A 1114531-nucleotide genomic window follows, 5' to 3' on the forward strand; every position below is an offset into this window, starting at 1 on the left:
GATCCCAAAATTCAAAATTAATCATTTATTTGTGTCATCGGTCCCACTCTCTAGCCTGTGAGCTCCCTGGGATGATGTCTTGCCATATGCACGGCACATAGTAGTTGCTCAATAACTGTTGGGTAAATAACATCAGTTCTTAGAGGTACATTAAAAGTAAGCCACTCCCAATAGGTGTAATTTTTGATAAATCAATCAATTATATGTAAGAAAGGATTAGGTAAGTAAGGCAGTTTGAGAGTGAAAGCCCAATGAAAATCTGATGGGCTTATTTAATTTTAATTTAACTTATGCTTTTTTATTTTAGGTTTTGTAGAAGAGAAGTTTAGGAACCAATGTCCTGACCTCTCCTTTGCCTGTTAAAATATAACATCGTTTCGTCATTTTAATCTTCCAGGAACTCTTGGACAGACCTGCATATGGAAGAAGCTTACTGGGGCAGGAGCCCATTTCTGGGAAAACCCCCAAATGTGCAAGCAAAGCAAAGGGTGCAAGAGGCAGATGGCCAAAGAGCAGAGGAGAGGGAAATACTCGGCATTCATGCAGTAAAGGTAATTTTCCAAAAAAGGTGAAATCACAACTCTCATTCAGGTGTAAAGTGCACCCTAAAGATAATCAATAATCACTGAGGGAAACAAGCAGATGTTACAACAGGTCCAAAAGAGAACCTGGACAGAGCGCCTGAGAGATCAGGAATAAAGATATGGATATACAAAGGAGGCAAACTGATTTCTTCCAGAGTAGGAACGGAAAGGAAAATCAATCGAACCTCTGCCAGACAGGGTAGAATTTGCATGTCTCCAGACAATAATTTTTTTTTATTGCTATCAATTCCCACAGTTTACAGAATTGTAAAATAGCGTAGTTTTCTACTGAAGCACAAATGAAAGGTGTTACTTTTGCTTCACCTGGATAAGTGGGATGCAAAATGGTCTTCGAGATTCTGGGGTTTGGGGAAGTGTAGCCTGAGCCTAGCCCTGAGGAGAATGCTCTGCTGGTTTTGATTTGGCAGGCGTGGAATGAAGCTTGGCATCTGTATTTTTTAATAGTTTCATGTGGCACCCCATTTGAGAACCAATCTGTTGATGTAAGTTAACATTCAGTTTCCATCCTAAAGGAGAGCCTAATTTAAGAATAATCCAAACCCTTACCTAAATATTTTCTGTAAAAAAAAACCCCCACTTCTATTGGTTTGAGGTCTATTCTATAGTATTTTGGAGGCAGAAGGTTTACTTTCCCAGTTCTGTTCTAACTCCAGTTCGTTCAGCCATCCCTATCAGGGAGACAGTCCTTCAGGTATGTGGATCAAGGGGAAATCCCTACATGTTCCCGGATGACTCTGCTGCCTCGGCCTTTTAGAATATCCCCTGCTTGTCTTCAAACCCCCGACTCAAGCCAGGTGGCGGAGGGGGCTTCTACCTGGTTAAGGCTGAAGCGAGGGCACAGCTGGCCAGCAGGGGGCAGTGCAGGCTCAGGCTGGTGCCGCTCACACCTGCCTGCCTTCCTCAGCCTGAACATTTCCTTGTTCGCCTGAGCCTGGAAACTATGCTTGTCTCATCAAGGTGTGATAGAAAGCACACAGTTCAGTTCAGTGCAATATATCCTGAACTTTGCATGCTACATAAGTGACCTTGGGAAGTTACTCAACTTCTCTGTGCCCAAGTGTCCTCGTTTGCAAAATAGAAATAATTTTACCCATCTCTTAGGAATAAATAAGAGTAATACGTGCAAAAAACACTTGACGCAGCGGTTGGCATACATTAATGCTACAAAATGTTAGCTGTTATTTTTGTCATTGTTAGTGTTTACCAGGCACTGTAGGCTCCTGAACGAATGAGACAGTCCCTTAGATCTCACAGCTTAATGAGGCGGAGAGGAAAATATGTAATATTGTAAAGAAAAAGATGTGCATGGTTGTAGATGGGGTATGGAGGCAGAAGTAACCAAAACACCACTTACCAGAGGAAGAAGTGCTGGAAGATGGCTTTTAGGAATGAATAAGACAGAGGGGCTTTGGGCTTTGGGAGGCAAGGCAGGGGACAGCATTCCAAACAAAGAGGGCAGCAAATAGAAACCAGGAGGTCTGAGAGCTTGAAGGTCAAAGTCTTCCACCGGACCAGCTCTAAGAGAAAGGGAAGAAATCAAGGAAAAAGAGGAGAGCTAGCCAGGGGCCCAATCATGAGGAGCCTTGAAAGTCAGCCATATGTACTTGGACTTAACGCTGTGGGTCTCTGGTCTCCAAGCTAGTACACACAATCTCCACTGCAGTGTAAGGAAAAAAATATTAGAACTTCATTTTACTTGTAAATATCATCTTTGGGGGACTTTCTTTTTCTATATCTTATATAAGTTGTAAAGAATATATCAGTACAATAGTACCCAGATATAATTTATAAGTAAATGTTTATATATTGGCTTGCATGCAAGTTTTGTAACAGACTGTGCGGAGCCACCAAAGACGGCTTTTAATCAGGGAAGTACCTTAGTCAAATTAGCTGGCCCAAGCCAAGACCTTGGCATTGGGGATGGAGAGGAAGTGGATTTGAGTGCTATTAAGGAAGTATAATTCCATTAACAAGGAGGAGTGTATGATCAGTAAAAGTAGTGCCAAGTAGAGAGCTTGAGGAGCTCAATATTAAATGCTCAGTGCAAGACAAATACTTGGAGAATATCAAGTACCAGATACTGGTGGCTATAAGCATTTTTTATTACAGCAAAGCTAAGTAAATTTAAAAAAATAAGTTATATTGGGATGGTGAAAGTGAACTTGTATAGATCATGAGAAGGCTGCTAGGAAGGAACCAGATAGCACTCTTGGCTAAGAAGGATAGGAGACAGGGCCAATCATTGCAGAAGGAAGGGAGGCTATTTTTCTAGAAGGAAGAGACTTAAGCATATCTGTAGGCTCAAGAGAAAGGGGATCAATGAAGGGATCAAAAATAGAAACAGCTTCTCCAGTACGGATCTCAGGGCCTGCTCTTTTGGCAGTACCTGCCCACTGCGCCCCTCATCAGAGAAACCCCTCCTCTTGTCCAGTACTCATTTAGAACGTGAGTTAAAAAGCATGACTCTTATACAAATATCAAGTGAGTATATGTCAAAGATTTATTTCATTTATCAATGATAGAACAGCAGTCTGAGAAAACTGGTTCAGTTGCTATACTTCTATAAAAAAGAAAAAAACTGGTTCAGAGGTCAAAAAGACAGAAAGCTAAAATAAAGGATGGCCAAGTCAGCTCCCAAACTGGGTAATGTCTTGCAGGTGGGGTGACCAACAGCCTGTTGGCCTCAGAGCAGTCCCAGTTTAGCACATAAAAGTTCCTTATCCTGGGAAACCACTCAGGCCCCAGGCAAATGGGAGCAGTTGGTCACCCAACCTACAGGGCAATGAACTACAAACTTTGACACGATTCTTTCTACTAGACCAGAAATCATCCGCATCTTTTCTTCACAAAAAGCATTTTCAGTTGACCAATCTAAAAGACCATCTAATTTGATGGAGCCTGAGATCAAGATCAAGGAGTAAGTCAAGCAAAGACACACTGAATCAGTGACGTAGGAACAGATCTGTTCCGCAGTGCTCCATGTATCACTGAAGACAGGCAGTTATCCTTTGCCTCATTTCCAAGTGTTGAATTTCTTAGCACTCTACAAAATCATAACAGAACAGTTTCTATACCTCATCCATAGGCACCAATTTCTCCAGAGGAAAGAGAAGTTAAGAGCAGACTCTGGGGACTCCTCTTGGTGTAAGCTGTCCACTCGCATGATAATTATCCCTCCCACAGTATCCGCCATTCCCAAAGGTGGCAGAGGGTTTAGAGCCCAGGCAGGTTAGCGCTCAGGCTCAAGGGACTGGGCCCACATGGATAACCCAGGATAATTTTTCTATTTTAAGATACTTAATCACATCTCCAAAGTTGCTTTTGCATGCAAATTCACGGGTTCCACGGGGTAGGATGTGGACATCTTTGCAGGAGGTCATTGTTTGGGTCACCACACAGCGGGCCAGGTGTTCAGGAGTGGCTTGGCTGGGTGGTTCGTGGCTGTCCCACAAGATTGCAGCCAGGGTTTGGCTGGGGCTGCGGTCATCTAGGCTGTAGTGGGGAGGGAGGATCTGCTCTAGAGGTCATTCACTCGCTTTGGAGATAAAGGCTTTACAGGAGTGATCAAATTAAAATGAGGTCATTAGGATGGGCCTTAACCCAATATGACTGGTGCCATTATAAAAGGGGAAATTTGGATTTAGAAATATGGACATGCATAGAGGGAAGACCATGTGAAGAGATACAGGCAGAAGACGGACACCTACAAGCCAGCGAGAGAGGCCTGGATCACCCCTATGCTCCCAGCCCTCAGGAGGAACCGGCCCTGCTGACACCTTGACCTCAGACTTGTAGCCTCCGGAACTGTGAGACAGCACATTCCTGTTGTATAAGCCACTCAGTCTGTGCTATTTTGCTATAGCAGTGCTAACAAACTAATGCAGTTTCCTATGATGGCATATATAATTGTGATTATATTAAGTATTATAATGTGTGCTTATTATATGAATTGATGTTATCATAATTTATTTAGCTTTTTCCCAATTATAAGCATTTAAATGTTTTTAATGCTTCAACATTACAGCTAATGCAGAAATATATTACTTCTTTAGGATTAATTTTCAGGAGTAGGATTTCTACTGTCCAAGAAAATTAATCATTTTGTCTTTGGAGGCATCTTGCCACTTTGTTTTCTCAAAGGACCACTCTGGGGGCCGATGTCTGGAACATGGCCATGGCAAGTCAAAGTTCTGTGTCATTACTCATCTTGGTCCCAGGCCTCGCTGGGGCTTCGTGCACTTCCTAGTGCCCTCTGAGTATCTCTTTGGTTTCCATGATAGTGCCCAGTGAAGAAGTCGCCAGAGGCTAATGAAAACTAGCAGTTTTATAAGCCATAGGACGTCAGTAATGACACATATATGATAACCAAAAACAGGTTCCTCCAGACCCCCTTATCACCTAACGTCCGGCATGTTGCCTTGAGAGGTGACATGAAAGACACTGGCCTGCCAGGAAATGGCGTCTGCATCAGCCGATCGGTATGGGCCCCTGCGGCTTTCTGCGCACTGACGTCAGCAGTATGCCCTGTCCTGTCCTCCGCCCCACCTTGGCCAGAAGTTCTCTGGTGCAGGTGACTCCAAACTCGGGTTTCACAATGTCCCAGGGAAGGTAGTTGAGTGCAGTAGGCAGCCTTGGACCAGGGACGGTGGAGCTCTGATTCCAAGATCCAACTTCCAGTAAAATTTAAACGCAGACCAAGCGTGCTGATCACCACCTTCAAACCTCTCCATTCTGCATCTTCTTCTTTGGGGCATGTGTTACCCCCAGCAGGTTGCAATTTTCCCTCTGCATCACCCGAGAAAATCTGCTCAAAGTAAACTTTTACACAAGGGACAAATGATAACTGTCCCTCATAATGTCCCCCTGCCCCCACTGGAAGCTCCATAGGACCTGTGGTTTTTTCCCTGTCATGACAGTGCCTGGAATGTAGCAAGTGCTCAATTAACCTTTGTTGCATAGCAGAATAAACTTCTTTATTTTTTTAAAGTCAATATATTATTATTGTTTTAGATTAGTAGCAGTACTCAGAGTAGAAATATTTGAAAATAGAGAAAATTATACCGAAAAAATTAGAATTATCCATAAAAAGATCACCTATAAATCTACCACCCCTTATTTCAACCAGTGTTCATGTTTTATATGTATTTTTCCAGTAACTGCCATCCAATCCTTGGTACTTGCTATTATGAAAGTGCTTTGAAATAGTATAAGCTGCTATTACACTATTATAAATAATAATTTGATTTATAATTTCCAAAAACTATCCTTCGGGTGGTCCCAAGTATTTTCTCCACCAGCCCAGTGGCCATCTGCTTTAATTTACATCCTTGACAGAAGGAATAAGATTATTTGTAGGGTATGATGAAATTTGCAAGACCTAATTAATCTTTAAAAGTAAGTCCATGTTTGACAGATCCTCTGGGCTAGGGCTGGGGGAGAGGGAAGCAGTAGGGAGGTGGAGGGTCACGGGCAGTGTCACAAAATCAAATAAACAACTATAACATGTTGGGTGTTGCAACTGCAGAAAGGTTGGGAATGATCACAGCCCGAAGGCAATGGTCCTGTGACACTGTACGTGTGAGGGCAACCCTTTTTGCAAACTAGTCCCCAGGGACCTTGTGTGCTGGGCCTCTTCCTACTAAGGTCTTCTCAAAAGGTCTGTTTTTTGAGTTGGGAGTTCATTTAATATCCAAAATCTACTTCAAACTTTATGTTTTAAGTCTTCTCATAGCAACACTATTTTGAGAACAGAACTAGGAGAGAAACTGATATCATCTGCAGGAGCTCCTTATTTTGCATGTGAGGAAACAGGCCCTATTTGCTTAAAGACCACATCTTGTTGCTAGACTAAGATAAGAACCCAAATTCTGTGATATCTTTCCTTTTTGTCATACCAACACTCTGTTTGCTCCCTGTTATGGGTGGAATTATGTCTCCTCAATGTCCATATGTTGAAGTCCTAACCCCCAGTACCACAGAACGTGACTTTATTTGGAAATAGGGTCACTGCAGATGTAATTAGTTAAGTCACTGAAATACAGTGGGCCTCTAATCCCGTTTGACTCATGTCCTTATCGAAAGCGGAAATTTGGACACAGACATGCACACAGGGGAGTGACAATGTTAAGATGAAGGCAGAGATAAGTCAAGGAATGCCAAAGATTGCCAGCAAACCAGCAGAAGCTAGGAGAGAGGCATGGAGCACAAACTCCCTCCCAGCCCTCAGAAGGAACCAACCCCGTGGACACCTTGATCTTGGACTTCCGGCCTCCAGAACTGTGAGAAAATAAACTTCTGTTGTTTAAGCCACCCAGTTATTGGTACTTTGTACCACAGCCCCGGGAAACATTCAAGTCCACTCTCCCTTTGTGACCTTGAGAAGCTGTAGCATCTTGGAAAATCAATGATATCCTTAGGGTTTGGAGTCTTTTGGTAATTCTAGCTTCCTCTTTCCTCACTTTGGAAAGTGGCAGTACTCGGGCAGAGGTGAAGTTTCCCAAACATGTGTCAATAGTGTGAATTATTAATGTCATGAATACTCAGATTAAAATGAAATGTGAAAGCATCCCATAAAAACACTTGGTAAATAGAATATAATATCAGAATACATCTATACAAACTAGAGTCAAAAAACCTTCACAAATTATATCTATGTGTATGTGTGTATATGTGTATATATACACACAGATTATATTTATGTTTAAGTATAAAAAATTAGGAATATAATGGACATGTATAAACTACTTCATCCAACAGCAGCCGAGTACCCCTCCTCTCAGGGTCACATAGAACATTCACCAAGATAGACTGCATTTTGGGCCATAATATATACCTTAGTAAATGTAAAAGAATAAAAAATGACGCAGGGTCTGTTCTCAAACCACAGTGGAATTAAATGAGATATAAATAACCAAAAGATAGTTGGAAAGTGTGAAAATACTTGGAAATTAAAGAAAACACTTCCAAATAACACATGGGTTAGAAAACAAATCTCAAGAGAAATTTAAAAATATTTGTAAATGAAATAAATACAACTACATGAAAATAAATACAACATCAAAATTTGTGGATGCAGTGAAAGCAGTGCTTAGAGGGAAATTTATATCGGTGAATATGTGTACTAGAAAAGAAGGATCTGAAATCGATCATCTAAGCTTCCACCCTAGGAAACTAGAAAAAGAAGAGCAAATGAAATCTAAAGTGTGCAGTTTCTGATTTAAGAGACTTAACTGATTTGAAACATAATTGCATAAAACAATAATTATAAGTCTGTGCTGCTGGACTTACATGTAAAAATTGAACATATATAATGCAATAACAGCACAAAGAAATGGCAAGAAAATAGAGCTACACTGAAGAAAAATGTCTATGTATTTGACACACCATATATGGAGGAGACAGTTGTAAGTTCCGGATGCTTGGAAGAAGCTGAAGAAATAGGTTGAGTATCACCAGAGGTCCCCAAGCTTTCGGGAGCTTCCGTTCTTAGCTACTCTGTTATCAAAATGCACATGACACACACACCAACTCATCCATTAGCTTAAAGTAAGTTTTAAATACTTTGGAATTTTTATGGCTTTTTCCTTCACCAGTCTATGGTTTCACTGTGGCTTTTGAGAAGTTTGAAAGTCACTGTAGCAATCACTAAGAATCCAGGTCAAAACCACTCATGATCAAGATGATTGACAGATTCTTGCAGGGGTTCTTTCTGGTCATATATTAATGGGTTAAGATAGATCTGGGAGCTAGACTACCTGGGTTTGAATCCCAGATCCACTACCTGACAGATGTGTAAACTTGAGCAAGACATTCAATCTTTGTAAGTTTCTTTCTTTCGGTGAAGTGAAAAATTTTCCTCCACTGAAAATGAGTATAATGATGGAACTGACCCCATAGGGTGGGTATAAAAATTAAGTGAGTTAACAGGTAAGGGAAACAAAAGCAAAAATGAACAAATGGGACTACTTCAAACTAAAAAGCATCTGTACAGCAAAAGACAGCATCAGCAGAACAAAAAGGCATCCTATAGTATGGGAGAATATATTCGTGAAAATCTTATCTGATAAGGGGATAATATCCAAAATAAATAAAGAGCTCACATGCCTCAATACCCAAAAAACAAATAAACTGGTTTAAAAATGGGCAGAGGATCTGAACAGATGCTTCTCCAAAGAAGAAATTCAGATAATCAACAGGCACATGAAAAGATGCTCCACATTGTTAATCATCAGGGAAATGCAAATTAAAACCACAATGAGATATCACCTCACACCAGTAAGGATCACTACCATCCAAAAGATAGGAAACAACAAATGCTAGCGAGAATGCGGATAAAGGGGAACCCTCCTACACTGCTGGTGGGAATGTAAATTAGTTCAACCTTTGTGGAAAGCAATATGGAGGTTCTTCAAAAAATTAATAATAGAAATATCATTTGACCCAGGAATTCCACTCCTAGGAATTTGCTCAAAGAAAACAAGATCCCTGATTCAAAAAGACATATGCACCCCTATGTCTATTGCAGCACTATTTACAATAGCCAAGAAATGGAAGCAACCTTAGTGTCCATCAGTAGATGAATGGATAAAGAAGATGAGGTACATATACACAATCGCATATTATTCAGTTGTAAGAAGAAAACAAATCCTACCATTTGCAACAACATGGATGAAGCTGGAGGGTATTATGCTCAGTGAAATAAGCCAGGTGGAGAAAAACAAGTACCAAATGATTTCACTCATTTAGGGAGTATAAGAACAAAGTAAAAACTCAAGGAACAGAACAGCAGCAGAATCACAGAACCCAAGAAGGGACTAGAGGTTACCAAAGGGCAGGGGTGGGGGAGGGTGGGGAGGGAGGGAAGGAGAAGGGGATTAAGGGGCATTATAATTAGCACTCACTATATAAGTAGATCACCAGAAAGGCAGTAGAGCATATAAAAGACAAGTAGTGACTCTATAGCATCTTAATAGGCTGATGGACAGTGACTGCAATGGGGTGGAGGGGAGGGTACTTGATAATATGGGTGAATGTTGAAGCCACAGTGTTGCTCATGTGAAACCTTCATAAGATCGTATATCAACGATACCTTAATTTTAAAAAAGTTAAGTGAGTTAATACATGTGAAACACCTAGAAACAGGTCTGACATATAGTAAGTTCTATGTAAGTGTTAGCTATCATTTTTATTTTCTCTTGTATTGACTGTACACCTGAACCCACCCATATTTTACACAGGAGGGAAAGCAGAAGCATGAAAAAAATTATTATTTTTTTTAAAGAGTGGGGAAAATGATAGACATGACTCAAGAGAAACATGGAGAAGGACAGTTGGAAATCGGCTCTACTACTGTGCCGAAATTTTCTTTTACCCTGCCTACATCAGACCCAAGTTGTGGTCCCATTTAGCAATTGTCAATACTAAAAAGCCAAAATATATGGGCTTGCCTAAATTGTCATTTTTCTTAGTTAGGGTGTATATTTGGTCTGATTTATTTGATACCTGAAAATCATGTTTGTTTTATGAGTTTTAAGAAACTGAGATGTGTGTGGGTATATTGCCATTACTCTTTATCTTCTTGATAAGTAATTACAACAAGGAGATGATAAGTTTAACTGAAGATAGTACAAGTATAGAAAAAAGACCAGAGACAAAGGCATTTAGAAAGTTTACTTTCACATAGGTGTAAGGAAATAGTCAATAAACACTTCAAAATTTTCTCAGAATCTTTAGCCATTAGGAAAATGCAAATCAAAAATCACAGTGGGGTATCACTTCACACCTACTATGCTGGCTATAATAAAAAAAAGACAGTAAGTGTTGACGAGGATGTGGAGAAATTTTGGAATGCTCTTACAACACTGGAGGGAATGTAAAATGATTCAGCCACTTTGAAAAACAGTTCAGTAGTTTCTCAAAAGGTTAAACATATAGTTACATAAGACCCATTAATTCCATTCCTAAATAAATAAAAACTTGTGTCCACATAAAACTTTTACAAGCATGTGCATAGCAGCATTATTCATAACAGCACCATTCAAAAAATGGAAACAACCAGCTTTATTTATCCATAAGCTGATGAATGAATAAATAAAATGTGATATATCCATTCCATGGAATATTGTTTGGCAGTATAAAGGAATGAATTACTGGTGCATGCTGCAATATAGATGAACCTTGAAAACATTGTGCTAAGTGCAAGAAGCCAGACACAAAAGATTAGTTCCCTCTTGGAGATAAACACCCATCTCTGGATTAAATTAAGTACTCCCTTGTGCATGGAATTATCTAATAATGTATAAAATGAGTTCAACAAATACAGTCCTGTCCTAAAAATACACAAACATGAAAAGAAGCAGAGATACATATACTTTAAAGCCCAAAGTCCACACTTCGGCAAAAGCACAAGCCAGGAACACATCGATCAAATATTTACAAGATGCATAAAGATTACAGTTAATAATTTTCATGATAAGACTCACTGATATATAAGTGGGATCTATAAGTAGTTAAAGAATAAGTAGAGCAGTAAAATCAGCAAGTTTTGTAAGCAGATTCACTGGTCACCTTGATAGCTTGATTAATAAAAAAAAATCTCTTTAAGGAAACACTGGTGCATGTCCGTGTGTGTACTTTTAACTACTATTTTTTTAAATTCAGTTTTGAAAGAAAGACTGGGGTTCCTGGGAGATCCCAGAACAGCTGGCATTCCTGTGCCTTGTAGTTACTGATTATTAATCTGACGTCAGGCAACATCCATCACCATCTCTGCATGCCCCATGCCCTTCTATGCTGGAAACTTTGCAGGATTAATCCCTGGTCACTCTTCTTTGGTTCTTTCCTCACTGCCTGCATCCCTTGGCAGGCCCTAGTTATTCCCCACCCTCGTTTACCAGCATTTAGCTCTGCTTCAGCCACCTGATTCCCATTTTGGGGACTGGGGGCAGGAGAACAGATGCATGCTGTGGCACACGCAATAACGCACAACTCTGAAGTCAACGGGCCTGACATTTCTCAATATTTGCTCTGGCAGAGATAGCGAGCAAGAGCTGATCTCTTGTTCCAGGGAACCAAAAACCGTTTTGTAAAGAGAGGGGAATGAATCCACCCAGCCTCAGGTCTGGAGGGCAGGAGGTTTGCAGGGCAGTCAGTCCATCCTTCCTGAGCCACTCCACTTGGCAATTCATTTCAAATGTCAGCTCAAGGCTGAAGATGTCCTCTCTGTGCCTCTGAATCTCCTACAAACCCCCAGCCTGTCTTATCTATCCATCCTCTGGGCCCAGTGCAGTGCTGTCACATCAAGGGCACCAACAAGTGTCAGTAAAACCAAAGGCAACCAGGGTAGGCTGGCTCTGCCTTCCTTTTACCATTTGATAATCACTGGCCAGAAAACAGAATGACCTAATTAACCAGGGATCAGGGTTGTAACCTTGGTCATAAAAGTTAATGATTTTTATCACTTTATTGACTTCTTTACCCCTTAAGTACCATCAACACAGGACAGGATGTTTTAGTGGCTATGAGGCAGTGTAGCCCAGGTGGGTAAACATGTGGATACTAGAGTAGGCTACCTTGGCTTAAGTTTTGATTCTGCCATTTGGCAGCTGTGTGACCTTTGGCAAGTTCCTTAACCTTTCTGTGCCTGGGTTTCCTCATCCGTGAAACAGGGCTTACATAGTTTCTACCCTGCATTGCTGTTGTGGGAATTAAATGACTTAACATTTGTAAAGTATTTAGAACTTGCAGAAGTGCCCAGAATATGGAGGTGCTCAATCAATACTTGTTGATGAATAAAATTATTATGTTAAAATTCTTGGTTCACTTACATGCCTCAACACCCAAAAACCAAATAACCCAATTAACAAATGGGCAGAGGATACGAAGAGACGGTTCTCCAAAGAAGAAAATCAGATGGCCAACAGACACATGAAAAGATGCTCCACATCACTAATCATCAGGGAAATGCAAATCAAAACCACAATGAGATATCACCTCACACCAGTATGGATGGCCTGCATCGAAAAGACTAAGAACAACAAATGCTGGTGCGGATGTGGAGAAAGGGAAACCCTCCTACTCTGCTGGTGGGAATGTAAGCTAGTTCAACCATTGTGGAAAGCAGTAAGCAGTATGGAGGTTTCTCAAAAAACTAAAAATAGAAATACCATTTGACCTGGGAATCCCACTCCTTGGAATTTACTGAAAGAATACAACTTCTTAGATTCAAAAAGACATATGCACCCCTATGTTTATCGCAGCACTTTTTACAATAGCCAAGATATGGAAGCAACCGAAGTGTTCATCTGTAGATGAATGGATAAAGAAGATGTGGTACATAGACACAATGGAATACTATTCAGCCATAAGAAACAAACAGATCCTACCATTTGCAACAACATGGATGGAGCTGGAGGACATTATGCTCAGTGAAGTAAGCCAGGTGAAAAAAGACAAATGCCAAATGATTTCCCTCGTTTGTGGAGTATAACAATGAAGCAAAACTGAAGGAACAAAATAGCAGCAGACTCGGAGACTCCAAGAATGAACTATTGGTTACCAAAGAGGAGGGGTGTGGGAGGGCTGTGGGAGGGTGGGTGAGGAGGGAGGGAGAAGGAGATTGAGGGGTATTATGATTAGTACACATGGTGTGGGGGATCACAGGGAGAACAGTGTAGCACAGAGAAGGCACATAGTGGGTCTATGGCATCTTACGACACTGATGGACAGTGACTGCATGGGGTATGGGTGGGGACTTGATGATGTGGGTAAATGTAGTAACCACATTGTTTTTCATGTGAAACCTTCATAAGAGTGTATATCAATCATACCTTAATAAAAAAAATAAGCTTAAAAATGCAAAAAAAAATTCTTGTTCATTGTTAGAGAAAATACTTAAATATCCTTCCCCCAAACTTTTTTTTGCTTAACTTTATGTTCTGATAAGGCTAGGTATTGAAAAGTGTTACTGTCTGTGTTGTTGCTAATTTATGAAAAACCCATTCAGATAAAATAGTCAACATAATCAGAAGAGTTAATTAAGTAAAGAGCTTTGAATGGTGCCTGACACAGGTGCTCAATACATATTAGCTGTTATTATTTATTATTCATTTGCTCATTCAACAAATTTTTTAGCATCAGGTGGGGAAAAAAACAGACAAAATCCTGCCCTCATGGAATCAGCATTCTAATGAGGCAAACAGACAATAAATAGAACATGTGAAATGCATACCATGAATTTTATAAATATATTTTTTTCCATGTGTAAATATTTCAAAAATCGGGGTGCATCTTACAATGGATAGCATTTTGCAATTGTAATTGCTGGCATTTTTTTCTTTTGTACATAAAATGATGATACAGATTTCAAAACTGGCCTCAGATTTGATGTAATATGGAAGCATGTTAATCATGTGATATGGAAATCAGTAATATGGAAAAAATAAGATAGAACAGGTAGAGAGCTTGGGGAGGTTTGTAACTTAAATTTGGTATTTAAATGTGTCCTTTTACATTCACATATATTTTGGAAATCAAAGGCCACAATTTATTTAATAAAATCATAATTTAAAACACTATTAGTGCTAAATGCAATGTGGAATCCTGGATGGGATTCTGAAACAGAAATAGACATTAGTGTAAAGATTGGTGAAATCAGAATGAAATCTGTAGAACAGCTAAGTGTTAAACCAATGTTAATTTCTTCATTTTGATAATTGTTCTATGGTTATGTAAGTTATTAACATTAGCAGAAGCTGGGTGAAGGGTATATGGAAAGTCTCTGCACTATCTTTATGATTTTTTGGTACATCTAATATTATCCCCAAATAAAAAGTTTAACAAAAAATGTTATTAGTATAGCTGAGGCTACTCCAAGAAAAAATTGACTTGTTTAGGCATTGTTTCATTTTTTTTTCATTTATGATCTATTTTTATTTTTTATTATTTATTTACTTATTTTTATTAAAGTATCATTGATATACAATCTTAGGAAGGTTTCACATGAACAACATTGTGGTTTCAACATTCACACATATTATCAAGTACTCATACCCTCCACTGCGGACCCTGTCCATCAGCGCAGTAAGATGCTATAGAATCATTACTTGCCCTCTCCATGCTATACTGCCTTCCCTGTGACTACTTACATTGTGGTTGCCAATTATAGTTGGGCATAGTTTCTTTTACAGGTAAAAAGATATTTTACCCCACAAGGCATACTCATGCATGCAAACAGGTCTGGATTTCAAAACCAAAAGTGTATGAAAGAGCTTCCAGAACTAGAAATAATAAGAGCTAATGTTTATTGAACATACAATGTGCCCAGAGTCGTTTTAAGTGCTTAATGTGTGTTAATTTACCAAATCTCACCCCAACCATTGGTGTTGGTACTATTATCATTCCCATCTTTACCAATGAGGAAACTAAGACACAAGGATTAAGCAATTTGCCTGATTTACACGGTTAGGAAACGGTGGCACTGATCCAAATCTAGCTGGGGCAATGATCTTCCAGCAGGAATGAGCTGGGCTTGCCCAAGGATCCTGAAGGCCTGTATGGCCCAGTTTGGAGAGTGGGGAGTGAGGGAGGACATGATATGCAAGTAGTTGTTGGGGGCCAGGTTACGTGGGGCCTTCTGAAGTTTAGATTTTCTTCCAAGTACAATGGTAAGCCATTCAAAGGTTGGGAGGAGGAGTGTGGAGTCTGAGATCTGTCTGGCTATGGAACAAGGAAAACAGGCTTCAAGGGCAGGCAATCCTGCTGGGGTTCCCTACTTACCCTCGATAAGGATTTTGTACCCTCCAACTCAGTTCTATTCCATGCTGCTTGCAAACATACCCCAATCAGGAGACTCTTAATGGAGAAACCACCCCAAGCTGGTATCCTCCTGATATTGGGTATATTCTGTTCACAAAGGACACCTCCGCTTCCTGAGAGGAGCAGTGGACCATTCTCCAGGTGGTATCATCCCACCACTCTCTGCAAAATCACTTTGGAGGACTGGGTGTGGGCCTGAGACTTAGCACACCTTCTCAGCACAGGTGTTTTTGGTTTGGTGTTGGGTTTTTTGTGGGTGACCTGTTATTCTTCATTTTAAAAAAATTTAAGGTAAAATCACAAAGAGGCATTCAATCTTTTTGGTGTACAGTTCTGCAGTCTTTGTCAAACGCATAGTCATATAACCAGCACCAAAATGAAGATACAGAGCAATTCCTTTGTCCTCCAAAATTCCCACATGTAGCCATCCCTTCCCTCACTCCCAACCCCTAGGAAACCACTGATCTGTTTTTCTATCCCCATAATTCTGACTTTTCCAGAATATCCTATAAATAAATTCACACTGTGTGTAGCCTTTTTAATCTGGTTTCTTTCACTTGGTCTAGTGCCTTGGAGATTTATCTATGTTGATGTGTGTATTGGTAGTTCATTCCTTTTTTGTTGCTGAGTAGTATTCCATCATGTGAATGTAGCACAATTTGTTTACTCATTCACTGATTGAAGGACATCTTGGCTGTTCTCAGTTTTTGGCAATTAGAAATAAAGCTGCTATAAACATTCACATAGAGGTGTTCTTATGAACGTTTGTATGAAGTTTTTCCTTTTCCTAAGAGTAGAATATCTTTTTAGGGTTGTACGGCAAGTGTATGTGTAACTTTCAAAGAAAATTGTCTTCCAATCCACTGGACTCCCCTTAAAGGGGAACATCACAGAAAGCGGTTGTTTTTGCGGTACTCTCAGGAAGTGGCCAGTAGAATCACAATAATAAGCAAATCTTGCTTAATGGATCATCAAATATTATCTCAGAGGGGCCCTGAGGTGCTTTCTTTTTCCTTCATCTATGATTCTCCTCTGCCATTCACTCAGAGGTACTCATTTCACAGAGAAGGTTAGGACTGGGACTGCAGACGCAGAATCTGTGCTTAGCTTCCGACTTCCAAAAGGAATTCTTGGAGTCCATTTTAGAGATAATAGCTCTCTAAAGCCAGAGCTTTTGGTTCTCTTTGCTTTATGAGAGAAAGGATGAAGTCTTTTGGCAAGTCAAATAAAGGGGCGCAGTTTATGCAATTGATTGAAAAGAGAGACTAGAGGGAGAGAGCACCTCTCTGCCCTGAGGAGGTGGGTGAGGAGCCGGCGGGCCGGGGAGAGGAGCTGGGATCTCTGGCCCTCTTTGCCTTTCCCTTACCCTTCTGCAGAAGACTTCCCACCTGGAGACTGAACTTGGAGGTCCACTGAAATGTCTTGTGTGGACAACCAGCCCTTCAACAACCAGGGGCCCTCACTAAGCCCTGGATAAAAGGTGGGCCCAGGACCTGGGGCAGGGAGGGGGCAGGAAGAGAGAGAGAGAGGGTGGCTTAGCTTGGGTGGGAGAAGCCCAGCCCCAGCTCTTGGGTGGGATGTGGTCCGATTGGCAGGAGATGGTGTCCTTTCATGCAGTCTGTGACTGCCTTTAACAAGTTACACTTGCTTAAGAGAGGTCTCGTAATCCAGCTGTCAGCTGTTCTAGAAAGAACTTCTACAGCAAAAGTGAGACATGTAAAGGACAGTAAGTTAACAGCTTTCGAATTCCTCATTAGTGTCCTACAGCCTTAACTATTGAGATCACTGTTGCCACAAACCATCTCTTTCACAGGACTCGCAGATAAGGGCCAAGGGAACAGCTGGATTTGAAGGCTCTTGGGGGAGATGGAGCAGGTGTATGTAAAATCCCTGTGGGGTGGAACTGCTTGCTGGGGGCAGCTGCAGAGGCCTCCCCAGCAGAGCCCCAGTTCTGTTCAGACTCAACCCAAAGGACAGCCCCTTAATTCCCACTGGCATCTCTGTTTGTCCCTCTGGTCTGTGGCCAGCCACTGCGTACTACAGTGACCTCCCTAGGTCCACCGCTAGCAGCACATGCCTTTTCTGGGTTTATTTCAGTTTCGAGTGGGGTCAGTGATGATGCACACACGATGCCCCACCCCTTCATGTCCGAAGGCCTTCACAGATGACCAGTTGGGACTACAGACCCAGACAGGGGCGTTAAAGCAAACATTTCCCTTGTTAAACCAGTCCTACTGCGTCCTTTGGGTAGCGAGACGAAAGCACCTTCTTACTCCCGTCATCTCCTGTCCCCCGTCTGCTTTGCCCACTGCAGCCCGCCGGCCTGGCTGTGCCCTCAAGACACGGAGGGCAGTTCCCCCTCAAGGCTGTGCACTTTGCTGTCCCCTCTGTCTGGGTTGCTCGTTCTCCCAGTCACCTGCAGGACACGCCCTCCTCTCACTCTCACCGCCCATTAAATGCCACTGCCTGGCGGGTGCGGGGCGGTGGGCGGGGCAGGGAGGTGGTCCTTCTAATGAGCATGCGCCAAATAGCAGCCACGTCTAATCCCTACCCTGTTGTATATTCAATTGACGACGTTGATGCCTGCTAGTTTTTTTGTTCTTTGTCCATTGCTACTCTTCCCCCATGGAATGTCAGTTCCACGGAAGCAGGAGCTTGGTTTGTTTTCCTTCACTTCTGTATCTTCACTTCACTGCTGTATCCCCAGCACTTAGAAGAGAGCCTGGCTCATAAGTACTTGTTGAATTAGTTGTTTAATGAAACTTGATTGCAGGCCTCTTGTTATGGAAAACCTCTAAGTGACCCACAGTCACAGTGTTCCACTCTCCAGGTTCGACTTGGTTCAAAGCTGCATCCTGCTGTCTGGTCTCGTTCTCTCTTGTTGTCTCGCTCCCAGCCCTCCCACTGGGAGAGATGTGTGCCCACGGCCCTCTTCTCAGACCTCGGAGACCCCACTGCGCCTCCTCTTTGTTTTGTCCAGTGTCTTGCGGGAACGTGATGTTCCCAGACTTGGGTAATTCATTGTGGCTTGGCCCCTGCTGATGGCGTGCTCCCTTCGGTGGATCCCAGCAATGCATTGGGATAAAGTTTGCAGAGTTGCATCACCTCTGGCACTAGTTTCCAGGCAGAGTAGTGAAGGAGTGGCCTTGGGGCCTCAGTAGAGCCTGGCAGCAGCAAATCTTTAACCTTTGGAAAATTCTGTGCTTCTTGGCTGACAGAATTCTTCGGAACTGCAGGCCCATGGAGCTCTGCCCAGGACTTCCTGCAGTACAGGAGCCAGGCTCAGCACCTGCCTTGTCTGGAAGGAAGACCCTGTGTCCCCCACGATGGCACAGGGTAGGGGGTGCTTAGTTTGTGCCATGCTACCAGGAGATGCTCCTTCCTCCTGCAAAGTCCTGTCTTTGTGGCTGGAGCTCTCACTGCGAGGGGAAATGCAGGGCTGAGGAAATGCTAAGGGCTGGGTGGCTTAAGCCCTGGGGTCTCATTAAAGGTCAGCAAGAGAAAGTTTATGTAATTCATCTCATTATTTAAACTATCCCTTTAGTTGGCTGCTCAGAGATCAGACTTGGTAGGAAGAGAATCTCTGTCTCTTTGTATATGTATATATTACATGTATAGCTATATATCCTTCCCTTAATTACAGAACTAGTTAGACGTTTACAAGAGATACTGAACTCCATTTTGGCACCTTCACCTATGAAATCTTTCCAGAAAGGACAAAGAATAGAATGCAAGAGTTGGTCTTTGAGGAAACCATACAAACTCATTTTTTTTTTTTGGCCTGCAAAAGAACAAAACACTTTCATGAGAAGATGAATAATTCATTGTGCAGCAGAAAGGCCTGTTCTGCTACATTTGTTCTTTTTTTATATGAAGAACATTATGTTTACTAGGCTCTCCCCTACCCCAAGTCCCCCCCACAAACTCCATTACAGTCACTGTCCATCAGTATAGTAAGATGTTGTAGAATCACTACTTGTCTTCTCTGTGTTGCACAGCCCTCCCCTTTCCCCCACCCCCACATTATACATGCTAATTGTAATGCCCCCTTTCTTCTTCCCTGCCCTTATCCCTCCCTACCCTCCCATTCTCCCCAGTCTCTTTCCCTTTGGTAACTGTTAGTCCATTCTTGGGTTCTGTGTTTCTGCTGCTGTTTTGTTCCTTCAGTTTTTCTTTTGTTCTTATACTCCACACAGATGAGTGAAATCATTTGGTATTTGTCTTTGTCCGCTTGGCTTATTTCACTGAGCATAATAACCTCTAGCTCCATCCATGTTGCTGCAAATTTGCTACATTTGTTCTTGAAAGCTTGTGAAAAGTCCTGAAGAGGATGACTGAGGTCCTGTGTTTAAAATTGGATAGATAGAGGCTCATGTGTGCAGGATGACTTCCTGCTGATGACTCTCCCAGATCACGCCAATCCCTATTACTCATAGGATTCTGTGGTCCAGTTTAGACGTAAGAGTGGGATTTTTGTTGTCAGATGCTTTGGTGGTGGCCTATGGGATCCCAGCAGGAAACAGATAGTGCGTGCAAACTAGGATATTTGAAGAGAGTTTAATAAAAGAACCATATGCAAAGGTGTTCTGAGAGTTGACTGGGAATAATGATTTGTTTTGGATCTCTTATGGTTCTGGGAGTTGACCGGAAATAGCTGGGTGGACCTTGCTTGGGATTTCTCACATAGTCACAGTTATCTTGGTCTGGTGTAATGTGATGGCTCAGATGGACCATCCAAAATGGCTTCTTCACTTACCTGCCTGGCACCTTGGTGTTTACCTAGTTGTCCTCTCTCTTCAGCAGAGTAACTGGATTTTTACAGGGAGGCTCAGAGTCCCAAGAGCAGGAAGCAGAAGCTAGTAGATCAATTAAGGACTATATCCAGAACTAGCACAGTGCATTTCCCCATTATCCATTGGTCAAAACAGTCACAGGATATGCCCAAATTCAAGAGAGTGGAGAAATAAACTCCACCTCTCAGTGGAGAAATGGTACAGCCACATTGCCAAGCAGCGTGTGAAATGGGAGTAATGTTGCAGCCATTTGGGGGAACTAAAGTCTGCCATCAGAGGTGTGAATAGGGATCAGAGAAACCAAGGTGGGGAGCTGCCTGAAGGGGTAAAGGGAAGAAATGATGACAAGAACCCAGAGAGGGTAGCTTTGTGGAGATGGTCTCCTAGTAACAGCCATGGTCTTCAGAAGATGCAACCTAACCAAAGGGGAGCTGGAGGATTAATTACCCAGCCTTATGTATTACCTTCAAATCTCCTGCCAGTGACCTACAATGGCCAAGGGTTCCACTGACAGGATCCATGCAGGTCAGCCTCTTAGGGCACAGAGAAGGGTGGGTAAGGGCAAGGATGGATCTGAAGAGGCAAAGGGAAGATAGACTGCATACCAGTGGATTACAAAGTATCTAGAATATTTTTACCCACAGGCAGGAATTGTTCTTCAGAGGACTAGAAGAAAAATTGCCTAATTTTGAGCAGCTGGAAGGATTTCTAAATGCCCTTGTGTGTTGGAAGACAAAGCCTTTTCCTTTGGCCAGAAGATGCTGCCACGGCTATCAACACCTTACCCATGGGCATAGTGAGCCCCTCCGTGCCTCCCTCGCCTCATTGTCTGCTACTCCTTTCTTACTCAGAAGGCCTGTCCACATTCTCTCAACCCCTAGCCCTTTGAGGCTTTTCAATGCTATTTTCACAGCTTAGAATCTCTCTCCCTCCTTTCCCTAGCCAAATCCTTATCTTCTCAACTCCACTTAAATGAACTCCTTCAGGGAAAGTTCCTTCAACTTCTCTCTTCACTGAAGCTCTTCTCTCTGCATTTCTCCTCTGTGGCTCTCATCCTAGTAGCAATTTAAATAATTCTAAAAACTGCATGATTGTTTGCTTCATATTGATCTCTGTCACTAGACTCTAGTTCCTTGAGAATGGAGTCTTTATCTTCTTGAGCCCTATTCCATTAAACTTAGAACAGTACTTAACACATGGTATTTTCAGAGTAAGTATATGTGAATTAATTACTGCATGAATATGGTAGAGGTGGTCTTTTGGTGTTTTTATGTGTTTGTTTTCAGCTATAGCCACTGTTTAGCTATATTTTGCTTGGCAGCTGGAGGTAAGACTTGGGTGGGGATTAAGAAATAAGAAGATAAGGAATGACTTCAGGAGCTGAGGCAATTAGTAAATATTGAGCAGCTATCAAAACACAATCATCTAAGGAACAACCTCAGTATTGGTGCATCAGCTGAGGAGTAGATAAACAAAATGTGCTAATCCGTACAATGAAATATTATTCAGCTATACAAAGAATGAAGTGCTGATACATGCTACAATGTGGATGAAACTTGAGGATATTATGCTAAGTGAAAGCAGTCAGACACAAAAGGCCACATGTTGTACAATTCCACTTGCAGGAAATGTCCAGAATAGGCAAATCTATAGAGATAAAAAGTGGATTAGCAGTTGCAAGGGGCAAGGTGGGGTGTGTGTGTCTAGTGGGAAGTGACTGCTAATAAGTAGAGAGTTTCTTTTGGGAGTGATGACAGTGTTCTAGAATTAGATAATGGTGATGATTGCACAACCTAGTGAAATACTAAAAACCAGTCAATTGCATGCTCGCAAAGGATAAATCATATGGTATGTGAAGTATATCTCAATTACAAAAACACAACCAGCTAATGTATTATTATAAAAATAAGGAGCAATCATGGTCTAGAGATAGGCTGAGGGATTAGAACATGGTTTAGACTGTAAATTATTCTGAACAGAAGAAAGGCTAGAACACAAGTTATTTCCCAAGAATCTAGGCTTATTTGCTTGATGGCTTCTCTCTGTAAATACACATGACACTCTTTCTTCATAAATGCTAAGATTTGAAGTGGCATTAAGGTTCTAGCCATCCACAAATGCAGGGACACCAAGTTCTGACTTAAAAAAAAAATGACTGAGTTAATGGGGAATGGTTTAAATGTTATGCAAAGCACAAAACAAACAGGATGGTGTTATTTGCTATACTCCACGAAAGAAGTGGCCAGCAGACACTTCAATCAGCAAACAGATGAACATTTTATTTCCTTTTTAACCTTTAGAGCCCTGATGTGAAGGGAAGGGCTGTAACATTAAAAGCTCAACTAGTCTTCCCTTCTAACCAGGAGAAAAAACATCAACCAAACCCAAATTGAGGAATGTTCTACTCAAACCTGCCAAGGTCATGAAAAATAAGGAGAGCCTGAGAAACGGCCACAGACCAGATGACGCTCTCAGATCAGATTAGATTCAGGAGATAGGAGGTAAAATGGTATCCTGGATGGGGTCCTTGAACGGCAAAAGGTATTCACAGACAAACTAATGAAATCTAATTAAAATGTGGAGTTTAGTTAATATTAATGGACTGATGTTTCTTTCCTGGTCGTGACCACGAATGTACCATCTAGCATAAGATGTTAGAAATAGAGGGCGATGTGGTAAAGGATGTAGGGACTCTCTGTACTGTCTTTGCAACTTTTCCGTAAACCTATTCTAAACTTTCAAGTTTAAAATTTGAAAAGCTCAACCAGATTCACTTCTCTGTTCCTACAGCCTTCTCTCTGTCTAGATCACAGGTTATGGGTTTTTTGGGTTTTTATTTATGGTAAAAAAATTACATGAGCTAATGAATGTGGGAACAAACCACCAAGCTCTCCCTATAACTGTAAGCTGGAATTTTTAAATGATCGATGTCCAACCTAGCTACCAAGTCCCTCCTAAATTCCTCACTACCCCTGCTATAATTGTGAGGGTTTTCCCTCATTAACCACCCTTCTACCACTTTTTCCCCTCTGGTCTATGTACTCTTCATTGCCAATGGGCAAGCAAGTATTGGGCATGGCTTGTATCAAATGCCCTGCCAGAATTAAAGGAGGACATGGAGAAGCACAAGGAATGCTCCGCACCTCATACTACTTGGCAAGTTTACAGTCCACTAGTGTGGATAAAATGAGAGTTCCTGTGGCCAGGATTCTCACCTGGCCCTGGTTGACTAGCTCACTGCCCACCTGTGGGCAATACGTGGCTGTTGACTCTATATAAAGAGCTCCTTCCAGTGCTCTGGGTGTCACACAGTGGCATGACTGCAAGGCTGCAGGAGAGCAGAGCAGAGGCTGGAGTGGTGGCAGCGCCGAGGACAGAGGCCCAGAGGATGGCTGTGTGGGACGGCTGTGAGGACAGATGGGCTCAGAGGCAGAGACCGGCTTGCTGCCTGCAGACTCGCTCTGAGTGAATGGGATTCTAGTGACTGACCTGTCACCTGGAAATAAAGTTGGGTATAACCCTTTCACCCCAAGAACGTTTTGCTGTTGATTTCTTTGGTCACACTGAGTCCATAGCGAACTTGCCTGGGGCTGAAACCCATTGGCAAGACAACTAGGTTTATCACAATATATGCTTTCCTCTGTACCCAACAGATGAGTGATCACTGATAATGGTCCAGGTGGAAAGATACAAAGTAACTAATAAGAAAACAAGCAATAAAAGGCAGGTGACTAGTACCTACCTAGCCCACATAGTTAATTCATCGCTTTCTGAAGGTCACCTCCAGCTGGTCCCCTCTCCAGATTTTCCTTCTCCCCCCACCCCCCACTGCCCCACCTCCACTTTTATTTTTTTTCTATTTAGGGAAGAAAGGACTCTACTTCTCAACTCCCTTTGTTCTCTCAGGAGGGGCAGACTTGTGTGGTGGAACCTGGAGCCAGATAGTAAGACTGGAATGCCCACTCACCACTCACCACTCACCACTGTGTGACCTCATTTTCATCTGTCAGGTGAGAGTGAAACAGGCCCTACTCCCGGGATTCATATGAGGAGTCAGGGAGACTGTGTCCAACAAGGCTTGGTCTAGGGTAGATGCCAAGTGAGCAGGAGCTCTTATGCCGCTCTGCCTGGGTAGAGAAAGGAAAGATGTGGGAACCACGTGTATGAAAATGAAGGGTTTTAGGTGATCACCAAAAAGCAAGTTGACAAACATTTTTATACTTTTGGGAAAATGCTCAGGAAATCATGTAAAATGAGACTCAACAGAACACAAAATTCTGATATATAAAGCCTATGGATATACACCTAGAATAAAATATGTATTTCAGAATGTTAATTGTGGGCAACATGGTTGACAGCAGTTATCTCTGGGTGGTGGAACCATTTAAAAAATACTATCAGAAAGTAGAAAGGTCGGAGGTTATTTGTAGAAAGTTATTTGCCAAGGGCTGGAAAAAAGAGAGAGGGAGAGTTAGGGTTTAGTGAATACAGTGTTTCACTTTTGCAAGATGAAAAAGTTCACACAACAATGTGAATATACTTAACTCTACTGAACTGTACACTTAAAAGTGATGAAGATGGTAAATTTAATGTTCAGTGTTTTTGACCACAATTAAAAAAAATACTTTTGCTCGGGCAGACACAGTAGTTTTAGGCTTAAGAAAAAAAAATCAATGAAAGTAGTTGTTTGATTTTTCAAAGAAAGTCTTAACTATGGCTGGTTGGTGTATTTTTGTTTTATTTGGTTAGTATTTCTACAATTTATTATACCCTGACTACCCATGGAGTTTACCTGGTAGCCATAAGGCTTCCTAAGTAGAGTTGGGTCCCCTCATTTGTCCCCCTGCTTAGCTTTCTACTGAGAGAAAATATGAGTTCCAGAAGAGGGGAGGATCACCAACACTTGTTTGTTTTGTCCGTTTTCCTTCTGATCTAGATTCAATTGTCAGCTACCGAATGAGGGCATATCCAAGGGGATGACCTGATACAGAAGCCACTGTCCCCTTCACACCCCCTGGGCCCTGAAGATCCTGCGTCAGCTGCGCTATTTGCAGGACCATCCTCCCAAATCCTGTGCTGCTGGTTGGTCTTTGATCTGTAAACCTGAGTCTGAGCCAGCCAGGTTGAGACAGAGCCAGCCGGGTGGGTGATCTCAGAGCAGCTGTTTCATTGTTCTGCAGTTGCTTCCTAGGCCTGGGCCTCCCCAAAGGACAGGATGGGCCCCCTTGACAGACAGGTGAGGTGCTTAAACAGATCATTCACAAAACTCCAAGAACTAATAAGTGTGTGAAAAGGGACCATCCTCACTCAAATAATAAAAGAACAGAAATGACAGCGATACTTTAACACCATATTTTTCCCTCTGTCAATCAGTTTGGCAAAGATCGTTTTAGAAAATAATTCCCAGAGTTTGCAAACAATTACTGATAGGAAGGTAATTGGCCTTTCTGAAAGCAAGCTGGCCATGTGTATCAGAAACTGTAAAAATGTGCATTCTAGAATAGAATATTCCATAAAAGGTTCAGGACAAAATAGGAATTTAGCACAGGGTAAAGGCGACATTTCAAAATAACAAAGAGAATCTTCTATTTCTGACAATGCTGAGGTCAGGATGATCTGGAGAACATCTGGGAATGTTGGATAAAATATGACACAATGGCTGACGAAACTCCAAAGATAAAAAAGGAATGCCCCAGGAACCAAACAAGGAGAAAGAAGTGAGAACCAGAGCTAAGGGTGAGTTGACAGTGCTGCTGCCCTAGAGGGAACTTTCTGAAGAATCTAAGGTTCCTGTTTTAATGTCCAAGTGGCGACAGAACACCAAGCCTATAGGCTCCGTGGGTATGGGAAGAAAGTTGAATCTGAGTCCATGTAAAGGTGGGATCCTTGAAAGTCTACATCTTTCAAGTGGCAGAAATCAGTCACAATTACTTCTAACTTCCAGAAAACCCCATGCTTGCTCGACTTAACTCTTGCAAAGGCCAACATCAAGAAGAAGGGTCTTAACCTCTGAGATTCTGTCCACCTAGAGAACCCCTCCTATAGCATTCAGTTGATTCAAGCAGGATATGCTGTCCTGACAGTCTGAAATCCAAGAGGTTGTCAAAATAAGACATATTTGTATCATCTGTTCTTCCTATAGTCTATCACTGATCAATGTGGCACGTCTATCAGTATTTGAAATGTGATTCTACTTCTAGGAAACTATCCACAAATTGCAGGATGCTCATAAAAGTTCCCAATCACAAGTAAAAAGTGTGTTCCACGTGCTTTATAGAAAACAAAAAAGAAGCTGCCTCATGTCCAAGAGTGGAATGGTTGAACGAACACTATGTAGCCATTTAAAGGAATGAAGTGGATCTTAAAGTATAAAAATGGAAAATGTCAGGACAAGGTGTTATTAAGGTTTTTTAGAAAGCAAGCTATAGAACAGCTTGTCTGTCCCTGTTTGACCAATAGAAACAGAATGCAAACCACAAGGAAATTTTGAATTTCCTGGAAAAATATTTTTAATATTTAAAATTAAAAAGAAATAGGTGAAATTAATATGCTTTATTTCACCCAATATATCCAAAATATTATCTAAGTATGTAGTCAACATAAAATTATTGGTGAGATATTTTACAATATTTTTATGTAAGTCTTCAAAATCTGATGTGTATTTTACACTAACACATGTCAATTCAGACAAACCCCATTTCAAGCACACAGTAACCACTTATGACTAGTGGCTATGATAAGACAGCTATAGAACAAATGTGTAGTATATATATTTCTGAAGAACTCCGAAACAAATGACATAGATATTACATAGACATAGAAAACACTTGGAAAAATACACAAGAAATTATTTAAGTGATCATCTCTATGAAGTAAGATTGTGGGGAAAGAAGGTGTTCAGGGTTTAGTTTATAAACATCTATGTTAGAATTTACTATATATTTAGTAACTTAATTCCTAAAGAAGGAAATGTAAAAGAAAAGTGTTTATTATCTTCAATACAGTAAGTCAAGTATCAGAAAAATTTATCTCAAGAAAATAATGAAATATATGAACCAACATTTATGTACAAGGATGGCCTTGCCAACATCACTTACAAATGATAAAAACTAGACTCCACATCAGGTCCAACCACAGGCTAGTCAATAAATCATGATACGTCTCTATGATGGAATGTTTTCCATGGGAAAATATTCATGACGTAATTTTAAAATGCACAAGGCAAAAACTAAGAGAATTGAAAACATATGTTCACATAAAAACTTGTATACAAATGTTCATAGCAGCATTATTTGTAATAACCAAAAGGCAGAAACAGCCCAAACGTCCATCAGCTGGTGAATGGATAAACCAGTGTGGTCTATCATGCAACAGACTTTTGTTCAACCACAAAAAGGATTGAAATATGCCTCAACATGGGTGAATCTTGAAACCGTTTGCTGAGTGAAAGGTATCAGACACAAAAGGCCACCTATTGTATGATTCCATTTATATGAAATGTCCAGACTAGACAAATCCACAGAGACAAAAAGTAGATGTGTAGTTTCTGGGGCTTGGGGGAGGGAAATAGGTGGTGGCTCCTTAATGGGGATGGGGTGTCTCTCTGGAGTGATGAAAATGTGCGATTAGATGGGGGTGATGGTTAAACAACATTGTGAGTGTACTAAAAAATCCTTGAATCTTACACTTGGAGATGGTACAGATGGTGACTTTTTTATGTGAATTTTATCTCCATTTAAAAAATATGTATATAGGACAGGATCCCAATTTGGTGGGGAAAATAAGACTAATGTGTTAAGAGCAGTGGTGGGGCTGTAAATGCTTTTAATTTTTTCTGATTGTCTCCAGCACACATGAATTATATTTCAAGTGGGGTGGTGGTGGTGGAATAAAAGCATTAAGAAAAGAATGGTCTTCTCTCTTGGCAAAATCTATGTGCTTTAGGAAGAGTACCATGTTCTCACTCTGTTGGCAACTATCAGAGGGCAGCACTATTCAGCCTATGAAGTGCACTGCTATGTATGCATGTTTAATGGAATTTAATGAAACAAACAAGCCATTTGACCTTTGCCATAGGGTGCCAAATAACAGAACTGGCTCAAGCCTTTCCTTTTCTGTCTTTGGATGTTGTATGCACAGGGCTGTGCATTCGCCTTTTGAAACAGAGCAGCCCTAGCTGTCTAACTCAGGCTCAGGGCTTCTGGCCTCAGAACTGACATTCTCTTTGATCCAACTGACTTTCCGCCCTTGCCTGGTGCTTTTGCTGTTCCACAGGCAAGGGGAGCTGATGAAGCCTTGCTTTGCGAGAATGGGGAAGAGAAGGCATTAGGTAAATTCTCCAAAGCACGGAGAGATGGGAGACCCAGAAAAATCAAAAGTTATTCGACCCCACTGGAGACTTGAATCACCAAAAAGTAAATGGAGAAGAAGGAAATTATGTAACAACTCTTTGTCTCCCGATAAATAAACAGACAGGATATGAGCTATGGGGTCACCGGGGCTTCTCTTAACCCTTGAGTGGGTGGTGGTTTCCATAGGCTCACTGCCAGGCTGAGATCCCTGCTGTACTGGCTATGTGAGGTTGTTTAGATCTCTTCTGACATCCTGTTCTTCCAGTAAGTCCACAGCAGGTAAATGAAAGAGAATTCACAGTATGAGGGTAAAATTGCCCAGGTGTCGGTTGCTTTTTCTGTACTCTTCAGGTATTTGTTGAGTGGACCTTAATTTACCTCAACTGCCGGTTTCATCTGCATGCAGTAGAACTTTGTAAGAGTCCACAAAGTGTTCCCACCTTGGCATGAACATGTTGGCAAAGAAGTTGGAAGGCATAATCCCATCTGCATTTTGGAAAATCTATAAAATTATGTATCTGTGTATCATCTAGGTATCTGACATCTACTCACCTGCCTACTTACCTATCTATCATCTATCTATCTTGGTGAATGGATAGAAATGGCCAAATCATTGCCATTGCCCACCCCCAGGAGTGAGAATGGAATGTCCAGAGAGCAAGGTGCAAAAAAGGCTTCTTGCTTTTTACTTAACCCATTTCTGTACTGTTAACATTGTGATATGTTGCTCTGTAGCAAAAAAGACTGAGCAAAAATTACCAACCGTAGTCATAACTACATCTCTGACAGTCCCTCTCAGACTTCTCAGAAAATGCTCAGAAAGAGTTAACACAGAGAATCCCAGATATTTGAAGTAAGGACAAATTCCTGACTTGGGGGTGGAGGTAGAGGTGGGGTTAGAGGTGAGAAGCAGCAAAAAAGTGAGGAGGGGAGGAAAGAGGAGGGCTGGCTGTCCGGGCCTCAGGCTGGCCAATAGCACCAACGGTCCAGGCCCAACGCCCATTTGGGGAGACTATTTCAGGGGTCAGGAATTGCAGCTGAGTCCACTGGCACTGTCACCATCAAAGAACTCAGAGAGCTTCCAGGTGCAGCTACTGGAAGGCTGCTTCTCCTCTACTTGGAAGGTAAAATCTGAAGCCTCAGCTAATCTGGGGGTTAGTGATTGGGCTGTATGCTGTTTTCTTTGTTGTTCATTCACTGCTTTGTGCACAGGGCAGTAATTACAATGCTTATGGGCTAGAGCTTTATTTCTACTAATGATCATATGAATACTAAATTTCTGCCAATGTGGAATGGTTCTTCCTAGTTCTTTGCAGAGGACAAGACACAGTCTGTTGAAGTGTTAGGGATTCTCTGTCTTGAAAAGGCTGTGCATAGAAAGAAGGGTACACATGTGCTTTGATTGTGTAAAGATTTTCGTGTCATTTCCCCTCCGTTTCCCTGAGGGCACAGTTAAACTTCTACAGGGATTGTGGTTACAAATAGCAAATCTCACAGTAGGTAACTTCAACAGAACACTCTGCTAACATTGTAGAATGGGTTCTTGCTTGATTTCCCATCTCACCCAAAGGCCTAACATTCTCATTCATAACAAAGCTACCTTACATGAGAGAGCAGCAAAACAAAGGAGTTTGGAAAGAGACATCCAGGGAAATCACCCTGATATTTAGGTCCGAATATGGCCCCTGGGTTGGTGCTCTGTTCTTAGTGTCACGGGGACCTCCTTCTTTTTTCCACAGGCCTCACTAGTGATGGACCCATACGTGATTCAGATGAAAGGCAACAACCTTCCCTCAGTTCTGGATGTGCATGTGAACATCAGTGGGAGAAGCTCCGTGCCGGGAAAAATGAGGGGCAGGAAGGCCAGATGGTCCGTGAGGCCCTCGGACATGTCCAACAAAACTTTCAATCCCATCCGGGCCATCGTGGACACCATGAAGGTGAAGCCAAACCCAAACAAAACCATAATCGCTCTGTCGATTGGTGAGTTGGGGAGACTCGGTGGAGGGGCCGTCACTGTTCCCTTTAGCCCCATCCTCACGGGCTGGCTGCGGAAGATGGAAATGGAGGGTGATTCTGAGCACTAGGTGTAACCTCTTGGGGCTCTTTTTTTTCCCTCCCATAAAAAGGGGACCCTACTGTGTTTGGAAACCTGCCTACAGACCCTGAAGTTACACAAGCAGTGAAAGATGCCCTGGACTCGGGGAAGTACAATGGCTATGCCCCTTCCATTGGTAAGCTCCTCCTGAGGCTCTGTCTCGTGGCTACCAAATATTTAGTGCTCTTCTAACAGGAATGAATTTTCCAGCAGTTCTCCTTACTGTCCTGATGGAGAGCTCCTAAGGAGAGGCTAAAATAAAATGTCCGTTTGGATTTGGGGAAAGGGGTTGCAAATGCTTAAACATAAGCCATCAAGATTCAGCTTCTCCCCTGGTTTCCTTTGGCAAAATGGCCCCTCCCTCCCGGCCCCATCCCATACTCATTTCTCAAATAATGCTTCTATCCTCTCACTGCCAATTCTAATAAGAAGGCCTTGAGTGTAACTGCAGCTGCTTGTTTACTGAGCCCTCTAAATCCCAAATTACTTACATAATTTAATTTATGTAAATAGCTCCTTGGCTTTATTTCTCCTCTGCACACTGAAAGCATATTTTAATTATGGTCCTGACCACATGCAAAGGTAGTAATTGTTTCAGATTAAAGAGGTAAAAACAAGCAAACGAACAAAAAACCCAAGTACGACAAATAATGAGCTGTGCTACTGAAGCAGATTTCTGATAGAAATTATTCTTATTTAGGTTTATCTCTCTCCATCTATTAAACATTTCTACCCTAAACATTGGGGTAAAATAAGTGATTTGTTGACTTTGTTTCAGTGTTTCACATTTTTTCCCCCTGTGCATATGTGCCGTAGAAACATATTCTTAATGCAGAATAAAAATCCAGTTTCATGCTAAAAGAGAATTTTAAAAGGTATTTCAAAAAGTTCTCGGAGACATGATATTTAGGTTGATTATTCATATTTCTATGTCATAAAGTTGCATACAACAAAAATCGAAACAAAGTTAAATCAAAAGTTAGGTTCAAGTTCATAAGACGTTTATATCTGAAATATCAGGGAACTGATTCAACCTGAAAAGCTAAAGCCAAGTGTCTGACAAATAATTAAAAGGATATGAACGTTTCATGCCAAAAGAAATACAGAGAATAATGTATTTCTAGGGAAATGCTTTTCCTTTTTTAAGGAAAATTAAGGAAGTGATGATTTATATAATTTCAGGATACCCATCTCTACTATTAAGTTAAGCATTAATGAAATACTATATTTGGCCTTTCTAACTGAAGACAATCATTTTGGAAAGCAATTTTGCAAAACATGATAATTGGCATTATCTATACTTCAAGCTTGAAAGCCAACATTTGGAAAATATTGTACAAGAATATAATTTAAAAGAAAAACGACTGTACAAAAACACTTACTAGGTATATTATGTAATATAAAAAACTTAAAAGACCCAATGTATTAAATGTAATGGATTACAACATTTCAAAAAACACAGTCCCTGGAAGGGATTTACAGATTACCTAATCCTGTGGTTTATGGAGAATAAAACATAATCACAGTAGTTTAGGTGGTACAGAGTATTTTATAGTTTGGGGAGCTTTCCTTGTTATTTATACGTTTGTGCTTATTATAAAATTGTAAAATATAAAGTTAATCTCCTTTGTCAACAGTGGCTGAGCACTAAACTGAATAATGTGCCCTGAGCAGGAGCAGAAGGTAGCCCGGAGCCCTGTTGACCCAGCAGAGCTGTCAGTTGCAGGATGAAAAATCCCAGCTTCCTCCTTCCGCCCTTTCTTTCAGGCTACCTATCCAGTCGGGAGGAAGTTGCTTCTTATTATCACTGTCCTGAGGCACCCCTGGAAGCTAAGGTGAGCCTTAGACGAGGTACCAGCTCTGAAGCAATGTTGGGCAAACTAGATATACCTTTTTCCTTGCTTCTGTTTCACAAGGAATAAAGGTTTCAGGATGAACAAAAGCTGCGGATAATTTCCCTTTAACAGTCTGAGAACTTATGTAACAAGGCCACTGATCGGTGATTTTATTTAATGTCATTACGGTATGATAGCAATATTGCATACAACATAGTCGTGTCCTGTCTCAAAGAGGCACAAAGAACTCAGAGGTCGTCACCCTATATTTGGTGCTCTGTGAAAGACCATTGAAAAACAATAATTCATAAGCACTTAAATTATTAACATTTTTAATTTTACCAATAGGATCTTTTTTTCATTTGTAGCTCCCCTCATTCACCTTAAGGCCACTCTGATGCGGGTATTGAGGTCCCGTGGCACACTGAATTGAGGGCAGTGCCAAGTTTAAATGCCAGCCTCCCCTCTATTGTCATCTGTGTGGGGTCCACATGTCTTAGCATAAGAGGTGCTTTCATATTATTTCAGAGAAGAGACAGGCTTCAAATCTCAGGTCAAAAGTAAATAAATAACCAGATGAAAAAGTCCAAGGTCATGATGATCTCTCATGGGAGACTGCTGAGTCACAGCCAACTTGTCCTTTTTCAAATGATTTGCTTATTTCTTTTAAGTTGTCCACATTTTCAACAGCATTTACATGTAGACATATATAAACATGTTCACTTTAGTTTTGGCTTAGTGCAGTCCCTATTAGTTTACTTAGAACTTGCTCCCGTCTGACAATCTCTTTTCTCCTGCTGCTGTTGGAAGCCCTAACTAAATGAACTTTTTATTTTCTTCACAGGATGTCATTCTGACGAGTGGCTGCAGTCAGGCTATTGAACTTTGTTTAGCTGTATTGGCCAACCCAGGGCAAAATATCCTAGTTCCAAGACCCGGCTTCTCTCTCTACAGGACTTTGGCTGAATCTATGGGAATTGAAGTCAAACTCTACAATTTATTGGTAAATGACTTTTTAATTTTAGACTCTAGTGCTCAATTATGACTTGATAAAAATACACGGTCATTGTCTTAGGAGAGAAAGATCTGGCAGTGGGTGGTGGAGGCCACAGACACATTTTATTATTGACACTACACCATTAAGTATTACCCCTGAATTCTTCAGAATCATCTTAGTCTCACTCTGTCTTCCTCCCCAGCCAGAGAAGTCTTGGGAAGTTGACATAAAACACCTGGAATCTCTGATTGATGAAAAGACAGCTTGTCTCATTGTCAATAATCCATCAAACCCCTGTGGCGCAGTGTTCAGTAAAAGTCACCTCCAGAAAATTCTGGCTGGTAAGTCCAGCCAACTCCACTTGCCAGGGGAGAAGATGGGGACAGAATCGTTCGGCAATTTCCTGGAATAAGAGTCCTTCCCTAAGTTCCAAGCCTAGGACGGGGGTGGAGCGCTCCACTGGGCACTCTAGTGAATACTGTGCCACTGGAATGCAATGACTTCCCTAAAAAAATGGAGAAAAAGGCAACAGTTGCCTCTTCACTACTCCCATGTATGGAAGAGAGGGTTTGAGATACCCAGTTAATAAAATGGTAAATTTAGGCTCTGCAACCTGGGAGAGTATAAGAAGAATTTGGCATTTTTAAAGAGTAAAATGGACACACAAACATGAAATGTGAAGTACAAATAAGTCCAGGTAAATAGTAAGTGTAAAGGCAATTCATGTTAAAAATGATTTCCGCATTGTTTCTCTTATTTTCAGTGGCTGCGAGGCAATGTGTCCCTATCTTAGCTGATGAGATCTATGGAGACATGGTGAGTCTCGGGCAGAATATACCACTGCAATCTCAATTCCAAATAATTTCATGGGCCCTTTAGAGGTGGCATTGAGAATAATCAGAAGCAGCTCCTAATTGTTTCAGTAGAGCAAATCAGCATTATTCCTGCACTCTAGTAAACAGATAGCTCTATGACCCCTTAGCCAGTTTTCCAAAATCCAAAAATCTATGAAAATCTGAAGATTTTTGGAATTCATTTGGTGGAAAACCTGACTTGACCTGATAGAAAGATTATTTGTGGATTTAAAAAAATTATTTCACTTACAGATCTGTCAAGAACATAGGGAAAGGGGCAGAAATGTTAATATGCTTGATTAGGTGTAAGGCCCCCAACAGCTCTGGGGGTGTTGTGTAATGTTATGGTGTATATGCTAATAACATTTCTACCAAACAACCCTACATTCTGCAACGTATCTATACCCAGGAATTTCAGATAAGGGATTGTGGACACATATTTTATTTTTAAATCTCTGATTCCAGCAGGCATTCAGTTCCTAGAGCTGGCTTCAACAGCTTGCACACAGTACTGGACTGGGGTCAGTTCCCTCATGTTAGGCTTCCTTTAATCCAGACCAGACACCAGGTTAGTGGCTTTGTATTGTCCCCTCTGAAGCCTCGTGGGATCCCAGTCATGCTTCAGCTCAGGGATGAGCCTATGAACTCGAGACTCTTGTCCATAGAAAAAAGGTGGAAGGCATGGGATTTGGACAAAAGTAGGCAATAAGACAACTATAACAAGCATCTCTTTGCCTCAGGTGTTTTCAGATTCCAAATTTGAGCCTCTGGCCACCCTCAGCAACAACGTCCCTATCCTGTCCTGTGGAGGGCTGGCCAAGCGCTGGCTGGTTCCAGGCTGGAGGCTAGGCTGGATCCTCATCCATGACCGCAGAGACATTTTTGGCAATGAGGTGATGCAATGTGGTGAAATAGTATGTCTAATTGAGGGAATATATATTTACTTTGCATGCACAGTGATGAGGAGGGTCTTCTTCTTGGTTTTGTTCTTTCTTCTTGGCCCTGTAGCTCTGGGTGCAAGGAAAGATGCTGGATGAAGGTGGTACTAATTATTCCTCCCCCAAACTCAGTTTTCCTGCACCTGGCTCTGTGAAGAAATTCCATCTGCCTCCAATTTTAGGGCCCCAAAAAAGGAAACAATAGCAGTAATGACACCTAATCTTGTTTGTGGGCTTACAATGTGCCAGTGCTTTAGATGCATTATTTTGATTTAATCCTCTCTCTGAGGCTAGTGTTAGTTTTACCTCCATTTTACCATTGAGAAAAATGAGGCACAGAGAAGTTGTATAATTTTTCCAGAGTCACAGAGCAGGTACTTGGCAGAGCTGGGCTACAACCCAGGTGGTCTGACCTAAGAATGCCACTAAGCCCCATCACTTCCCCAGAGATTAAAAACCTGGTAGAAAGAATGGTCAGAACAAGAATCCTCAAAGTCAGGGTGCTTAAGAAATGCTAAATAATGTGATTGCTGGTGGGCTTTTAGATCCGAGATGGGCTGGTGAAGCTGAGTCAGCGGATCCTGGGCCCCTGCACCATTGTCCAGGGAGCTCTGAAGAGCATCCTGCGCCGCACCCCGCAAGAGTTCTACTGCAACACTCTAAGCTTCCTCAAGGTAAGGGTGCAAGGGTGTGGGGGTCAGAATGCCACCGGTGGCGTCAGGAGTAATGGGTCCTCATTTCCGGAGCCATGCTCCATCATGGGGCTCCCACATCAGGGGGCGACATCACTCTGAGTAAACACCCCTACATTTCTTTCATTCCTCGCCAAAATCTTCAAGCGAGAAGGCCTTTTGTTGTTGACCGCTTCTGCAAGCACAGCAAACTTAGGTTCCCCGCCTTAGATACGGGCTCTATTTCTAATGACTTGGTTTTTCTGTCACTTAAATTTTGATCCTTGATGTCTGTCTGCTCCTTCTTATAGTCCAATGCTGATCTCTGCTACGGGGCATTGGCTGCCATCCCTGGGCTCCGGCCAATCCGCCCTCTTGGGGCCATGTACCTCATGGTAAGTATGTGAGTGAGTGGCAGGCACTTGTAAGGCAAAGGGAGGCTGTTCTGCAGGACTGACTCACAAAGAAGCCAACCATTCTGAGCTGGTCAGGTTAGGAAGTGCCTTGTTCTGAATTATCTCACTGATGTGACTTAACCTCAGTGTTAAAAATAACTCGAAGAACTTAATTCCTCAATACAGAAAACCAGTTCATGTGTAGAGATGGAGAAGATATAAGAGACAAATAAGAGGCTCTCCACACCATTGTAGTTCCCCACTAGGAGTGATGGTGGTTCCCTAGGGGTGTTTGGGAACGTCTGGGAAAATTGTTGTTTTCAGAATGAATGGGGGTGCTATTGGCATTTTGTGGGCTAGGGATGCTAAATATCTTGCAATGGGTGGAACAGTTCCATGCAATCTAGAATTGCCTGGCTCATAATGCTAATAGTGCTCTTTTTTTTTTTTTTAAAAGAAACACTGGTATTCTATCTCTAGCTTTCATTATCAGCATCCAGGAAGGAACTCTTCAATAAACTATTACTGTAAACATATCCACTCTTCCCTATGAAAAATTCCATGAGAACCTAAGTGCTAGAGCTCTTACCAATAGTAGAGTTCCTAGACAATTTTTAGAGCAATCCTTAATTTCTGGCAGAGGGAGTTGGTCTGTTTTCCTATCTTCTGATAAATTCGCCTCTCCCTGTTATTGGTATAGGTTGGAATTGAGATGGAACATTTCCCAGAGTTTGAGAACGATGTGGAATTCACGGAGCGGTTAGTTGCTGAGCAATCTGTTTACTGCCTCCCAGCTGCGGTGAGTGCTTACGTTTCTCTCAGGACGTGCTGAGCAGCTTCTAGAGCCTAAGCAGCTCTAGAAGTCATGCATGCCCTGACTTCTTCAGCCCAACTTGCTCTCCTCTAACAAAGTGTATTCTTATCTGATAAGATTCAAACTGATATGTCTCAGGGCTTGTATTAAAATTAGTTTCTCCCCCATCATTATCCCATCCATACCAGGAAGAAATGCTGTGACCAAACCTAGGTGAAGGGAAATCAAATTTGTTCCATTAGTCCCTTTTAAGGTGAACTAATTCAGTTACTGACTTAGCACCCCAATAATGGGAACTGAGGGAATTGATGGCCCTCAGTGAATGGCACCACTGATTCTTGCTGATTAGGACCCTGGCCATCTTAGGGTGGTCCGGTACCAGATTCAATCGCTCTTGAGAGTAACAGGCTTTTTTGTTTACAGTGCTTCGAGTACCCAAATTTCTTCCGAGTGGTAATCACAGTCCCCAAAGTGATGCTGCTGGAAGCCTGCAGCCGGATCCAGGAGTTCTGTGAGCAGCACTACCACTGTGCAGAAGGGAGCCAGGAGGAGTGTGACAAATAGGCCAGAGGTCGTTCTCCTGCGCATGTGTCCTATCAGGGAGGGCTGGCCTGGTCCTGTTGCCCCTCAGGGAGTCAGGTGCTCCTACTGGGAGGGGCCTCAAAAACATGTCAAGGTTCAGAATTGCTCCTGCTTTCCCCCAGCTCTATCCACATATACACTCGGAATCCCAGATTCTCCTCTCTGCTCTGCTGGAGGGACTCACTAATTCACGAATTTGCCCCCTCTCACATGTCTCCCTCCTTTTTTCTGAGATGATCAGGGGAGAAAAGCTCATCAGAAAGCCTTAGATATACGAAAATCAAAAGCTCAGGATGAGAGAAACAAAAGATTGAGAGAACTTGTGCCTCTAACCATTTCCCCATCCTGGAAGTAAAAACACACCCTCTCCCGTTAGGTCTGAAGTCCAGCTCTGTTACTGCCTCACTTCAGGTATACCTCGCTTTATGCAATAGAGCTAAAACAAAAGAAGTATTTTGTTAATTATGTTCTAAATTTGTTAGAAAAATTAGCTAATTTGAAGGATCCCTTACAGAAATCTTTCCGCTGATTTTTTTTGTAAAGAATTATTGATCATCAAGGTAACTGATCACCTTTCTAAATTTAGATATGTGTGTATCAGGTTATTTTAAAATGAGAACAGATCTGTACTAAAAAAAGGAAGAATCAGAGGATCTTCCAAAAATACAGCCATGTAAGGACCAGAAATAGCCTCACTTGTCCTTGTTATGGAATCATATTACTTTTGCTGTAACACTGATATTGATTTATTGATATATGTATTATATCTTTTCATATGTTTTCTAAGAAACATTTATATTGACAAAATATTTTGCCAAGGGCATAAATTATTGTTTTTCTTTCTTTTTTTAAAAAAAATAAATTTTACTAAGTATGTTCTCCTGTGGCAGTTTTTCTCCTCTCTGGGGAATTTCTATCCCCAGGTACTGCTCATTGCTCAGTCTGTTTGATGCATTACCCACTAGCTTTCATTTCTTTGTAGATGTACTGACATTTAGAGTTACTTAAGAAATACTATTCATAAAATATTTTATTTGGGAGCTCAATTTCTGGCTTACTACTTACAAAAAAGGCAAATTAAGAAGCGTAATCTTCATACTTTCAACTTTGTGGATCCCCAGTGTCTGGTCCCAAATTCCCACTCTTGTCTGGATCCGCTAAGCACTCACTGGGGACTGAAGGTGAACTGGTTCAATTGACCCAGGGAATAACAAGAGTCCGGAATTTCCTCTCAGAATGAGCTTTCTGTCTGCAAATCCTCTTAGGCACAAGTGTCTAATTTTTTCCTCACAACTTCCGGTAGAGGAGGAAGCCTGAAGTTATCCTGTGAGGTTGGGAGGAGGAATATACCATAATCAGTCTAGAGATGCCGCACTAAGGGAAATTTTCCTTATCTAGAAGAGGAACTTCAGGTCTCAACCCTGCCAGTCACACCCGATTCATTTCCTTTACAAAAATAAACATCAAGTGTCCCCATGTACCGATCTCACACGCTAAAATTTACCTTTGAATTTTCTTCAGCAAATCCAAAAGGGATATACAATGATTAAGGCGATAGAGATTTGTTTCCCATATACCACCGTTGCTTATTTTCCGAAAATGACTGGCTTCTCTTTTCCCGTACCCCGCCCTGCCCCAAGCCCCAAAGATCTCTGTACAGAAAAAAAAAAAGAGGAAGTACTTGGTGGTTTACACAAGACGTTTTTCTCTTCGAGTTCATTATCATTCTATTCAGCTTTACTCAATTCGACTCAGATTTATTAAATTTCCGAATTTTCCTGGTGTCTACATTTTGATAAAGGAGTCATACATTCAGACATTTAAAAAATAATACATGCCCATGGGACAAAGTTCAAAAGATGTTTAAAAAAAAAACCCAAACACTCCTCAGGCCCGCCCTTCAGCCACCCAAGTCTCTTCTCCCCTAAACTGGTCACAGCCGTTGCCAATTCATTATTCGGGAGTATTGTGTTCATGTAAACGTGTGTGCATGAATTTTTTCCCCATTTTTCTTTCTTTTATTCAAAGTAACTGGTACCCAATTTTACAATTCAGTTTCCTATGTAAATCGAAGGAGGGGTGACATTTTTGAGGTATCATGTCCCGGGTGTTTCTTAAAAAAAAAAAAAAAAAAAAAGCCCAATTGGGGCTGCTTCAAACACGATTAAAATTCCCCGAGAGACACCTTGCAGTTGCTTCGCGGATGGCAACCGCGTAAGAGATGGTGGCATCGGGGGGTCTCCGAACAGAACAGAATACGAAAAAGGAAGGAGACACGGGCTTTCAGCTGGAATTCGCCCTCCTTCGCCCAAGCACCGCCTACGGGGCACTCGACGAGTGCCACAGGCAGGGGCCCCCAAGCGACCGGGGCGGGGCCCCCAAGCGACCGGCTCCCGCCCCGGCCGTAGGGACCCATTGCCGGGCTCGGGGGAGGAGCAACTCGAGGCTGCGAGGGCGCCGTCGCCGTCACGTGACGCGGCACGGGGCAGGGCGCAGGCGCGAAACGTGAGAGGTCCGCGCGGGTGTACTTTTTCTCAGGAGTTTGGGTTTTGTCTAATCTTCCAGCCTTACTTGGACTCGCGCCCTGTCCAGATCGAGGGATTCTCTTCCTCCTTTACCCCTTATTTGGGCCACATCTGGCGGGAGGCTTCCAGGAAGTCGGCGGATCATCCGTATAGGTATTGTAAACACCTGTTGATCTTTTCTCACCTCAGGCCCAGGCCCAGCATACTGACCCGAGTACCTGCATTACTGTGTTCGGGTCAGTACTCAGCCAGAAAAATGAATCCGCTGTTACGCTCCACATAACGCCGCACATTACTACTACACAGGAAGGGGGATTAAAAAATATATATATATATACCCTAAAGGTTGAATTATGCATCCGTTGGAGAAAAACTGAGTTCTGGATACATCTTACTCATTTAAATTTTGAACATTTTGCGTATATTCACAAAAGTTTCATATGGTGTCACAGAACCCGTACATCTGGCTCAAAGTGTTGCACAGCACTTCCCGAAGAAGCGGTCACTCTGGGTCGCTCTGACGTTCCAGGTGAGGTACGTTATGTAGGAGGTGACGCCATGTCTGCAGAAAAAACAGCAGGACTAGTACGCCTTAATTTTTGTCAGTGTTTCAAGCACAGAACATAATTCTTGCTCCTTGAGACATTTACTCATTTGATAACAAATGCAGAGTGGTACATTAGGAAGCTCAAAGTATATTACGCCCCATTAAAAAAAATAAAGCCACAGGAGTTCTTTGGCAGCCCATGTACTAAAACTGCAACAATGCACAAAACATGAGCATGGCACTAGCAATCCGAATTAAACAGCACATTAAGAGGATTATTCCCCATGGTCAAGTGGGATTTATTCCTGTAATGGGAGAATATTCAATATAAGAAAAAAATCAATGTAATACATCACAATAACAAAATGAAGGACAGAAAGAACATGATCATCTCAATTGGTACAGACAAAGCATTTGACAAGTTTCAACACCCCTTCATGATAAAAACACTCAAACTGGAAATAGAAGCTACATCACCATAAAAAAGGCCATCTATGAAAAGTCCATAGCTAACATCATACTCAAGGGTGAAAGACTGGAACCGTTCCCAAGGATACCACTCTCTCTACTTTTATTAAACATAGTTTTGGAAGTCCTAGCCAGAGCAAATAGGTAGGGAAAAAAAATGAGGAAGAATTAAAACCATCTCTATTCTTAGATGACATAATCTTATACATAGAAAACCCTAAAGATTCCATTAAAAACTACTAGAACTAATGCCCGAATTCAGCAAAGTTGCAGGATACAAAATCAACACTGAGAAATCAGTTGTGTTTCTATGCATTAACAATGAACAATCTGAAAAGAACATTAAGAAAACAATTTCATTTACAGTAGCATCAAAAAGAGTAAAATACTTGGGAGTAAACCTAGTCAAGGAGGTGAAGGGTGAAAAGATGCTGAACATTACTAAGCATCAGAGAAATGCAAATCAAAACCGTAATGAGATACCACCCCATAGCCATTAGGGTAACTGCTATATATAAAAAAAGAAAAGAACAAGTGTTGGAGAGGACGTGGAGGAACTGGAACTCTTGTGCACTGTTGGTGAGCATGTAAAATGGTTCAGTCACTATGGAAAACAGTATGACAATTCCTTAAAAAATTAAAAATTGAACTACCATATGATCCAGCAGTACTATTTCTGGGTAGATATCCAAAAGAACTAAAAGCAGGGTCTCAAAGAGATATCTGTACACCCCTGTTCATGGCAGCATTATTCACAATAGCCAAGAAGTCGAAGCAACTCTGATGTTCCATTGATGGATGAATGGATAAACAAAGTTTGGTGTGTATATACAGTGGAACACTATTAATGGAACACTTAAAAAGGAAGGAAATGCTATAAGATGGATGAACCTTGAGGATATTAAATGAAATAAGCCAGTCACCGAATGACAAATAGTGTGTGATTCCACTTATATGAGTAAGTTAAATTTATAGAAACAGAAAGCAGAATGGTGGTTCCCAGGAGCTGGGGGGAAGAGGGAAGAGGGAGCTGTTATTTAGTTGGTATAGAGATTCAGTTTTGCATGATGAAAAAGTTCTGGAGTTTAGTTTCACAACAGTTTGTGTATACTGAACTGTACACTTAAAAATGGTTAAGATGGTAAATTTTATGTTTTCCTTTTATTCAATAAAAAAGTAGATCCTAAGAGTTCTCATCACAAGGGAAAAAATTTATGGAGTCTATGTGAGGTGAGGGATACTAACTAAACTTATTATGCTAATCATTTCACAATGTAGGTAAGTCAAGGCAGTAGGCTGTACACCTTAAACTTACACAGTTCTGTATGTCCATTATGTTAACTGGGGACATAAAGTTTTGTGTCCCCACAATGAAAGCTTTATGAAAGCAAGCAATTTTTTTATGTGTGTCTGTTTTATTTTCTTCTATATGCTCAGTGCCCAGAACAGCCTGTGGCACATGATAGGCACTCAATGCATGTTGGATGAATGAATGAATGAGAAAATACTAGTGTGTTACCATTACTCTTTATCTTCTTGTTAAGTAACTAAAGGAGATTCTAAGGTTAACTGAAGATATTACAAGTATTGAAAGAAGACTCAGAGACAAAGGCATTTAGAAAGTTTACTTTCACATAGGTGTAAGGACATAGTCAATATAGTCAATAAGCACTTGAAAATTTGCTCAAAATCTTTAGCCATTAGGAAAATGCAAATCACAAATCACAATGGGATATCACTTCACACCTACTATGCTGGCTGTCATCAAAAAAACAGACAATAACAAGTGCTCACAAAGACCTGGAGAAATTGGAATGCTCTTACAGTGCTGGTAGGAATGTAAAATGATTTAGCCACTTTGGAAAACAGTTTGGTAGTTTCCCAAAAAGTTAAACATATAGTTACCGTAAGACCCATCAATTCCATTCCTAAAGAAATAAAAATTTGTGTCCACATAAAACTTCTACAAGAATGTCCATAGCAGTATTATTCCTAACAGCATCATCCAAAAAATGTAAACAACCAATGTCCATAAGCTGATGAATGGATCAATAAAATGTGATATATCCATTCCGTGGAATATTGTTTGGCAGTAAAAAGGAATGAACTACTGATGCATGCTGCAATATAGATGAACGTTGAAAACATTGTGCTAAGTGCAAGAAGCCAGACACAAAAGATGATGTTTTGTGTGATTCCATATTTATACGATTGGCAAATTCATAGAGACAGAAAACAGATTAATGGTTGCCTAGAGTTGATGGTAAGGGTGTATGTAGGTGGGGGGTGGGGTAGGATGGATAGTGACTGCTTACGGTATGGGGTTTCTTTTTGGGGTGAAGAAAATCACATAAAATTGTATCAATGGTTGCACACTGAATATACTAAAAACCATTGAATTGTACATTTAAATGGGTGAATCACATAGCATGTCAATTGTATCTCAATAATACTTTTTTTCTTTTTTTAAAGGTATGAAGGAGTCAGACCAGTTCAAGGATTTGGGCATTTAAGTGAAGCTCAAGTTTTTAAAAGAAAGGTAAGAAGCCTGTGAAATTACTAGTTTGATTTATTGGTTCATGGTGGAAAACAGGAACTTTTTCTCAGTTAACCATATCCACAAGATTGTGACATTATTTTAGATGTTAGCACTCTCAGAGTTAAGAATAACACCATTTTTTATTACAGTGTCCACATTTGTAGGAATTACTTAGTTTTTAACTTTTTATTGGGGACTGGAACTAGATGGGGTGACGTCATCATTGTTGATTCATCTCAGTGCTCAGAGTGCTTATTTTTCCTGATTCTGTTATTTTAAAATGGAAGCAGGGCAAAGCATCAGTTGGTCTCCTATGCTGGGAAGAATAAGAAATTTCTAGAAAAACATCTGGGATATTTCTGTAAATAGCATAATTAGCTTGTATGCTATACTAATGCTTTTTGAACTTTTTTGTTAACATGTTCTCTAAAATAATTTTGAATTCTGACTATGACTATTTTAAACATATATAAAATAGAAACAATGGTATAAATAACACCCATATACCCACCACCCATTATCAAGATTTTGCCATATTTCTTCTTCACCTCCTTTCTTGTTTTCTTTGTTGAAGGATTATAAGGCAAATCCTAGGCACATGTCATTTCCCATCATACACCTCAGTATGTGTCTCTAAAAACAGTTTTTCAGCACAGCGCCACATCGCATCAAACAATCAGATCTCTTCTGTCTCCAAAATGTCTTTTTATAGTTGGCTCATTTGGGTTAGGATCCAAATAAGGTTCAGATATTACTTTCAGTTTTATGTCTTTAAAGTCTACCTTAATCTTTTCATGCCACTAACTTGTTGCAGGAACAGTTGTCCTATGAAATGTCCCCCATTCTGGATGTGTTTGTTTTCTGCCATTTGGTGTCATTTAACTGGTTTTCCTAAACCCCAAACTTCCACTAAATGGAGCTTAACAGGTGATACTGGAAATGTTACATAAATCCTTTTCACTCTTGATCTTATGTTTCTATTCCATATTCCCCCCGATTTTATGTTAATGTAATCCTTTATGATCCTTGAAAGCATTTTCTTGATCATGTTTCTCTGCAACAAAAATATGGACTCATGTGCCAGACTGCTCGATAGTCCCCAGTACCCATTCTCCTCTTTCCTAGGATTAAAATTCCTGGACTAGGACCACTATTCACGTGAATTTTTCAACTTGAGGTCCCATGCTGTTCAGGCAGAATACTTTGAACACCAAACCCACCTGGAATGCCTATGGTTACAAATTCTCATGGGGGGATTTTTTTCTTTCCCAGAAGCTAGACCAAGAAAGATTTCTTTTTGATTTGTTCTTTCATTCAAGCTAAGTAAGCACTTGGAGGGTCCTGAATTCATGTAGAGTCTAAAATTCCAACTCCTTGCCTTACACAGGCTGAAGGCTTCCTCTCCTCGTGCTAATACCCAAACCCCTTGGTTATTGGAGTAGCACCAGTGTAATAAGCATGCTCTTATTGTGCTAGTTTTTAGTACTCTCTTTAGTTGTGCCCCTTGGGAGATAGCCTTACTCTCTTGCAAGTTCAGGTCTGAAACCGAAAATAAGTTTGTCAGATTTGATCCAGCCTATGTAGGTGTTTTGAAGGCCAACCTGAAGTCTACTGTCACGTTACCTAGATTATGATATTCCTGTAGAAATGCCCATATTTTCAGTTTCCTCCAAACTGATGCTTCCTCCTTCCATTCTTTCCCCCTGGAATCCTTGTTCCATGGCCAATTAAATTACCTACCATTCTCGAGGTTTCTAGAATAGTTCTTTCACCTCTTTTCCTTAACTGTAACTTGGATGTTTCCCCAAAGGCACTGCCACCCTACCCCACAGACAGTTGGAAATTGCCTTTTTTCATATAGTATAGGCTCTTAACCTGTTGTCATTTCAGATTCTGTATTCTCTCAGAGCCATGCAATACCTGTCCTCCTTTAAAATATAGGCTATATTACTTTAATACCTTTTCTGTACACTCTCCTTTGTTTACTCAAGGCCTTTACATGTGAGAAATGTCAGTATTTCTGTGGATGACCCTGACAATGCCAACTCTCAGGGCTCCCTGCCTATCTCGAACCTGAGGAGCTGTAAATCCCTTTATGGACATCTACGCCCATGGCCACACCTTTGTTACTTATCATCATCCTGAACTAGACTGTTTTCAGGGTCTGAAACCATGATGTATGATTTACTTACCACAACCTGCTGACCTTCCTACTCCTTCACAAATTTATACCTGGGTTTTATCAGCTCATACTTTTTCCCTAAAACCATTAACTCCCTTGCATTGTCACTCTTTTATACCTTTCTAATGTACATTCCGTGATGCACTATTCACCTACGTTGGCTAAAGCCAGCTACTTTTTAGCTTCCTTATCTTTCTACAGCATCTATCTTGGGAAGTCTCTATTTGCGATTAGTCTAACCCTGAACCCTCTCCATTTCTACACTTAAAAATAAGATAAATTGGTACCATTTCCTCATGGACTCCAGCCCCAGTGGCCACTGAGCACTGCTTCAACAGTCCTTTTACAAATACTGGACCGGTGCCTCCTGAGAAGCCCTCAGGTGAGGAAGGCGGAACCACATAATGGAAGGAGCCTGAGGCCTGCTTTGCTGCCTGAAGGAGAGCCGTTTACTGAACATGCTGGACTTTATTTGAGCAAGAAAGGAACTTCAGTTGTGTTTGAGCCATCAAACATTCGGGGATTTGTTTGTTATGGCAGCTACCATTACCTTAACTAATGCAATTAGAAATCATTTGAAATTTTAGTTTTCATCAGGAATAAGAGCAAATGCTATTCAGAAACAGTAATATAAAATTTAATCTCTTTGTTTTAAAATGCATTCATAGTGATACAATTAAAAAGAGCACTTGCTTGGTTAGACGTTTCTCAAAAAAAATATGCAGTGGCCAACAAGCTCATGAAAAGATGTTCAACATCACTGGTCATTAAGGAAATGCATATCAAAACCGTAATGAGATATCACTTCACAGGTACGAAGATGGTTATAGTAAAAATACAAATGACAAAATGACAAGTGTTGGCAAGGCTATCGAGATATAGGAACTTCCTCACATTGCTGATAGGAATGTGAAAATGCGTAGCCATTATGGAAAGTAGTTTGTTGATTCCTTGAAAAGATAAACGTGCAATCACTAGCGTTCCTAATTCTAGGCTTATATCCCAAGTAATTGAAAACAGCAGTCCAAATAAAAACTTGTTCATGAATATTCTTGGCAGCACTATTTGTAACAGCCAAAATGTAGAAACAACCCAAGTGTCCATGAGTGGATGAATAGAGAAACAAATTGTGGTATATACATACAATAGAATATTATTTGGCCATAGAATGGAATGAAGTACTGATACACATTACAACTTGGATGAACTTTGAAAATATTTGCTAAGTAAAAGACGCCAGACACAAAAGAAACCATAATTCCTTCTGTGTGGAATGTTTGGAATAGGCAAATCCATGGGGACAGAAAGCAGATTAGAGGTCAGGGGAGGGGAGTCTAGGGATTTGGGGAGTGATTAGTTAATGGATAGAGGGTATTCTGGGGGGATGGAAAAGTTTTGAAACTGAAGAGAGGTGGTTGCACAACATTGTAAATACACTAATTGCCGGTGAATTGTACAGGTTAAAATGGCAGTTGCGTGTTATGTGAGTTTCATCACAAAAAAGAAGAAAGAAAAGGAAAAGGAAACAATATGAAAAAATGCTAGGAAAAAAGACAAAGTCAAACCAGCTGAAATCCTCATGCCCGAGATGACTACTTTCCCGTTTTGCTGTGCTGGATTTCCTACCCAAGTTTTTAAAAATATGTGAGATCATACTACACACACCAATTTGTAAAACATGTTATTTCATTTCATAGCTCACACATCTTCAAGATTTAAAACTAGCACACAGTGGTGGAGGAAATTGTATCTTGAGGACAGGGGGAGACTGGAGGATATACTGGATCCCTCTGTATTATTTCTCACAACTGCTTATGAATATATAATTACCTAAAAAATTGTAAAAATATCACACCAGGCAAAATCAGTTTTACTAAAAAATATAAAGTATGTAACTCATGAAACTTATATTGGAAAACAACATTTTCTCCACATTTTTTAACTTAAATTTTTGAATAGGTGATAGAGTCACAAGTTTGAGAAAATTTTAAAAAGTCATATAGTAAAACTCCCTTCCGTCCTTACTCCTCGTCTCCCGTCCGTCCTGCCTTATTCCCATGGGGTCACTGTTTTTAGTGTCCCGTGTCTTTCCAGGGTCTCTCTAGGCACATACAAGCAAACCTGAATACAGATTTATATTCCCGCCTTAATACAAAAGATAGCATGAAATCAGTTTTGAACTTTGCTTTTTTTCTTTAACTGTATGTACATATAGGGACTTGGGGACCTACCCATATATGCATACAGAGGAATTTCTCTCTCTCTCTCTTTCTCCTGCTACATAGTGTTCAGTAGTATTGTACCATATTTTTGCCCAAGCAGCTTTCCCCGTGAAGCAGTGGCAGCTGACACGGAGGCTGTCAGCACAGCCTGCCTGGAGGGTGAGTGGTAGAGCCCACCAGGTAGAGAAGCACAAGAACCATCCTTCAACACTAGTGGAGATGATGCCATGGCTGGCAGAGTGCAGCGCTTCTAGAAGCAGTGAGAATGACATTAAGGCTCTCCCCTGGCCCGCACTTCGCTTTCAGGCTCCTCATTCAGTGCCCTGCCCCTACTGCTCCCTTCCCATACTTCTGCATCAACTGCTTCTTTCTCTTTAATAACCATCCAATGCCAGAGGTTCCCATTGGCTGAGCCTCCCCTTCTGAGGCCGTCTTACCCATACTTGAGTAACCATAAGTTGCCAGCTCCTAAATGTACATCTAGAAGTCTGGACTTTTCTTCTGATGTGCACATCCAGCTGCCTTCTCCCAACCTCTTGGAGGTCTCAAAAGCACCACTAATTCTTCATTTCCAAGATCTCACTCACATTCTACCTTCCCAAATTTGGTCTTTTTCCATATTCCCTTTCAGGAAATGGCATCTCCATCCAGTTGCACAATCTAGAAACCTAAGAGTCATCTTCAACCCCTCCTTCTCCTGTATTTCCCCATATCCAAAACTCCCAAGTGTTCCTTAGATATGGCCCCTTCCATCTCCACCGCTCACTCAACCCAAGTTATCCCTGGCTGTCATGATCTCTTAGCTGATGTAACAACATTTATGCTGCCTAGCCATCCTCTTGACATTGTAGTCAAAGTGTTTTTGTTTTTGTTCTGTTTTTGCTTGAAATCTGATTTTATCACCTGCTTAAATCCTTTAATAACTTTTTGTTGCTGTCAAAATTGAACAAAATTCCTAGCATGGCCTTCCAGGCCGTACATGGTCTGGCTCTGCCTCCTCCATTCTCACCTTGTACCATGCACCTGCCGGCTCTTAAGGCTTTCTGTCTGCATGGTCCTGCTCCCTCTTGCCAAAGATCTTTTGCTCACACTCTTCCCTGTCTGTATCATTAACTTCTATTCCTTCCTCAAAGCACAACTCATAGAAGTCTCCTGCTGACCCTCTGCTTTAGTCAGTTGCCTTTTCTTCTTTGCTCTTGTCTCCTTCACTAGACTGCAAGCAGCCTGAGTCCAGGGACTGCCTGTTGCTTCATCACTGTCATACAGCAATTAAGTTTTGAATAAATGAATTACTTTGGTGACATGACAATAGTGAGTGGTGCCTCTTTACTACCCTCAGCCACCGCCATGCCTTTGGAGACACTGTAGATCAGTCCTGTCACCTCCTGGGGATGCGGTGGAGGAGGAAGCATTCACCAACCACAGCCTCATGCTCTGAAGGCAGGGAGATTTGGTCCCATTTTGGTGCTGCCATTTGCCAGCTGTGGATTCTAGGGCAAGTCCTTTTCTCTCTCTGAATCCCCAGTTTCCCAGTGTCTAAAAGAGAGTTACCACCTACTTCATAAAGTTGGTTTTTCTTCAGTCACACTCAGTATATTTAATATATTTTCAAAAAATCATTTAATATAATATCCATTTTGAAAGTTCCCAATTTTCTTCACAATGGCTTTTTCAGCCTTTCTGTTTTGAATCTAAATTCCAATCAAAGTTCACCCATTGCATTTAGATGTCTTATCTCTTTAGTCTTCTTTAATTTAAAGCAGTACACTTACTTGACTTAAAAAATTTTTCTGTCTTTTCGTGATACCGACGATTTTGAAGAGTCAAAGCCCCATTGTCTGGTAGAATATCCGTGTTCAGTACTTGACTTCTGCTTCATGATTAGATTCAGGATAAATAAACATTGTGAGCAAGAGGACCCTATCAGTGACGATGTGTACTCCCCATACTCTCCACCAGGAGGCATACGATACCAGTTTGTCCCATGATTGATGATGCTAAGGGCAGTCATTTCGTTACGGTGGTGGTAACCTACCCACACCTAATGGTGTTAACCTAGTTGTAGTGGGACTAAATGAAGGAATGTACCAAGCGGTCTGGCCCATAAACCTTACTTCCAGCCCATTCCCCTTCAACCTGCACTTTGGGGCAAATACACAAAGCTCCCGACTGTACTCCCCACCGCAAGTGCTTCTTGGTGGGACTGCTGGTCACCACAGACTCAAGGCTTCTTTAAAAAAAATGTTTTTTTATTACAAAACTTTCAAACATACACAAAAGCAGAAAAAGTGGTATAATGAATCTCAGTGTTTTCATTACCCAGTCCCCAAAATTATCACCATTTTGCCAATTTGCTTCTTTTCCTTTTTTTTTTCCTGACGTGTTTTAAAGCAAATCCAATATATAAAAATTCTTCCATAAGTACTTCGGCATGGCACGTCATTGACCAACAGAGACTTAATTCATTTTTAAAGCACAGCCGTAACACCATTGTAACACCTAGCAAAATTAAAAATGGTGTCTTAATGTTGTCTAAAACCATATTTAAAGCTTTGGAATTACTTTTGAGTTTTATCCTTTGAGCCACTATTCTTTTTCCCAACACACAGATCCCTGAATTCTGCAGAGGCCATTTGGGAAAACATCTCCCCTAATGACTTCTGCTCCTTTAGTCCAGTTTGGCAGGTAAGTACTGATGGTAAATGCACCTTCTTGGAGACAGTGGACACTGGTTCAGTGTGCCCAGAAACTGCTGCAGGGCTTCTCAGACTGCACACAGTTCACCTGGGGGCCGTGGGTAATTTCAAATTCTGATTCTGTAGCTCTGAAATGAGGCCTGAAAATCCTGCATTTCCTAACTTGTAGGTAATGCCAGTAATGCTGGTCTGCAGAAAATGCTTTGAGCAGTCAGATATTCCTTGAAGGTGAAATCTTGATGTTTTGGATATAGATAATAAGAAGGAAACATCTGATAAGAAGGAAACAAGGTAAGTAATGCCTCAAGTTCCTTCCAGCACTTAAATTCTTTGAATCTTTGATTCTAACCTCTAGCTTTTACAGACATAACTAAGTACAACCACTCCACCTCCACATCTGGGTAGAAGAAACACAAGCTTGGATTAAAAACTTGACACCCCTTGAAAAGTTGCGGGAGGTTTTCCCGATTTTTCCTGTACAATCAACTACCCTAGTGACTAGTTTGTTGCAATGGAAACACTGCCCAGACTGTCACACAGACTTTGTTCCTGCTTTTTAAAATGTATTTGTTTCTCAAGAGAGGCAGATGGGTGGTTAAAGGCACAGACAAACTAGTCTGTGAAGGTGTGGCCCCAGAATTTGTAATTTTAATAAGTACCAGCCAAGGGATTATGTACATCGCTCTGCCTTAGGAGATAGCTGTACCCTTGAGAAATGGGAGGGGTGGTTAGAAAGTTGTGAACAGTTTGCTAATGCTTTCATCTAGGATTATCATGTTGATGCATAATTTGGGCAGTCAGCCACCAAACTCTTTATTGGGGATCTACTATGTGGAAAAACAGGATAGAAACAACCTAGTGGTAGGAGAGACAGAAAATAAATATAAAGAACTAAGACAATTTCAGGTACTGAGAAGTGTTATAAAGAGTTGTAAAACAATTAAAATAGACCCCAGTTTTCCTTGTTCCAATCTTTACTTCCTTTCCTTTCTTTTTTCCTCTTTCCTCTCCTTTCCTTTTTTCCCCCCTTTCTCTCTCCCCTTCCGCTGAACCTTGATTAGCATTAGATGACTGACAGGGCTTACAAGAACAGATCTTTGAAGAACTATTTCAACAGCTACTGAAACAAGGTTACACCAACAATTATGAGAAAGAGGTATGAAAACACCATATTCCGCCCATTTCAACTGCAAAGGTTTGCAGCAGTTACATATAAAGAAAATTACAACTTGGCCAGTATCATAACCATATCCCCTCTCTTCTCCTTGCCCTATAAAAACTCCAATCTTGCCTTAGGTCAGGGAGTTATCCATTTCTGAGCTGCTACCTGACACCCATCAGCTGAATATCTGAGTCACTTTAACTTCTGTGTGAAGTTAAACTTTAACTATTTTTTGTTCCTTGACAGAATATAAAAAAGACTATTTGAAGGGGGGAGAGACTGCTTTAATTGGGAAAATCAGGGAAAATGTCTCTGGGGAGGATTTATTTGAATTGAGACTAAGTAATGAAAAGGGTCAGCTTGAGATAACTTGGTAGAATGCACTATTGCTAAACTCCTTTCTTAGTTCTAATATTTTTTAGTGGATTCCTTAGGATTTTGTACATATATGATCATGTTGTCTGCAAGTAGAGATTATTTTACTTCCTTTCCAATCTGAATGTCTTCTATTTCTTGCCTGGTTGCCCTGGATAGAACCTCCAAAACATTATTGAATAACAGGATGTGAATGAACATGGTTGTCTTGTTCCTGATCTTGGGGAAGTAGGGGAGGCATTCCTTTCTTCACCAGTAAGTATGTTAGCTATGGGTTTTTCATAGATTATCTTTTCTTGGTTTGAGGAAGTTCCCTTGTATTCTTAGTTTGTTGAGTATTTTTAATCAGGAAGGGTTTTGGATTTTGTCAAGTTTTTCTTTTTCACCTATTGAGATGATTGAATGGTTTTGTCCTTTCTTGTATAAATATAATGTATCACATTAATTGGTTTTCTGTTGCAAGATCAACCTTCCATTCCCAAGACAATTCCCCACTTGGTCATAGTGTATAATCCTTACGGTGCTGGATTCAGTTGGCTAGTATTTGTTGAGGCTTTTGCATCTATGTTCATTAGATATTTAAATAAGTAGCATTTTTTTGTAACTTGGCTTTCTGCTTTTTGTTCAGAGTAATATGGGTCTCATAGAGTTGGGAAGTATTTCCTCCTCTTCTAGTTTTGGAAGTTGGAGAGGTTTCATATTAATTCTCTAAGTGTTTGGTGGAATCCACCAGTAAAGCCGTCTGGGCTTGGGACTTTCTTTGTGGGGAGTTTTAAATCACTAATTCAATATCTTTACTTAGTATACGTCTCTCCAGACTTTCTGTTTCTTCTTGAGATAGTTCTAATGGTGTGTTGTCTTTGCAGGACTTTGTCCATTTTGTCTGTTACCTAATTTGTTGGCATATGGTTGTTCATAATATTATTTTATAACCCTTTTTCTTTCTGTAAGGACAGTAGTAATTTTCCCACTTTCCTATCCCATTTTAGTGATTTTAATTTGTCACTTAAAAAATTTATTCCATCTGGCTAAAGGTTGGTCAGTTTTTCTGCTTGGAGATTTGGCTAAAAACCAATTGGAAGTCAATCATTAAGCAGCTATTTGCCAGATGCTTCCAGGTGGTGATTGATCAGTTCATAAGCCACACCCTGTGAACACATGCAGTTATTTAGAAAACCAGCATAATTGTCAGCTTCTCTCACCACAGTAATAGCGCTATTAGAAATACAAGTCACCTTAATTTTTGAATCTGTGCTTTATCTCCCCTCTCACCTACCACCCCACTTGACCCAGCACTTCTGAGCTGTTGGAAGTTAAGATTCAACTTCCCTTATTTCTCTTAAACAGGAAACTTTTAAAAGTTCGTTCTGTCTTATCTGAACCTTTAAACATGTCTTTGTGTTTCTCAGAATAGGAAGTTCTGTGGTTGGCCTTTTTTCTAAGTATTTTAAGAGCGAGCCCTTTCTATATAATGCAGATGAAATCAAAGTTTCATTCATTAGAAAATATTTATTGAGTGCCTACTATGTGCCAGCAACTGTGCTAGGTTTTGGTTATACCACAGTGAATAAGACAGTTTTTGCCTTCAAAGAGCACAAACAACACCAAAATTGGATGGTTTTATTATAGTGTGATAAAAGCTATGGTAGTAGAAAGCCTGTATAAGAGACACTCAACAGAGGCTTAGGTGTCAGGCCAGGAGAAACTCCCAGAGGAGATGTTTTCATTGAGAACTGAATAATACTTAAAAAAAAAAAAAGCCAGAGAAGTTGTGGGTGGGACAGAAAAGTGTATTCCAGGTAGGAAAAATAGCATGATCCAAGATCCAGGGGCATATGTGGTATATTGCTAAAACTGCAAATTTGAGACAGAGGAAAAGTAAAGCTTAAAAGTGGATGATAAGAGATGGATGTAAGGATCAGATCATGAATGGCTTTCTAAACTATATTTAAAATTTTGGACTTTCTGAACTTTTAATACAATGTAGCCTGGATAGAAATGGTAAGGAAGACAAGTCAGTGGTTCAGGAAAGAGATGATGGGGTATAAACAAAGCAATGGGGGGGAAGTTTGGGTGGGTAGAAGAGAAATAAATGAACTTACAAAATGTTGAAGTAAAATCCATAGCTGTTGGTGATGGACTGGTGGAAGAAGTCAGGGGCAAAGTCCAGGTTTTTGATTTGGCAGCAGGTTGAAAAGGTGGGAAAGAGACCCAGGAGGGATGACGGTGTTTGGTATGGTCTAGGGTGGAGGACAAAATCATAAATGTGGTGTTTGGACACGCTGAGTCTGAAGTGTCATGTGAGATGTGCAGAGTATATCAAATCACTGATTGGATTTACAGATCTGGAGCTCAGAGAAGATTTACATCAAAGATATACATTTGTGGATCATCTACATGTAAGTGGTTGTTAAAATCATTGGGCGTGCATGAGATAGTCAAGAGAGAAAGCAAGCAGTAGAAAAAGAAGAAGCTCTTGCTGTGCCTATGTAGCTCCAACATTTAAAAGCTAGATAGAAGAGAATAATTCCACAAAACACTGAGAAGTGGCCAGAGAAATAAGAGGACAACCAGGATGCACTGTCTTGAGAACAAGGAAATGCTCAGTAAAGTCAATAGTTGCTGAAAGTTCAGGTGAAATGAAAATTAGAATATGTCCTTTGAGTGAATGAGGGCCTGGAATTTAATTTTTGTCATTAGCTAGAGCTGTTTAGAGAAGGCGGTGAAATCCAGACTGGAGTGGGTCAAGGAGGAAGTAGAAGGTGAGAATATAAAGCCAATGAAGAGAAACAACTCTTAGAGCAGTTTGCTGTGCAGGTGAGAGGGAGGCTAGTAGTTGAAGAAGGATATGGGGTGTGGGAGAGCATTTTCAAGATGGGAGAGAACTGAGTAAATTAAAAAGCTAGAGAAGGATTCAACTGAAGAGAAGTTCAGAAGACAGGGAGTGAATTTAAAAAATGTACAGTTTTTGAAAAGGTGAGAGGGCATGGAATCCAAAGCTCTGGATGGAGGGACTGGTCTTAAACAGGAAATAGAAGAACCATCAACACAATATAAGAAGGGCCAAAGTGGTCAGGAAGACCAGTCAGTGGTTCATCAAAGAGATGATGGGGTATAAACAAAGCAATGGGGGAGAAGTTTGGGGGGATAGAAGGGAAATAAATGAACTTACAAAATGTTGATGAAGTAAAATCCATAGCTGTTGGTGATGGACTGGTGAAAGAAGTCAGAGGCAAAGTCCAGGTTTTTGATTTGGCAGCAGGTTGAAAAGTTGGGGAAGAGGTTTAGTTGTTTGCATTAAGGAGCTGAGAAGTCCATATCTGATGGCTTTCCTTTTCTTTGGGAAGGAGAGAAGGTACAACATGGTCAGAAGATGGTCGAGGAAAGTTCTTGTGAAGAGGAAAGGGTTGTAGGTGGGGGTTGAAGTGATCATAAATTGACATAGGTGATCATAAAGTCCCTGTGAACTAAGCTGCCCTTGTTTGATTTTTTTCCATCCAACATCGGCCCACCTGGGCTTGGAAGGAGAGGAGAAACCAGAGTGTCGGTGCCGTCCCGGGCATGGTTGCTGAAGACGGTTCAGCATTTCTCAAGCTGGTGTTTCTGAAACTTTCTCTGATAGATGCGAATAGGTATGTCGAGTTAAAAAAGATCTTGGTCAAAGAAGTTTGAGAGAACCACTGTACACTCTATTCCATTCTTAACATTCATATGAACATATTTGAAGTTCTGAGGGTGTTACATTTGAAAACCTGGTTGAATTTAGGATAGTTATTTTTTTTGAAGTTTATTTGCATCCAGAATGCTGTGTGCTGTGTGCTCTGTGTGTGTGTGTGTGTGTGTGTGTGTGTGTGTGTGTATGTTGCATCTATTAAGATCTCATGGTTTGGTTTATTATATATATATATATATATATATAATCGAGAGTTCCCTCCATTCATCTTACATCTATATCAAAGGACAGGAGCCTTCATTCCTATTCATTCAACATGTTTACACTACCTGTGGTTAGTCATTTAAATCCACATTGATTCTGGGTGGAGCAATAGATAACTTTTTAAACGAACTACATTCTTTATGAACAGTTGGTCTATGTACCTATTCTACTTGTTAATCAATTCTTATCATAAATTTAAAAAACAAACAATAAAACTAACTTCCTTATTCTTCCAGTACCATGGGAAGCCAGCTTGAGAGCTGGCAAGGGAAGCAGGGCCGGTGACCATCCCAACTGGCTAGGATTAGGGCTGGTGCGGAGAGTGGCAATCAGAGTCACTCATATCATTATTTTACTAGTAACCACCATTTTCACAGGTCTTCACAGTTTACAAACTTCTCTCATATGTGTAAGTTTATATAATCACATTTAATTATTGAGCAGGTACAACTCTCATGGGTGAGAGCAAGGAATATAGTTTGGGAGGATGACAAATGAGAAAGCATGTTGAGGAAAAGAGAGGAGCTGGGGAGGGGGCTAAAAAATATGTCAGGGACCGTGGCCTAGGTAATGCATTCTAAGTGGAGGTGGTTTTTCCACTAAGGAGTAAAAAATGGTTCTTAGGGGCAAATTAAGTAGATATCACAGTGGTTTGTGGCCCTCCAAAGGGCCACAGTACAAACCCAGATAGACTGTGTATTTGTGGTATTAACAACTCAAGAGGAGCGATTAGGGAAAAAAATGCTTATAAAGGCTTGTTGAGGATGAAGCATGATAATGAGAGAAAGGTTGAGGAGCCTGGTTTAAATCCTGTGGTGCCTGTGGAACTTTTTGACATTCAGAATGATCTTGATAGACAACTCATTTGTCTGGCACAGTGTCTGCTTCTGGCTTCACTTGTCCTGCCCATCTTCCCCAAGGCCCCGAGGGACCATGTTTTCCCCCTTTAACCTCTTCTCTCATGGCCACAGCTGACTGAATTAGGGTGGACATAAGCCAAGACCAGTTAAGGCACAGATTGGCCCGTGAGTGCCCGGTCCCCAGCAGCCTGGCTGCACTCACTTCCTCTCACCGGACTCCTGGGATGCTGCTCTGTATTTTCATAATGGCTGCTCCACTACCTCTGAACAAATGATGAGTGGGTACCAAAAGAGCCCTGGCTAGGACATCTGCCCAGTCAGGATGCTTGGTCTGGGGGTATACCGTTTGACTGAATGAGGATGGGAGAGAAATCTACTTGAATCATCAGCTCTTCATCCTTCATATACTAATCATCTGATTAATGTAGAGTAGGTTTCTCAACAGCTTCACTGTTGACATTTTGGACCAGAGAATTCTTTGTTGGAGGGTGGCTCTCCTGTACATTGTAAGAGGTTAAGCACCATCCCAGGCCTCTCCCCTTTAGATCCCAGGAACTCTCCACCTCCCAGTTGTGACAACCACAAATGTCTCTAGACATTGCCAAATGTCCCTTGGTGTGTGTGGGCATTCGGGTTGGGGGGGCGTGGCACAGAATTGCCTCTGGTTGAGAACTACTGATGCAGAGAAACTAAAGTATCAGAAAGTTACCAGTCTCCTAACCGTATCAGTATGGTAAAAAATGCCATTATGCACGTGCTGTTAAGCATGACTTTAATGAAGATGTTACTAGAAATGATGCAAGACAGTCCTTGAGAGCCAAGGGCAGCATGGTTACCAGGATATCCACAGCTGACATGGAGTGCTTGCTCACCAGCCAGATGCTTGCTTAGCACACTCCCTGTGTTCATTAGTCCTCTCAGCAGTTCTAGGGAGCTGGTATTGCTATTCTTCTCCCCATCCTACAGTTGAGGGAACTGAGACATGGGTATGTTAGGAGACTTGCCTGGAGTCACCCATGTGGCAGTAGTAGAGACACCCAGTCAGCTCAGCTCCAGAGCCTAGGTACTTTGAGCATATCACCTCTCTGTCACGTCCTCACTGTACGTCTGTACTTCCTTATCCTCCGCAACACTCAGCGTGGTACCAAGCACATGACAGATTCTCACTAGACCCTTATTGATTCTGTCCCTGTTGACATTGGCATTTCCTAAGGTGTTTTGCCCCAAATCCCTGCCCCACAAGGGTCTCTGCTCAAATATCACATCTCAGAAGGTGTCCCTTATCACCCTCCTTCGAACAGCACTCTTTCCTCCCAGCTCCTTACCCCACTTCCTTCTTCCTCATATGCCACTACCATCTGACATGTATTTATTGTTTGTTCCCCCACTCTCCCAACAGACTAAAATATCAGCTGCATGAAAAGAGGGGTTTTGCCTTCCTTGTCTGCCGCTGTATCAACAGGACCTAGAACATTCCTTGACTTATAGTAGATGCCCATTAAATGTATGGAATGACTGAAGAACCCCTTTAACTATCTGCTGTATTCAAATCTCACTCTGATTGTTTGTCACTACTTTACCCTTAATACTGCATTTAAAAAACAACCTTCTGCTGAATGACTAGAAACATTTATGCAGAAGAGGGGCACAGCCCTTGACAGAAATATTAGGGTATTGGGGATCCCCAACTAATGCCTATCAGAGGTTTATTGTTAACTGGCCTATGTCACTCACATATATTCATTTTTCATTTTTTCTCTGCCAGCCTGTGAAAGTAATTCAGTAGAAGTTGTGATAATATACATACCCAATCAAATTAATTTATAATTAACTTGGGTTTAAATCACATAGTAAGTTATAAACTATTTTTTGAGAAACATATTACAGACAATAACAGTGACAGATTTTTGCACAAAAATGATCATAAGTTGATTCAACCTCCCTATCTCTTTCCTTAACTACTGTTCATAAGTTGAAAGAATAGTTTGTTAAACTATTAATTAATAGTTTAAATTAATATTTTCTAAAAGCTTAGCAACTGCTCTCATTATATAGAAAAGGAAGCCACATAGTAACAGTTAAACTATAGTCTTTGTTTCAAAGCTATCTCTTTCTCACCCTCCAAAAAAATTACTTAAAATTTTTGACTCCTTTCTCTCTCCAATGAAGAGCTTAGGACAGTTGCCCAGTATGGCTCTTTATAAAAACATTGATTGCTGCCCTACAACTAGACAGTTTGGGCCATTATGTTTACTCTAGACATGAAAGAGCTTGTTCCCCAAACCTGAACACTAGCCCTGAGGAATTTCATCCCCAAATCATCCCTCATCTATATTTAAAAACAACCTTAAAGTCCATGCAGCTGTACAGGCTGAGGAGGGAAAGAGATACCTTTCCATTGCTGGGGTTTGGGAATGGAACAGATGCCTCCCTGTTAGAAATGCTGTTTGGCAGAACCCTGCCCTCCATTCTCATCGTGGGTCTCAGCTCCCCAACTGCCCATATCCTATGATTGAGCGCAGTGCAACTCATTACTGAATTCCAGTACCAGCTACCTGAGCGCGTAAATAGAAGACAGTTCCATTGCTCAGTAAGTCTTGCCGAACACTGGATCAGACTTTTAAAAAGGTTTTGCAGCATGATTTTATACTACATTGCCTTATATAAAAATGCCATTATAGTATTATTATGTATTCTCCAAACTTTCTTTGTGTGTGTGGGGGTCAGGTTAAGGATAAGATGCTATGCACAAATAAAAATTAATTTAGACCAGAGCTGTCCAGTAGAACCTTTACAAGGATGAACTCTGTGCTGTCCACTTCAGTAGTCACTAGCCACCTCTGAAACATGAGTAGTGAGTACAACTGAGGAACTGAATTTTGACTGAGTTTGATTCTAAACAACTACCAGTGGCTCCTACATAGGAAAGTTCAGATAGACTGCTTCAAGAGGATGGCTGCTAGATGTCTGGACCTCATCTGACATCTCAGATTTGGAATATAGGAAAGTAAAGCTGTTTTCAAGTCAGTCAGGAATTCAGTCAGGAATAAGATCCTGAGATCTCCATGTGGCTCGTCTCTTTCCTTACTTGGGGGGGGCAATAATTCTGGAGAGGGAAAAGCAAGCAGCTCCATACTCCAGCATCCCACGGAGGTGGGTGCTGAGGAAGTTGGCTAAGGCTAAGACATTTAGGTCGGGGCTGAAATTTCTGAGGGGAAGTCAGAGATGGTTGAGTCACTCTCTGCCCCCTCACTGGCCTTCTTCACTGTATTTGCACCATCACTTACTGCCCTGGCCTTGTTTGCACTGTTGGGGAAATGTTACTCTTTCATAGTTTCGGAAGGCTTGTGGAGGCTAGAAGCATTTGCCTGGGAGATCCTAGGCTCTTGAGGAATGTCTAGAGTGGCTTGGGTTTGGATGTTAAAATAAATTCACTCCTTTAAAGCCACATATAGATTAACTTTGCCTGAGTCAGCTGGCTAGCTGCTCAAGCATCTCTTGTGCTGGCCCAGCCCAGGAGCTCGCTGGCGGTGGAGTGGAACAATTCACCTCTGACAGTGAGGGAGATTTGAAGTGAGGATGTGAAAAGTGGGAGTGTCTCAGGTTTGGACAAAGTGAAGTATTTAAAAAGTCAGGACTCAGAGGTCCATTGAGTTCCCTAAAGAGACTTTCAACCTGTTGCCTCCAACCTGAGGGCAGCACCAGCGTCAGGAGTAAGGGGCACAGACAGTGGCATGCGCTCAAGAGTGACTTGGAGCGAGAAGTGAACAGTGCTGCTGCGCAGGGCGGCTGTACCATTTTCCAGCTGGCCGGGGTGGGGGGGGGGTCACCAGGATGGCTCGGTAAACACACAGAATCCCAGCCCCCACCCAGGGAGATTCCGGTTCCAGCAGATCTGAGGTAGGGCATAGCAAAATGAATGTTTAAGAGTCGATTCTGATGTACATCTAGATCTGGGTAATGCTGCAAAGATTGGGAGAAACCATTTTTCTTGTTGGGAAAGGACCTGGGAAGAGCTAAACAGCACCAATCATTCTAGAACTGAGGGCCTCTGGCTAAGGAGTCAGATGAAAAGAACTCTCACCCAGACCCTGGAGTGATGATGCATATGGTATTTTTACAACTTAACACCTCGCACAGGAAAGGGCTCAGTCGCTGGTTGTCTGTCCTCTACAAATTCTTACGAGGGTGCTGTATTACTCAGTATTGATCAGTTTCTCATCATCTAACACCAAACATTGTCTCACCAATTTTTCTATGTGTGGGTGACAGGTAATAGCAAAAAATACTTTAAAAATCTATAAAGCTGATTATACTTTTAGGACCCCACAAGAATGAGCATTTACTACTAAATAATTAGAAAGCATAAAAGAAGACACTCCAAACAGAATCTTATTTTGGAATTTTAGTATTAATGGATGGCTGCTTCACAGGTCAAAATCTTCTTTGTGAGAGGAAAACACTGAGAGGAAACGACACCCAAATCGGGCCCAGCCACCCCAGGAACTTAAAGAGCTTGCTCTTTGGGCAGAGATTTTGTCTCATATTTGTGTTAACTGAGAGGCCAAGCTCACAGATAAGCATCCAGCTCTGCTCCCTGTTCCCTCTATGACTCTACTGGCAGCTCCAAGGGCTCAGAACGCACATCCCTGGGGAATGTGCTGGTGGGGTCTTCAGTGGAAGACCCCTTTCCCTGCTTCTTCCCATCTCTCCCCTTTCCCACTGAACAAGATATAGACAGAGAAGTTTATGGATTTACTCCACCGACACTGCATGGTGCCAGATAGGACCCCAGGCCACAAAGTCTCCAAGGTATACACACTTAGGAAGGCCAAGACGAGAGGAAAGGCCGTGCTCCTCTTTCAGTAGCAGAATGTGTCACTCTCACAAAGTTTCTGAGTCTCTTTTCTAGACATGAGTAGAGACACAAAGATGTTTTGGCTTGAGCACGTGTGGGCACAACTTATGCTTATGTGTACGCCAACAGAGACATCATTATGACCATATGCCTTCAGTTAACTTGGCCGAGGCCGGTGCCAAGTGGGGACAAAGCCTCCTCAACTCTCAATTTGTGTGGAGGGGGTCCAGGTAGACAGGAGGTCCAGGGACAGGTTTCTCTGCTCTTGCTCAGATCTGACAAGATGGTAGCCCAGCAAAGTCATGGTATGTCTGCAGACTTTCTGAAGTCGAGAGACCTTTTCATAAGGCAAGGACCAGCGCCAGGCCTGGGAGACGTTGAGGGCATTCCTGGCATTTGTGTGGAAGGCGTGCCGACCCATGCCTTCGCCTTGAGTGATGTTGAGCACCCAGGCCTGGAGCTGGGGCAAGAATTTCAACCCTGTGTATTCATACATTTGGGCTGTCTGGGCCAGGGGGTCCCGGACGAGGTCCTCATAGCGCATGAGAAGGTAGCGCTGCTTCAGGGCTTTGGGCAAGGACTTCACAGCCTCGTAGATCTCCAGCTGGCTTTGGCAGATGACCTGCATCACATAGTAGGGTTGGTCCTCCTCTTTGAGTTTCTGCCAGCGCTGCCCCATCACAATGCGGCTATCAATCATAAGCTCCCCTGTGGTGCGCTCCCGGGAACGGAGCACAGCCCGGGGGTCCCGGACCAGGTGTATGATGTGCAGGTTGAGGGAAGGGTCTCTCAGCAGTGGGTAGAGCACCTGCAGGTTGAAGAAGCGCACTTCCTTGAGCACCACGTGACTGTAGGAGTGGCAGGCCTTCTCTATCACTTCAAAGGGCTGTTGACTGCACAGAATCTTGCAGTGAGCCTGAGGTATGATCTTATCGCGAGGGAACATGTTGCAGGCAGGTGGGGAACACAGCGCCCGGCTGCCATCCCACTGGAAGAGGCTGGACTGACGTCGGGGACCAGGATTCATATAGGCATCAAAGACACTCATGTCACAGAGAAAAACGGCACGGATCAGATCCCGCACCGCCATATGCAGCCGCCAGGGGGTGCTTCTTGTGAAGGTCATCCAGACATGCCAGGCGGGTTCCATCAGGTAGAAGACATCTGGGTGCTGCCCAAAAAGCTGGCCCACAAAAGAAGAGCCAGAGCGCCATGAAGACAGGACCAATACATGCATAGGCTTGGGCTCCTCCTTTGTAGACAGGGAGTTGAAGTTGTGGCTGTACAAATGGAGGAACAGAGCGAAGATGGCCATCTGGGAAAACAGGAGCAGCAGCGGCCTCGTTTTTTTGGGCAGCATCATTGTGCTGAAGTGGAAGACCTTTAAGGAGTAAGCAGGATGTCTGTTTTAAGCTGCTTTTTGGTGTCTGCCTTCTATCCCCTTTCTAGCCAAAGCCACCCTCTCCTTGACCCCCACCAATGACCACAAAACCGTCTCGCAACCAATTGCACAAATCCTCCAAATCAATTCCTTTCCCCTATGTTAGTGTGTCAGTAAGTTCTGTTTATTTTAGGCTCTTTACTTCCTCCCTCCTGGTCTTGTCCATTGAGCCACCGAGAATGCCTGACTTAGCCGCATTTCATCAGTATAGGGGAACAGCCCACCCCCGCACTGTGGTGACATGCTTGTCTTCACACAAGCCATCTAAGCAAAGCTTCACTTTCACTGCGGTCTGACCCAAGATTTGGTTGAATGCCCTGCGATTCCTTCTGAAACAGAGATAAACTGATTTGTGAGGAACTGCCTGAGGCCATTGTTCACCTACCCCATCTGTCTTATGGGAAATGGCCACAGGCCATATCTCATTACCCTCCTTCATTTCAATTAAGTACAGGACTTCAGTCCCCTGCAGGATAAGGCTACAGGCTATAAAACTGCTTTGCTTTAGTTTGATGTTGTCTCCCAGTGGTAGAGCCAAGTGCCTGCTGTACCTGTTGTCTGGTCCCCTGTGATTTGGTCTCCTCCTGTGGGATATGAGGAGCTGACCTATTGCTGCCCTCATGTCTGTATGGGTAACAAACTGTCTGAATCTGTTTAGGCTGAATTGTTGTCTCTTGAACAGCCAACTATGAAAGTACGGCAAGCCAATGTGAGAGCTACAGTAGTGATTATTTATTGGTTAGCCACTGTGCTGCTACTTGGGGGAATGCTTAACCACTGGGCGCAACCTGCTCAGGGCTGCTCAGTGCAGTTGGGCAGGTTGTGCAGTGCACAGCATACTGTTTCATCAAGAATTTAAAATATTTATTATAAAAAAGTGTTCTAGTAGGTGACAATAAAGTAAACTTTGTCAAACAGAATAAGTATATTTGGATGATTGTCAGTTGTTAGATGTTAAATACCTAGAGAAACTTGTAGTTCACATTAAGGCTCATACAGATTGTTTGGTGGCAGCCCTGAACTTGTTCCCTTCACAGCAAGGGTTCGCTCTGCGTGGGAAGGCCATGGTTCCCAGTGTCATGCTGGAATGTTATTCTGAGGTTATATTATTTCTTAAAGAAGGTTACTTTGGATGACTCTGGATCATTTTGGGTGATGTCCTGGCATAAATAACTATTAAGAGATATAATATCTATTTCACAGAGTATAAAATATTAATAGTATCAAGGTGGCTAATTTGTGTATCATTATATACCCAAGAAATTATTCCTTCCAGCTTTAATAAAGAAGAGAAAATATATTCCTAGATAGTAGCTAGAGCTGGACTTAGGGTTTGCAATTTTCCTGGTGACAGGTCTTATCACTAATTTTTAGTAAGTAATATTCACATGGTTCAAATTATTTTAAAAAGTATCATTATCATGGACATTAAATCTACAGACTCAGAATTTAAAAGAAGGCTTCCTCAGCACTATTTACAATAGCCAAGATACAGAAGCAACCTAAGTTGCTCAGGCAGAGAAAGACAAATACCAAATGATTTCCCTTATTTGTGGAGTATAACAACGAAGCAAAACTGAAGGAACAAAATAGCAGCAGACTCACAGACTCCAAGAAGGAACTAGCGGTTACCAAAGGAGAGGGTATGGGAGGGAGGGAGATAGGGATTGTGGGGTATCATGATTGGTGCACATGGTGTGTGTGGGGTCACGGGGAAGACAGTGTAGCTCAGAGAAGACAAATAGGGACTCTGTGGCATCTTACTACACTGATGGACAGTGTCTGCAGTGTGGTAGGGGGAGACTCGATAATAGGGTGAATATAACAACCACATTGTTTTTTTTGTGAAAACTTCATAAGAGTGTATATCAATGATACCTTAATAAAAAAATAAAAATAAAAATAAATAAATAAAAGAAGGCTTCCTAAGATTCTGCATTCAGGAAGGAAACAAGGAGAATGCCTGTCACACTCCAGGTCTTCAATGTATCAATGACAGGCAAGAGGAAGTCCTGTGACAAGCAACTGTGTCTGGAGCCTCTAGTCATAAATTAGAAAACTTCTGGAGCTATTTGTAAACAGGAATAGTGACATACTTTTTTAGGAGGGGAAAGAACACCTAAGAATTTCGCCAGCTACTGAGTCAGTAACCTCTTTTTTACTTACTAACAGCTAGCATTTATCTGTTAGCCAATGTTTTATCATCACTATACAGTAAAAAGCCTGCTTCCAGTATCTGTTCGCCATCTGCTCATTTCCCAGCCTGCCTCCAGATAGCACTGTGTCCTTGCAGTTCCTTTATGCATACACAAGAAAATTCTAATGTATATGTATTCTTAATTTTTTGTCCTTTATATTACACAAAAATAGCACGTTGTACACACTGTGCTGCGCCTTGCTGTTTTTAACTTCACAGTATGTCTTAGAGAGCTTTCCCATGCAGTACATGAAGTGGTTCCTCATTCCCTTTTACCACTACATAGAATCCTACTCTATGGATGTGCACAATTTATTTAATCAGTTTCCTCCGTGATAGGCTTTTGGGTTGTTTGCAATCTTTTGCCATTTCAAGAACTTAAATAATTAAGTTTTTTTTTAAATGTCATACATCATCACATGTTTGTAAGCTAAATCCTCTGAATAGAATTGCTGAGTCAGAGAGCATGGATGGGTATGCGTATCCTTGGTTGCCCAGCCAGCCTTCATACTGGTGGTAAACCATTCTCTATGTCTAGAGCCGCAGTGATTCTAGGGAGTAGATTTTAGGGAAGGAATTGGGCAGCCACAGATGTGACTCTTAAGAGTTTATAGCTGGCTCCCTGAAGAGGTAGAACATGCTTTGCCAGCTCCTGGGCTTCCCTTGAAAGTCCCCTGAATGTTCTGGGAAACGTGTAATAACCCAAGCCAAACCTTGTGTGGCGGTGGCATTAAAACCCTTCTCTTCCATTCATCTCAACAGTGCATTTCCTCCAAACATGCCCCCAAAAAGGAATCTGGTGGTGATCATCTCTCCTTCATCATCTCTCCTTGGTGGCCAAAACGTGCTTTGATATATGCCAGGGAAATGTCAGGAAATTCCTGTCTTGGCTCTGAAGGTTAGAACAGGACCAGCTGAAATATGCTCCTAATTCTTTTAAACTTGAACCCAAAAGGAAATGATTAGAAACTAGGCCATTATTGATAATGGCCCAAGAATGGCCCTCCACCTCCCCCACCCACCTAAAGACTGAGGAAATGACTTCAGTTAAAAGAGCTTCTCCCAAAGGCAACAGAAGTATGAGGAAAAGTTTGGAACAAAGATAGAAAACAATGGAGCAAAAGGAGGTAAAGAAGACAAGAACTTGACCTGTGCACAATTATAAGAAAGCTGTGATATAATTTTATATTCAGGGTCTATAATCAGGAAAAAGCTAACATTTCCTAGGGATTAGGAACATAGACTTTTTAAAGTCACACCCTTCCTCCCCCTCTCTCGGCTTTGGGCCAAGGCACTGTCCTTCCACAGCTCAGAGCTCTCCTTGCCTGCTGGTAGTTCCTGGCCTCATGCCCATCCTCCTGCAGGGAGCCAGGCCTCCTAACCGCGTCCCTTGCTGTCCTCAGCCTTTAGCTGTCCATGGTTCTCAGGAATTCCCATGGAAACCCTCCGACTTCTTTATCTGCTTTTTCTTTCCATGAGCACTTTCCCTGGCCAGAAAGAATGCATGCTTTTGTAAAGTGAGTCCTAGCTCTTGTCCCAGGGATCTGCATACTTCCTGGATGTAGGCAGTCTGTGGTGGGTCTGATCAGAACAGCCAGGGTGTATCTTGGGCAAAGCTTACTTCTACAGAGATTTTAGTCAGGGGTAAAGGCAGAGGCTCTTGAGACTCTGGGGAAAGCAAGGAGATGCGGCTCCGTGGAGAAGAGGGAAGCCCAGGTGGTTAATGGCAGTCTCCTGCAACCTAATCACCACCTCTCCCTGGTGACTGTACACTAACTTCCTCTGTGGTCCTTGGGGTTGGCAAGCATTTGTGATAAGTCCATCTCAGAGTTCCTAGTCTACCTTCTGATTATTTTTTTTTCTGGCTATTCAGTTGCATGTTTGAATCCTACCTTCCCTATTGCCAGAATCCCTGCCTGTTCATCTCTAACTTTAGTAAGTAGCCTCTCTGTCTCTCAGTTCTTACCACAATCCACTGCTGTCCAAAAACTATCTTTTTAGAGCACAAGTCTATCACTCCTCTCCAAGAAATCCTTCACTAACTTTCCAACATGATACAGATCAAATTGAGATACCCCAAGTCTTCATAATCTAATATTTGATCTCATTTCACTCTCCTCCTTTTTGGCACCTTAGGCTTCAGACTTTACTTTCAGTTCTTCCCAAGTTAGCCTGTATTTAGGAGTCCTGAGACCTTTTGCAAGAGGCCTCTATTTCCTTAATATTCTGCCCACATGTTAGTTTTCTCCTTGAAAGGTTATTTCCCTTCCTTCCAGGATTTAGTTTTTCCCCAAACTTTCAATTAGCACACCCATTGTTCACTCTAGGAAATAGCTGTAGATGACTGTCTCTCCCACTGGGCTGCTATAACCTAAGGGTTAAAGGTTATGTCTTACCTTACTTATAGGTGCATAAAACTTACAAGTGAATAAGGCTTTTTAAATAGTTGCATAAATAAATGAATAGTCGAATGTTGGAAGAGGCAGTCATTGCTAGAGATATTAAATGAGATCCATCAAGAAATGAACTTCATCTTGTTCTGCAATGCACATAGGTGTCTCATTATATCAGCTACTAAGTTAGGTGATGATGTTGATTATTGAGCACAGAACCAGTACTGTCTCAACTGCAGGGAGGAAGAGATTAATAAAGCCAGAGGCATAGGTTTGATGAGATATGGCACAGTTAACCTCACCCCCCTCAAAAAATTTTCTACACTGAGCATGTACTAATTTAAACTAGAAAAAAAAACATGTGAAAAAAAATTTACTAATAAGAAATAAAAGCCCCATTTCAGGGCTACAGACTACCCAGACTACCTCCCTTGTTCTAACCAGCTCAGCTAGAAAAAGAAGGAAAAAACCCTCAGCACATCCTATCTTCACCACGCAAAAAATAATTTAAAAAACATGTTGCCCAATGATGGGCACGTGTTATCCACTTAGCACACAAAGCACAGTCCATCACCGATGTCGTGAGAACTTTAGGTTCTTGAAAGGGGTGGTAGTGAGGAAGCACCTCGGTCACACCCAGGGACTGTGAGGCATGGGGATGGGCGACCTCAGCCAGCAGCCTGATTACAGGAGGATGAATTATAGACGAGCCCCAAATTGGTACCATGGAGCCTTTTAGAAACAGAATGAGGAATTCTGAGAAAAAAACAGACATCAATTTAAGAGCCCTTGATCCCAGCCACTGGCATATTCCTAACTTAGATTCCCCAGTGATAAGTCCCACAAAAATTAGAGATGGCAGAAAATATTTGCACAGAGAGAGAATGGAGCTGGGCTGGGGAAACCAGCATCCACACATACAGCCAAGGACAGGGGAATCCTGTGGAGAGAAGCAGCTGGGCAAAAGGTGTCCGTGTAATGACAAACTAACTAGACCCAAAGTGCCAGGAGGACTGGACCTGGGTCCTCACCACCGCTGTCTCTGGTGACATCAGCAGTGCCTGGCACACAGTAGGTATTCAAGAAACATCCATCAAATGAATGACCAAATGAACAAACATTTGTAGAGCAGTTTTTAGCCCGGCCATTGCCACTGCTGTCCCCAGCTTAGCCACCCGAGGTTATGTGATACGCAGCTCCATGGCCCTGGGGTGATGGCCCTCCTTTGGAGGTATATACAGAGAAACTCTCTTCTTACCTTGTTAGCGACTGAGGCTTCCTCTCTGCTTTAAAGAGGCTCTCTGCTGGCCAAGTTGTACAGCTTTTCTCCTCTGACTCACCAACTCCCCTCCTAGCTTCTTCCTCCTCCTTGCATTTTGCATAACCGCCCCTACTCAGAACAAATTCCTCTCCCTTCTGCCAGAAAAATAACCCACCTTCCAAGACGGGGTTGAGAAAGCACTCACTCCTAGGGAGCCTTGATACTATCAGCTTTTACCCTGAGAGACTCAAGGGGTGGGGAGCCTCTGCTTGAGGTCAGCGGGAGGAGCAACGCAGGAGGCATTCTCTCCCACAACTGGGAGAAGATCTTGGAATGTGGACAAAAAGGCAGCCGAGAAGGTTAACTCCCTTAGGGCCCAGTGGTACAAGAACAGAGACCCCTAGGAGACGAGGTTGATGGGGAAATCACTGACCATTACAACCAAAATGCTCCTAAGATCTGAAACCCTATTTTTGTATCTTATCTTTGATGCAAAAAACAGAAGAAAACATGAAAGCTATTTCTGGATTGCAACTGCTTGCTCACTCCACTGGATTTAGGGAGGTAACACTTCTTTTGGCCCCTGTGTCATAGTCAAAAATTTCACCTATCTTTCAGGAAATAATTACTAGATGTATGGGAGGACATAATGTTTTAGTGTTTAGTTGGAGTACAGGGAAAAAAATCACACAACTGCTTGAGCTAGTTTACATGATTGTTGTGAGTATAAAACAATAGGTGAGAAAACAGTTTACAAATGTGCACAAATAAATGTAAATTGTAGTGGAGTATAAAAGCCACTGATTTTGGAGTCAAACATCTGGGCAAATCTTTCCACCTTTCTGAGCCCTAGGATGTCAGTGTAAAATCTGTATCCACCTTATAGAATTCTTGCAAATGTTAGGATTCTATTAATGGAGATAACGCCCCTAACACAATATTATGACATAATGAGTTTAAAAGTGTAGTTATTATTGAATCATAATAATGCCTCTTTTTTCTTACTCAAGCTGCTGGCTCATTTTCCAGGCTTTTGTAAGAAAGAGTGAGCTGGCAGAGTTGTATGAGTTCTGGGATAATCTAGGAAGTATCTTTGCTGGTTCCCACCGGCTGAGCCCCCAAGGTCTTGTCATTGGCACAGATGCCCAGACCTGTGGTGGTGCCTTGTGTTGATCTCAGTGACAGGGCCCTGCCTCCCCTCCCTCCCCTCCCTGCCTATTTCTGTCTAGCAGGGGAAAGTCACTTTTCCTTGAAGTGACTCCACGCAGAGTTGTAAATTGTAGAGCCAGAAACGGGCTGGTGTGGTTCCACTTTTATTCTGATTATAAAAGTACTGCTTGTTAGTAATAAAAAATTTGAAAAATACAAAATGTATACAGAAAGGCAATATAAATCCCTGTACATTTTGCTGCTCAGAGAAAACCACTGTTGATCTTTTTTCCCTTGCATGCAGAAAGCTGTATACTTGAGATCATATTGGAAAATGCAGGGTTTCTCTTTGTCCTTATTTATTTTAAGTATTTTAAATTATGAAATTAAAATTAGGGCATCAACGTACAATTTAACAAATAATGTAAAGGAACTACCATTAAAAAAAAAACGTAGAACTTGGCCAAAGCTGCTTCAGTCCCTCCCCTCCCACAAGCTCCCCCACCCTCATTACTCAGAGTTTACACTTTTATGGGAAGCAGTTCCTTCTTTGCTTTCCCTTATCTTTTATCACCTTAAGCAATACTATTAAATTCTCCTCAAGTTGACCTTTATGTAAATAGAATCATACCACAAGTAATCTTTTGCACTTTGCTTTTTTTCATTTCATATTATCCTACAGGTTCATCACCCATATAGCTATAGGATTTTTAAAATATATAAATGTGTAATATTTCAAGTATGAATATGCCACAGTTTGTTCATGATCTTGTTAATGGACATTTGAGGTGTTTCTTGTTCGGAGTTATGACTTAACATTCTTAACATGTGTTTTGGCAGGCATTTGCACAAGTGCTTCTAGGAGATGCTGAGACAAGGGGGTGTCTGACTCAACAAGTATTTATGGGAGACGTTACTTTAAAAGGACTTACATATGCAGTATTCCAGTGCTCTACTGTCAGACATTTAGATGGTTTCCAGTTTTTCTCTCATACATATCACACTGGGCTGCACACTGACTTCAGTGATCAATGGAGCACCTTGCACAGTCCTCAGTACAAGTAGCTGCCGCACCTCCCTCCTTACATGTATTCCAATCAGGAAGGAAGGAAGGAGCTCGGCTTGGTGTTGCAGGGAAGGCAGATACAGTGAGATGTGAAACCGAAGTAAGTTTTAGTGCACTCTGTATAGAGTGACAGAGCGGGCCTGCTTAGGGTCAGACAGGCCCGGCTGCTAATTCTGAGGCTTCTTTTACGACATTTGGCAGGGCAGAGAAGCCCTTGATTGACAGCTCTTAGGCCTCTAGGCCTATTCTGATTGGTGGCATGAGGACAGGGGCTGGGCTGTGCCTTGTGCTCCTCGTGTTTCTTATCTGGGGAGACCCTGGACTTTCCCTGAGTCACTCTTGGACCCTGTGGCTTCATGTGATTAACTCTCTGAGTCATTTCTGGCTCTCTGGCTTTATCTGATTAACTCCCTGGGTCATCTTTGGTGGGCCCCCCTCTCACTTTCATCCTGTTCCTCTCTGTCTTTCTGCCTAACAATACCACAGATCGCAGCCTCTTTAGTTTGTGATTCCTAAATCAGATCAGTTAGGAAGTACTTTTGGAAAGGCTGGGCTGAAAGTAACCATTAACAAATAGGTATTCACTTATTTCATCCCCCGACCCCTCCCTCCTAGTAACCACCAGACTCTCTTCTCTGTGTCTATGAGTCTATTTCTGTTTTGTTTGTTTTGTTTTTTAGATTCCACATATAAGTAAAATCATATGGTATTTCTCTTTTGGCACAAAATCTCAATTATATAAATTAGTCATGAGGATGAAAGTTCAGCATGGAGAATATAGTCAATAATATAATATCTGTCTATGTTGACAGATAGTAACTACACTTATTGGGGTGGACACAGTGTAGATAACTGTCAAATCACTATGTTGTACACTTGAAACCAATTTAATGTCATGTATCAACTATACTTCAATAAAAAATATATTTAAAAAAAGAAATATGTATTCCTGGTAATCAAAAAATCAGGGTGTCCAAAATAGAGGGCATTTCCAGTAACTATCAAGAGTAAAGTCTATGAAAGAAGTTAAGTAGCTCCTGCTTGTTCAGAGCTTATTACAAGCCAGGTCCTGCACTTCACACTCACGTGGGTGATCATATTCAGTCTTTGCCATGGCTTTGGAAGGTAGATTCCATATTTCCCAGATAATAGAATAGAGGCTTGAGGAGCTAAATAATGTCTTCACAATTACATGGCTTATAGTGGCAAAGCCTAAACTCCACTTCAGGTCTGAGATCAAAGCCCAGGCTGAGGTGGACAGGGTGTTTTTTTAAAAAAAAAAGCCCAGCCTTACTCATCAGTCAATGCTACCTCTTTGCATTATCATGGACCAGGACTGTTGGGTCTATGCCTTTGCACTGTACTCCTGAAAACAGTCAATATTCAGGGCCGAACTCTTTCAACAGTTGTAGGAATAGATATTTAACATTCATAAAGAGCAAAGAGATTCCCTGCACTACCATGTAATCCCCAGTCTTTGCAGACCTCATAGGGGATGCTACTGACCATATAAAAAGAAAAAAAAGCGAGAAACTATATCTTTATCAATGGCTAACAAACACATATAGTTTTAATCCAGCCCTTTCTACTGTTCTCATACCTTTCTGAAACCTTCCAAAGTATAGTGAGGTCATTCAAATATACCATGTAACCCCTGAATAATTCCTATCACTTACCATCTTTTCTTCGATAGGAATTCATGCTAGTAGATGGCAATCAGTCGAAGAAAAACATCCTGCAGTTACTCATCTGGTGGTAGTCAGTGCATTCAGATGTTGAGCATCTAAGAAGAGTCCACAGTATTCCCTGGGACGAAATTTGAATGCTGGTATCTGATATACAAGTTTTCTCATGGAAATTTCACAGAGAAAACACCATTTCTCTAAGGCAGCACTGTCCATTAGAACTTTCCGTGATGAGGAGATGTTACATACCTGCACGGTCTAGTACAGTAGTTATATGTGGCTATTGAACACTTGAAATGTGGCTACTACTACTATATCGGAATGTGCAGTTAAGGTTGTACAGATACAATCTCTTTCTTTTTGAGTCTCAGAAAATCTGATGAGAGACAAAGACCTCGTGTAGTAGGATTGGAGTTTCTTGACTGCTGTACTTGGCTGCATGTCTTTCCTGTCCACTGCGACACTGAAAGAATAGTCAGGAGTTCCTTAAGCTTCTTTTCATGTGGGGGTTCCAGCATTTCTCACTTTCCTGAGTATGCATCAGTCTTCGATATGGATATCAAGGCCTGAAACACGAATGACATCACACTCCCTACACTGGTCACCAGTCCTGTGCTGCTTACCCCAAATGGGGCTGACTGGCTAAGTGGTGGGTTTCAGGAAGTGGATTCTGGAGGACTTTCTGCTTTGGCTAAGAGCCTGCGGGCAGTAGAGGTTGGACCTCAGCGTCCTCGGGAGCCAGCACCTTCTGAGGAAGTGTGTCAGGAAGGGAATCTTGGTTGCTTTAAATCCTATTATCAAATGGCAGTTGTCTTCAGTATAATCTGCATCCTTGAGCTGGGCCCTGTGGTTGAACACGTGCCTAAGGATCCCCTGGCAATAAGATGGCCCTTATCTCAGTGTTAGAAGTATTAGTTTCAACAGTGGGAGAACAAGTTGGACTAGGGTAGTCATGGTAAGGGAAAAGGTGAACACAATTTTAAGTTTCTCATTGGTTATTACTTTCTTGAAACCCCTTAGTAGGGCAGAAAGAGTGAGAAAATGGGGAATACCAGAGCCAGGAGTTCCTCATAAAAGCCCAATCTTGTATGTCTTTGGTGGTTCAGGAACATGACATTGTTGGACAATAATCTCTTATCTGGAGTCAGGCCAGGATGTGATCTGAGAATTATCTCCAGACTTTCAAAAATCTCCAGAGCCTGCTGCAGGTGATCCATGGTGGCCCAGTCCAGGAGTTTCTGGGGGTGAAATCTGGGGAGAATAAAAGGTATCTTCTGGTGGGCTGTAACCCAATATCACATTAGTCACCAAGGTCCGTCTATTGTACCCCTAAATAACTGTCAGATTTGCTCCCCTTCTCTGTATATCCACAGCCACTGTCTTTACTCAGGCTCTCAGTTTGCTTTCTTGCACTTCTGCCAACAACCCCTTAACTATTCCCTTTGCCTCCAGTCCTACCCCATCCAGTCTTTGCTTTACCCTGCAGCTAGTGTGATCTTTCATTATATGGATCTGATCCCTGTCACTTCTTTGATGAAAACACTGCCATGGAGCTCATTGCAGACAAGGTGAAGACACCTTGGCCTGTCATTAAGCACGTTTTAGAGCTGGTGTGTCTCTACTCTCCATCATAATCTCCTTCATATGATAAATCCCGAAAATATTTGTTGGGTACCTATTACATACCAGGCTCTGCTCTAGGCCCTAAAACCACAGTGTACAAAACGGACAAGATTCTCCACCTTTGTGGAGCTAGCATTTGATTGGATGGGGGACAAACATAGAAAAAAATGTGTAGGATATGAGATTTCAGCAAGTGTTGTGAAGAAAAATAAGGAAAGAAGAAGATAGAGATTGTGACTGGAGTTGGAGGGTTGTTCCAATTTTAAATAGAAAGGTCAGGGAAAGTAACATTTTTGGCAAGAACCTGAAGGAGGTGAGGGGAAAAATGAAGATATCTGAGGGAAGACTATTCCAGGCAAAGGGAAAAGGCAAGTACAGAGATGCTAAGCTAGGAATCACAGGGCAAGCAGCATGACTGGTCAAAGTAAGGAGGAGAGTAGTAAAAGAGGAAGTTAAGAGGTCACCAAGGATGAGGTTGAACAGGAATATGTTAGTGCTTATGAGACACATGTGAAGCAGAGTTGAATCATCACAGTGAGGCCATCCAGATCAGCCAACAGCAGCTAGCCCCCAGACACTTCAGAACACCCAACCAAAATCAGCAGAGTGATCTAGACAAGCACTCCAGATGCATGAGAAATGAACAGTTATTGTTGTATACCACTGTAGTTATGTGGTCAGTTCTTACTCAGCATTATTGTGGCACTGAATCATTGACACAGAGTCTTTTGGGCATAACTCTGTTACAAGTCTTAGCCCTCCTATAGGACAGGGCCATCCATATTTTATCTGTGATATCTAACACCTGGCATAGTGCTTGGCTCATAGAAGGTTTTAGGGTAAACTTGTGAAAGAAATCAATTAATGAATCTCTGTTCAACCTTTAAAAATGAACTTACTGCTTTGCACACAACAGGTGTAAAAACCCCTGTAACTAAACAATGTTATCAAATGACTCCATCCACAAAAAACCTGGTTCAACAAAATACGTGAAGCTACAATATAAAATTCAACATCCATTTACAATAAAAACTCTCAACAAAGTGGGTATAGAGGGAACATACCTCAACATAATAGAGGCCTTATATGATAGACCCACAGCTAACATCATACTCAGTGGCAAAAAACTGAAGGCTTTTCCTCTAAGATCAGGTACAAGACAAGGATGCCCACTCCTACCGCTTTTATTCAACACAGTACTGGAAGCCCTGGCCACAACAATCAGACAAGGAAAAGAGACAAAAAGCATCCAAATTGGTAAGGAAGCAGTAAAACTGTCACTATTTGCGAATGACATGATACTCATGATACTTTAGGGTATATAGAAAACCCTAAAGACTCCATCAAAAAACTATTAGAACTAATAAATAGATTCAGCAAAGTTGCAGGATACAAAATGAATATACCAAAATCTGTTGCATTCCTATATACTAACAATGAACTAGCAGAAATAAACTCTTATCACAGGTTAAAGTGTTTTTCTATCTCAAGACAATGGTCATTTCTTAAACAGTGGGCACTTGATTTTATATTTTATTGTACTGTACAGATCAGTTTAAAGATAACGTAATTCCTGTAAATGCACTTTAAAGGATAGAAAATAAATAAGTGAATATGATTCAGTCTAGATATCCTGACTGTTATTTTCAGTACACAATACCAAATCATTGTAATTACTGACATTTCCTAAATAATGTCAGGAAACTTGACTTATTTTTCATAAAATATTATTATTTGTATTAACATAAGAAAAGAGAAAAGAGAGCATTTTCACTCAGGTCTGCAGAGGAAAGTATACCTAGTAGACTGGTCAGGTATGGGTGTGAGAAGGAGATAATTTCATCCTTATGAAAGGTCAGCGATCCCATGGTATGGCATATTTTGGGGACATTGAGCAAACTAGTTTTGCAAAGAAGAGGGTTTCTGCAAAGAAAAAGTAAAAAAGACTGTGAGCAAATGATGCAATGTTATACACCAATTGTACCTTTAAGGAAAAAAAAAGATAAAGGCTGAGAGGGGCAGGGCAGGATTCCACAGGAGCCCAACTGTGGAATGTTGGTAAGACTGCTTCCTTACCAGTTTGGATGCCTTTTGTTTCTTTTTCTTGTCTGATTGCTGTGGCTAGGACATCTAGTACTGTGCTGAATAAAAGTGGTAAGACTGGGAATCCTTGTCTTGTATCTTATCTAAGAGGAAAAGCTTTCAGTAGAAATGATCATCCTCTGGGTTGTACAAACTTCTGTAACTATGCACATTCCTTTACATGCCTGTCTCCCCTACTGTACTGTAGGGCCCTTGAGGGTTTTCCCTCGTATGTCCCCAGCACCAAGGATAGTGTCCAGTTAGTGTTGTAGTATCCAAAGAGAGAAAATCTAAAGGCAAATTTTAAACTCTTCTTACAGTCTAAGCAAAAGATTAAGAGGCAACATCTAAAATTAGCCTCTCTTAAATTCATTTTTTCTCTACAGTGATTGGGAAAGGAGCTTTTGCAGTCCTCCTGTAGTCATCAAGGCTCTGTCTGTGTGGCTTCTTAAGGGTGTGGACCCTGGGGGCTCCCACATGGAGTCCCTGCAGTGCAGCTGAGCTGTCCCGTGACACCTTGACCCTCTGGGCAACCTCAGAACACGGTTGCTTTTTCCGCCTTGCTGTGTTCCCACTGTGATGCTCACTCTACTTTGTGTTTATGTTCTCACATTTCCTCCACCCAGGAACTTTGTTTCTTCATCCGAGGAGATCTGCCTTCCTTGCCACATCCTCCTCCACCCCCTCCCTGCCTCCAGCCTAGGCCTCCCAGGAGAGCAGGGCGGAGTGGCTGGACAATGGGCCAGAGGCTTCCTTCTCTGGTTCCTGGGGTGTGTTCTTTTACACCGTGAATGTTCTGTTTCAAATCTGTAATCAGACAGGTGTGAAGTGTAATCAACAGTTGGTGAGGGCTGAATGAAATGAGCAAGACTTATTTTGGGGACCAGGAGGAAGTTGCAGGCAGGTTCTTGCAGCTTCTTCTAGCTCCCTATGCACAAAGCCACTGGTCCCACTGGCTTAGGGTTGAATCCGGCAGGTGGGTCTTGGGGAAGTCCTGAAGCCTCACTCACAGCCCAGTTCTCAGGATGTCAGAAGAACTGAGAAAGGAGCAGGCATGGTTCAGGGGCTGGGTGGGTGGCCAGGTAGGGGAGGCCAAGGGTGGACCATGGGAAAAAGGTGTACTGTTGCTTCCTTTAATTCTTCAAGACTGTAACAAGCAAGACCCAGGTGGCCCCATGGCTCCAGCTGTAGGGTCTCCTTTCAAGCAGCTTCCCAAGTGACATAGGTAATTGCTCAGCCCTGCCCACCATCACTCCTGCGTGTCATTGAGGAAACAACTCAGGTTAAAGCTACCCTGGGCCTCAGGCTCCTGGCTAGAAATTGGTGGAAACAGAGATTTTGGCTTGTGAGAAGAAAGGGAAGCAGGGTTAACCAGTCCCCTGTAGCAGAGAAAGGAACAAAGATATAAAAAGAACAAGTAATTTTTGCTTGTGTTTTTCTCTAGCAAATCTACATGAGGCCATTTTAAGCTAGTATAGGGACAGTTTTCCTAAGCACATAATATAATTACATAAAATGCATAATAATATCATCTTTATGGAGCCTTGCATTTGGCAAATATTTCCTTAAAAATGCAGGTATCTTAGACCTAAAACTCTGACAGTGGTTATAACTGTCAAGATTCCTATAAGAAACAGAAGGCGCCTTAAGTTGGAATTCAGAAGGGAATTCCTTCTAGAGGGTCAGTTTACAGAAATGTGGGCAGCATTAAGGAATCAAAAAGAGAATGTGAGGTACCCAGGGTCCAGCAAAAGCTGGAAGACATTACCATTTCTTGTCCTGAAGGGGGAAAGAGAGCTCTGGAAAAGCTGAAGGTGTGGAAGAGAGGCCTCCTGACAAGAGCTGTGTTTCTGGAGGAAACAACCATTGCCAGAACTTGGGTGATGAGAAGGAAGGGAGTGAGGAAAGAAAACGCTGCCTTCTGGTTTCCTACAGGCATCTCCCATTGACTGAACGCAGCTGGAAGCCAGAGGCAAGGAAGCCCATTGATTCTGTCCTCAGGGCCCAGAGAAGGGCAGAGAAGAATGGGGGAGGTGGGGGGAGGGGAATGTACAGGTATTTTTGCAATAATTTTGATTTTTAAAAAATATTACATTATGGAACTCTATCCCATGCTCATGGATAGGAAGAATTGTCAAAATGGGCATCCTGCCCAAAGCAATTTACACATTCAGTATAAACCCTATCAAAATACTAATGGCATTTTTGAATGAACTAGAGCAAATAATCCTAAAATACATATAGAACCACAAAAGACCCCAAATAGCCAAAGTAATCCTGAGAAAGAAGAACAAAGCTGGGGGTATTAAGTTCCCTGACTTCGAGCATTACTACAAAGGTACAGTAATAAAAAGTGTAGTACTGGCACAAGAACAGATCCATAGATCAATGGAATGGAATAGAGAGCCCAGATATAAACCCATGTATATATGGTCAATTGTCAATTAATATACAATAAAGGAGCCATAGATATACAATGGGGAAATGACAGCCTCTTCAACAACTGGTGTTGGCAAAACTGGACAGCTACATGCAAGAGAATGAAACTGGATCACTGTCTAACTTCATACACAAAAGTAAACTCAAAATGGATCAAAGACCTAAATGTAAGACATGAAACCATAAAACTCTTAGAAGGAAACCTAAGCAAAAATCTCTTAAACATAAGCATGAGCAGTTTTTTCTGGACACATCTCCCAGGGCAAGGGAAACAAAATAAAAAATCAACAAGTGGGACTACATCTGATTAAAAAGCTTCTATACAGCAAAGGACAGCATCAAAACAAAAAGGCAACCTACAGAATAGAAAAATATATTCATAAATGATTTATATGATCAGGGGTTAACATCCAAAATGTATAAAGAGCCCATATGACTCAACACCAAAAAAACAAATAACCTGATTTAAAAATGGGTGGAGGACCTGGACAGACTTTTTTCCAAAGTAGAAATACAGATTGCCAACAGATTGTATATCAATTATACTTCAATTTTTAAAAATTACATTAAATATTGCTTATCTTGACTGATTGTTTTAGTGCAGCCCCTGTCACCATAAATTTGCACCTGAGGCAGATGTCTGCCTCACCTCATCCTAATCCTGGCCCTGAAGTGGTTCTCTCTGGATAGGGGGATTGTGGGTGGTTCTTACTTTTTCATTTTTGCTCACCTATGTTCTAAATTTTTAAAGTGAGCATGTGTTCCTTATGTAATAAAAAAAGTTAAATTTAAAAACATCTTCTTTGAAATCAGGGATCTTTTGTTCATATAATATCAAGCAAACAAAATCAAATGTTGGCTGAATGAGTGAATAAAAGAATGTACACATCAACTTAATCCTCAAATTCTACCTCTTCTCAAGTTCTAATTCAAATGCCACTTTCTCATGAAGCCTTTCCTTATACCCCTGATCACATTGGCCTACAAAGGCCTAACCCATGTGTGCGTGGGCCGCCACCATCTCTTGGTACCCTACTCCCCTTGCCCTTTGCTGCCCGTCCTCTTGTCACTTGGCTCCACTGCATGGGCCCCCTCCTCGCTGTTGCCTCTGGCACACAGGGGGCAATCAATATTTGTTGAATGAATGAATAAATGTGACCTCTCTTGTATCATTCTTGACATAATCTGTTTTGTTCTATAGGTATATTTATCCCCTATTCTTGAGCAACTCAGACCATCTTTCTTTGATGTGATCCTCAGTGCCTGGCACAATGCTTGGTATGTAGTTAATAACAAGTACTAACAACAATAGTAGGAAAAGCCATCATTTGAGTGATTACTATGGGCCAAGCACTGTAGTAAACATTTATAGGCATAACCACATATTTAAAAGACTGAAGATATAACATTTGCAGGAATTCTCACAGTCACCAAAGGGACTTTCTCCTGTTAGTCTACCTTGACAGCTTAAGGAAGCTGAGGCCTAGAAAGGCTAAGTAAGATGCTGAGGGTCACGCTGCTAATAAGTGGCATTACAGGAAGGTGCAATCCTTAATTACACCAGATTGGTGGTTCACAAAGTGTGGTCCAGGAACCACTGCGGTCTCTAAGACCCTATATAGTGATTTTCCAAGACTACATGCCATGTGATATCTTCTCACCTAATTTTTTTCTGTTTTGGAAAATATAGTTATTTTTCATAAAAGCATACTATTTATAGTTAATGTGTAATTTAATATCTTAAAATAAATATTTAAAAAATTTATCAGTGTTAATTTCTATGGTAAATATCAATAGATACAGCCCACATAAACAAAAACTCTGAGGTCCTCAGTATCTTTAAGAGTATTTTGGGGCCTTGGACCAAATTGCTTGAGAATAAACTCATTAGATAATATTTAAGTTTCTTCCCAGCTCTAAAATGTAAGGGCTGTCTGCTCAAGAAGCAGTCTGGATCATATACGACTTTTGGAGGGCAGGGGCAGGGGCTCAAGATCACTCATCAGTCTCTGGGTCAGCTCAGAAAAGAGGGGCAGTCTTGGAGTCTGACTCCATGCCCAGGTTCCACATTCATTGGTCTTAGTTGATGGGATTTATCCTGATATCAACTGCTCTATGGACTTCTGGAAATTCCCCTTCAGTCCTGGGCTCACACATAACTACCAGCTATGATTCAGTATTCCCAGGCTCATCATTTCATTCCTTTGTCCCTCATCCTTTTTTATGCTTCTGTGATGAGTGTCAATTTTTACCTTGACCTTTTGAGTAAGACCCTGCTTCCCACTTTCTATATTTAGTCTCTTGTAACAAAGGTATTATACAAACACTTCCTGGACTACAGATTAGCCTCAAATGGTTTCATGTTGCCCACAGCATGTACAGGATTACTACAGACTTCATGTTGTAAATTCTTTCTCATTGGTTACTTCTGGGGAAGGAATAGGTGGCAGGAGGAAAGGGGTGGAAGAGAAGCTTACTCTTCTGTAATACTGTTTGTATTGGTAGTCAAAAAAAAAACTAAAACTTTCCTTCAAATAAAGCAAAATTCTTTCCTGAAATGTAATTATGTCCAAGAACTTCCTTATTGGCTGGCGGCACTCCCTGCAGGAGGTGATCATCTTGCAGGATGGTTACAGAAGTAAGAAGACTGGACAGTGAAGAATAAAAGGTGCATTTTAGGATGGAGACTGCCTTTGGGAGCTTCAGGTTTTGGGTTTTTTTCCCTTTCAGTTAACTGAGTCATAGTTTGGTGGAATAGGCTGAGAATAAAGTCCTCTGTTACTTTATGAAAATGGTATTTTTTGTAGAATTTGGATGTACTATAAACTTAGATATACCATATGCTGTATATAGTATACATACTGGATATATTTCATACTTCCTATGTACTTGCTGGTGTTTAATTTAATTGGTGGTTTCTTTGTTCTCTGCTTTTGTTGTTTTCCCAGGCTGGTGTATTTGGAGAAAGGAGGTCAGTGTAGGTGTTGTTCCCAACCAGGTCTCTTATTTGCTGTGAGACCTTTGGCAAGTCTTGCCCTGGGTCTCCATGACTCACGCCTGTCCTATAAGGGTAAGACCTGTAGGACAACAAACTCTTTCGGAAAGTTAAAAGTACTATTCAAAATCTAGGGAGTATTATTGACTGTTACTTATGCTTAATTCTCAAAGTACCATGAAAGGAAACAGGAAACTAAGTATTGGTTCCACTTTCCAGATAAGACAAATTTTTAAGGCCAGAGGATGTTCCCTGAGTTTCAAAACAAGTCAGTAGTCACCTGCTGTATCCGCCTTTTCCCATTCCAAGAAAATACCCTCACAGCCAGAGGTCAGTGGTCAGTGGTCTTTTATGTGGGACCAGCAGCCTGGATAGTTCTAAGGGGATCCACTTCCAGATCCCTGGCTTGGCATGCTTTCTTTGAAGGCTGGCCTGCGTGCTCATGTGGGTTTGACTTTCTGAATCCCCGGTCACCTGTCCTCCTCTTGTTTTACAAAAGGAATGCACACTCTTAGCCAGTCCTGACCTGCCCCAGGAAGTCAAAATCTCTGGGGCACCAAACAAAGGGACACTTGAAATACAGATTTCTGAAAAGTCTCCTTTAACAATTCATCAAAGGGGAAAAAAAACCCCACAAAACCTGCCTACCATTCATCTTCCATTGTTGTATACATCTTATTGGGAGGAATTGGCTTCTTGGGATATTCTGAATTCAGACACATCAAGTAGGATAGTAGGGTAGAACCGACTTCACCTCTTCTGTCTCTAGTTCACTATTAAAGACAACTTTGCTGCTAGCAACGTCCCCATGAAAGCAAAGCAAATATTAAATACTCAAAATGCCTTTTTCCCTCCATATTTAAGGTTAGCCATTCCATTCAAGACTCATCCCAGGACGTGTCCTTTATGGAAAGACAACTACCTCCAAAAGGGTACCAGTTAATAATGCTGACTCTTTCAAGGGCACTTGGATGTGTTCCGGGGCTAACAAATTACTCAAAGTGTACTGTAAAAAACTGCCAACAGAAGTTTTATATGATTTCTTTCAGATTTTCTGTGCATTAATCAATATAGTAGTATTTTAATGTAATTTTATCAAAACATACCATGAAATATTTATTCCAATAGTCAGTCCTCATCTAACTTTTCTCATAAAATGTTTAATGATGCATGTGCTAGACCAATTAGCACAATATACCTTTCTTTCATAGGAGTAGTTCAGCCATGATGTCTAGCAAAATTAGTAAAGTTAATTCTAATTTTTAAACATCGTTTGATTTATTTTCAAAAGCTGAACACCTGATATTGATATATGCTCATGTGCACATCAAAGAAATATCACAACTTCCTGAATATTTCCTGCTTTGTAAATAACTTACAATGTTAGCTGCACATTGCATTGGAGCATTATAATTAAGTGATGACAAATTGCCCAATTATTTTGTTTTTATAAATTTTTCTGAATTTAAATAACTTATTTAAGAGTTGCATTACTTGAATCTTAAATGCTTTCCATAATGCATATTAAAAGATGTGTTCCATAATTTATTTCTCAGTAATTTTTATGATATGCCTCAAAAATACCTATTAATACATTTATTTGAATTTTAAAGTAAGACAGAAATTGGCTTTTATTTAGTTTATTAATCAAAGTTACAAATTAGGTTATATGGTTAGTATATTCCATAAGTGGAATGAGATAAATCTTTAAGACTTTTAATAAAAATGTATTTAAAATATGGGATGAGATAAAATTATTTTCATTGAAAAAGTATTGAATTGGCTATGGTATACTGGAATTAATATTTTGGTTTTCCCAGTATTTTCTGAGTATATCAGATCAAACAAGATGTCTCTTAAATGAAAGAGTAACAGGTATAATTCATCATAATTACACAATTCTTAACATTAATAATTATGTAATGTGATAGTAATTCTTGAAGTTTTTTGAGTATACTAGTTTTTAGAAATTAAAAAGTCATAACTAGGCAAGAAATTCTTTTGCAGGTTCCCAATGATTTGTTTTCACCAAAATGAAGGAGGAACTTGCAATGAAATGATGGGTGTAGGCAGTGATCGTTAATAGCTTCTAAAACCATTAGATAAAAAGCTGATGGGGTAATAGAATTTGTATGGTGACAGATGGTAACTATACCTGTCATGGTGAGCATTTTGTAATGCATATAATTGTCAAATCACTATGTTGTATACCTGTAACTAATATAATATTGAATGTTAACTACACCAATAAAAAATTTAAGTAAAATATCTATGGGACCTTGATAGTGAGTGGATAACTGATAACACCGATCCCACTAATTAATTCTGGCACAAAAAGAGGTATTTGGACTTTTTTGTACCTCCAATGAAATAGGAAGTACACACACACCACCTATGAAGGATTCTTGACAAAGTGTCAAATCTGAATCGACCAATCCTTGAGATCTAACTATCAATTTTCAAGAAATACAGAGACCAAGGAGACGTAATCAGGAAAATCCAGAAAGTGAGAAAGATAAATGACCCAGTTTTTCAACAAATCAATTGCAAGAGGGAAGAAAAACAAGGAGGAAGAATCTATCAGTGAAAAGGGACTTAAGAGAAATACTAGCCAGGTGCGATTTATGGGCATTGTTAGGATCTTCAGTTGAAAAACCAATGCTAATGTCCAAACCAAATCAAAAGTGTGTATAAGATGTTCAGGGGAAACTCGAACATTCACTGGCTATTGGATGACTTACATTTTTTAGGTATATTAGTCTGTTTGAAAACCATCCTTGTAGAGCTATCTAAAGAAGCATTTACAGATGAAGTGGTATGATACCTGGGATTTGCTTCAAAATAATCCAGCAGTGGTGAAGAAGGACTGGAAAGTGGAGTGCAGAGAGTAGGGAAGGATAGAGATGAAAGAAGATTGGCCATGAGTTGATAAAATTGTCTAAGCTGGATGGTGGCCACATGGGTATTCATTTTATTATTATTCATTTGTATAGACTTGAACTTTAATGTAAATTAAAATATAAATAATAAATCTAAAAAAGAAACTCGATGATATTTGTAAATGACATATCCGATAAGGGGTTAACATCCAAAATATATAGAGAACTCACACACCTCCACACAAAAAAGCAAATAACCTGATTTAAAAATGGGCAGAGGATCTGAACAGATACTTCTCCAAAGAAGAAATTCAGATGGCCAACAGGCACATGAAAAGATGCTCCACATTGCTAATTATCAGGGAAATGAAAATTAAAGCCACAATGAGATATCACCTCCCACTAGTTAGGATGGCTAACATCCAAAAGACAAGCAACAACAAATGCTGGTGAGGATGTGGAGAAAGGGGAACCCTCCTACACCGTTGGTGGGAATGTAAACTAGTTCAACCATTGTGGAAAGCAGTATGGAGGTTCCTCAAAAAGTAAAAATAGAAATACCATTTGACCCAGGAATTCCACTCCTAGGAATTTGCCCAAAGAAAACAAGATCCTTGATTCAAAAAGACATATGCACTCCTATGTTTATCACAGCACTATTTACATTAGCCAAGAAACTGAAGCAACCTAAGTGTCTTATCAGTAGATGAATGGATAAAGAAGATGTGGTACAAATACACAATGGAATATTATTCAGCCATAAGAAGAAAAAAATCCTACCATTTGCAACAACAAGGATGAAACTGGAGAGTATTATGCTCAGGGAAATAAGCCAAGTGGAGAAAGACAAGTACCAAATGATTTCACTCATCTGGATTATAACAACAAAGCAAAACTGAAGGAACAAAACAGCAGCAGACTCACAGAACCCAAGAAGGGACTAGCGGTTACCAAAGGGAAGGGGGTGGGTCAGATGGGTAGGAAAGGAGGGAGAAGGGGATTAAGGGGCATTATGATTAGCACACATAATATATGGGGGGCACGGGGAAGGCAGTATAGCACAGAGAAGACAAGTAGTGACTCTATAGCATCTTACTACACTTATAGTGGACAGTGACTACAGTGAGGTATGTGGGGGGGACTTGATAATATGAGTGAATATAATGACCACAGTGTTGCTCATGTGTAATGTTTAAAAGATTGTATATCAATGATACCTTAATAAAAAAAAAAGAAACTCAATGAAGAGTATCTAATCTAGCTGTCAGGTGATAGATTACTACAACTAATTTTTGGATGATTCATCAATGTGATTTTTGGCGTATATCTTGATAACAAGGGACTGAGTGACTAACATTGATATAACAAACTCTCCATTCCCATCTACTTATTTATTTAACAGTGCTTAAACGTATAGAAGCAAAATCAAGCAATGAGAGTTTATGCTGAACTCTTTAATTTAATATTTATCCATGAATATATGACCAAACAAGAAAAAAGCCCCACCCATTCTATTAAAAAAATCAGTATTTTCAACAATGTTTTTCTTTTTGTGTTTAATAATTATTTATATTATTTATCAAAATTTGTAATATTTATGTTGTTTTAACTAATTGTATACTAATACCAATTATAACAACCCAATCCAAAAGAAGTTCTTAGTATTTAGAGCTTTTGGAATCAGGAAACTAAAACAAAAACTTAAAAAATTACACAAGGTCTATTCAGCTCCTCTGCCCATTTTTTAATTGGATTATTTGCTTTTTGTTTATTGAGGCATGTGAGCTCTTTATATATTTTGGATGTCAATCCTTTATCGGATCTGTCATTTATGAATATGTTCTCCCATACTGTAGGATACCTTTTTGTTCTATTGATGGTGTTCTTTGCTGTACAGAAGCTTTTTAGCTTGATATAGTCCCACTTGTTCATTTTTGCCTTTGTTTCCCTTGCCCAGGGAGATATGTTCATGAAGAAGTCACTCATGTTTATGTCCATGAGATTTTTGCCTATGTTTTTTTCTAAGAGTTTTATGGTTTCATGACTTACATTCAGGTCTTTGATCCATTTGGAGTTTACTTTTGTGTATGGGGTTAGACAGTGATCCAGTTTCATTCTCTTACATGTAGCTGTCCAGTTTTGCCAGCACGATCTGTTGAAGAGACTGTCATTTCCCCATTGTATGTCCATGGCTCCTTTATCAAATATTAATTGGCCATATATGTTTGGGTTAATGTCTGGAGTCTCTATTCTGTTCCACTGGTCTATGGCTCTGTTCTTGTGCCAGTACCAAATTGTCTTGATTATTGTGGCTTTGTAGTAGAGCTTGAAGTTGGGGAGCGAGATCTCTAAAGAAGAAATCCAGATGGCCAACAGGCACATGAAAAGATGCTCCACATCGCTTGTCATCAGAGAAATGCAAATTAAAACCACAATGAGATATCATCTCACACCAGTAAGGATGGCTACCATCCAAAAGACAAACAACAACAAATGTTGGCAAGGTTGTGGAGAAAGGGGAACCCTCCTACACCGCTGGTGGGAATGTAAACTAGTTCAACCATTGTGGAAAGCAGTATGGAGGTTCCTCAGAATGCTCAAAATAGAAATACCATTTGACCCAGGAATTCCACTTCTAGGAATTTACTCTAAGAATGCAGCACTCCAGTTTGAAAAAGACAGATGCACCCCTATGTTTATTGCAGCACTATTTACAATAGCCAAGATATGGAAGCAACCTAAATGTCCATCAGTAGATGAATGGATAAAGAAGATGTGGTACATATACACAATGGAATATTACTCAGCCATAAGAAAAAAACAGATCCTACCATTCACAACAATATGAATGGAGCTAGAGGGTATTATGCTCAGTGAAATAAGCCAAGCGGAGAAGGACAAGTACCAAATGATTTCACTCATATGTGGAGTATAAGAACAAAGGAAAACTGAAGGAACAAAACAGCAGCAGAATCACAGAACCCAAGAATGGACTAATTACCAAAGGGAAAGGGACTGGGGACGATGGGTGGGAAGGGAGGGATAAGGGCGGGGAAAAAAAAAGCGGGCATTACGATTAGCATGTATAGTGCGTGGGGGGCCTGGGGAGGGCTGTGCAACACAGAGAAGACAAGTAGTGATTTTACAGCATCTTATTACACAGATAGACAGTGACTGTGAAGGGGTATGTGGGGGGGACTTGGTGAAGGGGGGAACCTAGTAAACATAATGTTCTTTCTGTAATTGTAGATTAATGATACCAAAATTTAAAAGAAATTACACAAGGATAAAAATCTGTGGGGAAATGTAATGGAAATAGAATTTCAAGGAATGATTTAAGATCCGAAAAAGAAGAGGTTGCTTATATATTTTTAAAAATAGGTGATGGGATATCAAATAGAGCATTAAGATTGTATGGATATATTTAAAAGAATGATGTAACTGTTTTAGTTTAATATGTTATTTATGATATACCAGAGAGCTGCCTGCTTGGCAAAGCTAGCAGGGCTTCAGTGTCCTATAATACACATTGCAGCTCTTTCAACTTGTGCAAAATGCTAAATATTAGCTGAAAGTGTGTAGAGGAACCATTTAGTTTTTTTCTTTTATGGATTTTTTTATTGAGAAAAAATCACGTAACAAAATTAACCATTAACCATGTTAAAGTGTACAGTCAGTGTGGCCTTTGGCACATTTACAATACTGTGCAACGATCACTTCTATTTTTAAGACATTGCTTCAAAAGGGAACTCTGTACCCATAAAGCAGTAACTCCCTTTTCTCTCCTTCCAGCCCCTGGCACTAATCTGTTTTCTGTCTTTATTCATCCAAGTTGTAGCATGTATCTGTACTTCATTCCCTTTTATGGCTGAATAATATTCCATTATATAGAGAGACTACCTTGTGCTTACTCATCAGCTGATGGACATTCGGGTTCTTTCTGCCTTTTGGCTGTTGTGAATAGTGCTGCTATGAATATGGGTGTGCAAGTATTTGTTTGAATACCTATTTTTAATTATTTTGGGTCACATATATACCTGGGATACCTGATAATTCTGTTTAACTTTCTGAGGAACTGCCAAACTTTTCCACCATCACTGCACCATTTTACATTTCCAGCAATGTACAAGGGTTCCAATCTCTTCACATTCTTGATAATTTTTATCATTGCTTTTCCAGTTTTTTAAAAATTATGGCTAGCTTAGTGAATATAAAATGATATCTCACTGTGGTTTTGATTTGTATTTCCCTAATGACTCATGATGTTGAGCATATTTTTTGTGTGCTTGTTGGCTATGACTACTCAAGTTTTTACAAAATTATTTTAGGGAGTGTGCAAGTAAAAACTTGTGATCCTTGACTGCAGGCCCCCGTGTTTTTGCAGATCCTGCTTAGACTGCCCCCCTGTTCCCCAGCAACATCATGGTTTGGCCCTAAGGCTTCAGGGGAATTTGTCTGAGGGACAGTTCTTCCTTCTCAAAGCACAGAACTAACAATAAAAAAAAAATTCTCAAGGTGACTTGAGAGTCTATGCAGATTGAAACTACTACTTATGAAACAAAGTCTTCTTTCTCTCCAATCGGCCAAATTAGCCCTCTGTGTTTTGAAGACATTGTTATAAATGCTAAACTTTCAAGTCTCTGTGATGAAATTCAAATGCCAAAGTTAGCTAGCCCCTTGAACAAAGTGAACTTTTTCCATGCCTATTTATTGGTTTGACATGACAGCCAGAAGGGCCCTTCAGCTGTGCTGACTTGTTTCTCAACAGACCAAGTGGGAGTGCTCTGGAAAAGACATTTCTGTGTTAGGCTGGAAGAAAGTGAGGAAGTGAGGGGTCATCACAGAGAGACAGGAGTTGTGACAGCATTAGGAGAGTCCCAGGACCCCTGTATCCATCCAGGGACAGGAGGGAGCTTCATGATCGGCAGTCCCCCTGGGTAATGGCTAGTTCTCTGAGGTCAAGAACAGTATCTTAGTCCTAGATCTTATATGCTCCCTAACCAAGAACTGGTGCATCTCAAGTACACACGGGACCTCTGCAGGATTGGAATGTGCACTGGTCCTGTCCCAGGATGATCGACTCCCCTTGTCTGCCTGGTGGGAATCAGGAAGTGGAGATCTTGGTTGCTGCTCCCAGTTCTTGTTCATTCCCGAGACCCTCAGTCTGACCCCCTCTGACAGCTCCCAGTACCTCCACCACTCTGTTCCTAAGATCCCCACCTTTAACCTGGAGAACGGGGCTGGGGGTGGTGGTGAGGCGTGATGTTCCTCTGTTTGGCGTGCAGACTTTCAGTCATCTCCTCGTTTTAAATCCATTACTTCAATCTGACCCTCTGCTATTATTTTTCCAGAGACTAAACCTCCTATGCTGCAGGGTTTGGGAGAAAAAGTCTGTGTACGTAGGGATAGGATATGTACATCCAAGTTCTCCTTATACATCTGTCCTGTGGCCCAGTTCCACCTTGCAAAGCATCTGATGCCTGACTCCCGAGCCTTCCTGTAGGTCAGTCCGCTTGCTTCATGGAGTTACCCTTGCGTCCTAGCCCCGCTCCTCCACAAGCCCCCTACTCCCATGCATGCCTTCCAGTGTTCCCTGGTTACCACTTCTCTATCCCTTTCCATCTTCCCAGATGTGTTGACATCTTTCATCTCTTTTCACCTCCTTTCTCATTCTCTTGCCCATGTAGATTCTCATCCTTTTTGTACTCTTAGTGTCATGTTACAGGGTTCAGGAAATGCTTATGTTCAGTCTGCCCATATTTAATAAGCAACTGTTCTTTAAGGTCATCAGTTCCACACCATGTAATACTCTGAAGTTGTTAAATGGAGTAATGTATCTAAATGTCTGGACCTGTGAAGTGGGCAATATAGAGTTAATTTATAAATTTAAATTTTAATTTTTTAATAAAGCAAGTTGCAAGTTGGTATGTGTAATATACATAAATATCAGAATAAATATTAGAGATGGTTTGATATTTTCATTTGGCAAAAATATTTAAAAGGGTCCAATGTAAGGTCCAGGCAATCTGTTGAATGCAAAGGTTTACTTTGGGGGCCACAGAGCCAGAGAGCACCATGTACATTGTGCTCTGTGTGAGCAGGGGCCCTTGAAGTGGTGCGATTGCAATGGCACTCTCTGGAGGTCCCCCCAAAGAAGAAGCTGTCACCCTCCAGAGCATCAGCAGGGGTTCGCTTGCAAAGGGATTGTTTCTCTGATATGTAAGCCCTAGTGGCCTGTTTCTGGGATATGACTGACTGTAATTAATGGTCATCCTGAACTCTGTTAGGGAGGCAACTCTTTTTTTATATATAAAAATGTTGCCATTTATTAATTGTGGTGGTGGTTTTTTTATTAAGGTATCATTGATATACAATCTTAATGAAGGTTTCACATGAGCAACATTGTGGTTATTACATTCACCCATATTATCAAGTCCCACCCCACACCCCACTGCAGTCACTCTCCATCAGTGTAGTAAGATGTTATAGAGTCATTGTCTTCTACATGCTATGCTGCCTTCTCCATGATCTACCTATATTATGTGTATGCTAATTATAATGCCCCTTAATCCCCTTCTCCCTCCCTCCCATCCCTTTCCCCTTGGTAACGCCAGTCCCTTCTTGGAGTCTGTGATTCTGCTGCTGTTTTGTTCCTTCAGTTCTCCTTTGTTATACTCCACAAGTGAGGGAAATCATTTGGTACTTGTCTTTCTCCACCTGGTTTATTTCACTGAGCACAATACCTTCCAGCTTCATCCGTGATGCAAATGGTAGGATTTGTTTTCTTCTTATGGCTGAATAATATTCCATTGTGTATATGTACCACATCTTTATCCATTCATCTACTGATGGACACTTAGGTTGCTTCCATTTCTTGGCTATTGTAAATAGTGCTGTGATAAATATAAGGGTGCATATGTCTTTTTGAATCAGGAATCTTGTTTTCTTAGGGTAAATTCCTAGAGCGGAATTCCTGGGTCGAATGGTATTTCTATTTTTAATTTTTTGAGGAACCACCATATTGCTTTCCACAAAGGTTGAACTAATTTACGTTCCCACCAATGGTATAGGAGGGATCCCCTTTCTCCACATCCTCACCGGCATTTTTTGTTCCTTGTCTTTTGGATGTTGGCCATCCTAACTGGTGTGAGGTGATATCTCACTGTGGCTTTAATTTGCTTTTCCCTGATAACCAGCAATGTGGAGCATCTTTTCATGTGCTTCTTGGTCATCTGAATTTCTTCTTTGGAGAAGTATCTGTTCAGATCCTTCACCCATTTTTAAATTGGGTTATTCACTTTTTGGGTGTTGAAGCATATGATCTCTTGATATATTTTGGTTGTTAATCTCTTGTGAGATAAGTTGTCTATGAATATATTCTCCCATACTGTAGGATGCCTTTTTTTTTGTAGATAATTATTTTTTATTGAAGGGTAGTTGACACACAGTATTACATTAGTTTCAGGTGTACAACACAGTGATTCAACATTTATATACATGAAAATTCTAGCTACCAGCTATCACCATACAAAGTTGTTACAATATTTTGACTATATTCCTTATGCTATACATTACATCCCGGTTACTTATTTATTTTACAATTGGAAGTGTGTACTTTTTTTTTTTTTTTGAGAGGGCATCTCACATATTTATTGATCAAATGGTTGGTAGCAACAATAAAATTTTGTATATGGGGGGGTCAATGCTCAATGCACAATCATTAATCCACCCCAAGCCTGATTTTTGTCAGTCTCCAATCTTCTGAAGCATAACGAACAAGTTCTTACATGGAGAACAAATTCTTACATAGTGAATAAGTTACATGGTGAACAGTACAAGGGCAGTCATCACAGAAACTTTCGGTTTTGCTCATGCATTATGAACTATAAACAATCAGTTCAAATATGAATATTCATTTGATTTTTATACTTGATTTATATGTGGATACCACATTTCTCTCTTTATTATTATTATTTTTAATAAAATGCTGAAGTGGTAGGTAGATACAAGATAAAGGTAGAAAACATAGTTTAGTGTTGTAAGAGAGCAAATGTAGATGATCAGGTGTGTGCCTGTAGACTATGTGTTAATCCAAGCTAGACAAGGGCAATAAAACATCCACGGATGCAGAAGATTTCTCTCAGAACGGGGGGGTGAGGTTCTAAGCCTCACCTCTGTTGATCCCCAATTTCTCACCTGATGACCCCCCTGCGACTGTGCCTGTCTTAGGTTGTTCCTCCCTTGAGGAATCTTACCCGTCTCTGGCTAACCAGTCATCTTCCGGGGCCATACAGGGAAATGTGAAGTTGGTAAGTGAGAGAGAAGCCTTATCGTTTGAGTAGGATGCCTTTTTGTTCTGCTGACGGTGACCTTTGCTGTACAGAAACCTTTTAGTTTGAAATAATCCCATTTGTTTATTTTTGCTTTTGTTTCCCTTGCCCGAGCAGATGTGTTTAGGAAAAAGTTGTTCATTTTATATTCAGGAGGTTTTTGCCTATGTTTTCTTCTGTGAGTTTTATGGTTTCATGACTTACATTCAGGTCTTTGATTCATTTTGAGTTTAGTTTTGAGTATGGGGTTAGATAGTAATCCAGTTTCATTCTCTTACACGTAGCTGTCTAGTTTTGCCAACATCAGTTGTTAAAGAGCCTGTCATTTCCCCATTGTATGTCCATGGCTCCTTTATCATATATTAATTGGCCGTATATGTGTGGCTTTATATCTGGGCTCTCTATTCTATTCCATTTATCTATGGGTCTTTTCTTGTGCCAGTACCAAATTGTTTTGACTACTGTGGCTTTGTAGTAGAGCTTGAGGTTGGTGATTGTAATCCCCCCCAGAGAGGCCAACTCTTTAGTAAGGTCAATAATAAGCAGTGAAGCTTATATTTGTGGAGATGTCCACTTTAGCAAGTTGTGGGAAATCCAGGTTTCCTCAGAAAAGCCACTAACTCTTCCTCCTTACAACCACCTATAACCCCTAAGCCAACTCACAATCAAGTGGAAGAAATGGAAATTTTCTAGTTTAAACTCAGTGTTTCAACTACAAGGTTGAAAGGAATTTAGCCACATATTTGAATATTCTGTAGCAACAGGTTTCTAGTGTATTTCCCTATAACTTTGCTGCATATTAGAATCACCTGGGGAGGTTTTAAAAATCCCATGTCCAGGCTGAACCCATACCTAAAGAGTCGAATCTTTTACAAGGTTTCTCAACCTTGGCCCAACCGATATTTGGGACCAGAGAATTCTTTGCTGCGGGCTTTCCTGTGCTCTGTGTGATGTTTTACACCATCCCTGGGCTCCACCACCAGAGGGCAGTTGTACTCTCCCCAGTTAGAGCAAACAGAAGACATTGCCCAGTGTTCCCTGGTCAGGGAAGCAAATCACCCAACTGAGAACCACTGTTTTAAAGGGCGGGGACCTGCATAGCATATACTTAAAAAAAATTTCCCAGGTAATTCCAGTTTTCCAGCTAAGTTTGCAAACCAGTGCTCTGATGGAGTTTACTTTGGGAAGTGTATCCTAGTGGAAAGTCCCGGGACTTTTGGAGAACGCTTTTATAAACTGTTATTTAACAATAATTCAGGAAGAATGGATATATTCCAAGCCAGACGAGCAGTTCCACTCATCCTAGCTAGTAAGCATCTGTTTCTTTTTCCTTTTTAAAAAAAATGTTATTGAAGTGTACTTTACACAATATTATATTAGTTTCAGGTGTACAATATGGTGATTTGACATTTATGTACATTATATGAAATGTTCAGCATGGTAAGTGGAGTTACCATCTGTCACCATACAAAATTACCGTATTATTGACTATATTCCCTATGCAGTACTTTTCATTCCCATGAAAGCATCTGTTTCTTTCTATCAAAGGGAATTTGGAAAATAAAGAGGCTAATGAACATCTTAAGAGGCTAGTAAATCCAGCTGAGCCTGTCACTTAGAAAGAACCTTTACAGTGAGTTAATGAAGGGTCCAAGCAACTCTTGAGGACCCATGGGGAACCTTGTTGGTGCCCAGATAGTATCTACCATTGACTGAAAGTCCCCTGTGGGCCAGGAGATTTATTTACATGTCATCAAATAAGAAAGCATCTAATTTAATAACAATAAAGTAATCATCATAATAAATAGGGCTGGCTTAAGTAGGCACATCAATATTTCCGGAACGTGTTTGGAGCCTAACTGGTGTACTTAGCATTCACACATTTTGGGTATGCTCCTCAGTCTCATTGTGGCAGGAAATGGAGGTTTGCTCATGCAACACCTTAACCATCCTCTTTCTACTATGGAAGCCAGGAAGCTAAACACTTGACTTCCAGATTCCTTCACTGTTGGGTGTAGCCATGTGACATAATTTTGGTCACTAAGAATGCAAGCTCTGTGAAGACAATTTTTATCTATTTTGTTCTCTGCTGGTTAAAACTCACCAAATGGTATACTCTAAAAATTTTCATTTTGGGTGGGGAGATGAGACAGATGTTGTTTAAGGGTACAAACTTGCAACCAATAGTACATAAGTGTAGTGAATATAGACAACAATGTTGTATTATAATCATAAAACTTGCTAAGAGACTAGAACTTAATTATTCCTACCACTAAAAAGAACTAATAATTGTGTAATGTGATACAGATGCTAATTATCACTACAATGGCAATTATATTACAATCATATAAATGTATAAAATCAACACATTATATACCTTAAATTTGCGGTTATGTCAAATATATTTCAATAAAACTGAAAACATCCAGGTTATTGTACATCAGTTGTATTTCAATAATGTGAAAAATAAAGATCAGTTGTTAAGAAAATAAAAAAGCAAGTTAAAAAGTAGAAAAACAAAAGCAGATTTCTTGCCTGTGCAGAAAGCTGAGGTGAGAAACCCGAGAAAGAAAGGCCACTAAGACAGTTTCTCTAAATTTAAGAGCTAGAAGAGATTTATCCAGCTAACACTAGATGTCACCATTGTGCTGTGCAAATGCAGCCGACGCTCCGGAGTGCTATTAAATATTCAGGACAGGGTCAGGTTCTTCCAGATGTTTGAAGATTGTTCATTTCCCCCCTCCCGCTCCTGATGCCGGAACATGACTGCTGCGGCCTTATTGGAACCCCCTGAAACTTAGGAGTCATTCTACATCCCTTGTGTCCGGTACTGCCTGGGGTCAAGCTCCAAGGAGGACAGGAAAGAGGGTGCCAGTCTCTGGGTGAAGGGTGTCCCCAAGCAGGGTCCCCGTCTACCAATCTCAGCCTGAGACTTAACGTTTACTTCTCTCCAGAGGCCTTAGAGCTGCAAGCTCCCAGCGCCAACTGGAGCTGGAAAGAGAGCGGCCCAGGAATGGAGAGCAGGAGGGAAGTGCGTGCAGATGGCTCAGCCCCAGCTCAGAGGCTGTTGAGTGGGGGAAACTTCATGCTCTGGGAAACTGTACAGCCCCCCGGGGTTCTGTTACCGAAGGCTACAGCTTTAACCGAGGCTGTTGTAGTGTCCAGCTGTTTTGGAGCATCCAAATCCACTGGTTTGATACAAGAAACCGCCTGTAACACACAGAAGTTACTGTCCCTGAAGTCTTTAATGATTCCTGGGCTTTGGCAAGAAATACCAGGAAAGCACACCATATATATGCACTATAGGGAATGATTACTGAGAAGAGAGCTCACTTATATTTAATTTGTTGCATTAGTAATTTAGGGGTTTCTGTTTAGGATCATGTACTTTTGAGTATGTGAGGTCTTGTCCTAAGGGAAAAAAAAGGGCATGGGCTCTTTAGATGCATTCAAAACAGGTCTTCCGTATTGCGAGGGCTATGTAGGGAAAAGCAGTAGCCCTATTCACAGGCTTATTTATGGACTTAGGGAGAGTAACCCACACATCTAGGCAGAGTATGTCTCCTCCATTTGCTGTATTGATGCTTTTACAAATATTTTAACCTATTTACATTTACTGTGATCAATTTTGGTCTGACATCTGTCATCTTAAATGCTTTAGTCTTTAATGGTACTTGTGTCCTATTTTGTCCCTTTTGCTGTATGGACCCAGCTTTCTTTGTCCTTTTATCATCCCTTATTCTTTCGGAAGATATCTCTCCTGTTTTTATTCAACTAGTGGTACTATTAAGATTTTAAAAAAATTCTTAGAAATATTCTAGGTATAGAAAAATATAGAGAATAATAAATCCCTATGTACCTTCTCTCACCTTTATCATATATGAACATTTTGTCATGGTGGTTTCATCTGTGTTTAAGAACTAAAGCATCAGAAATGGAATCGAATCACCTTGTATTGAATTGCATTTCCTTCTCTCTGGCTCTAGAAGTAGTAACCGTTTGAATTTGGTGTTAATCATGCCCGTAGATGCTTTTAAACTTGATATATATGGTTATTTTCATAAACATCATGTTATTTTGTGTGTCTTGAATCTGTTTATAAATGGTATCCTTGATGTATCCTTCTGAAGCTTAGTTTTTAAGTTCAACATTGTGGGACCAAGATTTAACCACACAGCTCAAGTTCAGTAGTTTTCACGGATGTTTTGGAAAAGTATTTCATTGTGTGGGATATACTTCAGTTGATTTAGCTATTGTCTTAATAATGGATATTTAGGTTTTTTGACGTTTTTCATTTTGATTTACTGATGCAGCAAACGTTGGACATGATGCTTTGTGCACATGTGAAGTCATTTTTCTGTGACATACTTAGAATTGTTGGGTCAAAATAAAGGGTAAGGGAAAGGACATTGCTGGTGATAGAAAGAACATGTAATTAGTGATAAGACCTGATTTATTATTCTACCTTGGCTATTTTCCTACTTTGAGATACTGTGCATTTCCTTTATGAATAACCTCAGCTTGTCATTGGTTAGTTGAAGTGATTGAACCAATGATATTTAATAGTCCTATGATATTATCATCCTGTTACCTTTTCAGTAGCAATGCTTAAGTGTGACTTTGTTTTCCATTTCCTAATATAGATGGTGAAACCAAGACTGCAAATGAATTCATAATAATAAACATGTCAAACGAAGAGATTATGATAGGTAGTAAACCAAGAAATTACCTTTCCAAAAGAATAGGAAGTGAAGAGACAGCAGGAAATATCCATGGTGAGGAAGTATGAGGGGAATAAAAGTTTTTTCCAGTAGGTATGGGGAGGATGAGTCTCCACTGGGGAGGTTATTTTAATCCATTTACAAACATCAGTTTCAGAGCATTTCCACTGAAGAGAGGTCTTTTTGAATGTAAGGTATGTGGGAAGGTCATCAGTTTTAACTGAAAATGGATTCAGCACTGAAAAGGGCACTGGAGTGAGACCTTCCAAGTGTATCGAGTGTGAGAGGACCTTTGGATGTAACTCCCAACTGAGCCCCGGAAAGTCCATGGGAGCGATCTGAAGCTGTATCAATGTAAGGAATGCAGGGAAGCCTTCAGTGTGACTGCAAAACGTATCTGGCATTAAAGAAGTCACACTAGGGAGAAACCCCTCAAATATATGTAGTGTGGAAAGATTTCAAGTGGAGTTCTTACTATGTTAAACATCAAAGAATCCATGCTGAAGAGAAGCCCTATGAATGTAGGAAAGCTTCAGTGTCAATGGAAATCTAGTCAGGCATCAAAGAGACCGTAATGGGGATAAGCCTCATTTGTGTAAGGAATGTGGGGATGGTTTCCACTGTAGCTCTTTCTCCAACACCAGAGAATCCACACTGGGAAGAAACTCTTAAGTGTGGGGGAGCCTTCAGGTATAGCTCCCAGTGTAGAAGGCATCAGCTCATTCACACTGGAGAGAAACCATTTCAATGTAAAAACTGTGGAAAAGCCTTTGGCATCAGTACAGGACTAATTCAGCATAAAATAATCAATGGTGGTGAGAAACCATGAATATGTTAAGTGTGAGATTTAAGAGATATAACTTCAGACTTTGTCAACATCAGAAAATCCACACTGGGGAGACCCTTATGAGTGAGGTGATTGCAGGCCAACCTTTAGGTATATCTTCCAAGTGAGTTAATATCAGATTACCTACATTAGAGAGGAGCCCTCCACATTGTTAATGCAAAATTAATGGGGCATTCAGGAATCTGCCACAGGAAAGAACTTACCAAATGCATGCAGAGGGCTTTAACTGTAGTTCTGAAAGTTACCTCCCAAGTTCATATACAGCAGGGTGTCTACACTACAGAAAAACCCTACCAGCATAAGTGCCACAGGTAAGTCTTCCATACTTGCTAATGCAAAATTAAATGGGCATCAGGACAGGGAGAAAATCTTCATATATATGAAGTGTGAGAAAAGTTTCAACTATCGATTTGATGGTGGTAGGCATTACAGAGATGAGAAATCCAGTGATTGTAAAGCGTGGGAAAATTTCAGGAGTTACTTCCGATTTAGACAGCCTAGGGTACACCCTATGGAAACCATTTCTAATAATATATCTGGAAGGCTCCAGCATTAAAGCAGAACCAGTAGGTCATCAGACAGTCCACTCCAGGGTGAAAGTCTAAGAATATAATCAATGTGATAAAGGCATTATTTCTACTTTTAAACCTTTAATTTTTAATGAGAAGTAATTTATAAATGTAGAAAAGTACTAAAAGTAATTACTTCTCATATACCTGCTGTCTCACCTGAGGGGTATTGCCCTCTGGCAAATTCACTCTGGATTCAGTGAGACCAAATAACAATAATGGAAAATTAGGGGTAAAAGCATTTATACCAAGCTTTATTTTCATGGGGGCAGGTTGAGTGGTGGAATCACATCTGCCTCCGGGGCAGACTCCCTGTCTGCATGCAGCAAGACTGTCTCCATCTCTGCCTCCAAGGAGAGCACTGGGCAGAGCTCTTTATGAGTGACAATAATGGCTCATTGCCAAGGGATGTGTATTAGCCTAGCAGTAGACCAATTATATCATCAAGTAGCTTAGGGTCAGGTGAGGATCCTGGCCATAGGAACTTTCATTTTCCCTACACTCCACTCCTCAAGGATTCTCATCTCACAACCTACACACCCTCAATCTTCTGTAATGGACCCTATGCAAGAAGTATGGAGCATTGTAACCAAATTCTATGACAGCAACAGAGGATAGCAAGAATATACAGATATCAACTTATTATGATACAGATAACAACAAAAATTTAATAATCCTGAAGCCTGAGATTGACTGCCACCAAGTGGTCATTACAGCTGTATTCAAACCAGTTCTACTCGGATGAGTTCATAACTAGCACTTCCCATGGGAGAAATCAATCTTCTGCCATGGTACCTGTGTGAGAAAGCTGGACCCTTGTAACCACAAAAATGATAATAACAACAGTCATCCTCAAGCCTGAGGATATTGATTGCCACCAAGTGGTCATTCCAGTTGTATAGAAAACCGTCCCAGTTCAGGATTCGCACTTTCCATGGGAGGCCAGTAGCGGTACTGATGGAGAGCTCCATGCACACCCAGCAAGTAACAGTTTTTGCTAGGGTGTGTGCCCAATCCTCAAAGATATTAGAGGAGATTAATCTTAAGGAAGATGAGACACATGTTTTAATACTAACATAGGCAAATCTTGTCCATCAGGTAGGATGCATGCAAGGGTGGTCCCATGATAGGACCGTGGGAGAAAGGGGGTCCTGTCTGGGTCTAGTATACCATACACTTACCCCTCTCCCTGTGGGGATTACTCAGAGGGGTGATCTATGTACAGTGCTACTGGAGGTGAATTCACTGGCCATAAAGATAAAACTTCCTGGTAAGATGCTCTTACACTCCTGCCATTTAGGGTACACTACTATGATCCATGGGGGCCACTCTGCCATTATTCCAGGAATACATAGGTGGCCAGCCTCCAGGCATTGTCTCCAAGGTGCCGGGAGGGCCAGCCATCACTGATCCATGTGTTGAAACATCCAAGGCCACATCCACTGAACAGAGTCCCCAGGGTTTATGCAGTCGGTGCTAGTAGCAAGATATTATTCTGGTGGCCAAGCCCCAGCTTCAATGATTCCTCCTTCGTTTGTACTTGCAGTTGGATAGGGGAGGCATCAATGTGTGTTAGCATGTCTATGGGGCTGAATGCCCCTTTCTGGGGCTTTTCATTCAAATGCTGTAGCACTGTCCATAAGCATACTGACCATCCCCATAGACTATTGGTACCTGACTTCAGGCCAGATTTTAACAAACCATAGTACCTCTCCATCATGCCTTCCCCAGTGGGATTATATGGTATATGAAACTTCTGCTTTATCCCTAATTATTGCACCAATTTTTTCAGGACATGTCCAGTAAAGTGGGTGCCTTCATCATTCTCAATTACTTGTGGATGGGCATAGACTGCAAAGAGATGTTCTATGCCTCTTTTGGTTATCTGCTGGCCTGGGCACACAGGAAAAGCAGACAGAAGTCCAGTAGCTGTGGACACCCTAGAGATGACATATCAATACCTATCTGACATGAGCAAAGGCCCAAAATAGTCTATCTGCCACCTGATGGAGGGGCATTGGCCCCTTGGCTATTGTCCCATGTTGCTGTCGGATTCGGTGTAAGTCACTTTTATAGCATACAATGCATTCCTGCTGGGCTCTGCTGACTTCTTCAAAGGTCAGAGGCAGGCCGCACCAGTGAGCTACAACCCACATTGTCTTCTGCCCTGAATGCAACAAATGTTGATGTAACCATTGGGCCATATCAGAGGCAGGCTTTCCTTCTGGCCAATATACCTGGGCCAGTTCATCTTCATTGTTTCCTTGGGATGCCAGCAGCAAGTGGCCTGTCACATGATATACTGTAACTGTTTTAGTCTGACCAGAGACCCATAAGTCTTGCCACAGCTCTTGCTTCCAAAGGGGTCAGTGACCAACCATCCATTTGGCATGATACCATGTTGGTAGCCACAGAGTCAAGCCTTGATAAGTGGCCCAGCTGTCAGTGCACACAATTATTGGGGAGGGCTCCTGGGTGATCACAAGCCACTGCCTGCAACTCTGCCCATTGACTGCTCTTCCTGTCACCATCTTCCATCCATATTGTCTCAGTCTTAGGATGGAAACCTACAGCCCTCCATTTGGGGGCTGCCCACAGCTGGAGCTATCTGTGTATCATGCATCTTCAGGTATAGGGCTCTTCCCTCCCAATAAGGGCTGTCTGCTACTGATGGCTCTAAAGCAAATTCTTCCTGCCTTTCACTCGTATGTGTCATTTGCCCCAATAAGTGTTCGAATTCTTCACTCAAGGGGCTAGTAGAGAGGGCACTACACTTCTGTAGGTATGCACCCCACTTGGCCAGTGTAGGTGTCCATGCCACACCACTCCACAGCTTTTGGATTGAGTCTTATACCCACCCCACAATGGGATAGGCAGTTGTAACCTCTATCAGAGCCATTCCAGTGATGGGCTCTGTAGCCAGCAAGGCGTGGTACATGGAAGCCAATTGTTTCTCTCTTAAGGTATACCTTACCTATGCTCCTTTCCAGGGATGTGACCAGAATCCAATATGTTGGCAAGTTCATTCAACTGCTGCCAGAGACTGTAGCCATGACTATCTTCAGTAACGTAGACATCCAGCTCAGGGACTTGATGGGTCTATCACACAGAAGGCCTGCATGGTCTTGACTGCCTGTTTTGCAATAGTAAGAGCAGATGTACATGTCTCATCCAAGTCTCACCTTATGCTCTTTCATACCAAATGGTATAAGGGCTTCAGAATTTGTGCCAAGTGTGGGATGAACACTCTCCAATAGCCTGAAAGACCCCAAAACTCATGTAATAATGCCACAGTTGTAGTGATAGGGAAGGCCTGTACTTTAACTATGACTGATTCTAGGATAACTTTAGTCCTACCTGACCAGACAACCCCCAAGAATTTGACTGAAAGACCAGGTCCCTGAAACTTGGTGCTGTTCATGGCCCACCCTTTCTCCTGTAGATGTTGCTGCAGTCTAGGTGCTATACCTTCTAGATCTGTAAGAGAAGCAGAAGCAAGCATGATATCATCAAAATAATCTTACTACTGCACAGTTGGTGGTCTCTCCCATGCTGCCAAGTCCTGGGCTACAAATCTGTGACACATGGTGGGACTGTGCAGGTACCCCCTGTGAATGGACAGTGAAAGTCCATTGCTGTCCTTTCCACGTGAAGGCAAACTGTTCCTGCCTTTCCTGTTCTATGTCAATGGAAAAGAAAGCATTAGCAAGATATACAACATAATGGTATGTCCCTAGTTCATGACTGAGGGTGTCCGTAAGACCTGTAATAGAGGGGACAGCATGCAGAGGAGATACGACTTTATTCAATTCTCAGTAACCTATGGTCATTCACCAGGAGTCATTCAGTTTTTTTACTGGCCACACTGGGGAATTAAAAAGACTATGGGTGGGCTTTATAATACCTACCTTCTCCAGTTCCTGGAGGGTTTCTTCAATTTCTTTATGCTCTCCAGGCAATTTGTATTGCTTATTATTAGTCACCCACCAAGGCACAGGCAAAGCTATGGGCAGGTGCTTGGCATATCCCCTCAGAACTGCCTTTACCACACGTGTTCCTCAGTCTGAAATCATCTGCAGGGCTCTGTAACCATACGCCTTGCAGGATATTTATCACCAAAAAATATTTGGGGAATGGGAGAATTATACACAGTATACTCCTTTGCGGGTAGATGCCCTATTCCCAAAGTGATTTGGACTTGTGTCACTCTGATAGCCTTACCCCTGTATTCATCTATAACAGCGGGGGTTCCAGGAAACAGCTCAGGGTTGCCATAAATCAGTGAGCATTCAGCTCCTGTGTCTACCAGAGCCAAGACACATTGTACATTCACTGGGGACCAATGAATTGATATTTTAACACATGGCCTCTGGTCCCCCAAGGCAGATGCCTTGACCCTCCCCTCAGTCAAACTGTATTGACCAATCATCTTTCTGTGTGAGTTCAGGAGAGATTGGCTCACTCTCCAGCAGAAAGTCTTGTGTACGCATTGGCTGGGCTTGTGGCTCTGTCTCCAGTCTCTGCTTCTTGGTCCTCAGTGGCTGAAACCACTGCTACGTCTTCAGTTGTTGCCACAGCTCCAGTAAGGTTCTATTTGACTTCCCATAGAATGTCTCTCTGCTCCTGTCCCTTTTAAATCAACCCACATCTGGGTCCTCGTGACCTTCATGGAGCCCTTTAGACCTTTCCTCTAGGTAGCAGATTGTACTCCCTTCCATGTTTTCATCACTTCCGCCTCCCGCAAATCTGCCACAGAATGGGTAACTACATTTATGGGCTGCCCTAAGTGAGGGGCAAGAATGTTCACTAAGGGCCCAAAGAGGGACAAGGGAGCCATTTGCAGCACCATATCCCTCATCCCTGCCATAAACAGCTCCTCATCCAGGCCATAATTTACTGGGTTATAAATGGTATTTTTCATGCCTAACTCTCATAACACCTGTTGTCTCGGTGTATATCTGCTGTCTAGCAGGGGAAGGTAGCAAGTTTCCCTGATTGGGCCATGCAGTGTGAGGTGTGGCCGTTACCCACTCAAGAAGTGAAATAATTCCCTGAAGTCTGATGTGCATTCTCCAGTAACTGCCACAAGAAAGGATGAGTTGTCAGGGAAGCCAACTTTCTCATCTCTGATCGAGACAGAATGATCCCAACCACTCCTACATCCCAGAGGCACAGGAGCCAGGCTAATATGGACTCTGAGGGTATCTGCTAAAACTGGGAGCCCAAATCCACCAGCTCTGCCTGTATGTAGAGGTCGAGCATAGAGTGCTCCATGACCTGGGGAGAAGGCTGCACCTCGCCATGAGAAAACTGCAGTTGCTGTGTCTTTATTTTATTGACTGCAGCTGGGTGGGATTTCAATAGAGGAGGGGGTGGTGCCCCCAGCACCACTTCTACCTCCTTATTCTACCCCTACTCCTCCACCATTTTGGGGGCTGATGGCAGCTCTCTTGTTCCACAGAGCACTTCATCTGACACATCCTTTACCTTTTCCACAGTTCCTTGCAGTGATGCTATCTCAGTCTTCAGCAGCTCTCTTACCTTTTCCTCAAAACCTCACAGCTAGCTTTCTCATGCTACCTGTTCTTGTGCTCCTTGCAGGAGTACATCCTTCTCCTTCATGACTTTTGTCTATTTCCACAGTGCCTTGCAGTGCCACTGGCTCATTCTACAAGGCATCTTTTTTTCTTTTATTATTAAGGTATCATTGATATACAATCTTATGCTCAGGTTTCACATGAGCAGCATTGTGATTACTACATTCCCACCTATTATCAAGTCCCCATCACATACCATTACAGGGACTATCCTTCAGCATAGTAAGATGCTATAGAGTCACTACTTGTCTTCTCTGTCCTATACGTCCTTCCCTGTGTCCCCCTTTATTATGTGTGCTAATCATAACACCCCTTAATCCCCTTCTCCCTCCCTTCTGACCCACCCTCCCCAGTCCCTTTCCCTTTGGAGACCATTAGTCCATTCTTTGGTTCTGTGAGTCTGCTGCAGTTTTGTTTCTTCAGTTTTGCTTTGTTATACTCCACAAATGAGTGAAATCATTTGGTACTTGTCTTTCTCTGCTTGGCTTATTTCACTGAGCATAATATTCTGCAGGTTCATCCATGTTGTTGCAAATGGTAGGATTTGTTTTTTTCTTATGGCTGAATAATATTCCATTGTGTATATGTACCACATCTTCTTTATCCATTCACCTACTGATAGACACTTAGGTTGCTTCTACATCTTGGCTATTTTAAATAGTGCTGCTATAAACACAGGGGTGCATATGTCTTTTTGAATCTGTGATCCTGTTTTCTTAGGCTAAATTCCTAGGAGTGGAATTCCTGGGTCAAATGGTACTTCTATTTTTAGGTTTTTGAGGCATCTCCATACTGCTTTCCACAAAGGTTGAACTAATTTACATTCCCACCAACGGTGTAGGAGGATTCCCCTTTCTCCACATCCTCACCAGCATTTGTTGCTTGTCTTGAATGTTCGCCATCCTAACTGGTATGAGGTGATATCTCATTGTGATTTTAATTTGCATTTCTCTGATGATTAGCAATGTTGAGCATCTTTTCATGAGTCTATTAGCCATCTGAATTTCTTCTTTGGAGAAGTGTCTGTTCAGATCCTCTGCCCATTTATTTAATTGGGTTATTTGCTTTTTGGGTGTTGAGGTGTGTGAGCTCTTTATATTTTGGATGTCAACCCCTTATTGGATATGTCGTTTATGAATATATTCTCTCATATTGTAGGATGATTTTTGTTCTACTGATGGTGTCTTTTGCTGTACAGAAGCTTTTTAGTTTGATATAGTCCCACTTGTTCATTTTTGCTTTTGTTTCCCTTGTCTGAGGAGTTATGTTCATGAAAAAGTTGCTCATGTTTATATTCAGGAGATTTTTGCCTATGTTTTCTGCTAAGAGTTTTGTGGTTTCATGACTTACATTCAGGTCTTTGATCCATTTTGAGTCTTCTTTTGTGTATAGAGTTACACAGTAATCCAATTTCATTCTCTTGCATGTAGCTGTCCAGTTTTGCCAACACCAGTTGTTGAAGAGCCTGTCATTTCCCCACTGTATGTCCATGTCTCCTGTATCATTTATTAATTGGCTATATATGTGTGGGTTTATATCAGGGCTCTCATTTCTATTCCATTTATCTATTGGTCTGTTCTTGCACCAGTACCAAATTGTCTTGGTTACTGTGGCTTTGTAGTAGAGGTTGAAGTTGAGGAGCATAATCCCCCCTGCTTTATTCTTCCTTCTCAGGATTGCTTTGGCTATTTGGGGTCTTCTGTGGTGCCATATGAATTTTAGAACTATTTGTTCTAGTTTGTTGAAGAATGCTGTTGATATTTTAATAGGGATTGCATTGAATCTGTAGATTGCTTTAGGCAGGACAACCATTTTGACAATACTAGTTCTTCCTGCCTAAGAACATGGGATGTATTTCCATTTATTAGTGTCCTCTTTAATTTCTCTCAGGAGTGTCTTGTAGTTTTCAGGGTATAGGTCTTTCACTTCCTGCAAAGAATCTTTTACCTCTTCCATAGCATTTTGCAGCTCGCGTTCTAGTGCTGCCTCTTCTTGTGCTTCTTGCAGGGGTATGTCCTTCTCCTTCATAGCCTTTACCTCTTCCACAGTGCCTTGCAACAATGATCTCTCATTTTTCAACAAATCTTTTACTTCCTCCACAGCACCTTTCAGCCTGCATTCTTGTGTTTCCTCTTCTTGTGTTACCATTACATTATTTACCATCTCCATTGCATCTCACAATGATGCCATCTTAATCATCAATATTTTTTTCTTCCTTCATGACCTTTACCTCTTGTGCTTCTTGCAGGAGCATGTTCCTCTCCTTTATGGCCCTTCTTAACACTGTGAAGAATAGCCAACCCGCAGTTCCCACTGCCTCGTGGGCACTGTTTCTTTAAGGAATTCCCTGTTTTGCAGAGGACCTCCTCTACTTCCCTCAGGCATCACCTCCACCTTCCCCCGGTCCTGGGGAGGGGCCCAATCCTCTAGGAGGCAAGCCACCTTGGAGCACATGCCCACTGGGGGATACCTGAGTGTCTCCCTATCCATAGGGGCAGCCTGCTGAAGTACCCCTCCCCTGAAGGCAGCTTATTCTATATCAGCATTTGAATGTTTTTGTATAAGTAATGTTAGGGTTGAGGAGAATCTTGTGCACTTTCTCCCCTGCCTACCCAAACTGTGATAGAATCTTGGCTAGAATAATTCATTAAGTTTGTGGAACCTGATTTCTCAGTTCTTATTTCCTATAGGGAATAAGCTGCAGTGCAGTATGGCTTTGATTCTTTTTCTGTTGGTATTCCTGGTTTTATTTTATCATACGGCTGATCAAGAGTTAGATTGTTCTTTCTTGCTTCACTGTCCTCAAGTTAGGGAACATAGCCATACCTGTTATCTTGAATGGAATTCACAAGAAGTAACTGTGATTTTAGTTTGTCAATAATAGTTTGTTGAAGTGACAGCTGTTCCTGTAGTTCATGTCTTCTCTCCTCATAGTTCTCAGTCTTTTGCTGTAGTTCTTTACTGCAGAATCTCTGTCATGCGTACCTGTTGAAAGGCTTCATTAGCTTTATTGAGTTGCTTGCCAATATTTTGATCCATTCCTCTCTGTCCTGTACCATCACTAAAAAAGGGTGCAATAAATGACAGGTTGTTCAGAGATTCTGCACCAGCCTCTCACATCCCAGACTGAGGGCCCAGCCAGTCCTTCCAGTTCAGAGATTTGTTCATGTTGAAGCTTGTAGCTCTAGTTCATTTTAACTGATGAACAGAATTCTCTACAGCCTACTTATCTACTCTTACCATTTAAAAAATTGCCACAGTGGATATCCTTGCATGTGTTGAAGAAACTAACTCAAGGAGGTCTAGGGAGAAAGCCAAAGCAGAGTCTTAATGCTTAGTATCAGGTAGCCTCGTGCCACTTATATAATAGGGTTGTTAGACAATGAAGGTAATGAGTCAGAGAGGGTAAGAAATCAATAGGGAGGTAGTATGCTCATTGCATATTAAAAGAATAAACTCAGTTTCCTATAACAAGCATATTCTGACAAATGGGTTTTTATAGCAAATAGAGCATACTAGAACAATTTTCCACATCAAGTATGTAAAACAAGTTTGCAGTAATCATAATCTTGCCATTTAGATAAGTTCCCTAGAAGGTGACTATAAAACCTTTATAGTCAAACGTGCTCTCTCTTTGGTAATGAATGCATTAGACAGAAAACTCAAATTTATTGTCATAAGTACCGTGTGTATTGTCTGGGTTTAGTCTAAGTAAACCAGGTGTGTTACAAAGTTTGAGAAACTGATAAAATCACTGGGAAGAAATGGATTCTGGCTGAACTCCCAGGAATTACCGCCATAGCAATATTGCTAACCTCTACCGTCAAAGGAGCTATGATCTTTGCAATAGTTGTGAAACCACCTTCCAGATTACAGCTGGGGGCTTCTGAACTATGTTGCCTCTGTGGTGAGCTGCACAACTTGAAATCATGGAAGTTAGTCTTGCATGAATACCTACAATCAGTAGAGCCTAATTCATGTCCAGAAACCTTTCCATAGGGAATAGGGGAAATCTGGTGTCCATCTTTACAGTACAGACAGGCACACAGAAGAAGGGTGGAGATGTTCAGTAAGCCTCTCCACAGTATCTACCACATGGAGTATACACTGACAGAACTCAGACTAGACTGGTGTTCCATGTGGCTAATGCTCCTCTTTTTAACGCCTTTAGATAACTGGTATGTAAATATTTTTAAATCTTTCTTTAGAGAAGCTTAGGCATTGAATTCTCAAAAGTATCTGTGTGAATATTCACCCTTTTCAAGGTTTCTCAGTAAATACCATTGTTACTTGTGACTCATGGTATTAATGAAGATTTTACCATAACTGAATCAAAGTTTGGGGGCTTATAAGTTTATTTACACAAAATGACTCCTGTGGGTATGTGCAAGAGTTTATTAGCTTACAGTGTTATCAGAGACAGGTCCTTTGCCTCGTTGTAAGAAAAATTCAAGAATGGATACAAAAAGCCATTGAGCATTAATAGTTTATTTGGAGAACAAAATTCAGAGAAAGACAAGAGTACACTTCTGAGAGCTGGGGCCCTGGTAGACCCAGAGGGAACAATAGCCCATTTTTATATGACAGGAGATGAATATTCACTAAGTGAAATTAGGTTTCAAAGGGAACAGGTGGCGTCTTCCTCAAGTTTGAACTTGCTCCACCCTCACGTCAGTGGTGGAATTTTTTTACGATATTTGGTCCCCATCCAAACCGTCATGGTGAGGGAAAACGTGATTTTTACTATGCTAATGACAGAAGGGCATGATTTTTATTGTGTTAATGAATTCTGAGGTGAGGTTTGGGTCAATTTCTCCTCCATGTTGGACCCAGCCAGTTTGGGCCAGGCTGTTGTCTATTCTCATTCTACATCCCAAGGAAACAGCTTGTATAGAATGTGTAGAATGTAAGCAAGCATCCAACTCAAGTTCCCCTGCCTCTCCCCACTCTACATACTCTAACAATAGCAATTAACTTACAGGGTCATAGAGTGTGCACATTTTCAGTTTCATGTGATATGCTCCAGATCATTTATGTATTCACGCTCTTGAGATGTTAAGGCCTTCAGTGACTGAACTGAGGTAATAAGAACAGAGATAAAAGGCAGGGTCATAGTACAAAAGTATGTGCAAGAAGTGTTCTACACTGCTGATGTCTCATCTTTCTACAATTCAATCTCCTCACTGGAAATGTTGAAAGGAGGGGGTGCGGGTGGGGGGGAGAGAGAGAGAGAGAGAGAGAGAGAGAGAGAAAAAGGAGGGGCCCAAATGGAGGTATTTGCCTCCTCCCTCCCCAACAAAGACTTACAGTTTCAACTTAGTCCAGTAATGTGACCTTTTAACTGCCAATCAGAGTTTTCGGGTAGCACCATTGAGGTAATCTGTCACATGGGTCCTCTCCACAGCCCACAAAAGATGAGGTAATCTACATGATGAGACCGTCCCCCAGCTGCTCTTCTCCCACTGGAGGGTGACCTTGCCTTAAAAAATCTTTTCTTTTGCTAATAACGGCTTACCCCACTTCCTTCCTATAAAAACCTTCCATTTTGTACACTTCCTCCCAGCATCTCTCTTGCGAGGTCACATGTTACCCTATTTATGAATTGCTTACTAATTAGATGTTCAGATTTACTCCACTGAATTTTGGGTTTTAGCAGAATGGAGTGATCCTGAAGTGAAGAATGCCTGTGTAACTCTGGGGAAAGGAAATCCCGGGGCAAAATACCTCTAAAACCAAAATCAGTCAAAGGGAAAAATAAAATTTTAAACCCATTTATTGCTTACAAACTGTGGTCCCAGGGCCACTTCTCTTTCCTGCTCCTCAGAAAAGCCCTCGGTCACCCAGGTAATTACCCACTGATACGGAGATGAACTACCTTTCCCACCCCTGAGGAACGCCTGTTGATACACAGATGCACTAAAGCCAGGCGAGATATTCTGGAAAAACTACAATTTCACCCACAACCTATCAGCCTATCTCCTAACATCTTGTTCTTTGTCAAGCCACACTCAGACAGAATTACACATTGGTTATTTTGGAGCCTTTTGGATGCAATTATGTGTAATTGGAAACTAAGAGTATCTGAAGATTAATTTCTAGCGAGGTGCCATCCAGAAGGCTAAGTGAATGTATACGTAGTACGTATGAACGTGCTTTTGGGATTCTGGTTACAGCCTGTTTCTCTTGTAGAATAGCTTGTGTGAAAGATCAATGGCAAAGACTTACCAGCCTTGAGCCAGCTCTTCATTATCGTGACTGGGCTTTTTAAATAGACTCCTAACTGCTCTCTTGTTCGACTTAAATCCACTCTTCACACTGCAGTTCTGACTGATCTGTAAGGAAATCTGATTCGATCCGAGGAGAAGAGCCAGCTCGAGTGCAGTGATAAGAAGGAATCCTCCCAAACCAGCACTCCGCCGGTCAGCCTTTGGCTTCCTCCGCACCACGCGAAGGTTGAACGGCGGCGCCACCGCAGCCCTCGGAGAGACGAAGCGTCCGCTCGCACCGCTCGGCGGAGGGGAAAGTTGGGAGAAGCCCCGGGACGCGTGCGGGCGGTGACGCACTGCCCGGGCGCCCCCGCTGGCGAGGTGAGCGCGGGGCCGAGGTCAGTGTCCCGCGTCCCGGGCCAGGGGGAGGCTGACCAAGAGGGTGCTTGGCGGCGGTGCTGGCCGGGGGAGCAGGCGGTCTGCAGACAGTGCCGCCCGAACTCGGACTCCACTCCCTCCGCCACGGCTGTTGCGGGGAACCGGGGCGGTGGAAGGTGTGGCCCAGTGACCGACGCGCGCAGTTCAGTCCGTTACCCTATCCGGCGCCTTCCCAGTACAGTGTAGTCCCGGGTATGCGATTGTGAGTGAGCCAGACGCGGGGGACTTTCAGCTTTGTGGGAAAGGCGATATTAATCAAGTCCGATTGTGACCGGACCCCAAAGACCCGGCTCTTGAGTTTAAATGTTACGGAAATGAGCACTGAACGCCCAAGAAAGAAAGCAGGGGAAGTTTATTAGAGACAATTGTACCGAGAGAGCCTAGCGAGGAACAGAGATGTTGCACTCTTCGAAAGGGCTGTGCATAGAGCCTATAAAGGCACTTTCAGAGGGTTTGGGGAGGAGTGGCTTTCAATTATTTCATGATATCTACGACATTTGCTTTCCACAGCGCCACTCCATGATCAGCACATGTTGATTCTTTAGTTTTCCCAAAATACAGTCAGGGTCTCCTTCGATGTTCCAAATAGGATAGACTAATATAAAAAGACTTTTGTAAATTTTTCTTCCTCAAAGTAATGATTGTTGCAGAAACAAGGACTGGCTTCACATATCGTCTGTTGATTGTTGGTCTTGTGGTCATTTAATGAATTAACCATAAATTCTTTTCAAAAGACATGCTGGAAATTTTACGGTTGAACCTTTAAGCCCCAAGATGAAGGTCTGACTTAAAATGGAGTCCCTCTTGCTCTTCCCTGTGCTGGCTTGCTTTCATGATCATACCTCTGCTCCTAATCACAATGACCCCATTGCTTTTGGGTAGAAGATGGATGCTCTGGAAGTTCCTGGGCCCACTTTGAAAGTTGGGACCCCTCTGGCTTCTTGCAGCTCCTTCACTCTCCATCTTATGGCACTTTATCCTTGACTCTGCTACAGGCCCCTTGTCCTTCTAGAACACGTATTTCCTTAGGTACAAATGCCCTCTGTGGCCTAGTTAATTACACTTCTCCACTCTCTCTACCAGGGCAACCGCCTTGCTTTCTGTGGCACACTTTACCATTTCACATATTTTCAGACCACCTCTTTCCCAGCTCTTGACAGAGTTGTAAGCTCACACTTATTTTAGTGCAAGTTACAAAAGAATTTTTTTTCCCTCAGTGTTTAAATCCCTAGTGCCAATCATGTTGTCCTGCACAAAGTATGCCTCAATAAATATTGACTGAAAAGGCAACTATATTTGTAATTACGGTGTGAGTTAGTTGGTGTAAGAAAAGAGGCCATTCCTGGCTGATTTGACTTAATTTGTATCTTCCTGGATATGACTTTGAAATTGAGATCTGGAGGATAAAAAGGTGGCAAGTTGGGAAAACAGGGAGACCTGCTAGGATCCTGAGTTGGGACCCTGTCAACCATTTAATACTTGTGCAATGACATTTATTTTAATTCAAAAAGTAGTCATATATTTCCAGTAAGAACTGGGGAAGAAGTAATCAAAATGATGTGAAGAAAAAATAAAAAGGCCATCACTCAGAGATAAACACTGAATTTTTAATTTATATCCATTGAGTAGGTTTATAGATATGTATAAGTACACACATATGATTATTACACAATTGAAAGTTTTATAATTATTTTTTCTTGACCTGTTTTTGAATATTTTTTCATGTGAAATGATTTCTAATGGCTGCCTTATTTTTTCTCTTGTACCAAATTTTTGGATATTTAAGTTTGAATCTTTTTCATATTAGAAACAACTGTAATGAATGCTTATGAACAGAAATCCTTGGGCACATCTCAGATAAATTCCTCAAGTTGGAATTTTTAAAACTGCTTAAACAAATTTAAACAATACTACATGTATGTGGTGAGAAAAAGAATTACCTGAGACTGTACAGTAAAAAGCAGATCTCCCTCCATTTGGACCCTCAAGACCATTCTCCAGAGGTAATTCCCACTCCTATGTAGAAAACTATTAGTAGTTTTCTACATGGGAGCAAATCATACACAACTGAACTTGGCATTTTATACATAACAGTATAGATAGAATATTCTTAAGTAGGTGTTTGTCCTGAGGAAAAGATGTAACAATTTACACTCCTGCCAACAGATATGAGGAGGGTATGGTTCTCCAAACTTCCTCCAGTATAAAGAATTATCATTTCTCTTGTTTCCAATTTGATCGAGAATTACATTTTATCATTTTCATTTGTTACCTTTATATACTAGCGAGTAAGCAGCATTTCATGTGTTTATTGGTCATTTCTAGGTGCATTGCCCATTAATGATATTTTCCCCTAGGGTGTTCAGCTTTTCCTTACTAGTTTTGTAAGGATTTCAGATATTATCTATTTTTTTGCATATATTATAGTGATGCCAGGGTTCTTGTTTGTGGAGTTGAAGAATGAACTTAGCAAACACTCAAGGTCCGAGAGCCAGAGAGAGACTTTTATTTAGAGAGTAAGTGAGAAGACAGAGCTCCTGGCTCATGCCACGAGGGGACAAGAGAGCCGGTAGTTGTGTGTTGTTTAGGGGTTTTATAGGCAGTTGAGGATTTTTGGGACGGTGATAAAAGGCTTAGGGGTGTAGACTTGAATATTTAGAATTAACTTAACACAAGGAACTTCTGCTTTTTCCCCAAGATATTGGCTTCTTGGTCTGGGAGCATATCAAACAAGACCGCCTGCCCAGCCCCCCGAGGTGGGCTGAGGTATTGTCTGTTTGCTAAAGAGTAAGTTAAGAATCTAACTTCTTAACTTCCTGGGTATTAAACTACAATCTTACCTTTAAGGTGGAATCCTTCCTGCCTTTTACTTTGTTGTTTATGGCAGGGCTTGGTTGCCATTATTAATTGCGCAGATTGCAAATCACCTCATCAGGTCTGAAGGAGGAAAGACAGCACATAGACCTGGGCTTTTTAGCATGCTAAAGTGAATCTTACACATGATTACAAAGGATTAGCATAATAAAAACATGGGCTACTTTCCTTTATCTCAGGAATAGTAACTGATCTCACTGAAGAATGAGTCAAGAGCTTAATGCTTAACACAGAGTTTGGGTAGGGGGTTTCCTTGCATGTAGTTACATTGCTCTGACTGTAAATATCCTGCCTTGCTTTTTCTGGAGGCTCTTACCCTACGCTGAGTGTACCCACGGTCCCTGTCTCAATAGGTTTGGTTTCCTAATTTGCATTTGAGTTTTCCTTAATCTTTTAAGCCAGAAGTTTAAAAGTGCTTTGTCATTCTAAGAGTTTTCTCTTTGCTTCTTTATCTTTTGGCTTGTGACCTCGCCATGAGGCTGGAACTGCTCTTAAAAGATGTCTCTGCACCCTGGGATAGAGACTTACCTTAATTTCTTTTACTTTTTGTTTGGTTTTGTTTTTCACACTGAAAATTTTAGTGCATATGTAATTTATTTCCATGCGTAATAGGAAATAAAGAATCTAATTACACATTTTCTCCTTTAAATAGTTAACTAGTTGTTCCAGTGACATTCGTCAAATAATCCATCCCTTTTCCTGACTGATTTGGAATGCCATCTTATGACATACTTGATAATATAGTCTATCCTGGGTTTTACATCCTTTTTTATTGTTCTAGTGACCTGTTCTTGTACTAGCCTGCTTTATTTGTTATATAGTTAGCATTGTTTAGTATTGCAAATTTTTCTTTCCGATTTTCCCTTTTTATTTAAATTTTCATTTTTTGCTCTTTTGACTATTTATTCTTCCATATTAACTTTGGAATCACTTTATCAGAATCCTAAATGAATTCTGTTCAGTTTGCTTGAAAGTGATATTGGTTACCTGTTAATGAGTATGGCTTTGGGAATCTGGCAGACTAGGCTGGAAATCCACATTTGACCACTGATTCTTTGTGCAAACGTAATAAAGTTTCTTAATCTCTTAGCTTCTGTATACTCATCTGTTTAGGGAGAGAGGAAAAAACTAAAAACTTGAATCTCATTTAAAGGAATGTCGTGAGCATTAAATGAGAAGGTGTGTATAAAGAATTTAGCATAGTGCTGAGAACATACAAGCTTTTAATAAAAGGAAATTATTGATTTTGTAGGTTAGTTGGGAGGCAAGTTGACACTTTCAAAAAATTTAATTTTGATTGTTTCCATCCAGAATCATGTTTTGCCTTTTCATTTATGTTCCTCAGCAATATTTTATAATTTTCTTTATATGAATTTGGGATTTATTCCTGGGTGTTTTTTGTTTATGTGTATTTTTGCCCTTCATTGTTTTACCCAAGAGAGATAGCACTACCTAGTGGTTATGAATACAGATCTTGTGGGCTAAGATAATTATTTAAAATTTGTAAGCCTCATTTCCTTGTTTTGGTATAATGAGGACAATCATATTACATGTCTCCTAGTACTACAATGACTGTAAGGTGCTGAGCTGAGCTCTGGCACATTGCAAGCCTTCAGTGAATGTCAGCTATTGTTATCAGCAGCTATAATGCGGGTTTGCAGGCTTAAGCGAAAGTTATTGACTGGGCTGGTCTCACTCTTGGTTCTCTTTGCTTCTTCCCTCAGCTCCTGCCCTTCCTGAGAGGGAGCCCAGGTGGTGGCAGCCGTGCCCGTGAAAGCCTGGCACCAGGTGAGCTGTGGGTCCCTCAGGTCAGCCCTCGAGAGATCTGATTTGAAGGAAATGGAGGTGAGAGGGACGATTCTGGCAGAAGTCTTAGAGCCGAAGCAGCAGGAAGGCCCCTGCTTATCCCCCAGTGGGACTGGACGCCGGGGGAGAGAGAGCTGGTAGTGAGGCGGTGGGCAGCCAGAAGCCTGGCGAGCGGCGGCTGGAGAGAGTGTCCTGGAAGCAGAGGCCCAGCCTCTGCTCTCTGAGGCTCTCGGCTGAGCTGGAGGGTCCCTGGGTTCAGTAGCTGCCTCCAGAGCGGGATCCATGAGAATGCAGGGCCCAGGCTGGTGGTGCAGGGATCCGGTATTCGGTGGGAGTGATGGAGATCATCAGGGTTCTTGCAGAGTGGGGACAGAGGGACTGCAGGAGGAAGATGAGAGAAAGGGGGCCTATACCACTTGTCCTCCAAAAAGAGAGTGGAAGTTGGGGGCTCAGGAGCAATGAGGGGAAGAATTGGCCCAGAAAGAGCACATAAATGTCTTTCACAGGAGTCAGTACTTCTGGCTGAGGGAAGCAGCATGCTGCAGCGTGAAACCTGGTACTAGGTGGCAGGAAATTTAATTTCAGATTAGATTTCCTGCCAGCCTCAGTGGCATTGTGGCCTTTAGCCAGTCACTTAAGCTTGTGCCTCAGCTGAATTCATCTGTCAGATGGCAGCAATACCATTCATTCCCAGGTTAGGGAGGAGGGTTTTGCCAAGTGCCTTTCAGCTCTGCAATCTGGTGGTTGTGAGTGCTGCTTGGTGGGCTATCTTCCCAGGGCTTCTCTGTCTCTCATCTCTGCCTTGGCAACCCTGTCCCAAGTACTAACCGCCATGGTCCACTGTCTGCACTCCCTTCCCTTAATGTGCCTGGAAGCCTGATCTTGACACCTCAGATACACAATTCATTGTCTTCCTTGCACCTCCCACTCCCCCCTACACTTCCTGTCAATTGCTGGTGTCCCCATGTCACCATCCTGGTCACTGTGTTTAGATTTCCAAGTCATTATTGACTCTTCACTCTCCCAAGCCATCTTGTCCATTCAGTCCAAGTCCTCTTGTTCTCGTCTCAGCACCCATTTGTCCCTTCTTTGCAAAGCTCTCCTTCTGATTTTATCATCCCTCTCCTGGAATGTTGTCGGCAGAGCCCCCCAGCTATTTCCTTTATCTCTTTCCTTTATCTTGGGCCTTCCTGTCATCTGGCATTTGTTGCCTATGAAGTTCAGGCTCAGGTTCTTGGGTTTAAGTGTGTTGTATGGTGGTCAATCCAAGTGCTTTCACTCAGAGTTGAGGTCAGGGTGGCATTTTATAAAGATCTTTCTGTGCACTGGACAGAAGGTGGACTTGGAGGATGGGCCTGGAGTTAGGACTGCTGAAGTGGTTAAAGGACCATTGCTGAGGACTTAAGTTATGTGGTGACTAATGATGGTGAGGAGGAGTCAGATCCCAAAAGTATTTCAGAGATAAAATTGGCAGGATTTGATTACTGATTGCTTGGCAGAACTAAGCAGTGACTAGGGGGATGGTGAAGAATGAGTCTTAGATTTCCAGCATAGGCTGAAAGTGGTGCTGAGACAGGGAATCAAAATCAGAACCAACATCAGGTTTATGTGCTTAACATTTGTTTCTCCTTGTACTGAGCAGTTCCTACGAAGTAGAAGAAGCCAGTCAGAGAGGGAGACAAGTTCATAATTGGACATGTCAGGAATGCAACTGGTGAGAAGATCACTAGGGCATCTGAGGCAGCCATGTGAGTGGTGCCAGCAGTGAGGAGGTGGGAGGGTCGTCACTGCACAGGGAGGGCACCAAGGAGACAAGAGGGGCATGATCATGGTGGGCTCTGGGAAGGGAGAGTTGGAGTGGCAGGAGGTTTGCCTGGCAGAGGACAGGTTGTCTAAGAGGTATAAAGGGGGACAACCGAAGAGCTGCCCACAGCAGGTAGAATCAGGAAGCACCTTCTCATAGGACGACTGAGTTGTGGAGGCTGTTCAGGAGGCTGAGTTCTCTCTGCTGGAGGGGCTGGAGCAGCGACAGCAGAGCCCCTTTTGTTTGGTGCAGGGGGTGGGGGGACTGGGTGCACAGCAGGGTCTAAGCAGCAGCAGAGGATCACGGGGGACAGAGGCCCACTTGGACAAACCATGACTGTTCTCAGCCCGTCAGTGAAGTGCAGACAGGCAGCACGTAGGTCCTGGGCTGTCGCCAGTGGAAAGGGCAGTTGGAGGCCGGTCACCTGCTCATGGAGAGTCTGAAGGTGAATGCAACTGCACATGCATTATGTGCAATAATGAAGAGAAGTTGCCACAGGAAGGCGAATTCATGAAAGACTTTCTCTGTTGTGATTTTTCTGAGGTGTGACGTTGCCTTTTGTAATAGCATCTTGCTGGAAGTAGAAGCTGCCCTGAGAGTGGCAGGGGGTTCAGATTTGGTGGTTGCAGGCGTGGTCATTCATCCTTAGCGCTGTGTCCTTTCCCACCCATCACAGGACTCTCCCTCAGACCCTCCTAGCGTCCCCCGTGTCCCACACTGTGGCCCTGAGCCAGCACGTTGGCTGTGGGACAGCAGGAACCTCTTATTTGAGGAGGCCATGACCTTCGAGGACATGGACACGGCTGGGCACTTCACCTGGACAGAGAGGGCTGGCCTTTCCCCCATACAGAGGGCCCCGTACAGGGAGGTGGTGCTGACAGATCATGGTAACTTGACTTCCCTGGGTGAGGCCACTTTGCCGATGGGACTCAGACTCACAGGACAAGGGTAGGGGTGGATGTGACATGAATCTCATAACCTTCCACATATTTAGGGGCAAAAACTTCTAACCCCCAGCTCCAGAGGTTAGCAGGCACGGAGGCAGGAGAAGCCTGAGGTCAGTCTGGGTCTCATGTGGATTCGGTTTTCTCTGGTGAGAGCACTTCCCTTGAGCTCAGTGGGAAGGAAGTGTCTCCTGCTGAAGTTCCCGCCTGCCTTCTTGCCCAGCGGTCTCGGGGAGACGTCCTTCACTCCCTCCCTGCGCTTGCGTGTGTCTCACAGGGTCTCACTAATGAGCTCTCTGAGGCACCTTCTCAGAGGTCACACACGCTCTCACCCCTTGGGCTCCCTCACCCTCCAGGGCCTTATCATGCTGGGCTGCTTTGGGGCTTCCTCCTGTGACACTGCAGACACTGGGCTAGGAAGTGCCGCAGGGACACTGGCACAAGACCCTCCATGCCATTTCCCTGCTCCTCCACAGGATGCCCAGCGTCCACACCTGCCCTGATCTCACTTCTGGAAGGGGGCGATTTGCCTTGGGGCCTGGAGGCAAAGGACTGTCCACCAGCAGAGAGGACCAAAGACATCTCTAAAGGTAAGTGAGGCACGTTTAGAAATGGCAGCCACAGTCCTTTGGTAGATCTATGGTTTGCAAGCTTTTGAGCTTTTACCAAATGCCAAAATGGCACTTTGTTGTTTAAGAAGCTCCAGAGGATACTAGCTATAGAGACAGATGTAAGGAGCTAAACTAAAAAAGAGTATGTTAAGTGCTGTTGTTGGCAAACAGGCAGTGGCTGTGGGAGCCCAGTGGAAGGAGGGGTTGGAGGAACTCCCTTTTAGAAGCACAAGTAACACTCCTTCAGTAGCAGGCCACATGTTCTGAATTCAACAGGTAAGAATGGGCTGAAGATGGGGGAAAAAAGGAAGATAGTTTGGCTGGAGGAAGGGAATAAAAGTTGCAATATAATTTCTGGCAGAACATCTGACTAAGGACTAGTGTCTGGACTATGCAAACAACTCTCAAAACTCCCCAATAAAAACAAACAAACATTCCAGTTAGAAAATGTGCCAAAGGCCCAGACACTTCACCACAGAGAAGACACAGAGGGCAACTAAACATATGAAAAGATGGTTGACATCAAATCCCATTAGGAGAATGCAATTTGAAGCCACAATGAGATAGCCGTACACACTAATCACATATATAACTATGTCATTATAAAGAGTTTCACGGTTTGATGTGCAGAAGAACCAGAAAATGAGCACATTTTAAAATGGATATTTCTGGGGCCCACCTGCAAGCATTCATCCTTCTTTTTAGTAAGCATTCAGGGACATGAAGCTTAGGACTAAAAGCCTCAACAGGGCTTTCTTTTCTCTACTTCTGTGCTGTTATCGTGGTAGTCACTAGCTACATGTGCGTATTAAACTCATAAGTACTTGAAATGGGGCTGGTTAAATTGAAATGTGCTGTAAGTATAAATACCGGATTCGGAAGACTTACTACAAAAAAAAGAAATAAATAATCTCATTAATAATGTTTACGTTGATTTCATGTTGAAATGATGTGTTGGGTTAAATAAAATATATTATTAAAATAAATTTCACCATTTTTTTTTACTTCTTAATGTAGCTACCAGGAAATTAAAATTACATATGTAGCTTGCACTTACGGCTGACATTATATTTCTTTTGAATATCCCTGCTCTTCTATAGAGCATATCCTAAGCTGTTGTACTTAACCAGCCGTGCATAAACATCACTGGTGCGTGTGGAAAGCCAACAAGAAGTTATGGCTGACCTGAAGACTTCTGTCCTGGGGAACTTACCACGTGGGAACAGGAAACGAGAGAACAGGCAAAGCAATGTGCAGCAGGAGCAGTGACCTTGCCCACTGGAGGCCCGGGTCCACAGGTGGCTATATTTGTGAAATATTAACTCCATATGCAGTTTTGTTGGGCCAGGAAGGAAACCCTGTTACATTATGTTGTTATTATGTTGGAGTTAATAACTTTGGAGGCAGACAGAAGGGTGGGGACACCATGGTGTAGGCGTGGAAAGGACTGTGAGGAGTGTCATGGCTACACTGATAAAGTGTAGCGATAAATGAGTCAGCTAACAGAGGAGTCATGACATAAAAACAGCTTTTACAGCGAAGATGACCCTGGACTTTCCCATGAAGTCTGAGTTTCTTTGGGACACACAGCTCCTGGTATAGCAGGCTGCTGAGATGCAGCTCTGTAACGATGGGGCGAGGGCAGGTCTGGAGTGAATGCAGTGGGTCAGAGTCTGGAAACATAGGCATGAGGAGGGTGTCAGGACGACTTCAGTCCATTACAAAATTATGTCTATTATCAGACTTGATGGTCACCTTGTATATGTGGGAATTCTCTACATCAGTGGTTCTCACCTGGGGTCACTTTCATCCCCCAGGGGGGGACATTTGGCAGTATCTGGGGACATTTTGTTTGTGCAGACTGGAAGTACTACTTTATCAGGGGTTGTGCTAAATATGTACACTGCATGGCAGAGCCCCCAACAAAAGGAATTAACTGGCCCCAAATTTCAGTAGTGCTGAGATTGAGAACCTTTGTTTTATATAAAGGACTCTATATATCTGAAATGTCCCCCGAATAAAGACAGAATCTTAAGAAGGACTCCTTAGGGTTAAAGGAGGAGGAGGAATTTAAAATAATTGAAACTAGGAGCATCATGGAGAGAGAAGAGTGAAATTGAAGCTGAGGGTGGGAAGGTTTTCAGGGCAGATGGTGTACAGAAGGCCTTTGAGGGGTAAATGGGGAATGAACACTGTGAGGAAACAGACCCTTGCTTTTGTGAGGTTTAGGAATGAAAGACTAAATAGTAGCTTTAAGGCAATGTTTTGCAAAACAATTTATGTCACAACCAAATATGTACGCTTCTATAAATAACTGAAACTAAACTTTCCGATTCAATGCTTATCTTTCTGATTTCCTGTGACCTCTGGTATTTGCTATTAATTCTCTATTCAGATGTGGTCTGATCAATTTAACTGTTTTCCAAGTTTCTGCACCCAGTTGACTATGTTTATTTTGTGATCTACCAGTGGTTCTCAAGCAATTTTTTAAAAACTAGTCTAGGAAGGATTCTCCTCGAGTGGACCTGCGTATCTAATGTAAGAGAAGTTCAGAGGAGAGGAAGGGAGAGTGTCAACAACAAAGTCGGCCTCCTAAAAGACGGGGTCTTTGCCTGTTCGGTATCGTGAAGCCAGTGTATGAAACCCAGTGAGTGCCAAGCGGTGCAGGTTTTATTCAGTGGCCAGAGAGTGGAGAAGCGGGAGTGGGCTCAAAAATCAACATCTGCATCGTGAGAGTTGGGAAGTTGTATATATAGGGTAAATTTAACAAAGGGATTTGGCATTAAACACAAGGGGAGGTATATTCATGTTTTTTTATGGGGATGAGCAGAGACATTCTGGAATCCAGACACTGCCTTTCTTTAGTCTTCTTACGGTTTCTTCAGGTCCTGGTTGTGGTCATTGTCAACTGTCACGGCCCCTGGTGGGAGGTCATTTAGTATGGAAAGTACATTATAATGAAGTTAGAGGTTCTTCTGAGGACAAGTGAGCTGCCATCCAGATCCCTCCAGTTTCAGCTGAGAAGTCTGGTCCAGAGAGGAGACCGACTGTTGGTATCCGTGTCTTAGTCAAAGACGGGGGAAAGTTCAGCTAGGACACATATGTATTTCACTGGGTAACAAGAGGATGTACCTGATGGAACTGCATCCTAGGGGCAGGAGAAGAGCTGGCATCGTGGTGTGAGAGGGCGAGCCCTAAAGGGAAGGTGGGCGATGGGGCGTACCTGTGTTGGGGTGTACAGCAAGGAGGTTAGGAGCCCCTTCTGGGAAGCCTTGATTTTCACAGCAAGGTTGGGGACTGACTGGGGAAGAAGCAAGGGGCAATGGGGTCTAAGGGAAGCAGCAAGTATTTGGAAGAACTGCTGGGGGGACCCTGATCAATCCAAAGGATGGGGTTGTAGGGCAAAAGGGACAGAGGGAATTTCTTTGTCACCTGTTATTGTCTTCCATACTTTGTGATATTTGCTTCTTGCCCACAGCAAGGGAAGAGGTATTTGAAAATCAATCTCCTCAATGTCTGGTCACTGTGTTTCAGATTATTTACTCTGTTTACTCAAAATTTCAGCAGTAGAGGGGAGGCAGGAAAATTTCAGCTATCTCTGCTTCTGTTTCCCAACCCTTCCCTTCTGAATAAGCCCACTCCTCTAATTCACACACGTGGAGAACTTGATAGATAACCTCCACCCCATATTAAAATAGAACTTATCAGCCATGATGTTATAACATGGATCCAGTTATTTTTGTGCCAAAATAATTTTATTATTGCAGTAGATAAGTTGTATGCCTATGTATACAGAATAACCAATATTATTCATATGTTTATCATATTTGTTTAGTGTCTGCTATGTGCCAGGAATTATTCAAGGCTCCCAGGATACAGCAGGAAAGAAAACAAGGCCCCTGCTCTCATGGAGTTTCACGTGGTTTAAGATCAAGGGCAGCTAATTTGTAAAGAAAAGGGAAAATAAACAAGCAATCAGCACATAGTTTTACTTTGCAAAAGGCATAAAGTGCTGATATATTGTTTTAGCATATAAATGTTTAACAAGACTACAAATTGATAAGGGTCAACACTTGAATATAAAATTAACTCAGTTTTAAAAAAATGATTTAAATAAACTAGTGAAATGTCATCCAATCTTTGGAAATACAAATGCCACCGAGTCTGTTTTGGTAGTCTCACCATAGGTTTTCATTGCCCTCATATGGAAAGGGGTCCCATGCAGTGTCTTGGGTCTCCAGCAAACTGTGCTGTCCCCTTTCTAAGGAGTCAAGCGGATCCTCTTGAGTCCAACTACCACACATAGACTCAACAATTTGTAGGAGTTATAGGGCATACCTTCAACCCTTGAAACCCATTAGGGGTTGCCTCTTGCTCTTAAGTCCTGTGCCGCCTCCTCCAGGAGCATTTTTAAGCATTTAAGTGCTATGAAGGCACAAGTTATTGGGGATGCATAGGTCTGGAAAAGTTTAGGAAGCAATCTTTGCGACAGAAGCTATAGAAATGAGTTCAAAATCTCATTTCCTGTCACACAGCTTCTATTTTCTGCCTCTCATATTTGGCCCTTCCAGTTCAATAGATTTGTATTTCTAGCAGGCTACATGGAGGCTGGAATAGTAATCCCTAAGTCCTACAATTTCAGTGCTCTCTTGTTTCTAGCATAATTCTCAAGTGACACGTGCCTTTTGTTTCTTATGTCAGATGCTGAGATGGACATTGCCAGAGTCCACGTCAAGACGGGGCATTTCTGAAGAAAGATGTGATGATATGTGGGCTGCCAAAGAGTGTTTCTCAGGAAACTGACTTCCTAGATAGACATGAAGTGGAGAAGCACCAGGAAATGCCACAGTGAAAAATATTAAATGAAAGGATGAGAGGATCCACTATGCAAGGAAACCCTTCAGATGTGAGGAGTGTAGGAGATGCTTCAACTTTTTTCTTGCTGTGTTAAAACACCAGAGAATCCACAACTGGGGAGAAACCCTGTCCATGTGAGGAGTGTGGGGAGCCTTTAATAATAATGCAAATTTGATCAGGCATCAGAGAATCCACAGTGGGCACAGACTCCATCTCTGCAAGGAGTGTGGGAATGGTGTCGCCCTAGTTCTGAGTGGTTAGACACCAGAGAATCCACACTGGGGAGAATCCTTATGTGTGCAGTAAGTGTGGAAAAGTTTTCACTGTTAAGTCAGCACAAAGTCAACATCAGAGAATCCACAGTGGGGAGAAATCTTGTGAGTGTATCGTGTAGGAAAACCTTTAGGACTTCCTGCCAGCTATATCATGAGTATGCCCACCCTAGAGAGAATCCTGTGCTGGTCCTTGGTTCTTTTGGCCTTGCGGCATTTTTTTACCCCCCTTTCAGGGTAATTATTGCCTTCCGCCTTTTTTTGGAATGCCACTCTGCCCCCACTCAGCAGTTCATGTGGTTTATGTGGAGCTTTATTCCTCACTGCAGGGGTGGAATTTATGACCTAGTTTGGTCTACCTATGCTGTTCGCACCACCTACCCACAATGATGGGTTCATGTGACCCAAGTTCATCCAATCAGAATGTACGCTTTCACTGTGTAAAACCTACCAGGAAGTGAGATTCTTTTCTGCTGAACTTTAATGTTAGCCTTGATGCATCATGAAGGCTCACTCAGAAGAAAGCCAACCTCGCAGATGACAGACTGAGAAATTGAGAGAAATAAATCTACCTCTGGGCTTTTCAGCGACATGATCAATAAATTCCTTTTTTTCTTTTTTTGCTTAAATAGTTTTGAGTTGGATTTTCTTTCCTTAACTGGTAGCGAGCTACGTCAATGTCTCATATGTTTCAAAGCATTCAAAGTTAACATAAACTTGATTTGGCATCATTCAGTTCATACTATGAAGAAACCTTTCACATGTGTGATGTGTTGGAAACAATATAGCTCTGATTCTGATGGTTCACAGAGGGGCAAACCCTCGAATATGGTGAACGTGAGAAATACACTAAGCTTCCGTTAAGCAGCTCAACATTCACGTATCCCAGATGGGTAGAAATTGCAGCAATTTAAGCACTTGTAATGAAAATTTCAAGTTGTTATAAAAGCAAATCTCTATCAATGAATATTCTGTGGCTAAGATGACTGTATTAAGTAGAAAGCCTTTAAAAGAGGTGTTTATTTCCTCAGTTTCTAGTAGAAATATATGCTGAATTTTATATCATATATCTTACAAGATGTTTCTTTTTAACCTATTTATATAATAAATGTTTTTCCTAATATTGAGTCATATTATGTTCTCATAATCTTAGATATGGTATCATAAATTTCTTTAAAACCTGATTGATAGTATTGTTAACATGTTTAGGATATTGTCATATATATTCATAAGTATGATTGTCCTGTAACTTTTTTCCATCTTTGTCAAGATTTGGGAATTGAGTTATACCTGACTGCTAAAAATAGATGGCTGTTTTTTCTCTGTGCTCTGGAACAGTTTCAAAAGCCTTAAAGTTATCTGTTCGTTGGAAATTTGAAGAAGGTCCAAGTGTCAAGCTGCCTGGGCCAGTTGCTTTTTGTGGGGTAGTGTAGAGGAGAGGAAAAGTTTGACTATTTTATTAATTCCTTCATGGCATTGGTCAGTTACATTTCTTCTTGAACCCATGTTAGTAATTTATAATTTCCTACCAACACTTACAAATTATTAGCCTAGCATTGTACTCAGGTCATTTTTCCTGTTAAAAAATATTTTCAATATATCCCCCTTGTTATTCCTAAACTTTGTTATTCTGCCTAACACAAGGAAAATGGGGAGTGACTGCTGATGGTTACTGGGTTTCTTTTTGAGTGGATGAAAATGTTCTAAAATTGATTTTGTGGTGGTGGTTTCATAATTCTTTGAATATTCCAAAACTGCTTAATTGTGCAGTTTAAATGGGTGAGTTGTAAGGGATATGAACTATATTTTAATAAAGCATGTGTCTGTACATTCAGTATTTCTAAAACCAAATTCTGTAATCCCCTTGCCTGAAACCAGCCTCTCTTCCTGAATTCTTCGATTAACTGAATCTCAGTTAATGACACCTTCATCTGTCAGGCCACCCAAACTTCATAGTTCTCATAGATTGCTCCCTCTCCCTCGTATCTCTATAAAATTTTTAAAAATTCACTTTTCACTTCTTAAATAGTTCTTTAATGTATCCCTTCTTAGTCCTGGTCTTTTGTAATGTGAAGGACAGCTTTTTTAAATTAACAGCCTTTTCGTCAGGGTAATGACACCTGTGGGCACTTCCGAAACCAATTACATTAAAATGCAGTTAGTTTAAAAAATAAATTTGTGATACATTAATGTATGTGCATCTTTACCAATGTGATGGAATGAAATGCAATATCTAAAGGTGAGCCTAATAACAAGGACGATAATTTTAAATTAGTAATGAGAATAGTTCGTATTTTGAGTTTTCTTCATCAATTATAGTGTGCTATGAAAATCTGTGATTTTTATTCGCCAATAAAGTCACAGGTGATACTGATACTGTGTTTCGTGGCCAACACATAATCGAAAGAAATGCCAAACTTCGGTTAAAGATGAGCTAAACCACAATACTCCTTCTCACCTGTTCAAGGTATCTGAGGACCCCAAGTTGAAAAGCCCCCACTGGGGAGTGAAGCCAGAGAACCACTGAGAGGCTCCCTCTGGCATCCTAGAGAGGAAGCTCGTGAGGTTTGGACAACGCGGCCAGCGTAGTGACGCACTTCCGGGCACGCCGCGCATCGCGCCTTTCCCGAAGTGAGTGTTGGAGCTTGGCACCCGGGAGTCTATTCTGAGAGCGCGCCATCCACCCCTAGAGAAGACTATTGCCTTCCACCCTGACGCTGCGGTGGAACGATTCGAAGGCGATCGGCGAGCCAGTCTCACCCTCCCTCACCTCGGTCCGCGGCGGCCACTTTGGGACGTGGAGGCTGTGGATGAAAAGGAGATTCCCTACGTGTCCGACACAGCCACAAGCCTCTGTTCATGGAGCCATAACCTACTTACTGAAAAGCCAAATGCCAGTTGCTGTGCTGGGTTCCCGGGATGCAGCTCGGAATGCGACGGGAGTGGGCCCCGCCCTCCGGGAGCTTCCGGTTTAATGGGAAAATCACATACTATCAAATCTGACCGTTTCAGTCTATCTGCTGATAACCAGGTAGCTGCGGCCTGTTGCTTTTAGGTCAGAGACCAAGTTCTTAAAGTGCACAAGGCCCTGCGTGGCTTGGTTTCTTGCAACAACTCCCTTTGCAGCACGCTCCTCTTGGCTCTGTCACACTAATAGAACATGCTTTTGCACTTGTTACTTTTGTAAAGATTTTCCTTTTGACCTAGTTAATTCTTACTCTTAAGTCTTTCCATCTTGTATAGATTAATGCTGGCACTAATCACAATAGTGGTCTTAAAGTTATTTACAAGACTCTTTTGATTAATGTGTGTGTTTAGACTGAGCTCCAGAATAGAAGGGGTCACACCTTTTTTTCCCCTCTCCACTGTATCTTACAGTTGACCTAACGTCAATTTAATATGCGATAAATGTTGCAGGAAGAAAGCACAAATAAGTGTATAATCGTAAATTGGGGGCGTGGCATACAGGAAAATGAATACAGTGCTCGTGGAGTATATAACATGGGGACCTGACCTCGTCTGTAGGGTATGAGAAGGATGAGCTGCCACTAGATAGGTGAAGAGGGGTCAGGCTGCTGGGGAGTATTGCAGGCAGAGAGTGTTAGTTAAAAAGGCTATAAGGTTGCAGAACAGTGGTTCATATGGAGACATGCTCGTATAGATGTTGGTGAGTGCTGAATTAGCATTGTATAGGAAACTGAATGAAGGCAGGAGTGGCTTAACTAAGAAGGGTGGCACAAGACGAGGCCAAGGGTAAATAACAGCGTGCAGTGAGTTTCTTTAGGGAGATGGTGTCTTTTTGGTGGAAGATGACTGTTCGACAAGAATACAGTGTCTGTAGGAAATGATACAATTAAAGTAATGCCCAGACATTTGGGCATGTTGAGGTAGCCTTTGAGGGTCTTTTGCTAATCAGTTTTGGTTATCAGTGGGCCATAGAGTGGGGTGTTAAACAAAAAAGATGCCTGCCCCAAGGTCCAAGAAAAGGAAGACTTACTGAAATTCTGCATTGTCTTGGTTGCTCTCATCTATTCTTCCATGTTAACCTTAGAATTACTTTATCAGGTTATAAAACAAATCCTGTTGGCATTTTGAGTGGAAGCAATTTAGTGTAGTTACTAAAAGTCTAGCTTTGGAATCTGGCGGATCTGGTTGGCATCCAAGTTCATCCATCCGTCAGTTGAGTGACTGGTAGAGAAATTGCTCTTACAGCCTTGTTTTCTCATATGGGAAAAAAAATGTTTCACAGGAAAAATGAAAAGGTTCATTGTGGGAACTAAGTGGAGAGATGTGTATTTTTCATCCAAAAGCATATTTCTTTCTATTTAACTTTTTTAAGTTTCTGAGCAAAATTTTAGTTTTAAAAATAAAAGCCTAGGTTTCCTTTTGTTATGTTTTTGCTTCAGGTTTTTTGGTGTCTTTTGCTTGTTTTGCTCTTTGTATATTCATATTCCCCTCATACTCATGTCTTACCTAGGACGGCATTGCTTGATGTTGGTGAGTACAGCCTCTGGTGCCCAAGGGCAAGTTATTTACCCTCTGAAAATCTTTTTCCTTAGGATTCAACAAAATATTTATACACAGCTTACCCAGTGGGGCGTTCAGGAAATGATTGCTCTTACTGTTGTTGGCAGGTTTGTCAGTTTAAAGGAGAGCTTTTGACTGGGCTGGTCTCACTCTTGGTTCTCTTTGCTTCTTCCCTCAGCCCCTGCCCTTCCTGAGAGGGAGCCCAGGTGATGGCAGCTGTGCCTGTGAAAGCCTGGCACCAGGTGAGCTGTGGGTCCCTCAGGTCAGCCCTCGAGAGATCTGATTTGAAGGAAATGGGGGTGAGAGGGACGATTCTGGCAGAAGTCTTAGAGCCAAAGCAGCAGGAAGGCCCCTGCTTATCCCCCAGTGGGACTGGACGCCGGGGGAGAGAGAGCTGGCAGTGAGGCAGTGGGCAGCCAGAAGCCTGGCAAGTGGCAGCTGGAGAGAGTGTCCTAGAAGCAGAGGCCCAGCCTCTGCTCTCTGAGGCTCTCGGCTGAGCTGGAGGGTCCCTGGGTTCAGTAGCTGCCTCCAGAGCAGGATCCATGAGAATGCAGGGCCCAGGCTGGTGGTGCAGGGATCCGGTATTCGGTGGGAGTGATGGAGATCATCAGGGTTCTTGCAGAGTGGGAAGAGAGGGACTGCAGGAGGAAGATGAGAGAAAGGGGACATATCATTTATCCTCCTAAAGAAAGAAGTTTGGGGTTCACAATCAGGGAAAATACATCCTTGAGGGCAGTGCTGCCGGCCAAGGTGAGGCAGCAGTTGTGATAGGAACAGTCTGCACTAGGACAGGACACTTGAAGTTAAGGATCCCATTAGGCCTCAGTGGCCTTGTGCTAGTCATTTAAGCTCTGTAGATCTTGACTGACTTCATTTGTTAAATGACATTAAGTACCTTACATTTGTGGGACAGGGAAATGGATTTCTTGAGTTGTGTTTCATTTTTTGAAACTGACGAGTTGCTGGTTGTTGCTTTACTGTTTCCTTCTTCCTGGGACTGACTTATCTGGTAACTTGCCATCCACGAACCATATCCCAAGTACCAATCCTGGATGTCTGACATCTGGCAGGTTCCTCTGCCCAACCATGTCAGCGATGCATTGTCTTCCTTGTAGCTCCCACCCTCTTCTGATCTTCTCTCAGTACTGGTGGGTCACTGTTGTCACTGTGTCACGGCCCTGACCACTCATTTCCTAGATTGCAGAGTAATTATTGACTCTGTACTCCCTTGATGCCACTTCCAGAGAGGCACCAAGTCCTACTCCTTCTGCCTGCTTTCTCTTCCATTTGTCCCATATATATATTACCCCCATTTAGGGTTTGTCATTCATTCTCTGGGATTTTGTTAACAGAGCTTCCTAGCCAGTTTCTCTGTGTATAGTCTTGTGCCTCCCCCTGTCCATCTACTTGTCACCTGATGCAAGTAGTTTCCTGAGCTCAGATTTTATCCTCTAGTCCTGGGTTCTCAGCCTTCAGAGTGCATCAGAAAAACCTGGAGGTCTCATTAATGCATAAATTGCTCTTGCGTAGGGCCTACCAGTCTGCCTTTCCAAGTGTTCTCAGGGGCACACAGCTGCTCTGGGGACCACACTCTGAGAACCACTGTTGGAGTTAGTGGTAACTCGCTAAGTTATTCAGTTGACTGGGTTGGTTGTCATTTTAAAGACACATTGTATGTGCTGGCAGAGGATAGATTCAGTGCAGGACAGCCTGGAATTGGAGCTACGTGTCCCCAGCTGTTGAACTAGCATACTGACTGGTGAGGAAGAGCCAGATTCCAGAAATATTTAGGCAGTAAAATTGGCAGGATTTGATAACCAATTGCATATGTATCAGAAATGAGCAGTACTGAGGTGAGTTAGTCTAAGATGAATCTCAAGTTTCTAATATAGATGACTAAGCTGAAACTGGTACTGTTCACTGTGATAGGGAAACAAAGTTTTCACTCACCGTGCCAATTTGTTTCCATGAATTAGAAGGGGATCATGTTGGCAAGAAGACGAGTATGGTGTTGGCTGGCGGATCAGATGGGTTGGGTTGGCAGTGCCAGGGCTTGTGGAAGGAGACTTGCAGACCCATCGAGGTGATGTGAGGTGGGAGGGTAATAGTCACTGTATGTTCAGGCAGCCAAATCTGATACCAGAGTCTGAGGAGGGAATAGAGGGCCTAACCAGAGGCTGAAGCTTTCTGGGAAAGTAATTTGGGGCCATTAGGGAGGGGAAGGGGTGGCTACTGAAAAAACATGAGGTTTGGTTGGCAGACGCTGTTACCGATTGTCTTGGAGGTATAATGGAAAGCAGCTAAAAGTGCTCCCCAGTGGCAATTTGATGGCAGAAGCAGTTCTCCCGGGAGACCCATCAGGAAGCAGGAGGTGTAGACTTCCCCGGAGGCACTGACCTCCCTCTGCGGGACATTCTGGAGCACAGGAAGCACAGCCCCTTTGGGCCCAGATGGGGCAGGACGAGTGGGCTCCTCAGGGCAAACCATGTCTGTTCAGTTATGTGGGCTTGCGGTTTGGGGCCGAGTGAGCACATGCGGGGAACAGGTGGATTAACTGGGGCAGTGAAGGACATTTCACAGGTCCTGAAATTCCACCTGAGTGGGTATCTGGACAGACTGAAGCAACTTGTCCACTTGTACGTATAACAGTAAAAGACTGAACATATTTACAGCATCAGAGATTTTGCTCTAGGGAGATTAGTGCCAGACTTTGCAGGGTTTTTGAAATGATTTTTATCATGTTTTATAACAGTAAGTTTTATGTCCTAATAGAAGCTCTTTTGGTAGTGAGAGAAGTTCCAGATTTTTGTTTGTAGGAATAGTCACTTAATGGTTTTGACATCCATCTCTGTCACCTTGTCACATTTGCCATCTGTAATAGGACCCCTTTCTCATATTGTTCCTGTGCCCCACACTGTGGCCCTGAGCCAGAAGTTTGACTCTGGGACAGTAGGAACCCTTGTTTTAGGAGGTGGTGATCTTCGAGGATGTGGCTGTGTACTTCACCCGGAGAGAATGGGCTTGCCTTTTACCTGCACAGAGGGCCCTTTACAGATGTGTGATGCTGGAGAATTATGGGAACTTGACATCCCTGGGTAAGACCACTTTCCTCCTGGGACTAAGATCTGTGCTTTCCTGTTTCCCTCTTTCCTTTTCTCTTTATGGCTGGGGATGTGGTGTCTCTGGTATCCTCCATTGCATGGCTCACTTAAGGGCCAAGTGACTTCCTGCAGAGGTTCCTGGGTAGGGAGAAGTCTTGGGTCAGTTTGGTCCCATTGTACAGAATTGCTGTCCCCTGAGAAAAGTATATCCCATCCTCCAAGGGGCTCTGTAAAGTAATGAACAAGTAGTTTCTGAAGTCAGAGCTAAATTTCAGCTTGTTACTAACCTTTCCCCTACCCCCAGATTGTCTAGGAAAGGGTGTGACCCCTTCCCTGTGATTGCACATGTCTTATAGGATTCCACTTACTTACTCTTTTAAGTAGGAAGAGGTCACAAATGTTCAGGTTCTTCTTGATCAAAATCTCCTTGGCTTTCCCCAGTCCAGAGCCCTCTTCTATAGATACAGTTCTGCTGAGGCTCATGGGACACAGAAGACACAGGCAAAGGGTCCCATTTTCTTCCCTTTTCAGGATATCAAGTTCCCAAACCCGCCCTGATCTCACATCTGGAGGGAGGGGATTTGCCTTGGGGCCTGGAGGCACAGGACTGTCCACCTGCAGAGAGAACCAAAGGTGTCTGTAAAGGTAAGTGAGGCACGTTTAGAACTGGCAACCATAGAGCTTTACAGAGCAGTGTGTTTTAAAATGAACAATTTCAATTCCAATTAAGATAACATATTTCTGTGTATCATATTTAATATATCTCATATGCAATTCTCAAATGGGTTCCAGCATTGCCTGCCTGCCTTAGACAGGTGGCCCTTCGTCCTTGGATGGGATGGATTTATTCAGGAGGAGTTTTCAGCACTTGACGTGTGCCAAGCTTTGTTTAGGAGGCTCTGGAGGATATAGGTTATGGAGCCAGATTGAAAGAGCTAAAAAGAAAAAAATACTAAGTGCTGTTGTTGGTAAATAGACGGTGGCTATGGGAGCACAGCAAAAGGAAGGGTTAGAGGAACTCCCTCCTATAAGCCCAAGTAATGCTCCTTCAGTGGCAGGCCATGTGTTCCAAATGTGACAGCTTACAATGGATTTTGTGTGGAGAAAAATGGTAGATTATCTGGCCTGAGGAAGGGAATAGAGGATCCAGTGAATCACTGTGAAGAACTTTGCAGTTAAGTATGCAGAATAATCACCTGGGGAGCTTATTTAAAAATGGATATTTCTGGAGGCCACCTGCAAGTATTCTTGAAGGCATAAAATCCTGTTAAACTGTCATGTATCAGGCCTGAGCTTTTGAGTGTGTGAATTGGGTAGGGGATAGTGGTAATGCAAAAATGAAAGAGAAATGAGTATGTAGAGCTAGAATCAAACAGATAGTACCAGAACACCATAAAAAGAGAGAATTGAGTCAGACAACAGTCCGAAGTCACAACATAGTAGGAGCTTTTTAAAGTCAAATATAATCAGATCTGAGCACTGAGTCTGAGGTTCCTGTAGAATATGTAAGTGGATGGTTAGAACAGGCCATTGAGAAGGCAGGTGTGGAGTCTGAGGTAGATGTCTGGTCTACAAGTAAAAATGAAAGTGTACCAGAGTTTTAGTTGAAATGACCCCCAGAAAGAAAAAAGGAAGGCTGAATCTTAAATATTAAGGGATATTTAATTTTAGTGAGAGAGGGAAGAGAAAGTAGACAGAGGAGGGTCACCAAAAGGGAACAATGAAATGAAGCCCAGGGTAGAAATTTCCAGGTAGATGGTTTGCTGAGAGGGAATAAATGGGGGATGAAAAAGGTGAATCAACACTTTAGCCTCTTATTTTGATAAACTTGGAAGTGGAAGAAAATACAGTAAACAGTAGCAAATGATTCTCAAACTTTTTAATTATGAGCCTGAGTAGGTATTACATTTTGCATCAAAACCCTGTATACGTGTATGTACTCTGAAACTGGAGTACCAGGAAACAAAATTTACCCTGGTTATTGCAGTGTTGTGCATCCTGTTCTCTTCCAGTAAAGACTAGTGTCATTTAAAAAATTGATAGTTATACACTATGTCAGTGTCACAGCAGTTTGAAAAACACTGCTATAAAGAAAAAGTTGGATGTGAAGTGTTGATGGTTAAGCCCAAGAGGATTTGAGGAACTCAAGAAGGAGGCTGAAGGTGTAGGGAGTCTACAGCTGATAGAGCACACTTGAAGGATGAGCTTGATTAACTGGCAGATGAGTCCCAGATAGCCCGAATTAATGCTAAAACAAATTAGTCCGACATTTTGTATAAAATAGATTGACTTAACTTAGGTAAAATGTTATCCAGTCTTTAGGAACACAATGCCATTTTACAGGTGGCTGTCTCCTTTTTGCTGTTAGGAGAAGGCATACTCTGCATTCTTGGTGTATCTGGGTCAGCTGTGTTCTTTCCTTTCCAGATAGGCAGAGAGTCTAGGACAGTAGCATCTGCATATTTGAGGTTCAGACTTTCTTGAGAGTCTGGTGATTAGACAGCAATTGCCAGCATTGTAGGAGGTTCCATCATCGTTGACCTGCAGTTAAGAACCCCTGCAGGTGATGCCTTCTAAGCACCTCTGTAGTTTTCTAGTCTCTTCATTTCTGTCTTGTCACAGTCATGTGCCCTTAATGCTTGTATCCCCCGTCTTTTGGTACATCTCAAGGATATGAAATTTTAAAGAAACAGCAATTCATTCATTTGAATTCCTTTGCATTCTTACTCAGTCTTGCCAGCCCCAATGTCACCACTAGCTCTTAGAGCCTGTGCTTTCTTTGGTATTTCATAGGCCAATAAATACCGTAAGGTCAAAGGATACTTAGAACATACCAGGGAGAAGTTATTCAAATAGAGTCTGGAAAAGCTTAGGAAGCAGTGTGATGCATGGTGTGTACACTGATACCCTGTTCCACCTCAACTGTTCTCTGCTTATGTGATATTTGGCACTTTCACTTGAATAGTCTTGTCTTGCTAGCAGGCTGACCTGGAGGTCAGAATAGTAATCTCTGAAAGCCCTATAATTTTTTACACTTTTTTGTTTCTAGTATAATTCTCAGGTGGCATTTGTGTTTTCTGTTTGCTATGTTAGATGCTGAGATCACATCAACACAGGGAATTTCTGAAGAAAGAGATGTGATGTTGTCACATGGTCTGCAGAAGCTTGTTCCTCAGAGGACCAACTTCCTGGAAACATGTAAACTGGAGAAGCGCCAGGAAATCCCCACAGTGAAAAATATTAGAGGAAAGGTCCCAAGAATCCAATATGATAGCAAACTCTTTAGGTGTGAGGAATGTGGGAAATGCTTCAGCTATTTTTCTTACTATGTTAGACACAGGAGAATCCACACTTGGGAGAAACCCTTTGAGTGTAGACAATGTGGAAAAGCCTTTAATCGCAATTCTTCATTAATTCGGCATCAGAGAATCCACACTGGAGAGAAACCCTATCAGTGTGAGGAGTGTGGGAGAGCCTTTAATGATAATGCAAATCTGATCAGGCATCAGAGAATTCACAGTGGGGATAGACCCTATCTTTGCAAGGAGTGTGGAAATAGTTTCACCAGCAGTTCTGAATTTGTTTTACATCAGAGAATCCACACTGGAGAGAAACCTTATGAGTGTAACGAGTGTGGAAAGGCTTTTGTTGGTAGTTCCCCACTACTTCGACATCAGAAAATCCACACTGGAGGGAAACCCTATGAAAGTAACGAGTGTGGCAAAAGCTTCGGAAGGATCTCCCGTCTTAGCCAACGTCAGCGTATTCATACAGGGGAAAAGCCTTATTCTTGTAACGTATGTGGACAAGCCTTCAATTTTCATACAAAACTAACTCGACACCAGAGAGTCCACAGTGAGGAGAAACCTTTTCACTGTGTAGATTGTGGGAAAGCCTTTAGTGCTCAGGAACAATTTAAAAAGGATCTAAGGACCCATATTCAGGAGACTTCCTATGTATGCGATGAATGTGGGAAAGTCTTCACCAGCAAAAGAACCCTTCTTCAGCATCAAAGACTCCATACTGGAGAGAAACCCTATGAATGTTTCAAGTGTGAAAAAACCTTTAGGATGTCTTCCCAGCTAGTTCATCATGAGCACACCCACCCCGGAGAGAAACCTGTGCTGGATATTTGTCACTTTGGCCTCCCAGAATTTTTTACCCCTTTTTACTGGTAGTACATGAAATGTCCTTTTGGATTCCATCTTCCATTCAGGAATGGAATGTGTGACACAGGCCTGGCTGAGATGCATATTCCCCCCACTAAGCCATAGTTGATGGCTCAGAGTCAGGTTACCCAGGATGATCCAGTTAGTCCCAGGACTTGGCCAGAGTTACTGGAGAAATACTCTTCCTTTTTATGTAGTCTTAAAGCTGAGAGGATTTCCTGGATTCTTAGGGAAGCTGAGGATAAAGTCAACACAGCAAAAGAGAAATCAGACTTGGAGAGCAGCCTTGAAGTCTGCAACCTTGAAGACTCTCTGAACAACTTCATGAAACCGTATGTGAAGGTAGAAATACATCTGGGTTTTTGAATTCCAGTAACGAATAAACTCCACTTTTGTTTCACTCAAGCAAGTTTGAGTCAGGTTTTTAGAACAGAGCCTTATCAGTGTAACAATTATTTTAAGTCTCCAGGGAAAACAAACGTGATGGAGGAGAAATGTTTTGTGAATATGATGTGTGGGAAAATCTTTAGCTATAGTCCTAGCAGTCCCTGTGATTGTAACAAAATTGGGGAGCCCATTGTAGATCAAGCTGCATCAGTACACCACCAATGGATGGAAGTTCTGACAACTTAAGCTCTGAGAAAAATTTCAGTGTTACTATAAAACTATGTCTGCATTGTATCCATTCTCAAGAAACAACTATAAAAACAAAAGCCAGCATTCTTAAAACTCATTTTGTTTGCTCAGGTTTTATTTGGGATGACTGCTGTTCTAGAGCATGCCCACCCTGCCCTTTGATCTGGTTAGTGGGCCAAAGAAGTGCTCCGGTTCTCCTAAGAGGTAGTGCTGAGATGTCTTGAAAAGCTGGCCCTTTTTTTTTTTTTTGGATAATGAATGCAATCTGCACCCTCTTTTCTCCCATGTGCCCTTCTGCTGCCAACCAGTGTAGCAGTCGCTACCTGACTCTGAACTTTACCTGCTCCCTGAAGTCTAGCATCTGGGTGGCTTCACCATCTCTTCCTTACTTGCCAACAGTTGGAGGAGCGGTTTTATCTAGTGCTTGGACTGACCAAAGTAAACTTAGAACTATTGAAGTATAATATACACAGAAAAAATACACATCATGGTTGTACAGCTTGAATTCTTAAAAGAAAATAGCTTTATAACCACCAAAATCAGGAAAAAGTACATCCCAGCACCCTGTGTCTCCCTGAACCCTGCTGGAGTCATAAGTTTCTCGTGGTAATTGCTATTCTGACTACCATCACCAAAAGTTTTTGTGTAAATGGGAGTCATCAGTATAGATTGACTCTCACTGCTGCATGGCTTTCCATTACATGAATATACCACATTTATTGCTTACTCTTTGTAGGCAGTGGGTTACATCTAGAGGGATCATTTTGAGTACAAAATCTATAAGTCAGTCGGGAAAAAAATGGTTAGAGCCATTTCACACGCTGCATCAGCAACAGCCTCCATTTAGTAAGTGCTCAGCAGTAATGCTGCTTTGGTACTCACTGGTACCAGGCATTTGCATAGTCACTGCACACAACACAACTTTATAAAGTATGTGCACTAATTGACTACATATTATAGTTGAGGAAACATTCATTAGGTCACCCAAAGACACAGGAAATAGAGTAGAATTCAAATGCAGGCAGGCTGGCTTCAGAGCCCATGTGCCATTACAGTGATGCCCTATAGAAGTCGGAGGCAAGGTCTGTGACAACTCATTTCAGTAATAAAAGAGGGGTTTTGCTCCTTACAGGTGGCAGGGAATATTAGGCTCAAGTCAACACAATGGGAGATGGACTGACTACAGGGAAAGGGAGGTGAATGGGGAATAGGCAATGATAATTCACCTGTAATGATACAGTGAGGGAAACAGGCTGAGATACAACCGTAAGTCGGGTCTAGTACCGACTGCCCTAATGCGGCGGCTGTGAGGGAGGGAGCCTGTCCTGGGAGGCAGAGGACCTCGCTCTTAGGTCCCCCACCCATAGTGGTGTGGCACTGGGAGTTTGTTAAACATTTGTACATATCAGTACCATTTGAAATGGCATTTTCTATCATGTACCTGAAAGAGAGAGCTGGCTTCCCTCAGGTTTTTCAGCTTTGAGATGTGGGGAGAGCTGAGTGATGTTTAATCATTTCATTTTTCTGGACTTCTTTATCCAGTAAATAGCACCCATGCTCTCTGACTCCAGTGCTGCTGTCAGGAAGCCTGCTCCAACTGAGTAACTATCCTTTAATCAGTTAAGGTTACCTATGGCTCCGTGACAAATTACCACAAATTAAGTGGCGTAAAACCACAGAAATTTATTCTCTTAGTTCTGAAGGCCAGAAGTCTGAAATAAGGGTTCCTGGGCTGAAATCAAGGGACAGCAGAACCATCCTCTCTCTGCAGGCTCCAGGGCAGAATCCATGCCAGGTTCTGATGGCTGCCAGCAGTCCATAGCTTGTAACCACATTGCTTCAGTCTGCTTTTGTCTTCACGGCACCTTCTCTCCGTCTGTAATCTCCATTTGCTTCTCTTCTAAAGACACTTGTGATACAGGAGAAAGTTTAGGACCCACCCAGATAATCCAGGATAATCTTATCTAAAGGCCCTTAACATAATCACTGACTGTGATTTGCCTTACCTTAAATTTACCAGTTAATATTCACAGGTTCCAGGTATTAGGTCCTGCTACCTTTGGTTGGCTATTCAGCCTAACAGTTAAGTAGGTTAATCTGTATATAACAGAAAACTCCAACCACAGACCCTAATACAAGGTAGAAATTTATTTCCCTCATAAAATAAGTCTGGACATAGGCAGCCCAGAGCTGGTACGGCAGTTGTACAATGTCAGTGGAGACCCAGTTCCCTTCCAAATTGCCTCTTGGCTCTTCTCAGTGGGCGTCGATATCCTCATGGTTCAAGATGGCTGCTAGGGCTCCAACATCAAGTGCTTATTTCACTCAGCAGGCTGGAAGAAGGGGAAGAAAGGCATGTCACTGTGCTTTTAAGAAAACTCTAAATCCCAAGGAATACTTCCAGTTAAATGCTTTTGTCAAGCACTTAGTCACGTGACCATACCAGGCTGCTAGAGTCATTGGAGATGTCTTAGTTGAGTTCAGTGTGCTACCTTAAGTAAACTGGAGATTTTGTTGGGAGGAGGGGGAGAATGGATGTTTGGGCAGGCAACTAGCAGCTTCTGCTACAGTCCATGTCTGCCATGTAAAAGCTTTGGAAATAGAAAAAAATGGTGGACAACTGGCTGTGTTCTATGAATTTAAATTTTCAACTCGAGAGTGATGCTATGTTTATCCTTATCTTACAGTTTGCGAACAATGAAACCCATCAGACTGATGGGAAAATATAGCAGACTTTGGGACACCCCTGTTTTCAGCTGTAGTGGACAGTTCTGTGTGAAACTTGAACTATTCAGAACACACCTTGTGCTGCTCAGGTGCTGTTTATCTCTATCACATAAATAAAAATTTATAATGATGTATTTATTCAATGAGGTATGACTAATTGAAGCTTGCTTCCCCCACTATACCCTATATTCTCCAAAGACTGTAACCTGGAAACTTTGTTTTTCCTTCACCTATAAAATGTCTATAATAATACCTTCTGTGTCTTCAAGATGATGATTAAAAAATATTCATAATACACATGAATGTGTGCACTAGCTGGTAAAGTGAAGTTCAGATGAAAAATGTTTTTGTGGCTCAGAATGCAAGATAAACTTGTTCAGGAAGAGAGGTTAAGGTAGATGAATGAAGTCATTGGAGCCTATGAAGGTTCCAATTTTATTACACTTTTACTGTGTCTAAATTGTGTTAGGGTAATTGGTGGTTACCAGCACAGCAAGAACAATACGTAGTCTCTGTCCTTTTAATATTTTAAAGCTGAATAACTTAGAATTACAGAATTCTTTAGGATCCCAGAAGACCCTCTGTTGGCTATTTGGGTCCACAATAAATTCTCATCCTTGGAATTCTCTAGATTTTGAGGCAGGGTGATAGAGACAAGCAGGATCTGGGGCACTAGATGATATGTGACAGGTTATGGCAATTGAATTCAAAGCAAGGAATAGAATGAGACTGGAATAAAATGTCTGGAGATGAAAGTTAAAATCCTGTGCAGTGTCCATCACCAGTTGGAGAACAAAGATTTTGAGTTCAGGCCCAGAACCTTGGAGAGCTCTGCAAACACTGATGAAGCAGAGCTAGCACCTTGGACAGCACCACAGTTACCCTATTTTCCGATGTAGTGGGGTCCTTTGATGATAATATAAACATGAGTTACAGTGGATTCTCCTAATTTCCTGGGACTTCTGACTCCTGTGCACCTGGCAATTGTAATATCCTAGAGGCAAGAGTCTTAGAAGGCTTTTTATGACAATATGGGTGTTGGGATTCTTTCTTTTCCTTCTAGGGACTTTAGAATCAGAACTGATCATCAGACTCCCTTGGTAGATCTGTGGGTTTGGGGCCAATATTGTTGTTATTCTGGGATCAACATCCTTCAAGTTAGGGGGAACTATCTGGTACCTGGTTTTGCTGTGTAGAGACCACTACTCAAGGCTCTTCCTAGGCACATAGAAGCAGCAAGCCATTAGTCCAAAAAAAAAAAAGAAAAAAATGATAAAGAGGGTGTGTCATATTCATCTGGAAACAGGCAACTTGATTCTCATACCTTCTCCTCATTTGCTGTTTCCCACGGTTAACTTCTTTTTAGAAATGGTGGATTTTGTTTGCTTTCACTTTGGCAAAAGTGAAGTTGGTTTTTGTTAGCAAGTTTCAGTGAAGTCAGGCAAACTGAACTCCTGAAGGAGCTTAACACTGCAACCTTTTCCTCTTAGTTACAGTGATGTCATAGTTACAAGCTCATGCATTAATTATTTGTTCCTTTATTGACAAGCAGAAGGGTGCTCAGATGCATAAGTAGGGAAGGGGAAAGAAGTTAACATCAACCAAGCAATGACTGAATCCTAGGGCCAACTGTGTGTGCTTTCAGTGAAGCAGTATATTATGGTATTTACAGCAATTGTGTACTATTACCCTATTTTTCAGATGAATGAATGGAGTTCAGAAAAGTTAAGTGATTGCCCAATGTCTCACAGCTAGTCAGTGAAGGATCCAGGACTCCTCAGTTGGATTCCTACTAAGTCTCTCTGCCTCAAAAGCTGGCTAGGAAGTGTTCTGACCTTCCCGACTAGACAGCATTATGTCAAGGCACTTGATAACGCATAACAGACTTGCCTGTTTGTTTCTTTTCCATTTTCTGCCCATCATGTATATTCCATTTTCACATAACCTGAAGATACATAGAACTTTAGGGTTTTGGCAATTTGGTGTTATCTAATGCTATCTAATGTTGTCTAATATTGGTAGTATTATGGCCAAAGTAGGAAAACTACCTTACAGAGCCAGAAAGAAGAACCTGGTTTGGCCATTGATGTAATCCCTGCTTTTCTACCATTATCATCATCAATCTTGTGATCTCTTATCTTTTAATAATTGGAATATTTAATCATTTGTGTTTGATGTACTTAGTTTAAATCTGTCATCTGACTATTTGTTTTATATTTGTCCCTTTGTTTTTTTTTCCTCTTCCCCCTACTCCTGCCTTTTTTTCAATCAGTTGAATTTTATTGATTCCATTTTATCCCATTTTCTGGCTATTTAGCCATAACCGTTTGTTATTTTAGGGTTTTCTAAGATAGCACATTTTACCTTTAAGTAATATATTACTCCATGTACAGCATAAAAACTTCATAAAAATGTACCTCCATTTCTTCTCTCCTAACCTTTTAAGGCTGCTTGAAGTTGTCTCACAGCTCACCAATCATCTGTTCATTTATATTTAGTTGAACTTTTAATTTTGAGATAATTGTAGATGTGCATGCAGTTGTAAGAAATAATACAGAGAAGTCCTGTGTATCCTTTACCCAGTTTCCTCCAAAGGTAAATCTTGCAAAACTAAAGCAACCAGGATACTGACACTGACACATGCAGAACTTACAGAACATTTCCATCACCACAAGGATTCCTCATGCTGCCCTTTTAGTGTTGCACACAACCCTCTCCTTCACTCCTGGAATCCACTAACCTATTCTTCATTCCTAGTTTGTCATTTCAAGAATTTTATATAAATGGTATCAGACAGTATATAATACTTTAGGATTGGTCTTTCTTCACTCAGCATAATTCTCTGGAGATTCATCCAGATTTTTGCTGCATGCATCAGCAGTCTGTTCCTTTCTATTGCTGAGTGCTCCATAGTATATACTATACCACAGTTTGTTTAACCACTCACCTATTTATTGAAGGACATCTGAGCCATTTCCAGATTTTGGCTACTGTGAATAGAGATGTTACAAATATTTGTGTACAGGTTTTTGTGTGAAATTAAGTTTTCATTTCTAAAAAAATAAGTTGAGCATATTTGTATCAGTCTATCTCTGGGTTGTTCATTCCGCTGCATTGATCTATGCGTATATTCCTCTGCCAATAACACAGTCATGATTGTAGCCATATAAGAGACTTGAAATTGGGTAGACCCATTCCTGCCATGTTATTCTCTTTTTTCAAAATGTTTTACTTATTTTAGTTCCCTTGCCTTTCCATATAAATTTTAGAATAATTTTGTCTATATCTTCAAAAAAAACCTTGCTGGAATTTTGATATAAGTTGCATTAAACCTGTGTATCAATTTGGGGAGAAATGACGTCTTTATTATGCTGAGTCTTCCAATCTGTGAATCTGGTATTTATCCTCATTTATTTAATCTTTGATTTCTTTCATCAGCATTTTTTAGTTTTCAACATACAAGTCCTGTACATGTTTTCTTAATGTTCGTTTAATTTTTATTTTCTCTACATGTTTCTTTTTTGGGTAGTCTTCAAGTTCATTAAGCTCTTTTCCTGCAATACCTAGTCTGCTCTTAATCCTATCCAGTGTATGTATTTCATTGCACATTACAGTTTTCATCTCTAGAAGTTTGATTTAGATCATTTCTATAAATTCCATGTCTCTACTTAACTTTGAACCTAAGGCTATAGTTTTTAAATGCCATTGTCTCCAAATTCTATAGTGACTATTTCAGAAGTTTTCTAGGATGAGTTTTCACTTAATTTCTTAGATTATAAATTACTGGTCTAACTAGGTAGTATTAATTTAAAACTACGTATAGAGTAATACAGATTATGATTATAAATTATAAGGCAAGGATCATAATCTTTATTATCTCTTTTTATAGTATGAAGACTTTTTTCTAATTTATACTTTCATGGATCCAGACATTTGGGTGGGTGTATGTGTGTGTGAAAAGTCCCCTTTCCCACCCTTTGCTTCATGAAGGCCTCTTGAATATGGTCATTCAACCTCAAATATCAAGATTTTCAAATCTCCACTATCCCCACTCATGTCGGCCAAAGCATCAACTCAGTTAATCTCTCTGGTTTCAGTTTCTGGTTCATTTTTGGTACCTGGTTCATTTTTGGTATACTTACCTATGAGCTAAGTATTTAAAATGATGTTGTAAATTAGATCTTATCCTATATTTCTAGATATAGATACTAGTGTATATCATTTACTACCTAACCTGAAATGAAACCCTACCTAAAAATATTTTTTGTTTTAAAGTCATTGCTATATTAACATAGCTATGCCATTTTTCTTTTAGCTTAATACTTTATCTTTCTTTACATTCTTTAACTTTCAATTCTTTTCATTCTTATATTTTAAAAAGTACCTTATGAATATGTAACTTTTTTTATAGATGAGCTTTAGAATCATTCTCACAAATCCTATTGGGGTTTTATTTGAGTAGACTGATTCTTCCCATTTTCTTCTTCTTTTTCAAAATGTTTGAAATTGGATTTATAAATTACATCAAGACGGATTCCCTTATATGGAAAAATTACCTGTGCCTTCCCATTTATACAAGCTTTGTTGTTGTTGGCTTAGTGAAGGCAAATTCTGGCCCACTAAGACCCCCGCCCCTTAAGATCCAATCACCACCGACCAGATGGCCGCCCACCCCGTAAGATCCAGTCATCAAGGCAGAACACACCCTACCCGACTCCTTAAAAATGCGCTTCCTCACCCACGCGCTGCTGCTCCTCTCTCTGGGAGCAGCCATTTTCTCTTTCAGATAATAAAATCTCTTCCGTGGGCCTGTCTCCTGAGTCCTTTTGGGGTAAGGAGGTTCATGGCGAGATACCCTTTCACTTAGTCTTTGATATTTAAATTTTTCTTCATCTATATCTTAAACATTTACTTTTAAGTTTGTTCCTAAATATTTTTGGTTACTTTGTCGCTTTTTTGAATAAGACCTCTCCCTACCTTAGTATATTTCTCCACATAGTAGGTTGAATGGTTTGTTCATTTAATTCACAGTAAGTAAAGGAAGATTTTATCGCATTGAAACATCCTTGAATTACTGGAATGAGCCCTAACCAGACTCTTACTGTTTTCCCACAGTTTTTAAGAAAAGAAGCAGGCAGAACAATATTTACTGTGTCATCTTAAAACTGGAAACACCAAAGAAGCTTTTAATGTGACGGTATTTGTCAGTTTCCAGTGGACAGGGAGGAAGGGTTTTGGGGAGGCTCTGGGACTGTCAGGACAGAGGGTACATGAGAAGAAGCCCTAGAGCTGAGCAGGAGGAAATGGGGCTCCAGGCCCAGCATAGAGGTAGATTTCCCAAACACTGAAATATGAGAACCAGCCTAAATTTTTGAGTATGTTGTGTGATCTTTCCATCATCCCTCACTTCAAGGGGATTTAGTTAGGATATGGTCTTGCGTACTGATTTGATGAACTCAAATCAATGTGGTTTAAACATGATGAAAGCTTATTTCTCACTCATACATCATCTGAAGGTAAGCAGGCAGGCTAGGGATGATACAGCAGTTCCACAACTACTCCTTCTAGATGCTCTGTCATTGCCAGGAGTCACATCCTCATCCACATGGTGCAAGATGTTTTCCCCCTTGTCAGCATTTCATCTAGTGGATGTGAGTACTGGGCCACGGAGGCACGTACCTTCTCTTTAAGGACATGACATTGTTTTTTCCTATAGACTATTTGCCAGAAGTTGATCACATAGCCACATTTTGCTATAGTGGACCAGGAAGGGTGTTATTTTTTCTGGAATGTCTTTGGCTTGTGAGAGATTTTGTTACCATATTAGAAGGGAAGAACAGGAATTGACAAAAAGTGGTCCCTACTGCTGCAGGCCTTCTGTAGAGCTTTTGTAACATGGCATGTACCTGTCCTAGCACTCTTAGGAGTAGGAGCTTCATGTTTACTTATTTTCTTATTTTCTAAGGAGGTCTTATTTTCTTATCTGTAAAATTTGATGACTGGTTTATGATCAAACATTTAGGGTATTTCTGTATGACACAGTTATTTCTGTATATCACAGTATGATACTGTGAGCTCCTAATTTATTCCTAATTCCTTAGACAAGCCCTCATTCTTAGCTAAAGTTCTGCTTTCTGAGCCTAGGAAGACGTGGAAATAGCACTTATTGCCAAGAGCAGTGTAATCCCCAGCTATCATTCTGTCCAGTCATGGAACCATTTTCCTATCTGGAAAAGAGAACCCATGTAAAGTGCTCATTTTGGGAAACAGGGATGATCAGGGTCAGGACAAAGCAGAGAAGGGCTCCTGGCAATGGTCAATGTCATGATCCCAGGCATAAGACATATCCTACCTTCAGCAGCACAAAAACAAAGAAGGGTTCTACCCTGGAGCTGGGGCTGGAGCCTTTGGGCCATGTCAACAACAAATGCTTATGGCATGCCTCCTTTGTGCCAGGCCTTGTGGTTTAGCTGAAGATAATGATATTGAACAAGACATAGTCCTTGCTCCCTGGAGTGGCCAGAGAAGACACATATATAAATAAGCTGTCACTATTAAATGATAACAAGCATGCCAAGTACTGAAAAGTAGAGAGTGCTGTGATGACACAAACTGGGAGGCCTGCCTTGTTCGGCGTGCCCAAGGAAGGCCTGCTTTCCGAGGGTAATGGGATTTCAGCTAGAGCTCCAAGTAAAAGTCAAGAGGGAGGGTAGGAATGGGGAGGGAAAGGAATTCTCCATTTGGAGAACAGCATGTTCAGCAAGTGGTGCTGAAGTTGAGAGAGGGAGAATGGGAGTGCTGAGAGGCCGGAGAGGCCAGTAGGGGCAGGGACCACCCTTCGGGCCACGTCACAGCAGCAGAAGGATCAGTGCTGGAAGAACAAAGGCTACATTACCAGGGTTGGAAGGGAACCTAAGGATGGTTCAGTCCAGTGATTTTTAGTGCTGTTCTCCTTCCTCCAGGGCCCATTTTGGAATTTTATGGGAGTATTTTTATTACAATGTTAGGTGATGTTGGATGGAAGCCAGGAGTGCCACAAATCTTGCAATGCATAGTGTGCATTTCACCGATTTAAAGTTTTCAGACTCATACGTCTTGCTGGACATTCATGTAGGTAAAAACTGTTTATAAGTTACCTGAATCTAGAATCTGATTTTCAGATAAACACAATGTGTTTCTGCACAGTCTTAACGTACACTGATTCTTCAGGAATATAATTACTGTATTATCAAGAGAAGATTATACTGGGTTTCATTTAAACTTTGCCCAAAAGCGTTCACCGTTTTGTATCACACCTTGTGATTTTCGAAACACCAGTAAGGCTGTGGCATTCAGGCACATTCTGTGTGAAAAGGCAAGTATCTGACCACTTCGTTAGGTTTCCAGCAGTCACCACCAAACATTTACGTATTGAAATATGTATTTATAATTGCAAATTGTCTTCTTTTTATTTTTGCTTTGTTACTGTTAATGCATAACAGTTTTTAAAATACAGGTTGCTTATATTATCTATGATCTTTTCAGTCATTATATAGGAATTTAATGGCCGAAGAATAAAGTGGTCACCAGGAAATATGTGTTATAAAAATTTGATAGCGTGCGACCCCACCGGTCCAGCCCGGAGACCAAATCTGGTTGCACCGGCAGCTTTACTACGATACCAATTCCGAAGCCATCCTGAGGTCTGAATGCTCTCCTGGAGCCCCGGGCTTCAGCCGCCGCGGGCGGGGTCGCAGCACCATCGAGCAGAAACAAAGGCGTTCCTAGAGAGGAACTCTGCCGTGACCCGGTGACGCACTTCCTGCCGCGCCGCGGAGCCGCCCGCTGCTAGGTGAGTGTGGGCTGCGGCAGCGGAGGCGGTGCCCTGGACCTGCGGTGCCGGGTGTGGTTGGGAAGCGCCTCAGCCCAGGGTGGAGATGGGCCTCCGACGCCTGCGGGAGGGAGCAGGGCGGCCGCCAGGGGTCTTTCGCTTCTCCTGGGCTCCCGCTTTGGACTTGGTGGCTGAATACGTTCCGTCCCGGGGACGGCGAAGCCTAGGTTACTTTCTCGTCCACGAAGCCGCGAGCACTCAGTTTCTTTGGGGGAAGATGCTACCGGTCTTTGGGGAAGTTATACCGGAGTAGCCAGAAAGGAATATTTGCCGGGGTGAAGTGGCTTGAGGTGATATCACCAGTCTTTAGCAATGTTGAGGTCGTGTAGTGGCCTTTACCTGTATGTGTTTCAAGTATGGATTGCATGCTCCCTGGCTCTAACGTAGCGTCGTGAATCAGGGCCCAGTGGGAGAGCAGAAAAAGCAGACCTGCTCCCAGCCAACAGAGGGAAGAAGCCCGATTTTTGGAGGGCGCTGTCTTCTGGAGCCGTGTCAGTTCCAAAGGGTAACGTGGTCCTACATTTCTCGGGCTGTGGGATGACAGTGACCTGGAGTGATTATTACAGTGTAGTTGCTGACATACTCAATCCTAAAATACACATGAAATAGTCCAGAGTTGCTTATGCATACCCTCATGAAAAGCATACTTATTAAAAATATACTATAAAAGTAGTACTGAAAACATGAAATATTAAAAAATCCTCTAGAATGTGGCTTATAGTGGTTTCAGAGGAAAATTTATGGCCTTTTTAAAATTAAGGTATCATTGATACACATGGGCAACATTGTGATTACTACATCCCCCCTGTTATCAAGTTCCCCCCACATACTCCATTGCAGTCACTGTCCATCAGCGTACTAAGATGCTACAGAGTCACTTGTCTTCTCTGTGCTATACTGCCTTCCCCGTGCCCCCCCTCCCCATATTATGTGTGCTAATCATAATGCCCCTTAATCCCCTTCTCCCTCCCTTGCCACCCGCCCTCCCCACTCCCTTTCCCTTTGGTAACTTAGTCCATTCTTGGGTTCTGTGAGTCAGCTGCTGTTTTGTTCCTTCAGTTTTTGCTATGTTGTTATACTCCACAAATGAGTGAAATCATATGGTACTTGCCTTTCTCCGCCTGTCTTATTTCACTGAGCATAATACCCTCTAGTTCCATCCATGTTGCTGCAAATGGTAGGATTTATTTTCTTCTTATGGCTGAATAATATGCCGTTGTGTATATGTACCACATCTTCTTTATCCATTCATCTACTGATGGACACTTAGGTTGCTTCCATTTCTTGGCTATTGTAAATACTGCTGCGATAAACATGGGGTGCATATGTCATTTTGAATCTGTTCCTGTTTTCTTAGGGTAAATTCCTAGGAGTGAAATTCCTGGGTCAAATGGTATTTCTGTTTTTAGTTTTTTGAGGAACCTCCATATTGCTTTCCACAATGGTTGAACTAATTTACGTTCCCACCAACAGTGTAGGAGGGTCCCCTTCTCATCCTTGTCAGCATGTGTTGTTGCTTCTTTTGAATGTTGGCCATCCTAACAGGTGTGAGGTTGGCCTTTCTGATTTAATTGCCCAGCAGGAAAGAGTGAAAATGCAGTTGACCTTTGAACAAGTGGTGTGTGTATGTGTGTGTGTGTGTGTTAAGGGTCCTGACCTCCCGCCGCACACTTCCCCAATCTGCAATGACTTTGACCCCTCCAAAAAACTTAACTACTAATAGCTTACTGTTGACCTGCAGTCAGTTAACACATATGTTGTATGTTATGGATATTAAATGCTATATCTTTATAATGAAGCAAGCTAGAAAAAAGGAAATGTTTTTCAAATTGTCACAAATCTCCAAAATTTTTTCCAATATGTTTATGGGAAAAAATCCACATGTAAGTGGACCTGAGCAGTTAAATTCCATGTTGTTCAATGGTCAACTGTAAATGAACAAATCGTGAATTTAGAAAAAAAGCCATTTGTAGTCTGGTGTCCTCCAAAAGCACAAAACATACATTTTTGAGACTGACTCTGAGAGCAGGAAAAGTCAGAAAATAACTAGTCCGTGTGTTTTGAATATAATGAACAAAAGGCACTGGGTCACGGGGTCCTAGATGCAGTAATCATACCTGCGTCTCAGTTTGCTGAGGCCTCGGCTCCTTTGCTGTCAGAGGCTGGGAAGTATGAGGAGCAGCCTGAGACTTACTCTAAGTCCAGCTTGGCTGACCTCAAGATCTCTACAGGGGCAACAGGACTCCTGAGAACACTCAGCTGTGTGGGAGCTCAGGCAGGATGCGGGGGAGCAGCTATGCCCTTTTCCAGGTGCTGCCTCCCTGGGGCCTGACTCCAAGGCCTCTGTGCTCGGGCTGGTGCCCTGCCAACGTGGCCTCTTTTGCAGTAATTGGGAATGATGCTCGTTTGGAGAAAGAGAAATAAGTCCAAGATCCTGGTAATGTTCTATTTCTTAAGCTGAATTGTTGCTACATGAGTCTTTGTTTTATTATTCTTTAGGTTTTCCATATGTTTTGTGTACACTCTTTTATGTTTATGATATGTGTCAAAATCTAGGGCTCCTGGCAGTGAGCATCAGTGTCATGGCTGGGAGGAGTCCTGGGCCTGAGCCGGTGAACAGCTCCCTCCCTTCTTCCTGGGGCCGCTGCCGCGGGCACTCCTATCTGGATTCAGGCTTGTCTGAGGAGCTGGAGTGTCCTGGTCGGGGTGGCTTGCCTCACACTTGTCTCTCTTTTTCCTCAGCTTCAGCCCTTCTCTGAGAGGGAGACCAGTTGATGGCAGCCATGCTGCTGACAGCCTGGCCCCAGGTGAGCTGCGAGTCCCTCAGCTCTTCCTCTGAGCAGTGTCAAATTGAAGAAAACTGAGGAGGGAAGCTGGTGAGCCTTGCGATGAAAACCGGAGGGGCCCTCCGTGCTTCCTCCTGCTGGCCTGAAGCGCGTGAGAAGAGTGGTGGTATGAAGGGATGGCAGCACCAGGGGAGTGTGCCCAAAGACAGGAGTGGGCTCGTTTGCACTCTGAGGTTCTTTGCTGCTTTGGTGAATGGGCGACATGGAAGCTACCCGTGTAGGATGTTCTGAACATGGAAATGAATAGAGGAGGATAGCAGAGGATTAGGACTTCCCGGGACCCGGATGTAGGTGAGGAGGAATAGCAGGACCAGATCAACATATAGGATGGCTGTTCCTTTAATTCAGGGGAAGGGAAAGAATAAAGAGTGGGGTCGAGAAGGGAAAAAGATAGGAAGTCTTTTGAAACAAGATGTCTCATTGTGGCCTGGAGAGGCTTTAGGGATTGGGGTGCAGGGGCTCAAATTTTAGGTCTCTGATAAGAGCACCGAACACTCTCCCCCAGAAAAATAAACATGCAAACCAATTTTTCCATACAATTTCCATATATTTACATGGGTCCCCTGAAGCTCATCCATGGGCCTTCATGGACTGCAGGTGGGGTGTAATTATAATCATGGTAACTCCAGTAACATAATTTGAGGCTTACTATGCTACAAGCACCACACTGAACATTTAACTGGATTGCTCAGTCCTGACAACCACCCTCTCAGATAGGTGTTGTGTTGTGCCCATTGTACCATGAAAGACATGAAGGCAAAGGAAGTAGAGTGACTTACCCAAGGTCACACAGCCATTGTTTGATTCTTAGTTGCTCAACCTTATGACATGTATGCAAACAGTGAAGTTGAGGTGGTCAGATTTGTGATGACTACGTAGGGAATAATTTTCAGGGGAGATTGAAAAGCAAGGTAACAACTTCAGAAAGAATTTCACTGGCCCAGGTGATGTGGGCTTCATCAGTGAAAGCAGATGTTAAAGAGGGGGGATCCAATTCAAGTAATGCTTCACATAAAAATCTTTAGGATGTAGAGAGTCAAAGGACTGGGGCTGAAGCAAGGGAGCGGGAAGAGTAAAAAATGATCCCCGGTATTCTAGCTGAGGTTTCTTGTGTAGATGGTGGTGGGTGACACTGACATTTGGATTCAGGAGGAGGCACAACTTGGGGTAAAGGATGGTGGCAGCAGGTAGTAAAGGCATTTAATTTTGTGCAGAGAAGTTACTTGACCTGTCCAGGGTCACCTGACAAGTGACATAGAAACACCCACAGGTTAGACTAGAAGTGTTGATGGATGGAGGTCAGTAGAATCAAGACAGATCCTGGCAGAGGAACTGAGGGTAACTCCGTTGGTGCATCCCCTGGGTTGTTACAGAAGACTGAGGTGGGCAGAGGAAAAGCAGCTAGGGGCCACAGCCGCCCAGAAGGGAGGATTTGGGCCTGCTAGAGGCATGAGGCATCAGCCCTGAGTGGCAGAGCTTGTGCTGACCACAGAGCGTAGTGGTTTGAAGAGGAGCAGCCAGAAGGGTGGCTGAGTTGCTGGCCGACATGAAGGCTGATCTTCCCTCTTTCCAGACTCTTCTTGGAGAAATAGTGAATTCTTGGGTGAAATTGGGAAGGATGAACCTTGAATGGGAGAGGGTAACAGAAAATGTTGGGTTTGCAGTGAGACCCATCTGGAAGCAGAATGGGCTGCTGCCCCCTACCCCCTGCCAATCTGGGCAGTGCTGAGCTGCTGGAGTGCTTGCCAGAGACGGCACAGCCCCTGTGGGGGTGGTCGGTGATAGGGGCCGAATGAGATGGGGGCCATGCTGTTCTTTGTGAGCGGCTTGAGGTTTGTGGGCGAGGGCAGGATGTGGGGAGAGGGATGGAAAAGCCGAGACCTGAAGGGGATGAAGTGGAATGCTGGTGGGTCGGTCCTGAGCCACGCCTCCAGTGAGGAAGTGGCTTAACTGAAAGAATGGATTTGCTTTAGGGGACTTGACTGTGGGAATTGTTTTCTTTCATTCCAACTTATGGTATCTTTTGTAACTGTAAAAAAGGGCATAGTTTCTCTGCTGTGAGAGAAGTCAGATATTCCATGGTTTACTCTCCAGGTGCTTTTCCTCAGATCTTTCCCCTTGTACTTAATTCTGTGCTTCTCACAAGCTCCCTCCCCAAGCCCTTATACTGCCCTCTGCCCCTCACTTAGGGCCTGAGCCATGGAATTGGCCCTAGGGCAGCAGGAACCTGTTGTTTCAGAAGTCGGTGACCTTCGAGGATGTGGCTGTGTACTTCACCCAGACGGAATGGGACAGCCTGTCCCCTGCACAGAGGGCCCTGTACAGGGATGTGATGCTGGAGAATTATGGGAATGTGGCCTCCTTGGGTAAGGCCTCTCTCCCCCTGGGACCCAAATTCTGCTAGTTGGGGTTTCCTGGCTTTCTGCCCCCTAACAGGTTGCAGGTGGGGTCAGTGGTAATAGCAACTCTTTACTGAGTGGGAACCCCAGAGGATGAGATTCCTAATCCCCTGCACTTGGGTTTCTGGGAAGGGTGAACCCTAAGCCCTTGTTGGACCAGTATAGGACTTTGCTGGGACTGGCATGCACTCTTGATCTACCCCTAGAAAAGCTGTATTTTGGACATAGTATAGAAAAAAGTAACTTCCTGTTCCATAGCATTATCTTCATTTCTTCCTCACCCTGCCTGCATCTCCTGAGCTCTCTTAGGCCCACAATCTAGGCCCTTTCCAACTGTTCCCACATCTTTTCAAGCGCTGACCAACATACACCTTCGAGCTCCTCCCCCTGTCCCATAGTTCTTAGGTATGAGATCCCCTGGGGCTCCTAACATCCCTCCCCATTGCGAGGTAATCTGAGAAGAGGTTTAGGAGCTCCTCTGTGGTAGATTATTCACCTGTCTGTCCTGTTTCCTTTCCCCCAAACAGGGTTTCCACTTCTTAAACCTGCTGTGATTTCACAGCTGGAGGGAGGAGGTCATCTGGGGCACCCGTCACCACTGGCTGCTGGAACAGAAAGAGGCCTCCAGGGCCACTGGACTGGTAAGGAAGGCATATGTTGCCCACTATGCTATGCTAGAAAGTTTAACTCTTTAGGAAAAAAATCAATTTTAGCAGCATACAAGATGTAACATTTATTGGCCAGCTATACAGAGTAAAATTTAAATAAGTGTTGATGATTTATCAGTTGAGACCTTTCTGTTTTTTCAGTTTGCTGATTCTAATTCCAAAACCATCTTTTTAAACTCTTCATTCCTAATTTTGGAATTCTGCCTTTCTCAGACAAAATGGATTCTGTAAATTTTTAGTTCTTGCTATTTTCTAAGCATTGTCCACTTAATGTGGAGGATGGAAAATGAACAATCTTTTTATGCAGAAAGGCAGAATAGTCTGGTGGTTAAAAGTAGTCTTTGGAGTAGACTTTCCTAAGGTCCAATCCCAACTGATACTCCTAGTTACATGACTTCCTAGTTGTATGACTTTGACTAGGTCAGTTATTTGAGTTCTCTAAGATTCAGTGTTCTTATCCCTGAAATGGAATAATAATAAAACAAAGTAACAGTGCTAGTTTTGTGTTTTGAGGATTAAATGTGATAACATATATTAAGTCCCTAGCTTATAGTGTATGCTTGATGAAATAATAGTTTGTTTTTTTTTGGAGGTGACAACTGTGTGTAGTAAGTTGTACAAAATAAGGCAGAAGAGAGGAAGTGCTGTCAATTCTGTGCTTCTCAAGTGATGTGCAAATATGTCACCTGGTTGTCTTGCAAATATGCATATTGTTATTCACTAAGCCTGGCATGGGGCCAGGATTCTGCATTGCTGTTAGTTTTCAGGTTATGCCAGTGTTTCTTGTTCCCAGAACATATTTGAGGTAGCAAACTTGTCATTGGCTCAAGCAGACTAGTGGCCAGATGATTTCCCATTTTCCGTGAGGCCCAGCTTTGCTTCCTGCATTGGGTCCTTAAGATTCTCCTGTATCCTTTCAATGAATCTTTTTTAAAGTATAGTTTTAGTCAATTTTTGTTCCTTGCGATCATTCAACCAGATGTTCCCTGATCAAGGAAGACACGTTTTAGAACTGGAGAAGTTAAAGTGCTTGGCATATAGGGGGAAAATGATATTGTGCAGCTCTTCAGTCAGAGGAGTCTGGATTTCATTCTAAAGGCAACATACGGTCCTGAGGCCTTTCAGGTTTTTGAATAGCCCAGCATAATCCTAACTGAAGACAGAAACATTAGTTGGTGTGTGTAGGTTGATTGGGGTGAGGAATCAAATGGGTTTTAGACAGGCAGAAGGGAGGACAATAGGGCACAAGGCCCATGTGAGCAGAACTGGCTTTCTTTTAAAAAACTCTCAGAAGCCTCACCCAGTGACTTCTGTTTAAATCTCACTCACTGCAACTGTGTCAAATGGCCATCCCCACCACAAGATAGGGTGGAAAATAGTTTTTAGCTGTAGTTTTTATTGCTCCCTCAAAAAAAATCGGAAGATGTGCTAGTGAGGAAAGGGAGAGTGGACAAAGGTTAAGCAACCAGTAGCATGACCATGGGATTATGGTTAATGCCATGTCATCAAGTTCTCCCTCACCCAAGGAATAGGAAGTTACTGCCATATCATAGGATTCAGTAAATGGAATGTCATTAGTGTAGAAAAATTGGCAAAGAATGTAAGTGTTTGATCTACATAAGAAGTGCAGATTTCAATCAGTGTGGAAAAGATTCAACCTCAGTGGAAACCAATAAAATGAAAATAACAACAATGATATTTCATCCATGATATTTTATTGAGAACAATAAAATTAGAGTAAGTGATGGTGAGAGTGAAGCAAAAAAGGAGTAGACTTCTGGGGATAAATGGGAATCATGTCCTTCTAGAAAGTACTTTAGTAAATATCAAGAGCCTTTTAAAAGTTTGTGCTTTATAACCTGGATATTCCCTTCTAGGGCTGTATCCGAATAGAGCAATGAGAAATACAAGGATGGGCATGCACAAAAGTTCATTTTGGAAGTAACCTGAACTTTCAGTGTAGAGAGAATGGTTAAATTAAGGTACCTCTGCAGAATAGAATACTATATAGCAACTAAATATTTTTGTAGAGTATCTAAAGATACTAGAAAATTATCATTATTAATGTTAAGGCAGAAAAAATTTCAATTTTGAAAAAATGTATGTTTTCAGAAGAATGGGGAAGGAATTACATTAGAAGGTCAGTAGTAGTTATTGTCATGTAGTTGTATTCCAGGTAATCCGAATTTTCTTGTAAGTTCCTGAAATGAGAGGTGAATATTGTTTTTATAACTGGGGAATAGTATTTGGAAAATGCTTGCTAGGGAAATCCAGGTCATTTGGGTCCATTGAGGGTGATTATAATGAAATACTGGAGCAGGAGGTATAGTACACATGGTTGAAGAGAAATGAGAGATGAAACATAAAAGCAGTATTTGGGGGCCAATTTTGAGAAACGTGATAAATACAGCGATCATTAGCTCAATTGGAACTATAGGGATTATAGGAAGAATTTCAGAGAATGACTGATTTTAGGATTGAGGGAAGAGGTAGAAGGAAAGACAAGGAGAATGCAGCAGCATTCTGGAATGGGTGGGAAGAGATGGGTCCAAAGGGATCACATGGGCCTGAACAGAGCCTTCCTGAAGTAGAGAAAAAAGGAGTTGAAGGAGGAATTATGGAAAGTCTGAAGTTTTAAGTTCCAAAGAGAGAAACAAAATTCTTTCCCTTTTGCTTCCTGGTGCTTCTTACACTTGCCATCCTCAGTGTTGGTACATGTTGTTGGATCCTATGCCTTTTCCTTCTTATGCAATTCCCTTTTTAATAAGGGGCTCAGTGACATAGCAATAACAGAAGAAACTGCAGAATGTAGTAAAGTATGATGCAATGGAAAGAACACTGGTCCGACAGATATGACCTAGAATTTTGTTTCACTGCTGTCACATTTAATCTTCATGTCATTGGTTATTGGTTTAGAGACTAGTGGTCTTATTAAATCATTACTTTAAAACTTATAATAGTGGCACATGCTTAAAACACTACAGAAAGTGCATAAAATGGGAAGAAAAGTCTGTCAAACTTCTTGTGCCAGTTTGCTCAGTTTCTGTGTATTCTTGCAGATGTTTTCTAGGCATATACATACTAATATATACATATGTTGGCCCTTATTTTTCTTTACACAAATGGAATGTACAAACCACTTCTCAACTTGTTTTTCCATTTAGCAGTGTATCTTGGACATGTTTTCATGTTAGCATACATGCATCTATTTCATTGTTTTTACCTGCTACATATTATTCCACTGTATAGATGAAGATAGATTCTTTGACCTAGCCTGGCGAATTTCAAGAGCCCCTTGACTACTATGGTCCTTTATTCTTTCTAGCACAGTTCTTTTATTTTTCCTAACATGGTTCTTACATGACGTTTATGTTTTTTCTTTTCTTTTATAGTAAATATTGATATCCAGACTGACAGTAATTTGACAAAGGAAATGTGTGAAGAAAAAGATAACACATCGTTTGAACTTCACAGGGACTTTTCCCAGGAAATAGACTTTTCAGAAGCCTGTATACTAGAGAAACAGCAGGAAGTCCACTCAGGAAATATGAATAAAGAAAACAGCAGTGTCACTGATGGAATAGTGAAAGAAGAAACAAGCCCCAATGAAGAGTGTTTCTTTAGTCAAAGTCCAGACTTGTATCAGTGTCATATCATGTCCACTGAAGATCACCCCCCTAAATGTACAGGATTGGAGAAAGCTTTCAGCTTTGACACAAAACTTATTCAGCACAAAGTAATTAATACTGGGGAAAGACCTTTCAAATGTGAAGAATTAGTGGAAACCTTTAGGTGTAACTCGCAATTTACCCAGCATCAAGGTGGCTACACTAGGGAGAAGCCCTATCAGTGTAAGGAGTGTGGCAAAGCCTTTAGTGTTAATGCAAAATTACTTTGTCATCAAAGGCTTCATAGTGGGGAGAAACCCTTCAAATGTGTGGAATGTGGGAAAAGCTTCAGTTACAGTTCCCATTATATCACACATCAGACAATCCACAGTGGGGAGAAGCCCTATCAGTGTAAGGTGTGTGGGAAAGCCTTCAGTGTTAATGGGAGTCTAAGTAGACATCAGAGAATCCATACAGGAGAGAAGCCCTATCAGTGCAAGGATTGTGGGAATGGCTTCAGTTGCAGTTCTGCATATATCACACACCAGAGAGTGCACACTGGGGAGAAACCTTATGAGTGCAATGACTGCGGGAAAGCTTTCAATGTTAATGCAAAATTAATTCAACACCAGAGAATCCACACTGGAGAGAAACCTTATGAATGTAATGAGTGTGGGAAAGGCTTCAGGTGCAGCTCCCAGCTTAGGCAGCATCAGAGCATCCACACTGGAGAGAAGCCCTATCAGTGTAAGGAGTGTGGGAAAGCCTTTAATAATAATGCAAAACTCATTCAGCACCAAAGAATCCACACTGGTGAGAAGCCCTATGAGTGTACTGAATGTGGAAAAGCCTTTAGTGTCAAAGGAAAGCTAATCCAGCACCAGAGAATCCACACTGGTGAGAAGCCCTATGAGTGTACTGAATGTGGGAAGGCCTTCAGGTGTAACTCCCAGCTTCGGCAGCATCTGAGAATCCACACTGGGGAGAAGCCCTATGAATGCAATGAGTGTGGAAAGGCCTTCAATGTTAATGCAAAACTAATGCAGCATCAGAGGATTCACACGGGGGAGAAACCCTTTGAATGTAATGAGTGTGGGAAATGCTTTACTTCTAAAAGAAACCTACTTGATCATCACCGAATCCATACTGGAGAAAAGCCTTATCAATGTAAGGAATGTGGGAAGGCCTTCAGTATCAATGCCAAACTAACTAGGCATCAGAGAATACACACTGGGGAGAAACCTTTCAAATGTATGGAGTGTGAGAAAGCGTTTAGCTGTAGTTCTGACTATATTGTACATCAAAGAATCCATACTGGAGAGAAACCCTTTCAGTGTAAGGAGTGTGGAAAAGCCTTCCATGTTAATGCCCATTTAATTCGGCATCAGAGAAGCCACACTGGGGAGAAACCTTTCAGATGTGTGGAGTGTGGCAAAGGCTTCAGCTTTAGTTCTGACTGTATTATACATCAGACTGTCCATACTTGGAAGAAACCCTATGTGTGTAATCTATGTGGGAAAACCTTCAGGTTTAGCTTCCAACTTAGTCAGCATCAAAGTGTCCATGGTGAAGGAAAATCCTGATGAGAAGGATGTAGAAAGCTCTCAAGGTTAATGCTGAAATGGGTTGAGTATCACCAGATTCACCCTGGTGGAAAATCCTGAGAGGGAAGTGAGTATGGCAGAGTCTTTGCATGGAAACAAGTCTTTTCCATTTTATTCAACTTTAATCGTGAATGGTGACCAGTCAAAAGTAATATTCAAAAATTAATGGTTTGTTTTATACCAACAGCCAGTCAGAAAATATGAGAGAAAATATCCCATTCCCAACAGCGGCAAGAAAAGTAGATTTTCTAAGAATAAATTTAATTTGCAGACTCTGTATGGAGAAATTATAAATCTCTACTGAGGACCTCCAAAGGAAACAAATAAATGGGGAGAGAGAAACCTTGTTCATGGATAGGGAAATTCATAGACTTTCACTCTACCTAAATTAATTTCCCTTTCATTGTTTATAAGCATGCATCACTTTTGTAAAGAGGAAAAACAATAAAGATTTTCTCTAAAAAAAAAAGATGAGTAGACTTTTTATTTTCATGGAATAGAGAAAAACTAAGTATCAGTTGAAAGCTAGAAACCAGCCATAAGGGAAAATATTGACAAGTTATTCAAAATTAAATGTTTTAAAATATTTTGGAATCTGAACAGAATGACCCTCCCTGGACAGTAACAAACCCTAAGGGACCTCCTGGGTGGAATGGGCCTTGAGTCCTGGAACCAGCCCCCACCTTGTGCTGACCAGGAACCCGATATCCACAGGGGCCAAGGTCATAGGACATTGGTGACAGATCCAGAACATCAGACTCTGACCTCAATGATTCTCAACCCTTCTACAGTCCCTGCCTTGGTTCTGCCACAGCAGATAAACTGCCAGACCCTGCTGGGAGGTAGAACTGCAGAATTTCCTGACACTAACCCCCATAACTGCTACAAACAGAGACCATGTAGAGCCTATTCATGAACCAGGAGGGTTTGGGTGAGCCATGGCCTTGTGACCTCCTCTTGACTATATGATCCATCCTGGACAGTAACAGTAATAATTAAATGTTTTTAATTATTTTATTTTAAATAATCCCAAATAGGATTAAAAGATAAGGCATAAAAAGAAATACTTTCGTAAAACTTGTGATATAAAACTGTACTTCCTAATATACAAAAAGGTCCTAAAATTTAGAGAAAGAGAACTAGGCTAATTAAATCCAGCAAATGACACTAGCAGGAAGTAAAAAGATACAAAAATGACATAAAAGTAAAAGATGTTCAGTCTTAGTAGTACTCTGAGGAGTGAAAATTAAAACAGACACACAGTCACACACAGGAAGCCCCCAAACCTTTTTCCCACAGGCACAGATGTACACACAGATCCTCCTACAGACGTGAACAAACATAGACATACACAGACACACATAGAGACACAGTATACTCCCAAGACCACCTCCAACCCAGACATATCTGCCCCTGTGTTCTTTGCAGTTCAACCAACCAGTGTCTGGGGGGCGTGCTTTCATAAGCATCAAAGGAATCATTCCTGTCGACTAATGGTATAGGACATAAGTAGAGTGTCCCAGGGATGCCGTTGTGTAAGTGCCCCCTCCACTGCCAGGCTCTTGGGGGCTGGGCTTGGATAGAGGCAGACTCTGGAACCCCAAGAACAGGGAGGGAGCAGGGCCCATCTTCACCTGATCATCTGGTCCTGCTCCTCTTGTTGCTGGACCCTCAAGGACCAGGTTCTTGAGTTTCAATGTTGCAGAAATGAACACTGAACTCCTAAAGCACACAGGCAGTCTGTTAGAGATAGCTTGTAGCAAGGGAGCCAACAAGAAAGGGGAATGTCCCACTCCTGGAAGGGGTTGCTCTTATAAAGGCAATTTTAGAGGGTTTAGGGGTTTTGGGTGGAATGGCATTGGTAAATTAGTTTATGGTATTACCTCCATCATTTGCTTTTTGGTGCGTTTTGGTCATTCCACAGTCAGCAGACACTAATTCACTGGCTTTTATAGTGAGGTCCTCCTTTTTGATGTTTCTATAGGATAAGCCTAACAGAAGAATTTTGTCAATTCTCTCAAGGTACTGATTTTTGTGCAATAGGGACCGGGAGTGTTTGTTCTTGCTTAAGGTATGGCTGATTGTTACTCATGTGGCCAGTTAATGGAAATTATTTGTTTTTAAAGACATTCTAGGAATTCTACCTTTTAACCTTGAACCCCCAAACTGGAGGTTCAGTGTAAAATGGAGTCCCTGTTGCTCTTCCTTACCCTGTTTCACTCTGAGCAGTTTCAGACCACACACTAAGACCCAGAAGTGCCCCCAGGTCATGGTGTCCAAGCTCTTAATTATAAAGAAGCTGAAGCACAGTGATGGATAGCGATCCCCCTGGTTACAATATATAAGCATCTTATGTCCCTTATATAGTCAAGAGGAGGTCACAAGGCCATGGCTCACCCAAACCCTCCTGGTTCATGAATAGCCTATACACGGTCTCTGTTTGTAGCAGTTATGGGGGGTAGTGTCAGGAAATTCTGCAGTTCTACCTCCCAGCAGGGTCTGGCAGTTTATCTGCTGTGGCAGAACCAAGGCAGGGACTGTAGAAGGGTTGAGAATCATTGAGGTCAGAGTCTGATGTCCTGGATCTGTCTCCAATGTCCTATGACCTTGGCCCCTGTGGATATCGGGTTCCTGGTCAGCACAAGGTGGGGGCTGGTTCCAGGACTCAAGGCCCATTCCACCCAGGAGGTCCCTTAGGGTTTGTTACTGTCCAGGGAGGGTCATTCTGTTCAGATTCCAAGGACACAAGGATGAAGACAGACCTGCAAAGCCTCATGAAGTCACATGGTCCCATGGCTCAGGAACCCTGATATACTGTAGCCTTGGTGTTCACTACTCCATCCCAGAGCTGCCTGGGCCCAGTGGAGGCCTCAAGTGGACAAAGAGGAGCCATGGCACTGGGGACACCATGCCCTCACCAAAGCGTTTCTCCTTTTCAGACCTAGACTCATGGGTCTGGAAGGGCCAAGATTAAATAGTCTTTTTCCCTCAGCCCAGGTCAGTTGTGTTCTGTCCCTGCGATGCACAGCACTTTCCCACCTAGACTGTCCCACTGGAAGGGCCCTTGGAGAACATCTGGTCCTGCCCTGCCTAGGTCAGGTGGGGAAACTGAGGCTCAGAGGAAAACATGGCCACCCAGGGCACCCAACAGGTCACGGAAGAGCCTGGGGAGAGAGGCCCAAGCAGGGAAGGGCTCCACTGTTATCTGGGTAGGGAGAGAGGCTCAGCACAGCTCCCCCTGGGCTGGCGGCCTCTCCTCCTGGCAGTTCTGAGCTTTTGGACTCTTCCATCCTTTCTGTCACTTAAGTCCCCATTCTCCCCAGACCACAGCCCCGCTCTGTCCGCTCTCCTCTCTCCTGACAAGGAACTAGGGACACCCTTACCCTTACACAGTCCATTCAATTCAACCCAGGCCAGGGTTCACCAGTGCTGGAACCCGAGATGAATGAGCTCGGCTTTCTCTTCGGGAACTCCCTGCAGACGTCTCCCAGCTTTCAGGCCTCATTTGCTCAACAGACCACGTGGTCTGCTGCAAATCCAACACTTCCCAGTACTCCGGGGTTACAGCCCTGGGTCTGGGCCCGCTCGGCCAGGCTCTGTGTGCTCCGCCTGCTCTCGCGCTACCCGTGGCCCGAGACGCCTCCTGCTCCAGCATTTCTTCCCACTGCTCACCAGCCTGTGCCTACGCAGGTTAGTTTCCCGGTGGCTCCAGTGATCCTGAAGTGTGGCTCCCACCCGCTCCTGGCCACTGAAATCCCACCCACGCTCAGCCCAAGCCCAGCCTCCAGGAAGTCCTCCCCGGGTGCACGGGCCTGCTTTCCAGGCCAATTTCCTCTAGCTCGCCACGGTAAGGGGTGGTTTCACCACTGGTCCCAATGTCTGCAGCCGGTCTTTGTCCTGGAACCCAGAGCCCACGTGCTCCTAGGGTGGGGCCCCGAGGCTCTGGATTCAACCCGCCCTAGGGTGGGGCCCCGAGGTTCTGGATTCAACCCGCCCGGGGCCGCAGGCTCGGCGTGTGGGGAGGCGGTAGGTAGCCTTAAGCGGCCGCCTCACCCCCAGCTGGCCCTGGGCGCGCGCCCTTTCGCCCTGGCACTGTTCCGGCCACGCTGTGAGAAGGGGCAGGGACGTCGGTCCCGAGCGTCCAGGGCCTTGCAACCGGCGTTACGTACAGAGTAGCCATTAAGAGTCACGGGACGCCAGCCTGGCCTCCTGCTGCCCCCTGGCGGCCAGTGCGTTCACTGCAGGGCAGAGGCGCCCCGCGCGGCTCTCTTGTAGGGGTGGGAAGAAAAGAACGGCGACTGCAAGGCAGCCCGGGCTCCTCAAGGGAGGACTAGAAGGCTCCTTCCTGCCCCGATCCTGAGGAGTATCCCCTGAGCAGCGTGCTGGGGCAGCCAGGTCTGAGCACTTGGTGGAAAACCTCCTGTGGGTCCCCCGGCGTTGGGGTTGGGGTAGAACACGAACCTACGGGGAGGGAGACCTGGCACCCTGCAGGCCACAGTCGGAAGGCCGCCCCGAACGGGTTAGCCCCGCACTTTGCAAACTTTTCTTAAAAGAAGCGTAACCTTTCCCCCACTCCTAATGAAATCCTACTCAGAGGCCCATACTATGAACTCATGTAAGGAATGCTGCTGTGGAGGGCCGTGAGGAAGGGCCAGTTGCCAGGGGTCCCTAAGCATGAAGGGCAGGGGGCTTTGCTTAAAGGCCCTTTGGGAGGTAGGAGGTGGATCCGGGACCGAAACTGGAATGCAGAATTCAGAATCCAAGCGTCACACAGCACGGCTGCGGGTGGGAAGTGGGAAGGAAGAATAATTAATGATGGTGGACCCGCCACCATGCTCCTCTGGTAAGGGCGCATGATGAGGAATGGTGAGTTGGGGGCCTGCATGACAGAGAGTGGAAGCCCAGGTGAGCGGTAAGGATGGGCCTGGCCGTGCCATGCAGTGACCCTCTACCTGGAGGGCTTCCGCACCGCCTTCACACCCATCTCAGCCACGTGCCTCCTCCCTCTTGCTGGCCTCCCTGGTCTCCATGGCCAGCACTGGGGCCCTTGCTCTGTGGCCTCCACTAGCTCTCTGCCCTCACCTCTGCCTAATCTTTAGCACTCTGCCCACTGTACTTGGAGCTACTGGTGAGGGGCAGAGCTCACTGGTCCAGGCAGGACCTTACTCGTGAATAATTTCGGTCGAATGGATGATGTAAGTGAAACAGTAAGGAAAGAAGTTGTTTTATGCCTGTGTTTATATGGTTTATACATTTTCATCAGCAGACATCCATCCAGGTGCGTTCTAGTGCGGAAAGAGAAATTCCTTCAAATGCTGGGGGGCTTTGAGCGCCGTCTCAAGTAGAGGTTGGTTGCTCTCCAACTGCCCACCAGAGGGCGCTTCAGCCCCCGCAACTATAAACCCGGGGGCTGGAGTTTGAGATCCGGCTCAGGGGATCGACCCTGGTCTCAGTATTGGTCCACCTAGTGCAGAGCTTCCTCTCCCCTCGGCGTGCCCCTCGGCCTCGGGGAAGAGCACTGTAGAATTTGATATTTGCTGGCCAGGGTCCCTGGGCTGGGGCACCTGCGGCTGTCTGGATCTTTTTGTGGAGCAAAGGTAGGAAAACCACCGGCTAAACTGCTTGGGGTTTGTGGGATGAAGAGGAAGAAGGAAATATGCCATTGGGACTTGCAGGGCCTCTGATTCATGATACAGTGTCTGATTTTGTTTATCTTTTATTTTGGTAGAATACACATAAAATTAACCCTTTCAACGAAGTACATTCACAGTGTTGTGCGCCTATCACCGCTATCTGGCATCAGGACTTTTCATCACCCCCAAAGGACCCCTACCCATAAGTGGTCACTTCCCATTGCATCCCCCACCCCCAGCCCCCGGAAGCCACTCATCTGCCTTCTGTCTCTATGCATTTGTCTCTTTGGGATATATGATGTAAACAGAATCATACAGCATGTGGCCTTTGTGTTTGGCTTCTTTCACCTAGTGTAATGTTTTCAAGGTTCATCCATGTTCTATGTATCAGTCAGCACTTCATTTCTTTTTATTGGCAACTAGTATTCCACTGTGGGTGTAGCACATTTTGTTCTCCCAGCTTCTGACGGACACTTGGGTTGTTTGCACCATTTGGCTTTTAGGACTAATGCTACTGTGAACATTAGTGTTCAAAAATATCTGTTTAAGTCTCTGTTTTCAATTTTCTCAGTTATATACCTAGGAGTGGAATTGCGGGGTCATATGGTAATGCTATATTTAACCTTTTGGCAGACTGCTGAATTGTTTTTCTACAATGGCCGGCACCATTTTCCATTGCTATCAGCAATAATTGGGGGTTCCAGTTTCTTCACACCCTCACCAACATTTATTATTTTCTGTGGTTTTGTTGTTAGATCCGTATGTATGTGTGAAGTGGCATCTTACTATGGTTTTGGTTTTTATTTCCCTAATGAGCACTGATGCTGAGCATCTTCCAGTTGGTCTCCCAGACTCCAGTCTTGCCCCCTTCCCCAATCTGTCCACTGAGCAGCAGGCGGAGTCCTTCCAAAACGCAAGTGTGATCCTGTTTCCCTCACCACTGAGAACCCTCAGAACCCCCCCCACCCACTCTGCCTGGACTAGAATTCACGTCCCTGCCCTCAGTGTCCTCACGACACACATTTAGGGGCTCCGGCCCCTAGAATATTCTCCCAATTGCTGAAATACACTTCTCCTCAAACCTTTGCAGCTGCGGTTCTGTCAGCCTAGAACGTCCTCCTACGTGCTGCTCCACCCACTTCCCTCAGCAGTGCCTTCACGTCTCAGACCTCACAGACCTCCCACTCTGTTCACACCTGGGTGGTGTGCCCCTCTTTGTGCTCCCCTGTCCCATTCCACTCTGATTTGTAGTGGCCAGTTCAACCCAAAGACCCCGAAACCCACAAGGGTCAAGGTCAGGTCTGTCGGCTCAGCCTGGTAGCCTCAGAGCCCAGCACAGCCGGGACTCGTGAGAGTTGATGGCTGGCCACTGGGAGGGAAAGGTGACGGGTGACTGGGTGGATAATGAGATACGTTTGATTTCTGGGTCCAGTTGTTTCTTCTGCCTGAAGCTCCTTCACCCTGGTTCAAGCATTTTTGCTCCCTGCAGTTGGCCACATGCACCTGAATCTCAACCGTGGTGCATGCAGCTGAGGACAGTGAGGCCAGACTGGCTTTCCCTATCTAGGCTATAAATTCCTTTCTATGTTGTGATCATTTCCTCTTCTCATCTTAAACTAAGTTCCTTCTTCTGTGTCCTTGGCCTCCACTGTTTCAAGAACCACAGGGGTCTTCCTTTGTTCCTTCGGTCCCCCCATCCCCAGCCTCTTGAGTATGTCCCGCCCGTTTCCCCTCTACCCTCTGCTAATCACGATGGCAGTTTCCCTTCTCTACAAACCTACGCCAGTGGTGTCTAACCTTAACTCCTGTTGGAATCACAGTGGGATCTCTGAAAAACCCGGATGCCCAGGCCACAATCCTACTGCTTAAACAGTAATCGGGGTGGGGGAGGGTGGGGCACAGATTCCCGAACATTGGTATTTTTTAAAGCACCCAGCTGACCTTACTCTGCCTCGGTGTTTGAGAACCACTGTTCTTTCTCCCTGGCTCTGTGCCCAGCAGGCTGCCCCCAGGCTTGCTTCTGTTCCAGGGTCTCAGTTGAGTGCTCTACACCCGCACCTCATCTTTTCAGCGCCCGACTATTCAATTCTCAGCGGTCTAGTGTCCTCTGCCTGTTTAATGAGATCTTGGGTGAGTTGCTGCAAGGTTCTGACCCCCTGAGTTAATTATCCTATTTCCAAACTGGGGATGAAATCTATGCCTATATGCTTCCCTGTTGTTCCCTGTGATGATCAAAACAGTAATTCATCAAACACAGATCGTGTGCCAGATGGGGAGTTATGTGTGTATCAGGACCACCCCTCTTTTCCCTCCTCTGAACTAGAGCTCCCCAAGGACTGGGGCCAGGTCTTAGCCTGATCTCTGGTCCCTGGCACCCTGCTGAGAGTACCTGGGAGCATATACTTGATACATAAGTGGGCAGGGAACAGCATCCTGAGAGAGGGAAGAGCATGAGTGAAGTGTGAGGGCAGAAGTACAGTCAAGTACGTTGGGGGTTGGGTTTAGGCACAATCAGAGGAAAAGTGAACACCTGCTGGGCCTGGGTAGGGGCAGTTGTTAAATACCAGGCTAATGATAATATCAGGCATTATCTGGAAGGCCACAGGCAGCCATAAAAGTTTTGGGGAAGAAGGGTATGTAAATGAGGGGGAAGACAGGAAGGGAGACAGCTTTGGAGAGTAGAAGTCAGGTGGTAAAGGATTTCTCTTAAGAGCAGCCACCTCAGGACTTCTGCTTCAGACGAAGGCGGCCAGAGAAGAGAAGGAGCGCACAGCACAGAGGGGGCGTTGCGGGGGAGGGGCGGCTAGTGGCAGGCGAGGGGGGTGAGCAGAGCAGGACAGGATCCAGCGTCGCCGCCCCTTCCCCTCCTGCCCCAGAGAGACCGCCACACAGACAGGTTAGCCAGTGCTTCCCAAATGGGGTGCAGACCGGCCGCAGCGGCCTGGCTCGCGCCTGGGACCTTGTTAGAAATACAGCATCTTGGGTCCCACCCCAGGCCTGCAGAATAGGATCTCTGGGGGTGGGCCCAGCACTGTTTTAATAAGGCCTCCAGGGGATTCTGACCAGGGCCCAAAGGGACGGCCCGCTGGGTAAGTCAGCTGCAGGTAGAAGGGCTTCCCTGGTCTTCACTCCGAGAGATGAAAAGATCACCGAGCCAGGCTTGGCTCAAGCCAGACCAGGGGCAAGAAATGGAAAAACAGCCCTTCCCCCCTCCCATAATCACCCCTACTGGCATCAGCCCAAAGCCAGCCTTCATGAGCAAAGGGGATTCACCCGGAGGTGAGAATGTGGGTACAGCTCAACCCGGCTCTTCATCTTCAAACACTGGCTCTTGAGGGGCAGCCTGAACCCCATCCCAAAACTACTCCATTTTGCCTCCTGCCATGGTTTGGCTTGGCAGATCCCTGTCTTAGCCCTCACCCAAGGTGCAAGGGGTAATGGGAAATGGCAGCCCTGCAGGCTGTGTTGTGGCCATGCCCAGAAATCAGCAGCTGTTCAGGAACAGACACCTCACCCAGCTTCTGACCCAGGACTTGATTATTCAATTAGGCTAAAGTTTAAAAATAGCAGCATTGCGGGGGTGGGGTGGGGTACAGGGCAGCGCCTGGGTCTGGAGAGAGGGTCTAGGCTTGGAGGTGGGGCTGGGTTCTTAGCGCTCGCTGGCGCTCAGCTCTGCTGACTTACATCTCCAGGGTTTGGCCTGCCTTCAGAAGTGAGTTTCATGCCATAGCGATGGGTGAGTGCTTATCTTGGTGGCATGGTGGACCCCCAACTCTGGGGGTTGAGCAGAAGGGGATCTGTGATGTTGACTCTTAATTCTAGAAAGCCTTGTCTTGTTCTTGGGGTGAGAAGCTTTCCCCAAGTCCCACGCAGGGGCCTGGGCATCTTGCCCATCCTCATCTACCCGGGCTCTTCACTTGCGCCTTCACCAGGGCCCAGCAGACCCCGTGTCCCAGTTAAAGAAGGCTGATGCAGGTCGGGGAATTTGTTAAATTACTTAAGTAACTCGGAATCATGAGGGTGCCAGATTATCATTTGGGGGAAGGTGAGAAAGAAAGGACTTGGTTGAGAAAAAGGCTCAAACTCCACTAATTTTTAATTTAGGTTTAAATAGCCACAGATGTGCAAAAAATACCCAACTTATGCAGCGACAAGTCTCCCATTCTTGCCTATTTTTTAATTTCCATTCCTAAAGGCAACTGCTCTTCCTAATTTCTTATGTGCATACAAACATATGCAAAAATAAGTTCTAATTTCCACCCTTTTACACAAAAGCGGCATGTTATGCACATTGTTCTGGACCTTGAATCCACCTCTGACCCCAGTAGCACTCCTTGGAATTTTCCATGTCTGTGCATCTTTGTTATTTTCAACAGTTGCATAGTATTCCATGGTGTGCATATACTGTAACTTACCCACCAGTCCCCTCCAGTGGTCACTGGGTGTGTCCACTCACCTGTTATCACTAATAGTGCTCTAATACTTTAGCTTATACATGTATCATTTTGTATATGTTTAAGTAGGATCAGTTCCTAAAAGGGGAAGTGCTAGGTCAGAATAACTGTGGTAGATATTGCCTTCCTTCCTCTGATGGGGAGGTGGGAAGAGACCGTTTAGAGCCAGATAGAGTGGGGTTTGAACCTAGTCTCTGTGCTTTCAAGTTATTTGCTTATCTGCTCTGACCTTCAATTTTTAAAATCTGTAAAATGTTGGCCCACACAGTTGAGAAGATGAAATGGAATCAGCTGTGTAAAGCATTCGGTTCAGGGCCAAACATAGAGCTCAGAGTGTCGGGAGTGGGGGACTCTGGCCATACTGCCCTCGCACCTTCCCAAGGACGGGCAACCTGGGTTCTCCGGGACGTCTCCGAGCCGAGGATTGAGCCTGGTCATCGAGGTACTGGTTCCAGTTGGAAGATCCCTGCCCCAGCCTGCCGCTGGTTTTGTCCCTGAGGCTCCTGGTAGGCCCCGTTCATGGGACTCGGGCCCTCCGCAGGACCTTCCGAGGGCTAGCTGTTCGGAAGCCACTTGGTCTGCCTTAGGTCCTCAAAGCTCTGGGGCCCAGCACATCCACAAATAAACACCCTCTCTGCCATTTATTGAGTGTTTGCCACCAGCCATACCTGATTCTGAGTATGTTTCCCATGTGGTTCCATTCCGTTCTCAGAACTGTCCCATAGCGTAGGAGAGATTGATTTCTCCCTGTCACCCTCTTCATCATCATGCGGTGTTGCCCCTCCCCAGGAGAACGTCCCCTTCCCTCTTCGAGTTCTTCCGCACTGTCCCCTTAAAGGGGCGAGAGACCAGCATTGTGAGTGGGGTTTCCAGTTTCTATGTTTTATTTACACTGGAGATGAGCCTTCCTTTGAGAAGTTTTTGGCTGGATTAAGGGGTGGGTGTGACTTTATAGGACTGGAAATGGAGTCTGTGTCTAGAGGGAAAAACATAACATCAGTACTAACATCTCAAAACACCTGCGTGAAATTTTCACCCTTACCACCATCTCTACCAACATTTAGTATGAGAAGTGAGTCAGTATCTGAGTTTTTGAATGTTTTCGCCAAGAGGTGGTCTCTGACCCTCCTAAATGGACCCCAAACAATGCATCTGCATATCTACCTCTGTTCTCTCTCTCTTGCTACAGGGGAGCAGGACGATTCGGGAGCCCAGGATCTGTTTGCTGGGCTCATTTCTCAAGCTGTAGACCCAGGTGGCTCAGGCCCGCAGCCCATCCGAGAGCATGAGTAGAAGGAAGGAAGGGGACTCGTTCAGCATACTCAGAATCTACGATGAGCAGGAGGAGAGGAGGAGTGTGCTGGAAAATGCTGGCATTTCCTTCCAACCTGAGCCTCAAGTGCAGCCCCAGCCAGAGGGAGCAAGCAGGGTGCACCAGCAGCCCGCGGGTTCCCCGAGGCAGCGAGGCCCGGTTTATCAGGAGATGAGCACCGTGACTCCCCAGCAGTGGGCGCTGCAGGCCTTAGACAAGTCCACGCTCCAGGCCAGTTGGCTGTCTGAGGTGGAACCGGGAGAAGAGGCTGAGTTGGGCCCCAGGTGGGTCTTGCTTGAGCAAGACTGGTGGGGGTGGTGCACAGTCCTGGGGCGAGGGCCGCACAATGAGCTCTCCATTTCATGTGCTGTCTCCTCCCTCTCCTTGCCACTCCTCTCCATGTGTCCTAGCCTCCTGCCAGGACCCAAGTTTGGTAAGTCCCAGCTGGGACAGGGTGCGTGGGGCGGGTGGTGACCCAAGCCTGGGCCTGAGATGGGGGACAAGGTAGGAGGCCTGGGGTGGGGGGAGCAGCCTGCTCCCTGCCTGCATCCTGTGACCATGTTGCTGCCGGATGCCCTGTCCGCAAGTGGGTGGGCATTATGTTTCCCTGTAGGCCAGCCTTGCCCTTCGCCTCCTCGTCATGAAGATATCTGGGCATTCCTCAGAGCAGTTGTAAGTGTCTTGTTTTTTTAACTTGAGATCTTTCCCTTCCCCACTACCCCCAAACAAGAAGCTGGTAGGAAGAACATGAGAGCGTGTGACGTGTCCACACTCTCCTTCTCTCTCCTGTGGGTGATGGGCGGCCTGCACCTCCCTGCTTCTTTGAACTAGACCGCCCTCCTTCCCCCGCCCGGTGTGTGGGGTCTTCAGCTCGGTGTCACGTCTCCTAGAACTGCATCCTGGGGGGCTCTGAGGCTGCTCTGCTCTCATTGCTAGCCCTCAGACTGTCCAGTGTGACCCTATTTATCAAGGAGGTGCCCTGGTGGGCACCATCTAGGCTGGTGCAGAAAGATGGCAGTGGTTGGGGGACCTCGCCCAAGGATGCAGTTCTGCAGGGTAGGGGTGGGAGTGGAGGGCAACTGGTGGATGAATGGTTAGTTGGTCAGAGGACAGGGGCAGGCTGTCCCAGTGGGTGGTGGTCTTTCTTGGCACCCACCTTCTCCTGTCCCCAGCCTTCTGTGCCAGGTGTGGTCAGTCAGAGTACCCCACGTGAGTCCTGGAAAGTTGGCAGCCTCCACCACGGAAAGAAAGTCTATGCTGTAGCCATCAGCAGCTCGACTCACCATGTGTACACCTGTGGCCACGGCTTTATCAAAGTGTGGGATAAGTGTGCTTGGCATGCCTGGGACAGGCCCCCTCAGGCCCAGCTGAACTTGCAGGTGAGAGCTGCTCAAGAAGGGCTTGGTGAACCCAAATGTGAGACGGAGCCTGTGCCGCGAGGAGATGACAGGGAATGTAAACTGTTCCTGCAGGATCATCAGAACTGCATCCTCACCTGCAAGCTGTTCCCGGATGAGCAGCACCTGATCACTGGGGGTCTTTCCCGGACCCTGACTCTTTGGGATCTGGCACCCACCCCCCGCATCAGGGCCCAGCTGGCCTCCACGGGCCTCATGTGCTATTCTCTGGCTATCTCCTCCAATGCCCAGATCTGTTTGGCATGTTTCAAAGGATTTGTTGAGATTTGGGATTTGCAGAACCAGATCTTGATCAGGTATGACCCCGGGGAGGGCTTGATGGTGAGGCCTTTGGGAAAGGCCATGTCCCCTTCTGGCCCTCACTTTCCCTTCTGTGCAGGAGGACTAGGTGAGTCAGCACAGAGAATATATCTGGGGTCCTCTGGGCTTCCTGGGCCTGAAACTTGTGGGGTCCAACCAATGCATGAACCTTTGAGTTGTTTTCCTATCAGGAGGCACCAAGTCCCCACATATGGGTCTCGATGTGTGGACATCGCAGGCAATAAGTTCTGGACAGGAGGTGAAGATGCCAGCTTGTATTCCTGGGACCTGAGGACCTACCAGAAGTTGCAGGAACAGTATTTACAGCATGAGGTGCCTGGCCAGCCACTGTGGGCTGAATACCATCCGCAGTCACTGGGAACGGGGGTGCCCGTGGGAGTGGGTCTGAGTTTGCAGAGGGGGCACAGGTGGGAGTGTTCGCAGCTCTGAGTGGTGCCTCCAAACCTTCTGACAGATCCTCAGCATTGCCCATGACCCCAGTGAGGAGTACCTGTTAGTGGGCTTGAGCACAAGTGACATCGTGATGCTGCACACACACCGGAGGGAGAAGTTCAAGGCTGTCGTACATAAATACATCCACCACCACAACCTCAAGTTTGCCTCCTCCGGTGAGTGAGAAGCCAGGTGTGGCTTCTGGGCATTCAGTCTGCTCACCTGTAGTCTGGGCCCAACCTGGCTTCAGGCTGATTTCCCCTCGCTACCCCATGCCGGCCAGCCATACCTACCTCCTCCTGCCCAGGGCAGAGGAGCCACCTTCCCTGCCCTTCTCCACACGCCCCTCCCCTTTCCTGCTTCTCTCTGTAATGATGGCTTCTTGCATGGCTTGTGGACAGGCGGACAGAGAGGTAGGAGGCCCCAACTGATTGTCCCTTTGTGCTGTGATACAGTGATGTGGTGTGTGGCAGGAGGGTGGGGGCAGGTGAGAGGATGGTTTGGGTCTTGTCTCTGATTGTTATGGATGGGGAAACTGAGGCAGAGAAAGAGTCGCCCTCTCCCTAGTCTAGTCAGGAACAGAGCTGGGACTAGAACACAGGCTCGGTCTCTCACCTCTCCACCTGTCTTTCCTTTGCCAGGAAGCTATTTCGTGACCACAATGGACGAGTCGATCCACTGCTTAGCAGCACCTTCTCTACAAAGATTGTTTCAGGTACCGGGAGCAGGGATGTGCCACCCAGGCACCTGGAACTTATAGCCCCAGGTCCCGGTTGGTCGGGTCCCAGAGACAGTGCTAGAAAGTATGCCTGAGAGGGCATCTGGGGCCATTTAATAGTCCAGGGGGAATGGGGACTCTAGGTCCTGGGAACTCACGGCCTCCACCTTGAACCTGAGACCTGATGCTATCACCAAACAGCCTCAGGTGTACGCTGAGCCTTGAAACTGCTCTAAGGGAAGCCTTCCTCTGCGGCCATGCCCAGCCATGCTCACAGTCTCTCTGTGGCCTCTCTCCCTTAGATAGAGGAATCTACAGAAATCCTGTGTTGTGATGTGTCTTCCAACAACCAGTATCTGGTCACGGGCTCCAAGAACAGTGCCTCAGTTTACCAGCTCTTGTACTGAGACATGTGTGCCATGGGCCTGCTGGTGAAAACCCAGAGGAGGCGAGTGTGCTGGGGAGATGACCGTGGTGCTGGACAGTGCTGACACCTCCTACACCCCTGCCTTACCCTCCGTGACTGGTTGTCTGTCCATCCTTCTCCCTGCCAACATGCACACCTAGCCTGCACTTCCCAAGTTTTTATTATATGGTTTAGGGAATTCTCCTTTGTTCTGCCAGATTTTTTTCCACCACTGATTTCTGGGTTTTGGTGGAGAAACTTGCCTTTATAATTAATAAAAGAGAAACGCAAAAACCAAAGTGACCTAGGTATGAATATGAGGTCAGTTCTTTCAAAAGACATTCATTGTGATGGATTACTTATACCATCATTCAGCCAGTTCCAGGGTAGGGAAGGAATTTTAGACCAGCTTAGTTGTTTATAACTTTTTTGGGGTCAGGGCATTCTTGGAATCTAAAGAAAGCTCAAGAAGAAATGTCTATACCTATACAAACTTTCAGGTTGTCTCAGGGAGTTAGTAAACCAACAGTGCCTAACTCCTGGCCCAGGAGCTCCAGGAACTGGTCTGACCGTATCCCGAAGGACACACCCTCCTTCCAGCTCCCACCTCACATCCTTTGCCTTATCGAGTCTTTTGAAGTCCCGATCCTAATTCTGCATTTGGTGCTAGTCAAAAGCTGCCCATCCCTGTCTCAGGGCAGCTACCCCATATTTGAGGATGTGATGATCGACTATTTTGTCTGGCTTCCAGGCTGAAAGAGCCCCAGCTCCTGAGATCAAGCCATAAGCCTGCTTTCCAGTCCTCTTCCGACCTGCCTCTTCTTTGCTTGGTGCTGGCATGGCTGGGACAGCTAGCTGCTTGCTAAAGTTTGTAGCTTAGAGTTGACACTGGGAAGAGGCTGCAAAGCCTAAGACCAAGCAAGCCATCCTTTGCATAGAGATATTGTCAGGTAGCTCGTTCTTGTCAATGGATCATGTGTGAAGAATGGGTCTTATTTCTGGGCCAAGGCTAAAGCAGTAGGGGTGTCCCCTCCAGCTTCTCTGTCCTGTCTACCAGCTCAAGGCAAATTATGTGGAGGCCCTAGGGAACTGCAGAACCAGGAGGTAGAAGCATCTTGTGTCCACAAATCAAACATGGAGAAAAGCTGCCTGCTTTGGACTATTGCGTGGAAGAGACGTAAACTTGCATTCAATAGACATTTTGGAGTCTATTTGTTACTATAGCTGTGGAAAACCAAACTTTTTATTTAAAGGGCTAGGTAGTAAATCTTTTAGGTGTTGCCATATGATTTTCGCTCCAGTTAACTGCCATTTGTAGCATGAAATCAGCCATAGGCAATACACAAATGAACAAGTGTGACTGTGTGCCAGTAAAATTTTATTTATAAAAACAGGCATTGGTATACTTGAAACCAATATAATATTGTATATCAACTATACTTCAAAAATATATATATTAAAACAAAACAAAACAGGTAGTGGGCTGAAATTTGGTCTGCTAGCTGTAGTTTGTAGACCCCTGCTGTAGCTGGTATGCCTGAAAATAGACTCCAAAATTTATAACAAGTGTCCATTGATGGATGAATGGATAAATGTGGCTTTATATAGTATATGTATATATATATTTGGAATATTATTCAGCTTTTAAAAGGAAGGAAATTCTGACACTGCTACATCATGAATGAACCTTGAAAACATTCTGCTAAGTGAAACAAGCCAGCCACAAAAGCATGAATACTGTGGTTTCATTCATGAGGTATTTAAATCATTCATAGAGACAGGACAGTAGAATCATGGTTAGGGGTTGAGGGGAGAGGGAAATGAAAGGTGGTTGTCTGATGGGTTCAGTTTCAGTTTTGCAAGATCAAAAAAGTTCTGGAGGCAGATGGTGGTGATGGTTGCACAACAATGTGGATGTACTGAATGCCACTAAGCTGTACACTTCAGAATGGTTAAGACAGTAAATTTTTTGTTTTTAATTTTTTAAATTTTGGTATCATTAATATGTAGTTACGTGAGCACGAGCAGCATTGTGGTTACTAGATTCCCCCCATTATCAAGTCCCCACCATATACCCCATTACAGTCACTGTCCATCAGTGTAGGAAGACGCTATAGAGTCACTATTTGTGTTCTCTGTGCTATACTGCCTTCCCTGTGCCCCCTCTACATTATGTGTGCTAATCGTAATGCCCCTTATTCCCCTTATCGCTCCCTTATGGATGGTAAATTTTGTAAAATGTATTTCACACAATTAGAAAAAGAGCTAGGGAATTAAAAAGACCAAATTCAAAATAGTTGTAATCTCTGAGGAGGAAGGTAGAGAAATTGGATCATAAAGGGGTAAAAAGGGAGCTTCAACTTTATCTGCAACAATTATTTCTTCAAAAATGAAGTTCATCAAAATAAAAAATGAGTGCTTTAAGGAACATTATCACAAAGGTCAACAGCTCACAGAAGGGGAGAAAACATTTGCAAGTTACATTTCTGATAAGGGGGTTATATTCAAAATGCATAAAGAATTCTGACAACTTAACAATAAAAAGAAATACTCATTTTAAAAAGGGCAAAGGATTTGAATAGCTGTTTTTCCAAAAAAGATAGACAAATGGCCAATTAGCACATGAAAGGATACTCAGCATCATCAGGGAAATACAAATCAAGATCTCAGTGAGGTATCACTTCACAGCTGCTAGGATGCCAGAATAAAAAAGACAGACAGTGACAAGTGTTGGTGAGAAGATACTGGAACCCCCATACATTGCTGGTTGGATTGTAAAATGATGCAGCCACTTTGAAAAAACTGTTTGGTAGCTCTTCAAATGTAAAGGACAGAGTTATCACATGACCCAGCAATTCTACTCCTAGGTACATGTCCAAGAGATGTGAAAACAAAGCACTTAATTTGAGAGGGTAATAATTGGGAGTGATTAAGCAGAACTGTAAAAATTTCCTTGAAGGTAAAAATCCCAGTTAATAGTCTTGATAAGTCAGGGAGTAGTGTAATTTCTAGGCTACTAAAAGAATATTAAACAAGGGTACTGCTTCCAAACTGATAGAGGGAAAATACTGGAACAACAGCATATAATAATATTAAATATTTATAATTATTATATATTTAATAACATTTAGTTATATTATTAACTACTAATATTTTTAATTGATAGTAATCAATTATTACTGTAAATACAATTATGTAAGAAGAATAATAAATCAATCCAAAAGCAAAGAAAGGAAAGAAAAGCAACAAAGAACAGGCAGAACAAAAAGGAAAACCTTATTAAAATGGTAGATTTAACTCTAAGTACATCAGTAATTACATTAAATGTAAACAGTAAATATTCCTATTAGTCTGTAGAGATTATGACTTAAGAAAATCTCAAGTGTATGTGTTTAAAAGAGACATATTAAAACATAAGGATACAGAAAGTATGAAAAAAATAGAGATACTTTATGTACACACTAAATCAACGCAAGCTGATGATATTACAATAATACTAGACCACGTGTATTCCAAAAATTAAAAGCAATATTTGTAATAAAGATGAACACAAGTGTTGAATTCAGGTTAAATTCACCGGGAAGATACAAGAATTCTGTTTTATGCATTAACATAACCTGTAAAGAAAAATTGACAAATCTATCTCAGTAACTAGTGGTTCAAACAAAAATAAGTAAGAATATGGAAGATTTTTTTTAAAAGCATAGATTTGAATAACATGATTAGAAAACTTAGTACAATGCATACAACAGCTACAGAATACATTTTTTTCCACAGAAACTTAAGAGGACTTAATTCTTGTACACTATATTCTTTGACCAGGAGGTAATTAAAATAGAAATGAATAATAAAAAGACTAGAAATTTTCCTATTTTGGAAATTAAGAAATAATATTTATAAGTAATTAATAGAGATGCAATCACAACATAATTGGAAGCTATTATAAATCAAATAACCAAAACTTGGAAGATTCAGCCAAAGCGATGGTTACATCTTGGCTGTTCCTGGGTGATATTGGAGCCTGCGATTTTCACAGATGCTAAAAAGGGGATGGAACCACTACTGTAACGCCGCGACCATTTTCCCGCAGTAGCGCCAGCACTGTGGGTTTTCTCATTCACAGGTTTTACTCATGGGAGAGGGGTCAAAGGTCTCTCCTGTAGCTCCACCGGTTGCCTTTTTGTTAGGACTGGGGTTGAAGATCCACCCATTCACTGGGGTAGTCCTCCAGCAGTGCCCGCTGGGGACATGCGTACCTGCGCCGCCATCCCTTTACCTGCTCGGCCCTGAATAGTCATTGCTCAGCAAAACAGCCGTGCCCTCTCTGAGGCTCGAACTCAGGATCTTCAGATTATGAGACTGACGCGCTGCCCACTGCGCCAAGAGGGCCCCTGGAGGACGCATTTTCCTTATCACTAAAAGGAAAGTTCCCGCAGCCCCTAGCGCCGCCGGAGCCACCACCGGAGGGGAAGTGGGGGCTATCTTGGCGGGTACTCGGCTTTCCGCGGGCCCCAGGCCACCGGCCCGTGGGGCGGCGTGGAGAAGAAGGGTCGGCCTCCGGGAGAGGCGCCTTCCCGGAGCGCACGGAGCGTAGCCGTGCAGACCCAGGCCCGGCCGCCGCGGGTTTCCGGAAAGGGGTCTCCGGGGAGGGCGCGCCGCGTGGGGCTGGGAAGGGCGAGCTGGAGCCGGCGGGCCGGAAACGCGGGGCCCGGCGGGGGCGCAGGCTCCGAGGGCGGCTCGAGGGCGGCCTCGCGGGTGCGCTCGGGAGCTCCGGGACCGCGGCGAGGCTTCGGAGGAGGGGCCGGGGCGGCGCGGAGGCGAAGCACACGGAGGAGGCGGTGCGAGGGGAGCTTGTCAGCCTGAGGGTGATCGTCGCGTGAGCGGGCTGGGGACGAGGCGGGAATCGGCGCCGCGGGGTGGACGCAGGTTGGACGGCGACACCCCGCGGGCGCCCCCGAGCAAGGGGTGGTTAGGACCCCGGGAGCGGGGGTTGGGGCAGCGGAGCGGAGCTCGGAGGGGTGAGGGACGTGGGGAAATCTCCAGGCCTGGTGGATTGCAGTGGGGGCGAGGGGGGAGACGGAAGAGAAGATTCTGGAAGACCCTTGGATGTGAATTAAGTAGGAAGATGGAGGGAGGAAACCGTGGCTACCTTGGACTTGTCAGCTTGTTTGTTTATTGAACCCCGTGTTTTAGTTTTCTCTTTCAAATAATTTTGCTTCCTTCTTATGCTTACGGGCATCTCACATTGAAAGGCAGAGAGAGGGGGAGCGCCATTCCCTCTGCGCCAGGTTTTAAATTGTGTTGTTAAAAGAATGCAGGGTGGATGGGCACACATATTGTCACTGAAAACCGGACCTTGTCGAATCACAAAACAAAATGACAAGGTTTTGAGGAAAGGAAAGGAATAGTTTATTAATTTGCCAGCAAGCGAAGGAGTGGCAGGCTCGTGCCTTAAAAAAACCACTCTCCCCACTGAAGCACAAGCAGTTAGGGCTTTTGAAGGGGAAATGGAGGGAGAGAGGCTGTGGTGTTCAAGACCACAGACCCATAAAGTGAGCAGATTGCGAGGATCCAAGCAGACATTCCTTGCGCCCATTCAATTGCTTTTTGATTTTCTTACCAGTTCCTCTGTTAGGCAGAAAAAAACATGAGTGGGCGGAGGGAGAATAAGGCTAGTAAAGCTCCCTAAATGGGACTCAAAGAATTAGCCAGATAAAACCAGAGAGCCAGAAAAGACTCCCAGAGTCAACACCCTTTGCAGTGTGAGTTGCAATCCATACGCTCTCAATTTGGGCTGATCTTGAGACTTGCCCTAGCCAGTGCACCGAGATAGGGCAGAGACATGAGACAAGCATGGCAATTAGTTTTCCTAAAAATGCTGAGATGTGAATAACAGTGGGAACAAGAGGACTTACCCTGAGGCTAAGAGCAGAGAGTTGGGGGCTTAGATTCCTAACATTCTTAGGTAATCAGCCACCGTCTTACTTTAAGGCAAGGCAGGCAGTCTTAACTGAGTGTTCCCAGTACTTGGGAATAGCCGCTATTTTAGGAAAGAACAAAAGTTTGTCCTATAGAATTACCCAGAGGACTAGCTATAGATAATGACATACTGTCTCTCACTAGAGAGAGACATCATGAGACCGCCTAAAAAGCCTCCCCCGCCAACCCTTTAACTTTGTCCCATTCTTGAAACTCCTTTAAAGATAGAATCCCAGCTTTTGGGTGCACCTCTTCTTTGAGGTGGCCCACACTCCCCCTTCTTTGAGTGTGCATCTTTTTACTTTAAATAAACCTCTCACGGCTCAATTTACTGCATTTTCTCTGTGCTCTTCCAGTGGTAAGTGTCTGTTACTTTGCTGTTTCAGTCTATTCTGTAGGCTTAAACACAAACCATCACTCTGTCTCCCACCTCAGATTAGTAGGGAGGGGCTGCTGAGAGCTCGGATTTGGGTTTGCAAATTACCGTCGCCTGGGTGACCGCCATAGAGCTGAAGCTCTCCGTGGAGCTCTTCAGTAACCCGCCTGAAAATCGCCTGCCTTTGCCTTTGGGAAGTTCCCAGAACATAATCTCACTCCATCCAGCGCTCTGAGGCTCCCCCAAATCCTGGGGTGGTAGGGGCTTAGTTCCAACGTCATGCAGATCTAAGCGGACACTGGATGCCAGGTGACGCTGGCCTTAAGAGTTGGTAGGGGAGGTGCCCTATGCCTAGAAGTTCAGTGAACTTTCCTTATCTCCCAGTTCTTCCTCACTCTCTGCTGCCTGCAAGGCAGGTGCTATTCCTTGCTGCCCTCACTTGAACGAATTCCTTCCTCACCTTGTACTCTGACTTCCCTGCCTTTCTGAACCGACTTCCTCCCCAACACCTCAGTGCCCTGGGACGGGATATTTTACGTTCTGCAAAATCAGCTTTCTGCATTCTCTCTGACCCTAAGATTCAGAAAATAGGGAGAACAAAGAGAAACTGCCACCTGTTAATGGTTACAAGGTTTTGGGGGCTACATGAGTTTATTTTTCAGTTAATGTTAGTGTTGAATTTTAAGCCCAGGGATTTAATTCAGATTTTCTGTTACAATATGAACATCTCTAAGAAGGCAATCCTTCCTTACTCCTTAGGGAAATTTCTGCTGCCAAGGCCAGAAGGAATGGCTACCGGGGATTCATTGCCCCATCCCATTTCCCCAGTGGTTACTGTGGGGCAGGATGACTACCTTAGACTTGCCACCTTATTCATTCTCTCAGTGCTCGTGTAGTTCTTGTTTTTACTATAATAACAATGTATTTCCTATCTGGTAGAATGAACCCCTTCCCCCCACCTGCCCCTTTCAGGGTTTTGGTGCTCAGTTGGAAACAGGTTTCAGGCCATCTCTTGTACACTTGTTCACATGAATTCCCTCTTTCTTCGATTCCTGGGGCCATTGGTGACTGTCGCACAGTCTGTTCTCAATTGTCCCCTGTGTGTCCGTCCTGTTTCCTTCACTGACTGGGCACTCTGTGATCCAGGGACAGGATCTGAGCCACCCCTGGGCACACCACATTCAGAAGAATGAGCTGAGAGGCTGCTGCTTCTCCTCTACCTCTTTCCCCCATTAACAAAATTAAAGTCCTGTGTGAGAGGCAGGAGTCTGGGTCCCAGCAAACTGCAAATTAGAGCTGGTGGGCACCCGTAGAGGGCATAATCCAGGGCCTCGACGTGTCTGTTTCAGTTTCTAAGGCTGTTTTCCACAAAAGCCCACAGTGTGAACCACAGGAACACAAAAGGTCTCTTACTGACTTTGACAGGCTGGGGTGGCTGTCAAAAGGCCTTGGAGGCTGAGAAGAGGTGGGTTTCCTAAAAGGTCTCTTAGTGGTTGAGTGGCAGATTCAGGGTAAAGATCCAGCTGCCTGGACCCGCCATCCTGTGCCCCATCCTGGCTCCCTTTCCTTGGAGCCCTAAACTTATCATCAGGACAGACCCCCTGGCAAGGTCCCTGGGGGCCTGGGGTCAGTCTGGCACTGCCCTCCAACCCCCCACCCCAGGAATTCTGCCCCAAGAACGGAGGCAAGCCCTGAGGGCAGAGGGGCAGTGACCCCAGCAGGGAGGGGTTCTGGGGCCAAGCCCGGAGGTTCATGAAGGAATGGTGGTACCAGGCCATCTCCACCTTCTCTGGCTGGATGGAGTGCAGGTTGATCATAGATGCTACAGAGTGACCAGGGCAACTTTGTCCTAGGAATTTTTATAAGCACTTTTTGTTATGTCCGGTCCCACTTCCAACCTTGAATGGCTCCCAGTTTTCGACGGGGGAATATTCCTCCATGCACTGTCCCACGGAATCGTCCTGAGCCTTCCTGCTACGAGCCTGTGCTCTCGACTCCTTCTCTCCATCCACACGTGCAGGTCCTGCCACCACTGCCCAGGGGGTCCACGTCCCTCCTTCCCACCTCCTCTTGCCTAACAACGCAGCATGAATGTGCTCCTTCCTCTGAACTTGCAGAGAGACTTCTCGGTATGACTCCTTGTCACCTTTTCTCCTTCCTTGGGATGATTTCTCTTTCTTAAGGACAAAGGATGGTTTAGACTTTGCTGAATCCCCTGCATAAGAAATGTTTCCTAGTTGTTGAATTCTCATGTCCAAAGAGTGGACATACTTGTGCCAGATTCAGGAAATCAAACATTTGTTGGCAGGGTCAAGGTATGAGGCTGGGAGAGTCACAGGAATCCCAGGAGACATGGACTTGGCCACAACGGGGGGCTGTGTCAGGAGAGGTGGGTAGATTCTTGAGGAGGACGGCCACTGGGACCCAAAGGACGGAGAGGGGAACAGGAGGCAGCTGGGACAAGGGACGCGTTGGGAGGGACACTGGCTGTGTCCTTTGCCTCCTCCAGAGATGCTCCTCCTGTCTCTTCACATCTGTCTACCTCTAGTTCCTCTTCAGAGCTCACCATGCTTGCCATTAAAAAGACCCCGATCCATTTTCTTCCTTGATCCTAGCTTGCTGCACTCACCTCCCTCAAATCTTTGGCTTATTGTGCTTCCTAGGTTTTCTGCCTCAGTCAAGAAACTCCACGGAGGTTGGGATTGTGTCTTGTCATTTCCACTCCCCAAAATACTGGACCCAGTGGCTGGCCCTCAGGAAGCCATCAACAGCTGCTGCTGAGCAGACATATTCAGGGAGGCAGTAAAAGAGAAATTGTGTCTTGTGCATGATGGGTATGACTTCCCCATTGACAGGGATCCTGGGGGTCACCCTAGGGGGCCTAGAGAGAAAGGGGAAACTCTCTGGGAATGGTAGGCTCTGAACCCAAACCTTAGCTTTCCTAGACAGGGGCCACAAGATATTGGAGAGGCTGACCTAAGTGTTCATTCAGCAATTAGACAGCAGGGGGCGCTGCGGCCCCACCTAGATTCCTACTTCTGGAGCCCTAGTCCTCTCCCTCCTGATAGGAATGCTGACCCCGTGGCAGGATGCCCACAAGCGGAACTGCAGCAGCTCAGTCCTAGGGCAGCCGGCTGGCTCCTCTTCAGCTGGGTGCAGGGGTGGGAAGGAGGCTCTTACCCTCACAGCCTGCTCTCTGTGGGATGAGAAGACGGCCTGATGATGCCACTGGATGTCACTGGCTCGCAAATGTCCTGTGGCTTGGGCCTAGAGCGTACCTACCTCATCACTGACTGGGTGGGCTTCCATTGCCCCCCTCTGGGCCTGTTTCTCCCCCATCAAATGGCGGGGTTCATCCCTTCCAGGCTGTTCTAGGATGCAGAGCATCCTCCAGTCATCCTGGGCTGTGGTGCTGCTTTGTGGCCTCAAATATTGTCCTTAGGAGACCAGAGTCATGGACCTCAACCTTCTTCCACTGTGGGGACTCATTAAGCTGGGTATTTCCTTCCCCAAAGCCACCCATGCGCAATTGGGGGGTGAGATATATTCAGTCAAGGAGAGAGCTGGGGCCCTTTAAGAGATGAGCCCAAACAGGCAGGGCTCAGATGTGGGCAGCCGATGCCTTCTCTGTAAGCTGTCAGAACCTGGCAGAGAGGACATGTTGAATCTGGCTACAGTGTTCCCTATCAATAAGAAATACCCAGAGAAGTGACGCCCTGATGACTCACAGCGCTTGTCCCAGAGGTGGGGTGGGGTGACAGGCACAGCACAGTGGTGGGGCAGGGAGCTTAGCTTTAAAGTTATGTTTACTCATTAAAAAAAATTGGTCTGGTTCACATAATGGCAAATGGGTAACATCTGTTAAATCTGGTTGACTTGTTTTCTGAAACCAAAACTTTACATTAGAGTGCGTGTATTTGCAAACTCAGAAAAATGTGCCTCTGGAGACAGTTTGCTTGAATGCAGTCTCTTGATTGCCTCAGGCCTCCAGGGATGTGACGGTGCAGGGCTGGGTGGCTCTCCACGGGGGACGGTGATCAGACTGAGGGGTGACCACCGGGAACTGAGGACAGAGGAGCTGCCCTGGGCGTGAATGTCAAGCCTGGGAGACAATCCCAGCCGGAGGAGGAAAGCGAGGTTGGTCCCCGCAACACCTGCTGGCCGGCCAGCCCGCCTGGCGCACAAGCAGCCTCCTTCTGTGAAACAAAGCAGAGCCAGACTGAGGGAACCGGAGAGGTTTCATGGAGGCAACGCAAGGGAACGTCAGGGGCTCACCCGTCCTCATTAGCTTGCGGGGCGCAGAGAGGCGCCGGCGGGCCCCTGCGTGGGCAGGGTTGGCGTCCGTAACTGCACAGGCGGCGAGCTGGCGTGCTCGGCCCGGGAACGGGCTGCGGGGGCCGCTGTCCGGCTGGAGACGAGGAGCTGACCCCGCTGGGAGGCTGCCGGCCCCGGCGGAGGCGTCCGAGCCGCGCCTGCGGGAGCACCTGGCGCCTGCAGGGAGTCCGGCCGCGGCCCTGGGCGCCACCGCGCCGCCGGCGGGGAGCTGCCTCCGCCCGCTGCCAGGGGCTGGGTGCGCGTGCACGCGGCGGCCGGGGAGCCGCGGTCCCCAGGAGGGCGGGGCGGGCGGCGAGGCGGAGGGTGTGAGTCCCATGGAAAGCCTACTGGAGGCGGAGCGCCCCCATCCCAGGGGTCTCCGAGCCGGGAATGCCCCCCAGGCGATGGCCGTGGCGCCGCCACTTGGGGGCTGTTCACCTTGAGAAAGTTACCTGTCCCCCAATCCCCTTCGCTGTCAGATGGCGATCATAGCAGTCCCGAGTGATCCGATGGCTGGGAGGTTTACATGAGGTAGTATGTGCCCACGTTTCTTTGAATCGCGGTTTCCTAAATTTAGAAGAAAAAATGCTGGACCACTCCCTGAAAAGCATACCTGACTTTACCATCCTTGGGTGCCTGGCGTTGGCCTGGGTATTCATTTGCAGGCACCAGGGATTGGTGAGCCACTCCTTCTGAAACTGCAAAGCCTTGTGTGTGTGGGGGGTGTGTGTGTGTATAAATTTTTCCCTAGGGTCAGTTTACAGATTGAGATGCTCAGAGGGGTCTTGACTTAAGCCTGGGTGCCTAGGGGAGTTCAAGTGCCTTTATTCCAGATGGGAGTTTCTCAGCCTAGGCACTGCTGACGTTTGGGGCCAGAGGATTCTTTGTCATGGGGGCTGTGCTGTGCACGTAGGGTAATTAACAGCACCCCTGGCTCTTCCGTGAGATGCCCATAGCATCCCCTCCAACTGGCAATCAAAGGTGTTTTCAAACATTGCCAGATGTTCCCTGCTAGGGGAGAGGGACACAAAATCTCTGGTTGAGATCCACTGCTTTGCAAAGTTCCCTGTTTGGCATGAGCCCTCGGTAAGTGGCTATTATTTGCTGTGTTGAAGTTCAGCAAGATGAGATGCTGACCGTTGGTGGTCTCTGCTGCTCTCTGTGCACTGCCTAGAGGGTCCGATGAAATCCCGGCAAAGGGTTTTTCAAAGTTGATGGGCCACAGACTTTGTAAAGCCTAGCTCCATGTGACGCAGGCTGTTCCTTCCTAACCCTGTCTGGGCAGCTGGACCAAGTGGAACTTAGTTTTCATTGTATTTCTTTTTACTCAAACCTAAAATATTTTCAGAGCATTAAATGCAGCATAAATTGCACAGTCCTTTGCTATTAATTAAAACCTAAGCTACAAATAAACAGTTAATTCTATGGGGAACAAGGTCTTGAGGTAAATTTTGTGGTGAATACATTTTTTTTTTAACCACAAACTTCAGAATTGGTAGATCCTCATTCAGGGGACAGACCACATAAGGGTTTTAGGGAAAAGACCCAGTAGGAAACAGATGTGGAAGAAGAATTGGGAGCATTTGAGGTCCCTACTATTTAGGAGGTGGTCTCAGTGTAGCCCTGCACTTGGGGCCTTCATGCTCGTGCATCTTGCATATGATGAGGGTCTTGCCCACCCCCCCACCCCTTCTTAATCCACAGATGAATCAGGTTCAGCTGCCCTCTTGCTAAACTCCTTATGTACCTGCTCTAACATCGCCCCAGGAATTCCAAATGACTCCAAGTTGTGTGGCTGTCCAGGGCGAAGAATGTTCCTCCAGACTTTGGAAGCTTTTTCCTGAATGCTGACGGAGCTTGCTTCCGGGCAGTCCTTCAGTTGTGGGTTTACCAGCACGCTAGTCCCTCATTGCTGGGCTGAGATGCCTGGCAGCAGGCAGGAGGAATGAGCTATGGAAATGCTCTGGGTGACGGGTTGTCTTAGACTAAGGGAACCAGATAGCTCTGCAGTGACCCCAGGTGTGAGAATCAGCATGGAGTTGAGCTCTTCAAGGGGCATGTCAGTAGGGTTGAGTGTGGCCATTTGAGTCCCCTTTGCAGTCATGCAGACCTGGACTGTCATCTGCACAGCTAGTCCTGTGAACTCGATAATTAGGATCCCAGTTAGCACCGTGTGACAGCACGGCTGCGCCATGACAGAGGCGGCACATGCTGAGACATCCCAAGTTGGCTAAGGTGAGTGCATCACGGCAGTGCTGCTGGCTGCCTTACAGGCCAGTGAGCTGGCTCTCTGCAGAGCGAATGTGGCTGTTGTCACGGGAGTCAGGATGCCTCATGATGTAGATCAAGTTGATGTTGGAAATTCGGTTTCCCATTTGATTGCAGTGGCCATCATGCTGAGGTATCAGGTTTGAAGTTAATTGCAAATGGCACCTTTAAGAGTCCGTCTCTTCAGTCCAATGATTGTGGTATAGATTGTCATAACAGCGTGGAGTCCTTTCATTCACTATGTAGAGAGCAGGGCCCATGGTGGAATATGTCCAGTCTCCCCAGGTGGGGCCATGTTCTCAGGATTCTCGTTTGGAAGATCCAGGGAGGATCACTGAGGAAGGTGACTGGGCTGGCCCTGGACTCGCTGCCTTTGTGGGAGCTGAATTCGGTCATCTTTGACATTATGACACAGTGGCTCTTTGGAGCCTACCTGCGAAAGTGAAGGGCTTCAGCAAAGCACAGACAGGAGGTCAGGAGAGACCCCAGTTGTGCCTTTGTCAGCAGGCACAGCCCCCAGGCTAGGCTGAGCTCCTCCAGGGATGGATGAGGAGGACCTTGCGGTTGGCTCGCTGTTAACGGTGGGAAGAAATGGTTTGGGGCATGGTCTTTATTGTGGTCAGACAGTTTTTAAAACCACAAACCTCAGATAATTTCCTGCATTTATTCTCTTGGGCAAAAGGAAGTTCTTGGGGGAAGCATGAATTGCATTTGCTCCGTAGGTCTGAGGGAAGGTGGAAGGACCGGAAGTCCTGGGTGGGGCAGTGCTGTTCGTGGTGGGCTAGGTGCCTAAGCCTTGGTGTGAGCATGGAACTCACGGCCATGACAGCTGGCCTGTGACAGCCAGCTCTTTATAAGAGAAGGGTTTCCTGCATCTATTGGAGGGACTCGAGCTGTACCAGCTGGGAGGCCTGCCAGCTGACCCCCAGGAACTGGTGTCATGGCGTCCAGACCAGTTCGGGCGCCTTTGGCAAGAAAAGGAACACCCCCACAGGTTGGCTTTTTATTGGTGCTGGAAACAAGATTTCACCTGTTTTGGATTTGGGCCGGAGGAACTCTCTAGCTGTGAGAGCGTCTTCCATGAAGTTTCTGGTGCTTGCTTCTTGGAGCTGTTTGGAGGGACCTGAGGTGTTGAAGAATCTCTCTCTTTCTTGATGCATTTATCCTAAAATATATCTCAAGTTGGCAGTTCCTACCTTCTTGATGGTAAGAGCTCTTTCAACATCCTGTGCCATAAATTCGCATTCATGGCTTTCTTGTTTAGAATGCAAATGAACATTTTATAGGACCTTTCTTGTTTTTCTAATTTTTTCTCCTGCTCTTGGGTTTTCTGCCGGTTCATTTTCACTTCCTCAAGCAGCTTCTGCTCTTTATCCTTCCTGATCGGCTGTCTGTGCACCTATGTGACTTGCTGACGACGGTGGTCATTAAGGCCTGCCCACTTTTGCCTTCATTGTCCAGGTAAGCACTGCCCTCAGGCGACCCCTCATCCTGACCTCATTGACCAAAGGCAAGGAGCACTGGCTCTTCACTGCCTTCCTTGCTTCCACCTCTTGCTCGCTGGACACACTGTCTCACACGGGACTGGAAGGCTGCATCTTTTTCAAACTACTCTTTCTTCCTGCCTAGCTTGCATCACCGAGCCGCGACTTGCTGCTGAGCGCCTTCTGATGGCTTCTGTGATGCCCTTCTGGAGCTTTCCGTAGAGCCCTTGTTTTCCCCGCCATGGCATAGTGAGGCCTCCTCTCCTTTTGGAAGGGAAGGAGGCTGTCTGTTTTTAACCACTGTGGACAGTATTTTCTCCTGATCTCTTCATGGTTTGACTGGGCAGACTGCATATTTTCTCATCCTGGGATTCACCTGCTTTCTGCCTCGTGGCACATTGGATGCTGGGGGCTGGGGTGTGAGGTGTGGCTCGTGGACCAGGAAGCTGGGGTATTTACCCATCAACTCCAGTCTCTCCCTGGTTGAGGGATGCTCTGACGGTGTTAGCTCTCCACAACTTGTGGCCCCCCCTGGCCTTTTTAGAACCATTTCTTTTCCCCTTTATACTTTTGCCCGTGGCTCTTCAACTTCCTACCAAGTAACCCAGCTGTGGTTTCAGCTGCTTAGTCTTTGATTAAATAAATGTCTGTCTTCTGAGGGGTGTCTCCTGACTTTAGGGGTTCTCGTGAAACCAGAGGCTGAGAAAAGTGACACTGGGCGGGAGTCGTCAGCAGCAGCCCCTTCCTCAGGACTCACAAAGGCCGCCTTTGGGGCAAGGCGAGGAGCGTCTCTGCTGTGTGCTGTGCCTCTGGGACAGCTGGCACCGTCAGCCTCTCCGTTCCATGCACTGGCAGCAGTCCCTGGGGGGGGCGCTGGCCTGTCCATGAAGCAGGGGCTTTTGTGATTTAGGGTGTAGTTTTGTGGCCAGGAAGTATTCTTCAGACTTTTACTTTGGTTTTTAAAGTTAACATTCAGAAACCTTGAAATCTTGCATTTCCTTAAAGTTTAAGTTCTGTTTGCAACTTCTGCTCTAACAAGTTTTAGCAATCCCTTTTAAGGGGACTTCGTGAGATTCTGGGTCCTGCTGGGAGCAGTTAGTGATGAGGGCCTGCCCCCCCACCCCCCTCAAGACAAGCTAGCACGTCACAGGCTGGGCTGGTGGTTGGCAAGCTCATCCTCTCTCCCTCCACACTGAGGGGAGGGGGGCTGGCTTCAGGGACGGGCACCTGTGCAGTCACACAGGGCCCTATGCGTGGTTTAATGCTCTGCTGTCATCGTCTTGAAATTGTAAACTGTTTGGAGGAGGCCCTGCATTCTCTTTTAGCCTGGGCCCTGCAGGTCATTTACCTGGATAGTCCTGACAAGGGGCAGTTACAGACCAGAGAGTGTCCCTGAAATGTTACTGAGGAGGAGGGGGCAGAGGGAGCAGCTCCCTGGAGGAGGAGCTGAGGAAAGAGGCGGGGGTTCAGGGGTTGTGCAGGATGGGTGCAGAGGGAAGGGAGGGGACCACCTTCAGTTCAGCGGGATGAATGGGGTCAGAGATTCAGCGTTTTGCACGGGACTCAAGAAAGCAAGAACGTTGACCTGCTTACTTGCCCTCTGGAATTTTTGCCATCTCATCAGCCTGGGAGCCTTTTGCAGAACTTTTCTCGGTTGCTGGCCCTCCGGTGTGGATTCCTCGTGTTTCTGCTGGGTTCCATCCCCCACCTGCCCCCACCCTGGTGCTCCAACTCACACACCTTACAACTGTCCCCTCAAGAGGATGACAGCCTGCTTGGCCCCACCAGCCACTTCTGCCACTTCCTCATTAGGGACGTGCTTCCCACCCGGAGCACTGCCCCCTGTATCCCTGCCGTTGAACTGGCCCTGTGGTCACGTAGGTGGTCTGTGCAAGGTCCATATGCCTGCCCGGCCTCTGCGGTATCTGCCAGCCCCGCCCCTTCCCCGTCTGGGAGCTGCCGCCTCCGACCTGCCCCTGCATAGTGTGCTGGAGATGACCCTGTGGGATGAGGCATCTCCAGGGAGACGGTGATGCCCGGAGCCCAGGGCAAGGTCTGCGTATGCTGTCAGCTTGTCCCGGGCTGCTGTAGCTGGGTGGGGAGCCCGTGGCTATTTTTCTTTGGGAGAGGGTGTGGGGGACCCTCCAGTGCAAGGGGTGAATTGAAACACACTCTTCAGTTTGGGGCAGATCATTATTAATGGTCTATGCAAGGCCCCTTTCTTGTTTCAGCCCTTTGAACAGGATTCCACCCCCCACATTTCCCTCGCCATCTTTCGGCCTTTTTACGCTCTAACAAAGCATTGCTGCTGTCTTGTGTGTGAGCACTTTTAACTCACAGAGGTGGTGTCGTTAAGCTGTTTGTTTCCTTTCTCACTCAACACTGCGGTTTTAAGATATGATCTTCCCCTTTACACTATTAAAATTTACTGAGATTACCCAGAGAGCTTTTGTTTATGCAGGTTAAAACTATCGATGTTTGCCACATGAGAAACCCACATGGGGATATTTAAAAATATTTGTTTATGGAGTCATTTGAAAGCAGCCACGATGAACACGCTGCATGTTAACATAAATGACATTTCAGCATTATTATGAAAATAGTTCTGACCCTGCAAACTCCCTGTCCTACAGTAAAGTGTCAGTTTGTTCCAGAAAGTGAAAGGGCGCTCTGAAGGGCAAAGTTTGGAAAGTGAGTTTTATTCATATTACCTTATCATTACCTGCCTCTGGAAAGAAGCAATGAAATATATGATATTTTAGCAAACTTAGCTCAGGTTTGATGAGTTTGCCTTCTTGGTTTCCTGATTAAATACCATTGCGTACAGTAGAGAAGGTTATTTTAGATGGCAGAGATTCTGTGTTTTACCATTTTTGGCACTTTATGTTGAATTTGCCGTGTCCTAGGGTAGATTATTTTAAAACACAAAGAACAAAAACACCTCATTTATGAACAAGTTCTACATATACTTGTCTGTTTATCTTATTTCACAATCCATGCCTACATAGGCTTTTTACAAGAAAATTAAGATACCACTCACCTTTCCAGAGAGTAAGGTCAATAGATTTTAGTGTATTATTAGGTTGTGCAACCATTACCACTATCGAATTCTACCTAGGCTCAGGTAGAATTAATTCCTAATTTAAAAACAAAACCCTCTACCCATCAGTAGTCATTCCTTACACCCTCCCCACACTCTCAATCCCTGTCCACCATTAATCTACTTTTGGTCTCAGTGAATTTGCCTATTCTGGACTCTTCATTGTAAATGGAATTATACAATATGTGACCTTTTTTTGTCTGGCTTCTTTTACTGAGCATAATGTTTTTGAGGTTCGTCCATGATGTATCAGTACTTTATTCCATTTTGTTTGTGGGTGATTAATATTCAATTGTATGATACACCACATTTTATTTACCAATCAGTTTATGGGCATTTGGTGTTTCCACTTTTTTGTCATGAATGCTGCTGCTGTGAACATTTGTGTGCAAGTGTTTATGTGGACATATGTCTTTGACACTCTTGGGTCTGTCTACTTTTAAATGTCACTTCATTAAATGGGCAACCAATGATCATTTCTCAGGCACCCATGATCATATTACATGTCCAAATCTCTTCTGACAACTCTAGATTTTGCCTTCCCAAGTAACTTAATACATATAGAAAAAAAAAGGAAAGGGAATGTCAGGCTATCTTTTACACCTGCATTGATCTATGAGATTTCCCAGAAGAGCTCTAGAAAATCACAAAGGTTTGTTTTTGCATCTTACTAAAAGAAAGATGCTAGAAGTAACTAAGCTTGTTTGATGCATTTTGGTATTTACTATTTGTTTGATGCAATCTGATTATCATAAGATTTGCACGAGAATAGCTGTCAGATCAGAGGACACGTCTAGCCTTCCTGAGGTTAAGCTCATATGACTGAAATGTTAATGTAAGTATTTTAGAAATTGCAGGTTTTGTGGGAAGTTCCTGGCGGGTTGTCAATGTCCTCACTGCACATATGCTTTTACCCTCAGGGGAAGTGTACATCTAGCGTCTTATGAGATAGTTCCGTACTGGACCCTGGTGGAGAAGTCTGCTCTCCTCCATTCGGATGTTATGGGTTGGAGTAATAGATTAACCCCAGCTGTGAAGTCTCTGTCATCTTGCAGATGTGTTTGCTCAGACGCTGCCTGAAGGCTCTGCTCTAAGCAGCAGCAGCTTGTGTCTTCAGTGAGCAGGGACAGTCTAGAGCCTCGTGAAAAATGGGTGTCCCAGGTACTTCAAACCGTCCATACTTGGAAGAATAGACTCCTGGGTGGGTGCAGGGCTCTGAGCTGACGTCACTTAGGCAGCTCTCAGACTATATCCATGGACCAAGTCAGGGCTCTCAGGACTCTGGTCGAGACGCGACAGTGTAATGGAAGCAGACTGCCAATCCCAGGTCCGGCAGAACAGGAGTGAATTACAGAGGACTGCAAGAGGTGGTGTGGGAACCACATCATTATTTAGACTATTGGTAATGTGGTTTTGGTGCTCCATTTTCTGGCTATGTGGAGCAGTCTTTTCTGTAACCCACAATTTAGTAGATTCTGCTTTTGCAAATGGAAACAAAACATTGAAAACTGGCACTTGGTTGTCACTGGTGTGCAGTGCTACGTCACTGTGGTCCTAATTTGAGTCTCTCTAATAGCTGATGGTGTCAGTCACCTTTTAGGGGTCTGTCTGCCACTCACATATGCTCTTCAGTGACATGTCTGGGGTATGATTTTGAAGGACAGTTGCAGCCATCCATTCCAAGCTTCCCATTCGACAGATGGGAAACTTGAGACCTAGAAAGGGGGTGTCTGGCCACGTTCTGCCAGCAGACTGTGGCCTCCGATTGGAAACAAAGGACGGGGGAAGGAGGGCTAAGTGTCCTGAGCCAGGCTTCTGGGCAGCTTCCAGGGACCTCATCTCCTCGGCATCTCCCCTGTTTCTGCCAGGATCAGTGTGTGCAGGTCAGCTCCTGAGTAAATTGTCCCCTTGGGGTGTCTGGCCAGGGTTAGAGGACTCATCTGTGCAGGAGGAGGCAGTGCACTAGCTGAGCATCTTCTCTGAAAGGCAAGTAGGACTTCCCAAATTTGGAACCCACAGCGTCCCTGTGAGTCCTGGGGCAGCCACAGAATGCCCAGCTGGAAGTAGGGGAAGCCCGTGGTATATCAACTCCAGCACCCACAGTAAATATCGTCCCCAGAGCTGCCATTTAGTGGTACTGTGTGCCAGGCGCTGTGTAAATTATGTATGCAATTGGGGTTGTCTCAGTCCTCACGGAAGTGCTCTGGGCAAGTTAGTTCTCACAGTTCATAAGGTGGCAGGAACAGATACTAAGTCAGTGGGACTAGGTTTTTGCCTGTTTATTCACTTCATGCTGTTCCTGCAACTGAGTACCACAAACTTGGTGGCTTAAAACAACACAAGTTTATTATCTTGCAGCTCTGGAGGCCAGAAGTCCAGATGGGCTGGAATGAAGGTATCAGCAGGGCTGTGGGGCTTCTGCAGGCTCTGAGGGAGACTCTATTTTCCTGCCTTTCCTGGTTTCTAGGTGTTTCCCGCTTCCATCTCAATGGCTGGCTGAGAATTTCCCACCCTGCATCGTCCTCTCACTCTTTGCCTCCCTCTTTCACATCTAAGGATCCTTGTGGTTAGTTTGACCACCCAGATAATCAGGGCTAATCTCCCTGAAGTCAGCTGATGAGCAGCCTTAATCCCCCTTTGCCACATGTGGGGATTAGGCCGCAGATGTGTTTAGGGGCTGTTATTCTGGGGAGCTGAGGGGTTAGGTTCGGGGTCTGGAAGGCATGGCCGCCCTAGCCGCGTGGGTTGGGCAGGTGTGGGCTGGAACTGCAGTGTGAGCACGCTGCCCTCAGGGACCCTCGTCCTAGATAGGGGAGCACCCTCATCAGGTCACGTGGTCACAGCGCTGTGGAGAAAAATCCTGCTGGGGACGGCTGCGGAGTGCAGCGGGTGTGGTGGGCCTTGGTCTGATCAGGGTGGGCCCCCTGAGAAGGGGACACTTGAGTCAAGACCGGAAGGAGATGGGGAAGGGAGGAGCCACACAGCAGCCTGGGAAGGAAGTGAGGCCCGAAGGCCTCCGTGGCCCCAGGGCCCTGGAAGGGTTGGTCCTGTCTGTTTCTTGAGCCTTATTTCTCCCACTCCCTCTGAGCTTCAAGCCCTCCTGAGTGACCTGCAGTTCCCCCAAATGAGCCTGGCCATGTCTGGCTTTGTTGCCACTGTTCACGCTATTTTTTTTTTCTACCAGGAATTCACACCCCAGAAATTCACTCCACCTGTGTCTAGGTCTCGGGGTCTCTTCCTATGCTTTTTTCTGACCCACCATTTCCCACATGGAGTGGACAGGAGATGCCCTTGCAGGATACCCAGGGATGGCAGGGGAATGGGCAGGAGGAAGTGCCGCAGGGCCTCACGGGAGCTCCTCGATGGCTCCCCTCTCTCTGTTTCTGTCTCCCTCCTCCCCTGAGTTTTCCTCTGCATGTTTTCTCTGGTGCTGTGACTGGCTTCCTCTCCCAGGCTCCCGGTTTCTGCATGTCCGAGCGTCAGTTTGGGCTTGGTTTTGGATTGCCGTGGCGCCACCTCCTGCCCCGAAAGCCGTCTTACCACCCAGCCTTGATGCCACACAGACTCTCACTGGCCCTGCTTGGCCAAGATGTCCACTCCTGGCCAGCCAGATGTGGGCAGATGGATGGAGACCAGGTGCTCCCTGGGCTGCACGTCTAGGGCGTAAACAGGATGGATTCTCTCAGAAAGGGGTGTGGCTTATGCCTGATCCAGGTATACCCACCCCTTGGTGGTTTTGTGCTCCAGATGGCTTCCTGCTTATCACGTAGAGGGACATTTCACTGGACCAGCTCGTATTTGAGTCCTAGCTCTGCCACTTAGAGGAGTTGTACCACCTTGAACAAGTTAATGTCTTTGAGCTTTAGTTTCATCTGAAAATAGTATCCACAACATAGGATTGTTGTGGGATTAAATGAGGTAATGTCAAAGTGTATTATGTAGACAAAATATAAAATGATAGCATAATTTTAAAAAATCAGGTATCTTTCTATTCTAGGATCTCAAAGAGCTCTGTGGACCCCAAAGGCCAAGCTGGCCCTACAACAAGGGCACCCAATGAGTTGTTGAGGGGAAAATTGAATTTTGAGGAGGAGAAGTTAAGCTTGGGGTGGTCTAGAACTCCTGGTTGGAGGCCCCCTGGCTTGCTGGAGAGCGCCCAGGCCCACTATTGCCACCCCTCATCGGTGGCAGCCCTACTGTAAAGAATGTGGACTCAGTCTGTGGGACTCATAGCCTGGCTCTGCCCCCAGCTGGCCATAAGATGTGGCACTTGTTATTTAACTCTTTAACCTTGAGTTTCCTTGTCTTTACGGTGGGGATAATCACAGCACCTCTCAAAGGAGTAAGGGCAATACCTCTGGTAAACAGTCTGGTCCAATACCTGGTGCTCAGTAAGCTTCCAATGAACCGATTAACTGCTGTTACGATCTTGGAGATGTAGAAACAAACACAGAGAAAGAACTGACATGTTGCTGAAGAGGACGGGCAGGGAATGGCGAGTGAAAGCAGAGTCCTGGGATCCTACACCCCTGCCTTTAGTGGTTGGGCCCCGGTTGGGTGGCCCGATGCCCTCCCCCAGCCCCACCCCTGTGAGAACGGGCTCTGTCCTTGTCAGGAAGACCGGCGCACTGCAGAGAAGTTGACCACCGACCAGACCCTGGGAGCTTCCACGGCAGGACGTTTCCACTTTATTGTCTGTAAACTCTTCTTTGGTAAACAAGAAGACAAGAAATAGAAAGAGAAAAGGAGCACGCTGAGTCAAGGAGATGAGAGAGGGGCCAGTGCCCCTCACAAAGAGGAACTCTGAGAAGACAGCTACACCATAGGCGAGGTGGTAGGTGGAACTTGGGAGTCTAGGGTGGGTGGGGGCATGGGGGAGAGGCGGGGGAGCGGGCGGGGAGAGGCCACTGCTGGACATAGAAGCATAAATAATACAGCAAATGAGCTCATGCATCACAGCGCAGAGAATCAAGGAACCTCCACTGGGCCCCGCCCACCTCCATGCCCAGCAGGTCAGGGTTGGGTTGGAGGGGCTCCAGGGTCAGCAACCCATCCTTCGTCTCTCCTGTCCTGCTCTGCAGGCCGGCATGTGCAGGTTGCAGGGGCCGGGGAGGAGTGCTCACGATTGGGGGTCTGGGTTGAGGGGGCAGGGTTTGGGGTAGGTGGAGAAGCAGCTCCTGTCCCCTTTACATGGGGGTCTCGCTGCAGAGGACAATCTCCAGGTCCTTGCGGTAGAGCTTCCCCGCCTCGGCCAGGGACATGACGCTCTTCCTGTAGTTGGTGAGCTGCTGGATATTCATTTCCTAGGAGACACGGGGAGGGGAAGAGCCGCTCACTGGACGGCCCCACCCAAACGGCCTACCTAGTCATTCACAGACACACCCGCGGAAACTTTCTCGTACCCCAACCCAGTGCAGGTGGCTTAGAGGGATCAACAGCATGGGCTCTGGAGCCCGAAAGCCCTGGGTTAAAACCCTCTGTCTTTCACTTACTGACTGCATTGCTCTGGGGAAAGTACTCAACCTTGCTGAGTTCTGCCTCATCTGGAAAATGGGTACACTAATAGTACCTGCCTCCCTGAGGTGTATAATGATGATCAGATGAGGGAATGAACATGAACAAACTTAGCACAGTACCTGATATACAGCACGCACTCCCGACACAGTAGCTAGCGTGATGACAGTCACTGTCTGTGCACAACTCCTACAGATCCTTCTACCTCACTGGGCCTCCATATACTCAATCTGGGTCCCTGCCACCGAGGAAGAGAATGCCAGGGAAATGCTATGCCCTCCCATTCAGATGAGGGACTCTAACTCCTGTCTCCTCCAGCAGCAAAGCTCACCAGCTTACATCTTGTTCACTGGCTTCTCGTGGCCTTCAGAGGCCACTAAGGTGACCTAGGAACACACGCCCATGGTCTCATAAAACACGGAGGCCAACATCGGACAGAATACGAACATCTGATAGGCCTTGTGTTGGATATAAGGCTTTACAATAATTGCTTTGGGTGCAAATAGTGAACAGGTCTGAAATATAGCAAAGTCATCAACATGAGAAAATCACTTGAACTATCCTTTCCTTCCTTCCTTCCTTCTTCCCTTCCTCCCTTCCTTCCATTCCCCCTTCCTTCTCCCTCATTCCCTCCCTCCTCCCTTCTTCCCTCCCTTCCTGCCTGCCTTTCTTCCATATTGAAAATCTTGACAGATCTGTTTTGTTTTTTAATGCATCCCCTTCTAGGCTGACGCATCATCATCCCCATTCAGCTAATGAGAAAACAGAGGTCTAGAGACAAAGGTATTTGCTAAAGGATCAGACCAACTCTACAGCTATAAATATTCTTGGGCCCTGAGTCTTGAGGTCTAAGTATTCACCTGGCCGGCCTGCCTTCAGTCACCTCTTCCGGCGCTCAGAGGTCAGTCTGTTACTCCATTGTTTCAGGACATGCCCTTGTTACTGATTTCAGGTTTTGTGTCACCACCCAGCCCAAACACACTTTGCAAGCATCTCTAGCTTGGGGGATGAGAGGGTTGGGGGGCATTGTCCCTAAACGTGTGAAGTCCCTGGAAACGTCAGCTAGTTTATAATACTGGGGCATGTCTGAGCACTCAATTAGGAGCCAAGGAAGGGACCCCATATATCAACCTTGAGCTTGAGAAGCCCCCTGGCTCAGTGTGGCATCAAGAGTCTGAGCAGCAGAGGGAAGGGGCTGCTTGCTTTCTGTCTGGAAGTTTTGCTGGAAGCTGGGGAAGGCACTAGTGAGTTGCAATTGCCTTAGGAGTGCTAAGAAATACTGAAGTTTGATCCCAATAGCCTGGCCCCAGGAGCCTCTAACATTCATCTGCTCAGAAACCGTATCACAGCCCATGCTGGCATCATTAAAATGGAATGTGCAACTGCCATTCACCAAAAATGGCCTTTCCCTTCCCAACTTGGGTGCTGTTATTTACAGCCACGCAGCTCTCTCTTCCTGTTGATTCATTCTGTCCATCCCCAGGTGCCAAATCTTGAGCTTAGCACAGGCGAAAAGCTCCCAGGTAAACAACTTTATTAATATCCTTGTTCCTTAACTTTCAGAGTTGCTTCCTGACTCCAACACCTGACTCTTTTTTTTGTTTCCATATCATGAGTTGATCTATGCAGCTGCCAGAGCTATTTTACATGGTAATCAAGAAAGAGCTTAATTAGGTGATGACCAAGAAATTCAGGTCACTCCCTGGACTTAATGGCTGCCTGCAGGGTGGACCAGCTTCAGGGGTAAGGCAGGGCCATATGGAGAAAAACTATGCCTCATTAACACAACTACAGTTAAAGAAAAGGCATATTCATTATGATGCCCAACACTCTTTGGATGTATAAGGGGGCATAAATAATTTTCTCCTAGAATTTGGTTCCAGGAAAAAGTTTGCCGAGTTGAAACACTTGGTGAGTCCTTCCTTCTTCCTAGGAAATCTTTGCTTGCTTCTAATTTATTTTCTGCCTCTTTCGAAACGCAATTGTAGGTAATGTAAAGAAAAAAGATAAATTTAGGATGACAGAGATAAAGGACGATATTCAGGACAAAGATAAAGAGGTCAGGAAGCGATTGGAAAGGGAGACACAGACTCAGAGGCTGAAGTGACTTTTTTTCACCGAAATTGAGCAGTAAATTTAGCTCTTGCCTGGCAGCCAAGGCAGTTAGACAACGCCAGGAATTACAGAGTGTTCACTGTCTAATTAAAGAAAGCAGTGAAACCATTTGCTTGGAGAAAGACAATTTCCAGGAGATGAAGGAAGACAGCCGCAAAGGCTGGTCTCCTGGCTCTTGTGCCCCCTGGCCCCTCCCATCCAGGCCACCGAGACGAGCCACGAGGCCTCCTTGGATCCGCCCAACAGGCAACGCGACTCGGCAGTGACGGAGGTCAGTTCTCAGATGCTCCCAGGGCTGCTTTTAGCCTCTTGCCCACTGCAGATTCTGCAGTTCGTCCATGCAGTATACCCTCCCCTCCTGCTGGACCCTGCTCTCCAAATCTCACCTTGCGTAAAAAAGACCTTTTGGCTGGCAATCTGGCTGACCCTCCCACGAGCTGGGCCAGTCAGAACTGCCGGTGCCTTATCACAGTGTCATTCACAGCAGCCAACAGGCAGAAACAACGCAAGTGTCTGTCCACAAATAAACAAAATGTACAGACACACAATGGTATGTTATTCTGCCTTGCAAAAGAAATTCTGACCCCGCTGCAACATGCATGAACTTTGAGGAAGGAATGAAATAAGCCAGACACAAAAAGACAAATACTGCCTGCTTCCCCTTAGGAAGGCCCCTAGAGCAGCCAGATTTGCAGACTCAGGAAGTGGAATGGTGGGTGCGTGGAATGGTGGGTGCGAGGGGGCTGGGAGGAAGGGGACGTGGGGAGCTGGTGTTTCATGGTGCAGAACTTCAGTTCTGCAGATGAAAACAGCTCTGGATGGGTGATGGTGATGGTTGTACGAAGTGGGTGTATTTAATACCACTGAACTCTAGCTAAAAGTTGGTTAAGAGGGTAAAGTTTGTGTTATGTGTCTTCTACTACAATTAAATAGTAAAAGAAACATAAGCCAATCAACCAGGAACAAAACAAAACAGTCACCCCACAACGGCCACTGTCTTGCTCTGGGTGATCCCAGGGCAGCGAAAGGCCCTCGCGGCAGCCCTGTTGGCCCCCCATCAGAAGCCTCTGCTCCGCCCGGGGCCGCCACCCCAGGCCTCTGGGCTCAGCTGCCTACCTTCCTGTTTTTGTCGTACAGATCCTTCAGAAGGGCGTCCAGCTCGTTCTCGTCAATGTAGCCGCTGCCGTCCTGGTCGTGGGAGCAGGGAGTCGGCACCGAGCTTAGGACTCAGGCCCCAGGGCCCTCACCTCACCCCTTGCTGCCCCCCGATCCACTCCTGGGAGGTCTCAGAGTCCAACCTTCCCTTTTCTCTGCCCAAAATGATGTGTCCAGACCATGTGGTTGCCAACTAACGCAGTCACCTCTGACTTTACCACTCAACACAGGAAAGGGACACCTTTTGGTTACGTTTCATTCTGGCGTGTTTCATTTGCATTGAAAATACAAATGAGGTTCAAGAAAAGTATTTAGCTAACTCCTTGAGTGCCAAATCCCATCAGATGTCAGGATGAACACAGGGGCTATTTAAAGTTTACCCCCAACCCTTTAGTTCATAAGAAAGACCACTGGGGTCACATGGGCAAAGGTGGCAGCTGTTAAGGAGGTCCTCTTGCGCCCAGCTTCCTAGCAAGCACCTGGCTCTGGTGCCAACTTATGGCCAGGCTCCTAGGGCACACTATGAGTACCTCCTCCCTCTGGCTCCCAACAGCCCAGTCACCCCAACTCTGAGTAAAACCCTCTCTTGTGGACTATTCTCTCCAGTGCTTTGCAGGACCCCAAACCTGGGGCTTCACAGACTATGGATTGCAAGTGCCATTTGTGTTCCCACACAGCAGAAGCTGCTGCAGGGCATCAAGAGGGACAGGAAGAAATGACATGGCCCGAGCCGCCCCGCTGGCATCCGTGGGCTCCCCTGCTGGTGCGGCATCCTGCCCGCCCAGCCAAAGCTGTGCCCCTCTCACCTTGTCGTAAAACGTGAAGATCGCATTGAACTCCTCTGCAGTCAGCTTCATGCCCTGTAAGGCCCAAAGCATTAAAGAGAGAAGCGAAAGCTGGGAGAGTGTGTGTCTGTGTACATGTGTATGGGGGTGTAGGGGCATGTATGTGTGTATATATGTATGTGTATGCATGTACATGTGTATGCGTGCAGGTGTATGTATTTGTGTATGTGTGTGTATGTGTGTGCATACACATGTAGGCGGGTGTGTGTGTGTTGGACTGCTGGGCATCGGGGTGGGAGGGTGAAGCTCAGGGGGATAAGGGGACAGGAGGAAGCTAAGAATTGCAAAGAGGCTCTTTTACCTGAAATTTAAGCAGGAAGTTTTCCTGTACAGGTAAGAGTCTGGAAAGAGAAGGTGAGAGCAGAGATTAGGAGACAGTGCAGGAGAACGTCTCGGGCCTGAGGGGGACGCGGAGGCAGGCCTGCAGGTAGGGAGGTGGTCTCGGGGTCCTCAGTACTCCGAGTTAGAGGAAAGCCCTACAAAGAGGGAGAAGACACTGAGGTGGTGATGTTTGTCTTGGCTTCTTGACACCTGACCTGTCACCCTTCCCGCTGGCTGCACTTAGGGATTGGGGGAGTAGCACAGGACTGATCTGCAGGGGCCACGTAACAAGTGACCCCAGGGGTGAAGGTGGCACTTACCGGGACATCTCGGAGAGGCCCAACTTGCCGTCCCCGTTCAAGTCAAACATCCTCAGCTGTTGGGGACAGAAAGAGGTGCCTGGGTTATTTGCTCTGACCTTCTCTGTGGGACCTCGACCTGCCCTCCTCTTCCAGCGGAGAGGAAGGCAGATGGGTGGAGGGAGCTCATGCCTCCTCTGAGGTCGTCTGGAGGCCAGAGCCAGCGTGGTCTGAATCAGTCACCGGGAAGACAGCAGGGACTCGGCCACTGCCCCTCAATCCCCTCCTCAGGGAGGGCTGCCGAGGAGCAGCAGGCCCGCCCTCCCCAGCTTATCCTCTGTGGAGGTTGTCATGGAGCAGGGCCTCTAGTCCAGGCATCAGCTCCCTACGGACCTTGGAGGGAGGGCGTGTGGGGCCACGAGCTAGCATCCCTTGTGCTGGCTGCTGTGTGGAGTCACTTCACCCAGGCCTGAAAAAGCAACCTACAAGAGACCCTGCAAACCCAGAGCCCCACCAGCAGGGGGCCCAAGCCCTGCACCCCCGGGGAGGGGCCCCTGCGGCCCACTCACTATGGTCTGGGTGTACTCCCGGAGCTTGGGCTCACCGCACGGCCGGTTCGCCTTCTTCAGCAAGTCAGACAGGAACCCCTGGAATACAAAGGGCCCCTTCAGAGCTCCCGACCCACTCGGTCAGTCCCTGTTCACTTGGGTGTTTATCCAGACAGGCAGTCGACATCCTCCCGGGGTCTGCCATGTGCACAGCTTACATCCCTCACAATTCCCTAGCTCCTTAGTGCCTGTGGAGGGACCTTGAGGGCTGGGAGGTGCTCCTGGGTGCAACCTCACCCTGCAGGATAGGTGGTAGAAACCGGCTCTGGCTCCGGCCCTGGGCTAAGCAGTGCCTGGACATCACTGCTTCAGAGGAACTCAGGGGTGGATGTATAAGCCAGAGGCCAGCCTGCCGGAACTGCCTTGAGGATGCCTGTGGTATGAAATGTGGCATGGTTGCCCTCTTTGGCCCTACAGCTCCGTGTTGCTGATCTCACATGGATGCCCTGAACATGTCCAGCAAGTCAGAGCCAGGCCTTATGTTCCCTGATATTCCTGATACTGATCTGCCAGGCCAAGCCGACCACAAGCCCGTGTTCCTCGCCCAGTGTCTCCTCTCCCCCCAGCTGCCTTCAGCCCACCACCACTCTGGCCTCAGTCTGACTCTCCATGCTCTCCCCAAGCCCATCCTACCTTGAGCTCGTTGGCTTCGATGTAGCCACTTCTGTCTGTGTCATACTTCCGCCAAGCCTGCAATGGCAATGTCAATCTGTTCATAAAAATCCATCTGCATCTATAAGCCTCCTCCATTTACCTCTAATGAATCAGGCCAGATCTTGAGATTCAAGAATATTACAGTGAGGTGGGTACATGGAGATGGTCTATCCCTCCGGGCTGCAGATGAAGAAATGAGGGAAAGTGTCTGGGCCGAGGTCACACGGAGAGGGAAAAGGCTTCTGGGCAAGGTCTCCCCATCTGGCTGGCTACAGGCCTGGGTCTCTGGATCATCTTGTAACCAGGGGTCAGGTTTTCTGAGGTGCTAACCAGGCAGCTTCTACCAGGGCTAGCACTAGGGTCTGGTGGATCTGATCTTTGCTGTGGGTATATGGGGTGTCCTTTGATTGCTCTTGAAGCTTCTCATTCCCTGATGGGGGCTGGGGCCAATGGTAAGAACCTTCTAGAAGGGGTAGAAACAGGCTTTGGTTAGTTTTCACTGTACGCCCCCCTCCATCCCTTCATCATGACACATATGATGTCTGCAGGGGAGCAGAACTGGCAGTGTAATCAGATGGTTTAGACTATCCCGAGGCCACTCCCCACCTTTCCGATAAAAAAGCATGCTTCTTCCTTTCTTTTTTTAGGAAACCACTTCTTCCCATGCTCGATTGCTCGGTCCATATCGTTCAAGAGGGGTTGACCCCATCTCCAAAGGTAGGCATGTGCCCTAGGTCAGGTCAGTCGGTCACCCCCTGATCCCATCCCACACTGGTCTGGGCTCTGATCAGAGTGCCAATTATTCGGTGCATGGTTGAGCCCCTGCGAGGAACCAGGGCATAGCCTGCTGATCACAGCATCTAGGGCATCAAAGAGAAGCAGTGTTGCAGCAGGTCATGTGGGTCTGACCACCTCCTTCCTCTCTTGTCTGGCCATCTGAGCCACAACAGACAGTACATAGGAGAGACAAGGAAAAATAGCTGTAGTGGTTTTGAAATGTCCACAAAATTTTCACCTCCCTTCCAAAGGTAGAGCCTAATTCCCCTGTCTTTGAATGTGGGCTGGACTTAGTGACTCCCTTCTAATGAGTAGAACATGACAATGTGTGACTTCTGAGACTAGGTCATAAGGGCATTGAGACTTGTTCTCTCTCTTGGATCTCACGCTCCGGAGGAAACCAACTGCCATGTTGTAAGGATGCTGAGCCAGCCCTTTGGAAAGACTCATGTGGGGAGGAACTGAGGCCTCTTGCCAACAGCCACGTGAATGCCTCCTCTTGGAAGTCTATCAAGCCTTCAGATGACTATAGCCCAACTAACATCTTGACTTTGATCTCATGAGAAACTCAGAGGCAGACCTGCCTGGCTAAGTGCTACCTTAGGCTGCAAAATTTTGGAGGTCGTTTGTTATGCAGCAGTGGTAACTGATACAGTGGTCCTGAGGAGATCTGGTCCTATATACAACTGCCCTGGAACCCCAGCCTTTCACCCAAGCCACCTGGTGGCGAGGAGGGAATACCATGGTCGTGGGGGGAGAGGGTGCTGTGTTTGGGGCAAAAAGGCCCCAAGAACCCTGTTTCCCCACCTCTTTGGTCTATTTTGCCTGATCATATTTCTTAGATTTGCTTCCAAGTTTCCTTCCCTTCTCCCTCAGCTCCAAATGCATGCCGGACCCCAGTAACACTTGATTTTCTGACAGTCAGCAGACACTAATTATTTTCATGGATTTGTATCTCTTGCCTGCCCACTTCTCCAGATCATGCCCATGTTTATTGTCAGGAATGTAAGAGCTTATAGATATTTTAGGATCTTTCTTCCATAACAGTAAACAAGGCTGCGAAATTCTCATGGTATAGTAATGGCTCAGAAAATTTGGTCTGGATTTTCTTTTGGTCCTGATTTTTTTTGAAAGGGTAGCCTTATGCTACGGACCACTTGGGTAGATAGTATTTGACTGGTGGAATGTCTTTTCTCTGGGGAAAAAATGCAAAGCACCAGCTGATTGGGAGTGGGATGCTCCCGCAGGCCTGGCTTCCCTCGCCTCTCCCTCTCCGAACCCACCTCCACTCCCACACTCTCAGCTCAACCTCTCTTTCCCTTCAGCACTTTGGGTCAGTCCCAGTAGGTCATTATTCTCTTCCCATTCAAAGAAAAGACTTCAAGAGACCTGGGCTTTGTGGAATCTCAAAGAAATCCTGAGGTGTCACTACAATTAGGCATTCAAATGTTGTGCTGAGCAGTGCGATGGGAACTGTCTCCAGCACAAGTGTGTCGGGGCTGCTGAGGGGCCGTTTGGTGTGTCCAGCTGATACAAATGGGACAGATGGACAACCCCAGGGGGGATGGCACTGTTGGATGCTGGGGTCCTGGGAAACTTGCGGATTGTTGGGTTAGCAGGTGTGCTTGGCATAAAGGATAAAGGCAGGTAAGAATGTGGAATCAAGTCAACTACACAAAGGGAAGCCACTGATTTGAGAGAGTGAAGGGGAGAGAGATTTTTTTGCTTCTCTGTAAGCATCTCTGACCCCTGCAAGCTATCATCAGCCCCGTTTGCCCAGTCAGTGGGGGAATAGAAGCCAGTCTTTGACTGCCTCCCTGTCAAGAAAGAAGCGTTAGGCATAACACTCCCTTTTCTAGACAGAACACCTGACGCTCTGACACGAAATCAGCTCTCTGACAAGTTCTAAGTATATGCAGACCCCCCCCAGCCAGGCAAGAGAAGGCTAAGAACGGAATCCAGAATGTCAGTTACCAGCTTATGGAATCTTGCCACCTTGAAAAAAACTGGAGAAAATCCTTTAAAGCACCATAAAATTAAACCCATATCTGATGCTTAGGCAGGCTGCCACTTAAAAAAAATGACTCATCTGCTGTGAGAATCGGTTATTTCGAACTGACTTTCTATCCATGGGGGAAGCCCCAGGCCGTGAGGGTTTCTGGACTCACCCGCCAGTAGCTTTAGGCAGTGAGTCACGGAGAGGAGATTACCGGTGGCTGGGAACAGGTTTAACACGATGAATGGCAGCTCAAGTGAAGCTGAAGGCCAGTCATGATTTATCACAGCAGGCAGTGTGTGTGGGGTATGGGTTGAGTTTACTCTGAGGGACACGTTGAATGGCCAGGGCACAGGGTTCCAGAAAAATAACCAGAAATAATTGGTAGTTTGCTGGGCATCAGGATTAGTGATGTATTTGGTTGAACCATATGGAACTCCCAATTTTTGTCTATCAAAAATGGCGAAATACCAGCAATTTCATGTGGTTCAATCCATTGGTTGAATATTACAAAAAGACACTTGAGTTTGGATGTCCTATTTTACTGAGGATCTCAAAGAATTTCTATGGCAAAGATAGAATACCTGTTTTAAAGGGAGACACGGAAGCCCAGACCACAGTCAAAGATCAAACCCCAAAGATACTGGAAACTGAAATTCTCCCTGGGCTTTTCCAGCCTTGGGATGGCACATAAAGCCATCCTTCCCAAACGTTCTCCTTGGAACTCTGATTTGAAGGACACTGAGGTTACTGAGTGAGAACAAAATATGGGGGATCTTGGAGCTAAATCATGTGAAACAGGTCACTTCATTGCAGGATTTCTCAGAGATCGTACTATGCAAATGTCTGTGACACGTCTCCAGAGCGTGAGATGGTGTGCTCACAGCATTTCCCACATGTCCTTGACCCATACTGACTCCTCTCCTTACTCCCCACACTTTCATGTGCACACGCATCACCCGGGGTTCTTGTTAAACTATAGATTCTGATTCAGTGGGCCAGGAACTCTGCATTTCTAACAAGCACCCGGGATGGTGATGGTGCAGGTCCGTGGACCATACCTGGAGTGGCAGAGCTCTGAGAGGTGTGGCATCTCCCAGGGACTATTCCCAGGCTTTCAGGTGGCCTGGCTCTGAACACGGGAGAAAAGCAGGCCCCTATGTGTGGAGAGAAGGCAGTGCCTCGGCCTCACCTCCATAAATTCGGTGCTGGAGCCCACGTGCTGCCGGAAGCACAGAAGGAAGTTCTCCTCGGTCGGCAGGATCTGTGCCAGCTGTGGGGATCAGAGAGCGAAGTTACATTAGGGAAGGCCCTGCAGGAGCGGAGCAGACTTCCTGTAGGAAGGACGGAAAATGGCCAGTGGCGAGGCAGCGTGGGGTCGTGTTTCACTCCATTTTGCTTCCTTCCTGAGAACAGCCCTTTGACGGGGAAGAAGGATGTTCTGAGAAGTGTATTTGGGTCACCCCAAACCTTAGGGTTTGAACAGCTGGAGGGAAAGAAAGTGGTGCCACTTTGAAATGCAAGTATCCGGACTTGAAAGAATACTTGGTAGGTTATTCCGTATATATAAAATTCTTATAAATGTACATTAATCTGAGATTGGTGGTTGCTTGGGTTGGGATGACCTGCACCAGGAAGAAGAACGTTTTGGGGGTGATAAAAATGCTGTATCTTGATTGTGGTGGTGATTTACATGGTTGTATACAACTGTCTAAACTCATGTAATTTAAAAAATCAATAGTTTATTGTATATAAATTATACCTCAACAAATTTGATATTTTAAAAATGTGAGTACTCTTGTGAAGCAAACACTGCTGGCTGCCCACCCCCTAGCCTTTCCCCACTTCTTTGTTCCCTGTATCCTTGGCACCCTGGCAAATCCTGATTAGTCCAAGTCAGCTAAATGTGTCAATCCTCTTTCCCTTGCCAGTGATTGGCTTATGGGTAGGCATGTGACCTAGTTCTGGCCAATAAAATGCAAGGGGAGGTCTGCTAGGGTACTTCTGAGAAACGTTTCCTTGTTGAATGAGGGACCAAATGAGATGGGTCCTTTCTGCATCTGGTGGTGGTTGTACGTGGATGTGATGCCTGGAACTGCTGCAGCCATACTGCTACCAGTTTAAGGATGAAGCTGCTTTGGGGGCAGACAACAGAACCAAGAGAACTACAGAAAAGCAGGGCCCTGCCTCCTTCACCTGGAGCCTCCTTACCTGTGCCTTTCTCATGAGGAGTCTCTCCTGGCTTAAGCCAGGAGTCGGTAAACTGTGGCCGATGAGCCAAATCTGGCCCAATGCCTCTTTCTGTAAAAAAACTTGTTTGGGAACATGGCCATACCCATTCGTTTACATATTATCTGCAGCTGTTTTTGTTCCACAAAGGCAGAATTGAAACTTGTGACAGAGATTGTCTGGCCTACAAACCCTAAACCATTTAGCATAATCTGGATCTTTACAGAAAACGTCTGTTGACCCCTGGTTTAAACCCACTTGCATCAGGATTTTCTGAGACTTGCAGCTTAGGCCAACTATAGTGGATGCTCTTGGTGCCTTTCCCTGACCCCCTTTCACTAGCAGGTAGACCATCCCTCAGCTGCTGTGAAAGATGACTGTTACTGGCCTGTAGACATCCCCTGCAGGAGAACTGCCCCCCACAAAACTAGGGCTGCCCCAGCCAGCCCCGCCCCCACCTGGAGGAGGCAGCTCGCATCCAACGGCTGATTGACGTGGGGGTACAAAGGACCACCTCTCACCTCAAGGTGGGCCCAACACTGGGGCACACTCCACACCCCAGAGCTCCCCAAGGGCTCAGGCCAGGACAAGGTTCCAGCTGTGACTGCAGCTACAGCCTTGCGTAGCTCCTTTCTCTGCCTTTTCTCTGTCTCAGTCTCTGCTTCCAAGGCATTGGCCTGAGGTAGCACCCCAACCAGTCCACCCCCGGAGGAGCTACACCGCTGTCATCTGCCACCATCATTATTCTTGACCCCTTGGCCACAGGTCACAAACTATCTGCCGGACGTGTCTGGTTAGGCCCGCACACACATGCATAGGTATATGTGTATGTATGAATGTATGTGCGTATATGCAGATTGTTAAGTTAATTAAACAAGGAGGCCATTAGACTGAAGGGGCCTTAGTGCCTTAGCAGCCTGTGTAAGCAAACCAAAACATATACAGTCAAAAGAGCCCAGCCAGCCTCCCCAGGTAAGGCGTCCACTTAGGCGATAGCCAGTCACCCTTGCTCGGCTCCGGCCTCTCTTTACAGAAGTCTTCCCTCCGGCTCCTGTTGATGGAGGGTTCCGACCACGTCTGGTTTGGAACTGCCCGTTTGATTTTTGCACAAATAAACTCTTTAAAGTTTTGATATGCCTCTGATATGATAACAATATGTATATTTGCATATATGAATGTATGTGGGTGTATATGCAAATATATTTAAGATCTATATGTATATGTAAATTATATTTTGTATGTATATATATTTATTTAAATATATATAAAATAACATATCTGGTGTGTATATATACATAAATATATGTATATTTATTTATTTGAAATTTTGCCTTTGGGTACCTTTGCATGAGACATGGACTCTCATGTTCCCCAGTCTTCACCTTCCCTTCTCCCTTAAACTGGGCTCATCACACATTTATGTGCCTACTGGGGGGCCCCAAGAGCACGTGAGGTCTCCATCCCTATCTGATTTGTTCCTTCCTCTTTCCTCGTGAGACACAGAAGTCCCACCTGTACTCAGTTGGTTAGCCTAAGCACCGGGGAGAGGCCCTTCCCGTGTGGCTCATAGCCAGGACGACGGGACTCACCTCTGCCATCTCGATTTTCCCATCTGCATTCTTGTCATACTTCTGCATGAACTCTTTCATCTTCTCCCCGAAGTTGTCGCTCTTTGACATCTATGGAAAGACAAAGGGGCTGGGTTTGCTGCTGGGTCCCAAGCGAACCATGGATGGACTCACGTCAGCGGTGGGAATCATTTTGCGCCCCAGAGAGCAGGCATGCAGCCAGGTTGAGCCGATGCTCGGAGGGATTTCCTTTCCAAGATCCTTCAAAATCCAAGTGGTCTCTTCTTTGAGGCTCAGTCACATAATTTTCAAAGGGGAACAGGACATGTGGACATGCTCTGTCCCATGTAATTAAACAGGCCCCTTTGCCTTTGAGAGGGATTAGACCACCATTCTATCAGAAGGGCCAGGACTTCTTCCCATCACTCAGATGTGAGAACTGAGAGCCCCACATTATGCTGAGCAGCTTATTCCAGTGGCCCCCACATGTCCTAAGTGCTCAACCAGAGCAAGGTGAAGGGCTCATTTTTCTTAAGGACTAACCAGCAATTCCACGTTATTTTTCACTCTGATTTTATGCCATGGGGAATGTAGGAAGGAAGTCTTCCTGTAGCTGAGGGGGAATTTAAGTCATCTGTGGGATTATTGTGATACCCAGCACGGCAAAGGACATCAAAAGTCCCTTTAGCCCATTGTTGTCTGTCTTAAACTCCAAAGCTCTCTTAAGTTCTTAAATCTTACCCTGGTCTGGGTGCTGCTGATTAATTGTATGCATTAATGAGCACCTCCTCACTCCCTAATCAATGATAGGCCTGCTTGGGGAGGCGGTGTCTCTGCTTTGCTTGTCTGATGACTTCCCGGTGGGCTGTGTGCTTCCTGGGATTGGGCTAAGGAGAATTCTACCAATTCATAGTCTTTTCTGAATCCCTCCTATTGTTTTTATTTTTTTTTTATGTTTTAATCAAATGTACATCACAGGGGTTCAACAGCCCCCCTCCCACCGCCCCTGTCCACTCCCCTCCCCCTTGGTAACCACTAGTCACTTCCCAGTGTCTATCAGTCTAATACTGTTTTGTTCCTTCTGTTTTGCTTTGTTTTTATATTCCACAAATAAGTGAAATCATAGGGTATCTGTCTTTCTCTGCCTGGCTTGTTTCACCGAGACTGATACCTTCTAGATTCATCCATGTTGTTGCAAATGGCAGGATTTCTTTTCTTTTTGTGGCTGACCTCCTATTGTTTTTTGCCTTTGGAACCTGTCCCAATTTGCCAATAGGTACTTATCAATGTGTATTGTTTTACACTTACAAATGTGCATGGAATGATCCTAGGCCCTATTGCAAATGTGGTCATCCTGTGGAATTTTTATAGCAGCCCCTGTGAGGTGAGCAGCCTGTCCATTTTACATGCAAATGCAGACTGAGATGAAGTGACTTCTCCCAAGGTCACTGCCTATTCAAATTTGAACTCATGGTTCTTGCTTCCAAGGCCAAAATCATTTCTACCACCTAACAGCTGCACTGAGAGCCAGACCTGGATGCTGTCAGTTGAGACTGTTGTTGACAGACTTGAAAATCACCTCTGATGCCATCTGAGGAAGGGCATGACCAAGAGAAGGATTTCAGATTCGAAGCACTTCGTAAAAACACATTCCTCTACCAATCCCATGATCCTAGAGTCAGTGTTGAAGCCTGTGTTGTCTGTGATTCAGGCTTCATTATCCCAGTGATGAGGGGTGATGGGGGAACTGTTGATAAACAAACCATGAATCATCACCATCGCTTAAGCCCATTGCTTGGACCACCTTACTGGGGCGCTCTGCCGAGCTTTGAGCCAGGAGCTCACTGGTGGATTTGTGACTCATCACCTGAACTGCTCCATGAAGATTTGCTAATAAGCGGTGGATTGGCCAAAAGACATGCAGTAGGGTGGAGTGGAGAGACCCCCCAAAGGATGCGTTGGGAGCTGGCAGTGGGGATGACTCCATATATTTGATAACTGGATATGGGAATCACAGCAGACTAGCTCCAATTGCCTTAGCTATTCAATAACTCAGACACTCCTCCAAAGGCTTTAGTGCATTCAATACTGCCAGGTAGGCACCCGGGGAAACAACGTCCCTGCTCAGGGCTGCGGCGTGATTTGGAGTCACTTCGGGCAGGCGCGGACAGACGGTCTGACATCCCCATGAAGGAGGCCAGCTGTACCACCAGGTTCAGATACTGGTTTGGACCAAACCTCAGGTTTCTCTTAGGTGCTTTCTGAGGATTCCAGCCCCTGTTGGCTTAGAACAGCGCTCCTCCAGGGAGGACCATTCTGCACCCCTAGCAGGGAACATCTGGCAATGTTTGAAGATATCTTTGATTGCCAGTTGGAGGGGATGCTGTGGGCATTTCACGGAAGAGCGAGGGGTGCTGTTTATCGCCCTACATGCACAGCACAGCCCCCATGACAAAGAATCCTCTGGCTCCAAACGTCAACAGTGCGGAGGCTGAGAAACTCCCGTCTGGAATAAAGGCCCTTGAACTCCCCTAGGCACCCAGGCTTAAGTCAAGACCCTTCTGAGCATCTTAGAAAGGATGTGGATTCTTCCCTAGGGAAAAATACTTTTATACACACATACCCAGACGCAAAGCTGTGTGCTTTCAGGGGACTTCTCAACCCCTGGGGTCCATTCATGAAACCCCTCAATCCCAGACACTCTAAGAGGTAAGGCACTCTTTTTAAGAGAGTTTTCCAAAAAACTTAAAGACCTTTATAAATAGAAACTCCAAGGGCAAGACCAGAGATGTCAGGGCCACTAATGGAAGGCAGACTTCAGGACAGTGGATGCTCAGAGCCACGCTCAGGATGACAGAGACTCCCAAGCTGCGGGAGCGGGTGCTGGGCTTACCATGCCAGAGCCTTTTCTTGCCTTCTCCAGCTCTCGGAAAAAGTTTTCTAGCTCTTTACCTTCAATATACCCATTTCCTGTGAAGACAGCAAAGAGAAAAAAAAAGGCAATTAACCTCAGGGCTAAATAGTAAGACTGATTAAGGGGTGGGGGAGGTGTTGGAAAGCCGGGGCCTTCATGGGGAACTTCTCCTCAATGGTCAACATGCAGGTGTCTGGGGCGGCCTGGGCCTGCTCTGTGTTCTGGATGTGGGACTGGCCTCAGGGCGTTTGCATCTGTAGGGATGAAAAGTTAGCAAGGTCTTCGGGATATACATTCAGTATGTGTCAGTGGGAGGGACCAGCCTCTGGGTCAGGCCAGCAGAGGTGAGCAGGAGCTGGGAGCTGGCTGGACGAGGGTAGGAGCTAGGGATCTGACAGGTCATCACCAGCCAGGTCTGTCAGCAGGTGGCAAGCCCTGGTCACCAGGTTGAATGAGGTCAGAGGCCAAACTTGGGTCTGTGGGGTCAGAGGGTGTCCTGAATTGAAGAGTGTTCCCCCAAATCCACGTCCACCTGGAATGCTTCAGCATGTGACCTTATTTGGAAATAGGGTCTTTCCAGGTGGAATTAGTAAAATGAGGTCATATTAGATCAGAGTAGGCCTTCATTCAACAACTGGTGTCCTTATAAGAAGGGCTCGTGAAGACGGAGACACGCAGGGAGGAGGGCTGTGTAGACAGAGGCGGAGGGCGTGATTCACCTCCAAGCTGAGGAGGGCCATGGGTCGCTGGCGATCACCGGAGACCCAGGGAACATGTTGTCCCTCAGCCCCCAGAGGAAGCAGCCCTACCGACAGCTTGATTTTTGATATCTAGCCTCTAGAACTGTGAGAGACTAAATTTCTGTTGTTTTCAGCCACCTGTTTGTGGTATTTTTGTGGTACCAGCTTGTGGTACATTTTTGTAGCAGCTCCAGAAAAATAATGTAAAGTGGAAAAGTGGAAAGAAAGGCAGGGCATCTGTCCTGTGGGTGGGGGCACCCAGAGCTGGTCACAGGCGTTATGCATAGGGGAGGCCCATGGTGCCGAAGAGGGGCTCCCGGGTCTGTGGGTGAGGAATCGATCCCTGGCTCTGCTGTGCTTCCCACTGTATGACTTAGGGCATGTTGTTTAACCTGCCTCATCAGCAAAATGGGTTTTATCATTAAATGGAATTTTGTATATAAACCCCAACACCCAAGCCATTATGAGTGCATCGTAAATGTTGCTATTATTTGAGTTTAATTACAGGAACCTGAGTGTAAGATGGGAATGAACCTGGGTGAAAAGTGCAATCATCAGATGAGATTTCAAGGTCAACGGCTGACTTTTAAGATTGCCTAAGTAGTGAAAGGCCCTTTAGTTTCTCAAGTTTTGAACCCAGATAGCCTAGAGACTGGGAGAACTGAGTCCACAGACAAGGTCCCCGACCTCTGCTGTGATCAGGAGGAGGATCGCAGCTGGGAAATCAGGTCTAGGGTGGTGCTCCCCAGACTCCCCCAAGCAGGAATCTCCAGGGATCTTTAAAGGACATGGATGTCTGGCTCCAACCCCCACCTCCAGGCGTTCTGATGTAATTGGTTTGGGGTGTGAACTAAGCATTGTAATGCTTTTTAAAGCTCTGCAGGTGATTTCCATGTTCAGCAAAGTTTGGAAACCACAGGCCTAAAAGTCAAGTTTCAAATCTGATCTAAAGCAGTTGAACAAGATTCCTACAGAGAATATTCAACCTGAACAGGAAAGTCGGGCGGTAACTTTCTTCAAGGACAAGTGGAATTACATACTAAACACACAAAATAAAAAAAGAGTATTACCCTGGCCTTTGGAGGGGAGGGAGAGGGGATTCTTCCCAACCTCTCCCCATAGTGTCCCCTGAAAATGTAGATTCCAAATAAATAACCTTAGAGGCTCCCTCTAGTGGACAAGATGCCACAATAGCTATTTTGGAGAAACTCAAGGGAGAGTTAAGCCCCATGTATTTTTGTCTGCGGTGAAAGGATGCGGTTGTAATTGGAGGTGGGGGAACGGGACTTGAGTTCCCTGTTTCCCCTGGGATAGGGTGGCCATCTTTCTTTAGGATGTTCTGCGGAGCTTCTTGGGGGGTTTGGAATGTCATGAGTGTGTGCCTAACGGCCTGTGGGGCCAGCTGGAGCGGGGGCGTGAGGCAGTGGAGGTGGGGGACGGGAAGGGGGGGCTTTCTAGGCAAAAAGACAGTCTGGTGGATGATGGCTCTGAGCTGGAGGAATGAGGAGTTTCTCCCTGGCCACTCCCTGCAGGGGTTCTGGCTCTTCCTGTTTCTCAGCAGAAAGCTGAGGTCAGCTGTGGGCCCAGGTGCAGCTTCCAGAAGCCGGTGGCTGGGGCTGAATGGGGGGCTCAGAGCTGGCACAGTGAGCCCAGGTTGGGTTTGGATGGAGCAGAGGCCACCCAGATGGGCCCCCAGCCAAGCCAGGGAGGGGCAGACACTGGGTGTGGGAGTCTGTTTCCTACGTGTGTCAGGAGGCGGCTGAAATGAACTCAGAGGGGCCGGCCTCTCAGTGCAGGAGCATGTGTTTCAAAGAGCATCTCCACTCAGCTCTGAACAGCCTGTCCCAGCCTTGCTGTTGGGCCTGCTTTCCCCGTGGCCCTGCTGCTGCCACCTCTCCTCTAGCCCCTCCCCTATGGCATAGGTTGGGGAGTCCCTGGTCCCTCTTGGGTAGGCACCAACCTGGTTCCTCTCCTGCCTCTCTCACACTCACTGGCACTCTGGGATGCCACCTTCCTGAACCTCAGTTTCCTCACCTGTAAAATGGGGATAATGAGAGTGCCGTGTAGCACTGAAGATCAGCTGGGATAGTAAAGTGCTGGCCCATAGTGAGCCTCAAACACGCCAGTGGTCACTAGTGCCATGGCTGGTGTTCTGCCCACTGCCTTGGCTGGGGAACATGCTGGCCTCGGGCTGCTTGAGTCAGGTTGGGAAGATGGCGGGGGTGCAGAGAGGGGCCATAGCAGGTGAGGCCAGCACCAAGCCTGCCCCCTCGAGCAGTCTGAACTGAAAGAAGAGTAGAAAAGTGCAGGCCCTTGGAACCCACCTTATCCTTGGGGTATCTCTGAAACTTACAAAGAATAAATGTATTTGTTTGTTCTCTTGTTCTAGAGAGGTTTTAAGGTGCTTTACCAACCTCATGAACCACACAGTTAGCCAGCACCTTGCCCAGAAGGAAAGAATGGGCCCTTGTGAACTTTGATAACTCCTCACAGACACACCACCCTCCATTTCTCAAGGCACACTTGCCTGTTTTCTTGGCGTCTGCAGACACTTTGAAGCCTATGTGTAAGGCCCTGTGTGGGTTGCCATTGGGGATGTGACCATAGACAAGATCTAGCTCCTGTCCCCCAAGTGGTCACAATCCTTTCAGGCACACAGGATCACAACAGGGCAGAGTGGAATCCTCTCCTTGGGAAGGAAAAAACCTGAGGCAGGGAGAAGGTAAGCAATTTGCTCAGGATCACACAGCAAGGTGGGACCCAATTCCTGATCTAGGCTTCATTTGTTCATTCAACATTTAGTGAGCATCCACTCTAGGCTCTTCTGTGTGCTAGGCACCAGGGGTGCAAAGGAGAGGTGGCCAAGGTCTGCCATGCTGGGGTAATTGGGTGGGGATGCAGTGGGGGCAGACAATCAGCAGGGAAGTGAATTCAAGCACGACACCTCCAGACACTGTCAGGTGCAGTGAAGAGAGGATGTGATCGAACGGAGGTGGACTGCCTGGACTACTTGGACAGTATGGGCTCCATGGACAGGACGCCTCTCTGAGAAGCCCCAGCTACTAGACGGAGGGAAGAAAGAGTAAGATCAGAGGCAGGGAAAGGGGCCAGGAGCTGGCACAGCACCGCCGTGGAAAGGAAGCCCTCCCTGCATCCAGCCGGAGCAGCTGGCACTGCAGGAGGTTCCTAGAGGTGGGCAAGCCCCTCTTGCCTTGCTAGAAATTCCACCCCCATTCCCTCTCTGTACCCGCAACCAAGGGACAGAAAAGCAGTTCAACTCATCAAGCCTTGATTTTTTGAAGTAAATAATAGTCCGACTTTGTGCCTGGTGCTCAGGGAGCTATGGCCACATTCCAGGTATGGGCCTGCTCGGCAAGGGCACTGATGTACGGGCCGCTGGGCTGAGGCGGCCAGATGAAGACTGGGATGGACCAGTTGAAGGCGGAGGGGAGAAGCTGAGAGCAGAGGCAGGCAGGGGCTGTGGCGCCCTGAGGGGCATCCCCATCAGCAGGGTGAACACCTTCGCTACGTGGCCTCCCTCAGAGCAGCTCCCCGCCCATCGCCCAGAAAGGACCTGTCACCCCACGCTGGGGCAGAGGACTGGTTGCCCGACACCCCTCAAGGGAGGACTTCAGCACGGGATGAGCAGCTTGCTTTTCCTCTTACAAGGTGTGGGCTGACTGGCCACTGAACCTCTCAGGGGCTGGACACCGATAGGCATGTGGTCACCATGGCAACCACCACGCCTTCCCTCGTCAGACCGCATCCTGTGAGCATCAGGGGTACGGGGCTGGGAGGAAGCCAGGGGCCCCGCATCCTGCCTTACTGTGCTCTGCTACCATTCTTCACTGCCACCATGCCCTGGGGTCCCCCAGTTTAAAGTGGGACAATACTTTTGTGCAATTAACCTGACCACAGACGCTTGGAAATCCACGAAGGATGCTCTGCTTCACCATGGAAAGTGGCCTACTTGTTTCTCACTAAGATGTGTGTATAGATTTTCCAAGCGTTGAACAGGTAAGAGCAACCTGAGTAAGAGGTATTCTGTTACAAGCTCTGTGACATCGAGCAGGTCAGTGTCTCTGAGCCTCAATTCCTTGATCTGTAAAAACAGGTATGGCTATCTGTGCTCCTAGCTATTCCTGCATTTTCAGGCTATTGTGAGAGCCACAAAAGGTAATGTGAAAGAATTCTGGAAAATGTAAACATCTCACACCAACAGAGAGCATCATTTTTATACTCTGCACCTTCCAGATCTTCTGAACCAACGTGTGGCTGTTAAGCCCTTTGGCTCAGAGTTCTGGTGCGGCTGCTGTCTTTCGAGTATTGGTTCTCAGCTCAGACTGGGTATTAGAATCACCTGGCAAGTTTTTAAACCACCATTGTCTGGGCCTGACCGCAGAGCTTCTGAGTTAACTGGTGGGGTGGGGACTTCTTTGAGGGCATGCTCGCCAATCTTGCCAGGTGATTCTGATGGGCAGTCAGGGTAAGACCTGCTTTAGAGAAGCGAGTCTCCGATTTTAAGGTGTGGGCCATTCCCTCCACCATCTATAACGAGTTTTCCACTCACCACCCCGTCTGATCTTCAAGACTGCCAGGTAAGCAGACGGGTTACCTGAGTTGGTGGGGAAAAGAGATTTAGTCACAGCTACCAGCCTGATTTCCTTCTCCTTATCCCAGGGACCTCTGTCATATCTGTTTTTGTCTTGGTTTCTCTGCCACACACACACTTCTCCCTGTGTCTCCTGGGAAGAAAACCACAGTGTAAATAGCCACTGGATGGATGTTCAGACATGATTTTTGGTTTGCATTTCTGAGCTGTGCCGCTTCTCAACAGTGGTTCTGGACCTTGGCTGGGTTCCCTGAACCTGTGGACATCTGACAGCCTAATGCTGGGCCGATTCCCAGGCGTGGGGGAGGCCAGAAGGCTGGGGCAGATTGGGCGAGAGGGGAGGGAGGCGGCAGAAGCCAAAGAGGAGGGGAGAGGGCTGAAGCCAGAGGCCCCAGATGGGACTGGCTGGGCGAAGGAGGGCAGATGATGCAATCAGCTGGGAGAGCCGCCAGGGCCAGCGCTGGAGGGCACTGTTCTTGGAGAGCCTCACGCCTGCTCTGTTAATTCTGGCTCCCTCTTATTGGAGGAGATTTCCCAGAGGGGTCTCCTTAACCCTGGAAACTCCCCCGGGGCCCGGCTAGTGCCACCACCCAGGTCTAGAGGGGAATAAACAAGGCGAGCAGGCAGGCACGGGGGATGGCTGCGCTGGTGGCTGCCCTGGCCCACCGGCCTGAAGCACCTTGTTTGTGAAAACGTGTCCCCGTGGCTGCCTCCCCAGGGAGCCTCAGCTCTTCACAGACGCGGCTGCCTCGCCGGCTGGTGCAATCACCTTTCGAGAGGCAGGCCCCTGGGGCATGAGATGGCACAGAGGGTGCCCAGCACAGGGGCACATCATGGATGCCACACCAAAGAACTATGAGTGAAGCACCTGGTGACTGGGGGGTGAAAGTGCAGGTGAGGTGGGCGGGCTCACTCCTAGGACTTCCCCTGGTGGGGCTGCAGGCTGACCCCAAAGAACCATATCCTGACGTCACACCCAGTGAGACACAGGGACCCCACAGGTACGCTGACAGGTTAGAAGAAAGCCCCCTCTGATGACTGACCTCAGCTCCCTGCATCGGACCACCTTCCCACTCCCACCCTGGCTTCAGTGTTCCGAGAAATATAATCATTTCTGTAAATCCTATAGTTACTTTAGGAATAGCACAGCTAAATTGCATCTTAAACATATTCATAACATATTCATGTAAATACTAAGTATATACCAGTTACCTTGTAACCCTCGGTTACAAGGTAACTGGTCTACCTTTCCCAGAGCCCTCCTTTAGCATCCAGTGCAAGTGCCCAGGCCTCTCCCCACCTCTGAGAGGCACTGTTGCTTAGTTTTCCTCCCCATCTCCCACCAGGGACACAAATTTAGCAGTGACCAGCGCTCTGGTCTGACCACCTGCCTGGCATGAGCCCAGGGTGTGTGGGTTTGGGGGATGCTTCTGTCATTACCATTGGGTGTGGGACAGACAAAGCAGGGTCTTCCTCAGTTCCTAGCAGTTCTTCCTGTTACTATTTCAAAGTTCCTGAGGCCCACACAGGTAAGGAACACGGCCCAATCCCTGGGAGAGGCTTTGGGGACCGCCTGTGTCACCAGGGCCATCTGGGTTCAGACGAACGCCCAGAAGAGTCTGGGCAGATTCCCACGCCTGGAGATACAGATCTTTTCACATCTTTATTGTTTTGCTGATTACACAGGAAACACAAGCTCTTGTAAAATTTTCAGACACTACAGAAATTAACTTAGTAAAAGGAAATGCCTTTTACTTTTACTTCATGTACTCTGCAGAGAGAACCACTATTGTGATTTTATATTCTTTCAAATATTTTCTAGCATTTGTGCTTCATTAATAACAAAAATGAGCTCAGACTATACTAGTGTCTTACTGCAATATTTTTCAATCTCGGTAGTACATTCTGGTCGTTTTTCCAGGTTGGTACAAAAGCCCCGCCCTACACTCAAGGTTGCATAATATTCCACCGTAAAGATCAGCATAATTCATTTTTCTGGTCCCTAATGAAGCACGTTCCCCCCCCCCCAAATATTCAGGATTCCAAAGAACTCAGTAGACTTCCTCGTTTAGATAACTTCCTTGTTAGATAACTTTATATCTACTTAGGATAGATTCTTGCAGTAAGTGGGATTCCTTACTCAGAACAGAGAATGTCTGCTCACAGCCTAATTCTAGGTCCTTGAGTAGAATTCCAGTGTGGCTATAGCCTCATTTTCCTGTTCACTTCCTCTGTACCATGTCTGGCATTTTAATCCTTTCCGCTGGGCTCTGGGAGAGCACCCCTCTTATCCCTACATTCCAGTTACTTCTAAACACTAAGGCGTTTGTCTGATGAGCCACAACTTGGCTCTCCACGGACCTCCTGCTGGTCATCAGCAGAACAGAAGCCTGGTGGCTGGTCAGGATGGCATAGAGAGGCCAGTGTGAGCTTGGAGCTGGGCACCCCTCAGCTGCCTGGATCTTGCAGACTGGGGAAGTTCCTGGCAAAGTGACCAGTCACCACCAGAACGATGGACGCAGGCATGAAGGCCCTGTAAGGGTCACTAAGAGCATGGAGGTGACATGTGAGTCATAGAGTGGGCTTGGCTGCTCTCTTCCCTACTTCTGCCTTTGAGGGATGACATCTGGACCCTCCCAAACGCAGGACCTTAGCTGACTGCTGAGGGAGAGTCCGGGGATGGTAGAGGGAACTAGGAGACAGGATTCGTGCGTCTCCCGCCCTCCCACTTTGCTGTGTGATCTTGTGAAAAGAACTTTGCCTCTGTGTGCCCCAAGCTCTGCTTCTGCAAAACCTGCTCCTTCCTTTCTGCACTGCAAGGCTGATGATAATTTAAAAAATAATCCATTGGGGCAAAGTCACCAGGATGATGATGACCTCTGGTTAGGGATGGGCTGAGTTAGGGCCAGAGCAGCTGCCCCCTCCCCACTGCCCTGGGAATCCAGCTGCTTCTGAGGTCTCCTTGTCTGTTCACTATGGGTTCCAGGGGGGGTGGGGCGGTGGCTCCTGCCCCATGGTGGCTGTGACTAATTGGGCTCCAGTGAGGTCACTCCAGGGAGCTGGTGAACTGCAAAGGAGAGTCTCCCAGGGCTCCTTCAATTTTGAGTGGCAGGAAGAAATCCCAAGATGAAAACAGAAGACAGAGTTGGTAAAAGCAGAGCCCGATAGGGCAGGGGGTGCCCTGGGGGAGAGGTGATGAGCTCCCCAGCAGCCTCTGGGTGTTTGGGAGGGGAAGGGAAGGGAAGGAAAGGGGAGAGAAGGGAAGGGAAGGGAAGGGACAAGTAAGGTGGCTCACAGCCTAATTCTGGGTCCTTGAGTAGAATTCCAGTGTGGCTATAGCCTCATTTTCCTATTCACTTCCTCTGTGCCATCTCTGGCATTTTAATCCTCTCTGCCTGCCTTCTCTGTTAGGTCCATGGCCCTCCTGGACTTCCCTGAGGCAGTGACCAGAGAGGGCACTGGGAAGTCTGGTGGACAAGGAAGCAAGTAGCAAGTATTTAGCTTCCCTTCACATCGGAGTGGGAGGGTCCCTGAGGCACAGGGCCCTTGGGGGTCTAGTTCTAGTTCAGCTAGACTCTGGCCAAGCCAAGGTCCCCTCTTGGGGTTAAAGGAACTGCTCGTCAACTCCGAGGCTGAGTTGGGGGCCTTTCTGTGGGCGAGGAGGAGGGCCACTTGTACCTCTTATCATGGAGACACCACTCTTCTACCCCAGGCAGGTGTTCAGAAATAAGTTGGGCGGTAACGAGTTGACGCCGGCACCACCACGACCTTACTACACGGCCCTGGGCAAGCCACTCCTGTGTCTGTCTCTTTCACACCAGGAAAATTGTGAGCGGCTCAGCAGCCTCACAGTGTGGGATTCAAGAAGGTGTGATTGTGTTTTGAAAAGCATGAAGTCTCAGATAAATATAAGGATTTGCATGATTATTGAGGGCACTATTGGTTGTCCCCATGAGAACGGGGACAGGAGAGCTGTGGCTGCCTCTGTTTATAGCTGACTCATCTGTCAGGAGGCCGTTGGTATAACCTTGGCCACTTGGTGACTTTCCTTGAAGCATGAAAGTCTCTGGTGCACAAATACTGGCAGAAGCATCGTCAGGGGATGTGCATGTCACCTGGAATACTAAGGGGCTGCAATCTTCTCAGAGGCCTTTCACCAGGGGAGTTTTACGTCACAAGCTGGGGACTGGAAGTACAACCCTTCCTTAGCCCCATTTCACAGATTTAACCATCTACCCACCTCCTTCAGTGATTCACGGGTGGGTCATGTTCCTAAAGCAGGTATCACATGCCCAGTCCTCTGCTGCCCCCTGGCCCCCCAGCTTTCTCAGTTGACTCCACAGGAACAAAACTTCACTCATTAGTGTCCCCAGACATTAACTCCTGCTTCTCCAAGCTCTCTGGGCAGAGCGCCTCTGTTTAGCCACCTTCCCACGCTGCTGAGGTGAGGAAAGGAGAAGGGAAGGAAGCCAGCCACCGCCTGATCCTCTCTTTGGTTCCCAACCCCCTCAATCCCAGGATAAACACCCTGAGCCACCACCCTGCCAACAGCCTGAGATGCCAGAACATTTTGGGTGCCCACCCAGCAGGACCTCAGAGAAAGAAATCAGATCACTTCGTTTTTTTTGGAGTGGTAGAGAAAAAGTCCCCAGTGATATCAGAAGCCTCTAAAGGGGGCCTGACCTCCCTTTATGCCTGAGTCAGACCGTCACAGACTTTTGGAACCCCAGCACTGGGGCCACCTCCAAAGGCCTTTCAGTCCAGCCCTTGCTTTACGGGTAAGGCAATGTCAAGACCACCCAGGACAAAGCATTGGTCGCTGAGGCATTTGAGATTGTGCCTACCCCCCTACCCCACAGAGGTGGTGTCACCCCACACACCCAGGATTACCACCATGAGGGGATAAGTCAGGCCGGTACCCCAATCCTGCCCCTCTCACACCCGCTGCTGCTGTGGGTGGGACCCACATGCCCCAGGGGGCGGGGGAATGGGCAGAGGAAGCCCACAGGGTGTGCAGGGGCCAATGCCACTCTCTGCTCCTACTGGCCGCCAAGCAGCCTGGGGAGGCCAAGAGGTTCCCTTCAGGATCCCCCAGCTTGTCCAGCCCCCAGAACCCTGTCGGCGGCTAACCTGGTATTAAACAAAAGGGGAATCTGGGGAAAGAAAGGAGTGGGCTTCTGAGACCTGTGGCTGCAGCAGCTGACGGCAGGACCTTACCTTGAGGCTGAGGGCGGGAAGGATAAGATGGCAGGGGGAGTCAGGGGGCGCCCTCCCTGCCCAGGCCTCCTCTCTGGGAAAGCTCCAACTTGCCCAGGATGAGGCTGCAAAAGCCGGTGGGCTCTCTGTCGTCTATGTCAGGGGAGAAAAGTTACTGACAGTTGTCACCAGAGCGGCCACATGTCCCCCAAACTCAAGACCCCGACCTCACCGCCTTTGCGGCCAAACACCCCCTGGGGCAAACGTACAGCTGTCCGCATCAGCAGTGTCCCCCTTCCCTCCCCGCAGGTCCCTGGGGGCGAAGGGGCACAGAAGTTGGGAGCTTTACTGACCGTCTGCGTCAAAGTGCTTCCAGATTTCCAGGAACTGGGACGCCGTCAGCTCGGCCAAGTGCAGGTAAGGGGGCTGCTGCTGCGGGCCAGCCATGGCGAGCCGCTTCGAGACCTCAGGCAGCAGCACCGCGCTGTCCCTGCGCACCGGCTCCACTCCCGCACTCGGCCGGGTGCTGCGCGCCACGCCGCCTTTATATACGGTCCGAGGCTGCGCCGGCGCCCGGCCGCCAGCAGGGGGCGCGCGCGCTCAGGGAATAGGTCTGAGCCGAGCCGGGCGGCGGCCGCGCAGCGGCTGCGCGGGATTCGCGGGTGGGGACCACTGGGCGCCGGGCCCTTGGAGCAGAGGCTCTTCGGTGCAAAGGGGAGCGAGGCCGCCCTTGCCTCTTTCTGGCCGTCCTGCGTACAGTCACCATGTATTATTGTTAGCAGCAGTCATAATACTACGGCGGTTACCGCCACCACCACCACCACTGGTAGCAATACTGATGTAAGTTTGTCAAGTATTCAGCACCTGCACGCCGCAGCTCTCTAGGTCTCTCATCTAACGCCCAGCCCATGCCTCGTCTCATCTGACTCCTCCATAGCTGGCAGAACAGGGACCAGTTTTCTGATGAGGGGTCTTGAGACTTCAAATGACTCTATGACTTGCCCAGAAAATAAGGGGTAGAGCTTGACTTTGAACTCAGCTCTCTTTCCACTCTTTCATGGCTCCTTCTTGGGGCCCAGTTTTGAGAAGACGTCAAGGGTTCTCAAGGCTTTTCTGGAGGGTGGCTGGAATCCTCAACAGCCAGAGAAGCTCCAGATGGGGTGGAGGAGGCGCTCTCGCTGTCCTTTTGGGTCTTGTCCCATGGGCCCCAGGCAGGTCCCTGCACGTCTTGGCGCCTGCCTTGCTTGACAGGGTCTGGGGGCTTTTAGACATTTGCCCAGGAAGTGGCAGAAGCACCTCTCCCACCAGTTCTTAACCACACCCATCTAGGGAATTTGCCAAGGCTGGTGGGCAGAGAACATTCTGTGCTGGTCTCAGAGAAAATGGAAGCCGCTGCTGAGAGCGCAGTCCAGAGGACAGCCGACATAAGTCCCCAAGCCGGGATCTGGGCTCCCTCTCCATTCCCTCGGGTGGCCTAAGCCCTGGGGTCTGTTGGGGCCTGGGCACTTTTGACCCCCAGAGTGGCAGCTTCCAGCCTCTCTTCTCCCCTCTCCTGCTGAGTGACAGAGAAATGAATTGATGCTCATTAACACGTGCTAATGAGTGTTAGCTGAACTGCCTTCCAAAGGGAGAGCAGCAGGGAGGGAGGTAAGTGAGAATCAAAAGGAGGTCGCTAGGGCAGTGAGGAGGGCCAGGGATGGCAGAGAGAAGGGTTACCCCTTGGGAGCAAGGACAGGCTCAGAGTGAGACTGGAAGGGGCGATACAGGGTGAAGGTTCCAGAACCACTTGTTTTTTTGCCCAGAGCAAATGCATCCGGAGTTTCTCACAGAACAGACTAGAAGAGAGGAGTCACAAAAAGCCAGTTTTTGGGGCCTTATAAGCACACTCCTTCCTACTGTTGCCAGAGTAGAGTCCTGGGTTGAGAAATTCACCAAAGCCACTGGATCTCTGTTACCCCGCCTTCAGGAAGGCAGGATGGCCCAGGGGTTGAGAGCAGGTGCTCTAGAATTGGGCTGCTTGGGTTTGAATTCCAGAGTAAGCTGTGGGACCTTAGGCAAATTACATAACCTATCTGTGCCTCAATTTTTCTCTTCTGCAAAATGGGAGTGTGGGTATTTACCTCTTAGGACTGTACTGAGGATTCAGTGAGTTGGGGCCGGAGTTGGGGAGTGGGGTATAGAGCCTTAGTCCTTCAGGGAGTACAGGATCTGTGGCTCCTCTGAGGTTAAGTTTTGTTGGGGGGACCTCCAGCAGACCTCCCAGGCCGTAGGGGATCCCTGCAGGAATAGGGACACTGACAAGCCCTCTGGATCCCTGGCAGATTTCTGGAGTCTAGGCCCCATGTGAGGGCAGAACTGGCGCTGTTTCCAACTGAGAGCTGTCTGAAGGCCCGCAGGCCCTGTCCTGTGCCTAGAAGGGAGATGGGAGGGATCACACCCCTTTCCAGTTCTCTGCAGCCCTTGGAGATTGCTGCAGCACCTTGAAAAAGGTGCCCAGAGCATAAAGGAGGAGCAAAAGCCAAATACCTGCTGGCTGATGGGATCCTGGATGTGAAGGAGGTTAGGGTGGAGCCGGACACTGTCCCAAGGAAACCTTCATTCCACTGCGTGGGGCCCTGGCTCCCGGAGACCATCTCCTACCATGTGGTGACCGGAGACCTCCCCCCGCCTCTCCCACCCCACCCCACACCACGGGAGGACATGTGTCAGAGCCAGGCTCCCCTTCCTCCTGCTCCGCCTGGGGGCCAAGGCCTGGCTCCAGTTCTCAGTGGTGGAGGAGAGCTTTGAGCTAGAGAAAGGACTGGAAGCTGGACTGCACCAAGTTTAAATAACTGAACATGAGAAGAAAAACTGACTCAGATCAAGAAATGGCTAAGGGATGGGAAAGAGAGGTTGAGCATGTTTAAAAGCAGTGACGATAAAAACAGAAACTCCTTTATGTTTATGTCTCAATGAATTGAGACTCTTGTAATTATTTTTATATGTTTGAGATTTTGCTGCCTCTCCAAGATCTCTCCTCATGCTTTATAGTGACAATGATGATGCTGATGATGACAGTGACCATGGGATTCCTTTAGATGCCTTTGTAGAGGGCTTTAATATGTCTCATTCGGTTTGGTACTCAAAACTAACCTATCAGGTGTGCAATGGAGGGACTGGGCCCATTTTAAAGATAAGGAAACCAAAGCTCATGGAAATTAAACCACGACAAGGCAGGGGTGGGGTACTGAGAATACTCTGGCTCCTCCAGTTTCCAGTTTCTAGGGAGTATGGACTCCTTAGGGGCCAGGTGCCAAGCCCCTGGGCCAAATGTACAAAGTTCTTCCTAGACCCTGGCCACAGGGCACCTCCCCATGGTAAGAAGCGATGCCATGTCCACTATTTCCAGGATGCCCATGAGTTCAGCTGATGGCTGGATCCTCCCTTCTCCAGAGGGGAAGTTGGGTACCACCCTCCCTTTCTGCACCCCCCAGCCCACCAGTTGCATCCGGAGGGTTTCAACCCAATACCACGGATTGGCAAGAAGACTTGCCCGACTTGCCCTCTGCCTCAGTCCCCAGAATCGCTCCCCTGGAGGGAGGGAGGCCTGCTGCCTGTGAAAGGGTCAGATGCGGGAGAGCAAGTGACAACCTTCCGGCCAGTATCCGCTGGGCTGAGGTAATTGGCAGAGCTCCTCAGAGCACCTGGTGTTATTTGGAGAACATCAAAATAAAAATCAGAAGCCTGACCCGATTCCTCCCTCTGCCTGGAAATATTTCTTCCAGATATTGCTTTTTTGGTCTTTATCATCATCAGGCCTGGCTACCAGGGTGCCAGAAAGCTGGCCTCGCTTCCCAGAAAGGAGAATGAAAGGGATGCAGAGCCCAGCAGTTTCCATGGCAACAGATCAGGTGGAGGAAGAATAGAGCCCAGAGGAACCCAGAGGTGGGAGCAGAACTTTTGAGTAAACCTGGTCTGAAGCCTGAGAAACTGTGGACAAAATACTTCCCGTTGAGAAATAGATTTGGGATACCAGGGTGGCAGCAGGAGGTGAGATAACAGTAGCCGGGGGCTATCGAGTGTCACCTTCTCCCAACAGGTAGGGGCACTGGGGCCAAGAGCTCAGCCTCCAGAATCCCATTATAGGTCCTTTTCAGCTCTTGGTTCTGCTGCTCTTTAGTAGTTCTGCTGTGTGATGGCTGTGTGACCCTGGGCAAGGTGTCTACCCTCTCTGAGCTTTCATTTCCTCATCAGTAAAATGAGGATGATTCTTGTGATTTAGTTGTGTAGGTTTTATGAACATTAAGAGTGGTAATGCCTCTAAAGGGTGATGTAGGGCCTGGGCTGTAAGAAACATCCAAATGTTATTACAGATGACAAAATGGAAGGCGATTGATAAGTCCAGTCCAGTGCAGCCCATTCCCCTGACCAAAGTGATTGGTTCAGAGATAGGCAGTGAGAGCTCGTATCTCAGTATGAAGTAGCTCTTGCAAGGGAGTTCCTCTCCACTTGCAGTCTGGTATGAAGCTGTGAGGGCTGGAATTGCTGCAGCCATGTTGACACTATGAGTGAGGAGCCTAGCATGGCCTGAGATGGGGAAGGGCACAGAGGAGATACTGGAGATGAACCCCATATTGCAAAAGGCAGGGCAGAGAGACTGCAGCAAATTAGTCACACATGACATCATTTGAGCTGCCAGATCAAGCAAAGCCTGAAGTATGTTGGATTTTTCAGTTATATGAGTCAGTATATATACCCATTAGTGTTTCAGCTCATTTATGTTAGATTTCCTTTCATTTGCAACCAAAAAGGCCTAAATGGTAATTCAAGAAGAGGGCAGTTGTTCTCATGGGAGCTTGACTTGGGAAACCTTTAGGAACCAAGACTTCTCTCTTTCTGTTTTTCTTAGGGCAGCAGGGCCACTCTTTCACAGATTCTGTCTCATCTGCACAGTCCTCCGTTCTCTTCCCTCCCACAGCAAGCATTCCCACAACCTGGGCTTTTCCTTGCCTGTCATAGCTGCTTGGCCTCAATGTGTCCTCAAGACTCGTAGCTCCCATTTCCCCTAATGACCTTGGCCTCTCTGTTTCCCTACTCTAAATTGGTCTAGTTCATCTTTTTATATCAGGCCATTCAAATCATAGGCTGCTGTCTAGTTATGCACGGCACCCACCTCTTGATCCACTCAGTTGTGGCTGGGGGCAGGGGGTGAGAGGAGTGGTAGGCAGTGCAAAGAGGGGGCTTTTTCCCTTAGGGGAGCATGGTGGCCTTAATTGACACCCTTTGTCCTGGGTGCTCAATGTGAAAACTCAGACAGGCAGTGGGACATGCCTGCTGTAACCTGGGTAAAAAACATTTGACCAATGAGTCTAAATGTAAAACAGAAAGCGGCGGGGGGCAGGAGGATAGGGAGGGTGTCAACTAGAACAGGGGTTGGCAAATTTTTTTTGTAAAGGGCCATATAGTACATTTTTTTGGCTTTGTGGGCCAAGGGTCTCTGTCTCAACTACTCAGTTTTGCTTTTGTAGCACAAAAGCAGCCACAGACAAAATATTAGCAAATGAATGGCTCTGTTTCAATAAAACTTTATTTATAAAAACATGTAGTGGGTCAGATTTGGCCTATGGGACATTGTTGGCTGGCCCCTGATCTAGTAGAATGAATTATGGGTCCTCTCTAGCTTCTTCAATCCTCAGTTTCTTCTTCTACAGAATAGGAACAGTGATAGAGCCTATATAGAAGGATTGTCACCATGATTCAGTAAAATGATATATGTGAATACTTATTCTGTGCCAGTGTCTGGCACAGAGCAGACAGATATCGGCTGCTTTTATTCTCTTTATCATTGGGTGAAATCTCAGAATTAACTGGATTCTAAATCCACCAACTTGCTTTCTGAATCAGGAAGAGTCCGAATTGAGGTGGGAGCTGATAATCCCTTTCTCCAGAAGGTGAGACAGGATCACCAAAGGAAGGGGTGGAAGAAATAGAGAAGAACAAGGCTCAGGCACGGAAGGTGAAGGGAAATATAGTTGCAAATGAATCCAGATCTGTAGAGTTCCGGTGAGAGCCTGGCTTGGCCTCTGCTGGGCAACCTGGCAGGGAGCCTTGGGCTCGATTTACAAACAAACCTGCTCCATTTCCTGCCAGAGCAGTACTTCCTGGTGGCCAGGAATTTATTTGGATCCTTTTACCAGGGATGAGAAGAGGGTCCCTAAAGGAGCGGTGTCCCACTTCCAGGATTCCCCAGGATGCAGCCGGGATGTTGGACTGAGGTGCCTATCTTTAGATAAGGGCTGCATTCCATTCATTTATGAGATTGTTTAAAGTTTAATTCATTCATGCTATCAAAAAAGGATTGATTAGACATGTGTTTCATTCCAGGCAGTGTACCAGGCACTAGGGAGTCAATGGTTAGCAAAAGAGAAATAGTGCCTTCCCTCAGGAATTTAAATTCAAGTTTAGGAGGCAGACACTGATGAAACCACACAGTTGAACATAGAAGTGCAAACTTAGAGTATAACAGGAGTCCCTGAATTGACTAGGAAAAGGGAGCATTCCTGGGATTTAAACCCCAGGCCCGAAGGCTTGGTGGTAGCGGAGTTGTAAGAAGGCCAGTGGGAATGGAGCATAGCGTGGGTGGGGGTGACCCTGGAGAGGTAGAGGTCGGCAGGGTCATCTCCCAGAGTGGTGGGTACCTCCCTTTTGCCCCAGGCAATCCCCTGGAGAAGGGTATGGGCGTGACAAGCTGGCACCTAATGCTTGCAGCAGCTGTGAGCTAGGAGCCCTGGCCAGTGATGGGGATCAGACGGGGCCCCAGTAGTGGCCGCTCCACCCCTGACAGGCCCAGATGTGTCTGCACAGTGCAGGCAGGGAGAGACAAGACCAGCCGCTCAGAGCAGGGGCCGGTGGGGGGGACTCAGTGGTCCTCCAAGGGCTGCCCTCCCCCTCCCCCTAGTTCCTGGTAATTCCCCCCCACCCCCACACACTCAGACACCCTCTGAGCTGGAGGCCAGGAGGAGAGGAAAAAGACTGAGCAGTTATTCCCCAGGAAACCAGCGCCTCCTAGAGTGCCCTTCTAAGTGAATCAGCGTGGTGGCACCATCCACTGGCAGTTTTCAAGTGTGTCTCCCCATTTCTGCCCTCAGTTCCCAGCAGGAGGGGCACTTGAAGAAGATTAGACCAATTATGGGAAACAAAGAACCTGGGTTTTCCTTGCACATCTACCTGACTGATTTACGGCCCTGCTGCACTCCTTGCTCGGTGGCCCACCCCCACTGGAATGGAGGTGGGGGCCCTGTCTGTTTTGTTCCTCACTTTTTTTCCAGTTTTTAGCACAGTTTGTGGCCCTTATGTGCTCACTGACCAATTGTGGAATGAATGAATGAATGAATGAATGAAAGGCAGCAGAGTGGAAGAGGATGTTTCTGCATAGAGAAGCAGGGCCCTAGAAATGAGCCCGTGCTCTGACCCGGCCAGCTCAACTCCTGGCAGTCAAGTGCCGGGCAGTGGGCCTGCTTGGGCTGCATCAGGAGGGCAGCTGCTCGCCTGCCAGGGGCTGCAGCACCCGCAGGTGAGGAGGAGCAGCCTGGCTCTCGGCTTCTCCCCTCATTCATTAATCCCCGGGCCTGGCCCATGGCTGCTGCGCTGCCCTGCCTTCCTGATCACGTCAGTGGGAGACCCCTCACAGGCCGGCGGCCACAGGAGGGGCTCAGGGTGAGCAGGCCTAGGCCGGGATCTTCAGCTTCAGCTGTGATTGCTGTCGGTCTGTTATAGGAGCCAGAAGCTCAGGCCAAGCCCAGCCCAGCCAGTGCTGGAGGCGGCCAAGGACAACATACAAAAGGAAGAGAGGAATGGGGGAGAAGGATAAGGAAGGGAAGGAAATGGGATTTTTCTAGGAGGTGCAAAGCCAGGTAGTGAGGTCGGGGCCTCCCAAGTCACCTGCTCATAGGAGACACCATGGTGCCTTGCTTAGGCCCCTCTAACACTCGGGCAGTGTGTCTCAGCCGCTGGGACAGTCCGCTGCCAGGGCTTGGAGCTGCACCGTCCCTGGAGAATTGCCGCCTTGCCCAGAGAGGCGCCCCGCAGCCCCACCATGGGATGACCTGCAGTCAGTGAGTGACAGGTACAGGGCACCACGGCCCTGCCGCTTGCCGCAAGGTGAGAGGACTCCATGGTACCATTCTCGCTCCAGAGCTCCCTGTGGGATCGGGCTGGGGCCACACTCAGAGGCACCCACCCCTCTGTGTGGCTGCCCTCCCCGTGCCCATTCCCCCTGCCCCTTGCAGGCTTCTCCCAGTGCTCTCACCTGCACAAGAATGCCCATTCTGGGCTCTACTTTTAGAGCAAATTGCAGACTAAAATTTCTCAGGCCACTTGTTGGAATGCCCAACTGTTGCGTCTAGTGCCACAGCTTCTGAGAGTGCCTAGAAGCGTGTGTGTTTTCACACGAGGGCAGGCTGGCTTCCAGCATTTCAACATGCCCATGGTCCTAACAAAGCGTTCTAGCACCACCGTGTATCAGCTGTGTGAGCTTGGGCCAAGACCTTAACTTCTCAGAACCTCCATCTCCACCTCTGGGGAACTGGGATCATAACACAATCTGGCGGAGTGCCTGTGAGATGGGGAGAGCCAGGGACATAGAACCAGGCCTTTGGGTCAGACGGACCTGCCCAGGTGTGTTGCTCATTGCTCTAGTCTCTGTTGTCTCATCCGTAAGATGAAGATCATCCTGGAACAGAAGCCCCAGGTTCCTCAGAGCGCTAAGTGGGTGTGAAGCAGTTAATACAAAGCTTGGCCCATTTAGTAACTATTAGCCTTAGAAAGTTAATATGGTGCCTGCACAGATTAAGTGCTCAATATGAATGGAATATTATTGTTTTTATTAAGGTCTAAAGTCAGATGGTCATAATAATACAAATAATAATAAATAAATTTGGGAGAGACCCCTTAAGAGATGGCCTGGAAGTGTGGCAGATGGAACCTTTGGGGCTGGATCCATAGGATATGGGCTGGAGAGGGGCAGGTAGATGGAAGCCACCCGGGCTCGCTTCTCAGTCATCTGGCACGGACCCTGAGGCTCCTGTTCGGCAGCCGACTCGCCGGCCCATTTGTCACCCTGTCATCTACTCCATACTTGAAAGCAGATTTGACAAGATGGGAAAGGTATCAATTCTGTCTTTCCTGAAGAGCAAGTCTCAGTGAACTACGGCTCCTGGGCAAATCCAGACACCTCCTGGGTTTGCAAGACCTGCAAGCCGAGAATGGTTTTTACATTTGCAAATGGGTGGAAAAAATTAAAAGAAGAATAAATATTTTATGAATATTATGCATAATTCAAATTTCACTGTCCGTTAAGTAGTGTTACTGGGACACAGCCATGCTGTCTGTGGCGGCTTTCATGCTGTGATGGCCGAGTTGAGTGATGGCCAAACAGACCCTGTGGCCTGCAAAATGTCTGGTCCTTGTCAGAAAACGTTTGCTGACCCCTGACTCAACATAAGGTTGACCAAGACTGGGTAGAAAGGAAAGTCGCTTCTCTCCTGCTTACATTTCCCCCTACGCTCTGCTATTCCATCTCTTTTCAGTAACCTTTCCCTTCACATGCTCAGTACTTTCTTAACACCTGGCTAATGCAGAGGGAAGAATCTTATTAATAAAATCACACTGAGGTGTTGGTGACTTAATGTTTTGCACCCTCTTTCTCCCAGGAGCTTGGGCTAAAGTAATAAATCTTTGGTAGAATTTTAGGAACTGTAGGCTTTGTGTGTGTGTGTGTGTGTGTGTGTGTGTGTGTGTGTGTGTGTGTGTGTGTGTGTGTGTGTGTGTGTGTGCGCATGAGAGAGAGAGAGAGAAATTCATAATAAAAGATGGAAGCTGTACAGCCCTGGCCCAAAGCAAATACATAAATCGATTCTTTGGGAATGAGCTGCCTGAATTCATCTTCTTGGCTCCTGGCACCTCCGAGGGCAGGGCAGAGAGGGCACTGGCCTCTCTGCTGTCAACTCAAAACCCAAAGGCATAGGCCCCTTTGATGACCAGACAGCCCTGGAATGGAATCTGTGACCAGGTCGGGACAATGGGGGCACCACCTGTCCTCTGAGGCGCTGCCCAGGAGGTCAAACCCCATGGCTTGGCCAGAGGACAAGGGACAGCTGGCTTTACGCCTCCGTCGGCCTTGACACTTGCTCTGCAGGCCTCGGGGCTCTGGGTGTCAGCTGTGTGCCTGTGTCCTCCACTTGTCTCTGCCGCCTGGATCTGAAGGTCAGTCGCAGCTGGAAGGCAGGGCCAGTTCAGCTTGGTTACCGCGGCTCAGACATCCCACATGGCGGCCTCAGCTCTCCTGACTTCTGGCTCGAATTGGCCGGACAGCTGCGGTGGGGTTTCACCCGGCCTACCGCTGCTCGATTCCATTCTCCAAGTTGCCCTTCCTACCAGAACCGGGGTGAACTTCTGCAATGCCAGCTGTTCTGGGCTGAACTGTGTCCCCTCAAATTCCTATGTGGAAGTCCAAACCCCCAGGGGTAGACCTAACCCCAAGGGGATAGAACCTTTCAAGAGGTAATTAAGCTAAAATGAGGCTGTCAGGATGGGTGGGCTGTAAGCCAGTCTGACTGGAGTCCTTCTAAGAAGAGGAAGTTTGGACATAGTGAGACACCAGGGATGAGTGCCTGGGGGAAAGACCATGTGAAGGCTCAGCCAGAAGGGCGCCGCCCGCGGATGAAGCCCACCCTTCCGATGCCTTCACCTCTGACTTCTAGCCTCCAAAACTATGAGAAAAATAAGTTCCTGCTGTTTAAGCCGTGCAGCCTGTGGCATTTTGGTGTGGCAGCCCTAGATAATGAGCAAACCAGCCTAAGTGCAGAACCCCCCCCTTAAAACCATCAACTGTCCAGCATCTAAGTCTCCTCTCTGTGTGGCCGTCATGTCCCCCAGCCTCATCTCCCACCACCCCCTGCCCTTGGCCCCCTTCCACCCACATCAAACTCCTTGCAGTTGCCAGAGTGTGACGTGTCCTTCCCCATCATCAGGCCTTTGTATGTGCTGCGTCCCGTGTTGGAAAGCTCTCTCCCCAACTCAGTAACTCCCATCCCTCCTTCAAGACTCCTTCCCAGAGCCGCCTCCTTTAACCTCCTGGATGGGGACACTAACTGGGGCTCTGGTGGGAGTTACATGCTGGATTGCACAACAAGTGGCCCAGTTGCTCCTGGAAGACAAAGACTGCGCTGCATTTATGTCTGTGGCCCCGGAACTCAGCCCCCAGCCAGACCCAGGATAGGCTGCTGCTCTTCTTCATGATGCTTTCTCTGCACTGAGCATTCACCTGCCTGATGTTGTGTAACTGTCAGCTGTAAAGGGGGCCTCATACACCTCCCACCTCCTAAGACTGCAGCATGGTATAACGTAATGCACCTAAAGTGCTCGGCACAGTGACTTGTGCTTATAACCGCCTCTGGGGCATTTGCTTCTATTGGATCACACCTGCCCCCTTCTTCAGGGACCACCTGAGCCACTTCACCTGCAAGGGGACTGAAGTGCTCATGCGAGGTCAGGCTGAGGCTTAGACTCTACCTGAAGTCACACCCTGGCTTGGCCTCCTTCCCCTCTCTGTCCTGCTCCCTCCATACCCTTTACCCTTACTGGTTCCCCCTGGCAGCATTTCCTTGATAAATCACTTGCCTCAAAATTCTTGTCTCAAATTCTGCTTCTGGGAGAGTCTGACCTAAGCTAGGTTCAGCAAGTTTTTTCTGAAAAAAGGCCAGATTATAAATATTCAATAAATATTTTAGGCTTTGCAGGCCATATAGTGTCTGTTGCACCTACTCAACTCTGCCATTGCTGCAGGACAGCAGCCATATACAATTTGTGAACGAATGTGCATAGTTGTGTTCCAATAAAACTTTATTTACAAAAACAGGAGGTGGCCAGATTTAGTCTGGGGACCATATTTGCTGACTTTTGAAGGAAAACAACAGACCTGGAAGCTTGGTGCTCTGTCACATCTCCATTTTTACAGATGAGGAAAGGGGGTACAGAGCAGTCAAGCAGCCTGTCCAGGGTCACATGCTGTGGGTGGTAGGGCAGGTAGACTGGCTCTGAAATTTCTGTGCTGAACTGCTTCCTGCACTGAGGCTCTAGTAAGGAAACAGTTCCAGGTGTCTTCCAGGGTGAAAGAAAACAGGGGTGCAGGAGAGAAAGTTCTGGTTGGCTTACCCCTACCTCCATCTCCAGAAGGAAGAGTAGCAAATGCATGCCTAGGGTAGGGTGGGGGATGCATCTCTCCCCTAAAATTCTGGGTGATTTCCATTAGATTATTAATCAGTTCATTTGTCTTCCTAAAGCACTGGGTGAACTGAGGACTCCTGGAATCCTCTGTGAAACCTACATGTGGGAAAGATTTTAAAAATAGCACCAGGCCCTTTGACAAGCTGAGTGCTAATTACCCCGATGCTCTGGCCCCCCAGCCGCTGTGCCACCACCTAGGCTTGGAGCCCTTCCCCCAGCCTTGAATTGTGATGTCTTTATTGAGAAGCGAGGTGAGGCTGCCAGTACGCCCTGGATTTTCCAGCTCAAACCCAGGAGCTGCTTCATTATAAGGCTCTCCAGCCTGAACGTGATTCTAATGGGAATGTGGCAGAACCCCGCTTTCTGCACATGTCAGGCAGTGGGCGAGAGGGCCTCAGTGACTGGCCAACCCAGGAAGCGGTCTGTGTGTGTGTGGAGGGGGGTGGGGGGGGTTGGGGAGGTGTTCACATTTTTTCTTAGCAAGAACAATTTGCATTCATTGTAGTAAATGCTGCTAAACAAAAGAAGAAAACCTACCTACAATCCTATCTCCTGGGTTAGCAATTTAATAACATTTTGATTTTATTCCTTCCAGTCTTCCGCCAATGCTTATATTTATGGATTGTTTATTCATTACAAAAATGAGATCCTACTGGACATCTGGCTTAGTTTCAATAGTACGTTTTGACCATCTTTCCATGTCGGTGGTTATTCTTCTACCGTGTCTTTTTAAGTGGCCATATGTGTGTGGTACATTCTTTGCATGACTGTATTGAAACTTTACTAGTTCCCTATGATTATGGAGAAGGTATTGTTCTAGACATTTTGCTGTTGTACATGAAGCAGCTAAATCTTTGCTGGAGTCCTTGATGATCCCCTTACATTTTTAAGTGTGTAATCACTGGGGATTGGGGCACCCTTTGGGAAGGCCGGAATCTTATCGATATGTTCTGTTATCTACAGCTTCTTCTGACCAGACAGTCTAAGGGAGTAATTACATGCACATATCCCAGCTCTGTCTAGGAAAGGCTTGGGGCCCTGGACATATAATAGCCTCAACTTCTCTAACTATAATGTTGGAATAACAATAGTGCCCAACTTGGTCTTGTTACTGAGATAATGATCTGACTCTGCACTGCTCTTGCCTGGCCCCTTTCTGCTCTTGCCCAGCCTCACTGATGGAACGCATCAATGGCATGTCCACCCCAGGGCCTTTGCACGTGCTGTCCCTCAGCATGATACAGTCTTCCCCCAGATTTCCACATGGTTCATGTCCTCACTTCCCTCAGGTCTTGATTCAGATGACCCCTTTTTGCCTATCCCCTCTCCACTATTTTCTGTTGCTTTACTGGGTTTTATTTTTCTTGGACCACTGTAACCTCCTGATACATGACATGTCTATTTGTTTTTTCTGTTTCTCCCCACCCTGAGAATATAAGTTCCTCAAGGGCAAGGAGTTTGTCATTTTGTTCATGGCTAGGTTCCCTCTATCTGAATTATATTGCCCACATAGAAAGTGTTCAAATAAAATTTTTTGGAAAGGAGGAATTTTGTATATGAAGTACTGAGCACAATGTCAAGCCCAGGTTGGTGTGTTCAAAAAATTGTTATTTACCTACTAGTACTGCTGGGTGGAATGACTGGCAAGTTGGAAGGGTGCGCTCTCGGGGGTCTGAGCAGCGGTGGCATTCTGAGAAGACAAGAGGTGGGAGGTGGGAGGGGTGTGCTATTCAGTTGCCCTGCAGTTCTTGAGGCTGGCTGGGTGAACGGCACGGGGGAGGTGTAGCTGTGGGGTCCCCTTCTCCCCCGTTGCAGCTCCCTTCTCCTGGGGGACACTGCCCCCCATTCCCCGAACAGAGCACCTCCTCTTAGCTAGTTTCTTCCTGAGCTAATTGATTGTAAAGGGGAATCAGGCGGCTGGAAGTCTATGAAGAACCTGCCTTCGTTTTCCTGCTGAGCTCTACTTCTCTCTGTCCCCCCCATTCAAAGTGCTTCCCGCACCCTGACGGCTGGACTTCTGCAGATGCTGTTCTCTGCCTGATGCTCTTCCCTCCTTTCCGTGCACTCCCCCACCCCCACCCCATCACAGCTCATTCTTGCTCATCCTTCAAGACTCAGCTTGGGTGCCATCTGGAAAGTATCCGTGACCCCCCCACCAAGTCTGGTGCCTCTGCAGCCCACACATTGCTCTTTGTTCCTCTTACACTGTTAGCATTCTCTGGTTTCTTGCTGGCAACCCCAATGAGACTGCCCAGGTGCACACAGGGACTCGGCAATGCTCACTGTTTATCCTCAGCGCCTGCCTGACACAGAGAAGGTGCTTGTGGGTATTGCCGAGTGAGTGAATTAATGAGGATGAACGAGGCACGGAGCGTGTCAGTGGGGGACATCTGGGTGGCACACCTGCTCACACTCACGTGGTGCCCTGGCGCCAGGGCCTGGCATCTCGGATTCTGTCTCATGGGCTAGGCACTTCCACAGTTCCTGAGTAAGGCATCCTTATGCGCCTGGGGGAGGGACATTCTCCACTTGGTGTCCCAGCCCTGTCAGATTCAAATGCTTCAGCCAGTTTCTATAAATGCGAACGTTTCAACTGGGCAGCAGCTGCCATGGTAACTGGCTGAATCTTAGAACTTGGGGACCAGGAACAGACCAGAGACCAGGTAACTTTTAAGAGGCTCTCTTTGAATTGTGCTGGTGTCTGGACACCCACTAATGAGAACTGGCTTTGCCCAGGTGCCCCAGGATGCCAACATTCAGTGCTTCCCCCTCTCTGGGAAGGGATCCCCAGGGGTTTTCCCTGGTCACATCTGCGGTGTCTCCAGCTTACCCTGGATCCCAGACTGTCTGAGGCTTAGACAGGCAGACGGAGATTTTCTTTGGCCGATCGCAACGATAAGACTGGGGAGGGGCACGGTAACTTGGAGAGAGGACGGTCACACACGCTTTTAATATTCTGCTCCAGTCAAATTTCCAAATAACAATCCAGGCTATGGCATCTCCTCTTCCTGCAGCTTTCTTAAGAGGCAGGACAATGTCTTACAACATTCACTAATGTTATTTCCCCTGTGGCATTTTTTTCTCCCCATTTAGACTGTACAGTTGTGTGGTCAGTATTTTGCTGCACATACAGTTATGCACAGCATCCAGCTGTTCAGGTCATACACTGCATAAGCCACCTAGGCTGTGTGCATGATGCTTCCTAAATTGTATAGTGTGTTAACCCTCAGAAGGGATGTAATGACAAAGAAAAGGGAGATGCTTTGGGGATTTTGCATTCAAAAGCCTTGGCCTTAGGGGAATGTACTCTAAGTACAGAAAAAGGATGAGAGAATGTTGGATAACTAAGAGCAAGGATTCTTCAGCCCCAGTCTAAATAAAGAAAGATTCCTTGGGCTGTCAGGGGGAAGAGAATGGTTCACTGCGAAGAGGACTCTGCACTCTGAAACCTGGGCCAAGTCTGGATTCGAGCAGGGGGATGTGGCAAAAACCTCCTCCATTTGCAGAATGCAAGCATTTCAGTGACTCTGTTTCCCAGATGGAGCTCCAGAAAAGAAAGAGCTGCAGGGCAAATCTAGGCAGACAGGGCCTGCGAGGGTGGGCGGGCAGCGGGCTGACTTCAGTGCAGTGGGTAGAGTGTTGGAGCTGGCCGTGGAGCCGCAGAAACAGAGCGATCCTGTGGTCGGGCCGGGCCATGACTGAGCAGGCTGGCATGCGGCCCAGAGATCAGGGCGGATGGGGCAAGTAGGCCGAGGGGACGGGGAGAGCAAGAAGCAGATCTGCTTCCACCCCCAGCCCTTGAAGGTCCTGGGAACTTCGATGCAAGAGCACGCGGAAGTGGAGTTATGGGTCCTCAGTTTGGCCCAGATTTAGTGTCTGTTTTCTGGTGGATGAGAGATCAGCAGAGTTGCATTAAGCAGCATTAAAGAAAAGTGAGGTGATGTTTCTTGTGGTCAATCCTGAGTCTGTGAGACAAGATTTATTCCCACGAATATATGGTGCTCTGAGACTCTTAAAAAGAAGCCCGATGGGCAGTCCCTGGCTTGTACAGGTGCTTCATTGGCATCATCCGAGAAACTTGTGAAATACGTGTGTGTGCTTTTAGATTTAGAGAATCAGAATATCCTGGGCGGGTCTGGCCTGTGTCCTCCATTGGGTAGTGCCTGAAAAATAGCCAGTGGGAATCTTTCTTAGCTGAATTTGCTGGGTGTTTTTGGGAAAATTTCCTCACTTTTTTCCTGTTTCTTTATCCTTAAAAATAGGTAGTGACTGAACACTCAGAAATTCTTGTGGAAAAGATCTTAAAAGGAACATAGAGCAATGTTGTTCATTAAAAAGCATTCCATTGTTTAAAAAAGAAGATTTTGCCACTTAGAATTTCATTCTTTAATATTAACAGATAAAATAAAAAACAAAAATTAAAAACTACTTACCTACAGGGGGAGAGGGAACAGGTGAAGGGGATGGGGGCTTAAGCTAAACTTCACGGAATGTACCTTTTTTATAGACTTGACTTTGGAACAGTGTACATGTTTTACGTGATTACCAAACAAAATTAACTCAACAGTAAAATAGTCTCTGAACGCTGAAATAAACAGGAAACATGGAAACCTAAATGTGTATCAAGTTGGAGGCACACAAAGAGAAATTGTTTCTTCTGACTTTTAAAACACAGTAATTTAACAGTACGTAATTAGTGGAATGTAGCCCAAGGACAAAATAACTCAAAAATAGATCTTAAACAGTTTTCAGTAAATATATCATTAGAAAGAATATTGTTATTATTCAAAACTGTTTCACACACACACGATAAACTAAAGCAAATAAGTAATGATGTTATTAGATACCAAGATACGTGAGAGAAGATACATGAGAGAAGAGATACAAATAGAAAATGAAAGACTTCAAGTAAAATTTCTGCAATTTAACGTTTGAACTGGAAATAACAGTTTAAATTCATGATGTATTTTCTCTTTTAAAATACACATGTTGTACTTTCTTCATCTGTAAATCCCAAAAGCTCAGCACAATAACCACCTCCATAGCAACAAGAAGCCTAGGATCCAGTTTATGGTCTCCAAAACCGTTCCCTACTAGAAGGAGGACATTTCAACAAAACGCAATGTATGGAACTTATTTAGATCCTGATTTGAACAGAATGATGATCGAGAAACGTTTATGAAATGATCGGGAATATTTGAAGACCAATTTGATATATTCAATGAAATTAAGGAATTATGATCATTGTATTTTAGCTATGTTTTTAAAAAGAGGTCTGATCTTTTAAAGATATATACTGAAGCATTCGGTATATATTATTTCAGTATATATTCAGTTGACAGGTGACAACTCTTGGTTTGCTTTGAAATAACCCAGTAGGACTTGGGAAAAGTGTAGGTGGGGGTATAGAAGAAAAAAGACCAGACATGCGTGGGTCATAAGTTACATAGGGGTTGATTGTATTATTCAAGGGGGTTTTGCACATGTTTGAAATTTTCCATCAAAAATTTTTTTAAGTAGAATGTAAAGAGGAAGAAGGAAGAGAAGAAAAAGGACATTCCATAGATTCCCCAAGTTGAAGGAATCTTAGGTTGTCCTCAGAGAAGTCCAGCCACCTGCAAGGAGCCCAGCCACTGCCCTCTGCCCCCAAGGTCACAGTGCCTACTGTGCAGAGAGACACACGATGTGGGTGACCCAGGCAGAGATTCAGAAATCATGGCAGTGAATTGGATAATCCAGCTAGAGGCAGCTGGCCGAGCTGGCCTGGTGGGAGGGCATCTGTGAGCCTGAACGCGTAGAGAACAGAAAAACGGGACCAGCTATGGACCCTGATCCCTCTTTTCCTTGGCGTGGCTTTTAAAGAAAACACATCCTACTTTTTAAGGTGATAGAGTCTGGCTTAAAAGCCATCACTGGGAAGTCAGGCTTTGGAGGAATTTGTGTGATTCCAGGATTAAAATGTTTTATAGCACATTTTTATTTTAGATTATGAAGACGATCTTAATAATATATGTTTTAAAATAGCATATTATAAAGAGAGAGAATAGTGTGTGAAAGGAGCCAGGTATGACAGAATACAGACTGTTATTTCTTCTATATAAAATTCTAGAAGAACAGAATTAAACTACGTTGTTTAGAGACACATGATTACGTGGTGATTTTAAGGAAAAGCAAGGATATGAACAAGACGGTGAGGAGGATGGTTATCATTAGTGGGGAAGGAGGAAGCTATGATCAAAAAGGACACAGGTGGGGCTTCTGAGGTCCCAGTATGGGTGGTGGTTATGTCGGTGTTCATGCTCCAATTTATGTTGTATGCAAGACATCCTACTTTATGTGCAAATTTTTTAATGCACATATTTATGTTTAAATGCATTATATTTTAAAACTTAAATATAAGAACAATGTACTTTGCCTGTAGAATATTAGGAAGATAGGGACAAGGACAAAACAGAAAATGAAAAGTCACCTATGATCATTCCACCTAAAAGTAACCAATGTTGATATTTTGGTGTGAATCATTTTGGAAAGAGTGGAGCTTGGTGGTTAGAAAGTAGACTTTGGCAATAAACAGACCAAGCAAATCTTGGCCTTGCCATGTACTAAATGTGAGACCTTGGGCAAGTAACTGTAGTTCTCATCTGCAAATTAAGTAATGCATGAAGAACACCCAGAATGTTTTAGATGTTCCATCAGTGTTAGCTCTTTTTAGCTGTATCAATCTTTACAAAAGCTTACATGTACATACATTATATCTAATCTGTATATTAGATATTATATATAATCTATATATTTTTATGAAATTGTGATTGAAATTCTTAAAGATTATGACTTGAGACAGTTAAAAAAAAAAACAGCGATCCCTTACTGAGGTTCTTAGAGGGCCAAGCCCAGATAATCTGATATAACTTCTGTCTGTAACCTACATTAGTCTATCATTTTACAAAGATCTGCCCATACTTGTGCTTACACCACTCCTTTTTCTAGCATCCCTTCTTTTTGGCTAGTTGAAATTATACTTATCCTTTGGGACCTAGCCTAACTGCTCCTCCATGAAACCCTCCTTGGTTCCCTGGTCAGGGGCAGGAGAGAGTAATCTTCTACCTGGGGATTTCAAGTACGGTGGAAGCCTTACTGGTGAGAAGCTCGTGCTCTCTCCTACCTCCAAGGCACAGGTGGACCCTTAGTCAGTATTTACCTGGAAGGGTGATGAACAGGTCCCAAAGTTGCTTCCTGCTGATTTGAAAGCCACTGGAGTCTCAGGTCAGGGTTCAGGGTGGGAATAACCTACACAGATACTAGGCCCTCGAATGGAGTTTTGAACAGTTCAACCTAGAATGACTCCTTTCCATCATCTAAAAGCTAAAAAAAATTGCAGATTTTACAAGAGACTTTTTCTCATGCAGAAAAAATCCACGGCAGGGTGGTTCGGGCCTGATAACGGGGGCACCATGGTGTCATCAGGCTGACTCCCACCTCTCTGCCCCTCTAGTGCATGCCATCCCTAAGTTACCTCATGGTCTAAAATGCCTACCAGTGTACCAGCCATTGGTATCTAGAACAGGTCACAGAGGGAAATAAAAGTGGGGTGTGGTGTTTTCCTTTTATAAAAGTTTTTCCAAAAATCCCATACAATACCTCCATTTACACCACATTGGCCAGAACTTCATTACCTGGTCATACCTAGGCTCAAGGGAGTCTGGGAGATATTGCTGTCCAAGTGCAATTGGCATCCTGTTATAGAGGAGGAAGGTGAGGATGGTTGTTGGGATAAGCACCCAGCAGTCCCTTGCCTCGGCCAGCAGGCTCCGCAGACAGGCAGTGTCACCTGCATGGCTCTCGCCTGTAAGGGGAGCTGGCACAGAATAAATATGGGGGGTGATGGTGGGCTGAGGTGGGGAGTATTAATGTAGCAGTGTGATTCTCAGAAGCCTTTAGTTTTTTCCCCCTTTTTTGTGCTCTGTATTTTCCAAAGTGCTTTTGCACACAAGGTTCTACTTTATTCTTACCAAAACTCTCTGCATAGTGATAGGGTGTTTATGGCTCTTGCCATATACATGGAAATGCTGAGCACTTCTACACGCATCATCCTGCTTCATTCACACAATGACCTGAGAGGCCGGAGCTGCTGGAAGCCCATTTTTCAGATGAAGAAATGGAAGCTCAGAGAGGGCAACTGACTCCTCCACAGTCACAGAGGACAAAATTGGGGTTCGAATCCAGTTCTGTTTGATTCTGAAGCCCCTGCTCCCTAATCACAAGGCTAAGGTGGCTCATATTCCTATTGGATAGTTGAGAAAAAAACCCTAAAGAGTTAAAGGGACTTATAAAAGGTTATAAACCAAGCAGGCATGCCCAGGATCCCACCCTCTCCGCACTGAACTGCGTGGCCTCATGGCCCAGGACCTCAGAGCACCTTTCTGGCCAAGCTGATGCATGTGGCCCAGATCACCCCTCAGATCCCCGCCCCCTCCACACCCTTTCCAACCTAGAGGCATCCAGGCTAATCCAGACCAAGGAGGATTTGTGGGGTGTCTGGGAGAGGCTGCAGACCTAGCAGGAGGGAGCCTGAAGCACCTTTTGAATTGTAAGCTGAACCTTCTGATCTGAAAATCAATAGCAGTAAATTGGTTAGCCCCACCGCAGCCTCGCCCTGCCATGCCCTGCATGCAGCTGCTCTTGAACTTGCCACTGTTCCCCAGCACTGTGCCCCCCTCCAGGACAGCCCCTGCAGCGGCCCCTGTGGAAAAGCAGACATCAGGTGGGCTGGCTGCTTCTGCCAGCACCAAACAGGCGTTTGGGGCTGGTTCCAGCCCTCGGTGTGACTTTAACATCTCTTGCCCACTGTTTGGCAGGCGTAGGGGTCCCAGAGTCTTAGCTGTAGAAAGAAGGCCTGGATTTAAGAGATCTTTATGGAAAATGCGAACTGGACCGTAGCAAAGCTTCCTGCAGATCCCACAGGGAGCATCATAGGGTGATCTCCCCAGCCTCATTCAGGGGCTGAACACTGTGGCTGGCCAGCACGTGAGATGCGTGGGCCACTGGTCTGTCTTGTTAATCACTCTGAGGCTTTTGCTGGCCATCCCAGCAGTTTTAGCAACACCCAGGATCATGAGACCCAAAGATGGAAGGGTCCTCTTGTCCCCTCCCAGGTCTCCGGACTGAACCACGGCAAACTAGACCTACTGGGGATATTTTCCATTTGTAAATACCTCCGCCAAGTCTTGTACTCTTCTTCAGAGCCTGGCACCTCCTAGGCCCTCAGTGAATAAACATGGAATGAATGAATACATGAATCAATTGCTCCATAACTAATGACGTTCAAGCCAGGGAGTTAGGCAGGGAACCCTGAGGACTCACATGTAATCATCATCTGTACAGGAGTTTAGACAAGTGTGAGCTCAAGAAACTAGCACCTGGGTGTCCCCAGCACCCTCCTCACTGACCTGGTACTCAGTCCCTTGTACAGGCAACTCAAGGAGGTGGAGCAGCTATATAAATTATTTGAAATTCTTCTGCATTCACTAGTGTCCTCCAATTACTTATTTATTTGTTTATATCAGTGTGGATTCATGGAGATGTATTATAGGAAAACTGTCTGGTCTTTTGGAGCCCACTTTGATATAAACAGTAGGAGCAGAGGAACAGGACAACACAACTCAGAGACCTAGAACTGGGACAGGCAGTCTTTTGCGTCTGGGTCACTGAACTAGATCCAGCCCAAGGCAAAGCTGTCTAAAATGCATCAGCGTGAATGGCTGCTCAGTGGTCCATGTGAAAGGGACTTGGGATCTTGATTTGCTGTCCTGTTTGGGATTTCTGCAGCACTTTGTGGCTCTGCTTAGGTGCCAACTTTGGTAACAAATACATGAGTACGACCAGCATCGTCATTCTCTGTTAAGTGGATTCGGAGACTGAAATAGAGAGACTAGGGGCTGCTCTGCTTAGAGAGACTAAGAAGAAACCAAGATTCAAAACCAGATCTTGAATTCAGGTTTGCCCACCAGGTGTAACACGGTGTTTCCTCAGTGGCAGCTGTTCTTACATCGCCATGATGATTCTTACATTTCGTACCACATCTTTGTACCATTTGTGCTCCTATTTACACAATTTAAAACGTTCAACCCATATTTTGGCTTAAATTTATTTTATATAAGGAAACTTTATCACAGCATAGTTAATCTAAAAACCATTATTATCTTGCTCTAAATAGAAGGTATGATAAGTTCAATAGCCATTATAGTTTTACAAGCATTTACTTGTGTGTTAACTACATTTATCTTGCATCTGTGAGTTGCATGCATTAAGCCTAAATCCTTCTGTGAGGAAAGAAAAGCACATGCCTAGCTCTGGATTATACACAGGTAATAGGTCAGGTTCACTGTTCTCCTACGTCTTCTTCTGGGAAGCTGTTAATTCATTAATTCAATCATTGACTTGACACTCATTAGATCCCTACTCTGAGCTAGGCAGAGATTCCCATGCCTGTGATCCGTCTTAGGTGAGATTATTTCTGTGGATGATGAATGCCGGGATATTTTGCCCTGGGTTTTGGCTGTGCTCTTGACTGTGAACTGGCCTGATCTAGGACACACCAGAACAGACGTACAAATTCATGGCTGAGGGCTGCTTTGGTTGTTCAGTGCCTCTGTTAGATTGATTGTTAAAAATCTTGAATATCACTCTTAGTGGGAAGCAACAGAAACTGGTTCAAGATAATTTAAGCCAAGGGGAATTCTTTGGGAGGAGCTGAGATCTCACAGATATTTTTGGAGGCTGAAGAACCAGGCTGGGAATTGGGTAGAAATAAGACCAATCTGGAATTCAGTGATGCAGGAGGCACTGGTGTGGCTAGGACCTCAAGCTGGTCGGGAGGGAACCCCACAAGGGTCAGTCTCTCCTCCGATCATGACTAACATCCAGAAAGGGAGTGTCTGACTGTGGCAGGCCTTGGTTACCTGGACACAACCTGAGGACAAAGGGCAAGGCCCAGGTTATTGTATTCCAAAGAGGTGAGTTCTCAAAAGGAAACAGAGGTGCTTTTAGAAAGGGAAGTGGGTGCTGGGTGGTCAAAGGGCAACACATATCCAAACATATTGCCATTTCAGATCTGGGGGAGAAAAACTTAGGTCTTTTGCTAATTAGTGGGTTAATTGTGGGTTAGGAAGAAAATGAGTTTTACCCTAAACAATAAAATTGGAAAATTATGGCAGTATTTGATGCCTAAGAATGGACCAACGTTTAGGTAGTACTCTCCAATGTATCAGCCTTGTGGGGGAAAATTGTTTAGTTGATTATTTAGCATCAAGTAGATCAAATCCCAGATGCCTGACTGAATTTTTGACTCAATATTTTTAGTATTTGGAGTGCTAGCCTAAGGTGCCCAGAGAGGTAAGTTGCTGGGCCATTGAGACTGTTTTATTCACCATGGCTAGACCAGGAGTATGTGTAACTTCAATCAAAGGGAGACACAAATAGTCAGTCAAGCCAGAAATAGTTTGAGAATAGATTTTTCTAGAGAAAAGTGATCTAACAGATCAGTGATTTTCCAACTTTTGACATATATACTTTTTTCTTTAATCTCAGCACACACAAACACACACACGAGGTTCATGAAACAATACTGCTGTGAAAATAAATACACTATGCACGTTTTCCATTCTTTTCTTTTTTTAAAAATGCTGCTCACAAGCTTCTGTTGGTTTTGCATAGACCCACAATTTTAAGAGTACTGATGTAGATGGTCCAATTTCAAAGCCAGCACTGTCTGCCCCATTTCCTGTTGGTAGAGCTGTGCATACTGCTGATTTCTGTCCACTAAATTGACTTGGTATACAGGGAAAAACATCCTAAAAACCTCTTGAATCAGCCACCAGAAGATGCACTTTCATTGTCAGCTTTTCCTCTTTCCCATCCTGAAAAATATTCTCTGGTTACAGGACTGGATGTATCAATGCAGAATTGTATGCAAGGAAAACAGCCCTGGCTAGCAGTCAGCCACTGTCCTGAGCACTTGGCATATATTATCTCTTTTAATCCTTGTGAAAAACCCATTCCTAAGAGCTAGACACCATTCTTATCTCCATTTTCAAACAAATAAGTGGATTCTCAAGGAGATTTTATAACTTGCTTCAGTCACACAGTTACATAGATGTGGAGTTGAAATTTCTAGACCTCTCTGAGTTCAAAGATTTTTTAATAAAATTTTCTCATTAAGTGTGTAGGTAGGGGAGCTGCATAATGCAGATCAATTCCACAGTATAGTATTTACTTTTTCACAGAAGACCCAGATAACAATACTCACCCTGGGGCCCAGAGCTGTGCAGGATCGAAACTGAACACAAGTGCACATGGTGTTCAGTGTGCATGACTGGCCAGCACTGGCAACCAGGCCTTGCTGACGGCCAAACCACATTCCTCTGAACCCCAAACATCCTGCCACCTGGAGAAATGCTTCTCTTAGGTTTTGAGGGACTGCTAAGCACAGCAGCCCCCCTGCAGCAAACATACCTTCCACATGCCTTTGTGTTGGCTTAAAGCAAATACAGCCAGAGGACACGGCCAACTCGAAAGAGCAGGAAGAAGCACACGTGTTCCAAGAGCATTTCTATTTGCAGTCCACATAAATACACTCCAGAGCTCACATCAGAGGACTTACTTACACTATCTGCATAAATGGCCAATTTTATACCAGTGCAAGCTTCCCCAAGGTCACCTGAGCATTGCAATATTTTACAGTCCAGACATCTGCCACGAAGCAGATGGCTCCCTTCGTTTTCATAATAACACGTTTACCTCGGTTCATCCCTTGTCTGACATTTATGGAGTACCTGGTCAGAGGAGCAAAGAAAAATAAGATGAGGCTCATCTGCTACTGAAGCTGATACAATCTTCTCCGTGACCCGACTGCCTATTCTGTAGCTTTGTGCATCGCCCGAGGCCTCACCTGTCTCTTTTTGTTCTCCTTTTCTGTTTTGCAAAGTCCTCCCTACTTTCCCCAGAGATGAGCACAAATTAATGTGTGCACTGGGGACCAATACATGGTGACATCAGGATTTTAAGGTAGACTGTTTCCCCTGTGTAAAAACAACAGCCTCAGCTCCCCATGGTTCCCCAACTTCTAATCAAACATGCTAATTAACCCCACAAGCAAGCAGAGTCAGAAAAGGGGAGTTTCAAAGAGGTTAAGTGTGGAAAGCTATTCTGAACCCGACTTGGGTTGCAGGCTAATATTTCTTACCCTTTGTTCTTCATCAGCAAGTATTGCTCTGCTGTCAAACTGCATTCTCTTACCTACTATAGAGGATTCCTGAGAAAGTTTGCCATCATCTTTATCATAGCTCACAAGGAGCACTTACATAGTTTTGGCATTTGATCACTTGATACACTGTAAGAATAGGTATTGGCATCTCTTTTGATCTCCTTTTGACTGCACATGATAGGAGCTGAATACATATTTGTTGAATTAATTAATTAGAAAATTAACTAGAGAATGATGTGACGTGTTAGTCTTAGTGTTAAGATAAATAAAGTCCAGGTCCATCTAGAAAGGGTTTTCATTGTTCCTGGGTGACACATGATGGAACATTTTCAAGAGAGAAAAAAATACTTATAAAATGAGAACCTTAAGAGTCAACAAACATCTCTGGGCCAGAGGCAAAGGTCACACCAGCCAGTGTCAACCACCATCTTTGCTGATAGTGCCCTTTTGCTTGTCATGGATGTGGTCATAGAGGTGTAGAAGAGATAAGAAGGCTAATGCTAAGAGAATCTTAAAATACTAGTGAGAGAAGTTTGGGGGGTATTTGGACAAAATGTGTCTTTCTGAGTTTACATGGAAGTTGATTAAAGCCTGTTCCCATGATTAGGCAAACAATAATTATCAATAACATCTCCTAGAATTCCACAGTCCAGACCTTTCTCTTCTCTATACTGGCTTAGGACCCCAAGAAGCCCCAAGGTTCTTAGAATTTTAGATCTGGAAAGAACTTCTGATATCACCAAATCCAAATGACCATGTTTCATAAATGTCTTGGGCTAACCGAATTCCTTCATGTAGTTATTCATTCAACCTCTCTGTCTTAAAGATCTACTAATGCCAGGCCCTGAGCTCATGTTATTACAGGGCCACAGTAGTAAACAAAACAGAAAAAGCCCTCCTAATGACACCCTTTGCTCTTATGTAATTTACATATGTGATGGAATGTGATGGAATGACACAGAGAGAAAACCAGTCCACTAAATAAACAAGTGAGATAGTTTCTGATGATAGTGAGTGCTGGCAAGCAGATAAAAACACAGTGATTGAGAGAGAGGATGGACATGAGATTAAGGGAATACGCCTCTATAACGAATATTTGAATTGGGATCTCAGTGACAAGAAGGAGTCACAAAGTTCAAAGTGAAGAATTTTCTGGCTGCTTCTCTGGCAAATACCACAAGGAGAGAATAAGTCGTTAGAACAGAAAGAAGGCCAGGGTGACTTATCACAGGGAACGGGGGAGGCGAGGCGTAAGGAGGGAGAGGTGGGCTGTGGTCATATCATGTGCTGTTTTGCAAGTCATGGCAAGTGTTTTAGATTTTGTTCTTTGTGCAATGGGAAACCACTGGGAAGCTTTAAGCAAGGAATCAATAGATTTGATATTATTTTTAGAGGACTATTCTACTGGTCTAAGGAAAACAGTCTATGGGAGGTGGTAGCAGAGAATCATGGAGAATGGGGAAGAGGCTTCTGCAATGAGCCAAATGGGTTTCAGTCACATGATGAGTTGATGGCAGAGCCAGGGGTAAGCAATCAGGTTTCTACCAACAACAACTGGATTCAGGACCATTGAAAAAATATGAAAGTAAAAGGGTAGTTATTGTTTATTGAGTACCTAATGTTGCCAGGCTCCATGTGATGTGCTTTATATGCATCATTTTATTTAATATGTGTCACAATTTTCAGTTCTTCTATTTTACAGAAGAGGAGACTGAAGCTTCAAGAATTTAAGTATAGTATTCAACTTCACACACATAGCAAATGACACAGAGGTCGAGTGGGGATTAAAACCCAAAGTAGCTCCCAGAGCCTATAAGCCACAAAGATCAATCTCACTACTTACAGTGAGAGGCAGTATTTCCTAGTGGTTAGGCAGGTGGGTGTTGGAGCCAGAGAGCCTGTGTTCAAATCCCACCTCTCTTGCTTACTGACTCTGTGACTCTAGGTAAGTCATTTCAACTTTTGTACCAGGGTTGAAATTTTTGCTATATTGTTTCCCTTCCCACCCCTGCACTGTGCCATTTCCCCATGATTAGTAACACAACTCTGGAAGGAAATATGACCCTTGGGCTTTGTCTCTGCAAAGAACAGAGAAGCTGGGAAGACTGGGTGCCATGGTACAGCCATAGCTTCAAGAGTGGACGGTGCCAGTACCTAAGGGAAGGGAACAGAGGCAGATTCTCTGGATCCCTGGGAAAAAAAGAAAAGTGCAGGGGAGGGGATTCTGAATGAGGTCTAGTAAGCAGCCGTGGGTCTGGGTAGGCACAAAGTCCTCACAGATGCCCTGGTACACCTATGATCTTGAGGGCTCTGAAACCCAAGTCCATTGTTTTCACTGGCTATTCAGTGTCTGTGCTGTTACACATGATGGTCAGCAGGCGGCAGTGTAGCCAACATATTACTTGTGAGTGAGGGGTTTATTTTTCATCCAAGGGTCTGGGGAAGAGTGTACACAGTCTAAATCTGTGCCCGTGTGGGCAGGTTCTGGGCAGAGAACTTCACCCTTTCTCTTCTCCAGGGTCCTACTCTAGTTTCCTCTCCTATTCTGCTTCCTTGCGTCTTCTGCTCTGCCTTTTAGCCCCAGGTCTCACCTTTTATCTTTGTAAAGCTTGCTCACACCCTCTGCCTCCTCGGATCCTCCCAGATATTATTCTAAGACACAAGGTCAGGTTAAATATTTATAATTTGCAAATGAAGAAACAGAGGCAGAGAGAGGTGCCTGGCCCTTAGCCCCTGTTTTTAACCTCACATCCATACTCAGGAGACATGAAAACCAATAGCTGGGCTTGTTTATCATTCTAGACCGGCTGTTATACCTCCAGGACACCATGCACACTTTGGAATGAGAGTAAAAGCTGCAAAAGCAATAGACCGAGAAAGAGTTGGTTGAGAGCCACGGACTCTGGGGGTGCTGTCAAATTCATGGGGCCCTCCAGTGGGGGGATGAAAAAGCAAAGCACTGAGCCCTTTGAATACATGCTTGGGAACAGGTGGGTATAGATCAGCCTCTGCACTTTTTGAAAGAAGCCACCAGAGTACATGCTCAGGATACAGTTGGTTGGACTGAGCCAGCGAAAGCTAAGACCATGTCCTTTGTGCAGAAGCATTGGACTGTGAGCAAGTTTCTTCATCTCTTTAAGCCTCAGTTTCCTTTCATTGAAGAAATGACTGTAACAGAGCAGTCATGACAGGGTCCACACATACTCTGCATTGCTACTGGTGTCAAAATAGGAGATTTACTGTTTTCATAGCTACTCATTGTGGACGACTGATTACATCAATGGCCCCAGTTAATGACTCCCTATATCCACACCCTTTGCCATGAGAATTTCTAGTCCCTGCCCTCTCTGATTCCAGGCTGGCCTTGTGTCTCACTTGGGCCAGTAAAATGTGGCATCTGTTAATTTCAAGCCTGGGCCTCCAGGGGCCTAGTACTCTTCTGCAGTTCTTGCTTGCTTTTGAAGTCTTGCCTCTACCATGTGAAAAAGCCTGGGCTAGCTTGCTGGAGGATGAGAACCACACAGAGCAGAGCCCAGCTATCCTAGCTGAGGCCATCACACCAGCCTACAGCCCATAGCCCCCCCACCCCCATCATGTGAAAGCCCAGCTATGATCAACCGGACTGCCTACCTGCCCCACAGCTGACCTCAGGCATGTGAGTAGGTTCAGCTGGGACCAGAAGAACTGCTCAGATGAGCCATATAGATCCCTGAGCAGTAACAAGTACTTATTGCTTAACAGTTACTGTGAGTACACTCTTAAGAGTGTACTATGCAACAGTAGCTAACTGATACACATCTTAAGGTTTTACATTGGCTAACTGAAGAAGGAAGTAAGGCTGGGTGAGACTATTTGGAAGGTTACTAACTCTATTACTGAATGCTTAAGGCAGCGTGCTATTTCTAGAGATTGAAGTTCAGGAATAGTATATGGGGGTTCAGAGTAAGTGCTGGTGTAAAACAGACCTCATTCCAAATCCCTGTTCTACCGCTTACTAAGTGTGCACCTTTGGTCAAGCTTCTGAACCTCTCTAAGACTCAGTTTCCTCTTCTGTAAAATGGGGACAATAATAGTTACTAGGAGAGTTGTGAGGATAAACTGGGATAATGTATGTAGAGGGTATGGTGTCTGGCACATGGTGAGTACTCAATAATGTTAGGCGTTCTTATTCATAATGATGAATTTGATCTCCACACATCTCTACATACAATCATGATGCTACTGCATGTCCGGTTGGTAACTGAGGATAGGATTTTGCAATGAATTCATCTAAAGCTTTGATTAAAGAAAAATTAAAATTACATATATATTTTTTTCCTCCTTCCTTTAATTATAAAAGTAACATGCTGTATACCTTAACCAAAATCTCTTCTAGGGAAAAACTCCTGATTTAAAGAAAATTTGTATTGTGAGTTAAGACTTAATAATTACAAATATCAAACTCTACTGCTGTGCATCATGTTAGACCTTATTAGAGAGGAAATGTGTGCATCATGCTCAATTATGAGACGGTGGCATAAATCTCTCTTTGTTGCAAGTTGTAACGATTTACCTCATATTTCCTTTAACAAGGAAGCAGAGCAATTATCCACAATATCTAAGGTGGAAAAAAACCAGTCTTTCTGCATAGCTCCCATGCAAAGGTTTTACTCTGTGGAGATCTTGAAAGGAAACCAGATTTGTGTTTAATGTTCAGGGGAAAACTTCCTTCAGTGATCAGTTCCTCACTGGCTTTCAGATGGCACTCACTGAGGTTTATTCCTAGTGGAGATGGAAAATGGTGCAGGAGATGGAACCTGGGTGGAAATTCCCCCCAGACTAGAGAGGGATGCTGTGTCACCCCTAGCACGAGGGGAGAACTGGGCTGCATGAACATTCACTGGCTTGGGGTTCTCAGTTGATCTGACATAAAAAATAATACAAATAAACCTGGCCCTTCCCCTAAATACTGGCTCTTGGCTTATATGTTTTGTTTTGTCTCCATCTAGTCATTGGAGCAGCCGACATTAGTTACATCCTTGTGAATACCTACAGTGCTCGGAGATCACAGTGAACGCACTGTACATTATCACAAAAACTCATCTGTGAGTTGCCTGGCAGAGATACTGACTCCCCAGGGGGCTACAGAGGAAATCTGTGATCACACAGAGGTTCTGTGCTAGGCGGCCACCGTGACTACCACGTGAGTGATCCCAAGGTTCCTGGGTCAGACTCCCCACCAACCTAACTCCCCGAGGGTAGCAGGGTAGCAGTGTGGTTGAGGTGAGAGAGCAGTGTGCTTTGGGGTGCCGAACAGCTGGCGGTCACCCAGGGTCCAGCTGTGGGGCTGCACCAGATGTTTATGTTACGTTCCCTTCCAATTAGTTGGTGTTTGGGCCTTACTGGTTGTTAAATATTATGACTATCACCACTGGTTGCAGGTGACCAAAACCTAGTTTTTATTGAACTTCTCCAAATTCAGGGGAGGAAGCCTGGCCAATTGCTTTTCCTCTCCTGCCTCCTGTCTGGTTCTCTCTACTTACCTTTGAGCACAGCAGAAGATGGCTACCCTATAGTTACATGTACCAGTTATACCCTCATTAATACCATTTCATTTCACGCCTCTGGCAAAATCCACCCATGGTCTCTGGATTACAGTTCAGAATTCCTGGGAGAGAGAATATAATTGGCCAGGTTCGGTTCAGGTGTCCGTCTCCAGTGAGCTGTGGCTAAGGGGGGGGTCACATTCACATGATGTAATCATACCTGCCTCTGTGAGTGATGAGAAAGGGCAGTTACCTGAGAAGGCGCCTTCTGAAATGGCTCTTGATGACCCCTAGTTCCAGGTCTCCACAGCCCTGTGCTGTCCCCTCCCCTGGAGTGTGGGCCAGACCCACCTTTGCTTCTGCTGACTGGAGTATGCCAAACTTATTTGCAAAAGACTGGGACTTCCATCTCGCTCAAACTCTCTCTCTCTAGTTCTTCTTGTTTAATTGTTCTGATAAAGCAACGGCCATGTTGTGCCCTATGGAGATGTCGGGGTGGCAAGGAACTGGGGGCGGCAGCTGGCCAGATGCCAGCAGGGACCTAAATCCTGCCAACAACCTTAGGAGTTACCTGGGAAGTGGTTCCTTCCCCAGGCAAGCCTTGAAATGACTGCGGCCCCAGCTGACACCTTGACCGTGGCCTTGTGAGGCACCCAGAGCCAGAGGCCATGCCAGGATTCTGGACCCACAGAAACCGAGAAAGTAGATGTTGTTTTAAGTCACTCAGTTTTACTCTACCATTCCAAAAGCTCCACCCCTGAGTTACTATATTTGGGGGTAGTTTTCTATGTAGCAATAGATAACTAATATATATACCTCGTGATTCAAGAGGCTTCTCAGTCAGATGAACTGTCTCTTGTCCTGACGTCACCATGTGTCAGCCTGTGGTTTTGTGCAAGTTAATTGAACTCACTCAGGTCACATTCTCTTCAGTGAAAGAGAGATAATAGTAACAACACAATTGTTGTGAGGACTAAATGTATAAACCCAGTGCCCACTCAGTTTAGCTATACTAATGTTAATTAACTAATTAATATTAGTTATATCAATGAGGTTTAGCTACTGTTACTGAGTTTTTACAGCTCTAGTAACTCCATACCCATGGGTTGTTTATGCCTCAGTTTCTTCTTCAGAGTCTAGAGAATTCTATGCCCCTGATAGAAATGTTACAGAGAAGAACATAAAATATCCAAAAATTTCTTAGAAGCAAATGGTATTTAACTACTAAGTATAGAGAACTATTTCCATTTTATTTTGGTTTAAAGAACGATTTCATATCATGGAGAAGTCAAATAAGAACAGAATTCATGCTCTCAGATTCAAAATATCAAAAAAAATTGAGTTGGTAGAGTAGAATTTGTTTTTGCAGTTTCCTTCATACAAAGGTGTCCAACAGTGTTCTGCAGCCAATTATTTTGTGCATGGAAATGCCAGGGCACTATGCGGGGGGCAGTCCATCACAGAGGCAAAGCCTGAAGATGAAGGGCATGGGGGTAATCATTGGTGCTTAAAAGGTTTCTGCCAAAGCCCATGGTGTCAAAGGTTTGATGGGATTTGCTCATTAATTCCAAGTTTGAATGCTCAGTTACCATGTTTTAATTTCTCCTTGGGGACTCTTGTTTTTCTCCCACTGGGAGCTGTAGACCTTGTGTGGTGGTGGGATGGGAGGCCCTGGATTTGCAGGACTCCCCCTGCCCCCCCACATCTTTTCACTGTTGCTTCCCAAGGCCACTGCCCAAGCCCTGATTCCTACCTGCCTCCTTCTGCCGTGCTGTGTCCTATGGCACCAGGGGCTCAGCCTGCTGCCTGTCTTCTCTGCTCATTCACACCCCTGAGCTGCTTCCTTCCTGAGCCTGGCTGCTGAGTGGGGGGCAGCTTCCTGAGCCTCCCCTACTTTTGCTGCCCTAAAGTCAACCATACCAGAAGCCCTTTCTGTGTTCAGGGTGACCCTGCCCCTTACGGAGAAAAAAGTGGTCAGCAGAAAGAGTAAACGAGAAACGTGATAGCAAGATTCCCTCCACAAACCATGCCAAGCTCCCTGAGAGGTCCTGCCGCGGAGGCTGGGGGCTGCTGGGGCTGCTGGGCTCGCCGCATTTCATCTCTTTCCCCACCCCACCTTATCCCAAAGGCTGGTAGGGTGAAGCTGCCCGTCTCCTGTGATTACAAAACAACACTTGTCTTCCACAACCACCCACCCCCATCACTCAATGAAATAAAGCAGTTAAAAATATTTTCCAGTAACAGCCAAACAAGGGAAGAGGCTATCCTCATGCTATAAACTGAAAAGCATCCAATGAGAAGAAACACAGAAGATGTTGGTGTGATTCCTATATCACTCTTTCCCCTAGAAGTGACCCAAGGGAAGGAAGTGAACTGACCTTGAGAATTCTCACCAATATCCCCTGATTTGGATAGAAGCTGATAAAGCTGGGAAGAGCTCAGAGAAAAGCCAAGCAAATCACAGATTCTAAGAGACAACTGTTGCGATCAGGTTCTCTGAGAATAGAAAGACCTGGGACACAGAGAAGGGAAGGAGGCATTAGCCTCAGACACCTGCCGCCTTATGACAGGAAGGATAAGAGACACTGTGTAGATGCAGATAAATTAGTGGTGAAAGGCAGAATTCTGAATTCCACTTCTGGCGGCTTCTATTGCCTTTGTGAAGGAGGACGTGAGGTTATCTCCTGACAGTGAGCGAGAGGACAGTAGTGTAGTAAATATGAGATGACTGGAAGAAGTTTGAAATAGTTTGCAAGAGGGAAAAAGAGACTAGTCATTTGTAAATGTAGAAAGGGAGTCGGGGAATAGGAGGGCGCTGTTTGTTCTGCTTTCTCTTTTGTCTACTGCACCCAAGAAATGGACTCTTTTCTTTTTAAAATCTTAAGTGTTCATAAGGGGTGCCCAAGGAAGAGGTGGCTCTTTAAATTCCCCCAGGTCTAAGAGCCAATGTTAGCAAACTCCTCTTACCCCTTCCTTCTGGTCTAGGCTTTTCAGCCAGTTCTTTTGTGAGACTTCTCCAACAACTTGGCTTAGAGATATGAGGGATTATAGACCTAATTCCAACAGGGACTGTGGAAACATTGGAATCAGGGTCCTGGGATTTGAGTTGAGGCAGAGGGTGTTCAATGAAGGAACTAGATGTGTAGGAGCATCTATTTGCCATCTTCTACAGCAAGGTCCACAGCCTATGGCCCACGGGCCAAATCCAGACCTCTGCCTGTTTTTGTAATAAGGTTTTATTGCAATAGCTACGTCTATGGTTGTTTTCTAGCTACAATATCAGAGTTGAGTGGTTGTGTCAGAGTGTCAGAGACCGTATAGCCCACAAGAGCTGAAAATATTTACTGTCTGGCTCTTTAACAGAAAATGTTTATCAATCCCTGTGCTGGAGGAAGGACGGGAAAGTTTCAGAGGAAGGATAACCTTGAGAACAACCCAACTTCTGAGTCTGTTTCCTTTTCTGCAAAATAAGGACACTGTTCATCAAAGCATTCTTTTATTCAACAAACATTTATTGATTATTTACTACGTGCCAGAGGCTGGGAGTGCAGAGATCAATAAGATCCAGCCCTGTCCTTTCAAAGCCCACAACAGAGATAGATGGGTAAACAAGTAGTTGGAATACTTAGAGATAAATGCTGTGTGTGTGCCTTGGGGAAGAAGGGAAGGTTTCTCACCTGGTCCAGATGGTACTGGGGGGGCTTCACAGAAAAACAGAAAAGAAGGGACTCATGTGCATGTAGAGTTGCTGTGAATGAGAATGAAATCCATCAGGGATGGTTGTAGCATGAGTAACAAGAGTAAAGACAGAGGAGAATCAAGGTGGGGAAATTCTTGGAAGGATCAAGGTAGAAGGGGTAGGTGAAGGGAGATAAAGAAGGAACAGTGAGAGACATAGGAGGAGAATCAGGAATATCAATGGGCCACATAGGGAACCATTCTACCACCTTCACACACCTCCCTAAGCTGATCATTGCTCTTCCTGTGGAGCCCAGATGTAGTTTCACAACTGTCTCAACAGAGCACTCTGGGCAGCCACCATCAATCAGGTGGAGTTTGCTCCTGAGGTGTGTGGGTAAAATTGTAATATTTTCAGAATATCTCACCTGGCTTTAGTGCATCCTCAGGGGTGGAGAGAAGTATGGCTTCAGTGCATTTGCATATCAATAGGAGTTCCTCAGGGGTGGATAAAAGTTCATCTCCATATCAGTGGGTAATTGCCTGGGCAACAGGGCTTATCTGAATCTGAGAGGTGAGGGAGAGATCTTGCTTGCTTCTGCTGGAGTAGGAGAGAGAAATGGCCCAGGACTGCAGTTTATAAGCAATAAATGGGTTTTAAACTTTATTTTTCCCTTTGACCGATTTTGGGTTTAGAGGCATTTTGTCCCAGGATTTCCTCTCCCCAGACTTACAGATGAAATCTGCAAGTGATCTTAGATACACAAGCAATTTGTTAACTTCCAAACAACCCCAAAAATGTAATGTGGTAGTAATATAAGAAAAACCTAATAATATGATAACATGTGTAATTCAACCCAGATATTACAATTTGAAATATATTTTGGTAATGCAAATATAACATAAAATATAACCTACCCTTAATATATTTATTATACACTTTTCAAATTGAATCTGAGAAGCATACTCATTCCTGAAAATCATTCATACATGTGATTTGGCTAAACAGATGGATTTCTAAAGGGTATGGGAATTTGTATGGATTTAGGAATGAGAGAGATAATCAGAAAAGTAAAGAGAATAAATGTAACAGTCATGAATATACTACCTAGATTTAAAAAGTGCTAATATTTTGCCATTGCTTCAGAGTTCAGTAAAAAGAATCACATTACAGATATAATTGATGTCCCTTTTGTGCCCCTTTCTGATCCCCTATATCTCATCAGAGGTTATCACTCTCCAGAACTTAGTGTGTATTTTCCTCATCCATGTCTTTACATTTGTACTATGTTTGTATCAATAAACATTAAACAGAATTGTTTCATGTGTTCTTAAACATTGCATAAATGTAAACCTGTTCTGCAATTTGCCTCTGTCATTCCATGTTATGTTTTTGAAATGCATCCATGGTGACTCAGGTGTTCATTCATTTCACAGCCAGTCTTCTTTCTGCTCTTTGAAACCTGCCCAAATTGCCAAAGACAGAAAACAGGTAGATATACATCTGAAAGCTTCTCGGTGGCCAATATGAAATAATTTGATCTCAACTGTCTTCTCTTTTTCCCCTTTCTTCTCCTTAGTCTCCCTCCCTTTTCCTTGTCTGCTCTATTGAGGATTTTGAATATAAAAAGAAATAGCAAGAGGAGAACTCTCCAAAGAGGGTCTGAATTTAGCACCCTATCCTCCGGAAAAGAACTGACATTTCTCAAGAGCTGCTAACATCTATCAGATACTGGCAAGAACCTGTCCTAAGTACTTTATATTCATTTGGTAATCCTCAATGTGACCCTTGGAAGTCTTTGTTGCTCAAGGTCACATAGCTAGTAGGTGGAGACTTCAACCCAGGCACTCAGATGATTTAATCAGGCTCTCAGAGCTGATGGACTTAACCATTGCAAGAGGAGAGACCATATTAATACCATGGAGAGACAGCGTTAGGTGAGCTATTAATGGTAAGAGTCTCCAGGGCTGATGCTTTAACAACTTCTGGTATTGATTTCATTTCTAAATTAAGTATCATAATGATTGTTCAAGAAATAATAATAAAGTAGGTACTTAAAAATTCAGAGTTGGATGGCACTTTAGTTCAGTTTTGTTACCTGAACTGCAGCCACCTATTATTTTCCATCTCCCTCCTGGGTATTTCTGCTTGACTGTATCGCTAACATCCCTAACTCCATAAGCAACAACTTTAGTTATTTTTTTCCTCTTGCTTAAAAATTGATTTTTTTTTTTGAGGGCATCTCTCATATTTATTGATCAAATGGTTGTTAACAACAATAAAATTCTGTATAGGGGAGTCAATGCTCAATGCACAATCATTAATCCACCCCAAGCCTAATTTTCATCAGTCTCCAATCTTCTGAAGCATAACGAACAAGTTCTTACATGGAGAACAAACTCTTACATAGTGAATAAGTTACATGGTGAACAGTACAAGGGCAGCCATCACAGAAACTTTCAGTTTTGCTCATGCATTATGAACTATAAACAGTCAGTTCAAATATGAATACTCATTTGATTTTTATACTTGATTTATATGTGGATACCACATTTCTCTCTTTATTATTATTATTTTTAATAAGATGCTGAAGTGGTAGGTAGATACAAGATAAAGGTAGAAAACATAGTTTAGTGTTGTAAGAGAGCCAATGTAGATGATCAAGTGTGTGCCTGTAGACTATGTGTTAATCCAAGCTAGACCAGAGCAATAAAACATCCACGTATGCAGAAGATTTCTCTCAGAACAGGAGGGGTGAGGTTCTAAACCTCACCTCTGTTGATCCCCAATTTCTCACCTGATGACCCCCCTGCGACTGTGCCTGTCTTAGGTTGTTCCTCCCTTGAGGAATCTTACCCGTCTCTGGCTAACCAGTCATCTTCCGGGGCCATACAGGGAAATGTAAAGTTGATAAGTGAGAGAGAAGCCTTATTGTTTGAAAAGGTTAGCTTTTTACTTCTTTGCATATTTATGCCCTGTGGCTTCTATGCCCAGCATTTGTCTTGAGGTGTCTTTACCACTTGGAAGAATTATGATACTCGGTAAATTCGACATGTGGCATGAGTTCTATTTAAAGGTTGTGATTAGGTAGGAAGAAGAAAAGCTATAGAAGTAGCAGGCGGAAGAAAACCTGGGAAGATTGATTATTTCTTTGACATATCTTCTTGTAGAGTAACTTCAGCATGGATAGGTTTTAAACTACTAATTAAATTGTGCACACACATTAACATAATAGGAATATAGTTACCTAACCAAAGCATACCTGTAATTACCAGCCATCTCCAGAAAAATTGATTTTTTAATATTTTTTCTTTAGTTTCTAAACAGTAAGAAGGAAGAGATTCCAGGTTGCTGTTTTCAAGCATGTTCCCACAGATACCACAATGCAGATGCTCTGCCCAATAGTGGAATAGATAAATTGCTTACAATTTTTACTATGTTTTCTTTTTTTAACATTGTATTTTAACTGCTTAGGGTGCTGTATGAGAATTTTGATCAGAATGCAATTTAAAGACCTAGCAAAGATCAGCATGAGGGAAATGGGAAGAACTATTACCAGGTTTATAACCTTCCTTGACTTCTGGAATTTCAATGTCAGTGTTCCTTTAGTTTGCTGCCTTTAAACAATGGTCCATTCCATGAGGCAAGAAGCAAGTCCTTGAACATTATGTGACAAAGAATAGGAACAATTTAAGATTGTGTAATGGTCAAAATGACATCTGAATGGTGTTCATCAAATCAGATAGGTGGATCAAGTGACTAAGCCGTAAGGACATTCGTCTGTTCCCCTGTTCAGTCCTGTTCACTGAAAGCTCATTCAGGGCCTCTGGTTCCCGGGTTAATTGGAAATACTAGATACTCTTTGTATGTATGTATTTTTTTTTTTAATGGAAAGAGATGCCATTCACATTCATGAATCCTTGTTCATTTTCCCCAATATTTTATTATGAAAAAATTTCAACAGAGAAAACCTGAAAGAATTACATAGTGAATAGCCACATGTCCACCACCTCAATTCTACAATCATGAACCTTCTGCTATACTCACATTATCATCCTTCCACCCCTCTATCATCCATCAACACATCTTATGTGTGGTGCATTTCAAAGTCAGGTGCACTTTCTCCCGAGACACTTCAGCATGCATAAGGTTAACTAGAGTTCAATATTTGTTTATGGCTCTTTTTTTTTTAACGAGTTAAAATTTGTGTTTAGCGAAATGATCAAATCTTAATTGTACCATTTGATGAGTTTTGAGTTTTTCTAACCTATCTAGGTAAATCGATCAAGGTAAAGAATACTTCCATCACCCAAGAAAACTCCTTCGGGGGTTTTGGAACCGTGATTTGTACATTGCTGCCTCACAGAACCTGTCTGAGGATGTAATTAGAGACTCAGCGAGTTGGTTGGAGACAGATGACCACAGAAGCAGTTTAGTTTCTGTTTGCTTTGACAAAGAAATATAATCAGAGCAGAGGCTGGGGAGTGTGTTGTTTTAATTCTTGCATACTACTTACATTCTCATTGTCATGCCAGTTGAATATAAAGAACACTCAAGAAATGGAAAGAATAATTGTAGCTAGCTTCCACTCTGATACTATGTATGTTTTCATTAAAATATATCTACTTAAAAGCTGGTACTAAATTCCTTCACACTGGATAAAAAAATCCATTTAAATCCAAGTTGCAAATACATTAGTGGAGGGCTTTTTCTCTCAACTTTTTAAAGTCTCAGATACTAATTTAATTCATTCATAGCTTTGTATCTTCTCCAAAAACTTTGTAATAATCTGCCTGCCTGCTTTAGGACAAAATGAATGAAGCTCATATCATTTTTTCAAAATTACTGGCCTATTATAAGCATTTTGGGCCATGAAGGTGGATTATAAAGTTGTTTCTAATTACTGGAGGCCATTTCTTGGAATTCCCTGCCAAACAGATTGGCCTTGGACTCAGGCAGACTTAAGTCCAAACCCTGCCTCTGCTATTTACTGATGACATGATCTTCAGCAAATTGCTTAATTACTTTGATTTTTTATTTCTCTCTTTATAAAATGGGGATAATACATGACTCTACCTCATGGAGTTTTTGAGATGATTAAATGAAAAAGAAAACGGCAGTTACAGTGCTGAAAACATACTATATACTCAAAAAATGTTAGTTGAAGTTGTGATTATTTTAGTAAAGACTGGCTCACCATAGCTCTGTTGTTTGGAATATTACTGAATATTTATAAGCCCCAGGGAACATAGTGATTGTGTCTAAGAGATCACATATCCTTTCATCTAGTCTATAGTCCCACAAAAGAATAATATTGATGGCTTTTCATTTTTAATTAGTATTTATGAAGAGTGACATATAAAAAGCAACCAACTCCCATCAGTAGAGCAAATGAACAAGAGTTACAACAACAAAAGTTGGTGAGGATGTGAACAACCAACCAGAATTCTTATGTATCGTGGGTAGGTATGTAAAATGGTGCAAGCACTTTGGAAAACTGGAGGTTTCTTGAGGAGTTACACTTACATCTACCTCAGGGATTGATTCTCAAAATGATAATAATGCTGAGGTTGAGAAAGCTTGATCTGCCCCATGACCCCGCCATTCCACACCGAGGTATTTACCCCAAAGTAAAGAAAACATATGCTCACAAAAATGTCTTGACCTTGAATGTTCATAGCAGATTTAGTAGTAGTAGCCCCAAACTGGAAACAGAACTCAGGTGTCCATCAACAGGAGAAGAGAGAATTAAACTGTGGTCTATTCATACAATGGCAAGCTACTTAGCAATGAAAAGGAATACACTACAGATACATGAAACAACGTGGATGAATATTGACAAGGTTCAGAACATGCTACCTCAAAATGGGGCAAACTTTGACATAGTGAGTATTTTAAGTTGCAGGGATTTGAGAAATAGCAGGTAAAGGAAGGGCTCTCTGACCTTGGCTCTGAAGCAGGTCATAAGACCCTCGTGTGAGATAGGCCCTCCCTGTAGCTGAAGGAAACGAACATCCTTATCTCTGAAGATGGAACGAGGCTGAATGAACAAGTTTCCCCCAGTTCACTACTTTTAGCTCATACTCATTGGTCACATTTTCCCATGACTTTCCGTTCCTCATCAAACCTACCATAAAAACGCTCGGGCTTCGCGGGCCTCTCAGGTTTTCACTTCCTTGTGAAGGCTCCCGTGTCATGTAAAACATACTAGTAAATTTATATCTTGTTTTGTTGCTAATCTGTCTTTTGTTACAGAGCCCCAGCCGAGATCCTAGCTAAAAGGATAGAAGGAAAATATTATTTCCCCCTCCCCTACAATATAAACAAACTATTACAATGAGTGGAAAGGGGCTGGAAACAAAATATTATAAACTGTAATGACTGAATTTATGTGAAATTCTAGAATAGGCAAAACTAAGCTCTGATGATCGAAAACAGATCAGTGGTTGCTTCTTGTGGGTAGGAGATTGGGAAGGGGCTTGAGGGAACTTTCTGAAGTATTTAAGACGTGTTTGGTAAAAGTGGATGAAGAGTACGCTTAAGACCTGAGCATTTGACTGCATATAAATTACATGTCAAAAAAGTTGGGGAAAATAAAAAAGGTAACCAACCTCAGAGTTTGGAAGATCTTTTTCTTCTGAACTGTTTTCCATTGGTTGCTCCTCATGCTCTGCAACACTTATATTTTCTGTCTTTTTCATTTTAGCCAGTCTAATGTGCTAATTGTATCTCATTATGGGTTTAGTTTACATGTCCCCAGAGACTAATGAAGCTGGTATCTTTTTCTATGTTTATTGACCTTTTGGATATCTCATCTTTTTGAAGTGTTTGTTCCAGGCTTTTGTCCATTTTTTCCACTGGGACATCTTTCCTTATTTATTTGTAGGAGTTACAGATTCTGGAAACAAGTATTTTGTGATAAATACGTATTGTGAATATTTTCTTCCACTCTCTTGACTGCCTTTTCACTCTCAATGGTGTTTTATGATGAATAGATATTCTTAATTTTAGTGCAATTTGATTTATATGTATTTCCTTTCTGTTTAGTGCTTTTTCTGTCCTTTTGTAAACTTTTTGCCTACTTCAGTGTCACAAAGATGTTTTCTGCTCAGAGTTATTGTTTTACTTTTAAAATATGGATTGGCAATCGAAATGAAATGTATTTTTGTTTATGATGTAAGAGTCCAAATAAAGTTTTTTTCCCCATGTGTAATTCCAAGTGACTTAATAACATTTTTTGAAAAGACAATTTTTTCTCCACTGATACATGTCCTGGAAGACTTACAAAAAATGTATTATATATATTTATTATAAAAATAAAAAAAGAATTATAAGAATGTATTATATATATTTACATAAATGGCTCAAACTCTGCACGTATCTTTACTCTGCTATTTTCATGCAATAGTGTTGATACATCTAACCTATTAATGGCTGCATAGCATCCCTTTATACGGATGTAGCAGAGCTTAATTCCCTAAAATAGTCATTTAAAGTCTCCAGTTTTTGTAATTGTTGTTATTGAGGTGCTGAAATGAACATTTTGTCAAAAGTGGGTGCCAGTTGTTTGCCTTCTAAGTACAAATTGCTAGAAGAGGAATGGCTGGGCTAAGAGCAAGGCCATTTTGAAATTTGCTTTTTGTAAGGTTTATGCTAATTTTTGTTCCCACCCACAGTATATAAACCTCTTTCTCCATAGTTTCAGCAACAATGGCCATTATCGATCTTTTTAAATCTTTGCTAAATAGATGAAAATAATACTTATTGTTTTCGTTTCCAATTTTTTAATAGTACATTAAACAACTTTGTATATCCTTATTGTCTATTTATTTTTACTTTTTTTGGATGGCCTATTCAAATTTTCACTCATTTTTCTTCTGAGATTATCTTACTGGTGTGTGTATACACACACACACACACACACACACACATATATAAATAGTAATAACAGATGTTATCTTGCAATTTCCCTAGTTTGGCCTTTATCATCATATTGTCTTTTGAGCACCAGTTTGAACTCAGCCTGAACCAGAAGCTAACTTCTGACCAAGAGCTCTGGAAAGCTTCTGCGATCCAGGGCCAAGTGGGCGGAGTCCTCCTGACAGGTTTGCCCCGCCCCACACGCCCCCTCCACCTGAGGGGGCGGGGCCAAAGGAGCTCCGTCTGCGCGCAGCTTCTGTTGTCAGATAGGCCGTGGGTAGGGAGGCTGGCGATTCCCAGCTTCTGCGCCCGGCGGGTAAACGAAACTTAGGGAGGGGAGGCCTCGGCGCCACGAAAGTCGCCGGCGCCCGTGAAGTTGACGCGTGACGCCAGCTCGGCCTCAAGGCGCGTGCGCAGTGCCTGTCAGTCCCCTTCAGGCGGCGGGCGGCCGGCGTTCGGCGGCGCAACCTGGCGTGGGCTCCTTCTCCCGGGGTCACAGGGGTGCGTCTGTGTTTCCTTCCCGGCCTTTCGGCGCACCATCTCCGTTCCCAGCGACGGGGGGTGCCGCAGACCCAAAGGAGCGGCCCTCCCGGGAAGCAGCGCCGGGAGCGGAAGTGGAGCGTGAGGAGAGCGAGTGCAGTGCAGCCTCTCTAGACTCTGGGGGGCCGAGGTGGGCGTGAGCGAAGGTAATCTAGGCCCGGGTTCCGAGCCGGTCCTCCTGGGACTTTCCAGGCGGGGGCGGGAACCGAGGTGCGCCCAGGGAGCTCGGGACTCACTCCCACAGATGAGGAGACCGTGGGTGCCCCTGGCTCAAAGTAAAGCGCCGTAGACACAGTAGGTACTGTTTTCACCCTTGCTGGAGGAGGAATTGGCGGAAACACTTCCAAAACCCCTTTGGAAGTGTTAATTGGAGAGTAGCGACTGTTGATGAGATTTTGGGGGTTTTGCGTTAGGCCCACGAATTTGGCAGGCATTTCCTTTGTGGCTTTGGGCAGGGAGGGGCTGCAAGACTTCCTACTCGAGTCTGCAAAGCAGGAATGTAATACTGATCTTCCTAGCAGAATTGTGATGCTACAAAGCTCTTGGAGTGCTTAATGAAAGGGAAAGGAACACGTACTGGAAACTTTTTCCTTATATTCTGTACCACATTTTTAATTTTTTTTGTCATGCATTGAAGTGCTGGAGTGAAGTTGAAGTGCATTATTATGATTCATATTCAAAACCTAATTAGAGGACTGCCTTTTGTGCCAAGGATGATATCCATTCATTTATTTGATAAATCTTATAGAGGGCTTGCTGTGAACTGTTTTGACCTCTTGGGATGATAAATGAGTCAAGAAAGCAAAGATCCTTGTCCTGTGGAGCTTAGATTCTAGTTTGGAGAAGACAAATCATAAAACAGTGAACATAAATAAATATGTCAGAAGGAAAAGAATGCCATGGGTAAAGCAAGGCCTTACCTTTATCTCTATAACTGGTAGTGCAAGATGCAGTTTTAAATTAGGAGCCAGGGTAAGCGTCACAGAGAAATTACACTTGAGTAAATACTTGCAGGAGATGAGAAAGTTATGGAGATGTCTGAGGCAGAAGCATTCTAGGCAGAAGGTCTGCCCACTGCAAAGACTTGCAGGTTGCAGTGTGCCTGGTGTCTTCAGTACACAGCAAGAAAGCTAGTGTGGCTGGAGCAGAGTGAGTAAAGTGGGTAGGAACAGATTAGAGACGGGATGGGGCTGAAGGGCAGAAATCTTCAAGGACTTTGTACCTACTGTAAGGACAATGGCATTTGCTTTCAATGAAATGGGGAGCTTTTGCATAGTTCTGAGCAGAGCAGCAACACCATCTGACTTAGGTCTTACAAGGTCACTCTGGTCAGTGTGTTTCAGAATACACCACAGGAGGCAAAGATGGAAGTAAAGAGACCAGTTAGAAGGCCATGGCAGTAATCCAGGAGAGAGGTGACTGTGTGTACAGTCAGGAGGCTGGTAGCTGGAGGGGAGTGGGAAGTGGTTGGATTCTGGGATTTGATAGTAGGAAACATAAAGTTTGGATAAGCTGTGGATTATTGACCTGAACAGAATATAATAATATATGTTACATCGTTTTGGTCTAATTACCACAGGTATAATCAGAAAGAAAAATGGAGGGTTTGAATCACTTTAGTCCTCATATAAAGATGATTACCTATTAGCTTAGGTAAGGTTTCAGAGCTGACCTACAGCTGTTAATTAGTATGTGAAGTTAATGACTAAAATCAGACTTTTTCCAAAATAGAGTATAGTTGAGATCTAAATGTAGTTTCCAGTAAGCACAGTGTGAATTAAGACAGAATAACTTGTAATAAACTTTCCATTTGCTTTTATTTAAGATTTTAGTGAATGTGAAAATTCCTTTTTGCCTTCTTTCAGGAATGTGTCTAAATAGAGCTTCTAACAGTAAAAAACAAATGATCTGAGGTAAGAAAAAGATTGACAGGTAATAGTGACTATTAGCCACACTTTTAACTATACTGTGGCAAATGACTGAGAAGATAACTTGAAACTTCAAAAAGCTTACAAGCTAGTAGAGTAGACAGACTTGCAAATAAAGAAAATATAAAAAGATGAAGAAAGTCCACTAAAAGAACAATACAAAGTAAATGCTAATAGAATACAGTCTTCCAGATACTATTGTGTTTACTGGGCCACTAACCTTTATATCTCATTTTAATCAACAAATATTTCACCAGCTTTTTGTGAGATAGTGGTGTAGTACTCATTTTTTTCATGTTTAGCAGATCTAGATTTCTTTTTGGAAATTGGTTATAGAATGCATTGAATATGTTAAACAAATGCATAATTCATGACTAAAGCACCTGTTGATTAACATTGCACTAATTGTAATACTGGCTGTGGTACTCATTGCTCTACCTACTGGAATTTAGAACTTTTCTAGCACTCTGTCATTATGTCATTAAGCCACGCTTCTTTCTCTTAGATTCCTTTCCCTCTCCAGCGGACAAATGTTTTGGTTTCTTAGGCAGTGTTAGAACACAATGTACGATGACTACTTGTAATTTGTATATTCAATAAGGATATTTCTTCAGTTTAAAATTCTCTCAAATTGTGTTCTTTTATTGGCAGAAATAAATAGTATTTTATAGTGTAAGCATGGAGCTTGTCTGACTAGGTGAGACAGGAATCTGTAGTTTACAGATAGGCCAGGGTGTAAACTAGATCAAATTCAACATTGAGCAGGAGGAGGCTAACCAGTCAAGTCCAACAGAGTTAACAAGCAGTGTGGTGATGAGTGTTAGTTGGTGGCTTGTGAAAGATGATTTGATACCATCAAAGTGCATGTCTTATCAAGAGAGTGAGATCTGGGCAGAGGACATATTTGGCAATCCTGGCAGGTGAATAAGTGGGTGGTACCTGGTAGCAGGACCACTACTGGATTCAGGTAGGGAATCCTCTCCTGAAAGGAGGTGAGATTTGGAGGGAACTGAAAAAAAGAGTTAAAAGTCACTTGTTGGAGCTTGATCAAAGGTCATGTTCAGGTATGCATCTTAGTCCAAGAGTGTGTTTGGGGCCCTTTGGGCAGTGTCTCAGCCATAGGTAGAGAACTCTGGGAAGGAGCTAGATAGGTTACTATTCTAAGAAGAGCTGACATTCACTCATGTATATTCTTTGGTATATGTTCTTTATATGCTAGTGTGTTTTATCCTCATCTAAAGAAAGAATATCTCAATTTTTAAAATAATAAAGTGAAACTCAAAAATGTAATTTGCCCAAGGCCACTTACTAAGCTGTAAGTAGCAGAGCCGGAATTAGAGCCCAGGTCTGTTGGATATCAAAACCTTTACTCTTTCTTTATTCCACATTGTCTCATTATTTAACAGAGTGTGCTGACATTAGCCTTCCTATTTTATTTATTTTGTCATGAGTGTAACCTGATGTGCTGTGGATAAAAATGTCACTCGCTAATAAACTTGATTCATTTGTGTCTTTTCTTTTTCTAGATTTTAATTTAATTTGAAAATGAGTAAGTGCAGAAAGCCACCACAGGGTTCAAGTCCTGAGACATTCAGCCCAGATGTTCTTGCTGACATTTTTGAACTCTTTACCAAGAACTTTTCCTATGGCAGGGCACTTAATAATGAGTGGCAGTTACCTGATCCCAGTGAGATTTTCACCTGTGACCACACGGAATTTCACACGTTTCTTAATTTGAAGGAATCCCTAAATGAAGTGAAAAACCTACTGAGTGATAAGAAACTGGATGAGTGGCATGAGCACACTGCTTTCACTAATAAAGCTGGAAAAATAATTGCCCATGTGAGAAAATCTGTGAACGCTGAACTTTGTACTCAAGCATGGTGTAAGTTTCATGAAATTTTGTGCAGCTTTCCACTTATCCCACAGGAAGCTTTTCAGAATGGAAAACTGAATTCTCTACATCTTTGTGAAGCTCCTGGAGCTTTTATAGCTAGTCTCAATCACTACTTAAAGTCCCATCGCTTCCCTTGTGATTGGAACTGGGTGGCTAATACCCTGAATCCATACCATGAAGCAAATGACAATCTTATGATGATTATGGATGACCGACTTATTGTAAATACCTTGCAGTGGTGGTACTTTGGTCCTGATAACACTGGTGATATCATGACCTTGAAATACCTGACTGGACTTCAGAATTTCATAAGCGACATGGCTACCGTTCACTTGATCACTGCAGATGGGAGTTTTGACTGCCAAGGCAACCCAGGTGAACAAGAAGCCTTAGTCTCTTCTTTGCATTACTGTGAAGTTGTTACAGCTCTGACCACTCTTGGAAATGGTGGCTCTTTTGTTCTGAAGATGTTTACTTTGTTCGAACATTGTTCCATAAACCTGATGTACCTGCTAAACTGTTCCTTTGACCAAGTCCATGTTTTCAAACCTGCTACTAGCAAGGCAGGGAACTCAGAAGTCTATGTGGTATGTCTCCACTATAAGGGAAGAGAGGCAATCCAACCTCTGTTATCTAAGATGGTACTGAATTTTGGGACTGAAATGACCAGGAAGGCTCTCTTTCCTGGTCATGTGATTCCTGAATCTTTTCTTAAAAGGCATGAAGAATGTTGTGTGTTCTTTCATAAGTACCAGCTAGAGACTATTTCTGAGAACATTCGTCTGTTTGAGTGCATGGGGAAAGGGGAACAAGCGAAGCTGAATCATTTACGGGACTGTGCTGTTCAGTATTTCATGCAAAAGTTTCAACTGAAGCCTCTCTCCAGAAATAATTGGCTAGTAAAAAAATCTAATATTGGTTGTAGTACAAATACAAAATGGTTTGGGCACAGGAACAGGTATTTTAAAACCTATAATGAAAGGAAAATGCTGGAAACCCTTTCATGGAAAGATAAGGTGGCCAAAGGTTATTTTAATAGTTGGGCTGAAGAACATGCTGCTTATCATCCTGGGCAGCGTTCTCTTTTGGAAGGGACATCTAATCTTGAGTGTCACTCATGGCATATTTTAGAGGGAAAGAAACTGCCGAAGGTAAAGTGTTCTCCTTTCTGTGATGGGGAAATTTTAAAGGCTCTGAATGAAGTGATTGAAAAGTCATTAGGAGGAGCCTTGAATTTGGATTCCAAGTTGAGGCCAAAGCAGCAGTATTATTGTTCTTGCCACGTTTTTTCTGAAGAACTGATATTTTCTGAGTTGTTCAGCCTTATCAGGTGCCTTCAGGATGAGCAGGTTGTAGAACCCAGCAAGCAAATCAAGTGCCTGCTTGTGGGTTTTCCATCTGTCCGTGATGTCAAAATGCATATACCACTGGAAATTCAACTCCTAGAATCAGCTGAACTCATGGCTTTTAGCTGTTCATTACTTCATGATGGAGACCCAACTTACCAGCAGTTATTTTTGGACTGCCTGCTACATTCATTGCAGCAGCTTCGTACAGGAGATGTTATGATTTTGCCTGTACTCTCTTGTCTCACGAGATTTGTGGCTGGTTTGATCTTTGTACTCTACAGCTGTTTTAGGTTCATCACATTTTCTTGTCCAGTTTCCTCTGAGTCCCTGAAAACCTGTGCAGTCCTGCTATGTGTTGGTTATCAGGACCTTCCAAATCCAGTTTTCCAGTATTTGCAGAACATGAATGAATTGTTGAGCTCTTTTCTTAACTCTGATGCACCCCACCAAGTTTTACAGTTTGTGCCAATGGAGGTGCTCCTTAAGGGGGCACTACTTGATTTTTTGTGGGATTTGAATGCTGCCATTGCTAAAAGGCATTTGCATTTGATTATTCAAGGGGAGCAAGATGGAATCAGCAGCAGCCTTCAGTTATGAAATTGAACTTGCCTGTCCTGAGACTTAGCTTTATGGCTCCTTAAACTTTCCATTGCTAACTGCTACCCTTTGCTGTTAATTTAAGACCTTTCATTTTGGGGAAAGGCCAACTTCTGCATCATTTAGTATCTCTATTTCTGGAAAACCATCAGCTAGTTCTGATCTACAGGCATAGAGTTTTCCATGTGGTGGAATCTATGCAGTTGATGATATTCAACTTCAAACATGAGATATGTGGATGTGCTTGGGGTGGACACACCCAAACTTGCATATGCAGTTCAGTTGGTCTTATCTATCTGCATAGTATTTGTACCTGTGTGCCTTCATTCAGATTACATATTTTTCCAACAAATTTTCAGTCAGTGGCTAATGCTGTTAATGAGTTGATAGAGGTCTTTAATGGAAGGAGGTGAGCCACTCCAGCAATACTGATTTCCTTTAACACTGACCACATCAGTTAGGGATTTGGGGAACTTATCTTGCCAGATCTTGATACGTGCTATTGATTGTATTTAGGCCATTGACCCAGTTTACTTTTATGGTTCAAATGAGTGTGCTGTTCTGTGAGTTTTGTACTAACCACAACCAAACCAGCTAGAAAGGATATCAGGACAGCTTCAAGCCAAAGATCATGTATAAAACAAAGAACAATTACTGTGTCTAACACACTCCTGTGTCATGAAAAGCTTTATTTAGCAGTGGTGTAATACTTTTTAACTTCCAGGAAGTAATCTGTGACGTAAAAGATTTTCACAATTGCAAAATAGTGTTTATGGTCTCATATTGGGGCAGATGAACAGGATGAATATAGTGAATACTGAAGGAAAAAATTTTAATACTTTCAGAATGATGGTTCAGCATAAAATTTTTACTAACTTTTGGTACAACCTTTACTAATTCTTTTTTCAGTGTAAAGTAGCACTTTGCCAGGAAATTAACTAACTGAGATGATTATTTTATCAGTTATGTTTATTTATTTTGAATTATATGTATTTGACAGTGTGAAAGAGCTTTTCTGACAGACTATTAAGCAAATCTTCATTACTTTGAAATTCCTCAAAGTGGAGAATACTTGTATTTTCATGTGCATTTTAGACATTTTTGTTATATGAAAAATAATTCTCTGATGTATTTGATAAATATTAATGTAAACTTTTTATGTTCTTTGCTGTTTTGAGTTTCATTATAGATTCATGAATAAAGTCATTAAAAGAGATTTTTGTGTTCGTCTTTTTTAAAGAGAATCACGGGAGAATTAAAAAATATAACTTGGAAACATTTTTTTAAAGGAAGGTTTGAATGAAAGTTAATGTTCCTTCATTTCCTCTGATTTGTATTCATTAAAATTTAGTCCTTACTATTGTAATTGTGGAATCTCTACTTTGGGGAAACAAATTGATACTTAAGGGAGGGAGGAGAGGAGGTAGATTTAGTTCTTGTCGTGGAGGGTGTGGAGGCCTGGAGGTAGATTTCAGAAAGAAATACAATTTCCTGCTGATGACGTTATGGAAGCAGTTCCAGATGATAGAAATCTGATAGAAAATTGGTTACCAAGAGAACATTAAAAACTGCTCTTGGAAATTTGCTTTGATTGGTTTGGTGTCCAGTATAATGATGCAGTTTATTTTTACTTATTCTAACCATCAATTAAATGAAGTTGAAAGCCTGTGTCTAGGTTCTAGACCTATTAAAACTTTAAGCCCCCTCAAATTTCAGTCAATTATAGCTATTATTCTCACAATGCTAAAATTATCCTATTTTGGCTTGGATGGGTGTGGGAGGAACCCCTTCAATTTGATACCTATGCCATTTTCTACATAATTCGGTCATACTTTTTGGCACTCTGTGAGCCAGTTTCATCTTGTATATTTTCTGCCCAGACCTGACATGATCTTGACCTTTGGAATGGGAATTGGGGTTGTCTGTAGTGCAGTGGTTCTCAAATTTTTTTGTCTCAAGGCTCATTTACGCTTTTAGAAATTACGGAGAATCCAAAGAGCTTTTTGTTATGTTGCTATATTCCATATCAGAAATGAAAAGAGAAAAATTTTGTTTTATTAACTTAAAAATGATAAAACCATTATGTGTTAACATAAATAATTGTTATGAAAAATAACTTCAAAACAAAATTTAGTGAGAAGCATGACATCTACATTTTTGCAAATCTTGTTCTTACAATAGAAGACAGATTCTCCTATCTGTTTTTACATTTAATCTGTTGAGATACATTGTTTTTGGCTGAAGTACTTCAGAAAATCTGGCCTTACACAGATAGGTAGTTGGAAAAGGGAGGAGTATTTTGATAACCTTTCCAGGTAATTACGGATATTCTTTGATGCTACTCCAAAACTTGACAAGTGATAGTTTCTTAGAAGTTGGTTGCAGTGAAGAATCTTAACTATATTAATTTTTGTACTCTGTTATACTAAACTATTAATCTGTCTTGCACTTTGAATGGATCATTTACCCACATGTGATTTTGCAGCACCATAAATTTGTCATTTGGAAAATGTTCATATTTAGTTATGCAGATTTGCAAATGCTGAAGCATTTGATTATATGGTATCAAAAAGCAGTCACATTTTAAAATATCACTGCTGATCTCATCAGGAAAATCTAAGTATTGAGAAGCTGTCAAGCTTAGGGTGGTAGACAAAATTTTCTAATATTTTACTTTTCACTTGAATACTTGAATTTTATGGCAACAAATATTAGTTGTTTTTCTTAAGGTGATGGCTCACTTTATTAGTTTTTTGAGAAATTGTATCAAATACTCAAGTCAGAACAACTGTAGTATGTCTGCCAGTTGTTCTCTCATGAAGACTTGGTGTTCCATGAAAAATGCACAGCTGAATTATAACTCAATTGCACAATGCTTTGCTTGGAGACATCCATGTCACATTTTCTTTATCCACTTGCCCATCAGTAGATACTTAGGTTGTTTCTGTGTCTTGGCTACTGTGAATAACGCTGCAGTGAACATGGTGCATATATCTTTTTGAGTCAGTGTTTTCATTTCCTTAGAATAAATACCCAAAAGTGAAGTTACTAGCCTGTGTGATAGTTCTCTTTTTTTAATAGACCCTTCATACTATTTCAGTGGAGCAAAACAGTTTACATTTCCTACCAACCATACAGAACAGTCCTCTTTTCTCCACATTCTCACTAGCACTTATTTCTTCTCTTTTGGATAGTGACCATTCTAACTGGTGTGAGGTGATATCTCTTTGTGGTGTTGATTTGCAGTTCCCTGATGGTTAATGATGTTGAGCACCTCTTCATGTACCGGTTGGCCATTTGTATGTCTTTTTTGGGAAAATGTCTATTCAGATCCTCTGCCCATTTTTAATTTGGCTTGGTTTTTTGTTATTGAGTTGTATGATTTCTTCATATATTTTAGATATTAACCCCTTATCAGATAATTAACAAATATATTCTCCCACTCAGCATATTGCCTTTTAATTTCATTGGTGGTTTCCTTTGCTGTGCAGAGCTTTTTAGTTTGATGTAGTTCCATTTGTTTATTTTTGCTTGTGTTGCTTTTACTTGTGTCAAATTCCAAAAATCATCACAAAGACTGATGTCAGGGAGCTTTTCACCTATGTTTTCTTCTGGGAGTCTTAATGGTTTCAGGTCTTACATTCAAATCTTTGATCCATTTTGAGTTGTGTTTTGTGTATGGGGTAAGACAGTGGTCTGGTTTCATCCTTTTGCGTGTGGCTGTCCAGTTTTCACAGCAACATTTGTTTATGAGACTCCTTTCCCTACTGCATATTCTTGGCTCCTTTGTCATAAGTTATTTGACCATATATGCAGGAACTTATTTCTGGCTCTCTATTCTGTTCCACTCATCTATGTGCTAGTCGCATACCATTTTGATTACTATAGCTTTGTAATATAGCTTGAAACCAGAAAATGTGGTGCTTCCAGTTTTATTCTTCTTTCTTGAGATCACTTTGGTTATTTGGGAGTCTTTTGTGGTTTCCAAACCAATTTTAGTATTGTTTGTTCTATTTCTGTGAAAATTCCATTGGCATTTTGATAGTGCTTGAACTGAATTTGTAGATTGCTTTGGATAGTATGGATATTTTAACAGTATTAATTCTTCCAAACCATGAGCACAGAATGCCTTTCCATTTATTTGTGTCTTTAATGCTTTCATCAATATCTTATAACTTTCAGTGCACATGACTTTTACCTCCTTGGTTAAATTTATTCCTAGGTATTTTATTCTTTTTGATACATTTGAAAATGGGATTGTTTTCTTTTTTTTTTTTAGATAATTATTTTTTATTGAAGGGTAGTTAAAGCACAGTATTACATTACATTAGTTTCAAGTGTACAACACAGTGATAAAACATTTATATACATAATTCTAGGTTCCAGCTATCACCCTACCAAGCTGTTACAATATCTTGACTATATTCCTTATGTTATACATTACATCCCGGTTACTTACTCATTTTACCATTGGAAGTCTGCCCTTTTTTTTTTTTTTTTATGAGGGCATCTCTCATATTTATTGATCAAATGGTTGTTAACAACAATAAAATTCTGTATAGGGGAGTCAATGCTCAATGCACAATCATTAATCCACCCCAAGTCTAATTTTCGTCAGTCTCCAATCTTCTGAGGCATAGCAAACAAGTTCTTACATGGAGAACAAATTCTTACATAATAAATAAGTTACATAGTGAACAGTACAAGGGCAGTCATCACAGAAACTTTCGGTTTTGCTCATGCATTATGAACTCTAAACAGTCAGTTCAAATATGAATACTCATTTGGTTTTTATACTTGATTTATATGTGGATACCACATTTCTCTCTTTATTATTATTATTTTTAATAAAATGCTGAAGTGGTAGGTAGATACAAGATAAAGGTAGAAAACATAGTTTAGTGTTGTAAGAGAGCCAATGTAGATGATCAGGTGTGTGCCTGTAGACTATGTGTTAATCCAAGCTAGACAAGGGCAATAAAACATCCACGTATGCAGAAGATTTCTCTCAGAATGGGGGGGTGAGGTTCTAAGCCTCACCTCTGTTGATCCCCAATTTCTCACCTGATGACCCCCCTGCGACTGTGCCGGTTTTAGGTTGTTCCTCCCTTGAGGAATCTTACCCGTCTCTGGCTAACCAGTCATCTTCCAGGGCCATACAGGGAAATGTAACGTTGGTAAGTGAGAGAGAAGCAATATTGTTTGAAATGGTTAGCTTTTTATTTCTTTGCATATTTATGCCCTGTAGCTTCTATGCCCAGCATTTGTCTTGAGGTATCTTTAACACTTGGAAGAATTATGATACGCGGTAAATTTGATATGAGGCACGAATTCTATTTAAGGGTTGTAATTAGGAAGGAAGAAGAAAAGCTATAGAAGTAGCAGGCGGAAGAAAACATGGGAAGATTGATTATTTCTTTGACATATTTTCTTGTAGAGTAACTTCAGCATATATAGGTTTTAAGCTACTACTTAAATTGCGCACACACATTAACATAATAGGAGTATAGTTACATCACCAAAGCATACCTGTAATTACCAGCCATCTCCAGTGAAACCAAGAAAACCAGTTAGGCACCTTAGGCATTTGTGAAAACTTATCTATGACATGGTGGATATTGTCCAACTGAACTTGAACAGTCTGAGAGAAATCAGACAAATTAAAACAACCCATTCCTGGGGCATGTTCACATCCCTTATGTTCTTTTAACAGTAAATAGTCTGTAGTTGTAAGATTTTGGAGCGCTACAATTTGCACTTCTCCAAATTCTTGGTTGAGTTCCAACAGTATAGATCCAGTCAAATTTGTTGTTTTACTGTATGCACAGGCCAGCTGAGATATCTCCTTCATTCCCATGGCAAGTCCAGGAGCTAGTGGGATGAGTGCATCTACAGCTGTAGCAGTGCGTGGATCTTTGTTGGGGTTTTTTGATGATCATCTTCTGGCATGAGTCTTCCAGAGAGTGCTGATGTTGGAAGTTCTCTTTCATATTGTATCTTAGTTCATTTTCGGGGTAGCCCAATTAGGCTTTGATCTTCTGTATAAACGCAAACAGACCCTTTGCCTATACTTTTATATGCCCTTTATACCCTTGTGTAGAACTCATTGGAGGTTACCGCACAGGAACTGCCCTTTTTTTTGTTTTGTTTTGTTTTGTTTTGTTTTTGGTATCACTAATCTACACTTACATGACGAATATTATGTTTACTAGGCTCTCCCCTTTACCAGGTCTCCCCTATAAACCCCTTTACAGTCACTATCCATCAGCATAGCAAAATGTTGTAGAATCACTACTTGCCTTCTCTGTGTTGTACAGCCCTCCCTTTTCTCCTACCCCCCCATGCATGTTAATCTTAATACCCCCCTACTTCTCCCCCCTCTTATCTCTCCCTACCCACCCATCCTCCGCAGTCCCTTTCCCTTTGGTACCTGTTAGTCCATTCTTGAGTTCTGTGATTCTGGTGCTGTTTTGTTCCTTCAGTTTTTCCTTTGTTCTTATATTCCACAGATAAGTGAAATCATTTGGTATTTCTCTTTCTCCATTTGGCTTGTTTCACTGAGCATAATACCCTGCAGCTCCATCCATGTTGCTGCAAATGGTAGGATTTGCCCTTTTCTTATGGCTGAGTAGTATTCCATTGTGTATATGCACCACATCTTCTTTATCCATTCATCTATCGATGGACATTTAGGTTGCTTCCAATTCTTGGCTATTGTAAATAGTGCTGTGATAAACATAGGGGTGCACTGATCTTTCTCATACTTGATTGCTGCATTCTTAGGGTAAATTCCTAGGAGTGGAATTCCTGGGTCAAATGGTAAGTCTGTTTTGAGCATTTTGATGTACCTCCATACTGCTTTCCACAATGGTTGAACTAACTTACATTCCCACCAGCAGTGTAGGAGGGTTCCCCTTTCTCCACATCCTCGCCAACATTTGTTGTTGTCTGTTTTTTGGATGGCAGCCATCCTTACTGGTGTGAGGTGATACCTCATTGTAGTTTTAATTTGCATTTCTCTGATAATTAGCGAAGTGGAGCATCTTTTCATGTGTCTGTTGGCCATCTGTATTTCTTTTTTGGAGAACTCTCTGTTCAGTTCCTCTGCCCATTTTTTAATTGGGTTATTTGTTTTTTGTTTGATGAGGCGTGTGAGCTCTTTATATATTCTGGACGTCAAGCCTTTATCGGATGTGTCATTTTCAAATATATTCTCCCATACTGTAGGGTTCCTTTTTGTTCTATTGATGGTGTCTTTTGCTGTACAGAAGCTTTTCAGCTTAATATAGTCCCACTTACTCATTTTTGCTGTTGTTTTCCTTGCCCGGGGAGATATGTTCAAGAAGAGGTCACTCATGTTTATGTCTAAAACGTTTGTGCCTATGTTTTCTTCCAAGAGTTTAATGGTTTCATGGCTTACATTCAGGTCTTTGATCCATTTTGAGTTTACTTTTGTATGTGGGGTTAGACAATGGTCCAGTTTCATTCTCCTACATGTAGCTGTCCAGTTTTGCCAGCACCACCTGTTGAAGAGACTGTCATTTCGCCATTGTATGTCCATGGCTCCTTTATCAAATATTAATTCACCATATATATCTGGGTTAATGTCTGGATTCTCTAGTCTGTTCCATTGGTCTGTGGCTCTGCTCTTGTGCCAGTACCAAATTGTCTTGATTACTATGGCTTTATAGTAGAGCTTGAAGTTGGGGAGTGAGATCCCCCCTACTTTATTCTTCTTTCTCAAGATTGCTTTGGCTATTCGGGGTCTTTGGTGTTTCCATATGAATTTTTGAATTATTTGTTCCAGTTCATTGAAGAATGTTGCTGGTAGTTTCATAGGGATTGCATCAAATCTGTATATTGCTTTGGGCAGGATGGCCATTTTAACAATATTAATTCTTCCTAGCCACGAGCATGGGATGAGTTTCCATCTGTTAGTGTCCCCTTTAATTTCTCTTAAGAGTGACTTGTAGTTTTCAGAGTATAAGTCTTTCACTTCTTTGGTTAGGTTTATTCCTAGGTATTTTATTTTTTTTGATGCAATTGTGAATGGAGTTGTTTTCCTGATTTCTCTTTCTGTTAGTTCTCTTTGTGTTGTTAGTATATAGGAAAGCCACAGATTTCTGTGTGTTGATTTTGTATCCTGCAACTTTGCTGTATTCCGATATCAGTTCTAGTAGTTTTGGGGTGGAGTCTTTAGGGTTTTTTATGTACAGTATCATGTCATCTGCAAATAGTGACAGTTTAACTTCTTCTTTACCAATCTGGATTCCTTGTATTTCTTTATTTTGTCTGATTGCTGTGGCTAGGACCTCCAGTACTATGTTAAATAAGAGTGGAGAGAGTGGGCATCCCTGTCTAGTTCCCGATCTCAGAGGAAATGCTTTCAGCTTCTCGCTGTTCAATATAATGTTGGCTGTGGGTTTATCATAGATGGCCTTTATTATGTTGAGGTACTTGCCCTCTATTCCCATTTTGCTGAGAGTTTTTAACATAAATGGATGTTGAACTTTGTCAAGTGCTTTTTCAGCATCTATGGAGATGATCATGTGGTTTTTGTCTTTCTTTTTGTTGATGTGGTGGATGATGTTGATGGACTTTCGAATGTTGTACCATCCTTGCATCCCTGGGATGAATCCCACTTGGTCATGGTGTATGATCCTTTTGATGTATTTTTGAATTCGGTTTGCTAATATTTTGTTGAGTATTTTTGCATCTACGTTCATCAGGGATATTGGTCTGTAGTTTTCTTTTTTGGTGGGGTCTTTGCCTGGTTTTGGTATTAGGGTGATGTTAGCTTCATAGAATGAGTTTGGGAGTATCCCCTCCTCCTCTATTTTTTGGAAAACTTTAAGGAGAATGGGTATTATGTCTTCCCTGTATGTCTGATAAAATTCCGAGGTAAATCCATCTGGCCCGGGGGTTTTGTTCTTTGGTAGTTTTTTTATTACCGCTTCAATTTCGTTGCTGGTAATTGGTCTGTTTAGATTTTCTGTTTCTTCCTGGGTCAATCTTGGAAGGTTATATTTTTCTAGGAAGTTGTCCATTTCTCCTAGGTTTCCCAGCTTGGTAGCATATAGGTTTTCATAGTATTCTCTAATAAGTCTTTGCATTTCCGTGGGGTCCGTCGTGATTTTTCCTTTCTCGTTTCTGATACTGTTGATTTGTGTTGACTCTCTTTTCTTCTTAATAAGTCTAGCTAGAGGCTTATCTATTTTGTTTATTTTCTCAAAGAACCAGCTCTTGGTTTCATTGATTTTTGCTATTGTTTTATTCTTCTCAATTTTATTTATTTCTTCTCTGATCTTTATTATGTCCCTCCTTCTGCTGACCTTAGGCCTCATCTGTTCTTCTTTTTCCAATTTCGATAATTGTGACATTAGACCATTCATTTGGGATTGTTCTTCCTTTTTAAAATATGCTTGGATTGCTATATACTTTCCTCTTAAGACTGCTTTTGCTGTGTCCCACAGAAGTTGGGGCTTAGTGTTGTAGTTGTCATTTGTTTCCATATATTGCTGGATCTCCATTTTGATTTGGTCATTGATACATTGATTATTTAGGAGCGTGTTGTTAAGCCTCCATGTGTTTGTGAGCCTCTTTGCTTTCTTTGTACAGTTTATTTCTAGTTTTATGCCTTTGTGGTCTGAAAAGTTGGTTGGTAGGATTTCAATCTTTTGGAATTTTCTGAGGCTCTTTTTGTGGCCTAGTATGTGGTCTATTCTGGAGAATGTTCCATGTGCACTTGAGAAGAATGTGTATCCTCTTTCTTTTGGATGTAGAGTTCTATAGATGTTTATTAGGTCCATCTGCTCTACTGTGTTGTTCAGTGCTTCCGTGTCCTTACTTATTTTCTGCCCAGTGGATCTATCCTTTGGGGTGAGTGGTGTGTTGAAGTCTCCTAGAATGAATGCATTGCAGTCTATATCCCACTTTAGTTCTGTTAGTATTTGTTTCACATATGCTGGTGCTCCTATGTTGGGTGCATATATATTTAGAATGGTTATATCCTCTTGTTTGACTGAGCCCTTTATCATTACGTAGTGTCCTTCTTTATCTCTTGTTACTTTCTTTGTTTTGAAGTCTATTTTGTCTGATATTAGTACTGCAACCCCTGCTTTCTTCTCACTGTTGTTTGCTTGAAATATGTTTTTCCATCCCTTGACTTTTAGTCTGTACATGTTTTTGGGTTTGAGGTGAGTTTCTTGTAAGCAGCATATAGATGGGTCTTGCTTTTTTATCCATTCTGTTACTCTGTGTCTTTTGATTGGTGCATTCAACCCATTAACATTTAGGCTGACTATTGAAAGATATGTACTGATTGCCATTGCAGGCTTTAAATTCGTGGTTACCAAAGGTTCAAGGTTAGCCTCTTTAGTATCTTACTGCCTAACTTAGCTAGCTTATTGAGCTGTTATATACACTGTCTGGAGATTCTTTACTTCTCTCCCTTCTTGTTCCTCCTCCTGGATTCTTCATATGTTTGGTGTTTTGTGCTGTGCTCTTTCTAGGAGTGCTCCCATCTAGAGCAGTCCCTGTAAGATGTTCTGTAGAGGTGGTTTATGGAAAGCAAATTCCCTCAGCTTTTGTTTGTCTGGGAATTGTTTAATCCCACCATCATATTTGAATGATAGTCGTGCTGGATACAGTATCCTTGGTTCAAGGCCCTTCTGTTTCATTGTATTAAATATATCATGCCATTCTCTTCTGGCCTGTAGGGTTTCTGTTGAGAAATCTGACGTTAGCCTGATGGGTTTCCCTTTATAGGTGACCTTTTTCTCTCTAGCTGCCTTTAACACTCTTTCCTTGTCCTTGATCTTTGCCATTTTAATTATGATGTGTCTTGGTGTTGCCCTTCTTGGATCCTTTCTGTTGGGGGTTCTGTGTATTTCCATGGTCTGTTTGATTACTTCCTCCCCCAGTGTGGGGAAGTTTTCAGCAATTATTTCTTCTAAGATACTTTCCATCTCTTTTCCTCTCTCTTCTTCTTCTGCGACCCCTATAATACGGATATTGTTCCTTTTGGATTGGTCACACAGTTCTCTTAATATTGTTTCATTCCTGGAGATCCTTTTGTCTCTCTCTATGTCAGCTTCTATGCGTTCCTGTTCTCTGATTTCAATTCCATCAATGGCCTCTTGCATTCTATCCATTCTGCTTATAAACCCTTCCAGAGTTTGTTTCATTTCTGCGATCTCCTTTCTGGCATCTGTGATCTCCCTCCGGACTTCATCCCATTTCTCTTGCGTATTTCTCTTCATCTCTGTCAGCATGTTTATGATTCTTATTTTGAATTCTTTTTCAGGAAGACTGGTTAGGTCTGTCTCCTTCTCTGGTGTTGTCTCTGTGATCTTTGTCTGCCTGTAGCTTTGCCTTTTCATGGTGATAGGAATAGTTTGCAGAGCTGGGACGAGTGACGGCTGGAAGGACTTCCTTTCTTGTTGATTTGTGGCCCTCCTCTCCTGGGAGAACAGCGGCCTCTAGTGGCTTGTGCTGCGCAGCTGCGCGCAGACAGCGTTTCTGCTTCCTGCCGGGCTGCTATGGAGTTAATCTCCGCTGTTGCTGTGGGCGTGGCCTGGCTCGGGCAGCTGCTCCAAAGTGGTGGAGTCGCGTTGGAGCAGGAGCTGCTGGGAGGCTATTTATCTCCGTAAGGGGCCTGCCTGCTCCCTGCAGCCCAGGGGTTAGGGTGCCCAGAGATCCCGGATTCCCTACCTCTGGAGGGATTGTTTTCTTAATTTCTCTTTCTGATAGTTTGTTATCAGTGTATAGAAACACAATAGATTTTTGTATATTGTATATTGTGTATTTTGTATTCTGCAACTTTACTGAATTTGTTTATTCTTATATATATATATATATATATATATATATATATATATATATATATATTTGGTGGAGTCCTCAGGATTTTCTATATATAAGATCACATCATCCACAAATAGTGACAGTTTCTCCTGCTAACTTTGGGCTTCATTTGTTCTTCTTTTTCTAGTTCCTTGAGGTGTAGTTACATTGTTTGTTTGAGATTTTTCTTGTTGAGCTTGTCATTTATAACTATGAACTTCCCTTTTGGAACTGCTTTTGCTTCATGCCATAATTGTACAGTATGTTGTATTTTTCATTTTCATTTATCTCAAGAGGTATTTTGATTTCTCTATTGATCGATTGTTCAGTAGCATGTTATTTAATCTCCACATATTTGTGAATTTTCCAGTTTTTGTCTTGTAATTGATTTCTAGTTTCATATCATTGTAGTCAGAAAAGATGATATAGAAATTTGATATAGTTTCAACCTTAAATTTATTAAGACTTGTTTGTAGCCTAACATGATTTATCCTGGAGAATGTTCAATGTGCACTTGAGAAGAATAAGTATTTGGTTGTTTTGGATGGAAAGTTCTGTATGTATCTGTTAACTCCATCTGGTCTACTGCATTAATGCCAATGTTTCCTTAGTGGCTTTCTTTCTGGATGATCTATCCATTGATGAAAATGGAGTACCAAAGTCTCCTATTATTATTGTAATGCTATCTATTTCTCCCTTTGTTAATATTTGCTTTATGTATTTATGTGCTCTTATATTGGGTGCATAAATATGATCACTCTTCTCAAGAACAACTTAGCCTGGTAAAGTATTCTTGGTTGGCAGTTTTTTCTTGCAGAACTTTGAATATATAATCACATTTTCTCCTGGATTGCACTGTTTCTGCTGAGATATATGGTGATAGTCTTACGGGAGTTTCCCTGTAAGTGCCAAGTTTCTTTTCTTTTACTACTTACAAGATTTTCTCTTTGTCTTTTTTTGTTGTTGTTGCAGTTTTATTACAATGTATCTTGGAAAAGATCTCTTTGTATTGAATTCGTTTGGGGACCTATGAGCCTCAGGAACTTGATGTCCAAATGACCCCTCAGATTTGGAATGTTTTCATCCATTATTTCTTTAAATAAGCTTTCTGTTTTTATCTCCCTCTCTTCTTCTTCTGGGACTCCCATAATGCACAGATTATTTCTTTTTTGATTTCCCTTAACTCTCATAGTCTTTCCTGATTTCTTTTCATCATAGTTTCTTATTACTCCTCTGACTGGCTCATTTCAAGTAACCTGTTTCGAGCTCACTGATGTTTTCTTCTGCTTGATCAAGTCTGCTGTTGAAGCTCTCTATTGAATTATTCAGTGCAGTCATTGAATTCTTCACCTTCAAAATTCTGTTTGGTTGATTTTTATGTTTTCTATTTCTGTTTCAATTCTCATTTTGTTCTTACATTATTTTTCTGACTTCATTAAATTGTGGATCTGTATTCTTTTGTAGCAATCTGAGCATCTTTAGAACAATTATTTTGAATTCTTTTTTGGGCAATTTGTGGATCTTCATTGGGTAAATTACTGGAAGTTTACTGCATTTCTTTGGTGGTGTCATGTTTTCCTGATTCTTCATGATTCCTATAGCCTTTTGTAGGTATCTGAATATTTGAAGAGACAGTCACCTCTTCCAGACTTTATGGACTGACTTTAGTAAGGAAAGACCTTCACCCGTGGGTGGTGACATGCTGGAACATTTTGTGACCTCAGGTCTAGTGTGTGGGACACCAAGTGTGGAGGTATGTAGTGGCTCTGGATCCAGGAGTGCATTGTGTCTTGTCAGCTTAGGCAGCTGGGGTTTAGCACATCAACTACTGCATGATCCTTGACAAGAGTTGTGAGGGGTCTACAGTGAATGAAAGGGCTGTTGGGTCATCAGTGGTACCTCTAGGTCCATTGGCCAGGTCTGAGGCAGGTGATGGTGATATCCAGAACCAGGGTATGCATATACTTTGCAATGTGGGCAGCTGTAGGTTCCTGCATGGTAGCAGGGGCTGGCTGTAGATACCCATACAGTGGCAAGGGCCAGGACCAACTTTGGGCTCATGAGCAACTGTGGGAGCCCTAGCTGTCAATGTGTACTAGTCTACAGGGGCTAGCCTCAGGTGATTGCATGGCATTGGAGGTGGGTGATGGGAGTTGGGATGGAAGAATGCAGTTGTACACTTGCATGGGCTTGCATCAGACTCATACATCAGTGTAGGTCAATGACAAGAGTCAGGGCCACATCCGGCCCACAGGAAGCTGTGAGAACCTTGGCTGTCTATGTATACTCATGTGGCTGTAGTAGCTGGCTACAGGTGCATGTACAGCAGTGGAGATTAGCTGTGGGGGCCTACACTGTCATCTTACATGCACATAACTGCAGAGGCTTGGGCTGGTGCCTGTGTGGACTCTGGGCTTTGGAGGGGAGGAAGTGTGGATTCTTTTGTGGAAGGCATCTGCATCTGTGAGCATGAAAACCTGTGGAATGAAAATCCCTACAGTGAAATCTGCAGGGGTTCTGCAGTGGCTGTGCTGGCCATAGGTTTCCTCAGCAGCAAAAGCTGCTGGGGTCCTCTGAGCAGCAGTATGCCGATGTGTGCAATGAAATTCTAAGTGATAAGAGCTGGGGAAGAGGTCTGGAGCATCTGTAACGGTGGTAGAGCTCTTCAGCAGTGAAGACTCCTGTGGTCCTCTGTAGAGCAGAGCACTGGAAACTGCAGTAGCTCACACTATGTGGCTGATACTGGTAACCCCTGCCTTTCTTTGTTCCTAGTCATCTTTTTATTTTTATATTTTATTTTTTATTAAGGTATCATTGATATACACTTTATGAAGGTTTCACATGAAAAACAATGTGGTTACTACATTCACCTATATTAATGAGTCCCCCCCCATACCCCATTGCAGTCACTGTCCATCAGTGTAGTAAGATGCCACAGAGTCACTACTTGTCTTCTCTGTGCTACACTGTCTTCCCCATGACCCCCTCCCCCCACACCATGTGTACTAATCATAATACCCCTCAATCGCCTTCTCCCTCCCTTCCCCCATCACCCTCCTGCGTCCCTTTCCCTTTGGTAACTGTTAGTCCATTCTTGGGTTCTGTGAGTCTGCTGCTGTTTTGTTCCTTCAGTTTTGCTTTGTCCTTATACTCCACAAATGAGGGAAATCATTTGGTACTTGTCTTTCTCCGCCTGCCTTATTTCACTGAGCATAATACCCTCTAGCTCCATCCATGTTGTTGCAAATGGCAGGATTTGTTTATTTCTTATAGCTGAATAGTATTCCACTGTGTATATGTACCACATCTTCTTTATCCATTCATCTACTGATGGACATTTAGGTTGCTTCCCTATCTTAGCTGTTGTAAACAGTGCTGTTATAAACATAGGAGTGCATATGTCTTTTTGATTCTGAGAACTTGTTTTCTTTTTTTTTTCTTTTTGCTATCATTAATCTACAATTACATGAAGAACACTATGTTTACCAGGCTCCCCACCCTCAACAAGTCCCCCCCCACTACAGTTACTGTCCATCAGCGTAGCAAGATGCCATATAATCACCACCTGTCTTCTCTGTGTTGTACAGCCCTCCCTGTGTCCCCCACAACACTATACATGCTAATCGTAATGCCCCCTTTCTTTTCCCCCACCCTTATCCCTCCCTTCCCTCCCATCCTCCCCAGTCCCTTTCCCTTTGGTAACTGTTAGTCCATTCTTGGGTTCTGTGATTCTGCTGCTGTTTTGTTCCTTCATGAGAACTTGTTTTCTTTGGGTAAATTCCTAGGAGTGGAATTCCTGGGTCAAATGGTATTTCTATTTTGAGTTTTTTGAGGAACCTCCACACTGCTTTCTGCATGGTTGAACTAATTTACATTCTCACCAGCAGTGTAGGAGGGTTCCCCTTTCTCTGCATCCTCTCCCGCATTTGTTGTTCCTAGTCTTTTGGATGTTGGCCATCCTAACTGGTGTGAGGTGATATCTCATTGTGGTTTTACTTTGCATTTCCCTGATAATTAGTGATGTGGAGCATCTTTTGATGTGCCTGTTGGCCATCTGACTTTCTTCTTTGGAGAAGTGTTTGTTCATTTCCTCTGCTCATTTTTTAATTGGGTTATTTGCTTTTTGGTTGTTGAAGCATGTGAGTTCTTTGTATATTTTGGGTGTTAACCCCTTGTCAGATCTGTCATTTACGAATATATTCTCCCATATTGTAGGATGCCTTTTTGTTCTACTGATGGTGTCCTTTTGTGTACAGAAACTTTTCAGTTTGATGTAGTCCCATTTGTTCATTTTTGCTTTTGTTTCCCTTGCCTGAGGAGTTATGTTCAGGAAAAAGTTGCTCATGTTTATATTCAAGAGATTTTTGCCTGTGTTTTCTTCTAAGAGTTTTATGGTCTCATGACTTACATTCAGGTCTTTGATCCATTTTGAGTTTACTTTTGTGTTTGGTGTTAAGCAATAATCCAGTTTCATTCTCTTACATGTAACTGTCCAGTTTTGCCAACACCAGTTGTTGAAGAGGCTATTTCCCCATTGTATGACCATGGCTCCTTTATCCTATATTAATTGACCATGTATGCTTGGGTTTATATGTTCCTAGCCATCTTAAGATGTCTCAGCTTTGTTGGTCTCTGTGTGGGGTAAAACTGAAGTGGCTTCTTCTTGAAGTGTTCCAGAAGTCTAGGGAAACTGTTCCCTCTCCTCAATTTCCTCTTACCAGTGAGGGGAAATCTCTCAGGCTGAGAAATTCCCTTTTGACACTGAGCAGTGCCAACCTTGGGGATGCGATGATGAAGGCAAAATGAAACTGTTCTTCCTACCTTTTTTCTGTGGTTATTTTCAGGTTTTCTGCTCCACTGTGTTGCTTAAGCTTCTTAAGTGGACTTCCAAGCTCTCCCCTAGCTATTTTTGTCCATGGATAGTTGTCAAATTGTTCTTTGTTGGGGATGGAGGCTAGATTCTCCTACTGTGCCATCTTGATGATGAATTCTCTTGTACAGTCCTTTAAAAATGTCACTCTGTTGTCTTGTAGCTTGCATGGTTTCTAACAAGATGGCTGTTGTTTTTTAAAAATTTCTGGTAATGTGTCTTTTTTCCCTCTTTGGCTGCCTGTAAATTTTTTTCTTTGTTTTGTGTTTTCAGAAGTTGAATATAATATGTCTACCTCAGGCTTGGGTGTTTGTCTTGGTTTGTGGTTTGGATCTGTAGTTTGTTGTATGCCATTAATTTTGGAAACTCTTAGCCATTATCCCTTCAAATAATTATTCTACCCTGTTCTCTGTGTTTTTTCCTTCTGGAATATGAATTGTATATCTGTAAGATCACTTGATGTCCTACAATTCCTGGATGCTCTGCTCTTATTTTTTGAATATTTTCAAGTTTGAATATTTTCGAGTTCACTGATCCTTCCCTTAGCTCTGTGAAGTCTTCTGATAAGCTTGACAATATTGATCTCCATTACTGTGTTTTCATTTATAGGTTGTTCATTTGATTTTTTATTACAGTTTCCATCTCTCTGCTGAAATTACCCATCTGACAATGAGTGTAGTCCAATTTTTCCATTCGTGCCCTTGACATATTTTTTGTTTATTGTAAATTCCCTGTCTGATAACCCCAGCATCTGGATTATATATGAGTCTGGTTGTGTTGATTGTTTTGTCTCTTAGCATTATGGGTTGTTTTTATTTTACTCTTGCTTTTTCTACATTGCTTCCTCAATGACTTTTGTTTATTTTTGTTTCTTCATAGGGAAGATAGAGAAGAAGAATCTAGGCAGGGCTCCATGGCCTTCTTGCACCAGCTGCTCTTTACCATGTACCATGAGAGATGCTTTCTCAAGACTCTTGCCATCATTTTTTGTGAGTACCCATTGAAATCCATAGAGAGAAAAACCTGTGAGTGGGTGAACTTACCTTATATCTGCAGCCTTTAAGTCTCCATAATGTCACCAGCCAATACTCTGCCTCCATCAATTTGTTAACAATTCTAGGTGAATCCTCTTACCAGTGTTCCACTCCCCTAGGTAAACAAGTGCTTGCATTCCATATCTCCCTGTAGGCACTTGACTCTCCTCAGATGTGGGGTTAGTTGGCATTTCATCAACTTCAACTGTTTGGTAGAATCAGGAAAAGTTGTTAACTGAAGTTCAGCATTTTTTAAAACTATAAAGGTGGGAGGGACATCCTTTCTAGCTTTTTTCTAACTTTCTACACCCAAGTAGAAACCAGAAATCTGATTCTCCTTTTTACTCCTAATCTCTCTGCTGGTAGGGTGACTATTTGTCCTGGTTTATACCAGCTTAATTATTAATAGCATTCCCCTTTCACTCAAAGAGTTTCTTCACTTGAATGGTACATTGTATAAATCATCCTGCCCTTATAAATATTATATAATGAGGTTTTGCCAGGGACATATGTTAAGTTTGAATGGATTTGTTTGTCCTGGATAAAAACCAAATACTGAAGATCACTTTGGTGATATTCAAAAGGATATGGGGAGATAAGGTGTAAATCCAATGTGTAGACTTTATTTGGATCCTGTTTCAATCCAAATGGACTTTTTATTTAAGACAATCAGGGACATTTGAACATGAATTAGGTATTAGAAGATATTAAAGAATTATTGTTATTTTGTGAAGTATTAGAGTGATATTATAGTTATGTTTTTAAAGATCTTATTTGTCAGAGATAAACTCTAATATATTTGGAGGTGAAATGATCTGACCATGGGGATTTACTTAAAAATACTCAAAAATAAAAAAAGGTAAAAGGAGAGAGCAATATGATTGATAAAAACAAGAAGGACAAAATGTTGATAATTGCTGAAGCTAGGAGATAGGCCCATGGGGGTTCATTATTTTATTATCTCATCTTTTTGTATTTTTGTCAATTTCATAATAAAAACTTTACAAAAGAGAGACAAGGATATAATCAAGAACCTATTTCTTAAAAAAAAAAATAAGGTGGTGATTATCCTACAACTTAAACTGGTAAGGGTGAATATTTCTTATGGCAGATCGGAGGCCAGGCAGCTATGCCTAAAAGTTCATTTGAAAACTTGCTATCCATCAGTGATTATTCAGCAAGCCAGATAATCTGTGATATAATGGGTACAGGGAGAAAAAAAGAGGTGAAATGCCGTGGTTTCAGTGCAGTTCAGTCCTACAGACCCACACTGGACCGGAAGGAGGGAATGCCCCTTGCAGATGTCTCATCAGTCCTGACCCATTTTAGTGTCTCTTTTGGGCAAACTTATCTTAGAAGGGATACACTCTACTTTTCTTCTCTTTTATCCAGGTTCTCACTGTCCTTCCATTCTCTCCTCTTCATAATACGGGGGGGCGGTGGGTAACAAGGCTATAAAGTCTATGGGAGCAAGGGCAGTTCACTATTTTGATGGTGGATGGTACACCTAGTACCATTACTGGTGCATAATAAAAGACATTAAATACCCATTCGGTAAAGAAATAGATGAATAAATGCACATTTGCTGCTTACCCCAGAGGAGGAACTTAATAAATATTGTACTTCTTGAGTTGAGTTGTGAGTGGCAGAATTGAAAAGAGAATTTTTGAGTTTGTGTACCTTTAGCACTGGACCTCTTCAAAGTCTTTGAAAGATGTCCAGATGAACAGAATCAGCCAATGTAATGTCTGTGAACAGACTAGGGAAGCTAAAAATGAAGTGTGGCTTCATTTAAAACTTAAAGAACAATATACAGTTATGTACATGCCGTCTTTCTTTCAAACATATTCATGGAAATGATTGCTAGAGGACAGTGTTCTTTCCTCCCTCTTAAAGTTCTTAGACTATAATTCTGCAAAGAAATCAGGCGGCTTTGTAATATCTGTCCTCTTGGAATGACAGGTACCCTTAAATAAATAGGTGTCATTAATCATGGTGCTGGGTTTGTTTAATGAGCATGCAAGATTGACAAGTTAGTAATAAATCTCCAGCTCTTACAGGGAAGGTTGCTAAGGAGGTGCAGTGGCTTAATTTACATCTTTGGAAGGCACCAAAGATTTAATAATCTCCCTGCCTCATACATCAAACTAATACTCCTGAGGCAGAAAAGCAAAACATTTTTAACTGTTAATCTGAGAAGCAATAAAAGCCTGTCTCAGGTCACAAATAAATTGAGTTTCTGGTGGTGTCAGTGGACCCCTACTGTATGTGATTTACTCAGATTCCAAAGCCACTCAGGACCCCTGGAACCTTGGCTGCAAAACCAGGCAAGCTGGGAATGTGATGGGGATTGCCAATCTAATAGAAGGTCTAGACTGAGGGCAGTGACTGATTCTAACTTAGATGTACCCAGTAATTTATTTCACCTTTCTATAAATAGACTATGGGCCACAAACATATGAATTGAGATTCAGTTCTAAAGGACTGCTTTTAGTTGGCATTATAACCATTTTATATTTGTTCTTAAAAGGCCAAAAGCTGTTTTGAAGTTTTTACTTTCTAAGTGTAAGATTTAAGCTGGCCAGGAAACTGGGATGCAGAAAGGAGATATAGCCCTTCACAGAACAATGAGCCATTTGTGAAACTTAACCAATTTTCAGATTTCCAGTTATTCATTTCTTTAGCAACTGAGCCATGAGGTGTATTGAATTTATTAATTTGTAAAATTGTCCCCTATTGATACTGATGTAGAAAATGTCATCTTCCTTATTTAAAGAAGAGGCCATGATGGTCTCATAGAAAGAGGAGGGTAGAGTTATGTGCATTTGCAGTATGTATATGTGCATTCATTGCTCCAATTTGTCATGAAATCATTTTTATAAGGGAACTAGCTTGTAAAATATGATCTCTGCTCATCTTTTACTAATGCTGCTTATAATTTGAACAGAATCATTTTTGATGTGGAATACTCTGTTACAGGAAATGGAAAAAAGAGCCTAAACTGGTGATAAAAGATAGCCAATTCCCCTCCTCCACCCACTTCCTTCTAACCCCTGTGGCTCTACATCGTAGCTGCGCATTAGGGCTGTATTTTGTCATGTCTTTTAAGGACGCACTGGCTGGCACAGAATGAGCTTCAGACTATTACTAGCACATCCATTCGACTTTAGCAATTAGGAAAACATACAACCCCAGATATGCCTGGGCTGCCTCTGTCTGACTGTCTCTGAGGTGGGCTAGATTCTCCCGGTCAGGAGTCCACGTTGGGACAGGTGAGAGAAGTCTTAGAGGAAAATCTCTTCTTTCTCTAGTAATTCGCTTAGCAAGCATTCATTAATTACTTTTGGTCCTGGAGATGTAAAGGCCATGTAAGCACAGACGTAAAGAGCGCTGTACCAATTTCCTGTTCCTTCTGTAACAAATTACCACAATTTTAGTGACTTAAAACAACACAAATTTACTATTTTCTTGTTCTGAAGATCAGAAGTCTAAAATCAAGGTGTGGGCAGCTGGGCTCCTCCTGGAGGCTCTGGGGGAGTCTGCCTCCTTGCCTCTTCCAGCTTCTGGAGGCGGTGGCGTTCCTTGGTCCACAGCCCTATCCTTGAATCACTTCAACCTGGGCTTCTGCTGTCACATTTCCTACTTCTCAGTGTGATCTCTCACCTCCCTCTTATGAGGATTCTTGATTACACTGAGCCCACCTGGATAATCCAGGATAATCTTCCCACCTCAAAACTCTTAATTTAATCACATCAGCAAAGTTTTATTTTCTATATAAGCTAATGTTCACAGGTTCCAGGAATTAGGATGTGGGCATCCTTGGAGGGGCCATTACTCAGCAGTCTCATGTAGGTTGCTCAGGCCCAAGGATCACCTTTGACTCCTCTCTCCTTTTGCTCCTATGTCTGGTCCTTCAGCAAATCCTTGTGGCTCTCTTTTTAAAGCTTTCCATCATGGGACCACTTTTCACCTCCTTCACTGCTATCACCCTGTCTCAGCCACCATCACGTCCCATGTAGATTGTTAAAATATCTTCCTAACTGGTCTCTCTGTGTCTATGCTTGGTCTCTCCATTCTGTGTGCCACTCAGCAGCCAGAGCAATCCCATTCCAACATAAATTGGATAAAGTCATGCCTCTTTCCAAAAATCACAGATGATTTCCCATGTCATTCAGAGTAAAAGCCCAAGTCCTTAAAATAGCCTACAAATCCTAGATGCTCTGTCCCGTCTGACCTTCACATCACTTCTTTGACCTTCTCTCCCCTCTTCCCCTTGCTCATTCCACTCCAGCCACAGTAGCCTTCTTACTGTTTCACAAATATTCAAAGCACATTCACATCTCAGGATCTTCCCACAAGCTGTTTCCTCTGCCTGGAAGTCTCTTCCCGTAGAAAACCACATGGCTTGCTCTCTTATCTCCTTCACATGTTTGCTCAAATGTCACTTTCTTAGTGTGGCCCGCCTGAAATCCTTTATTTAAAATGGTATGTCCCTCTATACTGGCCTTTTCTGCTTTGTTTTTCTTGTACTTTGTAGTTTGCTTATTTATCTTGTGGTGGTAGATTCCTCCCCACTTTAAAACAGACTCCACAAAGACAGGAATTTATTCCTGTTGTGTTCACTGTTGTATCTTCAGTACCAAGAACAGTGTTTGGCCCATAGTAGGTACTCAATAAGATTTGTTGAATGAGTTCATGAGTTCCTTCTAGCATCGGTGAGTGGTTTTTAGGTCAGCCTTCCCTACATTGGAAGAAAGGAGATCGAACCTGAATGTTGGGAGACTAGAATAAACAATACAACATTGGCCAGCTCTAGCTTTAGGAAAAGATGCTTCTAGAAACTGACCTACCTACTTCTTGTAAATATTTCTGTTAAAAAAATAAAATAAGTACATTCACAGATCTGTCTGTGCCTGGGATGAGAAAAGTTGAAATAAATTTAATCATTGTGATATTGTGACATAATAATAAAAAAATTTTTTGACCATATTCCCTGGTTCCTGGCACAGAGCTCCTAAAAGCCTTGGGATTTCCTGAGTAATAGGGATGAGAGGAGCATCTTTTGTTATTCATAATGAGCCTCTTTCAACCACTAATGCTAATGAAAATTAATAAAGGTACAGAATCAAGCAAATATTCTTTCCTATATGAACTGTGTTCAAAGAAAAATTGCCGAGGAGGAAAGTCATTCTTTTCTTTTTGTATAGTTTTTTCTTACATTGAAACAATCTCGAAGTTACCAAAATAGTCAAATATAGTGCAACAAGCCACTTTTTTCCCCAAGCCATCTGAGAGTAAGTTACCGACCTGATGTCCCATCACACCTAGATACTGAATACCTGAAAAACCTTTTTCTCCCCAGAGAGAAGGACACTGTCTTAGATAAACATAATGCAGTCATCAAAATCAGGAACTTAACATTGATGTCCACTTGTCCTCATAACACCCTTTATAGCAAAAGGGTCCTGTGCGGGATCACGTGTTGCATTTAATTCTCATGATTCTTTCATCTCTTTCATTCTGGAACAGTTCCTCCAGCTCTGACTGTCATGACCGGGACGTTTTCGAAGACTGCAGGTCAGTTATTTTGTTGACTGCCCTTCCAATGGATTTGTCTGGTGTTTCCTCGTGAATGGAGTCAAGTCATGCATTTTCAGGAGGAATATCACAGTACTGGAGCTGAGGTCTTCCTTTTGCACCTTCTTGTCAGGTGGTATATGATTTTGATTTTGTCCCATTACTGATGAGGTTCACTGATCATTTTATTAAGGTGGGGGTCTACTGGCCTTCTTCACTGTGAAGTTACTCTTTTGTCTTTATAATTAATCAGTATTTTATGAGGAGATACTTTGAGTATATTTAAATATCCTGTTCTTCAACAAACATTCATTTTATTCATTTACTTATATAAATAAACTAATGGGTTTTCATTTTATTCAGTGGGTTATAATCTGTTACACTATCATTATTTATTTTGATACTCAGATTTCTCAGGTTAGTAATGTCAGAGCCCCATCAGTCTGGCCTTTGTGTCTTTCATTATGTCCTGCCATTTTTGAGAACTTCCTTACTTTCCTGGCACAAGATGTCCCGAGTATATCTTGTACTTTCCTTGCTCTGACCTTTGGATCAGCACTTCTCCCTGGTTCCTTTTAGTGGAGAATGATATTCAGAAACTAGGATCAGGTGGTCTTGCTGTTGGGTATCATTGCTCCCAACCCCTCTCACTTTCTAGTGGAGACAGCTAGGAAATATGCGTGCCCGCGTGCGTTTGTGTGTGTAATGCAACATGTGCACTGTGTATTTGGATTCAAATTAGCCAATTGTAAAAAGACATTTTGAGGCATGTCTTTTATTGGGGAAATTTTATAGGAACTGGTAAGTAGATGGACTTGTTAATTTTGTTATGCATGATAAATACATTGATTATGTTAAAAAACTCAGAGATTGGCAGTTGACCTACAGGTGAACCCTTAACTTCAAGAGGTTTAAGTGAGATAATATAAGTGGACATGGCTATCTAAATAATCCACTATTCCATGTATATCTATCTATCTATCTATCTGTCTATCTATCTATATACACACATACACTCTATATTTGTGCACATACACATATATGTGTGTGTATATATATATATATACACATACATACATACACATATATAATTTTTTATTAAATTGAGTTTGGTATATAAGTATCTGGAATCTCAGCCCTCTAAATCCAATGTCTAGAGCTTATATAATCCCACAACTCCTGTTAAAATAAACTTGTATCACAAGCCTCATTTTATAAGACCCAGAAAGGTTTTGACCATGTCCGGAGGAGAAGACTTGTCACCTCTGACCTTTGGTTTGGTACATGGTATACATCTTACTCCAAAGATAGAAGTGATAAGTTGAGATGTCATAATGTACTCTTGGCTTTGGTTCAGTTTTCGAGACATTAAAATGTTATTTAGGACAAATGCAAAACCTGTCCTTCATAATCCTGTCTGTGAACTGTCACTGGTATGGCAGGAGAGGTTGATGCAGACATAAGGACTTTTGTCCCTCACTGGATAGGGGAGCTGGCCTGTCTGGAACAGTCATGGTTCCTGGGTGCTCTTTGACATCCTGAGCAGCTGCAACAGCAGGCAATTTAGTGCAAAATTATCCATCAATTCATCTCTTTGTTATTGGGTATTTCAGATGCGTGTGCTTTGGCTCATCCTATAAATGAAGTGAAAGGTGGCATGACTCCTGATTGTTATAGGCATCTCCCAAAATTATGGTTGTCTTGCCTACCCTACCCCTGACCCATGGAGAGCTCCAGAGCCCAGAGAAGAAGAGCCATAGTGCTGGGAGGTGGTGAGACAAATAGCCTGTGGTCCACACCGGCAGTAACCCACCCTCTGTCTCCCACCCCAAGAAGCATATCAGAATGCCAGTGAGAGGGTTAATTTCAGCTCCTCTTTAGCCATAAAAAAATTAAATTATTTGAAAACCTAAATACTTGGAGCATCGGTAACAGAGTAGTATCGGGATACGATGGTTCAGAGCTACTGCTCTGGTGGAATACTTTTAATAAAGAAGAGAAATATAAAGCAATGTGTACACACTTCAGCAGCACTGCCCTGAGGCCTGACTCTTGCCAAAGCTGAAAAATCCCTTGGAAATCTTCAGCTTCACACTTAATTACCACCTCCTTTGGCTGTTTCTCTTTTACTGCTTTTCTCTCCTTCCCCTGTGATTTTCCCTTCTAGTTGCCAAACACGCTTTCTCTTCCAGATACCATCTGTTTGCAGAATACATTTGCATTTCCTTTTTCCTTCCCAAAGTGGCCCTACTTTGGGGTCTGTGTTTTCCCATCACAGGACTGCTTCTATGGGTTACCAAAGGCACCGGTGGGAGGGAAACCTGGGGCTTGCAGAACTGAAATACAACCAGGAGTCCAGCAGAGATCTTCTTTGTGGACTTGGAAGTATGCTTTTAGGTTCCTGGTGCACCCACCATTTTGAGAACCTTGGGGCACAGGGATTAGTTTGTGATATGTCTTTAAAATATCTTATTTGTTACAAAACTTCAAAGAATCTCAGTGTACAAAAGAGAAAGTGAAAGTCGTTCTCTGCAACACCACTCACATTCCTCAGAGGGACATGAAGTCCTCAGCCGCACACAGTGAGTGACCCCAGGGACTGCTGTCAACAGTACAACCCATATCCTCTTAGTCTTCTTGCTATTCATGTATCAAAAGGCGAAATATGAATATACAGAAGTTTAAAACAGAAATCGTATCATACTATATATTTGCAACTTATTATTCTTTTGCATAAATATCATGGATATCTTTTTATGTCATATATTCTACATATAAATTTTCTTTTTATATATATATATCAATATATATTTATTTCTCCTTATTATTATCAGTGCCTTACAAGTTTATCTTTATGCTTGTGTGACTCTCTGTAAAATAGTTGGAATTACTTCATCAAGGGCATGTGCATTTTGATCACTGACAAGGGTAAAGTGTATGTTTAAAAGGTGTGTGTATTTTAAAAGTTGGTAGGTACAGTTCTAAACTTCAGATCGAATCACTAATAGAGGTACAGTATTTTCTCCTTTCAATTATCAGAGATTATAAGGAGATAAGTGATAATGATTTATAGAATGCAAAAAGAATTTTAAAAACTCTTTTTATTACTTAACACTCACAGATATTCTCTAGGGAGGTAATTTACAGGTGAAGAAATGGAGGCTCAAGGAAATAAATGATTTGCCCAAGGTAGTAGACGAGGAGGTGACAAGGTTGGGCCTGAGTCCCTTTTATCTCTAAGCCTAAAATCTTTGTCCTATACGGCTACTGGCCTCTCCTGGAGGAGCACCAAATCTTCTGTTGTGATGGACTGACTGGATGTAGGAGAGGGAGTGTGGAGTCTATCTATCTATCATTCAATCAATCAGTGGAGGGGTTATTGGCCAGCCAACTTCATCCTAACTTGGCACATCCATGGACAGACAGATGTTTCTCTCTCTGCCTGCTCACTCCCTTGGTGATCTCATCTGATTATAGCTTTAAATACCATCTGTAAGGCAGTGACCCCCAAACGTATATTTCCAGTGTGGAAGTCTCTCCTTAGAACATCCTATACTGAACTCCTGGTATTTCTTTCTAAGCCTGTTCTCCCTACAGCCTTTGCCATCTCAGTTGGCTCTTAGCTCATCCTTTTAGTTCTTCAGGCCCAAATCTTTGATCCTCTCTCTCTCTTTCAGTCCCCTCATTCACAGGGGATGTGACCAAGGCCATATTGCAACTTCCTGCCAGGTTCAGAATTAAAATCCAGGCATGTCTTGTACTAAAACACATTGAGGTGATTTGTTTTTTATTCTAATCCCATTAGCCTGAATTCTGACCTGACGTTTGGAATTTGTACCCAAATTTAGGAGACCATGAACTGTGTCAGTGGTTAGAGATGAGACTACATTCTTAATACATTGATTCCTACTGGTTTCTAAGATTATAAAAATTGGAAGTCTGAGTTACATTTATTGGAAGCCTTATTTAATCTTAGCTGAGGAGGTCAGCAGGCCCAGGTTTTGAAAACACCCAGTCCTCCCTAGATCAGTTCTTCCATATCGTGTGCGTGTGGGTAGAGGGAAGAAGAGAGGAGCCGAGAGGAGTCCCAGCAGGAGCCTCTTGCTCTGCTGCTTGTTCTCCCCTTCGCCCAGGGTCAGGACGGATATCCTCCCACAGAAAGGCGGCCGATTTAGGGGTTTAAACAGGAGCCGAGGCAAAGCTGTGGATCCTCCTCAGCGCACAAAGGCAAGCAAGCTCTTAAGTGAACCATGATGAAAAACTTAAATTATTGATCAGAAAGGGGATGTAACTTGTCAGGAAGCATTTATATTAATTTTGGCACATACTTTTGAATTTGTGTGTCTGTGTATATGTGCATGGAAAGGTGTCATACTCAGAAACCTGGACAGTCTTATGTACTGTTATGTACTAAATATGTACTAAAGTACCAAAGTTATGTACTAAAGTAACCCAGTTACTTGGAGAATAAAACTGTGTATATTACATTATATAATGAAGAATATTTTATACAATCATAGGGATGAAAATGTTTGATGTGGTTTGAGAATTACTAAGCTACCTTCCTTTTCTCTTTCCCAAGATTTTGTAAGATGCAGCTCCACCCCCAATTACACAATGCAGTTTCCTCCCTTTTCTCCTGGAACTTACCAGTAGGGCTAACCCGAGGGTAGAGCTTATCTTCTTGTTTTAGGGACATCATGGAATTTTCCTCATGCATATGTGGCTTGATGCATTAACAAACACCTCAGGATACTGGCTTTGCAAGGGGAATTGTATGTGCATCTTAAAAACCAAGTGATGCATCTTTCCTAATGGAAAGCATTAAAGATTCAAGTCTGACTCTAGACCAGAGTCCATAATAAAGAGAAAGTTGTCAAAGCCATTCATTAGGAAAGAGCTAGAGGGAGAACAGGTCCGATAGATGAGTCTCTGGGTGATTTAGGGCCTCCGAGGAAGGATTCTTTCTATTCCTCTCGAAACTGACACATCTGAGCAAGGGTGGGAACCTGTTCGGGGTGCAGGTTGCAAGTCTCACCTGCCTTTCAGCTCCTCTTACTCAGCATGTCTGGGCTCTAGGAGAGTCGAGACATGTTTATAGGGAAGCTAACCAGGAGAAGAGGGAAGCACTGGAAGCACATGTGGGAGATAGAAGGTGGGTCAAGAGAGTATAAAATGTTTAGAAGCTTCCAGAAGTCTCTGTCCATGTCCCCACATGCTTTGGTGACCAGAGAACAATAACAGTGATAATGGCTAGCATTTATTTCATGCTTACATATGCCAGACACAGTGTTTAACACACATGTGAAAAGGTGATCAACTTTATTAAGTCACCAGGGGGATGCAAATTGAAACTACAATGTAGTAAAGCTACAAACCCACTAGAATAGCTAAAATGAAAGTGGCAGACAATACCAAGTGTTGATGAGGATGTGGGGCCACTGAACTCTCATTCACTGCTCAGAGGGATTTGAATTGGAACAACCCCTTTGGAAAACTAGCAGTATCTACTAAAGCTGAAACCCTGTGGCTGAGAAATTCCACTTGACCCAGAAATTGTATACATACATTTACCAAAAGATATGTCCAAGAATTTCAAAGCAGCACAACTTGTAGTAGTTCAGTGTTTCAACAACTGGAAATGAAATCTCCTTCAAGAGTAGACTGGATAAATAAATCATTGCATATTCACAAAATTATACAGCAACAACAATGAATGAACACCAGCTACATGCAATACTGTGGATGAATCTCATTTCCTTCTCACAATAACTCTAAGAGGCAGTTCTTATTATTACTCCCATTTTGTAGATGAGGAAATTGAGCACAGAGAGGGTACATTATTGCCTAAGACTACAAAGCTAGGAAGTGGAGTAGCTGGGATTCAAAACCCTAGCAGTTGAGTTCCAGCCCTTACCCATGATGCACCACTAACCTCCAGCCCCTAGCCATACAGGCAGCAGGTATTTACTGTATGTGCTGCTTTGATGTAACACACCCTGAGGCACAGGGTGGAGCTGGTGCAGGGCTGCCTTGCAAAAGGTGTCCACCAGCTGACTTTTATTACCATGTGCCAGGCTGTGTACAGATGCTTCACCCAGAGTATAATGTTTATTCCTCACAGTGACCCTTTATAGTGGGTACTATTATTGTGCCCATTTTTGCAAATGGGGAAACAGATACAGGGAGGTCAAGTAATTGACTAAGGTCATATGACTAGTATGTGATGGAGCCAGGATTCAAAGCCAAGTCTCTGTGCTCCAGAGTCCGTGCCCTTCACCATACTGCCACGTACCTGTCCTCAGCACACCCACAGGGACAAAGTCTTAACAGAAACCACTGCTCCTGTCATAGAGCTTGAGTTCTTTAAACCATATCGATTGCCAAAAACAATGAGAATTTGAGAGACCAAACCTCTGAGGTTTCATGGGGTCAACTGGCTTCTGAGCAAAGTATCTGCCATTGGTTAGGTTGTCTTCACCCACTTTCAAAGGAAGAAGCAGATGCATTTTCATAGCCTTGACCACAACTTCTCGTGATTGCTGCAGCTTTTGAAGCTATGGCAAAGTTTTCCCAGACAGGCTGCGAGCATAACTCCCTTCTTAGAACCAGAGGTGAGAGGACCGGTACTGGGAAGAAAAGGAGAGTTACTTAGCAGATGGCAGGGGTGTGTGGGAGTTCCCCAGGGTTCTCTAATGAGAGGAGGTCTGAACACTGGCCACCTCTAGCCTCTGGCTTCACAAGAAACAGATTCTGGACCTTCCTGCACTGCCAAGAGTAGAAGACTTTGGGGACTCAAGATACTTTTGCTTGAATGTGTTGATGGAGAAATGAGAAGGTAGGAGAGATGGGGCATTTTCACATTTCCTCCTGAGTATAGCATTTCATCATCTCCAGCTGAATTATTACAGTAGCCTCCTGCCTGGTCTCTCTAACTCCAGCCTTTCATCTCCTGATTGACCTTATCATGGCCCATAGGTAGTAAGTTCATACCGAAAGCTCTGGCCACTTCCGCAAGCACACCATGCTGTTGAATGTTGCCATGTCTTTGCAAACGCTGAATTCTCCCACTTATCTTGGCAGGGGCTTACTTATCTTTGAAGGCCCAGTTCAAAGCTCTCCCTTTGGTGCTGCCCTCCCTGACCACCTCCCTAGGGAGAATTCATTGTTCCCTCCTCAGCACTCCCAAAACATTTCTTTTTTCTTTTTAACATATAACATCCTTGTTCTAACAATGTACTATAATTATTTGCCATCCTGTGTCTAGAGTAGACTGAGCTTCTTATGGGCAGGAGCTGTGGAGTATTCATCCTCATATCCCTGGCATCCAGCAGCACCCAGCTTGTCTAGGTGCCAAGTGAATGTTTATTAGACAAAATCCAAAATCACAAAGGTTGGAGGTATAAGATCATAGTGTCTTTGCAACCCAACATGGCCACTGAAAAAAGATACTCTTCTCAGGCCAGCTTTCCCTGTGTTGTCACATTGCTGTCTCATTCACATGTGCCCCTTCCTGCCATTTCAACGCTAGTATCAGAAATTCTAGCCTGAGGGGTTTGCCACGTTGCTCTCCCCCATCTCGGCTTTCTCATTCAAGAGGCTGGTAGGGAGGTGATAGAGTCATCAGTGATGTGGTCTAATATGCAATGGGTTATTGGTGGATAGGAAACATTATTTATTCTCTGTGCCCCCCAGCTTCCATGGTGGGTTAGCAGATATCAAAAGCTTTAACAAGCAAACTTTTAAAAAATAAATTTTGTTTTGTTTTTAGAACAGTTAACTAAAGTTTATCACTTATTCAGATGTCCTTAGTTTTTACCTACTGTCCTTTTCCGTTCCAGGATCCCGTCCAGGACAGCAGATTACACTTAGTCATCATGTTGCTTAGGCTCCTTTCTGCTGTAACAGTTCCTCCGATTTCCCCCGGTTTGGATGACCTTGACAGTACTGAGTACTGACCATGTGTACTGTATTGGAATTTGAGGTTTTCCTCATGATTAGACTGGGGGTATGGGTTTGGCGGAGGGAGATCACAGAGGTACAATGTCATTTTCATCATGTCATATCAAGAGTATAAGCAAACTTTAAAAAAATGTGAGTGTATAATCACCCTTCCCTCTCCCCAAATTTGTCTTCCTTTCTATATTTTCTATCTCTATTAATGGCATCATCACATATGCAATTATGAAGGCTCAAAATTGCATGCATTCTTACTTCTCCATCCCCCATCCAACTGGTGTCAATTACTAGGATGCTACTGCCCCAGTAACTTTGTTTTTTTCCTTGACCCTCATTCACATTGCCTCTGGTTAACTCTACTGGTTTTTCCATAAACTAATATCAGAGTCCCCTAACTAGTGTCCCGGATTCCACTTCCTTACCTCTGCATTTCCCTCTTCCTAGTACTGTTAGTTAACTATTGCTTCAACATCAGCTTCAACTTCAGAAATCTCAGAATGGTTCTCCATCACATGTAGAATATTTTTCTTGGTGTGGAATTCAAAGCTCTTCTGCTGCTAGCTCCAAAATAGCCTCCTTTATCATGATAAGTATTAGTTCCTTTACTCTACATTTAATGCTTTTTTGGAATTTACTTATGTCAAAAAAAAATAGGTGTTTTCTTAAAGTAATTTCCCCTACAGAAGAAGAGTAAATGAAATGGTGTGTGTGTGTGTGTGAGAGATATGCATACCTCATTGGGGATGTGTACTTCCAGTCATGTCTTTAGCCAGTACAAAGGGCTACCCATGGCTTCAAGTCTGGTGTGAATAGGAACAGTCCACTTACTGCATAGTTAGAAAGGATGAGAGGGAAAAAGAAGGTAAGGAGAAAATACACTTGTCTAGAAGTGTGTAGGGACATTCAGCACAATCTCCACTCATTTTCCTTTTTTAGTGGCTTAAGACAACAGCATCTATTATCTCACACTTTCTGTGGGTCAGGAATCCTGGCATAGCTGAGCCGGCTTTTCTGGCTCACGGTTTCTCACAAGGCTGTAATAAAGGTATTAGCTGCTCCACTCATTTTTTGCACTTTAAACGCAAACACTTTCTAAAATTTACTTCTAATCCTCAACCACTTCAAACTTCTATGAGGCAAGAGCTTTGTCCCATGCCAGGAATGGCATTTTAAATGTTAATTGAATTCTTCTTGCATGGATAGCCAGTTGTCTATGTCACAGGATGTGAAATGAGTCCATTGCGCTGGACTGCATAATATGGCTGTCCCAAATTTTAATGAGCAAAAGAAATTGGCTTTCAAATTCATGTCTGTCCACAATCTTCATTATTAAAGTTTTTTTTTTTTTGTAGATAATTATTTTTTATTGAAGGGTAGTTGACACACAGTATTACATTACATTAGTTTCAGGTGTACAACACAGTGATTCAACATTTATATACATGATGATTCTAGGTACCAGCTATCACCATACCAAGTTGTTACAATATTTTGACTATATTCCTTATGCTATACATTACATTCTGGTTACTTATTTATTTTACAATTGGAAGTGTGTACTTTTTAATTTTTTTTTGTGAGGGCATCTCTCATATTTATTGATCAAATGGTTGTTAACAACAATAAAATTCTGTATATGGGAGTCAATGCTCATTGCACAATCATTAATCCACCCCAAGCCTAATTTTCGTCAGTCTCCAATCTTCTGAAGCATAACGAACAAGTTCTTACATGGAGAACAAATTCTTACATAATGAATAAGTTACATAGTGAACAGTACAAGGGCAGTCATCACAGAAACTTTCGGTTTTGCTCATTCATTATGAACTCTAAACAGTCAGTTCAAATATGAATACTCATTTGGTTTTTATACTTGATTTATATGTGGATACCACATTTCTCTCTTTATTATTATTATTTTTAATAAAATGCTGAAGTGGTAGGTAGATACAAGATAAAGGTAGAAAACATAGTTTAGTGTTGTACTTCATTATTAAAGTTTAAAAGTGCATAAGGGATTTGTGAAAGTCGCTTAGGCAGCCTGCTGAGGGATGCATAAGCAGTCCAGACCAGCACCATTTCTACACCCAACACCAAATGAAGAGAAGGGCTGACAGAGATGGGGAAGCAAGAGTGGAGAGAACAGGAACCAAGGGTCCGTGAGGGCTTGCAGGCAAGACTTTGGGTATGTCATTGGATTAATTAATAGTGAAGATTAGTGCTTTCCTTGCATACTTAGGAATATTGAGCTGTTAGCAACTCATTGAAGCCGTGTCATTGGAGAAGGCAGAGACTACAGAAATAGTCACAACTGATTTGGACACTTTCATTTCCTGAGCTCTTAAATAATGAAACTATTTGCTGAGATTGGGAAAATAATTGTTTTTCTGGAATAGGCAACATCCACAGATCGCCTGATAAAAGCTGCAACAAACCAAACCACTGGAGTTTTCTTTGCATTCTTTGGGGATCTATTTACCCATGGCCTAGAATACGTCAGTCTTGCACAACTCTTGATAACTGTGTTGCCAGCAGCAGAAGTAAAGACTATTTATTAAGGCTTTAGGTGGCAAGGTGCAGATATTAACAGACCAAGACAGTTGGTCAGAAGTAGGAAGAACACATGGACAGAACACATCATACAATTCTACTATATCCATGCAGACTTAGACTTTATGTTTTCATCTTCATCTGGACTCTCAGGAAACACACACAGCATGATCCACCCATGTATGTTAGCCAGGTGCCTCCACCAGGCTCCCACCTTTAATCTCATGAATGGAATAGCTAAGAATATTTTGAAATACTCCTTTTGGTATATTATCCATGCCTTTAGTAGTGCAGATAGGCAATATTTGATAAAAGGTCAGCAACATTGTTACTGCCCTATTTTATTTTTTATTTCTCCTCCCCCCCCCATTTATAGGGGAGGATTATTTTTCTTAGATCATGACATAATTTTAGATTTTCACCTTATGGTTCATTCCTCACTAAAAGTCATTGCCCTCAGTTTTCGAGGTCATAACTATCTCTAGAGGGTCAGCAGCTAGGACCAAATCATATCAGGGTCATCCCTGGCTGCCACTAACCCCTCTGATACATTCATCTGCTTTTCTAATGAGGCCAGGGACCCGTGGACTCTCCAAAGCTTCAGGGTTGGTCCAATGGGAAGACAAGGGCAATGGGATGTTTTTGAATTTTCTTTTTTTGTTTCCTTCTAACATTCAGCCTGGTCAGCTTATGAAAAATCATATCTCCATGACTTCCTCCTTCTGGCTCCCTTCCCATGTCATTATTGCAGAGGCTGTACCCTTTCTGTTTAACCTAGCTGGGAAACAAACTGAGAATTTCCCTCTCTACATCCATGATATCTGACACAGTTGATACAGTCTTGAATACCTAGGTGTCAGAGAAATGTGTGCTTAACTGAATGAATGGCTGAGTTCTGATTAAGTTCCCTCCATTTCTGTAACAGGGTATTACATTTATCAGAGCCAAATTTTTATATGGACTCAAATACAAAACTTCTTTCTTCTTTCCTAAGTCATCTGGGCATTTCACCAATCCTTCCTCATTTTGCCAGAAAGAGAAAAGAAACTCAGATTTGTTGTATCCCCTTCCCTTTAAGTCAAGGTGGGAGCCCATCTCCACTTCCTCCTCTGTGTAGTTCCTCACTGTCACTCTCCAGTCTTTTATTCCCAATTGTCTAAGGTAAAATTTTATCTCAGAAATTGTTGTCCTCACCTTGTGTAAGTCTGATGAGCTGTTTACAGGGTCGTTCATCTGGAAGCCTTACCCTCCTGCCCTCTGCTTTCTCAGGCTTTTGCTTGTTCACAGTGGCATCTCTAATTGCTTGTTCTAACATTGCTTGTTCGCCTGGCATGGAGGAAGTACTCAGGAACAGCTGCTGAATATGTTAAATAAATAAATGAAGGGGTCTGTGAGCTGTCAGTGGCCCCTCTCCAGTGACTGGCCCAGTCTGCTCTAGAGCAAGGATTCAGTACAATATTTGATGAATCTATCACAGGACATATGAATAAGTGGATCAAAATTTTACTGGTTCTTCAATGGCTACTTCAAGCTCAACCTCCCCTGGAGCTTTTCTGACAACTCAGCTAACCACTGTCTGTCCCTTCTTAATTAACCACCCTTGTGTTTATTCAGTGTTTTTATAGATCATTACAATGCAGTTTATTTTGTGATGTTTTGCACGTTAACATTTGTCTGTATGCCTCTTCTCCCCTTGGTTGCAAGCTCCACCAACGTGCTAATTTTTGTGGGGTTTGAAGCCTATACAGTTTTGGAAGTCCTTTATTACCAATACAAATCAGAATCAAAAGTGACTTTTTTTAGGGTGTATTTTAACAAATTATAACTTTTAAAAAGCTGGAGAATACCACATACATCATAAAATCAAAATAGCAAGTTTTTAATCATTTTTGCCAGAAGATAAAAGGGACTCTTGAGATTTGTTGTTACTGTGGCACTCCATCCCCTATGCCTGTCCCTCTGCTACCAGTGATTTGTATTTGTTCAGTTTATAGAACTGAACTTTCTTCTGCTAGGATATCAGACTCAGCTCAGTAATTTAAAGACTAATCATAATGCTCTTCCAGGGCATAGGTAGTTGCTATGACCCTAAGAATATCTCTTATATACATATCTATGTACACATATGTATACATATAGGTATATAATAAAAATCTTGTTATTTTGATTCATTAACTGCATGCCACATTTCTGTAATAATTTTCTCTTACACATTTGTCTGCATAATCTTTGATTATGTCCCTTCATATAACAATTATTTGTGGTATCATTTTCTAGAGTGAATGGAAAGATATTTCAGTCTTTTCTCTCACATGGTTGATGTAAATTGGTGTTTTTATTATTGATAGTGGCATGTGTATATGTGTGTCACCTCACACACAGACATATTCACTCTTTGTAGTACTGCTACACCTTTGAGCCCTGTAAACACAGGGATTCTATTTTGTGAAACTTTCATCAAGAAAAGGAAAAAAACATAGTACACCCATAACTGTGTACAGTGCATTATCAAGTGCTTTCCTAACAAGGCAATTTTGATTTTGCTTGGGTATTGACAAGAACCACACCCTTTGTTTATAACTGTAACATGCCTGGTGACTGGAAGAATTTTTCACAGACTAGCTCTGGCTCCACCCCTTTTAAACCATAGGTCTTCTCTACCACGTGCATTTGGTTCCAGAGCCATAAGACACTTTCATATTATGAACCAATCCCTGATCCTGGGTGTTCACATCTACTACTCCTTAAATTATGTCTCATGGCCACCAGACTCAGCAAGTGTCTCATGTCTCCTCTTCACAAGTGTTTCTCTGTGGGTCTCTTGACAGTTAATCACTGGCAGCATAGTCCTGTTGTCAGTTTTTGGATTTGCATTTTTAGGAAGTCCAAAACAGAATAAAATCTGCATTTAGATTTTCTTCTAACCCAGTCACAGTCTATATTGACTAATCCTCTGGATATGAAGTAAGATACATCTTTTCTCTACAAGCAAGACAGTGGGTATTTAATGTGGTGCTGACAGTTTGTATCCCTAGGCTCTGTAAGAGCATTATAATTAGTCTGTTAATTGCTGAGCTGAGTCTGATGTCCTAGCAGGAGATAGTCCAATTCTACAAACTGAGTAAATAGAAATCGCTGATAGCAGAGGGGCAGGCATAGAGATGGAGCGCCACGGAGAACTAGCTGGGGAACTGGGGGTTGTCCTTTTGCTAAGACACCAGGCTCAAGTCAGACAGACCTAACTCCTGCCACTTGCTGCCAGTATGAATTTGGGCAGTTCACTTAAGCATTTAGCCTCACTTCCTCATTTGAGATGAAGAGCATAACCCCATGGAGTTATGAAGTTAACAATTCAGAAATGTCAGGTGTCTTTTCTTCTAACATTTTTCTCTCTTCTAGGTCTATGTAGATATCGAGATATCTGATATCTTTGGTTGTTTGAACCTTTTCCCAGAATCCACCTTCTTTAGCTGTTTTTCAAAAACAACTCTTTTTAACAGCAGGGTCCAGAGCTTAGTCATTTCCTGCCCATAATGCCTAAAAGAGCATTTTGCACATACTAATCCTTTCCATCCATTTAGCAGTTAACTGTTTAACAAAGTCTTTTTCTACGCTGTATCACCCAGTCTTTGAAATGACTCTCTAATGGTGGGGTCCCCTGGACTCACCAGCTCTGCCTTTCTGTTGCCTCTCACCAAGCTGGTGCCCAGCAAGGCCACCACCCTAGCTGTTCCCCCCCTGCAGATGCCCAGCTGTCCCTGCTTGTCACCAACATCTCGCCATTGGGGTCACCTCTTCAGAGAGGCCTCTGGCTCATCCCCTCAGTCATTCTGCAACATACATCCTATTTTACTATTTCATGGCACTTTTTGCATCTGATATTTTACTTCTGGTTTTTTTTTAAATCCAACTTCTTATGCTGAAATTCAGGCTTTGGGAGATAAATGTTGTCCTTTCTGTCTCCTTAGGGTGCACATTCTCAGTAGGGGCAATATTATCCCAGGAGTCAAAAACTGGTTCATGAGGGGACAAAACATTTCACTCTTTTTATGTATAAAGCACAGATTTATATGTGTTCTATCTATATGTGTGTATATATACATATATGATTATAGTATATATATATATATACACTATGCATATCTATACAGTGTATAGCATATAGATATATAGTATATACATGGCATCAAAATTAAATTTGGGAGGCATAATTATGACGAAATGTCTAAAAGGCTCCTTTGGGGAGCAATAATGAAAAAATGTTTGAGAACACTGCTTTACAGTATAGAACAATGCTGAGCACATAAATAATATTTTTTGAATAACTGAATCATGTCCTTTAAAAGCTATAGAAGCTGAGGTGAAATAGCTAGCCTCAGGACATAAGGCTGATAGATAATAGAATTGACTCCAAACTAAGTTTCCTGGGTCTCATCTTTTAATTCTAAGCCACCCAATAAATGCTCAATATATGCTTTTTGAGTTGACTTGAGCATAGTGAACATTCTGCAAGAGGAAGCAAGGCAAACTGGTTCAGGGACACTGTCTTCTTGCTCTACCTAACCTTACATGGTGGAAGGGCACCAGGAGCTGCCTGGGGTCTCTTTTATAAGGGCATGAATCCCAATCATGAGGGCTCCACCCTTACGATCTAATCACCTCACAAAGGCCCCATCTCCTAATACCATCATTTTGGGGGTTAGTGAGTTTTGGATTTTGAATAATGATGCAAACATTCAGTCTCTATCACTGGGCCACTATTTGGAGGTGATGTGGAAGAGACAGAAGACAGGACTGAAGGATGGTGATGATAGTAATAAGAATAATAATGTTCATTTATTAAGCTCTTGTTTTATGTTACTATCTTATTTAATCTTCAACAATTCTATGCAGCAGTTGCTCCTATTTTATAGATGTGAGAACTGCAGCACAGAGAGTTTAAGTAGCAAACTCCACACAGAGTGAGTTCAGACCTGGGGTCATCTTGTGGTAGTACAAAAAATCACTGCCCAATGTATTGAGCAATTACTATGTACTAAGCATTTTATACACATTGATCTCTAAGGTGTTTTACAATGGTGAGTCCCTGATTTCTGGGTATCTGCCCCCTAAGTTCTTGCCCATGACCCTCCTCTCTGGGTCCCTGGGCCAGGATTGCTGAGGCAGGTTGGGCGGCTTGGGGTCCTCCAGGCAACTGCCCCACTTAACTACTCTAAAGTCTGAAGAAGGCTCTGTCTTCACACTCTTCACTGCTTATTGACCCAATTATCTGCTCACACCTGAGAAAGAACAGGCCCTGGCCGTGTCTCTTACCTAGTCCACGTGTGAGGTTCCTTAGGGGTCAGGCCATTTAAGAATGGAGAAGTCTGCATCTTTCTTGTTAGCCTTTTTGCTTGAAGTGTAGTGTAAGTTAACAAAAAGCTTCCCAAATTCAACCTATGTTTTAATTCTATCATTTGTCTTCAGTGGAATATCCATTTTCAGATGCGCGGCTTTTTCGTTTTTGCGTCTGTTTTCCCTGTGTTTGCCTGCCCGCCCGTCTATCTGGCACTGAGAACAAATCAGGCTTCCATCACTGTGCAGCAGCTGCAGATGGACCTGAGGAAGCAGCGGGCCTGGTCACTAGCTGCAGCTCTCAGAAGTGCCAGCAAGGCCTCGGGAGCGGTCGGATTGGATGCCAGTCTTACATCTGAGGCTGAGGGGCTGTGTGACTTTATTTTTCTCCCTGTAATAATATGCATCTTAATCCTTAACTTTATACACCTTCTACTGTTCTGTTTACTTCAAGAGTAACACACGTTTCTGCCTACATTTATAGGCTGTCTCATATTTCTTAGTAACCCTTAAATCAACCAAGCATGACTGGGCTGAAGTCATAAAGAGCAGCTTGATTTTTGTCTTCTAATTTCTCTTTAAAATGTCTCTGTGGGGCACATTGTTTCCCTGCCCATGGGTGAGCTCAGGTGCCAGGACATTAATGGAGCCACTTGGGTGTCAAAATACAGTCTCAGTACAGTTGCTAAAATGTTCTGTCTGAGGTGATAATCACAATTTTTAAAGTTGTGACTTCTCTCCTTTTTTAGCTTGGGCCTGCTGCAAGGAGGAAGCCCACCGGAGGGGAAGGAAAGCACGCTCCCCTTCTTTCTTTCCTATTGTCTTTACCTTGGGTCCACTGCCAGCCTCTACAGCTGTGCCCCCAGCTGGACAACTGTCTTCTGACCCCTCTGGGCTTAGAGCATTAAAGAGGAGAGGAAAAGAGAACACGAAGGTTGCCACTTGTCTGATGCTGCTGGGAGTATGCTGGCACTTCCTTCGGCGGGGCACTTTCAAGGGTCTTTCCAAAACTTACCCTCTCACAGGGCATCTGCCCCTGCCATTCTCTTAGTGGGGCTCAGAGCGTCTCTCTTTTGGCTGGTTTGTTGTCTTTCCTTGGCCCTTAGGAACATAACAATACCCACAGCTTCCCTTTGCTGAGGTCCCATTGTCCCACTCGATTTCCCTCTCAGAAAGTACCCAGAATGAGCAGACACACCCTTCTTGAGTGGCCACATCCGCTCCATAGAAAACACTCACACGTTTTTTACTATGATAAATCCTGGGTGAAGAGGAACAAAACGCTTTGTTCCCAAACAGTTCTTCCTGTGCTCTGCTGTTTGCTGACTAGCCTGCCCATCTCTTGCCCCTTAGCACTTCCAGGTAGGATTCCGTCACAAGCCCACTGTGCCCCCTTATATATTCAAATAACCTAGGGGTCCCCTCAAGTCACTCTTTGCTGAAGGTTAGGAGGTAGGCCTCACAGCCCAGCTCCCTTTGAAGAAATCCTCCCAAATCACTTACTCCTGACCCTTTTATACACTCAGTGTGTGGAAGGCTTAAGAGTGGAGGCTGTTTTCTGTGCAAATTCTCGGTCTGGTTCCTTGATTTGATGTTTGCTACCTATTGTGCCTCAGCTAAAATGTTTATTTTCACATCCGTAATAAGATACCACTTTTAAAATTCAATTAGAATTAAGCTCTTTCTAGACCAGTGCTGTCCAATAGAAATATAATGCAAGCCACATATGTAATCGAACATTTTCTAGGACTCAGATGACAAACAGTGAAATTAATTTTAATAATAATCTTATTAACCCAATATTTCAAAATGTTGTAATTTCAATATGAAATAAATATTAAGAATTGTTAAACATTCTAGTTTGGCATTAAGTCTTTGCAATCTGGAGTTTCCCCTATTCCAGTTTGAACCAGCCACATACCAAGTACTCAATGGTGACAAGTGTCTAGTGGCTACTGTAATGGACTGCCTGGCAGTAGACTGGGAGCTCCCTCCATAGGCAAGATTGGTGTTCTTTTGGTCCTTGCTGTATACCACAGTGCTTGGAATATAGTAAGCATTCGATATTTGTGGAATTGAACTGATGAACTTGAAATAGAATGAAGAAATTGTCGAGGGAATTGTTCAGCAGCTTCCCATAAGAACTTTAATTCTACACACATTTAGTTCGCCCACATAATCTGTAATTCACTTATTCCAGGGCATTTAAATTCCATGAAGGTGGGGGATCTTTGTCTTGTCCCTACAATTTATCATAGTTTCAAGTGTTATGATGTGGGGATTCATGCTGTCAACAAATATTTATTTAGTGTCCATGTGAGGTTGGATATTTTAGGTGCTGGGGATCCTGTGTTGAACACTGCAGACAAGTCTCTGTCTTCGTGGAGCTTACTTACAGACAATAAAAAATAGCAGGAACTATGAAGGAAGTTACTGGGGTGATGTGACAGGGTGTGACTGGGAATGGGGGAGCAAGGTCACAGGGAGGAGTAGCCAGGCCTTCAAGAGCTAGGGGAAGGGCAATTGACTGTGTCTTGCTACAGTCCTACAGTCTTCCTCCTTTTCAGCCACATTGGCCTTTTATTTCTTTAACACCAAAATTCATTTCTTTGAGCTTTGTATTTCCTTTGCCTGTGTCGCTGTCTTCCTGGTTGGTGCCTCTTGCGTCTCAACTAATCTCAGTGTGAATTTCCCTGACCATCCTATCTATCGGGTTCATTTCCTTAGATGCTCTCCATCATATAGCCACATTTTGTTTATTATCACGATCTGAAATGATCTTATTTATTAATCTGTTGTCTCCCACTCCATACGGAAAGCTCTAAGAAATTAGTAACTCTTGTCTTGAGTTCCTACCTTCCAGTGTAGAAAAGTGCCTCTCTGACAGATGTATGACCCATAACTAGTGGTCAATAGGCATTTATTGATTGAAAGAATGAAAATCAAGAGGAGATGTCTCAATATTTGAATGAGGCCACAGTCTAAAGGAAGTCTGGGAAGCACTATTTTTATCTGCTTTCTCTGAGAAGGAAGATAGAGTTTAATGCATATAAAGCTATGCCCTTGTACTGTCTTGGGTTCTCGTTCTGGCCCCTTCGGGTGATGTTACTGCGCAAACAGGCGTAAACTTTTGCATATAACTTAGGGGTTGGGAGGAGGCAGCGAATGGGATTCCTGAAGCGGTAAACGGACCTCAAGTTAAAAATTCTTGTAGAAATGAGAACCCTCACAGCAACGCGGGGAAACAAATGTTAAATGAGATAATGCATGAAATAGCTTAAAAGAACTAGGACAGGTGCCTGGAGAAGGATGTGTTTGGGAAGAGAGGGTGTCAGAAGAATCCCTGAAATTCAAAATCTTTCCCACCAAGCACCGCTGCCGGCGGTTGCTATGGACGCTCGCCTCCTCCAATCATCGAGCATCTTGCTAGGCTGTGTTGCGCTCTGGGGTTGCTGAGGCAACGGATGGTAACAGCTCCGGGACGCAGGTAGCTCTGCAGGAGTGAGGCTGGCTTGGAGCTGGGTGGGGAGCCCCTCGGCTGCTGCGGCGTGAGTTAGACTTGGGTCTTGGCGGGGAAACGCGGCCCAGAATTGGCATGGGGTCGGGGGTGCACCAGTGTTGGAGGTGCTCACAGTGATCATTGTGAGGGGCCTGGGACTGGCCCGGCCATCCCCTCCTCTCATTCCTGCCGTAGGTCCCAAGGGATCCCTAAACTTTCCAGACCCACCCCTCCCCAGCCTCTCCTGGCCTTCTTCTCACCCCCATTAAAATAGCTAACCTCCTATTTCTGTCTTGGGATTCCCCAGACAAACAGGTAGTGAGAGGCAGGCGTTGGCCTGAAGGACAGAAGACCTGGGTGTTCACTTTGCTTCTCACTTCTAATTAGCCATGAGGCCTTGAACAAATCATTTTTTATATTTCCCCACCAGGAAAATGGGGTGCCACACCCCCACTCTTACCTCCCTCCTTCCCCTGTTCCTTCTCAGAACTGCCGCGAGGATCAAATGCATGACCAGTATATCCTCAGATATACTTTCCCTATATGGTCTCATTTCACAGCCACAAGGGTCCTGTGAAGCGACGGTAACGATTAACCTGCCTTTTCGGTTGAGCAGTCTGCGCTCAGAAAGTGCCCCATGACCAAGGCTGGGGGAGGGGGGCGGTTGGTGTGACTCTTACCCACCACCTATGCTATCTGGTGACCTGTCCCCTGTGCGCGCTCACCTGTTTTCCTTGGGTTTGTTTCCCGCTCCCTGCCTCTATTGGATTTTGTCCTTTTTACTCCATAATATTTGAGTCAGTACGCATTTTATCAAGATGGCTCTTCCCCACTCTCCTTTTCCTTACTCCTTAAAGCAATTGAAATGCTACTTCACGTCTAGTATTAGCGCAGCTGTTTTGCTGGGAAAAAAATATTGTTGACAGAATCTGTGCCTTCGGTTAGGTAATACAGTAGAATCATGTTTTACTGTGTTAGGTTCAGAAGTCAGTGCTAAGTTGAACGCAGTCAGAAATATGCCTGGAAAAATCTCTTAAGTAATCTGGTAGCAACCCGATTCAGAAATCAAACCATTGAAAAGTTTTAATTTGGGGAATATTTAAATACATTTCAGGAAATTCTAATCTATAGACTCTATTTGTCACCATAAATTAGTAGAAGGATAAATTTATCGGTTCCATTAATCTTTGTTCTTCTAAAGTTTGCCGTGATCCTCATTTTACACTTGAATTTCTTCTTTGAGAATGTTGAGAAGGCTGTCACCATCTGAGTGGTTGGTCCCCTGGACATCACTCTGCTTGGTGGGCTGATAAATCCTTGGAACCATTCATGCATACCTGCCATGGCCCCCCAGTCTTCATGGGACCAACGGTTGTTGGATGAAACTGACCCTCTCATTTTCAGGACTACATCTCACCTCATTCTACAGCCCACTGATTGGGAGGGCAAAGACAATCACCCATCTACTTTAAAGGTTATTTTCTGTCTTTTGATTTAACTAAATAGTATGATTATAGTTAAAATCCCATCATCCCCATTGATGTAACTCATTTGGGGTCTTACTGTAGAGATTGTACTCACCCTACATGGGCATCGATACTTGCTATTGTCATTCTTTTAAAACTTTGTGTTTCTGATGGGAAAATAATGGTTATTATCATTTTGTTATAATTTACATTTGTCAAATTACTAGTGAGATTAAGCTGTTTATGATTATTGATTATTGATAATTGATCTGTGGTTTGCCTCTCTTTATCTTTGCCTAATTTAAATTTGACTGTCCTTTTTGTATTGATTTATAGTACTGTACATGCTGTGGATATTGACACTTTGTATGCTGTGTTGACATATAACTTAAATTAGTATTTTCTCTCCATATGCTCTTAGCTAATTTTTTAGGTCAGATTATGTATAATTTACATGCTTTAAAACCATCCCTTTTAGGTGTAGAGTTCCATGAGTTTTGAAAAATGAATAGTCAAGTAACCACATTTATGTGTAGACTGAGTCCATTAGCTCAAAATGTTCCCTTGTACCTGGTTGTAGTCAATCTCCTTTCCCTACCGCCAGCCCCTGGCAACCAATTATCCAATTTCTGTTTCTGCATTTTCCAGAATGTCATATAAATGGAAACTTAAAATACATAGCACTTTTTTTCCTGGCTTCCTTTATTTAACACATTGCTTTGGAGATTCATCCATGTTGTTGCATGTCACAGTAGTTTATTTCTTATTATTGCTAGTATTACTCATTTGAGTGGATATACCATCAGTTAATGGGCATTTGAGTTGCTTCTAGTATTTGGTGATTAGGAATAAATAAAGTTGCTATAAACATTCACATACAGATTTTTGTATCAACATAATTTTTTGATAAATACCTGAAAGTGGGATTGCTAGGGTTTATGGTTAATGTATGTTTAACTTTATAAGAATACCACCACACTGCTTTCCAAAGTGACTGTACCGTTTGCATTTCCACCAGCATGAGGGTTTCACTTGTTCCATGCTCTTGCCAGCAGGTTGCAATTTTGCTAATTTTAATTACTTAGTAGGTGTTTAATGGTCCTATCACAAAATGCCTGTATTGCAATTTAATTTGAAAAACTACACAGTCAGTCTTTAATTTCTTTGAGGATTTAAAGTGCTTTAGAGCTCTGATTTTTTTTAAGGGTCAGATTTATCCCTTGCAGTGGTGGGGGGAAAAGTGGGCTTTTAAAAAATGTTCTGTGCTTCACTGAAAGTCTTGTCAAAAAGTATATGATATTGTCAAAGTGGCGATCTTTATCTTCAAATGAATACCAAAAAGTCAACTTGGTTGACTTTATTTATTTATTTTTAGATAATTATTTTTTATTGAAGGGTAGTTGATGCACAGTATTACATTACATTAGTTTCAAGTGTACAACACAGTGATAAAACATTTATATACATAATTCTAGGTTCCAGCTATCACCCTACCAAGCTGTTACAATATCTTGACTATATTCCTTATGCTATACATTACATCCCGGTTACTTATTTATTTTACCATTGGAAGTCTGTCCTTTTTTTTTTTTTTTTTTGTGAGGGCATCTCTCATATCTACTGATCAAATGGTTGTTAATGACAATAAAATTCTGTATAGGGGAGTCAATGCTCAATGCACAATCATTAATCCACCCCAAGCCTAATTTTCGTCAGTCTCCAATCTTCTGAGGCATAACAAACAAGTTCTTACATGGAGAACAAATTCTTACATAATGAATAAGTTACATAGTGAACAGTACAAGGGCAGTCATCACAGAAACTTTCGGTTTTGCTCATGCATTATGAACTCTAAACAGTCAGTTCAAATATGAATACTCATTTGGTTTTTTTTTTTTTTTTTTTTTATTGAAGGGTAGTTGACACACAGTATTACATTACATTAGTTTCAGGTGTACAACACAGTGATTCAACATTTATATACATGATAATTCTAGGTACCAGCTATCACCATACCAAGTTGTTACAATATTTTGACTATATTCCTTATGCTATACATTACATCCCGGTTACTTATTTATTTTACAATTGGAAGTGTGTACTTTTTTTTGGTTGTTGTTGTTAGGGCATCTCTCATATTTATTGATCAAATGGTTGTTAACAACAATAAAATTCTGTATAGGGGAGTCAATGCTCAATGCACAATCATTAATCCACCCCAAGCCTAATTTTCGTCAGTCTCCAATCTTCTGAAGCATAACGAACAAGTTCTTACATGGAGAACAAATTCTTACATAGTGAATAAGTTACATGGTGAACAGTACAAGGGCAGTCATCACAGAAACTTTTGGTTTTGCTCATGCATTATGAACTATAAACAGTCAGTTCAAATATGAATACACATTTGATTTTTATACTTGATTTATATGTGGATACCACATTTCTTTATTATTTTTAATAAAATGCTGAAGTGGTAGGTAGATACAAGATATAGGTAGAAAACATAGTTTAGTGTTGTAAGAGAGCCAATGTAGATGATCAGGTGTGTGCCTGTAGACTATGTGTTAATCCAAGCTAGACAAGGGCAATAAAACATCCACGTATGCAGAAGATTTCTCTCAGAACGGGGGGGGGTGAGGTTCTAAGCCTCACCTCTGTTGATCCCCAATTTCTCACCTGATGACCCCCCTGCGACTGTGCCTGTCTTAGGTTGTTCCTCCCTTGAGGAATCTTACCCGTCTCTGGCTAACCAGTCATCTTCCGGGGCCATACAGGGAAATGTAAAGTTGGTAAGTGAGAGAGAAGCCTTATTGTTTGAAAGGGTTAGCTTTTTATTTCTTTGCATATTTATGCCCTGTAGCTTCTATGCCCAGCATTTGTCTTGAGGTATCTTTAACACTTGGAAGAATTATGATACTCAGTAAATTTGATATGAGGCACGAATTCTATTTAAGGGTTGTAATTAGGAAGGAAGAAGAAAAGCTATAGAAGTAGCAGGCAGAAGAAAACATGGGAAGATTGATTATTTCTTTGACATATCTTCTTGTAGAGTAACTTCAGCATGTATAGGTTTTAAGCTACTACTTAAATTGCGCACACACATTAACATAATAGGAGTATAGTTACATAACCAAAGCATACCTGTAATTACCAGCCATCTCCAGTGAAACCAAGAAAACCAGTTAGGCACCTTAGGCATTTGTGAAAACTTATCTATGATATAGTGGATATTGTCCAACTGAACTTGAACAGTCTGAGAGAAATCAGACAAATTAAAACAACCCATTCCTGGGGAATGTTCACATCCCTTATGTTCTTTTAACAGTAAATAGTCTGTAGTTGTAAGATTTTGGAGCACTACAATTTGCACTTCTCCTAATTTTGGTTGACTTTAAAGAAAAATTAGTTTGAAATGACTAAGAAAGCAATCACTTGTAGTTTCACTGGAAGTTCATAAATCTCCTGCATTTTATTTTTAAATGGCATCTCCTTTCTTTAATAGGATATCTAAAATGTCCTGAATGTAAGATTGCTCTAATAACATCTGAGTGCACCTGAGTCTTTTAGTTTTTTATACTATGATTATAAGCCCAAGCTAAATAACTTTGCCTAATTCTATGTTCTGTTCAACTATATTGTTGATGCTTGATTTTATTATAAACAATCCACCCAAGTGTGCAGCAATGGCTTTAAAAAAATCTCTAATTAAAATAAATTTCAAGGTTAAGCTATTTCTATTCATGCCTGAAAAGAATTACCAATATTTGAGACTTTTAAAATAATAGCAGTGTGGTAAGCATATTTCAAAACCAGGAAGGCAGAAATTTGTGTTTATGATACCCAAAATTTAGTTTTGCAATTCTTTGGAATGTCCCTAGTATTCAACTATAGGTGACATGCATTATATGAAACCTCAAAGATTTCAGTGGGAGGTGGAAAAAAGAGTCCTTATGTCTTTCACTTCTGATATAATTCTTGTCACTCTCAGAGGGAATTAAAATGTAATAAAGAGGTATAACAGGGATTGTAATCTAAGAATACTAATTAATAACTGTAGCTCCACCAGAATGAAATTGTGTGATAAATGATAGGCTGTCAGTTGCTAAATCATGAACTATTCCAGAGAGAGAAAAAGCAACATACTCTTCCACAATATGGCTCCTTATGTTAAAACTGTGACTGGTAGGGAAGTTTTGTACTTGTTAATCATTTGTGTTTTTATATTGCTGTTTGCAATTACAATTAAACAGATGGTTCCTAAAAAGATAGTGTGTTCTTAGCAATTAAAACCATGGCAAGCAGCTTTTCCTCTTCCCCAACATACAATTAAACTGAATAGAATCTCATACCCCGTGGGTTCTTCAGAGGAAAGGTTCTGTACAGATTCAGGCAGATTAGTATTCTGTTCCCCAGCCCTGTCATCTTGACCCCTGCAAACTGAGAGCTTTGCAGCTGCCAGAGGACTTCCAAACGTGGGTTTTAGGAAGTACTTGCCCCTTCTCTGCCTTCTTCCCAGCTCCTATTCTTGCCGTATGTAGATTAATAGAGTACATTTTTAAATGGGGTCTTTGTAACAGTCTCTAACAACCATTGGATGTATCTAATATAGCTTTCGAAATTCTGGTTGATCAGGTAGCCCATGAAATTTCTCAAGGAAACTGGAAAATTAGTCTTTTTTAAAATTATTTTTCGTGACACCTCATGTTGACATGTTTGCTTGTGAAAAAAAATCTTTCAGAGTTTTTATCTAAAGAATATGGAATTTACTTTGGGTTCTAGGGAAACCAAATTATTACCTTATTTTTTATTCCTATTACAACAAATAAACTTTAGATATTTCAACAAAGACTCAGCACCCAGTGATATTTCACTAGTTGAAATATGGCTTTGTGGCTAGTGCTTCCTCCTTTGAACCAGACCCCAGCAGTCTTAGTGGGTCTCCCCAGAGAAGCAGAGTTGGAGCATGTGGTGGACTGTTCACTGATGAAACCTTGGAAATGAGTGTTTTGTTTGCATGAGCATAAATAGGCCCAAGTATACCATTGATGATTTTAGGTACAGGCTTTTGTGCCCACAAGTAAGCAGTTATTTGCTGGTGTAATTAACCATCTGCACCTTATTATGAGGGTGCAGCTGGCTAATTATGCCCAGTGCCATAGGGCAGGTTAAACATCTCATCTGCATAAGAAGTGGATTTGCAACAAAGAATACTGACCTTTACAAATGAGTCCCTAAATTCAAGTTCTGCTTGAGGTCAACACTTTTGTTTTGTTTTGTTGAGAAGTAAAATTTATATATGGGTAATGGTATTTCTATTTGTAAAGTAATTAGTATAGAATCATAGGACAGACATACATTGAATCAGAGACAAATAGATCCCTACTGAGTTCAAATTATTTTGGTTCCTCAATGTGGAAAAGTGGCACATCAGTATGGATGTACATGTATTCATGAACTTGCATGAATGACAACTTGAAGCATCACTGAGACTTCAAATGGGGTAAATTTGTGGACTGACCATTTCAAAATTACTTTTAGCAATAGTCATACATTATTGTTGGGACTCACTGGACGAATCATTGGAGAGAACAGCAGAATACTGGCAAGCAGAAACTTAAATTTCAGTGTAGGTTAAATTCATTGTCAATGCTAATTGACTAAGTGTGAAGGAAGTCTGCTAGAGTGAATCTTCCCCTATTTGTTTGTCAAAAACTGTCTTTAATTTGCCCTTACTCTTGAAAGTTATCTTTGTTGGTTATAGAATTAAAAGATAGCAGTTTTTTTCTTCCAGCACATTGGAATGCACCATTCTACCATCTTCTGGTTTCCACTATATTGGGAAATTAGCTCTCAGTCTAACCATGTCTCTTTTGAAAATAATCCACCTTTTTTATTGGCTCTTTTAATGATTTTTCTCTGTATTTTTCATTTTCTTCAACCTTTCTAAGATGACTCTAGGTATGGATTTTTTTCCCTAGCTAATAGTTTGGGATTTGTTGGGCTTCTTGAATCTATATATTGGTCTTTTTCAACAATTTGGTAAAATTCTCAGCTATTATTTTTTAGATATTGCCTCTGACTCATCTCTCTCCTCTCATTCAAGGCTCCAATGATGTCAGATCTGTTTTCCATGTCTCTTAACCTCACTTGTGTATTTTCTATTTTTTTGTCACTCATGTGCTTTTTTTTCGTATTCTCTTCAGCTATTTTAAATATGAATTTACTTATCCAAGAAATTTCTAAATTGAGTTACTGTATCTTTCATTGCTTGATGTTCTTTTTCAGACTTTTTCAAATATATTATGCCACTTTTCCCTACAACATTGTGCATTTAAAAATCTTCGACCCTAAACACCCTTAAGGTCACCAGTTATTAACATTCTGTCACATGTAACATTCTGTCATATTTATCTTTTTTTCTCTTCAACTATTTGATAGTAAGTTTATGACTTACAGACGGGAGATGCCACAACAACTCCGTAATAGGTGTTAGCAGGTATTTGCTAAGAATAAGAACATTGTTTTACATAACCACAGTACTGTTATCACAGTCCATAAACTTAAAATCATTACAGTGTTATCTAATATATACTCCAAATTCATATTTCCCCAATTATTCAATAATGCCTCTTATAGGTTTTTAAAATTAGATCCAGAATCCAGTCAAGGACCATGTACAGCATTAAGCTGTTAAGCTTTTTACCCTCCTGTTGTGTAGAACAGTTCCCTTGACATTTGGGGAGGTTTTATTGGTTATTGTTTTTTGGGACATTATTTTTGAAGAGTCCAGCTGTTTTACAGAATTACAGTATCTTTTTTTAAAAAAAATTCCTGTGCCATGAAGATATCTTCAGACTTGTCTATCAGTACTTCAAACATAGTAAACAAAGTATTTTATAGCCTCTGTCTAATGAGTTCCTGTACGAAGCCTGTAATGGTCTTCTGCTGTCTTTAGTTTCTGCTAACTTTGTTCAGGTGTCTTGTTTTCTTGCTTGCTCATTTCTGTTCTTCATTGTCCTTGAAATATTATTTGTAGGGATTTTTATTTTTTGAGGTCTGGTGTCACTTTTGATGATGATGCCTTCCTCCACAGGAGATTTATATTTGCTTCTACCAGGCACCTCAGGATCTTCTAATCTGGGTCCACCCAAACTGAGCTCATGGTTTGAGGTTCTCTGGACAATTTAAGTGATACAGACCTGGGCTGCAAATTTGAGTCAGAAGTGACACCAACTTCTGGGAGATTTTTTTCCCTTCTCTTTCTTTTTCTTCTCTTTCTCTGCATAGCACCTTAACAAGTTTTACTATGGCTTTCTAGGGATGGTGGTAGAGTAGCCAGTAGTAGTAGTAGTTTCTGAGTCCCAGCCTGAAGTGAAAAAGATCTCTCATTATACTTCCCATCTTGAGCAGGCTCTAATTATTCATTGACTTCTGTCTCATTGCCCAGCAAAGCCACCAAACAAAGCCCAAATTTGTCTAGATTAGCAAATGTCCTGGGAAAAGTGGCTATCGAGTTCTAGGGCTTCGCTTACTTCTTGAGTGTTTGATTTCTTTTATAGACTTTGGTTTGGTAACTGCATACTATCTTGACAGCTCTTTAATACCTTTAAGGAGACTAAATTTTTTTTTTCACTTAGAGCTTTTAATTTTGCTTATATGAATGGTTAGTTCAACTAACTGTTACCTGCCATTACTGGAAAGGGAAGCCCTCTTTAATTTTAGGAGAAACTTTTATTATTGTTCTTATTAGAGAGAGAGGCTGCATACAGGTATTTTTCATACTTTTAATGGGAATTGATCTGGCTAAGCCCTGTGAGAGCAACACATTAAGAATCTGCTAGTCAATATTTACCATTGTGATAACTGAAAGAAGAGAAATGGTCCTATTATATGCCAGGCAGCTCAAGTATAGTCTTATGGTATGTAACTAATCTCTGTCCTTGGTTTTCATTATGAATTCTGTTATGACAGCCATCCAGTATGAATTAAGAGGATTACATTTGGCATTTTAATAAAAGATAGACATATAGCATTTAACAAGGAGCTGCTAGTGAAGGTATATGAGACAGTGGTCAGCGCTGAGAGCTCTCAGCCGAGCAGGGTTGAGCTAGTTTGCTGTTCACCTGGTTCTGGGAATTGCTAAATGACTGGTGGGGACGGATGAAAGTGCCGGTTCCTTTTTTCACTGATGTCAGTTGGAGCCATGGAAGGGTCAGTGAGGAAGTCCAGATTTGCTCTTATGTGTATGTATGTCTGACTTTATTAAAGGGATTCTAAACATTTTTCTATGAAAGGAAGTCTGGTTCCTGGCATTATTTTTGTCAGAAAGATTTGGTTAATGGATAATACTGACCACTTTTAAATAACGTTTGCAAATAACTGAGTTGTTAGTAGTGGAAAAAAATGCATGTAAAATATATTAGTTTTCTGTAAAGGATTTTCTCTGTAATGATCTATAGACTTTCATCTTTAAAGTATGAAAATGAAATATTTCCAGTTATCTATTTTGGGCTTATACATTCTGGATGACCCAGAATTTTTGGTCCATGTGAGCACCTTGCTATGTGCTAGCAATAATCAAATGTGGGCTTGGTAGAGTGAAATAATTTGTGTATGGAATTACCTGTCCCAAATCACCTAATCCAAATATCTGATGATTTTCCATAATTTCCAGATTTCATTTTGGATGGTACATAAACTCCTAATAAACTCCAGGAGTAGATTTCAGGTAAATGGAAGATTCCTTAAATATAACAATTATCATTAGAGCATGCTTCATTTCAAGTGACAGACACTTCCAACTTCAATACAGCTTAATTAAAATAAGGACTTTATTTGCCCATTTAGTTAGGGTACCAGGAGGGTTCATAGGATCAAAAGATGAGCTGCAGATACCAGCATCTCAACATTTAGAACTGCTTTCAATACCACTATTATTCACGCATGTTCATCTTCCCTCCTGTCATCCATCCACTTTGCTCACATTTCTGCTTTTTTATCTTTGGCTTTTTCTGCAGAAAGCTCTCTCTCTTTGGTGGGGAAGATGGCTGCCAATAGCTTTAAATTCATTTTAAGCTCAGCAAATCCAGAGAAAGAGCCTTTCTCACTGTCCAGCTATTGTTCAAGGGAAGGATTCTGACTGGCATTATTACAGTCACCTGCTGTCACTCAAGACTAATCAGAGCATAAGAGAACAGGTATACTGTGATTGGCCAGGTCTGCCTCTCCCTTCTGGTCAGGGCAGTGGGCTCCTACTTCTTACAGGAAGAAGAAGAAGAATAGGAAGGCAAAATTATACTGAACAACCAAAAGAACTCTACAAGGGTAGGTGTTAAAAAGGGATAAAAGCTATTAAAGGGTATTCCTGAGTATGCATTCTTGAGTCCAACAGATTTGATTATTCTTGAGATAAATAGATTTGAGAAAATGATCTACTAAACCCATTATAGACAAATAACAAGATACGTTTGCACGTTAGAAAATTCCATAGATTAGAAGAACTGATATAACATGAGGAAAGGACAAATGAATTGTTTTAAGTGGTAGGGAAATAAATTAATAACCAAATAATTTCCTTTGCTTAAATTTCTTTCACAAAGGAGTCACTAAGAAATGATAGACTTCAGCTTTTTTAAAAAATTATTTTTATTTTTGCTAAACCAGCAGGAGTAAGCCATTTTACATCTGTTGCTGATATTAAATATGAACAACCCCTCATTGATCTGATGGTTGGATCCAAAATAAGGAATTTTTAGTGAATGGTAAATTTAATATTTCTTCTTCATTGCAGCAGATTCATAAATAAATATGCATTTGTTTAGGAATTTACTGCAATGAAAATAATATGAATTGCCTAGCATTTGCAAGAGGCTTGTAAAACAGATTACCTTGAGTGATGTGTGCGTGTGAGTCGAAGCAAATTGTCCAAGTGAACATTCATCATGTGTGATAGCTGTTGAAGCCAAAGGTATTCTCATTGTGTGTTTCTGCAAGCCTACCAATCTTTATACTCTTCTGGAAACAGAATCAATAGCATATAAAGTAGAAATAATTATATTTCAGCAAGGCAAACATTGATTTTTTTTTCATGAAAAATAACAATATTTAATAAGAGGCTCAGGATACTGAAGGGATCAGGTAGGAAAAAAAAGGTAAATACTTCGATCTTTGTTGCATAGATATCCTTTACCAAATAGCTGTAAATTACAGATAGCTTAAAAGGAGGCGAGAAAATAAGGTGGGAGGTCCTTTAAATCAGGAAAACAAAACATTAAAGCAATCAGTCTGCCATAAGAGTTTCAGAAATCCTTACCCAGCCCAGTGTTATGATCTTAAAGTTATAAAAATAACCCTGTAGGCCAGTACTTGTCAAATTCCTTTTTCATGAATCTCTTTGAAGATGAAGCACTTTTGTAGAAATATTTGTTGTAAAGCATCAGGGTAAGACAAATAGCTATAGATGTCAAAAGATCTGATGAGAGTTCATATGTACATACAAAAAAACTGATGCACATACTATGTTGATGGACAGTGACTGTGAACGGGTATGTGGGGGGGGACTTGGTGAAGAGGGGAGCCTAGTAAACATAATGTCCTTCATGTAATTGTAGATTAATGATACCAAAATAAAACTAATAAAACTGATGCAATTGACAAGTGAATTTGTTTTTATGACACATTTTTAAATCATGACTTATGACATTATACCAGGACATAACAGAATTTTCAGAATTTCATATAATTTTTGAACACTTATATTAACACTTAGTTAACATTTATATTTATGTTTATACGAATACAATGTAAAGTAAGCTTAGTTTTATTTCTTGGCAATGCATCCCATATAATTTAACATATTAAATAAGCCTAATTAGTATAGCATCTTTCTTTTTATAAGGACAGAGAACAAATCTTTTGAGATGTTCCAGAAACACTCTGGAAATTCTGTTAGTTTGAGGTCAAAAAGACTTCATTTAGAATTTGAATTTTGGGAAGTTAGTCAAGAATAACTTAAGGTTTGGACACTTGGCTAAATAGGATCACAGAAAGTTATGAAACAGTTCTTAATTATCTACATAACCGAAGTGACAAAAATATTTCAAGGACAAATATAGAAGAGTACATACCTACAAAAGCCTTAGCTCTTTTTCAGTTGAGAAGACTCAGCTTTTCTAAGTAATCAGAGATCTGATAAAGACAAAACACAGAATTTTTGCACACTAGGCAGATAACATTAAAAGTAAAGAAACTTTGTTTACAATTTCTTATTAAGAACAAACCAATAATCTAAGAAAACTTTGTCTTTATAACAGAAAGAAAAACCAAATTCTAATTTTTCACTAGACTACTTTTGATTAAAAAAACCTCATTTTTAAATAAATGTATTTTAATCTTAGCTAGTTTGATTACACATAAATTTCCTTTCCCAAAATTCCTTCTCCATAAAACTTCTACAACTTTCTCTCTTTTTTTTTATTAAGGTGTCATTGATATACAATCTTATGCTCAGGTTTCACATGAGCAACATTGTGGTTACTACATTCCCCCCTATTATCAAGTCCCCACCACACACCCCATTACAGTCACTGTCCATCAGCATAGTAAGATGCTATAGAGTCACTACTTGTCTTCTCTGTGCTATACTGCCTTCCCCGTGCCCCCCCTATATTATGTGCACTAATCATAATACCTCTTAATCCCTTTATCCCTCCTCAGCTCCTTCCCTTTGGTAACCGTTAGTCCATTCTTGGGTTCTGTGAGTTTGCTGCTGTTTTGTTCCTTCAGCTTTTGCTTTGTCATTATACTCCACAGATGAGTAAAATCATTTGGTACTTGTCTTTCTCCACCTGGCTTATTTCACTGAGCTTAATACCCTCTAGCTCCATCCATGTTGTTGCAGATGGTAGGATTTGTTTTTTTCTTATGGCTGAATAATATTCCATTGTGTATATGTACCACATCTTCTTTATCCATTCATCTACTGATGGACACTTAGGTTGATTCCATTTATTCGCTATTATAAATAGTGCTGCGATAAACCTAGGGGTGCATATGTCTTTTTGAATCTGTGATGCTATTTTCTTCAGGTAAATTCCTAGGAATGGAATTCCTGGGTCAAATGGTATTTCTATTTTTATTTTTTTGAGGAACCTCCATACTGCTTTCCACAATGGTTGAATTAATTTATATTCCCACCAGCAGTGTAGGAGGGTTCCCCTTTCTCCACATCCTCACCAGCATTTGTTGTTGCTTGTCTATTGGATGTTGTCCATCCTAACTGGTGTGAGGTGATATCTCATTGTGGTTTTAATTTGCATTTCTCTGATGATTAGCGATGTGGAGCATCTTTTCAGTGCCTGTTGATCATCTGAATTTCTTCTGTGGAAAAATGTCTGTTCAAATCCTCTGCCCATTTTTTAATCAGGTTATTTGCTTTTTTGGCTGTTGAGGTGCATGAGTTCTTTATATATTTTGGATGTCAACCCCTTATTAGATATGTCATTTATGAATGTATTCTCCCATACTGTAGGATGCCTTTTTGTTCTACTGATGGTGTCCTTTGCTGTAGAGAAGCTTTTTAGTTTGATGTAGTACCACTTGTTCATTTTTGCTTTTGTTTCCCTTGCCTGAGGAGATATGTTCATGAAAAAGTTGCTCATGTTTATATTCAAGAGAGTTTTGCCTATGTTTTCTTCTAAGAGTTTTATGGTTTCATGACTTACATTCAAGTCTTTGATCCATTTTGAGTTTACTTTTGTATATGGAGTTAGACAATAATCCAGTTTCATTCTCTTACATGTAGCTGTCCAGTTTTGCCAACACTAGCTGTTGAAGAGGCTGTCATTTCCCCATTGTATGTGCATGTCTCCTTTATCATATATTAATTGGCCATATATGTGTGTGTTTATATCTGGGTCTGTTCTTGTGCAAGTACAAAATTGTCTTGATTACCTGTGGCTTTGTAGTAGAGCTTGAAGTTGGGGAGCATAATCCCCCCACTTTATTCTTCCTTCTCAGGATTGCTTTGGCTATTCAGAGTCATTTGTGATTCCATATGAATTTTAGAACTATTTGTCCTAGTTCATTGAAGAATCTATCGGTATTTTGATAGGGATTGCTTTGAATCTGTAGATTGCTTTAGGCAGGAAGGTCATTTTGACAATATTCATTCTTCGTACCCAAGAGCATAGGATGTATTTCCATTTATTAGTGTCTTCTTTAATTTCTCTCGAGTGTCTTGTAGTTTTCAGGGTATAGGTCTTTCACTTCCTTGGTTAGGTTTATTCCTAGGTATTTTGTTCTTCTTGATGCAGTTGTGAATGGAATTGTTTTCCTGATTTCTTTCTGCTTGTTCATCGTTAGTGTATAGGAATGCAACAGGTTTCTGTGTATTAATTTTGTATCCTGCAACTTTGCTGAATTCAGATACTACTTCTAGTAGTTTTGGAGTGGATTCTTTAGAGTTTTTTATATACAATATCATGTCATCTGCAAACAGTGACAGTTTAACTTCTTCCTTGCCAATCTGGATGCCTTTTATTTCTTTGTGTTGTCTGATTGCTGTGGCGAGGACGTCCAGTACTATGTTGAATAAAAGCGGGGAGAGTGGGCATCCTTGTCTTGTTCCTGGTCTTAGAGGAAAAGCTTTCAGCTTTTCACTGTTAACTATGATGTTGGCTGTGGGTTTGTCATATATGGCCTTTATTATGTTGAGGTAGTTTGCCCTCTATACCCATTTTTTGAGTTTTTATCATGAATGGGTGTTGAATTTTGTCAAATGCTTTTTCAGCATCTATGGAGATGATGGTATGATTTTTGTCCTTCTTTTTGTTGATGTGGTGGATGATGTTGATGGATTTTCAAATGTTGTATTGTCCTTGTATCCCTAAGATGAATCCCACTTGATCATGGTGTATGATCCTCTTGATGTATTTTTGAATTTGGTTTGCTAATATATTGTTGAGTATTTTTACATCTATGTTCATTAGGGCTATTGGTCTGTAATTTTCTTTTTTGTTGGGCCTTTGCCTGGTTTTGGTATTAGAGTGATGCTGGCTTCATAGAATGAATTTGGAAGTATTCCCTCCTCTTCTTTTTTTTGGAAAACTTTAAAGAGAATGGGTATTTGGAGAAAAGGGAACCCTTGTTTGGTGGGAATGTAAAATGGTACAGCCATTATGGAAAACAGTATGGAGGTTCCTCAAAAAGTTACAAATGAAAATACCATATTATCAGTAATTCCATTTCTCGGTATTTACTCAAAGAGAACAAAATCACTAATTTCAAAATATATATGCATCCCTATATTATACTGCAGCATTATTTACAATAGCCAAGATATAGAAACAACCTAAATGTCCATCAATAGATGAATGGATACAGAAGATGTGGTAATATATGAAATGGAATATTAGCCATAAAAAAGAATGAAATCTCAGCATTTGTGACACCCTGTATAGACCTAGAAGTATTATGCTAAGTGATATAAGGCAGGGAAAGACAAATACCATATGATTTCACTTATACATGGAATCTTAAAAGCAAAATAAATGAACAAATAAGACGTAAATAGACTCATAGACACAGAGAAGAGACTTGTAGTTAACATAGGGAAGAGGGTGAGAAAATGGGTAAATAGGTAAAAGGGGAAAAAAAGTTAGTGAGAATGGTCTCTTGATTTGGGTGATTGTTACGTGAATGTGTAGATGTTAAAATTCATCGAGCTGTACAATAAGATTTGTGTGTTTTATTATATGTACCTCAGTTTAAAAAAAGAGAAAGGTGAAGGGGTTAAAGTGGCCCAAACTTCCAATTATAAAATAAGTAAGGCATGGGAATGAAAAGTGCGGCCGAGGGGATCTAGTCAATGATACTGTGTAACTTCACGCAGCGGCGGATGGTGACTGCACTCGGCATGGTGAGCACTTCGTAATGTCCTTAACTGTCCAGCCACTACGTTGTGTACCTGAAACTAATATAATATTTTCTATCAACTGTATTTAAACTAAAAAAAAAAAAGCAACTTCCATTTTGTGTAGCTCCTTGGAGTTTCTTTTTATTTGTTAGCTAGGATGCTTTTTATTTATTTGATTGATGGATCATTGAAACAAACCAATTTGATCTTCACATTTACTCAGTTGAATTTTGTTTTATCACATTACCTCCCTCCTGTGTGGCCTGTAGTTGGCTGTTGACTTTTCCCTGCCTGTGACTGGTGTGGAAGCTTCTGCAGTTTCAACAAGCTTCCAACCTCCGACATATTCCTTTGGACAAGCAGTTCTTTTTGTAATCTGAGGCCTACAAAAATTAGTTTTCACTGTACATCTCATTGTTGTCATTTATAATAAGAACTGTGTATTTGGTCTTCATCCCAGTTTCTGACACAGAGCTCCTGTATCCCTTGGACTTCCCTAAGTGGTGAGAGCAATAGAAGTGTCTTTTGTTCTTTGAATGAAGTGACTTCTGGACCCCACCTCAAGGAGGGGGCTGGTTCCCAGGGGAACAACCACGTGATTAGAAGGTTGGAACTTTCAACTCCACCCCTGACCTCCAGGAGGGGGAGAGGGGCCGGAGGTTGAGTCAGTTGCCAATGGCCAATGATTTAATCAATTGTGCCAATGTAATGAAGCTTCCATTAGAAAACCCTAAAGGACAGGGTTCAGAGAGCTTCCCAGTTGGTGAACAAACATATGGAGATTTCGGGAGAAGACACCCCTGGAGAGGGCCCGGAAGCTCTGCACCCTTTCCCACATACCTGGCCCTATGTGTCTATCCCGTCTGGCTGTTCCTGAGATACCTTTTTACAATCAACCAGTGATCTAGTAAGTAACATGTTTCTCTGAGTTCTGGGAACTGCTCTAGCAATAATCCAAGCCGAGGAGGGAGTCTTGGGGACCTCTGATTTCTAGCCAGTTGGTCAGAAATACAGATAACCACCTAGGCTTGTTATTGCTGTTCGGGAGGAAGAAATTTCCTTCACTTTTCAAGTTCTTCTAGCTGGTCTACAAATCAAATTGAAATGATACCAACAGGATAAAAAGCGACGAAGTTTAATTAGGTTCATATGGAGTCCCAATAATATAATTGAGACCAAAAGAAATGGCCAAGGCATGCAACTTTTATGCATTTTAGACAAGGAAACATAAATCTATGAGGAATTGGCAGGACAAAGAAAACATTTGGGAGCTTCAATTTGTAAGGAATTCTAAACAGCATTTGGGCTGGTGGGGGGGGGTAACAAAATTCGTTTGTGTAGGCTTCTCCACTCTAAAGTCCTTGTCTCTGGTGATAAGGATGCTTTCTATGTTCCCGATGTACGGAGGGTCACTTTCACATGGGAGATTTATTTCCTGGTTTCAAGGAGATGGGGACAGAAGGCGGTCAGAGAGTCCCTCCTGCTTCTGCTGTCTCTCTGTTTCAATTCAAAGTACTCTATATACCAAAGTGGCCCATTTGGGGGCAGCCTGCCCTTGGTCTACTACACTGGTGTCTGGGGGGCAGGTGGGGTGGGGATGATCTTCTAAGACTGAATCATTAACCTGTACGACCCGGTGGTGTCTCTGGGTTGATAGTGTCAGAACTGAGTTGTTATAGGACACCCAGTGTCCCGAGGATTGTTTGTTGGTGTGGGGAAACCCCCCACTACATGCACACACCGGAATGGAATTGGCAACTAGAACATAATACATCTTCTTTCCCTTTTCTCCAGCATGGGTCAAATAAGAGGATTCTTTCTGAAATTGGTTTCTTTTTACCTATCTCAGATACACATCCTGCAGAGACAGATTATTTTCAGGAAGTATTTCAAGGGGAAGAGAGCAGAGGCCAATGTGAGACCTGCGGAATCTGAAGTAATCCGATTTAAAAGCGGTCAAACAAATAAAAAATCCAAGGAGTACAACAGCTTCAGAAACAGTAGGAAAACAGAGGAGGAAGTAGTATTTTAAAAATGAAAATTAATCCCTTTATTCTGAGTGCCTGGAGAACTCCTCACTGACAACAAAAGTCGTGTTGCATTTACTTAAGCATTTTCCCTAATCTTTTCCGTTGACATTTTTCCGTTAAAATGGTGTTTTGGGCGTAAAGCAATACTGACCGACATCCCAGACTGTAATTGCCCCGGCCCGCACCACAACAGCAGCAGGAGCTGGAGATGTGCAGGCAGGCGCTTAGGCTCTTTTTCACTTCCAGGAAGCAAGGCTTCAGTTCAATTTCTACCTTCTCAGTTTTTTTTTTTTTAACCAAACTTTTTGCTAATAATAACACTAAGAACAATTAGATGACAGATACTGTGCAAAGTGAAGTACTTTACAAGTGTTCTTTCATTTAACCCCCGTAATAAACATAAGTGGATGTGGTAGCTGACTTCCAAGATGGCTCCCAATCCTCGGGGTGTTCGTGACGGCCTTGGGTGACCTCTCCCACCCTGAACAGTGCCGATCTGTGTGATCAGAAGATGGCGAGTGAATGGTGGCGTGTGACCTCGGGTCACAAAGGGCACTGCAGCTTCTCCCATGGTTTCTTGGACTTCTTACCCTGGAGGTAGCCAGTCATGCCGCGAGGATAGTACCTTCTGAGAGAAAAGAATTTCTTTTTTTCAAAACTGTAGGAAAGCATTTCTATGAATCAATCTACATATTTATTTAATGTGTTAAAGGCATGTGAACTTCTGCATTGCATATATGAATATGAAATACAGTGTTTGGCATTGAAGTTCCCTGAGATTTGTTTTCATCTTACACGTTGCTCACTGGGTAGAAAAGATTTTAAATTGTCCTGAGATTTAAACTGGGAGCACGAATGTCAATTTTTGTTTGGCTTTTCAGCTAAAGAGGGACTTGGACATGGAAGAATAAGGCAGAAGAAAAAAATCAAGGACCTGTCTTTGATACATTTGGGATGAAAAGAAAGCAAGGGGAGATGGATAGAGATGAGGGATGGGGTATGATTATGGTGATCATGATAGTTATTTTTGTGACATGTACATGTCCCCACTGCATCTGGGGGCATTCACTAATTTAATAATATACATTATGAAATTCTGCCTTACCAGGCAGCAGCCCACTCTAAATTTGAACTCTTTTAGACTCAGCTTCCTAGAGGTGACAGAACTTAACTCCCTGTAGAAAATTAATTTTGTGCTTAAGAGTATTTATTCTAAAACATTTTAAAAAAGAAATCCAATGGTGCAAATCTGTAAAGGCAGAGCTTTAATGTAAACCCCATCCTGTCAGTATTTCCTTCCCAAAAGTTAGCTGAGAAATACATTTTTCTCTGAAAGAAGATATTGTATCATAGAAACTTAGGTTAAGTTTACTTAACCTAAACTCTGTTACACAGAAACACTAGAAAGAGCTGAAGGTTGACATTTAAATTAAGGAAAACAGAACAAAAGAAGGAAACATGTCCTCTGAGAAATATTTTAGCCCTGTAAAAATTATCCTCTAATGAGTGCAATTTAATATTCAATTGAATTCAACAAATGTTAGCTGAGCCTCTAATATGTGCCAATCACACATGATCCCTGCAGTCAAGAAGCTTACATTCTGGAGGTAGAGACAGGCTTGTAAGCAAACAACTGCAATGCAATATATTACATTCAATAATAGAGGCATATGTAAAGGACTGAGTGATTGGCACTCTGTGTGCATTAAGGAAAGCCTTGCTTCTAGGGACCCTTGCAATGGGTTTTGTAGGATGAATAGAAGTTTGATAGACAGATGGTAGTAGGGATCTGAGAAATCCTACTATGCAACAGTATAGAGGTATGAAATAGCCTGGCACATTTAGGGATTGCGGAAAGTAATTTGTATGGGTGAATTTATCTAATACATTTATACAATAAGCATATGTTATGAGGCAGTATACTGGGCTCCTTGTGTCCCACAATACATCATTGTTTCTGTCCCCCATCTTTTGTGTATCAAAGATGGAACCCATAGTGAGCAAAAAGACAAAGTTTCTGTCCTCAAGAAACACAGTTTAGAGGCAGAGGGGGATGGATAAATTGCCATGGTAGGGTTGAGTGTGAGATCATTAAAAAGGGGTCAGCTTCACAGAGTCAGAGAAGACTCAGAAGGTGTCATCTGAGCCCAGAAAGACAAATGGAAGTTAGCTGGGGAGGGGTGGGGAAGAATAGCACTCCAGGCAGTATGTACAAGTGTGGAGGTGCATGAGCACTCACGAGATTATTGAACTGCAAGTTGACCATGAAGTGTGAGAAGGGCAGGTTCCTGGGATGCATGTCATGCTGAGGTGCATACAGAATATTCTGGACTAAAGGATTTTAGGCAGGGAAATGACATGACTAAAAATTCCCCATAGAAAGGTTGCTGTGACTGCAGGGTAGAGAATGGCTAGGGTGTGGGGGTTTGTGAGAGTGGGATGCAATTCTGGAGTCAGGAAGATCAGTTAAGAAGTTGTGGTCACCCAGGCAAGAAATGAGAGTGACAGTAATGGAGGGCAGCAGGTCTGAAAAGGATTAGATAGATTTCTGAGATATCAAGGGAATAGAGTCACAAGGTATAGGCAGAATAGTGTCATGATTTAGAGTGTGGACTCTGGAAATGGAGTGACTGGTTCTCCCAGCTCTACCCTGTAAGTGTGGGACCTGGGGCAGGGTACTTACCTTCTCTGTGCCTCTGTTTCCTTATCTGAGATATGGGGAGAATAATAGTACATACATCTAGGGTTGTTGTGGTAATTAAGTTAATTAATACATGTAATGCTGGGAACACGGACACATAATAAGTGTTCAGCAAATATTTAGTTACATGATACACTGGAGGAGAGAAGTCATAGATAACACCTGAATCTGGAGTGTGGACAGTTGTGTGAAAGAGGACTCCTTTCACAAAGGAATACAGGTGAGAGCAGGTCTGGGGTGCAAGCTGGGCTTGAGGTGTCTATGGACACATAGGTGGAGAAATCTGGTAGGCAGTGGGGTCAATGGAGTAGAACTCAAAAGGGATCTGGGTAGGATAAAGCCTCTAGAACTGCAGGAGGGCATAGGCAGGGATGTGAGAAGTAGAGGCAAGGCCTGGAGTAGCTGCCGGGAAGAGAACTGATGGGGAACCAGGTTGGGAGGTATAGGGGGCCCAGTGGAGGGTGGAGACTCTGAATTTGGGGTGACACGATCTGAGTTGTGTGGTTTTCTCCAACAGTCCTAACAGCCTGGGTGTGGGAGCAAAGGACAGCTGGATTGAGCCAATATTGGAGGGTTACTGGCTGTGAGGACATGACTTGGAATCAGGACCTTGACAATATTGCTAAGAGGCTGGGGCAGGATGAACAGTGAGTCCTAGAGGGAGGAGCAAAGACAGGAGAGGGCTGAGGGAGCTAAGGAGAGGTCAGCAGACGAAAGGGCCTAAGGAGGCTGAGACCAGGCACAGTGGAAGTCCTAGAGGAGGAGAGCTTGAGGAAGTGCTGTTTATGAACATACGGAGCCTGGCAGCCACCACCCCAGGGAGTGAGCTATTGAAACTGTTACTAAGATACCGAGCAGTATCGGGTGATGATAAGGTCTGGAAGGGCATCGGGAATGCAGATTGAAGTGTAGTGGAGGTGAGAGGGTTTTGAGTGGGTTTTCAGCTCTGTGGAAGCTGCAGTCACCCTGGATAATGGAGGAAGGCCAGTGACCTAGATGGCAGAATCCTCAGTGGGTCAGTGTGAGGATGTGAACAGCCAGAAGAGGTGAAGGCAGGGCAGTGAGCAGTAGAGGCGGGTGGCACGAGCTGTGTGGAATAGCGTGGGTGACGCTGTAAGGAGACAGGCGCCAGTCGGGGAGTGTGGACTTTATTCCAGAGGGAGTGTGGAGCAGGGTGGATAAAGATGAAATTTATATAATTTAAAGATAATTCTTTGGTCAGAATCTGGAAGACTGGAGGCAGGCAACACAACTGGGAGCCGATTGTAGTGGTCTGGGGAAAGAATATCAGAGACTGGGGCTATGGATAGATGTTCAAGAGGACAACCGGACAGGATCTGGTCACTGGTTGGGGACAGGACCTACTGAGCGGGAGGAATTGAGGATAATTCTCAGAGTGCATGCATGCATGTGTCTGTGTGTGCATACATGCAGGCTGTATGGGGGAGCAGGGCGGAAAGAAATATAAAGCTCTTTAATTATAATTCTAGGAACTTGTGAACTTACTTAAAAAAGCTTACTCTAGATGGAAAATGAATATTTTTAGATATACCTAGCTAGTACAGTGAATGCACTATTAAAAATATTGTTTTCCATCTCTTTAACTGAAAAAGTTCTTTGGTTCATGGCCATTTTACCGTATTTTGACCTGAGGGAGGTCTTTAAAAGCAAGGTATTAAGGTAAGCTGTGGATTGTGTGAATCAAGGCATTCCTGGGACATTAAAGCATTTGACTTATTTGGATGAATTCAGTCCTGTGTTAGATACTGGAGCAGAGGGCTAGGGTGTCATTTTAAATCCACTTCTGAATATCGACTCTGTCTAATTGACTGGTAGATGGTTCATTGGAAATACACATGTATCCATTATATACAAGGAACTATGCATTACAGCCTCTATCTCAAGGAACTTACAGTCTATTAAGATTAGAATAAGCACACACATATAATTGCAAAGCAGAACAGTTTAGTTGTCATAAAAGAGGGGAAAAGTAAGGTGCTGAGAGGCCAAAGAGGCTGAACAATCATTTCCAGCTGGTAGGATCAGAAATTGCTTTGATAAGGAAATGACAGTTGAATTAGGAAGGGATCTGTGCAGAGGTAAAGAAAGGACATTGCAGTTAAAAGGAACAGTGAGCAGATTTTTAGGGAAAAATACCTTAACTATTGTAGATACAGAGCTACAAAAGCATAATCCGAAAACTACAGACTGGAATTGTAACAGTGTTAGTGACTAGAAACAAACAAAAGAGGTCAAGATTTTTAGAGTATTTAAGAAATCAGTTATAGAATAATGGGTTTTAATTAAAAAATGAATCATCAGATTTTAACAAGATAACTGCTTTGTATTTTGGCTTGGTAAAAGGAGGACATTCTATTTTGTTGAAATAGAGTGGTCTCTTTAAGTTATAGCGTAGCTTATGAGTACATCTTTTCATACGTGGGGCAAATCCTTCTGCAGAAAATACCTATGCATCAAAGGATATGCACAGTTTTAAAAATTGCCAAAATGAAGTTATTGATTTATATTCCACCTGTAACATATGAGAATGACTACTTTCACAACATCCTCATCAACAATAAGTTTCACTAGTCTTTCTCCCTTTTTCTTGAAAATTAAGATATTTTATTTCAAAATAACTATGATTCACAGGAAGTGTCCAAAAAAATAAAGAGAGGTCTCATATAGCCTTAATCTCCTATTTCCCCCAGTGGTTACATCTTTATAACTGTGGCATGTCAAAACCAGAAAAGTGTCATTGGTACCATGTATGTGTATAGTTCTGTCAGTTTATTATATGTGTAGATTTGCATAACTTTCACCACAGGCAAGAGACCAAAAATTCCTTTATTAGGTTCAGTGATTCATAGCTAATGAGAAGTGAAAATCTTGCAGTTAACAAATTTTTTCTTATGTTCTTACCCCAACCCTATAAGCCTCAAGATTTTGCCTATCATTTTATTTCTTCTTTATGTGTCTATTCTATCACCACAAACATTTCCTTTATATTCATCCCCCCCACCCCTGCAGTTCATAACCCGTGGAAACCAATTATTTGTTCTTCATCAATGCAATTTTGTTATTTGAGAATATTATATACATGGAACCACACAGTATGTGACACTTTGAGATTGTCTTTTTTCACTTCTTTTTGTCCCTGAGATACATCCAAGTTGCTGTGTTATCAACAGTCTGTTCCTTTTTATTGCTGAGTAACATCCAAGGTATATTTCACCATCCACCCACTGAGGGGCATTTTGGTTGTTCAAGTGGCTATGAATAATCATCATGCAGGTTTTTATGTAGACATAAGTTTTCTCTGGGATAAATGCCCAAGAATATGATTGTTGGGGTCATATGACAAGTGTATATTTAGTTTTCCAAGAAACTGTCAATCTATTTTCCCAGGTGGCTATACTGTTTTATGTTCCTATCAGCAATAAGAAAACCTCTCTGTATCTTTGCCAGCATTTGATATTAGCACTATTTTTTTAAATTCCTAGAATGTTGAATTAGATATGCACATAATGCCCATTTCAAAATATCTCAATGTAAACCTTAAGTTTATAACAGGTAAACAAGTTTTACAAAATTTAGGTCAACACATTATCATTAATTTTAAGAACTGCTTGCTGGATGTTTTTGTCAAGTTAGAGGTCTGATTAAATTAAGAAAAATTTGATGTTACTAATACTATTTTGATCCATATACCTTTTAAGAGGATAGAAATTCTATGATATAGTTTTAACAACTTTATTGAGGTATAATTGATATACAAAAACTGCACATGTTGACTGTATACAATTTGATGAGTTGGACATATGTATATACCCAGATTACCATCACAGCTGCCACTTCTGGAAGTTTCCTTGTATCCCACATTTAACATGAGATATACCCTCTCAAGAAATTTTTGAGGGCACAATACCATATTGTTAATTATAGGCACCATGTTGTACAGAAGATCTCTAGAACTTATTCATCTTGCATACAGTTATTTTAGCTGGCTTGGTAGATGTGTGGTATTAATTTGTATTTCCCTAATGGCTAGTGATGTTGAGCATCTTTTTATATGCCTTTTGCCATTGGTATGTCTTCATTGGTGAAATGTCTCCTTGTCCTTTATCCATTTTCTAATTGGATTGTGTGTTAGCCAGAATAACATCACCTCACCCCCAAATATGTCCAAGTCCTAATTCCCAAACCTATGGATATGTTAATGAGGAAGGAGAATTTAGGTTGCAAGTGGAATTAACGTTGCTAATCAGGTGACTTTATTGAATTGCTTTATTGAATTGCTTCCCATGTGACCTCCACCAACGTTACAGTGTGGTGGTGGTGGGGGTGATATTCTTGTTCCTTATGGACAATGGTGAACATCTTGACTCTCCAGTAGGCCTCTTCCTTCACTACCCCAGTGGGGAGAGGGGAGGTTACCTCATTAACCCTGGGTAGAATGGAAGTTCAGGCTCCCCACATGTCCTCACTGATGCCGTGGTGCAGGTAGTGCGTTGTGGGGAGGGTTCTCATTATTGTCTAGTAGGGATGAAAATCTGCATTCCTCACTTGGCCTTCTCGGACATGATGTTGGCACCTTGGGGATTGGGGCAACCTGGTGAGAGTGGAATTCTAGGTCCCCACTTTGCTTTTGTTAATGAGACTTCAATTTTCCCTCTTATAGCTAGAGTAGAGTGGTCTTGCTTAAAATTTTTGTCTTCTTGAGCTGTCACTTTCCTGGTTCTCTGGCTAGAAAGAGCATATTTTGCCTGGGCTCCTTTTTTTCTGTTCCTGTTGGCCTTCCCAGTTATTGGCTTCTCCAGCGCCTATTCTGGGATGCAAAAGAAAACTAAGGGAAATCACTAATCTGTGATTCCTTGAGTTCTGAGGTTCCTAGTTGTTCTGCATTCTTTTCTCGACTTTTCAGTCTTCTTTTACTTATTGTGTATGTAATGGCCAAGGCTTCTATCTATATTTGGTGAAGAAATAAGGAAAAGTATATATACTCTATTTTATCAGTAGTGGAAGTCCCTTGCCAGTTTTAAAAATTGATTTAACATAATTTTTAATAATGAAAATTTAAAAAAATACACAAAAGTAGAGAGAATAGTATAATCCAGCTTCAACAGTTAAACCAATATTCTTCCATTCTTGTTTCTTCTGTCCTCCTCTCTTATACTCCTACACCCCCGCGCCCACTCCCATACCCCCACACACATTTTTTCCTGGACTATTTAAAAGTAAATCTCAGATGTAGTTTCTCTTTACCTATAAATGCTAAGTATCTCTAACAGGTAAGAACTTTCTCTTAAAAAATCATGCCCACAGCACCAATATCCTACATAAAATAATCACCTTATATCATTTATTATTAATTTACTTGAATCATGGTCCAAACAAGGTTTACCCTTGCATTTGGTTGGTATAAGACTTTTAATTCATAGCTTTTCTTCCCCTCTTACTCTCTCATGTTATTTATTTGTTGAGTAAACTAGGTAATTTTCCTATAACATTTACCACATTCCGTATTTGGCTTAATTGTATTCTTACAGAATATGCATGTTCCTCTATTCCCTGTGTCTCCTGTAATCTGGCTAATAGGTCTAGAGCCTTAATTAAATTTAGGTTTAGATTTTTGTTAATAGTTCTACATAGGTGGTGCTGTGTAGTACATCAAGTCAGCAGGCACATTGTATGTCTGGTTTTCACTCTTGGTGTTAAGGCTAAGGTATTGTCAGCTTGACTGAGCCATTACAGAGTTCTTCAGCAACATTTTTACTAACGGTTTTAGTATTGATAATCCTTTGCTTCATTAGGAGCTGCAAAATGGTGATGATTTTTCTGTCATTTCTTCTGCATTCATTAGCTGGAATTCTGTGAAGAATGATTTTCCCTAATGAAATATCTGGTTAACTTGCAGTGCAATTTGTACCAAAAATATGCAGAAAAAATGGTTGATTCTTCACTTTGATTACTTCCAAAATAATTAGTTTGGTGGCCTAGCAACTTGCAAAGGTGACCAATTATTTTTTTAGTATCATTTGAACTCAGATTTTTACAGACTAATCCATTGCAGACTTTTTGTTTTCATGCTTTAATTATTCTATTATCCTCGGTGAAGTCCTTCAAGTTGCTGTGGGTCCCTTGGATGCAACCCTAGTAGCCTTTGATAATGTCTTTGTTTTATAGTATAATGGAATATTCCAAAATCATCTTATACATTTCATGCCTCAGACCTCAAATTACTCATTTCTCCAAGGAGCTGTGGTTCCTTCTTTAGGAAATGGTATCTAGAGATCACAGTATGTCCCTGGACTGTCATTGCTTACTGGGCTTTTATTGTTTCTGGAATCTTTCAATAGGCAGGTTATTTAAAGGAAAAAATAATCATGAGCTCACTCATATTTTCTATTTAAATTTAAGATTATAAGGTTTCTTAATATACAAACTTCTTTCATTTTATACATTTTAAAATGGTGAAATGCTCAGCTCTTAACAATATTGATGTAACTGTTTGTTTCTAAAATATTATTACTAATATTATGACCAGTAATAAGACTACTATCCATTGAAGATATACAGATGTTATATATTAAGGTCAGTTGGAACATTTGTTTTCTCTTTGTGGTTATGACAACAGCTTGATGTACAAGATTCATTTGCTTTAGATTGTTTTCAGTTTTTAAGAATAGATTTTTTTTTAAATAATTATTTTTTATTGAAGGGTAGTTGATGCACAGTATTACATTACATTAGTTTCAAGTGTACAACACAGTGGTAGAACATTTATATACATAATTCTAGGTTCCAGCTATCACCCTACCAAGCTGTTACAATATCTTGACTATATTCCTTATGCTATACATTACATCCCGGTTACTTATTTATTTTACCATTGGAAGTCTGTCCTTTTTTTTTTTTTTTTTTTTGTGAGGGCATCTCTCATATTTATTGATCAAATGGTTGTTAACGACAATAAAATTCTGTATAGGGGAGTCAATGCTCAATGCACAATCATTAATCCACCCCAAGCCTAATTTTCGTCAGTCTCCAATCTTCTGAGGCATAACAAACAAGTTCTTACATGGAGAACAAATTCTTACATAATGAATAAGTTACATAGTGAACAGTACAAGGGCAGTCATCACAGAAACTTTCGGTTTTGCTCATGCATTATGAACTCTAAACAGTCAGTTCAAATATGAATACTCATTTGGTTTTTATACTTGATTTATATGTGGATACCACATTTCTCTCTTTATTATTATTATTTTTAATAAAATGCTGAAGTGGTAGGTAGATACAAGATAAAGGTAGAAAACATAGTTTAGTGTTGTAAGAGAGCCAATGTAGATGATCAGGTGTGTGCCTGTAGACTATGTGTTAATCCAAGCTAGACAAGGGCAATAAAACATCCACGTATGCAGAAGATTTCTCTCAGAACAGGGGGGGTGAGGTTCTAAGCCTCCCCTCTGTTGATCCCCAATTTCTCTCCTGGTGGCCCCCCTGCGACTGTGCCTGTCTTAGGTTGTTCCTCCCTTGAGGAATCTTACCCATCTCTGGCTAACCAGTCATCTTCCGGGGCCATACAGGGAAATGTGAAGTTGGTAAGTGAGAGGGAAGCCTTATTGTTTGAAAAGGTTAGCTTTTTACTTCTTTGCATATTTATGCCCTGTGGCTTCTATGCCCAGCATTTGTCTTGAGGTATCTTTACCACTTGGAAGAATTATGATACTCAGTAAATTTGATATGAGGCACGAATTCTATTTAAGGGTTGTAATTAGGAAGGAAGAAGAAAAGCTATAGAAGTAGCAGGCGGAAGAAAACATGGGAAGATTATTTCTTTGACATAACTTCTTGTAGAGTACTTCAGCATGTATAGGTTTTAAGCTACTACTTAAATTGTGCACACACATTAACATAATAGGAGTATAGTTACATAACCAAAACATATCTGTAATTACCAGCCATCTCCAGTGAAACCAAGAAAACCAGTTAGGCACCTTAGGCATTTGTGAAAACTTATCTTTGATATGGTGGATATTGTCCAACTGAACTTGAACAGTCTGAGAGAAATCAGACAAATTCAAACAACCCATTCCTGGGGACTGTTCACATGCCATATGTTCTTTTAACAGTAAATAGTCTGTAGTTGTAAGAGTTTGGAGCGCTACAATTTGCACTTCTCCAAATTCTTGGTTGAGTTCCAACAGTATAGATTCAGTCAAATTTGTTGTTTTACTGTATGCACAGGCCAGCTTAGATATCTCCTTCCTCATTCCCATGGCAAGTCCAGGAACTGGTGGGATGAGTGCATCTACAGCTGTAGCAGTGCGTGGATCTTTGTTGAGGTTTTTTGATGATCATCTTCTGGCATGAGTCTTCCAGAGAGTGCAGATGTTGGAAGTTCTTTTTCATATCGTATCTTAGTTCATTTTCGGGGTAGCCCAATTAGGCTTTGATCCTCTGTATAAACACAAACAGACCCTTTGCCTACACTTTTATATGCCCTTTATACCCTTGTGTAGAACTCGTTGGAGATTACCACACAGGAACTGCCCTTTTTTTTTTTCTTTGTTTTTGGTATCACTAATCTACACTTACATGACGAATATTATGTTTACTAGGCTCTCCCCTATACCAGGTCTCCCCTATAAACCCCTTTACAGTCACTGTCCATCAGCATAGCAAAATGTTGTAGAATCACTACTTGCCTTCTCTGTGTTGTACAGCCCTCCCTTTTCTCCTACCCCCCCATGCATGTTAATCTTAATACCCCCCTATTTCTCCCCCCCTTATCCCTCCCTACCCACCCATCCTCCCCAGTCCCTTTCCCTTTGGTACCTGTTAGTCCATTCTTGAGTTCTGTGATTCTGGTGCTGTTTTGTTCCTTCAGTTTTTCCTTTGTTCTTATATTCCACAGATAAGTGAAATCATCTGGTATTTCTCTTTCTCCGCTTGGCTTGTTTCACTGAGCATAATACCCTCCAGCTCCATCCATGTTGCTGCAAATGATTGGATTTGCCCTTTTCTTATGGCTGAGTAGTATTCCATTGTGTATATGTACCACATCTTCTTTATCCATTCATCTATCGATGGACATTTAGGTTGCTTCCAATTCTTGGCTATTGTAAATAGTGCTGCAATAAACATAGGGGTGCATTTGTCTTTCTCAAACTTGATTGCTGCGTTCTTAGGGTAAATTCCTAGGAGTGGAATTCCTGGGTCAAATTTCCTGGGTCAAAATTCCTGTTTGGAGCATTTTGATGTACCTCCATACTGCTTTCCACAATGGTTGAACTAACTTACATTCCCACCAGCAGTGTAGGAGGGTTCCCCTTTCTCCACAGCCTCGCCAACATTTGTTGTTGTTTGTCTTTTGGATGGCAGCCATCCTTACTGGTGTGAGGTGATACCTCATTGTAGTTTTAATTTGCATTTCTCTGATAATTAGCGATGTGGAGCATCTTTTCATGTGTCTGTTGGCCATCTGTATTTCTTTTTTGGAGAACTGTCTGTTCAGTTCCTCTGCCCATTTTTTAATTGGGTTATTTGTTTTTTGTTTGTTGAGGCATGTGAGCTCCTTATATATTCTGGACGTCAAGCCTTTATCGGATGTGTCATTTTCAAATATATTCTCCCATACTGTAGGGATCCTTCTTGTTCTATTGATGGTGTCTTTTGCTGTACAGAAGCTTTTCAGCTTAATATAGTCCCACTTACTCATTTTTGCTGTTGTTTTCCTTGCCCGGGGAGATATGTTCAAGAAGAGGTCACTCATGTTTATGTCTAAGAGGTTTTTGCCTATGTTTTCTTCCAAGAGTTTAATGGTTTCATGGCTTACATACAGGTCTTTGATCCATTTTGAGTTTACTTTTGTATATGGGGTTAGACAATGGTCCAGTTTCATTCTCCTACATGTAGCTGTCCAGTTTTGCCAGCACCACCTGTTGAAGAGACTGTCATTTCGCCATTGTATGTCCATGGCTCCTTTATCAAATATTAATTGACCATATATGTCTGGGTTAATGTCTGGATTCTCTAGTCTGTTCCATTGGTCTGTGGCTCTGCTCTTGTGCCAGTACCAAATTGTCTTGATTACTATGGCTTTATAGTAGAGCTTGAAGTTGGGGAGTGAGATCCCCCCTACTTTATTCTTCTTTCTCAGGATTGCTTTGGCTATTTGGGGTCTTTGGTGTTTCCATATGAATTTTTGAATTATTTGTTCCAGTTCATTGAAGAATGTTGCTGGTAGTTTCATAGGGATTGCATCAAATCTGTATATTGCTTTGGGCAGGATGGCCATTTTGACGATATTAATTCTTCCTAGCCAAAGAATAGATTTTTTAAATGTTTTAAAATTTATTTTTAATGACTTTATTGAGATATAATTCACATACCATACAATCATCCATTTAAAGTATATATACAGTTCAGTAGGTTTTGACATATTCACAAATATGTTCAGTCATCACCTCAATTTTAGAACATTTTCATCATCTCAAAAATAAATCCTACCACGAGCAACTTTTTCCTGGATGCATCTCCTTGGGCAAGGGAAACAAAATAAAAAATGAACAAATGGGATTACATCAAGCTAAAAAGCTTCTGTACAGCAAAGGACACCATCAGAACAAAAAGCATCCTACAGTATGGGAGAATATATTTGTAAATGACATATCTGACAAGGGGTTAACATCCAAAATATATAAAGAACTCACATGCCTCAACACCCAAAAGCAAATAACCCTATTAAAAAATGGGCAGAGGATATGAATGGACACTTCTCCAAAGAAGAAATTCAGATGGCCAACAGGCACATAAAAAGATGCTCCACATTGCTAATTATCAGGGAAATGCAAATTAAAACCACAATGAGATATCACCTCACACCAGTTAGGATGGCCAATACAGAAAAGACTAGGAACAACAAATGCTGGCAAGAATGCGGAGAAAGGGGAACCGTTCTACACTGCTGGTGGGACTGTAAACTAGTTCAACCATTGTGGAAAGCAGTATGGAGGTTCCTCAAAAAACTAAAAATAGAAATACCATTTGACCCGGGAATCCCACTCCTTGAAATTTACCCAAAGAAACCAACTTCTCAGATTCAAAAAGACATATGCACCCCTGTGTTTATTGCAGCACCATTTACAGTAGCCTAGATATGGAAGCAACCTAATTGTCCATCAGTAGATTAATGGATAAAGAAGATGAGGTACATATACACAATGGAATACTATTCAGCCATAAGAAACAAATTCTACCGTTTGCAACAACATGGATGGAGCTAGAGGGTATTATGCTCAGTGAAATAAGTCAGGCAGAGAAAGACAAATACCAAATGATTTCCCTCATTTGTGGAGTATAACAACAAAGCAAAACTGAAGGAACAAAATAGCAGCAAACTCACAGACTCCAAGAAGGGACTAATGTTTACCAAACGGGAGGGGTGGGGGACGGTGGGTGGGGAGAGAGGGAGAAGGGGATTGTGGGGTATCATGATTGGTGCACATGGTGTGTGTGGGGTCACGGGGAAGACAGTGTAGCTCAGAGAAGACAAATAGGGACTCTGTGGCATCTTACTACACTGATGGACAGAGACTGCAATGGGGTATGGGGGTGGACTTGATAATAAGGGTGAATGTATTAACCACATTGCTTTTCTTGTGAAACCTTCATAAGAGTGTATATCAATGATACCTTAATAATAATAAAAAAAAAGAAATCCTACACCTCCCAATCCCTTCATCCCTCCCATCTCTGAACAAACACTAATTCACTTTCTGTCTAGAGATTTTCCTGTTCAGGACACTATGTAAATGGACCCATATGATATGTGGTCTCTATGTGAATAGACTCATATAATATGTAGTCTTTTGTGATTAGCTTATTTTACTCAGCACAATGTTCTCGAGGTTTTTCCATGTCTCTATGATCCAAGGGGGTGCCTCAGCTTCACTGCTGGGTTCTGGAATTTTCACAAAGCTGTCTTATCTATGGATAGTTCCTGGTTGGTCATTTTGTGATAGAGACTGAAATTGGCAACCACGTATTCCACCATGTTGGTGACATCACATCCCATGTTATTTTATATTGTAATAATTGTGTGTATTACATTTCATTTATTGTCTTTCTCTATTTAGTATGTTTTTGCTTTTTCTAAAATTTATTTTGGTATTTAGGAAGGGTTATCTTTATATTCAGTAGTTTTCTTTGTATATAAACCCTTTAGAGTACCTACATTAGTTATCTATTGCTGTATAACAAGTTACCCCAAAATTAGTAACTTAAAAAGATTAATACTTGTTTTCTCACAGTTTGCGTGGGTGTGGTTTATTAGCTGGGTGCCTTCTACTCAGCATCTCTAATGCATGTCCAGTTAAGCTGTTGGCCAGGACTGCAGTCATCTCAAGGCTCAACTGTGGTTGGCAAATCTGCCTTCCGGCTTGTTCACATAGCTGTTGGGAGGCCTCAGGACATCCACACACATGCCCTCGCATGTCACTGCTGGCTCGCCTTGGTTCCTCACCCCATGGGCCACTGTATGGGTTTCCTGAGAGTTCTCACAATGTGACAGCTGGTGATCTAAAAAGAAAAAGAGCCAGACAGTGCCTAAGATGGAAACAAGTCTCTTTATAACTAATCTCAGAAGTCACATCCATCACTTGTGCTATATTATATTTGTTAGAATTCCTAAGTCTAGCCCATACTCAAGGAGATGGGATGACACAAATACATGAGTGTTTGGAAACAGGTTTCACTGAGTGCTGTCATAGGGGGCTTTCTAGTATAATTCCCTTAATCCTCTTTTATTTTATCTGGTCAAATGGTTTGATGCTACCTATTACTTATACAGTTGTAATGATCTTATTCTACTTTTGGCTACTTATTCTACTTACCCTTTTTTCCTTTGATTTTAAAATTGCATTATTTCTACTTTGTCAGAAAACATAATATTTAAATTATATTCTTCTCCCCATGTACTCAACTTTGTTTTAATCTTAGCCCCACAATTACATGCATAATTGTTCATTGTAAGTCTTTTTGCTGAAGTTCCCCAGTCATCTTGTTGTTGGATGAAGCCCATTCTCTAGTAGATTCCTCAGAAAGGGAACATGTTTACAATATTCCCTGAGTTTTTGCATGTTCCAATCTCTTTTTCTGTAACTTCAACAATTGAAGGAGAGCTTGGCTGCATATAAAATCCTTGGCTCATGCTTTTTAAAATTTTTGGAAAATGTTGCTTCTCTGTTTTCCCATTTTACAGGTTGCTGTTCCAAAGTCCAATGACATTTAATTGTCTTGCCCTTGAAAGTTATTTTTATCTTTTTATTTACCTTTTTGCCTACAGGTTATGAGGAGTCTTAAAAATTCTTTAAAGTCTAGTAATTCTGCTTAAATATGACTTAGATTTGGTCATTCTGAGTAAATTTTCCTGGTATCTACTGGTCCCTTTTGATTATGTTTTATTTCTGGAAAATTTTCTTGGATTGTAGTTTTAGATATTAGTTACACTGTAGTGCTTTACTTCTCTTCTCCATGGGCTCCAATTATATAGCATGTTGGGCCTTCTTTGTCTTCTATTTCAACACTTGTTGTTTGATATTTTTTTCTTTAAATATTTTTCATATTAATTTCCATGGTGTTTTACTGCTTTACCTCAGTGTACCTTATTGCATCTTCATTCAAGTCTATTTTACTTTATGCACCTCTTTCCCCTCCATTTTGGTGTAGTGAAGCTTTACTATCTTGTGAATTTTTTAATGATTTTAGGGTTTTTTTTATTCTACATTGTAGTAAGCATTTTTAGTGTTTTTTCCCTTGGAGGGGGAGGGTACAGAATTGAATAAACTAGCCTATTACTGAAAATAGAAATTCCTACTTAGTCATAAGTGGGCCCCCACAGTTGCTACAAGTATAAAGAAGGATATACAAAGGGGAGATGTCATATTTATTTGATTTGGAGATACTGGCTGGCAGTTTAATGTCTTATTTATGACTGTAAACTTCAAAACTTTTTCAAGAACTTCCTCTTTCCCATCTCATTTCATGCTGCCTTTTTTGAATCTGCCCATCTGTGAAGGCCTGAAGCCTTATATTTTTTCTGTTTCAAGGGTGTCATGAAAGAGAATTGTCAAACAAGCAGATAAAGTAGCAACCTGTGAAGTATATTTATTGAGCAGTGCTTATTTGTTTACTGGAGAAAATAAAAGTGCCAAAATGTAGGAACTGCTTGTATTTCCATGTCTTCCCTGAGCTTAGCCTAGAATCACTTGGTTTGTCTAAAATGGATCCTAGGCTTTGGGGTAAGGCTCAATCTAGATTAGTTCCATGGAATAGACTCATTTAATTAAGGTATTTTTTTCTAAGCATTTGATGTATTTTTGAAGATCAGTATTTTCTAAACCTTCCTATATATGAAAGAGCATTTTTTTTTAAAGGTGACCTGTGTTGAAGAATTAACTCTGTTCTCAAACTTCTTTTCACTCCTAGGTGAGCAAAGGAAATAAATAAAAATGACAAGTAGAAGACTTGAGGAGTCCATGGGAGCTGTTCAGATGGGGTTATTCGGAATGCTTAAAGGATTCCAAAGCAAGGTTTTGCCACCCCTGAATCCAAAGGTGGTTACAGAAGAAGAAGTAAATCAAATGGTAATGTATCAGAGAATTTCACTGTAAAATACTTAATGCAGGCTTCTTAGGAGAATGAAGCTGCTATTTGATATTCTCAAAATATCAGAGAATTACTGACTGATAATATCAATTTAATTAAAATAGTAGCTTATTGCAAAGGATAGGTACTTTTCAAAGCCTGAGAAATTTTTGAAATTACATACATCAATGTAGAGGCTTGAATTGCTTGAATAATCAGTTGAAGTAAGACTATTCAAGCAAATTTTTAAGATTTTCTAAGTATTATGTTAAACCTTATGTGACTATCATTTGTGTGGTTCAAAAGCAAATATGAATTTCATAGGGTTTAACCTAAATAATCTATCACCTGATGATTGGCAGGAGTTATTTTTATTTGCAGATCATAGAGCATTAAAATAATGAATATATGATTTAGGAAAAATACTTAATTTTGTCTGCCTTTTAAAATAAAAAGTATTAATTTCTTAATGAACTATAATGATTTGGTGAGAATTGAATTGCAAACTACAGAAAATACCAATAATAATTTACAGTGTTAGAGACAGTATTCACTGCATTTTAAAAACTACTCTAAAGTTATGTCCCAATTAGAAGAACAACAATCTATTATTTTTCTCTTTTGTGGTGGTTATGTTTCATACTTAAAGTAACTCCTGACTTTTGCTTTTAAGATTTCATTATTTAAATCACAACTCAACTGATACTTCTTAACATTTTAATATTCTAATCTGGGTTCCAATAAAAAAGAATCGAACAAACCAAGTTGGAAGCTGTATTAGAAATAGCGTCTTCATTTAAATGGAACAGAAATTAATTTTGTAGGGAATGAAGAGCATTGATTTTAACCCAAGGTGAAGGGAATGAAGAATATTGATTTTAACCCAAGGTGAAATGAATCAGTTAAATTCTGTATCTCTGAAGATTTTTGGCGCATACTTAAGCATTATGTTGCTGTCAGTGATCATAATCTCCTTGCATATAAAGTAGGCCCTGGAACAATGTGAACACCCCAGAACAACAACAACTAAATAATAGTGATTGGTCCCGGGTAACTAAGCCCTTGTTGGGTTGTTTAAATGACAGGTTACATTTTTTTCTCTTAACATTAGAATGTATTAAGCATTTTGTGCTCTTATTTGGGTGTGTGAATATGACTGGCTGCCAGATCTGACGTTTGGCTAAGTGCTTTTTTAAAACAAGATCTAAATGTGCACTTGTCCTTTCTAAGTCCAAACTCATTCCTAGGCAGTACATTCACACTTCCTAGATCCCTTACATTTTATGAGATTTCTCTTTAACTTGGTATAACATGATAATTAAACACTCAAAAGCTTTGCTGGCGTGTTGTAACTTAAATTGAAGAAGAGTATTTCAAATGCCTTAGCTCCGAAGTCTGTAAGTGATTTTGGAAACAAGAGTTTTATGCTCAGATGCTTCTTCTGAGCATAAATGTTAAACTCTTTGAATGTATTCCTGTGCAATTTCTTGACTCCTCCCTCCCCCAGGTTCTTTTGCATGATTCCCTCAAAATCATAAGGAAACAGTAGCTACATGTCATTTGAAATTACTGTGCAAAGAGCTCAGAAGTGCACAGGTACTTCTCTTGTATTAGTCAGTTACTTTAAATATTTTATGAGGGAACTTAGTGGCTTTCCAAATTATTAATTACTGGCACTTTTGAAAACACTTCAGTATAACCATTTATGAATCTTTGGCTCCTGTTGTTTTAAATTCCAGCTGACACCGTCGGAGTTCCTGAAAGAGATGTCCCTCACCACAGAGCAGAGACTGGCTAATACACGTTTGATGTGCCGACCACAGATCATTGAACTTTTAGATATGGGGGAAACAACACATCAAAAGGTAGCTGCTTTCTGTCATACCTGCATATAAAGTAGGCCCTGGAATAATGTGAACATTCTAGACCAAGAGTAACTAAATAACAGTTATTTTTATTTATTTATTTATTTATTGAAGTATAGTTGATATACAATCTTATATTGGTTTCAAATATACTACACAGTAGTTCAACAGTTACCCATATTATTAAATCCTCACCCTCACTAGTGCAGCAGTTATTATCTGTCAACATAGGAAGGTATTACAGAATCACTGGCTATACTCCCCGTGCTGTACCACCATCCCGGTGACCAAGTTATAATATGATGGAGAATTTTTGTGCCCCTTTATCCCCCTCACCCTCCCTCTCCACCCACCCACCCATATTAGTTAGTTTTTTCTGGGCTAGCTAATCTCTTATTGGGTTTGTTTTATACATTCTTTTTCTATCTCTGTTGATTCTGATATCTTTGATTTGATATGGAATGAACTGCAATTAATAAATACAAATAACTTTTGATGTATTTGTACGCATTTCTTTCTTAGCTACTTCTGGACACTACTATTTACAGATTAGGAGTGATTCCAAGAATTCTATTAGCCAAGTCAGGCTCACTTTGCCTTGTACACTCTACAATAGGCTTTGATCAATGTACAATGACATGTAGCCACCATTATGGTATCACACAGAATAGTTTCACTGCCCTAAAATCACGTGCTCTACCTGTTCTTCTCTCCCTTCTGCTGTCATTGACAATCACTCATGTTTTTGTTGTCTTCTTCATTTCACCTTTTCCAGGATGTCATATATCTGGGATCAGGTATATGATTTTCAGAGTGGCTTCTTTCTATTAGTGATATGCTTTTAAGGTTCTTTTCTATCTTAATTTTGTATATATTTCACTTGCTCCTCTGAATTTACTACTATTTCCAACAGAATGCTGCATAAAGTTATGACTGAAGGTATCCCTGTCTTATTTCCTAAAGGAAAAGAAAAAAAAATCTCATTATTTTGCCACTAAGTGTAATGTTTTCTTTGTGAAGAGCTAGATACTCTTTGTGAGATTAAGGAAGTTATCTGTTTTTCCTAGCTTACTGGGAGGTTTTTACTGTGAAGAGGTATTTAATTTTATCAAATGTTTTCCTGTATCTATTGCAGTGATTGTAGTAATTTTCTCCTTTATTCTCTTGTGTCAAAACTACATTCATTTTTAAATAAAATTTTTATTTAATTTGTGTGTGTGTGTGTCTATATTGTGATCATATAGCTTGATGAATTTTAACAGTGACATACTCATATACTACCACTCAGATGAAGGAATGTAGAATTATAACATTGTCCCCATCCTTGAAGCCTTCTTATGCCCATTTCCCAGTCATTACCATTCCCTCCTCCAGAAGAACCACTAATCTTAAGTTAGTTTTTCCTTTATTTGACGTTTATTAAGTGGAATACTACAGGATGTGCTCTTTAGTTTCTGGCTAATTTCACTCAATATACTATGTTATTGAGATTTATTTGTGTTACTGTGTTTAGCAATGGTTCATTCATTTTTATTGCTACTATTCCATTGTATGCGACCACAATTTGTTTATCCATTTTCCTGTTGATGAGCATTTGGTTTTTTTACATGTTTGGACTATTATAAATGATGCTGTTATAAACACTCTTGTACATATCTTTTAGTGTACATGTTCACATTTCTATTGGTCATATACATAAAAGAGGAATTTCTGGGTTATAAACTATACATATATTTAGCTTTGGTAGATAATTACCAGTTTTCTAAAGTGTTTGTACCTAGTTACACTCCCAGTAGCTGTGTGTGAGAATTCCAGTTGCACTTACTCCTTGCTAAAACAATATTGTCAATCTCTTTAATTTAAATAATAATTCTATTGGGTCAGTAATATTGTCATACTCTGATTTATTTTGCAATTTCTTGATTTCTAATGAGGTTGAGCACCTTTCCATATGTTTATTAGCCTTTGGGATATCATCTTTTATAAATTGCATGTTTGTTTTTGCCTATCTCATATGGAGTTATAAAAGTTCTTCATATATTCTGGAGACTAGTCCTATATCGATTATATGTATACAAATAATTTCCCATTCTATGGCTTTCTTTTTCATTCCTTAAAGGGTATTTTTTTATGAGCTTTAGTTTTTAATTTCAATATGATTTAATTTACAAATTTTTTCACTTATGTTTTGTATTTGCTTTGTCCCATTAAAGAAAATTCTGCATTTTTCAACATCATGAAGATAATCTTCTTTGTTTTCTTCTGAAAACTTTGTTGTTTTACCATTCATATTGGTAGATTTGATACACTTGGAATGGTGTACAATAAGGGTTAAATTAACGTTCAGTTAACTGAGCACAATTTATTGAAGAGAACATGTCCCTTCCCAATGCTTTTTAGTGTTACCTTTGTTATTAATCAAGTGTCCATATATTTAAGGACTTGGTTTTGGGCTTTCCAACCTGTTACATTTACTTTTATGATAAATCTTGTGTTAACATTTCATTATTTTAATTACTATGATAAGTACAGCATATGATATGTGAGAATATAATTATAGTAAGTCTTGGTATTTGATAGAGGAATTCCTCCTATCTTGTTCTTCAAATATATCTTGTCTATTCTTGGTCCTTTGCTTTTCTATATAAATTTTATAATCAGCTTTTCAAAAAATTTCTGCTAGGGTTTTAAAAATTGGGTTGCATTGAATTTTTTTTTCTATTGGTATGGAATTTTATTTCATTTTTTTTAGAGGTCATCTCTCATATTTATTGATCAAATGGTTGTTAACAACAATAAAATTCTGTATAGGGGATTCAATGCACAGTCATTAATCAACCCCAAGCCTATATCTCAACAGTCTTAAATCTTCTGAAGCATAACAAACAAGTTCTTACATGGTGAACAAGGTCTTACATAGTGAATAAGTTCTTACATGGTGAACAGTACAAGGGCAGTCATATCACAGAAACTTTCGGTTTTGATCATGCATCATTAACTATAAATAATCAAGTCAGATATGATTATTCGTTTGATTTTTATACTTGATTTATATGTGAATCCCACATTTCTCCCTTATTATTATTATTATTATTTTAATAAAATGCTGGAGTGGTAGGTAGATGCAAGATAAAGGTAGAAAACATAATTTAGTGCTGTAAGAGGGCAAATGTAGATGATCAGGTCTGTGCCTATAGACTAAGTATTAATCCAAGCTAGACAAGGGCAACAAAACATCCACGGATGCAGAAGATTTCTCTCAAAACAGGGGGAGGTGAGGTTCTAAGCCTCCCCTCTGTTGGTCCCCAATTTCTCTCCTGGTGGCCCCCCTGCGACTGTGCCTGTCTTAGGTTGTTCCTCCGTTGAGGAATCTTACCCGTCTCTGGCTAACCAGTCATCTTCCGGGGCCATACAGGGAAATGTAAAGTTGGTAAGTGAGAGAGAAGCAATATTGTTTGAAAAGGTTAGCTTTTTACTTCTTTGCATATTTATGCCCTGTGGCTTCTATGCCCAGCATTTGTCTTGAGGTATCTTTACCACTTGGAAGAATTATGATACTCAGTAATTTTCGATATGAGGCACTAATTCTACTAAAGGGTTGTAATTAGGAAGGAAGAAGAAAAGCTATAGAAGTAGCAGACGGAAGAAAACATGGGAAGATTGATTACTTCTTTGACATATCTTCTTGTAGAGTAACTTCAGCATGTATAGGTTTTAAACTACTAATTAAATTGCACACACACATTAACATAATAGGAATACAGCTACATAACAAAAGCAGACCTACAATTACCAGCCATATCAAGTGAAACCAAGAAAACCAGTTAGGTACCCTAGGCATTTCTGAAAACTTATCAGTGATATGATGGATATTGTCTAACTGAATTTGAATAGTTTGAGAAAAATCAGACAAATTAAAACAACACATTCCTGGGAACTGTTCACATTCCATGTGTTCTTTTAACACAGATAGTCTAGAGTCGCACGATTTTGGAGCGCTGCAACTTGCACTTCTCCTAATTCTTGGTTGAGTTCCGACAGTATAGATCCAGTCAAATTTGTTGTTTTACTGTATGCACAGGCCAGCTTAGATATCTCCTTCTTCATTCCCATGGCAAGTCCAGGAACTGGTGGGATGAATGCAGCTACAACTGCAGCAGCGCCAGGATTTTTGTTGAAGATTTTTGATGTTCATCTTCTGGAATTACTCTTCCAGAGGATGTTGATGTTGGAAGTTCTTCTTCATAGCGTATCTTAATTCGTTTTCTGTGTAGCCAAATTAGGCTTTGATCCTCTGTATAAACACAAACAAACCTTTTGCCCACACTTTGATATGACCTTTATACCATTGTGAAGAACCTATTGGAGATCACCACACAGGAACTGCTTTTTTTTTTTAAGAGAAAGGAATATTATCAGAAAAATGTACTTCCATAGTTGATCATCTGACACCCTTTGAAAGATCAAAATTAAGGATATGTAAAGCACGCATTAATTGTTGATTTGCAGTTAGTTTTATCCTATCAGGGAGTAATCCCCCTTTTCTTTCGCTTTTTTTTTTATCATTAATCTACAATTACATGAAGAATATTATGTTTACTAGGCTCTCCCCTATACCAAGTCTCCCCCACAAACCCTATTAGAGTCACTGTCCATCAGCATAGCAAAATGTTGTAGAATCACTACTTGTCTTCTCTGTGTTGCACAGCCCTCCCCTTTCTCCCACCCCCCATTATGCATGCTAATCATAATAACCCCTTTCTTCTTCCACCCCCTTATCCCTCCCTACCCACCCATCCTCCCCAGTCCCTTTCCCTTTGGCACCTGTTAGTCCATTCTTGGGTTCTGTGATTCTGCTGCTGTTTTGTTCCTTCAGTTTTTCCTTTGTTCTTATACTCCATAGATGAGTGAAATCATTTGGTATTTCTCTTTCTCCGCTTGGCTTGTTTCACTGAGCATAATACCCTCCAGCTACATCCATGTTGCTGCAAATGGTAGGATTTGTTTTCTTCTTATGGCTGAATAATGTTCCATTGTGTATATGTACCACATCTTCTTTATCCATTCATCTACTGATGGACACTAAGGTTGCTTCCAATTCTTGGCTATTGTAAATAGTGCTGCGATAAACATAAGGGTGCACCTCTCTTTTTCAAACTGGAGTGCTGCATTCTTAGGGTAAATTCCTAGGAGTGAAATTCCTGGGTCAAATGGTAAGTCTATTTTGAGCATTTTGAGGAACCTCCATACTGCTTTGCACAATGGTTGAACTAATTTACATTCCCACCAGCAGTGTAGGAGGGTTCCCCTTTCTCCACAACCTCGCCAACATTTGTTGTTGTTTGTCTTTTGGATGGTAGCTATCCTTACTGGTGTGAGGTGATACCTCATTCTGGTTTTAATTTGCATTTCCCTGATAATTAGGATGTGGAGCATCTTTTCATGTGTCTGTTGGCCATCTGAATTTCTTTTTTGGAGAACTGTCTGTTCAGTTCCTCTGCCCATTTTTTAATTGGATTATTTGTTTTTTGTTTGTTGAGGTGTGTGAGCTCTTTATATATTTTGGATGTCAAGCCTTTATTGGATCTGTCATTTACAAATATATTCTCCCATACTGTAGGGATCCTTCTTGTTCTATTGATGGTGTCTTTTGCTGTACAGAAGCTTTTCAGCTTAATATAGTCCCAATTGTTCATTTTTGCTTTTGTTTTCCTTGTCCAGGGAGATATGTTCAAGAAGAGGTCACTCATGTTTATGTCTAAGAGGTTTTTGCCTATGTTTTTTCCCTAAGAGTTTTATGTTTTCATGACTTCCATTCAGGTCTTTGATCCATTTCGAATTTACTTTTGTGTATGGGGTTAGACAGTGGTCCAGTTTCATTCTCTTAAATGTAGCTGTCCAGTTTTGCCAGCACCATCTGTTGAAGAGACTGTCATTTCCCCATTGTATGTCCATGGCTCCTTTATCAAATACTAATTGACAGTATATGTTTGGGTTAATGTCTGGAGTCTCTAATCTGTTCCACTGGTCTGTGGCTCTGCTCTTGTGCCAGTACCAAATTGTCTTGATTACTATGGCTTTGTCGTAGAGCTCGAAGTTGGGGAGTGAGATCCCCCCTACTTTATTCTTCCTTCTCAGGATTGCTTTGGCTATTCGGGGTCTTTGGTGTTTCCATATGAATTTTTGAACTATTTGTTCCAGTTTGTTGAAGAATGTTGCTGGTAATTTGATAGGGATTGCATCAAATCTGTATATTGCTTTGGGCAGGATGGCCATTTTGACGATATTAATTCTTCCCAGCCAAGAGCATGGGATGAGTTTCCATTTGTTAGTGTCCTCTTTAATTTATCTTAACAGTGTCTTGTAGTTTTTAGGGTATAGGTCTTTCACTTCTTTAGTTAGGTTTATTCCTAGGTATTTTATTCTTTTTGATGCAATTGTGAATGGAGTTGTTTTCCTGTTTTCTCTTTCTATTGGTTCATTGTTAGTGTATAGGAAAGCCACAGATTTCTGTGTATTGATTTTGTATCCTGCAACTTTGCTGTATTCCGATATCAGTTCTAGTAGTTTTGGAGTGAAGTCTTTAGGGCTTTTTATGTACAATATCATGTCATATGTAAATAGTGACAGTTTAACTTCTTCTTTACCAATCTGGATTCCTTGTATTTCTTTGTTTTATCTAATTGCCATGGCTAGGACCTCCATTACTATGTTAAATAACAGTGGGGAGAGTGGGCATCCCTGTCTTGTTCCCGATCTCAGAAGATAAGCTTTCAGCTTCTTGCTGTTCAGTATGATGTTGGCTGTGGGTTTATCATATATAGCCTTTATTATGTTGAGGTACTTGCCCTCTGTACCCATTTTGTTGAGAGTTTTTATCATGAATGGATGTTGCATTTTGTCAAAAGCTTTTTCAGCATCTATGGAGATGATCATGTGGTTTTTGTCCTTCTTTTTGTTGATGTGGTGGACGATGTTGATAGATTTTCAAATATTGTACCATCCTTGCATCCCTGGGATGAATCCCACTTGGTCATGGTGTATGATCCCTTTGATATATTTTTGAATTCGGTTTGCTAATTTTTTTTTTTGTAGATAATTATTTTTTATTGAAGGGTAGTTGACACACAGTATTACATTACATTAGTTTCAGGTGTACAACATAGTGATTCAACATTTATATACATGATAATTCTAGGTACCAGCTATCACCATACCAAGTTGTTACAATATTTTGACTATATTCCTTATGCTATACATTACAATCTGGTTACTTATTTATTTTACAATTGGAAGTGTGTACTTTTCTTTTTCTTTGTGAGGGCATCTCTCATATTTATTGATCAAATGGTTGTTAACAACAATAAAATTCTGTATAGGGGAGTCAATGCTCAAGGCACAATCATTAATCCACCCCAAGCCTAATTTTCGTCAGTCTCCAATCTTCTGATGCATAACAAACAAGTTCTTACATGGAGAACAAATTCTTACATAGTGAATAAGTTATATGGTGAACAGTACAAGGGCAGTCATCACAGAAACTTTCGGTTTTGCTCATGCATTATGAACTCTAAACAGTCAGTTCAAATATGAATACTCATTTGGTTTTTATACTTGATTTATATGTGGATACCACATTTCTCTCTTTATTATTATTATTTTTAATAAAATGCTGAAGTGGTAGGTAGACACAAGATAAAGGTAGAAAACATAGTTTAGTGTTGTAGGAGAGCAAATGTAGACGATCAGGTGTGTGCCTGTAGACTATGTGTTAATCCAAGCTGGACAAGGGCAATGAAACATCCACATATGCAGAAGATTTCTCTCAGAACAGGGGGAGGTGAGGTTCTAAGCCTCACCTCTGTTGATCCCCAATTTCTCACTTGATGACCCCCCTGCGACTGTGCCTGTCTTAGGTTGTTCCTCCTCCATCTCTGGCTAACCAGTCATCTTCCAGGGCCATACAGGGAAATGTAAAGTTGGTAAGTGAGAGAGAAGCTTTATTGTTTGAAATGGTTAGCTTTTTATTTCTTTGCATATTTATGCCCTGTAGCTTCTATGCCCAGCATTTGTCTTGAGGTATCTTTACCACTTGGAAGAATTATGATACTCGGTAAATTTGATATGAGGCATGAATTCTATTTAAGGGTTGTAATTAGGAAGGAAGAAGAAAAGCTATAGAAGTAGCAGGCGGAAGAAAACATGGGAAGATTGATTATTTCTTTGACATATCTTCTTGTAGAGTAACTTCAGCATGTATAGGTTTTAAGCTACTACTTAAATTGCTCACCCACATTAACATAACAGGAGTATAGTTACATAACCAAAGCATACCTGAAATTACCAGCCTTCTCCAGTGAAACCAAGAAAACCAGTTAGGCACCTTAGGCATTTGTGAAAACTTATCTATGATATGGTGGATATTGTCCAACTGAACTTGAACAGTCTGAGAGAAATCAGACAAATTAAAACAACCCATTCCTGGGGAATGTTCACATCCCTTTTAACAGTAAATAGTCTGTAGTTGTAAGATTTTGGAGCGCTACAATTTGCACTTCTCCTAATTCTTGATTGAGCTCCAACAGTATAGATCCAGTCAAATTTGTTGTTTTACTGTATGCACAGGCCAGCTTAGATATTTCCTTCCTCATTCCCATGGCAAGTACAGGAGCTGGTGGGATGAGTACATCTACAGCTGTAGCAGTGCGTGGATCTTTGTTGGGGTTTTTTGATGATCATCTTCTGGCATGAGTCTTCCAGAGAGTGCTGACGTTGGAAGTTCTTTTTCATATAGTATCTTAGTTCATTTTCGGGGTAGCCGAATTAGGCTTTGATCCTCTGTATAAACACATACAGACCCTTTGCCTACACTTTTATATGCCCTTTATACCCTTGTGTAGAACTCGTTGGAGGTTACCACACAGGAACTGCCTTTTTTTTTTTTTTGGTATCACTACTGTACACTTACATGATGAATATTATGTTTACTAGGCTCTCCCCTATACCAGGTCCCCCCTATAAACCCCTTTACAGTCACTGTCCATCAGCACAGCAAAATGTTGTAGAATCACTACTTGCCTTCTCTGTGTTGTACAGCCCTCCATTTTCTCCCACCCCCTCATGCATGCTAATCTTAATACCCCCCTACTTCTCCCCCCCTTATCCCTCCCGACCCACCCATCCTCCCCAGTCCCTTTCCCTTTGGTACCTGTTAGTCCATTCCTGAGTTCTGTGATTCTGCTGCTGTTTTATTCCTTCAGTTTTTCCTTTGTTCTTATATTCCACAGATGAGTGAAATCATTTGGTATTTCTCTTTCTCCACTTGGCTTGTTTCACTGAGCATAATACCCTCCAGCTACATCCATGTTGCTGCAAATGGTAGGATTTGTTTTCTTCTTATAGCTGAATAATGTTCCATTGTGTATATGTACCACATCTTCTTTATCCATTCATCTATCGATGGACATTTAGGTTGCTTCCAATTCTTGGCTATTGTAAATAGTGCTGCGATAAACATAGGGGTGCACTGATCTTTCTCATACTTGATTGCTGCATTCTTAGGGTAAATTCCTAGGAGTGCAATTCCTGGGTCAAATGGTAAGTCTGTTTTGAGCATTTTGATGTACCTCCATACTGCTTTCCACAATGGTTGAACTAACTTACATTCCCACCAGCAGTGTAGGAGGGTTCCCCTTTCTCCACAGCCTCGCCAACATTTGTTGTTGTCTGTTTTTTGGATGGCAGCCATCCTTACTGGTGTGAGGTGATACCTCATTGTAGTTTTAATTTGCATTTCTCTGATAATTAGCGATGTGGAGCATCTTTTCATGTGTCTGTTGGCCATCTGTATTTCTTTTTTGGAGAACTGTCTGTTCAGTTCCTCTGCCCATTTTTTAATTGGGTTATTTGTTTTTTGTTTGTTGAGGCATGTGAGCTCTTTATATATTCTGGACGTCAAGCCTTTATCGGATGTGTCATTTTCAAATATATTCTCCCATACTGTAGGGTTCCTTTTTGTTCTACTGATGGTGTCTTTTGCTGTACAGAAGCTTTTCAGCTTAATATAGTCCCACTTGTTCATTTTGCTGTTGTTTTCCTTGCCCGGGGAGATATGTTCAAGAAGAGGTCACTCATGTTTATGTCTAAGAGGTTTTTGCCTATGTTTTCTTCCAAGAGTTTAATGGTTTCATGACTTACATTCAGGTCTTTGACCCATTTGGAGTTTATGTTTGTATATGGGGTTAGACAATGGTCCAGTTTCATTCTCCTACATGTAGCTGTCCAGTTTTGCCAGCACCATCTTTTGAAGAGACTGTCATTTCCCCATTGTATGTCCATGGCTCCTTTATCAAATATTAATTGACCATATATGTCTGGGTTAATGTCTGGATTCTCTATTCTGTTCCATTGGTCTGTGGCTCTGCTCTTGTGCCAGTACCAAATTGTCTTGATTACTATGGCTTTATAGTAGAGCTTGAAGTTGGGGAGTGAGATCCCCCCTACTTTATTCTTCTTTCTCAGGATTGCTTTGGCTATTTGGGGTCTTTGGTGTTTCCATATGAATTTTTGAATTATTTGTTCCAGTTCATTGAAGAATGTTGCTGGTAGTTTCATAGGGATTACATCAAATCTGTATATTGCTTTGGGCAGGATGGCCATTTTGACGATATTAATTCTTCCTAGCCACGAGCATGGGATGAGTTTCCATCTGTTAGTGTCCCCTTTAATTTCTCTTAAGAGTGACTTGTAGTTTTCAGAGTATAAGTCTTTCACTTCTTTGGTTAGGTTTATTCCTAGGTATTTTTTTTTTAATGCAATTGTGAATGGAGTTGTTTTCCTGATTTCTCTTTCTGTTGGTTCTCTTTGTGTTGTTAGTATATAGGAAAGCCACAGATGTCTGTGTGTTGATTTTGTATCCTGCAACTTTGCTGTATTCCGATATCAGTTCTAGTAGTTTTGGGGTGGAGTCCTTAGGGTTTTTTATGTACAGTATCATGTCATCTGCAAATAGTGACAGTTTAACTTCCTCTTTACCAATCTGGATTCCTTGTATTGTTTTGTTTTGTCTGACTGCTGTGGCTAGGACCTCCAGTACTATGTTAAATAACAGTGGGGAGAGTGGGCATCCCTGTCTAGTTCCCGATCTCAGAGGAAAAGCTTTCAGCTTCTCTCTGTTCAATATAATGTTGGCTGTGGGTCTTTCATAGAAGGCCTTTATTATGTTGAGGTACTTGCCCTCTATTCCCATTTTGCTGAGAGTTTTTATCATGAATGGATGTTGAACTTTGTCAAATGCTTTTTCAGCATCTATGGAGATGATCATGTGGTTTTTGTCTTTCTTTTTGTTGATGTGGTGGATGATGTTGATGGACTTTCGAATGTTGTACCATCCTTGCATCCCTGGGATGAATCCCACTTGGTCATGGTGTATGATCCTTTTGATGTATTTTTGAATTCGGTTTGCTAATATTTTGTTGAGTATTTTTGCATCTACGTTCATCAGGGATATTGGTCTGTAGTTTTCTTTTTTAGTGGGGTCTTTGCCTGGTTTTGGTATTAGGGTGATGTTAGCTTCATAGAATGAGTTTGGGAGTATCCCCTCCTCTTCTATTTTTTGGAAAACTTTAAGGAGAATGGGTATTATGTCTTCCCTGTATGTCTGATAAAATTCTGAGGTAAATCCATCTGGCCCGGGGGTTTTGTTCTTTGGTAGTTTTTTTTATTACCGCTTCAATTTCGTTGCTGGTAATTGGTCTGTTTAGATTTTCTGTTTCTTTCTGGATCAATCTTGGAAGGTTGTATATTTCTAGGAAGTTGTCCATTTCTCCTAGGTTTCCCAGCTTGGTAGCATATAGGTTTTCATAGTATTCTCTAATAATTCTTTGTATTTCTGTGGGGTCCGTCGTGATTTTTCCTTTCTCGTTTCTGATACTGTTGATTTGTGTTGACTCTCTTTTCTTCTTAATAAGTCTGGCTAGGGGCTTATCTATTTTGTTTATTTTCTCGAAGAACCAGCTCTTGGTTTCATTGATTTTTGCTATTGTTTTATTCTTCTCAATTTTATTTATTTCTTCTCTGATCTTTATTATGTCCCTCCTTCTGCTGACCTTAGGCCTCATCTGTTCTTCTTTTTCCAATTTCGATAATTGTGACATTAGACCATTCATTTGGGATTGTTCTTCCTTTTTTAAATATGCTTGGATTGCTATATACTTTCCTCTTAAGACTGCTTTTGCTGTGTCCCACAGAAGTTGGGGCTTAGTGTTGTTGTTGTCATTTGTTTCCATATATTGCTGGATCTCCATTTTGATTTGGTCATTGATACATTGATTATTTAGGAGCGTGTTGTTAAGCCTCCATGTGTTTGTGAGCCTTTTTGCTTTCTTTGTACAGTTTATTTCTAGTTTTATGCCTTTGTGGTCTGAAAAGTTTGTTGGTAGGATTTCTATCTTTTGAAATTTTCTGAGGCTCTTTTTGTGGCCTAGTATGTGGTCTATTCTGGAGAATGTTCCATGTGCACTTGAGAAGAATGTGTATCCTCTTTCTTTTGGATGTAGAGTTCTATAGATGTCTATTAGGTCCATCTGCTCTACTGTGTTGTTCAGTGCTTCCGTGTCCTTACTTATTTTCTGCCCGGTGGATCTATCCTTTGGGGTGAGTGGTGTGTTGAAGTCTCCTAAAATGAATGCATTGCAGTCTATTTCCCCCTTTAGTTCTGTTAGTGTTTGTTTCACATATGCTGGTGCTCCTGTGTTGGGTGCATATATATTTAGAATGGTTATATCCTCTTGTTTGACTGAGCCCTTTATCATTATGTAGTGTCCTTCTTTATCTCTTGTTACTTTCTTTGTTTTGAAGTCTATTTTGTCTGATATTAGTACTGCAACCCCTGCTTTCTTCTCGCTGTTGTTTGCTTGAAATATGTTTTTCCATCCCTTGACTTTTAGTCTGTACATGTCTTTGGGTTTGAGGTGAGTTTCTTGTAAGCAGCATATAGATGGGTCTTGCTTTTTTATCCATTCTGTTACTCTGTGTCTTTTGATTGGTGCCTTCAGCCCATTAACATTTAGGGTGACTATTGAAAGATATGTACTTATTGCCATTGCAGGCTTTAAATTAGTGGTTACCAAAGGTTCAAGGTTAGCCTCTTTAGTATCTTACTGCCTAACTTAGCTCGCTTATTGAGCTGTTATATATACTGTCTGGAGATTCTTTTCTTCTGTCCCTTCTTATTCCTCCTCCTCGATTCTTCATATGTTGGGTGTTTTGTGCTGTGCTCTTTCTAGGAGTGCTCCCATCTAGAGCAGTCCCTGTAAGATGTTCTGTAGAGGTGGTTTGTGGAAAGCAAATTCCCTCAGCTTTTGTTTGTCTGGGAATTGTTTAATCCCACCATCATATTTAAATGATAGTCATGCTGGATACAGTATCCTTGGTTCAAGTCCCTTCTGTTTCATTGTATTAAATATATCATGCGATTCTCTTCTGGCCTGTAGGGTTTCTGTCGAGAAGTCTAATGTTAGTCTGATGGGTTTTCCTTTATAGGTCACCTTTTTCTCTCTAGCTGCCTTTAAAACTCTTTCCTTGTCCTTGATCTTTGCCATTTTAATTATTATGTGTCTTGGTGTTGTCCTCCTTGTTTGCTTTCTGTTGGGGGTTCTGTGTATTTCTGTGGTCGATTATTTCCTCCCCCAGTTTGGGGAAGTTTTCAGCAATTATTTCTTCTAAGATACTTTCCATCTCTTTTCCTCTATCTTCTTCTTCTGGAACCCCTATAATACGGATATTTTTCCTTTTGGATTGGTCACACAGTTCTCTTAATATTGTTTCATTCCTGGAAATCCTTTTATCTCTCTCTATGTCAGCTTCTATGCGTTCCTGTTCTCTGATTTCAATTCCATCAATGGCCTCTTGCATTCTATCCATTCTGCTTATAAACCCTTCCAGAGTTTGTTTCATTTCTGCGATCTCCTTTCTGGCATCTGTGATCTCCTTCCGGACTTCATCCCATTTCTCTTGCGTATTTCTCTGCATCTCTGTCAGCATGTTTATGATTCTTATTTTGAATTCTTTTTCAGGGAGACTGGTTAGGTCTGTCTCCTTCTCTGGTGTTGTCTCTGTGATCTTTGTCTGCCTGTAGCTTTGCCTTTTCATGGTGATAGGAATAGTCTGCAGAACTGGGACGAGTGACGGCTGGAAGGACTTCCTTTCTTGTTGGTTTGTGGCCCTCCTCTCCTGGGAGAACAGCGACCTCTAGTGGCTTGTGCTGCGCAGCTGCGCGCAGACAGGGTTTCTGCTTCCTGCCTGGCTGCTATGGAGTTAATCTCTGCTGTTGCTGTGGGCGTGGCCTAGCTCCGGCAGCTACTCCAAAATGGTGGAGTCGCGTTGGAGCAGGAGCTGCTGGGAGGCTATTTATCTCCGTAAGGGGCCTCCCTGCTACCTGCAGCCCAGGGGTTAGGGTGCCCAGAGATCCCGGATTCCTTGCCTCTGGATTAAGTGACCCACCCTGCCCCTTTAAGACTTCGAAAAAGCACCCGCCAAAACAAAACAACGACCACCAAAAAAAAAAGAAAAAAAATTTTTTTAATTAAAAAAAAAAAAAAGTTTTTAATTAAAGAAAAAGGTGGTCGTTCGTTTTTCTTTATTCTCCGGTGCCAGCCTCAGGCCTCTGCTCACCGGTCGGTCTTTCTGCCCTGTTTCCCTAGTATTGGGGTCCCTATCCCTTTAAGACTTCCAAAAAGCGCTCGCCAAAACAAAACAGCAAAAAAGCAAAAAATAAATGGTCGCGCGCTTTTCTTATGTCCTCTGTCGCCCAGCCTCCAGTGCCTGCTCACTGTTCTTGCTGCCCTGTTTTCCTAGTATCGAGCGCCCTGCACTCTGGCCCGGATGGCTGGGGCTGGGTGTTCGGCAGTCCTGGGCTCCGTCTCCCTCCCGCTCTGCCTGCTCTTCTCCCGCCGGGAGCTGGGGGGAGGGGCGCTCGGCTCCCGCGGGGCCGGGGCTTGCATCTTACCCCCTTCACGAGGCGCTGGGTTCTCTCAGGTGCGGATGTGGTCTGGATATTGTCCTGTGTCCTCTGGTCTTTATTCTGGGAAGGGTTGTCTTTGTTATATTTTCATAGATATAATGTTGTTTTGGGAGGAGATTTCCGCTGCTCTACTCACGCCGCCATCTTCCGCCCCCGAGAGCCGACTTTTTAAAGACCATTTTTTTTTTTAAATAATTATTTTTTATTGAAGGGTAGTTGACGCACAGTATTACATTACATTAGTTTCAAGTGTACAACACAGTGGTAGAACATTTATATACATAATTCTAGGTTCCAGCTATCACCCTACCAAGCTGTTACAATATCTTGACTATATTCCTTATGCTATACATTACATCCCGGTTACTTATTTATTTTACCATTGGAAGTCTGTCCTTTTTTTTTTTTTTTTTGTGAGGGCATCTCTCATATTTATTGATCAAATGGTTGTTAACGACAATAAAATTCTGTATAGGGGAGTCAATGCTCAATGCACAATCATTAATCCACCCCAAGCCTAATTTTCGTCAGTCTCCAATCTTCTGAGGCATAACAAACAAGTTCTTACATGGAGAACAAATTCTTACATAATGAATAATTTACATAGTGAGCAGTACAAGGGCAGTCATCACAGAAACTTTCGGTTTTGCTCATGCATTATGAACTCTAAACAGTCAGTTCAAATATGAATACTCATTTGGTTTTTATACTTGATTTATATGTGGATACCACATTTCTCTCTTTATTATTATTATTTTTAATAAAATGCTGAAGTGGTAGGTAGATACAAGATAAAGGTAGAAAACATAGTTTAGTGTTGTAAGAGAGCAAATGTAGATGATCAGGTGTGTGCCTGTAGACTATGTGTTAATCCAAGCTAGACCAGGGCAATAAAACATCCACGTATGCAGAAGATTTCTCTCAAAACAGGGGGGGTGAGGTTCTAATCCTCGCCTCTGTTGATCCCCAATTTCTCACCTGATGGCCCCCCTGCGACTGTGCCTATCTTAGGCTGTTCCTCCCTTGAGGAATCTTACCCATCTCTGGCTAACCAGTCATCTTCTGGGGCCATACAGGGAAATGTGAAGTTGGTAAGTGAGAGGGAAGCCTTATTGTTTGAAAAGGTTAGCTTTTTACTTCTTTGCATATTTATGCCCTGTGGCTTCTATGCCCAGCACTTGTCTTGAGGTATCTTTACCACTTGGAGGAGTTATGATACTCGGTAAATTTGATATGAGGCACGAATTCTATTTAAGGGTTGTAATTAGGAAGGAAGAAGAAAAGCTATAGAAGTAGCAGACGGAAGAAAACATGGGAAGATTGATTATTTCTTTGACATATCTTCTTGTAGAGTTACTTCAGCATATATATAGGTTTTAAGCTACTACTTAAATTGCGCACACACATTAACATAATAGGAGTATAGTTACATAACCAAAGCATATCTGTAATTACCAGCCATCTCCAGTGAAACCAAGAAAACCATTAAGGCACCTTAGGCATTTGTGAAAACTTATCTATGATATGGTGGATATTGTCCAACTGAACTTGAACAGTCTGAGAGAAATCAGACAAATTCAAACAACCCATTCCTGGGGACTGTTCACATGCCATATGTTCTTTTAACAGTAAATAGTCTGTAGTTGTAAGAGTTTGGAGCGCTACAATTTGCACTTCTCCAAATTCTTGGTTGAGTTCCAACAGTATAGATCCAGTCAAATTTGTTGTTTTACTGTATGCACAGGCCAGCTTAGATATCTCCTTCCTCATTCCCATGGCAAGTCCAGGAACTGGTGGGATGAGTGCATCTACAGCTGTAGCAGTGCGTGGATCTTTGTTGGGGTTTTTTGATGATCAACTTCTGGCATGAGTCTTCCAGAGAGTGCAGATGTTGGAAGTTCTTTTTCATATCGTATCTTAGTTCATTTTCGGGGTAGCCCAATTAGGCTTTGATCCTCTGTATAAACACAAACAGACCCTTTGCCTACACTTTTATATGCCCTTTATACCCTTGTGTAGAACTCGTTGGAGGTTACCACACAGGAACTGCCTTTTTTTTTTTTTGCTTTGTTTTTGGTATCACTAATCTACACTTACATGACGAATATTATGTTTACTAGGCTCTCCCCTATACCAGGACTCCCCTATAAACCCCTTTACAGTCACTGTCCATCAGCATAGCAAAATGTTGTAGAATCACTACTTGCCTTCTCTGTGTTGTACAGCCCTCCCTTTTCTCCCGGTTCTTGCTTTTTTATCCATTCTATTACTCTATGTCTTTTGATTGGTGCATTCAGCCCATTAACATTTAGGGTGACTATTGAAAGATATGTACTTATTGCCATTGCAGGCTTTAAATTAGTGGTTACCAAAGGTTCAAGGTTAGCCTCTTTAGTATCTTACTGCCTAACTTAGCTCGCTTATTGAGCTGTTATATATACTGTCTGGAGATTCTTTTCTTCTGTCCCTTCTTATTCCTCCTCCTCGATTCTTCATATGTTGGGTGTTTTGTGCTGTGCTCTTTCTAGGAGTGCTCCCATCTAGAGCAGTCCCTGTAAGATGTTCTGTAGAGGTGGTTTGTGGAAAGCAAATTCTCTCAGCTTTTGTTTGTCTGGGAATTGTTTTATCCCACCATCATATTTAAATGATAGTCATGCTGGATACAGTATCCTTGGTTCAAGGCCCTTCTGTTTCATTGTATTAAATATATCATGCGATTCTCTTCTGGCCTGTATGGTTTCTGTCGAGAAGTCTGATGATAGTCTGATTGGTTTTCCTTTATAGGTGACCTTTTTCTCTCTAGCTGCCTTTAAAACTCTTTCCTTGTCCTTGATCTTTGCCATTTTAATTATTATGTGTCTTGGTGTTGTCCTCCTTGGATCCTTTCTGTTGGGGGTTCTGTGTATTTCCATGGTCTGTTCGATTATTTCCTCCCCCAGTTTGGGGAAGTTTTCAGCAATTATTTCTTCTAAGATACTTTCCATCTCTTTTCCTCTCTCTTCTTCTTCTGGAACCCCTATAATATGGATATTGTTCCTTTTGGATTGATCACACAGTTCTCTTAATATTGTTTCATTCCTGGAGATCCTGTTATCTCTCTCTATGTCAACTTCTATGCATTCCTGTTCTCTGGTTTCTATTCCATCAATGGCCTCTTGCATCTTATTCATTCTGCTTATAAACCCTTCCAGAGTTTGTTTCATTTCTGCGATCTCCTTTCTGGCATCTGTGATCTCCTTCCGGACTTCATCCCATTTCTCTTGCGTATTTCTCTGCATCTCTGTCAGCATGTTTATGATTCTTATTTTGAATTCTTTTTCAGGGAGACTGGTTAGGTCTGTCTCCTTCTCTGGTGTTGTCTCTGTGATCTTTGTCTGCCTGTAGCTTTGCCTTTTCATGGTGATAGGAATAGTCTGCAGAACTGGGACGAGTGACGGCTGGAAGGACTTCCTTTCTTGTTGGTTTGTGGCCCTCCTCTCCTGGGAGAACAGCGACCTCTAGTGGCTTGTGCTGGGCAGATGCGTGCAGACAGGGCTTCTGCTTCCTGCCCTTCTGCTATGGAGTTTATCTCCACTGTTGCTGTGGGCGTGGCCTGGCTCAGGCAGCTGCTCCAAAGTGGTGGAGCCGCGTTAGAGGGGGAACGGCCGGGAGGCTATTTATCTCTGTGAGGGGCCTCTGTGCTCCCTGCTGCCCAGGGGGTTAGAGTGCCCAGAGATCCCCAGATTTCCTGCTGCTAGACTAAGTGTCACAGGATGCTTCCGTCTGATTTTGGGGTCCCTGTCCGTTAAAGACTTCCGAAAAGCACTCGCTTTTCTTTGTCCTGGGTGCAACGTCTGCATGGACCCACTCACAGGTCTTGCTGCCCTGTTTCCCTAGTATCCAGGACCCCGCGCATGCACTGTGTCTGTGCTCTGGCCCGGATGGCGGGGGCTGGGTGTTCGGCAGTCCTGGGCTCCCTCTTCCTCCCGCTCCGCCTGCTCTTCTCCCGCTGGTAGCTGGGGGGAGGGGCGCTCGGCTCCCGCAGGGCCGGGGCTTGTATCTTACCCCCTTCGTGAGGCGCTGGGTTCTCACAGGTGTGGCTCTGGTCTGGCTGTTGTCCTGTGTCTTCTGGTCTCTCTTTTAGGAAGAGTTTTCTTTGTTGTATTTTCAAAAATATATGTGGTTTTGGGAGGAGATTTCCACTGCTCTACTCATGCCACCATCTTGGCTCTGCCCTCTTGCATTGAATTTTTAGATCAAATGGGGAAGTATTTGACATACTTAAAATATTGAGTGCTTCAATTCATGAACATGATATATTGTTGTATTTATGTGGGTCTTTTTAAATTCCTTTCAATAATCTTTTGTAGTTTTTCTGGATAAAGATCTTGCACATCTTTCATAGGCTTTATTCCTGTATATTTCATGTTTTGGGTGCTGCTTTAAATGATATTGTTTATAAATCTCTTTTCCTGAACGTTCATTGCTAGTACATAGAAATATAATGGATTTTTGTATGTTGACCTTGTACTTAGTGACCTAATAAATCACTTACTGACTCTAATAGTTTATAGGTTCTTTACCATTTTACAAATAAACAATTTTTTCTTCGGGGGAAAATTACAATTTTGTTTCCTCTTGATCAATTTCTAATGTTAAAACAACTTTAAATTTCTGAGATGAACTCAACTGGGTCATGATGTATTATCCTTTTAATATATTGTGGATTGCAGTTTGCTAATGTTCCATTACTTTTTTGAGATCTACAGTTCATGAGTAAGATTGACCTATAGTATTCCTTTCTTCTACAGTCTTTTTTGGGTATATGAAAGCTCTCCCAACATCATCAGTTGAGTTGGTAGATATTTAATATGTTGTTTTTCTTTGGGAGAGTTTCTATATTTGAATGTATCATATATGAATGTTTGCTAGAATTTGCTCATAAAGTTATTTGGGCCAGAATTTTCTCTATGAGAGGTTTTTATTTACAGATTCAATTTCTCGAATAGTTATAGAATGACTTGTATTTCTTTTTTGTTGTTGTTGTTCTCAGTATCTTTAGTTTGTTCTTATAAATTTATAGGAAACTTATATTCCTTTGCTTTTCCTTGAATTAATTTTTTTTATTTATTTAATTTTTTATCAAGGTATCATTGATATACACTCTTATGAAGGTCTCACATGACAAACATTGTGGTTACTACATTCACCCATATTATCAAGTCCCCCCCTACCCCATTGCAGTCACTGTCCATCAGTGTGGTAAGATGCCACACAGTCACTACTTGTCTTCTCTGTGCTACACTGTCTTCCCTATGAGCCCCCCAATACACCATGTGTGCCAATCATAATATCCCTCAATCCCCTTCTCCCTCCCTCCCCACTCGCCCTCCCCAACCCTTCCTCTTTGGTAACCACTAGTCCCTTCTTGGGTTCTGTGAGTCTGCTGCTGTTTTGTTCCTTCAGTTTTGCTTCGTTGTTAAACTCCACAAATGAGGGAAATCATTTGGTACTTGTCTTTCTCTGCCTGGCTTATGTCACTGAGCATAATATCCTCTAGCTCCATCCATGTTGTTGCAAATGATAATATTTGTATTCTTCTTATGGCTGAATAGTATTCCATTGTATATGCGTAGCACATTTTCTTTATCCATTCATCTACTGATGGGCAGAACTACTTGTATTTCTATTTCATCTAGTGCTAGTTTTGATAAATTTTATCTTTTAGGAATTTGTACTTTTTATCTAAATTTTCACATTTATGAACATAATATCTATTTGTTATCTTTTTACTTAGTTCAGATTCTGTAGTAATGATCCTGTTTTCATTCTTTATAATCATTCTCTGTGCATTCTGTCTTAATTCCTTGACCAGACTGTGTATTTTATAAATTTTCTGGTCGTTTTAAAGACTCACCTTTTGACTCTGTTGATTCTATAGTGCAGTTACCTTCTATATCATCAATGTCTGCTATTGTTTTTGTTTTGTCATTTTTCTAGCTGTTTGGGTTTTTTAATGTTTGTATTGTTTTTCTAAATTATTGAGGTGGATGCTTACACTGTCAGTTTCCAAACTGTGTGCCCGGGTGCCCCAATGTACAACTACAAACTTACAGGGCATCATGGGCTATTCTGAATTTTTAGGGAAACATGGCATACTCAAAACATGTTGAATACTTTACAAGTTACTAGCCTGATGTAATTCAAGCTTCAACATCAGCTCATTAGATCTTGTTAACTGTTCAGCACTCCCAAGCAGATATTTGTTTGTACAACTTTTCTTGTTATTCTTATAGGGGTATTAGTTCAAATTACCTTAAACACCATTACTGGAAATGGAAGTTGTGGATTGGTGTGCTAATTAGCCTATATTTTTTAAGGCGAGGATCAAAACATCTTTCCTCTGTATTGAAGAAGTTGGTTATAATTACTTTACTAATTGTAACAATTATTGTTTACAGTAGTTACCCCTCTTTGAGTGTTTCCTGTGTTGGTAGTATTAATATCCATCAGTCTGGGTAGTATTATCTTACCAGTCATTTCTTTCAGTGTATGACTCTATGATTAATTTACTCTTTAAACTACAGTTTTCAGGAATTGACCTGGATCAGGCATTATTCCAGCCCTTCCCATCAGAAATTGTATTTCAGAACTACACTCCCTGTGAAGTCTATGAAGTTCCACTGATTCTGAGGAACAATGACAAAGTGAGTATGTTCACTGGGATGGCTGCACCCTTTATGGATATTTAAGAAAGGATTAAATAAAATGGGATTCTGTAGGATCTTAGATAAATTCGTTAATTTGATAGGCCTAGGAAAACAGATGAACACACACACTTTGACTTTAAGTTTAATGGAGACAAGGCTATGTTTATTTTTGTTGTTGTTGCTATATGTTCAATCCCAGGGCAGTGCCGAATATGGTAAACTCCCAACATGTGCACTAACATTTCGTTAAATAAAATATTGTCTACATGAATGTCATGAAGTTCTCATGTGTGAACAGTTGGGCTAGGTTTTCATTTAAGACCAGACAATTACTATTTGTGTTTATATGCCTTGTATTACAGCCACCATTTCCCCAATTGAAGATATAAGCTCTGCTCATATGAATTATGGTTGTTAAGCCAATTCATATGTATTCTACAACTGTATATATACATTTTAAAACTTAAGAAAATGGAGATCCCTTTCCCCACTTTCTATCTTTTCCCTTCTATCTCAGAAAGCTTTCAGATTTTGTCCACAGATAGTTTTGGACAGCTTCTCCCACTGTCTGTACCTTTTCTCTTTGTGGTTGCAATTGAAGATTTCTTCTCCATCCTTATGCATTTTTCTTCTGAGATGAATTAGGGTTTATTTCAAGAAAAAATATTAAATGCCTGAAGATATCCTTGACATCAAACAATAATGAACACAAGAGTAATGTGGGAGGTCAGCATGAAGCAGTTAAGTGTGAAAAGTAATCAGATGGGAAGGAAGGCATCTGAGCAATGTTAAATTGAGTATGAAGGCAAGAGGAACACTTACAGAGAATGTGGAGGCAAAAACTTCTAGCTGTAAGAAAAAGGCAAATGGGAAGCTGTGCAGTTCTGTACGGTATTATATTCAGTGCAGTATTGTATTCAGCTCATTAAGGGAGTCAGTGATGCCTTTTAGAGGTCAGTGGGGGTGACCGAGTGACAGTAAAGTCAGACTGTGGAGAAAATGGCACATTTCGTTCTTAGCTGCTGGAGTGCTAGCAAGAGAAGCTCATGAAGCAGAAGCTAAAAGGATAGGCAGAGAGAAGAATTTTCTCACTTCCATTCTCTTTTTCCCTTTCTCCACTAATTTTTGACCCTTACTTAGGTATTTTTAGGCTATTAAAGACAGAAAGGAACTAGAGAAAGGGTACTTTGGCCACTCCTCCCTGGCCCCAAACAAGAAACAATTGTCAGTGGGCATACATGAGGAAGTCAAGGATACAGGGCGTGTGTAAGTTTTGTCTGCCAAAGGGCACTCAGTTCTCATGGACAACCCAACATGTCTTGATAAGATGCTGCTATAGTTTTGGACCTCATGAAAGGAAGGTCCCCATCCAGGAAAGTCCAGCTACCAACAAGCAGACAGATTTGTTTAGGCTAGGCAGGCTTGTCCTTGGGTGAGTTATTCCCAGAACCATTGTAGCAGTTGGCTTGTAAGTCTGCTTCTCTGCTTCCTTGTCATGGATTCATAAGGAACCACTGGGATAGATTTGGAGCACTGAGAAATGCTTCCTGTGCCATTTACCTTCTATTTGTTTCCTCATGAGCATGGAATGCAAAAGACGGAGACTGTTGAGTCATAATTTCTCTCACACACACAAGGTGAGAATATGCCATTAATACTCTATGAGCCACGACATGATTCTCCTTGGGATACAGTTATAAGCACCCAGACTCTGAGTCAGACTAATCTGTGTTCATATTCCAGCTCGGCAGTCTCCCATCTTCAGACCTTGGCTAAGCCTTTTACTTCTCCAAGCCATGGTGGTAATAGTGGCACCCATTTCAATAGGCTGTTTGAAATAATAAATGAGATAGTGAATTTAAAGTGTTCAGCTCAATGCCCATCACATAGTAAGCACTAAACCAATATATTATCATAAGTGTTGCTGGTGTTTTCCTTTCTAGTGTTTAATCCATAATTATGCTCTTACTGAAAGTTTCCCAACAATCTTATATAGTGCATTCCACACAGCATAAATGCCACTGCACATTCCCCTTACAGCAAAGCTAAATCTATCGCCATCAGACTTGCACACCCTTCTTCCTTGCCGCCCCTCTCCCAAGTCTTAAGATCTGTCTGAATTCTCTCTGCTTTTCTTCTTCCCTCACCCATTTGGGTTTCAGCTTTGAGAGGTGGTGGGAGTTATTTTTCCTTCATTTTTTACCTGGGACTTCTAGGTCAAGCTTGACTATGGTTAACTTTCTTCTGCCCCCTTTGGGTCTTTAAAAAATCAATCTTCTCCTTTTCCTTATGTCCCTAAGGCCTTCAACCCCATTCTCCTCACAACTGCATTTCTTTTATTGCTCGGCACCTTTCTGTGCTCTGGGCAAGGCAAGCATAGCAGAGGAAGATTTGAGAAGAATGTAAGTATTTGAAGTTGCTGTGACACTGGCCCTAGGGATGTTGTACAGCTCTTTTGTTCTTGCTTCAAGTGGTGTTTCCTTAGGACAGCCCCATAGAAAGGGTAAGTAGAATTAGGCGGGGACTCGACTCCCAGCACTGTGGCTTGGTGAGGCTGTAGCACTTGGGGCACGTGCCTGTTTCCACATCTGCGGAATGGGAGTCATAGTGAGGCCTGGAGGTTATTGTGATGATCAGGTGGCACAGCTTGTATAGTGGATGGCCCATAGCAGACCACAGTAAGTGTGACTTCTCCCAGAGCAGTTCTCAACTGTTGGGAAATCCACCTTACGTGCACTGTGTGGGTGAAGTTTTAGATGATGAAACAGTTCATCCTTGAAGATAGTCACATTTAAATAATAAAATGAACAGAGACCAGTAACAATAAAAATGAGTGATAATAGTAGTGTTAAGAAAAACTAAAGCTAAAATGCATTGAGTGTTTACTTTGTGTGAGGCTCTGGGATAAAGAGATACTGTCACTTCCTTTTATAGTTGAGGAAACTGAAGTTCAGAGCTGACCCAGGTCTCATGGCTCATAAGTAGTATGTGGAGATTTCATGTTGAACTGCAAAGCCTGTACGTTTTCTTCTGCTTTTTCACATACACATTGTCCACCATTGTGTGTTTTTCTTGCAGATTCCAAGGATGGTGAAAGTTGTCGAGGAAAGTTCACCTTACTTTAAAGTAATCAGCCCCAAAGATATCTGCCACAAAATAGCTCCGGGAGTGCCAGCCGTATTCCGAGTCCTGTTCACTCCAGAGGAGAACAAGGTAACAGCACCACTGGCAAGAAGCTGGTTGAGTGCTTGTCACTGGCAGTTTGCAATTCTGAATATTCATGGTGGGGGTGGTGGTAGTGCTATTGGTTATGGTGTTGGTAGTAGCGGTGTAGGTTCAATGACGGCAGTTGTGTTACTGATGGTGGTGTTGATGGTGTTGATGGTGTCAGTAGTGCGGTGGTGGTGAGAGGAGTGATAAGGATCGGGGAGGGCAGGGGGTGTCCTACCACTGGGAATGAGTAGAAGATTATCAAGCAGTGCTGAGGGCTTATGTGAGCTGTAAGGAGCCAGGGTGTAAAGAAGAGTAATCCTTCTGGAAGCTTCCCACCTCTGGCACTGACCTAGCATATTTATATTTGACTGCATGGCTAGAGGGGCACCAAAAAGGAAAAGGAATGGTCCAAATGCAATGAGCTGAGACAGAGCATAAAGACTATGGCTTCCTGGCAGTTTGGATGCTATTTAGATATATCCCTCCTCTCTGGATTCCAACTATTATAGGAAAGAGACCCCAAATCTGAATATTGGCCAAGTATCACTCTCATTAACAACAAAAAATGTGGCAGGGATCTGAGGCCCAGAGTGGGCCTCCTCCTGCTCCCCAGTGACTGGCAGGTAACTAGTCCTCTGGGAAGGGCTGACGGAGCTGTCTCCACGCATGAGCACAACATGGGCTGAGAGCAGAGACCTGCCTGGTGTGCCTACTCCTGTCTGCACACAGGCGGGCTGGAAAGAGCCTGAGTTCAAAGAGAGCCCATGGTGGTGCTGAGGGGCATCGAGCCCATTCTCAGGCTCTCCTCAGTCATAGAAATTTCATCTCCTCCTGGAAGGAAGGGCCATCTAAGGGGGACTGCTGGGGGAGGCTCTGTCCCAGTGCTTCTCCAAGAGCATAAAATCACGGGCTGAGTTTTCCTCTGTGTGGTCCACAGGGGGGACGTGTGGGGAGGAGGACAGGGATTTTACCAGCCTGCTTGAAGGCGTAAGACAAAAAACACGGCTTAACGAAATGTCAGGTTCCGTACAGTGTTACCAGTGTGTGTGCTTATCTGTATTGTGCCATTATGATTGGAATCAAAAGACCATAATAGAGACAGAGAGAACTAGCTTTGAATCTCTGCTTCTCTGTCACTAATGCTTGTTGGCTGTTAATGCCCATTACCAGTATTCCTGTGGTTAATTGTTAGTGTTTCTGCTTTTCTGGAGAGCAGGAATAGAGAATTGAATGTGGTCTGCCAAGCATGTATTCTCACCACTGTAGTGAGTGGTCAGAAATTCCATCGTAATCATACTGTTGTTATTATCTTTCCACTTTGTGGTATTGCTATTTATTTCCTGAGTTGCATTTATGGACCTGTAATTTTGTTTGGGCACTGTTGAAATAAATGAAAGGATAAATAGCTCCAAAAGCAGTGTGGTTTTTTGTTGTTATGTGTTACTGAAATCCTTGTTTTTTTCTCAAGACTCTGTTTCTGAATACTATCTGTGAAGAGAATGGCACCTGGACTTAGTTTGGGTGTCAAATTCCCACAGTCATTTCTGGAGGAAGCTGATTATAAGCCTTTGTGCATCTTGAAATATAAAGGTTGCTGGATTTGAGGAGTTGGAATCTCTTGATTATTTTGCATGCTGGAGAAATATGTCTTCTATTGGACAAATAGGTAGTCTGCAGGTGGTCTTTCTGAAAAAGGGAACTTTCTGAGGATGTGGAATGTTCTGTATCATTGATGTGTGGGTTATTTGGATGAATCCATTTGTCAAAATTGTTCATTTAGTATTTATGCTTTCCAACGTATCTAAATTTTATCTTTAAAAAGCTGTAAAAATATAATAACAGTGTAGATGAAGCCAGAATGACAGAATGTTAATAATTGTTGAATCTGGGTGACAAGTACATGGGGTTTTATGCTATGTTTTCGTTGTATAGTTTAAATTTTTCCCTAATCAAAAGCTAAAAGTCAATCTCAAAACTTTGATTTTTCCTAAAATAAACCTGGCTCTAGTTATTCCTCTGCTGCATTGTGGAGTAGCACGTCAGGAGGGGGAGCCGACTGAGAGAGGATGACTGCAAGGTGCCGAAATTGGGATTCTCCAGCATGTCCAAGCATCCTCTCCCAGTTTTTCAAAGCTAAGAAAGAGAAAAAGGTTGTGTTACTGCTTACCTATACTGCAAACAAATAATCAAAATGTATTTTAGGTATGTATGTTAGGTGTTACTTTATAAATAAGCAATGCTAACATTCCTATTGAGGATTATTACCTGGTTATATCTTGTGGCTGCTTGTCTTACTCCTAGCTTTTTCATTCCCTCTTACCATTTTTCTTTTTCTTACCATATTTGAAAGTCAACAAAGGCTATGTGCACGAATGAGTAGACAGAGTGAGAATGGCTACCTCTGAGACGTGTATCCAGTTTTGGTGACATTACATTTTGTGTTGGATTTGGGCTCTAAGCTAAAATAGAATTTACAGAATCACTTTTCTAAGAACATAGTGATTTCTCCTTTTGCTGACAGTCCAAGAGTGATGGTGGGTATTTAGGGAAGCCCCTGCTGCTCGTCTTGGTCCCTTTTCTGCAATGTTCCTGATACCCTGGCACTATCAGCAGGCCCTACTCTCGGTAGTTCTTCCCGTTGTCTGGGTATCTCCATATACTCTTTCTGTTGGGAAGCCAACAGGACCATTCACAGGATGACCAGCTGGAGTCATGCCATCTTTAGTGCTTCTCCAGAATGCTTCAGAGCAGTAACTTGAACAGGATTTATTTTAGGAAAAATGAAAGTCAATCTTTTCACTGTGTCACTTTTTCTTCCTCTGGTCAAATTGATAGCCGATGTACATACGTATTATTTTTTTCTTCTTATCCCCTGCTGATCTGAGCACACTCCATTCTCATTTACCCTCCTCACATCTGCAGGGTGAGATATGGAAATTGCAGCATGCCACAGCTTAATAAACCAGTCCCCTTTCAATTGGATTTTCAGCACCCGTGTATATTAGCATGTCCAAGATGATAATGTAATTTACATTTTTCCTGTCATCTATTTTTCTGGCTTCCTGGGGGTTGAACTCATTAAGAATGCCAAATAACAGGTGCAGCGAATTCACTTTGGCTTTCCTTATCTCTGCTTTTCATACAGGCTTTAAACAAAAAAGTTTGGATATGTTATTAATCTAATAATTCTAGTGAATATGTCATGTGTGGTAGAAATATCATAGTCAATGTTACCATCACACTATGAAATTCTGGAACCTGGCATTTTTCTTGACCTCTTAAATTTGTATCTTTACTATTAAAAGGAGTATGAAAAATATTAGGCTTTTGTAGGAAAACAAAACTGGGTACTTCATTGGACTTGAGAAAGCATCCTTTAGTAGAGAGTTGTCACATGGAAATGGCAGCAGTGGTTTGAAGAAAATAAGAAGTGATACACTCTGCCACATGAGGTGACATTGAGGATGGATGGTACGCTAGAACAGGAAAGCAGGAGGTTTAGGAATTTGGGTCTTTCATAACACTGTGGAGCCACCATACCAACCTGGCATGCCTACCTCTGGACTTCTTTCTGGAAGAGAAATAAGCTTTTATCTACCTAGTTTAAGTTGTTTTTATTTTGTTCTGTTCCCTGTTACATGTAGCAGCACCAAACCCTGATGAGTAAATACAGGGACAAGAGGCTACTATAATGGTTTGGGTAAAAGACTAGGATGAATTGGACTAGGGTGGTGACAGTGAAGGTGATGAGAGTGGCCGGATTGGGACATGTATTTTTATGGTAGAGCTGTCAGAATTCGCTGATAGATTGGATAAAGCGTGCGAGAAAGAAAGGAGTCTAGTTTGATTCATGGTCTTTTGGCCAGCAACTGACCAAGTGTTATCACCGTTTACTGAGGTAGGGAACAGAGGAAGAAAAGCGGGTTTGTGAGGCTGGGGGTGGACAAGGTAGGGAATCCAGAGCTCTGTTTTTCATACGTTAAGTTTGAATTTCCCTTTAGATATCCAAATAGAAATGTCAAGTAGCAGTTAGACACAATTATCTGCTGTAAAAGGGAAATACTGGGGCTAGAGACAGATATTGGAAACCATTAAAGATGGCACTTTCCACCAGGGGGTAGAGGAGATGATGTTGGGAGCGTGTGTGGATAAGGAGGGGGCTGGGCAGAGGAAGAGATGCCAGCAGAGGATGGCACTAAGAGAGGGTCTTCAAGAAGTGGGAGGAGATCTGGAGATGGCTGTGCTCTGGGATCCGAATGGATGAAGTATTTCAAAAAGGAGGGAGAGATCAACAGTGTGGAAAGCTATGAAAAGTAGAATAAAATGAAGATGTGGAATTAGCCACTGGATTTGGCAAAGCCATTAGCGACTTTGGTGAGCAGAGTTTTTGTGGAATGTTGGGTACGGAAGCGTGGTGGGTGGGTTGAAGGGAGAATGAAAGTGTGGGGGTGGTGACTGATCAGTTGCATTTCAGGTCTGATTAAGACTTCAGTGCTCATACTTCCCACTGAGGCGCAAATTTCAGATTGAGAAGATACTGTATAATAAATACTTTCAACTGGTTAGGGAATTGATAACATTTTTCAGGAACACTGAGTATTAAATTCACTGACTCCCTAATCAGATCTAGTTTTATTCTGTTAGCCATTTCTCCATGAAGTTTAGGAGTGAAGAAAAGGCAGAAAGAGGGCTTCCCACCTTGGCCGGCTTGCCCTTGAATGCCTTGAAAAGTATTTGGTGCAGCAGAAGACATAATTTTCCTTCACTTCAGACTTGAAAGGATAGAATTATTGCCATGTTTGCTTTCTATCATGGAGCTGGTGTAAAATCAAGATTCATTCTTTTCACTTTTCAGAAAGACAAATCTGCCATTTTCATATTCTACTTTTTCTTTTTTTAAGTTTGCAAGGAAGGCTAAAGGGACAAAAAATGGATTGGAGGTTTCATCTGGAGAGCATTGTCATAGGAGATAACATTATAGCTATATAATTCATAGCTAAAATTCTGATAGTAGAGGGGAAAAGTCTCCAAATAAATATCTGGGCTCTGAACAGTGGCTTGCCTACTCTGAATCTAAGTAGTCTGAAGGGAGTGTATTGCTTAGCTGACAAAGCCTCCCCAGTCGTAACACCTGAACTAATTTTAAGCCCGTGAACGATACATAACTTTTTATTGAATAATCTAATATAGTCGTTAAATCCAAAGCTTCAGAGATTAGAATACGTTGTTAGGGAGTTGTTTAAAGAACTTCTTCATATTCTTTTATGAATTTGTGAATTGATTATGAAAAAAATATATAATTCTGATCAAACTTCAAATCTTCCCAGTTTGGAAATTTGAATAGGTTTGAAAGTATCCCTGTGGATATTTCCATCAGTCTCCTAAACTATTTTAAGCTGTTTGCAACTCCTTATAGAACAAGGCAGAGAGTATGTAAATCTAGAATAAAGACAAATTTCTCTTAGCCTGGATTCAGCAGCATCTTTTGTTCTTTCTCTGAAAGCCTCAGTTAACAGTGAGCCCCCACACGTGCAGGAGCCCCCCAGGTTCTCATTCCCAACAAAACCTTTGCTTGCTGGGTTCAATCTCCTAAGAAAACATGAAAATAGTACTTATCTCTTTAGGATTCTGATATAATCAGACTAGACTGTTTCATTGTTGAATTCTGTGGGGTTTTCTAGAATCAAATATGCTTAGTGTAATTTGTACTTCATTATGTCTGAGTAGTCTGATTTTTGAGCCTGGCATTACCATCTATAAACTAGAATCAATCAGAGAGCTGAGTCTAACAACTCAATTTTAATGAATTTCATGAATATTGTCGATGAAGTTTTATTATTTGTTCCGACCTTAGGACTTTTACCTTTGTAATCCCCCTTGCCAGAACACTCCATTCCCAGATCTGGCCTGACTGGCTCCTTATGCTGTTCAGGTCTCCATGCGCAAAGGTCACCTCCTCAGGGAGGCCTCCTTGGCTGTTCTGACCTAAAGCAGCCCCTGCCTGCATTAGTACTTGCCCATGTTTTATTTTCTTCAAAGCCCTGTTGTTTTCTGAAATTGTCTTGTTCTGTTGTTATTATCATTATCAGGTTTATCATTATTAGTATCCTAACAATACGAGTAAGCACAAGTTGAGTTTTTCCTATATGCCTTACACAAATCATTGAATTTAATACAACTTTTTAATAATGACAGCTAACACACTGATTGAGGATTTATTGCTTGCAAATCCTAGGCTCAGCATTTACCGTCCTAGGCAAGTCGATGTCATCTCTTGCCTGGACTATTGCAATGGTTTCCTAACTGGCCTCCCTTTTCCCATTTTAGCCTCCTTACAGTTTTTTGCCCCCATAGCAGCTAGTGATTTTTCCTAAAACATAAATCAAGTGCATCGTGATCACCTTTCGGCATCATGAATGCTTTTAGCCAGCTTAGGTCCTAACAATGGCTTACAAGATGCTGTGTGATCTGGCCTCCCACAATATCCCTGCTGTAGCTCTAATCTCTCCTTAACTTGTTCCTCTCTGTCCACAGGTTCCAAATCACACTTCCCCAGATTGCCACCCACCCACGTGGCTTCCCTTTTTACTTCCCTCAGGTCTCTGCTGAAACGTCACCTCCTCAGAGAGGCCTTTCCCAGCCACCCTATGTGAAAGAGCACCCCACTCACTCTCTTTCCCCTTGTCAGGCTTTATTTTTCTTCACTCACCACCACCCAACATTACATCACTCATTTTCCTACATTCAGCAACTATTCTGGGGATATTTGCTAAGTACTAGGTCCTGTTTTTGGCACTGGATATACAGAGCAGACCTTGGGCAGAATCTCTGCTGACTGGGAGCTATTGATGGAAGCATGTGACAGACTGAGTAAAAAGGTGAATACATGCCATTATTTGCTGGCTTTGGAGAAAATTAAAGAAGGACCAAAGGCTAGGGAGTGATGGGAGGAGCTACGCTTAAAATAGGGCATTTGGGGGAGGTGTCAGAGAGAGTAGGACTGTGCAATGTCCTAAGGGAGAAATGGCTAGAGGAAAGCATGTGCTGGGCAGACGGAACATCCTGTTTGAGGCCTCTGAAGCAGGAGCGATTCCAGCATGCTCAAGGGGTAGCAAGGACGCCGGCACCTGGAGCAGACGAGTGAGCTGAAGAGGAGATGTGGCCAGAGAAATGACAGGGTATCAGACCACTCATGAGCCCTCCAGCTCTCAGCTTGTAGGATTTTGAACAGAGGAGCAACCTGAGCTGACTTACATTTTAACTGGATCCCTTTGGCCCTTGTGTGAAGAATAGACTTTAGGGGGCCAAGGGTTCAACTAGAGTCTGGTTAGCCTGGAAAGATTGGAGTGCCAGGGTGGCAGGGTGGAAATGGCGAGAAGTGATCAGGGTCTGGATGTATTTTGGAGGTGGGTCCTACAGGATTTACTAACAAATTGGGAAATTAAGCAATCGAGGATGCCTCCTTCCAAGGTTTTCCATCCAAGCCACTGGAAGGACGGAGATGCCAGTACCGAGACCAGGAAGCAGTGAGGAACAGATTTGGGGGGAAGAGTAGGTCATCTGCAGGGCCGCGGCCAGCACTGCAGAGCCTTTGTGGGCATGAGGACAAAGCTCCCACTCTGGGCTGATGCTGTTGGAACCAGCAGAGTGGGCTGGGCTTTAGCCCCCATTCCTTCCCCTCCACGGGGCATTCTTTATGCACAGCTACAGGCAGTGGCATTACCCAGGGCTTAGGTTTGGCACGTGGTAAGTTTGTCTGCAGTGAGATGCTGACTGGGCAGCTGAGTGTCAGTATGGAGTTCAGGGAGGCAGAGAGACTGCAGGTGTACAGACTCTGTCCTGGGATCGTTCCTGCTGTTGTATTTTAATGCCTATTTATATATGTTTTACATTGTATATTAGATATACTTTACTTACCTGTTCATTGCATTCTCCATCATTATGCAACATCATTATAGAACTCCTTATGTAAGCTCAAAGTGGTCCACGTCTTTGTTTCTTACTCATTTGTATTCCCAGACCTAGCTCAGTGCCTGGCATCTGAATACTTAATGAGCATGGTTGAATGAATAAACCAATGCGGGATACCACCACTTTGTACCTGTCTTGCGGGTTTCATGAAATTGAGTGCATGGCCAGGTCTGTATGTCATTCTATATGTCAGACATCCCCATGTATGCCTAGAGCTCAAAGAGTTTTTTTAAACCTCCATCTCTCTTAATCTATTTACTACACTATTGCCAAAAGGAAATTTAAGTTCAAAGTGGACTTTACATTTATCAAGACTGCCTTGCAGCTAAAATGATGGGAAAACAAAATGAAGAAAAATAAACCTGATTTAAATAACAAATTCTCTTCATAGCAACTTCTGGGCTCCTGGCCTATTGTATAGGGACTGCTAATACTTTCCTTTTGCACTTAGCTTTGCTTGTTAGTGAGGGTTTTTTTTTTTTTTTTAAGATTTTCTTTGCTACGTTGAGGAACTCTTTCAAATTCTATTTTCTTATCTTATGAAAAGACATAAAGAGTGACTTAATTCAGCATTTCCTTGCATTTAGACTGGGGGAGTCTAGGACCTCATAATTTCTACTTAGAATGGCTTTGTGATTCTAATATCTAATGTAAAGTGATGGCTTTGTACAGGAGGTGAGCTTTAAAGTGGGCTATGTATCAGCTAGCTATTGTTGTGTAATAACAGACCAAATTAAATGACTTAAAATAATAAACATATGGCTCTACAGACTCTGGCTCCTCTGGTCTTGTTTGGGCCCACTCACGCATCGGGCTGGCACCTCTGCTCATCTTGGCTGGGCTTGCTCACATATGTGGGACTGCAGGCTGGTCTGGCATGGTGCTGGCTGGGACATCTGGGCTCTCATCCTGCAGTAATCTAGACAAGGCTTATTCACATGGCGGTGGCAGGGTTCAAAGAGCAATACCAGAAATGTCCAAGGCTTCTCAAGGCCTCAGGTTGGCACTGGCATAGCTTAACTTCTGCTGCATTCTACTGGGCAGAGCATGGCATGGAGAAGTAGACTCCACTCAGGATAGGGAAACTGCAAAGGCACATTACAAAGATGGTGGCCACAGAGAGACCACTGATTGGAGCCATCAATCTAACACATGGGCTTGAAGGATCAATAGGTAGGGTTTAGAAGGAGGATGTGAAGGAACTGGTGTGAACCTCTGATCTAAAGGAAAATATACCTTGACTCTCCCCCATCCCACCTCCCTTAATATCTGGGAAACACATGAAGCATCAGTGTCTCTACTGGCTTGTAGGTTTTAACATGAGAAGTGTTCTCTCTCTCTCAAAAGAGTATCCCATTCAAAGTACATCTATAATTGTCTTGAGATGGTTTATGGAATACATTAGGTTGTTTTGCAAGGTATCTGGCATATGGCCATATTTCTTGCACAGTTATCTTGATCATGTTGGTGTTGCCACAAATAACGATTGCACCCTTCTCTTGTAGGATTACGCCCATATGTTGACCTGTGTAACTGAGAGAGAAAAGTTCATTGTCCCTATCAGAGCCAGAGGTGCACGAGCCATCCTAGATTTTCCCGACAAGCTGAATTTTTCTACCTGTCCTGTCAAATACAGCACTCAGAAGATTCTGCTGGTACGCAACATTGGCAACAAAGACGCTGTGTTTCACATCCAAACTGATGGGTATGTGTTCCTTTGGCTCTTGTTTTTGATGGAGTATAGCTAAATCTAGTCAGCACAGTTGGCTAGAATACCTGTCAGGGTGGAGCTTCTTGTTACAATATTCAGTTGTAAAACTAAGAAACCCTGGTGGGGCAGACTCCCTCTTCATCCCAAGAGGAAACCAGAACTCAAGGTTGCCTGAGTAACCTTGGGTTTGGATGTGGCTGGTTTGGGTATGGATGGTTTCCTGAAATGCTGGATAAAACTCTATTGAGCAAAAAGAATGGCCCATGGGAATCTATTAATAAATATATTTGTTTTGACTGAGAATTTTATAACTGGCTATATTAATTTTCTGTTGCTATTGTAACAAATTACCATGAGCTTAGTGGCTTAAAACAACACAAACCTATTATCTGACATTTCAGTAGGTCAGAAACCTCACTGGGCTAAAATCAAAGCGTCAGCAAGGTGGTGTTCACTTCTGGAGGCTTGAGGGAGAGGCCATTTCTTTGCCTTTTGTAGCATCTAGGGGCTGCCCACATTTCTTGCCTCATGTACCACATTCCTTGGCTGAAAAATGGGAAAAAGTATAGCAGCCACTTTATAAGGTTGTTGTGAAGAATAAATTAATTAATAGATGTAAACTGCTGGTATGTTGCAAGTACTATATAATAAGTGGAGTTTTTTGTTTGTTTCTTCAGATAAGCCACTGCCAGTGTGGTAGGCAGAATAACGTCTCCCCAAGTATGCCCACGTCCTAACCCCCAGAACCTGCAAATGTGTAATGTTACCAGGCAATGGGAGGTGAGGGTTGCCGATCAGTTGACCTTAAAATGGGGAGATTATCCTGGATTATCTGGTGGGCCCAATGTGATCACAAAGGCCTTTAAAAATAGAAGAGAGAGGCAAAATAAGAGTTCAGAGTGGCAAAATATGAGTAGATGGAATTCAACCTGCTATTTCTGGCTCTGAATATGTGAAAATCGAGCCATGGAGAGGTTGTATAACTTCTCAAGAGCATTAGCTGATGGAGTGAGTGGCTACAGCATAGTAGACACATGGGGTAATATAAAGGATGATGAGACAGTCCTTGCTTTCAAGAAACTCTTGCCAGATGAGAAATGACTGTTATAGGACATGAGAATGGTGGCTGATGGGTGGGGCCATAACAAGAATGACCAGCTTGGGAAGGCAGGAAGCAGAGTGTCAAGTTCTTTTATATGGTTTCTTAAAAACTAGTGTGTATATATCTGTCTGGGTTGTGAGCTCATTTTCAGAGGGGCTCATCTGTGGAATCCTTTGCTGGCTTAAGGATACATCTGTCCAGAAAGGATTAGCACTTGCTTCTGCCTGGTTCCCAAAGGTTAGACGGCATAGACTACTCTTCTGGTAATTTCTTGGTTTAAGAGTTCCCAGACTGTGAGTGTATATTCAAACCCCAAACCTGCATAAGGCACACTTCTGAAGTTGTGAGCAACTGAAAAGCAACACGGACATTTTTCCTTGAGCTGATGGAACAATGTTGGGTAGCCCTTCAAGGTTCCTGGGTTCATATGGGGGTTTTGTTGCCAGTGCCCTAACTTGAGAATCCCAAGGTCTTGTTTCTTGTTCTGGCAGGGCTGTTAAAACCCAGGCTTCAGGGTTATCGAGAATCCAGTGCAGACCTAGCATTAGCTTAGGCTTACTGCTCTGGTTCCTCTTTGTTTTTGAATCCCAGGGCTTTGCCCCCTACTCTTTTTTTTCTTTTTTGCATGCTCAGCTGTACATTTATGTTGTTATATTTTATCCAGTCTTTCTAGATATTTTCTGGTGGAAGAGTTTTCCATCAAAAATAATATAATATTGTCTGTCATATTATAGGTAGTAGGGCTGCCATAATGCAGGGTGAGGGCACATCCCTTGGGATTTGTGTTTATTCTCCCCAAGAATGTCCCAGGAGCATCTCTCTCAACCATTTCATGGAGATCCAGGTTTCTGTCGGGTATTGTATTTCTCCTGGCTGAATATGTACTATTTCTTGTAGCACTGGTCTACTGGAAATTCTCTTAGTTTTGTGTATTTGAAAAAAAAAAGTATTTTGCCTTCATTTTTGAAAGTTCCTTTCTCTACAGTATAGAATTCTGGATTGGTAGTTGTATATATACGTATTTTTCCAGTACTTGGAAGATGTCACGTCACTGTCTTTGGCTTATCGTTTTTTTATGGGAATGCTGCTGTAGCTCTTCTCTTTGTCCCTCAGTATGCAATTGTCTTTTTCTTGGGCTGCCTTTAAGATTTTGTCTTTATATTTGTTTGGCTTTTAGGAATTTGAGTAAGATGTGTCTAGGTGTGGGTTTTGTTTTGCCTTTCTATTGGTTTTAATCCTGCATGAGGCTCTGAACTTCCTAGATTTTCCATTATTTTTGGAAAACCCCAGCCTTTATCTCTTCAAACATTTCTTCTGCTCCATCCTCTCTCACTGTTTCTTCTACCCGTGGGGAAATTGTCTGCTGCACGTGAAGCTGTCTGCACGTTTCCCATTTCTCTTGGGAGCAGGGGGATTATCCATCTTTGGACTCCAGGCTACTTGCTTCCCTACAACCCTAGCTCTCTGGGTGGGTTCGAGAAAAGTTATGATTTTGTTGTTTATCTGACTTCTTTTCATTGGTAGGGTGGGAAAGACACTCTTTCCAGCTTTCTGCATCCCAGGTAGAAGTAAAATTCTTGGAACTAATTTAGCCAAGTCAAACATCAAAGGCAAAGAGCAAGTTCTTTTGAAAATCATGTCTTCTGACATAGCCCATGAGTGCCTATGCAGCCTTTGTTTGTTATCTTGTGGTGAGATGACAATATTTTGACTGAAGGAGAAGGAAGCAGGCTGTCCAACTGCCTTACCATGACTTAGAAAGAGCCAGGATTTTTTATTTAAAAAAGGTATCCCACAACACTATCCATAATACACACTAAAAACTTCCTGTTACATTTGTGTTTTTTCTATGAAAAAGATAGTCCACCTAAGGTGGAACAGCAAGTACAGGGAGCATGTCTTCCTGGACTATTTGGCCAAGTCTTCAAAACTGCGCTTAAATGGCTATTTCTTACATATTACAGTCATGTAAAAGTGAAGCAAAATCACTTTGCAGATTTAACAGTGTGAAGTTGAAGGAAAAGATCTAAAACTTTTCTCTCCATATGACTATAAATGTGAGCCATCTTCTCCTAACAGAGAAATACTTCTAGGGCCAACTGGTGGGCCAACTCAAGGACCAGCCAGGAATCATAAAGACATTAGAAACTCTAGTCCAACATTCCCATTTTACAGAAGAAGGAAATAAGGTCTGAGAGGAGAAATGGCTTCTCCAAGTTCCCCTAGGTAAGTTAATAGCAAAACTTGGATTAAAACCAACAAGGGCCAGTTCTGGGCTTGTTTGGCCTCAGACCCATTCATTGCCCTTCCTCTGCTCTGCTCAGTATCTCCGTGTGGTTTGTTAGTCTTCCTGCCTCCAGGTCAGCTGAATTCCAGCTGGGTTTGATGGCTGGGGGCACTGGAGGAAGATGAGAGGGCAGCAGGAAGCCAGGGCATTTCTCCTCCCCACTCTTTGACTTCAGTAGAGTCCCCAGTAGTGGCTCCATCTCCTCTGTGGTTCTAACTCCTGCCCTTGTTCCAACTTCTGCCAGGTCCCCAGGATCTGATAGCACTTCCTCTCCTTGTGTCTCCAGCCCAGGAATGGAAATGGCCTACTGAGCCATTTTCTATTCCCTGAGCTATCTCTCTCTTAAATTGGGTTTCTCATCTCTCATCTTCCCATCATCTGTGTAATCAAGTCTCTTAATTAAATTCCCAGTTTGCAAATATTTTTGTTTTCCTGTTTAGACTCTGCACGAAAAGTAGTTTTATATTCCTTCCACAAAAATGCATGTTTTCCAAACATGCCACCAATTCTTTGAGCCAGATCCTTCCAAAAAATCCTTTTCTGTTTAAGTTAGCCAGAGTTGGTTTTGGTCATACAATGGCTGCAATGAGAAAGGATATGATTGAATTTGTGGTTACATTGTATTGAGTCAGAATCTTTGGGGAGATCCCCTGACATGTATCCATTCTAAAAAATGCACAGCTTGTTGGGTCGCCCAGACAGGGTTGAGGACTAAAATGATTGTCAATAGACCAGGTAGAGCAATGGATATATTTTGAGAATTTGGAGGAAAAAACCCAGTGTCTACTCTTGGTCTTCCCACTTTTAGAGTCAATATACAGTTAGGAATAATATCACACAAGAAAATGTTTTAAAAAACAGATCATATTCTTTTCACTGAAATAATGATTAATGGTTAAGTTTATAAATGGTCAATTTCATATAAATTATAAAAATTAAAACGTTCTGTACATGTTGCCCCATTAGAATGTGAGCTTCTCAAATGCAATGACTGCATCTAACTCTTCATTTGTGTGTCCCTAGCATCTAGCAAAGTGTCTAGAATAAATAAGTGCTCAATAAATGTTTATGGGATGCTTAACCAACAATATATCACAAAGGCAAAGCTACAGTTATAAGCCACTACAATAATTTAAAATAAAAAGACATGCTCTGAATACTATAAAATAGGCATAATGTTTTTTACACTAATGAAAGGAGCCACAATGTGCTATAAAGTCTACAGAGAACATAAACAATTTTACTTCAACTATATTACAGATTTGACCTAAAACTCTGGTAGGTACCAAATAACTTTAACTATGAAAGTAGGATTAATTTTGGAAGCTGAAAAAGATAAGATTAAGAAGCAATTTCAAAATCTAAAACCTCAAGTTAGGAATCAATTAATAAGAAGATTATCTGAATAAAAATACTAATATTATGTTCAGTATTTACTATTTCAATATTTAATATAATAGAACCAATATTTAGTCTTCTGGTAAAATATTGAATTATATGGATGGCATAGTTTTAGTCCTTATGAGCCATCTTCAGTGGATTGAACAAAACCCCAAAATCTCTCTTGTGCCTCATGATTTTCCACAAACCGGAGTTCCTTCCCTAATCAAGTATTCGGTATTAGCAGGGATGTAATATCAAAACCAAACATTTTGGCAGACAGAGCCAGCCTTATACCCTTGAGGAATAATACCTTTTGCTTCTCTGGAAGAGCATTTTCTGCTACTTGATATTTTCTTGCCTCTTCAGCCTGTCTGACTTTAGTAAAATGAAGTACAAAATCAAATTATAGGCAGTGTTTAAGCACCAGAACTTGACATACTCTGCCCAATTAATGTCTGATTTTTTGAGAAAGTTTGGGCATCTCTAAGCAGCAATGGCTATTCCAAGCAGTTTTCTAACTACTGAAGAAATTTAATGTAATATAAACCCAGCAATTAGCACAATAGGAAAGTATCAGTTACCTCTGAGTGGAATTTGGATTTTCGGAGGTCCTAGAGAAGGGTCACTTTGTCCACAGAAAATTGGCTTAGGTTTTGCAATTTAATACTATCCAATTCATTTAAAAACTGTTCTTTTGCTACCAGGAAATGTTTGAAAAGAAAAATGAAAGCACAGTGTAGGAAGAAAAATATTTGGAGCTAGGGAGTCAAAGATAGAAGAAAATATTACAGCATTGCTCCCAAAGCTAGGGAACTGGGCCTGGTTCTCAGCTCTTCAGATTATTACTGAGACCATTAGCAGGAAGGGACTTTTAAGGCTGGGAGACTCATCTTCGTCTCCCACGCAGTAGAGATTCTTGAGATACTGAAAGTCTGCTCCTTTTCTGTTCCCCCGAGATGTTACAAAGATTAATTAGTGATTACAGATATTTTTATTTCCCTATTCAACAGCCTCTTCTGAGAGGCTCCTGTGAGATGCAGAGAGGACTCTTAAGTCATTGGCTTCCATCCTCAGGGGTGGTTTGGGGTTGGCAGAAAGAACCTGAACTTGAAGGCAGGCATCCATCCCCGCTCCACTTCTATCTAGTTGGGTAACTTTGGGGCAGTTGCCTACCCTTTTGGGGCATCTGTTTTCTCATGTCTGAAATGCAAATAACAATACCTACTCTGTCAAGGATTTTTCAAGGATTAAAACGATTGATACATGTCAAGCAGCCTGCACAGAGTACATGCTCACGCAAGTTTATTTGCTTTCTCTTCCTTTCATCTCAAGAGAGTCACTAGCTATTGAGAGAGGCAGGCATGAAAACTAACTATAGTCCAAGGCGAACCAGAGTAAGAAGTAAAAAGAAAGTTGTAGCCTCTGAGAGGAAGGAGACATTATTAATAAGAGGGAGGATCGGCAAAGGCCCTGTTGAGGTGACACTGAGTCTGGGTTGTGATAGATGACTTTGGAAGGAGTGTGACATGGAGAAAATGGTGAGTATTCCTGTGCAAACCTAGCAGTTTTGGAATGTCTGTGGGGCGAGGGGCACGGTCTAGTTGGAAGGGAAAAGTGCAGTGCTAGGGGTCTATGAGTGGGAGATGAAAGCCCTCCCCTCCCCTCCCACCCCCACCCCCAGCCCAGCTTGGACTGTGACAGGAGTATGGGACATTTGGACAGATATATGTGTTTAATGAGAATGCAAAACTGGTTGGGAGCAGACTGTGTGGGACCTCGAATACCTAGGACTTGGAACTTAATTACATAGATTATGAGGATCTCTGAAGGTGTTTCAACAAGATTGTGTTATGACCTGTGTGTGGTTTTTACAGTATCTCTAGAGCCATGTGAAAGATTGAGAGGAGAATGATAAAACCTTAAACTCCTCTAAACGCCCAAGAGCATCCTCAGGCTTGTCTTCCACCTACAGGCTGCCAGTGCAGGGGATACCGTAATGGTAACAAAAACAGTAATAAACACTTTTTGAGCACTTCCTGTGTGCCAGACATTATTTTAAGCACTTTAGCTATATCGACTCCTGTAGTCCTCACTTCAATTCTGTGAAGTAGGTGCTGTCATTGCCCTCATTTTACAGATGAGACTGGAGTTTCACTGACTTGCCCAAGGTCACGGCAGAGCTGGGCTTTGAACTTAGTCAGCTGGCACTAGGCTCGTAAGCCCTGCCCCATGGTGCATGTACAGCAATGCCAGGGGTTCGTTGGAGGATTGGTACTGTAGGTATGGGAGAAGGACAGACAAAGGAATGGGGAAATCAGGAGGTGGAAGGAGAGGGAGGTCCAGATAGCACCACAGAAAATGAGCAATTGCCCATGGCAGGATGCGCTAAAGATCGTGCAGCAACATTCTCAGGCACCGCCTAGTGCAACCCTTGTCACAAGCTTGGTACCCTCACAGGAGAAAGCTAGGTTTTCTGGAATTATGTTCATTATCTAAAGGAAGATTTAAGAAATGAAGACTCTACAAACGGTTGTGATAGAAGTAAATAATCAGAAACAGCTTAGCCTGCCAGATACATTGTACAATGCATTACTTTGAAAAACTGGTGATTCAAAGAAGTGAAATGCACCATGAAAATAATTGAATGGGCTGGGTTTCCTCTTTAGAAGGAAGAACTCTACAAGTTACTTAAGGTGCTTCATGATCAGATCCAACTTCTCTCTTACTACTCCCTTCCAGGGTAACAAAACGAAACTAAAGCTACCCTACGTCCCCGTAAGGTCTATGTACCCAAATTCTAATTTCAAGAGACAGAACTTGAACCCAGTTTGCCTTTCTAAATGGTCTCCACCCTTCTCCTGCTTGCTCCCGCCCCGGAGGCTGACCTTGTGCCATAGGACAACAGGCTCCCACGCCTTTGGCTTCTGGTTGGGTTCAGCCAAAAGGAAACACAGCGGGCAATCAGATAGGGGGATGTGAGGTCAGGACACTTGTTCCCACAATGTCTTCCCTGCGAGGCCACCTAGGTTAGCTTTCTCTCTTGACTAAAACTCCCTCCCCCTCATAAGGCAGTGTTTTCTTAGGACTCTCGTGGGTTTCAAAACCACTCCTTCTCCTTGGCTCTTTGGGCCTAGAAATGGTAACAGCTCCACTGTTAATAACCCTTGGCTGTTGTATCATCTCTTGTAGTTCCCTTATTGCCCCTTCTGCCGCCTTCTAAAAAGACCCTCAAATTATTTGTTTAATTACCCTCAAATTATCCTCATGTGATTGTGCAATCACTTTCTTTTTGGGACTCATATATTTTTCTTCTCTAAACTCTCGAAAAACTTAATTTTTATCCCTGCAAAGGTACTGTTCTTTTGCAAATTACAGTATTTGCATACATGTTGTTAAGAACAACCCTTACTGGAGTCACTCAATGGATGTTAAAAGAAGGGCTAAATGGCAAGGACACAAACAAGAATATTATTGCATCATTTAAGTTCCTCCTACACTTGCTGATCTATTTCTGTTTTTGTAACATTAAAACTGAAGTTCTTTCACATTACGGGAAAGTAAACTTTACTCCTGAATCTCTGGATTGTAGTGTCAGGTCTGAGCTGTTTGCAGAATTAGAACTCATGTAACCTCTCCTCCCTCACAATAGTCAGGTATGTGTTCTGATAATGTGTCTCCACGTGTTTTACAGGCCTTTCTCTGTAGAGCCACCTGTTGGAACTCTCAGTGTGGGAGAATCCATGCAACTGGAAGTGGAGTTTGAACCACAGACTGTGGGCAACCACAGCAAAAGACTTATTGTGTGCTATGACACAGGTATGCATTATTCTTTGTTGAGAAAGGTCAGATGGAAACTATGATGAGCAAAACAGGAAATGATTATTTTGACTGCATAAGATCCACAAGATAAAGAACCAAAGAAATGAATGCCTCCAAAAGAAATAACATTGAGCCAGATATAAATCCCTCCAATGCTTGAAAGCCTGAGAAATACAGAGTTCAGTAAGGAACCTGTACCCAGAAGACACACTGGTCGTTTGAGGTTATTTATATGTAAATGCAACTTGAAGGTAACTTAATACCCATAGGTTTTCCATTTTGATTTATTACTGCATTCGCCTAACATTTTAAAAATGTTAACCCCAGTTCAGAATATTCTTGTGTGTGTCCACTAGTCCATGTAAGATCCAGCTACTTTAATCCTTAGAATGTGCAAACATCTTACTTAAATATAGGACAGTGTCTATTGCCACTAGCATTTTCTTGAAGGCCATTCCCTGAATAATCATGAAAATCATACAGTGTTTTTGCAAATACTTAATTTGTAGTCATGTAGACTGCATGTACATTATACAAGTCTCTGAACTTGGTTTTCAAATTAGTATTTACTGTTGCCATTTATTATTTCATGATTTTTCTCATTTCCTTCTCACTTCTTTTTTACCTATTCATGCTGATTGGCCCAGATTCCCTGCATTATGAGAGCATTAGAGGGAGAAAACGGAGGTTCCCAGCCAGGAAAAGAACAGCAAATCACACTAGGTCACAGTTCAGAGTTGCTGGCTTTGTGGATGCATATCTGAGCAGGACAATTCAAGTCGTGCCTAAGGACTGTGTGAAGTGGGCCCAGCTCCACATTGCCCAGACTGACAGCAGTACAAAACTGGTGGCACAGTCTGTGTTTCTTATCTTTTAATATTGGTCATAATTCACTGGCTGCTACCTGCCTTGGCCCATATAACACAACAGTGGGAGATAAAAGCACAGCTTGTAACACGTCAAGGATAGAAAATTTTCCAAAATAGTTGTGCCATTTTATACAACTTTTTCAGGACACAGTATCTGATAATTCAAATATATTAAGTCTGCTTATTTATTAATTTAGTTAGTTTGCTGTTTATTATTTTGGATGGTTTCCAACCATGGTATTTGTAGGGAAGGAACGATATCTTCCTGTCCTTTGTCTTTCTAGTCTCTTGGCTGGGGCCCCTGTAATAAAAGACAGATTAAAAAGAGAGAAACAAATTTATTTAATATAAGTTTTATGTGACCCAGGAGGCTTCATAAAGAAATGAAGACCTGAAGAAGTGATTAAACCTGAGAGTTTTCATGCTAGGTTTGATGAAAAGTGGGGAGTCACGGAGGAACATGATAGGGCATGAAAGGGTGCGTGCGAGCTGAGTGTAGCACAATGCAGGAAACAGCAAGGCCTGTTCCTTCAACTCCCTCAGTGCCCCTCCGTCTTTGCAAATATGGAAGCTCCTTTGATCAAATATAGGAGGGCACCTCTCACATGAGGGTCTTACGACCCACTTCAGGGGAAGGTCAGAAAATACTTCTTGCATCTGCCATTTCTCAAATCCCTTCAGCTTTAAATATTCATTATGCCAATGTGCTGTATTTTGGGGTAGTATGTCCTGAATCCCATCTTATCTTATGCCCCTCTGTCTTTTGTGAATTTTGGGTTTAGCATCCCCACTTTGGGTGGGTCCTGGACTTGATCTCCTATTCTAGACACACAATGTAATCACTGAAGCAAAATTTCAAAGGTTAACAAAAGCCACTAGCACAAAAGACAGCCTTAGCACTACACTATTCCCTCCTATTCTTCACTTCACTTTTATGTCCTCATTTTCCTGTAAGATTAGTGATGAATTTAAAAGTAATTTTAAAATATTTGATTGAGTACCTTAGTTATTTCAATCACCATTTAATTTGCTCACTCTAACTTGTCGTTTTCTCATTGTTCAGCATCATTTTTTAGAGTAGTTCATCCTTTGCCACAACTTTATAATGCTCTCTACATGTCATATCATAAAATATAGCTTATCCTTCCACGTATTTAGATTTTCTTTAATTTCTCTCAGCAGTAGTTTTCTGAGTAGCAGCCTTTCACATTGTAGTTAGATGTATTCCTGTATACACTTGGACAAGTGTAAGCTGCCACCCTGCTCCAAGTATAGAACATCTTTTATCTCAGGAAGTTCTTCCAGGTCCCTTTCCAGTCAATCCCTCCATCCCCCATCCTAGAGAGTCTATCGCCCTGTATTTCCTCGTTCTTGGACTTCAACTAAATGTACTCATACAGTATATACTCAGTGTCTGGTTTCTTTCACTCAGCATAATGTTTTTGAGATGTATTCATTTTGTTATCTGTATCAGTAACTCCTTTTTCACTCCTGAGCAGTATCCCCTGTGTGGTTATACATAGTTTATTCATTCTCCTGTTAATGTAACTTTGGATTGTTTAAATTTGGTGCTATTATGAGTGAAGCTTTAATAACCATTCTTGTACAAGTTGTGTGTGTGTGTGTGTGTGTGTGTGTGTGTGTGTGTGTGTGTGTTTATTTCACCCAGGTAAATATTCAGGAATAGAGTGACTGGATCATAAGGTTGTTATATCTTAACTTCATAAGAAGCTTCCCAACAATTTTCCAAGTGGTTGAAGCATTTTACATTCCCACCAGCAGCGTATGGGTCCTCCATCTACTCTCCATCCTCATCAACTCTTGGTTATTGTCAGTCTTTTAATTTTAGTCATCCTTATGGGTGCAGAGTGGTCTCTGTATTGTTTCACCTTGGCCTTTCCCTAATGACCAGCAATGTTGAGTGTGTTTTCATGTGCTTTAAACCATTCTTGTGTCTTCTACTCTCAAGTATGTGTTCAAGTATTTTTGCCCATTTTTTATTGGGTTGTTTGTCCTTCATTATTGACTTGTAGTTTTTTGTGTATTCTCAGCACAGCCCTTCAGAAATAATTACCGTGAATATTTTCTCACAATCAGTGAATTATCTTTCTAGTTTTCTTAAAGTGTCTTTTCATTAGCAAAGAAAACCTTAATTTTGATAAAGTACAGTTCACCATTTTTTTCTTTTATAGCTAATGTGGTATTTTCTAAATTTTCAGGGTATATCAAAATACAGTTGAATTTTGTATATTGATCTTTTATCTACAAATGTTGATCAATTAACTTATTAGCTCATAGCATATCTGAAGATGATTTTGTATTTTATATATACACAATCAGGTCATCTGCAAATAATGATAGTTTTATTCTTTTTCAATCCTGATGTTTTTATTTCTTATTCTTTCTTGCACAGCTAGGCCTTTAGTACAATGTTCAATAGAAATGATGATCTTTCTCTTGTTCTTAATCTCAGATGGGAAATGCTCAATGTCTCATCATTTACTGTGATGTTTTTAGTGGGTATGCTCTATCAGATTAAGAAAACTATCTTCTACTTCAAGGTTTCAAAGACTTAGTTTTGAATGGGTGTTGAATTTCATTATTACTTCTGCATTTGTTAAGATGATTAAATATGATTTCACCTTTATTCTTTGAAGGCAGTGATTGATTTTCAAATGCTAAATCCTTACTATATTCTGGGATAAACCTAAGTTTTAAATATTATCATTAAAAAAAAAATCACTAGATTAGGTGTGCTAATATTTTGTTTGAGAGTTTGACATCCAATTTTATGAGAAAGATTGACCTGTAATTTTCTTTTCATGTAATGCCCTGTCTTTGGTGTGAAAAAACAAATTCACCTCATAAATCAAAATGGGAATTATTCTCCCTTTTTGTTCTCTGGAAAAGTTATTTTTAAAAAATATTCATGTTACTTCTTCTTTAAGAGATTGAAAAATTCATTGTTCCAGTCATCAAGGCCTAAAGGGTATTTTTTTTTAGGTTTCTAATTATGCAGTTTATTCAATGAATGTAGATCTGAAATATTTCTATTTTTTTCTTGTTTAATTTTTAGTAAACTTTTTCAAGGAATTTTCCCACTTAATCTAAAAATTTTAATTTGTTGACATAAAATTGTCCATATTACTCATAATCTTTATAATGTCTGTAGGATTGATCCACGGTGATATTGCCTCTCTCAGTGATATTGGTGACTTGTGTCTTTTCCTCCTTTTTATAAATCTTGACCTCTATTGTTAATGCTTTATTATTTTTATTAGTTTATTCAGATAACCAACTTTTAGATGATTTTCCCAATTGTCCATTCTTTTCAGTCTCACTGATTTCTGCTCTTTATTATTTCATTCTCTCTACTTTCTTTAGGTTTAATTTGTTATACTTTTTCTAAATCTTAGGAGAAATTCTTACAGCATTTTTTCAACCTTTCTTCTTTTCTAATATATACATTAAAGTCAATAAACTTTTCTCTAAACCTGACTATATCTTCAGCCCATATTTTTCTGTATGTTTCATTTTTATTAACACTTAATTGAAAATATTTTAGAATTTACATTTTTTTTTTTAAATAATTATTTTTTATTGAAGGGTAGTTGACGCACAGTATTACATTACATTAGTTTCAAGTGTACAACACAGTGGTAGAACATTTATATACATAATTCTAGGTTCCAGCTATCACCCTACCAAGCTGTTACAATATCTTGACTATATTCCTTATGCTATACATTACATCCCGGTTACTTATTTATTTTACCATTGGAAGTCTGTCTTTTTTTTTTTTTTTTTTTTTGTGAGGGCATCTCTCATATTTATTGATCAAATGGTTGTTAACGACAATAAAATTCTGTATAGGGGAGTCAATGCTCAATGCACAATCATTAATCCACCCCAAGCCTAATTTTCGTCAGTCTCCAATCTTCTGAGGCATAACAAACAAGTTCTTACATGTAGAACAAATTCTTACATAATGAATAAGTTACATAGTGAACAGTACAAGGGCAGTCATCACAGAAACTTTCGGTTTTGCTCATGCATTATGAACTCTAAACAGTCAGTTCAAATATGAATACTCATTTGGTTTTTATACTTGATTTATATGTGGATACCACATTTCTCTCTTTATTATTATTATTTTTAATAAAATGCTGAAGTGGTAGGTAGATACAAGATAAAGGTAGAAAACATAGCTTAGTGTTGTAAGAGAGCAAATGTAGATGATCAGGTGTGTGCCTGTAGACTATGTGTTAATCCAAGCTAGACAAGGGCAATAAAACATCCACGGATGCAGAAGATTTCTCTCAAAACAGGGGGGGTGAGGTTCTAAGCCTCACCTCTGTTGATCCCCAATTTCTCACCTGATGGCCCCCCTGCGACTGTGCCTGTCTTAGGTTGTTCCTCCCTTGAGGAATCTTACCCGTCTCTGGCTAACCAGTCATCTCCCGGGGCCATACAGGGAAATGTGAAGTTGGTAAGTGAGAGGGAAGCCTTATTGTTTGAAATGGTTAGCTTTTTACTTCTTTGCATATTTATGCCCTGTGGCTTCTATGCCCAGCATTTGTCTTGAGGTATCTTTACCACTTGGAAGAATTATGATACTCGGTAAATTTGATACGAGGCACGAATTCTATTTAAGGGTTGTAATTAGGAAGGAAGAAGAAAAGCTATAGAAGTAGCAGGCGGAAGAAAACATGGGAAGATTGATTATTTCTTTGGCATATCTTCTTGTAGAGTAACTTCAGCATGAATAGGTTTTAAGCTACTACTTAAATTGCGCACACACATTAACATAATAGGAGTATAGTTACATAACCAAAGCATATCTGTAATTACCAGCCATCTCCAGTGAAACCAAGTAAACCAGTTAGGCACCTTAGGCATTTGTGAAAACTTATCTATGACATGGTGGATATTGTCCAACTGAACTTGAACAGTCTGAGAGAAATCAGACAAATTAAAACAACCCATTCCTGGGGACTGTTCACATGCCATATGTTCTTTTAACAGTAAATAGTCTGTAGTTGTAAGACTTTGGAGCGCTACAATTTGCACTTCTCCAAATTCTTGGTTGAGTTCCAACAGTATAGATCCAGTCAAATTTGTTGTTTTACTGTATGCACAGGCCAGCTTAGATATCTCCTTCCTCATTCCCATGGCAAGTCCAGGAGCTGGTGGGATGAGTGCATCTACACCTGTAGCAGTGTGTGGATCTTTGTTGGGGTTTTTTGATGATCATCTTCTGGCATGAGTCTTCCAGAGAGTGCAGATGTTGGAAGTTCTTTTTCATATCGTATCTTAGTTCATTTTCGGGGTAGCCCAATTAGGCTTTGATCCTCTGTATAAACACAAACAGACCCTTTGCCTACACTTTTATATGCCCTTTATACCCTTGTGTAGAACTCGTTGGAGGTTACCACACAGGAACTGCCCTTTTTTTTTTTTTTTGCTTTGTTTTTGGTATCACTAATCTACACTTACATGACGAATATTATGCTTACTAGGCTCTCCCCTATACCAGGTCTCCCCTATAAACCCCTTTACAGTCATTGTCCATCAGCATAGCAAAATGTTGTAGAATCACTACTTGCCTTCTCTGTGTTGTACAGCCCTCCCTTTTCTCCTACCCCCCCATGCATGTTAATCTTAATACCCCCCTACTTCTCCCCCCCTTATGCCTCCCTACCCACCCATCCTCCCCAGTCCCTTTCCCTTTGGTACCTGTTAGTCCATTCTTGAGTTCTGTGATTCTGCTGCTGTTTTGTTCCTTCAGTTTTTCCTTTGTTCTTATATTCCACAGATAAGTGAAATCATTTGGTATTTCTCTTTCTCCGCTTGGCTTGTTTCACTGAGCATAATACCCTCCAGCTACATCCATGTTGCTGCAAATGATTGGATTTGCCCTTTTCTTATGGCTGAGTAGTATTCCATTGTGTATATGTACCACATCTTCTTTATCCATTCATCTATCGATGGACATTTAGGTTGCTTCCAATTCTTGGCTATTGTAAATAGTGCTGCAATAAACATAGGGGTGCATCTGTCTTTCTCAAACTTGATTGCTGCGTTCTTAGGGTAAATTCCTAGGAGTGGAATTCCTGGGTCAAATGGTAAGTCTGTTTTGAGCATTTTGATGTACCTCCATACTGCTTTCCACAATGGTTGAACTAACTTACATTCCCACCAGCAGTGTAGGAGGGTTCCCCTTTCTCCACAGCCTCGCCAACATTTGTTGTTGTTTGTCTTTTGGATGGCAGCCATCCTTACTGGTGTGAGGTGATACCTCATTGTAGTTTTAATTTGCATTTCTCTGATAATTAGCGATGTGGAGCATCTTTTCATGTGTCTGTTGGCCATCTGTATTTCTTTTTTGGAGAACTGTCTGTTCAGTTCCTCTGCCCATTTTTTAATTGGGTTATTTGTTTTTTGTTTGTTGAGGCGTGTGAGCTCCTTATATATTCTGGACGTCAAGCCTTTATCGGATGTGTCATTTTCAAATATATTCTCCCATACTGTAGGGATCCTTCTTGTTCTATTGATGGTGTCTTTTGCTGTACAGAAGCTTTTCAGCTTAATATAGTCCCACTTACTCATTTTTGCTGTTGTTTTCCTTGCCCGGGGAGATATGTTCAAGAAGAGGTCACTCATGTTTATGTCTAAGAGGTTTTTGCCTGTTTTCTTCCAAGAGTTTAATGGTTTCATGGCTTACATTCAGGTCTTTGATCCATTTTGAGTTTACTTTTGTATATGGGGTTAGACAATGGTCCAGTTTCATTCTCCTACATGTAGCTGTCCAGTTTTGCCAGCACCACCTGTTGAAGAGACTGTCATTTCGCCATTGTATGTCCATGGCTCCTTTATCAAATATTAATTGACCATATATGTCTGGGTTAATGTCTGGATTCTCTAGTCTGTTCCATGAGAATTTACATTTTTATTTCTTTGACCCATTAGCTATTTATAGCAGTTCATTGCTTAATATTCAAACATTTGGAATTTTCTCGTTTTCTTTTTGTTATTGATTTCTAGTTTATTTCCAACAGTGACAAAAAACAAATTATATGTGATTTCTGTCCTTGAAATTACTTGAGGCCTACATTATGGCCCACAATTTATTCATTTTGGTAACTGAGCCCTGTGCTCTTGAAAAGGGTACAAGTTCCTTGAACATCAATTAGGTCAAGTTTGTTAATAAGTTAGTTGTTTAGGTCAAAGTCTTTATCTCTTCTAATCTTTTGTCTCCTTGTTTTACTAGTTTTTGGAAGATATTATTAAAATCCACAACTATGATTGTGGATTTGGTATTTCTCTTCTTTGGTGATACCAATTTTCAGTTTACATATTTTGAAGCTAATGCCGCTGGGTGTGTACACAGGCTTGTTATAATTTCCTAGCCATTTTATCTTTATGATATGTCTTGTATTCCTAAGATTTCTGACATTAAATTCTACTTGATTGACTATTTGTATAGTACAGCAGCTTTTTTTGATTAGTTTGTACATAATATATTCTGTTCCTCCTTTTCTTCTTCAACTTTTCTGTGTCCTCATATTTAAAGTGTGACATTTGGAAGGGTCACCAAGTTGTTGTTTTTAATCTACTGTGAGAATCTTTGTCCTTTAACTTTACTGTTCAGTCCTTGATGTTGAATGTAATTAATGACATATTTGGGTTTGAATCTTCTGTCTGACTGTGGAGTAATTGTTACCATTATGGGGAAATTATTAGCTGACTTTCCACAAAAGCCTTTGTGTCATTAGTGGTGATAGTGGATGAAAGTGAAACAAATATGAGTGTTAGTACACTCAGTCAGTGATACATTTCTTCCATCTGCATCTCTCTATCTTTGTGAGGTAACATTTTTGTTTCTGTCCCTAAAATTAAGTATTGGAAAAAATGTGGCCTTAGAATTACATTTGGGACACTATATCACAAGGTTTTAAACCAGGAGCTTAAAAGAAAATGAAGCATAGTCAATCTTTTTGCTGCAGTAAAATGCTTGTCAGTAGACATATCAAATAAATTATCTTTAACGTATTGTTCATCTTTAGCTCATTCTTTTAAATATTTTGGGTCATATTTTTAATACATACAAAATATGAATACTTGTTTGTGGGTATAGTTTATAAACAAACAAGTCTACGTAAGTTTTGAGACCAAGAGGCTTAGAGTGCTCAGAGATCAATAGAATCAAATCTTGAGAGGAGACTTCAGTATAATCTAATCCAGTCCTTAGACTTTGCAAGTGGAACTAAAGCCCTAAGAAATTAATGGCTTATCCAACAACACAAAAGTAGTCAGAAAGCATAATTAGAGCCCAAACTGAGATTCTCAACTCCTGTTTTACACCATAGTGGATCATCTCCCTAATCTCTCAAATTACTACCTACTGCATTTTTTCTCCCTTCATCTGTTGATTTTGAAATGCAGCTGCATTCTCCCAGTGGACCCTCAGTCTGGATTTTACTTTTATCTAAGTATTTGGATTGACACTCATACAGAAATTTATACTCCTGTGCTAAAGGAAATGAATATTTGTATATTAAAAATTAATCATACATGGAAAAGTTGATAACTACACCCTGAGGTTCTGATGTCAACTTTGGTTCATGAATAAAATTGTTTTCTAAAGATTGCAGACAGAAGTAAACTGTCATGTGGCATTTTTCCTTACATGAAATGAGCTGCTGAGAAGAATATTCTTTCATGTTTATTATGGGTTATCAGTGACCAGAACCTATAACCTTTCATTAGTGAAAAACCATAATGACGGCCTGAACACAATGACGGAGCTTTTCTAAGCATCCATGATCATTTCACTAAATAATCATCTGATTGAACTTTCTGCAGCTGTTTGAAGTATGAATTGATTTGAGGAGGGAAATTTAGAGTGCATTTTTTTCGTACTTCCTCATACAATGTTCCAGAAGGAGGAGCGCTGGTACTCCACAGCAGGAAGTACTCTGTTACATTTTCAACAGTTGTGTTTATGCCCTTCAGTCACTGCTCCTCCACTGAATATATTCTTGATTAAATGCTGCTAGGAGAATTTGCTTTTCTGACAATCAGCATTTGACCCAGTGCTCTAGCAATTAAGGTCAAGTGTGAATTTCACCGATATCTAAATTTTACTCATTAAAAGTTATCCTGAATCAGACATCTTCCCTCCTCCTTCCTTCCTGTGTATGTCTTTCTGTGGTGAAATCACGTTTGTTTAGGCAACCCATTTCATCTTAGAAATGACTTAGTTACCTTTTTATTATAGTCTAAAATGGAGAATGAACCGAAGTAACTTGATACCTTTTACCAACTAATCCCTCTAGAAGAGATTAAGAATACATTGGTAACAACAAAACAAAAACCAAACCAAATGAAACACATAAGTAACCTAGTTTTATCATTTCAGTAAAATTGAGAAGTGAAAATATTTGCCTACAAAGAGACAAACAAATGGTTAATTGCTTAACTTTTGCCCTGTTCAACTGAGTACTAGGAAACTGTAATCTAAGGGTTCAAGGAGATACTAGTATTCAGATCAGGCTTGAAAAAGATACTTTTATTGAACCTTGGCTATTTGAATGAGCACTGCAAGTAGGAGCCCAGCAGTGTTTTTTCTTCAGCGCCTGGCAACATCGCTGTTATCCTAGAGGTAACGTTAACCACTGATGCAATCAGGAAATAGAGCTGATGCACTTATTCAGCATTTTTTTAAAAGTATGTATATCTTACTGAAGAGGAGATATTTCAATTTAGGAGTCAGAAGTTGGCAAATAGGTTCTTTACTTCCAAGGTGTGATGATAATTTTTTAATAATAATTTTTATTAAATGTACAAGCAGTCATAATAATAGTACTTCACAGGATAGCTTTTCAGTCATTTATATATTTTACTCTAATGAACCATAAATTCCTTTCTTTCTCCTAAAGGCCAGTAAAGGAATACCAAAATAGAACATAATATAACATGATATCTTGCAGTTGAAATTACTAAATAACATATATCAGAATATATCTATGCAGGCTTTTCCTGCATAACCTTTGTTTCAGTTGTGTGATTATTATAGTTATGTGTGCTGATACAATTAGAAAATGTAGCAAACTATAGTTATTGTAAAAGAAGCAAAGGATTTAACATGACTTTCAAGGCAACGGAAGCACTCCTTGACCTAGTTTTCTCTTCTTCATTTCCTATTTCATAGTTTAGGATATGGAATAGCAGAAGTTGGACACATGGATGGTCAGGGATTGTTTAGGGAAGTGAAATGAGGTTTCTGTAAATTACATAGCAAGTGAAGACTCTCAAGTCATTAGGTGTTTGTATTTAAAGACACCTTAGAGGACATCTTCATTTTAGAGATGAGAAAACTGAGGCCCAGAGAGGTTAAATAACTGTATACCTAAGTAAAGCTGGAACTTGAACCCAGGTCTTTGGCACCTTCTGAGGCCAGCACACTTTCTCTACTACCTTCCAAGTAGATTAAGAATACCAGTTGTGCCATTGCCTCCTATGTGCCGAGAGAACTCAGTCAAGTCACGTAATTTGCTTCCTGCCATCAAAGAGAGGTTTGATCCAGCAATCCACTTGATGGTGAATTTGACCCTGCCGTGACAAAGAGATGAGAAACACTCTTTCTATCAACTTATTAGTTCCCTAGAGTCTATGGCTTCACACATAGATTTTATTTACTGCCCTCTGTTGTCTGCAAGTACTGAAACCACCGTATGAAATGTATTGTGTATATAGCTAGCTTCACATATTTTTTATAAAATTAGTTTTGTTCATATTTGTTTTTGCTGGATTGATAGTAGCAAAACTGGCAAGAGGTAATGAAACTTTTCACAAAATACATTTTTACTAGGACATAATAAATGATGGTGGCTAACCTCATCTATAGTGATTGCAGCATTCAATCCCAGAAACCAAAAAAGAACCAGAGTGCGAATGGGCACTCCAAGGGCACAAAAAGTACTAATGCTGACGCACAGCAACTTTGCCCATTCTCACCCCTTCCATTCTGTCAGTCTTCTGAGTAGCTGGAGGGTGGGGTTGTCTTCATGAAAGTGGATGTAAAAAGCTAGTAAAGTCCCCAAAGCTGTGGGGACAAAATAAGAGTTATTGCTTCCTTCACTTTGTGGATCTGATGATTTTTGAAAGACAGTGGTAAAAAAAATCAATGTTAGGTGGTTCTCAAAAAGAATGTAGTGGCTTTTGCTGTGTTTCTGAGAAGAAACAGTTTTGAAGTGAGCAACTCAAATTGATGGCATTAGTTTCTCTGACCCCTGGATTTGTATGAAATAAGTAAGCCCTTGGATCTTTTTCTTTGATTAGTCTTTTAAACAATGTAATATTGCAAATAACCTCAAAAACACTGAAAATATAATCACCAGCATTATAATGAACACATCTCAACATTTTGCTATACACATTTCTTTCAGATGTTTTATTTTACAGATAACTGAACTGATTATAGATTTGAAGTCACCTTGTTTCTCATTCCTGGTCAAATTCCCATGTCTTAGTCCTCAGAGGAGCTGTACTGGGTACATCTTTATGCTATTTCTGCATATTTACTTACCGATAAACAATATATACTGTGGACTTAAGTAGTTTTAAACTTAACATGAATGGCATCATACCTTACACACCATTTCCCAGCTTGACTTTTTCATTCAACATTAAACACTTTGATTCTACATTCTCAGGTCATCTGCCTTGTCTTTTACCCATTCATTGCATGTTTTCTATATGTTCTATTTTTCATATTACCGTTTGTATTTTCAGAACAATCTTCAATTTCACTAAGTTTTTCATAAAATGGGCAAAATTCTCCTAAGTATATTCTTAGAGTTTTAAATTTTTAGGTGATTTTATTTTATTTTATTTTTATAAGAGCCTAGAGTATAGCTCTTCCTCAAAATTTCTAAATCTTTTTTGATTTCCTATTCTTGGATTTAACTTCAAGCTCATCCTCTGTTTCTTTAAACTGCTAAGCATTGTTGGTTCATAGTCTATATATGATGATTCTAGTACCTGATACTTTGTGGATCTGTTTCTGTTTTTCTAGCATCTGCTGGTTCTAGCAAATGGAGTCTTGTTTCTTTGCATGCCTGGGTATGTTTGGCTATGTCCTTTATAAAAGCAATGTTGAAAAATATGGAATTTTTGATGCAGGCCCCTTCCTCCAAAAAGAAATGAGTTGCTTCTTCCAGGGAACAGAGCAGAAGTGTTTGCTCCCAAAAAGAAGGTGCAAGTGATTATGCCTATTGGGTTCTGATTAAAATGTTAACACAGATCAACAGAACATTCATAGTGTTTAAATATTTCCTTTTTCTACTTGGTTGTCAGAGTGATGCACTTGCTGTGACATTACATAGATCAGATAGAATGTAGTTTGTATGTTTGAGTCTTAGAAGCACAAGGGGCCTCATTTATACACCAAGGCAATTGCTGCATCATGAATGTAGTCAGGGACTTAAACTATGCTTAATTAATGTGCTCTTAACATTAAAAATTTTTAATTTTAAGCTTTTTTCTTTCTATTTTTGTTTCCTTCCTATGTAACCACTGCCTAGACATAGTGTGCTTGCAGTCATATATGTGTGTGTGTGTGTGTGTGTGTGTGTGTGTGTGTGTGTGTGTGTGTTTCAATTTTTTGTTTTGTTTCAATTGCTGTTGTTAGGGAAGTAGTTATTTTTAAACAGTCAATTTTCTATTACCGAAGTTATTAATTCTTCTTTCATGGTCTCCTTTGACTGGACTTAGATTCTCTCATGCTGAGCAGCTCTTCCCAGATATACTTGGTACAGTTTCTTTACAAGTCAGAAATCTAGCTCATGCTTGGGATAAAAACAAGGCATGTGATTCTAATTCTAGAACTCAGGTGCCCTCATGGTCTAGGATTTAAAACAATTGCAAAGAAGAAAATGTCTTGTAGCTCTACAACAATTCATATTTTGTGTATTTTTTACAATGACCAAGCAAAATAGTTTGATTTTCTGTAAGAGCACCGAACATAATAGCTTAAGTTTTCTGATCATGTTGGATCTCTAGATTGATGGGGGAAAAAAATAGTACAAAATGTCTAATGCCTGTGCTATATTCCCTAACTTCACCTTGGGGGAAAAAAAGCCTAGCAGCTTCTTTGTAGACTAAATCTCAAAGTGTGTTTATACTTTGCTAAATTCTAGGTGAAAAAGTGTTTGTATCTCTGTATGGAGCTGCCGTAGATATGAACATAAGGCTGGACAAGAATTCCTTGATCATTGAGAAAACCTACATATCGCTGGCCAATCAGAGAACTCTAACTATTCACAACCGCAGTAACATCATTGCTCATTTCCAGTGGAAGATGTTTGCTACCCAAGAAGAGGAAGACAGAGAAAAGTATAGGTTTGTAGGAAAAATTACCTACTTGCTAATTTTGGTTATGAAAATTTGGTTATGAAAGATCAGTGACTTTTGTCATCAGTTTTTAACCAACTTAAACACTGTCAAATTATTATAACTTGGTTCCAGTGTATGATGATCCTTTTTGCATTTAAAAACTTGAGTCATGTGGAACATAATGTTGTTCATCCTCTGTTAATCTTAACCTGGTTATAATTTTTCAGTAGTTAACCCCCTGGAATTTAAATACCAAATATAACATTCTTCACCATTTCCTCAAAATAAATCTACATGTCTAATTCTAAAACCAGAGTGATCAGGTTTCCTAGAGTTTCTAAAAATAATCTCTTTGGGATTAGGATAAACTGGAATATTTTTCCCAGTGAAAAGATATTTTCAGAAAATATGAAAAATGAGGAAAAAGAAGGTCTTAGACATAATGGCTTTTATATGCTCAGTTTAAGTAGCATTGCTCAATCTCTACTAACTGTGTAACTTAATGATTTCTTGTTGGTATCTTTAATCTTCTGCTTTTTAAAATGATATACTTCAGGCAGTGGAGCAAATTAATAAAATTGAAAACTAAACTCTTTTAACTAATCTCATTACAGTTAAATTTTGGCTATTTCTTTTCACCGAATCTATCCTTGCCTCTTTTAAACTCCATTTTCATCTTATCTCCTTCCGTTCTCCCTGAATTAGTGCTTCTGCTACTTTCATTGGAATTTATCTCAGCCTTTTTTATTTGCCTCTCCATTTTCATTAAAGATTAGCCCTAGGAAGCTTCAAAGCTCTGTTAAAAACCAAGTTAGTCTGTGATAAAAATAAAAGTCAGGTCCATGGAAACCAGGCAGAAATCCTCCAGTGTGCTGCCCCTAATTGAATCAGGAGCTGTGACAATGACGGGATACAGTGGACCAGAAGCTTGGTCATTCAGACAGTGAGCTTTAATCACTGGATTGCCACTGTGCCATGTTTAAAAAGTGAGAAAAGAAAAGCCTTTCCTGCCTAAAGACTTCAGTTTGTCTTGTGGTCTAGAAATACCAGTAGTTTAAAAAGGCAAGAGGGAAGTGCCCAGCCAGTGCTTCAGTTGTCCTCGTTCCCCAGCATGTTTCAAGAATAAGTGGGAGAGCAGACACAGACAAACACCAGTAAACACGGTGTTTCAATATCCTGTGTGTCCTGTAGGCATAATCTCTGGGGGGAGGAATGAGTATACACCATCCAGGGAAAGAAAGCCAGCTTGAATTTCAGCTATGTCTGTGTTTTTGGCTGTATGTGTAAGACATGATTGATGCCATGCCTATGTCCAAAAAGTATTTAAGGAAGTTAATTTCAACAATAAAACTCAAGAAAAATTCAAACCAATTGCTATCAGAGATGCCAGGATATAGAGAATAGAATTTCAACTACACACAGATGGACATTTTCTTCCCCCACCTGCTCCATCTCCCATGACACTCACACCACATCTCCATATCTTTTCAATGTTACCCTTGAGTCTTGTCCTTTCTTTTTTCTTGCACTTTCTTGCACTATCTCTCTAGCTCTTTCTATTAGTTCTTGTAGCAGTTTTTTGGTAGGAAGGGAATAACATGGGATAGCATTTCATAACCATGATTAGAAGCCTAATTTTATCACCTAGGATCATGACCCCTCCCTTAATCAATGAATTTGAAAAGTAACTTCTGATGGCTAAATAAGAATACCTTCCTTTTCCCTTTTGATCACACATAGCTATATAACTTGTGCTTCCTCAACTGGATTGGTTGCTCTCAGTGGGAGTCTATTGAATGTGCCATCCCTTACCCTCGCCCTGCCTCTCTCTGAGGGCCAGATGCCTAGGGCAGGAGGGGAAATGGATTTGGAGGAGAAATAGGCCATTTATACCTAATCTCTTATTTGACCAAGGTGTCTCTTCTCTCTCATCTTCCTCTTGTTCCAAGCCTGCCACGACTTTCATATTTAGTCATGGTTTCTTGTCCTGGACACTCCTAGTTGCCATCTTCTCCAAAAGCAACACAAATACAGAGAGGTTTGCCCTTCACTGAACATTTAGTTCCTGTCTCTGGATAGTTGCCCCTCTTTGGGTGGTGGTGTTGCTGGGCAGCTGCATCTGGGAGGTCTCTCCATGCTCACTAGGTGAACCCTCCACCAGGAGGGGCGAGGGTTCTTGACTCTGAACGAGAAAGGATTCTCAAGCAGGTCGGAAGAGTGTCGGCAAGGAAGGAACTCATTAGAGCAAGAAGAGTAGCAGAGAACAGCCGCTGCCTTGCAGGCAGCCAAGAGAAAGGAGGTTGAAGTAGGACAGAGAGAGTGAAGACTTGTGCTGAAGTCTAGAAAATGGAATGAAATAACGAAGTGACAAAGACTCTTACTACTGGAAGAGTGCAGAGAGACAAAATGCAATTAAGTTGAGCAGTTATGCACTTAAAGAGAGGAAAAGTGCGCCACAGAGAGGAGAGGCTCCCTGGAAGGATTAATTACATCACTGGGGATTCTGCCTTTCCAGGCTTTGAAGAACGGAGCAAAGGGCAGAGGGGGGCTGTTGGGCGTAGGTTTGACTTGTGGTCTCATAATGTCTCTCTCTGGTGAGAGAAATTATGTTGCTATCCAGTCAGTCCTCTAGATAATTCTCTAAGATAAACTTAACACAAGGAATTTATTGATGCATTTCCTCTCCAAAATAGTGGTTACCTTCAAGCAGTGGGGACATACCAGTTAAGACTGCTTGCTCTGACTTAAGATTGGGTGGGTTATTATTGTCTGATTACCAAAGAATATGTTAGAAATTTTACCTCCTAACTCCCTGGTTTTTAAAATGGGATCTTAGCCTTAAGATGGGGTCCCTCCTGTTCTAAGTATACTGTTTATATCTCAGCATTTTTCATCATAGGCAGGAAAAGCTAATCATGATGCTTGTCCCATGTCCCTGCCCTACCTCAGTGGCACTCTTGCTGTGGGTGTGGGTCCCTCCTCCTCTGTGTCACAGATCCTCAGGCTATGTTTCCGGCCACACTTCAATGGCAGGTAAAGCCGAATGTTCTCTTGTCGCTGCTGGTGGCAGAGGTTCGTTCATCCCTGAGGAGCGGCAGTGAGATCTTTAGCTAATGGTATGAATCCTCTTATGAGCTTCCCAGCCAGGCCAGTGGAAGCATCTCTAGAATAATCCTTTTTGTTTGACTCTCTTGCTCATGGCGGTGTGCAACCTCTTCTTTTTCTCCTCTTCCTTCAGCAGCCTCTTTAGTTAAAAATGTAGTGAGCAAGTTACACTTTGGTCCTGAATGTGGAATAGAGAAGATCTATTCTAAATGGGCTCATGCCTACTTTGAGAGACCAAAGTTTCCAGTTACAGCACCCCAAGCCCTAAGATGAAAACTTCAGAGTGGATCTTTACGTGAGACTCAAGCGTCTGCCCGCTGCTCTCCAGTTATAACAAAGCTTAAAGCTTGTCCTTGAGGCATTCATCTTACAGAGAGGGGCTGAAAGTTGTTGCTCAGTGGTCACTTTTCCAGTGCTAACTGCCTCAACGGGTGCCCTCAAGATCCTAGTCCAGCCATCTGCTTTCTCGTCCTACAGCAGCATCCTGGTGATGGGCCTGAGTATCAAAGGCTTGGGCATGTCTTCTCCCAGTGGAGGAATTTCAGCCCTACTCAGGGATAGGAAGCCCTACTCCTTCCTGGAACTTTATCAGTTCCATTCTAGGAAGGATGACTTCCTGTCCACATGCTGCAATATGTTGGTTCAACCTCAGGACACATATCCACATTTGGGGACCTTGGGCTGATCCCAGGCTCCAAAGTCTCACAATGAAGATGTCATTCCCCCTAGGAAGAAGTTCTGGGCCTTAAGTTTTCTCTTCCTTTTTTTTTTTAAACCTTCAGAATGAGATATAGGAACCTTTAAAAATTTATCTTTTGGGTCTTTTTCTTTTTTGATGTTTTTTAGGGACTTACAAAGAAATTAATCTCTTCAAAAAAGGAGGCTGCTTTCATAACCTCCTTACTTCCTCTACCTTGTCCTGAGGGATTACAAAACATCCTACAAGATTCTTTCATACTCATTCTCATCTCAGTTTATTATTTTCAGAGACTCAGCACAAGGTTTAAGGATTTCAGCTCCCCATTTCTCCATGAAGGTCATGGCCATTGTCTGAATAGCAACTGGCTCTAATTCTAGATTTGCTCTGTACAAGAATTCCTAGAATCCCCAGAGTAACCCCCACAAAGTGGTCAGCATGGATTTATTCCACAACATTCAGGTACAGGGAACAACATATTTCTCTAGATAGATAGTTTTAATTGGGCTTTGAGACTGCCACCCAGATAGTAATAAATTTAATTTTAGTTGTGTTTGAGGGCCCTTCCCTTTCCTAGGCCCATACATGAATCTGAAGACTTGTCTAGTACTTGGTAAACAGGAAGAGGACCTCTAGCCCTTAGTTTATAACAGTCACCACAGAGTTGCTCAGTGGCCAGGGTCACATGGTCCCTTTGAAGGTACATGGTTTCATCTTTTCTGTGCCAAGCATGGACAGAGGAGTATTTCTCCCCATTGTAAAGGCCATGGCTCTTAGCTTTTAATCTCCTCAGCAATCAGTTAGCACCTCTTAGAGCTGCTGCACCAGACAGGTTTTCCCCATTTCCCCACTGGCTCTTGTCCATCAGCTGGACTGTACTTGATGCCTGAAGGTGATGGACGTTGGTGGCTACCAGCCCATTTGTAAAATGGGTTAAAGCCATGGTTTTACGGGGAGAGAAGCCTGGTGGGTTGTTATGCTCTCTGATGAGAGGTCTCCTCACCTGTAAAACAGAACCACTGCTGAGTGTAGGAGAGCATGAGTGTCAGCAGCACAAGACAGCCAGGCAACAGACTGAGGTGCATAGAGGCCCTTGCGGGGGTCATCCCGGCTCACAGTGTTGTTGCACTTCCTCTTCTTGGAGTCCTAGCTACAGCTCCCGTTCTCCATCAGAGGCCAAAGAGGAAGACATCGGTCCCCACCTCTGACCTTTACCTTGCATGGCTTTTAGTGACTCAGCAGTCCCAGTGTGTGGGAGAAGAGTAGCATTTGGGAGTTTTTGTTTTGTTGTCTTTTGTTTCTGGTGTAAGTGTTGAATTAATCATATTCCTCAATTCATGGAGTGTTATCCCCACACCCCACTCTCATTAGCCCCCTAAATAAATGTTATGTTTATGATTGCCACTATTTGTTTCACCAACCCTTCAGTCTCTTGCATTAAATTCACCCACATTTTTTTTTGTATTATCGATAGCACATTGATGAACATCTTTGTCTATATCCATGATTGTTTCTTTAGGACTTATTTCTACAGATAGGTATCATAAATTCCACTTGTAGGAACAAATGGTTTCCTTTCCTTCTGTGGACCGAGCTCTCTTTAATTGGCCCTGCTCTGCCCAGCGGTACAGAATTGCTGCTCTGGTTACCTTGGACACTGCTTCCCAAATGGCCAGAATGCTTTCTTCCTTGGGACTAGAACACAATGAACCCATTTTTTTTTTTTACATCTTTATGCTGTGCACCCAAAAGACCCTGAATGCTAAAGTTGATAAAAAGAATTATTTGACATTGCTGAGTATTTGGTTTGCTTGAAGACATTTAGAAAACAGTTGGGGCTGGGGCAGGAATTCAGTGACCCTAAGTTCTCACTGCGTACTTGCATTGCTAAATAATTTGTCTGTCACCTTTGTAACACCATTAAAAGGCAGAGAAAATGGTCCTATGTTGTGGAAGGAGATAAAATTGAGTCTTTAAAGTTCAGGGGAAATTACTGATACTAGGAAAAATGTGATCGCAGCTTTGGTGAGGACAATGAGTAGAGGGTTAGGGAAGGCTGTTTTTTGACTTGTTATGATGGATACTAAGAGCTAGAGAGAGAAAAAGGAGGTTTCTCTAGATACAGTTTGAGCACTTTATAAGCTTGACAAGCTTAGTAATCCTAAGGTTGACACAGGGAGAAAACTGGTATTTATCGAAAACCTGCTTTGTCTCAGGAACTGCCCCAGGTCCTTAATCACATTTAATCCTCAACACATCTTTAAGATGAGAGGACCTCCTAGTGTCTCTACTTTCTAGGTGAAGGCAGTGAGGCTCAAAGGACTTAGGTAACTCCCAAAGTCACAGAGCCAGTGAATGGATGGAAGAGTCAGGATCCAAACCTTGTCCTTGCTCACTCCAGATTCTGTTCTCTAGGTAACTAACAACTAAGAAAGAATGAAAGTTAAGTGAGTTGAAAAGAAACTAAATTGTCCTTAAAAATGGCAGAGGCAGGGTAGATGTTAAATATCTTAAAAACCGTCTGGAAAATACAATTACCTAAAAGAAAATATTTGTCTAAATATGTGTAAGGGCTGAGGACTAAGCAAGTGGGCACTAAGTAGGACAGGAAGCCCAGTCTTCTTGAAGAAAGAGACTAAAGATGAGCAAGCTGATGCTCTTGAGAGGTTACAATACAAGGTCACTCAGCTGACATGTTATAGACTTGAGACAAGGAGGGGCCACTCCCAGGTGATGCGTGAGATCATTTCCGAGAGGATGGACAAGAGAGGAGCCCTTTACAGTGTCCTTCATGGAATACCAGAATGAATCTCATATTTCCTATATTTTCTTTAGGGTCTGTGATGATCTGATTAAAGAGGAAAAGAATGAGAAGGACGAGTTGCTTGAAGAGTGCGTCATTGATCCCTCTCTCCGAGAACGTCTTTCCATTCTCTCCCGCACCTTTGAGAATCAGAGAAATCTGGTTCAGACCGACAGCATGCTCTTCTTGGATACCATTTTCACTATTGAGCCCCTGGTGAGCACATAAATAAAACCTGATCATACAGTGGGAATACAAGTGGGAATGCAAGGCTTATTTTGACAAGAGTACTTACTCTGAGACAGAGAGTGAGAGCATAAAGAATCTATCTGAAGAGCTTTATCATCATTGCACAACAATGATGATAAATTCATTAATTGATTCATAAATGAATTCATAAAATTCATAAATGAATTAATGATAATTAATTCATTAAACAATAAACTTTAATGGTAAGGGTGCTCATAGGTCACATTTAAAGGTCATACTTTCCATGCACCAACCACTGTGTTAAACACTTCATATCATTACCCAATTTACCTCATTTGTGTATATGTTATCTTAAAACAACCTTATAAACTAGAATCAGTTCCCTATTCTACAGCTGAGAAACTTAAGACTTAGAGAAATTTGACAAACTTGCTCAAGGCCAAATAGTGTCAGTAGTGAGAAATTTATCCCTGATTAGCCTGACTCTCACCCTCTTCCCTATTGGCATTTGGGGCTGGATAATTCTATGTTCCGTACATTGTAGGATGTTTAGTAGCATCCCTGAGCTTTACCTACCAGATGCTGATTGTGACAACCAAAACTATCTCTGCACATTGCCAGTAGCCCCTGGGGAGCAGATTTGCTGGGGTTGAGAACTGCTTTGTCCTTAGTTCACTTACTGACTGCATTTTCTGTGTAAGGCACTGTGTGTGTATTAGGTTTTGATGAACAAAATAGACGTAGTCCTTGACCTCACTGTCTGTCTAGTGAGAGCTGAGCCAGACTTAGAACAGAGTGTCTGATTCCATAGACCAAACTCTTGATCACTCTGCCCTATTGCCTCAGAAGTGAAAGTAGCTAGCATCTTCTCTGTTTACTATGTGCTAGGCACTGTGCATTCCTTACACTCAGCAAGTGTAGAGTGAAATGCTGGAAAAGATAGCAACAGGAGTTGAGAAAGATGCTGGGTTGTTACTTTTCAAACCAGTTGGAGGGAAGATACAGGTACAAGGGTGCATTAGAATATAAGGTCACTTCTGGCAAATGCCACTGATTTGTGTAGACATATTTTCCTTATGTCTGCACTTCAAAATTCTTATTAAGAATACAGCATTGAAAGGGGATTCCATGGCTAAGTAAGTTTCAGAAACATAGAGTTCAATATTGTTTGAAAGGTTTCTTAGCTGTAAGACTTCTAAAAGTCTTTGATATGATAAACATGCATTGTAAATCTCCACGTGGGTGTCTTCCCCTTGGAAATGTCCTTTGAAACATTGTTTTGTGGATGCTGCTGTGTGGATCACTGGTGAAGATAGTCAGCACATTAGTTCAGAGGCTAAGGTGATTATCAGAGGCTAAGAAACTAGACAAGGCTTCTTGAGAGCCAAGACTGGAACTGGGTCTTGCAGGATGATCCTTGTGAAAAATAAAATTGGGGATGTGAATGGCATGGCTCATTCAAGGCTCCATGAGTGGATCATCTTGTTTGAAGTAAAGAGTTCATAGAGGGGAAGAGCCAAGATGGCAGTGTGAGTAGGGCAGCGGAAATCTCCTCCCAAAACCATATATACTTTTGAAAATACAACAAATACAACTACACTTAACAAAGAGACCAGAAGATACAGTACAACAGCCAGGCTACATCTACATCTGTGAGAACTCAGCATCTCACAAAGGGGTAAGATACAAGCTGTGACCTGGCAGGACCCAAGCACTCCCCTGACCCCAGCTCACCAGCAGGAGGAAAGTAGTTGGAGAGGGGAGGGAGAGGAAGCACAGGACTGCTAAATACCCAGCCCTAGTAATCTGCACTGGGAGCACAGACACACATTGCATGGTGTGCTGGGCATTAGATAAACGGAAAAGTAAAATCTGCAAGTGGGTCCCCATAGCCGGCTCCCCTGGGACAAAAGAAAAGTGGGTGCTTTTTTAAAGTCTTAAAGGGACAGGGGCTTCACAGCTGGATGGAATCATCTCAGCACACTCAGCCCAGCAGGCTGAGATTCCTGAGGAACTTCAGGCACCCCAACCCCCTGGGTGACAGTGCAGCTCTGAAGCCCCTCACGGTGATAAGCAGCCTGCCAGTTGCTCCCCCAGCCAGCACTGCCCCACCACAGCAGCCGAGAAGCCAGAGTGCATCCCCACCCACAGCAGCCGCCCAGAGTCTCCTCCCTGTGTGCAGCTGCCCAGGCCAGACCCAGAGGTGGCCGCCAGTGCGCAGCTGCCCGGTGCAGACAGAGGAAGCCAGGACAAGGCACGAAGGGGTGCTGTTCTCGCAGAAGAGCACAGTCGGCACACCTGCCACCCCCCGCAGGGCTCTGGGCTACCCTGAGGGCTGCCCCATGCACGGCAGCTCAGGGGATTAACCTGGAGGCTGCTCCCAGTGTGTGGGTAACCTACTGAAGCAGCGGAGAAGGGCAAGGTGACCAGTAAGCAGGAAGGGGCTTTGTTCTCCCAGCTGACACACACACTACCTGCCTACAGCTACCTCTATCGCCATGAAAAGGCAGAAGAATTCGGTCCAGTCCAGAATCACCCAGACAACCCCCAAGAGAGGGCCTGGGGAGATAGATATAACCAATCTTCCTGAAAAAGAATTCAAAATAAAGGTCATAACCATGCTGATGGACCTGCAGAGAAACATGCAAGAGCTAAGGGATGAAGTCAGGAGGGAGATAACAGAAACGAAACTATCTCTGTAAGGACTTAGGAGCAGACTGGATGAGGTGTAAAAGACTGTTAATGGAATAGAAATCGGAGAACAGGAATATAGAGAAGCTGAGGCAGAGAGAGATAAAAGGATCTCCAGGAATGAAAGAATATTAAGAGAACTGTGTGACCAATCCAAATGGAATAATATTCACATTATAGGGGTACCAGAAGAAGAAGCAGAGAGAAAAAGGGATAGAAAGTGTCTTTGAAGAAGTAATTGCTGAAAACTTCCCCAAACTGGGGGAGGAAATAGTCTCTCAGACCATGGAAGCCCACAGATCTCCCAACACAAGGGACCCAAGGAGGACAACACCAAGACATATAATAATTAAAATGGCAAAGATCAAAGACAAGGACAGAATATTAAAAGCAGCCAGAGAGAGAAAAAGGTCACCTACAACGGAAGACCCATCAGGCTATCATCAGATTTCTCAACAGAAACCTTACAGGCCAGAAGAGAATGGCATGATATATTTAATGCAATGAAACAGAAGGGCCTTGAACCAAGAATACTGTATCCAGCATGATTATCATTTAAATATGAAGGAGGGATTAAACAATTCCCAGACAAGCAAAACTTGGGGGAATTCGCATCCCACAAACCACCTCTACAGGGTATTTTAAAGGGACTGCTCTAGATGGGAGCACTCCTAAGGCTAAATAGATGTTTCCAGAGAAAATAAAATCACACCAAAGAAAGCAGACCAACCAAATACTAACTAAAGGCAAAAAATAAAATCAGCTATTCACAAAAGCAGTCAAAGGAAACACAAAAGAGTACAGAATAAAACATCTAACGTATAAAGAATGGAGGAGGAGGAATAAGAAGGGAGAGAAATAATCATCACACTCTTTATAATAGCTTAATAAGCAAGTTATTTTAGATGGTTAGATAGTAAAGAAGCTACCCTTGAACCTTTGGTAACCACGAATCTAAAGTCTGCAATGGCAATAAGTACATATCTTTCAATAATCACCCCTAAATGTAAATGGACTGAATGCACCAATCAAAACACACGGAGTAACAGAATGGATAAAAAAGCAAGAGACTCACCTCAAACCCAAAAACATACACAGACTAAAAGTGAAGGGGTGAAAAAAGATATTTCAGGCAAACAACAGTGAGAAAAAAGCAGGTGTTGCAGTACTTATATCAGACAAAACAGACTTCAAAACAAAGAAAGTAACAAGAGATAGAGAAGGACATTACATAATGATAAAGGGCTCAGTCCAACAAGAGGATATAACCATTATAAATATATATATGCAGCTGATACAGGAGCACCAGCATATGTGAAACAAATACTAACAGAATTATTGGAGGAAATACAATGCAATGCATTTGTTCTAGGAGACTTCAACACACCACTCACTCCAAAGGACAGATCCATCAGACAGAAAATAAGTAAGGACACAGAGGCACTGAACAACACACTAGAACAGATGGACCTAACAGACATCTACAGAACTCTACACCCAGAAGCAGCAGGATACATATTCTTCTCAAGTGCACATGGAACATTTTCCAGAACAGACCACATATTAGGCCACAAAAAGAGCCTCAGTAAATTCAATAAGATTGAAATTCTACCAACCAACTTCTCAGACCACAAAGGTATAAAACTAGAAATAAATTGTACAAAGAAAACAGAAAGGCTCACAAACACCTGGAGGCTTAACAACATGCTCCTAAATAAACAATGGATCAACGACCAAATTAAAATAGAGATCAAGCAATATATGAAGACAAATGACAACAACAACACAAAACCCCAACTTAACTTCTGTGGGATGCTGCGAAGGCAGTTCTAAGACAAAAGTATATAGCAATCCAGGCCTATTTAAAGAAGGAAGAACAATCCCAAATGAATAGTCTAAAGTCACAATTATTGAGATTGGAAAAAGAAGAACAAATGAGGCCCAAAGACAGCAGAATGACGGACATAATAAAAATCAGAAAATAAATAAATAAAATTGAGAAGAACAAAACAATAGAAAAAATCAGTGGAACCAAGAGCTGGTTCTTTGAGAAAACAAACAAAATAGATAAGCCCCTAGCCAGACTTATTAAAAGAAAAAGAGAATCAATACACATCAACAGAATCAGAAATGAGAAAGGAAAAATCACAACGGACCCCACAGAAATACAAAGAATTATTAGAGAATACTATGAGAATCTATATGCTAACAAGCTGGAAAACCTAGAAGAAATGGACAACTTCCTAGAAAAATACCACCTTCCAAGAATGACCAAGGAAGAAACACAAAATCTAAACAGACCAATTACCAGCAACAAAAGTGAATTGGTAATCAAAAAACTACCCAGGAACAAAACCCCCAGGCCAGATGGATTCACCACTGAATTTTATCAGACATACAGAGAACACATAATACCCATTCTCCATAAAGTTTTCCACAAAATAGAAGAGGAGGGAATTTTTCCAAACTCATTCTATGAAGCCAGCATCACTCTAATGCCAAAACCAGGCAAAGATCCCACCAAAAAAGAAAATTACAGACCAATATCCCTGATGAACATAGATGCAAAAATACTCAACAAAATATTAGCAAACCAAATTCAAAAATATATCAAGAGGATCATACACCATGATCAAGTGGGATTCATCTCAGGGATGCAAGGATGGTACAACATTCAAAAATCCATCAACATCATCTACCACATCAACAAAAAGAAGGAAAAAAATCACATGATCATCTCCATAGATGCTGAAAAAGCATTCAACAAAATTCAACATCCATTCATGATAAAAACTCTCAACAAAATGGGTATAGAGGGCAAGTACCTCAACATAATAAAGGCTATATATGACAAACCCACAGCCAACATCATACTTAACAGTGAGAAGCTGAAAGCTTTTCCTCTAAGATTGGGAACAAGACAGGGATGCCCACTCTCCCCACTGTTATTCAACATATTACTGGAGATCCTAGCCATGTCAATTAGACAAAACAAAGAAATACAAGGCATCCAGATTGGTAAAGAAGAAATCAATTTGTCACTATTTGCAGATGACATGATATTGTACATAAAAAACTGTAAAGACTCCACTCCAAAACTACTAGAACTAATATTGGAATTCAGCAAAGTTGCAGGATACAAAATTAATACACAGAAATCTGTTGCTTTCCTATACTAACAATGAACTAGCAGAAAGAGAAATCAGGAAAACAATTCCATTTACAATTGCATCATAAAGAATAAAATACCTAGGAATAAACCTAACCAAGGAAGTGAAAGATCTATACCCTGAAAATTACAAGACACTCCTAAGAGAAATTAAAGAGGACACTAACAAATGGAAACTCATCCCATGCTCTTGGCTAGGAAGAATTAATATTGTCAAAATGGCCATCCTGCCTAAAGCAATCTACAGATTCAATGCAATCCCTATCAAAATACCAACAGCATTCTTCAACAAACTGGAACAAATAGTTTTAAAATTCATATGGAACCACAAAAGACCCCAAATAGCCAAAGCAATCCTGAGAAGGAAGAATAAAGCAGGGGGATCTCGCTTCCCAACTTCAAGCTCTACTACAAAGCCACACTAATCAAGACAAATTGGTACTGGCACAAGAACAGAGCCACAGACCAGTGGAACAGAACAGAGACTCCAAACATTAACCCAACCCAAACATATATAGTCAATTAATATATGATAAAGGAGCCATGGACATACAGTGGGGAAATGACAGCCTCTACAACAGCTGGTGTTGGCAAAACTGGACAGCTACATGCAAGAGAATGAAACTGGATCATTGTCTAACCCCATACACAAAAGTAAATTCGAAATGGATCAAAGACCTGAATGTAAGTCATGAAACCATAAAACTCTTAGAAAAAAACATGAGCAAAAATCTCTTGGACATAAACATGAGCAACTTCTTCATGAACATATCTCCCTGGGCAAGGGAAACAAAAGCACAAATGAATAAGTGTGACTATATCAAGCCGAAAACCTTCTGTTCAGCAAAGGATACCACCAATAGAACAAAAAGGCATCCTACAGTACGGGAGAATATATTCATAAATGACATATCTGATAAGGGGTTGACATCCAAAATAATATAAAGAGCTCACACACCTCAACAAACAAAAAGCAAACAATCCAATTCAAAAATGGGCACAGGATCTGAACAGACAGTTCTCCAGAGAAGAAATTCAGATGGCCAACAGACACATGAAAAGATGCTCCACATCGCTAATCATTAGAGAAATGCAAATTAAAATGAGATATTACCTCATACCAGTAAGGACTGCCACCATCCGAAAGACAAACAACAACAAATGTTGGTGAGGTTGTGGAGAAAATGGGAACCCTCCTACACTGCTGGTGGGAATGTAAATTAGTTCAACCATTGTTGAAAGTATGGAGGTTCCTCAAAAAACTCAAAATTGAAATACGATTTGACCCAGGAATTCCACTCCTAGGAATTTATCCTAAGAATGCAGCAGCCCAGTTTGAAAAAGACAGATGCACCCCTATGTTTATCGCAGCACTATTTACAATAGCCAAGAGATGGAAGCAACCTAAGTGTCCATCAGTAGATGAATGGGTAAAGAAGATGTGGTACATATACACAATGGAATATTATTCAGCCATAAGAAGAAAACAAATCCTACCATTTGCAACAACATGGATGGAACTAGAGGGTATTATGCTCAGTGAAATAAGCCAGGTGGAAAAAAGACAAGTATCAAATGATTTCATTCATATGTGGAATATAAGAACAAAGGAAAAAATTGAAGGAGCGAAACAGCAGCAGACTCACAGAAGCCAAGAATGAACTAACAGTTACCAAAGGGAAAAGGACTGGGGAGGATGGGTGGGAAGGGATGGATAAGGGGGAAAAATGGTTGGGGGGCGTTACTATTAGCAGACATAATATAGGAGGGGGGCAGGGGGAGGATTGTAAAACACAGAGAAGACAAGTAGTGATTCTATAACATCTTACTATGCTGATGGACAGTGACTGTAATGGGGTATGTGGGGGGGGGACTTGGTGATTGGGGGGAGTCTAATAAGCATAATGTTCCTCATGTAATTGTAGATTAATGATACCAAAATAAATTTTTTAAAAAAAGAGTTCACAGAGAAAAATAAGGTTGTAGATGTAGTTTGAGGCTGAATCTTCTCTCCCATTAGCAAATTGTCCAGTGCTCTGTTCAGCAAAGGGAGCTTCAGATGTGATCAGTAAGACTAGCAAAATGTTAAATCAAGGTGAACATGCAGTTTTGGCAGGACAGGTCAGGTACATGTGAAAATAAGTCAAGTCCAACAGTGTTGAAAAGGTCAGGAAGGCATTACAAGTGTAAGTAAGCAAGTGGCTGAGGTGTCAGTCATGGCAATCTTGGACATGCTGGCAAGGTCAGGTGTTGACAGGGCAAGATTCTTCCCCGGTGGTACTGGAGATCCAGGCTGATGACTACTGTCCTGATTCTCACCGTCTTCTGGGAGTGGATGGCTCTGGAAATGGCAAATACCGGTGGTCAGGAGGAGGTGGGAGGCCCACAGGTGAGTCTTTCCGGTTCAGAAATAGAAAGCCTAGGGCTTCCTCAAATTTTCTTCCCCTTATACTCTCTTCCATAACCCAAAGCTTCTTGACGGAGATGTGTGTGTGTTAAAATATAGCATTTAGTCTGATTACTTTTATATTCTAGATAGGAACTGAACTGGGCATTCTTATCACAAGGCATCTTTTCATCATTAGGAAGAAAAACATTTTTAAAAATAGCAATACATAGAAATGGGACCTTTAAACAAACACAATTAATTTTGTTTATATTGTATGAAAAAAATTAACAGAAACAGGAAGGAGATAATATTCACTTAGAGTATAGGTGGTGGTTATGGAATCTGTAATGATTTCATCTTTTCTGTACCGTTTCATGTTTACTTCTAATGATAGTATTTATTAGCTAATTCCTGACAATTTTTATAAAATGGAAAGGAAGGCATGAAATGTTCCTAGTACCTTCCTAAAGTCATACTAGTTAAAACAGCAGACCTCAGTGTCTGTTGCAATGAATTATTTATTGATATTAAATCTCCTTTTTTTCCCTAAAGATCCTGATAGTTTTATAGAAATACAGTTCTTGTGAGTATAATATAATCTTACCTTGTAAATTAGTTTTTGAAGGTATTTGATGGGAAAATTCTGCCATTTCATTAGTTTCTTGACCCAAAAGTGAACTATGGGCTTTTCTACTGTTGAGATTTTGGTTTTCTGATACAGGTAAATAAATGCTGCAGTAGTCTTGGATGACAGAGTTGGGAAAGGATTTATAGTGATGAGATCTGAACTGAATTTTGGAGAAAGGGTAAAATCTAATTAAGTGAAGAGGGAGAAGAAGAATGTCTCCAGTTGGAGAAATTATAAAAATAAAGAGAAACTATAGGTTCCTGGCATATTAAATAACAATGAATAGACCAGTTTTAATAGAGCAGGCAAGTCATAGAAAATAGAAGAAATAAGATTGGAAAGGAGAGTGGAAAAAATCTGGATTGCCTGGCCAGCCTGTTGCACTGCAGTGTACAGGCTGTTGTTGCCCACACTGTGTTCCTGCAAACCTGGATCTGAGGGGTAGTAATACGTGTTCCTTGCAAAAAGAAAGTTTTGTGGTCAAATAAGTTTGGGAAAGACTGGCCCAAGAGAAGCTGCTTCTCCAAGTGGTAGAAGGCAAGCAGAATTCCCTATGACCACAGACCCCTGCTCCTACATTGCAAACTGAGGGTGTCTGAGACTCACTGTAGAGCTCAGAGCATATGCATGATGTGTTCAAGGCGTTTTAGAAATATTATCCTAGTAGCCCTGTGTGGATCAAATTGGAGGAGGGTGGAAAGAGGTTGAGAGGGAGGTGCAGCTCAGGCAGGGGAACGCGCTAGTGCAGAAGGAGTCAGGGAGACTGAACATCTGTGCAGGCAAGTTCAGGTTGACTTGTGAGGGTGACGCTGACCTGGATGGTCAGCCTGGTGATGGTGGAAAGCAAATGAAATGGCGTGTGTGAGATGTTCAGAAGAAAGACAGGTCATGACGCTGAGATGTGGTGAGGCATCACGTGTCTCCTTATATCTGAACTAGAGTGGCTGGGAGAACTATGTGACTTTAGTAAAAATTAGCAAATCAGGAGTCCTGGGTTTAACTCCTAACTTTGCTGATAGCAAATGTGACCTTAAACAGGCCATTTGATCTTTCTTGGCTTCACAAAATAAGGATATTCTGTATGCAAAGTAAGGATTTGGGGGTAGGACACTTTGATCCTTTTCAATTAAAAAGTTTTGATTCTCCAATTTAGGAAAAGACTCAGAGCTCCAAGTTCAGAGTGTCTCATACTCCTCAGTGCCCAGGCCTACCACAGTGCCAATGGAGGAAGGGAAGAAGGGAGGAAGGGAGAAAGAAATGGAAATCAGTTAATGGTGATGGTTTTTGTTGCAAACATGTTGAATTTGAGATAGCAATAGACATCCAAAAAGTTTTGAAAATGCAGTAAATCCTAAATTTGGGGGAAGGCAATCAGGAATGGAGGCAAAAATTGTGAGCATCCCATAGAGGTCTTCATTTGAGGCATGAAAAGCAGATGGAAGTTCTAAGAGCAGGGTGAAGAAGGAAAACCGCAAAAGATACAGGACAGCCCCCAAGACGCTCACCTTTAGAGACCCTGCAAAGAGAGGCGAGGCTGGGTATTCCCAGAGCAGGTTGGCGGCGAGGAGAACCAGCCAGCTGAGAGCTCATCTGCCGATCTTACATGTCTTTCTACCCTCTTATGGTTGATTCATCACCGTTTTCTACGGCAGGTCTCTTTTGAATCTTGCCCGTGTATCAGATCGGTTATGCCAAATGGCCACCATTTAATTTCTTACAGCTGGGCTAAGCAGCAGCAATTAGTTTTTTATTATGGTGTGATTCCTTTTAATTAGCATCTCGATGTTAGTTGAGTTCGCAGTAGAAGCAGAGATTAAAACCACAGAGTCACCTACGGATCTAAAAATTGATCTCTAATTGATATCCTGTTTATAAAAAAAAAATCGAAAGGTTGATTCGGGGCCTTAGAGAGCATCTTGCTTTCTGATGGGCTCTTCAGCCTGTGTCTTCAGAGGAAGGGCATTATCTTCAAAAGAGGTAAACTTAAAAAGGAGAAAAGCTTGTTAACTTAGGGTCTGAAAGGAAATAAACAATATGCTTATTTTCTCAGATCTTAGTTCTTCAATTGCACCAGCTAAAACCAAGGTTAGTTTTAGCCCCTACTGAGTTTTCTGCATATTGAGTGTTTTATGGGAGCACTGTTCCCATTCTGGAGGCTCTGTCAATTTAGAGCAAGTAGATTCAAGATCCAGAGATGAGTCACTGTCCCTGAAATGCCCAGAGGTGGTGATGGGTTTGAACTCAATCAATCAAATTTTATTAATATGAGAAATAGTTTAACTCAGTGCTGAAGAATGATTGACCACCGTTCTAGACCTGCAAGTTCTTACTCTGTCTACCTTCTGTTTACCACTTGGCCATTGGTTAGTTCCATTGTCCTGGCTCACTTTCTTCTCATCGTGCTCATTACATAATGTTGCCATAAGGTCTGTCCAAACCTAGAGGAGTTATGCTGGGTGTCTTGGGTACTGATATGGTTGCAGAATACAGAGGAGGGAATTTTGAGAGAACTCAGAGGTGTTCCCTGGTGGAGAAAGGCGCTAGGCAAGGGCCCAGAGTGATCACAGGGAGAAGGCAGTCCTGGGCAGACACAGCTCAGAGGTCTGGAAGGAATTTTTTTTAGCTTTACTTGGTAATTTATTGATATTTCAATAGTAACTGTAATTGTTATTCTAGTCATTAAAATGTGCTGTATTACTATTGTTTATGTCAAGTTCCTCATGTCAATTATTTTGATAATGTCTTAGAATATTAATGCAACTGGCCTAAATTTTTCCATCAACTCCTTACCTAGGGAAGGTACTGGGTTCTGTAGAATATTGATCATTTCTCAAGCCACTTGCTTCAATCTAGTTTTTTTCCACTTTGGAAACCATTGCAAAATTGAGTCATTATGCATGTTTTGTGCCTTCCAGAGAAGCAAGTGGAATCGACCACTTTCAGAAATATAATATCCTATTTTACTAGATGGACTCTGGCTGCTTAGAATTTTGACAGTCTCATTCTGTTATATCCTCTGCTTATGTCTCTTGGGTACCCTGATTGAGAGAGATTCAAAGACAAAAGCCACAATTCTGAGAACTGAGAGGCAGAAGTATATCACAGGGCAAAAAGAGAGAATTAAGCTTTCGATTTCCATGGTCGTCTGGGAGTCCTCTGAGAAATCACAGCACAGATGTGCCGGCCTTGTTTCTGATCTCTGGTACTGCTGGCCCAGGTCACGCTTTTAAGATGCAGCAGTTCCTGAATGTTGAACACTTGATGTTTTCTCAAAAAGAAAGGTCTGGGAATTTAAAGGTTTTTGTCCAAACTGGTCCTAATTGATTGGCTGACATTAGTGAGCAGGGAAAACATTTCTGCTTCTGATCGCAAGTGTCTTTTCTATCAAAGAAAACTTCGTCCAGTTTCCCTAGGGAAGCTTTAACCTAACTTAACTAAGCCTTGAAAAGGGAGAGAAACTTGATAATGTCTTTATTACAATGTAAGTAATAGTAAACCATGCTCTGTCGTCACCTAAGCCTACAGAAAACATGCTGTTCAGCAATTCAGACTTTGAGAGCACAGCTCAAATTTACTTTACTTTATTTATCCCACATCTACACAGCACATAAACTCGGCAGAACCAGGTTGGGTGGAAGCCCAGATGGCTACCAAAGAGGAAAGGTCGAGCTTTTTACTGCAAACCCCTTCCACTTTTTGTACCATTATCCATGAGTCATGTTGCAAACATGCGGCAGCTGACTCCTTGGAAATGGACACCAGAAAGGAGGACAGGGATCTGCTGAGAGCCGACCGTCCTTGACAAGTCACAGCTCTTCCGTCAGTATGGTTTTCCCATTCTTAGGCCTCCGTTTATTATTGTTCATCCTTTCAGATCTTTGTGCTCAGGCAAACCTTTTCCAATTTTGCTGGCATATTCACTATTGGAGAACCAGTGTAGGTAGGTGGAGAGAGGCCTAGGGACATGGTAGAAACAGCAGGGTTCCTTGTGGCTCATTAAATAAGTGAACGCCCTTCCTTGCTGGAAGAGACACACATCTCTTCCCTCTAGAGAAAAGCACGAACATCACACACAACCACCTCAGCTCTATAAAACCCCAGTGGAATTTTCACTGTAAATGTGTTGGAATATCTTACCCAAGATAGAACATACCTTTTGTGAAACTGACTCTGACAGCTGGCCAAATCTTAGACTCCCTTCTCTTAGAAACTTTTCTGATTATTATTTAGAGAATCAAAACTTTACTGAATCCAGTTTTTCTTGTGGCAGGAGATATAATGGAGTAGAAAAATCTCTTTGCCTGTCATGTGTCAATGTGATCTTTTCTCTCAGTGATAATTAGGATAGTTTACCTTCAAAATCTTAGCTTCTGTTTTTTTTCCTCTTTCTCTTTGAGACAACTTCTGTTTGCCCCATGTGATGATAAAGACAGCCATGATTTCTCTTATTGATCTAGAAAGTTCTAGAAGAGCAAATGTGGGTAACGAAGCATATTACAGCTTTTCATCAGTGCTGTTTTTTTCTTATTGATTGATAGAAATTTGACTTTAAGAGATGTTTTTATTTTCCAAGAGAAAAATTTCCTTAAATACAAGATAGCTGAAATATTTGTTTATGTCAAGAACATGTCCATTTTGGAGGAATTCATCACACATTATAGCTGCTCTTGAAGTCATTATTCATTAACCTTGTTCTGACTAGACACTGGCTCAAACAGGGTGGCTTGGTAAAGATTTCTCCCAGTGCATTTCTCAAAAGCTGCAAATACTAGTGCTGACTTTGTCTTCCAAACAACTTCCTGTGAGTCACCTTCTCTGGTACTTGAACCTATACGTATTCAGGGTGTGCCCGTGTTTTTGCCAGACAGAAATACCCAGTTGTAAAGTGGGATCTTTTTAGGCAGATTGCCTATTTCTGGAGGTTATTCTCTCTGATCTTCTATGAAGTACTATACTGAGTTTTTGCTATAAATAAATAGAAATTCTTTAACTTTTATTTATTCCCAACTGAAAAATAAAAGTGTCCTACATGTTCCTAACTCCTTGACATGACCTAATATTGAAAGTATCCCTCTGTGAGAGGAAGCTGAATGACCAGACCTCTGTTTTCACAGATGCACACACAGCCCTCTTGGTGCACATTACCCGCTGCATGCCCAGAAGAGGGTTTTAGAATGGGATTTGTTCCTCGACGTATCTACCAGGGACATCTGCAGATGTCACAGGCACAACAGCTGCCACCAGGATAAGAGCACAGAGCCCGCAGGCCCGTTCGCTCAGGCGGAGCCCTGTGGACTCAGATTCCCTCACCAAGCAGCAGGGCTTCTCAGCGTCCAGGGAGCACCCTGTCAGACCCTCTCCTGGGCCACATCCCGACATCAGCACTCCCTCCCCCGCGGAAGTTCTGGTCACCTCTCTGAAGTGTGTCTTGCCATTATTTTCCAACCCACCAGTTCTGATAATCAGGCTTCTTTGCTGACAGGGTGATCAGGAGCGCTCCCGGTATAGAACTTAAGTGTGTTGCCTTGTATGCTTGTAGACCTGGGTTCTCTTGCTGGGATAATGCTTTTGAAAGTGGTCTGGCCCACCACAAGCCTTGACTATGCCCGCATGTACTGAGCTTATCTGATTTCCAGCGTCTCCTTTTTGGGGCCACTTGGTACCATTCTGGTGAGACTTCTCTAGCATAGCTGTGTCTGTTCTATATCCCCAAACAAAATAGAGTGTAAACCCCTGAGGGGGCTACATGTGTCTCTTAGGTTAGGAGGAAGCCTTGGTCTTCAGTTCTGAGATGGAGTATCCGCCGGTGCACCAGTGAACAGATGAGCCTTCCCTCCTGCCTGGCCTCACTGCCTGTTCCAGCCTTGAGTGTTCCTAGCACCCATGTCACTAAAACCCCCATAAATCAAAAGGGGCCAGGTACTTGCCATTTATCAAAAGAAACAGATACTTCAAGGTTTTCCAAAAACATGGGCACGCCCTGAATACATATAGGTTCAAGTACCAGAGAAGGTGACTCACAGGAGGTTGTTTAGAAGACAAAGTCAGCACTAGTATTTGCAGCTCTTGAGAAATGCATTGGGAGAAATCTTTATCAAGCCACCCTGTTTGAGCCAGTGTCTAGTCAGAACGAGGTTAATGAATAATGACTTCAAGAGCAGCTATAATGTGTGACATCCCTAAATAAGTGCAAGTTCTTAGAACTTCCCTATTTCCTGCATGATCTCAAAGGTCCCTGTCAGCTGTGAACATGTATGTCTTTTATGGTTGCAGTTGGGGAGAAAATGGCAGAAACAGGCTGCAAAGATGAACAGGCATTTGCCAAGAACTACACAGTGTGCAACCTGAGCAGATAGGACTGATTCAACACGTATGTTCAGCACCGACTCTGCACAGCCTCTGATTTAGGTGCTGAGGATAAAACAGTACCCACCCTCACGGAGCCACCCTTCTAGCCACAGCCCTGCGGTGTGAGCGCTCCCAGCACCCCCGTGACATCACAGCCCTCACTGCTGCTTCTTGGAGGCTCTGTGCCCTTCACAGTCCGAAGTCAGGGGACACTGTATAAACCATGACGAAGTCATAGCCTGAGAAATACACTGATCAGACTCTTCCCTTCAAATATAAACCCAAACTGGCTCTAGTTCTATATTTCTCCCTCGTGTTTGATGTCTGCATTTTAAATCATTTTGTTCTTCACTCATCTCCTTATTCTAGCACTATGTTCATTTCTAGCCAGACTGGAAATAGAATATGCATTGAAGAAACTGGGGCCTAATTACTTACTGAGTTGTCTTTCCTTAGATTTCTATTTAGCTGGTGGGATCATTTCTAGATTTTGGGGTGTTTTATCACTTAACCCCTATTTGGCCTTATTTAGAAAAACCCTAGGAAAACACATACTTCCTCCCTAATTTTTTCAATACTTTCATCTTAACCTATCCAAATAGCACAAAAATAACATCTATCATAGTAAAGTTATTGTCTGAGCTCTTACTACAAACTGAGCGTGGGGCAAAGCATTTGACCTGTGTGACTTGGTCAGACCTTAGAAATCCTTTGAGGTTGGTGCTATTAGCATCCCCTTTTACAGCTTTGGCTAGTTAATCAAGAGGCCCCGGATTACATGGTTTATACAGAAGTATCTTTCAAAGAATACCTCAAGAAGATTCTGATATGTGGCATGTTGCATTATAATTTCAAAACTCAGTTTCGTTATTACATTATTTGGGTGGTTTGAATTAAAGCAAGAAATATCACACTGGATTAGAACCAGGGTTTTATCTCGTCATTGTTCTGCTATTTTTCACAGAGTAAGAGTATTTACTTGTGCTGTTATTTCAAAGTTAGGAATGTGGTCCATGTTTCAAGTAAGTTAGCCCATCTGGATTTTATATGAATAAAGTATAGCACTTATCATGTATGTTATAAAATACCTACATACATATTTATCATTCCTCTTAAGATGTGAGCTCCATGCAGATGCAGATCACACCTTAATTCATCTCTGAAGCCTGGTGCTGGGCACACACTGGCATACAACGAGTGTTCATTGAATACACAAATGTTTTTAAATGCTCCAAACATCCTATTTTCCTTTTTCACTAATTATGTATTCATGGATTCTCTGAAATTATCTTGGAAGCCTATATCCAACTTATACCACCTCTTAGTAAGTAGCATAAATTTACTCTCTGTTGGGTAAAATGGTGCTTTCTTTTGTTCATTGTGAAAATATTTCCTTCAAATTTCCTGGAGTTATAATAACAGCATAAAAAGCAGTGCCTTCCCTTCATCACATTGTTTTTCATGGTTCCTTCATGTTTTTCAGGAAGGTGATGTCTGGCCCAACTCATCGGCTAAAATAACTGTGTACTTTAACCCCCTGGAAGCCAAGCTCTACCAACAGACAGTTTACTGTGACATTTCAGGTAAAGACTTGCTCTGTGTGGTAAACTCAGATTCCCAGGTACCCAGAGCATAAAGTGGGGTGCGTGAGTGTGTGTGTGTGTGTGTGTGTGTGTGTGTGTGTGTGTGCGCGCGCGCGCGCGTGTTCAGGCTATCAGCACTGTACATCCATAGAGGAATAATGGAGTCAAGCTATGAACTCACTTCTTTCTAAAACAGATCAGACTTTGAAGCACATTATCCTTGTGGTGCGGTGGGAGGATGGGAAACTATGGATCTGGGTTTCCCCTTGATTTTTAGAGAAGTATGAATATTACTTGAGAAAAATTTAATTTTTTGTTCTTTTTATAGTAGTTGGCTACTTCATTTTGCTCTTTTAAAATTTTATCCATATAATGCATGCCAAGGGAAGGAAGCTAGGCAGTGGGCTGGGCAGTGGCCGGAAGCCACAAGAAGGGCATGCAAGTAGGGAGGCAACCTGATGACATCAGGAGTTGGAATACAGATTGAAGAATTAGGCAAAAAAGTAAATATCTTGAGGATAACAAGAGGCAGTATTTTTCATCCTTGGAGGAGGGATATGCAAATAGGGAAAGGAGGAAGGCTAGGATATGCCCTTTGGCACTGGAATGGAAATGGAGTTATCATTATGAACTCATGGTTGTTGATATGCATCGATATAGAAATAAATATATGTGTAATATGTGTAAGCATGTGTATATGTTTGTGTACATACATGTACATATTTCCTAGCTATGTTCATAGAGAGATCCTGGCCACTTTGAAAGCCTAAAAGTACACCTGTAGCCAATACTTGGTTTCTAAATCCCACCCTCCACTAAGAGGGACCTTAGAGAATTGGCTGATTCCAGGACTGAGGCAGTTGAAAGAACAAGATAAGCCTGAATCATCCTTTTGTGCTGGGAAGTAAGGAAATGCTCAAAGAATGACAGGAATATGTTAAATGACACAGAAGCCAGCAAAGGGACTCCCAGTGACCAAATTTGGAGCAAGTTGAAAATCAAGATAAATAATGACACTAATAGGTTATAATCAGTTGAATACATAGGAATCTATGAATCCACTTAATAAGAACTTACCATTCGACACTCATAGTAAGAACCATTTCAGGTAAAAAGCATCAGTGGATCTTAAAACTAATGGGTGAAAGCAGGGTGTGGAACAGGATTTTATGTAGTCTCAAAATACCCTTTTCAGATATTAATTAGAAAGAGGAGACAACTAATTTTATAGTGAAAAGGCCTGGTAGATATTATCTTAGTTAATACCAGCAGTAACAGAGCAAATCAACCTCATGGACAACCCTCTAGGATGTAATGAGAACACAGCATATCTTCAATGATATTAGGGCAAAATACCTAATTGGATCCAAAATACCTTGGATCCTAATCATGAGGAGACATCAGACTAACCAAAATTGACAAAAAATTAAAAATTGCCAGCCTATAATCAGCAAAAACATAAAGTTCATGAAAGTCAAGAAAAGACTGGAGAACTGTTCCAGATTGAGGGAGACTGAAAGACATGACATCTGTGACATCTGACACATGACATCTTTGCTCTAAAGGAGATCATTGAGTAATGGATGCACAGACATACTTTGTACTACTCTGGAAACTTCTGTATTTTACAAATGACTCAGAATTTTTTTTTAAATGATGCCAGTAAATAAGTAAAACATGTACATAGATTATAAAGCTAAATAGTAGTCTATTTCTCCAGTATTATTTCCAAGACACACTTTTAGCTGTTTCTTGTGGTGGTAATTTTCCTTGCTAATTTTATACTCGTGTTTGTTATTTGTTGATTTATCAACTTCACAAATTATCTTTTAAGTCCTCAATATAAAAGATGAGGATTTAGTTCACTTATATTTCCTAATCCCCTTCCTGGCCTTATTGAATTATAACTTAAACACAGCGAAATTTACCCTTTTGTGTTATACAGTTCTGTGAACTTTGACAAACCTCAACAGTCATGTAACCACCACCAAAATAAAAATATAGAATATCTCCATCATCCCATAAACTTCCCTCATACCCCTCCAGCTCAACCCCTGGAAAACCAATTTTTAAAATTATATTTATTTTATTTTATCTTTTATTTATAGCCTTAAATAATATACTCAAAACTATATATTTTTGTCCCATCAGTCCTACAATATCTTTTGACATATAGCGTTATTGGGACCCCTAACCTGTCTACCACCATTCCACACTATTTCTTCCTCTCAACTTTTGTGAGTTGTTCTTTTATATTATCATGATTGATAACCAGTGTAAGTTTTCTATTTTGTCTATATAAATTTTTATATGCTAGAGGGCCAAATTATATTCTGGAATTACATTCTGTCCTCTGTTGGTTGAGTGTTCTGACCTTTCATCACTCAAAATTGTCAATAAGATCTATATCAAGTTGATTCTCTTTCTTTACTGTCTATCAGTTTCTCACAGTTATGCCTCATTTTGGCTTACTTCATAATTTAATTTGACTCTTCTGTACACTTTTGGGTTTTTTCTTCCTGGGTTTTTGAATTCCTCATTTCTTCATACCTATCTAATTTTAGAATTCATGCTCTTCTTCTTGAAGATATTTTTCTCAGAGCCCACCAACTTCTTATTCTAATTCAGATGAGTCATCTCCTGCACAGTAGTTATCCAGAAATTTTTAAATATTTTTTTCCCATGTATGTTCCATCGTATCTTTGCACTATCACTTTGTTCAAGTAACTTCTTCAGAAAGGGTATATAGAAGGGAAACTTTGATCCTTGAATGCCTGAGAATGTCTTATTCTGCCTCCATACACACTGAATAGTTTAGCTGAGTATAGAATTCTACTTTCAGAATAATTTCTCCTCAGAAGTTTGAAGACATTGTGCCAACTGTACTGTAAAAATCCAGAAATCTGAAGGTCACACAATTCTTATTCCTTTATAGTTAGCTTATTATTTCTCTCTCAATATTTTCTAGGGTTTTCCTTTTTGTACTTGGGATCTGAAAGGTCATGAAGCTGGTCCAGGAGTGAGTCTTTCTGTCATTCTCCTAGCTTTCTATGAGCCAATTGAATCTATGGGTCTAATTACTCATGTGTCACTTCAGCTCTGGGATATTCTATTTTATTGTCTTTTAACATGCTTTCCTCCATTTTTTTTCATTTTATCCTTTTGGAAATCTTACAGCCCAATGTTAGACCTATAGGATTGATCATCTGTTGTCAAAGAACAAGATTTTAATCATCAAACTGAGTAATAAATGGCATTAAATGCCATTCAAAATTACTAAATAAGGATGCCCAGAGGAATACTGATATTAGTCAAAAAATTCCAGGGTAGCAAGTATCAAGAATTTGTTGGCTTCCTTCCAATGTCTTCTAGTCCATGGTTGTACATTTGTATAGAAAAATAAGCAAATGGGTTTAATTTTCAGGGTAGCTAATGCTGCTTATCTCTGCTATCTAGTGTCTAGGTCTTCCAAGAATATGGCTGTGATGGTTATTTTAAACTTGGGGGCAGAGTAATAGAGTGCACAATCATTAATATCTTCAAGTGCAAAAATTCCCTCTTGTACTATACTCAGCATGTTTTCAGTCTATGTCTATGCAATCACTTTTCTTTGTGTATAAAGGGGTCAGGCAGTCTAAGAATGGTGCAGAAGGATGAGTTGCCTAACCCAAGACTGTGCCACCCTACACCTACAGCCAGGTGTGTGTCCCTTCCTGATGATGTTTCCCTCACTTACCCTGGATGTAACCATCACCTTGACTTTAATGATAGCCATATTTTTGTTTTCATACATAATTTTACTGCCTATATATTGATCTGTAAGCAACATAGTATGGTTTTTGCCTGTTTTAAAAATTTATATATTGAAGTCATACTCTCTGTTTTAATGCTGTTAACACCAGGAAGATAAAGTCAAATCAATAAATATTGATTAAATGAACAAGCAAATACATTTTTTAAATGAATGAATGAGTGAATGAATCCTAGTTTGATCTGGTCTCTCCCTTGCTCATGATTGTGGATTCTCAGGACAGCTCCAATATGAATGCAGAATGGACTAGGAGTTTCTGGATTGACGTACATCTATTTCCATACTTCACCCCAGCATCATTTACCCCAGACTTCTTAATGGGCCTGGAAGAAATGTTGGTATCAGACACAGGCTAAAAAATGCTCCAGTGGCCCCCTGGGCCACAGGTGGTGGGACGTCCCTCCCATCTCTGACGCCCCTGGGATGTCGTGCTTGGCCATATTCCAGGGGGTTGGCTGCTCTCCAGGAGGTTCCCAAACATTACATAGCTGGTTGTATTTATCTATTGTTTCATTTGTAATTCTGTATTCTGCCAGAGAACTCACATCCTGGGTAAACTGAACAGTATAATTTTCCATCTGCATGACATTCTTCTTTATTTTGTTAGCAGTTTATTAAAAGACATGCTTGCCAGAGAAGGGTTTTGTTTACATGGTAATTCCATATTATCTTCCCTGTAAATTCCATGTAATTCTTTGTGTCTTTACAAGGGCTGGTGATGATTCCTTACTATTATCTTCAAAGTTGGTAAAACCTCCTGGTTTTAGGTCACTAAGAAATACTCTTTAGGCAGATAGAAAAGCCCCTTCCTTTGTTTCATTTGTTTTGCTTTGCTTTTGCTTTCCTGTATACTTTGACCATATAGAAGCACATACACATAGATTCACTTCCCCCTCACCTTTTTACATAAATGATAACATACCTTACACAGTGGTTCTAACATTGTTTTTTAAATATTTATTGCGGTTATTCCATTACACTAAATAAAAAGTATCATTCTTTGTCATAGTCTTTTGGAATTGTTTGTATTTACATGCCATAATTTAATTTTTAACCTTTTGTCACCAAGAAATAGAACACAGTTCATAAATGTATATAAAAGATGCTGTGATAGGCAGGATAATGGCCTCTCAAAGATGTCCATGTCCTAATCTCCAGACCCTATGACTATGTTACTGTGAATACATTATATTACAACAGGAAATTAAGGTAGAAAATGGATTTTATGTACTAATGGGCTGAAATTAAGGTAGGCAGATTACCTAGATTATATGAATGGCTCAGTATAATCAGAAGGTCCTTAAATGCTGACAAGGGAGGCAAAAATGTCAGTCTCAGAGTGAAAGCGATACGACATGAGAAGGACTGGACCAGCCATTTTTAGCTTGGAAGTTGGAAGGGCTGAGGAATCTGGGAAGCCTCTAGAAACTGGAGAAGACAAGAAAACGGGGTTTTCCCTAGACCTTCCAGAAGGGCATGCCCTGCCAACCTCTTGATTTTAGCCCAGTGAGCCCATTTTATACTGCTGATCCCCATAACTTTTAAGATAATAAATTTGTACATGAAACCACTAAGTTTGTGGTAATTTGTTGTAGTAGCAATGGGGAACTAATGCACATGTATATATTATAACAAATAATTATAAAACAAATGTTATGTAAGTGCTGCTAAGATCAGTAATAGGATATTTCCAGCCCCAAGAAGCACCCTGTGTATCTCTTCCTAATCACACTCCTCTCAACCCAACCGTCCCAGGAGATAATCACCATTCCATCCTTTATAATCTTTATTTCCTTGCTCTCACTTACCATTTTTCTCTCTATCTATACCTAAACTATGCAGTTTTGTACTACCTCTTTTTAAATTGTATATAGTTTGAATCAATCTGCATTCCTCATCCTTGTTGTTGCTTTTAATTCTAGTTCTATCTCCTTTTCATTGTTGTATAGTGTTCCATCATGTAAATATATATGTTCAGAGATAGGAAACAGCAGGGAAGCCCAGTGCCATTGGCTACGGGAGGCCTCTTGGGATGTATGAAATTTAACCCACATCTCCAATTGCAATGTTTTCTCTCATTTGAAGCTTTTATATCTAAGCACCAGCAGTCCAAAGATACACAAAGCCACAGTTTCTGCCCTCAGAAAGCATAGAAATGAATGGAGGAAACTGACACACGATCCAACAATTATATTGCACCACTATATAGTGAATGAATGAATAGTAGCAGAGAATACAGGGCATATAATTCAGTCTTGGGGTTTTCAAAGGAGGCTCCTTAGAGAAAGTGACCCTTGAAGTATTTGTTAGTCAAGTAAAACAAATAAAAATAAAAGTGGGAGTTGGGCATATCAAGCAGGGAAACACTTTGTGAAACTATATCACAAGAGCAGAAATGGCTAAGAATCACAAATTCATAGGATAAGGCTGCTGGGGAGACAGACAGAGACAGAGAGAAGAGAGAGATTTGGGAGGAGAGAAGTGGGGGCCAGAAATGAAGCTGGAGGCTGGGGTGGGTAACATGAAGAATCCAGTTGATGGAGGGCTAGCTTGACTGCCAGAGTAAGGACTTTGGGCCTCAATCTGAATGCAGTGCAGAATCACAGAAAACCTCTAAGCAGGGGGAGTGACCTGCTTAGATCTGAATACAACAAATGTAACATCATTAAAATCTTTTCATTTAATCTGAAAATGAAATTTTTTTCTTCATTTAAAATTTTCATATTTTCTTAGCAGTATCTAAACCTGTACGTTAGATATTTATGAAGACTTGCTGATGGTTTGATCTATGTCTTGAAACTGATCTTTCATCTATCTAGACTTTCTAATGGAATGCGGAAATTCCTAATTTAATCATGAAGATTACCTTAAAAAAAAAAACTCGACCAGAAACTACACATATTTGGTTTGGATCACCATATGGGAACTTCAAAGGAAGCAACACTTTCTGATTTAAACTGTGAAATATATTGCTAGATAACATCATTAATGGGCGCTTCAGAGCCAAATGCAGAAAAGCAGCATGGTGGAAATGCTTCCAGATGTACCCTCTCCCTTGACAGACCCAATTAAAAGGAAACCTTATTGTCCATTTTCATTCTGCACATTGTAAGAGAGAAATATTTGAATTTTTAGCACAGTTTAGGGCTTTTGATTTTAAACCTAATTGATCTAAAGAATGGAGATATAAGAAAAAGAAAGCTGTATCACCCAATCATTAAAAACATTTTTGGGTTTTCAGGATAATGAATCATACTCCACTATTTATAGGTTTTTTTCCCCTCAAAACTCATCAGACGGCAACTTCATAATGATAAAACTTTTCTCAATCCTATGAATTATAAATTATTCTCTTGATCAGCTACTCTGTTTACATTTTCCATTATTATCAAATATTTCAAACAAAAATACAGGGAATAATATATAAATATCTATATATACACACCAAGATTTAGGAAAACTTGAACAAATTGGAAAGGTATGCCCATGTTTTGGGTTAGGAAGATCAACATCATAAATAGGTCAATTCTCCCTATAAATGTAATGTGATCCCAGGGATAATCAATAAAGTTTATTTTTTAGTTGGATTGACTTCAAAGTTCTTTTGGAGGGAATAAATGAACTAGGATTACCTAGAAAATTCAGGAAAACAAGAATAATGTGGAGGGACTACCCCACCGTATGTTAAAACTTATTTAAAAGCTACATTAAATACTATTGTATGGTTTGGGAACATGAAGTCAAAGTAGTTATTGAATCAATGTTTGTTTTCATCCTTACCACTCAATGCCCTAATTCCCTAAACCCTCCCCTCCCCCAGATCCTCATTTCCCAATGTCCTTTATATGTGAGCAAAATAAAAGCCCTAATTTAAGCCACTATGTTCCACTTACCTTTTGCTGCGTAACCACCCACCCTAAATTTAGTGTCATAAAACAACTAGCAATCGTTCATTTTGTTCACAGATGTGCAATTTGGTCAGGATTCAGCAAGGACAGCTACTCTTTGCTCCACATGGAGACAGCTGGATAAGCTTGAAGGTGGAGACTGTCATTTTTTAGCTCATCCACCTATGTGTCTGGCAGTTGATCCTGGCTGTTGACAGGGACGTCACCTCGGGTTCTGTTTGCCTGAACCCCTGTCCATGGCCTCTCCATGTGGACACTTGCTTCCTCATCATATGGACAGTGGACCAAACTGCTGATATAAGAAATCTACTGCAGTCTAATTGTCATTTCTTCAGGTTATCTGTCTTTTCTATCAGATCAATAGTAAGAATTACTTTATACTTTGGTGTTGTACCATTTCACTGTGATGGCTTTCCCTCTATTTATCCTCCTTGGTATTTGATATACTGCTTCACTTTAAGAACCTTTCATCAATTCCAGAAAATTCTCAGCAATTATCTCTTTATTGGTGTTTTCATCTGATTATCTCAATTTTCTCCTTCTGGAAATTATTTTAGATGTATGTCTTTCCTGTGGAAGCACCATGTCTTTTAACTTCTCTACATTTTTTCCATCTTTGTCTCTTTATGATATATTCTGGGTATTTTCCTAAGATCTTTCTTCTAGTTGAATAATTCTTCATTTCTATTCTTTGGTGGATTCATCTATACAGCATTTAATTTCAACAACTTGGTTTTTCAGTTTTAGAAGTTCTATATAGTTCTAATGTTTTCTCCTTTAATTTTTTCTCCTTTATTATGGTGTCTACTTCTTCACTTCCTTTTTAAAGATTTTAAGAATGCTATGTTCAAGTTTCTTTAAGTTACCTATTATCTCCAACTCTTGGGGTACTAATTTGCATGTTTGTGGTAACCACTGATTTTCCTCATAGTCAATTGTTTCTTCAGAAGATTTGAAATATTTGTATTGTGAGCTCATCTTTAGCATGTGCAGTGGAAAATTCATATGTTGAAATCGAATCCTCAATGTGATGGTGTTTGGAGACGGGACCTTTGGAAGTGCTTAGGTTATGAGGGCAGAACCCTCATGAATGGGATTAGTGCCCTTATAAGAGAAACCCCAGAGAGCTCCCTCATCCCATCTTCCTCGTGAGGAAGCAGTGAGAAGACAGCTTCTATGAAGCAGGAGGTGGGCTCTTACCAAACACTGAATCTGCCGGTGTCTTGAGCTTAGACGTCCCAGCCTCCTAAACTGTAAGAAATAAATGTTTATGGTTGAAGCCACTCAGTCTATGTTATTTTTGCTATAGAAGTCCACACAGACTAAGACAGCATGAGTACTAGATCGTTAAAGTTTTCCTTCAGAGCAATTTTTTCATTTCTTCTGCCAAGGATAATATAACTTTCGTTTTGTCAGCTTCTGATCCTTTCGCCTAAACATAGTGTTAACTCGGATCCCACACTTGTCCACAGGACTCTGATGTCTCACAGGAGCTTCTTAACCTATTCAGGGTGCCAGGCAGAGGACAAGCTTCATCACTGGTTCCCTAGACCAACAGATAGAATTTGTCTCATTTCCTTTTGGGAAAGAGGTATCCTTTTCAAGGTCCTGGATTTATGTAAAGATCTAAGTTCATTCCTCATTCCTAGACAGGAACAAAGCCGTGTGACCTGTTCCTGTGAGGATATTAACAACTGAAGCCCCTCATCTATAAGGACTATATGTACTTTACAAATCTCTGAGTTCCCTTCTTATTTCTAGCACCTGGCATTTTCCTTTCTTTCTTTTGGACTTGGATAACTATTTAAAATGTATATTCATCATATTTTTAATAAGCTTTTCTTTGGTATTTGAAGTGGAAAGATGGACTGAGTTAGCTTACTCTGTCATGTTGTCTGAAGCTAACATAATTAACAATGTTCATATATTTCTCAAGGTAATATCCTTAGAGGGTCTGCATAGAATCACTCTGGCTGCTTATTGAAAATGTAGATTCTTTGGTTTCATCAATATTTTATTGAATCAAAATCTGTGGAGATGGTGCTAGAGAATATCTATTTTAAATGAAGACTAAAATAGCAAGTGTATAGCAAAGTTGTAAGATACTAAAGAAATACGGAGGGAAATCATTGTATTTCTGTACAATGAACAATAGGAAATTGAAATTTTAAAAAGTAGTTTCACAATAGCATTAAGAAATGTGAAATACTTAGAGATAAATTTGACAAAAGATGTGTAAGACCTGTATGCTGAAAACTACAAAACATTGCCAAGAGAAATTAAAGACCTAAATAAATGGAGAACTATACCTTGTTAATAAGTGGGTAAACTCATTACCATTAAGGTGCCATTTCTCCCCCAAATTCATCTGTAGATTCATTGCAATCCAAATCAAAACCCTAGTTGCTTTTTCTGTGGAAATTGGCAAGCTGATTTCTAAAATTCATATGGAAATACAAAGAACCTAGAATAGCTAAGACAATTTTGGAAAAGAAGAATAAAATTGGAAGACAACTACTACCTGATTTCAAGACAACTTTACAACTATAGTCATCAAAATAATCCAAGATAACCTCTGCATCTTAAAAAACTTAATCACAGCTTTTGCCATATATGGTAATATTCATAGGTTCCAGGAATTAGGAAGTGGATATCTTGGGGCCATTTCTCAGCCTGCCACGTCAGACCCCATGTGGATGCCCAGTTGTTTAGTACTTTATACTATAGAGTCCATCTTCCCTTATGATTTTCAATCTTCTCTGTCACAAACCAAATTTACATAAATGTTTATTTATGTAAATTTATTCTGAGTTTTGTATTGTTTCCTTAGTCATTTTGTACTTTCTGCCCCCAAAGCACATTATTTTAATTACAATAGCTTTATAATAGATTTTAATATATGAAAGGGCAACTTCCCCCAATTTATTCTTCTTTAGGAATGTCTTGGTTATTATTGCCCCTTTGATTTTACATTTATAATCAACCCATCAAATTCTTCCCGATTCTACCTGCTGGCATTTTGTTCAGTAGAGCATTAAGATTATAGATATAGATATATATATCAGTTGGAAAAAAATTGATAACTTTATGATTTGAGTCCTATTTTCAAGAACATAGCCTTGTTCTTTTTTCTAGATCTTTGTTATCTTTCAATAATGTTTTGCAGTTTGCTTTTTGAAGGTTTTGAGTATATTTTGTTAGATTTATTTCTACGTACTTTATATTTTTATTGCTATTGTAAATAGAATCTTAATTTTTCTGATTGTTCCTGTGTATAGAAATGCTGTTCGCTTTTGTATATTGATTTGGTAATCATCAATCATACTCTGTCTCTTTAATTTTAAAAAATTACTTCTTTAGGATTTCTCAGGTACAGTCCTAAATTATGTGCATAATGGCAGTTTGTCCTTCCTATTTACACTTTTTTACCATTTTTCTCATCTTTCTGCACAGAAATGGAGCTCAGTATAATATTGGACATCTAGGATAGATTGAAAGCCAATAGTTACATTTTCTGATATTCAATTCATTGTAATCTATTGCATTCAGGGACTTCAAGGCTGTTAAAGGAGCTCTGTAGTACATCTCTCTGCTTCTTGTGTGAAATCAAGACACTGTAATCATAGAAGAGAAACTGCCTTATTTTAAAAAGCGTTTTAATGTTTTGCTCTTCTAATATGGAATCCGTCCTTAGAGCTTTCTAGTTCCTTCAGGCTTGTCTCTCTTGCTGCTTTTTGCCAAGGCAAGAAAATTCCCTGCTTCCACATGTTGTGGAAAAGTAGCATTTGTAATGTAACCCTGAAATTTACACTAACTCTTGCAAAAGCAAAGCTGGGTGTTACTTGCACTCCCATTCTATCCTGGGTGAGGGAAGTGGCTAGCTACAAATAAGACAAACTCCTTTGAAGTAATTAGTAATGCCCAATGAGACATTGGCTCACTGCTTTATTACAACACATCTCACTCTCTTTTATTAAGGAAGACAGTCAAGGAAACAGATGGAGAAAGCTTTAAGCCTGACAGCTATAAATAGGGTTGCTGTTTATTCCACACTATATTTGCAATTCTCTTTCTTTGCCATTCTGAAAGTTGGATCTCTGTCAAAATGCTTTTTTCTTGACCAAGGAGTACAGACCATTACCAATAGATTAGAATTCTAAAGTAATGGAGTGGGCTCTCTCAAAGTTTTACTTATATTCTAGAGTATTTTCAATACTAATGCCTGATCCCTTGAGGGACCTCTTTTCCAGGGATCAAATTGATTGGGGGAATCCTTTGAATGAATCAGCTATCTGAAATATTGGTACAATTGCTCTTGGTTCTTATAATCAAAGTAATACTTGCCTAATGACCATTGTGTTGCCAGGCACCACAGGGGACACAGAGACAAGCATTCCTGTCTTTAAAATGAGGAGAAAGCATTAAAGATGCAGAAGCTAAATAGCAAAAAAAGACAGTTGAACATAAAATGCTACAAGACATTATAACAATGATAATAAATTAGAAATATGACTTTGTTGTTCAATATGTTTTCTGTAATGCTGATAATTAAATCCAACAGTGCATCAAAAGTATTTTCAATGTTCAAAATGTCACACTCAAAGAAAATATATCATTTTTCCCTAAAGAACTTGAACTTTAATTGATGTAAATTTAAGGATAATCTGTCAAACTATCAAATATTTTTGAAAGTGGCGATATCACCTCTACCAGGGAGGAGGTGGAGAGACAGAAAAACCCTTAAATGCTGTTGATGTTTGTCTGCAAATTAGTACAACCATTCTGGAGGGCAGGATGGCCGTAGCTGTCAAAATGTCAAATGTGTATCATTTGCTCTGGCTATTCTACTTCCAGTGATGGTGGGCTAGGTAATTTGGATCGACTCTCTCTCCAAAAACAACTGAAAAACAAGGTGAAGTATTTTTTTAAGACTGTTTTGAAGGTAAAAGGGAATTGCAAGGACAATGGAAAATTAAGGGACCAGGATCCAGGTGAAAGAACCCAAGACAGTCAGTCTTTGGCAGCCACTTCATGCTCAGTGACACTGCCGTTTTGGTGGGTATTGCAGAGAGGCTGAAAAGTTAAGTAGAGTTAGGGAAGAAAACACCAAAGCTCATGGGCGGCCCAAGGAGAAAGGGCTCTTGCGATCTCACAGGCTTTAGGATGGGGCCCTGTCAAGTGGGCACTGGAAAAGGATCAGCCCTGACAATGACTGAAGCTCAGCTTTGAATCATTTTCTAATTATTGATTTGATTAAGACAGTTCTTATTCACTCAGTTTTTGAAAATATTTCATTCATTATCCAGTCAGAGGATAAGACTATAAACTGACTTCTCAGCTGAAACAGTTAAAGACAAGAAACAATAGGATGATACCTTTCAAGTGAAGAAAATATAGGAAAATTGTTCATAACTGTGTTCAAGAATATTAATTACATTGTAATTTGTTGTAGTAAAAAGTTGGAAACCACTTAAATATCCAACAAAAGGAACTGGATAAGAATATTTACCTCATCTTTAGGTTATGATATATAATAATGTTCCAGACGTACTGTTAAGTGAAAAAAGCAGTTACAAAATAGTATATCGCATATGCTCTCATTTTCATGAACAGTATTTAAATATGATTAGGTAATGAAGGACAGGCACCCAAACACTAACAGTGGTTATCTTTGGGTGATGGAACTGTATGAGAATTTCTACTTTCTTTAGAATATTTTTTAAATGATTTTGTATTACCCAATGAAGTTATATCCATTTTTAAAAAGGTTCAAAACCAGTCAATACTTGAAAGCTTATGTTCTCTACTTACCCTGGGTCCCTTGTGGGTGTGTAATAGTGGATATTGTTTAGGGGGTTCCATTACCTGCCCATTAAAGAAACTCTGCAAAGTAAGGGTAAGACTACTAGACTCAGATCCCTTAAACTGGATCCTCCTAAATTTAGGGACTCCTGATGAGAACAATGTTCCTAGAAGCCCCATGGTGACTTTCATCTTATGAGAAGTGTCACTCAGTTGTCCCCCTTCTTGGATTTAAAGAAATTACTTTCCTTTGTAAGAAACTTAAGAGTATTGCTGTGATTGGGTTACATTTTTTTAAATTGTTTTCTTTTCCTGATAAAAATACCAGACTAAATTGCAATATAGCCTGTTCCCTAAAGATAAGAAACTAACAGTATTCCTGTTTCCTAAAGATAAGCTAAATCTTCAGCATTGGCTCAATTGCAGTTCCCTGGGTCCAGTGCAGAGAGATGGTGCAATAATCTTAATTGCTTACACTGGTAACAAGTTGCGGGTAGTTTGGGGTAATAAGACATCATTTCAGTTAATAAAGTCTGAATTGTTTTTCTAGGCCGAGAGATCCGTCTGCCCCTCCGAATCAAAGGGGAAGGAATGGGACCAAAGATTCACTTCAATTTTGAATCGCTGGATATTGGGAAAATTTTCATTGGTTCTGTACATTGTTATGAGGTGAGCACTGGAATTGTTCATTGAGACTCAAACAGTACTTGGCTTTATTGATTTGTTTTACTCTGTGTGTGCGTGTGCCTTCATTGGTAGAAAATTTGTGTGATCACATCCATTTGCCATTGCTCATACTTACTCAGACTCTAGGACCATCTGACTCTTCCTCCTCTCTCCCAGCCTTGAGGGTTTCCAACCTCTTCATCCCCCTCTAACTTCACTAAAAGCAACAAAGCTTCAATTTAATTGCTTTTATCCTCATCATTTTATAGATTGCAAAAGGGAAAATCATAAATAGATCTCCCCATCTGTTTAATGCTTGTTCTCTGACAACATAAATCTTGCAGACCAGAGAATAGAGAACCTTTTACATTTTTCAGAATGTCCTAATGAGGATAGCTGTTTTCACACTTCAGAATTTTGTCTGAATGCACTTGTTTCCAGTCCATGACTTAAAAACCAATCATCATAGATTCTTGAAGAAATTTCCCTGCTTTGTTTTTCCAATTAAATAGGAATTGGTTCTTTAACAAGATGTACTCCTGGATTCTTCGGAATCAAAGTTATTCAGTGTCACTGCATCACTAAATTTCTATCTAGGGCACTCTTTTTATACTATATCAAGCTATAACTATTGAAACTTCATTTTAGAAAAGATTCCCAAATTATAAATGTTTGTATTTCTATAAAAGTAATAATAAAAGCAGTTAAGTAATGAGTGAACAAATATGTGTCAATTTCCACGCTTTATTGTGTGTGGGTTTCTACTATGTGTGTGCAGTATCTAATCCTTACAAAACTGTGAGGGTAGGTTTTATTGTACCCATTTTGCAAATGAAAACCCTGAGACATTAGTGCTTAATAATATCAGTGACATTGACCTTCAGGTGGATTGAGCAAGGTACTAGTACCTTTATATGCATTAGTTCATTTAGTCCTCACGAAAACCCTGCGGACTAGGTTCAGTGACTGTTCCCATCGTATATCTGAGGAACCTGAGAGAAGTCTTACCAGTTAACGTAATGCTAGGTAGTACAACTAACAAATACAAAAATACATCCTACCTCAGACGTGGTAGAAGTCTATTTTGTTGCTTCCCTGAAGTCCCAAACAAGTTGCTCATCAGCAGATGGTTCTCTTGCAGCAGATACTGAGGAACCCAGATTCCTTCCATCTCATGGCTCTGCTGCCCTACCACATGACCTGCAAGATGGCAGTCTCACCTGTGTCATGCTGGCAGAAGGGGAAAGAGCATGGAGAGATGCACAGGGAAGATTTTTTAATAGTAGATGGCACCTCTCACTTTCACTCCCATCTCATTAGATGTCTGTAACTGCAGGGTAGCAGAGAGGGTTTTCTATTCACTGAACCCGTTTCCTATTCTTCTGTGTTTACAACTAGACCTCATTTCCCAGCCCCCCTTGCAGTTACAGTCAAGGTCACACAGCTTATAAATGTTAGTGAGCACCAAGAGACTAGGGCCCCATAACCTGCGGGGAGAGAAGGCCCTTTGCTGGCCTTTCAATCCTTTGAGCTCTGACCGCTGAGAAATCCAGCTTCCAGCCAACTCAGCCCTAAGCCCAGCCTAACCTGGCGCGGGAGGCCAATGCCTCGTTGCTGTTGAGAGCTTCTTACCGTGTCATTTGTCCCCACATTCACTAGAGTAACTATGGCCTAAATGGGATAATGTGAAAAGTAAATAGAGATGTTAATGTCATGGTGAAATGGAACAAACATAAGAGCACCATTTCAATGAAGAAATCAGTCACCTGACTTTCATAAAATGAAGAGACACCGCTACTATGTTGGATTTGTCTTATATTGCATTCTGAAAAAAGGAAAAACAGGGAAGAAGAAAAGGTACAATAGTTCCTAGGAACTGATATTCTATCTGTAATTTATCTAGTGTGAATGTCCCTTACATCTGACAGACTGGGTCTTACGGATGCCACATCAGAAAAGGACCTTTAGTTCTGATACAGAATGGAGAGGGCTTCCCTTAGTGTAATGATAATTTCTTACAAATTCAACAGAAGTGTCCTTAAGGCCACCACTTCCCACGCTCCCAGATTTGAACAGTAAAGCAAACCGCAGCCAACTAGGTAATTGTTAAATGAGGTGCTGCATCGGATTGGACTAGTTTGAGAGCTTTGCATGGTAAAGTGCTTTGCATGGGAATATTTTGCATTCTCTGTGTATTTAATGCCAATGCCTCACTGCATCTCTCTTTCAGTTTATTACATTACCTAGTCAAGATGAATTTGAATAACCAGCTATTGCCCTTAGTCATTGTTGAGTTTAGCAGATACATAAGGAGTAAACCATAATCCCAGGAGTATACACTGTCCCCAGTGCAACTAGAATAAAAACAAATGAGAGTGAAGTTCTATTACAAATTTTCTCCTCTCCAAGGACTTGTACTGCAAGGGTGAGGGTATTAGTGGTAAGCAAAAGGCTTCAGAATTGCCCCAAAGGACTTGCTGGGTTCTGTATACATAAATAGGTGCTCCTTTGTCAAGAGGATGAGAAGGACATGCATATTCTCGAAAATGGAAGAGCTCGCACTTTATAGAAAATCTGATAAAACATTACTGTTAATCAAAAAATAAAAAGGCAATCCATGCGTCTCCTCAGAGAGATAAACAAGGGTCCACTAAGTACCACTAACAGCTTTCACTTATGTTCAAGTCACCACTAGTACGTGTCAGTCACTTCTTAAGCAGAGGTAAATCTTAACTCCATACCCACTCGGGTGTGAGTGGCAGCCGCTGTTGTTACAAGCACTCTTTGCCAGGCACTATTCTAAGAGTTATATAAATTAATAAATTTCTTCTTCACAGCAGTCTGAGAAATTAGTAGTACTTACATTTTATAGGTGGGGAACCTGGGACACAGATGCTAAGCAGGTTTTCCGAGATCCCACAGTAAGGAAGTCAGTGGCAAAGCCGGGCTTTGAGCCCCAGGAGTGTGGCCTCTGAGCCTCTGGACATGATCGCTTTCCTACAGGGAAATGAAGGGGGAAGGATGACTCCTGTGACCAGGGAACTTAGAGCAAAGGAGATGGGAAACAAATGTAAAAAGATGAATAAAATATCAAGTAGCAATTTGTTCGGTATCTCTTTCGGTGCCTGATCCATCTTCTCTTGGCAGGAGTGGTTGTCTTCCTCTGCAAGTGCCCCTGGCTTCATCCTACGTGTGCTCTTGATTCCTCCTTCACTTCTCAGGAGGCAACCTGAGCTGGTGGACACGCCACCTCCACCCAGACTCCATTCCCTTGGTTCCCTAGCCTCCTCCTCTCATTACAATAACAAACCTCTAGGACAGGCACTGAGTATGTTTTATCTCATTTAATACAAACATACTGGGTTTCCTCCGCCATACCGCCACTCAGCTTTGCCCCCCCCATTCTCACTTTCCACCACTAATCTTAAAACAAGAACCTAGAGTAGTCAACCATTATTTCCTTTGTACCTACTTCCTAAACATTTGTACCCTGGATTCTGCAATCACACTCCATTAGAGTTTTTCTCTTCTTCAAGGGCAGGGATGACCTCTAATTAAATTTTTTTTAATTTGCAACATTTTCTCAGAACTTATTCTCCTTAACTTTTGTCCACATTTCCCTTCTAGAAATTCTCCTCCCTTGACATGGCCTACATACCTTTCTGAATGTTTCTTCATGATCTCCTGTGCTTTTTCTTCCAGTGCCTTGAGTGTAGGTCAAGGGCAATTCCTACATAAAAAGAGAGAACATGCTGTTTACCCATTCAGGTGTAAGCATTAGCAAGGAACAAAGATTGTGTCTTGGAAACCCAGGAATGGAACTGTGTGGCTATCGCACAGGTTCACGGACAGGAAGGGTGGGAGGTGGGAGTGGGGGCAGTAGCCAGCCAGCTGTGGAGGCAGGCATGAGCGTTGTACATACACACTAGTGTGCATCAAATAATGGGCGATAATATGGTTCCATAACACTAGTATATAGGAATAAAACTTTTCTATAGTATAAAACAGTTGTTTACATAAGCATCCCCAATTATTTGTCCAATAAGAGTTTGAGAGGAAAATATCCTAATAGGATGAAATCTAATAGCACAACAAAGAGAATCCTTATTATCTGGAATTGGCAATGATGTCTCAGACACATTCTGCAAGCAACATTATGAACATAGGCTTAGGGAGTTCTTGCTCTTCTACTCTGATTTTCTTTTTATTTTTCTGTATGCCACTTAATCTCAACCTTCTCATGCATATTAGAGAAATACATATCTTCCCTCAGTTACTTGCTAGAGAGTATCAGAAAAAGATATTTATGGCTCTTCTTCAGTAGCTGTGATTATGATCAGCCTTTATAGCATGAGTATAATACATATGACTAACCCCATTTTTAAAAAGAGACTAAAAGCAAAATTACTTTCTGGTTTGGGATTTCTATCTTCAAACATTCACGTCAGAAGACTATTCATTTCTCCCCTCGAGTTTTTCTTTGATTCTAATTCCTATGGCTGTTTCTGTGTTAGTATTAAACAATACAGCCACATGCTTGTATGAAAGTAAGTCAGATGCCCCTTGTCTCCCTTGGCAATTTTACCTCTGTATTGATACAGGCAGTACTGTCCAACAAAGGCAGCATTGATGCCCTCTTCAACGTGAACCCTCCAACTTCGGCTTCGGGGGCCTGCTTCGTTTTCAGTCCCAAGGAAGGCATCATCGAACCAGGTGGAGTCCAGGCTGTCCAGATCTCCTTCAGTTCTGCCATCCTGGGGCACTTCGAAGAAGAGTTCCTGGTCAGTGTCAATGGGTCACCTGAGCCTGTGAAGTTGACCATCAGGTAAGACACATCTCTAACTAAGGTGGAAACTAAGTGAAGATTTTCCCTACTGCTCTCTTAACTTTGAAACTAGGTCATGTTCTGGCTCATAACTGTTGTTGTGGATATGAATGGGGTGATTAAATTCCCACCAGTGTTTCCCTACTGAACATGTGGAACTTGTAATATGGATACAGATGCTATTTTAGGACCTAGTTTTTCTGTAAGCTATAACCTTATAAAATAAGGATTTAAACAGTAAACTAGCTTCTAGTTACTGTCTCTGTTTTAGGATGTTTGGGGAAAATAACTTATTACATTAACACCTGGATAGAACAATCTTCTTGACTAAGTTTTAGCTATTATCAGAGTTTTTCTCCAAACCATCATCTTTCATTTTTATTTCAAGGAAATTCTTTAAGCGCGCTTACCTATAATGCCTCCAGGTATTGTAAAAAGAGTCTACTTATAGTGTCAGTCAGCCAAGGCTAGACAGTTGCAGCTTTTGTGCTAGAATTCTTTTGATGGCTTCTCCAGCTGCTTGTGATAATTGAAAGTCATTAATAGCAGAGTTCTCTTCAGGTGTTAAAAGACGTTCTCTGTGACCAGCCCTTTGGGAAGATCTGTAACTTTGGTTCCTGGTGCTTAGAAAGATGGTGTCTTCAGAACACACTGCAGATTCTATTTGGATTCCCACAGCAACAGGTTGTTAATTAGCATGGCTGTCTCTCTCTTATTATGATTATACTAGCAGGACCTCCTTCCATCTACAGCTGAGGTCTCCCTCAGGGTCTTGGGATAACATAGAAAAGAGACAGACATATATGGCCTGAAGGATCCTAGGAAAATTTATTGATCTCATGATATGATCTACTGGAGATTCAGAATCTCAAGAGCAACTCAGAGATGATGACCATTTTTTTTTCAATTCTTCCACCTACGTATCCCCCTTATGGGTGAACCGTGTCCTCCAAAAATCCATATCTTATAATCCTAACATTCAGTACCTAAGAAGGTGACTGCACCTTGAGATTGGACTTTTAAAGAACTAATTAAGGTAAATGAGTTCATATGGGTGGGCCCTAATCTAATATGATTGGTATCCTTATAAGAAAAGGACTTAGGACATACACATAGGTAGGAAAAGAGCATGTGAAGACATAGAAGATGGCCATCTACAAGCTGAGGAGGCACTCAGAAGAAACCAATCCTGCTGATACATTGATCTTGGACTTCCAGCCTACAGAACTGTGAGAAAGTGAATTTCTGTTGTTTAAGCCACACAGTCTGTGGTACTTTGATATGGCAGCCCTGGCCACCTCATCCAGCCCCTAGCAAGTAAGGAGAGTGAATGCATGTGCCTTGGAATCTGTGGCATGGCTAACACAGACTGCCATAATCATAAACTTTTTCTTTTTTAAGTCTCAAGATTTATCTTGAAGCATTTACAAGGTATTTATATTCTCTTTCACAATACATCTGTGTTTGCAATAATAGGAAAAAAACGCGGTTCCTTTCCAAATATTTGAATAACATTGACTCTTCAAGAAGATGTACCATGCTTATTCTGGCTCATGATTGGCATCTTTCAGGGATGTGCAGAATATGAGAAGGACAGGAGTACTTTTTCACATTATATGAACTTTGCCTCACTTCCTGCCTCCATAACAACTCACATCTCAAACAAGCAGTGGAGGTGGTTATCTGGAGAAGCAGGAAGAACAAACCTGTAAATGCAATCTTTATATTTCATTCAGAGCTCATCCAGTCCCTTGAAGGCCCTTGACAAGCTCCAAAAGATCAGCTTTTCAAAGCCCATCTGAATCCCACAAATGCAAGGGGTCTTAACATACAAAAAACAATCAATGTTATCAAATGTATTAACAGAATAAAGGACCCCAAATACATGGGCACCTCAATAAACATAGAAAAAGCATTCACCAAATTTAAACACCCTATGATATAAAGCAAAAACAAAACAAAAAACCTCAACAAACTATGTATAGAAAGGAACTCCCTCAACGTAATAAAGGGTGTTTATGAAAAACCCACATCTAATATACTTCATGGTGAAAGACAGACTGTTTACCCACTGATATCAGGAACAAGACAAGGATATCTGCTGTTGCCACTTGGATGTTGTTCCAAGAGTTTCTATCCAAGGCAATTAGGCAAGAAAAAGAAATAAAAGGCATCTGGATTGGAAAGAAAGAAATAAAATGCTCTCTCTTTGCATATGATGGGATTTTGTATGTAGAAAGTCCTAAGGAATCAAGAAAAAAAAACTATAGAGCTAATAAACTAGTTCAGAAAAGTAGCAAGATATAGGATTAATAAGTAAAATCAATTGTGTTTCTAGACCAGAGCATGAAAATTCGAAAGTGAAATTAAGAAAACAATTCAACTTATAATAGGTTAAAAAAGGATAATATACTTGGGAATAAACTTAACAAAAAAGTGCAAGACTTGTACATTGAAAACTACAAAATATCATTGAAAGAAATTTAAAAGAAGACCTACATAAATGAAAGGCATCTATGTTCATGAATTGGAAAACTTAATATTAACTGAGATGGAACAATTGCCAAAATGATTAACATTATCCCTATCAAACATGATTCAAGATGATCCCTACTAAAATTCGATCTTCCCTTTTTGCAGTAATTGGCAAGCTGACCCTAAAATTCTTATGGAAATGAAAGGAACCCAGAATAGCCAAAACAATTTTGAAAAATAAGAACAAAGTTGAAGGACTAACACTTCCCATTTCAAAGCTTTCTACATGGATACAATTATTAAAACTCTGTGTACTGGCATAAAGACAGACATATAAATCAATCACATAGAACTGAGAGTCCAAAAGAAAATTCTTACATTTATGGTCAATTTATTTTTATCAAGGGTATCAAGATATTTCAGTGGAAGAAACTGATAGTCTCTTCAACAAATGGTGCTGAAGCAACTGGATATTCATGTGCAAAAGAATGAAGTTGGACCCCTACCTCATACCAAATGCAAAAGCAACATAAAATTGATCAAAGATCTAAATGTAATAACTAAAACTATAAACTGTTAGAAGGAAATATAGGTATAAATGGGCCTTGTATTGGCATAGGTTTATTAAATATGACACCTAAATACAAGCAAAGAAAAAATAAATAAGACTTCATCAAAATGTAAAAAAAATTATGCTTCAAAGGACACTATGAAGAAAGTGAAAAGACAGCCTGCAGAATGTGAGGAAGTATTTGCAAAGCAAATATTTAAAAAGGGACTTTTTTCTAAGACATATAAAGAACACTTATAACTCAATAATAAAAAGACAAATAACCTGATTTTTAAAATTGACAAATCATCTGAACAAACATTTCTCCAAAGAGGATAATACAAATGGCCAATAACACATGAAAAGACTCTCAATATCATTAATAATCAGATGCAAATCAAAATCACAGTGAAATACTATTTCACACGCCCATGTGGATGGCTATAATTTTTTAAATGGAAAATAACAGGCATTATTGAGAATGTAGAGAAATACTGACTTTTCTTATACCTTTGCCAGGAACATTTTCTTGGACCTTGTGGCCCAGGAAATCTCTGTAAAGTTAGTATTATGGGTTCTGGGATTTTGTTTCTTATTCTTTTATTGTTAGGTTCTCTTCTTTCCTCAGTAGCACATTATTAGGGCTACTATGCCTTGAAAGATCAGAACAGTTATCATACTTTTGCTGTTTCTGTTTACCCCTCCAACTACGTGATACAGTATTTTATGGGGTCAGATAAGCAACACTATAAAATTAATGTGATTTTTAAAATTACCCATGAGCATTTTTGTTTCCTCCTATGTTTACATTTATAATTTTATAAAGTTTTTACTATAGCATAGATATATTTTGTATTCAACTTGTTTTACTTAACATATCATAATAATTCACTCCATCTCTTAGACTTAAAATTATAATTTTAACAGTCCACTGTGTTGATAGTAGGCACAATCTTGGCCGAGATCATCCTAATATTCAGAATCCCTGTTAAAGTGAATGTGATCATATCTAAGTCCAGATGGTATTTCAACAATTTTCTTAGTTATATGAGCCTCCGAACAAATGGGATTTAACTGTTTCTTTATACTTCTGCACTGATTAAATGAGTGCTTTGTGCAGTTTTGTGAGCTGCTTTCTTACTTTCTTTAGTCTTTTGTGCATTTCAGAAATTTTTTATCTATTTGTTACCTCAGCCCCATAAACTTGTTTTACGAGTATCTAACCTATAGGCTTATTTGACTTCATCCCAACTGGATCTTAGTTCCTTGCTGAGCACCAGTCACTCCTTCTGAGACCTCTTTGGCTCGTTAGCATGAAACAGGACAGATGGTCCTAAGACAGGCTTTTAGAATTGAAACCTGCTGCCCTGAGTCTTTGCTGTGACGGCTTCCCCAGGCTTGCGACACTTCTCACTGCACTGTGGGCACGTCTGTTGCAGGGGCATCAGTGCCTTCAGCAAGGCACGACACACCCCTGCCACCAGCATCTAGAGCTGGGGGAATTCGGAGATCCATCCTTCCTGTGTTTCCTGGTGTCTGTGTGTCTATAACTCTTAGAAGCTTGGCAACTGAATTATTTCAGTTCTTAAGTTTGGTCTAGAGATTTTAGGGACATGAATCAGGGAGAAAAACAAGAATAAACAGTTATGTGATACATTACTTTTCTATTGCTGCTGTAACAAGCTACCACAACCCTAGTAGCTTAAAACAATACAAATGTACTATTTTACAGTTCCATAGATCTGAGGTCCAACGTGGGTCTTGTTGGTCTAAAATCAAGGTGTTGGCAGGGCTGTATTTCTTTCTGGAGGCTCCAGGGGAGAATTATTTCCTAACCATTTGCAGCTTCTTGAAGTCTCCCACAGTCTTTTTCTCACGGTCCCCTCCTCTGTCTGCAAAGCCAGCAACAGCTGGTTCAGGGCTTCTCACATTGGATCACCCAACCTCCTGTTCTGCCTCCCTCTTATTTTTAAAGACCCAAGTGCTTATACTGGGCCCACCCAGATAATCTAGGATAATCTCCCTATTTTAAGATCAGCTACTTAACAACCTTAATTCCTTCTGCTTACATTCCCTTTACCATGTAACCTAACATAATCACAGATTCTGAGGAGTAGCGCACAGTCATCGTTGGGGACCATTATGCTATCTATTGTACCTGAAGTCAGCTAGAAGCTCCAGAATCTATTATTTTAAGCTAGAACATCACTCCAAGATCATGAGGACTTGCACTGAGACAGAAATAGATCAACATGTAGAGAAGGTCGCCTGTTGCAGTCCTTACTTTTGTAAATGAGGAAAAGAAACTGAAGTCTATAGAGGTAAAGGAGCCAAAATCAAACTAGTTGGTGGTAGGAACTGGATTAAAACAGTTTTATAAACATGTGGGACAATGCTGCTATCATCGATAACCTTTGATGTTTATTGTTTGATTAGACTTACAATTTTTTTTTCTTGCCTGAGTTAATAACTTTTCATGGTATGTGTCTCATCCATGTTAATGCTTTGTGGTGTGTCTGCTCTGCCTCATTCATTGGTGCAAATATGGCTCTAAACTAACCATAGCATCATTTGCTAAACCCAATGGTTTAAGTCTTGAAAAAGAATTTTAAGAACCACCGTGCAGACCATCATCTCCTATCTTTAAGTCCCGGGTTCTGTAATTGATCTAATGCCAAATTATGGTTGTCGGTGTTTACCCTCTGCCCAGTTCCTGACTGTCACCCTGAATTCACTGGATGCTCTTGCCACTCTCCCAACTTATATTCCCACTTCCAGAGGCTGTGTCATTGGACCTACTTTCCATTTTAATGTTCCTGCTCTACACTTTGGTGATATTTCCTTTGGTGAGTATTTTTCCATTTTAAACTAGAAATTGAGTAGAATTACTTTTCTCTGTACATGGGAGGAAGAATGTTTACAAAGAACCTAATTTAAATCATATTTGATTAATTGATTTGATTTGATTTAAAACTAATTTCTAAGAGTGGTTCTTTTTAGGAGGTGATAATAAAAAGTTTGCAAAACCCTGGATTAAATCCGTATCCCACAGTCCTTCTCATTTTGCTCTGTTGCCTCCCCTTTCACCTTGAAGTTCTCTCGTTTCAAGTAGGCCCATCTACTCGGGAAAAATAGTTCTTTGGGAGACCCAGCTTCATAACGCCTTTATCAACTGCTTTAACATTTGGGGGATATGACAGCTCTATTTATCCAGGACACATTTATTTATATATCATATTATATTGTGATGGATAAATCTACATTTTATTGGATAAGGTACATCCTATAGGAGACTAATAAATGGAATTGAATATCTACTTGTTTCTGTAGAATATGAAAAAGGCTAGAGAGATTTTTATAAATGTATAGGGCATGTTTGAGTGACAGACTCTTTTGAAGGAGAATAGAAGTTATCAGCAGCTTGAAAGTCATCTAGTGGCCAGTGAAGAGAGGCATACTCTCTCAAGGTTACTGGTGACCACTGCCCAAGAATAGGTGAATTCATACACCCAAAGACCTATGTGGTCATCCTCCAAACAGCTCAGGCTGATCCACAGAGCAGGCTGGGCGACTGGTTCCTGACAGCAGCCTACCCTTCCGTGGGCATTTAAACATGAAGCCCAGCGCAAGGCCGTTTGGAAGGTGTGCCCTGTATCATGTTGCCTGGAGGGAGAAAGCAGAGTCCAAATAAACACCTCAAATCCATTACTCCAAGAAATCTCACACTGATTCATTGTCCAGAATCTGCCCTATTGCTCAGCTCTGCAGTGTTAATGTAAATGCTGTACCAATAGAAAGCTAATTATTGAGTCTCCAAGATATCTGAAATACTTTTATCTAGAATCCAAACATTTAAAAACATCAGGATCCCTAACTGCACATTTCAGTGGATATGGCAAATAGGAAGTGTACAATTATGTATGCACTCCCAAGATGTACATACATTCCCAAGATGTTATTGATACACTCAAATGCTGCATTTGATATTGGCAAGCTCTGGGTCACACAACGGGTAAAACCACAAGGCTAGGTAGCTATTTCCATTAGCAGTTTTCAATTTGTTACTTTCCTATCCATAAGGATAAGGAATGACCTCATTGGGTAATTTATTCAGAGTTTCCTTGAGCTATAGAGATAATAATTAATATCTGTCCCTAATAGTTGGCCCAACTAGAAGTTCTGGTCAACTAGCTTAGGTGAAAATTAGAAACAATTTTTCTTTTGTTGTGTGATATCTTAGTCAACCAGTTGTTGATACAGCAGCTCGACAAGAGGCTGGAAGACACCAGAGCCGTGACCCAAGATTCCCCAAGCCTAAAATATGAAAACGAATCCCCTCCCAAGTCCACCTTCAAAACCCAAGTTGCCATTTCTTTTAGTTTGGATTTAGATTCCTTGATCTTCTCCTTAGTGGGGCAGGAAATGTTACCAAAAACATACTTTTTTGCTCGCTGACAGGGAATCGAGGGTTAATTGGGTTTCAAAACCATCTGGGTCAGTTAATCCAAGCTACTTTGCTGTGCTTCGGGATTCTGCACTTTAATGGATGAAGTTAGGGACAGTTTTGTGTGATAAGCTTTCAAAATTATTTTGTGATGATACGTTTAAATCCAAAAGTGGGGAGTAGAGTCCTCATGACTCTGAAACAATCATTATTTCTCCAGGTAGATTGGCCCCCAATCCCAAAGAAACATGGTTCTTTGGAGAGTTATTTATTAGAAATGTTCTTACTATTTTCCTACATGAGCAAGTAGGGCTTTGATGAGGCAGATGAAAGTAAATATGTTATTGGCTCAGGAATGAAAGACCAGCAGGGGTGCATATAGTTCCAGATGTAAAAGAGAAATTAACTGTTGCAAGAGCAAGCCAGGAATTGGAAGAATTTTTTAGTCTGTTTAGGATGACGGGCATATTGTATGGAGTTAAGCAAGGTATGCAGAGGCTGTTGTAGGGCTGGGGAATACAGTAGGCCAAGTAAAGTCAGTAATATTGTCCCTTTATTGGCACTAAGGCCCATTCCTGAGGACATGTCTGTTATAGGTTAGGTTATTAATCTTTCTACTTCATGTAAAGTCTGCATCTTTTGAGGAACTTGGAATAGCAATCTATTTCTGAAAGTCATTCATTTCTGGAAGCATTTTAGCAAATTTCCATGTAAGACCTCCAGTAAGAATAGTTTCCAACATGTTTTCAGTCAGTATTTCAGTTTCTTTGGGCATCTTTTTACCCGAAGGTCTACCTCATAATTAACAGCAGGGGTGGTGAAGACTCTAAAGAAGACTGTTGGTGTATTTTTTCAGAGTACTAATTGTTGAGGTTGAAATTGAAGGCAGAGCTGCTGAGGGTTAGTTTTTAGGGTAGGCTTCTTGACCTTATAGATGAGTTGGTTCTTGACAATATTTACTCATGTCTGCATGAAGCAGGCTTTATTCAGATTGATAAGAGACTTGTAGTCACACAGATCTTCTAGTTATTGTTTCCTAAGGTGAAGAGTCTGAGTTCCAGGTGGAGCTAACCTGGTGATGGACGTTGGACCTAGGGGTAGAACTCTTCACCAGAAAACTCCAAAGAGCCTCAGAGAGCTTGGCCAGTTTAAGATTGGTAATACTATTTTTATGCTCTACATTTCCAAAGGACTGTGGATTGTGAAATTTTTGGTCAAATGGTTAATAAGTTATAAGATTCTTTCTAACTCTTCAATGTAAGGCTGGTATTTCCCAAGAAGGAAAGTTATAATGTATAATGTCTTAGTCACATTTATGGCAGTGCCTTTCTGTATAAGAATTCAAATCCATCTAAGCAATTTATGGACAATTACAAGTGCATATTCTTGACTGGGTGGTTTGGGCACAGCCCACTTGTATTTGAAAGGTATGCTGGCATGTAATTCAGATCCATGTACCACTGCACAGTTTTTCTGGAATATGAGAGCAGGTTGTAAGGCAGGAGCCAGCCACTCCCCCAGCTACAGAGGAGAAATTTTCTCATCAACTCTTATTCAGAGATTATCTTGTTTCTTCTATAATGGGGTCTGTGTTATAAAATTTTTGTCAAAGCTCAGCTCAGACTTGGGGGACACTGTAGTTGGTGTGCCAGAGACCACTGAAGTGGGTAGAGGATCCCAATGTTACGTACTGTTTGATTTCTAAGTCTGAGACTGAATTTTTTGTGTCCAACATAGATTGTGCAGATATATTTATTGATGCCCCCATTCTGAATTATTTCCATAGACAACTATAAAAATACCACCTCCTTTGCACATTTCCCTTTGCTTTGTGGAGATTTTTAATATTACTAGAAAAATTAGGAATCCATTGTCTAAAATATCCCATAAATCCCTAAAAGTCTATCAGTTGTAATTTAATTTTTGGTCTTGGATATTGCTGGATCAATTTAATACTCCCATCTTCTTAGGGGCTTCCTAGGTTAGAAAATACACATATTGAATGAGAATCATATTTCTTGAGAATATTGTCTTCTAAATCATTATTTAAGTACTGGAAGAGATATGAAGGTGCCTCTGTGCTTTCAAGGCATTCTGGCCAACCACGTTGTTAATTATTCCGAGAAAAGGCACATAAATGTTGAGTTTTCATGTACTAGTTGCTAAAGAAGGGAGAACAGAAGTCTTCACTATAAAGGATTTGCATTCAGTTGGAACTATAGATAAAATAGTATTAGGATTTGGTACAATAAGAAACCTTGGAATAACATTTGTATTAATGACCTTTTAGTCTTTAGTATAACAATATCCCTTTCCTTTAGGCTTCTTGGCAAGCAGTATATGGGGTATTACAGGTAGCTGGTTGTACAAGGAATTGTTCTATTTAGGAAGCTGTAATTGGTTTTGTTCTCAGTCTTCTAGCTTCAGGGAAGTAGTCTGAGCAATGATTTGGAAGGACCCATGTGAATCTGTAAGGGTCCACTTCCATAATGCACCGTGCATTTAAGAGTGTTTATCCCATAAATGGGCAGGTCAAATAAGGTTAAGGGATATACAGTTTCAAGAGTTATTGTAAGGAAAGTTCAGAGAAGTCAAATGTAGCAATAGATTTTGTCAAATATACATGATTTTGAAGCTGACTTTCTAGCAGTTCTTATGGAATTTCCAAGAATCATCCTTCAAGTGCACTTAACAGACAGTTCTTTTTCCATAAAAGATCTCTTCCAAGTTGATTGGTAGGTGTGGTATCACAAAGGAGATAGGAACGTGTTTCCTCCAACAGTCTTAATGTGTAGACGAAGGCTCGGAAATGGAGAAAGAAGTAGATCAGTTCAAAATATCCCCTTGAGTAATTACTCCAAGAGACCAATTATATTGTACTGCAGGAGGGTTCAGGATAGAAAGAGCAGTGTTTGCATCCAGTAGAAATATGCATATTTGTTCTCTCATCATTATAGATAGTTCTTGTTCTGAAAGTGACAGCAGGTACAATGACCCTCTAAGGGAACTCAAAATCAGAGCTCAGTTATTGCTTGCCAGGAAAGGAAGATCCACACCTCTTAAGAAAGGCACATGAGTCTCACCAAACTGAATGGAGGAGGACTAGACCTAACATGGGAAAGCAGCTTTCTCTAAGGGACGTAAAAGCTGATGTATTAGTCTCTGGCTGGCTCTGGCTCATAAAGTCTCTCAGGAGAGGCTAGGATTCGATTTTCTGTCATCAGCCCTGAGACCACGAGCCACAGACAGATTCAGGATGAGCTATGCAATGTCTTGGCAGGCTCAGGTCACCCAGAGGCCACGACTACCCAGGCTTCTCCTTTGACACATTGGCAGATAAAAAGAGCAAACGTGATTCTGTTTTGGGGGGAAAAATATCTATGTATCTATGCAAAAATTAAATGCAAAATAGCCTCTGGAAGACTACTCAGCAAACTGATAATTGAAGCTGCTTCTTGAGGGGGGCCTGGAAGACAATCAAAGGGTTATTTTATGTCTATTCCCACAAAGTAAATGCATAATAAGTGTTCACTGAATGAATAAATGAGATGTGTTTATTCACTGTACCATAGAAAACAATAGCAGGGGAAGGTGGGGTTAAGTGAGCAGTGATGTACTGCATAGACAATCACCTAAGAGGTTTGGCAGTGCTTGGCTTTGAAATTAAAAGGAGGCTTTGGTGGGGGGGGAGGGGGTTTTATTTCTCTCTTCATATTTTGTTTTCCAGGGTTTCCTCATACCTTGATATGTTCCCTCAATAATACTTCCTTGGTCCCCATGACCTTCAAACTACGTATCCCTGGGGATGGCGTTGGTCGTAAAAGCATTTCAAGTTGTGAGCAGTATTCAGACAACAGAAGACCGATTTGGAACAAGGATGAAATACCCGTAATAAAACCACAAGAATTCACCATCACCCCTGACCGTGGCACCATTCGCCCCCAAGGATTTGCTCCTATCAGGGTAAAGTGCACAGCCTTCCAGCACACACAGCCACACAGCTCAACTCTCCAGCGTGGGATCACATGTAGGATTTGCACCGAATGCTCGGTGTCAGGGAGAGGGAGTGCCTCTAATTCACATAGAAAAGTGACCCAGGAAGGAAATAAACTACTGTGGCAAAAGAAACCCAATACAAATGTATTGGGCAAAAGAACTGAGAGTGTCCCCTGGACCTCCATCAGTCTAGATGTGTTGCTTCACCAGAACAGTACATTCTAGCGATTTCTAGTGGAACCCTGTTCTATACAGATAGTATACCCATCAGTATTATTATAAAAAGATTTGACCTCATTGGTAATTAGGTCCTCTCTTCCTTCAGAGTCAAATCATTCTTAGCAGTAAATGTCCAGATTTATGCCACAGCTGATAGCCAATTTATTCAGATTTTTTATCCGAATCTGGGCTTCACAGTGATTGTGGATGTGAGGTTCCCAGCAGAGCTTTCTGTTTAGGTCTACAGGGTCATGTTCTGGTTATGGCCTTGTGGTCCCACCAGCGTAATTGTTTCATGTCTAGCGAGAGAGATTTTATGGTCTTCCCTCCTTTACTTTTGCTTCTCCAAACAGTTAGGCCTAGCAATATTGAAGGCTGCTAAATTGAAATGATTTTATCTTTTCTGGGAAAGAAAAAGATAAGACTTCACAGCTAAGGTTGGTAATTTTCTTTTTCATCACTATCTTTGAATATTTAATTCAGCTATGGTTTTATTTGTTTTAAATGCTTCAGAATGTCTTGCCATGCATCCATTCATCCTAAATCTTTTCTGGAAGTTTCAGCTCTTCCAAGTGCTTCTTCACAGGCCCCGTGAGGTTTGGCATCATATATGGTTCTAACTTCTTAGGGTTGCTATCTTAGTTTGTTTAGGCTGCTAGTACAAATAGCAGAGACTGGGTGGCTTATAAACAACAGAGGTTCTTTTCTTATGATCTGGTGTCTGGAAGTCTGAGATCAGGGTGCCAGCATGGCCAGACTCTGGCGAAGGTCCCCTTCCAGGTTAGACCTCAGACTTCTCCTCGCATCCTCACATGGTGAGAGGAGCGAGGGAGCTCTTATAAGGGCACTAATCCTATTCATGAGGGCTCCACCCTCACGACCTAATCACCTCCCAGGAGCCCCACCTCCTACAACCATCACATTGGGGGTTAGGATGGCAACACATGAATTTGGGGGTGACAATCCAGATAGACACTCGCAGAGCAGTTGCTCACTGTGACTTTCCAGGAGAAGTGCTGCTGCAAAGAATTGATTTTTTTTTTCCTTAGTAAGTAATACTCAGCCTACATGTCACCTGCCTTTCCTTTTTCTCTTCTATTTTTGCAGCCTTCTGCTAGAACCCCTTGCTTGTTCTTCTGCCTTCTACCATAGCTCATAAATAAGGGGTAAAGTCACTCCAAGAACCTGTGCACACTGGGGCAGCAGCTTTGCTCCAAATCTGAGTTTTCTTTCCAAATCAATTACTCCATCTTCATTTCATTTTTCCTTTCTATTTGGAAAATCTTCCTCCAACTCTCAGTTTTCCTTCCTGGTCTGCACTTCAGCCACATCTGTGTGGACTCAAATTTGCATCCAATGATTCCCTTTGCAACCAAAAAAAATTTTTATTAGTACCTGATACATAATTTATAGATAGAAAAGCTTGAACCTATTCCTTAAGTTCTCTTCTTCACTTATAAGTATCTCTTCCAGTATAAATCATTTTAAAGCAATTAAAAATTGTAATAAGGCTTCAAAAGCCTAAAAATAAAGTTTCACAACAGCAAATAAAAACATGGGGTAAAAAGTACTGGCCAGATAATGTCCTTGGATAGACCTTTCTTTAGAGCTTCCTGTATTCTGCTCTAATAAAGAATATTGCAGGTGGAGGGTAGGGAACAAGATTTTGGTATTAAAAAAAAAAAGACTAGTTGATTTCTTATGCAATTTTCTGAAACAGATATGGTTATGTTAATATATTTTGCTATAAGAGAAGTGTTCATAATTTATGTAGCCCAGGGGTGGAGGGAGCAATTTAAATTGCAATAGTTAAAAATTTGTTTGATATAGCTCATCCTTCACGGTCATTTTTCACCTTATGCATTTATCCCCTTCTTTGATCCAGCCTCCTCAGAAATGAGCGAATCTATTGTACTAAAAACCATTTGGGTTCTAACCTGGCCTTTGAAAAAACTCAGCATGCCCTGACCCCAAAATGTAACTTGTTCAACTAAAAGTGTAAAACCCCACACATCCCCTAATAAAGTACTCAGAAGCCACACTCCCCAGTGTGACCCTCCCCATGGCTCCTTTCTCCCTGTGCAAAGGAGAGTCAGCCTTTTAGAAGAGCAGCTTTTCTCCTTTTCTTTCCAGGTGACGTTATGCTCCAACACTGTGCAGAAATATGAGCTGGCCCTGGTGGTAGATGTGGAGGGCATCGGGGAGGAAGTGCTGGCGCTCTTAATCACAGCAAGGTAGCACGCTCACCTGCTTTCTCTCTGCTGCGTTTCCCCTGAGCCACCAGTTTCTGCCTGGCCAGAAGGCCGCGGGCCCGCAGTGGGCTCACACTGCGTTTGCTCTGCTTTCCTGGCAAGGGAAGTTGAATAGGCTATTCAAATGACAGACAGACCTTTAAAACAGCAAACATACCTGTGGTGGAGATAAGAGAAGGGTATGTGTTTTGTGGTATTAAGACTAGTGTTCTCCAGTGGGTCTAACTTTCCAGGTACATAGCTAAGAAGGTTTTGTCAGGAAGAGGCGAATAGTTGCTGTTTTCTGTTTTTGACTTTAAAGGTAGTACCCCAGAGTTATGCTGCAGAGAGAGCGGTGCTCACAGTCCTGCAGTGGGAGGTCCAACAGAAAGACTGTCTGGCTCCAGGACACTGTTAGTACAACTTAAATGCAGGCTTCAAGTGGGTCCCCCAAATGAGGCCCTCTCTAACAAGATAAACCCAGGACCATCCCCAGTGTCTCTCTTTTTTAATAGAGGCAACAGTAGGCTCTGGAGTGAGGTTAAGATGTGGCTCTGCCATTTGCGGACCGTGTCACCTTGACCAAGTTCCAGTCCTTCTGAGAGTGGTGTGTCACTTGTGATGACAGTGATCCTGAACAAAATCATGAGCCACACTCTTGCCCAAGCAAGCCAGCATCCAGACCCAGGAACTTGCAGTGTGTGCATGAAAATGCCTTCTAAGGAAAGAGAGATAATTACTTAGCAAAACGCTAATAACATATCAGTCCCTCGGACTTGGGTCTCTTAGGATCTTAGGAAGATGCGCCTTAAAGGAGGTGCAGATGTGCTGGCTGGTGGGGCATCTGAACTGCCCCATTTTGTGTGTCCTGGGCTTGGCTGAAGTCAAAGAGCAGCCCTAGAAGAACTTGAAGGGCATCTACTTAGTATTCCTTCCAAAGACCTCACTGATTCTATTTGTTTAAAAACAGCCACAACTCTTTCATCTGGCCCTCTTTCTACCCATCTTTGCCTTTTTGTTTAGGCTTGCATTTCTTTACTATGTGGGTTTGTTCTGACACCTTCCAGCCCCTTTTCCCTGCAGCTATTAATAGAAAATCATGAGTTTAAAAGGGGAAAAAAAAGCTCTAAGAGGCTGTGAGTTCCCTGCCCTGTGTACTCTGTGACCCAAGTCAAATGCTATCAACTCTATCAGCCACAGGGGTGCAGGGAGCAAAGGATTAGCTTTACTAGAGTCACTGGGTCAACTGACAGCTTCCATTGTAGCTAAAAATGAACACTCATCCCATGCTAGCTTCTCAGCTGCGGGGTTAACAAGCCTCTGTCCTGCCGTTACTTAGGGTGTAATCTATAGGAAATGCTTGCACACTCCCAAAAGGAGAGTTGCCTAGGCAGCGGCGGTGGCCCGCTGGGCTCTGCAGCACAGCTATCCATCTCTCATGGAGCCCTCGGGGGCGCTGCCCTCTGCCCTGCTTTCCCGTTATCTCCTGCATTTCCCAGAGTGCCCTAAGAAGAGTTAATGATGCGGATGTCAGTCCTAGAATTACCTTCATTTGCCTATGAGCAAATGGGACTCCAGGAGGGAAAGCAACCTGCTCAGGGCTGCACTTGGTAAGGTCGCACCTGGCGCTGACTGATTCAAGCACCCGCGCTCCTCAACAGTGCACTGTATTGTCACATGCAGCAGGGTGGGTCAGACGTTGGGATTCACAGACACACAGTGACACCTGCGTCATTCTAATCAGGGAGCACCGTACACACAGGGCTTCAATGCCTCCCTCCCCTCAGACAGCTGCCCTTCCTCTCCCCACCACACCCTCGTGTTGAGCACCTGTGTCAGTGCCCGCGCTGGGGCCAGCAGCTGCCTGAGCCTGCTGATCCAAGACAGCCACTCAGCACAGGAATTAGGACCATCACCATTGCCTAGGTGGCACGTGCTGGGGCCAGTCCTCAGGGGATGCTGGCTGGTCCAGAGTGCCACAGCTGGTTAGGGCCCCATGCTGGTGGCGTGGGTCCTGTCTGCCAGGGGAACAGATCCTTTACCCAAAGGAACTTGCACTGGGGGGGGGGCCTCTGCCAAAGGACGGCCAAATATGAAAAACAGTGGAAATGTTTGTCATTACTCACGGAAGACAGCTGTTTAAGGAGTCCCGCTTCTAGCACATTTTTTTATTAAAATGTGGTGACAGGGGGCTAAGGGACAGGGATAACAGGAGTGAAGATTTGAAAACAATTAATGTTGTTATTAGAGAAAAACTACTATGTGACCGTGATAAATGTGCTTAATGCGGGGCTCTGTGTGCTCCCTACGTGAGCAGGCGCCCTGTCCCCATGCATTCTGGCACGGGCTCCTTCCTTTGGCAGGTGTATTGTACCTGTCCTCCAGCTGGGTAATGCAGAGGTGGACTTTGGGCACTGCTTCCTGAAGTACCCATATGAGAAAACGGTCCAGCTTGTCAATCATGATGACCTCCCAGGATTCTACGAGGTCCTACCTCAGGTGAGTTACTTTATCCTTTTTCAGTGTTCATTTTTCTTCAGTTGGCATCCCTCTATAAGAGAGAGAAATCCTTCTAAAGAGCCATATTCCTGAACACATGACCTTATGTTATTCTGATTTTTAATCCTGGGATAAAGTGCCTCATCTAGGAATGGGGTTATAGAGCCACAGCTGGATTGCCACCTGTGTGCGTGAGCAGCTGCAGGTGTAGACACTTGTTAGTTTCCCAGGGAAATCGCCTTTGATAAAGAAAGGAAAGTGTCAAAATTTTTTTAAGTCAACATGTAGAAGTTGCACCTGCAAATAATTGCCTGTGAATTAACTGTGCATGGATGAAATGAGGCAGAGCTCGGAGCAGCATCACTAAGACACAGTAATGAATATTTATAAGTGGATTGTTGAACCAGAATACCAGAGATAATACCAGAATGAGAAAGGAGGAATTATCTCAATGTTTTATGAAGTAGATTTGTCCATACGCCACTACACCTAGCTAGGTGGGAGATGGAGCAATTAAATACATGCAGATAAAAGATTCCAAAAGATCTGTTCAGTCTAGTTTAATAGAAGCTTGCTAATGAGATGCAGTTTACCAAGAATGCACCTGGGTTTAAAATACAGTTCTATCAGTGCAATACTCTAGTAAACATTCATGCAAAAAGAAAACCAAATGGAGGTCGTATTTGACTACAAGTTCAAAATGAGTTAAAAGACCAGTACGGGAGCCACAAAACCAAGAAGGTTTAGGCTGCATAAGAAAAACAGTGTTCAGCTAAAGGAAGGAGATAGCCACAGGGCAAAGCAGTGCCAGAATTTTGTCCTCAGATCTTGACATTGTATTTTATTTCTTAATGGAAGCTTGAAAAAAAACAAAACAAAACATTGTATTTCACATTTGCAGTAACCAGAATGGCAGTCTATGTCATCTGGAAATTCAAGTCGTATGAGGAGCAGGCACAGTGTTTAATCTGGAACAGAGAAGACACAGCTGGTCTGAAATTCTGCCCTGCATTAGCCAAAGGGCTGTTACTTAAATGAGGGAATAAGAATGAGTCTATGGGCTTGTCTGAGACAAAACCAGAAGCCAAACACTGGGCAACAAGAAACAACTTTTCTAACCCCACAGGCAGGTTGGGTGAGATCAGGCCATGTTATACCAGACCAGGCACAGGGACTCCCGGGGTTCTCCAGGCAGGTGAAATCTGCACACCCTGCCCTCTCTGGGAGCTGAGGCTCTGCACAGCATTCCCCAGAATTACCCAAACTTAATTTTTTTTTTTTGGCATTTTTAAACTTTTATTTGTTGTTATTTTGATAAAAGCTAATAATACACCACAGAGCAGGGTTCCTAAAGACCATACATTGGTGAACACTTGATGTCATTCATTCATTCCCCTACATGTTCCCCATTTAAAAACAGGCACTGAGAATACTTTCTGGGCCAGAAAGTAGGCATGTATGGAGGAGAGGCCTATGAAGTTTACAGCCTGTGGAGAGGATGGACACATAGGTAGTACAAGCTGTGGGAAGGTGCAGGTGCTCCCTGGGGACAGAGGCTGAGCCCCGACTCTAGAGCACTGGGGCTACCTGGGGGTGTGCAGGATGAGTGTGCACATAAGACAAAGGGAGCGGGCATTCCAGGAAGAGTAACCACTAGTGCAAAGGGCTGGAGGTGGGAGGCAGTATCATGTGTTCAGGAAACACCAGTGGCCTCAATTGACAAAGTGCAAAGGGACGAGGGGGTGGGGAATGAGGAGTGAGGTGTGGAGGGCCAGCATAAGGAATCTGGTCCAGGGAAGCTATAGTCCTGCACTGGCTCCTGGTGTGGATAACGCTGCATCTTGCTGAGTTGTGTACTTTGGATTTGGGGACATTATGCACACACACCCCTTAACCAAACTTCCTTTCAACAGAACTGGGGTGCTCATCCCCATTTAGTTGAACGATGACACATTTCCAAAGAACCCTCATGGACTCAGGACAACCCTTGTTTGGAAATCATCTACCATGCTATTAATTTCATACCACGTGGGGGACTTACTTCTCCCCACATCTCTCCCTCTAGGTCCATGAAGACACACCCGCCGTGTTGCTGTCCTGTCCCATCCCCTGTGGGATCATCCCTCCCCACAGCACCATTCACATACCGTTAGCTTTGGAGACCCAAGTCACTGGGAAACACAGAGCCACAATTTACATCTCAGCCTTTGGGAGCCCGGACCCCCCAACGGTGAGAGCCAATTTTCAGAACTGCAGTCAAAATCACTATACTTCTTGCCAGACATTTGAAGCCTCCACATGTAAGGCACATGCCATATTCGCATGTTTTATGTGTCCCCTCAGCAGGGGTGAAATACAAAACCTGTGTTACTTTGGGGGTCTGTTTGTGGACATGCTTAAATAGCGGTGTTTTCGAGCAGGAGTTTCTCACCGCATACGGGCATGAGTGACTCCTGCTGCAGCCCTGCCCAGTCAGGCCTCTGCGGGGAGAGCACGCCTGTTTGCTAACCATCCTCCCCGGTGCTGCTGGGCAAAGCTGGGCTTCACGAGCTTGCTGCACATGGGCTCTGAGCCTGGTTTCCCTCACTGCTCGTGGGATCTTTTCCTGTGTATCGACTGGACACACAGCCCAAATTAACCTACCGGAGCTGTTACGGGAAGCAGCCCCTCTCCAAGCGTGGGAAGAGGGAGGCAGTTCTCTGCTCCTTGAGCTGAACTGAAGGATGAATCATGAATCTGGAAGGAAATTGCCCAACAGGCTATGAATCTCTAGACATTTTGTTTACTTGGGAGCTGGGGGATGTCAGGTTTGAAGATTCTGAATGCTTAGAGAGTAGAATAAACTACGATTTTGCTTTTATCCCTTCCATGGAAGATGCCATAGATAAGCCACCTGACTTATAAAGCAGCATCACAAAGGCAGGCCAACCTGAAAGGTGACACCGGTCCAGGTCCCCTGCTCACCTGCACTGTGTCTACCCCACACAGATGCAGCCTGTGAGAGGGTCGCTTGCTGAGCAGGTCACACTGCATGAAAGAAAAGGTCCCTCTTCCTGGGGTAGACACGGTGCCTGGCTGGAGGTACGGGGTGAGGGGAGCAGAGCAAGGTGGATTTCAGTCCCCAGCCTGCACGACTGTGTGCAGTGGACGGCTCTGTCATGCCACTAGTAAAGCAACAGAACAGGCACTCAGTCTGGCTGCTTCTGACTCTGAAGTGCTGATCCTTAGCCACATTTTAAGTGTTCTTGAGGCTGGAGTGCTGGCTGGCACATAGAGGGCCATTATTCTGGTTTTCCCTTGGTCCTTGGCTCTGGCTGGCCCAGGGAGCAGATCATCCTTCCTGGGGAGGAATTCCACGCTGGATTCACAGGTCTGACCAGGATGGCCATCCCTCTGTCCCTCTGACTGCGGAGTACAGGAGAAGGGATGTCAATTCTAGTAGGCACCTTTTTGTGTCTCAGCTTTTATTAAAGGGTTTCTAGAAGTTGTTTCCATTGATATTAAAGCCCAACTACTTTCAGCTATTCCCATGTTCTTCCTCTCACATGGATCACAGGTATGTCTCTTAAAGAGCATCGGAGAAGGCCCGGTTATCTACGTACATCCCACTCAAGTTGATTTTGGCAATATCTATGTCCTAAAGGACTCCTCCAGGATTCTCAACCTGTCAAACCAGTCCTTCATCCCCGCTTTATTCCAGGCACGCATGGTGAGTAGACCGTGGGACTGCTGTGGGATGAAGTCAGCCTTGCCTATATCTTGTAGGCAGTGGCTCTATTTTGCAATGTGCCTTAGAAAATGATCACCAGAAAGAGAAATTTACATGGTTCCACTGCATTAAACCATGCCATTCTCATCCCCAGTTCCTCTTTAGTATAATCCTTTTGTTGACTAAGAAGCACAACATGCATGTAGTGTGCTAAATAAGCAAATATATTCACTGTGGTCCAATTCAAGAAGATGCTTTAGATACCTCCTTACTGAGCTGTATCTAACCCCAGCCCCACACCTCCAGAAAACACTATTTAAATGTCTCTCTAATGGAAAGTGCTTCATTACATTTAATTTGAACCCTTTAGCTACAAATTTGTTCATATACTTATTCTATTTTCATCCTCTTTTCTTTCAAGGAACAATTTAACATAGTTTATAAGAATGTATGAAAAACAAGAGAGTATTTGCTAAAAATAGAAATTAAAGAAAACGGTGAAACAAAGATAGATACAAAGATATAAAATGGTTCTAGAAATGAGTCCATCTTGTTTCTGTATATTTTACAATGATATTTAGATCTGCTAATCTTCTGTAAGTTAATTTTTAAAGGAGATAATACCATTTTTTGCAGAACTTGGAAATTTCTAATCCAGTAATTCAAAGCATTCTTGATTTTAGAAAAAGGTTTCTAAATATAAATATTAATTTTTATAGTATAGCCCTTCTCCTATCTCCAAATTATTGACATTTGAATGAACATGAACATTTGGTCTCAGCATTTGTTAGGTGTTTCTGAAAAAACAAATATTATGTATATTACAAAAGTCACTAATAGAAGGAACAGGATCATATTTTTCTGCTGACTTTTAACAACTCCTCAGAGTCCTTGGCCCCAATTAGCACCCATTTTAGTGTGATCATAATCCTTATCACCATTTGTCATTGCTCCTTGTAAAGGCAGCTGTTTCTTGTACACCTCCTTCCCTATTGTAACTAATAGTCTGTTGTCTATATTTGTGGGTCTATTTCCTTTTTGTTTGTTCATTTGTTTTGTTTTTTAGATTCCATATATAAGTGAAATTGGTATTTGTCTTTCTCTGCTTGGCTTATTTCACTTAGCATGATACCCTCTTCATCCGTCCATGTTCATGTTGTCACAAATGGCTAGATTTCCTTCCTTTTTATGGCTGAGTAATATTCTATTGTATATATGTTCCACATCTTCTTTATCCATTCATCTGTCGATGGGCACTTGGGTTGCTTCTATATCTTTGCTGTTGTAAATAGTGCTGCAGTGAACATAGGTGTGCCTATATCTTTGTCAATTAATATATGACAGAGGAGTCAAGAATATACAATGGGGAAAAGACAGTGTCTTTAATAAGTAGTGTTGGGAAAACAAGACAGCTACATGTAAGAGAATGAAACTAGATCATTGTCTTACACTGTATACAAATGTAAACTAGAAATGGATTAAAGATCTAAATGTAAGACATTAAACCATAAAACCCTTGGAAGAAAACATAAGCAAGAATCTCTTGAACATCAGCATGAGAAATTTCTTTCTGGATATGTCTCCCTGGGCAAGAGAAACAAAAGCAAAAATAAACAAGTGGGACATCAAACTAAAAAGCTTCTGCACAGCAAAGGAAACCTTCAACAAAACAAAAAGGCAGCCTACAGTATGGGAGAATATATTTGCAAATGATATATCTGATAAGGGGCTAATATCCATACATAAAGAACTCATACAACTCAACACCAAAATCCAAATAATCCAACTAAAAAATGGACAGAAGACCTGAACAGACATTTTTACAAGGAAGACATATAGATGGTCAACAGACACATGAAAAGATGCTGCACTTCCCACCAGTCAGAATGACCACTATCTAAAAGACAAGAAATAACAAGCACTGGCAAGAATGGGGAGAAAAGGGAACCTTCCTGTACTGTTGGTGGGAGGATCTTGTTTTTTTCCTAATGTAGTATGTATATTGAATGACCCAGCTAGTTGTTAAAAAGGTACTCTTCCTTTCAACAAAAGGTTTCATGATTCCATCTTTTGATTCTTTAATGTCATCTTAAATTTACAAGCTCTAGTTCCCAGGAGCCAATTGACTGGTATATGTGATCTACTGTAGAATGTGTTTTCCCCTCTGTCCTCACTTGGGAAACTGTGTTTATTGAGTTGATTGCCCTTATAGTATAAAAGTTAGTTTCAGCTATAATTCTCATAGGTGAAAATTAAACTCCTTTCATATTTCAGCTGGGAATATTTTATGGATATCCTAGTACATACTATATGATAATATTATAGGACTTGAATTACAATAACTTAGAAATTAACTACAGTGAGAAGAAATACCATTTATTAATTTCAACTTGATATATAGTACTGAACTTGAAAATTCATTCTTACAGAAATTACCAAGCATTAGGAAAGAGTTTCAATTTATGGTTGTTTGTTCCCTAACTAAACCTAGAGTTCAGTGGTGTTGAAATATTTATTGCATTTAATTTCTCACTCACTCAGAAGTAAGTAGGGCCAGGGACACATTCTTCACTTCTGTTACTACAAATTCAGGTCTGGAAGCTCTCTTTTCCTGCTGGACGCCCTGACAGGAGGGGACATCCTCTCTTCTCAGGCTGTCAGTGCATGTCAGCCCTCCCCAGAGGCGGTACCCACTCCCAGCATTTGTCACGCTCAGCCTGGGGCAGGACCTGCTCATCACAGCAACCCCTGTGAGTAGAATCTCCCTTAGCAAGACACATCTGTCTGTTATTAGCTACAGGGGTCAGGAGAGGGGAAGCTGGAAACCCCCTTCCTGTGAGGTTGGGAAGATAAAGACAGAGCAATTTTGAATTTCTCAGATATAAATGCTATATTAAAAAAATGATTGAAAACAACCCAGATAACTCTTAGTATCATATGGCATGAAGAAGGAGTGAATATTGTATTTTATTCTGTTCCATGAAAGCTTAATTTATCTTGAATGTACAAAAACGGATGAGTGAAAGTAGAATGTTCTGTGACCTGGAGCAGCAGTTCTCCTTTGCTTTGGAATGCCTGCAATACCAGCTTTCCCTACAGGTCCCCCGAGGGAGACTCACTCAAGCTAAAGGACTTACAGAGCAAGTCGCCCCCTGTTTGGAGGGGTAAGAAACATCAGGACGTGAGAGCAGAGCGCAGCAAGGCCCTTCTAACGAGGGGACATGGGCTCTGCTTGCGCACTCAGTGCTCCTTCAGGGTGATAGGTTCCCTGTCCCTGGTAACAGCAGAGACAAGGGCGAGAATATGGTGGTCTTCCCCAGACCCTGGGGCCTCAGACTGGGCAGAAGAGGGATGTCTTCTTTGTGTGGAGGCCCCTTGCTAGGCAGAGCAAGTGCATCACTCAGCACTTGTTTGGAAACATCTAGAATGTTTTCCTTTTACTCTTGGCTTTAATTCAGCCTCAGGTACCATTAACTCGAGAACTTGTACACAGATGTCAGCGATTCCTTAGGATTCAGCTGGCACTAAAGCGTCTTACAGCGGCCTTCTGTCTCTGTGATCTGTGGGAGATGCCACTGTAGTTAGATCCTTAGATTCCCAGGATCCAGGAAACAGGAATTCTGATGCCTCCTCATTCAAGCATGATTCTCTTCAAACATTTATTTTCTTGTCACTTGCCAGCGCCATCCACAGTGAGGTGGCATCAAGGGAATCAACGGGCTTTCACATCTCCTTCAGGTCCCAAGCCACTGGACAATTTCCTCATTTAACAGGAATTTATATATTTACTTGTTTATATGCCTGTCTCCTTCAAACGGCAAGGGTCTCTGCCTTCAATTCCCAGCACCGAGCAATTGGCCTTTGAATTATGATGATGACAATATGTTATTAATTATAAGTAATGTTTATTTAGTTCTACCTGCCACTTTATATGCATTATTTCATTTATCACAACTCTGTGAAAGAAATACTGTTATAATGCCCATTTTAATGAGGTAGAAACAGAAGTACAGATGAGTTAAGTAAATTACCATAACCTCTAAGGGGCAGAGCCTGGTTCCAACCCCTGGCGGTCTGACTTCAGACCCACGCTCTGTTCCACTGTGCTCTGTACTGTGAACTTTGCCAAGTCAGTGGCTATTAAAATAGACTTAGAAATGTGAAAGGATTTTGGTTTCATGTTTATAAAAGACCCTTAAAGTTAGACCTAGAAGAGCAGGTTTAGCTAAAAGGGCAGAAGAGGAAATTAAGGAGCATTTCTGTAATAGATAAAAGGACCAGATACTTTATTCAGAGATGTGTTGAAGCATATACATGCAAGTCATCTTCCATATGTCATTTTTCAACCAACCATAATTCCTTCATTTGTATATCTGAAATAAAGACACTTAATATACTTCCCTACTTTTTTTGATCCTTGGCAATACAGTATGACAAAGCATTCAGTTCACATATGTAGGCCTATGTAAAAATTATTCACTACTAAAGCTCTTAAAAGAGACTTAAACACAAAGTTATGATCTATTTTAACAAAGTAAATCGACAAACCCAGAAGGAAATTGGCAGGGGTTTTACGTGCACTGAGACTTTGGTACTGAACCCTGTTTATTTAGGAGATAGTGAAGTTGTAACCATTCCAGAGAACTCATTTTTAACTTGTACCAACTACCTGGTCAAAATCTGTACTACATCCCACACACTACCCTATCCATACACACCAGCAGCTCACACTATAGATCTAGAACTTAGTCCTCCCTTTGGGGCACTTACTGTATTAGGGAATTCATGCAGAGAGATTTCTATTGGGCAAGCAATAATTCTCCAAGGCTTTTTGATAGATGATGTTATTAAGTTGCTACACGCCAGAATGTGTGTGAAGAGAAAACAGAATGAGCTACTTCTCAGCCTTAAATGGGTAGATTATCTCTGTCCTCAAAAGGAACCATTACTTCTATGGAAAGAAACAGGGGAGAAAAAAAGGCATAAGGAAAATGAATCAGAGACCAACCGCTGTCATTACAGCTCTTTAAATTTTGTTCCTTGTGGGTTGTGCAAAATAGTAGCCCATTTACTAAGACCTTCACAATATAATATTTGGTTTCTCGCTCACAGCTGAGCTCTTAACATTGAGTGTGACTCACACCATAGCTTTCTGCGTTCTCACCGCCTCTCCCTGTAGGTTTGCAGTGTCCCCATTTAGGAGACCAGATGACTGAGGTTCTCCTGGTTGAGAGATTACCCAAGGTTACAGGATGAAAGAGTGGCAGCCCTCCCGCTAGGACTCCGGATTCTCTGAATTTCAGGCCAGTCCTTTTCTCTTTTGCCACAGAAACATTTGATTCTAGAGGTAAAGAACGGTGTGTTTTTAGCATTTTTTAATATGGAGAAATTCAAGAGATACGCTTGACACTAAAATCTAACACTTATTAGCGTTTTCCTGCATTTACCTCAGATCCTTTATTTTCAAGAAATCAAATAGTAACGTTAAAGTTGGAATCCCAGTATTTCTCCTTGCCAGTCCCATTTTTTCTTTTCCCAGCGGTAACTTTATGATGAGTTCGATGTACATACAAGCCGCGTTTTTTTATATTTTATTACAGATGTATACATATTCATAAATACAATCAAGTGGCATTTTGTTGCTTTTTAAATGTATATAAATTGTACCATTGCATGTAACATCTTGGTTAGACTCAAGACTATGCTCCCAATGTCTATCCATGTCAATACATATACATATATTTAATTCATTTTAGATGCACGTAGTCTTTGAATTTGTGTTTTGGGGACATATCTGACTGGTTTTTATAATTCTTCATGTGACTTTAAAAAAAGAATATACATTCTCTAATTATTGAGTGTAATCAATTAATCATCTACCTGTATGTTTGTAGTAGATCAAGGTTTTTGTAGTGGATCAAATCTTTTACAACCTTACTAATTATTGTTATGATGAAACAGTTTCTGACAGAATTTTGTCAAAATCTCCCAGTTTTCCATTTCACCTTGTGCTTATGTCAATTTTTGCTCCGTATATTTCAAAGTTATGTGGATAGGTGCAAATAAATTCATGACTTTTATTTCCCCTTGGTATATTATTCCTTTTTTCATAATATATTGTCCATTTTAATCCCTGTTTATGCTTTCTGACTTAAATTCTGTTTTGCCTAATAATAATATTGCTGCACCAGCTTTCTTTTGATTAGCATTTGCCTAGCATATTTTTTCATTCCTTTATTTTTGGATTTTATGCATGTGTTGATTTTGTTTAAAGTCTATTTTGAACAGCATATGACTGGATTTTTTCAAAATAAACTTTGTGTTTTAGAATAGTTTGTTTGCAGAAAAACTGTAAAGACAGTGCAGAGTTCCCATATACCCTACATCAAGTTTCCTTAATTAGTAATATCTTATGTTAGTGTGGTGACTGGATTTTTAAAAAATCTTATGATGGACTCTGTCTTTTAATTTAAAATATATTCATTTCCTATTGCTGCTGTAACAAATTTCTTTTCTTATAGTTCTGGAGGTCAGTGATCTAAAATATGACTATAAGCCTGCATACCTTTTTGAAAGTGGAGGAGAATCTAATTCCTTGCTTTTTCCAGCTTCCGGAGGCCACCTGCGTTCTTTGGCTCATGGCCCCTTCCACCATCTTCAAAGCAAGCAGCACAGTATCTTCTAGGCTCTCTGACCTCTGCTTCCATCCTTTTATCTCCTTCTCTGACTCTGACCCTCCTGCCTCCTTCTTATAAAGAGCCTTTGTGATTACATTGGACCACACCAATAATCCAGGATCCTCTCTTCATCTCCGGATCCTTAATCACATCTGAACGTCCCTTTTTGACATGTAAGCCAACACAGTCACAGACATTAGGAGTTAGGATATGGACATCTTTGAAGGGCTGTTAATCAACCTACTATATCAAGACTACCCTTTTAAAATTTATTGTGATTATTGATGTATATGGACCCACTTCTACTACGTCATTTTCTGTATAATACGTTATTTTCTTCCTTCTCAATTTTTCTCCTTTTCTCCTTTGTATTGGATTGATAATTTTTCTCAAAGCTCTCTCCAACCACTACTACTTCCTCTCATGTATTTTTCCTGTAGTGTTTGGAAGCTACAGATTTTGTTTTCTTTAATTTAAGTAGCTCTACTTACATTGTTAACAAATAAATCGTGTCTTTTTCTAACAATAATGAAAAAATTTAGTATATTGGTCCTCCTCAAGAATAAGACAAGGACCCTATCATTTCTTTTATTATTTTGTATTTTCAAAATTTTATCTCTTTTTTCTATGTGCTAGAGTAAAAGCATGTTTTAAAGCTCAAATTCATTGATTTATAGTGAGTCCTCTTCACTACTATTTTCTGTGTTATCAGTGAGCACTTACAAAAGGATGGTAAAGTGTGTCTTCAGTTGGCATTAAAAGCACTTATATCTTTGCCTTAATTATGAAAAATCTATAAAATAAACTCACAGGAATAAGGAAATAAGAAGAGAATAACATAATAATATTTTATTTTATCATGGTGGGTAGATTTCTTTTACCACAGAAAAGTCATAACCATTCCAGAATGGATTATGCTCTTCCTGAGCCATTCCAAGTGGCTCACTCGGTGACAAAAGAATACCAGTAGCGGTAATATCAAGATATTTCCAGAAGCAAATGTTTGTGCTTGGCAGAGAACTTTGGTAGCCAGTAGTCCCTTCTTGGTGTTTATGAACTGCTTTTTTTTGTTGTTCCTTCTGTTTCGCTTTGTTTTTTGTCTTGTTTTGTTTTTATTAAAGTATCATTGATATACAATCTGATGAAAGTTTCACATGAACAACATTGTGGTTTCAGCATTCACCCACGTGATCAAGTCCTCACCACCACCCCCACTGCAGTCATTGTCTACCAGTGTAGTAAGGTGCTATACCGTTATTACTTGCCTTCTCCATGCTATACTGCTTTCCCCATTATCTAGTTATATTGTGATTACAAATTATAGTGCCCCTTAATCCCCTTCTCCCTCCCCACCCACCTTCCCTAACTCCTCCCCTTTGGTAACTACTAGTCCCTTCTCAGAGTCTGTCGGTCTGCTGCTATTTTGTTCCTTCAGTTTTGTTTTGTTGTTATACTTAACAAATGAGTGAAGTCATTTGGTACTTGTCTTTCTCCACCTGGCTTATTTCACTGAGCATGATACCCTCTAGCTCCATCTATGTTGTTGCTAATGGTAGGATTTCTTGAAATAAACAGTTTTATATAATGGACAGAGACAAGAAGAGATGCATTAAGTAGAATGGTGTCAAGGTTGATTTGTGGTATGAAATTCCCAACACTATATCAAGATTATATGATATTTATCAGGGAGTAGATCATACTCTTTTTCAGTCCCATTTCCTCTTCCCCTCTTCCCTGTCATAGCAAAAGGACAGAGTCTGGAGAGGGGAGTATATGACGTGGTAGAGCTCTCCATGGGTTGGCACTTGGCTATATCTTTTTAAATGTCAGTTGTGATGAAACTGTTGTATGCTGCATTGTTTCATACTTTGGAAGGAACAAAAATCCCCTCTAGAAGGACAGGACATTAAATTGGGATGCATCTGGGAGAGAAGGACAATGTTGTCCAGGGGCAGGTATGGTCATGTGTCTACGCGGCGGCCTTACATACGGTGGTCACTCTGGAAAGTGTTGTTGAGCAGATGAGTGCTGAAGGAGCATTCCGTATGACTGACAGTAAGGGTGTTGTAGTCAGACAGACCTGGAAGAAAGTCCTAGCTCTGCATGTATGAACTCTGGGGAAGTTAGCCAACATTTCTGAGCCTTTGGCTCCTTGTCCTTAAATGGAACTAACAATAGCCTCTAGAAGACTGAACATGAGTACATAGTGGGAAGTGCCTGGTGAAAAATAAGCATTCAGCATTCAGTAAATGATATCTTTGATTATTAGTGTTGACAGACAAAAAAAATCTAGGTGAAATGGCTTGTGGAAAGACTTAAATTTTTATGATGCTATATGTTAAGATCTTTTGTGTTCCTTTCTTAGATAAGAAAAAAAAAAGAAAGAAGGCACACCATGCCCTAAGGTTTGAAACTAAGCAATCCACATAGTACAGACTCTGGGAAACAGGAGCTCTATTGCTGCCTTTTTCCTCATTCGTCACTTATTTCTCTAAATGTTTGTCAGTGAAGCCAACCTTTCATTCATTTCTGCCAAATCTGGCAGAAGAAAAAACACTGTGTTGTTAGTTTTGGTACTTTGGCTTACTAATGAAGCTGAACATTTTTTATATATTTATTGACCAATGAATGATTTCTGAGCCCCTATCCCGTGCCTGATGATGTATTGACTGGAGTTCAGAGGCATGCAAGTAAACAGAATGGTCTCTTCAGAGAGGTTACAACCTCAAAAAAAACAATGAGTGCATAACCAATACAGTATTACAGGGGGCTATGTTATGATCGTAAGCACAGAGGAAGAGGTGATTAATTCTTTTATAAAGTTAAAAACACTCATCGACCATTTGAGTGGAGATTTGGAGGATAAGAGGGAAGAGACCAGAGAAATGGGGTGCCCGTCTCAAGAAAACAGCATAGTTAAATGCAGTGTTGATGTGCAGCACACTTGGGAAGGGTGGATGGTTGGGTGTGGCCAAAGCCAAGGGTGCATGTTGGAAACTGGCAGTACCTAGGAAGTGCGCCTGGAAAAGTGCACTGGGGCGCTCTCACGAGGGATTCAGAACAGATCCCCCAGACCAAAGCCTTGATTGTGAGCAAAGTTATACCAGTCTCGCCCTTGGGGTGTGTGTGTGTGTGTGTGTGTGCATGAGGCCATTTCTAGACAGGTTCCATAGCATTCTCAAAGGGGATAAAAGGTTTAGCACCACTGGTCCAGACCTTGGAGAAGCCTCTAGTATCCTCAGCTGGAGTGGAACGGGATCAGGTCTGTGAAAAAAAACCCTGTCCACAATGTGGACTGGGGAGGGTGCAGGCAGCAAGACCTGGACAGGAAGTTTTGAAAGACAATGTTAATAACCACCACTGATGATTTACTCTGTGGTACACAAAGTGCTGGATGGTTGACCCCCATTTTATTTCACGTAAAATGAGGTTTCACAGATGAGGAAACTGAAACCTAGATCTTAAAAGTAGTCCAAGATGGCCTTGCTGCCAATGGCCGAGTCCGCAGTTAACTGCCAGGTCGTGTGACCCTAAAGCCCACTCTCTTAATCATGACCCTCTGCTGCCTCCCTTATAAAGCGCTGACACCATTTCTTTTGTGCTTCATCTCCTAATCTTCAGTTAATTATTTAAGCAGCAGAGTGACTCACTGCAGGGAAGAGAGCCATAGGACTCGAGATACAAGATACCGTTTAGATAACAAAAAGGAGAAAGGCCTTGGTGGCGATTCATTGTTCTTGTTCCCCACACACACAAATGATCATCTGCTGAGCTAATAGTATAAATCTGAAGAAACCCTTCACTTCGCATGTTGGTTCCTGTTATTTGTGTTCTCTCATTCCATGGAAGGAAATTGGAAATTCTTGCAGAATTCAACCAACAAATGAATCATTTTGAAGAAAAGTGCACAGTGCTATTTTCTTCAAGCTTTGTAGTCAGTAGCACTGTGGCCTCGGAGGACTGCCTGAGCACAGCCACTGTCACTGATTGTTGAAATGACATGTGCAAACAATAGTGTGCACTTCTGTTTTTCATGGCAAATATTAAATTCATAAGGAAAGTTATAAAAGCTCTGGCTGTTTTACCTGGGGGGCTGAGCTCTGCCTGAGAAGTGTGCTGATGCCCTATTGTCAAATAAAAAGCAGACGCTATCTTAGGATATGTGAAACCTCCTGGGGAAGGGCTTAACACTAAACACCTGTGGGCATGGAATTCTGACTCGCAAAAGATCACAATTTTTCCTCCTCTCACATGGTTGTGTACACATGCACGTACAAACCTCCAGTACATGTTTTTCATGGGCTGCTGTAATGACTCTGGCTTTCCAGCCCCAATCATAGAAAACAGAGGCAGATGTTGCTAAAGTTTTGGTGGAAGGCTTAGGAAAGCTTATTTTTGTCATCTTTGGAACAAATATGTGAAGCCCTGTATTAGTTTCCTATCCCTGCTTAAAACAACACGAGTCTATTATCTCAGCTTCCGTGGGTCAGAAGTCCAGGCATGACTTGCCTCGATCATCTCCTCAGGATCTCAAAAGGCGAAATCAAGCTAGGTTGTTGGCTGTTCTTTCCTTGCAACTGAATGACCGAGGCCCCTGTTTTCTTGCTAGCTGTCAGCCAGTGACTGCTCCCAGTTGCTCTCAAGCCACCCACAGCTCCCTACCATGTGGCCCCTTCCACAGGCTCTCTCGCACTTATTAGGAAGTTCCCAGTCCCTTCTAAGGGCTCACCTGACCCCCTAAGGGTCATCTCCCCACCTGAAATTGAATTGACTTAGACCTTAACTCCACTTGCAAATACCTTCACAGTAGCACCTAGATTAAGTGTTGGATTACAAAACTGGGAAGAGATAACTGTCCACCAGGCAATGGACATCTTGGGGTACCATCTTAGAATTCTGTCCACCATAAGCCCTTACAAGCTGCTTCTCTCCTGGCAAGAGTATTGTATGTTGAATGCTTTTGCAGCATCCATCTTTGTTCTCTCAGTTTTATAATCTGCTTTTTTTTTTTTTTAGCAAATACTATTGAGCCCATAATTATGTGTCATTTCTGATTTTGGTAAAATGATGACAAAGCTGTTATTTATGAGGACTTACTACATGCCAGGCACAACGTACATTCCCTCATTTAGCCACTACCACTACTCTGTGCAGAAGATAGAGTCAGTATCATGAGCTCCATGTGACAAAACTGAGCCAGGCACTGTTAAGTGATGTGCCTGCCCAATGTCCAAAGCAGCAGAACTAGGATGTATGTGCAAATCCACATCTCTTTTCCTTCAGAGCCCTCCTTCCTATTTCCATCCATTGTTGTCTTGAATATTGTGGTTCTGAAAAGGTTCCAGAATGTTCTCCATAGCTCTGATGATTATCATTCATCCATGCTTTCTTCAGTCAAATTTGCTATGGAATAACAGAAAATGTCGCATATGTCAAGTCCTCCCTAAAAACAAAGGACGCTCCTAACAGTCAATTATCAAAGAGACACAAGGGTGTCAGAGCAGTTTAGAGCCCGACTTTTGGTAAGGATAGTCCAGTATCTTAGCTGCTGGCATTTTAATGTGCTTGGTTTGTGGATCCTGTGATATACTTTGGTGCCTGGTTTCATGCTGAACATTGATTAATAAGCTTCATCAGGAAAAAAAAAACTCACCAATTCGGCCCTGGAGAACAACTTCAGGTCTTCTTTCAAGGGCAGCTAACCTGTGTCAACAGGAATCAAAATAGAAAAGGGACCCATCCGTGGAAAACAAATGTCCCCGGACTTGAAACAGCACTACGCTGGTGACGCCTTATCTTCATTGTGAACAGAGGACTGACCTGTGCTGCATAGAGGAGGGAAATAAATGGTTATAACAGGAAAGGTGACATTGACAATACCCTCTTCTGAAAGGCTTCTGCTTTTTGACAAAAGAAGGACAAACATGGCATTGATTTATGTTTTAATTGTAAGCTGAGTCTCATAAACTATTAAAACTATATAGAGTGCTCTGAAGGCCACAGGTTTGGGAAGAAGTGCCAGTAGAGCGAGATGATCTTGCCTAGAACTTTCTTCTCTTCTAGCTCCCCCTCCATTTGTCCTGACATGGATATGAACTTCAGGCCTACAATTCCCATAAGAGTTGACACTTTGTTATGTTCCCACTTCTCTGTTCTGATGGAGTGAACTCTTCATCTTCTAAAATTTGAGTTCCAGGGCAGATGGGGGGAGACCTGAGGATGCAACAGACTAAACCAACAGGGCAGCGTTGGCAGAAACCAGCGAGCAGTTCACACAGCCGCCTGCCCCCTTACTCTTGCACCCAGAGCCAGATGACATTTCCTGGCCTCCTCTGCAGTCAGGTGAGGCTCAATGACTGGGTTCTGCTCAGTAGAAGTGGACTGATGGGATGTGTACCATTTCCAGGCTGAGTGCATAAAATCTTAGCATGCAGCCCTCTATTCTCCTTCTCTCATTGGCCAGTTGCCCAGAGTGACTGAGAGGACACAAATTAAACACGTCAGAATCTGTTTATCTGGGATCCTTGAATGGCTAAACAGAATAGAAGCCCCTCTTCATTCCTGCCATTCACTGGAAATCATGTGAACCAGAAATAAGCTTCCCGTGTATTAAGCCATTGAGCATCAGGGATCTTTCTGTAAAAACAGTTAGTATTACTTTATCTAAAACAGCAGCCTGGAATCTAAAAATTGAAAGTAAGACAAAAGTAGTTCTAAGTAAGGAAAAGGGCTGGTTACTTGAGCATGAAAAGTCTGTTTCCATATATTACTTTGTTGTGTAGGTCAGACTGAAAAAGATAAAAGTCAAAGACTCCTATCTACTGTAATAGAAACTCTGATGAAATGAGTTTTGAAGTGAATCCTACAAGAAGCCTACACTGCTGCAAATGGATGAAGACAGACTGTTAAAAAATTATTGTGGATAAATTAAGAGATGCAAAGAAAGCATTTCTTTGAACCTAACTATGAGCAGAATACAATGACATCCAATCTTTGTAGTTTCTCATGCCAATAACAATTAATCTATAATTCTAATATTAAATTTATGAGGATTATTATCTTTTTGTTGCTAATATTTTAGGATAATGTTAAAAACAAATGCAGGTTAATGTTCTGGAAAGAGACTTTGCTTACTATGTTCTTAATATTTCAGTTGTCTACTAGGGCTAATTTACTATGAGTAGTAAATTTAGAGAGAAAAATTTTAGAAAAACAGATTAAGTCATACAAGAGTCAACATTTTTTTATGTGGGTGTCCTTTGATTGGAAATAATTATCATAAATATCCTGTCTCAGCCCTAGTTTACCTAGTGTGGTATTTAATGTTTAATTGTTTTCTCTGATATCTGTGTCTCTAGAGATGTCCTATATTAAAAGATCGTGAGTAATAAGAGGACTCACTTGATTTAGAGTTAAATCTATAATTTCTATTAATACCAAAATTAAAATAAAATTTCCTCCTCATCTTTCATCTCCATTCTCATTATAAACAATTTATAATCTTGAGAACTGTTCTTTGCTTCATTTAATCTATTTAAATTTTAAAATGCAATTTATTTATTAGCTCCCATGTAGACTTTCAGACCAGGAGGAAATGTAACTGGCATTCTGGTCTAACAGAATTTTCCACAGTTGTTAATTGGGAAATTGGCATTTGGGTTTAAATATTAGATTCTCCTTATTTAAGTACCTGTGAGCCTCTTCCTAAGACGTGACCATTCAGGACCCACTGGCCGAATCCACTTTTCTAATCTGCAGTGGGGTTACACTGGCTTTTGGTGACACTCCAAGACACCGCCACCCTGTGAGATTCTGAAATTTCTAACTCCTACCTGAAAATTACCATGTACATTCTCGTTATTTACAATGACCACCCATGCAGCTCTGTTCCAAACCTGACCTGCCTTTGTTGGGGAATTTCTGATTCGTAGCCTCTCCTTGTACCTGTGCCCTCATAGAGCTACATGTGTTTTTACATTTCTCTCTTTTTCTTTTTGTTAGGGAAGTACATCATAGAAACTAAATGGAGGGAAGATAATTTTGGACTGGAATGTCCTCTCAAATCCAGCCTACAGAGTATATTTCACATTTGTTTTTAAGTTATTGTTTTCCTCTACATGCTTTTCTTTGGAGGGTTTCTGAGCTTCCATATTCAGAAGAGCATGAGGAGCCGAGGAAAATCCATTATTCAAACTCTTCCTCAGCGAAGTATAGAATTTGACTTTGCTTCTCAGTTATTATCCTGAAAGTTTGTTTCTTTCATTTTTGCTTTAAATTTGTATTTTTTACGTATTATTTCCTTTACCAGAATATGCTTATTAGTGTTTACCAGCTGGTTTCAATGAAAAATATTTTTGAAGTGTAGTTGATATACAATGATAGATGTACAGCATAGTGATTCAACACTTATGTACATTACAAAGTGATCACCACCATAAATCTAACTACCCTTTGTCACCATAAAAAGTTGTTACAATATTGTTAACTGTGTTGGCTATGTTGTACATTATGTCCCATCTTATTTACTTTAAATCTGGAGGTTTGTACCTTTCCATTCCCTACTCTTTTTTCCTCATATCCAAACTTCCCTCCCCTCTGGCAAGCACCAGATTGTTTCCTATATCTCTGAGTCCGTTTCTGCTTTGTTTGTTTTGTTTTGTTTTATCTTTTAGATTCCACATATAAGGAAATCATATGGTATTTATCTTTCTATCTGACTTATTTTACTTAGCATTCCACTCTCTCTTTATCCATCCATGTCACAAATGGAAAAGTTTCATTCTTTTTTATGCCTGAGTAATATCCCATTCCAAAAAAACCCCTATATTTTTATTCATTCATCTATCAACAGACACTTAGGTTGCTTCCTTATCTTGGCTATTGAAAATAATGCTTCAGTGAACATAGGGTACATATATCTTTTCAAATTAGTGCTTTCATTTTCTTCAGACAAATACTTAGAAGTGGAATTGCTAGATAGTATGATAGTTCTATTTTTAATTTTTTTAGGAACCTCCATACTGGCTGCACCAGTTTACATTCCCACCAACAGTGCATGGGGGTTTCCTTTTTCTCCACGTCCTTACCAACACTTGTTATTTCTTGTCTTTTTGATACTAGCCATTCTGACTGGTGGGAGGTAATATCTCCTATGGTTTTGATTTGCATTTCCCTGATGATTAGTGATGCTGAGCATCTTTTCATGTGTCTGTTGGCCATCTGTATGTTTTCTTTGAAGAAATGTTTATTCAGGTACTCTACCTGTTTTTAAATTGGATTGTTCATTTGTTTTTCGGTATTGAGTTGTGTGAGTTCTCTATATATTTTGGATATTAACCTTTATCACATATCATTTGCAAATATCTTCTCCCATTCAGTAGACTGCCTTTTTATTTTGTTGATGTTTTCCTTCTCTGTGCAAAAGTTTTTTAGTTTGATGTAGCCCCATGTGTTTGTTTTGCTTTTGTTGCCCTTGCCTGAGGAGACAGATACAAAAAAATATTGCTCAGACTGATGTCCAAGAGCTTACTGCCATAGTTTTATGGTTTCCACTCTTATATTTAAATCCTTATTCCATTTTGAGTTTATTTTTGTGTATGATGTAAGAAAGTGGTCTGGTTTCATTATTTTGCATGTAGATGTCCACTTTTCCTAACACCATGTATTGAAGAGATTGTCTTTTCCCCATTGTATATTTTTGCTACCTATATTGAAGATTAGTTGACCATATAAGCATGTGTTCATTTCTGAGCTCTCTCTTCTGTTGCATTGATCTGTGTCTGTTTTGTGCCAGTACTATACTGTTTTGATTACTATAGGTTTGTAGTATAGTTTGAAATTAGGGAATATGATACCTCCAGCTCTGTTCTTTTTTCTCAAGATTACTATGACTATTTGGGGTCTTCTGTGGTTCCATTACAAGTTTTAGGATTATTTGTTCTAGTTCTATGAAAAGGGCCATTGGTATTTTGATAACAGTTGCATTGAATCTGTAGATTGCTTTGAGTAATATGGACATTTTAGCAATACTAATTCTTCTAATTCATGAGCATGGTATAGCTTTCCATTTGTGTTATTGTGGAAGTTGCTGAATGATCTCTATAGGTCTTCTTTTTTCAGCCTTTTCCCAATGCATTATTGGTCATCACTAATTATTTTCTATGAATATATTAATCCATATAAGTATCTCTGAGCAGTTTCTTCCCCAAAATAAAACAGGACTGTCAGAATTGATTTAAATTATAGAGAATGGAAAATGTAGATGTGAGGTTAAGATACAGAGAGGATACATTAGGAAAGTCTTACCCATATATAAGTAGAGTAATACAAGGATAGAAGAAAGAGAATGAGACAGAAACAATATTTAAACAGATAATGGCTAAGAATTTTCCAGAAAGTGGGTACCAAACTACAGATTCAAAAAGTGTAGCAAATTTCAAGCAGGATATGCAGATAAACCCATAACTAGACATATTATAGTGAACCTGCTCTACAAACAAACACAAGGGGAAAATCTTAAAAACAGCCTGAGAAAATAATTACCATCAAGGAAGAAGACTTTATACTTTTAGATTAAATAAGAGGCTTATAGCATGAGTCACTGCGATTTGACATCTTTATCAAATTTTCAGCTTACTTTGGAAACTGGTTGTGCTATTGAGGTTTTCTTCTAAAGCTGGATTTGAGGGACTGTTAAGCAAAAGAAGATTAGATTTATTCTATTTATCTCCATGGGAGTGGACCAAATACCAATGTATTGAGGGTACAAAAAAATATATATGTAGCATAAGCAAGAGATATCTAACTGCTAAATTGTTAAAACCTGGGGCAGGTTATCTTAGATGAGAAATGAGATCTCTAATATCAAAGGGTTTAAATAAAAGGCAGATAAATACTTCATGATCAAACATTTATTAAGCACCTACCATGTACGAGGCATAATTATAGATTCTAGGTATATATCAATGAATAACCAGTAAGAACATAAAACGTAGACATGCCTTCTATGGAGAGCTTATATCCTAGTGCAGGGAGACAGACAGCAAGGTAAATACGTCAATCATGTGCTATGTTAGAAAATGATAAGTGCTAAGGGGAAAAACAGAATAAGACAAAGGGGATCAGGGGTACCAGGGGAAGGTTTGCAATTTAAAATATGATGGTCAGAATAGGCTACATTGAGAGGTATTGTTTGGCCAATTTGAGAGGAAAGAGAGTGAGCTCTGAGGATCCAGCAGTTAAAGGGAACAGATGGGAGTCACTTCCGGCTCTATAATTTAGTCATTATCATATATTTCAAAGTAAGTTTGGAATCTTAGCAAATGAAATTCTATTGATTATTATAAAATAGTAGAAATAAAGATGAACTTACCATATTGTTTTTATTAATGAAAGCTGTTCATTCTCATTATAACATCATAGAAACTTTGCACTTGAAAATCATTTATTCTAAACATTCAAATTCCAGGAAGGATGTTGTACTTTCTGTTGGTGTCTCCAAATTTAGAGATGAGAGCATATAGTTAGTATAAGCTTATTAGAGAACGAGACTGTCATCTTGAGAAGGAGATGTGAAGAATCTTCACAGAGCATTCGGAAGTAGAATTGTAAGTTTATTTTTCAGAATCAGATTGCTTCTCTAAGAAAAGAAAAGCCAACAAACACCTAGATGCTTTGATTCAAAAAAGTCATGTTTGTTTCTGATGTTGAGTTCTGCAGTGCCAGCCATTTGAAGTATAGAGGGCTTTGACATGTACAGAATGAAAAGCCAAGAATATCTTCCCTGTTAACATGTAGTTTTGTGTTACAGGCACACAAAAAGTCCCTTTGGACAATTGAACCCAGTGAAGGCATGGTTGCCCCGGAAACTGATGTTCAACTGACACTGACCGCCAACCTGAATGACATACTGACATTCAAAGACACAGTCATTTTGGACATTGAAAATAGTAACACCTACCGGATTCCTGTCCAAGCTTCAGGAATTGGTTCCACCATTGTTTCAGATAAGCCCTTTGCTCCAGAACTCAACTTGGGGGCACATTTTAGGTAGGGAAATATCATGGACCAACTGTTATAGAAATCACCTATGTTGCCTAAGTTGAGCATCACCTCTACTTTGAAAAATTCTTTTTTAAGTAAATAGAACTAACCCCCATATTCCCATCTTCACTTTTTCCCCTCTCGATGGGTACATCAGCCACAAGAAGACATTTCCTGGCCATAGCTTGACTTCATTCTCTAAGTGTGTCTCTCTACACAGAAGAGATAGTTCATAGGAAGTGCATTCTTTTCTCAAACTTACAGTATCTTCTCTGTGACAAATTTAAAATTGCAACCATGATTTCTCCTCTTTGATTCCAATCCACTGCTAATCCCTGTCCATGAATGCAGAAAATCAGATGCATCTTATGGTAACCTAAGTAGAGTATAACTAGGAAGATAAAAATTTATTGCCAATGTATATTATCAGGTATTTCAGGGCCAGCAATTTTTTTGGTATTATGTCCTCTGCTTACTTCTGCACCATAGCACCAACAATTGAGGTGATTGTAACTGGTTTCACCTGAAGAGCTAGAGAGTCTAAGTATTTAAATGAAAGGTGATATAGGATAGATACCTCTGAACAGAATGATTGAAATGTGACTCTAAGACTGTATGAGGTTTGGATGCTAACAGTGAAGGGTATGTATGGGTATTTATTCATGGTTCCTCAGAAGAGTCACCTGGCTGTCACTAGTCAACTCTTGGGGACCAGTTGAATTTGGCCTGTCCATTGCAATACTGTGAACAGATCTCAAAGGCACGCTCCTGCCTTCTAGTCTAACAGGTCCTGAAATTAAAATGGATAAACTGTGCTAAGAGAAGATGTGCCTGACAAAAATCAGTCAGGAGCCTTCCCCAGAAGCCCATCCACACTTGCTTGTTTCAGCTCCATCTACAAAACATGGCACTTGATTGAAAATACCGTAAGCCAATAGGAATGAAGTAATAGGCAAGTCAGATAGTTGAATTGCATATACTGTCAAAGAAGTATCCAATTATAGTTTTTCTGTCAACTAAATATAAAAATTCTCCTCTCTGCCTGTCTATTGGCTATAAGCTAGGGCATTTTGTAATGCATACTGTGCTTCTATTTCCAAATTTCTTTGTTAAGTGCACTTGAATATAATTATAGAAAACAATACACTGCAAACCAGACTTAATTACATGTTCTCCTTAATCTACAAATAGTATCAAATAGCCCAAAGGATATTCTAATGCTTGCCTGGAATTGGAAGGTTAGCTAATAGTTTTCTATGATATATAGAAACAAACTGTAGCTCTTAGGTGCCAATTTCTCCTCTGCCTAAATCCTATCATTATTCCCTTTGACATAAATCATGATGCCAGTAATCTCCAGAAGAACCATCAAAAGCAAGTGTAGGTGTACTGCAGCCTACTGGCTGTTTATACAAAGTTTTATTGGCCCACAACCATGCCCTTTTGGGTACATATACTTACTGTGGCTTCTTTCACACTACAATGAAGAGTTGAATAGTTGTTATAGACCATATGACCCAAAAGTTCTAAAATATTTATTATTCAGCCCTTTACATAAAAATTTGCCAACTTTTTGGGCATAAGGGTCTAAAGAAATACCCATATGCCACCTCTTATGGTTGCATATTTTGGGGCAACTTCCTTAAAATTTCAGGGTTTCTGTTTCTTCAGTGTATCATGGAAATAAGTATACTTATTATTACTGGTTTTCTGTGATGATTGAAAGATATACTGTGAATAAGTGACAGAAACCCTGTCTAGTTTATAAACAGTTTATATTGTTCATTATTTCCCCCCAATGCCTACTCTTTGCCAATGAATCATACTACTAAGTACAGAATCCAATAAGCATGTCCTGTGAGCACATATTTAGGTAGAAATGGTTACACCTGACAACTGGCAAATTCTCCTTATTATTTATCTGATGCTTCAGTTTACTTATTAGATATGATGTCATTTCCTAATGAGGGACAGAGGTGATGAAATGTCAAAGCCTAATGAAATTTAAAACATGAAAAAACAGTTCTGAGATGAGTTTCCTCCCTGGAAAATCCTGAACAAAAACCCATTTGAACCACCTCCAAGATCTTAGAAATCCCAGTGTTTAGCAAAGAGTAAGACAATCAGGAAGTCCTTAATAAATATTTGTGGAATAGAAGAATGAATGAACAAATGAATGAATGAATGAGATAGCTGTATCCTTTAAAACACACTAGTCTGAGCAAAATGACCAGTTCAGCTGGTGTCCCAGTCCATTACAGTCCCCTTGACCTCTAGTAAAGCTTAGAGGATATGTGTCATTTCTCTTCGAACTTCCCTTCAAATTGAGCCCATCACAAGACATTTCACTCGGTCAGTAGAAATGTACTCAACACAATTTGAAATGTATTTCTCCTCCAGTAGGGATTTTGTTTTCCTTTCACTCCTCAGAGCCATTTCTTGTAAATTAGAGTGGTTTTCACATGAACTGTGAGTGTGTATTCTGGGGTATGCTTGACCTTCTGGGAAAGAGTGGGGCCATGTGGAGCTGCTTTCCCACAGCCCCGTCCCTGGTGATGACAACTCCAGGACCAAACCCAGGTACCTGACTCAAGTCTGTGGACCCTACAAGTAGATGCTACCTTGTCCTGTTACTGTGGTAACTCCTAGTAGTACTGCGATTTAGCTGTCCTAAATTTTTTTTAATGTCTATTTCATTGCTCACTTTTTAAATATTTCTATAGTAGTAAATCCCGAGGGTAAGAAGCTGAGCAGAGCATCCCAAAGTTGAGTCCCCTCCATCCCTGTCTCCTCTTTTTCAGCCTGGACACCTATTACTACCCCTTCAAGTTGACCAACAAGGGACGTCGAGTCCAACAGTTGTTCTGGATGAATGAAAATTTTCATCCCCAAGACAAGCTGAGCAAGAAAGGACTGGCTAAGAACAGACCTGCTAAGAACCAGCCCCAGCCCCAGGGCTCCCAGGGCCCCGTGTTCCAGCTCCACCCCGTCAAGATGGAAATTCACCCCGGCCAGACCATCGCTGTAATACTGGAAGGCTATTCTGCTACTCCCAGGGTAAGAGGACAGCACATTTAGAAGCTGTCTTTCTATTAAATAAATCTTAGCTCTACCTATTTCTTAAGTGAGTCCCTTGACATTTATTTGTAGAAAGAATGCGGTTTCTTAAGGATTTTGTACAGCACTGAGTTACCATGGCAGCACCCACTGCCTTCAAGGTTCAGCCCTGCTCAGTTTTCTGTTTGTTTCTAACGCTACTGTGAACTCAACCTTAAAATGCTATTTAAGGCAGGTTCCCCTTCCAGGGTCGACAGTGACCAACCAGCAACACCCTGGTAGAGGGACATCCAGCATTCAGCCAAGGCTAAGCCTCCTATTAACGCCTAGCAGTATTCATTTAATATTTATTCAAAAAGGGTGTTTTTATAGACACTCTCAGCTGCCTCTTCTACGCAGGTATCAGGCCATCCTTGGCTCCTTCTCTCTCCGCCTGACAACACAGCAGCACATTTATAGTCATCGTCTTTCTGTGTATCAATAAAAAGCCTGGGTTTATATTCAGCAACTCTGATGTTCTGATCTTATTTCCATTTTTTATATTTATATTATCACCATTCTGCTTAAAACATTTAAACAGATCCAAACCATTTGTCTGTTTATTCCTGCTCCCTCTTGGAGATCGGAAACCATCAAAAACCTGCAGGAAACTTCCAAAAGCATTTATGAACCTCTTCTACCTCCTAAGTGCAGACTTTGTGAATGAGGAATGATGCTTACTTGAGCTCCTGCTGGTATCATTAAATTAGGAAGTGAAACTGAACTTTCTCTTCATGAAATAGGAAACAAGAAATTTGTCTCCCAGAAGAGAAGAGGGGGAAGCTGATCCATTTCTTAGTTTCTCTAGGCTCACAGATCGCACGTTATCTCACTTACATTGTTCCTCACAGAGCATTTTCAGGTAAAACACATCCTTAGTGCAAAAAAATCAAAGAAAGGTTATTTCCCATTATAGGTATAAATGTGTTCTTTCTCTTTGTTGTTAAGGGATTCAGCCAACTTTCACTGAGTATGCACCGCATGACAAACGCTGGTAGGCACTAAAGATGCGAAGATGAACAGAACGCAGCCCCTCATCTCAGGGCACTGACAGCTGGGTGCACATACGCAATGTTATTATCAAGAGTCGACCATGTTTTTAAAGGCATTAACTGAGCTACTGGGGTTCTAAATTCAGTTTAAGCTTTACTAAAAGCTTCCCTGAATGTTCTTACATATCATGCTACATAACTGAGAAGAGACTTAAATTCATTAACATCTGAAACCTGAGCACTCTTCAATACAAGCTATTCATAGTATAACTTCACTTTGGGTCCTTTCTACTTTATAGAAATGTCATCCCCTTACGTCCAAGAAATATTTGTTTCTATGGTATGATTTTTAAATATTCAGGTATAGAAGGCAAAATTTTTCCAGCCACAGTTTATGACTGGCTTGGTAAGAAATCATCTACCTCCCATTTAACTGTAAGCCCATGAAGGATTTTATCTGCCTTGTCCATCACTGTTTTGTACATCCAGTTCCTAAGTCCTAATGCATAATACTAATACTATATTAGTATTAAACATAATACTATATATATATGATAATATAGCTGAAGAAAAAAAAATATATATATATATATGAATTTAAATTGATTGGATCCTTACAAGCAGTCAAAAACAAGCCCATGATTTATCCAGGCATGTTTAACCCATAAGATTTTAATTGCATGGCAAAGAATGATCCCTAAAATGCACTATTTGGAAAAGCGTCCTCTTCCCTGATGTCCCCAGGCTAGTTGTTCAGAATCAGTTTGCTGATTGCTGAAAATTAAGTTTTTTGAGCCATGGCTGTTCCAAAAAGGCTGGTGTCTCTCTTCTTCAGATAGTCAAAGAAAGGCTGGTGTGCCACGCCATCATCGGGGCACAAAAGAGAAAGAGCTTGGTGCTGACTGTGAATATCATCTGTGAGTTTATAGCGCCACTGATCCAGCTCTCCACCAAGCAGCTTGTATACCGACTGGAGAAGGTCAGTGGCTGTACTGGGAAGGGCTGGGTGTTCAGACCAGGGCTCGGGATGTTCACATTTTCATTTTGGAAGCTCAATTAATGAGAAGCCTGTTACACCCACACCCCACCAATGTTTTTAAGCTTCAGAAGCCAATACACACTCAACCAAAAAATCTGAATCTAGGCCTAAATTCCTTTGAAATGTAAATTGCTATAGAAATTCTACTTCCATCATTCCTGATGTATAAGACAAAAGTAAAGGGTATTCCAGTGCACTGAAAATGCATTTTAGTCAATCATTTTGCTCTAACTAGGTAAAATAAACATCTCAGTATAGAAAGGGCTGGAGTAGAATCACTGATAATTAGACTAATCAGAAAAATAGCTACCACTTATTAATTGGTATGTGTAGGCATCAAGCCATGTTCATCGCATGTATTTTCCCAGTTGTTAAGATACTATATAGATTCCCTAACACTACTTGAGATGATCAACTTAAACTATTTGACCCACACTCTTTAATTTCTGTAGTTATAACATCTACTCCTTTATATGGACATTAAGGGCAAGCCACAGATGGAGGTGGCAGAGGACAGGGGAGAGATGGGAGTGACTGCTGCTTAGGGCAGGAGATTGGGATGGTGATAAGGTAGGGGAGACACCACAGTAGGATTTTACCTACTCCTCAGCAGACTTCCTTCATAGAATTATTTAGCATTCGAAACAGGTATGTATGGAATGCCTCTTCTAAGTCGAGAACTGTCTTGGTGCTGAAAACCTGGTGAAACAGCCAGACATAGTCAAAGCTAAGAGACCCACTGAGGTTACAGACTGTAAGCAAACTCTCAAAATTTAGTGTTTAAAGTATGATTCTAAACAGTGATGTGAAGAAGAGGTATAAAGTGCTGTCAGAGCATCTCTCAGGAGACATGGCCTCATTTGTAAATATGATCATAGATGACCCCCTTGAGCATGTGCCTTGAGTTGAGCCTTGAAGGAAAAATAGAAGTTAGTCTGGTGATAAGGTTGGGGAGCAAACTGTAGGCAGAGGGACCAGCACAGGCGAAGAGCCTAAGATAGGAAAGAGCTTGCACAGAATTGAAAGGCCACCTCAGACAGAGAATATGCCATGAATGACATAAGGCCCATCTAGAGAAGTGGGCAGGGGCCAGATGAGCAATAGGGACGCCTGTTCTGGCCTCTGGGCTTTGTTCTGGGTGGCTGTTGGAGGGCTTCAGGGAGTGAGGGGAGTGACATGATCAGACTTACTCCCTCAAACAGTCACGTTTGGCTGCCAAGTGGAATATTTATTAAGGCCTACCACATGCCAGGCGCTATGTCAAGTGCTAGGGATACAACAGTGAGAATGAATGATTAACCTCACAGACAACTGGGAAGACCAAGCACTGAGTAAGCCATTGGCCCATCGTGTGGGACATACATAGTCAAAGCTAAGTCCTGACGTGGTATCCAGTCATACGACCAGTCTGGGTGTGCACATGCTGAACCAGTCGCGAGGGAATCAACCAGGACTCCTTTCATCACCTAAAGGCTTGCAGGAGAAAGATCAAGACCATTCTAGAAGGGGACTCCATCATATTTTGTTCATATTAAATATCTACTGAGCACCCACCAATGGATAAGTATTCTGCTGGAGACAAATAAGGGAGCTTATAGTCAAATAGAGGAGGTGAGATGTTCAAGTTCACTTCAAATCACAAATAATTTTTGAGCAATTACAGTGTATTAGGCAGCAAAGAAACAGCAAAACCCTAGCTTAACAGGCCAGTGGGGAAAGTAGACATTGAAGAAGTAGAGTAAGGGTTTCGGTTCCAGGCTGCTAAACGAACTGTGACAGCTCCATGGATATATAAAACCACGTACTATAGGAGTTCCTGCTACAGTTATTAAGCTTGCATTGCTCTCTTTTAAATTCTTCCTTTTTCAAGTAATCAGGAAAAATATTTACTGGCGACATCTGCACCAAATTTGGTAGCATTAAATTTTCTCTAAATGCAGCTATTTGGAAAAAATTCAGTGAATATTTATTAACTACCTAATCTGTGCAAGAAATTAGTATATGTTAAATATGCAACTTAATTTCTTATTCAGTTTTCTTTCCTGAGCCCATAAACACTGATAAACATGTGTGAGTAGTGTTCCTTTTCTTCTCTTTATATCCTTAAGCCTTGTTACTGTTTTTTTTAAAGCAGATTTTAGTTTAAATGTCTATTGTTTGAGTTTATCACTAAAATAAAACAGCAAATATTTGTATTATGGCAATAACTTTTTTTTTTAAGTTGCAGGAATATTTAATTTGGGGATAAAAACATTGTTCTCTATGATATTTAAAAGGGGCTTTTTACAACAGTGTTTTGAATTTCCGCAAAGAGAATTTAGCTTTGCAAAGGACTTCTCAACTTTGCCTGTGGTATGAAAGTCAGCTCACGTCTACTTTAAGCACATGGGCTGGGCACATAAAGTTCTTCAGCAGGCATCAAAGAACATTTGTTCATCTTATTACTCCTGAGAAGAGGCAAGAAATAAGGAAGGAAGTGGTTTGGGAAGCGAATGGTTATTGGCAAGAATCCTATGAAAGATCCAGTAGATGTTAAAATGGAAGGGATTGTTAGTTTTAGGGTTATTAACCAGACATCTACTTATAGTCTTGATTGTCTTATCCATCATACCTGGTATACGAATAAGTAAATATAGCCCATTATTATATTATTAATGGGAGAGATCTATATATTTTGGAAGACTCTTCATTTTCTAGGACTGCTACAACAAATTACAATATTATCATACATTTGGTGGCTTATCACAACAGAAGTTAGTTTTCTTAACAGTTCAGGAAGCCAGAAGTCCCAAATCAAGGTGTGAACAGGATTGGTTCCTTCTAGAAGCTCCAAGGGTGGACCTATTCCATGCTTCTCTACTAACTTCTGGTAGCTCTTGGAAATGTTTATTGTGCCTTGACTTGTAGATCCATGACTCCATTCCCTTCTTCTTCGGTTGCCTTCTCCTTTGTGTTTGTCTTCTTTTCTTATTATAAAAACATTTGTTTTTGGATACAAGGCCCACCCAATAATCTGGGATGATCTCATTTCAACATCTTCAACTTAGCTACATCTGAAAGTACCTTTTTCCAAGTAGAGTCACATTCACAGGTTTCAATGGACATATCTTTTGGAGAGTCACTGTTCAACCTACTGTAGGCTCAAAAAATGTGTTAAAATCATGTCCGAACTTCTTAGTAAACTAGATCTAAAATTGTTATGTGAATGCAAATAACTTGGATCTCTTATTCAAAATTAAGTTTCTGGACCATTTCCCAGAGATCTGATTGAGTAACTGTAGGCACAGGTATGTGCATGTTCAGGATGCACCATGAATGTGTCTGATGTAAATAAATATGGCAATGACTTTTTGAGTTAAAAAGTGAATTGAGTCAAAACTCCCTGTTGATTTGCTTTTACCCTTCTTTCCCACCAAATATCACAATTTGAAACCTGTCCAACTACTGTATTTTTCATTATTCATTTCCTTCTTACATTTAAGCCATATCAGGGACAATGAAGAAATGCAACTTTATTACCAGCATGTGCAAGAGACCTGTTAGGTTTCAGCATTCATATTTAGTTATGTAACACCCAATTATCTATTCTGTCTCCTTGTTTTTGGCTTAAGGCAGTGTATTAGACTGATTTAGTGCATTAGACTATAATGATACCAACCCTGCCTATGGGAAGAACTTTTCTATAACCATTTTCTCACATTGGATCTACTTTATAACTATTGTACCTTTCATAAGCCACAGAGATGAAACCACATCTCTGTGGAATTGAAAAGGTCAATTGAAACTAGCAGCCAGTTTGCTTCATGAAGTCCAGTCCTGCCTCCTGTTATTTGGAAGACAAACAACCCAGAGAGAAGGGGTCATTTAAAAATAGAACAGGCTTTCTGCACATCGACACCTTCTCATCACTAACCTCTAATGGCCTCTTGCCAAAACCAACCAAGCGAGGCTTCTTCATATCAAAGCTCCCTGCAGTGACACAGCAGCCTAGGGGAAGGTCACTGGGTCTCCATGTAGCCTTTGTATGGCCCCAAATTGCTGCTTCATTCCTCAGAGTGTATATGCCATTTGCAAGTGCAAGGTGAATCCAGGACCTATATCACCGTCTTAGAGGGAGGGTGGCAGTGACTGGCAGCTTGCGGTAAGTGCCAGGCCAAACCCCTGAGAGAACTCTGGGAGTGCACAGGGGCTGGCGGAGCACCACCGAGCCAGGAGGCACAGGCCCACTCTTCTGGACCGAATGTTTGCATCCCTCCAAAACTCATATTTTGAAGCCCTAACCTCCAGTGTGATGCTGTTGGAAGTGGAGCCTTTGGGAGGTATTAGGTCCTGAGGGTGGAGCCCTGATGTACGGGATCAGTGCCCTTAAAAGGCAAGAGAGATGACCTCTCTTTCTCAGCCATATGTGGACAGTGAGGAGACGGCCACCAGCAAGGCAGGAAGTGGGCTCTCACCAGACGCTGGATCTACTTGCACCTTGATCCTGGACTCCCCAGACTCCAGACCTGTGAGGCATAAATGCCTGTTGTTTAAACCACCTAGTCTGTGATATTTGTTGTAGCAGCCTGAACTGACTAGACATGATGGAGACCGGTCACCCACGCTCACTCAGAGCCAGGAATCCAGGAACAACAGTAGAAGAAAGACTATGGTGGAGAAAGAAGCAGAGACAGAATCAGATCAAAATATGGAATCGAGTGGATTTCACTGAACAAGGAAAAACCAAATCAAACAAAGGTGCCTGGGTACAACAGGCTAGAGCTGTTGAAAGAGCCAGGGAATGATTGGAGGGAGGTTTCTTGGAGGCCACAGATTGAGGTTTCTGGCTACCTCCTGCTGATATGAAAGGACCCCCTTCCCAGGGCACATGAGAAATAACGTGGATCTAAACATCAGAGTGAAAAAAAATCCCATCTGTCCAAAAACTCCAGCTTGAGATCCATTTCTGATGCTTTCTCCAGTTGTAAATTAAATTTTCTATGTCTAACAGAGTGCAAAGATGCTTCTAAATCAACCGTCCCAGTGTTATCGGGAAAAATTTACAGGAAATAGTTAGGAGCTTTTGTCAATATAAAAATATATTATAAATTACATATTTTTGTAAATTGGATATTTCAAGCATAGAAAAAAACATTGTATAAGAAAAAATGTTTTATTCATTATAATGATACATGGACTCCTCTACATGGTATCACTAATTTATTAGACTTTGTTTGATGACACTAGAAGCTTCTATGGGAAGAGTTTTATCCAGAGGCATGGCTTGTATAGGTTTTTAAACCAGACAACAAGAGAGGAAGAAATCTAATCTGTTTCCTGGCTTCTGTAGGCTCACTCTTCAGTAGTCCACCAGACATTCCAAATGATTTATCAAAATCTCTACAAGTGAAAAAAAAAAAAAAAATATATATATATATATATATATATATATATATATATATATAAACAGAGACAGGACCTAACACTAATTCTACTGTTAACAATAAATATGAGATTTTTGTTGCTACAGGTTTACAAGGTTTACCTTAACTTGGTTTGTCCCTTCTTTTTCCTTTTTTGCAGAAACCTAATTCTATCCTAGAACCTGATTACCAGCCTTTGGCCGTGAAGAACATTTCCACCCTGCCCGTGAGCATGTTGCTCTCTGCAAGTGGACCCTTCTTTGTCTGTGAGACTGATAAATCTCTGCTGCCATTAACTCCTGAGGTAATTTGACAGAAGGCTGTCCTAACAGGCTCCTAGCTGTGCTGCATGTGTGGTAAAGGAAAAGAGTGATACCTGTACCTAATGTCAGCCCAGAAAGATATAAAGAGTCCAGGAAACAAAGAGGAAAGAACACAGAAAATTATAAATGAATTATAAATAAATTCCAACACTGATCAGTAGCAAAGCTATTTTTAATGGTGTAAAGAACTTCCCTTTTACTCCTGCCCATGAAAATGAAGCTTATCCTTAGAAAACAGTGATTTCCCACTAATGATAGTAAAGATCTTTTAATTCCCCTCTCTCACATCTGACCAAAACTCCATACTCAAGGAAATGAGGAAATAGCTAAGTCCCCATCCCTAAGCCAGCTAGCCCATCTCCAGATACTGAGAAATATGAACTGGGCTGAGGGAGGAGGCAGTGAGATTATCAGGCCACCAGTCCAGGGCAAGATGCCATGTTCTGTAAACACCCCATAAGATCATCCCCATGATCTTTTGCTGGGCATGAGGACGCCAGTGGTGATAGCTGGGCAATGGGGTGAGTGGCACTGCAGAGCTATAGAAAAGGAGCTTTAAAGGAGACACCAGCTCTACACACCTTTATGTTCAACCCCAGTCTAGGGAGACGTGGTACAAAGGAGGAAGGATAGGCAGGCAGCAATCAAAAGCTCTCAGAAGAGGGAGCCCATGACTAAGGAGATTTGCTGTGAGCCACACAGGGGATGGGTCTTTGGAGGAAAATGGGGACAGAGCCACTTGGTGAGAGGGTGTTGCAGGCAGTACCTGAATGGTGGCTGTCAGACTGCACTGTGCCCTCACCTGCCCCTCTCCACGGATTCTTTAGTGGGTCTCACTCAAGCATGAACTGGGTAAAAACCAGCCAAGATCTTTGAACAGAGGAATAAAAGGAGGAAATGATCATAAACAAGAGTCAGATGAAATCCTACCTCAAGGGAACCTACACAAGCAAGATGACCAAAAATATAAGCACATAGTTCTCTATATTCTCAGATTATAGATCATATGACCTGCCTTTAAAAGAGCTCAGAGATGGGATGCAGTGTTTAAAGAGAAGATAAAAAGTGAACTCACAGAGCAGAGGAAAATAAATAGATGAGAAAATGAAAATTCAGACATGAGCAGCTTTCTCCATCTGGGTGGTAGATAAGACCCACTCTTGTCCTTTCTGAAATCTTAATAAGATTAAAGTAAAATGTTCAGAAGGAAAAAATCCAGAGCAATAAAATAAAATAAATAAAATAAAAGATGGGTATAACCAAGTAATGAGAGACTTAACAAACTCTAGGAGATAGAATGAGGATGGAGTAAGTTGACAAAAAAGCACAAAAACTGGCTGGTTTTTGTCCCAAGACATAAATATAAGTGCTCTTACCCACAGAAATTAATCAAAATGTCTGATGAAATTTAATATTTCTAATGTCAGTGTTGGCACCCCAGAGTAATCCCTGGTATTATCATTCTGTGCCCAAGGAAGCTGTTCTGCAGACCAGCCCTACTAAAAGAATTAAGAAATGGTGGCTTCTGGATTTTGGGGGTGCCAGGGTGGGTCAGGAGCTGTTGTTTCTTAGAATAAATTTTAGTGCAGTTTGACTTTTTACAATATTTTCATGTATAACTTTAATAAAAAGCATGCATAGTGTTTAAAAAATAAAGAGCTTCTACAAATCAACAAGAAAAACACCAACAGCCCAATAGAAAAATAGGCAAGGGAAATGAACAGAGTTTGCAGAAAGAAATAAAATGCCTCTTAAATATATGAAAATATGTTCAACTTTAATCATGTTAGAGGAAACACAAATTAAAATTAGTGTGAAACACATTTTTCCCCTATCAGATTGGCAAAAATTGGCTAGTGCTCTGTGTTACGGAAGGAATGTGAAAAAAGGTGCTCCCCTGTAGTGCTGGAGATGTATACATTGGAAAGCAGTGTGGCAGTAGCTATCAGCATTTTAAATACCCACACCCTTTGGCTTAGTGTTCCATCCTATGAATTTATCTTGCAGACATAGACACAATATACAAGGTAACACATATACAAGGATATTCCTTTCAATGTTGATTTTAAGAGCCAAAGATTGGGAGCTAATATCCACCAACAGGAGACTGGTTAAATAGGTGATGGCAGAATTATGTGATGGGATCAAATGCAGCTATTAAAAGAAGGAGACAGCTCCATATGCACTGATGAGTGATCTCCCAGCGTAAAAAGCAAACTGAAGAGCAAGAGTGTACAGTATACTATCTCTCATATGTGTAAAGAATAAAAGAGTGCACATATGAACATGATTTTGTATCCACACAATATCCCCACAAGGATAAACAAGACGCTTGTAACCCTGGTTGCCTCAGGGGAGGGGAATAGTTGGCTTGGCTAAGAGGAGGGGAGATGGGCACAATGGGGTCTTGCCTTCCATTGTCCTATCTATTCAAAAATAAAAAAGATTTTTTAAAATAAGGCCATACTTGCCCTAGGACAAAATAATACAGGATATTCGGCTTATATTACTGAAGGTACTCTCATGTAACCAAAGAATTCTGTGACTTCTAAGCAAAAAAGAAGAGACGCATCAAAGGAAGATTTTAGACTAACCTCAGACTTCACAACAGTACTCAATGCAAGATGACAACAGAGCAATGGCTGCAAAGTCTTGAGGGAAAGAGTGACCCAGGAATTTTATAGCCAGCCAAACTGTCCTTTGAGTGTGAAGGTAACAGGCAGACATTCTCAGGCCACAAGGGGTCAATGAACGAAGCACTCATGCTGCCTTGTAGAAAAACTGATTTGCCAGTGAATGACAACCACTCAGGGAAGAAGAAGATTGGTCGGAAGCCCTGGATCCGTTTGGCTGTAGAACTGAGACTACACAACCATGGTGGTTATGATTTCAGAACAGAATGTTTCAAACCTCAGCTTTTAAAAACTAGCACTCTAACCACCACGGTTGTGTAAAACCTGGAGGTGAGGGAAGCATAACTGCTGATTTCATCTCCTTTTCCAGCTGGGTGTCAGTAGGATGCTGTCTCAATCTGAAACTGATTAATACTTAACCATCTTTTTTCTTGATCATAGAAGAATAATAGCAGTAATTGGCATTTCTCTGCAATACCCTATGTGCCAGGCACTGCCCTGCACACATCACATATATATTAACTCATTTTATCCTCTTAAAAAGAGATAGGTATTCTGATTAACCCTATTTTACAGATGGAGAGACTAAGGGCTAGGAAGGTTAAGCAATGTTGCCCATATTCATAGAGCTGGTAACTGGCAGAGGCAGGATTTGGACTCAATCAGCCTGGCTCCAGAGTCCATGATCTTAGGATTAATATCTCTTGTATAAGAATTTTTTTTCAGGGTTTTTTTTTTGAGAAAAAATGCAAACATGACATTTTTCAATAAGTTAATATAGTCTAATTCCATTTTTATAAAGTTGTAGCCATCTACTATGTCTGAACTAATGTTTTCAAAATGTTAACTCTGAGAAATAATATAGGGTGAAATTTGGGGTGATTTTCTAATTTCTTCTTTGTGCTTTTATACATAATGTAAATTTTTGTGAATGTGTATCATTTCCACAAAACAACAAAGTCATTCTTCTGGGGGAAAAAATGTTTAGGTCAATCTTGCAAGATATGTAAAACACAAAGCACAGCAAAACCCAAGTGCTACAGAAGCCACGTTCAGCAAGAATGGGTTTTAAATTGTGCCCAGCCTCCTGAACCAAGCACCAGCCAGACTTTCAGATGGAATTGGCCAACTAAAGAGTCACTGCTCACTTTCTCATTTGGGAAGCAGGGGCTTGGCTTTATCTGCTGAAACCATCTCATCATGTCACTGAAGTGCAGTTAAAGCCCTGAACCTTAAAACTCAGGGGAGAGGGAAGTGCTCTGTAAAGAACTCATTCCTGTGTGCATTCCTCCCAAACGCCTCGGGAGCACTTTCTGCAAGACCAGGAAGTTGGCTGTCATGTGATTAAATATGGGGATTAGGCAATTCCTAAAAAAAAACCAACTCACAGCAAGGCTTTCTATGGGAAGGTGTTACAGTGGCCTTGACATCAAGGAACACATGGGGATTTGACTCAAAGAGAGAAAAGAATAAACAAAATCTACTGAGCAAACCGTGTATAGCTCAGGAGTGTCATTCTAAGTTGAATAGAAAACAGTGGAAAGTGGATAACAGTGTGCTTCAGAGTTAGAATCACAGACATTAGAAAAGACATTAAATTTAAATTACCTAATCCGCCCCTTTCTGGGTCAGCCTCTACAGATCCCTGCCCCCAGTACTTTAGAAAGCTTTTTTAAACATTTCTTAGGCAAAGAACTCTTCCCACTTGTCTAGGAAGAACGTTTTACAATCTAATTTATTTTCAGTTAATACTATTTTATAATATTTATCATAGACTTTCCTTTTACAGTTTCTTAATCCTTATTACCTCAAAATTGTTACCAAATCTCTTCCTTTCGATGATTCCTCTCTGGATTTTCCTCACTTTCATTTTCAGCTAATAGAATATAAATGTGTACATATATATTATGTGGTGATATATATATATATATATATGTGTGTGTGTGTGTGTGTGTGTGTGTTGTGTAGATACAGATACACCCGCTATTTAATTATGCCGAAGTGTAGATACATAATTAGGGATAAATAAAGTGTGTGGATATGATGCCCCAGAAAGGGCTGGATTGAACAATTTAATCTGTTGGTGTGTGTGCATCTCTGTGTGTGTATATATACATAAATAGATATAAATAACTTTGGCTGTCCTATTTCATGTATCAGGTCAGAGGTTGGTAATTCCCCTGTATCTTGTTTGTAGCCCATTAAACTGGAGATTGGGGGAGAAAAAAACCTGCTGGTCAAATTTGACCCTTACTACAGAAATGATTTAAACAACTGGACGGCAGAAGAAATTCTAGCCATCAAGTACATGGAGCACCCTCAGGTAGACAGCCTGGCCCTGCGTGGAGAAGTGCACTACCCCAACCTCAGCTTTGAGACTATGGAGCTGGATTTTGGCTGCATCCTGAATGATACCGAGGTGATCCGGTACATTACAGTCACCAACTACAGCCCCTTGATTGTGAAGTTCCGCTGGTCCTTCCTGGTAGATGATGAGGAAAATCAGATCAGGTAACACCCACATGCCATCTGCAGAGCCCTTCTCTGCTGTTGATCCTCCTCTCCTTTGGGCTTTGCACTGGGTTTCCTGTGTTCTGTGCTCACCTTTTTCATGAATACTTTCAGTCCTGACAACTCACTGTCGACACAAGGAACAAGGAGCTGGAAACCGTGGTTCACCCTAGATTTCCAAACAGGACAAGCAGATAAAACATCTTTGAAAGCCTCAGTCACCACCAGATGAGCCAGAAGCCCCCTTTAATTTTGAATCTGGTGGTTGGATCATTAGAAATTTGTCACTAAAAAATAGTCTTTGTAGAGTTTTCCTAGCAAGCATCTCAAACCCAACGCATGACATGAGCGTTACACTCTATTGAGTAAGTGCTACACTGAGCTCTGTGTTCTGCATATTCGGGTGGCTTTCTTTCTGACCCATGCATGCCTTGGGTACCAACGTATCCATATGCACAAAATGGTGGGAGGTGGTGAGAGCTAAAAAGGGAAGAGCTGTCTTCCCAATATTGGGTTTAGAAGTGTCTCTCTTGTTCAATTAGAAGCTAAATCCTAACTTAGTTTGGAAAATACTCCTTTAAAATATATATATATACATACATACACAGAGAGAGAGAGAGGCAGCCTGATTTAGTCAGGCCTCGGTAACGTTTTCATCGGGGTCAAAGCCTCATTGGCAAGCAGGACAAGCGGGCTTCTGTGCATTTCCTTACTGGATGTCTGGACAGCTGGCTCCGTTGTCAGCACCTGAACACTGAGTGGTCATTCTGAATAGGGGAGCCTCCTGTTGTTTCCCCGGCTTGTCGGTACTTCCCGTTTGCAGCCCTCCTCTTGTACATGACAGCCGCCCTATCTTCCCCTCGCTTGTTACCACGGTAACGACAGCTTGCTCGGGATGTCTTCCATAGATATCCAATGATAACCCAGCGCAGCACCAAAGCTGGGTCTCAGCCTGGGCAGTGGAGCCTGCTCATTAGGTGCCAGAGACTGTTAGGTTTGGGGTGAAATTCTGCAGATGGTGAACATTTAAAATCATTATGGAAAAATTAGCCAACCTGGTCTAATGAGCTTCGAACACCAGAATCTGTGAAGTTATTCTAATGTAACATAGCTAAATGAGTTTATTCCATCTAGGGGCAAGGGAATGCTTTATTTATTTTTCATTTTTGAGACTCCATTTCTGCAGTTAAAATAACGACACCTGGAAAACATACTTGGACAATACTGGAGATGATACACTTAAGATTTTGTTGGTTTAAGCATTTGTTTAACCACTGTTTTCCTTTCTCCAGTATCTTGACATTGAGCTTCTGCTTATAATTCCTTCATTCATTCAGAAAACATTTGATAAGTGACTCTTATGCACCAGATAATGTGTGAGGCGTCAGAGATGGAAAAGTGAGTAAGACGTGACCCCTGGCCTGAGGCTCTTGGGGAAGCAGATGTGTAAACCAGGTGATAATGCCAGGCTCCAAGGAAGGACAGAGGAGGATGCCTGCTCAGAGGAATCACAGCAGGGCTGCATGAGAAACACAGTTAGACGTCCCAGACGGAGGAGCAGGGCAACACCCCAAGTAACAGGAATAGCATGTATGTATTCGTCAGGACTCAGGGATTCAACTCTGTTGCAAGTGACAGGAAACCTGACCCTAAGCAAAAATGAAAAAGAAAGAACATTCCCTGGTTCCCACAGTTCAGAAGTCCAGTTTCCATCTGACTTCTGGCCGGCTTACAGCAAGGACACAAACTGTCACTGGAGTCAGTATCTCTGCCTCTCAGGTCTGCTCTCTTTCATTTGTTAGCTGAGTTCTCAGACCAGCTTTTCTCCCATGGCCCTCAGTGGCTGTGGCCCATCCTTGCAGATTCTGAGCCTTGGTACCAGAGCTCTCCTGAGATTCACTCTGGTCCTACCAACTCAGCCACGTTTCTCCTCCCCTCCCCGGCCAGTCCCTGTGATGGGAGGGCTAAGCGCAGATGGGTGTTGGCCTGCCCACCCCAGTGATGCCGGGGTTCTTGTTTGCGGAGCTGAAGAATGAGCTTCACAAACACTCAAGGTAGAAGAGCAAGGTACAGGCTTTTATTTAGAGATAAAGTGAAAGGACAGAGCTCCCGGCTCACGCCAGGAGGGGACAAGAGAGTCCGTGGTGGTGCATTGTCTAGGGGTTTTATAGGCAGTTGAGGATTTTTTGAGAACGTGAAAAAGAGTTTAGGGGTGTGGACTTGTTAAGTGGCCCCTGAATATTAAAAATTAACTTAACATAGGAATTTCCTGCCTTGATTTCTCTCTGGGACACCGGCGCCTTAGTCCGGGAGCATATCAAAAGGCTGCTTGCTCAGCTCCCAAGGTGGGCTGAGGTATTGTCTACTTGCTAAAGAATCTTGCCTCTTGAACTTCCTGGGTGTTAAAACGCAATCTTATCTTTAAGATGGAATTCTTCCTGCCCTTTACTATGCCGTCTACAGCTGGGTCTGCATGCTCAGTTAGTTGCTCAGTTTGCAGAATCACCTGGTCAGATCTGAAGGAGGAAAGACAGCACACAGGCCTGGGCCTTTTAGTATGCTAAAGGAAATCTTCTACATGGTTACAAATGTTTAGCATAATAAAACGTGTGCTACTCTTCTTTATCTGGGAACATTAACTGATTTCACTGAAGAATGATTCTAGAGCTCAATGTTAAACATAGAGTTTTAGCACGGGGGTTTCCTTGCATGTAGTTACATTGCTCTGACTGCAAATACCCACCCTGCCCCCTCCAGAGGCCCTCACCCTACTCTGACTACATCCATGGTCCCTGTCTCACCAGGCTGCAGTGGTGACCGCAGAACCCTGTGGACTGAAAGTGATGGGAGTGGGGCTGGTCTCCAGACAAACACTGACGAGTGAGGGCATGAATGCTGGTGTGGCAGATGGCACACGTCCACCCGTGTCCATGGAGGCTGCGTCAGCAGGGCTACAACGTGGACTTCGCTGGTGGGGGAGAAGCCAGGGAGCAGTGCAAGGGGTAGATGGCAGCAGGGTGAGAAGCCTGGTATCCGTGACAAGGGTACAGACCCTCGGAAGCAGTAGTGAGATGCGTCATCTAGACAACGACAGAGGCAGGTTTTTTCAGAAAGATAGCTTAGCAGCATTCAACAGAGGTGCCCAGTCCCTCCTTCCCGAAACCCTCTCCTTCGTTGCCTTGAATAGCGCTGTGCTCTCCTGCTTGTGCTCGTACCCCCTCCACTGACGGCCCCTTCTCAGCTCTCGGCCAGCAGCTGCGCTGGTGCAGTCGGACACGGTTCCGTCCTGGGCCTCTGCTCTTCCTGGCGATTGCACTCACCCCACAGCTTTCAGTCAGCCCTAAACTCAGCCTTTCCCCCTGCCCGCTCCCTGCCTCTCCTCCAGGGCCCCCTGTCACAGCAAAAGGCACCCCGAGTCCCTCCTGTCCCTGACCCCACCCATAAAACCCATCACCAAGTTCTACCTGTTCTGCCTTTTATAAACCTCTCATCGCCATTCCTACATTTGTTACCTAGTTCAGGTCACCCTTGCCTCTTGCCAGCACCATTGTGACAGCCTCTCACTGGGCTGTCTGCTTTCCCTCACGTGCCACAGTCCATCATCCACGCAGTAGGCAAATGCTGAGCATGTCACTGCCCCGGTTTGTAGCCTCGCTTCTTGGGATAAAGTCCAAACTGCAGTCTCTGTTCCACAAGGCGCAGCACGGGCTGATCCCACACTCCTCCCCAGTCACTTCTCACCTCCCTCTCCCCTCGCCACTACGGGCTCCTTCCTGTTTACCTGCCATGCTGGGCTCTTGCTTGCTGCCGCCCTCTGTGTTGGAGGCGCTTCCCCATTCCTCACCTAGCTAGCCCCCTGCTCCTCACCAAGTCTCAGCGGACGTGTCCTTCCCGAGAGCCTTCCCCTGCCCCCTGCACTGAGAACCCCTGTCTAGGCACTGTAGCCTGTCTCCTCGGTGGCTTGTCACACCCGTGATGATGGCTCAGGGTCCAGCTCCCCAGCCTCATGAGGCCCGGGAGCATGCTGGTCATGTTGCCTCTGGATCCCAGAGCCCAGGACAGCCCATTGCACAGAGTAGGTCCTCCAAGGGCATTTTCTAGCTGGTCCACTGCTCCCTCACTGGGCATTTGTAGTGAGAGGAGAACTGTTTCATAACTGGTTTAAGATTCTTTTCCGTCAGCTTCCTGGCACCTGCCAAATGGAAAGATTCATAAATGTCACCTTGAATAGAAAAAAAAAATGTCACTTGCATTCCAGATAGGCTCTTTCTGTGCAGGCCATCAGAAACACAGAAACTGCTCATTGGCTAAAGGTCACTTTTATCAGATATACCAACACTAACCTTTCTTTTCCAATTAGAATTCTTCTAAGTCTTCCAGCTAATCAAAGCAAAAAAAGGGGTTTTCTTCTTCTTTTCTTAGGATATGAGGATGTCTAGCCATTCAACAGTCCTTCTGGCATACACTTGTCTGTCTGCCAGATGTGTGTGCATGTGCGTGTGGGAGTGACTGCCTGTGTATGGGTGTGGCTTTATAGGCAATTCTGACTCCAATGTTTAGAGTATCTCCCTCATTTGAGCATATTTTTTTTCCAGTTTGGCCTTCATGTGACATACAAGAAAGAAGTAGAATGGACAAGCATGTTCAATTAGCCCTCTGCAAGGAATTGCCTTAGAAACCTGCTCAGCCTTGAGCGCTCATGGGCATGACAGGGTTCTAGACTGACTTCACAGATGACAGACTGTGCCACTCATGCACAACATGTAAGGAGGAGGCTGGGTTGAGATCTAAGTGCCAGGTGTGGATACCAGCAGAGCCGGCCCCGCTGGAATCTGCTCTTCCCTGGGTCTGTATCTGGCCCGACTGCTCAGCTGGGTAAGAAATCAGGCATCTGTGTGAAAGAGGAACCTGGAGACCCCTCACCTGAACCAGCCTTTACTTGTAAGAGGCCAGAGGAGGCGAGCGGATGCTGGCGTACCCGGCATCTCTGCCCAGGCACTTGGGCCTCCAAGGACAGCTTTGCCCTTTCATCTCCAAATCCGATTACAGGTAAACGGAGTATGAGGGCCTGGGGAGCCCTGCCCTGCAGCAAAGGAACATGTGTTGTCCTCACACTGAGTTTCTGTGATGAGCATCAGTCGTCCAATATTGTGTTTGGAAGAGGAGGGTGGAAGGACTGGAGGAAGGGTAGGGAAAGCCTCATTTTCTGGCTGCTTCCATCTGTCTCTTCATCTTCCCTCGATTTCTGCTGCCTTGAAAGTGGAACTTTTCTGAGATGTGATGACTTAGCGGTAGTTGAGGTCCTGGGCTGTGAAGTCGGGCGTGGCTGGTCAGAATCCACGCTCTGTGCTCCTCGGCACGTGACCCTGCGCCCTGGTTCACTCATCTGTAAAATGGGCATAATGGAGAAACCCAAGAGCTGGTGTGAGGATTAAATGAGGTATGTCTCTGAGATCTGAGAGCAAACCTGAGATGGGTGACTGACTGTAGGCTCCCCAAGGGTCCCTTCCTCTCCACCCTTCGTACCCAGCGCTGCTAAGTGAAGCAGTCCCCAGGATACTGGAGTGGTGGAGCTGTAGGGCCCTTAGACACCAAGATGAGGGACCCAGACCCCTTTTCCTTCTGACAAAAGGCAGAAAATCCTTTTCCTATGCCAGGTCGAGTTCACCAAGGCTGAAGCCAGGCCAGAGTGGGCCATGGCCCGCATGTGGTTGGAGGGCACCTCCCTGTCCTCCCCGCCACTCTTCCCTGCAGCCAGATACACCTGGACCCATGATCGAGGGCAGGCCTTGCTGTGCCCAAGAGCCAACCAAGAAAATAGAAGGATTTAGGGTGACGGGTTATTCTTTATTTTTCTTTCAAAACAAAAATAGCTTTATTAACCCCTGCGGGGGCAGGCCCTCTCTGTGCACCCCAGCTGCCCCAGGCTGCTCAGGGTGCTGGCTAAGAGCCTGGCTTCTCTTGCCCTTGGCTGCCTGCCCCCATGTGACTTTGACAAGTGGCTGAGCATCCCAGCCTCGGCTTCCTCCTCTGAGATAAGGGGGTGATGACGGGACCTCCCACATGTGGACGGGGTGAGGACTGAATCAGCCCTTACCTGCAGGGCTCCTGGAACTGGGCCTGCTGTGTAGCACAAGCCTGGTCAGTGCCAGCTGTCACAGCCGTACCTTTGTTGAGGAAACTGAAGAGATCGGCCCCTTCGTAATGTGAGTGCCAGGCCCCATCTGAGCAGCAGCATCCCAGAGGCAGCTTTGAGGCATTTTCTCCTGAAATCAGTCTGAAGCCTTCCAGGGCACAGGAAGGCCCCATGGGGTCTGAGGGCCGCAGGTGCCTCTGGCTGGCCTACACTTTGGTCCCTTTCCTAAATATCCCTCTCTCCCCATGGGCCCTGTGTGGCTCAGAGCCCTTTAGGCTTCTCCAACTCATGTTTTTTCTTGCCCACCTCCCAGAGAAGTTTGGAGAAGAGACAAAAACAAGCATGGAGGTGTGGGGGTAGAGGAAGGCAGCTCTGTTGAAGAAGAGAAAGGGGCCCTAGAGGGAAGCGAAGCCTGGGAACCCAGGGCTACCCCTGAGCCGGGCTGACACTCCAGATAGGCCGGTTCCCAGAGGGAGGCAGGAGGCACCTGAGAAAGGGTGGACGCCAGGTGGCAGGGTGACAGTGCCCACCACAAAGACTGAGAAAACCCACTGTGTTTCCCTGGCTAGTCCAAGCCAAAGAAATGGACATCTAATTATGAATTTAGGTGCCAGCTTCTTAGGAGGGAATTTGAAGGACAAGACCGCCTTAGCAGCGCCCCAGGACGTGAGGAGCTGGTAGGCCCCTCCAACACCTGGGAAAGCAGCTCAGGATGAGACCTTCCCACCCACTCCCAGCACTGCCACCCTGTCCCCGCAGAGCCCGGAACCCCAGCACTGTGGGCACCTTCCCATTGTCTAGTTCTGCCGCTCTTGATCTTTCATGTGAAAGATAACGTCCCTATCTGTGAAGGCTTAGGGTAAGACACACCAGTACAAGGGGACAAATGCACACCTTTGCCATGGGGTAGACCTCTCCTAACAGCTTTCCAGAGCAACATACGCCTCAAGTTGGAAATATTTCCTATGGACAGCTGCGTAAGGCCGAATCTTCAGTAAAGAGAGAACATTAGGAGCCCAAGAGGGAGATCTGTCATTTTGACCAATAACTCTAATTGTGTGTTTATCACGTGCCAGGTATGATTCTAACCCCATCACGTATCTTAGCTCATGGCAAACAACAACCTGGAAAGTAAATATTAGTATCTCCCGTTGAGACTGAGGCCCCAGGTACCTGAGCCCACACGACTGGCTCCAGGACCCCAGGTCTGCACTGACTGCACAGCCCCTGCCTCACTACTGCCCTCTACTGACACCTCTACTGACACCTCAAAGCCTCTTCCTGTATATCCCATCTTGTTACTGTATACCCGTCTCTCATGTAAATGAGCCTTCTGTGAACACTCTATCCAAAGGTTGTGATGGGTGCTGTGGGGACTACGAAGATCAGTGAGGCCCATGCCTGTCCATGAGAACTAATAAACCATCAGTGGTGGTGATGGTGGTGGTCGGGGTGGTCGTCTTAGTATTTGTCCCATTCATTCTTGCACATTCTCATTCCCAGCCACTATCAAAGCTCTGAGAGACGTGAATGTGCTGAGAAGTGTTTCACAGTGGGTTACCACAGTGCAAACCCAGCGAACCATTGCAGATCCTCCCTTTAAAACCTTTTGTTTTGAGTTTTTAAACGTTCAAAGGAAACCAGGTTGGCCTCTTTAAGAATCAAGTGGGGCTGAGCAGCTTGACAGCAAACAAGTTGGAGTAGCTGTCGGGCTTGTTCAGGAGAAAGAATGGGAAGGAGAAATTATGGGAAGGAGAAATTGACAAGTACGGTCCTGAAAACGAGCCAGGGATGTACAAAGTACAAGGCTCTGCCCCGCCAGGGACCTTGGTAACTTACGAGAACTGTGGCGGTCTGGAGCCAGGAGGGAGGTACTTAGAGGAGGAATGAATGGGACCTGCTGAGGGGTTGCGTGTGGAGGGTAGGAAAGGGATGCCAGGGCTGGCGCCTGGACTCTTGGGTCATGGAAGTAGGTAGATAGCGCCAATGAGTGAGGAGAACACTCCAGATTTGGAATTGGAAGGAAAAAGAGGGTCTGTGACTAGAAGAGATTATAATAAAGTTCCATGAATATTTAACTCCCACCCTGATTAAGAATCAATGTAGAAATTAATTGGGCTCCTTCAGCACAAGACATGGTGAGTAGGAAGGTGCTGTGTGGCACCAGATTAACAATAGAACTAGCTTCCAGGAAACAGAACTTCAGGGGTGCTTTTTTTTTTTTAATGTAACACAGATTTGTAAATCTCTGTCACAAAAACTTAGCTCCTCACAACACATTATAGCCATGTGGCCCTTTGCCCCATCTGTTCATCTAAGAACTTCTACATGGAATAGAACAGGAAATGGCAAAGATGAGGATGAAAGTCTGAGTCCTTCTTAGTCCAATGACAACATACAAGAATTTGGGTGGCTGTGTGCTTTTGTCTTCCAGTCTTTATTCTCTGCAGAGGAGGTGCCAGGGGACCAGGGCAACGAGCTTTCTCATGATAGCACTCTATGATTCTAAGACAAGGAGCAAGAAGAGAAATTTTATGTAAAGAGTAGGCAAAATTAGAGGATGCAGCAAGGAAAGCTGAGAAATACACTGTATGGAAATCAGAAAAAAGTGGCCCATAAACCAAAAGGAAGGGACTTTCTTTTTAAAAAGAGGGAGGGAGATGGCAGGGTGAACAGTTCCATTTCCCCTACTGTGGTGGGTTAAAATACCAGTAAAGAAATTTTTTTTAATGTTTAAGGTACAGATGAGCTCACTGGAATTCCCACAGGTAAAGTTCCAGGGAACGGGAGTGTGTATGTTACTAGGCTAAGGCCACCACACCACGGTAGCTCAGACTGGGAGGCTTCAACAGCAGGAATGTATTTTCTCACGGTTAGAAACCTGAGAGCAAGGTGCCAGGGGGGTTGGGTCCCTCTGAGGGCCGTGAGGGAGGGCTCCGTGCCAGGACTCCTTCCTTGGCGTGTAGGTAACGATCTTCTCCGACCTCTTCCCTCCGTACGTGTCGTGACCGTATTCCTCTTCTTACCAGGACACCAGTCATATTGGATTAGGGCCCACCCTGGGGGCCTCATTTTGACTGATTTACTTCTATAAAGACCCTATCTCCAAATATAGTTATTTTCTGCAGTACTAGAGGTTAGGACTTCAACCTATATATTTTGAGGGAGGACCAATTCAACCCTTAACAGTGTTTAATAAGAAAATTTCTAAATCAGTAGATACATGAGGTAACATCTAAAGTGCAAAAAGTCCATGATAATAGAAACCCATAATTCAGGGGCAGTTTACCAAAACTGACCCCTCTCCCCTAAAAAACAGAAAATCCAAATGGTCTTATAACCATTGAAGAAATTGAATAAATAGTTTCAGATTTTCTATAATAAAACACGAAGTCCTGATAGTTACAAGCAAGTTCTTCTAAGCATTCAAGGAATGAATAGTTTCAAACCTACAGAAACTTTTTTCAGAGAAAAATATTACCCAACTCATTTTGTGAAACTAATTGAATCTTCATACCAAAATCCATTAAGCCAAGTCAAAGACATAAATATTTCAGGCCATTCTTACTTACTAATTCAAAAATATGAATACAAAATATTAGCAAACTGAATCCAGCAAAGGATAAAAATATAAACTGTTGTGAGCAAGTTGGATTTATTCCAGGAACCCAACCAACTATGTTGGTTCCACATTAGAAAAATCTAATAATGTGATTTACCACATTACTGCATTGAAGAAGAAAAACTATATGGCCATCTCAATAGATTAAGGAAAAAACATTCAATAAAACTGAACAATTGTTCATGGGAAAATTCCCTAACCTGATCAAGGATAATTTGAAAAAACAATAAAATGTTGAACTCATTTCCTTTAAAATCAGAAACAGGATGAAAATTTCATTTCTTCTCATCCATTTACTAAAGACCCCAGCCAGTGCAGGAAGATATGAAAATAAATAAAAGGGACTAGATTTGGAAAGGAAGAAATAAAACTGTCATGTTATAGTTATCTCCATAGGAAACACAAAATAATCTACAGGGAAATTATTAGAATTAGCAAAAGAATTTAGTGAGGATGATGGATAGATATAAGTTGCAAAAGTCTATTACATTTCTGTATAGCAGTAACAAATAGAAAATAGAGTGCAATTGAAAACTGTACATAGTAATAAATCTAACCAAAAAAATGCAAAATCTTTATGTATAAAATGATTTTATTAAAAGCCATTAATGAAGGCAGATATAAATGGTGAGATATACTATGCTCCTTGATTTAAAAGACTCAGTTTGGTAAAGATGTTATGGCTCCCCAAAATGATCTCTAGCTTCAGTGCAATTCCAATCAAAATCCCAACAGATTGATTATAAAATTTATATGGAGCAAATTTATAAGAGAAAAGCAATGAGACTACCAAGCACCTCCACACTGGGAAGTCCTTCTTTACCAGATTTTGCCTTCTTATAAAAACAGAATTATGTTAAAAGAATGGTGTTGGTGTACAGATCTATGCATGCATGGAAATATAACAGAGTTGAAATTGTAGAACAAAGAAGGGTGGCCTATTCAGTAAATTATCCAGCAACAATTAGTTATCTACAAAGAAAAAAGCAAAACTGGATCCCCAGTGTGTTTAGACACACTATATAAAAAATTAATTCATATGGGCCAAGGATATAAATGTGAGTCAGTTTTTTAAATATGAAGAAAATGTAGGATAATGCCTTGATGATCTCTGAATAAGGAAGCATTTCTTAAACAAGATACAAAAAAACACAAAACCATAATGAAACTATTCATAATTTCTGCATTAAATTTCTGTACATTTATTCATCAAAATGCACCATAAAAAATTTAAGACAATTCACAAGCCGAAAGAAGGTCTTAGCATACATATTACCTTCAAATTATTAGTATACATAACATGTTAAGTATGACTTTGAAGGAAAATCACATAATTTAATTTAAAAATGGAAGAAAATGAGCAGCTGTTTCACAGAAGAGGAAATATGAATGGCCAATAAAGATATAAAAATATGTTCCACTTCATTAGTAATCTTAAAAATGGAAATTAAAACAACTGGACACCATTGCGTATCTGCCAAATTGGGTAAGATCAAATATGACCATATTTGTAAACAGGACCACAAATGTTGCAGAGGAATAGAAGCTTGTACACTGCTAACGGGAGTATGAATTGATGCAACCACTTTGGAAAGCAATTTGTCCTTTGCTGGTGAAGTTGATCAGGAACATTCCCAAGGCCATACCCACCTTAGAGCCTGTCTGGTTTGAGTCATTCTTTTCTGCTTAACTCAGCCCACTGTTGGTTGGTATCTTCTACAGGTTTTCTTCAGATGGTCCTTCCTTCCAGCCCTCCCAGCCAGCTTCTTACTCAGGCATACCTCCCTCCCACTTCTCCTCTCACACTCTGCTAGGGGGCTGGCTTCCTCTGGTTTCCGGCCCACACCAGAGATTACTTTTCTCCAGGCTCCACTTCCACCATCTCATTTCCTCCCCAGCCTTCCTGTCTGTGTTCCTAACCATCAGTAATCTTTCACTCTTTCTGTCTCCAAGCTCTCTATGCCTTTGCCCTCAGAACACATGCTCCACATCTTAGAAAGCCCTTCTCGTAATCCTCTCATTAAATTAAGGGTACTATGTGTGAATGTAAGAAACAATACACTAGTCACTGACCCCCAGATTCGATGTAAGCTTCTTTTGGCCCCCACTTAATTGCAGTGCCCGTCCGGAAGATCAGAAGATCAGCCATGGTTCCTTACCCATCTGTGGGCCTTTCTTACTCAACACATTCCTTGACATACACTCTCTTTTTGTTGTGAAATTATATATGCAAAAGTACATATAACAGATATTCATGGTTCAAGAATGATAATGAAATGGACAACCGTGTGCCATCACCCCCATTTTAAATGACATTCTTAGTAAATTTGAAGCCCCTCGTGAAAGAGAGCAGTGCAAGGTCAGCCTCCAGCCACCCCGCGTGTAGTCCGTGCTGATGTCCCTAGAAGCCTCGTAGGCCTCCGTCACCCAGGCCACCCGTAGCCCATCCCTCCGGATCTCCTTTCCTGCTGAGCTGAGGCAGCTAATTTATCTGGCCAGGGGATCATATTAGCTTCTGGGACTAATGGAGAGCTACAGCCATCTCTCAAGTCTGAGCTTCCAGAAACGAGTTTCTGCCTTTGTCATCAGGCCAAGCCTTTGAGGGAGACCTTTGGGAGGAGAGGCTCTTTCTCTCTTACTTAACTGAAAGGGCATCACCATGCTGGGTATCAGAGCACCTGCTGCAATTTGCAGTTCAGTTTAGTCCAGTTTCCTGAGATACCATATCTGTTACCCCATAGAAAAATGAATTGAGCTGTTTTTTTTCATTCCAATTTTGTGTGTTATAAATTTTTTGTCCAGCTTGTATGTTGTTACAGAAGAACTCTAGTTACCTCATTATGAATTCATTCTTTTTAAGGCATCCTCTCAGTGTCTCTGGGATCAGTGGAGGGCATCAGCCTTTTAGACACTGTGAGCTAAGCTGGCTTCTAGAGAAACCAGTGGAATGGATCAGTACATATCTGAACCTGAGTTAGTATTATGTCTGCTTGGTTCATTTAGTGGTCTTATTCTTAAAAAGAATCCATTTGATTTATCTGCACATTCATATTAATTAAAATCTCCCCAAATGCCAGCTGCATCTACTGAAGACCAGACATTAAAAGAAATTGACTTTAAAAACCATCCTGTTTTGAAAGTCTTTCTAAAGAGCTTTGAAGGTGATTATAAGGGAGATTTCACAGCCTACCTGTTTAGCAGCCTTTCTAAGAGCATGTAGCAGTGGGGACACCTTCTGGAGCTTTTATAGAAGTGGCCAATTCCCACAGAGATCCCGCTGGAGAGCTTCAAGGAGATTCTGAATACATTCCTCCCCTACTCGGCTCACAGCAAAACTCTTTGTGGGCAGTCACTTCAAGGGCAAGGCCAACAATGGTTTACTTTTTGTTACCTAGATTACAATCAGCGTGGATCCCTTGTCTTCCAAAGAAAGGTTCTAGATAATGCATTGCCTGTTCTTTATGTTGTGGGTTCCAACTACTTTTAAAATAGAAAGGCCCATTTTGAGAGTCTCTGCCATGAGCATAGCATGGCATGGCCCAAAGTGGCCAAGGGGAGGCCCTCCCCTTGATCAGGTAGACTGTCTAGCAACGTTGTTAGCAGCATGAGCCTTGGAGCCAGGCCAGCTTAGCTCAGCCACATGCTGCGCTCTGAGCCGGTTCTGTCATCTGAAGATTGAGGACCATCATAGCACCTACCTCGTCGAGCTGTTGTGAGATTTTATTAGGCAGTCCTTATTAAGTGCCTAAAATAGTACCTGGTGAAGAGTAAGTGATGAGTAAGTATTGGCTACAGTTACTTAATAAGGGCCTGTCTTAATCCATTTGGGCTGCTATAACAAAATACAAGAGACTGGGTGGCATATAAACAACAAACATTTCTTTCGCACTTGGGAAGTCCAAGATCATGGTACAGACAGATTTGGTGTACAGTGAAGCCTCCCCTCCTTGTTCATAGATGGCGTCTTTTTGCTGTGTGCTCACATGGCAAGTGGGACAAACTAGCTTTCCGGGGTCTCCTTCATAAAAGCACTAATCCCACTCACGAGGGCCCCCAAGGGCCCCGCCTCCTAACACCATCACCTTAATGGCTTAGGACTCAACATATGAAATCTAGGGGGACGCAAACATTCAGATCATAGCAGGGCTCTTGTTTTACCACCGTTCTTTGTGACCTTCTTGTCACCGTCTTCCAAATCAACAGTTCCTGCATCACAAGTAGATCAGTCTCTGCAGTCAGGACGCCAGCATCAGTTAGTTCCACGGGTGATTCTCATGGACAGCTGCAGCAAGAAGCTCTGTTCTAGAAGCTCCAGTTGCAACCCTTTTTGAGAATCTTTAAAAACATGGTTTTCACCCCCTAAGATCTGAATAACTTGAGTTTCAGCTACTCAGTATGTCCCACCTCCTTCTGCCTTAGCACAGGTGGCCAGTTGGGAGCATTGAGGGACATAATAAAGGCAGAGGGCTAAGGCAGACTGCTGTCCATAAGGGGTATGTGTCTGCAGTTCACTTCCCCTTCTTGTGTGGCAGAGCTAGAATGCTCTGGTAGGAAAGGCACGGAGCCAGCCCCATCTGTTGTCTGTCGTTTGCTTCCCAATGTGGGAGGAGCAGCAATTGTAAGACCACAAGGCCAGGCAATAAATATGGAAACGTGGCTGGGACTTTGTGTTTGTGCCCAGGAGGGCTCGGGAATTTGCCCACTTTTGACATGAGTTGAAGCAATGGTTATAATCTGCTCCCTTTAGAAATAGGAATCAGAGGCCTATCTAATCTGGAGCAGGTTCCTGATGTATAGTCAGAGGAAGGAAGGAAAGGAAAGAGAGGCTGGGAGGAAATTCATTTGAATTCTGATAGACTCTTATCTCATCTGAATTCCAAAAAATGGAGGGTGATCCCCACCCACCCCTGCATCGGAGCAGCTCACTTGCACTAGGCATTTGCTGTGACCCAGCACCCTGCTAGGTCTGTTACAGAAACTAAGCCTCACAAAGAGGACGTGGAGGGGGTGCTGTGACTAACACAGTAACCAGGACATAGTGTGTAAATGGAGAAGCCAGATTGCAAGGCCAGGCCTTGTGACCCCGTGGCCCTGCCCGGAACCACTGTGCCCTCTGCACATCTTGCCCTTGGAGCACTTGTTCCCTGATTTATACCCATTCCTATGTCTCTGACTGACCCACTGGCTTCTGAGTCCCTTGATGCAAGAAGCGGCTTTCTTATCTCTGGAATCATATGGCCCTGCAGTGGATTCTGTAGAAACGGAGCCTGATACGGTTATTCTTGGTCTGGTGATCTGTTGAGGGAGGATTTTCAGGACAAACTATAAGAGAGAAAAACAAGAGATGGTTGGGGGAGGGGGGAAGCTCGGAGCAGACAGGATTTCAGCAGAAGGCTTGCTGACCCATGGCAGGCTCTGGAGTGTGGGTTGCATCAGGGTTTGTCCCACTCAGAGACAAGGAGGCTGGGCTCTTGCAGCCCTCACCCTCACGCAGCCATCCTTTCCTACAGCTCACACCCTGATGGGACATAACCCCCCAGGCAGCTCAGGGTGGGTGAGGCAGCGCCCACCGAGCCAGGGCAATGCTCCAGAGACAAGTGCAGCCAACAGCCACAGCCCCCAGGGAATGGATACATGGTCCCAGTGAAGGAGATGGAGACAGTGCACCAACAGCATCTGCTGTGGTCATGGATTAAAAAACAAAACATGTCAAATGCCATATGAGCCAAGCAAAACACACCTGCGGATCTGTCTAGCCACGGCTCTGTGCACCCTTTGTGGTGCACGCTGCCAGAATCCAGGTCCAGTGATCAGCTGAGTTAGAAGTCGTCGTGTCCGGTACAGGAGACCACAGCAGCCTGCACAGCCCTCAGCAGACGGCCAGTTTGTACCAGTCCACCTCAAAATATCTGAACCAGAACGCAAAATATTCACTGAAACACACGCACATTCTTTGTTTTTTTACTTGAATGCAACACTACTTCCAGTGAAGGGAGAATAGGAAATAAGACTGGTGGACTTTTTAATTTGCAGCACAAAAGGGTTGTATTGATCCTAACTGACCCAAGAGTTGAAAATAAAATGTGAAGAAGGAAACTGCTGAGCCCAAAGCAGGGTGGCTGATTGACAGCGTGTCAACATTCACGCGATGTCACAGCTAAAGGGAGGGTTTCTTTCCGTGATTCCAATACGGGCAGCTGTGCAACTGGACCAATATTGATTTTCCCTGTTTGCTGCGCACTCTTTTTTAAAAATAACTGGGTCTGATCCTGTTTGGGTGAGCATAACAGGAAAGTGATCATCTGTCCATGAGGGTAAAAGGAAATCTGATCCAAAAAGCTCTGCTGACATTCTATTTCAATTTTTTGGAGCCAGTTTTCAATTTCAATAATAAGCCACAGTCTTCCTTGTGATAAGGTTCTGCTGCCCATGCAGCTCAGCTGGTCAGCAGCTGGACGCCTCTACCAGCCTCCCTTGTTTCCAAAGGCCTCTCACTTCCCCGTTGTCCAGGTATCATTATCAACTGAGGTGTTGTTTTTCCTCAGGTCTGCAGATGCTCTACAGCTTTGTACTTTTCCTTTACAGCTATTCCCATATGCTCTTTTTTCTTTTTTCATTCCGCACAGCATCCTGGGGGTGCAAATGCTGGATGATAGTGTGGCATTATGTGGGGCAGCCATCCGGCAGAATCTCCCCAGGCGTCTCTGCCAACCTGGGGTGATTTAATAAGTGCTCTGATTCATCCTCTGCTGATTTTCACTGTCCCTGGCCGGTAAGGCCGAGTGAGAGCCCCACGTTAATTATCAGCTCCAGCCCTCAGGTGTCGTGTGGCCATTCCTCCCCATGGTGGGTCCCATTTCTGGTTGTACGTTAGAATCACCTGGGAAGACTTAAAAAAATAGAACTCCTAGGTCCTACCTGAGACCTTCCAAGTCGGAATTTACCCAAGGATGAGGTACAGAATCTTTATTTTTTTATGAGCTTCCCAGCACCCACCCTAACATGAGCCCTCTGCCCAGAACAGTGTGGTTTTAGCTTAAGATAATGTCAACAAGGGACATCTGGCCTGGAATAAGCCAAATGGGAGCTTGTGGAGGAAGATGAAATGAGCTTTTCCACTCTTATTCAAGGCCATCCCAGAATGGGATGGAGTGGGGATGGGTCGCGGTAGAGGTGCAGAATAGCCTGGCTACCCTGCATGCTGCTTACCTGTTCCCAGGTAAGCCAGCCAGCCAGCCAGCCAACAGACACATACTGAACTCATGCTCTATATCTAAGACTCTGGGCTATGGGGGCTGTAAAGAGGCAACACCTTAGCTCCTGCCCTCCAAGAGTTCACAGTTCTCAGAGTGGTACAAGCCCCAGTGTTTCCCCAGGGAAGCTGAACTCATCTCTCGTCTTAAAAAGAGCAAGCAGGGCTCAGCTTAGAGCCTTGACCAGGCAAGAAAATGATTACTGCTTTTTTCCCATTGTATTGATTTTTCTAAATCAATGGTAGGTTAAACTGGTTCTTAATTTATAACAATGATATAAAACTTCCCTTTAAAATAAGCCTACTAACGAACGCTACAATGTGGTATTACTACGTATGCATTTGAATGGTTAAAATGAAAAAGACTGACTATCAAGTGTGGCTGAGGATATAAACCAATGGGAGCTCCCATACACTGTGGTTGGTAGTGTAAATTGGTGTAAAACCACTCTGGAAAACCGGCAGTTTCCTATAATGTTAAACATATATAAAACATACAACCCAGTAGTTCCCTTCCTAGGAATTTACCCAAGAGGAATGAATGACCTTCTTAGCAACTTTATTCATAGTATTAAAAGCTGGAAACGGCAAGGTGTCCATCAACAAGAAGATGAATAAACACACTAGTCGTCCATACTGTGGAATATTGTTCAGTGATTAAAAAAAAGAACAGACTCCTTGCAATCACACAGATGAATCTAAAAAAAAAAAATGCCGAGTCAAGGAAATCAGACCCAAAAGAGTACCTATTTATGATTCCTTTTATATGAAACTGTAGGCATATCCAATCTATAGTGATATAGAGCAGATGAGTGTCTGGAGCTAGGGTCAGTGGGTTGACTATAGGGGCACAAAGGAACTTTCTAGAATTATAGAAATGTTCTGTGTACTAATAGAGTAATGGTTATAGTTGTGTATGAACTCCTCAAACTCTATGCTTAAAATGAGTGCATTGTGTATGTAAATTATGCTTAAATAAAACTGATTGATTACATGATACTTAATTTGGCAGAAATCTTGAAGTTGGTAGCGGAATGCCTGAGGTTTAGGAAGTGGCATTTGGGTACATGGTAGCAAGCAGACAATATCCTAAAAGATGTACCAATGAAATGCTGTGTAACTTCAGAGGGGGGATACATTTCTTTCTATGGGAAGATGGGACAGTGGTAAGAGTTTCATATAGTAAATGACATTTCTGTTGAGCTTCTGAGAAAAAGTAGAGCACGTATGGGGCCAAAATGAATATGTAAGTGAAGTTAACATTGAGGGTTTGAGACGGAGGAGGGGGAGGGAGTCATAGAAAGCCACATGTACCCTGAGGGGTACAGGAAGAATGGGGGTGGCCCCTCCACTTTGGCACTGTGACCAACACCTTTTGAGTCAGTGCAGCCTGGACGGAGGGCTTGAGCAGCAGCACGCAATCACCGATCTCCACCTCTGTCCTCTGCTTGAGCACTTGAGCAACAGCAAAGCGAACCGGCAGGGCCAGCACCGGGGTGAAGTTGTTGAGGCCCGCAGAGCAAACGAGTAGGCAGCAGGGTCAGGCAAAGGCCGTGCGCACATACAGCGCCTGAGAGTGAGGCGCCCGGTGCCTCGCCGTGGTCCCCGCCTTGCTCTCTGTTATCTGGCTCATTCATAACCATGCCTGAGTGCCTACTCCAGGCCAGGCACTGTATGAGACGCCATGTAGGTGCAGGTCCTCAGGGGCTCAGAGTCTAGCAGAGTCAGGAAAAATCAGTGTGGGAGAAGCCCCGAGGCTGCCGGTACTCAGAGGAAAGTCACTGGACCCAGACTGGGAGGGAGAGTCGGGAAACATTTTAGGAGAAAGTGAAACCTCAGCTAAGATTTAAACAAGGTAAGTCCAAGGGATGGGACCCCCGTCTCAAACCCTCAGTGTTAATTTCATTTACATATTCATTTTGGCCCCATATGCACTTCTAGACCTCGCTGATCCGGGATTTGGAGGTTGGGCTTAGGAACTGAGAGCCCATCTGGGCACCGACTTGCAAACACCCATGTGTACCGTGTCTCCCCACGCCTTTTTAGGTTTGTGCCATGGCTGAGGAAGGCCTACAGTGCTCCTGTGTCCCAGGTGGAGTCCATCCCTGTGACCTCAGCATCGGCCAGCTCACCAGCAGTCCCAGTAATAGAATCTCCCAAGATTGAACTAAATGATTGTGTTAAGTAAGTGAAGGTGCAAAGCCAGATAGTTTTTTTTTAAATAGCACTCTTCTCTACACTGACTTACATTCCCAAACTCATCCCTCATTTATTTATCCAGCCGCTCACCTGTCAACAGCTTAATGAGTACCTTCTACGTTTGAGGCTCTGGATTATGCATATGGGATACAAAGTTGAAAGTCATCTCTGCTCTTAGGAAGGTCATAATAGCCTCCTAAATCCTGGGGGACTGAGCTCTTCCGTCTGTCTAAGGCATACAGCCTAAGTCAGGTCAAGGGTAGCAAGCGGAAAAGGATGTGACAATTGGCCAAACATTATATCCTCATAATAAAATGCTCTGATAAATGAGGGAGCTTACCACTGAGCACTGGGGACACATCCAATTGTCTGAACAATTGCTAGAGAGCCAGAACTTCCCAGAACTTTCTGTAAGTTGGACATGGGTTTGATAGGCCAGGAAAGAACAGCTGGAGCTCACAGAAAATTGACCAGCTTCAGTTCTGGGGCTGTATGTTTGGGGGCAGGAGTAGTAGAGCACTGAGCAGCTGCCCTCTTGAGAAAGGCAGCCTTTGAGTGAGAGGCCCACTTACTCTTTGTGGAGAGGAAGACAGGGCTGCTATGTACTGAAGACCGTGTTACGATGCTGCTGAGTGAATGATTCTCCATATTCCCCAGGACGATCCTTGGGGATGAAGGTGTTGGGTCAGAAGAAAGAGAACACAGAAGAGCACAGGTGCCCACCGTGGACATCTCAGAAGTACGGTCTCCCTTCCTTGGGCGGGTTGGCAAGCCCAGGTCCTTCCGGTAAAATAAAGGCAGACCCAGGAGTGAAGTGGCAGGTGCGGCATCGGGGTTTGGCTGGGATGAGGCTGAGGAACCTCATCAGGTCACTTCCTGGCCCAGCACCCTCAGTGGGAGCGCCGGCACCTCCACAGACAGATTTTCTCTATAATGGAAAAGCCATTCACTTCTAAACCTTTGTGAGCTTGTGCTCTTCCCCATCCCTGGATAGAGGCTACAAAAGGAGAAAGGTTTTCCTGAGTAATTCCACAGTAAAAACAAATGGGAGATCAAAAAAGTTTAAAAAGACACACCCTTAAATTCTCCTAGAATGATGGCCTATGAAAATAATCACAAATACAAAGATTTATGTACAAAGATGTTTGTTGCAACACTTTAGAAATAGGAAAAGATTGGCAAAATAAATTTGTCCATGACATACAATCTTTTAAGATAGGGTTTGTCTCAGTAGTGGCAGAGTGGGGGCACGCAAGCATTTTCATACTTTGTAGGTAGGAGTGTGGATTGGCACAGCCTCTGACATACAGTTCGGCAAGCATGTCAGAATTGAAACTGCACAGTTCCTCTGTCAGTATATTACTCTCCAGATACACCTTTATATTTACATAAAGACCTGTAACTATCTTTGTACACTGCAGATTTGCTGGTAAAAGCAAGAACAATTGGAAACAACTCCACCCATGGGAGACAGCTTGAATAAACTAAATTACACCTGTGCAAAGCAGGACTGTGAAATCCTTTTTAAAAAATGAAACTGTTCTCTATATACTGATTTGAAGCTCTCTCGGCTATATGAAGTAAAAAAAATACTTCATGTTCTATTTTTTAAAGCACTTTACATGATGTTCATGAAGAATATTTAGTCACATAGGAAGATGGCATTCATGTAAACTAAAAATTCAGAATACATACGCATATACGTAGACACATAAATACACATTATAGACACACATGCATGTATCTACAGGAAAACCTGATGATTGATTTTATATTTCTCTCTTTGAAGCTTTCTGCATTACAAATTGTTCAGAATGCATATGTATATAAAACGCTTGTCTTTTAAATGTTCATTCTTTTCTTTTTTTCTGTTTTCAAAGAGATTTGTCATAAGAAAACTCAAGAATACAGAAAAATGAAAGCAAAAATCCTCAAAATCCCACCATCCATAGAGAAATTTTAGCAAACCTCCCAGATATCTCTATGTATACAAATCTCTGAATGAATTTACACATGCTTACACCTTCAGGTGTGATACATGGGCATATGTAATTTTACATAAGTAGAACTGCTTTTTCACTCAATAGTATGTTATGCACATCATTAGTGATCCATAAAAATACATTGTATCCTCCTGCATGGATAGAGGTACCACACACACTTCATTTAAAGTGATCCCCTCTTGTTAGATACTAAGTTTGCTTCCAGTCCTGCTATTATAAATAATGCTGCAGTAGACATCCTGGTTGCATACATTTTGGGCACTTATCCAGTTTTTCCATAGGAAAAAAAATTGTACTGTTTTAAAAATTTAAGCAACATACTTCATTTTTTCCAGTGATAGGGAAGAACACATTGATGATGCATTATGATGTTTGCTAGCCTTTCTTCACACATCTAATTTCTAGGGATTAAAAATTAACTCTGCTGAAACAGAAAGAATAGCTGCAAACCAGAGCCAGGTGGAGTTTCAGGAATGCCCATGGATCTTTGAACAGGAAGAACTGCTTTCCATTGGGATAGAAGAGGTAAGAAACACCTCGGAGGCCCCAAAAGCATCTGATTCTAACTCTTCTTACTGAGCACCTGCGACAAGTTAGAAATTTAAATCTTGCCAGAGCACTACTACCACCATTACCATCGTATATTTTCAGGGTGCTGGGCAAGTCATTTTTCATGGAGTCAAACAAGTCAAAGTCAGGAACTGATCTGTATATTGACTGAACTTGAACTTACCCTTTGCAGGTCCTTCATCCCGATAGATGCTCTCATACAGAATGACTTTCTCTACAGGTATTTGATATTTTGCCTCTCTTTGGAGTGCTGCAGCCACACAGTAGCCGCCAGGTATCTTTCACCTTCTACGGACACTGTGACATCATTGCACAGGCTAAAGCTCTGTGCGAAGTGGAAGGGGGTCCTACCTATGAGATAATACTCAGAGGAGAGGCATCCCTGATCAACTACTCCTTTGACACCAAGGATATCAGCTGTGGATTACAGGTATTGCCAGCCATTGGGGGAGGTTGTCTAGTTTTACCTTAAATATCATTGTAGTCCTTGTGCTCTAAGCCCTCCCAGAACCCCCAGGCATCACAGTCTCACCGGTTCCCCTTCCCTGATCCCTAATCTGCCTCCCCAGCTCTCATTATCCTCCCACTGCTAACTGTTTGTCGGACATTCTCACTTGGTTTTCTCACCATGTTCTGAAATGCAGCATGTTAGATGCTAACATTTGCATCTTCCCTCTTCAGCCAGAAACCCATTCCAACCTGTCCGTTTTTTTATTGGCAGTACTATGGCCTCAGTCCCTTGAGTTTACAATCTCAAGGGTGTTTTCCATGCACTCTGTCCTTTGCTGCCCCACATCCTTCAGCAGCCAGAGTTGGCTCGTTCACTGAGCAGGATACCCCTGAGTAAGTTTTCCCTTCCCACTCTGCCACTGTAGTCATCACACTGCAGGGTCTCTTCAAGCCATGCCTATGTTATTTCAGCAGTTCTCAAACTGTAATATGCATACACCTCACCTGGGAATCTTGTTCAAGTGCAGATTCTGATGGAGTAGGTCCAGGGTGGAGCCTGAGAATTTGAATTTCTAACAAGTCCCAGGTGATGCCAGGGCTGCTGGCCCACGGACCCCATGGAAGCAAGGGATTACAACACACTCATAGCTTCTACTGCTAACCCATCTAAACATCACTGCCATACAGATTTTCCCAAGATTGCAATTTTGTCTTGTCAGTCCCTGAACAGTTAACCCCAGCAGCATTTGGGAAGACAACATGGTATTGAGAAAAGAGCATGGTTCTTTAGTCAGAAGAACTGGGCTGTTATCCTGGTTTTCTGCTGACTGTAACCTTGCACATCACCTAACCAGCCTCCCCAAGCCTCAGTATCCCTCATCCATAAAATGGGAAAGGCTATCCCCCCAGGTGGTTGTGGTTACTTAAGGAGAGTGGCTGCTCAATCCTGTGCCTGGGTCACCCAGTGGATCAGAGCTAGGTTCCTCCACCTGGTGAGGTTATCCTAAGTCCCTCTATTAACTGATGCTCCTTACAAATTTAACTTTGGTTCACACAATTCCCCATTGTAGCCCATTTATTTATATGTGGCCAAGTTGGTTTACCCACTGGCTCTAATGCACCGCAGCGCTTCCTGCCTCTGTACTTTCTCTTATATTGTCGCTCCTGTCTGCCAACCCCAAACTACACATACTGTGAGACCCAGCTCAGCTCCACCCCCTCAGCTATGTTTCTCTTACTTTACATTCATTTGGCATTTAAGTACAGTCTTTGCCATAATATAATGTACTTTCTAATTTTTGCTTTGGAGTAATTGCCAGTTTATTCTGTCTGTACATCTTCTAGTCCCAATTAGATTTTGTGTTAGGTACTCAGAGACCATACCCCCTACCAAATTTTAATGGGAATTAGACCTTATTATATAGCCACTGCATATATAATTGCTGAATTATGTGGTGTGTGCATGTTTGTTTAAAGATTGTATCTAAAATCAAATTCACCCAACATGTATGGAGACCTTGTCCATTGCACTGACCAAATAGAATTCTCTATCATTCCTTATCTCCAGGGTCCTCTGGATAAATGGTTCTGGTTCAACTCAGAGTGTATGCTTTGAAGCAGCTAGTCCTTGCCCTAAGAAGCCCTAAAATAGCCTCAGTTTGTGATTATTGGACCTGCTGGTTAGCTGCTAAATATATTAGCAAAATCTGAGGAAAAAGAACATGTCTGGCCTATTATTCCTATGTCTACTTAAATAGAAAAATTCATTCTAATTCTGAACTCAAATCTTACCCAAAAAAAAGACAAAAATAAAAATGCAAACCTTAGCAAAGGCAAGCTTGCTTTAAGGCCCCTCTAATATGAGTTCTTTGTGGTGAAAAGCTGAGGTACAGGGAGGTTAGATGCTCACCCCACAGCCATACTAAACACAGTCAGGTGTTAGAACAGCTGAGCTACAGTCAGGTTTCTGGGGTCTGGCACTCCTCCGCCCGAGGAGGCACCTTTCTGTGATACTGAAATGTGGATTGGCCAGCGTCTACATGGCAAGAAATAATGTCTGTGAGGCACGTCTGTCTGCCCGCCTTTGTCAGGGTGATAGCAGCACCTCAAAGGCAGGGGCAGAGGAGTCACTGTTCTCCTTCTCCCCTGTAGCTGTTTGACCACGTCACGGAGAATGAAATCACGCTGAAGAACACTGGGAAAGTTGGCTTTGAGTTCAAGGTTCTGACTGACCAGTCTTCAACAGACAGCCTTCTGCCCGGAGTGCCACTAATCCTGCCTCTGTCCGTAAGTAGCCTTCCTGCCCTTGAGGGACATGTCATAATGGCAGGGGGGCCCAAATTCAGGCCCGCAAACGCACCCCAGAGGCATGTGAGATGACGCTAAGTACTGCAAGGATTAAGGGTGTGACTTATTGTTGTTTAATTAAAACTAGACAGCTCTCAGAAGCAAGAAAAATCCACAAACCCAAGAGCTTCATTCACTTACTAGCCAAGTATTTCAGGAGTCCTGTAGGAGCCAGGCACTGTTCAGGCACGAGGCCTTCAACGACGAGGATCTTTTTTCCACAAGTATTAAGAACACCTTAGTTCCACTCTGTCCTCACACTTCCCTTATAACTCCTTGAAGCTGAAGGCCTCTTCTCCACTGACCACAATAAATACAAGAAAATTTTCATTAGGTATGAAAACACCAGTAGACTGTGATGAGTTTAGTTCGCTTTAGCAGTAAATGTAGGAGGTGGTGCCTTGTCCATTTTATATTAATCTATCATAAAGGACCATTCGTTGAATTTTTCTCAAGAAAATAATACGTGATTGTTATTTAAACATTGAAAAACGTGAAAAAGAATAAAGAATGAAATTATAATTATTCATGAACCAAGATCCAAAGATAAGAGTTCTCTCATCTTGGAAGACAGAATCCATTCTTCCTCTAAATTGTCACATTTATTTATGTATTTGTTTATTTAATAGTCACATCTATTGCTAGTCTGTATTGCTATTGATCTGTTTGCCTGTCCCTACATTTATACTATACTATTTTAATTGCCATAGCTTTAAAATGCATCTTAATATCTGTTAAGTCAACTCCCTTTTTATTCTTTTTCTGAATTGTCTTAACTATTCTTTCTAATTTAATCTCACATTTCTTTAACTTCCTAAGTGGAGTTGCAACTTTTTTCTTCCTTTCTTAATTAATAATGAAGAAAATGTAAGACTAGGTGTTTGCCTGAGTACACATTTAACCTTATCCCATAATTTTAAAGAAAATTATAGGTTTAAATTATAGAAGTCAAACTTGCATATTTTATACATTTTAATGTTTACTATTATAATTTCCATTATTTTCTAAGTTGTCTAGAATTGTAGTTTTATATACAAGTATAATTTTAAAATATATTTTTTTGTCAAATTTCCAAATGACTAAGAATTTTTTTTTGTTATTTAAAATCTTATTAATGGGGAGTTAATATTGAGTATTTTTTGTATCATGGCCATATATCATAAAATATATGACCCTCTCAATACCTACTTTATTAGTTTATCAATATATTTTAGTGGCCCAAAATGATTTTTGTAATACCAATGAGTATTTGAAAATAATGTTATCTGAGTCACAGAATACAGATTATGATGAATACCTACTAAATTAACCTCTTTTAAATATATTATTTAAATCTGTATAATTTTGTTTATGTTCTCTAAGACTAAGAATGGTACATAAAATATTTTCATTTGTTTCTATATCTATTGTTTCTACAAATAGATAAAAATTTTTGTTTTATACATTTTCATTTCTGTTATTTGACACACAGGATTTCATGACAATTATACATTCTTCATGAACTATAATCTATTTTAAATTGCCATCTTCTTCCCTTTTAATGCTTTCTACTTTAAATTTACTTTGTTTGGCATTAACATTATGATTCCTGCTTCTTTTTGCCTTATATTACTTGTGCATGTTCTATTTCATTTTGTTTTAGGTTTAGCCCTCATAAAACAAAGTTAGATTTTATTTTTTCATCTTATCTGAAAGTCTTAAATTTCAATAGAGAGACTTCAGAGATTCATATCATTATATAATTAAAATGGTATTACTTCTTTCATTGTATTTCATTTCTCCTATGTTTAAAGTTTGTTTTCTTTCTATTCTTTTTATCATAATTGCTGTTTTCCTTGCCCTTTTTTTCTTTAGTTTTTTTAAAGCATTTGAACTTACATTGCTGCTGTTTGTATAAATTGGTACAGTTGTACAATTATATAGAAGGCAGTTTGGCAATATCTATCACAATGAGCCTTTTGACCCAGAAATTCCATTTCTAGAAATTTATCCTACCTACATGTTCCCACATTTGCAAAATGATAAGTATTTAAGAATATTTCCTATATAATAGGTAACAGCAACAGCAAAAAGCCAAGAGAAACAAACTGAAATGTCAATCACTAGGGAAGTCATTTTTTAATGTATTAAAACTGTACAGCAGAATAATGCGCAGCAGTTAAAAGGGATGAGGCAGCTCTAGATATACTAATACTGAGTTACTTCTAAGCTCATTAAGTAAAAATCAGAGAAAAGGAAGTTGAAAAATACTGGGTAATTATATAAATATTAAAATATTTATAAATAAAAATTTTTTAATATATGTAATATCTGAATTCAGTTAGCTAATATTATTTTATGTACTATTTTTGTATCTTTGTTAATAATTGACAGCTGGGCCATAAATTTCCTTCCTCACGCTGTCCTTGATCAGTCTGCATATCATGAGAAGAATTGGGCATTTCTCTTTTTTCTCTTCTCTGGAATGGTGATCATCTGTTTTTTGAAGGATTAGCAGGCTCACTTCAGCTATTCCTTTTTGGGGGTAATTTTTTCACTTATTCAACTTCTGTATAGGATATAAATCATTAAGGCTTTTTTAAGTTTTAGTTATTCATATTTTTCTAGAAAATTGTTAATTTCACAAAGATGTTTCAGTATATCGGCATAAAGTTTTCTCATAATCATATGATTTATAGATTATTTTGCTGTCTATATGAACCTCTTTTTTTCTTTTTAATTTTTTGTTTTTTGCTGCCTTTTCTCCTTAATCACTCTTGACAAGTTTTGTATATCTTATTAGTCTTTTTTTAAAAAACAGTTTTGGTTTTATGAACCTCTTTTATTTCTTTGTTCTCTATTTCAATAATTTCTTATTTTCTTCTCCAGGTTTATTTTGTTGTTTTAACTAATTTAGTGAGTTGAACCTATAGAATGTTGGTTTTCACTCTTTTTTCTTTTTTAATATATATATTTAAGCCTATAAATGTTTTTCTGTGTATTAGCTGTCCTTCATAAGGTGTGGTATGTTGTGTTTTTACTGTGGTTCAATTTTAAACATTTCATAATAATTAAATATTAAACATTACATAACAATTGCTAGTATATCTTCTTCCTTGGCCATGAGTTCTCTCCTCTACTCTGAATATTTATGTCTTTCATCTATTATATCTTCAAGTATTTCTTCTCTCCCATTCTCTCCCATCTTTTCTGCTACAGTAACTATTTGACATATGTTGGACCCTCTCATTCTGTCCTCTGTGTTTTTAACTTATATTTCATAAGTGCATCTCTTTATCTCTCTATGCTTCATTCTGGATAACTTGGCTCCATCTTTCAGTTAACTAATTTTCTCATCAGTTGAGTATAATCTACTGTTTAACCTCACTCAGCATTCTCAACTTCAGTAACCATATTTTTCATTTCAAAAAATTCCACTCATTACGTCTTTCATTGTGATTTTAATTACTTTATTCATCTCTAATCATTCTGCAGATTCTTTTAAGTTATCCCAATCAAGTTATTAGGGGCACCATTCTTCTTATTTGTATGACTGTGAACTCTCCTTCATGATCAGTGATTTCCTTGTATGATCTGTAATTTTTGACTTGGACTCTTATTCAGCTGAGACTCTCCTCTCTTTGAGAGTCTCATTCACCCTATGTTGTATTGGTGATTCTACAAAGTACTGTTTTATTTATTTTTGCCAGGTGCCCCAAGTGGCCAGACTTTTGAGTTCATTCTTTGGCTTGGATTAACCACAGTAATGCATCAGTGTACCTTAAGACTCCATGTGTATGCATGATACAGGCTTGGGCATTCTATTTTTCCTGGGATACACTTTTTTCCTACCTAGGAGCCCAGAGAGATATAAGCTTCTTTGATTCTTCCCTGAAGAGTAGAGAAAGAGCTGGGGTTTCTCTTGTTCCCCTTTCCAGAGGGGCAGCACATCATGGCTCCAGCCTTGTGCAGGGATCTGTACTAGGTCCCCACCTCACATGGTCCGGGCTGCCTCCTCCCTATTTGAGCCTCTGGATATTAGGGATCTGCTGTCACCCAGGGCCACCAAGGTAAAGGCTCTGAACTTAACCACACTGACTAGGTTCCCTCTGTTTCTTTTCACAGTGGGGTATTTATCTTCTTTCAGCTCAGCTATATATTAAAGAGAGTTTTGTTGTCTTTGCTGTCATTGTGCCTTACACAGAACTCCTGTGCACTTGTGACATGAGAGGGAGCTATCACAATGCAGTCCTCAGCATTGCCGGAGCCAGAAGTGGCAGGATTTCTCATCCCCATATACTTTCCTGCTTGGGGTTACTCCTCCTCCCTGGCTCTCTGTTCCTGCTGTTTAGATACAGTGGCTTCTTGAATCTCATTGGGAACATGGGTTAGATATTTTCTTCTTTCTTAGAGGAACTCATAGAAAATGTTTGCTCTTATTCCTCAGAATAACCCTTATGTCAGAGGTCCCCAGCATCATCTCCATTTAATGATTCTCTAGGAGGACTCCTAGGACTCACCAATAAGTTGTACTAATGACTACAATTTATTGCAACCAAAAGTAGCAAAGTAAAATCAGCAAAGGGAAAAGACATGGGGCAAAGTTTTAGAAGAAACCAGGAGCTGGCATCCAAGAATCCTCTCTCAGTGGACTCATGCAAGATGCTCTTAATTCCCCCAGCAATGAGTTGTGACAACCCAATATGATAACTACCAAGGAAGCTCATTAGAGACTCAGTGCCAGAGTTTTATTGGGGTCCAGTGGCATAGGCACCTGCTGCCAGCACACACCAAAATTCCAGACTCCCAGAAGGAAAACAGGTGTTCAGCATAAACCATATTGTTTGCACAAACAGTTTAGGCACAATGAGCCATTCTTGGAATGATGAAAACCCTCCCAAAATCTAAGTCCCCAGACACCAGCCAAGAGCCAGCCTTGCAAGCAGGCATTTCTAAGAGTAGCAGTTTCAGGACGGCTATGTTAACTTCTTCTCACTTCCCTCTTCTTTTGAACTGGACCCTGATTTTTTGTGTCTAAATGGGATTTTTCTCCATAGTTTCTCCCTTTCTATATTTACTAAATTTCCTATTATGAAACCAATTCTTGTGATGGAAGCAGATGTTTATAGCGTCCCACAGTATATGTGAATGCTTGAACATATAACAAAATAGAGAAAAATTTCCTCCTCAGAATTCCATGAGAGAACTATGTTTGTTGGAAAAACATGTTGGCAAAGTGCCTGACATGAAAGCTGAGACCTGCTCCCCTCCCACCTCCCACTCCCACAGCATTGGGTGCAGGAAGACCTGCTCCATGGGAAACAAGACTTTTTTGTGAATTGCTCAAGATGCGGTGAGGAGAAAAGAGAGTGAGGGTGGGAGGGGGAATCCTGGAGACCACAAACCATTACACACTCTGCAGTTTGACCCACCTTGTGACCCTGCACACACACACATCCTCTCACACATTCCATAGAATATGTGAAATTCCGTAAGTTGCTTCATGTGAGTGAATGCTTTGTGGAATTTGGTAACAAGGCTCAGTTCTGTGCTGTGAGATAGGCATATAAGGAACAGAGAGTGGAGGAGAGGGAAGCGAGAGAATTAAGCTCTGGCTTCTCATAGACACCGTGCAATGACATTTAACTGTGCCAGACGATTTGGGGTTTGAGATAAGTTTATTAACTTTAGTGGGGCTAGAGGGCCCCCAGTGTGTGTGTGTATGTAGTTAAATAGACTCTGGATTGATATACATGGCTATGTTATCATTATTTCCATGTCAGTGGTAACAACTGGTGATGAATTCACTTTTTTCTTATTTTCATTCTCTAATTTTTCTTCAAAGACTATGTGTCACTTACAACACCAAAAAATAATACCTATGTTCAAATATTTTAAGGGCCCATTTCAAAAATGACTTTTAAAACACTTCTAAATAACTTGAACTCATACTGACATCATCTTTCCCCAGTTCAGATTCCAGTCTGATTTGCCTTTTCTGGCAATTTATAGCCATGAGGTTCTCTCACCTTTTATTTTCTGATTACTGAGCTAGAGGTTATATTTTGTGGCCTTAGTCATATATTTTTAAGTTTTCTTGTATGATATTTGGCTTATACAAAAGAAATCTATGTAGCAAGTATTTAACTTAAGCACAATAATAAAATGAACCTACCACCCGTCTTTAAACAAAGAACGTTTGAAGCCATTAGTATATTGGCTTGCATGCAATCTAATATACTGCAACCCACCTGGGCTCCTTTTCTGTATGTCCCTACTTGCTACCCTCCAGCCAGGAACCACTAGTCCAAGTTTTGTGTTTATCATTCCCTTTTCAAAATACAGTTTTATTACATACACATGCATCCTCAAAGTACTTCTGGTTTGTTAATTTATCAAAACTTTCAAGCACCTACCATGACCAGGCCTCCTTCTAGCACTAGTAAACAAAACAGACAAATAGACTCACCCTCATGGAAATCATGTTAGGGATGTTACTTTATCCTGAGGCTTTCTTTATAAAAATGGCATCAGAAAATGTAACATCATGCAATTTGCTTTTTTCTCCCGATATTCTGTTTCTAAGTCTAGTCCACATTGTTGCACGTAGCTATGGTCCATTTCTTTTTCACTACTTAATAACATCCCTTTTGTAACTGTATTGAAAGTAATTTCCTTTTTCCTATGAGAGCACATTTGGGTTTGTTCCCTCAAAACTTTTGCTATTAGAAACCATCCTACCACGAATATGCTTGTACCTGCCTCCTGGTCCACAGGTAGAAGAATTTTCCTGGCGAATTTTCCTGGGAGTGAAATTTCTTGTCATGGGCTATGCATATATTCAACTTCATAAGATGGTAGAAAGCATTTGTCACAGTGGCTTTTCCCATCAACATTCCCACCAGATGTATTAAAGATTGCTTTTGACACATACTGTCACCAAAATTTGCTAAGTTTTGCCAATCTTGTGGTTTAAAAAAATTTCATTCTGATCTCCGTTTGCATTTCCCTGATTACTTATGAGGATGAACATCTTTTACTGCGCTTATTGCCTCTCATGTTGCCTCCTTTTGAAATGTCTGTTTACATGAGTAGCCTATTTCTCTGCTTACTTTCCATTTTATTACAGCTTTGTAGGAATGAATCCTGGGGGAGCAGTGTGAGTGGAGAATAAGCAGCACAGTATTGGGATTATCTAGTTCATCAAACTGCTGGAAGAAGGGGTCCATTGTAAATGTTAAAGCTCTCCCCTGTCTTTCTTCTGTGTAGGGTTTTATCAGTTCACATGAAGAGCAGGTATTGAAGGTTTACTACTTACCTGGAGTACCTGAGGTCTTTCAAAGGAGTTTCCAGATACAGATTGCCCACCTGGACCCAGAAAATATCTCTCTGAGTGGAGAGGGAATCTTTCCCCGAATCTGCCTCGATCTTCCCAGGAACCTCAAAGGTACTATCACCCACTATAGCATTTCCCTGCTGGGGGATAAAAGACACATTTTAACTTTGCTTATTTGGATGCTGATGGCTACTCCCAGTATTTGCTTGGCAGACCCCACTAGTTCCCTTCTGCGTTGTTCCTCAACTGCAAAAAAAACTCAAGAGTTGAAATTGACTTGGTGACCTGAGATTAGTGAAACAAGATTTGGTCCACGGCAGTCCCCAACTAATTTTGCCATCGTTGAATTATTCATAGGGGGATCAGGAAATTACACTTCCAAAGGCCTTTTCCTCCAGCACACATTCCTTCCACCTCCCGTCTCCCCCTAAGTTGTCCTTTCCCAGCAGCACCCTCACAGATGGCCCCTGAGAAGGTGATAGCTGATTTTACTGCAAGAAGTAGAATTCCCAAAATATGAACTGCATAGAAAGGCAACCGAGGTTCTGACCCCTTATTTTGGCATTATCCAGTTTGGAGGCTTTGAGTTGTTTATTAGTTGTCTGCCACATACCTAGCCAAAGCTTTTCTGGTAACATCTGGTCCCTGGAGCTGTCCCTCTGCACCAAAATAGTTCTGTCTTGGCAGATTCCAAAGCTCAGCTGAGCAGCTCTTTTAGCCAGACTCCCTCTGGCTCTTCTTCTGAACATGGGGTACAGGAACCCCATGAACCTCTCTTCTTCATGAACCTCTCTTCAAGCCCCTTGAAGTCCATGTTCCCTCAACAGCTTCAGACTAAGCCCTCCCACCTCGGCCTTTCTTTCTATCTGCTCCGCAAAGGCGGTAACTTGCCTGTTGATGATCATCCATTAAATCTAATTTCTGCTCCCTGAACATATGAGCACAAGTATTAGTGAATCTAAGGCCATCTAAGGAACCTTTAGAGTCCCAGACAGACAGAAGTTAGTCCGCCTCCACATAAAATTTTCAAGAAGGAAAGTCTTTGCCACATGGTTGAAAACTGGGTGCCCAGCTGGTCTCATTAAGGAAGTAGACATATTTGACCTATACATGGCTTTAAAATAATTTAGGTCTGAGTACCTTTAGTTGGGTCTTCTGTGCTCCATTCCACCCCAGTTGGCACTTTCTATGTTCCCTGGTAAGCACTTTCATTACTTTGCCTACCTTGTCCCTCAAATTTTTTAATTTACCTTGACTTACTGGTGAATTTGGGTGTCTGAAACCTCTCCACCCATTGACTACCTCGCCTGATTTAGGGGATTCTATCTTATTTAGTTGTATCTAAAGCAACTTGACCCAAATATACTGTTATTGTTCCTTAAGATTTAATAAACATGAAAACTGATCTAAAAGATGACCCACCATCTGGGTATGTCCAGCATGGAGAGGTTGCCAGGTAATGTGGCTTTTAGAGCTAGAACCAGGAAAGCACCAAAGAAGCTGGGATCCCATGACTTAGGATGACTTAGGATGTTACAAGTGGCTTAGGATGTCACTGCCCTCAAGTTCTTGAGAATCAGCTGACAGCTCACTAAAGCATCTCATTAACCTCAGCAATCTCTGATACAAATTCCACCCACTATCAAATTACCTCGTCCTCTGAAGCAGAGAGGACGTAGCAAGTGAAGAAGCAGCTCACTTCCCTTCTCACTTTCTTGACTGAGCCTGGAGTCTGTGCTTTAGACATAAATTGTATATCTCTAACCATCCAGATTTCCTTCTCCTTCCAACTCCCACAGGAAATGAAAAGTATGAAACTTTCTTGAATCAGGCCAGAGAAAACCTAGAAAAGGAGCACAACAAATACGAAACATTTGTTCACTCAGATGTGACCGAGGAAGTGCCTGAGGATGAATCTCCTGAGGTACCATTAGCTCCACCCTGTGCAGAATGAATGTGACAGGATAACACGTGCGAAGGCCCAGAGGCAAGGAGGACATTGTATCCTGAGGAACAGGAAGGGGGAAAAGATGCGGGAAAGCAAAGAAGGGGATGGGGGGGAAGGGAGCCAAAACGAGCCTGATGGTTTGGACCTTCTAAAACAGTATTTCTCAACTCCTTTCACTATTACCCCCAAGCCATTTTTCCCCTAATACTCCATGAAATATTTTATCATATGTAAAATGCAATCTCTTTGAATGTTTGATAATAAATTTTTTTAGCTTTTTTATTTTGAAATATAAATTCACAGAAGGTTGCAAAAAAAGTTTTCCCCCATAACATCTTTTATAAGTAGAGTAAAATATCAAAACCAAGAAATTAACATGATACAAGCCACAGAGCTTATTCAGATTTCACCCATATTTATATGCACTCATGTGCATGGTTCTGTGCAATGTTTTCACATGCGTACCTTTGTGCAACCACCACCATAATAAGCCACAGAATTATTCCATCACCGTGAGGGTCCCTGTGCTTGTTGGAGAAATAGAATTAAAAAAAAACAAAATCTCCCTCCAAGCCAGAAAAATCTGTACACAAAGGTAGAAGAGAAAGAAAATAACTTCATAATTGAATAAGCATTAAACCAGAATGTGATCCATGTGACAGGAGTCTGCTAAGAGACTATGAAGACAGAAAGAAATCTCAGCCTTTTATATAGCCAAGTAAATACAATCCATTATATACATGTTCTCAAGATAAACAGTAACAAGTCCTTAAACAGGAGCTATAACTAGCCCTCAAGTAAGAGGACTTGACAGTGCCATTTGTCACACCTGGTTCGTCCTAAATTCACATGGTGATTGGCATGACCATCCGTGTTAGCTAAGTGGTTATATCCAAAGGAAAAACAGGCCTCTTACGTTTTCATGACAGGGTCCTCTGAAGTTCAGCACCTATCCTCCCACAGAAACTGGGAGATACAGGCTCTGCCTTCCCTGATGATCACGCTTCAAAGAAAAGGTTCCCAAGGCCTTGAGAAAGACACTCCTGTGTTCTGAAGCTGACAGGAGGCGTGTTTAGCTTGTAAAAAGATGCATAGACATTTCAAAGAGACAGAGGAGGAGCTTACAAGCTTTCTAAAGGAAATGCTCCAAGAAAATGGAGCAGGGAGAAATCTCTTCCCTTATTTTCAACAGGGAGAATGAAGCCTCTTATTTTTAATTGTGCTTACCCTTACATCCTGCTCCTTTACAGTCACACCCAATCTCCCCATCCCTTACCCCCAGCAACCACTATCATCCTCCATCTCTATATTTCTGTCACTTCAAGAATGTTGTGTAATGGAATCATGGAGTATATGACCTTTCAAAATTGGCTTTTCTCATTCAGTGTAACACCCTTGAGATCCAGCCGTATCAATAGTTTATTCCTTTGTATTACTGAATAGTATTCCATGGTATAGATGCACCAGTTTGTTGACCCCACCCTATGAAAATTTTAATACCACAGTTATACTGTATATCTGCTTATGTACTGTGGCCCCTGGGAAATCCACAAACCATTATAATAGTTAAGATATTTTCACCCCCAACCCCCACCATGAAGCAGTTTCCCTCTCGTAGGTGTGATATTGCCCCCATCGAGAATGCATGTTCTAGAAGAATTTGCTCACTTGCTCGTCTCTCTTGCTCCAGTTAAGTGCTCAGCTCCAGATGGAAGTAGAGCGACTTATAGTCCAAGGCTATGCCATAGAACATCAGAAAACAGTTATCCCCGATCCCACAGACGACTTCTGCCATCATAGTCACTGCAGACTGGCCAAGTAAGCGTCCTTCCACGTCGTGCTTGTTTCAGAGTACAGCAGAGCCAGCAGCGCTGCCTGCGGAGCACTCCCTGGACTAATGGCTGACCATCTAGGAATGAAAGCCCCGCCCCTCATGTATCTGCCATCCTCTAGCATTCAGCCACCCAGCCAGGTCTCTGCCTCTCAGAGTCAGAAACCTCTGGCTCTGTCTAACGGCTGAATCTGGTTCCAGGTTCATGAGGGGCCAAGCTGAATGTGTCCTGGGATAGTGGCTGACACAGCAGCAGGGTAGACGTCTGGAGGTTGTATCTTGTTCTAGTCTCCATTCTGGACAGTGGTTGTCTTCCACTCTAGAGACTAGAACTGTACAGGGAGATTGAGCGTCGCAATCTCACTTTTGGAAGAAACTGGTAAGGAGAGCTTGTTAATCATTTCAGAGTCCAGCTGCCAGAGTATATCCTGGACTTTGGCTACATCGTCTTTGGTGAGGTCCGAACCCACATCATCAAGATCACCAACACCAGTCACTTCCCAGTGTCCTTCTATGCAGAAAAGCGCATCCTTCACGACACGGGTAACCACACTGGGGAGACCCTTTCCTGTCGTACTTTGTCATTTCCACCAAGGGGCCCATCTGTTCTGCCCCGGAGTAGTGCTAATGCTTCTTCTGGAAGCCAAAAGAATCATTGTGCCATAACCGATATTTGAATGGTCATCCTTCCTCAGAGGGACTCTATCTAAGCAGCTCGGTTTGTTATTTCTTTATCATACAAAGAAATTTTGTCTTGGTCCAGGCTTCAGTACTGAGCTAGATCGTGTAAAGAATCTGCCTTACTGTGAAACAGAAACATTTGAAGTGAGATTTGACCCACAAGGGGCCAACCTTTCTGTTGGAAACAAAGAGCTCCTCCTGCCCATTAAGGTAAGGTGCCCTCTGGGCCCAGCCGATCCACCCAGCTCACATCTCTGCTTGCTGATCACCCCTGGGATGATGCAGTTACTATTTTCAGAGCTGTGATGCTCCCCCCAACACCATGCCATGTAGTAACAGCAATTTAATGCCTGCTCTAGGTGGTTGGAGGGCCAGCAGTTCATATCCGTCTCCAAGCCAAGGTGACCATTCCCACCATGACACTGTCTTCTGAGCAAGTGGAGTTTGCCCCAATTCAGTGTGGACAGTGCCTCGTGGAAACGATTCAGCTTTCCAATCATCTCCAAGTCCCTTGTGAATGGTTTGTCCACAGCTATAAGCCAGTTAACAAGGTAAATGAGGATTGGCACCTTTGTTCCCCCTTTTTTCATGTTCATTTCAGCCAGATTCATAATTCTAGACCTTTACTCTCCTCATTTCACAATCCTGCTCAAAGACTTTCAGTGACAACCACTGTCTCCCGCATACAATCTCAGGCCTTAGCCCAGCAGCACACAAGGACCTATCAGGCCATGCTGTCTGGCGAATGTCTTATTCATCTTTGTGTGCCTGATATCTACACATTCCCTGACACCTGGAAGGTAGTCACTTAATAAATATAGGTTGAGTGCGTGGAGAAGAGAATAGGTCCATTTTCCATAGAAGATGATCTAATTTTCTAATATCTATTCATTAGCTGGAGAAACACATGCCAAAGTACTTAAGACGGAAACTACATACCGAATTAGATACAAAGACACGGATCTTTGAGATCCAGCCCACTTCCGGGGTCTTGGATCCTGGTGAGAGATCCAACGTACAGGTGAAATTCATGCCCAAAGAAGAGGTAAGCTTTAAAGAAATGTGGTTTCATTCAGACTCTCTCTATCTCTTTGAGCTTTACTCAAAGCCCATGCTTAATTGGGTCTCCAGGGAACCTTTGAGTGACCCATGCCTCGCTATTCTGAATATGACATCAGGTGCTTCTGGCCATCAGTAGCATGGCCTGGCAGCTGAGAGCACCAGCTCTGGAATCAGCAGAGCTTTCCAACCTGTTGCTTTTTAACAGCAGACCTAGGTTAGTGGCCTCCTGCCACTGCACTTAGAGGCTGAATGGCTTTGAGTAAATTCATCAGCCTCACTAAACCTCAGTGTGCTCAGAAAGAAAATGAAAAATAATAATATCACATGTCGAATCCCTGAGTGCAATTCCCAATAAGCTCCAAAAACTGGGAAAAAAATTCACAAGTTGCAGACCCAAACTCATCTGGCAGAAAACCCTCATTGGAACTGACAGGAGACACTTAACCTTTATTTACCTCACTTCGTTTGCAGTCAGACATTGCCGCTGTGGAAATACTGAGGTGTTCAGTTACAGGGGACCCGTGCCAGACCCTGCCGAAGATATTTTGTAATATGGGGTATATGCATTGTGTTTACCTTTTTAAAAAAACCTGAATTTGAAAGTGTCTGTTTCTAGGGTGTCATGTTAGATATTGTCAACTTGCAATGGCTACCTTCTAGGAATATTTTGAGGATTAAATGAATTAATGTGAGCAAAATGCACAGCATACTATTCTGTATGTAGTAAGAGTTACTATATTACTCTTATTAATAAATAGTAACTATTTACTATTAGTGGTGACACATTCCTGGTAGACATATTCCTTGGGCCTCACAAGCAATTCTTTTGTGAACACCGCATCAGCACAAAGCTTCTCCTGACAACACAGTAAAGATAAGATCCTAGAACCAGAGAGAATCTCAAGAGGTTACACTGTAAAGAGTTTTGTTCAGTGCTTAAGGCATTTGGGAGATGTTTTCCTCTATTCTTTTAAAAGAAAAAATCAATGTGATTTTTATAGAATACCTATAGTTAACCCCCATTTTCCTGGTAATGGCCTTGAGAAATGCTTAAAATCTGCAGTGAGAAAGAAAATAAGAAGTGAATTACTTCATACCTGATTCTAAAATAAAGCCTTTATTTTTATCATTATCAAAATCTCAACTCTTTTAAAACACAAGAGAATATGTTTCTCATTCTTAAAGAGCCTTAAGACTGTCAGAATTTACTCAAGATTTTGGATGTCTTACTGAATGAGGGACATATCAACAAATATAGTACAAAAAATAGATTTGTTCAGGCAGTTCCATAAATGTTGAGTTGGAATCAGTCGAAGTTAACAAAATGTTTCCATCAGTTGGGGGAGGAATTTATTGGCTGTGTACAAGAACTAGGTGAGCCTTTCAACCCATATGATCCATGCCTCTATCTCCATCAGCCTCAGCAGCACAGAGAAATCACTGTTGTCCACACCAATAACTCCTAGACATTATCATAACATGTGTTCTGAATACTAACATGTGTTAGAAAACAAGGGAATGAGTGAAATGTTTTAAAAATAATTCCTTAAAAAGCAATTAAAATACAGAAGTTTGGGTCATAAGGTACCAGCCCTCTTTGCCAGTAATCCATTCTGTGTGTATCTATATGTCTATACATCTGATTTTCCTCTTTGAGCTAAGACAGATAGGAGCTTTTAAAATCATGAAACCAATCATGGCCTCCAAACCCAAGCCATGAACCCAACTGTATCAGAATCACCTGGACATCTAGTTAAAAATGCAGAATCCCTAGCATTACCCTGCACCTACTAAGTCAGGCTGTCTAGGAATGGGGCCTGCAAAGCCCCATTTTTAATAGGCTCCCCAGTGAAACCAGATCAGGATAGTCTGTATCATGATCAACTGGTATTTGGATTATAATTGTATCAATGAACTGAATGCCCTGACTGATCACCCCAGACCTGCTGTTTAACTGTATCTTCAAATAATGCAAATAGGTTCATTCATATTCTCTTAAGAAAAAGCCTTGGAGACAAGATTTGAGTGCAAGCAGATGACTTGGGAAGTATAGAGAGCACTGATAGAAAAGTAGAACATGGCAAGAGAAAGGAAGGCAGCTGATCGGGTGTGCAAGGAAGCCAGCTGCCTTGGAGCCTGGAGCTTAATCCCACCAGGAAACTGAGCAAACAGACAAAATGCACTTTCAGAATTATTCCTCCCAAGGAATATGGGACATGGGTGTTTATGCAGTAACTCCTGAGAGTCATTGGTTGAGGAACGCTCCCAGAAGGCACTACTTCCTCAGCATGTCTGTCCTGCCCTGCCCTGCCCTGCCCACGGACAGCAGGACTCCAGAAATGAGAGCCCAGAGGTGCAGATCTGAGCACACTGTGGGGTCTGAGGTATATGATCACGGCAGTCAGAGGCCTTCTACAACTGATGAAATACTTGGAACATACAGGGCCTGGAATGCTAGTAATATCAATTGCTTTTATATGAAAAGTTTTCTCTCTTAATCTAAGTAAGATCAATTTTGTCCCCCCCAGTGGTTTTCAGTTTTACATGGCATGTAACAGAAAAAAATTAAGATGCTTGTTTTGTTTTTATATTTTCCAGAAACTTTACAACCAAACCCTGGTGTTCTGGATTGCCCAGAGTTCTCAGAAGCTTATACTGCTGGCCCAGGGGCAAGGCCTAGAGCCACACTTGGAATTTAGTCCTTCAGTTCTGGAGCTGGGGCCACTGCTGCCTTATGCACCTGGAGGTGAGGCTGAGGTGGTGGTAAAGAATCCCTGCGACTTTCCCATCGAGATTTACTCCTTGGAATTTGATCAGCAATATCTCATAGAAGAGAAGGTAAACAGAAGCCAAAACCAAATTCCATTTCCTACCCATGCTGGGCCCTACCATGTACTCATCCTCTTGTCTCTGCATGGGCACCTGCCACTCCTTCCTCTTAAGCCTGTCCTTGTCAATTTAAACATCACTTTGTAGCCTTTCCTGACCTATTTCCTTTCCAAAGCAGCAGAATTCATTGCTGCTTTGTGATCTCATTGTATAGTTTAAACACTGAATGGAGAAACTTAATACATGCTCATGGTTAAAACTCAAACAGTAAAGAATACATGCAGTCATTATATTTGAAGTGACTTTCTTATAGACAGACTATATTGGGTCATTTTTTTAATACACCAGTAGTCTCTGTCTTTCATTTGTGTATTTAAACCATTTAGATTTAATGTAGCTATGTTAGGGCTTAAATCTGCCCTTTTCTCTGTAATTTTTTCTAGTAGGTGTGTAGTGGTATCTCGTTTTCATTTGCATTTCCCTGATGACATATGATGTGGAGCATCTATTCATATGCTTATTTTCTATCGGTGTGTCTTCTTTGGTGAGTTGTCTGTTAAGGTCTTCAGCCCATTTTTTAATCAAGTTGTTTTCTTATTCTTGAGTTTTAAAAGAGTTTTTTGCATATTTTGGAAAACAGCATTTTATCAGAAATAAAATGTATCAGAAAATATTTTACAAATATTTTCTGTAACATATTTTGCAAATATTTTCTCCCAAGTGTTTTGCAAATATTCTCCCAATATTTCTGGCTTATCTTCTCATTCTCTTGACATTCTCTTTCATAGCACAGAACTTAAAAAAAAATTTTTAACTAAAAATCTTTTAAAAAATTTTTTATTGAGGTACATACAATAAAATATGCAAATCTTAGTGTACAGCTCAATGAATTTGATATGTGTACACACTCATGTTAACTATCATCCAGATCAAAATATTAAACATTCTCACTAATATTTTCCCTTTCACTTATCTCACCCATCTCCTTTATAACAACCACCAGTCTGTTCTCTGTATTCATGACTCTATTTTGATTTTGTTTGTTTCCTTATAACCTTTTTATTTTAATGAAGTTCAGCTTATCAATTATTTTTTTCACGGACTGTATCTAAAAAGTCATCACCCTACTCTAGGTAGCTTTCTCTTATGTTCTCTTCTAAGAGTTTTATAGTTTCATGTTTTTCATTTAGACCTATGATCCATTTTGAATTAATTTCTATGAAAGGTATAAGATCCATCTGGATTTGGGGGTTTTTACACGTGGATGTCCAGTTCCAGCACCATTTTGTTGAAAAAACTATAGTTTGTTATATTGCTTTTGCTCCTTTGTCAAAGGTCAGTTGACTATGTTTATTTGGATCTATTTCTAAGATTTCTATTCTGTAACATTGATCCATCCAGGTCCATTTTTACTGTCTTTAACCCACTATCCTACCTTGAGACCGAGCTGTATGAACTACACCTTTATCTAATACCCTAAATACCCTACCTTTTAGAAACTGCCTCTTAGTCCTCTACTATGAGCAATAATGAAATTGTCCAGTAGTCTTTTTCCTTCTCCTCACCACCCTCTAATTTAAAATATTTTCTTACTTCCAGCTAATGCCTGCTGAGAAACCATCTCATCTACACTTCCTCCGTGTTTTGCTTTTTGCATTATATCTGTAGTGTCAGAGCTTATATTAATATGTCAGAAAGTAATTTCTATCATGTAATCATAATTCTACACTTAAATGAACTCAATGCTAACTACCAGTCCTGGTGATGAGGCCTTTCCAGTCACTACTGGGTTGTCTGAAACTTATTCTCTAGTGGATTCCTCAGGAAGGGATCATAGGAACAATATTCCCAGAGTACTCACATGTTAGTAACTGTTTATCTGTGGCTTTACGCTTGAAGATCAGTTTGACTGGATATAATATCCTTGGCTTGCACTTTCTGCACTTGAGTATCTTAAATGCATTGCTCCATTGTTTGCCCATAAGGTTTTACTGTTCCTGAAGTCTGATGCTTAGTAATCCATGGCTTATTTGTTGTCTATTGCAGTAAAACAAATTACCCCCAAGCTTAGCAACTTAAAACAATAAACAATTGTTATCTCATGTTTTCTGTGAGTCAGTAATTTGGGGATGGCTTAGCTAATGTGATCTGCTCCCTCTGGACTGTCCCCCAGCTTAGCCTTGGTATCTTCTATCTTTTGTACATCCAGTGTTTATGTTCTGCCAATTTGGGTTCTGTATCCAGAAGTTTTTCTTCAGAATGGGAATCTGGAAATTAGTTGGCCAGACCTTTGTGTGTCTGCATCAACCAGTCTTAGGAAAACTCCTTCCTTTCCCCACTGGTCTGACATGCCATCTCTGTCCTATATCAAGCTCTGTATATGAATGGGTCTATTCTAAGGTCTCTCTTCTATTTCATTGGTCAGTTTGTCTGTCCAACATCAATCCCACCCTGTCTATTACTCCAGTTTCGTAAGCCCTGATATCTAGTAGAGAAGTCCTCTCTCTTTATTCTTCTTCATTAGTGTTTTAACTATTCTTGGCCCTTTATTCTTCCATATAACTTTTAGAATGAGCTTATTAACAGTGGTTTTCAAAGAACTAAAAACGGTGATCCTGGAGATGAGTTATCTAACAAAAGAGATTTTTCACACCAGTAAATTAGGTCATACAGGAAGTGATAGTTTTTTAGGACTTTATTTTTTATTGTGTTTTATAAATATAATACACACTAGGGTTTCCATATTTAGTAGAAAGACAAACAGATTGCCCAGTTAAATTTTAATTTCAGATAAACAACATAGGACATTTAAACTAAGAAAAGTACTCATAGTTTATCTGAAGTTCAGATTTAACTGGGCATCTCATACTTCCCCTGACAATCCTGATACGCGTTTCCTCCGCACCCCCCACACTCCCCCACCCACACATACTTAATAGCATTTCACCTGTTTTTCCCTGAATCCTCTATTTATGAGACAACCACCTTACCTAGTATAATATTGCTAAGCACAATATTTCTTAAGAACGTGTCACTTAAACACACAGAGTTCTGGACTTTTATCAATGGAAAATAAACAAACAAAAGAAAAACAGTATGTGTTATTTTTAAAACAAGAAGAAAGTTCTCTTCCCCATGTGAGATGCCCAGGCTCAAATGGGGCAAAATAAAGATCCTATGTGCTGAGATTCAGGGCGCAGCCTACCTTTTAGACCTCTCCAAAGGACCCTGCCCTTGTGCACAGCCCAGCCTCAGGCCAGAGCAGGGGTTTTGCAGACTGGTGAACAGACCCTCCCTGGGGCTTGGGAAGGAAGCCTCCGTGGAGACCCCCAACAGTTCCTGCTTTCCTTGAGCAGATCTTGCGGATGCTGAAGGGCTATGATTCCTACAACACCCTGCTGCTGCCTCCCCGCCTTGCAGGGGAGACACTGCCCCCAGAGGTGTACGAGTACTTTAAGGAGGTGCAGCGGTCCAAAGAGGAGCAGATGAAGGCGAAACACCTGGAGAACCTGGCTCAGGAGAATGGTGAGAACTCAACGTGGAGAGCCCTCCACTCCAGCCGCTGCCTTGGCTCCTGTGAATTACCCCCGCTGGGAGTTAAATCAGTTATTGAGCACCTGCCAGGAGCCAGGCAGGTGCTAGGCACCTTATGTCTTTTATTTCTAACCCTTACCAATGGTCCCATTATCCCCATTGTATGGATGCAGAGACAGGGACACGTTCTGCTCTCACTGGAGTCTAGGGAGGACGTAAGACTTCTCGTGTGGCTTGTCGTGTTGCGTGCTTCTCCTTCCTGCTTCTCCGTGCCCTATTCCTGTTCTTACTGCTCCCTTCTTCTGTGTAAACCACAGGTCCAGTTATTTTCTTCATGCCCATCTCCTGCCCTAGACAAGAAACTCCCATAAAGGCAGGGATCGCATATTCCCCACTTGTAAACCCAGTGCTTGGAACAGCACCTGATATGTTGTAGTGCTCAATAAATATGTGCTATTTATTAAAAATAAAGAGTGAATGAATGAGCAAATGGTGTCTGTTCCTCCTGCCCTGTGCTTGTTTCATCTCCCAGGGAATCTAGTGGAGAATACTAGTTTGCCATCAAAGGAGAAGAGGAGAGGAGAATGCCTCTCTACCCAACTCCTGGTCATGTTCATTGAGCCCTGTTAGTTTGCTAGAACTGCCATCACAAACACCACAAACTAAGTGGCCAGCAAAGATTTCTATCCTCACAATTCTGGAGGCTACGATTCCAAGGTCAAGGTGTCATCAGGGTTGTTTCCTTCCGAACCTTCCTCGTTGGTGTCTTGATGGCTGTCCACGTGGGCTCACAGGATTCTCCCTGTGTGTGTGTATCCTAACCTCTTCTTAGAAGAACACCAGATTATGGATGGATGGGACACCTATGGGACTCATTTTAACTCACTTGCCTCTTTGAAGTCACTATCCCCAAATACAGTCACAGTCTGAGATACTGGGAGCTAGGACTTCAACATATGAATTTTAGGGGAAACGAGTAAGCCCACAACAAACAAAAGGGATGGGGATGGGTAGACATTTAAACTCAGGGCTGCCTAGCGTCCAAGGCAGAGAGCTACACGGGGCTGCCGTGTACAAAGGGCCTCATGACATCGGGGAAGGCCCTCGTCGTTTTCGTCCCCAGCTTTCTATCCCATCCTTACACACTGTCGTGGGTTCGTTTTCCATTTGGCCCATTGAAAGGCCGTCTAGAGCCAGGACCTGAGGGTCTGGAGGGGGCCAGGAGGGCGCACGCTCTGCGTGCACCAGTGCTTCTCTGAGCACCGGCTCCCTCTGCTCCCGCTGTAGATCACCCTTCTCTGCTTCCACACCTTGTCCTGGGAGGCCCAGCAGGCCCACGTCACGTTGCCACCACACACAGGAAAGCTGCCACCTCTCCAGCTCAAATCCAAATCCTAGATCAAGAGGATGTCCTGGCCCTGGGATGGGGAGGGGGCGTCATTCTGTATAGTCACAGCCCTACCTGCCCACAAAAGCTCTGTGGGGTGGGGGCAATGAGGAGGGCGCTGGGCAGACAGTAGTAGATGTGCTTCATGATGGCTTGGAGAAATGTTTGTGATAAAGGGGAAAGCAGGCTATAGATTGGCATGTACAATAGGACCCCAAGTAGAGTCTGGAAAAACTAAAAATTAAAAATCAGAAAGGTTGCAGCTCTCCCATACAGCTGTCATAAAATTAAGCTGCAATTCCTCTGTCACCCATCCTTCGTCTGTCTGTATCTCTTTCTGCAGCTAAATTTTATCATTTTCTGCTTTTCTGAATTTTCCTAATTTTCTGGTGCAAGCGTATAAGTTGTTTTTTTTTAATATTAAAATGCAGAAACACTCTGGACAGTGGAACTTCTTAAACAGCTGACTGACTGCAGTTCTTGCTAATTGGGTTTGGGGGGGAGGGGGTGTGGCAACCAATTCAGTGATTCTTCCTTCTGTCTCTCTTTCCTTTCCTGCCTCATCTCCCTCCCCTGTTCCCAACAATTCCCTGTGTGTTTTCTTTCACCCTTTGCTCCCTGGCAGATGAGGAAGATATGCCCTTGTCGGAACAGGGAACCTCCACCAGCACGAAGAGGACCTCGCTCAGCCAAGGCAGCTCTGTTACATCCAACCTGGAGGAGCGGCACATCCCTGTGGTTGAGAACAAGACCCACCCAGATGAAGAGGAGGATGAGGAGAGCCTGGAAAAAACAGTGTCTCAAGGTAACCAAGCACTTTAATGTTTTGGTACCAGTTCTCTCTGAGTGGAAGGGGGAAGACTGTTCAATGCCTTTACACCTTTCCCCATAAAACGCTTCCTCCAAGCCTCCTAGCACTACTCTGTATTAATTCTAGAATATGAATATGCCATCGTTTATTTAGCCCTTTCTCTTAATGTTGCAAGTTCAACTAGTCTCCAGTATTAATTTCTCATCAGGAGATGACAAAAGTGGAATTAAAGAGTCAAAGAGTATCTGAATAGTCAGTGCTAGTAGCTAGTACAAATGATCAGTCCCAAAGGGCCCGTCCACTCCAGGGGGAAACAAGGGCTGCTTGTCATTTTAAAACAATGTTTATAAAGAAAGAGTTACTCCCGTTTCCATCAGAGCCCATGTGCGTGCTGGGTGTGTCCACGTACACACACACACCCACACACACACCTATATCTCTCTAATCTCTAATTTGCAGCTGACAAGACACAGAGCATAGACAGCCACTCCACGGAAGAAGTTGGAGAAGTAGATGACAACCCGGTGAGCAGGGCGATCGCCCGCCACCTGGGCATCGATATCTCCGCCGAAGGCCGCCTGGCCAAGAACCGGAGAGGCATCGCCATTATTGTCCATGGGACACCTTTGTCAGGTAGGCCACAGCTCTGTGGGGTCGCCCTTTTGGGGTTTCTGCAGTTTGCACTTGTAATTTTTGAGACAATATAAATTCTGCTTGAACTTTATATACCAAAGGATTATCCCCAACCTCTTAAAACTCTAAAACCTTCAGAGATACAGGGTGAGAGAAAAAACAGAGACACCTCATTTTTAATCAATACCACTCTGAATTGTTTGAGCTTGTTTTCTTCCAATAATTTTAAAGCATTAAAATATTAGAGAAGATCCAAGACATTAAATTATTTAAAAAGAGAAGAAAAATATGTGGAAACCCTATGGCCTGGCAATATTATTTCTAAAAATTTATCTTAAGAAAATAATAATGTGGACAAAGATTAACTGCATGACTGTTCAGTTCATCATTGTTTACCATTAAAAAAATGGGTGCAACAGAAATGTTCAATATGGAGTTAATTAAGCCATAGTACATTCATAGAGTGAATTACTTAGGCATTTAAAACAGTGTCTTGTACACCCATGTTCATTGTAACATTATTCACAGAAGCTAAAAGCTAGAAACAGTCCAACTGTCCATTGACAGATGAGTAGATATACACAATGTGGTGGAGTGGGGTATTATTCAGCCTTAAAACGCTAGAAAGTTCTGACATGCTTTCTGACAACATGGATGAACCTTGAAGATATTACGTTAAGTGAAATAAGTCAGACACAAGAGGACAAGTACTGTATGATACCATTTATATGAGGTACATAGAGTAGGCAAACTCATAAAGAAAGAAAGTAGAATAGTGTTTTTAGGGGCTGTGGGGAAAGAGGAATAGGGGGCTTACTGTTAATGGTGACAGAGTTATCAGGCCCAACCAGATATTCCAGGATAATATCCCATATCAATATCCTTAACTTAATCACACTTGTAAAGTCCCTTTACTATATAAACTAACATATTCACAGGTCCCAGGGATTAGAATATGACATCTTTGGGGGGCCATTTTTCGGCCTGCTATATAACCCATTTCTTTTTATAAGAAATATAAGTAAAATGGTTATATACACATACTTAGCAGCCATATGCTAACTGTAATCTCTCTGGATGAGCAAACTGTGAATCACTTTTCTTTTCTCCTGTCTGTTGTTCCTTAAGTTTCTTCTTTCTTTTAATGAATATATATTTTAAAAATAAGGGGAAAAACTCAACACAAGTTATTCTTTAAGCCAAAAACCTCTCCCCATTAGAATCAGAGCCAGTTTGAGCTACAAGATTTTTAAAGATCGTCTGATAGAACCACGTTAAACTGAGAAGATCCAGAGAGGATGTGGGTTGCCATCACATAGCACATGGCAGATCGGTGGTAGAATTGGACCAGAATCCAACGTCCCGACTCCTGGCTCAGTTCTCTCCCCTCTTTTCTGCTGCCACCTCTGGCAACATGACAGACTTAGAGGCAGAACACTTGGAGAGATCGCTTTACAAGGGCCTCAGTTCTAGAAGCTTCTTCTGCCTAGGACACTGAACAAATGAAAGCCAGGAAATTCAGCTCTCTGACCTTTTTTATAGGAAAGTCAGCCACTGCAGTCAGCCTGGCCAAGTACTACAGCGCAGCCTGCTTGAGCATCGACTCCATAGTGCTGGAAGCCATCCTGGACAGCGGTAACGCCCCAGGGCTCCGGGCCCGCGAGCTCTGCATCAGGGCCGCCATAGAGCAGCCCACGAAGGAAGGGGAGGACTCTGGTAAGACGCGTTCGCGTTCTCCCTGACTTTGTATGGGCAAGTGGCCAGCACGCCCACTGCTAACGCCCATCTGCTCTGTTTCTCCCACTGAACTTTGCCCCCACAGCCCCGGTGAAGGCTGCCTTGTAACACGCTGCTGACTTAGTAGCTCAGGGAAGAATCGCCAGTTTTAGCAGCTCTCCTGGCTGCCTACTGCAGGCACACACTTGGCTGTGCAGGGAACAGGACCATGGATAAGACACGTCCCACATCTCTGGGGGTCGACATGTGACATGGGCTTGTTCAGAGCAGAGAAAAAATAATGTAGCAGAAGTCCTGGCTTCTGGGAAAGAGCAAGTTTGGGATCCTTGGGATCCAACAAGCGTAATTTGGGGAGTTTTCATGGAAATGAGCTTCAAAGTAGCAGGAGAATGTTGATAGGTAAAGATGGGGGCCAGAACACGCCAGACCAAGACAGCAGGGAAGCTGACAGTAGGTTAGAGACGGGAAGGCAGGCTGAGGCCAATTGCAGTTAACCTGGATGCCAAGATTAGGAACTTGGATTTCATTTTGGAGGAAAAGAGGAGCTGGGCTGGAAGAGAAAGCAGGGCAAACTAACTTGGGATCCACCGGGAAGATGAGCAGCGAGGAGCCCTGGACTCCAAGCCAGGCTCTGCTGACCCACCTTCATCCAGCCTCCAAAGGTGGGGCCTCTTCTCCAGCCCCAGTCAGCCAGCTGCAGATGGAGATGGTTTTGTATTCCTCAAGAGAATCACACTAGGTTTCAGCACGCCGTCTCCACTGTTGTTTCTTTATTACCCTCCAGTGACTCTTACTGTAAACTCACTCTCTCTGTTGTAGTCCAGGAGGCTGCTTCGGGCCAAAGCGCCGTAGGACAACTACGACTGAGCAGTGAGACCCTGAGCAAGTTAACCTTGGAAAGTAATCTGACTACCCCTGAAGCGAAACCTGCAAAGGCTTTGCGTGGAAGCATGCTGCTCCCCAAAAGCAAGGCAGAGAGCCACGCCTCTGGGTCTCAGAAGCAGCATCACCAGCACTCCTCTGAAACACCTCAGGTACAAGCCTGGGCTCCCTGGGACGAGGGCTGGGATCCTTCCTCCTCTTCCTCTGGGGCAGCATGACTTCATTCCTATGGGTGCCCTTCCTCACCAGGCAGGCCTGAGCACTGTCCCCGCACTGCTTCTCCTGAGAGGAGTGCCCATCCAGCAGGTGTCCAGCAGGTGCATTTAATGCTACAGACACTAGGCTGGGGGCTGGCAAAGTAAAGCCCCTGCCCTCAAGCTGCACCAAGAGTCTGATGAAGAAGATAACCACACATTCATATTTGTAATAAAATGAAATTGATGACAAAAGAGGTGTGTAAAAGCATTAGGTTGCACCATATGAAATCGCCAATATTTAGTCATTTGGGAACTCCGTAACAGCAATTTCGTATGGATCAACCTAATGCTAAAAGAACACTAAGGATGAAACCACTAACACAAGTTGTGGGAGGGCTTCAGGGGAGACTTGGGGAGTCATAAAGTAGTCAGGGAGTTTGAGCCATGATCTGTGGGCCACAGGACTTCAAGAACAATCTCAGCAGAATAGTATGTGCTGTAGCCAGAGACAGTTGATGGTGCTGGGAGAGACAGGTGGGTGAAGAGTTTTCATTGGGAAAGCAGTCAAGTGAGTGTGGGCTTCTAAGACTTAGAAAGGAAAGGAAAAGAGAATAGTCATTGAAGGAGCAAACCCAGGGTCAAGAGATTTCTTTCTCCAAAAGGAGGTGGAGGCACAAGTGGGTGTATAAAGAAAGTTGCTCCTTGGAAAGTATAATGTAATGATCCATCCAAGAGGGAATAAAATGCCGGGAGGAGACAGGGAAAGCAGGATTAAACAGAGTCAAAAGAGGTGGAAGCCAGCTTCCTGTAGAGCCAGTAAAGGTGAAAACAGATACAGCTGCATGTGGGGGAAGCAGGGTGGAGAGCGGAGGTTGGAGAAAGTCTAGCTGAATGGCTCTAGGATGTGCATGGGACATGAGGTCTTTGTGGAGAGTGTTGAGGAGATTGAGGTTGCAGATCATGCCCAGGAGAGTGGCAAAGCACTGATGTGTCCCCTCTTAGGGAAAGAAACAGAAACTGGTGGTGCACCAAAGTAAAGGTGGTTGAGAATTCTGATGGCTCAGCCAAGATGGGAAGTCATAACTTCAGAGTTGGGAAATTTCTCTGAGCACTTCCTGGCAGCCCTCAAGCAGAGCTCAAAAGAGCAGTTGTCATCATTGCAGGGGCTGGATGTGCTCAGAACAAGGGGTAAGGGAGTTGAACATGGCATCAGCATCTGGGAGGTCCAGCCTAGATAGATAAGGAATTAAGAGGAGGGCAATAGAATGTGAGAAACAGGAGGGATGAAAGGGTCTGTGGACCTTGTTACAGTCTGAGAGTGCCATAGGGGGGCACAGGGAAGGTGGGCATTCCAGAGAAGGCTGCTTAGGCAGACAGAGTGGAGGTAAAGGACTTGCAGGAGAGGATGCCCACATGTCGGATGGGGCAGGTGAACGGAGGGTTGAATAGGGCAAGCAGATGGAGTGGAGGCAAAGGTCTTCCTGTGAGAGGAGGTGTGCAGGTTGGGTGGGGCATCCACCAGGCTGACTTTGTGCCAGGGGATGTCTCTGATCTTCGCTTTAGCTGTACATTCTTCTAACACCTTGAAAATTGAAATAATTGACTCAATTTCTCTTAGAGCATCATCATTGTAACCCTCTTTTCCAAGATCTGTGATATTCTTTACATAGATATTTATGGATGAACTAAAACTCATATATTCATATTAAATAGGTTGTCATGGGAATCATTTTCTTTAGTTTGGGTCCACCCATCTGGACACTGAAGTAAGGCTCTTTAGAATATATCAAAGGCAGCAGGAAGTCCAAATCCTGACTCCAATAAGCTCCCTGGCAATAAATAGGGAACTTAAAACCCATTTAGGATCACAGTACAAATCAGAGCTCACAGACCCCCACATGTGGCTGCCTGCACTGCTTTGGTGAATCAAGTGGTTTGGACAATAGCCACCCTGTAGCAGTGCTTTACCCAGAGATGGCTGTTGGGTCTCCTACCACAAAAACTCTGCAATGACTGACACTTTAGTTGCAAATGGGAAGAAATGTGTTGTCTGTAATATAATGAAGATATGATCTGTAATGTAAGGTCATTTAATTATAAATCACTTGTTCCAGGAAAGCACCAGCTAAAAATCCTGATCTTGTGAATATTTAATCCAACACTATTGCTTCTCAGTTCCATGGCCCCCTTAGCTACCCACTACCTTGATCATTTCTAGACCTTGCCCATCATCACCCATCAGCTCCAACACCTCTGTATCACATGGCCTACTTTCTGACAACCATCTTCTAGCTTCCCGTGGTTTACTCTGGGAAATAACTGGTCACACTGAAACCTCCAGTCCACGTCTTCAGTGCCTACCACCCTTTCACTTCCTTTCTCCTCCGGTTTCGATTCCGCGCTCCGTCTGCCTTGCCCCTCCTCCTCCGTTGTTCTCTCCAAGTAAAACTTCACGCAGCCCAGGTAAACCCAGTTCTCTGCCTCCTCCATGCAGGGTGGCTGAGCATTGCTGGAGAAAACCCTCATCTCTCCTGAGTGGTCTTAATTTTCATTTAAGACCACCCACCTCAAGTGGGCCCTTTGGTCTTTCCTAGTGAATTTGCCCTCCATCTCTTCAAGTGAACTGCTTCACTGCTCTCATCACCCTACAAACACCTAAGACGCTTTCCTCTTCCACCTTCTTAGCTACTGATCTCTCCTCTGACTTCACGGAGACAGAAGACATCCACCCTATCCTAACTCTCCCAGCCAGCCTTCATCCTAACCCAGCACCACGCCTTCCCTGCAGCTGAGCAGGGCTGCCCCAGCTCTTATCCAGGGCCCTGCATGCAAGCACAGACCCCACCCCTTCCTCCCTTACAAGGGCTGAACGCCTGCAGCTGTCCACTAGCTCCCAAGTGTGTTTTTCCCTACGCGTTGGATCTGCCAGTGAGCACCCGTGCATGCCATATTACCTCCCATCTTTAAAAATACTTCCCCACGACCCCCGATCTGCCTCCAGCTGTTGCCCCAGCTCTGAACTCCTCTCCACAGCTATTCCTCCAAAGAATTGCTGCACGACTGCCTCGCCACCCTCACCACTGTTCACTCTCCGCCTGTCCAGCGAGGCCTTTCTCCTCACCACTCCACCGGCTACTCTTCGCATTCATCCTGCCCAGTCCAGCACCAGTTGTCTGTCCTGAGCTGACAACCCCCTCCTCCGGCAAGGCTCTCTCCACTGCTTTCAGGACCCCACGCTCTTCTTCCTCATCGGGGGCTCCCTCCACTCCTCCAGCTTCTCCGTCTGCTCCAGATCCCTCGCTTTGGGCAGTAGGCTAGAACTGAGACACCTCATTCCTTTCTGTTATCTACTTTGTCTTTATAGGTGACCTCATCCAGTTGATTACTTAAATATTTTCAGTTTGCTTATGACCCTCAGAATTCTTTCTCCAGCCTAACTTCTCCCCATGCTCAGTTCATATATCCAAACTCACATTTAATATCTCTGTTGAATGGCTTAGAGACATCTCAAAATTTGTATGTCTGAAAAGGGATTCTCACACCCTCCCCCCAAACCAAACAAGACAAAAAAAAAATCATTCTTCCCTTAGTTTTTCCTTTCTTAATAGGTAATTTCACCATTTTCCAACTTCATCAAGTCAAAACCCAGGGATTCTAGATGTGTATCTTTCTTTCACATCCCATCCAAATCCTGTCAGCTCTACTTCCAAAATAGATCCTGTATCAGCCACTTCTCACCCCTCCCACCCCAGCCATCCCTGTCCTGCCTTGGCCATGGGCATAGCTAACTAACTAGTCTTCCTGCTTCCACTCTTGTCACCTCATGCAACAGGTAGAGTGGCCTTTTAAAAATAAAAATCAGATCATTTATCTGCCTTAAACATGCCAACAACTCCCCCCTTATACTTGGAATAAAATCCAAATTCCTTACCATGGCCTACAAGCCCTGCATGTTCTAGCCTGGCCATGTTCCCCATGGCTCACACTGAGAAGGCTCTCTTTTCAGGATCCTGTCTCATTCCTTCACACCGCCCAGGTAATGCGACCACTCTCTCTAACAGCCAGTGTCCAACCCTGTCATTGCCCCTTATTCCTCCACCTGATCCTCTTCGCCAGCACTCAACACTTTCTGTAATCAATTACTGATGCATGTCTTTGTGCGCTTCTTTTCTGTCTCCCCATTTGAATGCAAGGCCTACACAGGCAGCAAGATCACCAGCCTTGTCTGTTGTATCCCAAGGACTACTGGGGTCCCTGGTGCATAATAGGTGCTCAATAACTATTTGCTGAATGAATGAACAAATGTGTGCTTTTCAGTACATATACAAAGCACCTTTCACAGTGTTCATGCTCAAAGCTTCCAGCAATTCTCTAAGGAAAATAGGAATCTTCCATTTTACAATGCCATCCCCACTTTACAGATGAGGAAATGAAGCCCAGAAAGATTAGGTGATTTTCCCGAGGTCACATGGCTTGCAAGTGTAGGAGTTGTTGGGATACCAAGTCGTATTCTAACTGCTGATCCTTCTCCCACTCGACAGGTTTCCTCCAGCCCTCTCCCCTCGGGGCCTGCGCAGCGCAGGCTCAGTGTCGGCACCAGTATTGGAGGTGAGACTGGGCTCGTGAGCTGTGTGCTCCCTGAAGAATTACTGGTTCAGATCCTGGCCAAGCGCATACAGGTGCGTCCCCACCCACCTGCACAGAGCTGCACAGCTGCGGGGGTGAGCTGAGATGCTGGGCCATCGCCCACCTACAGCAGCTCAAAACCCCAGAGCCCTGGAGAGGAACGATGGATTTCTTCACCCCCAGCAGTCATTTACTTGTCCTTTTGCTGCCCTTGGCAATCCCTAACCCTGTCTTCAGTCTGCTGAAGCCACTCACCTTAAAGGACCAGTGAGCAGAAGGTTATACACACTCCCAAAAAAACAAGAGTCATGGTACAGACCTACAGCGGTATGTTAAAAATTATACCATGGAGCCATTAAAGTTAGAGTGTGAAGCTATCCATGTTCATTGCTGTAAAACTATATTTTCAATATATTATTGAGTGAGAAAGGCAGATTATGAAATCTTATGTAAGACACAATTACATTTCTAAAAAATATTTATGAATATCAATCACAGTAAAAGTTCTCCAAGTACATGTTAACTGTGGTTATCTTTGGATAGCAGAATTACAGATTTTTAGTCTTCTTCATATAATTTTTGGTTATTTTACAATGCCATATTGCTTTTAAAGTCAGAAACACAATAACTGTTTCCATTTTTTTGTTTTTGTTTTTTATAAGTGTTGTGCAGTTAAAGAAAAGAAAATAAGACCAGCAGGATTTGGGAGGGGATCACTAAATTGCTAAATTGCTCACCAGGTCCTGGAGTTGTGTGTTTGCTTTCGTTTTTCAAACTGAGCCACATTTAAATATAACACAATTAGACTTGAGGTTCCCAGATATGGAGGGATGTCATCACCGGAAACGAGTCACTTCGTTCATGCTACTCTGTTAAAGGTACTAGCACTCCCCGCTGATTGGAGCAAGGCAGTCTTGTAAGTGTGCAGGTGTTTCATACATCCAGATCAAAGGCTGGGAATCGTTAGTAAAGTCCAGAGTAAACTGGTAGAGCTGGGCCACTCAAACTGTTGGTCTCTGAGATACGGAGTTCCCACTGCTTCCTTCACTTCCTACAAAGGGGAAAAACACAGCAGCTGAACTAGGTAGTGTATTTAGTGATGCAACTGATTTGCATTCTGGCACAAGGTTCTTGTCTCATCAGACACTGGTAGTAATCAGTTCCTGGCCAGCGGTGGCCAGTCCGACTCTGAGTAACTGTGGTACAGCACGGGCTGCTCAGTTGCTAATGTTCACAAAATCAGTACACTTCGCGAAGAAAGCTACACAGGGCCCGTCTGGCACTGCTGTCCATGCTGTCTGCTGTTCTACACGTGGGACATCGTTCCTTTGTACCTCCCTTCCCTGCACCTCGTGGGCCTTCCCAGACCGTCACTTTAGAATTACTTGTCTTTCTTTATTTCTACAGAGACAGAATAAATCCTTTATTCTACATATACATATGACACAGACCTTTCATGATTGATAAAACATTCTTGTTTTTCTCTTTTACTTTGTGGCAGCACCTTGAATTTAGCAGGCAGAAGGGCAGGGTAATGGTGTCTGCACTGGGGCGGGCAGGTAGGTCCGCAGAACCAGTTGCAGCAGCAGGGAAAGAGCCGGAGAAGGACAGAGGCACCCGGGGGTAAAGAACAGATGACCTTGCGGCCGTGGTAACGTCTGTACCCTCTCGGGTTTCAGCTGAGTGACTGCTACCGCGGGGTGGTGTTCGATAGCCTGGAGACGCTCTTTGCTCGGACTGTTCCTGCCGCTCTGCTCTGCCTGCTGAAGGCCATCGGCAACCGTGAGCACATCTACGTTCTCAACATGGCCCAGGATTACACAGCCATGAAGGCCCAGGAGAAGGCCAAACAGGAGCAAGAAGGCAAGGCCCCATTCCCTGGGCTGCCTTCCCAAGCCCCGCCAGGTCTTTCCTTTCCACAGAGCTTTGGGCTCTCTGAAACGCCTCCCCAGGGCCACTGCCCGTGGGCCTTACTGACACGATTACATTTCCCATTTCACTGGTGCCCCACCTCTGCCCTGTAAGGTGGCTGGGAGTTCTTATTTCCCACTCTGCATGTGAGGGAACTGAGACACTGGCTTGTTGAGAGACTGCAGAATGAAGGGGGACCCCAGCTCTTCCCACAGCAGGCCCATCCCCTTTCCCGTGGTATCACAGTGCATCGCTCCACATCTCTGGGATACCGCCAGTGTGAGGGGGACACATCACTGACTCAGGTGACCAGTTAGCTTGTTGGTTTTATGTAAGCCAATTGTTAATGTCCTATAAAACTAGAGGTGCTGATAAACTTTACAGAACAACATCTATATTTTAGCCTTCTACATACAGGCATTGCAGCAAACGTTTTGTACACTTCAAATGTCTTTACATGGCCCTTCAGGTTGTTTAATCTTCACAGTAACCTTGTGAAGATGGTTGTGCCCATTTCGCAGATGAGGAAAATGAGGCTCTGAGCTATCAAGTGTTATGTAAGATCACATAACAAAGTAGTTGCAAATTATAACTCTAAAACCTTTACTTTTTCTGTCATTACACCTGTGGCCTGGAAAAAAAATGCAGTGTTTGAAAAAAAGATTCATGCAGTGTAATGATGGCTTAAGTTTCCAGTTTAGTTAGTCAGAAGCAGGCCTAGCAAATCCTGGCACCCAAGGGAGGAGGTGACACTGTCCCTGGGAGGCAGAATCCTGCTCTTGCCCCAGCTCTGACCACGTCACTGCCCTTCCTTACCTCTCTCTTCTGGAACAATCTTAATAGACCAGTGTTTTTCTATTTGGCACATTTACAAACACTGAGCTCTCTTAGTTCTTAAACAGACCCCAAAGACTGCTTCCTCATATTCTCACCCAGGGAAAAATTAGGAAGAATGACCAGGCACCCCTCCCGCAGTATTTTCACCTCCAGCTTCCCAGTTCTCTGGAAGGCTCATTCCCCCACCGTGATCAACTTGAAAGAATGAATCTCTTTCCATTTTCTCAGTTTTCTGTGGATTGAAGTCTTCCATGGTAGCATTACTGGGCCCCTCTCCCCTACATCATCTGCATTTGAAAAAACCCTGGGGCTGTGTACAGTAACCATACTATTACATTAACATCTAATTTCTATTGAATACTTAAGGCTACGCCAGGCCCTGGGCTAGGTGCTTTACATGATTGCCCATGTGATCCCCACAACAGCCCTATGGAGGAGTCATTCTTCCTTAGTACTACCCCTTGGTAAGTGTAGGAAAAAGAACTCAGACACAGATCTCTGAGCCCTCAGCTCAAACCTACAAAAATGTAAGGTGAGCATGTTGCACCAGTGAGGTGTGAAAAAGAAACCAAGAGCATCTGTGCTGAATGTGAGCCACACTTCTGGACCCGGAATCTGTAGGGCATGGAAGATGACTCCCCTTGGGCTGCAAGTGGTCCTGTCACCCTGAGCAGTTGGGTGGCATGTGCTCGTAATGGGTAACATCAATAGGTGATATATTTCCCTATTACTGCCTTAACAAACAACCACAAACTTGGGGACTCAAAAACAACCCAGATTTATTATCGGACGGTTCTGGAGGTCAGAAGTCCTAAAATCGAGGCGTCAGCAGGGCTACATTCCTTTAGCAGCTCTAGAGAAGAATCCTTTTCCTTGTCTTTTCCAGCTTCTAAAGGCCACCTGCATTCCTTGGCTCGTGGTCCCTCCCTCAGAGCCCTCTGACCTCTGCTTGCATTGTCACATCTCTCTCCCTCTGCTTCATCATCACATCACCTTCTCTGACTCTGACCCTCCTGCCTCCCCTTTATGAAGACCTTTGGGATTATATTGGGCTCACTCAGATAATCCAGGATCATCTCCCCAGCTCAAGGTCTTGGGCTTAGTCACAGCTGCAAAGTCCTTTCTGCTACCTAAGGGAACACATAAGGTTCCAGGGATTGGGACATAGACATCTTTGGGGCCACTGTTCAGCCTACCGCAGATGGAGACCAATTTTGAATCTGTGTGAATGAAGGAAAGCGCAGCAGAGATTGGGAACTCAGGCTGCTGCACGAGCCGCCTCTCATTGGCACTGACCCTCTGCACCTGGCTAGGCTGAGAGCTAAGCTACTGGGGGACCCTGCAGCCCAAGCTGGTGAGTGACTTCTTCTCACCTTCCTGTGTCTGTTTCCCCCAGAGTACAAACGCAGGGAAGCACTTAAGAAAGAGGAGGAGCGTCTCCAATACATGGATGAGGAAGAATATGACACCTTGGCGGAGGAGGAGAAAATCACATTCGATCGGGAGGTTCAGCAGGCCCTCCGGGAGAGGCAGAAGAAGTGGTAATGAAGGGCTGGCCAGAGCAGAAGTGGTTCCCCTGAAAGCAATTTCCACTGGGCACACAGCCCATCCTAGAGCCCAGGGTCATCCTCCAGGGACGGGGGGAGGCACGGCAATGGCCACAGGAGGCCCAGGAGGATGACCTGCTAAGAGCAGGAAAATGGATGTTGCCACCCAGGGTTCTGATCGCTGCAGCCTTTCAGGGCTTCTCCCATTCTCCTCTCCTCCTTCTCTCTGGAAGGCGTTTGGGCCTGGGCAGAAGGTGACGTAATGTGGTGGGTCAGGGGCTTCTGGCCCCTGTGCTGTCCTGGAGTGACCCAGGGGCCCCTCTCTGCACATGGGCATGGTGGGTGCTCCCCAGAACTCAGCCATTTCACCTTCCCGGGCCACCGTCTGGGCCTTCAGCGGTGCTCTCTGTCCCCTGAGATCTGACTGCCTCTCCCACTTGGTCCTCAGCCTGGTACTTCACCAGAAACCCTGGTGAGGCTTGGACAGGCTCCGAAGCCAGAGCTCCCAGCCACACAGCAATACCTGGGCCCACGACTGGATGCCCTCCTCACCACCTAGGGCCCAGGAGACTCACACTGTCAGATAAGGGGGCAGGGGCAGCAGGACATGTGGCCCTTCTGCCCTCAGATCTTCCAACGTGCTGGGGGAGGGAGGCTCTATTGCCTACCTCTCCCTAGAATTGCAAACATTGGAGGGGACAGAGCCAAGATACTTGCCTACAGTATACCCCCCTTCTCCCCTCTCCCTCTACCTCCAGACCCTCCTACTGACCCCAAGGAGCTCTCATGTCCTCTCTGCCCCTGCAGCATGCCCTCGTCACTTCTCCCACATGGTCTGTTATAAACATGCCCGGTCCTCCCAGGGTATGAAAAGCCGCTGGATTCCAAAGGAATCTCTTTTCAATGACCTCATTGCATTCAAGCATTCATCTCAGGGTAGACTTAGAAAATGCAAATCTGATCCTCAAAGCTCAGCAGTGAGTTGTTTGTGTGTCACACACACACACACACACACACACACACACACACACACACACACACACACAAATTAATGAAGTAATAATGGGTCAGCTTCAGTGAGTACAGAGCCACAGCACCCAAAGCAACTATGAATTCCTGGAGCTGAAAAATTTCGGGAATGCTATCCCCACCATATTTGTTTGCACTTGGTGCCCTCTCTGCCATTAGCAGCAGGGCAGACATGACTGAATTCCCAGCAGGAAGGGAAAGAAAGAGAGAGGAGGAGAGGAATGTGGCTTTCAGATCCAGCGACATGGCTCCAAGCTGGCCATGGTAAGGACTGCTATTAAAAACACCATTTCTAACAAGAAATGAGTATCAAAGGTGACAGTGTAGGAAGCTGGGTCTCATCTGTACTGCTATCAGAACAATCTTTGAAAGTTGGTTTTTTTTTTAATGTTAACATCAAGCTTATTTTCAGCCTCGCCTTATTCTCCTATGCAAGATTAGAATAGAAATACAGATTGAGAATTCCTCTTAGTTGGGTTTCAGTTCATCAGTTTTGCTGAATGACCATTCAGAGACAGATGAGAGCCACCCTTTCTTCTTTCTTTGCCTCTTTCCTTCTTGTCCCTCCCTCCTTTCCTTTCTCCCTCCTTCCTTTCTTCCTATTTGCCCAGCTTTCTTTTGTTCCTTCTTTCTTTTTATGCCCAAGAAAGCTCAGCCCCATGTCTCCCCACCAAGCAACCCCAGGCAGAGGAAGGGCTCAGGCAGGAGGGTTTCTGAACTCGGTTCTCTCTGCTCCTCTGACACAGGAAGCTGGAGAGACTGGCAAAGATGCATGAAAAGAAGCTACAGCAGGAGCTTGAGCGGCAAAAGGAAGAAGATGAGCTGAAACGGAAGGTCAAAAAGCTAAAGCAAGTACCAGTCAAGGAGGAGCTCCCCCTGAAGAAATCTCAAACACCAAGCCGGCAGGTAGCAACCTTCACATGCTTTTTCCCAGAGGCAGAAGCAGAGAAACAGCACTGTGACCAGCCAATCAGTCTGGCACATTTCCCCTCCAGCAAACTTCCCTAATGCTGTTTGATTTTGTAGGAGAGCGGAAAACAGGCGGAAAGGGAGCAGCACTTGCTGAACACTGGCTGTGTGCCCAGTGCCGTGCTTGTGATTTCCCTAATCCTGGCCTTTTGGCATCTCCCCCACCCTGCCAGGCTGAGACGTGAACCCCACCTCGCTTGGAGAGAGATGAAATCACAGGTCCAGAACCTCACCACCCAGTTATGCCTGACCATAGTCCTTGCTCTTTCCACTGTCCCCTGAATGGTGCTAAATAGCTTTGTATGAAAGACTTGCCTCCAGTAAGCCACATAGCAAAGCCCCTCTGCTCAGTCAAGAGCTTATCCTTGACCGGAGTCAAGGAAGACGCTCCAGGATAAGCTTGTCCTTGCAAACAAGTACCAAGAGTTTACCCACCTGCCAAGCTCAGCAGTCACGTCCTGCCCACGGGGATGCGGGAAAGGCAGAACAGCCAGAGCAGGGCCCAGGTGGGGATGATAGCCGAGCAACGTAGCTAGCTGGTGTGCACGTGGCTGTTTTCACACCGTGAGTCCTGAGGATGGAGCTACAGCCAGACTTCCAGACAAGGTGCAGACTGGTCCCAGCAGGTGGATGAGAGACAGTGGACACATCTGGGGAGATGTAGGGCATAGGAGTCAGTGTCCGGGGGTCCCAATCAGGTAGAGCTTGGGAAAGAGTGTGTTCTGAGCACACAGAGCTGGGCACAGAATTGGGATCCAAAACACGCAGACCTGGAGTTCAGATGGAGACCCAGCCTCAAGCCTCTGCTGGGCTTCCACATCTTCCAAATACAAGTCCTTCCCTCATGGAGCCCTCCTGCCACACAAAATCCACTTCCACATGGAACAGGACGTCCTAACAGAACTCTGGGTGTCTTGGCAGTGACTACAGACGGTGAATGATACCGTAGGAGCTAAGGCCCCCCTCCCTATACAAATGAGGTGAGTGAACCTGCTCCCCCAAGACTGGCCTGTCAGCTCTCTCTGGCCTCTGTTAGGGATCGACAAGTGGAGCAGGGGTCAGTGCATTGAGCTGGAGGAAAGGCCAGCCTTGGGTCACTCGTGCCTCCAGGCCTGACCTTAGGGAGGGAAAGAGCTCTCAGTGGGAAAGGGGACACAGGCTGACTGCAGACAGTGAGCGTTAGACTGAGCTGGGTTCTGTGTCATTGAAGAATAACCTCAAACCTATGGAGCCTCCCCAAGGAGGAAATTGGAACCCACAAAGTAAGTTTAAAAAGGCAGTAACAAAGAGAATAAAATCGGTTTTTCTATACCAGGTTCATTAAATAAATACATATTTTTAAAAGCCTGGGGCACAGCCAGATTCTAAACTCCCATTATACCCCCCCAATACCCATTAACTACATAATCTATGTGATTTTAGTAACTTGATACTAACAGATGCTTTACTCGCCAGCAGATACTGTTTTGTGTTTTTACATGTATTCATGCATTTCATCTTTTTTTTTTTTTGCTTTTTTTAAATTGAGGTACATTCAATAAAATGCACAAATCTTAGTAAATAGCTTAATGACTTTTGGTATGTGTACACTCATGTAGTCATCATCCAGATGAAGATAGCAAACATTCTCACTAATTTTTCCCCCTTTAACTATTTTACTCACCCTCCCACCCTTTTCTCCTATGGTAACCACCAGTCTGTTCTCTGTGTCTATGAATCTATTTCTATTTATTTGGCTTCTTTGTTCATTTGTTTCGTTCTTTAGGTTCCACATGTAAGGGAAATTATATGGTGTGTGTCTTTCTCTGTCTGACTTATTTCAGCTAGCAAATACCATCTAGATCCATCTATGTTGTTGCCAATGGCAATATTTCACTCTTTTTATGGCTGAGTTATATTCCATTGTGTATATGAACCACATCTTCTTTAGCCACTGATTTATCAGTAGACACTTAGGTTGCTTCGATATCTCGGCTATTACAAATAATGCTGTGATAAACGTCAGAGTGTATATATCTTTTTGAATTAGTGATTTTGTTTTTGGGGGGTAAATTCCCAGAAGTGGAATTGCTAGGTCCTTGGGGTATTTCTGTTTTTAGATTTTTGAGAAGCCTCCATACCCATGCATTTAGTCTTTGATAGTCCTCTGGGGTAGTTATTGAAATTACTATCCCCATTATACGATGGGAAAGGGATGCAAAATGCTCCCACAGGGCCCCGCAGTAGCAAGGGTGCTGCTGGAATGGGACTGCTGCCCTCTGTGGCCTCTCCCAAAGCACCTAAAAGCAAGAGCAGAAGGAGCATTCCTGGGGCACTGCTCTTGTTGACCCTTCAGAGCTACAGCTCTCAGCCAGGAGTGCATATCACAGGCACTAAGCATCTTTTTCAAAATGCACAATGCCAGGCCCCAACCAGATCTACAGCAAAGAAGGACCCAGAAAAGATGGTCTGATAAGGGCCCCCCAGCTGATTCTTCAGCACAAGCCTAGTGTTTATAAGAGGTGCATGGAATCCTGGGAGGCTTTCTTACAAAACAGAATGTCCTCTTGTTCTTCCTTATATGACTTGCTTTCCCTTCGAGAACTTTTAAAGCATATTTTATATGTTTTGCCTTCTAGATTCTTACTTTTCCCAAACTAGACATCAAGATGGACACAGCAGAAAAGAAAGTATCTGTTAGGGAGCAGGTGGCATCTGAGAAGGACGAACCAAGCAAGAAGAGAAAGCACCAGCTGGCAGATACCAACATGCTTGGGTTTCCTCTTGTCCAGGAACGAGAGGACAGTGAAGGGGACCTTCCAAAGGACACTGACAAGCCTATGGCCCAGAAGTTTAAGACCTATGAGTTGACTCTGAAGGATATCCAGAACACCCTCATGTACTGGGACCGGAAGCAAGGGCTCCAACTGCCTCACGGCGGGGCGGATGACACACCACGTGAGCCCGAAGACCAGCGCCAGGTGCCCTCGGGCGGGCGCAGAGGCCGCAAGGAGCGGGAGCGTGCGGAGAGGGAGCGCCTGGAGCGGGAGCGTGTCAAGAGGGAGCATCTGGAGAAGCTCCGGGCGCTGGAGGAGCGGAGTGATGGAGGAGAGGGCGACACAGAGGAGGAGCACGAAGGGAAGAAGGATCTGGGTGTGCCACTCATAAACATCCAGACGCCCGACTTCGAAGGCCTGAGCTGGAAGCAAGCCCTGGAGAATGACAGGCTTCCCCAGGAGGATCAGGTACAGACTCACCCCCAGCGTGAAGACGTGGCATCAGGTAGCAGCCATTGCGCTAATGTTGGTAAAAGGGCTTCTTGGCTATATTCCCTCCATGCTATGAAGTTCTGACGCCCCTTGAATTAAGACAATCTTGGTTTAAAGGGCCTTTTTCCAGTTGGCAAAATCCACAGAAAGTTCCACAGATCTAAATTATTCTGTCTGACTTTCTAAAAAACCACCTGTAGGTTTGATTTTTTTAATACTGACACTGGTGTTAAGGGCTGGCAAGGCACATATACTCTGCAGGGTGAAGCAAGAATCTCAAATATACTTAGAACTTTTCACACAAGCTTCCCACAATGTCATAAATTATGCCATGAGAAAGCTTCTTGTTCCTAGAAACAGAAGCATTGCATATGCAGCAGTGGTTTGGAGGGATGGCAGTTACAGCCCTTGGCAGGGACAAATTTTTTCTGCAAAATACCAGTAAGCAACTGCTTTGGGCTGTGGACGATGCCGTCTCTGTTGCAACCACTGATAATATGTAAATGACTGGGCGTGGCCATGCTCCACTACAGCTTGGTTTACAAAAGCAGGTGGCTGGTCAGTTTGCTGACCTCTGGTTTAGTTTATTCAGAAACTAGATTCAGCCTTAAGAACAGCCCCAGAGGGATATGTCACAGGTAAGGGTTGATGGGAGGAGAAGAGTATTTCCACAAGAGGGCGAACTTTGGTGTGATGTGGCCTCACAGTGAGAATCTGGAGGTGGGCTAAAGCAGGAAGAGACACTAGCCAACTCCACAGTCTCCCTGTCTCTCCATTCTGCCCCTGCTGGACTTGGAGAAGGAATCATGGGTGGTGGGGAGGGGTTCTTTTTTGTATTTTGTTTTTTTCAGAAATCTGTTCATTGAAAAAGAACATCAAGTCTTGCTTTATACTCCACTACTGTAGCCAAGATACCTTCTTGCCTTGTTTTATTCTCCCCACATTCCAAGCCACAGGTCGGACTGTTGCTGAAAGAACTCCCTGGCTGTTAATATCATAATTGATACAACTTATTCATCCCTTTCCTCACAGCCATTCTAAACCCTGGAAGTGAACTCTAGCTACACATTATTCGTCAGGAGATGTCTTTAGCTGCTTGACCCCCAGGTTAGAAACACAAGGTTACGTGAAGACAGTTCCCTGCTAGACCTAACAGCCCATTTGGTCCACAGGATGGGCACTCAGGTAGGCTAGAACACTGCTGTTCTAATCCATTAATCCAGAGCTAGTGTGCTTACACTGGGGGTTTTACAAGCTGAAAAGGAAGTTGCTACTACATTTTCAAGCCATCTGCTCTGGAGAATGCTCACTCATACATCAGAGCCAAATGGAAGAACACTCCAGGAATAAACTGTCTCTCTTGAGTATCTCTTTCACTTCTCCCTTCATTCCCATCCTCTACCCCATTCCCAGAACCATTGCTTTCTCTCTTTGCTATATTTGACCTGCTCCAGTCCAAACTTTCTTTCATCTTTGGAAAGAAAGAACAGTTAAAGGTAAGAGAAAACAGTAACATGGGATCTGAAAATAGATGGAATGACTCTGTACTAAAGACATCAGAACCTGAATAGTTGGTCTCTTAAAACTAAATAGATGTTCTGAGTGCCTACTATGTGCTAGTCCTTATACTGTGTCAGTCTGGTTCCTGTCCTAATGGAGGTTACAGTCCAGTTGCAGGGACAGGCAATTAAGCAGCCACAGTAAAGTAACAAGAGCATGATCAGAGAGGTACAGAGAGCGTCAGCCTGGTCTGGGGACGAGGTTCTGGAAAGACCTGCAGAGCTGTGCCAGAGGCCTTCACACCCCTTCCCTGACATGTGCCCACTGCAGGGGCATCTCCCAAGAGTCTTGATAGGGAGGCGGGAGGGTCTGAAGGCCCCTGGGCTCACTAGGGGACGTGGTGAGAGGCAGCCCACTGTGCACAGGAAATTAACCACGGGCTTCTCCTTTAGATCCTGGACATCTTGGGTCTGGGTGCCTCTGGCCCACCCATCCCGCCTCCCGCCTTATTTTCAATCATCTCCTACCCTGCGAAGCGACTGCCTTTGGCCACGACAGAAATCCTCAAGCACTTTGTGTTTGTGGTCCCACCATCTGAGGAGCGCCCCCTGCTGGAGGAGAAAAGAGAAGCACAAGCAGAAGCAGAGATTTCAGCCCCTGCAGCGGCTGTGAAGGTAAAGAGCCAGCAGCAGTTTGTCTTCTTGACGGTGGTTTGGAGACAAGGTCAGCCTCCACGTGGCCACACTTGAGTATGGTATTGGGTATCCTGACCACTGAGGAGTTTTCCCTCAGCGTTTCAGGAGGACCTGCCTTAGAACCCCACAGGAGCTGCTTCAAGCTCCCCCTTGCCCAGGACTGACTTTTCCTGCTTCCTAAAAGGAGACCAAAAATGACTGATTCTCACCTTCCAACCTTTCCGATCCCATGGGTGGTTTAGGGAACTTGTCAAATTATTCTGAAGCTCACTTGCAAGAAAAAAATAAGTAGAGCAAGCTCCTTTTTAAAGAAAGATACAAGAATGTATTATGAGACTAAGGCAACTCACACAGTGCCTGAGAAGACAAGAATCAACGGACACAAGTCAGGGGAACACACCCCACTGGAGAAAGGGCAGGTCATTAAAGAGACTGAGGGGGAAGATTGGATATTTGGGGTAAAGTCATTTTTTTTATCTCCTCACCTAACACAATATAGTAAAATTCATTCTGCTGGGTTAAAAGTACAAGCTATCAAAATGAAATCATATAAAAGTAAAAGAAAACAAGCAATTAATAGAATAAGTTTTACAGGAAAAGTAGATTTGACCAATAATATGCAGAAGGCATGTTTATTAAAAATTATAGAGGAGCTTTTTACCCCCAGAGAAGTCTAGTGGCCCAAAATTTGAATTTCTCCACTCAGCCTCCTACAAGCCATGCACATTAGCAAAGAAATAAAATCAGAAGCAAAGGCGCTGTCTACAGCTCAGCTTACAACTGGGTCAGTTTACAACTGGGTAGGAAATCAGCATCAGAGGTCAGCAGCATCAGTGGGCAGGCCTCACTACAGCAGAGTCCAAATAAACAGATAAAGACAAAAAACTGCCAACATCGGAGGTGACTACCACACCAACCTCCTTTCCAGAAATTGGTCAATAACAGGAAAGAGTTAAGTCTTTAACTTGTCATTTTTTAGGAGGAACTCTAATTTATTAGGGAATTGACAAAGGAAAGTTTTTCATTCCAGAAGAATGGCAGCTAAAATTATGAAAAGAATGGTGGACTTAGAAAAGCACTATTCTCTTATCCCTAGTGAAATAGTTACCTAAGGAGCACCAGTGAATAGGAAAAGCAGTGATTTGTTGGGGAACAAGGCTCTCAGTCTGAGCCACAGCATCACCCCAGGGTCAGCTGCAAAGGGGAGAGGCTGTGTGGGCATGGCCAGATGTGACGGGCCCCAGTCCAGCCGCGTGAACACACTTTACACCTATAATTGTCGGTCAACCTGACATTATTTGTCCCCAGTTGTGACAGAGTGTAATACACACACCATCCACTGTGAGTCTAATCAACCTTGGAAACCCAATTTTCAGTTTAGAGGAAATACAGGGAAGAAAGGAGTAAGCTAAACGGCACTCTGAGAATAGTCAGAAAATTTCACTGTAAGGACACAGATCTGGTCTGGTCTCTTCAAAAAGCCAATGTGCTTGGGAGGGGGGCAGGGGTCTAGATTAAAAGATACTAAAGAAACACAACAAAATGCAGTAGAGGGACACACTCCCTGCTAGCTTCAAGCTTCCCGTAGGGGCTCAGCCTCCTTCCCAGGGAGTGGGGAGCCACGGAAAGCGGTAGACCCCTCTGTACTTAACCTCCTTGCTACTCTAGTGCAGCAGGCCTGCCCCACTGGGCTCTCGGCCACCGCCGGGTCCCGAGCCTGCAGCGATGTCACCCCAGCCTGCAGGCATGCTGTAGGCCTCTGTGATTCCCTATTGTGTACGTGTAAGAAGAGTATTTACGACCTTGTGCTCATTTCTAATTAAGGCCCAGGAAGAGCAGCCTCTCTCCTCTAAGGTGAGCAAACAGAAAGGGAGAGAAAAAAAGGATCAGGCCCGAGAGAGTCAGAAGGACAAACGTCGCACGGCCTTCAACAGGAAGGGCCTTCCTGGGCCAGCCCCTGGAACCATTGCTCCCCTCTCAGACTTGGACCTGAACAACTTCTCTGCACAGAGCTCCCAGGAGAAGTTCACCAGGTGGGCCGCCGAGCAGCCCAGGGAAGGGAACGCTGAAGGCCCACATGGCGGGGCGGCTGTCACCGCCCCGGTCGGGAACAGAGCTGTCCCGCTGCGGGGCCCCACGGTCCACCATGCCTAACCCCAGCTCGACAGGACTTCTCCCGGGCAGCGGTCCTGTCTTCCCCCGGCGCAAAGACACCGTTCTCACTTTAAACCCCACGTGGTCACTTGCAGGCTGAAGCACTTCCGGTGGATCGTGCCGGCCCACGGCGAGGTGACGTTGCGGGTGCACTTCTCTCCTGATGACCCTGGGAACTTTGACCAAACATTCAACTTCGAGATCCTCGGGACTCGCCGCCAGTACCAGCTTTATTGCCGAGGCATCTGCACTTACCCATACATTTGCCGAGACCCAAAGTAAGTGTGCTTCCCTTTAAAAGAACAGGTGGACAGACTCCTACCAGGCCTCCGCATGGTACTTTGAACAAGGCAGCTCTTAACACTGATGTGAGCAGGGCTGGCATCCCAGCCTCTTGTCTGTTGGGCTGCAATGTCTTGGGCATTGACCAAGCCACGGGAATGCCTGCGGTGAGACTGAGGAAAAGAGAATGGCAGAGAATGAAAAAGGGAAAGTAGTACTTCCCTTTACTGTAGTACTTCGTATCCTATAATATCAATACAGGTGACCCCTGAACAACATGGGTTTGAACTGCATGCATCCACTGACATGTAGATTTTTTTTTCAATAAATATATTGGAAACTTTTTGGAGATTTGCAACTATTTAGAAAAAAAAATTTCCTTTTCTCTAGCTTACCTTACTGTAAGAATATACTATAAAATACATACAACATAGAAAATATATGTAACCTGACTGTTTCTGTTATCTGGAAGGCTTGCAGTCAATAGTAGACTATTAGTAGTTAAGTTTTGTGGGGATGGGGTCAAAAGTTATACATGGATTTTCTACTGCACAGGGGGTCAACACCCCTAGCCCCCGAGTCATTTGAGGGTCAGCTCTCCAATCTCTACAGGTTGGCCTCACAGTTATGAGCTACTGAACACTGCTGTGCCCCTTATACACTGCACAAAGGCACCTGGCCAAGCAAGCTAGTGGGGCAACACCCCTGAGGAACAACCCCTTTTACAGCTTGTCTACCAAGAGGAGTTTTTTTGCAGTTCTCACCATAGAGACCACATTGGACAAGGAACTCAGAAGCTAGCTGATGTCCACCAGACTAGTTTTCCATAGGGATCCTCAGAAATTTTTCTAGCTGGGTGCACTAGAACAGGAAATCCAACTCAGCTCTGTCATAAGCCTCTCATGATGAAGGCCACCACTGGGAATCTTCTTACTTGAGTTTAAACCATAGCTACTGTGGGTAGGGAGAGAGAAGGAGTGAGAATAAAGACTCAACAAAGGTCCTCCAATTATGAGTCATTCTGTCTCCAGACCCCTGGACCGTTTGCTGAACGGGTAGTGTGGGGCTCATGTAAACATCAAGCAGTGGCAGTGAACTTGCTTTCAGACAACCTCTCCTCCTCTTCTCTGCCTCCCCTGTGTTCAGAGTGGTATTCCCTCAGCGGAAGATGGACATGAAAGAAAATGAGGTCATCTTTAAGAAGTACGTTATAAGCTTGGAGACTTTTCACTTTGGGCCACTGCTTTGTGGAAAGTCAAGAGATAAGTAAGTGTTCCATTATTTCAAAGCAGATTTGAGATTCCTGGGTTGGACTCATAAATAGTACAAGCATAGGGTTCCTGTGTCGATGTAGCTTTTACTAATGCTGCCTCGGTTAACCCTGGACCACAGGTCAGGAGAACTGAGTTCTCATGTCCTGAGTTTCTGCTAAGCACACAGGTGAATGGGGGTGCCATTTTCCCAGATGGGGAAGCCTGGAAGAGGACCAGGTTTTGGCGGGGGAAGAGTAAGATCAAGAGTTCACCTTGAGATGCTTGAGAAATATAGCTAGTAGCCACGGAAGGTGGGAAATAGGCTCCATGTTTGGGTTCTCAGAGGAGAGTCTGTCTTTGAGACAACAGAAGCCACGGGCATAGATGAGATCAGCTGAGAGTTCACAGTAAGGAGAGAAGGACCAAGGACAGAGCCCTGAATGCCTCCGCCACTCAGAAGAGGAGCCAGAAAGGAGACATGAAAGAGGGCCAGAGCCATGGAAACCAGGAAAGAGGCTGTGGTCATTCAGAGAGGCATGTATTTAGGGAAGCACCAGAATTAACCAGGGTTTGGGGCCACACAGAACTTGTCTCAGAGGAGAGGGATGACTGGCCCAGAAACAAGGCCCAGTGCAATGCATATTATTCATTTATTCTTAAAAGACCTTTATAACCTTGTTTAGCTTCAAGGTCTTCGTCTGCACCCACCCACAGATTTATGAGACTGAACTGGATAATGCACACGGAACTTAGCACAGTGCTGGATGGTGGTGACTACAGTCAGATACAAAGACCACCACCCCTACAGAAGTTACGCAGAGAACGCTCTCTCTCTCTGACTCCAGTGTGGTCTCTTCCATTTGTTCTCATTCATCTTCCATCACAGCCTGTCTAAAAAGTTTCCCAGATTATTTCTGAGCACTACGGTGCCCTTTCCCAACCTGGGCAGTGATCTCTGATGAGTGTGTCCTCACTGACGTTCCTTGAGCCTTCTGTCATTCCTTTTCTGTTCAGTACCATTAACTGAGGAGCTTTCAATACTCACAGTGCTCAACTCTGGGGCTCTGTTGCTACGGTACTAAGGAACAGAAATAGTCTGTAACTGTGAACAATGCCAAGCGAATCCACACCAGAACAGTAATACCCTGCATGTGTCTAAGAGGGCAGGTGAATGAGGAAATCAAATGTGAAATAAGACAGTTACTCAAATGATCAACTTTCCTGAGAATAAATACACTGGAGAGGATAGAGCTGAATATTTCTTAGTCAGAATTCTTTGCAATAATAGAAACTACCATTCATTGGGCATTTGATATCTGCAGTTGTCCTAAAAACATTAGGTATACTAGTTCATTTAATAGTCACAGAAATCCTAAGAGGTATTATCATCCCATCTTAGAGATGAAGACAACAAAGGCTCAGGGTGGGTCAAGCCACAAATACACCCAAGTACAGAGTGTGCGTTCTTAGCCACCACGCCTCTGCATCAGGGTAACCACACTCCCTTTGGCATTGCTTTCCATCTCGCAGTCTCCTTCTCCACCTGAACTCTCCATCAGTCCTCACATCTGAGTTTTGTTCTTGTCCAGGTACAAGTCATCCTTGTTCCCAGGCAACATGGAGACGCTGACAATCCTGAACAATTCCCCTATGGTCGTGGAGGTGTTGTTCTGTTTTCAAAATGATGTCAAAGCAAGCACCTACTTCCTGGAGCCCATTAACATGCTTCTGAAACCCAATGAGAAGCAGGTACAGTCACATGGGGATAAGTCCACCAGAGCAAGGCTTCCTTGGGAAGTTTGAGGCCTTGGCATCCTTGGTGTAAACGTACTTTGTTTTGACTCCTGCATTAGCTGCTGAGCGTATGGGCCTACCCTACCGCAGTTGGTGTCTTTGAAGACAGCATTGTCTGCTGCATCAAGGAGAACCCAAAGCCAACCATCTTCAAATTAAGCTGCCAGGGGATCCGCCCAGAACTGGAGCTGGACCCCAGGCAACTGCATTTTGACCGACTCTTGCTACACAGGTCAGAATTCTGGATGACCCCAGGACTGAAATGGAATTTAAAGAACATTTAGTCCTAGCCCACCCAATTCATCCTGATTTGCTGGGGAGACTTTTTCTAGTTTTAGCACTGAAAGTTCTGCCTCCTGGGAAGCTTCTGGTCCTGCGCAAACCAGGATGGTTAGTAGCCCCGTTGAGTTCACAGGTTGTTACCATGGGTTCAGTGGCTGGCCTTCCACAGAGCTGAGGACCACCCGCACTAAGATGAACTGCCCAGGCTGTGCGTACTGGTCTTTTTCTCAGAACTAGTTTTTTCCAGATTCTCAAAGCAGTCCATTACCCTAAAAGGTTAAGACTCTTCACTAGAAATTAGAGTACGAACACAGAACTTACATGTTCATTTGCTGGAGTTATTCAAAATAGAGAATGTTTATTTCTAGGCTGCAGGGAGAGAACACTGTTATGATATCCTGCATTCCTTGATTATCACCACCAAGCCCCATTCCCCGGTACATACTGATCAGTGAACTAAGCAGTAATTGAAATAGCCAGAGGTGCTTCTGCTGACCTGCCATACAAAACAAAATCATTTGAAACTGATAAAGCTTCTTTTGGTCTCTGCAGAAAAGAATCCAAGATAGTTTCTCTCCGCAACGTCACACCCCTGCCCGTGGCCTGGAGGATTACCAGCCTAGAGCACCTGGGTGACGACTTCACCATGTCCATGATGCAGGGGATCATCCCCCCCAAGGCTGAGTATGGCCTGCAAGTGCACTTCCAGCCCTCCAAACCCGTCAACATCAAGAAAGCAATCCGGTTGGAGGTCAGGTTTCACATATCTACAGATGTGGTCATGAAAATGTGTACACATTGAGTCCCATAACACATAGACTACCAAGATACACACACACACATGCACACACACCCACACTGTAAGCCAGGTCTCCGTATTACATGCTCCCATCTGGTCCCCATTTGACAGTCCTCACCCTACAATAGCCTGCTCTGCACACTGTTTTAGCTCCATGAAGGTAGTCTTGTCCATGGCTGATTTTGCAGTACCAAGAACAGAGCACTCAACCATTACAGAGTGAATGAATGAGTGAGTGAATGAATGAATGAATGGTGTTCTATCCCTTAAGCTGGCATTAGATTCCTGATTCAAGCCCAGTCACCCCTCAGATTCCTGTCTCAGTAAATGTCACCCTTCACCCAGTTGCTCCCAACAGACACCTGGGAGTCATCCTAGATTCCCTCTTTCTCTGACACCTCCCCTCCACCCTCCTCCAACAGGTCTTGTCATTTGTGTCTCAGTCTGTCTCCCGCCCATCTACTTCTCTGTCTACACTGCCACTGCCACCTGCATCTGGGCCGCTGCAGTGTCTCTCACCTGGTTTTTGAACTGGTTTCCCTCTTCGCATTCCCCATAAGAGGGATCTGTACCATGTCAGGCACATCAGGTCACCCTCCATCCTGAGGTGCTCTGCTGGTTTCCGGTTGCAGTGAGAGTAGCCCCGGGTTCTCGCCTGCTTCGGAGGCCCTGCCTGCCTTGGTCGCACATCTCACTCCACCCTGGCTGTCAGTCACTGGCTCCCGCCACATGGTCTCTTGGCTTTTCCCTGCTGCAGGCTCCTGGCCTTGCCGCTCCCTGCCAGGAAGGTCGTCCCTGGGTTCTGCGGGGTCCACTAAACAGCACCGCTTCAACAGGGCTCACCTAATCCTCCCACGGAGAGAACCCCATTAAGTGAGTCACTCTCTTATGTGTCTTCCATCCTTCAGAGCACCTCCCACTGTCAGATACCCTGTTTCTTTCTTTACTTTCTCATGTGACTCCTTTGGGGTAGGTCTCACCTGACTTGCTCATCATCTGCATTAGCTTTCTAGGGCTGCTATTACAAATAACCACAAACTGAGTGGTTTCAAACAGCAGACATTTATTCTCTTACAGGTCTAGAGGCCAGAAGTCTGAAACCAAGGTGTGCACAGGGCCGCACTGCCCGGAAAGGCAGTAGGGAGGAATGCTCCTCGCTTCTCTCAGATTCTGGTGCTGCAGGCGGTCCTTGGCGTGTGGCTGCACCACTCCAACCTCTGCCTCCATCTTCACCTAGGCTTCTACTCTGTCCGCATCTTCGCCTTTTCTGTCTCTCATAAGGACACTTGTCATTGGAGATAGAGCACACCTGGATAATCCAGGGTATCTCATCTCAAGATCTCTAACTTAATTACATCTACAAAGACTCTTTTCCAAATAGTTACATTCCCAGGTTTCAAGTGTTAGGACATGGATGTACTTTTCTGGGGGGCCACCATTTAACCCACTGCCCCATCACATCGCTGGGGACTAGCACAGGCCTTGATGTAGAAGGCACTCAGTAGAATCTATAAATGGATGAATGAATGAATAAGTAAATGAGTGTCACTGATTTTTGATGCCTCAACCGATTCTGTAACAATTAAGGGGCCATTCAAGCTTCTCTTTGACTTCCTGCAGGGACAGAAAACAGGAACATCCAAGCAGCCTGACCTTGCTTTGGACAGGTCTGACTGCTAATTAATCCTTGGGCTGAGTTCAGATTTCTCCCTATTGCTTACACAAATCAACCCTGTTTCTACTTTCTGGGACCTGTCGATGGATCTCATCTCTCTTATCACCTGTCTGTGATGGTCCTTCAGAGAGCTGACAACAGATTCATTCAATCCACAAATGTAGACGAATCCCAGAGGTGCTCGTCCATGTTTTTCACACCAGCCTCTCCACAGACGCAGATCTCCATGTGTTGAACCCAGGCCACACGGTCGTCTGTGCCAGCTTCACCTCCTCGTTGCTGGGATATGGAGAGTTCAGGGCTTCCCGTGTTGTGGGTGGTGTGGGAGGAAGGCAGCAAGGGGAGGCTTGGAGAGGTCACTGTGACAGCTCTTTGCCAACTGGCATGGAAACATTTCCTTATTTCAGGGATGAAATGGCATTCCTGTGTGTTCCAGCCAAACCCGACACAGCTGGCCTCCTCCCAGGCCCCCCAGCATGGTCTAGAACTTCTCTTCCCCAGATTCTCTTCCTTTAACATCTACACAAGGAAACGCCGTGCTTCCTCATCCCTTTGGGAAGCACTCTGGTGACCTCACTGTATTTTATTTGTGTACCTCTTCAACTGTCCTTCCTAGTTCCCTCAGCTGCAAAGTCTGATCCCACCCCACCCCAGTGGGGAGGCAAAGGCAGCAGAAGGCTCTGGGTACCTGGCATCTACCAGTAGAAGAGAACCGTATAAATTCGGGAGCTGATGAGGCAAGTTCTTTGTCCTCTCTTCCCTCCTGCTCGCAGCCTGTGCTTCTTGGCATCTCGGCCAAAGGGTGAGCAGCAAAAGAAAGAAGGTAACACTGAAGTCGGTCCAGTTTGCTCTCTGAACATTGTCAGAATGCTGGATGAAAGCAAAGATGGAAACTCTGAACGGAACTGGAGTGTGGTGACAGCTACAGATTTCTCCCTGGCACCCAAAACACAAATAATGGGAGTCAGTGACTTCGTTTTTCAACTTGAGACTTCAGCAGGGAGGCAGGTGGCCTCCAGACAGACACGTGAGGGCTGCACCCAGGGCCTAGGGGCTCTTCCCTTTATCACCCTCTCGCTAGTCTCAAGAGTTGACAGTCGGGTCCAGCTGACAGGTGACACCAGTTCAGATGCTCCTCAGGACAGTGAGCCTGTAGACCCTGGGGATCTTGTCGGGGGTTTTTTCCACATTTCCAACTTTAATAGTAATGATGCTCACATACAGAAAACATTTGAAATTTCCAAAAGAGAAACACTAAACACTTATTTTACATGAACAAATCTAGCACTTTTTCCACAGGTTGAACTGGAAACAAACAGAACAATCAGATTTATAAAATTAGTAGAGCAAGGATGATTAAGAACAGATCAGTTTTCCATTTCAGCCATCAGAAACATGCTCTTCAGGTCTACTTTATTAAAAAGTTCCAAAGAATACTTTTCTGGAATATATACTTGCTGCCCAAACTTCAGTAACATAGGGACAGTCATGCAAATAATTTAAACCCCCGTAAATGGACAAGATGGAAAATGCAGCCCCTTTTCCCCATTCCTAAATTGATTGTCCACGCCAGCATTCCCCAAAGGGAACTGTGAAACACACTAATTCTACCAAAAGCTCGGTGAAGACAAAAGCTAACTGCATTTCAAAAATATTCCATACCATCTGCCCTTCCTCATGATTCCCACTACATGTTACCTAGTTCCGACTCCAGGCACCTCGTAGGTCTTGATTTTACTGAAGAATTTTTCTTACCCTGACAGGTTTCAGATGCAGACAATCTTGTTGGTATTGTTCAGATTGAAAACATCATGGTCTTTGCAGAGTCCTACGACGTTGCCTTGGACATCACCTTCCCCAAAGGTCTGTTGGCCCCTTCTACGCAAGGGTGTTTAGAAGCCAAATCTTTTAGGGCTCCACATTTTTTTAGGAGTTTTGGTAAATAGCAATGCAAAGCCAAGAGTGATGTTAGCAACACGACTATAAGTCTTCATTCTTCCAACTGAAGCCCGACAAGGGGTGGTCGTAAATATAAAATTTGCAGAGGTCTTTTCTGAACAGTCATCTGAGATTAAGTATCTTCTCGGTTGCATTAGTTTTCTATCGCTGCTATAACCAATTACCACAAACTTGTGGTTTAAAACAACCCAAATGTATTATCTTAGAGTTCTGGAGGTCAGAAGTCCAAAATGGATCTCACTGGGCTAAAACTAAGATGTTGGCAGGGCATTCCTTTCTGGAAGCTCTGGGAGAGGATACATTTCCTTGCCTTTTCCAGCTTCTAGAAGCCACCCACATTCCTTGGCCTAGGGTGCCCTTCCTCCATCTTCAAAGCCAAGTCCCTCACACTCGTGCTACCATCTCTCTGGTTCTCCCATTTCCGTCTCCCTGTTCTACTTCTAAGGACCCTGTGTCAACCCAGAGAATCCAGGATAATCCCCCTATGTTGCAGTCAGATTCCCTTAATTCCCTTTGCTGTGTAAACTAGCATATTCACAGGTTCCAGGGACTAGGACCCAGACATCTTTCCGGGGAGACAGGGTATCAGCTGCCTGCCACACTGTCCTGACACCCAGATTCCATCCCTCCCAAGAGCATGCAGTTCTCCATTATCCCTCCCTTGTCTGATAGGTCTTCTCAGCAAGATTTATAGAAGGTTACAGCTACATGTTTGCCTAGATGTCATTAGTCTTATGTACAAAGATATTTATTGCAGCATTATTTATAATATGGGAAGATTGGAAATAACCTGAATGTCTATCAATAATAGAATTTATGTTTGTCAGAATAAAATTGCAAATTACAAAACAGCCATACTGTGATATATTATGCAACCATGAAGATCACATTTATGAGGAGTTTTCAATTATATGGGGAAAGGCTTATGATATAATGCTAAATAAAACAATGTAAGTTTATATGTAATATCCTAACTCTGTATATTATATACTTGATATACTTTTTTTTTCAAATAATGGGAGTTTTAGCTAATAGAGACATGAAAGGAAGGACAGGGGTCCTAGGATGGAAGCCAGAAGGAGCTGCCCCATTGAACTGGGTGCAAAGAGCAGTATCTGTTGTTTGTTTGCTAAGACTCAAATCCAGGAAGCTTTTCTAGCCACAGTGTTTTCAGAAACCAAATTCTATGAAACTGTCACCAGATTTTCTTTGTGAAGTTTCTTGCTGCCATGTCCACTCACCCCTTTCCCCACTCCGGTCCCTAGCCTTTGCAGGAGCTGAAGGAGGCCTCGATTTTGGGATCGTGAGAGTCATGGAGGAGGTAAAGCAGCCCCTGCAACTGAAGAACCGTGGGAAATACGAGATCATGTACAGGTAACCTGAAAACCATGGGCACATGGTCTTCCACATCCACTCGTGGGGAGAAGAGTGTTTTCTGGGAGATTTTTCAAAATTGATCAATAAATAATAAGACCCATTTCTGCTTTTAGCCTCTCTTGGCTTCAGGTGAATGGAATTCCAACTGCTAAGAAAGCACCCTTTCCAAGGGCCTCTATTGTGTGGCTCCTGCCCCCCGTTTTCTCCCTTTCCTTTGATCCCCAGCTTCTGCATAACTGTTCCCGTATGTGAACTGCATTCAGTCAGAGAGGGGAGGGAAGAAGGGGACAGAGAATGAGAGAGACAGAGACAGAGAGAGAGGTGAATGAATTGGGTAGATCCTTATCCAGCATCAAGTGCCCCTGTTGGACAGAGACCTCCTGCTAAGGCTCCTCTTGACCATGGGCTAGAGATGGCTACCTTTGCTCAAGCTCTATCCCTGGCACAGCCATTCCTGGCTCTGGAGGGGTGATCACAGTACAAAGCACAGAGGATGCTGCTAGGCATAGAGGTTAAACAGGGCCAGAACATGGCAGATACTCAACAGGTCTCCTCTCTAGTATCTTGGGTTCCCTGGATAATGGCTTAAACTAACTTTTTATTCTTATCTTTCAGCTTTTCCGTGGACTCCTTAGGAATTTTGGCTACCAATGTAAATTCCATGATCTCAGTCCAGCCTAAGAAGGGCTCACTGACCACAACGGAAAAATCCACAAATGTCCAGGTATTCTTTCATGCAAAAAAGGAAGTGAAGATCGAACACCAGCCAGTTCTACGCTGTCAGGTAAGGGAGCTCAAAGGAAGGCCTCACTCAGCAGCAAGATTGTGGAACTTGTGTCAAAGAGAAGAGTACAGAGTCTAACACACACTGCAAGGGGTAAAGAAGAGGGCTGGTCTGGTTGGCAGCCAGAGATGACACACCAGGTCCCCAACTAGCAGGCACAGGTAGGTCAGGTGGGAGGTGTGCAAAGTCATCATAAATTGAGAGTGCCAGAGAGGACCTGTGGCCCCTGAGGGAACATCAGAGGTAAGGAGGCTGAATTCAGTTATCAAGTGCCAAAGAAGGATGGGGAAGTGAAAACACGCTGTAAAGTTGGTCCGTGTTGATCCATGGCAGGTACCTAAGTTTTGTGGTAGTGTTTGCTAATATTGATGCAATAATATAGAGTGGTGCAATAATAAAGGAATGAAATAAAGAAGTTGTTCACATCAGTGATGAAAACAGGGAATGAAGCAGACAGTCATGGGAATTCTGGAGTTATGCCAGTGACTGACATCTTTCCTGGTGCTTCTCCCCTTTCTAGATTATCGAGCCCAACACCAAGGAAGGAGGTGAAATCATTGCCAGCATCCCAATTAAGTTTTCTGTGAATGCAGTATACTCCAAATACAACATCAGCCCCTCCTCCATCATCAACTTTGGGGCTTTGATGTGTGGCACTCGTAAAAGCACCACCTTCACCATAGAAAATCAAGGTGTTACTGACTTCAAGTATGCCCTTTATAGGATGACAGGGGAGAGCCCCATTCAGCAAAAGAAAATGTAAGACAAGTATTTACTTAACTCATGCCATTCCCTGATTAATTATTGCTTCATATTTTACAAAGAGCTTTCATGCATCTTACCTAAATTCACCCAATCCCCTTTTGTGGATGAGGTCACTAAGGTATAGAAATGGCTCATCCATCCGTATGCAAGAAATCACCAGTAGATCTCAGTTCCAAACCCACATCTCTGACTCCAGATTCCATATATTTTCTAACTGCTATCAAATATATGATCAATTTTAACTGAATGAAGGTAAGGTCTTCTGCTTAGGACTGTGTCTGTTGTCCTGGTGCTTCCAGTGCTACAAGATTTACTAGTAAGTCACTGCCCTGTATATCTTTCTGGGAAGTCAAGAGACTATTACAACAGCAAACTAAATCAAAAGAAGTCATAGCTGTGTCTCGTGATGGGGGATGGCAGAAAGTACCCTGGAAATGCTGACTGGAGAATGCATGGTGACATGCATGCTGGGACTGCTTGTACCTTCTCCCCATGAGGACACTTTATGACAATAGTTAATAGTTGTTGCAACAGAAAAACTCTGTACTCTTCAAAATGTGGCTCTCAATTCACCAAAACAATTTACCTTTTTGAGTGCAAAGCTTTTATTTGATTGTCATGTTCTGTTTTGGTAAATTAGGGATGGTTTTACCAATGTCCAAGGCACTTTGTCTTGACTTCTTAATTAATTGACTTTCTAGTTAATTATTAACTTAAAATTTACTTTCTAAGTAATTGTTTTAAATGAGACATATAGATTTATATTGTTTATAATTGTTTTATATTTCTATGTCTATCTTCTTCCATTTTGGCAAAGTTTGAACATATTGAAAAATTTGTGGTTAAACTGTCTGAAGTCTTTTTCTTCCAAATTTAATTTCAACCTAATTTTGAATCATTTATTTTATAATAATTTAATAATGTTCATTATAGGTAATATAACAAAATTGTGTTTTGCTTTAAATTGTTTTTATAACTTTATTTTTCATTTTAGCATGCACAAGTTCATGCAAACCCTCAAAAGAGGATTGAACTTCAGTTCTGATTATAAGCAAGTGAATGCTCAGATATATAAAATTGTCAAGAGTTTAAGATCACACCTCAAATACATTTGAATATTTTAGGTGAACTGGACTGTAGACAAACTAATTTTGGGGTAAACTAGCTTCAAGTAAGTGAACAACCACCAAAACCTGTATTTGAGCTATTGTTTACAGTCAGTCTTAAAAACACTATGTGTATAAATGTGAAGAAGGGGACAGAATTTAATCCATTTGCCATTTCATTTTTTTATGTGAGATCAGGTATAAAAGATTTGATGTTTACCAATAATTTCCACACACTGTGCTACAGTGAATTCAAACATTTAAAAATTATTTTCTTGCAGTAGTTTTCAACTTCCTTATGAATCATATTTAATAAGTACAGTTACCATATAGTTTTCCTACAGTTGTTAAATGAGTTTGCTATTGATGAACAACTAACTGTGCTTCTCCACTACCCTCTTGGGTTTCTCCTCGCTCCTAGGAGAGCAAACAGGTGGCGTTTACCGTTGCCACCCCATCCTGAGGGTATCCTCCTGCTTCTTTCATCAGAGAAAGCCACATCGGACAGGCAAGGTCCCAGGAAAGCGAGAGCTTCTTCAAGACTGGCCCTTCCAAAGGAGCTAAGCTCTCTGATTCTGTGCAGAAAGAAGTAAACATCCCAAGCCAGGTGAGCACCTTTTCCTTGTTCACGGAAACCCTGTAAGGCTACCGCCCAACCAGTTCTTGCAACAAATACCTCCCTAGGACAGCAGGATTGAATCTACTGTGGCAGAAATCCTGAATAGTTATGTGAAAATAGCACTTTCATTAGGACAAAAGTGTCAGGACTTCTAATTTGGATATCCTCTTTTGCTTTACAACTTTCATTGGCTCCTCACTGCCCTAAAATTAAGGTCCAACTTTTCATATGTAGTTTAATCAAGACTCCTGCTTCCGAATCCTTGATTGCTAAGGTGCCTTTGTCTGACCACCACGTCCCTTTCTCCCAGATCACCAGGTCAAGTCTGCCCATTTCAGCCGTTCTTTGCCCTTACTGTGACCTTGCCCCTTGGCGACCACACCCAACCATATCTTATTATCCAAACCTCCTCCCTCACCTCAATTTATATTCCCACCAACTTTTTCTCCACAGCTGCACCAATGCTTGTTGCCGCTTGTCTATAGGATAATGGCCATTCTAAATGGTGTGAGGTGTTATCATTGTGATTTTGATTTGCATTTCCCTCATAATCAATGATCAACTTTGCTGACCTGATTAAATTAAGAACCTTAAGTGGGGAGATTATCCCGGGAACAATGTAATCACAGGGGGCCAGCAGTGGTGGGGAAATAAATGGGATGTTGGTCAAAGGGTACCAACTTCTAGTTATATGGTGAATATGTTCTGGGGAGCTAATGTTCTCATGGAGACCCTAGTTAACATGCTGTACTACATATTATATACTTGAAAGTTGCTTAAAAAGTAGACTTATATGTTCTCATCACAAAAAAAATTTCTAGTTTGAGGTGATGGATGTGTTAACTAGCCTTATCACAATAATCATTTTGCAATAAATACAGATATCACATCATCATGTTGTACACTTTAAGTTTATATAATGTTATATGTCAATTATATTTCAATAAAGCTGGGGGTAGAACAAGGAAGGGACCGCCTAAGAACCAGAAGAGTGCATAATAACACCCCCTTCTTTGGTCACTAATTCTGTGCCAGATGCCATACTAAGTGCTTCATACAAATTGTTTCATTGAACCCTCCAGCGGTCTCAGGGTAGGGGCTTTACCCCATTTTATGGATAAACTGAGATTCAGAGAAGTCACTTGTCCAAGGTCAAACAGTAATATGTAACAGGGCTGGGATTCACACCCAGGAGTATCTGACTCAAAAGCCCATTATCTTAACCATTGCTCCATCTGCACCCCTCTGCTAGGGGATTCCCACCTAGGTAAGTGTTGTGGGATAGAGAATATTTCGATTCCCTTAAACCCCAACTCAACTGTGACTGGTTAGAAGCAATGTTCATAGAAGGATGCACTGAGAGAGCCCATCCCCCAAGGCCCCCCAGGCCCTCCCTGCCTGCAGAGAAGTGCTGGGGGCCAGAGAGAGCCTGCGGCGAGAGGCCCCTCTTGAGACTCTGGTGGAAGAGCTCAGACTCTGCCACCCGCTCTGCCTCCACGCCTCCCACCCCCACCCTCTCTGCAGGCTCGCTTCGCCCACGGCATGTTCACCGTGTACCCCGGCTCTGGCACCATCCCTTCCGGAGGGGCGCAGGTCATCACCGTCGACTGTGTGGCTGACCCCGTGGGCAGGTGTGAGGAGTTCATAGCTATCCATATCTCCGACCGCGACCCAAGAGACCATCCTGGTGGCATTCCTTACAGTCTGCTGGCTGAAGCCTGTCTGCCAGGTACCGGGCGCTCAGATTGGACGATGCCCCTTGAAAGACCTTCCTCTGTGACACTTCCCCCCACCCAGTGTCCAGCATCTGGATGGTGGCTGCACCGCTTCTTCTGGGGCCTTACAGCTTCCTCTACTCCTTTCAGCCATATTGTTCCTTTGAGGCTTACAGGCATGCACATCTAGAAGAGGATGTTCCGCTTTAAACTCCTAGTCTTCCTGAGTTCGGCCCAGGATTCTCAGATGAATAATGTTATCTGGGAATCCCAGTGCCATGGGATGTGGTGCAGGACCCAGGAACACTGAATCCTGCCAGGGCCGGGCCACTCCCTGTGGGCAACAAGCACAGAGAACAACGGTCAGGGACTGCACACTGTAACTAACCCAGCAAGCTCGCACCTGAAGCACAGGATTCCTCTCACTGTGGCTGTAGGCACACTGCAGCCTCACCCCAAAAGTGGACCAGATGCCTCTTTCCTTCCCAAGCTCACCCCAGGTCCCAGCTCCTACCCCTCCTCCCACCGGGAGAAGGTATCGGCATCTGGTGACCAGCAAGAGCAATATAAGAAAGGAAAAGAAGGTGGAATCTGCCCACCACTCCCACGACCATGTGTGATTCCCCCTCCTCTCCTCTGTGGTTGTTACTTGCCGGAATCCCAGCCTCCAAATTAGGAATTGCAGACAGCAGGCATGGGCTCCCAGGCTTTGTCTCACGGCCTTCCCTCCACTCCCCAGCCTTCGTGACTGACAACACTGCCTTAATATTTGAGGAGCACCAGATCTGCAGCAGCCCCAACCTTCTCAGCTTCCTACAGACCATCGAGAGCGGGGGGCTGTTTGTAGAGGATGAGAACAAGTTTGTCTTCTGCAATGTCCTGGTGGGCCATCAGGCCAAGGCTCGATTCAAGATCGTCAACACGGGGAAGATCGCCTGTGATGTGAACATCACAGTTAAACCTGCCTCCAGCAAGGTAAGCAACCCCAAGTGGTGCTGGCTCGCCATGGGTGGCATACAGCCACAGGAAGAGCTCTTAGAAACCCCTGCTGTGGAGCCTCTGTACGTGAGTGGGGATTATCTGGCTCTCAGGCCCTGCTGGGAGTGGTGGGAGGTCACTGGACCATTTCCCCCAGGCGGAGAGCCATACATTTGTCCCAGTGGGTGTCTCCTCTGGGTACCTCTATGCTAAACTGGCACACATGAATGAGCATGTCATTCATCCCTCACACACTCACTGTGTGCCTCCATTAGACAAGGTACTGTGGGGAGGGCAAAGATGACTGCCAGCTCGGCAGGCAGCCTCACATTTCACATGCACCTAGTGAGGCGTCTTTGGGGAGGGCAGGTTATAAGGGAAAGGTGGAATGATGAGCATTCGTTGAGCTCCTGATGCAGCGTAAGCACTGTGCTAAATGGTTTACATTTATTGCCTCATTTTGTCCTCACAAGGCTTACAATTGCCTTATCAAACTCTGTGTTATTGTCCTCGTGTTACAGTCAGGGAAATGGAGACTCAGGAAGGCTGAATTCTTCCCCTAGGAGTCCCCTAAATTCTTCCCCTAGGAGTCCCTGAAATTCTTCCCCAGAGCCTGCCAGACTCAAAGCCACTTTCCCCTCTGAGTCAGACCATCCTGAGATCCTTTTTCCTCACAGTGGAACAGAAAATGCAGGGTACTAAGAGGACGGGCTTAGTCGGTGTCTTTCACTCACCCTTAACCTCCAATCAGATGTGCTGCAAATATCGCCCATCTCAGCTCAGCTGCTCCAGTTCTCCCCTCAGAGGAGGAATCTTGGCCCACGTGGTCCTTGTGCCCAGAACTGGCATTGTTCCCTTGGCTGATGGTGGTGACGAGATGCCCAGGAGGGTTGGCCCAGCCTGGAATGGAGAACAGAGTGCACATTTCCAGGAGGCTGTCACCACAGAGGGGAGGGCCCAAAAGACTAATCCCTTTTATGACGTCCCGCAGGTCCTGGTGACCTCCAGCCATTACTCTCCGACCCTATTTTGGACATGAAGTTGCAGCTTTCTCCCTATTCTGTACTAACAACATGAAAAATGAACAAGCCTGATTTCTAAACAAAGATAGGCCTTTCACCGAGGATTTGCAGGTGTTGCATATTCTCCTCCTCCCTGTTTGCACACTGTCCCTTGGAAAGAGCAAAGAAACCTTAGTGCCCTCGTCCCTCTTAAGAACAAGAGGGAATAGTCATGAATTCTACCTGCCTCCCATGAGAATAAAAACCCTTTTGAGACCATGCCAAGGGCCCCTACACTCCCTACGATCTTCCCAAAACGCTGCCAGAGGTGGGAACAGGTGACGTGCTGTGGGACGCTGCTCCATGGAGCTAAAGCTCTCAGAGTCGCATGGAGCAGAAGCTCAGGGTAGCTCAGACAGGTGAGGCTTGCTTCAGTGAATCAGAGACCGCAGACAGAGGTCAGAACATGCCACACAGCCAGAGGGCTATGGGACTCGAGATGTCACCTGAAATCCAGCTTTCAGAAGACCAGCAGAGGCTCTGTCCGTCTTCCAAGGGTTACATGTCTCTCACTCATGGTATCTTCATTGTTCCAGTCTCTAGTCTGGCTTCCAGTTCAGCTTCTCATCAGCAGCCACCAATGATCTCTGGGCTTCTTAATTTAGATGAGCCAGAAAGACAGAATTCTGGCTCTCTGGGATCTGGTTTAGTTCATCTATTTGAGTCAAAGATCACAAGTCTAGCCAAGTCCAGCTAGTTATTGCCCAGGACTGGGTCCCAGGGTATCAAAGCTGCTCCTTCTAGGGCCAAACCATGCAGGCAAGGGACATGTCCGCCACAGAGCTTAGATGAAGGAGACTTCCCAACAAGGGCAATAGAGACAAGAGGCAGGCCTGGTGTAAATGCAAAGTAGCTAACACGTGCTGGCTCCTGCCCCCCTTCCCCAGGCCGCTGCTCGCATCATTGACATCTTTGAAGTGGAACCCAACAAGATGTGCGTAGCCAGCCGCTCACACGCCTTTGCCACAGTGTCCTTCACCCCACAGACCATGCAGACCTACCAGTGCGTCTTCGAGGCCACTGTGGATGGCTTGCCCAGGTACAGCTCCTCAGTTCCTCTCCTGTGCAGCAGTTCTGCAGGCCACAGTCTTGGAGGCTGACAGACCACAATCTTCCTGTCTCCTGCAGTAACCTGACCAAGAACCGAAGCCTTGTGTTTGACATTGTTGGAGAAGGGAACCTCCCTCAGGTGACTGTTGTGCGGCCAATTCTCCACAACCAAAATGGGAACCCCTTGCTCCTCTTTAAGAGGCTTCTGCTTGGGCAATCAGAGAAGCTGCCTCTCATCCTCAAGAACAATGGCACCATCCCCACCCAGGTACTGCAGGAGGTGGAGCATAGGGTGGGAAGGGAGAAGAATCATTCAGAAGTAAGACTTGTGACATTGAGGTCTCTGCCATCCCTAACTTTCGATAACTTCTTCTTTGATGTTCCTCATACATTAATTTGTGTAAGACGTGCAACATGAAGAGGGGAACTAGGTGTGGTCCCTGCCATCGGGTGTGTAAGAAAGCACATTCACATTATGTAGCACACTAATAATTACTAGATGAGGCAGTGTGCCATGATATACACCAATCTGAGTGGGTAGGATTATGGGTATTCTTAGTGTTTTCTTTATTTTTTCTCTATTTTCTATAATGAACATTGCATTTGTAATAAAGGAAAAACAAAACAAATATCATTAGGGATGAGAGATGCAACATCTGAAAGGACATTTGGTTCAGCAATTAAATTGTCTTTATTTTATCAAAAACAAGGAGCTAAATTGTGTAAATAGGATTTTTGAAAATGATCTACTCCCACCTAGGGGAATCAAGGAAAATTTCCCTACAAAGTGACATTGGAGCCGGGCATTGAAAGATAGTTGGGTTTTGGTAAGTGTGTGTGGCAGTGAATGCATCCCTTGTGGAGAGAGAATACTACAGAGTAAAAGGCACAGAAGCAAAAAAAAAAAAAATGTAAGCCACAAACAGGAAGTCGCATGCAGCACCCAGCCTCATGAGAGCATGGCATACAGGTAGAAGAGCAACAGGAGATAAAAGAGAAGGGGAGAGTAAAGGGGTGACTTGTGGAGGGCTTTGGATTCTGTATCTATTTTAAACCCTGTAAGACATTTTTCCAATTGTTGTTATTGTCTACACAGTTAAGGCTCATTTAGATTTACCCACATAGTTGTCATTTTTATTGCTATTCACTTCTGCATCTCCAACTTTCTATCTGAGATCCTGTCCTACCTACTGAAGGATTCTCTCTAATATTCCCTTAATGCAGGTCTGCTTGTGGTGAATTCTCTGTTTTTATTTGAAAATTATCATTTCTCCTTCATTTTTAATGTAGTTTTTTACTGGCTATCAAACTCTAAGCTGACAGTTGCTTTCTTTCAGCATATGAGAGATATTATTCCTTTGGATTTCCAGTGTTATTTTTGAGACATCAGCTATAAATCTAACATGTGCCATTAAGGCAGTCTTTTTCCTCTGGCTGTATTTAACATTTTTACCATTTTCTAGTTTCACTATGATGTGTCAACATACAGATTTTTTTTTTAATCTTTGGAATTCACCAGACTTCTTGATTCTGCAATTGATGTCTTAAATCAATTTTGGAAAATTCCCAAATATGTCTTCAAATATTGCTTCTATTCCATTCTGTCTCATCTCTCCTTCTGGGGGCCAATTAAAGGTATGAAAGAACTTTTCACTACATCCCCTATCTAACAACATCACTGTGTTTTCCATCCATATTTCTCTGAGCTTTATTCTGTGTAATTTCTTTTAACATGTCTTCAGTTCATTAACTCTCCCTTTAGCAGTATCTAACCTTCCATCAAGTTCTTAAGTTATTATATTTTCAGTTCTAGAATTTCTATTGGATTGTTGTTCAAATATACATAATTCATTTTTATGATTTCTAGTTTCATGCTGAAATTGCCAGACTTGGCTTTTATTTCTTGAACACAGTAATCACAGCATTTTGCAATCTAAACCTAATAATTCAAAAATATGAAGTCCTGTGGATCTGTTTCTGATATCTGCTATTTCTGCTTATGTTTGCCCATGTTGTCCTGTCTCCTTACGTGCCTGGTCGTCTTTGATCATGGGCTGGGTATTATATTTGAAAAGTCATTTAGAAGTAATTAGACTAAGGGTGAAGTTATTTTTATTCACAGACAATGTTCATTTGCTTCTGTCCAGCCCTTGGGGGCCCTAGAAACACAAGATTACCTTAAACTGGTTTTAGGCCTTGAGATTTTCTCAATTATATAGATGACTCAGAGTAGGATTGCTATCCTTGGGAAAACTAGTTTATATCCAGCCCACCTTTTGTCTTACTGTGCAGACCTTGTTGGGGGGTGGGAGGGTCTGAGTCTAGAGCAAAGAAAGCACTCCCACCCTTCACAGGACTTTTGCCCCCTTAGCACCAAGAGACCATCAAAAGTACAATTCACCCTCCCATCTACCTCTTCCAGATTGGTAAATGCCCCAGGTCAAAAACAGCCCAGAGATTTAGGCTGGCCTCTCTGGATTTCCATGCTCTTCCAGGTCTTGGTGTGGTTACCCCTCATTATGTTCTTAGCTCTGTGAATTAAAAAATAATAATTTTGTTGTCCTTAATATTGTTGTCTTACTTTTTTTGTTGTTGTCTTGAGTCCACATCACGAAGTTTGCCATTACCCTGCATTGTTGCCATTATTGTATTTTTATAAAATGTTTTAGCCTCCAGTTCAGTGTATTCCTGCCCTCCCTCCCACTCCCTGTTTTCTAATTTTTCTTAACAACTTTTACACACCTAATCTCTCAGATTAACTTTAGACATCATTTTGTAATATTCCTTAAAAAATCCCATTAGGAATCATATGAGCTATTTGGGAAGAATTCCTGCTTTTGGGGTATTTAGGCTTTCTACCAAGAGCAACATTTAGGATTCCCACCCATTTATGTAAATCTTCTTTCTGTCAATATGTACTTTTCATATAATTTCTCTGTATAGTATCTTATTAAGATTATTTATAAATATATAATTTTTATGTCAGAATTTTCCTGTGTGATATCACTATTTCTTCCTTCTTCTTGCTTCATTTTTTAAATCGTTCAATCTTGTGCATGTTGGTGCCAGCTTTACTCTCTTCTTAAAATGTCTGCTTATTTCTCCTATCTAAAATCAGATATATGCCTTTAGTTTTTTTTAATAGAATATATTGCTTCTAGTAGGATTGAAAGCATCCCTTCTCTCCCAGTAAGCTGGATAATCACCTTGGTTTTCCTCTCACTTGGCAGGATGCTCACCATGATGCTATCAAGTAACCAGTGCGTGATTTCCTAGGAGATAGTGGCTTTTAGGAACTCACATTCATTGCAAGCCCTCCTAGAATGACGGGCACTCATTTCCATTGTATTAGTCTGGCGTACATTTTACAACTGCCTCTGTCAGGAACAGAGGCCTTGCCAACCCCATTCGACACTACTTAACTGGATGATCTAGAAAGCCACCTATGCCCTCTGGACCTCCAGGTCCTCACTTGGATAACAAGGGCTGAACTAGATTTTCACTTGTCCTTTCCAGGTCTAATATTTATTATATCTCCCTTTTAATAAGAAACTCAAGAAAAGTGAACACTAGTTACGATGACTTTTTGGTTACTTCCTGAAGAGTATCTCATGGTTCTCTCTAATCTCAAAATCCACAAGCAGCCTGTAAACTTAACACTCAATCCTGCTTTCCTTCTGCCAGCTGCATGTTGACCTACAGGACCAACTAGGAGTCTTCTCTCTGAAAGGGAAGCCCAATACCTCCTACATCTACATCACGGAGGGAAAAAAAACATATGCAAAAGGTAAGCAGGGGGAGTACAGCTTGTAGAGGTAGTGGGTCCCAGGAGCTGGTTTGTTGGGGGACTGATGAGGACCCAGCCAGTGTAAGATGCCCAGCCCAGCACCAATGACATCTCAAGGCAGGGCTCATTCCCGCACTGGGGCTGGCTTCCCTTGCGTCGGGGTCTTTATGGACACACCTTCCTTTACACTGGTTCTAAATCATGGCTTTCTTTTCTCTTTGCAGCACAGAAAGCCCACACAGCCTGCCTCGTTGTTCCTCCTGGAGACACAGCTGGATTTGATGTCGTTTTCCACTCTCAGGAGGTTGGGAGAATGACAGGCACCATCCACTTGTCTGTGATCAACAACCAGTATGAGGAGACAACCATCCACATGGTGGGAGAGGGCTATGAGGATGACATCACGTTGGACAACATCCATGGGCTGGTGACTTCCACCAGCCAGGAGGCCTCAGACATCTCTGAGGTCGTGGGGGAAAACACTGTGGAAGACTTGGTGGCAGGTGAGAGAAGCAGCAGTGAAGTGTTGACAGCTGTTGGCTCTTGGGTCACTTTCAATAAGAATGAAATTTGAGTTACAGATCGCCTGGCTTTCTAGGGATTTAAGAATGAACCTCCTCTTCATTAATGTACGCTGCGTCATGACTGGCTTAGTCACCTCACTCAGTCACGTGTTCCTTCAAGGAGCATTCACTGAGCATCAGTGTACATGTACCAGGCACTATCCTGAGCCCTGGGGTTCCAGAGAGTAGTAAGAGAGTCTCTGCTTTAGGAGCTTATAGCCGGAGCTCAAATTCCAGTGTAGCTAGTAAGTAAAATTCAAAATCCAAATTCCAGATGAGCTCAGAAGTGAGCACACGTCTCTCTGTACTCTTCCCTGTCCGTATCTTTCAGCTGGTTCCTACCGGTATTGTCTGTTTCCGCTGAACCGTGTATCCTAGACGTTCTCAGTGGCTTGTCTAATTAGAGAGGGTGCAGGTTGATGCCCCCTCTAGAACATTGTTCTCCAGAGCCTCCCTGCTCAGCGCACTGTCTGAGAACCTACAGCATCAGCATCATCTGGGAGCTTGTCAGAAATGGGAATTTCAGTCCCCATCCCAGCCACTCACACCTACTCAATCAGAATCTGCATTTTATCAAGATCCCTGGGTGACTTGTGTATAATATGTTAAAGCTTAAAATGGGCTCCTCTCCAGTCCGATAAGTACTACAGCTTCATTTGGTTAACTTTTCTTTGGGATAGGAGAAAATTTACTTCAACATTATTATCAAAAGGCATTGTTTAGCACCCCAATTGTGTGACTGATTGTTGTGAAGTGCATTATAAACACAGTCTCACAGTTTTTCTAGAAGTTGAATTACAGCCCTGGAATGTAGCACTGAGCAGTCTATATAAGATGGGTTAAAACCAGCATTCATCTCATATCTGGTGTTTCACCCCTGTTTGTGGCTACAGGGTGACCTCCCTCTGGTCAGAGGGTAAGCAGGACCAGCAGTGAACCCTAGTTCAGAAATCAGATTACGTACTTATAATAGGGTGACCAGGTTTAAGAAATCAGAATACAGGAGTCCATGTTAAATTTGAATTTCAGATAGATGAAGAATAATTTTATAGTTTAAGTGTATCTAAAAATACCACATGAGACATGCTTATACTAAAAATTATTCATATATCTAAAATTCAAATTTAATGGGACTCCCTTATTTTACCTGGCAACCCTAGCCCTTAATTTTATTGTTTCAGTAAACAAATGGAGTTGGGAACTTGTGTCTTCTCTTGCAGTTGAGGGCTAAGGTGGGAGGGTGGGTGGATGGACAGATGGACAGACAGGCTAAGTAGATTCCCCAAGGAGGGAAAGCTGCTGCTCAGGGACTCCAGGTTTTTCCAATGTAACTGTCCAAGGAGGGAGGGGTTGCCTGAGGGGGAGGCACAGCGTCTTTAAAGTGCTGCCTCCTCAGGGAAGTGAGGCACGTGGGGAGGACTCACTGGCCTTCTGCTTCTGTCCCGTAGGTGCCCTGGTGGACCACATCCAGTTTGGGGACTGCCACATTGGCAACAGCTATGATGTGAGCTTCACAGTCACTAACCACGGCAAAGTGAATGTGATACGGTTTGAATGGCCCCTTTTAGCTGCACTTTCCTTTTCCCCACGGGTAAGTGAAAGCCATTCACTGTTTTCTGGACTCCCTTACGCCTAAGCCAACCCTGATTTGATTGACAATCTGTTCCCATGGATACATGGGATGGTATGGATTGATCTCAAGCTGAGAGACAGCCCAGGAGCCATCCCTCCCTCAGACCTGTCACCTGAAGACACTTTCAAGTCCCCTCTGGTCTAAAAGCAGAGAATGAGGTCTGCCAGGACTGTTGGTAGGCTGATGTTGAGGGATTCCATGGAAGCCTGTGTGGATAAAAACAGGGCCCAGTCTTCCTATCCCAGAATCTAGACCACTGTCCCCGTAAGTGTGTGTTCTGTAAAGCACTAGTCCTGCAAAACTGGTTCACTTAAAGCTAAAATGGAAGTGGTAGGTTCCGTGAACAGCTGAGATCTAGAAAATGTTGCAAGTCACATCTTAAAGATTCCCAGTGCCATTCAGCAAACTAAAACCTAGTTAACTTTGTTTCACCTGGAATTTTCTAACCCCTTCTTTTAGCACCTCATAGCAAACATTTTAAGAATTGCTGACCAAACTCGACATGAAACAAGGCCTGGGACAATGCAGTAGCAGATCCCAGCCTCTGACCAGCGGTTGCTTTTCACAGACAATTCACTTCTGAATACCCAGGACACTGGATACACCCAGATGTTTCCACTGCCTCCTTTTCTGTTTCAGCCACCAAGTCTGAACCTTTCAGCCACCAAGCAAGGGGGGCTGGGGGCCCTACTTTGTCACCTTTAAATCTTTGAGTGCTATCAGAAAGAATTTTTGCTTCCTGGAGGGATGTAGAGTGCAGTCAAAGCAGGCAGAGATAAGCCTCTTATTGTCCACTTAACACCCACATGCTCACACACTGGTGCACACCTCCATGCTCACACACATTTGTGGTGAAGTGCATGGAATTGTGGAGAAGAGAGCTTCATCTTCTCCCTTCACTCCCAAGAAGAGGGAAGATTTTATCTTTTAGAAACATGAGAAGGCTATCATACATATAGTGTATATGTGGGTACATGTTTGTATGTGTTTATGCATGCTAAATCATAAATGATCTTATTCTACAGACTAGATTGGATTTCCCATATTCCCATATACTTCAGCGAATCTCAGTCTTTTTGATCTCAAGACTCTTTTACACCCTTAAATATTGTTGAGGAACCCCAAAAAGCTATTGTTTATGTGGATTATGTCTATCAATATTTATGATATTACGGTTTTACAAACCTCTTCAATATCTGGCTTAACAGAATACAGCTGGATTCTCATATTTGCTTCTTTCTTTGATCTGATGCATTATCATATGTCATGTAACCTCTAGAAAGCTCCAATGTATACTCATGAGAAAATGAGAGTGAAAAGATCAAATAACATCTTAATATTATGATGAAAATAGATTTGACCTGATGGACTCCTGAAAAGGTCTTGGGGACCCAAAGGTCAGCAGATCACACTCCAAGAACTGCTAATAAACCATGCACATCTATCCATAACCTGTATAGATCATATTAAGTAGCACGGTTGGTTAAGTATGTGGTACCTGGAGACATACTGCCTGGGTCTGAATCCAGCTCTTCCAATATTAATGGTATGACCTGGAGCAAGTTACAAGTTTCCTGGTCTATAAAATCAAGATAATAACTGGACCTCTCATAAAGTTGTGGGGATTAGTAGAATTGTGTAAAGGTTTAGAATAGTGCCTGAAGCAAGTGACAGTTTGATAAACACTAGCTACCCTTGTTTTATGATTATATTTCTATCTAAGAACCTCTTGTACATATTTAAGACAATCTTCATATCCAAGCTTGAATAATATACTTTTTGCCAAGACTTTCTGGCTCTACCCTTTCTCTAGAATGTCATCACCAGATAGCAAGAATCCTCAGGATGTGATTCCCAAAAACACTAATACCAGGCTTTTCTCTAGATCGGCCACCTCCACCCTGGGTGTGCCAAGGACATAATGGTGACCATGAAGTCAGATGTGCCAATCAACCTGAAGAAGACGGGGGTCAAGTGCAAGCTCTCCAAAATCATGTTTCAGCAACCTACAGACCAGGTCCCCGACTGGGATGACCGCATGCACACAGTCAAGTGGGTGGACGTGATCAGAAACACACCTGGGACCTTCCCTACAAAACGAAAGGTAAGTAGGGACATCAAGCACAAATCTGAGCAGGTCTGCCATGCTTTGATGCTCACTGCCCTCACGTTTGGTATCTCATTATTTCCTTCTTTCATGGAAAGAAAAGATTCCCCTTCTACTTGACCTTGATTTCAAAAGTGACAAGCTGAACGTACAAACATGCTGCCTGTGATTTGTGCTGCATGTGCCACACGAACCACACATCTTAACTGGTAGAGCTTTAGTTTCAGTCTTGATATCTAATTGACTGAGGCCTCCCACCTTTGTCTTCTTCAAAAGTATCATGGCTAGTCTTTTGTTTCCTTCTTCCCTCCAATGTCTAGAATTAGATTAGTTACAACCGTTGGTTCATAGGAGTCCATCTTTGGTCCCTGCATGCCGTCCATTTAATTATTCCTTTGGTTTCTTTAATAACATAATACACAGAGATGAACCCACACCCAACACAGAGAATAGAGCATGGACTACCTGTGTGGTTCTCAGCCATTTCACCCCCGGTTCCCTCCTGGAGTATTCACTATCTTGAATCTTGTTTGCTCACTCCCTTGATTTTTATCTTTTGTTTCTTTTTTAACCTATGTACCCTAAAAGATACACCATTGAGTTGTAGTTTTTAACTTTATTTAAAGGTTGTTGCATGTGATCATCCATATTGTTGCTTGTGGTTATAATAAACCCATTTCACTGCTATATGAAATTCCACTACTATTATCGTCCATGCTTCTTTCAAATATTGTTTAGGGTTTTGCTGTTACAGACAGTGTTTCTGTGAGCATTAGTGCCCCAGGCACATGGAGTTCATTTGGAAGAGTTTGTATTCCTACAAGTGTAATTGCTGAGTCACAGAACCTGTGATGTTCAGCTTTCCAAGATTATGCCCAAGTGTTTTCCAAAGTGGCTGCACAATGGACACTCCTACTAGCAAAGAGATTTTATAGACCCACATTCTCTCCAATACTTGGTACTGTCAGACTTCCTGATTTTTGTCATTTCAATGACTGGAAATGGTCTCACTTTGGGCGTACTTTGCATTTCCCTGATCACTAATAAAGCTGAATATTTCTTCATATGATTATTCACTGTGCAAGTTATCTCCTATGTAAATGCCTTTTGTCCATTTTTCAATTATGATGTTTGTTCTTTGTATGAGTTATTTTATTTTTTATAAACTCTGCTGTTCCTATTATTCATCTGCAAATGTGCTCACCCAATTTATAGCTTATCTTTTCACTTTCTTTAGCGTATCTCTTAATGAGCAAAAATGTTCTTCATTTTATTATAGTCATATTTATTCACCTCTTCTTTTATATTTATTACTTTTTGAGTCTTATTTTTAAAACTTCCCTACCAGGGAAGAAAATATTCATTTTTTTACCTTTTTTACATTTAAGGACTTTGCTTTTTATATTTGAGCCATTGGCCCACCTGGATTTCATGGATGATATGAAGCAAGGATCCAGTTTCATATTTTTCCATCTAAATAACTAATCATGCTAAATCCCTCTTTTGTTTTTAGCTCTTCTGTTCCCTAGTGATCTGCCCTGACTCCCTTGTCATCTAAGTTTCATAAATATCAAGAATTTTTCTTTCTCTATATTCTACTCCATTGTCAGTCTGTCCATCCTTGTGCCCGTTTTATGCTGCTTTAATTTCTTTAGCTTCATAATCAGCCTTAATATCTGGAAGGGAAGTCTTTCCTCTATACTGTTTTATTCTGAAGTGTTTTCGTTATTCTTGGCCTTTTATTTTTCTCTGTGATTTTGGAATCCACTCACTAAGAACTATGAAATCCCTGGTGGAAACTTGATTGGAATTGGATTGCATCCATAAGTCAATTGAGGAAGAATTAAAGATTTTATAATATTAATTTGTCCTGTCCATTAACAAGGTATATCTCTCTATTTATTTAGGTCTTCTTTAAGATTTTTTTTTACTACCATCCAGTTTCCTTAATAGGATTAGACTACAGAGTATTTTCATCTGTTCTTGAGTCAATTTTAGTAAATTATTTTCCTAGGAATTTGCCCTTCAACTAAGTTTTCATGTGTATTTTCATAAAGTTATTCATAATATTTTCTTCTCATCCATTTAAATATGGAAGATTGGTGATCATGTCCCCCTTCTCGTTCCTGATATGGGTTATTTTTATTTTCTCTTTCTTTCTTGAGCTGTTTCTCCAAAGGCTTTTTATTTTTATTTTTATTTTTATTTTCCAGTTGTTTCTTTTTTTTTTTTTCCTCGATAATTATTTTTTATTGAAGGGTAGTTGACACACAGTATTACATTAGTTTCAGGTGTACAACACAGTGATTCAACATTTATATACATGATAATTCTAGGTACCAGCTATCACCATACCAAGCTGTTACAATATTTTGACTATATTCCTTATGCTATACATTACATCCCAGTTACTTATTTATTTTACAATTGGAAGTGTGTTTATATATATATATGTATATATATATATAAATTTTTGTGTGTGTGTGTGAGGGCATCTCTCATATTTATTGATCAAATGGTTGTTAACAACAATAAAATTCTGTATAGGGGAGTCAATGCTCAATGCACAATCATTAATCCACCCCAAGCCTAATTTTCGTCAGTCTCCAATCTTCTGATGCATAACGAACAAGTTTCCAAAGGCTTTTTAAACCATTTCAAATAAATAACTTTTGGCTTTGTTGGTCCTCTCTGTTTTAGATTTATTTTTATTTCATTCATACCTCTTCCTATGCTAATGATTTCCTTTCTCCTACCTTCTTTGGAATCCATCTGACCCCAAAACTCATGTCTACGCAGTCCTAATGCAGTCAGCAATCTCCGTGTCCTTTCCCATTTATGAGACATTTTAGGTTTGCCTTAATCAATTATTCTGGAACTTGAGTTTGTGAGTTGGTGTTGATTTGCATGGGTAAAATGTAGTCCTCTGTCATCCCCCCTTTATTCCTGCAAAGCAGCTGGCTCTGGGTCACTGAGGACATGGCTGCCTTTGTTACAGGTGATAGAGACAGACTTTGAGCCCGCGCACTCAGTACTGGAGGAAAACTACCGGCAACTGCAGCTTCAGATCAGCGCCAGTGTGGATTTTGCCTCATACCAGTGCCCAGTGACCAACGTGCACTTTAAGGAAACGCTGGTTTACCAGACCCGAGTGTTTGAGTGAGTCGTCCAGAGCCCCCCAACGCTCATCAGAGAAGCTCTTTCTTTTCATCATTGACTCACTCCTTCATCAAACATTTATTCAGTGTCTAAGACAACACATACCAGACATCATATCTGTGTGGCACACAAGAGCTTCCTGGGTCCAGAGAAGCATTCATCCCCACGAAGCTATTTAAGCTCACATTTGAAATCAAGACATAGGCCAGGAAACAGAGTCTATTAGGAGGATGGCGTCAGGTGATCAGCTTCAATGGGAATAGTCCTTGTAGCAGACCGGATTACCACCCCGGCCTGGTCCTTTCTGGCCCCCCTAGGTGACAGCTCAGGCAATATCCACACTAATGAGGATGGAATCCATCCTAGCTTAGGAGGCAACATTTCTCATAACCACTCCACAGGTATAGCTTCCAGGATCCCTGCAGGGAACTTACCCAGTTACAGGAGTCACTGCACTCAGAGAACCCCATGGCTGTGACATCCCTTGGGGTAATCAGAGCTCCTCCCAGGCCAGGTGTGATTTTCCAATCAATCAGGAGTCACTTTAACTATAACTAATGTTGCCTAATAATGCAACTGACATATCTCCTTCATCAGGTTTCCAGGAAACAGAACTAGAAAGTTAATTAAAAGTCAGATTGTCCTTAAAAGGAGAAAGGGTTATATTAACTCTCACCCACGCTCAGACAGGAATACAAGGATGTGCAGGTCTTGCTCTCCAAGGGCTCATTGCAGTGCGGGGGGAATGGGTGAAAACAGGTAAGCTGACAGTTGCCCTATGGTGTCGAGCGTGTGCCATTAGGGGTACCTAAGCGGACTGTGGGGAGAGACAGAGAGTTAGGGAAGGCTTCTCAGACCAAGTGGTGCCCCAGCCGAATTGTGGAGGACAAATAGGAGGTGGCCAGAAGTGAAGAAGTGAGAAAAAGGACCTTCTAGGCAGGAAGAGCAACATATACCAAGATAGATAAAAAGAGAAGGCCTGTGACTATTCTTTGAGAATTTCAAACACAAAAATGTAAACTGCTGACACTTCTGCTTTGTAAAAATTAGTCAATAACTTGTTAAACTCATTTTGTATTTGCTGCACTTAAAGCGTCCTCTCAAAATATTACAGAACCAAAAGATAGAAGGCGGCAGTGCAATCTTCTGCTGATGGCCTAAAGCAGGGGTTGGCAAACTATGGCCTGCAGCCCACATCCAGTCACCTGCCTCCTTTGTAAATGAAGTTTGGGCACACAAGCACGCCCACCTGTTTATGTATCGTCTGTGGCTGCTTTTACAATGAAACAGCAGAGTGAGTAATATGGCACACAAAGCCAGAAAACATACTAACTGGCCTTTATTAAGAAGTTTGCCAACCCCTGACCTAAGCTGAGAACTCTTTTCCGTGCCACAGAGGTTTCTCCACTTTCTAACAATTTTCTTTAGGGTATCAACCAGGGCTCATAAGTTTACACAGTGAACATAAGCCCCTGACGTCAAAGCACTTGTCTTCAAGCACATCTGCATGGTCTTCCTGGAGGAGATAATGGAAATCGAATCCCCACACCCCACCCAAGGCCTACGCTCCCCACAGCTCTCAACTCGCACTGCTCCCCTAAAACCAGCAAGAGCATGTGTGTTTCTTTCTCTTACACAGTCATTTTCTTGCCTCAAGGCTTCATCCTTCTGCCATGTTTGTGATCAAATTTAGTAGTGATTTCAGAAAAAGCTTCTATCTCCTGGTTCTTAGCAAGAAAACTTGAAAGCTCATTGCATAGGGTGCTGGTGGTATGCAAGATGATTTTAAATGCTCAACAGTTTGTATATTTTTGCTTTTAATAGCTTTGTGCATATTTTATGTGTTTTAGAAGAAAATATGGCTAACACATCAAATTATGATTTCAGATAAAATTGCTTAAAACTTGCCTTTAAAAGAAATATTTAAGAAAAAAAGTGATGACATAAAGGAGAAAGTAACAGGGTAGATGATATGCAGCAGGACAAAAATCATCTGCAGCCCATTTCTAAAACCCATTCCCTGACCTGTTTGCAGGCTTGAACTGATTAATTCAGGACATGTGCAGCTGCAGTTCAACTGGATCTCCAATGAGACCTCAAAGGCTGCGAGCTTTGAAATGCCAGATAACCAAGGTAAATGTGATGACAGGTGAAACTCAGGGCTTGAATTTCCACGATTAGTAGAAGAGCCTTGTTCATGGAGAAGTGCACACTACTAGGACAACCCCCTCAGTAGCTAAGGGGGAGCACAGCAGAGATCTGGTGGTATCTTTAGAGCCAAATGGGCCTGAGAAACTCAAGAGCTGACCTCCACCCTCCTGGAGCCCAAGCCCTGGGCCCCTACCAGGCCAGCACCCTGCTCTCACAGATCCCTGGGAATACTGTCTTTTAGATCTTAACCTCTCGGAGATTATAGAGCCTTGGAGAAACTGATGGAAGCTATGAAGTGTCTCCCCAAGAAAATACACACCAGTGCCCAATTTTCAGTTGATACATGTGAAGCACGTAGAGAAGGGCCCAGCACTTGGTGGACACATATTCACTACTATTGTTGTGACTTTGGAAATTCACAGACCCTCATCCTTGGGAATCCCCTCTTTTTAAAACAATGATTCTCTGAAAATTATATTCACAGTCCATTATTGTTGAGACAGAAGACCCACAGACATCTCCTTGACCCACCCCCTTGAGCCAAAAGAAAACGAATTTGAAAACTCAATGCAATTAATAGAATTATTTTTTGAGTCTCCTATGAGAGATATGAGCCAATTCCTTACTCCTGGTGCCCAAAGCTAAGTATACCTACTAGAAGAGGTGAGCCCACAGACCTAAGTCCCTAAGGACCTGTGAGTGGGCTGCCTTCCACCTGCCTTCCCACTGCAAATAAAGAATTTCACTGGTTCTCTGCCTGCCCCCAGGTTCTCAAACAGACCAGCTGAGCCAGAGTACACTGCACACAGCCAGCACCCTGGACAGCGCTGCAGACCACAGGAATGACGCCTCCCCACCTCCTTTCTCTGTGGAGCCCTCCTCAGGCATCGTGCCTGTGGGGAAGATTCAGAAAGTTAAAGTGAAATTCTCCCCGCTGGAGGTTGGAGACTTCGAGAGCAATCTTTTCTGCCAGTAAGAAGATGTGCTTCCCAGAGCAAACCTCTGCGGTTCCGATCCCTTCTGTCCCACCACCGCCACCATTCTTTCCTGCCCTGGGCCCCTCCACAGCCCCTAACTGTCATCTTTCTCTTTGGAAAGGTTCAAAGGGTCCAGGCTTTGGAGAGCAAGGAGAATTTGGTCTTTTGTTTTGCTCATCAGCTCTCTCTAGATATTTCCTCCTGCCCACCACCCCTTCGCAGCCACATACAGGATCCCACTGGGCAACAGAATCATTGACAGCTGGGTGGGTTCCAGTCTTTGGGCAAGCATGAACTTAGGAAATCTTTCTTGTACCTTTTCTGAGTCTTGATTTCCCTCATATGTAAAATGCAAGTAATAGTACCTACCTTGTAAAGTGGTCATGAAGATTAAATGAGTTAATTCAAGTGAAGAGCTTAGAACAGTGCCTGGCATGCAATAAGCATAGTAGACATTAGACAGTGGTGATGGTGGGAGGGGGTAGACCTGGTCCATAGTAGGTGAGGAATAGAGGGGGTCAGGCCCAGGAAGAGAAAAGCCAATCTGATAGTATCTGTCAGTGAAACTCCCTGATATGGTACCCACTCCCAGGAAAGCTCTGTGGAGAATACCCACCTTCCAGAAGAATTCTGTGAACCATGGCCTAAGGCGGTAGAGACCTATGTGGAAAGCCTTCTGGAGTCCCTGCAGTCATGCGGCAGAGGACCCTCCCATACCCGAGCCACCTAAGCTCAGTGCCAGGACTAGAAGTCTGCTCACATCCAGTCACCCTCTCCAAGGAGCTCAGGATACTGTTTAAGGAATTCTGGGTCACTTTTCGTATCCCACTAGATGCCTATGAGAGGGCCCAGACGGTAAGACTGCTCATTTTACAGCAGGATGTGCCACTGAGCACTGATGGAGGAAGCAACTTTAGGCCATACTTGGATCCACAAAAGGAACCAGAATTCAAGTTCCTTGTACTCGGCCCATTCATGCATTCATCTCCTCAACAACTAATTAATGAACACTATATATTAGCCACTATTCAGAGCACTGAGAGTTTGTCGTTGACAAAGACAGACCCAGCCTCTGCTCTCAGGGAGCTCACATTCTGGTGAATTCATTTCCAACCAAGAGGGCAACATTGGATTTTTTTAATATATAAATAAATAAAAACAACCTTCTCCTCTCAGGATTCCCAACCTGCCACCTGGAGAGCAAGGTCCAGTATTATCAGCAAAAGGGCGGAGCTCCTTGCCCATCTGCCATTTTGACCTGCAAGACTCAGACTACTTCAGCAGTCATCGGCGCTATCCAGACCTCCGAGGGCCTGGTGGTGGGGCTCTGGACCCAAACACCCGGGTGATTGAGTTCAGCAGTGTGGGCATAGGAGGCAAGAACCTCCGGTGAGTCGCTCAAGTTTGCATTGGTTGTGTTCATATGAGTCAACCCTTCTAAAGAACTCAGAGGAGGAAATCAGAGAAGTGAGCTAGCATGATTCCTAGGAACAGGCTTGATATGCTCTGGGTTTGACTTTAGAGAACTGCTACAGAAAGGAAGCTGAGTTCTCTCTATTTAGTTCTGACACTAAAGAACATGTGGAAGTCATAAAAACATAATCCCTCACCACCAGCTTGACTACAGAGGATCCCTGGGACAGAGGGACCCTGGGTATCATTATCATTCAAAGTTGAGAACTCGAGCCATATTTTGGATTCCCAAATGAGATGCACCTCTCATCTCTATAGTAACAAAGTGCCCAGGGAAGTTCCAATTCCCAGAGAGGGGAACTGTGCTAGGGCACGTCCTAAGAAAGTTTCCTTTAATCTGCACCCCCTCCTCACTCTCTACCATCGATTCTGCCCCCTTGGCCAGGACTTTTACGATTCTGAACCCAACCAGCAGCACCTACTCCTTCTGCTGGATCTCCGAAGAAACAGGAAGTCTCCAGAACCTGCCAGCTTTCACATGTCTCACCGAGAAGGGCTCTATCCACCCTGAAAAGAAAGCTGAGGTGTGTGTGTGAATGAGGGCCATCAACCCAGGGCTGTAATTATCCTGTCTCTCTGCATAGCAAGTGTGCCGTAGAGTTAGGGAGAATGGCCCAAGGTTACATCAGTCAGCAAATACTTCTTGAGGGGCCTCCATAGATATTAGGCAATCCTCATGAACAAGACAGACCTGAGCTCTCTTGGTTGGCCATGGAGAAACAGAGAGCTCTAATATTTGCAGTTTTAAAAATTGGAATTATTAAAGCAGGCAAGTAGGGCTGGACACCAGTGCCCGAGAACCCTAGGACTCGTACCATAAGATGAAATAAGGAGTTATTTTTGTCCAAGGGACTAACAGCAGTGAAAAGGCACAGATAATGCTTCACTTGGTCAGGCCAAAGGGCAGAAGAGTAAAGTGGAGTCATGGCCCACGGCTTAGTCCTCATGTTTACACAATGATAGAGGGTAGGGAGTTAGACTTAAAGAAATAGGAGCTCACTGGCCAAAACCGATCTGTGGGCCCTATGCCCTGTAAGTTCTACAGAGAATCTTGGAGGCAGACATTAATCCATGAAACAGAAATTATGGATTCAGATATCTTCAAGAAGTTTGCACAGGTGAATGAAGCAGACCAAGGGGACAGTGATAGGAATGCTGTGCACCAGGGCTGGCCGGCCAAAGTGCTGCTCTGGCAGATGACAGTCACACAGACCAGTGGGCCCAGGGTTGCCATTTCTCCCAAACATTCTGGGAAAAGCCACAGTTGCAGATTTCTAGCTGAATCTCTCCATTTTCACATGCATCCAAGACTGGGCATGAAATATGGTAGCCTCACCAGCAGAGACTGTGGCTTGGGTGGACCCCTGATATGGGCCTGTGGGCAGGGCAGACAGACATTGATGTTGCTGCACACAAACTTGCAGAGCTTTACCGAGAGGGCAGAAAGGCAGTGATGACCTGGTAACATCAGCCCTCATAACCCCGGAGCTGATAAGCCTCCAAGGGCATGCAGAGTAATGAACAGAAGTGCCTCTTACCACTGTGTCCCAAAATGTCTTCTTAGGTCATCTTCCAGTTCATACCCTCCCATCTGGACATCACAGAAGCATTCTGGACTTTCTCAATCCCTGAACACAACATCACAGTCCCTTTCCTGCTGGTAGGCAAAGCCACTGACCCTCTTATCAATCTGGACAAGTCACACCTCCACTTCAGTTGTCTCCTCATTGGTAAGGCTGCTGTGTTGGTTTTTAGAGATGGCACGACCTTTGGGGGAGGGGAGCAGGATCCACACAGCTATGCTCTCCAGGTGCAGACATGGGCGGGGGACTTTTCCTGGTGCCTTCCAGAAGCATGCCGCTATCACTGTTCACAAAGCTGCAGAATAGTCACCTCGCAATCTAGTTTCCATCAAGTATCTTCTTAACCCACAAACTAATAACCCAAGGAAATGTAGGAGCCTTACTACAGATCTCACTTGGAAGAGTCCTTTAGAGCCTGGACTGACTTATGTTCATTTCCAGAGCCTCATGTCGGCGCCTTCTGACTTGTGCCCCCAGATTATGGGCTGTATTGGCTTGTTTCTTGGCCTTTGCCAAAGATTTCTCTGCCTTTCAGGTTTTTATTCAGTTCAACTGAGCCTTTGTGTGCCCCAGGCGTTCCCTGTGAGCTGGGAATGCAATGGATAAAGTCAAAGTCTCTACTCGTAGGAAGGTTACACTCAGCAAACGGACTACCAAAAAATAAAAAAGTAAAATGTATAGCATGTCAGCTGTTGATAAGTGTTCTAGAGAAGAATAAAGCAAGGTAGAGGGAATAAGGAGTACCAGTGGGCAGCGGGAAGGTGACATTTGATCAGAGCCCTGAAGGAAATAGAGGAACTGATTGCCAGGCCACTTACCACATGCATGTGAGGTGTGTGTGTGTGTGTAAAACATAACTAAAGCTAGAGGATTTTTTTTTTAGTAATTCATTAGATTTTTTAAATTTATATAAGAAATATTCTTTATAATAACTCAATGTGTTATTATATTGAGTGTGGTATAAGGAAAAATTTAATTATCTCTCCTACACATCCTGTCTCCTCCTCTCCTTTCCATCAAAGGAAACCAGTGTTAACAGTTTGAAGCATATTATTTCCATACATTTCTTATACTGATACATATAAGTAGGTGGGAGGAGATTATGGTGTTTAGTAGGGTTTTGAACACATAAATAAACAATGTAGCATAAAAATAATAACAGCAAGACAAACAGAATTTAATTTAGGAATGCAAAGGTGGTGCATTTCAATATAATCATTACATCAACAGGATTAAAGAACAGCCATTAGCTCATATTACTATACACTGAAAAATCATTGCTAAAATTCAGCACTTTGAACAAAAACTCTAATAGTAGAACAGGAACAGAGGAAAAAAATTAAGGTTAACCAAAATCAGGAGGGAAATATTTTCTTGTAATAAACCACTAAAACCGCTTCAAGTAAAATCATGAATTAAGCAAAGATGCTCATTATCACCATTATTATTGAGCATTTTCTTAGTGATTTTAGCAAATAAAGTAAAACAAGAAAATTAAATGATTGGCACAAACATTGAGAAAAAGAGACAAAACCATCTCATTTTTATGACTTCACACATAGAAAACCTCAAGAGGCTCTAGAGAAAAGGCACACAAACTTCTAGAATCAACAAGATAATTTAGTAAGTGGCTGATGTAAGAAAAGTATGCAAAAATCTATAGTTCCTCTTTCTTTTAGCAACAAGCAGCTAGAAACATAAACTAAAAAAAAAATCTATTCAGAAGTAACAAAACTATACAGTAACTAAGGATAAATGTAACAAGAAAAGCACAGGACTTATATGAAGAAAACTCTAAAATCTTGTTAAAATGACCCCAACCAAGATTGAGTATCTGCCAAATCTCTCAATCAAATGCAAATTTAATCAAGTTCTAATTAGAATCCCAACTAGGGTTGCCAGGCAAAATACAGGATGTACAATTAAATTTGAATTTCAGATAACAATGAATAATTTTTTAGTATAATATTTGAAACCTACTATATACTAAAAAATGATTTGCTAAATCTAGCAACCTTAATCCCAAAAAGATCAGAGATGGGGAGATCTGGCTGAAACGATTCTAAGGTTTATGTGGAAAAACAAATGCTCTGCAATAATCAAAGACGATAAGAAAAAGCAAAACAGTAATAGGAGATGTATTAGTTGGGGCCCTATTAGGACACTCATGACATACCCCTGGTCTGATTCAGAAGAGTTCAGTGCAAGGACTATTCACAGAGATGTGGGTGGAATGATAATGTGTGAAGCCCCCGTTAACAAAAGCAGGAAGGCACTGGGCCTGGAGGACCAGGAGAGAAAAGGGTGCCACCAGAGTCGCAGGAGAGCTGTGCCTGAGGCGGAAGAGCCGCCCAGCAGGAGCAGGTGACAGGTAAAGTCCTAGAAGGAAGAGGTGGGGTCCCCTGGGGGAGCAAGGTCACTTGGAAAGAAAAGGAAGGAAGAAAGATTAAATTAAAGGCCAAGAATCTTGGAAGAAGAGAGAAAAGAAGTCGGAGAAACCCTTCTAAGAAAGCTTCCTGTCGCCTGCGGAGCAGTATCTGCTGAGGTACTTGCGGAGCAGGCACGAGCACCCCACCGAGGGCCGGTGTTTCCTCCCCAGGCAGAGAAGCCCGGAGGACCGTGCAGATCATCAACAAGGAGGAGCAGGGGTTCCACTTTGCCTTCCAGGGCGCCTCCCGATACTCTGAAGGTTTCAGCAACAGCCTTATCATATGTCCCATGGAAGGCTGGGTCCCACCACTGTCAAGGTAAAGAAGGAAGGCCCGCAGGACTGTACTCTCCCAGCATGGCAGGGGCCCCAGCCCTACCAGCCAGGAGAGTCAGTTTCCCTTAGAGCGCCCCACTTATGAAGTCCCTTCCAACTCTAAAATTTAGATATTAACAATCCCATCTCTATCCTACTTTCTCCCTGTTGTTCATTTGCTGATGAATTGTGGAGCACTGAGAATTTTAAACCATTGTTCCCAATACTTTGTCTTATATTTCTATCCTTTTCCTTGTTATCTGCTGTATTTGTGAATCCATAAAGCGATGTCCTGCCTTGCTTGGCAAATCCTCAAAACTCATCATAATTTGGAGCTGTAATGCCCTTTCCTCATAATATACCTGCTAATCCACTAGTCTCATATATTCTTTAGCAGGTTGTAACAGGCTGATGCAACAGGTTGTAATCTGCTGTTTTTGTTCCCCAACCAGCTTCCCAATTGATATTTTCTTCACACCAAAGGAGGAAGGAGATGTGAACTTTAATTTGATCTGCAATGTGGAAAAGAAAGCCCAGCCTCTGACCTTAAATGTCAAGGCTGAGGGCTACACCATGAATGCAGAGGTCAAGTGCAAGGACAGGACTGGCTTAGTCACTCTCTTGACTCCCAACGAGACCACCATCGTCAGCTTCTATGAGGTAAAGGTGTGAAAGGGCCTTGCGTTCTCTCTCTCTCTCTGTTTCTTCACTGGCTGGCAAAGGTAATATAAGTGATTATTAGCTGCCTGTCTCTGTTTCAAACACCAGGGAGACTGGGAGAGCACACCATGCCTGGAGCAATGCCATCCCCAGACGTGTATAGTTTTGATGAGACAACTTTTATTTTTTAGGGGGTGGAAAAATAACTGGGAAAAGGAAAAATGTTTGTATTAAAGATATAGGAAGAATGTTTGGCTGTTAAAGGAGGTCTAAGAATTAAATTGTCATCTTACTTTCCAAATATGAGGGGCCCCCAACACCATGTAGCTCTTGATGGAATATCTGACTACATTAAACTATTAATACTCAATTCACTAACATCACGTGCCATCCGTTTCCTGTGGGATATTTCCCCCCATGTGTTACATACCCTGACCCCAGAGAAGGTCATAGTTTGCATCCACTGACCATACTGCTCTCTTCTCTGTCTCTCAGGTGGAGTTGAATGAATGCGTCCAGTGTGAGTTCAACTTTATCAACACTGGAAAGTTCAACTTCAGCTTCCAGGCAGAGCTGTCTGGCCCCAAAGCCCTGCTGCAGTACATGGGGTTTTCACCCACTGATGGCAGTGTGGACGTGGGGCAGAGCACCCAGGCCTCCTTGTCATTCCAACCATTTAAGAAGTGTGTCTTAAAGGGCCTTGAACTCAGAATCAAGGTGAGACCATTTAACATTGTCTGACACTGAAAGTACTCATAGCATCCTCTCTTGAGAGATTAATTCTCCTATGTGTTCCTCATCTTCTCACCTTGCCAGAAGTCCCTGGAGAGTAGTTGTGTTGGGAAGAGTCCCACAGTCTCTAGTGTCAAGGCCTCATCCAGACTGAGGTGCCCAGTGAGTGTCAATAGGAAAACAACTGACCATCCAGGCATTGAAATATCATGTAGCCGTTAAAATGAATAAGAGCAATAGATGGGAAGGAGGGAGGGAGAGAGAGAGAAAGACAACATATACATTTTCCAAGATAAGTTATTGAATGAAAAACCAAGGAATTGTGATGCCAGCAAGAATGGCAGGGAAGGGCCTCCAAAAAGCTACTCTTCCATAGTGCTGCAAAATCTATCAAAATCAATTTTTTTCAGAATTCTTGAAATTAACCAAAGGTTTATAACATTCCTACGAGAACTTATTCAAGAAAAATGGCTAAATATCCATAAGAACAGTGAACTTTGTGGTATTTTTAACTTGCCTAGTCCCACACCCTTCCCCCAGCTCTGCAGTAGTCTTGAAAACCAACAACTCTGTAATCAAAGTGAAAACCAGCATATGGTCACACTACCATCAGACAAAACAGCCTGTCAGACAAAAATTAATACTAAAGATAAATAAGAACATTTTATAATAATAAAAGAGTCAACCCATCAGGAAAACATAACAATTATAAACATGTACACACATAGCAACAGAGCCCACAAAGATATGAAGCAAAACTGACAGAATTGAATGGAGAAATAGACAATTCAGCAATCATAGTTGGAGATTTCAGTTCACATTCTAATGGGCAGAACACTGGGCAGAAGATCAACAAGGAAATAGAAGACTTGGACAGTACGATAAATGAACTATACCTAAAAGACATCTACAGAACATTACATCTAACAACAGCAGAATACACGTTCTTAGGTGCCCCTGGAACATTCTCCAGGCTAGACCATATATTAGACCGTAAGACACACTTCATCAAACTTAAAAGGATTGAAATCATCCAAAGTATGTTCTTCAACAATGATGGTATGAAATAGAGAATTAACAACAAAAGGAAATTTGGGATGCCCAGCCTAAGACGCTTTCTTTAAGTGATCAATATATTTAAAAAAGCGCATTTAATTATAAGAGATGATGTAACATTCAGCTTCTCTCAGTCTTTACCAATACTGTTAAATATATGCTACCGATAAGAATTTGAAAAAGCTGTTTACCAATAATTATTTTCCTTGAAGGAGATATGTTCTAGATCTTTTAAAAATAATTCTGAAGGAAATAGTTTGTTTCTGTGTTTACATAAAATTAATAGATTTTTAAATATTTTCTAAGACTACTTTGGGTCTTAGATAGCATATATAATAATGAAGTTTTACTCTTCTGTTGAAATAAACAAAACAAACACAAATACCAAGCCAAAAAAATCAAAACAAAATCCCAATTACTAGAGTTAGAGTACTTTTCATGATGCACTGATTTTTGTTTTTGTTTTCCAGTTTCTAGGTTTTATTATCTTATTTATTATATATTTAAATATAAATTTATTTTATTATTTTATTTATTGTTTATTATTTTCCCTCATTATAGTTTTGTCATAGTAAAAACACTTACCATGAGATCTACTCTTTTAACAAATTTTTAAGGGTACAATGCATTATTGTTGACTGTAGGTGCAATGTTGTGTAGAAGCTCTCCAGAGCTTATTCACCTTGCTTAACTAAAACTTTTGTAACTCCCTGTTTTCCCTTCTGCCTAGCCCCTGGAAACCACCATTCCATTCTTTGATTCTATGAATTTGACTATTTTAGCTACCTCACTTAAATGGAATCATACCCTATTAATCTTCCTATGACTGGCTTATTTCTCTTAGCATACTGTCCTCAAGGTTCATCCATGCTGTCACATACTGCAGAATATTTTTTTATTTTCTAAAGCCAAATGATATTCCACTGTATGCACATAGCACATTTTCTTTTTCTGTTCATCTGTCAATGGACATTTAGGTTATTTCCACATCTTGACTATTTTGCATAGTGCTACAGTGAGCATAGGAGTGTTAATATTTCTTCAAGATCCTGATTTCAGGTCTTTTGGATACCAAAGCCAAGCAAAGACACCACAAGAAAAAACTGCAAGCCAATACCCCTGATGAATATTGATGTAAAAATCCTCAATAAAATACTAGCAAACCAAATCCAGCAGCATTAAAAGGATCATACACTATGACTAACTGGTGTTTATCCCTAGGATGCAAGGATGGTTCAACATATGAAAATCAAATAATGTGATACATTACATTAACAGAATAAAGAATAAAATTCACATGATCATATCAGTAGATGCAGAAAAAGCATCTGACAAAATTCAACACCCTGTCATGATAAAACTCTCAATAAAGTAGAAATAAAAGGAAACCACTTTAATGTAATAAAGGCCATATATGAAAAACTCACAGCTAACATCATACTCAACAGTGAAAAACTGAAAGCTTTTCCTCTAAGATCAGAAACAAAGCAAGGATACCCACTCTCACCACTTCTATTCAACATAGTACTACATTCAGCTAGGCAAGAAAAAGAAATAAAAGATATCCAAATCTGAAAGGAAGAAGTGAAATTATCCCTGTTTGCAGACAACATAATCTTACATCTAGAAAACCATAAGATTCCATTAAAAAATCTGTTAGTACAATAAACTAATTCAGTAAAGTTGCAGGATACAAAACCAACAAAAGATCAGTTGCTTTTCTGTACACTAACAATGTACTATCTGAAAAAGAAATTAGTAGAACAATCACATTTATAATACCACCAAAAAAGGATAAAATACTTAGGAATACCCATAAATAAGGAGGAGAAAGACTTATATAATGAAAACTACAAAACTACAAAACATTGAAGAAAAAATTAAAGACACAAGCAAATGGAAAGATGCCCTATGTTCATGGATTGGAAGACATAATATTATTAAAATGTCCAAAGCCATCTGTAGATTCAATGCAATCTCTATCAAAACCCCAATGGCATTTTTTTTTTTACAGATATAAGAAAAACAATTCTATAATTCATACCGAACCACAAAAGATCACAAACAGCCAAATCAATCCTGAGAAAGAAAAACAAGGCTAGAAGTATCACACTTCCTGATTTCAAAATATAGTACAAAGCTACAGCAATCAAAACAGTATAGTACCAACATAAAGACAGACATACAGACCAACAGAACAGAATACAGAGCCCAGAAACAATTCCATACACATACAGTCAACTGATCTTTGGCAACGGTGCCAAGCATACACATAGGAAAAGATTAATCTCTAAAAGATTAATGGTGTTGGGAAAACTGGAAAAGAATGAAATTGAACCCTTTTACATGATACACAAAAATCGGCTCAAACTGGATTAAAGAATTAAATGTAAGATCTAAACTATAAAATTCCTAGAAGAAAACAGGGAAAAGCTTCATGACGTTGGTCTTGGCAATGGTTCCATGGATTTGACACCAAAGCACAGGCAAAATAAGATAAGTTAATAGAATAAACAAGTAGGACTACCTCAAACTAAAAAGCTCCTTCACAGCAGTAGAAGCAGTCAGTAGAGTAAATAGACATTATCTTTATACAAATCCTTAAGAAGAAGATGACTGACAGGGAAATGGGGGAAAGCAATTAGAACCTAGGGTGAGTTGCTGACTGTTCCATGATTTAGATGGCAATTAAATAATAGCACAATCTAAAACAAAATAAAACACAAAACTGTAAAACTTCTAGCCTGGCATTCAGCAACAGAGAAGTGCCAGGCATGTGGCCGCAGAAGGGCCCATCCCTTTTGCGAATTGTCTTTTTCAAAACTTTTATTTCTTACAGCAAAAAGAAACATCACATATCATAGACCTTCCTACTCTGGCAGAGAAATTCAAGCTGATAAATTTTAATCCTTTTCAGGGAATCAGTCACAAAAATGTAAAGACTTAAAAAGCCTTATTTTTTAAATGCATAAGGTTGTTTGTAAAAACTTGTACCAATGATTGTTATAATATTTATTCTAATGATATATTGAATGAATATTGGATATTTTGTCTCAAATCAATTATCAATTTATGAAATTTCTTATTATAAAAAGGCTTAAGAGCAAATTAAGTTCACATACCCATGGTGCATGGTTTACCTTGTTGGTGAGAGTCCAGGTGATGACGCATATTCTTTTTGTCTTCCTACGCTTTCATCCTTGGTGTATTGGCCTTTGACCTCAGTCTTGTTCTTTCCTGGTCACAAGATGACCATCCCACCTTCAGCCCTATGTCTGCATTTTGAAATAGAAATAAGAGAAGAACCTGAAGGCAAAATAACTTCCCTAGCAAGACTTTGCCCCTCCTGAGATAAGACACCCTCTTGTCCTCTTCTGTTTACATCATGATGACCAGAACTATGTGTAATGACCACCCTTAGTGTCAAGGGAAGATGCAAGATCAGGTGTTGCCACCTGGGTATGTTGGCAGCCAGAGCTCTGCCAGTAAGGAAGCGCTGGGACGCAGCTGTTGGGTAGTAACCACCAGGCTCTGCCACAGCCCTCCGCCTCAAACTGAATCACTGGGGCAGGAGCAAAGCAAGGGCCTGACTGCAGAATATCCCACTTCACTTTTCCTAAATAAACAAATGTCTAAATGAATCAGAAGCTCTGCAGACGGAGCCCTGAGACCTGTATTTTGGAGCCCCCAACTGCCTGCCTCCTTCACGGGAGGACTTCAAGGGCCCTTCCCTCCCACTTCTGGTCTCATCCCACCTGCCGTTCCCTCCCCACAGATCAGCCATGGCCCGACCTTTACGTGCAGCATCGCAGGCTGCGCCATGAGCCCGGCCGTCCATTTCTCCTTCACCAGCTACAACTTCGGCACCTGCTTCATCTACCAAGCTGGGATGCCCCCATACAAACAAATCCTGGTCATCACCAACAAGGAAGAAGCATCCGTGAGGTAAGCACACTGCCCAGAGCTCCCGGGTGATTCTGCAGCTCCTTGGGAGTTACACAGCCTCCACACAGGAGGAGTCCTGCCAGGACAGGAGAAGGAGGACAGTGGGAAAGAGTCAGACACAGACGGGCACAAACCCTGAGTCTCTTTTCCCCACCACCAGAACTGATGCTTGGATAGCCATGAGCTACTCTGCTAAAATCCTCATCCTGAGGTGAGGAAGGTAATGCCAAATGACCTGATGAGAGATTGATGGCTTCCGTTTACTTTCCCCATGTAATAGATGTGGAAAAAGTGAGTTTCTCAGGCTGTTATTTTGCAGTAAATGATAGATCTACTGAACCTAAGCCTTCTGAGTCAAATCCAGCCTCCCTACACCACCCCGTGTAGAATGTTGCAGTCCCATTTCCTGGGCTCTATGCCATACTAACAAAACAATCTCCAGAGACTGGCCCAGAGATCTGTGTTTACTGAAAGCTCTCTAGATTAATACTGTGCGAGAGAACTTTCCTCAAAGATGGAAATGCTCTGTGTCTATACTGTCCAACACAGTAGCAGACAGCTGTGTGTGTCTATGGAGCACATGACATGCCTAGTGCATCTGAAGAACTGAATTTTTTTATTTGATTTCATTTTAATAAATTTTAATTTTAATAGCCACATGTATATCTAGTGGCTACGATATTGGATAGCATAGATCTAGGTTCAAATCCCAGCTTTTCCCTAGCTATGGGACCTTGGGCAAAAGTTTGAAACCCTCTGTGCCTCTGTCTCCTTACCTGAAGTAGGGGATAAACAGTATCTCCCCTACGGAGCTATTTGGAGGATTAAATTAGTTCACAGAGTCCTTAGAACATTGCCTGGAACACAGGAAATGCTCGCTGACTCTCTCTGCAGCTCCTGATGATCTTGATGATCCTGAATGTTGAGTTACAAGAATGTCATGTATTTTTAAATACTAATTTAAAATCTTATGTATTTATACTCATTCTTGCATGATTTGATTTAATCTGAGTCTGTAAGGTATTAAGCTCTATTTATTGGCCTAGCTATATGCCTTCGCTAAGTACCTAAAGGCAGGACAAGATGTAGTAAGTGAGAAGCCTAGGTGCCCTCCTACTCACAGGTGGAATAGGATGGACATGGTCTTTGAAGGTCACTTATAGTCAAAGCAATTAGTGATAGTAACAAGAGCTCACCTTTACAGAACATTTCCTCAGTGGCTGATTTAGTAAAGTTATGTCAGTTAATCTTCACAACAAGCTTATGAGGTAGCTATCACTACCCCCATTTTATAGATAAGGACATAGCGATCTAAATGGGCTGATGAACTTTGATGAGGTCTCTTGGCTACTTAGCAACAGAACCTGGATCCACACCCCTCTGTCTGACTCCAGAGCACATATTCCTCTCCACTGTGCTTTGCCACCAAATTACTTAGGAAGCACTTCCTTCTTATGAGAAGGCAGAAGGAACCATGTGCAAATTAACAAGAAAGAGGGGATAGAGTGAGAAGAGCCTTGGGCAGGGGGTCATGGGACTTGGAGTTTGAGGCCTGGTTCTGACAGGGGTCCAGGGTGTGATTTGGGCTAAGTAACTTGACTGTGCCCAGGAAGGTGTGGGCTGGACCATTTGCTGATGTCCCTCCAGCCCTTGACTTCTATGACTCCAGGACAGCAGGACAGGACATCCATCAGTACCCGGCTCAGAGAGACAAGGGGACAAATCAGTTCCCCTGGGCCAGCCTTCTTAGAGCTGACATACCTGCCTCCTGATTTTCTCTAGCATTGATTGTTTGTATACCAATACCACCCACCTTGAGGTGAACTTCCGTGTGGATGTAATAAAGCCAGGAAAGACACTGGAGATTCCAATTACCTTTTATCCCCGGGAAAGCATCAGTTACTGTGAAGTCATCCCGTTTGAAATCAATGGGCTTTCACAACAAGTCATTGAAATCAAAGGAAAAGGCACAGAAATGAAGGTAAGAGACGGCTGGGGAGATGGCTGGGCTTGGCAGCCTTCCTGCCTTTACAGCCGCCTTTGCCCACTGAGCCCACATCCTTTCTCCCCTGGCCGTGTGCCCTGCCCACAGCTGCTCTGTCAGAGGTCAGCCAGTCCCACTGAAGGGTGACTCGTCAGATCAGACTCAAGGGAGTCACAGATCTTATTCAACCCCAAAGTTCACTGTGTCCTAGGATACGAGTAATCCAGACACTAGCCTTTTTCTTGTAGAAGTTTGAGGCTCTCAGATTCAGCAGCCCAAGCATGTCCTTCTTCTCTCACATTAAGGCATGTTTTGATTTCAGGTTTAATAAGCAAGATTTGTTTTGGATTTGTATGCAGACATGTTTCAATTATGGAACATCTTTCCTTAATGGTGCATTGATTCACATTCTCCAGCCAGCCACAGATCCCAGGATTATATTTGATGGAGGGTATTCCTTCTAACTAGGGGCTCCTAATGAAAAGGAATGGTCGGGTCCTGCTGCTAATCCCTTTCTCCCCCGTGTCTGGTAAACATTTAAGGTGTCTGTCTGGTGGGAGTATTTGCATTTTAATAGGAGGTTTTGGAAGACAAGAAGCTTCCAAGATTTTCAGAAATGCACGGAACATTTCAGCAACTGAGGGAAAAATGGGAGGGGTGTATTCCTAGCAGCCTTCCAGCCAGCCAGAGGAGCAACAAGATATTGCCATCTGGTGTGTCTGCCCCCAAGCCAGAGACGGGGTGTCTTCTGATGTCACTGAATCATTCATTTGTTCATTCTTTCTGCACCCATGTGTGTTAGGTACTTTGGGGGAAGTCCAGGAGTGACTTAAACATGTTCTCTGACCACAGGCAGGTGCTAGAGACTCTCTTTTGCCTTTTTAGGAAAAATGGAAACACGTGGGCTGGATATCAAGATAGTTGGGGGACAGGTGTTGTGTAGGTCAGTGACTGATCACATGACTGGCCAGTGGGTGCTGCTTGGTGCACATCAGTGCCACCCTGGGTGCCCAGGCCTAGCCTGACCTTGATCCCATCTGGGCCAGCACTGTGACCAGAGCTCTCGATGAAGAGTCCGAAGGGCAGCTGCCTCTCCCACCTCTGTGCCACCAGTCCAGGCCACGCCGCCGTCATTTCGCACTCCTCAGGGCTCTCCACCATGCCCCTTCCCATCCAACTCCACAGAGCCCCAAGCCGAGCACCGTCACAGGGCTGGGTCACTCTGTGCTTCGCTGGCTTCCCAATTCTCCCAGAACAAAACCCCACCACCCCTTCACACTTCCCAGGCTGCCCCCTGACTCCCAGCCAGTTTTTGGCAGAGCCACTCCCTCCAGCCCAGGGCCTCTGTCTCGTCTGAGGGTTTTAGCCCCAGGAAAGTTCTTTCTGGTTCAGTGAGACTGAATAACAACAACAGAACGTGGGGATATAAAGAGGCTCATACCAAGCTTTATTCTCACTGCCATAGGTCTAGTGTTAGAACACGCCTGCACCCAGCAGCCTACAGGTAGCAAGCCTGTCTCCTTCTCTGCCTTGGCTCAGCCTCTGCCCCAGGCACTGCCTCTGCTCCTGGCCTCTCCTCCCCTCTCTCCTGTTCTCTTGCTCTCTTCTCTAGGCTGTGTTCTTAGCACAAGGGGAGCTCTTTTTATAGGAACACAGGCAGTGATGGCTTATTGCCAACAGGAATACAAGTGTGCACCTGCTCAGTAGGCTAAGTATTACATCATTGTGCGTATATAATGGGTAGATGAGATTAGGGTCGGGTGAGGATCCTGGCCATGGACCTTCCATTTTCCCTACAGGCAGTCTTCTCCTGCTGGGCTGCTCTCCAATCCCAGGTCCACCCCAAGTCAGACCAACTAGACCTGACCCTTTCTTCAGTCATCAGTGTAAACATGCTTTCCTCAGGGAGGCCTTCCCAGACACCAGCCCCTTGGGCCCCTCCAATGTGCTGTCAAGGCACCCTGAGCTTCCTTCACATCTCTTAACCCAGTTGCAATTATGTAATTGTGTAATGAGTTGTTCAGTGGGCATTTTATGCACTTGAATGTTTATTGAGTGAGGGAGTGAGTGCCCATCCAGTATGAAAAAGACAGGCCTGGAAGAGAGCGGCCACCATTGCCTCCTAAGATAGATGTATCATAATATTTCTTTTTCTCAGTAACTGACAGACCCTCTCTCCCTCCTTCTCTCTTTCTTGTCCCACAGATTTCAGTCCTAGATCCAGCCAACAGGGTTGTGAAGTTAGGAGCTATCCTGCCAGGACAGGTTGTGAAAAAGACGGTTTCCATCATGAACAGCAGCCACGCCCAGCTCACATTTAGCCAGTCAGTCCTGTTCTCAGTCCCAGAACTCCAGGAGCCCAAGGTTAGTGCCGGGGCTCCCAGTGGCCTCTCGTGCTTCCCGATGATACAGGTAACAGACAGCCGTGCTGGCAACACCAGCAGCTCACAGTTCTCGTGCACCCCCGACGTGTCCGATCTCTCCGAGGGCTTTCCCTGTGCCTCCTCAGCTCACTTCACTGCAAGAGTATAAGGCCGGTGCTTTTATTATTCTTATTTTCATGTAAAGAAACCCAGGCTCAAAGAGGCAACACACCTCTACAGGGCAACAGAGGGAAATAGAAAGAGAACTGGATTTGATGGGATTTGGTAGATTTGGATAATATTGAAAATTTTGAAAAATATGGAAAATCATAAAGAAAAACATTTTACCCATAATCTTACACCCAGACATAATCACTTAATATTTGATGCCTCTCTTCCCAGTGTTTTTCCTACAAAATTTTCTACAGAAATAAAATTATAATGTTCATATTGTTTTGAAACCTGTTATGATCTAGTAATATATCATAAACATTTTCCATGTCATTCAATGTCATCTGTTTATTTATGTGCAATGAGGTGTGTAATGAGATCATGTTGATGGACCAGTCCTCTCTTTCTGCTTATTGTTCAGGTGTTTCTGACTTTTTATATTATAAGCAATATTGTATTGTTCATGTAAATAAACTTTGTGTGCATCCATGACTCTGCTTAAAACAAATTCCTAGAAGTACGCTAATTGGACCAAAAGGAAGGGTACGTTTCAATACACATCACTGGTCTCCCCCCTGAAAGGTTGTCCCCCTTTACACTCCCATCAACAGTGTGAAAGAAGCTTGCTTGCTGATAAATCCACATCCTGGAGTTCCCTGGATAGAGAAGCCACCAGTGCTGGCTGCCTGCTACCCATCTCACAGTCAACAGTGTTTAGATGGCCTTGGGAAATGGACCAAATGGTTTCATTCCAAGGATGGACTGTATTTATTCCTTCATTCAGTTCATTCATGTATTCACCCAGTGAACATGTGCTCGGTGCTGGAAATGTAAAGGGTTGTCTAAGGTATCTTGAGAGGAGGGGTTATTTGCAAGAGGGTCGGAAAGAGAATTAACACTTAGTAAATGCCTGCTAGGTACCATGCCTTTTATATAGATGATCTGAATCTTCACCTAGAGTAAGGCACAGGAAGTTTAAGTAACTTACCAAAGATGACGCAGCTGGTAAGGAAGAGCGAAAGTGCTGTGGCCCCTCGAGCAGCAAGACCTCCGGGAGGGGAGTCTCAGAAGGTCCCTGTCCTCAGCTGCTGAATCTCGTCATCATTTTTCAGGTCATCACCTTGATACCATTCCACAACATCAGTCTGAAGCCCAAAGAAGTCCGTAAGCTGGAAGTCACCTTTGCCCCGAAGAAGCGTGTCCCTCCCTTCTCCGAGGAGGTGTATATGGAATGCATGGGGCTGCTGCGCCCCCTCTTCCTCCTCAGCGGGTGCTGCCAGGCCCTGGAGATCTCCCTCGACCAGAAGCATATTCCCTTTGGACCAGTCGTGCATCAGACACAAGCCACACGTCGCATCGTCATGTTGAACACGGGTGACGTGGGTGCAAGGTAGGAGCGTGGTACCCCGACCCGGGGTTGGAGCAGAGCTCTCTGAGCCTGAGTTGGCCTAGATTTGGATTAGATGTTGGTTTTAGGAGTATGGATACTTTTATTTCCTTCCCCTCCCTTTTACATCCCCTCCCTTCCCTCAAGATGTGACAGAGGTGGCCTCACCAGGTGATTGCTGCTTCCATGATACTAAAATGCATATGATGGAGAACGTTTGCTCAGTGCCTGTCAAATGCCCTTTATGTGGTTTATCTCATTTAATCCCAACAACAATTCTATGACTGATCCATTTTACAGATGAGAAAACTGAGGTAAAGGGGATTAAGTGACTTCCAAAATTGTGCATTTGGTAAGGACTTAGAACGTGCAGGTGCAATGTTGAGTATTCTTACATTTAAGACCCCGTTTAATCATCCCAGGGCCCTCTAAGTTAAGTACTGTAGGGTCTCCATTTCACAGATGAGGTTGAGGCTCAAAGAGGTTAGGTGACTTGCCCGAGGTCAATCAGCCAGGAACTGGAAAAGACAGGATTGGACCCCAAGTGTACCTAAGGCAGCTCTGCTCTCCAGGCTCTTCCCTCGCAGTAGCAGGTGCCCACCCCAGTCACTGCCCAGGCAGACCACCCCAGCTGTGCAGGCTATGCACTGCACTCCTGCGGTGGGCACCTCCCACAGAGCCCAGTGTGAGCAGCGCCCCGGGGGTGCAGCATGGCAGTCCTGGCACTGGAAGCAGGTCTGCACCATCCACCCCCATCTCCCGCCTGGACCTCAGAGGGGTGACAACACAATGCCATATGATCCCGATGCCACCAGAGGCATGTGCAACTGTTACATGAAGGGATCATCTCCTCCTTCCTGGACCGGCCCCAGAGGTGGTGCAGCAGTGGTGATGGCCGTGGTCTCAGAAAGGTTCTGGTCCTGGCCCGGCCACTTCCTAGCTGTGCAATCCTGGGCACTAATCTGTAAGCCTGTGCACGTGGGTGTTCCCCAAAATGTCATTTGTGGGCAATAAGATAAGAAGGCAGTCCCCTCCCCCTGCTCAGTTCTGAGAGGGAGGTGAGCCGACCTACCTGGTGACCTTGGCCCCTGGCCCCACTTGCCTCTACTCAACTCTGAGAGGGAGCCGAGTCATACCCAGGAGCGACCTGACCCTCGTCCCCACCTGCCTCTGTGCTCAGCAATGTTCTCCTCCCAAGTCCCAGGGGGAAGCCAAGGGGGCGGACCTCCCAGCTAGAAGCCCAGGTGAGTCTCTTGTTCTCACTAATATCCTGAGGATATCCCCGAGAATATTAGTAAACTATCTTCCTTGCTTTTTTTGTCTTGGAAAAGGTTTAAATGGGATGTCAGAAAATTTGAACCTCATTTCTCCATCAGCCCAGAAGAAGGCTATATCACTGCAGGCATGGAGGTTTCTTTCCAAGTGACCTACCATCCCACTGAAGTGGGCAAGGAGAGTCTTTATAAAAACTTGCTCTGCTTCATCCAGGGGGGCAGTCCTCTGAACCTGACCCTGTCTGGAGTCTGCGTGGGACCACCTGCAGTAAAAGAGGTCAGTAGGTGCTGCCCACCGATGGGCCAGTAGATGGAGTGGACCCAGCAAGCCCCACAGCTGAGCTCAGCAAGGTCTTCTAGAAAAAAAAGGCTCCGCTCAGACAATCCTCAGTGCCGACATCAGACATTGAGCCCTGCTCCCTCCCACCACAGGGTATTCCTGCTGGTTGGAATATTCCTTTTTCCCTCTTCATTTAGTTAATTCCTATTTGTTCTTCAGCTCTCAACTCAAGCATCACATTCTCAAGGATTTGACATCACTGAGAATGCACTGACATCTGTGGTTACATCAAAGTCTGATATAAGCCCTGTGAGTAAGGGGTAAGCACCTTTCTCCTCTATCATTAAAAGAAAGGCCTTAGGCCCAGTGGAGAAAGGTAAATACTAAAAGACTTAACTCATTTGTGGAATATAAAGCAAAGCAAAACTGAAGGAACAAAATAGCAGCAGACTCCCAGACACTGAGAAGGGACTAGTGGTTACCAAAGGCAAGGGGTTGGGGACAATGGTGGGGAGGTAGAAGGGACTTAAGAGTCACTATAGTCCTCAATCACAACATAGGTAAGTCACAGGGAAGGCAGTTCAGCACAGAGAAGACAATTAGTGACTCTATAACATCTTACTATGCTGATAGACAGTGACCGCAGTAGAGGTGGGGAGGACTTGATAATATGGGTGAATGTTGAAACCACTGTGTTGTTTTTGTGAAACCATCATAAGATTGTATATCAATGATACTATAATTTTTTTAAAAAAAAGAAAGGCCTTAGGTTAATCCTCTGCTAGCCCTTTTTCTAGAAACCTAACAGGGACTGTCAGCTGTGTTCCTGGTAACAATGTTTATCATAAATATGACACCCAATCTCTACCTCATAATTTTGTTTTTTTTCAAAAATGTTATGAAAATGGTATCAAACAGTATGCTATAAGCATGTATATATAAGTCCCGGCAAGAATATAGGCTTTGATTTTCTTGAGCAAATACCTAGGAGCAGAATGGCTGGGTCATAGGGTAGGTATATATTTACCTTTTCAAGAATCTACAAAACTATTTTCCATAGTCAGTGTGTAATATAACATTCCCACTGGTAAAGTCTGACATATCCACTTGAGTCACATCCTCTTCAACCCTTGATACAGCCAGTTTCTTAAATTTTAGCCATTCTCATAGGTACAAAAAGATATCTGATTATGATTTCTAACTCGCATTTCCCTAGTGACTAATGAAGTTGAGCGTCTTTTCAGGTACTTATTTGCCATCCATATGCCTTCTTTGTTGAAGTTCCAAGTCAAATATTTTGTCTATTTTTAATTGAGCTATTTGTTTTATTATTGAGTTTTAAGAGCCCTTTATATATTCAGAACACACGTTTTACACTTAGATCTTCAATCTGTTTAGAGTTAATTTCTTAATGTAATACAAGATAAGGATCAGAATTCATTTTACTTTATTTTATTTTATTTTTTTATATGGATATTGAATTGTTCTAGCAATTGTTGAAAAGATCATCCTCTGTTCACTGAACTGCCTTTCTGCTTCAGTCAAAAACTAATCGATCATAGATGTGTGTGTCTATTGCTGAATTGTATTCTTGTCCATTGACTTATCTGACTCCCTTTACACCAGAACCACACTGTCCACATTGCTAAATTCAATGGCCAGTTCTCACCCTCATCTTACTTGACCTGTTGATAGCATTTGACACCTTGAGCAGGTCCCTCCTCCTTTAAACACTTCCTTCACCTGGCTTCCTGGATACCACCCTCTCCTTTTTCTAAATACACTTACTTCTTGATAACCTAATCCAATTTCTTGACCTTAAAAAAAAAACATTGCTTTACTGACAACTCCCCAGTATGTATATCCAACCTGAACCTTTCCTTGAACTCCAGATTTGAAATTCCACTGCCTATTTAAGGTGCCCATTTCTTTCAGGTGGTGAATTTCACCTGCCAGGTACGCTCCAAGCACACACAGACCATCCTGCTTTCAAACCGTACCAACCAGACATGGAATCTGCACCCCATCTTTGAGGGTGAGCACTGGGAGGGGCCCGAGTTCATTACCCTGGAGCCTTATCAGCAAAACAAGCCCTATGAGATTACCTACAAGCCATGCACCATGAACTTGGAGAACCGCAAGCATCAGGTAGGCTGAACCGCACCCCACTGGTGTCTAGGCATGGTTGGAAGGAGGGGTTGTGCGAGAGAAGTTAGGAGACAGTTTGTGAACTCAGAGAATGTTAGCACAAGAGGGGACCCCACAACTCATGCTGGAACAAAGGGGAATCATGCAGATCATCAAGTTTGAAGCTTCTCCTCTTGTCCACATGTTTTCATGTATAGGGGACTCTCTTGGAATCAGGGGCTCAGCTCTGAAACAGAATCCTGGACTAATAAGCATCAAGCAGTTAATATTTAGCTTAACTGTACAAATAACATAAGAGCAAGTAAGAAAATTCATAAAAGAAATGAAGCCATAGTCTTCCCAAAAAGAGAAATGAACTATTTTCTTCTTTCTTCACTACCAGTCTATTCAGAAACAGCCATAGCTGCCATCAGAGCATACTCAGTTTCACGTTGTTTATTTTCACTTTACATCATATCATAAGCTTGTTTTATTTAACTGGGTTATCTTTTTGATAATCACTTTTAATAATTGCCTAATATTTCATTGAATGAAAGTTTCCATAATTTATTTAGCATCCCCCAGTTGTGAATGTTTAAATTATCTCCAAATTGTCACCAATATTGTAAATGGTACTGATATATATGTATGTGTGTGTATGTATGTACCTTTTCCTCTGAAGGGATTTTTCTTCAGTAAGTTCCCTGGGGTTGGATTCCTAGTTCAAATGAACTAGTACATATGAACATTTTTATGACTCTTGAAACATGTTACAAAGCTACTTTCCAGAGTGCAATGTTGCATTCATGTTCCAGAGCTTCCATTAATCCTGTGTTACTACCATGCCCGTGAGATACCTAATAAGGATCCTCTGTGTCATTCTGACCACATTTCTCCTTCTCCTTAGGGCACCCTCTTCTTCCCCCTCCCAGATGGGACAGGCTGGCTGTATGCACTGCTTGGGACTTCCGAGCCCCCCAAAGCTGTGGCCAGTATCTACCGTGAAGTGCCGTGTAAGACGCCCTACACTGAACTCCTGCCTGTCACCAACTGGCTAAACAAGTCCCAGAGGTGAGAGAGTCGGGTAAGAGGTTAGGGTGGGAGGATGGAGGGAGGACTTCCACTGTCCAGCCCTGGCCCTTCCGCTGGCCAGGGTCTCTGGAGGACACGGGGCCAGGGGGTGGTAGTGGGGGCAGAGGTCTAAGAGTCAAAGACAAAACTCCCCGATGCAGCCAGGCATTGCTTGAACTCAAAGCCTCCAAAGAGATGTTCCTGTTCAGTGCTCTCTGTGGACAGCGGATTACCACAGCTCTCCTGGAATGGTGCCCGGCACAAAATAATTGCTCAATGAATGTTAACTGTTATTATTTTTATCAAATGATAATCATGTTTGTTACAGAGTGTTCTGTCTTATTACCCAAGCCACTGTCCAGAGAAGGCTGTCCCTTGGATTTTGTACTGCTGTTGGAATAGAATAGAAGGCAAGGACTGGAGGAACTTGAGGCCAACCAGCCTGGACACTTCTTCTACACAGAAGGAGCCAGAAGCTGGGGGCAGAGGCATGCCTTACTGACAGCCACCTACTTAACATGGTAGATAGAGGCCCAGACCTAAGTTTGAATCTAGTTCTGCCAATAACTAGTCATGTTAACTGAGCACATTATCTTCCTTCTCTTGGCCTCTGTTTCCTCACTAGTAAAATGGAGATGATAATGATACGTACCCCCTACAGGCATCATGAGGAATAAATGCCTGTAACATATGTAGAGCCCTGATTCAGTGTCTGGCACATAATAGATAGTCAATAAATAAATGGTCAATAGACAGTCAATAAATACTGTTATTATTAGTGGTAAAGTGAAGGTCAGAACTCTCAACCCATGTTCTTTCCGTAAAATCAAGAGTAAAAACAGCACCTTTCCTCTTTTCCTTTGGGCAAATGGTCTCACTTTCTCCGTCTTCTCTTCATGTGCTCCTTTGCTCCCCCAGATTCCGGGTCATTGTGGAAATGATGAAACCAGAGAAGCCAGACCTAAGTGTCACCTTAAAAGGACTTGATTACATTGATGTACTCTCTGGCTCCAAGAAAGACTACAAGCTGAACTTCTTTTCCCACAAGGAGGGACTATACAGTGCTAAGGTATCCCCATGTGAAAATCCCTGCCCTGAAACCCTGGAGGTTTGGCCCTGAGGTCACTGATCTGGCATTAGGGAGTGAAGATGACCTCCCACAGCCATCCTGTCCTTCTCCTGCTGGGCTGACCATTTCGAGTGACCTGGTGAAGGCATTCAAAATCCCCAGTCTCTTTACTGTAAGACCAGATTGCAGGGCCAGCCTGCCATTGTGGAGGCCCATGCCAAGCCCACAAGGCAGAGGAGTTATGAAAATCCTTAAACAGCAGGTAACACTGAACCAGCTGTAACACAGCCCATTTTCTGAGTGCTTACAGAGAGTCCAGCATCATATTGAACACTCAACACATACAGTTAGTAATGTCAGAGCCAGGGCTCACCCAGGGCTATCTATTTCCAGGACATCACAGGGGCTTTCACACATGAGCTGTTTATCCTAATTCATTCACTAGTTCTACAAGTATCTACTGAGCATAAGTGCTGGTAACACAACAATGATCAAAGATAGGTACAGTCTCTGTTCTCATGGGACACACAGCCCAGTGAAGGGAGACAGACATTAATCAAATAATTGAATTGAGTATATAATTACAAAATGAGATAAATGCTTTGAAGAGAAGGACTATATATAAATCAGTAGATTAAAGGGAAGAAAATAATATATGGACATTACCCCTACATACATAGTGTTTGAAGCTATGATGGAGGATGGTATGACCTAGAGAAGGATCTTAAAGTGAAAAAAATGAATCTAGGAACACATCTAGCCCCACCAGGCCACCTCTGCCCCCTGATCAGCATCTCGTGCGACCCACCCAGCAGCGTGACATCTCCTGCCCTACAGGCCCTGAGGTAGGCCGCTCTGCTTAGACCACATCCACAGACTGGCTGACAGACCCTGCAAATCAAGGAAGCTGGAAACATCTGAAGGAAAAAAAAAGCCTCTATAAAATAGAAATGCTAGGTCACCAAATATGAGCCCCTGAGAGAGTTAGTAAAGCAAACAAAATATTTTTAGTGAATATTATTAATATTCTCAAAGGAATAAGGGAAGATAATCAACCCATGAAATAAGAACAGGCTATTGTGAAAGAGAATCAATTAGAGACACAGAAAATGAAAAATAGAATATTTGGAGTAGAAAAACATACCAGAAGGTTGAATAGTGTAATGGAGTCTGAGGAAGAGGTTAGTGGTGAGGAGATAGAGCTAAGTACTATCAACAGACTTTAGCAACATGAGCAGAAAGACATTGCAAGAATGAAAGGAAGTAAACAAGTGTTGGTGAGGATGTGGAGAAATTGGATCCCTGACACACTGCTGGTGGGAGTGTAATGGTGCAGCTGCTTTGGAAAACAGTCTGGTAGTTCTTCAAATTTTTAAACATAAGAGTTACCATATGATTCAGCAGTTTCATGCCCGCATATATACCCAAGATAAATGAAAACACGTCTTCCTCCAGAAACCTGTGCATAAATGTTCATAGCAGCACTATTCATAACAGCCAAAAAAGGGAAACAACTAAATGTCCATCAAACGGTGAATGGATAAATACAATGGAATAGTATCTGGCAAGAAAAAGAAGTTCCAAAACATGCAACACATGAATAAACCATGGAAACATTATGCTAAGTGAATGAAGCCAGTCATAAGAGGCCACAGATTGTATGGCTTGATTTATATGAAAAGTCCAGAATAAGCAAGTCTATAGAAATAGAAAGTAGATTAGTGATGCTCAGGGCTGGAGGGTACAGGTTAGGAGGAAATAGGGAGTGATTGTTAACGGGCACAGTGTTTCTTTTTAGGATGGTGAAAATGTGCTGAGATTGTGGTGATGGTTGCACCACTCTGTGAATATACTAAAAACCATTAAACTGTACACTTTAAATGGGTGAATTGTAGTGTATGTGAATTGTATCTCAATAAAGCTGTTTCAAAAAAAAAGAATGAAAGGAAATATGAGACATAAATTAAAAATCAAGAAGTTCTAATATCTAGTAGGAGCTCTTGAAATAGAAAAACAAAATAATAGAAGGAAGAAAATACTCTACAAAATTACTGGAGAAAGATTCCCAGGGCTATTTAAGAAAGATTGTCTTCTCACTGAAGGGACCTACCAAGTTGCCAAAGAAGGCAAATGAAGAAAGTCTCACATCTAAATACATGAGAACAAAATTTCAGACAATTCAGAGGAGGGAGAAAGTCCCAACATGATTCTAGAGAAAATAAAAGGAAATAAGAATCACAAAAACATCGAATTTCACATGGCAACACTGAATACAAGAGGTAATGGAATAAGCTGTTCAGACTACTTAGAATGATTTTCAACCTAGACTTCTTTTTCCAGATGAAACTATTATGAGGGTAAAATATAGACATTTTTTAAAATGCAAGGACTCAAAGTAACCCACCCATATACATAATCCCATCCAGATGAAGTACACAAAAGTTTTTAAATTAGCAAAATTTTTTAAATAACTAAATGAATCCAAGAAGTACAAAGATGCAATGAACAAAGAATCAAAATTGAATTGATAGGTAATTTCAAATAATTGTTGAGAAGCAATCTGAAATGAATGTTTCATGTGACCTCAATGTAAGAAATATCAAGGAGAAGAATAAAATAAAACAATGGAAAAAATTTCTCGTTCAGTTGGAAGCAAATGGGGAACTAAGAGATGTTTTCTCACTCATAGAGAAGGGAAGGGAGAAAATAGAGTTATTTGTAAACTGTAGTTGTGAACAGAAAAATATAAATATATGTATTAAAATTTAAGTGTAAAGACTTTTGAGTGACAATGACACTGAAACCAGATCACAGAATCTTTTTACAGTAGTATGTATTAAAATAAGCAAGAAAAAGTTATTTTTAAACAAAAGCACTTCTGCTTCTGGTTATGAAGTAACTAGTCCTCCCACCATGACCATATAACTGGACAAAATACCTGAGGTAAACCACCTCAGGCATTGGACAAAGCACAGCAACCCCAGTGAACTGAGGAGGAAGAAATCAGAGTTTGGTGCAGCTCGAACAGCTGGTCTGTGCAGTTTTCTCTGCTGAGGGTTGGACTGCATATGCACAGGATGAAACTAGGTGGGATTTACCAGAGAGCACCTGCTAAAAGAGGTTGATAAAGGAACAAAGGTACAATAATACATGATCAGTGCTAGGGAATGTTGGCAGTCTGGCCCAGCCAGAGTGGAAAGGTTACATTAACACCCATTAACATCCTAAGAACCCAGCTGAAATACCAGAAAGGCAAGAAAAGACCCATGCCCTTAGAGTAAGACCCTCTGTGGACCAGCCCTTAAAAAGCCTGAAACCAAGCACCTGTAAGATATGCAAGGGAGGACAACATTTGGAGATCAAATCCCACCAACTCAGAAGTTCTTGGGAAGCACCTTGACCCTTCCACAGATCTGCTTTAACAAAACATAAAACCAAACCTACACAGTTTAAAATGCTAAATCAGTGATTGAACTTCGTCCTACAATAAAATCAACACCCTCTTATAAGGAAGATAACAGAATCCAGAATCATCTACAATGATCATTAAGTGTCCAGTACACAAACAAAAATTGTGGAGCAAGAAAATGTGACCCATAGTCAAGAAAAGAACAGACAATGGGAACTGACTCCAAGATGGACCAGATGTTGGATTTAGCAGGCAAAGATTTCAAAACAGCTACCTGAAGCATGTTCAAGAACTAAAAGAAAATATTTCAAATAATTAAATAAAATAGGGTCAGTGAGTGAGTCATAATGAGTAAATAAGGAATCTCAGCAAAGAAATGGAAACTATAAAAAAGAACCAAATGGCTATTCTAGAACAGAAAAGTATAATACTCTGAAATGAAAAATTCATCAATGTGCTTCACGGTAGATCGGAGATGTAAGAAGATGCAGTAAACTTGAAACAAATCAATAGAAAGTTCCCTATCTGAAGAACAGAGAAAAATTATTGAAGAAAAATAGCCAGAGCCTCAGGAACCTCTGAGAAAATAGAAAATAGTCAGTACATGAGTAATATGAGCCCCAGAGCAGAAGTGAGATTGGGACAGAAAATTATTTGAAACAGTAATTGCTGAAATTTCCCTGATTTGGTTTTCTAAATGATTTACAGATCCAACAAACTTAGGAAACCTCAAGCAGGAAAAAAAAAATGCACACATCACAGTAGAATTGCTGAAAACCAAAGATATAGAGAAAAGTATAAAACAATCAGATAAAAAAAATTGTTACATACAGGGGGACAACGAAAATGACCACTGACTTCTCTTCAGCAGTAATGAAGCCATGTACAAAGTGCTGACAGAAAAAAAGACTATTACCCAGAATTCCTCATTCACTGAAAATGTCCTTTCAGATGGAATAGATATTTTCAGATAAAAGAACATGAGAGGATTCATGCCAGCAGCTTTGCATTACTGCACATGCTAATAGGTGTTCCTCAGTCTGAAAGGAAATGATGTCTTAGGGAAACTTGAGTCTATTGGAAGGAAAGATGAGAGCACTAAAAGTGATAAATAAGTGCATAAGTATCAATAAATATATATTAATTGTATAAATATATATTATGTGTAATGAACTAAATAGTATATGCATACATCTGAGCACTTTCTTAAAAAGACAACTGATAGTTTATAGCACAATACTATTATAGTATAATACCACTGTAAGGTTAGTGTTCTTATATATGGAGAGGTTCAAGATACGAGAACAGAAGCACCAAAGACGGGGTGGTGGGTGAACGAAATTATACTTTAGTGAGGTTCTTAGCCTCAAAAGTGGGAAGTGCAAGGAGGCTGCAGAAAGGGTCAGTTGTAAAGTGGGAATCAATAAAATAAACAAATTTTGACAAGTTAAAAATTCACATTGTCAGCTCTAGAGCAACCACTAAAAATCCATTATTCAAAAATACATCTAAGGAGCCAGTAGAGGAAATAAAACATATTCCAAAAGAGTACATATTGATCCAAAGAAAGGCAGGAAAGTAGCAACAGAGGAACAAAAAATAAATAAAAGGGACAAATGGAAACAAAATAGCAAGAGGGCAGACCTCAACCCAAACAGATAAATAATTATTTGAAGTGTCAGAGAGTGAACAGTCCTATTTAAAGACAGAGAGTGTCAGCAGCAATGACGGGAAAAGGTTAAAATATAAAGTATAAAGCCAGCTATGTGAAGAACTATTACTCCTACTAACAATAAGATCAATAGCCCAAAGTATTAGAAAGGACAAAAAACTTGAAAAGAATCTACTTCCCAGACTAATGAGCACATGAGGAGAGCTCAAGATCATCAGTCATCTGGGAAAAGAACATACAAAGGTGAACAGCTTGTCACCTAGTCACTTGCAGAGCTGAGGGGACAACATGCTGTAGTTGGAAGTGTGAATTTTGAAGTCAGTCCAACCTGGGTTCCAATCCTGGTTCTGACACTTCTCTGCACATGACCTTGAGCAAGATAACTTCACTTTGCTAAGCTGCAGTTTCTTCACCTTCAAAAATAAGCGGGAAGGGAATAATAATGATGCCTACAAATTATGTGAATTAAATAAACAAGTATTTCCAGGGCCTGGCACACAGTAATCACTCATTAAGCATTAGATACTGCCATTATTATTATTACCATTAACTACTCTGGCCAACAGCGTGAATAGGAGCAAAGCCCACTACAACATGTGCCTCCTGAGTTCTTGCTTGTTCTCCAGGGCCAGCCAGCCGTCCCCAGTGGGGACACCATCACCTTCAGCCTAGACAGTGCTCCTCGAGCCCCTTCAAGCAAACCCAGGCTATTTAATCAGATCTCACCTGGGAGGAGCCAGACAGAATCCTAGAGAAAGGCTGGCAGGGATTCAGAGAGGCTGGGGGTGGCCGTGGCAGCCTGGTACCTGTGCTTCCTGCGCCCAGGCACTACTAATGTAAGGATCTCCTGTCATCCAGAGAACCCTCAGCTCACCCCTCTGCTCTGCCCTCCTTCCTCCCCCTCTCCCTGTGTACTCAGGTGATCTTCCGAAACGAGGTGACCAATGAGTTCTTATACTACATGGTGAGTTTCAGGGTGACCCCTCCAGGCATCCTCAAAACCATCGAGATGGTGAGCCTGGTCCGGCAGAGCACGTCCGCCTCCGTCAAGGTGGAGAACCCCCTGCCCTATTCGGTGACCTTCTCCACGGAATGCAGGATGCCCGACATCAGCCTGCCCTCCCAGTTTGTGGTGCCAGCCAACTCCGAGGTATGGCCTATGCCAGGGGCCCCCTGATAGCTGAGAGAGGAGCCTCTGGACCCACATCCTGATCCCTGAGTTTGGGCCCGCCCTGGCGGTGGGAAGGGAGGCAGGGCTGATGGCTCGGTCACACTCCTGTTCTCCCCTTCCTCTACTGCCCAGGTCCTCACAGAAACTGCAGGCACTTTGGAGTTCTGGTTCAGACATGTAAAGGGAACTTTTTATTGTAAACCCTTGCCTCTTTTTATGTGTTTGCCTTTTCAAATTTTCTTGTCTTTGGCTAATTATAAAAGTATCATAGAATGTATGTGGTGAAAAAGTAAGCAAGAGGCATAACAGTGCATCAAGTGTTCAACACACACACAGACTCACACACTCATATGTATGCTTGTTTATGCATAGACTATTCAGGAAGGACTTACAAGAAACCTTAGACTGGTCGGGAGGATGTGACCTGGAGAAATGAATTTTCTTTTGATTCTTTTCATTAACTTACCATTCCAAACTCTCACTGTGCAGATTTCATCAAAATCTCTTCTGTTTCTCCAACTCCAGCCCCCTGCCTATTCCATGCTTCCCACTCCAGCTCGCCTTCCCCTGCAGAATCTAGAATCCATTTGTTCTTCAGAAAGTCTCCACGCCCTTTATTTTGTTTTTATATTTTTTATTGTGAATTGTCAAAGCTACACATAAAAGTATGTAAAATATATATATATATATATATATATAATGTATTAACACACATTTACTTAAACAATTATGAAATAAATCTCTATATAACTAATACTCAGGTCATGAAATAAAAAGCTGCCACCATCCCAGAAATCTCTCTCCCACGACAATACCTCCCCCTCTTCACCCCTGAAAGTTATCACTATCCTTATTTTGTAATCATCATTTCTTGCTTTTAAGCAGTGTAAATATGCCTGTTCTTGAACTTTCTGCAAAAGAGATCATACCATATACATCCTTTAATGTTTCATTGCTCTTGCTCAGTGTTGTGCATTGTAACAATCATCCATGCTGTTGCACGTAGCTGAGGTTCACTCATCTTTTCACTGCTGTCACTCCATTATATGACAATACCACCACTTAGATGTCCAGGCTATGGTGGCCAGCCATTTGTGGTGGTTTCAGCGTTTGCTGTGGTAAAACTGCTGCCATGGATCTTACTGCACAAGTGCCCTCCTGATGGCCCCGTGCATATATTCCTCCACAGTGGGCACCAGCGGAGCATCACTGGGTCACAGGGTGGGCACACCTTTAATTGCCAATCAGTAAGGAGAGTTCACCAACCCTTGGGATTGTCAGATTTTTTTAAGGTCTCCCAATCCGATAAACTCTTGATAAACTGGAGCTCCTTGTGATCTTAATTCTCCTTTTAATAAACACTGATTTCAGTTGGGCCATAATCTGTGTAGGAGCTTTGTGTCTGTTCGTGAGGGAGAATGGACCACCTGTTTCCTGTCTCATGCTCTGTCCAACTTCAGTGTCGGTTCTGCTAACCATATAAAAAGAGTCAGGGGTTTTCTTGTGTTCTCAGTTCTGTGAAAGTTTATGAAAGATTGAAATTATGTTTTCCTGGAACTCACAGATGAAGTCACTGGGGCCTGGTGTTTTCTTTGTGGGAAGATTGTCTACGACTCACTGTATTCCTTTAATGGGCTTAGATTTTCTGTTTCTTCTTGAATCAGGAATGAGAGCATGTCTATTTCATCCACATATTCAGAATATTGGTGTAAATGCTGCTGATACCCTCTTATTACCTTTTTTATATGATGTCTCTTTTTCATTTCTAATGGTTACTGTGCCTTCTTTTTCTTGATCAGTCTTGCTAGAGGTTTCTCAGCATTGTATCTTTTTATCCAAAAAGCATGTTTGGCTTTGTTGGTACTCGCTGTTGTGTGGTTTTCTAGTTTCTTAATTTCTATTCTTTTTAGTATTTCTTTCTTTCTGCTTCCTTTGGGTTATTTACTGGTACTTTATCTTATTTCTAAGCTGATACTCTCTTTTTACTCTATTTTTCAATAAGAAGACCTTGTTCTTTTTTTAAAGAAACAATACCTACTCATGATAAAAACAAAATTTTAGCTGTACATAAATATATGAAATAGAAAGTGAAAGTCCCCACAGCCCCATTTCCTCACCCCTAAGATAACTACTGGTAACAATTTAATATTTATCTTTGCTATCTCTTTTCTATACATACATTGACATAACGTATCCTTGCATGTCACAAAAATGAGCTCATGCTTTATATATATTTCTGGAACCTCCTTTCTTTCACTTACAAAGTCATCAATACCTGTTAGATCAGGGCTAATAGCTCTGCCTCTGACTTTTTAATGGCTGCATAATATTCCATAGATGTGGCTAATCAATCATTTCATCAGTCTCTCAGTGCTGATGCATTTGAATTGTTTCCCTTCTTTTGCTATTACAACCAATACTCTTTGGTCATTGTTTTGTTTTGCTATGGTTGACAATGAAAGAAGAAGAAAACCTCCCCTAAATGAAAGCAGAACCCAGGAAACAGTTGTGAGATTGGCTGCTGCCCTTCAGCCTCCTGCTCCCAGCACCCACCCCCTGTCTATTAGCACGCTTCTTAAGAGAGGATCCAATACCTATTTTTTTATTTGAAGAGATTCCAGATATAGAAATACCTGGAAAGCTAGAAGGGGTGCAGGGGAGGGAACGTGGGCTGGTTTGGACAGAGGTGCCACAGGCTCAAGATTGGTGTGAGCGTTTGCTTGTGAATCACCCTTTCTGCCACCAAGCTGCTCTGAGGTCACAGGGTGACAGAGGGTTGGTGGGACTTCCAGCATCACCAAAGCCTCTGTCTTCTCTTGCAGGGCATTTTCTCCTTTGAATTCCAGCCTTTGAGAGCCGGAGAAACCTTTGGGAGACTAACAATGCACAACAATGATTTGGGTTACTACCTATATGAGCTCAAGTTGAAGGCCTTGCCAGCCCTGCCTGAAAAGCCCATCCACTTCCAGACTGTTCTGGGCAGTGGCCAGACCATCTTTGCCAAGTTCACCAATTATACACGGCAGAGGACAGAATACTACTGCAGGGTGAGCAGCCCCTGCCCCACCCTCTGCCCTTCCCTAGCCAGAAGTCTGAGCTCAAAAATAATGGGAGGAGGACACAGTGGGTGCAAAAATGTGAAGCTCAGAGAGGTGCTTCATCTAGCCTGGGAACTCCCAGCCGGAAACACACCGTGCCAGGTCTGGGTTCTTCCTTACAGACTTCCTGTCTTAGCAAGCTGGGGCAGGGGTGGGGCAAGTTTTGCCTCCCAAAGCAGGCCCAGTACTCAACAGAGGGAGACCATAGAGCTTAATGGTCATGAAGATAGCAGAATCCAGCAGACCTGGATTTGAATCCTGGTTTCTCCATTTACTCTTTGTATGAATAATTTACTAAAATTCTCTAAGCTTATCTATAAACAGCAATAATACCTCAACCTCCCAGGATTTCTGTGAGGATTTTAAGATATGTATGTAAAGCCATTTTCATAGAGCCTTGCTCATAGGAAATGCTCATATGTGTGATCTATTGTATCAGTTGGAATATAGGTTTAACTACAGAAACAGAAACCCAAAATAACAAAATAGAAATTTATTCCTCCTTCAGATAACAGTGTGGGCACAAGCAGTTTGAGCTGGAATGGTAATCGGGCACCCAGACTCCTTCTATGCTGATGCTCTTCCCCCTGTAGAGAGTTACTTTGATCCACAGGGACCAAGATGGCTTCCAGGGACACAGCTGCAAGGGGAGACGTGTAGCCCCCACATAGATGGCCATGTGCCCAGCTAACACCAGCAGTCCCATGGCTACAGTCAAAGGGCATAGGTTCTTGACCAGTCACGTCAGTCAGGAGAAGCTAGGTTATGTTGTAGTAACAAACAGCCTGGATATCTTGGTGGCTTAAAACAACAAAGGTATGTCTCTCATCTGTGCTGTCAATCCAGTGAGGGTCAGCAGGGAGCTCTGCTCTTCATAGCCACTTGGGGATTCAGGCTGAAGGGCAACCACCATCCCAAACGTTTCCAGTCAAAGTACCAGAGGGGCGAAAAGACCCCAAGGGACTTGCATGGGCAAATGAATGCTCTGCTGTGGAAATGACACCTTCTGCTCATGATTAATTGTCCAGAACTAGTCCCACCATCCATGAGGAGCCAGAATGTCCAGTCTTCCATGTGCATGGCAGGAAGGGAGAGCTGGACCCGGGGACTCCATTGTCTGCCATGCCCACATAATCCAGCTGTGTGCCTGGGCAAGTTATTTAATACCTCTTGGCCTCAGTTTCTTTGTAGTAAAATAGGGGTAATAATTAGTAATACCTACTCTTCAAGGGGGTTATAAGGGCAGGGCCTTTTTATAACCTGGCTGACCTCACACAAATGTGGGCAGCCTAACACCCAAGAGCGCAGGGGCTGGGGCGGACCTGGGCTGCGGTATGCTCTTCAGGGCCTCGTGTGAGCTGAGTGCATTTGTTCCCCTTTCAGACCGACTGTCCAGACTTCCACACGGAAAAGGCCATTAATGCAGCCCCAGGGGCTCAGGGAGGCACCGAAGTCAGTGTGGAAGTCTACTTTGAGCCCAGCCACCTGGGTGAGACCAAGGGCATCCTGATCCTGTCTTCGCTTTCAGGCGGGGAGTACCTCATCCCCCTCTTCGGAATGGCTCTGCCCCCCAAGCCCCAAGGTCCCCTCCTGATCCGAGCTGGGCACAGCATAATCATCCCCTTCAAGAATGTTTTCTCCCATACGGCCACCTTCTCCTTCACGGTGGAGAACCCCGCCTTCTCCGTGCGCGCTGTAGACTCTGTGCGGCCCAAGAAGATCAACAACATCACAGTCCACTTTGAAGGAAACCCGTCGGGCAGCAAAACACCCATCACCAGCAAGCTGATTGTGGCCTGCCCTCCCGGCCAAGGCAGCGAAACAGCAATTAAATGGGTTTACTATCTGAAGGGGATCACCCCGTAGTGGTAACCGGGTCAGCTGCATGAGGGAAAAGCCATCTCCTCCACTTTAATACCTGTGTATTGTTCTAGCCTGTCAAAGAATAGAGAAAACAATCAGAATTCTAATGGTATTGTTTTATCTTCCTCACTCAATTACAGAGACACTGATATCCATATTATATGTATTCCAAAGATTATATGAAACATATATATATATCCCATGTTAAACATGGTAACTACAAATAATACAGCTATATTTTACTTCACAAGGACAAGTCTCTGAATTTAGTTTCTTAACATAACCCCAGAGCTCAAGTACTAAGTAAACATCCCCTTTCTGCCGCACAGCACCAAGCAGTGCATGATGCCAGGGCGCCACAGTTCCTTTTCAGAACCTGTAATGGCTGAAAGAGCCCTTAGACATGACTACCTTGATGGGGTATTTCATTCTGCTTTCATATAAAAGCCAAATAAGTCACTATTTTCAAAGTGATGAGCATTAATGACATTAGGGCAGTCATTGCAGCAACAGGGACCACGATGCTTCCTCCATCTCTGAATCCCACTACTGTTCCCCACAGAAGGTGCTCGCGGAAGGCCAGGTCCTGGAGAAAAGCTACGTGAGACCCCGGGTCCTCACCCCCACCCCCAGCCCTGTGCACTGCGATCAGCCTGTAGATCAGATCCCCTGCCTCAGCTCCTGCCCCCTTCTCAGCCCCTACAGCCTACCTGCCCTGCAGGGAGGAGGAGTTGTGAAAGAAATGGCCATTTGGAAATGAATGCTCCAAAGAAGTGGTTCTCAAAAACAATCCTTGGACCACGGCAACAACAGCACCTGGGAATTTATTCGAAATGCAGATTTTCTCGGGCAGAACCTGCAGAGGTGTGGCCCAGCAATCTGCATTTTTTAACAAACCCTTAGAGCTATTAGAGGTGTTTTTTAATGGAGAGAATCTTCTACTTCTTTTTTACCTCCCCACAACCCTCAGCTCAGTACACTCTACACACAGCTAGTACCAGACGAAATTTTTCCTAAAATACTTGCAGACCTACATTTAAGACAGTTTGGTTTTGTAACCCTTAAAGGTGCTGCTAATGGGCATAAAGGCAAAGAACTAGATGACAGGTTGCTCCAGTGGTTAAATGAGCAAAGAACGCACTATGCAGTCTGAAAGGATGCAGAAATGAACAAGCACGTGCTGACTAGCAAATACAGAGTCTGCATAAACCTGTGGTTCTCAAATTTTCATATCTATCAGAATCACCCAGGTGGCTTGCTAACCCACAGACTGCCGGGCCCCATCCTCAGACAGTCTGATTTAGTAGCTCTGTGTGGGCTCGAGAATTTGCATGGCTGCCAAGTTCCCGGCGGCGAGGCCTTGCTGGTGATCTGAGGACCGCACTGGGCTCAGCACAGTTTTGAAGGTGAAGCCTCCTCGCAGAAGCAGCGGCCGCTGCTGGGAACTGTTAGGAATGCAGGATCTCAGGCCCCGCCCCAGACCTGCTGAATCATAATCTGCATATTAATCACATCGCCGCGGGATGGCGGGCAAATTGCCGCGAGTCGCTGCTTACAGACCACTGGCAGAACGGGCACTTCAGTTCAAGCTCTGGCCCCAAAGCTCTTCATTAGACGGTAGAGAGGAGTCGCAACAGCTCGGCGTGGTTACTTGGTGGAATCGGCTCTCCTCCCGCCCACTCACCAGAGGCGCAACCGCGCGTAGGGAAGCAATTGCCCACCACCACGTTCTTCTAAAGGGGGCACTCCTTTCAGGAGTTTTAAACCTAGTGTTACAAGTGATTGAGAAGAGTAAAGAAAGACAGAGGAAGCTGTGTGAAAGTTGACCGAAACACCAGCTGTCAAAGTATGGTGAGACTCAGAGATTCCTCTGTCACGAAGGTCAGCACTTTGATATGTTCCCTTGAGTCTAGAGGGCTCCCAGCCACCACCTCAGACACAGGCTCCTACAAACTAGTCACTCCCCGTTATCACCGCCGGCAAAATGGTGCCTTCAGGTGGCCAAGGGCAATTCCCCCTACCTCAGCCCTGCTCCAGCCCCCAAGCTACTGACGCCATAGCCTACTGACGCCATAGCCCAAAGCCTCACAAGCCCAGACAGCAGGCAGACCCTTCTCCCTAAGACCAGGGGCCAGACTTGCCCCAGGACGAACTGCCTCCAGGATAAATTGAGATGGGGTACAGATCTTCCCTTGGGGGGTTCTCATGCTTCCTTGCCCTCAGACAATAACAAAATCCTTTCATACTGGCAAATTTGAAATGGCAAAGCAGTTCAACGGCTGGGGGAGAGGCTTGGTGAAAATGAGCATGCTGACACAAGCTAGTGGAAGTTAGCTTTGAAAGAACACATTCCCAGCAGAGCAGACCAGGAGACATCTCACTGGGGGCAGCGTGGGGGTGTTCAGTAAACTTCAGGGCCACCAGATGCCACAGCTCCACGGAGCATTGTGCACAGAAATGGTGTGAATGGGGCCCTCTGACATCCGACGCAGAGGCCCTGGTGAGTATGGCATCTTAAGTCTAACCATTTCTTTGGCGGGGAGACATGCCTCAGGTCAGAGGTAATGATGCTGTAACATCATGAGGATCTGCCAAATCTCAAAAAATTCCAAGCGTGGAATTTCCCAAGCCTCTTATACCTTCAATATGTTGCCCTGAAACTTCAACAAAACTACATTGTTGTTAGAGAAACTGCTTTGCCCAGTTTGAGATTTAGGTACAGTTTTTGACAGTGTCACCGGCATCCTCTTGCTACAATGTCCATAAGTTATGTATCAGCCATCACAGAGATGCAGATTAGTTACAACTGTGAAACTGGCCAGTTCGCAACCAGAAGAATCAATTTTCTACTAGTCTACAAGAGTCTGAGCATGGCAGGCCTGGCCAGGACTGGCCATTAGAAGTCAGAGAAGAAGTGAGGACAGTAGAGAAGGTAATGGTAGCCCTTGGACTTTATTCTCAGCACCCCTGCCAGTCCAAGTGTATATAAATAACCTTAACTAATTGGCATTTTCTAAGATATCAGATCAAAGAAACCACTTCTTTACAGGAACTTCTGAACTAAAGGTAGGACAAAGCATTGGTTCAGACATTGACTAAGAAACTGGTTTCTTGCAACTTCGTCCAGAATGTGATCGTGAGAGAAAATAGTCCTTTGCTGTTTCAATGATTAAAAACTGATTCACATTATAACCCTTGGGAAATTCAGTTCACCTTTTAAGAAAAAGCCAAACAACTAAAGGAAACAGATGAAATATTATATTAGATATGAGTCCAGATATGTTCAACATTAAATATCATCAAAGTCCTAAAAGCATAACATTGCAAGACATTTAGAAATGTCCGTATCAGTGCTACTTTATATCAATAAGAGGAGGAAACTATTAAGCAACACATTTTCTCTGGAGACGAATCTATATTTGGGGCAGTTTTCAGATCGTTGGTGCATTCACTTTCATTCATCAGATAGTGTTGGCAAAGGTTTTTAAAGCTGTGAAAAACCCACCGGTAAAGGTGTGGGTAAAATTGTAATATTTCCAGAATATCTCACCTGGCTAGTGTATTTGCATATTAATAGGCATTACTCAGGGGTAGAGAGCTGTTTATCTCCATATCAATGGGTAATTACCTGGGCAACCGAGGGCTTATCTGTACCTGAGAGGTCAGGGAGAGGCCCTTGCTTGCCTCTGCCTGAGCAGGAGAGAGACGGCCCTGAACTGCAGTTTGTAAACAATAAACGGGCTTTAAACTTTATTTCTCCCTTTGACTGATTTCAGTTTTAGAGGTATTTTGCCCCAGGATTTCCTCTCCCAGATTTACAAAAGGAAAACACATTTTTTACAGATTTTTCCTAGACACAATTCCTACATGACTTACTGAGTTTGGGGATAGTTTCTATATTTGTTTTCTATGGCTGCATAACTAATTACCACAAACTTAACAGCTTAAAACAACACAAATTTCTTATCTCATGGGTCTCCATGGGTTTCCATGGGTCAGGAGTCCAGAATGGATTGAACAGGATTCTTGGCTCAGGGTCCCACAGGCTGAAATCAAGATGCCAGCCAGCTGCACCCACATCTGGAGGTTCAGCTAGGGGAAGATGCGTTTCCAACTCCCTCATGTGCTGAATTCATTTCCCTGTGTCTGTAGGACTGAAGTCCCCATTTTCTTGGCAACTGATGACAGGGACAACTCTCAACCCTAAAGACCACCACAAGATCTTTACAAGGTGGTCCATATAGAGAGTTCTCTGTTTAAGTCCAGAAGCCCTCTCCGTCTTCAAATTTCTTCTAACTTCTTTTAAAACCTCACCTGATTAGGTCAGACCCACTCAGGATAATCTTGCTTTTTATTAACTTAGAGTCAACTGATTAGGGACCTTAATTATATCTTCAAAATCCCATCTGCTATATAACATAATATAATATTTGTTAGAGTGACAGTTGATTATATTACATGTCTTGTTCACACTCACCGGGAGGGGAGGAGAAATATACAAGGTATGTACCTACGGCAATCCTGAGGGCCATCTGAGACTATTGTCTACCACAGCCCCTTACTTGTTGTGTCCCACAGATTATGATCTATGGATTGAGGATAATGCTCCATTTTCAAGATTGTTAACAACTTTACATGCATACTTTTCACTCAGTGAAAAGTACCGTGAAGTGCTAATGCTCACTGGGCTCCACGGTGGTCTAGGCCCTGTCCTAAGTCCCTGTCCACTATGGAAGCTTACCATAAGGAACTCTGATGCATTTCCCTATTACTTATCTCTAATCACACTATATCCATCAAGTGCTTTTTAAAATTTGACCCCATGGCTTCAATTTCTGTTCCACCTTTTAGTGTGAGACTCAATGCACTTGAAGAGTCTGCATTACAGTGGAACCATCTGGAGACCTGCACTCGTTAGATTTGGGGCATCTGCTGTCTGTACCCCAGCAGGGCAAGGCACCAGGGCATGGTAAACACATCCCAGGCCCCAGATAGTGGGTTGACAGCCACTGTTAGTACCTAAGATTTTAGGTGGTAGACAGGTAGTACTGCTCCTAATTGAGAATTTATGTGTTTTAGAAAAATATATAACTATTCACACCTATGATTTTAGGACATAAGCAAGGCTAAATAGGAATTTAAGATTATTTTAAGTGAATTGATTTGAGAAAAGTATTTTTTTAATAATAGTACTAGTGGCTAGGATATGGCAAAAATCATATTGGTGTTACTCCAATTTGGGAAACACTAGCATGTGAGAAATTGGTGACTAAGTAGTAAATGAACTAGAGGATTCGGTTAGTATTGAATAAATTATGCTGAGTCAGCCTCCAAAGACCCCTTCGTTCTCCTGAGCGTCTACAGAAGCCCACCAAGCGCCAAGCCTGAGGGCCTACAATACTGGCCCCGCGAAGCGCCTCCCCAATAGGACTCCAGAGGTGCGCGGCTGAAGGCGGAGAGAGGAGGAGGAGCCTTGTGGGGGGGCGTGGCCACTTCAACTGCGGCCCTGAGAGGGGCGGGGCTATCAGGGGCGGGGACTCGCGGCGGAAGGCGGAAGCTGCTGTGTGGTCACGTGATCCGAGTAACATGGCCGCTACTTCCTGAGCTCCGCCGGTGCCGGTCTGAAGCAGCTCGCGTGAGCTTTTGTGCGGCCAGAGGCAGGTGTGCAGGGGCGGGGTCCAGGCCCGGGTTCCGAGGCTGCACGCGGCGGCCGAGCGAGGCTGGCGGGCCCCGGGCGGCGTGGTCCATGAGCCGGCGCCGGAGGCAGCGCGGAGCCGCAGACTCCCCTGGTCCCGGCGCGGCCCGGGCAGCCGCGGGCTGAGGAGCGGGGCTCTGGGGAGCGCCCCGACCTGCCACCATGAATCCCGAGAAGGACCTCGCGCCGCTTACACCCAACATCGTGCGCGCTCTGAATGACAAGCTCTACGAAAAGCGGAAGGTGGCAGCGCTGGAGATCGAGAAGTAAGAGCGGCCGGCACCCGGGGTTGGGACTGGGGAGCGGAGCCGGGACCCCGCTCTAGCTGTGCTGGGTCCCCGCGCAGCGGGGGGCCTCCCCATGCCTTCCCAGCCAGTATTACTTCTCCAGGTTTCAGGCCCTTGTCGCAGTGCTTTAGAGCGGAGATTGGGAGTCCCAGCGTTGCTTCTGACTGGCTGCGTGACTTCAGCCAAGTTCATTAATCTCTTGGGGCTGCCTTGAGTATGAAGTGACATAATTGTATGTGTAATTCTAGGGCTGCAGTGAGCGTGAATCGACATAATGTATGCAGGGCTTAGCACAGTGCCTAGCACATGGTGCGTCCTCGTTGTGGTCTCCATCAAAACCAGTAAATCAGAGAGTGGCCTCTGTGATGGGAGAGAGGTAGGAACCGTGAGAATTTGGTAGTGATGTTGACCTGCCTCATCTCTTACCCAGCTTCTGAGAAGTGACTGTTAAGTGACCAAGTGGAGAAATTTACTCGTAACCTCAAAATCTCAAGGCTTAGAGGACTATTTGTTTTATCTCTGTCATATCACCCTTCCCTGGAAGTGAAAGTAGGAATAATCCGACCTTTCTTGGCTTCTGCAGTCTTATTACATGTATATGTAACCATGGTCTAATATTTTGCTTTATTTCCCAGTGTACAAAATACAGTGTTTCACTGGAATATTTTACTGAGATTTTTCTCCCATTATTTTACATTTATATTTTTTACAGTTAAATCTTTATGATCAAGTCAGGTGGGTGGGTGATTTCAGAAGATGCGAAGAAGTAAGCTGTGAAACTGGAGAAAAGCCAGTCTGAGAGGCGATACGGATCGTATTTCTGCCCTGTCCAGTAGGGTAGTCGCTGGCCACGTGTGACTGTGTACATTTAAATTGTTAAAGATGAAATAAAAATATTAAGTTCAGTTCCTTGGTCTCACTATCCCATATTGCAAGTGTTCAGTAGCCACATGCAGCTATTGGCTGCCATGCTGGACAGTGTGGATTTTAGAACATGGCCATTGCTGGAAAGCTCTGTTGAGCAGCTGTAGTCTCGTCCCTGGTGTGGCACTCATTCTTTGGCCTTGGGCAAATTCCTTACCTCAAGGTTTCTTAACATCAGCACTATTGACATTTTGGAACAGATCATTCTTGGTTGTGATGGGCTGTCCTGGGCATTATAGGGTTTTTAGCAGCATCCCTGGTCTCTGCCCACTAGCCCTCCATCAGTTGTAACAACCCAGAGTGTCTCCCGACATTTTCAGATGTCCTCTTGGGATGCAAATCACCCCAATTGAGAACTACTACCTTAACTGCTTGAGTTAAAACTCATCAACTAAAGGGTTTGGACTTTGCTAAGAGGTCCCTCCCATTCAGTCTAATGTTCAGTATATCCAAAACCACCTAGCTGCGTCTCTCATCAAGCACAGCTTTCCTGACTGCTCTCTTTCCATACTGCTCCTTGCTGATACCCTTGCTCTCACTGATGCTAGGAAGTCTTAATGATGAGTAGTGCTGTACTGAGTAGGAGACCCCGAGCTGATGTATACATGTGGCCCCACGTCCATGAGTTTTACTGACTTTGAAGCTACGTGGACACGCAGTCTTGTCCATCACCCACTCCACTTCTCTGTCTGGTTTTATCATAGCATGAGTCATCTGTTGAGTCCTTAAATATAGAAATAATCATCTCAGCATTATTGTTGCCTCCAGCAGGACCTGTATAAGTCCTTTCACTATGCAAGCTGTTTTCTGTGGGTTTTGTCTTCAATGAGGTTCATTTTGCATTCAGCATGGCCATGGGTTAGTGGAATTCAGAAAAAACCCTAAGGCCTTAACTGGTCTGTGAACTCCATAAGAGCAGAGACCCTGTTTTATTTACCCTCAGCACTTGGCGCAGTGCCTGGTGGCATTTGACAATTGGTGTCTAAATGAATTATCAAACATTTTTGGTGGGGAAATAACATTGCAGTCTAAGGACACTGCAACTCAAAGAGTACAGCCCACAGACTAGCAGCATCAGGATCACGCAGGGGTTTGTTACAAGAGATTCTCCAGCTTCACTCCAAACCTGTGGATTAGAATCTGCAATTCAGCCATATCTCTCGGTGGTGTGTGTGCACATTGAAGTTGGAGAAGCACTGGCCTCAGAGACCCTACAGTCAATTTCCTTAATTACCCCCATATAGGCTGTTTCTCCAAATACAGTCATGGTGGGGTTGAGGACTTCAACATATGAATCAGGGGGTCAGGGACACAATTCAGTTCATAACAGTGATCTTTTTTTAAATGATCTCGTGTAAAGTGCTGTCCGCCCGATTTGTGAGGAGGAAGATAGAGACACTTCCCCCTTGTTTCCCTTGTCTCATTTATTTTGCACAGTTGCACTACGAGCTAGGTAGTGTTACCCATTTCACAGATGAGGAAACAGAGGCTCCTTGAGGTTAGGTAATCTTCTCAAGGTTTCACATTTAGAACCTGGATGAAAAACCCAGGTTCTTCTGTCTCAGAAGGCTTCTCCACTGCAACAAATGGTTTTCCCTACCAAAAACAGACTGTATATTTAATGAAAGAAATTTCATACTTGAATACCTCCATGGTTGTTTTAAACTGCCACTTTCAGTTTTACAGAGTACATCTGCTCAGGTGACAGGGCCAGTTCTGCCTGTGGTGTTTCAAGGAGGGATTAAAATTCCTAATAAGAGGAGGGTGTTTTGTCTTGATGACAGGCCTCTCAGACACTAAAAATACAGAAATAAGGATGCTTGGCTCAACTGAGGGACCCCTGCACTCTCATATCTCAAGACCAGGCTGTAAGTAACCAGGATCTGATAGCTAAATGTGTGAGCCGGTTGTGCACAGTTCCCCACAGCCTCACTCCTATGTGCCCACACAATTTTGTGTAGGATAAGGCACTTCAGCTAAGATTTTTAAATGTTGTTTTCAAGTTTTTTTGGCTTTTAGTGTCAGGGGCTATAGTCATTGATCAGTCCTGACAAAAAGGCAGGTGAGCCCCCAGGCTCTGCTCTCCAGAAGAGTCTAGTGTGGGAGAGAAATGTCAGCAGGCGCTCTGATAAATACAGCGGATGCTCGCTCTGCTGCAGGAGCCCAGCCTCATTGCAGGCTGCGGAGACATGCCCTTCATGCCGACCTGGTGGGCTCAGGGTCAAGTCTCTAGTGCTCCTGAACTTTTGAGTTCTAAAAACCAGTAAACGTAGGTCCCCAGGCCATGCCCTCTGGGAACATCAAAGCCAAGGGAGGGCTTGTGGGATTAGAGCTCCTGAATGATGCATCCTTTTGGGGGTGGGGGGTGGGGTAGTGGGTGGAGGAGATGGGGGAGACGATGCTTCGTGATCAGGTAAAGGTTGAACTGTTGAGTTTGACCTGGCTCTTTGGAGCCCACCACCTCTGTGGGGAGCCACTGTTGATTACCCAGTGGCTAAAGACATTTTTGGCATATGGGTCAGAATTCCACCCTTCTCTGCTCTTTATCAGCAGTGGGACCCTCAGCAAATTGCTTAATCCGGGTGTCACAGACTGGCCACCTGTTTGGTTTGGCCTGGATCACAGGGCATCCTCAGTTGAGAAATTTCACAGTGAAGTTCAGGTTTCTGGCTTCTCTTAAGAAGTTAGAAGATATGGCTCTGTGGGGCCCACATTCCCACATAGCGGGACAGGGGACTAGGGGCCTGACCTCCCGCCCCGGACATTGGCCCCCCGGTTTGCTTCCTGTATGGGCAAGTCCACCCCAGCCCATCTCACCTCCCTTGGCCTTCTCACTTGTGTCTCCTGCCTGGCCTGCCCCCTAAGCATTTGAGTTTGTGACATGTAGTTTAACATCTCTGTGCCTCAGTTTCACCATCTTTAAGAAAATGCACTTTGAAAACATTGAACTAAGTGAAGGAAGTTAGTGGAAAAGGCCCTGTATTGTATGATTTCATTTATATGAAATGTCTAGAGCCGGCAAATTTAGGAACAGAAAGTATTAGTGGTTGCCTGGGACTTAGGAAGGGGTTAGGGGAAATTGGGGAGCAACTACTAATGGGCCAGGGTTTTTTTTTTAGGATGATAAAAATGGGCCTACATTGATTGTGGTGATGGTTGCACAACTTGGTGAACATACTGAAAACCACTGACTTGTACATGTTAAAAGGGTAAATTTGTGATGTGTGAATTCGTTCCCAGTTTTTTCAAATAATGCCTGTAGTGTTCGGTTACAGTGTGAGGGAAGCACTCATTAAGTGGTCACAACATTGTCACCCGAGATCCCAACCTGCCTCCGACTCCCTGACTCGTTTCTCCTTTATAGTTTTTCCACTGATCTTATCCAGTGGACGCAAGGCATATGTTGTCAGCTAATTCTGAGGCCTTTGCCACAGGTATTGGCCTTTCTCAGAGGCAGACGTCCTGCTTTTCCCATTCAATTATTGGACACTAGTGAGCAAGTAGAGCTTAAATACTCAGCAAAACAGATGGAGGCGATGTTTACCCAGATCCTCTTTGGGAATTGCTGCCCAGGTATGCTATCTGGATACAGCATGTGACACAGAGACCTGGGGCGGGTAATTGGACTCTCCAGGGGGAAAAAAAGGCAGCAGCCCCAAGTCCATGCTGCAAGTTTTACAACACAGGATGCCACAGCTGGGCATGTATCTTACCCAGTGGCTTAATTTCTGGAACCAGGAGAATAGCAGGTGTTCAGTCAACATTTAGTGAATGAACGTGATCTCGTGTGGTGTATGTAAGATCCCAGTTTGTCTTTCTGGTGCTGACTGTACACCAATACTGTTATATGAACATGTGCAATGCAGATAATGTTACATGCTTATCTTATTTAATTCTCTAAAAACATAAAGTCACCAAAATTACTAGCTCCACCCTACGGCCAAGGATGTCTCCTCTGAAGACATAGGAGCATGAGTGCAGGGGCTAAAGCCTCTGCCACCTACCGGCTGTGGCCTTTGGACATCAACCAACTGAGATGGGATTGGGAGTAAGTGCAATGGTAAATGTGAAGTGCATCCTACAGGTGGTAGCTATGATATTTGAGGAGGGGCTTAGGTAACATAGTGGATAAGATTTTAGATCTTGAACTCAGAAAAGCCTAGGTTCAGTTTCTGCACCTCCCTGCTCTAAGTTGTATGACCTTGTGTGGTAAAGCATCTCTGAACTTCAGTTTCCCTCATCTGTAAAACAGTTATTGTAGTACTTAATCCAGTTCATTTTCACGTTTAAATCTGATCATGCATATTAAGTGTCCTGCACATTGCCTGACATAGAGTAAGTGCTTAGCAAATGTAACTTATTTCCTGCCTTCACAGTAGAAGACCAGGTCTGGAACTTCATTTCAAAACATCTCAAGTACACACATCATCTGTACTCCCTGTGTGTGGTGGAGGAAGGCTGCAGGGACGTCCACACTCTGAGTAGGGAGGGAAAATGTACCGAGAAAGCCACGTTTCACGTGGGGCCTCAGTTCTACACGAGGGAAATATCCTCTGAAATTGGGTGTGCTCACTTCGCAGCCAACGTGGCTTAAGAAGATGGAAGACAGGCCCGCTGGGGTACAGGTGAAAGGGCATGGGGTTCATAGGTGTATCAGGGACTCAGATTATCTATGACCTTGGCAAAGGGACCTGGTTTCCCTGAGGCTGTTTCAAAACTGGCAGATGAGAGAATGGTAACCACAGAGGTGGTCATCCTGAGGCAGAGCCAAAACACATGGCATAGAGATGTGCTTAGGAAGTGGGCATCTCACCAGTCATTGTGCGGCCGGCCATTGTCACCAGGCTGTGTACAGAGGGCGAGCGGTCCGGTGGGGGGCTGTAGCTGTGTTGCTGAGACCATGGCCCTGGGTTCTCCTTTGGCAGATGATGGTTCCAAATGTACCCGCCTGTCTGTGGCTTCTCCTCTCAGGAAGGGGGTGGTCAGTGTGGCACTTGGAGCTGTTGGCTGTGCCACATGCTTGGAGTCGGCCAGTGGGGGGGGTTGTGCCTTCTGAGGAGGGGGTGTTTCTGCCACCCTGCGACCCCTTTGCTTGTGAGGTGGGAGGTCTGAGCAGGCTCTAGAGGGCACTTGGTCAGGCAGGGTTTTCAGTGCTTTATAGAGGAAACCAGGCAGAAGCAGATTCTCGTCTCGTGCACACAGAACAGTAATGCCTGCGACCTTTATGTCAATGAAGGTCCCGGGGATTTGTGATCGTGAGAGTGTCTGAGCCAAATACTAACTTCAAAACTAGTTCAGCCTCAGATGCCCCCACCTGTGGCTCTCAACCTGCAGATGAAAGAGGAGACGGTGCGGTCCTTTGAAGAGAGACCAGGCCTGGAACTGGGGGCACCCAGATTTTAAACTCTACTTCCTCTGCCTCCCTCTGTAGTCTCCTTTTTCTCCCTGCACATGCCCTGTGAAGTGGAGAGGCCAAGTCCTGGTGACTGGGGCTGTGTTGGAGCACCTAGAGGGGTGAGAGCACTTGTTTACCCCTCAGCAGGTGCCCTTCAGGTCACATCCTGGCATCCACATCTTTCCCTCGCCATCAGCCACAGCTCTGCTGACCTGGGCCCTTCTCATTATGCATTTTGGGACCCTGGTAATGGTACCCTTTGCTCTTACTAACTTGAATTATAACACTAGGGGCATAGGACCCTCCAAATAGGATCTTGATGAACCCAGCAGGTCAGGTTTAGGTTAGTAGACCGCCCCGTGACACTGATACGGCAGCGTGGGGCTTCACCCATGTTTGCCCCACACCTGTGCTGTCCTTCAGCTCTGCCAGCCTCACAGATCCAATCCCCAGGTGAAAGTTTACTGATCCCCACTTTCTGTATGCAGAACACTAGACTCAGAGAGAGGGTTGGCACCGGAGAGCAGAGAAGCATGGCCCCAGGCTGTCCTTGGGACTTTAACAAGGTGCTAGAGATAGAAATGTACACGAGAAGGAACGGGAGATGCTCACAGTGCGTTGCCGAGCACAGAATGAAGGGTCACCGAGCCCTCCGGCATCCAAAGAGTGACCACTTCTAGGATGGTCGGGAAAAGGAGGAGGCTGCGTTTGAGCTTCCTAGACTGGAGAGGAAGTGAAGCAGGAGCTTTCCCCGGGACTGGGGCAGGTGGGAAGTGTATAGGGAGTGGAAGGAGCTGGGCCCAGTAAAAAGGTGGGTCTGGCTGGAGTGAAAGGTTATTCCGGGCAGCCGGGCAGTGATTCTAGCAAGAGTCAGTGTGGCCCTGTTTCTGTCCCCCCAAGTGCCAGGTAGGCTTGATCTGTGAGACAGCTCTTCCTGCTGTAGCCCCGAGGCTGGCCCACTGGACCAGGCCCAGTGCTCACCGAGCTGATGGTGTCAGGGAGAGCGTGTTCTCATGCTTTCCCCTCCAGAGGGAACCAGTGATTGTCATGTTTCCCTGGACGTGAAGAATGTTCTACCCCTAAGTGCAAAGGTGCAGACAAAAGAAATTTGGGGTTCCAGGGCCTCAGGACTCAAACAGGCTGTCATTTTTGCAGTGGCCTGGGGTGCCCTGAGTTGAGCCCTGACAGGTTCAAGGTGCTGGAAGCCTCCCAACAGCTGGTGTTGAGCAAATGTGAAAGGTCCTGCTGGGCCTTCAAAGTCGCAGAGTGGAACACCAATGTCCCTTGCCTGTCTCCTTCCTTCAGCCAGCCCTGTTATTCTTGCAAACTTTAACCCAACATTAGAATCCCATTTCTCATACTCTTTGCCCAGTCAGTCTCTGTAAGCCTTTGTAGTCTTCAGAGCTCCCTACACACCACTCAAAATCCATACCACCCCTCACTGCAGATTATGCTTAACCTTCAGTGGCTCCTCACTGCAACCAGAGTTGAATCCAGTCCCTTTCCCAAGCACATGCCTGGGAGCAGCTTCTCCAGCCCTGTCACCCACCTCTCCTCCACCTGCGTCCTTCACTCTGCCAAACCAGACGCCTCTCCTGAGCTGGTGATCATGCTCTCCCCTCTCTTCGGGCTGCCTTGTCCAGAACAGCTCCAGAAAGAACACATACTCATTCTTTAGAACCCCTCTCAGATGATGACTCTTGTGAAGCTACACCTGTTCTCTCCCCACCAAAGCTGCTAGTCATGCTCTTTCTCGCCTGCCCCCTCCTCGCTTTATACTCTGCTCAGATATTTTTTTCTGCGCCTTGCATGGAAGTCCATAAGGACTTTCTTGTTTCCTCTCCCACCTACTTTGGCAGAGAGCTCCACAAGGGCAAGGAATGCACCCTGTCTGCTGGCTCTGAAACAGGAAAGAGTGTCCTTATCAGTTGCTCAGGGACCATTTATAACCTGAAACAAGGAGACAGGTGAGGAGATGGTTCCAAAATGGCCTGTGCTGTTGGCAGGGCTGGAGCTGATCTTTGGACCCTACAGAAGCCTCGTGGATGTCCCTACCCTCACTCCGGGTGCTGCTCTAACTTGTACCCAGCAGAAATGTGGCCTGGCTTCCCCCAGGAGTACTGTGAGCAGCCAGAGATCCCAGGCAGGCCGTTGGGGTAGGAGTGGTGGGGGGCATAGCTGCTCTCAGTGGCTTTGGTGATCCCCACTTCCTGGGCTCCTCAAGAACAACAGGACACAGGTTCTAGATCTTTGTGGAATTCAAGAAACTGCATTTTCATCAAGGGTGTTTAAAAGTCACACTGGAAACGGGTTATTCACAGTTCTCAGACTGTATTCATAGTTTCCTTAGGCAGTGTGAAATCTTAAATTCAGTGTCTTAGAATTGAAAAACTTTAATGTTGCTGCTGCATTGGCCGGGAATCGAACCCGGGCCTCCCGCGTGGCAGGCGAGAATTCTACCACTGAACCACCAATGCTCCAGCTGTTAGCAGCTGTCTGAGCACCTCCCTTTAACCTCAGTCTTCAGCTCCCTACCCACCCCCCAATACATGCTGAGTTAAAGATATATGTAGCCAGGCTCCAGTGCCACCACATTAGTACAGCTGCAAGGACAGAGAGCTTAGACTACAAAACAGGAGAGAGAAGGCAGGAGGCAGGTGTGTGTGAAGTTGATCTGCCCTCCTTCAGACCTCAGGAGAGAAACTAGAGCTCAAGTCCCTTCTTCTCAGTAGCAAAAAGCACCTTGAGACTTTGGGTGGCTTGTCTCCCCTTGGATGTGTGGGTCCTTCCAGTCCACATTCACATGTATGTTAAGCTGTTTTACCATTCTCAGGTTTCACCACAGTTTCTGCTGAAGACTGGCCAAGGCTGTGGGGGGCACAGCAGGAGTCCCCTCACCTGTGAGGGGCATGAAGGCCTTGGTCTCACAGCCAGTTGTGCCTCTCTGGAGGCCCCAGCTGCTGTGGTTACCCTTCACTAAGCAGGGAAGTGTGGTTAGAGATTCATAGCACCCCTGACTACTACAGGCCAGGGTGGTGGTTGAGGATGCCGGCTTCTACCCCAGGATCTCTGTGAGGGGAAGCCTGCCAGGAAAAAGCAGAAAAACAACACTACCATGGCCGGGAATCAAACCCAGGCCTCCTGTGTGACAGGCAAGAATTCCACCACTGAACCACCAGTGCTCCAGCTGTTCTTTGGCACATCTGCAGGGCTTTTGTCAAGGAGCTGCATACGTTAGTCCTCAGAATTGTGCTCTGGCCAATTACTGAGCCTTACCTGGCTGGTTTGTCCAGTTTCGGAAACCAGACAGGTTTATACAGAACCATCCTTGCTGGGCCTTATTACACTGTTTTGGGACTGGGGCCTATGGAACTGGTGTTGAGCTTCCACCTGTAAGCCTGGGTGGTGGGCTTGGTGGAATCCACCCTATAAAGATCAAAGGAAAAGGTATCTCACAGGCTGTTTGTGCAGCCCCTTCCTGGTTCCCGTCTCTGCTCCCACATCAACCAGCTCAGGAGCCAGGCCTATTCACTTCTGTGCACATAATACCCAACAGAGAATAGCCGCCCCATAGGACTTGCTGCATTGAATCTTTGTTAAGCCATGTCAACTGAAAGACCTTTTTTGCAGGTGTTGTCACTGCCTCATAGGACAGCACATTTATTTTTGAACAGCTGTAATTCCTAGCTGGTTCCTGACACTGAGCTGGAACTGCACACACTAATTGATACCCATTGGACTTGAATGTCCTTAAAACTCTTTGAGCTGACTTGAGAGCCCCATTTATGCACAAGGTAAGCAGTGAACCTGCCATGACTGGACAAAAATCGATCAGACAGTGAGTCCAGGCACTCCTTTGAAAAGTCCATAATCTCTAGACTGCCGTCAAAACCCCTTCAGCTGCTACACTGGTTCGTCACACCTGGATGATGGACCGGGTCTTCCCCTCCCCATCCATCTCTCAGCCTCTTAAGACGTTCTTCAAAACGCTGCTCTTCAAAAACCATAAGAAGCTTCCCTGTTACTCATGATGTGAAATCCATTCTCCCAAATCTGCGATGCTGGAATGCCAGAGCCAGTGCATCCTGGTTGATTTCCCACAGCCCTCTGTTCTTTAGGGCCCAGACCAGCCTGGCTAGTCGCCTCTCTGTGTCTTGGTCACACATTCCTCTTGCCTGAAACACCTCTGTTTCCCTCTCTCTCCCTGCCTCCTCAAGGTCCGGCTGAAATCCACTTCTGGGAAGACACCAGGCCTTGAACTGTCCCTAGCCACTCCTTCCACATGCCAAGCTCCTCCTGCTTCCCTAAATAAGCCATCTTTTCAGAGCTCCTTGCCTTTAGCCAGCTTTCCTTGCGCCTGGGATGCCAGTCCCTGCCTTCCTTTTTCTTGACCTGGAAAATGCCTGTGGGTCATTTTAAGATCTGACTCACATGGCACCTCCCAATCGGCCTAAGGAAATTACTAGCTTATGGCATTTTTCTGGCTTCTGTGATCTCACTTCTGCAAAGTTGCTACAGTTTCCCTGTGTGTCGATCTTGCCTATTGAACTGGGGCCCGATTCAACACCATCCCTGGAAATAATGACACAGATGCAGAGACCCTCTTGGGTGCAAGAATGGAGGGTTGAACAAGTGTTGAATCAAGACAGTTGATCACCTGATAATGCGCTGCAGGCTTTGGTCCCCAGAAAGTCATTCACTTGCATTCTCCCAGATTCCCAGAAGTGAGAGAGCTCTACTGTTCCTCATTCTGTTGTATACAAAGGGAAATTGAGACCCAGAATAGGGAAATAATCGTGACCCAGCCATCCAGCCCCTCCCAGCCGGCGACAGAACTGGGGGAAGCTGACCCTGAAATGCCTGACTCCCCATTCCTCTTTCCAAACGTCATCTCCCTCCCTCATCCCAGCCCCAGGCCCTGGAGCTGGCAGCAGGGGTAGCCTGATTCCACTGTCCTGCAGCCCCTCTGTCCTCTCTCTCCAGGCTGGTCCGGGAGTTCGTGGCCCAGAACAACACCGTGCAAATCAAGCATGTGATCCAGACCCTGTCTCAGGAGTTTGCCCTGTCTCAGCACCCCCACAGCCGGAAAGGGGGCCTCATCGGCCTGGCCGCCTGCTCCATTGCACTAGGCAAGGTGGGCCTTTCTCCTGGAGGGACACATACACTGGTGGTGGCCTTGACTCTGACCCCTGAGACCCAGCAGGGTGTTGCAGACTGGTGCTTATTTCCATTATCTCCACGCTAAGACCAGCGAGGCTGGTGTTGCAGCCTTGCAGCCTGGATCCCTGCCATGGCCCCTGTCCTGGGAGGCTGACTTGCAAAGTCTCTTAAGTTCAGCCCATACAAAGGCTTGAGCATCTATGAGGGAGCTGAGATGTGAGCTGGCACTGGGGGCTGGGGACCTGCGGTCTGGCCCATTCTGAGCTGTTTCTCTGCCCCATCGCAGGACTCAGGGCTGTACCTGAAGGAGCTGATTGAGCCGGTGCTGACCTGCTTCAGTGACGCAGACAGCAGGCTGCGCTACTACGCCTGCGAGGCCCTCTACAACATCGTCAAGGTGGCCCGAGGGGCCGTGCTGCCCCACTTCAACGTGCTCTTTGATGGGCTGAGTAAGGTGACCACTCCTCCCTCCAGCTGGCTGAGCTCACTCCACCCGTCTACTTGACCTTCCAAGTCCTTGAGGTCCTGGGTCCCTTTTCCCAGACGCAAGAGGAGCGGTTAAACATGTGGCAGCAGGGGCACTTGTCTGTTCAATCTAGTAATAATTTTTGTAATGGGCTTATATTTACATTTGTGTGTTTTTCTTTCATTTCTCTATTAATTCATTTTGATTGTGTTTTATGAAAGGATCAGTCCACCACAAACTGGAGGGAAACATAGTTTGGAAAGCACTAAGCTCCCTTACAGGAGGTGAAGGTGGGGAGCCCGTAGCACAGGCTGTATTTTCCCTGGCAGGAGAGCACTAGCCCATCAGCTCTGGAAGAAGCTCTGGGAACGGCTTTGGTCCTTCGCACACCTCCTCAGTGCCTCTGTTGGCCTCACAGAGCTCCGCCCCCCCCCCAGCCGCAGAGCTGCTCGGCTGATGGCCACAGTCATTTCTAGAGTGTCAGCCTTGCGCTGGCTGCCTCAGTCCCCTCCTCCGGGAGTAGAAAGACAACACAGCATTTTAAGATGGGAAACCCCTGAGGGAGGCCAAGGGGAAGCGACCACCTAACCCAGTGGCAGCAGGTCACAAGGTCCCCAGCAGATCCCAAGGTCCCCAGACAGAACGGGAAGTCGACTGCATCTCAGTTTCTGGGCTGACTTCCATTTTGCCCATCCCACCTCCTCTACCTTTCCTTGATTTAGTCACTGAAAGAGGTATCCTTCACTGTTCCAGGCTGTACCGGGGCTGCAGCTGTGGGTTTTCAGGAGATTCCTGGTCTTAGATATGGACTGTGACCATTTTTCTACCTCTGTGCCTCTCGCAGTTGGCTGCTGACCCAGACCCCAATGTGAAAAGCGGATCTGAGCTCTTAGACCGCCTTTTAAAGGTATTTGTACTTGGTCCCCACTTTTATTTTTAGAATCTGTTTCTTCCATCCTTACGGCTTACAAATTCATTCACTGGAGATGCTCTCCTTAATTTTAAAGAATGCCTTCATTTACATACAGTAAAATTGACTCTCTGGCTTATAGTTAGTTCTGTGGCGAAGGTATAGTGTTATACCACCAGCACAATCAAAATGCAGATCCATTTTGTCACCCCATAAACATCTCCTGGGGTTAGCCCCCCACAGCAAAGGAGACTGCCCATTGCCTCCTACACCACCTTGCCCCCAGTGACAGGGGTCTGCTTATGCTAAGCTCACCAGGGCATTCAGTCCAAACCACACAGATGTATGGTTTTATCATTATTAGTTCTCTTAACTTTGATTCCTACTTTTAATCCATCATATTTTCTTGTCCTTTGGCCTGTGAGAGGGTGGATGCTTCGGGGGACCTCTCCTGCCTGGCTCGGGCTCTGCCATTTCCCTCTGTGGCCACCTGACCCCGGAGCCAGCCCCAGGCCAGTAGTTCAGCCAGCTCAGGCAGCCCCTGGCCTCTGGCTCTCAGCAGCTCACATGTCTTTGACCCACAGGACATTGTGACGGAAAGTAACAAGTTTGACCTGGTGGGCTTCATCCCCTTGCTGCGGGAGAGGATTTACTCCAACAACCAGTATGCCCGGCAGTTCATCATCTCCTGGGTAAGATCTGGCTCCTCGACACTATTTCCCCAGCTGGAACAAACCTGTAGTTTAGTAACATGTTGTCTGGCACACCTGGGCAGTTCCTGTGGCTGCAGAGGCCTCGTTGTTATCCCTTCAATAGCCAGTGACACCAGATAATCCATAACACATTTATTCAGCTTTGTCCCCCAAGCCCATCATGTTAGCCCCTGACAAGGGTCCAATTCTTCCCTTGTCCTGGGAAACACCCTGATTTCTCTTGGCTTTGGAGCCGGTAGTGCCACTTCCAGCAGTCCCACCTCTTCCAGCTTATCTGTCCTTTCCCGGGCATTCCCTTCTCTCCATGACTTCTGAATCTCCTGGAGTTAAGTTACTGTTCCTTCTTTCATTTAATAAAAGCAAAAGCTGCTAGCACCCCCTGGGCCCTGGGCCACCTGCAGAGCCTTGAAGGGCTGCCTCAGTCGGGCCCCTTCTCACAGCGCACAGGGTTGGTGAGGAGGAGGTAAGGGTTCTCAGGCTGGTATAACTTCCCTTCCTGGTTTCTTCCCCTGGGTCAGATCCTGGTTCTGGAGTCCGTGCCAGACATCAACCTGCTGGATTATTTGCCAGAGATCCTGGATGGACTCTTCCAGATCCTGGGTGACAATGGCAAAGAGATTCGAAAAATGTAAGTTGGGCGAGAGGGCAGGCAGCTGCCACTGCCAGGGCCCCTCAGTGTGTATGCACACCCCACACCCAATTGATGAGCAGCCACGGGAGAACAAGAAATGTATGCTTTTCCTCCTGGCTCGTGTGCTTCCAGCTCTGAGAAGCTAAGCACAGGTCAACCCCAGCTCTGAAAAATGTCCATCTGACAAATTCAAAGTGTAGTCCCCCTCTGGGTGGCTTCTTGCCTGGAGCAAAAATGGGCACCAGTAGTGGCTCCTCCAGCCCCAGCTGGCATATACTATTTCCCTTCTCCTTCTCTCACTGGTAGGTGTGAGGTGGTCCTTGGAGAATTCCTGAAAGAAATTAAGAAGAACCCTTCCAGTGTTAAGTTTGCTGAGATGGCCAACATCCTGGTGATCCACTGTCAGACCACGGGTGAGTGTGAAGGCCCCAGGGGCACTGCCACCTCAGAAGCACCTTTCTCTCTCTCACCAGCTCAGAAAGAGTCCTGGTAGGAGCGTAAACCAGTGTGATACCGGATCCTAGAGCAATGGAGCGCTGGGTCCTTAGGAGAGAGATTCAGGTTCTCCAGCAATGTGGAGGCCCTCTCACTTGGTCTGACTCTGGGGGGAGTAAGATCTGGAGGCCCTCTTGCTGCAGGCTCAGCACCAACACTAGGAATTGAGAAGCTTGGAGGTTAGTTTCTGTTGAGTACCAAACCCCAGCAGAGCATAATTGCTTAACACAACAGTCACTTACTGTTGGTCAAGAGGCTGTAGGTCAGCTGGTCAGTTCTTACCTGCTCCAGGCTTGGCTGGGCTTAATCATGCCCCTGCAGTCAACTAGAAGGTTAGCTGAGGCTGGATGGTCTAGGATGGCCTCACTCATGTCTGGCAGTTGGCTGGCTGCCACCTGGGGCAACAGGGACAATTGGTCCATGCATCCCATTATCCAGAAGGCTGGCCCAGGTGCATTTATATGGCATCAGCAAGGTCCCAAGAGATATGGTACAAGTGAGATACTGTCCAAGGCTTGAACCAGCTCCACCATCATTTCTACCACCACCTTCTGTTGGCCACAGTAGGCCAGCCCAGGTTCAAGGACTGGGGAAATGAGCCCCACCCCACGATGCGAGGACCTGCAGAGCCCCATTACCGGGGACAGGGACCCAGGGAGGGCTAGAGAACCGTGGCTGCTCATACAGTCTGCCATAAAACTGTTGCTTTGTCCCAGCACGGTACCTCCTAGGAAGCCAAAAGGCAAGGAAGGGCAAGGGAGTGTTGGTGAGGCCAGAAGCAATACAACCCTTGGGTCCCCTCCAGTCCCATTCTTTAGGCATGGTCAGGGAGAGAGAGCATGCCAGCTGGTCCTGCTGGCCCTCCTCGAACCCTCTAATTTCTCTTCCAGATGACCTGATCCAGCTGACAGCCATGTGCTGGATGCGGGAGTTCATCCAGCTGGCCGGCCGGGTGATGCTGCCCTATTCTTCTGGGATCCTCACTGCCGTCCTGCCATGTCTGGCCTATGATGACCGCAAGAAAAGTATCCTTCACTCAGGAGACAAGGAAAAAGAGCAGCCCAAAAGGGGCTGTGAAGCTGTAGGACCCTGGAGTGGGAGGGGTGGGGGCTCCCTCAGGACCCATCACACCTCCAGAAAGCCCCTAGTACCTAAGGAGCAAGCAGCAGAGCTGAACACGGGCTGGGAGAGCGAGGGCAGCACCAGGGACAGAGTTAATGCCCACCCCCAACGCCCACCCCAGTCTCCAGAACCTATCTGGAGCAGCTCTTCTGGGTCCCATGGTTCCAAAACCCTCAGCTCACACTGCCCTGCCTTGGGTAAGGGAAATCCTATTGGTGGGAGGTCCACAGGAAAGGGCCCTACAAGAAAATATAGGAGCATCTTGAGGGGACTTGGTCCAGACTGCCTGGCTGCCTGCTAGCATATCTCTGGGGAGGGCCAAGCCCCTGACCAATGCCAGTGACCTCAGGGTTAGGGAAGGCTCCCTGGTGGGGCGGCTCCTTACATCAGTGGACTCAGGCATCAAGGAGGTGGCCAATGTGTGCAACCAGAGCCTGATGAAGCTGGTCACCCCTGAGGATGATGAGCCTGATGACCCAAAGCCAGGGGTGCAGAGGCAGGCAGACCCCAGCCCCGAGGACTCCCTGGCAAAGCAGGAGGGGACAGCCGGTGGTGAGTAGGCTCTGCTTCCTGCTCCTTAACTCTGAGGGGCCTCACTTAACCCACCAGGGCTCCTTTCCATATGGTAACTCACTGAATTCTGGTAACAACCCAATGAGGTATAAACTGCTATTATCCCCATTCTACACATGGGCACAGAGAAGATAGTAACACAACCAGGATCTGGTGGCTACTAAGTGGTGGATTTTGGATTTGAACCCCAGCAGCCTTCCTCCAGAACCCATGCTCTTAACCCTTACTGCCGCAAAGACCATTAAGCCTTTCCCAAATCTTTCTCTAGGTTCAGCCGTAGTAAATAATTGTTTTCAATGTAGGAAAGTTTGGAGCATGGCAGGAGTACAGGCTGCAGGGCTCTCTTGAATCTTGGCTGTAGACATTCAGCCACCCAGAAGCTGGTTCCTTTACCAGTTATCAGCGAGGTGGGGGTAAGAAAGCTCTAGCCACAGCTTACTTGGCTCTCCGGAATTCTGCCAAAATCCGTATCTTTAAAAAATGAAATGGCTGTACTCTCCTTTCATACCCCTCCTTTAACATTATTGTCTTTTTTATCTGTAACATGAAGAAAACCCCTTTTATGCTGGTTGGAGTCTGGAGTTTGACTCTGTAAGTGTTATCTAGAACTAAGTCTTTTGTTTAATCTCTTTGGGCCACTATCCACACTGAGAGTTCACTTATCAGTTTTGGTGTGATGTTGTCCTTTGCAGAATCAACCAGTGAGTAAATTGATAGGGAACCTAGTCAAATCTTTAAGGCTAACAGATTAAAGTGTGGAACCTGCCCCTAAGAAGCCAAAAGAATTTCTAAAGCACTTTCTCCCATTGCCTTCTTGTGCTTTTTTTTTTTGAACATCTGAGTAGAATATCAGGCACGTGTGCCCCATGGGTCCCCTTCTGTGGGTCTGACTGATAGAATCTAGCATCATTCCCTGCTCCACTGTCTCGGGCATTAGGTTACAAGCCTCTGAGCCACAGCAGCAAAACAGCTGGAAGCAGAAATGTGCTCAGCTGGAGCATTGGTGGTTCAGTGGTAGAATTCTCGCCTGCCACGCGGGAGGCCCGGGTTCGATTTCCGGCCAATGCAGCAGTGAGACGCTTTTTGGCACTAATTTGAAAAGGAAAACTTGGGGAAACAAGCTACTGTGGGGAAGAAAGTTAGTGTGGACCTCCCAAGGCAGGAGCCTTCTTAATGAGAGAAACTGGAAGAACCTTAGGGATAGACATATTTTGTCAACTTTAACTGATGTATGAGTATTTTATTTTACTATCTTTTCATTTTTTGATTCTCATTTTAGACAATTTGAAAAGTAGAGAAAAATATAAAGCAAGACTATCCCTACCAAAGTCAATCAGTATAATTGTAGCATATTTTTTCCATGGCATATATGTATTTCAGATTATACAACTTAATTCCACAACCTGCTTTTTTTGGTTTCAGTAATCTTAGTTTTTGTTTTAGTTTGCTCTGTTTTGTTTTTGGCTTGACAAGTCACAGCACACAGAAGTTTTGAATTTTTTTACACTGACTTAAAAAGTTAACATTTCTTATTATGTAGAGTCAAAAGGTAGAATAATAGTTTCTGAGTTGGAGGGAAAGAGGGAATTGGGACTGACTGCCCATGGATGCATAGTTTCTTGGGGGGGGTGGAAATGTCCTGGAATTAAGTGGTGATACTTGCATAACTGGATATACAAAAAGAAATCACACAGTTGTACACTTAAAAATGATGAACTTTGTGTCATGAAATTTTATGTTATATGGATTATATCTTAATTGTAAAAAAAAAAAAAAAAAAAAGTGGTTCTTCCTCCAAAGTGTAACCCAGCAGTAGCAGTCCCAGCCCCACCCTTTCTGCTTATGTGGCAACAAGTCAAGGTCTGTGGGATGGAACTGCTTTATTCTGTGGGTGGTGGCAGCTGCTGAAAAGACTTTGCCAGCACTAGCATTGGTGGTTCAGTGGTAGAATTCTCGCCTGCCACGCGGGAGGCCCGGGTTCGATTCCCGGCCAATGCAGCATGCTAAATATTTTAGATAGTTTTTCTAAGTATTTTTTAAACAGCTCCCTTCTCAGGAGAATCTTATAAACCAGGATACTTTCAGGCAGCTTGATTTTGGATTTTATTGCCTTATAAAGAGCATTCATCAGATGCAAACTTACTTTACAGTGGTTCCCGGAGATAGCAACAGCTAATTTTGGGTTTTCACACACACTCTAGACGCACTCAGCTTGTAACTAATTAGCACTTTACCAAGGTACCGGGAGAAGGTCCCAGCAAGCCAAGACAATGACGATTTAGCTGCCCAGGCTGCAAGTCCATCCCAGTGCCACCGCTTATTCTGCTCCCATTCAACCCGGGCGGGCCACCTAGCCCAAGGCAAGAACTTCCTGCCTGGTCTCCCTCACCTAGTGTCTCCCTCCGTGACTCAGGCTGTGTTGCTGCATCCCACCTGCCTCCGCGCACCACCCCAGAGAGACTTGTCCACCAGGCCCTGTGTGCACAAGTGTGTGCCCACCCACGCTTCCCCTCACCTCTCAGCAGCGGGCTGTGGTCCGGGCGGGCCCTCAGTTATGCCGTGCTGCCCCCAGCCCGTCTCCACCTGCTCTGGCTCCACCTCGCCCCACCATTTGGGGTATCCACAGCAGTGCCCTTTTCCAATTCTGGGTTCCTGGGGCACTCGATGTGTCCTCCCTGTTCCCCCCATGACATCCCTTGATTCTCTCAGGTGTCATGGCCTCGATGCTGGCGTCAGTATGGCCTGCCAGCAAGTCCTGGCCCTGCTAACTTCTATCTGCTGCCCTTGGACAAGCCTCTTAAGCCTTTCTGAGTCTCCGATTCCTTATTTATTAATAGGGTAACAATAATACCAAACCTATAGTGTGGTGGTGAGTTCCACACGGGAGATTTGCATATAAAGTTCTTAGCACATGGTGCAGGCCAAACACTCTGTAACAGGTGCTTTAGTGTCAAGTCATTGGAATCCACTTAGCAAGGTGCTCAGGGGCAGGGCCTCTGCTCCCTTGTTTTTTATCATCAGTATTGCCCAGGTGGTAATGTCCCCCCTGGTGGGTTCTAAGTAGGGGGCCAAAGAGGGTCAGGAATGGCAGTTCATGGGACAAGTGAGGAGCAGAGCCATAAACGGTTTTCAGTGGAGGGCTTGCCACTGCCACTGGCATGTGTGTAATGGCATCCATCCATTTGCAAAGCTTTTATGGGAGTGGGTATATCAGCACCTTCTGTACACACTGCAGATGAAGATGCATCAGACCCCGGACCTGCCTGCACTGATCGGGGACAGATCCACAGATGAGTAATCACGTGACACTGGGTGTGGTCACAGGACTGGGCACCAGGCCAGGCTTCGGGCAGGTTATTTGAGCTGGGTCTTTTCTTTCTCCTTGGCTTCCACTCTCCTCCTACTCCTACCCCTGTTTTTTACCCTGGTTTTAAAGGACATACATGCTCCCTGTAGGGATCTGGGGGTGGGGGGTGGGGGGACAGGGGAGACATTCCTAGCCAGGCAAGGTAAAGGAAACAAGTTACATCCATTGTCTGGCAGGTAGATTTGGCAGCATGTGTCAGAAGCCTTAAACATTTCAGGATTCCTCCTTAGGAAATAAATACAGGTGTAGGTAAAGTTTTTCATTACAAACATTAGCTTACTTATTGTCAACACAAGCCTATGGTGGAGCTCTGGGGTTACCCCATTATACATACAAGGGAAGAAACGGAGGCGAAGTGAAGTAACCTGCCCAAGGTCACACAGCTAGTGAGAAGGGGAGCCAGGGCTCAAGAGGGTTCCAGGGGCTCCTGAGTCTGCTCACAGTGCTGTTCACACTGCGGTTCTCTGAGGAGGGAATTAATAGGAAGGGCAGCCGCAGGTGTGCAGCTTGGCTGGGAATCCAGAATTGCAAAGTAAAACAATGTGTCATCTTTACTCAATGTGGCAGTCACGTAAAAGATTACTAATACTCCTGTGTGAGGCTTTAGGGGGTTGACTACACTTCCCTTCTCCTGTTCTTGAAGTGCATATATGTTGGTACCACCTTCCTAAAAGGTGAATTGTCAGTACCTATTAAAATATAAAATGTATGATCTTTGCACTCAGCAGACCCTTTACATAGGATGTTGGAGACATGTTTGCAATCCTGCACAAGGAAGCGGGGGAGAGAGATGAGAGAGGATTAGGAAGCAATTGAAATTAATTAGAAGCCAGTTTCTGACATCACATCATTTCATCTATAAATGTGTGTTTCTAACATTAAAAAGGGAGAGAGGCCATGGGGGAGTAAGGGGAGACATGGAGTCCTGGCTGCTCTCCCAGGATGGCCTGCCCAGCGTCCCTACATGTCCTCCCTGCCTTTCCGAGGCCTGTTCCAGTGGACACCAGGCTGCTCAGCAAGCCTAGCCCACACCTGCTCCCACCAAGCTGTGCCCCATCCCCCAAAGGGCCTCTGGGACTAGAGAGGACAGGCAGCAGCTTGGAGCTTTTCCGTTTATCGTGGGAATTCAAGGCCCCATTTACTGGTGGGGAAAAAAAGGGTTCATGGCCCACAAGGAATAGCACTGCTCTAAGCCAGTATGAAGTAGAAAGAGGAAATTGCAGAAAATATACTATGATTCCACTTATATTTACAAAACAAAAACTAGGGTAGCAAAAGATGGAGAGGTATACTTGGCTAACTTTTAAAATAGTTACCTACACAAGAGTGAAGTAAGATTGAAGTTAAAATTACTTTCCTTTGTTTTGTTTGTGAAGTTTTAGAATGAGAACATAAGTGTATAATTTGAGACTTTCAACAGGCCAAGGCTGGTACCATTTGAACAATATAAATAATGACAGTTTTAATCTGTAACCCACAGAATATAAGTATCCATAGATCTATAATGATATAAATGAGTGGATGGATGGATGAATGGACGGATGGATGGATGAATGGATGGATGGATGGATGAGTAGCTAAATAGGTAGGTAGATAGACAGACAGATAGATTAGATAAATAGCAGAGAAGAGACAGCTCTTCCTTACAGAAGAATTTCAGTTGATATAGGAGGAAAGAGGAAAATAGAAAATCACCATTAGGCAAACTCCACAGTAGTAATTATTATAGGCAAGACCCACCTCCAGTAGATGCTAATATTAGTAGAGAAATGTTTGAGGAAAAAAACTGGATATTTGTCTAGTTTCAAATACCTTACCTAAGATATTTACTAATAACAAAAAAGAAAGATGATAACTTTATAGGACAGAAACCTGACAGACACCACTATAATCAGGTGATCCAGTTACCAGCACCAGTAATGAGACACATATTGTGTATCCCTGACGTGATGCACGGAGAAGGCACACCACTTCCATGGCATTCTTCTAGAAATGCCCGACTTCAACCTAATCATAAAAAAATGGGACAAACCCAGTCAGAGAGACATGCTATGAAGTAACTGTGGATAAAATGAGAGTTCCTGTGGCCAGGATTCTTCCCTGGCCCTGGTTGACTAGCCTAATGCCACCTGTGGGCATTACATGGCTGTTGGCGCTATAAAAAGAGCTCCACCCAGTGCTCTGGGCCCAACACAGTGGTAGGGCTGCAAGGCTGCAGGTGAGCAGAGCAGAGGCTGGAGTGGTGGCAGCGCCAAGGACCAGAGGCCCAGAGGATGGCTGTGCGGGACAACTGTGCAGAGAGGCCCAGAGGACAGCTGTGCAGACAGAGAGGCCCAGAAGCAGAGACTGGCTTGCTGCATGCAGACTCGCTCTGAGTGAACGGGATTCTAGTGACTGACCTGACACCTGGAAATAAAGTTTTGGTATAACCCTTTCACCCCAAAGAGCATTCTGCTGTCCATTTCTTTGGTCACATTGAATCCATAGCAAACTTGCCCAGGGCTGAAACCCATTGGCAAGACAGTAACTGACCAGGGCTTCAAAAGTTTCATGTTCATCAAAGACTGAGGAACTGTCCTAGATTGGAGGGGACTAAGGAAACAGGACATTTATGCAGTGGGGGTCCCACACTGGATCCTGGAATAAAGGACATGAATGGGAAAATGGGTGGAATCCAGTTAGGTCTGTAGTTAAATAGTAAGGTATGAATGTTACTTTCCTGGTTTGATAGTTGCACAGTGGATGTGTTTGATGTTAAATTAACATTGTGGGCAGTGGGGTGAAGGGTAGACAGAATTCTGTACTATTTTTGCAACTTTTCCATAAATCTAAAATTACTTCAAAATAAAAATTTTTTTAATGTAAGAAAATAGCCATCACACCATATTCCCCCATCCTTCTAGGCCTCAGCAATCTCTGTTTTACTTTCTGTCTCTATAGATTAGCCTGCTCTGGACGTTTTCTGTAAATGGGCTCATACAACACGTGGTCCTTTGCAACCAGCTTCTTTGCCTTAGTATAATGTTTTCAAGTTTCATCCATGTTGTAGCACACATCAACACGTCATTGCTTTTTATTGCTGAATAATAATTCACCCTGTGGCTCTAACACATTTTGTTTATCCATTCCTTGCGTAATAGGCATTTGAATTGTTTCTTTTTGGCTGTTGTAAATAATGCTGCTGTAAACATGGTGTGCAAGTTTTGGTGTGGACACAAGTTTTGGGTTCTTTTGGGTATATACCTACGAGTGGAATTGCTGGGTCATGTGTTAACTGTTGAGCCTTTTAAGGAACTGCCAGACTGTTTTCCAGAGCAGTTGTACCATCTTATATTCCCACCAGCAAAGTCTAAGGGTTCCAGTTTCTCCACAGTCTCATCACCACTTTTTATTATCTCTTTTTTATTTTAGCTATCCTAGTGGGTATGGAATAGTATCTCAATTGCAGTTTTGATTTACTTCCCTGATGGCTAACAATGTTGAATATCTCAGAAGTCATTTTTAACATCCATTGCCCTCGGGCCAACAGTCACTTGTGAGATTCCTCAAGTGTGTTCAGCCTTGGGTCCGTCTCCTTAGGAGATCACTTGCCTAAAAACTACAATGGGGATCAGTACCGGAGAGGAGAGAGGAGGGCTGGTTTTGTTTTTGCTGGAGCAGGAAAGAGAAACGACTCCAGACTGCAGTTAGTAAGCAATAAACAGATTTTAAATTTTAAAAAAAAAACTACAATGGGTACTATCCCAAAGCTTTGAGAAATGAGTGAGCATTGGGTCCTCAGGGTTCCACATACCTTTATAAGAGGTGGAATCAAGGTGTTGGGGACTAGAGAGTCTGTGTGTCCTTCTAACAGGGATCTTGTTCATTCAAAAGACCCCAGCAGCCTTCAGTATGATGCCTTGTCCCTCTTACTCTCCACAGGAGGCCCTGAGGGTTCTTGTGACTCCAGCTTCAGTAGCAGCATCAGTGTCTTCACTCCAGCTAGGTAAGTGGTTTGTTTCAGCCAGAAGTGTTTATGGAAAGTGAGCAACCTGGAACTTTCCTGGGTGCAGCAGACTGCAGTGAAGACCCAAAGCAAACTCTGCTTAGGCCACTACAGGTGGCACAGGAGGTGCCTGATGAAGGAATCTGGAGGACACTGAGCAAGCCAAGCCCAGCCAGCTCAGCTGGACAAGTAGCTTTGGGGAGGGATCAGAAGCTCCTGAAGATCCGTAAATACAAGTTGTAGAAGTATAACAGTGCATGGTGACTGCAGGGAGACACTTGCAGACTGCTTTGTCCAGAACCCTTTGTTTATCAGGATAACGTGAGGCTGACAGGACTGACAAGCGGAAGGCTGTTCGAGGCGGTCCGGAGCAGTCAGTAATTGAATCTGATAGCGCATAGAGCTCTCGAGGTGCCCCGATCAGCTGTAATTGCGCGGCCTTCCACGCGGGGGCAGTGCAGGCCAAGCAGCGAGATAGTTCCTTTGCTTTCCGTCCCCCTCTGTGCCTGCAGGGTGATGCCCTTCCCCCAGGAGGGAATTGTCTCCATTGTGTCCCTATGTGACGCACCCAGGGGGTGAAATGGATGGTGGTTCTCCTACAGGGTGTTTCTTCTCCCTGGACTCACCGCTGACCCTGGGCCCTGGGGAATCAGTCACTCCTGAAGGAAAAATTCACTTAACCCCAAGAGGCTCTTTTCTCCCCAGACCCTTAGGATTTTTCCTCCCTTCATACCATTTTTTAGTTTATTCTTACCTCTGAAGAACCTATTGGTATTTTCAAAGAATGCCAGTTCTGACTATAAATATGGACTACTCCTAGAACCTCTCCCAAGTTTTTCAAACAAGCCAGGAAACATCATTCATTCATTTGTTTTCAGTTAGTTGTCACTCACACCAGAGCATCTGTCTGCATTCAGCCCTACAGGTTCCAAGATAAAGATCCGGCCCCTGAGTGTGATCCCTGACCCCGAGGTTCTCTCGTGGGGAGCCAGAAAGGCCATGATTGTTAGGATGGGGGCCTCGGCGTGGGTCGGCACTAGCTCAGTGAAGCTCGCTGGAATAAAGGCTAATGTGTGCTTCCTGTGCCGGATTCTCTGTGTCACATCACTGGATTTCGCTGATGTTGAAGTCCCACGGGGTCAGTGGTACTAGTATCTCCTCAGTTGTCTAGGGCCGAGGAGCAGCAGGGGGCTGCCACACAGAGAACAGACCTGGGAGGGACTCCACTGAGTGCAGGTGGGCTAGGGGCCCCCCCAACCATCCTGGTGTGACGGAGCAAGGCTCAGCCTGAATAGGGGGCAAAACGCTGGATAGACTTGAGATCTGTTTTGAAGGGAAAGTTGACAGGATTTGCTGATGGATGGGATGGAGTGGGAGGAGAGAAATGAGGGAAATAAAACTTCTAGGTTTTTGGCTTGAGCCAACTCAGGACATCCTGAGTCATTTCCCACACTGGGTGGAATGGGTGTGTGAGTGGCCAGTCAAGAGCACGGTTCAGGCTGGCTCCGAGTGTGACCCCAAGAGTGGCTAAGGAGGCAGGTTTGGGTCCTGGACTCTGGAACTCAGGGGAGAGATCTGGATGGAGATACAAAGGAGACTAGGGTGTCCTGCCCTCTGCCTGGTTCTGAAGGCTGCGGAAGCCAGGGTTGTAAGTGAGAGTGATAGGAGCAGACTCGTGATTTAGAAGACCTTTGGGTACTCCTGGAGAGGGTAGAGGAGGGAGGGGCCCAGAATGCAGCGGGAAAGCCTGTTGCAAGTTTGTCCCTATACTCCAGGCTGCAGGGAATTGTCCCACTCCAGGGAGCAGCTGTGGGAGGGGAGGGGAGGTCTCAGAGGAGGCAGAAATGGGACGGAACTGCCCGGCCGTGGAGGCCAGTCTGACTCCACTGCCTCCCTTGGGAGCTGGAGGTGCCGTTTGCTGGGGTGGGTCCCAGAGAGGCCTGTTCCCATGCTCCCGCCAGGAACCACCTGACTGGAGCCCGTGCCATCCTTGGTGTGTATTTGTCACTCGGGAGCCAATGCCAAATCCTACTGTTTTCAAATTTAAAGACCAAACAAGAGCAAACTATCTAGTGCTTTGTCTCCCACAAATGGAGGCTTCCTCGTGGCAGTCGTGCCCACTCAGTTAAGCTTTATTAGTCGAAGTTGGAGAGCTGAAGGAGCTTGCATATCGACCTCCCTAACTCACCTGACACGGGAGCCCTGGACAGGTGTTGCCATGTGCACAGGCTTCCACTCTGAGGCCCTGGGCTTCCCAAGGGCCATGGTGTCGTCAGTGAGGGAGATTCAGTACAGGTCTCCAGGTAGTGCTGGCTGGCTGCATAAGGCCAACAGAAAGATCTAGAATTCAGTGCTTCCCAACTGTTAGTGTCTGCTGATTTTTAAAAAGTGGTAAAGATTTTTTATAAAAAACAACATTGAATTCAGAAACAATGTTTTTTCAGATTTACCTTTCTTCTAATTTGATTAGAGATGTAACATAGGAATACCATGAAGAGTTAGACGTTACAGATATGAAGTGCTGTCCCCCAGAGAGCACCACTGGGACTTATCATTATTTATTGGTAGTATTGGAAGCATTATTCAATAATTTTGGTATTTTAATAGCCACAAGAGTGCCATACATTGAAAACTATAGTAGGTATACATGTAAGACATTCATTATGAATGCTTTATGAAAAAATGCTCAGTGGAAATGGCGTTTTGCAGACACCTTGAAATAAGTCAGAAACCCCCAAGAGTGATGTCTAGACTTCTTGGAACTGATGGAGAAATGTATTTTAAAATGTAGGTGAGCCCCCTTCTGTTCTCTAGGGAAGGTATGCCAGGGCAGAGGATACCCCATCTCAGGGTTTAGACCTGCAGCTCAGGAACTGAGCAGGCCGTGCAGCATGCCCTCTGTGGGAAGGCCTGGGTTCTGAGTCCTGGCTCCCCACTGAGCATGCCCAGAGCCCAGCACACAGCAGCAGGCCCCACCCAGCAGAGCAGCCAAAAGCTGCCCTTTCAAAGGTGGGTGAGGTCTTTCCTAGGCACCAAGATCAGTCTTAGTTTTCTGAGGTGTGTCTGCTTCCCATGTCCTTCACCTCCAACCAGCCAAGGGAAGTGAGACCCGGGGTGAGCATCTCTGGCTAAGGGAATGAGTTCTCCACACATGGCCCCATGGCCTTGGATGGGTCCCATACTGTCTCATCTATGCATTGAAGGATTGAATTATGTGAAACATGGGGATCCCTTTCAGCTATGATACTCTTGGTTGGTTGAAGATGACACCTGCGTCTCCAGCAGTCTTTAGGTACCCATGTCTGGAGAGGTTTGCTGGGGGGAAAGTCAGAGAATGTTAGTACACAAAATGCTGACAGATTTCACACCAGGATTTCACCAAGAAATCCTTCCTTTGTTATTAGGCCCTGACACGGTGCTACCCGAGAGAGGTGCCAAATGGACTGGCCCTTGCTTTCTCCCCTAGTAGAGACACTGAGCTTGCCAGAAGCATCTTGGGTCTCTGTGACTTAAGGAGCCCAGCTGGCCAAGGGACTGTGTAGCCTGTCATCTTGGGGCCCTGTTTGGGGCCCTGGGATTTGGAGTGTCCCTGGCACAGATCAGCACCAGGCTTCCCGGTGTCCTCTCCCACCCCACATGGAAACTTTGACCTACTGACCAGAAACTGCATTGACAGGTGTGTATGACAGCCTCTTTCTTCCTCCAGCACACCGGCTGCTGGGTCTGACCTAGGCAGAGAGTGGCTGGTCTCCACAGGGGCTGCCTTTCAGCTGCCCCTGCCAGGGGACAGCTGGAAACACTACTGCCCTAGACTCTCCTGAGCCTGGCCCGTGAGGAGGCAGTGCTCTGCAGTGCTGAGGCCACTCTAGACTCAGGTTGCTCACAGTCGTATTGCCAGCCCACCACTTCATGACTGTGTGACCCCGAACAGGTTCATAACACCACTGGGCCTGAACCGCACAGTGGACTGCAGGGAGCTGGGCTTGACGCTGCTTTCCTGCCCACCAGCTCAGGACGTGGTGATTGCTAGGCCAGGGCAGTCCAGAGTCCCCCAGGGAGATAAAAACAAGAATGTGGCGGTGACCTGCCAGGCACAGGGTACTCGTGGCACCCTGGGCCCCGTTTGGCAGCTGGAACACCACACAGCTCCTGCTGGGAAAAGGGACTCGCCATGGATCTCAGGCTCACTGGGTTAGGAAAGCTGGGGCAGGGAGTGGGGCAGCCTCCGTTCGTTCCCCTGCCTTCTGAGCTCCTGCTCTGTGGAGGCCTCGGGCTGCAGGTGGCTGGCCCCAGGAGAGTGATAATGGAGCATGCCAGAGGGGGCCCAAAGGAGGCCAGCAGGATGGGGAAAAGAAGGCCTTGGAGCTAAGACAGTAAATCCTGGCCACTGGTAGGAGAGAGGGAGTGCCTAGCAAATGGTCAGAGAAGAAAAGTAAATGTTCTGGAAGCCCTGGGACGGATTGCCAGCCGGACGCTGTAGACCTGCTCTTTGTGGGGCAGCCACCATCACGTGGCTGCTGAGCACAGGCGATGTGGCAAGTCTGAACCACTACGCTCTGGGGGCATGAAATACACGCTGGGTTTCAAAGACTTGGGACACGTGTTGATTTTTATATTGGTTATATGTTAAAATTATACTTTTGGGTATGTTGGGTTAATTCTAATTAAAACTAATTTCACCTGCTACATTTTACTTTTTAATACAAAACTAGAAAATGTAAAATTCCATATTTGGCTCATGTTATGTTTCTATTAGACAGTGAGAGAGAGATTAAGAGATTGACTGGGAGCCCAAGTTTGCTGCCCTGGACTCGCCTGTCTGTGTGTTAGTTTCCCGCCTGTCTCAGGCCACCAGAGAACCCAGGTGTTTGCATATCATTGGAAGACCCAGAACTTCCAGCCACTTGGCTCCCGGGGAAATCTCAGCAGCAACCCTGCCCAGAGGCTCAGGTCTGCTGGGCCCTGTCACTCTCAGGCCCAGCCCTCCTGGCCAGCAGATGATAGAAGTGCCCACTCTCACCCCCGAAATGAGCACCATAGGGAATCATCAAACTATACTAAACAGTAGTTCCGTTTAGCCGGTAAAGAGCCCACAATCGGGCTCTTTAGGAATTGACATCAAATGAGCTTCAGAGGCTGCAGGCTAATTAGGAAAACATGGGCTTTGAGCTCCTGATGCAAATGAATAATTGAGCAGCCTGGAAATACCTTGGAAGACCGCTTTGTACGGAGTGGCCACTGGTCCATACTCATTGTGGTGCCTTTGGGCGAATACATGTGATGCATGGGCAGGAAGGGAGCCCCTCCGTGACATCCTGAGGCTCTGCCCATGCCGTCCCCATCCCTGAAGGCTGCAGCCTCTGCCTGGGAACCGTGCTCTGGGCAGAGGACTTGTCAGTGTCCCAGATGTACCCAGCCTCCTCAGGGCTGCTTGGCAGGAGTTTTCTTTGCCTAGAGACCAGCAAGACTTTGGTCCAGGAGGCCTGTACCCTACGGAGCAAAGCACATTCTGAATAAGCTCATTTCTCAGAGGCAGAGGCTGTGTTGCCTCTTCCCAGCTCAGTGTTACAGCTTCAGAGGCAACTCTCAAGGCTTCTCAACCAGGCACCACACCATGCTAAGTGCTCTGGAGTATGGCAAGGTGGAAAGCCACCACCCTGTCCTCACTCGAGAAATATTCTCAGCTGCCTGGTGAAGGACCTGTTGGATGTTGCAGGTGCTATCAGGGCCATCCCCTGGACTCTCAGGAATTGGTGGTTTTATCAGCAGAGGGTCTAGACTTAGTCCTGAGGATGCTAAACAGCCTTTCAGCTCTAAGGTCTGCTGGGGCCCAGCTTGGTGACATCACAGAGGTGTTCTCCAGCACAAACCAGGCTAGTGCTGGAAAAAGAAAACGGGAAGTGAGTGGGCACCCAGCAGGCTGGCCCTCCTCCCCCAAATGTGGTTGTCATAGCTCCAACCTTGGAAAGGGAGGAGGGAAGCTGAGGGAGAGAAACTAGCCCTCCACAAGCCATGCAAGGGTGTGTGCCATCTGCCCCCTCCTAGGACAGTGTGTGTGGTTCTGCCCGCAGGTGGTGGGGCAGGGTGGTGCTGCGGCTCGGTGGGAGGGTCTGCAACCTGCTTCAGCTCGGCTCTCTTCCCTGGTCTTGCCCACAGCACTGAAAGGGCCCCTGTGACCCTCCACCTCGATGGGATTGTGCAGGTCCTAAACTGCCACCTCAGTGACATGGCCATCGGGATGATGACCAGGATTGCTGTCCTGAAATGGCTCTACCACCTCTACATAAAGACTCCTCGGAAGGTAGGTGAGCCCCCAGGCCCATCGGCCTGGTAGTCCTCCAAGCCAGTATCTTCTTCCGGGTCCACCTTTGTTTTTGAGGACCTACCTTTGCTGGATAGGGTTTCTGTCACTGCAGTTCTGGAGAAACCCTGGCAGGCAAAGTGACAGGTGCCTGAGGAGCCCTTGGTGTTGTGGGGAGGTCCATGCAGTGGGACCCTGTCCAGGCTGAACCTAGTCTCTTGGAGCAAGAGAAAGCTCACAGGTGCCTTGCATGGCTCTTCTCTGCCCCGCAGATGTTCCGGCACACAGACAGCCTCTTCCCCATCCTACTGCAGACACTCTCGGACGAGTCTGACGAGGTAGGTCAGCAGCCCCTTCCTTTGGTGCTAGGCCACCCAGCCTCCCCGCTGGACTGGCTGATGGGATCTCAAAGCCGGCAGGCTCTTGCTTGGTTGCTCTCTTAGTCACCACCCAAAAAATTGCCCTCTTCTTCCAAACTAGTAAGGTGCTTCCTTTCAGACTGAAGCTGTGTTTAATGCTCTTGGCTTTGGGAATATGGACTTATCCTCTGTCATCCCTCCTGAGGAGCACGCTGGGTCAGCACGTGGCGAGGAAGCCAGCATGTGCGGGAACTCACTCGCTTGTCCCTGCAGAGCAGGGGCAGTGCGGGTCAGCGCCTGAGGGCAAGGTCTTGCTCCGCTTAGCGACCTGAACTGAGCAAGTCCCTTCACAACTGCGTCTGTTCCCTTCTCTGTTCAATGCAGTAGTAACAGGACATCGCGTGATGAGAATGAAACGACTCACGGAAAATGCTAAGTGCCAGGTTGGGCCTGCCAGGCCCTCTGTGAGCATCAGTGGTATTCTGTTCACTCAGCTAGACTCCATTTTGACGTCTAGTTTAAAGTTGGACCCTTAAGCTTTGCTTTGTCTGGGTCACCAAGAGCAAAAGGGAGAGGCCAGCCCCGATGCCGGGCAGCAGGAGTAACCCCAGCCGGGAGGCTGACCCGGGATGGGGAGGGAGAGAGAGCTGCGCCCTCTGTCCTGCAGCTCTCTGGGGCAGGGGCACAGCTGTGCCAGCTCTGCTCTCAGCAGCACTTCATTCCATGGAGTTCGGGTGAGGTAGCTCTTCTCAGGGCTCCCTGACCTCCCCGCCAAGGGCAGGTTTTGAAGCTGGGCACTGCCGTCTGCCAAGGGGCATCCCTTCCCTCCACCCACACGGCCGCAAGCCGCACCTTGACCGGCCCCTCTCCTTCCCTCCTCCGGCGCTGGCCAGAGCTGTGTCCTCCAGGACGCTGTGGGCACGTAAATCTACAGACCTCCCGAACTGCCCAAAGGGAACATGGGAGTAGACAAGGGCTAGGGATTGGGGGAGAAGATAAGGGGATGTGGCTCACAACTTCCAGTAGCATGAGGCAATTCGATCTTCCCTGGGCTGGTACCAGGCTTGTGTGGGGCCCAGGGCAACTGCCCTGCAGCCTGAATTTGCCTTCCTGACCTTAAGCTAAAAGAGATGCAGACAGGCAGGTCAGTGTCTATTTCTAGGTCTTCTAAGGTACTCTGCATTTCCAGAAAAATCCAACACAGATGGTCTGGGAATCTGCCCTCGACCGCTCCATGCACACACACTGCCTTCTCTTTCTCTTTCCCCACCATCCTGGCTGCAGCCTAAGGCCCAGGTGGACATGGCCCAGTTCTGCCTGAGTTGGGAATGACTCACTGCACAGTCACGGCCCTCATTTCAATAAAAAAAGAAAGAGAAGATCTTTGCCGATTGGTTCCTTCCCTAGGACTTTACTGGAAGCAGCTGAGTTTTCAGTCCTTTAAATTCCGCTGTTTAATCCCATCCAGCTCTCTCGGCTTGTGATTGGTTTTTGTGTGCGTGTGCATTTAAAGGGAGCAGGAGGAGATGCAGTCCATTAAACAGCTCTGTTCAGGTTGCGGCTGTGGGAATGCGATTTGCTGAAGTGCCAAATGTTGCCGGGGCTTTGGGACACATTTGTGGGCCTGCAATGGGGGCTGGGGACAGTGGTGGGGACGGAGCGGAGGCGTCATCACAACGCAGTGAAGAGTCCCTGCTTTCCCATCCCTCCAGGGGGGGCGGGATTTGGGGGCCTCAGTAATCAGTGGGGAGTCCTGATTCTGCCACATCCTTCATCATCAGGTCACCTTCTTAAGTGTCCCCTCCTGAATCTCTTCGGTGACCTTGAGGACATACTGTGTACTTAGCAGTAGAAATACAGCCATGAACAAGACAAAGTCCTTCTTCTCTTGGAGCTTCCTTTCTAGAACTCTGCTCGCATTTCCCCAGTATTTCCAACCAAAGCCCTATCTCAAACTGGGGGCTCCCTAAGGTTCAAGACTCCAAAAGCCCATCAGTCAGATCAGACCACAGCCAGAAGGCCCCTTCCTATTGCGGCTTTGTGGAGCCTCCTTTGCTAATAGAATTTAACCAGACACTAAGCCTGGAGGGTTTTACATCCAGCCTGGGGCCTCGGGGCACAGGTCATCCATTGTCTTGGATACTACTAATAACGCCGAACTTACATAAAGTCATTACTGCCAGGAGCTATGCTAGACCCTTGGTTTGTAGTATCCAGAGAACCTTCAACAAGTCTACAGGGATGTAACATTATTTCCATTTTGCAGTTCAGAAAACTCAGGCCTAGGGAGATAAAGTACTTTGCCCACAAAGTTGTGAGGCCAAACTCAAAACCAGATATTTTTGACTCCAAAGCCCATCTTCCTAATCACTTGACCATCATACCTGTGTTTCAGCTGGTGTCACCCCAGCTACCCCGTCAGAGCCAGCTGGGGAAGTGGGGAGCTTGTGTGTCTCATTGTATCATCATTCCCATGTCTGGCCTTCATCTCTTGTCCCACATATTCTTAAGAAGAGTTCTCCATTTTTAGAGAGGTGTATATATTCTGCAAAAGCTCTCCTGTCAGCCCCCAGGCCCTTTGTCCACTTTTCTTATTGATTTGTGGAAGATCTTTGTATATTGGAGACATAAGGTTTGTCATCTGTGTTGCAAATGTTTTTCTCTCACAGTATGATTATGATAAGCCCATGTGCTTCTCACCCTTGCTGAGCACCACTGGTCCCAGGGGACAGTGTACCCAGGTGTAAATGACGCAAGAGATGGGCACAGGCACTTCCAGCTCTGCCCACTGCCGTGTTCCGCAGTCTCATTGGCACGTGGCTGTGCTCACATGTCCTCTGTCTGCCATTGTTCCTCAGTTCTACCCCAGTGACAGCTTGGTAGTCCACGCCTTTCTGGCATCCTTTATTCAGGATAAGTGGCTATTTCCTGAGTACCACCTTCTTGCAGACTTTATCTGAAAATCCCTTTTATCAGAAAGAATTTGCAGGTGTCAAATTAATATTCCTGGCACCAGAGTAGAAATTCTCCCATTAGCTAGAGGTCCAGTTACTTGTTTTTAAGTGAAAATGTGACCCTGATTTCAACAGCATGGAATGTAGAGCACACGCTCAGAGCTTCCCCGGGGGAATCTGTTGGGGAGGTGAGACTGCTTCTTCCCCTGTCCAGAAAATGCTGTTTGTCAGCTGCCCTCTAAGCCTGCAGCTGCCTGAGTGAGCGCTGCCCACGAGACCAGGAGACAGGGCCTCTCAGTGGTCTAATGGTGTGGCTGGCCCTGGCAGGGCCTCGGGGTGATTCCTTAACCCCATCCCACTCTCAAGCACAGCTGCCCGTCAACCTGCATTGGTGGGTATATGTCCTTATCCATTTGTCTAGCCCTGTGGGATGTACAACCCCAGGTGCAAATGCTGACGTGACTGCGGGCTCGGGCTGCTGATGTGCCAGCGTAGGCTCACCGACTGTAAGGGATGTCCCTCCGTGCTGGGGGAGGTGATGGGGGCTGGGGGGTGGGGCCAGGAGCTGCACGTGTGCTGGGCAGGGGCTCTGCAGGCAATCCCTGTACTTTCTGTTTGGTATTGCTCTGAGCCTGAAACTTCCCTAAGAAATAAAGTCTATTCAAAACAAACAAAAAATATGTAGAACTTTTTTTAAAAATCTGTCTCAGAGGAGACTTGAAAGGACATCTGGTGCCCCTCTAAGAGCACATAGTGCCCAGACAACGGATCACCAGTCCTGAGACTGAATCCCAGCTCCAAGCCCTCCTCACCAGGGACCTGAGGCAGAGTCTAATCTGCCTAAGCTGTGAAGTGGGGCTAATGACGCCTACGCTTGCCTCACAGACTGTTTAAAGAGACAGTGTAATGCTCCTGACCAGATCCTGGCCCATCGTATCAACCTGTTTGTCATGACAAGTTCATGAGGCATTTTCCTGTGTTAAAAATGTCCCACCCAGGAGCGAGGCTTATCCCCGTACATGTGAGTCATCTTGTAAAGCTTTAGAGTCCTTCTTGCAGGTCTTATTCATTATGAAGTTTACTTCCGGTATTTCACGTGTTGTGATATTGAGTGGTGTCCCTTCCCAATAATATTTTCTCCCCAGATCATAGAGCAGCCTGTGGTTAAGAGCACAGGCTTTGGAGTCAGGCAGTCCAAGAGTCTGGTCCTGGCTTTGTCACTTAGTAGTCGATTGACCTTGAGCAAATAACCTGGCTTCTATGAGCCCCAGTTTCCTTATCTGAAAACTGAGAATAATAGTGGACCCATTCTCCAAGGCTTATAGTGAGGATTAAATGAAATCAGGAATGTGAGGATTGAATGAAATCAGGAATGTACATGCAGTAAATGTTAACTCCTCTGATGCTGGCAATAATTTCTATAAAAATGTCCAAGACACACACTGAAGTCAGGAAGATGGGCTCCCTTTTTGCCCCGCGTGCTTCCTGCCTCAGCTCCAGCAGCCAAAGCAGGACAGAGGCCGCTGCCATCCCGTTGCCCTGCCATCCTCAGGACCTCAGAGGCCCGCGCGGGTGGCCAGCATGGGCGGCGGTCTGAGCCTCGTCGTCCATCTCTGGGTCGCAGAAAGGCTGAGGGGAAGACAGCAGGCCAGAGGAGCAGCCCCCTCACAGCATCCCTGTCCCCTTCTCGGCCCCACCTCGGCGCCCCCAGGCTCCTGAGGAAGAGCTGCCCAGAGCAGCATGGGGGTGCGTCGGCTGGGTCTGCACTTCGCAGGGGGAAGGGTCCCAGCTGGCTGCTTTGGGTCCCAGGAAGGGGCGAGCAGCGGCGTCGATGGGAGCTGCACTGGGGCCTCTTGCTCAGAAGCAAGCCCTTTAGGCGCTCCCTCCTGGGGCCTCCAGGGGCAGCCTCCCCGGTCTTCAGAACATTCCGGAGCTAGGGTATCCTCAACACTTAAGAGAAGAGGTTCTAAACCCAGAAGAAGCCCTCTTTCCCTCCCCTAGTTTCAGAGTAATTATGAGGAGAAATTGCTGACGGGAGCTCCTTGCTTATGTGACTGATGTAGAAGCAGAAAAAAAAGAATGAGAATCACCTTTCTGGGAAATCCAGGCAGGATTGTGAGGGCATTATTCATGGCAATGGTAGTTTCTGGCTCAGGAACCCATTAACTGCATGAAAAGTGTGGCCCAGCGTGACATTCAACGTGACGTAGGAGGCTGGGATGGTGGGCGGCTGGTGGGGTAGGTCTAAGGAGTGGTTTGGGGGCATCTAACAATAGTACTTAAACAACCGTGGGAGCAGTGGTGTACCCCAGTACAGGGCAGCTGGGTACCTTCCCTGGCCTCGACCCCATGGTACATCTCAGAAGTGTCTGGACCCATAGGGCAGGGGCCCATGGGCCATCCCAGGCTTTGCTGAGTCCTGAGGGAAGGGGGGCCATCAGCTGTTCTCTTTGGTGCAAGATTAGCCTACCAACCCACATGTCAGGGCACTCAGCCCTCACCAGCATGGGGTCACTGGGGAGCGACGTAGCTGTATTTGAGGGATGGTTGGCTTTCCCTTTAGAAACCACAGGGGTGCTCTGTGCTGGACCCCACATGTCTGTGGCAGGAGACCAGGAGGAGAAACCCAGAGTTTATGGGGTCACTGCTCTGTTTGGGGTTCAGTGCATCAATTGTCTTAACAAATCTGTCTGGTGGTCTTCGAATAGTTTTAATTATCCCTAGTCTGATATAAGAGGAAATTCAGGCATGAGGAGGAGAACTTGCCCACTGTGAACACCACCAAGAGCGAGAAGTTAGGCCTCTGATTCCAGAGCGCCTAAAGTGGCACCCAAGGTCTGACCTCACTGCAGAGTGGGGTTCCAGCCGGGATGGGGACACCACTTCATGCAGGCCAGCCCCCTCTCCCATTTTAGATGCCCCTTTTCTCCAGGCATCTACCTTTGACCTGCCCGTGGGCTGCCCACCATCCGCAGGAGTGGGGCCAGAGGCTGGGCCAGCTGCAGGGCAGTGTGGGAAGTGGCCCAGGTGAGGAACGGGAGGGCAGGCCTCTGCCCACTGCCTCGCTCTCCGTGGGACCAGGCAAGGCCACAGAATCTCCTCGCCTCAGTTTCATCCCTAAAATGCCGTTGGACTGGGCTGTGTTCATCTCGTCCAGCTCTGACTCTGTGTGGTCCTGACTCCACTCCCTGGAATACTAATGCTGCCTGCTCAGAAGGGGACAGTCTTCCCGAAGAATGGGACTTGTTTTTCCCTCTCATATCCTTGCCTCAGTTTTTTTTTTTCCACTCCAATTTTCATTCCACCCACTTCCCAAAACAAACAAAAACAACCCCTCCAACCCTTGCCTCAGTTTCAAAGATTTCTTTACAGGCAGATCACGTGATCAGGTCAGCCACTAGCCAGGGAACCAAAGGGTAAGATGTCAGGGCCCCAGAACTTGGTTCCTCCTGCCGAGAGCCCACCCCTTGTGGGAGATGAGTTGGGCCCCAGTGCAGACAGCCTGAAAGAGAAAGGTGCCGGCCTTTCCCTACCAGAGCCCTCCAGGGGCCCCACCGAAGACACGGGGCACTTGTCCACTCAGCTCTTCCTGCGGCTGACCCTGCAGCGTCCCTCAGGGGCCTTGGGGAGAAAGTAAGAGGAATGACCCGCCAGCAAGGAAAGGACAGTGGGCTCCAGGGACAGCCGGCCACAGGACCCAACAGGCCCCACGGAGGCACAGGCAGTCACCACTAGGGGTCCCAGGAGGACTTTGGTCTTTTGAAATGAGCCCTTGGCTTTATTTTTTATTTTTTGATTTTTTTTTAACTGAAGTATAGTTGATTTACAATATTATATTGGTTTCAGTTATACAACACAATGATTTGACAGTTGCATGCATTATTAAATCCCTACCCCAATAGTGTAGTTACTGTCTGTCAGCATGGAAAGATGTTGTAGAACTGAGCCTTTTAAGTCATTGCTGGGGAGGAGAGAGATGGCATGGAGACAGCCCCAGAACTGCCTGGAAGGCAGGCCTCTAACCACTCTCACTGCCCAGGGCCTCTCCGTTCTGTGCTTTCAGCACCCACATCAGCCACCCTCTAGTACGGGACCTGCATAACCGCAATGGGCCAGGCAGCATTCGGCTCGGGGAGGCAGGTCTGTGTGCCGGGTGGATTTGTAGTATTTATTTCTGGATTCCTTCCCCTAATGGGCAAGTAAGGATGCAAGATCCCAGGTGTATGTGTGTTGAGCAGGGGGCTGCTGCCTGGTACACCTGGGCTCCTGAGGAAGGCAGAAAGTGGGCTGAGAAGGGTGGAAAAAGGGTGCTTTCCCAAAGTAGGGCCCAGCAGTAGAGGAGGAATTCGATGAAGGGGGGCCAGTTGGGGACCACCTTCCCCTGGGTCAGGCTGGGGGCTCTTGCAGAGGCAAACTGCAGGGCCCAGGGGCAGCAGGGGCCATTCTGGGCCTGACCACCTATGTCTCCCTGAACTCAGGAAACGATGGGTAACCTGACCTAGGAAGGCTGAAGCGCAGCAGCCCAAGCACAACCCCCACAACAGAGCCATCCAGACCAGGACCGCCGTACGAACCCTCTGGAGCTTCTAAATCCAGCTGCCTCGGTCTTAGCCCAGACCTCCCGAATGGTTCTCTCAAAGCGGGCCTTGCTGCATGGGGCTGGTGTTTTCCACAAGCCTCATGTGATTCTGATGCACATCTCAGCCTAAGATCCTACTGGGGGGCTGTGAGCCATGCTCCTAGCTCTCGGCTCTGATGCCCCCTCTCTCTGTAGCCTGTGGGATGGTGGCCAGTCCCAGGGCCCCTATTTTCACTCCCCACCCACTCGTGGTATCTTCAGAAGCCAAAATTTCTCCCAATATGTGTGTCAGTCTTTCCTCCTACGGAGATGGCCAAAGCTGAATTTCCCTGACATCTTCCTATTGGCAGTTCACAAGGCCCACAGGCCGAGAGAGGAGTCTGAGCCTAGAGATGCTGAGGACACCCCCAGCCCCACCCCCACTGCTCGTGGGAAAAGCTAACACCTAACAGTTGTTTGCTGCATGCCAGGCCCTGTGCTAGGCACCATGTGTGGCTGGTCTTAGTTCATCTCCACAACAACCCTTGGGGGGTAGGTTCTTTCCTGTTCCCACTTTTCCTGAGCAGAAACTGAGACTCAGAGACGTGAAGGAACTTGGTCAAGAGCTCTGCTTAGATGCTCCGTGAACCCCATTTGTCACACACCACCCACCCACTCCTCTCACATGTCAGGGCTGGCCAGGGCCTTGTGCACTCAGACCTCATAACTGTCACACGATATGAGGACAGGCTGTGTCTAGCACATAGTAGGTGCTCCAAAACATTTTATGAGAAAGTGAACAAATAGGAGGTGGGGTGGGTGCTGAGTGAGCGCACTCGGGCCTGCCAGGCTGACCCCAGGGCCGGGGCTGGGTGTTTCTTGCAGGGATGCGGGGGTTAAGCAGACCTGGAGGCAGCCAGGAGACCAGGGAGCCCTGTGCTGCTCTCCCGGTTGCCATGGCCAGTGCCCCAGAGACAGCGGGCTATCGGCTCCTCGCCTGGTAACCACGCTATAATGGTGTGTGCACTGCTCCCATGCTGCCCTCAGCGTTCCTGCATGGCTCACAGGGAGAATTTATCATGCTGAGAGTGCAGCTTGCTGCTTGGGGCCTGGCATGATGCCCTGAGCAGTGGCTGCCATCAGCAGGAAGGACACGCTGGGGGGTCAGGGGGCTGGGCTCCAAGCTGTCTTACCTCAGGCTGGCCTTTCTGTACCCTCAAGAGGGATGACTGGTCGAATGGTTTAAGCTGCCAGACCCTGCACTGTGCTGTGGCTATTAGTGGAACTTAGGACAGCAGTAGGTGCTTGCCCTTTGCATATGAGAGAACTACCACTTAGGGAAGGATTTCAAAGTTTATTAAAAGTGAGAAAAGAAGAAAGCAATCCTGATCCCTCAGGCATGCTTTCAAGGTCGGACAGCAAATGGAGATGAAATTTTTTTTTAACTTGATTTTGCCCTATTAAGACCTAAAAGGATTTTAATTTAAGCAGGGTGGTTTTCTCAGTGGGAAATAAAATAGATCACAGCCTAAAAAACCCTCCTCTCCTGCCCCCATCTAAGGTTCTTCTCTGTGGCCAGTGCGTTGCCTGTCGCGGAAGGCAGGGCTGTGGGACCTGCCCCCACCCCGTTGTAGCCCAAAGCTTTCCTAGGAAAGTAACCACTCCTTTCCTGGGTTGGGCTGGGGCATGATTGCTGCCTTGTGTCGATCAGGTTTACTCTTGCCAGAGTGGGGGCCTCTGGCCCAGGTGCTGGCTGGTGCTGGGTGCCTTCTTCCAAAGCGCCATAGAGTGGCTGCTTGGGGGCCTGTGGCAGTTCTTTGGCCCTCCTCCAGCTCCCCCAGGGGACGCTTCCTGGGAATGGCAGCCGGGCTTCCTAGGGTCAACTCTCTGGCCAATTCCATAGGCCACAAGAGCCATTCAGTTATGTGGTGAGGGACTCCAGAGGCCTGACCTGCTGGGCTGTACCCATTGCAAGGGAAGGGGACAGGCTTCTGGTGGAAGGTAGCAGAAGGCCCCATGGCTCCCTGTGGACGCCTGCCCTCAGTGCCTCTGTGCCGATTACTCTTAGCTCTACTTCCCAAAAGTAAGGAGCAGCCTGACCTGACCCAGATCTCAGGCACGACCACGGGCCCCACAGCTCTGGGCAGAGGCGTCAGGTAGCCTTGGCAGCGGCCCTCATGAGCCAGACCTCAGCCTCAAGGGCCTTTAACCCGAATTCACCTCCCTGCCAGCACCTCATGTGTCCCTTGGAAACATTCTTGCGGCTTTTTGCTGGCCAGGACTGGAGAGGGCCCAGCTTGGGGATTTCCTTCCCTCCTTGGAGGCCTGGAAGGCTGAACCAGTTGACATCTGGGGCCCAATCAGCTGACCAGCAGCCTAGCCAAACTTTTGACGCAAGTTTCTTAGAGATAAGTGGGTAGAGTGGGAGGCCTCCCCACCCATCCCCCTGGCAGAAGTTATTCAGAACCATCCATCTTCCATTTCCTGCCTGGTGCTGTAGGTCAGCTGGTATTTATTCACTATCTGCCTAGTGCCCCACCCTGGGACTTCATGTTCAGAAGTCTTGGTAGGAGGCAAGGACAGGCCCCCAGCCTAGGGAGTTGGCCTCAAGAAGCTCTGGGGCCCCAGCTGTTCCCAGGGTGGTAAAGGAGCAGTTACCAAACACCTTGGAGACAATGAAAGAGGGAAGCCTCCCACTGCGAGGGGTTGTCCAGGGCTGGTCTGCAGACAAGGTGCTGGGTCAGAGAGCGTCGGGATGCACAGACAGAAGAAGGGAGGGAACATCCACCATCCCAGAGACGGTCCTTGGCCTGCTGGAATGCAGTGGGTGACAGCCTGCAGCAGCCCCCCCAGATGATGATTCCTTTCCCACCCTGAAATCTGCCCTTTGCTCCCAAAAGGAGGGGCTTTCTCAGGAATCTTCTGGCTTCCTCCACTTTGCTCCCCCAGCCTGGGAGGGTGTGGAAGCCCCTCCGCCCTCTGCCTCTCCCCCCCCCCCCCCCCCCGTGGCCTTTCCCTCAGACCTGGTTTGTCAAATGTTTTCCACACCCAGTTGTCCGACCCTTTCACTCAACCCCTGGCCAGCTCTCTCCAGGACCAGGGACCAGCCGATGTGCCTTCCCCACCCCCAGCCTGTTGCCACAGTAACGGCAGGCACTCCTGCTTCTGCAGAATATTGCTTTCTTGTAACCTTCCTCCCTCCCTCTTTCCCCCCTCTTTTTCTCACACAAAAAGAAAGCACAAGTGTTTTATATTCATTTTGCAAAAAGCTATGTAGTGCATACTAATTGGTGTGGCTTCCTCTGCTTTCTTTGAGCCTCTCCCCGTTCTCGGAGCCCATGCTCACTGGAAGGGCGACTAGAGGCCCAGCAGCACATCTGTAGCTTGGGCCCCTTCGTCCAGGCCTTGAGTGGGTGGCCTGTGAGCAAGGCAGCTAAGATCACAGTGTCCTTGTCCCAGAGGCTCCTGCCCACAGGCTGTAGGGTCTCCAGTGGGGTAGAGCACGAGAACCCTGGCCTGATACAGAGACGCAGAGCCAGGTCCAGCCCGTGGCCTCTGTTGCTCTGGCCCAGGCCTACTATTGACATTGCCTCCCAAGCCTCCCTCACTCCCCAGGTGAAGGCAGAGTCCTTGCCTCGGCCTGTGTCAGGATTATTGCTCCATAACCCCATGTCCAGCCCCTGGGCTGAGTGGGTTTGCTGGTCAGCTGGGGGAGCTAGCGCCTGGGCTGGATGGACACAGAGCCTCAGAGCCCCGGAGTGGCTCCCCACATACTCAGTATTCCCCTCTGCAGCCATTCCCTGCCTTCATTTTGGCAGCCCCTTCCCCTACTTGCCTCTGGGAGGCTGGCGGAGACGGTCACGCTGTTCCCTGACTCCCACTTTAAGGGACTGAAACAGTGCTGTGGGTGTGCACGTGTGTGCAGGTGCACACAGTCCTGCCCCAAGCAGTGGTGTCAGTCACTTTTGCCAGTCCCTGGGGACCAGAGACAAATTTTTTGATATGTCAGCACAAGAGGAGTGGTTGGGATTACTGAAGGAACCTGTAGACATTTCCAGCTTTAATTGTGCAATGGAAGTGTAATTTGCATTCATTTGCCATTTGGTGTTAAACTTTCTAAAATAAGAGCATTGAAATGTACAGTATGCACTCTGCGGACTGGTGCTCCAGTGGGACAGGAAGAGATGGTACAGAGAGAGGCAGTGCAGATTCTCTGGTGAAGAATGAATTCTGAAGTCCTCGATGTGCCCACTGCCATCCCTGTCCAGTCCCTAAACCAGGGCCACTGACCAAGCTCAGATGTGGTACCAAAACCTAACAGAAGTGGTACATAGAGTATCTCCTGTAATCTCATGACAACCTTGCACGAGTGAATCTCCATTGCATTGACCCATACGAGGAAACCGAGGCTTCCCGTCACCCGCAAAACCACCTTCAGACTTCTTTGGCTCGTAGCTGTTGAGGAGCTTCCCCAATTTAACAGCTTCTACCTGGTTTCTGTCCTGCCCCCTGTTAAATAACAGAAATTCACTTGAAAAAATTCAAGGATCATATTGGCTCTATTCAGCAGTTGATGAAACAGCCAGCATCCACCTGGAAATAGAAGCTCCCCCAAACTGTAGAAAAGGGAAGGTTTTTAAAGGGGAAATGGGGGCAGAAAAAGGAAATTATTAGCAAAGAATGCATTGTTTCAGGCAAGGTGCCCTTCCTAAGGTAGTGGAAGGAGTCTTTGGGGCAGGTTATCTCACTGTTGCTGACCGGGTAAGTTCCATGTTGACTAGTTAAGGTTACATTCCTGGGGGTGAAACTGCAGTTGGGTTGGGTATTAAGTCTTGGTGTGCTGGTGTGGGGTTTAGCACATGCAACTGCATTTTGGGCCCACTCTCCTTTTTAATACCCACAGCAGACCCACACCCCACTCTACTCTAGACCAAAGCCTCGTTTCCTGGAATGTGCCACGTGGTTCTGGTTCTGTGTCCATGAAAGGCTCATCCTAGTTAATAGAATGCTTTGCGTGCCTTCCTCTACCCACTAGTTCGCTGGCAAACATGCTCAGGTACACTTCCGGACCTCCTGTCAGGCCAAGTTGCTGGCCCCCTGTTGCACATGTGCTCCATTATCAGCGTCACTGTCACTACCACCTGTCTTTCCTGAGGTCAGTCTCGTGGGAGGCAGAACCTGGCCTGTCCGACCTTGTGTCTTCTCCAGCCAACCCAGGCCATACGTGGCCCACTCCGGGTGCTCAGTACGTGCTGGGGGAGGGGGTTGTACAGGCGAAGGTAGCTGGTCCAGGGTCAGCCAACTAAATGGCAGAGTCAAGGTGACAAGTCAGGACTGTCTGACCACAGAGCCCCGCGTAGCTTACCAGGGGACTCCAGCCTTGGGACCAGAGCCCTGTTCAAAGTGGACTCTCTTAGCTTGCGCCTGCGACTGTGTAAGGTGACAGAACAAGTGACAGCATTAATTCTGGTAGGGAAATAAGCACCCCCCAGAAGCCTGGTGTGGGTTTTGTGGCCCTCCTGGGGCCAGGATCCAGCCAAGTGCTGACATGACCCCAGCGGCCTGTGCTTTTCTCACTTGCTCTGTTTGACTGCCAGGATTTGCTGCCTCGAGGATGTGTGCCCCTGGCACAGCCTGGCCTGGCAGGAGCAGCCTGAAGCTCAAGGGGTACAGCGGGGCTGGCGGATGCCAGGAGATGTAAAGAGACCTCAAGCAACTTTCTGTCTGTAGATTTGCCTATTTTGAACAATTCACATAAATGGAATCGTTGTATAGTATGTGGCCTTTTGTCTTTGGCTTCTTTTACTTAGCAAACGTCTTCAAGTTTCATCCATATTGTAGGATGTATGAGACTGTCACTCCTTTTTATTGCCAAATAATAGTCCATGCCATGGATATGGCACATTTTGTTTATCCATGTATCAGATAGTAAAAAATATATATTTGGTCTTCCTTCCCCATTTCTGCACAGAACTCCTAAAATACCCTTGGAATTTCCTAAGTGATGAGAGAAACAAAGTGTTTTGCTAGGTCAATGAGGTGACTTCTGGACCCCACATATGGATGGGGGCTGGTTGTCGGGAGGACCAGCCATGTGACGAGAGGGTTGGAACGTTCAGGTTCTGTGAGCTAACACTGGGAACCCCCCGGCCTTCGGGAAGAAAGAGGGGCTGGAGGTGGAATCAGTCACCAAAAAACATCAAAGTAGTGTCAGAATCTTAGGGTTATTTCTACTTCCTAGCTATAATGAACAGTGATGCCTTGACCATTCCTACGTCATTTCTGTGGGCCTGTCTTCCGCCCTTTTGGGTAAGCCCTAGGAGTGGGAGTGTACCTGTGGGAGCTGTTTAACTTTCTGAGGCGCAGCTGGCTCACTTCTTACCTCACTGTCTAGTTTGGCCGAGCCGCTCCCCTACGCAGAGTCCCAGCTCTCCTCTCACCTCCCTGCCCTGTGGACAGTGACTTGCTGGGTGAATCACGCATCCAGAGTGTTTGTCCTGGGCACATCCCAGCAGGCCGGTGCCTTGGGTCTCCAGCATGCAGCACTGCACTGTCTCCATTTTGCTGTTGCTCCCCCGTCCGACCCCTTCTCTCTGTGTCCTCTTTCTACCATTACTGAAGTGGAGAGCCTTCTGGGGAGCAGATGGCCTCAGTCTCCCTACTTGTAGGCCTAGACCTCCCCAGGCCCCCACTCTTGGCCTGGGCCCTAGGGTAGCCTGTGCTCTTGCCATCTGTCCGGACTGCTTAGCAGCCATGATTTTCAGTGAGCAAAGACCCATTCCCTGCAGGCCCAACAGTCAGAGTGTTCCAAAATCATGCATACACAGAAGGGCAGGCAGGTACGGGTCTGCTCGCCAGGCCGTCGGCAGGGGCAGGTTTGCCTCTCCTGCAGCCCAGCACCCAGCACAGCACCTGGCACGGCGGGGCTTGGGTGGCATTGAGAGCAGGGCAGAGAAGGAGAAAAGGCTGTGATTGGACAGATGGGGGGTGGTGTTTGTGTGCCTGAGGGTTGTGTCCGACCTGGATGAGACCAGGGTGTGGCAGGGCAGGAGTCGAAGCAACAGACTTGTAGGGAAGTTGCTTGTGGAACACACCATGCAGCTGGGAGCAGACCAGGGGGCCGGGGCTGGCAGAGAAGACACTGGGAGGAAAAGTGACCCCTGGGCCAGGTAGGACGTGGGCATTGGTGTAACTCCCACTGAGATAGGAACCACTTTCAAGCTCGGAGGAGGAAACAGTAGCTTTATCTTTTTTTTTTTCCAGTATAAAATCTTCTCTCCTAAAATGTACAGCTCAGTGGTTTTTAAGTGTATTTACAAGGTTGTGCAACCATCAGCCTTAACTCCAGAGCATTGCATCATCCCACGAAGGCCCTGGAGTAGCCTTCTCTTGACTCATTCCCTGCAGCTGGCCTGTCATGGCACACGGACCCCACCCGCTGGTGCTCTGTGTCGCATCACTTCTGCTGACGCAGGACTGATGCCCTCGGCTGCCGTGGTAATTCTTCGCCTGGGCTCAGACTCTCTGTTCAGCTGATGCCTATTGGGCATCTGCTGGGTGCCAGGGACAGTCCTTCAGAGCCCAGAGGTGAGGGAGCAGCAGGAAGGGGCGGGCACCCCTCCCTGCAGTGTGGCGAGGGCCCGCTGGAGGAGCTGGGCTCCCTGAGATGCCAGGTGAGGGCCACGAGGAGATGGTGCTGTGCAGGGGAGGCAGCTCCTGAGGGTCCACTGGCTCCCTGGATTATGGTGGCAGCCCTGGGGGACCTGGTGACACATTGCACTGACTTGAGCTCACACTCTCAACTGTCCTGTGTGCCCAACTCTGCATCCTCCTTAGAAGAACTTCTCAGGCAGGGATCAGGCTCCAGGGGCCTCATCCCACTCACCCCTGTGTGTGAGCCCCATGGAGGCAGCTGAGAACTGATCACACGACTGCCAGTTAGGGAGTCCTCTGCCCTGGAGCCCGAGCCACACCCCAAATGTGGGTGGTGTCGCCTCTGCAGAAGGATCTGGCCTGGGGCCTGGGGCTGGGTGTGGCCAGGCCACCCAGCAGTGTGGCCTGGAGGGCACTGCTGGGCCCTCGCACAGGTTGACATTGGTGCATGGCCAGCTCAGGAGCCCGAAGACACACACCCGGTGCCTGAGTCCCACATCTCCTGGGGACCCCTGAGGTGGCCCCTTGGGGCCAGAGAGGAGGGCTCGTGGGAGAACTGACTCCCAGGCCTCAGGATACAGTGCCCTTCCTCCCCTTGCCCCTATCCGCGGCCTGTGTTCTCGTTAGTGCGCGTCCTTTATGGAGCGTTCTAAGCCCTGTTACAGCCACAGTCTGGAGGCTCTCACCAGCCCATCATCCTCGGCAGCCGCCTCCCCACCCCCTGGAGGCGCTATCTGACCACAGCTCTCCCAGGAGCTCCTTGTCCCTCATCTGCTTTTCTCCCCCAGGTTGTCCTGAAGGATCTGGAGGTATTGGCGGAAATTGCCTCCTCTCCTGCAGGCCAGGCGGATGACGCAGGCCCTCTTGATGGCCCTCATCTCCGGGTCAGCCACTCAGAGCTCCAGCTGCCCACGCCTGGCAGAGCTGGCCCACTGAGTGCCCCTGGTGAGTAGTCCCCTTTCGGTTGCAGCCTCGGGGACCCCGGGAATGTGCCAGGTCTGATCCTGGGCTAGGGGCCCTTTGGGCTGTCGCTCTTGAGCCCTGGATCTCTGCTGGGTGTGAGGGGTCAGTAAGTTTCCTCCTAGTGACCTGTCACTCTCCGGGAGGCAGGAAGCCCTGCCCTCCAGGAGCCTCCCACCCCCCATGAGAGATCCTCATGTACCTCTTCCCCATCTTCCTGCACCTCTCACACTTCTGAGCCACGGGCTAACTATTAGCCCTGCGAGTCAGCCGACGGTCTCTCTCCCTGTAGCAGCATCTCCCCACTCACGAATCAGGGCGCTCCGGAGTCTTAGGTCTCACGGGTGGGCAACTCGGCAGCCATTCCCTTCCTCATCAGGAAGCTAAAAATAGCAAGCAACGTAGCAAGCAGCCCAGGCAGGAGAGGGGATAATTCAAACGGTGTTTCCAGGCAGCCCTCAGGTGTGAAGGTGGCTGTGTGGCCTTCCTGGTCCTCACCCTTCAGGGTCCTTCAGGCAGCAGGCAGCTTTTCTTCCCAGGCCAGTGCCTCCCTCCCCAGCAGACACAAGAGCTCCCCAGTGACGAGGTCCTGGACATGCCCAGGGATACAGGTTGGTAGCAAAGTACGCAGCAAATCTTGGGTGTTTGCCTGGGATGTCTATTCCTTGAGTGGCTCTTGACATCCAGATTCAAGGTCCTAGACAGTTCCTTCCTCCTTGGCGCAGAAGTCAAGCATCAAATAAATAGGGGGCCTTCCAGCAGCAGCTTCCCTCCTGCAGCCCTACTGGGTGGGGCCTGGGAGGCATTCTGGTACCAGCCCCAAGAACACCTGTTGGGAGAGGCCGTGGGAGCCCTGCAGGCCTGACAGCACCCCACGCTGCCATGTCAGGGCGCAGAGGGCCCATGCCGCAAAGGTGTCTCCCCAGTGACACTTGACGTCTCGGGCTCCCCCGCCCCTGCAGCAGAGTGTCATGAAGGACCCCAGGCTTCAGGCCACCGCCACCGTACATGCTCTCCCTGCAGCTGCTCCCAAGCTTCCAACTGTTTGTGACTGAAGCAAGGAAGGAGCGAGGGGCACCAGCAGCGGCCCAGCTTCCTTGTCCTGCTTCCCCAGGATGCAGGGCTTTCCTGCCCCTGGGCCCAGTTTCCTCTGGGCAGTCAGAGGCCGTGGTCCAGAAGCTCCCACATCCTGATCCCAAGACCCCTGCTGGGGCTCCCCGCCTCTGCCCACAGGAATCCACTCTCCATCCTGTGTCCCCAAGCGGCAGTCAGAGTCAACCTGAAGTCCCCAGGACAGATGGCAGGAATGGAGGTTGGGTGGGGATAGGGGAGCCGACTGGAGGAGGGGCAGCAGCCGGGACAAGGCCCCAGCCTGCAGACCTCTCCCCAGGAAGCAGCCGTCAAGCACCTCCTCTCCCGTCCGAGGGGCAGAGGCAGAAAGCTGAGGCGGCCCAGCCTGGCAGGGGAAGGACACCTTGACTCCAGGACCTGGAGACCTGTCTCCGTCTGTAAGGTGTCTTTTCTCTTCCTCCCAGACACAGAGAGGTTTGTGGCTGTGAAATGCTTACTCACAAGTGAAGAGATGGGCCAGAAAATGGCTGTGGGCAGCCCAGGTCTGCTGGGGATGGGGGGAGCCCTGAGGCCTGGCCCAGGGAGCTCCAGGAGGTGCCCCAGGCAGCAGGCCCTTTCAGCTTGGGGCAAGGACTGTTGGGGACTTGGGGGGCAAGGGCTGTGAACCCCGGCTCCTAGCCCACCCAAGATGAATGGACCGCTAATGAGGCTAAGGTGGTGAGACTTGCCCCAGCTCAGCAAAGCTGTCACACTGCTGCTCATCAGCCAGGGACTGACCCTGAATTCACAGAAAAACAACCAAATATGCCAGATGGGAAGAAATTCCATCCTGGAAAGAACACCAAGGAAGTGCCTGCAGCCAGTAACACTTCTTGCTTTAGGATACACAGCACCGTGGGCCACCAGGCGCTTAGCCTGCAAGGAGTATGGGAACCATGTGTGGGCATGTCCACAGCTGGCACCAGATTTTTTAAATGACTCCATGATTTTAAAAGGTCAAAGTCAAGCTCAAACCAGTAATAGTAAAGCACAGGAAGCCAGAGCTGGGCCCTGGGCCCTCTCCCACCTCTCAGCTGCCTCAGGCCAGGCACCAAGGATGGCTGTGGGGGGTGGCTGTGTAGGTCAGAAAGCGGGCAGGAAGTGCACACTCATCCCTCTGTGGGCTGCTCTTTCTCCCATCACTCCTCAAGCATGCGAGAGAGTCGTTCCGTTTCTGTCTGGCCATGCACGTGGCCAGAGGCTGCAAGGCCAGGCCCTCTTCCTGTTTGGCTTCTGCTTCCCTCTGGCTGTGCAGGGCGCAGCTCTGAGAACTAACAGACTGCAGTGCTGTGTCCCTTTAGGGTAGACCACCCCACCCAACACCCAGCCCCACTCCCCACTAAAGGGATTTTCTGGAAGGCCAAGGAGGCAGGGAACCTAGTAACGATGAAACCAGTGTCATTTGTGGGGAACTAAGTGGCCCAGCCTATGCGGTGGGTCTGTGAAGTCAAGTGGTGCAGACTGAATGCAGCATGAGGAGGCAAGGCCCATCGCCTGCCCGGGGAGCTGCTGTGCGGCCAACGTGCCCCCCAGAAGTGGTCCCCAGGGCCCGCAGGGCACACCTGCCCACACAGGGTCTTCCTCTCACGTGGCCTACCACAAACATCTCTCCCTCCAGCGCAGAGCCATGGGGGCAGAGGGAATGGTCGTGCCTCTCTGCCTACCTCACTTCGCTCCTGACCCTCCCAGAGCTGCAGGCTGGGAGGAAGGCCACCTTTGGGGCAGTCAGGAAGGGAGCTGCCTCAGTGGGCAGCCCTCAGGGAGGCTGGTAGAAGGACACCATGTTTCCCTGTCTCCCTAGATGGTGATTTGGCAGAAGGAAATGAAAATAACCACTTGGGTCTCCTGTGACTTGGCGACCTTCATACTTTCTCTGCCTGTCTGCACTCGGGCAGACATCTCCCCGCAATGCTCTGGGGAGAGGGGATGGTGAGCCCCCTTAAACTGACCTGAAGGGCCTGAGCCCGAGCAGAAGGCTCAGCAGAAGCAGGAGGCCCTCGGGGTCAGTCCCTGGCTGGAGGCGGTGGGGCGTTCCCCCTGCAGGAGTGGCCTTGGCCACCAGCAGTTGGTGTGGCAGACTGGCCAAGGGTCACCCCAGGACTGAAACTCGCCCTTAAGACCTAGTCTTCCCTGTCCTGGCCTTCCGGCCATGCGCCCATCCCTAGTGAGACCAAATTGCTGGTGTCAGTGTGCCCTGCAGGGCTCTCTGGTCCAAGGTGAGTGTGACCCCAACTCCAAACACATGGCAAAAATGAAATGTTCAGGAAACTTTGTTCCTTATAACCCAGGCTGGTGTGGCCAATTGCAGAAACAAGTTCTAGAAGAAACCCAGAAAGCCATCCCTGGCTTATTCCCAATAATAACAGTGACTAATATGTTGAGCTCTCGTTAAGACTGGGCACTGCTCTCAGCGCTTCCCAGTGTCAGCTCATGGCACCTCGCACCGGGTCAGCCCCTGGACTTCTCACGACAGCTCTGAGCAGAGGGCACTGTTGCCCTTCCCGCCTGCTGGCAGCAGGTGTTAGTGCAGACACGGTGTGGCCTGAGAGCCCGTGCTCTTCCTGCACACTTAGAGGGCAGGAGCACGCATGAGCCCACCCTGACCGAGCACCAGGAGCTTCCCCTGCCCAAGGGGAGGGTCAGAACAGCAGAGGCTGGGCCAGCGCTGGGCGCTGGGTGCTGGGCCATGGCCCCAGCCTGGCAGTTCTTGGGGGTGTCCCTGCTCTTCACACTGACTTCAGGGACCCCATTCTGGCCTAAGGCCACCTCTGCACCTCATTTCTTGCCCTTCTGCTGCCTCCACTGCAGCCACACCAGCCCATTTCCCAGCCCCAAAAGCCTTGCCTCTTGCTCTTTGGGCCTTAAAAACCCTTCTTCCCACACACCCTTTTTAGGCAGAGCAAAAGAACACGGCCGCTGGGCTCAGGAAGGTCCAGGTTCCCAGCCCAGCTCCAACCCCACCTGTCCTGTGGCCTCGGGCAAGTTCCCTGCCTAGCGCCACCTCTCCCTCCTCTGCAAGAGAGAGCGTCTGTCCCTCCTGCCTGTCACACTAGTGTGGGTGGTGGGGTCACATCTGTATTCCTCCTGGCCATGACCTCTTAGACCCTTGCTACTCAAAAGGTAGGTTGTGGTGGCCTTAGAATCACCTGGGAGCTTCTCAGACATGGGGACACTCAGGCCCACCCCAGACTCAGAATTGCATTTTATCAGGATGGCAGGTGACTGTGGGCTCCTTACAGTTTGAGAAACACCATCTCAGACCATAGAGACCTGTTGGACCAACCCCTGAACCCCAGCGTCAGATGCCCAGTAAGGGTCAGTGCCCACCTTTCAGAGTTCGTTGTAACATAATGAGGGGAGGTGGGGTGCCGGGGCCCATCACCCAGGTCGGAGGCTCCCTGCAGCACCTCTGCCCAGACCTTCACCTGTCTCCAGACAGAGAGGCTAGCCCCCCGAACCTAGGCCCAAGCTGTCGGTTGCTCGAGGCCCCTTCCTGTGCTCTCCGGGCTGCCCTTGGCCCCCCAGACCCCCCCCGGTGGCAGCACTCTCCCCCCTGTGTCCACTGCCATGGCAGCTGGAAACCTCACGGCCCTGCAGTGGCCCATTAGCTTATCTCTTGCCCTGAGTCAGGCAGCTGGGAAGCCTCCTGAATTTGCACTGGGCAGAGGGCTCCCACCGCAGCTGTTCTGACCCGCAGAGGAGGGGACCCTGGATCAGTCCCACGGGTGCTGTTGCTGCATTATAATTGCCCTCTTGTCCCAGGAGCCGTGCGTTTGGACCCCATGATTCAACAGATTCCACACCCTGTGAGGCCCTGCTTCCCCAAAGGCCTTGGCCCCCATTCTCCCAGCCCCTTGATTCTGTGGAAAGCTATCCCTTCCCTGCCTGTCCCCCTTGTATGATACCAGCCCCCCAGTCACGCAGCCCCCTGCTCAGAGCACTTCCTGTGCCAGGCACAGCATTACACTCCTTTTCCCTGAAAGGGTCCCAGGCAGGATGGTTCCCCAGAGAAGGTGTTACTTCCTCAAGACTGCCCTGCCAGGCAGCACCAGGATCTGGATCCAATCCGGGTCCTCTGGCCCCTCCCCCACGTTCTCGGGGCATTGGGTCCTGATGGCCACTTGGGGCTGGCCAGCCAGATGGGCCCCAATCCACAGGGGCTGTAGACAAGAGGTGGGGAGCAGAGCAGGGACCCTGCCAGGCCTGGGCCGGGCCACTAATGTTTTCCCATCTGGTTTTGTTGAACTGTAACTCGCGTTGTGTATTGAGGCCAGAGCTATTTTTAGCCTGACATGTGGGGCTCCTTCACGTCATAGCCACAAAACTCAATCCAAAACATCCCAGGGAAGGTTGTTTGTGAGACATTCTGCAGTTTCTCATGTCACCACATCAGCTTTCACTTAGGAACATCTGCAGGCTGGCTCCCCGGCCACCCACCCCACTGGCCTGGTCCTGTATGCGGAGTGCTCCCAACTGCATCTGTCTGCCCCTCGGCCAGCCGGTGGGCATGTGAATCCTGCCAGGGCCTTCTCCTCCACACCAGAAAGGCCAGGCAAGCAGCATTTGGCTGAGAGACTCGTCCTCAGCAGGACTGGGTAAGGAAAGTCCCTCTCCACTTGGCCCCTCAAAGGACGCCTCTCTCCTGAGACCCTCGGCCAGGTTGTTCCCAGCCCTCTCCTCTCCTCCCCACCTGGGCCACAGCCAGAAGCCCGCCCACCCTCGTCAGTGGGCCTGGGGGACTGCTGTCAGTCATGCTGCCTGAGAGAAAGCACACTGTCCTCTCAGCCCACCGTGCCAGCAGATCCTCAGCGCAGTGTTGGAGGTCGTGTCCCAAAGCAGGACGCCAGGCTCCTGTCCTGGCTCTGCCCCATCCTAATGGGCCGGCAGCACCCATCCCAGGGCCCCACATGGCGGGAGAGCTCAGCAGAACTGGCCTTTATCACAGCTGCTGAGGAAGGAGGCTGATTCCCAGCCAGCCGTTTCAAGCGTGTGGATGAGCAAGAGCCAGCCGTGGCCAGTGGAGGTGCCGGGCGCTCCCCGTGGGGAGAAGCAGGCTGCATCAGCAGAACTGAGTCCCTTTGAGAGAGGCCTGCCATTCCCTGCATCACACTTCCGAGTTCGTGCTCCTTCAGCCCTGTCTCCCGTACCTGCAGCCCTGCCTCAGGTTCTCTCTCTAGCAAACTGGGCTGAAGGGCTAGTTGGTCAGAGAAATAGCTAGTGGGCCAGTGGGGAACTGAGGCTGGGAGAGCTCACATAGCCCCCCACCCGGTCCATGGCGAGCTCAGAGGTGCACCCCATCCTTGACCAGCCCACCCAGGAAATGCTGCCCTCCTCTGGCCGCTAAGGACTGTCCTGCCCAGACCTGTTGTCTACCCAGTGTGGCCGGGATCTCAGCAGAGCCCTTCCAAGACTCCCAGCCCTGGCCTACAGAGGCTCCTCCTCTCAAGGGCAGCAGCCCTGACCACAGCGAGGGGTTGTGGGGGAGCCTGAAGGGCAGACGGCCCCACCCCAACAGCTGCAGGCCTCAAGCAGGCCCAGCCCCAGGCAGCTCCCCCACAGCCCCCATCAGCAAGTCTCAAGCCTTGGGAAAAGCACCTGGCCCCAGTCAGGTTGCACCCAGCCTCCTACTATTTGGAGTCTGAAAGCAGGGGGAGGAGCCCTGGGAGGGCTGAGCTCCAGAAGGTTTCCCAGCACCCACTGCACTGTGAGAATGGGAGTCATTTGCCATGGCTTCTCCCAGATGTGACTATGCCCTCCTCTTCTCTCCTACAAGGGCCTCAGTTTCAGGGGCCCCCATGCAGGCCTGGACATTGAGAATTGATTATGTGGCCCAGAGGGGGCTGTAGCTAAGGAGACCAAGGATGTGTCCAGAGCAGCCCGGGTCTTCTCTTCTGCCGTCTTTGGCTAGTCTGTCAGCTGAAAGGTGGGCAGATCTCCCTCCCTGAATGTGGGTGTAGGGGGCAGAGGTGGTCCTCTCTTTTTCTCACTACCTCCTAGTAGGGCACTGTAACATGGACCCAGATCTGAAGTCTCCCCACTCAGAGACATTCCAGACTGTCCCCCAACCCTTAGTCTTCCATTCTAAGACTCAGACAATGGGAACATGTTGCCGCATGCAGTGCCCTGGGTTATGGCATGTCTGCTAATAACTGCATCCCCCACTTATTGAGCACAGAGTGTGTGGCAGGCCCCAGGCCTCATACGTTACATATTTTGTCTCAGTAAGGGCTCTTATTGCCTCCCACCTTATGGATGAGGAGACAGGCTTAGAGAGGGTAAGAGGCTTGCCCACATTGCATGGCTAGTAGTGGAAGGGTGACAATCTGATCTGAACCCCAGTCTGATGGACTTCAAAGCGCAGCTCTGAAATGCCACACTGGATGCTTCCCACTGCCCCTGTGGGGCCAGAACCACCTGCGTTTCTCCCCAGTGCTGTCCAAGGCACCCAGCCTCCTGGGAATGGAGACCATGGCCTTGGTTAGGTAGGATTTCCTTATAGTCAGTCTCTGTTTCGGTCCCTTTATCCTTTGGAACCTAACTGTCCCTAAGCCTGGAAAATGGGGCAGGACTGGAGTGCATACAGAGAAGCAAGAAGGGGGCAGGGACCCCAGAAGCCATCACGAATAAGCACCCAGGAGAAGGCTGCAGCAAGCTGGGTCCCAGTGCCCACGCACCTCCTATGTAGGAAGTATGTGGCCTGTGCCCTCCACCCAGGCCACCACGGGGGCAGCCAAATTCATATCCTGAATATGGGGACAGGGAGGGGGCACTGAGAGGCAGATGGCCTGCCTCCGCAGCTGTATGAGCAACCACCTCTTCACAGATCAGCCCCAGCTGGGTGTAGAGTAACTCCATCTCTAAGAATTTGACACTCAGTTCTGCAAATAGCCCCTCTGGGCCAGGGAGCAGAGACTATTTGCCATTCCAGAGTCATTCAGGACTTCCCAGGCCAGGCCATTCTGGGCAGGGACCCAGAACAACACTGCAAACAAGAAGTTCAGTGAGGCCTTTCCTGGAATTGGGCATCTCACTCAGGGCTCGCCCCTTGCACAGTTCACAGGAACTGTCTGGGAGGTTCTCGGGAGAGAGGACAGTAGTTTGAAGGTGTGGCTCCTGGAAGAAATCCTCAGAGCAATTCACACCTGGGAGAAACAGAATAGAAAACACCTTTTCCAGTTCCCAGCCACCTCCCTGTAAGGACCATATGAGGATGTAAGGGAAGTTGTGTTCAGCAAAAAGACAGAACTCCTGGCAGAAGGGTTTTAACTGCTGCTTCCTGGCCTCTGGTGTCTAAGGAAGTTAGCCCATGGGCGCTCCTATGTGAGACTCACTAGTAGTATTCTGGATGGTTCCATACATTCTTGTTTTGTGCTTTGGGATGATGCCTCTAGTAGCTGATACTCCCCTCGCACAGCCACGCTTGATTTCCAGAGACCCCACACCCTGCCTGTTTCATGCAGGCCATCCTCTCCCCAGTCTGGGAAGGAAGTCATGCCTCTTACAGGGCTTCAGGGCCAGAGAGGAACCAGCTCCAGAAGTGGTGGCCCCAGATGCCTGTATCCACTGCACTGCTTCCCCAGTGTCCTCCCTGAGCACCCGGGGAGTGGCAGCCAGGTGTTTCCTCCACTGCCCTTGACACTGTCATTGTCCCTGTGTCCTCAGTCTTGGTAGGACCTTGGCTTTAGTCTTTATGCCATCTTCTGCCCTCCTGCCTAGGCAGGTGCCACCTCCTACAAACCTCAGACCTGCCCAATACCAGTGCCCAAGAAATGGGCAGCATGGCAGAACTACTGGGAATCTGGGCTCCAATGCCTGGGATCAGAGATGCCACCACTCACCAGCTTTGTGACTTTAGATAATCTTCATCCTAATTAGTAGCTTCTCCATGTGCACAATAAGAATAGTAATAGCACGTGTTTTCAAGGATTATTCTGAGGATTAATTAGATACTGTGTGTAAGGAGTTTAGATACGCTTAGTACATAGTCCTCAACAAGTGGTAGCCGAGGTCAGCTATTAAGGTATCACGTTGGAGAGATGTTGGTCAAAGGGTACAAACTTACAGCTAGAAGATGGAAAAGCCGAGATCTATTGAACAGCATGGTGATTATAGTGAATAATACTGCAGTATATATTTGAAAGTTGCTTAGAGAGTAGATCTTAAGTGTTCTCACCACAAATAAGAAATGGTAATTATTTGAGGTAATGGAGGTGTTAGCTACCACCATGGTGGTAATCATTTCACAATACCTAAGAATAGTAGGTCACCACATTGCATACCTTAAACTTATACAATGTTTATGCCAATTATATCTCAATAAAGCTGGAAAAACTACAGTATAAAACATCTATAAAATTATACACACATACATATATATATAATGTTATACTGGGACAAGTGGTTATCCATCCACATGCAAAGAATTTGGACTCTTTCCTCACACCATATTCAAAAATTAAAATAGGTCACAGACCTAAATTGAAGAACTCAAAAAAAAACTCTTAGAAGAAAGCCTATCAGGTCTTTCATGCCCTTGTATTAGGTAATAGTTTCTTAGATACAATACCAAAAGCACAAGCAACCAAATTAAAAATAAATAAATTGGGCTTTTTCAAGGGATGTGTGAATATACTAGATCAGGGTCGTCCAGGAGTTTCATGAGCTCTGCTCTCGTCCCCTCCATGCTGGCTGCCTTTCGGAGGGGAGTGTATGTGGAGTGGGGCTGGGAGGTGGGCTGCATCTGGCCCTCGGTGTTTGCAGCAGGGACACATATCAGAGGGAGACCTCAAGTGTGCTTCTGGTTCTAAGCCAACTTGGGCTTTGAAAGTCTTCAGAGCACTGCTTTAAAAGAGCATCTTTACAGGCAACTCTCCACTTGTCAGAGATCCTGCTTGTGCAACCAATTTCTGCACATACACAGTCAGTACCCACAGTGCCCACTCGATATCTAGGTAGCAGTGCATCTGCTAGTAGGGACATAGATGTTGGAGACAGAGGCTGGAGCCCTTTGTCAGCTGAATGCACTTACCAAGCCCAGGAATTGGGAGAAGCTGAAGGAGGCACTAAGGGAACACAGAGTGAATGCTGACCAGCCACTCCTCACTCCAAGGAGGAAATCCAGCCAGATGAATAAAAGATAGTATTTTTATGGAATAAAAGGTTATAAAAAACCTGGAGCTCTGGCTCAAGATGGCAGTGTGAGTAGGGCGGTGGAAATCTCCTCCCAAAACCATATATATTTTTGAAAATACAACAAATACAACTATTCCTAAAAGAGAGACCAGAAGATACAGTACAACAGCCAGGCTACATCTACATCTGCGAGAACTCAGCATCTCACAAAAAGGGTAAGATACAAAGCCGCGACCCAGCGGGACCTGAGCACTCACCCAACCCCAGCTCACTGGCGGGAGGAAAAGAATCAGAGTGGGGAAGGAGTGGAAGCACAGGACTCTCCCAACTGACACACATGCCACCTGCCTGCGACCACTTCTGTCGCCATGAAAAGCCAGAAGAATCTGGTCCAGTAAAAAATCACTCAGACAACCCCAGAGAGAGGGCCTGGTGAGATAGATATAACCAATCTTCCTGAAAAAGAATTTAAAATAAAAGTCATAACCATGCTGATGGACCTGCAGAGAAATATACAAGAGCTAAGGGATGAAGTCTGGAGGGAGATAACAAATGAAACAATCGATAGAAGTTCTTAAGAGCAGACTGGACAAGGTACAAGAGACTTAATGGAACAGGAATACAGAGAAGCTGAGGCAGAGAGAGATAAAAGGATCTCTAGGAATGAAAGAATATTAAGAGAACTGTGTGACCAATCCAAATGGAACAATATTCAAATTATAGAGGTACCAAAAGGAGAGAGAAAAAGGGATAGAAAATGTCTTTAAAGAAATAATTGCTGAAAATTGCAAGCTGGGGAAGGAAATAGTCTCTCAGAACATGGAAGCCCACAGGTCTCCCAATAGAAGGGACCCAAAGAGGACAACACCAAGACAATAATTAAAATGGCAAAGGTCAAAGACAAGGACAGAGTATTAAAGGCAGCCAGAGAGAGAAAAAAGGTCACCTACAAAGGAAAACCCATCAGGCTATCATCAGACTTCTCAACAGAAACCTTACAGGCCAGAAGAGAACGACATGATATATTTAATGCAATGGAACAGAAGGGCCTTGAACCAAGAATACTGTATCCAGCACAATTATCATTTAAATTTGAAGGATTAAACAATTTCCAGACAAGCAAAAGTTGAGGGAATTTGCCTCCCACAAACCACCTCTACAGGGTATTTTAGAAGGACTGCTCTTGATGGGAGCACTCCTAAGGCTAAACAGATGTCACCAGAGAAATCACAGGAAAGAAAGCAGACCAACTAAATACTAAGTAAAGGCAAAAAATAAAAACTATCCACAAAAGCAGTCAAAGGAAACACAAAAAAGTACAGAATAAAACACCTAACATATAAAGAATGGAGGAGGAAGAATGAGAGAGAAATAAAGAATCATCAGACTGTGTTTATAATAGCTTAATAAGAGAGTTAAGTTAGACAGTTAGATACTAAAGAAGCTTCTCTTGAACCTTTGGTAACCATGAATCCAAAGCCTCCAATGGCAGTAAGTACATATCTATCAATAATCACCCTAAATGTAAATGGGCTGAATGCACCAATCAAAAGACAGAGAGTAATAGAATGGAAAAAAAAGCAAGTCTAAAGTCACAATTATATGTTGCTTACAAGAGACCTCAAACCCAAAGATATACACAGACTAATAGTGAAGGGATGGAAAAAGATATTTCATGCAAACAATACAGAGAAAAAAGCAGGTGTTGCAGTACTTGTATCAGACAAATAGACTTCAAAACAAAGAAAGTAACAACAGATAAAGAAGGGCATTACATAATGATAGAGGGATCATTCCAACGAGAGGATATAACCATTATAAATATCTATGTGCCCAATACAGGAGCACCAACATATGTGAAACAAATACTAACAGAATTAAAGAAGGAAATAGAATGCAATGCATTCATTTCAGGACACTTCAACATACCACTCCAAAGGACAGATTGCCCAGACAGAAAATAAGTAAGGACACAGAGGCATTCAACAACACACTAGAACAGATGGACCTAACAGACATCTACAGAACTACACCCAAAAGCAGCAGGATACACCTTCTTCTTAAGTGCACATGGAACATTTTCCAGATTAGACCACATACTAGGCCACAAAAAGAACCTCAGTAAATTCAAAAAGATTGAAATTCTACCAACCAACTTCTCAGATCACAAAGGTAGAAAAGTAGAAATAAATTGTACAAAGAAAACAAAAAGGCTCACAATTGCATGGAGGCTTAACAACATGCTCCTAAATAATCAATGGATCAATGACCAAATTAAAATGGAGATCAAGCAATATATGGAGACAAATGACAGCAACAGCACAAAGCCCCAATTCTGTGGGATGCACTGAAGGCAGTTCTAAGAGGAAAGTATATAGCAGTCCAGGCCTATTTAAAGAAGGAAGAACAATCCCAAAGTTACAATTATTGAAACTGGAAAAAGAAGAACAAATGATGCCCAAAGTCAGCAGAAGGAGGGACATAATAAAGATCAGAGAAGAAATAAATAAAATTGAGAAGAATAAAACAATAGAAAAAATCAAGAATCCAAGAGCTGGTTCTTTGAGAAAATAAAATAGATAAAACCCTAGCCGGACTTATTAAGAGAAAAAGAGAATCTGCACACATAAACAGAATCAGAAATGAGAAAGGAAAAAAATCACTGGACCCCACAGAAATATGAAGAATTATTAGAGAATACTATGCAAATCTATATGCTAACAAGCTGGAAAACCTAGAAGAAATGGAGAACTTCCTAGAAAAATACAACCTTCCAGGACTGACCAAGGAAGAAACAGAAAATCTGAACAGACCAATTATCAGCAATGAAATTGAATCGGTAATCAAAAACCTACGCAAGACAAAACCCCCGGGCCAGATGGATTCACCACTGGATTTTATCAGACATACAGAGAAAGCGTAATATCCATCTCCATTAAGTTTTCCAGAAAATAGAAGAGGAGCAAATACTTCCAAACTCATTCTATGAAGCCAGCATCATTCTAATACCAAGACCAGGCAAAGACCCCACCAAAAAAAATTACAGACCAATATCCCTGATGAACATAGATGCAAAAATACTCAACAAAATATTAGCATACTGAATTCAAAAATACATAAAGACGATCATACACCATGATCAAGTGGAATTCCTTTCAGGGATGCAAGGATGGTACACATTTGAAAATCCATCAACATCACCACATCAACAAAAAGGAGGACAAAAACCACATGATCATCTCCATAAACGCTGAAAAAGCATTTGACAAAATTCAACATCCATTCATGATAAAAACTCAACAAAATGAGTACAGAGGGCAAGTACCTCAACATAATAAAGGTCATATATGACAAACCCACAACCAACATTATACTTAACAGCAAGAAGCTGACAGCTTTTCACCTAAGATTGGGAACAAGACAGGGATGCCCACTCTCTCCACTGTTATTCAGCGTAGTGCTGGAGGTCCTAGCCATGGCAATCAGACAAACAAAGAAGTACAAGGTATCCAGGTTGGTAAAGAAGAAGTCAAACTGTCACTATTTGCAGATGACATGATATTGTACATAAAAAACCCTAAAGACTCCACTCCAAAACTACTAGAACTAATATCTGAATTCAGCAAAGTTGCAGGGTACAAAATTAATACACAGAAATCTGTGGCTTTCCTATACACTAACGATGAACTAATAGAGAAATCAGGAAAACAATTCCATTCACAATTGCATCAAAAAGAATAAAATACCTCGGAATAAACCTAACCAAGGAAGTGAAAGACCTATACCCTGAAAACTATAAGACACTTTTAAGAGAAATTAAAGAGGACTCTAACATTGAAACTCATCCCATGCTCATGGATAGTAAGAATTAATATTGTCAAAATGGCCATCCTGCCTAAAGCAATCTACAGATTCAGTGCAATCCCTATCAAAACACCAACAGCATTCTTCAACGAACTGGAACAAATAGTTCTAAAATTCATATGGAACCACAAAAGACCCCGAATAGCCAAAGCAACCCTGAGAAGGAAGAGTAAAGTAGGGGGGATCTCGCTTCCCAACTTCAAGCTCTACTACAAAGCCACAGTAATCGAGACAATTTGGTACTGGCACAAGAACAGACCCACAGACCAGTGGAACAGAATAAAGCGGTATTAAGCCAAACATATACAGTCAATAAATATACGATAAAGGAGCCATGGATATACAATGGGGAAATGACAGCCTCTTCAACAGCTGGTATTGGCAAAACTGGACAGCTGCATGTAGGAGAATGAAACTGGATTATTGTCTAACCCCATGCACAAAAGTAAATTCGAAGTGGACCAAAGACCTGAATGTAATTCATGAAACCATAAAGCTCTTAGAAAAAAACATAGGCAAAAATTTCTTGGACATTAATATGAGCAACTTCTTCATGAACATATCTCCCCGGGCAAGGGAAACTAAAGCAAAAATGAACAAGTGGGACTATATCAAGCTGAAAAGCTTCTGTACAGCAAAGGACACCATCAATAGAACAAAAATACATCCTACAGTATGGGAGAATATATTCATAAATGACAGATCCGATAAAGGGTTGACATCCAAAATATATAAAGAGCTCACGCACCTCAACAAACAAAAAGCAAATAATCCAATTAAAAAATGGGCAAAGAAGCTGAACAGACACTTCTCCAAAGAAGAAATTCAGATGGCCAACAGGCCCATGAAAAGATGCTCCACATCGCTAGTCATCAGAGAAATGCAGATCAAAACCACAATGAGATATCACCACACACCAGTAAGGATGGCCACCATCCAAAAGACAAAACAACAAATGTTGGCGAGGATGTGGAGAAAGGGGAACCCTCCTACACTGCGAGTGGGAATGTAAATTAGTTCAACCATTGTGGAAAGCAGTATGGAGGTTCCTCAAAAAACTCAAAATAGAAATACCATTTGACCTAGGAATTTCACGCCTAGGAATTTACCCTAAGAATGCAGCAGCCCAGTTTGAAAAAGACATATGCACCCCTATGTTTATCGCAGCATTATTCACAATAGCCAAGAAATGGAGGCAACCTAAGTGTCCATCAGTAGATGAATGGATAAAGAAGATGTGGTGCATATACACAATGGAATATTATTCAGCCATAAGAAGAAACAAAACCTACCATTTGCAACAACATGGATGGAGCTAGAGGGTGTTATGCTCAGTGAAATAAGCCAGGCAGAAAAAGACAAGTATCAAATGATTTCACTCATCTGTGGAGTATAAGAACAAAGAAAAAAACTGAAGGAACAAAGCAGCAGCAGACTCACAGAACCCAAGAATGGACTAACAGTTGCCAAAGGGAAAGGGACTGGGAAGGATGGGTGGGAAAGGAGGGATAAGGGGAAAAAAGGGGACATTACTATTAGCAGACATAATGTGGGGGTGTGCACAGGGAGGGTTGTACAACACAGAGAAGACAAGTAGTGATTCTACAGCTGATGTGATTCTACTGTAGAATCACTATGTAGAATCACATAGTGATTCTACTATGCTGATGGACAGTGACTATAATGGGGTATGTCGGGGGGACTTGATGATGGGGGGAGTCTAGTAACCATAATGTTACTCATGTAATTGTAGATTAATGATACCAATATAAAAATAAATAAAAAATAAAATTGACCCTCTCAACACCACACACACAAAAAAAGGAGCATCTTTGCCTAAAGATGAGGAGGAACGTCTGCATTTAAAACATCAGGTGAAGATTACAACACTTCCTAACATTTTGTCAGTGTGCTGTCTTTAATCTAGTGGGTGTGTGTATAATTTAATTTTTTCTTAAGCAGCATTGGGAAAGGAGCATAGTTTTACCTCTCAGGTTTTGTTGACCTTTAGGTTGTGTGCCTATCTTACCCTTTTTGCCCTTTGACTTACCATTTGTATTAAGCTGGCCAAAATAAAGCCCAAGTATATTTTGTGTATCGGGGTAACATGTAAAAGTTTTTCTAACAAAAATTCAGAGCACCTGGCAGCAGGTCTAACACATGGGATGTTCACTGAGGGACAGGGGTTAGCTGGGGTGGTAGACCAGGTAAATGGGTATGTTTGCATTGTGCTGAATTTAGGTGAACATACGTACATAGTCCTTGCATTTTAGCTGTTGACCTAAGGCTCTTAATTGAAGATGTCCCGCATCTTGCACAGACCGTGTGACTCCAACCACCACCACTTGTTGGTGTTTACAGTTATTGATGTTCTGTGGGGTCTCATCACCCTATGGACACATAATCAGAATAAATTGCCAGCTCTGTCCCTTTCTCTACAGGTACCAAAGGCTTAGAATGTTCTCCTTCCACTCCCACCATGAACTCCTACTTCTACAAGTTCATGATCAACCTTCTCAAGAGGTTCAGCAGTGAGCGCAAGCTCCTGGAGGCCAGAGGCGCTTTCATCATCAGGTCAGCCGCGGCGCGCCGTCTCTTCCCCACCCAGCCCTGGTTTCCGTTCAGCTCCATGCAGGGCGTCAGAGCAACCATTTTCTCTTGCATTCCTCTCCTCCTTTTCTTGACCTTTTTGTTTTTGTTCTTAAGTGAAACGGACAGTTTCCCCTTCACACCAGGGTGTGCTGGTGTGACCAGCACGAGGCAGGTCAGTGTCACCATTTTTCAAACAAATGAATTAGTCTTTCGCTTGTTAAGACGCTGTTTTCCCTTGAGGTTAAATATCCTCTCATCAGCTATTCTTGTCAGAGTCTCGGGAGAGAAGCAGACGAGCCGAGTGGAACATAAAATGGGGCTGCACTCAGAGCCGGCCACCAGCGTGGGGCTCAGCCAGGAATCGGGGGCACCAGTGGCTCTGGCACAGCTGGGCTTTTGAGTCCTGTGAGCCTCGCCCTGGACAGCCCCAGGGCCCAGCGCCAGCCCCTCGAGGCCTCCAGAACTGTCACCACCAGCAGGTCTGGCCCTGCCTGCTGCTCGGCTCCATGGAGCAGTGTCACTGGAAAAGCGGCCTTCAGGCCACCAAAACCTAGATGGGGCACAGACCCCTCCAGGCTCCCCAACAAAGCCAGGCAGAGGAGTTTTCCGGGATAGCCTGAGTGACTCCAGATGCTTCCCGGCAGTGGTTCTCAGCCCTGGCTGCATGTTAGGTCACTCAGGGTTTTCACCCCGACTGGTGGAACCTCCAGGGCAATGAGGGTTAGGAAAGCCATCCAGGGTGCTGGGGAGCAGGCATGGCCACTGTGGTCCCAGGAGTCAGGAGCACCCCTAAGACCATCTGGGGGGTCTGAGAGTTGAAAGAGGATTCCTGGCAGAGGGTCCATCCTGTACAGAGGCTTCAAGAAGGAAAGAGCAAGGACAGTTCATTTTGCCACAGGCCAAGAAAGGCTCAGCTTTGTGGGCCACACCAAGGATTGGGGCATTCCCCAGAGGTCAGGGGGAAGCCACCAGAAGGGTTTGGGTAGGGTAGTGGTGTGATCAAACTTCTGCTTTTAAAGATTACTGTGTGCTGGGGGAGAATGGACGGAGGGGGCAAGATGGACATGTGAGAGACCGGTTGAAAGGCTGTTTTCCCAATTAGAGATGGTGGCAGCTTAGTAGGGGGATGGGAAGAACAGCAGAATCCAAGAATTATTAGGATGCGTAATTTGATTGGTGATTGATTGCATGAGGGAGTAAGGGGAGGGGGTTGGGAATGACACCCTGGACCTGGGGCGTGAGCAGCAGAGTGGGCGGTGGTAGCAGTCCCTGAGATGGGGGCCCTGGAGGAGGAACCGGGAGGGAAGACGGTCCCATGTTTGAGTTTAAATTGCCTTGGGGACATCAAAGAGATGGTGAAGAAGCAGTTTGCTAGACCCACCTCTCAAAAGAGGGATGCAGGCCTGAGATACAAATCTGGACATTGATGGCAGAGTCATTCATTCACTCACTCATTCTCCCATGCATTCATTCATTCAACAGTTATTACTGAGTACTGACTCTGAGGTGCTCTTCTAGATACTTCTGTCCTTGTGGAGCTTTCATTCTTAGAACAGTCAGTGGCAAGAGTGGCAGAGAGGGAAGGGAAGGGGCCTGAGGCCAAGTCCTAAGGAGCTCCAGTGGGTAATGGTTGGGGGAGGAAGGAAGGCTGAGCAGAAGGGCCTGAAGGGCAGGAAGAAGCAGAGGAAAGGTGGGGAGGCAGGAGGCAGTGGGCAGAAATGAGGCCCCAAGAGAATCCACAGGAGCCATGGCAGGAGGCTGCCTAGCCACGGGGCGAGCTGAAGGAGTGGGAGAAAGGAGATGGAGGGCGCAGACCCAGACAGCTTCACCCAGATCTGTCTGCCGGATGAGGAGAGCCCTGGGGCCTAGCTTGAGGGCCGAGGGTGCCTTGAGAAAGGACTGGGTCCCAGGAGGGTAAAGGCCTGCCTGGCCAGGACAAATAGCGGGAGGAAGGGAATTCTGATGGTCTAGACTACCAAAGGTGTCCCTGCAGTGGTGGGAGGATGTCAGCACCCTCTTGCTTTTCCGAGCCCTCACAGAGCAGGGTTTCTCAGCCTGGGCACTGGTGGCATCTGGCAATAGGCAGGCCTTTGTGGTGGGCGCTGTCCTGTGCACTGTTGGTTGTGGGGCAGCACCCTGGCCACTACCCAGTAGATGTCTGTAGCGCACACACACACCCCACACACCCAGCTAGGACAATCAAAAATGTCTCCACACATTGCCAAATGTCCTCCCGGGAGCAAAATCGTTCCAGGTGAAAACCACCATTACAGAGGGACAGAAATAGGTTCTTAACCTCACTGGCCAAAAGAAGATTCCATGGTTTGCTTCTCATTGAGTTGGACAGGTCATTCAAGGATTGAAGTAAAGATTAGAAGTGATACGAGAGATGTCCCCACACCAGGAAAATGGGCCACCCCCACATGAGTGACGGTGAACTTTATGTGGTTTTCCAGATTGCAGGGGTGTCGGCTCTCTTGACGAGTCCACCCTGCCTGGAAGACTTTCAGGGAAGCAGCGGAGAGACAGGCCTTTGAGAAAGGAATTTGTAGTTAGTCTCCTCTCCAGAGAGCCAGGCTCTAATGGATTTTTTCATCCTCTGTCAGCCTCACGTGCCCCATCAGAGGCTTGGGGACGGGGAGCTCAGAGGAGTAAGCTGCGTTCCCAGACTGCGCCAAGAAGTGGCAGGCGTGGGTGTCTCCCCCACCCTCCCCAGGGCCCCAGGCTCCATGAAGCTGGTGGCTCTGCAGCCACTCCATGTTCCCATTTACAGCCTCTAGGGCAGTGGAGTTTCACTTGCTTTGCAGCATCTGCGGAGCTGGGCTACAGACCCCTGCCCTCTGCAGATTCCGCAGCCACCACTTTATCCCCTCTGTGAGAGCGCAGAGCCAGGGGCCTTGAAGGCCCTGCACAACCTGCGGGCCGAGACCACCTGGGCCCAGCTCCTCCGAGGGTCCTCCCTCCTTGTATGCCCAGCATGGTGATTGCCCGCTGTTCCAGGGCTCACACCCCTCGTGGACCACACTGGGGCCTCAGTGGCCATCAAGCCTGGCCTCTGCTCCACTCCAGACCGCCCTCCTGCCCCACACAGCCACAGGGGCCTCCTAGCCCTTGGCACGAGCACAGAGAACCGGTGGGCTGGGACAGAAGGCAGCTGTGGCAGGGCCCCCGTACACATCCTTTGCTGTGTTTGTTCAGCTTGCCATCTCACCAGAAGCAGCCCCGGCACTTGTCTTTACATGTTACGGCGATAGCCACCTCGCCAGCTCCCTCTGGGCCACACCGGCCTGTGGACCTGCTGCCTGCCAAGCCAGCACGCCAGGTCACTGCCGACCAGCCCAGGTCACAGTCCAGCCACCCAGTCTAGGGTCTCAGGGCGCACACAGCAGTGTCGGATGTGGGGGAGGCTTTGGAGACTTGGGCTTTCCTCTTTCTTCCCGGGGCCCGAGGGGGCTGAGGCGCTTCAGCAGAGGTCTTCTGGGGAGCAGCCCTCAGCATTGTCAGCCTGCTTCTCATTTCATTTACTCATTTTCTGCTGACAGCTTTAAAGAGGAGCATAATGTACATGCAGAGTGCTGAGATGAAGCCACAGGCCTGATAAAAAACACAGTAAATGATTTAACCCTCTCCTTCAAGTATAACACGCGCTGTCCATACAGGACAAAGGCATCCAGAAGTTCCTGAAGAGGCAAACCTCTGGCAGGGGGTCTTGGTGTTGAGGAATATGCATGATTTCCTCTCCCCCACACCCTTCCCAGGCTGTACCTCCCTGGGGGTGGGAGTAGGCCCCTGTACTCCAACCAGGCCCCAGGAGGCAGGGGGGTGGACAGCCTGTGTCCAACTGGCCTTGGTGTCTGGTAGAACAGTGGAGGTGCGTATTGAGGTCGGGAAAGCCAATGGCCCCAAACCGCATCCCAGCCAGACTCGCAGCAACCTGCTCTGTCTGGCCCAGGCCCTTCACTGCATGGCAGGAGTTGAGGCCACACCCGCATACAGAGGGAAGAGGAGGACATGGGCAGAGGCTGCGATGGGGCTGGTGCTGGGCACCCCCCAGCCTACCCACACCCACAGCACCTCCTCAGGACTGTACAGGAGGCAGGTAGAAGGCCCCCCCACAGGCCCTTGGGGCCAGACTAAGACTGGAGCCTCTGCAGGCAGACACACTTGGGTTCGAATCCCAGTTCCTCCAGTTTTTAGCTGCCTGACCTGTTTTCATCCTCTCTTGCTTCGACTGTAAGATGAAGATAATAGTGCCTTGGCGTTTGCGGAGAGGGTTACATAAGACTGTGAGTGTTACAGCTCTCAGCGCAGCTTGGCAAAGGGGAGCCGCTGTTCCGCCTCGTGATGCAGCCTCGGCCTCCCACGGTGGTCTGTGGGGAGGGGTAATCAGACTCAAGAGGGAGAATAATTGAAGCTTCTGTGCGGAGAGCTGGCTCCAGGGGCCGGGCCTGCAGCCCCAGCACCCAGGGCACGCAGCAGCAGCCCAGCCCCGGCCCCACTAAAACAACTCTGCCCAGAGTAGGTGTTCGTGTACATTCCCTCCCCGGCCCCTCCCACCCTCCAGCCAGCGCTGGCGGAACAAGCACAGCGCTTGTTTTCCCATGAACTAGTCCACTTATTCTCCGGAGAAAAGGAGAGGAGGGAGAGAACGCAGCCTCTTTGATAAACTGTGATATGAACCCCAGCATCATCCAGCAGCTGTGATCTGTACAAGGCCTGCTTCTGTGCCAGGAAGTGAGCGAGTCTGAGGACGCTCCTCTGCCGGCCAAGGTGGCCCTCCGGCCCGGGGTCCTTTGGCTTAATCAGCTGTGCCTCTTCCCCGCCTCTTCCTCCCTGCTGCCTTGCAAAGAGGACTCCCCAGAGAAGGCTTTCCTTTTGACAAGTGCCTGCGCTGTGAGCCCCACGGCTCCAACCCCAGCCAGCCCTGTTGGTGGCTGAGCTCCCCAGCACCCTCCCGTGGGAAATGAGTGCCCCTAAGGTGAGGTGGGCTCTTGAAGAGGTTGGGCTGGGGGCCCCGAATGCGGGGAGGGGAAGCAGTCATGCTTCCTTAGGACTCTGACCCAGAGAAGCCCCGAGACAAGGCTTCGGTTCATTCTAGTGCTCCCCTCACCTCTGGATCAGGCAGACATGGCAGCTTCTCCAATTCAGCAAATGCTTGGAGTCCCTAATACACACCCCTATTTATCCTGCCCTCCCCTTCCCTGTGTCCCAGGTTTGCCTGTGAGCCCTGTGTCGGCAGGAGGTTGGGGAATTGACTGGCCAGTGAGGTGGGTGGTGGGAGCCCTGGCCTAGGAAGCCACTGGAAACTAGACTTGTTTTTAATTGCAGTTCCCAAGCGGGAGTGGGAGGGGGTCCTCAAGAGAAGCAGCTCTCTTTCATGTCGTAATTGGGAAATTCCATTTTGCTGCCCTTGTGAAGTTCTTCCTGTGAGACAGGCCCTCAGCTGGGGCCAAATTGCCAGTGTCTGGGGCAGCTGCACCAGCTGACCCCTCCTCACCCAGCTGCCCTCCTCACCCTGCAGCCTCCCAGGCCTTTCCGGCTTCTGGAGTCCCTTGCCTTCAGGTTCACCCCCATTACTCTGTCTTCATACATGTCACCTTACCTGCCAGGGGGCATTGGCCAGTCCCCCCAAGTCCCATTGTGCCGGGGCTAATGAAAGATGAATCTCAGTCAAGTGGCAAGACTCAGAGACCCCAGATTCAAAGGGCCTTTAGAAAGGGTGCTTTACTTCAGGACCTCAGCCTGCAGGGGAAGCTTCTGAGAAGTCCCCCTGCTTTTATCCCTCTCTCCCTTTTAATGCATCGCACTCATTTACGCAGAGTAAAAGTAAATTGCCTTGACAAACATGTGACAACCTAAGTGTCTACTAGAAGAGGCCCCGATCCACCTACCCAGAATGCGGATGGGTTTTGATCTTCTATTGTTTGTAGCCATATTGATTGGGTCTCCAGCTGAGGGGAAGGGACAGGACATTGAACCAGGGCTGGAGGAATTCTTCTAAGTAATTTCCTGCTTCCCTCTCAGAAGGAGCTTCTCTTCTTGCTGCTGACTTTAAGTAATTCTGTCCAGCCCGTGTGTGAATCTTCTGGACCTTTCCAGGCATTCCTCCCTCCCGGGGGCCAGGGCTGAGATACTTTTGTTGAGATGCAGGAGAGCAAAGGGAATGTGTGGCAGAAGCTGCTTTGCACAGCCACCCCTTGGCCCTGATCTCCTCATCGGAGGTCACGACGCTGAGGGGATGTGAATGGCGGGGAAGCATGGTCTGACGTGCCAGAGAAGGCGGCCTGGAAGAAAAGAATTCTGCCCTCGAAGGTAAAAAGATATCCCTTGTGAAGGGCAAAATTCAGGCATCCCAGAGAGCCTGACTCAGTCTGTTTCCCATGTTCCCCAACCCTTGGAAAAGTGCCAGCGTCCCAGCACTTCACAGAACCATCTGTGACGTGGTGCTGACAGGGAGGGCTGGGGATCTTGGGGGGCAGGCCAGTGGCTTAGCTCTGCCTCCCCTAAGCAGTCCCCGCACTGTCCCTGTAGAGCTCACTGTCATACACACTGGTGCTCCCTGTAAGAAGTGATGTATTTTCTTCTGGAAAATGGAAACTACTAGTCATGGGCCTTGTTAGGCCAGGCTGGGATTAATTAGGTCTGCCAGGGGGGTGGGGGGAGGAGAGGAAGTGCTGGCCAGAGGAGCCCTGCTCAGTGTGCCGCGAAGCATGAGCACTTCAGGTGAAAGTGTCCCCATGTTCCAAGGGTCCACTAGCTTTGATCAGGCCTTATGGGAGGTTAGAAGTCACAGGTGAACTGGGCAGGGGGAGGCCACGTGACCCAATCAGCTCTGCTCTCACAGAGCCAGCCATTCACCCTGTGCCTAGAAGCCCCTGTGGAGGGGGTGAGGGCCCAGGGATGGACCAGTGGGAAAGCTTATTCCGTGTCCACTGTGCAGTCTTGCCTTGTGGGATCCTGGCACCTCCTGCGTTCCCCAGCCTCTAGTTAAAGGCACTTCCCTGTAGTCTGCACGCATGAGAGGCATCAGCGCCCCAGCCCATGGCTCAGGCAGTCAGCAGGGCTGCATGGTGACTGTCAAGAACCGTTGCTGGGGGCTGAGAACTTGATAGTGAATTTCTCTCTGAAGCTTGAGAGGTTGTTTCTAGATGGAGTCTGCAGTACTCACTGGATCTGTTTATACTTTACCTAAGGATGCCAGTTGACCTTGGTAAGTCAGACAGCTCTGTTAATTAATTAGCATGTAGCTGATGGGTATCCTAATGTAGCATCTTAACAAAACAGCGCAGATTTGGAATTGGCCCCTGGAAGCCATTTCCATCCTCCTTCCTCTTGGGATAAGGCTGCATCTCTTAGGCAGGACAGACAAGTGGGTGTCCTTAGTTTTAAAAGTGCTTTTAAATTCCTGCTAAGCATCAGTCACAGGGTGTCCTCTGTTCATCCATTGTAGGGTGCGGATCTTGGGAAGCTTGTTCTTTCATCCTGGGTTGGCCGCAGGATCACAGACACACCTACACCCCCCTGATACACACATGCACACGCACATGCACACACACACTCTCACTCTCCCTCCCTCTCCCTCTCTCTCTCTGTCTTCAGAAAAGTACACAGAAGGGTTTCTGTCACCTGCGCTTTGTGAGAGGCCATCCAGACCAGCTGTCCCTCCTGCTTGGAAGGGGTGGCCCCAACTGAGCACAGAAGATGGTTGCACCTTGGAGGACCTTGGGGGTCCTGGGCACTAAATTCAGCCTCAGACGGGGAGCACAGCCCATGTGAAGTGGCGTACAGTCCACGGGGAAGGGTGCCCTGGGACCCAGGTGTGGTGGCCTACTGAAGACACTCTTGGGATCTGAAGTGGATGGTGGAACTTTCTTTAAAGCTCCCAGGAGAGCGTAGGCTCTGGGTCTGCTGGTGTTGTCATTGTATCTTTGAGTGCCCCCGGAGCACCAGAGCATTCCCGCCCAACCCCTCTCCAAGTCTTGGGATGTGACCACAGCACTGGTAGGTGCTCCGGAGCCACCCAGAAACCCCAGGCTGAGGTTCTTGGTTGTCTTCCAGACTGGGTGGTGGGAAAACCACCCAATTTCCAGCCTGGACTTGGCTTTTCCTCAGCCCTCGTTGGAAAGAAACTGTTCCCTTGTGGCATCTCCCATTCATTCAGGGCCACTGACCCACAGAAAATCCTGTGGGTTACCCAGTACCTGTTCTGATGTCACCTCCCCGCCCTCTGCCAGGGCTCTCATCCTGCTGGCCACCACCTCTCAAGCAGAAGTGAACCACTGCATAAATCTGCATGTCCTTCCCTGTCTTCCTTGTAGGCCCCCAGCCTCCTCCAGGCTCCTGCCTGTCGTCATGCTGCCTGCTTCCGGTCTGTACTGAGATGACATCATCTCACTGGAACTGCCTGGCACTTGGACAGCAAGTGTCTTTTCTTGGTGCAAATCTCTGTTCTAACTGTTGCTCAAGAGGACACGTCTCACCCCCTCCCCGTTCCCGGAGTACTGGTGTCTCATCGCCCGTGCCCGCCCGCTCTCCCTGAAGGAGAGCTGGGGTGGTTGCCGGTGCCTTCCAGAGTTCTCTTTCCTTTCGGAAGCTGCTGTCCCAAGTACTGAGTTTTGCATCTCTTTCTCCATTTCCCCAGAAAAGGCGCGACAGGCCCAGCCCCAGCTCTCCCACGTGACCAGTTTCCCGTACTTGGAGCCTTCTCAGCCTCCTTGTTTTGCTCCCCCAGGAGCTTCCTCTTTAGCCTGAATTTAATGGCACCCTGGCTCCCTGCCCCCCTCAGCGTTGTCTTCAGTGAACTCATGGCAGTGGGCAGGTCCTTCTGCCCCCAACTGCTGTCTGCAGAGGCAGTGCCTTCTCTGGGGTGGAAGAACACTTGTGCAGACTGGAGGCTCCCAGGCCTTCATGTGGCTTCAGAGAAGAACATGTCTCAGAAGCTCTGCTGTGTCCACAGAAGTTGCGACTTGTTTTCTGCTCAATTTTGCTGCCCCTGGCAAAGCTCTCCCCTTTCTGACCCACCTGATGCTCTTTGCTTCCTCCCCCCGATCTGTCTTCTCTCCTGCTTCTGATCAGGGCTACACATCAGCCTTACTTCCCCTGATGCCTTGATGCCCCTGATGCCTTTTGTAATAAAGAGCAGCATACTACTTAAAAGTGCACAAATTGTAAGCACACTACAGCTCAGTTGATTTTTGCTAATGGTGTACACCCATGTAACAAGCACTCAGATCAGGAAGTAGAGCATTGCTAGTGCCTGGAAGGTTCCTTTCATGTCCCCCAGCATTACCCTTGATCCCAAAGTAGCCACCATTCTGACTTCTACCACCGTAGGTTCTTTTTACCTGGTTTTGAACTCTATGTAAGTGGAGTCCTATAGTCTGTGCTCTTTTACAGTCTGGCTTCTTTTGATCCCCCTGATGTCTGTAAGATCCACCTGTGTTAGATGTGGCAGTCGTTCCGTTTGTGTAGAATATGCCACTGTATGAAGATACCATGATTCATTTACCCAGTCTGCTGCTGATGGGCATTTGGTTACTTTCAGTCTGGCATTACTGTGAATAATGCTGCTGTGAATATATGCATTGCATTACTCTTAGATATACACCTAGAAATTGCTGGATCAGAGATCACACATATGTGTAGCTTTAGTAGATAATGTCTCAAGTGGCTGTACCAGTTTCCACTCTCATCAGCCATATGTAAGAGTTTCATTTGCTCACAGCCTCATCTACGCTTGGTAATGTCAGTCTTTGCTTTTAGCCATTCTGGTACATGTATGGTGGTATCACCTTGTGGTTTTAATTTGCACTTTCCAGAAGACTAATGAAGTTGAAGAACTTCTCGTCACTTACTGGCCTTTTGGACACCCTCTTTTGTGATGAGCCTTTTCAAGTCATTTCTCCATTGGATCTTCAGTGCTTTTCTTACTGATTTGTGGAGGTTTTTATATATTTTTGATTCAAGTCTTTCTCAGATGTATACAGTGTAATTATCTTCTACTCTGTGGCATGCCTAATCACTCCCTTAATAGAAGTTCTGTATTTTTAATGTAGTCCAGGTGATCAGTCTTTCTTCCCAATTAGCATTTTTTTATGTTTTGTGGTGCTTTCAGGGGATGAGGAGCTCATGAGTACCACGCGTAAAGCTGCCTGTTTCTGGTTGATGTTTGGTAAGCATTCCCAGCGAGCTGGACGCAGAGTGCAATCCACCTAGAGCCCAGAGGTGTTATTGCTTAGCTCTGAACAGTGTCTTGGAGGCCAGCCAGTTCAGTCTGCTTGTGCTTTGTGAAAACAGATGCCTAGCCACCCTCCATCCTGCCACCCAGCCGAATCCTGGGGGTTTCTGGTGCAGCCAGGCCAGCAGTGGTCTTCAGTCTGGAGTTGGGAACCACTGATGTGACTGTATTGGTCAGCACTCTTGAGTGGCAGGGGGCAGGAGCCCAGGTCAGAGGCACCCGGGCTTGACGAACCTGTGTAACCAGACAAGATTCAGGGGCTCAGCATTTCCCTGTGGTGCATCCCTTCTCGGTCCATCTGAAGTCAGCCTTGTTTTTGTCCCTTTGAGTGGCAGAGGCACGGCCACCATGTCCTTGAAGTCTAGGCTCTGGCAGGGGGGTGCTGAGTGGCTCACACAGGTCGTGTGCCCCCCCAAGGTGGGGGCAGCAGCCTTAACAGAAGGCTCTCCAGGGGAAGGGGCTGCTCTTCCCAGGAGGAAAGGGGAGACCCAGAGCAGTGGGAACCACAGGGGCCTGCTACGTGGCTGCTTCCTGAGCAGTTTTATTACCTGAAAAGTGAGGCCAGCGGCCATCACAACCTCCTAATCCCTCAGAGGATTAAATGACGGAACCAAAAAGTGCCTAGAAGCGTGTCTGGCACCTGGTAACTGTGCAGTAAGTGCCAGCAGTGACCATGACGGCCGCCAGGAGGAGGAGAATCCGCCTTCTCGTGCACCTCAAGAGATAGGGCCAGGGGGTGGGCGGGGTGGCGTTGAGAGCTGGGCTGCACCGTCTCCCCATTTCCGTCCCCTTGACCCCTCGGATGCAGCACACTGCCGCTCCCTCAGGCCAGGCTCCTGAAAGTGGTGTTCTGAGTTGACTCATTTTCTCTTATTTTCTAGGTTAGAGTAAGAGAGCCACTGAGCAAACTGAGACCTGACCCCAGGCGTCCTCCCATCCTGTGCCCCCACCCTGTTCAGAGCTGCCCAGTCAGGACCCTCGATTGCACATGACAAAAAACCACTTCTCACCTTTATGTTGATAAAAGTGAAGGTAGCATGCAGTCAGGGACAGGGATCAGCTCATTAAAAACTAGAAGTCTGTGACTAGAGCCCTCCTCTTGTGCCCAGGACTCCGTCTTCCCCCGTCTCCTCCACGGCCGGCTCTCCTTCCTCCTCTTCTGGCCCCATCCTGGGCAGCCTTCCGTCCTGTGGCACAATGGCCCCCAGCAGCTCTTGGCTCACCCGTGGTCCCCTCGTGCCCCAGCCGTCAGCCTTCCTGGGCTTGAGTCTCACTGGGCCTGGCACCGTGGCCAGGAAAGCCTGTGCCCAGGTTGTGCGACCACCCTCAGACCCAGGAGCAGGACCAATTCCTAAATCACAGCTCTGGCACCAGAATCCCAGGCCATGGGCGCTGAGGAGGCAAGTCTGTGGTTTAAGCTCAAAGGCTGACTGCAGTGGGGTGTGCAGCAGGCCCCACCGAGGGCCCACTGTGACGGCAGTGGAAGGAGTGGCTCTCCCCTCCACCCTCCTCGCAGCCAAGTCCTCCATCCTTCCAGGGAGGAGGGCAGGGGAAGGGTGGGGCGGTGCGTGGGACCGGGGGCAGTGGGGTGGCATCGAGGAATTTGGCCTCCTGTATGGCTTCCTTCCTTTTGCAACACTGCAGCCAGTCAGAGACTAGAAGTCATCTGTGCTGTCGTCAGGTGTGGAGCTGGGGTTAGGCACAAGCCCAGCGCCTTCCAGTCGTGGCGGGCCACTCCCTGCCCTCCCCGGCGCACGAGTGCTCCCAGAATGGTAGCTCCAGGCCATGACTGGAGAGAGCGGGAGAGTCTTGGTCTGGATTTTAGGCTCAGTTCAGAGTGGCCAGAAGAGACATTGAGAGCTGAGTCCTTTCACACAGGAGGAGCCACGGCTCTGCTTTCCCCGCGACCACTCACCACCTTTGTGCGCGGCCTGGGCCAGGCGGCCGGGGCCCTACAGCTGCAGCGCACAGCCGGGCAGGTGTGCAGGAGTGCCGTGGGGGTAGGCAAGAGCTCAGGCTGAAGCAACTGGGGGCAAGGGTCAAAGGTTCACCCTCACAGGCTCCTTCCCATGACTCTTCCTGGAGCACCAGTGGTGTGCCAGGCCCCATGCCAGCCCTGGACACGCACAGGACTGAGCAGGTTCCTGCCCTCACCGGGGTGGCATTCTAGTGTCACAGGCAGATGAGCAACAAAGGACTAAGTGTGCCTCCGTGTTGTGAATCGTGCTCTGAAGGAAACGAGGTGGGGGGAGATCCTCAGGGTCGAGCCTGTGGGAAGGGGACACCGTGGCCTCAGCGGGCCTGGAAGCTGTGACCTGGATCCGGTGATTCTCAGAGCATTAAGTGCCCTAGTTTTCCCTCTCCTCAGGCTCAGCTGAAGCTACGCCAAGAATTGGCTTTTAAAGGCTGCCTGAAACGTGGTTTAGAGCCAAAAATCTATAGAGCCAGTGCATTTGTGACCTTGTAGAAAACGCTTACTGAGGAGAGGCAAAAAGATAGGGTTTGGAAATTTTTCTTTTCCTTTTCAAAATTAAAAAAAAAAAAAAAACAGTTTGGCCTCCTCGCCGCAACCCCTTGCCCTCCTGGCACATTCCCTCCCCGGGGTCTCCCCTCCAGCCCTAAGCGCTCCTCTCTTCCATTTGGCCACACCTCCCCCATCCCCAGTCCCTCCCCATCCCCTGTGCTTCAGGAATAAAAAATACCGAGTGGGCTAAAATAAGGAGCCTGGGTATATAGCCCTGGAAATTAGGCCACAGCTGTCAGGCCAGGCAAGAGTCCTGGTCTCTGAGAATGCAACTGCCAGGAGCAAGCACGCAGCCCCTCCCCGGTGAGGATGGATACGCGGCTCCGGCTCCCTGGCAGCCTCCCCCACCCCAGGGGCTCTGCTGTGCAGGCCAGGGAGGGCCAGGAAATGCCATTAGTCATTGAGCAGACCTGTCCCAGTCAGTGCCCACTGGCGGGGCACCTCAGTGGGCAGAGCAGGGATCATCCCTGCCAGGGATCATCACAAACCAAAGCATGGATGGTGGTCTGTAGGAAGGGATGGGGTGTCGGGGTGCCTGGCCCCAATGGAGGGGCCCAGGAGAGCCTCAGGAAAGACGAGCTGTCTCCCTGAGCCATGAAACATAAGTGGGTTCTAGCTGGCGGTTGAGGGAGATGGTGTTTCTATCTCCCAGCCTGCTCAGAAGCCCAGAGGCCAGTACCCAGGCATCTCAGGAAACTGGGAGTGGGCCTGGGATTAGGCCCCTGGCTGTCTCGTGAGCAGCCCTGAGGTGCCCAGTGAACCACTAGAGGGCCTGTGCAAGTTCAGAAAGGTCACTGTACCCGCTGTGGGTGTGCACAGGGCCCTGAGAGGAGAAACTGCTGAGATATGGCCAACCTGGAATATTCAGGATGGCACTGAGCCCCTGTCTCCCCCAGCCAAGGAGGGACTGCGGGTCTGCACGAGGCCACACCTGGGGGGCTGGCCTCCAGAGCCCCGAGCCGAGGCATGCTCCCAGGACTTGCAGTGGACAGAAGGGCAGTGGGGCCCGGGGCCCATGGGCTGGGAGAACACTCCCTCATCTATAACAGCTGTGGCCCTGCAGTCCCGCTCCTGCCATTAGCTTCATAAAACACCAAAGGCTACTAAAGGAATGACTCAGGAACCTTGCTTGACAGGGGATCAGGCTGCTACATCATTCTAGAAGGATCAGTGCTGCTGGGACCAGAAAGTTGAGCAGATAACCTGGACTGAGCTTAAACTTTTCTTGACTCCCCAGACATTCCTGCTCTGACTTGTTTGGCTCTTCAGGGGACCTTCCTTTCAGCCAGTTAATTCCAGATGCCCGTGAATTCCGCCTATTTGCCTTATCCTTTGCTTTTCCTTCCTCCCATGGGAGCTGAGCCCTTCCCTCCGTGACACATGAAGGCCTGCTTCCTTTGAGCCCCTTTGCTGAAGGAGACCCCGCCCACCTCTGTAGGTAGCCTGGCCCTGACGGGTGGCAGGTTCCTGTGTCACCTCCTTTCCTGCCTGCCTTAAAGCCTGAGCACCTGCCCATGGCAGTTCCTTCTGCCTCTCCTGTCCTCCCAGTAGCCTGGTAATTGGTTTCTCAGGCCTTCAGCTGTGCACCCTGTCTGTGAGTGTTTCCCAGTCCCCTGGCCCTCCACAGGAAGACCTGTGATCTTACTGCCATGGGAACCCTGAGGGGAAGGGGACGCAGAGAAAAGGCTGCTCTGTCATTTCTCCGGCCCTCCAATCTCACTGCTGCAGCCCAAGGTCACACACACCCCCAGGTTGGGGCTCTGGGTCTGGTGTGGCAGAGCAGCCGCCCAGAGATATCTGTCCCCAGCTCACCTCCCAAGATGAGTATCTATAATTATAGCTCTTGGAAGTTCGCAGCTTTCATTTTCGAGACGTTTGAAGAAAAGCTCAAGCCCCTCTTCACATGTTCAGTCTTCCCAAGCCAGCTACAGAACTCTGTAGTGGAGAAAAGACAGCCATCAAAGATGTGCGCACAGGCAGGGGGCAGGGGAGGCAGGCCTGAAGAAAGGAAGACAGACCCCGTCAGGCATGAGTGCCCGCAGGGCATGAGGGGAGGGGAGGGTGGCACCGAGCTTCAGTGCTGGCAGCCCCACACTCGTGCCACCTCTCAAGGGCCCACACCTCCCCGGGATTTCCTCAGAGTCCCCCTGCTGTGACTGTCCCTGCCTGCCATCCTCCAAGTCCATCCCTCTTCCTCAGCCTTGACTTGGCTCTGTCCTGCCCCTCAGAAAGGACATCTGGAAAGGCAGCCCCAAGATCTGTGTGCTCAGAATTGGAAGAAGGCGGTTGCACAAGACAATAGTGATTTAAATAGGAGCCCAGAAGGTGCACAGCTACGGTCCTACAGAGACTGTCGGATCTCCCTGCATGGCATGGCTGCATCGCACATGTAAGACCCAGGCCGTTGGTGTGAGGTGGCCTTCTTGCTCTAATTGAAGACAGAGGCTTCATCTCCATTGATAAGATTTCCTTTCCTCGTGATTCTATTTCAGGAAACAGCCTCCCCTCCCCTGTAGTAGGCACTCCTGCCTCAGAGTGGAGCCCGGCCTTTTCTCCTGCTCCTATTATGCTAATCACTCCTTGCAAACAGGCTGACTTTGTAGGAGGTTTGCCTGGTTTTAGATGAAACCTACGCCTTTGAAGCAAAGAGCCACAGAAGCTAAAAATATCATTTCCCGGCTGTTGATCCTCTCATTTGTAAAATGCATGTTTCCATTGTTAAATCTGCAAGTCTGCAGCAGCCGCCACTCCAGAGTGGGAAGCACTGCTTGCCCGGAGCGCTGACGCCCACTGGGGAGATGCCACCTTCCCAGAGCCCTGCTCCCCTGCTGTGCCTCCGAGGACCTCCATGGAGGAGTCAAGACAATCCCCAAATGTATAGGATTCTACACACCTTCTTATTTATTGTGCAAGAAAAAGCTCAAGCCATTAAGATAAAAGTTGAGATAATACAGAAGAATATAGCATAGCATGTGAAAGACCATCCAGTGCCACTGCCCCCCCAGCAGTAGCCTGTTTGCAGTTTCACACATTTCCTCTCAGAACATTCTTGGCATGTGTAAATACCCAGCTCCGTGTGGTGTGTGGTAGTGGTTTTCTGGCCGTGGACCATAGACTCGAGATGGTTCGGCAGCTCACGTGGCCTTCCCTCACCCCTGCTTTTGGCAGAGCCCTTCTCTCCCAGCATCCTGAACCTGTCCGGTCACGGCATCCGAGTTTCTAGCCGTAAGCTCAGCAGCTCAGGGCCACTGTCCCTTGTCAGGGCCACCATATCACAGCATCAGCTCTGTCCTGGTTCTCTCTGGGTCATGGCATGCTGCTGGGGGAAGACAGGGTGGCTGTTCCCCAGCAGCCCCCTTGCCTGGACAGCTCTGCTGAGGGTGCCTTGTCTGTACCCGGGACCTGGGGTTGTGCAGTCGCCCGCAGGACTCTCCCCAGAGGGCCCTCCATGGACACCTCACATCTGGGGCCCTTTCTTATTCTCATGTACTTAAATTCAGTGGAGATTTCCTGGGCTAGAAAGGAACATCTGGATAAAAAGCCCATTTCATGCATCTTTGAATTCCCTGAAGATGACTGATCACAAAAGGAGTTTTGCTCAGCCTCCTGGCAGGGGGTTGAGGAGGACACAAATAAAGATGCCCTTCCATTTGGCCACGAGGGACTGCTTTGTCCCATCACTTCTGCGGTGGGCCTTCTGTCCTTCCAGCCCCTTCACTCATCTTTTTACCATTTTCCAAGAGACTCAGCATTGAGGCTGCTCTGATATTCGCCCTTTGTTATCAGCAGTGGATATTCGTGTTCTGCCTCCCATTCAGCTTTCTGATGTTTATCCCCATGCCCTTTAAGTGGTCATTTGTATGGAGCTGCAGAAAACAATCTCAGTTTGCAGAATGTCATAAAACCCCCAGACTAAAGAGTTGAAGGCCAGAAAGGCATTAACCGTTCTAACTCTGGAATCTTCTCTGGAAGCCAAATGTTAACCAGAAAGGCCAGAGTGGCATATGTCAAACACAGCAGCTGGCAAGCATGTCCAAGGCTGGGGAGCCGAGCCCAGGCATGTGGCCACCAGAGGGGCCACGCCTGAGCAGAGGGTGATGGCGGCACAGGTCTGGCCTGAGAGCTGATCTCCTTCGGTTTGAGTGGGGCAAGTCGGGCTGGGCACAGCAGGCTTGGGAGCATAAGGCAGAGACCAGCAGGCGTGTAACAGAACGCCAGGTGGAACAGGAAGGCTGGGACTAGGCTGTGGAGAGGTGAGGGCGTGGTCACCAGAAGGAAAGCACCTGGAGCCTTCTGCCCAAAACCCCAAGCGCACCCTTGGGGGCTGCTGGTAAGATCTCCCCGCCCCTGCCGGCGAGCGGCATCACCAGGCTTGTAGTGGGAGCTCGGACGCAGTTCGGGGGCAGCAGTTCTGTCCTGACTGTGAGGCCTGTTAACAGTACAGATGGCCAACTTCCTGGAATGGGCCTGAGTGAGGTCTTGGTGTCCCAAACGACTCACGGGAGTCCAGCGTACGGTAGCTTCAGGAGTCTCGGTGAGGGGCTGTTCTTGGCTTGGAGGGCCCTCCTGGTTCTGGAGGGTGATAGTACAACCCCTGGGTGGGTGAGGACACTGATGGGAGAAGGGGTGGTGCCTCCCTCTGTGTATGGAGCTCAAGGGCAGAAAGCAAAATGTCAGCCCCTGCTTGACACCCTTCCAGGACACGTTAAATCCCTTGGAGGGAAGTCAGCCTGGAAATGTGAGGGAGAAGGGGATTGCTGTGACCCCTCGGGACGCACAGCCACCAGGACGGCCCATCGGAATGAAGAATTCGGGAGGGAGACACTCTGGCCTCAGTGCAGTGACCACCCAAGTCAGACACGTGGCTTCAAGGTTACAGGGACAGGGCTGTGGGTCCTGCCAAGGCCTCGGCAGTGGAAGGAGGTGCTCGCCAGCTCTAAGTGTCTGTGGTTGGCCAAGCAGCAGGAGAGAGTGGTCCCTTGGCCTGGAACAAAGGACTAGTTCAGGGGAAATGGGATGAAGTAAAGGAAAATGTGAACAGAGAGACTTGCTAAAGACAGTCAGGACCAGGAGTGTCCCCAAGCCATTCCTGAATGTGGTGGAGCAGCCTGGCCAGGCCCCCCAGCTCCCGGCACTTCTGTTAACTTGCCCCTTATTTCTCAGCAGGTCACCCCAGTAGTTTGAAGGGGGAAATGGCAGAGATGAGGGCGAGTCTTTCCCCTACCTGTCCCAAAGCAGATTCTCTACCCCAAGGGGCCTGACATGAGGTCACGTGCCATGGGGTAAAGGGGACCTCTGCCCGGGGCACTGGAGTCTTGGGGAATTGGAGCCTGCAGTCTGGTGGGAGAGGGGCTGGGCCAGAGAGGAGAGGCCTATGTCCTCCTGCAGGTGGCACACAGCATGGACTGTCTGGCAGGGGGAACTTGAACTCTGGGTCAGGGACTTGAGTTGGTTATGGCCCTGGCTGTGTCACCTTGGACTGGTCCTTGGCTTCAGTTTCTTCCTCTATCCCAAGAGCCCAAGATCTCTGAGGGCCTCCGTGCACCTGGTTGAAAATTGGCAGGGGCCTGGATGGGCAGGCAGGGCTGGGGCCAGGAAACAGTTTGCCAGGCTGTTTATTGGCATTAAGGCAGCGTGCAGCCTCTGCATAGATAGGGGCCACCTCAGCGGGAGGGCTGAGCATGTCCTCAGGAGGAAATCCCACTGGGCAGGGCAGGAGCTCCAAGGGTTTCAAAGGGGAAGAGAAGTTCCATCGTGGTTCTCTAACAGTCAGCCCAGGGGACTCCCAGGCATGTGGGACTCAGGGATGCTGTTTCTGCAGCCATGTCAGACTAGACACAGAGCGCCAGCAGCCATTGCATTGAAATTCCACCACCACCACCCACACCCAGCCTCGGACCACAGCTGGCCTGGGACTTGCACTCGGGAGCTGTGGCTCCTAGCAGAGGTTTCTGGGAACCTGCTGATGGAGTCACACACACATGCCCACCCACTAGGTTTCCACGCCAACCCAGGTCTGAGTTTGGTCCTGGCCTCAGAGCTGTGGGTGCAGCTCCCAGACTGCCTCCTGCCGAACCCCTTGGAGACAAGCCATCACCCAGCAGGGCACAGCTAAGTGTGTGCCCAGGTCAGCACTGTCCTGGCCAGGTGTGGCCAGTGCCTGTCACCCAGAGAAGTAGCCCCAGGGTGAAGGGGGTGGTGGAAGGAGCTGGTTTACATATAAACTGGCCCAGAGCCACAGTAAGTTTCTGGAGAAACTCTGGCTGTGATCCGTCAGAGGGCCCAGTGATGTCTGTAGCCAGTGCCCCCGGACCACCTGGGGCACACACACAGGGTGTAAGAGCCCCTGTGCCAGATGGACCTGGACCTGCAAGCCGGGTACCTGGGCAGGCAGCAGCCAAGAGCTCGGGGTGCTGGGTTGGGCTGACCAGGTGGGGAGCAAAGCTCTAATCTGTGCTTCACTTTCCTTCTCTGCTAAGAGGGGAGGGTTGAGATAACACCTGTCCGTGTTAAAAGGAGTTAAGGTACATGACATGCCTAGTGTAGAGAAAACACTCGCAAATAGTTGGTACACGTGTGGCCCTTGCTAAGAAGGAACCCCTGTGCCGGGGGGGGGTGGGGGGGGGAGCCAGCTGTTCTCAAGGGCAGAGTTCCTTGGAATTGGTTGTCATGGAGACAGTAGGATTTCCTTTAGTGCCCCATCCCTTGTTTCCCTTTGCTCTGAGTGTTCAAGAGCTGAAACGCTCAGAGGCCATGGACTTCCCTGCGAGGGGGTGAGGCTTGAAGAGGTGGTCCCCGGCGCCCTGCCTGCTTACCCTGACCTTGTCCTCCCACCTCTGCCTTGTCCCCCTGCACCAGCAGACCTCAGCCGAGTCCCCAGAGTCCCCTGCTTATGCCGTGGTGTCCCCAGAACCTCTTGCACAGGTCATGCCCCTGCCATCTGACCTGCATCCAGCCATACTCAGGGAGGGGTGCCTCTGTGTGGGACAGAACATGCACCCTTTCAGCAAGTCAGAACCTGTTGTGCCCCCTCAGAGGCCTGTCCTTGCAAATTCTGCAAGTGCTTCATCCAGAAGCAAACACTGGACAAAAAGCCCTGACACAGGGTTCTGAATCCACCTGTCTCCCTGGACCCCTGGGCGTGGAGGTCCGTGCACAGGCTGCATCCCATGCCCCCCCCCCATGGTGATTAACTTTCTATAAGTATCCATCTCTCTGTTGCCCATGGGTCTCAGCTGTCCAACACATTGTGCCTTGGGAAGCCTAGGTCCAGGAAGGAGAGCCACACGAGTGAGACCAGCCGGTGGAGCCCAGGAAGGTAGAGGGCCATGCATAGTGTGAGGAAGGAGATCGAGGGGGACTAGCAAGGCTGAAGCAGGAGAGGGGTAAAAGCCCCCCACCCCAGGAGACAGGGACAGGGCCAGCTTAACAAAGGCTCAAAGAGGGCCGGAGAGAGATGCCTGGGGAGGGTGGGTGTTTGGCCAGTTGGAAAATGGAAAATGAGGCCAAGTAGGTCAGCTGGGCCGTGCAGGTGGCTTCTGTCCTGGTTAGCAGGTGGAGCCCCTCACGTGGCAGGAAGGGTCACCTGACCACCCTGGGCAGTGGAGGAAGTGGGAGTCACATCTCCTGGCTCTGCCCCACTCTCATCTTAGTCCCTACAATAAACACCGAACCCAAAGAGAGGGCCTGGCTGGCACAGGGGGGCTGAGCCCCAGCTGCCTCCACAGACCCGTTTGGTTTTCTTGGCAGCTCCGCCCAAATGAGGCCTCCCCGGAGGTCCCCGGAGGAGCCCAGCCGGGTGTTTGTGGGCCCCAGGGTCTGGCCGTGCCTTTCTCGAGCAGAGGGACAAAGAGCAAAATGGACAGAAGACCCCTTTGCCTCTTCCTCTGCCCCTTTCCCGGTGTGCCTCACCCCTCCCTCCATCCCCTTTTCACTAGCTCCCGGCAAGACCCAGAAAAACAAGTCCCGGGCCGCCGCCTCCCGCCCCAGCCTCCTACCCCCCGGAAACGTCTAAGTGCATCGGACATCAGCTGCATCAAACACGATGCGTTTTTAAGGCATGAGTTGGCAGCACTGTAGCCGCCTCTGCCCTGAAGGGCAGCCTTCCGAGGATTGACTGAAATAAATAAGACAGATTTACAATTTTCACACTTGGGAAGCAGGGAGCTGGAAGGGAAGAGGGGCAAGAGGGACGAAGGAAGGCGGGGGCAGTGAAATTCTGGAGCTTTCTGAACTTCACATGAGAGGCCACTCTTTCCTCCCCATTCTAATGTTACACTGACCCGAAAGCTGCTTTCTCTTTAAATTCCTAAAGGATCCCAGCTGTTGGGCCAGGACAAGGCGGGAGGGCCCTTTCTGGTGGGAATGGCTAAGGGCCCCTGTGCTTTTTATACTTGACATTTGGCTGCACTTCAGAGCTACAGCCGTGGGACGCCGGGCATCTCCAGGGAAGCCCGCGGCCTGTTGGCCTTGGACCCCTGAGGGGAACGTGGACACCAGCTAGTGGTCAAAGTGGAGAGGAAACTCGGGCCTGTCCCTCGTGCTTGGTGCCAGCCTGGTCAGGCCTGAGCAGCTGGTGTGGAGGTGAAGGAAGGAAGCCCGAGCTAGAGGGACAAGGGAGGCGAGGCCTGCTGTCGGGGCGCCTGGACAATAGGCGCCTGAAGCTCGCTGGCCCTCCTGCCGGTTGGCCATGGCCTGAGGTGGCTTGCAGAGGGCTGTGGGCTCCACCCCACCCTGAGCTCTCCTCAAAGGCAGCTCCAGGGCCAACGTCTGAGAGGGAGCTTGTGCCAGTCACCCTTCAGAACAGCATTCTCTCCCCACAGAGCTGGCACCACCTTGTGCCCTCCCCACAGCCCACACCCCCCCAGAGAGCCAAGCTCAGGGGCCAGCTTCGCCTGGCCTGGAGGCTGGAGAGCTGGACCTGCCTGGGTGGGAGATGGACGCGCCCAGTGGTCCTGAGGCCAGAGCACAGAGGCATGAAGGACCCTGAGTGGGAGTGCTTAAGGGGCTTCTGTGAGCGTTTCGGGCAGGTCGGGAGACGGCAGACAGGCCTTCCTGTACCAGGGAGCCATTTGTTGGGCCCGGATGTGAAACTGTCCACTTCACCTGCCCTCCTGATGCACTAACGCCGCACAGTCCCCCGGGGTCCAGACAGGTGTGGGAGGGACGCTTCCCCTTGGTTACAGGAGATGGGGCATTAAAGACCCGGGGCGCGCCCCTGCCTGGAACTTGGCAGCTGAGGCTCATTCTGAGTCCTCTGTTCTTCACGGGGCAGACAGCGCTGAGAGGTGAGAGGCCTGAGGCACGCCTGGCTGTGTTAATAGCAGCAGCAGGGAGGTAGGGGCAGGAGATTGAGGTTCCCTGTGTCTCTTTCCACTCAACTGGGTGGGAGTCTGGGTCGCTCCCCAGCAGGCCAGCTGTTCTGGGCCCTGTGCTGGCAGCCATCCCCTCCGTGGGTCACTCCTCATCGGCTTCTGCCTTTTGTCCGTCTTCAGCCAGGCCTGAGGAAGGAGGGCGCCAGGGAGAGTATCAGCTCTCTTCACTTCCCCAGTCGGCCCCCGGCTCTGGGCTCCGTGTCAGAACAGTCGGGTGGAGGCGGTGGCGCATCAGCATGTCCTTACTTGGTGACAGAGCCGGAGAGCCCCAGAAGGGAGCCAGCACAGCCTCTCCAGCCTCTCACACATGGCCCAGGGACCTGGGGAGGATTGCCTGATGGTGAGGTGGGGGAGGCTGTTTCTGGCCAGGGCAACTTTGCTGGTCCTGTTTTCAGAGGGTGCAGGGAAGGAGGGTCATGGGAAGAAGCCTCCCATCTCTCCAAAGCCCCATGGCAGGGTTGAGATTCCCCAGAGCGCAGCGGGGCTGGGAGCCAGAACGCTGCCTCCCCAGGATGCCCGCGTTCAGACCTCTCCCACGAGGGCCCACAGCCCGGTGTGCAGCCACTGCTCCTACTGACGGGCCCGGCCCTAGAGCACATGCCCTGCTTCTCCCCCTGGAGGCTCCCTGCTGTCCCGCCCTTCTCCATGCCAGGCCGTGCCCACCCCCTCAAGCCTCCTGTGGCCTCTTTCCTGAAAGGAACCGCTCGCACTCCCCCTGTCACCATTGCTACTCCCGGGTGGGCCTCCTTGACCCTGAACCCTGTCCCCATTACAGCAGAGACTGACCGGGTGGGAGGAGGCATCTGGCCGCAGAAGCAGCCCCACCCCGCGCCCATGCAGAGGGCTTCTTCTCTCCTGCTGCACACACAGCCCAAGGCCAGGGGGAGGGTGGGCTCCAAGGCACCGGGCAGGCTTTGTCCTCCGAACCACAGCTCGGCCTTGCCTGTCCAGGGCTCTAGAGGAAAAGCAGTCCATGGCCCCTTTCCCACGTCCAGGGCAGAGCGAAGGGCCGCAGCAGCCTCCCTCTTCGCCTGGTGTGGGGCCAGCCTCTGCCCTCGCCTTCCTCCCATGAGGCAGGCCTCCTCCTGTCCAGCCCCACCCGGCTCAGGGCATGGCTGGCCGGCTAGAGCCACCTGCGCCACGTGGAAAGCCGCTGGCCGCCTTCCTCCCCCCTCCCACTGGCCCCCGGGCCATCCGAAACGGGCTGTGCTGTGTAGTCTGGGGGCCCGAGCAGGGCTCAGGAGAACAGCTTCCATCGTGGGCCACCTCTGAGGCCGGTGGCCCTTCAGGGGCGGATGCTTGGGCCAGTGTTGGTGTTGAGGGGCCAGTGATGGGAAGCACACACTGGCCCGGCAGGTGCAGTGAGGCCACCCCGCAGAAGGCAGCTCCGCAGGCAAGGCAGCAGGCCTGCTCTGGGGTCTCAGGAGCTTCAGAGCAGGCCCGAGGCAGGTCGCTCCCCTGAGGGCTCCTGGTATGTGACAGAAGGACCAGAAAGATCTACTCCCTCCCTGATGTGAGCCCAGACCCAGACGTAGGAGACCAACCAGCTGTCCAGGCAGTGCAGCAGGAGGCCGGGCGAGGGGGAAGCAGAGCCCCGTCCACAGGCTCCGTCTGAGTGTGAGGGCCATGGGCCCCCAGGCTGCACAGCAGAGGCCATCCCAGGTGCATCCACGGGGCCCCTGCCCTCCTCCAGCCTGAGAGGGCCTCCGGGATGCACCCCCAGCCCACCTCTCTACCTCGTCCCCAAGCATCCTCCAAGCCATTGTCTCATGATGAATAGCACTTTAATGTGGGTATTAAAAATACAGGCAAATGTTTAACGCTCGCAAGCTGTGTTCCATTACTGATGCTATGCTTGAGAGCCAGGCAGGCAGCTCCAGCCAGGCTGGGGCTCAGCCGAGAAATGATGACGCGGCAGCCCTGCGAGCAGCCATCTGCCAGGCCCTGGCGGGTGAGGACGGCCCCAAGAAGGCGGTGAGGTGGAAAGAACCTGGGCTCTGAAAGTCGGCCCTCCTGGGTCTGGACCCTCCCGCCCTCCTGCCCTGTCAGTTCTGTGACTGGAAGCGTGGCTCCTCTGCTCGGGGGTGATGGTTGTACCCCCTGCCCGGAGTTGGGTGAGCTCTCAGCAGAACGTTGCTGGAGGACCCTGGGGGCCGGACGATGGAGACCCCGAGGCCACCATGCAGGCCGCGTCACAGGCTCGGGGCCAAAGTGCAAAGAGGGCCCCCTTCCACCCTCACCCCCGCCTTGCTTGACTCAGGGGGAGGAATTGTCCAGGGCGGGTATTCAGAGCTCCCCAGGATGTGGCCTGGCACACCTGCCCAGACTCACCTGCCCCTCTCCCCTCAGCCACCTGGTGCAGGCGAGCCTTGGATGAGCACCGGCTTCCCCGTCACCCCTCCCGCATCCCGAGCACCCTGTAGCACCCTCAGCATGGGGCCAGGTGTGCGGCGAGGGCTCCCTGGGAGCTCGCTATTGCTTTACTGCTCTGCCTTCTAGAGGCTTTGTGACACAGCACCCTGGGCAATGTTTCCCTTCTCTCCACACCTTGGCTGACCCTGCGATGACCCCCAGTACAGTCTGGCTAAGTGGTTGAGGTGAGGCAAGATGCACACCTCCTCCACCTCCCTGCCTTGGGCCCTGAGTGGGGGGTGCCCAGAGTGGCCCCACCAGGGCAGGTATAGTGGCGGAGCCCAGCTGGGCCACAGGCTAGGGGCAACCGCACCCTGCTGCTGCTCTTCTCTGTGGCACCTCTTCCTGGCCTCTCTCCCCTCCTGCCCTGCGGGGGTTTAATGAGCAGTGCTGGGGAGACTCCCAGCCACCCTGGCAGCGTGGGCCCAGGAGCCTTCTGGGCTGCTCTGGTCTCCTGGGTTCCCCTGGGCAAGGCGGCCAGGCCGGGGGTGATAAAGGTGAAATGGCCCATCAGGGAAGCTGCTCTCCGCAGACCAGGGTGTGCGCAGTGTGCAGGGGCCTGCCAGGATGACGGGGGCAGGAGGCGGGGATGCCAGCGCAGGGCTCAGGAACGGCTCCAGGCCTGTCCGTGGAACCTGTGGTGGAGGTGAGCATGGCTCTGTGTGCAGTGGTGCTCGCCGGGGATTGCCAAGCAGCTGCTGAGTGCCAGGCCCACCTCTGGGTGTGCGGGCCACAGGGTCACTGGCAAGGCCCTGACCCTCACAGCTCATGTTCTGGTGGGAGCAACAGCCAGGACCCCAGACACAAGTCCATCAACCAGGTGATTGGGGTAGTGAGAAGTGGTTGGAAAGAAACAGGACTTCCCTTAGAAAGGGCTGATGGGAGGAGGGTGTGCTCCAGACAGAGGCCTGGTCCAAGGCCTCATCGGCCCAAGCGAGTCGGCCACTTGCCAGTTCCTGGGCAGAGCTTTCCAGGCTGGGACAGAGGTCAGGAACCGAAGGAAAGCATGAGAGGCCAGCTCGTTATGAGTGAAGGAGGAATCATGAGAGCTGAGGTTGGAGAGAACTGACCAGAAAGTACAAGACCCTGGAAGCCATGGTGAGAAGCTGGGTTTTGTTTAGATCCAGTTGGAAGCCGCTGGGGAGTGACATGTTCTGATAAGCACTTTGTAAGAATTGCCCCAGTTGGTTCATGGAGGGTGAATTGTAGGGGCTGAAAGAAACCGGGAGCCAGACTAGGAGACGTCCAGGCAAGAGGGGGCTGGTGCCTGCCCCAGGGCGGGGGTGGCTAAGCCAGGGCCAGGAGGGGGCAGGATGGGCTGAAGGCAGAGCTCCAGGCTCACTGATGCACCAGATCAGGGGTGACCCCTGGGTTTGGGCTGGAGCAGCCTGGGGGCAGTGACACCATTTCCTGAGATGGGGAAGGCAGGGGCCCAAGTCTAGGGGGAAACCAAGGGTCATGCTGTGGCCCTGCCAGGTGTGAAGTGCCTATTGTGCAGAGACGCTTTGAAAATATCCATGGGGCCAGAGAGAGCACAGGAGGGCCACTGCACCCCAGAGGAGAGGAGCCGTCACTGAGGCGACAGGAAGACCAGGGCATAGTGTCCCTGGTAGCAGGAGAAGTTTCCAGAAAACTGCCATCTCTGACCTTCTGCAGGGCCATTGGTATTCCCGGGTTGTGAACACCAGGAGGCCTAGCAGGCACCTGTCCTCAGCACCACCACCCCTGCCTGTCCCTCCACACTCTCACCAGAGACCCTTACGTGAGCGCGCCACCCCGCCCTCTGGCTGCTTCAGGTCCCCGGGGCCCATGGACCCTGGAGAGCGCTGCCTGGCAGCAGCCTCAGCTGTTGGCCTCTGTCATGGAGACGGCAGCAGCTGCAGGCGACGAACATTTGTGACCATTTGTCAGAATGCTCCCCTTCCTCCCCAGCCTGGCCTTCTGGAGCATTGCTGTCCCATGGCCCTGGAGACAGGGCTCATCTAGGGGTGGGAGGGCCGGAGGGGGACAGGAAGTGCTGTCTGTGCTCTGCAGAAAGGCCAGGCTTCCTCCTGTCGGCTGGCTATCATTCCCACCATGGTACCAACAGGGTGCCCCACCTGGGGTCCCATCTGCCATACACTGTGCATCCCACACAAGTTGTCGCTGGTCTTGGGGGCTGCTCTCCCAGGAGCCCCTTTTCTATGGGCACATGGTCCCCTGATGAGGAGGTGAGGAAGTGGCTGCACAGAGAAGGTGGGCCACACAGCTGGTGGGAGCATGAGGCCCAGGGGCCTTTGCCCACCCCCCAGCACACCAGGTGAGCAGGGAGCCTCCTGGGCAGTGGGGGAGCCCTCGCCACACCACCCTCCAGCCCCGTCCCCCCGACAGCCTTGTTTCCATTCCTCTGGTGGGTTCTTGCCCAAATCTAGTTCCAGCTGAGCCTGCACTGGAGACGGCCTGCCCACTGTTTGCGCTTCGTGGTTTGGCCTCTCTGTTACCATATGCTCTGGGATTTTCCCGGAGCCAGGGGTAGGGAAGAATTTTCTGCAGTCTGGCCCCAAGGCATGGCTGGTATTCGGCGGGAAGCAGGAAACCAGACCCTGATAAATGCTGAGTTTAGTTCAAGTTCAGTGACCTCTGATGGACACGTTTCAGGCACACTGGCTTCCAGTGTGGTTCGTGCTGTTCAGCACATGGGGCCTGGTCTGTGGGGTGTTCCCTGGGGCAGAGACTAAGAGTCAGACAGAGACATCAGCCCAGACAGGAGACGGGGCAGGATGTCGTGCTGGCAGTCCAGAGTCCGGGAGCCAGCCCCCCACTCCTTGCCAGCCACTTGCCTGCGCCTCAGTTTCTCTTCTTGGTTTGTATGACTTTAGGATCACTGACTCCTGATGAAAGGGTGTGCTTGTCGCCTCAAGGCCAGGCCTCTGGGGGCATGGTGGCAGACCAAAAGTCAACAGGCTTCCACGCCTGACCTCAAGACCTGCCTGTCACTGCTGATGTCACCTTGGACCCTGGAAAAACTGCTTTTCTCCATTCTCTGGGTTCCCTGTTATCCTTTTTATAAAATATAGAGTCCTTTCCCCAAAGCCCAAGCCTCATCCCCCCAAGACTTGGGGTGAGAGAAATGCCCCGACTAGTCCCATGACCTTGGACAAGTCACTTTGCCTCCCTGTGGCAGCATTTATCTGAACAGTGAAGATTAAATTCAGGGTCGTCGCAGGGTCATTCACCCCCTGCCACCTGCAGACGCACTCCAGGCTGGGGGTGCAGCCCGAACAGCACAAACTCCTGCCACCGGAGGAAGGGCAGGGCTGTCCCCAGGTGACCAGTGTGTGTGTTGTCACATGAAGGTAAATCTCTGTCCAGGAGAGGAAAGCCAGGAAGAGGTGGGGACACGTACCTTGGCCCACGTGGGGCGGGTGGGCAGCTCAGTGGTGACCTGGGGCTCCCGTGACAAGTTGGTGGCCAGAGGCCCACTGTGTCTCTCAGAAGTCCATTTTCTGAGCTGGGGCAAGGCAGAGGTATGAACACAGCTGGTGGGGCTCCGGAGCTGCTGGCCCAGAGTGAGCGTGGAGCCGGGCCCGGGCCCCTGTGAGTCCCAGTGTCCCCGCACAGGCCTTGGAGCCGGCGTCCCACACCAGGCCCAGTACGGACCTCGCTTCCTCAGGACACGTGACCAGGGAGAGGGCTTCTGAGTTGAGGCTCTGGTCTCCATAACCCTTGTTTTGTGCCTGTCCTCCAGGCAGCTCTGCCTCCTGCTGAATGCGGAGAACATCTTCCACTCCATGGCCGACATCCTGCTGCGAGAGGAGGACCTCAAGTTCGCCTCGACCATGGTCCACACCCTCAACACCATCCTGCTCACCTCCACGGAGCTCTTCCAGCTGCGGAACCAGCTCAAGGACCTGAAGACACTGGTACTCCATGCGCGCGCTCGGGCCCCGGGTTCGGGCCAGCATGCACACGGCACGCACCGTGCCAGCCCACCCCTAGGCCCCAGGAGATTTGCGGGGAGAAGATAGAGTCAATCCAAGAGCTCCCTGGTCTGGTGTCAGATGCAGACGCCCCTGGCTTGGCTTCTTGTCAGCACCAGCCATGGAGTGAGTCACAGCTGGGGGCCTTGTGGAGGTCTCTACCCACAGAGGGCCCTGGGCCCTCCTCTCAGACCTGCCAACAGCAGTCTTTTTCTACACGCTGACACCCTACTCGCCCTCCCACACTGTCCCCACGTACCCAGGGTGGGTTGAGTTCTGGGAGTGCCTTGTGGGACCTGGTGGCATCATGCCCACTGAGCCATACCACCCTGTCTGGGCCAGTCTTCTGGATTAGACGCTCCCAGACATGAGCGGTTATTGGTTCCTCACCCTCTTCCTTGGCCCTGGCCCCTCTCCCCACAGCTGGACATACCTGTCTTGAAAGGGGCTCTGTCCTAAGCCAGGATGTCACAGTGCTGCCTGGCCCAGGCTGTGGGTGGGGACCCACCGGGGCTGGGAGGTGCTCACCGTCCTCCTGTCCTGCTCTGGGGGCCATGGGTCAGATGCCCCACTCAGGCCAAGGGGTGAGAGGCTGAGCTGCAGAGGGCCTCCGGGGTGGCCACCATCCTGAATGTGCTTGCTGGTGGCTCCAGGGGTTTTGTTGCCCAATCAGGGTTGTGGTCACCACTGCCAAACCCCCTTCCCAGCTCAGGCCCTGCCTCCACCCACCTCAGGGAGTCTCAGGCCAGTGTCAGGCCATCTGGGGCCAAGCAGCATGAGTGATCCAGGCCACACCCCTGTCTTCTTCCTGTGGTTCCTTCCAGACATTCGCAGAGGCCTTAAGAATTTTCCTCAGGGCAAGGATTCCCCCTGAGTGTGAGTTCAGCTCATGGGCCAATTCCCAAGTGCAAGGTGGGCTGCAGAGGGGGGAGGGGGATGGCGGCTGAGGACGTGAGCAGGGTGCTGCTGGGGAGAGCCCAGGCACTGAGAAGGCTTCCTCCCCGCCCGCACCCAAGCCCCCTCCGGTCATACCCCCAGCCCCACCGGCTCCAGGACCGCAGGGTTCTGGAGAAGAGTTACCGGTGTTTGCCCAGGGCGGAAACACTGGTACAGAGAACAGGCGCGCACCCCACTGCTGTCGTAGCCACCACCACGGGCTCTGTGGGACCCAGGAGAATGACAGGGTCTGAGGAAGAGCTGTCAGCATTTCCTGGGTGACAGCTCACCCCCAGCTGGGCCACCACACTGCCCTGTGCTGAGCTGGCGGGGAGGGAGCAGGGGCCTCTGTGAACTGCTCACACCTCTCGTCCCCTCAGGAGAGCCAGAGCCTGTTCTGCTGCCTCTACCGCTCCTGGTGTCACAACCCGGTCACGACAGTGTCCCTCTGCTTCCTCACCCAGAACTACCGGCATGCCTATGACCTCATCCAGAAGTTGTATCCTTCACGCGCACTGTTCAGCCAGCTGCTGAGGGACAGGCAGGGGCCCGGGGCTCCCTTCCTGCCCAGGTGGTGGCCCAGCTGCCATGCTCCATCCCTGTCCCTCCACTCTGCATCTGGGCCTCAGGGCATCAGAACCCGCAAGGGCACCGTGTGGGGTGTACCTGAGAGGGTGCTGTTGACAGCAGAAGACAGGGTTATCTGGGGCCTCTGGAGGGGTGCTGCCTGGAGAAACCGCGTGAGTTGGGGATCAGGACTGGGCAGACCCAGCCCGAGGGTGCAAGTGGGGCTGTGCAGAGGCAGATGCTCTGGGAAAGAGGCAGGGAACACTCTGCTCCCCGCAGATGGTGCCACTGGGGGCTGGGGCTGGGGAGGGAGAGAGGGCCAGGGAGCCAGGGTGGCAGGCAGACCACAGCGGGAGGACGTGGCGAGGCCCCACGTGCTTGCAGCCCCGGGTCGGCGGGATTGCTGGTGAGGAACTCAGAGACGTTCCAGGGCCGGCAGGCTCTGCAGGTGACATGACGGGGAGAAGCAGCTTGGATAGGAGGCCCCAGGAAGAGGGAAGACCCCCCCAGCATGCCTCAGGGCCTGCCTCAGCAGCAGGCATCGGGTCAGATTTTGCTTAAAACGCTGAAGCCAACCAGCCTCCTCTGTGAATGCTGGATGGGTGGCCCTGGATTGGAGAGCCACTTAGGACACGCAGTTTGTGTCCCTCACTGAGGGGCCAGAAGTTAGGGATAAGAAAGAGTGGCCTGAGGGGCTGCCCACCGGGCAGCTGTGGCCCTGCCTGCTCTCCTTCCACCACCTAGACTTGCTCCTGTCAGGCGCTGGTGTGACCCAGACCCAGGCCACAGGCTCGCCACAGCCCTGACCTTGGCCCCGCTGACAGATGTCCACTCGGTCAGGAGCAGGGCCCGTGCTGCCCAGCCCACCCCCACAGGCCGCAAGGCTGCGGTGAGAGCCTTTCAGAGCCCAGGGAGCAGAGAGGAGAGAGCTGCCAGAGCAGAGGCCGAGTGCCCTGCCCATGCGGGGGACAGCCGCACCGCTTGTCATTCAGAGGGACAGGAAGGCAAAGGCGAGGAGACAACGTCCTTTGTATACCAGTCGCACTTCAGCAGCAGCTGTGCCTGGGATGCCAGCGCCCGTGCGAGGAAGATGTGCTCTGAGCCCCCAGGTCAGGCCCCTGGGCCCCAGCTCTCTGTGCTTCCACCCCCAGCCAGGGCCCCTCACAGAGACAGGCCGTCCTGGCCCAGTGATCAGACTTTTCTTGACTGTGCCCCCAGCGGGGACCTGGAGGTCACCGTGGATTTCCTCACAGAGGTGGACAAGCTGGTGCAGCTGATCGAGTGCCCCATCTTCACATGTAAGGGCCCTGCCTCTGGCCTTGGCTGGCCTGGAGTGCAGCAGGGTGGGACCAACTCAGAGCAACTCCTGGCTGCCTCTGGCGAGCGAGGGCAGCCGCCCCAGGGATACCTCTGTAGTGTCCAGACTATGAGACTGGGGATGACAGGGCTGAGGAGACCGGCTAGAGCAAGGCTTGGACGACATGGCATCAGAGCATATGCCTCAAGGTGGGCCTTGTGGACACAGGCTAGCACCAGTGGCCACACCCACCTGAAAGTCAGGCTCCCCCAGAGCTGTCCCTGCCTGCTCCTCCCATACGCTGCCCTCTGTCCTGGCTCTCGGGAGGAGTGGGGCAGCCTGGGCCTTCCTGCAGGTGCTCCTGGGTGCCCAGGAGCCACGCCCTCCCCTCGCTGCAAAACAGAGTTGGCATTTGCTGGGAACTGCCTGATTGTAACACCCAGGCAGAGTGTGCAAAAGTGGCAGCTGGCTGGGGCCGCCACAGCTCCTGGCGTCTCAACACACACAGCGCCTGCTCCCCGAAGCAGGCAGCTCTCTGAATGAAACGCATGTGTCTAGTGTTGTAGGGAGACTGGGAGGCAGCCCTGCCAGTGACCACCTCCCTGCCACCCTGCTTGCCCAGGCCTCCTGCTGTCTGGCAGCACCTGTGACCCACCCAGGTCTCTACCGACAGCCAGCACCACAGTGATGGAGGCCAGGGAGACACAGGAGTGGGACGGAGAACACGTTCACAGCAGAGTGGGTCAAAGCCTGTCCCACGCGGTCTCCTGGCCTGACATCTCACTACCCTAAGGGCCTCCCAGGGCCTAGCTGCTCTTCCAGCATCAACCCAGACCCTGGCAAGGCTGCGGCTGGGGTGACAAGGCCGCTCCAGAAATTGTGGTTCCTCCTTCACAAAGGATGTGCCAGACTGGGCCTTAGAGAAACAAGAAACTAGAAGTCAGTGATTCCTCTGAGGGTCTCAGAGGAGAGAAGCATGAGCCTGTCTAGTTGGGATGCGTGCTGGGCAGGACCAGGAGTGTCCTCTCACTTGTGGGGTGCGGTGACAGGGCTGGGATCTGAAGTAAATTTCCAAAAGCACCTACCAGAGACCTCTGGGCCTGGTGTGTGTTTAGCCACATGCAAAAAAGTGTTCCTCCGTCCTACCCCCACCCCTTAAAGCTGCCCTAATCTGGTCTTTCTCTCCAACTCATCCTATTTATAGCTCTCTTGTGCTGGCACGTGCAGAGCAGACCAGGGAATCTGTTACACTACAAGCCACAAGCCCCCTCATTACCAGGGAGACAGCATCCGGGGAAGGGCCAGGCCCAGCCCAGGTTGGGGGTCACAGGCTGAGGTGACTGTTGGGGAGGTAGCAAGAAAGAACAATGAAATCAGAGTGGCCTAAGGCGCTCCCAGAGGAGGGGCAGGTGGTCTGAGTGTGGTGGAGCCCCACTGCACTCTATTCCATGGCCGCCTGACTGGCCGTCTCCCAGCCAAGCTAAGGTGTAAGTCCAGGGCAGTGCCTGACCTGTGACCTCTGCCCTCTGCCCCACCACAGATCTGCGCCTGCAGCTACTGGACGTGAAGAACAACCCGTACCTGATCAAGGCCCTCTACGGCCTACTCATGCTGCTGCCCCAGAGCAGCGCCTTCCAGCTGCTCTCCCACCGGCTGCAGTGCGTGCCCAACCCCGAGCTGCTGCAGACCGAGTGAGTGCCAGCCTGGGGACAGCTGTCCTCCACCTCCGTGTCCTTTGCCTCTGTCACTGAGCAAATTCGGAGCCGGAGAGACCTGTCGCGAAAGGGATGTCTAAGGGGGCTGCCGAGGGCGTCCCTTGCCTTAGCATCACCCCCTCTGCGACTGCAGACCCTTCCTTCCCCACAGCCACTGCCCGTGGGCCTCTCATTTCCACAAAAGAGCCCCAGACTTGGAGTTCTGACAGTATTTACGTGGTGGCAGGTGGTGGCAATACCTTCTCTAAGCAGTCAGGGTTGAGCTAACCAAAAAAATCAGAGAGCATGCGGTGTCACCCAGAGGTCCCTGGAGAGAAACTCCCAGAAATGGAGTTTGTGACCCAGGTCAGAGATGGTGTCGGGTCACGTGACAGGCCTGAGCTGGATAGCGCCTAGTCCCGGCCCCTCCCAGGCCTCAGCCAGCCTGTGGCAGAGGCTTGACCCTGGGCCACTGAGAGATCCTGACATCGCAGTCACCTTGCTCCGGTCGTGCCTGCAGGAAGAACGGGGCCCGGCATACCTCCGCCAAGAGGCCCAGCATGGCAGCAGAGCAGCCGCTCAGGGGGGTCCAGGCACCCACCCTGAGCCCACTTCTGGCCCAGCCCCCGGAGCCTGTTGGGCCGTGTCTATATTTGGTAACCCTTGGAGGCTTTGCCTCATCCACAGGCATTTGGCATCCGAGATGGAAAATTTCACTTGTCAGGTCGCCATGGAAACAAGCAGAGCCACTGAGAAGATTTACACTGAATGGAGCACGCCCAGCTTGCATCAGATGCCCTGGGTGGCTAGAATTCCCTCCCAAGCTGTTAGAGCCACTCGGCGGGCCTGGCACCTCGCTCCTGAGAGGGGCCTTGGGTCTTTGCCCTTGGGACAGATGCAGGCAGCCTTGAGACAGGCCTGCTTGGCACTCTGGGTCCCTGACCCAAACGCCTATGCCCTCTGTACCACTGGGTTTGTGCATCCACCACCCCTCCCTCCAGCCTGGCCTCTCAAGAGGCAAGGTGTGGGCCACCTGACAGGTTGTCTGCCCCAAGCCTGCTGGAAGGGTTTGAGCCCCCCGAGTGTGGTCCCCAGTCTAATGCTCAGCTCCTGCCCAGCCCGCTCCTTTCCCCAGACAGCCATGCTCTGGAGTAGCAGGGGTAGGCACTGTCCCAGCTGCTCTGGGTGCCTCCCGGGTAACCTCAGGGAAGCAGGGAGCCGCCATGGAGTCGGGTTTGCACTCGGAGGCCCTGACGTCACACTGCCCCACTTGCCCGGCCTCTGCACTAGTGCCTCATGGTTTGCCCAGCAGGCACTTTGGAGGGGAGGAGGCAGGAAGGTCTGCTTCCCTGTGACCTGATTTCCCCCCGGGAACCAGCCTGCCTTCCTGAAGGAGACTGGGCCGGGCCACAGACCCTACACTGCCTAGGGCTACCCCGCTCTCGGAGCTCTGCAGCTACATCTTGTCTTGGGAGGCGAGGGGAGGCTCAGAGCAGTCAGACCCCTCCCTGCACGCCCCAAGCCAGGGGGAGCACATTTGCGGAGGGAAGCTCAGGGAAAAGGATCCCCTCAGGCTCTCCCACGGTCAGAGTCAAGGAAGCTTGGGCCAAGGGTTAAAGCCTCTGGATAGGGGATTCTGCAGGTCAGCGGATGGTTCACAGGTCTAGACTAGGATTCAGTCTGAACTCTGCAGAGGATTTGCTTGCGACTTCAGGCAAGCATCCTGCCTCTCGGGCTCTTGGCTTCTTCATTCGTAGATGAACATTTGGACTAAATGAATGCTTGAGGCTCTGCCCATCCTTCAAGACCCTGGGTCCCAGCCTTTCTTTGCAAGGACCTAGGAAGGGACCTCAGGAACAGCTGGGACGGGTCGGATTGCAGGGCTGGGCACCGAGGGACAGCGCACGCCCTGAGAGGGGGCTGGGGAGAGTCTCAGCTCTGGGAGGGGCTGGCAGCTGGAAGACAGCGTCGAGTTGCCCGACAGGCCCACGAACCAGGAACAGCTGGGCAAGTTTCTGTGCTCCTCACCCGTCCCTCCTGTGTGCTCAAGGCGCCAGCAGGGCTAGGGGACCCTGGCCCCCCTCGGGCTGCCAGGCCACTCCTCAGTGAGGCAGGAGGGAACCTCTGAAGGGAGAGTTGATGACACGCATCAGCATTAGCCTGGTGACAGGTGCGTGGTGGGGCAGCAGGAGAGAGAGCTCCCTTTGGATTCTGGAGTCCTAGCTTTGTGCTGCTGGCCAGGATCCTCCAGTCACGCACTGCCTGAGTTGTAAATGTACAGAGAATGTGAAGGGCCTGAGCAGTGGCCATGCCCATAGGATGGGCAGAAGGAGGAGCCCTGGCCTCTGCTCAGAGAAGACACTCCCAGCCCCATGGGACACCTCCCTCCCTGCCCCCTGAGACCTCCCGCCGAGAAGGGTCTGCCCACAGGGAGGCCAAGTCATGGGGGCAGCACCTCTTGCCACCACAAGGGCCGGAGACAGGGTGCATTGCACTCTATCCCCCTGCCCGCTCTCACCCTGGCTACATCTATGCACATCACCCTAGGCTTGCCACCCATCACTGGCATCCCCATGGAAACCCTAATCTCAGTGCCTCCTCTGGACCTAATGTCTCTGCTTGCCAGGAGTGTGGGGCAGAGCAGCATGTGAGACAACATACTTGTCATCTGTGGCCTCACGTTTCCAGGCCTGCACATCTCTCCCCAGTCCTAGCCTGTGCAGGTTGGGGTAGCATCTGGCCACCAGCTAGAGTTAGAGCACCAAGGTCTAGGGTGTCCCTCAGCCTCTCAGAAGCCCAGATTGCTGTCCTGAGGAAGGGGCACCTGGACCACGAGGTTACTAGGGGCCCCCAGCTCGGTTGTCCCAGGGGGATTAAATGGAGCAGCCAGGGTCCAGAATGCCACCCACAGTCTGAGCCCCCAGAGCAGGCCCCACCTGGCCGCTTTGATCTTTGTTGGACTAATGTTGCCTGAGCCCCAGCTCAGGAGGCAGGACCTGAGGCTCAGGAAAGAAGCAGCCACAGCAATCACCCAAGGTATTTCAGGTGGTACATCTTCAGTAGGAAGGCACAAAGGGAACAGGCCAAGTAGGGGTTCAGGGGACCCACCTCCGGGCTCCAGGTGGCATCCTGACCGTGGGAAGGGTTCCCACTGTCCCTGGTTCTGCCCCAGCACCTGGTGGATGGTCAGAGGGGCCTGTCAGGTTCTGACCATTGGTCACCTATGCTTTACCAGGGACCAAGGGTTCTGCTTGGGTGAAGGACTGTTGTGTTTTCCTCAAAATGGACTGAGTAGCTGATGTGGCCCTGGCTGGTCTCACCTCAGAGAGAGAGTGTTGTCGCCGCTGCAGCTACCTTTTGGATACCTAGGCTGGGGCTGGCCACCAAGCTGTGGTCTTATGTGTCAAGCCTGGAGGTCCCCTCAGGACCACCCTGTGGCATGGCTCCTGTGGCAGCCACCCTCCACAGAGGAAAAAATAGCCATATGTCCAAGGTCGAATGGCTAGGAAGGGGTTGTTTTACAGTTTGGTCCAGATCTGTTTAGATCCTGTGCTTAGCTGCTATCTGAACCCCCCATATTGGGCTCTCTTCATGAACTCAGGGCCCAGGGGTTCTCATTAACAGCCCACAGCCTTCATGAGACTCCCTGCCAGATAACTTGGCTTGAGGGGCTAGATGAACTTCCCAGCCCACACAGATGGGCTTCCCAAGCCAGTGAGTCTAAAATGAGGGAGAAGCAGACTCTTGTGAGACTACCAGAAGGATGGTCACGAATGGGACAGGGGCCCAAGGGGATCTAGTCCCAGGGGCAAGCTAAACACTGGGCTTGAAGGGGACAGTAGGGCTACTACACTGTACAACTACAGGGAGCTTTGGGCACATTGCAGTTGTGCAGTGCACAACCTGTGCTGCTGTGCATAGCATCTGGGAAGGCGATAGCAACAGGAGTTTAAGAGCCATCAGCATGACCAGTGGTGAAACCTGCTTTCCTTCCCTGGGGACAGGGAGTGACTGCAGGCCTCTGGGCCCCAAAACTCAAAAATAGATGTTCTGCCAAGTTGAGGGCCCAGTAGCAACTCTTAAGCCATCCCTTTGTCCCTGGCCCTAGCCCTGCCCCAGACAAAGGGCCAGGCTGCCTCCTCCCCCCTCCCTGGACCATGTTCAGGGCCCAGCTGGCTTCCTGGCTGGCTGCTAGCCCTGGCTTTCACCCCAAAGGGAGCCACTCGTAAACAGGAAATGCTTCCCAATGCGATGCCTGCTCTGGGCCCAGTGGCCAGCGCACAGGCTGAAGGCCATATCCAAGCAGCAGTGGTGACTGGTCCCACCAACTGCGGGAAGGGCATGTTCACGGGCTCCCCAGCTCTTTGCGGCTGACTGTTGGGGAAGGTTGCCGGGCCTGAGGCAGACAGATTCCCCAGAGTCCAGCTCTACCAGCCTGTGGCCCTGCACAGACCCCACTGCCTCCTGTGCCATGTGCTGCCCCCACGTATGCTGAGACACTGACGCTGAGCCCTCTGCTCCCTCTCCCTAGAGACAGTCTGAAGGCAGCCCACAAGTTGCAGAAAGCAGACTCCCCCAGCATCGACTATGCAGAGCTGCTGCAGCACTTTGAGAAGGTCCAGAAGAAGCACCTGGAAGTGAGGCACCAGCGGAGTGGGCGCGGGGACCACCTGGACCGGAGGGTTGTCCTCTGACAGGCCTGGGGAGAAGGGCCCAAGGAGTGGTCCCATGGAGCACTCGGGGTCTTCAGGCCCCTCCCCGCAGAGCCCAACAACCTGTCTCAGGCAGGGTTGGGCCTGGCCACCAGCCCAGGGCAGGGTGTGGGGACAAAGGCTGTCCTCCCAAGCTCCTCTCAGCCCAGACCCCTGGGTCCCCAGCGCTGTCATCTGTACCCTAGCATTCAGACAGAGCTGGCTTCCCACCACTGGGGGGCCACAGCCTCAGACACCACCCGTTCTTTGGAATCGTCTCTTTCTAAAACCTTTTGTCAAAGAGCTTGACCTCCCTGACCTGCCAGAGCTCTGGCTTCTTACTGGTATGTGTGCACATAGGAGAATACATACCTGTGTGCACATAGCCAGCAGAGAGGTCCAAATGAATGATGCACCCCCTGCCCGAATAAAGAAATGACAGATAACTCTCAGCCGCGCCCGCCTGCTCCTTCCCACTGGCATCTTCCCCAGGACCTTGCTGCTGCCTGTCCTGGAGACTTTGTCTCGTGGTGGCCCCAAGGAGTGCTGGCAGCACCCAGTGCCTGGTCACTGTACACTCACCTGATAGGTGTCGGCCTGGGGTCTACCTCACACCTCTAGGACCCACCCCTTCTAACTGAAGACCAACAACCACTGACCTGGCCTGGAACTCTGAACCCCTACCTTCCAAGACACCTCATCCGACTTTTCCATCCTGATTCCTGACTCCCCACCTTGGGGGCCATCGGACAGACGACCTGAGCCTCAGGAGTTTCTGAGTGAAAGGGCAGATCACAGAATGGAAGGCACAGGCCCAGACCCGTGGGGGGAGATTTCCCAGTGCCCACTGCTGGATTTGACTAAGTGAACCTCAGTACACCCCATCTGTAGGCCAGGCTTCAGGAAGCCCTGGATTGGCCTAATGAGCTCCCAAATTGCTCTGGGGGGGGGGGCCCGAAGTGGAGGAGAAGCTTGTGCTTTTTCCCCAGAGCCCCAGTGTCACTCAGGGAGGGTGGGGAAGTTCCCTCCCTAGAGTCCCCAGGACAGCTGGCTGTACTCGCCAACGCCCCGGAAACAGGAGCGCGCCCCCACACACGTGTACCGGGCAGCAGGCACTGGGAGCGGCGGGGCACCTCTGCTCTGACGGGCCCCCAGGACCAGCACATCACCATCCCCAAAGCTTAGCTTCTGGCACCCCATCCGGGAGGCATCGGCACCGCTTGGAAAAGGAGCCAGAGAACTTCTGGAGGAGGGAGCGAACTTGTCCTTGCCTGGGACCAAGCGGCCCCGGGACACCCCGCGCCCCCCTGCGTGTTGTGTGTGGGTCTCGCGGAAGGCACGCGGAGGACCCCCGCCCGTCGGCTGAAAGCGCGGGAAGGCCCCCGAGCGGCGCCGAGGCAGGAAGTCTGTGCTGAGCCCCCTCCCGGGAGGGCACTCAGCCGTCGGTCCCGTCCCGGGCGGGGGCCGGGCGAACCCCGCCCAGCACAGCCGGGATCCGCCGGCCCAGCCCGGCCGCGCCGCTCTCGGATTTCAAAGCCGGGCCTGCGCCCGCCGGCCTCCCCACAGCCCCGCCCGCCGCGCCGGCCCCGCCCCGCCGCCGCGCGCACGTGACGCCCGGGCCTCGGCGGCTCCGATTACCGCCGCCGCTCCAGTGCCCGCGCCTCGGCTGCGCCGCCGGCCGCCCGCGCCGCGCCCCCCGCGCCGCCTGCCAGCCCCGCCGCGACATGGCCCGCGCCGTCCCGCGGCGGTCCGCGACCCCCGAGCGCGGCGCGGCCGGCCGCTGAGCGCGGCCCCAGACGGCAAGCCCGGCCCGGCCCGGAGCGAACGCCCGCCGCTGCCGGCTCCCGCCGCTGCCGGCTGCCCGCGCCCCTGCCCGCGCCCCGCCGCCGCGGCCCGGCCCGAGCATGGAGACGGCGGAGAAGGAGTGCGGCGCCCTGGGTGGGCTCTTCCAGGCCATCGTCAACGACATGAAGGTAACGGGACGCGGCGGGGCCGGCCGGCCCTGCGGGTGCGGGTGCGGGTGAGGGTGCGTGACCCCTCTGGGGACGAGTGGCGGCGGGCAGCCGTGCCCCGCTGTGTCCGCGCGCCGCGGTGTCTGCGTGTCCTTTTCTGAGCGTGGCCGGCCTGCGCCTGCTGTGCGCCCGGGTGTCCGGGTGCCCGTCTGTGGGGTATGGGTGCCCGTGTGTAGGGGTGTCCGTGCGGTGGCCGGTCGCCCGGGTCGCAGCGCCCCCTTTGGGTCCCGACCTGAGCCTGTGTATACACGGGCTCCCTGCGCCCTAGATCCCCAAACCATGAATGGGGTTTAGCTCCGGGGGCGACTCTATGGCCCTTTAACGGGTCTGGGGTCCCTCGGCCTCCGCCCCCTACCACCACCATCTCGCAGGCCTCCGCCCCCAACCCCCAGCCCCAGACAATGCTGTCACCGCCAAAGCAGGGAAAATAATAAAGCGGAGAACCGTTAACTCCTTCCCCGCCAGCCTCGGCCTCTGCGCCCGACCCTGCGACTACCGTCCGCAGCCCCGGCCCTCGCTGCAAGCCCCAAACGCTGCAGGACACCACGTTTCCCGGCCGAGTGCCTGCAGCCCAAGGCCCCCGTCCCCACCTTGGGAGGAGCCGGGTGGAGGTTGGGGTTGGTGGAGCGAACCCTAGGAAGGGCCTACCGTCACCTCAGGCCCCATGACACCCAAGGTCAGGCAGAGCAGGCCATCAGCTCCTGGCCTACCACTGGCTCACCTGGGCGGGAAACTGAGGCTTGGGAATGGCTCAAGGTCATTAAGGAGACTGCTGGACGCCGCCCCTGACCTCACTCCTCATGGTTGCTCTAGGGAGCGAGGGGGATCCGTTCCCCCAGAGAGGCAGGGCTTGGCAGGGCCGGCCCGGGCTGACTCCAGGGGCAGGATGGGGGCCAGGAACCAGCGTTCCTACCCTTCTCCTCCTGGGCAGGACTGTGAGGTGGGGAAAGGGCACGGGGAGAAAACTGGGCTCCCCACAGGGACTCCTCAGAGTCCCCACCCTCAGGGCCTATCACACACTCCCAAGTACACAACACAGAGTCCCACAGGGACATGGCAGGCCCAGGAGGAAGCACCACACACCACGGTGCCACACAGTGCCCAGGCAGGCCCTTCAGGGAGCTCCTGCTGCCCCAGGGCAGCTGCCAGAATCCCTGCCCCCAGAAGAAGCCTAACGCCTTCCTCACCTGAGACTTACATGGTTAGCAGCTCCTAGGTGCCCCTTCCTCCTGCCCCCGTACAGGGTGCTCCCCTGAGACCTCCATTCCTTGTAACCCCTCCTCCAGGCCCCCTGCCAACCCTCAGAAATCCTGGCCTCTCTCTGCCCTCTGCAGCCCCCACCCCACCAACCCTGTGGACATCACAGCCCTGGTGCTGGAGTCCCTTCCTGGGACCAGGCAGCTGGGTCTGCCCTCCCCAGCCGCCCCTGGGGCAGGCGGACAGCGGGACCCTGGGCAGCCCTACACCCCACTTCCGTTGGCAGCCTCTAGCTAACACTGCAGAGAGCAGCAGCTTTGCTTAGGGGAGCAGGGTGTCTCGCTCCCTCTCCAGGCAGTTACAGGGAACTTTGGGATGAGGCAGGAGGACATGGGCCCAGATTTTAGCGAGAGATTCAGGCAGGATTTTCCAAGTGGAGATAAACTGGGAGAGGTATCACCTGGTTTGATGACAGATAGCAATATTCCCCTACCTGTGACATGTGTGCATCCAGGCCAGAGACAGCAGGGGACTGGGCCAATTGGAGGGCAATCACCTGGATGTGGGGCAGCTTCTGGCTGTATTCCTCAGTGGCCTGAGGCACAGGAGCAGCAGGGCTTACACCGAGGAGGGCGGCCAGGAGGAGGAGACCGATCTTGCCCCAGGCGGCCTCTCCGCAGCCCTCCTGCAGGCCCGCACCCTGGCCCTGGGTGGCGGTGCAGGGAACGGGGAGCTTCTGAGCTGCACCTGGAGCTGGAGGGCCCAGGGGAGGGTACCAGCCTAGTAGGGGAGAGGGCAACCTCAGGCGTCCACCCTGCCTTCTGTGCCTTGTTTACTCAGCTCAGATGCCCACTGGGTGCCAGGCTGCCCATGGAAGCCCAGAGAGGGGCAGGGACTTGCCCAAGACACAGGACTGGCCCAGCACCTGGGGTCCATAGCCCAGGCTGTTTCTTTAGCAGCCTCCACCCAGCACTGGCCCCTCCAGAAAATGGGATCATAATCTTTGTTTGCCCTCTGAAGAGTGGAGTGCATCACCCAGACATATAGGCACTGGTTGGGCGGAGGGCTCCCAGCGGAGGCAGGGACCCTGTGTCCTGCCTTCCTGGCCAGCATTAACTGAATGCTTCCTATGTGCTGGGCACCGTTCCATATGCTTTCCTTCCATGTGGTGCCTCCTTGGGTCACCACACTGACCGATGACACAGGTGCAGTTCCCACCCTGGCTTTACAGGTGAGGAAACTGAGGCTCGGAGAGTGGTACCAGGCCCAGGGTCACCCAGAAAGCCCTCTCTCTGGGACTGCAGCCTGCACTGCTCACCTGCACAACCCACGTCTGAACACAACCACCACCTAGTCAGACAGCCTCTGGGGGCCAGCGGCGTGGGTGGCCTCCACATCTGCCTCGTCTCATCGCCTTGAGTACCTCTGGTCTCTCCAGGGCAAAGTGCTGTGCAGGTAGAGCCAGTTGCCTCTCCCATCCCTGCAGTCCCCATCACCTCCTCACCCTTGGTGCCCAGATACTCTTCTCCCTGAACCCCCAGAAGTAGGGGGTCCCTATCCTCTGATATGTAATGACCAATGAGATCCGATCATGACCCTGCCACATGGTGGCCTTGGACAAGACAGTTAATCTCTCTGATCCTCAGGTCCGGATCCCTGATCTGTGCAGTGGGGTGACTCTTGTAAGGACTCAGTGTGATCCATCGTAAAAGAGCTGAGTGTGTAGCAATCGTTAGTGAAAATCCCCCAGTCTTAAAAGCCTGGCAGCCTGGGCCACTGGGTGCTCTAGGCCCCCAGCCTCGTGGTCCCTGAGGCCCTTTCTGAGTTACCATTTGGGGAGTGGAGTCCCAGGTCCTTAAACACCAAGGTGCTCAAGTCCATCTGCTGAGGCAGTACTGGGCCTGGCCTCCCCACGCCCTGTCTTGTCCTCTCCCCACTGGGAGACCCGAGACTGTGAAGGTCCAGGATGGAGGGAGCAGGGCTGGGTGGAAGCTGGAACACGCACCCCAGCCCAGGGGGCGCTGAGGTGACGGTCAGCTCCTCAGGACTGCTGGGGATGGTCTACCGCACCCTTTACCCTGAGCTGTGCCCACGTGGAGACAGCCCACACACAGCTTGCCCCCCCTCCTGCTCCAGCCTGTGTGAACTTCTCAAATATTTGCTTTCCCTGGGCCCTGGGTGGGCTGGGCTAGGAGGGGTGGGAGTTTCTAAGGCTCCCAGAAGCTGCCCTGTCTCCTTCCCACCCCTGCAGGCTGTCCTTAGCTGGAGAGGCCATCTGGAACCTGCCCCTGGGGTTCCAGCCCAGCAGAGCCACCCTCTAAGGCCTTGGGGGCTGGGGTCTCTGCTTTTTCCCCTTCCCTTGGGAAAAGGCTCAGCCCCCCCCCCCAGTGCCCCATCCCACATGGAAGGGAGCATCAGAAGCTCCTTGGCACTGGGCTTTGCTGACCCCAGACTCCCCTTCAAGGCCTTCAACCTTCAGGGCCCTTAGACCATGCCTGAGGCTTCTCCAAGACCCAGCAGCCATGGGAGAGCGCATTCGTCAGAAAAGCCCCTTGATCCAACTGGACAACTCAGCCTCCAGGAGCCCAGCTTCCCTACTGGGAAACCCCCTCCCAACTTGGAGCTTTGGGCCAGGCTGGGATAAAGGCCACAGTGTGTCCCCAGGAGGGGAGGGGAGCCGGGGGTGGAGAAAGGTGGCTCTGTTGGCTATACAAGGCCCCATTGAGCCTGGGGCCTGGCTGTCCCGGGCAGGCTGGCTGGGCCCTGCAGCAGCCACAGTCTCCCAGGGCCTGGGAGCCACTTCTGCTGGCCTGGGATGGAGAGCTGGCCAGCCACTAGCGGCTTCTGGGGCTAAGGGTGGGGGCCCTGGAGGCCCCAGTTTCGCCCTGGCATGCCTTAAACCCTGCCACCACCCTCTGTGCCTCTGCCCCCCAGGCCATGTGAGCCTGGGACACATGGTGCCCCTCGTGCAGTCCAGCCCAGATTAGCCCTGCGGGAGCCTGGAAGAGACAGAATGTGCCATTTACTGTTTCCGTCTCCCCGGAAGGATGGGGGATGAGCAAAGGTATCTGCTCCCAAGGCCGGGCCTCCTTCCTGCCCCATGGCTCCGGAGCGTCCAGCAGCCTCCCTCTCCACGGGAGCAGGACTGCTCTCTCAGAAACTGCACGAGGCCGGGGGCCTAGCCCAGGTGGAGCCCTGCACCCCACGGAGTCTCACTTCCTCTCCCATCTCCTCGGCAGAGCTCCTACCCCATCTGGGAGGACTTCAACTCCAAGGCCACGAAGCTGCATTCCCAGCTGAGGTGAGGCTGCTGAGGGTGCCCCGGCAGGGGAGGGCATGGGCAGGGGAGGGGACACCTCACCCACAGCCTGTCCCACTGTCCATCTCCCCAGGACCACTGTGCTGGCTGCTGTGGCCTTCTTGGATGCCTTCCAGAAAGTGGCTGACATGGCCACCAACACCCGAGGTGGGGAGGGGGCATGGCTGGAGGTTGGGGAAGCCCCAAGGTGGGCTTGGAGGCTGAAAGACTGAGTGGAATGTGGGGCAGGAAGAGGACAGCAGACCCAGAGTCAGGACCTTTAGTTTTGCTCCCTAATGGAATGGGCTGGTTGTGGAGAGAGCCTCCCGACACTAGAGACATGTAAGCAGGAGGGGTGCCCAGTGACAGAGATGTTGGGTGGGGGCCCCTCTTGGTCTGGACCATCTGCCTGACCCCTCAGCCCCATGTGCTCACCCTTCTGTACAGTGAGTCTGATTGTGGCTTCTCCTGCACCCTCATCTGCCCCTCTGAGAGCACATGGGGGCAGGCAAGCGTTCTCTGTCGGCGTTGCGTCTCCTCTGCCTTCTGGTCCTAGTAGCAGGGACCTGGGGCCCCTGTTCCTTTGGGTGGTGAGACCCTAGGCAATGGGCCCTTGCTCGCACACTCACGTCTGCATCTGGGCACAGCTGGAATGGGTTCCCGGTAGGGCTGGAGGGGATTTGGGGTGGCTCTTTAGATGGTCTTTGGCGCTGGCCTCTCCCATCTGGGGTGAAGAAAGCTACCAGGCCTGACCGCCACATCTTCCTCAGCTCCAGGAGGCGGCACGGCCCGGACGGGCAGGGCCGTGGTCCCGCAGGGAGGAGGGGCTCGGCAAATACTGAGGAATGAGCGAATCCTCGGCAGGGGCCGCCGGATTGCAGGACTGCGGAATGCTGGGGGCGGGGCCTTCGGGGCCGGTGCTCCCCCTGGTGGCCAAGGCCGGGACTGCAGAGACCCCTGCGAGCCCCTTCCCACGCCACACGCTTGCCTCTCCAGGGGCCACGCGGGACATCGGCTCCGCGCTCACGCGCATGTGCATGCGCCACCGCAGCATCGAGACCAAGCTGCGGCAGTTCACCAAGTGAGCGGGCTCCCCGGGGCTGGGGGTGCAGGGTGACGTCGGGCGACCCGCTGGTGGCCCTGACCCTCGTGCCCCCGCCCACAGCGCGCTGCTGGAGAGCCTCATCAACCCGTTGCAGGAGCGCATCGAGGACTGGAAGAAGTCCGCCAACCAGCTGGACAAGGACCACGCGAAAGGTGGGGCCTGCGCGCGGGCCGGGGCGTCCCCGCACCCCCGCGGAGGCCCCCGTCCCAGCAGCCTCTCTCACCCCGCCCCGCACAGAGTACAAGCGCGCCCGGCATGAGATCAAGAAGAAGTCTTCGGACACGCTGAAGCTGCAGAAGAAGGCTCGGAAAGGTACAGCCCGAGCGGACGCTGGGGGCACAGCCCCCGCAGGCCCCACTCCATCCCCCCGCCAGCCTGCGGGACGCCCCAGGGCAGCACCCTGGCCAGGGGAGCCCGCTCTCGTACGCAGGACCCTCCAACCTGCTGGGCGGGACGGAGGGGGCCTCCTTGCACCCCGGGCCTGGCCCAGGACCTCCCCTCTCAGCGGGCGGCAGCGGGAGGCCCCAGGGCCCAGGCCTCCCGCCCCCGGGAGAGGCTGTCCCTCCGGCTGTCTTTCACACATTCTTTCTCTCTCTGTCTCTCCTCTCCTCCCACATCTTCCTGTAGAGCTACTTGGTAAGTCAGATGTCCGTCCTCCAGCTGCTCCTCGCGTCCTTGTCGCATTTGTCTGTCTACCCCAGCTCAGGGCCACCGGAAGGCGCCTCTCGGGGCCGCGGTCCCCTTGGGCCCCCGGGGCCCCCGGACAGGCAGGAGTCCGGGGCCACTGCTGGGTCAGCCTGCCAGGCCAAGAGGGGAAGGGCCGGCTGGGTGGGGCACAGGCCTGGGCTGCCGCGCCCCCGCCGCCCTGCCTGGAGTCCGTACCTGTCGTCCCCACTTCCTGGCTCGCCATCTCCTCCCCATCATCCTCTCGCCTCTCTCTCGCTGCTGCTGCTTCGTGTCGCTGTTGCTGTCCTTGTGTGTCGCTCCCTGAGCTGAGTGGGGGCCCACCCCGAGGCCCACCTTCTCTGCCCCCCCCAGCCCTCCAGGGCCCTAGGTGCCCCCAAGGGCCTGGCCTACAGCTGATCCCCCGTGCTCTACTTTGTCCTGCTTCCAGCATGCCTCCCTGTGGCACGAGGCGAGGGGGCGCCATCTTACAGGCAGCCAGGGGATCCCGGGGCATGGAAGCATCGGCTGCTGTAGAGGCCTCCGCTGGGCTCCCCTGAGCACAGTGGCCCCAAAGGCGGCCCTGGGGCTGCCCAGGGCTCCGTCCAGCCCAGGTCCTGGGTGGCTTTGCAGCTTCCGTGTTTCTTCTATGTGTGTCTGTCTGTCTGTCCTCTCTGCCTGCCCTGGGACCAGCCCCTCCACAAGCCCCAGAGGCCTGGCGGCCCTTCCCAGTCCCCTGACCCCCATGGCAATGCCCAGCCCCACAGCCAGGGACACCAACGCGGGGCCTGAGCCATGGAGGTGGCGAGCCAGGCTGGCATCCCCAGCACGGCCTCTCCTCCCAACTCCTCCAGGGAAAGGAGACCTGCAGCCCCAGCTGGACAGCGCCCTGCAGGACGTCAATGACATGTACCTGCTGCTGGAGGAGACAGAGAAGCAGGCGGTGCGCCGGGCCCTGATTGAGGAGCGCGGCCGCTTCTGCACCTTCATCACCTTCCTGCAGCCTGTCGTGGTGGGTCCCTCACACATTCGGGGCATCCCCACAGTTGGCCTAGTTGAGGGGTCCCTAAGATTCCCAAGAAATTCCAAGAATTGGAACTTGGGGACTACTGGATGTGAGGCCTTCTGAGCCACTCGGAGCCCCAGCAGGTTGGGTCAGGCCCAGGGTTGACCACTTGACCTCCAAGTGGTCCCAGGCTGGGGGATTCGGGGGGACTACATGCTCCTGGCCCAGAGACAGGTCTGTAGCTCGTCATGCACTGATTGGGGCTGGACAGATGGTGGCACCAGTCCCAGGCTGTGCCGCCCAAGCAGCGCTGGCTGGCTGGGAAGGGTGGGAGGGGTGGCAGGATGAGGCCTGGCCCTCGTGGGGCAGGAGGTGGGCGGGGGCAGGACGGTGGGTCTGACCGGCTGCCTCCTCAGAACGGCGAGCTGACCATGCTGGGGGAGATCACCCACCTGCAGGGCATCATCGACGACCTGGTGGTGCTGACTGCGGAGCCCCATAAGCTGCCTGCCGCCAGCGAGCAGGTGCGGCCAGCCCTGGGGCTGGGGACAGAGGAGGGAATGGCCTGTCCTTGGTTGGGGACAATAGAGGAAGAAAGGGACAGAGGACCAGGCATGTCCCAACCACTGCGGGACATCCCAGAGAACCTGCCCAGGTGAGGGGTGGTGTGGCCAGGGCCCATTGGGGCCTCGGTTCAAGGGCACCAGGGCAAAAGTCCCAGCTCCGTGGGGCTTGGCTCTGCATCGGCTGCCAGGCTCCATCTGAACAAGCCGGGCCTGGTGACACCTGCCCACTGACCGTGCCCAGAGCTGCCACCTCCCTGAGACCCAGGCGTGCCTACCGATACAAGCCGCGCTGCCCACCTCACACCCCACGTGCTCCCATGGCACTGCGGTCAGTCCTTCCTGACAGCGCCGTGGCATTGATCCCACCGGCACTTCCGGTGTGCCCACACTGTGCTAAGCACTGCCCGGGTCACCTCATGGAAGCACCCCAAAGACGCGCTGAGACAGGGACAGTCGCAGCATTTCACAGGAGAAAACTGAGGCTCAGAGAGGTCCAGGAACTCACCTGAAGGGCATGGCAGAGCCAGGATTTGAACCCTCAGTGTCCTCCATGGTCACTCTGCCTGGCTCCTCTGCCAGGGGCAGTGAGTCCTCAGGAGCACCCGGTTCTGTCATGTCCACTGCCTGGCCTGACCTCAGAATGTCCTCACTGTGACAGCTGTGGGGGCCTGGCTCTGGTCATCCCTGAGACCAAGACAGAGTCTCCCCCGCTGTCCCCCCCCAGCTCTCTGGCATCACTGCCTCCACACATCCCCACACTGCAAGGCTGAGGGGAGGGCCTCAGACTCTCAGCAGGGCATCTCTTGCTGGGGCCTGGTCCTTGGAAGGAAGAGCATAGGGCACCTTCCAGGCTTCTGGGGGGCCCCAGGAAAAATGACAACTTCTGGGTGGTCTGCGTCCAGTGATCCCCATCTTGTCCCTGTCCAGGTCATCAAAGACCTGAAGGGCTCAGACTACAGCTGGTCCTACCAAACCCCACCCTCCTCACCCAGCAGCTCCAGCTCCCGGAAGTCCAGCATGTGCAGGTTCGTGGGAGGGTGATGGGGGGCGGGGAGGGGCAGGGGCCCCCCAGGAGGAAATGGGGAAGCTCCCACCAAAGCTGCATCGAGTGTTGCTTCCGGGCCCTGTCAGTCACACCAATACATCCTCAAGGAATTCCAGTGCAGAGGACACATCCACCCCAGTTGCACAACGGCTGCTGGCACGGCTGTGTGTTAGCAGGAGGTGGGGCAGGAGCAGCTCCAGTTACGGAGCTGTGACTGTGTGCCAGGTGCCATGCTGAATGCTTTATCCATTTTCTTCATTGAATCCTAACATCACTGGTTGGGTATAGTGCCCCCTCCATTTCACAGAAGGGGAAACTGAGGCTCAGAGACCCAGCATTTAGCCGCTGGCCTCTGCCAGGCTCAGCACAGTCTGGGGGGATAGTAAGAATCTAAGACTGGGGAGGGCTATGGAACCTTTGGAAGCTGAGACCAGAGATAAGTCTGGTTCCTGAGAGCTGGTGCCCAGCAGATGGCACAGGCCCAAACCCTGGCCCAGTCTGGTGCCCAAGGTCTCAATCACTAGGTCAGGATCAGGGACAATTCCTTCACTGGCACCAGGGCAGGATTTGGAGGAGACATATAAGATTCAAGGCTTCTCAGCTGGGAAGGCAGTGAGCACAGAGTGAGTTCCCGGTGAGAGAGACCCCTCTGGGCCAGGTACCCCTTTCCCAGAACCACATCTGCCCAAGCACCAGGCCCTGGGAGGTAAGCCAGGCACACAGGTCAGCTACTCCCACAGGGAGAGTGGGGCTCAGGTCTGCTGGACCCCAGGTGGGGAACCATCGCAGCAGAGAGGGTTGATATTGGGACACCCCTAACTGAGGTGGGGACAGAGGGCTTCAGGGTCATGCTCAGGAGGAAGGCGACAGTCATTGCCAGGAACATTGCCCGAGAGAGACATGGTTGCAGGGAGAATGTGAGCTACAGAGGGCCAGATGCCCTCAAGCAGGTGGAGGGGTGAGGGCGACAGTGGGTCCAGGACCCACCCAGGACCATCACAACACACTCGACATCACATAACTAGGATTTGATGACAAATATCAGACTTTGAGAAGGCAGTCTAAAAATGATCAGACGTGGGTCTAGTCCTAGCCCAACTGGGAAACCATTTGAGGCTCAGTGACTCCGTTTCCCCATCACTAAACTAGTCCTTAATGGCAGAGTAAGAGCAGAGAACCTGCTCAGGCCTGGACATGCCCTGAGCACAAGACACTTGCGGGGCAGATGCTGGGCCAGCTCTTCGGTGCTGTCCCCTGGCCAGTCCCTGCTCCGTGCCGTGGCCCCAGAACCCATCTCTGGCACCACAGCCTCAGGACCTTGTAGTCTAACGTTGTCTTTTCCTTCCTTTGCCCTCACCTCTGTCCCCCCACCCTCGTCTGTCACCCCCCTCCACACACACCTCTGTGTCTCCTTGTCTGGACACTGTGTCCCTCTCCCTCACTCCCCTAGCGCCCCCAGCAGCAGTAGCAGTGCCAAGGGTGGCGGAACCCCATGGCCTGGGGGTGCCCAAACATACTCACCCAGTTCCACCTGTCGCTACCGCAGCCTGGCGCAGCCAGCCACCGCCACCGCCCGCCTCTCCAGCGTCTCCTCCCACGACTCTGGCTTCATCTCCCAGGACGCCACCTACTCCAAGCCTCCCTCACCCATGCCTTCAGACATCACCAGCCAGGTGAGGGGGCGTCTCCCACCCACAGCGGCTGAGGCAGCCTGGCGATCCCCCCGGGCCACTGCATCGGGACCGGCCTAAGCTCACTGCTTCAAGGCCAAGGAGAGGCGGGGAAGCTCTTGGAGCAGCTAGCATCTGCTCCCATGGCGTCAGCAGGGGCTCTGTGGCCCCACTGCCTCCGCATTTCTCGATTCCTTGCCTACTTCCTTCTTCTGGCCGTAGGAGCAGAGAGGGCAGCTTGCCAGCTCTGGCCCCTTGTGACCCTCCCCCTGCCCAGGCTGGCTGTGACGCAGTGACTGGCCCTAGGAGGCATCCCCAGGGGCCCCAAGCTCTGCACACATCTTCCTGTTTCTCCACACTTGCACCAGCCACTGTGAACCCAGAGACAGGCCCAGAAATCTAAGATGCGGGCTCAGATCGTGCAGCCTCCGTGAGGTGGGCAGTTAGAGGGACCACAGCAGAACAGGATGGGAGGTCAGACCCCGTGCCCCGGGGGCTATCCACACGCTCTCTGCCTGGGTTGGTATCCAGTCTCGGTCCCTCTCCATCATGGCTAATGCCTCTATTTGGGCTCAGCATTCTGTGTTCTCGTGTTCCTTGCCCAGGGGTGTCCCCAGTGCCCTGCCAGTCTCTCTCCCTGTGCTGGCTCATTCCTGTCAGTATACAGTCAAACTCTAGGATCGTCCTTCTTAGAAGCCCTCCTTTCCTCTCCATGTTCTCCAGCCACCTTGTCTTCTTCACAGCAAAACTTGTCAGAAGAGTTACCTACACTGACCATCTGTTGTTCATTTCCCATTCACTCCTATCTGCTTCACCGATCAGTAATTGAAATATCATAGATGTGTGCGTTTCTCCCATATAGTTCTATCCACGTTAGCTTTGTACATTTCAAGACTGTTTTATTAGGTACATACAAGTTTAAAATGTTAACTCTTCTTAATGAATTGAAGAATCTTTTAACACGATGTAGTTAATCTTCTCGTCGTTATGATGCTTTCTACCTAAAAGTCTGTTTTGCTTGATGCTGCTACAGTTATTTCAGCTTTGTTCTCTTCAATATTTGTTATCATTTCCCAACTCTTTGCTTTTAACATCACTGCATCTTTATGTTTTAGATGAATCTCTTATAAACAGCATATGCCTAGATTTTCTTTTTTGTCCAATCTGACAATCTCTCTCTCTTAATTGGCACTTTTATTCCACTTACATTTATTATGATGGCTGATATACTTGGACTTTGGTTTTACTTTTTTCTTCCTATTCTGCTTTTTCTGTGCTGCTTTGGTCTCTTCCCTTGCCTTTTGTCTGTTTTTTCCTTTTTCTGTTTTTCCCCTTTACTGGATTATAAGTTATACTCCATTTCTTTTTTTCTTACAGGTTACCTTGAAATTTTACCAAGCATTCTTAACAAAGTCCCAGCCCCACCTCCTGAATAATTAATTCAAGGACCTTCGTATATATTTTAACTTCAGTCACCACTCCCAACTTCTATTATGTTATTCTTTCCTGTTTTACAGTGCCCACAGTGACATTTTTCTTAGTTTCATCATTATTTTATACATGCAGTGTTTATTTAGATTTTCCTATATGTTCATACATTTCTTTGTTCATCTCACATCTTCCTTATTTTTGAGGTAGAGGACTTCTGTTAGACCTTCTTTTAGAATAGGTCTGCAGTAGTAAACTCTCCATTTTTATCTGCAAACCTGTTCTATTTTTCCTTTCTTGAAAGTTTTGCCAGGGACACAGTTCTGAGTTGACGCTTATTCTCTCCACCCTTTGAAGGTATGTTTCCTTTGTGTTCAGGCTTCCATTGTTAGTTGAGAGGTCTGCTTTCTGTCAGATTGTTGCTCCTGTCTGAGTGGCCCCGCTTCTCTCTCTGGCCACTTCTCAAATCTTTGCTCTTTAGTTTGTGTCTTGTGGATTTGTTTTTATTTAACCTCACTTAATATGTTTGTCTTCCTCTAGCTTTATATTCATGTCTTTCATTTGTTCTGGGAAATCTTAACCATTATCTCTTTATTCCTCTTATATATTTATTGCTCTTTATTCATTATCTCATTCTTTCTACTTTCTCCTTCTGAAATCCCACTTCAGTGTGCATCAGACCTTCTCATTCTGTCTCTTAACTCTCATATTTTTTTATGCTTTTCCTAATGAGTTTTTTTTCTTCTTCCTCTCAATTTGGGTTATTCTCATGTCATCCTACAACTAGCTTGCGGTCATACGCTTTTGGCAAGAATTCCACAGCAGTGATTTATTATAATTCCTCGTCCTCCTAAGCCCTCAGGATTTTATCTTGTTCATCTTAGCCATTCTGGTGGGTGTCTAGTGGTGGTGGTGTCCTGTGTCTTTAATTTGCATTTCCCTAGTGATCACCTTTTCATTCCTTTAAAGGCCACTTGGATATCCTCTTTTGTGAAGGGCCTGTTCAGATTTTTTTGCCCATTTTTCTACTAGGTTGTCTTTTTCTTATTGATTCATAGAACTTCTTATGTATTGTGCATACGAGTCCTTCGTCAGATATCATCTCTGAATCTGTGAGGTCCCCTTTTTTTATCAATTTTTTTTATTAAGGTATTATTGATATACACTCTTATGAAGGTTTCACATGAAAAACAATGTGGTTATTACATCCACCCATATTCTCGTGTCCCCCCCCATACCTCATTGCAGTCACTGTCCATCATTGTAGTAAGATGCCACAGTCACTATTTGCCTTCTCTGTGCTACACTGTCTTCCCCATGATCCCACACACACACCATGTGTGCCAATCATAATACCCCTCAATCCCCATCTCCCTCCCTCCCCACCCCTCCCCTTTGGTAACCACTAGTCCCTTCTTGGGTTCTGTGAGTCTGCTGCTGTTTTGTTCCTTCAGTTTTGCTTCACTGTTATACTCCACATATGAGTGAAGTCATTTGGTACTTGTCTTTCTCTGCCTGACTTATTTCACTGAGCATAATGTCCTCCAGCAACATCCATGTGGTTGCAAATGGTAGAATCTGTTTCTTTCTTATGGCTGAATAATATTCCATTGTGTATATGTACCACATCTTCTTTATCCATTCATCTACTGATGGACACTTAGGTTGCTTCCATATCTTGGCTAAAATAGTATGGCAATAAACATAGAGGTGCATATGTCTTTTTGAATCTGAGAAATTATATTCTTTGGGTAAATTCCTAGGAGTGGAATTCCTGGGTCAAACCAGTTTAAAACCATGGGCTCTCTAGTCTGCATTGATTTATACTTTTAGTTTTTTGAGGAACCTCCATACTGCTTTCCACAAAGGTTGAACTAGCTTACGTTCCCACCAGCAGTGTAGGAGGGTTCCCCTTTCTCTGCATCCTCACCAGCATTTGTGGTTCTTAGTCTTTTTGATGCTGACCATCCTAACTGGTGTGAGGTGATATCTCATTGTGGTTATTAGGATTTCCCTGATAATTAGCAATGGGGAGCATCTTTTCATGTGCCTGTTGGCCATCTGAATTTCTTCTTTGGAGAAGTGTCTGTTCATATCTTCTGCCCATTTTTTAATCAGGTTATTTGCTTTTTGGTTGTTGAGATGTATGAGTTCTTTACATATTTTGGATGTTAACCCCTTGTCAGATATGTTGTTTACAAATATATTCTCCCATACTGTAGGATGCCTTTTTGTTCTGTTTATGGTATCCTTTGCTGTACAGAAGCTTTTTAGTTTGATGTAGTCCCATATGTTCATTTTTGCTTTTGTTTCCCTTGCCCGGGGAGATATGTTCAGGAAGAAGTTGCTCATGTTTATATTCAGGAGATTTTTGCCTATGTTTTCTTCTAAGAGTTTTATGTTTTCATGACTTACATTCAGGTCTTTGAGCGATTTTGAGCTTACTTTTGTGTATGGGGTTAGACAATAATCCAGTTTCATTCTCTTGCATGTAGCTGTCCAGTTTTGCCAATACCAGCTGTTGAAGAGGCTATCATTTCCCCATTGTATGTCCATGGCTCCTTTATCGTATATTAATTGACCATATATGCTTGGGTTTGTATCTGGGCTCTCCAGTCTGTTCCATTGATCTGTGGGTCTGTTCTTGTGCCAGTACTAAATTGTCTTGATTACTGTGGCTTTGTAGTAGAGCTTGAAGTCAGAGAGTGTAATCCCCCTGCTTTATTCTTCCTTCTCAGGATTGCTTTGGCTATATTCGGGGTCTTCTTTGGTTCCATATGAATTTTAGAACTATTTGCTCTAGTTCATTAAAAAATACTATTGGTATTTTGATAGGGATTGCATTGAATCTATAGATTGCTTTAGGCAGGATGGCCATTTGGCAATATTAATTCTTCTTATCCATGCGCACCGGATGTGTTTCCATTTATTGATATCTTCTTTAATTTCTCTCGTGTCTTGTAGTTTTCGAGGTCTCTTTTGATTCTCTTTATAGGGTATTTTAATGACCTAAAGTTCTAAATTTTAATATATACTCAGTTTATCCATTTTATTCTAATTGATAGTGCCTTTTGTGTCCTGAGATATTTTCATGTACTCCAAGGCCACACAGATGTTTTCCTCTAAAAGCCTTTTTGTTTTACCTTTTTCATTTAGATCTGCAACTCATCTGGAATTGAGAGAGAGAGTGAGAGTGTGTGTGTGTGTGTTTGTGTGTGTGGTGTGGTGTGTGGTGTGAGTTAGGGGTCATTTTTCTATATGGTTATCTAATTGACAATTTATTGAAAAGACCATCTTCTCCCCCACTGCACTATAGTGTTGCCCTTGCCATAAATCAGGTAACGGTATATGTGTGACTATTCCTGGAGTTTGTCTTGTTCTGCTGGTCAAATTGTCTGTTCTTATACCAGTACCACATCATCTCAATTATTGTAACTTTAAAAAAAATCCTGATATCTAATAATGAATGTCCTCTAGCTGTTACTTCTCTATATCACTTTGTCTACTTTTGGCCCTTTGCATTTCTTTTTAAATTTTCATATCAGTTTGTCAGTCTCCACCAAAAAAACCCAAAAACTCTTGGAGTTTTGACTGGGACTGTGTACGTCTCCATTTACTTTAGCTTTACCTTCTCTCAATGATGTTTTGCAGTTTTCATATAAAGATTTTGCACATCTATTATTGGATTATTTTTCCTGGATATTTGGTGGTTATTAATGCTACTTTAAATTATGCTGGCTTCTTAAAGGTTTTGTTTTTTTGGTCAGCTGCTGATATTTAGGAATTCAATTTTTTTTTTTTTTTGTATATTGATCTTACATCCAATAACCTTGTTAAAATCACTTATTAGTTTTGATAATTGCAGATTCTTTTGAATAGTCTACATGTACAGTCATGTCTTCTACAAATAACAATCACTCATTTCTTCCTTTCTAATCCTTTTGCTTTTTACCTCATTTTCATGCCTGATTATACTACTAGGACGTCCAATGCTGAAGAGAAGTGGTGATAGTAGGTGTCTTTATCTTTTTCCCAACCTCAGGGAGAAAAGTATTGATAATTTTGCAGATACTCTTTATCAGATTAATGAAGTTCCTTCTATTCCTAGTTGTTTTGTTTTGTTTTGTTTTGTCTTGTTTTGTTTTCATGAATGAGCGTTGAGTTTTTCCAGTGAGTTTTCCAAATAATCTTTTCCATTGATTTTTGGAGGGTTTTTTTGTTTTAACAATTATATTGGTAAAAATCTAAATTTGTTTATTGTTTCCTCTGGATCCTCCTCACCTGTGGTGCTTTGTTTCTCTCTATGCTGGTGTTCTTGATCACTGTAAACTGTAAAAAATCTGGGGGTCAGAATTAAGGATGATTTCGAGAACTTGACAGGATCTGGGCCGGTGTGCTGACCAGTCCCCTTCCAGCTGCCCCGGCTTCGTGGGGCCACCGGGTGATGAGCTCTCCCCCTGGACTTTTGCCCGGCCTCCCAGCACTGCCCTGGGGGGGTCTCCTTTCTGTCCTCTTTTCTTCATTCTTTTTTCTTGTTCTGAGTCGGATCCTCCCAGGTGACCTAGTCCCCCGACTGCCAGAGCGGGGGTCCCCCATGCAGATTCTGACATGGACCCCCACCCCCACCACTCCCCGGAACAGTGCTGGGGGTCCCCACAGATGGCCCTGCTCTCCTCGGGTGGGCCCCCAGCAGCGTGAGCCCGGCTGACCCGCCCTCCTGGGCCGCCTCGTGGCTTTCCTGCTGCTCCATCAGCAGCCCTGTGTCACTTTCCTGTTCTGGGCTCTCCCCTCCTTCCCAACCACTGAGTGTTGGCAGGCCTGAGTTCCCCGAACCTGTCCTCTAACCCTCACTGCTGAGATGACCTGCTGGCTCACAGCCGCTGGATTCGTGCCTCCAACCCTGTCTTCTCCCTAAACTCCAGACTTGTAAATACAGTTGCCTACGTGGCATCCATACGTAGCAACCAAATGGGCAGCTCAGCTTAATGTGTACAGGATGGGAATTCTGGGCTCCTCTTCCCCCAGGCTTGTCCTTCTGAGAAAAGTGACACCATCAGCCTAGCTGCTCAAGCCGGACGCCCCGCTGCTGCCCTTAGTATCTCTCTCCCCCTTGCCCAGCCCATCAACAGCGAGTCCCGTCGCTCATCCTCACGTTAATAAAATGTGTGGTTCACGGGCTGGGCTGTGGGGTAGGTCGGTGCGTACGTCGTGTGCCCCGGGTGCAGGTTCTGCTGCAGAGGCTCGTGGCCACAGCCCAGGGAGTCGGGGGCAGGGGACACTGAATCAGAGAGCCGCTGCATGCTGGCGCTGTGACCGGGTCTGTTCTCTCCTCCTCCCGGCTTCCCTGCCTCGTCCACCTGCCTGCTCGCCTCTGCATGGCAGAAGTCCTCCAGCTCTGCGTCCTCCGAGGCCTCGGAAACCTGCCAGTCTGTTAGCGAGTGCAGCTCCCCCACGTCGGTCAGTGCTCCCCGCCCTCGGTGGACGCAGGGAGGGCTCAGGGTCAGCCAGAGGGGCACACACACAGCACTGTTCCCACAAGAAACACCTGCAGCTGCTCCCCACACAGTCACATCTTTCCCTCCGGGAAAGTGCCAATCCTACCGCAGGCCCGCAAGACTGTGGGGCCACAGCACCCTCAGTACTCCGCCCTTAGCCGTGATTGTATTTGCCTGACACCCCACATGGGCCTGAAAACCCCAAACCTCAGCTACAGTGAAGGGCGCCCTTGGCCATGGGAAGAACGGCCAAGGGGCCCCCTGACCCACCTGCCCTGCCCTGCAGGACTGGACCAAGGCCGGCCCCCACGAGCAGCCCTCAGGCACCACCCTGCAGCGGAGGAAGGACCGAGTGGAGCTCCTCCGAGACACAGAGCCAGGCCCAGCCAGTGGGGGCACCCTGGGCCCCAGTGGAGAGGAGGCCCCTCGGCCCCGCATGTCCCCTGCTTCAATTGCAGCCAAGGTAGGCAGCAGCTCCCCTGGCAGCCCAGCCAGGGCCCCCCGCCCTTCACTCCCAGGGCAGCGCCAGGAGGCCCACAGGTGGTCGCAGAGCAAGCTCCAACCTGCCGGAGCTGAGGGGGGCAGAAGAGAGGCTACGCTTCAGCCTGCGGTCTCCCCACCCCAGCACGGAGAGGAGGTGTCCCCTGCAGCCAGTGACCTGGCCATGGTGCTGACCCGCGGCCTGAGCCTTGAGCACCAGAAGAGCAGCCGGGACTCGCTGCAGTACTCCAGTGGCTACAGCACGCAGACCACCACGCCCTCGTGCTCCGAGGACACCATCCCCTCCCAAGGTAGGCCCCCAGCCGGGGGTGGGTCACTGGGCCCTCACGGCCAAGGCCCCAGGCCCACCGCATCCCCCGTCCTAGGCTCTGACTACGACTGCTACTCGGTGAACGGGGATGCGGACGGCGAGGGCCCGCCTGAGTTCGACAAGTCGTCCACCATCCCTCGTAACAGCAACATTGCCCAGAACTACCGCCGCCTGATCCAGACGAAGCGCCCGGCCTCCACCGCGGGGCTGCCCACCTCAGGGCTGCCCACGGCCTCAGGCTTGCCATCGGGCGCACCCCCTGGCGTGGCCACCATCCGCCGCACGCCCTCCACCAAGCCCACTGTGCGCCGTGCCCTCTCCAGTGCTGGCCCCATCCCCATCCGGCCACCCATCGTCCCTGTGAAGACGCCCACGGTGCCTGACTCTCCCAGCTACACAGGGCCCACGCGGGCGGGCAGCGAGGAGTGTGTCTTCTACGCCGACGAGGCCGCCTCGCCCCTGGCACCAGACCTGGCCAAGGCCTCCCCGAAGAGGCTGAGCCTGCCCAACACGGCCTGGGGCAGCCCATCCCCAGAGGCCGCCAGCTACCCCGGGCTGGCACCTGAGGATGACGCCGAGCAACAGCAGCTGGCGGCCAACCGGCACAGCCTGGTGGAGAAGCTGGGGGAGCTGGTGGCAGGCGCCCATGCCTTGGGCGAGGGCCAGTTCCCTTTCCCCATGGCCCTGCAGGCCACCCCAGCAGAGGAGACGCCAACCCCACCCCCTGCTGCCACTGGCGACCCCCCTGCCGAGGACATGCTGGTGGCCATTCGGCGTGGGGTGCGGCTCCGCAGGACCGTCACCAATGACAGGTCGGCACCCCGCATCTTGTGATAGCGCCACCCTCCACCCTCTGGCCCAAGGCAGGTGGCCTGGCTGGTGAGCAGCAGCCGCTCAGAGAAAAGGCACAGTGAAGAGAGCAGAGCCAGGCAAGCTTTTTTTTTTTTTTTTTTTTAAGTCACACAAGGCAAAGCCACTTTATGGAAAGAGACATCAGCTTGGATCTCAGCGTTTAAACAGGAAGTGACTGCTGTAACCAACCTTGCTGGGAACGAGCCTGCAGGCCTCGTACTGGATTTGGAGCGCGTTTTATACTTTTCTTGCCTCCTCTGTCCCTCCTGTCCTCCTGGCAGGCCCTGTTTGTTCCACATCAGTGAGGCCCAGAGCCGCGCCGCCCTGCTGCAGGCCGAGGGGCCGGGGCCAGCCTGCCGCCCGCCTGCCCGGCCGGGCCTAGCTGCTCGCCCAGGTGGGCGGTGTCTCAGGCTTCCCTAGGATGCTGGCCCCCTCCAGCCCCGCCTGAGCCCCTCGTCCTTCCCCGTCTCAGCCTCTCCCAGGCTCCTGTCATCTGGGAGGCAGGTGGTTGTGGAGGCTGGTGTCCAATCAGCTAAGGTAGCAGATTTAACTGAAAAAGGCAGAGTGGCTGGCAGTGTCCGGGGGTTGAAGTCAGGAGGCCCGGCCCACCGCGGGAGGAGGGGCGTAGGGTAGGGGTCCAGGTCAAGTCTGGGAGGAAGTGTGGGGACCTGCTCAGGGGAGGCTGGGGACCCCGGGCAGCTTCGCTCCCTAGCTTCCCCTCCTGCTTGAGGTGCGTCTGGGGCTGGGGCCGGTGCAGGGCAGCAGGGAAGGGGTGCAGAGACCCAGGGGCCCTTTCAGCTGTCCGCTCCTCGTCTGGGTGCACTGAGACTGACTCTGGTGGCACTTTAGGCACAGTTTCAGCCACCTTTGGGGGTGGGGGCTGGAGCTATAGAGGGTGTGGGGGTTATTTTATGAATATAATAATAAAATGGAGCTGACTGGATAAGGACTCCATGTGGGGACAGGGTGGATGGTACAGGGTGTGTCCAAGAGTGCCTGAGGGACAGGGGTCCCCACAGGGCCTGGTGGTTCCATGGCAGGAGGAGGGGGCCGAGTTGGCTTCCCAAAAGCCAAGGGGCAGCTGTTCTCTCCAGATTTAGAGCAAAGCCAAAATCCGGTTGGAGAGGGCCAGGCGTGGGGCCGCAGCCCATCTGCTGTGGGGGGTGAGTCTGGGGAGATTGGCTTTGACTCTCTGTTGTCGGAGGAGATGCCATTCCGGACAGCCCCCTGTGGTCCCAGTCCTGTGCTGGGTGGGGGGTGGGGGCAGACAGGGTGGGGGTGCCCTCCCCCTCCGTGCACCAAGTCCTGCCAGCTCTAAGCAGGTAAAAGCAGGTGCACCTAGGGTGAGTGGTGGGTTGCGCACAGTCCTGCGGGCCGGGAGAGCGTGGGGAGCCCGAAGGGTGGTGGGGCTGCAGGCAGGCCCCCAGGGTCAGGAGAGCCGGCTTTTCCTGGTCGTGACAGGACAGGGTTGGTCTGAGGGTCCCCAGCACCAGGCTGAAGCTCCTGGTAGTTTTTGTGCTGGGAACTGGGACCCACACAGGGCGACCAGGCAGGTCTGGGGAGCCAAGGATGCCCCTGAGTGCATGGAGCCCTGCGGGCTCCCCGAGGCGGCTTGGGAACGGTACCTGTAAGTCAGTCACTAGGTCTGAGAATGGCCTCGCGAGGGCATGGGTGACCCCAGGTTTGGGCACCCGAAGAGGGGCCTGGGCAAAGGAGGGCCTTAGGGGGTTGGGAGAGCAGTGGCCGGTGTGGGAAGCCCTGGGGTGGGGTTTGCACTGGCGCCTCCCCACAGGGCTGGGCCAGGGTTTGCCCAGAGGAGCTGATGCAGTAAGATGCAGGAGGTGTGACGGGAGCAGGGTGAGGAGCGGTGGGTGGGGAAGAGGAGCTCGCCTCCTGGGATGGAGGGGTGGCTTCGGAGGCCCGGCGCGGGGGCGTGGGGGGGTGGCACCGCTGCACCCTGCTCGTCCCCCTCCCCTCCAAGCCCCCCCCGGGGCTGTACATAATTCCTCCATCCCCTTGACCACCTCTCATCCATTAGTGACCACCTCATAGGCCCACCCCCTCGGGATCCGAGCCAGCCATCCCGCCTCACAAAGTTTGGTTTGGGGGTCTTTTATGTCCGTTTTATTTTTCATTTTGTACAGAGAAATATTCTTTTCAAAAGCGTCTCTGGCTGAAGTAACTTTTCTGGTGCTGTTGTTAACTTGTTCCTTTTTTTAATTTATTTCCCCACCCCAGGCCCCCCTCCTGGTTCCTACTCACCCTTTCTTCCCTCCACTCCCTGACAGCCCATCCCTTCTGAACCATTCTGTTTCTTTTCTTTCTGTCGGTTTTTGAATAGATTATCCTCTCCCTGCCCCCTTTGCGCCCCCCCCCCCCGATTTGAATAGTCACTGCTACAAGTAACATGCACTGTGAAGATTCCAGTATTAATAAAGTCGTACTGTAATTAACACCCCCGCCTCCCCTGGCTTCCTCGCTGCTCGCCTGCCTCCTGCAGCCCCCACACCCACCCCCAGCCCCCCAGGTCCCAGCCTGGGGTGGGGCTCCTTGGGAGCCCGGGGCTCGTCCTTGCAGGGGCACAAGTGGCCAGCTCTCCAGCCAGGACCTGTGCCTTTCACTGCCTCAGCTGCAGGCCCTGGGGCTGCCTTGGGGCAGCCGGACGGAGGGAAGGAGGGTGCCAGGAGGCGCTTCAGGGGATTAGCCCCACATCTGCCCCGTCAGGCTTGCTGAGGCTCCATGGCTAGTACTGGTGTGGAAGGAGTTGCGTCCTTCAAATACCTCCCATTCCAGGCACCCAGCGAAGGCTCCGTCCATTCCAAGTCTGGACCCAGACCCAGGCCCCAGGGCCCGGCCAGCCCGACCCCCTTCCCATCTCTCGGTGGGCTGGAGCTGGACGGGGAGGCCGTGGAGGGGCTCTGGGCCCTTGGGTTCACCCTCACAGATGTAAAGCAAAGCAAAACAAAACAAAAGCGGGTGTTTAATAGAAAAAAAATCAGAGGAACTGAAAGAGCGTCCACTATGGCAAGATACAGCATCTGGCTTTGCCCCAAACTGGCCTCACTGGGTCGCGTCTCCCACGCCCAGCACTGCTCTCGCCTCAGCCGGCACAGGTCTAGCTCCAGGCCTTCAGCTGCGGAGGCAGCCCCTGGAGGGCCAGGAGGTGTCGTGAGTTAGACCACCGCTCCAGCTGCCCCCGTGTGCAGTACAGACGGCGGGAAGCTGGGCCCTTCTTGGGCACAGAGCCCCCTCACAGAAACACCCCCTTCTAGGGCTTGCTTTCCCGAGAGGGGCTCCCGGCAGCCCACCACCCGGCGAGGTCTCGGGCCCAGTGGAGCTCCTGCAGGGCTCCCCCAGCCGCCCTGCCCAGGTCATCACGTGGGGCTGCTGGGACAGGAGGCCAGCGCCCTCTGCAGCTTCATTGAGCCGGGGCACCAGCCGTAGATCCCGGGGAGCGGGGCAGGGAGGTGGGGGGCTGCCGGGATGGAGGGTACAGCTGGGCAGCTGCACACAGCGAAGAGGATGCCAAGCTGTGGGGCTGCGGGCCTGGCACCTCGCAGTCCTGCCAATTTAGGACACTGCTTTGTTTACCTGCGGGGGACAGAAGAAAGGCTGCAGGAGAGGAGTGGTCGGCACCATCAACACCCTCCTCATCCCCAGACCAGGCCACACTGTCCCTGCCCCACACTCGGGGCCCATCGCAGCTTCCAGAGATGGCCTGTAGCCCAGGGGAGTGGGAGGCAGGCCCAGGAGGGTCCCAGCTGTGCTCAGGGACCTGGGCTTAGGAGCCTGGGGTGCTGTCCCCAGCCCCATTCCCTGGGAGCGCCTTACAGCAGGAGCAGTACAGCTGCTCCATGACCCGGAAGCAGTTGTCCAGCAGGGCTTTGGGCCGCACCAGCTTCAGGCTCAGCCCCGGGGCACTCAGGAGCGACAAGACCGCTTCCACCTTGGGGCTGACCTCCACACCCTGGGAGGGAGGAGACCGTTAGGACCACAGGGACCGCCTCAGCCAGGGGAGAGAGGGGCCCTCTCCCAGGGGAACCGCGGGGGCTGCCGCCTGGAGCTGTGCAAGCCACAGAAGGAAGAGGACTTCCTGTGACCAGGAGGCCGAGAGCAATTTCTCTCCCCTTCCTGCCGCGCCAATATCCTGCGAGGACCCCCCACACACACACACTTGACACCCCCTCACTCAAGCACAGCACAAAGGCTTCTTTCCATTGTTGGGAAAAGGACTGTGGGGGGCATCCCAGGACAGAGAGGAAATTGGGGGCATCCTTGCTGTTCACCCCCAGGCGCAGCCACCACACGAGGGGTCATTGGCCCAGGGAACTGTCCTTTGGGACTCAAAGATCTCCACCCACTCCAAGGAACAAGGGCCCTCACAAGGGTCGTGTCTGAGGACATGGAGGCACAAGGCACACAGACAGGGCCAGGTCTGGGGCTCCAAGCTTGGGGGCTTCTCTCCACAGCACTGAACAAGGAACCCGGCGTGGGGGGCGGCCTGGTGGAGGGACAGAGGCGGGGCTGTGGCCTTTGCAGAATTCTGGAAGGCATTGTGTAGAGAGGCTATGTGGGGCCTGAGCCAGGGGAGAACCTTCCTTAAAGTAGAGTGTTGGGTTGAACTGTGTGTCCCCCTAACCCCCCAAAACACTCCAGCCAAGTCCTAACTCCTGTGAATGTGAATCTGTTTGGAAATAGGATCTTTGCAGGTGTGATTAAGTTAGGGATCTCCAGAGGCGAGCGTCCTGGTTCTAGGGTGGGCCCTAAATCCAACGACTGGTGTCCTTGTAAGAGAAAGGACTCGCGCAGGGGGAAAGGCCATGTGCCCACAGAGGCAGAGTTTGGCACGATGCCGCCTCCAGCTGAGAACACCAGCAGCCACCAGAGGCTGGAAGAGGCGGGAAGGATCCTCCGGAGAGCCTTTTGTGGACCTTGGCCCTGCCAACACCCTGATGTCAGGCTTCTGGTCTCCACAAGTGTGACAGATCATTTCTCTTGTTTTAAGCGACTAGGTAGTGGTGATTTGTTATGGTATTTGGCCCTAAAAACCTAATAGGCAAAGGCTTAGGGAAGTGGGGATGGCGGGAGGGAAGGAGGCTCATCCCCATGGCCCCCACCCCTGCTGGGAGAACCCGCTTTCCCGTAGACGCTGGGCATATCTGGAGCGGATCAGTGACCACCAACCTTGGGAGAGAGAAGAGAGGTTTAAAGGTTGGTGAAATCTAAATAGCCCAGGTGGGCTCAGCTTACCCACCATCTCCTTTGCAAACCCAAAGAGCGCTCGGTCACGGTGCTCCCGGAAAATCAAGGGTGGAAACTGTCCCTTCCCCAGGTCAGCTCCCACCCACCCTGCCCAAAAGAGCCCCAAGGGAATGGCTGGGTATCCCAGCCTCTGCCAGAACCAAGACTGTCCCAGAATGCCCTGCAGCTGCCCCCTAAGCCCAGGTATCAGCTCACAACTGCTGTCGGGTGCAGCCGGGCAGCAGGTAGCGGTCCGGGCAGGTGTGTGCAGGGGTGCTGAGGATGGCTGGGGGCGAGGGGGAGGGAGAAGTGGGCAGTGGGGTGGGTCCCACACACAGGCAGGGCCTGCTCGGGCACCTACTGGTCCCATCACCTTACTCTTCAGGCTCTTGAGAGGACACCCCCAGGGCCTGCTGAGCAGGCGGTGCCTGGGAGCCACTCTGCTATCACTGGTTGAAGTTCCGAGTTCCCGTTGGGGCTCCCAGTGTGCGGTGCGCAGTCTGTGGGCCTTGGCAAATGCGCGATGTTGTGCGCCCACCGTTACAGTGCCGTACCCAAGAGTCTCGGCCCCCTAAAGACCTCCTGCGCTCCACCTCGGCATCCTGCCTCTCCTCTCCCGCCGAGAACCTGGTTTCTTAGATGTGGAAACAAAGCCAGAAGGCTCCACAGAGCAGCGAGCCCGAGCCTGGAACTGGTGCAGCTCCCGGCCCCCGGCCCAGGCTACCTGGGCACCCCTGCAGGGCCCCTCTTCCCTCCCATTCCTCCCACAGCCCGCAGGACAGGCCGGAACTCTTCCCGGGTTCACGCCCTCCCCCGACAGCCCTTGGCCACCGCGAGCGCACACGCCCTGCCCGCCCGCCCCTCCGCACGGCTCACCACGAGGCCCTGCTGCACGTCCAGCAGCAGCGTGTGCACCTCCTCCAGGTACTTCCGGGATGGGTGGCCCTCGAGCAGCACCTCCTGCACAGACTCAGTGGCACTGAGACTCACCCAGGCCCACAGATACCGCAGCTCCTGCTGGCTCACCCGGGACTTCTGCTGCAGGGACAGGAAAAAAAATGGAAGTTCCCAGGCATGGGCCTCGGGGCCTCCCCCTACCACTCTGACCGCCGCCCCCCATCTTGCCCCTGCATGGAGAGCAGACCGTGGGCATCCACTGTGGATGGCAGGCAACCTGGGCCTGAGCTGAGGGCAGGCTTGCTTGTGGGCCCGGGAAAGGCCCTAGGCCCCAGGACCTACCAGGACCAGGGTGCCTCTCAGGCTGAGCCCACGGGATGTTCCGGGAGGCAGAGCTCTCCCCAGCCCAGGAGGGGATTCTCACCAGCCTGCTGACGTTGGCCATTCTGAGCACCCCCTCATAAGGCACGCTGACCCTGTAGTTGATGGGGAAATAGTGCTTCTGGGGAAAGACAAGAACACATCAGGAGGCCAGAGTCAGAAACGGCTCAGACAGGCTCCCCAGCCTCCCAGATTACTGTAGAAGAGGCCCCAGGACCGGCCCTTCGATGGCAGCGGTGGCCCTCTGCAGAGAGTCTCTACTAGGCTCCCCAGTGGGGTAAGGACAGCTCTGCCCTCTGGGACACAGGGGGGCTGCAGTGAAACACAAAGTTCCTGTTAAGGCAGAAGTTTCAAGCCAAAAGTAGTACAAGGGTCACACTGACCCAAGAGCAACATCTTTGTTGAGGGTGAGGAAGATCACATTAAAAGATTACTATAAAACTGGCCCAGGTGATGGTTGTACAACTCTGCAGATACACTAAAACCACCGAGTTGTCACTGAAACCACTTAAATGGGTAAATGGTATGATATGTGAAGTTCATCTTGGTAAAACTGTTGAAAGAAAGACATAGAGTCCAAGGGTACGTATGCTTCTCCGCCCTACAAAAAGAATCGTGCATTCCAAATTTCTAGGTCTTTTTCTCCCCTGCTAATAATAAGTGTCTGGGGTTCCCCCAGGGTTTCCTGGCATCCACTTCTGAGTCACGGGGTGAGGGCCACGTGGAGGGAGGATCCAAGGTCAGCTCAGGTAGGAGGGTGGAGGCCCCCCCGGGATGGCTGGGGGAGAGGGGTCTGTATCTGCAGACCAGACACACTGGGGGAGGTAGGTGGTGGAGACGGGGGCCATGGCAGGCTCAGGGCTGACACGGGTCCAAGGAGGGGCCCTGAATGCCCAGATCTTTATGCCCCATGGGCCAAGGGGCTTGGGAAGAAGGGCGCAGTGGGTGCCCACGTGGTTACCATGTACTGAAGGCGGTTCCTGTACTGCAGCTTGTCCCGCAGAAAGCCGGTGACGGCGCACTCCTCGCTCTGGGTCAAGGGCCACATCTCCAAACTCTCGCTCCCCAAGGCCACACCAAGGAAGATCCCAAGATCTGTGGACCTCGCCCGACAGGAACAGTGAGCAAACGGCACTGACTCCATAGTGCTGGGCGTGCAGGCCGTGCACTGCCCGCCCTCCCTTCTCGTGGTCATGTGGGGGACAGGGCTGGAGGCCATCCCACCACCAGGGATGTTTCCCTGGGATCCAGGCTCCAGAACAGCATCGCCAGGCAAACACGAGCAGTCCAGCCCATCCGCCCCCACCCCTGGCCAGCAGGTCCCCCAGGAGTCGCACCCTGGGGTTGGTCTCCAGTCTTGTGGGGCAGGCACAACCTCCCCTCTAGGGCAACTTCAGCCACCACCGCCCGCCCCAAGCCTGTTGACGTATTTCCCGTCTGAGGATCCAGGAGATGTAGATTCTAGCTCCCATTCGCTACGTGACTCTTGGGTGACCAAAGTCATTTTCTTCCCTGCTCTAGCTGACCTTGGCATCCCTCTCAGTTAGATGTACCAGTTGGTTTGTAGCGGCCCTTCCAGTTTGCTGGTTCTCTGATGCTAAGTGAATCTCGGGCGGTTTCTCTTCCCTGCCACAAGCAAGCTGCTCCCTCCGAACGTTACCAATTTTCACCACTGGGGGGCACTGTGACTTCAAAAACAGCCCTTGCGATTTCCCCGTAACTGAACAGACTTAAAAAACATTTGAGAGAATTTGCAGCAAATAGGAAAAACGGTGAAACCGACATAAGAAGGTATGTCAAAGATATTTTAATTTTAAAAAAGGGGGTTAAGTGATTAGAGCAGAAAGAATATAAATGGGCAAGAGATGTACCCCAAAAATCAAACTCACCACTAAAGATAAGAAATACATATTAAAACAATCAGACTACATGTTTCACCTATTGAAATGGAAAGGATTTGTTTGTTCGTTTTGCTGTTGTTTTTTAGTAATACTTGGTGCTGGCAAAGCAGTGAAGCAGGTGCTCTCATCCCGGAAAACAATTTGGCAATTTTTGTTGTTAATGGACTTTACAATGTTCACACCCCTCAGCCCATTAAACTCATTTCTAGGAATAAACCAGAAGGAAAACAAGAGAGGCATTACCAAAATATTTGTGGACAAAGTCTTCCTTGCAGCATTGTTTTATAGTCATGAACATCTATAAATGGCCAAGATGGTCAATAATAACAATAGCCAATAAAATCCACGTTGTCAAAGAATATTAATGATATGCTTACTATATGGTAAGAAAAATATACTTATGATATGCTTAGTAAAGTCTTAAAACTTCATGATTCAACACTCTGTATCTGGGTAGGTAGCATGACTTGAATCTTGTTAATTTTATATATGTGTGTGTGCATAAGATTTATATTAGTATCTGTTACTGTTTTAGTCAAAAGCAATGATTTCTTTTTTTTCTTTTCTTTTTCTTTTTTCTTTCCCAAAAGGCTAAGTCACCTCCTTGATCCACTGCTGGTAATGAGGAGGAATTACTGCCTGGACTTTGCCCACTCACCTCCCTGCACTTAGGAGGACTTTGTTCCCACGCCCCCACTGGCCTGGGTCTGCTCACCATCACGTTCACCTCCTGCTCAGTCTGCCGCAGAACCCTTGTGCCTGCCAGCCCCTCACCAGGTGTGCCCTCAAGTCTACTCAAGCCCTGGGCCCCGTCTGGGCTGCAGCCCACCATCCCGTCCTCTCTCACAAGTCCGACAACCACATTTTTTGTTGCAATGTGCAGCACCCCCTTGCACTTCCTCTCTCTCTCCCCCTGTGCTTGACCCAGTGTTTGGGAAAAAGAATAGATAAACACAAATGGAACCATTGTTTCTCCTTGCTTTTCTTGCCTCTAAAACATTAAGCTTCTCAGCCTGGTGCCCTGCAGGTCAAGATCATTCCTTCCTGGGGGTTTCCATTCATCCTCACCCCTGCGCTGGGTATCCCCCCACACTGCAGACCTCTTTCCAGGTCTCACCAAGGCTCCTTCCCTCCCCAGGATCCTCTATCTGTCTCTAGCACCTTCTGCCCAAAGAATTCATGAACTTGACCAGGGAACTTTTGTGTGTGTGCACTATCTCTATTTGGGTTTATCTATCTCTAGTCCCTGGTATGTGAACACACAATGCGGTCACCACAACACAGTCTTGCTTACTGAGCACTTTGAGGGTTCACCTTGAGCCAGGAAACAGAAGCATGCATCTGAATCTTCTGGAAAGTGGGTAAGGCCCAGAATGATCCACCCTAGAGAGTCTGATTCAGTAGGACTAGGGTGGGGCCAGAGAATCTGCATTTCTAACAAGTTCCCAGGTGCTGCTGATGATCTGGGGACCTCACTTTGAGAAACTAGAGCAACAGCGGCAAATTGGTGTCCCAAAGGTCTATCTGGTTATTTCATGTAAAAACCTGAATTTCCATCTTTTCTTTAAAAGTCAGTATCTCTGTCCGCACTGGGTCGCCTTTCCCATGTGGCAGTCACCCACTGGCAGTCCACTCCACCCCTCAGGTTTTACTTATCCTAGCTGCCCTTCTCTGCATCCCGGTCCCGGGCCTTCGTGGCCTGGCAATGTGGGTTTGTAGTAGGGACTGAGTCAGAGAGCCGCCTGTGTCAGCCTGGCCCACATGGACTGTGCCAGAAACATTGTTCAGAGATGATCTGCCTTCCTCCAAACTTAGACTTCCTTTAAATCTGCAGCCAACTATCATTTCCAATTTTAGGCTCCTTTTCTGCTGTCTCCACCCCTAGGAACAGGCCAGCAAACAGGTGACCACACACAGACAGCACAGTGCAACAGGGAGCCTCCCAGCTAGCGCCAGCCTCTCTGCATCAAGGGGCCCGCCTTGCCCCATCTCCCTCCAGAGGCAAGAGACCCACAGGACAGGGGAGGACACTGAAGAGAGAGCAATGTGCAGAAGGAACTTCCTGGCTCCCTGCGGGGAGTGGGGGGTTCTGCGCTCCCCAAGACAGCCCTCTGCAGGGTGACAAACAGCTCTTGTCCACCCCTGTACCCCAGTGACCAAATCTGAGCCTGCACAGAGGATTGAATGACATCATCCCTGCACCTCAAATTCTTGTTCACCCAGAAACTCCAATGCAACCCTGTTTGGAAGTAGGGTCTTTGCAGCTATAATAAAGCCCTATACTAAAGCCCACCCTAAATCCGATGGCTGGTGTCCTTGTGAGAAAAGTAGAGGACACAGAGACAGAGGGAAAGACCATGTGAAGATGGAAAGGTGCTGCCAGAAGCCAGGGAGTGCCAGGAGTCCCCAAAGCTGGGAAAGGCAGGAAGGATCCTCCCCTGGGGCCTCTGGAGAGAGGCTGGCCTCACCAACACCTTGATTTTGGCCTCCTAGCCTCCAGAGCTGGGACAGAGTACACGTCTGCTGCTTAAGCCACCCAGTGCGTGGTGACTCGCTATGGCAGCCCATCCTTCTCCAGCATCCAGACCCCCCACAAGGCCCTGAGGGGTGGCCCCTCCCAGCGCACAGTCGATCTGTGCCAAGCCCTGCTGCCTGCCTCCACAGGCTTTGTCCTCTCCCACGCCTGTCATTCTTGATTCCATCTCCCAAACTGAGCCTCATTCCTTCCGCCCCAGAAGGTTGCACCAGCGGTTCCTGGAAGTACAGGATTAATCTTCCCAAAGCAGGGGAACTCCCATGCGCACCCCCACCCTGGACCAACCTTCCGGGGCTCTCAAGGCCTCAGCCGTCTGAGCCCAAACCAGCCTTCCAGCCTGGCCTCTCACTGTCCCAGTGCTCAGCCTCCGCCCACGCCATGGGCCCTGCCTGGAACACTGTCCTCACCTCCCCACGCCCACCTGTGCCACCATCCCAAGTGGCGCCTCACCCATGCTGCCCGTCCTGCTTCTCCCGTTCCCGTGACCTAGAAGCTTCCGGAGCACTGGGTCTGGGTCCTCCTGCCCACTCTGAATGCCCTGTCCTTCAGAGCCAAGCTGGACCCAAGTCCTCTGTGACTCCCTAGCAGGATCAAAGCCCAGGCCCCACCCGTTCGGCACACAGCTCCTAGTGCCTGACTCTGTGCCGGGCACTGAAGAGAGAGGCATGAGACAGCACAGGCCCTTGTGCCATGGCAGGCACTGTCCCGTGGGCACAGGGGAGGCACCAGCAAACTGCTGAGCTGGAGTCAGCTAAATTGCATCTTGGAGTCTGAAGGCATCTCGGTCTGGCCTCCCACCAGCGGCCTCTACAGTCTTTTTTTTCTGTCCTCATGTCAACTTGTTTTGCTTTTCCCCAACAGCACTGTTCTCTTTCTGCCTTTTAATTCTGTTCTATTATGGAAGGAGTAGTAGAGGGAACGGGGTGACTTCTCCAGGTTCCTAGCCATCCTCATGCGTCCTGGGGCCCAGACATGTTCACAACCCACCCCCCACAACGCCCCCCACCCATGACCGGCCACACCCAGGGAGGACAGAAATCATCTCTGACACCTCTGCCCCCACCATACTCCCAGCACCAAGGAGCCCCAGACGGCAGGGCTGCCATGTACCCCAGTGCCTGCCCCATCCCGCGGCCACCCAGTGACTGTGCCCAGCCAGCCTTGCACCCTCCATGGCCACCTGGGCTGGGGTCAGCAGGAGGCTGGGCAGAGGGAGTCCCCAAGCACGCCAGCCATAGCTGGGAAGCATCTCAGCTGCTCTCTAGCAAGAATGGCCCAGTCGCCGTGGTTACAGCAGAGCCTGGCTCTGGGCCCAGGCCCCCTGGGGCGCTCTGCACGGAATCCCCCAGTACTCACAGTGCAGCCAGGCGAATCCCCTGGGCATGATGGTGTGCTGTGTCCCCAGAGAGCAGAGGCGGTGTCCCCAGCACTGTGTGCATCCACAGAGGCCCAGGTGAGGCCTACATGGCCTCAGGTCAGCAAAGGTGGCCTGATGTCAGGGAAGGGCTGGCCGCGGGGGAGCAGCTGGCAGGTGCTCCTGGGCAGCACCCGCCCTTATCTGCCTGGCAGTGCGGAGGGCAGCCCGGGGGCAGCGACTGCGAGTCCCATGGCAGCCAGGACCTGGCCTGAGACAGCGGCCACAGGGTCTTCCCTCTCGAGCAGGAGGAGAGAGTCCCCAGCAGGCCCCTCGGAATCTGGGGCTGGGTTGTGCTTTCTCTGATTTCCCCGTCTGCAGCTGCTCAATGTGAAATCTGGCTCTGGGAAGAGAAAGGAGGAGAGAAGCTGATTATGTAAGAGCAGGGCTGCCACTCAGTCATCAGCCACAGGCACCCAGAGCCTACTGTGCATGCTGCCCCACCGCCAGCAGGGACCCCCCCAGGAAGGGGGTGGGTGCACAGCCCTGCCCTGCTGGCCGGATGCAGGAACACAGGCTTGCACGCAGGAAATGGCTCCGGAACATCCAAAGGCCAGCTCTGGCCCAGGAGTGAGCTACAGTGGCACCGTCTGGCAGCCACAGGTCTGCACAAAAGCAGGACCAAGAAATGACTGGGCCGTGGGGGTTCAGTCAAGGAGGCCTCCTGCAGGAGGTGGCATCGCAGGTGAAGTACTTGACTGACTCAGGCTGCAGGGAGTCAGAAACAGCTCATTCTCCCTCCACTCCTCTGAGGCTCAGTCCCATCATCCTATTACTCCAAGTCCTCGTCCCCTCCTGGGTTGCCAGTGAAATACCAGACACCTGGTTAAATTTGAATTTCAGGTAAACACAATTTTTTAGTATAAGTATGTCTGAAATATTGCATGGAACACACTTCTACTAAAAAAAAAAAAAATTAACTGTTTATCTGCAATTCCCCATGAAGTGGGAGTCCAGTATTTTTATTTTGCTAAATTTAGCAAGTATATGACAGTAACAGGCTAGCTCCTCCAGAGCACTCGCTCTCTGCTAGGGCCAGGGCTAAGGCCTTTATATTCACTGAATCCACACAACAATCTTACGGGGCCATAAAAATCTCATCTTATCCATGACGAAACCCAGGCCCAGAAAGGTGAAGGCACTTGACCAAAGGTTACACTGCTTGCAAGAAGCGCCGTGGGAATTCAAAGCCGGCCTGCTGGCGGCGCCTCCCGCAAGCCGGTGCCCACTGGTGAGCCAGGAAGCCCGCGGCTCTCACAGTCACCTCCTCGATCCCTCACTGGACTCCGTGAGGTGCGGGCTGTTGTCCCGATTTTGCAGATGAAGAAACAGGCTCAGAGAACCCGAGCTGGCCGGTGAGAGAGCCGGCTCGGGGATTCTGTCTGGCAGGTTCTGTTTGTTCCGTGCCTGTGCCCGCTCCCCGTTTCCCCTGTGGGCAGGGAAATGGTCACAGGCTGATGGCACAAGGGGAAAGCAGGTATGGCTTGGGGTCTTCCCCACCGTGCACCCATCCCCACAGGATGCACCGGAAGCGCTGGCCCTCACCCTCGAGGCCCCCAGCAGTAGGCAGGGCCTTGCACAAAGCACGCAGGGGTCCCACGCACCCTTGTGCGAGGAGGTCCCTCAGGTCTCATCTCCTCCCCCGTTCCACCCTGGCAGTTCCCTGCTATCACAGTGTCACTGCAAAGACTAATCTAACTGAAACTTATGTTGCTCTTTTTTTTTAAGGTTTATTGAGGCATAATTTACAGACAGCAAAATTCACCTTTTTTAGTGTATAATTCTATGACTTTTGAAAAATTCATACAGTTGTATGACCACTACAATAATCAAGTTATAAAATATTTCCATCCACCCAGGAAATTCCCTCAAGCGGCTCTGTAGTCAACCTGTCCCCTCACCTCCAGCCACAGGCAAAATTCATCTGCGCTCAGCCCTGCAGGTTGGCTCTGAGATGCCACATAAACAGTCACAGTGCACAGCCCTGCGTCAGGCTCCGTCACTGAGCCGCCTGCACTGGGTGCCCGCTGGCTGCTCCGGGACGGTGCTCTGTGCTTTTCTCTTGCTGAGTAGTATTCCACTGCACAGACCACTGTTTGCTTGTCCAACCACCAGCTGAAGGGCATCAGGGCTGTTCCCAGATTTTGATGCTTATGAGCAAAGCCCTTACAGGCCTCCACATAGAGTTTTGGTGTGGAAGTTGCATTTTTGGGGGGGTTTTCTCTAATTACCAGGCATCGTGCTCCACGGCCCTGAACATCTCAGCTCTGTGTGCTGCCCTTGGGGGCCGGGCAATGGTCTCCTGCTGCTGTCCTGCCCCCCTGGAGGGAGTGTCCCTCATCCTGGACCTGTCCACGCAGGCACACACCAGAATCAGGCCCTGCGGCCCATCCACACCCTACAGAAATCCCCTTGGCAGCCTCCTCAATGAGGAACCTCTCAGAAAGGCCCTCAGAGCTGAGCCCCCACACACACCCTGGGCTACCAGACCCTGACGGAGAAGCCGAGAAAGTGCGAATGGGCTCATGCCACTCCAGAGTCCTGAGCCTGCGTGCCGTCTGTGGTCCCACCCCTTGAGCCCCACTAAAAGGGGGGAAATCCGCGCAAGCCAAAGAGGACACTGAGTCTGGGGAGGGGGCGTGGAGGAAATCAGGTTGCTCCCTCCTTGGCAAACAAGGACTGGCCAGTGGCCTGCGGGCAATCTGCTAAGAGTGGCCTTCCCCACCCGGGAGAGGGCCCAGGGCCATTCTCTCTCTCCGTCCCTCTTCCTCTGACGGAGGGCGGTGGAGATTTTGAGAACTGGCCTCTCCCATCCACCGGCCTCCTACCCCGGGGCTTGCGGTGGCCATTAGGAAACTCATACGGGCTAGTTGGGCAAGAAAGTAAAAGCTGGAGCATTAGGCTCAGTGTGGGCAGTATCACGTTCACTGACTCACGCCTCGAGGGTCCTGGGAGGGCAAGGAGGTGTGAGGAGGGAAGGGGGTGACAAGGAGCTAAATCCTCCGAGGTGGGGAGTCAGCAGATAAGTCTCAAGTGAAGAATTAGCAATATGAGCGTGCTCTTCATCTAGTTATTTTAAGGTTCAAAGTCTCGTGTCTAAGCGGCAGAAAATGGGGAAAAGGGAGCCGGCCAGAGCCGTTGTGGTTCATAACAGCATCATATGCTGAACTATTTTGTTCTTTAAATCAGGCGCAGGTCTAACTTTGATTTAAAAACTAAAACTAAACTGTGAAAGAGGCTGTGCTGGAACTGTGTTGCAATGTCCGTCCAGGTCGGGCAGCAAGGACCTGCCTACCCTGGGAACTCATCGGCCGCCTCCTTTCCAAAGCCACCTGCTCTGGCGCCTCCCTTCCCTGCCTGAGAACCGAGACGGCACCGCGTCCCCGGGAACGGGCCGTGAAACCCGGCTGGGAACCCCGCAGCTGAGCTCCGGAGCCTGGGTCCCAGCCCGAAGAGGAGATGCGGTTTGATGCTCAGGACACACAGCCCGCGTGCCTACTTCATCGGCGGTGGAACAAACCACCCCAACATGCAGGGACAACCACAGTCATTCATTTTTTTTTTTTTTTCGCGAATCGGCATGTTGCCTGGGCTGGGCTGACCGGGGCTGGGCCGGCTCAGCTGGTGGGTCAGAGGGTGCTGGCTGATCCAGGTTGGCCTCAGCTGGGATGACTCAGCCCCCGGCAGGCTGGCCTCGGCTTGTTCTCACAGCAGTCAGGGTTCCAAGGAAGGGAGTAACTGAGTCAATGCCCCTTAAGGCCGGGGCACAGAACAATCACCCCATCATTTTTACTACATTCTTTTGGTCAAAGAAGATTCAAAGAGGGGAAAATAGACTCCATTTCTTGATAAAAAGAGCTGCAAAATATATTTCATTGCAAAGGGCATGGATGGAGATGTGCGTGAATACCTGGGGCCACTTCTGCAATCGATTAGACCTGCACAGAGCATTCCTCTCCCAAAGCAGCCAGGCCTGACCTGAGGCCCAGGGAACAGAGTACTAGACCGCCTGCTCCAGCCTGACCTCTTCCCTGGAGACAGGGCAGGGCCACAGGGACCTCAGAGACATTCCGTGCAACCCCCACATTCTAGAGATAAGGACTTAGAAGCTGAGGGGGCAGGGCGAGGAAGCGGCCCAAGTTCCACACCGTCCGTGAATCAGGCCGCTCCGCCTGTGGGAATGTGGGGATGGACAGTAACTGTCAGCCACAAGGAGTGAGTCACAGATGTTCTGTTCAAGGAGGAGATGGAAGAAAAGTAAGACGGAGTTTAGGACACAGAAAAAGGGAGACAAAACAGAAATAGAAACAATTTATTCTGGTCAATTCCATCAGCCCAGGATCTGTATTTCTGAGTGACAGTTCACCCCCCCATCTGTTCTACCAGTGGAAATAGTATGCGAGACCTGGGGCCCGTGAATCACACAAGACCCACTCTTGGCCCCATGTGAGAAGTGAGTCTCACCCAGGGGACGGGCTGGGTCAGCCTTTGGCCAGCAGCACCCTTGGCCCCCATTCAGTAGAAGTCCAATGTGCAAAGGAATTTTTGGTTCTCCACCCCCAGATCTGGGCTTGGCCGGGTGCCTTGCTCCAACCAATGGGATGTGATCATGCCTCGGGGATTCTCCTCTCTTGCTCCAGGAAGGCTTCTGTCATGTAAACACTTGAGTGAGGCCATCTGTCCCCAATCAGGTCAGCCCAGAATCCCAGCCACCCCACAGAATCATGAGAAATAAGCACGTGTTTATTTGCTACCACTAAGTGTGGGGATAAGTTTTTATGCAGCGAAAGCTAAGTGATAACAGCAAGGAAGTGCATCATCTCCACAAATGCTCTCTAACGAGCCGGATCAGTTCTCACCCAAAGCATCTTCTGGGAGTGTTTAGGTATTTTCTTTCCTCAAAATGAATCTCGGTTCCAAGTTAGGAGGACTTCAAGGGCAAACGTGCTGCCAGTGCCTTAGGGCCTAGGTCAGAAACTTCCGTTGGAAGACAGACTTTCAGGAATTCACTACTAATCAAGACTTGTTTTCCCCTCTGCCATTTTTTATTTATTTTTGAAACTTTTTATTACAGAAATTATTAAATCTAAACAAGGTAGAATAATAGGTGTAACAACCTACCCCCACACTTAGTGGTTTCAAATAGATATGATTATTTCTCATGATTCTGTGGGGTGCCTGGGATGCTGGGCTGACTTGATCGGGGCCAGATGGCCTCACTCAAATGCCCGCAGCCTCTACAGTACCTCCTGTAGGAGGTTAGCAAGCAAGTGTTCACAGGACGGAAGCCTTCCTGGAGCAAGAAAGAAGCCCCAAGGCCTGAGCACATCCCCGTTGGTCAGAGCAAGTCACACAGTCAAGCCCAGAATCAAGGCGTGGGGAAACAGAAATGCCTTTGCAGGTTGGGCTTGTCCTTGAACATGGCCCCCATACAGCCCTTAAGCAGCTTCAACAATTATCGACACTCTGTCCTTCCTGTTTCACCCATCCCTCAATTTTTCTGTAGCCTAGAGTATTTTAAAACATATGATGTTTTACAACCGAGCAAGTCTGCATTTTCTGGTTCGGGATGGCTTCCTTTCATTAGCTAAACTGAAAAAAGAGACATAATGTTTTGCCAGTATGTGAGGATTTTTAAAATATAATCACATTATTAGAATTACACATTCCCAAGTCAAAAATTCCTTATAACATCTAACACAGAACCCATGTTCAGTATCCACTAGTCATTTAAAAAATGTCTTTTCTTAAGGTGCTTTGTTTGAATCAAGAGCCCAACAAGGTGGTCCATTGATTCATGTGCCTCTGCATCTTTCTTCCTATTTTTAATATTAAGATATAATTCACATGCCATGAAATTTGCCATTGTCAAGTGGGTACAATTCAATGGGTTTTTGGTTTTTTTAGTATATTCACAAATCATCACAATCTAATTCCAGAACATTTCCATCACCCCAAAAATAAACTCTATATATTCACCAGCAGTCACTATTTCTTCTTTCCCCCAGTCCCTGTGGGACTGATAGAATAATCACAGAAACAGAAAGAAGAAACACCTGCTTTCTAGCTCTGTGGATGTGCCATTCCAGACATTTCATTTAAAGGGAGTCACATGGTATGTGGCCTTTATGACTGGCTTCATCCACTCAGCATAATGTTTTCAGGATTCATTCATTGTGTAGCATGTAATAAACTGAAGGCTTGTGTGCCCCCGCCACCCACCCAAACTCATACTGAAGCCTGTACCCCTACCACGCTGGTATTTGGAGATGGGAACTTGGGGAGGTAATCAGGTTAGATGAGGTCATCAGGGTGAGGCCCTCATGGTGGGATTCATGCATTTATAAGAACAGACCCCAGAGGGCTTGCTCTCTCTCCATGCTCCCACAAAGAAGAGATCCTATGAGCACCAGCAGGAAGACCCTGTCTGCACCGAAGGGGACATTCCACACAAGAAACCGGCCATGCTGGCGCTCCGATCTCCAGAACTGTGAGAAAGGGAATTTCTCTGTTTAAGCCACCCAGCCCATTGTATTTGATTATCACAGCCCGAGCAGACTGAGCCACAAAGACCCAGCATCTATCAGTACTTCAGTCTCTTAAGAGTCAAAACATTTCATCCTCTTAATTTTTTTCCTTTCTTAATAAAGTCTAACAGTAAAACAAAAATCCACAAGCTGTCCCCCCTGTTCACCCCACTGTTCCCCCCTTCCTGCAGCCTTTGGCCCCGGCTCCCCTTCCCTCACCCTGCTCACCCAGACACTGGATGTGAGTCAAGAAAATAAAACATCTAAGTACATGGAGACATGACGAAGGCAGGAGGCGAACGCTGTCCACAGTCAAGGTTGAACAGGGCAAGTCTACATTTTCTGAATTCTAGATGGTTTGCGTACATTAGCTAAACTGAAAAAAGAAAGTCCGTGGGCCAGATGCTTCAAAGCTGAAGTCCCCAGGACCGCAGGAGGATGCCTTGAAAATATTGTTTGCATCAAAATCATCCATCTTCGTGCCCTCGTCATCTCCTGTCCACCGTCACAGTGAGCCTTTTACTTGGGATCAAAGAGGATGGGGAAAGCTTTTCTGCCTTCCTTGAACCTGTTCTCTTTCTGAACTCTGGCACTGGGTCCACTGTTCCCACATGGGTGGTGCAGGAAGGCCCGTTTCCAGTAAGCTTTCTTGATCTTGCCCTTGATCTCATCCACTCCCAGAATCTTGAAGTGATCTTTCCTCTTACTCTTCTGCAGTACAAGCAGTGCATTTTTTAGGAGCTGGTTATGTTCTGATGTTTTCTTTGTCTGATACACTTTTTCATTGTCCCACATGCTCCTTCATACTGTCCATGCAACACTTTGGTGTCCATGCAACACTGAGCTCTTCTCAAGGAGGCTTTTATATGTGTGTCATCGAACTTCACTGCATTTGTGAAGTCTTCTATTGCACCATCTTAATTTCCTAAGCTTGGAATTAGCTGTACCCTGATCACAGCAGAGTTGAGCATTGATTTCTATATTGTTGAGGACTATTCCCAGGCTTTCTGGGCACAGTTCATGTGTTAACTTGTAATTTCTTTCTTTAAATGCTTTATTCCCGATCTTCTTTCTTTGCTTCAAGTGCTTTGGCATTTCTGCAAGCAAGGCAAGCCTTTTCGTGGTCAGGAGCCATCCTGAGGGCCTGCACAAAAAAACTGAAATGTCTTCTCAATACAATCTTCCTAATAAAGGCAAAGACTTCATACTTGCAGACCATCTGCATTGGTAGAATACACTTGTAAAATGTCACTGGCCACAGAGAGTACTTCTGGATAATGACCGAGCATTGCTAAATATTTCGCCTTGAGAATTTTGAAGTGATGGCAGGCAGGGGCAAATTCTAGGGCATGGTCCTTGCAGGAAACAACCTTCTGAAGATCCCACTTCTCAAAACCCATTTCTGCTATTTTCTCATATTCTGTGCCCACATTAGCATTCTTGAACTGCTGTGCTGCACATGTTTGGGATCCAGCCCTAGGGCTCTCCAGGCGCTGAGACATGCCACCATTGATGAGAAAGGTGGCATTTGCCCTCTTGTACATATCCCCAGACCAAACTGTCATCCAACCTCACTGGCTGCTGGGCATCTCTAGGAGCTTCCCGGAACATTCTAAGCATCATTAAGGTAGCTGCTTGATCCCTATAGTAGTTAGCACTTTTAGGACACATACCTATGCATTCTGTATAGCAGTTATAAGTTTCATTGCCATCTTTCTTGGCATTCTAGGCATTTCCTTGTTCCTTCTCAGACTGCTTCCCTCCACCCTTCTTGGTCGTGGAGCAGCTCTGGCTCATCCCAGTCATTACAGCCACCATCTTACCACCAGGACCAGTACTTCATTCTTTTTATTGTCAAATAATATTCCATTGCGTGGATACACCACATTTTCTCTATCCATTCACCAGTTGATGGACATTTGGGTTGTTTTCATTTGGGGGCTATTATGAATAATATTGCTATGAACATTCATACACAAGTTTTTGGAATTTCAACATTCCTAGGAAAGGGGTTGCTGGGTCATAGTTAAACTTTAAATTTAACTTTTTGAGGAACTGCCAGTCTGTTTTCTAAAGTAGCTACACCATTTTATATTCCCACCAGCAGTGTATCAGGTTTCTGATTTCTCTACATCCTCCCCAACACTTGTTATTATCTTTTTTATTATACCCATCCTAGTGGGTGTGAAGTGGTATCTCATTGTGGTTTTTATTTGCATTTTTCTGATGACTTATAATGTTGAGCATCTTTCCAGAAGCTTATAATATCCATTTGTGTATCTTCTTGGGAGAAATGCCTGCTCAAATCCTTTGCCCATTTTTTAACTGGTTTATCTTAAAATTTTTTTGAGTTGTAGTAGTTCTGGGTACTAGACTCTTATCAGATATATGATTTGTAAATATTTTCTCCCATGTTGTGGGTTGTTTTTTCACTTTCTTGATAATGTCCCTTGATACACAAAAGTTTTTAAGTTTGGTAAAGTTCAATTTATATTTTTTCTTTTTGTTTGCTTGTGTTTTTGGTGTCATATCTTAGAAACTGTTGTCTAATCCAAGGTCACAAAAGCTTACATGTGTTTTATTCTAAGAGTTTTATACTTTTAGCTCTTAGGTTTACGTATTTGATGCACCTGGAGTTAAGTTTTGTATGTGGTGTGAGTTAGGAGTCCAACATTATGCTTTTGCATGTGGCTATCCAGTTGTTCCAGCAACATTTTTGAAGATATTCTTTCTCCCATTGAATGGTCTGGGCACCCTTGCCAAAAATCAGGGGACCACAGAAGCATAGACACATTGGGATTTATTTCTGGACCATCAAGTCTATGCCATTCATCTATATGTCTACCCTTATGCCAGTACCACACTGCCTTCTTCTGTTTTGCAGGTTTGTAGTAAGTTTTGAACTCTTCATACTTTTTAATCTTTAATAGCAATTTTCTTTCCCTCTCTGTTGCTGTTGAAGAAACTGCCACTTATCCTGTAGACTTCCCGCAGTCTGGATGTGGTTGATTGCATCCTTGGAACGCCATTTAACATATTTAGCTCGGTATTTCTAATATTCAGATCAAGAAGCTTCGCTGGACTCAGAATTTTTATAGGAGGTGTTGCATTACATCAGGAAGCACAAAATATCTGCCTGTCCCATTTTAGTGAGCTAATGTCATGTTCTTTCTCCATGTTCTATCCATTATAAAGCTCCCCATAAACCTTTTACCTTTCATCAAATACCAGTGATTATAGCCTTGATCCAGTATTTCATTAGGAGGAACTTTCTGTTTCTGTCTTTCCTTCTGCATTTGTTACTATGATTCTTCTATAATGTAAAACTATATCCTTCATCATCCACTGTCCTATCTTCAAGTCTTGGTCTTTGTAGAAAAAGCAGGACAAAAGTTTGATTCTTTCCCTTACTTACCAGCTTTGAGAATGAACTGTTCCCTAGAATCTTCCAAAGGCAGCTGATGATTTTTCAGTGTCACTTTGAATTCATTAATTTAATTTTTTTAATTATAAATTTCAATTCATTGCAGTTACTTTTAGGTCATGTTTATTGAGATATAATTGCTGTACACTAAAGTTCACCATCTTCAAGTATTTGTTTCATGAATTTCAAATATATACATCAACACATTATTCTAAGATACAGAATATTTCTATCACCCCAAAAAGTTCTCTTTGCAGTCAATCCCCTTCCCCACTCTACACCTCTAACAATCAATTATCTAATTTCTGTTCTTAGAGGTTTTTTCCCCAGAATATTATGTGAACAGAATCTTATAGTATGTTGCCACTTATTTTTCTTTCTTATAGTATGTTGCCACTTTTTTTCCTGTTTTCTTTCACTTAGCAAATGCACTGGGGCTTTATCCATGTTGCTGACTATATCTGTAGCCTATTCCTTTTATTACTTAGTATTCCATAGTACCAGTTTGTTTATCCATTTATCAGTTGACAGACCTTTGAGTTGCTTCCAGATTTCTTCAAGTATGAATAAAGCTGCATACATCTGCCTACAGATCTTTCTGTGGACAAAAGTTTTTATTTCCCTTAGGTAAATGCTAGGTCACATGATATCTGGAGAGTCAACAAAAACAAATTGTCCAGCTGTTTTCCAAAGTGGCTCTTTGTTATTCTTTCTCCATATTTGAATTATTTTATCACTTGGCTACTGGAACTCCTTCCAGTAAGTTCTTGTCCTATTGACAGGACTCCAGTAGTCTTTAATAGATTGCTTGCTTTCAAGCTTCGAGTTCCCAGGTGAATCTTATCCATTTTCTACCTCACATCTTTTTTGTCTCGGGCTGAAAATCTTGTTTCCTAATGCACATAAAATAATTATTTATTTGCTTTATCCATATATACAGGTATATGTATATATACATATATATACTAGTTTTAACATAGTAACACTGATATTATAACGTAACAACATGACAAGTCTGTGCAGGTTTAGATTTCTTTGTGATTCTATCTTAGGTTATATTCCCACTGGGACTGTGTAGTCAAAAGACCATGCATTTCCATTTGTTTCTTATTTTTAGGGATTAAAAATGTTTGGTTTTAATTACATAAAACACATAAATCCAAAGTAAAACTATAAAAAGTATGCTCAGAAATGTCTAGTTTCTAGTCCTGATCTTTCTCCCTCTCACTTCCTCCTCCTTGATAAACATTTTTATTAGTTTTTCATTTATCCTTTCATTGTTTATATTTTAAAATAGAAGCATATTTTCATAGTTCCTCTCTTTTCACCTACAAAAGGTGGGTATTGCACAAATTCTTTTGTGACTTGCTTTTTAAAAATGTTTTAGAATACAACACAGATACAGATAACATAAAACAGATGTACAGTTTACTGAATTATTATAAGACAATCACATATTATAACTACTGCCCAATCAAGAAACAGAACCCAGCTAGCCACCCCAGGGACCCCATTCCAATCACAGCTCTCCCAAGAATGACCACTGTCCTATTACAGTAATCACTTTGTTGGGTTTGTTGGGTTTTTTTTTTACAGTTTTATCAACCAAGTGCACATCCCTGAACACAATAATTTAGTTTTCAGCTTTGTCCAATTTTTAAAATTTCCTATATCTTTTAAGTTTCTTTTAATCTGTGGGATTTCCCCTCCATCCCATTCTTTCCCCTATAATTCATCTGTGGAAGATGCCAGGATGTTCACCTGTAGAGTGTCCCCAGTCTAGACTTTGCTGATTGCACACTCATGACACAATTCAACATGTCCCTCTGTCCTCTGTTTCTGCGCTATGGCAGTGGTACTGGATTCAGGCTCAAACCTTTTGTCAAGAGTATGGGTGGTACCGGGTTCTTTCAACAGCAGGCTGTAATGGCTATGTTTCACTCTCCTGATGCTGGCAGCCCTGGGTGTTTAATGCCTAGACAATTCATCAAAGGTTGGTAAGTGTGATATTCTCACTCACACCGCAATCTGATCAAGCCTTTTCCCATGAGGCGAGCAGAAGCAACAGTTGATCAACAGCTCTGCCAGAGTGTCCAACGTGAATGAAATATTGTCTTTTCCTCCCACACCTGATTTGGGAAATCCAGGCCTCCCTGATTTTTTTCCAAATGCCTGCTTCTCAGGTAAGGACTGGCTGGGGTCCAGACCTGCGCTGCCTTCACCTTTGCCATCCAAAGCCGCCTGAACAATGCTGCCAAGTAAGACCCGCTCCTGGGTCCAGGGACCGAATGCCTCCAGCCAGCAGCACACTTCTGGCAGGTGCCACATGTATGTGACCAGCGTCAGCACACGTGGGAGGCTTGGCACCCACACCGGATCCCTATGGCACCTCCCAAGCTGGAGTATTGTCTTAGGTGAAACAAAGCAGGAAAACCTGCCCAGTGCTACAGGCGGCAGAAGCGCTGGGACAGGAAGATGCCTTTCCCAGCATTCCTTAGAGCCAGTTGTCTAGCACGACACTATTTGGGCCACACCTACATATATTGAGCTATATTTCTCTATAGTCACTCACATTTTTACTTAAATTCATCTGTAAAGAAAACTTTATAACACTTTCATGAAAAGAAAAACAGTTTTCCCTTGCCAAAATGAGAAGGCAACATGAAGGAAAGCAAAATAATATAACTAAATGCTAACGAGAAAGCTCTCCCTGCCCACGGCTCTGAGCTAGGGATGGCGCCCCCATTCTGGAAAAGGGAAATTAGCAAGGATCAAAGAGGTGTGCCAAACACATCGGCACCAGATTGAGATTTTCTCCTAGTGCAGTAGTTCTCAAACAAGAAATGGGTTTTGTCCCCCAGGTGACATTTGGCAATATCTAAAGATAGTTTTCCTAGTCACAACTGGGGGTAGGGGTGCTCCTTATAGCTAGAAGGTGGAGGCCGGGGATGCCATAAACATTCCACAGTGCACAGGATAGTACCCCCCCGCTCCCGCCACCAAAAAAGAATTTTCCAGCCCCAAGTGTCAACAGTGGTGAGGCTGAGAAACCCTGTCCTAGAGAAAAAGGGTTGAAAAAGAACCAAAAGTAACTTCCTCGCTCTGGGATTCAATGTAATTTAATGCAGGATCCAGATACCACGTAACACTGTAGGTAAGATTGTAACATTTCCAGAATATCCTGCCTGGCTTTAGTACATCTGCATATCAACAGGCGCTCAAGGGTGGAGAGAAGTATGGCTTTAGTGCATTTGCATCATTCCTCAGGGGTGGAGAGAAGTTCATCTCCGTATCAGTGATATAATTACCTGGGCAATGGAGGGCTTACCTGTACCTGAGAGGTCAGGGGAGGGCGGGTTTTGCTGCTGCTGGAGCAGGAAAGAGAGAGGGCCCTGGACTGCGGTTTGTAAGAAATAAACGGATTTTAAACTTTATTTCTCCCTTTGACTGATTTCAGAGGTATTTTGCCCTGGGATTTCCTCTCCCTGGACTTACAAACAACATCACCATTAACTAGGGGCACGCTACCCACACTTAGAGAAAACTGTCTAAACGACAAGACGCCATGGAAACAAGGACGATGCCAGCCACAGGTGCTAAAAAGAATGTTGTTATCACGCAGCACATCTCAGAGAAGTCCACAGACCAAGAAGCAGCACTAGTCCTGCTAGACTGCATACCATTCTTAACATGTATTAAGCACCTACTGTGTGCAGGCACTGCTGGGATTCCAGGAAGAGGCACACAGGCTGGTCTAGGGGGAGGGGACAAAGAAATACATAAATGAGTAAAAAAGAGTATCTCGGGAAAGTGGATGATGAGAAACCCTGGTCAGGGGACCAGGGATGAGTGGGGGTCAGGAGGCAGGAAAGGCTTCCAGCAGAAGGTGAAGATTCCAGTTCTTAAGCCTCCCAAGGTGCCCCCTCCAGTTGAAAGCAGGGCAAGTTCAAAAGCAGCACATGGCCTCTGGCGGAATGGATGGATCTGGACACTTTTAACACTAATTTAAAGTATAGACAAATGTCCATAAATATACCCTAAAATAATTTTAAAGAAAAGCTATATGCCTGGAATATCCATGCATTGCTGCTTACACTTGAAGAAAACTGGAAACAACCTGAATGCCAAACCACAGGACAGCAGTTCACATCATCCAAAAACCAACTGCTATTTATTGAGGGTTGACTGTGTGCCAATGGTTTACATCCAGGGTAGTAAAATTATGTCTTTTTCAACTTCTAGTAACTGGGAGAACTAACGCTCCCAATCACTGAGAAAACCAGACTCAGAGAGGACAGGAGAAAGGAGGTTTTCCAACCAATGCTGCAGAGACTACTGGACATTCTTATACAAAAACAGTAATTAGGCATAACCCTTACCCCACACCATACATAAAAATAACTTGCAATGGATCATAGACTTCATTGTAAAACCTAAACTGTAAAAATTCTAGAAGAAGACCTAGGAGAAAATCTTTATAGCTTTGAGTTGGGCAAATTTTTCTTGATATGACACCAAAGGCACAAATCTGTCAAAAAACAATGTAGGTGGGAAGAAGCAACAGGAACAAGTTAGAATAAAGTTATTACTCAGTATTCATTTTTATGGTTATCATCTATTTGTGGCAAATGATGTGGATCTCCTGTTGATGGAGGTGCTACAGTTTCCTTGTCAAGCAAATGTGGTTAAGCTTCTAAAATGTGAATGAACGTAAGGAAAAAACACGCAGGTAAGATCCCAACTCTAAAGCTAGAGATGCCTGAGTTCAAATTCTGACTCCACCTTGGGTTGGGAGAGGTGAGGATTCTTTTCTTGCCTCCGGCTCTTCATCTGTAAAATGGGCTTGACCTCAAAGGGTTATGTGAGGATTTACAGAGTCTCTGTATGTAGGAATCTTAGACCATGAGCTGCATACAGTGCACAGTAGCTCAGTATTTACTATTATTATTATTCACTATTATAAATAGCAGTAAAAATGGGTTTTGGAAAACTTATGCTTTCTCTTTTATTTTTGAATGATTTCTTTTATTGCTGTTACTTTTGCACCATCAATAGCGATCTCTGTGAGAAAAATGCTTGCTTGCTTACTTGTGAAAGAAAGAAACCCAGTGTGGAACTCGTCACATGGGATGCCTGAACACTGTGAACAGCTCCTGCTTTAAGAAAGCTGCTGATGTCCTTCTGAGACACTGACTGACCTCCAAGCTCTGACCTCTGACAAGCAAAGAGACTCAACAGTGGAAGAACAGAATGTGGAGGGCCCATGATGGTGCTGTTCTCAGAAAAAAGGGACAGTGGACAAAGGGACTCGGGCAGACCTTCAAGCCCAAAAACTTCATTAGAGCAACAGGATGAAGAAGAAAACAAAACAGAGCAAAAAAGAAATGAGGAAGAAGTCAGTAGCTGGAGGGTCTCCAGCTCAACAACTCAGTGGATGGAAACCTCGGCAGAGAGTTTTCTTCCCTACGCATCAAAAAAAATAACTATCACCGAGAAAAATAACCACGGTCATGAGGATGTGGAGCAACTGGAACTCTCATCATGGCCCTTGGGAGTGTGTAGATCATATAAAAATTTTGGAAGACTGGAAATTCTAATCAAGTTAAACATACACCTGCCCTATGACATAGTAATTCCACTCCTAGTATTTAACCTACAAAATCAAAAAAATGTTTGTTCACAAAAGGAATGAACAAGAATGTGCACTGCTGCTATATTCATATTCTGAATAATACACAGTCCCCAAAACTGAAAACAATCCAAATGTCCATCAATAGAAGAATGGATATGCAAACTGTGGTATATTCCCACAATGGAATACTACTCAGCAGGAAAAAGGAACTAACTAACTAATTAACTAACTATATATAACTAATATATGCGACAACATAGCCATGTTGTTGTTGAGTCTCAAAAACATTATTATGAGTAAAAGAAGCCAGACACAGAAGAGCGTATCTATATAACTCCATTTATTTGAATGCACAAACAGGCAAGAAATTAATCTATGGTGATAGAAATCAGAGTGATGGTTGTCCCAGATGGGTGTGGTGGTGGTAGACATTTACAGGAAAGGGCCCTGAGGGAACTTTCTAGGTTGATGGAAATGTTCTAGCTCTTGACTGGGGTAGTGGTCACATGTGTATATATAACTGTCAAAGACCTTCTGTACTGGGTTAAACAGTGTTGCCATTCCCCCCAAATTCATGTCTACCTGGCATCAGAATGTGATCTTATTTGGAAATATGGTCTTTGCAGATGTGATCAGTTAAATTAGACTGAAGTCACATCAGATTAGGGTGGGCCCAATCCAGTGAACACATCCTTACAAAAAGAGTAAATAGAGACACACAGGGAGAATACCATGTGATGATGGAGACAGAGATTGGAATGATATGTCCATAAACCAAGGTATGGCAGGAATTGCATGTAACCACCTGAAGCAGGAAAGAGGCAGTGAAAAATCCTCCCTTAGGGCCTTCAAAGGGATCATGGCCCTGCTGACACCTTGATCTTGGCCTTCTAGCCTCCAGACCTGTGTGAGATCACATTTCTGTTCTTTTAAGCCTCCAAGTTTGTGGTACTTTGTAATGGTAGTAACATTTATACTTAGTAAACAATTGGAGCATCCAATGGGATGTTTAAGGTCCGTGCAATTTATTTTCAGTAAAGAAGGCTCCAACCTGGCTTCTGCTTCCCCAGATGAGAACATCTGAAGGAGAGCAAGCCCAGTGCTGTTCTGAATCCACATTTATTGGGAGAACCAGTATGCTGCCCATCTAGACACCCATAATGGCTCTCCTTCATGCTCATCCATTATGCCAGACTGTCGCCTCTGCCCACAGCAAAAATGCTCCCTACACCCTCTCAAACACAAAAGCCATGGGGATTACGAACAGTGCCACCCACGAGAGCTGCCTTACAGACGCTCTGTTCAAAGTGAACAGCCCACTTTTGAGAGAGCTCCAAGTCTGAGAATTAAAGACTGCGGAAAAGCCTGGTTCGGGGCCAAGAGCATAGGTCCAACTCTTCACTAACTCACAAACTGATTACCTGAAATGTCAACCTTAAGGAATCTTCCATTCCTTTGCTTTCTGTGGCCCAGGAGATTACAAAAGGAATTTTCTTTTTCATTATTTTGCTTCATCTTAGAAGCCCCTGACCTTGAGAACTTGCTGGTTACTTGTCTAAGCACTTCTAGAAAATAGCTGCATGAGAACTGGGATCACCGAAAGTCAGCAAGGTCACTGAGTGGGAGACCAGCTGCTCCGATCCTCACTGGGGAGCTAATGCCCACCCAGTCTCCAAGGAACTCACCTTGCATTAACTCACTGAATCCTCATTACGAGGCTACAAGTAGGACCTGTTGTTATTTTCACTTTCTGATGAGGACACAGGATCACAGGGATGAAGTAACTTGTCTGAGGTCACACAAGTAGTCAACCACAGAGCAGGGATTTAAGCCCAGACAAACTAGCCTAGAAGCCACTGTCTTAACCACTGGGTTGCACTCCCAAGCAGATGCCTCTTTTATGGATTGGGTACTGCATTCCCCAGTGAGCAAGAACCCAAAGGTGCTTCTTTGCTACAGACCTAAACTCGTTTGAATTTTTCTTCTTCTTCTTGAGAAACCTTAGGGCAGTGAGTCCCAAGTTTAGTTTTATAAGAGCTGAGAGACTCTAAAAACCTTCTGGGACATCTTCCCAAGCATTACATAAAACTGAGTATAACAGAATAGAAGTTGTTTAGTTTTGTTTTGGGATTCTGGTATGTTTTGTTTTAAAATTAAAGTTAACCAAAACAACAACAGAGCTAAACAGAAAAGGGCTGAGATCAGAATCATGCAGTTTTTCCTAAATTGGTGGAAAACCCCAGTTTACAGCCCATTATCCCAAGAAAGAGTTTGGAGTCAGGCTTCCTGGAAAATAATTAAACCAATGGTTCCTTGCTTCAGGAAAGGATACTTTACCCCATATGTACTGACTCTGTAATGTCCACAAACCCTCTATTGGCTCAGTTAAAGAAGTTTCTCCAGTAGGGTGGCACGGCACATTAAAATACATTGCAAGGATGGTGCAATATTAGGAAACTTCTTAATATAACATAATAATAGATCCTGGGAGATCCACAAATGATGACTACGCATTTGACAAAATTCAATACCTTTTCCCAATTCAAAAATCCTTATTAAAGTAGAAAGCAATGGATATATTCCATAACATAATAAAATATATAAATCTCAGATAAAAGCCTGCATTTTGCTTACCTGGAAAGCACCAGAAGCATTCCCCCTAAAGTCAGGAACAATGCACATGTGCCCACTATCATTATACAGGAGGTACTAGCCAATGCAATTAGATAAGCTAAAGAAATTGCAGAGTCATAAGAATTGGATAGGAGATAAAACTGTTTCCATTTATAGATGATATAAATATAAGCCAAGATCATCCAAGAGAATCAGCATAGAAGCTACTACAAACAATGTCAGTTAGAAAAGACTCCATAAAAAATATAAAACATCCAGGAATAAATTTTTCAAAAAATATGCAAGCTGTACACTAAAACACTGTAAGCATACAAATGGGAAGACATACCACATTCTTTTAAAGGAAGATACAATAGCATAAATACATCCATTCTCTGAAGTTAATATGCAAATTTTAATCAATTCCAATATATTTCACAAAAGAGGATATTTAAATGGTCAACAATATACTTTTGAAGTACTCAAACTCATTAGTTATTAGAGGAGTGAAATTTAAAACCACAGTTAATTACCACTGCACACACACTAGAATGAATAAAATGCAAAGACCGATAAAACCAAGTATTGCAAGGATGTGGAATAACTGCGACTCTCAGACACCACTAGAAGGGGAATACATTGTTACATATCTATGTGGAAAACAGTTTGGCAATATTTTCCAAAGCTGAACATATGCATATCCCATAGTCCAGAAATTCCTCTCATAAGCAAATACCCAATAGAAATGTGTATCATGGATTACCAAAAGCCATGTGTTACAGTGTTCCTGGCAGCATTATCCATGATTGTGAAAAACTGAGAACAATTTAATGTCCATCAACAGAATGAATAAATAAGCCTCACAAATATAATGTTGAGCAAAAGAAGCCACATACAAAAGAGTACGTGTATATAAAGTTAAAAAAAAACAGTAACAGCAAAACCAACCTATGACATATGAAATGAAGGCGATGATCACCTTTCTGAGGAGGCTGTGGTAGTCACTTGCCTAGGGGTTTTTGGGGAGGACCGGGTGAGTGAGATTTCTGTATGCTGGTAACGCTCTATATCCAGATCCAGGTAATATTTACTACGTATTCATTTTGTAATAATTTATTCACTTTTCTGTATATGTGTTATCCTTCAGTTTTTATTAAAGCAATTCTAGTAAAAATACCAACACACTGTGTCTATAGTTAGATATAAGATTTTAAGTTCAAATAGAAAAAGAAATAGGCAAGAATAGCCTGAAAGAGTCTAAAATAAGGGGTGCAGCCCTTCCATATACTAAATTACATTTTTAAGTATTATAAATCTTAGCAAGCAAAACAGTGGGAACCTGAATGAACATGAATTGACAGAGAAACCCATGGGAAAGAGAAGCAAGTTCTGAAAGAGACCTACATATGTATGAGAAAAGAGCTTATGATAAAGTTTATTATAAAGTAGCTCCTTAATTCTTAAATAGCAGGGAAAAGACAACCATCTAGACGGAAAAAAAAACAGATTGGCTGTATACCTCACAGCATACATCAGGACAAATTTCAAATGGGTCAAAATCTGGACGTAAAGTAATAGAAGAAAATAAAGAATATGTCCTGTTATCTTGAAGTGGAAAGATCTTTGTACCTATGACTCAACATTTAGAAACCATAAAAGAAATAACTGATTAATTTGGCTGCAGAAAAATAAAAATTTGTGCATGCAAAACCCAAAGAAACCATTCACAAAATAAAGGAGAAACACTAAATTAGATGCAACTTGTAACAAAGGCCAAAGGCTAAATTCCCTAACTGATAATCAACTCCTAGAAATAAAAAAGAAAAAGGCAACAGTCCAATTCTTAAAATAACCAAAGAATATGAGCAAGACAGTAATAGAGAAAGAAGTGGAAATGTTAGCATGTTATAAGTTTAAAAGTTTCATAACAAACTTAAATTAAGTCACTGATTTTCACCTATCAGATCGGTGAAATTCCAGCAATATGCCAATTTAATGCATTGGCAAAGATGTGGAAAAACAGTAACTTGTCATCCAAAGCTGGTGGAGGTACAAATTGGTACTAACCTTATGGAGGGCAAGTTGGCAGTATCTCTCAAAATTACAAACACAGATACCTAGCAATCCCATTTCTGGGAATTTATCTTGTATATGTAATATGCACCTTCAAAATGTCACATGCACAAGCAGTGTGTGATAGCAGGTTGGAAACTGTCTAAGTGTTCACCACACAATAGAATATATTCAGTGAAACAAGAAAGGATAGTGTGTATTCTATTTTGTAAACTGTGTTCATAAAAGGTGGCAAAGCCTCTTATATATACACACACACACATATGTATGTACATGTATATATACACATATATGTATGTATATATGTAATATATATGTATTATACATGTATTTGTGTATGCTTGTTTTGCATAAAGAAACTCTGTATTAGAATAATTCATACCACTGTATAGAAGATTGGCAGCTCAGAACCTCCCAGAGAAAGTGCATCCTTTAAAGAAGAAGTTATTTACCCAAATAAACATGTAATCCAGTTGGAAAAATGAATACACTGCAAATCCTGAGATTTGGGGGCAGCCACATATCAGGAGAATCCTCAGCTTTCCTAAGGATCAACTTTAATTAGATAAGACCCAACAAACAAAAAAACCAGTTGCCTGGGGGTTAGGGGTACTGGGTTATGGAACAGGGGTGAGAGAAAAACTAGTGCTTTTTTTACATGGTGTTTGAAACATATGAATGTATTACTAATCAAAACAGTAAACAGCAAAAGAGAGGAGCTATAGTTCATGAACTCCTAAGCCTTGATCAAGACCCATAACATCTACCCCAGCTCCTGTTCCAGAACATCTATCATTTATAATTAGCTGATGTCAAGTTCTTGTTACCCTGTAACAACTCACTAACATTGCCAGAAACATCATTTGTCAACCTCCTTTAAACTGTAGCTTTCTCTTGGCAGAGCGAAGGAAAGGACAAAGCCCCAGGGCTGCTGTGCAGTGCTGGGGTGTGGGCGCCCCAGAACAAGCTCTGCTTACAACAGCGGTTCAGCAGCCATGCGTCAGCTACAACCACCTGAGACCTGAGTTCAGTGCTTCTCAAAGGTTACTGTAGTTAAGAATCACCAGAAAGAGGCTGTTCAAACACAGGCTCCCAGGTCCCACCCTCAGAGATGGTCTGCGGCCCATGAACCTGCATTTCTAACAAGCTCTTCTCAGGGTGATGCTGAGGTGGCTGCTTTAAGGACACATAGTCTGGTTCAGAGTACAGCTCCTCAAACAGTGATGTGCATATGAAACACCTGGGAATCTTGCCAACATGCAGATTCTGATTCAGAAGGTCTGGGGTGGGGCCTGGGACTCTGCATTTCCAGCACACCTCCGGGTCCACAGACCACACATTGAGTACCAACGTTCTGGAATAGTCAGCTCCATTTGTTTCACAGATGAGGACACTACACCTGGACAAAAGTACTGACTTGCCTAAGGTCCCTTGGAGGGTACACGCAGAGATGGGGTGAGATGCAATACAGTCCAAGTCCAGAGTGGCCTCCATTCCCCAGGAGCCATCTCCATGCCTTCCCTACAAACCTGCCGGATAACAGTAAGTGATGCCGACCCTTTAGAAAATGGTGTGGAAATGGACTAAATCATGTACAGTCCTCCACTCTACTGGGAAATAAGCCACTTAGCCAAGTTGCTTAGCTCAAATCACCAGCCTGTTCTTATTAAAAAATGCAATTTTAGCAAAAATTATTCCTCCAGCTTTAGCACCTTCTCCTCTAGTAACTCACACCTTTGACAGGCTCTGCTGTGGGGATATAAGGAAGACACTGAGCATCTCTCAACATGTGTGGTCTGACTATAAGGAGAGGAGAGTGCAGAGAACAAGAAATGGGGTGGGGAAGCGGATCCTTGGGAAAGCTGAGCAATCTCTTGATATACAGCTCCCTTGTGACCTCAGAAACCTATAGACTTGAACTGTATGCCTTTTTCCACTTCATTTGATCACCCTGAAAAAAAATCCATTGAATTACAGATTTATTTGGGTTAACAAATATCTTCTTTTCTGGATGCATTGTCCCTGAGCTGGCAATCCTTCCACTTTAGTGTGAATTATTCTGAAGTGGAGGGAAATCTCAACAAAATGGGTATAGAGGGCAAGTACCTCAACATAATAAAGGCCCTATATGACAAACCCATAGCCAACATCATACTTAACAGTGAGAAGCTGAAAGCTTTTCCTTTAAGATCGGGAACAAGACAAGGATGCCCACTCTCCCCACTTTTATTCAACATAGTTCTGGAGGTCCTAGCCATGGCAATCAGACAACACAAAGAAATAAAAAGCAACCAGATTGGTAAGGAAGAAGATAAACTGTCCCTGTTTGCAGATGACATGATATTTATTATACATAAAAAACCCTGAAGAATCTACTCTAAACTATTAGAATTAATATCTGAGTTCAGCAAAGTTGAGGATACAAAGTTAATACACAGAAATCTGTTGCATTCCTATACACTAACAATAAACTAGAAGAAAGAAAAATCAGGAAAACAATTCCATTCACAGTTGCATCAAAAAGAATAAAATATCTAGGAATAAACCTAACCAAGGAAGTAAAAGACCTATGCCCTGAAAACTACAAGACACTCATGAGATAAATTAAAGAAGACACCAGTAAATGGAATTACATCCCATGCTCATGGATAGAAAGAATTAATATTGTCAAAATGGCCATCCTGCCTAAAGAAATCTATAGATTCATTGCAATCCCTATCAAAATACCAACAGCATTCTTCAATGAACTAGAGAAAATAGTTCTAAAATTCATATGGAACCACAGATCCCGAATAGTCAAAGAAATCCTGAGAAGGAAGAGTAAAGCTGGGGGATTACCCTCCCCGACTTCAAGTTCTACTTCAAAGCCACAGTAATCAAGACAATTTGGTACTGGCACAAGAACAGACCCATAGATCAATGGAACAGATTAGAGAGCCCAAATACAAACCCAAGCATATATGGTCAATTAATATACAATAAAGGAGTCATGGACATACAATGGGGAAATGATGGCCTCTTCAACAGCTTGTGTTGGCAAAACTGGACAGCTACATGTAAGAGAATGAAACTGGATTATTGTCTAAACCCATACACAAAAGTAAACTCAAAATGGATCAAAGACCTGAATGTAAGTCACAAAACTATAAAACTCTTAGAAAAAAACATAGGCAAAAATCTCCTGAATATAAACATGAACAACTTTTTCCTGAACTCATCTCCTTGGGCAAGGGAAACAAAAGCAAAAATGAACAAATGGGACTACATCAAGCTAAAAAGCTTCTGTACAGCAAAGGACACCATCAGCAGAACAAAAAGGCATCCTACAGTGTGGGAGAATATATTTGTAAACAATGCAACTGACAAGGGATTAACATCCAAAATAAATAAAGAACTCACACGCCTCAACACCCAAAAAGCAAATAACCCGATTAAAAAATGGGTGGAGGATATGAACAGACAATTCTCCAAAGAAGAAATTCAGAGGCCAACAGACACATGAAAAGATGCTCCACATCGCTAATTATCAGGGAAATGCAAATTAAAACCACAATGAGATATCACCTCACACCATTTAGGATGGCCAACATGGAAAAGACTAGGAACAACAAATGTTGGTGAGGATGCAGAGAAAGGGGAACCCTCCTACACTGCTAGTGGGAATATAAATTAGTTCAACCATTGTGGAAAGCAATACAGAGGTTCCTCAAAAACTAAAAATAGAAATACCATTTGACCCAGGAATTCCACTCCTAGAAATTTACCCAAAGAAAATAAGTTCTCAGATTCAAAAAGATATATGCACCCCTATGTTTATCGCAGCACTATTTACAACAGCCAAGATATGGAAGCAACCTAAGTGTCCATCAGTAGATGAATGAATAAAGAAGATGTGGTACATATACACAATGGAATACTATTCAGCCATAAGAGAGAAACAAATCCTACCATTTGCAACAACATGGATGGAGCTGGAGGACATTATGCTCAGTGAAATAAGCCAGGCGGAGAAAGACAAATGCCAAATGATTTCCCTCATTTGTGGAGTACAACGACGAAGCAGAACTGAAGGAACAAAACAGCAGTAGACTCACAGACTCCAAGAAGGGACTGGCAGTTGCAAAAGGGGAGGGGTAGGGAGGTTGGGTGGGGAGGGAGGGGGGGATTATGATTGGTACACATGGTGTGGGTGGGGGTCATGGAGAGGACAGTGTGGCACAGGGGACAGGTGGTGGCTCTGTGGCGTCTTGCTGCGCTGATGGACAGTGACTTCAATGGGATGTGGCGTGGACTTGATAATATGGGTAAATGTAGTAACTACATTGTTTTTTATGTGAAACCTTCATAAGAGTATATTATCAATGAAACCTTAATAATAAAATTTAATTAATTAATTAATTAAAATAAAACGGAGGGAAAGGGGTCAAATTCAAGACACTGAAGTCTCTGGAGGAACTAAGGCAGAGGCAGCCTTAGCTGAGATGAAGCTTGGTCTGGAAGCACAGCGGCCAGTAAACCACAGCTGCGACCTTGGCCCCTGCACTGCGTTTACCAGCAGGCCCCACCCTTGCCCGTGGAGTCTTCAGGCTGCGAAGGGTTGCGGGCGGTCTCTGCTACTACCTTGCTATGGGACTGAGTGAATCACACAGTTTCAGAAACTTACAGAGCTGGAAGGAATAACCGTCTGGGATCACTAAGTTCTCTGTTCCCAGAACCGCAACTTCTGAACCAGAGAACACATGGCCCCTAATGGCCTGTCTGAGATTGGCTTCCCCAAAGCAAAGCCCGAGACAGGGGTTCAGTGTCACATGGGTTACTGAGGGTCTGCTCTCAGGAGAAACCTGTGAGGGAGTGATGGGAACAGGATAGGGAAGGGCAAGTTGGGGAGCCTCTGAAGCATTTTTAAATAGTACCACCAAGTCCTCCCATCCTGAGGAAGGAGGCTAGGCCCTGACTCAGTCAGTGTCCCCCCAGCCCCGTCCTGGGTGTGTGGAGCGGCGTACCATCCCAGGTATCTCTGGCAAGGTGGCTTGGAGGACACAGGTCAGTGGTTCTTGCAGCCCCTCCCACCACCACCCCAAGCTGCTGAGAAACAGGCACAACGGTGGGTAAAGGAGCTCTGGTGGATGCCAACCCTTCCTTCCAGTTCTGAGAGCCCCTCAAATGTGTTCCTAAAGAGGCCCCAAAAATCACAAAGAGAGAAGGTGAGAAAAAACACATGCATTTTTCATTCCCAGAAGAATCTTGGAATTTGCACTTAGAACAAATCCTAACTGCCCCCTCTGACTTCCTGGCAGGCTGCTAGGTGACCTCTCCCTGAGCTCCACCCACTGTCCCCACTGACTGCCCAACCACACAGCAGACTGACTCCTCCTTAAGGACTTTGTCTACTCCCCCCGCCTAGAATGTTCCACACTGGATTTTTGCCCAGTTGGCTCCTTCTCATCGACTCAAACATTCACGCACATGGAGAGGCTTCTCTGACCATCCCGGGTCATTCCTTGTCACACCCACCATGGCACCTCTGCCCAGCACTGGCCACCCTGACAGTATCTTAACTGAGTTTGTGCCTTATCTATCTCCCCTCAAGATAATTGAGTGAATGAATTGGGCCATTTGGGCCAGATGCCGAAATGCCAGCAGAGGAGAACTAGGTCAGCTAAACACTCTGCACCCTGAGAAGCTGCAGGAAAACCTGGCCAGGCCAGGATGGGGAAGGAGGGAATCCAGCATGTTTCCACAGCTGCCCGATTCCTTTCTCCCAGCTCCCTCTCTGTTCCTACCCCTGGATGTGGAGCTAGAGTTACCAGCCCTGGGAAGCCCTCTCACTTTTTGGAAGGTTGCAAGCCTCTCAAAACGAGCAGGAGCATCTGGATTCCAATTCTAGCTCCAGCTCTGAGCCTCCTTTGCCCACTGGTGCCTGAGTGGGGCCCAGTGTTCAAGCCAGCATGGCGGGGTAGCTGAACGTGCCAGCCTCGGAGGCAGTGCAGTTCAAACATTCACTACTGCAAACTTAAACCGGGGCAGGGTAAATTCCTGGCCCCTGCAAGGCCCTGCTCCCTCCGCAGCTGCCTCCGTGGCTCCTTGAGCTCCAGGGGAGTCTCCGCCCCAGCAACCGGGCTCTGGGCACGGGTGAGATGCCAGCACACCCCCAGCATTCCCGTGGGTCAGGCTCCATGACACATGCTTAACACGCACTTGCTCTCTCATCTGCACGATGACATTGAATCATAATTGGTACCCCACATCTCCAGGAATCATTATTTTCATTTTATAAATGAGACTATGGCTGAGCCATTTAGTCACCGGCCAGAAGACGCACGGCTGGTGAAGAGGGGCATCTGGGTTCAGACTCCAGCTCTCGGATGCCCTCTTCCCATTTATTTAAGTGGTTTGTTGCCATGGCTCTTTGAAAACAGCAACCCTAGGAAGAAGGATCATTGCCTTCATTTCACAGAGATGGGAATCTCCCAGGCACCCCTGCACTGGAGCACCCCTCCTAAGCGGTGCACATTGGCCATAGACCAAGGCCCGGCCGCCACCAGCTACACCTCGCTCACGCAGAGCCTTGAGGCTCCAGGAGGCACACGGCTGTATGCTGGGCCCACAGGAGATTCCCCGGCACCTCTCTGGGCAGCACTGTGTGAAAGCAGAGGCAGCCTCACACACACAGACTACGGAGAGCAGTACCTGTGCCCTACCTGGCCAGTGACGCACCTGGGGCTGCTCACTTGGGCAGCCTGCGGTCCTTGCTCTCTACGCCATTGCCGTTTGCCTCTTCCCTCCCTGTACAGAGATGTGCCCGAAGCCTGGGTCTTGAAGGGGGGCAAGATCCGAGATGCTCTGGAGGCACCTGGCACCCCAGTCCTGACCTCCTGATTGCAAGCAGCACCAGGAAAGAAGGGTGGGCTTGACACCTGAAAATCAATCATTGTATATTCCTCATATTAACAAACTAAAAACAATAGACCATATGCTCATCTCAGTAGATGCCGTAGATTTTGTCCCCACTGACAAAATAAAGCATCCACTACTGATAGAAATTCTCAGCAAATTATGATAAAAGGGAATTTCTTCAACCTGAAAATGCGCATCTATGAGCAACTTACAGCTCAGTGGAAAAAGACTGAATGCTTTCTCCCTAAAATCAGGAACAAGGTGACCAAGAAATGAATTCACTAAGGTTTCAGGACACCAGACCAATACACAAAAACCAATTTATTTCTGGTTACTAATACCAAAAGCTGGAAACAACCTACCTGTTCATCAGCAGGTGAGTGGATAAAAAAATTACGGTAGATCCATATAATAGAATATACCCAGATGACCTGCGCTGAGTGAAAGAAACTAGACCCACACTGCCACCAAAAGAAAGAGTATATAGTGTGTGTAATTCGCTGAGTCAAAACCCATGTGGCTGCGTTCGGGGAGGGAGGAATTTCAAAGGGCACAAGGAAATATCAACAGGGATTGATAGAGTCATTACCTGGGTTATGGTATATGCATAAAAAATTTAGCAAGTTGTGCACTTTTGAGTAGTTTATTACATGTCAATTTACTTCAATAAGCTTGGGAAGTTATTGTTTAATGGGTACAGAGGTTCTGTGTGGGATGATGAAAACGTTCCAGAAATAGAGAGTGATGATGGTCACACAATATTGTGAATGTACTTAATGTGACTGAACTATACACTTTAAAATATTTAAATTGGTCATTTTTAGATTGAGAGGGTATATTCTTTCCCTGCCCCCGCCCCCTCCCTGCATATATATAACAGTAACAATATTTTTTTGGTATCATTAATATACAATCACATGAGCAACATTGTGGTTACTACATTCCTCCCTATTATCAAGTCCCCACCACATACGCCATTACAGTCACTGTCCATCAACATAGTAGGATGCTATAGAGTCACCACTTGTCTTCTCTGTGCTATACTGCCTTCCCTGTGCACCCCACCATGTTATGTGTGCTAATCGTAATGTCCCTTATTCCCCTTATCCCTCCCTTCCCACCCACCCTCCCCAGTCCCTTTCCCTTTGGCAACTGTTAGTCCATTCCTGGGTTCTGTGAGTTTGCTGCTGTTTTGTTCCTTCAGTTTTGCTTTGTTCTTATGCTACACAGATGAGTGAAATCATTTGGAACTTTTCTTTCTCCACCTGGTTTATTTCACTGAGCATAATACCCTCCAGCTCCATCCATGTTGTTGCAAATGGTAGGATTTGTCTCTTTCTTATGGCTGAGTAGTATTCCATTGTGTATATGTATCACATCTTCTTTATCCATTCATCTACTGATGGACACTTAGGTTGCTTCCATTTCTTGGCTATTGTAAATAGTGCTGCGATAAACACAGGGGTGCATGTGTCTTTTTGAAACTGGGATCCTGCATTCTTAGGGTAAATTCCTAGGAGTGAAATTCCTGGGTCACATTTGAGTTTTTTGAGGAACCTCCATACTGCTTTCCACAATGGTTGAACTAGTTTACATTCCCACCAGCAGTGTAGGAGGGCTCCCCTTTCTCCACATCCTCACCAGCATTTGTTGATCCTAGTCTTTTTCAACATTGGCCATCCTAACTAGTGTGAGGTGATATCTCATTGTGGTTTTTATTTGCATTTCGCTGATAATTAGCAATGGCGAGCATCTTTTCATGTGCCTGTTAACCATCTGAATTTCTTCTTTGGTGAAGTATCTGTTCATATCCTCTGCCCATTTTTTAATAGGGTTATTTGCTTTTTGGGTGTTGAGGCGTGTGAGTTCTTTATATATTTTGGATGTTAACCCCTTGTCAGATATGTCATTTACAAATATATTCTCCCATGCTGTAGGATGCCTTTTTGTTCTGCTGATGATGTCCTTTGCTGTACAGAAGCTTTTTAGCATGATGTAGTCCCATTTGCTAATTTTTTATTTTGTTTCCCTTGCCCAAGGAGATGCGTTCAGGAAAAAGTTGCTCATGTTTATACTTAAGAGATTTTTGCCTATGTTTTCTTCTAAGAGTTTTATGTTTTCATGACTTACATTCAGGTCTTTGATCCATTTTGAGTTTACTTTTGTGTATGGGGTTAGACAATAATCCAGTTTCGTTCTCTTGCGTGTAGCTGTCCAGTTTTGCCAGCACCAGTTGTTGAAAACAGTAGCAATATTATACACAGCAGTAATAGTAGTATAACTCTGTTGGGTTCCCAGACCTGATTCCAATGTGTATAAGTATGTGGGAGGGGATTTTCCCACAGGTAACACCAAGCAATTCTCAAACACCAGCAGGGTGTTGGAGAACTCAATTCTGACGCTACCTGGGAGGAGACAGCATCAGATTCCCCAGGTTAAGGACTCCATCCTAGAAGACTGCCCTCCACCCTCAACTCCAGTTGCAAGGCCCAGGCAGTGAACCTGTGCTTCTGACCTACCGGCTACAGACTGGAGGTTCCCACGACCTCCTGATCGGGTGTGATTAATTTGCTAGAGCAGCTCACAGGACTCAGGAAAACACTTAGGTTTACCAGTTTAGTAAGGGATACTGTAAAAGGAAAACAGCCAGATGAAGAGAGACACAGGGCAAGGTCCCGAATAGAAGGGCTTCTCTCCTTACGGAGCTTGGGCCTGGCTCGGTGGCACATGAAGGCATTCTGGTTCCCCAAGCACGGATGCTCTCCCGGATGGGGGAGCAGGATCCAACCGAGCAGAGAGCGGTAAGCTCTTCTCAGGGGTTTTTGTGAGGGCTTCACTGCACAGTCATGATTGACTAAATTATTGGACATTGGCTGATTCAGCCTTCAGCCCTCACCCTTGGATGGGGGACCATATGTCTCTCCTTAACATCACAAGACACCCATCTCACCTTTAAGACTGCAGAGTTCTCAGGAACTGTGGATGAGGACCAAATCCACCTGGGAAATATTTATTTGGTCAAATGAATGACCAAATATGTATTTCTTATGACTCAGTATATAACATTTATATATTCTGCCACAATAAAAAAAGTTTAAAAAGGTCAGGAAAATTACATAAAAGTGGACATTTGCATTTGAAGGGAAAGAGGAGGGTTCTCTGCTATTCTCAGTCCCCTACGGGGTGTCTGTCCTCAAAGAGATTTTGAACTGCTCTCTCACCATAGACAGTCATTCCCTCTCACAGGACCAGGCTTTCATGGTCCATGGACCCAGGGTCACCAACGGGTCAGGCCCCCACCCCGTGGCCCACCCCCACTCGTGTCTGGTCATGAGGCCATGAGGCTGACTGGCCTCCATCCCTTTGCATGTGCTGTTCCCTCATCAGAAGCCCTTCCCATTTCACCTGCCAGCCTAATTCTCCCTCCCTCTCGCCTTCTCCCTCCCCAAGGCCCATGCTCCAGACTCACGTTGCCCTTGACCCCAAAAGCCCTCTGTCCCCTCTGTGCCCCGGCCCCCAAAGCCCTGCCTGCAGTGTCCCGTGCCTCTAGTCTCTGTCTCATCTCCAGAGTGGGAGCTCCTGAAAGCCTGGGACTGCCTGCTTCCCTCTGTTCTGACTTAGATTCTACTGCAGACCCAGCACAGCCGATCAACTGCCAGACCTTGGGCTGAACCAGTCCTTTTTGTTTTTTACCAATTCAGGAATGTTCCCAGTGGAGAACAATGGGGGGAAATGGAATTCTTGGTGAACAGAGCAGCTTTGTTTCTAATTTTTTGGCTCACAGAAGACAGACTGTGGGGACTTGGGCAGGCCCATGCTAGATGCCAGGAAACCTGGCTTGGCATCTTACTGACCCCTTACTGACCTGGAGAACACATCATTTCCTTTCTCTAGGCCTCAGTTTACCCATCTGAATAATGGAGCTGGAGAAGCTCCCCCTCAGGCTGGGTGTGGAGGGAGGAGCGAAGAGGGGACGCGGCTGTTTGGAGCGGTCCCGGAGTGGGGAGTGTCCTGGTCAAACAAGGCCTGTTTCTCCGCAAGGTTTGGCTTCACACTTGTTGAGTTTGGGTTCAGGCCCTGCTCTTGCAGAGGGGCTGGCAGACATCCCTGCCTCTCGCAGGCCCTGGCATACAGGCTGCCCCTTCTGGCTCATGATCAGGTTTGCTGTGCTTCCAAAAGCAAAGGAGACCTGTGCTTCATAACAGCTACCACAACTGTAACCAGACACTCATTAGTAGTTTCACATTTCTCTTCTTTGCTGGAACAGAAGCCACTGAGTTCTCATCACGAGGAGAATTCAGTCACTGGGCTGAGCAATGCAGGGAGGCCCCCGGTGGAGGGCTGGGGGTCTTTTCTGCTAACATGCATCAGGGTCACAGCTGAGAAGGAATGAGATGCAGTTCCCTGTCCCCAAGCCACTCCGAAAGGGAAGGTCTGGGACTGGGGGGAGTTACCCATGTCCTTGCCAGCCAGCATCCCCTCCTTGCTACTCACATATGCCCAGTCTGACTCGGGACCAGCCTTGGCCACACCAGGAACCCCACTCCTGCCCATGTGCATTTGGTGCAAAGCCTCTCCTGTGTGCCCGGGGCTTGGCACCCAAAGATGAAAAGCTGTAAGCCCAGCCCAGAGCAGCTGACATTGTGGGGAGGCCTGGTCACAAATGAGGAGATACAGTTTGCTGTCCTTCATGAGGGGACCCAACTGGGGCAAGGAGGGTTCTCCAGAACTTCCTGAAATACCTGTTAGCAGAGCTGGTGGCCTACAGACAGCAGTCAGGTCCATCTCTCCTCAACAGGAAGCCCAGGGGGTGGACGTCAGGTCCTACCAGCCCGCCAGCACCCTCCCTCCTCATCCAAGTCCCCAGCCTCTCCCACAATGGCCCTCACCCCCACACGTGGCCAAAGGGACTCCAGCTGAACTGCTCCTCTGCCTCCCCATCACCACCTACTCTTGGCCTGCCAGTGCTTTCTTCCAGGGGCATCTCTCAGGGGCCCCTTCCCCCATTCCAGAGTGCCTGACATAAACAAGCGCTGCTCACTCTGATGGCAGCACTCCACCACGCTTAGAGTGGGTGGGAGACTGGCCCCCAAATTCCTGTCTACCCAGAACCTCAGAAGGTGACCTTATCTGGAAATAGGGTCTTTGCAGGTGTAATAAGTTAAGATAAACTGGATTAATGGATCCAATGACTAGTGTCCTTGTAAGAAGAGGAGACACACACACACGCACACACACAAAGAGGGCCATGTGAAGACAGGGACAGAACTGGAGCAACACAGCTACAGCCAAAGAATGTCAAGGATCTTAGGAGCCACCGGAATCTGGGAAGAAAGGAAGCATCTTCCCTGGAGGCTGCAGAGGGAGCACAGCCCTTGATTTCAGACTTCTAGTCTCCAAAACTGAGAAAAAAAAGTCTGTTGTTTAAACTAGTCACCCACAGCAGCCCTAGGACACTGACAGAATGTGGTTCTGCTTGCTCATCTGTCTGGAAGACTGACAATGTCTCATCTTTGTTTATCAGCTGCTAAGCAGTCCACTTCGTATGGACCATTCATGACCTAATCTGTCTCCTGTTGAACATTTAGGCTACTTCCAGTCTTTTAACTTCTACAAAAAGACAACAACGACTGTATACAGATAGCTTTGTGTCCCTCGGAAATTCATGCGTAGAAGCGGAATTACTGGGTCCAGGAATAATTTGCACTTTTTAAGGCTTTTGCCAAAGAGTCCTCAAGGAGATGAGATACTTCCCATTCTTAGAAGCAATGGATCACTTGTTTAAATTCTTTGTTTTCCAAATCGATGCAAGTTTGTTGTCACAAGCAGCAAAACACAATATAAATACATCTGCACTGGTGTCTCTGTGTCTCTCCTCCTGTAAGGACCAAAAGCTCTCCTTCCACCCACTTCCTTCCCCTCCACCGTCCTTTGCGCTGCTCCTGGTGCCAACACTTGGCCTTCCACACCTTTCTCCGTGTTCACACCAACACATGCAGGCAGATACACCCAGATAAGGGGAAGATATACAGGGATGCTTGTCTGTCTTTTTGAAGCACCAGAGCCATATAATTTGCCTTCCTCGCCGTTCACAGTGGGCATATCTGCAAGTCAGGATTCTGATTTTTGGCCTTGCAGACACACACACACACACACACACACACACACTCGGACACACACACACACACACACACACACACACACTCGGACACACACACACACACACACACACACACACACTCGGACACACACACACACACACACACTCGGACACACACACACACACACACACACACACTCGGACACACACACACACACACACACACACTCGGACACACTCGGACACCATCCTCCACAAACAGGATCACCACAGAGGCATGCTGAGGATGTGGTGTTGCAGATATTTTCAGTGCATTCCTGTTGCCCTGAAATCCATTTCTTCCTTCTCCTCTTCCTTCTCCCTTCCTTCAACTGGAGCCCTACACAAGCAATCATGACGGACAACTTGGGCTACCTTTTTTCATGCTCATGCGTCTATATAGAAATACATACATGTACACAAATGTGGAGTTGGGGGGCCAGTTTTGCTTTCTTCAGGGTTGTTTTGCAAAAATGGGACATTAGCACCCATCTCCATTTCTTAATTTTCAACAATGAAATCCATCAGGGAAATCTTTCCAAATCTTTTAATGGCTGCATAGTATTTCCTGGCTGACAGACTTTGACCTGTTCGGGTGGTGGGGTTTTTGGGTTTTTGCTTTGTTTGGTTTGGTTCTTGGACATCATGAATGAAGCTAGAGCAAACACCTGATGATATTTATCTCTTGCTTTTTTTTTTTCTGCTCCTGCTCTGACTCTGTTCTGGTGGCTGGTTTCCTCGTGCACTTTGTAATTTGGATTATTTTTTCAAGTTTGACAGGCAGCCGGCCAGCAGCCTAAGCAGGCTAGCTTGAAAGGGTGTCCCTCCAAAGAGGTTTTGCATTTCCTTCTGTCAGGAGTTCCAAGGAGTTACCAGTCAGGAGACAGAGAGAGAGAGAGAGAGAGAGAGAGAGAGAGAGAGAGAGAGAGAGAGAGAGTGTGCTTGTGTGTGTGTGTGTTAAAAAATCCATAAAATTAACCACCTTAACCACTTTTAAGCCTACAATTCAGAAATCTTAAGTACTTTCACACTGTCATGCAACCGATCTCCAGGACTCTCTATTTAGCAAAACACAAATTCTATGCCTATCAAACAACTCCCCGCTCTCCCTCCCATCATCCCCTGGCAACCACCATTCTACTTTCTGTCTTCATGAATTTCCCAGTCAAGAATAGCTTTTATGTTCATTTCCTGGCCTGAAGATTCTAGGATCACATGAGTAGTGTAAATTTGACCTAAATCCAAAAGAGGACAGGAGTGTGGTTACAGATTTCTCAGAAGAGGCCTTCCTCTTCCCCAACCTCTGCTTTTGCTGCGGGGGACTTCCTCTCTGGCCTTCACTGGAAACTTAAATCCTCAAGGGTCCCAGCGGTACATGGGGGGTTCAGTTCTACTTCTCTGCTTCAAGTAGACTCAAAATTTTGTCCCCTGTCCCTGTGACTATTCAAACTCAAGTCCCTGGGTTTTCCAGGCCAGTAAAGGGCCCTCAGACGGGGCAAAGCAGCCTCACTCCCCAGGCAGCCTCTGGACAGGGTGGGGCGCAGGGGCCTTATTTCTAAACAGCTCAGCTAACCTGAGAAGTGTGCCGATCGTTCTGTATCCTAAGTCTCTAGAAGCTTTACAGAGGATTTCCCCCAAACTATCAAATCTCACTGAAAAGGAATGTCCTTCCATTTCCTTTTCCTTGTATTTGTTTTTAACTGTAACTTTTCACAGGCTCCTGCTTTATTTCTCTGATGAAACTAGAGCGCTGGTGTTCCCTGGACATACAGGAGATGCTAGGTGGAAACTACTAGAATGAGGGGGAAACAGCCAGAGTTCCAAGTCAGGGCTGGGGGATGGCCAAGGGGACACTGTACAGGGCTGACCAGGGCCCATCAGACTTGGGTTGGTAGCATTGCGAGTAGCCCCTGGGAAGGAGCTAGGACTTGCTCAGCTGAAATAAGAGGACTAGCAAGACAATGATAATGATAATAATAATATTAGCTAATGTTAGTCACTTTGTCATTTAATCCTCCCACATACACATCAAGACCAGAGCCAGGAATCTTTCCCCTCATTTTAAAGATGAAGACACCAAAACTCAGAAAGTTCTTCAACTCGCCCAGGGTCACACAGCAAGCAAGTGGGGAACAAATATTAAATCTAAGTATGCCTGTCCCCAGAGCCCGTGCTGATAAGTGTACATTAAAGGATGGTCTGGAGGCAAAAGGAGAAGACCCCACCCTCTCACCCAGCGGCTTAGTGAGGCCAAGGGAGGCCTGGCCTAGGGGATGGCACCCACAAGATCTGGAGCCCTGAGCACCCTGCAACTTCAGAGTCAGAACCCAGAGGCTGCGCGCTCCACCTGAGCTGGTCAAGGCAGGTCACTCTGGCCAAAGTATGGCCCCTGGGCCTAGAGAGGCGCGCTTCCTCTTCACCACAGACGGGTTTGCCTCCTGCACTTCCTCAGAGGCTGGGATGCCTGCGGCCCTTTCCCTTTGTGCTCCCGCACTCCCTCCCCGTCTGGACTCTGGCTGGGCTGGGAGCTCAGCTTTCTCATTCCCCTGGCCAGGCAGCCAACTGGTCAGAGGCATCCTCGGCTCCACCAGGACCATGAGAAGGCTCCTCCCTTCTCGTGGTAAGCGAAGACAGCCTCTTGCCCCTGTCCCCACCCCAACCATGGCTGCTGATGCTGGGACACCAGGCTGGAGACTAGCTTCCAATTAACAAGGAATCAGCCTCAGAAGCAGCACACACACAGAAGATAAGAGAAGGGAAGGGAGGAACAGCTGAATTAATTCAGAGTGATTCAGGAAGCTCTGGACCTGATACCCTCCCCTTCTTCGAAAGCATCCCCCACTTCTCCCAGTACCTCGAATCCCTCCCAGAATCCCTTTCTCCCACTTCCTTCATTCCTCCCAGAAGTCCCCCTTCTCTCTGCATCTCCTTTCCCAGTGTCCCTCCATCCTTCCCAACATCCTTCATTTCTTCCAAATGCTTTCTCCCAGATCCAATCCAGAATCAGCTATCAACAGATTCTCACATCAACCAGTATCTGCATTTCACCAACTAAAGAAAGTGCATTTCATTAAGTCCAATGCACAACTGACTGTAAAACATACCAATATTTTACATGCCACTGAGGAGAGGGGGGTAAATTAAAGTATGATATGCTGTTGATACTAGTTTCAGAGATGTTGAACTGTGGGAAGTGGGGGAAAGGTGTACTTTAGAATCAGTGGAATATTACCATACTACGAGCCTCTGCCCGTTTGCCTCTTGGGTAGCTCTGCATTGGGCCACTTCCGGCTTGATTATTTTCTAAGGGCCCACTTCTTCAACAATGTGTTCTTCAGCCCCTGCATCCATTAAGTGGTACCAATTTTACTGAGTAGAAGATGATTCTTTATACAGCTGTACCTTACTGGACTAGACCAGGCAAATGCCTGGGCGGCCCAGGCCCTGAAGGGAATGTTCTTTAAAGGGTCTGGGACACTCTTCCATCTGCGCATGGCTCCACTTGCTGTGAGAACTGCCCCCAGCCCCTTCGAGGCATGTGACCCTCCATTAGTGACCCCTTAGAGGCCACCTTCCTTCGTCACACGGTTTGGAGAAATGGTTAGTGTGCTGGCTTCCAGCTTGTCTCCTGCTTATCTTGCCAAGAGGCAAACAGAGGGGCAGAGGCTCAGCTCAGCCAGGAGGGTCGGCCTCAGGCACCCACCTGAGCTGCTTCAGTGAGACCCTAATGTACACATGAATTGGGGAGAGGAGCCCCACTGTGTGCACCTCTACCCTGGGTGCTGGGACCCCATGGAGGCAATGCAGCGTGACAGGCATGAGCACAGGTTTAGCTTCAGAGCCCCTATTCCTCATCTATAAAATGGAAATGAAATTTGCAGTTATTAGCCCTGGGCCTGGTCAGTGGTGACATACACACACAAATAATAACAGCTCCACCCTCATTGCAACTAGACACAAATATTTTCAGCAGGGCTGAGGGCTGAGTGGAGGGTGGTATACATACGTCGGCTGGCCCGTGTGTGAGGCAGAGGTGGGAAATGGGATGCCAGAGAGCCCAGTGTCAGGTCTGGGAGACCCAGGCAAGAAAGCTGACTTGGGCCTCATCTGCCACTCGCACACCCAGTTTCTAGCACTCACTGCCTCTCTCTGGCTCCTCATCACAGCCTATGACTACAGGCCACTCTGTACCTCTGGAGACACCCTGGCTACTCCCCTGGCAGTGTTGGTCTCAGTATGAATGAATGACTTTTCTCCTGAGGTCAGCCAAACAAGGTTAGACTCATCCCCAGAAGACTGTATCTAAGAAACTAGAGAGGCAACAAAACTAAGACATTTAAATGCAGCCACCTGGACACAGGTGGACTTCCAAGTCCTTATCTGATATGAATCTGGCCTCCAGCTAGGCTGGCAGCCTCCTTAAGCTGCTTCCTCCCTTCCTCCTCCTCATCTCCACCCATTCACCTTGGCAAGAAGCCTTCCCTTCCAGAATCTGCCTCCTCTGGCCTTGAGCACCATGAGCTCTGCCCCTAGCTCTTGGCAGGACCAGGCTTTCTGCTTGAGCTCTTGGAGAATGCAGTGGGCCCCAGAAAGCTCCCCTTCAGCCCTCAGCACTCTCACAGGTAATAACACACGGCGGACAGTTCTTTGAGGCCTTGAGGTAGTCAGTGATGCCAACGGTGTTGAAAGTAAGCTCTGAGAGCAGGCCTCCCTATTGTTCCCTGCCCCATCTTCTGTGCTGATCTATGGCAAATGCCGGATGTTTGTTGAATGAATAATATAAATATGAGCTTGAGATGTACATACAATCTCTAGAAGGACCCAAAAAAATCTCGCATCAGTGATTGTCTTTGGATAGATGAAAACAGAAGCCAAAGCAATGGAATACAGAGAGGAAGCTACTTTTCATTGTAAGTCAATGTGTTGTATCTTTCATTTTTTTTACTGTGCACATACTTAACCTATTTGAAATTAAAAACACAATACCATTTCCATTAGCACCAAAAACTGAAATATTTTTGTGTAAGTCTAACAAAACATGTAGATCATGTATATGAGGAAGACTGAGTTTCTGATGAAAGAAATCAAGGAAGACCTAAATAAATGAAGAGATGTTCTATGCTCATGGATAGGAAGACTCAGTATTGTTAAGATGTTTGTTCTCCCCAACTTGAGCTATAGATTTAATGCCATCTCAATCAAAATCGAAGTTATTTTGTGGATATCTACAAACTGATTCCAAAGTTTATAGGGAAGGCAAAAGACCTAGAATAACCAACACAATACTGAAGAAGAACAAACTTGGAGGACTGGCACTGACTGACTTCAAGGCAATATAAAGCTATAGTAATCAAGAAAGGATTTTGACTGGTCAAATAAAAGAAAAATAGGTTAATGGAACACAATAGAGAGCCCAGAAATAGACCCATAGCAGTTCTATTACACATACAGATAAGTGATCTTTTGACAAAGGAGCAAAGTCAATTCAGGGGAGAGGGGTTACTTTTTTCAACAAGTGTGCTGGAGCAACTGAACATCCACATGCTAAAAAAGGAAATTAGACACAAAAATTAATTCAAAATGGACCTTAGACCGAAATGTAAATGCAAAATAATAAAATTTCTAGAATATAACACAGGAGAAAATCTAGTGACCTTGGGTTTGGTGATGAGTTTTTAGATACAACAAAAGCATGATTTATGAAAGAAAACATTGAAAAGTCAGGCTTTATTAAAATTCAGAACTCTGTTCTGCAAAAGATACAGCTAAGAAAAAGAGAAAATACTTGCAAAAGTTGTATCTGAAAGGACTTGTATCCAAAATACAAAAACCTCTTCAACTCAACAAGGAAACAAACAACTCAATTTAAAAAATGGGCAACGAATCTGAACAGACACATCAGTAAAAAGAACACGGACAGCAAATAAGCACATGATATCATGCTCAAGAGCCTATGTTGAATAAAATTAGGGAATTGCAAATTAAAAAGATAATGAGCTAACACTACACACCTATTGCTTTTTGGCTAAAATCCAAAAAACTGACAATACTGAATCTGAGCAGGAATTCAGGGCAACAGGAACTCTCATCCATTGCTGGTAGGAATGCAAAATGGTACAGTCACGTTGGAAAACAGTCTGGCAGTTTTTTACAAGCTAAACAGTCTTATCATACGATCCAGCAGTCATGCTTTTCGGTATTTACCCAGTTGAATTTAAAACTTAGGTCCACATAAAAACCTGCACGTACATGTCGATGGCAGCTTTATTCATTATCACCAAAAACTGGAAGCAACCAAGATATCCCTTAATAAGTGAATGGATAAACAAACTATGTAGTACATCCATACAGCGGGACATTATTCAGCACTGAAAAGAAATGAGCTATCAAGCCAAGAAAAGACATGGAAGAATGGTGAATCTAAGAGGCAATAAAGGGACCAGTGACTGTCAGGTGTAGGAAGGAGGGAGGGATGAATAGGTGGAGCACAGAGGAATTGTAGGGCAGGGAAACTATTCCGTACAATATTGTAATTGTAGAATCACGATTATTACATCATTATACATTCCTCAAAACCCACAGAATGTGTAACACCAAGAGTGAACCTAATATAAACTCTGAACTTTAGTTAATAATAATGTAGCAATGTAAGTCATCAAATGTAACAAATGTGCCATATGAATAATGCATGTTAATAACAAGGGCTATTGTGTATTTTGGGTAGGGTGGCCATATAGAACTCTCTGTACTGTCTGCTCAATTTTCCTGTAAATCTAAAATGGTCCTTGAAAAAAAAAAGCCTATTAATTATTTTTTAAAAGAAGGCTTTAAAAGTGCAAAATAAAAAATATTCAGCCAATGTTACAGGTCTTGCAGGCAGACAGCCCAGGGTTTAGGTCCCAGATCCTGAACAGCCTCTGCTTCCTTCTCTGGAATTAAAAACCACACCTTACACTGCTCAGTTAAGGGTTCCAGAACTCTGTCACTGCAGCATGACAAAAATTATGTTGCCCATGAGATGTCTGTGGACAGGGAGAGGAGTGGCCTTCTCTTGGCTGGGAGGGGAACTGGGGTGGGTAGGACCAGGACGCACTCGGTAGAAATGTCACCCAGTGAAGGTTTCCCAACTGTGGGAAGACACTGGAAAGCACCTGGCCCCATCGCAGCTTCCTGCAGGGCCAGCTAATCTGCTGGCCTCTGGCCTCGGTGCATCAAAGCTTCACTGGGGCCTGTGACAGCCCCTCCATGGAGGCAAGTGGAAGAAGCCTGCAACCCGGTGATGACACAAGGTCTACAGTGCAAGGAGGCCAGAAAGTCCACCATCTTGCCTGGTGTGCCCCTTCCACTGAGGGGCCCCGGGGAGCCCCTAATCATCTTTTTCACCCATAAGATAGCCCCACCAAGCCCCACAGCGAGGGTACCAGCAGGCAGTGGAAGAGAAACATTTGTATGTTATTTCACCAAGCAGCGAGCGGCACTGATCTTACTGCTGTCAGGCCAGCAACTGACACAGAGCCTTCAGAGGAGCAGCAGGGAGAGGGAAAAATCTGAGCCTCTGAACACAGAACTTAACCTTTCTGAGCCTCAGTCTCCTCCTCTGTGATGTAGGAATAATGCAGTTCTTTGCCTCCAGAGCTCTGCATGAATTGGGTGACTGCACAGGTCTTAGCCATCCTGCCTGGCACAGAGGTGTCCTTAAATGATAGCTCTCTGTGCCTTCATAAGGTGTGAATGCCACCCCAGCTAATTGGGTCATTCTGGATAAACCACCGTCTCTGCTAGGGCTTCCTCTGTAATCCTGCTCAGACCTGAGGATAGAGGAGGCCACCCACTGTATTGCCGCCATTAGGGGCAGCATTTGTCGCCTTGCGGGTGCTGGACTGGGAGTCTGGACAAAGTGAATCATGTGGACAAGGTCTTGGCACCCAGAGAGCTGGGTTGAAAAAAATACGGTTCCAAAAAGGCAAAGTGGACTCAACAACTACGCGAAAGACTTTGAGCCCTGGAAGAGAGTGGTTACAGAGGGTCCCATTTAAGGGAAGGAGAAGGAGGACCCCGAGTGACATCGAGCCTGGCTCCCAGTCAAGGTTTGTGTTGTCTGCTCAGTGCTAGCCTTGAACCCTGGAAACCCAAGGAGGAGGGGCCTGGCTGTGCTGAGAAGCCAGTCGGAGGGGAGGGAGCAGCACCGACTCAGCCAGCAGGGAGAGGCTGCAGCAGCTGAATCCCTCACCTGTGGGAATGCCAGGGCCCTGGGAACTCCCGGCAGGGGCAGGGGCAGGGGCAGGGAGTGGCCAGCTTGAGGAACATGGATTTGGGAGATTTCTACCCACCATAGAAGGCTAGAGCCAGACTGTCTGGGTTCAAATCCCAGCTCCACCACTAAACTTAACCCAGTGACTTAACCCCTGGGACCTCAGCTCCCACCTGTGAAATGGGGATGACAGGAGCACCCCGCGCCCAAGGGTGTGTTGAGAATCTGAGATCAAGCCTGTTGAACATTATCACAGTGCTTGCCCACAGCAAATGGCAACAGCTATTACTACCATTACTTAGAGAAGGGCTGGTAGCAAGCCTTCCACCTGCCTGCCGCCTCCCTCCGACTTGGGTCCCACCTTTACCCAGGCCCGTTGGACACAACTTCACCTGGACTGGATCACCTCAGAGAGGTGCAGAGCCTAGAAGAGCCTCTGGCTCCACCCCCACCTCATTCAGATGTCTCCTCTGCAGCTTGCTCAATCTCTTCTTACATGCCTCCACTGAAGGGCAGTTCACCACCCCAGGAGGCAGCCTGCTCCACACTCACACAGCTCTGATCACAGGTTCTCTAGGCGGAGCTGCAATCTTCCTTGCAAACTGCTGCTTAGTGGAAGTGGTTTTCCTGCCAGGGAATTTCCAATGTCTAGAGTCCACTCATCCCAGAAACACTAGGAACCCCCCAAGCAGGGCCCACGGCAGTCCTCCAAGAAGTCTCCCCTGAACCCCACACTGAGCATCTCATGTAGAACAGCACAATCGCTCACCCAGGGACACATACACACTTGCCCTCCATACCTGCTTCAGGAGGCAGAAAGTCTTGGATGTCCCAGACCTGACAGTAATAATAGTTCACATGCACTGCTTCATCTGATCCTCACAAACCCCTCTGAGGCATGTACTAATTCTCTCCCCAGTTTTAAAAATTCTGGTGAAATGTACATAACAAAATCTGAACCATTTCTAAGCATACAGGTCAGTGGATTAAGTACATTTACTGTTGGGCAACCATCACCAACATCCATCTCCAGAACTCTTCATCTTGCAAAACTGAAACTCTGTCCCTATTAAGCATGAACTCCCCACCCACCCACTCCCTCCTTCCAGCCCCTGGCAACCATCATTCTACTTTGTTTCAATGAATCTGACAACTCCAAGTACCTCATATAAGTTGAATCATACAGTATTTGTCTTTGCCAAAAAAATCCTTTAACAGGTGGAGAAGGCTTTTACTCCAGTCACAATGGGGCTGAGTAAGAAGGGGCAGAAAGTCAAGAAGATGCCCTTGAGATAATCTCAATTTTGCCAAGGTAATAAAATGGCCCAGGGAAAGCCCCAGGCTTGGAAGAGCCCTCAAGGGATACATAAGTACCAGGCCCTGTGCCAAGTGTTTTATAAATCCTGTACCCCTAAGAAGTTTTATAATCTCTATTTCACATGTGAAATATCTGAGGCACAATCAAGTTATTAGATCTGAGTTCAAGGTCAGACAGTTTTGCATCTAAGCCAAGCTAGCTTGCCTCCATTCCCCTTCCTGAAAAATCCTCAGAGAAAACAAGTCACTCACCCACCTCCTCTTGCCGTCATGGTCCTGGAAATTAGAAAATTAGTCTCATAATTCTTGAGTGAGCTGACCTCATGGGTAATATGAGCTGAGCTACAAAAATGTTCTTGCCCATTTTGCACCAAGTATTCATTCTGGATGGAGAATAAACTCCAAGAAGAGGAAAAAACATCTAAGACACCAAAAAATATTATTTCCACAGACTTGTCCATAAAAATTGAATTATTAATTGCAAAACACCTGGAAGCAATCCAACTTCAAAATGGAGGGACAAAGACTGTACATCCTGGGATGGGTTTCTTAATGTGGCAGAAACCACATGAGCCTTAAAAAGGACATATAACTAGTTTATGTTATTTTAAAATAAATGCAAACTGTAAAAGCAGAACACTTAAATTTTAATATCAGAATACCATCTGAATGAGGAAGGCTTATCTATGATGCCATTTTACTTTCTTTCCCTTTCCTTTAATTTTAAATCAATGAATTTTGATAAGGTAATTCATGTATGTGGTAATTCATCCACATATACGTTAAAGTCTGAAGACCTCAACCGCTATACAGTGGAGCAATCCCAAGGAGCCCATGACAACCATTTAAGAATGTGGGTTTGCTGATTTTACAAAACTCCGCGGGAACACGGGGAGAAGCAACTTGCTTAATGGTTACTTGGGTATGCTTTTTTCCTACAGAGCTGATGAAAGATTTAAAAATGAAATCTTTTTTTCACAGAGAATTCACACCATTTATCTGAGACATAAGTCAGAGCTTCTTGACTAGAGCTTTTTCAAGTCTAGCTCAAATTCCTGTTGTGATCTATGCAGGGAGCAGCTAAATTAGGGTGAAGCCAGGCAAAGAAAACCATGTGAGAGAAAACTGTTCTTACCTGTTCACGTACAGGACGCAGTCTTCTAGGGCTTTGCTGGTGGGTTTAAAGGAGTTCCAGAGCCCGGAGCAGGTGCCTAGGGGCTGCGGGCAGCGGGTGCCAGGTGGGAGACGCTGTGGCTTCTCCCAGCCCACAGTCCAGGCTTCCCGGCTGATGGAATGGGTGGGGAACGCAGGCCGCTGCAAGCTCGGGTTCAGAAACTGGGGCCAGCAAGGGCGGGGCAGAGCCACGTGTCCCCAGCCTGCCTTTGAGTTCCAGAGTAGGAGGCGGCCACAAACCCACAGGCTCAGCCGGGAAATGTTCTGACCAAGGGTGTGGGGCAAGTTTATGGCGGGAATCTCCAGAATCAACTCCTGGCTCCTAGGCATGCTGGGCCGTTTTAATGGCCTATCCACACCCCCACCCCCAGCTCCTCTCCAGAACATTTACTCTTGACAAAAAACTCTTACAAAAACTAAAATTGGATAATGTGGTACTGCCCAGAGTGCATGTGTATGTAGGAGGACAAACATAAGATGGAGAAAAGGCCTTTGGTAATTATCAAGGTTGAGGATCCATCAGTTACCCTGTCTACAGATGGAGACACGGGCCCAGAGAGATGAAGTATCTAACCCAAGATCACACAGCCAGGGCTTCCCCACATGACTCAAGGCCTGTCTTGGTGTAATGCGTGATCTGACACCCAGCACTTGCGGGAATTCCTGAAGACACAGAAAGAGACCCTTTGCTCAGCCTCTTCTCCAAGCACAAGGGCACTTTCACTTTGCCTGGGTCAGAACAAACGCTGAGAATGGCTCTGCCCAGCAGAGTTCTGTGGGCACTGAAGAGAAGCTCCATCTCTACCTAGTAGTTTCACAGCAAGCTCTCCAATTTAGACTGTATTTGGGGTTGTTAGGCGTGAATCAACCCCCCGCCCACTGCCTTTAGCTCCTCCACCAGCAGACATTAAAGTTGGGAGCAGCGGGCAGGATAAGGGCTGTGATCAAAGCACCAAATTGTCAAAGATAGTTTGCAGTGTTTCCCTGAATGTCAACACAGAATCCTTTAAGGGCACCTTATTAACATCAACAATTCCACAGCACCTATTTGGGAAATGCTGGCCTAGATGTTGTATGTCTTCTTTCTTTAAAATTGAAGTATCACTGATATACAATCTTATGTTGGTTTCAAATGTACAACAGTGGTTCAACAGTTACCCATATCATTAAATCCTCACCCATCTAATGTGGTTGTCTATCAACGACTGACTATATTCTCCATAGTATGTCTTACACTGAATGTCAATGCCTTGGTACAAATAGTTGTTTAAAAAATGGTTTCTCATTTGGACTGACGAAACTGGATTCCTGGCTTGGCTCCTGAACTTCCAGCAGGACAATAATGCCCACATACACTGGAATGCACTCAGCTAATACCCCACCCTCTTCTCTGAGGCAGTGGCTACACTCACGGGACATACCTCCTGCAAGGCCTCACTGTATAGCTCTGCCAAATTGATTCATGCTGGTTGTGGTAGCCTGGGGAGGGCAAGAGGGGGCGGAGGTGATGGGGGCACAGCCACAGGATCGCATGAGGGCCTCACAGATGCCTGAACAAACCCCACTGCACTGCACGTAGGACCGCAGTTCAAGATGGAGGTGGCTCCATGTATCCCAGGACTTCCAGACCAAAGTTCAGTGGCCACGTGTCCTCAAACCCAAGCTCAGCAAAAGCACTTGTTACCACGACCCCTGGAGGTTGGTCTTTATTTTACAGCCAGGAATCTCAGCCACTGCTTAAAGATCAGGGAACCCAGGCCATCTGACTAGTGTCCAGTGCTCTATGGTCTCCATTTGGCAGATGGGATCTTGTTTCTGATTTAAAACAATGGTGAAGTCGCCCTTCTCCAGGTGCAGCATCAGCTTCTTAAAGGAAAGATTCCCCCATCGGCCTTGTAAACAGCATTAGGCCCTCATAACCCACAGAACACATTAATCCTTCTCCTATCACAGGTCACTGGTTTATACACATATCTTCATGGCCCCAAATTACCAACCTGTAAAAACTCTCCCCAAATGATATAATCAAAAGCAACTCTCATCCCATGAGATTTTGTTTGCAGTTAGAGAAGGGAGCAAGTTTTGCTGGGTGGGCCTGTGAACTGAAAATTTGTTGGGGAACTGAGATGCGTTTGCCTCTGGGATTACCACAAAACCTACAGGGCTGATGGATTTGGGGATGCAGGTAGGATGGGATGGTGCTGACAGGGCCTTCAGCAATTTACAATTCAATCTCCTAGCCTTTCGTCCCCAAAACTGTTAATTTGAAAACTTGGATTTTTGTTTTTTCAAAAAAAATTTTGGCATCATTTTGAACAAGAAGTAACATTCCCTCACAACACACATCTACTCATTTCCAGGCCTGATCGCTATGACTGTGAAATATACAGATGCCCAGACATCACCCGCAGATTAAGAGTAATTCAGCCATCTATTCTGACAAATTTGGGTGATCATACCCAAGTTAGGGTTAAAAACCACTACAACAGGTTTCCTGACCTAAAGACTGGCTGCCCATTCTCCACCTCCTTTTTCACACTTCAGACCTTCTATTTTTCCCAAGTTCCAAGACTGTGCCTTTTTATCTGAGGAAACCAGAAATATGGGCCTTAGGCTCTTCTGAAACTTGTCACGAGGCTCTCTGGCAAGAATCACCTTGCCACCAGCCTCAAAGGGGCAAAAATTGCTAGTTATAAAAACTCCTCCAACTTCTGGGTACTGAGCAGACCTGTGAGGAAGTGACACACTGTAGGTGCTCAGTAAATACTGATGGAGTAAATTTTAGCAGCATCTACTAGTGGTTTAAGCATGTCTCCTGACGTTGGGTTCCAAAGTTTCTGTTTAAAAAGCTGTTGGTTGTGCCGGTGAAGGAGACTGTTGTGACTGGTGTGTAGTCTGCACCTGCTTCCAGCTCACTTGAACTTCATACAAGCCCTGCACACTGGGCTATCAGATCTCCAAATGTAAATCAGCCACGGACTACAGAGGTGTTCACTGAATCCTTACTATGTACTCCAGAATAAGCCACCTGTTCCCCTACATCGTTCTTTTCTTGGACAAGGTGTGACTTCAAATGATTCTTCTGAGCTTTTGGATTGAGCCCTTGAATGTATTTTAAGAGTACAATAAACTTAAAATATTCACATGTAATATTTTATGTGCAAATGAGCAAGTGCATGACTTACGCAAACACAAGTCATTTCTGCTTTGAACAGAAACAGAATTTAGGAATTAGAATTTTAAAAATGGAAAGTCAAGTTGGTCTGATCTGAAGAACACACCCAACATTTCTGGCTTACCACTAATGAGGAGCTCGAGACTGCAGTCATGGGAGCAGCATAAATTCTGGAGACTAGGACTCTCCCCATGAGATGAGTGAACACCGAGAGCCTTTCCCAGCCCCAGCAGCTGTCTTGCTAGCAATACATTAAAAAAAACCACTAAAAGCAACATTCCATCCACAGTTCAACTTGAACAACCCCCTCTTCCCCTACCACCAAGGAATGCTGTTCTTGGCAAGAGATCATGTAAAGGAAACATCTGTGGAACTTCCACCAGTGAGGTCAGGGGAAAGTTGAGGCAGTTGAAAACTTTTCAGTCCTTTCCAGACCCAAGTCGCAGGTACCGAACAGAGCAAGAGCAGCAGGATGGGCACAATCCTAACCAAAGGCAGGTGACAGTGTCCTGACATTATCCTTTCTGAGTTCCATGGAAGCTTCTGACATGTTCTGCAAGGCTGGACAAAGTTCCCCATTTACTTGATTGCTCAACTAACCAAAAGGAGTTGACTGGGTCCCCTTAACACCTACACAGATGGGATTTGCAATTTAGCCTCATCTAATCACTATTTATTTAAACCTTTTGTAGGTCCTGGGGCAACAGCTATGAATTAAATAAAATTCCTGCTCTCAACTATTCAAGTCGAATTGCTTGTGCTCCAGAAATACCACGTGTCTGAGCCCTCTCTCTTGCAGAGCAAGCAAACTTATGGATAGATATGCAGAAGTAGCTCAATGGTGACAATCCCTGGATATGACACCTGAAGCATGAGCAATAAAATAAAAATAACAAGTGTGCCTACATCAAACTAAGCCTCTGTACAGCCAAAGAAATAATCAACAAAGTGAAAAGACAATCTACAGAATGGGAAAAACTATTTGTAAACCATGTATCCGGTAATGCGTTAATATCCAAAATATATAAAGAACTCATAAAACTCAACAGCAAAACACAAATAATCCAATTAAAAATGGGAGGACCTGAAAAGACATTTTTCCAAAGATATACAAACGGCTAACAGGTACATGAAAAGATGCTCAATATTGCTAGTCATTAGGGAAATGCGAATCAAACCCAGAATGGGTTACTACTACCTCACACCTGTTAGAACAGTCATCATCAAAAAAGAGAAATGCTGGTGAGAAAGTGAAGAAAAGGGAACCTGTGTGCATTAGTGGTGGCACTGTAAACTGGTACAGCTAGTATGGAAAACGACATGGAAGATAATCAAAAAATGAAAAACATCATAGAACTAACACACGATCAAGCAATTTCATATCTGGAAATATAGTGAAATGAAGCAAAACACTACCTAAAAAAAGACATCTGCACCCCTTGTTCACAGCAGCCATATTTAGAATACCTAAGACATGGAGACAACCTAAGTGTACATTAACAGATGAAGAAGTTATTTATACATACATACATATGTAATAAATGTATAAAAAAATATGTATTATATAGTATATAACACACACACACACACACACACCAGAATATAATTCAGCCATTAAAAAACAAGGAAATGCCATCTTCTACAACTTTGGACTCTGAGGGCATTATGCTAAGTGAAATAAAGTCAGAAGACATATACCGTATGATCTCACTTATACATGGAATCTAAAACAAAACCAAACAGAACGCCAAACTCACAGAAAGAGATCAGATTTGCAAATATAGGGATGTGATCTAGAGAAAGGTGGTCAAAAGATGCAAACTTCCTGTCGTAAGTGCTAATGATGTAATGTACATGACAACTATAGTCTAACATTGCCATATGATATACATTAAAGTTGTTGAGAGTACATACTGAGTTATCACAAGGAGAAAAATTTTATTTATGAGATGACGAATGTAATAATCATTTCAAAATATATGTAAGTCAAACCACGCTGTACACCTTAAAATTACAGTGATATCAATTTTATCTAAAACCGGGGTGGGGGGAAATCTTGCCAGTTATTAAGAATTCTAGATTGGAGACTGTTGAGAATTAGGCTTGGGGTTGATTAATGATTGTGCATTGAGTCCCCTATACAGAATTTTATTGTTGTTAACCATTTGATCAATAAATATGAAATGCCCTCTCAAAAAAAAAAAAAAAAACTTTAGTAGAAAAATCAAGTCCAGGGAAGGCCCCTCACTTATGAAGCGGAAATGCTCTCTATCCTTCAAAACACCATCTCACTCAGCAACTACCTGACTACGACAGAGAATGTGAGAAAGTCCACATTAAAGAGGAAAAGAGAACATCACAGGTGTACATGGGGTGGGGAGGGAAGGAGACTCAGGTCCATGGTTATTTGATGACTCCCAAAGGAAAACGGAAGGCTTTATAAACTGTGCTGATCTAAGTCCCAAATACTAAGAGCTCAGGTTTGGCTCAGTAAGCGCCCACAATGTGCTTGGCTGGGAGCTGGGTACTTCAGGTGTATGCTCTCATTTTACTCTCACATTAACCCTGCTTATCTCCATGTATCAGACAAGAAGCCAAGTGGCCCACTCAAGGTCATGGATCTAATCAGAGGTATCGGCTTGAATGAACTCAGGCCTTGTAATACATTCAAGTCTAGACTTTTTTACAAGTTCACATTCCAGTCTTAGTGTTTCAGAATCTCAAGGGGGACATGCCTAGGAATCTGTATTTTCATTGAGACGCCTAAGGAACCTTTTCATGATTAGGGAGACTTGAGAAAAAAATAACCATACAAACATTTGTACTCCCAAAAGACACAGGGTCACTTTGACTTTTTGAAATATGTTGGGATTCTTGGGAAACAAGATGCTGTTTCAAGTTTGGACAGCATGTTTAGGGACTTCTGTGCAGCTTGTATTACACCTCTCCCTTTGTCATCTAGAGACCAGGGAACGAAGGTTTTAAAATGGCTTGCCAAAATTCACTGAACCGTGATTACTTGGCCAAGCCAGATCAGATGTTGCCTGATTCTAGTTTTTTCTTTCTACTATAAACACATTTTGGCTGACTGTTTCTCTCCACACGCTTAAGCTCTCTCCCCTATAAAATATCAAGTCCAGCTGAGCAAGGCCCTATGAATTTCACTGTGCTTATTAATTAAGCACATTGCTTGGAGTTATCAGCTCATGATTTGCTGACATTTACCAGATAAACTTTTGCAGTCTGCACCCATATTTCTGTGACAATCCCACTGAGTTTATATCATTTTTAAAAGGGCTTTGGGTTATAGAGGAACGGAAGAAAATCTTGTAACACACTGAAAGACAATTCAACATGAAATCCACCCTTGCCTGGCTTACCAGTAGCTCTCTGGTAGGATAATAATCAAGATGATCACACATTCCCAGCTGTGTTACACAGTCTAAAATTAAGATTCCATACTATATGCTATAAAATCAGAAGGGCTTCAAATGGCCTACCTCTTCCCACTCTGCTGCTCTTGTGGATAAGCGTCCCTAGCCAAACAACCTTCCTTGTCAAAGGACCAGGCAATTTCTGCTCCTCTCTGGGCGGCAGGCTTCAGTTCCCTGCCAGTCCATGGATTTATTCCAACAATCCAATCACATCCTCCCACTGGAGCCAGGAAGCACCCCACACTTTCAATACAATAAATTCTGCCTCCCAAAGCCCCTCGTGGTTTTCTGGGTCCATGAGTGGAACCTCCTACGCAGCACCGCGTGGCACGCAGTGTCCTTGAATGGCATGCGGTGTCCTCCTCCCCCAGGCTGCCATTATGTGACTAATAAACTGCAGTCTTATCACCCAAAGAAAAGGTGTCAATTCCTGATTCTATAAAGAGATAAAGCTTTCCCTTTTCACAAAACCCCCTACTACTGTAAGAAAACGTTTCAGTAAAGAGGTGAGGAACAAGGAGCGAAGCAGCTGCTTGAACATCTCTGCTGATTTTCTCAAGACTACTGCATGTGAACATCACACCATCTGACAGACTAATTGGAATGGGTTTAGGTGGGAGCCTCAGGAAAAATGGGCCCTGGAATTATGCTGTGCAAATGTAATTCAAAAGTATTGTCTACTGTGTGAATACATGAGCTGAGAGAGAAAAGTGATATTTAGGGATTCAATTCCTGGCAAACCTGGGTCTCTACTGACTAATCTAAAACAAGTCATGATTAAAAAGAGATACAGTCCCAAGGGATAGCATCAGGAAGCACTCTCTTCCCCGTACTGGCGTGTGCACTGTTCTGTCAAAGATTGTGTCTTATCGCCCCCATTCCTGATTCTAACCCAGTGCTAGCCCCAGAGAATCCTGCTCAGTGGAAATGGCTGGGCAAACACACAGAACACTTTACTTTGTAAAGTACCAAGAAAGCAGTGAGCTCAGGTCTCTCCTGGCTCAGTGAAGCTGAGAAACTGCTACAAGATTAAGGATTCCGACACAGTTGGGGAGGAGGAGGGCTGAATTCTCAGGCGTGGGCTGGAATATTTCTGGCACTGGGTCACTTCCAGCTGACAGGCTATCATCAGTGCTGCCCCCTCACACCCAAGGGCCCTCCGGAGCCCACCTAAGATGTTCTCAGCAGACGGGCACACTCTGGTGACCCACATGCCTTTAAATGAAGACCACATATATTGATTCTGCTCCTAAGGGCAGGTTAGTATCTGGGTTCTTCTGTACTTACTGATCCTTCCCAGTAGTCATATGGCAAACAGTCATTACAGGAGCTGTAGAAGTGAAAGAAGCATCTGATAAGAGACTACCCATCTGGAATTCATGCCAAATCCTTCATTTGAAAACATCAAACTAGAAGGAAGCTAAAACAGGAGGAGAAATTAGCCACCCTTTCTCAATATACAATGGGAGGAGGTGTGGATGACCACATGGTTATTATTAAGCCCAAGTTTCATCTGCAGAGCAGAAAGGATTAAAGAAAAGCAAAACCACCAATCGCAGAGCTGGGAGTGTGAGGGCACAGGGTGCCAGAACTCCAAGGAGGCATCTGGAAGGAAGGAAGCTCAGTTCTTACTGCTCCAACTCAGGCTCAAATCTCCTGCCTAAATTCTCATCAACAGGAAAGACACATGGACACCCACCACCTTAAAAACTACGTTTGTATTTCTGGTTAGGTTCAGAGTGGCAGAACTCAGGAGTTACACCATAACCAACCTGGTCCACACCTCAGCTTACCTTCCTCCCTCCCACAAAGATAACATTGTACAAAACTATATTTACAGGAAAACCAATTAAAAATTAAGGGTGTATACAAAAGTGGACAAGAGAGTCAGAAGTATCAATGCAGGAAGAGCTTTGGGGGATTAAGGGACATTGTATTCCACACTGAAATTATGTACCAGCAGGGAGAAGCATAGTGAATCTCAGTGCCAATTTTAGGGGAAACCAGTCATCCCAGGGGGAAAGTAGATGAGAAAGAGCTACTTATTAGCTTTAATATTACAAGTCTTAATTATTCAGCCATCCTTCTTCTGTTCAGAGTCAAGTGGTGGGGAAAAAAAACAGAGTCTCTGACAAGTGCCATAGAAAAGGGCGGGTGGGCTCAGAAGGCATAGCGGGTCCGGATGTCCTCAAGCTTCTTGGACACCTCAGGTGGGGTTCGGTCTAGTTCTTCAGAGACGTTCTTTTGCTTGTTGGGCTCCATGGAGTTGAACTGCTCACAGAGGTCTCCATCAATCACGTTCTAAGACATGGAAAAATGAGAATGAAGAAAAAGGTTAAATGGACACAGAAAATGACACATGCTCAAGGACCAGCTGTAAAGCAAACTTTTTATTCTCTCTCTTGACACCTGAGCCCCAGTTACAGAATAAGGAACATTATTCTAAGTTGATCCTTAGCAGCCAAGGTTAGCAAAACTAGGTGAAACCTTTTTCTCTGGCTGTGTTCTGCCCTGAATATCACTAACCATTCCTTTCCCCTAGTACCATCACCATCAATCCATTCCCTTGATACTCCTTCATTCAGGACTGTTCTGATTTTTAAAGGAGAAAAGCAGAGAGAAAAGACTAGTTAAATGAACTGAGAAGCCTCCCTTTCTATCCAGAGTTCCACCAAAAACCTACCTTAACAGGGAAGTAATAGGAACGAAAGCTGAGGTGGTCTCGCCCACAGAGAGGGGGATGCTCAGAACGTAGGTGCATTTCCACATGCTGAAAGAAGTCATGGTCCTGGCGGAGGAAACAAAGACTCTCACTAAAAGAAGAAAATGATTTCAACTGCTAGTCTATGGTCTCCAGAAGTAGAATGAACACACAAGAAACTGATTTTTACCATGCAAACAGATACCAAGTATCTAATCACTTCTCTGATAAACTCGTTTTCTTGCTATGACTAGAGCTAAAACCCGAAACGCCCCTGTATTTGCAGAACATGGGAGAACATCACATGTAAGCAGGGTTTTGTGAAGTCATATTCCTGATCCTAGCTTCCTTGGCTGGTATGGCAAACCAAATTAAGCCAATTCCAGAGTTGACTCTTGAGGCAGTAAGTGCCCAGTTGACATCATCCCATCATTCCTAAGCTGTGGGGTCTGGTCTGGGGCTCTGGCCTCTTACCTACACCTATCCCCATCAGAGAACCAAACATGTACAGTATAAAAACAAATAACTTCTCCAGGAAACAAACAAACAAACAAAAAAAACCAAGACTCTTATATCCCCAGGGACTTCTCATACAATTTCCAGAACACTCCTAGTTGCAGGTGGGGATAAAAGAGTTGCCCTCTTAAGGCAGATTTAGCACCAAGAAACCACCTTGGGAAGGCAAAGGCCATAGCCCTGTTGGGAGACTTCACCTCATGGGATGTGAATGGGACAAGGATGCCAATTCCTCCTGACAAGGTAGTATAAACAAGCGATTCAGAGCCTCCAGGGATCAGGGTGGTCTTCTGTAATGACAGCACTGTCTCACCCACATGGTAGTTCATGATCACCTCTGCCTGCAAATCAAAAACAGACTAGTAGCTGTGTATGCCCTCAGGAGTCTGTTCTAGATTCTCAAGAGCAAGCAGTACCTCTAAAAGGTAGATATCTCCATCTTTAAAAATCTAAAAATTACTAAAAAAAAATATTCAAGTATTAACATTTACTTGGAGATTAATGTCCTCACACACATGAAATTAGATTACTTCTGATAAACAATTACAATTCAAAAATCATTAAATTAACAAGTCTGCAATTAAAAAAAGGAAATTATAGAAAACTATTAAAAAACAACAATCACAAGATCACTAGGCTTGGCAGATCTTATTTTTAGAAGTCTAGAGATGCTCTACTATAAAAATACATGCCTACAGGAGAAGAGTAGAACTCAGGACACGCTCAGGGAAGAGCTGGTCACTATCAGAAATGTACCAGTGCAACATCTTTTTTCCAAGGAACACTACACTCCCGAGAGATTTTACATTGCTGAAATGTCTCAGAGACATTTCTACTCTGCAGTCTTAAAAATGGAATAGTGACTTGGTCACCTTATGTGAAACCTAGCATCTAACCATCAAAGACTATGTACAATCAAACTTAGGGATTTCCATATATGAGAGAAAACTCACCATAGCCAGGTGCACTACGGATAATTCACTAAAAAATGCTTCCTCAGTAAAGATCATGGGGAATGTACCATATCGGCTAGTGTCTCTCCTTTGGGGCCCTTGCGTTCTTACCTTCTGAGAGGCCCCATTGAGCAAGCCCCGGTCCCACAGTGCTTTGTTTCCTGTGGGATCCTCATCCACTTCATCGTTGGTGTTAGGTGGGAGCCTCACCTAAAAAGAAGTGACACACATCACAGAGCTAGGTCCTACACCTACTCACCTGGGTCACCAAGCAACCCCAGGTTCTTGCAAGCAAGCTTAGGGGCACCACCTCTGGCAGATGCCTAAGCCCATCTCCTGTTCTAGTGTCTGAGAAGTGAGACACTCAAGAGGATCAACCCATGAGCATACAGCTAACATGGAAAGAGCACAAAGACCACAGAACATAAATCAGACTGGGCTTAAAAAGATAAGCCAAAATTCTGATAAAAAGTGAAAATAAATTCAGTCATTAGCTCAAACTAAACCTACCACTATTAAGAAGGAGAGAGGTGAATAGAGGGGGAAGTTTAAAAGACTGGTAAGAAAGCTTAAAGAACACAGTTTTCTTTTTAGACCTGGCCTTAGAATTTTTAAGTTTTCCTCCTTCATTTCCTGATATCCATTTTGCTCTGACTTTACAATATGTTTACAACTTGAAATTAATAAAAATCCTCATCACATTAAAAAAACAAAAACAAAAAAACTGGCCTTTGGGGGTTCAAATTTTATCATCATTTTTACTATCCATTTTAGAGATCATAGTCCTGGGTCTTTGGCTTTACTATGAACAAACTGAGCCAGCTTTCCCACAAGTACTGTAACCAACTAAACATCAACTCACCACACAAATGTTGCCAAACTTGTCTGCCCCGGCCACAGTGTCATAGTCAAGGAGGCTAGCTGTAGTGACCCATCGTGGATAGGTGTCATCAGCGAAGATGATGAGCTGGTTCTCATTACGCTTGTAGCGAACCCAGATGAAACTTTCTTGGACATCAGACACAATTACCCTGTGTCCAATAGTCTGGATTCCAGAGATATAGTTGGCAATATGCTGCGAAAAACAAGCACAGTAATAGGTGTAACCATGGGGTCCAGATTCCCAGAAAGTCCAGCTTTCCTTCAATGCAATATAAAGGGTCTGTGGAATGGGACATATCAAAGAACAGCAGTCAGCAATCACTTCCTATAAAGTGGAAAAAAGAGCTAAATGGTTTTAATATAGTGAGAATACATGCCTAATTCTCACAATTAACTTCCATTAAGAAGCTAGCAGGACAGAAACTTGGTTCTTAGTTTGAAGAAGTTCAGAAAACCATCTAACTCCTGCCCTTCTCAGATCTCATTTCTGAGCCTGGAATTGGGGAACTACAACAAGGCCTATTGTTAATAAAGACACACGGTTTTAAGAGTGACTACCTACCACCCTGTGAAGGTTTCCTCCCTCTTTGCTAGCTAGATCCCAGGCCCTCTACCAGGATATTCACCTTGTTCTCACACTTTCGGAGTAACTTCTTCTTTCCCAGGTCATAAACTCGCAGAAGCTTCCCCACACCAATCAACACCCTCCCCTGGAATGGGGCAATGGCAGCAGGGACCTCTTCTACCAGAGTCTGTAAAAAAAAAAGCGGGTAATACTATTACAACAGCCAGCCACAGGCTAGCCCCTCTCCCTCAACCCAAAATGCCTGTCAAGACAACAGCCAGCCAGTGATCACCCTCTGACATCAGAAAAATAAACCACACATACAACAGACTCTACAACACACAGTGTTTAAGTAAACAGGTCCCACACGCTGCATTTCACCCCGCTAGTCATCAATGCCAAAGTGAAAAGAAATGCTGGTGCTAGGTGAATGCTGCCTCAGAGCCCACACTAATCCAACCGGCACCATTTAATGAGGAGTGAAGCCATGGAGAAATGACTGCAGTTTGTGCAGGATGGGAAAGGAATACTGGCAACAAGTGACATCTTAGTTGCAAGAGAGACAGTGAACACAGCACAAAGAAGGGTCTGTGAAGTAATTATTTCCCAGAGGAGACTCCCTTGTAGGAGGGATGGAGGAGCGACATTCATGTGCTGTCAGTGAGGAAGAGAACAGGAATTTGTTTTAACTTTAAAAACCATGGTAAAATAAACCTAACATAAAACATACCATTTTAACCATCTTCATGTTTACACTTCAGTGACATTAAGTATATTAACACTGTTGTACAATCATTAGCACCATCCATCCCTAGAAATCTTTTCTTTCCACAGGAAAACTCTGTAATCATTAGACAGTTAACTCCCAGAAAATAATTCTTTACAATTGCTAAATTTTGGACACCATTCCTACCTACTTAGTGAGACTAGTAGTAAACAACAGGCCAATTCAGCGTGCATATATTTCCCCACTGTGAATGGTTTACACACAGGCTTCCTGTGGAATTTGTAGGCAGTGGAGCTTCACTGGAACATGAAAGCCCCAGAATTTTCTGTGTGCACCAAGAGATGGATCACAATCCATGTGCTGGCTCCCAAAATGGTCACCAGAAGGCCAGACCTACAAGTTAAAGCAAAAAAGGGAAAGATCTAGAAGAACCATTGGCTGGCTCCTACCTTGTGCAGAAACTCCAGTTTTTCCCCATTGTTCACAAGCTTGTAGGTATAGACAAAGCCCCCTGCTACAGATCGGGGGTTCAGTATCAGGTCTTTGGCCACGCCCACCAGCACATACCAGTCCTCACCGGTGTTGGAGAACCTGCACACGGCCACGCTGCACAAAGAAGCAGGAGTCGGGCGTAAGTTACAGCCAGGGGAATTCCCGTTCCAGCCGCCAAGCCCTGGATGTCCTGGGCTTCTTACCTAAAAGCAGCCTCATTCTGTTCCAGCTGTACAAGGTCCAGCGTGTTCCCCTGTATAGGATTCATCACTCGGATCACAGAGGCCCACTGCCCATTGCCAGCCTTAGGAGCTCCAAAAATGGACTCGGGGAGGTTTTCATTGAGGAATGCTGCTGCCATCTCTGCGGCCAGCTCTCGCTCATCCTCCCCTGCTGCTTCCACCATTTCCTAAATCCAAAAAACCAAAGGGTAGGTGTGTTCAGAGGTAGGTGCTGGATGAGAAGTGAACAAGTAGCAAAAATGCCTCCAGAGGGAGTTCATAATTAAGTAAAGTAGCAAGTCTGTCAATGAAAACCAGGATTTCCCAAAATGGAGATTAAAGGGAGAGGTGTACAGACAAGGGAAAAAAATGGAAAATCACTAAAGGGGAAACTAGGTTCTTCTTTAATGCCTAGAAGAACTAACATCAGCTGTGATAAATACTTGACTAGTAGTCTGAGAAACATGAAAACAAAAACACCATTTTTCTACCTAACCCATCTGATTTCCCTTGCTAGACAACTTGTCTCCTCTCTTCCAGTCAAATACAATTTTACATGGTTGGGATTATTTGTTTCTTGCTAGGAAATGATTTCTGGAAGAAGCTCACGTTGCAGGGAATATGAAAGCTGTCTGTCTCCTGTGGGCCTGAGTCCAGCATACATAAAACACTGTTCTGGGAGCTCAAGGACTGAAGAACTGTTCCAGAGGCGGAGCTGAAAACTGAATAAACCCAGGTCAGTGTATTAGTCTTAAATCATCAGAAAGCCTCTAAAACCAAGAGCTCTGGCAAAGGGCTTTGCTTGAAGGAACCTGAAAAGACCCTGAATCTTTATACATAACCAAGAATATGTAAGCATAACAAAGAAAACAATGTAGGAGTTTAAACTTTTCAACACTTTTCCATGTGACCTTTTAATTGAACCCCAGAGGTATGTCTCATTACCTCTGCCATCTGCTGCTTCCTCTGAGCTTTTGTTGCCTCAGTGTAGGCATTGTGGTCAGTCTCAATGATGATAAGGTTGTTACTCTCAGGGTGGATGACAAATTTCCTGGGTGTGTACTGCAGTGGAAAGGCTACTTGGTTGAAGACAGCACCTAGCTTCTCCAATGCTAAAATCCTATGACAAAAGGCAAGGGAGTTAATAAAAATATCACTCACTCAGGACCTAGAAACTGGTACTGAAATGGTCCATGAGTGGTCACAGTAAACATATCAATCCCTAAAGCTCTATTTTGGCATTATGGAACACGAAACAATAGCCTTCTGATTATAATCTACAAGATTCTGCACAGGAGACAAGGAGATTTGGGAAGAGCCCTCCACTGCGGTGACAGCTCTCCCGTGTTCATGACAATTTTGGTGTTAAGTTAAAATTTCCTCACTGCTGACAAACCCTGAAATAAAGAGCACAATTCCAAATCTGTTTGTGTAGCATTGCAGTTACTTGGACATATGCAGTACTGGTGCTGATATTACTGCAAAAAATGAAGCAGATGCCCTCCTGAAGGAAAATCACCTAAGCTTTATTAGGAAATTCATGGCAGCACAGGAAGAGATGGCAAAGGAGGGACCTACAACCTTTGCCAAATGGGACATAAGAGATGTGCCTAAGCAAAACTATGTGCAAAATGAGCAGAACCCAGGCACTCTTAAAAATAGTTACTTGATCTCTAAACAACAGTTTTATTTGCAGTTTAAGTTCTCTCTATTCATCATATACAGTTTGACAGCAAAACTAAAAAACAATGGAAGACAGCAAAACCATTTTAGGGACTGAAAGAAAAAACAGCCAATTTGAATACATGTATGTATGAATTTTTTGGAAGAATACAATACAGAACACAACACTTTATGATAAAGTATGACTAATAAGTAGCATTCTCATAGATATCCAAATATCCTGAGGAAGTAAACAGCATGTCCCTCCATTAGGAGAAAAACAGTAAGTATTTTATAAACATATGAGTAATGAAATTAACCACTGAGACATCAAAAGTGCCATTCACATGATAAAAACAAGTATGGCATAAACAAACCCCACAACCACTGATCCTACAGTTTTGTTTCTTCTTTGTCCAGCTCTCACACCGGCTTTCATAAAGGCGCCCAACCATGCCAACAGACAGATTCCAGCTGCTTGTGGAGAATAGGTACCCACAAGGGCATCTAGGTGGAGGGAGCACTTACCCTCAGTGTCAGTGGGACGCACAACATGGGAGGGAGCACAGATGCTCCTACTTCGTATTCTTCCTTGAAAAATATGAGGCTAGCCAGTGCTTGTCAATGTAGGACATATACCACTGGTGATACCCAAGATGACTTCGGGCAGGTAGCCTTTCAAAAATGTAATTCTTTAAGAAATAATTAGCCTTTTGTGTGCCAAAGGACATCATAAAGAAAGTGAAAAGACAACCCCACCAAATGGGAGACAATATCTGTAAATCTTACTATCTGATAAGGGAGCTGGAGTTGGAGCTATAAAGAAGCCCTACAATTCAACAATAAAAATTAAAAATTAAACAAAGGATCTGAACAGACACTGCTCCAAAGAACAATTAGCCAATAAGTACATGAAAAAATAATCGACATCATTAACCATCAAAGAAATGAAAATCTAATCATATTACCACCTCACACTAGGATGGCTACAATAAAAAAATCCAATAACAAGCATCACTTGAGGATGTGGAGAAACCGGAACCATCATACTTTGCTGATAAGAATGTAAAATGGTACAGCTACTTTGAAAGGAGGCTGGCAGCTCCTCAAAAAATTAAAACATAGTTACCAGATGACCCAACAATTTGACTTGTGCAGGTATATGTCAAAGAAAAATTAAAATAAATGCCCACACAAAAACTTCTACATGACTGTTCATAGAAGTGCTATTCATAATAGCAAAAGGTGGAAGTGACTGGTACTAACAGTAAGTACTATCAACAGTAGTGTTGAAACCATGCTCCCCAAAGGTCTGCTTTTATGTTTCACACAGTGGCCTTGCTCTGAAAAGGCTGTTCAAGGTGAGCTGGGAGAAACGTTCTGCTGCCAGAAGTTTGGAAATCTGTAGGACTGTCTAAATTTATAGGAATTTAGGAGCTAGGAAGTACAAGTAGATAGAACAATTAGAGGACCCATGCATGAAGGTTAGGCTTTACAGACTGGGATGTGTGTGGGAAGCATTCCAGGGACAGCTGAAGAGATACTAAAAAAAAAACCCCGCTATGAAGGGATGTCTGGAGGCATTCAGTGAGCGCAACTCTGCTGGAACAGAAGGTATGTAAAGGTGCTGAAGGTTAGAAAGAAAGAAAATAATGATTGTGAAAAAATCCTGAAAGCTATTGTCAAGAAATTAGGGGGGGGCCATAATTCCATTGTGAAGAGCCAACAGTTATAGCCAGGATAACAAGGTGGAATCAAAACATTAAAGAACTGAGTATATTAAAACTTGGCCCTTAAATTCTAGACAGAAGCTAAAACCCCAAACACTGAAACTTGGTTACCAGGTACTTATTAAATCTCCCAAGTCAAATCAAGGTTTCAGTTGCAATTAAACAAGATGGAGTGAGAAGTGAGGCAGAAACCTTCTCCCAAAACCACACGTAACACAAAAATACAGCAAATACAACTAACCATGAATGAGTGACCCAAAAGACCACTACAACAGACTGCCTACATCTGGGGAAAAAGAGAAGACCTCACAGCAAAGGGTAAAGTAGCAAAGCCCTGATCCAGTGGGACCCAAGCCCTTCCCCCACCCCAGCTCACAGGCAGAAGAGAAACAGAGCCGGGAGGGAGTAGAAGCCCAAGACTGATAAACACCCATCCCTGGAGATCTGCTCCAAGAGCATGAATCCACATTACATGGTACTGTGGAGATTAGAGGGGTTGGAAAGCAAAGACAGGAAGAATACTTGGAGAGACTGAGATTCCAGCAGCTTGTGGAGAATAGGTACCCACAACCGGTTGCTTCAGGACAAAAGAAAGGCTGGCACTTTGAAAGACTTCCCAACAGTGAGAGGGCTACTAAAGGGGCAAGGATTACACAGAGCTTGCTGATCAGGAGAAAGAACAGGTGGACAAAATTGTCCCAATGCACTCAGCCCAGTCAGTTGGGAACTTTTAGGAGCTTCAGGCACTCCATCCCCCTGGCTGGTGATGCATGCCGAGGCCCCCCACTGTGATACATGGCCTGCTGCTCCTTCCTCCCAGCCAGCACCAGTTCATAAACCTGCTTCCCCCACCATCGTGCCAGACCAGCCAGAGGGCAGCCCCACCTACAGTAGCTACAAGGTCATCTTGCAGAGGCTCCTCTCTGTGTGCTCTGCCTACTGGCCACGGCAGTGGAGGCAGGCACTGCAGCCGGGAAGCAAAAAAGAGTTCTTTACTCCCAGCAGGCACTGGCGCCACATGCCTGCAACCCCCACCATCACTCTAGGTGCTGGGCAGCTCCAGACAGTAGAGCTTCTGAGGACTAGAGGACGCCGCCTACACAAAATCATTATTCCATAGTAATCATTAGAAATATGAAATGACAAAAGAATCTGGTACAAACCAAAATCCCTCAAACACCAGAATAGAGGGCTTAGTGAAACTGAAATCACCAATCTTCCTGATAAACATTTCAAAATAAAAATCCTAAACATGCTCACAGAGCTACAGAAAAATATTCAAGATCTCAGGGACGATTTCAAGATACATAAATTTTGAAAAATACAGTATCTGAAATGAAACATACAATGGAGGGATTTAAAAGCAGATTAGATGAGGTAGAGGAGACGGTAAATGAAACAGAAATTAGAGAACAGGAATACAAAGAAGCTGAAGCAGAGAGAGAAAAAAGGATCTCTAGGAATGAAAGAATATTAAGAGAACTGTGTGACCAATTCAAATAGAACAATATTTGGCTTATAGGGGTACTAGAAGAAAAAGAGGAAGAAAAAGGGATAGAAAGTGTCTTTGAGGAAATAATTGTTGAAAACTTCCCCAATCTGGGGAAGGAAATCGTTTCTCAGGCCATGGAGATGCACAGATCTCCCAACAGAAGGACCCAAGGAGGACAACACCAAGACATAATTAAAATGACATTTTAATTAAAATAATTAAAATGACAAAGATCAAGGACAAGGACAGAGTATTAAAAGCAGTCAGAGAGAGAAAAAGAATCACCTACAAAGGAAAACCCATCAGGCAATCATCAGACTTCTCAGCAGAAACCTTACAGGCCAGAAGGGAGCAGCATGATATATTCAATGCAATGAAACAGAAGGGCCTCGAACCAAGAATATGCTAGCCGGCAAGATTTTCATTTAAATATGAAGCGATATTAAACAATTTCCAGGTAAGCAAAAGTTGAAGGAATTTACCTCCCACAAACCGTCTCTACAGGGTATTTTGGAGGGACTGCTCTAGATGGAAGTGTTCCTAAGGCTAAATAGCTTTCACCAGAGAAAATAAAACCACAGTAAAGGAAGTAGACCAATTAATTACTAAGCAAATGCAAAATTAAATCAACTACCCACAAAGTCAGTCAAGGGATACACAAAGAGCACAGAATATGACACCTAATATATAAAGAGTGGAGGAGGAAGAAAAAAGGGAGAAAAAAAAAGAACCTTCAGATCGTGTTTGAAATAGTGTAATAAGCAATTTAAGTTAAACTGTTAGATAGTAAAGAAGCTGCCCTTGAACTTTTGGTAACCACAAGTCTAAAGCCTGCAATGGCAATAAGTATGTATCTATCGATAATCACCCTAAATGTAAATGGACTGAATACAACAATCAAAAGATAGTTACAGAATGGATAAAAAAACTAGACCCATCTATATGCTGCCTACAAGAGATTCACCTCAAACCCAAAGACATACACAGACTAGAAGTTAAAGGGATGGAAAAAAGATATTTCATGCAAATAGGGAGAAAAAAGCAGGAGTTGCAGTACTTGTATCAAACAAAACAGACTTCAAAACAAAGCAAGTGACAGGAGACAAAGAAGGATATTACATAATGATAAAGGGGTCAGTCCAACAAGAGAATATAACAATTATAAATATATATGCACCCAACACAGGAGCACCTAAATATGTGAAACAAATACTAAGAGAATTAAAGGGGGAAATAGAATGCGATACATTCATTTTAGGACACTTCAACATACCCCTCACTCCAAAGGACAGATCAACCAGACAGAAAATAAGTAAGGAGACAAAGGTTTCAGTTGCAACACACTAGTCCCACGGTGAAGAGTCAGGCTGTCTGCCATCTCTTCCTAACTTCTTCCAACATTCTGGAAAAACCAGTCCCAGTCCTTGACAGAAAGGCTTCCCACTGGGCTTCTACTCTGGAACTTTCTCACCTCAGGGTATTGGTGGAGATGGCCACAATGCCCTCAGGACACTGTTCAGATGCAAAGCCAGATGCAAATTCCAGGGTCTCATAAGACAGGGGGGTAAGATGGAAACGAGATTGGTAAGAATAGCTCAACCATGAGCGGCTTGACATGGCCAACACCTGAGAAAAGAAAAACAAAATACACCCCAATTAGCTTGGGGAAAACTCAAACGTAGTATGCTGACCAAATACCCTATCCCCCAAATTTCAGTCTGCAAAATATCCCAAGGGAATTTTAGGAACATAAAAGGCTCCCTTATGAAAAAGGCCTGAATACAGCATGGAAAAGATAATTAATGACTCTATATAGCATCTTACTACACTGACAGTGACCGCAACAGAGGGGACGAGGACTTGACATACGGGTGACTGTTGAAACCACTGTTTCTTTATGTGAAACCATCAGAAGATTGTGTATCAATGATACTTTAATAAAAAAAAAGAAAGAGGAAGAAGAGGCCTACAGAAGAGGCAGTATGGCTTAGTATTTGCTGAAAACATGGGCTACTACAACTAGCCATATGAACTAGACTAATCATGTAATCTAAGTCTCAGTTTCCACATGTGTAAAATGGGGACACAATCATAAAGCTAAATAGTTTCAAGAATTAAATGCAGTAACAAGTAAAGAACTAGCAGAACACCCAGCAACACTATTAATCTCAGCTACAAAGGACACAATGCTTCCAAACCTCTCTTGCATTACACAGTGAGCCATGATATTATTATAAGGTTGCTCAGGAGTAGTGGTGCCCTGGTGGGAGGTTTCCAGCTAATTTTCAGTCCATTTCATTTGCCCAGCCTGAGGGCTAAAGGACCAATGTCCTAACCCACCTACAAACCAAATCATGCCACAGTGCCATGGAGCCCCAGGTAAAAAGCTCTGGCTTAAGGGACCCAAGACTTCCCACAGGAAAGAAACTAGTCAAGATGGACCTAATGTCAAACTAACTATACACTGGTGAATTAATGAAAAAGCCTACACCAAGGCATTCCCCTCAGCTGATGCTGCTAACAGCCCAACATGCTGCCTACCCCCCTCCATTACTTACTGCCTCCTGGCCTTGCATCCTGACACGAAAGAGTTTCACAGGACGGGACCCAAGATACCTAGTGCGGGTATCAGACAGATCTCCTGTGACAGGGTCTAGGACAGTTCTTAGCAGGACACCGTTCTAATAAAAAAAGAGAAGAGCAGGTGAAGCCTACCCATGACAGAAGCTCCCTTGGCAACTTATTTTATATAATAAATTCAGAGCAGATAGAATATGACTTGGTTTAAAAAATATTCTAGTAATCAGCCAGCCATTCAATCCTTCTCTCACTAAATCACTCACTCATTCAAGCAGTTAATTTACTAAGTGAAAAACATTTATTTTACACAGCATATCCTTAAAATTTTTCCCAGTTTACTTAAACTCCTCTTTATAATTTTTAATTTTAAGATGCGTGTACAGTTAATAATAACCAGGCCTACTATGGTGTCTAATTCAGGCAGGGGGCATGAAGGATGCTCCCAAGATAATGCGGTCCTGCTAAAATGACAAAGTAGAAAAACTTCAAAGGATACTCCCATTCATCTAAAATGAGACAATTTAGTATCCAAAAGGGACAAAAAGACTGCAATAATTTGAAGCACAAACATAAAGATTTGCAAGTTCATAATGTTATTAAAAAAAAAAACTACTTCACTGGTCCTCACTGATGACTGCTAACATACCAACACCTTACTCTGAAAAGAGAAGTGAATGAAGGGGAAAAAATTTATCCTTTTTCTGTACAAACTGTATTTCAGTCTAGGCAAAGATATGAAGCAAACTTTGTCTTTAGAAAAAAGTTCCACCTAATTAAATGAAGAGTGAAACAGAAAATCATCATTTCCCAAACCTAATGACATAATACAGGCAATGTAGCTATAAATGGCTATTATTAAGTAAAAGGATGATGGTGAGATTTAAAACAGATAATTTAGAAGTGGGACAACCAGACATTAATATGCCTCCTGTTGTAATAGGAAATAAACAGCACCACCTATGAAATTTTCTCTCCCAATAACAAAAAATTAAACCTGAATCTAATCAACTTCTGTGCTATCCACTACTATAGTTATCAAGCCACATGTGGCTAGAAAAAAATTTTGATTTGCTGTTAAGTGTTTAATACAAAATACCAGATTTCAAAGACTTAATCCAAAATAAGAGAAAGCATAAAGTATTTAATATCTTAATTTTTATATTCATCACAAATTGAAATTATATTTTAGATACTCAGTTAAATGAAACATTGAAACTAACTTTATCTGTCCCTTTTTCACAGCTACTAGAAAATTTAAACTACATACATGGTTTACAATGTATTTTTAATGGATGGTATGATGTAGAGCTATGTACTAGTTTACAGGAAATACAGAGGATAGAGGAACATTAAACAGCTAAGAGATGACTGCCAAATTCAGAAGGTGGGAAATTCTACAAGATGGATGATCTGGTTTCTTAAAAACAAAAACAAGAAAAACTGGAACAGAAACAAGGTATCAGATATTAAAAAATTAGTAAGTTTTGTTGGGCATGACAATATTAAGGCCTTTAAAAGAACCCCACGTGTCTATTAGAGCTGCATTTTTCACCTGTTTATAGATGAAATTATAAATTATCTTGGATTTGCTTTAAAATACTCCAGGAAAAAGAAGAGAGAGGGAATAAATAAAACATTACCAGAATGTTGGTAACTTAACTGGTGATGGATACACATGAAGGTTCATTACATTAGTCTATCTTCTGTGCATATTTGAGAATGTCTAAATAAGGAAGTGAAATTAAAAGCAGAATGTACCTGGGCTGGGTACTATTTTACATGTTTGAGTATATATTCACTAAGGAAAATAAGTATACGGTCAAAAGCCCTGACATCATCTGATCCTTAAGTTCCTGCTTTTTATGCCATGAAGGGCTCACCTGCTCTGACGACAGGGAACACTAGGGGGTCCTTTATTGCCAATGGAGCCCATTACAATACTGAGGCATCAGTTTCCAAAAGCTGCATATCGTGAGAACCACAGGTGACTTGAGGACCCCATCTAGTTCTGGTTCAGAGCAGTGATCACAAAGCATTCTTATCAAAGACTCTTTAAGAAAACTTTTTCTAGGCCTGATCTGTCCTAATTAGACCTGACAGAAGTGGAACAGAGAGCAGCAGTTCACTCTTCATAAGATGGTTACCTGAAAGCACAGGCACAGAAAATGCCCATACTGAACAGAGTGCATGAAAGCTAAAATAGGCTGGACACCAACAATGTAAGCTCAGTCTTACCTGTAGCCCAATATTCAGGTATAGGAAGCCAATAGAGCCCCTCTCACCCAGTTCATCCTGCTTCTCAGTTCCACCCATTTCCACAATACACAAGGACTCTGGCTGGGCTGGGAGAGCTTGCATGCTCAGAGGTTGCAAACAGTCCTAAGGGGGAAAAAGAAAAAAATAAAATATGGGGGGAAAAAACCTACCCAAAGAAATCTAAAGGACTGAAGAAACTTTTTTGTGGACAGGGAAAAACCTGACAAGGGAATTCTAAATGGGTAGTGGGTTACTAGTTAAACTGAATCTTAGAATAAGCTCTAGAGAATCACGCTTTCCTCTTTCTGTGTAAGTGGATAATGATAAAAGTAAATAAGCAAAGGGGATCTCTTAGAAGTCATTTTAGGCCCTGGACCAGTCCAAGTCCTTTTCTCCAGACAATTTTAGTTTTTGCGTTGTTTTTTTTTTAACTGTAAAACAGGACTCAAGGCTTACGCTAAAGAAGCATTTAATAGTGTCAAATTAGCGTATTTAAAGTACTGCAGAAGACTCCTGAGGTGTGCTAAGAAAGGGGAAGCAGCAGGTGTAGATTTCAGGGTCCAGCCCAGCTGATCTTGAGAAGGACATCAGGAGTGGGCCTGGTACTCAGGTTCTAGCTTGACAATACTTGAAGTCAAGGATGACACTCACCGAGGGATCCAGAGAGATGATTCTGACAGTGTTATCTACCAGCCCGACAGCCAGGAAGCGAGATCTCTGCTCTCCAGGGGGCACATTGGCCAAACTCATGCACACCACATCTGCTGACATCTCCTTCCGTTCTGTGTACTCGTTCAGCTGTCCTGACTACAGGAGTGAAGATAAAGATGGTCACAAACCACTCCCAACTAGCCCCCAAACCCTGGGCCTGAGGAAAAAGGGGGTGTTGTTAGGTTCCTTTTTTGATTCCTCTTAATAATCAATGAGACCAAGAATTTTTCTATTTGAAGTCCCAAGTCTGAACTGTACAGGCTAATGGCTAGCAAAATTACCAACAAGAGAATCAAGGGACCTTTGGTAAGTATGATGCACCACCAATTGTCTAAGTCAACCTAGCTCTCAGAAAATGGAAATATATAAAACTGTTTATCTGTTCATGAGAATACTTTGAGCAAGAGAATTCAAATATGGAAGTTAAAGACAAATCTTAATCATAGGTACAACTAGACTATAGAAGTTGGCCACATCTGGAAACTTCCTGAGAGTACACTATAGAAATATAACCAACATCTATATATCAAAAAGAAAACTTCTGAAATGGTTTCAGACAATAAAAGTTAAACCTATGGCAAATATTTGGTAGAAAAGCACAGTGTAAAGGGGAGGAGAAGCACGTGTTTTACTGCTAAGATGGATTTCATAACTCCAGTTAATATTAAGAATGAATTTACCCAAATGTCACCACAATCTCTATAAAGGGCTAGACTGACTTATGGGCACTTTCCTTCTCAATCCTCAATTTTATTTCTTGTGAATATACTCTAGATACTAGGTCTACAACTCCCATCTTTACCTCCGGACCCTAACACTAAGCCCCACAGTGAATGTAAAATAACATACGGGATCCATCTCGAAATAGACCAGCTCTCCACCTGTCAGGGCAATCACCACTTGTCTCTGGTTCACTGCACATTTTACAATTGTTTTCTTTCCAGGGGTCTTCCACTCATTGACTCTCTTGTCTGCTCGTATGTGCCGAATGCCATCAGGGTACACCTGAAGTCAGTAATAGAAGGAAACCTCTTTTAACAATTTGACTCATTGCTCAGCATGACCCTCACAACTTATCAGACCTGCCTGTCACTCCTGTCAGATCTGAAGCTACTGCACTTGAGGCACCAGTTGGGTCAATGACAAAAAAGAGTTAATAGGCTCTAGGCAGGTCAATGACAAAAAAGGGTTAATAGGCTCTAGGAAGGTTAAGTTAAAATTACATTCATCTTTGGCAACATCCACTTCCAAGAGTTCACTAGTGTGAGCACAGCAGTGTCCACCTTTACCCTACCCAACAATGAGGGCAAAGAAAGGATAAAGTGAGCAGGTAAGCCGCTCCCTGACAACCCTTACCTGCACCAAGGCATCATCTCCTAACAAAGAGCAGGACAAGGTTGGGGTGGTGCCCAGGAACCCAGAATCAGTCACTTCCTCCACAGTCTCTCCAATGGACAACACAAGTGTGGCATTCACGAAAGACACAATGATATAGGCATCAAACTCATCTGAAAAAAGAAAGAGAAGGAGTTGGTTAGCTAAGAACTCACTAGTTTCAAAGCCAAATGAGACATATTAGGTTTTCTCTTTAGAAACCTTCCAAGGCACTTCTTCAATGTGTAGACATCACACTCAGTCATGTGGCAAACACAGGATGATCCAAAAGATAACTGAGGGTCATAACAGCCTGCAGATATACTCTGCTTCTTTAAATGCCTAAATTCATTGAAGATATTCCCACTTTTAATGCCTCTGAAAACTAGTATTTTTTTTTGAGACATATGCTAGAAAAACTGAGGACAAAGCAAGGGAATCAGGCATGAGAAAATTTCAAATACTGCAATATTTACTTACATTAAAGTTAGAGCTTCTTTATTGTACCAGATGCCAATCACAATACATTCTTTAAAGATAAACCTTATTAACAGAAAAGGTCCCCAGCTTCTTCCAAAAGCAGCTTATACGGGGAACACAAGACTAAATGAATTTTTATTCATTACTTAAAAAAGAGATTACTTAAGCCTCCATGAGCCTAAGTCATTTTATTCTAGGGTTGGAAACTGAGAATCCTAGGATATAGGTCCCAATAGGAAAGATATAAGAACACTAGACAACCAAGTGGGGAGCAGAGGTTGTTTACATGGTCACCCCTTTACCTCTAGTTTTTTATTGTTTAAAAATGCAACTATTCAGTGGGTACGAGCAAACCTATTAGGATTTGCTTTTCATTTCATGAAATGTAGCTGTGGACAAACACACACTAATGAGTTTTTAAGGTCAGAGGATCTGAGGTATACAGAAGCCCCAGAAGTTTCTCACACAGATCCCATAGTTAAAGGCCATCGATTTGCCATATATTTCGTCCAACACATAAAACAGCTTGCGTGTCTCCCACAACCAACACAATGTTTAGCATAAAGTTTGGCAAATGCTGAAAAGAGGTGCATTTATTTTTTTAAAGAAGAGTTGAAACTGTCCTACTTCACATCTGAATTTCTCTATCAATTCCCCTCTCATACAGAAGTCAAGTAAACAGGGAGAGAATGACAAGTAGACAAATCTAAATCAGAGTGGCTACCTCACTCTCAGCAGAAGCAGCTATAGGACCCCACTGGCCTGAGCCCAAGTAAGAGCTCAAGGCCATAGGACTGATCCATTCCACCCACATCAGTGACACAGTGGACTTCTGACTGTGGCTCAGCTGAACTTGAGATTACTTAATTCAGCAAAATCAGTGATTTCTATAAAGGTATAGAAAAAGGGCCAAGTGAAGATGTATCATTGGTACAGCCTATAGCAGTGTTCTGACCTAAGACCAAGACATAAAATCAACTTGGTTGACTGCAATCAGCATTTTAAAACAGAAGCATATAGAAATAAATACATTTTATGAAGTTGTTTCACACATAGTAAATCCTGTTTCGAAAAAACTTTAGCTTCAGTTAATTATGTATGTACTAACTGGGTGGCTGAAAAGACAAGAATCAAGGATCTTTCCCAATGGGTGTAATTTAATGGTTACTCCAGGAATCCAGAGTTAGGGTTCAATTTCCAAACCATAAGGAGTAACACTGGACAAGCAGATAGTTGATTTTAATATCTATCTTTAGAGACACCCTATAAAATGGCTTTGTAAAACAGCACTTGTTCACCATCATAAAATGTAAGTAAGAATATGGTTGTCCCTGAAATGGATGTCTTCACAGTTTACAATAAAACTAAAATCAATCTCCATACAACCCCAAACTTGGATGCTATACTGCAGCTCTGCTTTTGAACTGGAAATCCTGGTGTGTAAAAGTAATAGGAGCTGCTTTATTTTAACGTTATGTGAATACTATGTCCTTTCCCACACCCTCATTACTGAAACCTAATACCTTAAAAGCTGTGCCAGCACAAATTAAAGCCAAACAACAAAGGGCTCTAACTGGCCAGGATTTCTAATCTCTTCCTTCAATCAAGGGGAAAAGGGGGCTTCCAGAAAATGGACCATACAACTTTTAACTTACATGCAAGAAAATGGGGGAAGGGAGGAAGAAGGGATGCCTGGGTCCTTCCCTTCCCTTTGACTCCAGGCCCTAGAATGCTCAGATACAAAAATAAAGAGATGCCCAGTGGACTTAAATAGGCTCTTACATTTGCTGGGCAAACTGACCAGCAGTAGAGTCATGACTACTACCTGAATGCTCCTTTGTATCACAGATTTCCTCAAAATACCCACTACCTTGTGAATACTAAGCACACTGTAACTTCTACCCTTTGCATTCTATGGCCAGGAAGACCTATAGCAGATTAGATGCTCTTGTGTCCCAGGAAGGTTACAGGTTAAAAGGTGGAATTCAGAATAAAATGAAGCCTCAGTCAAGGCAAATGACTATGCACTGTAAATATCCATGTTGCCTTTTTCCAGGGGTTGCAAGTTTTATATAAAAGAACATTAATTCATACCTCAGTGAAGAATCTATTAAGGTATGAAAATACATCTTTGTCTCAGTTAAGTAGGACTTCTGTCTGAGCACTGCTGAAGCAGCCCACAGAGGAGGGCTGCTTTCCCCTAAGTATCTGAAGCACAACACACAGCTCCCTCCAAAGGATAAAGTGAGCCACCACCCAATGAGCAAGGATTAAGCCTCAGTATCTCATTCTCACTTTATATTCAGACTACTCAGTGTCTGTCTTGCCTCAGCACAGTCCTGATTACACTCCACAAAACAGTAACAACAACAAAAGGCTTTCACCAGGGCTCGATCTTTCAGTACACCTAGAATGTATGGAACTCCAAGGAAGAGTACAAAGCTAAGGTTTCTCTAGCTACAGGTGCTTTCAACTTAGTGAGAGATAAATTAGTCATATTTTCCACATCCTGTGGGATTAAGTAAAAGCTGATTCCTGCCTCAGACCATTTAATATACAAGCAGATGGATGTGCATCATTATAATGCATATGGACGGCCAACTGCGAAGTTACCCTTTAAGAGATGCCGTTAGGGCAACCTCAGTATTTTCTGCAGGTCCCTCTCCCTGGGTAAACTCTAAGACCCCGTGGTAGAACCTAACAGTAGGTACACACCTGTGGTGATCAGCACCTTCACCAGCCACCTGTGGAAGAGAAAAAAAGGCTTGGTATTGGTAGTGTGCATCACCAAGTACCAGCCAAGGTTAGTAGTTGCCTGAAGAGTGCAGCATGTGGACATGTGGGATGTTCACTCAACAGTAACCTGGATTATCTGGAAAGAGAATGAACAAAGAACCTAACCTGTTTTTGTGGGCAATCACCCAAATTACAGTTTCTAAAGAGTATAATTTGTCGGAATGTAGTCTTTTCCTAGATTTTGGTATTGAGTAGAATCATTTTCAGCTACAATTTCCATCATGCAACATACTGCTTATCACTAACTTATCGAGTATTGTCCCAAAAGCCTTTCCTGATTCTCAAACATATGCCATTCCCTCCTCTAACCCCTCCTGGCAACATGCCTGTGCCCTTCATCACGTCAGGACACAGAACAGTTTTGAGTCCTTGTCTTCTTTTTTAGATGGCAAGTGCTCTGAGGAGAGGAATCCTATCTTAATTACTCTGAGTACAAGGTGGGCACTTGAAAGATGCAGGATGAGAAACAACTTCTCTTAAAACCCAGCAAGACCCAGATTCCCACTGCAGGGTTAGTCAAACAAGCACTGGGCTGGAATTCAGGAGACAGGGCTTTCAGTCTCTAGTATCTAGATGTACTATCTTGGGACAGTCAACCCCTGAGATTTTGTACCTTCTTCATAAAAATGAGGTATAACTTTTCTGTAAATCTACATCAAGTTCAAGAAGTAAAAAAAAAAAAGGTTTTTTCTCAAACAGTCTAGGCAATGTTTTCCAAAAGCCATAATATCAACCAGCCACCAAGCTAACGGTGAGTATCAACACTGACTAGTTTCTTTATGAAGGCGTTACACAAAATGGGGAAATCTTACAAAAACAAAAAATCACCCAATAATTATTTTCTTGGCTAAAAAGAACCTACTGATTTCCTATTCATTTTCTTTTTTCTTTCTATTCAATGCAAATTTGATTCCAGTAACTACATGAAAACAAAATCCACCAAAATGTGTTCTACTAACAGAAAGATTTCCCACCAACACATTTCCCAGCTCCCTTAATTTGTTCCAAACCAACCAGAACGTCTAAATATCAGGAAGATTTCCTGCTGTTTTCTTGAAAAAAACTCTGATGCTGGTGAGAGCAATCTTACTCAGTGGTCCCACTTTCCTGAGGAAACAAGAGGAAAATGATGTCTAGGAATAGAAATGACCTATACTCCCAGAATCAAAGAATTGAGTTTTATTTCTGAGGAACTGAAATTCAGTTGTCACAAGAATTTCTTGCTATCACACTACTATGCATTTTCATGTTTCAAAATTGTAGGATGAAGTAAATGTTTTTAATCCAAAAGCTCAGACACCCTCGATTTCCTCTATCCCTTCTTTTCTACTCTAAAAATTCTGATTCCATTCAATCATCTCCACTTTCCTTCCACACAAACACAACTATACCCACTGAACAGGACTGACCAGTTAACAAACTTTACCAATCTCTTAATACTTAGAGTAACATCTTCAACCTCACTGTGGTTTCAGCACAATAAGAGAGAACATGGCTGAAGAAAAATGAGGCAAAAACTTGTCCTCACACCATACCTCTTACACAGAACCAGTGTCTTAAAGACAAATACAGTCAAAGAACATCACACGTGGCAGCTCTATGAAACTGATAATGTACTGAATACTAACAACCACCCTATGTACCCTTTACCTGCATGTACAAAAAAACAGTAGGTAAAGGTATCCTAATTGGAAAGCCTCAAAAACATGGTGTCAGGCCAGGAAAAGTTCTAGTATATGGTGCTAGATGAAGTGACACAGAAATATTATGAATGCAGCCTTTAAGCTTTCTATTATCAATGGCACCCAGACCCTCATTCTGACTGCTGGGAAAGGACTGCTTACCTTCAATGTGGCGACGCACTGTCCAGACAGCATTGGGGTTACCGGGTAGCTCAGAGACAGCCATTTCTGACACCTGAGAAGATAGGAAACAAACCACAGATTCAGTGGGCACAGAACTCAGCAACTTGCTCACAACTATACTAGACAATACAGTCCCAATATGGCAGTGCTCACAATGTATTCTCGACTAAAAGAATGGAACCATCTAGTCAAAGGACATTAAGAATCAAAAAAGCTGGAAGTACTGGCAATTCCCACAACAGACTTTTTAACAAGAAGTGATGGGATACCTAGGCAGACAGTTGTTGTAGCCATAACTACATGCTTCCTTGGATATGGCACGCCTGCATCCTCCTCAAAAAGAGAGCACATGGTAGTAAAACAGGACATCTGCATTAGCATCCCATTTCTTTACCTAGTTCCCATAATGCCAGATCCCAAGCTGTCTTCATGGACCAAATCAAATGTCAAATTTAGGAAAAATCTTCCCTTCTCCTCTTGGCTGGTAGTCATCTCTCCCTCCTATACTCTCTCACAGAAGTCACAATCACACCTCTTAAGGCGCTTTATCAAAAAAGTGATTTGAGTAATTGTTTTGTCATTCCTACTAGATTTTTATGTTCCTTAACACCTAGAGTCAAGAATCCCCTGAATGACCAATAGGTTCTCAAACATGAGAGTAAATGAAATATCTAAGATGAACTCAAAATTGTCTACAGGGGAAAACTAGGTGTGAGTTATGCATGAACTCTCTGTACTATCCTCACAATTTTCCTGTAATTCTAAAACCATTCTAAAATAAAAACTTTATTAAAATACTTTAAAATGACTTAAGACTATAAACTAGAAAGCTTAACATACTGTACCATATAACTACATTTTGTAGGAAGAACCTGATGTACATCCATTAAGGGCATTATCCCTTTTTTAAATTTACTAATAGCAGGAATATCTGATCATGGTACAGGAAGGAGGAGGGTTTTAGAAAACTTCATCATCAATACAACACTGTACTGATGATGAAGTGTACATGTCAGGTATGCTACACTCTATACCAAGTGGAACAGACAGACATCCTGCTCAACTGAAACCACAATCTAGCCAGACAATTAGGTTCAACAAATAGACATACAGGAACAAAGCAATGTTTATCAACTTAGAAATATATAGAGAAAGCAAAGATTTTTTGCAGAATTCGAAAAAAGTGGGCAGGGGCTGTGGACTTAAAAACAATGTTTCTGAACAACCTAAGACAGGCACAGTCGCAGGGGGGCCATCAGGTGAGAAATTGGGGATCAACAGAGGTGAGGCTTAGAACCTCACCCCCCCTGTTCTGAGAGAAATCTTCTGCATACGTGGATGTTTTATTGCCCTGGTCTAGCTTGGATTAACATATAGTCTACAGGCACACACCTGATCATCTACATTTGCTCTCTTACAACACTAAACTATGTTTTCTACCTTTATCTTGTATATACCTACCACTTCAGCATTTTATTAAAAATAATAATAATAAAGAGAGAAATGTAGTATCCACACATAAATCAAGTATAAAAACCAAATGAGTATTCATATTTGAACTGACTGTTTAGAGTTCATAATGCATGAGCAAAACTGAAAGTTTCTGTGATGACTGCCCTTGTACTGTTCACTATGTAACTTATTCATTATGTAAGTATTTGTTCTCCATGTAAGAACTTGTTTGTTATGCCTCAGAAGATTGGAGACTGACGAAAATTAGGCTTGGGGTGGATTAATGATTGTGCATTGAGCATTGACTCCCCTATACAGAATTTTATTGTCGTTAACAACCATTTGATCAATAAATATGAGAGATGCCCTCACAAAAAAAAAAAAAAAAAAAAAAAAGGGCAGACTTCCAATGGTAAAATAAATAAGTAACCGGGATGTAATGTATAGCATAAGGAATATAGTCAAGATAATGTAACAGCTTGGTAGGGTGATAGCTGGAACCTCGAATTATGTATATAAATGTTCTACCACTGTGTTGTACACTTGAAACTAATGTAATGTAATACTGTGCGTCAACTACCCTTCAATAAAAAATAATAATTAAAAAAAAAAAAAAAAAAACAATGTTTCTTAATTGGGTCCTTTACCCCTTACACTGTACACAAAATTTTCTGTTAATGCATATATTGCCTTTTTGGTGAATGCTAGCTTTCATCCTTGATAGGATCCAATGATCAGTTACTAATCAAAAACTAATGGTCTAAACTGGGCTCATACACTGGAAATTTGGTTGCCTGATGACTATTTTGGCAGAATCAAAAGATTTTCAAATTCCCTGAAATTGCAGTATTAATAGCTAACACTTATTGAACAGTTTCTATATGCTAGACAGAGCCTGAGTGTAGTGCTTTATATATATAATCTCATTTAATTCACTCGACAATCCTTTAAGGCAGGTACCATTAAGCCTGTTTTATAGAAAAGGACAAAAGCTTTAGTAAAAGCTCTAAAGTGGTAGAGTTAGAAGTAAAAAACCAAGGTCATCTTGACTGTATTCCAATACAAATTTACAAAAACAAGCAGTGAAGACCTCTTGAGAACCTGCTGTTTGCTAAACAACCACAAGCTCTGAAAGCACATCATCATAAGATTTCTACTAACAAAATCAAGTCCAGGGTACTTGCTAAAAGGGATCAACACTAGAACCACGATGAGAAGAGGATGTGGGATTTGAGAAGATAATTTTGAGTGTCTGTATCACCTAAAAGGTCCAACAATAAAGGATTCATTACATAAATTCTGATTCACCTGTGGTGGAATACTGCATAAACATAAAAAATTATACAACTCAAGAGCACATAAGAAACAAAATTAGTAAGATGCAAAAGTACACATACAGTATTAATATAGTTAAAAATACAAGGATCTAAAAGCTTTGAATAAAGAACAAGAGAAATTGGATAAAATGTTCCAGATTTTCTAACTTCTGTGTTATGACTAGTGAGCCTAAAATTGGTAGAGATGCTTTTCCCCATTCTTTAACCCCACTTGCCAATTTTTTTTAATGTGCCTACTATGCTAACATGGTATAGGAAATTTAAACTCTAAACTTTATGAAAATAGGGGAGGAAAACATTTTTCTTTCATAGAGATATTAAATTTCCCTTTGATCTCATCAGAGAAGCTGCTTTGTCAATGCTCCCCTCCAAACCCTATAGATTATCAAGAAATTCCAGTCTTACCTCAAGTCCATGCCTTAAGACTCTCAGAGATGACCGGGGTCCCCTACCACAGGCCACATACAGCTGTGGAGTGTCTTCATTGGCCAGGTCAGCTATCTGCACAGAAAGAAAATTAGGGGGAGAAAAATGTCTACTTGTGCTAAGTTTTCACACCCAACTATGATTATTTTCAGGGGACAAACTACCTTTTAGTTTGTTAGGCTTATATATTGGCTACTGGCCCTGGCCAAAAGCCTCAATGTTCCAAAAAGCGAACCAGTTTAAAGCAGCAAGTTTGACCAAACAAAACAAGGCTTACATCAGTTAAGTTAGCAAAGTATTTTTTACAGTTTAATGAAAGGAAATATAACCTTTAGCTGAAAACAGTATGTGAAAAGGTCAGTCATTTGTCTTGTACTTTTGTCAAATTGGACAGTTCAAATGAAAATTCTTGACAGTCTATGAGGCAGGCCAGCCTACTGTAACATGGATAAACATGTAGGCTGAGTATATACAACCTTCAAACTGTCCTCTCTTAAAAAAATTAACTCACCTATTTTAAATGTACCATCTTATTATTTAAAGCCTTAATAAAAAAGCATGCTATTTTTACACAACCTAAAAATATTCTGTTATCTTGGCTATCATGTTTATTACCATATGCACTTAAAAAGTTAATGAGAGGGGAGATCCAGATGCCTCACCCATCTAGTAAAGAGATACATGGCATGCTGACAGTCCTGCTACAGATACCTGAACTTCCTGGTAATTTTACTCTTGATCTACAAACTCTTTTTATACAATTATTTGCTCAAATTCCAATGAATGGGGGGAAAAAACACTAATAATCAAATTAGGAATTATTTATACTTCTTTGTCCTCAGGACTAACCCATCCTCAAAAAAGGAAGAATTAAGGCAGTTCATTTCAGAATGGTTAGTTTTATGAGGAAGAGTGCCTGAATGCTGACTTGTTTCCCCAGCACACTGTGAGCAAACCTGTCCACTAGTTGCAGACAGGGTAGGGTGATGCCTAATGGTCATATGAACCCCCAGCAATCCAGGAAACAATAGCATAGTAAAATTCTTGCTACAATTGAGTGCTAATAGTATGGGACACAATTCCTATCCTGGGCTACTTCAGGTTCCTCCCTGAGAATGTGTTTAAAAAGATTCTGTTACTGAGTGATTCCAGTGCCTTTGTGGCAGAAATGAATGCAAAAATAAGATAAACATAGGTATTCATAGACTAAGTGATAAAAGATCACTTTCAAAATACTGTGAAAGCCTGAGCCCATTTACATTAAAAAAGTAAAATATAACACATGCCTATAGATGCAGAGAAAATGCAAGAAACCAATCTGAAGAAGCTGTTAATAGCAGCAGCCTCAGTGGAATGGAGAATTATAGACATTGAGGGTAGGACTTTCACTGTTCACCTTTTGTATGGTTTGAATTTTCACACTGAACATTTAAGTTTTATTTTAAAAAAAAAAGGCCTCAGGATTTATGTAATGGTTTTTAATTCCCCAATTTCTACCTTTGGTTGCTTTACCTTCACACACTGGTAACTCCACAGGCATGCTGACAGACCTGACTCTATGATTATACCTTAATTTAACTGGAGTTAAAACTTTAAACTCAATTGGATTCAAAAACAATTGACTGGCAATGCTTATCGTGGAAGTGACTGGGAAGACTCACACCTGGCAAAACAAAATGGGAGAGAGACTGTCCAATTCGTCAACCAGTACAAGGTTTTTGAGTGGTCTTGGCTGAAAGAAAAACGTGTCTCCTTCTTCCAGAGGCATGGCAGATGAAAACTCAGGTTCTTCATCATCATCTCCAAGATGTGCAATCTGATATAAATAACTGGGGAGAAGCAAGGAAGAATTTAGTTAAAACATTTTGTCTGAAGATATTTGCCATGAACATAATGTTTATAAAACACTTCATAAATATCTAATGAAAACTTAACTAGCATTGAGTCAGCATCTGCAGTTTGAAATCTATGCTTATCTAAGTGGGTTCTTCTTTTTCTTTTTCTTAAGAATAGAACAGGGATGAAGAAATTAAGACTACTCAATTCAAACTGGTACAATGGAAGGACCTTAGAATCATAGTCATTAAAAGCACTGGGCTTCCACTAAGTGCTGGGTTTGAATCGCTGTTCTGCCCCTTAAAAAGCTGTATATTACTACTTATTTTCTCTGTGCCTCACTAGCCTCATTTATAAAACTGAATAGTACCTTCCTACAGAATCCAATGAGTACTTACAAGGCAGGGCTCCTTGTAAGCAGTGTTTGCGAAAGAAAATGCAATCCAAAGAAAATCTAACCATTTCCTATTTTAACCAATAATCAGACCACATCTAACAAAAAACAAGAATTGATGGTGACAATGCAAAAGTATACAAATACTGTTATTCTCCCAAACAAAACATAAACATATCAAGATAATAAGCAACAAAATCATCTTGCCCTTCTCCTATCTGTCCTCTAATAATGCTTTGTGAACTGATTCAAAGGCAAACCACAAAAAAAAGAGGGAAAGCAATTTTAGAGTAGATAAGCTACAACAACATACAATCACAAATTGAGTGCACACTGAGCTATGGGGAAGCAGCTCAATTAAAAAAAAAGTCAGGTTTACCCTTTAGATAATATAGTGGACCTTCAATACAGAGCACTTTGAACAATACTGAGTGCAGTTTTTCAGAAGAAGGATAAAATGAACTCAGGGCCTGAAATGCCTGAGATACTCAATAAATGTTAGCCAAATAAATCTCAGCATTTAACATTTTTGTTAAACATATCAGATTCTTTGCTAAATTACAAAAAAGTAAATAGGGTTATCAGAGTGATTTACAAAAGCACTAAGAAGAAGTTAACTAATACAAACTCCTCATTCAGGCAAGATGTCTATATACAGATAATAAAAACAACCTGTCAAAGATACCTTCCATGTCTAATAACTGCCAGATAACCAAAAGGATGCTGGTATCACTGTCTCCACCACAGGAAGATTGAATTTGCTTTGGCTCAATTTCAGTAAAAGAGTTTCCATGACAATAGTGTTGTGCTCTAAAACAGGAACTTTGGGACCAGGTAGTATAGGTTTGAGTTAGATTTAGTTGGGTGATAAAATTTCTTAAATTCTCTGACCCCTTGCCTTAAACCGTAAACGGCATAATGGTACTGTCTCATACAGAATTTCATGCATTAATATTTGTAAAGTGCTTAGAACTGGGCTTGGAACACAGTACATGCTAAATGAAGCGTCTGATTGACAAATAAGTGGGTTGCTTTAGGTTTAAGTGAGTTTTAACACCCATACCACATATTTCTGATGCCCTAAATCACCAGTCATAAGTCTTCTAGATTTCAGATACAGCAGCAATGGGTAATTTCTCACAAGCTCAAACCCATCTCACTCGGACAAACATCTCACCTGGACACTGCTGTCTTTCTACTCTCTGCCCCAAGAAACTTCTATCCTGTGGGAGGCTGCCTGTGCAACAGGATGTGCAGTGGAGTTCAAGCCCCCAGGGGTACCTTTCAAATCAGGAAAGAGAGCTGGTGTTGTTAACCTTCAGAAGGCAAGTCTCAGAGCATTTTGTGTGCTTCTGAGCAGGTCTTGATGGCAGCAACTTCCCACTGTCCACACAGCAGGAACCTCAATTAATATGCCCTTCTATTTACTTTCCCTCTTCTCCTATCTCTCCCTGCTGATCCCTCAACTCCTGCTTTCTGTAATTACCTTGCAGGAATATACTTACACCAAAGGCTTTGTTTGCAGAGGAACAAAAATTAAGACATAAGAGAAACATTTAGAATAGTGCCCAATACATACACGCAAGGGCTCAATTCTTCAGAACAAAAGGCATTATTACTCTATATTACTCCCAAATCTGCTTAAAAACTTAAGAGACAATCAGGATGTGTACTCTTAGCAAACACACAATCTCCACAGGTAAGGAGCAATAACTTATGTGTCTGCAGCCATTGCTTCCAACCATAGCCTTATCAAGATAGGTTATTATCTCTAAACTTTTAATGTCTGCTAATCTGCTAGGTGAAAAAAAATGACATCTCCCTTTGACTGGCATTCCTTCAATTATGAATGAGCTTGAAATCTTTCTACATATTACACTTCTAGACCACTGAATTTCTTTTACTGGGAAAGGCAAGCTCAAATCCTTTGCCCACAATAGAAAAGAAAAATTTAAAGAGATTAACTCTCCCTTTGTCATGCAATGAGAGAAAAAAATGTCTCTCATACAATGCTGGTGGGACTTGAGGACAATGTGGCATTCCCTATCACAATTTCATCCCAAATTCACAAATTTTAACTATGGATATATTCAGCTACACACCTAGAGTGCGTACTACAGTACTGTTTGTAACAGCAAACAAGTATAAACCTAAATATCTAGCAATAGTGGGCATGGCCATAAATATTATGCAGCCATTAAAAATACGTTCCACACACCAAATGCAATGTATGGGTCTTGCTGGGATCCTGATCTAAACAAATTAACTTAAAAAATAATTGAGGCAATGAAGAAATTGGAAGACTATTTGATTATACATTAAGAAATTAAAAATCTTGGGGTAGAAAATAAGTAAGACTGGCCATGGATTGACCTTTGTTAAACTGATGGGCAAATGCAGGTTCATTAATTACACTATTCTCTCTTTTTATGTACCTGTTAGAAAATTTCGATAATGAGAAAATAAAAATTTTAAGTGAAAAATAAAAATTTACTGATATGGATAAATTTTACATACTGCTTATCTGAAAAAGTAGAATAATAATTTTTTATGGAATGGTGTATGTCCCTAAAACAAAATTATGCATAAACACACAAAGTAAAAATACCAGAAGTAGATACAACAAATGTTAAAATGACTATTTTGGGATACTGGGATTATGGGTGATTTTTATTATTTATTTGCTCTTTTATTTGTTTTTCAAAACTTTCTACATTACGAAAGTATAAAAACAAGAATAGCAGTAGTCAACATCTACTAAGTGCTTACAACACAAAGTACTTCCTAATGCTTGGCATTTGTATTCTTATTAAATATCAACACAACCCAATTAGGTATACACTATTGTTATTCCCACTTGATAGTAAAAAAAATGAGGCATACAGCTAGAAAACATAAAGCCAAGATTATAACCCAGTGATTCCAGAATATACACTATACCATACTACCTCCCCTGAAATGACCTTGACCACTACTACAAGATACTACAGAAAATTAGGCAAAGATGTGACCAAGCAATTAACAGTAGATACAGCTAGGCAAATAAATGAAAAACGTCCAATCTCTCTAATAAACAAAAATTTTAAACACTCTTAAGAGAAATCAAAGAGGACACTAACAAATTGAAACTCATCCCATGCTCTTGGCTAGGAAGAATTAATATTGTCAAAATGGCCATCCTGCCTAAAGAAATCTACAGATTCAATGCAATCCCTATCAAATTACCAACAGCATTCTTCAATGAACTGAAACAAATAGTTCTAAAATTCATATGGAACCACCAAAGACCCTGAATAGCCAAAGCAATCCTGCGAAGGAAGAATAAAGTGAGGGGAATCTCACTCCCCAACTTCAAACTCTACTACAAAGCCACAGTAATCAAGACAATTTGGTACTGGCACAAGAACAGACCCACAGACCAGTGGAACCGAATAGAGTCTCCAGACATTAACCCAAACATATATGGTGAATTAATATATGATAAAGAAGCCATGGACATACAATGGGGAAATGATAGCCTCTTCAACAGCTGGTATTGGCAAAACTGGCCAGCTACATGTAAGAGAATGAAACTGGATCACTGTCTAACCCCATACACAAAAGTAAATTCGAAATGGACCTGAATGTAAGCCATGAAACCATAAAACTCTTAGAAAAAAATTTAGGCAACAATCTCTTGGACATAAACATGAGCGACTTCCTCATGAACATATCTCCCTGGGCAAGGGAAACAAAAGCAAAAATGAACAAGTGGGACTGTATCGAGCTGAAAAGCTTCTATACAGCAAAGGACACCATCAATAGAACAAAAAGGCATCCTACAGTATGGGAGAATATATTCATAAATGACAGATCCAATAAAGGGTTGACATCCAAAATATATAAAGAGCTCACGCACCTCAACAAACAAAAAGCGAATAATCCAATTAAAAATAGGCAGAGGAGCTGAACAGACTTTTCTCCAAAGAAGAAATTCAGATGGCCAAGAGATACATGAAAAGATGCTCCACATCACTAGTCATCAGAGAAATGCAAATTAAAACCACAATGAGATATCACCTCACACCAGTAAGGATCGCCACCATCCAAAAGACAAACCAACAAATGTTGGCAAGGTTGTGGAGAAAGGGGAACCCTCCTACACTGCTGGTGGGAATGTAAATTGTAAATTAGTTCAACCATGTGGAAAGCAGTATGGAGGTTCCTCAAAAAACTCAAAATAGAAATACCATTTGACCTAGGAATTCCACTCCTAGGAATTTACACTAAGAGTACAGCAGCCCAGTCTGAAAAAGACAGATGCACCCTATGTTTATCACAGCACTATTTACAATAGCCAAGATATGGAAGCAACCTAAGTGTCCTTCAGTAGATGAATGGATAAAGAAGATGTGGTACATATACACAATGGAATATTATTCAGCCATAAGAAGAAAACAAATCCTACCATTTCCAATAACATGGATGGAGCTAGAGGTTATTATGCTCAGTGAAATAAGCCAGGCAGAAGAAGACAAGTATCAAATGATTTCACTCATCTGTGGAGTATAAGAACAAAGAAAAAAACTGAAGGAACAAAACAGCAGCAGACTCACAGAACTTAAGAATGGACTAACAGTTACCAAAGGGAAAAGGACTGGAGAGGATGGGTGAGAAGGGAGGGACAAGGAGGAAAAATTACAATTAGTAGACATAATGTAGGGGGGCGCACGGGTAGGGTTGTACAACACAGAGAAGACAAGTAGTGATTCTATAGCATCTTACTATGCTGATGGACAGTGACTGTTAATAGGGTATGTGGTGGGGACTTGATGGGGGGAGTCTAGTAACCATAATGTTGCTCATGTAATTGTAGATTAATGACACCAAAATAAAATAATAAATTAATAAGTAAATAAAAAGAATTAACCTGAATTCCTACCTCACACCATATAAAAAATCAATGCAAAATGGACCAATAACCTAACCCATACGAACTAAGACCATAAAACACTTTGGAGAAAACACAGGGATTGTAAATCTTCATGACCTTAGATTTTGCAATGGATTCTTACACAAGATATCAAAAGCACAAGTAACAAAAGAAAAAATGGATAAACTGTGCTTCATTGAAACTTTAAAAACAACTGTGCATCAAAAGGACATTATCAAGAAAATGAAAAGACAACCTAAAGAATGGGGAAAAGTATTAGCAAACCATGTATCTGATTATGGATTAATATCCAGATAAATAAAAAACTCTTGCAACCCAAAAAACAAAGAGACAAACCATCAAATGAATACATGGGCAAACCTTAAAAAAACATTTCTCCAGATAAAAATGGCCAAAAAGCACATGAAAAGATACTAAAAATCACTAATCATAAAGGAAATACAAATCAAAACCACAAAGTAATACTGTTTCACACCTACCAGCTATAATAAAGCAGGAAGTAACAATTGTTGGTAAGCATATGGAGATACTGGAACCCTCCATTCATTGCTGGTATAAATGTAAAACAGTACAGCTACTACAGAAACATTCAGTGGTTCCCCAAAGTAAAACAGAAGTATCATATGAACCAGCAATACTACTCTTAAGGACACACCCAGCAGAATTAAAAACACAGACTCATATAGGTATCTACACACTAATGTCCAATGCAGCATAATTCATAACAGCCAAAAGTTGGAAACAATCCAACTATTTGTTATCAGAGAAATAAATATGAGGTGGTATTCTATATAAGGATTATTATTCAAGGATAAAAAGGAATGAAATGCTGATACATGCTACATGTGAACCCTGAAAACACTATGCTATGTGAAATGAGCCAGACATCAAGAGGCACATATTGTATGGTTCTTAGGGTGCCAGCAGCTAGGAGAGAGGGGAAAAGGAAATTTTTGCTTAATGGGTATAGTTTCTATTTGGCGTGGTGAAAAAGTTTGTAAAGATAGCAGTAATAGTTGCACAACATAGTAGCTGTAATTAATGCCACTGAATTGAACATCTAAAAATGGTTAAAAAAGCAAATTTTGTTACACATATTTTAGCACAAAAAAGTGGAGGAAAAAAAAAGATGCTACCAAAAAAGTGAATGTTGCAGATCTGTATTTATCATCATAGAAGGATAGTTATAATGCCATTACTGTGTAAAAAAAAAACCAGGTTACAAAATAGTACATAATGAATTGTTGCATTTTTGTAAAAATATTTAAATGTATATACACACAAGAAGGCTACTCAAAAATGTTGTATTTCGGTAAAAGGTACAGGTGACATTTTTGTTTCCATGCACATTCTAACTTTTCTACAATGAAAATTCCTTGTTAAAAAAAAACTAAAAAATCAGAAATGGGTGAAAACAGTCATAATAGTAACAGGTATATGTGAAAAATGGGACAAGAGGTATGAAAGGGGCAAAAGGAATGGCTGAAATAAAGTCAACAAGGATGAGTAAAATGCATGTTTAAAAAAGGGAGAACAGTTGGCGACAAGGCAGAAATGGCATCAGTTCACAGAATTGTAGACAACACCTTCATTTTAATTATAAGAAAACTGAACATTAGATAGGTGGTATGCAGACTAGCATTTACTGGCCAAACCTGAACTAGAAAGCAAGAGCATGGCATCTTATCTCATATACATAATTTGGACTCTTAGATACTGGTCTTAAATTCAAGGCTGGTGGAGTATAAGAACAAAGGAAAAACTGAAGGAACAAAACAGCAGCAGAATCACAGAACCCAAGAAAGGACTAACAGTTACCAAAGGGAAAGAGACTGGGGAGAATGGGAGGGAAGGGAGCGAGAAGCGGGGGAAGAAGAAAGGGGGCCTTAAGATTAGCATGTATAGTGTGGGGGAGGGCACGGGGAGGGCTGTGCAACACAGAGAAGAAAAGTAGTGGTTTTACAGCATCTCACTACACTGATGGATACTGACTAATGGGGCATGTCGGGGGAACTTGGTGAAGGGGGGAGTCTAGTAAACATAATGTTCCTCATGTAATTGTAGATTAATGATACCAAAAAAAAAAAAAAATTCAAGGCTGGAGTTCAGGCTTCAATCATCTGGCAACAAGAGCCATCAAAAACTGAACACAGGGAATGGGGAGATGATTTCATTAGAGTTGTGTCTGTTTAACGAGACAACTTTCTAAAGGCTGAGTTTTAAAAGAAAAGCAATGAAATGCAGTAAGAAAACAAGTGGACTAGTCCAGAGAGGCACCAAAGAAAAGGGGTACAGAAGCAAAAGTAGAACTCAGTATTCAACTGAAAGCAGTGGAAGACAACAAAAACAGATTTTACCCTCAAGTTGCTAGAACTGGCCCCATAAGTCATTAACAGAAATACTGAGGTTGGGAGGATTGAAAATATGGCTACTGAAGGGTCCCAACTTTAATTTGTACAAGTGTTTTTGTGGAACACCTATTTAATACTAAGTAGTTCAATAAATATTTATTCAATGAAATGTCTAGCAAAAAACTCAGGAGCAGGAGAGGGGCGGAAGATGGCGGCGTGAGTAGAGCAGCGGAAATCTCCTCCCAAAACAACATATATCTATGAAAATATAACAAAGACAACCCTTCTTAGAATAAAGACCAGAGGACACAGGACAATATCCAGACCACATCCGCACCTGAGAGAACTCAGCGCCTCGCGAAGGGGGTAAGATACAAGCCCCGGCCCCGCGGGAGCCGAGCGCCCCTCCCCCCAGCTCCCGGCGGGAGAAGAGCAGGCAGAGCGGGAGGGAGACGGAGCCCAGGACTGCCGAACACCCAGCCCCAGCCATCCGGGCCAGAGTGCAGGGCGCTCGATACTAGGAAAACAGGGCAGCAAGAACAGTGAGCAGGCACTGGAGGCTGGGCCACAGAGGACATAAGAAAAGCACGCGACCATTTTTTTTGCTTTTTTGCTGTTTTGTTTTGGCGAGCGCTTTTTGGAAGTCTTAAAGGGATAGGGACCCCAATACTAGGGAAACAGGGCAGAAAGACCGACCGGTGAGCAGAGGCCTGAGGCTGGCACCGGAGAATAAAGAAAAACGAACGACCACCTTTTTTTTTAATTAAAAACTTTTTTTTTTTTTTTAATTAAAAAAAATTTTTTTTCTTTTTTTTTGGTGGGCGTTGTTTTGTTTTGGCGGGTGCTTTTTGGAAGTCTTAAAGGGGCAGGGCGGGTCACTTAATCCAGAGGTAGGGAATCCGGGATCTCTGGGCACCCTAACCCCTGGGCTGCAGGGAGCAGGGAGGCCCCTTACGGAGATAAATAGCCTCCCAGCAGCTCCTGCTCCAACGCGACTCCACCATTTTGGAGTAGCTGCCCGAGCTAGGCCACGCCCACAGCAACAGCGGAGATTAACTCCATAGCAGCCGGGCAGGAAGCAGAAGCCCTGTCTGCGTGCAGCTGCGCAGCACAAGCCACTAGAGGTCGCTGTTCTCCCAGGAGAGGAGGGCCACAAACCAACAAGAAAGGAAGTCCTTCCAGCTGTCACTCGTCCCAGTTCTGCAGTCTATTCCTATCATCATGAAAAGGCAAAGCTACAGGCAGACAAAGATCACAGAGACAACACCAGAGAAGGAGACAGACCTAACCAGTCTTCCTGAAAAAGAATTCAAAATAAGAATCATAAACATGCTGACAGAGATGCAGAGAAATACGCAAGAGAAATGGGATGAAGTCTGGAAGGAGATCACAGATGCCAGAAAGGAGATCGCAGAAATGAAACAAACTCTGGAAGGGTTTATAAGCAGAATGGATAGAATGCAAGAGGCCATTGATGGAATTGAAATCAGAGAACAGGAACGCATAGAAGCTGACATACAGAGAGACAAAAGGATCTCCAGGAATGAAACAATATTAAGAGAACTGTGTGACCAATCTAAAAGGAACAGTACCCGTATTATAGGGGTCCCAGAAGAAGAAGAGAGAGGAAAAGAGATGGAAAGTATCTTAGAAGAAATAATTGCTGAAAACTTCCCCACACTGGGGGAGGAAGTAATCGAACAGACCACGGAAATACACAGAACCCCCAACAGAAAGGATCCAAGAAGGACAACACCAAGACACATAATAATTAAAGTGGCAAAGATCAAGAACAAGGAAAGAGTGTTAAAGGCAGCTAGAGAGAAAAAGGTCACCTATAAAGGGAAACCCATCAGGCTAACGTCAGATTTCTCAACAGAAACCCTACAGGCCAGAAGAGAATGGCATGATATATTTAATACAATGAAACAGAAGGGCCTTGAACCAAGGATACTGTATCCAGCACGACTAACATTCAAATATGACGGTGGGATTAAACAATTCCCAGACAAAAAAAAGCTGAGGGAATTTGCTTTCCACAAACCACCTCTACAGAACATCTTACAGGGACTGCTCTAGATGGGAGCACTCCTAGAAAGAGCACAGCACAAAACACCCAACATATGAAGAATCGAGGAGGAGGAACAAGAAGGGAGAGAAGAAAAGAATCTCCAGATAGTGTATATAACAGCTCAATAAGCGAGCTAAGTTAGGCAGTAAGATACTAAAGAGGCTAACCTTGAACCTTTGGTAACCACGAATTTAAAGCCTGCAATGGCAATAAGTACATATCTTTCAATAGTCACCCTAAATGTTAATGGGTTGAATGCACCAATCAAAAGACACAGAGTAACAGAATGGATAAAAAAGCAAGACCCATCTATATGCTGCTTACAAGAAACTCACCTCAAACCCAAAGACATGTACAGACTAAAAGTCAAGGGATGGAAAAACATATTTCAAGCAAACAACAGTGAGAAGAAAGCAGGGGTTGCAGTACTAATATCAGACAAAATAGACTTCAAAACAAAGAAAGTAACAAGAGATAAAGAAGGACACTACATAATGATAAAGGGCTCAGTCAAACAAGAGGATATAACCATTCTAAATATATATGCACCCAACACAGGAGCACCAGCATATGTGAAACAAATACTAACAGAACTAAAGGGGGATATAGACTGCAATGCATTCATTCTAGGAGACTTCAACACACCACTCACCCCAAAGGATAGATCCACTGGGCAGAAAATAAGTAAGGACACGGAAGCACTGAACAACACAGTAGAGCAGATGGACCTAATAGACATCTATAGAACTCTACATCCAAAAGCAGCGGGATATACATTCTTCTCAAGTGCACATGGAACATTCTCCAGAATAGACCACATACTAGGCCACAAAAAGAGCCTCAGAAAATTCCAAAAGATTGAAATCCTACCAACCAACTTTTCAGACCACAAAGGCATAAAACTAGAAATAAACTGTACAAAGAAAGCAAAGAGGCTCACAAACACATGGAGGCTTAACAACACGCTCCTAAATAATCAATGGATCAATGACCAAATCAAAATGGAGATCCAGCAATATATGGAAACAAATGACAACAACAACACTAAGCCCCAACTTCTGTGGGACACAGCAAAAGCAGTCTTAAGAGGAAAGTATATAGCAATCCAAGAGTATTTAAAAAAGGAAGAGCAATCCCAAATGAATGGTCTAATGTCACAATTATCGAAATTGGAAAAAGAAGAACAGATGAGGCCTAAGGTCAGCAGAAGGGACATAATAAAGATCAGAGAAGAAATAAATAAAATTGAGAAGAATAAAACAATAGCAAAAATCAATGAAACCAAGAGCTGGTTCTTCAAGAAAATAAACAAAATAGATAAGCCTCTAGCCAGACTTATTAAGAAGAAAAGAGAGTCAACACAAATCAATAATATCAGAAACGAGAAAGGAAAAATCACGACGGACCCCACGGAAATGCAAAGAATTATTGGAGAATACTATGAAAACCTATATGCTAACAAGCTGGGAAACCTAGGAGAAATGGACAACTTCCTAGAAAAATATAACCTTCCAAGATTGACCCAGGAAGAAACAGAAAATCTAAACAGACCAATTACCAGCAACGAAATTGAAGCGGTAATCAAAAAACTACCAAAGAACAAAAACCCCGGGCCAGATGGATTTACCTCGGAATTTTATCAGACATACAGGGAAGACATAATACCCATTCTCCTTAAAGTTTTCCAAAAAATAGAGGAGGAGGGGATACTCCCAAACTCATTCTATGAAGCTAACATCACCCTAATACCAAAACCAGGCAAAGACCCCACCAAAAAAGAAAACTACAGACCAATATCCCTGATGAACGTAGATGCAAAAATACTCAATAAAATATTAGCAAACCGAATTCAAAAATACATCAAAAGGATCATACACCATGACCAAGTGGGATTCATCCCAGGGATGCAAGGATGGTACAACATTCGAAAGTCCATCAACATCATCCACCACATCAACAAAAAGAAATACAAAAACCACATGATCATCTCCATAGATGCTGAAAAAGCATTTGACAAAGTTCAACATCCATTCATGTTAAAAACTCTCAGCAAAATGGGAATAGAGGGCAAGTACCTCAACATAATAAAGGCCATCTATGATAAACCCACAGCCAACATTATATTGAACAGCGAGAAGCTGAAAGCATTTCCTCTGAGATCGGGAACTAGACAGGGATGCCCACTCTCTCCACTGTTATTTAACATAGTACTGGAGGTCCTAGCCACGGCAATCAGACAAAATAAAGAAATACAAGGAATCCAGATTGGTAAAGAAGAAGTTAAACTGTCACTATTTGCAGATGACATGATACTATACATAAAAAACCCTAAAGACTCCACCCCAAAATTACTAGAACTGATATCGGAATACAGCAAAGTTGCAGGATACAAAATCAACACACAGAAATCTGTGGCTTTCCTATATACTAACAATGAACCAACAGAAAGAGAAATCAGGAAAACAACTCCATTCACAATTGCATCAAAAAAAATTAAATACCTAGGAATAAACCTAACCAAAGAAGTGAAAGACTTATACTCTGAAAACTACAAGTCACTCTTAAGAGAAATTAAAGGGGACACTAACAGATGGAAACTCATCCCATGCTCGTGGCTAGGAAGAATTAATATCGTTAAAATGGCCATCCTGCCCAAAGCAATATACAGATTTGATGCAATCCCTATGAAACTACCAGCAACATTCTTCAATGAACTGGAACAAATAATTCAAAAATTCATATGGAAACACCAAAGACCCCGAATAGCAAAAGCAATCTTGAGAAAGAAGAATAAAGCAGGGGGGATCTCACTCCCCAACTTCAAGCTCTACTATAAAGCCATAGTAATCAAGACAATTTGGTACTGGCACAAGAACAGAGCCACAGACCAATGGAACAGACTAGAGAATCCAGACATTAACCCAGACATATATGGTCAATTAATATATGATAAAGGAGCCATGGACATACAATGGCGAAATGACAGTCTCTTCAACAGTTGGTGCTGGAAAAACTGGACAGCTACATATAGGAGAATGAAACTGGACCATTGTCTAACCCCATATACAAAAGTAAACTCAAAATGGATCAAAGACCTGAATGTAAGCCATGAAACCATTAAACTCTTGGAAGAAAACATAGGCGAAAACCTCTTAGACATAAACATGAGTGACCTCTTCTTGAACATATCTCCCCGGGCAAGGAAAACAACAGCAAAAATGAGTAAGTGGGACTATATTAAGCTGAAAAGCTTCTGTACAGCAAAAGACACCATCAATAGAACAAGAAGGATCCCTACAGTATGGGAGAATATATTTGAAAATGACACATCCGATAAAGGCTTGACGTCCAGAATATATAAGGAGCTCACACGCCTCAACAAACAAAAAACAAATAACCCAATTAAAAAATGGGCAGAGGAACTGAACAGACAGTTCTCCAAAAAAGAAATACAGATGGCCAACAGACACATGAAAAGATGCTCCACATCGCTAATTATCAGAGAAATGCAAATTAAAACTACAATGAGGTATCACCTCACACCAGTAAGGATGGCTGCCATCCAAAAGACAAACAACAACAAATGTTGGCGAGGCTGTGGAGAAAGGGGAACCCTCCTACACTGCTGGTGGGAATGTAAGTTAGTTCAACCATTGTGGAAAGCAGTATGGAGGTATATCAAAATGCTCAAAACAGACTTACCATTTGACCCAGGAATTCCACTCCTAGGAATTTACCCTAAGAACGCAGCAATCAAGTTTGAGAAAGACAGATGCACCCCTATGTTTATTGCAGCACTATTTACAATAGCCAAGAATTGGAAGCAACCTAAATGTCCATCAATAGATGAATGGATAAAGAAGATGTGGTACATATACACAATGGAATACTACTCAGCCATAAGAAAAGGGCAAATCCAATCATTTGCAGCAACATGGATGGAGCTGGAGGGTATTATGCTCAGTGAAACAAGCCAAGCGGAGAAAGAGAAATACCAAATGATTTCACTTATCTGTGGAATATAAGAACAAAGGAAAAACTGAAGGAACAAAACAGCACCAGAATCACAGAACTCAACAATGGACTAACAGGTACCAAAGGGAAAGGGACTGGGGAGGATGGGTGGGTAGGGAGGGATAAGGGGGGGAGAAGTAGGGGGGTATTAAGATTAACATGCATGGGGGGGTAGGAGAAAAGGGAGGGCTGTACAATACAGAGAAGGCAAGTAGTGATTCTACAACATTTTGCTATGCTGATGGACAGTGACTGTAAAGGGGTTTATAGGGGGGACCTGGTATAGGGGAGAGCCTAGTAAACATAATATTCGTCATGTAAGTGTAGATTAGTGATTCCAAAAACAAAGAAAAAAAAAAAAAAAAAAAAGGGCAGTTCCTGTGTGGTAACCTCCAACGAGTTCTACACAAGGGTATAAAGGGCATATAAAAGTGTAGGCAAAGGGTCTGTTTATGTTTATATAGAGGATCAAAGCCTAATTGGGCTACCCCGAAAATGAACTAAGATACGATATGAAAAAGAACTTCCAACATCTGCACTCTCTGGAAGACTCATGCCAGAAGATGATCATCAAAAAACCCCAACAAAGATCCACGCACTGCTACAGCTGTAGATGCACTCATCCCACCAGTTCCTGGACTTGCCATGGGAATGAGGAAGGAGATATCTAAGCTGGCCTGTGCATACAGTAAAACAACAAATTTGACTGGATCTATACTGTTGGAACTCAACCAAGAATTTGGAGAAGTGCAAATTGTAGCGCTCCAAACTCTTACAACTACAGACTATTTACTGTTAAAAGAACATATGGCATGTGAACAGTCCCCAGGAATGGGTTGTTTTAATTTGTCTGATTTCTCTCAGACTGTTCAAGTTCAGTTGGACAATATCCACCATATCATAGATAAGTTTTCACAAATGCCTAAGGTGCCTTAATGGTTTTCTTGGTTTCACTGCAGATGGCTGGTAATTACAGATATGCTTTGGTTATGTAACTATACTCCTATTATGTTAATGTGTGTGCGCAATTTAAGTAGTAGCTTAAAACCTATATATGCTGAAGTTACTCTACAAGAAGATTTGTCAAAGAAATAATCAATCTTCCCATGTTTTCTTCCGCCTGCTACTTCTATAGCTTTTCTTCTTCCTTCCTAATTATAACCCTTAAATAGAATTTGTGCCTCATATCAAATTTACCGAGTATCATAACTCCTCCAAGTGGTAAAGATACCTCAAGACAAATGCTGGGCATAGAAGCCACAGGGCATAAATATGCAAAGAAGTAAAAAGCTAACCTTTTCAAACAATAAGGCTTCCCTCTCACTTACCAACTTTACATTTCCCTGTATGGCCCCGGAAGATGACTGGTTAGCCAGAGACGGGTAAGATTCCTCAAGGGAGGGACAACCTAAGACAGGCACAGTCGCAGGGGGGCCATCAGGTGAGAAATTGGGGATCAACAGAGGTGAGGCTTAGAACCTCACCCCCCCTGTTCTGAGAGAAATCTTCTGCATATGTGGATGTTTTATTGCCCTGGTCTAGCTTGGATTAACACATAGTCTACAGGCACACACCTGATCATCTACATTTGCTCTCTTACAACACTAAACTATGTTTTCTACCTTTATCTTGCATCTACCTACCACTTCAGCATTTTATTAAAAATAATAATAATAAAGAGAGAAATGTGGTATCCACATATAAATCAAGTATAAAAACCAAATGAGTATTCATATTTGAACTGACTGTTTATAGTTCATAATGCATGAGCAAAACCGAAAGTTTCTGTGATGACTGCCCTTGTACTGTTCACTATGTAACTTATTCATTATGTAAGAATTTGTTCTACATGTAAGAACTTGTTTGTTATGCCTCAGAAGATTGGAGACTGACAAAAATTAGGCTTGGGGTGGAATAATGATTGTGCATTGAGAATTGACTCCCCTATACAGAATTTTATTGTCGTTAACAACCATTTGATCAATAAATATGAGAGATGCCCTCACAAAAAAAAAAAAAAAGGACAGACTTCCAATGGTAAAATAAATTAGTAACCGGGATGTAATGTAGAGCATAAGGAATATAGTCAAGATATTGTAACAGCCTGGTAGGGTGATAGCTGGAACCTAGAATTATGTATATAAATGTTCTACCACTGTGTTGTACACTTGAAACTCATGTAATGTAATACTGTGTGTCAACTACCCTTCAATAAAAAATAATTATTAAAAAAAAAAAAAAAAAAAAAAAAAACCAAATGAGTATTCATATTTGAACTGATTGTTTAGAGTTTATAATGCATGAGCAAAACCGAAAGTTTCTGTGATGACTGCCCTTGTACTGTTCACTATGTAACTTATTCATTATGTAAGAATTTGTTCTACATGTAAGAACTTGTTTGTTATGCCTCAGAAGATTGGAGACTGACGAAAATTAGGCTTGGGGTGGATTAATGATTGTGCATTGAGCACTGACTCCCCTATACAGAATTTTATTGTCGTTAACAACCATTTGATCAATAAATATGAGAGATGCCCTCACAAAAAAAAAAAAAAGGACTGACTTCCAATGGTAAAATAAATAAGTAACCGGGATGTAATGTATAGCATAAGGAATATAGTCAAGATATTGTAACAGCTTGGTAGGGTGATAGCTGGAACCTAGAATTATGTATATAAATGTTCTACCACTGTGTTGTACACTTGAAACTAGTGTAATGTAATACTGTGCGTCAACTACCCTTCAATAAAAAATAATTATTAAAAAAAAAAAAAAAAAAAAAAACTCAGGAGCGATCACTTCTAAGCTATTTCTGCAGCTGCCCACAGGTACTGACTGAAGTCACTGAAGCAGAGGAAGATAGGCCACAAGAATGTAAAAGGGAAAGGAGGGCAAAACTTTTGTTTTGAAAGAACTAAAACATTCTTGTGAAAAGTTCTGTGGCCTTGAAGGCCACATCTCCCTCCTACCAACTCTTATAGTAACCAGGGTGAACTAGGGTAATGAAAGCCTTACTTACTGGTTTCCAAATTCCGATGCCACAAAAAGGAAGCCTGTCTTAAGGACACACATCGCAGCAGCAACAGGCACTGTGTCAAAGTACTTGAGGCGGATCTCAGTGACCTGGGAGGAAAGGAGAGAGGGTCCAGCATGCAGGCAAGTGAAGACAGGCCAGGAAAGAAAGCCCAATATCATACTACAGAAGCATAATAGCAAATAAAACACTGTCCTTAGTACCCAAAACAGGGGTCGGCAAACCCCAGGGCACAGACCAGTCATGCCCATTCATTTACATACTGCCCACGGCTGCTTTTGTGCCACAACAGCAGAGTTGAGTAGTTGAGATAAGAGACCATATGGCTCACAAAAGCTTAAAAAGTTTACTACCTGGACTTCACAAAAAAGTCTGCCAACTCCTGAGCTTAACAGGTATCTAAGAAATTACCCAGTTGTCAGAGCTCTCCATGGGACGAAAGAAGTAACAGATCATGTGTATTATCAATTTTCAGTAGACATGGAGAGCTCTGCCTTTTATTCACTTGAAAGTGGTACTGCCCAATCTCATATTATTTTATCTGAGACTACCAGACCAGTAATCTGTTAAACACAGGGACAAAACCCACATTCATGTACCAGTTCCAAACTTTAAAAGTTTTAATATCTTAGGCAACTACTTCTGAAGGCATTCTGTTCCCAATTTTTTTTACTTGTTAAGTATTAACTGTCCTATGTCAGAGAGTAGTTGTAATGAATAACTGGTTTATGAAACCACTTTAAAAACCTTAACTGTACATACAAATACCAGTTTTAAAAATAAGGTTCTTTAGTTATACTAAAATTAGGATGAAATTATAGAAAGTTTTATCAAACCAGACTAAACATAACAAAGGGGTTTTTTCATTTTTCTCTTCCATCCATGGTCTTACCATATCTTCATCTGTCTCCAACGTGATCTTGAATATATCTCCCTGCTCCGTTTGGGCCAAAAAGAAGAACATGGATTTGGTCTTATGGGTGGCAGAGCAGACAAAAATCATTCCTCTTTCAGGGTCATCCAGGTCATTCTATCAAAGTCAAATATATAACCAACATCTTAGAAATAGGTACTTATTTCTAGAATCCAGCACCTTACCCACTGGGGTCATACAGGCTACCCAAAGCCCAGAGGCACTAGAAGCCTCTCTCTATAAGCTCTGAACCAGAGCCGCTTGACAGCCACAGGAGTAAAACAGAATAGCTAAAAATTTTTATCCACTATACATAACAGAGCCTAGGTAGCAAAAAATAGCTACAATTCCATTCTACATCAAGAACTTTCACCAGAAAAAAATGTCAGAGACATGAAATTTAATCATCATTTCAGGATGGGAATAAACTCTTACATGTCCACACACCACCATCCAAACCATCCATCTTCAGCCCTGTTCTACATCAACTTGATTCTTGAAAGTCAGATCCTTTGGCTATGATTTGGATTTCTTTTTAATTAATGTTATCAACAGTTTGTATTCCTGTCACTGAGGAAGCTCTTCAAGGGCAAAACATGCTTTATAATTCTTGTAGCCCCAAAGCCACATCAACTGAATGGAATCACTTGCAGCCCTTACCAAGAATTTAAGTTGCTATTTCTTCTCATGTTTTCTAAAACTGATGGACTCTTACTCAGATGCCATGTATTAGATAAATTAAAGTCCTGAAACAAAACAGCAGCAGACTCACAGAATCCAAGAATGGAATAACAGTTACCAAAGGGAAAGGGACTGGGAAGGATGGGTGGGAAGGGAGGGAGATAAGGGGGAAAAAGGGGCATTACAATTAGCACACATAATGTAGTGGGGGGAGGCGGGGACACGGGAAAGGCAGTGTATACAGAGAAGGCAAGTAATGATTCTATAGCATCTTACTACACTGATGGACAGTGACTGTAATGGGGTATGCGGGAGGGACTTGATAATAGGGGTAGTCTAGTAACCATAATATTGTTCAAGTAATTGTACATTAACGATACCAAAATTTTTAAAAAATTAAAATTAAAAAAAAATTAAAGTCCTGAAAGGCTTAACCCTAATATCTATAAATATTAAAAAGATAATAATTTAGAGGTGAGAAGAGACTGAGGAAGCACAATTAGCCACATACTGATTGCTGAAGCAGGATTCACAGAAATAATACTTTACTTTTAAGTATCTTGATAATTTCCATAGTAAGCTGTTAGAAGGAATAAAACACCACTGTCAACCACTAGTGTAGTAAATGAATGAAGGGAAAGCCACCGTGTGAAAAGATGATGGGGAAAAGAATATTTATAGTCTCAAAGTTCACACCAGATTCCACGTCAACTACAGAAAAGAAAAGGTATGAAGAGGAAAGGCTCAAGATGGAGTAGGAAGGCAAGCTGGAAACCTCCTCTCTCTCTCACACTCTCTCTGTCACACACACACACACACACACACACGCACGCACGCACGCGCGCCTGGGGAAAAGGAGACCACACAGAAAAGGGTAAAGTGGCAGAGCCTTGACGGAGTGAGGCCCAAGCCCTTCCCTCATCCCAGCCCACAGGTGGGAGGAGGAGGAATGGAGCAGGGAGGGTACAGGTGATCAGGAACAAGTCAACATTCATTTATGATAAAAACTCTCAACAAAATGGGCCTACAGGGCACACACCTCAATATAATAAAGCCCATATATGACAAGCCCATAGCTAACATCATACTTAGTAGTGATAAGCTGAATGCTTTTCCTCTAAGATCAGGAACAAGCAAAACACTCTCACCACTTTTATTCAACATGGTTCTGGAGAACCTAGTCATGGTAATCAGACAATGCAGAGATAAAAGGCATCCAAATTGGTAAGGAAGAAGTTAAAACTGTCACTATTTGCAGATGACATATACATAGAGAACCTTAAAGAATTCACCAAAAAATTATTAGAACCAATAACTGAAAATTCACAAAGTTGCAGGATACAAAATTAATACACAGAAATCTGTTCGTTCTTATATACTAACAATGAACTAGCAAAAAGAGAAATCAGGAAAACAATTCCCATTTACAACTGCATCAAAAAGAATGAGACATCTAGGAATATACCTAACCGAGAAAGTAAAAGACCTGTACTCGGAAAACTGTAAGACACTCATGAGAGAAATTAAAGACACAAATAAATGGAAATCTATCCCGTGCTCATGCATAGGAAAATCAATAGTCAAAATAGCCATCCTGCCTCAGGCAATTTAGATTCAATGCAATCCCTATCAAAATACCAATGGCATTTTTAAATCAACTATAACAAATAGTTCTAAAATTCATATGGAACCACAGAAGACCCCAAATAGCCAAAGGAATCCTGACAAAGAAGAACAATGTGGGGGGATTATGCTCCCTGCCTTCAAGCTTTACTACAAAGCTACAGTAATCAAAACAATTTGGTACTGGCACAAGAACAGATAGATCAATGGAACAGAATAGAGAGCCCACGCATACGTGGTGAATTAATATATAGTAAAGGAGCCATGAATATACAATGGAGAAAAGACAGCCTCTTCAGTAACTGGTGCTGGTAAAACTGGACAGCTACATGCAAGAGAATGAAACTGGATTACTGCCTAACTCCATATACAAAAGTAAATTCGAAATGGATAAAAGACCTAAATGTAAGACATGAAACCATAAAACTCTTTGAAAAAAACATGGGCAAACATCTCTTGAACATAAGTATGAGCAATTTTTTTCCTGGACACATCTCTTCAAGAAGGGCAACAAAACCAAAAATGAACAAGTGGGACTACATCAAACTAGAAAGCTTCTGTACAGCAAAGGACCCCATGAGCAGAAAAGGCAACCTACAGTAAGGGAGAATATATCTGTAAATGATTTATCTGATAAAGGGTTAACATCGCAAATTTATGAAGAGCTCATATGCCTCAACCAAAAAAACCACCCAACTAAAAAAATGGGAAGAGGACCTGAACAGACATTTCTCCAAAGAAGAAATACAGATGGCCAATAGGCACATGAAAAAACATCACTAATCATCAGGGAGATGCAAATCAAAACCACAAGATATCACTTCACACCAGTCAGAATGGCCGCTATCCAAAAGACAAGAAATAACAAGTGTTGATGAGGAAATGGAGAAAAGGGAACCCTCTTACACTGTTGATAGGAATGTCAATTGGTGCAGCCACTCTGGAAAGCAGCATGGAGGTTCCTCAAAAAACTAAAAATAGAAATACCATTTGATCCGGAATTCCACTTCTAGGAATTTACCCAAAGAAAACAAAATCCCTGAACTGAAAAAATATATGCACCTCTGTTTACTGCTGCATTATTTATAATACCCAAGGTATGGAGGTAAACTAAGTGCCCATCAATAGATGAATGAATAAAGACGTGGTACATATACACATGGAATATTATTTAGCCATAAGAAGAAAAGTTAGCCTGCCATTTACAACATGGATGGACATAGAGGGTATTACGTTCAGTGAAATATGTCAGGTGGAGAAAGGCAAATACCGTATGATTTCACTTATTTGTGGAATATAAATATAAAGCAAAACAGAATGAACAAAATAGCAGTAGACTCAAAGACAATGAGAAGGGCCTGGTGGTTACCATGGGGGGAGGGGTTGGGGAAAGAAAGAGGGAGAAAGGGACACAAAAATTCCCAATCATAATGTAGGTTGGTCACCAAGATAATAGTACAGCACAGAGAATACACCCAATGATTTTATAACATCTCCCTATTTTGACAGATAGTAACCGCACTAGTGGGGGTGAGGATTTAATATGGGTAAGTGTTAAATCACTGTGTTGTACACTTCAAACTATTGCAAGACTGTGTAGCAATCAAAAAAAAAAGATAAAGCTCATAAAGAAACGAAACTGCAAGCAAAGCCACAATAAGGTGTCACTTCACAACCTTTGGATGAATAGAATACAAAAGACAGACAATAACAAGTGTTGGTGGGGATGTGGAAAAAAAAGGAACCTTGTGCATGGCTGGTGGGGATTTAAGATGCAGCATCTGCTTGGAAAACAGATTGGCAGTTCCTCAAAGGTTAGAGCTGCCCTACGACACTAAATTCTACACCAAGAGAAATGAAAATCTATGTTCACACAAAAATGTGTACATCAATTTTCATAGCATCATTATTCTAATAGCCCAAAAGTGGAAACAACCCATATGTCTACCAACTGATGAGTGGGAAATGAAATGTGATATATCCATCATAGAATATACGGTAAGAAAAAGGACTCAAGTACTGACTCACGATATAAAATGTCTGAGCTTTAAAAACATTATGCTAAGTGAAAGAACCCAGGATACATATCATATAATTCCATTTATATGAAATGTCCAGAATAGGTAAATCCAGAGACAGACAGCTAACTAGTGCTGCCAGGTAGTGGGGCATGCAGAATGACTAAGAGTGGGTATCTCCTTGGGTGATAAGAATATTCTGGAACTTAGAAGGTGGTGACGGAGGTATGATGCTGTGAATACTGTAAAAATCAATTGTACACTTTAAATGAGTAAATTTTATAATATGTCAATTATATCTCAATAAAGCCCTCATTTAAAAAAGAAAAAAAAAAGGAAAAGGTACCTTTATGATGAAGAGGAACAGGCAGACACTACCTTAACAAACTGATCAAGTTAGCATCACCAATAATGAGTCAAAACCAACATTATGTACCACTGATGTGGTATCATGGGAAATATGTATCACTACATATGTAATAATTATATAAAAAATATGAACATGGGGGACACTAGTCAGAATGGCTTGTATCAAAAAGATAAAAAATAACAAGTGTTGACAAGGAAATGGAGAAAAGGGAGCCCTCATGTACTGTCGGTACAACTGTAAACTGGCACAGCTACTATGAAGAACAGTATGGAGGTTCCTCAAAAAATTGAAGATAGGAATACCATATGATCCAGTAATTCCACTCCCAAGTATTTACCCAAAGAAAACAAAAATATTAATTCAAAAAGATATAATGTACCCCTATGATTACTACATTATTTACAATAGCTAAGATATGGAACTAACCTAAGTGTCCATCATCAGATGAATGGAATAGTATTCAGCCATAAAAAAAGAATAAAATCTTCCCTTTCTCAACAATGTGGATGGACCTACAGCATATTATGCTAAGTGAAATAAATCACAGAAAGACAAATACCATATGATTTCACTTATATATGGAATCTAAAAATAACAAATGAACCAACAAAAAACAGAAACTCATAAACACAGAGAACAAACTAGTGGTTGCCAGAGGGGAGAGGATGGGGGATGGGGAAAACAGGTGAAGGTAATTAATAGGTACAAACTTCCAGTTACAAAATAAGCCACAGGAATGAAAAGTACAGCACAGGGAACATAGTCAATAATATTATAATAACTCTATATGGTAACAGATGGTTGTGGTAAACATTTCATAATGTATTATAGAATTACTGACCCACTATGTTGTACACCTAAAACATGTCAACTATACACTTCACTTAAAAATAACAGATAGTCATGAGGAAAAAAAGTATGGGACAAACAACAAGAAAATTAGTCTGAACTCAGAAAATGTCAGTATCACAAAAGACGAAAACCAAACCAAAGTAAACAGAAATATTCTAAATTAAAGGAGACTAAAGGTAGACATAAGGGAACTTATTGGGACAATGAGAGAAATTGGTGTATGAACTGTCCATAAGATAACTGTATTACACAAAATAGTGAATTTTGGGGGCATGATATTGGTAGTGTGATTATACAAGAAAATTTCCTTGCTTCCAGAAGCTACATCTTAGGAGAGTCTTAAGTGTCTTGATGCCTGCAACTCATTTTCAAACAGTTCTGCCCAAAAAGGTACATAGATATATCATAAGAACAAAAAAGCAAATGTAGTGAATGTTAATTGGTTAATCTAAGAGGAAGGCATATAGGAATTTACTGTTCTTTTCTAAATTTTCTGTAGGCTGGAATGAGGCAGGGAACCAAAAAAAAGTAAAAAATAATTTGATTTATCTCCAATATATACTGGCTTCTTTAAACTAAAAGCTTCCAGGAATTTCATATTTAAAATGTCCATAGGTTCTTATAAAATAGAAACTGTTTTGGCTTTTAACTCCGTTTCTCAAAAAATTTGTTTTGCTTTTACTAAAGTATTTTACCAGCTTTATTAAAAACATTTACAAAGAAACTAAAACATGCCAACAGAGATTACACAGTAATTACAAAAATTAGGTTCACAAACACAAATATATCTTCTCTTATGGCAAATAAAACTTTACCCGTCTCCTGGGAATTGGACAGCGGATATCCGGTTGGTCACCAAAGTTCTTGTAGGTGATATAGTTTTCAGAGCAAATCAGCACTCCACTTGGACCATCTGACCCTCCCGGAACTGTCAGAGAAAGTAAAACTTGGCAATGATTTGACAAAACCGAATTCCAATTTAACTTTCAACTCCTTCTCTCCTTCAGCACAGCCTGATGAAGGTAGAGTGTGCTTGAAGTTGAGAAATATTCAGTGTTTCTCTTTCCTGATAGTTACGCTAAACAAGGATGGAGCACAGTTTGGGCCATCTCAGCCTATCCAGGTATCTGATAATGCATTAAAATTTTTAGCTCCAAGCACAAAATTCTCATCTCAGGTTCAGATCTATAATCCAACTACATACTGGACACTCTCACAGGAATATTCCACAATAGCTTAGAAATACAATGTGCTCACACACACACTCAAGTTCCTTCCCAAACTTTCCAACTCCTGGGGTTCCCCATCTTAGATAATATCACCACAGACCAACAGACCAAACCAGAAACCTTGGTATCACCCTTCAATTCTCTCCTGGCCCACAGCTGTGGTTGAGTCTACCTCCTGCGCAGTTCTCATGCTGCCAAACTCTCCTGGTTTAGTGAAACAACTTCCTGACCAATCTCCTGGCTTACCGTCTTATTAACCTTCATTCCATTAGCCAAAATGTAAGCGAGTAATCTTCCTAAAATGTTAATCTCTTACAGGTTATTATTCCTCCAGTCAAAATCTTACAGTAGCTACCTCACCACCACTGCTTCTATTACAGCCCTTTGGTTCTAGTGACCCAATCACAGTGAGCTTTCAGTTATCTGAATGAACTGCCTTCATTCTTGCCTTGGGCCTTTGTACATCCTGTTCTCTTTGCCAAGAACAGAAATGCCTTCCTCCACTCCCACTGTACCCAGCTAACTCCTAACTAGCCCTCAGGTTCCTGCTTAGAGAGCACTTCTCCAGAAAGCTTTCTCTAACATATTCTCTTCCTTTCCCTGGGTTAGGGACCCCTCCTCTACACTGGCATTTGGCCCATTTGTCAATTTTCTTGACACTTACACGTATTCACCAGACTCAATCTTGCATAAAAGGGAACACCACATCTAATTTCCTGGGAACACTGCAATCCCAGGATTCAAGACTGATTTACACACACATCAAAATCATGGGGGCTCAATAGATACCTATTTAATGAATGAAGCCTCATAAACAAAAATTATGGTAATGTGTTATAGCAAATCATGAAATGTGTCATCTATTTTCCAAGGTTCTTCTACTAACGATATAAACAGTCTCTTCCTAAGACTTAATGCTCAAAGACACGTGCGGTCTTATGTTACACTCTTCTCCAGAACTCTCCCCAACAGGCATATTTCATTTTAGACATCAATCCAAATGCAAATGACTCAAAACAGAAAGGACTGGACCACTGTCTTCCCCAAGCCTGCTATAATTTAGATAACACAAATATAGTTGTCCTCCTTTAGTCTTTTAATATAATGAATATTAAATTTTCTAATGGTGAAACTCTGAACTGCTACAAAAATCATACTTAGCTATGATACATTTAAAATGCTGTTAATCTGATTTGCTAAAATTTTACATTTTTGCACCTGTTATCATAAGCCTAACTAGCTTAATTTTTGTCACTGTCCTCCCCAGTTTTAGTGAGTAAGTTATGCTCATAAAGTAGTACAATAGCTTTTATTCTTTTTCTAATCTCTGGAGAAATTTAAAGTCCCAGAAAACTGCACCTTAAATCTTTTGGGAGAAAAAGATTTTTGACCACTGCTCTAATTTCTTTACGGCCTATTCAGGTTCTTAATTTCTTCTCAGATCAACTTTGGTAATGGTTTTCAAAAATATTTCTATTTTGCCTAAGTTTTCAAATTCATGGATATACAATTTTATCTGGGGCTTATCCATTTCATTTGTCTCTTCAAAGAACTATGTTTTTGTTTTTCTTAATGAAAGTGAAAAACTGACTATAGTCAACATATCACAGCAACCATCAGTAATCAATATTCCAAACTGACAGCTTTCCTCATCCTTTCTTCTCTGACCACAATAAAGGATAAGAGTTAACTACCACATGAACTTCTAACCTCACCATGCAAAGCATTCAGGTTTACTACAAATGGATTAGTTTCCAAACCCTGTTAAGTAAATAAACCCTTGTAAGTTTGAGCATAAAATGGACCAAACAAAAAGGTATAGAGCTGCTCTGAGAGAACAATACCTGTAATAAGGAAGTTGCCATGTTCCTCCAAAGGTTCACTGTATTTTCGGACCACATGATTTAAACCAAGGTCTAACTCATAGAAAGTAAGCGTCTGCTGGGTATTAGCTGCTGCTTCCCCTGTCGGATCATTGTCTGCTTCCTATGGAGGAGTACAGAGGCACAAAGACTAATCAGTCCTATAAAAGCAAACTTTCAGAACTGGAAAGAGCATCAGGATTCTTCCATTTTAAAAATAAGGAAGCAAAAACTCACAGATGCCAAATGTCTGCCAGAGATCCCAGAACAGTGCTACAGAACGGCAGTGCTGGAACAAGAACCCAGTCTCCTATTTCTGGCACCACGATTCCCTCTACTAGAGGATACTGCCTCCCATTCAAGGGAAAGAACAGTATGTCCCACCTTTTACTACCTCCCTGTGAAAAAATATTCACTATAATTTCACCTCCTTTTTCAGGCAACTTGTCCCAATAAATACTCTCTTTCCACAAAGAGACAGTTTAAATCAGAGCAAAATGCTATTTTAAAGTTAGGTAAACTCTGAAACATTTTGAACAATTTCAGCAAGGCATTTGGAACACAGAAATTTGTCGGGAGGGATAACACACACACAATGAAAACAATCTTACAAAACCACTGAGGTGGGAAGGAAAATGGTCGCTATTACCTCATAATCCATTTCCAGACAAGCAAACATTGGATTCTCAAATCCCACATCTACTCCAACTACATGATATACTAAAGTGTTTGCTTTGTGGGCCTCCAGGGGAGATGAAATGGTGAGCCGGGCTGCAGCATCTCTGTTCAAGATATACACCAACTTCTGTTTCTCAATGGCACCTGTAGTTCAAGGAAGTACACAAAATTTCCAGATATTAAAAAGCGGTGCTTACATAACAGCTAGATTCACATAACAATTATTTTTTAAAAAATCATTAACAGTCAGCACTACCTCTACAAGTGTATTAACTCGGGATCATCAAAGTAGACAACATTTGGTAACTGTTGTCATTTTACCCCCCTCCTTCCTAACAGGAATCTTAATATCCCACTAATTTAAAAAAAAGAAAATTTTACTATGCCCTAGATTTAATGATGGTGGGTTAAACTAAACAATAATACATAAAATTGCTGGCTTTATTCTCCAAATTAGATCTAATGATTTGTGGTTAGAGGGTTGCCCTTTTGAGGCCTGATCAGATGCACATAATTTTCTTCAAGAGATTTATAAGAGAAGAGACATGAACGTGAATCATCACTTCAGGCTGATGCAAGCAACCATATTCAATGTCCAATAATGCAAAATCTTTTCATTGCACTTCTTGCTCAAGATAAAAAGAAACAGAAAACCACCTATTTTCAACTTGGTAGAAAATAGAAAAAGTGTTAAGCCTTTTCCCATTGTTTTTAAAAGGAAAGACTTTAAATCATGGCATTAATCCAAATATGATCCAAACTTTACCCAGTTTGTGATTTATTGGGACACTGCTAGAAGTACAGCACTGTTATCCTAAACTGAGCATCACTAAGAGTCAGAGATGCCCTCAATAGAGCAAGTCACTCACTAATCATAACAGCTCGCCCCTTGGGATCCACAGCTAAGAACTGGCCAGGAACAATGCGGCGGCATCCACTCTTGCCAAAGGTTTCTTGGTGAATTTTCTCAAACATATTCTTGGATGGCTGGTATTCCAGGATAACAATCCGACCTGAGTCACTACCAACCACAATGTAGTCTTTGGTGCCACCTGTCAGCCTAAATGCCATGAGTGACCGGATAACACCAAATACTTCCACAGTTAGTAAAGTGTGAACTTTGCCAGTATTGGGATCAGGACGAAGCAGCTCCAAGATCTTCCCACGAGAAACAACAATTTCTTGTTGTTTGGTTCCTAGATCACCAAAATAATAAACATCATTAACAATCAGCTGGTCCAAAAGTAACTTGGATGGATGGATTAAAATGCAAAAAAGACAAATACAATCAAACAAGTGGGGGGCTAAACTATTTTAGGTTAATTTATCCTATTTTAAAAGATATTTTTCCTGGAATTCAAACAATCTAACAGAAGTGGTATCAAGGAAAGCTTTTAAAAAATGGTACACAACTTTCTTAAACGTTTTTATTTTTCTAAAACTTGCCATCAATCTGCACAATTGGGAGGTATCTATAAATGCTATCAACCTATAATGTTTATCTTCATAAGACTAAAAATTTCCAAAGGCTCTTTCTAGCCCATCTTTAAAGCTATTGTTCTAAGAAATTATATTAACTTTCTGTGCAGTTTAATGTAGCATCTCAAAGAACTTTTTAAGTTGCTATCATACATTGTTCATTTCTAAACTCACCCTAAAAAGTTTATCACTGCTTTCATCACTGCAATCAACACCTCCAAATGCACAACCACCATCTCTCCCTGCCTACTACATATAAATACCACCAGGATGAGTTGTCATCAACTTTAAACAAAATGTCTGAAATAACTAAGTTCCCTCTTTCCAAAAACTCCCTCTCCAGTGTCAACTAACCTGCCAAAAATGTTACTATCATTTTCTCTGCCACCCAGGCTGGAAATTCTTATCCTTCTTTCTATCCCCACTGCCCTAGTACAGGTCACTATCTAATACCTAAATGGCTTCCTAGCCTTTCTGATACCCCACTCCCACCCCATTCCAATTCATTCTCATTTGCTCAAGGCCACCACTATCAGGCCACTGACTTTCCAATGGTACTTGGGGATCAGAAAAGATCAAGTACTCTAAAGTATTCTGGAAACTATAAAGCATTATACATACACATGTATTTTGTGTGTGTGTGTGTGTGTGTCTATATTTAAAAAACGTTCTCTAATGATTGAAAAAGGGTTTTCCTGTAATTTATTTTAGAAAAAAAAAGTTTGAATTTGAAAAGAAATTTGAAGCATAAAACCAGTATTATTAAATATGTTAAATTCAGAAAGATTGCAACTAGATAACTTACCAGAGAAGTTGCCGTGAATAGCAAAGCTGATGCCAGTGGCTCGCTGTAAGGTCAAGTTGTATAGGAACATGGTGGCAGGAACACTGAGAAACCCACAACTGCACAATCTGGGCCTTGGTTATACCAAGTCAAAGCAAGCTAAGAACATATAAAAGCAGAAAAAGTATCAGCTGGGAAACTGCTATTTAACAGACATTCTGTATGGGAACTCCTCGCCAAAGGCAGCAGACCCAACAGAGTAAGGCCTATTGGGGAACAATCTGTATGTACTTAGGAGTGCCTTCTATATGCCAGGCACTATGCTATGTATTTTGCCTCTAATCTCACAACAAATCTACAAAGTATTCAGTATTCCAATTTTATAAATAAGGAAAATGAGACTAAGAAATTAAGTTGCGTGCCTAAGGTTATATAACAAATGGCAACAATGCTGGGAGCTGTGATGTATCCCATTAATGCAACACTATTTACCTCTATTATCACGGATACTAAGTAGGTCTACATTTACTTGCATTTAAATAGACTGTATGTTCACAAGGTTCAGGACTGCAAATGCATAGCAAAAGGCTCCCTCAATGAAGGGAAGGGGCTGGGGAGGATGGGTGGGGAGGGAGAGAGGGAGGGAGAAGGGGATTAAGGGGCATTATGATTAACACAATGTAGATGGCTCATGGGGAAGGCAGTACAGCAGAGAAAACTAGTAGTGACTATATAGCATCTTACTACACTGATGGGCAGTGACTGCAATGGGGTGGGGAGGGACTTGATAATATGGGTGAATGTTATCCTGTGATATGGGTGAATCACAATGTTGTCATGTGAAACCTTCATAAGATTGTATATATGATACCTTAAAAAAAATTTTTTTAAAGCTTCCTCATCCATTCCCTAGCCATCCAGTTCTCCTTCCTGGGGGAATCAATTTCAACAAGCTGTATCATATCCTTCCAAGTATTTTCTATACATACAAACAAGACTACCTATTAATACTATATTTTATCTCTTTAGTTAACTAAAGGTTAGGTTCTATATATTGCACACTCACATTATAAGTTATTTTTTTATTAGTGTACCTATCTTGGAGATAGCATTAAGAAAAAGGGCTTTCTCGTTTTTATTTTACAACTGTGGAGTATTCCAGCAAGTGGGTATATTAGAGTTCATTTAGCTAATATCCTACCCATGAATGCCTAGGTCCTATTTCCAAACTTAGGACTATGAAAATTGCTGCAAAGAAAACTGCTCATATAAAGGTCATTTATACATGCATGAACATATCTCTAAGATTAATTCCTAGAGGTGAAATTGCTGGATTGAAGAATCCATACATTTGAAATTTTGATAAATACTGCCAAATTACATTTCAAAGGAATTCCACCAATTTACATTCCCAGCAATTCCCTATCTCCTCACAACCTGACTTTGCTAATCTAACAGATTAAAAAATCAGTAACTTTAAGTGTAGTTTTCATTTGCATCTCTTAATAAAGCTCTGTATTTAGTACTTAGAACTTAAAATTTCAACTTACCATCAAAAACTAAAATAAAACTTAATTCCTGACACTTCAGGAGGCCTCCCTAAAGGATAAGTCACAGAAAAGGATTCTTCTCATCAGACAGGACTAAAGACTGCAAACTGATGTGCTTCTACCATAAAAGAATTACCCCAAACTACACCTATATGCAGTTATCACTGGAAAATAAACTGAGTTATTTTTCCTCAAAGTTTTCAAGAAAAAAAGGGATCTTAAGAAATCCAAAGGAGTCACCATGTAACTTAACATAGAAACTCGGTTCTGTTAAGTGAGAAAAGACAATTATAATAATCATTTCTGGGCTGGTCAAAAGCAGGGTGAGTAAGAGAGGATCAATCCTCCAGTATGGAAATAGGTCCTCAGAGACATCAATTTTCCTACTTGAGACTAAGGAACATCTTTAATGTTCTAGGATCACAGGGAAGGAAAAGGCCTGAGTTGGATCAAGAAGCTGAGAAATGACCTTCAAGAAGAAAAACGGTAATACTGTGACAGGGACCGTGGGTGTAGTCAGAGTAGGGTAAGGGCCTCCAGAAAAAGCAAGGCAGGATATCTGCAGTCAGGGCAATGTAACTACATGCAAAGAAACCCCCTACTAAAACTCTGTTAAACATTCAGATCTAGAGTCATTCTTCAGTGAGATTAGTTGGTGTACCCCAGATAAGGAGTAGCACATGTTTTTTTATGCTCATCATTTATAATCATGTGTAAGATTCACTTTAACATGCTAAAAGGCCAGGCCTATGTGCTGTCTTTCCTCCTTCAAATCTGATGAAGTGATTTTGCAAACTGGGCAAATTAATTTAGCATGCAAGCCCAGCCATAACACAGTAAAAGGCAAGAACGATTCCACCTTAAAGATAAGATTGCACACTTGGGGTATGGGTGGGGACTTGAATAATATGGATAAATGTAGTAACCACATTGTTTTTTCATGTGAAACCTTCATAAGAGTGTATATCAATAATACCTTAATAAAAAATTTAAAAAATATATATTGTTCAAAAAGAAAAAAAAAAGATTGCACTTAACTTCCTCTTTAGCAAACAATGCCTTGGTCCACCTTGGGGGCTGACCAGGTGGCCTTGTTTCATATGCCCCAGACCAAGACTCTGGTATCTCAGGGAGAAATCAACAGAGCAGGAGGTTACTTGTATCAAGTTCATTGTAAATATCCTGGGACGACTTAACTAAGTCCACACCCCTAAGTTTTTTTCATGTTCTCGAAAATCCTCATCTGCCTGTAAAACCTCTAGACAACACACCACCCCGGACTCTCTTGTCCCCTCCTGGTATGAGCCGGGAGCTCTGTCCTTTCATTTTATCTCTAAATATAAGCCTGTACCTTGCTCTTCTACCTTGAGTGTTTGTGAAGCTCATTCTTTGGCTTCGTGAACAAGAGCCCCGGCATCAATACAAGTGAACACACTTCGAGTAAATAAACTGACACAGAGATATGGGCACACACATCCCAAAAGGGCTAAGACACTGGCAAGTTCCAGGAAAAGTGGTACTCAGCTTTAAATCTGGGTTAAAAATAGGCAGGGAATATGTTGTAACTGCTCTCAACTTTAAAGTAGTGAATGTAATTCTTGAACATAATTTATTCTCTTGCATCTTGCTCTGGTTATAAAACTTCAAGCACAATTTCAAAATTGTAGTTATCAACAACAAAATTTATAATGGAACCTCCATCACGTTGTCAGCGTGACCCATGTTACAGAACTGACTATATTAAAGGTAAAGAATTGTTACACACACAAAAAAAGAGGAAACCACAGGCCCCTTCAGAAGCCCCAAAGGCTCCCTCCATAAGTACTTTTCATTCTTTACAGTTGACTGAAGAACTCAGCCTACTTTCCATTCCTTTGTAAATGATGACATCCATCACTATCTGGAATTCATTTTCCCCAAACCTAGCGGGATCCAGGTTCCCCAGCTATTCTACTACTATTACCTTAGGTAAGGAGAGAGTTCCATTTTGGAAGATGATCACCCTAGAACTATATACTAGGAACCACTAACGCCCAAAACTTGGTAAATTTTGTTATTTCTCCCACGTGTAATCTCCTGTCTGTAATTACTATAAAATGAGCCTGTGACTGCTGCCACCCCTTCTCCACATGCCAAAGGAACTGCATTTAAAATTCCTGAAGTCTCCAGTATGGATATTACTGTACCCCATTTTGTGGTGATAAAATTCAAGACCAGAGGAGTAAACAAGTTACCTAAGTACCAAAACACAGTATTAAACGAGGTCTTGACTCCAAAGACTGTTACCGTTATTTATGTTTTTAACACTCCCAGTCTTTTTTCACCTTCCCGTCTGTGTGTCGTTTACTCTCTCCAGGAGACGTCCCTCCCGCCCCTTCTCACACCTCCGCCAGGGCCTAAACGCCAGGAAATCTCTTTGAGCCAGTCCTCTTTCCCACCTTACAGGCGGAAGCGGCAACTATTTTTGGAAGCTGTTTTTGAGCCCCAAGTGTTCCCCTCCATCTGATTCTCGTCCCTTGCCCGGACATCTCAGGCCTAAACTGCCTCAGCGGCGCCTCCCACCAAAGGTTCGGCCCACCATACAAGGTCTCTCTCCGCTTCCCCAGGCCCGGGGAAGTCGGGAGACTGCTTCTTTACCTTGCAGCAGGGAGGATGGCGTAGATATCCGACAGATGCTGCGTAGCTTCGAGGTCTAGGGCACTGCCAACGCCAAACCGCCGGCGTCCGCCATTAGCTCTTAAGACAAGGACCATCCGGTTAGCGCGCGACGGAAAAAAGGTCCTCAACCGGCGCCTGACGACCGTTTATGTAATTTTTTAAATGCTTCTGTTTGGCTTCCACGCCGAATTGAAAATTATTTAAACGTACTTTATGACCGTCATTTTTTCCCAGGAGAATAAAAAAATGAGTATACATTTTAAAGTGGACTTTTAAAAAATTCATCGGGCACTTCCGTGGGCATCCCCAGTGACCTGGCGCGCTAACGAGAAAGGGGCCTCGCGGGGCCGGAAGCGCGGAATGGGGACCAAGATGGCGGACCTCAAGTCCCCTCAGAAGCTGTCAGGGATGCCTCCGCCGCCTGAGGGATTGGGAGGAGGCCGCTGCTCGGAAATCTCCATTGAGCTTATTCGCTCCCTGACTGAGCTGCAGGAGCTAGAGGCTGTGTACGAACGGCTTTGCGGCGAGGAGGTGGGGGGCTGAGCCTATTTTTCAAGGAGGATGCAGGAGCAGTGGGAGTAGGAGCCGTCAGTCTTGGAAAATCGGGGTGTGGGAAGTTAGCTGCCAAGGGAGACAAAAAAAAAAAAAAAAAAAGCAAAGCACCTCGAGAAGCAGGAAAGCAGGAGTGTAGTTGGGGTTGAGGAGGGAGAGCTAACATCTGTTCACTCTGTCTGATGCCCCAAGTTTGTTTTGCCCTATTATCTCGGCGATTCCCTCTACCGCCATTGATTTCCCTGGCCCTTAATCACAGGTTTCTCTGCCAGAGTAAAGTTGGACCGAGTATACGTCAATTCGCTTGCTTCTCAAAACGATAAAGGCTTTCTTGCATTGGTTTACCAATTTAAAAATTGTGAAACGCTTTTACCCCGTTATCTCATTTAAGCCGGGAGTTGTTTCATAAACTTGAAGCGCTTTAAGGCTTCCTCTTGTGGGAAATGATTTGGGGATGTAATTTTAACGTTTCGGTTAAATGTACAGCTTTGAAGGAACTTAGAATTTTAAGACTCGGGCTTATCTAATCTTGAACAAGTCACTTCGTCTCGTACTCCTGCATTGTATTAAATGAGGGGTGTGGACTGTATTTTTGTCGAAGATTCCTTGCAGCCTCCTTTGCTTTTCCGTGGCAAACTGATGCAGTCAATACATTTTTGAATGTCAGTTGTGTTCCTTGACAGAAGAGATCTAAGCTCTGATCTAAAAGTTCAATATCTGTTCCTTAAACTAAACTTTTAGTTAAGGTTTAGCACAAAAGGCAGTTTCATCCTGGAAGAGGAGGGATCATTGATATCTTCAAGTATGAACTTGCACCAACTCTAGCAGTTTCTGAAGCTTTTCAGCAAGATGTGCTTTTTAAAATTAAGTACTCTTAACATTTCTAAGTTTGCTTTTGTTGAGTCAATCAATGGGAGAGAATTAAGTCAGTCTTACAGGCTGAACATTAGTTCTGCGTTTGTATTTGATGACTGTCAAGGGGAAGTTTCCCTCTGGATCCTACAGGACTGTCAACAGCAATGTAGAGCTAATATTAATGCTACTGTTGAATCATACACCATATGCTATGTTAAACACTTTAGGTTTGTTATCTTGTTTGGCTCACGCAATAGCCCTGTGGTGTATGTATTACTGTCCTTATTTTACAGATGAAGAAATTGAAGTATAAGAAAGTTAACATTAATTGAGGTAATGCAGTAAATAATGAGACTGACAGAGAATTATATTTATCCCTTCCAGGTACTAACTGTGCACTATGAAGAGACTTTTTTCTAACTGCCACTTTAGAAGTTTCATTTGTTTAACCATGATATTCTGAATGCCTTCCTGTGGTAGGCACTGTGCTAATGATATTGAATAAAGGTTTGTTTCCTCCCTTTGTGGTGTTCACCTGCTAGATGGAATAAGATATATATAAGAAAACAATCATTTTGCAATGTAATAAGTACAAAAATGAAGTATTGTTTGTTAGAGTCCATGGGAAGCTTAGTGAAAGGAAAGAACATGTTTAAAATAGGATTCACCCTTCAGCTAAGTGGTTGGGCTAGATAACTCTTAAGGTTCTCTTTGATTCTGATGACAGACTGTTTCTCTGTTTCAGAAAGTGGTGGAAAGAGAGCTGGATGCTCTTTTGGAACAGCAAAACACCATTGAAAGTAAAATGGTCACTCTCCACCGAATGGGGTGAGTCTTCATCTCAGCAGGAGCTGTTTTAAATTCCAACAGGGTCCACTGGATAAGTCACTGTTTTCCCTAACTTTCTGTTATAAAATGCTAGTTGAAGTTGAAATATAGAGGAGTGTTATCTCAAGGTAATGTGAACACCTGAAGGTATAGTTAAGTGGTTCTCAAAGTGTCCTTGGAGCAATAAGTACCAATATCATTTAGAAACTTGTTAGAAATGCAAATTCTGGAGCACCATCCCAAATCTACTGAACCAGAAACTCTAAGGGTGGGGCCCAGGAATCTGTATTTTAATAAGCATACCAGACATCCTGGGATAGGATTCTGAAGTATGTCTCAAGTCTGAGAACCAGTTTTTACAGACTTTGTGTATTTGCTAGTCAAAAAAATAGCTCTTTGATCTCATCTGTTGGATAGTACATTTTATACTCACTTAGCGGTTGGGAAAATCTGGTTTTCTAGTTCTATTTAGGTACTTATTTAGGGGTATTTATAGAAATTAACTTTTTATTAAGTATAGACTTGAGTTTTCAGTAAAACACTTTTGGGAAAAAGCTGTGACTAGAGTGAACTGAGCTAAGAGTTGTGAGGAGGTAGAAAAAAAAAGTAGAAGATACAGTCTCCATCTACAAAAAAAATTTCCATCTCTTACCCCTACCCTCTGCTAATATGGATATATATGTACTGACAATGTGTGTCTCCAGTCCCAACCTGCAGTTGATGGAGGGAGATGCAAAGCAGCTAGCTGGAATGATCACCTTCACCTGCAACCTAGCTGAGAATGTGTCCAGCAAAGTCCGTCAGCTTGACCTGGCCAAGGTAATCCCGTTGAATTAGTAGAGGATGGTAGAGAAGCCACCATATTAGAAATTAGAGCAAAACCATCCCATAGAAATCCACTACAAGATACTAAAATCAGAAATTACCAGAAAACTCCAGACTTAGAGCTTGTATGAATATAGACATAAAAATCCTCAACAACATTATTACCAAACTAAATGCAACAACATATAAAAAGGACTATACTATGACCAAGTGGGATTTGTTCCAGGAATGGAAGGTTGGTTTAATTTCTGAAAATCGGTTAATGTAATACATCATATCAATAGAATAAAGCATGGAATCTGCATAATCATCTCATAGACTCAAAAAAAGCACTTGACAAAATTCAATACCTCTTAACGATAAAAACATTCAACAAACTTGGAATACAGGGACCCCTCCTCAGCCTGATAAAGGGTGTTATGAAAAACCTATAACTAACATCATACTTATTGGTGAAAGACGAGGTGCTTTTCTTCTAACATCAGGAACAAAGCAAGAATGTCAGCTATTGCTGCTTCTCTTCAACATTGTACTGGAGGTTCTAGCCAGGGTAATTAGGCAAGAAAATTAAGTAAAAGTCACCAGAATGGAAAATAAGAAATCTAATATGAACCACACATGTAATTTAAAAATTTTCAGTAGCCATTTTTAAAAAGTAAAAACAAAATAGGTGAAAATAACTTTAATAGTATTTCATTTAACCCATCATATATCCAAACACCATTTAAGTATGTAATTACTATGATATGGTATTAGCTACTACTTACCTTCTTTATTTTTGTACTAAGTCTTTGAAATCCAGTATGTACTTTACATATGTCCTAGTTTGGACTAGCCACATTTCAAGTGCTCAGTAGGCACAGGTGGTTAGTGGCTTCTGTTGAATAATACCTGGTCTGGGCTCTTAAACAAGTTGTGCCAGCCTCAGTTTGCCCATGTGAAATAGCATAACTCTTCCCAATCTATTTGTTCAGATTCTGCAAAAATAACTTACCACAAAACACTGTTGCCACACAGTCACTAACATATTAAGGTTTCTTGCTTATTCTAAGAGAAAAATACTTTTCATCTATTTCACTTACTTTATTATTTGGTTTACAATGTTATGTTCCCAAAATGTCAAATACATTTGATTCTACTATAAATTTAGCTATATATATATAATATAAGTCAAATATACTTATGGATTATCCATATTCCTACTTCCATTAAAATGAATGATCTGGTCACATAAATAAAATTGTATGATACCTATCAGTGGTATTGATCATCATCAGTAACAGTTTTGTGAGTGGTAGTTGTGGTATTTTTTAGTTCACCAGTGAAAGCTGAAAAGGACCTCTGATTAAGTGAATTCAACCCCTGAATCTCCCTGCCTTCCTGAGAGATGTTTTTGAAAAAGTAGGACATTATTTCTAAGCAACAAGTCTTTGCAGAACCGCCTCTATCAAGCCATTCAGAGAGCTGATGACATCTTGGATCTGAAGTTCTGCATGGACGGAGTTCAGACTGCTTTGAGGAATGAAGATTATGAGCAAGCTGCAGCCCATATTCATCGCTACTTGTGCCTGGACAAGTCGGTCATTGAGCTTAGCCGACAGGGCAAAGAAGGTTGGTATCCCTCATTGTTGATTTCTAGTTTAGTTACAAGCATCTGTAATCTGAACTCGGCAAACTATCAGGAAAAGGGCATCTGTTAGGAAATTTCCTTGTCCAGTACTAGAAACTCTATAGGTTCTAGACCATCCCAGGTCTATAACATATTGTTACATATTGCTATCTGTTATATGACATTATTAGTAACGATATTGTTAGTGCCATTTTACGGAAAAGGAAACTAAATCAAGATCACCTGTTCTTCTGGCCAGTGGATTCTTTCCACTTGACCATATTCTCTACATGTAAAATTAATTTCTTAACCTACTATTCCAGGCCTCCATGATCTTTTTTCATGTTATTCACTCATGTATCCATTCATCGTGCACATATTTATTGAGCTTTATATACCAGGGTATATATACTACTTGTAATACTCTGTAAATACTCTTTTCATCTTTCTGTTTCTATTCCTTCGCTCATTTCATTCCCTTTACCTGCAGTGTTATGTTCCTCTAGGTACCAAAATTCTGCCGAACTTTTGGGAGGTGGGATATTACCTTTAGGAATCCTTTTCTGATTACTTTAACCAGAAATGGTGATGTGCAGGCACCTTTCTTATGATACTTATTATACACTGAATTTTGTTATAGTTATTTGTGCACGAATCTTACCTCTTTCACTTGATTATAACCTCTGTGACAGTATGATCATGAATGATTCAGCTCAATCATCCATATTGCTAGTAAAATAACATGCACACAGCAACACAGTAAAGACAAGTAGTGATTCTACAGCATCTTACTACACGGATGGACAGTGACTATAATGGGGTGTGGTGGGGGGACTTGGTGATGGGGGAGCCTAGTAAACATAATGTTCTTCATGTAATTGTAGATTAATGATAACAAAATAAAAAATAATAGTAATAACATGCACACAGTAAGAGCTTAGCCCATATTTAAAAAAAAAAAATAGTGGTGCACAAACTAAGTGGCATAGACCTGGCATAGCACCATTCTTTACATTAATTCTCATTTTCTCCCCATTGTGTAGGGAGCATGATTGATGCCAACCTGAAATTGCTGCAGGAAGCTGAGCAGCACCTCAAAGCCATTGTAACAGAGAAGTTTGCTATTGCCACTAAGGAAGGGGATCTACCCCAGGTGGAGCGCTTCTTCAAGATCTTCCCACTGCTGGGCTTGCATGAGGAGGGACTAAGCAAATTCTCAGAATACCTTTGCAAGCAGGTAGGGCCCCTGATTGCCTACAGGATAATGGTACAGTTCTCTGCCTGCAGAATGGGCCACTGGATAGATCCAGCTTCTGTAAATACTTCATCACCTCTGGACTTGACTCCCCTTTTCTGCCCTTCCTGTAGCCTGGCAGGACTGGATGTATACATTTATTTAATACTTAGCTATTGCCAGTCTACTGTGTACCAGGCATGGCCTAGATATCTGCAGATGCACATTTACTGCCAAAGACCAAGTGAAAGTATAGGAAAATTTTAAATGCAAATTCTCTGACAAGGTGAATCACCCTTTTCAAGCTGTCAGCCAGGAACTGGCTTCTTTTAAGATCATTTGGAGTGGTTGGTTATTGGTTTTAAGACCCCATGACTAGGCTTGAATCTCAAAATAAGCCACCTTGAGATAAAGTAGGTGAGGTCACTTAAGGTTAGTTGTGAAAAAATAAACAGGCTTGGAAGTCTCAGCTCTGCCCTACCCCCTACCTTAGATGGAGAGAAGCAAATCCCAACAGGCATGCTGGGTTTTTTTTAACTATATATAGAAGTGCATCCAGCTTCTCCTCCCCCACCACCCCCTGCCAAAGTTCTGTATAATGGAACACTATTTTGCCATGAAAAAAAATGAGTTCCATACATGCCGACATATTTCAGCATCTAACATATTTGGTTCAATAAGTTAAACAACAGGATGCTGCCATTCCTGTTTAAAATGAGGGGGATGGTGATAAAAATGTATACTTGTATAAGCATAGGATATTTTTGGAAGGGTTAACAGTTGTTTACCTGAAAAGGAGACTTAGGAGACCAAGAGACCTAAGTAAGAGGAAGAACTGTTTTTTACCACATTCCTTTGTTCCTTTTGAATATTTAAGTGTGTTTTTACCCATTCTAAAAAAAAGAATAAAAATAAAATATAACTGCTTTGTGGGCTTTTTAAAAATATTTTTCTATCAATATTTTGCTAACTAAATGGCATCTGGTTTTAATCCCTTAAAGTCCCTTCCTCAGTACCCAGATTCCTACTCCATGAAGCATCATTAATGATAACTTTGAGTTACACTTTGAGTCGATTATTGAAACTGGTGACTGTCTCCCTTGGCAAATGGCCAGTGCATATTTTCAAAGAACAGGAAAGCATTATTTATACCTCTGAATGGAAGAAGAGCTGCCACTGTGCTCAAGTTCTTTGTCCTGCCTGAGGCCCAGACAACCCAAGACCCCCAAGAGAGGTTCCTCTGTGCTGTCTAGACTTTCAGGCATCAAGAGGAACAGGAGAAAAAGGAAGCCAATGAGAGGTCTCTTTGGAAAACTGAGGCTAGTCTTTGGTTTGAGAAATATATGTGGATTTTCTACTTTTTTCAGGTGGCCAGTAAAGCTGAGGAGAATCTACTGTTGGTGCTAGGCACGGACATGAGTGACCGAAGAGCTGCAGTCATCTTTGCAGACACGCTGACTCTTCTGTTTGAAGGCAAGCCTCTTTCTTCACCCTGGGGACACTGTAGACATTTCGTCTTAACACCTGCATCCTAGCTCTTCTCTCCCTGATGCCTTTAATTGAAATCCTGTGGTTTGCTCTGTATTAACTTATTAGAGAATTAACTTCCCAGTTCAGTATCTGACTAGCAGATATTAGAATCTCTCAGGTGTTTTGATCATCCCTAATCCTCAAGATCCAAACTCTAAGAGTAACTATAACTAAAATAAATTACCAGGAAGAGAGTGATGCTGATTGCCAAAGACGCACCAGTAGAAACTATCAATATAACTTAATCAAATGCCTGCTAGTATAGCAAGCACTGTGTATATTTAACAGACAAATTTGCTTAGCAACTCCTAGCACTGACAAGAACCATTTCTACCCATTTGGGGAGTTGAAACAGCCAAAAAGGGTTGGGTTAGACCCAGGCTCAGTCCTGGATGGGAGAGATGAATTTATTTTGTGGGAAGAATATTTGGAATCCAGGCCTCTTGAGTTTTTCCTTCTAGGTATTGCCCGCATTGTGGAGACCCACCAACCAATAGTGGAGACCTATTATGGTCCAGGGAGGCTTTATACCCTGATAAAATATCTGCAAGTGGAATGTGACAGACAGGTGGAGAAGGTGGTAGACAAATTCATCAAGCAGAGGGACTACCACCAGCAGGTGAGCAGGGGAAGCTACAGGTGGTTTGGAAGCAGCATTAGCCAGCAGCACTGAATAGAATAAAATTGGGGTGGGGGGGAATGAAAAAAGGTGCAGATAGGAGAAAAATAAATGTCAAATGCAGACTAGCCTGCATCTTGCCTGTCATCAGCTTATTTTGGACTTGTTTTTAAGGTGATAGTGGCCTAAGTACAAGATTGAAAAGGAAATAGAAAGGGCTTCCTGAAAAGGAACACAACAGAAACATTAATTAGACCAGTTCACTGTCACAGAATATGCAACAGTGCCTTCTGGTATATTTCTGGTATTTATAATGAGAATAGTAATGAGAATTTTATTTCTTAAGGTCATATTAAGTGTCAAGTAATTTGTCTCAGATTTCTCCTTAGCTTCTTAAGTAAAGGAACATTTGCTTTCTTAGAACTTTATTTCTCTATTTCTTTGAGCAAGAGAAAGTAAGAGTAGGACTTAGAAATAGAAGCAGGCCCATACAATCTTATTTCTGGAACTCAAGGAAACTCTATACAGTAGTCTATTGAAACACCATTAACATTACTTTTAAGTGCAATAATAGAAGGGGGCATTAGCATCTAAATCAAGGGTAAAACTTTGGCCCATCATCTTAAAAGCCTACTTTTGGCTTGTCTGTTAAGCAGACTAAATCTAAACATTATTGTATGCTAGAAGTTTGGAGAGACCAGTAAGAGGCAGATAGGAGGGTGGGGAAGAGCATTCTCATTTCTGTTGTATATTGCAGTTCCGGCAGATCCAGAACAGCTTGATGAGAAATTCTACAATGGAAAAAATAGAACCAAGGTAATAACCCAATTTTCTTCAACCTATAGGAGTTTGAATTGGTTATCACATATCATTCAGAGACTACTCTGTTACAATGTGCTCTCTGTCTTTAAAATATTTTATCTGATTCTTGTGGGGTTTTGTCAACGGAGTGTGTCATATAAACAACAGTATACATGTGTGGTTCATAAAGAATAATAGATCATTACCCATATTTTTGAAGCCCCCAGAGTGACTCTCCTCTCCCTCCCCAAAGGTAATTATTGTCCTAAAATTTTTAAAACTTTTACTTTTTTCTAATAAAAGTAATATGTGCTCATTAAAAGAAAACCCAGACATTATACAAATGTATTCATTTCCTCAGTTTTACTGAGTATACATTATGTGCCAAGCACTGGTCTTTGGTACTGAGGATATGGCATCAAGCAAAGTAAGCAAAACAGACATAATTCTTGCTTTGGGGCATCTATGGTCTATAAAGTAGATACACCTTTATAATAATATAGACTGCAGTGGGGTATGGGGGGACTTGATAATATGGGTGAATGTAGTAACCACATTGTTTTTCATGTGAAACCTTCATAAGAGTGTATATCAATAATACCTTAATAAATAAAAATATATAGGCACACCTCGTTGTATTACACTTTGCTTTGTTGTGCTTCACGGATACTACATTTTTACAAATTGAAGGTTTGTGGCAACCCTACATGTTGAGCAATCTGTTGGCACCATTTTTCCAACACCATTTGTTTGCTTCATGTCTGTCACATTTTGGTAATTCTCCCACTATTTAAACTTTTTCATTATTATTATATTTGTTATGGTGATCTGATCAGTGACTGTGACTCACTGAAAGCTCAAATGATGGTTAGCATTTTTTAGCAATAAAGTTTTTATTATTATTATTAAAGTATCATTGGTATACAATTTATGAAGGTTTCCCATGAACAACATTGTGGTTTCAACATTTTCCCATATTATCAAGTCCTCACCCCCTCATCGCAGTCACTGTCTATCAGAATAGTAAGATGTCAGAGAGTCATTACTTGTCTCCTGCGTGCCAAACTGCCTTCCCCTACCTATATTGTGAAGTAATAAATTACTTTTTAATTAAGGTGTGCACATTAGTTTTTTTAGATGATATTAGTGCATACTTAATATAGTGTAAACATAACTTTTATATGTTCTGGGAAACTACAAAATTTATTAGGCTTGCTTTATTGTGATATTCACTTTATTGTAGTGGTCTGGAACCAAATCCACAATATCTCCATGGTATGCCTGTAATAGCTAACTGTGTGTGTGTGTGTGTGTGTGTGTGTGTGTGTTTTACTATAACAAATACTAAATCATTTAATCCAGGGTTTCTCAGCCTCGGTGCTTTTGGCATTTTAGCTGGATAATTCTTTGTTGTGGAGAACTGTCCTGTGGATTTTAACATGTTTAACAGCATCTCTGGCCTCTACCCACTAGATGCTGGTTATTGATGCTATCAGACAAGCCAAATATCCCCTAAAGAGTAAAATCACCCCCAGTTGAGGATTGACGATTTAATCCATAAACACTTTTTAGAAATAGGAAAACTTCCTGGAGAGGCAAGTGACTTGCCCAAGGTCCCATAACAGCTAGAATGTGTCAGAGCAGTCTGACTATAGAGTTCAGGCTGTTAATCCTTATGATATACTAAGTGTAGAGCAGAGGAGAGCATGTATAAAATGATGTAACCTAAGCTGATGAAGTTCAAGGAAAAATTCCTGAGGAAATGACCTTAGATCTGAGACCCTAAGAGTAAACAGGAATAAGAGTGAAGAGTGTTCAGGTAGAGTGAGGAAAACATGTGCAAAGGCCCTAGTGTATTTGAAAAAAGTGAAAAGAAAGGCAGTGTAATTGACGTGCAGAGTTGGGAAGAACCTGAAATTAGCTGAATCTGGAGAAATTGTTAGAATCTGGAGAAATTGTAGAGGATACAAGGCCATTCAGGGTCTTGTATCCTAAGAGCTGTGGAAATCACATGATTACAATATGACCAGATTTGTTTTGAAAAGATCCTCTTTAGTGTGAAAAATGAGTTGATTTGTGTATATACTGTGAGGGAGGGGTTCAACTTCATTCTTTTCAATGTGGATATCAGTTACCCCAGCATGATTTGTTGAAAAGCCTATTCTTTCCTTATTGAATTGTCTTAGCACTCTTGTGACCGTAAGTGTGAAGATTCCTGGACTTTTCAATTAATTTATATGTCCATCCGGATATGCCAGTACCACACTATCTTGATTGCTGTAGTTCTTTAGTAAATTTGAAATCAGGAAGTGTGAGTCCTCCAATTTTTTTTTTACACGATTGTTTTGGCTCTGCATCTGGGTAGATGAATGGGTGTGGAACACAGTTTAATGGTGTATCCTAAAGTCCACCACAGCTAAATAAGAAGTTGGGAGATGTGGTTTTTTGTTTCACATGAGGCAAAGATAATTCTTACTCAAACTGCTAACAAAGATAAATTTTCCAATCTCTTAATTTAGCCCTGGCAGTTAGAGGGTGAATGATTCAGGTGAAACATGCAAATGGCTATGTGATTGACTGCCGTGTCTGATTATAATCAGGCCAGCAGAGCCAAATGACTCTCTGGCAGATTTGACCCTTCTGGGGAGGGGGAGTTTGGGACTAGGTTTGCCCTGTAGCTCTTACAGCTGATGGAATCCAGTGACCTCCTGCTTATTCCTTCTGCTCCATGTCTCAGGGAACTGGACCCTATCCTGACTGAGGTAACACTGATGAATGCCCGCAGTGAGCTGTATTTGCGCTTCCTCAGGAAGAGAGTCAGCTCTGATTTTGAGGTGGGAGACTCCATGGCCTCAGAAGAAGTAAAGCAAGGTAAAAGATGTTCCCCATATTCTGGCGGAGGGCTAGGTCTTATTTAGCACTATTTTGTAATTTCCTTAAAAAGGAAATAACTGGGGCTTGTTAGCCTCTGGGGGTTTATGGGCAAATTGACTCCCAGGAGGAAATCTAGACTTGCCAAGTTTTAGAACTGGACTGGATCTTTGAGGCCACCTAATCATTTTACAGATGAGGAAAGCTAATGCCCAGAATGGTTAAATGATTTTCCTCTGCACTTTTCCTCACACCATGCTTCCTTGCCAATTCTGATTTGGGGACTGGTGTATAATTTAAGTAGGTGATAATGTGTATATGATAGATAGGTAGAACAAAAAGGTTAACTTCACAGGGGAATTTTGGGGAGTCATAGGAATATTCTAAAACTGCATTGGGGCTATTGTTGCAAAACTCAATAAAGTTACTAAAAGAATCATTAAACAGTACACAAAGGATGAGTGAATTTTATGGCATATAAATTATACCTCAAGAGTATTGATGTATGACATTGCAAAGAGTATACAGAAAGAGTAGAGTATGTAGTAGAAAGAAAGCCTTTCACTCCCTCCCTCAGTCTACCAGTCACAAGATTTAAAGGGATAAATACATTGAAAATAAAAGGTGTGCCACAGTCGTTTAATTTACAGATTGACTCTTCCGATGTTTAAGAAGACTATTTAATAACTTCTGGTGAAGTAAATGCAGGATTCCCTTAACTATAGACTCAAGACTGACCCAGCATCTGTGGCATCCTGCGTGGCTTATGCCAGTAGTGCATGGCAAGAGAATTACTTATAAGACCCAGGTGGTATTGCCTTGAATTGGTGTTTAAAGGAGGATGTATGCTCATTTGGAGTTTGGTGCTTATTGCCATCAATAGTCTCACTGTTGAGAGCTGTGCTGTCCAATACAGTAGCCACCAGCCACATATGACTGTTTAAATCTATATAAAACGTAAAATTCAGTTCCTCGGTCACATTAGCCACATTTCTAGTGCTCTGTAATGGCTACCATATTAGACAACACAGATACACAACAATTTCATCGGAAAATGCTGTTGGACAGCACTACAGACAATGAAGTATTCTATACCAAATATATTTCAGTCTTTGCCCTAGAAACTTAATCTTTTGAGTCTTGCTAATTAATTATAAGGAAATAATGGAAAAGAAGTAAAAAGTTCTTTGTATGAAAAATTCACTATAATTTCCAATTACTGAGATTTCCAACTATCACTAATAGTGGCAGAACACATGAAGATAACCTAGGTGTCTAAAAAAAGAGAAGTCTAAAACAATATGGATTATCTACCTGTTGAAGTATGACACAGCCATTATTTTTAAAAGCTAAAAAGAGCAAAAAATAAGCTTTGTGGAAACATTGAAAATATTTATAAGTTTTTAAGACAGAATACAAAATTGTGTCTATGATTATAACCATATAAATTATGTACAGATTTGGAACAATTGGAAAGGAACCTGAAAAAATGAAAAAAGTTGATCTGTTTCTCTTGGGGAAGACAAGTGAGGATTCCTTTATTGACTGTCCCCTAGAGCACCAGAAGTGTCTGGACAAACTCCTCAATAACTGCCTGTTGAGCTGCACCATGCAGGAGCTAATTGGCTTGTATATTACTATGGAGGAGTACTTCATGAGGGAGACTGTCAATAAGGTAGGACAAAGGACACATCCCTTGGAAGTGGGGTTTCCTGTCCAAGAAGCCACGCTGAAGGAAATGGCTAAGGCAAACATATTCCTTAGCCCTGCTTTGAGAATATCCTTGCATGCAGACTAAGTGACACCACTGTGTATGGTGAGAGAGCATCTTTGGAGTTGTCATGCTCTTGATGTACCCAGCTTGGACTTCCATTCCAAGGATCACAAAAGAATACCTCAGTTCCTCAGAGGGCTACTTGTTCCCTGCCTCCTTGGAGGTATGTAGGTAAAGAACCTCAGGGAAGAGGGCCTCTTATGATGTCCTATATCCCAGCTAATGGATGTCCCCAAGGCAATGGCCCTATATGCTTAATTTCCTAATATAGTGATCAGTTAGGGAAGTGAGCTATTTGGCAAGGAAGGGCCACACCTAACTGTGACCAGAGTAAGTCATGTCAGGAAAAACATGGAGAAGGTATACAAAAGGAAGCAGAGCCAGGGCCTTTTCCAGAACTATCTTGAACAGTGACATGCAGCACTGGGCCCTCACTGGGTACTTTGCCTTTTGGGTAGGCTGTGGCTCTGGACACTTATGAGAAGGGCCAGTTGACATCCAGCATGGTGGATGATGTCTTCTACATCGTTAAGAAGTGCATTGGGCGGGCTCTGTCTAGCTCTAGCATCGACTGTCTCTGTGCCATGATCAACCTTGCCACCACAGAGCTGGAGTCTGACTTCAGGTATGTTTGACTCCCTTTCTGTTTTCTCAGAGGGAAGAAGGTCCTAGTTGTGATTGATTCCTGAGCCCTTTTTTTTTTTTTTCCTTATGGTTCTAGTTTAGTTCTATATAGAGCATAAGTTCCTATCCATAACACTACATCCTTGTCTCCAAGTTCTGTACAGCAGCCACATATCTCCTAGGCCAAATCTGTGTTCCCTGGACTGGGTTGGAGGGATTATGGGCCCTTGAGCCTAGGGAAAAGAACAGGTGGCTCAGATGAAAGCCATAGTTGTAACATTGGCAGTCATAGTTACCCTTGCTACAGGCCAGGCACTATGCTAATCTCTTGCTTTTATACAGTCCCAATAACAAAGCTATGAGGTAAGAACCATTAGCTCTCCTTTGTAGATGAGGAAACTGGGCCTCAGGGAGATCGCACACCTCATAAATAGTGGAATATGGAACAGAATCCAGAAGTGACTCTCAAAACCTAGCCAACTCTTACATGGTACTGCCTTCCACTAATCTCTGCTGCCTCCTCTTGAGTTTGTTGAAGCTCAGCGGTAACAACTGAAAGCCACATAGAGACTAAAGAATTGGCCAGTCTCCCCTGTGTTCTTGTCACATCAGTGCCCTTGAGGGGCTGTGGTCTCTCATGTACCCTGGCTGCTCAAAGTCTCCTACAGTGGCCTCAGCATTGCTTATTCCCCCAGGAGAGCAGCTCATGCTGCTGGGTCAGGGTAATGGGCCCTCAGGTCCCACTGTCCAGGAGGCCAGGTTGGGCGTTGTCAGTCCCCGTATGCCATTCTCTCTCATAGGGATGTTCTGTGTAACAAGCTGCGGATGGGCTTCCCAGCCACCACCTTACAGGACATCCAACGTGGGGTGACAAGTGCCGTGAACATCATGCACAGCAGCCTCCAACAGGGCAAATTTGACACAAAAGGCATCGAGAGCACTGATGAGGCCAAGCTATCCTTCCTGGTAGGTAGCCCCATGTGTTGGGGCTGGTCAGTTTATCTTAAGAGGGTAAACTGTGGCCTCTAAGGCACAGTATAATCAGCCTTCAACAGATAATTTTTCTCCACTGTCTATGTAGAAGGAAAACAGCTCCTTCAAAGAAAGCTCCTCCTAGAAGGTTGTGAAACCATTTACCCAGGGACCTGTCTCTGAGCAGCCCAAGCCGGGACATGCACTGTTCCCTGTGTGGAAGGCTGGACACCTCAGGTCTCCCCAGTGTTCATTCCCAAGCACACCACCCAGGTGTTCAGGAGCTCCACTGAGCATCAACCTCAGCCTACATCTGGCCACAGAACTGACTTAATATCTGTGCCAAGCCTCCAAACCACTCCTCTGAGGACAGTCCCCAGGCCCACAGCATGAGTGGGTGCCAGTCCTTTAGGTCTACCAGGACTGCTTTTCTGGTACACTTGTCAAGTTTTCGTTTTCCTCAGAAAGGTGGCCCTGCTAAATAAGCCCTTAGCTACCCAGAGTGACAGATGTGATGGAGCAGCAAGTGTCACCAGTTGCTTGACTGCTCAGGAAGGAAAAGCGTGGGAGGATGCAAGGATTTATACAAGGTAACAGCCAGTTTGTGCTGAACCAAAAACAACACAGATGAGTCCTGAGCTCATGATTAGGCCTTTCTGGCACATGCTATCTTGGCATAAGTGGGAACAGCACTATCAGAGGTCATCCTGCTCCACCCCCACATTGGCCAGACTGAGTTGTCTTGGCTCCTGAGGCTCAGAACCCAAAGGAAACATCCAGTAGCAGAGCTCTCAATCAATAGTCCACAGGTGGGGTCTGTGACATTTGGGTTTGGATGCAAAAATGTGTTTGTTTGCTTTTGGGAAGCAAGGTCGTTCACTTTTATCAGATTCTTAAAGGAGCCCCTGACCCCAGAAGAGGTAAAAGCTGTTGCTTTCAGAGACAGAAGCCTAAGCATGCTAATACTCTACCTGTTTAGGGGGAACCCACAGTAACTCCCTCAGACAAACCCAGTATGGAGGCTATTTGGCGGCCCTAGTCTTTTCTTGTCACTGAAGATGCTTTCCCTGAGCATGGGTTCTGTTAGTCGGGGATGTCATAGTTGTTGCTGAAAAAGAGGATCAGCTCCAAGATATTACTGCCTTTGAAACTTTCAGAGGACTTTGCTAAAATATCTAGCATCCAGCTTCAGGTGATCATGAACTGACTTGATTTTTCTTTCTATTTGCTCCTATTTCATTTTTTACAGAACTTTCATGCTTTCATTTCTCTGCTCAGAAGTGACTCCTCACTGCCTACCATGTCAAAGCTAGACATCTTTGCTTAATGGTACATTGAAGGCCTCCTGAATCTGACCCATCCTGCCACTCTAGTCGTGTTTCCCACCAATTGGCTTCACAAGTCCCCATCAGGCTGGCTGCTCTGTGTTCATGCATTTGCTGCTCACATTCAGACAGCTTCATTGTTTGAAGGCCCAGAAGATAAGGCCAACAAAAAAGGTGTTGCTAAATGCCTGGTGACAAGTTTCTAGTTTTCCTGATTTCAAGTACTTAAAATGTCATCACTCCCACTGCAGAGCCTATTTCTTATGTCACCTTGATTCATTTGGCTGTCAAGATAAATTCCCCAATGGTGCTGACATATTACTCACTGTGAGCTGGGAATAAGCCCAGTGAATCCATGCTTACAAGGACTGTCAGTACAGGGAAACTTTGAAATCAATACCTTTTGAACCCAAATCCATTTTCCCTTCATAACAGATTTTTCTTATGCACTTAAATACCTTGGGAACATTTACACTGTGGCCTTCATCCTTGAGTTGTCCTGACAGTGCAGCTACTCTGGAAGCCTGTGATGTTCGCAGCCGAATGTGCTGGCATGCTAATGGCCTTAAAGTCCTTTCCATCCACAATGGAAGCGGCTAGAGCGGCACTAGGGGGAGCACAATCTTTCAGTATTGGCTGCAGGGCACTGATGAGGGAAGCACTCTTGGGGAGGCAGAAGGGATTTCTTAATCTCAGTCCCCAGGGTTCTGGGATTCTTCTTTTACCCTGAAATCCTGAAGCTCCTGACTCATCTTTTGAAAAAATGGCTTTTCCCCACCCTGCTCTGCCTTCCTGGTCATGTCCCTTGTACAGCAGTTCAGAGACAGTATGATCTCCTCAAACTCTCTAATTCCTCCCACACACAGCCTCTGGATTAGTGTTCCAAACCACAATGGCACTCAGGTGGCATTCACCTGCTTTAAGCAATCCTGGGTGCCACCCCACTGTTCACAGGAGTGTAGGCCCCAAGTCCCAGGCTGACTTCACCCACCTCTGCAGCTCCACCTCTTGCCGTTTCCCTGCCATGTCTGTGCACTAACTGTCCTCCTCCTCTGATTCCTTTGGGATTTTCTGCAACTCGGCATTGTTATCCCTTCTCCACAACACATTCATTAACTCATTCATCAAATATTTATTGAGAAATTCCTATATAACAGGCACTATTCCAGGTTTCAGAGCTGAGGTGTCTTGTTCCCACCTACAAGCCAGCTTAAAGGGGTCTGTGAGCCCAGAAGAGGTAAGAGCTGTTGCTTTTAGAGACAGAAGCCTAAACATGCTAATACCCCACCTGTATAGGGGAACCCACAGTAACTCTCCCTCAGACAAATCCAGTATGGAGGCTAAACATGGAGCAAAAAGACCTGAAACCTTGGGTCACTACCACTGAGGTCACATGACTTTGCTGCCTTGGTGTCAGGCACAGGAGAAAAGGTGAGCCTGGTTCCCCATTCCGCCCAGTCCCGAGCCCTGAAAGCCCTGACTGATGACAGTGCTATGGTGTTCTTAGCCCACCTCAGAGCCTCAGGAGTACAGCTGTCAGCCAGTCTGGTGCTGGAGTGGGTACAAACACCAGGGAGCAAGATAGTCACATACTTCTGTCCTCATCTCCCAGGTGACCCTGAACAATGTGGAAGCCTGCAGTGAAAACATCTCTACTCTGAAGAAGACACTGGAGGTACAGGGGACATTGCCTATCAGTCTTCAGCCGCTGCAGCCTCCCCAGGCCTCCTTTTGAGAGGGAGTCCCTCACCCTGTGGGGGACTGTGGCTCTCCCTTCAGAGTACTTGAGGGGATTCACTAGTGATTGATATGGTAGCAAGGTGGCTCTTGACCATGGGAAGAGCTCTGAGAGCTGACCCAGATGAGAATTCAGATTAGCTCTTCCAGCACATACTGAACATGTGACCTTGGACAAGTGCCTTAACTCCCTGAGCCTCAGTACTTGTATCTCTGAAATGAGATGCAGAACTCCATCCTATCCAGATTTCAGTTTGTTGGGTAGCTTAATAAGAAAACAGTGTTGAAAACACTAAAAATGATAAAGCCCTTTATGAATTTTAAGAGATTAAGATGAAATATGGTTCACCAAACCCTATACAAAACTCATTTGCTATTACCACTTTCTAAAGGCTGCATGGTATAGTGGGAATTGCTTGGGCCTATAAGTCAGATACCTTGAGTTCAGATCTCCACCTGACCACTGACCAGGGCCTGAGGCAAGTTCTCTAAACTCCCTGAGCCTCCGTTTCCTCGTTTGTAAACAGGGGAATGATCTCCTCCCCAGGAGACTGTTGTGAGAACTGAACGATATAAAACACTTAGTACATGAAACTCATGCAGTGGTAGTTTATATTATAGCATGGAGCAGTCACTTTGTTACATACCGGAAAAAGAAGGGCCTAACTTTCCCCCACTCCCAAACTCTGCCTCTGGGAAAGAAGGGAAGCCAGGGTCCTGCGTCCCTTCTGGCACTCATACTAGGGAGGGTGTTCTGCTGCAGAGGCACAGGGCTCAGTGTGCAGGCTGGCAGTAAGTGTGGACTCCTAGTCTGGGCAGACTGAGGCTGGAACCAGCACCGGGAATGAGGGCCTGAGGCTGACGGGGCTCCTGGGGGAGGTTCAGAGAGAGCAGCCAGGTAGACATTTACAGTAGTACTGTAACCTGGGCCAGATTAGGAATTTACCCTAAAAGGGCCTTACAAGAGAATGAAATGAGTGACACTCACGAAGTAACAATAGCTTAGTGTCTGTCACGTTGTATGTGTTCAAGAGGGTGGCTGCCATCATTGTTTTTCAGGCACAGTCCCTTAGATTTTACACCTGACTTTGCCCTTAACATAGTTTGTTGGATTTTGAAGTAAAATTTTGGGGAATGTTAGAGATTCAGAACTGAGCCAGTAGAATTAGCCATAAAAGAAGAGGATAGCAAAGAGTTGAAAATCCATTTCCCAAAAATCCCAGCCCCCTTAGGTTTGCATTTCACATGTATTCTTTCTCAGCCCCACCAGCAACCCTTTGAGACAGTCAGATCTGGTGGCGTGATGTCCATTTTACAGATGAGGTTAAAAGACTAGTTATAGATAGTAAGTATTGGAGCTGCTGCGGGAATGGAGGGCCTCTTGTTACTAGATTAATCCCTTTGCAAGTCTTCCACACTGCTGCTCCTGCTGTAGCCGAAACAGCACAAACTTTTAAGGAGGCTACAAGAAACGCAAGCAGCTCTTGGTGACCCAAAATATGGTGAGCGTCAAGCAGCTCCTCCAGCGGAGTTCTTTATACCAAGACTGTAGTGTGAGGTTAGGAATGGGCTGTCTGGAGCTAGAATTCCCAGTTTGAATCCCAGCTCCACAATCTACTGCTGTGTGGCTTTAGGCAAATTATTAACTTCTCTGGACCTCAGTTTCCTCATCTGTACAGTAGGGATAATAATATCTATTTCATAAGATAGGTACTTTAATTGATAAAAGTAAAATGCTTTAAACAAGCCCTGGCATACTATAAGCACTTAAATCTTAGCTATGATCATGACAATCTCCCTTGGGTAACCAGACCCAACTGTTCACAAAGCAGAAACTCTAACAGCTAGTGTCTCCTCAATGCCTACTCTGTGCCAGCCACTTTGTGCATTATCACATCCAACTCTCAAAACCACCATGGGAACAGGAATTTGTGTTCCCATTTTATAGACAAAGAAATTGGAGCTCAGAAGCTTTGAATCACTTGACCAAGATCACTCAATTAATACGTGGTTGAGCCAGGATTTGAAACTAGGAATGTCTGACTCTAAGTGTTTCTTATTCACACCCCGATACCAACACCCTCATATTACAAAAGGGGAACTGGGAGCCGACTGACTAGCCACCAGGATAGAAACCAGGTTTACTGAAACCCATCCAGGCCTCTCACCTGGGATGGACTGTAGCTGCTGCCAGAAAAGGATGGAGTTGAACAATAACTTGTTGCATGTTGGCATCTTCCTTGCCTTCCCCACACTTCCACGGCCCAGGCATGCTCAAGCCTGACACCTGAGTGTTCTCCCCTAGAGTGACTGCACCAAGCTGTTTAGCCAGGGCATTGGAGGAGAACAGGCCCAGGCCAAGTTTGACAGCTGCCTTTCTGACTTGGCTGCTGTGTCCAACAAATTCCGAGACCTCTTGCAGGTAAGCCTCAGGTTCAACTGATGATTAAATCCTGTGCCTGTGTTTTGCTCTGAGAATACTGTTACTGGCTTCTTACGCATTTCATGTATAAAACGAGATGGTGAGAAGAGGTGAGGGAGTAGCATGCAAGCCACTGAACTTGTGCAAGTCCTTTGAAGACTATAGGTTTTGTAGCAGTGCAGCTGTCGTATTGAGAAGCCAGCACTCTGGTCCTCTGGAATCTCCACTCAGCCCCATAGGGCACAGAACCCTCAGAACAGTGCTTAGTGGAAATGGATACACATGGTTACTCAGACTTGCCATTTGGCCTGAGCCAGAGGCGCTGGCACTCAGAAATCTCTTTGAGAGTTTACCAAACCAACCCCATGGCCTCGTGTCCAGCATGGACCTGAATCACCACAGATCTGGAAATGAACAGGTTGTTCCTGGTCTCTTTTATTATGTTAAGACTCAGCTAGTGCCCACAGAAAAGCCTTAGAGCTGAAAGAATGCCCTGGCCGTCAAGGGATGGATAGAGCAGGAGGAGGAGAAGGGGTGGGGGTGGAGGTGCCTTCTGTGTCTGATGCGTCTGCCTTACCCTTCTGCAGGAAGGGCTGACGGAGTTAAACAGCACAGCCATCAAGCCGCAGGTGCAGCCTTGGATCAACACCTTTCTCTCTGTCTCCCACAACATCGAGGAGGTCAGCGTAACCATAGGCAGCCATCAAGCCCAGGGTTACCCTCAATACCCCCACCCCCAACTGGAGGGCAGTGGAGCCGCATGAAGAGACTAGACCTTATATGCTTCTCAGTCCCCCTTCTCTCACCCTCAAAGGCTACCTTCCTCCCAGGAAACAGGTTGTTCCTACAATTAGAATGGCTCGGAAAGACATCTGAAGGGAGTTTACCTTGACCTGACACATCCTTTTTTATTGAGGCTTTTTACCCCACCTGTCATAGACTTAGGAGCTTTTTTTCCTAGCCCAATTTATTTCATTTCTGTAGAACTTGAGATGCAAGAGAGAACAAAATGCCAGGAGCATTACCACATTGTGTGGGCCACTGCTGCAGCCTCAGGCCATTTGCTGGTCAGAAGTGTAATGCAACAGCAGCAGCAATTTCTGCCAGCCTGGGTGTCCAAGCTGGTTTTAAGCTGGATTAGTCAGAAGCTCCGCAAGAGGGAGGACCTCTTCCTCTGTTTGCATAGAAGAGTGGGAGTGGGGTGGAGCAAAGGGTACTTCTTGGAGAGGCTCCAAGTGACCCTCCTTCTTGACAACAGGAAGAATTCAACGACTACGAGGCCAATGACCCTTGGGTCCAACAATTCATCCTTAACCTGGAGCAGCAAATGGCAGAGTTCAAGGTGAGCAGGGTCTCTAGGAACCAGCTTATGGAATTACTCACATCTACCTAAATCAGCAGACAGCAGTTTCTCATCATACTTGTACTGGGAACAAGGAAAGCCCTCCCAAGCCCCAGCCTATAGAAACATTCCCCAATGTCCTCATGTAACTGTCCCACCCTTGTGGAGCCAGAAGGGCTTAGGTCAGACTGTCACTGATACCTAGCCTCTGTGTGTAGGCTGGCCTTTCCCCAGTCATCTACGACAGCCTGACTGGCCTCATGACAAGCCTTGTTGCAGTCGAACTGGAGAAAGTGGTGCTGAAATCCACCTTCAACCGGGTAAGGTCAAGAGAGCACAGTTCCCTCGCTCTGTCGTTTACCCTCCGAGGAAGACAGGACTTGCATCCTTTGCTACCCCAAGGCCATACATACCTAAGCCCAGTCCTTTTCTGTCTTTTGAGGCCCTGGAGCCGACTGAGGCACCACCAGAGGCCCAGCTGGCCTTGCAGCCCAGAACTGAGGGAAACAGGTCCAGTTCTGCTTGACCAGACGGCCAGGCTGTGAACTGTGACTGAGCTTGTGTCCCCCTGCAGCTGGGTGGTCTGCAGTTTGACAAGGAGCTGAGGTCACTTATTGCCTACCTTACCACGGTGACCACCTGGACCATCCGAGACAAGTTCGCCCGGCTCTCCCAGATGGCCACAATTCTCAATCTGGAGCGGGTATGTGGCCTAGCCAAAGAAAAGTGACTGGGAAGAGAGGCCAAGACAAGATTTGGATCCCTGCCACTCCTTCAAAACCAAGTCTCCACCAGCAGCCCAGCCATTTGGGGCACCTTTTTCCTGAATACCCCTGTTCTGCCTCTGGTGGAGCCCAAGGTTTTCTCTCCAGATAGCCCCTCCTTGCTAATTTATCTGTTCTTCCCCACAGGTGACCGAGATCCTAGATTACTGGGGTGCCAACTCTGGCCCACTGACATGGCGCCTCACCCCTGCTGAAGTACGCCAGGTGCTGGCTCTGCGCATAGACTTCCGCAGTGAGGACATCAAGAGGCTGCGTCTGTAGTTGCCGCGGTGAGCCTGCCTGATCCATCCCACCTCAGGGCTCCTTCCCTAACTAGCCACAGCCAAGGAGGGGGGCAAGGCTATCTGGCTTCCGAGAGCTCTGGCAGCCCAGACTGTTCCACTGTGGGCAGCAGGGAAAATAAGGCCTCAACTCACTCCACTCTTTGCATGCAGAGCTAACTAGGTAGTGCTTTGGGGGCAGCTTCTCCTCACCAAGAGAGGTGGGTCCCTCTGGGCTCCTTATTAGGTGGGAAAGCCAAGCAGGCCAGCCTTCTGTATGGGTGGTCATCTGTCATCCTGGAACACTGCAGCAAGCAGGCTGTCTCCCTGGCAGCGCTAAAGGACTTGGGTGTACCTGGGGACCTAGGAAATTTGGTTTACTCTGAGGAGATGCTGTGATGTTTTGATCACCCTGAATAAAGACACTCCTTGGACAGACATCAGTGTGTTGTTTCTAGGCAAGGCTGGGTGCTACAGGGCAAGACAGGTCTCCCAGGCTGGGTGCCACAGGGCAAGACAGGTCTTCCAGGTGCACTGAAACATGAAGGCAAAAGCCTAAAGACTCTAGCCTCCTCCAGCCCCAGATTGATGCAGGGCTGCCACCAGGACCCACGTGATGGCAGGTGCCTCACACAATCCTGAGCCCTTACCCGCCTCTTAGGCCCTCAGCACCAGAAGCAGGATCATCCCAGGGGCAGCTTTCAACGGTGCTGGGAGATGTGGGAATTGGCTCCTGACAAGAACAAAAAGCTTTATGAAGACAACCTTAAAGGGCAAAGTGAATTTATTCCAAGAAGGTCGTAGTCCTGAGCACACACTACCCACAGGCATGGCTGTAGTGCTGCTGGTTAAGGGCCTCAATTAGCAGTGACTTGCTGGAGGACTGAACTGGTGCACTGCCACAAGCAAGCATGGACCCCCACCCATCCCACTCCTCCATCAAGTCAGCCTTGGAGTGAGTGTCAAACACAAAGTCTACTCAGGCAAGAGTCTGACCTTTAAGGAAAGTCACAGGAAATGCCTCAAAGGGCCTTTTCAGGGTTGGCCTTACCAAGGGACCCCAGCCACCTGCTAAGGCTGGTTGTCAGCCCCCTCTTCCAGGCTCTCAGGGAGAGTGAGAAGACCAAGGCCTAAGCTGGCCCATGGGATTTGTAAAGGCCACATGGGACCCTAAGCTCAGGACCCCCTATGTCTAGACAGAGCAGATGCCAAGCCTAAGCCACTGTTAGCCAGGAGGCCACCGTCTCTGTTTCACCAAGCTCCAGAAAGGGCTGGGCCCATGCTCAGGTCAGCTTCCTTTAGGAGCAAATTCACAAAGAGGTGGGTAGAAAGCTGAGCACTCCCATGGGGAAGAAAGGGGCTGCTTTAGCACCTGGTTTTCTCTTCTTGCAGAGGGACAAGCCTCATGGGAAGGGGCATCAAGTTGAGGTCTCGCTCCCCAGCAGCTTCAGGCTTAGGCCCTGAGCGTCCACTTCTACCAGGTGGATGCTATAGTTTCCAAGGCCCTGGGAGCAAAGGACAGGAGGTGTTTGGAGAGCTCTGGGAAAATCTCAGGCCTTCTGGAGGCAGGAGTTAGACTTACAAGGATAGGAGGACTTGCAGCTATAGCCACTAGGCCTCAGGGCTCCTGCCCCCCACCAATAACCACACCCCAACACCAGCAGGTACCTCAGTCTTGGCCAGCACAGCCTCCAAAGCTTCCTTTTGCTGTGGTTCCTTGGTCAACAGATAGAGAAAGCCCCCCCCACCTGCCCCTGCCAGGCTCTGGCCATGCACGTGAGGGGCCAGGACATCCATCATACGCCGCACAGCAAGGGGCTCACAGCCCGGAGCCATGAGCTTCTTCTGCTCCCAGTATGAGGTCAGGCACTGGCCCAGCAGAGGCAGGCTCCCTGGTGTGGGGAAGAAAGGGGAGGGGCATGTCTGAGCCAGGATATTCACTTAACACCCGTCGGTAAACATAATGAGGTGCCAAGAGGCACTACTTAACCAGTGTCATGGTTAAGAACCAGAGTTCAGTCCTGGCTGGGAACAGGAGTGATAAAGCCCACCTCACTGGTTGGTTTGAAGACTAATATGCACAGAGCAGCCAGCACAGTGTTCCGTGAACTGTGTAGCCAAACTCTTGGAACCCTGATCAGCTCTGATTCCCTGGAACTCAGCTACAGGGCTGAGCCTCTTCCCCATCTGCTTCCTGGTGGGTGGGCTGGAGGCCTTCCCCATGATGCAAGTGCTGTCCTGAGACATGGCTCCCACCTACGTGTGAGACCCTGAAGAGGACAGAAAGTAGCCTTCTGTCCCCAGGGGCTTTATGCCTGGGACCTGTGCCAAGTCTGCAAAGGCCCCTGGCCTCAAACCCACAAGCCACAAGGCTCTCCATCCTGGTGCCCTGAGATCTGGGGAAGCAGCACCTCACCTTGGCGGAAGGCGTCAGTGCACTGCTCGGTGTGCTGCACCAGGCTGTGGGCGTTCTGCACGACAGCGGGCAGCCGGGCATACCAGCTCCTCAGCACATCCTGCAGATGGCGCAGGAAGGGTGCAGTGAGGGTCTGGGCCCCGCTGGGCTGTCTGCCTCCCTCTCTCCTTTGTGGAGGGAGATCCTCACCTGCAGCAGATTCCGTGCCAGACGGGTCTTGCCAGTGTACACCAGGAGCAAGTGGTCATTGAGCTTCTGGATAAAGCCTTCAGGCACAGTGATCTCTTCCACCTCCACCTTCAGTGGCAGCTGAGCACGGGAGCGCCCCACCTTGATGCCAGGCATTAGGCCACCGACTTGGTCCTGCCAGCCACCTCCTGTGAGCCCAGGACCCCATCACTAATGGGTCCTGTGTGGTCCAACTTCTCTCTCCAGCCCAAGCACCTGGCCCTGCATGCCTGGCCAGGACCAGTGTAGGAGGACAGCTTCTCCCAACTCAGGCTGGGCCAGCTGAGCTGTGTAGTTTCTACCCCCAACCCTGGGAGCAAGATAGGCCAAACAAGGAACTGGTTTCATGCCAGAGCAAGAGCCAAGCTTGGAATGCATAAGACCTGAGTGTCGTTGCAGACCTAATGTGTAATTGGAAGGGTAAGACCTTACACTAACCTCCCCTCCAAGGAGAGAGGATATAGGACTTTCCCTGCAACCTAATGGTCCTTTATCATAGTCCTTTTTGATAAAGGGTGTCAGTGTTAGAAATAAGCTTTTCAAACTTGAAAAACTCATTCACATCTTGTTTTAGTAATGAAAGGTATGGATCTCTTTTCCTCTTGCAGCTATATAAAAATGACAAAACTTGAGATGATTCTGGGAGAAGCCCTTGATAACCGGGGGAAGGGCCTGCAAGGATTTAAAGGGTAAAATGCAAGTGGCAAGAAACTTCTGGAACTTTACAGCTAAAACACTGTGGTTAGTGTTGGGCCCAGAATGTCAGGAACTCCTTAATTTTTCCCCTATCCTTCAGTACACTTACTGCAGCTTGTACTATACATTCACTTGAGTGATTATTGATTAATGTCTGTCTCTTAAGAGACCATACGACTTTTGAAGGCTAGGGCCCTGTTTCTGCTCATTTTATCTCCAGGGCCCAACACACAGTGGCTACTCAGTGAATAGCTGTCAACTAACCAAATGAAGGATTTGAATGGTACACCTCAAAATAAAACTGAAAAGTCCTCTCCATCTGTCCCTTTTGCTAATGATTACCTTTTACGGGATGTCAGTCATTAGAGTGAAAGGAGGGGCCCAGAGAAGACACATAATCAGGCATCTATGTCTTCATGGCAGTTTCTTTCTCAAAGCTGTGCTAGAGATGAGGGCTGGTATCCAGTGGTGACCAGAGCACCCTAGGTTCTGGAGCCAGACAAACCTCTGGCTGCTCTCCATTGTGCATGGGAGGAGGAGGGAGCTAGTAACATTGCATTATGATCACAGCCTGTACTGGGCCCCGTGTCCCCCTGCCATATTGGGGGGTGGGAAAAGGGATGGGCACAAATGACCATAGCCCAAAGGAAAAGCAAGTTGCCAGAAGGGCAGGCTGAAGGCCCTGCCTCCTGCTCCTAACCCAGCTCTGCCCAGTCCCACCCTGAGGGACAGCTCTGCATGGGGATAGTCAGGAGGAGTAGCACCTGGTATACCCAGGTGCCTAACATACATGAAAGGTACAGCACAGAATCTGGCACTTAGGATGTGCTCCTGTAACATCAAGTTGAAAAACATCTCAAATTGAAAACCACTAGAGATAGGGTCCTAGTGATAAGAAGGAAGCTCTAACCATTTTAAGGAGCAGCACAGTTACATGGCTATCTGTGAGTCCAGGGGAGCCCCAGAAGCCTCCTGGGGAAATCTAGTGACCTCCCTCGTGGCCCAGGGCAGTCCCATACCTGTAGTGAGCACCTGTTCTAGATGCAGCACTGCGTGGATCAAGGACTCTGTGCTCACCGCCTGGCCTGCGGCCCGCTGCAAAGCAGCCAGGGCAGCCCCTGCCAGGATGCTGCTGGTGCCTGCAGGGCACACAGGATGCCAGGCGTGAAACAGCTTTGCCCAGCCCAGTCCTGCCCTACCTCACCCACTCCCTCTCCACTGGGCAGAGACTGAGGAGAACATCAGAGCCAAAGCTAGAGGCTGGGGACAGAGTTGGTGGGCAGCAGGGGGACATGGCCCACTCACCAAGGCCAGAGCCATGGGGCAGCTCAGACCAGGTATGCAGCTCAAAGCCACCTCCAAAGGCACGCAGCAGCTGCTCACTCAGTGAGAACGGGGAGCGCATACGCACGATCCCCGCACAGATGAAGGCCGCCTTTAGCAGGGCCCCTGCAGAGGACCAGCACCCGGCAAGGACTTCAGTGTTCAAGGAAGCAGACACCCCACCCCACCTCCACTAATCCCCAGCCTAGCATGGGGCTTGTCTGGGGGACAAGAGCCCATTAGCAGTGCAGACCCCACCCCAAAACACACACGGGCCTCTGGGCTCCCCCACATGGAGCACACGCCTGGGCAGGGCGACTTCAGGGCCTCCTCCACCAGACTGGCTCACCCTCAGGCCAGGCCCCTGTGGCCTTGCAGGGTCTCCACAGTTCGCTCCCATCCCCCAGGCTGGCTGTGCGTGCCATCCCCACCTGCAGATGTCACAGGGGCACTGACCTGGGGCGTGCGGCTGGCAATAATCCTGCAGGTCATCCAGGCTCCTGCACACCATCTTCATGGCCATCTTGTCCTGCTGAGGCCCCATTGCCAGCCACAGCTCAGGCTCCGGGATGCGGCATGCCCTGGCCCCAATGGGCCGGCGGCCGTCCACTTGCACAGCCAGACCCAGCACTGCCCCACCAAGCTCATAGGCAAGGGGCGGTGTGTCGCTCCAGCCTCCTGCGGCAGTTAGATAAGACCAAGCTGGTCATAGGAGCTGCAAGCCCAACTCTGGGGTGGCTGCCCTCACTCCCACCCCCCGAAAGGGTCTCACCAGAGAAATCCACTCGAGCTGGGCATTCAGCCACCACCCACTGCCCAGGTGCCGGCAGCTCCACCGGCTCCATGGAGACAAAGTGCTGGGCTGACATCACAGCCTGGCGGATGAGGATCTGCCCAGCCCCCTCATAGTGGCGGGCAGCTCGTACCAGCAAGGCTGGTCTGCCAAGAGGGAAGGGAGAGGAGGCAGCATGGAGCTCCAAGCTGGGCGCGGACTGCCTGGGTTTGGGGGGCTCACTGCCCTGGGAGACCTGAAGATGCCTCACCTCTCTTGGGGTTCCCACCCCAAAGGATGACCGGGGACTTCTCCAAGGGTTTTGACATCATTAACACCCACCTGCTCAGCCACTTGTTCCGCTCCAGCGCAAGTGCCTCCACACCCCTTGCCAGGTCTCCACACTCCAGGTATGAGAAGGGCTGCATCCACTCGGGGTTGGCAGCTGGCCCACTCCGTAAGCCTCCTTGACCCTCTGCCATGCAGCCCAATACATCCGCCACACAGGCCAGAGCCCGGGCCGCCACGCCAGGGTCTCCCGCTCCAGCTGCAACTGAGGGACCAGAGCCGGGGGTGGCTGGGGAGGGGATTTGCCCCTAACACCCTCTGCCCAGACACTGTAGATCCCTCGTGCCTCTCATTTGGCTTGATACATGCTTCCTGGGAATGCTCCTCACTCCTTCACCTGGCACAGTTCTCATTCTACCAGCCAAAGCCCAGGCATGCCTCTTCACCCGCACCCAGGACGCCCACCAAGGTTAAGAGTCATGCTCAGCCCCACCACCAACCAGCTGTGAGTGAGTAACTTAAATGGGGATGATGAGGTGCAGCCTCTGAGGCCAAGGCTGAGCCCCCAGTGTGCCTGGGCCCCCAGCTAGAGCCAGCCGCATCCCTGGGGGCTCTGCTGAGCTCTTTGCCCACATCACAGCCCCAATACAGAACATTCGGGACTTTCTCATATTCACAGGACCCAGAGGCTCAGCCCCAGGCCTCAGCCGCTCACCAAACTCTCCACTAACAGGGATGAAGCTTCCCAAAAACCTCAAAGTAAACTCCATGTAAGCCTCTCCCCTGCTTTAAAGTCTCATTGCTCCCTAGTACTCTTATGCTGATGAATCAGAAAGCAGGTAAGGCAGGTGATGCTGGGTCTGGCTTCTGAGCATAGATGTCCGGCATACTCACTCTGGTCCAGCATGGCCAGCAAGGGCCCAGCACAGCCCTCAAGAACAGCAGCCCGGATCATTGGGCGCAGGCTGAGGTCCTGCCGGGCCTCCAGCACATGCCGTGCCTTACGCAGGGCCTGGCAGAAGAAAAGGTCCCGGCGGGAGGCCAGTGCAGTGGCCCGGTCCAAGCATGGCTGCAGCTGCTCCCAGGACAGACGCCAGCAGGCTCGCCAGCCCCGCAGGGCCTCACTCCCGTCCTCCTGGGGGTTGAGCATCCATAGCATGTCCTGGGGCCCCAGGGCCCTCGAGGGGTGGAGGACAGGAAAGAGGCGGGCACTGAGAAGGCAACGCTCTGCAGGAGGGGTGTCTGGGTCCCACAGGTCCCAGTCTCTGATGCAGGAAGAAGGCATATTAGCAGGAGGGAAGTGGGGTTTCGTGCCTTGTCACCAAGCCCCAACTGCCTGTCAACTGAAAGCTGGCTAATTCATGGGGACACAGGTGGCACAAGTAGGCAATTCAGGGAGGGAGGCCCACATACTTTGCCTCCTTTCTCATGCCACAGAACTAAACACTGAGCATACCCAGGAGTTTGGAGTTGCCCAGGGAGATGCTGGGGCAAATCTGGCTGCTCCAAACTACCCCAGCCCCCAGGCATAGTGGAAGAGCCAGGTGCTGCGCTAGGGCAGGAGCAGGGGCAGGGATGAGCTTCAAAGCAGCAGCCACCCTGGCCACCTAGCCCAGAGAGACCTACTGGGCCCATCAACCTTACCGAACACCTGTCTTCTGGAAAAATTCACTCCAGGACATGTTGAGATACGTTCCTGTCCCCTGCCTCTGGGGGAAGAGGAGGAAGCAGTCAGGACTACAAGGGCCACAGGAAGGGGTTAGGGATATTAAGGCCAGAAAGGACAGGAAGAGACCCGGGCACACGTGAGCAAGTTCCAAAACACTGCATCAAGCCCTGGAGCCACACGCTTCTGCCCAAGTGCCTGGAACTTGGAGAAGAATCCTGATACTAGGCCCAATCCACCATACGTGGCTCTGCAGCCAAGGAGGTTCACCTCCCTCTCTAAACCTCAGTCTCCACCTGTAAAATAGGGATAAAAGCCCCACCCAGCCCACCCTGCAGAGCAGACAAAAGGGAAGTAAAGGCCTGCTGAGACTCTACTGGCCCACACCCTCCTCACCACCTAACTATCCCTCAAGCCAGCGCTCAGAGAGCCCTGCAATGGTATGGGAGATGGGCTGGGAACCAGGGGCTCCCCAAAGCCTGGAGATGGGGCTGAGGGGAGGTAGGGTGGGCACCTACCTCCCAGCTGTCCAGACGGCCAACAAGGGTATAGGCACGGCTGGGGGCACCATGCAATCGCACATGGTGTCCCTGCAGGACAAGGTCACGCAGCTCCAAACCATGCAGGGCCTCAGACTGGGCCATGTCTAGGCCACTCAGGAAGCAGCCAGCTCTACAGTGAATGGGGCCCTGGCAGGGGAGAGGGCAGGCATCCTGGGTGGGCACCACCGTCCCAAGGACCCTGCCCTCCCCCTGCCCCCGCTTGCAGGCCTCACCCGAAGGTGGCAGTGCTGCAGGACACTCCCAGGAGCCAGCTGGACAGGGCCCTCCAGCAGGCAGCTGATCACGGAGCTCCCAGGCTCCAGCAGCTGCCGTGCCTGTGAAGCCACGTAGGTGGTGAAGGCCCAGGGCTGGGGCTGCCCCAATCCTCCTCCCCAGCCAAGGCCCAGTCAGAATTCCTGCTGCTCCCCAAGCCTGCTGGCCAGCCAAATCCCTCCCTGACCCTGCCCTGGCCCCAGCCTCAGGCCAGTCCCCTCCCACCTTGCTCATGCTGTCCCCATGGAGTGCACTCTCCCGGCCTCCTCCTCCAGCACAAACCTGAACTCAGTAACAGAGGTGCCACCAGGTGATGGCTCCCCTAGAAAACCTCTTCCACCTGTCCAGCTACCCACACCCCTGTCACCCTGAGAGCCACTGGGAACTCCACCTGCTGCTCACCATGGCACTGGCCCAGGCCCATCACCTCAGATGTGCCTGGCATCCCAAGTGGACCTGACAGAAAGGATGGGGGGAGTCTTCTCTAGCCTCTCAATCAGGCAGACATGGATGTAGAATCCTGACATGGCCACTTACTGGCTCTGGGGCCTTAGTCAAGTTGCTTAATCTCTCTGGTGCCTTATTTATGAAATGGGAATATTAACACCTATACTCATAGATAATCTGTTCCAAGCATGGGCTATGCCTTCCCTCCCCCAGAGCTCCATCCCACCTGTCCCCAGGCAACCAGCAGGCACCTCTGCTGGCCTTAACTCCAAGCAGGACTTACCTCCACCTGGGAGTACACGACCTGGGCCCCAGCAGCCCCTGGGAACGTGAGGATATGCAGGAACTCACTGGCTGAGCTGGTCACATAGCTGTAGCTGCCATCGGGGATGTATGCTGTAAGGACACAAGTACTGGCCCCAAGTCCCTGCCTGTGTAGATGCCAGGCTGGGCCTTGCTCTAGAAAATACATCTTCATCAGGCCCTGGGAGGGCAGGCATGGCAATGAGCCCATTGTGTCAAAGGAGAAGCTGAGATCCAGGCAGGCTCAGCAATTTGCCTAAAGTCACACAGCCAGAAAGTGTGCTGGAGCCCAGGAATGAGACACAGGAAGAAGGAAAAGAGTTCTCTCCATGGAAATTCGGAGAGGGTATTTGTCCAGTCCACACACTAGGCCTGCCTGGTCCAGAAGCCCAGGGGGGACAGGCAGGGAGCAGCCTTATTCTGGGGGTCCTCCCATAGTCTCCCCACCCCAAAGAACCGAGAGGCAGTACCCACCCATGGTGAGGGGCTGATCACGAAGCTCCTGCCACAGCTCCATCCGGGCACCCTGAAGATAACCTGTGATGTTCGCGTCACCTTGCCCCATCTTGGGGGGCCGCCCCACCAGGAAGTCCTCCCTGCTCACATTCCGGGCCATGCAGAGCAGGATGTCGAAAAACAGAGACAGCTGGGACAGGGGTAGGAAACACAGCCATTGAGGGGTTCTTGGGCAGGGCTGGAGCAGTTGTATCCCCAGAGACACTGACCCCACAAGCAAGAGTGACTGGCCCGAGGTTCACACAGCCCACAGGTGTCAGGGCCTCTCCCCAGCCCTAGCCCCACCCAAGCCACCTGGACAGGCCGGGCTCCAGAGTCCAAGCCCATGTATGTGCAGGCATCCAGGGGCGGGCTCACGTGGGTGGCTAGGAGGTGCTCAGCAGTCTCCACAGAGAAGAAGACAATCCCAGAGACCTGGGGGGGGGGCGGTGGTCAGGGGGGTGAACCCACCAGGTTAGGTGGAGAGATCCAGGGTGGGAAGAGCACACGCAAATCCAGCAAGGCAGGCCGGCTGCCGTACCAGGCAGGCTCCCTCACCTGCTGGGACGCTCCAGCACCCACACTCCAGGCTTACTGCAGAAGCTCCCACCAAAGGACCCCTCACCAGCACCTTCTGGGACTCCCCTCAGTTTTCAGGCCTCCTCCCAAACTTAGTTCTCCATCATCCCGAGATCCAGCCCCAGACCCTTACTCACCACTCCTATCCCCGTCCTACATCTCAGAAGGATACCCCAAATCAGACACGGCATTCCCGAACTGGCTCATATTCTGGTTCTAACCCTTCTGGTTTGGAACAAGACTGAATTTCAAAGATATCCCTTCCTCAGATTCTAGTTCCATCTGCTCCCCTGAATGCCAGTTTTAGTTTTTCCTCAGATTTTTGGTTCTAGGCTGCCCCAGAATCTCCTAGAAGGAGTGGGACTCTGCCCTGGACAAGAAGGCAAACCCTCCCTTCCCTGTCCCATGAAGTCTCCAAAGCCCCCCAGCCCAGGCCCGGCAGCCATACCAGTGGCACCCGCCCATCAGGCCTGGCACACTGTTGTATCTCTGCCTCAGTGCCCTGGTAGTATATGTCCAAAACGAAGTCCTATGGGGGGGGTAAGAAAAAAAAGAGTTGGTAAAGAGAGGATTAGGGAGGAGGGCATGGCAAGGGTTTTCTCCAAATGAAAATCTAGGACCCAAGTCCACAGGGGACATAGTGCCCGAGACTCCCACCTCCCAACAGTAGAGGGCGGGCTCTGAATGGCTCACAGCCCTGAGCGCGGGCACAGAGCCTGGCCCAGGGTCAGGGTGCAATCCGCGTTTAGCAGACTGTGAGCAAAAGAGCTGTTGCCATGGGAAAAACTCCTCCAAATCCAGACCATGCCAGAAAGTCCAGGACGAGAGGCTGCCCAGGTCACAGGACCAGGAGGCCATCCCAGGACGGCTCAGCTGCCCACACTGCTGCCCAGGGGCACTACCTGGGGGTCAGTGAGGTAAACGCCATGGTTCCGGGCGTAGGTGGTGCTCCCTGGAAGGGCGATCACTCTGGCTCCCCGGAAGCCGTCCCAACTGATTCCTGCAGGTGGAGTCGTCAGGGAGGCTCCCCCAGGGCACCAACCCAAGGCAGGGAGCCCCAGTCAAGACGAGGTAAGAGCTCAGGGCAGGGGCATCCAGGCACCTCAGAAGGGAATATAGTTTCCCAAGCCAACTGGGCATTCCTCTGGGAGAATAACAGTGCCTTCCCTCCCTGAGTCCTTCCACAGAGCCCTGCAGGGCACAGGGGCAGAGCTGGGTGTGTCCATTCTGGAGACAGGCAGACTGAGGCCCAGCAGGGAGGGAAGCCCTGACTCAGGGCTGTATTCTCCACTCCCTGCAGCTTCCCTTCCGAACAGGGCAGCAGGCCAGACCCAGAGACAGAGCGAATGAGGAAAGGCATCTGGCCGTGGCAAGGGACGGTGGGCCCAGGCCTCTTAGGCTCACCTGGGTTCGCAGGAACAGACAGCAGCATGTCAGTGCTGCACACCCACACACCCGGCGGGGAGCCTGGGCCCAGCTGCAGGGGGCAAGAGAATGCAGCTGGCGGCCTTGCCCAGCCCATCCTCTGCTCCCACCAGCCCGGTCTCAGCCTGCTCTGTGTGCTCCAACAGCCATCTTGTCCAGGGGCACTCTGCCTGCTGAGGTAACAGGGACCCCCTCCAAACTTTGGGGCCAAACCTCCCCACAGTGTGGCCAAACTAACTTCTTGAAGCTCTAACACCGGGCACCCCATAGCCATTCTTCCAGGCATCCCCCGTCTAAGCCAGCACACCCTATAGCTGGTGGTGCCATGGGAGAGCTACGGCTCTCGGAGATGAGGCCCCATGGCGGCCACCAGCCTCACCCGGTGACTCATGATGTCCAGCAAGCAGTCCAGGTTGCATATCATGGCCTCCACGGGAGCCTGGGGGTTCTCCACAGGGAGACAGGTGAAGGCCCGGCCACAGTCATTGAAGGGGAAGTCTCGGCCCTGGGTCAGGAGCAGGGGCAGGAGAAAGAAACCTTGGGACGGAAGCCTGGGGACACAACCAGCTGTGTCAGGGCAGAAAGCCACCAAGCTAAAGAACTTTTTAAAAATGTGTGCTTGGTGTTTTGTAAGTTTGTCAATTACATGATTATGGTGAAAAATTAGAAAATAAAGATGTGCAAAAAGAAAACTCCCTCAGGGATAATAACCATTGCCCTCATTCTGAGGTATATTCTTTCAGACTTTAATTCATTGCCTTTTTTTTTTTTTTTACAAAAATGAGAATCTGAAAAGGGTGAGACAACAGAACTTAACACACACATGAATGAATACAAGTAAAACTGGGGCAATAAGATTGAAAACTGTATCAGTGTCAGTATCCTGGCTGTGATTTTACTACAATTTAAAAAAATATTACCACTGGGGGAATCAGGGCAAAATTCACAAAGGCTTCTCTCTATATTATTTCTTGCATGTGCATGTACACTTATCTTAATCAAAAGCAAAAACCTGAGTTCATTCTATACAAACGTATGTGGCTGGCCTTTTCCACTGAACAATGAAAATACATTAAGTGAATGCACAGTGAGCCAGGCCAGCCCCATTTTAAGCATTTACATGCATCATCTCAGCATACCCACATGAAGTAGGAACTGCTGCCATCCTCATTTTACAGATGAGGAAACTGAGGCCTAAGGGAGCTGTTAAGTCTCTTTCCAGGTCAATGCACAGAGTTAGAAGGCCCTTTAAATCACTGTCTAATATTCCACCAGGAGGATGTGCTATCTATGTTTAGCCAGTTCCCTATTTTTGGACACTTGGATCAATTCTGATTCTGATTCTCCGGATAGGCACAATGAAAACCTTGCACACACACAAAAGTAAGCCACCACTTAAGTCCCATCCAACCCTAAGGATCGATGGTTCCAGCCCTTTACATGGCCCCTGCCCAGTATTCTACTAACCATGTGCAGGATGAGGATCCAGGCTGAGTGCAGAACATCCGATGTGACCACCTGTCAAGAGTGGAAGAGCTCTGCTGATAGAAGCTGGGGCAGACAGCACCCAAGGATGGTACCCCCTTGTCCAGGGAGAGACCCCAACGCAAATCCACTCAGATACATAGGAACGGAAAGCAATGTCAAGACTAATAACCACAGGCAGGCAAGGAGCCCACTGGCCCTCCACCTGGGCCACTTCCCTGCCCCCTGCTTTCAGGGAAGGCTAAAGGCAGAAATGTGGGTCTGGCTGGCTAGCTGACTAACTCATGGTAAGTCAGCTCCATGGCAACTACTCAGTGGTCCCCTCCCCAGCTTGAACCACCTCACTCTCTACACCAAGGTACCATGCAAGCAAGGTGGCCGAGTGAAGCAGCTGTGTGCGTTGAGGGGGACACTGATTCCCATGCCCTGTGCAAAAGGGGCAGCCACACCTCAGTTCCAGCAAACAGCTGCAGGGAAGGAGCAGCCACAGTAGCAAGACCAAATTTTTCAAGAGAAACCAGAAAGCCTAATGAGATATTGACAAAGTCTAATGACACACTGACTTTCTAAAATCACTACGAAGGCTGGCCCCACCTTCTGCCCTCACCTGGATGAGTCTGCCCAACCTACAGCTACAAAAACTGATACCAAACGCTGAACTGGCCAGTGATGGAGCCAGAAGAGCTGGTAACCTCGGAAACCCCTATCCGTATTCTGACAAGGACATGGGCCCAAGGGTAGCAGTTCCTGGGCACACTCACAGTGAAGCCTGCCCGGGCACTCAGGTGTTCAGCAGCCACCAGCAGGGCATTGAGGGTGGCTCCTCCGCTGCCCACGCGTGTCTCAGGGTCCTCCACAGCCAGCAGCAGGGTCCTGGCGGGGATCTGCTCCCGCTTCTGCCGCACTTCCAGCTCTGTGGTCAGAACACAAGCTGGACCAGCCACCCAGCCTCCCGGTCCTGGTCCAAAGCACCTGCAGCGAATCTACTGATAGTCATTATATTTATCTCCTTTGACGTGGTTTTTTTTTTAAAGGGTTGTTTAAGGTAAAATTGACATATATCATTATATTAGTTTCAGCTATACAACATAATGTGCTATTTGTCACAAATACAGAACACTTCGTGAATTTGCATGTCATCCTTTCACAGGGCCATGCTAATCTCTGCATGGTTCCCATTTTAGCACGTGGGCTGCCGCAGGAAGCACTGAGTAGCTTTTCATCTAGCAGCTCATCAGATCTCTGCCCAGCTCTGCATGGTAAGCACACTCACTCTCATTTTACAGATGAGAAAACTAAGTCTCAGTGAAGAGAAATGATGTGTCTGAGGTTGCCTGGCTAGAAAGCAGCAGAATCTGGGCTTGAACCCAGGTCTGCCTGGCTCCTGGGGCTGTGAGGGTCTGAAGGGGATTCTACAGCAGGGTCAAGTGGGTGGAAGGGCCACCTACCTCTCTGGAAGACCTGGACGCTGTCTTTGTACTGGCACGTAAGGATGATTACGGTCCAATCAACCCCCTTCAGCTGCTCCATTCTGGCCAAAGTTGAAGGGTTCCCTGAGGCAAAGATATGGGTGTGTGTGTGTGAATGTTTTTTTTTAATTATCATACCCCAAAATGGACTATTTCTGGTGTATAGTTCTATAAATCTTAACACATGCATAGATTCTTATGGCCTCCACCAGTATCTGCACCCAAAAACTTTCCCCCATGCTCTCCCCAGCTGCACCCCTCCTCCATCCCTGACAGCCACAAGCTACAGCTGGAAGGTCAGCTTTGGACATTAGCTTCTTTCACGAAACATAATGCCTCTGAGATTCATCCAGGTTGGCCGTGCCTATTAGTATTCCTTTTTCTTTTTTGGCCAAGCAGTATTTCATTGAATGGACGTTCTCTACCCACCCATTAAGGACACTGGGCAGTTCCTAGGTTTGGGGAATCATGAAGAGAGCTGCTATAAACATTCCCTGGCAGGTTTAGTGTGAACATAAGACTTCATCTCTCCGAGGTGTACACCCATGGGTGGGATTGCTGGGTCACCTGAGAAGTGTATCTTTGACTTTATCCACCTAGGTACATGTGACACCCTCAGGAGAGGAATGAGGGGTGCACAGTGGGGTTGACAGTGGGTCCCACCTTAAAGCACAGGGCTGCGCTTTCTGTACCACTGGCGCCTCATCATTCAAACTCTGGCTGTGAGCTGGGGGGGAAGGGAAAGAGGAAGGTTCTAACTTCCAAGGCTCCTGAGGCTTACAGCAATTCGCTAGAGAAGGGGGAAGCTGTGGGAGGGGTACACCGGCCTGTTCAAGGGGATCTGGGCTGCGTGCCAACATCACCCACTACAGGGACCCCCTCTCCCAGAGGCTGCAAGCCAGAAGTTGGCTGCAACCCCACCCATCAGCCATCTCCCTTCAGGGCACTCTGCGCACAAGGCAAAGGTGGGCCAAACCTATGGCTTCACCCCTTTCCCCCAACAATCGTCTCCTACCAGATGGGAAACCAATGTTACTCCAGAGCCCCTGGCCTCCCCCTCTGTAAACAAGTCCCCAGAAGTGCCGGGGCATCTACGTCTGGCAGGGCTCTGGACTCTAAGCCACACAGCAGCCCACCCCCACTGCTTTCCTCCAACCCCCAAAGCTCAGTGTGGGGAGGGGCAGTGGAAGCAAGCTGTGCGCTGTCCCAGCAGTGCCCGGAGTGAACGTCCAGCAGCCAGCCCGTGCTCCTGCTCACTGCTGACAGGATGCGTGAACCTCAGCAACAGATTCTTCTTATGCCAGACTCTGCTGCCACCAAGCCTACGGTTAGGGCTGATAGACACCACCGCATAGCAACACCCACACTCCCATGAGCTTTCAGGGAAATCCTCCACCACTAACAGAAACTGCTCTGTTCCCTGTTCAGCCCAGGAGGGGAATCCAGAGGGGAATCTGAGCTGGACATCTTGGCCAGGCATCTGAGGACAAAGGCATTCCCCAGGAAGCCCATCTGGCCTTTCCAATAAAGGAGGCAGCGAGGAATTCCAACTTGGGCACCAACTTACTGTGTGATCTTCAGTACCCCTAACCCTCTCAGGACCCCTGCAGCAGAGAATGTAACAGACAAATGCCCCCAGCTTGTTCACATAGAGGCCATGTTCCCACCAACTGCTCACAACCAATGATTTAGCGCACCAGGGACAGAGACAGGCCCATTCCTGCAAGACGGGGGTCCTCTGACAGGCAACAGTGACTCCAGGAGTCACAGTAGACCCAACAGAAACTGTCTTAGACCCGCACTGGATTCTGACAACCCTCTACCCATTCCTCCTTCCTTCTGAAACCCCCTCAAAGGGAGCAGACTGACAACTCCCCCTGCTTCTTCCAGCTCCCCTACTTTTCCTCCCTTCCCAAAAAATCTCTTGCAAGTCTAACCTCATGTTGGCCTCTGCTTCTCCAAGGACCTGAACCAACATGGGGAGTATATCATCCCCTTCTTGGCACCTTCAAAGGAAAACAATTACTGTAAGAACCTCTAACTTAATGTCTGGGAAGTACTATCTTTTCATCCTTACAGATGAATAAACTGAGGCACAGAGAGTTTAAATAACTTGCTCAGGGTCACACAACTAGCAAGTGGCAAAGCCAAATTTGATCCAGATACTTTTTTTCCCAGAGTCCATTCTCAACCATTACATTGAACCTCCTTTGTAAGGCTGAAGAAAGAACAAAAGGAGCAAATACATATAAAGAACTCAGTATGTATTAGCTATTATAATTATGATAAAGGCTAAACACAGGTGACAACACAATGGGGACGATGTTGGTAACAGCCACTAGGACTGAGCTCACCCACTCTGACCCAGTTAAGTCATTATGATTTTTCACAGGGTATTATTTTTGCAGGATAAGTATTATTACTCATCCCCACTAGCAGATGCTGCAGCCATGACTAGGAGCTGGGTTGCTGCAACTCTTACTGAGGTGATGGTGATAATGATACTTAGTACCAAACAAAGGTGCTGGAAGACAGCAAGGATGAAATGCCCCAAGAAGGTCTAAGCCCATCTTGGTCTCAGCATGGTGACTGGGAGACATGGCAGGTGACAGGTAATGGCCAGAGGGAGGAGGGCAATCCTACCTGGACTGCACCCTACTAGAGACTAGGGCAGAATAGTCCTGGGCTGGGAATCAGCCCTCAGGGCTCTATCTCGACCTCTACCTCTTCCTGTGTGATCTTGAGCAGGTTACTTAACCTCTGAGCCTAATCTGAAAACTAGACCTCAAAATACCAACCGGCTAGGGCTGCTGCCAGCATTAAATAAAATGTAAAATATGTGGCACACAGTAGAGACTTGATGAATGTTAAGTAATTCTCTCCAGTGGGGAAAGGAACAGGACACCTTTATCTTGGCCCAGAAGTTGGTGGGAGTGAAGGCTCTGAAATATTCTCTGGGTCAAAGATGCCCATGAAGAAGAAAAAAATCAGGGAAGGCCTGAGAAATCAAGAAAGGCTGAGGAGCATGCCTAGGCAGATCAGCTAAAACGGTATTTTCAAAACACAAAAGGTGGAATGACACTGGTAGCCAACACTTAGGACACCACGCCAAAGGCACTGCAATACGGGCTCAGATGACCCACCAAATAGCACAGTGAGTTGGATCCTTATCACAGGAAACCGTAGCTTGAAGAGGTGAACTAGTCTGCCCAAGGACCACACACAGCTAGTACAGGCAGGCCACATGTGTCCAACTCCAAGATTCATGTTCTTAACCACCCCCAAAAAAAAAAGACATCTCTCCTGGAGCCTCCACCCTTTGTCATACCTTCTATTTGTACAGAAAACTTGGAAAAGTATATCTCTATTCAAATATTCTGCCCACTTTCAATAGAACTTCACCTAATAAAGCCAAACTGAAATATTATTTAATATCCTCAGCCACATGCTGCCCAAAATTGGGTAGGGAAGGGGAGCCAGGGACAGAATAAAATAAAGCCTCTTTATATATGCATTTTGAAGAGAGGTGGGGCAGGGGTTTTGCATTTTTAAGCTTTAAAGGGAAAAAAACAGGCTCATGGAAGGGCCTGATTTGGCTTCTCAAAAAAAAAGGCAAAGTTGGGAGTAAAATTGCACCGTAAATTACACAAACAGCATGTGATGACGAGCCCCGATGGGGTAAACTGAGGCCGAAGCCGCCTCAAAGCACAATCATCAGCGCCGGCATCCAATGCCCCACGCGCCTTAGGGAACGGACTCCTGAGACCCGTATTCCTCCCGGTCCCGGGGGTCCACATGTGCCGTGACACCGGCCGGGTCCTTGAGCGCCCGCTGAAAGACCCAGGCCAAGGGCTGGAGGACCTGCAGACGCTCCCTACAACCCCGGCAGACTTCCTAAAGGCTCTACCCTGCCGTGAACCGGGCAGCCAGTGGCCCGGGTCTGTACCGCCAGTCCGGGGGGTGGGGGGCTGGAAACTGCGGGGTCTGCAGCGTGCGAAGTTGGGAACCGCGCGGACCGACGTACCTCCTTCCGCCAGGCGTTCGGCGCGGCGGGTTCTTTAACGGAGGGCGTGCGTCCCTTCGCGGTACACCCTGGGAAATGTAGTTTCCTCGCCTCTGCCAGCCCAGTCTTGCCCTCCCAAAAAACCAGCCCCGAGCTCTTGCACCGGCAAGCGGGTATGGTCAGGACGGTTCCCTTTCCCAAAAGGCAGTGAGTCTTCAGATCGAGAAGGGTGATGAGAGGGGAGAGGGCGGCTACGTTGGCCCGCAAAACTACAACTCCCGGAGGAACCAATGCGTCTTAAAGGCTTGTTTTCTGGGACTCGAGTTTCCAGTTTGGGGGTTTATTTCTTTAACCTTCCAGCCAGGACCTGGGGTAGCTTCTTCTCTAGGGAGAAAAAAAAAAATCCATTGGGGCAAAAAGCCCCACCCCTGTTGCACGAGAGGAGGCAGCTACCGCTGAATTGGCAGTGGGCAGTGCTTTCGCGGGTTTCATCACGTGGGTCCTTCCGGAGAAACTTCAACTCTGAAATGGGAAGAGGATCTGTGGAACTTCTGGAAAACTTGTGAATGGCGGCCTTGTTTGTAATAGCAGAAAATTGGAAACTTCCTCTAGGGTACTGGAGAAATAAGTACATCCGTACAATGGAATACCATGCAGCTCTTAGAAAGAATGAAGTAGAACTGTATGTACAGTAGGGAATGGTGTTCAAGACATTTTGTAAAAAGAAAAGAAGCACGTTGCAAAAGGATGTGTACGAGGAGCCACTCAAGTCAAAAGTAACGTATATGGGCATATAGTATGCATATGGACAGGAACAGGACTGGAAAGGAGGACACCCTGAGCCGAGACTGCTAGGGATGGGGATAGACAAGGAGAACTTGAGTTCTATATGTAAGTTTGAATTTATAGGAATGTACTTGCCAAACCTACTGTCGTTAATAGGAAGGCTGAGTGGCCCTGCATCCAGTCTCAAAGGAGGTGGAGGACCCCACTCTAACTGTGTAACCTAGTCACTTGGCTACTCAGCATCTCCTTGTCGCCGTCTGTAAAATGGGCTAATAATAGTATCAAATGGCTGGGATTGTTGTGAGGCTAAGATAAATGCTTGATTCCATCGTAAATGCTCAGGAAATAGTACCCATTATGGTGAGTAGTAGTATTGTTATTCCCATGCTGCCCCGTTAAAGCAGGGTCTTTGGTTTGTCCAGTATTGTATCCTCAGTCATTACAACAGTGACTAGGACATTGTAGGTAGTTAAGAAAATTTGTTGAATGAATGAAAAAAGAGTGGTCCCCTGCTCAGCTCCCACTATCCTGCCTCTTTCCCCAAATCTCTCCTTGCCTCAGTCTTCTCCCATTGGAGTCATTTGCCCCTCTTCACCTGGTTCAGGTCTGATCCTCCTTCCCGCACTTCAGTGCCTGTTCTTTCTTCTGTGGACCCAGGAGGCCTCTAGGGAAGAGATAAACTGCCTCCCACTGCTGCTTTTCTCAGCAATGCAGAGCCCTGTTCTGAAGTGGAGTGAGAGGCAGAGATACCTGCAACAGGAACTTCAGCGGAGGCTCAAGGAAAACAGTGTGCCCCAAGGATTTCAGAGGCAAAGGGCTTCCCCCCAGCTCTGACGGCAGGCATGCTGGGGTGGGCAGGAGTGCTCCAAGGCCACTCTAGCACTTCTCTATCAGAAGCAAAGACACTCAAAGGTTTTTAATAATAATATGAAGCCTTCAGTGCAGTCTATCAGCAGCAGACATAAAAATGCTTAGTTCTCTGCTCTCTGTATAGTCTAGGGTAGACAAAGCCGTACAATGAATGTTCTGATGCTTTAATATAGGGTATAGAGGTTTGAAATAAGACAAGTCCTCACCAGTTCCCAACACTTTATGTGTGAGTAAGCCGCTCAACCTCTGAGCCTCAGTTTCTTCATCTGTAAGAATAAATTGGTAAGATTCAATAACCTAAGACACATAAAGGGGTTAGCACCATGCCTGGCCAGGATAAGCATCCAAATTCCATATTAAACATGCTGCCAGGGTGCAAGAGTCCAGATCCAGGAAGGCTTCTTGGAGGAAGTGCAATCTGCAGGGCCCTGGATAAGATGTGTGGCTGTTGCTGGTAGTGGGAAATCCCTGTGGGAGTCAGGACTGCACACGGGGATATCTTAGGTTGGGTTCCCTAGATTCAGAGCCTGATACAAGGATTCTTGTGCAAATGATTTGTTGGGGGCAGTGAGAGAAGCAGGATGATAAGGCAGCAGAGGAAGCCAATCAAAAATGTGAGCTCCTCTAAGCCTTGTCTCAGTCTGATCTTTCAGGGAGTTCTGGAACATAAATGCACCACAAGGTTTATCCCTTTCAGAAACAAGGGAGCTGGACTTTGTACTCCACGTCAGTCATTTATGGCTGTGGGACACTGGGAGGTGGGGAAGGAAGAGCATAATTGCCCGGGCATCTCTGGGCAAAACGGCTCAGGTAGAGAGAGGATAGTTCTCTGGAAAAAAGTGAAGGTGTGAATCATTAGCTGCCGACAACACAATAGCTAGAAAATGGGTGCACCATCCCTATAAAGGGATATAAACAACAGCACTTACTACAGGAGGACTGCACGAAGAGATGGGAACTGGGTGAAGAAAATGGGGAGAGGATATTGAACTCTGCTGCTGGATCTATCAAAGAGAAACTGGCCTGAGTAGGAATCCAAATTTCGTATTAAATAAGCAGCTGATAATGGGCTTTCAAAATTAAAACATAGACTTAATGGAATACCCAAACAGTAAACCCTTTCTGGGGAGCTGTTAAGTGTATTTTTATCATTAATTGGCCCCTCTTCCCCCAAGCCTGTCTGAGCATTACCATTGACAGATACCTTGTGCAGTATTTTCCCAAGAGTGCCTCCATAGGATATTAACAACTGCTACAGAGGGGGTGCAGATTTTATGAAACAAAGGTAGACAGGTTTATTTTCTTCTCACAACTTTTAAGAAACAATATACTGCATAAACAGAACGTGGTATTTTAGTCCAAACAATGGAATATTATCCAGCCATAAAGAAGAATTAAATACTGATCTACTACATCCCACAACATAGATGAACCTTGACAGCACTATACTAAGTGAAAGAAGTCAGATACAAATGACCATGTATTGTACAATCCCACTTACATGAGTATCTAGAACAGGTAAAACTGTAGAGATATTTATGGCAGAAACATATGTAGAGACAGAAACAGATTAGTGGTTTCCAGGGGTAGGGGTTGGGGAATGGCAAGTGATTGCTTACCAAGTACAGGGTTTTCTTTTGGGATGAGGAAAATATTTGGGAACTAGATAGAGCTATTGGTTACAAAATATTGTGAATATACTAAATACACTGGGTTGTATACTTTAAAATGGCTAACTTTATGTTCTGTGAATTTCACCTCAATTCTAAAAACAAAAAAAGCAAGCTCAATTTGCTTGTTGCTAATTTGATGCTAATGGGATGTCACTTCTTTCAGGCCTTGTCAGAGGACAGAGCTGGAAAAAATACCTATGTTAGGCAGAAAAATAGACACGAGCAGGATGGAGAGAGAATTAAGACAGTAAAGCCCACTGACAAAAGAGTTAACGCTTTAACAAAAGAGTTAACCAGATAAAACCAGAGAGCCAGAAAAGACTCACAGAGTTAATGAGTTAATCAGTTGAAGTTCTAAAGGCCAGGAGTGACTTAGAATGTCGGGATATTCCCCAGACAAGGAAAAGTACCCAGGGCAGCCCATGTCTTCCTTGTATCAATTAGATCATGCCATTGTAAAATCTAGCCTTAGCTTGCAAAAGGCCCAGCTTATTACTTAATTTAATTTATGTGCTGTTTTTTTCCTTTTCTTTCATCCCCTTAATCAAGTAACTTTCTAACCAGGGCAGGAGACAGACCTCGGAAATGTAAATAAACATATGTGGACAAAGAATGCCAGGATCTGGGCCAACATAGTCATCTAAATAACCCTATTTTTAAGACAAAACTTCAAAGGAATTAGGAATCACCTGTATACATCATGCCTTATGCTGACCCTTACCCAAAAGCCCTGTGAAACCCCAGACCCTAAATCCTTAAGTGCATCTCCTCTCTGAGGTTGCCCACACTCCCCTTTCTTTAAGTGTCTCTCTGTTCTACTCCAGGTAAGTAGGGAGGGACTACTGAGAGCTCTGATTTAGGCTTGCAAGTTCCCGTCACCTGGGTGACCAGGACGATGGAAGTGCAGCTATAGATAGGCTCTTTGGCAGCCTGCCTGAAAATCTCCCTTTTTTGCTTCTGGGAAGTTCTCAGAACTAATCTCACTCCATCCAGTGCTCTGTGGCTCCCCCAAATCCTGGGGTGGTAGTAGGGAGTTAGTTCTCATGCCCTGCAGATTCAAGTGGACACAGGATACCAGGTGACACTGGTGTTAGGAGTTGGCAAGGGGTATGCCCAATGCCTGGAAGGAGTTCAGTAAGCTTCCCTTTCCTGCCTCTGTTTTTCCTACCCTCTCTGCTTTATTCAAGTAAACCAGCCTTTGTCTACTTTGACTCTGGCCTACTCCTCCCTTTGAATATATTCAAATAAAACCTTAACTCTGCTTCACTATTGTGTGTCTTCCCTTCAATTATTTGTTGTGGTAGGGACAAGAACAGAGGGGAACAAACTCAACCCCCAACACCTATATGTATGGGGAACCTTTGGGCTAGCATGTAAAGCATTTCATAAGCATGTTAGGCTAGGAAGTCCTTTTCTAGAGGAGCATTTCACAGAACCAGGTGTGTAATGTAGCACACCTCGGAGAGGCTGATCCAGTGCAGGGAGCATTGGTGGAAAGTGGGTGCCTTAAAATGAGTCCCCTAGGGCAGTAAGGATGAGACACAAATGGAAGAATGACTTGTGTTTGAATCAGCACCTTTCTTCTGCCTTTTTGTATAGCCTTTGAGTATCAGTCCCAGTTGATCCATCAGAACGAACAATGGTGTCCATCAATATAATTGAAAAGACAATTTAAAAATCTTGGTATTTTTAAAGTCTGTCAGAGTACTTAACTAGATCTCAAGCTCTTAGAAGGCAGAGTCCAATTCTTCAATTTTAGTGTATTTCACAGTGCCTGCCACAGTGATTTGCCCATAAGGAATAGGTAGTATGAATTACATAAATTACCTAGATAAGCCACTTAACCTCTCTGAGCTGCCTACCAGTTCAGTTGCTCTGGAGGTTAAGAAGTAGTGATTAACTTAATCACTATTTTTTGAAGGTCTGTTTGGACTTATACAAGTCAGTCCCCTGCTCTCCAATAGTATATTATTCATTGACATAATGATAACAAAAGATACCATCAATGGAAGCTTCCTCAGGCCTATTCATTAAATTTTTAATTTGGATTGTCAACATTTGGATCATTTTTAATCTTTGCTTTTACAATGCTATAGGTAACTATATGTAACTCCATCTCTATAGGTAACTAAGAACACATGCAAATAGGATACTTTCTTTGAAATTGCTAGGTCAAGGGGTATGTGGCATGAGTAATCTGGAAATATTCCTAAATTACTTTTCCTGTAAATTACAGATTTCCAGTTACACTGGCAGTGTGTAAGAATCCTTTTTCCCCACACTTGCTGACATAGTTATCAAGCTTTTTGATCTCTGCCAATCTGGCAAGTGAAAAATGATATTTCAGTGTGGTTTTAACTTGCATTTCTTTGTGAAGCTCTGAGAAAATAAGGGTTCTAAGGATGTGGAGAAATTGGAACCCTTCTGCACTGTTGGTGGGAATGTAAAACAATACAGCCACGAAAAACATTAAGATGGTTCCTCAAATATTAAAAACAGAATCATCGGTAACCTCCAATGAGTTCTACACAAGGGTATAAAGGGCATATAAAAGTGTAGGCAAAGGGTCTGTTTGTGTTTATACAGAGGATCAAAGCCTAATTGGGCTACCCTGAAAATGAACTAAGATATGATATGAAAAAGAACTTCCAACATCTGCACTCTCTGGAAGACTCATGCCAGAAGATGATCATCAAAAAACCCCAACAAAGATCCACGCACTGCTACAGCTGTAGATGCACTCATCCCACCAGTTCCTGGACTTGCCATGGGAATGAGGAAGGAGATATCTAAGCTGGCCTGTGCATACAGTAAAACAACAAATTTGACTGGATCTATACTGTTGGAACTCAACCAAGAATTTGGAGAAGTGCAAATTGTAGCGCTCCAAAGTCTTACAACTACAGACTATTTACTGTTAAAAGAACATATGGCATGTGAACAGTCCCCAGGAATGGGTTGTTTTAATTTATCTGATTTCTCTCAGACTGTTCAAGTTCAGTTGGACAATATCCACCATATCATAGATAAGTTTTCACAAATGCCTAAGGTGCCTAACTGGTTTTCTTGGTTTCACTGCAGATGGCTGGTAATTACAGATATGCTTTGGTTATGTAACTATACTCCTATTATGTTAATGTGTGTGTGCAATTTAAGTAGTAGCTTAAAACCTATACATGCTGAAGTTACTCTACAAGAAGATATATCAAAGAAATAATCAATCTTCCCATGTTTTCTTCCGCCTGCTACTTCTATAGCTTTTCTTCTTCCTTCCTAATTACAACCCTTAAATAGAATTCGTGCCTCATATCAAATTTACCGAGTATCATAATTCTTCCAAGTGGTAAAGATACCTCAAGACAAATGCTGGGCATAGAAGCCACAGGGCATAAATATGCAAAGAAGTAAAAAGCTAACCTTTTCAAACAATAAGGCTTCCCTCTCACTTACCAACTTCACATTTCCCTGTATGGCCCCGGAAGATGACTGGTTAGCCAGAGACGGGTAAGATTCCTCAAGGGAGGAACAACCTAAGACAGGCACAGTCGCAGGGGGGCCATCAGGTGAGAAATTGGGGATCAACAGAGGTGAGGCTTAGAACCTCACCCCCCCTGTTCTGAGAGAAATCTTCTGCATACGTGGATGTTTTATTGCCCTGGTCTAGCTTGGATTAACACATAGTCTACAGGCACACACCTGATCATCTACATTTGCTCTCTTACAACACTAAACTATGTTTTCTACCTTTATCTTGTATCTACCTACCACTTCAGCATTTTATTAAAAATAATAATAATAAAGAGAGAAATGTGGTATCCACATATAAATCAAGTATAAAAACCAAATGAGTATTCATATTTGAACTGACTGTTTATAGTTCATAATGCATGAGCAAAACCGAAAGTTTCTGTGATGGCTGCCCTTGTACTGTTCACTATGTAACTTATTCATTATGTAAGAATTTGTTCTACATGTAAGAACTTGTTTGTTATGCCTCAGAAGATTGGAGACTGACAAAAATTAGGCTTGGGGTGGATTAATGATTGTGCATTGAGCATTGACTCCCTATACAGAATTTTATTGTCGTTAACAACCATTTGATCAATAAATATGAGAGATGCCCTCACAAAAAAAAAAAAAAAAAAAAAAAAGGACAGACTTCCAATGGTAAAATAAATAAGTAACCAGGATGTAATGTATAGCATAAGGAATATAGTCAAGATATTGTAACAGCTTGGTAGGGTGATAGCTGGAACCTAGAATTATGTATATAAATGTTCTACCACTGTGTTGTACACTTGAAACTAATGTAATGTAATACTGTGCGTCAACTACCCTTCAATAAAAAATAACTATTTAAAAAAAAAAAAAAAACAGAATCATCATATGATCCAGCAATTCTGGGTATACACCTAAAAGAACTAAAAGCAGGGACTTGGAGAGATATTTGTATACCCATGTTCTTAGCAGCATTATTTGCAATAGGCAAAATATGCAAGTAACCTAAGTGTCCATCGACAGATTAGTGGATAAAATGTGGTATATACAGTTGACTCTTAAACAACACTAGTTTGAACTGTAGGGGTCTACTAACATGCAGATTTTTTCAATAAATATATTGAGAACATTTTTGAGATTTATGACAATTTGAAAAACATTTTCTTTAGTTTACTTTATGGTAAGAATATAGTATATAAATACACCATACAAAATATGTATTAATCAACTGTTATCAGTAAGGCTTCCAGTCAACATAGTCTATTACTAGTTAAGTTTTTGGGGAGTCAAAAGTTATATACGGACTTTCAACTGTGCAGGGCAGGGGTAGTAGGGTAGACACACTAATCCCCACATTGTTCAAGAGTCAACTATACATACAATGGAATATTATTCAGCCTAAAAAAGGAAGGAAGTCCTGACATACGCTACAACATGGACCAACATCGAGGGCATTATGCTAAGTGAAACAGGGCCAGACACAAAGGACAAATACTGTCCTCATACTTACATGACTTCATAGTCAAATTCATAGAGACAGAAAGTAGAATGGTGATTATCAGGAACTGGGGGGAAGGGGAGAATGTGAAGAGTTATTGTTCAATGGATACAGAATTTCAGTTTTACAAGATGAAAAATACTCTGTGAGTGGTTGGTGATGATGGTAGCATAACAGCAGGAAAGTACTTAATGCCACTGAACTGTAAGCTTAGAATTGGTTAAGATGATAAATTTTGATGTGAATTTTACCACAATTTAAAAAAAATTAAGCTCTGAGCAGACTCACAGACTCCAAGAAGAGACTAGCGGTTACCAAAGGGAAGGGGTTGGGAGGGAGGGAGAAGGGGATTAAGGGGCAGTATAATCCATAATCACAAAATAGGTAGGTCACGCGGAAGGCAGCACAGCACAGAGAAGACGAGTAATGACTCTACAGCATCTTAGTATGCTGATAGACGGTGACTACAATGTGGTGGTGGTGGGGGACTGATAATATGGGTGAATGTTAAAACCACAATGTTGCTCATGTGAAACCTTCATAAGATTGTGTGTCAATGATACCTTAATTTAAAAATAAACAGTTTCTTTAAAAAAAATGAAGCTCTGCATCTTTTCATGTCAGAGCCATTGCATTTCCCTTCCTGTGAATTGTTTGTTGATATCCTTTTCACATTTCCCATTGGTTTCTTGGTCATCTTACTGATTTCCAAAAACCTTTTGTATTAGCCTTTTACCTCTGATATAAAGTACAAACATTTCTTCCATTTTTCTATCGGCTTGGTTTTTGCTGTTGTTTTTGGCTTTCAGCTAAGTATGAAGTAGAGATTAGACTGAAAATTTTTAAACCATTTTATTATGGAAAACTTCACACACATGTGAAAGCAGAAAAATGTTACAATGAACCTCAAGTAATCATCATCTCCCAGTCCCAACAATTATCAATTTAGACAATGTTGTGTCTATACCTCTATCGCAACCTTAATTATTTTGAAGCAACCCTCAGACATCTTATCATTCCATCCATAGGATTTCAGCATCTATATCACTAAACGAGGTCTCTTAAAACAACAAAAATAACCACAACACCATTAGCACACTTAAAATCAATAATAATCGCTTAGTAGCTAATGGTCAGTCAGTGTTCAAATTTCCTCCACTCTCATAAAATTTTCTTTCAGTTTATTTGAACTAGAATTCAAATAAAGTCCATACACTGCAACTGGTTGATACAGCTTTTGAAAATTCACAGATGCTCCTCTATGTCTTTTTTAAAAGTTTGCCATACATTCATCGAACAACTGGGTCCTTTGTCCTGAAGTTTCTTACTGAATGTTTTTGATTGCATCCCCATGGTTCCAAATAACACATTCCTCTGATACCTGTATGTTCTGTCTATTGGTTGTCAGATTTAGGGTGATTTATTTTTCAACACTGCTTTCAGAGTATCATATTTCTATCAGGGGTCAGTTATCTGTTTGTCCTCAAAAAAAGCCAGTTGTCTTAATTTTTCATGATATTGGTAGCCATTGGTGATTTTTTGCCTAGATACATTAACTTATTCAGAGTTGACTTAATTTTTTAGCAGATGGCTCCCCAATTGCCCCTACACCATTATGGAATAACTCATCTTCCCTCCAACAACTTATTTGAGATGCATCTTTACCATATGTCAAATTTCCATGATTATTTATTTCCAGACTTGCAGGTCTATGTAGTTGATCTTTCACACTATTAACTGCACCTCTATGATATATTTCATTTCTTCATTACTGTTGGTTTTTTCAAAATTTCTTGACTAGTCTTGCTTGTTATATTCCAAATGAATTTTTTTTGAGAGGGCATCTCTCATATTTATTGATCAAATGGTTGTTATATTAACAACAATAAAATTCTGTATAGGGGACTCAATGCACAATCATTAATCAACCCCAAGCCTAGTTCTCAACAGTCTCCAATCTTCTGAAGCATAACGAACAAGTTCTTACATAGTGAACAAGTTCTTACATAGTGAATAAGTTCTTACATGGTGAACAGTGCAAGGGCAGTCATATCACAGAAACTTTCAGTTTTGATCACGCATCATGAACTACAAACAATCAGGTCAGATATGATTATTCATTTTATTTTTATACTTGATTTATATGTGAATCCCACGTTTCTACCTTATTTTTTTTAAATAAAATGCTGAAGTGGTAGGTAGATACAAGATAAAGGTAGAAAACATAATTTAGTGCTGTAAGAGGGCAAATGCAGATGATCAGGTCTGTGCCTACAGACTAAGTAGTAATCCAAGTTAAACAAGGGCAACAAAACATCCACGGATGCAGAAGATTTCTCTCAAAACGGGGGGTGAGGTTCTAAGCCTCACCTCTGTTGATCCCCAATTTCTCACCTGATGGCCCCCCTGCGACTGTGCCTGTCTTAGGTTGTTCCTCCCTTGAGGAATCTTACCCGTCTCTGGCTAACCAGCCATCTTCCAGGGCCATACAGGGAAATGTAAAGTTGGTAAGTGAGAAAGAAGCAATATTCTTTGAAAAGGTTAGCTTTTTACTTCTTTGCAGATTTATGCCCTGTGGCTTCTATGCTCAGCATTTGTCTTGAGGTATCTTTACCACTTGGAAGAATTATGATATTTGGTAATTTTCTATATGAGGCACGAATTCTACTAAAGGGCTGTAATTAGGAAGGAAGAAGAAAAGCTATAGAAGTAGCAGACGGAAGAAAACATGGGACGATTGATTATTTCTTTGACTAAACTTCTTGTAGAGTAACATAAGCATGTATAGGTTTTAACAAACTACTAATTAAATTGCATACACACATTAACAGAATAGGAATACAGATACATAACAAAAGCAGACCTACAATTACCAGCCATATCCAGTGAAACCAAGAAAACCAGTTAGGTACCCTAGGCATTTGTGAAAACTTATCAATAATATGATGGATATTGTCTAACTGAATTTGAATAGTTTGAGAAAAATCAGACAAATTAAAACAACACATTCCTGGGAACTGTTCACATCCCATATGTTCTTTTAACAGTAGATAGTCTATAGTCGGACGATTTTGGAGCGCTGCAACTTGCACTTCTCCTAATTCTTGGTTGAGTTCCGACAGTATAGACCCAGTCAAATTTGTTGTTTTACTGTATGCACAGGCCAGTTTAGATATCTCCTTCCTCATTCCAATGGCAAGTCCAGGAACCGGCGGGATGAATGTAGCTACCACTGCAACAGCGCCAGGATCTTTGTTGAAGTTTTTTGATGATCATCTTCTGGAATGACTCTTCCAGAGGATGTTGATGTTGGAAGTTCTTCTTCATATCGTATCTTAATTCGTTTTCTGGGTAGCCAAATTAGGCTTTGATCCTCTGTATAAACACAAACAAACCCTTTGCCCACACTTTGACATGACCTTTATACCATTGTGAAGAACCTATTGGAGACCACCAGACAGGAACTGCTTTTTTTTTTTTAAGAGAAAGAAATATTATCAGAAAAATGTACTTCCATAGCTAATCATCCGACACCCTTTAAAAGATCAAAATTAAGGGTATGTAAAGCATGCATTAATCGTTGATTTGCAGTTAATTTTATCCTATCAGGGAGTAATCCCCCCCTTTTTTTGTTATCATTAATCTACAATTACATGAAGAACCAAATGAATTTTTTAAATCAATTTATTTACTCCTCTCTCCCATCTCAAAAAAAAAAGAACAAAACACTGGTGTTATTTTTGTATTGGGATCACATTAAATTCGTAGATTAATTTGATTTCTTTTTGAGAGTCTTCCTACCCAAGATCATAGGATTTTTATAATATACTTATATTTATAACTTAATCTTTATAACAACTTTAAAAAAACAGGGTCTATTATAATTCCCATCTTAGAGCTGAAAGAACCACATAACTTGCTCTGGGTCATGCAAACCATTAGTTGTGGGAACTGCCAGATTGGTTTGATTTTAAGCTTCAGTCCCCCAAATAGAAACCCAAGGAAGGAAGGAGTTGGCTCCTCTTTGCACCTTACTATTTAAAAACTGTCTGCCTCCAAAGGCCCATGCTCTCATCCTCTAAGTTTGCCATGTTCAGCTACCTGTTTAACTGCCTCTCTTGCAATGGACAGCTCACCAGCAAAGTTAGGCTTTTAAATGGATGATGCAAATTCAAGTGCTATACAAGTGACGAGGTTCACCTGGGGCTGGGACAGTTAGGAAGAACCTGTTGGAGGAAGGAAAACTCAAGGTAGACTGGGGACAGTCAGGAAGAATTTGCATGGGTGGAGAGGATGGGAAAGAACAACCAGCAAGGGGAAATGGGTGAACTGAACCAATCTGATATCTAACTGGGAGGTAGTAAGGGTGATCATGGGTTCCTGTTGGAGCCAAGGGACAGTGAGAGTTCCTTTGTTCTGCCCTGAAAAGGGCACCTTAACTCTCCCAAATAATCTGCTAACAGAGACTTGGGACATGGATGTAAACTCAAAAGGTCTCATTTACTTTCTGCCTGTAAAGGAATGTTGCCATTTCATGTGACTCAGATGCAGAGGCAAAGCCCTTGCAAGAAAGGCCTGGTAGCAGGGGGATTACTTACCTTCCCATGGCCTGGGATGGGGACACAAATCTAAAAGAAACAAAAAGTATTCCAGAGTCAACCTTAGTCAGGGTCCAGTGCCTCTGGTGGCCACTTGAATACTTGCCCAAGGGCCTGGGAATAACTCACCTTTTGGCCTCTGGCAGATGTGGGGAGGGCTAGAGCTGGGACCCCCAGGACTCCAACGGGATATCAACTTTGTCAATGATAAACAAAGCCAGACACTAGTTAGTGTTAAAAAGGAAAGACACAGGCCCAACATGGTGTCACTTTTGCTGAACTAAATCACCAAACCAGGATTTATACCACCTAATCTAACTGCAATTTCAACATGTCTCACAAATGGAGTCAGGAATTTTCTGGTCAGCATTGATAAAATAATCTGTCACATGTGCCCTCTCCATTTCCCAAAGGAAGATGAGATAATCCACCTAATAAGACCTTTTTGTCCCTAAAGGAAGGTGACCTCACCAGAAATAAATTTTTTTTTTCTGTTTACAACAATTCTGATTCTTGCTCCTCTCACACACACAGATAGCCCTGGAATATGTATCTTTCAGGGCACTCAATACATGTATTCTTGCAATACCACTCAATGTATCGATAATTGGTAACCTCTTTTCTGCATGTATCCTTTGCTATTGAATGGGTATTTAAGATGTCTCCAAATGAATGGGCTTTGGAGCAGTTTATCCAAAGTTCTCCAAGGGTTATAAACCAGCTATCATCCTCAGTCAGACTATGAGTAAACTATCTTTCTTAACTGTAACAGCCCTGTTGATTTCAGTGGTCAGTGGTAAGGAGATTTTAAGCAGTAATACACCACTGCAATAGGGAAGAGGGTCCAGTATGAACTGAACTCAAAATGTATTTGTGCAAAGGTGACTGAATGTTTTGAAAGGAAAATGAGGGAGTATGGAGGGAGGTGAGCAGGGGCTAAGTAGAGCCAGGGAAGTGAAAAATTACAAAGGGTTGGTCAGTGTAAATGCTGAGGCCAGTTGTGTCTCTTAGCTGGCAATTATGAAGTAAGGATTCCCAGATCCTGGGAAACAGAAGCCCTGTCCTTTCTGATGATTACATTTCAAAGGAATGGCTTTCAGGTCCTTGGGAAAGACACTCCTGAGTCGGAGAAGAGACATATACATCTTAAAGGGACAGAGGAAGGAGTCACAATTCCAAGCCCTTTTTAGTACATGTTCTAAGAAGGGATAGTCAGGGGCCTATCATAAGGTGTTGGGTAGAGCAAACAGTAAATTCTTTTGGCAGTCTTGAGCTTTATCTTCATCAGCAGGCACCATAAAGGAGGCTAGCATTATCTAGGGCTGTGGCCTTGAGCTGTCAGTAACGATGTTATTGTGCTTATGTCTTTTACTGTGGGTGGAAAGGGTGGATGAACTCATTTGTGTTGAGGATGTAGTTTTTATGGGCCAAGGTTGAGAGCTTTTGGAGAAGAGGGCTCAGAAGAGGAGCCTGGCTAAAGTTTGGTCAAGCAGAGACTCTGTCACTTTACAGCTGGAAGAGGCTGGGCTAGTGCGTGAGGGTGGTGTTCATCAAATGTCCCCATCAGAGGTTTGTAGCTCCCAGAACATCAGGACAGCAGGGGTAAGGAGGGTAGATAATGTGAGTCACTCTCGGATGCCTCAGAAATCAGGAATCCACCTCCACACCTCTCATTTCCCCAGCCTGTTTTGGGTCACAGCCGAGTTAGCGGATTCTACTGAGTTGACCATCTTCGGGGTTTGGGATTCCAAACTCTGTCTTATATTCATGGCTTGGGAGACAGTACCAGGTACACCTAGGCCACCTCCCTTCGCAACAGAAAATCTTCCCAGCTTTAGAGAAAACATCAAGGGCTAAGGTCTGGGACACCTTTCAGTCAGATGACCCATGTAGTATTTTCTCCTTACTGGATGAGCTGAGTGGCTTATTTATTACAATTAACCTGTGCTAAATAAACTTCACTGGACCCACCCTGTCGTCCATTGTCGGGCTTTTCAGAGGCAATATTCCACAGTAGGCCCATCCTTGAAGGACAGTGCCAAAACTCTAGCCAAAAAAACACCAACAGCAACGGTTCTCAAAGTGACTCCTCAGGCAACCAACATCGGCATCTCCCTGGGAACTTATTAGAAATGCAAATTTTCAGGTTTATCCTTGAGTTAATGAAACAGAAACTGGGGCTGGGGGCCATCTGTGTTTGAACAAGCTCTCCAGGAGTATGTAACACGTGGCAAAGTTTGAGAACAACTGACCTATAGGCCTCCCCTCTGCCAGAGGGGATGAAACTTGGGAGGGAGAAACTGCAGTCGACCTGGAGCTTCATAAAGGGTTTGCCCTAGATTTGGAAGTTGGGTAAAGGACATGCTAGGAGAAGACATGGTAAGGTATTTGAAACGTGTGTACTTTACCCTAAACAGTAGGGTGTTAAATGCAGCTAAGAGAAAAAGAGACTGGAATGAGAAGGTGCCCCAGTGGGTGCGCTCCAGCAAAACCACAGACACTCGGGCCCCCTTTCCCAGGTGGGGAAAAACCCCACAGACGCTCGGCTCCCTTTTCCCAGGTGGGAAGACGCCACGCCCACGCAGCTCCTGGCGCGCTCTTCTCCCGCCTGGGCGCAGCGGCCCGACTGCAGCCCCGGCTTGCAGAGCCCGGGCATGATGCCAAGCTGGCCTCGGGTCACGGCTCTCTGGAAGCGCGAATGGGAAGGGTACCCAGGGTGCGGTTCTCTGACCGGAGGCTCCTCTTCCGCCTGGGTTCGACCGCAGCTAGCCACAGCCGCGTCTGAGAGGCATCCTGGGCAAGCTTGCATCTCCCTGGGGATCCAGGTAGTCAGACCCGGCCCCGGGCACCGCACATCCCACATGCTCTGTTTCAGACGCCGGTAGCCCGGCCTTCTGGGATTGGTGATTTCCCATCCCCCCCATCCTCTTCAGCGCGGTAGAGGCCCCCCGCCGCCCGAACCCCCGCGAACTACGAAGCCCACAATCCCTGGGTGCGCGCGCTGTCTCCGGGAGTGGTAGTCCTGGCTGTGGCGTGCCCCCAGAGCCCAGCGCCGGCTGAACTCCAAGTCCCAGCATGCCGCGGGCGGGAGGAGGAGGGCGGGAGAGGCAGGGAGGATGTGAATGGGGAGGGGGCAGCCGCCCCCTTCCCCCACCCTTCCCTTCCCGCCGGGCTGGGGTGGGGGGAGGGGCCGGGCTGAGGCGGCGGCGGCGGCTCGCTCCGCTAGGGCAGGGCAGGGCAGGGCAGGGCGGGCGAGGGCGGGACCGGCCCGCTGGGGGCGGACGAGGGAGCCGCGGAGCTAACGGGTCCGGACGCCGGCGGTGGCGGCGGCTTTCTGCACGCGCGGAGGTGGCGGCAGGACCGGCGAGTATGGCCCGCGCGGCACCGGGCGCTGACTGAGGTGCGCGGGCGGGATGAGGGCTGGCGGGATGTGGGGCGCCCCGGGCCCGTCGTTGACCCGAAACCCGTCTGGGCGGGCAGCTGACTCGGCCCAGCGGCCCAGACTGGCCGGGTCTACTCCGGCAACTTCCCCCGGGTCGGGGCGCTGGGCTCCCCTGTGGGAGCGGGGGTCCTCTGGTCTTGGCCGCGTCCCCATCACCGCCGTGTGCTTCTGCACCTCAAGCCGCTCCCAGCCCTTCAGGCGCGACTGTTGCACTCGTCGGTGGTAGCCCGCAGCCCCAGCCCTGGGAACCGCTCCCCGCCCCGGTCCCTACTACCCAGTTCGTACCCCCAATCCCTGCGCGCTCCTGGCCTCAGCACCACCTGGAGACCCCTGCCCGCTGCTCTTGGGCAGAGGCTGTCTTTGCACCACCAGCACCTCGCACCTCTTTTGCCTACCTGGCACTGCCCCCTAGCTATCCCCCTTGGCCCAGTTCTTTCTGATAAGACCTGACAGCTTGACCTCCTTCCCACTTTGGAGAAACTAAGGTGTAGCACGAGCCAAGAACTTGGCCGAGGCCGTGCCCCACTCCTGTGGGAGCTGGCCCTGAGCCTCTGCCTTGGAATGGAAGAGTCATTTCTTCCCCTCCAGTCATTCCTCTGTGACTGGGCCAAACTTCCCAACCCCCTGCTGCACCTCTGGGCCGAGCTCCCCTTTAGCTTCCAAGCACTTCTGTTTCTCTTCCCCCTTCCCATATCCCACTTCTGGCCCTCTGCCTGTAGAGAGCCAGTCCCCGTTGCTTTTTTACCCAAGTTAGCCTCTACATTTCTATTCCTTGCCAATTGCATCAATTTCTCATCTTGCCTCTTGCTTTACAGCTGCGTGAGCAGAGTCTAAGGTGGTCTTGGGAGAAAGGGGAGAGAGTGGTGGTGCTGCTGGTGGAGAGGCCACTTGGCACCCTCTTTCTGCCAAAGACGCCAGAGGGGATTCAGGGCACTTGGGAGCCTCTGGGATACCTTCATTCATAGCCACTAACCCACAGTCCCATCTTGTCTTTGGGACAGTTGTCTAGAAGCTGGTTAATCATCCCTTCCTCTTCTATGCCTGGTGGGCCCCAAAGTCCCTCTGAGATGGAGGGAATCGCCTACCTTGGCAGAGATGGTAACATAAAAGGAGTCTGGGAGACCACAGCCCTAAGCCTCATCTTGTTTCTGTTGCTAACTTTGGAGGGGGTTGCCGGTTCGGGGACGGGTGCCTGCTGGTGCCCTGAGCTCTTTGTGGAGGAAGGCACAGTGTCTGTAGGCGGTGATCACAAGTTTAGTCTTGGTGTTCAGGATCTGAAGGGAACAGGGAACAAGGGCTCAGAGAAGTGGCACAGACTTGCCTGTATAGTTCAGTTTTTTGTTTTCCCATCTTCCTTCAGCAGATTTGTCTTTGTGTCCTTCCTTTCCAGCCCAATCCTTAAGTTTCCCAGTGGGAAGTGGGGGGAGGGAGGGAAATCTGTGAGCCATCAGGAAGGTTCGGGAACTCTGGGAGAACTCTGGGAGTTTGTTATGGTCCTGAATGAGCAGTCTTGATCTGAACCAGATGGTCCCTCCCCTTTGGCTGCGAATAGGATGCCTTTAACCTTGTAACTTGAGAATGGAGGAAGGGAGGCCAGGGGGCCAGCTGTCTGTGTGCTTGTTCATGTCTGTTTCTGCACACTCGTGTGCCAGCTTGTCAGGGGCCTGTGGAAGTGACCCTGCCTGGGAACACATTGTTTTGATGTGCTGTGGCATGCTTACCTCCCTCTAGGAACTTTCTGAGCCCAAACCCCAGATAAGGCCAATTTCCAAGCTCCTAAGAACCAGTGTGTGTGGCTGAATGGGAGGGAGCATTGCTCACAGGCCAAGCCTATGAACCTGAGATGACCCTTGAGTTGAGCGTCCTTCTTTTTGAAGCTACCTGCCATTGAGGAGTCCAGAATAGCACCACTGGGGGTGGGGTTTCCCAGAACTGATGTTCTCTTTTCCCCAGTCATGGCAAGAGAAGATCTCAGGGTAGGGATCTAGGGAGAGGGGTAGGAAGCTGATTGCTTTGACTTGTTTTATCCTACGTCCTGTGTTGTGTATTTGTGTGCTTGATTGTTGGCCCCTGTTGGCTGTGGAAGTCCTTCAAATGTGTCATTTCTGAAATAGCACCACCCTACTCAGTCCCTTGTTCATAGCAGGTGTTGAGTAAATGTTTGAGTTAAAATGGGAGGGTCTTAACGGTCAGGTATTTAGGGCAGGATTCCTCGTACTTGACCAGGCATCAGAATCCCCTAGAGATCTGTATAAGATGCAGAATGCTGAGTTTCCTGACACAGTCGGTCTGGGTGGGACCTAGAATTTGCATTTCTGCCCAGCTCCTTGGAGATAACACTTTGAGACCCACTGTTTTGGGGCAGTTGCAGTTACTTGGGAGATTAATCCAGGCAGGTGGAAAGTCTTAAAAGAGACTTCCTTCCACCTTGCTTCCCCAGCCAGGCTTGTTCTGGCAGCCGCACTGGATCTGTCTTTTCATTTCATTCTCATGCTCCTTGGTGTTGGCTAGGGTAGGGGTGACCTGTGGTGATGAGCACCCAGTCCCACTGTAACCATAGAGACGACAGTGCCCCATGGTTATTTGAAGGAAGGTCCCACAAAAGCAGGATATTTAGGAACCAGAGCTTTGGAAAAGGTATGGACATGGGGTAACAGATGCTGAACCAGGGCATGCACAGTAATCCATGTGGAGTTACTGAGGAACAGAGAGATGCACAGTGGATCACACATCAAGCCCCAGGACTCCTGATTGCAGCCCTCAGATGGAACACCTGCTAAACCAGTAGCTACTAATAGCTGGAATAGTGGTGGTTGGTTGTTGAGCACTTACTGCTATCCAGACCCTGGGCTAGATGCTCTCACATGTTAGCATACAAATCCTCAAGCAAGTTGCAAGGCTGGCATTATTGTCACTATTTCATAGATGAAGAACTGAGTCTTTCCCAAACTCAGCTAGTAAGGGGAGGATCTGGAATTCAAACTCAGGTTTTTCTGACAACGTACCCTCATTCTTTGTAACTTACTGTCTTGCCTAGCAAACCTGTAATTGTCCTTTGGGTTGTCTGCCCCCAGAGACTGGTGAATTTTGTTGAGCCTGAAACTGTGCGGGGTGTCATGGAGGAGATGATGACCAGGTCACTGTCCTCTGGGAGGGGGATAAGATAAGTACACCGGTGTCTACAGTGGGAGGCAGAAGGGGACGCCAGTGGCTTGTAGGTTTAAAGAGGAAAGAAGCCATTCCTGTAGAGGGTTTGGAAGAGGCCTTTGGGTTGAACCCTGAAGGGGCAGGTAGCGTTCCAGCACTGCCTGTGGGCTGGAGAGATGTGTAGGTTGATAGGTACAAAAAGAAGCCATAAAAAGAGAGAGAGGCGATAACTGCACTTTTAGGAAGTTTTCCCTTTTGGCTGGAGCACAGGAGATGTATCTCAAAAAGTAACAAGATCCTGTTTGGTTACAAGCAACAACTTGGCAGACTTCAGCAGGAAAGGACTCCCCCTGGAATGCTCTGTTAACTCCGAGAATCAGAGGGATGAGTCAGGACCCGGGACCCCTCTGGGATCTTGGAGAGGGTGCAGCAGGAACCAAAGGGCAGCCTCTTCAGGGTACCATTGTCACCAGGGTAAATCTGTTTCAGCTGTGCTCAGTAATTTTGTCACCACAGCTTAGGATTCACATCCCAGGGAGGAAATGTCTGATGGGCCTGGCCTGGGCTGTGCTCCTTCCCTTAGCCAGGGAAGGGCTGGTGGTATGGTAGACAGTCCCCTCAGACTGTATCTGAAGGCTGCAGTTGCCAGAAGAAGAGGGAATGAATACTGCAAGAGACCAGGCCAGAAAGGTGCATAGGCATGGACTCAAATTGGCAGGCAGCAAAGGGAATATTTAGTTCTGACAAGTTTCTGAGAGGGCAGAGTAGCAGCAGTTGGGCGGGTCATAAGGGAACAAGGAGAGAAGGGAGGGAGGAAATGGAAAACTAGAGAGGGTCCAGGTGAGACTTAATGAAGGCTGGAACTTGGCAGTAGAAATGGAAAAGAGGGAACTGATGCTAGAGAGATGGCGAGAGTAGACACCATCTTCTGGAACAGACCCTTAATTGTTTGGGATTTGACATTTCAGTGCCTGGTTGATGAGGTTGGTTCCTTTATCTAAAATGGAGAAGTCATTGCCCTTGTACTGTTCACCATGTAACTTATTCACTATGTAAGAATTTGTTCTCCATGTAAGAACTTGTTCGTTATGCTTCAGAAGATTGGAGACTGACGAAAATTAGGCTTGGTGTGGATTAATGATTGTGCATTGAGCATTGACTCCCCTATACAGAATTTTATTGTTGTTAACAACCATTTGATCAATAAATATGAGAGATGCCCTAACAACAACAACCAAGAAAAAGTACACACTTCCAATTGTAAAATAAATAAGCAACCGGGATGTAATGTATAGCATAAGGAATATAGTCAAAATATTGTAACAACTTGGTATGGTGATAGCTGGTACTTAGAATTATCATGTATATAAATGTTGAATCACTGTGTTGTACACCTGAAACTAATGTAATGTAATACTGTGTGTCAACTACCCTTCAATAAAAAATAATTATCTAAAAAAAAAAAAAAAAAAAAAAAAAGAGAGAAAAAAAAATAAAATAAAATGGAGAAGTCAGGAGGGAGAAGAGTTTGCAGGAGATAATGTTTGCAGAATGCCAGCAGCACAACTAGAACCCTGGTGGGCTTATTACTCCAGACTCCATGCTGCCTGAGGTTTGGGGCCTCAGCCCTGATGAGGTGGGGCCCTGTCCATTCTGAACGCAGCTGGGGCTTGTGTCTCGGGCTCAGCATGCCTGCATGTCTTGTGTCTCCACACGTCAGCCTGGGGTACTCCTTCCTTCCTCTGCCCCACTCTCAGTTCCCATGCCCCAACTTCCCCACCCCACGATCTACATACCTGTCATGGAGGAGCCCTTAGCAACTGACTAGCCTAGCTCAGCTCTCTGGGGACCTAGGTTTTAGGTTTTCTTCCCTTTCTGCTCCGAATGCTTGTTAGCAGTTAGTCCCTGCTGGGGCAAACATCTCCAAGAAACCTTTCAGATGGAGAGGGTCAGAACTTTGCGGCTATCTGGGGAAAACAAGCTTTTCCTCCAATTATATTGTGCTCACTAGGGACACCTGTGTGTGTCCCTAACCAGCCATTCTGGAGTACTTCTTCGTGCTTATTTATAAATCATTATTGAAATTACAACATGTCAATCACTTTCCTGTTGCCATTGTAGATCTCTCCTAAGGCTCCAGGGCATAGGCTGAGCTTTGGGCCTTCCCAGCTTTCTAGCTGAGAACCAGAGAAGTTTTCGCCTAAGGAGTGGGAGGGAGGGAACAGGGTCCTGTCTGGGGTGGCGACAAGAAGAACTATGCTGAAGGATACTTTAACCCCATAGATTCTCAGAGAGAAGGTCATCTTGGGGTGGAGAGGATTGTTCCCTCACTTCCAGCTGTTGGCATTCAAATGTAGGTGATATTTTACCATCTATGAATGCAGTACATACTACCATGTACAATGAAGTGAGCGAGGGGCAAGGGAAATCAAGAGAAAAATGTTTTTTCTTTATTTTGGTGTCAATGCTAAATTTTTGTGTATAATAGTAATATTAAATTTTTAAAAATTTGTGTGATAGTAATATTAAAACAAATGAATAGTTCTCGTATCAGATGTTGAAAAACATCCTCAATGGGCTTCTCCTTTAGGCCTTTAGAAGGATGTGACTCTTTGCAAATGAGGAAGCCCAGAGAGGGTAAGTGATTTATTGACATCCCCCCTGCTGGCTGCTGAGATCTGAGGGATCCCAGCAGCATGTGGGTCTCTGGCCTTGAGGGACATTGTTCTCTGTGGTGTGATCCTTATCTCTTCACAGATTATGATTTTGCCTGTTAACGTCCTTTTCCCTTCCTCCTTTCTTGGGTAAGGGTGGGAAGCATACCAGAGGGACACAGGAAGTGCCCTGCCTCTGTGTGGTTAGGGTGTGGGGATTCTCTGCTCCTGAAAGGCTGTGTTGCAGGGCTTGCGAGAGGTTGCAGGGGACTCTGAGGTGTGGGGGTATGATCCAGGGACCCCAGAGAGCAGTCCTCACCCTGCTCTGCCCTTTCTCTCTGCAGTTCTTGAGCTGTAGAATCCGAGCACCGAGGGCAGGCCACAAGGTCCCAGCCTGAGCAGATTAGCAGCCCTCTGTAGAAGAAAATCAACAACAAATACAAATAGTTAATTGGTCTAGAGGGAGCTGCTGTGGTGAGGGAAAAGTCAACAAGTTGTTTATTTGTGTGGCTAAAGGGAATTTGGAGGGGTAGTGAAGAGGGGAAGATGAGAGGTGGATTATGAGAAGAAGCATAGGTGAGGGAATGGGGGGATGCCCCCTCCCTCTTCCTGTCACCCCCACAGCTCCACCCCCCTCCCTTCTTCCTTCTTTGTAGGGTTCCATTGAAATGAGATTCCTAGAACTTTGAATCTCCCCTGACCTGTAAGTGGAGTTCCCCATGACCCTCATTCCCACCGAATTTTAAAAACAGAACACCGATCAATGGATCCTGTTGGTGAACTGGAGCCAGAGTCGTGAGGAAGCACTTGTGTCTGTGGGCCTGTGCTGAGTCCTGCAGCTGCACAAATAGAACAGTAGCCGAAGGGCGTGAGGCTGGGTGGGCAAGGCAGAGCAAGGGAGAGGGCCCCTGAGCCCCTCCAGTTCCTGTCTCTATCGGGTTCTCCAGGGAGCCGTGTGAGCCCAGGTTGCCAGGCTGTAAGGGAGTTCCTTGGGGTCAGCCTTCTCTCTGATCCGTCCTGTCCAGAGGACATGGCATTTGCCTGGACCCACGCCTGTTTAGCCTCCCAGCATAGCTCAGGAGATCCCAGGAACCTCTGGTGAAGGGAGATGGGAAAGCCTGAGGGGGTGGGAGAAGGATGGGGACCACGTTCAGGCTCTTCCAGTGGAGGGGAGCCAGGGTAAATGGGGAGCAGGATAAACAGTGCATGACAAGGAGCTTCAGCCCAAGGCCGAAGTGGCAGCGTTTAATGAAGGAATTTCCTTAGTGCTTGAAAAGCAATTCACACTTGACCCTAAATCAGCAGTGGGCAAGCTTCTAGGATGAATGTGGGTTCTAATCTCTCAAGTAACATTTCTTATGCTTAACCCAGAAGATACTTCACCTCCCTTCAAGCCTGGGTGAGGTATTTTGGAAGATGTACTCCCACCCAAGCCACCTGTCCTAGTAATTCTTGCCCATCCCAGATCTACCCTGCCTTTCATCCTGTGCAAAATAGGGAGAGTAGTCAGCAGGCCCTTGGGTGGCAGCCTGTGAAGCCAAGAAGGAGGCCTGGTCCACCGAGGTCCCCAAAGCCTCAAGGTGGGGATTCTTGGTTCTTCCAAAGGGGCAGCAGCTTGTTTGGTCAGAGGGCCCCTCGGTGATCCTCAGGCTACGGCCCAGTCCTGTTGGATGCATGGGTTCCCTGCCTTAGCTACCCACAGAGGCTTTGGTGCTGTGTGACCCAGGGCAAGTCGCTGCCCTTCTCTGGGCCTCAGAGTCCTCATCTATGGAATATAGAATTTGAAGGCCCACTCAGTATTCACTCTCAAATCCTCTGGTAGACCCAGAAAAGAAACATCCTATCCTGAGTGGGGAGGTAGTGCTGGGGGCTCAGGATGCCACTGTGTGGTCCAGATGTCTGTGGGAATGGTTTGACCTTTCTTGTAACTTGCTTGGATATGCTGAGCAGCAGCCAACCTACTCTGGCATCTCTCTGATGAACCTGGGCTTCCACAGCCACGGGAGCTATCCCAGGCCTCTCATTGTCCCCATGCCCACCTCCCAACTCTTGCTCTGGCTCTGACCTAGGTTCAGGCAGAAAAACCCATCTGGTCTCTCCTCACCTTCCTCCTTCCTAGACTGGCACCACCTCGGCCTGGGGATGACTGTTTCTAGTGTTTCCATTTCTTTCTTTCAGTTTCAATTGCCTCCACCCCCCACAGTGCCCTAGGCTCTGCTCTAAGCCAAGGAGGAGGTGGAATCACACCGGCTGATCACGGAGTGGGAGGGTCTGGGTCAGCAGGACACAGGAGTTGAGAACACAGCTGGAAGGGAGTGGGGCAGAGGAGAGAAGGAAGGCAGTGAGGAAAAGGCCACACTTGTACCAGGATGCAAAGGCCTGCACCGAAAAGGCAGGGGACAGCTGGGGACCTTGAGGAGACCAGTTTGGGTGAAGCATAAGGTTTCTTGGATCATTGCCCAAGGAGAAGGAGTCTGGCTGAAAAATGGGCCCCAAGACCTACCTCAGCAGGGAGGATGGCGGAGGATGTCCTGTAGGGCTGGGCTGACCACACAAGGATTCTGTTAGCAGGAAGTGTGGGAGGGGTTGTTAATGACTTTTCTCCACAGGCTGAGGGCTGCCAAGGGTCAGTCTGATAAGAGGGAGGAGAGAGACTCAAGGTTTATACTCGGATAACTGCTTTCTGTCAGCTGGTCCCACAGATACTGGCAATCTACTGTGGCACTGCTCTTGGTCTACCTCCTCTCCTTCCTGAAATACACAGTCCCTGGCTTCAGCTCAGCTGGGTTTCCCTGCCTGGCCGCCAGCTCCTGTTCCCATCTGTGGTCAGATGAGTTCTGCACTGGGAGAGGGGTCTCGCAAGACACCCTGGTTTCAGGTTGGGAAGCCACCGCAGGGTGGGGCCCAGGGCTCTGGGCAGAGCAGCGGTGCTCAGACCTGCCTGGTCCATTTGGGTCTCAGGGTTACCCTGCCACTCAGCTAGCCAGATCTGGGGCCACAGGGCATTTGGGGGGGTCCTACCTTTGCCACAAGGCATTGGGAGGTCTGACTGTTTTGCTGGGAGTAATTGGGGATGAGGATCAGATAGGAATTGCATTTGTGAAGATCACTTTGGCCTCCTGTGGAGAATGAAGTGGAGGGGTCTCTTCAGTAGATCTAGGGTGTTAGCCGTTTGGAGGTTACTATAAGAATGATGACAGTCCCTTGGAAAGTGCGATGGTCGTAGACATGGAAAGAAGAGAAAGAGAAGAGATATAGATGGTAAAAAGCAGGTGGCCATTGCAGTAAGTTGGCCGAGGGCAGTGAAAGGAAGGGGTGGGCATAGACCTGTGACTTCCAGCTTTCAGGGTTGGATAGATGATGTCCGTTTCCTAGAAACTGGGAATACAGATAGGGGACTGGGTTCGGGGGGCTTAGAGCAAGCATGAATTTGGTTTGGGGCAGGTTGTGTTTGAGGTATTTTGGAGTATCACCTAAGGGGTGGCATCCAGAAATGAATGGAATAGGTAGGTCTGGAGTTCAGTGGAGTATCTGACATCATTTAAAATGCCAAACAGGACTCTTTAACAGGCTGAGAAACAGGTTTGGAAAGGCTTCTAGTCAGAAGATGAGGGGCTCAACCAACCAACACCCATCCCACCCTGCTCTTCACTGTGCAACCCACTCTCAGTTCCCCTGTGGCAGAAGATTGGGGCCCACGCCCAGCTCGGTATCAAGTACTATGTCTGGGTGCATTTGGTCCTCTGGTCAGCCAGGCCTGGGTTACATGGCAGAGAGATGGTTCTCCAAAGGAAAATGGGGTTGTCATCTACTGGAGGGATGTCACATATTGGTACAACAGACTGTGCTAAGTGTGCATTTGGACTCGGAGACTCTGCCGCTGGTCTGTGACCTGACTTAGATGTCAGAAACACCAATGCAGGCAAACTAATAAGGATTTATTGCCACTTACTAATTTACCTTGTTAAAAAACTGAATGCTGAAATATAGAATGGGACTTAGAGTCATTGAGTCATTCCATTTATAAATCAGGAAATGGAAGTTGAGTAATTTGCTTGCTGTCCTCAAATCAGTAGCTAGAAGAACTGAGACCAGAATCCAGGTCATTGGCTTGTAGGCTGGGTGCTCTTTCCAGTATTTAAAGTGTTGGTTTTTTAGGGAGGAGCCCCCTCAGCCCCTTGGCTGCCCATCCACAAGGAGTGGTTCATCTCTTGGACTACAGGACAGAGCTGGCACAGGCAGGTTATAGTCCCTTTGTGGTGGCCAAGGGCCATCTGCGTGGTGGATGGTGTTACGCGGGGTCTGTCTGAGATGGGGAGAACACTTACTGTGGCTTCACCCACGTCCCAGTAAACAGATGCGACCCTGGTCCAGCTCTGGAAGGCTTGGTCTACTGTCCGTCTCCTGTCATCTCAGCTTCCTGAATGCTCACCCTCCCGTGTTGTTTCCTGCCAGGGCCCGGAAAAGGATGTAGCTCCAGGGCTGCTGTGCTCTCTGGGTTATGTGGGGCTGTTTCCTGCTAGGCAGAGTTGGGCCTCTCTGTCTTCTCCCCTGGAAGAGAATGCTCAGGACAGTGGTGCCAGTTTCAGATGCATACAGACAAATGGCACAATTCTGACCTCAGTTTCCAATACCTTCAGTTTGCAAGGGTACAGATACCTGACCCAGCTTGGCAGAGCCAGGAGTCGGATGTTACAGAAGGAGCTCTGGGCTTTGAGCCTCCAGCTTAGCAAGAGGAGACCTCAAGTTCAATGTGACGCAGGCTCCTCGCCTTGGGTGGGTCACTTCCCTGGGCCTCTGGTCCAGAAGCAGAAGGCCGTCCCTGTGACAAGCTGCAGGCTATTTGAGAGTGTGAGTTATATATTAACAAGATGCTGGAGGTTCTGGGAGCTTCTGGGCAGTTCTCACCCGCTCCTTGGGGCTCGGGGAGTGGGGTGGGGCTTGGGGAGTGGGGTGGGGCTTTTCTGAGTTTGGTCTGCCTTCTTCTTTCATTCTCACCGTCTCCTTATTGGTATTGCCTCCTGCTCTTCAAATACTGCTGACAGCTGGCTCTTTTCTCCTGAACTATCTACCAGCCTGGACTGACCAGTGTGCTGTCTGCCCTTCATGCTCAGCTCCTGCAGGCCCCTTGGCTGCCTGTTTATGTCTGGGGCCATGTTCTAAGTGGTCGTCCAGCCTGGGTCAGACCTCCTTGCTCCCTTAGGCTCAGCCACAGTGTCTACTCTTGTCCCTGTCTCCCTCCTCTCTGTGAAGCCGAAACTCAACAGTACCTCGAGTACAGAGTGCTTTTCGGCTTAGAGCTTATTTCATCTTGGCAGGGGCTGTGTGGGGTCAGTAGCGCAGGTGTTACCATGCCCCTTTTACAGATGGAAGATCTGAGGCCCAGAGAGGTATGATTTGCCTAAAGACACACAACTGTTGAATAGCAGAGCCAGTCCTGGAATTGAGGTCCTCTGGGTTTAGTCCAAAGTTCACTGTAAAATGTTAACTCATAAGCACGTGTTTCCCTGTCTCACCAGAGAAGGCAAGGGACTTGAATGCAGGCCCTAGGCCCCACCTCTTCACAGCCCTAGTCCCAAACAAGCACCATCATGCTGGCCATCCCTATGCAACCTCAAGATACATAATGGAGCCAGACAACAGACCACTCTCTGGGGACCCTTATCTATATATTCCTCCCCTCTGCATCCCCCCAAAGTTGACAGCAGTAATGTGTGTGATGACACATATCATCTTAGCAGGGTGTGTATAACTCAGGTCAGATACAGAAGAATCCCTCCTCAAGGATGGGACTGGGGAGGGCTCCTTGCCTCCCCTCGCCCACATCTGCTCACAGCAGCTGATACTGCCACTTCCCGAGGGTGGTGAAGTGGATTACCTAGCAACCTGGGGGATGTTCTTTCCTCCCAGGGGCCCTACCTGAGCCAGTCACAGCATATCATCAGCTCCTCAACGAAGAGGAAAATTGCTCAGCCAGAGTAAGAGAAGTAAAAGCCAGTGTGTGCTGGGTGTGGCCCAGCCTGGCAGCTGGGTTCTCCAGTTCACCAGCCACACACTGTCTGCCTCTGGTAATGACACAGGGAAAAGCAGGGGCACAGGGCAGCGGTGCTGCCCAAAGTCACCTGCAGGGTTGGTGCTGGAGGTTATCCCGACAGCATCAGGCTCAGCACAGGTCAGGGCCTCTAATCGGAACTTCCAAGGTCTCTGCTGGGAAGATGGCACCCAGGGGACTCAGTGATCGAGCGTGGGGCCCGACCGTGGCTCCTCCACCCTTTCACTCCACTCCTCTCTACCTGCACGCCCAGGGCAGAGAGGGAACATGGCTTCCCTTTAATCTCCTGTTCCAAGCATGGATGCAGACACTTTCTTTGGGTTTCCATTAGCATAGCTGCCATAGCCTGACCTTTCCAGAAGCCATAACTAAATATAAAAGGAGAACCAAATAAAGCTAAAGATAGGGTGTGTGAAGAATAAAGAAAGACAGTCTGGCTCCCAAAGTACAGGTTACTGGTTTGTTTCCAGGATTTTTGGAGTACTTTACCACTGGAGATTTCTACTTGTAGGGCCACTGTACCTCTGTATGCCCTTTTGCCAGGGTCTCTGGCCACCTGGTGCTGACCTATCTCCCTGTCTAAGGTACTCCTGAGGCCCCACACCACCTTGAACCCCCTCCAAGACAGCTGGACCACCTCCTCATCAAGTGCCTATCTCATCCTCTTCTCTAGCCAGGGCTCTGTGTGGGGGGCTGGATATGGCCCTTCCCTAGGACCCCGGGGGACTGGCACCCTCATGACTACCTTATAGGACTGCCGTCTCATTCCAGGTAAGCCTTGTAGCAGGACCTGTCTCTAACACAGTGCTCAGGCCCAGCTTAGCCCACAAGCCGCCATAGAAGGGCTGGTGGTTCTCCAACATTTGATCTTGGCAGGAACTATGCAAGTCTCCCACTTGGTTCCTCCCTCCCACTGGGCTACAAGAATAGAAACTGATAAGAATTTGGCCCAGTTGGTGGAAATTTTTTGGGGTGGGTTGGGGGAAAGATTGTTCTGGGTTTAAAAAAAAAACACTTTGAAGTTATCTAGTCTTGATGAAGGAAGTAGATAAGAGCCTGGCCACAAAGCTGAATTTCCAGCCCACAGCCCCGCCTCTGTGTCCTGCCTGGTGTGTGAGTGCTGCCCAGGAGCCAGTCTCCACGTTCCAAACTGTTGCCTGCCAGCAGGCATAGTGCTCCCATTTCCCACCAAATGTTCAGATGGAGCCACAAAATTGAAGGAACCCCTGGCTGACGGGGACGGATTGAAGAAGGGAGTTGCTGTCAGTTACAGCCTGCTCTCCCCACCTGCTAAGGTTGGAACCCTTTAGAGAATTTTGCCCTCTGCAAAGTAGGCCCTCATGCCTGCAGCTGGGGCTGTCACCTTCACGGTGTTGCCTGGTCCTGGACGCTCTGGCAGACATTCCCCTTGGGAGGCTTGGCCTGGGCCCTGAGGACTGAAAAGTTACAGCCAGAGGTGTGGTGCTTTACGGGGGGTTGATGACCGAGCGCTCTGTTCTCTCCCGCACGTTTAAGTGTGACACCAACCCTGGCTGAGTGAGCATGCTGCTCCCGGCTTCTGGCCCCTGGAATGGGAAAGGCGAGAATCCCAGAACTGGGGCTGCTGCACTCCAGGAGAGTGTCCCTTCTGGACCCTCATGTCCCAGAAACTCTGTCGGCATCCTAGGGGACGTAGCTTATCCTATGTATCAGCACTTTGGGCCAAACCCATCCCACAAAGCATGGAGAGATGGTTGCTGGCATTTCAAGTTGAGTACTTCAACTCTGGGCCTGGGCCCATGTTTTGAGCCAGAGAGACTGTGGCCTGGAAGCTTCTAGAAGCATGGCTTCTCCCATCCCTAGGTGTGCATTGGCAAGACTTGTATATGCCCTAGCACAGCCCTTCTGCATCAGCCCTTGCCAGGGTCTAGGCAGGTCTGAGCCTACTTCAGGGAGGCCAACCTTCCAGAGCTTACATGGGGAGGGAGGGGAAGCACCCAGTCCAGAGCCCCTTGCTGTGGTGTGGTGCAGGATTGGGAACGGGCAAGAGAGGGCAGTGGGGGAAAGCAGAAGCACCAATGGTTGTTCCTTTCCCGGAGGTAAGGGTGAGAGTGATCAGATTCAGGAGCTTTGGGGTTGGGAGAAAGAAGGCTGGTCAGGAGTCGGGGAGGGAATGCTTCGCTATTCTGTCGTTGTGTATGAATCACGGCTCCTGTAGGAGAACATCTGCCCTTTGCCTTCGGCCCCTGGAGCTTCCTTCTCTGTCTGTCCTGCCCAGGAGTGTTCCAGGAAGCTGTCTGGGTGTGGTGGGCCATGTTTTCACAGGAGGATTGCCTGCCACGCGGTTGTAGGGGCTGCGGAGGAAAGGGTGGAAGGTTACTTGGACCTCGTGTTCTCGGCGTCCCTCGCAGCCCCTTTCTGGTGAGGGTGAGGGCTTGCACGTGAGACTTCTGAACCTCTTAGACCTGCCCTGGCCCTCCCACCCCAGATAGAGGGGGACGTACGCACCTGGGGGAGCCAGTGTTGAGGAGAATCAGATGAACCCGTATTTCTGAGAAGAGCAAGGAATGCCCACTTATGTAAGCGTGAGTTGAACAGGGAGCATGGTTCTTCCCAAGGAGGGCTGTAAGGTGAGGATTGGCTCACCTCTTCCTTCTGGAAGCCCTTGGCCCTTCCCCCCACCAGTGCTCTTGCTGGTGGGAATTGCTCTGGTGTGCCCTCCAGATGCCTCTGGAACAGGCTGTGGCATCATGTCATCAGCTCCCACCTTTTTCTAGGACAAGACCTACAGTTGGGATCTAGGATGCCAGTCTCTGAGGTCAGCTGCCCCACAGCACACCCTTGTAAAGGCAGCCCTCCAAGGGGAAGCCTGGTTGGCAAAAGCAAGAAGCCATGGGTGGTGGGCAGGCTGGAGGGGCTGGTGGAGCCTCAAAACAGGAGCCCCATTGCTCTGCTCCCAGACAGAGCAGGAGCTGCACGGCCATGGAAAGAAGGGCTTTGCTGAGGGGCAGTAGTATGCCCTTCCCATGCCGTAGGCCATTCCCTGGTGGCAGTAAATATTTGTTGAATGAACACATCCTCTGCTTTTGAAGATTGAAAATCCTCTTGAGATTGAAAGCATACCCTAGACATCCAGACGTGTGCAGAGGGAAAGGAGGGCTACCAGCAGCCTCTCTGTGGCTCTTCATTACACATCTAGGGTAGGACCTGAGATCTGAATAATAAACAGTGATGAATTGCCAAGCACTTTGAGGCTTATCTTTAAAGGAAATCAGAGCAGATTCTAAGCACCCTAGGCCCTTGACCGGGGAAGACAGTGCGGTCAAATTTAATTGTCCCTGTGAGGCAGAGTTAGGCCATAAGGTCTGAGCCTCCAGCTTTCCAGACTCCTCTAAGGCTTGCCCTGGGCTACCATTCATTCATCCCACCCTTCTTCCTCCAAAAAGTCCCCAGAGAAACTTAAATTTCTTTCCTAATCTCCTACCTTCAGGCTGTTCTGCCTGTCTCCCATCTCTTAATGTCTGAGGCTTTGAGGCCTGTGGGGAAACTTTGGCTCTTGTAGAATCTTGCTGCAGACCTGTGGCTAGAGAGCCACAGAGGTGGGCAACTATGGATGGGCCTCAGGGAGCTGTTGAGAACCAGCTCAGGGTAGTAGGCCTGTGTTCTTTGCAGTCTGATGAAGGGGATGGGATGACAGGCTCCTTGAACCACCCGCTGTGCCACAGGATGGACGGAGCACTCCTGTCTGTGCAGCCTGGGGAGAAGGGTCAGGGTCAGCAGGGCAGAGCTGACTGAGACCTTGGGTCTGTGTCCACCCCACCTCCCTGCCACTGACGGGGAGGAGGGACCGTGCCTGTGGAGAGTCAGGAAAGGAGGCTCTGGAGTAAGACGCTGGAGGTGCTGGCCTAGAGGAGGGGAGGGAAGGGGCTGGGGATGCTGAGGAACTGAGCCAGGGCTGTGCAGGGGGGTCATCCTCATGTTGCCTGTCCAGGTCATAGGGCTCCAGCTCCGGAAAGCTGCTCAAGCTGGGGCCGGGGCTGACAGAACCATGGCCTTGACCTGCCTAACTCAGGAGCACAGGCACTGAGCTAGGAGCTTTATGCCTCTCATCTTTACGAAAGCCCTCCGAGATGAATGATAATCCCATTTTGTAGAGAAGGACGTAGATCAGAGAGGTCAAATGGTTAAAAGCTGACAAGTGGCAATGCCAGAATGTAAATCCAGGTTTTTCTAGGTGCTTTCTTCTTTTGGGAAGCTTGACTGGAGAGGGGCTTTGAGCTGCGGTGAGCACATGGGAGGTCTGACAAGCCCTACCTGGGTAGGCTCCAGCAAGTGGTCTGCGATGCTCTGGGGAGGGACCAGGGACAGTTCCATTTTAGCAGCCTTGGTGTGTCTCTGCTGACAGAAATTTAAGAGTGGGGCACTTCAGCCATTCCCACATCCCAGCAGCTTCCCTCATTTTTACATACACATATCTTTCCCACTGTCTCCGATTTGATAAATCTGGTTGATACCTGAGGCCACATGTTTCTTCAGGGTCTGTGAGAAGCTTTCGCTTCTAGAATGTCAGAGCTGGAAGAGTGGGGGCGCAGAATGTAATGCTCACTTTCATATGCATACCTAAATAATGATTTACAAAAATGGATTCAAAGCCTTTCTTCATTACCATTATTTCTTCTGATTCTTAGATCCCTGGGGTTTTTTGTAGAGGTGATACTTAGCTGGACAAATATTTTTGATGCATACTATATGTAGGCCAGTGCTAGGTCCTGCGGTGGTACAGAGATAATGAATTAGATAACATGGTCTCTGTATTTGTATACTTATAGTTTATATTTTAAGTGAAGGAGGTAGACATGTACATGTATTTTTAGGTTCTGAGCAGGATCTTAATAAATATGGGCCAGATTTGGCCTGTGGTCCAAACTAATTCATAACCCCTAGAGGGTAAGGTTTGGTGAGAGATGAGGCTTGAGGCTGGGGGTAGCCTGGTTTGGGATTCTGTGAATGCCATCTTAAGGAACCTGGCCTCTGCCCCATAAATAAGGGAGCCCTGTCTTGTATGTGTCAGAATGTAGGAAGATAATGAAATGCCATGCGGACATGCTAAAGAGGCAGTTGAGAATCTAGGTCTAGAACCCAGGGTAGAAGGCAGCCTTTTAGATTCGGAAGGGGATGGTGCCCAGTAGAGAGGCAGAGAAGCAGAGAGAGCTGAGGGCAGAACCTTCGGAACGCATTAGCAGCTAAAAGAAACAGGAAGGGTTTGAGTCAAGAAAGTAGATAACTTGGAAGTCAAAGTGGTGGTAAGTAGGAACAAATGAGATAATCAGAGAGGAAGAGGGTGGAGATAGAATTTCCTTCTTCTGAGTGTTGAAGAATTTTGACCTGTAAATAAAAAGTGGCTTGCTGCTTAGTAACACCTTGAACTAGAATTTGGCTCCTGAATCTACCACTCTTCTGATGTAATTGAAACCAAAGGCTGGGCCTGCTGCAGGCTGGCTGGGAACTTGAAGAGAGTCAGACGTGCCTTGGTTCATGGGTGTCCATATGGCCACTATGCATTTTGCCTTTTTGCCTCATCAAATAAAAGACTGAAATTTTCAAGTGGTATGGAAGAGGGGCTGGAGGCTGGGGTGGTCTTTCACTGTGAAGGCCTGGTCAGACCTCACCTAAAAATCGTGTTAGCATATCTGCCCACCCCTGCCCTTACCCCACTGTGCACTGGAATGAAGATGGGGTGGGAATGGAAGAGTAGTTTTAATTGGGACTTTTTATCAGCTTACCCAGGCTATCTCAGTCTGTTTCCTTCAGTGTGCTGGCTGGAGTTCTGTGAATCTTGTTAGAGACGGTTTGATATGCCATCCCAAGAGACTGGTATTGGCAGGGATCCCGACTTGCTTGGTACAAATAGTTTAATCCAACTCATCCAGTCAAGATGGCACTGTAAATGTATACTCTAAACACATAGCAATAATACATAAAAAGATAAAATTCTAACAGCGTAGTCGTGCACTCCCCCCCCCACCAAAACGATAAATATCTCCATGATTAGAAATGGAACAGGAGCACAAATAGGGGAAGCAGGGCTAAAGCTGCAGGCTGCTGATCTCAGAGTCTGGAAACAGCAGAAGCAGCTAGAAATTTGGGGTAACAGAGCTATAAAGTGCCCCACATGAAGCTTGTAATTAGAACTAGTACTCTGGGAAAGGGGGCTGAAAAAAAGTTGCTTCCAACACTTCCCTGGGGCTATGGCTTATAATAAAGATGCTTACCTAGGGAGACAGAACCTCACAGCCTAAACCTAAGCTGAGCTGCTGCTCTAAAATCTAATTCTAGACTAGGAGACCCAAAGGACCTGGGGAGACAACAATGAAAACCCCTAGATAGGGAAGGAAAAGTAAAACAAGAGATAAGATGGGTTTATACACAAAAGTCCAATAACTCACGAAGAGTACTAATGTGAAAAGAGAACCAATGACATCAAAGACAAATTTACCCCAGAAGAAATGAAAATAGCAGAGTGATCAGAAAATGTCTTTAATGAAAATAATTAGGACCCTCAAAGACATAAGGAAACTCAAAATCCATTAAAGAAAAGGAGAAATTATGAAAGAAAAGAGACAAGAATATGTGAATATAAAAAGTACTAAAAATTCTAGCTGTGAAAAATAATGTCAGAATTTGAAACAACATATAGAAGTCAAGCCTGGACAAAAGGAATTCATGGATTGGAAGCTAATGTGGAGGAGTCCAGCTGGAATGCAACACAGGAATGAGGGACAGATTGACAGGAAGAACTTTCCAAAGGCCCCAGCAAGCATCTTATGTCTTGTTGGCCTGAGCTGGCCCATCCTTAGATCAATTTCTGGTAAAAGGGAACAGGCTTCCTGAGGTTGGCTTTGACCAGGCTTGCCTTACCACCTGGGACTGCGTCCTTTTCTGCCTGAACAAAATCCGGATTCTTTTGGCAAGAAAGAAGGGGGAGTGGCTGCTGGTATGCGACCAAGGGCGTCTGTCACAGAAGACAAAACATGGGAACAAAAATCCAGCATCTAGGTTTTTTTTTTTATTTAAATGAAAGGAAAACTGACCATGTTATCAAGGAAGAATTGGGTAGAATGAAGTGGGAAATTTCATTGTTAAATCACACTGAAGTTGCTACCTTGTTCAAGAAAATAACGCTGCTGAAAACTGTGGACTTTATTAGGAAAATGTGTATGTGCTGACTGTAAGATAAATTCTACCCGGAATAAGCAGGCAAAGAGAGGCAACAAAGGGCCAGGTAATTTATTTAAATACCCCGGGTGAGGTTCTATGGCCTTCTTGCCGGAGGCTAGAGAAGTCACACCTGGTTAGGGAGGTGGGGCGCTTATAAGGGATTAGGAGGGGGAGGAGTGGGCAAACTATTTTAGGGGGATGTTGAGAGGTACGATTGGCTAAAGGTGACATAATAGAAAACTAGAAACTTTTCCTTCCAAGAGGGAGGAGGCTGACATCCGGGTCTTCTTTGGCACATCAGGATGGAATTCAGGGAGAGCTGACCCCTTTCCGTATACGGCACGGACCTTGGGGTCTGGTCTGTTCTCCCCCTATGGCATCTGTCTGTTCTGTTTGCATGTCCTTGTTTTTCCTTTCTCCAGCCTAACACTAACGATTTGAGATAATCCACTAAAAAAAGAGAAGGGTAATTTCCAAGCCAGGAGGGGAATAAAAGCGGTGGGAGTGGGAATAGTTTGTCAGTCCACCACAAGTCAAGAAATGAAAAAAGAACTACAGAAAAAATAGCAAAAACATTAAGAAAATGGTAGTGTTAGTCCAAATACATAAATATAATAGATTACACTTGTATTTAAGAAAAGGGAAACAATCAGATTAGATAGAAAGCAAGGAAGTGGTGTGGAGTCTGGAGAGACCTGGTACACAGGGACTTACCAGGAACCGCCCTGGCCTTGGTCGCCCAGGCAGTTCTGTTCCTTTCCCGACTTTCTCCCTCTCTCTCCCCAACTGTTTCTGTTTGGCTTTGTCTGCCTGCCTATTGAGATAATGTTGGTTTTCCAGACTTTGCTTCCTGCCCTCGTGTAGATATGCATAGTGAACTCTTGGACTTTCCCCCTCAAGACACAAACAAACCACACTGGGACTCCCTGAGGGAGCAGGTGTGGAGCAGCGCAGGGCTGGGCAGAGCAGGTAGGAACCCCGCATCCCAACTCTCCCCCTGCCCCACCCACTCCCCATGCCTCAGAACACAGCATTACTCCCCTGTGATCCTCTCACAATGAAGACTGATGGCTTATTTCTCTAGAACTTCATGGTGTTCATAGAGTGATGATCATAGATTCAAAGAAATGTATTAGCCCATGCTTTCTGGTGTCCTCTGCTGACTGGGCAGCATCAAAAGGACCAGAGCTGAGATCTCAGACTGGATGTCAAGTCAAGGAGGGCAAGGGCTTGAGAGGCAGAAGCTGCCCCAGGGTTTGTATTTAGGGAGCAAGGAGGGCCTGAGTCACCAGGATAACTATGTGCCAGAGGCTGGTGTCAGGATGTTGCAATGAGATGACTTCAGTTAACCAAACATGCAGAGGTGAAACAGCCAGTTCTCAGACATGCCAAGGACATGCCTCACTGGGTCTGAGATGTGTATAAGGGAGGAGCTGTCTGGTCTCTTGTTCAGAATAATGACTGACTCCCCCACCCCAGGGCACCTTCTGCCAGGGTCATCTGCAGCCATACCCAGGATGCAGAGATTTAGCTGGGTTGCTAGATTAGCATGGATCTGGGGCACAGGGAACCCTAGGATGGCTGTATCCCAGTTAGTGGGAAAAGCCTCTCTGGAAGCCAGCTTGTGGCAGCAAGCACTGGACTTGGAGCCTCCAGACCTGGAGTGGCATTAAAGCGCTGTCACTTACCGCCTGGCTGACCTCTTTCAGCTGGTCTTGGGACTTCTGTGAATATCAGACAGGCTGTGCTGCCCAGTGCTCAGACACTCACAGCATCGTGCCGTGAGGAACAGTCTGTGGTGTGATGCCTTTGCACTGAGTCTGGGGACACATCCTCAGGCTGTGTGGCAGTGGGTGGGAAGAGGGGGCTTTATCAGCATCTTGCTGGGTTTTTTCCTTCTCCCCACTCCTTCCAGATTCAAGCAGCTTTCCTCCCCCTAGCCTCCGTACCTTATCTTGACATTTCTTTTCTCTGCCTGCCAAGAAGATTGTGTTCAGCTGAGCTGGTCTGAGGCTGTGCTATCCTGTGCTTCATTAGGTTAATTCAATGGCTTGTCACCTGGGAACTGACCAGAGACTGGCTCTAAAACTGCCTTGCCTCCAGAACCTGCTGTCTTCCTTTTGGGGCAGCCTTTGCTGCTCAGTCCCATGTGCCCGCTTTTCCTGGGCCTCCATTAGCTTCCACTGGCTCCTCATATCCCAAGTGGCTCAAGCATGCATCCCCTGATTGGTAGAAGGCTCTAGGGTGGGGGACATCCATTCTTCAAAGCCCTTGCTGCCCCTGACCTTCTGGATTCCGGTTTTTGGTTCCTCTCTTCGGCCTCAGCATCTCAAGCTCAGCCAGTGCTTCAGAGGACCATTTTTCATTAAATGGTCTCACCAAATTTGCTAGATTTGTGACCACAGACTTCTTGGAAGACTGCAGCATCCCCTTGCCACCCACTAAATTTCCCATTACCCCCTTCTCTCTTAGAGGACTGTTTCACATCTGATCTCCGTAAATCTCCAACCCTAACAGTAAAGACCCTCCTCATTTTCCCGCTGCTGAGTGCATGGTTCCCTGCGTCTGTCCCCTATGCCCTGCCCTGCCTGCTGTGTTCCTCAGGTGGACCCCTGCATGTAGGTCCTGGCTCCCACTTCTCACTACTCAAGAACTTTGCTTCTCAAGTATCCCCTCTTTTTTCCTGCAGCATTAACTCTTTCCCCTAGTACATTACTCTCACCAGGATGCAAACGTTCTGTACTATGTCCCAACTGTCCCCCCATTCTAGTTTATCGCATCCCTCCTTTTTAGGTAGCACCTTTATTGAGATATAATCCACATGCTGTACAGTTTACTCATTTTAGGTATTCAATTCAGTAGTTTTTAGTCTATTCACATGGTTATGCAGCCATCACCACAAACAATTTTAGAACCTGTCATCACCCCCGAAGGAAACTCCATGCCCATTGGCAGTCTCTCCCCATCTCCTCCAACCCCCAGCCCGAGGCAACCACTGTCTGCTTTACGAATCTGCCTCTTCTGGACATTTCATATCATATATATATATATATATTCCTTAAAGAACAAAAAGAAAAAGTGCTTTGTTCCTACCACTTGGATTAAGGAGTAATACATTACCCAGTACTTGCAAAGCTTCTGTAGGACCCTCCTTGAGCTTATCTACCTTCCTTTCCCTCCAGAGGAATTTCCTGAGTTTTGTTGTTTCCTTGATTTTCTCTATTGTTTTGTTATCATCTATACATGGAGGCCTAAGTAATTTCTGGCTTAGTCTTTGCATTCTTTTGAACTTTTCAAGAACTAATAATACTCTAGGCATTCATCCAGGACTTACTCTTTTTGCTCAAGGTAATAGTTTTTGGTCATATTAGTCCCTGTGGATTCTGAAACTGTAGTTCATTCCTTTTTATTATGTGACATGAATGTATCACAATTTATCCATTTTTTTCTAATGGATGTTCGGGTGGTTTGCAGTGTTCAGCTGTTACCCAATACTGTCTTGAACATTCTTACATGTCTCTTGGGGCACATATTCACATGCACCTGGTAGTAGAAATACTAGAGTTTACTACACACGTACCAGGATGCCCAAAATTAAAAACAGAGAAAACATCAAGGACATGAAACCAGTGGAACTCTCATACATTACTGGTAGAAATGTAAAATGCTGCAACCACTTGGGTAAACTATTTGACAATTTATAGTAAAGTTAAACATACACCTACCCTATGACCCAGTAATTCCACTCCCAGGTATTTACCCAAGAGAAACGAGAGCATGCATCCACAAAAAGACTTGCACTAGAAATTTGGAGAAGTTTTATTCATAACAACCCAGAATTGGGAACAACTCAAATGTCCAAACATGGAAAAGAAAAGCCACTGATACACACCATGGATGGATCTCCAAAACATTGTGCAGAGCACAAGAAGCCCGACACACAAGAGTTCATGGTGTGTGTTTATATGAAGTTCAGGAGCAAATAAGTCTAATTTATGGAGACAGAACTCAGAGGAGTGGTGGAGTGGTGGATACTGATTGCAAAGGAGCACCAGGGAACTTTCCGGCATCATGAAAATGCTCTGGATTTTATACTGTGTATTTACACTGATGTACACAGAGGTAAAAACTCATCAAACTTTACATTGAAAGATTTCTGTGTTTTATTATATATGAATTAAACCTCAGTGAAAATAACAGATTACCTCAAGTGGGGATGAGATAATGGGAGAAAATGAAAAGTATGGTCAATGTCAGGGTTCAATATAAGTGTTATAATCTTAAGATGACAAGGAGACCGATCACTGGATTTGTAATTCAGCAATTCTAAATTCTCAACCTGTGGGTGAGAAACCATTCGTTCCCTCCCAAACCTAAGGAGGATTACAATTTCTGAGGATATCTGTGCACATGGGAAGTCATAAAATAAATTAGCCTAGGATAACTGGGGAATGATTCTAGTCTCTCATTCTGTTTCCATACCTTATTTTCTGTGAGAAAGATGGTTTTCAATTCCTTGAAAAACAAAAACAAACAAAAAAACACTGGGATATACTTATGTCCATTTTTATTAAGTAATGCCAAATTATTTTCCAGAGCATTGTACCAATTTAACTTCCCACTAGTGATGAGTGTGTGAGTGTTAATACTTCACATCTTCTCCAAGCTCTTGGTACCACTAGATTTAAAAAATTTGCTCCAAGGGTCCATTTTGAAATATAAATCAGTTCGTGACATGTCCCTCCTTGAAACCCTGCCATCAGATTCATAATAAATCCTAAATGCTTCAAAGCTCTCTGTGACCGGTCCCTCCTGCCTTCCTCTTAACAGATCATGCTTGTTTCCTCCTGAGGCCCTTTGTGCTGTTCCCTCTCCCAGCTCCATAAATTTGTCCTGGCATTTTGTAATCGCCTATGTGTTTGTATTTGCCACTAGGTGGGAAGGTCTGTGAGGGCAGGCTGGGCGTGTCCTGGCCCACACAGTCCTCCTGGCCCACTACTGGTCTGTTAAGTAACTTGTTGAATGAATAAATGAGTGCCCACCAAGCCGGTGGCCCCAGAAGACTGGCATGCCTCCCTTTGAGGGCACCAGAGGTGGGGGCTGATACTGAAGTGTGTGCCCTCCCCCCGACTTTTTCATATTGGGGTATGTGTGGGCTTAACGTGAGTGATGAGAACAGCCGTGAAGGGGAGGAATCAAAATTAGGCAGTGGGCCACTGGAGGGCAAGGGGAGTTCCCCAGAGGAATGAGGCACATGAAAACACTTTGTAATGGTCAGCGCCAGGGGACTTCGCGGAGTTTTGGTGCATGTCTGGGGCCCTCTGATGTTTCTTAGTCTTGGCTGAGCAGCAGCTGCTCCCTGTGCCTCCGTTTGCCGCCCTCAACTCAAGTAGAGCAGCTCAGCCAGGGATTCCCAAAGCAAGGGCTTTTGCCGGTCACTCCACTTCTCTTCTCCAACTAGGGCTTTTCTGCTTCCTGACAAGGCAGTGCGTTACCTCAGATGCCCATTTGTTGAGTTAGAATCCCAGGTGGTACTGACTTCCTGATAGGGGAGAGGTTTCCTTTGGAGCTTCCTGTGCCGGCTTCTGCACAGCCCCCACTCAGCAACCACAAAGGCCTGCCCACCAGAAATGAGGTCTCCCTAGTGAGGTCCTTCCCTGCCATCCTTCGCTCAGCCTGGAAAGTCACCATCTCCCTGGGCCACTGGCCATATGGCTGGCTCTCTTCAGGTCACTGGATGCTGGGAGCAGAACCCTGTAAAACCAAACTCTTTTCCTTAGATGTTGAATGTGGAAATGGGCAAACGGGGAAGTGGAAGAGGCAGTGTACCAGCTTCCTATTTACAGACGGTCAGCCAGAATCCGTGCCTGGAGCCTGACCTGCCAAACGGGTGCAGAAGAGACGTTGGAGCCAGTGCTGCAGGGCCCTTGTGGATTAGGACCGGGAGGCCTTGGTGAGGCATGTGGGCAAAGCTTTACTCTTGACCCTGGGAACCAGCTTCTGTGTCTCCTTGTGTCTCACCCTGAGCCCCTAGGTGAGCTGAAGGGGCTCTCAGGCCTTTTTCTATGCCCTGGCCAGTCACAAGCTTTGGAACCAGAGAGACCTGGATTCAAATCTCACCTCCACTCAAAAGGCTGTGACCTTAGGCATGTTTCTGCACTCCTGGGAGCATTGTTTCTTCACCCAGAATAATGTCCTTATTGTAGTGTGCTAGTTCCGTTCCCTGCTGGCTCTGTGGTTTGGCTTGGCCCCAGAAGTTTGAGCTGCTGTAGACAGAGGGGACAGCTGAGGATCCTGAGATGGAGAGGCCTTTGCTGCAGCTGCTGGCTGGGGCCAGAAGACACTGGAATGGCTGGTTGGAGCTTTCAGCAAGGGCCCAGGGGGGCCAGGTCAGAACCGGCATGAGTTGGATTTGGAGAGAAGCTGGTGGGGAGGGCAGGCAGCCAGGATTAAGTGATCCTTGTGGCTTGGCACCAGAGCCTGGGGGCTCACTCTCTGCCTTGTCCTGACTCTTGTCTTAGTGCCCTTGAATGTGGCAGGGACTCAGGCTCCTTCCCGTGGGTCCAGTACCCAAACAACCTGGCCTCTTCTCCCTGTTCTTGCCTGCATGCTCAGGAAACATGAAATCCCAGGGTGTCAACACCCGCAGGGACTCTGGCATTCATTTTGCCTATAAAAGACACATGAAGGCAACTGCCAGGAGGGCTGGGTGATGGGGGTGCCAAGCACAGTACCCCTCTGTCCTGACAGTCAGATTCTGTCCGTGACACCAGAGCTAGAAAGATTGCTAATGGTTCACAGAACTCACCCAGGAATGCTTCCTCTGTAGCCCACACCCAAGGGAGAAGAGGAAAAATCCCAGAGCCCAGGCCCAGCGCTCGCCTGCCTCCTACCCCACTCTTACCTGCAGGGACTTCTCACAGGCATTCAGAGGGTAGAGAGTGCCTAGGAGGGGGTCATATCCAAAGTCCCCTGCAGTCTTTTCTCTGGGCCATTTCTCTTAAATTTCACCTGAAAGTAGCCTCAGATAGCCAGACTAGGAACATTGTAAACCTGTGACTCACCATGTGACTTTAGGGAAATCACTTTCCATCCTTGTCTACTTTCTGGCTAATCAGGGAGAATGGCGGGCTAATCCTGTCCTCTGAGGCCCCGAGTTAACAGAGCAGAGCCATACTGTCTGTGGAGGGGGAAACTTTGTTTTGTCCATCCTTTGGCTAGGTGGGCATCTCCTCTACTGCCAGCTTTGTCCCCTCTGGGGCTTGGGGGTGGGACTAGGGGAGAGCATGTGTGCACATGCAATTTATCAGCACATTATTTTCCTTTGCCATTTCAGGGTCATGCTGCGGCAGCCTGGCGCCTGACAAGTGCGGGGGAGCCTGCCAGGGGATTACTGCTAGCGCAAGCTAACTAACAGCAGGACAGCCAGCCACAGGGGAGTGGGGATGGACAGAGCAGCCTGCGAGCCAGCCAGCAGCACCAAGAAGGAGGCCTGGGCCCTGGCAGGGAGCTCAGCACACTCAGCTGACCCAGGCGGCATTTGAAGCAGCATCCCACTGAGGAGCAGCTGTTCCCTGGCCCCAGAGAACCTCACAGCAGAAGCAAGAGCTCTGGGAACCCCTATACAATTGCATTTGGGGCTGTGGCCACTAGAAGAAGGGACTGGCACCTTGATGGGAAGCGGAAGGTCAGAACCTAACTCAAGGAGGATCTTGGTCTCCACGGCAGTTTTCTGATACCCACAGAGCCTCCTGGCCTTCCTCTCTCAGGATTGGGGCCTGGTTCCGTCCCCCTGGCAGAGGGGTTGGGCCAGCAGGGCCAGCTGAGGCAGTGACAGCTCTTGCATGGAATCCAGGCCACACAAAACCCACATGCCCTCTGTCGTGATTAAGGTTCCAGGGCTTCCCCACTGCAGAGGCCGAGGGGCTGCCTTGGTGTCTGCTCATGAACCACAAAGACCCCGAATGCTCCAGACTGGGCCGTTTCAAGCCACCAGAGAGGGGCTCCAGAGCTGGCAGCCATCAACCCCAAGGGACTAGAGGGCTGGGATGGACTGACCTCCCCCTCACCAAGCCGGCAGGAGAAGCAGAACCTCTGTGGCCCAGCTAGTGACGGAGAGACCCAATGAAGCCATAAGTACAAACGGGCCTGAGTGACTCAGGGATAGGGGAGCCTCTCCTGCCGAGGGGCTTTCTCCCCACGTGGAAAGAGGGTGTGGTGTGGGACCCCTGCTGCTGTCCCTTCCTTGGCACATGCCCCTATGCCCGTTGCACATTGCTGTCACTGGCCCATCAGCAGGCTGGGAAAAGAGTGGCCACGGTGACACCCTCTCCTGCCTGCTGGGTTGGTGATCCAGCCCCCACCAGATTGGCGAACCATGAAGTGCTCCCTGCGGGTGTGGTTCCTCTCCGTGGTCTTCCTGCTGGTGTTCATCATGTCACTGCTCTTCACCTACTCCCACCACAGCATGGCCACCCTGCCCTACCTGGACTCGGGGGCCCTGGGTGGGACCCACCGCGTGAAGCTGGTGCCCAGCTACGCTGGCCTGCAGCGCCTCAGCAAGGAGGGGCTCACTGGCAAGAACTGTGCCTGCCGCCGCTGCATGGATGATGCTGGTGCCTCCGACTGGTTTGACAGCCACTTCAACAGCAACATCTCTCCGGTCTGGACCCGCGAGAACATGGATCTGCCTCTGGATGTTCTGAGGTGGTGGATGGTGAGAGAGCTGTGGCCCCTCCTGCCCGCCCTTTGCTGCCCCCACCGCAGGGTCTGTCCCCCTGTGTGGGAGTTATTCTTCAAGCCCCATCTTAGATTTGGGCTGTCTGTTCTCTGGCCCCCAGATTCTGACAGTGTGAGGTCCATTTGACCAGATCCATCTCCTAGAATCAGATTCTGCAGGGCCTGGAAGGAGAGGGAACTATTCTGTCTGTTGCCTGTAGGGACCAAGCAGAGATCAGAAATGCTGACTGAGCCAGGGAAGTGACTGACAGGAGAAGCAGGCCCCCAGGGAGAAGATGGCGAGGGGTGGCGTCCATGGCAACAGGGAGCAGCCTGCCCTTCATAAAGGAGGCAGCCCCTCAGCACAAGTGATTGTTGCTCCGCAGGGTCTCACCCCATCACTGCTGGATCTTCTGACTGTTTAAGAGAACCCAGAAGTCCAGAGTTGTTTTCTAAATATCCTAATTTGTAAATGTTGGCTCAGAATCATTTTAAACACTGTGAAGGTTACCCACTTGGTTCTTTACAGTTGCTGGAAAAGACCTGGGCTGGGAGACGAAAGCATTGTCAGCTACTCTGGGGTGAAGGGAGGTAAAGGGAGGGGATGAGGGGGTGGGGGTGGCCAAGCATCCCTGCTCTCCTGGATCCTTTCACTTTTCTTCTGCTTTTAATGCCCTTCACCTCATCCCTGTGATCGCCGAGCATCAGTCCCCAGGCTCTGCTGGGGCCACCTGGTTGCCACACCTTATCGGGGTGGAGCAGCATTAGTACTTAACCCAGGGGCCCCACAGGGTGGGGGCTGCCTGTGTTCCCCTCTGGGACACTTGGGAGGCAACTCATGGTCCCTGGTTTCCCCAGCTGGCCAGTGAGGAGGAGGATGACTTCCCCTTTTTCTCACATTCAGGGAAACTGAGGGTGAGCTCCTGTGATCAGGCTCATGGGAACAACTCACAGATCCTGCTTCCTGGCCCAGACTGTCAGCGTCCCTAAGGATGGGAGGTCTACAGATCAGGGGTCACCAGGAGCCCCATGGGCCCTTCCAGTGACAGCCTGGAGCCCTTGCAGGGTCCTGTCTGTGCTCGTAGTCACAACCTTCATTTTATTGGGAAAATCAAGGTTCAGAGTGTGCATAGGGCTTGCCCAAGGTTGTAGGTTTCAGCGGTGGCCACACAGGACAGAACAGGACTCTGGGCAGAGGTAGACCCATGGGCAGGCCAGGCCTCCTGCCCACAGGAATGCACCTCAGGGCTGTTCAGGCACCAAGCTTGTTCCTCGGCTGAGATGCAGCAGAAGCCGTTCACTGCTCCCCACAGTCACCCCCTTTTGCCATCTACCTAGAAATTCTAGAAATTGTCTCAGAGCTAAGCATCTTCTGCACACTGAGTTTGTGCTTTTGTTCTCAGGGGCCTTTCCTGTACCCACAGAGGAGACAGGGAAGCCAGCCTATACCATCCCATCCATGCATTCTGTCCCTGAGCAGCTTCTGCTCAGACACAAACTCGTGGTGTTCTGGCTCAGACCACAGAGCATTTTAAAGCTCTAGTTTCCACTTTACCAACTGGAAGCCCATGGGCCAAGTCCAGCCCACACAATGTTTTAAAAATATTTGCTTTAGTTACCAACATTTAGCAATCAGGGTCCCTTCACATGAAATCCGTATTTTCAGTTTCTCTTGAAAAACTGGAAGATACGATCTCTTGGAATCGCAATCCCACCGGCAACAATTGGCTTAAATCAGCCCCTTTTGATGGACTTCCTGTTTGTCCTAAGCCTCACTTGCCACTTTACTCCTGCATGTTACTGGCCTGGCACCCTACTAAACTGCCTGGCGCATATGAGTGTTGCCCTGCCTCATTTCCTGGTCTTCCTCAGTCACTGGAGGTAGGAGCTGCAGGGGATCGGTTTTATTCCAGCCATTAGGACTTTGAAAGTGTTTCCCCGTGGACAATACCCCTGTGGCATCTTCTGTAACCAGGAGCGCCCCCTGCAGGCAGATTGGGAATGAGACCCTGAACTCCATAGGGCTTTCCACATTCACTGCACCTCAAAACAGCTCTTTATATGACTCTGCATGCATGATGAGCTCAAGAAGTTCTCTACTTCGTGACACAGGCCTGCAGATTCCTGGAGAATTGAATAGTGCCTTGACCCCTGAGCTCCCTCCATGCACTGGAGCAGCCCCTAACTAGCAGAGCACCAGTCTCCAAAAGGAGATTTTGCTGTTATTGAGAGAGGGGAGGTACTGGCTCTCAGAATTCCCGTCCCTAGAAAGCCTGGTTTGCAGGCTTGAGCAGCTTGGACACTGGCGGGTGGGAGCAGGGAGAGGAGGCAGCCGAGAGTCCCTCTCTGCTCACACCGACTCCCACCCTTCTCTCTCTTCTCCCCTCCCCTCCACAGATGCTGCAGCCTCAGTTCAAGTCACACAACACCAATGAGGTGCTGGACAAGCTGTTCCAGATAGTACCAGGCGAGAACCCCTACCGTTTCCGGGACCCCCACCAGTGCCGGCGCTGTGCAGTGGTGGGGAACTCAGGCAACCTGCGGGGCTCTGGCTATGGGCCGGATGTGGATGGGCACAACTTCATCATGAGGTGAGCCCAGGGAGCCCACGGGTGGGCAGGATAAGCCTCAGGCCGTGGACTCTCATGTTGGAGTTGCCAGCTGCTAGGCTTGCTGTGGGACACCCGAAACCCATGTCAGACTCAGGTCCCTCGCTTGTGTTTGTTAGGATGGATGGGGAGGCAGAATTCCTACTTTAAACTTTGTTGAAAGCCTGCACTCAGTTCCCAACTCTGAATTCCTCTGAAGAGAGCTGAGTGTGACTCCTGGCTGGTGCCTGGTGACGTCATCCAGCAGAGGTCCTTCCACCTGCCTGGTTCCTCAGCAGTGGGCCAGGAGTGAGGCCCCAACCTACAGTCTTGCCTAATAGCCATAGGTAATTCCTTCCAGCAGAATCACAGGAGACCATGTCCTGAAAAGAAAGAGGCGCTGGGCAGAGCTCGCTTTGGGCTGCTGTCCCTTACTTATATCTCATAAAGTTTAGATTATGTAGGGGCTTAGCCATTTATCAGACCTCTGTGCCCAACCTTGAGAAAGGGAGAAGGGTTGGGAGGGCATTTGTTCCAGACAAAGGCAGAAAGAGCCTGGAGGGGAACAGGGCTTAGAGGGTAGACTTGTAACCTGACCTGAGCTGCTCGTTCTGCTCTGAACCTCTGTTTTCTGACTTCCTACCTTAGTCTTGGGGACAGGAAATGCCACAGTGGGATCATTGCATCCCACTCCTTGGTAGAGGAAGAGCCTTCAGAATAAAGATTCTGAAAATGCTCGGTTTTCACTAAGCATCTTTTAGGATGAGCACTGCAGAAAGACCAGCTTTCCCAGGAGGCAGAAGGGCGGGCTTTGTCTTAGGAACTGTTGCTGTCTCCATGGCAACAGCAAGGCAGCAATATGTCTCTGAGGTTTTAAACGTTCCTTGTAAAACCTTTCTCATGTTGAGAATGGTGAGGGGTGGGGGAAAGTGGGGGTTCCTAGCCCCCATCCAGGAACCCAGAGCTACCAGAGATTCTCCCCATCCTCCCAATTGCTAGCACCCAGAGTGCGAGTGAGTGGAGCTAGGAGCTGGAAAACGATCTCTCTCCACCTAGAGACAGTGGCTGAGATTGGGGACTGAGGTATCAATCACTTCAGTGCGACCCTGGGATGCTTGGGAGGCCCAGGGAAATGCTCTCAAGTACCTAAAGCTCCTGTGTCCCCTGCCCTGCCACCTACACTGAGTAGGAGCTTTTATTATGCACCTGGGAGGGTGAGGGTTTGGAAGCTCCAGGGCAGAAGCACAACAGACAAAAAAGCTTGGCTGCTATGACACATGGGTGGCACCTGGTCAGATCAGGCTGCAGAAAGGAATTCACGATGTAGTAACCACATTGTTTTTTCACATGAAACCTTCATAAGAGTGTATATCAATAATACCTTAATAAAAATTAAAAAAAAAAAGAAAGGAATTCACGGATGTTCTTACAGGGACAAGGCTAGATATGTTTTGGAGTGGATCCCAGAATTGCATTGGGAAAGGGGTGAGCCAGATGGCAGTAGAGGTGACTCTTTGCCAGTAGGCATATCTTGGTTTGGAATCAATTGGGAGGCACCCCCTTCCTTCAAGCAGGGCCAACGTAAGATGCCACTGGGATGGTTAAGCTGAGTTACAGTGAGATGATGTCTTTCCCCACCTTTCCCCTTCCCCCAGCTGCCTCCTCCTATGTCTTCTGAACCCTGCTGACAACTCCAGATGGTGTTGAGCTGGTCCTGCCCCAGCTGGCTAGCAGATAGATCCACAACTAGAACAGCACCTAACAGATGGGAAGCTTGCCTTAAATATATGAATGAATGAAAGGGACTAGGCAACCAGACACCAAACCCTAAGCACAGATGCACATCCCACTGTCTGTGCCCCTGCCCTCAGGTGCTTCTTTGGAGGCTGGAGGCAGCCAGGGACAGGTAAAATTATAGAATACTTTTCCCCTGAGTCACACAGATATAGCACATCCTTTCCATCCTGCTCTGGCCTGGCCTTTTTCCCAGGCTTGGCTTCTCTAGAGTGAATCAGAGCCTCAAAGCAAAATCCTGTTCCCCAGAGCATGCCACATTCTTTCCCTTTGCCTTGGAAGCTCTGAAACCTTTCTGGACCTCTTTCTCCATTTATTCCCAGGCTCTTGAAAGCAGGTGCCTGCCTGGCAAGCAGGAGGGACTTGAGGAGGGGGAGGCTCTGCAGCAAGGCTGACTGGAGTGCAGGAGGCAGTGATCCTGGTTGGCAGGTCTAAAAGGGGACTTCGTGAAAGTTCTGGCTGCCCGTTGAGTGGAAAAGGTAGACGGCAGGGTATGTGCTCAGAGGACATGTGCTCAGGGTATGTGCTGCAGTCCTTTAATCTGCAGGACCAGCCTGGTTCTCCAACTTGGGTGAGGTGAGGTTTGTTTCTTGGGTCCTCACAAGGGTGAACCTTGACCCCAGCTCCTGCCTAGCTTAGGCCCCAGTCAAGTTGAATGTCTCCAACCCAAGTCCTCCACCTCCTGCTCCCGCTTCCATAGCCCAGGCAGCTGAGAAACACTATTCCCATCAGGCTTCCTCCCCAACCTGCTGTGTCCCTCACAGACCCCAGGGCTGACGTAGAAGGCAAAGCCAGGCGTGGCTGTGGTGACCATCGGACAGCAGTGCCATGTGTGGAGCTGTCGCAGCCCAGAAAACTGTTCTTAACGGACTGGAAGATACTTCTTGGCTCCTCCAGGAGACAGTATCTCTGAGCCCTGAAGACAGGAGCTCACAGGGCACCTGGGAAGGAGACAGAGGAACAGTCCTTCCAAAGAAATGGATTTGAGGGAGGGAGGCAGGACCTGGATCCCTGTTCTGGGGCCAGAGTACAGCTGGTCCTGCAGGGAAGATTTTAGGCTTCTGCTTGCCCCACACTAGAACTGAAGTAACTAAGAACAAAGACTCCTCTTGCAAATCCAGCCCCTTTCAGGCTTTGTGGCCTCCCAGCTCAGAGCACCGCCCATCCCTCAGGGGAAGGGATCCGGAGAGGTAGAAAGCATGTGACAAACGGTAGTGGGGAATCCTGAACAAGCCCTTACCGGCTCATGCCATCAATGGGAGACGGGAAGGAGGAAGGCCCTGTGGGAGCCCCTGCGACACAGGAGGTTGTCACCCAGCCCAGCTAAGGTGGTGCTGGCCACTGTAAGGACAGGGAACATTCATACTGGTTTTATAGAACTGGCATAAAAAGCTGGGAGAGCACGTGCGACTTTGCTCCCTTTCTTCCAGGTCCCTGTGTCCCCAATGGTGGGCCGGGTTACGGCCACCTGCCTAGGTGTTACAGCTCTGCAAGGTGGTCCACACAAGACAGGAATAGTCTCATAAACAGTTGCAGCAGTAAAGACCAACAGGTTTTGTGTTTAAAGCTGGATCACCTGTTTTTAGGATGCTTACCAAAAAAGGGAGCTTTGATTTTATTGTTCCTATGTTTTGTACCAATTGGAAAGGAAATAGAAGGCTTCTCGGCTTGTTAACCCGAGGGGCATGGGGAGCCTGTGCTGGGTTTCCAAGCGCTTCCATGACAGCACAGGAGAGACAGACCCACAATGCACACCACCAGGGGACAGCGAGGGTGGGCACTGTCCAGACAGGAGGCCTCCCTCTTGGCCTTGGAGTGGAAGGCAGACAAGAATGTAAAGAACAGGGATAGGGTGGCTGGGCTGGTGGAACAGAGGCTGCCTACGAGCCTGGGTGTCGAGGGAATGCTCTAGCTTCTTACCATGCTGCCACCATCCTCTAGGAAATAGGAGAGAACAGCCAGGTGAGGTGGAAGCTGTGGAAGGTTGTTCCTTCTTTAAAAAAATTAAAGAAGTAGTATGTGTTTGTTATTTTAAAAATATATATATACACTAAAGTATTCCCCAAGAGTAATGATTGTTAATTTTAATACCCTTGCAAATTTTTCCTATTCATATGCAAAAGTATGTCTTTTCTTCCTCTGTCCCTCATTTCCTTCTCTTTCTCTTTTTCCCTTCCATCCTTTCCTTTCCTCCCTCTCCTTCCTTTTTTTTTCTTTCTTTCTTTTTTTCTTTATTATACCCCTATTGAATTTTTTTTTTTTTGGTATCATTAATCTACAATTACAGAAAGAACATTATGTTTACTAGGTTTCCCCCTTCACCAAGTCCCCCCCACATACCCCATTAGTCACTGTCTATCTGCGTAATAAGATGCTGTAAAATCACTACTTGTCTTCTCTGTGTTGCGCAGCCATCCCCGTGCCCCCCACCACACTATACATGCTAATCGTAATGCCCTCTTTCTTTTTCCCCACCCTTATCCCTCCCTTCCCACCCATCCTCCCCAGTCCCTTTCCCTTTGGTAACTATTAGTCCATTCTTGGGTTCTGTGATTCTGCTGCTGTTTTGGTCCTTCAGTTTTCCTTTGTTCTTATACTCCACATATGAGTGAAATCATTTGGTACTTGTCCTTCTCCGCTTGGCTTATTTCACTGAGCATAATACCCTCTAGCTCCATCCATGTTGTTGCAAATGGTACGATCTGTTTTTTTCTTATGGCTGAATAATATTCCATTGTGTATATGTACCACATCTTCTTTATCCATTCATCTACTGATGGACACTTAGGTTGCTTCCATTTCTTGGCTATTGTAAATAGTGCTGTGATAAACATAGGGGTGCATATGTCTTTTTGAAACTGGGCTGCTTCATTTTTAGGGTAAATTCTTAGGAGTGGAATTCCTGGGTCAAATGGTATTTCTATTTTTAGTTTTTTGAGGAACCTCCATACTGCTTTCCACAATGGTTGAACTAGTTTACATTCCCACCAGCAGTGTAGGAGGGTTCCCCTTTCTCCACAACCTCGCCAACATTTGTTGTTGTTTGTCTTTTCGATGATGGCCATCCTTACTGGTGTGAGGTGATAACTCATTGGGTTTTAATTTGCATTTCTCTGATGATTAGCGATGTGGAGCATCTTTTCATGTGCCTGTTGGCCATCTGGGTTTCTTCTTTAGAGAACTGTCTATTCAGCTTCTCTGCCCATTTTTTAATTGGATTATTTGCTTTTTGTTTGTTGAGGTGTGTGAGCTCTTTATATATTTTGGATGTCAATCCTTTATCGGATCTGTCATTTATGAATATGTTCTCCCATACTGTAGGATACCTTTTTGTTCTATTGATGGTGTCCTTTGCTGTACAGAAGTTTTTTAGCTTGATATCGTCCCACTTGTTCATTTTTGCCTTTGTTTCCCTTGCCCAGGGAGATATGTTCATGAAGAAGTTACTCATGTTTATGTCCATGAGATTTTTGCCTATGTTTTTTTCTAAGAGTTTTATGGTTTCATGACTTACATTCAGGTCTTTGATCCATTTGGAGTTTACTTTTATGTATGGGGTTAGACAGTGATCCAGTTTCATTCTGTTACATGTAGCTGTCTTTTTTTTCTTTTTTTACAAAAATAAAAATGGTATCACACTATCTAGTTTTAAGTTTTCCTTTTCTGTGTTGTAATTTCCTCCTGTTGCACAGAGTAGTTATTGGAAAGTATGTATCAAAAGGAAAGAAGTGGATACCTCACACCCCTTGTTCTTTTCACCCATGGCTCTTGGACTTATTCCTTATTGGCACATGTAAATCTTCTTCATTCATTCCAGTGGCGGCGTGGTACTCCATCATATAAATGTGCCAAAATGTATCAACCAATTCTTGATTGATTCTCCTTTACACTGTTGTAAATAATATTGCAGTGAATGTACATATTGTATATGTCTTGCACACTTAGGCAACCATTTTTATAGGATAGGTTTCAAGAAATGGAACTGCCAAGTCAAAATGTCTACCCATTTGTATTTTTGATGGCTAGCACCAAACTGTCATCTCAAAGTCTTGCGCCGGTTTCCATGGTGTTCTCATGTCCTACTCTTGTCCTTGCAGGATGAATCAGGCACCAACTGTGGGCTTTGAGCAGGATGTTGGCAGCCGAACCACCCACCATTTCATGTACCCTGAGAGTGCCAAGAACCTGCCCGCCAATGTCAGCTTTGTGTTGGTGCCCTTCAAAGCCCTGGACTTACTGTGGATCGCCAGTGCCCTGTCCACGGGGCAGATCCGATTGTGAGCACTCTGCTGGCTGGGAGTACAATATGGGTGACAGAACCGCTTTGGGAAGAGTCTTTCCAGAGACTGGATCTAGAATTCTTTTGAGTATTTTGGCTAAGAGGGACAGGTTAAGAGAGGCAATAATAAGGAGGGCCCCAAATGGTGGGTTAGCTGTTCTGGGTCACTTCCTGCATAGTGATAGCCAGTATGGTAGAAAGGTGAAGAAAGGACAATCTGGGTTTGGCCTCCTTCCCAGGAGATGGCTTCTGACTCTGAAACTAACTTTCTTTGGAGGCAGTTGCCCAGTCACAGCCGGGAACCACAGGGAATTCAATTCAAGTATTTTTTCAACAGCTTTATTGAGATATAATTCACATGCCATACAATTGACACATTTAAAGTATACAATATAATGGTCTTTAGTATATTCACAGAGTTGTGTAACCATCACCACAATTAATTTTAGAACACTTTCATGTTCTAAAGATGAGGATCTGTAAAGATCTAAAGATACCCCTGTACTCCTTAACTATCACCACTGATTCCTCCTCCCCCAGTCCCTGGTCCTAGATAACCCCTAATCTACTATCTCACCATGTGTGTGGTAAATACATATAACATAAAATATACTATCTTAACTACACAGTTCAGTAGCACTGAAAGTCCACATTACTGTCCAAACATCACCACTATCCATCTGCAGAACTTTTCCATCATTTCAGCTAGAAACTCTAGACCCATTAAACAATAACTCCGCCTTGCCCACTCCCCCCACCTCCTGCTAATCACTGTTTTTTCTGTCTCTTTGATTTAACTATTCTAGGTACTTCACATAAGTGGAATTATACAGTGGTTGTCCTTTTGCATCTGACTTCTTTCACTTAGCAAAATGTTTTCAGGATTCATCCATGTGGTAGCAAGTGTTAGGATTTCATTTGCTTTAAAGACTGAACAGTATTCCATCTTATGGATACACCATATTGTGTTTATCCATTCATCTTCAATGGAAAGTTGGGTTGTTTCCACCTTTCACCTGTCATCACCATGTATCTTTTAACACAGAAGCATATATATTTTCCTGACTTTATGTTTGGGAGAAATAAGGGCTAAAATAAGTACTGAAGAGATTAGGTGTTACAGATACTCAGAAAAGGGAGTGTAGGTGACAGGTGCCATGGCTGGCTAGTAGGGGAGGAGGGATTTGTGCCAGATGTGAGAAGACTAGTGAGTCATTATAAGCAGAGGTAAGGGCACAAATGTGGTGGGTGTGAGATGATCGGCTAACTCAAGTGGAGAGTTCACAGCAGAAAGTTGTTGCAAGAAAAGCTGGAGCTGGATTATGGAGGGCCCCAGTGCCTAACTAAAACACCCTTTTATTCTGAAGGGCACGGAAAGCCACTGAAGGTTTCTGAGCAAGGCACTGCAGTGATGTGCTATGGGAGAGCAGTCTGGAAGCAGGGGGCTAGATGTGAGGCTGTCAACCATCAGGCCTGATGAGGGGAGGAAGGGCATCCCTGGGTCCCACAGGGCCATCTAAATGTTTTCTTTCTGCTTGCAGCACCTATGCCCCAGTGAAGTCCTTCCTTCGAGTAGACAAAGAAAAGGTAAGTTCCTCCCCTTTTTCATCTCCACCTCAGTGGAAACAGTGCAGACCTGACCCGTGGTGCGCCTGGTCCTATGGCTCAGGTACCCCAGTGCCCTTCCAGACCCTTCAGAGTTCCCACCTGCTGGTGTTCCTGACCTCCACAGAGGCCGCAGAAACCAGGGAACACAGATGAATAGGTCCACTGGCAAACATGGAAGAAGTGCAGAAGGCACTCAGAGCCTGGCCTGAATCTCTGGACTCCCAAAGCCCCTCATGTGTCTGTTACCCTTCCTCCTCCTAGGTCCAGATCTACAACCCAGCCTTCTTCAAGTATATCCATGACAGGTGGACAGAGCATCATGGACGGTACCCTTCCACAGGAATGCTGGTGCTCTTCTTCGCCCTGCATGTGTGTGATGAGGTGAGTAGCCTAGTCTGGGGGTAAAATAGCGGGACCCACAGAACAGAGGGAGTCAGCCCTTTCTGGGGCTTAGCAGTGCCTCAAGAGGAATATGTTTTTGTGGGCAGAGACCAAGTAGCTTTGATGCCCCCCATTTCCAGGCTGTAAAGTATGTATCTGCATTTCTCAAACTACTTTCATTAAATCTGAAATCATTTCATTAAAAGTTAAATTTATTTAAAAAGGAAATAGTACTATCATAATTAGTATTATTGTTATAAAGAAGAATAGCCATAACCATAAACAGAATGGAAACAGTGTAGTTAAGTTTCAGCAGGAAGGTTGTGACCCAAAGCTGTGGGCCCCAAGCCTTCTCTGTGTGGTTGTTAAAAATGGAGCTTAGTCATTTAAGGAGCAGCATCTCGCCAGCAGGCAGGGCTACTGTGCCATACACGGCAGTGCTCATGCCCAGCACATCCACTTTTGCCAGTGAATTCTTCAGTTTTTGTATTGGGTACTTGACCAGTTTTCAAATAAAAGTAGTCCATTAAAAGAAGTCGGCATGGGTTGGAGAGCTGTCATAAGCTGGCCCAAACGGAGCCGTTCTTGATGTAATCAGACAGATGGAAGGAGAACATGGGAGAGCTGCAGTCTCCCTGCGAGTCAGTGTCCTTAGCGCCAGGCCTGGGTGTCTCGTCCTGGCTTTGAGCTGCTGCCGGCCTGCAGGCTGCTGTCAGCTTGCTGCGGCCCCTTTCTCCTCCCCCACTACGACCCAAGGCTCTCCCGCGCCCTGCCCTCCCGGGTACCCGACATGGGGTGACCTGGCCGCCCTCCCCTGCAGGTGAACGTGTACGGGTTCGGGGCCGACAGTCGGGGCAACTGGCACCACTACTGGGAGAATAACCGGTACGCGGGCGAGTTCCGGAAGACTGGCGTGCACGACGCCGACTTCGAGGCGCACATCATCGACATGCTGGCTAAGGCCAGCAAAATCGAGGTCTACCGAGGCAACTGAGCTCGGCCTTGCCGCGATCCTTAGGGCGCAGCCGCGAAGCGCGGGCGCACGCTCCCGGCCGGACTCGGAGCCATCCCAGGGCGGTGGCCTCGGCGTGGGTGTAACGCCTCTTTGGGCGTCTCCAGGCAGTGGGAGCGACCTGGACCAATCATGTTGCAGTTTTGCGAGCGCCTGCTGAGTCCCTCCAATCACTAGACTCTAGGGGCCGGCCTCGGCCTAGAGCCAGTCAGCACTGCAGCCTAGCGGAGCCTCCGTTTTTACAACCAATCCTGCGACTCAAGGAGAACTTCCGGTACTGGGCTCCGTCTCCTCCAATCAATGGCCTTCGGAGACGGGCCGGCAGCCGTTCAATCCCCGATTCTTTATGCTTTTGGGTAGGATTTTATTTCATGCTTTTTAAGTAGAGGTCGGTTCCGGCCTCCGTGAAGTACTTTCCTCGGGCTCAGCGAGAGTCTCAGTCGTTTGCCGGCCTGACTCCGCCGGGAGTGCGGAGGAGAAAACAGTGGGGAAGGCGCGAGGCACCCGCCGCTCGGCTTCCCTTTCCGCTGGATCCCTCCTGGCCTCGGAGTGATGGAGAGGCGGTCAGGTGGTTTCGGAGGAGCGCGCCTTCACCCCAGGGAGAAAGCTAGAGCCCTCTCCGACCTCTCCAGTCCTCTGAGAGAATATTAGATCCCACATTTCCTTTTATCTGTCAGGCCCAGATGGGTGAGTGTAAACCCACCAAAGAAATGCAGTGAGAATCCCGAGGGCGCGTGGGTCCCTCATCCTCCCACCTCCCCCGCCCCTGGCTACCCTATGGAATGGCCTTTCTGACCAGGGCATTTTGTGTCTCGCCTAGAATTGTATTCACTCCCTGCCGGGTGGGGGGTGGTATTTGCCTCGGGCCTAACTGTGAAACACAGGTGTAAGGAACAGGCAGGGGACTAGGAAGTCCGTCACATCACATGTAAGGTGCTTCTCACTCCCGTGTACCCTCGGTCCCTGCTGTTCACTCACAACCTGTTTACTGTCTGCTGAGGCCCTGGACCTCCTCACCAGCCTCCTTGTTGCTCCGAGGGAAAAAAATCAAAACTTGCCTTGGGATTGGGGTGCTACTGCTTCTCCATCCTCCAACCCCTCAAACTTGTCTTTGGCTGGCTCTAGGGAGACGGAGCAACACGTGGGAAAGAAGGCTGCAGATGGGGAGCCCAGTTGCCTGGCGCATGCACCTTCTTCCTTCACCCATCACCCCAGAGAGGAATAGGAAACCTCTTGCTTGGGGGTGGAATTTGCCTTGGGCTCATAATTTAGTTAACCTGAAGTTGCGGGGATGGCTGATCAATAGATTCTTTTAAAATTCTAAGCTGGCCTTACAAATAGCCAGGAGCCTACCTGGAGAGGAGTAGTCTTGTCGCCATGCATGCCTCCTCCCCTGCCCATATGCACTGCCTCCCCCATGCTCACTGCCTGCCTCCCTGCTCTAACCCACTTTCCATTTCCAGCTCTAGAGGTACCAGGAAGCTAATAACCAGGGGTTACAACTGGAAGCTGCTTGCTTGGCTGAACCCAGCTTAAGACGCTAGAGGAAGCCACTGATGGTATTCTCACCCTTCAAGGTTGAGGTAGTTTAGGAGGGGGAAAGGGCTTCTGTGAAGCTTCCAAACCACTAAAAGGATCCCCCTTCTCAACAGTGATGACCACAAATACCACCCTTTTTCTTAGTGAGTTGATAGCACCAACCAAGCTGCCTCCTGACCATTGGTGTAATTCCTGCAGCTGGCTGGGGGAACAGTAGCCAGCCGGAGAGTATATTAGAGGAGGGTGGGTGTGGGGCAGTGGGCACCCCGAAAGTTAATATATTGAGGACTTAGTTTGAGTCTGTTCCCAATTCCAAAAGTAGGGGGAGTAAAAAATGGGGGTGGATTTGGGGGGCCTTCAGTGGAATGCCTCTCTCAGGGCCTCCCCCACATGTTGGAGTCAAGGCATCAGCCATTCTTGCCAGTCTCATCTCAGTGCTTCCTGAAGAGGCTGTTTTGAGTGTTTAGAAAATGAAAACAATGCAATTATGCCAAACAGTATTGAGAATAATTTATTTCTTTTTTTGTTCCTTTTTCTTTGTTTTGTTTAAAACATTAATAAATCTCCATTTTGGAAGAGGTAGGTCCCAGCATCCGGCCCAGATCTCCTTTTCTGCAATAGTTATTTAAACACATTTTTTATTTTCTCGCCTTTCTCTTTCTGAATTAAAAAGAACAAAAACACTATACGGTTGTTCATCTATTCTGAAATATATATGATCGCATAAAGGAGGTCAAGCAGGGGAGCTGTGATTGAGTAATGGCTAAGAATGCTGGGGTATGTAGAAAAGGTGGGGGCGACTTCCACACACCCTCCTCTCATCCGTGAGGCCTCCTAACCCTTGACCTCCAGCTATGCCCTCTGGGAGGGTAGTCCTTCACTGTTGACCTTCAGGGCTCCCAGGCAGATTAGCTGGGCAGAGACCCCACTGCCAGGGACAGCACAGCATGCAGATCAAGCAGGCAGCAGGACGGGGCTTTTTCCCTTCGATTTCCAGGTTCTGTGGGACTCTGCATGATGCCTATGAGTGTGGGTTTCAGGAAGTTGGCAGATGGTAGAAGCAAGTGCCCTGGGTGAGCCGTCTGAACCCCCTCGAGCCTACTTCCATTATGCAAAGTAGTGCTGCAGAACATCTGATTTTATAGTTCAGCCGGCAGATCAGTTAACGTAGATCTCATGATGGATCATTTAGGATCCATAGTTACTTGGTGATGTGATTCAGTTTCTGCCGTTGCCCAAGAGCAAGCCAGGAGCTGCTTTTCAAATGGAGAATACTTTTTGGTGATCGAGGGCACTGGTCCTTTTCTAAAACTTTCAAACTCTGAGCTCTAATTCTCCTATTTGGAGACTCTGTAAAATGTCTCAGCCACAGACACTCTCCAGTAGCATTTAGTCAGCTAAGTCATAAGGCCCAGTGGCAGTCCAAGCACATAGCTGGACTGTTGATACCATTTTTTATCTGGGCCCCTCTCAAAACCAGCTGCCTTATAGGTCACCATAATTGGTTGGAACAGCACTTCCAAATGTCCCTGTAGCCTCTAGAGTCAAAAGTCCCATCAAGTCTTTTATCTTTTTTTCTCCCCACATTGGCCAAGGACTGTGTTGCTTTGATCCCACAAAGATAACTATATCTGGAGCAACAGGCTGACATTATCACTTGATTACATTTGCAATAAACTGTCGTTATCCATGACTCAGTTGGTGAGTAAATGGGATGAGAAAGAAATCACCAAACCCCTGCATAACTCGAGTTTGATGGCAGCACCAATCCTGCCAGGATGTGGTATTGACTTTTGATTTACTATCTTGGAGATAGTTCAGGTGTTGCTAGGAGTTGCATCTGGGGAGGTCTCTCCCTGCACACTAGGTGAAACCTCAGCCTGGACAGGGGAGAGTTCTTGACTCAGCAAGAAAATTCTCAAGGAGTTCGGATGAGTGTAGGTAAGGAAGGAATTCATCAAAGCGAGAGTAGCAGGGAATGGCAGTTGCCTTGCAGGCCAAAGAAAGCAAGGATGAGCAGAGAAAGGAAAGGGAAGCTCATTGAACTCTTGCTCGGCATTGGGCAAATCCCTTACCAACTCCTAAAGCCAGTGCCACCTGCCGTCCAGTGTCCACTTGGATCTGCATGGCATTGGAACTAAGCCCCTAGCACCCCAGGATTTGGGGGAGCCACAGAGCACTGGATGGAGTGAGATTGTGTTCTGAGAACTTCCCAAAGGCAGAGACAGGAGATTTTCAGGCAGGCTGCTAAAGAGCATGATTGTACAGCCTCTGTCCTGTCTGGGTCACCCAGGCGACAGGAACTTGATCAAATCAGAGCTCTCAGTAGCCCCTCCCTACTTACCTGGAGTAGAACACAGAGTGAAGACTTGTGCTTAAGTCTGGAAAATAGAATGAAATAGCCAAGTGACAGACTACAGGAAGAGTGCAGAGACAGACCACAGTAAGTTGAGCCATGAGAAGGCTTTTTTTTTAAGTCGAAGAAAAGGGAGTGTGGGCGATCTCAGAGAGGAGGTGCACTTAAAAGGCTGGGGATTATGTCTTTTAAGGACTTTTCAGGAATGGGATAAAGGGCCAGGGGTAGGGGTGGGCGGGGTGGGATGTAGGCTTGTCATGTGGTCTCAGGATGTCTATCTCCAGTAAGAGACAAGATGTCCTTGTCCATTATCAGTCCTCCAAATAATTCTGTAAGATAAACTTAACACAAGGAATTTATTGATCTGGTTCCTCTCCAAGACAGTGGTTTTCCTCAAGCACTAGGAACATATTAGTTAAGACTGAGGGTGCATAATTATTGTGTGATTACCAAAGAATATGTTAGGAATCTTACCTCCTAACTCCCTGGTTTATTTTTTTCCTTTTTATTTTTATTAAGGTATCATTGATATATATTCTTATGAAGGTTTCACGTGAAAAACAATGTGGTTATTACTTTCACCCTTATTATCAAGTCCCCCCCATACACCATTGCAATCACTGTCCATCAGTGTAGTAAGATGCCACCGAGTCCCTATTTGTCTTCTCAGTATAGAGTCCCTATACTGTCTTCCCCGTGACCCCACATACACCATGTGCACCAGTCATGATACCCCACAATCCCCTTCTCCCTCCCTCCTCACCCACACTTCCCCACCCCTACCCTTTGGTAACCACTAGTCCCTTCTTGAAGTCTGTGAGTCTGCTGCTATTTTGTTCTAAGTCCCTGGTTTTTAAAAAGGAGTCTTAGCCTTAAGATGGAGTCTCTCCTGTTCTTACTATGCTGTTTATATCTCAGCATTTTTCATCATAGGCAGGAAAAGTTAATCATGATGCTTGTCCCACATCCCTGCCCTACATCACAGGGGCTTCTATTGGGCCTGTCCCATTATAATAGCCTGCACTCTGGCTCAGGTTGCCAATATGGGGATTTTGCCAGGTAGTAAATATCTCTCTTCCCTTTGGAGATTGAGAAAGCTACCTTAATGTGGCTCTGTTGTCTCATTGGACTCACCATTAAATGGACTTAGACCAGAGATTCATCTACCATTTGCTATAATAAGCTCCAACTCTAAACGGACAGACCACATTGGCACGTGGGTCTCAGAGCCAAGATCTGGCAGCTGCTGAAGGTCTAGGTGTTTCCCTTTCCCCAGCACACTATCACTCTGGGAAATAGATCCCTTTGGAGAGGGCTGGGGGAAGACTCACGTTACATACCTAAGCTGCATCAGAGGGTCGCTGCTCAGAGGACCCTGGGATCCTCTTGAAAAAGAATCTTCAGGTGTGTGACCTGAATTATGTCTGGGAACTAGGGAGGAAGCTGTGAATTCCCATCACTGTGATGGGTTTCTTAACATTCCTGACATTTTCCCTCCCATACACACCAAGCAGTACCTTAGTAGGCTGCCCATCATCTATTTCATTTCTAGAGCCCCTCATGGTCAATTAACTATTGTCCCAAATCCTTATGGGTCAAAACGAATTACCATACTGTGGGTTGTTGTGGTAAACATGCCTATCTATCACAGGTGTTAGGCACTGTTTAAGCACAGCTTTCTGGCCTCTGTCATGCCTGGATTCCTTTGTTCTCTGACGGATGAAAGCCACCACAGAGTTCTTCAAAGATGTTGGTGCCCCAATGACTAATGAATTTTTAAAATAATTTTTTAAACCACTTTTGTTGTGGGGTATAATACATACACAGCAAAGAGCATAAAAGTAAATATATAAAAATATTTGGCTTAATGAACTATTTACTATTTTTTTAACTCCATAATGGATATTTATTTGGCATGTGGGTCTCAGAGTCAGGATCTGGCAGCTGAGCAAAGCAAAGATAGGAAAATATTATATATAATAAATAATTATAGATATGAATAGATAGGATTGCTGTTGTGTAGCTGAATCTGAGGAGGTCTCTCCCTGTGCACTAGGTGAGACCTCCACCTGGATGGGGGAGGGTTCTTGACTAATTGAGAAAGAATTCTCCACCTGGTCGGACAAGTGTAGGTAAGGAAGGAATTCATCAAAGCAAGAGTAGAAGTGAATGTCAGGTGTGCAGGCAGCAGAGAACAAGGAAGAACAGAGGGAGGAAAGGGAAGCACATTGAACTCCTCGGCACAGAGCAAATCCCTTGCCAACTCCTAAAGCCAGGGTCACCTGGCATCCAGTGTCTGGTTGAATCTACATGGCATGGGAACTAAGTCCCTACCACCCCGGGATTTGGGGGAGCCACAGAGCACTCGATGGAGGGAGTTTATGTTCTGAGAACTTCCACTTCCCCACTGATCTGAAATAAAACAGGGAAAGAGAAAAGGATTATGTTAAGACTAGAAAGTTGAATGAAATAGCAAAGTAACAAAGACATTTACAGCTTTTACCAGATGGAGGTTGGACAGTTCTTGTCTTTACCACAGAAAAGAGTTCTGAGATAAGTGCAATCAGCTTATGCTACAAGAAAGTTTATTTGATATAAAACTGAACACCACTACCCAGAAGGCCCTATAAAACCCCAAACCCTAAACCCTCACTCCCTCACTACCCAGGGCCTTCTGGGTAGGGGTGAGCATAAGGAATGAGGTAAACAGCTGATTCATAATTCCTTTGAAGATTTGTTTTAAGAATAGGGTTACTTAGATGACTGTATTGATCTGAATCTCGGCATTCTTCATCCACATAGGTTCATTTACACTTTGGAGGTCTCTCTCCTGTCCTGGCTACAAAGTTACTTAATTGATTAAGGGGCTGGAAGAAGAACAGCATATAAATTAAGTTAAATAAGCTCTGCCTTTTTCACAGGCTAAGTAGATTTTACAGAGGCATAACCCTTGTCCCATTTCCCTGCCCTATCTCAGGATGATATAATTTCTGTGGTAAAGGAAATAAAGTCTTCACTGCCACTGCCATTTCTATGTAAAAATAAACTGAAGAAAAGGAAAAAAGAGGTGGTTGAATATGGTAAATGAAGAATTAGAAAAACTAGATTTTCTTTGTTTTTCCTGATTTATTAGGATTGAGTGACATGAAACACTGTGTAGATATATAAGGTGTACAATGTAGTGATTTAAAATGTATATATATCGCATGATGATTACCATACTAACGTTAACACATCCATCATCTCATGTAGTTAACATTTTTTTTATGTGTGATGAGAACTTTAAAAATCTCTCTTAACAATTTTTAAATATACAATACAGTATAATTAACTATAGTACTCAGCATGTTGAACATGATCTCCCTAGAAATTATTTATCTTGTAACTGGAATGTTTGTACCTTTTGACCACCTTCCCCAGTTTTCCCACCTGTCTGTCCTACTCCGCTACCACCAGTCTTTGTTTCTATGAGTGTTTTTTTTTAGATTCCACATACATATGAGATCATACAGAATTTGACTTTCTCTGTCTTGAGGTATTTCGCATAGAAGAATGCCTTCAAAGTCCATTCATGCTGTCACATATGGCAGAATTTCCTTCTTTTTATGGCTGCATGATATTCCACTGTGTATATCTACACCACATTTTCCTTACCCAGTCATCTGTTGATGGACAATTGATTGTTTCTCTGTCTCAGCTATTGTAAAGCTGCAGTGAGCGTGGGAGTGCAGACATCTCATCTCTGTGAGACAGTGTCTTCATTTCTTTCAGAGGTGTACCCAGAAGTGGAACTGTCGGATCATATGGTAGTTCTATATTCACAGGCAAAGGAATGAGACTGGACGCCTATCTTGACAACTCACAAATAGGGGAAAAGTCCCTCAACATTGGTATTGGCAGGGATTTTATGGATATTACACCCAAAGCACAAGCCACAGAAGCAAAAATAAACAAGTAGGACCACATCAAACTAAAAAGCTTCTGCACAACAAAAGAAACAAGCAATAGAATGAAAATGCAACCTATAGAATGGGAGGAAATATTTGCAAACCATATAGCTGCTAACAGCTTAATATCCAAAATATATAAGGAACTCCTACAACTCAAAAATAAAATAAAATAATAACCTAATTAAAAAGTGGGCAGAGGATCTGAATAGACATTTTTCCAAAGAAGATACTCAAATGACCAACAAATACATGAAAAGGTGCTCAACCTCACCATCCACAGTGAACTGCCATTCAAAACTGCAATAAGGTAGCTCTTCAGCTACCAGAATGGCTGTGATCGAAGAAGATGAGAGGTAAGTGCTGGCAAGGATATGAAAAAAAGGGAACCTTCATGCACTGTTCATGGGAAGGTAAATTGGTGCAGCCCCTACAGAAAACAGTATGAAGGTTCCTTAATGAATTACTTTAAGATGAACACTCATGTACCTACCACCCAAGTTTACAAGTAGCCTAGAGGTCTCCCACTCCATTTTCCTTGCCAAGCACTCCTTTCTTCACATTGAATATTCATTTCAGCCTATTTCTAGATACTCTATTTTATGTTTTATTATTATTTTTTGGTATCATTAATATACAATTTACATGAGCAACATTGTGGTTACTAGATAACCCCCATTACCAAGTCCCCACCATATGCCCCATTACAGTCACTGTCCATCAGCATCTATTCTATTTTTTTAGTTTTCCTAGACCTGAGTCCATATGAAAATTCAGTTTATAGTGAAGATGGTTTCTCAAATCACCCAGGAAAGATGGATGTTTAAATAAATTTTATTGGAATAACATGATAACCATTTGGAAAAAGATAAAATTAGATCCATATCTTTAATCATTCACCGAAATACCAAATGAACCAGAACTAATGTGAAAAATAAAATCCTAAAAGAGGTAACTCTCTGATAGAGTCGAACAGGTTGTATATATGTATGTACATTTTTCATCCTTTGTGTGTGTGTCTTAAACGTGTTAAATTCTTCTAGTGATGTAATTGCTCCCATTTTATTTGCCCATGGGAGTTCATACCTTTTTCATTCCTTCCCTGTAACATTAGTGAGGTTGTGGGAAGGAAAGTTAGGTAAGTGTGATGTTCAGTCATCTACTTAGTAGACACCTTTCTCTTCTGTGGTTTCCCTGTGTCTCCACAGGGCTGGGTTTCTGTGGTTGCTTATTTGACCCCTCTGTTATGACGGAAGCTTTTTAAGTAACTGAGAATTGAAGATTGTTCTCTGTTCTGAAACAGCAGACCTAGAAGCTGCTTGAGAATTCTGGGTACATGATGGGGCTTACCTCCTGTCTGTGCTGGTATTGGGGTGGTTGGTTTAGGGACCCAGCCAGTCCATGGAGAGCGAGGGTAGGGATAAGCCAGGTTGTGTTGCAGTAACAAACACCCCTCCAACATGTTTTAACATGATTAAAACAACAAAGTTTCTTTCTCACTCAAGCCCCATTTCCGCCATAGGGCTCTGCTGATTATGGTTGCTCAGGGATCCAGGCAGACAGTGGCACCTTCTCCGGTGGATCTGTGGTCTCAGAGGCAGAGAAAAGAGTATCTGGTGAGGCACAGGCAGGCTTGTGAAGCTTCCATCAAGAAGTTCTAATTTCCTTGATGCCGAAGAAGTCCCGTGGCCAGCCTAGCAGTGATATGTCATCCTCCTCTGGGAGAGGCACCATATCTGGGTAAGCAGTAATACAGTCTGCAGCACAGAGAGCTCTTGGATTTATGTGGGTGGATGTACACCTGGCTGGCATGCTGGCTGGATGCCAGCAAAGGGAAGGAAGGGATTAAGTATTTTACCCCTCACAGGACAGCTGTAGGCAAGGAACTGCTTCCTGTGACATATTTGGCAAAGTAAGAAAACATCATTCTCATTCTTTGCTAGGTGAGGGGAAGGGTAAGATCCTCAAACTGCATTTTAAAAAATCAAATTATTCCTGAGTATGAATTAGAAATCAGTATTCCTTCTCACTACCCTTCCAGAAGAGTCACAGCTTCTGCAGCGAGTCTACGCCTGGGTGAAAACTGACCCACAAAAAAATGCAGGAAGATGTGCTCTTCCCCCACTTATGCTGAACTGTGAGTATGAGGACCAGTCTGTTCTTCTGAGAATATAGAAATAACACCTTTCATCTAACAACTGTTCCTACTCCTGAGAATAACACAGGCTCTTCTGGCCACATGGCTTCTCCCCAGGGAGAAGGCCTGGTCAAGTAGAATACATATATATGGTGTCTGCATTCAGAGGGATGTGAGTTCAATCTTCCCTTTGCTAGAAAATAAGTTTGCCTCTCCTTTCCTTTTTTAATTAAAAATTAATACATATTCATGACAAAAATGTATATAGTTTGTCATAAAACGGGGACAGGATGGATGCCCTTATCTCTGGGGCCGCCTCTCCGCAGCTCTTCCTGCGAAACCCCCATCTCCATGACACACCACACTGAAGACCACTCGAGAGGAGGGTCTGGAATCTCAGCTTTGCTATAAGTGAAATAAGTAAACTTTCAGACTTGAGCATACTTAAAAAATATCAGTCACCTTAACCAAAGGATCAAGGTTAATCTCACCAGGCTACACATATATATAAATAAACTCTACACTTATGTAAGTACATGACTGAATACATTAGTAAGTGGGGAAGAGACAAATCTCCTTTACAGAAGAATTCCAAATAATTTTTATAGGTACTCTGCCCTCAAGGAGGGGGAGCATAGTTCCCCACCCTTGGATGTGCGCTGGGCATAGTGACCTTCCAAAGAGTGAAGCAGGGAGAGGGGAAAGACTACATCTACAGAGGAGAAAACCTGAGGAACACGACCTCAGCCAGGTCAAGGTCAGCATTGCCATGTTCATAGGATGCGGTGAAAAGGAAACTTTACCTCTGATATCTTCCTGCCCCAAACCCATAACCCCATCTCATCTTGAGAAAAACATCAGACAGATCCCAGCTGAGGGATAACCTACAAAATACCTGACAGTGTTCCTCAAACCTGTCAAGTCTGAGACGGTCACAACCAAGAGGAGCCTAAGGAGATGTGACAGCTAAGTGTCCCGTGGTGTCCTTGAAGGGACCCTGGGAGAGAAAGGCTTGGGGGAAAACTGAGGAAATCTGAATAATAATGTATCAGTATCGTCTCATTAATTATAATAAATGTATCATGGTAACATGTTAACAATAGGGGAAAATAGGTGTGGGGCAAGGGGGATATATGGGAACCCTTTGTACTATCTTCCCAATTTTTCTATAAATTTAAGGCCATTCTACAATTCTCAAATTCTATATAAATTTTTTTTTCTTTTAATGAAAGTAGGGAGGAAAGTGTCCAGTAGGGCCAACTGATCAGGAATACCCACTTTACACTTTCCCAGAGCAAGAAATAGTTTTATTATGTGAACCTACTGAAATTTGGGTTGTACTTTTATTCCTGTCCTTAAAATGAGAATACAACTAGGATTTTAAATCTAGGATTCCCACTTATTATTTCAATGGCTACCTTTCTCATTTCTACAATTTCTAATCTTGTTTTACTTCTGCCCAGTGATTTGCTAGTAAATGCTCTCTGAAAACAAACAAAAACCCTCTGATTTCAGGGTTTGTGGATCTCTGTATACACACTCCCAGTACGGCCAGTTACAAGTTACCAGTGATTCAGCACCCAACTCCTTTTGTCTAAATTTACTTCATCATTTCTTGCTTTTTTTACTGGAATGTATTCTCTTCTCTGAGAATAATTAAGAAAATACTTAGTCTTTTATCAGGCTAATCCATAAAATTAATTTTATCTAGGTCTATTTGTTTTTATATTGTTTATAGTCTTTATCTTTAGATTTCTTCTTTCCACGATCCACAGATGGATTTAACGTTTGGCTCTTCCCAACTTCCTTCCCCTCTGGGCCCTTTTCTAGAACCAGGTCTGCCGACATGAGGCCATCCGGGAATATCAGAGCAGGCCAGGAGAGTCAACACGATTGTGTCAGTTACAGGTTGCGAGGGAAATCTAAGTCCTCCTGCCTTCTTCCTGGGTTTTCATTGTAATAAATCCCACATCTGGCTGGGGTGCAGAAGCTCCAGCCCAGCTCCCTTCACACGGCAAGCCTGGCTGTGGTTCTGGTCTTGGGCACAGTGCTTGCAGTCCCCTCTACTCCACAGGACCTGACAGCCTGCAGCTACTCTCTTTCTGGACTGGAGCCTGACAAGCTTTTGGCTTCAGCCCTGCTCCCCACTTTGCATTTTTGCCCCATTGCTAGTCCATAGAAACATTCATCTTGTGTTCGGGTCAGGCAGTGTGTTTTGTGTTTTAGTGTTACCTTTTCTGTATTACTGTTGTGTCTGGAGTCCGAGTGGGACTCTCCACCAGCCCTCTCTCTCTCCTCCACTTCCTCCTTGCTGAGCCCTGCCTGTCCCCCTTAAGAGCACTGCCTTTCCTTGACCCTGCCTTTCTGGAACCTTGCTCCCCTTCTTGCCCCAACCTTTCTTCTCTGAACCCTTCCCCCTGGAAGCTGTGGTTGCCTCTTCCTGGCGCACCTACACCTGCAGTCACTGCCCAGTACTCGCTTCACCCTCATGGATGCCCGGCCTCCCACTTTCACTCACGTCCCTTGCCATCTGGACCCTCTGTATTCTCCCCCGTCCACCCAGTCTCCGTGACTCCAGCCCACAGCCCCACAGCTTGGCCTCCCACTCACCCTCTGGGTACCAAAATTGCTCACAGCAAATGAGCGGGGCAAAACATTTTTAAGAGCTATCCAATTCCCCAGAATTTAAGAGAATTTACTGCCCAGGAATGGCCACTACAGGAAACATGAATAAATACTTTATAATATTGGGATGACAAAAGCTTTTCTACCTATGACATGAAGTTCACATTTCTTAAAAAAGGAAATTTGAGTAACATTAACCTTTTGTATAGTATTGAGAAAAAATTAGTTTGTAAAGACAAACTAGGAAAAGAAATCTACAACTCGAAGTATAATGTTCTTAAAACAGAAAGGCAGCTAAAAACCATCAAGGATTGATAATCCAATAATAAAATGGTGAGACGAGAATGGGCAGCATCCCAAGGAAAAGTATCCACTAACTGAAAATTTGCCAAGCCTTATTAAATTAAACAAAAACAATGATGTGATCCTTTTGCTACTCAGACTGACAAATTTTAAATTTTAAAAATTGGTAATAGAGGGTTGGCAAACAGATTAGAAAACAGGATTTATTTATTTTATCACTAACTACAACAGCATAAATTGGTAAAAAAATTTCTGGCAGGCTGAATTGGCAGTGTATTAAAAATTTTAATGTCCCCTTTCTTCAACCTAACAATTCTACCCCTAGAAAAAAATCCTAGCACCTCAGAGCACAGGAGATGAGCGAGTGGTATTCGCTGTGGTGCTGTGAACATCACCATCCCACATGCCAATCACTAGAGGAGCCATGATTTAATGCTGGGGCAGCTACATGCCAGAGGGATGCCACTGTGTTAAGTGAGAAGGCAGGTTGCACAAGAGAGTGAATAGAATGTCCATATTTTTGTAAAAGAAAAATGAGTTGATATGTGCAAGCAGAAGGCACTGTATCGACTGTTCACCAAGCTGCTGGCAATGTGATTTTAGAGATAGGGATAGAAAGCACTTGCACTTTATACACACACATACACACACACTCACATACTTTTAAATGAGCATATATTAGTCTAATAAGCAAAAAAATACAAATAAAAACAAATCATGATTAGTACAGCAATCCATAATTGTTTCAAAATTTCTTACCATAATGAGCACAGGTAATTCATTGGTCCTTATTCTACAGACAATGTGCAAACTAAAGTAACCAATGGATCCATTAGAGCAGATGAACAGCAAGTCAGAGTTCTCACTGGCCATAGCTTCCTTGCCAAGCTATGCTGCTCGCCTCCAGGCACAGTGTGACACCCCATGGATTAGAACCTGCACACTTGGGCAGGTGTGTCACATTGCCATGTGCCTGAGCAGACAGAGCAACTGCGGAACAGAGGCCCAGATCCTTGAAGGATTCCTCTACCCTTGCTGGACCAGCCCCTCTGAAGAGTTATTGACTTCCATATTTCTCCCCAAATCTAAGATTCACAAAAGCAGCCAAGATGCTCACCCAGGGAGAAGCATGGATATCCTCTGGTACCGAGAACAGAGATGTGAGATTAGCAGGAAGTCTCTGGATTTTAGAAAAAGGAAGGGAGGCCCTGAAGGCCCAAAGGCAAGAGACATTTGTGAGAGACTCAGTCAGGGACTGGCGGGCAGCTCACAGGCTCTAAACTGCTGCTCCTCACGACCCACCCGTGGGGACACACACCCCTACAGCCCAGGCCTTGCCTGCATTCCACCTTGATCGCTTCTTGTGGAGCTGGCAGGTGATCCCAACACTCCTAGCCAGGGGATCCCGGGGACAGTGATTACCAATACCGATCAGATTAATAGAAAAGTGGGGGAAAATGTGGCTTAAACAAGGAAGCAAAAGGACACTTTCTAAGATGCAAAATTTCCTTCTACCTTCCCCATCATTTGCAAAATTTTTGTCAAGTCCAAACGTAATTTAGAACGAGGTAGGTAGTTCCTCTCTACTCGGGCCTCCACCCTCGTGGGGACCGTTGAGGCCTGTGTCGCGAGAGCACAAGGCTCCAGGGCAGCAGGGGCGCGGGGACACCAGAGACTGGCGGAGCTGCTCAGTTGGCGATTTTCTCAATCTCGTCCAAGTCATCCGTGTCCAATCTTTCTATTTTCTTATCTGGGGAAAAGAGAGAGTTCAAAGAGTGAGCAACACGGGCCACGTGCAGACACAGCCCTAGGGAAGGAAGGCGGCTGGGACAGGAGATACACAGCTCTCCGCCCTGCCCAGGAACACGCCGGGCCTCTGGCCCCACCGATCCTTCCTTTACCCCAGAGACTTCTGCTGCCTCAGCGAGGGTCAGAGCTGCAGGCGCCCCCAGCCTGGCCAAGGGGGGGACCGTCCGTCAAGTCCCTGACCTTGAACTCTCCAGGTGTGCTCTGTGAGAACTTCCCCAGTGCAGGGAAGGAGGGGAAGGTGCACAGGGTCAAAGGTCTTTCTGGGGCCCAGGGGAAAACTTAACGCTTCCTGCACTTTCCCTTGGCCCTGCCCTGTAAGGAGAGGGCCCCAGCGGGCACACTCCCAGGGACTCACTGAAATGCTCCTGGATTCTGTTCAGGATGTTCATGCTGTGCTTGCTGTCCACCATGTTCACTGCCAGCCCCCTCTTGCCAAAGCGGCCCGTGCGCCCAATTCGGTGCAGGTAGGTCTCATTGTCTGGGTTCCCGTCCTTGTCCACGGGAAGGTCAAAGTTGATGACGACAGACACCTGTTCAACATCGATACCTGCAGAAGGAGAGTGCGGAGGAGTGAGGATGGGACACACAAGTCACTGTCACCCCGAGTCAGGCCCACATGCCACCAACTTCAGGTGGCAGGAACAGTGGCCCGGGCCAGCTCTGACACCCGGGGACAAGGGGCACGTAGTGGAACCCAGAGGAAAGCAGCAGAACTTTGGCAGGCGCTAGCAAAATTATGAAGTCAGTAAGAGCCTCTGCTGGACGCAAGCATTGGAGACGCAGCTGAAACCTCACTGGGCGCCCCACGAGGAGCAGGCGCCCTTCTGAACGGTCAGATGCCTGTGCGTTCCTTCCACCAGGTCAGGACTCCGGGCTTTGTGGGCGTTCTCGTCAGCGAGGGAGAGGAATGTCCAATCTCGCCTAGAGAGGAATGTCACCACGAGCCCCACCCCATCTCCCCAGACCATCTGAGTGGCCGGTGTGGGAGGATTTCTCTTGCTACCCAGAGCCTGGGAACAGGACACGCTCTCTGCTCACCGCGGGCGCACACGTTGGTGGTCACCAGAACTTTCTCTTTGCCCTCGCGGAAGCGCTCAATCACTGCAGCCCTCTGCTCCACCATCATTTCTCCGCTCAGCAGAGCCACCTGGTGGCCTTCTTTTGAGAGCTCTGCTGCCAGCCAACTGGCTGTTTTGCGGGTCTGGCAGGAAGAAAACATTTTGAGACATGAAGGTATCTGAAGAAAATACTTCTGATCTGCAAGTCAAAACCTTTAATCTTTAGCTCCTAAGGGTGAAAGTTCTTAAAATCGTTAATCTAATGGGCTGTAACAGGAAGTAACCACGTCACCACCTGTGTGGTGATCTTACAAACAGATTTAACCTGAATATAATCATGGGGGGAAAAAATCAAGAGAAACTCTAGAAAGACTACTTACTAGCCTGAACGCCTTCGACTGTCCATGCCATGAATGGCAGGGAAGCTGTTCAAGACTAAGGGAGTCTCAAGAGACACAACAACCAAGGCCTTGCTCTCGAGTGAGCAGCAAGCCAAAGCAACAGAGAACTTTTTTGGTATAGGTGGAGAAGCAGAATATGCCTAAACTGTCTGGGGATAATAGTACTGTATGACTTTAAAAGGTGTGCAATGGTACTGGGGTCATGTAGGATCATGCCTTGTGAATGGGTATGATGTCTGCAACTAACTTTAAAATGATTAAGCAAAAGCAAAAAGTACTGATATGCCACACCCCCAAGCATGTGGATAGAGCAAATGAGACTAAATGTTTACAACAGAAGCATTCATTTTATTTTTTCATCATTTCTGTGGGTTGAAAGTTTCATCTGAAGTTGGGGGAGGGATGTCACTCTAAAACAAAATTAAAAATTACAAGTCTTCTAAGAGTAAGAATCCTTTAACATAATTTTAAACTTTTCTTTAGAGAGATTAAATATGTACTTCTGAAAAAAATTTTTCATTTTGCTATTATAAATAGGATCTTATCCTTCCATTTTCTAAGTGCTTTCAAAAACTGGAAAACCACTTATTTTCTAATTAATTTTGTAACTAACCATCTTATTTACTTCCTTGTTTTTCCTACAAATATCAGTTGATTCACTTCGGTTTTCTAGCAATACATCACCTACAAATAATATAAAATTCAAGGGGCTCTATGATTAGGCTATGTATTCCTCAGGATATTAAGAAGACATGGTGGTCTCTTACATCTTCACAAACCATTTCCTTTCTGGCAGAGGGGACCTGGTCCTCAGAGCCATCCAGGGCCACCCCTACCCCAAAGGGCCAGCTGCCACCGCCACCACTCACATGGCAGAAGATCATGGCTTGAGCAATGGTGATGGCCCCGTACAGGTTACACAAGGCCTGGAACTTCTCATCCCTGTTATTGCACAGGACGTAATACTGCTTGATGGTGTCCAAGGTCTCCTCCTCGCGCTTCAGTTTGATGATGTTTGGGTCTGGGACCACTTTCTGGGCAAAATTCCATACCGAGTCTTCAAAGGTGGCGGAGAAAAGTAGCATCTGGCAGTTCCTGGGCAGCATCCTGTGACGGAAGACCCAGGTACCTGGCATGACCCCGAGGCTTTCCCTGGGAGGGCCCAACCCAGCTTCCCTGGCTTAGATGGCCTACGTCCCCAGGGAAGGCGCAAAGCAGGCGAAGTGCAGGGAGGCAGAAGCAGACACGGGGCAGGGACAGGCGCCAGTAGAGTCCTGAGGTCTCTTTCCTCCACCGGAGGCCGGTGCCGACACAGAAATGGCCCACTGAACAAATGATTCTGCAGGTTCTGAAAGCCAAGAACCCAGCAGGAGGGAGAAGAGGCCCTGGATACAGCAGGAGGAGACACAGAGAACAGGATGTGTACGTGTGGCCCAGGAGGCTGAGAAATCCTCCTGGCCCCACAGCTCCTACCTCTGGATGCGGATGCTCTGATCCTGGTGGCCCTGAGTAGCTATCATCACGTCAGCCTCATCCAGGACGAACACCTTGATCTTCTTGGGGTCGATGAACTTGAGCTTGGCGCACCAGTCTAGGACGGTCCCAGGGGTGCCAATGACAATGTGCTCACTGATCTTCTGGCCTCTTTCCACTGTGGAGACAAGATGTGTTTGGTGGGTATGTCCATGGTAAAGCCAGCTTTGGAAACCAAAGCCTTGCCCCACTTCCAGAGCTGGTAGTACAAGTAATTCCAGATCTCAAAACACACAGAAGTGTCGTCCATACGTCTTGTCAAATGGGCATAATGCGGCCTAGCTGCCTGCACTGCAGTCAGGACTAAACCCTGAAGAGTGACTGAAAAGAAGCCTTACCTCCCTTTCCTCCTTTCTCTTATGATTCAACACCATCAAACTCGTTGTCCTTGGCATGCCTCTTTTGCTTTTCATACCATCTATTCACTCAGTTAACTCATTTCTTCCTAAACTGGTAGTTCTGAGTCCCAGGATCCTGGCCCAGTGATGTTTTGCTTTGTTAGACATTCTGATTTGTAGAGTTTTTCCAGTGTACAAATTCTCTTTGATTTAAAATAGACATTACCACAGTACTCTCAAACTATAGCTGGTGGGAGCTAAACCTAATACAGCCATCTATCAAAATTACTAATGTATGTAGCCTTTCACTAATACTTCCACTATTAGGAATTAATCCTGTAATTAAATTTACATGAAATAACATACATGCAAAGATATGTATGCATCAAAAGGTAACTAAGTAAAATATGATACAACCAATGGATTACACCAATAAAAGATAAATCTGTTTAGGAAGTGATATGGAACAATCTCCAAAATACATGTGAAAAAGAGTTGCAAAGCAGTACATGAAATAACATACACGCAAAGATATGTATGCATCAAAAGGTAACTAAGTAAAATATGATACAACCAATGGATTACACCAATAAAAGATAAATCCGTTTAGGAAGTGATATGGAACAATCTCCAAAATACATTATTAAATGTGAAAAAGAGTTGCAAAGCAGTTTATACACTAAAAAAGGCAAAGAAGAATATATGTGTACATGCATGTGAGTGTACATGTACATTACATACTCTCACACAAACACACATGTGCGCTATTACTTGCCTATAGCCACACAGACTATCTCTGGTAGGACACATGGAAAACTGGTTAGTCCTGGGTGTCTTTAGGAAGAACTAGGTGGTTAGGGGAAGGAATGCAAAAAAGAAAAGTTTCTACTATATATCCTTTGTAATTATGAAATGGGTAAATAACTATTTAAAAACATACAACTTAAAATTTGAGGAGAAAGGGCCTTTCATTAGGAATTCATCAACTTACCACTAGAAAACTTTTAAATTAACTCAAATACATGTGGTTCTCAATATTCACTGCCTGCCTAAGTGAATCTTTAAAAAATGATACATTAAATAGTTACTATGTTAGTCCTTCATACACAGGAAAGTCCCCATGTTATTACAAAACAACCTAGAGAAGATGTACGTTGTCACAAGATTCTGGTTACTTCACGTAGGCGCGACCATCCATTTGAGATGTCAGAGATGTCAAACACACACATGGATACCCCAGCTAACAGTTTCTGGATAAGTGCTTCTGCTGCATGCCAAGACAAGATGGTTTTCTCTGGGAAAAGCTCTTCTGTGACTGTGTGTGTGGTGAGCTGAGGTAGCCACCTGTCTGCTGACTGACATACAAAATACAGAAAATCAAGTTGCGAATTTGATATACACCTTCTTGAAAATGAACAAAGAAAGCCTGTCTCTTCAATGAAAATAATTGGCTGTTATTTGCTGCATGCTAACATTTAAGCTTTCAAGAGAAAATCAGAATGAGAAGTTTGGAAAACTTTTATGTGCCACTGTAAGTTTGAGAGTTTCTCAATGTGTTATCAACTCCCCCTGATGTGTTTGGTGCTGCTATGAATGCACGCTCCCCCCTCCACCAGGACAGTATGAGAACTCATGACCTATGCAGGGACTTTTTTTTTAACAAGTCAAAATCTTACTTCAAGGCTGAACAGGAAATTAGCACAAATTTTAAAAGATTTGCTCAAAGCAATACAGTTATGCTCTAACAGATTGAACCAGAAACTTGAATATCATCATCACATTTCAAAATTCAAACATCCAACCATCGTACTCTGTTCACTGCTGAGGTCTCACCCCTTGATACTCACATTTATTGCCTCGAATAGCATACGCAAGCTTTAGTTCTGGATGAAATCTGCCCATCTGTTCAATCACTTTTCCCGTCTGAAGCGCCAGCTCGTATGTTGGGGAGAGGCACAAACACTGGGAGGGAGATCACAGAGGATGAGTTCAGGGGAGTCAGTGAATACTAGCCAACACACTCTGAAGCAACAAGTACGCAGACGTGATTAGCACTAGAGTGTTAGCGGGAACCACACCCCCCAAGCAGGCCCAGCTCTCAGCCGAAGACCGAAGCCTTCAGTGGGGAGCCCTGGCTGGGTGGATGCCTTTCAGAAGCCACTGCTAAGGCTGCTACTTCTGAATGAATTCTGCCCAAGTCAACGCCTGGTGCACAAACCTGATCTGCCTGACTTAGTCTGTGGCATAGGAGACGTTCTGACCCCTCCAGGGGCACCCCTGTTAACTGCCTTTCCTGGGTAGGCAAAGCAGGTGACCAATACAACCCACCCACCCCCCTGCTCCCCACAATTCCCCAGCCCTCACCTGGGGGTATTTCTCTGCTGGTTCCACTTGGCTGAGCATGGCCAGGACGAAAGCAGCTGTTTTACCTGTACCAGACTGAGACTGCGCAATCAGGTTCTGTGGGCTGGACCAGGAACACAGATGAAAATAATACTGGTTAAACACAATGAAGTGTCAACTTTCTGGGTGGTAGGAATATGGATTTTCCCTTTGAACCCAGGTTTTCCACATTGAACACAGCAATATGTTGTTACAAAAAACTCCTTAAATATTAAGGGAAATAATGATTGTTTTAGATGGGCTCCCACCAAGAAATTCTCACTGTAGACTCCAGCACAGCAGGAGTGCCCTAGTTTTGTACCCTAAGGGCTCCATGGAAGTTAAAATAGCAGAGGAAGATTTGTGCCAAGACAAAACCCCAAGGACACTTTCTGCTGAGCCACAATGTATCTCCAGGCCTCTGCTCCTCCTGTGTCTCCTTTCCCAATCTTTATAGAAAATGTAACACATCAAGTCAGACAGATACTTCAGAGGAACTTTGACATTTAATTTCACGCAACCCATTGTCATAGGAATAGGTGGCATTTTTTGTCATTAAAAAAGAAAAAGTTGAATGAAAAAGTTGCTACATAAAGTATGATATCATTTATGTAAAGTTTAAAATTATGTAAACTACTCTTTAGAGTGTTAGGGACACACAGATATGTAATAAAAGTATAAAGAAATGTCAGAATGATAACCCATTCCAGGATGACTTTTACTTGGGTTGGGGAGAGGGCTGAAGGAAGAAAGAGGGCCACTCAGTGGCTTCAAGTGTCAACTAGATTGATGATGTTTCATTTCTTGGCAGGAGAGGATAACAGATGTTCTTGGTATTGCTTGACACCTTTATGCATATTTCAAAAATTTCAAAGTAATTTTTAGAAACCCAATTTTAAAATTTGCATCTATCAGTTTTTATTGTTAAGTGGGAAAGGCAGAAACTATACCAAATTCTACCTGACTCTCTCTGTACTTGCCCAAGCTGTTTCCCTGAAGGAACGTGTTGCCCCAAACACCCCATCTTGTTCTCAAGAACAGTAACAGTTGTTGGTGGAAAACTTTAAACTAAATTCTGAAGCAGTTCACTTGGGGTCTGCATACTCACGGCTCAGCGAGCATCATGGGTAACGCGTTCTCTTGTATCTTGGATGGTCGATTGAAACCCATGGCATAGACTCCCTGGAGAAGCTGCGGTTTCCTAGGAGGCCAGGGAGAAAAAAGATGAATTCCTCACTGTTGAAATTGTTTTAAAGGTCTAGAACTTTATCCTTCCTTATAACTAGCAATGAAAAATGTTTCCTATCTCTATCAGACAGATTTTCCCATTAAGAAGTACTACTGAAAGCAAAACCAAAACACCACCTTTCCCTACTAAATCTTCATCTGCAACCATTATGTAATTCATACAATACAGGCTAGTTCCTCTGTTGAAGAAATTCTTGTTTCAGCAGACCCACAAATATAGTTGGCCTTGGATGACAAATGTTCCCTGATATCACAAGAGTGGTATTTATTAATTCACAGTATAAATTACAAAAGACATATCTAAAAATAAACACTGCTTACCACACTAAGTATGTACATGGTATAGTAAGCTTAAGACCCTTTAGGCCAAGATATAGAAGTTTCTGTATGGAATGGGATTCAGTTTTAATTTCTCAGGGCAGATGTTATGTTGAACCACAGACATTCTGTGTTCTGTGGTCCTTCCAAAGCCAGCTATGCAAATAATCAGGACAAGAGGCAAGAAAAGTGATTCAGCCAGTTTCTGGTAGCAGATCTACAGTCAATAGGTAAGGAGGGTTCAGTTATCATACCGAACTTTACAAATTCTCATACTGAATTATTACATCTAGTCAAAATCAAGACTAGAAAAGCACCAACTTCTTACATAAGTAGCTACATCAAAAATACCAATTAAAGTTGCTCTTACATTGCATTTACAACAAGCTCTCTGCTACCTCTAAATCGATAGGGTGTTCAAAAAAATCACACCAGATGGTTCTAAACAAAAGTCAATCCAAGTCAAGACTTCTCTCAGGCTTCCTTGGAGTTTAAAAGCTCTCTAAAAGGCAAATGCTTCGGGCATATGCTGGTTGTCTGACACAGAGAACTCTGGAAACGTAACCTGGGATGTCCTCCGTTTGCAAGAAAAGGCTAGCTCAGCAGATTCTGATTTGGATACCAAGGAAACAAAGTCACTACAGAATGAGGATCCACCTGATCCAAGAGCTTCCAGTGGCTCATTATTTTTCTTGTAGTGTATAGATGAAGTCAAAATTTTTAAGTACAAAACAGACCAAGTGTATTAGGCACCTTAGGTCTCATTCTTTGTTTTCTCTGGCTACAAGTACCAAATCAGAGAGAACCTGCCTTTTCAAAGCAGACAATTCATCACAGGTTGGACTGAGAGCTCAGGTCCTTTACATAAAAGTGGTTTTGAATAATCACTGATATTTGAGAAATAACAGGGTATATCTAGCTGCCCTGATGCAGTTTATGAATGGAAGGAGAGGTGACAGATTTGCTGAATGAAGCCCCTGAGGAAATACACAGAGAAGTATGATTTCCTGAAAACATTTAAAAAAAGGCCACACTTTAGGAAAAATTTTAAATTTGTTCTTAGCTATTACTTCATTAACAACTTGATTTGGTTCTAGTCAGCACTCCTATTTTAACTGTCTCTTACAGTAAAGTAGTGTTAATAGTTGGCAGGAATGTGGCCCCTATTTGCCCACACTATAGATTTTGCTGAACAAAGGCAAGAAATCTGTTTATTCCACCACTTTCTTACTCACCAGCTATTTTCTGTCTATGATGTAGGTCCTGGCAGGCAACAAGAATGATAGTTATGTCTTGTGTAAATCATAACACCCAACAGGGTAGCATGAACATAAACCAATGATCCATAAATACCTCTGTGCTAACTTTCTGAAGGACAAAAACTTGATATGACTTTTCATAATTTCTACCTTTAAAACAATGACATGGCAGAAGTCATTCTTAGCACAGTGCCATAAATGTGCTTCCTTAAAGCTTACATCTGGGTGCTGGAATTCTTTTTTTAAATTCTGGAATGTTGAAGGCTGCTATCCACTGTAGGTACTGGGAATCCTGCACAGGCTCTTTTGACAGATTTTACAAAAGCAGATAAACTGTTCTTAAGACCATAAACCCTATAGTCTAACAAAAGAGCTTACCTAATAAGAAATGTTCCTGATATCCAGAAATCACCTGTCAGCCAATATTTTATTGAAAGTTCTAAGAGCATAAAAGAAAAAAGACTCTCAGCTATGACAAATATATCTGTGGCATTTAAAAATCCCTCCCAAGAGGAGGAGGATTGGGTAGCCAAGAGACAAGGGTGGGAGGGAGACTTTCACTGTGAACTTTTTCATACTTTATGACTTTTGAATCTCATGAATTATTATGTAATCAAAGAAGTAAATACATTAAGATTTTTAAAAATAAAAGTAAAAAGCAGAATTGCTACAGGATCTCTGAGATGCTAAGTTCTGGAAAGGAGGGACTGGCAAGGCACAGCCATTCAAAGGAACAAATACTCACAGCCGAAGCTCCTCAAAGGACTTCACTGAGTAGAGCGGGGAGTTTGGGTCCCGCTGCAGGACTTCCACTTGGTTTGTGTTATCCACAAGGTTGCTTCTGATCAGCTTGTTGAGTAAGGACTGGGCAGCTCTGTCCTCTGTCAAAGAGAAACCAGATTTTCTTCATAGTCATCTGGTAAACCCCACCCTTGGGAAAGTTCTCTCTCTCCAACTCTGCACCAGCACCTGAGCAGCCAAACATGGCTGGAGAAAAACAATCACTGACAGATCTCACTTTAAATTCCTGACCACTAGGTTCAAACAGGCCGAGCTGCCCAGGGAGTCTCCCTCTTCTCCCCCTCAGACCTCCACCTATACCTTCTCCGCTCTTCCTGAACCTGTAATCCCTCCACAGTGTCACTCATTTGATGACCCTGTTCCTACCTTCATTAAGAAGAAAAAAATCATCAGAAACTCTTCCACACACTGAAACGAGACACCTACACTCCTGCCTGCATTTGTGCACATTCTCCACTCCCCTCTTGTAACTCCGGATGACAGCCTGGGCCGGCCTCCACAGGCTAGCCACTCCACTTGCCCAACAGTTTCCATCCCTTCTTGCCTACATGGGTATTTCTCCCGACACTCACCCTCTCGCATTACTAGTTTCTTCCTCCACTGGAGTCTTCCCACCAGCAAGTGAACGTGTTTTAACATCTCTCATCAATAACACGATTCCTCTTTACACCACATCCCCATCCAGTTCCTGCCCCATTTCTCTGGTCCTCTTCATGGGGCATTCCTTAAAAAGGCCATCTGTGCTCAGTGTCTCCACCTCCTCTCCCCACACTTCTCCATTCAATGTACACTGAACAGGCTTTTTTATTTCACCTCCCCACTTGACCTCAACAGCCCTTGTGGAGCTCACCGATGACTTCTACACCACTAAATCAATTGAGCAGTCAATTTTTAGCTCTTCTTAGTCAACTTATTACTTATGTTTGGCCCTCTACTTTGAAACACTTCCTACTTATGGCTTCTAGGGTGCCACTCTCCTTTGGGTCTCCTTCTAGCTCACCGACTGCTTCTCAGTCCCCTTTGCTGATTTTGCCTCATCGCCTTGATCTTACAACTCAGAGTGCCTCTGGCTCCAGAAAGAAAGGCAAGTCTGAGTCACACTCTGTCTCTTGCTACAGGGTTTCAAAGAGTAGTTACCTTTCTCTTCTTCATCTGTTTTCTCTGCAGTAGCACTGGTTTTGACAACACCTACACAAGAAAACAGTTGTCATAATCACGAAGACAAATACCAAACCCCTCCAAAATGTGGGACAATGTAAATACTAAACCTTATTTAAGTGATCAAGATGTAAATACTTGGCATTTCTTTATGTTTAATGATTTTTACTCATAGAAAGTTTCAAAGTACCTAAGAAAATTTTGAATTTCTATAAATTTTGGCTGACTTCAGAGTGACTGGAATATGTCACCTCTGATTTACTTAACCTAATTTAAAACATAGCATTATGTTAACAAACACAATCAGACATGAGAAAGAAAATAAAGGTATTAAAAATTAAGAAGTAAAATGATCACTTTTTGTAGATATGATTCTAAGCCTGTAGGACAAAGAGTAGCAACTTAAAAATGACCACAAAATAACATACCTCTGTAAAACATAAAAAAGCTAGGTACAAAATACAGATTAGTAGCTTTCATAAATATAGATATAATAGAAAAGATCCTATTTGTAATAGGACCTGAAAAGATCTAAAAACTAGCAACTACTACTCCTAGAAATAGTCAACAAAAAAATATGTAAGACTTATATGAAAAAAAGTTTTAAAATACTCAAAATAATGAAAAGATGTATAGTTAAAAAGCCAATAGATAAAGTGGAATTCTAAGGTATTCACTTAACCCAAAAGAGGAGGCGGGAAAAGAGAGGCAGAGAAACAAAACATGGGAAGACAAACTGAAAGCAAATAGTAAAATTGCTAACGAAACCCCACCATATTAATAATTACATTAAATGTAAATGGATACAAGGAAAAGAAACAAAAGGCTTCAAAACTGGTGAGGAAGAAGTAAAACTGTCACTATTTGAGATGACGTGACAGTATATGGAGAGAACCCTAAGGACACAGAAACTGCTACAACTAATAAATGAATTCAGTCAAGTTTTAGATATAAAATCAATATACAAAAACCTGTTGCTTTTCTATACACCAATAATAAACTATCAGAAAGAGAAAATTAAGAAAACAACCCATTTACAATTGCAAAAAGAATAAAATACCTAGGAATAAATTTAACCAAGGAAGTGAAAGACCTGCATATTGGAAACTATAAGACATTAATTAAAGAAACCGAAGATGACACAAGTAAATGGAAAACACAGTCCATGCTCATGGGTTGGAATAATCAATATTGTTAAAATGTCCATACTACCCAAAACAACCTACAGATTCAATGTAGGCCTCATCAAAATTTCAATGGAATTCATCACAGAAGCAGAATAAATAACACTAAAATTTGTATGGGAATACAAGACCCTGAATAGCCAAAGCAATATTAAGAAGAATAAAGCTTGAGACATCATGTTCCCTGATTTCGAGCTATATCACAAAGCTATAGTAATTAAAACAGTATGGTATTGGCATAAAGACAGATACATAGATCACTGCAACAGAACAGAGTCCAGAACTAAACCCACACATATGTGGTCAATTAACTTATAACAAAGGACCCAAGTGTAGATAATGGGGAAAGGACAGTCTCGTCAATAAACTGTGTTGGGAGAACTGGACAGCCACATGCAAAAGAATGAAACTGGGATACTTTCTTACACAATATACAAAAATTAACTTGAAGTGGATTAAAGACTTGAACATATGGCCTGAAACCATAACACTCCTAGAAGAAAACAGGTGGTAAACTCCTTGAGATACATCTTGGTGATAATTTTTTAACTCTGACACCAAAAGCAAAAATAAACAAGTGAAATTATACCAAATTAAAAAAGTTCTGCATAGCAAAGGAAGCCATCAACAAAATGAAAAGGCAACTTACTGTATGGGAGAATGTATTCACAAAGATATATCTGACAAGGAGCTAATATCCAAAAAATATAAAGAACTCATACTAATCAACACCAACAAAACAAATAACCCAATTAAAAAATGGGCAGAGGACCTGAATAGACATTTTACCAAAGAAGACATGCAGATGGGCAACAGACACATGAAAAGCTCCACATCACTAATCATCAGAAAAATGTAAATCAAAACCATAATGAGATATCACCTCACACCAATCAGAATGGCCACTATCCAAAAGACAAGAAATAGCAAGTGTTGGGTGAGGATGTAGAGCCAAGGAAACCCTCCTACACCGCTGGTGGGAATGTAAACTGGTGCAGCCACTGTGGAAAACAGTGTGAGGGTTCCTCAAAAAAATTGAAAATAGAAATACCATACAGCCCAGTAATTCCACTTCTAGGAATTTATCTGAAGAAAACAAAATCACTTGAAAGGATATATGCACTCCTATGTTTTGAGTTCCTCAAAAAAACAAAAATAGAGCTACCATATAATCCAGCAATTCCACTTCTGGCTACTTATCTGAAGAAAACAAAAACGCTAACTCAGAAAGATACACATAGCCCCATGTTCACTACAACATTATTTACAACAGCCAAGATACAGAAACAACCTAAGTGTCCATCGATGGATGAATGGATAAGGAAATTGTGGTATGTGTACACACACACACACTGGAATACTTTTGGCCATAAAAAAAGAATGAAACGTTGTCATTTATGACAAAATGGATGGACCTCCAGGGCTTTATGCTAAGTGAAATAAGTCAGAGAAAGACAAATACCTTATGATCTCTCTTTATTTGTGGAATCTAAAAAAAAGGATAAAAAACAAGCTCATAGATACAGAGAACAGATTGGCAGTTACCAAGGTGAGGGGTTGAGGGTAGGAGGAAAGGGTGATGCGAATATTAAAAAAGAAAAGTAAATGGATAAGATACGCCAATTAAAAAGATTACTAGAATGGGTAAAAAAGCAAGATCCAAATGTAAGCTGTCTACAAGAAGCATGCTTTAAATACAGACACAAAAAAAGCTAACAGTCAGTGAATGGACAGAGATATATCATGTAGCCAGTAAGCATAAGAAGGCTAGCGTGGCTGCAGACTTCAAGAGAAAAAGCATCACCAGAGAAAAAGAGGAGTATTCCCAATACAAGCATCCATTCATCAGGAAGACATAAATGTGTATATACCTGATAACAGATCTGTAAAACACAAGAGGCCAAAATGACAGAATTAATGGGAAAACCAGACTATTTCACAACTGTAGTTGGAAATTTTAACGCCTCTCCTTCAAAAACTAAAAGAAACCAAAAAACAAACAAGACATAGAAGATCTAAACAATACTATCAAGTTCACCAGCCTAATTGTTATAGACACTGTACATAATAACCGCAGAACACATATTTTCAAGAATTCTTGTTAACCCAAAACTGTGCCTCCTTTTGGATTAATCACCGAGATAGGTCATACGCTGGGCCACAAAAGACTAAATAAATTTAAGTAGACTGAAGTCCTACTTCCTACTGAAGACTATACTTCCTGATCAAAATAAGGTTAAATTAGAAATTAACAAGATATCTAGAAAACCTCCAAGCATTGGCAATTAAGCAACAAACTTCTAAATACTCCATGAGTCAATGATGAAATCACAAGGGAAAACAAGGTATTTTGAATTGTATGCTGAAGAAGAAAAGTAAATAGAAGGAATCAATGGAGAGTAGAAATCGGTGAAATAGAAAACAAGCAATAAGGAAAATTAACACTGCCAAAGTGGATTCTCTGAAAAGATTTAAAAAATCTGATAAATCTCTAGGTAAACTCATCATGAAAAAAGGGAACACAAGTTACAAGTACTAGAAAGGAAAGCAGTGGTATCACAGATCCTACAGTTACTAAAATATTCCTAAAGGGCATAGAAACGGATCTGAAAAAAATGGAAAGACATGCCATAGTTTTCTAATGAGACTCAAGAGCACATATCAAATTATAAATGCAAAATGGTCCCAGTAAAAATACCAGGAGATTCTTTTTTCTTAAAACTGTTTGGGTTGGTCCTAAAAGAATACATATGGAAACTAAACCACAATAGCCAGGAAAACTCTGAAAAAGAGCAATGAGTGGAGAACAGCACTTCCAGATACTAAAACATGTCATATTGCTTCAGAAGTGAGGAATATGATTCTGGTACATGAATATGCAAAAGAGACTGATAGGATAGATGAGAAAATGCAGAATTTAGTCTATTATACAGGTGACTATCAAATTAGACAGGAAAAATGGACTATTAAAAAAAGGCACAGAAACAAATTTATGTAGCCATCTGGATATAAGAAAGGTGAAACACCTTAGAAAAACACAAGTTGGAGGCATACCTCTCAAATTATTTCAAGATAAATTCTAAAAGGATTAAAAACTGTCTCAATTCCAGAAACAATACTGTGAAAGACTGCTATGTCTGATTGTATAAAAATGTTTGCAGAGCAGAAATACACAAGAAACAAAGACAAACTGGTAATAGTATTAGCAACTTTCATCACAGTTAAAGAGTTAACCCAAAAATATGAAAAGTTCTTAATATTTAGAGGAAAGACAAAAAATCCAATAGAAAAATGGGTAAATGATACAAATAGTTAACTCACGAAAAGGAAATAGAAATTCTTGTATTAGACTTATGAAAAACATTCAACCTTCTGCATGAAACACAAATTAAAATACATTATGTCAATCTGCCATTTTTCTACCTACTGGATCAGCAAGATTCCTAAAGTTTGTGACTAAAATTTCAGTGCTGAGGGTATAGGGAAAACAGACACTCTCATGCTTTGCTGATGGAAGTATAAATTGGCATAATACTAATAGAAGGTACCTTGAAAATACTGATAAAAATTACAAATGCATATACTTTTGAGCAATCAAATCCACTTTTGGGGACATTATCCTGCAAACACAGTGGCATACATATGCAAAGATTTAAGTTTATAATTATTCTATGAAGCAATGTTTATAACAGCAAAAGAATGGGACCAACCCAAATGTTTATCAATAGGTGACAAGTTAAATAACTGATGGTGTAGCAACATAATGCAATACTACGAAGTTATAAAAAAAAGTACAAGAACTCCATGTACTGACATGGAAAGCTTGCTAAGGTATGTTGTTACCTCAAAAACAAAACTATACTGTGTATGTATACTACACCACCTTTTGATTAAAAAAGAAGAAAACCTGTCTTTGTATTTGCTTTGCATAGAAACACTCTGGAAGAATATTAAAAATCCAGTAATGGTGGTTACTTATAGGACAGGGTGGTGTTCTGGGTTGAACTGTGTCCCCCTCCACACCCACCCTCCAAATTCACAGGTGAAGTTCTACCCCTTAGTACCTCAGCATGTGACTTTATTTGGAGAGAGGGTCATTACAGATATAATTAGTTAAGGTGAGGTCATTAGGGTGGGTCCTGATCCAACAGGACCAGTGTCCTTTCAAAAAAAGGATATAATGACATAGACATGCATATGGGGAACCTCAGGTGAAGATGAAGGCAGAGAGGAGGTGATGCTTCTACAAGTCAAGGACCATCAAACCACCAGAAGCTAGGAGTAGATTCTTCCTCAGAACCTTGGAGTATATTCTTCCTCAGAACCTTCAGAAGGAACCAACCCTGCAGACATTTTGCTCTGGGGCTTCCAGCCTCAGGAACTGTTCTCAAATTCAGTGTTGTCATTTGCCAAACATTATGTTAAATGAAAGTTCCTTTTCACATTGCAGCTATGAGTGCACGTTGGCTTCTATCTAGCTTGTGATTATTACAAGTGACTTACCATTGGTATCTGGTTTGACTTTCTCTTCCTTGATTTGCAAATTATTCATCTAAATGTGAGTAAGAAAAAACAAGAATTAAGCAAAGGACCCAATCAAAGAGATTCCTTTGAGCAAAGATAAGTTCTGTAGTAAATCTAGTAGGAACTAGTTGAGCACCTATATTCAGGGAGTTGGACTGTCCTGCAAAATTGCTAAAACCCTGGATGAAAACACAATTTCATATATCTTCAAAAGCCTTAAAAGGAGACTTTCTGGAGGAGGACGAAATGTAATAGTTGGGAGGAAAAGTATGACAGCAGTCTCAAAACTCAGCTTTTCTTCCAACTATGCTCTTTCTAGAACATCTAACCTTCATTATATCTGCAATATCCTTTCAATGGCACAAACACTCACAGTTCCTTTCCAGACACAGTGAAGAACAATACCACCTAACTATGAGACAGGGACTATGGGTGTAGTCAGAGCAGGGTGAGGGCCTCTGGAAAAAGCAAGGCAGGATATTTACAGTCAGAGCAATGTAGCTACATGCAAGGAAACCCCCTACCAAAACTGTTAAATATGATGCTCTAGAGTCATTCTTCAGTGAGCTCAGTTACTAGTCCCCAGATAAAAGAAAGTAGCCCATGTTTTTATTATGCTAATCGTTTGCAATCATGGGTAAGATTCACTTTAGCATGCTGAAAGGCGCAGGCCTATGGGCTGCTATCTTTCCTCCTTCAGACCTGATTTGCAATCTCGGCAATAATGGCAAGCAAGCCCAGCCATAAACAACATAGTAAAAGACAGAAAGGATTCCATCTTAAAAATAAGATTGAATTTTAATGATTCTTAACTTACTCTTTAGCAAACAAACAATACCTCAGCCCACCTTGGGGGCTGGGCAGGCAGTCTTGTTTGATATGCTCCCAGACCAAGACACCAGTATCTCAGGGAAAAATCAGAGCAGTAAATTTCTTGTGTTAAGTTAATTTTAAATATTCAGGGACCACTTACCAAGTCTGCAACCCTAAGCCCTTTATCATATTCCCAACTACCTATAAAACCCCTAGAAAACCCACAACTATGGGCTCTCTTGTCCCCTCGTGGCATGAGCCAGGAGCTCTGTCCTCTCACCTTCTCTCTAAATAAAAGCCTCTCCCTGGCTCTCCTACCTTGAGTGTTTGCTAAATTCATTCTTCAACTCCGCAAACAAGAACCCCAGCATCAACTCTATCAAATAAGCTCTTTTCTCTTTAGCCCCCAAACCCACACCATACTAAAGCCATGCTTAACAAATAAATTAGTCTTCTTGTCTTATCATGCACCTTTGCTGTAAGTTAGGAAAAAAGTTATTTATGATGATGCAAGAATTGACAAACCCAAATTCCTGACTTGAAAATATTTCAGAAACCTGAACAAAAGCTTTCTCACTTGTTTTGGTCACTACTCCTAATCAATACAAACTTGCTTATAATGGCATAAGAAATTGCAAGCACAGCAATCATTTTAAAATTTGTAACAAAGTCTCCAACTTCATAAGAACTATTGTTTCTATTTAGTATTAAGAATGAGGGTGTGTATAAAGATGGTATTATAAAGGTATGTTGTTAGGCTGGGAGAAATACCCTAACTCAAGCCCTAGGCTCCATGCCCTGCCCCCAAGATCCCTGAACTGATGCAATAATTCATTAGCCATTAATATTTTCTGAGAGCTTCTCTTCGTCCTTCCTTCAACTGACCCTGTTCCTCGTCTTTGGGAGAAGGAAGTCCACCTTTACACAGTAGGGATATCCATCTCATTTCTTTAGAAACCAGGTTGTCCAGAGAAAAATCAGATTAACACACTTCTGGGAGTGGACACCATTACCTGAAGACCAATGGGAAGGTTGGCACACATAAGGGAAGTTATGTTATCACAGAACTTATCCACTGGGAGTCTGGAATTTTAATACATGCTAGGCAGAGGGGACTTTGTGCAGCCTTACAATAAAACCCTTAAGCGCTGAGTTTCTAATGAGCTTCCTGGACAATACTTTACATGTGTTGTTAGTTTTCTGCTGGAGTATGTAACTCCACTGCAAGAGGACTCTTGGAAGCTTGTACCTAGTTTCCTCTGGACATTGCCCCATGTTTGTAGGGAAAACTGAAGTTCCTGTGGCCAGGATCCTCAGCTGAACCTAAACTACTTGATGATGTAATTGGCCTACTGCTAGGCTACTGCTTCCACACCCTAGGCAATAAGCTATTATTGACTGAGTCACTATATAAAGAGCTGCTCCAGGCAGAGGCAGAGACAAGGATTATAGACCTGCAGCTGTTGGATGCAGATGTAATTCCAGTGCTCAACCTATTCAGGGAGAACAAAGCCGCGTAATAAACCTTTTTACCCCAAGAATGTTCCATTGTCATTCTTCGGAATTCATAGTGAACTTGCCTGGGGCTGAAACCCATTGGCAAGACAATGTTCCTTTTCCTTTCACTAATTTTGGCTTCTGTTTTTCCATTGTTAATATATCATAGCTATGAGTACAACTATATGCTGTGTCCTGTGAGTCCTCCTAGGAAATCACTGAATTGGACACCTCTTGGGGACTCCCAATACAGGTACTTACCAAGAGGTCCTCCTTACCTCAAATTTACAGCAGCCAGACCCACACTCACTGTCTTCCATACCAAATCTGCTCTTCCTCCCACTTCCCTAATCCCGTTATAAGCACTTGACTAATACCATCTGTCGGATCCAAGTTGTAAACGGGAATCTTTGCCTTTATCTCTCCTTTCTCCTTTTTTCTAACTCCTGCCCATTACACCACCACAATGATCTCTTGAATCCATCCCTTCATCTTTACTTTCACTGCCCAACATAAGCTTCTATCTCTGGGCTATTAAAGTCACTTCCACACTAATCTCCTTTCCTTCAGACACCATTCCTAATATATTCTGCTTTGCAGTCTGATAAATCTCGAGAGCTCTTAGATCTAATCTTGTCAGTATCCTTTTTAAAAATCCCCAAACCCACCAGGTAAAGCCTTTCCTCGTTAGATCAAAAGTAGACTCCCTACAGCATTTTCTAGACAGTTTCTACCACAACCCAGTAATCGTAAAATGCAGCAAAAATGAGTTGATTCCTGTTCTCTAGGCAAATCTAGCACTTTTGTGCCTCCCCTTCTAAAATGCTTTTCACATCCATGTCTATCTTAAATACCCCGTTTTCTAATACCCAGCTCAAATGCAGACATCTTCACAAGGAATTTCTATATTTTTCCTACTTATAAATATTCTCTCCCCACTCGGAGCTCACTGATCACATTATTTTTCCCATTTTCACAGCACTTCCCACATTCTTGCCTTCCCAACTAGACTGTAAAGCAGACGTCTTCCTGCAGTCTGGATTTAGGGCATTTCAAATGTCTGACAAACTGACAATCCACCCGTAACAAAGGGTGACAAGAAAAAATGTTAACTTAGGTATTTAAAAAATTATTTAACACCACTACCAAAAAAAATACTCTTAAAATAAGTAATCCATTCTTACTAAACAAACCTAAAGAACAGATAGAACAGAATATAAAACCCAGTTTACGCTTTAATTGCCTTGTAGTTGAATTAATTTTCATTAATCGAAGAACCAGTAGATGAAACTAAATGTCACTTTAAAGATCAATGAAACAATCTGTAGTGCCTCCCACCAACATCTGCAGTAAATTGAAACACTGAATCTACACCTGAATGTTATTCTGCACAGAACTATAAACTGTCAACTATGTTAAGCACGGATCTTAAAAAAAAAAAAGTTAAAATAACAGTAGCACAGTATCACTCAGAAAACAGATAAAAGAATCAGCATCTCATTGTGTCTTTCTTTACAACACAGTCCCCAATGAGAAAGAGGTGCAATACAGGAAAGAGTAAGCAAAGTGGGGACAGAATTGCCACAGGATAAAAAAGTTTTTAACTGGCCCAGGCGTACAGAAAAAGCTCGATATTAGTCTCTCTAGCACTAGGCGCGAATCAAGGCTAAGTGATTTCCCGAGGCAAACTCTAGGGGCCTGAGGGCCACAGGCCTGTCCACCCGGTGGCTCCCTGGATTCGAATGAGGGTCCGCTGGGCCCCTGCTTCGCTCCCCCGCAGGGAGCTGAAGCCACTGACCGACTTGACAGCCGCTTCCTGCTCGTCCACTGCCAGGGCCCACGAATCGGTGGCCATGGTCCGGAGAAGAAAGAAGGCCTACTCACGAAAAAATTCACGGCACAGTTCGCCAATGCGCGCTCTGCGCCCACTGGGAGACGTCACCCACATGACCAGAGGCGGCGAGGCGCGGACGTGACGCCACTTCCGTCTGGCGTGTCGTCACCATCCCGCGCCCTGCCGAGGTCGTTCTTCGGCGTCACCTCGTCTCTGGGTGTAGCATTTCTCTTATCTCCATTTCACAAGTAAGGAAATTGAGGTTTAGAGAAGTTCATTTTCCCAAGATCATATGGCCTAATATGTGGTAAATCTGGGATTTGAATTCAGGGCAACCCAATTCCAGAAAACCCTGGGCGACAAAACCATAAACCGAGGCGGGAGGGGCTGCCTGTCTTGGGATCTGGGACTTGACCGGCACCTTCTAGTCGAAAGGGCGAACCAGCCAGTCAGCGGAAGACACTAGCCCTCCCAGGGCCCTTTCTTACTGGCATTTAGGCCTGAATCCGGCTGAGACGCTGACAGGGTGAATTTGAACTGCGTCTTGTGTGGAATGGCCTGAACACATGATGGTTCCATCTCTGTCACTCAACTGTGAGCCCCATGTTTTGCTCACCTTTGGCTTCCCAGCAGGGGCACAATAAAAAATGTAGGATTAAGCTTATTACACTGATGGACAGTGACTGCAATGAGGTGTGGGGGGGACCCGGTAATATGGGTAAATGTAGTAACCATATTGTTTTTCATGTGAAACCTTCATAAGAGTGTATATCAATAATACCTTTAAAAATGTACGATTAGGGAGTGAACGAATCAAAAGAGTTAGCAATCGGCAAATAGCCATCATGCCAGGTTCTGTGGCGTTATCATTCGTCTGAATGGGTGCAGGGGCTCACAGTGCTTGCGCTTCCAGTGGGACCAGGCATGATAGGATGACGATTGCTCTCAAAACTACAGCTCCTTCTCCCCGGTGGTGATGCCACTAACTAAGGGAAGCAACAGGAGGGAGGGGCTGGGAAAGAGGAGTGCTGTAAGGATTCAGAAAGATAACTTAGAAATAATGGCAGGGACCAGACCAAGTTTGCATTTGACCCACAAAGATCAAATGGCTAATTTATAAGAAAAAAATTTTTTTAATTGCATGAAAATGTATGGCACAGAGAAGACAAGTAGTGACTCTATAGCATCTTACTATGCTGATGGACAGTGACTGTAATGGGGTATGTGGTGGGGACTTGATACTGGGGGGAACCTAGTAACCACATGTTGCTCTTGTGATTGTATATTAATACCAAAACTAAAACAATGCACGAAAAAGTGATAGGATAATTTTTCAAAACTTTTAATTTTGGTATCATTAATGTACAATTACATGAGCAACATTAGCATAGTTTTTAAAGAAAATATGTAAAACATATTCCTTTTTCATTTGTTAATACACATGAACAGAGCAGATTTCTCTGTGCAGCACATCCTGCTGACAGCTAGGAATTCAGTGATTATTGATTTAGACCTACTTCCTACCCTTAGTGGCAAATACAGCCCAGCAGTTAAGAAGGTGGGCTCTAGAGTCAGGCTGCAGAGCCATGAAGCCTGCCTTGCTACTTGCTAGCTCTATATTGTAGGACAAATTATCTAACCTCTCTGTGCCTGTTTTCTCATCTGTAAAACGAATCAACACATTTGTCATAGGAGTAGGTAAAGTTCATTTATTTAAGTTAATCCACTTATCAAAGTGAATCCATGAAGACCTTTAGAAGGTTGCTGACACAATAATGTGGAAAAGGGAGGGCAGTAGGGGAGATTACACAGGGGAATGAAGCACACCTTCCTGAAGAAGTGATTTTTACCAGTGAAATACGAAGGACTAGGAAGACCGAAAGAGAAGAAAGGGAAGGACTAGGAGAAGAGTTCCAAACAGAGATCTAACCATGGTAGCTGCTGTACCTGGTTCACAAGTTATTTGCAAGCAACTTGGTGGAGGGACCAGGTTTCCCCTCGGGCCCCTCCCTGCACAGGGTATCCAAGTCTCCCATGCTCTGCTGGAGAGGAAGATTTCAAGAGATCAGGACTTGGCCTCACTTGTGGAGTATAACAAACGAAGCAAAACTGAAGGAACAAAATAGCAGCAGACTCAGAGACTCCAAGAAGGGACTAGTGGTTACCAAAGAGGAGGGGTGTGGGAGGGTGGGTCGGGAGGCAGGGAGAAGGGGATTGAGGGGTATTATGTTTAGTATACATGGTGTGGGAGATCACGGGGAGAACAGTGTAGCACAGAGAAGGCACATAGTGAATCTGTGGCATCTTACTACACTGATGGACAGTGGCTACATTGGGGTATGGGTGGGGACTTGATAATATGGGTAAATGTAGTAACCACTGTTTTTTCACGTGAAACCTTCATAAGAGTGTATATCAATAATACCTTAAAAAAAAAAAAAGATCAGGACTTGGAATAGCCGACTGGCTACAGGTGATGCCCTGGAGTGGAGCAAAGGCAGTGACCTCTGAACTTCCACTCTGCTCCCTGACCACCTGCAGCGTCAGGTTCCTGTTATTACTTACCTTCTGTCTTTCCCCACACCCATCTTAGCTAGAACCCTGGAGGAAATTTCACCTTACCTTTCAGTCCTAGCAGTTTCTTTGAATTTTTGTTCTCCTTCACAGTGGGTTGGGGGAGGAAATATGGTCTCAGATGAGAAATCGGGGAGGGATGTGCACAGGATCACCAACTTCTCTGAGACATAGCCCAGCACAAGAGCTAATATCAAACACAGTGGAGGTGGAGCAGAGTACATGGGGGAAAGTAAAGCAAGTGAGGCTGGGAGTGGAGCTGACGCCTGGTCTGGAGAGCCTAACCCACACCGTGTTGCCCAGTCTGCACTTAAGGAAAAAGGAAGGGGGGGTGATATGGGAGCAGAGTGGGATAAGCAGTCTCATGTTAAATGATCACACTGGTAGCTGTGTGACAAATGACCTGCAGAAATACCTGACTGGAGGCAGGAGCACCTATTAGGAAGCTAGACCAATGACAATGGGGATCTAGATCAGAGTGAATTCAAGAAATAGTAGATTGAACCATGTGAAGTGCTGCTTTTGTAGGTCAACAAAGGTCAAGAGGTGGCATTTGGTTCAACCCAATAGAACGTATAATTAATAGCTGTTGTGGATTAAAAATGGCCACAGACATCTTAAGCTCCTCTCATCAGGAGATGTTTTATTTCCCCACCCATGGAATCTGGGCTGGCCTTGTAATTTGCTCTGACTAAAAGAATGTGACAGAAGTGCATTAGGGGAGTTCTGAGCCAAGACTTCAAGAAAACTTACAGCTTCTACTCTCTTCTATTGGAACCCAGAGACTGCCTAGCATGCTGTGCAGATGAAAGATATGTGGAGGAACCAGCTGTCTCAGCTGAGCCCAGACACCAGCCGGGAGGATGCAGCTGCATGAGTGAGCTGGAGAGACCAACAGCTACCCAGGCAACCATCAGAATGGTGAAAAAGACAAGTCATTTTAAGCCACTGTTTTGGGGTGATTTGTTAACAGCAATGGATAATAGATACAAAAGGACTTGATTATTGGTTGGGAAGCAGGGGGAGAGAATTCACAATGAACCCAGGTTTCTGGCTTGAGCCACAGACAACTGTAGTGCCATGAGGTAGGTAGAGGAAGAGTGAAGGGCAGAACGTGGGCTTGTTGGAGTAGTGGTGTTCAGTGGTAGTACGAGATGATGGGTTCAGTTTTGGATATGTTGATTCAGGATTGCTTGAAGACATCCCAAATCCAAGTGTCGTGTGGCCAATTATTTCTTTGACCCTGGACTTCAAGAATTGAGTCTTGGTAGGTATAGATTTGGGAGTCTCCTGCAGAAAGAAAAGAAAGCCATAGGAGTGAACAACATTGTGCATGGTAGAGAACAGGGAAGAAATGGCCCCAAAGACAAAGCTGTTGAGGAACAATCAGTCACATGTAATAGGTGAATAAAGAAGCCTGCCAAGGAGACTGAGAAGTAGCCAGAAAGAAGAAAAACAGTAGTCCCAGGAGAGGGGTTAGGGGGATTGTCCAGTGTTAAACACTACTGAGTTAAGTATGGTAAGTAAAAAGTGTTTTTTGATTAGCAACATATAGGTCATTGTTGTGCTTGGATAAAGGAATGTGGAGGAATGGGGGCAGAAGTCAGGCTGCAGCAGGATACGGACTGGGACTCAGTGTGTAGGAGCAAATTCTACAAGATTTTTGGCCATCAAGGAGAAATGTTAAGGCTGGAGAAGGATGAGGAATAGAGGGAGGCTGGAGTTTTACAATATGAAAAAGATATGAACATGTTAAATATCAAGAGCAAGAGTTAATAGGTGAACCTTGAGGACAGGGTGGTAAGTGAAATAAGCCAGTCACAAAAAGACAAATACTGTGTGATCTGATAAGAAGCAATTAAGAACAGTCAAAGTCATAGAGACAGAAAGTAGGACTGTGGTTGCCAGGGGCTAAGGGGAGTTAGGTCATGTGGAATTATTGTTTATTGGGTATAGGATTTGCTTTGCAAGATGAAGTTATGGAGATGGATGGTGGTGATGGTTGCACAACATTCTCAATTTAATACCACTTTACACTTAAAAATGGTTAAGATGGTAAATTTTGTTATGTTTTTCTACACACAGAAGCACTGGAAAAGTTGGTGGGGGGAAACCAGCTAATGGGGTAGGAGAGGTCCAAAACGAGGGAGAGTAAGTCCAAGAGAGGATTTGATGGCGCAAGTCCTTTAAAAGCCACAGGAGGGGGAACTTGGAACCCTGGTAGAGAAATTTAGATATTAGAGATATTTCTCCCATTGTAACAGGATGGAGAAGGAAGGATAGGTGTGCCTGAAGGTCTGGTGGCAGAAGGTTGAAGGAGTTTCCTTGTTTGGCCGTTTACTTGGAACAGGGAAATTATTTACTGAAGCTGAGGTGGACAGTGCTGTTGGAAGTGTGAGGGGAGTAGAACTCTTGCGATGGTCACTGGACCGAGATGGGAAGCTAACCAGAAAGGACTAGTGACCCGTGAAGCTGGAGGTGCTCTGGCTTTCCCCAAAGTTGTCCCCTCTGTCGAAATTAAATACGAAATCAGATGAATAGACAATAATCTGCTCCTTGTTTTAGAAATGAACAAATCAATGCTAAAACACTGGGACCTGTTGTTATTAAACCTGGACTGAAATGGCATGGGTTTATTGGGACAATTTTTGTGCAATTAGAAGCTGCTGGTGTCTGAGAGGAACACAGACCAGAGAACAATACTTAGCACACTTGGCTGCACACATGACCAAGGGCCGACTCATGTCCTTTCAAGTCTAACTATGGGGATGTTTGCTCTAAAGGATAAGCTAATTTAAGATTACCAGGCTTTTCTCCAATTGGAGAGTTCCAAGGATTCTGAAAGCATATGGATGAAAATAGAACAGTTGTAAAGGGTCACTAAATGTGTACTAGTACTTGCAGGGGGGGATTCTGTCTCAACTAGTACTTCCAAGAGGGTCCCATTCTCCCCCCACCCCCACACCCTCCCTGTCCTTCTTCTGCACAAAGCTGACTGTAATCTCAGGCTGTAGAGCTGTATAAAGGAAAGATCTGCTACCGACCACCTCTGCCTATGAGATTTTGCTAAAGCAGAGGCCTAAGTATCTTATCTGAGCAGCCATTCTCAGTCCTTTCTTTTTCTTCATCCTCTTTTCTTCCATCTACTCCTATCCCCCACTTGACAAATTAGAACTGATATGGAGAAGCCACTTGCTCTGCTGAATGTTAATGCCAGAACAGTTCCTAAGCCAAGGCAGCAGCACCCGACAGCAGGTGATGGAGAGAGAGGGGGCATAAGGTAGGAGTGTGACCAGCACCCTCCAAGCAGCTTCCCACCTCTAGCTTCCCATGAGGTATGATGATCTGGAGAAGCCCTGACCCAGATCAGGATTAGGAAAGCAGAGTGTGGAGCCTCCTAGCATCGACTCCTCAGGTCCCCTTACCTCTAGTGTGCCATGATTGGAAGATGCTGCTGTCTGACTCAGTCAACAGAATAAGGAACGTTTATTCTCATGCAGAAGAGCAAAGTCAGGTAAAACTGCAAGGGGCTCCTAAGACTCTGATAGCTGCGTCTAGGACCAAGAGAAACCTGCAGATGGCCTCTGAGATCTACGTCTCGGCTGGTGTTGGTGGAGGAGGGCCAGTCCCTTCTCGCAAAGGTGATGGGCCTGACATCATAGGTGCTGTGTACAAGACTCAACCCTGATGCCATCTATTCTTCCCAAACCTCTTTGGGTTTCTCCCCAGAAGTATTTTGCATAGTGCATTTAATGTTTAAGAGCCTCGTATCCTTTTTGGAATAACAATAAGGTATAAAAGCCCACCATTCCTCCTCTGTAACATCCTTCCAGTCCATTCCTTCTTTTGTGTTCTCAGTACAACCAATGACTTCCTGGCGCTTGCCGTGTGATGGGACTGATGCAGTGACCTGGTTTCTCAGGTGCCTGCCCTTTCCAGCTCCAGTATATCCTATATACCTCCCCACCTTCCCCCCATTTCATCACCTCTTTTCTATGATTTAAGAATATGATAATTTACCACTAAGTCCAAATACTGTTCAATCAAATTTTCATTTTCTACTTAACAAGACTTTTCTCTATGCATATGGGCAGGCTGCTCTCCTCACTACCCTTTCAGTACACTGTGCCTGTCCTGGTGAAGTTGCTCCCTCTTAATAGGCCTTCCCTTGCTGAGGGCACTCTTCATGTCACTTGGAATCCCATTTGTCTCTCAGAAAACAAACTGCGCTCCACTGAATGCCAATGACACTCCTTCCCAAGAAATATTCTTCATGTTAACAAACGAGATGGAACAACAAAGGGAGAAGACCTATTTCCAAGCCCTATTTTTATTCCTTTCCTAGGATTAGAGAAACAGAATACAGGGACTTTGTTTTTACTGACATCTACCTTCTAAATTGTTAGCCAGTGTCTTCTGGTTTATCAGCAGGAAAAAAGGAATGTGAGGAGCCGTCTGGCAATTGAGCAGTACCCTTCGCCTGGGAGACATCCCAAGTGCTCCTGTTAGAGCAACAGCAACTCTGAAATGGAATAGTAGGAGCAGGTGATGACTAGCCTACGGAAGAATGTGTGTCTTCACTTAGGCACAGTAACATGAACACTTCATAATAAAGTTCCATTAATGTCAATAAAGCATACATCAATTAATTCATTCTTATATTTATAGCCAATGAAACGACACTCAAAAAAAGTGCATCAAATCCATTGTTTATGGATAATGAACATATCCAGAATCTGCCACTGAACCAAAATCTCCTTTTCCCAAGTGAGTTTCTGTGTTCTGGGACATAGTTTTTCATTCCATACATAGGAATTTACTAAAAACAGTAAAAAACTCTGGGGACTGAAACACCAAGGACTCAATTTCAACACATTTTCCCATCGTTGATGTCTCAAGACTGTATAAGGTCACTGAGGAGGCTGTGGACCACTGCACCAAGCACTGGCAGGAATGAATATGAACTGTGAAGGAAAATGGATTGCAGTCACTGGGGTGACATTCCAGAGCCATCCATAACAGTAAGTCTTACCTCTTTAAAAGACATATACTCCCAACAGGAAAATGCATTTCAACTCAAAATATTGTATAAACATTAGATTCCCTGAAAGCTATCCAGTAAATTCTGAAGTGTCCAAGCCACCAGATTAAGAACTGTTGATCTAGATTCCTACCAGACACCCAGTTATTCCTACTATGGAAAAGTCTAAAGCACATTCCTTCCCATTTTCCTGCTCAGATTTAAGGCTACTCAGTGGACAGGTTCTACATGTGAGAAGTGGGGGTGCAGTCAGCCTGCAGCCTTATGGGTAGCCTGTACTCCTATGTTGTGTGTTCCTAGTTATTTCAGGACTGGCCCACAGCACTCCAGGGGAGTGGGAGGCATAAAATGTCTTCAGTTCTTACAAGACTCCCAGTGAGATCATAGTTGGCTAGAAGCATAGAGAGGACTGCACAGTTAAGTGCCCACTGGGGATATGTGGTAGGACTGGCAGTCTGTCTGTCTCTGCAGCACCCCTGTCAGATTAAGGAAACCACCTGGAGGCTGGCGTTGGTCCCTGTTCTTCCCAGGAGACAAGCTGGCCTAAAACCCAGGAGTGCCTAGAAGAAAAGTCTGGGATTGGAATAGTTCTCATGACAGAAAATTCCCCTTCTGGGCCTGGTCCTAGATCAAGCAGCCATTCTGTATCAAGGTCAAAGAGCTGAAGAGAACTCCTTTTGGCTGGGGTTTCATTTTCATCTCAGCTTTGCTCTGTCACTCTGTGGGTACCCACACCCTTGGCCAGGTATGAGGAAGTGTCCACTATAATTATTTGCTTTTGAATATTCTGCACAAAGATGCCAAGTGAGGATGAAGCAAAGGCCTTGGCGGTTACTCTTGCCTTAGAAAGATGAATGGCTTTGGTCCATCTAGTCCCTTGGTAGCACCTGTTTGTCTTCCAAGCACAGACAGACGTTCAGAGTCTCTTTACTGTCAAGATGCCAAATATCTGAAAGCCATCCCAGCTCTGACAAAACTTGCCTTTTGGGATCTGGAGACAAAGCAAGGATTTTGTGATTATTGTTGATCACTTTAGAGGCTCCCTTGAGGCTGGCCATTAATGACTTGAAACCACAATTTTCACTGAGGACCCAAACCTTAGATCAACATTTATTTCCCTGGGACTACTAAGGGGTCAAAGTGATGTTCAGGATGTAAAAAAAGATGACACAAGTACCTATGAAATCAGGTTCTGTGGCAGGCTAGGGCCACCACCAGTTCTCCAGCATGACTTTCCGCAGGACTTGCTCAAGCACAAGCAAGGGATCCACCAGTAGAGATGTGTACGAAACAGAGACCGCACCTGCTGTAAAAACGGGTCTTGGTCCTGCCACACAAACCTGCACACACCGAAGGTCCCAGATGGACATTTTGCTCCATGCTTAGCAAGTCCTTTCCTGCTGTGGGTATCAGCACAGAGCAGGCTGACGACACTCAGATGAGCTGTCCCACAAATCCACAGCAGCACAGGCCTCATGCCATATTCTAGACACCATGGCTGGCTTATCCACCTCTCCTACTTGGGGCCCCTCTCTGCACCCTCTTCACCTCTGTCACTTCCACAAGGACTGGAGGTGGCCTGAACACTCCTAGCCATAGAACAGGCAGGGGCTGCTGAAAGTATCCCGAGCAAGGGATTAGCCACAGCTTCTAGATGGGGAAAACACTGGCCAAAAAAAAAGACGGATTTCGAAAATGAAAAATTTATGTGTATTCACGCCTAATCTTCAAAAGTTGTGTAAACAATGTTTTCTACCATCCCCCATTATTTGCACAATTTTTGTCAAGTCCAAACGTAATTTAGAACGAGGTAGGTAGTTCCTCTCTACTCGGGCCTCCACCCTCGTGGGGACCGTTGAGGCCTGTGTCGCGAGAGCACAAGGCTCCAGGGCAGCAGGGGCGCAGGGACACCAGAGACTGGCGGAGCTGCTCAGTTGGCGATTTTCTCAATCTCGTCCAAGTCATCCGTGTCCAATCTTTCTATTTTCTTATCTGGGGAAAAGAGAGAGTTCAAAGAGTGAGCAACACGGGCCACGTGCAGACACAGCCCTAGGGAAGGAAGGCGGCTGGGACAGGAGATACACAGCTCTCCGCCCTGCCCAGGAACACGCCGGGCCTCTGGCCCCACCGATCCTTCCTTTACCCCAGAGACTTCTGCTGCCTCAGCGAGGGTCAGAGCTGCAGGCGCCCCCAGCCTGGCCAAGGGGGGACCGTCCGTCAAGTCCCTGACCTTGAACTCTCCAGGTGTGCTCTGTGAGAACTTCCCCAGTGCAGGGAAGGAGGGGAAGGTGCACAGGGTCAAAGGTCTTTCTGGGGCCCAGGGGAAAACTTAACGCTTCCTGCACTTTCCCTTGGCCCTGCCCTGTAAGGAGAGGGCCCCAGCGGGCACACTCCCAGGGACTCACTGAAATGCTCCTGGATTCTGTTCAGGATGTTCATGCTGTGCTTGCTGTCCACCATGTTCACTGCCAGCCCCCTCTTGCCAAAGCGGCCCGTGCGCCCAATCCGATGCAGGTAGGTCTCGTTGTCTGGGTTCCCGTCCTTGTCCACGGGAAGGTCAAAGTTGATGACGACAGACACCTGTTCAACATCGATACCTGCAGAAGGAGAGTGCGGACGGGACACACAAGTCACTGTCACCCCGAGTCAGGCCCACGTGCCACCAACTTCAGGTGGCAGGAACTGGGACCTGGGGACAAGGGGCACATAGTGGAACCCAGAGGAAAGCAGCAGAACTTTGGCAGGCGCTAGCAAAATTATGAAGTCAGTAAGAGCCTCTGCTGGACGCAAGCATTGGAGATGCAGCTGAAACCTCACTGGGCGCCCCACGAGGAGCAGGCGCCCTTCTGAACGGTCAGATGCCTGTGCGTTCCTTCCACCAGGTCAGGACTCCGGGCTTTGTGGGCGTTCTCGTCAGCGAGGGAGAGGAATGTCCAATCTCGCCTAGAGAGGAATGTCACCACGAGCCCCACCCCATCTCCCCAGGCCATCTGAGTGGCCGGTGTGGGAGGATTTCTCTTGCTACCCAGAGCCTGGGGACAGGACACGCTCTCTGCTCACCGCGGGCGCACACGTTGGTGGTCACCAGAACTTTCTCTTTGCCCTCGCGGAAGCGCTCAATCACTGCAGCCCTCTGCTCCACCATCATTTCTCCGCTCAGCAGAGCCACCTGGTGGCCTTCTTTTGAGAGCTCTGCTGCCAGCCAACTGGCTGTTTTGCGGGTCTGGAGTGAAAATAATTGGTTTAAATGAAGATACCTGTAAAAAAATTAAAAAAAGCAAACATCTGCAAAAAAGTGGCTTGTCGCCATTAAAAGACATGAAGGCCCTGCTGAGTTCAGTAGGCAGGTTAGGCTTACCAATGTCTCAAAACAGAATTCAAGCCATGTGACTTTTTTTTGGATGAATTACTTAAATGATCTTAGTGTTCAGCTAGGAAGATATGGTTTGAACCAAAGATCTTCATTCCTAAACAGTCTATATTCTTAATGTTTTAAAATTATTTCACTGAATGTTCTTTGGAGATTTTTCCAAGTTATGTCTAAGAAGTGGGACCAAAGAAGGTTCAATTCTTCAGTCTTTCCCTTATAACTCATTACAATTTGAGGAGAATAAACCATGGGGCAAGTGGAGGTGGTTCATCATTTCCTTTCTGTTAGAGGGGACCTGGTCCTCAGCGTGAAGGTGGGGGTGGGGGTGGGCAGCTCCATCCAGGGCCACCCCTACCCCAAAGGGCCAGCTGCCACCGCCACCACTCACATGGCAGAAGATCATGGCTTGAGCAATGGTGATGGCCCCGTACAGGTTACACAAGGCCTGGAACTTCTCATCCCTGTTATTGCACAGGACGTAATACTGCTTGATGGTGTCCAAGGTCTCCTCCTCGCGCTTCAGTTTGATGATGTTTGGGTCTGGGACCACTTTCTGGGCAAAATTCCATACCGAGTCTTCAAAGGTGGCGGAGAAAAGTAGCATCTGGCAGTTCCTGGGCAGCATCCTGTGATGGAAGACCCAGGTACCTGGCATGACCCCGAGGCTTTCCCTGGGAGGGCCCAACCCAGCTTCCCTGGCTTAGATGGCCTACGTCCCCAGGGAAGGCGCAAAGGGGAGAAGTGCAGGGAGGCAGAAGCAGACACGGGGCAGGGACAGGCGCCAGTAGAGTCTTGAGGTCTATTTCCTCCACTGGAGGCCGGTGTCGACACAGAAATGGCCCACTGAACAAATGATTCTGCAGGTTCTGAAAGCCAAGAACCCAGCAGGAGGGAGAAGAGGCCCTGGATACAGCAGGAGGAGACACAGAGAACAGGATGTGTACGTGCGGCCCAGGAGGCTGAGAGGTCCTCCTGGCCCCGCAGCTCCTACCTCTGGATGCGGATGCTCTGATCCTGGTGGCCCTGAGTAGCTATCATCACGTCAGCCTCATCCAGGACGAACACCTTGATCTTCCTGGGGTCGATGAACTTGAGCTTGGCGCACCAGTCTAGGACGGTCCCAGGGGTGCCAATGACAATGTGCTCACTGATCTTCTGGCCTCTTTCCACTGTGGAGACAAGATGTGTTTGGTGGGTATGTCCATGGTAAAGCCAGCTTTCCTCTTGAGAAATTCTAAAGCTATGATGTCTTTTAATGCAAGGTCTAATGCAATTGTTTTGATGTCTGCATTAATATATATTTTAAGGAAAGGTTAGGGTATTACTATAGTATTAATGGACATAAAGAAATTGGACAATGATGCTGAGAAAACATAGTGAACATATAAACAATGAGGTGAAAACCTCTTCAGTGACATTCTTTTTCATTCTCTATAATCATCTAATTCTCTTTCAAGAATCTGTTACCTTTATTTTTCTCTGTCAGTATCACACCCCTGTCCACTCTGCTCCTCAGCTGCCCTGACATCTACATCAAACAAGTCAGTTGCCCTTATGCTCCCACTGCCCAGGACAGTAAATAGGATTCATTATGACAGGTTTTGTCTTGTCAAAAACACAAACTACCTTCCCCAGACAAGGGCTGATGGACCTTGGCATATTCTTGATCCTGTGCAGTCTAAAACTGTTAAGAAATTGGCTTTTCATTTTGAATCAGATGATACTTTGAGATCTAAGTTTTAGTCCTTTAATTACAACTTTGACCAGACACACACAAGCTCCCTCTAGTTATAGCCAAAATTTTGCCCATATATGAATGTTGAGTCAATTCAAAGCCAACAAACACTGCTTTTGCTTGTGTTAAACAAACGTTACTGCCCCCCTTAATCTTTGCCATTCTAACTCAAATCCAAACTAATATTTTAATTGTCTTATGATCATCTTCTAAATTTTATTATCTTATTTTTTCTCTTTAGAGGTGATTTAAAAAGGCGTTAGGACATTATACGCAGAGTGGATTTCTGAGTCATAAAGTCACAGGTTTGTGTTAAAGATCCACAGGACTCAACCAAACTTTTAATAACATTTTTTGGAATACTTAAATATTATTAGTTTGTTGCAAACAAAACGAGGAAAGATGAAAAAAGAAGAGTAATAAAAATGAGCTCCCACGAACAGACCCATAGACCAGTGGAACAGTCTAGAGAGCCCAGATATAAATCCAAGCATATATGTTCAATTAATATATGATAAAGGAGCCATGGATATACAATGGGGAAATGATATTCTCTTCAACAACTGGTGTTGGCAAAACTGGAGCTACATGCAAGAGAATGAAACTGGATTATTGTCTAACCCCATATACAAAAGTAAACTCAAAATGGATCAAAGACCTGAATGTAAGTCATGAAACCATAAAACTCTCAGAAGAAAACATAGGCAAAAATCTGAATATAAACATGAGCAACTTTTTCCTGAATGAATCTCCTCAGGTAAGTGAAACAAAATAAAAAAGGAACAAATGGGACTATATCATGCTAAAAAGCTTCTGTACAGCAAAGAACACCATCAGCAGAACAAAAAGGCATCCTACAGTATGGGAGAATATATTTGTAAATGACATATGCAACAAAGGGTTAACATCGAAAATATATAAAGAACTCACATGCCTCAACACCCAAAAAGCAAATAACCCAATTAAAAAATGGGCGGAGGATATGAAGAGACAATTCTCCGAGAAGAAATTCAGATAGCCAATAGGCACATGAAAAGATGCTCTACATCGCTAATCATCAGGGAAATGCAAATTAAAACCACAATGAGATATCACCTCACACCAGTAAGGATGGCCAGCATCCAAAAGACTAAGAACAATACATGCTGGTGAGGATGCAGACAAAGAGGAACCCTCCTACACTGCTGGTGGGAATGTAAACTAGTTCAGCCATTCTGGAAAGCAACATGGAGGTTCCTCCAAAAACTAAAAATGGAAATACCATTTGACCCAGGAATCGCACTCCTTGGAATTTACCCAAAGAATACAAGTACTCAGATTCAAAAAGACATATGCACCCCTATGTTTATCACAGCACTATTTACAACATCCAAGATACGGAAGCAACCTAAGTGTCCATCAGTAAATCAATAAAGAAGATGTGGTACATATACACAATGGAATACTATTCAGCCATAAAAAGAAACAAATCCTACCATTTGCAACAACATGGATAGAGCTGGAGGATATTATGCTCAGTGAAATAAGTCAGGTGGAGAAAGACAAGTACCAAATGATTTCCCTCATTTGTGGAGCATAACAGAGTAAAACTGAGGGAACAAAACAGCAGCAGACTCACAGACTCCAAAAAAGGGACTAGCGGTTACCAAAGGGGAGGGGTGTAGGAGGGCAGGTGGGGAGGGAGGGAGAAAGAGATTGAGGGTTATTATGTTTAGTACACATGGTGTGAGGGGTCACAGGGAAAACAGTGTAGCACAGAGAAGGCAAATAGTGACTGTGGCATCTTACTACACTGATGGACAGTGACTACAACGGGGTATGGGTGGGGACTTGATAATATGGGTAAATGTAGTAACCACATTATTTTCTCATGTGAAACCTTCATAAGAGTGTACATCAATAATACCTTAATAAAAACAAAAACATATGCACTGTTAAGTTTATTGCAACACTACTTACAGTAGCCAAGAAATGGAAGCAACCTATGTGTCCATCAGTAGATGAAGGATGAAGAAGATGTGGTACATATACACAATGGAATATTATTCAGCCATAAGAAGAAAACAAATCCTACCATTTGCAACAACATGGATGGAGCTAGAAGGTATTATGCTCAGTGAAATAAGACAGGCGGAGAAAGACAAGTACCAAATGATTTCACTTATCTGTGGAGCATAAGAACAAAGCAAAAACAGAAGGAACAAAACATCAGCAGACTCACAGAACGCAAGAATGGACTAACAGTTGCCAAAGGGAAAGGGACTGGGGAGGGTGGGTGGGAAGGGAGGGAAAAGGGGAATAAGGGACATTACGATTAGCACACATAACATGGAGGGGTGCACGGGGAAGGCAGTATAGCACAGAGAAGACAAGTAGTGACTCCCTAGCATCTTACTACACTGATGGACAGTGACTATAATGGGGTATGTGGTGGGGACTTGAGAATGGGGGGAATCTAATAACCACAATGTTGCTCATGTGATTGATATGAAAATAAAAATAAAAATAATAAAAATTTAAAAAGCTCCTAGAGTTTACTACCAGGAGTATTCTATAACATTTTTGTTCCTCTAACAATGTTAAAATGAAGTTCTAGAATGTGGGACAATTTATAATCAAATCTGGTTTGGTCTATTCAAAATGTCAAATGTAATGGGTGTGCGATAAAGGTGGGGAGAGTATGCTAGATTAAAAGAAACTTAAGAGTTAAAACAACCAAATGCAATGCATATACACCAGTTCTGTCTTAGTTCCAAAACAAAATAGACATAAAGAAATACCTTTTTGAAGAGGGGGAGCCAAGATGGCGGCGTGAGTAAAGCACTGGAAATCTCCCAAAACCACATATATTTTTGAAAATACAACAAATACAACTCTTCCTGAAAGAGAGACCAGAAGACACAGGACAACAGCCAGACTACATCCACACCTGCGAGAACCCAGCACCTCGTGAAGGGGGTAAGATACAAGCCGCGGCCCAGCGGGACCCGAGCACCCCTCATCCCAGCTCCTGGCGGGAGGAGAGGAGTCAGAGCGGGGACGGAGAGGGAGCCCAAGACTGCTAAATAGCCAGCCCTAGTCATCCGTACCAGAGCGCAGACACAGTGCGTGTATGGGGTGCTGGAAACTAGGGAAACAGGACAGTAAGACCTGTGAGCGGGTCCCCACAGCCAGCGCCCCTGGGACAAAGAAAAGCAAGTGCTTTTTGAAAGTCCTAAAGGGACAGGGACCCTACAGCTGGACGGAAGCATCCCAGGACACTTAGCCCGGCAGCTGGGAATCCCCGGGAACTCTGGGCACCCTAACCCCCTGGACAGCAGGGCAGCTCGGAGGCCCCTCATGGAGATAAACAGCCTCCAGGCCATTTCCCCTCCAACATGGCTCCGCCATATCAGAGCAGAAGCCCGAGGCAGGCCATGCGCAGAGCAACTGTGGAGCTAAACTCCATAGCCACCGGGCAAGAATCAGAAGCCCCGTCTGCGCACAGCTACCCAGCACAAGCCACTAGAGGTCGCTGTTCTCCCAGGAGAGGAAGGCCACAAACCAACAAGAAGGGACGTTCTCCCAGCTATCACTTGCGCCAGCTCTACAAACTATCTCTATCGCCATGAAAAGGCAAAAGAATTTGATACAGACCAAAATCACAACCCCTGAGAAGGAGATAGACCTAACCAGTCTTCCTGAAAAAGAATTCAAAATAAAAATCATAAACATGCTGACAGAGCTGCAGAGAAATATACAAGAGCTAAGGGATGACATCCAGAGGGAGATCACAGAAGTGACACAATCTCTGGAAGGATTTATAAACAGAATGGATAAGATGCAAGAGGCCATTGATGGAATAGAAACCAGAGAACAGTAACGCATAGAAGCTGATGCAGAGAGAGATAAAAGGATCTCCAGGAATGAAACAATATTAAGAGAACTGCGTGACCAATCCAAAAGGAACAATATCTGCATTATAGGGGTACCAGAAGAAGAAGAGAGAGAAAAAGGGATAGCAAGTGTCTTTCAATAAATAATTGCTGAGAACTTCCCCAAACTGGGGGAGGAAATAGTTGCTCAGACTATGGAAGCACACAGAAATCCCAACAGAAAGGACCCAAAGAGGACAACACCAAGACACATAATAATTAAAATGGCAAAGATTAAGGACAAGGACAGAGTATTAAAGGCAGCCAGAGAGAGAAAAAAGGTCACCTACAAAGGAAAACCCATCAGGCTATCATCAGACTTCTCAACAGAAACCTTACAGGCCAGAAGAGAAAGGCATGATATACTTAATGCAATGAAACAGAAGGGCCTTGAGCCAAGGATACTGTATCCAGCATGATTATCATTTAAATATGAAGGAGGGATTAAACAATTCCCAGACAAGCAAAAGTTGAGGGAATTTGCCACCCAAAAACCACCTCTACAGGGTATTTTGGAGGGACTGCTCTAGATGGGAGCACTCCTAAAAAGAGCACAGAACAAAACACCCAACATATGAAGAATGGAGGAGGAGGAATAAGAAGGGAGAGACATAATCATCAGACTGTGTTTATAATAGCTCAATGCACGAGTTAAGTTAGACAGTAAGGTAGTAAAGAAGCTAACCTTGAACCTTTGGTAACCACAAATCTAAAGCTGGCAATGGCAATAAGTACATATCTTTCAATAATCACCCTAAATGTGAATGGACTGAATGCACTAATTAAAAGACACAGAGTAATAGAATGGATAAAAAAGCAAGACCCATCTATATGCTGCTTACAAGAGACTCACCTCAAACCCACAGACATGCACAGATTAAAAGTCAAGGGATGGAAAAAGATATTTCATGCAAACAACAGGGAGAAAAAAGCAGGAGTTGCAATACTAGTATCAGACAAAATAGACTTCAAAACAAAGAAAGTAACAAGACATAAAGAAGGACACTACCTAATGATAAAGGGCTCAATCCAACAAGAGGATATAACCATTATAAACATATATGCTCCCAATACAGGAGCACCAATATATGTGAAACAAATACTAACAGAATTAAAGGAGGAAATAGAATGCAATGCATTCATTTTGGGAGACTTCAACACACCACTCACTCCAAAGGACAGATCCACCAGACAGAAAATAAGTAAGGACACAGAGGCACTGAACACCACACTAGAACAGATGGACCTAATAGACATCTATAGAACTCTACATCCAAAAGCAACAGGATACACATTCTTCTCAAGTCCACATGGAACATTCATTCTCCAGAATAGACCACATAGTAGGCCACAAAAAGAGCCTCAGTAAATTCAAAAAGATTGAAATCCTACCAACCAACTTTTCAGACCACAAAGGTATAAAACTAGAAATAAATTGTACAAAGAAAGCAAAAAGGCTCACAAACACATGGAGGCTTAACAACATGCTCCTAAATAATCAATGGATCAACGACCAAATTAAAATGGAGATCCACCAGTATATGGAAACAAATGACAACAACAACACAAAGCCCCAACTTCTGTGGGATGCAGCAAAAGCAGTCTTAAGAGGAAAGTATATAGCAATCCAGGCATATTTAAAGAAGGAAGAACAATCCCAAATGAATGGTCTAATGTCACAATTATCGAAATTGGAAAAAGAAGAACAAATGAGGCCTAAGGTTAGCAGACAGAGGGACATAATAAAGATCAGAGAAGAAATAAATAAAATTGAGAAGAATAAAACAATAAAAAAAAATCAATGAAACCAAGAGCTGGTTCTTCGAGAAAATAAACGAAATAGATAAGCCTCTAGCCAGACTTATTAAGAGAAAAAGAGAATCAACACACATCAACAGAATCAGAAACGAGAAAGGAAAAATCAGAATGGACCCCACAGAAATACAAAGAATTATTAGAGAATACTATGAAAACCTATATGCTAACAAGCTGGAAAACCTAGGAGAAATGGATAACTTCCTAGAAAAATACAACCTTCCAAGACTGACCCAGAAAGAAACAGAAAATCTAAACAGACCAATTACCAGCAATGAAATTGAAGTGGTAATCAAAAAACTACCCAAAAAAAACACCCCTGGGCCAGATGGATTCACCTTGGAATTTTATCAGACATACAGAGAAGACAAAATACCCATTCTCCTTAAAGTTTTCTAAAAAAATAGAAGAGGAGGGAATACTCCCAAACTCATTATATGAAGCCAACATCACCCTAATACCAAAACCAGGCAAAGACCCCACCAAAAAAGAAAACTACAGACCAATATCCCTGATGAATGTAGATGCAAAAATACTCAACAAAATATTAGCAAACCGAATTCAAAAATACATCAAAAGGATCATACACCATGATCAAGTGGGATTCATCCCAGGGATGCAAGGATGGTACAACATTCAAAAATCCATCAACATCATCCACCACATCAACAAAAAGGACAAAAACCACATGATCATCTCCATAGATGCTGAAAAAGCATTTGACAAAATTCAACATCCATTCATGATTAAAAACTCTCAACAAAATGGGCATAGAGGGCAAGTACCTCAACATAATAAAGGCCATATTTGATAAACCCACAGCTAACATCATACTGAACAGTGAGAGGCTGAAAGCTTTTCCTCTGAGGTCGGGAACAAGACAGGGATGCCCACTCTCCCCACTGTTATTTAACATAGTACTGGAGGTCCTAGCCATGGCAATCAGACAAAACAAAGAAATACAAGGAATCCAGATTGGTAAAGAAGAAGTCAAACTGTCACTATTTGCAGATGATATGATATTGTACATAAAAAACCCTAAAGACTCCACTCCAAAACTACTAGAACTAATACTGGAATTCAGCAAAGTTGCAGGATACAAAATTAACACACAGAAATCTGTGGCTTTCCTATACACTAACAATGAACTAATAGAAAGAGAAATCAGGAAAACAATTCCATTCAGAATAGCATCAAAAAGAATAAAATACCTAGGAATAAACCTAACCAAGGAAGTGAAAGACCTATACCCTGAAAACTACATGACACTCTTAAGAGAAATTAAAGAGGGCACTAACAAATGGAAACTCATCCCATGCTCCTGGCTAGGAAGAATTAATATCGTCAAAATGGCCATCCTGCCCAAAGCAATATATAGATTTGATGCAATCCCTATCAAATTACCAACAGCATTCTTCAATGAACTGGAACAAATAGTTCAAAAATTCATATGGAACCACCAAAGACCCCGAATAGCCAAAGCAATCCTGAGAAGGAAGAATAAAGTGGGGGGATCCCACTCCCCAACTTCAAGCTCTACTACAAAGCCACAGTAATCAAGACAATTTGGTACTGGCACAAGAACAGAGCCACAGACCAGTGGAACAGAATAGAGACTCCAAACATTAACCCAAACATATATGGCCAATTAATATATGATAAAGGAGCCATGGACATACAAGGGGGAAATGACAGTCTCTTCAACAGATGGTGCTGGCAAAACTGGACAGCTACATGTAAGAGAATGAAACTGGATCACTGTCTAACCCCATACACAAAAGTAAATTCGAAATGGATCAAAGACCTGAATGTAAGTCATGAAACCATAAAACTCTTAGAAAAAAACACAGGCAAAAATCTCATGGACATGAACATGAGTGACTTCTTCATGAACATATCTCCCTGGGCAAGGGAAACAAAAGCAAAAATGAAGAAGTGGGACTATATGAAGCCAAAAAGCTTCTGTACAGCAAAGGACACCATGAATAGAACAAAAAGGTATCTTACAGTAAGGGAGAATATATTCATAAATGACAGATCCGATAAAGGGTTAACATTCAAAATATATAAAGAGCTCACACACCTCAACAAACAAAAAGCAAATAATCCAATTAAAAAAATGGGCAGAGGAGCTGAATAGACAGTTCTCTGAAGAAGAAATTCAGATGGCCAACAGACACATGAAAAGATGCTCCACATCGCTTGTCATCAGAGAAATGCAAATTAAAACCACAATGAGATATCACCTCACACCAGTAAGGATCGCCATCATCGAAAAAAAACAACAACAAATGTTGGTGAGGTTGCGGAGAAAGGGGAACCCTCCTACACTGCTGGTGGGAATGTAAAATTAGTTCAACCATTGTGGAAAGCAGTATGGAGGGTTCCTCAAAATGCTCAAAATAGAAATACCATTTGACCCAGGAATTCCACTTCTAGGAATTTACCCTAAGAATGCAGCACTCCAGTTTGAAAAAGACAGATGCACCCCTATGTTTATTGCTGCACTATTTACATTAGCCAAGATATGGAAGCAACCTAAATGTCCATCAGTAGATGAATGGATAAAGAAGATGTGGTACATATACACAATGGAATGTTACTCAGCCATAAGAAAAAACAGATCCTACCATTTGCAACAATATGGATGGAGCTAGAAAGTATTATGCTCAGTGAAATAAGCCAGGTTGAGAAAGACAAGTACCAAATGATTTCACTCATATGTGGAGTATAAGAACAAAGGAAAACTGAAGGACCAAAACAGCAGCAGAATCACAGAACCCAAGAATGGACTAATAGTTATCAAAGGGAAAGGGACTGGGGAGGATGGGAGGGAAGGGAGGGATAAGGGCAGGGAAAAAGAAAGAGGGCATTACGATTAGCATGTATAGTGTGTGGGGGGTATGGGGCGGGCTGTGTGACACAGAGAAGACAAGTAGTGATTTTATAGCATCTTACCAAGCTGATGGACAGTGACTGTGAAGGGGTATGTTGGGGGGACTTGGTGAAGGGGGAAGCCTAGTAAACACAATGTTCTTCATGTAATTGTAGATTAATGATACCAAAAAAAAGAAACACCTTTTGGACAAGTAGGGAAAAATGAAAATGGACTAGATATTAGTTAGTAGAGAATCTGTTCATTTTCTTGGGTGTGATAAGGGTACTGTGGGAATGCTGAAGAATGTCCTTATTATGAGATGCATGCTATATAGTATTTAGGAATAAAAAGCCACAATGTCTGCAATTTACTTTCAATTTACTGTAATTTACCAAAAATAGGCATATGTGTATACAGATAAAGCAAATATGGCAAATATTAAGTTTTTTAATCTAGGTGGACAGCACGTGCGTTCATTGTATTTCAACTACTGCGTATGTTTTGAAATATTTCAAAGTAAGTTATTAGCATAATGAGTTAGGATCACATGTTCATACTCACATTTATTGCCTCGAACAGCGTAAGCTAGCTTCAGTTCAGGGTAAAATTTGCCCATCTGCTCTATCACTTTTCCCGTTTGAAGGGCGAGCTCGTAAGTCGGGGAAAGGCACAGACACTAGTAGGAAAAGAGTACAGAATGAGAATTTAAGGCTACCGCTCTCTTGAAATGGGGAATTAGCACTAGTGCTGGTTATTCTGCCAGCTGAGGCTGAAGGAAAGAATATGTAAATTAAAGTGCACACCATTTGATTCTTCAATAAAGCTGCAGAGTCATAAGCTCGAATTCTTAGGGGTCAGAACTCTGGCTGGGTAAAGACACTTGAAAATAGCTGTTGGCCACTGGAATACAAAACCCAACATGTAAGCAAGTGTGTGAATCCCAGCTGGAGATTAGCTTCCTTTTCACTTACTCAGAAAGCTCTCAGGACTGTCTAATAGAGGATAGCTATAGATGAAGATGCCAAGCTTGTTAGCAGTATCCCAAAACTTGCAAACCATGGGAAGGGAAGAGGATTCTTGCTGCTATTGGAAGATCAACCATACTGTTGGTGCTTAACTTAAGGGGTTCTCCTTTATATAGAAAGTAATACACAGGTTGGCTTTTAACCCACCAAATGTAATTTCCTTTCTAGCTATGTGTTAGCAGAAAATCCAGATTCACCAAGCCCTTACCTGGGGGTATCGGTTTGCAGGTTCTACTTGGCTGAGCATAGCCAACACAAAGGCAGCTGTTTTACCAGTCCCTGACTGAGACTGGGCAATTAGGTTCTGTGGGCTGCACAAGAAAACAAACTGTTTAGGAGTTTCAACATCAAGTATCCTTTCAGTTAATAAAAATGGGGAATAAAGCTTAGTTTATAGAAGGAGGCCTTGATTTCTGTAGCAGTTACTTCACAGATACAGGGTACCCTGCTCTCATCTCCTACTGCCTTCCCTTACTCACTCCACTGCTCCATGATGGCACCAGTGCTGTTCTGAAAACCTGCCAGCCATGCTCTTGTCTTTGGGCTTCTGCACTGGCTGTACTCTGCTCTGCACAACTGTTCCCACATGACAATATGTCAAACTCTCTCCTTTCCTTCAAGTCTTTGTTCAGGTATCACCTACTTGAAGGATCCAACCCTAACTACTTGATTTCAAATTGCAATCTGCTTCGAAATGTCTTTAAAAACAATCTGTTGGTGGATAGGTATGTGATAAAATATAGTAAAATGTTGGTGATGCAATCTAGGTGGTAGGTATATAGGTGTTCACTGTAAAATCATTTCAACTTTGTTGTAAATTACATATTTTTGTAATAAAATGTTAGGGATAAAATTACAGTCAGATCCCTTGATATTCCTGAACTCCCCTCTCATACTGTTTCTTTCCTTAGTAGCACTTAACACCTTTTTTTAAAAAAACTATTGAAATATAATTCATATGCCATACAATTCACTTATTTAAAGGATACAAGTCAATTAACTTTGGTATATTATATCATTTTTTTAATTATGGTAAAATATGTAACAAAATTTGCCATTTTAACCACTTTTAAGTGTATAATTCAGCAGCATTGATTATATTTACACCCTACTATCTCTTAACATAATATATGTTTTATTTAATGAAAATAAATGATCTATACTCCAAACTAGAATGCAAGCTCCTTGTGGGCAGGAATTTTGGTCTGCTTTGTTTACTAATTAATCTAAGTGCCTAGGATAGTATCTCTCACATACCTGCACTCAGTACATATTTATTAATGAAGAAAGATACTTTTTAATTGTGCCAGGTCTGTTCTAACATTGACAATATAAAAATTAGCATGTATGAAAGCATTAAGATCCATAAATACAAATGACCAATGTGAAACAATCTAACAAATATTCCATTTATTTGCCTTTAAGTATCCTTAAAGTGCTAAAAAAAAAGACATAATTTATCTTGAAAAAATATCAGTATAACACAGAATAAAGAAAACCTCAAGAAAATACAAAACTAAAATACCTACTTTTAGACAAATAGGAAAAGGAGTTTTATGATTTATGATTACATGCAGTACAATTTTATATACTCATATAAAATGTAGGGAATCATTTTTTAAAAAGTTCCCTCATGCTCTAGAGCCTTGTTGCTCAAAATGTGATCTGAAACCAGCAGCATCACATGGAAGTTTCTAGAAGTGGTGAACCTCAGTCCTGAACTCAGACCTACTGAAATTAGAATCTGCATTTTAGAAAATTCAGTAAGTAATAAATTCCTATGAAATTCATATGCCCACAAAAGTGTGAGAAGCATTGTGTCAGAAAACAACCGTAGCAGTTAAACTGCTGTCTCCTAGCACCCTGTTTGGCTTCTGCCTTCTATATTTGACACAAATTTTACATATCCACATGATGAAATCATGGTGTATATGAATGATACGTTTATTTCCAAGCATAGAAAGATGGTCATATAATTTTTTAATGAGCATTAAACATTATCTATCGTTCCATTTCTTAAAAAGTATACATATGTAAGTTTATATAGGAAGAAGTATAGAAGTCTCTAAATAGTGGGTGAGGAAGACTACAAATGATGTTTTTGTTCTTCCTTCTCATTTTTTCTAACTTTTCTAAAATGAGAACGTATTGCCAGTGTAGTTTTTTAAAACAGTAAGTTTAAAAAGATAGAAAATTAAAAGTGGGACAGAGTTGTATCGGCATACATACAGCTCAGCGAGCATCAAAGGCAACGCGTTCTCTTGTATCTTGGATGGACGGTTGAAGCCCATGGCATAGACACCCTGGAGAAGCTGTGGTTTCCTAGAAAAACAGAAAGTCAGAGTCTCTTTGGTTGAGGAAATATCTGGGGCACATTTTCTCTTTTTTACTGCTGTTACACACAGTTTATTCATAACTGACAAAGCCTGCATTGTGCTGCAGTGAGCATCATGTGCAAATGCAGCCGGAGCTTTTCCAGATCAAGTTTACTTCATGAATAGCACAAAGCAGCTAACTTCTTTTATTAAACTTGCATTAGCTAAAAACATTCTGCTGTGATGAAAAATATATATAACAGGCCTAGAATCTTTGTCTAAACCTAAAGTCAGGAAGTAAACAAGTAACTCACAGCCGAAGCTCCTCAAAGGACTTCACTGAGTAGAGCGGGGAGTTTGGGTCCCGCTGCAGGACTTCCACTTGGTTTGTGTTATCCACAAGGTTGCTTCTGATCAGCTTGTTGAGTAAGGACTGGGCAGCTCTGTCCTCTGTCAAGAAAAAGATAGAAAACAATTTTAAAAGGTCCGTGAAGTCCACCACAAGTTCATCTGAATTCAGTTGCCACTGGCATTTTAAGCAATGACACGTATTTGCACTGGGACTTCTAATTCAGGTTGTATTATAGTTCTGATTTATAAATATAGTTAAAATAGTTTGTTTTATTAAAGAGAAAGGTTTTGATACCATATCATGCATTTGGGCCTCATATTCCTCTCAGCTGTATTGCCAGCAATCCTTCTTTCCTGAGGTTATCTGTTCCTCCTACCTTGACCCAAATATTTACTTCCCAATTTGCATTCAATATAAACCTAAAATCATTAGCTTAACAAACACATAACAATGAGGAGAAAAAAAGCAAACCAGAAATTAACAAAGTCTGTATCTTGTTATATCAGCTGTTCACATCTTGTTACCCACATTAAATGGGTACTACAAAATGTCACTACATTTGATGTTATTAGATATTGGGCATACAACTACAATGCCCTGGACAAGACAATTACTCAATGCTGCTGCTAAAGTTCATCACTTGTTCAAATCTGTAAGACGTAAACAATTAGAATTCTTTTACCAACAACTATGTTGAACTTTATTAGCACTGTGACTCCCATTAAAGTCACGCCAAGTTGGACATAACAGTGAGGCCACCTAAAAATCCATTCTCTTGAGACTATAGAATGTCATGTATGGAGCTCTACGGCTTAGTTACCTTTTTCTCCTTCATCTATCTTCTCTGCATTAGCACTGATCTTGACAACAGCACCTTTATCAGACACAAAGTGGCCGTCACTCAAAATCCCATACCATACCCAACAGCTAAGACAATTCAAATTCTATGAGACACTAGAAATGTAAAGGCCTGGGGAACAAAAAAATAAATGAGGAAACCAAGCCACAGATGAAAAAAAAACACATTTTAATGCTCCTAAATAAACAAAGGTATGAAACATTGTTGCTTATATTTTAATTCATTCCTATTCCCAGTCTTCTCACTATTCCTCAAAAACTGTTAATTTCCCTCATAAGCATCAATGTTTCTGAAATGTTACAGATGATTGTAGCAGTCAGTGATCAGATACCATCTTGATGCTCAACAGAGAAATACCTATGCAAATCATATTTCATCAACATAAACACAATACCATTGAGAGTCTATGCATATAAATTGTTAATTAACGGAAAACATTCAAACAATGTTGTAGTTATGTAAAAATATACGGAAAAAGATAGTCTTTGCAGTGAGGTAAATGTTGCAGTTTCCCAACTATAATATTAAGTACATCAACAAAAATTTAATGGAAATCTTAGGTTTTTGGTAGATACGATTCCAGAATCAACAGGTTAACTCTCAGGTTGTTTATATTTTGTCTGTCATCTCAAATTGAAGGATATTTTTTAAAACAATCTTCAGCAGTATATTCTCATAGTTGGTAAGAAATCTGGTAATTTATAAGCCAGTCAGGCATCCTCATGCTTATACTAAGCTCAATATAAAAGAGAACACTCCAGTGTTGATTCCCAAATCAAATGACTGCCAGTATCTGCCAGCTCTCTGTCTCATTTTTTTCCAGACAGCTGTTATGTCAAATCAGAAATACTATGGGAAATCACATATGTTTGTAAACTAGCTTTAGTTACTCACCATTGGCATCTGGTCTGATTTTCTCTTCCTTAAGATGCAAGTTGCTCAACTAAATGGAGAATATGGGGGAAGGGGAGGAAAGTGTCAGGAAAATCACTTAGAAGATTTTGAATCAACAGAGCCTCCCCAATGGAGCTGGTGAGAAATAAGAAACTCTCAATGCCTATTTATTAGGTCTATTCATTAGGTCACTCTGCTGGGCTCCTTTTGTTTACTAAATGTTTTAAGTGAGAATAAAATTTCCCATAAATACAACGGGAGGAAAACCACACAAAAACAGCAGCTCAAGATCTACTCTTCCTAATTACAATCCTTTGAGAGAATTATAATTGGTGAGTTTGCTTAATGCCCTGATCACAAAGACTCTCTCAGTAGAATATCATTTGAGTTGTCATTCTCTCCTATTCTAAACAAGAGGAAATGTAAAGAGATATTGGAAAATGCACTCATACTTCAGACAGAGAACACTGAGGTGGGAGGACTGCAATGAAAAGCAGTTGTGGGTAGGAATCAGTAATGTTTCGGCTGTGTTCAAGCCACCAGACCAAGCACACCAATACGCTGCCTCGCGCGCAGGTTGGCTTATGAATGTCTGATGTAGTCAGCTGGGAACAGCCTGGAGCCCCATGGCGCACTGTGGAATCACACACCCAGTAGGCTGAAGTGAGAATAGAAAGGGACAGAGCAGAGATATTTCAAAGAAAGATTTATTAGGACTTTTAGATCAAACATTGCAAACTAGGCATTTTCTAGCATGACTTATGTCCCTTATTAAAATGAAAACATGCTTTTGTCAATTATACCTCAGTAAAGCTGGAAAAAAGAAAGAAAGAGACCTTAAAGACAGGAGTTATTTTTATTTTTAATTGATCCTGGATATAGCACAAAGCAGGTGCTCTAATCATAATATTAAGTAGAGGCTAAGACATCATCTAGTGAGGAATAAAGGAATGGAAGTCACCACAATCAAATGGCTATTTCTTTTTTTAAAATTATCATTATATACAGTTTATGAAGGTGTTATATGAAAAAAATTGTGGTTTCAATATTCACCCATATTATCAAGTTCTCACGCCCCACTGCAGTCACTGTTCACCAGTGGTAAGATGCTATAGTCACTACTTGTCTTCTCTGTGCTGTGCTGTCAAATGGCTTTTTTTTTTATATCATTCATGTACAACTACTTGAACATTATGGTTACTAGACTCCCCCTATTGTCAAGTCCCCCCCACATACCCCATTACAGTCACTGTCCATCAGCGTAGTAAGATGCTATCGAATCATTACTTGTCTTCTCTGTATATACTGCCTTTCCTGTGTACCCCCCTGCTATATTATGTGTGCTAATCATAATGCCCCTTTTTCCCCCTTATCCCTCCCTTCCCACCCATCCTCCCCAGTCCCTTTCCCTTTGGTAACTGTTAGTCCATTCTTGGGTTCTGTTAATCTGCTGCTGTTTTGTTCCTTCAGTTTTTGCTTTGTTCTTATACTCCACAGATAAATGAAATCATTTGGTACTTGTCTTTCTCCGCCTGGCTTATTTCACTGAGCATAATACCTTCTAGCTCCATCCATGTTGTTGCAAATGGTAGGATTTGTTTTCTTCTTATGGCTGAATAATATTCCATTGTGTATATGTACCACATCTTCTTTATCCATTCATCTACTGATGGACACTAAGGTTGCTTCCATATCTTGGCTATTGTAAATAGTGCTGCAATAAACATAAGGGTGCATCTGTCTTTTTCAAACTGGGCTGCTGCATTCTTAGGGTAAATTCCTAGGAGTGGAATTCCTGGGTCAAATGGTATTTCTATTTTGAGCATTTTAAGGAACCTCCATACTGCTTTCCACAATGGTTGAACTAATTTCATTCCCACCAGCAGTGTAGGAGGGTTCCCCTTTCTCCACATCCTCGCCAACATTTGTTGTTGTTCAGTCTTTTGGATGTTGGCCATCCTAACTGGTGTGAGGTGGTATCTCATTGTGGTTTTAATTTGCATTTCTTTGATGATTAGCGATGTGGAGCATCTTTTCATGTGCCTGTTGGCCATCTGAATTTCTTCTTTGGAGAAGTGTCTGTTCAGCTCCTCAAATGGCTATTTCTTAAAGCACCAACTACACAGGTTCTTTATGTCTGGATGTTCATTTCTGTCTTTCCTCTAAGTCCAAGAATGGAGAGTGAGGAGTGAGGGTGGCATGAAAAAATGTTTGTTTTTTAATGAGTGGTTAGTGGGATGGAAGAACCAACCTCACTTCTATTGGTGAAAAATGAAAAGAGAATTTCTGGTTGTATCTGTATGCTTTGGTGTTGGGGGACTGGGGGAATGCAAGGGGAAACACACTGTAGGGAGTGGCCAAGAAAGGAAATTGGCAAAAAAGGAAATAATCATAAAGCAGTAAAAATCCTTCATTAATTTTGAAGGACAGCGAACACACTAATGATAATGAATATGAAGCTACCGGCATAAACCTGTTATTATAGTAGGTGTTCCATATATTTTAGTCTTCCTAAAGCACCCCTCCTCCATATCCTGCCAGTGAACCTAATGTGAATTTGGTATTCAGGGCAGTTTTTAAAACAAGAGACAGGCAGACTTACTTACTGGCAATATTTACAGGAGTAAGGCTAAGAGGACTCATTCTAGGGTGATAACTGATACCTAAAACAAATGATAGGGCTGAGGTAAAAATGAGATGAGGTATAAATGATTAGAAATATTACTGTAAAGCATTTTAATATTCAATGATACAAGGACAAACTTCTTTTATTTATAAGTTGTTCATACTGAAGTGATCCCAGTGAAGTAATAGCTAAATAAATGAAATGCAGAGGGTAGGAAAAGTTGATAGCAACAAAGTAAATGAAGTCAATATATATCATTTTGATTACAATATATCAGAATTCTGGGGCATTCCAACATAATTTAAAAACATACTCAACCCTCACTTGGCTGTAAGGATCTCAAAGCCTGTAAGGCAAAAGCGGCAGGGCAGTAAAGTTTGTGTGTCAGTGTCAGTGAACAGAACGCTGAAACTTAGATTGCAAGCACAGTTAGTTCTGACATCTTCTTTTAATCGATTTATTTAGATCAAAAAGAGAAACCAATTTCTCTTGCAACTTCACTGGAAACCATTTTGAAATTCAGAAAACCAAAAGGCATATAGCAAAAACACCCCCACCTTATAATATCCAAACTTTTTCAATACCTTTGCATTTTATTCAACAGCTACTTGAGAGAGCATTCTTGAGACATCAGAAGACTTAACAGTAAGTGAGCTATACGAATTAGGGATTGCCTTAGGCAGGAGGGTGAAGTGGGAGACTTAGAGTGTAACTCATCAGAGTTTTCTAATCCCTTTGCCCATCTCTAAATTGAAAAGAAACCTCCAATGGAACAAAGAGGAGCCACTGGGGAATGGGAAAATAAATAGAAATAGAATCTAGTGTTTCATCTAAAACGAGTAAGAAATGAAGAGTAATGGATATTTAAAGTGCAGGTATCTTGCACTGGACAGTCATAGTCACCTATGTCGTGCAATGGCAGGGGCGGGGGCAGCACCCTCAGTGGGAGTCTCATAAGGCAGAGGGCAACAGAGGCATCTTTGCTCATTTGCCCAGTTTTATAATATTGTGATCTAATTTACCTGTGCATGGTTAAGTAGATTCACAAATCTTACCTAGGTTCAACTGTCTAATCTATACAATTTGGACAAATAATTTAAAAGATTCCTGCCAAGAAAATGCAAATTATGGAAAATACCAACAAGAATAGCCACCACTTATAACAACAGCATGTATACCAGGCCTGTCCACAACTCAGCAAGTGGGGTAGGTGCTACATCCCCCTGTACAGATGTGGAAACTAAGGCATAGAAAAGTTAAGCAATTTGTTCAAGGTCATATAACAGTAAGTGATGGACCCAGAATACAAATTCAAGTCTTTCTGGTCATAAAGTCTGAGTTTTTAACCTCTACACAATAGTGCCTCTCATAGATAATACTAATCTCAAAGAACATAATCATCTTAAGGATAACACAAAAGTGCAGCCACCTTGGAAGATAGTCTGACAGTTCCTCAAAAGTTAAACAGAGTTACTATATAATTCAGCAAAGCTACTTCTGGATATTTACCCTCCAAAACTGGTAATAAACGTCCACAAAAAAACTTACACATGAACAATCATAGCAACAGTATTCATTATAGCTAAAAAGTAAAAACAACCCAAATGCTTGTCAACAGGTACTGAAGAATGGGTAAATAAAATGTAGCATATCAGTGGAGTGGAGTATTTGGCAGTAAAAAGTAGATACCGGCTGCAACATGGATGAATCTTGGGGATATTATGCTAAGTAAGGGAAAACAGACTCAAAACACCACATATTGTATGACTACATTTATAGGAAATGCCCAGAATAGGCAAATTTAAAGAGAAAGTAGATTAATGGTTGTCTGTGGCTGGGAGGGTGGAGGAAAACGGAGAATGACAGCCAAGGTGTATAGTCTCTTTCTGGCCTGATAAAAACGTTCTAAAATTGTGGTGATGGCTGCACAACTTAGTGAATATACTAAAAACCAGTAAATGCTATGTTTTGAATGGATAAGTTGTATGGTATGTAAGTACCTCAATAAAGCTTTTATTTTAAAAAAGTTAATAGGGTAAAATCCCACTGTGATGCTCTAAAATTGGGGTCCCAATATTCAATTTCATAAAATGCAGGATTTTGTTAATCTACGGCAAATAAAATGGCTAGTACAGACCTGCTGAAAATGATATGAGTTAATCATATCTGAATTTTCATTACCGGGGGTGTATTACTGAGTTTCTGTTTTATCCCTAAGAAGATAAATCTAACAATACAAACCCAAGTAAAAAAGTAACCAGCTACTTATTCCTAACAAACTCTCTTAGACATATTAATAGGTTAAGAGAATGACAATCTAATGTAACCAACAAGAAGTCAGTTAAAAAGTTAAAAACTACCCATACACAAAAGTAAATTTGAAATGGATCAAAGACCTGAATGTAAGCCATGAAACCATAAAACTCTTAGAAAAAAACATAGGCAAAAATCTCTTGGACATAAACATGGGTGACTTCTTCATGAACATATCTTCCAGGGCAAGGGAAACAAAGGCAAAAATGAACAACTGGGACTACATCAAACTGAAAAGCTTCTATACAGCAAAGGACCCCACCAATAGAACAAAAAGGCATCCTACAGTATGGGAGAATATATTCATAAATGACAGATCAGATAAAGGGTTGACATCCAAATATTAAGAGCTCATGCACCTCAACAAACAAAAAGCAAATAATCCAATCAAAAAATAGTCAGAGGAACTGAACAGACACTTCTCCAAAGAAGAAATTCAGATGGCCAACAGACATATGAAAAGATGCTCCACATCGCTTGTCATCAGAGAAATGCAAATTAAAACCACAATGAGATATCACCTCACACCAGTAAGGATTGCCACCATCCAAAAGACAAACAACAACAAATGTTGGCGAGGATGTGGAGAAAGGGGAACCCTCCTACACTGCTGGTGGGAATGTAAATTAGTTCAACCATTGTGGAAAGTAGTATGGAGGTTCCTCAAAAAACGCAAAATAGAAATACCATTTGACCCAGGAATTCCACTCCTAGGAATTTACCCTAAGAATGCAATAGCACTGTTTGAAAAAGACAGATGCACCCCTATGTTTATCGCAGCACTATTTACAATAGCCAAGAAATGGAAGCAACCTAAGTGTCCATCAGTAGATGGATGGATAAAGAAGATGTGGTACATATACACAATGGAATATTATTCAGCCATTAGAGAAAACAAATCCTACCATTTGCAACAACATGGATGGAGCCAGAGGGTCTTATGCTCAGTGAAATAAGCCAGGCAGAGAAAGACAAGTATCAAATTATTTTACTTATCTGTGGAATATAAGAACAAAGAGAAAACTGAAGGAGCAAAATAGCAGCAGACTCACAGAACCCAAGAATGGACTAACAGTTACCAAAGGAAAAGGGACTGGGGAGGGTTAGTGGGAAGGGAGGGATAAGGGGGGAGAAAGGGGGCATTACGATTAGCATGCGTAATGTGTGCGTGGGTCACGGGGAAGGCTGTACAGCATGGAGAGGACAGGTAGTGATTCTACAGCAACTTACTGTGCTGATGGACAGTGACTGCAGTGGGGTATGTGGGGGGAACCTGGTGATGGGGGAGTCTAGTGAACATAATGTTCCTCATGTAATTGTGGATTAATGATACCAAAAAAAAAAAAAAAAGAAAAAAGTTAAAAACTATCAAAACTATCTGAAATATATAATCACATATACAATGGCTAATGATAAGGTTTTTTCCTAAGTATATACTGTGCCTTGAGATATTAGTTAATAAAAGTATGAAGCCAGCACAAGGAAGCAGAGGAAAACATTTTAAAACACTGTTTATTTCATTTTTACTTCAGCTTTTATTACTTTTGTATATGTTTATTTAATTACATAATACATTTAGCAAAATAGTACAATATGCCATTTGTAAATACATATGTATATATATAAAAGGCATGTCCAAAAATCTCTTTCCCAGAAAGTCATGTAATGGAAAAAGACACTATAGCCATTTACTCAATTAACAGTGCCTGCTGGGGTAGGCAGGAGAAATACTGAGATGAATGAACTAAGGGCCACAGGAGAGGGAGGAGGTGCCATGATGAAAATGGGAGCACTAAGTGGGAGCCTGAATAATGAAAAGCCACTTCATCCATATAATGAAGTTATACCGATGGCAAATAAGCACATGAAAAGATGCTCAACATCAGCAGTCATAGAGAAATGTAAATTAATAAAGACACCACTATACAGCTGTTAGAATGGAGAAAACACTGGCCATGCTGTGCTGGTGAGAATGTGGAACAAAAAGAGCTCTCTTACATTGCTGATGGGAATAGAGAAGTTAAACATACACTTAACATGTAGACCAGCAAATCCCACTATTAGGTACTTACCCAAAAGAAATGCAAACATAAGGCCACATGAAAATATGTATGCTTTATTCATAATTACCAAAAACTGGAAAATGTCCATCAACAGAAGAATAAGCAAACTGGTGGTACACCCATAAAATGCTATACTGCCTAGCAATAAAAAAGGACTACTGGTATGTGTAATAACATGGTTGAATCCCAAATGCACTATGCTAAGTGAAAGAAGCTGGATTTTTCAAAAGGTTACATATTGTATGATTCCACTTACATGGTATTTTGGGAAAGGTAAAACTATAGTGATAGAAAACAAATCAGCAGTTGCCAGAGAAGGAAGGGGAGAAGGGAATGACTGAAAAAAGTTTTGGGGAGTGGTGGCAATGTTTCCTATCTTGGTTGTGGTGGTGGTTAAACAACCGTATGCCTTTGTCAAAATTCACAGAACAAGGGTGAATTTTACTGTTTGTCAATTGTAGCTCAATTAAAAAACTGACTTAAAAAAATGAGAGGGCCAGTCCAAGACCTCCAACATTCAAGTAGTAAGGACTGAAAGAGGGAATGAGGAAAATGCAAAGGGGGAGAAACTGATAATGAAATTTATCAAGAAAAGTTCCCATAACTAAAAGACAAGTTTTCCAGATTGACAGTGCCCACTCAGTGGCCAATGTGCAGTAGAATGGATGAAAATAGACCCATACCAAGATACAGAAAATCATGGATTTTCTGAATGCTAGAGACAAACAAAAGATTCTCCAGGCTTTCAAAGGGAAAAACAGGTTACACCAGAAGTCAGAATGATCTCAGACTCTCAACAACAAATACAGAAATCTAAAAGACAGTGGAACAATGCCTTTAAAAATCAGCAGGAGAACAATTTCCAACCTACAATTCTACTCCCAGCCATACTATTATCCAAATGATAAGAGAAAAATAAGATAAATTCAGAAAAAATTTACTTTCCATACTTCTCCAGAAAGCTAATGGATGGCTCCACCAAATCAAGAAAGATGAAGAGAGGGAATACAGAGAGGAGGGGATCTGATACAAAAGAGAGAATCCCCAGGATGAAGGGAAAGGGAAATGTGCCCTCTCCTCCAGCCCCAAAGTGAGTTGCACTCTTAACATAGGGGGAACTAGTTCTGTATGAAGCAGGCTGAAAGACCTGGGGAAAAGGGGATTCATAGGATACTTGATGTGTCAGAACATCCTGAGATAAACCTTAGACAATTGCAAAGGGCTTGGGTTTGATTGGTGATAAAGTCAAAGAACACAAAGCAAAAACACAAGGCAATTCTAAATTCCATAAACAGCTAAAAGTATTCATAAGTTACTAATAATATAAACATGACATACTGATCAAACTAAAATTACAATATAATGTATATTATACAACTAATAAAATATATGAAATTACAATTATGTTATAATGAAAAGATAGGGAATGGGAGGGTGTGAATTTGTGGTAGAGAAAGGAGGTTGGAGTAAAGTCAAAATCACTAAATACCTAAAACTGAAAATTCAACAAGTAGCAAAAAAAGCACGTTATTTAGGGAATGAGGGGGTCAATGTTGTAAATCCGTTTCAAGAGAAATAGTCTCAGGGGAGGAAAAAATTGGTGGCGGTGGGTACCAGTTTTTAAAACTACTAAAAAAAAAAGACAAAGTCCTTGTTCTCGAGAAATTCACTGAAATAAGTACTAACAGAAGTAGGTTCAAAGCAATTGTCAGAACTTAGAGTGTTTAAGGTGGGAGAAATTAATTCTACATAGAAACGTTTAACTCATCTTGGTTACTGTGTATCAGGCCCAGAACAAGTAGATCAGGAGAGGACTTACTGACTGTCGAGCCTACCGAGTCAATCATTCATGATCACTAAGCAAGCTGAGGAAGCACACAAATAGGAGTAAGCCTGAGCCCAAGAAGATCAGAATCGAGAGGTTAGAGAACGACACAAAGATTATTACTAAGGATGCAATTTACAAGCAATCCAGATTCCAGGAAGACAAGCAGGAGGCTGGACTTCCTTATCGATGGGAACGCTCACCTGCGCTTATGTAACCCAGGAGGCGGGTAGGTAAACAAAGCCAGGTCAGTGTCCAGGCTCCATCCCCACTCGCACCCCTTCTGCGACACGGCCAACGTAAGTTGTGTCCTTTCCCAGGAATCTGATGCCCGGCCAATACCGACCCCCTGACCCTTTTACGGCTGAAGCCAACTCACCGACTCGGCCGCCGCTTCCTGCTCGTCCACCGCCAGGGCCCACGAGTCTGTGGCCATGGTCCCGGCGCGGTTGGGACGCCGGTGCTGATGGACTCGCCGCCTGCGCCGCGCGATCGTGGGCTCCCGGGGGTCGCGGCGAGACCGGCTACGGTTCTACCGAGGGGGGCCGTCATTCGCACCGGCGTTGGGGACCGGAAGCGGCGCGCCGCCGTGACGTTTAAGTCCGCACCAGACGGCAGCACCTCCTTCAGTTTAGGCTGAGGCTTGTTGCCCTCGGACCCTCACCCTAACCGCTGTTCAGCTCACGCTTTCTTATCTGACGTCCAGAGCTGCAAACTTAGGTAGTTATCTTAACTTGCCTGAGCTTCTGTCTAAGCTGAGGAAGCACACAAATAGGAGTAAGCCTGAGCCCGTGAAGATCAGAATCGAGAGGTTAGAGAACGACACAAAGATTATTACCAAGGATGCAATTTACAAGCAATCCAGATTCCGGGAAGACAAGCAGGAGGCTGGACTTCCTTATCGATGGGAACGCTCCACTCAAACCACTGGTTCTCCAACCAAAGAGGAAAACCACATAACGCTCGCACAGTGGCACAGTTCATACAGATTGAGTACATAAAACCCAAAACCTGTATTACAAGATAACGGTAATCACCAAAATGCATATCGGAACAAGCTTGATCTTTTTTCCCTCACTTTTCAGGTTGGTAATTTCAAATGCCCAGATGTTGGCCAGGGTGTTGGAAATCAGCCTTCTCAGGCCTTTTGGTTAAAAGCTTGTCCCATAGACTATGTGGCAACACCACTTATAGGAATTTCACCTTGAAAAACATTCAAGGAAGGTGTTAGAGAAGTATGTTCTAAGTAGAGGATCAGAAACAAGAGTAAGAAGGTTTGTATAGCTGAACTGCACACAGAGACTGACAAAAGCCAGGAATGAAGAGGCTGGTAGGAGGTCGATGAAAAGGGCCATGCAGAGCATCTTAAGGAGCAAATGAGTCCACCCCAGGGAACCCCTCCCCATTTGGCTTTACTTTTGGAGTTAGCTATGCCTGGGTTACAATCCCAGCTCATCCATGTGAGGGTTGTGTGACTGGGAGAATATTAAATATGAAAAAATATCTTGGGATTTTAGAAGGAGTAAAATAGGGATTAAATGTGGCACTTGCTTTTCCTTAACTGGAATCAAACAGACTTCTCCCTTGTTACTCTAGAAAGAAGCTGGGCATTTTCCTGCAGCCTGATAAAATGAATTCCCACTTTTCTCACTTTGCTAATGTTACACTACAATAAATAATTTCAAGCACCAGTGGCTCTACATAGAGTTTTACATAACTGTATTGTATGAGTAAATATGGAAAAGGGTAGAACAGTTCTGGGCCATGATTTTTTTTTCCTGCACTCATTAGGGGGTTAATTTGGTGAAGATACTTTTGGTTTCTACAAGAATGTGTAAAAAAGAAAAAGGCAAACTCACAGCCCAGGAAGCCACGACCTACATTTCATCATGTAAGAAGCAACCCTGGGGAATATTTTGCCAGAGAAATTTTGTTGATCACAGAGCTCAAAAAGGGTCAATAATATTTTTTTAAAGTTTAATGAGGTCAAAAATAAATAATCCAAGGTGCAGGCCTGAATATAATAGGATTCACTTGTGCAGAAAAAAAATACAAACCCACATACATGTGTGTACATACTATAGGAAATGTATAAAGTACACACAAAACTAATAACAGTAGCTGCTTCTGGTGAGGGGCAATAGAAGCCTGGGGTGGGAGAAGACTTCCTTTTCATTGTGTATACTCCATCCTCTGAAATTTATTTTTCATATGCATGTTTTCCTTTTAAATTTTCAGTATTTCAGACGAGCAAGAGAGGTACTAACATAACAAGCATCTAGGTTCTCACCTCAGGGCTTAAGAAATAAAACAAGATTCAACTGAAGCCCCCTGGATCGCCATCCCAAGAGACAGCAGCTCTCTAGAATTTGTGCTTATCTTTCCCATACAAGCTTCTTGGATGGATTTTTCTATTTAAAAACTAAAAATAAGCATCAGGATTCTAAATTCTCCTATGTTAACCGCACCACCACCCCCAGCCCCGCCTGACACCTGCACAATGCTGAGACTCCTGCTAAGAAGGAATCAGGTTTCCAACATGGGGTGTGGAGGGAGGAACCAGGGTAATAAAAGTTCCTGGATTTGAATTGCGCCTCCGGCATTTACTTGCACTTCAACCTCCGTCTCCTCTGAAATGGTTAAGTACCCATTACACAGCTCGAAGATTCAACAGATCACAAGGTTAAGGCCATCAGCTAGCGCCTGGCCTATGGCAAAGGCTTGATAAATACTAGCTACTATTATTATTCCTGCCCTCCCTGCACACCCACACCCCCAACCCGGGATGGGGTGAAGAAGACGCCTAAATGTAGAAAAAAGCGTCTTGTTTCTACCCTTAGAGATACTCACGTCGCCCACGGGGAGGACTAGAGGAAAGCTCCCCAGGACACGGCCCTGGATGCGTCCAGTTGCACCGGCCATCACCACTCAGCATGGCGGTTACCTCCGCCAATGGCCGCTCACCGCCAGAACGTCATTGGCTGAGGCCTAGAAGCTGGTCCTTCAGCCAATCAGTGGAGGAGTCGGCACAACCTCGGAAATGCGCGCACAGATACTGGGGCAAGAAGCGGAGTCGAGGCTCAAGAAGGCGTGTAGATTGGTGTATTTAGCTTTGTTACATTTTGCATAAGGTCTGGCTCCCAGCTAAACTGAGAGCTCTAGAAAGGCAGAGTAGTGTCTTTTCCTTAAGGTTGATCTTCAGGGACTAAGGCACAGTAAACACTCCTTTGGTGAATAAACAGATAAGTAATGCACATCCTCTGTGATAGATTCAACTTTTTCATCTTTACTTCTAACAAATAGGTTAAGCTCATCCTCTAGTTAAGGCCTTGCTACTCCAAGTGCCTTCCCGGCACCACCATTGGCCCTGCACCTCAGAAGCATCGATATTATGTGAGCCTATTAGAAGTGCACAACCTCAGACCTCACTCTAAACCTACTGAATCAGGATCAGCATTGTATGATCCCAGATGATGCCTATAGCACTTTAAGGTCTGAAAACAGCTGTTCAGTTATGCCCATTCTATTTGACAGCAAATAAATTAACATTCCAAGTCCTTTTTATAAACGGGAAAAATAGTTTTGGTGCCATGGAAGAATTAGAATCTAGGACCGCTGTGGGGAAAATGGAACTTTCTGGCCAGAATTCTCACTTGGCCTTAATAGCGCCCATTGTGTAAATAACAAGAGTATGTTTGCACATTTACGGGATGTTTGCTGGTGATAAAGCTGCTGGTCAGTCACTACGAGCAGCCGCCCCGGGGGAGGTAGAGAGGAAACACCCATTCTCTCCTTTGCCTGTGTTCATGTAATTGGTCAGGCATCCGCCAGTCACCAGGGACCTGCCCACAGAGTTGCTCCTGGAGCGTGGGATCAGGGGGCTGGCTGCCATGGGGAGAGTGAGAAAACTGTGGAGCCCCAGTGCTCCTGGAGAATTAAGCCTGAGCATGGGAGCAGGGAGCTTGGAAGGTGGGGAGCAAGGAGAGACTGAGACCTACTGCCTAGAGGATTAAGCTCGTGCTGGGGCACAGGACCTATAGCCGGCCTGGGGAGCACATTTGAGCCAGCTGTGTGTACTGAGCTGCCTGTGACCTGCGTGAGAATAAACGTGGTAACTTCCTTCACCCCCAACTTTTTGCCCTTGCCTTTCTTTGTTGTCAACGAATTTATGGAGAACTTTCCCTGGGTGGGAAACCTCCTCCTGGAGCTACAACTACATCCTCCTAAAACTAAGTATATTAGTTGCTACCTTGAACCCCTGTTATTTTCCTCATGCACCAAGGTGAGGTTCCATCAATGTTCCACTGCATACATACAGCACTCATTCTTACCTAGAGGCCTATTTGCTTAGCCCAGAATGTTAGAAGATTCCTAAAATACATAATTTACATGTTGCATTAAGACAGTTTTCCTTGTATTATATAGATGATGTTATCTGCAAGAGAAAAATAACAGAGAATTGAATAATACATGTAAAAAATTTATGTTTAGAAGAATGTGAATTTGGGCTTCAGTGACAATTTCTCTTCAGGTGTATTGGCCCATATTGGGTGAGTGAAAAAACACCCTCTTAAAAACCTGTCCATGATTCATTCATGAAAGTGCTATCCTAACAGCAACAACTCAGGCAACATAGCCAAGTTATTGAGACTACAACCCATATTATTTTATTTTGAAAGTACAATTTGCGCAACTTTGGCTTTTTATTTTAATTGTGGTGGCACAGAAGTCTGACCCATTTCTTGTTTGTTTAGGCGTAATAATGCTATTTTGCACCAATTTGGAACAAACACTTGTCGGTCTTGACTTTACCCTTAGGTGTTTTAACCTCTGAGTGACTTAGAACTGTTAAAGCAGGCAATAATAACTCTTCATAAGGTCGTTAGGATCAAAAGCTTATATGGGTACCTGTTGCATACCAAGCAAGACTCAACAAATGTTAGGTGTGATGATTATTTTGAATGAGTTGCTGTGAACGGAGGAATGAATTCAAGTCATTTTTTTATATGGGCTTTTGACCTTGACTTTCTATTTGGATAGGATGTTCTTTTACATTAAAAATTTTTTTTCCTGCAGTATCTTTAACCCATGTGTGACCACCAGCATTATTTTTTACCCGTTTATTTGGATATCTGAGATGATGTAAGTAACAGTGGAATAGATAAGAGAATGCACTTTGGAGTTAAACAGAAGTGAGTTTGGATCTTGGCTGTGCAACTCTACAATGTGAATTTGGGCAGGCAATTAACTCATCTGTAAAAAGGGATGCCAGTTGACCTGCCTAGTATGCAGTCTAAAAATTAAATGAAATCATCAATGTGAAATGTTTACCACAGTGACTCTCATAAGTATTAACTATTATTTTTCAAGGCAAACCAAGGACGAGATACCAATTCAGTTGTCCCTCAACGAGTAAGTTATCTCTACTACACCAAATCCAAGATCTGGCAAGGACAAGTGTATCCGTGGGCACAACACATCAGAATCTTGGCGGTCTACGTACCATTCTGCAACTAAAATGAACATATATACATGAATGTGACCTCTACGAAACACATGTCCCCGTTTGCCCTTACTAACCATGTCAACTATTAGGACTTAGCATATGGATACCAAAATGTCGGGCTCCTGAAGTCGCCTCCTACTCTGTCACGTGAAGTACCACTTACCTTCTTTCCCGGCCATTGCATCAGCCTATTTATGGCCGTTTCCCTAGAAACCGGTTAGTAAACTGATTCGTGCTCGAGTTGATTGGCATGTGAGTTGACCAGTAATGTCTCGGGAAGGTAAGGCTCGGCGGGGCACTTTCATCGGCGCGCTCTGATTGGGTGGGGCTGCGCGGATCCCGTCGTGGCGTGGGGCTCGCGCAGCTGCGAGTCTGCGGGAACAGGTAACAGCGGCTTCCTGCCGGTGGGCTCTGAGGGAGGAGTTAGGGGCGGCGACCCTCGGGAGGAGCAGGCGGGCCTGGGAGAATTTTGTTGCGCGGCGAGAGCGGCAGGGCCCGTGGTTTGGAGACGCGACTGCCGGCGAGTCCCTAGGCCAGGCCGCGCGAGGCCTCTGGACCCTCAGCTTGGGCTGGAGTCCAGGCCGGGTCAGCCGCCTGGCAACACCGCAGCCGGAGAGTGGCCTTTTGTCAGACCCCGGGAGCGGCCTCGGGTGGCCTTGCCGAGGACCAGGACCCTGGGAGGATTCACGGTTGCCACTGAATACCAGCCTAAAACTGAGGTTTTAATCTCCCTTGGTTTTAAATCTCTAGGGACGGGCGGCGGAGGGGAGGTGGTGGGCTTGATGGTTGTAATCCCGCTGTGAGTCATTCCCTAAATGCTTAAAATTAGCTAAGTTACTGTAGCTGGTTCAGGCCCACCAGGAAGCACTTTCTTTACCCCTTCGTGTTCAGATACTACCTTTTCAGACAGTCTGCATTTCCGGTTTAATTTGATTCACAGTTTGCTCTTAAAGGATTATGCCTAATTATGAAATACTTAGCAACCACTTACTAGATGCTGAGGATATACCTTAACGGTCAGCAGAAACCAGTCATGATTCCTACTGGGATGGAATATTACAGCCTGATGGGGAGGTGGGCATTAAACAAGCTGTCAAATGTATGTGGAAATTATGAAGGAAGACGCCTGGGTCTATGAAGATAAAACAGGGAGACTCGAACTGATCAAGAAGCCGTCCTTAGATATCTCTTTGGAATTGAGGTGTCAGGAATGAGAAATTAACTAGGAAAAGGGAAATAATGGGAATAGGGTAGACAGCTTACCTGGCAATCAAGAGCATGTTGAAAGATTCTGTAGCTGGAGCCTTAAACCCAGAGACCAGCGTGATTTAAGGTTCTCAAGACTTTGACAGCTTCTGCTGGGAATGGAAGCTGAGGTCCCTCCTTTGTACTTCCTCTATATTGCGTACATTTTTCCAGTATATTTATATAAACAAATGAATGAGATGTTGGTGACACAGCTTTTGGTAGTTTCAGCCTCCTTAGAGCTTATGGTCGATATAATAGATCCTTTTACAAGATACTGCAGTTATTTGTGTATGTGGCTCTCTTCCCATTAAGGGCATAGACTTTGATTCATCTTGGTTCCCAGCACATAGTATGCATTCAGTATGTTGAATGAATAAGCAAAAAATGTAAAAGTCACACATCTTTGGAATTGAACTGCTTAGTTACCTCAGGTGACATTTAAAGGAGGAGCAGTGAACATTCTGAAGCAGCTATGATGTTGCTGCTCAAAATTACCACTGTTCACTTTTTGCCACCATTATTAAGACTTAGTGAGAAGCCATGATGAGAAGGGGTGAAGAAGAACGTGGTATGACAACATTTCTAAAAACCCTAGCCATGACTCTAGCATGGACATAAAGTTCTCATCTGTGGAAATGGTAGTCAGCTCTTTGGCTGTCAGCCAATGTTTCACCATCTCTTTGCCCAAAGGGCTTTTGTTTGACTAATGAGTTGATTGAGTTGTGAAAAAACAGATTGAAATTGTGTTTAAACATAAATCTGAGAGTCGGAGTCTCATGTTCACTGTGTACATCTTTATTGTTTCTTCCTCACAAGAAGGAAGAAGACTATGATAAGTGACTTAAAGTAATACTATTCATTCTGTTCCTTTGGGCTTGCCAGTTTACAAACTGCTCCTAAATACAGGATGGGCTTTTGAGCCTCACAACTCCCAGGTGGAGTAGGCAGAGGAAAAAGGAAATGAAGTTGGACAAAGTGACTTATTTACTGTTAGAGTTGGGTATAGAATTTCAGAGACTCTTAGATAATGTTCTGAATGAGATTTTTTACATTCTTCTAGACGACCGTGCTGCATAGCTTTGCAGCACCATGCCAGTGATTGGTACCCTCCACCAAGGCCTGTCCCTTCTCCCCAGCCTGTCTCAAAAAAATCGTAGTATTTGTGAAAGAGCTTTGAGATTGTAAAGTTGCTTTATTTCCCAGTTTCCTCTTCTGACTCCCTTTCTCTTTCACTGACTCTAAGCAGCTCTATGTCCTTAGTGTGGCTACAGCATCCTCACTCTGTAGTAATCTAGCAGCTGGGAAGGTAGTGGTTTACCAGCTGTGGATCTGGGGATGCTTAGATGGAGGTGGGTACATTCCTGCTACTTGCAGGTGATCCCTTGACAAATCGGCTCATCCCCAGGTCCACTGCTGCAGCCTCCCTGAGATGGTCAGGCCAAATCTAGAACCTGGCTTGGGGATAATGGACCTTTGCACAGTTCTAGGCATGTAGATTAACACAGAGCTGGAAGAGTCTCCAGAGTTCATCTCTTATGGCCCCTCCTTTTGCTGTTGACATAACTCCCTTTAGGACTTGGAGCTAGGATTGGAACCCAGGTCTCCTGAGCCTCCCCCCATCTCCAGTGGGCTTCTCTGCTGGACTTGAAACTGTGAAGGTTTTATTCTCATTTCTTAATTCCTGGCCTAGGGCTTGGCACAGAGGATGCTCCATACATATTTTGGAATGAGTGAATACATGAAATCACCTCCTGTTCTTGACATGTACTGTATTAAACCTATGGAGGTTGACGTGGGGAGGAGGAACACGTCGGGCTGCTGTCTGCTGGTGCAGCAAGTTTTCCTTTGATGGTGACTTTAGCCTTGGACATGACAACACAGAAGTTTTAGGATCAAACAGCTTACCCGTGTCCTGCTTTGACTTGGCCTGAGAAGCTAGGAGTCTTGTGTAATGCTTACTTTTTTCTTAGTTTCAATTTCCCTAATTTCCCTTCATTTTTTATTTGATTAGTTCTTTAGGGTTGTTTTCAAGATGGACTCAACCCTAACAGCAAGTGAAATCCGGCGGCGATTCATAGATTTCTTCAAGAGAAATGAACACACCTATGTTCATTCATCTGCCACCATCCCATTGGATGATCCCACTTTGCTCTTTGCCAATGCAGGCATGAACCAGGTAAGAGTTTGGCTATTTGTCCACATAGGAGGAGGCAGCAGAGCAGTAATAAAAGTATAGCCCCTGGAGTCAAGACAATCCGTGTTCTGAAACTCACTGTGTGAGCTTTTGGGACTTTATGTTGTTGAGCCTCTCTTTCTTTGTGAAGTTGGGAATAATAATAGTGCCTGCTTTTAGGTTGCAATGAGGAGCAAATAATGCTTTAAAAATGTTTAGCAGAGTATTTGAATAGGTACTCAAACCTTAGCTATTATGTTAAATTACGATGGCAGACCTTGATACCCATAGATAAAACTGGTGTGCCTCTCAAGAAAAGAAAAACTGCCTGCATCTAGTCTGGAAAGTTTTGCCGTTTTTTTTCTTGTAAGGAAAAAGCTATGTTTTATTAGTCTGAGTTGATCTCGTTGAGCCCTGAAGAGACTTATTAACTCAGCTACTGTGAATCTCCTTCATCTCTTTATTATCCTTGTTTTTTTCTTTATAAAGTAAGTCGGTTCTTCAAGATTATTCAAATGAAGCTTGACTTTCAACCTCATTCTAGGCCATACACAGTTTCATCCATTTTTTTAGCCTCTTTATTGAAGCTCCTGCCACCAATGCCAGTTTGGATCTATGGCTGAAGAAATTTTGATAAGCAGAATTTGTGTTTGGGAAGGTTGAACCATAAAAGATATTTGAAAGTTTTATTGTTAGAGAAAAGGTTTTTCTCTTAAAATAATGGGAGCACCACCAATTTATAAAGGAGCTGAGAGGAGCTTTTCAGTGTACCAGTGACGGTGATCACTGTGTACCAGGTAGAACCTCAGCTGGAAGTGGATTTGGCTTGGCTGGTGCCCCCCGGGTATCCTCTGCTGGTTCTCGAGGAGCCCTGCTTAGGCCAGGGGGCCCACCAGCCTGTAGGATGTGCCTCACTCTGGGATAAATTGGCATTTTCTTTTCTCTCAGGTTTCTTTTCTGGCAAGGAAAACTAGAGGCAGTGGGGACATTTTCTACCTTATGTACCATTAAATATGAAATTACGAAAATGTTTTCAGTTACATGTGTGAGTCCTATGCATTCACCTGGACTTGGGGACACTCATTTTAGGTGGACTCTTTCAAGGTGACAAGGTTTTTTGAACACTGAGAAGGTTCCATTCTATTCAGGCACTGGCTTTGTCTTCTCCCACATGTGCTGACTACAGTTGATGGAAAATCCATGGGATTCCAGTGTTAAAAACATTTTCTGAATAATAGGAACCATTAGCCTACGTGTAGCACTTACTATGGCTAGGCTCTGTTATGTGTCTTTTGCATAAACTCATTTCATCCCCACTGTACCATCTGAAAGTGGCACTGAACGTGCTGGTAAATTGCCCAAGCTCCCACAGCTGGTAATTGCAGAAGCGTGGATTTGAACCCAGGCAGTCATTTGGTTAACACTTGTACTATGTGACCTGTTAGTCTGAAATACCTTGACTTTTTTTTTTGCCTTTTTTTTTTTTTTTGGATACAGCATGTATTAGGGCTTTGCTCTTTTTCAGGTACTAAGCTAGGTGCTGGATGTACAGAAATAAATAAGAGTTTTTGCTTTTAAGTAGTTCATGGTCTAGAGCAAGACTGTCCAGTAGAACTTTTTGCAATGATGGTAATGTTCTTTTTGTGCTGCCATATTCACACTTACAGCATGTGTGTTACTGAGTAGAAGTTTTCACTTAAAAATTTTTTAATTGGTTATTAATCATTTTAATTAATTTAATCTTACATAGTCACAGGTGGCTAGTGGTTACCAAATTGGTCAGGTCTAGTAGGCAAATAAAGCAGTTACATAAATAACAATGATACATCAAAGTGTAACTTGGTAAATCCTCAGAGCAAGGTAATGCTGTCTCCCTTCACACCTAGTCATTTGCTGACTTGTGCTGATTTTACTCCCTTACTAGGTCTCAAGTTTTTTCTTCCTTATTACCTTTACTGTCAAGCCAGCACCTCACTTTTAGAATAGGTTCTTCTAGAAAGATATTTTAAGCCCTGACTGTCAGAGACTTGCAGGCAAGCACAGGTGTCACCCGTCAACCTTTGACTGTTATCTCACGTGCAGAAGGCCTTTCCCCTGTGGGAGGTGGTATCATGGCAGTGGTGGGGCCCTTCAGGGAGCAAGGACCAGGGAGAAGCTGCTCCAAGATAGGTGCCTCTGCTACAGCCACATAAGGCCGCCTGCCTCTGATAAATTTCCATAGTCCAGACTAATTAAATCACTAGTTGAACATTTTATGTGTGATCCCTTCCTGCCGACCACCTGATATATAGCTGCACCTCTTTAAAAAAGGTGAAATGTTCTCTCTCTTTTTCAGTTCAAACCCATTTTTCTGAACACTATTGACCCATCTCACCCTATGGCAAAGCTGAGCAGAGCTGCCAATACCCAGAAATGTATCCGGGCTGGGGGAAAACACAATGACCTGGACGACGTGGGCAAGGATGTCTATCATCACACCTTCTTTGAGATGTTAGGCTCCTGGTCTTTTGGAGATTACTTCAAGGTAAGTGCAAAGAGGAGACTCATTGGGATTTTGAGCAAAATAGTCATTTTCACTGAGGGAAATAGGTTCTCACTTTGCTTTTTTTAAAATCTGAAATATCATCTAGAAGACTTATTTATCTACGAGTGAAAGGCATTTATTCATTCTAAGACTTCCTGGAAGCAGACCTATAACTTAAAAAAAAATTGAAGTGTAGTTGACATACAATGTTATATTAATTTCATGTGTACAACCTAGTGATGTGACAATTATAAACATTATAAAATGCTCACCATGATAAATATAGTTACCATCTGTCATACAAAGATATTAACCATAGTACTGACTGTATTTCCTATGCCATAGTTTTCATCCCCAAGACCTACTTGTAACTGGCAGTTCGTACCTCTTTATTCCCTTTCCCTATTTTGCCCATCTCCTCCCTTTAGCAACCACCAGTTTGTTTTCTGTATTTATAAGTCTGTTTCTGTTGTTTGTTTATTTTGTTTTTTAGATTCCACATGTAGGTGAAATCATATCATATTTGTCTTTTTCTGTCCAACTTCTCTTAGCTATCCTCTAGGTCCATCTACATTGTCATGAATGACAAGCTTTCATTTTTTTAATGACTGAGTAACATTCCGTGTGTGTGTGTGTGTGTGTGTGTGTGTGTGTGTGTGTGAGATCTGTGTATCACATCTTCTTTATCTATGGATACCTAGGTTGCTTTCATATCTTGGCTATTGTAGAACAGTACCTGTAATTGGATAATTTCAGTTTACATTTGGATTTCTTGTATATATTGGTCCTGAACTTAGCTGAGTTTGTAGTGAAAATATTGTAGTCCTTACTGGACTTTTTCTATTCATACTAAATAGATTCTGGTTTGGCCATGTTCCACATCTTTCTTTTTGTCTCTTTATAAGGAACTGGCCTGTAAAATGGCCCTGGAACTTCTCACCCAAGAATTTGGTATTCCAGTTGAAAGACTTTATGTGACTTACTTTGGTGGGGATGAAGCAGCTGGCTTAGAACCAGACCTGGAGTGCCAACAGATATGGCAGAATTTGGGGTAAGAATTCCACTCACATGTTGAGTGTGTAGATTAACAAAATAGTTCCTAAACTCAGTGCCAAGTGGGGGGTCTTACGACTTGGAGTGTGTATTTTGGGGTGTGCATTTTGAAATGGAGGTGGGGGTGACTGGGCATAATTATCCTTTGGTACATTCATGCTTTTTAGGAGGTTTAGTTGATCATTCTATTGCTTAATGCCAACGTAGTCTCAATTTTTTTTGCTTTTTATGTACTTTTAGAAATTGTGCATATAGTGCATACGCACCTATAGTAAAAATTCAGACTGTATAGAAATGTGAAAAATAGGAAATGGAAAATCCTTAAGATTAGTCTCCCAGGCCTTTTTCATATTTCTGTAGCTTTGTGTGTGTGTCTTTCTCAATAGCACGGTATTCTTCATGTGAAACAGTTTCTTTTCTTTTTTTTTTATTGAAGTATCGTTGATGTACAATCTTACATTGGTTTCAGATATACAACACAATGGTTCAACAGTTACCTATGTTATTAAATCCTCACCCCAACTGGTGCAGTTACTATCTGTTAACATAGAAAGATGTTACAGAACCATTGACTATATTCTCCATGCTGTACTACCAACCCCATGATTAAGCTACCAACTTTATTATGATTAAGAATTTTCATGCCCCTTTATTCCCCTAACTCTCCCCACCCGACCACCTCAACCCATTCCCCATGGTAACCACCAGTCACTTCTCAGTGTCTGTGAGTCTACTGCAGTTTTGTTCCTTCTGTTTTGCTTTGTGAAACAGTTTGTTTCTTAAGGAGATGTAATGACATCACATAGGTCTAGGATGAGAGACATTTTGGGCTTTTAAAAAATATAAATCTAAAGTAAAGTCATATAGTATAAAAGGAAACATGGCAGATGATCTGTATGTATTCTTTGCTTTGAACTTAGTGGAATGGATGAAATGCTGCGTGAAGAGGTGTGAGTGTGGGGAGATGGGTCGCTGTGGACAGCTGGGACGCCCTTGTCTTGGTCTTGTTTCCCTGCATTTTTTTTACATAACTCTTTTGTCCTGTAGTGCATAGCTTTTTAGTACACTTAAGCAGTGCTGCTTCTCTGTTTGTTTGTTTTTAATTACTTTTACTCCTGATGTAGTAATCCAATTTAGCTTCCCTTTGTACTTGGTCTAAAACCCCTGCTTGGTTGGACTCTACAGTCTAAATGTACTGGGACATTTTGGGTAGTCGTGTGAAACTTAAATACTAATCTTGCTCTTTTGAATCCTGTTTTCTGTGTCATATATCTGTACTTTGCTAAGCAAATACAGTCTTTTTTGAGTTTTGTGTTATCTAGCAACTCTACATATCTAGTCAAATATTTTGGAAATGTTTTAATTTTACTAAATTCTTTTTGGTATCATTTTAAGGTAAAAGATGACTCAACAGGGGCATACAGAGGTGACTAAATAATCACCTTTTTTTAACATGTATACTATCATACTACATAATCGTTTTCATTTTTAAAAACCAGGGAACATTTGCAAAGAATATGCTTAAATTCTGGTCATATTCAGCATAGATATGTTTATTTTTTGTGTGCCTTTCTAGGCTTTATCCATATCTTTGCATATTTTTCTTTATTTATGATTGTAGCACATATATTCTAGTTCTGTATTCTATTATTGTCATGCTTAAGAAGAATCATGTTCTGCTTCTTTAGCAGGATTTGATGCAGACTCAGTGCAATGTAATGAGTCATAAAAAACACATATTCAGTCATTCAGACGACCAAATACATATTTCCCAGGTATATTTGGTCTTCATCCAGTTCCTGAAAACACTTCAAAGCCTTACCATGTTAATGAGAGACTTTTGGACCCCCACCCAAGGACAGGGCTGGAGGTTGAATCAGCCAATGGCCAATAATTTAGTCAATCACAATTAGGCAATGAAGCCTTCACAAAAACCCCTGAGAAGAGCATGTCTCTGTCTTGGATTCTGCTTCTCCGTGGGAGAGAGTTTGGGGAACCAGAATGCTCCCAGGTGCCACCAAGCAAGGCTAGAAGCTCCTTTATTTGGGACCTTGCCCTCTGTATCTCTTCATCTGGCTGTTAACTTGTATCTTTTATTTAACTGGTAAATGTAAGTGTTTTCCTAAGTTCTGTGAACCACTCTAGCAAACTAATCAAACCTCAAGGGGAGGTTGTGGGACCTCCAGTCTATAGCTGGTAGGTCAGAAGCACAGGTAACTAACTGCCTGGGGCTTGTAACCAGCATCTGGAGTTGAGGGTTCAGGGCAGTCTTGTAGGACAGAGCTCTTAACCTGGGCAATGTGGTGCTGTCTCTGGGCAGAGCATCAGAATTGATTCTGGGGCACCCTGTTTGTGGTTAAGAATTGGTTGGTGTTGTGCGTGGGAAGACCCCTCATCCCTGTCCCTCACACATACTGGAATCGGGTCAGGATCCCAAAAGGAGTTATACTGCTGTGATACTATCACTGTGAATGTCTGTGGAAAGACACACTCAGCATTCATAATTGCCAAAGAGTGGGCCTTCTTTCTAGAAATGCATAAGGATCACCCTTTGTAGTGGATGCAAGTCTCGACAGAATCCTTGTGTGTGGCTGTAACTAGGCTTATTGTTTCCACTCTGCAGGTTGGATGACACCAAAATTCTCCCTGGCAACATGAAGGATAACTTCTGGGAGATGGGTGACACCGGTCCCTGTGGTCCCTGCAGTGAGATCCATTATGACCGGATTGGTGGCCGGGATGCTGCGCACCTCGTCAACCAGGATGACCCCAATGTGCTGGAGATCTGGAACCTTGTGTTCATCCAGTATAACAGGTGGCCTTGGGGTCCTGAACTGTTCCTGCGAAGAGCAGCACCTTTCCTGAAGCCGAGTAGAGAAAGAGGAATTCAGGGCACATGGCTACTGTCTCATCCTCGTCTTAGGGGACAGTGGAGCAGTGCTAAAGCAGGCACTAAAGGCATCATGAGATCTTGTGGACATTCTTTAAATTTTATTTCTCAGGTTTTCCTTCTGATTTCTGGGACAGGGCTGGGCCTGTTCTTTTGTAAACTAGTTTTATTCCACAGAATTCCTGCTTAAGGGCTACTCCTGAAATGTCATTTTTGCTGTAATTTGAACTACTGTTTTAAAGCTCATTTCCTTGAAGCTTGCCTCACTCCTTAGTGGACCCTAGCAGAGTACTTTCCCCTTCTCTGACCGTTTCCCTCCTCCCACCAAATCAGGCAGAGGCCAATGGCAACTAGTCACAGCCTGCAAACTGTGCTGAGTAAACGAGTTTTAATGAGCAGGGCGAGGTGGGAGCTTGAGTCCTAGCTTCAGCTTCCGCTTTCTGTCGATCTTGCAGGGAAACCGATGGCATTCTCAAACCTCTCCCCAAGAAAAGCATTGACACAGGAATGGGCCTGGAGCGACTGGTGTCTGTGCTGCAGAATAAGATGTCCAACTATGACACTGACCTTTTTGTCCCTTACTTTGAAGCCATTCAGAAGGTACTGGTCTTTCTGCAAACTTCTGTGGAGGTTTCCAGTCTTGACTCTTACTACTACTATGCTTTGCCAGCTAAGGGCACCTGTGAGAACATGAGGCTCTAAGCACAAAGCACTGTAATTTGTTGAGTGCAGGGGCCTGGCTGGAGGCTCTTTATTCCTGCTACTCACCTTTCTTGGGGTTACAGAGTCTGGCCAGAGGGTCATCCTTTCTCCTAATGCCCCCTCAATCCTCTTGGAACCTCTAGGGCAAGGCGGCACCAGGAGGGCTGCTTCCTGAGGAGCTGCCTTCTGGTTTTTATCCGTAGGGCACGGGGGCCCGGCCATACACTGGGAAAGTTGGTGCTGAAGATGCCGATGGGATCGACATGGCCTATCGGGTGCTGGCTGACCACGCTCGGACCATCACCGTGGCACTGGCTGATGGTGGCCGACCTGACAACACAGGGAGGGGGTAAGTATGTTACAGACAGGGCAGGGTCAGGACTGACTTTCTGTGGAACTTAAAGCCATACTTTATTATTATTTTCTTTGTCTTCTAGGTAATTGGAGGGAATCCCTTTATTTGTGAAGGATAAAAGGAGTTTTGGCTCACTTTAAAGAGCCACTATATTAAATCTTTGCTGCTAGGTATGAGATAAGGATTGTATTTAAGATTGTCTGATAGGATATTTGTGGAGTTGGGTGGGAGTAGGTGTTGATTAGTCTCAAACAGCCTCATTACTGATAGGCAGGACCTGGATTTGAGGCATCAAATCAGCCATCCGGGTTTGTACCTCTTGCCTCCTTTTTCTGGGTCAGCACAACATGATAGGGAAACAAACCAGGTTACCCTAAGTCAACCTTGATGGGTATTTGTGCGTATGGTCCTGACTTTTATGCTGGAGTTAATGACCTGCGGGAATGCAAAAAGAACCAGGCCTAGGATTTTTAAAAAAGTATCTGAAAGAGAAAGACAAAAAGTTGGTCATGTTGCTTTGGGTAGAATTCCAAAGACCCATGACAGAATGCTCTGCTGGCAACGTTGTCTAGGAGACCCGGTTCTTCCTCTTACCAGGTATGTGTTGAGACGGATTCTCCGCCGGGCTGTTCGATACTCCCATGAGAAACTCAATGCCAGCAGGGGTTTCTTTGCTACATTAGTAGATGTTGTCGTCCAGTCCCTGGTAGGTATATTTCCCTGCTTACCTCTTCTGTAGTAAAGCACATGCCTGAAGAGGGGTAGGTGGGGAGAGAGCATACTGTTAATGAGAATTTTTAGAGGGTCATAGACTAGTCCCTGGCTTCACTGGGGTCACATCTCCATTTCCCCTTTTCCAGGGAGATGCATTTCCTGAATTGAAGAAGGACCCAGATTTGGTGAAGGACATCATTAATGAAGAAGAAGTGCAGTTTCTCAAGACTCTCAGCAGAGGGCGTCGCATCTTGGACAGGAAAATTCAGAGCCTGGGAGACAGCAGGACCATTCCCGGTAAGGACTGGTTGTCTCTTCCTGCATCCAGGCTGGCTCATCTTTCCAGAAGAGACAGCCCTTTTTCACAAACTGACAGTGGACTCCCAGCATAGGTTGCTTAAACTGCTTGTGGTGTGAACTGGAGCTTATAGTAAAATTACAAAAGTAATACACTGCTGAGGCAAATAACTTAAATAATGCAGAAGTAAAAAGTGAAAATCCTCTTTCCCAAACTTATTTCTCAGAAGTAATAACTCAAGTTTAGTATATGACTAGTCAGGACTTTGCTCTATTTTCGTACAAATGTATGTAAGCATGTGTGTATGTGTGTGTGTAAGCGAAAATGGGAACATATGTATATGCTGTTTTTCAACTTTAGTTTTCTTAGCAGACAGGAAAATTAGTTCTAAAAGTTTTTTTTTCTTTCTACTTTTTGTTGAAATACAATAAAATGTATAAGAGGAAAGCCTGATGAGTTTCCATAAACTGAACACACCTGTATTCAGATTAAGAAACAGAATTTTACCTGTAGACCATCTGTGCTTTCTCCAGGTCAATTCCAAAAGATTTGGTGGATTTTTCTAACAAGTGCACAAAACCAGTACTAATTTGCCTTGTCTCTTCAATCCCTTTTGTCACAGCTAGCGACCTTCTGGGAAGGGCTTAGGATAGAAAAGAAAGGGGCAGTCCATGTCATTCTTACACAGTTCCTTTGTGCCGTGTAGGGGACACTGCTTGGCTCCTCTATGACACCTATGGGTTTCCAGTGGACCTCACTGCACTGATTGCTGAAGAGAAGGGCCTGGTTGTAGATATGGATGGCTTTGAAGAGGAAAGGAAACTGGCCCAGGTAAAGAATTTGGGGAGTGAGCAGGACACCTGACACCAAGCAAGGCAGGACTTGGGTGCAAAAGAAGAGTTGCATCTCATTAAAGTCTTTGCAATTTTTTTTCCTAAAACCAGTGAGTCTGAAGTAGGGGGCAGTTTGGCCTCCCAGGGTATATTTGGCAGTGATGTATGAAGACATTCTTTGGTTTTCACAGTGGTGGGTGGGATGCTACTGGCATCAGGTGAGTAGAGGCCAGCATGCTGATCTGCATCCTACTGGGGACAAGCCTCCAGAACAAAGAATTACCAGGCCCCAAATATCAGGAGTGCTGAGATTGAAAACTGCTGTTGTAGAGCTTTGCATTGGGCATAGGTTAGCAATTTTGAATCCTTCAGATTCTTTCTCCTACATTAGGGTAGCTTATGCTTATTTCTCTTACTGGCAGTTGAAATCACAGGGCAAGGGAGCTGGTGGAGAAGACCTTATTATGCTGGACATTTATGCTATTGAAGAACTCCGGGAAAAGGGTCTGGAGGCAACAGATGATTCCCCAAAGTATAATTACTATTCAGACTCCAGCGGGAGCTATGGTATGTTACTGTGTTCATCTGGGGAGGTTTTTGAGAGGTAAGTCTCAAGATTAGGAACCCAGGATATCTTATCTCATGTAGTGCTATATAATTTTATACCCATAGAGACCTTTGAAGATTTAATTTCTCACTCTATTTTGGAGTAATTATAGATTTACAGGAAACTGTAAGAAAAATTTTACAGGAAGAGCCCTTGTACTCTTCACCTAGTTTCCCCAGTTGTAACATCTTATAGGAAGCCAGGAAATTGACATTGATACAGTCTACAGTGGCTGTTGAATTTTACATCAGTATAGTAGCATTCTAAAGAATAAAAAGAAATAAATAGGCAATACATCTTTTTGCTTTTATGCTCTAGAAGAGATACCTAAATCTATCCACATGAGCCCATAAAATGAATACATTCTTTGTGAATTGACCGTAGAGTAGGGAATTTATTACTACTCTTAAATACCTACTACAGTTGACCCTTGAACAATGCAAGGAGTGGGGCACCAACCCCAGGTACAGTTGAAAATCTGTGTATAACTTTTGACTCTCTAAAAACTAGTAGCCTACTGTTGACCAGAAGCCTTACCAATAACATAAGTAGTTGGTTAATAAATATTTTCTTTTATATCTATTATATGCTATATTCTTATAATAAAGTAAGGTAAGGAAAATAGTTTTTTTCAAATTGTTGCAAGTTTCAAAAAATTCTTCTAATATACTTACTGAAAAAAAACCATATATAAATGGACCCTCATTCATTTCAAACCCATGATGTTCAAGGGTCCAATGTAATCGGATCTACCAGGTTTCTGCTCAGTAGCTCAAATGTAGGATGATCAACTGCCCCGGTTTTCTCAGAACTGTCCCAGTGTTTCATGCTGAAAATCTTACATCTTGAGAAACCCCTTGGTCCCAAACAAACTGGGACAGTTGGTTACCCTACTGAGTGTTACATTGTCTGGTAGAAAATCACCATGTTAAGCCCTTTTGTGGGGTCTAATAGACTTGCTTCCCAAGCCAAGTTATACAATTAGGACCTAAGGAGAGTTTGAGAGATAGAATGCAGCAAAAGCCAGCTAAGAATGTGTGAACCAAATCATTGACCCTGTTTTCCCTCCTCTATGCAGCATTTGAGAGTGCAGTGGCTACGGTGATGGCTTTGCGCAGGGATAAGATGTTTGTGGAGGAAGTGTCCACAGGCCAGGAGTGTGGAGTGGTGCTAGATAAGACCTGTTTCTATGCCGAGCAAGGGGGGCAGATCTACGATGAAGGCTACCTGGTGAAGGTTGACGACAGCAGCGAAGATGTGAGCCAGCGTCCGTCCTTGTCAGCCAAGGAGAGGGTCCATTAAAGGGTGGGGCCTGGATTGGGGTAGCTTTGGTTCCTTGGCGCCCCTGTCTTGCGGGGACTCATGACCCATTGTTTCTGGAGCAGAGGGAGCTGCTGCTCGTGCTGTATGCTTTCACTGCCCTTAGGTCCCCTCAGCAGGATCCCTGCTGCCAGGCTTTATAGGCTGATCCTCGATTCCTCCTATGAGGCTTTCCTCACGGATGAGGAGAGGCAGCTCTCCTCCACTGCTCATGCTCTGGGCTTGGATGAGTCTCTTAGCCTTGTAGGCTTAGGTTCTTACAATGGCTTTAAATTCTCGAAGATGCTCCTTAATGGTGTGTGTGTATATCTGTATATGTACATATACATAAAGTGTGTATACCCTATAGGTATGTAATGGCATATGTGTAGATGTATAATAAGCATAATGGTTTTAATGGTTTGTATGTACACACATACCAGTAAGGTGGGTCTTAGGGAGAGTGTGTGTGTATAATTTTTATATGTAAAGAGAACTTATAAATGTGTGTGTGCACACATGTATATTTTTATATATATGCATATATGTGTGTTTATATATACAAGTATGCATATGTGTGATTCATTTATTTTTTATCTTCTCCTTGACTCAGAAAACTGAGTTTACAGTGAAGAATGCTCAGGTGCGAGGAGGGTATGTGCTGCACATAGGAACGGTCTATGGCGGCCTGAGAGTGGGGGACGAGGTCCGGTTGTTCATTGATGAGGTGAGTTGTATTATGCTTGTCAGCATGGGATCTGATGAATAATCATCTTATTTAAAATATTTTTTTAACATTTCAGCCTTATTGAGGTATAATTGACATACAAAATTGTAAGATATTTGAAGTGTATGTCATGGTGATTTGATAATACTTCTAAATTATGAAAAATTTTCATCTCCTTCGGCTTTAAACTGTCTAATTTTTGTCACCCCTAAGTGAACTTAAAAATAGATTATTATAAGTAGAGTGCAGAAGTAAACTTTATGAGGGATGTAATTAGAAGTTAAATCACCAGTGATTTCAGGTGAGGTCCCCCTGACTTGTTTTCATGGATTGCCTTCTCCAGGTTTCACAGACTTGCCTCTTCAGGAGCCAAGGATCCTGTATTACTTAGGAAATAGGTTCTATTGCATGTGACCATGCTCCGAAATGAAAGTAGCTTAAAACAAGATAGAAATGTGTTTATCGCCCGAAAGGCCAAGCTGATCCAGGGCCTCTGCCCCCAAAGTCATAGGGCCCAGCTTTTCCTTTCTTGTTGCTCTACCATCATTCCTGGGGTGTTGCTCTTGGTTTCATGGTCCAAGAAGGTAGCTCTCAGATCCATTTTCTAGGCCAGGAGTTGGCCGGCTTTTTTTGTAAGTGTAAGAAATAACTACTTTTGGCTTTGCTAGCCATACGGCCTATAATCACAACAACACAATTCTGCTGTTGTAGCATTAAAGTGCCATAGCCAGTGTGTAAGAACGTGGGTGTGCTGGTGTTCCGATAAACCTATGTACGGAAATGGACAACAGGTCGGATTTGACCCATAGGCTGTAGTTTGCCATCTCCTGTTCCTAGGCGGTAGGAAAGAGGAAGGGGAGGGAGTATTCCTTTCCTTTAAGGGTATGTATCACTTCTGCTCACAGCCCACTGACCAGAATTTAGTCACATGGCTACAATGAGCTGCAAGGGATGCTGGGAAGCCATGTGTCCCAACTAAAAATTCTAATACTTGGAAAGAAGGGGAGAGCAGGTATTGGAGGGCGACTAGCCTCTCCACCAGCTGGCTCTGTCCTTCACAGCCCCGACGAAGGCCTGTCATGAGCAACCACACAGCTACTCACATCCTGAACTTTGCCTTGCGCTCTGTGCTTGGGGAAGCCGACCAGAGAGGCTCCCTGGTTGCCCCTGACCGCCTTCGGTTTGACTTCACTGCCAAAGGAGCCATGTCCACGCAACAGATCAAGAAGGCCGAGGAGACTGTGAACGAGATGATTGAGGCTGCCAGGGTAGGTTGGGTTGTGGGCAGGCTCTTAGGAGCCCTCCTTCCTCCTGCACTGCCCCTTTGTATTCACGGGCTGCAGCAGCCCAGATGCTCCACTCTGTCCTACTGTATTCTGTCCCGTACACAGACTGGGACATGTTAAAGCAGTGATTCTCAGCTGCGCTGGGGAGGTGGCATGGGTGGTGTTTGGTGGAGGGGCCTTGGGGCCCCTGAGGGGATGCAGAGGAAGGTCTTGCTCCATTCCTTCCTTGGGACAACCAGAGCTCTTCTGGCTGTGTCTCTTTTACATGTAGTAATCCACATAAGATTTGATTCACAGTTTAACAAAACTGTTGGAAATTCCTCTTTGGATCCCCTCGACTTTACACATGGTGCCTTATTCCAGGAGACTCAGGGCACATAATGGTGGAGCCAGGATTACAAACCTGAGTCCTGTCTGCCAGACCACGCTTTCCCTTCTGCTTCCTACTGCACCTCCAGAGAAGATGTTTTCCCAGCTTTTTTTTTCTGTCTTCTTCCCTGGTAGCCTGTCTACACCCAGGATTGTCCACTGGCAGCAGCTAAAGCCATCCAGGGCCTGCGGGCTGTGTTTGATGAAACCTACCCTGACCCCGTGCGAGTCGTCTCCATTGGGGTCCCAGTGTCCGAGCTGTTGGATGACCCCTCTGGTCCTGCTGGCTCACTCACTTCTGTTGAGTTCTGTGGGGGAACGTGAGTACCTCAGGGGAGCACTGAGTGGGCCTGCCTTTTATGAATTGGGCATCACCCTGGGAGGCTAGACCAATTCTGTTTTTCTACAGTTGAAATGAAGTTCTCAGAAATGCAGTTGCCAACCAGCATTCCCAAGCATCTGGGTATCTTAGTGCTGCAGTCAGACCCCTTAGTGTCTGAGGTGATGTGTCCTGGGATTATGAAGGAATGTTGTTCTTAGGAGGGGAAGGTGAAACATTATCTTAACACTTACCTCACAGTAGCTTGCTCTTGTTCCCTGGGCTCATCCCAGCATGGAGGCCTGTGGATTGAGGATTCAGCAAGGCCATGGAGTGCTCATCAAGCTCCTGATCTGGTCCTAGCCCCTCTTCGCTCCTGGGGCCTCTCTCAGTCCCTGGGCCAGCTCGAGCAGCATCTGGGGAACTCAGCCCTTTGTCTCAGAACCCCTGAGCCAGGTCCACCGTCAGGCCCCACAGGAGACTTGGTTGTTTGGGGAGAGCTACCTGTTTCTGCCAACTTGGCACCCACCATAGCCCTTGGGGTCTTTCTGGGATGATGTGATGGCCTGGGAAGTTCCTGCTTCCAAAGGGATCTTAGTGAAAAGAATGTTCTTAAGGCCATGGTAGAGCCCATCCAGGGCCTCACGAGCCTCAGAAAGACATGGAGCAGGTGAGCCTGCAGAGGAGGGATTGAGAGCCAGGAGGTCACATCCAGCGCTCCCTTTGCCCAACTGAACTGGCCCTTCAAATAAGTCCCACTTCTTAAAACCTCTTTACATGACACTGGGGAATAAGCCTATTTGCAATAAGGGGTTGTGCTAAGATTTTAAAGGTTGTCTTCCAATATTCTCAGCTAGGGAGCAGGAATAGAAGAGAGTAGATAACATTCCACCAAAAAGGACCAAAAATGTGAATGAATGTAGAGCCCACTGACAGTAACATTGGTGTTGGGCATTAGGAATTACAAAGCATTTTCATTTGCTCTCATTTGATTTCCACAACAATGCTGTGAGGGGAAATTATCCCCATTTTATACATGAGAAAACTGAGGCTCAGAAAGGTGGTGTCTTGCTTAGTGTCATGATGCTCTCTGCCCCAGCCAGGCCGCCTCTGACTTTCTGCCTCTTCCTGGCCAGAGCTATATGCCGAGATGAACAGGAAGGGCCTTTTCCCACTGTCCCCTTGAGGGAGCTTCCTTGGGAGCAGCTGTCTCACAGAGCTCACATCCCTGGCTGAGGGCTCCCGGGGAGAACCTGCTTCCTCATCACAGACTTTGTATTCTGCAATTCAGGCACCTGCAGAATTCAAGTCACGCAGGAGCTTTTGTGATTGTGAGTGAAGAAGCTATTGCCAAGGGCATCCGGAGGATTGTTGCTGTCACGGGTGCCGAAGCCCAGAAGGTGAGCAAAGTAGCCTGGTTTGTGGCTTATTTGAACAAAGAGGAGCCCAGTCGGTGACTCCAATGTGCAGACAGTGACATGGCTGCTGTAGGCAGAATCGGCAGTACAGCACTACCCCGAAAATGTCCTCCAGTTACCCTGACCTGCAGAAGAAGGCCATTACTGAATAAGACTTCCTAGCTATCTTATGTTTAATCTTGAAGGATACAATTCTGCCATCTCCCCGATAATATATCTGTGTCTAGGAGGGTAAGCTGTAGTTTTGCTATGGCTTCAGTGCCCGCAGCACTTACACCTCCCTAGGGGTACATGCCTAGTTTGACATGTATGCAGGATGGGGACAGTTGCCCTGGGGGTGGAGACTGTAGCCTGTGCCTGAGGAAGCTTGAGGAGTGATCATTTCATGGGGTGAGAAGGGGCTCCTGATTCAAGTTCCTGCTCACCCCCGAACGTGAGTTGGTGCAGCCTGCTCCTTTCTGGGGCGTGAGGCTGCAAACACTAACTGGTGTCCTTGTGGTGAGGGTGAGGGTGGGTGTTGTTCCACAGCCTGCCATCAGTATTTTCCACAGCTGTTTACAGACAGAACAGTTAAGCTGAAAGGTACCTGACCCTGAATTTACAACTCTGTCCCCTTCACAGGCCCTCAGGAAAGCGGAGAGCTTGACGAAATCTCTCTCTGTCATGGAGGCCAAAGTGAAGGCCCAGGCTGCGCCAAACAAGGATGTGCAGAGAGAGATTGCCGACCTTGGTGAGGTAGGGGCGGCCTCCCTCCTCAGGGCTGCCGAGTGCCAGGTCCTAGGCCCAATGAATCAGACTCCCTGTTCATGAAAACTCTCAGGCCCCGGTTCTGAAGGCAGGGGGCCTTTGGACTGACTTGTGTTATCTGACAGACTTGCAAAGGAGACTCCATGGATCTGGCCTACAGACGCCTGGAGCCTACCTGCTGTCCCATTGCTTGTGGCAGGAGAGCCCATTTCAAGCACACATGGGTACTGGAGTTGGGAGAGGTGCCATGGGTGCCCACTGTTTGCAGGCCTCCTGTGTGTTAGTACTTGGGGGGCTTCTAGAAGCCCACCACAGGTTGTGGTCACTGCCTGGTAGAGACCATGTATTATGGGGGATCCCTCTGTGTTCTGCCCCTTTCTCTCCAGCCCTACTCATTAACGGTGCTGCAGTTGATTGTAACATGACTGGTGTCAAGCCCAGTGGATACCTTCTGTTTTTTGTTTTCTCTCATTCCAGATACTAGTTGGGGAGGACTTTGGTATCCAAAGCCAGAATGGTGGGTGGGCTGGAGCCTCACATCTGAGCTCCTCATGGTCCAGATCCCAGTGGTATTCCGGTTCTGGTTTCAGGCCTTGGCCACTGCAGTCATTCCCCAGTGGCAGAAAGACGAATTCCGAGAGAATCTCAAATCTCTGAAGAAGGTCATGGACGACCTAGACCGGGCCAGCAAAGCCGATGTCCAGAAGCGGGTGAGTCCTCGTGCTACTGGTGGCTGGACAGGAGCCAAGAGGATATTCCAGCAGAGGCTGTGCAGACTGCCGTCTGGGTGTCGGTGTCGGGCCTTGGACCTGACGCCTCGCTTCTGGACTTCCTTCCTTGCAGGTGTTGGAGAAGACAAAGCAGCTCATTGACAGCAACCCCAACCAGCCCCTTGTCATCCTGGAGATGGAGAGCGGCGCCTCGGCCAAGGCAACCCAGGGGCTGGGGCTCCAGGCGCTGCTCTGTGCCTGTCTGCTGCTTGTCTCCTCTCGGGGTCTCATCAGCCCTCTGGTGGCTGAAGTGTGAGCTCTGTGGCTTTGAGTGGAGTGGCTGCCTAAGGGCCCACTCTCTGGGATTGAGGTTCAGCTGAGCCATGGAGAGGTCTGGTGGCTGGAAGCTATGGCTCCTGGAGGTGGCAGGCAAATCTCAGAGCCAGAGTATGGGCACCTGGGACCAGCACCTGCTTTTAAAAGGGATGGGGATGGGAGCAGGGCAGGGGGTTGCTCTGAGAGCTGAGCTCCACAAGGTCACCACACTTGTGAAGAGCATGGTCCCCACAGCCATGCCATAGCCTGACACCAGGTTCTCCCCACAGGCTCTGAATGAAGCCTTGAAGCTCTTCAAGACACATTCCCCTCAAACGTCTGCCATGCTCTTCACAGTGGATAATGAGGCCGGCAAGATCACATGCTTGTGTCAAGTACCCCAGGTCAGATACCCTGCAGCCTTGCTCCAAACCCTGCAGCCCTGTGCCAGCAGGAAGTGGTGTCTAGTTTTTCTGAGGAGGTTTGTTTTTTATGGTTGCACAAACGTTATGTGTGTGCACATAACCTGTTGGAAATGGCCATTCTCCTGCCCACCTATTTGTCACCTCCAGCACCCTTACCGTCAGGCCCTCTCCTTGGTGGCTGTGTCTGTGCTGGCTGACACCTGGTGTTGCTCCTTGGTATGCCGTCTGGTACAGCACCAGCTGTAGGTCTGTCTGTAGCACAGCAGTATCCCAGGGTAGGAGCCTGTACCTGTGGCTCCCCCATCGCTTTTCTTTCTTTCCCCTCTCTGTGTCTCAAAGTCCTATCGTCTGACTTCTGTTGCCCCGTCCTGTCTTCTAGAATGCAGCCAGCCGGGGCCTGAAAGCCAGTGAGTGGGTACAGCAGGTGTCAGGCCTGATGGACGGCAAAGGTGGCGGCAAAGATGTGTCTGCTCAGGCCACGGGCAAGAATGTGGGCTGCCTGCAGGAAGCACTGCAGCTGGCCACGTCGTTTGCCCAGCTCCACCTGGGGGCTGTGGAGAACTGACGGAGGGGTGGCATCTCCTCCTTGCCCAGTGCATCCGTCCAGCCAGGAGCGCTCCATCTGCCACTAGGACATTTGAGCGTCAGGACCTTTAAACAGCCCATCTGTCTTTCTAACCTGGCAGTAACACACTCACCTGGGAGCCAGCCTGTGACTGACATTTCTGCCCTGAACCCTCCATATTAGCACCATCTGTCTAGAACCACTACCCCAGGATTGCTATTTATCATCATCCTGTTTGATAGAGTTCTCTGCAGACCCGAGAACTGGGTCTGCATGGAGGGATCATTTTTGCTGCACAGAATAAAAGGACCATGTGCAATACTTGATGATGCCATGTGATCTCTTAGCTTCCCCCACCCCCAAATAGCTGCCCCCCTGTACAACAGACTGGCCCTGGGGCCCGGGGTCACAGTCAGCCCTGTGTGACAGCCTAGGTGTCTGTAGAATAAATGTGGCATCGACTGGAGTCTGGTTGTAGACTTCACCCAGACCCATGAACTTCGGGCATGGCCTCTGGGATTGCCTTGAGACATTTGTGGAGGTGGCCCACAGGATGGGGGGAGGGGTGAGATGGAGAGAGGCATTAATCATTCCATTGAAGATGATCCTCAGGGTTACTGGAAGCACAGGAGAGTAACTCCCATTTCTTAGCCCCTGTCCCTGTTCCCCTCCATTTTGATGTTGATTTCAAGTGTGAAGAGGTCATAGGAATTCTCTGGTACAGGTGTTTAAGGTGCATCACTTGCCAACCCCCACTCCTTTGCCCCATCATTCCTGGTCCCTTTACTTTAACATGGGAGGAGGGAGACCCTGTCCTAGGCCCGAGTCCATTTATCCGAGTCTGAGGACAGCCGGGTTTGGAAACAGTAGTGTGCAACTGAGTAAAAGCTACCACTTGCTGTGCTGGCTCAGGCTGGTTTCATGTCTCCTGGGTACAAGAGTGGCCCTGGGGCCCAGGTCACTCAGCTCTGCTGACACGGACGGAGGAGGAAAGCAGGTCTATGCTAGAAGCAGGCAGCAGAGGTCAGCTGTCCCAGGCCTGGGGATGTGGGGCTGTCCTTGGGGTGTGAGAGGAACAGGCAGAGGGCGCTGAGGACCTGGCTTCGACAAACGTGCCAAGAGGAGTGTTAGGAATACAAAGAGCTCGCACTAGTGCGGGACACAGACAGTTGAATTCATTCATTCAACATGCGTTCACAGCTGCCACGGCACTGAGGGTACAGGAGTGACCAAGACAAAACGGTCCTTGCCCTCTTGGGCAAGGCAGTGGGAAAACTTACACAAATAGGTGCAAAATTAAGATAATAACAACCTTTACAAATGAAAGGAGGAAGATCATGCCCTGTTGGGGAACGCTAGAAGTCGGCCCAGGTCCACTTCCTCAGGCCTGCGGGGTCCATCCGTGGGCGTCCGGCCCCGGGTTCGGCTGAGCTCGCCGTTCTCCCTCCAGGACGGCAGTGGGCGGGGCGGCGGTGTCCGCCGATATCCCGACAGCTCGCGCGCGGGCAAGCGGCTTTAAGCTGGCGGAAGAGCCGGCACAAGAGGTTGTGCAGACGGGCGGAAGTGGCTTGCGCTCCAGGCGCCGCCATGCCCGGGGATCACCGCCGCATCCGCGGGCCGGAGGAGTCGCAGCCGCCGCAGTTGTACGCGGCCGACGAGGACGAGGCACCCGCCGCTCGCGACCCGACGCGACTGCGGCCCGTGTACGCGCGCGCCGGGCTGCTGAGCCAGGCCAAGGGCTCCGCCTACCTGGAGGCGGGAGGCACCAAGGTGCTGTGCGCCGTGTCTGGCCCGCGCCAGGTTGAGGGCGGCGACCGCGGCGGCGGCCCTGCGGGTGGGGGCGGCGAGGCCCCGGCTGCGCTACGCGGCCGCCTGCTCTGCGACTTCCGCCGCGCGCCCTTCGCGGGCCGCCGGCGCCGCGCGCCGCCCGGAGGCGGTGAGGAGCGCGAGCTGGCGCTGGCCCTGCAGGAGGCGCTCGAGCCGGCCGTGCGCCTGGGCCGCTACCCACGCGCGCAGCTCGAGGTGTCCGCGCTGCTGCTCGAGGATGGCGGCTCGGCTCTAGCTGCCGCGCTCACAGCCGCCGCACTCGCCCTGGCCGACGCGGGCGTCGAGATGTACGACCTGGTGGTGGGCTGCGGCCTGAGCCGTGCGCCGGGGCCCGCGCCTACCTGGCTGCTGGACCCCACGCGGCTGGAGGAGGAGCGCGCCACCGCCGGCCTCACCGTGGCGCTCATGCCCGTGCTCAACCAGGTGGCTGGGCTGCTGGGCAGCGGGGAGGGCGGCCTGACCGACAGCTGGGCCGAAGCCGTGCGCCTGGGCCTCGAGGGCTGCCAGCGCCTCTACCCTGTACTGCAGCAGTGTTTGACAAGGGCCGCCCGCCGCAGGGGCGCCGCCGCGTCGTCCTGAACCACGACGGACGCCGAGGACCGAGCTGCCGCCGATCTGAAAGGACCCTGCGGTGGGCTTCCACACTGCGCCCATCTGAGAATGCGGAGCTCGGGAGAAGATCTGCAGAGGCGCGCGTAGAGCTGATGCACAGCTGTGTTGAAACGATTTTTTAAATAAACTGCTCCATTAAAGAAACTTTTTCTACTTGAGCTGGCTCCCAGCTGTGAGCCAGTGGAAGAAACCTATGAATGCAGTGTGACTTCCAAGGTGGAAAAGACTTCAGCTGGACTTAGCAAAATAAAACGGAACGTGGCTCTGTTGTAAGGGATGGACCCTATGCAGGCCAACCAGTTACTTCTTCCTATATAATTGTGCTGCTTTTGAGAGAAGGGACGAGGGAACTGTGCCTTCTCATGTATATCTGAGCTGAAACAAAACAAAACCCCTTTTATATCTGAAAATATCTTTTATTGTGCTTCTTACGGGATTTAAAGAGCAAGGCTTTTTGAGCTGGGCATTGTGTTCTTGGACCCCTCGTGTCAAGGGCTTGGGGCAGCATTGTCTAAAAAGTGTCTAAGATGAGCAGAAGAGACAGGCTGAATCTGAAGGAGCTGCAGGGGTTGATGCAGGGAACTGTGCTTTGCAAGAGGAGGAGCTGCTACTCAGATGGCTGCTGGGGTGTGACAAGAATGGGGAGAGTTGTGTGGTCCCAGAAGCACTCTGGGCGCACCGTCTAGTCTCTGGTTTGGTGCTGGGCAAGACCACAGCTCCGGGTTGGGTAACTGGAAAGGGTTGGCTCTGGGTGGAAGGCAGATCTCACCCTTCCTTGGCCATGTGCAGAGCAGCACAGCCAGAGACGACCTCCACTGCTGCTAAGTGAGGGACCAGGCCAACTTCTTTATCTGGTGCCCATTGTCCAGTCTTGGCTCCGGAGAGAGGGCAGATGAACTGAACTGCCAGGAGTGAGAGCTTCTCGCTGTTGGGAAACCAGAGCAGCCTGGCAGTGCCAGAGGGCAGAACTGGCCTGGCTGATGGACCACGAGGGTAGGATCTTCCCTGTGTGGCTTCTGAGCCCACAGCTTTGCGCTCAGGTCTAGACAGGAGGAAGGCTGAGCAGCCTGGTCCCCTCTGCTGCAGCCTCATATGAGCTTCAGAACCTGTGTGTCTCAGGGACCTGCTCAGCTTCTCTAGGACGAGCTGGCCTAGGCAGCCCAAGGACCAGAGTGAGGCTGGGACACCATACCAAGAACCCTGGCCAGGAAAGAGAAATACAAATTTTATTTTTCCCCTCTGACATGCATAGCATCACAGAAACAATATTAAGAATGAAGCCCCAATTCTGAAGTTTGCCTTTGTAGGGTGGATAGGGAGTCTAGAACTGAAAAGGGTTCTGTGGGACACACGCCGAGGGCCTTAGAGCTCAGTTTCACACCTTGAGGGGGGTTGTAGGAACACAAGTATATTTCCTGTGCACCACTTTGGCTGGAGAATACTAGGCGGGCTGCTGCAGTATGCTCCACGTCCAGCGGACTGGCAGGGTCTCACTTGGGAGGGGAGAAGAGCAGTTGAAGCAGTACCCGCAGTACGGTGCCGATGTGCTCCCAGGAAGACCGTCCCAACGGCCCCCAGCGAGGCTGCACCTCAGCTTCATGAGGAGGGTCAGCTGGAGTGCAGCAGCTGCCGGCTGCCTCCCTCCTGCCCCTGGACCAAGCTGGGAACACTGACCCCAAAGCTAAAGCTGCCCCCGGGGAGGCTTCCCGGCTAGTCTGGTTGAGCCGTGCCTCCACTTCCATTGCTCTCACTCCAGAACAGGTGCCTCCCGTGGGGGGTGAGGGCCTTTGAAAAACCACGCAAGGCAAGGAAGGGAGCCACCTGGGAAGGTGCCTGGAGCCGATGTGCTTGGAGGGGTTCCAACCTTCTATTGACAGCCCTCCTGGCCTGACGCATGGTTCTTCACCTGTAGGAAGAACAGAAGCAGGAGTCCTGCTGGGAGTGCTGATGGGCATGGTGACTAGGAAACGGAGGGCAGTCTGCAAACATGTCCCATTTCCCCCCACCCCCCACCTCCCTTTCTTGGCAGCCTTGGCAGTTTAGAGCTACTCCAGATTCTTCCAGAGACCTGGGGACCCACAACCACGGGACAGACAAAAGCATTCTCTCAGCCTAGCCCATCCTTTTCCCCGATGTGACTCAGGGCCTGGGTAACCTGGGTAACAATAAGGGCCCTCTGGAACCCAGCAGGCCAAGGGGCAGAGCTAGACAGGTAGAAGAAGGGAAGCTCATCTGTGCCAAGCCCCCAGCAGCCTTGTTGAGATGGTCCAACCTGCAGGGGGGCTTGGTCCACCTCGGGGACCGCAGATGCAGGGTGGGGGTAGAGGTGGGGCATTCGGGCCCTTTAACACTGCACAAAGGGCTGTTTGATCCCGGTTTGGATATTTCCACCCAGGAAGCTCAGTGTGCCACAGCTCTCCTGGGGAGCACGGTACAGTACACGACATCCCACAGAGCCTAGGGCAGCAGGTGCGGATGGGGCAGGAAAAGGGCAGAAATCTGGATTTTAACAAGATTTAAAATCTTACCAGCTGTTTCTTAGGCAAGGGTTTAGGGGCAACAAGGCATACCTGAGACATTCCCTCTGCAATGCCCTAAGGCCCCTGTCCCCACTTTCCAGGAGGAGATGATATTTCAGCCCAGAACTGGCACAGCTGCCCAGCAGTAGCCCCTGGCCCAGCTGAGCGGGCGAAGCCCGAGTCGAGAGGGCATAAAAAGCATCAGGGCATTGCCTCTGGTAGAAGTTATATGCCTCCCCCAACCAACACTGTGGGCTCCCACACAAACCCGAGTCCCTCCCATGCTCACAGGCCACAGGACCCAAACATGAGGGGAAGATGGAGGCGCCAGGCCACTCACTGCCTCCTCTGGGTCTGCACTCTCCCTGGAGCTGTCTGCCTCCCTCTGGCCCCTGGGCTTGTGCTGGGGTTCAGGGGTTCTGCATGAGGAATCCTTACTCCCAGGATGCCTGCTCTCTTCGATGTCCTCGGTCCCTGTCAGGGAGAGACACCAGTAAATGACTAGGTTCGGAGGCCCTGGCTGACTCGAGAGAGACCGCCTGATGCCCAGCACTGACCTAGGACGTCAAGGGCTCAAGGGTACAAGATGGAGATGGGCTGGGACCCTGCTCTGGCTCCAGACAGCTGCTGAGCAGGTGGGGTTTGCAGGACAGCCTAGAAGCTGCAAGGGTCCTCAAGCCACAAAACAGGCGGAGGGAGTGGGGGGACGTGCACTCTGGGGAGGGCGGGGAGGAGCCCTGCAGACAAGGGAAGCCCAAGGCGGGACCTCAGGTGCCCTTGGCACCTTCAGCAGTGGGAAAAACGAGCCTGCTGAGAGTGTGGCCGGGGCCAGACCTGGAAGCTGGTCCTTCTGCTGGTCCAGGAGCTCCAGACTGTCCAGTAGGTGGTCCACCTGGGCCTTGATCTGGCTCAGCTCCGCCACGATGGCGTGCAGCTCCTCAGTCTGGACTGTTGAGAGAGGGGCCAGAGTTGGTGGCCCACCAGGTCCAGGAGTCAGAAGGCAGTGCTGCCAGGGCTCCAGGATCTGCCCTCACTGCTAAGGGCCACCCAGCCCTGTCCTAGCCCTGTACGCGAGGGCTGTGCCCCCTCACTCACGCTTTATCTGCTCAGGGGGAGGCAGGTGGCTATTCCTGGGGGTCTTGTGGCGACCAAAGCTGCTCTTGGCCCCTATGCCCATGTGGGTCCTCCGGATCTTGACAGGTACACGGCTGATGAGTGGAGGGATCCTCTGGCTTTCATACACCCTATGGAGACAGAGCAGAGAGGGAGTGAGGCCAACCAGCCCCACCTGCTTGCCCAGAGGGCTGAGGAGTCAGGGCTCACTCGTCTGCAGGGACATCTCTGTGCAACTCATACTCCAGGTCATAGTTATTGATGTTGGGACAGAGGAAAATGGGGAAGGGGTCACTGACTGAGCCACGAGTGCTTGCCCAGACCTCAGTTTAACTTGGAGTATGCAGTTTTTCCTTAGAATTCTGGGTTTTCCACCAGAAGAGCCCTAGGGACTTGACCAAGGTCACTTGGGGAGACATCAGCAAACAAGCTTCCCCATGGCTGGCCTCTGATAAGGAGCATCTGCCAGGTGGCAGGAGGGGGACAATCACCCACAGGCTTCTGGCCAGCCAGGGCAGTGCCTTCCAAGACTGCTGCCTGACTGGGGCCCTGCTGATGCTCTGGATCCCTGTCTGGCAAGGGATGAAAGGAAAGCCTTAAGTCAGAGCCCAGAGCCACGGTGGGGGTGTGAGGGCCTTTAATCCTTGTGTGGGAATGGCCAGGATGCAGGGCCCAGCACTGGCACGGCCAGCCAGGCAGGCTTCGGGCCATGGCCGTCCACCTTCCCCTTTGCTCCAGGACCCCAAAGAAAGGAAGAGCCAGAAGGTTCCAGGCACTTTACTGCCCAGTTTTGCCCCCTTCTCTCCTGCACCGTGTACCTCCATGTGCCCAAGGGCCATGGGGAGATCTGTGCAGAGGGATAACTGGGTCCCAGCCTGGAAAGCCCAGTGAGCACACAGCTGCGGGAGCTGCAGGAGCTGCAGGCGCCACCTGCGCTGGGGCTGGGGCAGGTGATGAATTGAGGGAAGGGGAGGTTGCATACTGGAGGCAGTAAAGTTTCTGAAACAACTTTTGGTACTGTGCGCGCACACCCTCAGGGCGGAATGGAGGACATTCGGAGGCTCCCTTCCCCTACATCCCGCGGGATCCCCAGGCCTGCGCCTGAGATTTCCGGCCACCCCCGTCACCGCTTCCTGGGTGGGCGGCCTAGGAACCACCTGGAAGCCGATTCCGGTGGTGGGAGGCCCGTCCGAGAGGATGGAAGGTGAGCCAGCAGAGCGCGGGGCGGGCGCGTACCCACCCCCGGCGCAGCGGGGTGGGATGGGGTGGGGTGGGGTGGGGTGGGCCCGGGTGAGGTGCCGAAAACAGGCAGCTCCCCCAGCTGAGGGCCAGCAAGGACAGAGCCGGGAGGGCTGGGGCCCGGGACAGAGCTCAAGGAAACGAGTCCCGGCTGAGCGCCATTGCTGGGGGAAAGTTCTTGCTTGTCCGGACACCTTTGGGGTGGCCCGGGTCCCCTCCCCGACTGGGCAGCAACCTCTGCAGAAGCCAGGCACTGCACGAGGGTCTTTGGGTGACCACCTGAGCCCCCAGGGTAACTCAAGACTCAACTGTAGCATTGGTGGTTCAGTGGTAGAATTCTCGCCTGCCACGCGGGAGGCCCGGGTTCGATTCCCGGCCAATGCACAAAGTAACTTTTTTTTTCCTTTCCTTATATATTTCCCCTAAAACGACTTCTTAAAATGCCAAAAATGAATAGTGAAAGAATGGTCCTTCACTGACTGCTGAGCACACACTTAGGAGCTGCCAAGTTAAGACAGAGTCAGGGTGGGTTTTGAGTTAGTCCACATGAGCTGCTGCAGGGGCTCTGTCTGGCTCCCCACCACTCAGTCATCAGCCAGGGTGGAGGCCTATACCCTAGGTGTGTGGCCTTGTCCCATTGTCCCCAGGGGGCAGTGGCCCGGTGGCACGGGGTCCACAGCCTCATCTGTGCCCTGGTCTGGGCTAATGGTTACAGTCTGCAAGCTTCCCACATAAAGAGAAATAGAACGCACTGTTAAAATGGCGCTGTGGGCCGAAGTCAAGCCCCCTGAAGTGTCCTCAGGACCAGGGGCTGGGAGGACGGGACCTGGGGCAGTCTTCTGCCACAAACTTTCCTCTCCAGGTTGACAAGTTCCATTCTGAGGGCCAAGTCACATAGCCTGGACTTGACCAGTTCTTATGGAGAGGTCATCCAGCAGGTCAGGGGCCACCAGAACCCCATCCCCACCTGTCCTTCCTCTGGCACCGTCTCAAGGGTCCAGAGCTACAGCGACAACTGCTCACCACTGCTGCTGCAGACCCATCGCAGCCTCAGCTCCCAGGGAGGCCTTCACTCTCCCCACTGGAGTCCTCTGGGGGCATGTGGGTCTGAGGGCCCATCCCTGCCCCAGTGATAGGGGCCCCTGTGAATGGAGTCTGAACCCCCATGGGACAGCTGCCGTTACTTCCCATTGTTCCTCCACGCGCACCCCTCAGGGGGCCAGCAGGACTGGGTGGAGCCTGCTGGGCATCCATGAGGTCCCGGGGAGAGCACACCCACTCTTCAGTCCAGAATGACACAGCGCAAGAGCCTCCCTGCCTCCTTTGTGGCAAGATAGAAACCACCCAAATGCCCGCAACAGGGTCAGGAGTGGAGTGTGGCCATCACAATTGCACAGCTGAGGGGACGAAGGAGCTACCCTGCTCACATACACCCTCACTACACCTGCGAAACGGCACTTTGGCTGGCAGAGGTTGGTGAGCTCCATTGGAATGTTTAAAGGTCTCTTTAAGCTTCCCAAGCTAGGGGCAAGATTTCACCCAGAGAAATTCCCATTTGCTACCTTCCAAACACCTGTACTTGGAGGAAGCCCCTAAGCACCCTACAGGTGCCCCCTGCCTCTGCCAGCAGGACGGTGCTGGGTGACACCAGTGAGAAGGGACTGCGGAATGAGCTGGGTGGACTCTCTCAAGTCACGGACAAAACCTGAGGTTGAGGGAGAAGGGGGCTCCTCAGGTGGCCAGTGAGTAGGACAGGCAGTCTGAGCCGCCTCCTGGGGTCCTTGTTCCACCCCAGGGGACCCCAGAGCCCCACACAAGCCAGCAGCCAGCCTCCCTCCCCGGCAGGCAACACCAGACAGACTCACCAGGAGGTGGCTGTGCCCTGCTGCCTCTTCTGGCCTGACCGGGCAGGGCTGGGCATGGGCTCTTGAGCCATGTCTAAATCTGAGGAAAGAATGAGAGAGTGGGGCAGAACATGAGGAGAGGAAGGGGCCAGGTGCTCACAGGCCTGCTTCCGTCCCAGCCGGCCCCTCCCGGCTCCTCAGCTCCAGACAGTGGGCACTGGGCAGTGGGCAGGGCCCTGGGAGGCAGCACCGCGGAGCGCCCACCCCCACCTGCTCAGTGCGCAGCCCAGCCCGGCCTCAGCCAACTCTGGGCACACCTACCCTGGGCCGGCCTCAGGTTCCAGAAGGGCCATCTCCATCCTCGGGGGACCATGGCGCCGAGACAAACAGTCCCGGAGGCACACTTCAAAACAAGAACACCCCAAGGGTTGGGAGCGTTCTCTACGGTTTTCTTCAGAACCCAAACCACCATCAGAATCAGCACTATTGCCCAGGCCAGGGAACTAGGGGCGAGGTACCGTCAAAACCAGGCGGCGGGATGTCGGTGATCCTGGTGTCCTCTGAGGAGACACCTAGCCCTGGTCGGGGTTAATTCTCGAGGGTTCTCCAGCTGCCCAGCTGCCCGCCTGCTTGCCAGCCTGCTGCCAGGCCCACGCACCACAGCTGCCTCTGGGCTAAGCCCTCAGGCTGGCTGCGTCTGAGATGGTCAGTGTGGCTCCAAGTGAGAAACAGGAGCAGTGCCTAGGCGGGGTCCTGGGCTGGGGCGGGGACCTGCTGCCCTCTCTGCAGGGGCCTGGAGTAAAGAGCCAGCTGGATCTGATTCAGGGACGGCTGAGGAGTCCAGCCACGCAGCCATCTGTGCTCCACTCGCAGGCAGATCATTTTGTTTCTGGGCTCCTCTCATTCAGCGTCCTCCCCTGTAGAGAACAGCTCTGCACCCATGGAAGAGGGAGGGCCACCCTGCTGTCTGCACCCCCTATCACCACACCCGCTTGCTCGGGGCCTGGCACCCAGGTGTTCAGTCAATGTCTGCTGAGTATGTGAATGGAACACCATTAAATCAATCCTGGTTTTCGTGTGTGGGTTTGAATCAGACTCCAGAGTCTCACTCATGACATCGAGGTCCGTGATTTAGCCCACTGCCCTAGCCCACTGCCTTTGTTCCTGACTCTAAGGTCATCATCCATGGCCCACTTGGGCTGCCAAGACAGTACAAAACCTGGGTCTTCTCCTTTTCCTGTTCTCAGGACATGCTGCCGCACAATCCCCAGGAGCACTTACTCAGCACCTGCTTTGCTCTTTCTAAGGAACAAGGAGATGACAGCAGTGTCCCGGAGGTGCTGACAATCCAGACCGAGTGTTTAACTGGGAGGAAGTTGGCAGTTTTGCACCCCTACCCTCCGCCTTTCTCTTCCATTCATGATCCTGATCCTGATTCATTCACTCAAGAACATGCTAAAGAAATGCCCATGCTCCAAGGTAAACATTTGCACTTCCATGTCAACTGGCTTTCTGTGTCTGTTCCTTTGTCATGTATTCATTCCCGTGGTCATTTTCACATTTGTAATGTCCAGAGAGGACAGGAAATTACACCATGTCCGCCACACAGGGCAACAGTGCGTAGGCACTTACTTATCAATGCCTGCTGTGCCCAAGGCTCAAGGTACAGCATGAAAATAAACTTCTATTCCCTTTGGGCTCTGCAGCTTCGCCATCCCCTAAACTAGAGACCCTGAGATGCGGTTGTGCAGAAAGGACAGAATGCAGCAGATCTGCATGCGACCAAGCTGTGGGTCAAGTGGGAAAATTCAATGGCCACCAATTGGGGCCAGTTGAGGGGACTGGTGGAGCATCTGGGAAGTTCACCATCAATGGCAAACTGTGTCGTGTGTGGTAGGCATCTACCACCTACAGCCCAGAGCAGGCAGGCATGAGGCCATGGCCAGGCCACATCCCTGTTTAGGGACTGTATTAGTCAAGGTTCTCCAGAGGAGAGCCAGTAGGATCTGTATACAGATGCTAGGAGATTTATTATAAGGCCTGGGCTCACATGATTATGAAGGCTGACAAACCCCAAGACTTGTAGCTGGCAGGCTGAGGAACCGAGGCTCCGGGTGGTGTGGTTCTAGTCCAAAGACCAGCAGGCTCAAGACCCAGGAAGAGCCACATTTTCAGTTCAAGTTGGAAGGCAGGAAAAAAACCACTGTCCCTGCCCAATGGCAGTCAGGCCGGAAGAGCTCCCCTTCCCTCTCGGGAGCGACAAGGCTTTTTGTTTTATTCAGGCCTTCAAGGGACTGGATGAGGCCCACCCAACAAGGGGAGGGCAATCTGCTTTACCCAGCCAACCCATCCAGATGTTGATCTCATCCAAAAACCCCCTCACAGACTCGCCCAAAATAATGTTTAGCCAAATATCTGGCCATTGGCCCAGTAAAAGTGACACATAAAAGTAACCATCACAGGGACCGAACACCAGAAGATGGGGTGGAGGTCTTTGCTCCATATTCATCTCTTACAAAGACCTTGAGATGGATTCCCTAAGGGCCAACCCCCCACCCCAAGGCTGTGTGTCCTTGACTGCAGGAGCACAGATAGGATGGTTAATGAACAGGATTCATAGTAAGTGACAGCAGGTGACATAAGGGCAGGGGAAGTCAGCAGTCTGGTGGGAAGAAAGTGGAAGACTGAAACAGAGAGGCCCAGGGGATGGAAGGGCTAGAATAAGGGAAAAGAAAAGAAGCAGAAGGGGATGGACTGTCCCCAGAGTTTCCTGAGCCGACTCTGACATGTCCACACTGAATTTGTCAGATGGATGCCAAGTAGCTCACCTGTTGTCATAGAACTCTCAGGAAGAAAGGAAAGGGTCATGTACCACCTCCAACGTGAAAGATCGCAACCAGCAGCCAACAGTTACTGCATTCCAACCATTTGCCAGGCATTGTGCTGCACACTTTACACCCATCATCTTGCTTAATCCTCACAACCTCACAAGGCAGTGCTATCTTGCAGAAAGGCTGCCTTGTGCACCCAGGGTCACACAGAGAGCACGTGGAGAGGAGGGATGATATCTCAGTTTCCTGCCTTGCAACCACCACAAAGCTCCAAGAAGTTCAAGGACTTTCTGGAAGATACCCGGTGGGTTCAGCTGCAAGCTGTCAGTTACTGTCTGTATCTCCAGGCCACAGTGCCTCTGCACAGGACTGTCCCATCACCCGTGCCCCTTGCACAGAATCCAGTGGCTGGTGAGGCCTCTGGGTAGAGCGTGGGCTGACCGGGCCAGCACCGCCCGCCGGAGTCCTGGATGTACAGGGGGCTTCTTGCAGCAGACAGGAATCATTCTTTTGGCCGCTGTACATCTCAGCCCCCTTCCTGTGTTAGAGGTATCCCCCCAGCTTTAAGACAGAAGCTGCCTCCCATGAAAGAAACTGAAAATGTCTACCATAAAAAAGAAAGAAATCCTGCCATTTGCGATAACATGGGTGGACCTAGAGGGTATTATGCTCAGTGAAATAAGCCAGGTAGAGAAAGACAAGTACCATGTGAGTTTACTTATATGTAGAATCTAAAACTAAACAACAAAATGAACAAAGCAGCAGCAGCCTCACAGACACTGAGAAGTGACTGGTGTTTACCATGGGGGCGGGTGGATGAAATAGGGGAAGGGGATCAAGAGGCACAAAATCGCAATCGCAACACAAATTAGTCACCGGGATGAAAGTATAGCAGAGAGAATATAGTTAATAGTTCTGTAACACCTTTCTAGGTTGACATATAATAACTACATTAGTTGGGGTGAGCAATTCATAATGCAGTAATTGTCCAATCACTATGTTGCATACTTGAAACCAATATAATATTGGATATCAACTATGTCGGGTCCCTTCCCTGTCTCTGACCCGCAGATGAGGGAAGAGATGCAATTGGTTGTCGAAGATCTTAAGCACCAGCTGGGGGACTCAAGGCGTGACAGCGCAAGAGTCGTGCTGAAAAGGCATCTTTCATATTTATTGATGAAATGGTTGTTAACAACAATATTGGGGTTTCCATGCACAATCATTAATTAAGTCCAACTCTCAACAGTTTCACCTTCTGAAGGATAACGAACAAATCCTCATGGTGAACGAACACAGAAACTCTTTCTGTCTTGGCTACTGTTTCTGTCTTGACTACAAATCATGAACCATAAACAAACCATCAAGGCAAAAGTGCTTATACATATGCTTTTTATACTTTATATATAAATTCCATATAAATTCCCACATTTCCCCCTTTTTTTTATTAAAGAACTTTAAAATAATGATTGTTGTAACTAAGGCGAAAGATCCGTTTTTAATTTTTTAAGTATGAACTTAGCTGGACAAAAGCAGCAGAGAATGCCTTATATAAGTGGGGGGACGAGGCTCTAAGCCTCGCCTCAGTTGGCCCCCACCCCCTCACCTGGTGACCCTTTATGACTGTGCCTGTCTTAGGTTGTTCCTCCCATGAGGAATCTCACCCGTCTCTGGCTAACCAGCCGTCTCCTGGGGCCACACAGGGGGAGAACATGTGGAAAAAGAAGGCATTAGGAGTAAACTGATGTTTGTTGATGTTTGTTTTCATACTCTCACTCTTATGTCCAGCCTTAATCATAGAAATCACAAAATATAAAGATTTAGTGCATGGACTTTCATGAATAACAATGCAAACAAAGAACAATAATTTTTTAGACATCACTTCCAGGAAAGTAGCATAAGCATGCATTGGTTTTAACAAACTGGTGACTATATGACGCATCCAGGCTGTCAAGATTGGAAGGCAAATACACAAAAGAAGCAGGCCTACAATTACTGGCCATATCCAGTGAAACCAAGAAAACCACTTAGGTAACTCAGGCATTTGAGAAAACTTATCAATAAAATGATGAATATTATCTATTTGATTGTGAATAGTTTGAGAAAAGTCAGACAGATTAAAACAACACATGCCTGGAAATTGTTCACATCCCATATGTTCTTTTAACAATAGATAGTCTATAGTAGCACGATCTTGAAGTACTGCAACTCGTATTTCTCCCAGTTCTTGGTTGAGTTCAGATAAAACAGAAGCAGTCAGATTTGTTGTTTTACTGTATGCACAGGCCATCTTGGATATTTCATTCTGCATTCCTACGACAAGTCCTGGAGCTGATAGGATGAATGCAGCAGCGATAGCTACACTGACAGGATCCAACAACTTCAAGTTGTCATCACAATCAGGTGGCAGGGCTCGAGAAACCTGTCTGTGCTTACATCCAGGATGGTCTATAAGAGCAGGAAAATTTCGTCCCACTCCACAAACACCTTGATAGTGTGAAGAAAAGGCTTGATATGTTTTGTTATTGCATAAAAATACCCAGCCATTTGGATGTCTGTATCCAAAAGGCCATTTTACATGAACGGTAGAATTGCAGTAGGAAGGAATATGAGTGCAATTAATACATATACATTCAGAAACTATAGTAATACTGACAGGCAAGTTCAATTGAACTTCACAAGTAAGAACTTTAGGAGAGTGAGTAATGTTTATTCCTGAAATATTAGTGAAAACAGAAAAAGGGAGTCCTATATCTATCAAATTCTTCTTTAATAATCTACTAATAGAGGAATCTCCTGCTACACAAAAAGATGACTTGTTCAGGCCTTGACTTGCAAGTTGTAACCACATATTAGGTGAAGAAAATTCCCTCTCTGGAGAGAGTGATATGTCTAGGTAGACATAACTACTTTTATATAATACATCAGGAGTTCCTTTTTGATATTTCTCACAAGAATAATTGCCAATATCATTTCTGGTCAAAGCTGTTTTGTAAATGTCATAGCGAGTATTATCTCTTTTAAACTGATTAGTTGCATTATTCCATCCAAGCTTTCCTCCATACTTTTGTCTCTATATCTCTTTGCTATCTCTTTTCCACACTACAGGACCTACAGGAGTAGAACAGGTGGATACACACTGAAGGACTACTCCTCGGCCTAAATATGGAGGACTGCTCACACTCGCTATAATAGTGCAAGCTTATACAGTGTGTATATGTATGAATGTTATCACCAAAATTAGAAGTAGAAACTTCACTATTCAGGAAGCTTCATTCCAGTGATGAAGTCTGTTGGTGGCCATCCTCTGGAACAACTCCTTCTGAGGATGTTGATGTTGGGAGTTCTTCATATCATATCTTAATTCTTTTTCTGGGCAGCCAAATCAAGCATTGATCCTCTGTAACAAACCCTTTGCCCCACACTTTGATATGACCTTTATACCACTGTGAAGAACCTATTGGAGACCACCATACAGGAACTGATGTTGTTTCAGGAAAAGAAATATTGTCAGAAAAATGTATTTCCATAGCTGATCATCCATCACCTTTTAAAAGATCAAAATTAAGAACATGTAAAGCATGCATTAAGCGTTGATTTGCTGTTAATTTTATCATATCAGGGAGTAATCCCCCTTTCTGTTTTAACAAATAATGTTTAAGAGTAAGATGATGACGTTCAATTAGAGCTTGACCTGTAGAATTGTAAGGAATGCCTGTTTTATGAGTAATATTATACAGCTGAAAAAATTTCTTTAGCGTAGAAGAGAGGTAAACTGGAGCGTTGTCAGTTTTTATGGTGGCAGGAATGCCTAGTACTGCAAATGCTTGTAAAAGATGAGTAATAACATGATGAGATCATTCTGCTGGTAAAGCTGTTGCCCATGAAGCGGAAGAATAAGTATCAATGGAAACATGAACATGCTTAAGAGTTCCAAATTCAGGAACCATAGTAACATCCATTTGCCATAGGGCGTTAGGATGCTTTCCCCTGGGAACAGTTCCTGTTTGCAAATGAGAATTAATTTGAGAACAGGTTGGGCAAGAATTCAAGATACTGTGAGCTTCAGATGCAGAAAGAGAAAAATGCTTCTGTAAGGTGAAGGAAGGAGCATGAGTCAGGTCGTGATATCGTTGAGCTGGTGAGTAATTAAAGAAACAAGCTTGTCTACTTTATCGTTACAGTATGATAAAGGACTTGGTAAATTAGAATGTGATCGTATATGAGTAATGAAAAAAGGATGTAGACATTGACGGATACATGCCTGTAATTGAGAAAATAAAGTGTTAATAGGAGATTGTACGGTGCCCAATGTTGTTGCAGTTTCTAATAAAGGAACAGAAAAAGCAGCCTAAGCAGAGTCAGTAACAATATTGAGAGGACCTGGAAAAGCTTGCAAAGCTTGCAATACAGCATATAACTCATTTTATTGCACAGAAGTAAAGGATGTTTGAAAAGTTTTTGATAAGCCAGAGCAAGTTATATAAGCTGCTTTAAAAGATTTTGTACCATCTGTAAAAAAGGTAACAGTATTTAATAATGGATTAGGAGAAGTTTTTTGAGGAAGGATCCATTAATGGCGCTGAAAAAAGGAAAATAACTTATTCCTTGGGTAATGACAGTCAATATTTCCTAAATAATCTGAAAATGCAATTTGCCAATGAGTATTTTCTTGAAATACTTGTATAATATTTTGTTTAGATAAGGGAAGAATAATAGAGTGAGGGTCTTGACCAATCATCTGTCTTAGTCTCTGTCATTCTTTAAGAATAATAGAGGCTACTTTGTCAATGTAAGGTTGTAAAGAGGGTTTAGTTTGATATTGCAAAAATATCCATTCTAACCAACCATCACATTGACAAAGCAATCCTGTAGGAGAATGAGGAGTAAAGTAAATTAACAAAAGGAATGGTTTGTGTAAGTCAATTCTTGATAATTGAGCTTTTTGAATGTGTTGTTCTATCCACTTCAGTTCTTCCTCAGCTTTTGAGGTTAAGTCTCTAGGACTATTAAGATCTGAGGGTCCTTTTAAAGTATTGAAAAGATGTTGTGATTTATAAGTTGGAATTCCTAATAATGGTTGGATCCAATTAATATCTCCTAAGAGCTTTTGAAAATTGTTTAAAGTTTTAAGATGATATCTCCTAATCTGAATTTTCTGAGGGATTATTGAATTTTCTTGAATTTTATTCCCCAAATAATTCATTGGGTATTGTATTTGTATTTTATCTGGTGCTATTTGTAATCCCCATTGTTTTAATTCAATTTCAGTTTCATTGAGAATATTGGTAAGAGATAAATGCCTAGGTAGGGCTCTGAGAATATCATCCATATAATGAATGATATAAGCTGAAGACCATTTTTCACATATAGGCTGAAGAGCTCTATGCACATAATTTTGACAAATTTTAGGACTGTTTAACATTCCTTGAGGAAGTACTTTCCATTGGAATCTTTCTGAAGATGCCTGTAAATTTAAAGAAGGGATAGTAAAAGCAAACTTTTCGCTGTCTATTATGGCTAAAGGAATTGTAAAAAAACAATCTTTAAGATCAATTATAGCCATGTTCCAATCTTTTGGAACCATAGCCGGAGAAGGGAGGCCTTGTTGTAAAGGTCCCATAGGTTTAATAACTGCATTAGTTTGTCTTCAGTCTTGTAAAAGTCTCCAATTTCCTGATTTCTTTTTTATAACAAATACAGGAGAATTCCACGGGCTTGTGGAAAATTCTAACCTATCTAGCTGAAGTTGTTCCTGAACTAATGTATGTAAGGCTGCCAATTTTTCTTTATTGAGGGGCCATTGATCCACCCAAACGGGCGTCTGAGTGGTCCCCTGTAATGGTATAGGAGCTAGCAGCTGTTTATCAATGACCCCTAAGAAGAAGACTGAATTGATGAAGGCTCATCAAAAGACAATGTCGTATGCCATTGTTGCATTAAATCTCATCCCCAGAGATTAATTGCCACATCAACAATTAAAGGTTTCAACAAAGCTAATTGTTTTTCAGGACCTAGACAATGCAAGGTAGCTAAACTTTGCCATACTTGAGAAGCTGTACCGATACCTGAAACTTGAATATGCTTTTCTTGTTTGGGCCAACTTTTTGGCCAATATTTAAGAGCAATTACAGATACATCAGCTCCTGTATCCAACAATCCTGTAAAAGACTTGCCTTGAATACTGATCTTGCATTGAGGTCTGTCAGATGTAATTTTTGTATTAAGCCATATTTGTTTATCTGTACTTCCAAATCCACCTTGTCCTCTCATAAGGTGTTGTTGAAGGTGGGAGATAGGGAAGTAAAAGTAATTGAGCAATTCTTTCTCCTTGAGGAATATATAATTCCTTATCAGATGACACCATTATTTTAATCTCACCCATATAATCTTGATCAATAACTCCAGGTCTCACTATTAATCCTACAGAATTTTCTGGCAAAGGATCAAAAATTCCTGTACTAAGTAATTGGACTTCTTGTGATGGGTGTAAATATACAGATTGAGAAGAGGCAAGATCTACAGCAGCGCTTCCTTTAGCTGCTGCTTGTAAATCATGCCATGTTCTTTTAATTGGAGAGGATGCCTCTGTATTATTTTCTAGGGCCTCAGAGGCTGGCCCGATTGGAAGTTTAAAGACTGAGACTCATTGATAGGATTACCATCTTTATCAAATTTTGAACGACATTCATTAGACCAATGTCTCCCTTTTTTACATTTTGGGCAAACAGACGGCAGTTTATTTTTAAAATTTGACTCTTTTGTTCTCTCTGCACTCGGCAGTCTTTTTTCATATGCCCTTGTCTGCCACAAACAAAACACTTTAAATTTCCTGCATTTCTCCTTGACTTTCCCTTCATAGCAGTTGCTAGTAAATTAGCTTGATATGTAGGAGAACCTATATCAGCACAGGCTTTGATATAATCTTCCATCCTAGCTCCTGCAGCTTTTAAAGGTCTAAGCACTCTCTGACACTCTGTATTTGCATTATCATAGGCCAGCATCAGTAACAACAGATCTCTTAACTCTGGATGTGCTACTGACTTTCTCAAATTATCTTGCAATCTCGCAACAAAGTCAACATAGGCTTCATTAAGCCCTTGTTCAAGCTTACTAAAAGGCAAGGCAGGCTTTCCAGCCACTTGTATTTTCTCCCAGGCTTTTAAGCAACACAGACATACGTGTGTTACTGCTATGTCTTCATACCCAGCTTGTCTCTCTATCTGCAGCCAGTCTCCTTGTCCTGCTAGTTGTTCAGCAGTTATAAGAACTGGAGGATCGGTGCGCTGATTTCTCAAAGCCTGTGCTTTTGCTTCCTCACACCACCACGTCTTTAATTGTAAAAACTCAGAAGAGTCCAAACAAGTTCGAGCCAACAAATCCCAATCATGAGGAATCATCCTTTCCTGCTCTGCCAACCCCCTCAAGAGACCCACAACATATGGAGAATTAGTACCATAAGAAGAACTAGCCTGTTTAAAATCTTTTAATGTCATGTAAGGAATAGGTGTATAAAGTGCTTTAACTCCTCCCTGCGGAAAATCAGGCTCCTCACCTGGCCCAAAAGGAGTTAAATTAACTGGTGCTACTAAGGGTGTCAGATAAGCATCTATATCTCCCTCTCTCTGGGCTTTGAGTATTCCTGCCACGAAGGCAGACGCAGCAGGAACAGAGAGACTGGGGGTTTTTTACGATGAGAGGAACGAACAGAACTCTCATCATCAGTCTCTGAAGAAGAGGAAGAGGAGGATGAAGAGGGGTCAGATGAACGTGGGGATGAGGATCGCCTACTTGATTCCACCACATCATCTAAGAGTTCTCTCTCACACTCTTATATGTCTGACCTAGTTTCAGACAGAGGGGGAGTTTGCAAAGGCTGCAAGGCGAGAGTGATCAAATTACATAAAGACCAAACAGGCACAGAGATGACGTTTCCCTGCCTGTGAGCCTTTTTTAAATCTCTTAAAACATTATCCCAATCAGCTTATTTAAGTGTCCCTTGTGGTGGTAACCAATAACAATACTTTTTAAATATACTTGTGAAGTTGTGTAAAGTCTTTTTTAGAAGTTTTCACTCCTGATGTATGGAGTAATTTTAAATAATCCTCCGGTTTAGTTGCTTTAGTTTCGTTTTGGCCCATTTTAGTGTCCCTGACGTCTCAATCCTGTTCCCTACGTACGCTTTCCCGGGAATCTTACCGGGTCGACGATCTTCGGAGCTTTCCCCGCCTTAGAATTGCAAATGCCGCCGAGCGGAGGTTCTCTGCCGTAAGTTTTGACCGTCTTTCAGGTCCCTGTTCGGGCACCACTTGTCGGGTCCCTTCCCTGTCTCTGACCCGCAGATGAGGGAAGAGACGCGATTGGTCGTCGAAGATCTTAAGCACCAGCCGGGGGACTCAAGGCGTGACAGCGCAAGAGTCGTGCTGAGAAGGCATCTTTCATATTTATTGATGAAATGGTTGTTAACAACAATATTGGGGTTTCCATGCACAATCATTAATTAAGTCCAACTCTCAACAGTTTCACCTTCTGAAGGATAACGAACAAATCCTCATGGTGAACGAACACAGAAACTCTGTCTTGGCTACTGTTTCTGTCTTGATTACGAATCATGAACCATAAACAAACCATCAAGGCAAAAGTGCTTATACATATGCTTTTTATACTTTATATATAAATTCCATATAAATACCCACAAACTATATTTCAATTACAAAAAATTTTTTTTAAATAAAGAAAGCTGAAACTGCCCTTTCTGCCTCCTTTTCCCAGACTCCCTTGCAGCTGGGGCCTGGGCCCATTCTGTGCCCCTCCAATCAGATCCCCAGGCCCAATTTTGAATTAAACCTGCTCGTGTGAAGAAGCTGATGGCAGCATGGCAGCAGCTACATCCAGCTTTCAAAGGTGGGGGCGCCTCCATCCCACCGTGGTGCTGACTGTGGCGTCGGTGCCCAGCAGAGACAGTGGGGTCTCTTCCAGATCTGATCCTCCAACCTTTCCAAGAGCTCCTGGGAACTAACCAGTATTTTGACAAGGTTTTTCTCTGCTTAGAGTCACCAGAGTTGGTTTTGGTTGCTTAAAGCTAAGAGTCTTGATTGATACAAAAATAGGCCTAGGACAGGAGGAGCAAGAAGCCCCGAGGGAAGCACGGGTGCCAAGGCTGATAGGTGGCCAGAGGACAGTGCAAATGCAGCTAGTATTAAGGCACAGGATATCAGCAGCCCATGGCATGCCATGCTGAGACAGTTAGTCCTGTGGTCCCCCAGAACAAAGTGCCCATCAAAGGTGAGGCTTTGGGGACCTGCTGGTCCTGTCATAGAAGAACATAAAGATTACCCTGTGGTCAAGGTCTGATTGGGCAAGGTGTTGTACTCATGTCACCCCTCCGCTTAAAAGGAAGAAGGTCAAGCTCAGTGTCCAAATTCTCAGCTCCAGGTGTGATTAGAAAACCAGGGAATTTTTGTATCTTGTAGCCATGAGACTGAGAGAGTAAAAAACCAAACTTAAAGCTTGATCAAAGGTTATAAAGCGACACCATCAGGTGGTTTCACACCCTCCCTAGGTCTCTAATTGTGAAAGACCAGCACGTGGAGGGAGGAGGCCATTAAAACAGGGCTGTCTCGGGAAGACGTGGAAGACAGGCAGCCCCCAGCCTCATGGAGCCTCCCTCACCAGCAAAAACGTTGCTCCTGGTCGTTTTGATGATCCAGGTGTCAGAAACCTGCTAGCTATTTGCCAAGCCCACACTCCCTCTCCTGGGCACACATCTAGGTGGGGTTTCCCATCCTCCCTTGCAGTTAGTGTGCTACATGGCTGGGGGTGGCCCATGGCGATGGGTGGGAGGGATGTGAGTCACTTGCAGGCCTGGCCCGGGGGACCCACTGAATCCCCCTCTACCCTCCTGCTTTCTGAGTTGGCCACCTGAATGCCAACAACCTGGGTGGGCCAGGAGACAGTTACTACAGGTGGCAGGGCCCCACTCAGCCTGGGTTCCCTCCTATGGCCAGCTGTTAGCATTTTCCTAAAGAATACACCTGGTGATGACCTTGTCCTGAGGCATCCCCTTTCGGGCCCTACCCTGCCACCTCTCGTTTTCTCCAGACTGAAATAACAAGTCAGATTCCTGCAGGCACATGGGGGCCAATGACTTCCGATCTAGGAGGACAGTGAAAGAACCAAGAGGTGTTTGCTAATTTATATTGGCAAAAACCTGGCAAAGTGGTCCAGGAATGGATTCTGAAGGTGGAGGACTGGGGAAGGAAGACAACAGTGTTAGGTGGGGGGTGGACATATTGACATTTAGGGTTCTATGGGGCTAGCTTGAGTAGTTGGGGTGCTTCTAATTGCTCTGATTCTTGCTGGAAACTAGGACTCAATTGTGCCCAAATAATATTAGCTAAGAATAAGGATGAATGAGAGTAGCTAAGAACTACTGAATATTTACTATCTGCCAGCCACAGTTTTAAGCACTTTACTTATTTAGCAAATTCACTTAGTTAACAAATGCAGTTTAGGTGGTATAATGTTGACTGAAGGAATCAGTAAAGTTAGGTGCCTAGCTCAGCTGCGCTGACATCAGTAGTGTTTGCCAGATTCTGTCCCAAACACTTCGATGTACTAGCTCATCCCGTTATCCTCATTTTCCAGAAGAACGTGAGGCAAAAAGGTAAGTTTTAGGGTGACCAACTGTCCTGGTTTGCCTGGGACTGAGGGGTTTCCCAGCACGTGGAATTTTGAATGTTAAAATAGGACAGTTCCAGGGAAGCTGGGGTGACCAGTCCCCTTGGTGTTAAGCAACTTGCCCAAAGACGCACAGTTATTGAGGGGCAAAGCCTGTTCTCGTATTCAGGTGGTCTGACTTTAGACTCACACTCTTTGCCTCTGCCTGTGGTTCTCACACCTGAGGCTGCGCCTTCAGTAGCCAGAGGTCTTGGTAAAGCCCAGATCACCAGGCCTCACTTCAGAGTTTCCTGTTCCCTAGGTTTGGGGCCCTGGGAATTTGCTTTGTTAACAAGCTCCCAGGTGATGCCAGGGCTGCTGGTCCGTGGACTGGCATGGGGAACCACCGCACTGTGCTGCCTCGTCCCGGGATGAGAAGGGTGGAATGGACTTCTCAGGTAGGACCCGCTCACTGCCACCTCCCCCCATGCACGCTGAGATGCCCCAAAGCCGCCCCCTTCGCTGGGGCATCGGGAAATGCGTTGGTGAGGGAAGGGCCGCACTTTAGAAATGCTGACCAGAGAGGCTGCAGCTGAATGGGAACCTGGGGTCTGGGGTGTGAGGGGCACCGGACGGCTAGCATTAGTTGCCATGGCAGTTGTGGGGGTGCCATACAGTGGCTCCGGTGTCGCCACTGCCAGGTATTCTGCAGTTCCCGTGCTGGGCAGCAGGGCATAGCATCTACCCAGACTGGCTTCGAGGCAGAACTTGAGGCACTGTTTCTGCCCACAGAGGGCCCTGGCCTGGCTCTCTGTCTCTGCCCAGGATCCCGTGACCATTGTGCTTAGTCACAACAACACAAATGTCCATCAGTGGATGGACAGATAAACTATCCATTTGTGTAAACATACAGTGGAATATTATTCAGCTGTTAAACAGAATGAAGTACTGATACATGCTACAATGTGCATAAACCTTGAAAACATTATTTCCAGTGTCAGAAGTTAGTCATAAAGGGTCACATGGACGGATTTAAGCCGAGGTCAAATTTGCCTAACATGAAATCAACCAATTCAGTGGCATTTTAGTGCATTCT

The 1114531-nt window shown here is 44.5% G+C and overlaps 22 protein-coding genes, 4 long non-coding RNA genes, 7 other non-coding genes and 1 pseudogene across 73 annotated transcripts; 19 read left to right on the plus strand and 15 right to left on the minus strand.

The window, feature by feature from the left end:
• The first annotated feature begins 400 nt into the window (after positions 1-400).
• LOC118932976 (uncharacterized) lies at positions 401-26446 on the plus strand. Of its 3 annotated transcripts, none has more exons than XR_005032986.2 (5): positions 401-551; positions 4250-4411; positions 22576-22753; positions 24119-24222; positions 25149-26446. It is a non-coding gene; the product is annotated as an uncharacterized LOC118932976 (long non-coding RNA). The 3 variants fall into 3 exon arrangements; XR_008993984.1 differs by lacking the exon at positions 401-551 and having other exon boundaries at positions 568-4411; positions 25149-25294; positions 25823-26446; XR_008993983.1 differs by lacking the exon at positions 401-551 and having other exon boundaries at positions 571-4411.
• A 3099-nt stretch (positions 26447-29545) lies between these two features.
• Positions 29546-38626, plus strand: TAT (tyrosine aminotransferase). Its single transcript, XM_036926928.2, has 12 exons — positions 29546-29687; positions 30303-30546; positions 30693-30797; positions 32429-32496; positions 33341-33499; positions 33696-33834; positions 34257-34309; positions 35088-35240; positions 35831-35959; positions 36268-36351; positions 37052-37150; positions 37589-38626. The coding sequence occupies exons 2-12, from the start codon at positions 30315-30317 to the stop codon at positions 37727-37729; spliced, it is 1362 nt and encodes a 453-aa protein (XP_036782823.1). The 5' UTR covers positions 29546-29687; positions 30303-30314; the 3' UTR covers positions 37730-38626.
• On the plus strand, positions 38621-53605 carry LOC130680992 (uncharacterized). Its single transcript, XM_057492897.1, has 4 exons — positions 38621-38670; positions 39886-40425; positions 43760-43826; positions 50840-53605. The coding sequence occupies exons 1-4, from the start codon at positions 38621-38623 to the stop codon at positions 50882-50884; spliced, it is 702 nt and encodes a 233-aa protein (XP_057348880.1). The 3' UTR covers positions 50885-53605.
• Positions 53606-60299: 6694 nt separating this feature from the next.
• On the minus strand, positions 60300-69682 carry CHST4 (carbohydrate sulfotransferase 4). Of its 2 annotated transcripts, none has more exons than XM_036926929.2 (2): positions 69408-69682; positions 60300-63499 (listed from the first exon to the last, which is right to left on the minus strand). In XM_036926929.2, the coding sequence occupies exon 2, from the start codon at positions 63479-63481 to the stop codon at positions 62318-62320; it is 1164 nt and encodes a 387-aa protein (XP_036782824.2). In that variant the 5' UTR covers positions 63482-63499; positions 69408-69682; the 3' UTR covers positions 60300-62317. The 2 variants fall into 2 exon arrangements, with proteins under 2 accessions (XP_036782824.2, XP_057349023.1); XM_057493040.1 differs by having other exon boundaries at positions 69586-69622.
• Positions 69683-116611: 46929 nt separating this feature from the next.
• Positions 116612-138120, plus strand: ZNF19 (zinc finger protein 19). Of its 5 annotated transcripts, XM_036926913.2 has the most exons (5): positions 127818-128235; positions 129910-129973; positions 132700-132826; positions 133364-133477; positions 135926-138120. In XM_036926913.2, exons 2-5 carry the CDS (start codon positions 129941-129943, stop codon positions 137008-137010), a joined length of 1359 nt encoding a protein of 452 aa, XP_036782808.2. In that variant the 5' UTR covers positions 127818-128235; positions 129910-129940; the 3' UTR covers positions 137011-138120. The 5 variants fall into 5 exon arrangements, with proteins under 5 accessions (XP_057348831.1, XP_036782808.2, XP_036782812.2 ...); XM_057492848.1 differs by lacking the exons at positions 127818-128235; positions 129910-129973 and adding an exon at positions 116612-116698; XM_036926917.2 differs by lacking the exon at positions 132700-132826.
• Positions 138121-147884: 9764 nt separating this feature from the next.
• ZNF23 (zinc finger protein 23) lies at positions 147885-159834 on the plus strand. Of its 8 annotated transcripts, none has more exons than XM_036926908.2 (5): positions 147885-148195; positions 150977-151041; positions 153270-153446; positions 154007-154120; positions 157540-159834. In XM_036926908.2, the coding sequence occupies exons 3-5, from the start codon at positions 153413-153415 to the stop codon at positions 159336-159338; spliced, it is 1947 nt and encodes a 648-aa protein (XP_036782803.1). In that variant the 5' UTR covers positions 147885-148195; positions 150977-151041; positions 153270-153412; the 3' UTR covers positions 159339-159834. The 8 variants fall into 8 exon arrangements, with proteins under 8 accessions (XP_036782803.1, XP_036782802.1, XP_036782798.2 ...); XM_036926907.2 differs by lacking the exon at positions 147885-148195 and adding an exon at positions 148202-148739; XM_036926903.2 differs by lacking the exon at positions 147885-148195 and adding an exon at positions 148202-148739 and having other exon boundaries at positions 153320-153446.
• A 10814-nt stretch (positions 159835-170648) lies between these two features.
• On the plus strand, positions 170649-174330 carry TLE7 (TLE family member 7). Its single transcript, XM_036926971.2, has 9 exons — positions 170649-171042; positions 171169-171191; positions 171372-171430; positions 171931-172137; positions 172231-172472; positions 172668-172809; positions 172952-173105; positions 173571-173644; positions 173950-174330. The coding sequence occupies exons 1-9, from the start codon at positions 170732-170734 to the stop codon at positions 174052-174054; spliced, it is 1317 nt and encodes a 438-aa protein (XP_036782866.1). The 5' UTR covers positions 170649-170731; the 3' UTR covers positions 174055-174330.
• A 4039-nt stretch (positions 174331-178369) lies between these two features.
• On the minus strand, positions 178370-178442 carry TRNAM-CAU (transfer RNA methionine (anticodon CAU)). The gene has a single exon. It is a non-coding gene; the product is annotated as a tRNA-Met (tRNA).
• A 17802-nt stretch (positions 178443-196244) lies between these two features.
• Positions 196245-223650, minus strand: CALB2 (calbindin 2). Its single transcript, XM_036926968.2, has 11 exons — positions 223471-223650; positions 212549-212625; positions 209677-209766; positions 207051-207131; positions 203065-203121; positions 202393-202470; positions 201845-201900; positions 201505-201544; positions 201165-201218; positions 200320-200391; positions 196245-196877 (listed from the first exon to the last, which is right to left on the minus strand). The coding sequence occupies exons 1-11, from the start codon at positions 223562-223564 to the stop codon at positions 196761-196763; spliced, it is 816 nt and encodes a 271-aa protein (XP_036782863.1). The 5' UTR covers positions 223565-223650; the 3' UTR covers positions 196245-196760.
• A 42541-nt stretch (positions 223651-266191) lies between these two features.
• Positions 266192-273293, plus strand: CMTR2 (cap methyltransferase 2). Of its 3 annotated transcripts, none has more exons than XM_036926949.2 (2): positions 266192-266267; positions 269761-273293. In XM_036926949.2, exon 2 carries the CDS (start codon positions 269780-269782, stop codon positions 272075-272077), a length of 2298 nt encoding a protein of 765 aa, XP_036782844.2. In that variant the 5' UTR covers positions 266192-266267; positions 269761-269779; the 3' UTR covers positions 272078-273293. The 3 variants fall into 3 exon arrangements, with proteins under 3 accessions (XP_036782844.2, XP_036782842.2, XP_036782843.2); XM_036926947.2 differs by lacking the exon at positions 266192-266267 and adding an exon at positions 266304-266452; XM_036926948.2 differs by lacking the exon at positions 266192-266267 and adding an exon at positions 266466-266600.
• Positions 266314-644310, plus strand: HYDIN (HYDIN axonemal central pair apparatus protein). Its single transcript, XM_057493202.1, has 88 exons — positions 266314-266452; positions 289671-289780; positions 295355-295402; positions 350349-350506; positions 352247-352372; positions 373961-374080; positions 377162-377296; positions 386773-386972; positions 395442-395566; positions 409641-409842; positions 416474-416657; positions 433360-433459; positions 447531-447649; positions 452248-452471; positions 458275-458342; positions 463668-463903; positions 466289-466389; positions 468750-468885; positions 470951-471115; positions 472442-472594; positions 491081-491319; positions 494115-494370; positions 496237-496380; positions 502003-502146; positions 506996-507309; positions 526366-526503; positions 527176-527257; positions 528927-529046; positions 529312-529521; positions 531693-531827; positions 539136-539313; positions 541002-541126; positions 542841-542968; positions 543388-543524; positions 543745-543872; positions 544022-544213; positions 544558-544707; positions 547323-547562; positions 550910-551078; positions 553100-553279; positions 553745-553918; positions 555461-555634; positions 556475-556689; positions 561276-561413; positions 563040-563223; positions 565505-565646; positions 567431-567590; positions 570272-570877; positions 572854-573075; positions 574921-575129; positions 575346-575528; positions 576679-576798; positions 578375-578534; positions 578639-578811; positions 579414-579612; positions 583099-583198; positions 584569-584668; positions 585287-585455; positions 585976-586214; positions 587816-587933; positions 589470-589674; positions 590400-590635; positions 592587-592738; positions 592828-593017; positions 596434-596536; positions 596761-597039; positions 598548-598690; positions 600618-600836; positions 603838-603998; positions 606034-606131; positions 606917-607121; positions 608303-608515; positions 608985-609123; positions 610164-610329; positions 612782-612929; positions 613378-613585; positions 614081-614302; positions 619149-619318; positions 621101-621299; positions 623508-623666; positions 624949-625226; positions 626555-626774; positions 628713-628925; positions 629812-629975; positions 630894-631044; positions 637045-637275; positions 640119-640343; positions 641778-644310. The coding sequence occupies exons 4-88, from the start codon at positions 350372-350374 to the stop codon at positions 642258-642260; spliced, it is 15303 nt and encodes a 5100-aa protein (XP_057349185.1). The 5' UTR covers positions 266314-266452; positions 289671-289780; positions 295355-295402; positions 350349-350371; the 3' UTR covers positions 642261-644310.
• A 3501-nt stretch (positions 644311-647811) lies between these two features.
• Positions 647812-749600, plus strand: VAC14 (VAC14 component of PIKFYVE complex). 2 transcript variants are annotated; one of them, XM_036926902.2, is made up of 19 exons: positions 647812-648218; positions 659542-659692; positions 660005-660172; positions 661029-661091; positions 661679-661786; positions 662326-662435; positions 662745-662851; positions 663824-663958; positions 664455-664607; positions 671917-671980; positions 678137-678281; positions 678554-678619; positions 694594-694750; positions 711313-711445; positions 739738-739912; positions 741370-741404; positions 742691-742770; positions 744310-744460; positions 748995-749600. In XM_036926902.2, the coding sequence occupies exons 1-19, from the start codon at positions 648115-648117 to the stop codon at positions 749155-749157; spliced, it is 2268 nt and encodes a 755-aa protein (XP_036782797.1). In that variant the 5' UTR covers positions 647812-648114; the 3' UTR covers positions 749158-749600. The 2 variants fall into 2 exon arrangements, with proteins under 2 accessions (XP_036782797.1, XP_036782795.1); XM_036926900.2 differs by having other exon boundaries at positions 647813-648218; positions 741286-741404.
• TRNAG-GCC (transfer RNA glycine (anticodon GCC)) lies at positions 656965-657035 on the minus strand. Its single transcript has one exon. It is a non-coding gene; the product is annotated as a tRNA-Gly (tRNA).
• On the plus strand, positions 665626-665696 carry TRNAG-GCC (transfer RNA glycine (anticodon GCC)). Its single transcript has one exon. It is a non-coding gene; the product is annotated as a tRNA-Gly (tRNA).
• TRNAG-GCC (transfer RNA glycine (anticodon GCC)) lies at positions 666556-666626 on the plus strand. Its single transcript has one exon. It is a non-coding gene; the product is annotated as a tRNA-Gly (tRNA).
• A 1393-nt stretch (positions 749601-750993) lies between the features above and the next one.
• Positions 750994-772757, plus strand: MTSS2 (MTSS I-BAR domain containing 2). 4 transcript variants are annotated; one of them, XM_036926955.2, is made up of 14 exons: positions 750994-751127; positions 755603-755664; positions 755756-755829; positions 756658-756742; positions 756827-756918; positions 757004-757078; positions 758284-758441; positions 758852-758959; positions 759929-760026; positions 761497-761719; positions 768527-768601; positions 768926-769102; positions 769265-769430; positions 769506-772757. In XM_036926955.2, the coding sequence occupies exons 1-14, from the start codon at positions 751059-751061 to the stop codon at positions 770282-770284; spliced, it is 2241 nt and encodes a 746-aa protein (XP_036782850.2). In that variant the 5' UTR covers positions 750994-751058; the 3' UTR covers positions 770285-772757. The 4 variants fall into 4 exon arrangements, with proteins under 4 accessions (XP_036782850.2, XP_036782854.2, XP_057349183.1 ...); XM_036926959.2 differs by having other exon boundaries at positions 761593-761719; XM_057493200.1 differs by lacking the exon at positions 768527-768601.
• Positions 772758-773264: 507 nt separating this feature from the next.
• IL34 (interleukin 34) lies at positions 773265-826856 on the minus strand. Of its 4 annotated transcripts, none has more exons than XM_036926964.2 (7): positions 826681-826856; positions 782615-783015; positions 777783-777916; positions 776865-776942; positions 776420-776578; positions 774134-774269; positions 773265-773893 (listed from the first exon to the last, which is right to left on the minus strand). In XM_036926964.2, exons 2-7 carry the CDS (start codon positions 782640-782642, stop codon positions 773721-773723), a joined length of 708 nt encoding a protein of 235 aa, XP_036782859.2. In that variant the 5' UTR covers positions 782643-783015; positions 826681-826856; the 3' UTR covers positions 773265-773720. The 4 variants fall into 4 exon arrangements, with proteins under 4 accessions (XP_036782859.2, XP_036782858.2, XP_036782857.1 ...); XM_036926963.2 differs by having other exon boundaries at positions 776420-776581; XM_036926962.2 differs by lacking the exons at positions 782615-783015; positions 826681-826856 and having other exon boundaries at positions 777783-782236.
• On the minus strand, positions 789396-790985 carry LOC118932990 (dnaJ homolog subfamily C member 7-like; annotated as a pseudogene).
• An 8170-nt stretch (positions 826857-835026) lies between the features above and the next one.
• SF3B3 (splicing factor 3b subunit 3) lies at positions 835027-896023 on the minus strand. The gene is made up of 26 exons (XM_036926935.2): positions 895855-896023; positions 891689-891826; positions 890274-890600; positions 889376-889548; positions 888709-888850; positions 886451-886563; positions 880071-880208; positions 879164-879267; positions 862209-862374; positions 860525-860620; positions 857310-857382; positions 852172-852323; positions 851665-851820; positions 850756-850911; positions 850084-850227; positions 847827-847949; positions 846740-846894; positions 841330-841504; positions 840367-840572; positions 840121-840277; positions 839006-839131; positions 838360-838572; positions 837609-837707; positions 836742-836885; positions 836011-836115; positions 835027-835628 (listed from the first exon to the last, which is right to left on the minus strand). The coding sequence occupies exons 2-26, from the start codon at positions 891756-891758 to the stop codon at positions 835488-835490; spliced, it is 3654 nt and encodes a 1217-aa protein (XP_036782830.1). The 5' UTR covers positions 891759-891826; positions 895855-896023; the 3' UTR covers positions 835027-835487.
• On the minus strand, positions 889897-889976 carry LOC118933002 (small nucleolar RNA SNORD111). Its single transcript, XR_005032994.2, has one exon. It is a non-coding gene; the product is annotated as a small nucleolar RNA SNORD111 (small nucleolar RNA).
• A 190-nt stretch (positions 896024-896213) lies between the features above and the next one.
• COG4 (component of oligomeric golgi complex 4) lies at positions 896214-919280 on the plus strand. 3 transcript variants are annotated; one of them, XM_036926941.2, is made up of 19 exons: positions 896214-896406; positions 898028-898110; positions 898815-898929; positions 900372-900546; positions 901588-901781; positions 903146-903251; positions 903770-903927; positions 904685-904743; positions 907466-907599; positions 909156-909274; positions 909832-909998; positions 910798-910963; positions 913907-913969; positions 916337-916453; positions 917041-917133; positions 917712-917795; positions 918014-918115; positions 918370-918498; positions 918707-919280. In XM_036926941.2, exons 1-19 carry the CDS (start codon positions 896236-896238, stop codon positions 918839-918841), a joined length of 2370 nt encoding a protein of 789 aa, XP_036782836.2. In that variant the 5' UTR covers positions 896214-896235; the 3' UTR covers positions 918842-919280. The 3 variants fall into 3 exon arrangements, with proteins under 3 accessions (XP_036782836.2, XP_036782837.2, XP_057349182.1); XM_036926942.2 differs by having other exon boundaries at positions 896252-896381; positions 898032-898110; XM_057493199.1 differs by having other exon boundaries at positions 896271-896381.
• A 91-nt stretch (positions 919281-919371) lies between these two features.
• On the minus strand, positions 919372-938045 carry FCSK (fucose kinase). Of its 6 annotated transcripts, XM_036926936.2 has the most exons (24): positions 937272-938041; positions 933227-933331; positions 932540-932691; positions 931761-931811; positions 930673-930798; positions 930273-930345; positions 929771-929868; positions 929317-929397; positions 928605-928724; positions 928269-928440; positions 927775-927887; positions 927005-927106; positions 926748-926918; positions 926208-926272; positions 925458-925828; positions 924618-924828; positions 924276-924442; positions 923960-924181; positions 923486-923629; positions 923200-923319; positions 921446-921633; positions 921257-921356; positions 920509-920732; positions 919373-920345 (listed from the first exon to the last, which is right to left on the minus strand). In XM_036926936.2, exons 2-24 carry the CDS (start codon positions 933306-933308, stop codon positions 920259-920261), a joined length of 3240 nt encoding a protein of 1079 aa, XP_036782831.2. In that variant the 5' UTR covers positions 933309-933331; positions 937272-938041; the 3' UTR covers positions 919373-920258. The 6 variants fall into 6 exon arrangements, with proteins under 6 accessions (XP_036782833.2, XP_057349179.1, XP_036782831.2 ...); XM_036926938.2 differs by lacking the exon at positions 923486-923629 and having other exon boundaries at positions 919372-920345; positions 937272-938042; XM_057493198.1 differs by lacking the exons at positions 930273-930345; positions 937272-938041 and adding an exon at positions 937109-937232.
• On the minus strand, positions 932884-932986 carry LOC118933000 (U6 spliceosomal RNA). Its single transcript, XR_005032992.1, has one exon. It is a non-coding gene; the product is annotated as a U6 spliceosomal RNA (small nuclear RNA).
• Positions 938046-953418: 15373 nt separating the features above from the next.
• On the plus strand, positions 953419-995270 carry ST3GAL2 (ST3 beta-galactoside alpha-2,3-sialyltransferase 2). Of its 4 annotated transcripts, XM_036926896.2 has the most exons (8): positions 953419-953573; positions 980002-980801; positions 981132-981381; positions 983781-983974; positions 989863-990042; positions 991586-991631; positions 991914-992033; positions 992854-995270. In XM_036926896.2, exons 3-8 carry the CDS (start codon positions 981133-981135, stop codon positions 993025-993027), a joined length of 963 nt encoding a protein of 320 aa, XP_036782791.2. In that variant the 5' UTR covers positions 953419-953573; positions 980002-980801; position 981132; the 3' UTR covers positions 993028-995270. The 4 variants fall into 4 exon arrangements, with proteins under 4 accessions (XP_036782791.2, XP_036782787.2, XP_057348654.1 ...); XM_036926892.2 differs by having other exon boundaries at positions 980002-981381; XM_057492671.1 differs by lacking the exon at positions 953419-953573 and adding an exon at positions 966217-966239 and having other exon boundaries at positions 980002-981381.
• LOC118932965 (uncharacterized) lies at positions 959000-975304 on the minus strand. Of its 2 annotated transcripts, none has more exons than XR_008993922.1 (5): positions 973693-975304; positions 971231-971388; positions 962438-963967; positions 961920-962048; positions 959000-959830 (listed from the first exon to the last, which is right to left on the minus strand). It is a non-coding gene; the product is annotated as an uncharacterized LOC118932965 (long non-coding RNA). The 2 variants fall into 2 exon arrangements; XR_008993923.1 differs by having other exon boundaries at positions 959000-961721.
• A 5655-nt stretch (positions 995271-1000925) lies between the features above and the next one.
• Positions 1000926-1003041, plus strand: LOC118932963 (uncharacterized). The gene is made up of 3 exons (XR_005032976.2): positions 1000926-1001243; positions 1002410-1002627; positions 1002929-1003041. It is a non-coding gene; the product is annotated as an uncharacterized LOC118932963 (long non-coding RNA).
• A 1388-nt stretch (positions 1003042-1004429) lies between these two features.
• LOC118932998 (ATP-dependent RNA helicase DDX19A) lies at positions 1004430-1028227 on the minus strand. Of its 2 annotated transcripts, none has more exons than XM_057493208.1 (12): positions 1028074-1028227; positions 1023945-1023993; positions 1018237-1018287; positions 1017044-1017179; positions 1014582-1014674; positions 1013456-1013558; positions 1012939-1013053; positions 1010694-1010871; positions 1010090-1010327; positions 1008800-1008962; positions 1008117-1008308; positions 1004430-1007702 (listed from the first exon to the last, which is right to left on the minus strand). In XM_057493208.1, the coding sequence occupies exons 1-12, from the start codon at positions 1028128-1028130 to the stop codon at positions 1007641-1007643; spliced, it is 1437 nt and encodes a 478-aa protein (XP_057349191.1). In that variant the 5' UTR covers positions 1028131-1028227; the 3' UTR covers positions 1004430-1007640. The 2 variants fall into 2 exon arrangements, with proteins under 2 accessions (XP_057349191.1, XP_057349192.1); XM_057493209.1 differs by having other exon boundaries at positions 1028160-1028193.
• A 31-nt stretch (positions 1028228-1028258) lies between these two features.
• Positions 1028259-1035317, plus strand: LOC118932964 (uncharacterized). Its single transcript, XR_008994130.1, has 3 exons — positions 1028259-1028357; positions 1031466-1031604; positions 1035112-1035317. It is a non-coding gene; the product is annotated as an uncharacterized LOC118932964 (long non-coding RNA).
• Positions 1035318-1037411: 2094 nt separating this feature from the next.
• Positions 1037412-1066698, minus strand: LOC118932961 (ATP-dependent RNA helicase DDX19B). Of its 4 annotated transcripts, none has more exons than XM_036926888.2 (12): positions 1066559-1066698; positions 1054882-1054930; positions 1053949-1054002; positions 1053091-1053226; positions 1052691-1052783; positions 1050670-1050772; positions 1049998-1050112; positions 1040086-1040263; positions 1039483-1039720; positions 1038785-1038947; positions 1038130-1038321; positions 1037412-1037716 (listed from the first exon to the last, which is right to left on the minus strand). In XM_036926888.2, the coding sequence occupies exons 1-12, from the start codon at positions 1066628-1066630 to the stop codon at positions 1037655-1037657; spliced, it is 1455 nt and encodes a 484-aa protein (XP_036782783.1). In that variant the 5' UTR covers positions 1066631-1066698; the 3' UTR covers positions 1037412-1037654. The 4 variants fall into 4 exon arrangements, with proteins under 4 accessions (XP_036782783.1, XP_036782785.1, XP_057349190.1 ...); XM_036926890.2 differs by lacking the exon at positions 1066559-1066698 and adding an exon at positions 1064088-1064298; XM_057493207.1 differs by lacking the exons at positions 1053949-1054002; positions 1066559-1066698 and adding an exon at positions 1064088-1064298.
• A 2787-nt stretch (positions 1066699-1069485) lies between these two features.
• AARS1 (alanyl-tRNA synthetase 1) lies at positions 1069486-1091112 on the plus strand. 2 transcript variants are annotated; one of them, XM_036926886.2, is made up of 21 exons: positions 1069486-1069598; positions 1072474-1072638; positions 1074971-1075159; positions 1076065-1076210; positions 1078836-1079027; positions 1079558-1079702; positions 1080008-1080153; positions 1080757-1080865; positions 1081020-1081170; positions 1081878-1082002; positions 1082427-1082571; positions 1083690-1083868; positions 1084524-1084637; positions 1085699-1085905; positions 1086428-1086612; positions 1087903-1088011; positions 1088651-1088764; positions 1089367-1089486; positions 1089620-1089706; positions 1090092-1090205; positions 1090606-1091112. In XM_036926886.2, the coding sequence occupies exons 2-21, from the start codon at positions 1072495-1072497 to the stop codon at positions 1090789-1090791; spliced, it is 2907 nt and encodes a 968-aa protein (XP_036782781.2). In that variant the 5' UTR covers positions 1069486-1069598; positions 1072474-1072494; the 3' UTR covers positions 1090792-1091112. The 2 variants fall into 2 exon arrangements, with proteins under 2 accessions (XP_036782781.2, XP_036782782.2); XM_036926887.2 differs by lacking the exon at positions 1069486-1069598 and adding an exon at positions 1069641-1069933.
• A 1046-nt stretch (positions 1091113-1092158) lies between these two features.
• EXOSC6 (exosome component 6) lies at positions 1092159-1093640 on the plus strand. The gene has a single exon (XM_036926966.2). The coding sequence runs from the start codon at positions 1092379-1092381 to the stop codon at positions 1093195-1093197; it is 819 nt and encodes a 272-aa protein (XP_036782861.1). The 5' UTR covers positions 1092159-1092378; the 3' UTR covers positions 1093198-1093640.
• A 119-nt stretch (positions 1093641-1093759) lies between these two features.
• Positions 1093760-1100050, minus strand: LOC130681013 (uncharacterized). 2 transcript variants are annotated; one of them, XM_057492999.1, is made up of 5 exons: positions 1099967-1100050; positions 1096845-1096993; positions 1096584-1096697; positions 1096090-1096223; positions 1093760-1095136 (listed from the first exon to the last, which is right to left on the minus strand). In XM_057492999.1, exons 1-5 carry the CDS (start codon positions 1100035-1100037, stop codon positions 1095098-1095100), a joined length of 507 nt encoding a protein of 168 aa, XP_057348982.1. In that variant the 5' UTR covers positions 1100038-1100050; the 3' UTR covers positions 1093760-1095097. The 2 variants fall into 2 exon arrangements, with proteins under 2 accessions (XP_057348982.1, XP_057348981.1); XM_057492998.1 differs by lacking the exon at positions 1093760-1095136 and having other exon boundaries at positions 1095154-1096223.
• Positions 1098415-1098485, plus strand: TRNAG-GCC (transfer RNA glycine (anticodon GCC)). The gene has a single exon. It is a non-coding gene; the product is annotated as a tRNA-Gly (tRNA).
• Positions 1100051-1103888: 3838 nt separating the features above from the next.
• Positions 1103889-1111425, minus strand: LOC130681033 (uncharacterized). The gene is made up of 2 exons (XM_057493059.1): positions 1110976-1111425; positions 1103889-1106323 (listed from the first exon to the last, which is right to left on the minus strand). Exon 2 carries the CDS (start codon positions 1105625-1105627, stop codon positions 1104437-1104439), a length of 1191 nt encoding a protein of 396 aa, XP_057349042.1. The 5' UTR covers positions 1105628-1106323; positions 1110976-1111425; the 3' UTR covers positions 1103889-1104436.
• Between the last annotated feature and the right edge of the window lie 3106 nt (positions 1111426-1114531).

This window comes from Manis pentadactyla, chromosome 15 (assembly GCF_030020395.1).
Source record: "Manis pentadactyla isolate mManPen7 chromosome 15, mManPen7.hap1, whole genome shotgun sequence".
Lineage (NCBI taxonomy): Eukaryota > Metazoa > Chordata > Mammalia > Pholidota > Manidae > Manis > Manis pentadactyla.

Excerpts from the sequence above, each read along its gene's own strand:
- TAT (XM_036926928.2), top strand. The coding sequence starts at position 30,315 with ATGGACCCATACGTGATTCAGATGAAAGGCAACAACCTTCCCTCAGTT. Across the intron at positions 30,547-30,692 it reads CATAATCGCTCTGTCGATTG|GGGACCCTACTGTGTTTGGA; the intron begins GTGAGTTGGGGA and ends TCCCATAAAAAG. Across the intron at positions 36,352-37,051 it reads TTGGGGCCATGTACCTCATG|GTTGGAATTGAGATGGAACA; the intron begins GTAAGTATGTGA and ends TTATTGGTATAG.
- LOC130680992 (XM_057492897.1), top strand. The coding sequence starts at position 38,621 with ATGTTCTCCTGTGGCAGTTTTTCTCCTCTCTGGGGAATTTCTATCCCC. Across the intron at positions 38,671-39,885 it reads TGGGGAATTTCTATCCCCAG|CCCAATTGGGGCTGCTTCAA; the intron begins GTACTGCTCATT and ends AAAAAAAAAAAG. Across the intron at positions 40,426-43,759 it reads TCGGCGGATCATCCGTATAG|GTATGAAGGAGTCAGACCAG; the intron begins GTATTGTAAACA and ends CTTTTTTTAAAG.
- CHST4 (XM_036926929.2), bottom strand. The coding sequence starts at position 63,481 with ATGATGCTGCCCAAAAAAACGAGGCCGCTGCTGCTCCTGTTTTCCCAG.
- ZNF19 (XM_036926913.2), top strand. The coding sequence starts at position 129,941 with ATGGCAGCTGTGCCTGTGAAAGCCTGGCACCAG. Across the intron at positions 129,974-132,699 it reads CTGTGAAAGCCTGGCACCAG|GAGGTGGTGATCTTCGAGGA; the intron begins GTGAGCTGTGGG and ends CCCTTGTTTTAG. Across the intron at positions 132,827-133,363 it reads TGGGAACTTGACATCCCTGG|GATATCAAGTTCCCAAACCC; the intron begins GTAAGACCACTT and ends TTCCCTTTTCAG.
- ZNF23 (XM_036926903.2), top strand. The coding sequence starts at position 151,009 with ATGGCAGCCATGCTGCTGACAGCCTGGCCCCAG. Across the intron at positions 151,042-153,319 it reads TGCTGACAGCCTGGCCCCAG|AAGTCGGTGACCTTCGAGGA; the intron begins GTGAGCTGCGAG and ends CTGTTGTTTCAG. Across the intron at positions 153,447-154,006 it reads TGGGAATGTGGCCTCCTTGG|GGTTTCCACTTCTTAAACCT; the intron begins GTAAGGCCTCTC and ends TCCCCCAAACAG.
- TLE7 (XM_036926971.2), top strand. The coding sequence starts at position 170,732 with ATGAGTAGAAGGAAGGAAGGGGACTCGTTCAGCATACTCAGAATCTAC. Across the intron at positions 171,043-171,168 it reads GAGGCTGAGTTGGGCCCCAG|CCTCCTGCCAGGACCCAAGT; the intron begins GTGGGTCTTGCT and ends CATGTGTCCTAG. Across the intron at positions 172,810-172,951 it reads AACAGTATTTACAGCATGAG|ATCCTCAGCATTGCCCATGA; the intron begins GTGCCTGGCCAG and ends ACCTTCTGACAG.
- CALB2 (XM_036926968.2), bottom strand. The coding sequence starts at position 223,564 with ATGGCTGGCCCGCAGCAGCAGCCCCCTTACCTGCACTTGGCCGAGCTG. Across the intron at positions 207,132-209,676 it reads GGAAAATCGAGATGGCAGAG|CTGGCACAGATCCTGCCGAC; the intron begins GTGAGTCCCGTC and ends TGATCCCCACAG. Across the intron at positions 201,901-202,392 it reads GGGAGTACACCCAGACCATA|CTGAGGATGTTTGACTTGAA; the intron begins GTGAGTGGGCCG and ends TGTCCCCAACAG.
- CMTR2 (XM_036926949.2), top strand. The coding sequence starts at position 269,780 with ATGAGTAAGTGCAGAAAGCCACCACAGGGTTCAAGTCCTGAGACATTC.
- HYDIN (XM_057493202.1), top strand. The coding sequence starts at position 350,372 with ATGACAAGTAGAAGACTTGAGGAGTCCATGGGAGCTGTTCAGATGGGG. Across the intron at positions 471,116-472,441 it reads GGAGCCCGGACCCCCCAACG|GTATGTCTCTTAAAGAGCAT; the intron begins GTGAGAGCCAAT and ends CATGGATCACAG. Across the intron at positions 541,127-542,840 it reads CTGAGGATGAATCTCCTGAG|TTAAGTGCTCAGCTCCAGAT; the intron begins GTACCATTAGCT and ends CTCTTGCTCCAG.
- VAC14 (XM_036926900.2), top strand. The coding sequence starts at position 648,115 with ATGAATCCCGAGAAGGACCTCGCGCCGCTTACACCCAACATCGTGCGC. Across the intron at positions 661,787-662,325 it reads GGCAGTTCATCATCTCCTGG|ATCCTGGTTCTGGAGTCCGT; the intron begins GTAAGATCTGGC and ends CCCCTGGGTCAG. Across the intron at positions 663,959-664,454 it reads CTATGATGACCGCAAGAAAA|GCATCAAGGAGGTGGCCAAT; the intron begins GTATCCTTCACT and ends CAGTGGACTCAG.
- MTSS2 (XM_036926955.2), top strand. The coding sequence starts at position 751,059 with ATGGAGACGGCGGAGAAGGAGTGCGGCGCCCTGGGTGGGCTCTTCCAG. Across the intron at positions 768,602-768,925 it reads AGTGCAGCTCCCCCACGTCG|GACTGGACCAAGGCCGGCCC; the intron begins GTCAGTGCTCCC and ends CCTGCCCTGCAG. Across the intron at positions 769,103-769,264 it reads CTGCTTCAATTGCAGCCAAG|CACGGAGAGGAGGTGTCCCC; the intron begins GTAGGCAGCAGC and ends TCCCCACCCCAG.
- IL34 (XM_036926961.2), bottom strand. The coding sequence starts at position 778,040 with ATGGCCTCCAGCCCTGTCCCCCACATGACCACGAGAAGGGAGGGCGGG. Across the intron at positions 774,270-776,419 it reads ACGTGCAGCAGGGCCTCGTG|GGTGTGGAGGTCAGCCCCAA; the intron begins GTGAGCCGTGCG and ends CCTCCCTCCCAG. Across the intron at positions 773,894-774,133 it reads GCAGCTGTACTGCTCCTGCT|GTAAACAAAGCAGTGTCCTA; the intron begins GTAAGGCGCTCC and ends TGTCCCCCGCAG.
- SF3B3 (XM_036926935.2), bottom strand. The coding sequence starts at position 891,758 with ATGTTCCTATACAACTTGACCTTACAGCGAGCCACTGGCATCAGCTTT. Across the intron at positions 847,950-850,083 it reads ACCTGAATATTGGGCTACAG|AACGGTGTCCTGCTAAGAAC; the intron begins GTAAGACTGAGC and ends TTTTTTTATTAG. Across the intron at positions 840,278-840,366 it reads CAGAATGAGGCTGCTTTTAG|CGTGGCCGTGTGCAGGTTCT; the intron begins GTAAGAAGCCCA and ends TTCTTTGTGCAG.
- COG4 (XM_036926941.2), top strand. The coding sequence starts at position 896,236 with ATGGGGACCAAGATGGCGGACCTCAAGTCCCCTCAGAAGCTGTCAGGG. Across the intron at positions 913,970-916,336 it reads CTCTGAAGAAGACACTGGAG|AGTGACTGCACCAAGCTGTT; the intron begins GTACAGGGGACA and ends GTTCTCCCCTAG. Across the intron at positions 918,116-918,369 it reads TGAAATCCACCTTCAACCGG|CTGGGTGGTCTGCAGTTTGA; the intron begins GTAAGGTCAAGA and ends GTCCCCCTGCAG.
- FCSK (XM_036926936.2), bottom strand. The coding sequence starts at position 933,308 with ATGGAGCAGCTGAAGGGGGTTGATTGGACCGTAATCATCCTTACGTGC. Across the intron at positions 923,630-923,959 it reads TTGCCAGCCGCACGCCCCAG|GGGCCCTGCTAAAGGCGGCC; the intron begins GTCAGTGCCCCT and ends GGTCCTCTGCAG. Across the intron at positions 920,733-921,256 it reads CACTGACGCCTTCCGCCAAG|GGAGCCTGCCTCTGCTGGGC; the intron begins GTGAGGTGCTGC and ends TCCCCACACCAG.
- ST3GAL2 (XM_036926892.2), top strand. The coding sequence starts at position 981,043 with ATGAAGTGCTCCCTGCGGGTGTGGTTCCTCTCCGTGGTCTTCCTGCTG. Across the intron at positions 983,975-989,862 it reads GGGCACAACTTCATCATGAG|GATGAATCAGGCACCAACTG; the intron begins GTGAGCCCAGGG and ends TTGTCCTTGCAG. Across the intron at positions 990,043-991,585 it reads TCCACGGGGCAGATCCGATT|CACCTATGCCCCAGTGAAGT; the intron begins GTGAGCACTCTG and ends TTCTGCTTGCAG.
- LOC118932998 (XM_057493208.1), bottom strand. The coding sequence starts at position 1,028,130 with ATGGCCACCGATTCGTGGGCCCTGGCAGTGGACGAGCAGGAAGCGGCT. Across the intron at positions 1,013,559-1,014,581 it reads CCCATGATGCTCGCTGAGCC|CCCACAGAACCTGATTGCGC; the intron begins GTGAGTATGCAG and ends TTCCTGGTCCAG. Across the intron at positions 1,010,328-1,010,693 it reads CAGAGCATCCGCATCCAGAG|GATGCTGCCCAGGAACTGCC; the intron begins GTAGGAGCTGTG and ends CTTCCGTCACAG.
- LOC118932961 (XM_036926888.2), bottom strand. The coding sequence starts at position 1,066,630 with ATGGCCGGTGCAACTGGACGCATCCAGGGCCGTGTCCTGGGGAGCTTT. Across the intron at positions 1,040,264-1,049,997 it reads CGCTGTTCGAGGCAATAAAT|TGGAAAGAGGCCAGAAGATC; the intron begins GTGAGTATGAAC and ends TTGTCTCCACAG. Across the intron at positions 1,039,721-1,040,085 it reads CAGAGCATCCGCATCCAGAG|GATGCTGCCCAGGAACTGCC; the intron begins GTAGGAGCTGCG and ends CTTCCATCACAG.
- AARS1 (XM_036926886.2), top strand. The coding sequence starts at position 1,072,495 with ATGGACTCAACCCTAACAGCAAGTGAAATCCGGCGGCGATTCATAGAT. Across the intron at positions 1,082,003-1,082,426 it reads AGGAAAGGAAACTGGCCCAG|TTGAAATCACAGGGCAAGGG; the intron begins GTAAAGAATTTG and ends TCTTACTGGCAG. Across the intron at positions 1,085,906-1,086,427 it reads AGATGATTGAGGCTGCCAGG|CCTGTCTACACCCAGGATTG; the intron begins GTAGGTTGGGTT and ends CTTCCCTGGTAG.
- EXOSC6 (XM_036926966.2), top strand. The coding sequence starts at position 1,092,379 with ATGCCCGGGGATCACCGCCGCATCCGCGGGCCGGAGGAGTCGCAGCCG.
- LOC130681013 (XM_057492998.1), bottom strand. The coding sequence starts at position 1,100,037 with ATGGCTCAAGAGCCCATGCCCAGCCCTGCCCGGTCAGGCCAGAAGAGG. Across the intron at positions 1,096,994-1,099,966 it reads CAGGGCACAGCCACCTCCTG|GGTGTATGAAAGCCAGAGGA; the intron begins GTGAGTCTGTCT and ends CTGTCTCCATAG. Across the intron at positions 1,096,698-1,096,844 it reads TCCCCCTGAGCAGATAAAGC|TCCAGACTGAGGAGCTGCAC; the intron begins GTGAGTGAGGGG and ends CTCTCTCAACAG.
- LOC130681033 (XM_057493059.1), bottom strand. The coding sequence starts at position 1,105,627 with ATGTGGTTACAACTTGCAAGTCAAGGCCTGAACAAGTCATCTTTTTGT.